The sequence below is a fragment of the Fusarium poae genome, chromosome 3, assembly GCF_019609905.1.
Source record: "Fusarium poae strain DAOMC 252244 chromosome 3, whole genome shotgun sequence".
Lineage (NCBI taxonomy): Eukaryota > Fungi > Ascomycota > Sordariomycetes > Hypocreales > Nectriaceae > Fusarium > Fusarium poae.
Window position 1 is genome coordinate 1 of NC_058401.1, and position 1101017 is coordinate 1101017.

Sequence of the window (1101017 nt, forward strand, 5' to 3'; positions counted from 1 at the left end):
AGAGATCACCGTATCGGTCCATCACAGCCTAAGCTTATAAATGGAAGAGCCAGCTGATGACCCTCAGGGAATAAAGCCATCAGGAGATTATCAATTCTCACAATGAGAGACATTCATTGCATGTGGCCATTGTCTTAGGTATGAAGGATGAACCAGCCTCACCGGAAGCGGCTATATTTTCAACCCTTGCAGATAACAATTGAGTCGTAGAGAAAAGTGGGCTCTTTGCAATTCAGATAACAGTCGATATGTGATCACCGAATCTACTTATGTTTACACCAAAAATACACTAAAATCAAAGTATCCCTCAGTAATTTACCAACCAACTTTTACTTCTCAGCAACCCCTACCTGAGGTACGAGGGTTAGGGGGAGTGAATGAACCTTAGTAAGGTTTAGGATTCAAGTTTTGTTGAATGTTGGAGGGTTCGCCCTCAACAATATGATTAAAGTTTAAAGTCCTAGGAGGAGCCAGTCGAGTATATAAGATCTCAATAGTCCTTCGATTGTGAAAGCATAAAGCAATACACACATACACCTTCATATCTGACAGCTTTCTTTGTTGTCGGGAAGCCCTTCGTTATCTGTACTAGAACCGAATACCACTCGATCACACAGGAGATCAGGCTTTCGTCATGTCTCAGTCTGAAGATATTCTGAATCAAGACATCTGGAATAGCCGGAACGACATCGTGCCGCCTGCCTCTAACCATGATATCGCCATACACTACAAAGGGCACAGTCAATTTGTGTCCAAAGTGGTATGCCAACCACACGTATTGGGAGAGATCCAAAAGCTGACGTTCAAGGCCTGTCACAAGATGATATCATGAACCTGACCCCGAAATATTGGGATTTCCATTTCGATTGTGAGTTCGATCACTTTTCGTAAACGTTTGTATAGTTGCTAAAACTGGCAACGAAGTGATTGCTGCTCGCGATATGACTGCGTACATCATCGCGATGATACACATCAATCTTTGCATCGGAACGTTATGCTCGTTCATTCCACATCGCCCCGATCTACAGCCCCTATTGGACAGACTCTTGAGATTTGAGGTCTGTGGGGGGTTTATGCTAACTGAGGTCGCCCATGGCCTGGATGCTCGGAACCTTGAAACAACAGCAACACTACTTCCAGATGGCTCGTACGATCTGCATACTCCCATGCCGGGGCTGCAAAGGCAATGCCCCCAAATACGCCTGCGAGATGCCCCGTGTGGCTGTAGTATTTGCTCGCCTTATGGTAGATGAGGAGGACCGCGGTGTGAAGCCATTTCTAGTGTTGTTGAGCGACGCAATGGGTATGCGACCTGGCGTCACATCCCTTATGCTTCCTACAAGGCCGGGCACAAAGCCATTGGATCATTCTTTGACCTCTTTCAATCACGTTTCCCTACCTTCGACCGCACTGCTCGGCTCTAGCTCTAAGCCAGAGAATGGCCGCATCGAGTTCCTGCGTCATATCCGGCGCGTGCCTGTGGGAACAGTGTCCTTTTCTATTCTGGGTATCTCGGCTATCAAAGTCGGGACACGCATCGCAGCTGTCTACAGCGAGAGGAGGACTATAGCATCGGTCGACGGCGGTAAGGCGGAAACGGATCATGGACTTCAGCACTCAGCAAGTTCCAATTGTTGAGGGATGGGTGCATGAAAAAGTCTTGAATGCGTTCGCTCGCTGGACTATAGACATGTGCCCAGATCTGACTGACCCTACACAGCATGCACTGGCTACCATTTTCAAGGCGACGGTGGTCAAGGCCTCTCAAGTCTTAAGGCCACTCGCCGAGAGGTGTGGATGGCAAGGCTTCTTTGCGTTCAACCAGATAAGCGAGCTGGACCTTACATTCCAAGGGAACACCGTCTCCGAAGGCGATACGTTGGTTCTATGCATCCGTACGTTCATTCGCATCTTAACATTGTTGATCAATTTGAAACTCTATAATGTGATAACTAACAGCTTGCTATGTAGGCTTCATGCCAGAAGTATTGGCGGGGAGTTTGGTCCTTCCACAGGCAATGAATAGATCATCTCGCTTAGCACAACGCGAAGAAGATCTAATTAGAGACATGAAATCGCGACTTGAAAGAGTCGGAGGCTACGACAATCATCGCGGTCCTGCCTTCGATCGCTACATTCTGCCTCGGTGCAGATTACTAGCAGAGGCCATTGGGAATCGTATGGCTTACGAGGCGGCTGAGAAGTCGGGCATCTCTTCGGGGTGCTCACGCTGTATGAGAGGATCTGTCTGTGTGAAGACTTAGATCCCCTACCCGCACTTGAGCCCTTGGTCCAGGCACGGGCGCCATCTCGGTCTTGCAGCTCATATAGCGCTGTCCTCGCCCAGATCAGATCAGAGTCTGTTACTCCATCTGAGGTAGACGATTACATAACAGCCCCTATCACCTCCGATAAGTCTTGGGAATCATTCATGAAGGGTCTTCAGATGCTTAAGAGCCCGCTAGACGTGCTGACCTCTCTTTCGAAACTATAGACAACTCCCGGTATATATCGGTATATATATATATATAAGCAGTCCCATCCGGGTCATCGTCAGGATGAAATTGGCTATGCAGACAGGCAGGCAGCACAGAAGCAGATCAAGGACAAAGAAATGCAGCAAAATTATAAATAAGATCAGATTTTAATACACTCTTCTATCAACATCTAATCAGGTAGTTAACTACTAGATTCCCAATAGTATAGCAATTTTAAGCTTAAGGAAAACATAGGAAATCAATACAAAGAAGGCAAGAGCAAGATTCAGGTCCAGTATAAGCGGCGGTCAATAGGCGGACGGGTACCCGTCCTTCTAAAATTGGACGGGTCCCGTCCCAATTGCCATATCTGGTATAGCTCACTCCGCTATCGGTCTCTTTCGCGCCGTTTCGAATGTCGCGTTTTATTGCACTCGTTGCTAATCGTGTCGAGACTATGGGCTTACGACGACTGCTTGGCTATGACCATCAACCAATCTCAAAGTCCAACACCGTTTCCTGACGATTGTCTCCCTCCCGAAGGCGAGTATGAGTCACGGGAGGCGTTATTCGAGGCAATTAACGCCTGGGCGGCGACCAGGGGCTACGCGTTCATAACTGGAAGGTCAACTAAGGAGAAAACCGGCAGGAGGACAATCACGTACATGTGTGATCGTCGCCGTAACCATCCGATCGTTTCGAGAGAACGTCAACGCAAGACAACAACTCGAATAACAGGCTGCGAGTTCTCTATACTGGCGAAAGAGAATAAAGATAGAAGTACCTGGACTCTGCGGCACCGTTCTGACAGCCGATTCTCACTACATAACCATGAACCAAGCCAAGATACCACTGCCCACCCAGTACTTCGAACAATGTCCAAGGAGCACCTGTCTCAACTGACTGGCCTTGCCAACGCTGGGATAGCCCCTAAAGAAATTAGAACGTACATGCGGCAGAACACCGACACGATAGCAACACAACATGACATCTACAATCGTATTGCAGATGCTAGACGAGAAGTGTGCCAAGGACAAAGCAGCATTAACGCACTTGCTGATCAGCTGTTTAGAGAAGGATTTTGGAGTCAATTTCAAACCGGTCCAGACGGTCGAGTCAAAGCTGTTCTATTTGCGCATCCCGAGTCAGTGGCATACCTACAGGCATATCCGGATGTCTTAATCTTAGACTGTACATATAAAACCAACAAATACGGCATGCCACTTTTGGACTTGATCGGTGTCGACTCTTGTCAACGTTCGTTCTGTGTCGCGTTCGCTTTCCTGAGTGGGGAATTTTTGGGCGTTAGATCGATTCCGATCGTTGTGCGAAAACCAGGGATTAGGCATCCCTCAGTCATCTTGACTGATCGCTGCCTAGCATGTATGAATGCTGTCGATACTTGCTTCCCATCGCCAAGGCCGCTGCTATGTCTCTGGCATGCTAACCAGAGACCCAAACAACTCAACCAACTCAACGGACGACCTATATTGAGTGAATTGGCTTAGTAATCGCCGACCTCTCGTTGAGTTGATTGACGTTGAGTTAGTGTGAGAGCGATCATGTGACTTTCATACTTTATGAATATTCTCACTTTATGAATATTGTGCAAATAGCTTAAGTCAGAGTTCTCATTAGGAATCTCTTTCTCTCCTCGTAAACAGTCATTTTACCCAAGTCGCACTCGACCTCGTTCGTGCTCTTGTCCCGTCCCAGTTGGCCTAATTGACGAGATATTCGCAACATGCCCCACCAACTATTCCCACCCTTTCTCCTCTTCTGCCAGCTCTCTCGCTCGGCCGAGAAATGACGCCATTGACTCTCTTGCGCCCGCCTCGCTTCTGGCGCTGCTCTCGACCTTGATTTGCGTGGAACGAACAGAGGATCCAGGTCGTCGATTATCTTGGCTTGTATCCACGAACGCAGCACTAGACACATCCCGATTATGTCGACTTCAAGGCGGCTGCGGGGAGTCACCAATCGACCTGCGGCAGAAAAGAGCCTCTCGCACTCGGCTGACATCGGCTGGATCGTGAGGAAATCAAGAGCCATTCGAGAGAGGCGGGGATATTGAACTCGGTCATCCTGCCAATATGCGATGGGGTCCCGAATATCGGTGTCTGTTGGCAGTGTTGCGAATAATATGGCAGTAAAGTAGTATATTGCAATACATACCATATAATATGCCTTTTCTGGTATTGTGATAATATGATATGAAGTCTACGATATTGTGACAATATAATATGAGGATGTCCATATTGGCAATATATTATCTATATTGGGCTGTTAATTCTTGGGTGAATTAGCCCCGTGAAAGCTGCAGAACTCGGCCTTACCCTATATAAGAAGCAGGGATAGCTGGCATTTTATTGGCCATCGTTCACTTCCACGCACTTCTTTGTTGACAATTAGACCTAACACACGATCACGCATGAAAGAAACGCGTGAGGGAGTGCAGACCATGTTGGGTTGGGCCATCTTCGCCTCTGCTCCCCTCATTTCTTTTTTTTCAAAATCACTCGTCGAACTCAACTTTACAAATCTAACTGCCATGCCTCAACAACGCCTCTCTTTTGCGCAATGGTCACAACGAAGAGGGTCGTCAATTTCTGGCGACCTTCTGGAGTTTTCCAGCCAGCAATCGGATGATCTGGACGTAAGCCAAAAGTCCAAGTGCCTGTCATCTCAACCTCGCACCGTCTCCACAACCTCCTCTACCAAGCCCAGAACATCATGGGTCTTCTCTCATATGCCAGACGAGGAGGTAGAGACGAGATACTAAATCAGAGGACCGGAAAGGAAGAGTGGCGCTGTAAACATTGCGACAAAACCTATGCCTCTTCAGGGGTACTGCAGCTCCTGCAAAACATCTCATGGACCCTCCTCCTGACGGTCACGGCCTGCCAAAGGAGCCCCGAACAGCGAAAGTTACAACTATACGAACTATTATCGAACAAGCTCGTGTTGCGGCAGAAGAAAATCCCCGAAAACGCCGTCGACTCAACGATCAATCCGGAGACTCGATCGAACCTGACCAGCTCGAGGCATTATACGTGAGGTTTATCACGGCCTGCTCTCTCCCATTTCGGCTCGTGGAATGCCCAGAGTTCCGAGCACTCTTGGCCTACATCAATAACGATATCGAGACTTGGCTTCCGGATACGCATGATACCGTCAAGACATGGATTATGCGCCAATATGGATGCCAGAAAGAGAGGGTCAAGCAGCGCATACAGCCGGCAAAGTCAAGAATTCACATCAGCTGCGACCTTTGGACTTCTCCCAATTCTTTGGCCATTTTAGGCGTAGTCGCACTATGTGACGGAAGACGGTCAGCTGGAACACCATGTTTTGGCGTTGAAAGACATCGACAGTGAGCACGACGGTTCTCATCTCGCTGTGGCCGTTTTGAAGGTGGTTGACGAATGGGGCTTTGCTTCCAAGCTTGGATATTTCGTGATGGACAACGCTGGCAATAACGACACCATGATGAGATCCCTTTCGCTTGGTCAGTACAACTCACTATTTCTCCTGACTGGCGGCCCTAACATCCCACAGGCCTCCTACGCCGATATGATATCCAATACGATCCCAAAGTGCACCGACTCCGCTGCCAAGGCCATATCATCAACCTCGCCGCCAAAGCCTTCCTCTTCGTCACCGATAATGAGAAGCTCGAACTCGACGATCCTGGTGTGCATAATGTGACACTAAAACATATTGAAGCGTGGCGGAAAAGGGGCCTCTTGGCAAGATTCACAACTTCGTCGTTTTCATCCAACGAAGTGTCCAGCGCAGCCAAAAGTTTCTTACTATTAGCCATAACCGTAAGCTCGCACGGGACAACGACACAAGATGGAGTTCGTGGTATAACATGCTGCGAGTGGCCCTGAACCTCAGAGATGCGATTGACGGCGGCTATTTCAACAAATGGATGGAATTAGATTGCGCTGAGACGAGCTCTCTTCAGAGGACTGGATCATCTTGGAGAAAATCAAGTCTTTCTTAGAGAAGCTGAAGATGACGACCAAGGCTCTCGAGTCATCGTTTGCAACACTCGATAACGTCCTCTTGGCTATGGATTTCGTTTTGGCACAATTCGAAGCAGGGAAGGAGGCATATATTGACGATCCGATAATGGCGCCCATGTATAACTCTGGCTGGGCCAAGTTGGACAAGTACTACCGGCTCACTGATGAATCGCCTGCCCACGTTGCCGCTATCGTGCTCCACCCTTCGCATAAATGGCACTACATACAGGAGAACTGGAAAAAGTGGGTTGAGTCGTCAAAGAAGTTGATGGAGACGCTGTGGAATGACTATAAACCCGTGGAATCACCTCTTCCTCTCTGCGAGGTCCCATCGACGACCACGAACGAGTTCTTGAACTGGAGGAACAAGCACCTGCAGCCGTCGCTCGTCACGGATGAATATGAACGATATTGCAACTCTGAACGGGTTTACGGGTTCACAAGCGCCCTTGCATGGTGGCTAGAGGAGACACAGCAGAAAAACTACCCAAACTTGAGTAAAATGGCGGTGGACATACTGTCAATTCCCAATGTCTGCGGAGCCGGGCGGCTCTTCTCCGGGGCCAAGATAACCATTACAGATCGTCGAAATCGGCTTGGTAGTGATGTAGTTGAAGCTCTGGAGTGCCTGAAGTCATGGTTTGGGATACGAGAGCTTCAAGGTGATGTACTTTAGCTGCCGCAGTAGAATAACCCAGATCACGTGCAATATATGGGATGTATTGTCATACTGGCAATATATTGGGTTCGGCAATACAATACAATACCTATAGGCCAATGTCATATGGCCTAATACAATATGCACCACTTGGCAATACAATAATATTGCGAGGCTTCCATATTGCCAATATACGTATTGTTTATATTATTCGCAACACTGTCTCCAGACTTGTTATTTTTAGACAAGATGCGACTTTACTCCCAACCCTAGGGTCCTGGTCAGTTTATCGGCAGGGTTGGGCAGAGTGGGGTCTGTACGTTCATTCATTCGATATTCTATTGGTTGGATGGGTCGACCGTTCAGTTAAACGCAATACCATTGGTCTTTGGTATCAGCCACTCAAAATGTAGGACAGACGTACTGACAAAGGATAACACGATTTAGTTATTATAATATCTAGCTAATGCGAGGTACCATGGCTTTATTGGGCTAAATAGAGTAATGTTTATTGGGCCTTTATTTATACTGATATTATATGGTCGCTACCTGTAAAATATGCTGACACCCTCACCAGCGGTGGGGAGGGTGTAATACAGTCCGAAGGATGTATCTCTATGCGTGACATTTTTTCGAACTCTCTGTGTACTATAGCGACGTCATCAAGAAAAACAGGTTGGAATAGTGGCCGGTCAAGTTGCTGTTGCTTGCGCCGGTCCTGGTCCCGACTTTCATCAAAACACCTGCTAATCTGTTAGGACTTATAGAGCCTCAAGCGTGAATAACATTATAGAACTATACTTGCCATCAGGTAGCTTCTCATAGTGGAGAGATGCCCGTTCAAATGGGGCATCGATCATTAACCCGTCTAACATCTTGACCCTGGAGACTGCAACATAGCTGAGCCCTGTCTGGAAGTCCCGTTCAGACAGATCCGTCACCATCTTGTCCACTGTGATGCTCTGTGACTTATGAACCGTAATGGCATATGATACCATAAGGGGAACTGCTTTCGTGTACACGCGGATGTCCCCAGAAAGAAGTCTCGCTTTACTGGGAGTATGGGTACTACCTCGCGCCCGTCGTCTGTGGTTAAATATGACGGCCCGGCATACTTATCCATCACCATCATGATGGCACATGGCGGGTCACGATGTGCATCAGCACCAGAGGCCCAACCGATGTCATATACTGTTCCTCGGGCGCCATTGACTAGGCCTGCTGGTTGCCAGATATTCTGGGTTAGCATGAGACGAGCACCAATACATACCGGAAACTGGCCAGCCAGGTTACCAGCTTGTTCCGATGTTGCCTTGTCAGCACCATTACCAATGTTCTTCGCCATGGCTTTGATTGCTGGGTGCTTCAAGCGGATGAGGTGCTCGTAGTTGTACTCGTCAACACGAGCCTTCTTACTATAGATACGAAGAGCAGCGTCAAACGTATCTACCTCGCGCTGGCTTAGCTTGACCCGCACACGCTGGCTCAGGAGTTTCCATGATTCGATGGATAACTTGAGACCACGTACCTCTGAAAGCGCGAGACGAAAGCCGGCCTGGTCATCGCCCTGCTGCCGCTGGACCTTCTTCAAGAAGACGGTGTGGTTGAATGCCCTATATGCTGTCTGGCCAGAGACCTCATGCAGATCCTTGAGTGGCCCATCAAAGTAGAGAGGCTTGTTCGCAACCGGCGGGAGCTGGAAGAAGTCACCAACGAGGATGATGCTCATGCCGCCAAAGAATTCGGTTGCTCTGCCAGGAAAGACTTGGCGAAGGCGTTTGTCGATCCACGAAAGCTGACGCAGACCCAGCATGCTTTTCTCATCAATCACAAGATACCTGACGTCGCGTAGCTTATTCTGGACAGCATTAGCATCTGCCGGGGATAGCCCTGTAAAAGCCCTATCCACGGGTAGCCGGAGGAGAGAGTGTAATGTTGTCCCCATGATCTGGTTGCTTGCAACTCCGGTGGGTGCAACTCTCCAGATTGGATTGGGCCGCTTACCTGCAAGCCTCTGAAGATGCGAAGACAGGACTTTGATCATGTAGGACTTGCCTGTCCCACCACCACCGTCAACATGGAGTAGAATCTGCTCCTCACTGCCGCTTTGGAAGTGCCCAATAAAGGTATCGTATACTACACGCTGCTCCGGGTTGAGCGTATCACGGACGTCTAAAGGCAGGTCTTCAACATCCATATAGAGACAATGCTGCTCAATGAAGTGGCGCCAATAATCGCCTTGAACGATTCCTGGGTCAGCGTAGCGGCCGACATGGGGCGCCCAGTCGTATTGGATATCAATATCCGTCGACCCAGAAGATCTATTGCCTCTTGGCTTGGTGGGCAGTCGGGAAGCTGGCGGGCAAGTTCAAGCCAGTCCTCCTCTAGAAGTTCAGGCTCGTGAAATTCTTCCTCGAACTCGTCCGGATCTGGTCGACGTTCTTCAGCGTCAGGTGTGCCATAATAGTCATCAGGGTGCTGGTGCTTCGCATAACAGACTTCAGCGGCAGACGCATACGAGTCATACTTAATGCCGTCGATCTTGCGTAGTTCGCTGGGATCGCGATGTGAATGAGCCAGCATTAGCTTCACACGACAAAAATCATCGTATTGGTGATGTCGGGGATTGAACTTGTACCGCGGGAAGTAGTAGGTATAGCACGCGAGGCTTGGCTTGACGACTCCAGCGTGTCCACTTTCTCCCATCCCTCTTGCTTGTATTCCAGTTGGCTAGAAAGTCGAAATAAGTGAGTTCTTCATGAAGGCGAAGGCGAGAAAGATACTTCTCATATATTCCAACGACCTCACCGTCGTTATGGTCACCTTGGAGGCGAAGCGACCGTCCCTGTTGCTCGTAGGGACGGCAATCGACGGCTCTTATAACACGGGTACCCTCCTGCAGCTCGCAGTTGAGCAAGATATGGCAGATCTCCTGTCCCGAAAAGTCTCTCTCACCAAGCAACTTGTTCATCAGACGCGAGGCAAAAGATAGAAGTGGATTCTGGTGGGAGACATAGGGCAAGATTTGCCGCCCCAGGCCGGCATAACTGTCAGTCCGCTTCTCCATCTTACTGCAATACTTGGCTGCATAATTAATCACAGCTTGGAGGCTGGTACAGGGGAGATATCAATGTTGGCTAACCAGCCAAGACTCAGGCACCGGTTATAGTGGTTCATAAGGCTGTCATTCCTGGCCGCCTCGAAGGAGAAGTAGGATTGTCCTTGTCGTCGAACAACCTCAGCCGTATCTCTTGTGTCTCGCGGGAAGAAGAAGCGGCAAGAAATCTCTTCTGAACCCTTCTTCTTTCGTAGGCAGTATGCCTCACTGCAATGGTGGCGTTGGCAGCGGTTCAGAACCTGTGAGAGCCATTGAAACGTCAGGGGATGCTGTAAGGGATTTACAGCCAACGGGTTACCTTCTCCCTGCTGTAGCACTCGAGCTGGCTCAGGATTGAAAGCTGTGACGTGGAATCTCCAGATACGGGCGAACTCCTTACGTGCATCCTCGTTTTCCAGGTCGACACCGGGCGCACCGTCCATCCAGAATAGGCCATGGCAGTGGCTACTCCCACGACCCTGCCATTCGTACCTGTTCCAATAATCAGTGACGTTGAATTTCTGCTTGAGAACGATATCTCTGAATAAGCCAAACCGCCTGTAGAAGTGCCAGGCTGCAATATGTGGGTTGTCCCTGAGAAGTTTGCTAGACATGCCCATTCGCTGTTGCTCGGGCAGCTCCTGCCAGTCTTGAAACTGGGGCAAATGTTGATATAGGCTTCTCCAGTGTAGGTCTGCTGGACTGAATGTAATAAAAGCACCAGGACAGTCGAGGTTGTAGGCGTAAGACTCAAGTTCTCGACGCTTTCGGTACCAATAGGGGCGTGTCCCGCGAAGTTGTGCTGCCTGGCGGTTGATGGAATTGAGCAACTGCTGAGCTTCTGCAGATTCGGGGTTCTGGAAAGCTTCGAGTAGATCATCTCGCGTTGTTAGGCCCTGCCTTTGTTGGTATTGCTTGACGAAATAGCTGCTTTTCGCCCGTGCCTGTGCTCGCATCAGCGTGTTGAAAACCACAAACCGGAAAGTGGGATGACGGGCAAATCTGCCATCGTGCCATCGAAGGGCATGCTGTATGTAGTCCGCATACTTGATAGGCCGTAACCTTGGCTCAACGAAATCGGCTTGACCGCGAGGAAATAGTGTTGGAAAGGCTAGGGACAGGAGTGCCTGTGACTGGTTGAACTCATTGATCGGCGTCCTCTGAATGTCTGGCATATCAAGCTGACGTTGTTGCGTCGGTGGCCGTACAGGAAGCGGCTCATCGCGCTCTTCGCCGAGAACGTGCAAATGTAATGTTTCCATCTCTGTGGAGGAAGCTGGAATATCGTATGGGATCTGCAGCCGACACACGGAACACGGATTGCAAGGCAGCACTATGCCGTACATATCGGATTCCCGGGTAAGCTGCAGCCGGAGATGATTGTGACGTTCAAGGAGATCAGCAAGCTGTGGCATCAGTTCTTAGAGAGTGCAGAAGAAGGAAAGGGGAAGAAGGCACCGAAACGCAAGCAGGGCAGTCAGAGTCAGAAGACTGATAGCAAGCAGCAGCAGCAGCAGCAGCAGCAGCAATCAACTAACAGTCTGGCCCAAATGACTATAAGGAGCAGCAAGCGAAGCAAGAAGACTACTCAAGAGCAAGAGGAGGCACTGGCTCAGAAGAGGAAGATAAGTGAGAAGAAAAAGAAGAAACTAGAGGACGAGATGACGGATGGGCTGCGAAAGCTACTTGGACCGAAGGCGACTTGGCGATCCGATAAGCAAGCCGAGAGCATGCGATCGATCATGGCACTCAAAGCAGATCAGACGGCAATCAGTGTACTACCGACAGGGGCCGGCAAGAGCATACTATTCATGCTGCCGGCCGTAATGGAGAATACAGGGACAAGCATTGTGGTCGTGCCGTTTGTTGCACTAATGGACGACTTGGTTACAAGAGCAACAGATATGGGGGTGGACTGCATCCGATACAGATCATCGATGAGTTCGGGACGAGAGGGCATGCCGAGGGCAGCACGGTTAATCGTCGTCAGCGCCGATGTTGTGTCAAGTGCCGAGTTTTGCGGGTACGTTGATGGGCTGTCATGCACAGGGCTGCTGCAGCGGATATTCGTAGACGAATGTCACACTGTGATCATGGATATCGGCTACCGTGCTAAGCTTGGCGAGCTCGTAGGGTTACGCCGGTTTGGCTGCCCATTGGTGCTGCTCACAGCAACGCTGCCCGTTGTGCTAGAGGACTGGTTCCGCGGCGAGATGCTGGCAAAGTCGGCAATCATAGTGCGGGATCGGACGGTCAAGCTGAACTGCCGGTACGAGGTTCAGCAGGTCGAGCCCGGGCGTGGAGCTGTTGAGAATCGCACGGTTGAGGTGATCGAGCAGCTGGATCAAGAGATGACGGGCTGTCAGAAGGGGGTCATATACTGCCGATCGAAGAGTCAATGCGAGGCGATCGCTGACGAGATCGGGTGCGGGTTTCATCACAGCGGCATAAGCGAACAGGACCGTCACGAGGCGCGGACGACATGGGCAGAGGGCCGTAACGCAAGCCGATGGATCGCTGCAACAACCGGGTTAGGGACAGGCATCGACATCGAGGGGATCGTGGCCGTGGTTCACATGGAGAAGCCGTACGGGCTCGTCGACTTTGTGCAGCAGATTGGCCGAGGAGGGCGTCGGGCAGGCGAGGTGGTGCGGTCCGTCATTATACACGATGGACGGCCGCAACGAGAGGATCAGCATCGGAGCTTTGTGGATGATGTCAATCAAGCACAGATGGAGGCATTCGTGTTGACGCCGGGATGTCGAAGGGCCGTGATATCGGCGTTTATGGACGGGGCAGCCGGCGAAACGTGTGAGGATGTAGATGGGGCTACGCTTTGTGATCGGTGTGAGCTGCTTCGACGGGATGATGACAGTAGTAAGGGTGCAGGTAGGGCCGAGGAGGAGGTGATTGAAGGGGAAAGTGATGGAGAGAGTGAGGAAGAGAGTGAGGGAGGCAGTGAGGGGGAGTATAAATGGAGAAGAGAGTAAAGAAGAGAGTGAAGGAGAGAGCGACAAGATAAGGAAGGGTGGGAGGATTTGGAAGGCATTCAGTAAGGAAGAGGGTACACGGGTTAGAACGCTTTTCCGATGGTTAGATGATGTCGCAGAGGAGTGTCCGGTGTGTCACGTCCGACGTCATCAGAAGGGACTGGAGCTAGGGAGGTCCCAGATGAGCCGCGGCATAAGAAGGCCGGGCAGTGGTGTGAGACGGTGTCAGAGGAAGGGTACGATACGGCACGCAGGGCAAGCAGGTTCAAAGAGCTATCATGCTGCTTTATATGCAAGCTGCCACTAGACTGGTGTGAGGAAACGCGGGAATGAAGAGGGCAAGTGTGCGTATAAGGATAAGCTACTGCCGGTGGTGTTGATGGGCTTGAGGAGCTGGCGAGTCAGAAACATAGTTAAGGCTGAGTTTGGGGTTGATATGGAGGATAAGAAGGGATTTTATTGCTGGCTAGGGGTAGAAAGGCGGTTTCACGGGATGAAGGGGACAAATGCACATGCATTATGGGAAGCTATTATTTGGGAGACATATAAGGATTGGGTTTAGGGTAGGGTTTAATATAAATCAGGTTAGGGTTAAAAGGGTTACTATCCCAGCTGCATGGCGGATACAGCTCTGAATCAATGGCTTTCCCATATTAAAAAAAGACGCTAATGAAATGACGACCTGAATCCATTGCACCCCAACGGATTCAGGTCACCCATAAGTTTTATCAGTAAAATGCATTTCAAGTAGATGCATCGATTTATTACTTTGAGGGAAGCTTATATATGGCTTGCCAGCCTTCGAAAATCATTTTTGCGGCATTGCGACTGGTTTGAAGTTTGAGTCAATTGATCAATTGAAGTTAACAGACCGGGATCCAGCAGGCCACATTAGTCATCAGACACAGCCAAGGTTCAGCAGTAGCCATTAGTCATCCATGAGGTCAAGGCAAGGGTAAAGAGGCAGACAACAATTAAGGTTTTGTATCATAGCAACAGCAGAGGTAAGTTTAACAGGGGTCCAAGGAGGATAAGTAAATAGTTAGAAAAACAACCAGCCATCCATATCAGATAAAACCAAAGACATCCAGCCACAATGTTACCATTTATTAAATTAACCGAGTACCCATTTGTGATTTGTACAGTATGCCGTTATGCATATGTCACCAAGGAGGTTGAATCGCATTTAAAGAAGCACCATAAGAGCATCAAAGCAGCAGTCAGAAGAGAGATTACCCAGCAAGTCAGGGATTTGCCCGGCATGATTGATGACAGAAGAGGGTTGTTAACGTGGCCAACGCCACCGCCGACGACCGACCCGATCCCATATATCCACCCGCCGGTCCCCGATAACTTAGGTTGTGGCGAGGAAGGGTGTTGGACCGTGGTTGACACCCCGCGAGGCATGCAGGAGCATTACCGTAAGGAACACGGTTGGAGTAACCCGCGCGGGAGAGGCGGAAGTCAGCAAACGCGGAGGATACAGGCCCAGCTGGTCCCATGGCGCACCGGCGTCCAAAGCCAGCGGTTTTTCAGCAACGGGCCGGCCAGTAGTTGGTTCGAGGTCGGGTTTGGGGCGCCGGCCACCCAGACGGCCGATGAGGCCGCCATGATGGAGCGGGCGGTGCGTGCCATGGAGCAGAAGCAAGAGCAGTTCGAGCGAGAGGATAGAGAGTGCATCAAAGCCGCCGACGCAAAGACAGATGCGAACGCGTGGTTAGAGCGTGTAGGATGGGCCGACCATTTGCAGGGTTTAGATCCGGAAGCCATGAGACAGTTGACAGACCCGGTCGGCGAAGAAGAGCATGTTTTACAGTTGATCCAGGACAGTATCATGCGGGTCATGTTGCAGGCACGGATTACAGCCACGCCCAGCACGGTCGGCAGCCAGGCATTATTCGAAGTACAACGGAAGGAGGTAGACAAGAAGCCGCGGCGGCCATTCGACAACCGAGTCGAAGAAGACACGTGGGCACGGTACACAGCAGTTTGGGTCAAGTTGATATGTTATGTATACCGTGCCGAGACCATGGAGGACAACGAGAGGCCCGGGTTCCGATTAACGAAACGACAGGGGGATACGATGGACGAGTTGACGGAGTTAATAGAGGAGTATGTTGAAGACCCCGAAGCCAATCCATTAGATGAGGAGCGCGTGGACGAGTTGACGCTGCAGGTCGTTATGGCATTGTTGGATCACAGGTTAACGGCAGGTGAATACCGCAGTGGTATTATCAGTGGGTTGGCCGTGCTGGGCATCCGCAAAGACGGTGGATGGATGGATGTGATGGATTACACGCCCATGTATTCAGCCGTGATCAAAGTAGCGCGGGCCATGGTCGTGTATCAGTCGTATCGGGAGAGGAAGGAAGAGGTGGCCCGATTACAGCAGGAGAAGGGTTTAGGTGAGGAAGAGGCCGAGGAGGAGGCGACCAGCATGTTCCGGATCGTGCGTGAGAAGGTGCAGAGGTTCATGACGGTGACATCGAAGGAGACATACGCCGAGCCGACGCCGATGGATTGGATATACGAGGCACGCACGTACGGCATGTATATTCGGTTCAACACGCCAGCAGGCGGAACCGTGGATTGGGATGGCGACCATATCACGTATAGAAAGACACGGTTCCGGATGGCCGCGTTGACCGAGATGTTGCATGCATTGACGAGGGAGGCGAGGGAGCATTTAGCGACGTTGACGATGGTGGAAGACGTGGACCAGTTACCGCGAATCCCGTGGAAGGAGGTGGAGGACGATCACAGTGAGGACCGGATGGGGTATTCATTTTGACCGATGAACGGAACCGCGAGTGGGTAAAGAGAGGTAAGAATTGGGTGATGAACCAGATCACCGATACACAACCGGACGGGCAGGGCCAGGCACGACGCAAGGTGTGGATCGACAACGGCAGAAGGGACGGAAAGCCATTCCAGGCCCGGGCGGTACAGTCATATGGCCAGACATTCAACGGGTTCATGGAACGAATGTTCATGTTGATGTACATGATGAGCCAGCCAGCACGGATACCCGAGATGTCGGGCATCCGGCACCAGAACACCATGAATGGAGGGGTCAGGAACATATTGGCGCACAACGGCATGATGTGCGTGGTCACGTTATATCACAAGGGATTCCGGTTGACGGGTCAGGCCAAGGTGATTCACCGGTATTTACCGCATGCCGTGGGAGAGTTATTGGTGTGGTATTTATGGTTGGTTTTGCCATTTTGGCAGCAGGTTCAGGGTATCGTCAAAGATGCCGGTATCCGCAGCCCGTTCATGTGGCCGGATGAAGTGGTACGCAAGGCAGAAGGCAGTATCGTAGAGGAGAGGGAGGCAAGACGAGCGGCATTGGAGAGGCACAGTCAGAATGGCGGCGGCATGCATGAAGAAGACGATGATAACAGCGGAGGTAGTACAGAGAACCCGCATGACCCCGATAACCCCGCGAACGCCGATGATATTGGGTTCCAGAGCTGGGTGCAGGAGCGGAAGTGGACATCAGACCGGGTCCGTCGAATCATCCAACGGCACAGCAGGCGATTATTAGGCGTGACGTTAGGTATCAGTTCATGGAGGCAGATTGCGATCGCCATAGCCCGTCGGTATTTGAACGGTGCATTTAAAGAGTCGACATTGGATGGGGAGGATGAAGATGACGATTTGGATGACAACCCGGTGGATTTGCAAGCCGGGCACGCAACGCACGTGGCGGGCATGGTATACGCACGCGAGTTGCAGCAGGGATTGTTCAGCACGGCATCGATGCGGGACAAGTTCCGAGCCGTCAGCAGGCAGTGGCACCGTTTGTTCGAGTTCCAGGACAGCGAGGAGAGTGGGGCGTCGGCCGCAACCCGGCGAAAACGAGCCCCGTATGACACGGAGCGTGAGTATAATCGGATGCAGCGGTTCAGACGATTGCAGCAGGTCGATATTGCCGGTCAGTTACGGCAGATGATGGGGCCGTCGGCGGCGTTCCGTGGTCAGCAGGAGACGGTGATCCGGGCGATCATACGGGGCGAGAGTCCGATTATCCAGATCGCAGGCACAGGTGAGGGCAAGAGTATGTCGTTTTTATTACCAGCATATTGTGCCAACGACAACGGCGGGACGACAATCGTGATCGTGCCGTTGATTTCATTACGGGATGATTTACACGGTCGTTGTGATAAGAGCAAAATCGGGACATATAGTTGGAAGAGCCGCGAGGGACACCAGATTGCCCCAATTATATTCGTGACGCCCGAGTCAGCGGTGACGAAGGAGTTTGGCGATTTCGTAAACTCCGATTACAAGCACGGTGTGCATTAGACCGAGTTGTAGTGGATGAGTGCCACACGAGTTGTAGTGGATGAGTGCCACACAATGTTGGACAGCACCGCCCGATTTCGACCGCAGATGATGGAGTTGGGTCAGGTTTTGAACGAATGGGGTGTGCAAAAGGTTTTAACGGCCACATTACCGCCCGGCGAGGTAGAGAGGTTTTGCGAGGTCGTCAAGTTGCCGGCAAGCCGTGTGAAGATATTCCGATCGCCAACATCGCGGCCGAATATTCGGTATAGGGTAGTCGAAGCGCAGGCGACACCGCCACAGCCGAAACGACGTCAACAGCAGGGGAGGGGGTATAAAAATCAGGAAGTCGGGCCGGAAGAGGATGCAGAAGACAGGCAGGTTGTCAAGACGGTACGAGATTGGTTATATCAACACAGTAACGGCCGAGTTATCGTATATGCAAGCGCGATCGAACGGGTTGAGCGGTTGGGGAAAGGTTGGAGTGCGATGTATATCATTCAAAAGTAGATACAGCAGTCGGTAAGGAGCAACGATTACGAATGTGGATCGAAGGTGGGCATTTAATTGTGGCGACAAATGCGTTGGGGTTAGGCATAGACGTGCCAGACGTTCGGTTGGTCATACACGCCGGCATGCCGAGTCGATTACGGGATTACGTGCAAGAGAGCGGACGGGCGGGAAGAGACGGTGAGCCGAGTGAAGCAATTGTCGTGGTATGCCGGCCAAAGGGAAGAGAACGAGAGGATAAGGCCGACAAAAGAAGGTCGAGCGAGCACGGGCGACGATAAGCAGCAGTTGGCCGCCGAAAGAGGCGGCGGTAGAGAGGCTTATCAGCGGAAAGTGGTGTCGCCGTGTGGTATTGGATCAGATGATGGATGGTCGATTGGATCGCGCGGGTTGCGACGACAAGGTGGAAGAGATATGCGATATATGCCGGCGACAGAGAGATCAGTTGATGTTTGAAGCGGATATATCGTGGGTTGAGAACGAGGACACAGGTAGTGGGAAAGGCATGGAAATGGCAGATCAATATGGAGGACAGGTAACAGAAGGAGAGATCCAGGCACGATTTGAGCAGGCCGGGCGGAGCATACGATACGAGCAATTCAAGGCGAGGCAAGACGAGATACGCATCCATCAGGAGGTGGAGACATTCGAGCAAGAGTTGGGACATATGGTCGGCCGGTGCATAGGTTGTTTCATGGCAACAGGCGTTATAGAGGAAGATCAATTACACAGGAGAGATGAGTGCCCGTTATGGGACAAGAGATGGTGGGATGACATGGCGCGAGCGGAAGAGAAGTGGCAGAAAAGCATGTTTACAAAGGGGTCATGGCGGATCATTCCGGTTGTTTTGGTGTGGCATGCCGCAAGCGATTTGCACACATTGGGAGCCGTTGGACAACGATCAAGGAAGATTCAAGTTAAAGAAGGATGGGGTATGTCAATATGCAGGCGTATTGGTATGTGTATGGGCAGCCGTCGGTCGGATGCATCCCGACATAGCAGATGCAGTGGTCGGGGAGTTAGATGCAGCACGAGATTATGAGTGGCAAGAGTCAGAGGATAAGGTAGTATATGAGAAGGGATTAATGAAATGGTTAGGGGAGAAAGTTCAATGGGGCATTTAGAGACAAATAGGTTATGTCAGGGATTTCATAGAATTATACAGGCAGTGCAGAAAAAAGCAAATAGGAATAGAGTATAGGGAAAGAAAGGGAGATTAGATTAGGATTACATAATATACAGCATGTTATTTACATAGTTTGGGAAGTTGGTTATGTAAGGAGGACAAGCAGGAGGGAGGATACAGGCAAGCGGGTTATATTAAGTAGTGATGAGGATAAAGGAGAGATAGGCAGGGAGAATAGTTAGGGGTAAATGTTTAGAGGGGTGATGGTTAGGGGAGGGATGTATGTGATGGTCAGGGGAGGGATATATGTAATGGTTAGGGGAGGGATGTATGTGATGGTCAGGGGAGGGATATATGTAATGGTTAGGGGAGGGATGTATGTGATGGTCAGGGGAGGGATGAGTTTCAAAAGTCAGCATGAGATAGCATGCGTTTTTTTTGGGTTTAGGGCCGAAGACCGCGTAGAGCGCAGTGGCGGGATGGGATTGAAGCGAGGTCAGATAGAGTTTGAAATAGAGCGAGAAGAGATACGGAGGCGGCGGTTCGAGCGATTGCATAGGGCCGATATGAGAGGGCAGTTAAAGCAGATGATGGGCGAGTCAGCCGAGTTTCGAGGGTTGCAGGAGGCCGTAATCCGAACCGTGGTGCGCGGGGATGGGCCGATTGTGCAGATAACGCCGACCGGAGGTGGCAAGAGTTTGACATTCATGTTGCCGGCGTTTTGCACGCCGGACGGCATGACAATTGTGGTGACGCCGTTAGTGGCATTAGAGAACGACATGGAGGAGCGGTGCAGAAAGATGGGGATTGACGGATATGTGTGGAAGAGCCGGGGAGTGCAACGGGGTGCATCATTGGTGTTCGTGACGCCGGAATCGGCCGTGACGAAAGGGTTCCGATCATTCGTGGAGAGAATGCATGGGCAGGAAAAGTTAGACCGGGTCATGGTGGATGAGTGTCACACGGCATTGGAGTGGACGAAAACATTCCGGCCGCGGATTGGGCAGTTGGGGTCAGCATTACAGGAGTTCGGGTTACAGGTCATTTGTTTAACGGCGACATTGAAGAGGACAGAAGAGCGGTTGTTATATGCACAGTTAGGGTTTGAAGCCGAACGCGTGCGTTTATTCCGAGAACGAACGACACGGCGGAATATTGAGTACCGGGTGGAGATCATTGAGGATAGGGAGGGGAAGGAGTAGGCCGCCGCAGTGGTGGTCAGCGATCGGCGCAGGAAGGGGCAAGACGATGGAAGCAGAATGGATCAGCAGCAAAGAACAACAAAGGTGAAGAGGAGGATGAGGTTATAGAGCGTGTTTGTGAAGTTGTAAAGACGTGGACAGAAGTAAATCACAATGAGGGAAAAGTGGTTATATATGGAGGCACAATCGAGAGGGTGAAGAAGATCGCAGCATCATTAGATTGTGTTGGGTATTGGAACAAGGCGGGAAGTGCGGAGGATAAAGCAAGATGGATGGAGGAGTGGAGAACAAGTGTTGGGGAAAGTCCGGTTGGATCGTCGCGACAAACGCATTGGGATTAGGGGTTGATGTGCCGGACGTCAGGTTAGTAGTTCATGCGGGAATGCCGCGCAGATTACGAGATTTTGTCCAGGAAAGCGGTCGAGGGGGCGGGATGGAAAGAGGAGCGAGTCCGTTGTCGTAGTGCAGAGTTCATGGATGAAAGAACAGCAGGAGATTTGGACAAAGAGGAGAGAGGAGAGAGATCGAGGCGGGGACAATGGTGTCAGTGAGGAGGGTGCGGTCAGCAAGCAGGCGTATGAGTGGGAGGAAGACGTTGTGGAGTTTGTAGAAGGCAAGGAGTGCCGGCGTGAGGTTTTAGACCGCGAGATGGATGGGTTTATGGGACGGGTAGGGTGTGAAGTAGGTGAAGAAGAGCGTTGCGATGTGTGTAGGGAGCGTGCATTGCGGATGGAAGCACAAGTATCAAGGAGAGGTACATCATGGGTCAGCATACAGAGTGAAGAGGAAGAGGAGTTGGCGAGGCAGCAGCAGCAGTTGAGGCAGATTATGAGAGGAGCAAAAGGTCAATTCAGTGGGCAGAGATGGAGCAGGTAGCACGGGTAATGAAGGAAGCAGAGGACGCGGCAGATTTCGAGGCGGAGTTAGACGATTGGAGCGGGCGTTGCATTGTATGCAAAGTGGGAGGGAGCGAGGACGAGGTTTAGCATGCATTAGATGCATGTCCGATGAAAGGGTCGGAAGCATGGGAATTATTTGTGGAAGGTGTTGAGGAAGTTGAAAAGCAGATGTTTAAAGGGAAAAGGTTTGAGGATTTTTCAGGTTGTTTTGGTTGTGGTTTGCCGCAGAGGATATGTCGGGTATGGGAGGTAGCAGATGATGATGGACGACGGTTTAAGAAGATATATGGGAGAGAATGTCAGTATATAGGGTTATTGGTTCGGATAGTTATGTCGGGTTGAGGATTCAAATGGGTGAGGAGTGGGCGGATGAGATATTAGGCATGATGAAAGCGGACGGGGTTGATATTGGTGATGGGTTCACGACGGATAGTATATATAAGTGGTTAGGGGTTTGGTTGAGTGGGGAGGGATGCAGACGAATCGGATGTGTCGGGTTGTATATATGTTAAGTTGTAAGAGAAGAAGTTAATACAAGTATAGAGTATTTAATATATAAGAATAAGTAGACAAGACAATTAGAGGGGTAACAGAAGTAGAAGAATAGTAAGTAATAAAGGAGAAATAATATAAAATATATATAAAGTAAAGGAAAAATAATATATAAGAGTAAAGAGTAGTAAAACAGTGGGGATGTAGGGTAGTGAAAAGAGGTTAAAATAAAGAGTGGGGTACAAGGTATTAAAATAATTATAGAGTAAAGAGTAGAGATATAGGGTAGGCAGGTGAACCCGTGTTTTAGCTCCCGGCAGGGGTGCGGTAGCACGAACGCGGAGCTAACGTCAAATTGCAGCGGTGTTGCCCCGCTACATGGCTTCTTTACATACAAAATCGGCGCCCCACATTTGAAGGCCGGGGGGCAACATGATTGGGTTCCCAGCAGTTAAAATCGAGGAGGGTAGTGCCAGTAGATAGATATCGCCATTCATAGGAGTTTGCAAGTTCGTTTTTTCAATTTGAAGAAGAATTGCAGGAATGTAGTCGATTATAAGTTTTGCAGTTATTTGTTCGATGTAGTTGATCATCGCAATATAATTGGTCAGAATATGTGGCCCGTGCGGCGATATACATTCAGAAGATCCAAGATGGCCCCATTGCCAGTCAACAAAAGCAGGATTATATGCAGATTTAATCAGTCAGGGTTAAGTATGAATTTGGTACGTCAAGTTAGGGTTAAAGTCAGTTCAATACGATAACAGCATATTGATCCGGCCATATTTACATTTACAATCCAGCCCGATTTATATAGTGTTATCAAGAGTAAGATAGTGGCAAGCCCATATTTAAAATATAAGTAATAGATTAGCCACAAGATATAGCATATAGAAGAGAATAGGCATTGTACCCATCCGTTCAATGTAAAGTGAAAGGTAATAAAGAAAGAAGTAGGGCCAAGAGGGAGACCGTATTTGACATCCAGCGATATAGACATAAAGGACAGATGCAGAGAGAGGTAAAGAGATACAGCATTATGGCCATAGGTGGCAGCCATAATAGCAGTAACAGCAGGCATGCCATAGATAAGGGTCAGCAGAGTACAGTTTACGACAGAAAAGTAAAGTACCCAATGTGAAGTGTAGAGGATAGACAATGGGTTTAGTTGTTTATTGTCAAGTAGAGAGATGGAAAAGGAGAAGATAAGAAGAAGGAAAAGAAGAAAGATTTCAAGTTTAAATAGATAAAGATATTACAGTAAACGATATTCGACCAAAAGATATTTGACCAAAGGATGTTCAAGCAAAGGATATTGCACCAAAAGATGTTGAACCAAAAGATATATGAGAGAAGAATACAGTAAGCCGGATGATCGTATATAACAATTAAGGTTTGCAACCGTAGCAACCACAAAAGCAATTTGTCAACAAGATACATACAGCATCAATAACAGGATATCAATCCAGCCAAATTTACACCCAGATAAAATACCGTGCGATTCATATCCGGTTATTCAGCATACATTTATAACCGTCATGGAGCCGTTTATTTATTTGCCCGAATACCCGTTTGCATTTTGTACACAATGCCGCATTGGGTTTGTGGCCAGCGAGATTGTACATCATATAAAAGTTAAGCACAGCACAAAGACCCGACAGGAAACGAAGCGCATTGCGCAAAAGGTGGCAGCCATTCCAGGTATAGCCAAGAATCAGGACGATTTGAAGAATTGGATATTGCCGCCGCCAACCATCCAGATCAACCCGTACATCCAAGCCCCACGAGACGATGGATTAGGATGCAGCCATTGCCAATACGTAGTACGGGATAAACAGCAGATGCAGAAGCATGGCCGGACCGAGCACGGTTGGGTCAGCCGTCGCAAGAGAGGCGGACAGCAGCAAGCCGTGCCCGACGAACAAGATGCAATGTTGGCCGTGCCGTGGAGAGACCACGTACAATGCCAGCAGGTATGCAATTGGGGGCACGGCAAGCGTTGGTTTGAGGTTGGCCGCAACGATGAAAGAGCGACACAGGAGGAGGCCACCGACGGTGAGGGTGATGCCGATCACGAGGCCAACGTCGCGTTTTTCAACATGGTCCAGGAGGAAGGCAGGAAGGCGTTTGAGGATGAAGCCAGCGGCCGTCGCGTCCAGGATATAGACGACAAGAATGAGGCCCATCAGTGGTTGGGTCGATGCGGTTGGCCCCGCCATTTGGAGGGTATCCGCATCGACCGGTTGAGGACATTGTTGGAGCCGATCAGCGATGACGAGCCGGTGTTGCAGAGGATGTGGGAAGTGTTGGAAAGCGTCATGGATGCCGCGTATCAGGCGACGGCCCGCCAGTGTTACCCAGGCACGGCCGAGTTGTTTGAGATTGCACGTAAAGAAGCGCATATGACGACGACAAAGCCGTTCCAGGGATTGATGGAACCCGATGCATGGGTGCGATACAAGTCATGGTGGAAGCAGTTGTTGTGCATTTGGAAGCGATACGACGAATGGGATGCAGAAGATGGTTACGACAATGAGAGATTCAGTAACGGCGGAAGCAGCAGCAGCAGCAGCGACAGCGACAGCGATACCGATACCGACAGTAACAGCAATAGGTCCGCGTATGATGATGATGCGGTCAGCCGCCGTTATGGCCCATCTTCTCGACCCACGTCCGCCGTATAAGATGACAATACAGCAAGAAGAGTTGTGGAAAGCATTCGACAACGGCATCAGGCAGGTCGTCACGGGAGCCGACAGGGCAGGTCGGTACACAGCCGATCGTTTGCAGCGGAGTTGCTTGGACGCCATGGTGCAGTTTTTCGACCATCCATTGAAGAGCGGCAACCATTACGAGAGCATCGTCATCAGCGCGTTGGCCGTTATGGGGTTAGACGAGGGCGGCGGATGGAAGCCCGTGGAGAATTACACGTCAATTTATCCAGCCGTCATCAAAGTGGCGAGGTATTTAGTGTTGTACCAGTCCATGTTGGAGCGTCAAGCACAGATTGACCAGTTGGCCCAATACGCAACCATCCGTCAGGCCGAGGAGGAGGCCGAGGGATTATTCAGGATCGTGCGACGCAAGGTGCGGCGGTTCATGATCCGCATCCCCGAGGAGAGGATATCGAGCCGTCGCCGATGAATTGGATCATCAACACGCGAACATACGGCATGCACATTCGGTATTCGATGCCCGGTTCCGAGATGATCGAGTGGCATGGCGATCCGATTTCATGCAACAGGGTCAAGATCAAGATGAGCGAGATATCCGACATGTTGCATGCATTCATCGGGGATGCACGGCAGACGTTAGTGCAATTGGCAACCGGCGGCGCCATTAGGAAAAGGGAGGTGAAGGGGAGAGAAGAGGAGGAATGACGGCAGCAACAGGAACGATCATGAGGATGAGGATGACAATGACAGCGCCAATAACAATGACAGCAGCAACAACAACAGCAATAACGGTAACAGCAGCGATAATACAATATGGCCACCGCCGCAGAACATATTGCCCGCCATTCCGTGGTCCAGGATCGAGGATAGGCATGGCGAAAGCGCGTTGGAGCATTCATTTTACAGGATGAAGCCAACCAGAGTTGGGTCATCAAGGGCGACAGGTGGGTGCAAAAGCAAGTTGCAGCAAGCAAGGCCAAGATGGAGGCATGGATCGCCAAGCCGCACAATGAGGCGTGCCCGTACCGAGAAGAGGCAATCCGACGGTACAGCCGTTTGATAGAGGAATTCAGGTCACAGTTGTTCGTCGCGATGCACATGTTGGGAGGCCAGCCGGCACGGTCCACCGAGATTTTGGGGATACGGATGTGGAACACGATGAACGGCGGAGTGCGCAACATATTCATCCACGACGGCATGGTTTGTTTCGTCACGATGTACCACAAGGGATTCCGGCAGTCAGGCAAGGTCAAGGTCATCCACCGGTATTTGCCACGCGAGGTAGGTGAGTTGTTGGTGTGGTACATGTGGATCGTTTTGCCGTTTTGGCACACAGTCCAGGTTGGCATGAAGCAGCAGCAGGAGAAGAGGCGCCGGAGTGCATTTTTATGGGCCGACGAGATTGTCAGCAAGGAGGGAGGGAAGGAGATGGATGGCGAAGGAAAAGGAGGAAGAGGGGAAGAGGGGAAGAGGGGAAGAGGAGGAGGAGGAGGAGGAGGAGGAGAAAAAGCATGCAAGAGGGAAGATAGAAAAGGAAAAGCAGTAGGCCAGGAGAGTTTGGGGTTGTTAGAGGAGAGGGAAGAAGAGGCCGTATTCATGCAGTGGTTCCGCGAGGCCAAATGGGGAACGACCGGGCAAGAAGGGCAATGCAACGATACAGCAACATGTTTTCCGGTAAACAGATCAACATCAGCATGTGGAGGCATATGGCCATCGCCATCAGCAACCGGTATTTAAACAAGGCGTTCGGCGAGATCGACGCAGGCGGCGGTGGCGATGACGACGATGACGGTGGTGAGGATAGTTTGGTGGACAGCATCCACGATTTGCAGGCCGGGCACGGTTCACACATAGCCGGGTTGATATACGCCCGGTTGTTCGGGCAGGGAGATTTAAGCACGATGAACAGGCGGGACGGGTTCCGCAAGGTAAGCATGCAGTGGCATCGGTTTTCGGGTTTGGGGCCGAGGACCGTGTAGAGCAGTTGGGCACGAAGCGTCCCCGTTACCCGTTCGACGAAGAGCGGGAGATGACGAGGCGCAACAGGTTCGGCCGGTTGCACAGAGTGGACATGCAAGGGCAGTTGAAGCAGATGATGGGGGCGACGGCAGCGTTCAGGGGCAGCAGGAATCGGTCATCCGGGCCGTGGCGCGAGGCGAGTGGCCCATCGTGCAGATCGCACCGACGGGTGGCGGCAAGAGTTTGACGTTCATGTTGCCAGCATATTGCACACCGGATGGGGTGACGGTAGTGGTGACGCCGTTGGTAGCGTTGCAGGACGACATGGCGGTGCGTTGTTCCAAGTTGGGGATCGAGGCATACGTATGGAGAAGTCGAGGGGTGATACAGAGAGCGGCATCGTTGGTGTTTGTGACGCCCGAGTCAGCCGTCAGCAAGGGATTCAGAACGTTTGTCGAGCGGATGCACGGGCAGCAAAGGTTGGACCGGGTCGTGGTGGATGAGTGCCACACGGTTTTGCAGTGCAGCAAGGGGTTCCGACCGATGATGATGCGGATAGGGGAGACATTGCAGGATTTCGGCGTACCCGTGATTTGTTTGACGGCAACGTTGAAGCCGAAGGACGAGATGGCGTTGTTCAGGGTTATGCGGTTCGTGCCGGAGAGGGTAAGGATGTTTCGCGAAGCGACAGGGCGGAAGAATATCGCGTACAGGGTAGAGGTGATTGACGACACGAGAGAGGACATAGCAGCATACCGATCCGGCCGGATTCAAAGGAGGCAGGCGAATTCAGGCCGGAAGAGGATCAGGGCGAATTTAGATGGTGTTATCAAGAGGAGCAGGGCGAATTCAAATGGTATTGTTATGATCAGCAGAGAGAGCGAGGCAGAGTTTAGTGTTCAAGAGACAGAACAGGAACAGGAACAGGAGGAGGAGAGCGAGGAAGATGATCAGGTGATGATTGAACGGATATGCAAGTTGGTGAAAGAATGGACGGCAGAGCATACCGAGGGCAAGGTGATCGTATACGGGGGGACAATCAAGCGAGTGCAGATGATTGCAGACGCATTAGGATGTGTAGGGTATTGGCGAGGGGCGGGGACGCAGCCGAGAAGGCAAGGCGGGTGGCAGAGTGGATGAGTAGCCGGGGAGGCGAAAGCGGATGGATGGCAGCGACAAACGCATTAGGGTTGGGGTCGACGACCCGAACGTGCGGTTGGTGGTGCATGCAGGGATGCCGCGGCAGATGGTTGATTTTGTGCAAGAGAGCGGACGAGGGGGCCGGGATGGGCAGAAGAGCGAGTCGGTGGTTTGCATCAGGCAGTCGTGGTTGGAACAACAGAGGGAGAAGAGGGACAAGCAAGAGGGTTACGGGTGGCAGCAGCGGCAGGAGTGGGATTGGGATAAGGATGTGATTGAGTTTGTAGACGGGAACCGATGTCGACGAGAAGTGTTGGATCGAGAGATGGACGGCAATATCGACCGGTTCGGATGCGAAGAGGATGAGGAGATGTGCGATGTGTGTTGGGAACAGCAGCGAGCAAGAGATGTAGACGATGCAGGGGTTGAATTGCGGTTTGCAGCAGAAGAGAGGGCAGACGATATGGTAGAGCAGGAAGAGGAAGGAGGAGGAGGAGGAGGAGGAGAGAGAGAGAAGAAGGAGGAGGAGGAGGGAGAGAAGAAGAAGAAGGAGGAGGACAAGAAGAAGAAGAGCAGGATTATCAGCGCAGTCGTCAGTTCATACGGCAGGCAGAGACAGAAAGGAAAGTGCAGGTGATGGAAGAGGCCCGAGAGGTGGCCGAGTTGGAGGATATATTGGCAGAGTGGGCAGGGCATTGCGCCGCATGCAAGGTGTTGGGAGTAGAGGAGGACGAGCACGAGATGGAGGCATGCCCGTATCGAGAGGAGGAGGTGTGGAGGAAGATAGAGCAAGGCGCAAGGCAAGTGGAGGAAGAGATGATGGGAAAGAAGCGGTTTGCGGCGTTTTCGGCATGTTTCGGTTGCGGGATACCGCAGGCGTTTTGTGACAGATGGGTGGCAGCAAGCGACGACGGGCGATTATTCCGCCGAGCAGAAGGGAGAGCGTGTCAGTACGGTGGAGGATTGATTTTTAGGATCATGGTAGGGCAGAGTGCACGGGAGGAGGCATGGTGGAGGAGGGAGATTACGACGATGATGGGGATATAGAGGAGGGAACAGAGTGGGATTATATCATGTACGGCAGGTTGTTTGCATGGTTAGGGGAGTTGGTCGAGTGGGGAGGACAAGCAGGAGGAGGGATAGAGGCGAGTCGGTTGTGTCAAGCGGTTACAAGGATAGAGAAGAGGTGGGCGGCGAGGATGAGATTATAGCGGTAGGATGAGTATTTGTAAAGATGAGTGTCATGGTTAGGGGAGGGATGAGTGTCATGGTTAGGGGAGGGATGTGTTTCATGGTTAGGGAGGGATGTGTATCATGGTTAGGGGAGGGATGTGTATCATGGTTAGGGGAGGGATGTGTATCAGGGTTAGGGGGAAAGATATACATAAGGGTTAAAGAGAAGGTAAGCAGTTTATATTTATTAGTAATAGTAGTATTTATATATAGGAAATAAATAGGTTATGTATTTAAGATTTTATATATATAATAATAAAGATGAAATAATTATAGTTAAATATAAATATAAAAGGATTTAAAAGGATAAATAAAGCAGGATTTATATAAGATTATAAATAAATATAATTATATAGTTATTAAAAAGGAAAAAAGGTATATTATAGTATATTTCCATACAGTTATAAAGATATAAAAAGGATATAAATAAAAATAAAAGATATTAAAGTAGTAATAAAGTATTATAATTGTTAAAAGATATTAAAGTAGTAATAAAGTATTGTAATTGTTAAAAAGATAGAAATAATATAAAAGGTAAGAAGAGAAGAAAAGAAAAGAAAAAGAGAAAATAGAGAGGAGGCAGTATAAAAGCCGCAAAAGAAGTTATTTTAAAATATATAGTATGTCACGGGCTGAGTCCGGCGGTACGGGTGGACAGGGAACGCTTCGGGCGTAATAGGTTCTATTGCTACGGATAGGCACTGCAGGCAGGTCAGGCTCTATTAACAAGACGTAGCTCAAGGAGCTACGTTCAGGATCTGACTGGCGGTCTAACTAAGGTTACGGCGATAACGCTATCGCCACGTGATCTGATCCACTTGTGGCTCTAGGGTAGGTTGGTCTGACTTCGAGCTGTGACACTTTAAGTATAATAAGTTCTATTACTATAAATAGGCATTATAGGTAAATTAGGCTTTATTAATAAAATATAGCTTAAGGAGCTATATTTAAGATTTAATTAGTAATTTAATTAAGATTATAATAATAATAACGTACATGATAAGCGGGTGCAACAGACAAGCGAGTGCAACAAAAATCCCGCAATTTACATCTTCTCAACTTAATCAATTAATTTTCAACCACCAAATATGCCAGACCCAAATATTGAGGCTAGGATTCTTCTTGCACTTCGTGCCCTTCAAAATGACCCAAAATTAAGTCTCCGACGCGCCGCAGGCATCTACCAGGTCCGTTATTGGACTTTATATCGCCGACAGAAGGGTATCCTTTCTACGCGTGATTCTATCCCAAAATCACGCAAACTATCTGATCTAGAAGAACAGATCATAGTTCAGTTCATTCTCGATCTGGATTCGCGAGGGTTTCCCCGCGACTGCGTTGTGTTGAGGAGATGGCTAACCGATTGCTCGCCGACCGCGAGACGCCGCCTGTCGGCAAGCGCTGGGCCTCTAACTTCGTCAAGCGACACAAAGACCTCAAGACGCATTTCCCCGTAAATATGACTACCAGAGAGCCAAATGTGAAGATCCGACCATTATTCGCAACTGGTTTAGGCTCGTAGCAAATGTAATTGCGAAGTATGGCATCCGACCTGATGAAATCTACAACTTTGACGAGACTGGCTTTATGATGGGCGTTATTGCGAGCGGAATGGTCGTCACAGGTGCTGAAAGGCGTGGAAGACCAAAATCAGTGCAGCCTGGAAACCGGGAATGGATTACAGTCATTCAGGCGATCAATGCCGAGGGCCAAGCGATCCCGCCGTTCATCATAGGTGCGGGCCAATATCACCTCGCCCACTGGTACCGAGAAAGCAACCTCCCGGGCGATTGGGCTATTGCGACGAGTCCTAATGGCTGGACAGATAACGAGATAGTCCTCGAGTGGCTAAAGCACTTCGACCGGTGTACTACCAAGCAATCAAAGAATCGCTATCGTCTCCTGATCCTCGACGGACACCAAAGTCACCACTCGGTCGACTTTGAGAGATATTGCAAGGCAAATAAAATCATCACGCTTTGTATACCGCCTCATTCGTCTCATCTGCTGCAGCCTCTTGATGTCGGGTGCTTTGGCCTGCTTAAGAAGGCTTACGGGCGAGAAATCGAGCATTTGATCAGATGCTCCGTAACCCACATTTCCAAAACCGAGTTCTTGCCGGCTTTTTACACCGCCTACCAGGCCACAATGACAGAGAAAAATATTAAAGCAGCCTTTAGAGGAGCCGGACTTGCTCCTCTCGACCCAGAAAGTGTAATCTCGAAGCTCGATGTGCAGCTGCGGACTCCAACGCCTGTGGAGGAGGTAGTTAGCCCCTCGACCCCTTGGGTCTCAAAGACCCCAAAGACTATCCTTGAAGCCGACTCTCAGCTTGAATATCTTGAAAAGAGAATCAAAAGGCATAAAAGTAGCTCTCCAGAGTCAATTCTAGAAGCATTGAGGTCTTCTTCCAAGGGAACAAAGATAGTTATGCATAAGGTTGCCTTATTAGAGGCCAGGGTCCAAGATCTTGAACAGGCAAATAAGATACTAAGCCGGCGGCGGAGGGCAAAAAGAACCCGGCTACAGAAAGGAGGGGTGATGACAGTAGAGGAAGGAAGGCAAGTAATTGATCAAACGGATGTTGATGCGCAGGCGGTGGCTGGACCATCGAGAAGTGGTGGTCAAGGAGGGCCTCCGCGAATGAAGGAAAGGCGCTGTGGAGCGTGCGGCAAGACAGGACATAATGCAAGGACCTGTCAGATACTTGTCGCTATGTCTATGGAAGAATATAGCGATTAATTTTACTTAATTAATAGTCTGTTGTGTTTTTATTGCTATTTCTATCTGAGATGTTGTGATGTTGTGTTGCACTCGCTTGTCTGTTGCACCCGCTTATCATGTACGTTACCCCTATACTAGCTCGACAGCGACATGAAGTCGTCCGGACTGTCACCCTGCTTCGAATCAAGATTTTGAGGTGGAGGTATGGTCAAAGATCCTTCTAAATCCTCAGCTAATTGTTCAACAGTAGGAATCGTTGCTGTCCTCGAGCAGTGTTCAAGAGCCAATGCAAGTCTCATGTAGCAACAAGGGTCATGCATCAAAACATCCTGCCAACTAGTGATTCTCACATTCTCTGGTAAATATCGAGTGATGAGTTGGAAATTCGTGCTGATAAACTGTATAGTTCCGCCGAAATGGTCCAGGCCGTTGTAGCGAGCTTGGTATTCTTTCACAGCTCTAGTGAGTATGCAGAGACGATGGTATTGATCCGTCAACTCGACTTCGGGACAGGATCGACGGGTGATTTTCAAGTCTAGTACTTGCATCAAATACGGCAGTGCTGCAAATGCAGCGCTGATTGAGTCAGCGAAGCGTTATCCATCGTTTTAGCAAAAGTTACTCACATGCCAATGTAGAGGTAAGGCACAAGACCCAGCTGCATAAACTCGATGATGCAATTCGAGATGTCTAGAATGGCACTCTGAATTCCGTGGGCTGCTCCAGACAGATCCGAATAAGCAGACAAGGTCTCATCTCCAGTAGCTGAAATAGTAGCTGAAATACTTATACGTAAAAGGAGTTCCTGATGGCCAGCGCACAGCCTTGCAGCACTTCGGGCTAGATATTAGTCACTCGAAGAACATGAAAGTAGCGTAAGTGAAACGATTATACCTGTAGCTTATCCTTATCACCCTCGTGAATGCCGCCAGTGGCGGGTGCTGGAAGCTCGTGAGAGTATTTTGGCTATCATCTAATCCTGGAATATCGAGCATAGCTACGTCATGCCACTGTTTGAGTGAATTACCACTCTCTTCGAGTATCACCATAGCCTCTTTGAGTTGTTGTAGCGGCTTGGTCTTAAGCTGTTGGGGACACGATTCCAGTAGGAGAATATCCGTCGCAACCATGCAAAGCTTGAGTGCATGCATAAGGCGAACCGTAAAATGTTGTTTAATTTCCGTCATTTGTGCTTTCGACCAAGGCACATCGTCCTCGAACCAAGTATGACTCGGTAACGGGTACTGTTTGGGTATTAGAAGATCCCGCCTCTGTCCTAGAGCTATTATTCTATCAAGGAGAATGCAGCACCACCATAGTCTGATCAGGGTGATCGAGTCTGCCTTACGAGACGCAATAGTGGAAACTAACGGAGAACAACATATTGTTTCCACATTCGCTTGCTGGGCATGTCGAATTGCAGTCCTGAGCCAGATCGTGTTGGATCTTATACTAGGGCTGTCGATTTTGGCGACTTTAATTCTGGGCGAATATGTTTGGAAAGAAAGAAGAAGAGCACTCTGCCCCAGTATTACCGGTGAGGATTCTGATCCAATATCGAATAATATCTATTAAGGATTCGAAACCATTAGCTGTCCGTGCTTGTGGTTGCAGAAAGAGAAGAGTGGAGGAAGAATTTCACCTTGGCTTTCTTGTAAAATCCAGTTCGTGCATTCCGCACGTTGCCATAGCCTAGAGATGCAGCAGAGGCCGGGGAAAGGAACTGATGTAAGAAAAGAAATGTCAGATGTCAAGGCATTGCAGTCAGCCAAGCGAAAGATGCATACTTACACCACTGGAAGCAAAGAGAGCGCACCATAAGAGTAGAAGTGGAGTTTGGCTCTTACAGACGCCCCTTCTTGCCTGGGTTGAAAATAGCTACACCAGAACGACTGATCATCAAGAATAGGGAGCAGGGGATGGACATAGAATAGGTAACGCCTGATGAGTTCATCTAGCAGGAGTTTACTTGGGAGATGAAAGCAGCGCTGCGTTTGCAGATAATGCAAGTCCTCCGACGAAAGAGTTTCCATATTTCCGAGTTTAATAAACCCATATTCGCGAAAGTCTTGATAGCACATATGTGATTCTGTAATAGGTCTTGGTATTTCGGTATCTTTGGTCATAGACTCGCGAGAGGCGCTATGAATGTTACTGTAGATGTATGCTATTGGTGAATGAGCTTCAAACCACATGAAACTGGGAGCTTGTAATACACACTATTGGATGAATCCATGTTTATGCCTTCAAAACTTCCAGAGTCCGGTGTTGTATTGGGATTGTTCGGCTGTTGTTGAGCTGTCTCGAGTGGCTGCGTGGCTTCAACCGCAGCGTATGTTCCTTGGTTGTCTTCAAGAGGCAGAACCGTTCTGTCTAGACAGGGAATTTGGCTACAGATTCTGAAATTAGAACTGAAATATATAAGGAACATTGAGAGCACTTACCGTCTTGACTTCCGTTCAGCAACAAGGCATTCTTTCCCATCCAAGCAACAGTTGGTACATGGAACTCCACGATGCGATGCATCACATCTTACTTTCCTTGTCCTACACGGCAGACACGCTCTTGTTGAGCGTGTTGTAACTGGTTGGTACTGAATGCTTTCTGTCATTTTCTGTGTTGGTTGGTTGGTTGGTTGTATTCCTACTCGGTTTTAGCCGCTTTTAACAGCAGCCATGCCCGGCTAGTGGGGTTTGGCCGACAGCCGAGACGCGCCCCGAATATTCATCCGTGCCGCCCCACTTCGCCAAACATCAAACGATACAACCGTGTTGTACGTACGTGTACTGCGTACGTACGGCACGACCCACAATGTTCCCAACGAGGTCATTTGTGGGCCATATCTTACAAGTACGGAGCTGTACAAAATCTCTGCCATTCTCTCCTCAATGAGGGTAGCGTCAAAAGATGCCGCCTATTAAAGCTGACGCGGCCTTCGTTTAGCGACAGTTTATCGACCTTGGCCGGTCTAACTGCAAGAAAAGCAAGCGATACAGGTGCCGTCACTGCCAGAAGGAGTTTGCAGCGACCTCTGTTGGGAGGCCGAAAGAGCACCTCGCTACGTGTGACAAATGGCAAGCTAAGCAGCGACAAGAGCGTCAAGCTCGAGATAACGCCAGCTATCTTCCCTCATATTCTGAAGCTGTACAAGAGAAAATAACGGAGGTCGGAGTTCAGCATATCTCTCAGGACCAGAGTGGCGCATCAATCACTATCAATCACTATGAAGGGGATAATGAAATGAAATGGCTGCTGATTAAGCAGGACCACAATGATAATGATCATTGAAGGGCAAGGAATGAAATGATAGTGATTGAAATGATTCAATGAACGAAACATCCCGGCCATACCTAGTGAGCGCGATTAAGTCTAGGCTCATTCTTCTGCCACCACATCCTTGAGCAATCCGTCATAATCGTCCAGCAAACCCGCCTTTAACCAGGACCTCACGGTTTGCGTTACGGCAACTGTTTCCGCCTGCAGCCGGCAGCGTTTGGCCGACACCATGTTCCCACAGGAAGAGAATACCCTCTCGCACTCCGCCGCCATTAGAGGCACAGAGAGGATGTCTATAGCCATCCGTGTAAGACGTGGGTATTCAAACCTCTTGTTAAACCAATATAAAAATGGGCCAGAGTCTTTCTCAACAGGACCGGTGAGCTGTAGCCACCGGTCGAGCTCGTCACCCTCATTTCCCTCCAACCGCGCCGTGGTCGTTGACTTGAAACTGTCCAGGTACGAAGAGAACGAATCTTCTACTTCCTTGGCCCTCTTGATTGGACGTAGCTGGTCATAGTTGCCTCGTTCAAATTGGACCGGCAATTGCTTGTACTCCTGCCAGAGGCCGTCAATGAGTTGCTGAGCTTTTCCGATCCAACCCGGCCTCTCTCGATAAGCCCTATGAAGGAAGTCCCACCGAATCGCCGGGTGGAGGACAGTTGCGGCATAGTAATTCATATGTCAACTCAATCAATCAATCACCCCAATCAAATCAATCAAATCGTCAAATTCTTCCTTTCAATCAAATCAAATCACACATTTCTAAAGTTGAAATAATTGACATATTACATATGTATCATGTGATCGTCTAATCTCGAGGAAAATCCACATCTTCTCGAGCCACTACCCTATACTAGATAGTTGCAGATAGGAGTCTACTCTCAAATAGCGGGGTGATTAGCGGCAAAGCTAAGTGTCTGCTATCGTGATCTAACGCATGACCCCAGCGCGCGTATGCAATGTGGAACGCGTTTTCCAACCATGTCGCGCCATCAAAATAATCCCTTCTACACGTGGTTGTCGAACTCGCCACTCTCCCCGTCGCCAGCTGGCTTTCCGCCAACAAGATTGACACCTTGTCCTACACCTCCTTCTTCCGTCTTCTCACGATTGTCTCAGCCTAAAACGGTCGCCAAGCAGTTGGAAGAAGCAGCCGTTGGAGCTTTACCTCCCAACCCGACCATTGAGAATCTGCCCAGGATTACCTGGAAGAACCGTCGCTTCGTCCAGGAGGATTTGTTAGCTCGAAAAGGTGCAAAGGGCAGGAAGAGCTGGATTAGGTCGCACGGGACCTTCCTAAGGAATGGAATATCTGTTGGAGCATTTTGAGGACTGGAAGGTCTTCTATAGTGAGGTTACGGAGGAGACGACGGGAGAAACTCAAGTGGATGCTGCGGAGCGGATTGTAACGGCGTCAGCAAATTTCCGAGAGTCCAACGGTCGGCCAAGCCGCGTTCGCCGTCTCCCTGCCCGCTTTGAGGAGGATGAGGTTTACGCGCTACCATAGCGGAGTCAACCTCCGAGATTCGTAGAATCTGCCTTACCGTCGCATTCTCGGGCTGATTATTCTACGGCGGAGAAGCGATCAGCGTCCGAAACGTCGCAAAGAGCACATTACCAGCGGACCATCGAGCCTACATTCGGGCATCAATCAACAACGGGTGGAAGAAGCTGAATGAGTATTATGACAAGCTCGGAGAATCTCCCTTGTTTGCGGCAGCAATCATTCTTCACCCGAGGTTCGGGATCAGCTGGTTAGAGGCGACTTGGGTGTCTGAGAAGCAACTCGCTTGGGTTCGTGATGCCAAGGCTGGAATCAAGGATTACTTCACCCGTTGGTACGACGCGAACCAGGGACTGTGCGAGGAAACAACGAAGTACGACGCAGCGCCAAGGACGATGGGTCAAGAGGATGATCAGTACACTCAGTGGATTAATAGCAAGACAAAGAAAGCGTTTGCGACGGGTGGCAGTGTCGGCGAGCTCGAAAGGTACCTCCGTCTCGAGCCACAGGATACGCAGGATGCTATCCAATGGTGGAGAGACCACAGGGCTTCGTTTCCTTCACTGAGCAGCTTTGCCCTGGATGTCTTTGCTATTCCAGCGATGGCGAGCGATTGTGAGAGACAATTCAGCCTAGCGAAGCTGACGTTGACTTCTCAGAGGCTCTCGATGGGCGCAGATACATTGGAACATGTTCAATGCCTCAAGAACTGGGTCAGGCAGGGCGGAGTAAGGTTAGGTAGTTGGGTGGGTAGCTGAGTGTTGGTGTACACGAGGGACTTCGGGTAGGGGTCTCCACTCACGGAATTGAAAAGGGTATCAATCAAATCAAACAAATCAACTTTGAGCTCGAGGGCTGTCAATCAAATCAACTTTGGCCCCGAAGTTGATTTGATTGACATATGATGAGCGCTGGGATATCTACAATCGTATTACAGATGCTAGACGAGAAGTGTGTCAAGGACAAAGCAGCATTAACGCACTTGCTGATCAGCTGTTTAGAGAAGGATTTTGGAGTCAGTTCCAAACCGGTCCAGACGGTCGAGTCAAAGCTGTTCTATTTGCCGGTCTGAGCAGCCGGTTTGAACAGCTGGAAGACTTTCCTTCCAGTTTGACCAAATGTATCACCTTTGGTCTGTTGGATGTGACAAACTACAAATACACTTCATGCCAGCACCAATCTCTCTACCCGAAAATCTCTTAATTAAATCTTAAAGAAAACTCTCCAGTTGTCGCATACCATGCAGCAACGTACTGCTTATTAGCATCTATGGCTTCTCAGGCTTCTGAGATATCAGCCTCAGGGACTAACAACGCTTCTATAGGCTCGTTTGCATCGAAACTTTCATGGAATTTCAATGCCTTTTCTACATAGATTATCCCGAAGAAACATCTCCAAGCTGAGCTTGGCCCGAAGCGCAGAAAGACCAAGGGACACCGTGCTTACGTTTGTCTTCACTGTCAGAATCCTCCATGGTCAAATCGAGTGCCTGGCAACGCTATACACCATGCAGAAACGGCTCACCGAGCCCTTATAAGAGCAAGCGAGGCTGCTAATGATACTCCTAGTACATTTGCCTCGGGTGTTTTGTCTGGCGCTATCGATTCGTATATCGTCTCTCGTCCTTCGCAGGCTGCTCTCCGCAACTGTTTTAATAAGCAAGCCTATATTGAGGCAGTTGTGGGGCTTCTAGCGAGGCGCAGGCTGCCCTTTTCGGCAGTTGAGCACTCCGAACTGCGAGATCTGGCTCTGGCATGTAATCCAGCCATCGGGGACCTTCTCATCAACGATCGAAAGCAGGCTATGGGCTATATCAACTCGAACTACTCGTTATACAGCTCACAACTTGCCGAGAGGATTCAAACACAGTCGAAGATACACATATCTTCTGATCTCTGGACATCGCCACATCGCCATGGCGTACTCGCTGTATGCGTTCAGTGGGTCGATGAGGACTTCAAGCTTCAGAAAGCATTACTAGGACTGCCAGAGTGCAAATACGGCCATTCTGGTGCTACGCAGGCTGAGTTGGTTGCCGGTACGCTACGGAAGTTCAACATTACTGCTCAAAGCCTCGGCTACTATATAGGCGATAATGCTGCATCAAACGAAACCTGTTTAGAGGAGCTATCAAAGATTTTGGAGGCGGAATCAGGTGTAAGTTACTCTTAGCCGCTAATAGAGCTGTAGCCTATACTGAGTTATAGTATAGGCTGAGTACCCTCACAAACGCCGCAGAATCCGCTGCATCGGCCATATTATCAATCTCGCCTTACAAGCATTCCTTCTCGCTCGCTCAAAAGAGGCTCTTAGAGCGGCTCTAGAAGCTACTGCCGATGAGCCCGGTTCAACTATGCTTGAGGAGTTCTCGCAGCAATTACATGAGCTGGATCCGGCGGAGATTGTGGCACATTCGGACACCACGACGCATCAAGAACAACGGCAGGAGGAGCGGCAGGAGCAGCCCACGAGAAAACTTACACACGCGAGAGGCAAGCGAGCCACAACTACGCATCAGCAAGCCAGCAACGTCGATGAGCGCTTCGCTGGCTGGCAAGGCATTCCAGCGCTAGCAAAGCTTCATGCTCTTGCAGTCTATATACGGAGCTCGGCTCTACACAACGATCAGTGGTACGATGCTGTAGGTAAGCAACTAGGCATCGATAATATCACGAGGTGGTCCTCATGGCATAGAGTGATCACTGTTGCGTTAAAGAAGAAGCCACAGATCATCCAGTTTACCGCTGAACATGATAATGATCTCGAAGGCAATACTCTTAGCAGTAGGGATTGGGAAATGCTAGAAAGAACGCTAGAGTTCCTTCAACCTTTCTATGAGGCCACGTTGGAAGCTGAAGGCGCTATGGCATCAATCTCACAGTCACTTGAGCTGCTGGACCTTCTCCTAGGACACTGCGAAAAGTGGAAGGTATATGGCTAAGTTTTACATCTTCCTGCTCTATCTATAGCGTATACGGCATGCTAATCAGCTAACTAGGCCCACTACTCGCAGCCGAGCAATCGCGATGATCGTATAATTCACTCTATCAATATGTGCTGGTTCATACTCGATAAGTATTACACTATGACCGAGGATGTCCCCGTATATGCCGCGGCCCTCCTTCTCGATCCTTCTAAACGCAAGAGCTATATTGAAGAATGTTGGCCCGAGGAATGCCACGAGTGCGCGTTTGCCGCCGCCCGTTGTCTCTGGAAAGAAGAATACAATCACGATGTCGAGATACATCTCTCAGAGCAGTCTTTGGCTGTGCCTGCATTATTAAAGCGAAAGAAGGATACGATGCTCTCAAAGATGCGCTTAGAGGTGCGAAATAAGACGATGGCGAGAGCACGGGGCAAGGATGATTTCGATAGCTTTATCTCAGAGGCTCCTATCGCACTTGCAGAGGATACTACGCCCCTTCAATGGTGGTGTAGTGAGGACGTTCGTACAGCGTATCCACGGCTTAGCCGCATGGCTATCGATATCTTGTCTGTACCAGCAGAATCAGCAGAGCCAGAGCGGACCTTTTCAGGGGCTAGGCGCACAGCTAGGTGGGATAGGTTACGATTGTTGATTGAGAACATTGAGAAGATTGAGTGTATCGGCAACTGGCTGCGAGAGGGACATATTAGACCGTCAGCTGAGGGTGGGATAGGCCTCCCGTGTGATCCAGAGGCTATAGAGGGTGATATCTAATAGCGAACAGGCCAAACGGGAGCGTTTGAGAAGTTTTCGGGCTATATAACTACACCAATAGATTCCTCTCACTTCACTGCAGTAATTAGCTTGGCATCACGTGAACCCTTATATGAATATGCATGAATATGTTATATGAATATGTGTTTTGGTAGATAAGTTGAATATAATATGAATATAAGAAAATCGGTGTGAATATTCATATAGCCATGTATGGTGTTATAGGTACCCTACAATCCTACCAACATAAACCTAGTACGGACTAGTTTATCCCTTGGGAAACCCAACCGTCACAGAGGATCGTTATGAGACTATTGCTCTTGCTGGGGGTGCGATGATGGTGGACGGTAGTGTTCGGCCGTGGAAAGCAAATGTTGTGGCTGCGATACGAAAGGTTTCTGAGGCTGTGCGATGCGATGCTGAACGGGTTGGTGGTTCTGAACCATGGCTAGCTGAGCTTCCGCTGTTAGGTATGCTGGCTTTGTAGTCGGTTGGTGAGTATAGAAGCCATCCTGGACCATGGGGCTCGGAACTGAAGTAGCAGAGAAGGTGCTATGACTGCTCTGGATCCACGTTGGAATTCCTGAGGCGGAATAAAGCATCTCCATAGTAGGTTGTTCCACTTGTTGTGATAAGTGGTAGTGAGCACGCAAGGAGCTTGTTATTGTAGCAGCGCCAGGGTTCTCTTGCTCGGTTACATAGTATGCCTGGCGCCATATGGCGGCGGCTCGATGAACAATTTTATCGTGAGCCTGTTGACCGGGCACTGTATGTCCGTGATACTCGTAAGGGACAGTGGTGGGAATTCCATGTCTGTGAGCATAATGGGGTGGCGTATGATGACCATGAACCGGAGACTCGAAGTCGGCGTATGAGGATGCATGAGGGAGCGAGCTGTTGTGGACTAATTGGCCCATGGAAACCACGTCGTGAGGCGACGAGGTCATGGAGGAGTGCTGGGGAGTTGAGGGGACTTGGCCATGGTGGCTTTTCTGCAAAAGCTGAGTTCCACGTTAGCAAGTGGTTCATTTAATGGAACCGACACAACCCACCTTTTGGGGCAACCATCGTGGGCACATTTGTATGGACGCTTGCCAGCGTGTATACGTCGGTGCCGTGCAAGACTCGAAGACTGCGTTAGTTAGTTAGTTAGTTTCTTACCAGTCACTCGACGAATTGCACTTACATCAGAGAACCGTTTGTCACAATCAATGTGTTGACATGAATGGGGTTTCTCCCTGTATGTGTCCGAATGTGAACAGTCAGCGCGCTTCGCTGAATGAACCTCTTCCCGCATCCAGGAATAGAGCAAGCGTAAGGCCGTTCATTAGTATGTGTGCGATAATGTCTTTGCAAGTCAGATTTTCGATTAAAACTCTGTCAGAGGTCAGCAAGAAAGGTCGGCACGCGGACCCTTGAGCAACAAACCTTTGTGCACGACTGCCAGTCACACTGGAAAGGACGGGTAGTGGGTTCGTTCACGACCAATTCCGTGAGTGCCATGATTATTCTTGCCAAATATTAGTGTTCCTTTGAGGCGTGCGTGCAAAACAGTGCAAAGTGCGAGTAGTATGTAGAAATTAGGCAAATCGCTGTCAAGCTACAGCATAATTCTTTTCAGACATTCGCTTATTGACCGTTGCAGGGCTCAAGATTAGTTAGACGTTAAAGGCACCAGGTTTAGAAAGAATAAATAAAAATCATGAGATTGATGCAATGACAAGTAGTGAACTTTGGGTAAGGAAATGTTGAAGATTAATCGAGACAAAAGACAAGTAGTAGCAGTGTTCATTACGCCCGGGAGAACGGATCTCAGAGGGCCTGTGTCTATGCTAAACTGTTTACACTTCCCCGCTATGCATCCTGGCCACCCAACAGAGCCCCACTCTCAATGAATAAGATTAGCGATCTACAGAACACATGGCAGCAAGGCCTCAGCAGCGAGGGGCAGCCCGAGGTTAAGACGACTGCGGAATCGAACCGGCTTGGCAAAGTGGTAATTGAGCTAGACATACTTAGATGGTTCATGCAGAGTCATATAACGTATATGATAAGCGAGTGAGCCACTATTGTTAGATTTTACCAACTAGGGTCGTGTATCCACTTTACGCGCGCCACCCCTTTTCGCGCACCAACCGAGATAACTTCAAAGTAATGTAACTATTTGATAAGCGAGTGTCGCGTAAATCCCTCACCTTGCATCATCACTATCAGATGAACTACTTTTCAACCCAAAAACATGCCAGAGGCTAATCAAGAGGGTAAAATCCTTCTTGCGCTTCAGGCCCTTCAAAATGACCCAAAACTAAGTGCCCAACGCGCTGCAAAGATATATGAAGTCAATCCCCGTACATTACAACGGCGCCGACGTGGCATTCGATCACGACGCGATATTATACCAAATTCGCGGAAGCTGTCTGATTTAGAAGAGGTCTTGAGTCGATAAGTGTCAGATATTCAGGTGAATTATTGTTGTTGCTGCTGCTACTTGAGGTGTAAAGCAAGCTCTATATGTCTTTTCTGTGCTATGTGGAATCAACTAGAAGCTGCTTGCTAAGCCTGTGGCAATAGGTGGCAACTGTCATCTTTGATGACAATAGCCTTTTCAAGCTACTTCCATGAGCTTCCTTTTGACACTATTCAACAATACGTATTATTGAAGAAATGGCCAATCGACTCCTTACTGATCACGATGCATCACCAGTCAGTGATCGGAATCAGGGATGGACATCTTACGAACGGGAATCGAATCGATAGATTCATTCGATGCCAAGTCTTACGAATATCGAATCGAATTTCTTGGCGTTCGATTCGATGCGAATCGAATGTGGTGTTTCTCATTCGACATACGAATCGAACACGGCACATTTTATTCGCTATCGAATCGAACGGGCCCAAGCGTTCGATCGAAAATCGATCGATTCGGTCGAACGAGTGACGCGGCTCGTTTTAGCGTCACTTCTTGAACCCGTCAACCGGCCCCTGGCGGTACCTGACGCGACCGAGCGTGATTTGTCGTCTTGAAGGCCCAGGGTCCGTGTAGGTGCTAAGATGTGTTAGTGTATACCGGTACATCTAAACCCCCGAGATTTACAGGTCAGAATAGGTATCGTGCAACTGCAGTAATCATGCTTGGCCGCAACCCACAAACGACTACTTTCTAAAATATCAAAAGTAATTTATTGAATGGGACCATTTCCCAATTTCCACGAGGACTATGTCAAGCGTGGGCGAGGTTGAAAAGCGAATCCTCGTGGCCATGAAATGCTGTTTAGGGGTTACTTGACTTGCGTAGCTGTGGAAGAATACGTGAGTACCCTGGTATCTTTCTAGCACATTGGTATAGGGTAGGCCCGTCTTGCAATTACTCCCCATGAACATCCATCTAAACACATGCTGGTTTTCTGTAGATTGGAAGTAATGCAAACAAAAACTGCTCCATTTAGACATCTCCCTCAAGAGCTTTCTATCGGCGTCAGTGTTCTCACGCTCAGAAGACCATTTCGACCTTGAAGTCTCACATGTCTGTTGCATCTTCAACCTGTATTGGTCGACTAACTGTCCAGACCCAACATAGTTATTCCCCGCTTTGGTCACAGGAACTTGCGGCCAAACCCAGCCAGCCCCTAGGTGGATGTACTAGCGACTTCATAATCCTCCCGCAGCTGCGACCACTTACAGCATTAAAACTACGCCCTCACCGCTACACCTCACGTGGCAACACGACGAGCTCCGGCCAGCTCAAACGAGCTCAAGAGCCCATTCAGAGGCGACGCCAGGATGGAACGAGACGGGCCAGCGCGGAAGGAAAGTTCCAGTTGTGTGCCTCGGTGGTCTGTGCACGACGACATGAGCCAATAGGGGCACTTTGAAACCAGATGACCAGGGACCATACCAGACTGAACTTGAGTGACAAGACCTTCGATTTCATTGGTTGCTAGCGCAGGTGTATATAGCACCTGGAGAACCGTCGAGCACCAGTGATTGAGCCAAGAGGCGTCTTCGCGTGGGTAGTCGGACATGGTGCGCGAGGTCATTATTCTCATTGCTGGCGGATGCCCCCTTTCATTCGTACAAGACTTAGCCAATGTAACGGAGATGGCGACCTGGGATTTTTTTTTCGTTTTCGCGTCGACAACGCGCGTACATACGCGTTATGCTGGCCTCACTGAGTTTTGCTGTCATGGAAGCGGTATAAATAAGTTGGGCACCGGCGAAGCCTCGATGACTCCAACCCTCCTCTACAAGCTGGCTCGATTCGCGCGACCGACCTAACGTCACGATGCCCGAACCATTCTCTTCAAGCCGTCCCCCATCGATTGGGTCAGGCGCAATGGAGTGCGTCGAGTACTCGTCTTCGCCGCCTGTGTCTTCTCCAGGAATCTCGTTACCAGCGACACCATCACTCCGTTCTCGCGGAACGGCTGCCGACTTTATTCAGGTTGATTGGACACTTTGGGGCCGCCAAGAGTGGGCCAAATGGCCCGGATTCGAGCGCTATACTGGCGGTCAGGACACGAGGGCGTGGTGGCAGCAATATGGGTATCGTGTTGAGGACCATTCCACCTCGCGGCAGGGCAATAAGCTCAAGTGGATCTGTGCCGACTGCTTCGCATGCTCGAATCCGAGTATAGGGGTGCCGTTGGGCCGGTAACCGAAGTATTGCGCAGCGCTCGATCCCAGATGCATTTCTCCTTCGACGGTTGGACATCCAAGTCGTACACTTCGTTTCTTGGGATCAACGCTCAATTCATTGATAACCACTTTGTCCAACACCGAATCCTCCTTGGCCTTCGACCTCTCTCGGGCAGACACAATGGTGCTTCACTTGCTGATGAGGTCGCTGATACGCTCGCATTCTGGCAAATCAACGACCCGGACAAGATTGGCTACTTCACGCTGGACAATGCTGCCAACAATGACACCTGCATGGACAGTCTTGCCTTTGAACACGGCTTCTCACCTGAAGAGCGACGGATTCGCTGCGCTGCGCATATCTTCAACCTCTGCGTGCGGGCAATGCTATACGGTTCGAAGCGGGAGAACTTCGCGGCAATCATCGCTGCGGATGGTGACGATCAAGATGACGATGAGGAGCTTGTTGATCAAGCTATCGACGAGGCCCTGGATGTAGAGATGGAAGACGGCACGGACGAAGACTTTGAAGCGAACACTGCCGTTGGTATCCCAGAAGAGGACCTCCTATCATCCCACCCAGCTCCGGAGGAGATCAATGGAGCCACTTTCAGGGAGTACAGCCAGAACGGCGCCCCAGGAATGCTTCACAACACCGGGATTCAGCTGCGAGCGAGTCAACAGCTGTACGAGCAGTTTCTTCAGTCTCAACGCAAGGAATCTGGCCATGAATCAACACTACACTGGGTCTTCAACAATGCCACCAGATGGAACTCGGACATGCGGATGATGGAGAGGGCACTTCGTCTCCGCTCGGCTCTCAATACCTTCTTCAATGACGTTCAGAACCGTTGGGAAACTGAGGGCCTTGGTGACAAACCGAAACCGGCAGTTCTGCAATACCGCTTAAGCGCGTACGACCGGAAGGTTATCGAGGTACTTGTCAAGCTTCTGAAGCCTTTTGAAATCGCCACCAAGCAACTTCAGGGCGACGGTATTCCCGGCGCGAGGTTGACGTGTGGTAGTTTCGATGAATACTTCCCTGTCTTCGAGATCCTACTTGACCACCTCGAAGGTGCTATCGAAGGTACAATCTTTGAAGAAGTTGAGGATCCAGTGAGCAAGGAGAAGAAGGACGTCGAAGTCTCCATCTACGACGGGCTCGATAGCAGAACCCGTAGATTGCTCAAGGTCTTTATCAAGCTCGGATGGAAGAAGCTGCACAAGTATTATAACCGTCTGACTAGCGCTGCTTATGTCGGCGCTGTTGTCTTCAACCCGGCGAAGAAGTGGCGCCTTCTCGATCAACTGTGGTCTCGAGTGCCTTTTCGTAAGGCTAAGAGTTGGCGATTAGAGTACGAAGCCAAGCTCAGAGAGATCTGGGAGAGTTACAGGGAACGCGATGTTGACTGCGAAGTCTTCGCTACGTCTGACGAGGCCTCAATGGATTACATTGAGCGGAGACTTGCTAGGAGTGTAGCTGGGCCGCCATGCGCCCAGGGTTCGTCCTTGGCAGCGTCCAGTGGCCGCAAGAGCACCCGGAAGACGAAACACACGACAGCGGGAGCGACTGCCGATGACGAATATGCTCGGTACTGTGCTGAGGATGTTGTCAACAGTCACCACTACAGGAGTAGACCGATTGACTGGTGGAAAATCAACAGGAATCGGTACCCGCGGCTGTCTCTGATGGCGATTGATATGCTCACCATCCCATCGTCGTCTGCGGAGAGCGAGAGGACGTTTAGCAGTGCAGGGCGTATGACGGCACCATTGAGAAGCCGGCTGAGGAGGGAGATAGTAGCGATGGCTCAGTGCATTCGATCGTGGAGTAAAGCTGGAATCTACACGCCTTCACTGCCGCTGGTTAGCCTCAGTGATGATCAATGGGTTGACGCACTTGCGTCGCTGAAGGGACGAGTGACATTTAATCTGCCTATTACCTGTCTTGCACAATTGAAAATGTTCTGCGACGCCTCATCTACAGCTGTGATGTTCTCTAAAACCCCTCTGCATCTCTTACCCTTCGTAAGATGTCCCTGCCTGCTTCTATAGGCTTACAGTTCACAAGACATTTTAGGAGTGAGAACAAACACAAGGAATGTTCAACAACTCGCGCATACAAAGAGGTTTTCTCGGTCACGTTAGGGTCTCAAGCAATGACTCTAACACGATCCGAAACCCAAAATACTTTGAACACGCTGCAAAAGTCCACGATCCACACACCCCGGAAAGCTACACTGCGGACAGCTTGGAAGAGCAGCTAGCGGATGCTCAAACATAGGTTTGGCTTTAACAGCTACCCTGGAGACTAGGTGTATCAGACCCAAGTCTTTCACGCATTGAGCCTGCGGACTTCAGTTGACGGGGCTTTAGTATGCTTTGATTAATCAGGTGACACAGAGCTGATGGCGAACAATTCTCTAGGTAATAGCGAACCATCGCCCCTTGTCGAAGTTCCTTCCATACCCCGATCATAGGCAACGGCAATGGTTGGTATTGGCCCCAAAACCTGTCACGTTCGCATGGAGGACAGCATACAGTCCCGGTCGAATTTAGAGGCTGCTTGCCTAATTCAACAAAGTCAAGATAAACTTTGGCGCACGGGCTTACGACGTTGCACGGAGCGCTGCAAGAACCATGATAGCTGATCCTATCTCTTTGTAATGCCTGTCAAGATCGCATACTGTCATCAACACTGGCCAATTATGGCTCCCAAGTGGTAGAAATCATCTGATTACTTGCGGACGCATCCAGAACAAGCCTTTCAAAAGAAAGGCCAGATCGGAGCGCAAGATCTGGCTCTTCGTGACGTCAATATGGATAATCAGCCGACAACGAAAGTCAACATCTCGCTTTGACTGAGGTCTATTCTGGACGTGGAGATTACGGCAAGTACTTGGACATATTCCCGGCATTTCCGGTCATACACACTGTAAAAGCCACAATAGCCACTAACTAGTATGGTTCGTGTGCGAAGGCTTATCTGACCTTTATTGGATTAGGCAAGCGGCGTCTAATATCAACCAGGACTGTAACCTACCGTTCGAACGGAGATACTAATCGTATGGTAATAACGAGAATCACTGGTAGAGTGCTTATGGCCCCCTTGTTGAAGTATAAGCCTCAACAGTCTTCTGGGGTTAACCCCTTTTGTTTTATCACCCCTATCCTGCGCGTAATCAGCATTGTATCTCCGAGCGACCAACAGAGTCTCTTTTTGTGTGCGAAAGAATTGGCGGAAAGTGGTGTTAGACTCTTTTGCGCGAACAGCGTAGACACGCAGCCGATAATTCCGAGACCGCGACCCGACTAGAAAAAACTGCTGGTTGAACGTGGTCCGTTGATCAGGACGTGGCAACGGTCATGGACTCCACCATCATCATTGAGTCTAATCTGGGTGCGAACGTTCGAAGACGTCCACCTGTGCAAACTATGCGGCACCTTTGCCATCGAGCTCTGGGACCCCACAAGACATTCTATTGGATGCATCCCCACCAGATAGTGCGAGTCCAGCGTCAGTAACTTATTGCTGTAGCTCTATTGAGAGTGCTCGAAAATGAACTAAACGTGGCGCAAGCCCAGTGCACTGCCGACGCTGGTATGATCCTGCTCTTTGTGCTTACTAACAGCATGCAGAAGCGAGCAGTTGTAAGTCCATTATAATACGGGTCTTCGAAGGCTGGACGCCGAAATATCCAGATTCTGTTGTGACTAATACGTGGCAGGGTTGAGTGCCTATGACATGCACCACGCTTAGTCCGTTTTGGTGCACTTCCATCAAAACTACGATAATAAACTGCTGACGCTGAAACCGCACCCCACTGTACATTTATTGTCAAGACTCCCCGGACAACTTGTTTGCCACGTTACCATGCTGTGCTCCTTTCCCAACATGTCCTCCGCTTCTCGACATGGGATAAACCTCGTGGCCTACATTATTGTTTCCTGGATTGCAGTTGTCTACGCTATTCTACCGACTCCGGGAGCTTCTGTGTTCATTACTCCACATGCAGCGTATTCTAGCTCGGTAGGAGTCCTAGGCTGCAAGGTTGATACGAATCGGATCGCTTATTGGCCCCTTGCCGTTGGAAGAATGTCAACACCTACTCCATGAGGGGAAGTTGCCTCTGTCAGCGGCTAACAGTATGAATTACGTCGCTCTATGTGCTAGTCAGTCTTCGAGTTGGGTCGCAAACAACTATCAATTGTATAACATAAACGATCCCCTGTGCAAGTTTGGGGTAGATGAGAGATGCGACCTCGACCTAGCTACAAGTAATCAGCCAAGCTGTCCCAGTGTCTTAGGTAATCCTCCCCCAATGCAGTCTAGAGTCAAGAATGTCGCGTACGGCACTGGTCAACTCGTCCCTGTATAGGTCGTCTGCGATCATATGGGATGCTTTGGCCTGTCGATTGTAGTCGGTCGTCTTATACTTTCTCGCAATGTTCCATAGCCATCTCTAAGACGGAGGGGTCAGATGGCGGCGTTTATGACAATACTAAAACAAATACATATCTGGGTATTAGAGAAAGGGTTAAGGTGCAGTAACAAATATGGGGTTTGGCCAATTAAAGCGCGTAAAAAGTCATGCCCGGATAGAGTCATGCCCGGGTAGTAAAAGTGTCATGCCCGTATATCAATTGCCTTATTATATACGTTGAGAAAATCGCACAATCGGAACAACACCGTATAAATCGCAAATCATCACTCTAATGGCAGAGCTCAGACCACTGGTATAATATCTAGTCTATCCATACGACGCTGACATGGTAATGCTTCTAGGCTCCTAGAAGCAGTGGCTCGTTGCGACCTCCCTTCGCCTCATCTGTTCCACATTGCATGCGATCCTAACCGGCCAGCCGATAAAACACAGTTTGCGCTACGTAGTGTTGGCTCTGGGTTGAGTATTTGTCTGAAATAGCTGGTGGAGGCTGACGAAGGCGTTTCCAAAGGGAATTCAAAGTTTCCATGACCACGATTTCTGTGTTTGTTCCTATCGACACAGTTCCGAAAAGAATACTTTTGGCAAGCATGCAGCATGATGTAGCAATAACAGAAGGCTTGATCCCGGCAAACTCTGGATGATAAAGCGAGATCTCCGACAGGTATGCTGCCATACTAGCTAGCTCGCCGCCCCTAGGTTCTCCTACGAGCAAAAAGTCCAGGTAATGGTCCGTTGTCGGGTGGCCCATCACCCAGTCTAGAGTGTACAAGATTGAGACTTCCATTTGCGCTATCATATGTTCATCAAAGATGTCGTGACACAGCTTCCTTATATCACGAACCGACAGAGGTATGAGATTTCTACCTCGGTCAGTCTTATCACCATATTTGGAGGCAACAAAGAGTGCGACACTCCCAAGCAACCAGTAGTGTTCTTCAAAGACCTGCTTCCTTGAGCAGTATCGGTCAATGAGATTGATAGATAAAAATAGCACGTGCGAGGGAAGACGAAAGTGCTGATGTGATCGGGTGACAAAGTCGATGAGATTTGACCGTAGGTCCCACGTGATTTGTTCTTGCTTTTCGATCATGAGAATGCTTGGCAAAGTCACATCCTGCTCAATGTCAATTATAGGGAAATCATGATTGGTTCTCTTTGCAGATCCCTACCTCCATATAAGCAAGATGGTCTATGATGTCTTCCAAGTAGTCGTCTTCCTCCCACAACGTATCGATAAACCCAGATGCCCGCGTTTGATTCTGATCCATGGCAGGAGAATCAGGGTTGATCCAATGTCACGACTTTTTTTGAAACTGGTTATAAATTCGTCTGCTGCTTAGCCGGTTGTCGTTGGTCTTATACATCGCCTCTTCTCGCCTTTTTTTCTTTTGATTAAAAATTCCTTCTCCTTTTACCGCCGTACAGCGATGTGAATCAATCGTGACCTATAAACCCTTTTTTCTCTTCTTGGTTTTTGAAGAGACTAAAATGGCTGCCATAGCCGAACTTACCTTTCCCGGCTGTACGTAGCACCGTCTATATTGGTCAAAGTTAAAATAGGATTTCAAGTTTCAGAGAGTAGTCCCCGCCCTTGGCTCAGAACCATCCAACGTTTCCTACAATGCAACGGTGGCGCGTTCTGGATGTTGCGTTATGGTGTCCCCTCTACCATTCTCAAGTAACGAAATCGCCGCTGTTATTAGTAAAACTGACATCAGAGCTAGCCGGTGACCACCTGCGGAACTGTATAGGGTAAAAGAGATTCACAGTACCCAGCACAAATGATTTATCGAATAGTTAGTTATAGGTTAGCGTATAGGATAAGCGAACGCGAGAGACAAGTGAACAAAACAACACCCCACTTTTCATCTCAGAGGCAGGTTTTTTCTTTTTTTTTTGAAGTCTTATAAGAATTTCATAGAGCTATATTATCGGATCAGATGATATCTGGAACTTTGATGAGACTGGCTTTATAATGGGCGTCATTATGGCCGGAATGGTTGTCACAGGTTCAGAAAGGCAAGGAAGGCCAAAATCAGTGCAGCCTGGAAATCGTGAATGGATTACTGTAGTTAGGCACTTTCTATATAACCTCCCACCATTACAGCTACGTCCAGCAAAACCACAAACATTAAAGCCCACCTTTGCCGTTAGAGGAGGCTTATAGACGGAAGAGGTTGCAGGCTCAAAGAGAAAATGATCGCCGGGGCCGGATGGCTCCGAGCCACCACCACCCGCGCCATCTCGCACTGGTCGACCAGATCGGTCCATCCGCACCGCTCTAGTTCCCACAGTTCTGGCTTTGGGTAAAAGACCTTCATGATTCTTGAATAGAAGAACAACAATTAACAACTGAATTCTTACACACAAGTGCACCCAGCATTGACTGCGCATCATAACAACAGCCAATCCTGGGAGACGGCTGACGTGAAGTTGCTCCCAGAGCCCGAGGACGACTTCCAGGACTGCATTTTTGTACATGCAGGCACGGACGCAGAGACAGAGTCTGTTTATTAACGTTGAAATGTAAATAAGTTGGCTTTCAAAATATATAATACTATCATATTGAAGTAGCAAGGCTGGGAGTTTTGGCGAATAAACGAACATAGAGCCGTTACACGGGGGTATGGACCTCTTGTATCCGCACAGGCAATTCTGTTGTGATCGGTACCTCATCCCCGACGAATACCAATACACACCAGACCATGTGTGCGTATAGGTATATGTATGGGTAGTGGCCAGGGGTACGCGACAATTAAGAATAGAAGAGTAGGTTAGGGGTGAGGGTCTCAGGCGTTGCGAGACCGTCGTCAAATTGCTGTGAAAACACTTGAAGTATTTTTTTGGCCTTCCAACTCAGGGATTGTAGAGGCTGGGCAAGGTACTCGTCGCAGTATGCTCTCTTCTCGTGGCAAGAATCGGCTCTCAGGTGCCCTATATGGCCTTCCGTTGGTGATTGGAATGAAGCGAAACCATTCGCTCAGCGGCGAGTCTGCCAGTCCGGTCTCACCCCCATCTGGCACAGTGAGGATCTTCAGCGTTTGGCCCTCGGGAATTCCCTGCGTTATCAATGTAAAGACCGTGGGGGATATATCAAGCAGCTCTTTTCTCCAGGCTTTGGTGCCGTAATGATAGTGGATCAATTCCATGATCTCATCAAGCTCCCCCTGTCCAATCTCCTTCAAGCTTTAGAAGATGTAGTCAGTATTGGCATATTGTATAATTCCGACTCGTAACTTACTCGTCCAGCTCAATGAAGAGACCTGGAACTACCATCGCACCCCAACCGAATTCCGCAATCAGTTTCAGGAAAAATTGGCCCAAACCAATCGACGCAGGTAGCTTTTCTCTCAAGAATTCCACTTCCTCGACTGAATAATCGTCAAACGGCGTTGAAAGAAAGCCTTCCTGTATTATCTCATCGATGACTGTGTCAGATTGAAGACAGTCGTAGTCGTCGGTGTGTTTGGCGTCCGCGCCTTTCAATTCTCGCTGGTATTTTTCATAAGCACCGTTTAGCTTCTCGTTGTATTCCATGGCTAGCATGACCCCATCAACCCGATGTTCGAAAGCGGCCAAACGCAACTGGTGTTCTGCTTGCGTAATTGCGTTCTTCGACTCGACTAAGCGACTATAGCACTGCGGGAGAGACGACGTCGACAGATGAGCACTATCTATTTCTGCATCCTCGCCTACTGAGTCATCGTACGAAATCGAGATTGTTTTGAAGGCTTGACAAGCACTAGGCCACGGATTGGCTTCTATTCTTTCTTCCAACCCTAGAAATGTTGGCAAATCTAGCGCTTGCGACTCAGTCATCGTTGTTGTCGGACTGGACGGGAAGAAGAAATGAGGTACTTGGCGTCAAATGGTGGTGGGGGAGTTTTCTGGCAGGTAGTGTATGTAATAAAACTGTAGTAGCCGCGATCTAAGACATGAAGGTTAGTTAAAGAAGGGAACTGACGCAGGCATGGTGCACACTCATATAATAAGGAAACATTGATGACGTCATCCGCCAGTTGAAATTTGAATGAGAATAAGAAAGATCACTTACGATAGGTGAAAGAGTCGACAAAATTTAGAATGCTCCGATATCGATTCCGGCATGTTATGTGGGCCGTTAAAGGCTCTTACTTGGAGTGTAAGACAAGGACGGGCAGTACAAAACTTTAGATTGGACTCCAGTATTGATGGGATGTCGGTTTTGGGACTTAGGTACGTAGTCCTACAGTCCGAAATCAGTTGTTTGTTGTTCAATTGATTTGTCTTGCCCCGTTTTACATGGGGTAGATTTGAATTTCTGATTGGTGCTTAGTTATACGTTCAGGCAAGGTAGCACTTTATGGCAGTGCATCAAGTTCTGGCTCTGGTTTATCAACGCCTGTCATGACAAACATGACATCCAACTAAATTAATACAGGGTGGTGCGGGTCCAGCGTCAGTAGTTTCTAGTTTTAATGGAAGTACCCCAAAACGGACTAAGCGTGGCGCATGCCATGTACACAGCCAGAGTCGAAATCGACCCCGCCAGGTATCAGACATAACAGAGTCCAGTTATTTCGGCGTCCGGGCTTCAAAGATCCGTAGTATAATCGACTTACAACTACTCCCTTTTCATAAGAGCCAGCTCGAACTATCCGCATCATTTCTTCCGGTCATGCATGGAGTTCAAATTCACTTGGGATCACTGATACCCATCTAAATGCTGTTAGTGAGTACGAAGGGCAGGGATCATCCCATCGTCGGCAGTACGCGGGGCATGCGCCACGTTTAGTCCATTTTGGGGCACTCTCAATAAAACTACAATAACAAGTTACTGACGCTGAACTCGCACCACTCTGTACTACACTCCTGATGCTAGGGCTTGGTTAGCATAACAAGAACGTTTTAAAACTTGAACAACCTGACATTAGCAATCACTCAGCCGAGACTTATTTTGGCCAAGGCCTCGCTGCGTTCACGTATTTTAAATGTCATTCGGACAAAAGGATAGAAAAGGCATTTAGACGCTCAATTCGAAAGTTACGAGAATATCAACATTCTGACGACAAACATGCTATGTAGCGAGCGAATCTTGAAGATTAACGTCCTGTTTGGGGTTTTCTGGTCTATACTGGGATTGATCGTACAACCATAATCGTACGTGTCTATTTTGAATAAATGTTTGGTAATTGAAACCTTTGTCTACATCGCAGTCTCTTTGTTCTCGGGTGTGACATGGATATCTTCATGCGTTGGCTGTCTCCATTCCCAAAGTTCGCAGCAGTTACGTGCAGCTTCTAGAATTTCCGAACAAGAAAAGAAGAAAAGAAGAAGAAGAAGAAGAAGAAGAAGAAAAAAACAGATCTTCGGTAGGTCAGCTACGAGGAGGCGCGGGGTAGCTGATCTGACATGATTTCCTTATTACCGTCGGAGCTTATTTGCATGATCACCGAGTTATGCTCTCTCGGTGCCCAGGCCTCACTAGCCCGGTCGTGTCGCGTGCTCTACAACATTTGCAAACCCATACTTTACAGAAACGACGTGATCAACCACAGATCCTCGTCCGTCTTTTACTCTATCGTCTACTGCCGAGACCGGCGCGATGCGCTGAGGATCCTTGAGGCGGCGAAGGAGGGTGGAGCTGCCTTTACAAAATGTCAAGATGCTCAAAAATGGCATCCACTATCCTTTCACCGCATCGACGCAACTCTCTATTCGCCACTTCATCTAGCAGCACGGAGAGGGCTGGACGATATTGTCGCCTATCTTATCAACCATGGTCTTGATATCGACGACAAAGAGGGTATAGACCTCTCCAGGAGAACACCGCTTATGGAAGCCATCCTCAATCACCAGGAACTGACAGCCGTGCTCATAGTCCGGCGAGGTGCTTCGAGAGGCTTGCGTCCTCCCGACTTGGAAGCATTCCAAGCCGCTATACGAGAAGGCATGACATACCTGTTAAGAGTCATGGTGGAGCGGAATGCATTAGATGTCAATTCTGAAATTGGATACGGATGTACTCCACTGGCGTTAGCTGTCTGTCACAGGAAAGGGCCGGTGATGACAGCTTTACTGGAACTTGGCGCCCATGCACTACCTGCGATGCGGAGGTTTTGCAGTGACAACGCCTTCCTTTCTATCCTCTGGATGCTGGACTCAGCCTCATCGCATTTGTTGAAATCATTAGAGCTCGGCGGGATGCTGGAGCTTGCATTTTCGATTGCCACGGAGCGGGTGTCTTCAGTACAGACTAGCCGGCAAGTCGTTGCGCTGGAGCGACTTCTGAAATTGCTTTACCGAGATGGACAAATGAATGGCAATACCGTATCACTCCCTGCCAGGAATTTTAGCGATTTCCTAGACGCTCTCCTTCAGATGGTGTTGTCAATCGATTACACAGATACACGCCTCGCCGGCCTGTTCCACAGCTGGGGTGCGACGATCCAGACAGGAGTATATCTTCGCTTAAACAAGGTCCTACGTTCTTCAGTCTTCGAGGAGAACATCCGGCTTTGCCTCCGTCGCCATCCTGGACTGCTGCACTGTTTCGACTTTGTACACAGTCATTCTTTGCACTGCCCAGCCTTGGCAGGACGCTGGGCAGTAAGGTACTTTCTTGATCACGTCCCTGGCTATATGCTATGGCTGATTCAGGAATTGAAACAACAAGGCTTTCCTTTGGATAGGCATGGCGTGGAGCAGCTGGACCTTTCCAAGTTCAAAGAAGACGGAAGCATACCAGGATAGAAGAACTAAGCCTGTATTTGGCCATTGAGCTTGAGGTCTTTCCAGTGGTTCCTACAATGTTCCCTGTGGCGTACTAAATAGGTCAAGCTCGATCATCATGTCATAAGAACAGCAGTCAAGGTACAGAATCCTGCTTTCTGTTAGAGGACCTTGCAATATGTGTAGGTTAGGATCTCCATGGGATTTGTAAGGATGGCATGCTGAATTAAACCGATTACAGTTTAACGTGGTAAAACCTCATGATGGACGAGGAGTGCGCCCGCAGTTTCACTCTATCTTCCTTGACAGCTACCTATCTTGTCCTCTAACTACACTTAAATATGCATAAGTCAATACGAATGATACCCGATGCAGTAGTGGCCCCTTGTGTCAATTGTAAACCAGATGATCGACCAGAACTGAGCGTTTCGTAAAGGAAGAAGCCATCTTATTTCAATTAATTCGCGGTTTTGTTGTTCGAAAATGATCATGCTTCTTTTCATGACGTTTTCCGATGCAAATAATATTGGACTGACGATGAAATGACAAAAGAACCCTAGTTGACCTCATCCTCAGAGTCCGTCTGGTAAATTCCGCTTTCATGCACAACATGCTCGATGGTAGGTGTGCAAGGAATAACTTGTGAAGACAAGTGAGGTGATCCATCCGTCTTTGGACGTCTCCTCCTCCTCTTTTGATAGCCAATGACAGTCTCCTCGTGTGCAAGCACGGCCGATTACGATTGCTTTGAAAATATTTGTACTTCTCGCAAAGTCGGACCCGTCGGTTGAGCTTGCGGTTGTCGTCCTTTAGCTTTGTGACTTCCATCTTCAATTCCGAGTATAATCTTAAGAGTGTATCAAGCTGCCGGGACTGGCAAGAGTCTTGAGTGACTCCATGGGTTTGGAATGAGAATCGCTATTGATAAGCATTATCAATACATTGAGGAGGAGCGCTGGAGCTCGCCGCTGCACTTCTCAAATCGATATTGGACGACGGATCCCTTTGGCATGGGCATGGAGGTTCCATGTCCGGAGTGAATGGAAGGCTGGAGGACTGCGGGTAACTCATCATGGCACGAGTCGTTCGAATGTCTGGTGGCGCAAGCTTAAATGACGAAAAGAATAGTTGTAGAAGGTCTGCGAAAGACTGTATTATCAATATATGGAAAGCGGTTTCTGATTTTAATCAAGGTCGACCCTCCGCTCCCTTTTACATACCGCGGCCAAACCTCCGTTGTATCATTACACTCACCCCTCACGGGAGCTATTGATATTGTCAAGATTGCTTGTGCATAATGCTACATTAGTAACTAGGGCTTGAGCCAGCTTACAGTTTCCATTACATTACCCCTTGGTACATACTATGTGCTAATGGTGGTTGATATACCCACTAGTCAGGCTGAGCGCAGCCACTTGAATCACGTTGTTACCGCCTGAAACAATTCCTACCTACCTAAATAAGCCTATCCCTACCCTCTCCATTATCCTCGTCATATCGCTCTGGGTCGATCAGAAAATTCCATTTATACGGTCCGTTACAGTCACAGTCAGGCCTTTGCGACATGGCTTTCTTTCTCCAAGATTGGCCATGTTCCATCATCGGAGCGGCCCGGCTAGTTCGCGAAGCTTGGACCATGGCATGTAGCAATGCCATCGTAGATATATCGGCAATGTCTATGCTGTCGGGAACGAGATTAGAAGGAAAATTAAAGATTAACAGAATTCTTCGTCACATCAACATTACATACTGAGATGGTGGATGAGCCGATGTGAGCCGTCCAGGAAGCATGGTCACACCAAGGTTGTGGTAGAAGTTATAAAGCTAAAGTGCACGAGCACAGCCCGACTACCACCAGTGAATTTATGCAGGACAATGGAGAGGGACATTAGACAGAATGATCCATAAAGCCCGTTTTGGGAGGCATCTGTCTCGTAACGCGTGCCGCATACATCTTCGTCTGTTACCTCAAGAGATCGTACCTGAACACATCTTGTTGCGGAGTGGATAGCTTTCATAGTTGTAGGGTATGCGAGGGTAGACAGCCCAGTCTCTAATCCATGCTTACATACCTTGCCTACTTTTTCGTCCTCGTCTCCCCAAGCCCATGCTCATGCTGTTCCTTGCCTTGCATCGTCCAAATTGTGACCCGTTTCCTGAAGCCCATAACTGTCAGACCCTGCCTGTATTCGGTCCATTGATGCACATTGGTGTATTCATGTTGTGTTTTGTCCAAATCCTGTCCCCTTGAAGGTACTGCCATTCCGGTGCGTAATCTTGAAATATCCCCTGTTTTCATGCGACACCCCAGCACCTGTCCAATTATAACAGGCTACATACTGTGCCACTCTACCCCTACCGGCCAAGATAAGCCGCCGAGCGTAATGAATCGTGTTATGCTGAACTACCTTCACCACAAAAATAGCGGGCTAATCATTGCGCCGCAAAGCTGCCAAGAGTCGAGAAGCGGAATCTTGGCTGGCGAAGTATACCGGTATGCCACCAGCGACCGCTGACAGGCCTAGCATAGAACCAGCGACAGCCTCGGTAGCTCTTCGCCAAGGCCATTCTTAGTTCGGCAGCTGGGCCGCTTGGTTTTGCTTGTTGACACAGATTCTGGCTGCCATAATACCCCTGTGCTGGTGCGCGTGCTGTCATTCCGGGTAACTTGCCTAGCTTCAGTCTAGCTTGGACGATCTACATGGTCTGGCGCCAGTTCTTCAGCGCCTCGCTTCGTTCGACCTCGGTCACTGGGGGTCACACGCATGCAATTCATCCAAGTGAAACACATCATGGATCCATGAAAGCATGAAAGTGGATAGACAAACCAGAAAGCACAGACGCAGAGATGAAGAGCATCAAAAAAGTTGCTCAATCTGCGAAGGACAACATCCGCCTCCGCCGTGTCTATTTTCTGCTTCTTTGATCAGTGAGAGCTTAAAAAATAAAATAAAAATAACGTACATGATAAGCGGGTGCAACAGACAAGCGAGTGCAACACAACATCACAACATCTCAGATAGAAATAGCAATAAAAACACAACAGACTATTAATTAAGTAAAATTAATCGCTATATTCTTCCATAGACATAGCGACAAGTATCTGACAGGTCCTTGCATTATGTCCTGTCTTGCCGCACGCTCCACAGCGCCTTTCCTTCATTCGCGGAGGCCCTCCTTGACCACCACTTCTCGATGGTCCAGCCACCGCCTGCGCATCAACATCCGTTTGATCAATTACTTGCCTTCCTTCCTCTACTGTCATCACCCCTCCTTTCTGTAGCCGGGTTCTTTTTGCCCTCCGCCGCCGGCTTAGTATCTTATTTGCCTGTTCAAGATCTTGGACCCTGGCCTCTAATAAGGCAACCTTATGCATAACTATCTTTGTTCCCTTGGAAGAAGACCTCAATGCTTCTAGAATTGACTCTGGAGAGCTACTTTTATGCCTTTTGATTCTCTTTTCAAGATATTCAAGCTGAGAGTCGGCTTCAAGGATAGTCTTTGGGGTCTTTGAGACCCAAGGGGTCGAGGGGCTAACTACCTCCTCCACAGGCGTTGGAGTCCGCAGCTGCACATCGAGCTTCGAGATTACACTTTCTGGGTCGAGAGGAGCAAGTCCGGCTCCTCTAAAGGCTGCTTTAATATTTTTCTCTGTCATTGTGGCCTGGTAGGCGGTGTAAAAAGCCGGCAAGAACTCGGTTTTGGAAATGTGGGTTACGGAGCATCTGATCAAATGCTCGATTTCTCGCCCGTAAGCCTTCTTAAGCAGGCCAAAGCACCCGACATCAAGAGGCTGCAGCAGATGAGACGAATGAGGCGGTATACAAAGCGTGATGATTTTATTTGCCTTGCAATATCTCTCAAAGTCGACCGAGTGGTGACTTTGGTGTCCGTCGAGGATCAGGGAGACGATAGCGATTCTTTGATTGCTTGGTAGTACACCGGTCGAAGTGCTTTAGCCACTCGAGGACTATCTCGTTATCTGTCCAGCCATTAGGACTCGTCGCAATAGCCCAATCGCCCGGGAGGTTGCTTTCTCGGTACCAGTGGGCGAGGTGATATTGGCCCGCACCTATGATGAACGGCGGGATCGCTTGGCCCTCGGCATTGATCGCCTGAATGACTGTAATCCATTCCCGGTTTCCAGGCTGCACTGATTTTGGTCTTCCACGCCTTTCAGCACCTGTGACGACCATTCCGCTCGCAATAACGCCCATCATAAAGCCAGTCTCGTCAAAGTTGTAGATTTCATCAGGTCGGATGCCATACTTCGCAATTACATTTGCTACGAGCCTAAACCAGTTGCGAATAATGGTCGGATCTTCACATTTGGCTCTCTGGTAGTCATATTTACGGGGGAAATGCGTCTTGAGGTCTTTGTGTCGCTTGACGAAGTTAGAGGCCCAGCGCTTGCCGACAGGCGGCGTCTCGCGGTCGGCGAGCAATCGGTTAGCCATCTCCTCAACACAACGCAGTCGCGGGGGAAACCCTCGCGAATCCAGATCGAGAATGAACTGAACTATGATCTGTTCTTCTAGATCAGATAGTTTGCGTGATTTTGGGATAGAATCACGCGTAGAAAGGATACCCTTCTGTCGGCGATATAAAGTCCAATAACGGACCTGGTAGATGCCTGCGGCGCGTCGGAGACTTAATTTTGGGTCATTTTGAAGGGCACGAAGTGCAAGAAGAATCCTAGCCTCAATATTTGGGTCTGGCATATTTGGTGGTTGAAAATTAATTGATTAAGTTGAGAAGATGTAAATTGCGGGATTTTTTGTTGCACTCGCTTGTCTGTTGCACCCGCTTATCATGTACGTTAATATTAATAATAATAAAAATAGGGACTCTATATATAACTTAACCCTAGAATCTATTCTTATATTTAAGATTATTTAGTATAAAAAAGGATACTTTTACTTTTTCTAGGATTATAATAAATAGGATATAATAATTACTAGTGGGGTTTTAATTTATAATATATATAATAAGGTATAAGGGTTTTTTAATAGGTTAAAATAGAATATTAGCTCCCTATTAAGCCTATTGTATTAATAAAGATAAGAAAGGGAAAAGATTCTATTAAAAGGAAATATAAATAATAGTTAATACTAGTTAGCTAATAAAAGAATACAGATAATACTCTAGTAATATCTTTTAAACTTTCTATTAGTTTATAAAGAAACAAGATGCTCTAGAATAATAAACTTTAATCTAAATAAAACTTAATATAGATATCCCTCGAAGTCTAATGCGAAATCGATAGATACAGCTTCGTTATGAAAAATAGGGCTCTTAGAGCAACCTTAATCTTACACAAATATAAAAGCACTGTTAGACAGACCTGCTATACAACCCACTTATCCTTCCTTTAACACAAAGACAAGACCACTTTTAGACCCCTAATTTAAACAAAACAATAATAACTAACTTCATACTGAGAAGGTAACTTGACTCTTAGGTTATATGGCAAATTCTCGGAAGGTCAAACTGCTGTTAAAGTAACACTATATCCGACTGTCTATTTGTTGTACCTCTCGACAAAGCTCGACCAAATAGTGATACATCTCCTTCCTTGCTTCCATATCCTGCTGTCTCAAGTATCTTGCGTTTTCTGCCTTCGTTATGCCCCTGCTCCCCCTTGATCTAATTCGCCTTGACATTGGAAATGCATGCCTAATAGCGGAGAGGCGAACTTTCTCAAGTTCCACATCCTTATATTTCCTTTGACTAACCAGGAGGTGCAGTCTTTCCTTCGACAAAGTTGAGGCCCACACTATGGACTCAGTGCCCCCGCGTTGCAGAAGTTCTATGGCTTCATCAAGAAGCCGAATGCTGTAATCCGGTCTCCAACGTTTGTAAAGTTTCAAGGCTAGCAGCTTGGTTGCATAGACCAAGACGTCGACTGCTAGGGTATCTTTCAATCCTCCGAGAACCTGCAATTTCTCCACAGCTTTTTCTCTCAAGTATATCGCAAAATCTTCCAGTCGACTTAAGTCTTCTTCTTTGGGCGGCATGGCAAAGTACTTGCTGAAGTTTTTGAATTGGTGGCTGGACTCCAAAGACAGCATTTCTATCAGTCCTGACGCATGGCAAAGCGTGTGTGGTGTGTCGAGATCGGGGTTGCTCTTTATGTAAGTATTGATGTATGTTATAACATCATCTTCGTTCTCGAATTTGAACTCAACTGTCTGTCCGCAGACTCTGCTATAGTGAGACCACATCTTGACCACCATCGTGTGACTGGGTCCTAATGTATTCTCAAAAACCTTGATGGACATGCGGTACGCGAGTTTCAGAGCTGATTTAAATCTGTGAGGTGAAATCCGCAAGATGACGAGGAGAGAAGATATAACTTGACGTGCAGGATCCCCTTCGCGGAAATTGGTTTGCATTTGTTGATCCAGCCGGTAAAGGAAACTCGGAGCGAGTGGGTGAATCGAAATGGGGTGTTGTGAGTCGGGTATAGTATAGCGAGGTAAAGGCAGCCGTGTCTTAGTGAGGTTGAGGCATATCCTCCATATGTAAGCAAGTTGAACTACAAAGTATTCGGGGCTCAATGTCTCCTTCAAGCCCTCTGTCCGCTGGAGAAGAAGTTCAATAGATCCCCTGCCATGTGATTGAACACCAGACCCCGACATATCCGCAATGGCTGTACATAGGGACTCGAGTGATTGCCATTCATATGATAAGGATAATCCGATGGGCGAAGCAAAGAAAGAGAAGTTGTCTAAGGTCCATTTACAAGAAGTAGACCCGAAAGAACCTTTGATTATAGTATCTGTGGCAACTTTGATTCTCCATAGTTGTCTCTCTTCTTCGGTAGACCACCTAAACTCGGGAGGGCTAGGCTGACAACATATTACAATTAGAAATGGCTCCTGAACCAGGCGTTTCGGTAGCGCTTGTGCTGCTCTCCTTCGGTCATTTCCAGGAATGTCGTTTAATAAGTTGTTCTTATTGAATCCCCACTTTTGGAATATTCCTCGATACTGTTTCTTCCTTTCGATTGTTACTTGTGCGACCTTTTGAATGAAAGGGTTGCAATAAGTCATTAACTTACGATGCGTCAAAGTTATGTATAGCAGCCATACCCTCCATGAGTGTTTCAAGGTTCTGCTTCTCGGTCATGTATACGCGCTGTATCGTGTCCTCGTGCACTTTCCATACCGATTCTGGAATTCGTGGACTTTGTTGATGTCGTTCCATTGTGGCATTGATGATGAAGAAGAAAGATGGTTAGAAATTTTGCGCGGCAGACGTCAGCGAGAGCCTGATGATTCCTGGCGAGCCCTATATAACTAGACCAATCAGCATGTATCGGCATAATTATCAGTCCGCGTGAAAGAGTGGTTACACAGTCTTTATGTAGTTGTAGATTGAAACGACGATGATTGGGTTGATGCTAAATGCCCTTTTCTTACTGACGAATCAGAGGATTCTACCGTTTGAGTACGTTCCTATGTGAGTATTAGAAGCTTTGTGTTTGTAGAATATAAATTATCTTGTGATTTAATTATAATTATTCATTTCACTTTGTCTCTTTTTAATCACATTTTTAACTGACATTTTTCTATTCCTGACATTTCATCATGTCTACTGGTCAACAGTCTCGACTTATGGTATGCTTTTATTACCCCATCTTTAAATCCTCTACTAATGTTAGAGTTAGAAAATGGCTATGTCTGCCTTGTCCGCAGCCATCTTCGTACTTGCTATCCTCGCATTCTTGGTCGTTGACGTCTATCACCGTACTCGTCGAGCTTGTTCCGCTGTTGGCGACGAAATGACCTTCAGAAATTACATTGTTCAACTTGTTACACGTCGTCAGCCCTATCAAGACATGTCTACCGGTGGCCGAGCCAGGCAAGACTACTACTACACATGGCAGATTCCGCGAATGATCCGCGTTCATATGGAAGACGCTACAATGGTTGCCATTTACATCCTAGCTTTCTTGGCCGTTTGCGTCTTCTTTGGTATCTGGCTCGTCCAGTACTGGACTGTCAGATGGTTCTTAGGCTGATGTATATGGAAGAAGCAGTCACCTGATGTGAAGGTATTTGCACTCAGAATTTAGATTAACAACGTCGAGATAACTTGAATTATGCAAGGAACGGAATACTTACAGTTAAAATGACAGATTTGGATGGAGTCTACTACTTGGTCAAATTCTTGAATATACTCTCTATATACCTTTATAGGAATATCATCGTTGGATCGTTGGCTACGCAAGACATACTAGTTGAGATTAAAGGAAACCCGACTCGAAGGCATAACTCGGCTTTGATAGTATTTAGGATAAATTGAATAGCTATTCTTCTCACATGTTTTCTACTCATGAAATCTTCTTGGTCATTCTACAAAAGTTCTGGACTTTCTTCAGAATTCTACAATCTGTGAAAGATAAAAATTTGATCAGAAGTTTTCCGTGAATGAACACCAAGCTTGATGAATAACTATCCGAAATACAATTATTGAGTCCAGACTTCGCGGTACGTATGGCCCGTGAGTACCCTGTGGCGGTCAGTTCAGTAGCGCGCCATTAGTGGAAATTCCCCTCCATTACCCTTTCATGATTGGCCAAGAAGATGTTCTAGATGCTGAGGACCCTGAAGCGAATTCAATAAACCCAATTATTACATCAATAGTGTCGAAACTGTCAGCTCATCCATCAATCACGATGTCCAGGGGAGACTCCAGCTAAATGCTATTAAATAACTTCTTTCGCGATCCCAAATCTGATGTTGGCATTTTCCATCGTCTCTCTAACGGAATAAAGATCTGTAAAGATGAAGTTCTTTAGTACACTCACCTTGGGCATGATTGTCGTAGCTGTCGACGCAGCTTACCCGAACCCGGGTAATAGTCCTCCAGATGCTTGTTATACTGGTATGTTTCCCATGGTCGAACTGATCTCATATACTGACAAACTCTCCCTTGGTAGCTATTGCGAAGCCCAACATCAAACAGCGAACCATTGACTGCAAGTCATTTCTGCTTACGACAGTGACTCCCAAGAAGTCGTAAGATCGCTAAGCCCAAATTTGTTACTGCAAACACTGATGACATGCGTAAAGTACCATTTACAAAACGTCGACAATTACCAGAAAGACTCCGACCGTTACCAAGTCAATCACGGTTACGAGCACCTCGCCCGCCACCGCCACCAGTGTCAACTCTGTCATACAGACCGTGACGGATAACATCGTCGTCACGCGAACTGTGGAGCAAACCAAGACCGTGACAGAGCAGACCACGACGACGATCACAACTGAGGCCGCTGATCCTGCCCCGACCATCAAGCGCAAACGCTCGGTACCTCGCATCCCTGAATACCTTGACAACCTATGCACCAACTCTGCTCAATACTCGTCAGCTTGCTCACGTATTGGTGTCACTGCCAAGACGGTTACCGCGCCTCGCGTTACCATCGTATCCAATATCGTTCGCGTCAAGATCCCACGCGCCACCACCGTTCGCACAACGGTTAACACCGCCTGGGTCACCCAGACAGTAAAGACCACAACTGTCTACAAGACCTACAGTACTGAAGAAGTCACCAAGACGCTCGATTTCATCATCGACGAGGTTACTGTTGCTACAAAGACTGTCACAGAGACCACTACAAAGACCGAAACAGCCTCGCCACTGGAGACAGTAAAATTAGTTGCCGTTGGTAGCACAGATCCTGCCCTAGCAGGCGGATTAGGCCTATCATCCTTGGAGTCCAACCAAGGCAGCAGTACTAGCTTTTACATGAAGTTCACCTCCGATGCGGCCTCTCAGATTTATACCATACATAAAGTAACTGGCGAAGTCAAAGCGCTCAATGGGCCAGGCAGCGCTGTCGGCCTGGCTGCTTCGTTTACTTACTTTCCCGGAAGTGGTAACCCCTATGGTGCTGTGATGATACAAGGTAGAGGTGCCCCAGCCTTAATATGCAAGGTCCTCCAAGGGGAAGGATATCGATATCTCCAATGCAACTTCGATACCAACCATTTTGCCCAGTTTTGGACATGCAAACAGCGCTTGGTAATGGTGTATCCAGGTAACAGTTATTCAAGATGCTACATGGATGGCCAGGGTTACACAGGGTATCAAATTTCTTATATTCAAGTGGTTTCTGTATAGGGTATTGAATAATAGATTCGTTTGTGGTAACTCCTACTTCATCAAAATGCATCCTTACTACATGACGCAAGAAGCATAGTACGCTGATATTTGCAGAATGACAATTTGGCAATTTTGCCCAGTGTTTTATTAGCTCGTTGCTGATCATATCCTTCCGAATCATCGCCACAGTTGTCAGCCCACCGGTAAATGACTCTTAGGCCGGGAATAATGAGGCTCAGCCACATCCTTCGCTCCACATTCCATGACTACCCAGCTACCCTACTTAATGCTGATCACGCCCATCTCTTGCTTACAGTCTCGCCAACACCGACCCTGTTCAATCACGGAAAATGCCAAAGAACAGGCCATCGCAACAAAAAACGAAACAAGGCAAAATACGCAGCGTTGGCTCAATCGCGGAGAGAAATGGAATTGCAAAAGCACGAGTCTGCTAAAGCAGTAGCAGACAATGACGAACTCGATTTTGGAGCCAAGATTGATCATTTGGCCAAGATTAGAGGATGGTTCTCTGGCAGCACGGCGATCCTTGACAAATACCTAAATGGAACGCTGGATATTGCAGAGACAGTAGACATCATCGCGAGACCAATAGATGAAGCCTACTCGACTGCTGATTTCGGTCGACAATATTTCGAGCAGGAGGCATGCGCTCGGACACAACGAGGTTTTCACAGTCCCGAGAAAGCGCTTGAACTTTGGGGACCTGAAGAGGATTACACAGAACCTCAAGAAGACTTTGACCCAGAAAAATCAACAGAAGCCCAGTTGTGGCAACTATGGTTTTCGATCCTTCATGCATCGAAACGGATTCCCTTTTCTGATGAAGCGCAACAGATGAAACTGGTTCATCTGGTCAAAGCCTTCAAAGCGCGTCCCAATCCACCACCTCCTGAACCAATGACAATTCCGCTGAAAAGAAGTTGGATCTGGGAGTCTGATAAATTGTGGACTGATTTATTAGTTCTGGGTATCTCAGTGTCAGAGACTTTCAACGATGTTTGTGGTTGTGGAGCTGGTTGGTTGTGGCCAGAACAACGAGCATGCGAAAACCTTTTCGCTCTCCTGGCTCGACTCACATCCAATGGAATCGATCTCTCCAGAATTGGAGTCTCGTGTGTCGCTGCTCTGGAGCAAACTCCCTCTCCTGGTTACAGGCCATTCCCCGCGCCGCCTATCAGTGAGGTGCTGAGTTACGACGTGACTTGTGCGGCTCTTTGGACTATCGTCGCCGGCAAAGAAGTTTTTGGGGGATATCCAGACACCCGTGACGAGAGGGACATACAAGTAGTGGACAGAATTATCACCTTGAGGGATAATGATTTGCCTTGGAATAGGTCTTTGAAGAAATACAAGGGTCGAGCGCGTTGGGAAACTGCACGGAAGGAATTTGCCCGACGAAGATTTGAAGATGAATCAAGGAACGAGGATTTATCAGTTGAAGCTCGTGAGTTGGCCGCCAAAGCTGCGCAGTCTATGGTGCCATTGATTTGGCTACATGGGGAGAAGGCTGAGCAATAGAAAACACTGATTGATGAGAGGAGTTTCGCCCATACTCAACACACTAGTCAGATTCCATTGAATGCTAGATGACATCGAGAAATTTCCGAAAGATGTTGTAACCTCAACGTAATTCCTATCATATCTCGTTTTGTCTTATCGCTATGACTTGGAAAAAGCAAAGATGACCGCAAGTGGCTTGCGTATCAAGGCCCAGTCTGACAGTGTTTGATACACCGACATATCAATTGGCTTATGATATGAGGCCCTCTGCGCTTTGACTCTGCACATATCGTCATATTTGCTGACGATGGGAATGCAACATGCCTATCTGCAGTCTTCCCAGGCGGCTGAAGATACCATTCCCAACGAGGTGATATTGTCTCAAATTCGTGTCCTGTAGCACGGACACCCCGAAGCCGATGGAGACCAAGTCGAATATACTTGTCTTACCATCCTTGCACAATTCAAGCTGTAACGGCAAATTGTTTCTCTTCCCATTAGATTGAAGACGGGATCTGCAAGGGTGTACCCGCAAATAGCCACTACTTGCATAATTCAGCCCGGCCAAGACCAATTCAGCTCGTCCCATCCCTGGTATCGCCATGACGGCATTCCTAAAATGGGAAAGAGTAACTGCAGGGCGCAATAGTCTCGAGATAGTCTCAGTCGTGACGTCGCATCGATAAGAAATTAGAAAGTGGGATTTGGGACGGTAAGTATATATGAAAAGACTCATCTTCGTTTTCATCTTGAAATTCATTAATCCCTCATCAATTTATTTTACAATGGTTTACCAAGCTCTCACACGGCACCCCAATGGCAAACGCCTCCTCGCTCTCGATGGAGGTGGTGTTCGAGGAATAATGGGTCTCGTAATCCTCAAAGAGCTCATGAGCCGTGTCCAAGAACGGAAACGTCTGGCCGAGATTCCTCGCCCAGCCGATTACTTCGAACTTGCTGGCGGCACAAGCACTGGTGGTATCATGGGTATCATGCTATTTCGACTACGCATGACCGTGGATGATACTATCAAAGAGTATGACAGAATTGCCAAGACCATCTTCAGCCCCAAGTTCTGGGGTAGGGATGTTAGCTGGATACCTGGTTCGAGGATCTTCAACAACAGCAAAGCCTTGGTTCAGGACAGTCGCTTTGATGCCGCGTCTATGAGCAAAGCTATCGATGAGGTCGTCGAGAAGTATGGTCTAGATGAGAACGACAAGAAGCTCAAAGGAAATGCGCCTCTTCAGCATGACGGAGGTGCACGAATGTGAGTACTGACTTGACTAGAAATTGCTCTATGGATATTTCTGACATGAATAGGTTCTGCTGCACCACTGCTCAAAACAGAGCCGAGTCCATGTTGATGCGATCTTATAAAGATAGCACAATCTATACCAAATCCAAAGCCAACAACGCTCTTCTCAAACACGGTAACAAGCTCACCATCAGCATCGCTGCTCGTGCTACATCTGCCGCACCTACCTTTTTCCCCGAAGTCAAGTTTCCTGAGGACAACCCTGACCTTGTATTCTGGGATGGCGGTCTCCTGAACAACAACCCCATCGACCAACTATGGTACAGCCGCTTCGAGCTCGTGGAACCTTCAGAACCAGCACCTCCGATCTCATGTGTTATCAGTCTGGGCACAGGCTATGTAAGTCCAGGCAAGGCCAAGCCATCATGGATCAAGGTTGTTGGCGTCGCATCAAAGGTGATGGACTTTGCGACAAACACCAACGCCAAGGGCAAAGACTTTTCGAGACATATGAAGCATTTGAATGCGAGGGAGGAACATAAGGATACAAAGTATATCCGTTTCAACCCGTACTTGAAGGAAGAAATTGGTTTGGATGACTACACAAGGATGGAGGAGCTAAAGGAGCTTGCAAGGAGTACAATGGCTAATGAGAGTGAGATGAACCAGTACTGGATTAACCAGGCCGTCGATGCGATCTGCGATACGAAGTAGCGACAGTATTTAATATATAGTACATTTGAATTGCTAATAGATGGACTTTGCTTGAAACGTTGTCAATAATTACGCTTGTGATTATTAGTTCAGTTGCGTGTAGTCTGTATTGTGTTGATTTTTAATGTATACTTCGGGACTTACGCCTCAAAAAGCACCAAATAATAATAGCGTGTAGTCTGTCAAGCTGCTACTGATTGTCTTGAACAGGTTGTGAATGCGAAGCCCAAAACAATGAAACATGATTGCATAGAGTTGGTAACATGATGTGGAGTCTTGACAGGGTATCCGAATACCGTATCGATTTTGACTATCATCGAGTTGGTCAGGGAGTAAGTTATGACGTATATCTCAAAATCCCCCTGGTGGGCTGATCTTGACCTGGGTTCAGTTTACAATTTCTCAAAACAGCCATTTTAGTTCAACAGGAGGACATATCAGGAAAAATTACAACATAAAAACGTGAAACTCAGTCCTCATATCATCGTCAATAGCTTGATACAGAACCTCCCCTGTCTGCTACTTAAGCCAATTAAAGCAGGTAAGATACTGATTCTGGCGTAAGTCAATTGCCAGGTTCTAATCCTGTCGGCTGCGGAGGATGATCTTCCGTCTTCTGGATTTATCCGTAAATGAAATGACTATTCCCAGACTGCGGGGTAATATATCTATAACCTAGGCCTACTCGAAATGAAACAAAAATAATATTACAGTACCACTTTATTTATCCGTATGTAACGTTATGGACTGTCGGTCAATAAAAACTTATACTTGGAACAATTGATCAAACTATCAGTTAGAATGGAAGCGGGGTCTTTGCGGACATGCTTCCTCCGGATCTCGCGGTATTTAATTTCGGTACTTGAAACTCGCCTCACTTGAAGCCATAGTCAAAGCAGCCATGGAGTATAAAGCTGAGATCGCACACGCTCCAAGAAGAGATTGACAAGCACCGACTTCACTTCCAAACAAACAGAAGCAAAAACAGGGTATTCGTCATGCTTGACTTTCTCTCCCCACGCAAGCTGTTGACTCAGCTCGTCCTGGGTGCTGGCCTGGTTGCGGCTCAGCTCCAGACTATCAACAACTTTGGACCAACCTATGACACCCGTCTGACCATGCAAGCCTATATCCCGAGCAACCTCCCTGCCAACCCAGCAATTGTTGTCGCCGTACGTAGCAACAATATTGTAAGGGTGCTATAACGTTCGAGCTAACAAGAAATTCAGTTGCACCCTTGTGGTGGAAATGGACAGGGCTATTTCCAGCAGACTAACAGATACAGAACTCTTGCCGACCAGCGCGGAGTTATCCTCATCTACCCTTCTTCGCCCAAGGACTCTAACTGTTGGGATGTCGCCAGCACCAAGACCCTCAAGCATGATGGTCAGGGTGACAGCCAGGTCCTCGTCAGCATGGTTGACTATGTCATCAACACGTACAAGGCCGACCGCAACAGAGTTTTTGTCACTGGTTCCAGCTCCGGATGCATGATGACCAATGTGCTCATCGCAACATACCCCGACCGTTTCGCTGCTGCCACGTGCTACTCGGGTGTTGCCGCCGGATGCATGGCCGGATCTCCAGGATCCAGCCCCATCAGCTCAGACCGTAAATGCTCTGACGGAAAGATTGTCAAGTCAGGACAGGAGTGGGCCAACCAGGTCAAGGCTATGTACCCTGGCTACAGCGGCTCTTATCCTCGCTTCAAGACTTGGCACGGTACCGCCGACTTCTTAGTCACCATTCAGAACCTCCAGGAACAGATCAAGGAGTGGTCCACTCTTAATGGCGTTTCTCTTACCAGCAGCCAGCAAAACACTCCCCAACCTAACTACACCACCATGATCTACGGCGATGGAACGAAGTTTGTTGCTGTGTCTGCTGCTGGAGTTGGACATACCGTGCCTGTTCAACCCGACGATGACTTTAAGTGGTTCCGTCTTATCTAAGATTAGCCGCATATGAGCAAAAACGGAGAGTTTTAGGAGATATTAGTTGGAGAGTCATGAGGAATGATGAAACGAGAATGATACTGGAGACGCAAAGCATGGTTTTAGTGTATATTTACCAACCTACATAACCTAACTTCAATTCTAGCATTGGACTGCCTACAAACTAAACTCCAGAATCATCTTGAAAGAGTTCTGCGTTCCAAAGATTACTCTTATTTCCAAACCAATCATTCCACCTCTCGCAAACTCTCTCCACTTCCTTCATCCTATCATTATTCATCATCCACTTGAGCCTTTCCTGCTGTTCAAGAATCTGAATGGCCAGACCACTTGATGCATGCCATGCGATGTGACAATGGAACAACCACGATCCAGGGTTATCAGCCTTGAACGCGACAACAAGATAGCCTCCTGCTGGGATGAGTGCTACATCACGTCGCGGCGGATTGTCCCACTTGAGTTTAACATTTCCTGTGTCGAGGTCTGAAAAGTTGGTTCCTTGTGCAAGTAGTGCAAAGTCATGGCCGTGGAGATGAAGCTGGCATATGGTCAACAGCAGTTCTCAAATCATCTTGGGTTGACTTACTGGATGAGCCACAGGTGCAAATACCCTGTCAGGTCTGTTGACAAGCGGGGCTGGGGGTGCAGTGATGGCAATGTAGATCCATTCATCCTTCTTGGAATCTGGAACAACAAGATCAACAGCATAGTTGGGATCCCATGTATCATTGTTGAGATTGAGAATAGTCGGGTTGGAAAAGTTAAGCCACAATGGGTTCTCTCCAAACGCCCACCACTGAAAAGCATTGCCCTGTTCTGGTCTGTCTTTGTATGTCTTGAGACCTATGTCAAAATGACCTTTCTTATCTATTTCATGTTAGACGCGCTACTATGTCCAGTAATCAAATTTACTCACTGTCTAGCTCAACGGGTGTAACATTCCAGGGCAAGATCGGCTGAAGCATGGTATAATTCTCGTCACGACATGCTGTGCTGTAAGCTGGGCGGAATGTCGTAGGTACCAAGGTACTGGAGGCGTTGTACCGAAGTATACCTTGTCGCTCATCAGGCTCATTACCAGGCTCGAAACCCTTGCATCTATCCGCGCCTACTGTACGGATCCAATAATTTCCATCAGGTGATGCAGGAAGGATAGTAGTGTTGGTGGGTGTAGCATTAAGAACAATGTGGTAACGTTGGCCTGATGGTCAGACTCATGACTTTTTATCAGGTTCGGGTCACTTACCAATTCCGATGACGATGTGGTCTACTTCATATGGGTGGATGGGGACAAAGTCTGTCGACATGACGGTGAAGTTGTGGTTGTCAATGCTAAAGATCCAAGTTGTGTCTACAGAGGTGTTGATAACGCGAAGAATGTACTTCTTGTCCTAGGACTTGTCAGCCTTCTTCTTGGGATACGTCTTGTAGTCGCACCTTCTCGACAGTCATATTGAATCGCTCACGTGGGAAGCTACCTGCAAAATTGCCTGCGACAACATTAGTCTCGACAACATGGGATATCAGCAAGTTATACATACCGACGCCATTGATAAGTACACCGTTCATCAAAGGTCTAGTCGGGCTATTCGGCACAAGTTCTCTCTGCCAACTTTGGAATGCACTTCTATGACTCCAATCCGTGATGAGAATTGGGTCTCTACCCTCGTCCCACGGTGCACTCGAAGGTCCATAGATGGTAATCGGGCCAGCCAATCCATCAGCGTACTGGAGCGAATAGTGGCTATGATACCACGATGTTCCATACTGCACCGCGCGGAAGGTATATGTGAAGCTATCACCAGGAGCGATAGGACATTGAGTGACACCATTTACGCCATCCATCTCGAAGGACTCGAGTTGACGAAGACCATGCCAGTGGATGGTCGTGCCATTGTATTCGAGGTTGTTATGAACTGTTACCTTTATGATATCGCCCCAGCATGCTTGAATCCAAGGACCAGGGTATTGGTTGTTGAAGACTTTGCCGTATGGATTATTGACGCCATCACCATTGATGTCTTGGTTTGTTACGTTGAGAGTGTACTGGAATGGTTAGCTTACTATAGATGACAGCGAACAGGCAGAATACATACCTCCCTGACGATACCCTCGGGCCAGAAGTTCTCATAATCAGTATTTATATCGAATACCTGATCAAATGGGCCTTTAAGCCAACAAGATCGATCATCTGCTGTCGTACATTTCTCCCAGCCTCTAAGCTCAGGGTACTTGCACTCAAATTCGACACCATCCCTTTCGGGACCATTGGGAGCGGGAAAGCGGGGGTAAGGATGTTTTCCGACGGGAGAATCGTGAGTGAAGGTCAACACGTCTTGGTGAGGACCTTGATCTGGGAGACTAGGAGAGTGAAATACGGCGACAAAGGAGAATACAAACGCCTTGCAGGCGTCGGTAATCCACATGGTTGTGATTTGAAGAGACCAATGTTTGTCAAGAAATATCGAGTTAAAGATGAGACTTGGATTGAATCAGTAGCAGGAAAAGACTACTGTTTAAGAAGGAGAGCGCAAGACTAGATCAATGGGCAAGGACGGGGCCTGATTTCTTTTTCACTCCATGCCGTTCATATTTCCTCTGTTCTCATTCTACGTAAGCTACACATCTGACACGCCACAGTCAGACGTTGTGTAACATCTTATACGATCAGTCAAATCACAGTTTCCATTAAAATGTGATGTTGAACGGTCGGAATTTCAACCCACTAGGTTGACCTAGAATCAGCCTTACAAGGTCCACGAGCTGCATGCAGATAACATCTAGCGTATAGGAACTCATAGTCTCGGTGCCGGGCTTACGCCACACATTCGTAGTTCCGAGCTGACATTCCTCGGCTCAAGGTGTCGGGTCAGCGCGTGAAGAATACAGTCATATGCGGTAGTCGTTGTCCGTGATGACGATGGTTGAAAAGTCCTAAAGTTCAGGGCTTGCATTTGAACCGTGCCGCGCCGCGCCGCTGCAGGATTTAAGGCTGACGTTTGCATTCTTGACATTTCTGTGTCAGCCATGAATCAGCCCCTGGACCATAAGCAGCCAATCAGTAGTAACACCGAAGCCGTCTCATCATGGGTGATGTGAGAGACGAATGGGGAAACAAGAATCATAATACGCATAGTAGGTAACGATGGTGATATGGTTCCGCTACTTCACTAAAGTAATAGGTATTCCGTAGACTTTATATAATTGACATTAAGATTGCGGCTGGTCTGTAAGATTATCTCAACGTTGTACAGCATTCAATGTTTTGAGCCACTGGGCTCCAGAGAAAAACACGCAAAGATAACACCTGATGATGTTGCAGTAGAAATGGATCTATTAACAACGCTATTAATATTGCGTACGGCTTGCTATACATACCCCTCCAATTATTCGATATAAAATACCTCGTCCAAATAAAATTATATACTTGGACATGACACCCTCGTGATTCGACTATTCTAATAAGCTAAGAGAACATTTAGTTTCTGCCAGACAACAAGAACGAGAAATTCACGATGTCGGAAAGGTCGCATTTTGACAAAGAATTCGAACGCAGCCTTAGGGCCAGCATCTCACGGTATAGCGAGGAGCGCTCACAGGTATACTGCAATCGCATGCATCCCCGGAGCGGACCAGAGTCTGTCGGTCCGCATATTGACTACAGGGGAATGATGTCTTATCCTCGGTTGTGCGGCGTGATGACTGACGGTGAGATTGCCCATACGATGAGTACAGACCGATTGTGGCTGTCGAAACCTCGTGGCTGTCGATTACGCATCAGTGTGATGGAACAAAAGGCTGAGGATGAAGATGACGGTATTGATGTTGATGAGGAGGATGAAAATAAACCGACATGGAAAGATCGGACAATTGAGGACAAAAACGAAACTAGAGCGGACTTGACCTCGGTGGACCCATGCATTTGTCTGGATGACAACGGCGTTGGAGTCGCTTTTCTGCTTGGCTTGGGGCTTCTTATCAAGACCTATCCTGGCGGCCGTGTAATGCAAGCCGTATTGGAGGAGAACGCGGTGAGGACTCGTGTGCAGGTACCACCAACATGGGATCAAAGCAGCTTTATCACGCTCGCCAAAGTGTTCAGTCTACTTGCTCTAGCACTGGAGCGCATAGAGTTCCTCGGTGTCCATCAAGACATGGAAAAGCCACTCGAAGAAGCGAGGTCGAAGATTCAAGATGAGCTCTTGGTGAGTATTGCAGCCAGGACAAATGACGCCGACCTCGGGGTTGCGGCACCGGTGCTGCCGTTTCTGCCTCTTGATGGGCTGTGTGGACCTAGTCAGCGCCTTACTTTGGAGCATTTCCAACAGATAGTCTCCAGAATAGTGCCATATTACGCCGTGGCGCCAAGAGACAAGTTCCATCGAGCTTCATGCGGATGCCTATTCCCTGGTGGACTGGCTGAGATAGGCAAGACATTGGTGGTTCCAGAGACGAAGATCATTCCTCGGCGATTCTACGACGCCCACCGGAACAAGGAATCGCATCTTAAGGACAGGATTGTTACTATTCCTGAGGATACACCTGTGGATAACTACGTCGCGCTTTCGTACCCTTGGAACTCATACGACTCTGAAGACCTGGAAAGGATAATCGCGACAGTCGACAGGGTGCTCAAGCACCGGTACTATTGGGTTGACCGATGGTGTATAGATCAAGAGAGCTATGAAGACAAAGAAAGAGAGGTTCCAAAGATGAAGGATTACTACTCCAATGCCGAGTGCACATTGATCCTCCCTGGAGTGGAATTTCCTGCCGAACTTGCTCAATTGAAGACCGATGGCATCAAGGTCCAATTGTTCAAACCCGAGTTGGCTCAGCAAGTCAAGAACATCTGGAGGGACTGCCAGTGGACCCGACGTTGCTGGACATTACAGGAGGCTTATATGAGTAAACAATGCATCTTCTGGACAGGACATGAAGAAGCTCCTCTTATTCATTGCACTCAGCTCATTGGCATACTACACAGTTCTCGGTTTGACAATCACTACATAAATGCCCTTCCCTACTTACCGGTCGATATTGGTCAATTTGGCGAAACAACGTTGGTCGGTAGGTCATTGGCAATCGCCGAGTCAACTGCAGAGTCCATCTACCAGAGATCCATCGTCAGATGCGCCGGTCATGGAACCGTCCTCGATGCGAACGCCTACATGCGCCCACTGGCAGTCCTTGTTGACAAGATTCGCGGTCGGGAAGCTACTCTGGAACTAGATGAGTACTACAGTCTCTTCTCCATGGCATCAGACAAGCTTCCCGCTGTCGATTACAAAATCAACACCTTCCAACTTCTAGAAAGGATGATCAGCACCGGCGCCATGGGTGCCAATATCCTCCTGACCAACATTGGAAACAACTCCGATGATACAGGAACTTGGGTACCTCGCAGGTGCATGCAGCGGGATTATTCAATGATGGGAATGGAGGTCAACGCGCTACAGCCGACGATAGCGGATGGTGCAATGATAGTCAACGCATATTCGCTCACAATGATAACCGCGAGTGAAAACGGCGACGGTTTCGTTGCGGGCACTCAGATGTCTATGATGTATTTCCAACACTTTCCGGAAACAGAATATTCCAAGGAATCGACAATGGAAGTGATTATATCTGGCATGATTAGTCGCAAGTTGAAGAAAGCCAGCAGCTATCTTTTACTCGAACCGCCTGGCTGGGGAAACTCTAAATACACGAGTGGGTTATTGCTCTTGGCGACTGAGGAACAGCAGCAAGGGGATCATTGTGTAGTAGACGCCACGATTCTGGATAACATGACAACGGATAGATATTTAGTAAACGGGCATATGTACAAAGGCAAATGTTTTCGCCTTTTTTAGTCTATAAATAGTTTAACTGTAACTTATTGTTAGGGTTGAACACTATACTCTTGTTTGTTGGTCAGTGCTCAGTATCATTTCTCTGGGGTATATCAAAAAGGACATATCATTACACGGGGAAGATAATAGTCGCAGGTAATGCAGTGGGTACCCTGCGATTGATGATCTTAAGTACTGACTGTTATTGAGCCACAAGCCGTTGATGCGTAAGTCGAGCCGGTATGTGGGAACAAGGTTGTACTTATGTAATACCTCCTGTTGCATCTTTTGTTTTCCCAAGAACAAGCTAATTCGTTGTGATTAATAACGAGTTTCAATTTGATACAATTTAATGGGAATATACTAGCTTTTGTTATAATTTGCATCTATTGTCAAGACAAACAGTCAGTCACTTGTTCATTGATAAATAAGTATCATCTCTAGGGTATGTTACGAGGCCCACTATCCTCACAGCCAAGCCAATTCATCTCTACCTAGTTAATTTTCTTATCCTTATCCTTATCGATAGTATATTATCGTTGATTGACCAATCTTTTGTCGACAAAAGACGGCTTCTCCCATATCCGGACACACCATCGTCTCAACCTCCACATATTATGCTTATTTCCTCCTCAACGATGTAACGCAATCTCATACTTTAGATCTTGGCATGTTTCCATCTGCAACGCCAACTGAAACAAGTTCATCCCTCTTTACTATTTTTCGTCCACCATAATAATGCCTTTTACCATTCGGACTTTTTTTCTTTCTTTCTTTCGTTTCCCTTTTCATCCCCAACTCAATCTTTTGCTATCGCCCTGGTGGTGTGACTTTGTTTCTTTGTGTGTTATCTTCTCTTCTTATCGCCCTGGCGGCTATTCACGTTTAAAACATATACCTTTTTGTTTTGTTTTGTCCTTTTTATGATCCGATTGATCTACAATTAATAATATGTCGCGCGCTTCTTGTCCCGTTTCTGGCTCCATTGGGGCTTCATGTCCTGCGTCTAGATCGTCGCGAGCAGGCAGTCGCAGTCAATCTCGCAGTCAAAGCATAAGTCAAAGACGAGGATGTGCCTTTTCAGGCGCGAGCCAACCTGGAGATATCCATGCTGCCTTTGACGTATGTCTCCACCCTCCTCTCCAACTGTTAATCACTACTAACTCATTAATAAGATTCCTCGAGGAGTCGACGCAGATGACTGGCTTCGAACGAGGTACCTTCCACCAACCTTCCCATTAATCTTCAACGACTAACACAGTTCAGAGAGCGAAAGTCCATCAACGAACTCCTCTACAAATCCTTCCCATCCCGCGAAACCCTCGACGGCGCAAAGACCCAACCTGAACTCGACGCCCTCAACGCAAGCGATCACTCCATTCTAGCCACAGCCCTTGGTGCACCTGGTCGTCAAGTCCTTCGTCGTGCCGAAGAGATTGGACCTCTAACAGGCTGGCGCGACGGCTACCTGAGTGTTGAACATGGCTTTTGCCCACCCGATTACGAAGAACCCATCGCTGCTCTCGCTAGATCTCCCGGTCGCATCTGGTCTGATCTCTGTGAGCGTATGCCAGGATGCTGTGCAAGAGGTCGTGTCAGAGAAGCCGTCGCGAAGTTACCTCTTGTCGAAGGTACAGAAGACAACATTCCCGACCAGGCGCTATGGGGAGCCGTTGTTGCGCTTGGCATGCTGTGCTCTATCTACCGTTTTGAGGATAAGCATGATGGCACGGATGGTGTCGCTATGACTTCAGGTACCTCGACAAGACCTACCTGCGAGATGGGCGACGAGTTGTGCCAGGAACTCGAAGGTATCCCAATGTGCATTGCACTGCCTTACTTCCAGATCTCACGACGCATGGGACGTTCCTTGCCCCATCTATCATTCCCCGATCAAGCTTCCTACAACCTCAAGATCCGCGACACGAAATCGACATACCCATACCTCGCACGCTTTGACAATACGGATCTTCGATGGCCTATGTTCGGTGAACGAGCCGAAGTTGCCTTTCTCAAAGGTTGCGCCGATACATCTGGTGAGTCCCATGGCCCTCTTTCAATGCTCTCGCAGCTAATCATCAATTGTAGCTTCATTCCAGCACGGTCCCGATGCCATCGCTGCTTGTCAAGAGCACGTAATGACTGGCAACATTGAGGGTCTCTTGCACGAGATGATCCGTCTCAAGGAGATCCTCGAACGAATGCCCAATGCTTTCCACAGCATCTCACCGAACCCCAACGCTGGCGACAACTATGTTTCTGCCGATAAGTGGGTTCGCTGGGGTTTGTTCTCTGCGCCTCTATCGAAGCGTTGTCCTGCTGCTTCAGGTTTGCAGTTCCCACCATATCTCATGATGGATGCGTTCCTTGGACGAAAGACGTGAGTACTCTTCCCTTCTCAATCGTCTCATGTACTAATGAATGATAGACACTCCTCTTTCCTTGGTGCGGAAGCCCTCCACCTCCGCGCTTGGCTCCCATCTAACCATCGTGCCTTCATCGCCGCGATTCAGTACCACTACTCCATCCCTCAATTCGTCCAACAATCCAACGACCCACGTCTCAAAGGTGTCCTAGAAGGCATCGTCGAAGCCTACACCGGCGAACGCGGCTTCATGGGCGTACACAGGTACAAGGTCTTTGGTATTCTCGAGGTTGCTGCAAAGACAGGCCGTACCGCTACCAACGGCCTTTCTGGAGCTGCAGACGCGACTAGACCATGGGAAGAGACCCACCGACAATTCTCTGATGCCATGAAGGAACGGTTGGAGCCTTTCCGAGGCAAGCTTGACTTTGAGCCGCATTCTATGAGGGGCACTTTTGAGGAGTGTAGGTACATGGGTAAAGTGGCTGGCGTGAGCTCAATTGACAAGGATACCAAGAGGGGAACTGCCATGGTCACCATCGACATTCGAGACACAGGTATCACCTTTTCTCCCGGTGATAGAATGGCTGTCATGCCGCTTAATTCCTGGGAGGAAGTTGCAAAGATGGTCGCCGCTTTGGGTCTCGATCATCACCTTCGAGCCGATGTTTACACCACAGGGACATGGTCTCGTTTCGCCCAGCATCTTTCCTCCATCACCCACACTCCCAATCGTCTCAACGTTCTTGACATCCTCCGCCGAGGCCACCTTGCACCCATCACCAAGGATCTCGCCGTCAAGGTCCACGAACTCCTTCATGCTTCCTCAAGCACAGTCTTGCAAGTCCTAGCTACAGACGAGTGGCCTGTTCGTGGCTCTCTGGGTGATCTCCTGCAGAGAGCAGTCACCGACACGCCCAGTCACATATGGGACAAGGCATTTAGCCTCGACGATTTGGACTGGCTTACTGACCTTGTGGCTCTTGAGGTCCCCAGAACCTACTCCATCTCGAGCTACAGCAACGACCTTCTACCGAGCACGGTTGACCTCACAATCTCTCGCTCTGAGTACGATCTTTGCTCAATGTTTGATCAAGGCGAGAGTGTTGTCCGAGCTGGTGTGTCGAGTGGCTTTTTCAATCCCAACCCCTCAGCCGGTGTTGACAGCGCGATTCTCTCCGATGATGTGCTTATCGGCGTCTCGCGACCTGTGTCATTCCAGCTTCCCATCGACGACATGGCCCCTTGCGCATATTTCGCAGGCGGTAGTGGAATCGCCCCCTTCCGCAGTTTCTGGCAGCATCGCCTTGCGACATCTGGTCTTTCTGGCGGTCGTAACCTCCTATATCTCGGAGTTCAATCCCGCGACAAGTTCTCCTATGAATCGGAACTGCGCAAGCTCGTCAACATTGGGTTCATGGAAGTCCACCTTGCTCTTTCTCGAGACCCGAATGGATTGGTGTATGACGATGTCCTACGCGATCTGGTGGAGAAGGAGATTCCCCCTCGATACATCGACACCTTGATCATTGAACAGGGAAGTACAGTTTGTGACATGGTCATGTCGAAGAAGCAAGGTGGTTTGGGTGGATACATGTATGTCTGTGGATCCGTCTCTGTGTTTGACTCTGTCATGAGCGGCATTCGCAAGGCCATTTACACATATCGCACTGCGACTATGGAGACGGTGGACAAGATCATCAACAAGGCTTTTGCCGAGAGACGATTTATGCTGGACGTGTTCATGTCTCCACGAGCAATTCCCGTCAACCTCCCCACCATTTCACAATCCAGTCTGGCGTTACACACTGGCCACCGGAACGGAGGACGAATGTGGATTGCTGTACACGGAAGCGTGTACGACGTGACAGACTTTTGTCCGATGCATCCCGGTGGTACACTCATCATCAAGTCCAACGCTGGAGTGGACTGTACCAAGTCCTTTGACAATTTGGCCCACACCAACAACCCCGAGGTGTCCAGTCTTTTGACCCGTTATTTCATCGGCCACTTGTCACCCAAGCCCGATTATCGCGACAAGGATGTTTCGAAGTTGCATGATCTCTGGTCAGCGTATCTACGGACTACTGTTGAGACCCTTGTTGCACATCAATTCGAGATGAACGATATCATGGGTGACACTCTTGATGCACCTTCAAAGGATGATCCCAATGGTATCACCAACATCTGGCAGCGCGAGGACCTTCCCAACATCATCGCCATCCGAACCTTTTACGGCTACCAGAGCCGTCTCTTGCAGGGTGGATTCGCTGCATTGTTTGGGCCCAAGCTGGAGGAGCTCGTCCTGCGACTCTCGTTTGTCTTTGCAAGCGCTGGTGGACCTGGTGCTGCTTACAAACTTCCCGACATCCTGGGAGTCATTGCTCGTGCAAAGACAAGCCCCGATGCAGCACTCATCACCAAGGAGATTAGCGCCCTTGGCGACTTTATCTGTGATCCCACATCTCAACTCCGCTTCCAAGAGCGTGGCGTGTTTAGTTACACAGCTAAATGCGTTCAGCTCGACATTGAACTGTTGGAAGATTTGCGACAAGAAGCTTGCAATGGTATGGATGCTTTTGACAACGTCGCGTCCATGCTTGATCATTCCGATCCCGATGCGACACCTTTGGCTGCGCTGTCTACATTCTTGCTCCGAACTCTCGAGAAGATGGCTCATCGATTGGCCATGTTCTATGCTCAACTTGCACGTCTTTCGGTGTACCAGCCCGAGCTTGAACACAACCCTGCACGCACACGATGGGCATTTGTCAGAAAATGCATTCGCGACGGAACTTTCTTCGTGTTGACAAGGGAAGTCAGCAGTGAGACTATGCTGGAACAGAGCGACTTTTACACTGCGTCTCAAAAGACGAATTTTGACGAGGTGGTGACACAGATCAGCCATCGTATCAGTATGATGGGCGAAGAAGAACCACCGGAACCTGAACCAACCAGTGTCAACGCGGTGCATCAAGAGCGCGGTAACAATTTGAGCAACACGACGACAGTGGATTCAGCAGCAGAAAGACTTAACGTCGGTGCAGTTTCGAGCATGTCTTCATTCATCCAGAATAACAAGACTGCAATTCGCCGGCTGAGTAGTATGCCCACCACGTACATGGCCAGCCCATACCAGTTACAGAACCTCCAAACAGCTCTTTCATCGGATCCCAACCAAATGCTCAGCGCGCGAATGATGATGATGACAGGCTACGCATCTACGCCAAGTGTATCATCACGCACTTCTTCACCATCGTCACGCCGAACATCTGTAAGTATCGGAGCATCAAGCGCTACGAGTTCAATGCCTTATTCATCAGGAGGAGAATCACTCTTGAAGATGGAAGGAATGAATAGGCGATCTCGTGGACAGAGTGTTGCATCTTCGGCAAGACAGAGTATGAGTTTGGCATCATCTGTGGCGGAGAGGAGGAGTTTGAGTGTTTCGAGTTTGCGCATGTCGAGGAATATGAGTATGAATGGGATCGGGGGCGTCAATGCTTCGAGGGGAAGAAGTGAAGAGGCAGGACAAGGTCAGAGCCATATGAGGGAGGTATCTGCTAGTAAGCTTCTGGCACTAAAGTTGGGGGCTTTGGCGGATCAGAGGAGAAACTTTTACTAAATGGAGTTGTGTAATAGTAGGATTGATATAAAGTAGCAATCAGTTTTGTGATGGCAAGATAATTCGTGTTGAAAGAATGAGTAGCTTTGCATTTGTTTGAGATGTGGTGTTGAACAGAACGGACATACTTACAGGTAGGTGGTTGTGTAAAAACAGGTACTGAATTAGTGGTTAATACCTACAAATATTCTTGATAGTGACCTATCTAGTAAATAGACTAACAGCACTAATACTTTGGTGGGCTGCCTGACTCTGGTTGTTCTCTAATGCTTCTACTGTAGATATTCCAAGTCATACAATTTGTCATTTAAACCGCTGTGTAGCCCAAGCTCATGCACCAGATTGATTTGCAGTCAACACGTTACGCGACAAGTCCAGATCTCCGTACCCCAAACGGCATGCTCTAGTTAAGTACCCATCTGTAGTAACCTAACTACTGGCTACAGGGCGATCTAGATGTGGATGCACTACAAACCTTTCTGCAGAAGACTATTGACTTCCCGTGCGCACGGTGTCTCTCGTATCAGTTGTACAACGCAAGCTTACATCACCTGATAGCAATTGTGACCAATTGAGCTACTACTGCAGTCATCTCGGTAGATCAATTATCGTGATCTGCAAAAGAGGCCAGCTGAAAAGATGCATGTCTCATTCCATAGGTCATCGTGTACGTCGGCGCTTATCGGGGGCTGAGGTTAGCTCGCCTATCCCTTCAATACATTTACGGAGATACATTCCAGCAATTGATACATTTTCTTCCTCTCTTTCAAATAACATATCCCATAAAATTAATCTAAGGATAGTAATCGTTCACTTTTCTTCTTTTCTAACCATACACAGATTGGCATCATGAGGGTCCCAGCACAGCTGACCACAGGTCACAGACCCATGGGCAAATTCTCTCCTTCGCAGCGACCAAAAATCCAACAATGGCTAGCTACCAAACTCAATGAATCGAACCAGAGAAATGATCTAACTCTTGATCCAAGTCTCGTGGCATTTCAACAGCTCGTCAATAGCAATCCATCCTGGAAAACCTTGTCCAACGAAATGTTTACCCAGTCATCAAAGCACTACGATCCAACAGGTGTACCAGCCATTCAAAGCTTTGATGAATTTCTCAAGGTTGTCAATATCTTTATCAAATCATCGCCACCATTCTATATCAAAGAAACACCCGAAACAGCTATGGAAATGATTGGGCTTCCTATTAATACTGTTCTGGATTGGCCCATGGGTACCATGGCTGGTTACGACTTTTGGCTCATACCCGCCATTAATACCTCTTTCAAGGATGTACTCAATACTTGGGGCTCCTTTTTAAACTCGCCTGCGTCAAAAGCTAGCTTGGGGCATTGGCTATCCCAGGAATCACTGGTTATGATTGAAGATGCTGCGAATTGCGGCAAGAAGGGTCCAGCATTTCATGACATCTTTGTCTGCGATGCGACCGCGCCCTACTTTGGTTATGCCAGTTGGGATCACTTCTTCACAAGGAAGTTCCGCAATGGTATCCGTCCCGTCGAATGTCCCGACAACTCCATTATATTGAATTTTATTATATTAAAAGCTATAGCGTTAATTATAAGCTTTTTCCTTTTTTCTTTAGAACTTTCTTTAGTTTTTTAATTTTATAGGATTCTTAATATAATAAATTCTAATTTAATAAACTTTTTATAGAATAATATTACCTTTATTAAATACTTTATAAATTATTAATAATTTATTTTCCTTATTAAAGATTATTCTAAAGATTAAAAAATAACTTTATTTAAAGTATTTTATTTCTTAATATATTAATATTATTTTTCTTTTAAATATTATAAAAGGCCTTTAAAGCTTTTTTCTTTTTATATAGTAAAAATTTAAACTTTAATTTATTAATTTAATAATTAATTAACTAGCTAAAAATAATAAAAATAATAATTTAATTATTAATTATATTAATAATATTTTAATTTTAAGTATTAATAAAAGTATTATATTAAAGATAAATATAATTATTAAATAACTTTATTAAATATTTTTTTTTAAAAATAAAATTAATTATAAAAGCTAAGCTTTTATAGATAATTCTTTAGTTTAATATATAATTAAAGTTAATAAAGACTTTAAAATTTATTATTTTATATAATAGTTTTATTAATATTAATATTAATATTAATATTAATAAGGAAATATTTAATAATTAACCTTTAAAAAGAATAAAAGCTTTTATAATAATTATTATAATTTTAACTTTATAAATTATAATATATACCTTTAGATAGGACTTTTATTAATATCTAGGTTTAAAAATAGTATTTCTTATTATATTAATTTTTAATATATACTTTAGGATTTATGCCTTAAAAAGCACTAAATAATAGTCCTAACAACTCCCCTCCAACATTGAACTGTCCCGACCCGACACTGGTCATCGTCAATGCCTGCGAATCAGCTCCATTCAAGTTAGCTGGGAACGTCCAACTACACGACACATTCTGGCTCAAATCCCAACCGTACTCTCTGGACAGAATGATGAACAACAACCCAATGGCAACTCGATTCGTCGGTGGCACAGTCTACCAGGCATTCCTAAGCTCAAAGAGCTACCACCGCTGGCACGCGCCCGTCGGTGGCAGTGTTATTGGAATTGAAAAGGTTCCAGGTACATACTTTAGCGAGAATTTCTTCGAGGGGCTAGCCGGAGCTGGAGACTGGAGACTTGCAGACCCTGCTGCGCCTAACAACTCACAGCCTTATCTCAGCGCCGTAGCCACGCGCGCTATAATCTGGATCGAGGCGAAGAACCCGACTATAGGCCTAATGGCTGTTGTATTCATTGGCATGGCTGAAGTTTCAGGTTGCGAGTTTACGGTCTCGGTGGGTGACACCATAACAAAAGGACAGGATATTGGTATGTTTCATTTTGGGGGAAGCACTCATTGCTTGGTATTCCGGAAAGGAGTCAAGCTTGACTTTTGCAATGCGCCACCATGGAATATGGCTACAGAGTATAACAACCGTGTTAAAAGTGCTCTAGCTATAGCTAGCACATGCGAGTAATCTCCAGTTCTCAACGTTAATGGTACTGTCCTCAATCGACATAAAACCTCAGCACAAACTTAGAAATCACAGGATATAGTTATTTAGACCAGTCATTCGTGTGCTATGTCATGATGATAATGAATATGGGCAGGGAATGTTGAAACGAGATTACTTTGCAACAACTATCTTGATACAGGTCTACCTAATGTACATGAGTTCGTCTTCAAGTGGGAAGACATCAGTTTCTTTGAGAAGATAACTCTTGATCTCGTCCTGCGGCCATTTAAAGTCCAAAGTACCAGTACCTATAAAGTTGGACCCTTTGGGGAACGTCATGGTCACGCTTTCCAGGCTCTCAAAACCACGTATAGTCCTCAATGCATCATGAACGCTACCTTGCAAAAACCAAGGACATGGTAACTTGAAGTCACGAACGGTTGAACGATGCTTATTGACCACGTCTCTCAACTCATCGATGTTCATGGGCTGATATTGTAACCATAGTGTTTCCAGCCGTGGCCAGGACTTATCCAGAGGCAGAATCTCACTCAAAGACACAGTTGGCATTGCGCGGTTAGGATATTCCACAAAGTAGATATCCAGAAACTCGAGCTCCGGCGCGCTAAAAAATGGCTTTGTGATAGAGCAAAGTGCCATCATTTCATGTCGAGGATTCTCGTGAAGGTCATGAGGACGAGAGAAAAAGTCGAAACGGAACGTCAAGCCTGAAGCTCGGGAAACCAACCGCTTCATGTTTTCCTGCTGTGCCGACGACATTGTCAACAGTCGCATGTCGGGTGGTGGCTTAAGCGAGATCCTGATGTGCTTTGGCCTGACTCCTTGATTGCCAAGCTGAGAGCATAATTCCCCCAGCATCTCTAAAGGGGGAATTGTCGAAATGCCGTGGTAGTGTGTACCATTTGTTTTGAAAGAGCCGCACCAACCAGACGGGCGTATTGCGCTGTCAAAATGTTGTAATATATTTCGATCATACCCAGTGTCGGCGAAATCCTCTACCGTCAGGTGAAGGGCTCCGAGCTTGGTCAGTTTTGTTTCTCTTATAATCATCTTTTGCCCATGAACGTCGTCCATATTCAGTGACTTAAGATCTGGGAGAGAAGACACAGCATGTACTAGGCGATCGATATGTGCATTGTCCTTTCGCAGGCTCTCTTGGTCATCGAATCTGGCCTTGTAAATGTCGTATGTCTTGAGGAACAATCTTTGGATTGGTGTCGGAGGGGTTGTGAGGTCTTCTCCTCCAATTAATTGCTGGACGTCAGAGCTTCTGCCCCAAGCAATCTGTCCTAACCATCGAAACAACTCGCGTGAAATGCCGTAACGTCTCTTGTACGAACTTCCTCGTTCCATAGTTTCCCAGTGTCGTAAAAGCCTCGCATTGGCTTCTTCCATGTAACGCTGTTTGTCGTTGGCCAATTCGGCCTCGTAGAATGATAACAATATGTGGACTTTCTGAACGCCTTTACTGAATATGGGATGTGCGCAGATGGACTCGAAGCGTGCAAAGGACTCTGAGCTGAGACGGACTGAGACCTCGGTGATTAGAAACTTCGAGGCGGCATCTCTGAAACGTTGTGATACTAAGCGGCTTTGCGCAATTGACTCTTGTCCATTCTTAGAATCATCGCGGACAAAGGAGCAGATCTTGGTCAACAATTCGATAGGAATAGTGTTGATGTTTGTGGTTGATGACATGATTGAGGGTGTTTCAATATGGAGGAAGATAAAAGATAGCAAGACGTCAAGAATGAATTAGTCTTTTGAAATCATGGCCACTCTATATCAAGTGTCTACCTGTAAGCTGTAGCCTTGATACTGTGGATGAACCACGTCACAGCATCGCAGTAGGATCAAGACGCGTGGGAACATCATCCAATAAGACAACTTGACCCCGCTTCGCATCGAGATATGTGTTACGATTTGGGGCTGTGCAGAGCATTCTGAGTGGCTGTGAATATTGACTCACTTCACCGAGAATCAGGATGTGGCTGTGAAAGATGTAATGATGGATCTGCAGGGATGGGATAGGCTGGTTGAATAAGCACAGTCAACTGTTCGACTTCTATAGATGTACCTACCCTAGATACATAAATATACTATACACAAGACTCCAAGGTCGTTTTATAATGATATCTTATGCTCTGAGTGCATACACTACGCTTCAAAAATTATATATCTTCTCCTGTATTTCCCATCTCTCAAGCAATCTCTACATCTATCAATTAAGCGATATCCATAAAAACATTATCAATATTAGCATGGTGTTATGAGATTCTCCTTGCAACTCTACAAGCATTCAATGTAATCGCAATGTCCTTCCCAGCGACCTGTCCTTCCCCTTCAGGCTTTTCTCTTGTGTGTACCTTGGCATAAAACTCAGTGTAAAGAGCCTCCTCGTGATCAAAGTCATTCAGATGAACAATAAACTTGACTTCCAAATGACTCTGGCAATTCCCACATTTCTCAACATTCCATCGACTGAGAATTGGTTTGGTCTCGAGAAGACGGTCTGGCATGCCCTCCCCAGTCTTGGCCCAGACGGACACGACGAAAGAACCAGAGATCTTGGCGCGATTGATCCCGCTGATCTTTAACTTTGGTGCATCTACAAATCTTTGGGTCGAGCCCACGAGATTTATGTGAGGCGCTCCCGGATCTGCATAGGTATACTCTAGTTTCGAAATATTTATCACATCCTGGGAGTGTTAGCTGTGGTTCGTACATAGCTTTCGTGCACATACATTTGAAGTCATATCTCGCTCCTGTCCAGTAGTTTGATCCTTTATCTTGAACGGAGCAAGCGGATAGTCCATAGTGAAATTCGCAATTGCCTTGCCGCGTTTTATAAGTTGAGTCCCGGGATAACCCTTCATTATGTCGAGAGTTTCTGTCTTATTGTGCCGTCTTTGCCACTTCCAGAATATGTAATCAATGAAACAATGATGAAAGAAAAAGAGAGGGTCAAAAGCCGCCGTATCATTCTCTCCCATGTCCCCGTTCGCAAAAGCATAAACGTTGTGGTTCTTGTCGCCAGGAACATCAAATCCCCCGACAGCAAGGTGAACAGCGTTATGTGGCTGCTCGATAGGAATGACAGGAGCAACTGTTGGTTTTCCCCTGTTCTCCTCGTTGTATCTGTCAGCCGACGTTGCATTCGAAAATACTGTGTAATTGGGTGCTTCGAGACAATTGACGTAATTGTCCTTTTCACCAGCTGAAATCCATTTCTCGTTATGGGTCTGGAATTTTTGTTCATGTAACCATCGAATAACATTCTGATTGAGAATATTTGTCACCTCGTCCGGCGTCTTTCCTTCCAAGGCAGTGTTGTGAATTTTGGTCCTGTCCGCAAATTTGTCACTGACCAAACCGGAGTATGGGTACCGGACTGTCTGATATCCTTCCGGCTTGGTGTCTTTGCTAGTCTTCTTGTCGTCTATATCCACGATGGCTTTCTGGAGTTTGTACGAGCAGAGAGGGTTTGGAATTGATGATCCGTCTTGAAATGTGTACTCTCTGTCGGTAAACAAACGAGGAATGCCCTCTTCTTTCGTCTGATTAGAAGCCTCGTCCCAGTATGGAAGAGCCAGGTTTTTACAGCCAGGTGCAGTTCGTAAAGATTCTTCTAGTCGAAGGAGATAGGCACGATGCCAGGTTGGGAAGAGGACGACACCGTGATAACAATATTGAGGCTCAGGTAAGCCATGGTATCCGGCAATAGTGAAATACGAATTCTCGTCATCTGGTGGTAGTTCCATGATATGTTTGAAGGCACGGATAACAGTGTCGCGCTCTTCGTCAGAGAGCTTGCGAACATCTTTGCGCACTTTGGAGTCAGTCATGGCTGATTACAGCAATATGGTGTGAAGAACAATGGGGAGTATTAATCACTAATGAGGTTTATAGGAAGACCGGCAAAAGATATGATATGAAGATGATGTCAATACAGGACGTGGCAATGACGGAAAGATGCCGTTGGGTGAGCTGAAAAGTCTAAACTCAATTGCGACTATCATTCCAGGTTTCTGTCATGGGCTAACGGATCGGCGGTGAGAATTTAGATAACTAATGCAGCGCTTTGAACTTTGCTGATGTAGATCAACAGACCGTAAACCTAAAGCATGTGCGATGTCTCAGAATAGAGGATACTCAGCTGGCTTAGTTGGTCTCTCCCGGCCAGCCAACGAGTAGGTGTCTTAGACAGCTCGACAAATACGGTTGCGGGTAACCAAGCACAAATACACTACTTGTCATTGGCCATTTGACTTTTCAATCGTCAATTGATAACCGGATTTCACACAAAGAAACTGATTGGATTAGTATTACTGTTTTATCAATTGATAAGGGAGTCTGAACTTAATGAGGAAATGTCCAACGCGCATTCGCCAAATCCCGACATATGAGACATCTCAACTTTTGATTCGAGTGTCTCTACTTCCTCTTTTCACAATTCGGCCTGTTTACAAGTGGGATTGGCAGTTCGGTGAGAGATGGGAAAAAGACTCGGATATCTAGTTTCTAATCTATCTATGGCAATAGCATGTATAGTCTGAGTGTTTTCTCATCGCTCCCGCATGAATAATCTTGTGAGTCACCCCATCCCGCTCTTCATCATGAACATACCCTTGTAGGTCAAGAACAATTTCCCAGTACCTTCTCGCCTTGGCCGTCCCGTGTTGGAGGGCCATAACGTACATAGTAGGCGCTATCTTTAGAGCCAGTGTCTCGATCTCACTGGTTCGATCGATCCATACCTCATCCAATTTCCTATCTGTAACGACTTCCAGGCTGTGGCCTGCCCAATTGCCCCTCCATATTGGCCAAACGTAGTCGGTTCCTGGTCTGTGGTTGAAAACGTTGATCATTGCATACATCATGTCATCTATATTGCTGCCCACATATCGTTCAAGCTCTTTCCATGACCACGGAACTGCTTTATCATCGCCTTTCCAGGTGATCAACCAGATTAGGAGCATGTCTAGCGTGAGCCAACTGTTCCCGACATGAGAGACTGTCTCTTCGCCTTCATCTGTGACAACTTTCTCCATTCGGATGTACTCGTTGTTAGTGACGTTGCGTAGCAGCCACTGGCTTCCCTCTTGAATTGTCATTGTGGGAAGACAAGATCTCATACTCTCGTGAAGGTGGCCCGGGATATCAGCCGTCGCAATCACGTTATCGAAAGACTTGATGTAGTCGCACGGGAATGGAGCTTGATGGGATCGTAGTATGAAGTTGTCAAATAAGATTGTAGCTTGAGTGACTTGACGTGTTTCAGGTTCGGAAACCTCCTCCTCTTGCTGCTCTTCCTCCTCCGTTTCTTCCGGCCTTGCATTTGGGTACATATCGTAGCCATATGGAGGGAGGGTTTTGAGCCATGAGCTTGCATGCATGATTGGAGTTCGAGCAAATGAATATGTGTTCGTCCATATCAGGTCTCTATTTTGTGCCCACTTGATAAAAGTGCCCCAGAGATATCTTGAGCATAAACCCAAAGCGACGGTGTCATCAGGCTGTGAGCATTCAAAGATGTATCCTAGCATCTCAAACGGAAGTCCTTCTAGTCGACCTTGAGGCTGTGAGCTTCCTGGTGGAACTGGAACTGGGACTGATGACGGATTCATATTGATTCCCTCCAGTGGCTTGTGAAATAGCCTAAAGGCATCAAAGCTTCGATACTCCATACAGAAGATGGCTGGGCTCATACGGGAAGAATGAACCCGAGAATGAGTTTTAGACGAGCCGTCTAACTTTTGTAGGGGAACAAGGCAATAAAGTTCTGCCTCAAGGTGTCGTGGTGTGCATTCAGACGTCTGCGGGTATAGGGTCCCGATGCTCTGTCTGTGTGCCATGTTGGAAAGTAAGATGTTTGATAAACTGGGAATGGAAGAGCTGATGGTCAAAGAATACAGGACGATGGACAAAGATATGAGATGATGTTATGTCTAGAAAGAGGCGGGGAAGCTGTGCTTACGCGTTGTTTTGTTGGTTTTATATAACCAACATGCAGCATGCATGACACGTGATTGTATGATTTGTCCATACATATCTTGTCCAGTTGCATAAAGCGAGTTATGAGAATGCAATATTCATTATAGATTTCGTGGGAAACACAGTCCAGTTATTATCCCATTGTAGAACAAGAAACCAAGCCCGTTAGAAAGTAACCTTTAATCACCTGTCAGTTAAAGTAAGTGCCCACACTAGACTCGTGAACGAAATGAACCCTTGCTGGGTTTAATCCGGAAATCGATAGCGCAGTTCCAGGTGTTCTAGCGCGGCGCGATGGTCAATAGTCTTCCAATAGTGCGCTGACAAGTTCTTGGCATTGCCCATTTCCAGCTGAAAATTAGGGGTTGATGAAGATTTCATATTTGGGTTGAGAGCGCAATGTTATTTTTTTTTTCAGTTTCGTTTCCTTCACATTCCTTTTTGTTTTTGGTTACCAGACCTACCTCAGTCACTCATTAAGATGGTTCAACTCAATATCATCGCAGGCTCTCTCGGCCTTTTCGTTCTTGGAGTTGGCGCTGGACCATGCCGTCCCACTGATACGACTACCACCACACTCGCTATAACCGAGACAGCCACTGCCACAACCGATTTGATCACCACGACCGCAACCGAAACAACTGCCTCCGTCACAACAACCAGTGCTGCTACGGAAGGAGAACCAGCTTGCAGTATCGAGAGCCCACAATATGGCGGCGGTGGTGGTGAATACGAGGTTTACTGCGACAGCTTTGCCGGCGGTACTACACCAATTGGGAGCTTCTACTTTTCCGATTCCCTCTCCCAATGCCTGGATCGATGCGACGAGACGCCTAGTTGTGTGGGTGTCAATTACATCACTACCCGTGTACCTTATTATTGTACTATCTGGTCTTCCGCTGGGACATTTGGTCAACAGAAGGGTGTCATTTTGGCGAAGCGTGTTACAACGCGACCGGAACCTGCTATTACTGCGCCATAATGAGGAGGGAGGATCAGGTGATTTGTCCTGCAGCTTATCGCGGTTGTAGTCTAGATCGGTCCGGGAGAACCATGTCATCCGGACCTGGCCTATGTAAAGAAATACCTCACTTACCCTGTATTGTTATATCTATTGAGATACAGCGCACGCATGTAATCCAGATTAATTATATAAATTGAGTCTTTGAATTCGGACCTGCTTAAACTTGATGTTGCATATTACCCAGATAGAAACCCATTGACTTTATTCAAAGCATCTCTGAGATAGAACGGCACTCATCAATTATAGACATATTTGGCACTTTTGTAGCTTCGTTGTCCATTTTGTATTTCATTTTCCCAAAATCTGCTGTATATGTAATCAGGGTTGTAGGTAAATAGATGATCAAAATACAAGTTGGTTCATTTGAACTGACTATTGTGGATAGACATATGATCTTGCTTTTTATCTGTGTGTATTAAACCTGAAAATGCTCCATCATCTCATCAAGAGGCCATCCCTCGCCTGTGCTTCCTTTGACACTCTATGTGCTGGTTTGCTTCTCTGTCACCTCCAAAGTGTCCTGCTTCTTCTCATCTTCAACAACTTCTACAGGCTCCTCCGTGTTATCACCCATTCCATCCCCGTGTTTCTTCATTGTCTTTCTGTCGACCTGTGAAATGTCAGTAAGTGATATCTTGAAGGGTGGTAAATGAGAACTTACATAAACAACGAGCCACATGTAGCAAAACATGACACCGCAACCGCCGAGAAGAGCAATAGAACCCTTCTTCCAGTATGGTGCATCAGCAGCACTGTAGAAGATAATACCCCAGAAAGTCCACATGGACATGGAACCAATATTCATGCAGTAAAGCGTAATACTTCGCAGAGCATCATCACCAGTTCGCTGCAAGATAATGTTCGCCCAACCAAAAATGAGCGGGTTCACCATGTAAGCAGAGCCAGCAAGGTAGAATGCAAACATTGTTGCGCCCATAGACAGGTTCTTGACGAGAAGCATGGATCCCACAACGATCTGAAGGATAACACAGGCGATGGCCATTGGTGCTCGCTGTCCGGTAGCATCCATGTACCATGCGGCAACCATGTTTGCCAAGATGCCGACTGCTTGGACACCGAGAGGATAAGTGTTGATTTGAACTTGGGAGAACTTGTCATTGTAGTACTTCAGCCAGAGGAGGAAGCTGTTTTGGAAAGGGAACCCTTCGGTACTGGCGCAGACGGGAGACCAGAAAAAGAGAATCCAGCTAGTGCCTGAATTAGTGCTATCCAACAAGCGACAACGAAGTCAAAGTAACTCACAACATGGGTGTCAGGAAGACTCTCTTGAGGAGGGACATGGGCATGATGTTGTGGCCTCCCTCGGCGATTTTAGGAACTCTTGAAAGTGCAAGCTTTCGTTCCGTCTCGGACAGATAGCTAGCTTGAGTATTTTCAGGCGTGTCAGGGAAATAAAGGAAGCCAAAGACGGCAATGGGAAGAGTAATGATGCCATCTGAGAATGTTAGCCAAAGCCTCTGGGATCCATCGCATTTCTACTTACCGATGATGAAAACCCACTGCCAACCTTGTAGTCCAGCCATTCCCCTCATACCCTTGTGAATAGCCGTCATCATCACACCAGCAAACATGGTACCAATCTGTCCAGACACGCCAAACAGGGCAGTTCGCTTCTGGATTTCTTCAGGCTTGTACCACGCTCCGATGATGTACATGGCACCAGAGTATGTGCTGGCTTCAGCGAGACCAAGGAAGAATCGGATGACGCATAGTTGGGTGACATTGGTGACAGCAGCACTCAGCATCTGTTTTACATGAGCTTAATGTATCATAATGTGATGTGAAGCAGATCAACTTACAGTCATGGCGGCCCAGAAAACAACCATCGAAGGTAGCCAGATACGAGGCTTGACTCTTTGGATGATGATACCGTTAGGGAGTTGACCGATGGCCATTCTGGGAGAGGTTAGAGTCAATCTGATGATTGCGGGGTCAACCATACCCAGCAGTAGTCACAGAAAGAACATTGTTGTAGTCATGGCCACTCATGTTGAGCGACTCACGAAGACCAGCAACCTGTCCTGTTAGTCAGAAGACGACTATGAGCTTCATGAGGACATACATAGGCATTTGCAAAGGCAGAACGGTCTGTATGGCTGGTTAGTCGAGAAGGCTTAAGCTGCGAGTTAAGAGTGACATACCGAGGAAGTTGAAGAAGTAACTGAAACAGCAGTAGGTCTACAAAATATGTCAGTACACGAATGAACAAGTTTCGTCAAGGTCACGGACAAGAATGAAGAAATCTACAACACAAGGTCAGCGACGTCAATCAGCAAAGTTGTCACATATCTGCGCACCTAATTTCCTGACAAGCTTCCTCTCCTCCTTTGATGTGGCCTCACCACCGAGGAAGAACTCTGCATCAGTTAGTCTGTGTCTTGCCTATTGTTCAAGCTTCTACTTACGACGCGCGCTGGCAGCGAATCCAACTTTTGCACCCATCTTGAATGTCGCGATTACACGTGTGAATGCAAGCAAGAGTTTGATCTGGAGTTATCAATCAGGAAATGCCAAGTTTATCAATCATCTCCCATTCCAGATAAGATTATCAGATCCAGGGAAAAGGTTTTCCGCCCTAGCTTGATATAGCCTAGCATCCTGTAAAGACTGCCGAGACTAAATTTGGGGGCAGAACGGCGTAGTACTTCCTGATGCAGTATAGCAGTGGACCCTTTCACTGGCACAAACTCTACTTTAAGTCAAGACCGTAAAGCGTTGCAGCCGAGTGGGATTTAAGTTACGGATTAAGATTTGCTATGCCGTAAGAGTGTGGATGGATCGGCCGACTTGAGGACTCTATTGGGACGCGATGGAGTAATGGAATGGGTCCGTGAGGGGGTGTTCCAGGCGCTCGGTTCCAAGCGATGGGACTTTTCGGTTAGAAAGTAGCATTGTTTCTCGTGAGGGATTAAATTACAAGGAGTTTTTGACGAGGATGGAAGTCATCCCGACTATTGGACAGGGAGCATGATGTTGTACAGGATTATCAGATGGAGCTATGGATGGGATAGCCGAGTCAGGAGGCTACAAAAGATAATCAGGCCAAGACGTAAGATTCCGAGAGTAGAAATTGACCTACTGATTTCGTCGCTTTGACTCCCAACAGTCAATTCCTCGGATAACACCAGGCCCGGATCAGATAAAACATCCAACCGAGATTGGGCATTGCCGAGTCTGGATTTCTTGGCTTGGACTGCATATTAGATTCTGTCTCACGGAGATAACACGGAGTCTCAATCATGTAATGTGCAACAGATACTGGAAATGTTATTCAAAAAGTCCAGATGCCTTCTTAAAATCCTCTAGCCAAGCTATATTATCAGCTGGTGTTTGGTTCCATACATCATGACTATCATGGATCTGTTAGCGAAAATACTCCAGTAAAAACTGATGCTCACATACCTGTCATACTCAATCCATCGCGCTTGGTATTGCAATTCTTCATCTGTTGGAACGTGGCTTGTTGGGTTCAAGGGTGATATCGTACGAGCGACGTATCGGGTAAGATCTCGCGTGAGGCCCCTGTACAAGTTTCCGTCGTTCAGTGAGAACACCTTTTGATTGGAAGGGACTGGACTCGATCCGCATGCGGCGTAACCGAGGGTATTGATTCCCGCCTCTTCGGATAGAACTTGCTGCAAAATATCCAGATCTGGTAGGGTGCTGGACTCCAACAGAGTTTCTCCATGTTCAGCTCCTCCACTATCCAGTTGGGACCTAGTTTCACTCTCAAGAATGGGTAACCCTGTGCGTAACCTAAATGGCACTAGCCACTGAGTCGAACCATTGATCAAAGCGATAAGAAGATTCGTAAACATAGGTGAGGCATGACTCATATGACCAACAATCGAGCATGCCTCCTTCTGCAACTCATGATTCCCAATCTCAAGATTTAATAGCTTCAACATGTCAACGTACTGTCTCAGTGAACTCTCGAGGTTACAATCCTCGAAAATGTCTTTTTTGCTGTGTATTCTCAACTCGGTAAACCTCGATCTCGCCGCGCTTTTCATGGGCGTCATACGAGCTTTGGCAGTAATGTGCTCTGTACTCATTATCAGGTCGCGTAGCCAGGAGGACGCTACTTGCGGGGCTAAATGGGAGGAAATCTCGGCACCAAAGATGACTGAACATGCTTCAACATGAAGGATCTCATCACTTGGTATGGTATGATTTGCGTCGACGTAGTTTGAGTAGAAGTAATCAAGTTCTAGCTGAAGAAGTTCAAAGGCACTGGTTGAGCTATATGGTGCGCCTTGCGATGTTGTAAAAGGTAAAGGGGAATTTCGTTCATAGTCAATAAGGTCTGTGATAGAGTTAGCAATATGTATGTGCCTCAAGAACGCGCAGCACATACACGGAGGCATAGAATTCTCAACCATGTCAAGCGTCAGACCATCGAACCCCCAATTGCCCTTCCAATCAGCCATCGTCATGCCGTCTTTAAAATGCTCAGCCAAATGGTTGGCCCTCTCAGACCAAGTCGTCATGTTAGCATCGCAGAAGCCACATCGTGAAATGATATCTTCGAGCTTAAATCTCCAATCTTCCATCGGCCATTTTCTGAATTCTAATCCATGTACGAGTCGAAGATGCTGTATCAGATGGTCTTTTCTGTAGAATGTTCGTTCACTTCTTTCCCTCCTATAGCAGAGATCATGATTATGCGTCTCGAAATGAGCAACGTCCGGGTTCAAAGCGCCACAGTAGACGCACATTGCTTCAGACGAATCGTTGAGACATGTAGGACCAGTAGGTGTGCATTCCCATTGTTCAAGTGAGAGGTGCTGTGTTTTCTCGTGGCGTGTCCAGGTGTGTTTGAGTTTAAATGACTCGGTGCAGAATGTGCACTGATAACGATGAACGGCTTGATTTAGCTGCCCGGTACCATATCCTCTGCCACGTGGCCGAGCCCGTCTTCGTTTTTTGTTGGCCTTTCGAAGTGACTCCAGAGACCTATCGGATCCATGTGTGCGAGCAGAGGCGTGTGAGCTACGACTCGAGTCAGATGTTTCAGCGCTCGTAGCCCAGCTTCCAGTTACAGATGACGCATTCCTGTGCTGTATATAGATGTCTTCTGTTGGAAATCGCGAGACACTAGAAACAGCCCTCGCAATAGCATCCATACCCGAAGGTTCATCCTCTGGCGGAGAGTTTCTCCAACGTTCAAAAGGACTTTGCTGAAAGGCTGGCGTTGGCGGTCTTTGGAGGGGAATATCTCTCGGAATCGCTTCCGATGACCCAGAACTGTAATCTGTTGTGTCTGGTCGTTCAAACTTTTTTCTCCGACGGGCGTTGGCAAACCAGTTCAGGACTTGCTGTTTGCTCAAACCTGTTTGCCTGATGATAGATTCGACTTCTGCGATAGTGGGATAGGGATGATGTGTATGATTTGAGAGCCATTTGTTGAGGACGCGGACGGATGCTAACGAGAGACGTTTGCCTGGTCTTTGAGGAACGGGCGTAGCGGTCTTCTGGTCGGTGAGAACACCATTGAAATGCTCAGAAGCTTGATTCGGGTTACTGGCATGATTCTGACCGACTCCATCCAGAGTTTGGGCTGCGTTTAGTTGTTGAGGATCGATGGTGTCATTGTCTGGATTCCACAAGTCTGATATGTCATCTTCCTCTGCGTCTCCGGGCTGACAGAAGAAATTTTCCACGTTGGTGTATTCTTCCAGTGACATTTTGCGTTCAAGGCTTTCACAAAACTTGTTCTTGCTTGGAATGTTATGATGAAGTGAGATTGACATAAAGAATTGACGGTTCACTCTATCGACCCACCTTTTGCTTGTCATCTTCAACCCTTCACAAAGACACATGACCAATGATATCTCGACTTTGTAGACGCACCAAGCTTCATCAGGACTAGTTGACCGGACATGTCTAAATAAATTCGGTCACTATTTTTGTCTGTCAGCGGACTAATATCTATCTAGACTAGAGTAGTCTCTAATGTGACGAATTGAATCAATGCAATGACTCTCATGGTCCGGAAGCGAAGATGCCGACTACCATTGCTATAGATCCTGTAAGAAAAGTAACACGGAAGTATTCCATATCGGTTAAACGACCGGAGAAAATTCCTAGAAAGAAGTAAAGGAATATTTGTGTTGAACCAATCTATGAGACGGTCGATGCGGCCTCGTCAAATTCTTGGACAAAGTGACTTTGTAGTGCACCGAAAGAGTTTAGGAAGCCGGACGTGTTCATCACGCCAAACTGTGCATACAGAACAACTTAACAATTAGACACTGTTTCATAAGGTAGCGAATCGAATGTACTTACTGAGTATACTCGTCTGCCAACTTGTGACTTGTTCCACCTTGGACGCCTATTCATCCGTCCCACATGTAATTGGAACATTGACTTGGGCATGACTTTTGTTGCTGTGGTCGTCCGATCGAGGCATGTTGATTACTTTCAATACAAAATAGAACCTTCTCTGAAACTGTTTAGTAAGGAATATGAATGGGATGTTTCTTTTCTGTAATCTGAGGTAGAATTTAAAGGATTTTGTACTGATCATGGTGGGTCTTGTCAACCACAGGGTGCAACCAACACCTTGTCCATTACAGCTCGTCACAGTTCACAAGGTAGAATTACTCGATATCAGATAAAGCTGGCTTACAGGGCTTACGTCAGTACTCTAACCTTTCATAAATTGATTGATATGGGTCTTCCTCGAAGTTTAATATGAACTCGATAGATGCAGCCTCGTCACGAAAAGTAGGGCTCTTAGAGCAACCTTGATCTCACACAAATACAAAAGCACTGCTATGTAGCCCAGTTATCCTTGCCCAGTTATCCTTCCTTTAACACAAAGACACCAAACACAAAAAGACCAAGCATAACCTTTCATTAATAGTAAAATTGAAACACTAGTCCTCAATGTTCATGGTAGTTCTCTTCCATGGGACAATAGTCCGCCAGGCAGTGAGGGGTACTCATTTTAGTGAATGATACAGGGGCTTGATGCGATGTGTAGTGAGTTTTCAGTGAAAGAGTTCCATTAGACGTCTATAATATGAGGATTACCACTACTTCAATGCAACGCAATGCAACGCTATGCAACGCTATGCAACGCTGATCATACGATATTCCAGCATATACAGCATCATCACGCTCTTTCATTTCTGACTTTTAGGATTTCTTCATTTCCTCATAGTCTCCTTTTCTTCTGGGTATAGATTCGCAAAAAAAAAAAGAAAGAAAACCCTCCAAACTCCCGCTAGACAACAATCAGTTCAAAATTCGTCGCCCATATCTCAACATCCACATAATCAAGGTTCACCTCGGCGAACAGATCTTTCAGATGCGTGGCAAGAAGTTGAAGTTGAGCTTCCGTCCACCTAGCAAGTGCAGTGGATTGTGAAACAAGTACCATCAGCTTGACATTTGTTTTGTTTTCTTTGTTCTCTTCGTTCTCTCTCTTCTCTTCGTTCTCTCCGCTCTTTTCCTTCTTGATCCCGCACATCTCGATGGATACATGGGGTATGTTTCGGAAGAGATTGTAAACCTTGTCTCGTATGCCTGTGTTGTCTTCCAATTCATTGAAAGGGTAACGGCCCACGGCTACGAGGTCGCTGAGGTTGCCGTTCCAAGGCTTGGAGTTGAGGTTTGATCGGGCAAGCAGCTTTGCGTGGACTGTTGCCATTTCCTCTGTGCTGTTTGCCGGTTTGATCTTCTTTGAAGGGTGGGTGATGTAGTACTTCCAGATAGGGTTGTTTGAGCAGGGAGTTTCTCTGGTCTTCCCGGTTGTTTTTTCGATGTTACTTCCATCTGGAGAAACATCCATGCTCTCATCGTCTGGTGACGTTGAAGTGCTTGGGATCGGACAGGATACGCTTCTAGAATTTTCCTCGTTAGCTGTGCAATGTGTAGTTGGTGTTACTAACTCATTGGCCTTGGGCTTCCTGTCATCAGGAACAATGATTTGTTTGACAGTTTCCGGATTTTCTTTTGCGCAGTGTGGGGGATTGCGCCGTCGATGTTTAGAGATTGACCGTATTGGCAAAGAATACTTACATTGGGAAATGTTCTTGTTGACACCACTTGACCCGGGGCTAGGCTTGATTCGCTCAAGCTTGCTCAGAGCCTCCCTGATTTTGTCCACCTTGAGTTCCGTTCTCTCCAGAGTTTGATAGGCTAGTCTGGACACTTTCCACGGATCAGACGAAGGAGACATCGAACCAGCGGATTGGGGAGACTGCATAACAGTGTCATTCGTGAGTCCCGTTTCTCCAGTGTCGCCGTAGGCCTGATACCCAGAAGTACAATTGTTGTGCTCTGGTATAATTGGAACTTCGTTGAACCCATTTGCAGCGATAGGAGCCCATTGAAAATCCTGCTGCATGTAATCTTTCCAGGCAGGGTGTCGCATCTCATAGTACAGAGACTGATTATAATGCTGCATGTATGTGTTATACAGAGCCTGGCGATATTGCACTAGGTGTTCGGGGGTAAACCAAGTTGGGGGAATGGTGTTGTCAAAAAGAGAGATGTTCAAGGATGGTTGATAACATCCATTAGAGAGGGGTTGGGGGATAGCTGTCCTCATTTGATCAGCAAATCCAGGGGCAGTAGCAGACATCTGTACCCCCGTCCGATCTGTCATTGCATCGTTGGGACCCGAGCCTGCCCAATTTGCAGGATTATTCATCGGGTCCCCAGAAGATTGATCATCCTCTGAAGATGGATCATCCTGTGAAGATGGATCATCCTGTGAAGATGAAGGCGGATCTTGCCGGTGCTGACCAGTGTTTGCAATACTGGTTCGCCGAGGTGGAAGTTTTTCTGAGGGCATTCCGAGCGAAAGACTTTGGTGTTTTGGATCCCAAAAGGCTTCCTGGAAGAGGAGCTGGTCCTGTTCCTGAGAGTTGTTCATGGTATTTGGCAAAGACAGTTTGAAGATGTGGGCAAAGGGGTTTATCTTGGATGGTGAAAATAAAAGAGGAAGAGAGTAATGAAGAAAGGGGTTGAATGCTTCCTTTTTTATAGTTGACGCAGCCATGGAGGTGCTGGCTCCAAAAAAAAATTAAAGTTTGGTGTTGTTTCCACTATAAAACCATAAGCTATGGGATTAAGGACACTGCCTAGTGATAACAAACTCAAGCATGAGCAAAACATCACAAGATTCCAGTCATGATGGGTCGCATTGGCGGCCATAGAACCTCTATGAAGAATGTAAGGAAACGAAAGAAAAACGTCAACAGATGTAGTCTACGTACATACGCTGAATTGTTGTGGCTAGAATCGATGTTAGAAACGAGGACAAGGGCGCAAAGCTAGGTAAATCAACCGAGGTCTGGGTTTTCGTTGGTCAAATATTCCGTATGCCGTGTTGGTGGAAGAAGAAGGGCGATTTTCTGGCCAAGTAATTTACTTCACCGTGGGTTGGTTAACCGCATATGTAAGCCTCATAATGGAGACGGGGAAAAACTGTAGTCATATAACAAGCTTCAGAAAAAAAGGCAGCAAACACGGGAGACGAAAGATTGATAAAAATTGACCAATCAAATATCACACACTACCATTGTTTCCCCCATAATAACCCTTATCGTTGAACTCTATAGCTGAAGCTTAAGAATACGGAGCCTGGAAAGAAATCTTGGTTATCACAAAGTTTAATATTGGCCTTCTTTTCTTCTACGTGAGTCGTTTGTCATATAATTTATAGCGCACAATACATCTCGTTAGAAAGTATGACGGGTCGGCCCAGTGATATATGGTTGTTATGCTCAAAGTCTACTGTCTTGGAATATGTCATTTACCATGAAAAATAACACAAAGTTGCAGAAACTCATCAAAGTAAACAAACAAACGAAACTTTATTCTTATACAAGAAAAAGACACATCCCTCGGCATACCATTTTTTCTTCCTTTAGCATCACCAAAGCACGGTTCAATACATCACATGTTCAAACTTATTGCATTTTCCGGAGAGATATAAATTAATATGATACGTGTCCAAATCCAAGCCGAAGTTTCCTGCAAGTCTAATCATGCCAACGCAATTCCAGTCAAATCTCCCAACTCCGCAAACAAGACAGTTTTTGTCTTCGTCTTCAGATCGACCGCGTAAACACCGCCCGACAAATCCGTTACATATACTGTCGAAGCCTTCTTATCCAATGCGAGTCCGATCGTCTCATGCAATCTCCTGGCTAGAATCTCCCGATCGGAAGCATCAGCCTTGGGAGTTCCACCGACAAAGGCGCGATTGAGGGAGTTGCCCTTGGGCGGGTCTCCACGGTCCGTCCAGTATAATGTTTGGGTGTCCTCGTCGATCTCGAGGTCGATGGGTTCGGGGAGGTTGATGAATACAACTTGGACTTCTGATGGGTTGTCGATCTTGGCGCGGAAGATGCGACCTTGACTACCCTTGGGGTTCCCCTTTTGGGACCAGTAAAAGTATCCGTTTGTCTCGTCGACGGTAATACCTACACACCATCGAGACATATCCTTCTGGTCTTCTGCTGTTGAACCAGTGGAAACAAGAACCTCAATATCAGATCCATCAAGGTTACAGCGCATGACCTTCATGCCTTCTCTATCGCACCAATAAAGTTTTCTACTCTTGGTCGCGATAGTCAGCTGCTTTGGGGTATGGACTCCAATGGTATCTGACGCGACGATGGTTGTTCTCTCGGAGCCGTCTAGTCGCGAACGTTCAATAGAGCCATCATTGGACTTGAAGGTAGGACCCATGTTTGTCCAATACATCCAGCCGTTGTTATGGTCGATAGCGATACCATCGGGCATCGTAGAGATGTTGTCGAATATTGTGCAAAGGTCTGAGCCATCTGTGTTGCATGACAGAATGCGACCTTTGTTGGGATTGGGGAAGTTGATGAGGTCTGTATCAAGAATGTATAAACGGGGGAGACTAAGAGAGCCCATGATGATAGATGTGATGTTATTGACGATATAAACGTGGCGTAAAATTGATAAGATATGGGAGAATGAGAAGTGGTGTTACCGATTAAGAACGTAGTGTAGTTATTGCGGTGGTTGACTGACAGGAGGATGATGTATTTACAGCATTCCCAATTTAAGCGAAGCCCCTGTATTTAGTATGACCCAACATGGCAAAATTCTAGAATATTTCATTATATCGGAGAACAAGTGGATTAGCACTAAAGCCGTCCTTCGCGTGAACTTCGTGCTCCGAACGATCCGAGATTTTTCTAATGCCGGAGCTACCGTAAGATTTGGACTCGGAAAATGTGGAGACTGCGGTATCCATTCCGGCTTCAGTGCGGAAAGTGACGCAATGATATGGGAACTAAAACTCTGATCGAGGTACAGGGTAAGTTTGAAGAGAGGCCGAATGGCTGATATTATCCCTCGGTGGCATTGGAGAACGAGTAGGAGTTGGGGGAACTGTAGAACGACCCATCAGATCGAACTATAGCATTTGAAAGTGAAGTCATGGAAGACAAGACATGTCTCGTGTCAAACATTGATAGGCATTCACCTGATGACTCAAAATCTAATATCACTGCCGTGATAGTTTCGTGCAAAGCATGTAACGATTCCACCATCCAGCTTTGTCACAACTGATAAGCTTCAAAGAATGAGCCTTTGGGGCTTTGTGTATCACAATCACATGGTAATATCACAAGACAAAGAGATGACCAGGACAAGCTCAAGATTCATTAAATTATGTGATAATTCGCAAAATGTATCTAATTATGTCGCCCCCAACCAAAAGTCTTACAATCATGAGCTGTCCTCTTTGACACCTTGAGCATACCCATCCCAATCTTTCCTAACATTCAACAATCTAACAAGCTCCTCATCCCTTTGCTTCACCAAATCCCCATACCCCCTTTCGTCAATGGCCCTTCTCGTACCATCAATCCACTTGCCCTTTAACATCTCATCAACGATCGGATTCTCGGGCGCGTACCACGTCTGAAGCGGCCCCAGCAAGTGATCCGCAAAATGCTCAATTCCACCCTCTCCACCTCCAAGATGGAATAGAGTGCTGGGTCCCATGACACCCCATCGTAGACCGGGCCCGTACGATACAGCGTCGTCAATGTCTTGAACATCGCAGACGTCTTGTTGTAGGATATGGAACACTTCGCGCATGACGGCTGCTTGTATACGATTGGCGACGTGACCGGGAACTTCCTTCTTCAAATGAATAGGTTGTTTACCCATGTCCTCGTAGAACTTCATCGTGCGTTGGATGATTACGGGTGATGTTTGTATACCGCCGACGACTTCAACGAGAGGGATGAGATGAGGTGGATTGAACGGGTGTCCAACAACACATCTTTGCGGCACCGCAGCAGCAGTCATACCCTCTTGAATAGAAGAGCAAGTCAAACCACTAGAACTAGTCGCGATGATAACTTCACTTCCAAGCATCTCTCCCATGTCTTGGAAAAGCTTGCGCTTAAATTCAATACGTTCAGGACCATTCTCCTGGACGAAATCGGCGTTTTGTAACGCTTCGCTCATGGTGGTTGTGAAGACGACATCTTCAGGTTTGGCCTTGTTGTTCTTGACCAAGCCAATGGATGAGAGCACGGGAAGAGCGTCGCGGATAAAGTTGCGGAGATATGTCTCTGAGGCAGGGTTGATGTCAAAGGCTTGTACTTTGAGGCCTTGGGCGAGGAATAGGGCTGACCATGAAGCGCCAATTGCGCCACAGCCGATGATGGCGACTGTATTGATTGACATTGTGTAGATAAGATGGATTAAATGATGTGATGAGCAAGACTTGACAATAACAGACTTGATCCAGATGTAATGATATTTATCTAATCTTCAGACATGGCAACAAAAATCCATTATCTCTTTCTATCTAACCCTATTAATTCCGTAAACATTCACCATCGCGCTTTCGGCATTGAGTCTCTTTAGCTTGGTTCATGCGCCGGTACTTCCAACGCCATGACATCGAAAGTATCGGCTCAGAAGCCGAAAAGTCTAAACCAAGTTTTTTTTCCCACGTTGGAAAAAGGCGTTGATCAATTACGTTTTTCGTTTACCGCCCTTTCATTCATCCTTTTCTAGAAAAATTCTAAAAGATTGGGGGTCTCTCCACTCTGACGTTGAAGATCTGATGGAATTGTTTCCGCGTTTTGAGCCTCATGTTGCATGCATTGAGAAGCCGCGTGTAATTATCTCCACATGTACCGTTTGAATGTCCACATTGGATCCGCTCGCGCTCGCGTTTTGAGATTACCGACTTGCTTGTTTTTTCGGATTGATCCGTTGAAGATGATGCAGATGCCGATGAGATTGAGAAGTTGTGGATAGAATTTTCAAGGCGATACATTGATAGTTTTAAGTTGCGTAAAGACACTCCATCTATCAGAGTCTGTAGTATCAACATATAATACATTCTAATACCCCTTTCGTCTCAACTTATTGTATCAACACATTCTCTTCCTTCTCCATCAATACCTCATCCCTTTTCCTCCATATCTACATCATGTCTCAGGACTCAAGAATTCCCGATATCTACGGTCCAGGTACCCACACCGACCGCACCTTCAACCCCGTCCCAGAAGACACAGAACGTATCTTCCGCCTCATCGCCTCTCAAACTCCCGGCTTTACCCAAGATGAACAAATCCTTTCAAAGGTCAAGTTCGAGGGCGAGTCATTCCCTGTGATTCCCGGCCCCATCAAGGCCGTCTCTGTCGCTGCCTCTCTACACGCCATGGCTGGTGTTTTGGCCGATGAGATCCTAACCATCCGCGGTGCCGAAGACAGGCAGCGACAAATTACCGTCAATACAACACAAGCTGGCCTTTGGTTCGGCAACATCGCTACTGCTTACGTCGACAAGAAAGACGCCCTCTCACTAGCCAAGTCTGGAGAGCTCAAGAAGCTTTTGCCAAACTGGGAGCAAGGCTGGGTTGACACGCCGCTCAAGTACCGCACTACAGGTCTCTATCCTACTTCTGATCCTGAAGTGTGGTACTCACTTCACGGCTCGATGAAGGCTGAGCCCGTCCTCAAGTCGATCGGCGTTGACCCTTCTGAGCCCATCTCGTCCAACGAGGAGGCAGCTGCTCACATCGCCAAGTTCACAAGCAAGCTTTCCCCAGAGAAGCTTGAGCTTACCAACCTTCTCAATGGCAACTGCGGTAGTATCTGCTTCACTCCCAAGCAATGGAACGAGAGTGAGATGGGCAAGTCACTTGCTGCGCACCCTCTCATCAACGTGAAGCAACAGCACCAAGCTATCCCTACACCCCCCGTCGCCTTCCCTCCTCTTGACCCATCCGACCAACGTCCTCTTGCTGGAGTCAAGGTCGTCGAGATGACCCGAGTCATCGCCGGTCCTCAAATCGGTGCCATTCTATCTTCCTTTGGCGCTGACGTTATTCGCGTCAACCCACCTCATCTTCCCGATATCAATATTATGCAACTCACCCTCAACGCCGGCAAGCGTACCGTCGCCATTGATCTGCGCAAGCCCGAGGAAGCAGCTCTCATCAAGTCCCTCATTGCCGAGGCAGATGTCTTCATCCAGGGCTTCCGTATGAACAAGATGCCCAAGTACGGTCTTGGTTTGAATGATATTCTCAAGATGGCTGGTGAGCGTGGTCGTGGTATCGTGCATGTTTCGGAGAACTGCTACGGTCCTGATGGATACTACGCTGAGCGACCCGGTTGGCAACAGATTGCTGACGCAGCTGCTGGTTCGGCCTATGTCACTGGCAAGTCCCTCAAGCTGCCTAACAATGAAGTTGTCCTACCTTCTTTGCCTGTCAGTGACATGACCACCGGTGCTCTTGGCGCCGTCGGTACTCTTCTTGCCCTTCGCGACCGTGCCACCAAGGGTGGAAGCTATGCTGTCCATGCCTCCCTGGTTGCCGTCAACAGTTACGCTCTCCGCCCTGACGTTGGCCTGTACTCTCCCGAGACCGTCGCTGAGTGCGCCGAGCGCTTCCAATGGGCCGAGATGCGTGGTTCACACCACGTCCTGGATCTCTTGCTGACTGTCTGGGACGGCTGGAAGCGAGTCTTGGGAAGCACTCTTGCGGAGGATAGTGGGTTTTACCAGAGCTTTGAGAACAGCGCTTTCGATGGCAAGAAGCTTAGCATTCTTAAGCCTGTTGTGAGATTGAGCGATGAGAAGAGCACACCTCAGTGGAAGACTCCCAGTGTGCCTTATGCATATGAAAAGGCAGAGGGTATCAAGTTTCTATAGATAGACATCCAGCATATAGACCAGCGATTGAGATTTACTCCTAGACATAGATTCAATTAATTCATTCGATTTGATGATGAGAATTTTCGTTGCAGTGATTGTGGCGAGTTACGGTGTCGATGATACAACAAATCCAACTCTAACTGTACCCAAAATTAGTTTGTAATGACGTGCCTGAGATTGGTAAGATGCGCTAAAATTTAGTGCTTCTTCCACTAAAATTGTGTGCGGCAACAGATGTAGCTTCTGCGCTAAGTGTTAAGTTATGAGGCGTGGTCCATTTCTTTACTTGTCTTCATCAGGTGGTTCATGCAACATCCGTTTAGCGATAAGCTGCTATGAGTCACTGCCGGTTTCACTGATTATTATCCTACACAATGCGACTGAGTCGATAAAACTACAATATGCAACCTTCAGTACTCTGTGATGGCCGTTACAACACGACCGACAACTACTAGGTCGCATTTTTAGATCTCTACAGCTACCTAGAACCTTCACCTGTCAATTATTTAGAGTCGAGCGAAATGGAGGAGACCAATAACGCTACAACGGAAACATCAAGACTGACAAGAGTTGCTTACATCCGCACCATCCTAGACAAAAAGACTACCGAAGAACTTACCGAAAATGACAGGTTCAATCTAAACTCATGGCTCTGTACGTGGGTTGGGCAAAACGTCCCTTGGGATCCATGGGGTAGTGGCCGCAAAAACCGTACAAAACCTCCACCAGACCTTCTTCATCGCTACATTCTCGGATACTCTACCGGTGCAGATTCTTATATCCTGGATTGGCTTCTTAGAAATTCTGAACCAAAGTACGCCAGGTTGTCTCGGTCTGACTTTACGGTCTATCTTTCTGCTACTCAGATGAATGACCCAAACAACAAAGACCTTCTCCAACGATTTGCATCAACGAATGTGACAATCAAGAAAATCACAAATCCATCGGAGTAGTACCCATCAGATGATATATGCGACTCGGCCATGCTCGCGGAAAGTGATTATATCATAGACCAAACTCTCCAATCCGGTCCCAACAGCTGGTTATCAACAGACGCTCTCTACCGCGACTCCCTCCGCCACGGCCATCCCCAACGCTACAAAACAGAAGAACATAGTAACTTCTACTACCAAAACAGACTAAGGAACAAAATGGGTCACACACTGACATCGTGTCAATACCCGCATGGCAAATCTGTGCAATGGAAGCAGTACCATGAAAAACAATGGAGGGACTATGAGTGCCCGTCTTGTGGCCAGCGCTGCAAGAGGAGTAAAGGTTGTAAGAATACAGGTGAAGATTGGGCTTCTGATAGGAATAAGCGCAAGGATGCTTGGATGGATGGGTTGGATTTATCGGCGGCTAGACCACCTGGTTTTGAGAAGTACTGGATGAGATTGAGTGTGAATGATGTGGTTTATTACTGTGGTGATAGTTTCAGGAAATGGAATTGGAGATCTGTTGATACTTTCTCAGGGGAATGGAAACGAGATTGATTCCCAATGGTTGTATTTATGGTTTCAAAAATAAGAGTCTGCTTTTTTCATTTACATATTTTACTATATCTACCAACAGAGTGGGCTAACACGATTTCTACTTAAATCTCGTGCTGTCCACAACCCAAATGTCGAAGACCCATAGCCTCAAGCTCATCGATCATACCCAGGTCAGGTCCAACGCTGCGCTGTTGGAGGTTCTGGAGAGTGGCGTCGGTGATTTTGGTCTTGGGGATCAATTTGGTGCCTCGTTCGTCGAGTGTAGCAAGGATGTGTGCAGCAGCCTAATGATTGTTAGCGATTCGCCCGACAGATCTTTAAGCGTATGACTTACCTTGGCGTTGACGGTGAGAGTCTTGGAGTCGGGATTGTCAATGGTATCGCAGGCTTGATGGTAGCAAGGATCTTGCGCAACAGCAGTACCCTATTCGTCATGTCAGTAACAAGCCATCAGACCACTATGTCAGCTTACAGTATGTAAGAACCCAAAAGGCTTGTTCAAATTCTGCCAGAAAGAAGCATAGTCACTTCCGTTGGTGAGCACCGCAGGAGTAACTTCAATACCCTTGCTTGTGAAGTAATCAACAAAGATCTTCTCCGTCACTTCGGATCCCTTGGGAGCCTTGGATCCGTGAGAGCTACCGTCGGTATCAGCGACACCGAAGAAACCCTTGGCGACCATGTCGAAGTTGAGATAGACGAGAAGATCGTTGACGTCCTTGGTGGCCAGGTTGGATGTGTAGAACTTGCTTCCCAGAAGGCCGTTCTCCTCGGCTCCCCACCAGGCGAAACGGATCTTGTTCTTGGTCTTGTACTTGGAAAGAGCGAGGAAGAGCTCAAGGATCAGAGAAGAACCGGAACCTGGGAATGTTAGCTTGAATGAGTATATACGAGAAGGGTCGACGTACCGTCATCGTTAATACCAGGGCCAGCTTGAACACTGTCAAGATGAGCACCCAGCTGTTAGATGGTTAGTTACATGTACTTTCGGCTGGGAGAAGTAGACAAACCATGATAACGTTGCGGGGATCGCCACCAGTAGTCTCAGCAATGACATTCTGTGTGATCCTCTCCTCGATAGTCTGCGACTGCTGGAAGTACGCCTCAACCTTTTCACCAGCCTCAATTCTCTCCTTCAGCTTCAAACCATCAGCAAGGTTGATGAAACCCGCGGGAACGTGCTTCTCGGGGTTTGGCGCACTGAGTGAACCAGCAGTGACATTAGTCGACAAGTCATGGTAAATGATGACCGCAGAAGCACCCGCTGCAGCAGCAGGGATGACTCTTCCGGCAAGAGTTCCACCAGTAGGACATCTAAATCGCTGCACCAAGACAATCTTGCCCTTGACGTCAAGGTTATCGTATGAAGAAGCGTCGCAGCCAGCAGCGCCTTCCGGGCCTAGCGCAATCTCTGCGGTGATTCCCTCTTCGGAAGTAGAAGGGGAGTAGGTCAGGCCATAAACGTAGATGGACTTGTCGTCGACTTTGAGGTCAATTGAGTCGACGTAGGCAAAGAGTGCGGGGAAGTTCTGTTTCCAGACCTTGGCATTCTTGACCTTGGAGGCGCGCTTGTAGATGTAATCGACCGAGGCATCATAACCTGCAAGTCCAAAAGCTCGGTTACCACCGTTGGCGAATGCGATGTCGTTTAGAGCTTCGAGATTGGATATGAGACTATTGATTGTGAGCTTTGGTGGGAAAGATGAGCAGTGACATGGTGAACTTACTTCTTAGTCTTGATGTCGGCTTGGAACTTCTTGGAGTCGAGCTTCTTACCCTTGGCCAGAGCATGACCAGGAGCCAGCGACAGCAAAGTCGCGAGGGTAGTGCTAAACTTCATTTTGAGGAATTGCCCTTGAATTGACGTGAAGGAGTGGATAACCGATCATTTTCTGGATGGGAGGTATTGTCTCAATTTATACTGAAATGCAGATCGGATAACGTGACGACATGATTTACAATCGCCATTAGTTTCTGTGCCCAGAAGACACAAGGCCCGGGTATAGTTTCTGTTAGGGAAGGTCGATTCATGCCAAGAAGTGGGCGTGGTGATCGATATGTAGGTACTTTTTTTAAGTTGGGGCTGGGCATGGGTCTTATCGCAGGCGGTGACGATGGTCAGTAGGGGAGTTATTGTTTGAACTCACTGTCCATTGTCGGCCTTGACAACCTGATTCGATATACTTGGTCTTGTCTCAATTGAGGCGAGCAAACAACGATGCCTTTATTGAACCTACAGTCATACTTGAGATTGAGTAGAAAGAAAAACATTTACCGACGAGTTGGACCAACCTCCGATTGAGGTTGCATCGTCAGTGGGTCCTTCTGATAATTGGAGAAAACCCCGCAAAGATTGAGTCTGCCGAGACGATAAACAGATAATGGCGAATTGTTTTTGGCGTTGAGCCAATCTGGCAGGTCCAAAACCCTACAAGGATCAAGAACCATACGAATAAGCTTAACAATCAAAAGTTCTTTGAAAGCACTAGACTGATATAGGAATGAGACAAAAAGAAGGAAAAGCGTATCAAGTTTATGCAAGTGGAGAATTGAAACTGGCGATATGAGGTTAAGCTACTGTGTGTAGCGAATAGCGCGCTATCTTTTAGTGCAGCAGCATATAATTTAATAAGAATTATTTGCTTATATATTATCTAGATTAATAGTTATGTCTACTTGAGTAAAGAATATAGTTAAAGGTATATTGAGTATACATAGCAAAAGCATAGTGCAGTGGAGTGATAAAAGAAAGGACGCTCACCGTATCGTGTGTATGCTCTATCATCTCATGATGAGCGATAAGATGGGTCATCTATTTACAGGCCTGATGATTTACGAAGGCCTTGATGCTTGGGGAGTCCAAAACTCGGATGGAAATCCATGTACTTCCTCTGAAATTATTAATCTTTGCAAAGAGCTGGTTTTTATTGATAACAACAATTAAGCTATTCTCCCACAATCTGCGCTGCCTATAGGAAGCCTTTGTACCCCATGCGGACCTAGTTACTATAGACCCCAGGTAAGATCTCCGATGGAGTGGATGATTAGATTGGGAGGTGGGCAGACATCACTATCATGAAGGGATAGGTAGAGAGGTTGCAGTTCTGGAATTTGAATCTAAATTATTACAACACGCTATGTAACCATCAAAACACCAAATATACAAATCCACCTGCTTATCCCAAACCTCACACGCACAGACAGTTAAAAATACAGAAAAGGCATTCCGTTCATCTCTTTCGCATAGCCACCCAGCTGACCAGTCTAATTGAACCGCTTGACTCTGTCAACTATTGCTGGTAGTCGTCTTGTGTATGCTCGCCTTCACCCTCATGTCTGGAAGGTCATATGTTAGCACCTCGTCAATGTAAAAACGGACTTTACGGACCGTCTAAAATGTCTTTCTAATAAATCCCTTCTATGAAAGCGCCTTTCGCAAATTTGACATTGGTATTGTGGCTCTTGGTGGGAAGATTGATGCCGTCTGTTATTTGTTAGTACTTCGATTCGTTGTCGCATGTGCATGTGTATGGAGGCAAAATACCTAAGATGTTCGGCTCTAGTGTATACCTGGTAAACTTAGTACTGGCTTGATTTCATTGACCGCGATTCTTACCTTTTGACATTCTGAACAGACGTGAACGGGTTTTCCCTTTTTTGCTTTGGACACCTTTCCATTCGGCGTTAATTGAGGGTCACTGTAGTCGCTCATTTTGGAAGAAATAAAAAACGTCACAACAGATAACAAAAGTAAAAAAGCAAAACGCCAGCGGAATGAGACCTTTTTCAACACACAGAAACAAATGATCATTCATTCCATATTTAAACAAATAAATCCTCCGACTCCTATGTCATTTCGCTTCGTAATTCCTCTTGAGTTAAGCCACGCGCTTATGATGAAAGGAGGCTTTGATCTGGGCATGACGAATCCATCGGGTGGTCCTGTCGATCAAAAATAGAATCTCCAATCGCCAATCATAGCCAACTAGAATAAACAAAAAAGCGGGCGTATTGCGTTCCGGGGTACGAAATCCTCAGCCCCGGAACAGGAATGATGATAGCGCGTAGGGATTATTGGTGGGGGGCTTTGCTTAGCTGACAAGATGGATGGCTTGTTGACTCAACTCAGCTTTGGCTAGATTGGGCGAGTGACAGTGAGAAGTAGTCAGACCGCGGAGGTCGGACATTTCCATGGCCGATATGTTAATGCTGGAAGTGGAAATTTGGTCGATGACTAGAGTAAGACAGACAGCAGAGGCTGACAAGTCATCGCTGCATTTATAATGAACTGGGCATGGGCAATAGTATATCGTGAATCACTTCTTTTCATCAGCTGAGTGGTTATACCATGTTGGTATGTGATTTCCTTGAGTCTAACTTGACAATGTATTGACAACTGTTGGTCCTTCCCATGCCTTGGTGATCACGGCCATGACAAGGATCATATTGAAACCAATACTGCCTAACCACAGTTTTCTGAACTAGATGGATGATGACTGTGTACCTATCGCGTCATTTTACTTGCTGTTCCCTTTCCAGCAACATGATGCCCTCCAGCGACGATCTTCCACAACAACAACAACCAGCGTAATTGGTTTAGTGGTAAAATTCTCCGTTGCCAGTCACGTGCACTTCCTTCCTCGATCGACATCGATATAACCTATTTTTAACCAATAATCTCTTTACGCCAATAGGGTTCCTTCGGAACCCCATTTGGCGTAAAGAGCCCTGGGTTCGATTCCCAGATTACGCAAAATCTCGAAAGCTGCGCTTCGAATATCTTTTTGCATGTTGGGATGTTTTCTGAGGCTATTCGGACTTGGGGGTGGTGAGAGGTGCAATGTGGCGGCAAGTTGGAGCCAAATACTAGTGCCATACGAAATGGGAAGGTAGTTATGGATTTGAACATATCTACTACTAATCCCAAATGAACCCAGTAATCAAGACGCACACTTGTGTAGTGGTCGTGGGACGAAGTACGTGGTGTCAATGGTTCGGTATGAGAGGCAGATGAATCCAAATCGGAGGCGGCTGATCGTGTGTAGTCGATGTAGCATGAGGGAAAACAGCACTGAAGCAAGTAAAACATTCTAGGTAGGAATTGGGATGAAGACTAAAAATCGAACAAGTCATTATATATAGCTGTTCAGGCACGAACAAGTACTAAAGTGTTTAACAACAAAAAGGATAGGCCAAATTAACATGAACAAGAGCAAAGTCAAAGTCCCAGCTCCTTCTTTATAGCAGGCAGAATAACATTATCATTCCAGTTCCAGATCAATCCGCTGCTATGACCAGTAAATGCAGCACCGGTCCAATAAGTGTTGCGAGGTCCTTCAAGCTTCAGAAGCTCCTCAAAGCCTAAGAGCAGGGTCAATGAAAGCTCAATTACACACACGCTCCTCAAAGAAGCCATCACCAATCTCCTTGGAAGAAACATGGAGTTCGAAAGGTGCATGATTGACGAGGACAGGAAATGTGACCTTCTTCGCTGCACCAGCTGGGACAGCACCTACACGAGCAAGATTCGTGAGTTCCCTTCGAATGACAGCCTTGGCATCAGCGAGACTGTAGTCGGCATTGTCAAAGGCTACACCGAGAAGGAATTGCTCTGAAAAGCCGGGAGGGATGTTGTAGCCGTTGCTTCCAGGGATGACAGGTGTATGGGCCGGTGTGAAAGCGCCGACGTTTTGAAGGTTGACATCGACACCGGCGATGTTGGCGACACCTGCGACATAGCCATAGGCAGAGAACTTCGAGAATATGTTCCTTTCGTGTGGGGCAAGATCAAATGAACCGACGTTCTTCAGAGTCTGGGGAATGGCAACAAGAAGCTTGCGTGCCTTGAAGGTAACGTACTTCCCATGTTGTTTAATGGTAACAACAACACCATGTTTGCTCCTCTTGACACTCTTGACATCCGAGTCAAGGTAAATCTCATCAGTGAGCTCAAGGGCCGCAGCATCATAGATAGTTCGAGCATTGCCAGTTTTTGGGACAATAAATCCTTTGGTGACACTCTGCAACAAGCCAGGTCCAAACTTCTTGATCCCGTAGAGAGCAGGAATGGTGGTGATGTTTCCAGGGTACCAGCCAAACTGAGAGATGAGAGAGAGGAGATCAGTGAAGTTGTTTTGTTTAGCAAACTGTGAGAAAGGCTGAAGAAGCTCCTTGGGCACAGGGTTGGGAACAAAAGTATAACCTTGGTCGATCCAAGGATACTTTGTCAAGACGTTTTGGCTGTAGGATTGTATCGCAGAAGCTATAGCCTTTGCTTTGGCATCGGCGGTAGCCTTATCTGGAGGGGGAATGGGGATGCCGAGAGAAAAGTCATATTGTTTGGTCTCTTTGTCAGAGACGAGAGGACTTCTGACGATAGTCTCAACGCCAAGGCGGTCGAAATACTTTTGGACAGTCTTGCTGTTCTCAAATATGACAACACCAACGTTGGCCGCCGCCTTTGTCTTGGGGTTGATGTATGTCTCAGCATGACCTCCGATCTTGTCCTGTTTCTCAATCACAGCAACCTTTGCTCCAGCATCCTTGAGGTTGATGGCTGCATGGATACCAGATGCACCGCCGCCAATGATTGCAACATCCACGTCGATGATATTGACTGGGGACGTATAGGCCGCCGCTGCGGAGGTTGTTGATAGGCAAGATGCCAGGATGAGGGCAGAACTGAAGAGTCTCATTGCGAGAAGGAGAAGAGGAAGAAGAATGAATGACTGACTATGGGACAAGGTAGCAATGGCAGAAAGTCTGATTTATATGAACCACACTGGAACAAAATAATCCAAGACGTAGATCATTGTGCTATGACAATGTGACATCTCACATACGCCAAACCACCAGCGAACAGTTTTTCTTCTTTTGGTCCCGTAATGGTCACCCCTGTCTGCCAAGTGTGGACAAAGCATTCAGCTATTGAATATTTTCCTTGATCGAGTTAGTTTCGGGCCTCATTCTTGACAGATCAACAACAAGGCGAGATCAGCCCGTTTTCACATTGTTTTTCTCATTGTTCGTATGACGTGGAATTGACATTACAGTTCTCAACTGACCATGGTCGGTTGAGCTACATCCTCCGTGGAGACACGGAATCAGTTATCTTGTGACTTGAGGAGAGATGTGGAATCCACTAACTGTATCTGATCAATTGGATTGGATCTAGGGGGCTCGCGTCCTTCATCTAAACAGGAATTTAATCAACGCTACGCAGGGCCATGTCTACGAAAAGCAAAAAAAAGACAAAAAAAGACATTTTGCCTGCCCGATAAAGTCATTCATGATCGATGAACCTTGCATAATGAGATTTTCTGAGACAACTGTTTTTATTTTCGTCATTGGCGTGACCTGGCGTTTGGCAGCGATGAACCGTATTGTCGGGCTCAACCTTGAGATGGATCTACACTTTCGATGTAACGTTTTCGTTGGCAGAGCAGTTAAATAGAAAAAGAATACTGACATGATAGAACGGCGACGGGTGAAGTCGCGGCATTTTTGACCCGAGAAAAGCAAAATGTATCACGATAAATAAGGCGCGCGTGATGACATGTCCTTTTCCTTATCTGAAGGTTTTTTTGTGCGAGCTTGCGAAAGCCATGTTCCAAAAGGACAGATTACTTGATTGTTCTAAGAGGTAGACAGACTGGCAACAAGACATATAGTGCATCACCCTGTATACCTTTCCGCTATCATGATATACGAATTGAGGTCACAAGCCTCTTCAGTTCAACAGATTCTTCGCTCTCAATTGCCTGATCTCAACGCAGCTAATGATTGTCACCACTCAGCCATCGGGCTCGCCACATGACATGTAGGCGCTGAGAGGCGTTGAACATCCGTTGTTATTTAAGAATTCTTTTATTTATTTTCGGGGACAATGAGCTGTCAAGACTCGGTTGTCACACCTGGCAAGAGTAGATTTCCAATTGACAAATGGGTTGGACAAGCATATCTATACCAACCCAATGACCTGGCCCAAACTCTATAAATACAGCTTCGCAGTCTGCTCGCTTATTAAGATCGGGGTGTTTCAGGACATTTATAGTGGAAGGACTTTTATTTTCCGGCAGTAATTAAAAAAGAACAATTAAAATGTCATCTGACGTGTCGACGTTCCCGCAAAGCAACCCACCTACACCAGAAATCTCATACGAACTACCAATCCAACAAATCACAACGAGAAACAAGTTCTCGCTGGTGGGACGAGTTGATCCTACGAGGTGGCGCATGTAACTCAGCCCCAATCGCCCGAGGCTTTCTCGGTTAGACCGGCCAGTTAGTTAATCGGGGAATTGCACGGGGTGTCAGTACCCGCATATCCGGATATGCATATAAAATATGTGACTTTTGCATATCTAGATATATATATAATAATATAACCTTCTATAAAGCTATATATATATCCTCTCTTTAATTTAATTATTTTACTTTATTTAAAGCTATTTAAAGCTTCTTTATTATATATAGTAATTTAATATTATAATTTATTATTTATAGATAAATTATAGCTTAGTTATTTATTAATTTAATTATATTTATAGTATTATAATTTTATTCTTTAAATTATAATATTATTAAATATATCTTTTTATATTAATATATAATTAAATTATAATATAGCTTTATATATATATATTTTAATTTATAAAGCTATTAAATTATTTTAATTTAATATTAATTTACTATAAAAAATAGTTTTTAATAATATTTAATAATAATAACTTAAATAATAAGCTTAACTTTAATATCTTTAAAGATAATATTATTACTTTAAATAGTTAAATTCTTTTTAATTTTAATAATTAATTTATACTTTAGCCTTTTATAGTTAATAGCCTCTATATATAACTCTTCTAGTTTTACTATATTCTTATATAACTTAATAGATCTCTTAATAGTCTTAGTATTAAGATTAAGAAAGTAACTATTATTAATAAGTCTTAGTTTAAGGATAGTAACTAGTATTATATTATATAAAACTTATAAAAGTAGTTAGTAAAGTACTGTAAGGGATTAAGATTAACTGACTTTTATCTTAGTAAGATAATTAGTAATAACTGCAGATATCTTAGATAATATTATAGATTTACTAGTTAATTAAGGTTAAAAGAGGAAGAAGTTATTACTATTTATATAGTTTAATAGAAGCTTTTTTTATTAATTATAGCTAATATTATAGAGTTTAAGTAGTTACCCTATTAATTATATTTATATTAAAAACCTTATCTTAAGAGAAACTATATATAATTCTTTAATTTATATAAATAGATAAAGTATTATAAATAACCTTTAATAAAACTAAAAAGGGTAAAAGTAATCTTATAATTATATACTAAAAAAATAAATAATTAATAATAATATTTTTAATCTTTTTATAAAAAAAGTAATTTATTTTTTTCCTTTAGCCTTTAAAGCTCTTATATATAAGTAAAAGAATAGATTAATTATACTATTTACTTTTAATTTCTTTAGCCCTTAAGATTAAATAAATTAATATTATTTTAATTACTTTTAATAATTAAGCTTACTTTTAATTATTTAAATTTAATTTATTAATATTATATATTACTATTTAAATAATTAATTAATAATATAAACTATTATACTATATAGATATTAAATTTAAAGTATTTAATATATTAAGTAGCTTAATAATATTATAAATTAATATTAAGCTTAACTTATTCTAAATATTATATCTTTCTTTATTATATAAAGCCTTATAAGGTATAATATAATATATTAAGTAGGTAAAATATTAATTCTTAAGTTAATTTAGCTTATATTAGCTATAAGAATAATAATATATACTTTAGTAATTTAAATAATATAAATAAATAATATATATATTAACTAAGTATTTCCTTAAGGGTAAATTAATTAAGTATAGTAAGGAATATAATAAATTAAAGTATTTATTATAATTATTTTAATATTATTATACTTTATTAATATCTTAATAAGTATATAAAATCTATAGCCTTATATAGCCTTATAAATATATTTATATAAATTAAATTTAATTAATAATTACTATTTTTAAAAATAGCTATAAAGTATAAAAAAATATTAAATAATATTATATTAATATAATTAATATATTATTTAATTGCCTTTTTTTTTCTCTATTTAATAATATATAAATAATTATTATATAATAGCTAGAAAAAAACTAATAGTAGAGTATTTAAAGTAATATAACCTTTTATAAAGTAATTTTATTTTAACTATAAGGATTTATTTATTTATTTGTTTTTTTTACTATATAATTATAAGATTACTTTTGCCCTTTTTAGTTTTATATAAGGATTTATAATTATAATATTATATAGAAAAGATATATATTAATATATTAAATAATAAGTAAATTAATTAAATTAATTAATATAATTAATTAATAATCTATATACTTATTAATTTACCTTTTTAAGCTAATTTTAAATATATATACTAATTAACTCCTTAATTAAAAGACTTCCTTTTAAGTATAGGCAATTTAACCTTTATATACTAGCTATTTTATAATTAAATTCTTTTCTTTATTTATTTTTAATATTATATTAAAAAGGCCTTCTTATTAATTACTATATAAAGGATTATATTTCTTTAAAAGCTACTCTTTAAAAGCTTTAGCTTTATTATTAAAGTAATTCTTATTATTAATTTAACTATTTAACTCTTTAATTATTTAATCTTTTAATCTATTTACCTTTAAAGACTATATAAAAGGCCTTATTTATATATTTAATTTATATTATTAATATAGTAATATATTATATTATAGTAAAAGCCTAATTACCTTATAATATTCTTAATTTATAAGTATTAACCTCTTTAATTAAGTATTATATTAAGCCTTTTTATACTATAAATACTTAGTATATACTCTATATAGCTTTTCTTAAAGGTAGTATAAATTAAGTAAATAGCTATATAAAGGGTTATATTTATTTTTTTAATATATAATTATAAGATTACTTTTGCCCTTTTTAGTTTTATTAAAGATTATTTATAATACTTTATCTATTTATATAAATTAAAGAATTATATATAGTTTCTTTTAAAATAAGGTTTTTAATATAAATATAATTAATAAGATAACTATTTAAACTTTATAATATTAGTAATAAATAAAAAAAGCTTTTATTAAACTATATAAATAATAATAACTTCTTTCTCTTTTAACCTTATATAATTAGTAAGTTTATTACTTATTTAAAATATCTATAGTTATTATTAAGATAAATTAAATTAATTAATCTTAATCCCTTATAATACCTTATTAATTACTTTTATAGGTTTTATATAATATAATACTAGCTATTATCTTTAAACTAAGACTTATTAATTATAATTACTTTTTTAATCTTAATATTAAAACTATTAAAATATTTATTAAGTCTTATAAAAATATAATAATACTAGAAAAATTATATATAAAAGCTATTAACCTTTATATAATTAAGAAAATAAATAGCCTTATTAAGGTTAAATTAATAGCCTTTAACTATAATATTATAACTAATAGGTCCTTATGCATACAGAATAAGCACCCCACTTTTCGCTCTAATTATTAACTACCTACCCTATAGAAGTTAAATATACACTATTTAACTTATATATTATTAAGTACATACTATTTAGCTTATATATTATTAAACTAACCTTATTTAATTTATATACCTCTAAGTATATATATATTCTCTTAGCACTAGATAGAACTTAGCTTACTAGCTATTAATAAAACTTCTTTACCTAAATATACCTTACCTATACTATTTATTATTAAGAGATATAACACTTTACTACTACTTAATAATAATACCTTATACATCTACTAATATAAACCTAGTATAGACTAGTTTATCCCTTAGGAATTATAACTATTATATATTAATAGCTCTTATTTAGACTATACTGCATTAATACTAAGCAATAATATACTATCAAGATATCTAGTAACAATACTAATAACGCTCTAGCTCCCCCTTACATAGGACTACCCCTAAGCACTGCCAAAATAATAGCTAAACTTCAGCTACTCTAGAACACTGTACACACCCTGTAGGCATAGGTCACTAAACTATCTACAGTAGTACCCCTAGTTAACCCTATAGATAACCAGCAGGACCTTAGAGAAGTTATTAAGCCAACTCCCCTGGAGCTATTTAAGGGAAAGGCAGTAAACATTATACCATTCCTAATACAAATAAAAGGATACTTCTGCCTATTCCTACATAAACTAGATACAGTAGCCAAGAAGATACTATATACTGCACTACTAATCCAGGGAAACGCTAAAGACTAGTTTAAACCTATCTAGAAAGATTACCTTAAGAATAAATACAATCAGCAGGACCAGGAAATACAGAATATCTTCACAGACTAGCTTAATTTTAAGGCACTCCTTAAGGACAACTTTAGAGTCATTAATAAAGAACAACAAGCTGCCGCTAAAATCCTAGCCCTTAAATAACACAGCTTATATACAGCTCACTTAGCCAAGTTTCAATAGCTTATAGCCAAAACAGAATAAGACAATAAAATACTTATAGAAATATACTACTATAGCCTTAAAGAAGAAGTCAAAGATAAACTATATAAAGCCAATAAACCTAATAACCTTATAAAGTATATCACTATAGCCATTAAAATTAACAAACAACAATATAAATGCAGAAAGGAGAAATCCAGTGCCAGCAGGAAAGGGAGTAATTATAACCTATACTACCCTAATCAGCATAACCGCCGCAATTAAACAACTAGACCCCAAAACAGCAGTAACCAAGGAGGGATACAGTAAAATAATACCTCCTATAGCAGCCACTCTGGCCCAATAACTATTAAAGCTACTTAAGCATATAGGCCACTAACTTACTAGAACTATAGCAAGAAGGGACATAAAGAAACAGATTACTATAACCCTGTAAAAACTAACTAGAAGTACTAACTAATACCTAAAGAAAAGAATATATAAAATACTAACTTACAGGAAAATAAAGCGCAAATAGCAATTCACACTATATAACAAACCAATACCACTATATAAGTAACTCGCAAGAATTGGCAACTAGTGCCTAAGCACCTAACCATAGAACAATAAGGAAGCAGGATTACTATAACCAGAAGAGGCAAGAGCGCCCCTAACACAGGATTAACCAAGCAAGCCCCAGGTAGTAACCTACATAATTAAAAGATAGGCAATATTCCCATCAGGATAACAAGACTGAGATCTAATCTATACTATAAGGACCTTAATTTCATTAGTGTACAATAAGTAACAAAGGAATTTAACAATAAACAAGCTATCGAAGAGTAAAGATAGAATATAAGGAGAGATTTAGACAGAAGAGACACTCTAAACCCCCAGGAACTAAGACTTATTAAGCAAGAAAATGCATAGGATAACTAACTTGCATTATAATATTAAGAAGAACTAAGCCAAGAATACCAATGCCTATATAACAAACAATATCTAGATAAAAAATGCAACTTACATTACCCTGGCTAATAAGGAAAAGATAATAGCCTGCTATACTAGTAGAGCTATAGCATAGCAATAAGAGCAGAAGGGTTATAATAATACCCTTAAGAGCTCTATAAATAACTAAGAATAGTCAATAGACCTGCCTAGAACTGAAAGTATAAATCAGGGGAATATAGCTAACCGCTCTTATAGATAGTAGAGCTAATATTAATACAATTAACTCTTGCATAATTAATCGCTTAAAGCTACTATAGAAAGACAAGACCTATCCTTACCTAATAAGGAACTTAGAAAGTTAACTATTTAACTATAAAGGAGGACTTATTACTTACAAGATTAATTACCTTAAAATATTTATTAGAACTTAAAGATAAAATATTAACCTTAACATTATCCCTACACTAGGATATAACCTAATACTAAGATACCCATAGCTATAACACTATAACCCCTATATTAACTAGAGGACTGGCTAGATTAGCAGTTATGCTAACCCCTTTAACAATAAGGCTACAGATTCAGAAATAGATAATAAATTAAGATCTTAAACTTTAACCAATACCTACGGCAAAGAATAGCATAAACAGAGAATTTACCTACCTCTAAACAGAGTACAATATAAGTAAGCACAAGGCAGGGCAAGATAAGTCAGAAAGACCCTTATATTATTTAAGAATCAATTAAGAACACTAAATAAATAGCTAGAATAATAGCCAGAAATAATAGATAGGCTTAAGAATGTACCAGAGGAGTACTGCATCTATAATAGGCTATTTAAAGAGGAGCTTAATATGAAGGTACTGCAGTATTTACGCTAAAACCACGAGATCTGCCTTACATCAGATGAACTACCCTTCCAGAAGATTTATAACCTTAATAAGATAGAACTTACTACTCTTAAGGAATACCTAGAAAAAGAATTACAAAAGAGTAATATACAAGAATCCTCATCTACTGCAGGATTTCCTATTATATTTATACCTAAGAAAAATAGAAAACTATAACTTATTATAGATTACAGAAGGTTAAATGCTCTTACTATCAAGGACTAAATACTACTTCTGCTTATTATAGAACTTAAAGACTGCCTACAAAGAAAACAAGTTTTTACTACCCTTAACCTTAAAGGAGCTTATAACCTAATCTGCATTAAGGAAGGCAATAAATAGAAGACTGCCTTTAGAACAAAATTCAGATTATTCAAATACCTAGTTATACCTTTTAAACTTACTAATACTCTAGTAATATTCTAAAGGATAATTAATAATATTCTATAACAATATCTTAATATCTTTATAGTATACTACCTAGATAATATCTTAATCTTCTTAGATAATAATAAAGAATATAAGGAATATATCCATAAGGTCCTTAAAGCACTCTAAGATACCAATCTTCTAGTAGAACTAGAGAAAAGCTACTTCTATATTATAGAAGTTAACTTTCTTAGATATACTATCTTACCAGGAGAAATCCAAATAAACTAAAAGAAGATTACAGCAGTATAAGATTAGCCAATATTAATAATAGTTAAGGAAGTATAAAGCTTCTTAGGATTTACTAATTACTATTAACGCTTTATTAGAGACTTTAGTAAGATTATAAACCTACTTATAGAATTCATAAAGAAAAACTACAAGTTTATTTAGATTAAAGATGCGCAAAATATATTCAAGAGATTATACAACGCTATCCTTAAAGAACTAGTTTTAATTATATTTAACCCTACAAAGGAGATTAAGTTAAAAATAGACTTATTAGACTTTACCTTAGGAGGATAGATTAGTTAACAAGATAACAACAGAAAGCTATATCTAATAGCCTTTTACTTTCACAAATTACATAGAGCTGAACTTAATTACCCTATCTATGATAAAGAATTCCTAGCCATTATTAATTATTTTAAGGAATTTTAACACTACCTTATAAAAAGCCTTTACTAGATCAAGGTCTATACTGACCATCAGAACATTTCGCACTTCACTACCACTCAAGAGCTAAACCAATAACAACTTTATTACACAGAGTATCTATACAAGTTTAATTTCACAATTATCTATCGCAAGGGATTAGACAATAGATATACAGACGCTATTAGCAGAAGACCAGATTATAACACTGGCATTACAAAAGCCAAAGAATAAGTCCTTAAGCTCAATAGAAAGGGAAAATACTAGTTTACCTAACTGGCATAAATAATCGCATAAATAATACAAGGAACCCTAGATCCAGGAGATTATAAGGACTAAGAACAATAAAAATAGACAGTATAGGAAATATATAAATATCCCCTATATAGACATCAGGGTATCATAAAGACCCTTAAGCGATTACAGAGCTATTACAATTAGCCTAATATAAGGAGACTAGTTAAAACTATCATTAAATAATACGACATTTATATAAGGACTAAATTATAAAGGCATAAGCCTTATAGAATACTATAAGTATTCCTAGTTACTTAAAGACCTTAGGATTTAATTATAATAGACTTTATTACTAAGTTACCTTTATTAAAAGAACCCTTAATTGGCATCTTTTATAATAGTATTATGGTTATTATAGATTATTTTATAAAATTTTCTTATTATCTACTATATAGAGAAGCAATAGACGCAGAAGAGCTTACATATGTCTTCTATAGGCATATTATCAGTATATATAGCCTACCATAAGAGATCCTATTCAACAGAGGACTAATATTTACTGCTAAGTTTTAGCAAGCACTTATATCCTATCTAGGACTTAACTACTAACTTACTACGGCATTCTGACCATAAGTGGATAGACAGACTGAACAAATGAATCAAGTTTTAGAACAGTATCTACAATACTATATTAACTATGAATAAAATGATTAGGTTAAAAAGCTACCAGTTATATAACTAGCTTATAATATTACCTATAATAAAAGCATGAGATTAACACTAGCTTACGCTAACTTTGGATTTATACTTAATAGTTATTACGCTGCCTATAAAACCCTGATAATCAACCCTGCCATATAAATTAAGGCAGAAGATATAAAGAATCTATATAAAGAAATAAAGAAAGAACTAGAATTTATTAGAAAACAGATAATAAAATACTATAACATAAAAAGGATTAAGAGATTAACCTTTAAGGAGAAAGAGATGGTCTACTTATTAACAAAAAACATTATAATAAAATGGCTGATACACAAGCTTAACTTCAAGTTTATCAGACCTTACAAAATCCTACGAAAAATCTCAGAAAATAACTACAAACTGAACCTACCACCGAAGATCAGGATCTATCTAATCTTTCATATTTCCTTACTTGAATCAGCCGCTGATACAATTTAAGTCAAGATCGGCAACAAACCAGAAGAAATCAATAGACTGGAAACCTATGAAGCTAAAGCAATCAGAGATATATAGAAAATCGACAGAAAAACAATATATTTAGTAAAATAGAAAAACTACCTAGAAAATAAAAACATATAGGAATTACTAAAATACCTAATTAATACTTAATGACTCCTGAAGAACTTCTACTAGCCCTAAGGAAAAAAAAATCAAGAATAGAACTCCAGTTAATAATATTATTACCCTTAAGCAACTAAATATTATTTAAAGCAGAAGACTTAGCTGCCTAATAATCAGAGGATTCCTGCGCCTCTAAGGCCTCCAATTCATCCAAATCCTTACATCCCTAACGCACTATCTCGGCAGCTTTCTCACGCAAATGTTTTTCCTAATAATATAACCTCTAGAGACAAGCTAAAGCATCCTAAAGATCTACCTCTACCTACTCCTTTTACTTATTAATACAATCCTTTTCACGAGATACTTATATAACTGCAAATTAGCAATATAATTATATATTTATTTAAAAACCCATAAGATTGAGACAATATATCGCCGAAGTTACAGTTAAAGTACTTTTTAAATACATAGAAATCGCAGCATTGCTTTCCCTTAGAAATAACGCAATAAGGACGCTCTATATAAAAACACACTGAATAACAGGGTATCTTAAAACCGAATTTATAAATTAAATTAGAAATATCTTTATAGCATTCAGCAGCTACCTTAGGACAATTAGTACGCTTAGAAATATAGCTTAATATAATAAGTAATAAGGAAAAATAATTATAAGAAGAAGTTTGGAGCTAATATAAGGCTTAGCGCTCGGTCACTTTACAGGCCTTAAGGGCAAGACCTTAAAAGAGGGAGAGATCATATTACAACCAATAGGTCCTTATGCATACAGAATAAGCACCCTACTTTTCGCTCTAATTATTAACTACCTACCCTATAGAAGTTAAATACATACTATTTAACTTATATATTATTAAGTATATACTATTCGGCTTACATATTATCAAACTGACCTTATTTAATTTATATACCTCTAAGTATATATATATTCTCTTAGCACTAAATAGAACTTAGCTTATTAGCTATTAATAAAACTTCTTTACCTAAATATACCTTACTTATACTATTTATTATTAAGAGATATAATACTTTACTACTGCTTAGTAATAATGCCTTATGCATCTGCTAATATAAACCTAGTATAGACTAGTTTATCCCTTAGGAATCACAACTATTATATATAAGCTTTATTTTTTATATATAAAGAGTTAAAAACTAGAAATAATATTAAAGAGTCTATATAAGCTTAAGAAAAAGCTTATTAAAAGGCTAACTATAGGTTTATTATATATATAAAAAGAATTCTTAAATAAAATTAATATATATAATAATAAGTATTTATATATTAATTAGTTTAAATAATTAAAAAGGCAGGTAATAGTTATAATTAAGGCCTTTAAGTTATAGCTAGTAATAAGCAGTAAGCAGGGTTAATAATAATTAAATAGGTAATAAAAAAGTTAAGTTTATAAAGTTAAAATTAATATTAATAAAGCCTAAAGCTAAAGGCTATTTTAATATAAATTATCTAGTTATATAACCTTTTAACTCTTGATGCATGAAGGCATCGTCATATCAATTGACCGGGTAATTCAGTTGCCCGATCCGTAGTTTACCCGGATTAGCCGGATGAGTCAGCGAGATCTGTGCCCTTACGGCACAGATTCTGACTTAGCCAAATACGAATCATGCACCTTACGATAACTCACCCTGACCCTAGGCGTGATCTGTTATCAAATGGTAGCAGCTACACGTTTATCACGATCCCTATCTTCAATTTACTGCAGGCTATCAAGCCTATATCAATCTTCATTCTATCTGATTTCCAATCAGTGAAAAAACCATACAAAGACCTCCGGAAACACTCATAAAGAGCCCAAGCTGAAGTATCTTGGTGGTCCTCTATTCCATCAAGATATCACCCTTCATCAATCGATCATATCAATCTTCAATCGATTCTATCGTAATCCGCAGGATTACATCCCCTATCAACGCCACATAACGCACGCCAAGGCCCGAAATAGCCTTTCTTTCATCTTCGCCTAACCTTATTACCTCCTTGCCCCTGTTCACGATCAATTACGCGCCCACAAGAAAAAATAAGAAAACACGATAAGTGGGGATCGAACCCTAACTCTCAGCCAATCAGCCCTCTTGGAAGCGTCGCCGACCCACCAGCGCGCTCCAGTAGCCCGAGAGCTAACACAACCCTGCAACACATCGTGTCTTCAATCACACATCTACATCACCCCCACAACACCTTCCAATTCACTTCTGAACATTTCCTCAACGTCAACCCAAAACCCTTCCGACCATACACCCAAAAAAGAGGGTTTTCAGGCTAATTAGCCCCCCAGGTCCTCCTGAGGTATCAGCACGCCTGGGGAAGGATAATTCCTTACGAATAGCCAGGTCTTACGAGTGATTCTCAGAAGGGGTACCCTGGCGGAGCGCTGAAAGGTTAGGAGTGTGCAAGGAGTGTGAGAGAGTGATAAGTGTGAAATTCTGTGGCAGATCAGTCATAAGTCTTTAACATTATATTGCAATCAGGGGGAGCTTGAAGGATTTGTCAACATCACCGTTTTTTCCGAAACCGATTGACGGGTTGAACCGTCAGACATAGCCCGTTCTCCCGAAGAGAACACCCCTTGCCAGGTAGAGTGCAGTGTTCACGGCGGGACGATTCCTCATTGCAACGACAGACAGGTGACGCCCATCACCGTTAGACCATTACAACACAAAGAAGCTGCATCTGCTGTTTGGCGACAATTGATTCCTTCTTACCCCTTATATACCTTCCCGCCTAACCGGTCAACAATATGGCCAAAGAACCGGGAGAGCCCGATTCGGGTGACGAAGGCAGCGATCACGTCACTGAGCAACCTGCCCGCAGCAGCACCGCACGTCGCGATAGCTTCTATCTTCCTGATAATGAGATTGCTCGCGACATCGAATTGCTGAGAAAGCATGACAAGGTGGTTAGATGGGGAATCCGCTTCCTCCGATTGATTGAAGAATATGGTACCCCTGCTGTACTAGACACCGTAACTATCTGGGATCTGGATGTCATGACACAGATCCGCAGTTTCACAGCATCACTGGTGGATGCTGATCCCCTTGCTCGTGAATTACTGGACAATCCCCGTGCTAAGGTGTCTCATCTATCCTCAATGGAATGGTGGAGAACATCGATCAACAGACAACTTTCGTTCAAACCTATTAATGAGTTCAGTGCTAAACCGCTGAGTACCATCCGCCGACCCAAGACTGGCGAAGTCCCTCAGCCTCCCATCTCTGACGATGAAGGTTCAGATCATGAGAGCGACGAACGTCGTCGACGTGAGGAAGAAAAGGAAGAGGCTGAACGCCGTCGCCGTGAATCCACTGGAGTTACCAACACTTCGCGTACTACCGACTCTGACCCGGCCAAGAAGATCAAGAAGGAATCTCTCGGAGTCTTCCACCCAGGCCATCCTGATGATGTAGATAACCGTGGATTGGTGACTACCAGCACAGGCAAGATCATTTACACTGACGTTCATACGTTCTGTGAGCATGTGCAGCTCTTCAAGCGATACGGCAATTATGTGCTTACTGACCATTACCTCGGGATGCTCGCGGGGAATGCCAGCGCATGGCTCATGGCGGAACTTGACCATACAGCCCGTCACCAAGTGCTGAACGCATCAATTACTGAATTCTGCCAAATCCTGACCAAACGATTTAAACGCACGGAAGCTGAACTGGTCAAGGAACTTCATCAAGCTCGCTATACACCGCGGCAAGTCGAGAACGGCGTCACCCTAGCCCAATGGGCCCAGCGAAAAGCCGGTATTGCGAAGCAACTCGGTCAGAAAGAGACATCTATTGTCCATACCCTGTTCAACCTTATTGACCCAGAAATCTCGCGCTTCCTTAGTCACCCAGATGATGATACTAAGCTGACAGACTTTATCAAGCAGTGCGAGGATCGCCGTGCCGCCATCCGCAACGTGGTGAAGCGTAGCTCGGGGAGTAACTCATCCAATGGCCGTAACCGCCAGGACTATGCTCCCTCTTCCTACGATAGCCGCCCCCGAGACGACCGGCCCCGCGATAACCGCTCCTCCCGAGGGTATCGAAGCTACGACGGTGGTCGTTCTTCAAACTCTCGCGGCAACCGAAACGATCGATACCGTGGTGACAACCGCGATGAATACAAGGCCCAAGACAAGGACCGTCGACAGTCATCGTCCCGTGATGATGACCGCCAGCCTCGTCCTCCTAGAGAAGGCGACTATATCCGTCGAGAACAACAGGAGAAGAAGGTTCACTTCGAAAAGAAATACCAAGCCATTGAGACTCCTCAACCTGAACCGGATGACCGCGGTCATGATGAGCAAGGCTTATGGGAGCAGGATTGTCCAGACCCTGAAGATGACGGCTACGAATCTGACCGTTATTCTACGTACTCATACGGTTCACAAGACGCTTACCTCGTGGTACTTGGCGACACTACGCCCAATGGATCGCGACAGGAGACGTCAACCACCAAACCATGCTACAGGTGCAGCAAGTGTAAGCGCAGCTTTCCCAGCCGCGCCCTGTTGCGTGAGCACGGAAACCTCGACACATGTATCAAGCCTCAACAACTCAAGGAGGAAGAACAGATTCTAGCCAAACCAAAGCGCTGTCAGGCTTGCTTCAGGGACTTCCCCTCAAGAAACAAGCTGCATAAGCACCTTCGCCAGGGATGCGAAGCTGGGGCTGAACCGTTGAATGGATACGAAGCCGTCACGTCGTCGCTATTCAAGCCCGTTCCGCGGACTATTGATGGAAGCTATACACATCTTAGATTCCCCGCCAAGGCAGACCGAAATGGCCCGACGGTCTCTGTCTGCGCTGACACAGGATGTGGTAAACCAGTGGTCAGCCGCCGCTGGTTGGAAACACTCAAGCACTCAATTGAGACTAAGCCACCGGTCTACATCCGAGGCGTGAACGATGTTATCGGAAAACCTCACACTGAATGGGCAACCTTCTCTTTCTTCGTGGACGGCACTCGTAAAGACGGTTCTGAAGCTGGAACCGCAGAATTCTCTTGCGGCGCCTGGGTACAGGACGGGTTGCCTCCTTCAGGCCCTGCAGCACTGTTGGGCAACGCCTGGATGGTCCCGTACGACATCAACGTTCTCAATACAGAAGGTCGCCTTGAGTGCAAATCGCTTACCGACTTCTATATTCCTTTTGATGTGTTTCAAGTCAAGCGAAAGGTTTCCCGCCGAGTTATAGCCGCACGACCGATGACTGTCCCTGCCGGTGAAACACGACTTATTCCGGCCGCTTGGAAGGAGTTACCTAAAGACCGAAGCTTTGCCTTCTTTGGAACTACCACTGGAACTGTCGGCGGATTGATCGACAGGAAATCTACACCTGGTGTCGTGTTCGTTAACGATACATCATCAGATGTACAAATCCAACGCAAGCAGAAGCTCGGCAATATCGAAGAATGCGACGACCAGGAAGTCTACTTCTCAACTACATGGAAATCCGCCCTGGGAGCAGTCGCCTTGAGTTCGTTTATCGGTGTGGCAAACGCTGCCGAGGAACCGGCACCTACCCCCAGCGTTGAGAGCGACCAACAGCCCAAGGGCGCGTTGCAAGCACTGTCATCCTCCTTTGAACTGACCCCTGATGTCGCTGCTGTGGCTTCTGGAGAAGTTGACGTGAAATCAACCGCTCCACCTGTGACCATGATGCCTCCAGTATCGTCCTTGGGAGAGGCCATTTTGGCAGATATCGCCGACGCTACGAAGGATTGGAAGCAGAGAAAGAGACAGGTGGTCTCAAACATGGAATGTTTTCTGGCGGCCGAATCGGAAATGGCGACCCCAACACCGCCAGATGTCGATAGCGCTGTCGACGACACTGCAGATATTCCATCTCCAGTACCATACCAAACTCAGGTTCAACGACAACCTAATCTCTCTGAGGTCACTCTGGAGAACGGCATGCATATCTATGCTGATGATCAGGCATTTTCGGGATCCGTCACCTCTCTGGTAGACCGCTATGCCTCCGTTTGGATTGACACCGGTCTGATCAAAGTAGACAAAGATGAAGAGATGACTGTCCCTCTCATTGAGAATTGGTATGAACACAAGGTGTCTCAACGACCATATGCGTGCGGATTGAAGGACCAACGCTTCATCGACGAAGTCTTCGATAACCTTCACCGACAAGGAAGAATGGAGTGGGTTAAACAACCTACGCCCTTCTCAGCACCTGTCTTCGTCGTCTGGCGAACAGTGGATGGTAAACCCAAGGGGCGTGTTGTGGTTGATCTGCGTGCCTTGAACAAGGTCACTATGCCCGATTGCTACCCACTTCCTCGCCAAGAAGACATCATCGGTTCTCTGCGAGGGGCTACCCACATCTCCGCTGTCGACGCCTCAGCCTTCTTCCACCAATTCGGAGTTACTCTAGAGCATAGAGATCGTTTCACGATCACTAGCCATCGCGGTTTAGAACGTTCAACAGTTGCGCCAATGGGATTCCGCAACTCGCCAGCCTACGCTCAGAGATACATGGATCGTCTCCTACGCCCCTTTCGTCACTTCTGTCGAGCCTTTATTGACGATGTGATTATCTTCTCGCGGTCCGCAGAAGAACATCTTCGACACTTGGAAACTATCTTGAAAACCTTTACAGCAAAGAACATCTCGATTAACCCCAAGAAAAGCTGGATCGGCTACCCAAGTGCACAAGTCCTTGGCTTTCGAGTCGACTCTCTCGGCCTTTCGACTACAGCAGAACGAGTCGCGTCCTTCGCCAAACTTGACTTCCCTTACCAATTGTCAGCTCTGGAGCAGTATATTGGCGCCACAGGCTATATACGTCACCTAATACCCTACTATGCCCAGCTTATCGAGCCATTGCAACGCCGAAAAGTTGCTCTGCTTGCAGCCGGAAGACAGAAGGGTAAAGTCGTTGACGGTAACCCCAGTCGGCGCAAGGCATTCACTAAGGCCACTCACTACGAACCAACGGAAAAGGAGAGACTGTCGTTCCAATCGGTACAAGCCGAGATTTCTTCCGGTAAAGGCCTGTGTCACCTTGATCCCAAAAAGCGACTGTTTCTACAGCTGGATGGAAGCCTCCAAAGAGGTTTCGGAGCCGTGTTGTTCCATGTCAAAGACGGATATATTTGGAAAGAGGGAACACTGATCCCACCGAATGTGGTCTTACCTATCTGCTTTATCAGCAAGACGCTTACTGGCGCAGAATCAAGATACGGCCCAACGGAGCTTGAGGTTGCAGCACTGGTGTGGGCTGTGAAGAGGTTGAAGGCACACATTGGTTCATCAGAAGGTTCTCTCACAGTGTTCACAGATCACTCAGCGACAAAGCCCATTGTGGAACGTACATCTCTGGAGACGTCTAGCACTGACCGGGCCAACCGAAAGCTCGTTAATGCGTCTATCTACTTATCGGAGTTCAACTTACGAGTGTTCCACATTCCTGGAATCAAGAACTTTATCCCAGATGCCCTGAGCAGGCTCAGTGCACCAGAAATCGACTTGAATGCCGTCAGACATAGACCTGACTATACTGCGCTAGATGATGTGCTTGTCTCGATTGAAACAATGATATCTGATGAAACAAAAGCGCGATTTCAGAAGGGATACTTGGAGGATACCAAGTACAAGCCTGTTATCCAAATGCTCCTCAACAATACGCCTGATGATCCCGAAATCACAGTTGAACGACTGAACGGCGAGGACGCCGTTGAAGCTTCGAAGCGCGGCGTACCGTTCGCATTACGACAAGGCCTGTTATACCACGAAGCTACAGATGGATACGTGAGACTGTGCATCCCTAAAGCCATGACAGATGATGTATTGAAAATGGCTCACGACGATCGCCATCACTATGGCGTTGACCGCATGACAAGGGAACTGTAAAATCTGGCTATACCAAATCTCACATACCTTATCAAGAAGCATATCCATGGATGCAAGGCCTGTTGCCTGGGGCAGACTAACCGGCAACAGCGCATTGGGAACTACCTTCCTATCCGCCCACCAGTATTACCTATGCAAACGATCACCATCGACTTCATCACAGACATGCCTCCTGTGGAGAGCAGAGGAACCCCATGGGCGCTTGAAGGGTTCGATACCTTTGATCAGTTGCTTACAGTATCCTGCCCTGCCAGTAAGCGTACGCTTCTTATCCCAGGGTATGCAACATACTCAGCCGCCAACTGGGCCACGGTGCTGGCACGACAACTCCTACTCGCCGACTGGGGAATGCCGCGCGTTATCATCTCAGATCGCGATCGGAAGTTTACCTCTCCCTTTTGGAGGCAGCTGTGGGCTGAGTTTGGCACTCGCCTCGCCATGACTACGGCGTATCACCCGCAGGCCGACGGCTTATCGGAACGCAAGAATCAGACTGTTGAAATCGCTATCCGCTTCTACTATATCGAGCATCCACATGCAAACTGGACTCATCTGCTCCCAAGCCTTCAATGGTCATTGAACGGAGCGCTGAACGCGGGAACGAAGATGTCGGCGCATGAGTATATCTACGGATTCAGACCCCAGAGCGCCTTAGATGCCATTACGCCAATGGAAGTCACGCCCGACCTCCCGTTCCTGCGGGAAGCAATGCGAAGAGAAGCACAGCTGGCGATGGATTTCGCGGCTATGCGAGGCAAACGAGCGTACGACAAGAACCACAAGCCGATCATCCTGAAGGCAGGTGACCGCGTCTACCTACGTCTTCACGATGGCTACCATTTGCCAGGAAAACCATCCAGAAAGTGGTCACAACAACGAAGCGGTCCCTATGAGATCATCCGAATGGTTGGGGACCTTGCTTGTGAGCTCAAATTACCCCAGAACATGAAGATACACCCAGTCATCTCGGTTCAACAGCTTACCCCGGCGCACGCCGATGACTTTGAGGAGGACGAGCCGGGACCTATCGAAGGAGGCTCGGATGACGAAGATGGGTACGTCGTCGACCACATCGTCAAACGTGAGGTCCGCCGACTTGGGAGAAAGGCTACGCCAACTGAAGGCTTCTGGGTACGATGGAAAGGCTGGGGAGCTCAACATGACCAGTGGGTGAAGACCGCTGATATAGCGGAAAATCTCATTGAGGACTTTCGCAAGGAACACCCGGAGCAATTCGAGGAACCGACTGTTCGCCGGAATGCAAGACGAAAGGTGTCGAAGGGGTAGACACTTATTGGACGCAAGGTGGACAGGAAATGTACGAATTGCATGGATGAGGGTATCTATTCTACTGAGGTCAGTAGAAGCCTCCTTTTGAGGCCGGCATCTGATGCATGAAGGCATCGTCATATCAATTGACCGGGTAATTCAGTTGCCCGATCCGTAGTTTACCCGGATTAGCCGGATGAGTCAGCGAGATCTGTGCCCTTACGGCACAGATTCTGACTTAGCCAAATACGAATCATGCACCTTACGATAACTCACCCTGACCCTAGGCGTGATCTGTTATCAGATTCTTTTTAAAGCCTAGCTTATAAAAGGCTAAAATAGTATATTTAATATATTAAATATATATATATATATTATAGCCTTAAGGAAATAATTAATAGAAATAATAATATTAATATAAATAAAATATTTATTTATTAATATAATATTTAAAAGATTAATTATATTTACTTAGTATAGTTAATAAAGGTTTAAGAGGACTTAAATAAAATTAATTTCTTCTTTATAATTAATAAATCTAAAGGTAATATAAAAAGTATTCTTAAGGCTATTAATCTTAATAATATTAAAAAGAAGTATTTTATATTTATTAATCTTATATATATAATTAAGAATTATAATCTATAAATATAATTTAATATATTAAATTAACTTTAAATATAAAAATAATATAAATCTTATTTATTAATCTTTATTAATATTAACTTAATATTAAAAATCCTTATTAATTAAGTAATTTATTAAGGCTTTAATATAGTCTTAACCTTTAAATAAGTTTTATTTAACCTTATAAATATAATTATAAATATTTTAATTAAAAGGCTTAACTTTAATTTTCTTTATATTCTATTTAAAATAATTATAAACTATATATAATATATAGCTAGCTTTTATAAGCTTTATAACTTTTTCTTAATACTTTTTTATAAGTTAATAATATATTAAATAAATAAGGCTTTTCTTATTATTTATAAAATAGTTATATTTATTATACTTAAGGTCTTATTAATAAGATAATTCTTATTAATTTTTATTTTTCTTTTTCTTTATAAATATAAAGAATTTATATTTAATTTAATATATTATAATCTTTTTTTTCTTTTTATTATTAAGGATAATTTTATTTATTTTATAATCTTAATTATAATTAAAAAAGACCTTTATCTTATTACTTAAGGTTTTAAAAAACCTCTTTATTAAGAAAATATAGCTTCTTTTTAATACTTATTTATTAATAGCTTTAATTAATTTATTTTAATTATTATATATACCCTTAACGTACATGATAAGCGGGTGCAACAGACAAGCGAGTGCAACACAACATCACAACATCTCAGATAGAAATAGCAATAAAAACACAACAGACTATTAATTAAGTAAAATTAATCGCTATATTCTTCCATAGACATAGCGACAAGTATCTGACAGGTCCTTGCATTATGTCCTGTCTTGCCGCACGCTCCACAGCGCCTTTCCTTCATTCGCGGAGGCCCTCCTTGACCACCACTTCTCGATGGTCCAGCCACCGCCTGCGCATCAACATCCGTTTGATCAATTACTTGCCTTCCTTCCTCTACTGTCATCACCCCTCCTTTCTGTAGCCGGGTTCTTTTTGCCCTCCGCCGCCGGCTTAGTATCTTATTTGCCTGTTCAAGATCTTGGACCCTGGCCTCTAATAAGGCAACCTTATGCATAACTATCTTTGTTCCCTTGGAAGAAGACCTCAATGCTTCTAGAATTGACTCTGGAGAGCTACTTTTATGCCTTTTGATTCTCTTTTCAAGATATTCAAGCTGAGAGTCGGCTTCAAGGATAGTCTTTGGGGTCTTTGAGACCCAAGGGGTCGAGGGGCTAACTACCTCCTCCACAGGCGTTGGAGTCCGCAGCTGCACATCGAGCTTCGAGATTACACTTTCTGGGTCGAGAGGAGCAAGTCCGGCTCCTCTAAAGGCTGCTTTAATATTTTTCTCTGTCATTGTGGCCTGGTAGGCGGTGTAAAAAGCCGGCAAGAACTCGGTTTTGGAAATGTGGGTTACGGAGCATCTGATCAAATGCTCGATTTCTCGCCCGTAAGCCTTCTTAAGCAGGCCAAAGCACCCGACATCAAGAGGCTGCAGCAGATGAGACGAATGAGGCGGTATACAAAGCGTGATGATTTTATTTGCCTTGCAATATCTCTCAAAGTCGACCGAGTGGTGACTTTGGTGTCCGTCGAGGATCAGGAGACGATAGCGATTCTTTGATTGCTTGGTAGTACACCGGTCGAAGTGCTTTAGCCACTCGAGGCCTATCTCGTTATCTGTCCAGCCATTAGGACTCGTCGCAATAGCCCAATCGCCCGGGAGGTTGCTTTCTCGGTACCAGTGGGCGAGGTGATATTGGCCCGCACCTATGATGAACGGCGGGATCGCTTGGCCCTCGGCATTGATCGCCTGAATGACTGTAATCCATTCCCGGTTTCCAGGCTGCACTGATTTTGGTCTTCCACGCCTTTCAGCACCTGTGACGACCATTCCGCTCGCAATAACGCCCATCATAAAGCCAGTCTCGTCAAAGTTGTAGATTTCATCAGGTCGGATGCCATACTTCGCAATTACATTTGCTACGAGCCTAAACCAGTTGCGAATAATGGTCGGATCTTCACATTTAGCTCTCTGGTAGTCATATTTACGGGGGAAATGCGTCTTGAGGTCTTTGTGTCGCTTGACGAAGTTAGAGGCCCAGCGCTTGCCGACAGGCGGCGTCTCGCGGTCGGCGAGCAATCGGTTAGCCATCTCCTCAACACAACGCAGTCGCGGGGGAAACCCTCGCGAATCCAGATCGAGAATGAACTGAACTATGATCTGTTCTTCTAGATCAGATAGTTTGCGTGATTTTGGGATAGAATCACGCGTAGAAAGGATACCCTTCTGTCGGCGATATAAAGTCCAATAACGGACCTGGTAGACGCCTGCGGCGCGTCGGAGACTTAATTTTGGGTCATTTTGAAGGGCACGAAGTGCAAGAAGAATCCTAGCCTCAATATTTGGGTCTGGCATATTTGGTGGTTGAAAATTAATTGATTAAGTTGAGAAGATGTAAATTGCGGGATTTTTTGTTGCACTCGCTTGTCTGTTGCACCCGCTTATCATGTACGTTATTATTATTATAATCTTAATTAAATTACTAATTAAATCTTAAATATAGCTCCTTAAGCTATATTTTATTAATAAAGCCTAATTTACCTATAATGCCTATTTATAGTAATAGAACTTATTATACTTAAAGTGTCACAGCTCGAAGTCAGACCAACCTACCCTAGAGCCACAAGTGGATCAGATCACGTGGCGATAGCGTTATCGCCGTAACCTTAGTTAGACCGCCAGTCAGATCCTGAACGTAGCTCCTTGAGCTACGTCTTGTTAATAGAGCCTGACCTGCCTGCAGTGCCTATCCGTAGCAATAGAACCTATTACGCCCGAAGCGTTCCCTGTCCACCCGTACCGCCGGACTCAGCCCGTGACATAAAGTATTCTTTATTTATTTATATTATTAGACTTAGCTTATAATACTATATAGCTTTTAACTATTAAATATTAAATATAATATCTATTTATTTATTTTTACTTTTTTTATTAAATAGTATTAAATTATTTTATAATTATACTCTAGAATATTTAAATAATTAATTTAAATACTTTTAAAATATTTATATTTATATTAAGAATACTTAAAACTATATATTCTAACTAAAGAATAAAACCTATAATATAAAGAATAAATATTAAAGACTTAAATAATCTTTATAATAAATTATTATTAAGTATAATTTTACTTAAATCTAGCTTAAGTATATTAAATAATAATATAAAAAGGCCTTAAAAAAGAAAAATAATAATATCTTTAAGGCCTACTTTATTAAATATTATACTTTTAATACTATTTAATTTATTATATTTACTATCTATAAACCCCTTAAGACTAGTACTTTTATTAAGCTTTATATAGTAATTTCTATAAAAATAACTTTTTTATTTTCTTTTTAATTTATTAAATTAATTAGTTTTATTAAATAATTATTTAATTTTAATAAATTTAAAAATAAATAAAGTAATTTATACTATTTTATCTTTTAAATATACTTAAAATTAAAAGCTAATTATAATTAATTCTTAATATACTTTACTTAAATATTCTATATAATTAGCTATCTTAAGGGATATACTTATATATAAATTCTACTATATATTAAAGCTAGTAAATATTAACTCTTTAACTACTAGGATATTATTAATTTACTAAAATATACTTTTAAAGACTTAAATTAAATTAATAATATTTATATTAAATTATTTTACTTTTACTAGACTTATAAGGATTTTAATACTTTCTTTATTAAGTTTTAATACTTTATATTAAAAGGAAAAATATTAAAAAAGGCCTTTTTTACCTTATTAAAATAAGCTATCTCTTAAGAATTATATAGAATACTTATATATAACCTATTGCCTAGCTATAAATATTATAACTTAATTACCTTTTTATAAGAATTAAAAAACTAATAATATTACTTTATAGTAAAGCTATAGTCTATATTATAAAAAATAAATATATTACTAAAGAAATATCTTTAGATACTTTAAAAAAAGTCTTTATTACCTTATAGAAAAAAAAGCTCCTTTAAAAATTATTAATTAGCTAAAGAATCTATAAATCTTAATAATTAATACTATTATAATTACTTTAATTAATAATAGGAAAATAATTAGTATTTTTATTATAATTTAACTAATTATTATCTTTATAATTATCTTAAACTTAATATATATTTAATTAAGCTTTATTAAGCTATTTTTATTTATAGCCTTAATTATACTAGCTAGCCTTTATCTTTATATTTATTTATATTTAATTATATTAATTCCTATTAATTTAAATATTCTTAAAGATATTAAGAAAATAAAGTAAGTCTATCTTAAGTTAATACTAAGCTTTTTTCCTTATATTTACTATATTAAAGATTAAACTATTTACTGCCTCTATTTATAGAATCTTAATTAAAAATAAAAATAATTAATATTTAAATCTAATAATATTACTTATTAGCCTTAATATAGCTAAAAAAGAATTAATTCTATTTTATATTATAATTAATAGTAAAATAAAAAAAAAAGGTTTATTAATAAGAGCTAGGCTAAGTCTTAGAATTTAAAGTTTAAACCCTTAAAGAGAATCTTTAAAATTAAAATATTTAATAAATAATCTATTAAAAGTAAAAACATTACTTACTATATTTATATTAAACTTTATATTACTAATTATAAGTAAAAAAATATAATCTTTTATATAATCTAGTTAATTAGCTATTTTATTATCTTAAGAATATTTTAATTAAAATAATATAATTTATAAATAGGCTTTATAGCCTATATATTTATATTTAATAGCCTATATTATTAGAAATTCTATAATACCTTAATTAAGCTTATAAGGATTAAGGCTTTATAGATTATCTTAAAGAAGTTTATATATTAAATAAAAAAGAATATTTTATTAGCCTTAAAGAAAAAAGATATTCTCTTAATTTCTCTATAAACTGCCTAAATATATAGCTAGAAAGACTATTATTATCTTTTTATTATTACCTTAAAGTAATTAGACTATTTACTTAAGCTTAAGCTAGAGGTATTTATATTATTAGAAAAACTTTAAGAGTTCTAGGATATTTTCTTACTTAAGGAAATAAAGAAGCTATTACTATATTAATCTAGAGACTATTATATTAAGCTAACCTTAAAAAGAAAATTACTATTTAAACTCTTATATAAAATATCTTAAAATAAATTAATAGCCTTATAAAAGTAATTAAATAAGAATCTATATAAAGGATTTATTTACTTAAGCTTATTACCTATAGCCTTTTTAATATTATTTATTAAGAAACTTAATAATAATTTATATTTCTATATAGACTATTAAGCCTTAAATAATATTATAATTAAAGACTATTACTTACTTCCCTTAATTAAAGAATCTTTAAATAATCTATTTAATATAAAATACTTTTTTTATATTAATATTATATTAGCCTTTAATAATCTATATATTAAGGAAGGCTAGGAATATTTAATAGTATTTTATATTTAATTTAAATTATATAAATTATTAATTATACTCTTTAGCTTAATAAAAGCCTTTATAACCTTTTAATAATATATTAATAATATACTAAAGGAATATCTAAATATATTCTATACTATATATTTAAATAATATTTTAATTTATAATTAAATTTAAGAAGAATATATTAAGTAATTAAAAATAATACTTAAAAAACTAAAAGCTATTAAGTTATTTATAAATCTAGCTAAATATAAATTTATAGTTATAAAAACTAAGTTCTTAGGCTTTATTATAAGATAAGATAGTATTTAAATAGATTTTATAAAAATTAAAATTATTAAGAATTAATAAATTTTAATCTATTTAATAGATATATAAGCTTTTATAAGATTTATAAACTTCTATAAGAGGTTTATTTATAATTTCTTTAAGTTTATAGCTCTATTAAATTACTTAATAAAGAAAGATATACTATTTATTTAAGATAAAATCTATAAAAAGGCTTTTTAAGACTTAAAGAGAGCCTTTATATTAGTATTAATTTTATACCTTTTTAATTAAATAAAAGATATAATCCTAGAGATAAATATCTCTAATTATATATTTACTAATATATTATTATAATATAATAATAATAAAAAGCTATATTTAATAGCCTTTTTTTCTAAGAAATATATATTTATAGAATATAATTATAAGATTTATAATAAAGAATTTATAGCTATTATTTATTACTTTAAAGAATAAAGATTTAAATTAAAGAAAGTATTTTTATTAATAAAAGTAATTATAAATTATAAAAACTTAAAATACTTTATAATAATAAAGTTATTTAATTAATAATAAGCCTATTAATTTAAATTCTTATTTTAATTTAATTTTTAGATTATATATTAACCTAGGAAATAAAGAATTAAACTTAATACCTTAATTAAAAAATTAAAAAATCTCCTTAAAGAGAGAAATAAGTATTTAATATATTAAAGCTAAATAATACTAAAGAAAAAGAATTAATAATTTCTATTATTATAAGTCTAAAGAGCCTATATCTATTATTTACTATAATAAAATTAATCTATATTAATACCTAAGGAATTATTATTCTTAATAAAGCTATTAAAAGAAATTAATTACTTATTAAATAAAAAATATTAAACTAATAAAGACTTATAATTAATACTATAAGCCTTTAAGACTAATATATTATAATACTTAAAGATTATACTTATAGAGTATAAAATTATCTAGGAATAATTATTATACTAAGATTATATTTATATCTTAAGCTATAATACTTTTAAGATTATTTTATTAAAAGCTTATTATAAATACCTTATAGTAATATACCTAGGTTATATTTATATTTATAATTTACTTTCTTAAGATTACTATTAGCCTAGAATATTAACTTATATTAAATAATAAGTTAAGAATTACTATATATATTAAAAAGTTAATTTAGCTTAAAAAGTAAAATAAAGTATATTAAAACCCTTATTTATCTTTAAATAAGCCTAATAATATATATTAATAGATTTTATTATATATTTATTACTTAATAAAAGAAATAATATTATCTTAATTATAACTAGCTTATTATTTAATTAAAATAAAATATATTATTATATATAAAAAAACCTATAATATTAAAAATATAATTTATTATTACTTAAAGAAAGTATAAAAGCTATATAGGCTTCTATAGATTATAGTATTAAACTAAAGACTTTAATTTATAATAGAGTTTTAATAAAAGCTTATTAAATAATTATTAATTAACTTATTACTATTTACTACTTATTACCTTAAGATTAATAAATAGATTAAATACTTAAATACTATATTAAAATAATATCTATAAGCCTATATATTATATTTATAGAATAATTAGAATTAATAGCTCTTTTTAATTAAATTTATAGTAAATTCTTTAAAATTTAAAACTATTAATATATCTTTATTCTTTATAAATTATAGATTTTATTTATAAATAGGCTTTAAATCTATAATTATAATTAAAAAAATCTTAGCTATTAAAAATATAAAATAGTTTATAAAGATAATAAATAATATCTTAAAATACTTAAGATTAAAAAGTATTACTATATAAGCCTATTATAAAGCCTAAGTAAATTAATATAAATAATCTATTTAATAATATTAAATAAGGGATTTAATATAGTTAAATATTAAGAATATTAAGACCCTTAGGCTATAAAAAAAACTAAATTAAAAAAATATTAGCTTATTAAAGATTAATAAGATTATCTCTTTATATACCTATTAACTAGAATTACTTATTAATATAAAGATATACTTTATATTTTATATAAGCTTACTAAAGCTAGTTATTATTAATTTACTATTTAATTAAAATATAAACCTATTATTATTAATAAAAGCTAAAAAAGTAAAAAAGTAAAAAGTTAAAAATATTATAAATTCTTAATAGAATAAATAAGGCTAAAGAAATTACCTTAGGCTAAAATATACTATAAAATAGGCTAAATATATAGATTTAATAAAAATCCTTATTGCCTATATAGAGAATTCTATAGAAATTATAATAAATTTCTATAAAAAATACCTTAATAAGCTTAAATTATAATAGTCTATCTTAATAAAGCTTAATATTAAAAAGAAAGATATTATTATAACTTAAAGTTAAATTAATTTACTTTAAAGCTATAAGTAAATTAGATTATATAGTAATAGTATTATTATTATAACCTTAATTAGATTACTAATTAAATCTTAAATATAGCTTCTTAAGCTATATCTTATTAATAAAGCTTAATCTACCTATAGTACCTATTTATAGTAATAAAACCTATTATACCTAAAGTATTCCCTATTTACTTATATTATTAAACTTAGCCTATAATAAGGCTAGCTTAATAGTTTTAAATTTAAAATTAGTATTATTATTATAATAAATATTAATTTCTTTTAATAAGTAATAATAATATATATAATTTAATTAAATAATTAAAAAGTATATATATTATATTTATAATATAATTAATATTATAAATTAAAAAAAAAGATTATAATTAATTAATTATTTTTAATAAATTAATAATTATAAAAAAAAAAAAATTATTATATATATAGCTTAAAAGCTTTTTTTATATAATTTTTATTATAGTTAGAGTTTAATTATTATTTTAATAATTATATATATTCTTAATAAAAAAGTAAATTATTAAGAGAATCTTAATTTAATATATTAAGTTTTTAATTTATATAGATATTCTATTAAAAATTAGAGTTATTAAGAGGCTTAAACTAGTATTTACTAGTAAAGTATAGAAAATCAAATGTCTGCCCTTGGCTTCCACTATCCGTATGTTTCCAGACGACTAGGCTTCTTCGTGATGGCCAAGATGGTGTCTTGAATGGACATTCTTGACTCATGGCCTCAGCTGCCCTTCGATGTAGGTCGTTGTACAGCCATAACTGGCCGCGATATCGTTTTGCTCCAGCGTGTTGTACATGAATGGCATCACGTAATTGGCCGCGTGAGCACTTCATAGGTACGTTCTTTCATCCGCAGTCATTCGACTGAGTTGTTTGTTCACTTCATTCAATCATCACTATCAAAACTCAATACAGATTTCATACTGGCTTCCAAAACTTCGTCCCGATCCACGATAGAACCGATGCGATTCCGCCTTCGTCGCTTCGCAGCCACCAACGATAATATATTGAGAGTATCCATTGTCCTCCCAACACTGGATCCGGAGGGTAGACCCTTCACACAAATGTGTTTCTTCTCATAACAGTTGTAGTAAATCCAGTATTGGCCTGCTTCTAAAGGGTCGCATTTTGCAAACGACCTTTGGAACTGACTTAACAACCTGTCCATAGAATTCAAATTATTGACACTTACACCAAGGAGGACAACTTTTTCATAGCCGCCCATTCTATGATATCCATTATTTGATATGTAGTCCTTGCCTCTATGAAAGTGAAGATCTCATGCCGCTCTCCTTCACCTTTCCATAAAACTTCATCTCTTCTGCAATAGCACGCTCTCCCATGGGGTTGATCTTGGGGTACAGAGCCATCAGGTCTACCTCTGCGACATGGACTTTGGGCTCTTCCTTGGTTCCAATCATCATGATTTCCATGATGTTCCCATTTCCGTACTCAGCCTCTTGAAGTACCTTCATGGATAAGTTGGCAACATCCTCAGCGCTCAACGCAAGGTCATCTGCCTTGAGTCTGTCACGACAGTACTCGGGTTCAAAGATAGGTGTCTTTAAGATCGGTAAGCATATGGAAAACGCAACAGAGTGGGAAACTTACAAATACAGCTCCAGGGCAGATGGCAGAATTGCGGATTCCAAGGGCCATCTTCAATCCACCCAGCGACTTGACCATACTTACTAATGCGGCCTTGCTTGCAAAATACAAGGGCGTCTGCATAGAGTGTACGTAACCACCCATGCTGGCAACGAATAACAAGTTACCCTGAATATCGTTTTGTTTCCAGTAGTCAATAGCAATTTGAGCTAATCTGATTGGAGCGACAGTGTTGATGGAGAAGATCTTGTATTGGCCAATCTTGGCATCCTCGGGGTCCTCAGCCAGGGGCGAGATACCTGGTGGGTTCCAAAACGAGAGTCCCGGTGCCTCGTAAACTCCAGCGCAATTAACCAGTATATCGATTCGACCGAACTTCTCAAGAGTAGCCTTCCATAAGGCTGAGATTTGGGTCCAGTCGGAGACGTCGGTTTGGTGGAAGAAGACGGAGCCTTTGCCGTCGGAGGATTCGGAGAATTCGTCGACGGTAGTTTGGGCTTCGGGGCGAAGCTTGAGGTCAGCAATGGCGACGGAACATCCTGCGTTGAGAAGCAGGCGAACAAGAGCGTGGCCGATACCTATGCTGATCAGTATATTGTGGCTACTCAGGTCAAGATGAACTGACCGGAACCACCACCGGTCACAATCGCAAAACGATCCTTGACTGAATAAGACATTTTGGAGGGAAATGATCAGATAGTGGGGACAATCACACAAGAGGAAACAAGAAAAGGAGACATCAGTAAAAAGTAGCCTGGCCTTGTACCTTCAGGTATTTATCTACATAGCCTGGTCTGTCAGCTGAATAAAAGCGGTCAGTGCTTGTAGAGAATCACCAACGTCCCCCACCGCATCCTTGGATTAAAGTTTAGTCCTTGTCAAATATGCGGTCGCTTGTGACGAGAAAACGGGTTGACAGGTGGTAAAACTGGGTCTGTCAAGGGTCTTCCCAGATAATCCTTGTGCTGTGCCGCGGGAGACAACTGTCATACGATGAAAGGAGATTGAGGAATCCGTCGGGTTTGTTCATGACCCCGTTGAGATAAGGAAATGCTGGGCCGCCACTAGGCTCTGCGTAGTAGATTTATGTCAGGTAAATAAGTGTGCCTGTGATGGATGGGCTTCTTTTTTGGAGCGGGAGCGACATGATGCTCGGTATTATATCGTGGGTTGCTGCAAGGGCAGGGAAGGGTTTACCAGCGGGGTTCATAAGACCACCTGGCCCAAAGAACAGTGATCACATCACCCAGGAACAACTCTATAACCGAATGCTACTGTCTAACAGGTACCTACAGTACCCATTTGTAGGCCCGCTACTACTTTAGAGTACTAACAGGCGGAAGCCACGGATAAGGCCAAGTCAGTCATGTCGGCTGGGACAAAGCAACCCACAGGGGTTTGTTTTACTGTCGATAGGCTCGAATCCGAGTGGTCAAAGGGATGCATCTTGGTTCAAGACACCCCGCAACCGAAATCAACAGAGTTACAGTACATACTTGACTCTCCTATCACCTGGAAGCGACTCAGACTGTACCAGGGTCTTGGATTGATCCTTCTCAAGAAGGCGAACTGTACTCGCACGCATTAAACAAACACACGCCTCAAATGATTTCTCTCTTTCTAGAATTTTCGGTTTTGTTCGTATTGTCAGCCTTTATCTTCCATGGCTACCGACAGCTGGGAGCCCGTCAAGCCTGAGGGCCTGGCGCTGTCACTGTATGTCACGACTGTTGTTCTTTCGGTACTATGCACCATCGTCGTCGTGTTGAGGACGTACATTCGAACACGGAATGACTGCATCGGCCTCGATGATTATGTCATGTGCGCCGGTTGGGTGAGCAAGCTATATCTCCCAAGAGACGAAGAGATATCAGCACTAACTTGGTCATAGGCGGCATATATTGCTCACAACATTATCGTCAGTATTGGATGCCATACGGGCATCGGTACAGTCCAAAATACGCTCAATACGCTTCAGATACAAGAAGCGAACAAGGTCCGTTACCGAATCAGGGCAACCACACATTGTAAATAACTGACTGTCACAGTATGTAGTTATTTGGCAGATGCTCTATGCATGTACACTAGCGTTGGTCAAGTCGAGTATCTGTATAACTGTCATTCGAATCGCAAACGAAACGAAGTACATCCGCATACTACAAGGCCTTATTGTTATGTCTGTCGCTTTGAGCGGATTCGGTATTATCTTCCTCTTAGTTCAATGCCGGCCGTTTGAAGCACATTGGATTCCGTCCAGGGGAAAATGTTTCAGCAAAGTCATTCCTACTGTTTTGACCTACGCTGCATCGGTGTCCAACGTCATCACTGATTTCGCTGTTGCTGTTATTCCGATATGTCTTGTGCGAAAGCTACAGATGCGACGCAAGTTGAAGCTTTATGCTCAATTAATTATGGCTCTGGGCATGTTGTAAGTGACTGTCATTCCCGTCCTTCTCCAAGCGTTGCTAACAGCAGTGCAGGGCATCGATTGCCAGTATAGTTCGCATTCCGTACTCGAATGCTTATATGAAACCCGAAAACTTTGTCCGTATGTTATTGTCGCTTTTAACAGTTGAAAGATAATAGCTGATCACAGTCCTGTAGATTCGGTGGGCAACATCATTCTCTGGACAGTCATCGAGTGCGGAGTTGGCGTTTTCGCGGGTTCCCTCCCATCACTTAGAGCATTCTTCAAAAGCCTCGTCAAGGACAGGAGTACCGATGACCGAAGCGCATCTCATAACACGACCGACCTTGTAACTATCGGCCGCATCAGGGGCAGGCCAAGCAGAACAACAACAGAAATAGAGCTAGGAACACAACGACCCGGAAGCAACGATTCCGATTATGGTGTTCAACACGATGATGACAGCCAACGCCGAATTATTGTTAAAGTTACAAAGTCGTTCCGGGTTGAGGAGCGCCAAAGTGATGAAGAACAATTATGTGAGGGTAGAATGGGGAAAAGGTAAAATAGACTAGCTTGTAATTATTTAGAAAACATTCAATAGAACTTGCAATCAGAGCAAGAATCATTATCAGGATAAATATTTGAGTTCTACCGTTGATGGAACTATCTTATTCCTTCGCTTTCTTCCCTGTAAAGTCATAGTCTACCCACATCCCAAGCATTGACCGAACACGCTCATACAGTTCATAACGACTCTCCACCGCCTGTGAATCCAGCTCAGTATAGTCCTGCAAACTTTCCGATGCCTTTGCAGATTTGAGAATTGACTTCGCGGCAGCTACATTCTGTTCCAAGTCGGACAAAGTGCTGATTCCCGTTATCGTAGACACCTCAAACGAAGGAGTACAATTCTGCTTGGCCTTGATAATAGCATACTGCATCGCGAGGAACGAGAGTGTCTCCCCCTTTCCATGCTCATCTACCCACTGCGCTGCTTCAGCCGCAGCAGCTCTCAAGCCTTGAGGCGCAGGGTGCCAGTCACCAGTCAAGCCCACGGGAATTCCACCAGTCCTGAGTAGCCCGACTGCCAATGGGCTTGAGCAAAAGACTGAAGTTACACCAGCGTCGCGGAACCTGTCGAAACCTCGGGTTTCTGTTTGTGTGTTTTGAAGAGTAAGCTGAGCCCAGGTCTGGATAACATCCACAGGTCGCCCGTAGCGCTGCTGTGCAAGCATAGCCACTTCTGCTAGGATATCGATGTCGTAGCCCGAAATTCCGACGCGCAAAACGATACCTGCGCGCTGAAACTCGAAGAGAACACCAACAGCCGTCACTGCCTCGTCTCTAGAGACATATTCGACATCGTGACAAAACACAACATCCAGATACGAAGACTGGAAGCGGTCCATCGATCGCGCCACGGATTGACGGATCCAGTCTGGTGAGTAGTTGAACTCATTTTCCATGATGCGGCCAACTTTGGTCATGAGTTCATAGTCGCTTCGCTGGAACTTGGAAGTGATGCGTGGATTAGACAGTGCCGCTCCCATGAGCTGCTCCGAGGGCTCGTAGTATGGAGAAGTGTCTATGGTGCGCACGCCAAGTTCGAAAGCGCGTAGAAGGATGTCTACGATTAGGAGGGACTCGGGGTTTGGGTTGAGTTGGTAACTGAACCCTGCACCGCCCATTACTAGCGGGGATGATCGAGTGGACGACATGGTTCTATCCTGACTTAGGTGCCAACCGAGATATTTGAGATTGCGGAGAAAAACTGAAATCGAAATGTGTTCTTAATTGACCGTGGCTGAACTTGTGCTCTCTGTCAGTGTGGAAAGAGGAACAAAATTGAGAGAAAGACTTTGTAAGTAATCTCAATAAAGCCTCAGATTCAAGCCTAAGATGGACTGTACCCACAGGGTTGGAAATCTGGGGTATTCGGATAAAGGTTTTTGCTTCATATCGGCGCTTGTGCTTGATTAGTCGATACCGAGAATGTAGTTACTTTTTTGCCGTCTTAATTCCGACTCCCTTGACCAGAATTTAGGATTCTTCTACAGTCGCCACTCGGGAACTATATTCAACCAGAGCTATCTGGATAATAGCTTGCTGACCATCAATATCAGTTAATCATGATATAGATAAATAACAGTATCATTAGACGCTTATAAACATGCCATTCACTGAAGATAGGACTAATCGCATGCTTTGAAACGGCTAATATTATGGAAAGAATTTAATTTGCTAGTCTAAGATTACTGTTGTATTCTCAAGTGATTGAGTTTCGTGCTGCTCACGGTCGTCGGCTTGGATTCCAAGGAAGGTCAGGATTTGCAGGTACAACAAAGCTTCCCATATCAGTCAGTCTCGGTCCATTTCACATTCGTTTATACAATATGCACATACCTGTTCTGCCTATTTGCTAGGCCCTCATACATAAGATACCACGCTGTGAATGAAACCAACAAGCCGGTGACACCACCGCACTTGAGGAGCACATCATTGGGCGCGCCCGACTCTTCAGTGCAGAGATTAGCTAGGCAGAGTAACAGCCAGGTGCAGTTGACAAGGAGGCAAAGTGTCAGAGAAAAGACATTCGATTTCATGGAGCACAAGGTTATGGCCACCGAAAAGATGAAGAATCCCTACGAAATGTGAGTCGTGGGTGAAATTAGGAGTAACTTGTAGTTGACATACCATAAGAAATAGTCCGTTGGCGTGGTTGTAGTCACCATCGCTAGGATAAGCATCCCTGACGTGGAAACTGGGAATGAGGCTGATGGCGTACGAGATCCAGAAACAGCCGTACGAACAGGCAATGGTTGCACTGACTGTGTTTCCATTCGCGATATCCCTAAAATATCATGAGATTCCATACCTCAGCATCCTGCGTTAAGCGAATGGTAACTCACCACATGCCAGAGAGTAGTTGAGCAAGGCCTCCATAAACCAGAGCCGGTCCAATGACAATGTTGGGAATTGTGACACCACGAACATTGAGATTGACCAAGGCTGTTAAAAATGTCGCAAAGGCAAATCCAGACAGGCCAAGAGGACCAGCATCTCCAAACTTCTGACGAAACTGCATCTCAGCTTGCCTGGCTGCATCTTGTTTAGTCGTGGCTGAATAGCAATGGGCTTTTGTCTCTGAACAATCCTCTTGCCCAGTCCAGAGTGTTGCCTCTTTATCCCTACCATCCTGGTCTTGCTGAGCTCGTTCTGGCGACATTTTCTATCGATTCTTCTCCAACAATAAAACAATAATTCCCCGATGTCACAAAAAAAAGAAGAGTCTAATATTACGTGAAGAGAAAATGATTAGAGTAGAAAGAAAGGGGACTTCCAAGAAGCTTGTTTCTCTTTTTAGTGGATTCAGTGGATCTTCAACGTAAAAAAAATTCACACCCTAGTCTTCGGACTCTAGGCCCATAGTAGACAAAGGCCGATGCTCGTAAGTCTTCCCAATCAGCTCACTATTTGTGTTTCTGGACTTAATCGGATTGCCGAGTATATCGCCATCGCCAAGGGCATACCTATATACAAAAGCCTACACATAGAAATGAACCTTTCGTAACCAAATGTAACCTTTTCAGTACGTAATAAGACAATAGTAATGTAGTGTGCATGATTGGCGTTGACAAGAAGCAAAGTCCGACAAGTGAAACAGGAATCGGTTTAATCGGTTTTCTAGCTCGGTCACTACAGGTGAGAACCACTCTGTCCCTAGGTTGAGCAGTTTAATTATTCCCCAGATTGAGCTTCCAACTACAGGTTAGTTGTCCATTCGTATTCGATAGCTTATTCAAAGGAGCTAACTAGTTGGGGAAGGAAAGGCACAGTACGTTTAGTTATGCAGTTAACTGGAGTAAGGCCAGATCTACAGGCCGCTAAATTACAAAAGCAATGGTGGGCGTTTATGTACTAGTGATTTGATAAGTTTATCCTCAAAGTATGATGAACTAACTATGCTTGGTGAAGAGAAGGAGAGAGTATAGGCATGCATAAGGTATGGTGCAGTTGCAATATTGACTACAGCTTAAACGGGTGCTTCATCTAGACTGTATTGCAAAAGCAGTCGAGCTCATACCACTTCCATGGCGTGTCTAGTATACCAGTGGCCCCAGTTGAGCCTGCATACAATTCACAAGATACATTCTCCTCGACGGTGAAAGACAGGCAGTTGGGATTTCCCGCGCACGATTTGTAACAATCGAGTCTGGTACCAGCCGCAGCTTTTCCCAAATACAGAAAGTCGTCACTTGGCACCATAGGAATTCCCTTGGTGCCACAAACGGCATATCCAGGTGCGGGATTCTTAAGATTGTTGACACAACCCTGGACTGGTGCGGCAGTTGTTGTGGAAGCCTCGAACGTGGTAGTCGAAACCACATCAGAAGTTGTAGTGGTTGTGATAGTCTGTATCTGACTGTCGGTGATAATGGACATCTCGCTGCTGGTGCCAACGGCTACAGCGGTGTCGGTGGTAGCAATCGACTCTGCTTGAGATGTCTCGATAGTGAATGAAACAGAAAAGGTGGTGCTAAAAGACTTGGTTACATCGACCGTCTCAGTGGTTGTCGTAGCGGTGGTGGTTGGAGCTATAACTTCTGAGCTTGCCGAGGGACGACATGGTCCTGCATGGGCGAAGGAGAACAGGGTGGAAGTTAAGACAAACGAACGGCCAAGATGACGAGCCATTTCCGAAGTAAATTTTTTAACGTAAAGGATGAACAAAGTGTGCAGTCAGAAATATAAACTTAAGGGGAAGCAATGCTATTTATCTTCCACTTACTACCTAAAATTAAACACAGGTAGGCCTGACTTCTGGTCCTGTAGTTGGTCGTTTGCTCAGCTTTTTCTTCACAACTATTGATCACTAGTTTACCAGGTAAGGTCTAGGCATTGTTTTCAGCGCTGTTGGTAGAATTGTTGGTGGAAAACATAAGCAATTGATATGGGTATCCCTCGAAGTCTAATGCGAAATCGATAGATGCAGCTTCGTCACGAAAAATAGGGCTCTTAGAGCAACCTTAATCTCACACAAATACAAAAGCACTGTGAGACCTGCTATGCAACCCACTTATCCTTCCTTTAACACAAAGACCCGAAACACTTTTGGACCCCTTGAACTTGAACACAAAAGACCAAGCATCCATGTCAGTCAATTTGCCCAGACCAAAAAACCACCCGCTGAACACAAGAGCGTACAGGGGTCCTGTCACCCACGCTATAAGCACGGATCTGCCTTCCCAAACAGCACTATCTATACAGCTATTAATACAGCTAAAAATAAAGACAAGACCAGTATCTACACAGAAGCAAAAGCTATAGTAGATACTGACAAGTCTAGTACTGCCAGGCTAGTCAAGGCGGCCCTCTTTGGCTGCCGCCTAACTAGGCTAGTTAGGCAAGCTGAAAATGCTGAAGGGCCTAAAAAAGCTAAGGAAAACAGGAAATTGATCAGTTGGCTAGAGGGCGAAGAAAAGGCTCTCAAAACCCTCGAAAACGCCCTCTGCAAAGGCAGCAACCTTCTGTTGGATGAAGAGAAGGAATTGGTGGAAAACATAAGCAATAGTCTTGACGCCAGCACTGGTGAAGTGGGCCATTTGGCAAGGATAATCAGGGGCAGGCCAGCATCAACTAACTACGATAAGCATAAATTCGAGCAAAAAACGAGTAGTCTCAAATACCTGTCAATATTGAATGTGCTTGAAGATGAGAGCCAAAGCAAGATTATATCCTTGCTGCAGTTGCCTCCAGTTTAGTTGTTGGCCAGATAAACCAACCAACCAAGGAGTCCAACTCCCATGCCCATATTCTCAATTGCCTTTGTTCTTATACTCTGATCCCCGACAGCAATCACGACAACGGCGTCGCCAAGTTTGAAGAAGCTCAAAATAGCCAGCAACGTCAACACGGCCGTTAAATTGTCGACGTAGTGATGGGCGACGATGAAGACACCAACGGAGATATCTCTAACTCCAAGCATGTAGATGGATGCGAAACTGGTCATGTCTTTGGAGGACCTCATGTCTTTGATGCCTCGAAGACTGAATTGCCCTTCTGGATCAAGCAGAGCGACAACGCCTTGGAATGTTAAGATAAGGCCGAGGCTATAGATGCAAATGTCGACGGCGTAACCCATTTTTTCGATAATATTTATCTGGTTGGAAATGGTAGTGGTGTGTTTTGAGCAGATACTATATATCAGGAATTAAGTATGTGATAATGGAAGGATGAAGACATGCTAATCAGAGAAGAGATGGGATAATGGATGTATTTAGAGACTGATCTGATGCAACCCGGTATTTTCATGTCTGTGCAATTAGGATCTAGTACCTGTATATCTGGATATGCATATAAAATATATAACTTTTATATATCTAGATATATATATAGGCTATATTAGCTAATTTTACTTTTATATATACCCTTTTCCTTTAATATATACTTAATCTATTAAATTAAATATATTATTATTATTAATTTTACTTAATTTATTATTATTTTAATAGTAATAGCTTTAATTAATTTTAATTTTAACGTTACTATTACTATATAATCTAATCTACTTATAGCTCTAGGGTAAGTTAGTTTAACTTTAAGCTATAATAAGCCTTTATATCTTTATTAAGAGATTCTTTATTAAAAAAAAAGGCTTTTTTTATAGGCTAGGATTTTAATATATATAATTATAAAAATACTATTAAGCTAATTACTTTTAATTATTAAATTTTTTTATTTTTATTAAGAAAAAAAGAATTTAATAAAAAAAAAAATTAAAAAAGGTTATTTTTATAAAAAGCTAAAGGCCTTAATAAAGCTATATAAAAAGCTAAAATTAAATAAAAAAACTAAAAGTTAAAAAAGAAAATTTCTTTATAATTATAAATATAAAATATATTTAATAATAGCTAATTTACTTAATAAAGTAAATTATTTATATTATTAATATTTTTAATTAAAAGATTAAAGTTATTAATATAAGACTATAAAAGTACTATATATAGAGATAACTAGAGAATAAAGGTTCTATTAAGGTAATTTATAATATTAAATTAAAGTAGGGCTAAATCCAGAGGCTGAATTTATACAATTGATCTAGATTATATGCAGACCCGTCATCTCAATATCCTAAAGGGCAGATATACTGAAATACCTTGAGCAGGCTCTCGGAATCTGGTAAAGAATACAGATAACTTCAATCTCGATCTTCCTTGCCTCTCTTGTATTCGAACCACGAAGTATTCCCTCGAGTCATCGCGCTCTATTACTCTATAGATTTGCACTGTTACAAATAAGCACAACTGAACACCACTTCGTACCTGACACAGTCGGGCGTATGGTATTGCTATTGATACTACATAATGGAGGGACTATCTCTTAAAGCAAGTATTCTAACTCTCCTGCTCAATCTTTTGAAGAGTTTTGTTCCTACCAAACTAGACAATGTGACATGAACAAACCAATCTGGGTCAATGGACCGGGTTCACATGATGTCCAAAAATAAGTAGATGCACTACAACTCGTCCCTTAACTCATCCTCCAACCGATCCTCTTTGCCAGCATTAGCTGAAGCACCTAGCGGCTCTCCATAAGCGTCTTTCGGATTATCCCCAACACAATGATGGCACCAGAAAAGATTCTTCGGGTCGTGCGCCTTCTTCACAGCCAGCAACTGCCCATACGTCTTCTCGCCCCAGTACCTTGCTGTCCAGTTATGCATTACATACGAGCTCTCGGAGAAATAGCTGTTTGGACCAAGCTTATATATCGTGTCATCAGCCTGCTGCGTTGTCAAGGTACGTGCGTTCCACAGCATAAGCGCTGAGCGGAAGCCCGCGGAGATGGCTGTGTCTTTGGGCTGCACGCTGCCAAGATTGCCAGTCATTGATGTGTAGAGATAGTGGAAACCGCAACGGTAGCCCGCTGGATCTGGTGATGTTCGGTCAGGAGTTTTCAGTGTCTTTACGCAGATGTCCAGCACATCCATCATGGTCGAGGCGAACTTTGTCTCCATCATCTGTCGTGAAACAAGGACTGAGTTCTGAGACCCAGTGGCTGCATCGGAGGGCGGACTTGACGCTGGCAGAGGGTTCGTAGCGTTGAGTGAAAACTTGTTGGCTGGCATGGAGAGAAGGTACTTGTAAGCCGACTCATAGTTGTCCTCCTGGGCGGTGTCGTTCTTCAGGACGTCTTTGAGACCATCGCGGAAAAGCTCGTAGTCCTTTTCTGTCTGACCACCAGTATAGAAATACTCGAAGTTGAAGGACCAAGTGACTTTGCAGAGGTCGCCATTCTTGTAGTTGTCGGTGTTGATGAAGAAGGCAGGCTGCGTACTGACCTTGTGGTTAAGCCGTAGCTGCCATGCAGCAAAGCGACCCCACATGTCGCGTAACCACTCGTAGCCGAAGTCCTGCTGACCCGGGCAGAAATTACCCTTCTGGGAGATGAACACACGGCTGAGACCGCCATCGGGTACCTTGTGAGCCCGAAGTGTCATGGAGAGGATAATGCCCCAGACTCCACCTCCTCCACCGCGCATGGCCCAGAAGAGCTGGGGATTTTGGTGTCGACTGGCAATCTTCTTATGAACGACAGGATTGTCGTAGGCGTCGCGACCGACCTGGAGAACTTCAACCTCCAACACGTTGTCAACGCCGAGACCCATAGACGGCGCAAAGGGTCCATGACCACCACCGAGATGGAAACCAACCATGCCAACGGTGGAGCACCAGCCCGATGCGACAACGCGATCATACTTGGAAGAGAACTCGTGCATCTCAGCAAAGATGGAACCGGCGCCAAAGCGGAATGCGCCAGCAGGGGCGATAGTAGGATCCTGGTCCCAGGTAGGCATAAAGACCTTGTCCTTGAGCAAGATAGTACGGATGAGTATGCCTCCGGTCGGGCATGAGTTGCGGCTATTGTACTCGTGGCCAGTTCCAGCAGTGGCGATGCACAGACGGTGCTGGGCAGCAAATGTCAGGGCAGCAGCGATATGGCGCTCGTTGAGCGGAAAGACAACAATGAAAGGGTTCCAATTGCGGTACTCGTTCTGATGAAGTGCTGCCTTGCACATGTCCGATGCATCGTTCCAGGCAGTAATGTCTCCAGATGCACTGAAGCAAGGGCGCTGCATGTCGTTGATGTTCTCGTAGTAGTATAGTGCCTTTAGTCCCCCGATACCTAGACCATAAAATGACTGGTTCTTGACAGAGCCCATTGGTACTGGGGCTGGTTGCGGTTGTGGGTAGTTGCTCCATTCAAGTCCAAGCCGTGGTACAGTAGGGTCCAGAGCCTGCTCCAGTTCGAGGATGGCTGTCGTAGTCGGCCAGCAGCTAGAGTCTTCAGGCGTGCACCAGTTATGACCATCTTTGGCTGGGAGCGAGTACATGGCACCAGAAGTATCAACTTGAGAAGACTCGGCCGGGTCACAAGACTCAGCACCGCACATGTTGTTGTCAGAGCTGCATGAATAGCGACAGGAAGCGCTGCACGGGTTGCATCGACCCATGGCCCATTTTGTGTGCTGCGTGCTCTCCTTGTCTTCTACCAGCTGGTCCAGTGATCCACAATCCAGTGTTGCGTAGGAGTATATAGGCTGGTACTGAAACCTGAAGCGACAGTTGGTAATGCTACCACTGGCATCAGCGAGGAGCACCCGGCTGGGATCCTCCTGAAAGTGCGAGACGGAGTAACGCTCAACACCACGGCTAGGGTAATTCGGCCACTCCATTGATGCCTGGCCGTCGGCAGTAAAGTTCCATCGTGCCAGACCCTTTTCATAGTTGCTCGACACCTGGAGCGAGCGCCATGAACCTAGCAGCTTGGGTGGTGATCCAGCAATACCTGGAGTGGAGTGACTGGTATAACGGGTCTTGAGGTCGGGCTCAGCCTTGGTCTTGGACTTGGATGACTTGCTGTCGTCTGAGGCATCTGGAGAAAACGAACAACCTGCAGCTGAAGCCTTGCAGCGGAACATGAGAAAGTTGCCACATCCAGGCGTATCCATAGCAGTGAAGAAGCTTCCTGGCGCTGGAGCCCCAGTGTGGTTGCATGCTAGAAAGGCAGCTTCAAGCCCGCCAATGTCCGGAAGCCGCTGCACCAGACACTCTTCCAGGTGTGCATTACTGCTGCCACATCGCAGGACCAGTTCCCCAGGCCCACGTCGCTCATACTTGCACGTCTGGGGGTATGGACTGTCTGTAGTAACAGTCATTGTGTTGTTAGTGAAGGTCTGGGCAAACTCGAACTTGCCGGAACCCAGCTGCTCGGCTCCGAATGAGCGCCAGGTGCCCTTCCAGGATGAGATGTTGTCGCTGTTCACAAGACCGGGCACAGCAAATCCCAGCACCTTGAAGCTCGCGTCTTCGTCACTGCTGTCACTATCACTCTCCATAGGTGGTGCATTGCGGGGATCTAGCTCGATAGTGCTTTCGAGTTGTGCTGGAGGACATCTGTCCCAGTCCTTACCACATGAAAAGCACGAATCAATACAGTCGCCCGACATGCGAGGAACGCTCGCCACATCTGTCCCTTTCCAGTCTACTGTTGCCAGGTATGCACACTGCACACAGCGGGTCGTGATAGTCGGCTCCATATCTGCCATTGGTTTCGGCGCCTTGAGCTGCTCTTGCAAGGCTGGGTTTGCGTTGAACTCATTAGCCAGCACAAACACGGTGCGGAAGTAAGCCTCTTGTGGCAGCCTGAACGCTTCACCATCAGCACCCGGTATCACGGCACAGGTGCCATGCTTCATCCATTCAGACAGGATAAAGCATTGCATGGTGTTCTTAAACTGTGGATTTGTCGGCCAAAAGTACTTCAATAAGTCATCAAAGGTTTTGAGGATTGCCTCATCGAACTCCTCGCCGTTGAGACACCCGTAAGGCTGATTCTTGGCGCCCTTGCCGGCTGCTGAGCTAGGCCACAAACCGTGCAGCGTAGCATTAGCGGCACCTTTACTGAATGTGTTGGCCTGTAATGACAGCGTGTAGGCATCGACGGGCAGCAGTCCAGAGGGGTAGTCCGATGTGGTACACAATGGAAAGGCTGGCGGTTTTTGCATCGTCCCGCCGTCCTTGTCGGGTTGAGTGCAGCCAAACTTCCACTTGAGGTTGCATGATGCGGATTGGAAGTTGAGTTCATTGATTCTTCGCAGTAGAATTGGGTTGGAGGAGCAGGCGTCTGACTTGCCAGAGCATGATGCACTCACTAGGCAGACCAGCGCCAGCACCAGCAAAAGGTGGAAATGCCAAGTCATGTTTGCTTGGCAGGATCGCCAGTGTGTAGTAAGTCTTCAAAATAATTATGATGAGATCTTTGTTATTTTTGGGTGGTGTTTGTTATGGGAGGAGATCAACGACGGGGAGATCGAGTTCATATATATTCCATTCCGTTTGCATCCAACATACTTACTCAATGTCTTGACCAATAACACCCTCTAACCGCTGGGCTACGGATTGGACTTTCAAGCGTCTCTAGAGATTCTCCCTACATGTGCGATATGCTAAGCAATAGTTGGTCAACGGTCGAAGCTATCTCAAAACTTGAGTGAGCTGGAACTCAGTGGCTTGCTGAGCTGGGGACAGGTATGTCAGCTCGCCACAGACAATGTTACCGTCTGACTGACAATAGTATGTACCGCTAGAGAAATTCTCCAATCAGAGTATGCTCCAAAGGGGTTAATGCAAAATCTTCAACTGAGACAATCTTTCAATCAACCCACTTTGGCTGACATTACACCTACTCTGGCCATGTTTCAACCAGAGGCTGAGAGGCAAGGTTCTGGGCCCTCGCCATCCGTTCCTAGTCCAGTGCGGCTGAGAACGTTAGGTTCCTTAGATGAGGCATGGCATGCCGAACATGCGAGATTGCGGGGTATTCTCCAACCATCAACTCAGCCAGAACCTTTGTCAACCATTCAGTTTACAGCAATTGGTTTCTCATGGCTTTCTTCTGATGTTTGAGTTCAGTAGGCAAGCCCCCAATTAACCGTAAAGCATGGAGATTCCAGTACCCTCCAAGTTGATCAGTAAATTGAAGGCAAAGGTTGAACTGTGCATTATTGTCCCAATGTGCATCTAAACTAGAGAACAGCTCCACAAGTGTTACCATTTATTCGGCGCTATCAGTGCAGACCTCTCTTCTCGATTTCTTGCAGCCTATAGGACAAAGCTTGGTATCTTGTATAAAACGTTTTTGGTCAATCTTTCTGTCTAGCGCTTCAGCTCGCGGTCGACATCTGAACTAAACCGACACTAACATGATCAGCTGATGAGACATCTTGGAAGAGGATTTCTGGCAACTAAAACAGACTTCCGTGCTATCAGGGGAGGAGATTGAAGTGTTGAAGATGGAGGAGCGAGAACAGACGACGGGGTTTCCTGTGAGTTTTTTCAACAAATCTCTCCGATAATGAGATTTAGACTGGACTTTGGGATTTGTGTGGGGGAATATCGTCCTGATATCGCGTTTAACTAAGACCACATCTCAGTCATTCGTTCAAGATCTTCTACTTGTATCTCGCTATTTATGTCTCCATTATCATTGATGTCCTAGTTAGTCAATTACTACGTTGATTCAATTTTCTCGTTCTCGTTTTCGTAAGATAAAATCGTTTGGGTGAGGCATCATTAAAATCCCAATTTACCCTACAGTTCAGTAGAATTGATATGGGTATCCCTCGAAGTCTAATGTGATGTCGGAAGAACAGTTCAATAGAATAATTAGAGGTTTGCCTTGATACAATGGCAAGTTACGAGGCCACGTATTTATCGCTACCATATATCTACGACTTCATAATGGGGGCTATTAAAATTTTATCTATATGTCGAGAGAACTGTCTTACTTATAATCCGCTGTAGCAAAACGCAGACCTTGATCAATTTTTGGGATGTCTTTTATAACTCCAAACCGCGTGTTACCTTTTCTAATTTCTGAATCAAGGAAATTCGTCACACAAGAGATGATAATTCCTATCATTTGTTAGTAGGCTTCAAGCACGATGCGTCGACGACAAACCTGTAGCCTTCCCAGGTTCTCACTCCCATAGCCATCATCATCATCAGGCGAGAGTAACAATCCTGCCAGATGCTTCTTTGATTCTTGCATTTCAATCACACGCTACCACATTGTGAGAAACATCTTTCAAATGAATGTATATACTTACATGCTCAAACGAGTTGCGCATAAAGAAGCGCACAGTAGTGACCTCTTGCGTCTGTCCGATACGATGAATACGCGCGAGGGCTTGCTCTTCGATAGTTGGATTCCTAGCTTGTTAGCAAGTGTCTTGTATTTTTTCCATCGAAGTTGAACCTACCAGTGAGGCTCCATGAGATAGGCTCTAGTAGCTTCTGTCAAAGTGAGGCTGGAAAACATCAGTGGCTTTGATCTCTGATACAACACTAAGATGATCGAAAAGTACCTACCCAGCCGCACCGCAGGATAACGTCAAGAGCATAACACGAATAGATGGGTCATTTCTGAATTTGCCCACCACATTCTGTCGGCTCTTTTGTGGCACTTTGCCATCGAACCGGACACTTGAGATAGAGGACTGTGCTAGGCCGGCTTCGATGATGTCAAGTGTTAATCTCCAGGTTGAGAAAACAACACTAATGGGGTGTTAGCAACTATCCTTGAATACAATTTGAGTAACATTTACCATTTTGTATGTGACGGCAAGTTTCTGATGTCTGTAATTAGAGCTTTTACTTTAGATGGTAGGCTAACGTTCGTCTGTGTCTGCATATCAAGCAAACCCATTTCGAGAGATTCGCCGCTCATCGAGATTCGGGCCATGGCACAACGAGGATTGTGGCCGCATTCGACATTGTTCCTAGACCTCTGTGCGCAATCAGCGCAGACGTAGGTGAGGCAACTGAAGAACAAAGGCGTTTGGGACGCCGTGGCTCTATCTTCTGACATGGTCTCAGTAATGTCCAATGCTGATGAACACAGTAGACAAATGATGGGGACCATCTCTCGCTCCATATTGAAAGCATCTTGGGCGGATCTCGTCCACTCGTCGGCTTCTTGAATGTTCCGTATGACCTTGTCATGTCTCGTGTGGTAGTGCAGCCCTATGTTACAGACGAGCCGTAGCGACTCGATTCGCTGTAGGACATGGACATAACCGACTGGTTTGAGGGAATCTGGATCCTTGATTTTCGCTTCGTCTATGCTGACAAGAGTATCTTCTCTCAAATTATCATACAAAGCTTGTTCTTCCGGGCTGAAGTCAACAGGGCATTGCAGATCTTCCCTAGGCGGAAGACTGATGGTTCCCTTATCTCGCCGGAGTATCAGACACTTCGAGAGACGTTTCAGTCTTTTGATGGCCTCCTGATATTCGCCATTCTTCCACAGACGAGAGATATCAGCATCAAAGCATTTTCGATCTGTATAGGGATGGACTCTGATAAATTTGAACAAACTGGCGAGGTCACCAAGGCGATTCTGGATAGGAGTGCCGGTGACGGCCCATCGAGACCTCGAATCCAACGCACAGATGGCCTGAGACATTCGCGAGTTGCCGTTTCGGATAATATGTGCTGTAGTTGTCAGTCCGAGCAGACATTGATGTTGGTTATAGTGAACTTGCCTTCATCAAGAATAATCCTTTTCCAGCGAACCGAGAATAAGACAGAGTTTATCCCATTCGATGAGCTCCAATCAGCTGAAATGGTGTGGTATGTCGTCAAAACGATGTGATTCGCCTGAAGGTGGTGGAGAGATACTTGTCGGCCCTTTCGATGATATCGGTAGTAGGTCAAGCCGTCTTGAACGACGTGCCTAGCATGATGTTAGTCTCGTACATCGACATGTAGTATCAACACGTACTCAGAAAGCTGTTCCTCCCAGGTCCCTATCACTAGAAAGGCTTAGCTTATTTTGATCAGATTCATACGGCAATGTGAACTCACGAGAAGGTGGCACAACGATTAAAGTAGTCGGGATCGCTGCATGAAACTCTTCGCCATTACCGATATCGATGTCATCGTTGTCCAAGTCTGTTGCCACCAATGATATCATAGTTAAAGTCTTTCCAAGTCCCATAGGGTCTGCAACAATGCCCCCATAACACTGGGGAGGCTCTTCAAACTGAGGAACATCTGAGACACGGTTCAAGAAACTGAAAGATGAGTTAGCTAATGCATTGTGCGGCTAGATGACTTGGACTTACTATGTTCCTTGTTCCGTATGCTTCATCTCCCAAATATCTGGATCGTGATCAGAGAACGCCCATCCCTGCTCGCGCCGCAGCATGAACGTCAGAGCTTGCTTCTGATGCCTTATCTGTCTTCAGCTTTATGGAAAAATATGAGACTAGATAAGGCTCCTTACCTTTTGAGTTCTTGCTTAATGACCGAGGGCTGGGGAGCTTCCTCAAGGTTCTCATGGCTACAAAGTTCGTCCAGTAGGTCAGATTGGTTAGCAGTGGATACCAGCTCTAGAGAACTTGAGCTCTGAGAAATAAAGTCAGACAGGAGGGAGCAAGTGGAAATGTCGTCTGTTGAGAGTCGGTGGGGGTTACAGTATCTGACTTCGCGATGGCATTCTCGAGGATCTTGCAAGTACACCTGATAGTGCTCAAACCAGGCTCCCAACTCTTCAAAGATACTCAGAGGGCCGTAAACCGAGATTTCCAAACTGCATGGTATTGTTGAGGGACCATGTGGTGATTTCATCGCGTCCGCAGATTGAAAACCACCAATGATGCACGAGACGTGGAGTTCGAGACACGTCTCGTCGAGGAGATCCTGTATCATCTGACTATACTCCGGCGGTATCTGTCCAGAGACGTCGGATCGGTCTTTGCTAGAAAAACGAGTCGAACCTTCTAGTTCGACAGGGAACGATGCCAGTAGGCTGTGAGCTGTCTCTCTTTGATCACATTTGGCAACGATAGACGGGATCTATGGAGTCAATACTTTTTTGGTGAACCTCAGAAACTATTACTCACCATTCCAAAGCAAACAATCTCACCAACCCCTTCATTCTGATCTGGCACTGCCGAGGAAGATTCAACGCAGATTGCTGTGTTCTGGGATAAATCACTGTGATACGGAAGAGGTTGTGATGATGGATAATCCGCGATTAGTTGTGGCCATTGTTGGAAACCAGCAATAGGCTGGTTTATTGGAGTACCATAGAGAGGATACTGCTGATATGATGGTTCGAACATTGGCAAATGTGTTTGTATTGGCACATACGTTTGCAGTGGTAAATGGGAATTAAGAGGAACGTTCGAGAACGAAGGCCATTGAATGTTGATACCATTTTGATAGGGAAAGCTCGGTTCGGTTCCAATAGTATTTTGTTGGTTATAGCTGCCCATGTGGTAGTCAATCACGTTATCGACTGGCGTGGCATTTGTTGGGTACTGGTTCCATACAGTCTGTACATTACCATATAAGGTCCAGTTCAAATGTTGTTGAGTTGTCGCTGCCGGTAGGCTTTGGAGTTGGAAATCAGACTGGCTATACGTCGTCGGATGTTGAGGATCATATGTCTGGACTTGCTCTTCGCCTTGCTCTAACCTTCGTCGCTTAGGCGCTCGGCTCATAATTGGATCCAAGACCATTGCTTGGCAAGAAGGTTAAACCAATAAATAAATAAAGAATTTGCTTCTTTGTCAAAAGTCCATGAAAGCAACCCTTCCAAACCAATGGGGTTCGTTAGGCTGTATGTGCAGTTGATGCTATGTGAGCATATCAAAATCGATACATTAATATATTGAAAGGGGTTAGATGTTGTAGCCTCTGCAAGGAAAGAAAAACATTTTCAGACTCGGCCGACTGAAAGATACGGCCTCACCGCCAGAAACAAGGCTCTCAGGTTCGCCATCTGCCTTGCGCATAGCCCCGTTGTTTGCAATGTTATGGCGCTTACGTGATGAATTGATTGGTGTAGATGCTGCCACATGCACAACAGCCTCATTTTTGCAAATGCAATCACAAACTTGGTGGTGGCAGTGTTGTTGGTCGGTAGCCTGCATATTTACGGACGAGGCTCTCTTGCTTCTACATAAAGTGAGCAATCAATCTGACCACATCTTGCCTGACTATCCAATATTTTATCATCAACAGGAACTGTCGAGATGCCGCTTAAACAAAGCGTATCAGCTCTTGCCAAGAGCACAATAAAGATTGCCTACGATGAACTCGATCGCACGATTAATCCGGAAGACAAGCAAACATTTTCGAATACGGCGTTGCATGATGTCCGCGAAGCCGCACTCAGGATCGAGAACCAGCTCGCTGCGAGGCAGTCTCTCAGAAACATGCGCCGCCTCATGCCATTGTTCCGAGGCCTCGAACACTATTCCAAAGTGGTGGACGTTCTATGTAACGGCACCCCATACTTACCATGGATTTGGGCACCAATCACGCTCATTTTGCGAATATCATCAGAGTATGTCGAAGCCTTTGAACAAATCATCAAAGGATATGCTAGTATTGCCGAATCATTAAAAAGGTTTGAGATTCTCAGCAATGCACTCATCAATGAACCGGGCTTCCAGCAGACAGTGGCAGTATTCTATGCAGATATTCTGAAATTTCACAAATACGCGTACAAATTTGTTCGTCGAAGTGGTATGTTGTCTCTATACCATTTCTGTAGTATCCTGACCAATGCCATGTAGGTTGGAAACTGATATTTTCGGCCTCTTGGGGACGTTTCGAAAGGAAGTTCGGAAACATTCTCGAGGATCTAAAGCAACACGGTACCCTCATTGATCTTGAGGCCAACGCTCACAATATATCACAAGCAAAGAAAATGCGAGACGACATCCGTAAATGGAGAGAGGAGAGTGAAAATAGACTTCGACAGGAGGATAATGAGCAATGTGCAAGGCAGTACGGGTCCATCGTGTCTTGGCTCACAGTTAACGATGTCGATCAGCTGGCTATCGTTGATTCAATAACATCGGAAGTTGAGAAGTACCAAGGAACATGCGGGTGGTTACTCAAGAACAAAAGTATCAGATCCTGGGCTGATGCGAAGCCAAACACACCAGCCCTGTGGCTGAAGGGAGCAGCCGGGACTGGAAAAAGCGTCATGTGTACCCAGCTTATCAACTTCTTGAAAGAGACTAGGTTTGTGATCTGTCATTTCTGCACATACCTTTACGCAGCCTCGACAATGTATGAACAGATACTGAAGTCGTTGCTGGTACAAATCCTTCGGAGGGATGCAGATCTGGCAGCCCATGTTTACAAGACATGTGTCATGGAAAGAAAGTCACCGACGACTCCAGTTCTTGAGAACATGCTCCAAGAGCTTTTCGCAAGCATGTCAAGTGAGCCCAGTAAGGCTGAGTATGTGTGGGTCATCATCGATGGACTGGACGAATGCGATTCCGATAAACAGCAGCGTTTAGTGCGGCTGATAAACAGGCTTACTTCTAAGCCTGTGGTGGCTGGAAGCACCGGCTGCAAGGTCTTGATTTCCAGCCGTGCACCTTCGGCTCCGTTAGAGAGACTCATGAGAAAGCAGGTTATATCATTGAATGAGGAAAAGTCTGTGCTAAATGAGGCAGTTTGTCAATATGTTGGTCAGAGACTCACGCTCATGGACACAAAGCTTCGCCAACTCAACGTACAACGTGCTGAGGTGGCAGAAATCCAGGATATGATCGTGACAAAGTCCGATGGTCAGTAAAACTTGATTCCCATGATCTTGTGTGAACATCAGCTTACCCTTGGAAGGAATGTTTCTTTACGCTCGACTTGTCATGGATTATCTCTCAAGCAACCTCTTCTTTGGTCGCCATGAGCTCAAGGAATCGGTAAACCAGTTACCAAGGAAACTGAGTGATTTGTACGAGGAATAGCGATACCCACTTGGAGACGCATTTACTGACACTATTCGTAGCTACCAGAGAATCTTGAGCCAAATATTGGCCCCGCTAGACCATCGCTCGGAGGACCGAATAAGATGCGTACTCGGGTGGATTGCATTTGCCAAGAGACCTCTACGCAAAGCTGAACTGATGTCTGCCATCACTTTCAGTTCTGGTGATCACGAGATCTCCGATTTGGTACCTGAGTACATAATAGATATAGTTGGTACACTTATCGAAGAGAGGAGGGATTCAACACTGTCTTTCATTCATAATTCTGTGAAAGAGTAAGTAGACATCAACTTGGAGGTAGAGATCGTATTGACTAGCAGCAGATTTCTTCAAACCTCCTCACAACCAATCTTCCTTAGAGAGCGACAGTCCCTTCAAGAACACGCAGTAGCTACTGTAGCTTGCCTTATCTCGGGGCTGAAATTCTTTGACGATGCATACCCAGCACATGATAGGGTTCTCAGGGTAGCTAAAGGGTTGCATGGATTCCACGTTTATGCCACTGAGTTCTGGACCGAGTATGTGTTATCGTGTCTTGGTTCAAACTACGCAACTACAGCGGACTCCTCAAACCTTTTGATTAGTCTTGCTTGTGAACTAGCGGACAAATTGGAACATGAGGATAGGACAAAAAGGACAGACGTGTCAATAATGAACCCACTGGATACGCGGTTGAAGTGTCTACACCAGTGCCGGGTGTTACAGAAACATGTAGACCAATGCTTGAGATCAAGGTCTCTGGAGACACTTGAATCTAGAATTTTGGCAGGCTACGGTGAGAAACCTGCGGATATCTATTGAAATTTTTACTAACTCTGCGATAAGACGATGATAAGGAACACGATGATTCGACGACTCGGCTTGTCTGTAATAAGATCGGGGCTTTATTGGCGTCATACCAAAACCTTGTCAAGTTCTTACTTGGACAAACCTATTACCCCGACCTATCTCCAGTCGAATTGGAGTCATTCAAAGCCAATTTTGCTGCTGCTGCTTTCACTTGCCAATTGAGATCATGCTCGTATGCGACTATTGGCTTCTATATAGAAGAGCGTCTCAAGGAGCATGAACTTGAGCACACTCGAAGGTTCCAATGCACGGTTCCTGGATGCCAATATCCCCCATGCTTGTCGAAGTCAGGTCTCGAAAGCCATATGAAGAGAAACCACAATCCAGCTGTTTCTTCCAAACCGGCACTAAGGCACATGCTTGCCTCGAAGCAGGGTCGTTTCAATGGTCCCGAAACTCCACATCGTGAGTCTTCTGTCAATCGACAGCGAGTACAGGAGACTCGATCTAGTGAAGATAAAGACGTGGCCATGGTAGATTTGGAAGACGCGCCTCCATCAATTCTCAGAGAGTTCGGCCCTGCTCCTCCCTATGTGAAGACATGGGGGACGCTCAAGACGTGGCTTCGCCAACATCCCCACCCACAGGTTCGCAAGGGGTTGGAACCGTTACAAGCCATGCAGTATCAATTCATAGCTGCGCGAAAACCCGGGTTTATGTCACAAGAGCAGCTACAAATAGACCAGAAAGAGCAGCAACAGTTGTCAACTCCACAGAATCAACAACTTCCGCGATTACAACAACATGACCACGACGATTCCAAACCCGATAGGCAAGCGGCATTGCGGCGACCAGTGTCCCCCACGACTGTGCCTGCCGTAGGAGAGGGTGGTGATATAGGCAAATCACCTTACGTCGGAATGCCTGAGGATTTCATGGCTTATCTATTCAATGACCCAAAGTCCACGACTCCTGTTATAAGTCCTAATAATAATTTATTGAATGTAGAGGACATTATAAGTATAATCAGGTGATTATATATATCGTCTTCTGCTGGTAATAGTCTATTAATTTAAGTTTTTAATATACTTATTTTATATATTAATATAATATATTAATATAATATATATAGGGTTAATTGCCTTAACTATCAATAGAGTAAGTTAGTAACAATCTATAGCTTAAATTTTAATTCTTTTATTAAGTAATTTTTAAGGTATAAGTCCTAAAGTATATATATAAAATTAATTTATAAAAAAATATAGTTTTTAAACCTAGATATTAATATAAATTTAATTTAAAAGTATATATTATAATTTATAAAGTTAAAATTATAATAATTATTATAAAAGCTTTTATTCTTTTTAAAAATTAATTATTAAATATTTCTTTATTAATATTAATATTAATATTAATAAAATTATTATATAAAATAATAAACTTTAAAGTTTTTATTAACTTTAACTATATATTAAATTAAGGAATTATTTATAAAAGCTTAGCTTTTATAATTAATTTTATTTTTAAAAAAATATTTAATAAAATTATTTAATAATTTTATTTATTTTTAATATAATACTTTTATTAATATTTAAAATTAAAATATTATTAATATAAATAATAATTAGATTATTATTTTTATTATTTTTAATTATAATACTTTTAATTATATAATTAATTATTAAATTAATAAATTAAAATTTAAATTTTTATTATATAAAGAGAAAAAAGCCTTAAAAGCCTTTTATAATATTTAAAAGAAATATATTATTAATATATTAAAAAGTAAAATATTTTAAATAAAATTACTTTTTAATCTTTAAAATAATTTTTAATAAAAAAAATAAATTATTAATAATTTATAGAATATTTAATAAAAATAATATTATTTTATAAAAAGTTTATTAAATTAAGATTTATTATATTAAGAATTCTATAAAATTAAAAGATTAAAAAAGGTTTTAAAGAAAAAGAGAAAAAGCTTATAATTAATACTATAGCTTTTAATATAATAAAATTTAATATAATAGCAGATTTTAATTCAGTGGATTAAATATAAACAACTTAATAAGCAGAAGTGACAAAAACCGATTCATGAAATATTGCGACATACTCTGATGCAACCGAAAGAGTGCAATTAATTAAGGTCCAGAAGGCAACAGATATAAGCAAGGATGGTCCTAGTTGAGGCAAGTGATACACTATCACTGGTTATGATATACTCAGTAAAGCCCCCAGTTTCTGCTAGGCAATGATTTCTATATATCATTTAATGTAACAGTAAACCTCAGCCCATTGGGCGTTGCAGGATATTTAGGTAGTTAAGGTAATAAGACGAGTATAATAAATAAAAAGCCTTTGCCAAGTTAGACCTTGCATGATTGATGTAGCACTTAAAGTGGGATGCAACGCTTGTTGTTTCTTGCGCATCCCTTGATACAGCGTTTAGAAACGTTTTGTTGTAACACAGTGATGAGTTATGATGTCCATAATATAATAATCTTCGTATTTCTCTGGTTTAAAGAACTATAGCACTCGTCACAAATTGATGGCAGAGCCAGAACCGTGTTTAAGGAGAAGAAACCGCTATTGTCATATGGCTTGACCGCAACTATATAGTTTTAATTCAGCCGTTTCTTTATTACATACGACCATACCTACTAGAAAATACGGGATCCCGTCCGCTCTCCCATAGTCAAGCTAGTAAGGGGCGGATTAGTAGTTGGGTCGGTGACGACCAGCGAATCCCCGCTGTTGTATGTATTTTGCCTTTTTGTTTTTGCCCTGGGCTCCATGATAAGCCGATTCCAAGTCAAAATACGCCAAAAGCCAACTACCGCAGAAGCCAAAAGCAAGTATCAGAAAAATATTACAACTAATCTTTTGCTTGATTGTAAGATCTAGCATGTCTGCGGAGAAGAAGTAAAGTGGATTATTTTAATGGGAGGGTGATCTTGGAGCCGATTGAGCCTTTGTTTAGAATACTCCTGTTATCATCGGACAATCATTTATCGATAAGACTTGTGGCTGAAACCATCTGATCGGGGGACAAATATCCAGAGCCAGCCGAGCGGGAAAGGCGTCCTTGTCCACAAAAATGAATCGCCAGGGAGGAGATCGGGACACACGACCGACTCAACGGATGAGATGGCTTGCATCAATTTACAAATAGAAACGATAGTTCTGATTAAAGTCGTATACTCTCGAATCATTGGCACATATTGCGTCTAGTGACGAACTGATCAACCCATCTGATGTTAGTCTTGGGAATGAATGAAATTTCATTAACTAAAAAAGCCGTTGGGCTGTGGACTTGTTGACTGAGAAAGGTCTAAATCGACTAAAAGCCAATAGTCGCAGATGCTAGGGCTGATTCGTGATGCCTTATACCAGATGCAGTCCATGCAATTTCGTGGGGCCAGCCTAACGAAAGGGGTAAAAAAAGAAAGCATTCAGTGTTAGAGTGTTAGTCTACAATGTTTTAACAATTGAATCCCTCTTTTTATCTGACATCTTGCATTTCACTTCATTTGTACCTTGTCAATTACCATCACAATGAGAACAGCACTGGTTTCTTCCCTGCTCTTTGCAGTGGTATCCGCAGGTATACGAGTGACCATTGATACAGCGACTGCGGATGCGACAAGCCAAGCTACTTGCACCCCTGTACGCCACTCCACCACAAAACGTGTTTCATGCGCTGATGATCTCTACCAGGACGCATGTAATCGAGCGGTCGGAAAACTGTCGAGCTGCAAACACAAGCGAATGCAGGCGGAGCACGAAAGCGACTGTTCTTCATTTTTGCAATACACTCTGGTTCCTGCTCTGACAACTGTAACCGAAACATATGGAGAACAATCTACTCTTACCCTGGTGGAGACCGAGACTTTGGGTCCTCAGACGGATGAAGCAACAGCGACACAGCCAGATGCGTTGTACGTTGGATGATGGAAAGTGTATGAAACAAAACTGATGTTTCGCAGTTCTTATACCATTCGTACACTCGAGCCTGAGACCATTACAGTCTCCATCACCCCTTCGGTCAAAACAATTACTGTCACTGTAGTAAGTACCGAATGCCATTCCACAGAACTAGATCGCTCCAGTGGTAACACCATCTCCAGACCCCAGATCCAGAGCAACAAACAAAGTTCAATGTAAGTATTTCTTGACCTCAAACTTGTCAAGGGACGACAACTGACATAAATCCAGACGAAAACTGTTGTCGAGACCGACCGTAGCACGTACGTGTTCCAAGATAGTGGTAAATGACCATCACTAACTCCTCTCTAGTACCACCGAAACTACTTATTATAGCAACCTCGCAAGACGTGACATCGCTGCTGAAACTGGTTCCATCATCAAGCCGACCGATATCCCATCTTACGCGAGCGCATGCGCGGATCCCGATCAATACAGCAGTGCTTGCGCTTGCCTGGGTGTTGAAGTGACTACCATCGAAGCTACAAGATCTCCCGAGATCGTAACTGTTGGTCCCAGACCAGCAACAGAGGTTCTCGTCGTGACTGCTACCAGGCCCGCTGTCACTGTCACCACGACACTCCCTGCCAAGACACATACACTCACAGTCACTCTCTACTTGCCTGATGTCACCGAGTCGACAACCCTCGAGGCTAGTACGGCCTCGGTGTCTACCACTGCCGATCCAGACACCGTCACCATCACCCAGGAGGCCACCCACGTTGACCGCACCAGCTTGCTTGCAACCGAGACCCGCTCCGTCGGTCCAGTCTGCTCTACTTACGCGGCAACAAATACATGCAAATGCAAATTTGAGATCATTTGTGAGCAAGAGATCAACCTCGATGCCAACACGTTCTTCCGCATGATAGATTTCAACACTTTTGTGGGCAGCTTTGAAGAGTGCATGAGTCGTTGCGACTCCAACCCCAACTGTCAGTTTGGCGATTTTGCTTCTCTTCCCAATGGTGGACTTTGCTCGAGTTATTCTGGAAACCCAGCATCATCGGGCCGACAAGGCAGAAGTGGCGCCAAGTATTTCGAGAAGGATGGGAACGTCGAGTGTTCTGGCTGCTCTTCATAGTATGGATCAGAAGAAGATGAAGATGGATGGTAGAGAGTGGGTCGTCGCGCTCAGTGGAAGATTTAATTATGTCTTGTAGAAAAATATTTGTGTAATGTGGCGGTAGATATTAATCTCAAGGGCACAGTCAGCTGTCCAATCTTTTTCTCTCTACGCGGTGATCTGCAAGACGTTCTTGTTTCCTAGGTTACAGGCATACAGAAGTTTTCTCCTTTAAGGTTCTCTCCTAGATTTGGTTGCTGTCTGCAGAAAAGCATGATTTCCACACGTGACCATTAACCACGGTACCCAATGACTCATCTCCAGTTAACACACGACGAGGGTTTCCTGCGTAGAGCAACCCAGGAAAAGCTTTCTACACATTCGGTACTTCTATAACAAGGTTTCCATCCCCCCGCCAAAAAGGGCTGACCATATTGAGCAATCGTAAAATCTTGAGGCGATCCTTGCGTAGGTCAAATAATGTAATATATGGTTTATAAAGAAGTAGTATTAAGCCGAGATCCGGTAGATGTTGTCAAAGAAAAAAGGAAGAGCGATATGAGCGAGGGGAAGGTAAAGATGAGGTCAGCTTCTTTCCGTTTCAAGATATCCCGTAGACAAGGTCTTTCCCAAGCCTGTCCAATCATGCAGTGTGAAGTGTGAAGTTGTCATCAACTTGCTTCAGACGTGCATCAAGTTGAGCTTTGCAATTAGCCAAAAGAGCCGGATGTGTCAAAGATCAGAAGTTATTCACTCTGAAGGATCATGTCTAACACTAATGCAGTAAGTAAAATGATCCTCGTTATCCTTTCACGTAGTTCTTTAATGAAAAGCTTAGGGTTAATGTCCTGGTCCAGGGATAAGTCAAAATGTACAGTTTATCAAAAAAAGTTAAAGTTAATCATTGACCTTGTGTTGTGATTGGAAAATCGACTTACATGACATTTGAACTTTAATTTAGATTTAAAGAAGTTCAAAAACAAGTGAGATTCAGTTCAGAGACCCAGAGAAGGAATATAAAATGCATGAATCTCTCTCTTGCAATACTACACAACCCAACAAATCCTCCAACACTTCTTCCAACATATTCTCTTCTTCTATCTTTCACAGCCGTCCAACTCTCAAAACAGACGTAAGCAACTTACACCAAGACACAACATTCCCTTTTGTGATAGTCGAGCTAACTCCGAGACCCAGGTCATGAACGGAAGCCATGTGAACCCAAACTCCGTGAACGGAAACCATTCCTTGCCCATCATCGTCATCAATAGGCACCCAGACGCTGGGACCTTCGCCGTGGTCAGCCAACTTGTTCGTCAACTGACACCCTGGGATGTGAAGCGTCTCCCAGGACTCGGCTCTCGTGCCGAAGACGAATTCTTCCTCGCGCGGTCCCCAGACACATTCAACACTTGTTATGTGTTTGAAGACTGCATTATCGATAACATGGAAGGGCTGGTCATCATGGAGATGTACATTGAGATGGCAAAGAAACGGCGATGCCCTCTCATTGTCATCAACCTCGTCTGCCTCCCACGGCCAAAACCCGGACAAAACGTCCCGCCCCTAATGTGGAAAAACCGTAACGGTCTGTTCTGGACAGATTTGAACCTCTCGGCAAGGAGTCTCAACGCGACAGCGGAGTTAATCGCCGGTCACACGAGGATCGAATGCAATGATCGTTGGTATTGCAGTTGAGATAGCCAGATACACGCTCTGGCGAAATGGGGTAGACGCAGGGACTGATATACTGTTGCTGTCACATACACATTTTGAAAGGCATATATCATTATCACAAATGATATCATATGAACAAACGTTCTCACATAGATATGGTCAAATAAGACTAGAACACGACATATCTATCAATACAATTCAAATTGCTTTCGATTCCATCTTTGTGTCTAATAAAATGAAAATAAAAGCAGTGGATAAATAACTTGACAATGCGATACTGTAAGACAGCGTGTTTAATTTGTTGAATTGATGTGGGTGTTCCTCGAAGTTTAATATACTCTCGATAGATGCAGCCTCATAGGGCTCTTAGAGTGACCTTAAGGTTTCGGTTACTCTGTGTGAGAAATAATCAAGTAATCGCATTTAATTTGTTGAGTAGAGATGAACTGGAAGTTTAAATTTTTGCGAAAATAATAAAATGCAAAAAATCAGCTCCCCGAAACCTGGATCGAACAAGTGACCTTTCGATGACATATAACAATTACAGTCGAACGCTCTTCCAGCTGAGCTATTCGGGGAGATCTCCGAATCGGAGGAATAGCTATTGATGTTTCGAGAGTCCCGTATCACTACCTATATTTGTTACTGTCCGTATTACAGGATGCCAGATTGCACAACCCCTATTCCCACTGTATTTGTATCTCACTTTAATTCACTAATTGGAACCAACCTCAGAATATTGTTCAGTTCTCAAACGGTAGATATTCCTGATCTGTGATTCCCAGGTCTCATTCGTGTAACACTCGTGGCCATGGTCATGGACATCCTCCCCGCCAGTTTGCATCCGAGTGCGCGTTTCTCGTTCCTCGCATACACGAATCCAACCCGCAGCAAGGGCGTTGACATTTATCACTGACTACCTAGACTAGACCGGGAATCCCGATAAGACAAGTCAGAATTCTCCGGACCAGGAACGCAAAGCTCCCCATTCGCCAGAATCACCAACGGAATGACACCTTGTCGTGTTCAAGAATGGATGTCTGAGCAAAGGTTAATCTCGTACGCCTGATTACCGCTGTCAGATCGGGTCTTTCCAATTCCTCTAGCCTTATTGAGCAAAATCCGATGCCTTGAAACGGCGTCTGGGATCCACTACGCGACCGAGTTTTGAGGAACGAAGTTAAACGAGGTTGAACGAGGTTGAACGAGACTGTCAACGGCAGGGGATATATTAGCGTGGCTTAGCATCAGAGTGCTTGGCCCGTGTATACGCCAATTATCAACAGTTTGCTAATGAAGGTCAAACTTCTTATTTCTAATTTTAGGGATCTTCAAGATGGAAAACTTATAAAGACAACCCAGACTCTCGACGATTATATTCGGGCTATTGAACAACGAAACCTTCTTTTCCTATCGCTTTTTACAACATCAGTCTCTCGAGTTTCTGTTTCACGCATCAGCTCATCAAAATTGGATTTTCCTACATTCCTTAACACTGTGTTTATTTTCTCCTTCTGACTTCTCAATCAACACCACCAACAATGGACATGTACCAACGCGATGCAACGGCTGATGCCGGAGACGCGGGTGGCTTCAAGCTGTATCACTACGACCCTTCAATGGCTGGCGGCGTCATCTTTACTCTCCTTTTCATCGGCACCACAATCTTTCACACCTGGCAACTTTACCGCGGACGGTCCTGGTTTACGATACCTTTAGCGATTGGTGGTTTACGTACGAATCTCACGACATAATTGACTTGAATAACATGCTGATCTGTTGTATAGTTGAGGTTATTGGATACGCTGCTCGATGCAAATCTGCCAACGAAACCCCGAATTGGGAATTGGGCCCTTACATTATCCAAAGTATCTTTCTACTCGTCGCTCCTGCACTTTTCGCCGCTACTATCTACATGGAGCTTGGTAGAATTGTCGAGATGATTGATGGAGAAGGGCGAGTGATGATCAGCAAGAAATGGATGACCAAGATCTTTGTGACTGGAGACATGCTTTCGTTTTTTCTGCAGGGTGGAGGTTTGTCAACGCCGATTCGTACCTTCAGATTTTCATGCTAATATCTCCACAGGTGGCGGCTATCAATCTTCTGGTACACTCGAGGCTTTGGACGCTGGCGCTAAGATCATCATCGCCGGTTTATTCGTCCAACTGATCTTCTTCGGAGTCTTCATCATCATCGCCATCTCATTCCATCGAGCTATACTCCAGAATCCGACAGGTCGATCAACCACCGGAATTCCCTGGAAGAAGCACATGATGGTTCTTTACATTTGCAGTTTCCTTATCATGGTGCGATCTCTTTTCAGGGCGATTGAGTATTTACAGGGCAACAGTGGTTTCTTGCTCCAGCACGAGATTTATCTCTACATCTTTGACGCGCTGTTGATGTTCCTTGTCATGGTAATCTTCAACTGGTTCCACCCTTCTGAGATAACTGCTATTTTGGACGAGAGGAGTGCTGGTAAAGGGTATAGCATGGGAGCATTTACCTCGTGCGCTTAACGACGATATTGTCTTTTAGGGTGTTGGTCAAGATGTTTATTGTAGTTATAGATATAATTAGTTTAGAGTTTCCTATGTTTAAGATGTTGCACCGACAACTTGGAGTGGCCAGGCTATCCATTCTCTCCAATATGAACCCAGTAGATCTGTTACTACATCCACTATATCTTGGCCCCATCCTTCCAGAAACCAAGTATCGTTTGTAAACCGATGCAGGAGTGCTCCGTAAAACGCATACAATATCAAAGCTGGTGGTTGTCGCTGTTGCAACAGAGTGAAATACGCCTCGGGGGCAAATGGCACAAGTAAAAATACACCTTGCCATGATCTGTTAAAGATAGATTCGCCTGGCGATTCACTTTCCATTGACGAGAATTGTTCCATGAACATATGACACCGTCTGAGAACTTGTAATGTATCCTCGTAGGTCTGAGCATCAGGACTGCTCTTCCATACTTCTCTTGTACGACAGAAATGCTGATCATCAGGGTGCGAATGCTGGTCAAGGTTCAACTCTTCAAAGTTTCCAATCGTCAATAGATCTTTCAGAGGACCTTCTCTCAGCGCAAAGTAGCATGGACTTAGCATAGTCTGAGCACCACGGAGCATCGGAACCCAGCTCAAGCCCAGTATACGATCTTTGCGGCTTATATGTTCTGAATCATCCCAAAGGTCTTGACCCAAGCGACCATGGATACCGAATACATAGAGAACGTTGAGTGACGACCAAGCAAATAATGCATCAGAGACTTCTTCTGGGGGTAGCTTCAACGTTTCGTTGAAACCCTGCAGACTTTGGTTGTGATAACGAGAAGCTTCACCTACATATCTCAATCTCTCGTCTGGTTGGAGGTATGCGAGGTGGAGGGCAGAAAGACCGAGTAGAAGACGCATCACGAACGGATGCTTAAAGGCGATTTGTGGAAATGTGTGTTGAAACGTAAGCGACAAGGCTGAGTTCTTGTATATGTCGTGGCAGGTGGAAATGGTCCAATGGTGAAGAAGTGCCATGTCTCTGATCCCAAATTCGGTAGATGCGTCACCGGGTGGCTGCTCTCTAAGGATGGAAGCAAGACCGGGAAGTGGGGAGACATGTCGAGGCTGAGGCGAGGGTCTGTAGCTTAGATGCGAAGCTGGTGAATGTGAAGGCCGGTCTGTAGAAAGGGATACTGCTTGGAGAAATGGGTATTCGCATTCAGCCCCACGTCGCTGACAAGCACGACATTTAGGCTTCTCTTCGGTACACTAAACGAATCAGCATCAACTGTATTGCTTATAGGTAATTTTGTACTCACCTTGACACGACGCCTCCTGCAATCAGTACACCCTGTTTTCACCTTTTTGTGGCCACGACGCAATTTGGTAGTCCCCTTCCTCGAGGCTGATGCGTCATTGTCTTCGTCGCTCATGACAAGGGTGAGACTAGTGAATGAATAGTCATAAACGAGAGATGGTATGGGAAAAAAGAAAAATCACGGGTATGGGAGCGAGATGGTAGGTTTTGATGGTTGGGGAAATTGAAGGGGACGATACGAAGTCAAACGAGGTCTGAGCGAAGGGGGTCGGACGTGGCTGGCAGTTTGATAGGCCAGTTCAGGAAGACGGTTCATCAAGGTCCACCAGTTGCCAATCTTTAACCAACAAGGGCTAGACTAGCTGTTACGGAGATGCCGCTTGTTTCTTTTCCAATGCGGAGGTTTCCGAGACAGTAGGAACGATTGGTCAGGTTGAATCTGATTGACAATTTTATTAAGGCTTGGGAACTTGAAGAGATTGACATGGATTCTATTGAAGACGCAAGATAGTCTATCGGACTGAGTAACAAAGAAAATAATCATGATGAACAAGAACGGGAACTCATAGAATGGATTCAGATCAGACAATTCTCCCCGGATATCAAGTTCCCCCACATCTGCTAATCTATTTCCGTCGCTGACGGTCGTCGCTGAGTTCAAAAGTCTCATAGGCCGACAATTCCACGTTCTCGGCATCCGATGTCTTGATATTCATCTGCAAAGACTCGACATACCAGACCACAAGAATAGCCATGACAAGAGCCATCAGAATAGCATCAAACACGTACAAGTAGACCTCATGTGAAATGAGATATCCCTTGTTACCCTGTAGATATTCCACCACTCGAAAAATACTTCGGACGAGGATAAGGAAACTCGATACGTAAAGAACGTACAAGTATCGCCTCCACGGCACGACACCTCGCAAAGATTCGGGGGTAGGACACTTGGTCAATCGCCAGTGGAAAAGGAACGACGTGACAACGAAGAAGCCAAAGACGACAATCTGGACGAATAGACCAGCAATAATAATCTTTTCGCCCAACTCATAGAGCTCCAATGTACCAGCAGATTGAATGCCTCCACCACCAGCTTGTAGACCAAACGCGATGACATCGCCCGTCACAAAAATGCGTGTAACCCATTGCACGGGTATAAGCGATAAGTGAGACCCGCCAATGGTTCGTATCAATCGGCCGAGGATCATGTAAATCGATGCGGCGAAGAGGGCAGGGGCGACGAGGATAAGAATGGCTTGTACAACGAAGCCGCCGATGGATTCTTTATCGAAGTGACTCCATATTCTACCAGCGTAACCTATCGTTTCGACTTGAGATATTCTATTAGCTTATGCTGGTTAATGTGATGTGTAACTAGTCGGTATCTTACAGAGGCCACCGATTGTAAAAGCCGTAAAGTAGTAAGCCCGTACACGGAATAATCTCCATGCGTGAGCTGCTGTGAGAATGGCGAAAATAACAACACTAACGACTGCGGCTGGGAGTGATGGGCCGTAGCGGTAGAGCTTGAAGTCAAACGCATCGGCGTCGTAAGAAGGGTCGGCCATGATTAAAATGATAAAACACGCTTAACAATGACTGCTGGTATGGAAGTAAATGATAGACAAGTGATGAGATAGTAGGAGACATTGTAATACTTTATAAAAGCCGGCGACATTCGCACTTGCCAAGTAGTCCATGCCGCTTTTGCATTTCCTTAGTGGAACTCGTCGTTTTGTTGTGGCTTAGCGACTCAAGCGAACGAGGTTGAGCGAGGTTCGTATACGAAGTCTGAACGAGGTCCGAGCCTTGACCCCCACCCCTCGGCCGAATCTCATTCTGGACTAGGATCGTTCAATGGGAATTCGTATTAACATCAGATCTGCTTTCTTTCTAATTATTTTTGACAGCAGGATAAGAAGGGTAACAAAATATGTCAAATCCAGTCTACCAAAACAAACCATCATCCAAGCTAATCGGTCCCGGTTTAGGTACAATTGGACAAAGCACCACGATCCCATTCTCTGCATCTTCTTGACCAGGAATCGGCGCATCGAGATCCAGATCAGCCATTAACATCCCAGCCTATCGGTCATCAATTAGTTATGGCTTAATTGGGGCATAATTCTTGACAAACCTTTCCAACCGTGCCCTGATCTACAGTACAAGCTCTCATGTTGTGCGCAAGCCGAACAGCAAGTGAAGCCGCAAACATGTTGGTTTTGCCAACCTCGGTCATGACACTCATGAGCGCCGTGAAGTTATCTTCGCTCTGGCGATTTCCCGTTGTCGTAAAGTTCGTTAGGAAGAAGGAAGCGGCGACGAAAGTTGCGAATGACACTAGAGGATTCCGGAACCTGATGCTCAGATCCGCGACCAGCGCGACAGTCATCATAATTTGAAGCGCAGACTCCATCACACGGGAATTGATATGTGGTAAAAGAGACATATCCATCTGTGAACGAGTCGTCACTGCACGATGGATACAAATCATCGCTGTGTGTAACTGCAGGTTGATAAGAACAGCCGCGGGATTATCCATGTTCTCAGGACATCGTAGTTCCGGAGGTAGAGTTGCGAAAGCGTTAGTCACCGCTTCGTCTAGTTTCTGAAGTTGGGTCCAGTCATTGTTGTCTTCGTCCTCCTCACTTGCCCGCGAAAAGTTGAAGCATTCGTTGAATAAGTGAACTGCGACCACTCTGCATGCACTGGTGGAAAGCTCAAACATGCCTTGACCAAGAGCTTGCTTAAGAGTTATGGTAGGTACTGGAGTACTGGATAAGAAAGCATCTAGTGATGTTGGTAACCGTGTTTGTATCTGGTCGAGATTAGTTGAGATATCAATCAAGAGTCGGAGAGACACACGCTTCGCCAGTCCATCATGGTGGGCCAACCACCAGTACTACTCGTGATACGGTCAGTTGTAAAGACAACCCAGAATGTTTTTCTCCGTTCTTCCTCTTCGGTAAAGTCCGACGCGGGAGGTAAGGTCAGACCAGCGGTATTCTTACCGTCTAGACGGTGTAGGCCGAGTATATGCGCCAATCGAATAGCCCTGGCGGTACTCATTGATGCTCTTGAGAACCATAGATGCTGTGCTTCAAAATGACCAATGAGAACCCAAGCTTGACAGTGGGCTAGAGAAACCTGCTCACTATCACTCTGTTCAAACATCAGCGTTTCACACTTTGACCTGGCTTCAGTGGGTGGAAGGATACCTTCATCTCGTCTGCTTGGATGTACTGTCGTGATCGTACATAAAAGGCCTCGGCCATGTGTCCGTATGTCTGCGATGCACTTGCCCCAGCGGCCAAGATTGCATATTGTAGACACATTGGTGGCTGCATATGTGTCGGTCTGTACAGAGAAGCGGTATATCTCTCACCATGAATCATGAATGAGTCGGACTGGAGTTTGGTAAAGTAAATAGTTGTTCTGTTGATCTATGTTAGAGTTATATATCTCGATGTCTCATTTGAGTTCACACTCACAACTCATCAACAATATGAGGAGGCGGTAACCTCTCAGATCGACCCGTGTCAATGAGTTCCGTGCTGAAGGGTTGAAACTCGGGTGGACTATTCTGTGATTCAAGTCTGGCCTCCAAATCCCCTACACTAGTCAATATTCTGACTGTATATTAGTTGGTAAGTGTTACTTGCGTATGCGGCTTTGCATGTCTCGTAATCGTGGTCTCATGGCTGGATTAATCACTGGCTTTTTTCGCGCAGACGGATAATCGCATTTCTCATTCGTCTTGGCGCAGCGACCACACACGGGAATCGCTTTGTCGCATTTTAATTTTCGGAACCTGCATAGTTGACATGAAAAGGGTGAAAGTGCGCCCAAGTCCGATTCAGAACCTGAGGGCGCTTGAGGTGATTGTGATGAGCGGGAATCTCGGGACATGGTGCTTGGTGAGACAAGTCCGAGACGAGGTTGATAATAGCGTGGACTTTGACGGCAACTGCAAAGAACCAGGTCTTAATCCATATGAGAGTTGATGGATTTAGATAAGTCACAGAGATGGGCAATGTGAGGAGGAACTCAAGAGAGAATATTGTCCTGTTAAAGATTGCTCATGTTTGCGGGGCTGTCAGCATACTTTCCTATTCTGGCTTACTTCGAAGGATTTCTTATGTACATATCATGGACTTCCTACAGATAACAATAAACCATGACCTGTTAATAACGTTGGCAAGTCTCCAACGTTGAGAGATAGTGGCATTCCTAATCTTTTTGTTTATTAGTTTCCAGTTGGTCATACATGCCAAGTACGAGCATTTCCTGCCACTGATGGTCATGCAAGGCAGCCTTGGATGATTCACCAATGAGATATCGTAACATAACATCGAGTGGATCTCTCGGGGCACGATTCATCCGTGTCAGTTCTTGTCCATATACGGTCAAGCGTGCACAAGCACTGCATAACGCTATAATCCCATAATAAGCAATTATGCAAGATAAAAATATGTGTTTATTATTACCGTGAGAATGTCTAAAATTTCCGTAGCATGTAAGAAGAGCATAGTAGAATATTGATAGGATTGTCTCAGAATGCTGATATCAGATTATGATGAATAGATATGTCTGTTATTGTAGTCTCAATGATTAGTTTCCGAAGGAGTTAGGTTACTACAGTGGCCATTCTACTACACAACGCTCAACTTCAAAGCCTCACACTCATTGAGACGGTGAAAAAATAATGAAACTAGCATTGTTTAAAGGTTTACATATGCACATTCATCTAGAAAGTCCAATGATATGATTGCCATGAGATTGCCTGATGGTTTATAGAAGACAAGATCTAGCATACAGGGTAGGCTCACTCGTACTGGGCTATGTGAAGTTCAAAATTGGTTGAGTCGGCAAATGTTTATTTATATACTACCAATTTATCTACCATCCAATAATCTCATAATCTCCCCAAATCTTTCTTTCAATTCAAATCTTATCTAACCTCTTAGATAGCCTGGAGACCAGCAACAACACCAGCCCAAGTCTCGCGAACAGTAGGCTGAATCTGGCTAGCGGGCAAGCTGAAGCCGTAGCTACCCTTGTCTCGGAGCTCAATGGTGTAAGAGTACTTGGCCTTGGCCTTACCCTGGACGTAGTCGATGCTGTCACCAGTGGTGGCATACAGAGCACGGCAAGAGTTACCAGCAGTGTAAGAAAGACCGGACTGGCCACGGATACCGCTGTTGATGCGGGCGGCAACGGATGAGAGTTGAGTCTCTTCAGGAGCAACGACGCTGCAATCGTAGCCGTAGGCTATTGAAATGTTAGTTGAGATGCGAGAACATATATTGAAATGAACTTACGCCAGAGGATGTACTGTCCGTAGGAGTGAAAGTCAACGTAGAAAGAGATACCACGGCCAGCAGCCAAAGAGTCGATCTGGCCAACGATAGCCTTGTTCTCAGGGGCGTCACCAGCAGCACGGCCCTTGAAGGTCTCGTCACAAGGGTTGGTAGAGGCACCACCAGTCAACTCCCACTTGAAAGGCCAGTTGCGGTTGACATCACGGCCAACACAGGTGCTTCCAGAGACAGTCTGTCGGTTCTTGCGCCAGAGACGGTTGGTGGTCTGGGTGTAGACGAAGCCTATAATCGCGAGTCAGTACAACTGCAATGCACTTGGCTTCATGAAAAGCTTACCATCAGGGTTGACAACGGGGGTGATGTAAAAGTCGTACTTGTCGACGAGAGCCTTGACAGCAGAGTCGGTGCTGTACTTGGTCAACAGCTGGTAGGCCATGTACTCGGCAGTCTGAAACAAACAATGTCAGCCATGCAGCATCAACAAAAACAATTCTATCCTACCATGGTGGCGATCCACTCGCGAGCGTGGACAGTGCCGTGGAAGACGACGGCAGGCTTGGAACCCTTGCCTCCACTTCCCCAGATGTGGATACCAGTCAGAGCCCGACCCTGGAAAGAGTTTCCAAGGGTGAAAACCTCAGAGCGACTGGGGTAAGAGGTCTGCAGGTCGGTGAGGAACTGAAGATGATCAGCGTAGGGGTGGTAGGCGGTGAACCACGACTCGCTGGGAACTGCATACAGTAAGCATTATTCCTGTCGCAATAATGGGGCAACATACCAGCATAGACAGTAGAAGTCTCCTCCTCGGCAAGGACAGCACCAACATCCTCGACCAAAACAGTCGTGTCAGAGGCAAGCTTGGTGACCTTGTCAACGTTCTCGGGAGCAACGACAATGTCGAGCTCCTCACCAGCACCAGGGTTCAAGATGGTGGCAGCGAGCTTGTTGATGGCCGCAGCATCAGCGCCCTTGGGAAGGGTGACACGAAGACTCTTGAAGCCATTGTAGTCAACCTTTTTGGAGCTAGGAACAGCCGTGGCCAAAGCTAGAGGGAGGAGAGCGAGAAGAAAAGACCGCATCTTGGTAATTTTCGTTCTCGAGAGTCAACAGCGCACAAGAGATGGGGTAAAGATTGAATGAGGTGCGGGGTTGAGGAGAGTCTTGGACAAGTGGCTGGTGGCTTTGACTTTATAGTCAATTAATCGTTGCAATTGACTATAACCTATATGACGATCGTCGAGACTATCGTGATCATCAGACCTTCTGATAACGCTATCGAACTTCTGTCAATGATGCCATCTTGGCCAGGCGCGGACCTTGTCTCCAAAAAGGTAGGTAATTAAGGTGCTACAACATCAAGCACGGAAGCTCCCATATCTCCGCAAAGTACCTTTCCCAAACGGGAAGCTGAAAAAGCCCCTGGCCAAGGTTGCATTATCAGCCATGATCTTCTTAGCTTGGGGGTCGGCAGAGCAAAGGTTCCTCTTTAAGCGCCGACGTGTAACGAATCATGTTGAAGAACTGCACGGCTGTTGACTCCGCGAAAGGAAAGTGTCCTCGGCAATGGTATATGCTTAATAGGTTAGTTTATATGTGAGACGATGATCAATTGAGACAACACGTCCGATGGACAACGCACTTCGGTTATCGGGTTCCTGATTCGCGGCATATTATGTACCTTTTTGTTGCTGTTTTGTTGGAGTCAATGCGGATGGAGACGAGATGAGAAGGAGGATATCCGATAAGCTGAGTTACTGCTTTAATTGCGTCATTCATTAGGCATCCAAGTAGAAATAGTGGTTCTTTTGTTTAGTTGAAAAGTTTGTAACTGCCGCTCTTGAACATTCTTGGCATCTTTGATGTTCTGATCTGTTGATAACGCGTTCGAGACTCAGTCGCGACATGTACCCCACCATACGCGTTGTGTTTCTAGAACAATTCGACCTACATTCGCTATGTCCGCACACACGATAGTCTTGGCATCGAAATGAATTGTTCATCATTAACAAGACAATTGATCAACGCGGGATGATCAACACCATATTGAGTAATAATCATATTAATGTAATTGTCATCGCTAGTCTACAGATATGTCTAATCAATATGCAATGCCCGCAAAGAAATGACTTTTAGTCCAGGGTTATTGAAAGAACCCTGTGACTGGTTGATCCCGGTGGAAATTAAAGTATGAGTGGAATGTGGAAAAAGGCTACACAGCTGTCTTCTCAGACAATTGGCCAGTAGGTTCCTCAATCGACAAACGACCAGACCAGACATCAATGTCTTTAGCCCGGGCAAACTTGGTACCATAGACGAGCTTCCAGCCAATGATGGGGATAATAAAGATGGGAATACCGATATAAGACGCGATAAAGTCGGCAGTGTTCCAGTTACCCTTGAGGAATACAGGGAAACCGCAGAGAAGAGTGATGATGACCGAACCGATACCACCGAACCAAGCAGTATAAGGCTGGAAAGGTGCCTTCCAGGGTAGAGTATCACGGCTGATACCTTGGACCTTGAGAGCGCGGTGGAATCGCAGGTAGGCGAAGCAAAGAGTAGCCCATGCGATGAGACCTGCTACTGTGCTGAGGTTGAGAAGCCAATCGAAAGCCTGAGCAGCACCACCGGAACCGAGACCTGGAAATTATTAGTTTATAATTATAAAATTGTTTTGTGTTGTGAGAAACTTACTGAGATAGGCCAGAGGGCCAAATAGCCACGAAGTAATGACGGCGACGTAAGGAACGCCCTTCTTGGTTGTGCGACCAAAGAACTGAGGAAGTTGTCGATCTGTAGTCATGGCGAGGATCATGCGAGATCCAACCCAGCAGTAAGAGTTACCAGCAGACCAAGCGGAAATCAGGATACAAGCGTTGATAATCGAGGGCAGAACCTTGATGCCAGCAGCTTGGATAGCAATGACCCAAGGTGAACTCTTGGCGTTGCCAGAACCAGACACAAGACCCTCATTTCTGGGATCGACAATGAGACCAATCAAGAAAGCTCCCAGGATATAAAAGAAACCAATGCGGTAGGTGACACGGTTGGCGGCCTTGGGGATTTCTCGGTGAGGGTTGATAGCCTCTGCAGCAGTGATGACAACGGTCTCGACACCGATGAAAGAGAAGGAAGCGTTGACGAAAGCAGAGAGGAAACCGAGGAAGTGTCCAGATGAACCAGTGATACCGTTGTAGTCAACCCAAGCACCAGGGTCGTTCCAGTATCGGAAGCCAATAGCGTCACCCTTGGGACCCCCACCGGCAGTGATGACAATGGCGACAACGACAAGACCACAGAAGCAGAGAACCTTGATAGCACCAGTGACGACTTCAGCCTCACCGAAGAATCTGACGTCCATCAGGTTGATCCAGAGGATGAGAACAAGACTGACGGTGATGACAACTGCTGGAGTGATGTCTGTCCAGTAACTGACCAAAACTGCGGATGCCGAACATTCTGCTGCGATGGAGATGGTGTAGCAGTAGCCGTATGAGATTGCAAGGGAGAAACCGACTGAAGGATCGATAAAGCGAGTTGCCCAGTGAGGAAATGAACCAGCGGTAGGTAACTAGCAAAGTCAGTATTTTTCATGCCATCAATTATCGTTAAACATACCAATGTTGCAAGCTCAGAAATACTTTGCATAACAGACCATAGTACAGCACCGACAACTAAATAAGCCAATAGCAAACCAGCAGGTCCAGAGGTAGCATAAGCTGAACCAGCACCGATGAAAAGTCCTGTTCCAATACCACCACAAAGACCAATCCAAGTGATGTGATATCCCTTCAATCGTCTTTGCGTAGGTCCCTCACCACCATTGCTGAGAACAGGCTTCTCATCATCACTCTCATGAGTATGTCCATACGACGCGTCCACAGGGGGAGCAGTCTCAATAGCGTCGTCGTGAGGATAATCAGGCGCCATGATTACCAATAATAAAAAAGAATAATTCTAACGTAATTGTGACGAGAAAACGAGACCCGCCAAGAGAAAATAAACCGTTGCTTTTTATATAAAGAAAAAGAAAGACTCTTACAAGTTCATTGCGGCTCTCTCTGTGTGTCTCTGTCTCTCCCTCCCGATTGCGCAATTCGAAGTTTTCACAGCTAGCGCGCGGTGTCCCCTAGAACTAAGTGGTAATGGGGAAGATTATGGGTCTGATCAGGGGCGAGATGCGGGACTTTGGTAGAATCTGGTTTGGTGCGATAAAATCTACATATCCACATATCGGCTCTAGCCTCTTGACTATTGCTCGGTGGAGGCGATGGCGAATGAATAGATTAATTTTGCGATATTTTATGGTTTAAAAGGAATGCTTTACGAGGTATGGTTTCCGGTGTCGTATGATCTAGATTAGCCCTCGGTAGCAGATTTTTCATGAGTGATTTTGTTAGCAAACTTGCTGATATGACGAGCTAATAAGTACCTCCAACATGTGGATAGATTCATAGAGCCAAAATCAAGAGGTATCCGCTGTCAAAACCTGGAGGTGGCCTTTGACAGCTGCACTTGGACCAATTTGATGGGGTCAAAACCCACATGGTTTGGACCTACCTAACCAGTGAGTGCACTGTTCCATCCAGTTCCCGTCCATTAACCTATCTACTAACTTAGTCAGTGTAACCCAAGATGTGTTGTAGGGCTGAAGGAGATGTACGGTATCTGATACAACCTCACATTCGTAGCTATCGACGTTATCACTATTCTCAATCTGGTTCCATACTCAAGCTACGACCAACCCACACGGCTAATACTATCTAGTCATAGAAATCACTCCCAGAACAACTCCAGTCAGACATATTCCCACAATCTTGAGCGTCAGTATCAATAGCATTCGTCCAAAGGCGAAGAAGGTTTCCTATCCCCCCATGCTCCATCGTTTCCTTGTCCGGCATCCAGCAATCGGACAGCTTAAGCAAGTTGTTCATCTCTTGATAAGTATCTGCCATTGTTGGTCTTTTGTGTATTGGGGGCGGTGGAGGACGGTAGGCATAACCTCCCCCAGGTGGACCAACCGGCATTGGTGGAGGATAGGGGTAGCAGGGCTGTGGAAATGGCGGTGTCTGCAACCTTAGAACCATACCAGGACGACGGATAGATTCCCATGTTTCGGGAGTGACAGTCACGTTATCATCCGTCAAGATTGTGTAACCGCCGTTGGCGATTCCTGGAGGGTTAACTACAGCGTAGCGACTGAGCGTTGGGATCAAATCTCTTATCATCTGTTGTGCAAGACAAGCGTTAAATAAGAGTCAAATAGAGGAATATCTCAACATACCTTGACCGTCTCGCAACTAGTGTAAGGAACCGTCCATTTCTCCTTGTTTAAGCCAATAATGTAAATAGGTGCATATGGTGCACCGAGCGAGAGGAAAAGCGTGATTGACACCTCGGAAGTGTAGCAAACCCTACTATTGATTCCAGCTGAGGAATCTATTTTTCTAGCCGACATGGCGACGAGAGTCATATCCCGAGATTTCTCCCGTTTTGCAGTGGAAATTGCCTCGTCAACGCCCTGACGAAGTACGTGGTCAAGTGAGGCGTATTGTTCCATCAGACTAGGACGGCTTTTCCAGAAATGCTTGGTTGTCAGTTTCCGCAATGCCGGTCTTATTTCCCCTTCCTCTAGGGGCAGCTTAGCGACGTGTTTGTCGCCGTTCTTGATGTTGAGCGTATATGCTTCGATGTCTTCATACTTCCATTCATCTTGAGAATTGCGAGAGAACAAACGCTGACACCAGTTTTGAGACGGGGTGTCCGCAGAAAAAGTGGTATCTGAACGTATCGAGGAGACATCCTCTTTCTCTTGGACAGATGTTTTGACAATAACAGGAGACAAGTTATTGGTTTCGGGCTTGACTTCTTTCTCGGTAATTTCACTCTTGTCCCTATCCAGAGTATTAGTATAACGGTGTGGTTTAACGAATGGGAGTGGCTTAACTTACATCACAGCGTTGACCTGTACAGGTGAGGGTGCGATAGTGACAGAACTAGAACCCATTGTCAGATACCAATACCATGCGTCTCTGGTAGAAGACTTTACCTTGAGTCTGTAACCACAGTTTTGTTCTCCCCCAACGAGACAATGGGTGGTTCGTAATTCTTTGTCCAGCGTTCCCGCTCCTCACTGCATTCTTTGTGGTTTGCAATGCGTCGTTTAGCAATGTTCTCAGCAGGAAGTCGCAGCGATCGTTCATTCTCCCAATCGCCCGGAGAACGTGCTGAAGTACTGAAAGCTCTGGTTAGCGTGCTACACCAAGTGCACATGGCAAGGGCATACAAACCGCATTTGGAACTGGGCAATACGGCCAAGAAGGAAGCGTAGCATAAGCTCGAACTTGGCTTGTCTTAACTCCTGTTCACAGATCCTGAGACGAGGCCGTAGCCATTCCCAGACTCTGTAATTTGAATATGTCTTAGCCGCCAAAGAGGAAAGAAGAATTTCGAATTGTTCTTGTTTCATACTGCCAATGGTCTTGTCTTCCTCGTTGTGCTTTTCTCTGTGGACGAGTATGACCAAAGTTCCTTCGTATAGAACCCTGCACGTGGCGGCTAGGCCGTTGATGTCGTTGATGCAAACCTCGGTGAAAACATCAGGTGCTTCTTGGGACAGTTTATGCACTTTTAGAAGTGTAGCTGATGTTGAATTGATAAGGGAAACAAGATTGGGAATGTTGTTTGATCGAGCCTCGCGACATGTCTCACCGTGCAGGTCAAGAGCGCTGGATAGCTTAGCACCCATTTGGGCAATGCCCAGGATGTTCGGGTCCTCCATTGCAACGAAAGTTATGATATGGGGCAAGGAAAGGATGAAGAAGAAAGGGTTTGGAATTGGGCGCCTGGTCTCTCTTTATGCTGACAGTCCCCTCTTCGTTCTGCTGTGAAATCTGCCTCGCGCGGTCTCACCAGGACCCCTCCATGACTGCAGGTTAGAAAACCAGCCAGTCACAATGTTGAGCCCGAGTTGCTGCCTAGTCTGTCTTGCAAAGAGTAACGTAACAGCATATTTTGCATAAGCCACAGATCCGCGATTGGTGTAGCCATTGGGGACATCCCTCTACCAATTACAACTTTGCACTTAGGACATATATCAACCATCGACTGCAGAATCATATCCTCCGGCTTGTTGAGAAACGAATCAACAAATGAATTGTTCCATTTAATATTGGCCTTGTCATTGAAATTGTCACTGACTTAAATTCCAAACAAAAATATCCATTCTATTCATATTGACCTATATACTGCTCGGGAAAGTACTGCCCTTTACGGATGACTTTCGCGCTACAAAGGGTTCCCGCTCATTGATCAAATCACAGGAATGAGCTTGTGATACTCAGGATTGGAGATGATATGGCTGTTGTCTGCAGACTTTGACATATATATGTAGATCAAGGTAGCGCGGTAAATAAGAAGATTGTCGAGATAATGCTGGACTTGCTCGGCTGGATATTTGAAGCCATCTCCGTCTTTCTCCCAAAGCTTCGTAACGTGCTCCATGTATTCTAGGAATCTGAAAGGTATCTCGTAACGAGCCGGGTCCGAAGATCTATTAATCTTTTTGCAAGTGTCGGTAAAATAATCATCTACTGATGGCGATCCAGGTTGTCGATTACTTTCGTATTCTTGCAGCTTCTGGACCTGAAGGGAAACGAGATCTGTGATAGCCCTCAAGGAATTGGGTATGATTTCACCCTGGTCATTAATTGTCTCGTCGAGGTTTTGGCGTTCTTGTCGCGTGATATCGCACTCGATTGGCCACCTTTGCATTCGCTGTTTTCCTTGGTACATTTCCTTATAAACTAGGGTGGTGAAGGCGATGGCCATAATGCGATAGACCATTAAATATTCGAGCTTATTCTCTTTAATCCATGAATCAATCTCCCATAATTCTTTCTGTACCTCTCTTGTCATAAACAGTGTGCTACTGTTGAGATCGTTCTGTGTTCCACGGACTTCATGGGGCCTTCCAAGACTAGTCGTGTACGCGCATGAATATTTCCAAAGGTCTTCGTTGACTTGGAAAACCGGAAGACTCTGGCTTTCTTCACCTGACGTTGTGTTCTTCGCTGGTATGCCTTCACCAACTATGGCGTCGCGCCCCATGGATTCATCCGCAGTAGTACAATAGCGACTGAGAATTACCATGAAGATAAACTTGTCACCCATGTTGAGCAGCGTCTTCGGGAAGAGATTGATTATTGTCCGTGGTGCAGCAGCTGCAAGTATCGATATATCTCCATCGCCAAAAAGCAAAACATCAGGTACCCCATAATCGTGACCGGAAGGACTTTTAGCTCGGCACCATTCTGACAACAGTGGTCGATCGTTATCGAACAGCAGCACTCTTTGCCTACCTGTGGTAGGATTTCGGATAAATTTCGATAACACACAATCGCATTTTGATATATATATCTTTTCGATTAAATCTCGATAGTATTTTTTATGTTTCTCAGGGGAATATGATAATATGTCCGAGCTGGCCGCAAATAGTTGATCGGCTGAATGGAGAGGCCGAACACTGAATAAAAAGCCGCGACTGTACGCTAATTTGAAGAATAGCCTCTCTGCGGGTGGGCGACTGTATTGCATTTGACTGAACGGGAGTATTTCGTTATTATACGGAATAGCTTGATCGATTGCAGCATACACGCCCAGAAGAGGATGACTTCGGAAATTGATATCCATAAATTCGCCACGCATAGAAGGATAGTTAGCGGTACCCGTGCCGATCGAGTTAAATTGTATTTTGCCAGAAGCTATTGATGCAATGCTTATCAAATCAGCGACAGTGGCATATGCAGGAGCAGCTGCCAAGTCGGACGGCAAGTAATCTGTTCCTTGTGGACTTGTTGCCCATAACTCTGGATGATGTAGTCCAGTATGAGCCAAGAGACGAAGCCATGTTGCAGGGAAATAATCAGTCGGTTTTTTTATAATGTGTTTGAGTTTTGGAAAGAGTCGGCCCCGTTCCCATCGCCAATAATCACTTCCTTCCCATTCTAAGAGATAGGATTCATTATTTATTCGTATTTTGATTTTGAACATCAGATCTTCGATTCTGATGATAGGAGTGTAGGCGATTGATCGATAACGCAGCTCTGACTAGTCAAACTTGCGATTCGAGAGTCTAGCCTAGGTGCCAATAGCGTATTTGCTATATTTATGTCTACCAGGGCCGGCTGCCAAGAAGCCCTGAATAATGGCAAAGAAAGCGAAAGCAGCTGCGATGATACCGATGATAAGAGTGACTAAAAAACTAGCAGGATCCCAGTTGAAATCGCTGCTATCCTCTTTTAACTGCTCGAGTATACTGGCAGTGACACGTAAAAGGCACTCGGTAGCGTTGAGGCCGTTGCAGTTTAGGTCATCCATGTCGGTGAACTGAAGATGGATCGTTGCAGATAAATCGACATCCAGTGGGCAATAAATATATTGGCTTTTGTCAAGGAATGTTGCGCTTGGGGCGAAGTTAGTAAAAGTAGCGGTGCGGGTAGCGCTCGTATCTCCATTGCGCGAGTGAGATGTGAGGCTGAAGACAAGGGAACTTGTAGATCAGGTGGATATAGCTCGCCCGGGCTGTGACCCCGGCCCTGACCCGGGCGGTGCTCCATTTAGCGGGTTAATTATGGGTCAGATTTTAGTTAACCTAGGCTATGGTTTTTATAGCTTACCTAGGCTATGCTCTACTTTTAATATATAATGCATTTTAAATATATTAAAATACCTTTTTAAATTAAATATTTTTATTTTATTTTATTTATTTTATTTATTTATTTATTTATTTATTTATTTATTTATTTATTTATTTATTTATTTATTTATTTATTTATTTATTTATTTATTTATTTATTTATTTATTTATTTATTTATTTATTTATTTATTTATTTATTTATTTATTTATTTATTTATTTATTTATTTATTTATTTATTTATTTATTTATTTATTTATTTATTTATTTATTTATTTATTTATTTATTTATTTATTTATTTATTTATTTATTTATTTATTTATTTATTTATTTATTTATTTATTTATTTATTTATTTATTTATTTATTTATTTATTTATTTATTTATTTATTTATTTATTTATTTATTTATTTATTTATTTATAATATAAGCTTTTATTTTATTTTTTTAAATTTTATATTAAACTCTTTTATATATATATAAATTTCTTTATTATAACTTTAACCTTAATAAAGTTCTTTTAATTAAGCCTTTATAATTAAACTTATAAGAAAGCTATTACTATTAAAAATATTAAAATATTATAATTATTATAATAAAAAGCTTTATTTTTATTAATTATATTAAATAGTATAATTTATTAAAGAATATAGTCTCTTTAAAGTTACTTTTAAAATTATAATTTATTTTTTTATAATCTTTTAAGCTTTTACTTAGGCCTTTTAATTTTCTTAAGGTTTTTAATAAAGGTTAATCTATTTATATAGATTAATTTATTAATAATTCTTTATATTTAAAGTTCTCTTAAGACTAAGTTTCTTAATTAAAATATAACTTATATAGTATAATATAAACTATAACTTATAAAAGAAACTTTAATTAATTATTAAAGATATTAAGATAAAAATTAATTAATTCTAGCCTCTTATTATAAATAGCTAATTATTTTTATAAGTTTTATATAATATAATATTAAGTATTAAGATTAATAAGAATAGCTATTTAAATAAGATATATTTTAATACTATTAAAGAAGCTATTAAGTATTATAAGAATATAAAGTAATTATATATAAAAGCTATTAACCTTTATATAATAAAGAAGAAAGATAATTTTATAAAGGTTAAGTTAATAGCCTTTATTTATAAATTAAATATTATAATTATATTTAATAAAAAGAAGAAAATAAAATTAAAGTAATTATAAAGACTTAAAGAGAAGCTTATAAGAAGGTTAAAGGCTAAGCTATTTAAAGTATAGAATATATTCCTAGAGGTATTTAATATATTAATTATATATAATAACTAGTTTAATTAGTTAAAAAAGTATATAATAATAATAATTAAAGCCTTAAAGGTATAATATACTAGTTATAGCTTAAGACTATAAGTATATAAAAATAAGGGGTTAAACTTAGAAAAAGTTAAATAATAAAGCTTAAAGCTAAAAGCTTAATATAAATAATCTAGTTAATTAACCTTTAAATTTTACTCTTATCTTTATAAGAGATTTATAATATTATTAACTAGGGGTTTTAAATTATAATAATACTTATTAAATAAGTTTTCTTTCTTTATAACTCTATATATATTATATATAGAGATTTAAAAAATTAAAAAAAAATATAAAAATCTATAGTTAAATATTATTTATATTATTTTATCTTTTACTTTAATTAATTAATTTTAATTTATTAAAATATACTTTAATAAAGTTATTAAACTATATAGCTTATTAAGAGTTAAATTAATTAGCTTAATTTAAAGCTTTAAGAATTAAATAGTAACTTTAACTTTATTAATTTAAGTAATTATATAATATAATAATATAATATAATAATATTTTAATTATAATTAAATTAACTTAATATATTATATATTAAAAGTAAAATATTTTATTTAATTATTTAATTATTTTTTATTATAATTATTATATTAAATAAAAATAAAAAAAATTATATTATTTTAAATTCTTTTTATATATTTATTTTAATATTAAGTTTTTATTAAATCTTATTAAATTATATAGCCTTATAGCTTTATTACTCTTTTTATTTTTTTTTTATTATTTTTATATTAAGTTTATTAAGAAAGTTATTTCTCTTTTAAATTATATTAACTTTTAAAGACTAATATAATAATTATATAATTATATAATATATTATATAAATTATATTTTATATAAATTATATTTTATATAAATTATATTTTATAATTTAAAAATAATTATTATATTTTTAAGCTTTATATATATAAATAATAATTATAAATTATCTTATTTAATATATAAAAAATAATAATATTTAAATAATATATATATATATATATATATATAATTTAAAAAAGGTATTTTAATATATTTTAAATATATTATATATTAAAAGTAAAGTATAGCCTAAGTAAACCTCTTATAATTAATTATAGCTCTTTAAGCTATAGCCTAGGTTAATTAAAATCTAACCTACAATTAACCTACTAAATAGAGCACTGCCCAGGTGAAGTCCGGGGTAACTGCCCAGGCGAGCTACATCCACGTAGATCAGGCTGTGACGCGTTACTGCCTAACAGCGGGGAACAGCGGGGAACAGCGGGAATGAAGTGAGACGCTCTTTCATTGGATAGAGTATTTCAGCTCTCATGCTTATCTTCGTTCTTTTTATGCCAACATACAGTCAGACGAATAATCTCGTTTTGCAATTTGCTGCACGCGAGGCACTGTGGGAATCGCGAAGCCCTCAGAGTATCAGAAAAATTGGCCGCTGTGAGCCTCAGAGACGAAATTAGTGGACCACTTTATGCTCTTTAGACTATAGCTCTTAGACTATTTATTTTATAAACTAAGACTTAGGAGGTCATTTTTCTGCTACCCACTGGAGGGCTTGGACAGGCCAATTTTTCTGATACTCTGAGGAGAGCACAGATCTCGCTGACTTATCCGGCCAATCCGGGTAAACTACGGATCGGGCAGACGATTTACCTGGTCAATTGACGATGCCTTTATGCATCAGGACGTTATACAGATTGGGAGGTTTCCTTTTTCGCTAGCCAATGAACCTAAAAGGCGCCGCACTTTAGGATTTTACACAATGAATGTCACAATTTTAAAGGTGAATGTAAAGGATATCGGTAAGGGAACACAATATTAGGATGATAAACATCATAATATACATAAACACTGTTCTGCAAGAACAATGTCATGGTCTTATATTTGTACAAGAAATTTAACAATGAAACTAATCTTGCTATATTATAGACATGCCAGCTGGAATGTCTAGACTAGTGGCTAGCAGAGACAATAACCCCCCAAGTCTTAGGTTATAAAAATAAATAGTCTAAGAGCTATGGTCTAAGGGCCCTAAAGTGGCCTACTAATTTCGTCTCTTATGCTTTTAGTAACTAGATAAATTTTTTACTACCCTGAGGAATAGCTTGCTATAACCCTGCTCTGATAATAATTACGCAGGAAAGAGTATAAGGGAGGCCCCTAAGGCTAAGAAGGAAAAAAAATCAGGAATAAATTATTATTATTACCACTAGTACCTTCTAATTAACTATATTATTAGGACTTCTCTGTGATCTAATAGCAACTGTATTACTCCTTCTAATAGTAGCACTTTAGGCCCTTGATAAAAATATAATCCTGCACTAAGCAGTATCCCTGGCGAGTGTTCTATGTAATCATATGTGAGGTCTGTAACACTCTTCATTGATTGTAATATAGCAAGGTGTCCCAGAGAACAAAGCCCATACCATACTAAAACAGTGGAACAACATCAACAAAACGCGTAACAACAAACTGCCGGGAAGACTATAAAATAGTCCCATTCTACTTCTTGTATTTCTTCTTCTTTTCTATCCAACAATCTTCTCACTGACTTCCTCCAGCTTTACCAAGGTAAACTTATTATCATCACTCTCAACACTATTTCAATCTTCGCAAAGCCGTAAGAAAAACACCAAACAAACCACCAACAAACCATCAGCAAGACATCAAAATGTCTTCCAACAAGGACCAGATCACTCATCTCGGCTCTGAGCTAGAGAATCTGCACATCCCAAAGCAGACTGAGGAGCATCACAACAACAACCGAACTGCAGACGCTATCAGCATCCCCGATCCATCGGGTTCGTCTGGTTCGTATGCTATGACCAACCTTCCCCAGATCTTCATCACAGGCACTGACACCATGTCCCAGACGGAAGCTACTTCCGGCGCCGGTTCCCACCCAGCATCTCATGCTGCGGGTGGTCGACCTATCGCCACCGGTCGCCTAACTCCCATCTCACCTGTGAAAAACGTCAACCCGCACCCTTACCTGTCCATCTCGACAGCTCTTCTCCAGCACGCCATCATGGAATATCTCAAGCCGGACAGCTGTTACGAACGCTCCGTCCTACGTCGCCAGTCGGTTTACCACCATTGGCGTTGGGTCCCGTATGTGCCTACAGGTGCGTCAATTATGCTTGGTGATGTTGAACTCGTCAGCATCAGGGATGATGTGATTCGATCCAAGATCGATCGCCAGGAGAGAGTCTTTGAGCAGCAAGACAATGTTGGCGAATTCTCTCGTATCGGAGAGCACATTGACCTAGATCTCACCGTGCCTGAATATGCTGGATGGAGAGTCCTTGTTTGGCGTTTCATTGGGCTTAATGGCAATCGAAGTGAATGGATGGATCGCCAGGGACGTGTCGTTGCTAACCCGAGGGCCCAACACCGTCAGCCAGTGACCGAAACCAAGTACTAAATGTTCTTGGGTGAGGAGAGACTTTGTCTCTCAATGGGGGTGTGCATCCGATGAGTGCTGGAACACGCAATCGGCTTTTCTTTGTAGTTTGGGTAGGGACATGGCATAGATTGTGGCAGTGGCCCATGTTCCCGGATGGGACGGCGTTTATTGTAGTTTAACCCTAGATTGACAATCAAATTCCTTGAAAAAATAACAGTGCCTTCATAAGTTTCCGTGACTCAAAACCTCTATGTTATTAACAAAGTCATAGGTAATAGTTACTTTCCATTATCTTGAGTCTGCCATTTCGTTAGTCATTTATCCAAGCATTCAGCGATCAGCGCATCGTGTTTGCGGGGTAACGCGGGGATGTTCAAGGGTTCAAAAGTCCACCAGTAGAACACAAGAACAGAGTGTAACATCGTGTTCAGCAGATCGTTGTTCATTAGAACAAGCACTATATCCTCCCCGCACACATTGTCAGTAGTTTTGCCTTTATTCCGGACCGATGCGGGCCGTGAACAATTGATATGGACATCAAGTTGACGATCCCGGTTAATAAGTAAAGGCTATGTAACGTCACCGAATTTGTTCACTTGGCAGTCCGGAGTGGAGATGCGCACGAATCCTGCTCTATGGATCATCATCAGGAACTACCGTTGAACGGTACCGTAGTATTGAGTGTCGAGTCATGATATGATTATGCATGGTGACCGAGGCAAATATCCTCCAAGCAGTGACTTCTTCTGTGGTCGTCATAGGGTAATATTCATGAGAGTACTTTAAATACGCGGTGACCTTTGAACTTGTGATGGATATGTTGTGTTGGTCTTCTCTTAGAGACTGGTGTGCTTTAATCTGACATTCTAAACTAAATCGGACGACATCATTATCGCTTGAACAGTATCAATGATTGCACTACCTCCAAAGGTCGCCCTTGTGGCTCTCGCCTGCGCCTTATTCCCTGCGAGTACAACCGCCCAGGGTCCATACGAAGCAACATGGGAATCAACAGACAAACACAACGCTGCCCCGGAATGGTACCGCGATGCCAAGTTCGGAGTTTACTGGCACTGGGGCGCTTTTACAACCGCTCAATACGCCAGCGAGTGGTATCCGCGCAACATGTACGAGCCCGACTCCGACCAGAAAAAGCATCACACAGAAACATACGGACCACCAGAGGAGTGGGGCTACGAGAACTTCATCAAGGGTGCAAAGGACAAGAAGGGTAACTTTGTCCAGTTCAAACCTGTCCTCAAGTCCGAAAGAGGTGAATTTGATCCAGAAGCTATCATCAAGATAGTTAAAGCTTCTGGAGCTCGGTTCGCTGGACCTGTGGCTGAACATCATGATGGTTTCTCCATGTGGGATAGCAAGGTCAATGAGTGGAACCCAGTCAACTATGGTCCCAAGATAGACTTGGTTAAGCTCTGGGCAGATCTCGTGCGGGAGAATGATATGAAACTTGTTGTTGCGATGCATCAGGCGTACAATTACAATGGTTTCTTCCAATGGGCACCTAAGACAAATGACACGAGCCTACAGAAACTACTTGGCCAATTGCCTCGCGATGAGTCGGATCAGCTCTGGTTCGACAAGCACCGAGAGATGCTTGATCACGTTCAACCCGACATCATCTGGAACGATTTCTCACTCAACAGTCCTGGAGAATGTGGAAGCTTTGAGGGTCCTTGTGCAGTAGATGAGCAGAAGCGTCTAGAGTTTCTTGCCTACTACTTCAACAGAGGTGAGGAGTGGGGAAAAGAAGTTGTCACCACTTACAAACACCACGACCATGGCTTCCGAAACACATCAGCCGTTGATGACTGGGAACGTGGTGGACCATCCAATCTTGTTCGACCTTACTGGCAGACCGACGATGCCATCAGTGCATCCAGTTGGAGTTACACCGTCGGCATCAAGTACTACAGCTCCAAAGCCATGGTACACTCTTTGCTTGACCGTGTCAGCAAGAATGGAAACATGCTGCTCAATATTTCGCCCATGGCTTCTGGCGTGTTGCCTGAGGAGCAGATCAAGGTTTTGAACGATATTGGTGACTTTCTAGGTCGTTATGGCGAGGCTGTGTATGACACTAGGGCGTGGGATATCTATGGCGAGGGACCGAATCAAGTCGAGGGTGGATCTTTTACTGCGCCACTTCAAGGGAACAGCAGTGATGTTCGGTTCACGCGCAACAAAGAAGATGATGTTCTCTACGTCACTGTTCTCGGTTGGCCTGAGGATAACCTCGTATCGGTCAAGAACCTTGGATCCAACGCTCTGGTCGATCTCAAGTCTTTGAAGTCTGTCCAGCTACTCGGCGACAAGGCTGGCGATTACATCAAGGTTTCTGAATGGGAACAGTCCAAGGATGCTTTGGATATCACTCTTCCTTCTCAACCCGCTGAATCTCTTGCCTACGTTCTCAAGCTCACCTTTGATGGGGGTATTCCTGTCCCTCAGCCTGAGCGCGGTGCAGCTGTTTTCTCCAATGCGGATGCCACTGGAAAGGGTGTCTCACTTGAATTGGGTACATTTGACTCTGTGTTTTTGACTGAAGCTGGACTCAAGCCTGAGGATATCGGCTTTATCCGAGTGTCGAATGGCACACAGGTCACTCTTTTTACTGGACTCAGGTTCACGGGGGAGAGCAAGGAACTCAGCGCTGGTGAGCACCAGGTTGATGGCGGTTCTGTAGGCTCTATCGCGATCTCAAAGATTTAAGGTCCACATGCATCCAATTGATCATGATGACTTGGATTACACGAGCGACGAAGAATTTAGCATTCTTTAATTGATAAATTACTTACTATCTTATTCTTATTCTTTATTCCTAGCCCTGTCGCGGTGTTTTACGCTTCATGTTCTTAACAGTTGACTTATCCACCTTTGAAACTTTTTTCTTCAAAACTAAGTAATATTCCTGTCGTTGTCCTTCAATCAAGCAAAAAGAACATCTTTGACTACGACAGCAAAAATACCAATCGACGCAGGCCTGATTCGAACAGACGCCTCCGAAGAGAATAGATTTCTAGTCTATCGCGTTAGACCACTCCGCCACTGCGCCTTAGCTGATTGGATGAAAGATGATGCCCAAATGTGGAATCAAGATACCGATTGCGTCTTTGTCTCCTTCTTCTCGTGTGTCTTGTTGTGGGCAGAAGAACACTCGATATATTAACGCTTTCATGTTCTTGATTCTGCCGTGACTTTGCTCTTAGCACTTTCTTCTCGTACAAATAATAACGCGAGAAAACTGTTCTAAACTTTCTACTAGACCAAGATGTAGCGAGTCATAGTAAAATCGAAGCAAAAAAGTCAATGCCGAGGTTATGGAGATTTAAATTATTATACTGGACTATCAATTACGTAGTCACTTAATCTGATCAATAAAATGGATTATCCTAAATTCATTCTATCTTCTACAAACTTAATGTCAACATACCCTGTATCGGATTCTCGGAAGATGTCAATCCGGCCAATACCCCGATTGACACCTTAGTCTTACCAAAACTTACAGAGCCAATACAACAACCTTGTAATCATGTAAAATCTGGGTCTTCTCGAAACCATAAAGTCTAGACGTGATTTAGAAGGTGAATGTGATAATATACATGCCCTTGCATATAGCAAAGCACATCCCAACGTCGTATTTCCCCACAAGCGAAAGATTGACTGCTCGGGCTGTGACAACTCTACAAAGTTTTCAATCAGGCTATTCGTTATATAAAGCAGTTGGTATATCCATAATTCCTTTTCACTCGTTACAAACCGATCCCTGTACCACTAATCACGATGCGACTCTTTAGCATTATACTTTCTTTCACGAGCCTAATGGCGACCACTACTGCTTTAGCGCTCAAGTCCACCAAACACTGGACCATCGGTACAGACATTCAGGGTTCAGAGCGACTCAACGGAGTAAGCTACCAAGAAGACGCTCTTATCACATACGGCGACTATCAATATGTGACATTCTACGAGACTGCTCCCGCAGGTTACCTCAACCATTTCGTCCGCCTCGGTCGAAGAAAGATCTCACCTAGTGTTGCGGATTGGGAGTATCTTACACTTGATGATTACACTCAAAAGACGATGGATGGACACAACATGATATCCATGGGTATTTCTGGTGATGGAAAGATTCATCTTAGTTTTGATCACCATGTGAGTTGCACGAATGAGCAACGAAGTCAAGCTGATCTGTGAAGGATGTTCCTATCAATTACCGAGTCTCAAAAACAGGTATCGCTAAAGATGTCCCCTCGAAATGGTCGTCAGAGCTGTTTGGACCTGTTGTCCACGCGCTGGATGGATCGACAGGACCTTATTCGCCTTTGACTTATCCTCGTTTCGAACCACTTCCTAATGGTGATATGCTTCTTGAGTTTCGCATTGGACAGTGAGTTCAATATGACTCTCTTGGAGACTTTTTTACTTATGGATAACATTAGATCTGGATCTGGTGACAGCTACATTCATCGTTACAGCTCCTCCACGGGTAAATGGCAAGCTCAAGGGATGTACATCCAGGGCGACGACAACAACGCATACATTAACGGTCTTGACTATCTTGACGGAAAGCTTTATACATCTTGGACTGTGCGAGAAACACCAAATGCTGACACCAATCATGGCGTCTATTTTGCGTATTCCAATGACGATGGCAAGACATGGTTCAACACTAACGGCACCAAGCTTACAATGCCTATCTCAACTTCTGATGCGAGCACTCTGATTTGGGACATACCACAGAACAGCCGCATGGTCAACCAAGAGGGTCAACTTGTCGATACCAAAGGACGTTTTCACATTCTCATGAGGGATTTACTGTCTGGCAAGCATCTTTACCAGCATTATTTGCGAGACACGGACGGTAAGTACCACCAGGTCGTCATGAACACAAACTGACAGTTTTAGGAAAATGGACAAAAAACGCGATCAATCCGACTGGTCTAAATGGCCCAGACCTGTATGATCCAAGAGGCAAATTCGCTGGAGACGCATCAGGTGAGTACCTGTTCGGACTTCTTCCGGATCCTGTGAAGCAATTCACAGGAATCTACGTGGCAACGGCTTCCAAGGGCTTCAAGGACTGGACATCTCTGGCTGAGATTCCGAATACATCTACTGAGCCTCTGTTTGATAAGACTCGGCTGCATGACTTTGGTGTTTTGAGTGTGTTTGTGAGACAGGCCGGTGGATTTCCGGATAGGAAGCTGCAGGTTTGGGATTTTGAGTTGGATCTATAGATTGAACTTGTTGAACTACCATAACTAAGCTTCATTTGCGTCTAATGCGTGTTTAAAAGTCTAGATAGTAAGATATTACATGTTGGTCGTGATTGAACCACGTCGGGTACCTCGGGTGCCTGCCTGGTCAGATATTTACCCCGCCCTGACTCTGATACAGTCAGACTTTGTTGACCCATCAACACTATCTTGACATCAGCACATACTTTGCATCGAATTTATTACTGCAGCAATTTCAATTATGGATAAAATCGTTCAGAAAGCAATTCAATATACCATAGAGATGAGGAAACCAGCTTCTTCACTCTCATGGAAAGCCGATCAGATATGGCAGCAGCCCTTCTATAGCTGGTCTGACAAAGACAACGAATGGCAGCCTCTCCAATCCACCCAGCCGTCATCAGGGACTCCAAAATTGAAGAAGATAGCGGTATACAGCTGGAACATAGATTTCATGCTCCCACATGCTGAGTCTCGAATGAATGCTGCTCTGAAGCACTTGGAAGAGCTCAGTCGGCAGCATCGATTGGATGAGGATACAGCCGTTATTGCCAATCTACAAGAATGTGTACCATCCGATTTGGACACTATCGGCGAGAAAGAATGGATTCGGGAAGGTTTCTATCGAACAGATATTGACACGTCAGCTTGGGCTTCTGGAGCTTACGGCACGACCACGTTGATCGACCGACGATTCGACATATCATCTTGTTTTCGAGTACACTATTCGGCTACCAAGATGGAACGAGATGCGCTATTTGTTGATGTCTCACTGCCTTCGGATATCAGGAAGTTCAGGTTCTGCAATACGCATCTTGAGTCTCTCGCTCTTGAACCACCTTTGCGCCCAGCGCAAATGCGCCTCATCGCTTCACATATGCACGCCGACAATATTACCGACGCGGTCGTCACAGGAGACTTTAACGCCATACAACCCTTTGACCTAACCCTCCATTCGGATAATAACCTCAAAGACGCATATTTAGAGCTTGGCGGTGAAGAGGGTGACGGACGAGGTGATGATACTGGGGGATATACATGGGGTCAACAGGCTTTACCCGAGTTGAGAAAATTGTATGGCTGTTCGCGCATGGACAAGGTATTTTTCCGTGGCGATGGCCTCAAGCTTTCGCAGTTTGAGAGATTTGGGAATGACGTTGAGCCTGATGACGAGGATGAGGACGCGAGACAGGAAATTCTTTCGATTGGGTTTGAACGGCCGTGGATCACTGATCATCTTGGCGTTAAAGCGTTGTTCGAAGTTAGTGTTTGAACATGATTCGTTGTTCAATTATGGGGTTAGGAAACTATCGATACACAGATAATGTTTGAACAGGGTTACATGGTCGATTTATTGCTACCCCAATCATCTATCGAGTCTTCATTAAGGTGAACTTTGAGTTTAGAGACTATGATAAACCCTTGAGTAATTGCGGATTGTGATGATGGTCTTCTCCCTAGGTACCCTAGATGAGGGTTAACCATTTGTAAAGACCGTTCATTTCGACAATGTTCTGGCACTACCGCCTCACTTTTATCTGGAATGAAACAGTGCTTAAGAACATATTATTATTCAGGAACAAAGAGTGGAGGCAGGCAACCCACGTGGCTTCCGTGTTCGATGATACAAAAGGTACTGAACAAGGCTAACCGGAGGTTGCGACGAACCCTGCCTTGGGAGAAAATAAAACAAGGGACATTTGGATGTCAGATGTCCGAATATTCGTTTCCCCTACCCCTGTAAAGAAAGCGAGCCAACTGGGAATAAGCCAACCGAAGGAATCGTCAGCGCTAGTTTAGAGCGCTTTCGACAACCAGCCACTCACAGCAGCCATTGAACGAGTTTGTGTTGGAGTTCTCGGACCCAAGGGTCCAAGTTGTCGTATCTTCGAATCATCTTGGAGACTAAACGAGTTGATGATAAAATAGGCTTTCGCAATTGGGTAACTTGCGTATCAGGACAACGCTACCTTTTTAGTAAGTGTTTACCAGCCGATCTGGTACGGATATATAAAGTCAAGCCAATGTCACCATCCATTGCCATCTCTGCATCATCCCTTTTCAAGCGGGGAACTCTCAATTGCGATTCCAAGATGATACAAGCAGCAACGGATTTCCTGTCGCGTCCAGCGATTGCCGGCCCGCTCATCGTCTTCCTCGCATACACAATTTACCAACTCTTTCTCAAACCATCAAATCTTCCAGATCTACCCATCATCGGTGCCCGTAAAGGCGATTGGTTCCCACTATTCCAAGCCCGAATCCGAAACTCTCTTGACGTCAAAGCTGTTCTCAACTCATCATACGCGCAATACAAGAACCAAGCGACAATTCTCCCACTTCTTGACGGTGGAAATGTCATCTTTTTACCACGATCAGATACGAAATTTGCAAGCGAGCAACCCACCGATGAGCTCAGTATGCACAAGTCTGTCGAACATGATTTGCAGACCGACTGGACCACCATGGATCCATCATTGACCCACGACCCTATCCATCTGGACCTAGTGCTTACCAGACTTACCAAAGAGGTTGGCAATCTCATTCCTCATCTAGCCGACGAGTTGGAGCATGTTGTCGGTAAGCACTGGGGTACCAGTTCAGATTGGACTGAGATTTGTATTTTCGAAAAGACGCAGCAGATCACCAGTGCCATGTCAAACCGTGCATTTGTCGGATTTCCTCTCTGTCGAAACGAAGAGATGCTCGATATGGGTATCGCTTTTGCTCAAGATATTCCGATATCGTCCATGCTTCTCAAGCCCTTTCCCAACTTTCTCAAACCACTTGTCGCTCCGATCATAGCACTGCCGAACAGAATCCACAACAAGAAGTTCGAACGTATCCTCAAACCGGAAATTCAAGCACGTCTTGCAGAGTATGATGCGCAGGCAACAGAATCTGAGAAGCCTCCCAAGTCTAACCGGAACGACTATCTACAGTGGCTAATCGAACAAGCCAAGGACATTGGCAATCCTAAGAACTGGAAGGTTAGCGCGTTATCAGAACGTGTCCTTTTGCTAAACTTCGCATCCATTCATACAACCACCTTTTCTGTTACCCACGCTCTCCTCGACATCGCCGCATCACCCCCAGAGCTGATCACCGAATTGCGAGATGAGATCAGGAGCGTACTTCGACAACACGATGGACAATGGAACAAACGTGCCGTCGCACAGCTGGAAAAGCTTGATTCCGCAATTCGTGAAAGCCAACGCAAGAACTCCATCGTCTCAGTCGCCGTCTCCCGTACCGTCGTAGCAGAAAAGGGTGTAACCTTTCCATCAGGTACACACGTCGCCAAGGGCCACAGGATAGCTGTTCCAGGGTACTCAGTTCTTCAAGACTCCGAGATCTATCCCGAGCCGAAAACGTTCAAGCCATTGCGCTTTTATGACGCACGAAAGGATGAGAAGGATGGATATGTGAAGAGTGCGCGCAATGCATTACCGACAACCTCGAAGGACTTTCTGGCATGGGGTTTAGGTCGAAACGCATGTCCTGGTAGGTTCTTTGCGTCAAATGAGATCAAGATGATGCTGGCATATATGTTGTTGAATTACGATATTGAGCATTTGGAGAAGAGGCCACGCAACACTTGGATTGTTCAGAACCGGATCCCTCCTATGAAAGCTACGTTGAAGATAAGGAGGGTTTCCGATCCATAGATAGCTAGTCGAGATTACGTATCGCATAATATACTGAGTGTTGAAGGATTCTCTTGGCAAGACCACCGTGAAATTTGTATTGAGGTACCAAGCGAATCTTTAACGATATAATGTCTTACAAGGGTGACACCTCAATCCTTCGTTTCAGCGGAAAAATTGAACGAATACGAGAACGAGTACTTTTTCGTCTCATAGAATGTGTACTCTGCACCTGAAATCGTGAAGTTTGCTCGACCAGGGTCAAATTCACGGTCGCATCTCCTCCTCCTATTCATATACACCTTTGATCATATATAAAATATCCTTTCTGCCCCCTACTTGTGAAACTCGATAAGATACTACAAAATGACTGAAGAACCTCGATACCACTGGACGCAGTCCAATTCGGGCTTCTGGCACCGAGATATCGACGAGTGTGAGCAATTCTATCAGCTTTACGCCAACGAAGAACACGGCTGTTATCCTGTCACGGCATGCGCTTTGTTCCAAGTCAAAGATGAGAGCGTGAATCTGGATTTCAATGTTCAAAGTGCTTTGCAAAATGCCTGGACACTTTTGCGGCATAAACATCCGACTTTGGGGTCTCGAATCGAACGAAGCGATCAGCCTGATACATGGAAACGTGTATACCGACCTTTGGACTCTGATGAAGATGTCAAGTCTTGGCTGGAGTCGACCTTTAAAATCATCACGACTAATGGGACTGCTCTTTCATGGTTCAACAATGATGCACCCTCTTTCCACATGCCAACGGTCTACATCGTCAAGTCTGAACTGGACGCACAACAGGCAGTATTCCTCCGATGTCCTCACGACATCACTGATGGAGTTGGTATCCTTCACCTGCTAAATCAGCTCTTTTTACACGCCTCTTCATTCTATGGACAGGCCAGCGAGTTCAGATACCCACTACCTGACATTGATCTCGGCACGCGACTCTCTCCATGCTTAAGAGTCGCTGCTTCCATCCCCAACGCATTGTCCGAGGCTCAAATGCAGCGTTTCCACGACATTCAAAACACTAATGGCAACATTTATAATCACACACGCTGGTTGAATCTGCCACCAACCGCTTCCAACGATAGTGCACCGATAATGAAACGTATAGCTGTTTCAGTCTCTCGATCCTTGTCAGACCAGGTCTTGGTTGGTTGCAAGAGCATCGCTCCAGGAGTCAGCTTGACACATGCCTTTACTGCTGCTTTAACCATGACCCTTCGAGATCTTCAGCCTCGACAAGATCAGGCTTACACTGCTCGCTACGTCGGTAGATCCATGATCAATATCCGCCCTTACTGCCGTGAGCCTTTTGACAGTCCGGACCATGCCGCAGCTGCATACCACGCTGTATCAGCACAAGCTGTTGGTATTGATGTAAAGATACCAGGCGTAGCTGATGATGGGACCAAAGTTGATACCTTACCGGAGCTAGCCATCAATGTACACGGCTTCTACCAACAGATCAAATCAGATCCATCACAAAGCACATACGAGCAAGCTCTGTTTGCCCCTCAGGTCTTCCAGACTCTCTTTCCACCACCTGGTGTAGACCCATGGGCCTTTCAAGAGTCACCTTTTTGTCCCGTTTCTCTATCCTCCATCGGCAACTTGGGCAACATAGTCGGTAGTTCTAATGGTGTTTTTGAACTTTCCAAGGTTTGGGCTGCCAGTCAACCTATTAACGCTGGAGAGGTAGTGTTTCTCGGTTCATGGGATGGCCAAATTGAGCTTTCCAGTGTTTTCAATACCCAGTACCATAAACAGGAATACATGGAAAGATTCATTACGAATATTTTCACTCATGTTTTGGAAGGGCTCGGTATTGATGCGGACGATCGTGCAATTGCGGTGGTGGAATAGAAATCAGGGGTTATATGTATCTGCCGATGGCTGTTCTCCACCTCAGATAGGTTTATGTATTCTTAGATATAAATTCTATACTTATTTAATTTTTATAATAGCTTAAGCTTTTATCTTCTCAGTTTCTTTAAGGTTATTAATAAAGGTTAATCTATTTAAATAGATTAAATTTTTAATAAAGTATTAAGTTAAGGTTTCTCTTAAGACTCTAGGTTTTCTAATATAGGTATAATTTATATAGTATAAACTCTATAATATTAGCTATAACTTATAAAAGAAGCTTCTATTAAGCTATATAGACAGCAGTAACTTCTTCCTCTTATAACCTTGATTAACCACTCGTCTAAGACAATTGTTACCCGATCAATCCACAACGCACACAAATTCTATACACTATAATATTTTCCCAACACATTGTTTAGCCTCAAAGATCACTCTTCCCCAGTCGCAAACTCCCCATTCTTAATCTTCTCACTCAATGCCTTATTAGAAGTAAAGTAAGTCGTAAAGTCCTGACGCTTCTCCAATAGCAAATCCAAAACCATGCGCCCAAAGACAATCTCACCAGGAGGATTGAGGTGTGTCCTATCACCCGGCCCCCAGTTGTAATAGTCAGAATTCTGTGCCCCAATAGCGTTGACATAATCCGTGCTTGCTTTGTTTAGTTCCAGATACTCTGCACCGACATCTCTAGCAGCGGCGATTGTTTCAGCAGCCCAGTCTTTGAGATTCTCGACAACTTGTCCGCCTGAGAATGTGCGTCGTGTCAATGATGTGATAAAGATCTAGTTTAACCTTAGTTCGTTTTGATTTTCGATGTCTGAAAGGGTCAACTTACTGGTGTACCTCCAGCTCTCTTAATATCATTGCCAATGCTGACCAAATTAGAATGGAACTGGTCCAACTGCATCACCTTTTGGTCGTTGTGGCCAAACTGAATCGTGACAACAGGCTCGAAATCACCCTTGGCAGAGTTGATGTCTCGAATGAGTGTATCCCAGCGGCCGCTGGACTTCCAGGATACCGTTGTAGAGCCACTAACACCTCTGTTGTCTCCTTGAGCAGGGGCCTTGAGGTATGAGAGCAGTCCATCACCCCAGCCTCCATTGACAGCGACCGTTGAATCTCCAATCAGGAAAAATCGGGGGGGCTTAGCAGCCTTTGATACCGGGTTTGAGTGGGCGAGGCCACAGGATAAGGCAAGAACAATGGTAGAAAGAAGTTTCATGTTGGCAGAGTTATATGTGGCTTTGATCTGGTAGCGGGCTGGGACGCGATGGAGAATCTGTCCAAGAACAAGGCCGGTATTGTGGCTATTGCCATGATTTAAATATGCACGACTTTATATGCGCAACAATCACAGGTAAACAACAAGTGTGGACGAATTTAGAAAGTCGGAACTTTGAAAATCTCGAAGTGATGCAAGATCATCGTTGCGGGGTTGTTGGATATGAACCGGGGTGGTCTCGGGTCAATGATACCGCGAAGCCATCATTACCTGCATTCGAGGTGAGGATCTCTGAGCTATTACTATTCTTCAACCACGGTTGGCTACAAGATATTGAGCTTACCAAATATGCACCAACAAGGTTTGTCGACGTCTTTACTCTCAATATTTGCATATCTCGGGTAAGTAATAAAACACAACCATGTCTCTATCAAAGAAAGCTGATAGCTTTCCTCGACAATGAGAAGGCTTACTTTGCCTGAAATGTCCGAATCAGATATAGAATCCAGTTAAACTCGACCATTCGCTTTTGTTCCCAATATCTTGATTTTGAGTTAAATGTTGTACTTGTGTTGAAGCTAACCAACCCTGAAACTTCCCTTTTTTGTTGGGTGATTTTCGAGGCGTAAGTCCCGAAGTATACCTGAAACTTCCCTCTGTAAGCGAACCTATATATAACCAACGGACGATCTAGATACGAGAAACTCTATGAACCATGGAGATATTAGGAATCTTTGGCCAGTCTGTTTGCTACTTTGTGGAACAAGATAATGAATGTGGTGACAAAGAGACCTGGAGAAGCTAGGAGTCCTGGAGACGATATGATGGCGAAATTTGGCATGACTCGATAAACTGTCTCGAATGATTAGGAATTATGGTCAGATACAGATCCCAAGTTGACTCCACATTAATCATTGGGTAGAATCATTCTGACAATGGAAAGAGAGGGTAACCCGTATCTGCCTACTTAGGCAAGTGTTTATAGCACTCATTTAGAATTCTCGGCTGGATCCATAATATATACCTTTAGACTGGACCTTTATCAGCATCTAGGTTCAAAAACTGTGTTTTTTTATGAGTTGATTTTAAATGTATACTTCGGGACTTACGCCTTGAAAATCACCAAATAATACTCGGCTGGATCAATCCTTCGTCTCTAAAGGCACTTTTGCGATAGATTGAAATGCATACTATAACTCCTGTGCTGCAAACGAATGTTACCGTAACTAAGCTACATGAGCAATAATCTATATCTAGACTATGGACATGTTGCCGTTATCCGTGCGTCTAGATAAGATAAGCGTGGCCCTATGCGCAATGAGTTAGATCCGTTTATTGGGAGACCGTTGAACCTAGCTAGTGTTTATTGAAGATATAGGCCTTCCTCGACTGGGTATGGAGACTTCGCATGGGTCGGTACTTCGGCACGACAATCTACGAAATAGAATGGCAGAATTGGAAACTATCGAGACCTTTTGTTCTTTGATGCAAGACGAAATGAGACTCAATGACAGAAATTCCAATATTAGCTTCGTGATGCTGGGACTACCACTCCACAGTATTGTTTTCCGTACAACGTGAAAAGAAGTATAAAGAGCTTCAATTCGTCGTTCAAGAACATCTCTTTCTCACACTCATCACTTCACCCTTTGGAATCATACAAGACTCAAATCTCCTACACCTCAACACTTATTCGCCATGAAGACCACAAACATCGTCCTCGGTCTGCAGTCAGCTGTCGTTTGCGCAGCATTCACTCTGCCAGACAACTTGCCCAACGGCGTATACCATGCGCATGTGGACGCTCAAGGTCTTGAAGTGACGGACGGAGTCACTGTTGATTACAACACCACAGTAACTCCCCAGAAAACGACAAGACAGCTCAAGTCTCGTCAAACCAAAGACGAGGGTGGATGGGACCGAGACCAACCAGAGATGTGGTGTGGATGTGGGTATGTACAAACGTGACATTTTCTCAGCGCTAGGCACATTACTTACCCGTCATACAGTCTTTCTATGAACCATGGAAACTGCGATACTGCTGTTGATATGCTCAAGGCACAGTTTTCTAACTCCGATGGCGGCGTTGGTGAGGTCACTCAAGCCTGGTATTCTATTTGGGGTGATGTGGTAAGTTATTGACAATACCTATCTCAGAATCAACTCTTCTCATGTTGTATTTTGCTAACTACGCATACCTGGGTAGGTTGCGTTCTGCTGCGCATATGGTACATTCCCAGTATTCGCCTCCAGTTATGCTGATTATCTCGCGCGTCTCACCGAACAGTGTGGCTGGTATGTGCCGGGAACGTTTTCTCCATCTACCATTGGTCTGTCGTCTGTTGAGTGCGGGTACATGAATTATTCTCCTGGCCTTGCGTTCTGTGATACTGCTGAGAATGGTCGTCATATGGGTGAGAAGTCACATTGCTGAGCCATAGAGTACATATAAAGTCTTGAAATAGCCATTGGTAACCCTCCATACAATGCCACAGCTGGAAATTTGGTTACAGTAGATAGATCTTCATTACAGCCTATAACAGTACACAATCAACTCGGCAGTGTTTGTCTTACTCGCAGCCATATCTAAAAAAGGCTTTGACACAGCTCACGATGGGATGTCTGTCTTTCTGTGAGACCATCAGTAAATGGGTCGATACTATACGTAACGATTAAAGCCATGTACATCGATCTCAAAAAGGTCTTTTTCTGTACATAAAAGGGGTGTCTTAATGCAGTCCACAGATTACAACGTCTAATATGATTAGGTAACATCGTGTCAATAGCCGAAGCCTTATAGTTTCTCCAGATCCAAATTCCCACGATGATGTGGCATGCCTCGTTTCAGCCAGCTATAATAATACCTGGTAGCTTTGAGTGTTATCAGTGGAGAGATCTAACAAACTGCATGTTCATCAGTGTCACCTTGCTTGGCCTTGATCTTGCACAAAAGAACTCTATCATTACTCCAAACACATTACCAGGTTAAGCTCAAGGGTATCACCTTTTTTGGGATATTGAACTGTCTTTATCAGCGGCATAAAAGATCAAATTCTTATCAGTCAGATTGACGATTTCCTGAAGAGAGTGAGCAAGGACACACAGAACTTGTTCCCTCAGCTCGACAAGACGGACAGTTGTTGCCTCATTTATCACGTGTATGGCGAGTACGGCGTGATAAGTCCGTTGGAGAGACATGTTGCAGCCAATCCCCATGAGATTGCAGTTTTGGGCGACGTTGTCGCTCCTACGCAGGACATGGCATACAACATTGCCAACAATGCACGAGCCTCTATCCTTCATTTCTCCTATCTTGGTCAGATAGCCTCGACCGGCGGCTTTGCCAATCCACTACCCCCTCATAAATAGGAAACTCGTGCGGTCTTCAAGTTCATTCTCTACCACGTCGTCGACCTGGAATCTGGGGAGCCTGGATCTCTTTTCCGCGTCATATTGAGGGATGTCACCTCGGACGGTAGCTCAACACTGGCCGTAACTTTGTCTGCAGAGTCTTTGGAAACTTTGGAATGCTAAACTCGCTGTTATTGGTAGATCTGTATTCTATCCGTCGTGTTGAACAGTGACTCATATCTACAGAAGAGAAGAAGGAGGTTCCTTTTAGAAGGGCCAGAATGGACGAACTAACTCATATCTTCAGATATATTAATTCTGTCCCATTCAAGATGACGTTTGACATCATGTTTGACAGTGAAGGTGTTTACAGGAGAGTCAGAGATGCCAATATCCTTATTGACGACACAGTGAAGTTATTGTATCGTGTCCAGGATGACGAGATCTTGACCAAGATGTTCTTTAAGCCTGCTCTTGAATGGAAATTCAAAGTCAAAATACCATGGGCACAGGGTGATGTTGGTGAGAGAGACACTCTAGAAACATAGCAGCATGCTCTCTTGTTTGTCATCGAGGTTTCCGTAACGAGCAATACCAATGATGATACTGCCAAGCGTCTGCAAGGTCATGCTGTCCACGTGAAAGGTGTCAACGGGTCTGATAAGAGAAATAGCATCAACGATGTTAACGATATCACGAACATTCCTCAACCGAGCTTTTTGAACGGGACCACCATCACTGGTGTTGATAGCAACTCGTTTCTTTCTCCCGACATCGTGAACGACAACTGAGGAGACCTCTCACTCCCTCCCGCTGCCCTCAAGTCTCTGCATCTCCCCAGTGATGACAAAAAGCCAGCACTTCCTTCTCCCTACAAGATCGGATCCTTGACGCAAAGCACCGTCACTCTGTACGGGTTTTGGGCAGCTTTGATCCAAGCCAAGTGCAATAACGGTCCTATACCCAAGGTGACTATGCCTCAAAAGCACCCTGTAAGCGAGTTCAAGTCAGAGCGGCTCCACGTTTCTTGGTGGCAAGCCTGCACCGACTGCTTGGGGTCCTATCGATGTCTTGCATGAGACCTCGGATGGATTTGTCCTTATTCATGACTCATTCCCTAACCACGGGTATGGAGCGTTGGAGTTATTGGGTTTGTGAATGACGGCTAGCCGTAATGATGTTACCAAGAAGACACAGGACTGGGCCAGTATCGATCTGGAGTTTAGTGACTTGGAAGGTCGCTTAGGAATTTACGCTTTGCGTTCTTGTCGTCAGTGTGACAGGCTACCCCAATCCAAGGTGATTGATGACTTCCCGATCATGTCGAACAGAATCGCATCGGTGTCGACGGGATTGACTCCTCGCCTGCTACTCGGTAACGACAAGTGGCTATTGTCGAGATGAGTCCAGTAATTGTCGGCCATTTATCTAGTAAGACTCTTGCTGCTCATGGCGCCGATGTCATTTGGATTATAAGTCCGAGACTCCCTGATCTACCCACCATGGACTGTTACTTTGGTAGAGGCAAGCGCACTGTCCATATCGACGTCAACAAACATTGCCGATGACCGACAACGATTGAGGGAACGACAGAAACATGAGTACAAAGGTCATTTGATGTCTCTACAGCCATTCAGCGCAGACAAGTAAGGTAGAAAAGTAGCGAATGGTCGTGGTGTGGAAGGCTGTCAACAGGATGTAGCCGATCGCACCAACGCAGTAGAAGATAAAGACAAAGGGACCTGGTTGGCCAACCTTGTCGTACAGCATACTCATGCTCACACAGACAACAAATGCAGCGATGTAAGGGCAACTAGGGAGGCCCTGGGCGTTGACCGAGGTGTATCCGATATCTTTTAGAATTGTAGGAAGTTAGGCGGGGAGACAGCCGAATGCAGTATTGAGGCAAAGCATGATGTAAGCTTGCATGTAGTTCTAGTCGTCGTAGAAGGCAGCGAAAACCTGGCTAGACTTCAACTTCTTCTCAATGTCCTTTCCTCGGCGTTTGATGGTTCGCTAGGTAATGATTTTGTTCTGTCGTTCGGTAGGGACGCTAGGAGGCAGAAGAGGGCGAGAAGGCGAGGAACAGAGTCAGCATACCCTCTGTAAGACAATATTGGTAGCCGTGACTGCATGAAAGCGCGTCTTTGGATTGAAGTACCAATAACGAACAGAATCTGCCAATTGCGGATTTTCATCTTCCCCTGAACGATACCGTACGGTAGAGCTAAAGCAAAACAGTTGGCGACAGACGAGAAAGAGATGAATAAGCCATAGCGTAGTCCTATCTCTTGTCAGTAGTAGAAGAAGATCAAGTAGAGCGTAACAGCTGGGACAAAGCCAGTCTCAAAAGCACGGATAAGAAGGCGATAAGCCATGATTCTAGCAAACTTTGTTGTTGCGGTTTGCAGAATGCTGGCAACACCCCAATCAAAGGCCATGCAGTAGGTCCAAAGCTATTACAATCGGCATCAGTCTTCGATTACGCATGGTATGGGAGGTAGGAATTGTCGGTAAAGGCATGAATCTCCAGACTAGAAGGAGCTGGTCAAAGGTGTAAGTAGTTTGTTCAATGTGGCACTGTTGAAGGATAGTTGGAACTTATCCAATGGAAAGAGATGTATGTGATGTAGTACGCGATCACAATCCTAGAGTAATCGTTGGATGTGATACTCTACTCCTTGCCCAAACCAGCGGTGTATACATTTCCAATATCACCACGGTCGACGTAAGATACCAGATCAAGAGACCTGATCCTCTTGTCAAGTATCAATACGTCCATTTGCCATTGAAATAGTAGAGGTAACTCAAACAATGAAACAACAATCAAGCTTTCCGAGCGGAGAGCCAAACGCTCCTCATCGGGTGTCCAACAGCTTTGAACATCGTTTGATCCCACTGTCTTCTCATCTTCTGCAAGATCCATTGCCTCGAGATGCTGAGGCTCATCAGGCGACTTGACAGAAGGGACTTCTCCGTGAGCCATGGCGTACCAAAAAAAATAAGTGTTGTTGGGCAGATGACTTGCTGGAGTCTGTCCTTGACAGATGAGGATCGGACTGAATACCCAAGTTGAAACATCCTTCAAGTGAAAGATCTCACAGAGATGCGGTACCTCAGAAAACTGGGGTAAGTTCTGGCATAAAGGCGACATTGCACAGTTGACAAATTCCATTATGGAGAATTTTGCGCTCGTGGCTTGACTTAGTCATGCAACTTGGGGTAGTGGCCGAGTATTTGTCAAACTCGTCCGGCATGAAACCGACAGTCCGAAAAGGGGGTCTTGGAATTTCCACAAGATGCCGCATCCTCGCGTACATTCCGTTGGGACAAGTATGTTATGATGGACATATTCTGGGTGACCCGTGTGGAACAACACTACGGTCATTGAGAAAACAATGAGTGGACGACCTGCATTCAACTAATTGACTCTACGGAGTGGTGAACCGAAGTACGCGGCTTAGGGGGAAGTGCGGTCGTCATGTGATGTCGAAGCGTTGTTGGAGATAATGCAGTAATATTGGGATAACCAGTTTGCTGCTGTAGCAAGTGACAATGTTGATTACGAAGCTTGGCCTAGCAAGCGACCAGCTGCTTTCTCTCTTCATGAGGTTTTCTTCAGTTGTTGAGGTATGTCTATCGGCGAGAGCTTTGATCTCGATACTTTGGTCAACAAGTGTCGAGACGTAGGATGCTGGTCTTACTTCATGACAAGTATTCCCCTCGAGGTTTAGCGAGTCCGTTAACGCCGTGATAATCTTGTAGCAAAAGGCCACCTAAGACCAGAGTCAATGAAAGGTCACTTTACTACTAGTAGCAAAAGGCCTAAATATCTTCCAAACATGGTATGTGGAACAGAAGATGATGTAGACTTGATTGGATGCTGTTGGATGCTTTTAGACTGATAACGTCCTGCAGACAATACTAGTCGTACTGTAAACTTGGTGAAGATTCCGCTGTACAATAACCCAGACTTGGACATGCTAGCATACGGAAACATAAGGTACTGTGGTCTAGTTGGTTATGACATCTCGTTAACACCGAGAAGGTCCCCGGTTCGAGCCCGGGCAGAACCTCATTTTTTGCATCCTGCGATACTTATATATGACTTTTAACCAGAGGGCTCCTAGTGTACATAGTTGTCCTATATACACTTGAATCCGATCCTCAAGTCAACTATTACACTAGCCATTAGACCTGGACAATGTCGGCTTAGCGAGTTATCCCAAATACCTCACAAGTCCCTATAGTCCATATAATTCTAGCAAGAGTGGAATAAACAGGAACAGCACAGGTTGCGAGTTGATAATCATGATGACTGTGAAGATAAGCGTTATTCTCGATATTAGTTTCCCTGTCCTTAGAACATTGTCCGTACTGATGCAATAAGTAACTTTCATCGGAGTTCTATGTACTCCGGGTTAGTTTGGCCCGCTTTGTACTCCTCACTAAGTTTCTTGACGATCTCTATAGCATAATGCACGAGTAGAAACTCGCTGGAACAAAAGGGAAACAAGCCGCCAAATCCGGGTTTTGACAGACTTTCTTAAAAAATAAAAATTTGGCATCGTTGTTTATGTCGCCTTCTTTCTTCACACGTATACGTCGATTGTATACTGAGAAAACACATATATGCAGCCGTAGGTTAATCTGGAACGCCTAGATAATAGACATCTACAGCCTTAACCTATACCCAGGGTTAATGAAGCCAGCGTCAGGGTCTTGGTGGACCGGCTAATGAATCACGTGATCGCGTGATCAAACGTACCTTTTGGGAGTGTTACTATTAGTTGATTCAGAAGTGTCAAAGTCAACAGAAAACTAACTTTATATCATCCGCTAATACGAAATAATTTAGTCTGGCTGCCAAGGACATAAATCGGAAAGTTTGAGCTTATTACCTCGCTTCTTCATGGACCTTGATTTTCGATTTCCTGATAGGATAGGAGATAGCAGGTGCCGGTAGCACTCAAAGAGGAGTCTTCCACCTATCGTTGCCAAGGCAACGCGACCTGACGATCACATATTGACTTTATATTAACACGATTATCCATCGACGTGAACGAGGGGGAATACAATCACCAGTCTTGGCTTATCTATAAGTGTGTTTATGAATAATTTCTTGGAGGAATGTCGCATGTATATATCTCTAGAACTTATAGGATTATTCAGCCAAGTTCCCAATATCAGCAAGTTACCTCGTTATTATTTCTTATCCACGCTGCCGTTACCAGCATCTTTTACTATCACTAGACGTGACTTATATGAGCTGGCGAGACATTGCACTACGTCCCGAAAAGCGAGATGTTATGAGTAGTATAATTTCGGGAGAAAAAACTGCAAGGTCACAAGAGCATGCTTTTAAACAACATCTCAACAAGACTCTATCTACTTTCCAAACCACAAGGCAGATTGAACTGTGGATTTGTAGGTACAAAACGGAGAATGTCGTCGGCGATATAGATAGACATAGAACCCCATCACTGCGCGAGATGTTGTCACTACGAGTACCATCACTTAGAATGTGATTCTACCGAAAGAACGAAGTTGCTGAAACATGCATCATCCGCCACTGCGCTCTGGAAAGTCACTTCACTTGGACTAGCAGTCGAAATCGTGTAACACAATGTCCAAGGCAAAAGATCAGATAAAGCAAAGTTAGAGATGAGATATTCTGCCTTACGCAGCGTGCTAAGCAGGTTAACTTCTAACACCGACAAGTCCAGCAAATGACGCAGGGAAGCTTCAAAGACGTCTCTATCAAGATATTAGGAAAGTTGTAAACGACCATGGTAACTCTCACAAGGTTAAAGTGCAGTTGATGCTCTATGCGGAAGAGTCATCCTTGGGGAATCAACCAAAAGGTCCTGTCAAGACAGCCGTGGGATACAAGGATGTGGTGAACCTACCCCAGTACCTATTGTGGACCGCCCTCAAAGGCGGTTCATTGCTTCCGCCCTCAAAGGCGGTTCGTTTCTTCCGCCCAGAAAGGGGCAATCTTCCGACCGCCAACATCGGCGATTGTTTTAAGACAGCCATAAACCGCCATTCACGGCGGTCAATCTGAACCGCCCAAGGACGCCGAAAGAGACGGTCGGTTTTGACCGCCCGCCCACGAAGGCGGATTGTTTCAGACCGACCGCCTGGACCGCTCAAGATCACTCGCCTTCTGAGGCATTCTAACCTAGACCGCCCATGTTGACCGATGAGAGACAGTGGACTGGAACTGTCTAGAAAGGCAGTTGCTATAAACCGCCTGCTCAGGCGGCTGACTTTGACCGCCGATACAGGCGCAAATACACGACCTCCAAAGACCGCCCGAGCAGGCGGTAAATCTCGACTGCCCATACCCGCCGGAAGTGATGGTTACTTTAGATTGTTTGTGTAGGCGGTCATTTTTGACCGCCCACGACCGCCGAACAAGACAATAACTTCAGACCGCCCATGGCCGCCGATAAGGAGCAGTGGGCAGAAACCGCCCAGGGAGGCGGATACTCCAAACCGCCAGAAAGGCGCAACCTCACGACCGCCCGCCTCGGCGGTCATATTAAACCGCCCATGGCCGCCGAAATATACAGTAACTTCGGACCGCCTAAGACAGAATCCTTCAAATCGACCGCCAGCCTTTTGCGGCAGTCGGTTTCAACCGCCCACAGCTGCCAACCAAGACAGTGGCTCTAGACCGCCCGAGCAGGCTGTAGATTTCAACCGCCGACAGAGGCGCACCATCTGGACTGTTTGAGACCGTCCGCCTTCTAAGGCGGTTCAACCTAGAATGGCCATCATGACCCATGACGGGTGGTGGACTGAACCGTCTAGACAGGCGGTTCATTCTGACCGCCGATACAGGCGTAATCGTAGGACCGCCGAGGACCGCCCGCCTACGATGGCGGTTGTCGTTGGATTGTCCGACTACTGAGGCGGTTCAAGTCGGACCGCCCCCGGAGGCGGAAAATCCCAACCGCCTCTCTTGGCGGAATTTTGTTTTCACGACCTGAATGACCGACCGCCCGAGCAGGCGGTTTGCCTCGACTACTGTAAACAGCGCAGCGTTCCATTGTCAAAAAGTGATCACGCTAAAGCAAGCTGCAGATAATATAGACAACTGGAAAGACAGTGCTATATTGCTTTCTATTTCCATCAATCGAGGGTTTTGAGTAAACACCAGTAGTTGTTGTGTATCTTTCCAGGTGGTAACTACTCATGTACGACGTGCCACATATCACGACTGATATGTTATGGAAGTTAACATAGAGGCGGCGAAGGTCATGAAAGATAACGCTCCTACGTGCAGGCGTGCCCCGTGAATGACAAGTTTGGCGTAGTGCTTTTAACGTACTGGTAGGACTTTTCAGATGTCAATTTGGAGATTCATGATACATATGGAGAGCTTTCCGTCTTAAGTACACCCTAATAGGCAAACTGGAACAATAAATGGGAAGCGAGCATGTGTAGCCCAAGCTATCTGACTAGGCACCATTGTTTCCACCTTCCAACAGCGCCAATTTAACAAATGTCGTCTAGTTCTTCTTGTCAAGTGATATGAATAGGAAGACGCTTCCTTGCTTAGAACCGGTGGCGGTCCTCTTAGATTTTGAAACGGAGTGGTGGATGGCATATCGTTAACTTTGATGCTGACAGCGAGATTCTCATTTACGGTGATAATCACAATCTCGGGTAGTGGGAGTGGTGACAGGGAATTATGACGGAGTCCCTCGACGGCAATTTACTTTACTGGGAATATTTGAATCATGTTTGGAGTGATTGCTGTTGCTTAAACCAAGATACAGGTTTCACTTGTTGGGCTCACTTTGTCCCCCAGTATGTGGCTTGACAATTACAATCAGTCAACATGTTGATAATATATTCGACAACCACGGAGATTAACCCCAGCGGTTGTATGGATATGTTATGTTTTGGGAGCGTGATGGCCTCACAAGTCCGTTCTTGCGCTACCGCCCTGATCGGCACGATACGTTCGTACAAAACCACATTCGTTCTTGACCTGAAGAGGGGAATTAGTACGACCTTGTGAGTCCCTTGTACCTCGAGAGGTTCACGATGACTTCTGTCAGCTTGACCTTCGTACCTTTTCTACGCTAGCTTGCGGAGGTCCCTTTCTGGGTCGTGTGCCCGTCTATAAGACAAAGATACTTATATCCTCAGACAAAAACGTACTTAAATGACGGGGCATTCGTCCTCATCAGAAGAGAGGCTATACGTCCGGCAATAACGAAAGAACGGTCACGTGACTAGCTGTGACCGACCTTGTTTCGCCCCACAAAACGGATGTGATTTTGTACGGAGGTATCGTGCCGATCAGGGCGTACCGGGTAAGTGTAATCGCTTGTTGGAAACACCAGTGAAAATGCAAACAGATCGTCCAAACACAGAACAAATAATGAGACAAACTGAAAATTCGTAAAACAGGCAGGGTATAATGAATTAGAGGAAATGTGATATAAATTTCCTTTTGCAAATCTCTGCGAAGGAATGACTCCATGATGTTAGGTGCATAACATATGTCCTTTAGCCACAGTCATTTCCACGATGGAAATTCAGATCCTCGAACCTTACAGCATCACTGGCACTATTCACGAGTATAGCTAATTGAAGGCTGGGCAAACAGCCCTGATTCGAATGCCAAGTTCTTTGTATTTGTTTTCCGAATAAAGACCTTTGCTAAGCAGGTAAATGACGGTCACTTGTTGTTAGAAACACATATGTACATCTGCGATAGACGGTCACAATCTGAGGAAAAGCCAAGGCATCTGTCTTTTAAACATCGGGTACCATTGCAGACGCCCCGTTTGGTTTCGTCGTGGGTCTGTAAATCCGTGAAGGCTGGTTACATCAAGTCATTGCCGCGGACCAACATAATTAATTGTTCCTGTCAGCAAGTGCAGTGCCATGCATGATTGGTGAGGCTCATGGTCACATGTGGGGCTGCTTGGCTGAACGAAACCGTTCACCACTACCACTTCAAATAGAAGAATTCAAGGTTCATTAAATCCTCATTGATATGCTCTATCAATAGGAAAATAACTGCTGATAAAGGTTTCCAAGGAGGCATACACTACCTAGTGGGCGGCAGAGAGGTCGGCCTCCCGACTCTGAGGGTGTAAAAATAAATTGTCACATACCTATCGTGTAAAGGCATAAACCTACCTACTAATTTCGTCTCCTATGCTTCCCGCGGCTACCAAGGCAACCAACTTCAGTCCAGCTTAGGAGCTCGAGGCCCACCAGCCTTTCTCGTCGATTTTGAGCCCATTACGGTTCACTTTGTTCCATCTTTCTTCTTATATCACATCATCATTCATAAGTCGGAAATCTACAGCAACAACTTCACTCCAACGAGTCACCAATATGCCCGCTGAAGCAATGACTAACCTTCGGGATATACCCGGCAAAGGTAAGGGGTTGATTGCTACTAGGAAAATCCCCAGGGGCACTCGAATACTCTCTGAAGAGTCCGTCATTACGGTCCCCGAAGGCTGTACCGACAGCAGATCCATGCGAGCATCCATACGCCGGCAGGTTGACAAACTCAATCCAGACCAGCTCCAGGCTTTCCTAGACATGGGCAATAACTATCCCGACGCCTCTCAACACTATGGAATAGTTCGAACAAACGCTCTTCCTATGGATGACGAAAGTGGAATCTTCCTCGTTGCATGCCGTATCAACCACGCCTGCGACAACAACGCTCAAAGGATTTGGAATGAGTCCATCAAAATACATACAGTCCATGTCTTGCGCGACATTGACGAGGGCGAAGAGATCACCATCTCGTACCTTCAAGATGTCTTGAACAATCGACGAACACGACAAAAGGCACTTCGAGAGAAGTTCAATTTCGATTGTACTTGCCATCTTTGCTCCCTCCCGTTCAAGCTGAGCGTCGAAAGCGACAGACGTATTGATGAGATCTTGAAACTGGAGAATCGTGTGGCTCAAAACGGTATCAATGGGATCATGCGGGACCCAGAGCGGATGCTTCGATACGTGGAACGACAGGTTGAACTGTACAGCGAACATGATACCAACGATGTTGGCTTACCGAGAGCTTTCTTTGATGCCGCTCAGATTACTGCCGCCCACGGGGACCTGGCCAGATCTTATATCTTAACTGAGCGGGCCGCAGCCGGATGGCGTCTCATCCTAGGCCAAGACGATCATCAATTCCTGAAAGCCCAACGACTTGCCATGGACCCTTCACGTCATGCTACATTTGGAAACTCGACACGGTGGAAGACTGACTTCGACTTGGACAAGGTTCCCTGGGAACTAGGCCCAGCTGACTTTGAAGACTGGCTGTGGAAGAGTGCGAAGAAAAGTTCGTCCGACGGTGTTGGAGTCTTCCGCAACCAGTCTACATTTCCCAGTTTCCTTGGACTGCCTTCCGAGTTCGAGATAGAACACTACTTCTTCGAAGTCACCGATGTCGAAAATAGCGCCCACTACCAGCCACGACGACACTGGTGCTTTTTGGCAGAAATTGTCCCGTCTATGCAGTCTGTGCCTTGCTATATGAAGGTCAAGGATGCCTCCGGCATGATAATTCCATTCAACTTCATCGGGGAGGCCTGCGGTCGCAAGATTGCACAGTCATCCCTTTGCGTAGGGTACACTGTTGCCGTGCTCTATGCAGAACAACATGCAGTTGGCCTTCCGGAATCAGGAATCAATCTTAAAGATCCCCAACATTTCAGGGTACGTCCACTTCTCGACTTGAGCCAACAATTTTTATCATTAACTTATGCTGCTACTCAGGTATTCCCGCTGTCGATGAAAAACCTTCTTTCCCTCAGCGACAGAGTCTTTGAATTCTCAGCCGAGACCAACGGAATGAAGACTTGTCACGGGTGCGGTAAACAGGCCACATCTATGATCAGGTGTGCCAACTGTTTATTCTTCTGGTACTGCAGCGGGGTAAGTCATTTCTCATCGACGCCGCGAAGCTACTATGATGCTAACCACGCTACCCACAGGCCTGCCAAAGATTTGGATGGACTGAAAAGGATCACAAGACAGAATGCAAGCTACTCAACGATGGTGATTTGAAGGGACTCTTGATGCTCAACGAAAGCACTTTTCAAGGCCCTGTGAAATTTCCTTTGGCCTCCTGGGCTTAGATTTTGTGTACAGAAGGGAAAGGTGGACAATTTCACGGTTCACGGATCGTGGTTCTACTTATTTACTGTTCCATCTGTATGTGTGTCTGGATGTCAAGAGAATTCAGATTAACGTTGGAACCACTCTTCTTTGTGCTTTGACAGATAGAGAAAACCCAATCTTTTTAGGTTTAACTATTTACTTTACAGAGTCTTTTTCAGCAATTGTGAGAGAAACGTTCAGCGACGAAGGTTTTAGTCTGAATGCTTTGTTTTGGTTTAAAACACTGAGTGTAATGAGAAGGTTTGGGTAACAGTGGGGAACATAAAATGGTATATTATCCTTGCCAAATAACGTCGAAAAACTGGACTGTGTCCTTAATGTGAATGCAGCAACAAGTCATTCCATTTCAGTGCCGTGGAACCACCTACACAAAGGCAAGTCTCCCGCGTTGCCAGGCTTTAGGCAACAGAGAAACAAACAAAGCGACTAATCACAAGACCCCACAACGATTCTCTGCATAATATTGTGGATCCATTTCTGTGAAGCAAAGACGGCTTGCAGTGGCACGGAGTGACAACAGAAGCATCTCTTCTTTTCACACCTCGGAGGCCCACCACCACGTATCACCATGCTCCCGTGGATGACTTCGACTTTTCAACAAGTGAAACAACTCCAGACTTTCTTTCCTTCATGGTCTCCTGTCGCCAAACACAAAGTCGCAACCATGTCGGAAGACGAGCCTGCCCTCCTCGAGGCCTTGTTTCATCACCTGGTACTCCCACCAAAACTACCGCGTCGTTTTGACGGAGACAACACCGCCCTGAAGAGAAGCTTTGGGAGGCGGCTGCTTCAGGCCTTGGACGCCTTCCGGGATGTTGGTGATCCGAACATTTGGCACACCCTTGAGGCATCGCTGCAGGCCACACAACACTTGCATGACGGCCCTCTCACTCAATGTGACATCTTGAGTGCACTGACGAGCGTACAGCGCTCTCACGGTGATGTTTGGCTTGGTATTCATGTTGAGGCACAAAATGCTGGTTTGATCTTTCACGCAGACGACGGGTATGAAAGCGAATGTCTCTTCCACTCAATCGTTGTTCATGACTGACTTCTTGTACAGAGGCGATCACGTGATCATCGAAGAATTCCAGGCGGCAGCACCGGTCGCAGATGTTCTCAAGACAGAAAGTGCACTCACTTGGGACTTCCCTAGTAGAGCCATCGCCATCCCGCTTACCGACCTCAACAATGAATCTTTCCTCGAAAATTTGACGCGATTCCTCCAAGAAGCCAATTCGACCTCTTTTGACAAATTTTCGGCGACCGCCAGCAAGGGCGGAAAATCAGTGGTCGAGGTTCGCGATTGCGCTAGCTCCGCCCTGATCGGCGGAATCCTCATGTCGCTCTTGGAAGCAATCGGAACCGCTGTGCATCCACCACAACTACGCAAGCGAATTCGAGACGATGTCGTGCTGGACAAAACCGAAAAGCCTTGGAGACGCTCTCCATACTGGCTTATCTTGCGGGTTACCCTCGGGCGGTTACTTTCCGCCCTCACAGGCGGAACTCATCCATCAATGGGCCGCGTCTATTACAAGTTCATAATTTGCGCGGTACTGGCAAATCTTCTCAAAGAGTGTGCTGAGAACATCGAGCCAGAAATGGCGGTCATGCTCAAGGCCAAATTATCGCGTCGCCTTGCCAAGCTCGAGTCTCAGAGGAATTCTGCCTCTGGGCCTCTCCGAGAGACATACGACGATTTCTTCACTCACAGCAATGCCCATTTCCACACCATATTGACCAACGCCAACGCTCAAATCACTCGCTCATGGGAACAGTACAAACGTACTATCGTCCGTCACGTTCCTGTTCTTCCGCGTCGTGCTTCCGAAAGCGATCTTGTATTGGGTTTACCCAACAGCCGCGAGGTCTTTCAACAACTCTTGTCACGGGAAACTGATTCTGCAAGGCGACAGTTGTCTGTGAACCTTCAAATACTCAACGAAGGGACGGTATTCCAGGTTAATGAGCTCGCCGGCAAGTACAGTGCACTGGTCGAACTCGAGGATAGGATGACTGCTAGTCTCACCTTCCAATTCACTTCTGAACAAACATGTGAGAAATTCGCTCTCGACATTGAGTCCTTCATGTCGCAAGTGGGAGGGGCCTATACAAACAGCCCGTTGCTCATGAGTCGTTACCTGCTCCTGCTCTTTGAAATGTGGACTCGCATGGACAAAGAAGCGATCATAGTATGTCCGCTACTGAAGGAGTACCATCCAATTTTCGTTCCTAGTTCGTTGGATGTGCTCTGCTTACAGACCAGGGAAGAGTTTGCGCGTCTCAGAGCGGTCCAGGAGTACCTTGCTTATCGCATCTCCGCGCTCAAATCACATCACCTAACGATCTTCGACAATCCTCGAAAACGTGACTCGTTCGCTAACAAATTCGTTTACAATACTACGAAGGGAAATGAATTTGTAACTCTGGGTGAGACCATTGATGTACAGTCGCAGGAGTTAAAGTCCAACAAGCAATCTGAACTTGCGACATTGACAGAAACTTACAACAATCTTACTCAGTCTTTGCAGGGTATGAAATGTACTTGTACCCCACCTCCCAACAAAAACCAACCAAAGAAGCGCTGTAAAAGGTGCCAGATGTCTCGGCAGCGAAAGAAACTAAAGATAAATGCCCACGAAGATCTACTCCCCCCCGACACCAAGGCTGAAAAAGCTCACAGAGCCACAATCCTTTTCCAATTACGCATGCCACGCTATCTTTCTGCCTACCGCAAAGCCGTCTGGAAGTTACATTTGCTGGGCACCAAAGAATCGCTTCCCAGTCTAGGTGATCACAAGTTGCTATTCGACGACCTGAGTAGTCTTCGTAAGTTCGCCACAGGTCAAAGCAATATAACTCTAGCATCTCGCAAAAAGTCCTTTGGTCAGACTCACTACGGAAAAATGAAACTGCCAAAGACTGTTTCGCAAGTTATCTTTCCATTTGGGGCCGAATTTGCTTGCTACGATAGTTCATCAGGTATTTGGGCTGATCAACTTCCCCGAATTCCTTGGTTCGAGCATCTCATGGGCTCCTGGATTCCCAGCGGAATTCCAGACCCATACGCGTCGGGCAAGAACTTTTCAGAAGATGATCCATACCGCCCCTCCTCCTACGATATCGTGGCGAATGATTTTAGCTGTCCCCCGGAGCTATCGGTACACGAGTATTCTGCCATTCAACGAGTGGTATCTGCAAGAGGTAGACGTTGGCTAATCCTTCTCGTTGAGCTAGGCACAACCAATTTTAACTTCAGCAGCGAACCTACCATGAAGCTGCTCAACCATCTTGCAGTACAGGCTGGCCCAGCAATTCGAGAAAATGGCGTCTTGCGCGAGGCACATAGTCTGTTCGATGATCGAGCCTTCTGTGCAACGCTGTGTGAACTACTACGAGGGCGACTGGACTCCATCAAATCAAGCTGGCGGGAGGTACATTATATGAATGTTCTTGTGACATTCAGTGTGCAGCTCTATCATCTTTGTCCTGACGAGTTCCGACATGACGCTGAAACTCTACTTGTTACCATCCGATCGATTACCGGTGGATGGATTTCACAACTGCGAAACGAAGTCCGAACTGCTTCAGAGGGTGAGGCTGCGAGCAGGGCTGCAACATTTGCCTTTTGGGCCGCCTTACTGACTCGTCGGACGTTTTGGGCCTATAAAGTCCGCTTACACAAACGCAACGATGATGACGACGCTCGCTGCTTCTTCAGAGCTTCCATCGCTCTCCAGGAGAACTTACTGACTGATGTTGATCGACTGGATCCGACACTCCGGGATTTACTTATCGAGGATCTAACCAAATCGAATACCATGCGAGGCCAGATCGAAGAGTGGTTCAAAAGAAGTTACAAATTGTTGGAAGCTTCCATAAATGAGACATGGACAAATTCAGGAGCGAGTAGTGTGAGATCATACTCCAAGTGGAAAAGCCTCACTGGCATCCAATATGGGTGGGTAAAATCGCGGGTGGCGGGAACAGAATGGACATCGTCTCAGGTTGTTCATTACCACTTGCTACAAGGACACCTCACCGTTGACGGAAAGCCATTGGGGAGACTACCTCTGCAGATGACACAGGATCCGGCCGTTCAGGAACTCTTCGGAACACAACATCTCCTCACTCGTCCCTCAGGACTTCTCGAATATCAACTTGTCAATGACATCATGGGACACCAAGTACATCTCGGCTTCAAAGATGGTAGGTTCGTGATTCAAGCACTCTATCGGAACTCCTTACTTGAGTACGTCCCTCGGGCCATTTTCAAGGGCAACAATGGATGTGATTTACCAACGGATCTCGTCGATAATTGCGTACATTGGTTGAATCTGGGTACCGGGCAACTTGAGATGCGTCGGAAACCATGGATTTGGAAACCGAAACCATCGAACTGGATCTTGGATACCCAAAATCGCGTCGCTGTCCGACGAGGTACCAAGCTCGTTGAGCCAAGGTCACACCTGGGTCAGCAAATCACAAGCATATTCCAACATTTCGAAGATCCAGACAAACTGACAATATATCAACCACATGGACGAGGATCATTGTCTATCGAGATGAAGCGACTTGAGATTCGGTTTTCGGTCAATCACAAAGGACTGCTACAATGTCCACAACTCACAGCTGAGGTGGACCCCGATCAGGATGCCGGCACCCTTTACGGGCTTTCAAGTCAGATAATTTTGCGGAATGTCGTCAATAAAGAAAGGAGAACAGTTCTTGTTCCGATTGGCGAGATTTACTGGCAGCGCCGGGGAGTCCACGTGGATGTCAGGATCAGTAATGAGGGCATGTATGCCAGCTTTTCGATCGACAAAGTTCTAGGCCGTCTCGACTGCCCCCCGGAGCCGCTTCTGCTCTACCTGAGAGCTTCAATCCATGCCCTGACATCGTTCCCTCTTCCCGACCCCCTCACGCTTCGAACCGGGACTGAAGAAGCCCGACACTCTCTTTTGGCAGCGCGTAGCCAACCTTGGAGCCCACTGAGTGACTTTCCCAAACGTATACTCTCTGTGATCAAGTCTCTCTCCCCCCGGCGATCATATTATCCCCCAGGTATAAACCTTTATCAGAAGGTAAAGTGGGACAGCAACCTGACGATGTGCATCCAGCATGAGGAATTTCCTTCTCTTGTCAACTCTATTCTCCTACAATCACAACATCTCGAGAGCGTGAGCGGAAACAGCAGGACGGAGGATATTTCATCACAGCAGGCGTCCCCGGGAGTACTTTGTCGTCGTGGACGAATCCGCAGGCAACTCTATGAACGAATCTCTTTTCCATCCGACGTCGATTCTCTCACAAGCTCCTCGAAAGACTTTCCTTACAATCCCAACCAGGATACAAAGGCGAAGGAGGAGGATCGTGTGTATCAGACAATCTGTGCTCTGAGAGCCAATTCGAATGCTATACCTAAACTGGGCCCCTTGACAACATTTGTACAGGAAATGAACAATATTGGGGGCTTCGAAGACACATTCACTGTCACTGATGTCGACCTTCTTCTTGGTGATGCTGTTCTCTACCTATTAGGGTCTCTGCTACAATTTAGCCACAAAGATGGTCATTCAAAACCTTATGACGCTCACTTCCTGCTTGCTCTGTTGGCTTTCAACACAAACATTGATCTCGATGTCATCCAATGGCTGGTGACTATTCACAAGACTACTGAGCTCAGACAAATCGAAACGCCTGGGCAAACTTATTTCACTGGCTTTCGCCTCTTTGAGGAACCATCTATGGGCAACATTGAGGACCTCATCGGGACAAACCAACCATCTTATACCGAATACTGCATAGTTGAAAAGGATGGTGTGCGTAAAAGGACCAAATTGGATCGTGCTGAGTATGAAAAGAAGCAGATGGCCGAAATCACTAGCCTCGCATACCGGGTCATGGATGCTTGGCCTCGTCATTCTTACACACTCTCTAAGCTTAAGGATTTGATCATCCAATCCAACTATCAATACATCGACTCCATCAACTCTTGGGAGAGTTTGAAGCCCGAACTTGAGAGACTATCTCACAATCTAGAGCTTTCAACGTACCTCGAACGGCTTGAGGACACAGCATCGCGACTCTATCAGCAGCAATCCATCGAACAGAAGGCTTTGGCGAAGGATTTGTGGCTCTTGAAACCGAATCCTTTGCCGCTTTCACCATTGGTCAAGTCTCATTCGCTATACAGAGTACCAAGTCTAGGAGAAGACTTTATGAAGCTTCAGTATCAATCGAGCCATGTGTTCAGGGCCTCCTACATGATCGAAACAAAATCCGATGACGTTACTGGTCAACATCGAGCCGATCAAGGCGGACCTGCCTCCACGACATTGCCAATTTTACGTGACAGTCTGTCAGTCCTCGGTCAGATCGTCAAGAGGTTCACTGAGTCATCAGAGACAAGTTTAAGAAAACAATACAGTAAGGACCTCCAGACATCGCTCACGGCCCTGATCGAAGACCACATCGAATCCATCAACAAGCCCAAACAGATCACCCGTGATGTGGATGTCGAAAGAGACATTGTTCTAGCTTGCGAAGAATTGAGCCAGTGGGACTACCATCTTCGGGTCTCGCTTTCGAAAGAGTTTACAGGTTCTACGTGGTTGAAAGAAGGAGGGCTTTGGCCCTGTATGTCTCCCGTCGCAATGTTGGAGCAGTTGCGAAATACCAAGGGTAGCAATCTTAGTCCTGCAATGAAGGCAGAATTGGTATGCTATGGAGTTCTCATCACGAAGCTACAGCGATGCCTTCGCGTCCGTGATGCCACCCTTTGCAAAGATGGCAGGCGTCTACGAGAGAATGAAGAACTGCAGGCGCACTCGAACTGGAGCCCCTATGAACATCCGGAATGGCTTCTTTTGGAGATTGACAATAACCTGCTCATTCGTCCATCCCAGATTGACGTTGCTAGAGCTATCATTACCCCATCTTCTGCTTCAAACTCCGTGCTTCAGATGAATATGGGACAAGGCAAGTTTTTGATCTTTTCCATTCTTTCAATCAACGTCATTTTACTAACCAACACCTCGTACAGGCAAAACGTCGTGTATCATCCCGATGGCCATTGCCACACTCGCCGACCGTACGAACCTATGCCGACTAGTCGTTCCCCGAGCCCTTCTCTTGCAAACCGCGCAGGTAGTCCAAAGTAGAATTGGTGGATTACTCGGTCGCGTTGTTCGCCATGTTCCCTTCTCCCGACGATCGCCCATGGACCAAGAAAGCGTGAACCTCTACAAGATGATCCACCAAGATATCCGGGACACGTGCGGTGTCATGCTCTGTCTTCCGGAGCACATCATGTCATTCAAGCTCAGTGGGCTCCAGCAATTGGTTGACGGTGAACTGAAGAGAGCCAAGAGGATGACGGACATTCAACAATGGTTGGAGGCAAACAGTCGTGACATTCTCGACGAATCCGACTTTACACTCTCGACGAAGACACAACTGATATACCCCAGCGGTGTACCTATGGCGGTTGACGGTCATTCTCAACGCTGGCTTGTCGTCGAAGGGCTCCTATCTCTTGTTGAAGGACACATTCCGTACCTGCAGTCAAAGTACGGCGATGGCATTGACATCACGCGACGTCATCAAGGCTATCCGATCTTGCACATTCTACGTCCAGAAGTTGAGTTCACCCTTGGTCTTCTTCTCATAGAGGATGTATCCAAGGGCCGTCTTCCGCAGTTGCAGTTGAAGAACGCGGCCGATTTCAAAGCTCAACAATACATAAAATCGATTGTGATGGGATTGACTGATCTGTCGATGTGTCAACGAGCTACGGAGTTTTTGACTGATGAAGTCTTCGGCATGAAGACCCTTTACCTTCTTAAAGGTCTCATTTCGGAAGGTCTACTATTGACCTGTTTGAAAAAGCGATGGAACGTCCAGTATGGTCTACACCCTCAACGCGCTCCAATAGCGGTTCCTTTCGAAGCCAAGGGTGTACCCTCATTGACGGCAGAGTACGGCCACCCGGACACGACTCTGATATTGACCTGTCTGGCGTTTTATCAGACTGGTCTTACTCAGCCCCAAGTCGTTCAGTGCTTGGAGCATGTCATACGCTCCAATGACCCCACAATGCAGTATGAGCGACTGGTTCATGGGTGCAAGTTACCAGCCCACCTGGAGTGCTGGAACTTTCTCACACTGGATGACGAAGCACAAATGGAGGATCTTTGGAAGCATGTGAGGTTCGACACTAGCATTATCAACTACTTCCTGAACAACTTCTCTTTTCCAGCGCATGCAAAGCAATTTGGAGTGAAGTTGCAAGCTTCGGGTTGGGACATCCCACTACTTTCGAAGGACAAAGGCCTATCAAACAACCTGACAACAGGCTTCAGCGGAACCAACGACAACAAGAGACTACTTCCTCAGACAATCAAACAAGATGACTTACCTAGTCTGTTACAGACGAATGCAGAAGTCCTCAGTTACTTACTCGAACCACGGAACCAGCGATGCTATCAAGCCATGGACATGAATGGACGACACCTCACTGAAAAGGGACTCTTGGAGCTTCTCAGTCGTGAGAACATACGCATCCTTATTGACGCAGGAGCTTTCATTTTAGAAATGGAAAACAAAGATCTTGCTACTGCCTGGCTCGACGTCTTTCCTGACGCCCAAGGGGCTGTCTACTTTGGCAGCGATAGCAGAGTCATGGTCCACTCCCGATTCCAGAAGCAGCCTGTACCTCTCCTTGCGAGCTCATTCGCGGACAACCTCAAAGATTGTGTTGTGTACATTGATGAGGCGCACACCCGTGGCACGGATTTGAAGTTGCCCGATGATGCCAAAGGAGCCGTCACACTTGGCCTTGGCCAGACAAAGGACCAGACAGTCCAAGGTAAGTAACAGATTTGGCCATAGCCATACTTGAATACTAATAAATGTAGCCGCCATGCGACTTAGACAACTTGGATCGACGCAATCAGTTGCCTTCATCGCGCCCCCAGAGGTCTTTCGAAGTATCCTCGACTTGCGACCGAACGACGAAAAGAATCTCACCCCGGCGACCTCTTCCGACGTGGTATACTGGTTACTCGAGCAAAGCTGCAAAGCGAACGAGAGGATGATGTCCCTCCATACAGCCCAGGGTTTCGACTTTTGCCAGCGCACAAATGCATTGTGGAAGTATCGGAACTTTTCCAACGACCCAGCAGCAAGACAACACCTTTTAGGTGACATACAGCAGCGTGAGGACCAAACTCTCGAACAGCTGTATGGCCCCAGAGACGTCATTCCTACCACGGAAGTCATGGAAAACCTCGACTACAAGTGTTTGAAGGACTTGGCTACCCGTTTGTGTGAACAAAGGCTGGACCTTTCGGGAGACTATTCATCAGCATTCGAGGAACTGGAGTTGGAGCGAGAGGTTGAGTTCGAGTTCGAACAGCTTCGTGAGAAACAGAAGCCTGTCAAGTATAACTCCGATTCTTTCCCTGGTCTTGACCCATCCCTTACCGATTTTGTCACCACCGGATACGCAAGAGGACGCTTCGTCCAAGCTTTTGAATTCCTGAGTGGCACCAAGATAGGACGCAAGTTTGCGCTGAGAAAGACGTCGTCCGAACTGTTTGTTTCAAAGCAGTTCACCAGGAGCATCGCAAATAAAGGCTATGATATAGCCGTTGAAGTCATGGTAATCCTCCCCCCCTCTGTTATCCGTAACAATGGAACCGATCACTAATTTGTACCAGCGACCAGTTGAATGGATCCTCTGGAGTCCCAAAACCGAGACAGCTGTCATTATCATCCCAGAAGAAGCCGAGCTGCTTCTCACGATCCTACGCGACTTGCCCAACCCTTCTGCATTACTGTTGACCTACGCTGCGCCCGTCACAAAGACAATGTGGCGATTCAACACGCTGGACTTTTTTATAATTCCCACACAAGAGAAAACACCAGTGTTTCCTCCATGGCTCGCAATTGAGATCGGCGTCCTGGCCGGGCGATTATATTTCAGCTACAGCGAGTACCCGCATCTCATTTCATGGTTAGGCCTCAGCCAATCAGACTTGCCAGGATCCATTCCAGACACATTCTCACTAGAGACGCGTCGCGTCGAGCGAGGTCTTTTCGTCGACCAACCTTTGAAGTTTCTCTTGGAGTGGCTTACGTATCGACGTCAGACACAGGATATCATGCACACACCGATGGGCTTTTTGTGTCAACGGAAAAAGCTCGAGCCTGGACATCCCTTCTTCGCCGCTGCTACAGCAACGCAAGAGAAACGCGAAAAGCGACCCGATATCGAAGGACGCGTGGTGGAGGACTTGGAAGCAGGGGTTAGCGATGATGACAGTGACTGGGAAGAGGGTGACGAATTGATGATCCCTGATGAAGATCAAATGGAGGATGGATTGGACACTGATATGTGAGTAGAGAACTGATGGAATAGCCATTGGAAGTTCTTCACTAAGGTTACGGTTATTGCTCTATGGTTGTGTATCAACCTCACTTGGCTGAAGGCGAAACGAATAATTGAACAACGTGTTTTTGTACTTTGACCCTTGAAATGTCGCGAGGCTTTATCTGTACCAGAATATTTTCTTGCGTACCAGTGGAACGAATTGTGGAACAGTATGTGATTTCCACCAGCGACGCTTTAGAAACAATGAATTGCTGCCTATGGTTAGAATTAGGAGACGCTCCTGATTATCTTTTTATTGCTGTTGTCTTGAGAGGATTGTCAATGCGTCCCATTGTTCTTGAGAATTGTGGCGCGGAGATTCATGATACAGGTGCATTGGTGTCTTGACAGTCATACTATCAACAGTCGCTTTCTCGTTTTATGTGTCATCAATTGATATGTGGTTTTCATATCCTGTCGTTTTTAAGGTGCGAATTAGAATATACCATATATAAACTGTCTATATCTCTTCATATCTTGTCGATGATGAATGCGAACATTTGGATCTCAACGCGTAAATGTAAAGTGGTTACCCTGGATGGTGCTCTCATAGCACCGTCTGTATAAGAAGCTATTGTGTGTACGAAATCATCTAGCATCACGTGCTATTGAATCGACTGGTCTGGTGGTCTAGTGGTATGATTCTCGCTTAGGGAAAACCCTATAGCATTGCTTGCGAGAGGTCCCGGGTTCAATCCCCGGCCAGACCCTTCCTTTTGCTTTTGTGAACATCTTTTTGGCCGCCACCACCACCACCACGCTTACTTACATGGTGTGACATCCATCATGGGGCATTTTTTTATTGAAAAGAACAATTGGAGTGTTACGTTGAAAAGGTCATTCTAGTTACTACATAATGGATTAAATCAGGCTCTTGAACCCGTTTTGTTGGTTCTTCCAATACTTGTTGATGCCTCCATTCTGACCAGTGTATGGATCAGCAGCAGCATTCTGAACACGCCACACAGCCTCAAAATCATCTGCACTATCACCTCCCTCATCCCATGTCCAAGAGAACCCTTTCGGATACGCCCCCATCATACAGAATCCTTCTATCGGTACCTCTGCTACAGTAATTCTCGCATTGTCACTCGCAATCGCGCGAGCATCTCCAGTTAAACAACCAAAAGACGCTTCAGTAGCATTCGGGTCATATGACTTGTGCGAAACACCTGCGGGGATAACGAAAAGATCTCCAACCTCGACTTCAACTTCAAGACCACCGTCTTCGTAGGCGGTGCCGTAGGTGTGTTCCTCCCAGTTGTCACTTAGGTCTGCGACACCCCACCTGATGCGACCAGGACCAGAGACAACGACCATCATTTCGTGGGTCTGAGAGTGATAATGGGCGCGTTGGTGCTGACCATATCTAACGACCCATTGCACGTCCCAGTTGTTTGCTTTGAAGGTGTCAAAGGCCGCAGTGCGGTCGACTTTGCCATCTTTGACAAAGGCGTTCTTGTAGAGGAGTAGTGGCTTCGGGGAGTTGGGAACCAATTTTGTTGGCTTGATAGTATAGAGTATGGGTTCTGGTAATGTTGACATCTTGAATGAAAGAATAATGACACAGAATGATATGTCTCGAAAGAATTGACAGATAACAAGTTCGGATTGAATGAGTTCCAATTGATATAATTGTCGTCACAATATCTTGAGTTGGACCCTTTATCTCAATGTTTTATAGATGGTCCGACAAACAGGCAGAGTTGTCGTCTGTGCCATTGTTACCAAACTTGCCCATCCCAATGATAACGAGGGAGCTACGGTTAGTGATGCCGATGAATTGCGGGACCAGGCCAATAAACCAGCATCGGGAACAACAACCGTTAGCGAACGGTAGCATTAGCCGCGATTGTCAATTGAGTTCCAAACTAAAATGCAACTACAAACGCGGGGTATAGAATGTGAAGTCGATGTGTATCTTTAGGCGTGATATCAATGTGGAGAGAACGTCGGTCCGGAATGTACTCAATGATAAAGACTTACTCGCGTGATAACATGTACCCAATTAGGAAGAGAAAGTGTTGGGCGTGCAGTAGTACTATCAGATAACTCGGGCATCTATATAACCGTTTCCCGTATTTCGTGTTGCAAAGTTCATTCACTACGCACCAGTATCACATTGTATCGAACTCAGACAGACTCTGTTCTTTTTCACGATGCCTCACTCTGGTGGCATGGCCATTGGCAACATGCCAAACTTTCTCTCAAATAATATTACCACTACCACTTCATCTTACACTTCCAAAGTCCTAACCGTCAGTACCACCGAGATACCTTTACCGGCGGAGACCATACCACAAGACAAGACCAAGCCATCACCGTCGCAACGATGTATGGACCAAGCAAGGCCTCTCAAGGTAATCTACATCGGCGCTGGCATCTCTGGCATCTGTGGTGCTGTCGAGTTCCGTAAGCAAGTGCCGGATGTAGATCTGGTCATCTACGAGAAAAACCCTGACCTTGGCGGGACGTGGTTTGAGAATAGGTAAGTTGTTCAAAAAATACTTTGCGAAAAATGCTGACACGATGTGACTTATTAAGATATCCAGGCTGCGCATGTGGTGAGTCACTATCCCAATCCTCAACACCTCCTTCGCTAACACAAATGCAGACGTTCCAGCACACGCTTACCAGTTGACCTACGAATCCTCACCACGATGGAGTTCCTTTTTCGCATCGGCGCCCGAGATCCTTCAGTATTGGAAGGATGTTGCCAGTAAATACGACGTCAAGAAGCACATGCGCTTTCAACAGAAGTGCATTGGTGCACGATGGAGTGAAACGACCAACAAGTGGTATGTGCAGCTCAAGAACCTGGCCACGGGTGAAGAATATCAGGACTCTGCCGACGTTCTAGTTACGGGTGAAGGTGTCCTCAATGAGTGGAAGTGGCCTGATATCAGTGGTATTGAGTCCTTCAAAGGCCATCTTCTGCATAGTGCCAACTGGGATCCTCAAGTTGACTTGAAGGTGAGTAATGTTTGTCGTTCAGAGTGTTTCCACTAACCCGACGAATAGGACAAGTCTGTCGCCGTCATTGGGTCCGGTAGCAGCGGTCTTCAGATTGTACCTGCGATATTACCTGATGTCAAGCACATGGACCACTACGTCCGAGGCCGCTCATGGATCGTTGGACTATTTGGTGATCCGGATACACGACAGAGAATCCAACAAGCAGGCGGCAACTTCAACTACACCGCCGACGAGATGAAGAAGTGGGAGACCGACCGCGAAGCATACCTGGAATACAGACGATCCATCGAGTACAACATCAACAAGAACTTCGGTGTTCTCTTCCGTGGATCCAAGGAACAGACCAACCTTCGCCAACTGGCCCAAGACTCGATGATGCAGAGACTGAAGGGCAAGCCGGAAATCTACGATCATTTGTTGCCCGAGTTTTCACCTTATTGTAAGCGTATGTCGCCTGGACCAGGATACTTGGAGGCCTTGGCGTCTCCCAAGGTCAACACCATCACCTGTGGTATCTCCAAGATCGATGAGACTGGTGTTTTCACTACAGATGGAGAGCACCATCCTGTTGATGCTATCATTTGCGCGACAGGATTCCAGACTTCTCCGGCGAACAGAAGTTTCCCCATTTACGGTGTCGACGGCGTGAATCTACGAGAACGCTTCCAAAAGCGCCCGGAAACCTACCTGAGTGTCTGCACGGATGGATTCCCCAATTTCTTCCAGTCCATGGGTCCCAACTCGATGCCCGGAGCTGGCAGTCTTCTCCTCGTCATCGAGAAGACAAACCTCTACATCGGCAAGATCCTTGCACGAATGGCCTACGACAACATCGCTCGCATCGAACCCAAGCGCAACATGGTCCAAGCATTTACCAACTACTGCGATGAATTCTTTAAACAGACCGTGTTTGCGGAGGAGTGTAATTCTTGGTACAAGACGTACGAGCAGGGCGCGTCTCGTGAGGAGCAGAAGAGGGGTCGCATAACAGCTTTGTGGCCTGGAAGTAGTTTGCACTGCGTTCGCACAATGAGCAATCCACGCTGGGAGGATTTCGAGTACAAATACTGCGATGATGATGAGTTTGGTTGGTTTGGGAATGGGTGGACTTTGGCGGAGAAGTACGTGACGGAGGACGTGGAGTCGTTGACTTGGTATCTCAATGACACCAAAATTATGGACAAGATTGAGAAAGAGGACAGTTGAATGTAGCAGATAGTGTGTAACAAAAATAATTTGACGTCTTGTGCCACTTCAAGTTGAAGACGTGGTATTCTATGAACAAATCTGATGATGCGACAATGTGTAGTCAATTCTTACAACGGCTCGCTGTCGCATTGAATGAAATCGGGTAACGCACCAAAGGATTGTGTGATAAACTGGGGAATCGTATTCGGTGAATCCTGGCAAGCGGTATCTCGGAGTCTCCGAAATACCGCACTTCGCCAAGAAGAGACGGGTTCCGCGGAGTGCGAGGAGTGCGCGTCGGAAACCCCTGCCAATGCCCCTTCAAGTCATCATTATCTGGTTGAACATGACAGTCCGAGTACAGACATTGATGAGCTGAAAGATTATCACTAGCTTCTACATAGTTGTCTATCTGATCATGAATGTGGACAACATGGACAGCGACGGAGAGGAGAACAGCATCTCCTCAACGCGACGGATCCCGGAGCAAAAGCTGTCCGTAAGCAATATCATTCCCGTCATATTCCCGGATAGTATAGCGACGCTGCAAAGACCAACTAATAACTCGTGACCAGTGTGACCAATGCAGACAGCGCAAGGTTAGCTATGGTGGGACATCCTAGGGAAGTACGTATTGACCTAATTTAGATCAAATGCGATCGAGAAGATCCCTGTGGTCCATGTCAAAGGAAGCAAATCCATTGTTCATACCCAATTGGCTTCAAGACAAGAGCAAAGCGACATCGTGCTCTAGTGTCTGACGGCTAGTAAGTTGAAAGCATCATGAAATACTGAATTGCTAATCCGGACTCTAGTGAAGCCAAGTTGAACGACATCTCCCAAAAGCTGGATCAAATCAGCCTCGCTGTCAACAACATCACCTCTCCTCCCCATCTTCACGGAGGTTCATCAGCCGTCCATACCACCTTGGCTTCTCATGTAACACCTCAATCGTACACAAACTCTCCATCAGAACCACTAAGAAGCAACGATGATACTTCTTCGGAATTGGAGGACGATGTCACGCTCACTACCCAGGCGACATTCGCCACCAATTTCCTACAGGAAGTAGTCGATAGCAACAAAGGACCGGGTCAAGTGCATGAACTAGAGAAGAACTTGGATGAGTTACGAAAGATCTTGAGCAAAGGAAATGTCGGTAATGCAGATCCTCAACTTGTCAATACCCAGCAAACTCTTTATCCTGCGGGACAAGGAGGTTATCAACTTCCCCCCATTCATTTGGCGATGATGGCTTTACAGAAGCTAAGAGGTGAGCCACCATTAAAGTGGTACGACGATATACTGAAACAGATCGCAGAGTCCCCTAGACTGAGATGTTTTTGGTGTCTCGAATTTGAGAGCATTGGGCAGTTTGTAGAGTACTTCATGACAGTCTACTTTGGCAAGCCAACACTCGCCGACCTCATCATCACCCACGCAGGTCTACAACGTCTTCTACTGGAATGTGACAAGATCGAACAAGACCCAGTTCTAAAGAACGAGTTCAAGACACAAGGACTTCTCTGTCGACAGAACTTGGAAACGATGCTGGCTGGTCTCCCGTTCAATCTACCATGCACAGCCGATTACGTCCTGGCTCTGTATATGGCGGTAAGCCAAGCCTTGTAAGCCTCTTCGTTAAGAGCGGTTGCTAATGCCTTTTCAGGCGACATATTATCTCGACAGATGCCGCATATCATTATCATGGAACTGCCTTGCAGCCTCAGCCCAAATGTGTCAAAGACTTGGCCTCATTCGTGAAACTCTCTCAAAGCCGGAAACTCGAGAAGAGAAGCAGCGCAGAGGTAAAATAGTCTGCTGGATCCACATGCTGGACAAGATGCTTTCCATGCGCCTCAGCAGACCTTCTCTTATACGCGTCGGTGAAATCACATTGAACTTTGAAGCATTAGAAGCTACTGGAAACGACGATCTACCACCGATACTGTCCAAGTGGACGAACTTTTGTGATCTCCAAGCAAGAGTCTACGATGATTTGTACAGCCCTATGGCTTTGATGCAGCCGGATGATGAGAGAGAGTCTCGATCAAGAAATCTTGCAGCGGACTTGAAGAGACTCTATCATGGTGGAAATGCAGCAGAGGTATGTAAATGTGATGCAGAATGATGATCAAAGACTGACACGTCCAGGACCGGTTCATCGAGACTTCTCGAATGAGTGTTGGGGAGACACTGACTGAGCTCTTCCAACGAGCTGACAAGATCGCATATCTTTCAATGGTCTGCCTCATTTACCGAGCCATCAAACCCAAGCCCACGACCCCTTCCGCCTTCTGTGACGAGTGTCTAGAGGTAGCGAAGGAAGCCCTTGACGAGCACAGGATATGCTTGTCTATTCTAAGGGATGCCGATTCCGGCATGCTTGAGCATTACGTGCACTGGTAAACAATACAAACGTGTAAACGAGTGAGTTTAGACTGACAGAAACATAGGGCATTCATCGCTGTACCTCTCATACCATTTATGGTACTTTTCTGCCGGGCTATCGAGACGTGTGACCCAGCACATCTAGAGAATCTCGCAGCTGTAGTTGAGACAGCACACATCACCACCGACCTTCCCGACGCTTACAGAAAGCAACTTCGCTTATTCAAGCTTATGCACGATGTAGCCTGCAAGTACGTTGGCTCCAGGGCAAGCAACGCATCTGTCCATGCATCAGGTAGAATACCCGACACGCCTTTCGAGATGCTTTTCGTTGAGGCAGGTGTTCCTCTACCGGGGCACATGAACATGATCACAGGTATGCAGGGTTTTAACGATGGGGCACAGCATGGTGTTGGTGTAGGCTTTGGGAACAATGCAATGGGCCAGGATGGAAATGTGGCAGAGTATGGGGAATTTACGCATAGTATGGAGCTGGGGAATTGGTTTGAGCAGAACCAGGAGATCTTTATGATGCTGGATAGCAATATGGAGCCGAGCTTGTAGTGTGAATTGAGAAACTTGTATCAAGTTTTTGCTACCAGTATCATGTCGTAAAGATGCTCAGTATAGTAAACGAACAAAAATATATAACATCAAACTTAAGCTACCCACTGCCGCGTTACTGGCAAAATACCAATGGATCATGTATTTTGTTAGATAAAAGATGGAGTGACTTGTCAACTAATCCATGAGCCTTTGTCCAGTAATTCGAAGTACAACTAGACAGATACTTGGGAGATGAGTTTGTGTCTTCTAACGAATCATGATGTATATGTCTATGTCTAAAACAGAATAAATGGCAAAATAAAGATAAGATAAAAAGAAAATGTACGACTAGCCTAACATGATATCCCATCCCGTCCGTCTATGAGAAACCACCATTTACGCCGTCTTGCTCTTGCTCTTCTTGGGAACCCGAACCAACAAATAAATAGCAACAGCAGCAGCACAATTAAACAAAACATAAGCCCAAAGCAATCCAAAGTCTCGCCAGCGGTTATCAAAATTGATGTTGATCATCTTGAGGAAAGAATTCGTGTTGGCCATAGGACAGTAGTGACACTCAGTAGTGCTGCTTCCACTTTCACCTTCAAGATACCCACCATGCTCAGAAATGTAAGCCGAGAGAAAATCGCTACAATTCGATCCGTTCGTGGGCTTAAAGTCCAGAATCTCATTCGCAGCACAAGTTACTGGTGCGTTCGCGAGAGTTGTACCGAGGAATCCTTCAACTACATAGGTGAAGGGGTTCACTCGGTACATGAAGATCCAGAAACGAGAGAGGACGTCCGGTCCAGCGAGGACACCACAAAAGGCGAACATCATGATGAAGAGCAGGTTCAGAATACCAGCTGCGGTGTCGGAATCGGGAAGACCGGCGATGATCATGTGCGTGAATGTCGAAGCGAGGAGGAAGAACATCAAGACGTGGAGGAAAATGGTGATGCCACGTGAATCAACCTGGTTCGTCCACTCGGCGTTGCGGTAGAGGCCGATGGGATAGTACCAGACGATGAAGGAGAAGATGCCGATGAACTTGGGAAGTGTCAGTACAGAGTTGTCGTAGTGTCAAAGAAGAAGAACTTACCGAGTTCCAAGCAAGCTCAACAGTGATGTTGGCAAACATGAAGGACTGCCATGAGTACGTCTTTGAAGGACGCTCACGAGCTTCGAACAATGTCCTCTGCTCCACAAAGACTGGCATCATCTGCTCAGCAACCTGAGAGAAGATGGTCAAGAACAAAAAGACACCAAACATCTGGTTCTGGAGTCCACGGATCGTGTTGCTGCTGTCCATGACAGAGAGCCCGATGAAAAGAGCCTGGAAGAAATGTTAGTAAGAGTTGAAACATGCATCGTCAAGGCAATGACTTACAGCACCGACAGACAGAAGAACCTTGGAGTACATGTACTGAGGGTTTCTCCAGTACCCTTGGAAAAGCCGCTTCGTCACTTCCCACAATTGGGTCGGGTATGAAGACGCAAACTCCTTGTACTCAGAAGCATCACCAGACGAAGCTTGTACTTGACTCGACAAACTCTCAGACTTGAGAGATTGGAGCTCCCTCTGCACAGACTGATACTCGGGCGACCCCCTCCAAATAGCAGGCCAATCAATGTCGCTGTGTGCACCTGGAGCAGCTCCAATGACGTGAAGCATGTGTTCGGCAGGGTTAGCCTTGGGAGGTAAAGCCGGTCCTCCGTTGCGAGTGAAGTAGTCCATCAAGACCTGTGAATTCTGTCCAACCTCGCCGAAATACACAGTCTTGCCTCCCTTGGCAAGCAAAAGAAGCCTATCGAACCGTTGAAAGAGCATAGCTGAGGGTTGGTGGATGGTACACAAGATAGCCTGGCCACTCTTGGTCAATGTCTCCATCAGATCGCAGATGGACCACGAAGTCTGGCTATCGAGTCCAGAGGTAGGTTCGTCAAGAAACAGAAGAAGTTGTGGTCGGGCGACAAGTTCCACTCCGATGGTGAGTCTCTTACGTTGTTCAACGTTGAGTCCTTCACCAGGAACACCAATGATAGCATCGGCATAAGCATCCATTCCCAGTAACGAAATGACAGTCTCAACGTAGTCGATACGTTCCTGCTTGCTGTACTTGGCAGGTTGTCGAAGAATGGCACTGAATCGTAGAGCTTCTCGTACCGTTGCGCTGGCCTGGTGCAAATCCTGTTGTGTGACGTATCCGGTCTTCCTCTGAAAGGAAGAATCGCGCTGATGGCCGTTGACGAGCATTTCACCTGAAACGACGCCCATCGTGACACGACTAGCAAGAACATCGAGGAGTGTGGTTTTGCCGGCACCTGATACACCCTAGAAACCAGTCAGAAACTTCAATGTAAAAGATGCGAACCAGGAAACTTACCATGAGAGCTGTCAATGTACCCGGTTTGACCCAACCATCAACGTGATCCAAAATCCTGCGATCTTCACCCTTGATCTTGATATCGTAGCAGACATCATTCCAATGAAAGACAGATGTTTGTCTCTCAACCTCGACCTTCTCGCTCGAGTTCCCAGGAGCCTCTTGTTTGCCGACAGGCAGACTGGAACCCGACTCTTCATCGCTGACACGCTTGCCAGAGACCTTGTGCATTGACTCACGGAGAAAGACCAAGACTTCACCCTTGGAGCGCTCGGAAGCCACGTACTCGGTTGTCACAAGGTGAAGAGCCATGTAGAAAAGTGCCCACACGATGAGAATACCCAGGTTCCTCCATCGGTGGCTGTCGACGAATCCGAACGAAGTGCGAAGGTAATCTTCACCTCTGACGAAGGACTGTCCAGGTACAGAACCAGCAATGTTGCAAACACGTTCACCAGAGTTCAAATTCTCATAACCAGCTCCACTGGGAACAAAGCTGGAACAAGAATACTCCTGGCCATGGAACTCGATCAAGAACACACTCTCGAGACCGTAAAACACGGGGTTGATCCATCTGATCCAGGCAAGCCAGTCATGCATGTAGTCCGATGGGATGGCGTACCCAGAGTACAAGACGAGACCTAGCAGAATGATGCACGCCGGCGCCAATGCTTGAGAGATGGACTTGGTCGCAGAGCCAATGAAGCGAAACATCATTGACATGCACATCGTGAGTGCGAACGAGAAGAGCAAAAACGAAAAGTAGGGACCAGGTTCGCGACGCAGATTACACATAAAGTATAATGTAGTGTTCATCAGAATCGCATTGGTGACCTTATAAGGAAGATCGGTTACCATGGCTGCCAGCGACTCAGCACTGGGGTGATAGAAAGCATAACGGGACTGTTTCTCCACAACCTTCCTCTTCTCGTATAGAGTCATGATCTCGAGAACACTACTAAAAGCGTTCATGAGCACGATGAAAAAGAGGAGGGTTGTGCGACGGAAGAAACTGGTGGTATTGTGCGGTAGGTTGTAGAAGATGCTGGACACGATCAAGGCCTGGAAGACGTTGGTGACGAGCATGGTGAGGGTGATGCTTGGGTCACCGACAAGCATCTTGACGCTCCTCCAGAGATTGATGGTGTACTGTTGCCAGAAGGAGAGGTTGAAAGGCGACTTCTCTCTCTGGACACGAGCTTGGTCGAGTCGTCGTGATTGGGAGAATCGTTGGAGATCGGGTCCGTCAAATGGGTGTTGTTCCATGTAGTAGTCAATCTCATCAAGAAGTCTAGATCGAGCTTGACTGTTCTGCCATGCGAGAGCAAACTCATCAGAAGTACGAGGAGGATTGGCTCCAGGACGAACGATTCTCTCGACGGGATTGGTCATTGATGTCAAAAAGTCGGCTGTGGTCTGCTGCTCTGGACATACAAAGCCCAAGTCCTCGAAGTAGGCTTGTGCATCGCCTGTTCTTCCGAAGAAGATCTGACGACCCTCGTACAAGACAACGACCTTGTCGAAGAGATCATAAGCGCTTTGTGGCGCTTGGTAGATAGCGACGCAGGACGAAATACCGAGAACATCAGCCTGTGTGCGGAGGACACGACAGAACTCGACGGCATTGGCGCTATCAAGACCTCGTGTACTGTTGTCCCAGCACTGCAAAGGTGAGTAACCAAGAGCTGCCTCTGCGATGGTGACTCTCTTGCGTTCACCACCACTGACACCGCGCACAAAGTCATTGCCTACCCTTGTATTCTTGGTATGTGATATACCAAACATGGCCATGATGACATCGCGCAAATGCTCGGCATACTCTCGTGCAGTGACACCATGGGGAAGCTTGTCCTTTGGCGGACAACGACAACGAGCAGCGAAGTAAAGTGTGTCGCCAACGGTCAAATGGGGGAAGTGGTGATCGACTTCAGCAGTGTAGATGGCTTCACCTCGGTAAGCCTTCTTCATCTGCTCCGGTCGAATACCTTGGTAGTTGAGAACTGTATCATCGCCAAGGTGGAAACCGTGTGTTTCGCCCGAAATACTGCGAAGAAGGGTAGAGCATCCAGAGCCAGGAGGACCCAGGACACAAAGCATCTCACCCGCTTCAACAAGACCATCGAGGTTTCGAAGGATGTCGACGCGCTGACCCTTGTACCCACCAATGTTTCTCACAAGACTGGTGGCGTTGAGAAAGATGTTGACCAGAGTATTTTGGAAGTCGGTCGCTTGGCCAAAGCCGAATGCATCGAGGTTTTTGAAGGCGATGCCCGCTGTTCGAGGAGTGTTTCCGTCTGCGGCAGCGGTGCGCGTCTTGAGGTATGCTTTGGCCCATTTCTTGGGATTGAAATGAGGGCTTTCGGGATCGAGGGAGGTGTTTTCGCCGAGAGGAAATAAAGGACCATGGCCAGATGTCGTGGATTGGCTGGTGATTCTTCGAGCTAATTGGTGGATATCGGCATCGTAGTCGTGGTCTGAGGTGTTGTCGGTGTTTTGCGTGTCTTGAAGTGTAGTTGAGGAACTAGAAGGGTTGTGTTCCTTGTGTTGTGCCATGATGAATTTGCGTGTACTCTCAATCGTGATGCTCCAACGAATGTTGAATCGATTGTGTTAGAGTCTTATATGTTTCAAGGTAAGCGATGAATGAGAAATGATGAAGATATGCATTAATCAGATGTTTAACCAACAGTCTTTCACAAGATGACAGTTATTTAATAGGTGAATAAGATAAAGAGCTACGTAGGTCCCGGATCCCGCGTCTTCCAATTGCCGATAGTGACATTTACCAAGACAAGTGTGTCCCACTCTCTGAAAGGCTACGGCATCGGGGGACCGAGAAAGTGGATCACTACGGGTGTACGGACTGTCCGCATCCCGGACTGATGAACGTCTTTAACGTGCCTGGGCTAAAGCACATCTTGGCGCAGTCATACGGTGCCCACGGGCACCGAGATGATGGGGGCAGGGATCATTCGAAGTGTGGCGTTGGGGGGTGAGGCGCAGTTTTTCCGTTCAGGGATGAGGCTCAGTAGTGATTGAGTATGTGATAGGTAAAGCATGCGTATATATTAAGAGAGGGCTAAGCCAGGCCCCAAGTAGACCATATAAAGGTAGCCCTGAGTAGGCCAGGTGCCTGAGGCACCGCCAACATTGAGTTCATTTACTACGAGAGTGATTGGAGATCGCGTGCACAGAGAACAGTAGGAGAAATTACCGAAAGTAGATAGGCCTACTGCTGGCTTTGAAGGAGTCTCATGCTTGATCCTGCCACCTAACCTATACTAGGTGATTACCAAGCTGGGGACTCCACCGTGATTGAGGCAAGAATTAATCCGTTAATATCCCACGACGTGGTCGGTCACTGGTCAGAGATGGGAGTCAGTCTCCAAATTGGATGGACGCATCCACATGTAACTGATACCAGGGATCTGGTACTACACTCGTCTATTTACTCGTCTATTGAGCAGATATACTGGCAAGTACAAGGTTGAGTGACGATTCTGCCCTTTATTACTATGGCAACCCTTAGTGTAAGAGCATGTCGCTAGCCCAAGATCAGTACTTATGACAGACCATAATTATTATTCTTTTTCTCAGAAACACCACTCCAGATTCTCAGTGATATGATGAAGCTGTCATCTCTTTTCCGCCATTTATCTAACTGCACTGTAGCATCGTTGCTATCTAAGCTTGCTATTTGTGTTATGGTGTTGTGTTTTTGAAGTATTCATTTGACCTGCCAGTAATACGTGATATGGAATGAGCAAAGCGTCCGTGCCTTTGTTTTCAGCAAATGCAGTACTTCAATTGGCTGGAACACATGTTCTTCATGCCAGGACGGCTCGAAGTTCCACCTTTAATTTAATCATCCCTTAAAACCGAATGCCCCTGTTATCCTCGCTTTCTCTTTTTGGAATAACAAGTTTTGACAACATTCTGTTGTATGACGGCTTGTCCCAATCACACAAACCTTCTACAGATTTCCAACATTTTTATTCGTTATAAAGGAACACCTAGACTGCACATACATCAGTCGTTCTCCTCTCCGCCAACCTAGCACGAATGCTCATCAACCTACAACGACGCATCTTTCATTCTATTCGGCACTAGAACAAGACTGTGTGTGGTGTTTTAGCATAACAGGCCGGCCGAGAACTCGATATCATGACGTACTGCAAATCGTCTCACATGATGGTCGACGGCACCCGTGTGGCTAGGTCAAGAATATTCGAGATCGTCGACCAGGAAGAAGACGCTTTAATAGCAGACATGGATAATCTTGATGCCTTGCGACGATACATAGCGGCCTCTACGATACTCAATCTAGCACAAAACACACTTATCAAGTTGTGTGGACATGATCCCTCGTGGGTGCACCTCAGTGTAAACCACCTTTCTGACAAAGACTCCACACGCTTGGAGCTTGAGAGTGACACGGGAGGTCAAGAACCTCAACTTGAACCTTCGCAAGGCCGAATAATACGTCTGCCAGTCGACATCCTTTGGCTAATTCTCGGCTTTGTCAATCAGTCTCCTACTACTTTAAAACGGAAGACATTGCTTTCCCTCTCGTCTTCGTCCAAGCAGCTCAAGGCTTTAGCTGACTCGTTCATCTATTCGCATCCTAGCATCACATGTGTGAGTACACAGTGGCTGTTCCTGTTGAGTTTAAGACTCAGGCCGTCTCTTGGGAACCACGTCAAATGTCTCACGCTTTTTTGCGATCAGGACGAACTCAGCCTCAATTTGATGCTATTGACGGAAATCGCATCTTGCTGTCGCAACCTCAAGGATTTACGCATTCACGACCGCTGTATGGAGTTTTGTCTGGTGTGTATCGAGTATCCGCCAGAAGGTCGTGTGACCTCAACGGACTGGCATCTCATCTACATGGGATCCTTGTTTGCCAGGTGCCCACAGATTGAAAACTTCCGTTACAAGACGGGAAGGGACTTTCGTTATGAGGATACGTATCATTATACTGTTGACATAGTCGAAGACATTCCTGAGATCCCTTTCGCCCATTGTCACTTCGCAGAGGGTTTTCAAATTGCAGGATCCAATTTGAAACGCTTGGATATTGACGAGGATAGCACTTGGCTCGTCAATGCCTTGTTACCTCATCTCTCGTCTAATCTGACAGCTTTGGCAATCGAACGTAACAATGCAGTCTACGGCGACCATCCACTTTCTACACTGTCCATTCAGTGCCCTCATCTACAGGAACTTGTTTTGGGTTACTCTTTCAGCGATCCAATCGATGTAAGCGATTTCGTGCAAGCATGCACAAACTGGCGCTCGACACTCCACACGTTGAAGGTTAAAGACTTCGGGTCACCTGGCTGGCTACCTCAGATCATGCCGCTCATGACTGCCTTGAGGACGTTGAGCTGCGGCTCCCATTTTCCCTGCCTGGGAGAAGTCTTCACTAGTTTTGACATAGCATCTATCGCTGAGAGCAAAGCACCGCTTGAGCTGATAATTCTGAAAAACATTGGATTGCCGATTGATGCCATAGCAAGTCAAGAGATAGATGATGCGTTAGTGGACATGATCGTGGCTCACTCGTCCCGTTTAAAAATACTCTCCCTGACAGGACTCAAGTTTGGACAATCTCTACTCACAGCCTGCAAAAAAGCGAAACATCTAAGATATCTCTATTTCGAGCATGGCCACACAAGGTCTCTAACTGAGGTTGACGATCTCTTGGTTACATGCCCAAAATTGGATTTCATCGCGTTATGCCTATCAAGTCACGGTCAGAAGGAGGAAGTGTGGAGAAGACGAAGAGAAAGAAGTAGGTGGTCGACTACAGGACAATGTCTTCTCAATTCCGCAACCCACGGATTGCACGACAATGGGAGTCTTATAGATTAGTACACCAAGAAGTGGTTCATATGAAGATTGCTTCCACTGGATGCCATGGTGCTTGGGGACCGGATATTCTATATAGTATGACGCGACCAATACAGCATTCGCATGGCTAGGGACTGTAGTGTGGTTCAAGGATATGAAAGTGTGTGGTTGCAATGTTCAAAGACGAGGCGAAACAAATGGACAAACTCTCAACTCGATAGTTATGGAATTTATTTTATTTTGTAGTATGGGAATAAACTCAATAATAATGTTTCAGGTCGACCGCGTTGTGATCAGGAATGATTGACTGCGGGGGACATGTCCGACAACCCCAGTGAATCAACTGGCCAGCGATATATATGTCACTTAATGGGAAAGCCTCGCAATGTGACCTGCCGGGGTATATAATGTGATATGTTAGGTAAATACGGAGTCATCAATGGGGGATCGTGGGTTTTTCGAGCGGATGTTGAAGTGCCGGAAACACTCCGCTATTTGAGTGACTCAAGTGGAGCAACGTCAATGGCAAAATCCCACTATAATATGGTTCCGCGACTAAGCGAACAGTTTTCAATGGCCGGAATATAACAAAACAATTACCCGCTTGGACGTCGCGAATGGCAGAGTTTTTAAAGGGGATAATGTATCATGCATGACATGAGCCGTTGCCTCAATTTGAGAACTCACGACACTTTCAACCAGTGACAACCAACAATGGATCAAACCGCGCAACCAACAACTCAGAATCGAAATGATCTCGGAAACACACCTTCGAAATGGAAGAAGGGCGAGCACGAGGACGATTCGAGCCATGATGCCGTCTTCGGAGAAATTTCCAGCGAGGGCCCCGACTACCGAAGTGTGAGTACAAATCCCCCAATCATCGTCGAGGTGGACGGACTAACACTTTATTGAGGTCGGGTTGGTCGGTACTGCTGGTTTGATGATGAAGACACAAATTGGCCTCGGTGTCTTATCAATCCCAGCAACGTTTGACGCTCTAGGTTTGATACCGGGTGTCCTTTGTCTTGTCGCTATCGGCCTCATCACCACCTGGTCCGACTGTGTCATTGGAGTCTTCAAACTCCGTCATAGGCATGTTTATGCCATTGACGATGCAGGTGCCATGATGTTTGGTCGGGCTGGAGGAGAGTTCTTTGGGTTCATCATGTGGTTGAGTAAGTTCCCACGTCTCTATCCAGACAAGTGCTAACCATTTTAGACTGGGTCTTTGTTTCTGGTGCTGGTATGCTGAGTTTGTCCATCGCTCTCAATGCAGTTTCCTCACATGGAGCATGCACTGCAGTCTTCATTGGTATTGCAGCCATATTGGGGTTTGGACTATCCAGTATCAGAACGTTGGGCAAGATGAGCTGGCTGGCATGGGTTGGAGTCATCAGCATTGTGATCGCGGGTAAGTTTACAACTTCCTTTCCTTTTGATCAACACTTGACTGATAACCTCAGTCCTCATGGTGACTATTGCCACGGGAGTACAGGACAGACCCGACGCGGCCCCCCAGGACGATACATGGGTTTCCGACTATCAACTCTTCAAGACGCCAACCTTTGTGCAAGCTGTATCAGCAATCTGCGCATACGTTTCGGCTTATGGTGGTACCCCGGGTTTCTTTGCCATTGTGGCTGAGATGCGGAGACCGGAGCAGTACAATAAAGCTGTTGCCATCTGCCAGTCTATCGTCACAGCTCTGTACGTCACGGTTGGGATAGTCATGTACTACTTCTGTGGCTCTTATGTGTCGTCCCCAGCTCTTGGATCAGCTGGCGTGGTGATCAAGAAGGCAAGCTATGGCGTCGCCATCCCTGGATTAATCGTTAGCATCACTCTGGTGTCACATGTAAGCAGTATACTTCACACCTACCATTTTCTCAGGCTGATATGATGTAGTTACCTGCCAAGTATATGCTTGTGCGTTTCCTACGGAACACCAAGCATCTCACTTCAAACTCGGCAATACATTGGGCAACTTGGTTGGGCTGCACATTCTGTGTGACAATCATTGCCTACATCATCGCAAGCGCGATTCCCATCTTCTACGCCCTTGTCTCCCTGATCGGAGCTCTTCTAGGTAGTCTCCTGTCGTTTCATGCTATGGGGTTCATGTGGTTCTACGACAATTGGGAAAACCGCAGCTTGTCTCCCAAGTGGGTGTTGGCTTGTGGTTGGAGTGTTTTTGTAATTGCTGCTGGCACAGTATTGATGGTTGCTGGAACCTATGGATCAATTTTGGATATCATCCAGGCTTACAAGGCGACTGGAGGCGCAGGAGCATGGTCGTGTTTTGACAACTCCAACTCAACATAGATGAAGGCAATAAAGTCGCCGCCGAGATTACTTGCAATTTAATTATTTACTGCATTATACAATCCTGTCCTCTACCTGCAGATAGCCCATTTACTTAACACTATCACCTCATCCTGGCATCGCCGCTGACTGGTCTCTTCGCTCAATTGATCCATAAGTAAAGCTCATACCTGACAGCCCGATCACGGCCGCTATCAGGGTCTGTCCGTTTCGGATCAGATCAGATTAGATTAGATCGATGGAATGCCCTGTTTTGTTCTGCCTCTCACCGCGCTGACTGCTTGAGTGACTGCCCTAGATAATCTTACTGACGTACGCAGTGGATCCAGCGGTGCCGTATTACCGTGAGCTGAACCTCTTTTGGTCCGACAATCGCTTTATAATTGGATCCTGTTGGCTAGAGATCCCACTCTCGATTGCCGATCCTCCCGAGTTGAATGCAATGGACCCATTAATGATCGGACCTACGAACAGATATGATCTTATCTGATGCGTTTTTTTACGATGTTACCCACCGACGTCGGAAATGTATTGAGCTTTATGAATGCTTGCGGTCCGTTTTTAACGAATCCTGTTCTGTCCTTCTGTTCTTGGCTTTTTCAAAATTGTAACCTTTGTCTGTGTACTTTTCCCTTTTAACATTCTTGTATCTTTCACAATGGGCGTTTGGAATAGGTTGCGGCCCCGTGTTGACTCTGGAGACAGTTCAGATGTCGATGCTACTGAGCTGAGAACTACCACTGACAATGGAAAGAATGGGCCATCACCAGAAGATGGCGTCAGTCCTATTGCTGGGGACACCCTACCAGCAGACGATGTCACTGAAGGTGTTAGGAACATGGAAGCTATCACACTCGTATGGACCAAGAAGTCTCTCGTTACGCTCTTCATCTGCATCTGGTTCGTTTATCTTCTCAACGCATTTCAGAGCTCAACTGTTGGTAGCTTGGTACCCTACGTGACCAGTTCATGGGGCGCTCATTCTCTTCTCAACGTCATTGATGTGGTTGCGAGCTCAATGACTGCTGCTGTGTTTATCCCTCTAGCGAAGCTTCTTGATCTCTGGGGTCGCGCCGAAGGGTATCTTCTCATGGTGGCGTTTGCTGAGTTGGGTCTCATATTGATGGCTACGAGTACAAACCTGTCTATTTACTGTGCTGCCAATGTAAGTAATATCATCCATGTAATCCCAAAAGCCGCAGGTACTGACGAGCCGAGTAGGTCTTCTACCAGGTCGGTTTCACAGGCCTCATCTACAGCATCGATGTCGTGACCGCCGACGCAACCAATCTCAAGAATCGAGCTCTAGCCTACGCATTCACATCCTCTCCATACATGATCTCTGCATTCGCTGGATCTTACGCTTCCCAGGAAATGCTTGTCGATATTGGCTGGCCCTGGGGTTTCGGTACCTTCGCCTTCCTGACACCAGTCATTTGTGCACCTTTGTACATTCTTCTCAAAGTCAACTTGCACAAGGCCAAGAAGAACATTCTACCTAAGAAGGCCAGCGGTAGGACGTTGAAAGAGAGTGTATGGCACTATCTACTCGAATTTGACAGTGAGTACATCATGCCTCGGTATACTCGCTCTTTTCGCTAACATCACAATCTCTAGTTCTCGGCGTTTTCCTCTTCGCGACCGGCTTGATCATATTCCTCCTCCCATTCAACATCGCCGCGACAGCCCCCAACGGTTGGGCAACGGGTTACATCATCGCTATGATCGTCGTCGGTTTCGTCCTCCTTATCGGTTTCGCCGTCAACGAAGTGTACATCGCGCCTGTTCCTTTCCTCAAGTTCCACTTCCTTGCCGACAGAACACTAGTGGGTGCGTGTTTACTAGATCTGACATATCAGATTTCGTATTATTGCTGGAACAACTACTTCACATCTTTCCTTCAAGTCGTCAACTATCTTTCAGTATCTGAAGCTGGTTATGTCAACAACACCTTCAACGTGGTATCTGGCTTCCTCTTGTTCCTTGTGGGATGGGGTATCAGGAAGACTGGCTACTTCAAGTGGCTTCTTTGGATCGGCGTACCACTTTACATCTTTGCTCAGGGACTGATGATATACTTCCGTAGTCCAACGGGGTACGTCGGGTATCTCGTCATGACACAGATCTTCATCTCGGTCGGGGGCAGTGTCTTCACCATCTGTATGCAACTCGCAGTGTTGGCAGCAGTTGACCACCAGCATGTTGCCGCAGCCTTGGCCATGTTGAACGTGACTGGTACAGCAGGCGGAAGTATTGGTTACACTATTTCTGGCGCCATTTGGACAAATACGTTTGAGAAGGCGTTGCGAAGATATCTACCGTCCAATGCACTAAATAACCTTGAAGCCATCTATGGCGATCTTGATACCCAGTTGAGTTATGCAAAGGGAACTCCCGAGCGTATCGGCATTCAGAAAGCGTACGGGTATGCCCAAACCAGAATGTTGGCTGCTGGAACGGCGATTATGGCTTTATCGTTTATTTGGGTGGCACTGATTCGGAACTTGAAGGTGTCAGAAATGAAGCAGACAAAAGGAAACGTGTTCTAAAGGGCCGATTGGGGAAACAGGAGCTGCCTATTATTTATGCATGTCTTGATCATCAATGACTGTTTCTGAAATCATTATGTATATGCGTCTGCCCAAGCTAGTGAGGAGCAGAAACGATGCCTGGACTGTTAGACATGAATAGTCCAGTTAATACTGAGAAATAGTCAAATATAATACGAACTATCTTGTTTCTTGTTAGAAGATGATAAGAAAACCCAATGTTCTACTTGTTTTGGAACGGAGTCAAAAGAATATTATATGACTATTATTTGAAGATGTCCGAGGCGTAAGTCCCGAAGTATACATATAAAAATTGACTCAATAATAAATACAGTTTTTGAACCTGTCACTTGACATTGGGTTCATATAGGTCGTGTATTTGCGCGGATGATGTTGGTTACCTCTGCGTTGGCATAAATTCATTTGCATGTGACATTCCTCACCAGCGCCTGGTGGGACGGCATTTATCACCTCTATCAATTGTGGTAGAACTTGTAATTCATGGAAACTATGGTTTGCCTGCTCGTATAGCTGTAGAAGTTCCGTAGAAACAACTGATATCACATAACACTTGTACTGAACTGATTATTACATCTTTCCTGACATCTTTGCTATGATCTGGAAACCTGACCCTTTTTTGACAATTGTAACATGAGCCGTTGACTTGTTGTGTGCCTTGTTAGTGTTGATAACATTTTCCCCGCATCGTTTCTATCATCCGTCACTGGCAAGTGTTAGCGATTGGACAAAGACAGAATGTTACCCGTGGATTCGACCTAACGGAGACCCCACTCATAGAGTGGGCGGCAAAATTCTGGGACAAGGGCAAAATTCTGGGACAGCCAAATAGGTGTAAATAGGTGCAAAAGATTGGTATTTTCATTCAGTCTTCGTCACTTTTGGTCCGAATTAAATAGAGATTGCTAAAATGATAGTATTGGATTGATTTAAAGCTATATCCAAGAGCATTTTATTATGCGATGTATATTTCTCGCTGTGTTGCGGCCGAAAGTTGATGTGATTACTGAGGAACCGTCAGACTTGCTTCCTTCGGCATAAGGTCTTGTGACTTACCTGCCCGGCCTCCCTCCCAACAGGGAAAGTGCCGACGATATAATTTACTGTGTATTTCGCGGGCGAAGCGTATCCATGATTCTGTGATATGTGGAGGAGAAATTCCTTTCAAATTCAACAGGCGGAGGAGGGAGAGGAGGAAGGTTGGGCTCTTCTTGCGTAAGATCAACTACCTCGATGACTTCCTCATTGAAATCGGAGTCATCTGATTCTCCTGTGACGAGGTTTTCAAGTAACCCATCTTCTTGTGTGTTGCTGAGTTTAAATTCAACTCCATCGCTCGAAGGAAGTGCAGGCATATCTTGCAACGGGCTGCGATAAACACCAGCAGCTGTTGCACCACGAAGGCGCTCGTAGAAACGCTGCTGAGCAGAGGAACCGCTCGTATCATAGTAAAATCCGTTCCCAGGCGTTGCAGGCGAAGCTTCTCGTGATGCCGGAGCAATAGTAATAACATCATCCTGTATATCCTTGTTCTTCCACTCCTTCCACCGCTTGAAGCTAATATGAATCGGCTTCCCGTTGTTATTGATATCGTATTTGTGTTGCTTCTTCCACTCGATTTTCAGGCGATCATCCTCTTCTTTCTGCAGTTGCCTCCAAGTGCGATGTTGCCGGCGAAGCTCTTCTGCTTGCTCTTTTGCGTTGTAGTGGCAACTTGCTCTTCTATCTGCTGCACCGTTGTGCTGTTCACGTAGAGGCCGGTGGGATGAACTCTTCTTCTACGCATCTTTCGACTATTTGCAGCGGAAATGCGGTCAAGGCGGTTCTTGATATGACTTTCGGCAAAGGAATTTAGTACTATTGCTTCGTTGAGAACGTCGTCAATAGTGCTGTATGCCTCGCGAGTAGGCGAGCTGAATCGTTCACGATAGTTGTGCCTGATGTGACGAGAAATCTCCCGAGCATCTCGGAATCGTGATTCTTGGGGAAGTAGGGATTGGATTGCAGGGGAGGCTTGAGAGAGGATAGACTTCTGCTTTTCCTTTAGCTTTTGTATGACTTCTGTGCCGTCAGGGAGGAAATATTCCACTTCTCTCAAACCCGTTAATGATATTGTGCTTTGTGAAGCTTTCATCGATGATCTTCTGCAAGCGAGCAACAAGATCCGAGCGCTTGAAGTTCAGAAATCCCTCGCGGATGTGCTTGCGAAGTGCCTTCTGATGTGCAAGCTTGAGAAGCTGAAAGACTCCTACATCAAGCGGCTGTGTGAGATGCGTTGAGTGAGGCGGAAGCACGAAGATCTCGATATCAAAGCGCAGGCAATATTTCATAAATTCCAAGGAAGTCTTGCCTGTAAAGCCATCGATAACAAGAAGTCGCCAAATCTTTTCCTTCTCAGGCCGCTCAAAGTAAGGCCTTTCCCAAATGAAATCAGGATTATCGATATCTCTCATAAACTCATCACAGCCGTACCAATCAGTAAAGTTTATACCAAGAGCTCTTGCCTTTGCTGTTGCTGAGAAGGAATGCAGGTTGAAATGACGAATCCAATCCATTGAGATTTCTGCATTAGAAAAGCCGGTCTCAGAGCGTGCAAAGCGAATATTCTTATCCAAATCATTAACATCCCACCCTTCTGTTGGCCACGATTTGAAGATCATAAACGGAGGGATAGTATCTATTAAGTACTATTAGAATAAACTACAGAATCAAGAGAATACTCACATCCTTCAGCATTTACAGCCCCGATCATCGTAGCCGACTCGCGGTTCGAAAAAGCAACAATCTCGTGTTTTGTGTTGCGTTTTTTCCTCACGATGACCACCTCAAGCCGCTCACGCACAACGCCTATTCGTATGCCGCATTCATCGGCGTTCAGGATCTGAGATGGCCCGATATCTCTTCTCTGCACAACATCAGCAAGGTTAGTATAGAAATCCTCAACCTCCTGAACTTCGCGTGCTTCGAATTCTGCTCTCTCACGATCAAATGCCCGTACTAACTTCTTCTTCTGTAGCTGCGGATTATCCTCAAGAAAGCGTTTATACCATCCTTCTCCAACTGGGTGCAATGGAGGAGTTCGTGATGCCCTCAACTCGTTTGCGGCTGCTTCAATAACTGACTGATTTGCAGGAAATCCACATCTCTCGAGCCACATAACGTATGCAACGACCGCGCGCTCCTCACTTTCATCGAGATTCCTTGGCCTTCCAACGCTTGTATCACTAAAAGCCGGCTTTCCAGCGAGCTTCAGCGATCGAAGATGCCTCCCTACAGCGCTCTTGGAGGTGTGATGCTTGACGGCGGCATCCCTTATAGTGATAGGCTTTCTTCCGTTACGCTTGGGGCGGTTTTGTGATACAAGGACCTCCCGGGCGGCTCGTACAGCATCGTTGACGCGATACGGATACGGCATTTTATCGGCTAGATCAAAAAGGCAGCTTCATAAATGAGAGTCGACTGAATTATACGTATGTGTGTATTGGAATTCATTGGATTTGGCGGGTGATTCTAATGAAGTTCCGACAGGGCGGGGTATCCGGCTGTCCCAGAATTTTGCCCTTGTCCCAGAATTTTGCCGCCCACTCTATGAGTGGGGTCTCCGTTAGGTCGAATCCACGGGTAGTCCAATATTGTGATGATAAGCCACCGTCGTAATAGGAAAGTCATATCTGGTGGAGCCTAGAGATTTACCGATACGCTCGGGTGCATATGCCGTGTTCACAGGCTAACAGGAAGTCCAACCGATTGGCAGACAACATGTTGGCTGGGACTGAACACATTCAATCAGCAACAGACTTGAATTCCAAAATTGAATAAATCAATAAACATCAATATATATATAGTGATTTCATCGCTAAGCGTCTTCTCGTAGACAAAGTCATCAAGTCTCCTAAATTTTACATCTTACCACCTCTTTTGCAACCACTATCATGGGCTCTCTGCCAAAGACAGCCAAGGAATTTGACGTCCTCATTATGGGCGCTGGCCTTTCTGGTCTATGCACTCTGTACCACCTTCGAAAACGCTTCCCCGATTGGCGTATCAATATCCTCGATGCTGCCCCCGATGTGGGTGGTACGTGGTACTGGAACTCGTATCCAGGCTGTCGTTTCGATTCTGAATCGCTTTCTTACTGCTTTTCTTTCGACAAAGAGCTTCTCGATGAGTGGCACTGGAAAGAGGCATTTTCTCCTCAACCAGAGACACACAGGTATATCAAGTACTTTGCCGGGAAACACAACCTTTATAAGGACATCAAACTCAACACCATAGTCACCAAAGCTACATGGCATGAGTCAGAACACACTTGGACTTTTATCGACGAGGCTGGTTACGAATACGTTTCAACCTTTTTCGTCAGTGGTATGGGCTTCTTGTCTGCGCCGACTCTGCCTGCGATTGAGGGTATTGAAGACTTCAAGGGCAGACTGTTCCACACTTCTCGTTGGCCTAGGGATCTCGATATCGATCGCAATTTCGCTGGCAAGAAGGTCGGCGTTATTGGTACAGGCGCAACCGGTATCCAGATCATCACCTCTCTGTCAAAGGACCCCAGCATTGATTCAATTAATGTATTTCAACGCACAGCCAATTGGTCCGCGCCACTACGCAACTCCGAGATCACTCTAGAAGACATGGAAGAGCACAAGAAGAACTTTGACAACATCTTCAAAACCTGTTCTGAAAGCTCTTCTGGCTTTATGCACAAGGGTGATCCTCGCAAGTCACTTGAAGTTACGGAGGAAGAACGAGTGGCTTTGTGGGAGAAGCTTTATAGTGAACCTGGATTTGGTAAGTGGTTGAGCGTCTTTTCGGATACATACACCGATCGCTACGCAAACAGCCTGTATTCCAACTTCATGGCCGACAAGATCCGACAGCGCGTGAACGATCCCGCTGTTGCAGAGAGTTTGATTCCAAAGAGCCATGGCTTTGGAACTCGACGAGTACCTCTTGAGAGTGGTTACTTTGAGGCGTACAACAAGTCCAACGTTCATCTCGTAGACTTACACAAAACACCGATCGAGCGCGTCACCGCATCTGGGATTCTGACGTCTGATGGGAAGGAACACAAGATCGATATCCTGATCTGTGCCACAGGCTTCAATGCAATCACCGGTGCTTTCAGTGCTATCGAGTGGCATGGGAAGAACGAACGTACACTTATCGCAACTAGCGATAGTCCCAACGCCGACAAAGCGATTTGGCTTGATCACCGTCCTCGGACGTTCCTTGGACTCACGGTACCTTCCATGCCAAACATGTTCATGGTTCTCGGCCCTCATCAACCTTTTGGGAACGCTACTCGAAACATTGAGTATGCCGTCCAAGCCATCTCGGACTTACTGCAATATTGCAAAGATCATGGATACACTTCTGTTGAACCCACAGAGAAGTCTGTTGAGGAGTGGACTGAACATGTGGTCAAGTGCAGTGAGAGCCAAACCCTGATGAATGAGATAGATAGTTGGATGACGGGTGTCAATAAGAATGTCAAAGGGAAGATTGTCAGAAGTGTGGCGCGTTATAGTGGTAACATCACCGAGTATCGTCGACGATGTGAGGAAGTGAAGAAGATGGGCTACAAAGAACTTGTGTTTTCTTAGATTGTATCTAAATATCAGCGATAATGGTCGAATTATGTTGCCTTCAGATAATTGATTAATTATGTGGCTCGTTCCTGTTACACTTGTACGATGTCGCCTACATGTTTCGTTCCACAACCTACACAACACAGATTTGACGACGGAATGAGGCGCTTCTGTATGACTAGGATTGAGTATTAACATCAATACTCAGAGTGCAAACAGTGAACCGTTTGTGGTAATATCTCTCCAGGATCAACGCTCAACGGCAGTCATACCCTATCCACCGCTGCAGCTTGCCGATAAACAGCGAGCTATCGGGCCTCAATCCACAACAGACCCCGTCGTTGTGTGACACGTTGCTGTGTGGCCAACTTCACAATCGCTGTGCAACCCCCGCATTTCAAATCAGGAAAGTCATATCTGGTGGCTGATCTTGGTGGGGTAATGTGACGATACTGATACGACTTTGACAAAATGGGCAAGCTTCGCCAGACTAGTCTCGGATATCGGTCTTCCAATTTTGAGACATTTGAGATGGCAGTGAATGATATGCCCATGCTGCTGTCAATCGATATAAGACCATGATTGTGACCGAGAATACACTAAACCCATCATTATTTGCACCCACCATCTATTTGCAAGACACATATCATATTCTCCTACTACCAAGATGGACGTCCCAGGCTTTGCTTTAATCACAGGAGGTGCCTCCGGCATCGGCCGTGCATGTGCCAGAGCATTCGCCAGGGATGGCTCTGCTGGCATCGCACTCATAGATCTCAATCTTGAGGCCCTACAAGCCGTCAAGTCCGAAATTGAACAAGAGAAGCTATCACTAAAAAGTGATTTCCGAATCGAGCTCTACGCTGCAGATGTCACAGACGAAAACCGAATCAATGAAATCGTCGACGATATGGTGCAGAAATTTGGTCGTATAGACTATGTTGTCAATGCAGCTGGCATCGCTATCAAGCACCAAGGCGGGGCAGCATTTGCTCAAACAGCTGACTGGAGCCGCGTTCTCAACGTCAACCTCAACGGGACCTTTTTTGTTCTCAGAGCTGCAGCGAAAGTCATGCTCAAGCAAGATCCGATCAAGTCATCGATTAACGGAAGGGATCTCCAACGTGGCTCCATCATCAACTTTTCTTCCATCCAGGGTGTTGTTGGAATTCCGTTGTCTACCTCATACACTGCAGCAAAGCACGCCATCATCGGCCTAACACGTTCTGCATCGGAGGATTACGCAAAGGAGGGACTACGCATCAACGCAATTTGTCCCGGTTATACGGAAACGCCAATGACAACGAAGAATCCCGACGTACTCAAAGCGATGCAGGAGAGGATATCTACAGCGGTCCCTATGCACAGAATGGGACAGCCTGAGGAGATTGCAGATGGTGTTTTGTATTTGGCTGGGGGAAGAAGTTCGTTTGTAACTGGATCAGCTTTGGCTGTTGATGGAGGGTATACTCAAAGGTGACGGGACAGGATACACGATGGGTCTGTTACTACAATCTATTAATAATATCTTGAAATCAACAAGTCAATGACACGAAAAGAATATTATGCAATGAGAATTTGAGGGAACAACAGTATTGTCGTTATTTTGGTGTAGATCTCTGGACATGAAAGAAAATTGAATCTCACAAAATACAATTAGTCAGCGGGTTTAGCTCAGTTGGGAGAGCGTCAGACTGAAGTCAAACTTCAATCCTCACCAGGTGGTATCTGAAGGTCGTGTGTTCGATCCACACAAACCGCAGTCAATTTCTTTTTGCTAGTTGCAGTTTCGATCCCTGTCAATAACTTGGGGCTGTGTATCCGTACCATGCAGCATGTGAGCGAGCCCCTGTGCTTACGGTAAACAGGGGCTCAGTCAAGTCAGCCTTGTTCTAATAATTTCTTCAAAACTGGGATCCAATTGCTTCAGCCTCTTTTTTTCTGTTACATTCGTGCTTGAAAGTTTCCTCGCCATGTCGTCTTCAATAGATGCAAAATTGACAACAGTCCCCGACAATCATGAAGCTTACAAGAAAATCTACACAGAGCTCGATAGCCAAAGTCATGAGATACGGTTGCTTAATTTAAACCCTGCCACTGAAGAAAATGACCGGATTTGTTGCACTCTCTCCCATGCCGAGTTGAAGCCCTCCAATGGCTCAGCGCCTCCCGTCTACGAAGCTCTATCCTACGTCTGGGGTAAACCCAACTTTTTGGAATTGATTCTTCTCGACGATCACGAATTCTTCATCACACCAAGCCTGAAATATGCACTCTCCAGTCTGAGATCCAAGACCCACGCCCGCGTCCTGTGGGTAGATGCTATCTGCATCAACCAGTCGGACATCCAAGAACGCAATCAGCAAGTCGCCTTGATGCGCGATATCTACTCAAAATGTCAAAGAGACATAGCTTGGTTAGATCCAGTTGTTGGTGTAGCTGTTGAGTCGGATGACATCTACAAGGATCCCAGACTTCCTAAAATGGAAGAGAGTATCAAGAAAGGAATGGAATTGATGCATACAATCATAGAAAAGAACCACAATACTCTTGGGCAACTGCTCGACAACTACAACGACGACGAGTACGTCATTGGTTATGATGAGGAGATGTGTCTCCGTGCTCTGTTCGATCTGCCTTTTCTGTGGAAGCGGCTTTGGATTATGCAAGAACTTTCTTTAGCCCCCAACTTGGTCCTGATGTGCAAAGGTGCTGAACTTGGCTGGGACTCACTATCGGCTCTTCTGAAGGATGAGCCATATTTTGATGCCTTTCACGTGTGGGATTCCCACGCCATCAACTTGCCTGACTGGAGCGACATGTTTGTCAGGATCAAACTCATTGAGGATCAACGTCAGCTTTTCACGAAGACCGGTCAAATGAATTCTAAATTGATGGATGTTCTCGCCAGATTTCGTGAGATGGAATCATCTGATCCCAGAGACAGAATCTATAGTCTTCTTGGCTTGGCGACTGACAATCATGGCATCCACGCTGACTACACCAAAACGATACAAGAGGTATATCAGAGAACCACAATCTCTTTGATCAATGTCTCCGGGAATCTGGACATGTTGTGCCAAAACCCATACGAGACCACTGGTAGACACAAAGCACTTCAACAAGTAGAAAATGCCACTCCTTCTTGGGTTGCCGATTTTAGCTCCAGCCATAGAGATTGCGCAGGATTAATATTTGCTCAGCGTGAGATCTTCAATGCTGGAGTTAAGAACTGTGAAACGCCTTGTCAGTTTCTTGGGCCGGAAAAACATATCTTGATCGTGCGAGGTATCATTCTGGGTACTATTGCGCCAATCCTCGAGGACGGAGGGCAAAACTTCAGTGCCCGCGATATCTTCAAAAAATATTTCAGCGAAGAAGCCATTCTCGACGCCAAAAGTCACATGTACGCCCCGATATTTGGTGGAAAGACCTTGTCAAGCGGCGAGGCATGTGTACGCGCGTTCTGGCGAACGTTGGCAAAGGATTGTACGGAACCACCGAGAATGAGACGTCTACGAAGAAATGAGATAGTGTTTCTGGATGAAAGCAACAGGGAATCATTATTAGACGACGAGGCAATCAACGTCAGAACGGTTTGGCTCGACCACGATCCGCACAAGTCTCGATCTATCTTTTACCGATACATGCGTAAGATGTTGAATCACACAGGAATAAAAAGCAACTTTGCGACCTTGCCAGTGGGCAATCCATATGGCCATTACGCGACGAAAGATCATATGTTTGCGATGACGGAGAATGGATTATATGTCCTGGCCAGACCACTATTATTATTTGGTGCTTTTTAAGGTATAAATCCTAAAGTATATATTAAAAATTAATATAATAAGAAATACTATTTTTAAACCTAAATATTAATAAAAATTCTATCTAAAGGTATATATTATAACTTATAAAGTTAAAATTATAATAATTACTATAAAAGCTCTTATTCTTTTTAAAGATTAATTATTAAATATTTCCTTATTAATATTAATATTAATATTAATAAAATTACTATATAAAATAATAAACTTTAAAATCCTTATTAATTTTAATTATATATTAAACTAAAGAATTATTTATAAAAGCTTAATTTTTATAATTAATTTTATTTCTAAAGAAAAATATTTAATAAAGTTATTTAATAATTATATTTACTTTTAATATAATATTTCTATTAATATTTAAAGTTAAAATATTATTAATATAATTAATAATTAGATTATTACCTTTATTATTTTTAGCTATAATACTTTTAATTATATAATTAATTATTAAGTTAATAAATTAAAATTTAGATTTTTATTATATAAAGAGAAAAAGGCCTTAAAAGCTTTTTATAATATTTAAGAAAAGAATAATATTAATATATTAAGAGGTAAAATACCTTAAATAAAATTACTTCTTAATCTTTAAAATAATCTTTAATAAAGAAAATAAATTACTAATAATTTATAGGGTATTTAATAAAGGTAATATTATTAAAAAGTTTATTAAATTAGAATTTATTAACGTACATGATAAGCGGGTGCAACAGACAAGCGAGTGCAACAAAAAATCCCGTAATTTACATCTTCTCAACTTAATCAATTAATTTTCAACCACCAAATATGCCAGACCCAAATATTGAGGCTAGGATTCTTCTTGCACTTCGTGCCCTTCAAAATGACCCAAAATTAAGTCTCCGACGCGCCGCAGGCATCTACCAGGTCCGTTATTGGACTTTATATCGCCGACAGAAGGGTATCCTTTCTACGCGTGATTCTATCCCAAAATCACGCAAACTATCTGATCTAGAAGAACAGATCATAGTTCAGTTCATTCTCGATCTGGATTCGCGAGGGTTTCCCCCGCGACTGCGTTGTGTTGAGGAGATGGCTAACCGATTGCTCGCCGACCGCGAGACGCCGCCTGTCGGCAAGCGCTGGGCCTCTAACTTCGTCAAGCGACACAAAGACCTCAAGACGCATTTCCCCCGTAAATATGACTACCAGAGAGCCAAATGTGAAGATCCGACCATTATTCGCAACTGGTTTAGGCTCGTAGCAAATGTAATTGCGAAGTATGGCATCCGACCTGATGAAATCTACAACTTTGACGAGACTGGCTTTATGATGGGCGTTATTGCGAGCGGAATGGTCGTCACAGGTGCTGAAAGGCGTGGAAGACCAAAATCAGTGCAGCCTGGAAACCGGGAATGGATTACAGTCATTCAGGCGATCAATGCCGAGGGCCAAGCGATCCCGCCGTTCATCATAGGTGCGGGCCAATATCACCTCGCCCACTGGTACCGAGAAAGCAACCTCCCGGGCGATTGGGCTATTGCGACGAGTCCTAATGGCTGGACAGATAACGAGATAGTCCTCGAGTGGCTAAAGCACTTCGACCGGTGTACTACCAAGCAATCAAAGAATCGCTATCGTCTCCTGATCCTCGACGGACACCAAAGTCACCACTCGGTCGACTTTGAGAGATATTGCAAGGCAAATAAAATCATCACGCTTTGTATACCGCCTCATTCGTCTCATCTGCTGCAGCCTCTTGATGTCGGGTGCTTTGGCCTGCTTAAGAAGGCTTACGGGCGAGAAATCGAGCATTTGATCAGATGCTCCGTAACCCACATTTCCAAAACCGAGTTCTTGCCGGCTTTTTACACCGCCTACCAGGCCACAATGACAGAGAAAAATATTAAAGCAGCCTTTAGAGGAGCCGGACTTGCTCCTCTCGACCCAGAAAGTGTAATCTCGAAGCTCGATGTGCAGCTGCGGACTCCAACGCCTGTGGAGGAGGTAGTTAGCCCCTCGACCCCTTGGGTCTCAAAGACCCCAAAGACTATCCTTGAAGCCGACTCTCAGCTTGAATATCTTGAAAAGAGAATCAAAAGGCATAAAAGTAGCTCTCCAGAGTCAATTCTAGAAGCATTGAGGTCTTCTTCCAAGGGAACAAAGATAGTTATGCATAAGGTTGCCTTATTAGAGGCCAGGGTCCAAGATCTTGAACAGGCAAATAAGATACTAAGCCGGCGGCGGAGGGCAAAAAGAACCCGGCTACAGAAAGGAGGGGTGATGACAGTAGAGGAAGGAAGGCAAGTAATTGATCAAACGGATGTTGATGCGCAGGCGGTGGCTGGACCATCGAGAAGTGGTGGTCAAGGAGGGCCTCCGCGAATGAAGGAAAGGCGCTGTGGAGCGTGCGGCAAGACAGGACATAATGCAAGGACCTGTCAGATACTTGTCGCTATGTCTATGGAAGAATATAGCGATTAATTTTACTTAATTAATAGTCTGTTGTGTTTTTATTGCTATTTCTATCTGAGATGTTGTGATGTTGTGTTGCACTCGCTTGTCTGTTGCACCCGCTTATCATGTACGTTATATTAAGAATTCTATAAAGTTAAAGAAGGAAGGTTCTAGGGAGGAAAGGAAAAAGCTTATAATTAACGCTGTAGCTTTTAACACGATACTGGCCAGACCACATGTTCTAGGGGGAGATGTCGTTGCTGTTCTAGATGGTGGAAAGGTACCAATGATCTTAAGGAAGGTTGAACAAGTTTCTGATGGAGAGAGTGGTGGGGATGCGTACAGAGTTGTTTGTCCAGCGTATGTACATGGATTCATGGATGGGGAGGCAGAAATCGGTGTGACTAATGGTTGGTTGAAGAAGCAAGACATCTTTTTAGTTTGACGAATTACTACAAATTTATTTCTTTGGTCGTGCCTTGGCTTGTTTACTATTAATAATGAAACCACGTACGTGTATTTTTTTTTTTTTGATATATAAACCACTCATGTTTGTCTGTCATTTGACTCATTTTCCCTTTCGCGACAAAACATTTGTACTCCTGAGGCTGCGTATAAGACTTTGTAAACATGATGTGATGTAATGATCTTCATACTCTAACTAAGAGTGTTCAATTGACCTGGAAATGTATACATATGTTTTCCTCATCTGCCAACGCTGGCAACCGTATCAAAACTCCAATCACTTTAGTGACACTAATTGTTCAGATCCCATCTAATCTATAACATTAACACACATCCATGTACCAAGTCCCCAAGAAAGGCGTCTTGCCCTCAATATATCTTGAAGGACATGCCATACCCGGTTCAGCTGGACAGTCACAGGGCCAGTCCATATACCTGACTCCCCAACGACACACATCAACTCCGTTGCAGAATCATATCAGCGGTAGCTCACTACAAAATAACAAAGCACACTTTTTACAACCGGTACGAATGTAGACCCGACCATGCCACCGACGGTCCAGCTACATACAACCCCAAGATCTCCAAGGAACCATATTTATCCTCAAATGCAGAGGGGATGCCAATGGGCGCTTGCTATCTTCCGAAGGGCAGACTAGTCTCCCGACACGATACAAAAGCTTTCAAGATCGTCATCGAAACTCCTGGGAACGTCCAGTATCTACAGATGGTTCATGACAGTGATGACGACTACGGCCGGACCTTTGATTTCAACCTTCACAGCACCGGACAGCCCGTTCCCATGGCGTGGAAGAAAGACAACAATGTTGATGTAGAGTAAATGCACGCTTCAAGTCTCAGTAATAGCAACTTCAAGATCCAGGACCCCAACAGACAGCTGATGGCTATTTTTACGACCTATACTTTGAGTTTGCGGCTGAGTACTGTTGGTGCCCTACAGATCAATATGGACCTGGGTCCCGTGTTTGAGAATGCTGTCATCGTGAGTTTGCTTTCGATATATGAGTATTAGAAGAGGGAGGAGTATGAAAGCTCGAGTACCAATCTCAATGCTGCTGCTGCTGCTGCTGTCAGCAGTTGTTAAGAGCCGTTCATCCAGGTGTATAATTGTGGTTCATATTATGTTTTTTATCATTAAACTTCTGTTATTTATTGGCTAGTCTCTTCTATAATTTGCAGTCAATCTCTCGCTTCATTTCAATGGCGCAATTGGAAACACGTTTTAGATAGAACATCCGTAGATATGAACAGTATATGTAGTAAAGAAATGTCAATAGTTCCTTCGATCAAATTTAGATCGAATACGTGAGGAATCGCTTCAGCTCTGGCGTCCAGTCTCGAACAGGGTCATTCTGCGCTAAGCCAATTCCATGGGGCCCGTCAGGAAGGACCACCACCTGAGCCAATCTACCGTGTTTTGCCATAGCCTCTGCATAAAGATACGTATTTTGCACTGGTACAAGATCGTCGTTGGAAGTGTGGAAAAGGAAAGTCGGGGGTGTCTTATCGGAAACCCTCTTGTGCACTGAAAGTTCGTCAATTTGCTGTTTGGTGGGGTTGTTTCCAAGAAGGTTGTATCGTGAGTTCTCGTGGGTGTAGTCATCCTCAAGAGTAATAACGGGATATCCTAGAATTCCAAAGTCGAGATTGGTCTGAGGATTGGTAAGTGTTGTTCCTGCAAGATGACCGCCAGCGGAAAAGCCCCAGATGCCAAGCTTCTTTAGATTAGGGGCTTCTTGTCGAATAAGGTCCAATGCACCGAGTGCTTCGTCCATGGGCTTAGGGAATAGTGGTGGTGTCATGTTCAACGCTGTCGTGTATTCAAGAACCCAAGCGTCGATGCCAAGAGTGTTGAGGTATCGAGCAGGGTCTTGTCCTTCGTGGCCTGAAGCCAACATACTGTATCCACCTCCAGGACATACTAGAACACCGACACCGGTTGAGTTGGCAGCCAGGAAGGCAGTGAGTCGCGAGGGGTCGAGTCTGTGGGTGTTAGGATACTGAAGTGTTGGCCATAAACTATGAGTCCACTACTCACTTCATTTTGACGTTTTCAAAAGGCTAACTGATGATATCGATGCAACACAGCTACATCAAGTACGGGGTAAAAGGTGATATATATACACTTTCCAAATTAGCCGGCTTCCTAGGTTCCATCGCCACAATCCCAACTACCGCGGATGAATTCATCTGTGGGGAGCCGAGAATTACTTTTCACCCCGCATAATGCTACATTGAGGGCATTTACCCGGTCAAATTCAGTGATCCCGGCTGTCTATCATCCGAGGAGCTTGCAGAAGTTGCTGTTCCTGGCATTAATGCCGAGATCATATCATGCAGGCTGTAAGGGATGCGGAAAAGTCCACCAATAATCATGTTCCCGACTAATTAGTGAGTGAATTACTTCAAGTCCAAATAATGCAAGGTATACAATGATGGATCATGAAACGTAATTGTGGATTATTGTGACCATCAAGAACAACTTGGAGATTTCATCCTAATTCCAACTAGAGATATCCGAACGAAGCCAATATTACCAGTCACATCTAGTTGAACAGCTTTCGAGCATTGTCGGCTCGAACAGCATTCGCCTTGACAGGATCATTAAACACATTGTCCACCTCCTGATCGAAAGCAGCAGCATACTTAGCAGCCGTATCCATAGGCGTGAAAACAGTATCCGATCCCCAAACAATCCTAGTGTAGTCAACCCATCGTAGCAGGGAAGGAATAGCAAAGTTGACAGGCCAAGGTCCAGCAAGATCAAAGAAGAAGTTTGTGGAAAGAGTTTCCTTCATCGACTCCTCAGTAAGGTTCAAGCCAGGGTAGAGAGCGCTGTAGGTAATGATTCGGTCCAGGGTAGGGATGAGACCACCGCCAGCGTGCGACATTATCCATTTGAGATTGGGGAACTTGGTTGGCATGCTGGTGTAGAACAAGTCGGCAAATGTTCGTGCGGTTTCAAAAGGGAAGTCAAGAGTAGGTGCGGCGAATTGTCGAACAGCCAAGGGTCGGTTAAGAGCCTGCCATTGCTGTTGGGAAATAGTAGGTGCGTCCTTGTCAATGTCGAATCGCATGCCGTTGAACTGGGTGCAAGGAGTTGTGGGATGCTCGAAGATGGTGACGTTGAGCTCGTTCAGAGCCTCGTAGATGGGCTCTAGATCACGGTCACCAAGGTATAGGCCGTAGTAGTTAGACATCATTACAACACCATCAGGTTTGGGGTCAAGCTCGCCGAAGGAGTATTGAATCTCCTTCAGCGATGCCTGAATATCGGGCAAAGGGAGAGAAGCGAAGAAGCCAAACTCCTTGGGATACTTGGCTTTGACCTCAGAGCCATACTTGTTGACCTTACGCGCCAAGCTAATAGCCTGTTGAGTAGCAGTCTTTGAAGGAACATTGAGGTAGACTCCAGGGCTGGAAATTGACAAAATTGATCTCTCAATGTTGTTTTCCTTCATAAACTCCAGATGAGACTTGGCATCCCAGCTCTACGTGTGGAAGTCAGTATTGACACAATTGTAATTGAGGTAGGTTCACTAACGGGAATACCAGGCATTCCGTCGGGACCAGGTACATGGCCAGCTTCCTTCAAAGCATCGGCGTAGAAATCAGGCACAAAGTGAGCATGAACGTCAACCTTGGCCGACTTTGCTGGTGGCGGTGTGCTTTTGCAAGCAGCCACAGTTAAAGAGAGACTAAAAATGGCAAGAAACTTCATGATGTAACGAGCGTATTGTAATAAATGTGATGTAAAAGATGGAGAAAAGCCGTGAAGGGAGAAAGTATTTTGGCGATGTTGTGAGGGTTATTGAACTGTATTTATGTGAACGCTCAGCAGAATGAATCCTTTGAGAGTGCATTTGATGAGAGGGAGTAATCAAATCCTTCACGGCACCAACGGCCAAGCTTGGGGACGTTGATCGGCCAGTGTCTGCCTCGCATTGGCTTGTTGATTGCCTTACAGGTACAAGTAAGCGCTAATGTTGTGTCGATGCAACTGTGGCAGAGCAAACTGCCGGGGCGACACCTTGACACGACAGAAGCTTGGGCCTGTATTTTCTTATCTTGGCGCTTTTATCTTATCTAAACGACGTGATTTATGGGGTTGCAAGGAATTGATAGACACTTCGACCGCGTTGTCGGTAGATACCTTGGGAGAATCTTGTGGAGTTGACGTCTGATGTTGGCTTCAAAGGTTCTTCAGTAAAGTATTCAGATAGCAGGTGTACATCTCAACGAGCTTCTCCGTCGGTGATGGTGAAGACAGGTTAAGATTCACGCAACTGGTTCAATAGCTTATGTTGTCTCACCATTAATAGTAACCGCATTGCAACATCGAATTGTGCGTATAATACATATACAGAATAACCAGTGCCTGAATTGAACATCACTCGCTCGAACTTGGTTCACCTGTGCCGACAGATCGTGTCCAGTGCACTCAGTGTTACTGTGGCGGTGTCTCGCCAAGTGTAGAGAACCAACGAAGTCATATTAGCGGAGCGGGACATTGGAATGCGTTACTATGTAGGAACAAAGGCCAAGATAGGGCTGCACACAAAAGCTGGGCGCAACCCAAAAGAACCCGAAAGAGTTCGGGCTGTTTTGAACCCTTGCTTCTATTGACACCTGTCGCGACCAGGATTGCGGCCGACATGCTACCTCTCAATTTCATAAAAGATGATCCTCCTCGTTTTTTTATTGCCCACGACTAACCTGAATTGTTCCCAACCCTTGTCGCAGGGCGAATTTGCTCCATCTCTAACCAAAGGAAGCCTAGTCGTGTTGTGAGCCGTGGCTGATCACTTCCAAATCAAGACATGATCAGAGACACTGGTTAATTCCCTTGCATAAAAAAGCATATCTTGACCATACAAAATTTGGTTCATCCGCCATCTCAGCAGCTGATGAGAAAATACATGGTCAGACGCTGTCAAAATGTGCATATGTCTGAGATACTGAAGGGAGAGAAACAAGAGAACAAGTTACAGGCAGGCAAATATGTAGATAAATTAAAGACCTGGATGACCTGACCTGTCGCTTGATCTGATTTTTATTCACGATGCTGAAGAAATGTTAACTGACCATGTATGTTACCGACATTTTCGTACCAGAAGAGTGTCATACTCTAGTGATACTTGGGTTCCTCTTCACTTGTCTCGCCTCTATTTTCGTGATCTTGAGATTCATCACGCGGGTTTGTTTAGTCAGGAATGTTGGTGCTGATGATGGGTTTGTTATTCTTGCAAATGTGAGTCACTGCAAATCATCCCAACATGCTCTTTTCGCTAACCAACACCCACAGCTCGGTACTATGGGCTTCTTGATTGCTGTCATGCAACGTAAGTATGGAAACGATATTCTACAATTTACCTACTCACAAATTGGCATCCAGAAATTCGTTTCGGTCTCGGATTACCACCCAACTCGAAGTTACTCTCACCAATCATCCAAGCTACGACTGCAAGTGTGATATCATATACAATCTGCCACCTTGCCATCAAACTTTCCATCGCTTTCCAATGCTTTCGTATCTTTATCACGCCGAAGGCCCGATGCCTCTTTATTGGCCTCATTGTGTACTTTGCAATATATGGGACTCTTTGTCTCATGTTGACCGTCTTCACCTGCTACCCTGTGGCCAAATACTGGGATGAATCGATACCAGGAAAATGTCTCGATAATAGAGCTTTGCGGTACGCATTTGCTGGAATCAACATCGTCAACGACCTCGCGATTCTGGTGGCTCCCATGCCATTTCTTCGGAACTTACACATCGCAAGAAGGATCAAGCTAATTTTGATGGGTGTTTTCGCAGCTGGAGCAGTGTGAGTTTTCTGTCATGAAGTTACGCGCTGAAATACTGATAAGAGATAGTGCTTGCATTATTGCCATAATTAGACTTCACTCCCTCTGGTCTTACAGTTCAGTCTCTATATCTCAGCGGCCAGGTCAGTTTTGCGCGACTCGCGAGTTATCCACGCTAACATCCGCAAAGCCAAAGGTGTCGACATCGCTATGTGGTCTGGCCTCGAATGTAACATTGCAATCATGTGTGCTTGTGTACCGTCTCTCAAGCCTTTATTCTCGAGAACTTTCCCAAATTTTCCATTATCACTACCATCTTCAAAGTCACAGTCTGCGGGCAGTCCACATTCTCCAGGCAGTTTACACATTTACGACAACGCTCCAAAGCCACAGCCTTCCCCTCAAGGCACAGACTTGGAGATTACTGTCCAACAATCCTTCGAGATAAGAACCACTATAGCTGCTGACGATAGTACAAGCGAGAAAAACTTAGTTACAGTGAATATAGCACAGTATTATATGAAAAGGTTGTTATATCGTGCTCTAGGTTAGAGAATGGCAAATCGGTGCTATAGGTAAAGTATTAGTATTATATTAAACTTTATTATATTAAAAGCTATAATATTAATTATAAGCTTTTTTTTTTTTTCTTTAGAATTTTCTTTTTTTAATTTTATAAGATTTTTAATATAATAAATTTTAATTTAATAAACTTTTTATAAAATAATATTATTTTTATTAAATATTTTATAAATTATTAATAATTTATTTTTTTTATTAAAAATTATTTTAAAAATTAAAAAATAATTTTATTTAAAATATTTTATTTTTTAATATATTAATATTATTATTATACTTTATTTTATAAAAAGCTTTAAAAGCTTTTTTTTTTTATATAATAAAGATTTAAATTTTAATTTATTAATTAAATAATTAAAAATATTATAATTAAAAATAATAAAAATAATAATTTAATTATTATTTATATTAATAATATTTTAATTTTAAATATTAATAAGAAAATTATTTTAAAAATAATAAAAAACTTTAAATTTTTTTAATTAATTTTTTTTTAAAATAAAATTAATTATAAAAATTAAATTTTTATAAATAATTTTTTAATTTAATATATAATTAAAATAAATAAAGATTTTAAAGTTTATTATTTTATATAATAATTATATAATTATATAGTTTTATTAATATTAATATTAATATTAATAAAGAAATATTTAATAATTAATTTTTTAAAAAAATAAAAACTTTTATAATAATTATTATAATTTTAATTTTATAAATTATAATATATATTTTTAAATTAAATCTATATTAATATTTAAATTTAAAAATTATATTTTTTTATAAATTAATTTTATATATATACTTTAAGATTTATACCTTAAAAATTACCTAATAAAAAGTAAAGTATTAAAAAGTTTTATAATCAGGAGACTTTAGATATATTGCAGCTGAAATAATTATAATTCTTTTGAGTTCAGGTATTGCTTTATAGAACCTCCTAGTACAAACTCTCGCATGCCGTGGTTATGGTGACATGTGGGTAACAAGCTTTATGTTGCCTTGTCGTGGGAAACTCAACGTTTCAATATCCACTGAGTAAAAAGATCCTGTTCATTGGTCGAGGCAGACTATCTTGAGTTAGGTTCAAGAATGTGAGTTTTCTCGTTATAGACTTTCGACATGAAATCATCTAGGCTTCACATATCACGCGGTTGACTTGCTATAAAGTGTGTCTTTTCTCTCTAGGTCTACTCACTTTTTATTTCTTTCCATGTCACACTTCTTCTGCCTACACCAACTGTGAAGCAACACAATACTCTCCCATTTACGATAAATCAGCACAAAAGACATCGTGATGGTTCGAATACCCATCCCTGGTAAGATAGCCTTTACAGCTCTTAGAGAACCCATATATAGGTGTCAAATTAACGTTGAATCCTCGCTAGGAAATTGCAATCTCTCTGCACAAGACGAATTAGATCCAACGGCCGCTCACCACTCTATACAAATCCAACTGACACCAGAGACATCTACATGCTCTTTCGAAGTTGAGCTACCACCAGGAGTCTCCAGCTTGACTATTCATGTCGAACGGCCACTAGCTCGACCTATCAATAGTAGCCCGGCCCCTGAAAGTGCGTCTATTCAAAAGGCCAAAAGGGTGTCTATTACTAAGGGTCAAAAGGCGTCTGTTGTACAGGCTCAAGCAGCCAGTACAAGTAAGCCATCTTTTACAGACTCTGAAAACATCAAGTGGCTGCGTGACCCAGAATCTCCACCAGAGACCTGCAAGTCACCCATTCCAGTCGGACCGTCAACATCTTTACAAGAATACAATGAGCATATTGGCCAAGAACCTGTTACTATGGATGAAGGAGCTACAGGTACCCAGGAACTCGAAGCAGATATTGATGCATATTTTTGCAGGCCTGTTATCGATGATGAGTCACCACGAAAGATCTTGGACTTGCCTATCCGAGTCAGACTGCCACCACCTCGATCTGTCGAAGACGGTTTGGTCTCCCAAGCGATGGCTGGACTTCAGACCCCCTCCCGCCCGGTCTCGTTTCCCGGAATTAACTCTAGCCAGCCGCATAGCGAGACACCTGAACCGGCTTCTCCAAGTGACTCACCTGACTCCTACTCATCAATTGACACGTGTGAGTCCACCTCATCAAGCGACTCCTATCACTCAAGCGAGGAATCAGAGAACGAAAATGACAGCAGCAACCTGTCTAGCGAGGATCCAGGCGCAAGTTCCTCAGTCAACGTCGAGCCTCAAGAGGCGTCGGTTTATTTGGACGCCCGACTAGCCGATTTGAACGCTGAAGTTGCCAGGTACAAGATGGCGCCTAAGTGTGTGGACACAGAGAAGCATCTTCTACGTGAGAGCGAAATGCTATTTGAAGACATTTGTGATACCTGGCTGAGATTAAAAAGGTCTCGCGACTCAAACTAGTCTTCTTCAATTGACGTCTTCATGAGTTAGAAGTCACAAGCGTCGAATAAGTCGACGCTAATAAGAGAGTAGTATGTCTTTTTGGTCGCATGTACCCTCTTGTTGCATTCCATCAAGTCTCCCACTCTACTAGATAGCAGCTGGGTTATGTGGATGGTTGTCCAATGACCAGGAGTCAACCACTTGCTGCAGATACGGAAATGATTGAAACAGTTTGCAGTATTAAAAAGGCCAGTCAAACTTCTGGTTATTCACGGGCTACAATTCTAGTCGAGTTCAGCATTCAAATTTCCTTGCCTCGAAGCTTCAGGTGCGCCAAACTTGAGGTTTATATTGCCTGAACTCTTTTGTATTTACTTTTACGCTCTTAGACTTGTCAGATTAGTACTACGTCTTAGAAATAGAAATTGATAGCTTCAACATGGCGGAGAGCTATGATACGTATCGTCGGGCTGGTTCCGGTGACTGAATGTCGAGTCGGAGGTTTTCCGTCAGTTGTCGGGGAGTTTCCTCACGTCTCAAACACCCCGCAATAGTCCAGTCGGAACGATGCCCTAGAAAGATGGCTGTCAATAGTATTAATGATCAGGAAAAGAACTCAAAACAACTTTTCCATTATTTTGCACATATCTCACGCTCAACGAAAACATTAAGCATGGCCTCCCAATCACACCCTGACTTTGACGAACTTCCCCTGGACAAGAAGGGCCCCCGAGGCAATGCATGGGGCCGTTGGGGTCCTGATGACCAACTTGGAACTTTGAACCATTTAAATGACCAAGTCGTAAGTCAGGCGGCGAGAGAAAATATCAAGATAGGCTCGAGATTGTCCTTGAAGTAAGCAGGTCCATGAGTTGGTTCTATGACAAAGGCTGACAAAGGTAGCTGGTCAATGACTGGAGCGTCGAATCCAAAGTTTGCTCGCAAAAACCTCCAACTGAATCTGATTAACAAGGCGCCATTGAAGCACGCACATGATGATGAGGTGAGCTGTTCGCCGAATATGGTAGTCTGTAGCTGACGTTTGATGTTAGTGGAGTTTCAACTCGCAATGTAGCTCTCAATGGGATGGCTTCAGACACTATGCTTATCAGAATGAAGCAGTAAGTTCTCAGTGATCACCGTAGTCTCAAGTGTCTAATAAGGTCACTAGCTATACTACATGGGTAGAACAGCAGGAGAATTCGCCGCCTCAGATCATCCAAACAGCATTCACCGTACGTATAATCTCACGTCATGAAGAAGACTCACGCTCATGTGTTTGCAGATGTTTCAGCCAAGGGAATAGCTGGACGCGCTGTATTTATTGACTGGTACTCCTGGGCTCTCGAGCAAGGGTACCAAATCGATGCCATGTCATTCTACGAGATCCCCTTTGAACAGATCATCGACACCCTCAAGTATCAAAACATGAGTCTCGACTCATTGCGAGCAGGTGACATTCTAGTCATACGCTTTGGATATCTGGCTCAGTACGGAAGCATGGACGATGCCAAGCGTGAGTATCTCAACGAGCTGTACAAAACGAAAAAGCCCGACAACATTGGTCTGAAGCCATCTAAAGAACTTCTCAAGTTTCTCTGGAACACCAAGATCGCTGCCATATGTGGTGATGCACGGTCCCTGGAGGTTTGGCCATGCAAAGACCTTGAATGGCATATGCATGAGTGGCTTCTGGCGGGTTGGGGTATGCCAATTGGTGAGCTCTTTTACCTTGAGGAGCTTTCAAAGAAGTGCAAAGAGCTGGGCAGGTATACATTCTTTCTTTCAAGTTCACCTATGAACGTAAGTGCTCTCCAATGAGTATCGTGGATATCGCTGACTGTGTTTAGGTGCCGGGAGCGGTTGCAAGCCCACCAAACGCCCTTGCTTTCTTTTGAGTTGGTATAGTATCTCCTGGGACAATGGTAGATAGAACACATCAATAGTAGCAACTACTTGAACAACCTATCACTGGTGTAAGCAAGATTTCAAGGGACTCGTACGTGACTGTTAGCCACGAAGAAAGGTCGGAAGGCGCCAGGAAGGGAGAAGAAGACGATAACTGGCTGTATATATATTGAGAATCCATTGTAATCATGTCCTCAAGATGGAGATTCAACTCTCACATCTTCTTAAACCAACTCGTGTTGTGAGGTGGTTGGTATTCTCTTATCTTGTTTATTTCGACCACTTAAGGGATTGCCTTCCAGCTTCATCAAGGTTATCAGCAACGGATAATATTCTCATATGGTATAGCAAGGCAGAACAACACGATGGTTTGTTCAACAGTGGAACATCTCTGTATCACATCTTTATTAACCCTCTAGTATACATGATGACAGATCAGGCAGCCATGACGCTTACTGCTATGGCACTGAACCTCTCCCTCACATCCAAACTACCTGAAATCTTACAGAGTATACTTGTACAGCGGGCTTCGCTCTCCCATAGCATCCAACTCTTCTTGTGAGTATTTCTGGCGGATCTCTACCTCAGAGAGACGAGCTCGGGCTTTGTTGGATCTCCAGAGAAGGAACTCCATAAGCAAAGCACAGGAAGCCCCTAGGCAGATGATGGCAAGAGCAGTACCGTAACCGGTAGGGTATTGGGGACCTTCGCTGTCAAGGAAGATGTTGGTGCCAATAATGCCTAAACATTGATCAGATGCGGTTTATATGGGAGATAAGGGGACACTTACTGCCAAGGTTTCCGGCTGCCAATAGCCAAGCAAGGCCGATGGATCGTTTCCAAGATGGAGCAAGATTGTTACCTGTCCAAGCGCTGATACCAGGAAGAAGTGGGTAGATGCCGACTTGAGCGAGAATAACACCGATGTACATGGCAGGGACATTGTTACCGACGTCCTTGGAAAAGTTGAACAGAACTGCCATGGCAATGAGTAACACTGTCATGGGTCCGACAATGAATGGCATTCGCCAGGCAAGTCGATCTGAGAACTTTCCGGTCAACCATGCGGCAATTCCACCACAGACGTATGGAGGCATGGTCAAAAGCTGAGCATTGGCAGTGGAGAAGCCGAGCTGCTTGATGATCTGGGGCATGGTGAATTTGAAGGCGGCGTTGGGAACAGAGTTGGCCCACGCTAGGATGATACCCATCATGACCTTCCAGTCTGTCATGGTCTGAAACAGAAGCTTCCACGAAAGCTTGTCGCCTTCCTCAGTGTTGGCCCGAACACCGGAAAGCCGGAGACGTAAGTCAACGTAGCGCTTCTCGTCGTCGGAAAGCCATTTTGCTCTCTCTGGAGTGTCGATGATGAGCAGGGGCATCACCAGACCAGCGGTCACTGTGACGGCTCCTTCGATGAGGAAAATCCATCGCCATCCAGCGATACCTCTTGCTCCATCGAGGCGAGCAATGCCGAATGCGAGAAGACCACTTAGCGCACCGGAAAAGGCGGAAGCCGTATAGAAAATGGCGAGTCGCTGCTGGAGCTCGTGTCTAGGGTCTAATAAGGATCCAACATCAGTTCAACTCATTGGATGACCTCAAAGATAGCTTGACTTACACCAACTGGATACGATAAAGACTGCGCCGGGAAAGAAACCAGCCTATTCCGGTGTCAGCTGAGTACATCAGGGATGTGAAGTGTACAAACCTCGAATACTCCGAGAACGACCCGACAAGCCACGAGACCATGGAAATTCTTGACGACGCCCATACAGGTCATGACAATTCCCCAACTGAGCACAAGGAATGACAACCAGATGCTGGCACGAACCTTCTTCAGAATGATGTTGGAAGGAACCTCTGCACCCGGTCAGTACAAGCCAAGAAGAACAATCAGTACCAGCACCTACCGAAGATGATGTACGGAACAAAGAAGATGGTACTAGCAATATTGTACTGGTTGCCAACGAGACCCAAATCCTTGTCCATTCCCTCAATTTTGGCGTTTCCGATGTTTCCTCGATCGATATGGGCTAGCAAATACAGAACAGCCATGATAGGGAGGAGTCTATAATCGATCTGTAACCGTTAGCGATAGCAAAAACCTTTAGAGAATATGGACTCGCACCTTTCTCACGACCTTCTTGCCTGCCTTGCCCTCATAGCCTCGCATAAAGTCGGCATCTTCAGGCAACAAGCCTTGATAGGCATCGGGAGCATGCTCGACAAATTTGTCGTCGACCTTGATAGGCTCGAGGCCTTTGCTGTTGTTCTGCTCCATCACTTTACGAAGGACGACAAGATAAGATGTCTTGGCTTGGCTTGTTTGTTTCCAAGTTGGAAGGAATATATAGATCAGAATAGCAAATACATGCCACCGCCTTCCAATGATCGGATTAACTCCAACGAACTAACCACTTCCCCAGCTTGTCCCCATGGGGTCCCCGCGCCTCTTTTTCCCAGCTAAGGAGGATCCTTACATGCTACAAGGTGAAAAAAGGATCCAAGTTTAGGATAAACAGCGTCGGGACGGGTCGATTGTCGCAGAACAAGACTAAACTTGGTCCTTTCGGCATATCTACTCGACTTTCTGACTCGTGGGAACTCCATCGAGTCATTGGTCCGCTATACGACATGGTCCTAGATGCGTCGGACTTTTTCCGTCATTGACGAAGTACTTTTGCAGGTACCATGCACAATGCTCGGTCTTAGATAATATGGTGCCGAACAACCAGACTTGATGCGTACAGTGCATCACAATTAGGTTCTTCGTGTCATAATCCTTTCGCTGGAGATTCTCCTAGACCGGATGACGGCACGAGCTCACTTTCATTTCAAGTTAGGGGCTTGACTGTGGATCGCAAGTTGACAAAATATTACTCGCACATGTATTATGGGAGACGTCCGATACAGAGGTTGGTGGGGTTGACCATTATCTTGTGATGTCCGGGTTGACAAGGCTGTTTCGCGTATCGGCATCGAAGAGGCTGAGGAATCAACATGAACTACGCTACTTAATTAAAGCGATGCAATAGTTGTGAATTGAATTGGAGACAACTCATGCGTATTCCTATGTGGCAGTGCGCTGGATAAAACGTGGAAAATTAGAACCCATCGCGAGACGACACTTGCGACCGTGTCGGCAAGGCCAGAAAGCCCAATTAATAGCCCGGCGATGGTCGCATGAACCAGAAAATGGGATAGTACTGGACGTGGAGTGGTACAGGAGAGGTGAGTAACCCAGAATCAACAGGGCATATTGGAGCGAATAATGGAGAAAACGAACCTCAACGCGTTGCAGTAAGATAGACAATAAAGTTGAACGTGAAAAAATACCCTAGTGACACTATCCTCGTTGGGATAAATGTCCGAGAGCAGTGGGAAGCGTTGCTGAGATGGTGGCCGTGATTGCAGGCCTTGGATGGGGAGATCGTGTTCAATGGGTTGTCGGGGACAATTATTGGCCATTGAGCGGGCAGTCATGCAGTCCATGTCCGCTAGAAGTACAGAAGAGACCATGGGGTGGAAACCCCGAACATCACTAGAATCGCTGATCACGATAGTCCACAACGAGAAAGCTGGACAATCCCGTCTGTACGACTCCAGGGTACAAACGGTATGAAGTCATGTCTACAAAGACCGTGAACAATTTTCGCCATTCACAACCAATGCGACAAGCATCAATCAGACTCGCTATGGAGCATCTATGGAGCGTCTACGCGTGGGACGGTGCGTTCTCGTCGGCTTTGCTGCCTGTAGGATGATATTTGGGAGAAAAACATGGGAACTTGAAACAGATGCATATTGACATTAATACAATTATATTTATCGTCGCTTGCAGATCAAAAACAAGTAAGGGTATGTGTGTATGTATATAGAAGAGATCCGATCGCAGGGCACGAACAGATCACTAACGTGACAAAATTTACCATACCGGTGCACTGCGCTATCGAGGATGGCGGGTAGAGGGACTCGACGCAGCCGTTCATGGTAGGCATGGATGGATTGTCGACAGCTTTCGCAGGTGTCGCAGGTGTCATGTCTCTTACGAGAGGAGACACGATGAAGGATCATCCGTCCCGAGGAAGGCAGGACGTGGGGGATCATTTCGATGTGCGATGGGCAACAATCGAATGGTCAAAGGTGATTGATGGCGCCAGCCTTGGTCGCAGAGCAAAAGTCTCCGCGTAACTAGACGTCAAGCTCACAAGGCCTTTGCAGGGTAACGCAAAGGGGGAGCGACAACGACCGGTAGGCTGAGGTAACGCTAGGCTGTAATGTCGGATACATGTACAGCTACGGGCGACGGCGTTGAGAGGGCATGGCGTGCCAGCATCGAGTCTTGGTATAGCGACCATGCAATCGGAGGATGGAAGCTAGCCCAAGAGGAACTCGCCCATGATACTGTCTAGGCTACGAAAAGCCCCTCGACAATTCGCACCACGGCTGCCCGGACTGCGTGGCAGATGGGCTACCGCGATGAATGTTCAGGTTTGATGAGTCTCCACGATGATGCTCAGCCCGTGAGACGCGTGATAATATCATCGTACACATCGCTGCGGACCTTATCAAGAAAGTCACGAGCCACGCCGTTCTCATCACGATGCTCCTGGATCGAATCAACCTTGGCATCGAGATCCTCAAGGTCATCACGTAACTCGACAAGCCTTGTATCGTATCCTTCCAACGTGTCTGTATTGTGCTTGTCTTGACCTTGAAGGTGCTCTACATCCTGTTTCAAGTCATCCAGGTTTTGATGAAACGTGGCGACTTGCTGACGGATTTGTTCGAGCGCTTCTCGCAGGGATGTATTCTCTTGCTTCAGATCTGACAGCTCATGCTGTACCGTTCGGTCGCGTTCGTCTCGTGCTTTGAGCTCGGCCCAAATCTCGGAAATCGCGTCGCTGCCTTTGCCTTGGCTTTCGCTATCGACTCGGCGACGTTTCTTCTCATTGATGGGGGGAGGCGGCGGCGGCGACTCGGTCTCGTGATAAGATGGGGGCGCGTCTTGGGTTTGCGTGATGTCGGCAAGGTCAACGAGCTTGGCTCCAGTACCGTGGTACATGCTCGCTAGATCATTTCGGAAGGGTGTCAAGCCACCTTGTTTCACGGCGTCGTGGATGAATTGGAGTTGTTCATTCGATAGCTTCTTGTCGTCTATATACACTATGAAAGCTTTTGCAGCGGAAAGTGTACGGATAGCATCGACGACTTTGCCTGACTGCGCTCGCGCTGGCGCCAGTGGTTCTTTCGCTGGGACAGGGACGAAGACCTGCAAAGGCTTCTTCATTCGAAACGCAAGGCGATTGATCCCGCTATTGAACTTTTCTTTCACCTCGTCTGGTGGTGTTGTGGCAGGTGCAAGCTCGAACGATGCAATGAACGAAGGATGAATGGACATTGTGATAGACGTGATGCCTTCCACACCCTTCAAATTGACGGGGATACGCAGTTCGAACAGGGCGCTGCCGAGTTCGTTCAAACGAGTCTTGAGTGTGATGTCGTCAATCTTGGGATCTGGCTTGGCCAGATAATGTGTCGCGCCGTCGCTGTCGCATTCCCACTCGAGGACGATGGGTACGGTTTCGTCAATTGGACATGGCGTAGTTGAAGCGGACATTCTGGTGGGAGTCGGAAAAACTGCGCTAGACTTGAGGGGATACAGGAATAAATAGCCTCAGTGTAGGATCTAAATAACATAACCTGGCCTAATGCTTTCGTCTCTCAGGCCTCGACCGGCCAGCGTTTGTGATGCCTCGAGACTGTAATATATCATCAGTAACAACTACCAAGATACGCACCTGCAGACCTCAACAGAACACGGACAAAGAGACCCAGACTCGTCGACAGGCAACCTGCTAATCCTCAGCACGCTGCAAGATCAAGCAAGTCCCTTCTGCAGAACCCGGTCCTTCCAACAAAAAGGCAAGGCCTCGTTTGAAGGGTAGGAGTTGGCAATTATAACGCCCACAGCGACGAGTATCCGGATATTTGAACGCGTACGTGAAGGGGCTGTATCGTTCGAGTATTGGCGATGGAGTCAACACGGCACGGCACGGATGAAGAGCACCAGGTTCGCTGACAGGCAATCTAGTAGTCTCCAGCACGCTGCAAGACTAGTTCGATGGTTTCCAGCACGCTGCGAAACCAAAGAGATCCCTTCTACAAGCCCCGAATGTTCCAACGAAGGGGTAGGCGGCGCGCGCACGCTCGTTCGATGGGTACAGATCGGAATTTTAATCGGTTGTAGCGCGAGTCGGCCGGTGTCTTCTTCCGCGCACTTGAACCAGAAGAAATGACCTATTTGCTCTCCAGAACTCTGCGAGGGCAATCAGGTCGCTTCTCGTGATGTGGCGCCGTGTCGGTGATTGAATGAGGGTGATGATGATGAATGCAAGGCTGGGGAAGAGAATGAGCGTGAAGACACGATATGTGGGTCTTGGTCACGTGACACTAGTTCATCAATCGACCGAGAACAATGTAGTGTCACACGACAAACAGAATAAAAGAATGAATTGAACAAGATTAGATGGTGGAATTAATTATGGCAATAGAGATCTTGGGAGAATAATATTTGTAAAGTGACCTCAAGTTGTGAGAAGGAAGGGTCACGGGGAGGAAACAGACAAGACTAAATTAGTAAGTCACATTGCGCCTGTCACATCAGTGTGCCTTGAGCAATTTATTTCTGTACCCAAATATTGGGGCCAAGCTCCCAGTATTGACGGAATGAAGCAACCAAGACACCTCTCGAATATAACCACCATTGTCTCCGTTGCGACCTATCTAGCTACGCGATGGAACAGTGGATGGCTTATCCAAATCTGCATAACCTTACATCCGGCGTTGCTTCCAGTAACATTGAATAATGATTTTCAAGGAGGAAGATTCGTGGAGGGATTCTTAGGCCTACATGGAGCTGGACACTATAGTGTCGGTGGCGATAACTCTGATCTCTACTCTTCGCCTAACGATCCTAACTTTTTCCTTCATCGCTTATGGTGGATCGCATCTACTGGATTTGGCAAACTCTTCACCCTAAGCAGGCCAACGATATCGCAGGCACTCTAACAGTGTCTAGCAACCCTCCGAGTAGAAACGCTCTTAAGACTGGGAGCCAACGCTCGCTATATTACCATTGGTGACGCACTTAACACACCTGGCGGCTCGCCTCTCTGCTATATTTATTTGTAGTACAAGACAGACAATGGTTAGCTAGTTTCAGTTTCTAAATAACAACCTCGATTTTCTGGCTCTCTTACTCGAGATGATTCGTCATTGTAAAGTCATGTTCACTAGGTACGTTTTACAATACCAGCTAGAGCGCCATTCAGACTCATGTGAACGTTTATAAGCAACTACTACGTAATAACGATTTGCCAGAATCCAGTACATATTGCGGTCTCTTCCACTACTATGTGTCCATTGACTACATGTTCATTCGAATCTTTCCTCGCTGGGAATGTTAACAGACCAATCCCGGGTGATGATTAAACTGCCATCTGTTCCTAGCTGCTTCAGAAGGTCAATATATCCATCATTCTCATGATACTCAAGCGAACCGACCCGCGATAGTGAAATGGCTTCGTTGCGATGAATTTGACAAAGAGTCAGTCGCCAGTCTGAGGCATCCCCTCTCATTTTACAACGACCACAGCCCAAATTCGAAAAGAATGTACCTAGGTTGGGACCTGAGAAGGGCTTTCCCAACTTTGGGTGTACCTTTATTAGAGCCTCTACCAATTTCCATTTTTTAGACTTGAATGCCTGTTCAAAGCTAAGACAGAAACTTTCATTGGGGAACCGCACGAGGCGCTTTGCCGACTGCAAGTAGAACTTGACCACGTCGTCAGCTGCAGGCACGTTAATTCTTGATTCTATGGTATCTCTTAACATCTGCTCCGAGATGTCAAAGATGGAAGCGTTGTATGTGATTCGATCAGATTCGGAAAGAGTTAGATTCTGGACAATTGTAGACAAGTGCTGTCTCATCGCTTGGTTTGAGGTTTGGTACGCCCACCGCAGTCCGCTTGTGAGCAAACCTCGCAGCTCATCAAGGCCAAACCCTATTTCTTGCGCATGTGCTATGACATTCTTACGGCCAAGTATGTCAAGAAGTGGCTGTGGCTCGCGAGGACGATAAGTGGGCAAGATGGACTCTATACTCTCCACTTGGCAATCGAGTATACTCTTTCCACTGACAGTTCTGGCCCTCAGCAGATCGAGCTCTGTCAAATCGAATTCTTGACTGAGCAGCTCTAGCCCTTTCTTGGTAAGCTCACCCCTATAAACCCCGACGAATATCTGGAGCAGAGGCCAGGAGCTCCTCCTGTATCCATCAACAAGAACCACATGGAGATCGGCATAGACACCTCTCTCCTTGAGGCCTTTCGAGCAACCGCAAGACGTCTGAGAATATCTATGAAGAGCTGGCCAGACCTGAATGCCATCGCGTATGTATTTCTCTATACATACCATAACAGGATAATGAGGTTGATGTCGTAGGACCTCCGTAATGCAGTTTCTAGGACATTCAAAATGCCCTTCGTTCAGAAAGAATGAAACCCATTTTCCACCGAGCCGGATATACGACTCGTCTTGTCCAATACTTGCAGTAATTGCGACAGCTTGACACAGCAAATCATGGTTTCCAATGCTATTGCAGGACAGCAGTAATTTGACTTTTCCATATGTGTCTTTGTGCACGACAAGATCCGACAAAAACTCAAACGGCTACACTTCCGGTCACGGTGCAAAACCTTCAGGTCACGGTGTAGGCCTGACCGATAAGGCCAATAAGAGCTGATAAGCCGGATAAGGTTAGACTATGCCTATTTCAGCTAGATCTCTCTTTTTTCCTTAGAATTTAATTATCTCTTTACCTTTCAATAGAGGCTAGATATATATATATAAATAATTTCTTTTTTTCCTTCTCTTTACTTTTCTTTTTCTCTTTTTTAAGATATCTTTTTTCTTTATCTATTATATACATTTTTCTAATTTTTTAGACTGAAAAATAAACTTACTAGGATTTAAAGAGACTAAAAAGAAAAAGTAATATAATTGGCTATCTACTGCCCCACACTGTGACATAAAGGTTCTACACCGTGACCGGAAGTGTAGCCAACTCAAACAGTCCCCGTCGCTCTTCTGCGTTGCACTCATCGATGCCGTCCAGGACTATGAACCACTTTTCAACAATTCCCATAGAACGACGGTATAGGTTTTTCAGTGATTCGCGGGAGTAGCATTGGTCTCTAGCCAGCTCTAAATCGCTATATATATTCTCTCTTTCAATGAGTTTGGATAAGGAGGGGCGCGAGACTAATTGAGAGACTAGTGACCGGAGGATAGTATCACAGTCGAGACTCGCAGAGTCATCAAAGCGGGAGAAGAAGAAAGAGACGACTTCGGATTCACTTTGACTGTCATTAATGAATTCGATGATGCGGGATCTGAACAATTAGTACTACTAGTCAAAGGTCGAAGCCTCTTGAGTGATGTCAAATGCCCGACAGAACTTACGATAAGATTGTTTTCCCGGATCCAACTAAATACCATGTCATTCACATTTCTTCTTGGGAAGTTCAAAACAATTGACTCACTCTTGCCTGTGACATGCAAAACGGGTGCCTCTTTTAGAGCATACCAGTCTTTAAATTCCTGTGTCTCAAATATCCAAAACGCGGTCTGTAGATGGCGTTTGTTCCGAGTACTATTCAAATTTGTGATGTTTCGATTGTAATTACTCAATTCTTCAAGAGCTTGATGTTGCTTTTGTCCTGTATCATAACATTAGCCAGCAAGATTCAGGTGCACAGTGGTCTGAACAGGCATTATGACATACCAGTGGAGGCTTTTCTGAAGTCTTTCCTGACTTTGCTCAACTGGTTCCAATTCTGTGACAAGCTTGAAACTACTAGACTTCGATTTTCAGACGCCTCTTCTCGTTCCTTGTTTTGCATCTCCTGCTCATGACGGTCGGTCTTGGCTTTCACAAGTTCTATGTCGCGCTGGACATCTTCTGCCTTCACCTTGACGGTATCGATGTACGGTCGCATCTCTGACTGGAACGAGCTTGTGAAAGCTTTAGCAATTTGAGTCATTGCTATAGAGATGTTAGATCGGCCTCAAACTGCCAAAACACTCCAAGGTCATAAGTACTTAATCGATGTGCCAAGGCAACAATTTTCTCACAACACGTGATAATAGCAGTATTGAATCCACAAATCGAGTCTCGTAATTCCGTAGAGTTTTGGTACAACATTTGATATTCAGAGAATCTGGCATAGAGACTACTGAATCCATGTAGAAGCTCCACGAAGGATTCAAAGTATGAGATGAAATTACTAAGTATCTAGACAACAAATCATTAACATCGTATCCGATGGATTAGATAGCGGATTAGTTACCAGAAAGGTCAATTTGACAGACCCCCATATCAAGGCCGCCAGCTCTGGGTTTGAAGACACGAAAGCATCTATAGCTGGAAAGAATTGCTGAATTGTTTGGAGAAACGACGACAGCCTTGTCGCAACGCTCTTACCTCTCCGCGTTGGATCAGAGCGGTCAAGCTCAGCTGTGAATATGATGACGGCCTGAATATCGTGCGTGGTTGTTTTCAGTCTCTGCAGCCTGATTCTCTCATTGTCTTGTAGGTGGGCCTGGAACCGGGCAACTGCAGTTTCAAGTTCTACCACAGCGTCTGTTCTAGGCCTTCCAGTAACTCTATTGAGAATGGATTGCGAAACAAGGGATTGAGATTGTTCCATGGCTAATCGAAGCCATTAGAAAATTACGTGTATGGCTGACAAGGCTGAGCGATTGTTGCTAGGATTATAAATTGCAGTTTGAAATCAACCAACAACAATTGCTATGAGACCCGCCATCGTACCGGCACGTGACCTTGAAGAAATGGTTGCTGAAGCTCAAAGAAAGCGACCAGCTTCAATAGCTTGTGTATATGCACAGTTGAGCTGTCGAATCATTCTGTTATAGTTTATTCTGAAACTGTACATTTGTCTATATAGCATATCATAACAGTGATCCTAGCACATACGACCAAAGGTAGTGGAAAATACGGGATCCCGTCCGCTCTCCCATAGTCAAGCCACTAACCGGCGGATTAGTAGTTGGGTCGGTGACGACCAGCGAATCCCCGCTGTTGTATGTATCCTTTTGGTATTTACTTGATTTTTTTGGCTGTTTATCAGTACCTCCATCGTATCTATGATCCTATGGGAACTGAATAACCAGCTTTCCAGATGTCTGCAAACGTCAGTAATTCCAATCATAAAGCAACAGGAGAAGATACATACCTTGGAGAATCTCTCTGCTAGATCTTCTATATCATCGAAGCTGACTGTCTGAACGATAGGCTTAACAACACCTCTTTGCACAAACTCCAGAGCCTCGAGAGTTTCAGTCCTGGTCCCCACCAATGTTCCGATAAGCTTGATTCCTCGATCTATGAGAGTCAACGGATGTAGGCTTATTGCTTGATCGGGGGGCGGTATTCCCACACAAACGAGAGTACCAAAGACAGCAACAAGATCAAGAGCGTTTTGATATGCTTTGCCTGATCCAGCTGTAACAATGACCGCTTTCGCCCCAGCATCGTAGGGGGTCAGCTTCTTCAACCTTTCTGGTGTATCGGGACTTGAGCCATCAAAATAAGCGTCGGCGCCCATCCTCATACAGAATTCTTCCGCAGGGCCAACATCGACTGCTGCCACTCGGTATCCCATAGCCTTGGCATACTGTATTCCAAGACCACCTACTCCGCCACCTGCTCCCATAATGGCCACCCATTCTCCCGGTGTAGCCTCGCAAGCCTTCAAAGCCTTGTACGCAGTGACGCCCCCGCATAGTATAGGCGCTACAAGCTCATCGGGTATATTGGTGTCATCCGGGAGATTCAAGACGTATCGACTAGGAACAAGACAGTGCTCAGCAAATGTGCCATCCCATTTCCTTCCTGAGTTTTGCTGTTCTAAACAACGAACTTCGCCGCCGGGTTGGCGACAGCAGGAACATTGTCCACAGACGTCTCGTACCCAAGCAATGCCGACACGGTCACCCACTTTGACAGTGGATGGATCTACACCAGAGCCGATTTGTACGACACTACCTACTCCTTCGTGGCCGAGGATGTCACGACACGAACCTAGGTAGCCACCCGCAAGAGCCATGTCGGTGCCGCAAACGCCAGTAGCTGAGAGTTTAACGAGAATTTCCCATGGTTGTGGTTTGGGGATCGGGGTATCTTGAATGTCGAATTTGAAACTTGTGTCGGAGCGCTGTTGCAGGGTGTCAGTCCTCGATACTAACAAAAGTGGGGAGTAAGTCTTACAGTCACAACGGCAGCTCGGTGATGGCCCTCCATAGTTCTTGATCTAAATTTTGGGATTATGTGAAAGTTGACAATAGAAGAAGTCAAGGCAGAGGATACCGATCCAATATCATCATTATTCGATATATCGGGCAGGCCATCGACTTAAAATACCATTCAACCCCTGTCGTCTCTGAATTACCGGGCCTTGGGAGAGGAATGCCGAGGAATCAGAATTCTGCGGGGTTAGAGGCCCTTTGCCTACCAAGATGACCAGAATGCCGAGAGTCTGCGGGGTCAAACCAGTCTAATCGTATCGATGATTCTGGCATCATCATTAGTTGTTCTCCCGATCCATCGCTGCAATCTAGAGGTCCTGACTGGTGTTCTACATGCAACGAGACAGCTTTCTCCCAGGCTAGAGCGCGTCCATATGTTCAATTAAAAAGCTGCACAGACAGCAAGCGGGTTTAGCTCAGTTGGGAGAGCGTCAGACTGAAGCCAAACTTCAATCATCATTCATTGATATCTGAAGGTCGTGTGTTCGATCCACACAAACCGCAAGTCTTTTTTTTAGCATCTGGGCTTATTGCCAGTGGGGACACCAAGGGGTCAGGACTCTATTTTTAGTGTTCATAGCCGGGGAGGATTCTTCAGGAGATTACCCTACACAAGAGTATAGATTGATGTAGAAAAACGGTTTTCAGTATTCTAACATCAATTAGGAAAAACACAGTGTAGTAAATAAAAGCTTGCTACTGATTCTTGCTGTTCAGTTAGTTCCTGTCTTAGTTATAATGACTGTTTTTATCTTTCTTTAAAAGATGTAGTAAACTCAAACTTAATTGCCCATAGTAATAGTCTGGTTTTTATGCAGTGATTAGTCCAAAGTGGCCTAACACTTTCGGATACTCCGTTTTAGTGAAACAAAAATAAGGCCGCTGTCTGTACATTTCTCTTCAAGCGTTAAACTGTCAACATCCTATCTCTATGTCTGCTTCTCGTGTATCTTAATTGATCTGATAAGCCGAAAGGATACGCGTTTAATGGTACCTCGGTGATGACATTCAAGACATGACATCATGCTCTTTACCCTGTCTAGCTTGGAATTATTCGCGTCACGCTCACGTCTCTCACTCTGACCACTTTCCAATGTCTGTCAATTAGTCTCTGTTGGTACTACGCGTCCTCAAAAGACACTTGTGACTTTCTCTGTCATTGACAGTGAAGTCACAGTGACCAACACGTAACTCAGATACCTGCATCGAGCGCATTGACATCGTCTCAACTCAGGGCTGAAAGTCATGGCATGGCGGTCTGCCACTATGACGCAGCTTGCTGAGCTATCTGAGACCTGTGGCTAGGTGGTCGGGAAATTGTTGGTTGAAGCTGAGACATACAGCCTTACAAAGGTGATGAGCGACGCTCTGTGGACGTTTGGTCCCAGCTATGTCTCGCTGCCCCTCATTTCCACAATAGATCTGCTTCAGCTGCTTACTTGCCGATGATCTAACTACAATCATAAGAAATGGATGTTTCCAGCAAATATTCCGTCGATAACAGATCGCTGTTTGTCCAATGGCTGATCAAATCTTGAATCACTTCTGCACCAAGACTTGAGAGGGGTTTTCTTGTCCAACCATTCTGGAACGAGGTGCTGGTGTATCGTCCACGTCGCCGAGACAGTAACATTCATATTGGATATGAATATGGCGGTCAATTGTCCTCCACCAACCATTGGGCAATGGTTCCTGAATCAGAGTAATAACAATCATTGCCGTGCCTGGAGAACCCCGATAATTGAAGGCTATGATGCACAACGCCAGACTCGGCAATTGGATCCTCCCGCAGTGGGGCCGTTGATCGTCTCTGGTAGACCAACAAGGTCGCGACTTGTCATTGCACGTCCTATGCCGTGTCTCAGCGTTTCTGTGCGAGTAACCAAAGATGAGATGAATGACTCCGTTGGAATGCCGTTGCGTAAGACAGAAGAGGGGCTGTGATGTAGGTCAAAGCGGACAACATGATGTACAACAATTACTGGTTAAAGTCAGCATCTTCTTCAATGGGCCAAGTCACCTGTGTTCAAGTATAAAAGACTCGTAAATCTCTCTCACAAATCTCAACTCAATCCTCATCTTACAACTTACCTTCTACAATACAATCATAAAAAACTTTACTTCCACACATTCAAAATGGGCAGACTTAACAACGGCGACTGGCTCCTCATCGGCAACAGCATCTGGAGCGATGACGGCGAGACAGAGTTCCGCATGCAAGAAGACGGCAAGGTCGCCGTCTACCATGGCGACCACTGCGCCTGGCAGAACACCCCCGAGCAGAACTGGAAGGTTCACGGCATCAAGATGCAAGAAGATGGCAACCTAGTCATCTAGTAAGTCATACAACAGATATTCTGCCACAAGATAATGTCTAACAAATCTACAGCGACAACTCCGGTACTGGACATGCCACCTGGCACACAGACACTGCTGCCGGCAAGGGCAACGAGTCCACAACTCTTGTGGTGCAGGATGATGGAAATGTTGTGTTGTACAACGAGGGTGGCGATCCTATCTGGCACACTGCCAGCAACAAGTAGAATTATCATCATGGAGATGATGAGGGTTCTGTAAAGCTTCCAAGTATGGTATAGCTACAGAAGACACGAATAAAAATAAATAAAATTCCTATATACTGATAGCACTGCGACTCGGAACCGCGGGTGACACACGGCAGTTGATCTGATCTTTTGAACTCGTATGATGCGTCTATGTTACCGCGAGAGGATTGGCGTAGACAATCAGGAATATCGGTGGTTCCCGTCGTAGGGCAAAGTGTACATGTAATTGCAGAACGGATCACTGTTTGCAGTCGCTCAGCAGCAAGTTAAAAGTGCTGAGTGTTACAGGGAATGAAAATATGATTTTACGGTTATGCTTCCAGCTAGATATACTTGACTAGGTACTTACAACAACTTATGTTTGAAAACGACTCTGGAAACGGTGCGGCCTGGTATGACATATAACAAGTGAGTAATTCGTGCTAGACAGAAGCAATAGTATTGGGCAGAAACAGTCCATGGGTGTTGAGGAGAAGCTATTGCTGCTGAGGAGAAGCAGTTAGTGCTGGGCAAAAGTAGGGGACCAGTGAGCACCAACGATCGATATTATTACAGAATCGGAGCCTAAACCTTATTCCAAGGCAAGATGGCCGAGCGGTCTAAGGCGCTGTGTTCAGGTTCGATTCGAACTAGTAACGATTCGCAGTCTCGAAAGGGGCCTGGGTTCGAATCCCAGTCTTGTCAGATTTCTTTTTGCATCGCTTAGCGCTATTCTATTGACTCATGTAATGATCTTTTGGAAGGATAATGTTGCCTACATGTAAATAGTCATGCTGCGACTGTGAGTACGGCGAATAGATAACAACTTCAAGTAGATGCTCGTCTTCAATGCAAGTATAACAGCTGACGACATCCGGGAAGTGTAAGAAAAACACCAACTGTTGAACAGACTGAGTTCAAAGAGATTTAGCCGCAAAATAAACAGTTGGTGGCTTTTAAACGTCTGTAATGTTGCCTGCATATTCGCTAACGCCGGACCCGAATGCGAAGACTACCTCAGTAGAGTCAGCCACTTTTAAAAATAGGAACACCAGTCACCCACAAGAACTGCATCGTGCCGATAAACCGTAACAAACACCAGAGACAAAAAAAAAAAAAAAAGCCACGTAACGTGGTGATGAAGCCCGGAATACGGCATCGTGGAGTGGAACCCTCAGGTACAGGCGTCAGTGGATCTGTCAATTGCTTCGCCTCTTTCAAAGGATCTCGTCAAATTTCCCCAGACTGTTCCAGACTTTAGACCCCTATCGTTTACGGTTGAGCCACTGACGTACAAGCACCAAATGGGAATTGGGCGGGTTGATCTACGGTGCGCCCAATCCCGGAGAGTTCCATTCGGGAAGACACTCGCACTAATACTCGGCTGTTTGCCATTTAACCGAGAATTATCTGACCTGTTCGTATTCTGATATTGGAATGAACCAAAAGAATTGTAACATTGAACATCTTTGTAGTTTGTAATTGTGATTTTATGCTGTACGTTACGTAGCATACTGCCAAATAGAGCCATGCATCATAACCCTAGGCTTCATTCTCCTTGTAAATATGGATACATAACCTTCCTCTTCCATCTTTGGAGTTTCTGTCATTTATCAGCTTCACTCTCTTTTACATTTCTCCTTTGTATCTGTATCATCATTCATTGCTGCCATCATGACCAGAGTAGACCACCATCCCCATCCCAAGATTCAAACCTTGGAGAACAACCCCATCTCCCCTCTTCTTCCTCACGGCTCTCTCATCCTCGCTTGCAGCATCATATGTGTAGCCCTTATCGCCAATTGTCTCGAAAGATGGATTCTGCCACGTATATACAAGAGAATCTACCCAGCCCTCGAATTCCACGGCGACGAGAGACGGCGCCGCTCATTCGCTTATTTCCACGTCGGCGCATTTGTACTCATCTCCCTCTTAATATCTACCGGATATCCTATGATGGACTTTCTGGTTGGCAACGCCGTTCTCACTGAGCCTTTGGTGAAAGGTGGTAAGATCACGGTTGGTGATCACCTGCTGGTCGCGACGCAAGTTTACTGCGCGTATTATCTCTTTGAGATGTGCTTTCGTACCAAGTTTGCGAGCTATATCAGCATTGCGCATCATACTGGGCTACTCGTTATTTCGCAGATGGCGTTGAGCCTTTTTGCGAATACAAAAAAGAATCACGAAGCGACACTAGAGTTTTATATGTGTATGGTCTGGGGTACGTACACTTGTCCAGCTCTTCTCTCTTAAATGGCATGTTACTAACATATGCTATGATAGGTACTTTCGACGTGGTGGTAGAGATACCCATCTTCATATCCATGATCCTTTGGCGCATAAAGCGGGACAATCCTACCTTCTTGTCCCGTATGGCATTTGGATGCTGCATTTGGGCGGTCGTGGCGGCCTTTACAGAGACCATTGTCACGATATATCTCCTTCACAACTCTTGGACGCAGTGGGGTATTGCATGGAAGATCATCACACCAGTTGTGTTCTCGCTTTGGATCACCACGCAATTATACGGCTCGACGCGACTTTACTCCATGGGTCGCGCGGAATATCGTAAAATTAAGGGCAAGTCGGAGAGTCAGGAGAATCTGCCAGTTTAAGATAGAGACCAGTCGTTGTGATTGGTCAAGCGTTTTATGCTCATAGAGGTTTTGTTCATTTTCTAGAGTAGATAATGTGAGGCTCCCAAGAGCTAATTCTTCAGTTAACTGCCATTGTTACCATGCATCTGAAACTGTTTTAATTCTGCTTCTTTCCAGATACACTGTCGACAAAATGTGACTGAGTTTGGCGTCAGTTCAAATGTCAGTACTGAAGCCATGGCTGTGAGATCTAAGAGTTCGAAAAGTGAGGGAAACACGTGTTCATAAGTACCTCTTGAGACTACGAACTCAACTCAGATAATGATTAGCTCAATAGCACCTTTATCACAAAGCTTTCGCCCAGTAACTGGAGGAGTCTCTCTCCTTAACCCCTCCTTCCACGGCTTGACACTCTCGGTCAACCCGATCCTAGTCAAGTGGTATCTCTCATCCAGAGTGCAGATCAGACAGGCCCCGGGATATGGCTCTTCACCTTCGGTTCGAATCTCTGAGAGCATCACCACCTTGACATCAATGCCGTCCCGTACTGGATCATGGGTAGCTTGACTCTCATCCAACCATACAAGATCAGATGTCTCTCCTCCCTCAAGCATGAGGAACGCACACCTCTCCTTCGGAGGATCAACGCTGTATCCGGCGTCGTATCCTGTTTGGTGGTAGTTGCTAAAGTCGTGACCGCAGTTTGGGAAGACTGTTCCACGTGCGAACTTTGCTTTAATCTGGATGTAGGCATTGGTACACCGTCCAAAGAATGTCATATCTGGGGCTGAAGCCTGCCATGCCACGGGCTCAGCTACAATCTCCTCATCGTACATACCAACAAGGCTGTAACCTCCAAAGTCAACGAATGAATCCTGACTAGCCCAAGACCACGAAGGCGCACGATACTTAGCAGCCTTCTGTCCAGGACCGCCTCGCTTCCAACACAAACTTTTGATCAGCTCATCATCGTCATCTCCCCAGTGACCAACCATGTAGCCCATCGATTCGATGTTGTCAAGAGCCCTGGCAACGCCGCCGATAGCGACGAGTTTGTCCTCGCCGTACGTCAAAGAGCGATGTGAGTAGTCTCCTCCTACTACATGAACATACCAGTACTGAAGCAATTTCTTCAACTGTTTTTTCTTCTGCTCAGCATCCTTTGCAGACTTCACACGGTGCGCTATCTTCGGAATGGTCAAGCTGCGACCCATCCAGAGGAGCTTATCCTCACTTTCTTGGATCCCATGATAACACTCCCAGTAAAGTTGATCAGATGCAAAATGGATGATGCGTGGTGAGAGAATGCGCTCTTGCATGGTCCAGCCTCTGTCTCGCAGTGAGCAGTGACTGAGAAGATCGCCCATATCTCGTAGGTTGGTGATTGATTCATCGACTCTTGTCTTTTGGTTGGGAAATAGGTAGACTGTGCTGTCTTCACCGGTGGAAAGCTTGTTGCAGATTCTAATAGAGTCTTCAATGTTGAATATGGATGTCGACGTGCTGTTGTGTAGTCCAGCTTTGGCATCTGAACTGGAATCCGCGGCAATAGTGACGATGGCGTTTTGGTAGATGGTGGCCATCTTGACAGCTTCTCTAGCCCAATCATCCTTATCATCTTGGACGATACAGAGGCTGTCAATCCAGATCCATTTGAAACCAAGATGGTGAGTGAGCTTGACCGAATCCGATAACGTTCTTGGAAGCTCAACAATAGAGAAGCTTGATTTGCGTGACTCCAAGTTCCTTGTTGTTGTTTGCCAAACTGCTTCCAGTCCACCCCATCTGTAACTCAATGCAACGTAGGGCATGCACTTGCTTGTATCGTCGATTAATCTGAGACTGATGGTTGATCCCGTATCATTAATTTCAAGTAACCTGGCTGCGCGTTCTTCGTTGGTGACATTTATATCTTGTGGCTTAATCTTTTGCCGATAGAGAGTATGGATGTCTTTGCACAGTTGGAGCCGTTGATGTTCAAGTGTCTGATCAGACTTTGCTTGGCGCAGTAGACCGTCGAATTCGCAAACAACATCATTTGCATCTGCAAGAACTTGTCCAAGATCTTGGTCGGCAACATGTGAAATGTCTTCAAAACAATCTTTGCTAAGCAAGCATTCCTTCAACCACTTCAGTGCTTGGATGGCAGACTCCGAACTTGAAGTGTTCTCTGGCAGCAGTCGTACAGTTCTTGCGCCCAATCTTATAGCGGGATCCCCATCCAATGTTCTCATTAAAAGCCAAGGAAACTCTTCGCCTCTACTCGGGATTTGAGAGCCGACTTGCGAGATAACTATGGTCAAACCACGTTTGTTGTGGACATGACGCCAATAGAAGACGCGAGCCTGCATACCAGTAAGGTATACGATGTTGTTTTCAGAAATATTCAATCTTCTGTTGCCCGTTAAGATCCGAATGATGGCATGATTGCATAGTCGGCAACTAGCTGAAGACTCATGGAGTATGGCAAGATTGCTGTGTAAGGCGAAACCGTGTTCAGAAACGAGCTTCTCGATACTGAGCTGGGTACAGACTTTACAAAGGTGCGAGCTCATGGCAGGAAATTGAGTGATGCTCAGTTGAGAAATGGTTAAGAGATACAATCATCAGAGGACTTTATACAGTTATTGATCTTTTGAGTCTGGAAAGTGACGGTGATGATGTATTGTAAGCAGATGCCTAGGACGTAAAAAGCATCCTGTAGTCATAGAATATGGCGCAGTTGTGTAACTTTTAGTAAGCTACGGTAAAAACGCTGGCGCCATTTTAGTGTCGCCGATCGTGGCAGTGAGTGCTAGGATAGCGATGGCTCAATAGCCTGGAAGTTACAATAGGTTAGTCACTGGTAAAACTCAATTTATGCAGTGAAATTTAGAGTTGAATAATACAATCTTTCGTCAATGTGTACCAAGAATGTATAAAAAATATCGCCCAATCTACAAATTGTTCGCTGTCTCTATTGGTGGAGGTGGTCCACAGGTCTAATACAAGAAAAGCCTTGATATACTAAATCACTAGCCAGGACGAATAACAGGAAGCCTGACAAATCCCGCACTTTCATATTATAAAGGTCGTAAGACACTACTTACCTGAGATAGGATCACACTAAAGTCATAGGCGAATGTGAGACATGTCCTGATAGACCGAGCGAGAACCAGGTCCAGCCAGCCACTTTAACAACAGCCATCCGCAGGGCAAGCATGAGCTGGAATTGAGACTCTCCCTTGCGACTAAGCTTTTGGTTTGCCGACCAGCGCTCAACTTAGCTTCACCCTTCTTGCCAACTTGAACTTCATTGTGAAAGTTCATTATGTCGAATCCCAAAAGAACGTGCTTGATATACCGGCAGGCCGAATTGTAAATTCTTGATCAAAAGACACAGTAACATTGTTTGCGTGCCAAAGAATCAGTGATGAAAATCATAAAAAACCGTTGGTGGCTTGATCCTATCCCTGGCTTTGATATGTTGGTGGCTTCGGTGTATGTTGAAGCATGCATGCCTTAATCGATCCGCCCCTGGCAACAGTGGGAAATTCTGGTCCAAGTTATACGACTTAATTTCCCAAGACCTACAGAGCGATCCTCCCTTGCTTGACGTTACAGTAGATAAATCGTTGAGGTCTCCCCATTCATCTCATCTCCTCAGTAGTTGCAAAAGTTTCTACCACAGCCATGATGTGGCAGCTCCTTCTCGCCTTCGGTGGCACGGCCTCCGCCTTGGAACCCATTGGAGAACCTGAATTAATCGATGGAGTATGGTGTTACACATATCTCTCATCCTATCTTGTCGCCGTTGGAGCAGAAACTGCTGAAGCAGCCATTCCCACAGCACCAGCTTTGCCGTCAACTCAACGTGGGATACTCCCTACGTATTTCACGAATCGATCAACTTCTGTGTTTCCATCAACATTTCAGGGCATCGCTGAGCCATCGTCGGCGTTGCAATCAACCATCGAAGTCATTACTGAATCGTCTGAGGTTATCGAAGAATCTACCCGTACATTCGATCTATCGTTCTCGTCTGCTCTTCCTCTTTCGACAGACGAGGAAGAGCTACGAACAACATCAACAAAGTCAGATATCACTACACAAACCTCGGCCGAAGTCTCTGCAACTAGCTCCGAAGCAGTATCTGGACAGAACGTTATCTTTCTCATATCTCCTAGTGTCAGCAATAAAAGGCGAGGCCTTGAAAAGATAGCCAAAGGGGGCTTTGTCGGTAACGGAAATACCTCAAACGTCAGAATTTGCACAAATGCCGCTACCTTCACACTGGCTGGAGGACAGCTGTTGGATTCTGGAAAACCTGTCTACTACAATGGAGAGCCGTTCAAAGAATTGACAGGACGGGGAGATACACCAGACGGAGCTGTCACTAGGGACTTCGCGAGTGTAGCTGGGGAGCTTAAATTTACTAACACAGACTTGCCTGATGGTGAGGCTGACTTCTGCCAGGATCCCGACAGTGGCCAAGTCTTCATGACATTTGGGCCGCGTCCGTCAGACTGTGTCCCCGTTACACTACGCGTCTATCAAGATACGTCACACCTCCATACTAAGAATCGGGACTAACTCTATGTAGTGGAGCAATGTCAAGACAGACGCATCATTGGACTTGACGTGTCAAGCTCTGCTAGTATCGACTCGACCCAACTGTCATCAATCTCCGAGTCGGCAACTACCGTGATTCTGTCTTCAGACGTTTCAGTCGCGTCTTCGATAGATGTCGGAGGTCCTTCCACTTCCACTGCGCTCTCTTCATCCACAGCTTCGCCCTCTACAACTGTAAAAACAACACGATTATTCGACAATGTCGTTTCTACAGCCACTTTGGACTCATCATCAGAGTCTTCTTTTTCTTTTTCTACTTCTTCTTCCCTTTCTTTTCCTTTTATAGTATCTACAAAACCTATCAAGTTATCCCTTTCTAGCATTTCACCTAGTAAGATTTCTATAAATATTAAGACTATTAGCTCCTTTTATTAAGTAATTTTTAAAGTATAAATCCTAAAGTATATATATAAAATTAATTTATAAAAAAATATAATTTTTAAATTTAAATATTAATATAAATTTTATTTAAAAATATATATTATAATTTATAAAATTAAAATTATAATAATTATTATAAAAATTTTTATTATTTTTAAAAATTATTTATTAAATATTTTTTTATTAATATTAATAAAATTATTATATAAAATAATAAATTTTAAAATCTTTATTAATTTTAATTACCCGTGGATTCGACCTAACGGAGACCCCACTCATAGAGTGGGCGGCAAAATTCTGGGACAAGGGCAAAATTCTGGGACAAGGGCAAAATTCTGGGACAGCCGGATACCCCGCCCTGTCGGAACTTCATTAGAATCACCCGCCAAATCCAATGAATTCCAATACACACATACGTATAATTCAGTCGACTCTCATTTATGAAGCTGCCTTTTTGATCTAGCCGATAAAATGCCGTATCCGTATCGCGTCAACGATGCTGTACGAGCCGCCCGGGAGGTCCTTGTATCACAAAACCGCCCCAAGCGTAACGGAAGAAAGCCTATCACTATAAGGGATGCCGCCGTCAAGCATCACACCTCCAAGAGCGCTGTAGGGAGGCATCTTCGATCGCTGAAGCTCGCTGGAAAGCCGGCTTTTAGTGATACAAGCGTTGGAAGGCCAAGGAATCTCGATGAAAGTGAGGAGCGCGCGGTCGTTGCATACGTTATGTGGCTCGAGAGATGTGGATTTCCTGCAAATCAGTCAGTTATTGAAGCAGCCGCAAACGAGTTGAGGGCATCACGAACTCCTCCATTGCACCCAGTTGGAGAAGGATGGTATAAACGCTTTCTTGAGGATAATCCGCAGCTACAGAAGAAGAAGTTAGTACGGGCATTTGATCGTGAGAGAGCAGAATTCGAAGCACGCGAAGTTCAGGAGGTTGAGGATTTCTATACTAACCTTGCTGATGTTGTGCAGAGAAGAGATATCGGGCCATCTCAGATCCTGAACGCCGATGAATGCGGCATACGAATAGGCGTTGTGCGTGAGCGGCTTGAGGTGGTCATCGTGAGGAAAAAACGCAACACAAAACACGAGATTGTTGCTTTTTCGAACCGCGAGTCGGCTACGATGATCGGGGCTGTAAATGCTGAAGGATGTGAGTATTCTCTTGATTCTGTAGTTTATTCTAATAGTACTTAATAGATACTATCCCTCCGTTTATGATCTTCAAATCGTGGCCAACAGAAGGGTGGGATGTTAATGATTTGGATAAGAATATTCGCTTTGCACGCTCTGAGACCGGCTTTTCTAATGCAGAAATCTCAATGGATTGGATTCGTCATTTCAACCTGCATTCCTTCTCAGCAACAGCAAAGGCAAGAGCTCTTGGTATAAACTTTACTGATTGGTACGGCTGTGATGAGTTTATGAGAGATATCGATAATCCTGATTTCATTTGGGAAAGGCCTTACTTTGAGCGGCCTGAGAAGGAAAAGATTTGGCGACTTCTTGTTATCGATGGCTTTACAGGCAAGACTTCCTTGGAATTTATGAAATATTGCCTGCGCTTTGATATCGAGATCTTCGTGCTTCCGCCTCACTCAACGCATCTCACACAGCCGCTTGATGTAGGAGTCTTTCAGCTTCTCAAGCTTGCACATCAGAAGGCACTTCGCAAGCACATCCGCGAGGGATTTCTGAACTTCAAGCGCTCGGATCTTGTTGCTCGCTTGCAGAAGATCATCGATGAAAGCTTCACAAAGCACAATATCATTAACGGGTTTGAGAGAAGTGGAATATTTCCTCCTGACGGCACAGAAGTCATACAAAAGCTAAAGGAAAAGCAGAAGTCTATCCTCTCTCAAGCCTCCCCTGCAATCCAATCCCTACTTCCCCAAGAATCACGATTCCGAGATGCTCGGGAGATTTCTCGTCACATCAGGCACAACTATCGTGAACGATTCAGCTCGCCTACTCGCGAGGCATACAGCACTATTGACGACGTTCTCAACGAAGCAATAGTACTAAATTCCTTTGCCGAAAGTCATATCAAGAACCGCCTTGACCGCATTTCCGCTGCAAATAGTCGAAAGATGCGTAGAAGAAGAGTTCATCCCACCGGCCTCTACGTGAACAGCACAACGGTGCAGCAGATAGAAGAGCAAGTTGCCACTACAACGCAAAAAGAGCAAGCAGAAGAGCTTCGCCGGCAACATCGCACTTGGAGGCAACTGCAGAAAGAAGAGGATGATCGCCTGAAAATCGAGTGGAAGAAGCAACACAAATACGATATCAATAACAACGGGAAGCCGATTCATATTAGCTTCAAGCGGTGGAAGGAGTGGAAGAACAAGGATATACAGGATGATGTTATTACTATTGCTCCGGCATCACGAGAAGCTTCGCCTGCAACGCCTGGGAACGGATTTTACTATGATACGAGCGGTTCCTCTGCTCAGCAGCGTTTCTACGAGCGCCTTCGTGGTGCAACAGCTGCTGGTGTTTATCGCAGCCCGTTGCAAGATATGCCTGCACTTCCTTCGAGCGATGGAGTTGAATTTAAACTCAGCAACACACAAGAAGATGGGTTACTTGAAAACCTCGTCACAGGAGAATCAGATGACTCCGATTTCAATGAGGAAGTCATCGAGGTAGTTGATCTTACGCAAGAAGAGCCCAACCTTCCTCCTCTCCCTCCTCCGCCTGTTGAATTTGAAAGGAATTTCTCCTCCACATATCACAGAATCATGGATACGCTTCGCCCGCGAAATACACAGTAAATTATATCGTCGGCACTTTCCCTGTTGGGAGGGAGGCCGGGCAGGTAAGTCACAAGACCTTATGCCGAAGGAAGCAAGTCTGACGGTTCCTCAGTAATCACATCAACTTTCGGCCGCAACACAGCGAGAAATATACATCGCATAATAAAATGCTCTTGGATATAGCTTTAAATCAATCCAATACTATCATTTTAGCAATCTCTATTTAATTCGGACCAAAAGTGACGAAGACTGAATGAAAATACCAATCTTTTGCACCTATTTACACCTATTTGGCTGTCCCAGAATTTTGCCCTTGTCCCAGAATTTTGCCGCCCACTCTATGAGTGGGGTCTCCGTTAGGTCGAATCCACGGGTATATATTAAATTAAAAAATTATTTATAAAAATTTAATTTTTATAATTAATTTTATTTTTAAAAAAAAAAATTAATTAAAAAAATTTAAAGTTTTTTATTATTTTTAAAATAATTTTTTTATTAATATTTAAAATTAAAATATTATTAATATAAATAATAATTAAATTATTATTTTTATTATTTTTAATTATAATATTTTTAATTATATAATTAATTATTAAATTAATAAATTAAAATTTAAATTTTTATTATATAAAAAAAAAAAAGTCTTTAAAGCTTTTTATAAAATAAAATATAATAATAATATTAATATATTAAAAAATAAAATATTTTAAATAAAATTATTTTTTAATTTTTAAAATAATTTTTAATAAAAAAAATAAATTATTAATAATTTATAAAGTATTTAATAAAAATAATATTATTAAAAAGTTTATTAAATTAAAATTTATTATATTAAAAATCTTATAAAATTAAAAAATTAAAAAAAAATTTTAAAACAAAAAGCTTATAATTAATATTATAGCTTTTAATATAATAAAATTCAATATAATAAGACCATTAGCTCTATATCCTCTGTCGAATCATTAAACCTAGACATATTATCTTCCACATATCTTTCATCTGCGTCTGCAACAGACATTACATCAACTGAGCCCTTGTCCACAGAGGTGTCCACAGAGGTTTCAACAGTAGACATGTCGACTACAGAAGCATCCACGGAACCTACTGAACCCTTTCCGTCCGAGTCAACGACTACTTTAGCTGAAACCACCACTACAGAGACCGAAACCACCACAGTTAAGCCCACCACTACCACTGCTGACATGACAACTACAACTGGCTGTGACAGCGTTACCCCCCTGACAACAGTAGTTTTGGCTAGCCCGACGCCTGTCTTTGATGACGACCTTGACCATGATAACGACTATGTTAAGGTCACTCTGCCTTGGGCTCCGAATCGATCAAGCGGCACCAGTATCATTGTCAGTGTAAACGGTGTTCTGTCGATTCCCAGTGAGAATGGTGGCCCCGGAGCTGCTGTAAACGAACCACTCAAGTCTTCCATTCTGCCACCCTGGTCTTTCTTACCATACTGGGACGACTTCTATCTTGATCGAGCCAAAGGTCATACCGTTGTCTACGAAGTGTTTCAAGGCTTATATGGTCGCCAGGTCAATTTTGAGTGGGTTGTAGGAAAACAAAACGAAGGTGGTATCTTTCATTTTGAAGCTACCTTGTATGAGGATTACCCTAACGACATGGCATTCCAATACTACAAGATGCCTGACTCTGGTGGGAGTGCAACAGTCGGCTGGCAAAAACCGATAAACTCTGGATCTTTTGTTCAATACTGTTTCAATGAGGCCGGTAAAGTGCCAGATGGATTCAAGATCAATTTTGTCACAACTGACCGACAAGCTTACCCAAGCAGTTTTGACAACACTGAGTGTGGGAAGGGCGCCGATCGAGCATAAATGACTATTTTATTGTTACGTGTCTCAGAGATATCATGATAGGATAATATTCGAAGATTCATATAGTTATTGAGCTTGAACCTTTTCGTAGCTGCGTATAGAACGCTAGTAGAGCACCCTTACAGTACTATCGGGACGAAGCATGACGAAGAACATAATATATCGTACTGGAACGTCTCTGTTGGGGGATCCAAAGCCAAATCAAGTTCCCAAATCGCAAAGTGAGAAGAATCAACATGCCCACTTTCTGAGCCGACTGCCATGTACCGCCCATTGGGCGAGAAGGAAAAGGCTACAAGTTGCTAGGGAGAAGGGCTGTCCCACTCTGGTGATGTTGGGCTGTAAGAAGGTGAATCTAAAATCCCGTGAATATCCGATGATCGATCACATATTTTTACAATCCAAAAACCGACCCCCTGTCGTTTTTCCAAGTGAAATGGGGGCCTTGGATAGCTGTCTCTATACGGAATCTGTGTCGTATGGAGATTGTCTTCCAGGTCGTCCCAAACTTGATTAAAAGGTTGCGATGCAAAACCATTCAAGCTAGAGCTTGTAATTCTCCCGTAGAAATCTTCCGGAAATCCGAAGATACACTCGTCAAGTGGTTTATATCGCACTTTGGCAAAGTTTCGTAGCATCTGGAGTAGAGACTCATATACTGGACTGAGAGAAGAGTCGTACCATACCTCTAATTTCTCGAAGGAAATGTAAAGATTCCGGAGTGATGGGAATCGTGTGGGTGAAAAAGTATCTAGAACAAGACTGATATCACCCAAGTCCAACGAGTCCGGCAGGGGTGGTAGGGAGTCATCAGATAGGAAATCGGCATCGGTTTCAAACTTGCTAGGCGGTTCTGGCATCATGGGCCATCTGACTTCGATAGAAGTCATAGAAGCAAGTCTTTGAGGAAGGAGAAGTTGCGGTATGTGGGCTATCATGGCCTTGCCAGACATGACGATGGAATTAGTTGAATACAAAACGTCAATTCCTTCAGCATAACTATCCAAATCAGTCATAGAACACCTGAAAGCGGTTGTTTCATACTCACTTTTGACGACAGGAGAGAAGCCATCCAATAACGCCCACCTTCTGTCGCACTGAATCGTAAGACTTGCAATTGTCAGTCCAAGGGCCGAGATCTTCTGCTTTATCGGCATGAGGAGCTAGGATCTGAACTGGTAACATTGGTCTACTACAAACACAGCTAAACCACTTCCATTCATCGATTGTCTTTGTACTCTCAGAGCCACGATAATAACAGTGTCGATAGGCTAGGCTCATGTGTAGACGTCGGTCTCCAAACGCCAAACGCAGAATATCCCGCCGAATATTAGGAGGAACTTTGAACCATGGCGATAATTGATACAGTGCTGGAAGCTTTACCGGCCCTTGGGCTCCATCGACTGGCTCATTGTCGCAAAATCCAAATGGCGTAAGAGATCTTGGTCGTGGGTCGGGAAGGAATGGCATTTCTTGAACATGGTCTCTCCAAATTTGTATGGAACCGTCTGGGGGGGTTGATGATGGTGACCCTGGTGCACATGCTAGGCTGAGACTATTGGCTCTGCTACAAGTTGTAAATCTCTCTTCATCCTCCAACGGTGGGTCTGGTATATGTGTTCCCGGGCCGGCGGTTGAAGTTGATTCCATGTTGTTATTTGCCGAGATACATGAAGGTGGTAGAAGAGAAGTTATTATGAGTAAATAATTCAGCGTCATGTTTAATGGACCGTGCCATGTTTCAAACCCATCACGTGATAACTAGTCATCTATTTGTAACATGTAAACTTTAACTCAATAAACAACAATGCCAGGTATCTCTATATATACCAATTGAGTGAGTTCTATTCTGCGTCAATGACATTCTATATTGCCCCATGTTTAATCCGATGTCGGGTCCTCGTATCACAACTCCTCTTGGTTACTCAATTGCCGGAGCAACATTCCGGTAGCAATGATCGACAGTATTAGTTAGTGCGCTAGAATAGTATTTCCAGCATGTCTCAGCTCTACCAGTTAACTAGTGGTTATCCACTACAGCGGGGGGGACGAAAAGACCGGGATCGCTTTAGTTGCAGATCATGGATTTGTGATGCAACGATTCCGATGTATTTCCCCGCCGACGCCTACTTAAAGACCCAACCCCTCCACATATCCGATTCGCATCATGTTCGATATTTTGCCGAGGTAAACCTTCCTGATACTCAGACTTTCAACCATGAATCCTCGCAGGTCCAGTACAGCTAGTCTAAAGGACGATGAAGAGGGAAGAAATGGAGAAGAGTGTCCTGCCATTGTACCGGCAGACATAGATCACCGGATCAGACGCAAAGTTTGTCATTCCTTCGGTCCGAGGCGCTGTGTACTGATAGTTATTCTAGCTCGACCGTCGGGTTTTGCCCATAGTCTGCTGTCTATATGTCTTGTCTTATCTCGACCGTGGTAACATTGGCAATGCAAAGACTGCTGGTGCTCAGGATTCTCTTGGTCTCAGCTCATCACAATGGGCTTGGGTTTTGAACTCCTTCTACATCGCGTATATTCTGTTTGAATGGACGACCATGTTTTGGAAGATCTTTCCCGCCCATATTTACGTATCATGTCTCTGTATTTGGTAAGTCTTGTGTTTGTCTCGAATTCTCTAGCTCACGCGTCCTAGCTGGGGAACGGCTGCTATGTGTTCAGGCGCAGCGCATAACATGGCTGAATTAGTCGTTACACGCGTCTTTCTAGGTGTATTTGAGGCCACGTTTGGCGCTGGAGCTCCGTACTTCTTGTCCTGCATCTACAAACGTAGCGAGCTAGGACTCCGAATGTCTATCCTCTTGGGCATGTCGCCATTGGCAAACACATTCGCTTCAAGTTTGGCATATGGTATAACTCATATCACTGGGTCTTTGGAGGCCTGGCGATGGTTGTTTATTATAGGTAATTCTTTCCCTTATTTATCTCGTTGCCAACAGTGCTGACTCTTTTTGTAGAGGGTGCGCCGACAATACTTTTTGCCCCAGTGGTCTACTTTTTTCTCATCGACTCGCCATCGACTGCCAAGTTCTTCAATGAAGACGAAAGAAAACTCGCCGTCCAACGTTTACAACTCCAAGACAATACTTCCAAGGAAGCTGTCAGCTGGAAGCAGATCATGGCAGGAATGGTGGACTACAAGAATTACATCCACGCCATTATGCATTTCTGTTGCAACTTCTCATTTGCCGCTTTATCCAATTTCCTGCCCACGATTGTGAACCACATGGGCTACGATTCGGTCACTGCGCAAGGCCTCACCGCTCCAGCCTACTTCGCCGCGTTTCTTTGTTGTATCGGAGCTGCTTTCTTCTCGGACAAGTACGGATGTCGTGGGTATATCGTAGCATCCTTTGCTGCTATGGGAACTGTTGGCTATGGTATTCTTGCTGGCGTCCAGGACATGGACAAGACCGGCCCCAGATACGCCGGTGTTTGGCTTGCGGCTTGTGGAATCTTTCCTGCTCTCGCCATGAACATCACTTGGCTTTTGAACAATCAGGGCGGAGACTCAAAAAAAGGAGCCGGTCTTGCCATTTCACTCACTATAGGGCAATGTTCATCTCTTATTAGTAGCACTGTGTTCCCGAAAGAAGACGCGTAAGCTTGTCCATATTCTGTTCGTTTTGCCATTCCAACTAACATCTCCCAGGCCTTTCTTTACTACAGGTTGCGCAATAGGTTGTGGTATGAGTGGGCTTGTAGTTGTCTTGGCTCTATTTATGCATTTTGCATTGAGTAGGGAGAACAGGCGCAGGGATAGTCTGTACGGGCCAGTGGATGCTAACGCGGAGATTGATGTCTCTGAGCAGGGCGACAAAAATCAGAAGTTCCGATACATGACTTAGATTCTCTGAAAACTAGTTCAAAAGTCGCCGGGTTTGGCGTGAAACCTAATTGCCATCAAACATCTGTTTTCTCGCTCTTTTCATTCTCACCAATATGTCTACTATCAAGAGATATCTTATGTACTTCCATTCTTGTGACGTGCGGAGATAAGATTTGCGATTCGTTGGTAAGTCCGTAGGGACAGCCAATGGCGACGTTCCACATTCCCCGTGAGATCTCACGTTGCATGGAGTGGCGTCTCTCCAACCGTTGTTAATAGCAAAGTCCGAGATCGTGGAGACGAAGATGTGCTGTCCCATTGGATAGCAATACGCGAAAGACAAATATAAGTCACGGAGGATTCCTTGGCCTCTGACGACCCCCAAGCTCACATACTCTCGCCCGCACTTTGTCATATCAACTATTATTATGTCAAACTTGAGCCAACTCAACGCACAGCAGGTCAGAGACTTTGTCACTACCAAGCACGATAAACCATATCCAGCAATAGACCCCCTGCAATCGCCTTTGCCTAATGATTACGTCGTCTGTATCATCGGAGCCGGAGGTGCTGCTGGTGCGGCATTATGCAGGTCATTCGCAAAAGCCGGAGCGTCTGGCATTATCCTAGCGGCGCGAACACAAGCGACCCTGGGAAAAACCGCCGAAGAAGTCACTACTATCAACAGCTCGACAAAGGTTACCTCAGTCATATGCGATATCAGTTTAGAGGCCGACGTGGTCAAGATAGCCAACGCCGTTAAAGAACAATTTAACGGCAAGCTTGACGCAGTCATCGTCAATTGTGGATTTTCCGGCCCATTGTCCAAAGCTACAGTCATTGAGGAAGATGTTGGCGATGTTCAAAAAGCCTTTGCGGTTCACTGCACAGGTACTTGGCTTGCCGCCCACCACTTACTCCCCTTTCTACTCGAAAGCAAAGGTAGTTTCATTGTGATTAGTTCCATTTCCGCTCAAGGACTTAATGGCTTTGGGACAACGTCTCATTACTGCGCAAGCAAACTGGCACAGGCTCGCATTGTCGAAATCATCCATGCCCAGTACGCCGATAAAGGACTCTTCGTCGCTAGTGTACATCCAGGTGGAATGAAGAGTGAATTTTCAATTGCCGCATCCAAGGACATTCAACACTGTGAGTATCAGCTACTTGTCATTGAGTATGTAGCTAATCTGGGACAGTGTTGAACGATAGCCCAGATCTGGTGGGCTCTTTTTGCGTGTGGTTGCTAAATGAAGAAGGACTGGAGAAGCGTAAAGAGGCCTTAAATGGGAGATGGTTATCTTGTAAATGGGATGTTGGCGAGCTGGAAGACAAGTACAATGCTATTCAAGAGCGCGATTTGCTTAGGTTCAGGATGGCTGTTGAATAGGGATACTTGGAACATGGTGACGCGAACAGTCTGATTTCAACTCCTACTGTTCTTATTGATCCAGCCTGTACAAAGGGAACTGTTGTTCTTTCATGCGCCTACCATCAGTAGAGTAGCTTGACTTGCAGGAGCAAAAAAAGGTACACCAAAGCTCTTAGGATACAGACAGTAGATGAACTGATAACGCATAGTAAATAATACAAGCAATCAAGACATTGTCCAAATTAGTAAATCCCATTTTCGATGCCCTGTAGAAGCCTTTCTCCATAATACCAATCCTGTCTATCCATCAAAAAGTATCGAGCAGCAGAAGTCTCCTCTCCTTTACATCCATCTTGGACAAAGTCTCAATCTCTGCTTTCTTGAGTGCAATAAACCACTCAACATACTCCCGACCCAAAACATGGATGGCCCACTCCATGTCATTTTCAAGCTCTTTCAATGCTTCTTCTAACGAACCTGGTAGCGGTTTTGTCAATCCCATCTTTTGTCTCTCCTCTTCTGAGTAGAACAGGGTGAACTCTGTGTTGTTGTCAGTAAGACTTCCACAATATTGTTACAGAACGTACTAGTAGCTCCCTCAATATTCAAAGGCTTCGGGTCGAGAAGGGCGCCAATTATGCCAGATACCATGGCGTATGAGTTTGAAGTTGCATCATTGACCCTGACTTCCCAGTGATTCTTGGTAACTCTTCTGACTGGCATGTCACGGTTGTTGTCGCCCCAACCGATCAGACCTCCAGTGCACATCTTGCCAATGCCAACCCGCTCATAAGAGTCGATTTGTGCCAGTCCAATCGCCGTAAGGGCATGAATGTGGCTTAACAACCTGGCCATGGCTGTGTCAGGATTCCAAGTTTTGTCCTTGCTCGAGGGAGTTGCAGAAATATGGATGTGCTGCTTACTCTTCTGGCCTGTCTCTCCAGCATAAGGCGTTGGGTAGAATGTGGCTACCAGGTTGGATTTATATGCAATATTCTTTTATTAGGTAATTTTTAAGGTATAAATCTTAAAGTATATATTTAAAATTAATTTATAAAAAGATATAGTTTTTAAATTTAAATATTAATATAGATTTTATTTAAAAGTATATAACTATTATAATTTATAAAATTAAAATTATAATAATTATTATAAAAATTTTTATTTTTTTTAAAAATTAATTATTAAATATTTTTTTATTAATATTAATATTAATAAAACTATATAATTATATAATTACTATATAAAATAATAAACTTTAAAGTTTTTATTAATTTTAATTATATATTAAATTAAAAAATTATTTATAAATATTTAATTTTTATAATTAATTTTATTTTAAAAAAAAGAAATTAATTAATATTATAGGCTAAGTCTAGTAATATAGGTAGATAGGGAATACTTTAAGTATAATAGGTTTTATTACTATAGATAGGCACTATAGGTAGGTTAAGCTCTATTAATAAGATATAGCTTAAGGAGCTATATTTAAGATCTAATTAATAATCTAATTAAGGTTATAATAATAATACTATTACTATATAATCTAATTTACTTATAGCTCTAGGGTAAGTTAATTTAATTTTAAGTTATAATAGTATTTCCCTCTTTAGTATTAAGCTTTATTAAAATAGGCTACTATAGTTTAGGCTTATTAAAGTATTTCTTATAGAAGTTTACTATAATCTCTATAGAATTCTTTATATAAATAGTAAGGACTTCTATTAAGTCTATATATCTAGCCTATTTTATAGTATACTTTAATTTAAAGTAGCCTCTTTAGCCTTATTTATCTTATTAAGAATCTATAATATCTTTAACTTTTTACTTTTTTACTTTTTTAGCTTTTATTAATAATAATAAGTCTATATTCTAATTAGGCAGTAGATTAATAGTAATTAGCTTTAATAGGCTTATATAAAATATAAGGTATATCTTTATACTAGTAAGCAGTTCTAGTTAATAGGTATATAGAGAGATAACTTTATTAATCTTTAATAGGTTAATATTTTTCTAGTCTAGTTTCTTTTATAGCCTAAAGGTCTTAATATTCTTAGTATCTAGCTATATTAAGTCTTTTACTTAGTATTATTAGGCAGGTTATTTATATTAGTTTACTTAGGCTTTATAATAAGCTTATATAGTAATACTTTTTAATCTTAAGTATTTTAAGATATTATTTATTATTTTTATAAATTATTCTATATTTCTAATAACTAGGGTTTCTTTAACTATAATTATAGGTTTAAAGCCTATTTATAGATAAAATCTATAGTTTATAAAGAATAAAGATATACTAGTAATTTTAGATTTTAAGGAATTTACTATAAACTTAGCTAGGGAGAGCTATTAGTTCTAGTTATTCTATAGGTATAATATATAGGCTTATAAGTATTATTTTAATATAATATTTAGATATTTAGTCTATTTATTAGTCTTAAAGTAATAAGTAGTAAATAGTAATAAGCTAATTAATAGTTATTTAATAAGCTTTTATTAAAACTTTACTATAAACTAAAGTCCTTAGTTTAATACTATAGTCTATAGGAGCCTATATAGCTTTTATACTTCCTTTAAGTAATAATAGGCTATATCTTTAGTATTATAAGTTCTTTTATATATAATAATATATCTTATTTTAATTAAGTAATAGGCTATAATTAAAATAATATTATTTTTTTTATTAGGCAGTAAATATATAATAAAATCTATTAATATATATTACTAGGCTTATTTAAAGATAGGTAAGGGTTTTAATATATTTTACTTTATTTCTTAGGCTAGGTTAACTCTTTAATATATATAGCAGTTCTTAATTTATTATTTAATATAGGCTAATATTCTAGGCTAATAGTAATCTCAAGAAAGTAGATTATAAATATAGATATAACTTAAGTATTTTACTATAGGGTATTTATAGTAAGCTTTTAGTAAAATAGTCTTAAGGGTATTATAACTTAAGATATAAATATAGTCTTAATATAATAATTATTCTTAGATAATTTTATACTTTATAAGTATAATCTTTAAGTATTATAGTATATTAATCCTAAAGGCTTATAGTATTAATTATAGATCTTTATTAGTTTAGTATTTTTTATTTAGTAAATAATTAATCTCTTTTAGTAACTCTATTAAAAGTAATAGCTCCTTAAGTATTAATATAGATTAGTTTTATTATAGTAAGTAGTAAATATAGGCTCTTTAGATTTATAGTAATAAAAGTTATTAATTCTCTTTTTTTAATATTATTTAGCTTTAATATACTAAATACTTATTTCCCTCTTTAGGGAGGTCTTTTAACCTCCTAATTAAAGTATTAAGTTTAATTCTCTATTTCCTAGGTTAATATATAATCTAGAAATTAAATTAAAATAAGAATTTAAATTAATAAGCTTATTATTAATTAAGTAACTTTATTATTATAAAGTACTTTAAGTTCTTATAATTTATAATTACTTTTATTAATAAGGGTATCTTTTTTAGTTTAAGTTTTTATTCTTTAAAATAGTAAATAATAGCTATAAATTCCTTATTATAGATCTTATAGTTATATTCTATAGATATATATTTCTTAGAGAAGAAGGCTATTAAGTATAGCCTTTTATTATTATTATATTATAATAGTATATTAGTAAATATATAATTAGAGGTATTTATCTCTAGGATTATATCTTTTATTTAATTAAAAAGGCATAAGATTAATACTAATATAAAGGCTTTCTTTAAGTCTTAAAAAGCCTTTTTATAGGTTTTATCCTAGATAAATAGTATATCTTTTTTTATTAAATAGTTTAATAAGGCTATAAGCTTAAAGAAGTTATAAATAAACTTTTTATAAAAGTTTATAAATTCTATAAAAGCTTATATATCTATTAAGTAGGTTAAGGTTTATTAATTCTTAATAGTTTTAATCTTTATAGAATCTATTTAAATATTATCTTATTTTATAATAAGGCCTAAGAACTTAGTTTTTATAATTATAAATTTATATTTAATTAGGTTTATAAATAACTTAATAGCTTTTAATTTTTTAAGTATTATTTTTAATTACTTAATATATTCTTCTTAAGTCTAACTATAGATTAAAATATTATTTAAGTATATAGTATAGAATATATCTAGGTATTCCTTTAGTATATTATTAATATATTATTAAAAGGTTATAAAGGCTTTTATTAGGCTAAAGGGTATAATTAGTAACTTATATAATTTAAATTAAGTATAGAATACTATTAAGTATTCTTAGCTTTCTTTAATATATAGATTATTAAAGGTTAATATAATATTAATATAGGAGAAGTATTTTATATTAAATAGGTTATTTAGGGATTCTTTAATTAAGAGAAGTAAATAGTAGTCTTTAACTATAATATTATTTAAGGCTTAGTAGTTTATATAGAAATATAGATTATTATTAAGTTTCTTAATAAATAATACTAAGGAGACTATAGGTAATAAGCTTAAGTAAATAAATCCTTTATATAGATTCTTATCTAGCTATTCTTATAAGGCTATTAGTTTATTTTAAGATATTCTATATAAAGGTTTAAATAGTAGTTTTCCTCTTAAGGTTAATTTAATATAGTAGTCTTTAAATTAATATAGTAATAGCTTTTTTACCTCTTTAGGTAAGAAAATATCTTAAAACTCTTAAAGTTCTTTTAATAATATAAATATCTCTAGCTTAAGCTTAAGTAAGTAATTTAATTACTTTAAGGTAATAGTAAAAAGGTAATAATAGTCTTTTTGGCTATATATTTAGGCAATTTATAGGGAAATTAGGAAAATATTCTTTTTCTCTAAGGCTAATAAGATATTCCTTTTTATTTAATATATAAACTTCTTTAAGATAGTCTATAAAGCCTTAATCCTTATAGGCTTAATTAAAGTATTATAGAATTTCTAGTAATATAGGCTATTAAATATAAATATATAGGCTATAAAGCTTATCTATAGATTATATTATTTTAATTAAAGTATTCTTAAGATAATAAGGTAATTAGCTAGCTAGGTTATATAGAAGATTATACTTTTTTACTTATAATTAATAATATAAAGTCTAGTATAAATATAGTAAGTAATCTTTTTACTCTTAGTAAATTACTTATTAAATACTTTAATCTTAAAGGTTCTCTTTAAAGGTTTAAACTTTAAGTTCTAGGATTTAGCCTAGCTTTTATTAATAAACCTTTTTCTTTTTACTTTACTATTAATTATAATATAAAATAGAATTAATTCTTTTTTAGCTATATTAAGGCTAATAGATAGTATTATTAAGTTTAAATATTAATTATTTTTATTCTTAATTAGGATTCTATAAATAAAGGTAATAAATAGTTTAATCTTTAGTATAATAAGTATAAAGAGAGGAATTTAATATTAACTTAAAATAGGCTTACTCTATTTTCCTAGTATCCTTAAGAATATCTAGATTAATAAGAATTAATATAGCTAAATATAGATAAGTATAGAGATAAGGGCTAGCTAGTGTAATTAAGGCTATAAGTAAAAGTAACTTAATAAAGCCTAGTTAAATATATATTAAGTTTAAGATAATTATAGAGATAGTAATTAATTAAATTATAATAAAAGTATTAATTATTTTCTTATTATTAGTTAAGGCAGTTATAATAGTACTAATTACTAAGGTCTATAGGTTTTTTAGCTAATTAGTAGTTTTTAAAGGGGCTTTTCCCTTTATAAGGTAATAAGGACTTCTTTTAAAGTATTTAAGAATATTCTTTTAATAATATATTTATTTTTTATAATATAGGCTATAGCTTTACTATAAAGTAATATTATTAATTTTTTAATTCTTATAAGAAAATAGCTAGATTATAATATTTATAGCTAGGCAATAGGTTATATATAAGTATTCTATATAGTTCTTAGGAAATAGTTTATTTTAATAGGGTAAGGAAGGCCTTTTTTAATATTTTTCCTTTTAGTATAAAGTATTAAAACTTAGTAAAAAAGGTATTAAAATCCTTATAAGTCTAGTAAAAGTAAAATAATTTAGTATAAGTATTATTAATTTAATTTAGGTCTTTAAAAGTATATTCTAGTAAATTAATAATATCTTAGTAGTTAAGGAATTAGTATTTATTAGCTTTAATATATAGTAAGACTTATATATAAGTATATCCCTTAAGATAGCTAATTATATAGGATATTTAAGTAAAATATATTAGGAATTAATTATAATTAATTTTTAGTTTTAAGTATATCTAGGAAATAAAATAATATAAATTACTCTATTTATCTTTAAACTTATTAGAGTTAGGTAATTATTTAATAAGACTAATTAATTTAATAAATTAAGAAGAAAGTAAAAAAGTTATTTTTATAGAAGTTACTATATAAAGCTTAATAAAAGCGCTAATCTTAAGGGGTTTATAGATAGTAAGTATAATAAGTTAAGTAATATTAAGAGTATAATATTTAGTAAAGTAGGCCTTAAAGATATTATTATTTTTCCTCTTTAGGGCTTTTTTATATTATTACTTAATATACTTAAGCTAGGCTTAAATAAAGTTATACTTAATAGTAATTTATTATAGAGATTATTTAAGTTTTTAATATTTATCTTTTATATTCTAGGTCTTATTCTCTAGCTAGGATATATAGTTTTAAGTATTCTTAATATAGGTATAAATATTCTAGAAGTATTTAAATTAATTATCTAGGTATTCTAAAGTATAATTATAAAATAACTTAATATTATTTAATAAAAAGGGTAAAAGTAAGTAAGTAAATATTATATTTAATATTTAATAGTTAAGAGCTATATAGTATTATAAGCTAAGTTTAATAATATAGATAAATAGGGAATACTTTAAGTATAATAGGTTTTATTACTATAGATAGATACTATAGGCAGGTTAAGCTTTATTAATAAGATATAGCTTAAAAAGCTATATTTAAGATTTAACTAGCAGTTTAACTAAGGTTATAGTAATAATACTATTACTATATAATTTAATTTACTTATAGCTCTAGGGTAGGTTAGTTTAACTTTAAGCTATAATAATTAAAAAAGTTTAAGGCTTTTAATAATTTTTTAAATAATCTTTTTTTTAATATTTAAAGTTAATATATTATTAATATAAATAATAATTAAATTATTATTTTTATTTTTTTTAATTATAAGGTTTTTAATTATATAATTAATTATTAAATTAATAAATTAAAATTTAAATTTTTATTATATAAAAAAAAAAGCTTTAAAAGCTTTTTATAAAATAAAATATAATAATAATATTAATATATTAAAAAGTAAAATACTTTAAATAAAATTACTTTTTAATCTTTAAAATAATTTTTAAAATAATTTTTAATAAAAAGAATAAATTATTAATAATTTATAAAGTATTTAATACAAATAGTATTATTAAAAAGTTTATTAAATTAGAATTTATTATATTAAGAATCTTATAAAGTTAAAAAACTAAAGAAAATTCTAAAAAAGAAAAAAAAAAGCTTATAATTAATACTATAGTTTTTAATATAATAAAATTTAATACAATAGGCGCAATATTCTTAATAACCTCCAGAGTATAAATATAAGCATCAATAGCCTCAACAGGAGGTAGTAGCGAGAGTGCGATTTCATAGGCCGATGTTCCATATTCTTTTATAGCCTGCTCGACCTCGATTCCAGCCTCATCCAAGACTGCGATAATGTCGGTGAGTAACGACCATACCTTGGATCGAAGTATCTTTGATGAATGTGCAACGCCTATGCTCCCTTTCTCTGCAGGATCCAGTGTTTCCGGGGCAAGAAGGCAAAACTCCAACTCCATACCGACCAAAAAGTCCAATCCACGATCCGCCTTTGTCTTTTCAACCAGAGTCCTCAGAATGTGTCTCGCATCAGTATTCTGAAACTCAACGTGACCGAAACAGACAGCAGCATGATATCCACGGGCGGTATGGCTTGCACGTTTCAGTGATGATACATCAGGCCAGATCTTGCCAGAGTCTACGAAGAACGGCATGAGTTTGGGAATGAATTCTGCAGTCGTAGTGACACATGTGTCGAGAGGTGCACAGTTGAGATATCCATTGGATTCGATAATCTTCTTGAATGTTGAGGCGGGGACTAGTCTTGTTCTCAAAACGCCGCAGATGTCGACCCATTGCAAAATGATAATTTTGACTAAGTGGTTTCTAGCCCAGAAATCATTTTGGTTCTTCGAAGTGGTACTAGAACCACTGCGTCTGGAAAGCATTTTGGTGGTGAAGAACAGAGAGTGATAAGAAAATTGAAATGCTTAGGATGGGGCCTTGGGGCTATGCTGACTTTTATGCGCCCGGCGAAAGGCACATTATATGTCCAGGAAATCCTTCCAGTGGCGATTGTCGACCAAAGCAGGTCTGCGCATAGAGGATTGGATCTCATCATCAAGCATGTCAGTCAAAGTAAGCGCTAAGATTATGTAGTCAGACTGGGAGGAATCACGATAGGAGGATAAGGATTTGGGGTCAGATTTAGAGTCCGAAATAAGGTAACTAGCCGAATATCTAGTGGAAGACTATATTAAAAAGGCAGGTGTTTTAAACTCAGTGATTCGCCGCCATTGATCGACAAGTGAGCAAACTGCATAATATAATCACAACGTCGCAGTCAACGCCTGCTTCATGCAGACCTATTTTGAAGATACATCGATCCTGGACAAGCTACAAAACTACTAGAGTCTTTTCCATATATTTTTCCTTGATGCCTGAGAAGATTACACAATTTGGAAATGTCTTTGCGCTCAACCCGCTCATGTTGACCGCTGGGATGGGATAAACCAACAGAAAAACATCAATAATCACATTATTAGAGTCTAAAGATATATCTTATTATTCACAGCAAATTCCTTAGGTGAGATTATTGATTCAATGTTTTAATATACGACATTGGCCTGAGAAGATTGACAGGTAAATTTTTAATGCAACAAAGCTATATGTGTGTTGACGAACAAAGAGCTGAATGGGATATGAAATGTGCCCACAAAAGTCAGTGCTGACATGTTGAACATCACATTTGGTTCAAGTGAACAGTAGGAAGACAAAGACATCAGGTTGAGATCAAAACCAATCGTATTGTTAGACTTTCACATGTTCTAGTACTTTATAAAAACCTTCCAAACTGCTCACAATTTTTGAGAAGAACCATCACACTCATCAGCAGTCTTACATCCAATCTAACATTTCAGCAACATCTTTCAGTAACATCTCTGAAAACACCGTCAAACCGTCAGAAACCGTCAAGATGTATCCCATCTCTACTTCCTCTTCTCCCGCCTCTTCGGCACCTGCCTCTCCCACAGAGGACAAGCAGGGTTACTTCCCTTCCACTAACTTTGTCAACCCCAGCATTCGTATTCATGAATGCGGCAAGTATGGTACTTGCAACTGCGCTGGCTGCACTGGATGCAATGGTGATGTTTACTGCATTACCAGCCAGCAGTGCTACAAGTGCTACTGCGAGTGTAAAGTCTAAATGATGGCTAAACACTGGACAGTAATTCTGTCTTCGGCCCGGGCAGACCTTGATTCAGTATTGATCTAGGACAGAGTTTTCCCATTCGCTGGTCCTGTGGGGCTTTCTGTTGCCTGAACCTGAAGGGGCTGTTTCCTGTATTTCTTTTCTTGTCTTCTTTTTAGTAGTTGTCTTACTGGGGAGTGTTGTCCTGGAACTTCCGAGGTGGCTAGTTGCGAAAAAGAATATATTCAATCTCTCTTTTATTTATCCATAGCATTATGACCAGTGAATTATTGTATATTGAGCGTCTAAGAAGCAGCCTTAGACTCTTCAATCGTGCCTATATCAAGGTTGTACTGAGTCTAACTGCCGACAGATCACTCCATAGAAAGTTTCTATACCTATAAGGCCTTCCACTTACGTATTCTACGGGACCCACTTAAGATCCGATCCCGTTAATATTGTGCATTACTGCACCGGATACTGTAATTTCCCACTAAGCGGGAAGTGATACCATCTGGTTTACGACGTAGGGCCCAAGCTATGCATTTTGAAACCCGGAAATACGTTCCGTGCATGACAGTTTATGCATCTGCTCTATCTTTTCGTTGCAACACTCGTGGTACGCGCAACAACAACCTTCGGGACGGACACTTGTGCCAACCCGGATGGTTGGTAAAGGGAGTGGATACTTACTTGAAACCCCGTGGACTGTCCGAGGGAGCATTAAGCTTATCTTGACTGACGTTGATACGGTTGACTATATAAGAATAATGACTTGCTGAACAGATCTAATCAATCATTAAGTCTGTAGATCAAAGTTTCCCCTTGAGTCTTCACTTTCTTGAAAGCTATCACAAACCAATCTTTGCTACTTCTTTTCTACATCTCTCAACCAATTCCCGTCTACATAACACAATGGCCACCAATATCCAGAAGTACGCCGAGGAGCGAAACAAACGTCTTCGGCCAGAGGGCACGGCTCAGTACATCAATCTCGCCGACTCTGAGCTCCGAAAGCTTGTTGCTGATCCTTGGGTGGACTACGAGGCCCTCGCTCGCCAAGACCAACCACTTCAAGATGGCGGAAGCACGAAGTTTCTGGTTGTCGGTGCTGGAATCAACGGCATCACATATGCTGCTCGACTTATTGAAGCTGGCTTTAGTCCCCAGGACATTGTACTTGTCGACACTGCCGGCGGGTACGGGGGTACCTGGTACTGGAACCGTTACCCAGGCCTTATGTGTGATGTTGAAGGCTATTGCTACCTACCGCTACTGGAGGAGACTGGCTATGTCCCAAAGCACAAGTACTCCTTTGGGGCTGAGATCAGGGGACAGCTAGAGCGTATTGCCACTCATTACGGATTCCGGGCTATGTTCTCAACCAAAGTGGACAGTCATGTCTGGGATGAGACCAAGGGCCGTTGGATCTTGGAGATGACGCAATCTTTTGGCAATGTCCAACCTCCGAAGCAGGTTACGGTAGAAACTCAGTTCCTTCTCCTTTGTGGCGGCGTTCTTGCCATCCCCAAAGCCCCAGCTCTTCCAGGATTTGCCGAATTCGGTGCTCGAAATGAGGTTTTTCACACCTCTCGATGGAACTACGACATTACCGGTGGTAGCCAGGATCGGCCTGACATGGTTAACCTGAAAGACAAGCGCGTGGCTATCATTGGAACTGGAGCCACATCAGTCCAGGCCGTACCCCATCTCGCAAAGTGGGCAAAGCACCTCTACGTCGTCCAAAGGACTCCATCATACTGCGGGGAGCGAGGTCAGAAGGAAACGACGTCTGAGGCTTGGGCTGAGGTTACGGCCTCTGGTCCAGGATGGCAGCATCGTCGTATGACGAACTTGAACAGCTTTTTAAGCGCAGATCCTGAGCCTGTAGACCTCGTCAACGACGGCTGGTCCAAAAACCAAGCTAGAGCCGGCCTAATTGGTAGCTCCTCACGACTGTGGGAACAAGCCGCGACGGGAGATCACATTGATGTGCTCCGTAGGATGGATGAACCCATCGCTGAAGAGCTTCGGGCCCGTGTCGACAGCGAGGTCCAGGACCCAGACACGGCTGAGAAGCTGAAGCCATGGTATCATGGGTGGTGCAAACGACCAACCTTTAACGACGATTATCTCGCCACCTTCAATCGCGACAACGTGACTCTTGTGGACACGAACGGCAAGGGAATTGATCGCTACACAGAACGCGGCATCGTCGTGGGTGGCCGTGAGCTGGAAGTTGACGTCCTCGTGCTTGCTACTGGCTTCACTCTTGCAAGCCAGTTGCTTCCTGAGGACAATATCAAAGCCAGTATAATCGGTTGTGACGGACGTCACCTGAAAGACAAATGGAACTCGCCCGAACTTGCGACTCTCTTTGGTGTGGCTACCAATGGTTTTCCTAACCTCTTCAGCCGCTTCGGCCCGGGTGGACCAGCCTCGTATAATATGACATCTGGTTACGACATTACTGGACGATTCATTGCACACATCATTGCCCATGCGACAAAAGAATCCAATCAACCCCAACGTCTGGTAATTGAGGCCTGTAGGAAAGGTGAGGAGAAATGGGCGGCTGAAGTGGTCAAGCGTGCAGCGTGGTTTTCGGCCTTTTCCATCTGCACGCCGTCATACTTCAACTCCGAGGGCGAAAAGGCTCCAACAACAACTGAGGAGGCTTATCAGTGGGCTTTGAATGCTGGTTGGGGATCAGGGATTAATGACTATCAACGTATTATCGACGAGTATGCCCAGAGAACTAGTGATCAGCTTGAAGGTTTTATCATCAGGGAGGTCTGAGCTTTATGGAGAGTGAAGAGTGAGAGAAATGTGTTGGGGTATCGGCGACAATGATATAAAGTTGAAAGCAGAGTTGAGATGTTGGCTAGTAAGAGAATAGGTGCACAAAATATAGAAAATATAATTATCATGGTGAGCTTTTGCCTAATTAATTATTCGTCTTTTTATCTTGTGTATACTTTTTATTCTTGATCCAGCCTTTACTTTTCTGTAGGGTATCTCAATTGCTAGATAGTGCTGAGACAACAAGGATCATTAGCGAACTATGCTTCAGCGATTGCCATGTCAATTAAGAAAGAGGCAGAGTCGCGACAAAAGCGTGGCTGTCCATTGTCCACCTTGATCATTTAATTAAACTAAATGCTTTGCTGACTGACTATAGAGGCGGTGAAGGAAGAATCTCTCCTTTTGATGGCCCATTTATTGTGGCTGGGTTGTGCTGCTCCGCCATGCTTAGCTTACAAGGCCAAGGGCTGAACAAGGATGAAACCTGACCCAGTTGCCGTGAGAATAATGCAAGAAAGAGATATACTAACGCTCGCTACTCGGTAGAGTATGCAAGTAGCCATACTGCCAATTCGTCTCGTTTGATGTCGCTGTCATCTAAAATGTAATTTTGCCAAGTGAACAGTTAATCTGTCGCGACATGCTCCAACAGTTTGATCCAAGTGCTGGCAGTCAGCTAATTTTACACGCTCCACTATAAGATAGTGGACTCACTGGGCTTACTGTCCACCAGGTGGTAAAAGCTTCGGAGAAAATATGGGATTACTGGGGTTTGTCTGACAGGATGATGTTCAGAAGGATTCAATGAGGCTATGAGACGAGACGATATTTTAAGAAATAAACTAGGCGGTAGAGGATTCTCCGTCATTGATATGAAGTGTTTTTCTTCGCTGATTGAGGAAAAAAAAAATAGAGTTGTTTCTCTCGTCTTCCTAGATCACCAAAAACTATTTTGCCATACCAAATTTGAGATACACTATCAATATGACTTCACGTCACCCCGATCTAGCTCAATACCCCACTGGCTTCACAATTCTCCGCATCTTCCAAGCTGTTCTTAGTATCATCACCATCGTGGTGACATCCTTCACAATAAACGCCGTGGTCCTACCAGCGAATTGTTTATTAATAGTTGCTGTACGTTTCTCTCATCTACAAGCTATTGGAAATTTACTAATCATCCGACAGAGTTCCGCAACACTTCTCATCTCATTATGGGGAGCTTTTGCCCACCTGTCATTTAGTCGCCTTTTCAGCTTCCGAGCAGCTTTTGCACTCGATGGAGCCCTTACTATTCTCTGGGGTGTCTCAATTGCTGTTTTGGGCGCTCAGACAGCTATCATTTGGATCCATGGGTCCGATTACTGTGAGACAAACAAGTGTCCTGGTAACCTGATGGTTGTGAGTCGCTTCTATGCATATGTCTTTGCCATATGTTTTGCCCTTGCTGCCATTGGTTTGTAAGTTGAGATATCGCTTAGGTATGGACGGAAGCTAACTTGTTCAGAATATTTTCATGCGCGACTATTATCTTTCATGGAGTGGTCAGCTGTCGCCAACATAAATACAATCAGATTGGTACGAATAAGGAAGCCGAGCCAATTGATGTTGGTCCAAAGCATCCTCAAGATTCGACTGCTTATCAGGGAGCGGCGGGATACTCGTCATTGCCATAGATTAGTAGCGCCTGATATAGTTCTACGTTGAATTGATACCCAAGTTACATGTCATGATGGTTGACTTTTTCTCATTCTGCCACTGCGCGTTTGCACCTTCAGATATAGCCAACATTATCGAACGACTTATCTACGGAAGGATCCGACAAAGATGGTGATCAGCATAAGAAGTATCCCATTATCCCGGTGGGTAATCACTTGAGCCTCAAGATACTGTAATTGCGTCCTGTTCTATCGGAGTATCCAACAGAGTTGGTCAATCCCCGGGTCGGCGATGTCCCATTTTTGTCGGCGACTTGAACGCGGGCGTTAAACATCCCCGATTGTGATCGACATATCTAAAGTCTAGTTAATTCCCGTTCAGCGTTGACTTCGGCCACTAGAAATTTGAATTACACTCTGAGGATTTGATATATTCTTGATACGCTCGTGAAAATATGTCGATCACTACCACTGTCAGAAGAGTACTTCCCTCTTGTAATAACAACTTGGGAAGATCTATCACAAGCTCTTTTACTTCAAAAGCAACACGAAGCCAGAAACCATTCACTTCTACAAAATCGTCATTGCATGCAATGTCATCCAGAATAACACTATCAAGGACGATAAAGTCCATCCATCTTGCGCTATCGAAAAACTACTCTACACAAAGCAGGACCACAACTCGCGCCTACTTCGCAACGCACAAAAGAGTTGTGTCTGAACCAACAATTCATCCACTCTTCGAGACCACCACCAACACATGGCAATACATCGTCGCTGACCCCATCACCAAACATGCAGTCATTATCGACCCTGTCCTTGACTACGACCCCGTCAAGATAGCAGTATCGACAAGCTCAGATAATGCGATCATCAAGATTGTGAAAGACGAGGGCTATCAGGTTGACATTATCCTTGAGACTCATGCCCATGCGGATCATCTTACCGCAGCATCATATGTCCAGTCAGTCTTGTCCAAGAGTCAGAGTATCAAACCAGCTATTAGTATTGGGAGTCGTATCAAGCAAGTACAGAAATTGTTTGGTGACAAATACGGTGTCCCAAGCAAGGAATATGATACTGTCTTTGATAAGCTCTGGGAGGATAACGAAGAGTTTGCCATAGGAACTCTGACTGCACGAGCTGTTCACTTACCTGGACACACGCCTGATCACATGGGTTATCAAATTGGCAGTGAGTCTTTCCCCATTGACTTCACATCCATGTTATTGACCATCATTTAGACAACGTTTTTGTCGGCGATTCAATCTTCAATGTCGACGTAGGCTCTGCTCGCGCTGACTTTCCCGGTGGAAGTGCCAAAGACATCTTCAAATCAGGCCGCAAATTGCTCTCCCTTCCCGAAGACACCAAGATTTGGGTAGGCCACGACTATCCACCGGAAGGCCGAGATGCCCTACCCTTCGCTGCTGTTGGAGAGCACAAGAAGAACAATAAGCATCTCAAAGATGGAACACAAGAGGATGAATTTGTTGAGATGAGAAGGAAACGCGATGCGACGTTGGCGGCACCGAGACTGATTCATCCTTCGTTGCAGGTTAATATCAGGGGTGGACAGTTGCCTGCTCCGAGTACTTCGGGATCGCGCATGTTCCATCTTCCCTTGGCCACCCCGACGTGGTAGTTGGTGATTTTTGTGATTAGATTATTTTCTTGAGCGGTACGTAACTAGCTAGTCGTTCATTTGACGCTCTCTATTTGTCATATTCGTCTTTTATTAGTCCTAGTTTATTTATTTTTATGATCTCTTAAGCTTTTGCATAGGCCTTCTTAATTTCCTTAAGGTTTTTAATAAAGGTTAATCTATCTATACAGACTAACTTATTAATAATTCTTTATATTTAAGGTTCCCTCAAGACTGGGTTTCCTAACCAAGGCATAACTCATAGTTACGGCATAATATAGGTTATAAAGAAAGCTTCGGTCGCGCTGAACAGACAGCAGCAACTTCTTCCTCTAGTGTGTGAAGTGACCTTTTCATTGACCCTGGTCTTAGGTGTTCTAGCTAGTGACTAACTAGCTACCGAGGTCTTCCTCTAGTCCTAGTTTAACTCTCAGCCTTTTTAGTATCAGTGCTTGATAGACATGACACAAAGGCGCAGACTTCATACATTAGTACATGTAACTCAACGGGGTATTTTAATGATAACGTCGTTTACCTTGGTGAGCGTTGTACTGTCAATCGGTGATATAGTCTCGTAGAGGTCTAGCACACCAAGTTTTATTCCCAGAAAGGTTATTCACATTCTTAGATAGAAGTTTCGAATGGTATAAGTCTATCTCCCTTCTTTATCACGGAAAATATTTAAATTGTCTATGCATCAACACAAAAGATCTATCATGGGAGAAAAACTCTGAATAGCACACCGGCGCCAAACATGGATGCGATGGTAATAAACGAACTCACTCCCATAGTCGCCATGCCGCTGATTCCATGACCACTTGTGCATCCACCAGCAATACGCGCACCAAATGTCAAAAGAACTCCTCCAATGATTAGACCCGGCAAAGATTGCTCCGGGCTGCTAACCATTGCCTCCCGAATAGCAGGGACTTGAGCAATGGTTAACCAAGACCCCGCCACAACTCCACCGGCGAATAAAATATTCTCGGGGATTGACTCGATCGTCTTTCCACCAACAAGATCCCAAAACATATTTCCAAACTCTCCGTAGGCCCCGCTTACACCAACTGGCTTGTTGGTAAAAATGACAGAAAATAGCTGTCCAACGCCGATGAGAAGACCGCCGACAATCGGATGCAACATTGTCTCACTACGCGGCGCTGCAGCCAATATTGTCGCCAGGATACCAAGCATGGTTATCTCGTACGCGACAAGAACTTTGTTCGCCGACCATCCGGTAATAAACATGACATTGTTATTCTCGGCGCGGCTCGTCGGTGGCTGTGGCTTGGACACCAACGGCCTGATCTTCACCCAAGCGATCCCTGCAAGGAGAGAAGTGCAGGCGAGCAGCCGGCTGTGTCCGATACCAACTGTGGCTTGGACGAGGACAGTTCCAGGACATGCACCGGTTAAGCTTATCCCCAGACCGAGTATAGCTCCGCCGATGATGTTACCGTCATAGGACCCGAGCCAACCATGATTGGATGGTAGTTTGGTAGGTATTTTGTTTGCGGAGGATTTGTTGTTGTTGTTGTTGTTGTAGGTTGCAAAGACGACAGCACTCGTGGCGGATGCGGTGAGAAATGTGGCGAGCATGTGGAAGTCGGAGAGGCTGAACTGATCCCTGATGACTTGTGGGTTTGCGACGCCCGAGAGGGTGAGACCAGTGCCGAATACAGCCCCTGTCAATAAATTTGTTGTCATGATTATTTGCTGATGTGTCTGTGTGTCTGTCTCTAGAACTTCATCTCAATGAACAGAAGTAAAGACCAAATGTTTTTAAGACATATTAGACTATGAACCTCTAGTCAATTATTAATCAATCAGTTTTTCGCTGTCTAGATTTAATTCTGATTCCCGCTTCTTCTTAAGGCCCATGTGGAACCGAAACTTAAATCAGTCAATTATTTAGTCCCCGACACCGACACATTTAGAGCCTGCACCATCAAGTAAGTATCCGATATCCAAAGTCTCCCGGATTAAGTGGAGAAGACCCCGGCTCGGTAGTCGGACTTTAAGTTAATGGGTTGTTTATCAGTTAGTCTTTTGAGTTTCTGTCGTAAGATTAATAGGATAGGGCATTAGAACTGTTATGTCTGCCTTAGCATGATACCGGTGGACATATCCAATCGTCAATTCCACATTGAGTTCTGGGAAATATGAACAGCATGTCGAGTCAGCTGTTAACATGTTATTTGAGATGACACGTGTGTCGAACAGGCCACTTACCCCAGACCTCTACCAGCACTGGCCATTGTATCTGGCCAAAGGCTTACAGTATGATAGATACTAATATCTAACCCTTGCTCGTTGAATGTTCTAAATATATTATCACTTCACATTTCCCCTTGAGGATGGAAAGGCGCTGTTGTACTAAAACTCCCAGAGCTTTCATTCCATTTCAAGACTACTGCCAGGGATTAACTGTGATTTTGTATTCGACAATATTGCTCAACGGTATGATCTTTAGTAAGGGCAACATCTTTGTGGTGCGATTTGATAATTCCCGTAGCTGTTTCTCAACGTTTAAACACCAAGTTTCTTATTTTCGTGAATGTCATAGCCTCTATGGCTACCTACGAGCATATTAGAACCTGACTACAGTGAGAATTTTTAATCCCCTCCTTGAGGGTACAGGGGTGACAACTGGCCCAGCTCCTTGTCAAAGCGTTGGCCTTGGTGGTGCCATGATCTGCCGCTAAACGCCTCTTTCAAGATTAGTTTACGTATCCCCGTACAGTTCCCAGTGGACTTCAAATCTCCAATAGGATACTTTACAGCATGATCGGCAAGACTCTCAACTGCCGTCTGACGTGAGATGGAGCAGATAATAATTACATCTAGACTACGTGGTCCCTATACTAGAAAGGAATTTATTGTGTTAAATCCTACAGGGCCACGATGTTCTCTCTGAGTACTTTTTTAGGGATTTGTTCTTGAGTGACGAGATAAATGTACGGAGAGGGAGATATACATTTTAAGACCTTAGACGTGGTTAGTATACAGGCCTGAACAGATCAGCACTTGAGATGAGCCAATGAGAGGGGGACTCACACCGCAATTGCGTCTGACCACGTAGTTGAACACCAGTCTTTGTGCTTTCTTTCAGGAAGTGAATCCTGATGCCCCCAAGGAAGGAATATCGTGTAAGCGCTAAAGTTTCGAGTAACATGCATGAGTGGAGTTGTTAATGCGCCCTGCTGGGCTGAATAGGAAGCAGGAAGGCTAAGCTTTCGGACTTTTGTGTTTGTGCGTTGTCGGATCCGAAAGAACCTATCACATCTGCAGTTAGGCAGGCAAGGAAGCCGCACAGCCGCAGGGCTACATTGCTTATGCATATAAGTATTGACGATCTTCAAACACGGCACGAGATAATTGGACATAGTAGTGGGAAAGGAGCACGGTATACAACTAGCCAGCGAATACCTTTCAGTGGCAAATGCATCCCGTGTTACCTTTATGATATACTGCTACAGACAGCAACTTACCAATGCACGATATGCCAGGTTCTTTTACTCTGGCAGACCTAGATATATCTATGGTTGTCATTGCAGGGAGAGGCGGGATTCCGAATAATTACTATAACATCAGTTAAGGGATAGTTCAACTATGGCTTAGATTTCACAAATACTCACAAAGTCACTGATTGTGTTTTCCCCTCTCTTATAAGACATCCGGATCCGTCGGCCATCCTACGTGATGTATCAACGAGAGGGTACATAGAAACGAGAACCAATTACAGTAACGTCCGACTGTCCCGGGGCACGTCCCTTGTCTAGTTTATTGGAGCGACGATCCGAAAGGATTCCAATGCATGAGGCAACGTGTATTGCGGCGAGGTCAACTCGAAATAGTCACCGTCACAGGAGTCCTACTAAGGGATAAAAGTATCCGTGAACAAGGTTTGTTGTTCACTGGGTTTTTATAAGAACCCGGAACATTGCAGTCAACTTGACAACATCATCACTCACAATCACATTCGAACCTTTTCCAAAGTTTTACCTGATAATAATCAACCACTATGAAGGCCACTCTCCTTGTCTCTCTTCTTCTCTCCCTTGGAGTCTCAGCTACTCCAGCAGTTGACACTACCACCATCGAAGACGGTGGCTACACCTATACTGGTATCGACAAGGTATGCAAATCTCAGAATTCACATTTCTCTCTTCCCGTCACTCCTCATTACTGCATTTCGATGTCACCTCTCGAGTCATGAAGCTGATATCAACATGCTTAGCCTCTCCTTGCTCTCCGTGGTCTGGAAGCCCGTTGCGACTGCTTCCCATGTTACTCTCCTCATGCAGACTGTGATCCAGGAAAGTGCCAGTGTGCAGGAGATTATGGCTGCTGGTCCTGTGGCGGTGGGCGTATGCAATGCCAGCCTGGACCTGGCTCTGGACAGTGTTGGACCTAAGCGGCTTCGGCCTTTGTTCATGTCGTCAGGTGTAGTGGATCGGAATCCCACGTGCTCATTCGGTATTTTGACGGAGATATGAGACCGGCGGAAATGTTGTACCAAAGGCAATGGCGTACGTATTCTGGATCAAGGGCAAAAGACCCGCACTGCAGAGTCAAATTGAATTATGCCATTAACAATATTGCCCAAGATTCCACATGGATCGAAGTGAACTCTGCGAGACAACCTCTCAACATGAGAATGGATAGAAAAAAATACCTCAAATAGTTTAAATATCATGGAATTGCCAAAATTCCGATTTGGAAAAGATAAGCTACATATCAAAAGCCAGACCTGTAACGGTTTCTTCAAGTACGAACATTTATATTTCTAATAATATAGCATAGGAAGCCACTACCTATCGGTTTATCAAGGTATAACTAGTAGTCCTCCTCAGAATCGTCGCTGATGTTGTCATCCTCGCTACTGCAATCCTCATCGTCTGGCACTTCGAGGTCTTCATCATCAGATTCGTCATACCGAGCTGACAGCATCATCTTGCCCCCCTCCTCCTCTATCTTGTCATTCGCCTCACTGGACAGAAACTGTTCGATATTCCCACTCTCCCAACGATCTCGGAGTTCATCCTCCCCCACGTCCTCATCTGTCCAAGCGTTATTGCGATTATCCTCCCTCGCTAGCTCCCTGTACACCTTGTCGAAACTGACGTTCTTGCATGACTAGTTTCCGATGTTAGTTCAATCGCTTGGTAGACACAAAAAGCCATAGGGTTCCTCATCAGTCGTAACTCACATTCTTCAAGTCCTCTACTATTCCCTCAATAACATCCCCCACCCTTTGTTCATAATCGTCTTGCGTGATTTTCCCCGCCTTCATCTTTTTCTTCAACACGCGATCTGTTTTAACCGCCGTGTACATGCTCTGTAAGAAGGAGCGATACTTCAGATGCAGGTCTTGGATATACTTGACGCTGAAACGACGGGTGCAGAGGTCTCTGATGGCACTGATATCATCCATTAGCATCTTGATGACGAAGCCATCTGTTATCCGCGAATTGACTTACCTTTGAAGTTGCTGAAAGTGGAACGCGACATGGGGGAGTGGGTGTTCGATCCTGACAGTCGGATATACCGGTTCAATCAGTCTTGGAATAAGGAGATGGACGATGATGATGATGAGTGGCGTTAGCTTGATCCAATCGATGAGCAGTCAACCTGTTTGGGAGATGACAAGTCGAAGCCGTTTCTCTGCAATTTTTATATCTGGCCAGATTATGATTGGTACGGTGATAGACCGCAGGATTACTATGAGGGATGTACATTTAGAATTATTTAGATAGATTGCACGTGTAATTTGACGCTGGGAAACTTAGCTCTTGCCACGAGAATCCACTTTCTTTGACTTGTTGATAACCCCTTCTTCGCTGTGGTAGTCACAATGTTTGGGTCCTCCCGCCTGGTCTTCTCAACATCGTCTAGCCCACATGTCTTGGGAATCGACACCATCGGGAATCTGGCTACCGAACTTAACAACAGCATTCTTCCTATTTCTATTGCCAGTCAGGTAGTTATTGTGGTTCGAGTGGGTTGAGAGACTAGTCATTCGGCTGTGGAGTTTGGTATACTTGCAAAACTTCATATCCTCATCTCAACCAATAGGACTACTATCAGGAGCATGCAGAGAGATGGCATTGTCGCCCCTACACGCCTCTAATCGCAATAAGCTGTCTGAAATACTTGATACATTGAGGGCAGCGTCGCATTGTAATGATAATGCAACAATGCCTCGAGCTTCTTCTAGTATGCTAAAATTGTCATTCGTGACGCGGTGGTCATACTGTGCCTTGGTATAAGGTTCTAGAGGTCCAGGATGACTAGACTAGGTACGTACTTCGTGTGCCAAAGGATCCGTAATCACGTGCCATTCCGTCAACCTTCTATGAAACCAGACCATCGGTGAGTTGAAGTCTAATTTCCAATGTTTTAGAGGCTTGCGTGATTTACTCAAATTGATCATCCACGATTCTACGGCGATCCTATTTATTATTTACCGTCGTTGAACAAAATGGTATCTTGGCCACATCTCGGCGGTCTTGCCTTCGCCCTCTCTCATCTTGTAGATTCAGCATTAGGCGATGAACACAAGTCCAACTACACGGCGCCCTGGGAAACTCTTCCTCCAACTCCACAATTGCCAGAACCAAACTTCAATGGGACTGTTCCCATCAACGGTATTGACCTTTGGTACGCGACATTCGGCGCTTCACTTGAATGTAGTAAACTTAAAGGCCTCTTCCCTGTGGTTTTTCTTCATGGTGGTTATGCCAACAGCGATTACTACGCCCATCAGATCCGACATCTGCGAGACGGTCCGTACACATTGATCGCAATAGACTCTCGCAGCCAAGGCCGATCTGGAGATGATCCTAGCAAGCCATTGGCTTATGATCAAATGACTGAGGATGTGGTCGCCCTGATGGATCATCTGGAAATTGAAAGGTTCTCGACAGTTGGATGGTCTGATGGAGGCATCATTTCGTTCGACCTTGCGATGAACTTTACATCCCGTGTTGATCGCATTTTCTCCTTTGGTGGATCATATAGTCCCACAAACATCAACGCTACAATCGGGGACAGTCCAGTATTCAGTGAATACTTGGAGCGGGTTGCGGTCGAGTATAAGCACAACACACCTTCGAATACCCCATTTGAGCAGGCATCGAAGAAATTAGACGAGATGTGGGCAACCCAACCAGTATGGGATGCCCAGTCGTTTGCGAAAATCCCATCGCGATACGATGTCGATGAAGCTCCCATTATCTGGATCGTTGATGGTGATTCTGAAGAAGCTGTGACTCGTGATACACCTGGAACACTACGCAGCTGGGTGAGTTTTCAGTTGCTGATCGACTTGTCTCTTGATGTCAATTGCTAACAAACGCCTTTAGATTTGGGGCTCTGACCTTGTTATCCTGCCAGGGGTCAGCCATTTTGCGTAAGTGTAGTGACGCTTACTTTAACTTCTATCTAGTTTGCTGACAACCGTCGAGTTTTCTACAGGACCCTGGTACTTTCAACGCTATGCTGGACCGATTCTTAAGCCTTCCTAAGACGAGCAGTCGCCAGTTAGATCTGTGAAAAAGATTCATAATCCTCAACATGTTTCTTTTCGTTTCTTTTCATTTACATTATCCGACTGTTAATTTGAGTCTAAACTTTCTCGTTTCTTCAATGGTAACAATCAGGTCACTATTATATCCATGTAGATTAAACACGAAACAAATTATTAGAACTAGATGCTCTATCGTACTTCGCTTAAGGTCCCAAATTTCCATCCATATCGTCCTTTGTTCATCAAATATTAACGCCTATACATGGTAATGCATTGCGGGGTAACTCGATTCCGGGGTTTGATCGGCTTCCATCAAGTCCCCGATATCCACAATCCCCGGACATAAAGTGGAGAAAACCCCCGGCTCGGTAGTCGGCGTCTAAATTAATCAGGCATTTTAATCAGTTTCCGTGTCGGTCTGTGAATGAGAACGGCACTCGCTTTTACGCGCGTACTCCAATGCCGCCCTCACCGCTTCGCCAAGATCCGCATTGAACAATGGCCTGTCAAGCGCAAAAACTGGGAAAAGTCGCTTCTCGCCACTGAGGTCATTGTGTCGCGTGCCAATCGTATTCTCATCATCTGTGCTTGTTCTTCTTCTGTAGTCGCCCTCTGTTGCTTCACCAAACGAAGTAGGAACAGATGTCCAACTTCCAAATGAGTAGCCATCTTCTGTAGTATTCTGACCGAAACCGACAGCTGCTAGAGCTCTCCGCGCCCAGCGATTGTGTAAACCGCCAAAGTGCCATTGTATTGTTGATGGACTCGCCCATCGATCAAGTGCATTTCGGACATCTACCAAGCCTTGTACGCTGGTGATGTCAATGTTGTTGATTGTTGAACAGTCTATGACGATGGCTCGTAACACTGGTAGGTCGCTGTCCTGCTTGCACAACCCTGATGTGTCGCACCAAAGAGCCTCACCCTTTTCTTCCTTTTGGTCCTCTGTTGGTCGTCTCGTATGTGTGTAGACGTAGTCCGTCAAGTTCTTGAGATGTTGCGCATGGTTGAGATAGTTCAGGCCTTCGGGGAAATGATAAATCAGAACACCTCCATGCGGGCTCTCCACCAGAATATTTCGATTCGAAGCATCATTTCGGCCCATGCTGAGATAAATATCGCGAGTGGCTAACTTTCCAACGTTGTCCGGGTTTTCAGATGTCTCAACAGCCTGCTCGACTTCCACCTTGCCCAGGAACTCGCCTCTTGTCCGCGCAATACGAATAAGTAAGAGGAGAAACGATAGACCTGTGGTGGTGTAAATAGCTGGCTCAAGGCCAGTAAAAACAGCCATGATAACGCCAACAACCCATATCAAGCACTCAAACGGCGACAAACGCCAGTACTTGCGAACTGTAGAGGGCGATGCGATGAGGTTGAAAACAGCATGAATGATCAATCCAGCCAAAGCAGCTCTGGGAATAAAGTAAAAGACCCCAGTCAGAGCATAGAGTGCCAAGAGTAACATGAAAGCGCTGAAGAGGCCGGCCAGTGGGGTCCTAACACCCGCCTTGGAAAGGACGGCTGATGCACCGAAAGAACCAGTGCATGAGTAGCCCCCCAGAAACGGCCCGAGGATGTTGGCTGTGCCTTGGGCCATGATCTCTTGTGATGGAACAACATCGTATCCGAGTTTTTTACCAAAGCTTTTGGCAATGGCGATGTGCTCGACGATGAGGATAACCAAGATGATGGGACTTTGAGGCAAGATCGCACCAATAAGGTCTGTCTTGAGGGCTGGCGGCCCGGCGTGGATGAAACCTGAGTTTGTTAGCAGGCGATGATACTGACAGGATGGAAATTTAACGTACCTTGGTTGATATGGCCTACAATTCTAAATTTGCTCTCCTCCTCGGACAAGTTACGATTGACTAGGTAGCTCACCAAAGTGTAGAGCAACATGGCAAAAGTCAGGCGCAAAGATGACAAGATAGACCAGAGCTTCTTTCGTGCAGGTTGACGGGCCTCCAATTTTGTAAAAACGTACTTTGCCAACTCCAACAAGACCAAACAAGTGATACCAATAGCAGCATCAAGCTGTGTATCGGGAAGTCTGCGCATGGTTGAGATGAGTACTTTGTACGGGTCGTCTCGTGTGTTGATTCCAGGGATACCCAGGAGTACTGGTAGTTGGGTGCACATGATGATAATGCTGGCGGCCGTGATGAAAGCTGAAACGGGGATGTAAGGAATGACTTCGACTAGCCATCCCAGACGGAGAAGACCTAATGCGAATAGGATGATTCCAGTCACGAATGATAACGTTTTGGCAATCTCGACGCTTGTATATGTATCGGGTCGTGCTTCGTGGACATGGGTAATGATTTCACCGACGAGTAGTGAGCCGATGGCTGTTGTCTAAGAAAAGTCAAGTCAGCCAAAGCCTTGAGGAAAGACTGTGGTCTACTCACACCAATGACAATATCTTTCGAAGTACCGAAAAGCCAATATGTCGCTGCACCAGCAAAAGAAGTATACAGTCCAAAGTCTGGTGGTAGTGTAGCTAAAAGTGCATACGCCATGGCTTGAGGAATAACTACCAGTCCAACAGTAAGACCAGCGATGCTATCACCCACAAGCCATCGCCAATTATACCTAGGTAACCATCCAAAGCATGGAAACAAAGATTTTAGATATCGTAATGAGTCGTCGGCAGTGGGAATACATTGTTTGAGCTCCTCGGCAACTGTAGGCTCAGCTTCAAAGAACGGGTCATCTGTCGTTTGTTTCATCTCGAATACATGAAGAAGATAAAGATTATGGGGAAATAAAGAGAAGAAAGGGTTTATTTTGTGGATCGACAAGCGAGAGTTATACGAAAATCTTTAAGCTTAATAAGGGGGTGAGGTCCCGACAGCCGGGCCGGCTGGACCCACGGAGCGGACGGGATGCTCGGCGGGTCGCGACAAGTCGCCGATCTAGTTGGAGAACCCGGACACGGCATAAGTGGCACCGATAACCTCGACCGGTCAAGAAAAAAAGCGGACATCATCGAGATTGAAGCCAGTTTGTTGCTGATGTTGGTCGATTGGTTGATGGCACAGATTCTGGTCACCGACTTTGTTTTCGGGCGTCGGGAGGAAAAGCGCACAGACATGATGCCAGGTTTGTTTGTTCTAGAATTGAGATCGACTTCGTTTGTCAATGAGAAATGTTGGGTTTCAGTAGGTGAGTCATGAAGCTGGTTTAGTAGCCAGTCGAGCCATTATCGGCTCTACTTGTCTTGCTATAGGGCAGAGTTTGGACTTAATTACTAATGGGGTTACCGACAAGACTTTGCAGGAGGTCCCGTATCATCACTCAAGTAATAAGCCACTTATGCAATGAATTTTTTTGGTGTGGTTGAGGTGAAGAAGTATTCAATGTAGTGCGTGGCATGCCTCGTCGTCAATCGATTCATTTACCCTGTGCTACTGGTGGTTGTTTGTATATTCTTAGCCTCTTATACAAGTGAGCAAGGGAATAACCTTTAACATAATAAATCACAAGATGGGCACAATAAGATGACTGAACAGAATATTATTTTTTAATTTATCCTAAATAAAAACATGCAGACGAGAAACCTCATCGCATCGACAAAAGGATGGCTGGCTGGTACAGTATAGAAAAACAAAGAAAAAACAAAGAAAAAACAAAGAAAAAACAAAGAAAAAACAAAGAAAAAACAACAATTCCACAGATTAGGAATCAAGAATAGGACCATACGCCGGAATACCTCGACTCTCAAGCCCATAAACCACCTTTGCTGTAACAGATCTGTTGGAAATAATACAAACACACTCAGCGCCACTCTCCTTGTAAGCCTGATACGCCAACTTCACCATATCCGGTCTACCCTTCGCGTCGGTATCCCAGATAGTAGCATCAGGATCACAAGCCAGAATTGTGTCGAGAATACCTTGACCGTATGTTGAGAGAGGGTTCTTGGTTGACCAGACTACCTTGCATGGAACGCGTCGCTCCATGATCACTGGTAAACAAGGTCCGATACCAGAACCAGTGGCCACGAGAACAACCTTCTTGAAGAGAGGTGCGATGGCGAGAACTCCAGAGGCCGGCGTTCCTCGTGTCCAGATAGATGTCGGAGGGTTCTCGATAATGCGCTTTGTCCAGTCTCCGGCCTTGGAGACAACAATGGAGAAACCCTTACCACTGGGTTCGGGAATGGCTGCAAAGGCATGCCACTCAACCAGAGGCCGATCAGTGATCCGAACACCGCGAGATGAACAAGGTGGAGGTGTGTCAAAGTCAAAGTGAAGACGAACAGCATGCTTTGACAAAGGCTCCGGAACAACCTTGACACGTCGAAGTCTAGTCCAGGGAAGGGCGATGCAGAATGTGATGAGCGAAAGCAGCCAAATCGTTGGGCTCTGAGCCAAAGCTGGGCCCAACGGTCCCGTCGCAGAAGCTGCTGTGGACACAAAAACGTGCGCCCACACAAGAGCAACAGAAGTCCACCCAACAAACCGATGCGTCCACTCAAATTGATCGTGCATCTTCATACGAATAGAAGGCCAAGCCATAGCGAGGATGAAGCAAAGAAACCCTAGAATGACATACGTCAGAGCGAGAACGACTGACTTGATCTGAGCCGGGTGCTTCTCAGACAAAAAGTCGCGAGTGACCGAAATAGTGTACATGAACCACCATGCTGTAGCCGAGACAGCGCAGCCGGAGTGGACACCACCGTTGTGATACACGCGAGCGAAATGGCGACGGATGGACAGCGGGAATGAGGTCGGGACGCGGGAACAGGTGAAGAAGATGGCGTTGACGACGTACTCTTGTCGGACGAGGACTGCGGCAAGGAGATTCGAGGCAACAGCTGTGGCCACGTGTGTGGGCTTGGGGTAGTAATCGTTATCGCGGCTGTTGACAAGTAGAATGATGAGAATTGTCAGGTTGGTGATGAAGATGAAGCCAAAGAGCTTGCGGTATGCTGAAAAGGCAGTGTGTCGTAGCCATCTCCATCCGTGAACACCATTCTTCTCAGGAAGAGGGAACTCTTCCTCGTTGTACTCGTCCACCAGAGGCTTGTCGTCCTTTTCGAGATCTCTCATGATGCTATTGTCTATACCAACGATAGTCCTATCGCTTGAACTCGTCATCGACATCAAACGCTCTTGAGAAGGCCACAAGGTCTGGGGTCTGGGCTTATCCTCCACGGTCAGACCCAAAGAGTCAATCAGTGCGCCCTCGGTGGCAATCTTCATCAAAGCGCGCTTGTCGACCTTTCCATTCGGTGTGAGTTCGAGAACGGGAAGATGTTTCCAGATTGATGGGACGGCGTAGAAAGGCTGGGACTTGCCGACGGCAGTCTTCAGCTGGCCTTCGTCGATTGGGGTTTCGGAAGAGTAGAATCCCCAAAGTGCGTTTTCGATCTTGAGAGCGCAGCCTTTGATGACACCGGGGGTTGTTTCGATGGATCGGGAAACACCGTCGAGTTCGACTCGGAAACCCTGGATCTTGACCTGGTCGTCTTTGCGTCCGAGGGGTAGAAGGCTGCCGTCTTCAAGCCACTGAGCGAGATCGCCAGTGTTGAACATCATGGTTCTGTGAGTAATGTTAGTCAAGATATCGCAAAGTCAAGTGTTTATCCCACTTACCCGTCGTTGGTAAACTTGTCCAACTTGTATCGCGTAGCTGTCAGTTCGGGAAGATTGATGTAACCCGCCGAAACACCAGGACCTCCTGCCCACATGACACCAGGCTGACCGACGGGAACAGGATCTTCATTGTCATCCAAGATGTAAACGTTGGTGTTGGGATTGGGCTTTCCAATTGACAGTGGAATACCAGGTCGATGAAGATGACATGTGTTGAGCATGCTAATCTCTGTAGGTCCGCAAACGTTCCAGAAATTAATGTGAGGAGCCCACTTCTCGGCGAGAGCCAAAGGACAAGGCTCGCCACCGACAGCGATGGTGTCGACGTTGGGGAAGTCTTCAACGTTGGGCATGTACTTGAGGACGACGGAGGGTGTAGCGATGATGGTGTCGCAGCGTTGAAGACATTCTGTCCAGGGTTGGAGACCACTGCCTCGAATGTGGAGTGTACCGCCGTTCATCATGGTACCTAGAATCTCCCATGCGCCTGTTCTCGTCAATTAGCCATGATAACGTGTCTAGAGAGATAAACTTACACATGTCAAAGGCAACGTTGAGCTGCTGTGCCACATTCCTTCCAGGACGAATGCCCAGCTTGGAAGGCTCTGCCAATAGTGTGTTGGTGACGCCTCTATGTCGGACGTCCACACCCTTGGGTCGGCCAGTAGTGCCAGATGTGTAGATGACATATGCGCCGTCGTCAGTGTTAACGTCGACCATGGGATTTGATGGGTTTCCCATATTCCAGAGGGGTGAAGTGGCATCAAGGTCAACCACATTGACCATGTTCCGTCTATCATCTGGAACACTTCGAACGACCTTTTCGAAGAACTTGGGAAGACAGAGGACAACTGGGGCGTCAGAGTCGGCAATGTCGAAACCCAGAGTGTCATCAGTGACAATACCGCCATCCAATGGCACGTATTGTCCACCAGCTTTGAGAACAGCCATGATGAACACAACCATCTCGATACATCGCGAGTAGACCAACACCACACGATCACCGATCCTCAATCCGTATGTGGAGATGAGCTCGTTGGCGAGCATATTAGCTCGTCGGTCGAGTTCGGCATATGTGATTGTGGTTCCATCGTAGTGCCGGACCGCTATAAGGTCAGGATGCGCCTGCGCAACCGCCTCGAACGCGTGGTGTGCGACATCGTACGGGATGGGACACTCGACGCCCTTGCTGAACTTGTTGAACAATACTCTATCCGCCAGGGAGAGGTTCTCGAGAGAGCTAAAAGAGAAAGAAGACATGGTGAATGGGGGTCGGGATAATAGGAAGAATCACAAGATCGACAGGCACATCACACCACACACACCACATAGAAACGTCTTTGCACATTTGGGAAGAAGCACTTAAGTAATAAACCCCAGACACGGCTCCAGATGGTGCCCCATGCCAGGGAAACGAGATGCATTGTCCGAACTGGAAAAATTACCGCTGGTCGCCCCCCCTTCCGATGCACTGTTTCGGAACCATTGTGTTGAACTTTATCGTGTTAAAAGCTACGGCATTAATTATAAGCTTTTTCCCTTCCTCCCTAGAACCTTCCTCCTTTAACTTTATAGAATTCTTAATATAATAAATTCTAATTTAATAAACTTTTTAATAATATTACTTTCGCTAAATACCTTATAAATTATTAATAACTTATTCTTTTTATTAAAAATTATTTTAAAGATTATTCTAAAGATTAAAAAGTAACTCTATTTAAAGTATTTTACTTTTTAATATATTAATATTATTATTATACTTTATTCTATAAAAGGCCTTTAAGGCCTTTTTCTCTTTATATAGTAAAAATTTAAACTTTAATTTATTAGCTTAATAATTAATTATATAGCTAAAGGCCTTATAATTAAAAAAAATAAAGATAATAATCTAATTATTATTTATATTAATAATATATTAACCTTAAGTATTAAAAAGAAAGTTATTTAAAAGGTTATTAAAGGCCTTAGACTTTTTTAATTAATTTCTTTTTTTTAAAGTAAAATTAATTATAAAGGCTAAGCTTTTATAAATAATTCTTTAGTTTAATATATAGCTAGGGTTAATAAAGACTTTAAAGTCTATTATTTTATATAATAATTATATAATTATATAATTTTATTAATATTAATATTAATATTAATAAAGAAATATTTAATAATTATTAATCTTTAAAAGGAATAAAAGCTTTTATAGTAATTATTATAATTTTAACTTTATAAGTTATAATATATACCTTTAGACTAGACCTATATTAATATCTAGGTTTAAAAACTATATTTTTTTATAAGTTAATTTTATATATATACTTTAGGACTTATACCTTGAAAATTACCTAATAAAAGACTATTTCAGAATAAGAATCTTCTTATCGTATTCTGTTGTTTCGTCGCTTGGGTGAAGTGGACTGGTATCCCTGGTGGCGATTCGTAAATCAACTGCCCTGCGCCACAGACCTTGAGTTTAACTCATCGTATTATCCTTTTTTTTTTTTTTACCTAGTGGGTATTTCAGAACAAGGTTGCATTAGTTAGATCTTTTGGAACGAGATGCATAGACCTCCGTGGTCTTGTTATGCCGCAAGAGGAAAATGCAGCCGCCCCGACTCAGCTGCGACTTGGAAGGGTCAGGGCTTTGAAGCTGTTCGTATCTTATCCTGACTCCCATGTAATTTTTTTGCATCCAAGGAATTGTCCAATCAGAATTACCGGAGGGCTAGATTGTATGTCGTCCCAAAACGATACGGAGTGACGCAAGTTCCACTGCTGTCAGTGGAATAAAGAAGAAAAAGAAACGATTCAGCTTACCGTTCGGGGCGGAGACATAGACTAATACACACACCCACCTTTTCAAAAAGCAGGGGGTCCCTGAAACGGATGCATTGCCATGTTTACCGGGTTCAATAGCTACATACAACGGCTGTCAGTTTTGAAATGACGAGCTGCCGTTTACTGATATGAGTCAGGAAATGGTAATCAACTTGGTCTTCACCAAAACGGCAAACAAAACCGTTGACAGCGACAGGGATGGACGGGTTCGCCTACCTCAAATGCCGAAACGACCGTTCCGGAACCTGTGACAAGGTTCTCTCTCTCCACTTGGTTGAAACTTGAGAGTTTTCCTTTTTATGCGGATTATTGTAGCATGGCGCGCTTCACTGTGATAAAGTTGAACATAAACTTGATGTCTTGTCGCAGAAGCAAGGCAGTTTTGCATCATCATCTTATTTTCTTTTTTTTTCTCCCCTACCCTACTATTGTATCATTACGGTATCACAATGGACAACCTTACAGACCTCAAGCTCTCTGTCGTTGAAGAGACTGGCGTTGCTACCATCCAGTTCAACAGACCTGCAAAGCGCAATGCTTTCGCGCAAAAGACAATTGATGAGATAGTAGCCACTTTAGCCTACCTTGACTCAGTGGAGACTGTCCGCGCTGTTGTTCTGACTGGTGGACCAGAGGGACATTTCTGCGGTAGGTTCCTGAAGATCAGTCAGTACCTGTTCCACCACTAACAACAATAGCTGGAATGGATCTCAATGAGCTTGTTGAGCTTTCAACCTCTAAAGCTCATCAGATCGCTTTTCTCAAGGATCTGACAGATGCGCTTGACCGATTCACTAAACCCATCATCGCTGCCGTTGTAGGCTATGCGGTTCGTGCATTCTCATCTCGCCGGCTTTTGTCGATGCTAACCAGATACGTATAGCTTGGCGGTGGATTCGAGATTTCTCTTGCAGTAGGTCCTCACGGAGATTCCCAATATGTGAACCTGTTAAGCTTATTTTACCGTTCGTTCTACAGTGCGACATCATCTACGCCGCCGAAGATGCCATGTTTGGTCTTCCCGAAGTCAAGATTGGAACGATCCCTGGAGCTGGGGGTACACAGCGTCTGGCACGTGCCCTGGGCAAGCACAAGGTTAGTTTATACATACACCGTCAGGTCGTCACATTGCATAAACTTTACAAGACAAATTCACATGTGATCATGATAACTTACTTTCTCTTCTAGGCAATGGAATTCGTATTGACCGGTGAACCTGCCAGCGGCGCAGAATTCGAACGTCTTGGAGTCGTTACCAAGGTTTTCCCCAAGGCGGATGTCTTGCCTGCCGCGATGGCTCTAGCCGAAAAGATTGCAAAGCTTTCGGGACCAGTTATTAAAACGGCTAAACAAGCCGTGTTGACAGGTATGTTCCATGTCTTATGTTGCTGATCCACTGTCACTTAGTTACCTAGTACGTACATACGGTAATACTAACTTGTTGTTTAGTGGAAAATAGTACACTGAGTGCTGGCATGACCCATGAAAAGGCCCTGTACTACTCGACTTTCGGCCTAAATGACTTTCAAGAGGGAATCCAGTCTTTCCTTCAAAAGAGGGCGCCAACATTCAAGCATTCTTAAATTAATCTCCATACTTTTCCGTAACTGTATTGATGGAAAAAGGAACAATACATATATTTACCATGATGAATTAATTTTAAAGTTTTGTCAAATCTCGGTCATGAATTCTCCACGGTCTTTCTACACGTTTATAAGACCGAGTCGTCTATTATTATCCCGTCAATTTCCTTAGTGTAGACTATTTATTGTCTACCGATTGAGTTTTTCCCAGATTGAGTTTTCACTACAAGATTTTCCCTTTTCGCCGGCGCCGTGATCGACGATGGAAAGACTCATCCTGGTCAATCAACCGAAACTTTAATAACGTAGGTCGTTCAAATCTGGTTTTTTTGTCTTGGAACAAAAACAAAACTAAACTTGCATCTTGGCATTTTCATCCCCCTTTACACTGTAACCCTCCCTATTTCAGGGGTCCCCTTGTTCGGTTGACACTGCAATGCGACTGTAGCCTGTGGGGGTCTCCTGCAATAACACGGGCACGCACCAAAAGCATTGCGCGGCATACTCCGTTTCTTGTGAGTGGTTGAATTGGAGGTAGCAGCCTTACAAGGGGGGGGGAAATGGTTAATTTATCCACTCAACTCAAACATTAAACTCGGCCGAATGTCACCAGGAGAAGAAGCAATTCGCAAGACGGTACCTATTACTATGTATGTATGTACTGCAGTTGGTAACCGAGGTCCAAGCTTGACTTTGTTGTGGTCGTGCTTTAGGTTGCAGTTCGCGTATCAAGAATTTCTGAAACAGTTTGACAGTTTGATCTGGCGGAAGCGAACGCACGATGATTTATCAGTAATAATCATGTCGCTGTTATCCACACGTCATCTCCGTCGGCATTTGACAGCGGACAACAGAACCTGCCTCTTCCAGAAGCCGGATCAGGTTCCGTTTTGGATCCTTGTCCAGCACAACATCAATTCATGCAGTCAATCACCCGAGCGGGATGGTGGGATGATGAGTAACTCAAGATGCAGCAACATGCATACAGTATCATATGAATCAACATGTGATATTTGTTTCGAGACCATTCTGATCAATGTAGTATCATGACCATGGATGGCCTAAAGTCGAGGTGTATTGGTAGCTCATTAAGTGGGTGGGATGATTGAAGCTGTCTTACCCTGCAGCGCATCATCGCCACCAAAGTGGGATACCGATCGTATTCTCCAAAGCTTCACAGATACTTTATTTTATCTACCTTCTGTTTCCGACGCGAAATCCGATATCCCAAAAGACCTTTCAGATCAAGCTATACTCAAATCAATGTGTATACTTCTTTTCTTTGCGCAGAAATGCTAGATCCCGTATTTGTGGCTTATAAACAAACTTTCATTTACAAAAGGTCCCTGCAGATAAGGTTTTCCAATGAAGCAGAACAAAAACAAATACCGTGGAGACGACACCATGTTTGACATTTTGATATGTAGTATTGAGATACGGATAATCTTTATTTAATGAGTTTACACGTAGAGTTCAGGCAAGGCTGTGTCCGCAGGCCTGCGTTGGGGTATGTGGAGTGGAATATGAACCATGGACTTGGGAATAGGCATGACAAGAGATCAACATGTTCAAATTATTCCAACATGATGACTTGGTTCGCCTAGTCGGCAAACCTAAAGTACGAACGTCTCATGTGACGGGCACAGCCTTTGAATGTCATGTGAGGAAGACTGCGACCAAATTGTAGACTCCACCAAGGCTGTCACTGAGCTGTGGCTCAATGGTACTGTAAGGCCTTAACATATCCTCGAAAGGGAAAGGTGACGCAATAGTCATTTCGGACTCAACGGGATGAGAGAGCCACGATGCTTCGTATGTGGCCAAGTCAGCCGATGCGTATCGTGTCTTTAAAATGATTAGAGAGTCTAGTGATGTCTACGACTTCCTTATTTCGTTTCCCAGACAATGATGGATTTGCGCAAACATTGCCGTGGCTTGAATGCAGTAAGATGAACAAATATCAAGAGCTTAGTAGGAGAGTTCAAAGTCGTGGAGTGGGACATCTGACTGACAAAGTGGGTAAAGCACCGATCATAACATTCACCTTGCAAGCATTAGTTACTGCTGCAATGGGACTTGTATTGCAATTCACCATATGAATCTATTTAAAAGTGTAAAAAAATAAACAGGCTACCGATGACAGCATGAAGGGGATTTTGCCGCCCAAAAAGAGAAGCCAAATGCTATGGAAGAAAGGAAGAAAAAACGACAGATAATGGAACCATAACATGATCATAAAGTCGTCAAGCTACGAAGAAGTTTCTGCGGAATAACCATAATCTAGCGTCATGATTATTAAGCATACACCGCCATGCCAGTCCAAGAGGCACGGTTACCCAAACCCTTCAAGTCAACAACTTGAGGACCGTAAGAAGGATTCTCGAGGTTAAAGATAGCGACAACTGGAGCACCCTGAAGTACGTACAACTTTGACCCAGAAACAATACCGTCAAAGTTCCCCATACCCTGCTCATACCCAGGGAGAGTGCGGCTAATAGCCTTGGTCTCTGTGTTGACCGCGTCAATATCAGCGACAGCCGCATCGAGAAGATAGACGGATCCGGTCTCAGGAGATCTGGCAGTCCAGCAAGTAGCCTTTTGCGTCGTGATGTTGAGAATACTTTGAGTGTTGACTCTCAAGTTCTTAGAGATGGACACAATTGCAGCACCGTAAGCAGGCGTGGAGACGACGGCGGAGTTGTCGGTGGAAAATGACATGCCGAAAGGTATGGGAAGATTCTCGGGCCGAGAGATGACAGCCGTCTCGCTCACGATGCCCTTTTCGACTTTGTAGGCGTAGATGTAACCGTTCTGCATGCCATCGCCCTTGATAACGACGAAAAGGGCCGTCTCGGAAGGGTTGAAGAGGATGTTCGAGACAGTGTTGGGAGGTCCCATGATAGGGTTTGTCTGATTCAGAACCGGGAGGGACCTAAGGCCGCCAACTGGCTTGATACCATTGCTGCCAGAAACACTGAAGCATTGGACACCGGGCTTAGTTCCAGTATTGGCTACACACGCAATTCTGTGTTTGCGAGAGTAAGCTACAGTGTTGGGAGTAGTGCCGACAGTGTCCACAGGCTCTCTGATAAGCTTAAGATGAGCTGGATCATGCTTGGGGATGTGGAAAGCAGCCATAGTGTTGGACCCCGCGTTGACGGTGAACAAAAGGTTCCCATCTACAACGATAGAACCTTGGGTGAATAAAGGGTCTGGTGAGGAATATTAGTATAGTTGTGGAAGTGTTCCTTTTGCAACACTTACCAGCTGTGACGGAGCCGTTGACGTTGTTGCCGATCATGCCATTGCCACCAGTGGAAGTCCTCAAGGGCTCGCTCAAAGTACCATCTCTTTTCATTCCGAAAGAGACTACATAGGCACCATTGGGGTCACTGTCGAGAAAGTACAACGCTCTATTATAGTGTTCGAGCTTGGGGAAAGCCTGAGTCCACGAGGCTGCGAGAAGGAGGAGAGAAATGCTCTTCATGATGTGATAACGAAAGTAAGTGTTGTTGAGATTGGAAGACAGATTGTATGGTGAGTTGGTTGAAGGTGAAGTTGAAGTGTCTGCGATGTAATGGGCGACGATACTCTTTTTAAATGTGTTTCTTCAAGGTTCGGCAAAGCTGTAATCATGTCCATATCCAGCCTCATTCAATCTAAAGCAGTGCCGAAATGCCTAGCTCATCTAAACCTCTGGGCATTTAACCAATTCAGCTCCATAGAGCGCTGAAGTTTTAGATTGCTGCATGCCGTCTGGTCCGCACTTGAGAAGCAATTCCGTCATGTTTGGCTTAGAAATGATATCTAGCTGAGCACCTTTCCGATTTAGGAATATTGTCGATTATTCAACTGTGAAACATAGACGTCAAAGCTCCACAGAAACAAAGCTGAGCCACGTAGCTGGTACTAGACGTAAGCTGACTGCGGATATAAATGGCGGGAGATGGAGCTAAGCAGAGGTCAGAGTGAGATTTATTCGCACTTGTCTGTATTAGGAAGTTTTGATTAGAAGTTGTCTTATTCGGTCATCAGCTTTGAGACTTCTCAATTCTGTACACATGGACCAATTTGGAGCTGTCATACACGATAAGATTTATTAACCATCATTTTAATTATCTGCAAGATCCAACTCTTAAAGACCTGACAATTGATGGAAATTCGCCCACTGGAGCAACATGCGTCCGTTTGCTTTGAGACCAATATCAGTCCACCACCTGACTGGGTATGTAGACGTGTCCTATAACAAAACATTTATACGAAACTGTTCAAACAGAATAGGTCTCTCCAGTGAAAATGTATTATCTTCGACTGTAGCTCAGTAGCTCAGCTAAAACGCGATATGAGGAAATGGAACCCTGTCTAACCTCATCTGTCAGCCAAGGTGCAGGGGTTGGAGGAGCTCCCAATCACGTGTCATCCTGTAATCCAGCTTGACTGAACAAATAGATCACCTCTTCTTTGCTCCAATAAATCCAAGGCTCGTGAAATCCTCTTTAGTATGCCATGTTTTGGGGACATAGCTGCCAACAACACCATCACAAATCTCAAGTGCGGGGTCCATTAATGACGCTAAACGTTGGTGATTTAGACCAATTACGTGCGTCCACTGTCAGATTTCGCTTCTCTCTATTAACCCACACGTAAGGCTGAGTCGTATCTCAGCGTGGCTCTTTCGATCGTCCTCTCTATGTACCCCGTTACTACCCCCACTGGCGCCAAGGAATTGAAGTCCAATCTGGTATCTTCCATCTCGAAAGCCTCGATACATATCAGCAATGCGTCTCATCGATGTCGAAACTCTAGAGTTGGAATCCTTCGTTGGGGATCTAGGTCGAGAAGTGCCAGCATACGCCATCCTCTCACATGTCTGGACAAACGAGGAAGTCTCCTACCAACAAATGACTGGGTCACTTTCTCTTTCAGAAGACTCCAAAGGATACAGAAAGATCGTCGAGTTCTGTGCAAAAGCCAGGAATGAGGGATTTGAGTACGCTTGGGTGGACACTTGCTGCATAGACAAGACATCAAGCGCGGAATTATCCGAGGCTATTAACTCCATGTTTCTATGGTATCGAAAGTCAGATGCATGCTATGTATATCTTCAAGATGTGCCGAGCACGGAAAATCCTGTGTCTCAGGGATCTGCATTTCGCCAGAGTCGCTGGTTCACGCGTGGGTGGACACTGCAAGAGTTACTAGCGCCACATGAAGTAATATTCCTGGCCAACGACTGGCGAGAGATCGGTACAAAAGCCACTCTCAGTGCGACAATTTCGGAGATAACAAAGATTGACATCAAAACTCTGGTTGGACACACGTGGAACCATGTCAGCATTGCCATGATCATGTCATGGGCTTCGGTGCGGCAGACTACGAGACTGGAAGATCAATCATATTCTCTCCTCGGTCTCTTCGACGTCAACATGCCTCTCATATACGGAGAAGGTCAGAAAGCGTTTTATAGACTTCAAGTCGAGATAATGAAGCTCTCGAATGACGATTCACTATTCGCATGGTCTACGGAGCCACTGCAAGATAAAGGCTACTCCACCAGGGAGGGAATTTCTGCAAGGGGTTTCCAGTTCCTAGGTCTTTTAGCACCATCAGTCTCTTGCTTCAGAGACTCTTACGACATTGTGACGCCAAAGGACTACCCTGAAAGCCATTCGCCTTATGATATGGCAAAGCAAAATGTCAGTTTATCAGCTGTGTTGGTCAAACTATGTCCATTACCAATCGACCCCAAGAACCTCAGCTGCGGAATAGACGACGTCGATGTAGTCGGTACAGTCCGATTCTCAAAGAACGTTCACCCAGTGAAAGCTGTTGACCACAGCCTTGTCATCACGCCAGCTAGACAAAACTCCAAGGGGATGAAAGCAATGTGTCTGCTCGCCATACTACGATGCAGTAATAAAGATGGATATATCGCGATACCTATCAAGAAACTGGCTTCTGGTAGTTATCAAAGAGTGGAAAACGGGTATCGATGTCGTTGGTTCAGAGTACGTTTGATGCCGCTGCGTTTATGTCTTACGGAAGAACATGAGAGACAGCATCACGAATCGGCATACAGATTGAGGCAGTTCGACTCTGAGAACAGAGAGAGAGGGCCTCCGGCAGATCCACCGGAAACGATACTTATTAAAGCATATGTTCCATTGGAAACATCATTCGGGGCTTCGAAATCCATGGCAAAGGCTGAAGGTCTCAACTCAACATTCAGATTTAGGTCACTACCTATAGAACACGCCAATTATGTTCTCAGCAGTGACTATCCGGTTGACAAAATACTTCCCTTATCTGACCCCAGAGCTCATGCTACTGTTATCAAGAGCTTCAATAGCATCATCGACGTCGCTCCGACAACGTTCATCCTCTACCGAGATATTGAGCTGAAAGCGAAACTGCCGCCATTCGTCATCTGCGTCAAATCTCGTAGAGACAAGATGCAGGGTTCTGATAGCATATTAGGGTGTCTGGTGGGAACTCAAGTGGATAGCTGGATCAGAACACCCGAAACCCTTGATGCGGATTTCATCGAAGTCGACATCAAGCGATCATGCACAAGAATACTTCTTGCAGGTGACTTGTACCTAATCTTTCGAGCCCGGCAGAGCATTGATCAAAGCTCAATACGTTACCTAAATGTTAGCATAGAAAGAGAGCTGGCGTGGGACACGGAATCAGAAAATGACCTGTCCAACATAAATGGCGGTCTATCATCAGACCTGGAAGAGTCCATATCGCGGCGCTTCACTGACATCTCTATATAATTGAAGCAAGAATTTTTGAACAGCTGCATCTACTTTCTGCATTATAGTTACCTACCTAGTTACTATATGTACAAACAAACTATGAAACATACTCCAGCCCTGTAGTGATATCACCCCATTTCGCACCAGCCATGTCCGAAAAGTAATTTGACTTGGGACTCCACAACCCCGTACCACCCTTGGGAAACACCGACCCAGCATTCTTCAGATATGTTGAGGATAAGCTCATCATTGGCTTCACAGGCATGCCCTCTGAAGATGTCAGACGTGGAATGACAGCAACTGCCTTCTTCTCTTCCATCTTTCGCAGGATACGCACACATAGTCGAGCGCTGACATCGGCACCCAGAGTCCATGATGCGTTCTCATATCCCGTCATGAAAAGCAAGTTGGGGACATCCTCAAGCATGGCAGCCTTCCAGGCGAACTTGTCGGCGACGTTGAACTCACTGCCATCCATACTGAACCTGATACCACCTCCAAAGCGCACCTTGAGACCTGTCGCCGTGACGATCAAATCAGGATGCAACGTCTCTCCCGATTCAAGCTCGATGGTCTTCTCCGTGACAGTCTTGATCTTGTCGGTCACAACATCTGCCTTTCCAGAACGAATAGCAGCAAAGAAATCGCCGTTCAAGCATGCACAAAAGCGCTGCTCCCATGGGTTATAGCGGGGTTTGAAGTGAGGATCCCACTTGACGTTGGGAGGTAGTTGTTTGATGGTGACGTGCTTGATGATCTTCTTGGCTAGTCCAGGGCAGGACTTGCACATAACCGTGGTGAGATAGCTCCTCACTAGCCATAGAAGACGATTGATGAAGAGGGCGATGCTGGCGGGGAGAATGGTGAAGAGAAGGCGCGTGAAGAAGCTACTTGAGGGGAGAGGAAAGATGTAACTGGGGCTCCGTTGAAGCATGGTGACTCGTTTGACCTTGTCTGCCACAGACGGAACGATGGTGACGGCCGTAGCGCCGCTTCCGATGACTACAACGTCTTTGTTGGTGTAGTCGTAGTCTTCAGGCCAGAACTGGGGATGAATAACTTTGCCTTGAAATCTCTCGATTCCAGGAATGACGGTCTGCAAAGGTGTCTGGTAGTCGTAGTACCCAGTTCCAAGAAGCAAGAATTTGGCTTGGAACGTGGTGGGCTTCTCATCGCCGTTGCTGAATACCTCCAAGTTCCATCTCTTGTCCTTGGTAGACCAGTTGGCTTGTTTGACAGAATGCTTGTAACAGATGTGATGGTCGATACCGGCCGAGCGAGCTGATTCGATCATGTAATCTTTGATCTCTTCTCCGGGGGCCAAAGACTCATTACGTGTCCAAGGACTCCAGGGAAAGCCAAAGGTGAAAATGTCGGAGTCTGATCGGATACCAGGGTACTTGAATAGATCCCAAGTGCCACCAATGGAATCTCTACCTTCAAGTATGGCGTAGGTGAGATTCGAAGGGCCTTCTGTTTGTAGGCGGTATGCTGCGTTGATGCCAGATATTCCAGCACCGATGATGATAACATCAAAGAACTTTGTGTCGTTGGTGTGTTGCTCCATTGTGATAGATGCTTCTTCAACTTGTATCGAGCTTGATGATCTCAAAGTCTGTTCTGCAACGCGGCTACACAGTTATAAACGAACCTGGATGAATCCAGCTATCCAATAAATTTTAATGGCCTTATCGAAACCTCGGCATCTAACCCACCAGCCCTCGAATGGATAGCTAGGTTGAAGCTTAGCTTCTGCACTACCGAGACGGACTCGGGACCCGCGCAACGATCTTCATCGCTTGTTCTGAACCCTAGAAAATGACGTTGTCGTCTACGAGTGAACACGGGCCTGACGGGTTCCGCGGGCACGGAAACGTAGATCGCAAGCTAGACTATATGTAGACGACATGAGCTTTTAAGAGTTGATAATGCGGGGCAACTAACTACAACCCTCGTGTCGATCCGAGTATCATTTCCAAGACAGACAAGATGGATTTGTTTGCGAGTCTAGCAGGGGTAACTGTTTGTTTCAAGCGGCTAGTGTGTCACTGACTGACTCAATGTGGGTGCATCAGGTATAATTATCACGCGACTACGTTGTCAAAGCTGTATAGCTGAATTTGTTTATGGCCGGGTATTCTACATGGCCTCATAACATTGTGTTCAAAAAGCATGTGAAATTGGTACATTGCGTAGTTTCGTCCATCTTTGTTGAGGACGAAAGATTGTTCCCACTGTCGATCTCCTCAAGTCTTTGTTCAAGCATCAGACCTCCCTCGGGGCGTAGATCTGCAGCTTCAACCCCGCACTCGCATTCAAGAATCTTCTAGCATTCTCAGCTGCCTTCTTTGCCTCGGCACCGAACCCCATTGTGTTTCCCAACAGTAGAATGTCATGAGGACACTCTTCAGACACGTCCAAGTGGATATGCCAACCATGCTTCTCGTAGCGTTGGCAGAAGTTCTTGATATCATCGCATAGAACTTCGCCTCCTCCTGCGTTGACGTATACCGGTAGGGACTCTTCGAGGCTGAACGGGTTACGTAGTGGTGAAAGGTATGGGCCTGCGGGGTCGATTGCTCCACAACCTGAGATGGTAGCTGCACCCCAGCGCGCAAAGTACATGTTTAGATAGTCTGTCTTGTAGTTGGGTGACTGTTTGACGTCCTGCTCTAAAGCACCTGCAATGTCTACCCAAGGTGACCAAAGAGCCATGGCTCTGGGGAATGGAACGTCGTCGACTTTTCCGTATTCGTGGATGTATCGTACCAAAGCAAGTGCCAGGTTGGCTCCAGCTGAATCCCCTGACAAAACAATTTGACTTGCAGGAATGCCCTTGTTCTTGATCAGATCTAGATAAGCAGTGAGGGCATCCTGAAGAGGCGCAGGAAAGTGACCGTTGTTGCTACTCGAGAGACGGTACTGTGGTGTGCAGACATGAGTACAGCCCATGTATTTCACAAGAGTTTTTGCGAGGAACCCAGTATCTTCATCACGACCATTCCCAATAACATAACCTCCACCATGGAAGTGCAACGCCACGACCATATTAGAATTGACAAGTCCCGCTGGTGGTGGTCGTGCTGGCGTCCAAGTCATTCCAAGCTGTGCGGGTCGCACAATATAATCTGAAAGAATTCCTCTGTAGAGCTTGGGCGATCGTGGAGAGACTACTTCGAATCTGTTCTTCTCCCGTTTAGGATCAAGTTTCAATCGGTCTCCGTACTTGGTGAGCGACCAGTAGAGAAGTACGAGACGAATAAGGCGTACGCGGACGGCTTGATTGAGGGACCATTTTCGTGAGGGTCGAAGATATGGAATGAGGCAGAGGGTAATGTCGAAAAGGAAATGTGAGAGTAACCATGGCGTTATCAGGACCACATAGATGTAATCGAAAAACAATTTGGCTGAGTTGATGAGCGACATCTTCCTAGATCTCAGTGTTTCTTGACGGTAACCGTATGTCTTGGTCCGGCGATGTCATGAAGAAGAGAGAGGATGGGCGCGAGCTTGTGGAAAACAGCGAGGGTAGGCAGGCCTTTATGTACTCTAATAGTGCTGATCATCAATTAGACTTCACATTTACTGCAAGACATGCATTGAACACTGATGAAATTGCCGAGGCTATCGATTTCGTAACTCATGATGCTTTATTCATACCCAATAGTTTCTCCACCAAGTTCCTTCTCCAGGCAATCACACTACAAGCTACATACATATACTGTTAAGCTGTCTTTCCAATCATATCCCGGAGTATCTCTTGCATCCAAGTAGGCCATCCTCTAATTCCTGAGATCCCAGAAGCAGACTTTGGAATAATCAGTTGACCGCCACGCTTACGCTTGATCTGCGCGACAACTTCATTGGCGATATCATCAGGAGTCAAAAACTTGACTCCTCCACGCTGCAGTTTATCCAGAAACCCTTCAACAAGAGGTGTTCTGACAAAGTTGGGATGAACAACAGTTGTCAAAACATTGGGAGCCTTGTAAAAATGCTTGAGCTCACTTGCAAGCGACTCATGGAAAGATAAGGCGCCAGCTTTGGTCGCTGAGTAATCGGCGCCTGTGGGTAAAGCAACGAAAGACGCGATACTCGCGACTGTGATGATGTGGCCCTTGTCAAGCTGAATCATACGAGGGAGGAATTGTTGAGTTGTGTACCACAAAGACATGAGATTGACGCCCATGATCTTGCGAAGAAATGATTCCGACATGTTGAGAATTGGCATGGGAGATGTAATGCCGGCATTGTTGATGAGAATAGTTGGATGTCCAAGCTCACGTCGCACGGCATCAGACGCTTCCGCGACAGATTCCACAGTGGTAATATCGCAGCGATAAAAGTGAACGCGTGAATCAGCCTGCAATTCCTTGGGCAGATCCTGGACGTCAAAGACAGCGACTCGTATTCCCAACCCCGACAGTTTGTGTACCATGCTCAAGCCAATACCGCTGGAACCGCCAGTTACAACAGCGATTTCATTTGTCCAGGACCAATTCGAGGCGGGTCTGATACGCCAGGAATTGTGAGCCATCACATTGAGAACCTTGTTGATGGTACGTAGAATACTCAGACTAGTCCAGATGAGGAGAACCTTGTTGACAGTTGTGAGGTTTAGGGTAGTTGAGATTTCGGGTGGGAGTCGAGCGGCGATGGAAGATAGTGCATTGTTGGCGACATCTGGTGCGTAGATTGATGTGAGAAGTAATGGACATGATAATAATGGCGAGAGGACAAAGTCATTCAGAGTCTGAATGTAGCCCAAGACGGGACTGTAGAGAATAGACGACATGGTGAAGAAATTGGGACAAGTATCAAATGTGATTGTATGGGTCCAGTGTTATCACCGTAGCATTGTTGATTGAATGACAACCTTGACCTGACTGACGGGGCAGCGGCATCTTTATAAAGTCCTTTAATTGATACATTATATCTCGATACTTTGTCCTTGGAATGTTGCATGTTCATCCCATCAAGACGATCATCTTGTTGAAGCCGAGGTTCATTCAACGTGCCAACAGGAACAAAACTCTTGTATCGCAAGCTTGTCCGGAACAAGCCATGGTGCAGATCTTGTCCATCACCCGGCAGTTGAGGCACCGTCTGGACTCTTTGAGGCCCTGCCAGACCCAGACCCACGCTACCAAACCAACCCTGTTCTCCAACATCCATGCCCTGTCACCTCATTCGGAGCTAGTAAAGGCATCATGGTTGCTGTCCGTGCCAAACTAACTGGCACTGTCCGCCCTGCTTTTCCGCAGTGGATCACGCAGAATAGCACTGAGGCTCCTCTTCCCCATCTTACTCTAGACTTATCTCAAACCACTCAACTTCGACCAGTCTGAAGGATTGTTTCCACAATATCGTGCTTTAGTCAAGATGGTTTTCCCAGGACGATTCAGCTCAGGTTGTTTGCGGTGTCGGCAGCGCAAAGTCAAGGTACGTAACTGATAACAACATGTCTCAAATAGATGTGTATTGATTGATTGTATCTAATAACTGATGAATGATAGTGCGATGAGGGGAAACCCACGTGTCGACGATGCTACAACTATGGCAAACCTTGCCTTGGATACACCGACGAGTTTCAATTCCGACATTCTGGTCAGAAGCAAAAGTCACCCAATACCACAACCAATGCAGTCCCTCCAAAAACAACAAATACAATACCCGTTGTCACACCGAGTCCGCGGGCGCCCGAGAAACCGAAGGACAAAGCGCTCGCAAAGCCGACCAAACGGATCCCCGAACCTTTAGCCCGCCGAAGGTCTCAAGGCATCATCCGACAACCTGTCCAGTCCTACGATGACATGTCGTTATGTTACTTCGTGCGTCGCTTTGTTTCGCCTGACGAAGGCGACGGATTCCCTGGTCACTTTAGCTTTCTTCCGAGTTTCTTCAATCATCACCATGATGGCGGTTTAGTCGAGACAGCTACGCTCAGTGTAGCTCAATTGGCTGCGTTCAATCATTTGGGTAACGAGGAACTTCGGACGCGGTCATTAAGAAACTATGGGCGGGTCATCAAGGGACTACAACAGAGTATACAATCTGATACCCAGGCGCTTGACGATAGTGTCATTGCCACAATCTTGCTGCTCTGCACGTACAAGGTAACTGTCCCATCCAGACATACCATGTTGGCAATTCTGACTTGAGTAGGACTTTAGTGGTGAAGGACTGGGTGATCCGAATGAACATGCATCGGGACTGTTCTACTTGCTGGAGAAACGAGGACCAAGTCAAATCGGTACGAGGCGGGGAGCAGAGCTATTCCTACTTGCTCTATTGCGACTCGTAAGTTACCGAAACTGCAGACATGAATCTGTATTAACAAAGTCGCACAGCAAATTTACTCCTTCCTTCACGGCGACGATACCTATACCGACCCTGGAGCTATCGCCACCGTGATAGGTATCTTTGATCCTCTTCTCCGCGCTCTAGCAATGATGTCCAGGACATTATCCCTCCGTCATCGTCTATTCCAATTTATACAGACCGAGATATTCCAAGGCGGTAGTCCTTCCGCTTCCTCCGAAGACAGTAAAAGCGCCGAGGAAGAGAGGCTCCTGCTACAAGAATGCTTCGACATGCTAGATGTCTTCCACGCATGGGACTGCGAGGCCGCAACGTACTGGCAAAACACCTTCGAGGGTCGCGGTGTTCCCACCATGCTTGGAGAAATGGGCATTGGTAAGACGCACTACGACGCCGAGACAGCATGTATCATGATTCTCGTCCGCTCAGCACGTCTCATTTTACTACAAAGCATGCTGCTCTACCAGACAACACTCCAGACGACCGAAGACGAACCGGAGGATGAGTATAGTAGCTACCAGGCCATGTGGGCACAATGCGTTCCCGTCCTAGAGGGTGATGTGCGTAAATGTGTCGACGACATGCTCGCCAGCGTGCCTTATGCACTGGGTGATATTGACTCCAACGGTATGCCGTCAAGTATGATGTACGATGGGGCGGCTGCTATTATGATAGTGCACTCCATTAGGCTTGTCACACATTGCGTTTACACTACACCTGCACAGGCAGAGAGGGCAGCTATCATATTGACACGTTTGAACTCTGCGATTGGTATTAGGTCTGCTGTTGGATGGTTGGGGGCTGACGCTGGTGAGGTAGACGCTATGGGTAACCTTTGGGCAGCTTCCCCGAGGTTATTGGAGTCTAGGTTGATGGATGGTAGACTTGACAATCATGGAGCTTCTCCGGATCCTTCTTTGCTTTCTTCTTGATGCGGGCGTCATGTATTTTTAGTACAATTATCTAGTTTAATACTCAGTAGCCTTCCTTTCCAAGTACCTGTTCACTCCCTCACTTCTGCTTTCGTGATGTAGGCAAAGCCTTGTTGATCACGATATCGTCCCTTTCCCACAGGAACATCAGTGCTGGGAAGATTGGTCCTCCTACCAGTGCCAACAAGATCGCCCTGATACTTGTTACCATCACATTCGGGGCCCTCTGTGCGACCGAGAGCTGGTAGCCAGACCAAATTATCATGGAAAGGCAGGTGCAATAAACATCCCATCGCAAGAACGAAACTACAATCTCTCTGGACTGTAAAGCTGAAACGGGAGACTCCAACAGAGCCAATGTTGGTGGATTTGTGATTGACGTGAGAGCAAGTATGTGGTGTCCGGATACAGGCTGAACTTGGCCCATCCAGGATGCAAATATGGTTCCCATCACGAAGATGTGAACACTCATAGTCAGACCCGTAATGAACATGTACGCGCGGTTAAAGGCATTTCTGCACAGCCTCAAGTCAACATTCGCTTTATTCGAGGAAGTACTTCCTCGGAAGCCGCTGAAAAGACGTGAGACATGCTGAAGCGCAGACTGGTACAACGGAAAAGGTTGCCAGAGCGCGACAGCAATGAACTTTGCCTCCCGAGAAATGTCAAAGACTAGTGGCAGACAAAGACCAATACTCGGCACAATGTATGATATAACAGTCGCAGCGGGGAGGAAGCTGAGATCGATGGGGTCGGCGAGGAGGTTTGCTTGTTGTGGAATCGAAGGCGAGAGTAGGAGTTGGACGGTAAGGTAAATCGGTGCGATGATGGTGATGGTGACAGCTTGAAACACTATCCCAAATGTTCCGGTCCTAGAACCAAAGTCAGCACTGTCAAAAATCTCGAGAGTAGTGAGTCTGCCACTTACCAGCCTAGAATTGTTCCTTTGTTTCCAAATCTCAATCCCTCGAGGGCGATGATATACCAAGCACCACCAAACTGAGCAGCCAAGTATACAAAAGCGAGCAAGGCCTCAAGATCCATTCCTCTGACATGGGGATTCTTCCTCAAACCTTGAGAGAAGAACTCGAGCAGTAGATTCACTGCTCCATCGACACTCTCGAAGCCTGTGATGGGCCTTGACACTGAATCCGTCATGTCGAGGATGCACTTCTCTGCACCAGTATTACAAACACGTAAAGCATCAAAGAAGCCATGTGAATGTGACGTGAACATACTAGCATATCCTCCGAGGAGCGCACAGCCGAGGATAAGACTGACAATGACGACCGGAGCCATCGTGATCAAAGTTTGATGATGGTTGCAGATCGAGGTTGTCGAGTCAAGGCAGCAAGTCAACAGACGAGCGTTCCCAACATCCCCGTGACCTTATAAAATCTGCACATTATTCCAAGCTGACGTTTCTTCTACGCGGTGAGAAGAGAAGCTGCGCACTTTGCAGCTGTTAGTCGTTCGAATGATTTACCAAGCCCGTCTATTTTCGGATTAGATTGCGAAAAAAAAAAAAAAAAAAAAAGAGAAAAGGTCCATTATCACAAGCCAAAGATTCTTTCGCAAGCAATATCAGGATCAAATATTATAGAAGAAAACACATGTGAAGATGCAAAAGAAATGTTGAGGAAAGAAAATCATCACGAAAGAGTTTAACCTGCGAGCTGACGAACAAAGAACCGCGTAAACTCACTAGACTAAACCCTTCGTTTTCGCATCAATATCAGCTCGCATACTAAGCCCGATTAGGTTCCCCTTGCGACGCCGCAAAGCGTTAAGATGATGCCGATCTCATGAGGTGCTTACTGCTCTTAGTCTAGCTGAGCGGTAATGGGGAAAAACTGGCGATGGCTTCACACCCACTACTACCCTGCGTGTGCAGCAGTACCGAGTTTGAGATCCAGCTGTAGGATGACGCTGGAAGCGGGACATGTAGTTATCACATGATATAATTGCGGCCCAACTCATGGGTTCATTTCAATCAACCGAATGTGCATGGACCAGCCTCATCTTTAAACAGATCAAGATTATATCTAGATTATTGGATATATGGATACTTGAACTGCTATGGTGATTCCGAAAAAAGCAACAGACACAAACTTTACCCTCTGCCAGGTACATCGTCGACATGGCCGTACTATCCAAGCTTTTGGGCTTTCCGAGTCTCACCCTCGCCGCCTGCATCGAGGGTTTCTTTGCCATTAAATTGTTTCCTAATTACTACGGCAGTCAGAGTCACCTGGCGCATGTTGCCACAATACTGCTTATCAACTATGCATTTGGTGTGATTTTTTGGGTAGTCTTGTACCCACGCCTGTTCAGCCCACTTCGACGTATCCCAGGACCAAAGGTAAGGTTATCAGTCTAGAGACTGGTGGATTCGAAATACTGACTCATTGACTCGATAGGCCTACTTGAGTGCCGCTCACCATTCTCTAGTCGTCAAGGGAAGACCATCTGGCGACCTGTTCCTCGATCTAGCAAAGGAATATCCCCGACAAGACATCATCATGCTTAATTCCTTTCGCGATCAACTATGCATCATGAATCCTCAGCTTCTAGCAGACCTTCTGGTTCACAACTGCTACGACTTTGCCAAACCGAAACGAATCAGCGGTTTCCTGCGTCATGTTCTAGGAGATGGTCTCATCATAGTCGAAGGTGAACAGCACAAATTTCTACGAAAGAACTCGACACCAGCGTTTCACTTTCGTCATATCAAGGAGCTCTACCCTATGATGTGGAATAAGAGTGAGACACTTACAAAAGCCATCGCTCAGGATATCACAGCATCTAGATCATCGGTTGTGGAGCTCACAGGTTGGGCAAGCAAGGTCACTCTGGATATCATCGGTATTGCTGGTCTCGGTCGCAAATTCGATGCAGTCGAGAAGAAGGTTGATCCACTGGCCGATATCTACGAACAGCTTCTCGAACCAGACAGGGAGAAGCTCGTCTTTGCCATGTTGTCTCTGGCCTTGGGATTGCCAATCATTCGCCTTATCCCGTGGAAGATGAACGACCTATTCAACTACTTGACTGGATCCTTGAATCAGCTCTGCTACCCGATGATCAAGGAGAAGAAGGCTGCGATTATGGAGAAAGGAGATGACCATTTTGACGTCTTGTCGCTTTTGATCAAGTCAAACAACTTCTCGGATGAGGCGTTGAAGGATCAGCTACTGACCTTCCTGGCAGCTGGGTAAGTTTGAACATGTTACTTGATCGCATGCACATCTAACAGTTTGCAGACACGAGACTACTGCATCAGCACTTACCTGGGCTTGCTACCTACTTACCAAGTACCCCGACATCCAGAAGAAACTCAGAGACGAGATCAGAGATGCGTTACCCGCCGATGTCGACAGCAACACACCAGACCTCGCCAGCATTCTCGAACAACTCCCCTACCTCAACGGCGTCATGCACGAGACTCTACGTCTGTACCCAACAGTTCCTCTAACCATGCGTTCCGCTCTCCGCGACACACGTATCGGTGACCAATTCATCCCCCAAGGCACCGATATCATTGTATCAATCTGGTACATCAACCGCTCCCCAGAAATCTGGGGTCCCGACGCAGCAGAGTTCCGACCCGAGCGATGGATGACAGAGGATGGAAAACCCAACCAGAATGGAGGAGCAAGCAGCAATTACAACTTCCTTACCTTTCTGCACGGCCCACGAAGCTGTATCGGCCAGGGCTTTGCAAAGGCTGAGATGCGATGTTTGTTGGCGAATATGGTCAAGTCATTTGAGTGGACTCTATCAATGGATGATAAGCTTGTTCTGCCGAGGGGTGTTATTACTATCAAGCCGGAGAATGGCATGTATCTTAACATGAAGGCTATTTGAGATGATGTTATGACAAGAAAGAAAGCTGCAATTGTATTTGGTAAATAGTTAGCGAGTCCATTGTTATGAAATTTCTTTTTGCTTGTTGCCTCTCACATTGATCAGATGAGATACTCATTAAGATACTGGGAATGTTACCTTCCGCTTTTACCCTTTCGTCTCTCCGAAATGAGGCTTCGAGAGAAATGCCAAGAGATGTTTGTCAGTGTCTAATTGGTCAAAGTGATGCGCTCCAATGGAGAATTGATACAACACAACATGACTCAGCGAGAAAGCCGTTTCTTTCATCAAGATGGCGAATTCTTTTGTCCGCCAGCCACGACTACACCGGAAGTCATAATTACCAGCAATCAGAGTTTTTTAGTTGCCATCTTTGTCGTCTTGTGTCTGTTGATGCTGAACTATCTACCAATGGGATAAATAGAGCCACAGGAGGCAAATGTCAGATGAGCCATACCCCAATTGTTTTACCCCGGACCTGCATGGATCTACGGATGGACCGAGGCAAAATGGGCTTGGCCTACATCGGCCGAATCCTTTTCTTTTCTCAAAAGGGTTATCATCAAGAACAGGCATGAGGTAGTTAGTATCTAACAATCAGACGCTCCGCGGTAGTTGCTTAGCTGCATTCCACATTGGTAGTCCTCACTGATGGCTTGTGCAAACTCTGTCAGGGTCTGGATAATTCTATCCTTCTTCGCATCAGACCATGAACAATGTCATCTGTCCCTGGGTAGCATCCGGCTAAGATCTTGCGATCAGCCTGTTATAGACTGGGTTGTAATATTGAACATTTAGTGTAGCTAAACGTATTTGTCTGTCGCCACCGTGAAAGAGATGAAGCTCCATGAACTCATTCGTGGCCCAAATGGGTCTCGATCAATTAAGGTTGTGAAGGTTAGTAAGATCAATTAATATCCGGGGTAAAGACCATACATATTAGCACGCCAATCGGTTAAAGGCAATCCCTGTATCATCATCAAGGCTGTACCAAAATCATCAGCTTGTTTGTCTAGCCTGCTAACAATTACACAAAACCGCAATATCGGAACTCATTATCTTCTCAATCAGCTCGAATACTCTTATTAACCGCTGCATGAGCCGATTAGAGACCCATATTTGCGGGGAGCAATTGAGATTCGGATGTTACTTGCTCTTTGAGGTTGCAGCGTGCATCTTGGCGATGCTCCGACATTTCCTCAATGGGCGTTGCTCGGAACTTGGTACTCCGCACATGAGGCTTTCCAACTGCGTTGCTAAACAAATTTACCGGGAAAACGCGACGTGGGCACGGGTAAAACACTTGCCGTTATCGACTGGGGTCTTTCAATATAGTCGGGCTTCGAGGCGATCATGAAAGGCGATGCTACTTCACTATATAAGACTTCAATAACCGCTTCAGTGTTGTATGTTGGATCAGCATCTTTTGCCATAGAATCACCACAGACAGTCAACATGCACTTCCTAGGACTCATTGTTGCTTTCGCCCCTGCGGCTCTTGCCCAGTCTGCTATCTGGGGACAGTGTAAGTACATGACCAAGATGACATATGGGACAGTCACTAATAGATCTCTTAGGTGGTGGTCAGGGCTGGCAGGGCGCCACTACTTGTCAATCTGGCTTGAAGTGTGAGAAGATTAACGACTACTACTTCCAGTGTATTCCTGGAAGTGACAACGGTGGTGGCACTACCCCAGAGCCTACGAACCCTACGAACCCCAACCCTGGCAGTGGCGATGCTACTGGTCTTGACGCCAAGATCAGGGCCAAGGGCAAGGTTTACTTCGGTTCTGAGATTGACCACTACCATCTCAACAACAACCCTCTCATCAACATCGTCAAGAAGGACTTTGGTCAGGTGACTAATGAGAACAGTATGAAGTGGGATGCCATCGAGCGTAAGTATTCGCTTTTCAACCGACTCAACATAGTTGGCTAACCTTCTCCAAGCTTCTCGTGGTCAGTTCACTTTCAGCAACGCTGACAAGGTTGTCGACTTTGCCCAGACCAACGGCAAGAAGATCCGTGGCCACACTCTCTTGTGGCACTCTCAACTCCCTCAGTGGGTCAAGAACATTCGTGACCGCTCAACCATGACCTCCGTCATCGAGAACCACGTCAAGACCATGGTCACCCGCTACAAGGGCAAGATCCTCCACTGGGACGTTGTCAACGAGATCTTTGCCGAGGACGGCAACATGCGAAACAGCGAGTTCTACCAGGTTCTCGGTGAGGACTTTGTCGGTATTGCTTTCCGCGCTGCCCGCGCCGCCGACCCTGCTGCCAAGCTCTACATCAACGACTACAACCTTGATATCGCCAACTACGCCAAGGTCACCCGCGGAATGGTTGACCACGTCAACAAGTGGGTGTCTCAGGGTATTCCCATTGATGGCATCGGTTCCCAGGCTCATCTTGCCGCCCCTGGTGGCTGGAACCCTGCTTCGGGTTTCCCTGCTGCCCTCAAGGTCCTCGCTGGCGCCAATGTCAAGGAGGTTGCCATCACTGAGCTTGACATTGAGGGTGCTTCTGCGAACGACTACGTGACTGTCGTCAACTCTTGCCTCACAACTCCCAAGTGTGTCGGTATCACAGTCTGGGGTGTTTCTGACAAGGACTCGTGGAGACCAGGATCTAACCCTCTTCTCTTCGACGGCAACTACCAGCCCAAGGCTGCTTACAATGCTGTAAGCAATGCCCTCAACTAAGAGGTTTGATGTGCTGTGGTGGTGGTACAAGGTTGAATTGAGTGATATTGCATGAGTATCATGAGTTGATCAGGTTTGGGGACAAGCTTGGGTGCCGGGGCTGAGGCCAACGGTCCGAGCCAATGTATATATTTTCTTCACACATGAACATATCGAATGAGAGAACTTAACATCGAACAATGCTCGCCTAATTAAATCTAATCTGAAACTATGATGCATGAAACTGAACACTCAACTCGGGGGACAAAGGACACACGTTTCATAGTACAAACCCATGATCGTGACTTGGTTAGAATAAAACTAACTGAACAACAACATCGCAAGACACATTATCGAATTAACGACAATAGAAGTAACTACTGTTCATGACACTAAATAATATCAACGGATACAAAACAATCAAAATGTTTATTATTTCGCGTTGTATTATATTAACTCAAGGCTGTTGAGCACGAATGTGTGACACAGCAAGCACTTCTAGGGTAGTTGCACGGCTATTGACCGGCTATAAAATCTTGGGACAAAAGAATTACACACAGTTCAAACTACTTTGCATGTTATTTGCGTGTACTATTTTAATGGTACGTTCGGTCTTTGCTTCTAATCTTACGTTCGTAATAGCTAGTTGGTCTGCATGTCAACAAGATGCTTGGAGACATATTTACGTGCCGCGATGGTATTTTGGTCGTCAGAGTCATTTCTTGCAGGCCATCCTATCTGGTCTGTCACTGAATCACAATGCATGTCACAACTAGTAGGATGTCATGCAAATAATCACTCAACACCAAGTCTTCTAGCTTCCCTTGCCTCGCAAGGTCAACCCCAACTTTTCCCGTCATTCCTGTTTTTTTTATACATCTCGGCTTCTAAACCCCACAATCGGTAGATCGTACATGTGATACAACTAACTGACTAACCTCTAGACTATTGTCAAAGTGCGGGGTGCATTAGCCTCCGAGTGTATGGCTTGCGAGCATTGCATTTCTCAAGCCCAAGGATGGTACTGGTACTGACTGGGATCATCATCACACAGTGTTTCTTGTTCTAGTGCGCTTTGGCCCTGTTTCCTAATTCAGGACCACTTTCCGACCTAACGAGACGACGTCGACCAAAAAGATCGCCATCGGTAGTTGTGGCATCTAGACGAAACAGAAACATCTGTGTGCTCGGACTTGGTAGTGAATATCATCGAATCGTGGTTGAGACTACTCGTTGGAGCACAAATAATTGCATGTTTTCCATCACCAACAACCTCAACAGGGGCGTTTGTCATATCATCGTTTTGAACAAGCCTTTTTTGTCTTCACAACAGTCCGTTTTCATCAGTTAGCAATCGTTCTCACAATGTCTTCATCCCCAGAGCCAGGCACACGCGGTAACCTCACCGCTGAGCAGAACCGCAGTCTGCAAGAAGCATGGGTTCACCTGCTTCGTCTTTGCGGAACTCAGACCCTTTCTACAGATACGTCTGACAAGACAGGCGAGTTCCTTCAGCATTTGAACAACAAGTCTCCGGAAAACTTTAGTCGGAGTTTATGGGAATCCTTTCTTGCGGATCATCCTGACACCACTATGCTCCGATTCCTTCGCGCAAGAGACTTTGATGTTGTAAAAGCCGTTGACATGTTTGTCTCTTCCATCAACTGGCGCGAAGAGCGACAGATCCAAAAAAACATCATTGGAGGAGGCGAAGCGGTTGGCTTAAAGACCTCGCTTACACCTGATGAAGAAGCTTTCATGGCACAATACCGCTCTGGGAAAAGCTATGTCAGAGGAACAGACAAAGACGACCACCCGGTTTATGTCATCCGGGTTCGACTCCATGATCCTCATAAGCAGACAGCTGAAGCTATGGAGACATATGTGTTGCACAATATCGAGACGCTCAGAATGATGGCTCGAGAACCTAACGATAAGGTCTGCCTCATCTTTGACTTGTCCGGTTTTGGGCTTCGTAACATGGATTTCCACGTTGTCAAGTTTCTTATCGAGGTCCTTGAGACAAGATATCCAGAGACTCTGGGAGTCGTACTGGTTCACAACGCGCCATTTGTATTCTGGGGTACGTAATATTTTCCAATTCTACCTACAAAACTCTATTCTGACATATTCACAGGCGTCTGGACCGTCATCAAACACTGGTTAGACCCAGTAGTTGCTTCCAAGGTCCATTTCACAAGCGGAGCCAAAGGACTTCTCAAGTTCATCCCAAAGAGTAACTTGCAGAAGTCCTACGGCGGTGAAGATCCTTGGGAATACAAATATGTCAACCCTGTTCCCAGCGAGAATGAGAGGATGCAGTCGGAGGAGAAGAAGACCAAGATACAGATGGAGCGACAGGAGTTGATTGATCAATTCACGCGATTGACTACAGAATGGATCAGTGGTAAAGAAGAGACAAGCGCGAAACGGGACGAGTTGGCTCAATTGCTTCAGCTTAATTACTGGAAGTTAGATCCATATGTTAGATCTAGCACTTATTACCATCGCGTGGGAGCAGTTAACAGGACGGGAGGAGTCGATTTCAAGGCTGCGCGTTAATTAGTTTGTAACGGTCACAAGCTCAATTCATTATCGAGATAACTGTGTTTTACAGATAGTTTAGTTCAATCAGAGTTTCTCTCGTCAAAAAAAAAAGCCTGAGCAAAGCCGTTGTCAACAAACTCAATGCCTTACCCTGTAAACTTTCCCACTGTCGGCCCGTCAAACGTTCCATCGCGCATTGACGACAAGTGGCGCATATTACAGTGTCATCCTCGCCATTTCGACCATAGAAACAAACAAAAACTCCCTTGTACAGCGCAGGTCAGGCGCGGTTCATACCGACTTGGCATGGGCACCTGGTTGTGATTGCAACCTCTTTAGGTGCCCAAAGCGCAATAGTTTGCGAGATGCAGGGGTGGTTTCGGTGTCTCCCTGACAAAAAAGGGAAACGATCATCTCGACGGATCCATAGTCCAATTTCCCTGTCTGGGGTTCAAGAAACTAACGACGACGCTAAGGTATCCATACTGTAGAAGACCACATAATAATTACATCCATCTCCAAAAGCAAATGCATCTGTGATGAGTGGCTTAGATAAAACGAGCCTGCGTTACATCCTTGGCAAACAGTCTCCTTGCGCTACTTTGATCAAGAGACGCCTAAACCCCAAATCCTTTTGCTTCGTTTGCAACTGAGGGTATCGCAACAAGATGAGGTTCTCCAAACTATTCCTCACGACTCTTGCGTCGTTAAGTCTTGCTGCTCCCGAAGCTGCGCCGAAAACTGTCTCTTCACCTGAATTATCAGGAGAATTGGTGCAGCTTTTGGAGAAGCACAATCTCGCTCTTGTTCCTCGTTCTGAACTCACGGATGCTCTCAAGGAGCTGAACACTCTGCTCAAGAGCAACGCGTTTCCTCGCGCGCCTGTTCTTATCAGACGGCAGAACAGCACTGCTGACTCTGGGTCAAAGTCCGGTTCTGGCTCCAACTCCGATTCAGACGATGATGACTCTGATGATGGAGGGTCTAGAATCGCGGCTATTCCTGGGCTAGACGGTCTTGGAGACCTAGGATCTGGTCTCAAAGGACTTACAGATGCACTGGGCGATGTCAAGGATCTCTTCAAAGCTCTGGGTGACCTGCTGTCGCCCGAGTTCCTCCAAGCCGTCCATGATGCCATGGTCTATCTGGCGGCAACTCTCAAGCCCCCAGTACCAAACCAGGTCAGAAATCTTCTTGCCAAGGCAGGACCACTTCTGGATCTGGTCGGCGAACTCAACCTCAAAGACCTCGTCGATGAGATCAAGGGTGTCGACATTGCTGGTATCGTTTCCAAGGTTCTCAAGCTTCTCACCGATGATAACCTCAAGAACATCAACGGTCTTCTTACCAACGGCGCCACCCTTTTGACTCCTGAATTCGTCAAACAGACAAAAGGACTCATTGGAGACGTTTCACCTCTTCTCGATGAGATTTCTCCGTTGCTCAAGAAACTCACAGATCTCGACATTGAAGGCATCATCCAAGCTTTGGACCCTCTTCTCAAGAAAGAGGCTATCCAGGGTGTTGTCTCTCTTGTCAAGAATGCCAGCAATCTTTTGACAGCCAAGACAGTCGATGAGATCCAGGATCTTCTTGGTGAAGTAAGCCCCATCATCAAGGACATCGCACCACTACTGGAACAGCTCACGAAGCTCAACCTAGAAGAAGTCCTCAAAGCGCTGCAGCCACTTCTCAAGGAAGATTCTATCAAGGGTATCTTGAGTCTGCTCAAGAACGCCGAGAGCCTCTTGACGCCCAAGTTTGTGGATCAGACTCAGGACCTCATTGGAGCTGCATCGCCTTTGATCGATAAACTGAATGATGTTGATCTCAAGGGCGTACTTGATGCGCTTAGCCCCATCTTGAAGAAAGAGGCTATCCAAGGGCTTGTCGGGTTGCTCAACAATGCCGAAGACTTGTTGACGAAGGACACGGTGAAGAGTATCAAGACACTCCTCACTGAAGCTTCTCCACTGATTGAGAAACTGTCGGACGTCGACCTCAAGGGTGTGTTGGACGCTTTGAGCCCAATTTTGAAGAAGGAGGCAATCCAAGGTCTTGTTGGACTTTTGAACAACGCCGAGGATTTGTTGTCCAAGGAGACCGTCAAGAGTATCAAGACTCTTTTGTCGCAAGCGTCGCCACTTATTGACAAGCTATCGGATCTCGACTTGAAGGGCATTCTAGATGCTTTGAGTCCTATCCTGAAAAAGGATGCGATCCAAGGTTTAGTCGGTTTACTCAACAATGCCGAAGACCTTCTCTCCAAGGAAACCGTCAAGAACATCAAATCCCTTCTTTCAAGCGCTGGTCCTCTCATCACTAGCCTTGGAAAGGTGGATCTTGCTGGTGTTCTTGATTCGCTTGCACCTCTCTTGACCAAGGATTCTATGAAGGGTATCATTGGTCTTTTGGGTAATGCTGAGGATCTCTTGACGAAGGACTTTGTTTCAGACACCAAGAAGCTCATCTCCAACGCTAGTCCACTACTCACTAGCTTAGGCAAGCTTGATCTCAAGAGTCTGATTGATGCGATTGCACCACTCCTTACCAAGGACTCGGTCAAGGGAATTATTAGTCTTCTTGGCAATGCCGAGAATTTACTCACCAAGGATTTCGTGTCCCAGACCAAGTCTTTGATCTCGAAGGCTTCACCTCTGCTTGACAGCCTTGACGATGCAGACTTGAAGGGCTTGCTTGACCAGGTTGGACCTCTTCTCAAGGAAGTCAGCAAGCTCAAGCTAGAGGACATTCTAAGCGCAGTGCGACCTTTGTTGACAAAGAACTCCATCAACGGCATCATTGGTCTTTTGAACAACGCCGAGAACCTCCTGACAAAGGACTTTGTTTCGCAGACAAAGCTTTTGATCTCCAAGGCTGCTCCTCTACTGAACAGCTTGGACAAGGCTGATCTCGCGGGCTTGCTCGACCAAGTCGGTCCTCTGCTGAAACAGGTCGGCAAGTTGAAGCTGGATGAGGTTCTGAGTGCTGTACAGCCTTTACTGACTAAGGATTCTATCAAGGGCATTGTCGGACTGCTGGACAATGCCGAGGATCTTCTTACCAAGGACTTTGTCTCACAAACAAAGGGCCTCATCTCCAAGGCTGCACCGCTCCTTACAAGTCTTTCTAAATTGAACTTGGAGGATCTGCTTGACCAGGTTGGTCCGCTCTTGAAGATGCTTGGTAAGCTTGATCTTGAAGGTTTACTGAGTGCTGTGGCACCGCTACTCACGAAGGATTCTGTCAAGGGTATCGTGGGATTGCTTGACAATGCTGAGGGTTTGTTAACGAAGAAATTCGTCAATGAGACTCAGACACTCATCACTGGCGCTGTACCCTTGATATCTTCATTGAGCGAAGTTGATCTTCCTGATCTTATTAATCAAGTGTCACCTTTGCTGAAGGAGATCGGGAAGATTAATCTTGCCAAGCTTGTTAAGCAACTGGCACCACTGCTGGACGAGATCAGTGACTTGGACATCAAGGGCTTGTTTGACGCCATTTCACCTTTACTCTCACCAAAGGGTATCAAGGGCGTCATGGAGCTTCTCGGTAATGCTGAGGATCTCCTCACGCCCAAGTTTGTCAATCAGACACAAACACTTATTGGTGACGCAGTACCATTAGTCTCAGCTCTTGGTGAAATTGATCTCAAGAAGCTCATCAAGCAACTTCAACCTCTACTTGAAGCACTTGGCGAGATTGACTTGGGCGATCTGATCAAGAAGGTGAAACCTCTTCTGAATGCACTTATGAAGATTGATCTCGTTAAGCTGGTCAACAAGATCATGCCATTGCTGGATACCCTTGATGATATTGATCTTGCGGGATTAATCGATGCACTTAAACCTCTATTGATGCCCAAGTCAGTCAAGGGAATTGTCGGGTTGGTCGATAATGCAGGAGATCTCCTTAGCGAGAAATTCGTCAACCAGACACACACACTCATCTCAGGCGCTGTGCCGCTTATTGAAGTGTTGAACAAGGTCGATCTGGAGAGTTTGTTCGAGATTATTGAGCCAATTCTGGAAGAGCTAGATGGTCTTGATTTGTCTGGTCTTGTAGACGCTGTGAAGCCTTTGCTTAATGCGTTGAAGAAGATTGATATCAAGGGTATCATGGACCAGATCACGCCGTTCCTTACACCAAAGACAGTCAAGGGATTATTGTCACTGGTAGGAAACGCGGAGAGTTTATTGAGCAAGGCTTTTGTGAGTCAAGTATCTGAACTCATTGGAGATGCGACACCGGTAAGTGATTGTGTTTTGTTTAATTAATTGTCACAATTGGCTAACTTCTATTCTAGCTCGTTGCGACTGTTGCGGACTTGGTGCATGCTATTTTGAAGGAACTCATGGGTCGGACGTAATGCGGGATGAATCAATTGATGACTTGGATGTAATGTCGATTTAATTTTGTATATTTAATGATTTAGACAATTGAAGTGAAGGATACCCTACAATGTCTGTTTGTTTGACCATTGCTAAAGACGTACTGTTCGTTCTACGTGGTGTTGTTGAACCTCGCGTGAATGCCAGTATGGAGATTGTACCAAATTACAGGGCAATTAGGTGGTACTCTCTGTAATCCCTTAACGTTAGTCGTTATCTTTTGACCTTGCAGAGGGAACATGGTCCAGACCTTTGCTTGCTTTTGCGACAAGTTAGCGGGTAATTACAGGCCCTGTTCCGCTAAACCTTGGCTACTACCGAGTCATGTCCACACAGTGCAACCGTTATCTTTGACGGGCAGTAGAGCTAGTCAGTCTGATCACCGACGTCACTTTAATTTATTTGTGACTTTTAACGACATCGCAAACTAAGCTCTTTGAGTTCACACCATCAGTCAATTCATCTCTGCATGCACTTTAAACCAAGTTTTACCAAAACAGAAACTGAAGGGGGGAAAGTGTGGTCAACTGATCATGTGTTGCGTTCCTTCAATTCCGCTCATCATTTATCAGATTCCGCTAGGTAGGTAATGATCAGCGCTCTCGTATTGACTCCTAGCGCCTTGACCCCGCTGAAGATCAGAATTTGGCTGCCATCCCGAGCTGGGGTAAGCCCTGTTTGAAAATCGCTAGTGCAATGACCCTTGTATAGCATTTTCAGGCTCCTTGGTCTGTGCCGTTGAACCAATTTAGTTGGCCAAGACGCTGCCTCTCGCTTCTACTGTGTTTCTCTGAGGCTGTTCGTGATAGTTTCATGCTGTCGCTGAGAACCCGTTGACTTCACGATGTCTTCACCACAAGATACCATGGCGGGTGCAGCGCCCGAAACAAGGGACAAGACAAATCCTCCAGACGCGACACCTCAAGATGCGCAGAGTGACAATGCTCCCTCTGAAGATCAAATCCGCGACGAAAAGGCTGCTGCAGGACCGACAAAGTGGCAGAAGGTAAAGACTCACCTCATCAAGTTCAAATGGTGGTATTTTCTCGGTATCGTCATCCTCCTCGCCATTTTACTTCCACTGCTGTAAGTCAATCACTTCCACTCAAATCCCCCATGTCTGACTCGGAACAGATTCACCGTCATCGTTCCTGCAATCGTCCAAAACATCCTCAATGGCCAAAAGCTACCCATCAATGGCGGCGCTTTGCAAGTCATCTCCCCAGATCAAGTCAACATGAGTATCATCACAACACTAGACACACCATTAGCCGCCACCCTGAAGCCTGTGGATCTGTACCTTTACAACAAAGAGGTACATCCGATGGCCTCGTTTCTCACGCTCAAGCTTCCAAACCTTCATCTCAATCACAACACCGATGTCACTGTTGTGAACCAGACAATGAATGTCACAGACCAGAAGGAACTTTTGTCATGGTTCGACGAATTCTTCGACAAGCCCAAGGTCGAGCTCTCGCTGGAGGGTAAGCCTGAGATTCACCTCGGCGCCTTGAAGTACCATCGAAGCTTGAAAAAAACAATTGAGGTTCCTTCTCTGACATACCTCGATGGATTCGCCCTCAATGATCTAGACTTCGATCTGCAGTCCAACCGAACATCCAAGTACAACATGAAGGGCCATCTCAACATTCCCAACTCTGGTGTTCTCCGTCTTGGGCTCGGAAATCTGACCTTTAACGTCCTGATGGGCGAGACAAGAGTCGGTCTGATCAACATCTATGATCTCCAACTCTGGCCCGGTAACAACACCGTTCCATTCGAAGGCGACTTCTTCTTCGATGAGCTGGTACCCAATCTTTCCGAAATCCTTGATAGTCAAAAGGTCGCGCTGAGCAAAGGCTACCTGGAGTTCTTCGCAACCGGAAACACCACCATGGCGAATGGCGAACACATCCCGTACATCCAGGGAGTCTTGAACAAGAAACACATCAGGTTCACTTTCCCCGTGATCACGTTGCTTGGAGATGTCCTTGGTGGCTTGATGGATGCCGACCAAGGATCACTGCTGAATATTTTCGGCGGTGCTGTTGGGAACACGACCTTGCTTGAGCATGTTTTGGGTCATTGGGATGGGAACGGCGGTGGGGGGACAGCTGATAAGGTGGCTCGAGGGTTGTTCGGGAGAGGCAATGGTGGAAAGTCGAAGTCATGGATGTGGAGCTTGATGAAGTTGGGTCTAACGAGAAAGGGTCTATGAAATAGTTAGCAATGATCTCTGATGTTTAATGCAATGAATTTGTTCTTCGGGTTTCAAGTCCATGCATTCGGTTTCGGGTCAACAGCCTTTTTCGTGGGAATTGATCTATTCGTCTATCGTGACATGTCCAACGTCAAGCCCCGGCTGTTCACCAAGTGGCTTCAGGGTAATGATCGTATTAGAAGGACTCGTGCCATATTCCTTTGCGCTTTCAGTCCTCTTTGTCCCCTACCCCTGTCGGCTCATGATACCAGCATATCCTTTGTCGTCTGAAGTGTGGGGTAACCTCAAGCCCCTCGATATCGATCGCTCGCTCTTCGTGCTTGTTCGGGTTATGATGAAAATGATTACCACTCATCGAACCTGCAAAAAACGTTAGCCTCGCTATTTCCCTTGAATGAATTCCACGCTGACCAATTCTCAACATCCCCCTTGAAACTCAAGGGATGAATCTTCAAAAACGCCTCGACCTCTTCAGGAGTCGTCATGACAGTGTCGCTGGAAGGATCTGCAGCAAGATTAGTAGATGATGAATCAATGAGTTGATCGGTACTTGCCAAGATTGTCGATGTCGATGATGGGTTTGTGCTTCTTTGGCTTTTCCTCGGGCAGTTCGCCGGACTTGATCTTTGCGAGCCGCGACTCGGCATCGATGATGAAATCTTTCACAGCCTTGTCCGTGATGCCACGGAGTCTGTTCTTGGGAGGTTTGGAGCTCGCGGTTGACTCGTTGTCCGCCTTGGCGAAGAACCTGATTCTGCAAGCCCAGCATGGCCAACGGTAAAGCTCACTGTCGAGGAGCTTTGCAGGAGTGTCGGGCACCTTGAGGGGGTCGGGAATCTCGTCTTCCTTGGTGATCTTGGCCTTGGTGTCGGAGGCGGGCTTGTCGTGCTTCACGGGCGCAGGTGGTTGAGGGCTGTGAGTAGAAACAATCGTCAGTATGTTTCCGAGGTGCGATGAAGCTGGCCACGATAACGTACCAGAGGCTGCCCAGCTCTCTCATGAGAGGAAGGTCAATCCAAGCGTCTTTGTGGCCAGACATTACGTGAGTTCGCAGCGGGGTTCGAAGTATTGAGTGTTTTTGAAAGGTTGAGGTTGTAGAGAGTAAATCCCGTGAAGAAAAATTGTTTTGGGTGGTGGTTAGGTAGTCGGGCCAGCAGCCAAAAACCTGCCTACCAGCTGGCGAGCACTGGCAGTCACTGCTCGCCAGCCGGCGCGTAGAATATTCTACAAACGCGTCTCGCAGCAAACAAACAGGTATTTCTGTTATTTTTCATTTTCCTCCGACTGCTTCTTGTTCTTGTCTTGTTCAACCTCAACAACATTCATTTCTTGGAGGACATCCCAGCCAACACTTACTTCATCTTGTTATCCTTGTACATCCTTTCAACAAGAACAGCATCTTCTACCACCGAATCCTTATCCCCACGAAAAGTATTCAACATGAACGTTGAGCGCTTCCGAGGCAAGCAACCCGACCGACCTTCTCTCTCAGCCTGCTGACGATATCTCTAGCCAACTACACGGCCACTACCCCTGATCGTATGAAAGCACTCTCTCGTGCGGTTCTTTGCTGACCCTTTCGCAGCCGCTTACCTGCCCGCCAAAATATTCAACCATCGTTGTGTACCGGCCGACTATACAGTCCGGCTCGTTGTGGAGATGGGCAACGGACACCGCATCATCCTTCCAGAGCGTGAGGTGCAAGCCGTGTACCCTCACTTCGTGTACGGGTACTGGAAGTCGTTTTCAGGCGGTCGTTGCGCCAAGACAGGATTCGACATGTTTCACCCATTCTTCATCCACGGCCATCGCATGAGTCGCGCCGGCCGTGTCGAGTACGAAGTCCAATGGGTTGGTTACGACGAACTCGACACTACCTGGGAGAAAGCTCGAGATCTGGCTATGTGGTCTTCGGACCTCAAAGATGAATACGACAGCGCCAATCAGCTGCAGTGATATTGTTGGAAGAAACTTGGTGTGTGATTGCTATTGATATTGGAGATGTAGGAAGAATGGGGGACAAGTTCGAGGATAGTTGTGAACGAAGGAATGTATTGGGTTCAGTCCGTGGCCATTTCGGGAATCGCGGCAAATGAATGAGTACCTAGCTATCATATTGTAGCTCTGAGTACAGATAACCAATCTCCAGACACCCGACACTTGCAATCATCCCATATTTAGAACAAGACATGATCGTTGTGCTGAAAGTTCCGGCGGCCTCGTTCCCTGTGAACAACACTGATATACCAAAGTTCCATCAAGAATAACCTTGAATGTTCTTCTATTATTTGGTGCTTTTTAAGGTATAAATCCTAAAGTATATATTAAAAATTAATATAATAAGAAATACTATTTTTAAACCTAAATACTAATAAAGGTCCTATCTAAAGGTATATATTATAACTTATAAAATTAGAATTATAATAATTACTATAAAAGCTCTTATTCTTTCTAAAGGTTAATTATTAAATATTTCCTTATTAATATTAATATTAATATTAATAAAACTACTATATAAAATAATAAACTTTAAAGTCCTTATTAACCCTAGCTATATACTAGATTAAAGAATTATTTATAAGAGCTTAGCCTTTATAATTAACTTTACTTCTAAGGAAAAATATTTAATAAAATTATTTAATAGCTATATTTACCTTTAATATAATACTTCTATTAATACCTAAGGTTAAGATATTATTAATATAACTAATAATTAGATTATTACCCTTATTATTCTTAACTATAATACCTTTAACTATATAATTAATTATTAAGCTAATAAACTAAAGTTTAGATTCTTACTATATAAAGAGAAAAAGGCCTTAGAGGCCTTTTATAATATCTAAGAAAAGGATAGTATTAATATATTAAGAGGTAAAATACCCTAGATAAAGTTACTTCTTAATCTTTAGAATAATCTTTAATAAGGAAAATAAATTATTAATAATTTATAGGGTATTTAGCGAAGGTAGTATTATTCTATAAAAAGTTTATTAAATTAGAATTTATTATATTAAGAATTCTATAAAGTTAAAGGAGGAAGGTTCTAGGGAGGAAGGTTCTAGGGAGGAAGGGAAAAAGCTTATAATTAATGCCGTAGCTTTTAACACGATATTGAATGTTCTTCTGAGTGGGAAAGGTGAGAACAAGAACACTAGCCGTTCTATTTTCTCCGTCCAGACTAGTGCTCCAAGCCACCCCGAGACATACGGACGCTTGACCAGAAAGACTCTTTAGATGGTCAGCTATCGGCATCTCTCATCCGTCAACTGTCAGCCACTAGAATATTCTCGACAAATATTTTCACGAAATTGGGGCTAATACGAGAGTTAATATGATGTGTTGTGTCTAGAACGGCTGGGGTCAATTGATCTCCTCGACAATGGACAACTGCCGCACCGCGCTGGACTCCGTGGTGGATATGAGTACACATCGTTGGATTCAATTGACAATACCTACTTCTTGACGTTAAAAACCAAGTTTGCAACACCACTGCAACGTTGCAGGATCATCGTGGCGACCGGTTAAACGACGACGACAACGCTCAGCCCCAACGAGCGCGCCACAGCATGCACCAACCTACCACCAAGATCAGCAATTACAGACGCCTAGATCGAGAGTCAATTACATGCTAATGAGTATTCTCTTTGTCTAACTGGCTGTAATCGTGACGTGTACTTGGTAATGTGGCGCTGGCGCGTACGGATCTTCGGCTTCCTCTAGCGCAATACCAGCAGGTTTATTGTTAGCTACACTTCATCGATGCTCTCGTTATTACGGTCGGACAATTCCGATGTCAGAACCTTACCCATCATAGAAAGTCCAGCGGTAATAGGTATAAACAAGCACGTCTGCTGCTCCAATTCACCATCCATCTTCTTCCACCACGTCTCGCTACCAACCTTTCTTTCCACAGTCCGAAACTCAATACCTTACTCTCGCTCGAATCCAATACACATCGAACCGATAGCTACTCTCGTTACCATGAAGTTCTCCACCTACGCTCTCCTCGCCTTCGCCATCTCTGCCCAAGTCAGTACTGCAGGAACGTCATCGACATTGACAGATCACTGACATGCTATCCCACAGGCGCAACGAAGCGAGCTCTCCTCCATCAGAGACGAAGTATCCTCCGCCGTCGGTGAAGCCTCAAGCGCCGTCGACAGCGCCCGTGGCTCCGTCACATCCGCCATTGAGAGCAAAACCAAAGAAGCTGCTTCAGCCGCGTCCAGCATCACCAGCAACATCGACAACATCAAGTCCAGCTTGTCAACAGCAAGGGGGGCGGCTTCAACTTCTCTCCGTTCAGCTCTAGAGTCAGCTAGTACTGCTCTTGAGAGTGCCAAGGCTAGTGCGACTGAAACGAGCACGTCCAAGGGTGCTGGTTCAATGCCCACTGCTGCTATCGCTATGGGAGCCATGATGGGTGGAGCTGCTATTTTTGTTCATATGTAATATTGTTCGCTATTGAGTTGTAGGCGTACAGGTAGAAGTAATACGAGATTCGTAATATGTCGCGTGTCCAGTTCTTCAATTGCTTGTGATGGAGATGACAGCACGTAGAAGACAAAGACAAGCTGAATTGATAGCATGTGAATCATCTCAAAATGCCTTGCTTGCTGTGCAGTAGCGTCTCGTCCCCATGGGGTCCCCAAACTCATGTCTTGCAGCAGGAATACCAGAGTACAGACTGCCCAATCCGGTTCTGGTGAGCTAATGCACACTACCGTAGAGTTCAGCTTGGCGAAAAAGCTTGACAAACGCCATCTTTAGTGTGGTAATGAAGCATTGGGGGTCAAGCTTTGGTGGAGACAGCTTTTAGATGCGCACACGACCTACCAGCCAGTATTTCTAAACAGAACCATTATCCCCTTCATGTGTTATAATTATTGCACAAATAAGCACATACGACCATACCTATCAGAGAACTCGGGATCCCGTCCGCTCTCCCATAGATAAGCTGGTAAGGGGCGGATTAGTAGTTGGGTCGGTGATGACCAGCGAATCCCCGCTGTTGTATGTTTTTTGCCTTTCTTTATAACTCTTCCTACCCTTTTTTTCTTTTTGGACACAATGGTTGTCCTTCGAAAGGCGGTACTGTCATTGCCAGTGTTAAATGTATCGACGTCTGGCCGGTAGCGATGTCTTGGGGACTTGAGTCAACAGCTAGTGACAACCTCGAAAGCGTGTGGTTAGGACAATCGTGGTGGCGCATCAGTTCAATTATGCTTGAATCAGACAACCATCGTTGGATGATTTTAGGATCTTTGCTTCTATTGAGTAATGTTTCTGAAACAGAGCGGCTTACTGACAGTGACTTTGGCAATCGTCCGTTCTCCAGCGTCTTTTGTATGTTACTCAAGACACGGGATGGAAAAGTATACATCATTCCACTCAACAACAACGCCAGGGTCTTGGATCCCTATACCGCCGAAAGCTGTATCAATGTGAATCATGCATGTAGACAGAATCCTGTAATTACGTAACTTGAACACCGTCAAGATTCGACTACCGTCTAGATGCCCTCTATTGCCTAACTGACCACTATCTACCATGCTGCCACTAGGTGAATCAATTACAATACTATATCTCATGGCCATTTACTATCCGATCATAGGATCGTCAGCTATTGGCTGTTGATTGAGATGTCGTACATGACCACATCTAGAGAGGATTACAACTCCCATCAGCTCAATACATGTGTTTATTCATGGACGAGAGGTATACTACGAATCACTCACTGAGAGTCAATTTTTATGTATATAAACCATGAGACAAGCCTCTGTTTCGTGAGTATATTCCACAATACAACATCGCCTTTAACCACCTAAACTCTATCACTCAACTTCAAATTACAATACCAAAACTCAATCTTGAACATCTCCACAGACTTCACCATGTCTCCAACAACCAAGAACAACGCTGTATCCGAGGTCACTAAGACACCCGTTGATCAACTGTCTCAAGGAACCAGATGCACCAAGTGTGCGGAGGAAGGGGTGGAAACTTGGGTCATACCTGGCAAGCAATGCGAAAGATGCAAAGCGCCTTCTTGTTAGTTATCTAGCAATTTCCGGTGTACGTTAACGTCTTTGAACGACATGGCAAGTCACTAATCTCTGGACTTAGACTTTTACAGTTGCCATTGTTCTTGGGTTAACTTACGAGATAGAAAAATGCGTTGAACAATGGGACGTAGACCACCATGGGTAGTTACTATTATTTGGTGCTTTTTGAGGCATAAATCCTAAAGTATATATTAAAAATTAATATAATAAGAAATACTGTTTTTAAACCTAGATACTAATAAAGGTCCTATCTAAAGATATATATTATAACTTATAAAGTTAGAATTATAATAATTACTATAAAAGCTCTTATTCCTTTTAAAGGTTAATTATTAAATATTTCCTTATTAATATTAATATTAATATTAATAAAACTACTATATAAGATAATAGACTTTAGAGTCCTTATTAACCCTAGTTATATATTAAACTAAAGAACTATCTATAAGAGCTTAGCCCTTATAATTAACTTTACTTCTAAGGAAAAATATCTAATAAAGTTATTTAATAGCTATATTTACCTTTAATATAATATTTCTATTAATACCTAGAGTTAAGATATTACTAATATAATTAATAACTAGATTATTACCTTTATTATTCTTAGCTATAATACCTTTAACTATATAATTAACTATTAAGCTAATAAACTAAAGTTTAAATCCTTACTATATAGGGAAAAGAAGGCCCTAGAGGCCCTTTATAATATCTAAGAGAAGGATAATATTAATATATTAAGAGGTAAGGTACCTTAGATAAAGTTACTTCTTAATCTTTAGAATAATCTTTAATAAGGAAAATAAGTTATTAATAACTTATAGGGCATTTAGTAAAGGTAGCATTATTCTATAAAAAGTTTATTAAATTAGAATTTATTATATTAAGAATTCTATAAAGTTAAAGGAAGAAGGTTCTAGGGAGGAAGGGAAAAAGCTTATAATTAACGCCGTAGCTTTTAACACGATAATAGGTAGTTACTCATATCATTATTAGACTAGAAAAATAAAATTCTAGAATATTGCAACTTGTTGATTAATTCTTTACGCGACATTGATCTCGATAAGTATCCAAGTCAACAATAGACCAGACCCAGTGGATTTTGCCTTGGTCAAACCAATACATGACATGTTCATGAAACTTGACGCCTTGTCCGTTGGGTTCAGCGTCGGCCCAAGTTTTGATGGGGACACCTGTGAACTCTAGCCTAGCCGCGACTCGACCGGAGTCTTTGTCGACTAAGAGATCCTGTATGTCAAAGTACAAGCCCCGAATGGCTTCCTGACTTTGTTGGATAAGGGAAATGTACTCCACAATGGTCTTCTCGTGAGTATTGTGCGTCACCAACGGCTTACAAAACTCTCTAAAAGTGGCTTCCATTGTCTTTTCGTTGATGCTTCCAATGTATTGGCGATAAGTTGAATCAAGGTCAAGAGTCGTGGGGTTCGGATTGTCCAAAAGATGTGTCGGTGTGTCCGTCGCTGAAGGTTCTCTAGCGCGTCGAGAATCATTGTCTTGTAATGATTTGATGGTTAAGAGCCGACCATCGACAAACCATGCTAATATAATCTCTTGATACTGGAAGGCCTCACCCGACGATGTGGACTGGGTCTTGATAACTCTGGCAGCAATTGCTTGCGCGTTGATGTCTACAACAGAACTGTCGAGCTTGGAATAGCTATTGTTATTCTCGACATCGGAGCGTAGATGGGCGATAAATGTCTCTCGTTGAAGCGAGTCATCGTTGACTGCCACGGTTGGCTGAACCAAAGATTTGAGCTTATCCCATTGTCCCTCGGACGGGACAGTAATAATTACTTCCAAAGAGGCAATGATTTGAGATCGTGATAGTGAATGACTCATCATGAGATTGTATCTTAAAGTATGTCAGGTAATTTGCGACAGGAATGGATATCCGTGAGGACCTGGCAGAGTACTCTGTAGACAAGGTATTATATAGAATTGCCGGCAATTTGACAATGACGCCCTTGACAAATCCTTTGGATTAGTAATGCGATATTTGGATGCGGTTTGGTCGACAATCTTGTTCTCCGCACGCCAAGAACATGACATCTAAGATAAGATTTGATCTCATCGCAGGCACTGGCATGAAGTTAAGGTCAGCCTCGAGGTATAAGAAAAGTTGGTCGCTGAAGGGATAAAGTGGCCAATTTGCATTGCATGTTTCGTCAACACATTCCTGTGTTCTTTCCTGAAATAGGTCCTTTGATGAGGTAGCTGTTATAACAAAGGAGAACAATTGTTCTTTCCCTATATTCGTTGTTAATAACCTAACCGCCCGTGTCTTACAGCCTAAGAGTAAACCACCAAAGAAGTATGGTCCTGTTAGCATAAAATTGTCTACTAATTTAATTCGTTCTGTTAGTAGGCAACATCTACCCGTGCAATTACGTCACAACTGCTCCCGACTTCAAACCTCCCTTCTACTTGAGTTTTTCCACCCACTCTCCATCCTTGCATCTCTCACTCTCTTCTCTCAACATCTCTTATCTTTCCATCGTTCACTACCATCGTCTATCAATATCACTTTCCCATCCATCCATTACAAGACCGCTATAAAGCCAATCATGGATTCCATATCCTCTTCCGCGTCCATCTTTGACAGGCTGTGTCCTATCCAGCAAGAAGCCGCCAGAACAACCAAGACCCAAACCGGGAAGTATCCCTAGGAACTGGTACCCGGACCCAAGGTGGAACTGTGGTGGAACGGCGACACTCTGATGAGGTTTGCAAGATTGATCCGCGGGTACAAAGACAGTGACATTGATCTTGATGCGCTCGTTTCAAACTTCAGTGCTCAGATGACTGTACAAGCCAGCAGCTGGGATGCATTGCTGTCCAGGCCCGACATGGCCGAGATCGCTGCCGTATAGAACTCTTCGCACCTCGGACCCCGTTTGAAGCCAGTGACTCGGACTCGTTCTTCCAAATCGCCACCGACATCGCCCGCCTGGACCGCGAAGCACCTCGAAACCGTCAAAGATGCAATTCGACCCCGCGAGAAAATACTCAGCAGTATAAAGTTCAACGCCAGCATGATATTCGGGAAGCTTCAAGCGAAATTGCACCGCGAGATGCGTGTCCTGGTGCTTATAAATAAGAGCTTTAACACTGCTATATAAATTTACCTTTTTATTAGGTAATTTTTAAGGTATAAGTCCTAAAGTATATATATAAAATTAATTTATAAAAAAATATAATTTTTAAATTTAAATATTAATATAAATTTAATTTAAAAATATATATTATAATTTATAAAATTAAAATTATAATAATTAACTATTATAAAAGCTTTTTTTTATTTTAAAAATTAATTATTAAATATTTTTTTATTAATATTAATATTAATATTAATAAAATTATTATATAAAATAATAAATTTTAAAGTCTTTATTAATTTTAATTATATATTAAATTAAAAAATTATTTATAAAAATTTAATTTTTATAATTAATTTTATTTTTAAAAAAAAATATTTAATAAAATTATTTAATAATTTTATTTATTTTTAATATAATATTTTTATTAATATTTAAAATTAAAATATTATTAATATAAATAATAATTAAATTATTATTTTTATTATTTTTAATTATAATATTTTTAATTATATAATTAATTATTAAATTAATAAATTAAAGTTTAAATCTTTATTATATAAAGAGAAAAAAGCCTTAAAGGCCTTTTATAAAACCTAAGAGAAGTATAACTTTAATATATTAAGAGGTAAGGTGCCCTAGATAAAGTCACTTCTTGATCTTTAGAATGATCTTTGATAAGGAGAATGAGTTACCGATGACTTACGGGGACACAAATTTACCTGTCCCGATATGATCAGGCAGATACAGCAAAGGACGACCTCGCTCACATCCGACATTTGATCAAAACCAGTTACGAGGCCAAGTTCTCCGATCAAGAACTGGGCATTCCACATGATATTATTGACGATCAACTTAAACTACTCAACGGCCTGTCAAGGGTCATTCAAGACGCTGACGAACCTGTTGTCGAGTCCTGCAACAAGAAGGAAGAGGAGGAGAGCAAGATGGGAAAAATAATCAATCGAATGAATACGATTGCGAATGGGATCAAGTGGTCACAGGAGATGATGTCTAACGTCGAAGCAGAGCTGGTCGATATTTCTCTCTTGGTCGATTTCGCCAGGATTGGGGGGCGAGGTGTGAAGGCATTGGAAAACAAACATCCAGGCCTCCTCAAGGACTTGAGGGACATGGCAAGAGAGCTTGAGAACCATTCGTTCCCATCGCAACCAGCGGGACCAGCTAGTATGGGAAAGGGGACATGAATGAATATTAGCTTGGCCTATGAGGTGTTCTTTATCTGTGGTGGTCGGGGCTACAGAATTGTGTCAATTCAAGCGGCAACGGCAGCGGAAATCATGTTATGTTATCGATCGACAAGAATACTCTGACTTGGTATTTTATCGTCAGGAAGCTTGGAAGGAAGATGGTCTTTGTTTTATAGTGCTTTAGCAGCGATATTGAAGGCGTTTTGAGGGAAACATGGAAAATGAAATTCGTTCTCACAAGTCCACTCAATCTTTTGACTTCATTACATCGTCATACTAGCTGCGCAGTAATTTGTTTTGGTAGGCTATGTTGTGATTTCACTTACTCTGCAGTGATTTCTCAATTGAGCCTCAAAAATGCAAAAAGAAACTAAAACGTATGGGCAGGGATTCGATGGTCGTCGCCAACCCAAGTATTATGCCGCTGGTTAGTGGCTTGACTACAGGAGAGCCGGCGCGGGGATTCAGTCAGAAATAAAGATATCCGGTGATTTGCCGCAAACCCCGTCCTCACTACGACCCATCCTAGCAAGTGACAGAAACGAGGTCTTAGCAGTCAATATAAATGATGTAAGAATACCGTCCTAAGTGGCGAAAGCTTACCTGCTAATTTTGTCTCTAATGCTTCTGACGAAGAAAGTTTCTAGTACCCACTGACCAACTGGATCTAAGCCACCCTGAGCCTTGCAAGTCTGATAAACAGGATATAGGTAACAGTCAGAAAATATAGAACTATTTTCTCACACCATTTCATTATCACCCAAGCCCTCCAAACTGTCCCTGTACATTGTACAGGTTCTTGTTATTTGGCATTATTTCATTAATATAATGAACAAGCATTTCTAAGCAGAGCGTTTTGGCGTTACTGCCCTGACTACTGTTCGCGCACTATTGTATCATATCTACAGTTGAGCTGACATCGCCTTCGGAATTGTCAGCAAGTCGTCTTTTATCTTTCATAAACGACGTGTTGTGTTAGAGTTTCATTCGGTAACTATGGAATCTTTCGGAGAATGGCTTGGGCTCTTTGCCCATCGTCTTTACCGAAGCATCTGGATGTTTTGGTACGCTTATAAATTACTCACGTCTGTTTTTATATACGTTTATGTCCTGGAATCATTCCTTTTTGAATCACGATTACCATTGTCACTCACAGAATCTTTACTGCTTTTCGGATCCGAAGTAAACCGGGAGGAGAGGTCATGGTACCTTTTCCACATCGCTATTCAAGCTGCTCAGATCACTGTCGTGTATCTAATGTGGCGAGTTTTTAAGCGGAAGGAATCAAACTTTCCTGACAAGCACCATACAGCTTTCATTGAACTCATCGACGGACTGCCCTCGTTTGGCTTGTTACATGGAATGAGGTTTTTATGTTCACTGGGCCTCCGCGCTACTGGACGAGACATCAACGAACGCAAACAGTCCTCGGTTTCTCTTTCCAACACAGTGGTCCTGGCCATTTCCAGCGCAGTCATATGTTTAGGGGTCTTGATCTACGAGCTAAGAGCCCGATCACTACGTCTCTTGATGTTTCTGCTCCCGTTGCTTTACGTCGATGCCTATGGATCTGCTTTATCACAGTACTTGGCTAGTCAAGGCTTGAGTTGTGCCCCAGATCTACTTGCAAATTATGAGCAAAAGCCTATACTGGCTGTTGTTTCTGCACTTCTCAAGTTTGGCATGTTGTTTGGTGTCTCGTTTCTGGCATACTTCTTTGTGCGTGTCGCGTTTTTCCTCACTCCATTCTGCAGCGCTGCCTTGCTGTTCTACTTTTTACTCCATCGCCATGACCCAAATTATGTAGCTGAACCACTTCCTCGAACGCCGTTTGACCCAGCGAACCGATTTTGTCAAGTTTGTCGTACTACGATACTAGCCAAGCTTAGACAAGATTCCGGGCGTGTCGACGACGCTCCACCATCAGGACATCACTATACCATGAGTTCATTGAGGAAATCTGCTTTACAAGGCTGTCGCATTTGCGTCACCATCTGGGATCGTCTCACAGAGGAAGTCTCCAGTGTCAACAGATACATGCCTTCTGTTTACTTTACGACTTATGAATTCTCATGCAGAGCCATTGATATCCACGTCCAATGGCATTTCTACCTATGCGCATTCATAATCGAACGGGTCAGCAGTAAAGCTGTACGAATAGCCAACCAACGATGTCCCCCGAAATCAATCGGTTTTGAATTTTGCTCACTTCCAGACAATGACCTCGAGCATCACACTGGATCAGAGCAAAGTTTGGATCAGGCTAAGAAATGGTATTCCAACTGCGTACGGGATCATTCTGATTGTGACACCAGCATTGGTGTCAACAAATTTCAACCATCGCGGCTATTATATCTTGGACAACCCAAAGACATTAGCATCCATATCAAGGGCGAGTACCCCCGTGATTTGACTTATATGACATTAAGTCACTGTTGGGGCAGTTCGCACTTTATCAAGTTGCAAAGCGATAACCTTGATGAATTTCGTCGAACAATTTCCTGGGAATCCCTTCCCCAAACGTTCAAAGACGCTGTCCGCGTTGCACGGCATCTCGGTTCCCAATATCTATGGATCGACAGCCTCTGCATAATGCAGGATTCGTTAAATGACTGGAATCACGAAGCAAAAGAAATGGGCGAGGTTTATCGAAATTCAATGTGCAACATTGCTGCTTCAAGTGCATCCGACAGCAGCCAAGGTTGTCTTTACCCACGCAATCCACGAATCTTGCAGCCCGAACCTCTTGGCGATTATGGAGACGAGTTGAAGGACTTTTACCTTTTCAATAGATCCTTTCCACAGAAGCCCTTTCCTTTATATACTCGAGCATGGGTTCTTCAAGAAGCTCTGCTTGCGCCGAGGACTCTTGATTGTGGGAAAAGTCAGCTATACTGGAGGTGCGACGCTACCAAGGCATCAGAAGAGTGTCCGGGAGGATATCCGATTAGCAAGGGTGTGTACCTCAGCCACCCAGCGCATTCATCAAGCTGCCCTGATGAAAGCCTAAGAGCCATGGTGGCAGAGACAAATCGTGGGAAGGAGGATGAAATCAGATATCCCGAAGAACCACGCCCTTGTGGTCTTGTCAAGTCTCTGACTCTGACAGACGAGGCACTTCAAACCGCAGTGAAACATTGGAGTAATATCGTTGAAGCCTACAGCAACATGTCTCTGACATTTGAGACTGACATGCCTATTGCTATTCATGGTGCTATTGAAGCTTTTCGGCCGTTTCTTGGTCAATGCTATGCTGGTATGTGGGAATATACCTTGCCTGCTCATCTTGTTTGGGTGCCCAAGTGGCCAGTCTTGGTAACTACGGTTCTCCACTGCAAGAGACCACTCGTCAAAAGAGCTCCGAGCTGGTCATGGATGTCGTTGGTAGGCAAGATTGATTATAAACAGACGTGGTAAGCAATATCCCAGATATTGTCATATAGAGATATCTCTTGACAGCATAGCCTGCTATGCTTAGATCATTTGTATCCAATGGCATTTACAACGTGTGCCTGAGAAATAAATGCTAATATCATCCCAAAGCTGGCTTCACCCTGATTATTCCTTACTCTCACACGTTATCCAAGTCACCGTCATCTCTCCAGCTGAGATCCGTCTTCATCTCCACGCACCGATATTCAAGGCCATATACGTCGGTGATGCTAGAAGCACCATTAAACGAGCCCTGCGGGCATGTTTTATATCACGTGCAAAGAGACAAAGCGTTGTGGTTGTCAACAAGCATATGGATGTCAAGTGGGAAATCATGGGCTATTATACCGAAGACGACGACGACGAAGAGAAGTCGACACTTCGTGCCTGCTTCGACGTTCAGGAAGAGGAGGATGCTGCTCGAGATATCTACCTTGTAGCAATTACTGAAAAGAGTGGGACTGAAGGTCTGGTTTTAGCAAAGGATGATAACGGCTTTTACTCGCGTCTTGGATCTTTCTATGCTGCGGGGTCTGTCAGAAAGCTATTTCAAGATAAGGAAAGGACTGAAGTTATCTTGATATGAGGGAAGAGGGGTTTTAGAGTCCAGTCACACTAACGTTATTAGCAGCTTCAGATTTTAATCCAAGCAAGAGATTGACAGTAACGTGCTCATCAACAGTAGATGGCTGAATACATGTTTAAACGTTCAAAGTCGCTAACATCGCCCTGCGTTACCAAAGGAATCATGGCTTAAGTTCTGGTGTAGAATATGTTCCAATTATTGGAAGAATAAATGACTTCCTTATTGTCCCTGCAGTAATGCATTCCAGAACAAGCCATAAAGACACCGAGACCAGGAAAAGTGCTTGGGCACTTTTAGTACTAACCGTTGTGGAAAGAGCGGTTTATTGAATTCTGAAAGTGACAGAGACACAAATGTCTTAAACTCGACGACGAGATTGGCTTTCGCCACAAAACTGGGAGAAACCTAGACCAAAACCCTTACTCTTTTTGGGATTGTCTCATTGCTTTATAAACTACTCAAGCATTCGCCATGTCTGTTATTGCTATACGAAAGACATGGTCACCGCAGGAAACGAGCTTTGAGCAGGAATGTAATTATGCAAGGTGCAGCAACGGCAATGTTATCATTATAACTAAAGACTTTGTGGACTTTTGCAATTGGGATATAAACCACCATTACGACTACTTTTTGTTCATCATCAACGCCTTCGTCTTCACATTCTTTATTTACAGTAACTCATTCACCCGTCACTCTTTTATCATGCGTTTATCTTCAGGCATTCTCTTGGCTTGCGCCTCAAGTACATTTGGCCAATTCACGAGGTTCTCAAATACTAGTACCTCTGTTGTTGGGACCTCGACCTCTCCCATAGGACAGACTTCGTCTACCGAAGCGACCACCACTAGTCAGGAGACAACAACTTCTTCTTCCGCCCCGGACTCGATTGAGCTCGATCTTCGTTCCGCCATCCTCGGTCAGGGTGCTTCCTTCTACCCACCTCCCGATGGCAGTCAGATGTAAGGATGGTTGAACAATGTCAAAATAAAGAACACCTCTATTAACATGTTATGACTACAGCCTCATGCATCCCGTCGTATCTGACCAAGCTCTTAACCGTCGTGCCCCCCCATTTGTTCCTCCCCCTAGCCCTTATTCCTATTCCAACATCTCAATAGCTGCAATTGTCAAGGCTGCGGGCATGCCTAGCGTGCTTCTCCTTAAATTCAATGTGACAATGACCTGCAACGACTGCGCAAGAAAGATCAAGCGGGAAACGCGCAGCCCTTGCGTTTTTGAAGTCCTCGTCGGCGGCGAGGTTATCGCTGCTGAGCCGATTGTGTCATCACAAGACGGTCTTTTAATAACGACCAACCCTTATGATAGTACGGAGCCATTCAATTTGGAAATCCGACAGACTTGTAATGGTGAGATTATTGATGCACTGGTTAATGGTGTAACTCTCAAAGCAGGTTCTGGTGCAACTTCTAAGCCTATCCCTTCAATCATCATCGGGCCTGAAACTGGCTCTGCTACAGAAACCAACAGCCAAGGTGCTACTACAAGGAGTGACGCTGATACCGTCATTCCTACCGTGACTGATAGTGCTGAGTTCACCACAAACTCTCAAGGCCAGACTGTCTTCCCTACTGGTACTGACAGTGAGGGAGCTACCACCAACTCCGAGGGGGAGACTGTTTTCCCCACGGGCACCCAAACGGACGACTCAACAAACAGCGCCGGCGTCACTACCAATCCTCAAGGCGAAACCATCATCCCTACCGGCACCCAGAGCGATGACTTCACCAACAGTGCTGGTTTCACTACCAACTCTGAAGGCGAGACTGTCTCCCCCACTGGAACTGCTACTGACACTTCCCTACCTCCTTCTTTCACTTCTCCCACAGGCTTTCCAAGCGACATTGGTACTTTTACTCTCTTTGGATGTGTTGGCTCTACTGCTGGTTTCCCTACCTTTGAGCTCGCGGACTCAAACGCATCCATGGACCTCAATGCCTGTGCCGCTCTCTGCAACAGACGTGCTTACTTTGGTGTCTATGATATGTAAGTCTAGTAGTACTTATTCTTCGAGGCATCGTTGCTAACATGTTTAGATCTTGCTACTGTGGTGATCAGATTGATCCTGATGATACCAGCCAGGTCAGTCTTGACCAGTGCGGTATCGAGTGTCCTGGAGACGATAGTCAGTTTTGCGGTGGTGAATCTCGCAGCGACAAGCTTCGCGCCCGACAGAACATCTCTAACAGACGACTTCTCACTGTCTATATCGCTGCCGAGGCTGGTGGTACTGTTACTGACTCTGTTACCCAAACCGTAACTGACCGGGAGACTGTCATTACGACATTCACCACCACCGTCACGGGCGCTACAGCCATAACCACCCAAGCTGTCACAACTACCCTGGTATGCCTTGCTGGCAAATGCTACTCTACCAGCTCTAGCGATGCTACTGTCTACGTCTTTGTTGAGATCAACGGCAGTGAGTGCGATGGCCAATGGGTATACATCTCTGAGCCCTGTGCTTGCGCTGGTGGCCAAAGATATGTTCCCCAGTTTTGCACAGGAGGTAGCTGCTCCAGCCTCAAGGTTCACAAGGCTGAAGAGTGTCATGATTGGTATAACTACAAGTCTTTCTTCGTGGCTTCGGATTGCGCGACTTGCGCCGAAGGCAAGTCTGTTTACTTGCCTTGGGAGAACTCTTGGGGTACACCTGATAACTGCAATGGTGATGTTCCTATTTGCAACGGATACGACTGTCCCAGCAAACCCAATGGTGGTGGATCTCGCAATGGTGGCTACCCTGGTCATAAGGGGAACTCGAATACCCCTCACGAAGGATTGAAAGGAGGTGCCAATGGATATTCTCACATAGTTTCCAACGGAGGTTCCAGCGACGGTTCGCAAGGTGGCTCAAACGGTGATTCCAGCTCGGGCTATCACGGAACTCCCAACGGAGGCTCTGATAACGGCTCTAACTCTGGCTCTAACGGCAGTCCCAGCGGTAGTTCCAATTCTGGCTCTCAAGGCTCTCACGATTCCAACGGTGGTTCCAAGGGTTCTGAGGCTGGAGGTCAGCCTAGCAATGTCCCTGTCGTTGTCAGCGGTGCAAGTAGGCAGACCACCAGTGCGTTTGGTCTCTTTGCTATTCTTGCAGCCTTTCTCTAAAGTTTAGCCTTTCGTCTTTAAATTCTTAATAATCTATTCATATATTTCTGCTTCCAATCAAATATGGAGCAATGAACAACTGTTTGTTTGATATCTGACACATCTAACTTCTTATGAATGAAAAACACAATCTTAGTTCGTGTTAAATCCCATGTCTATCGTCTAATACGAAATTGAAACTGAATGATACCCTTCCAAGGAGACAAATGTCCTCTTTCTATCCTTTCAGCCCCTTCAATCATGGATCTTCTGGCACTCGATCTTGACCCTTTCCGCACTCAGTGTTGTCAAAAGTAAGATTTATGACGGTATTGACCTGGTTAGTTACCATAATAATAGATGCCCCATCTATGAGAATGTTTGCCTCGTTATATGAAGCCTGAGCATACCTCCCTGTCAGCAGGTTCTGGAAGCCGGCTGTTGCGCTTGATCCTTGCTCCGGCGTCGTATAATATTGGAATCTGAGCGAAAATGGTTCATCCCTTACAAAGTTGGCCTCGAAGTGATATATGCCAGGGCTGTCGACCTTGCCCAGGATGAACTCGATAACAAGTTCCTCACCAAAAATGCCCTCGAAGATTTCGTATACAATTGTATGTCCTTTGCTTCGGTCAAGGTACAGATCGTCCCAGTATGGTAGGAATGCTCGATTGACCTGGGTGTCCGTTGGAAGCTCAACATTCTCGTTATTACTATCTCCTGCATCGACAGTTATTACGCCATTCGTACTGATGTATAATGTATTTTCTCCAGTGCCTATAATACCCTGCTGACCTTATTAAAGCGCGATAGAGCTAATATTATTCTCTATTATTTAGTAATTTTTAAGGTATAAATCTTAAAGTATATATTTAAAATTAATTTATAAAAAAATATAATTTTTAAATTTAAATATTAATAAAGATTTAATTTAAAAATATATATTATAATTTATAAAATTAAAATTATAATAATTATTATAAAAGCTTTTATTATTTTTTTTAAAAATTAATTATTAAATATTTTTTTATTAATATTAATAAAAATATTATATAAAATAATAAATTTTAAAGTCTTTATTAATTTTAATTATATATTAAATTAAAAATTATTTATAAAAAATTAATTTTTATAATTAATTTTATTTTTATAAAAAAAATTAATTAAAATTATTTAATATTTTTTTTATTTTAAAAATAATTTTTTATTAATATTTAAAATTAAAATATTATAAATATAAATAATAATTAAATTATTATTTTTATTATTTTTAATTTTAATATTTTTAATTATATAATTAATTATTAAATTAATAAATTAAAATTTAAATCTTTATTATATAAAAAAAAAAGCTTTTAAAGTTTTATAAAGTAAAATATAATAATAATATTAATATATTAAAAAATAAAATATTTTAAATAAAATTATTTTTTAATTTTTAAAATAATTTTTAATAAAAAAAATAAATTATTAATAATTTATAAAATATATAATAAAAATAATATTATTAAAAAATTTATTAAATTAAAATTTATTATATTAAAAAATTTATTAAATTAAAATTTATTATATTAAAAATTTTATAAAATTAAAAAAAAAATATTTTTTTTAAAAAAAAAAAGCTTATAATTAATACTATAGCTTTTAATATAATAAAATTTAATATAATAGTAATATTATCCTTATAGTTAATGTTATTATTAAAAATAGGAGTCGGGTTAGCTAATGCCACTGTCGTCAGTAGATTTACACTATTGCACAAGGTGATCGACGTAACTGACAAAAGAGAGGTTTCCACTGTTGGAGGGGATGAGGACAAAGAAGAGATTGGGGAGTCTGAAGTCGCCGTTGTAACTATGCCTGTTGTTGATTGACCGGGACTTTGTGTAGGCTCCGATGACTGCGTTGTCTCGATCGTCCCGGGGGATGCGTCGCTAGAGTGTGACACCTGAGTAGATGCAGTTACGACGCCAATAATTGTCGAAGATGAGCCGAAACGAGATGTTACTGTCGGGAACGCAGTGCTTGTGGGCTTGGCAATCGTAGAAGATTGGTTCGGTTCGGTCGGAGTGGCATCATCAAGTCCGATGATCTGGCCATTCTGGCATTGTTCGACTGTAAAAGTTAGCACTGGACCTTTCTGGTGTTTGAGTCTGACTTACTTGGATAGACACGTATCGAGACTGGATCACATCCTGGCGGGCTTGATCCAAAAGTGATGTACACCTGACCGCTATCATCCCGGCAGAAGCCTGCGCCATTACCAGGTAACGAACTGCTGGAAAATGTGAGCAATCCATTCACAGTCGTGAATTCCCTGGTAATGGCGCCGTCGGGTGGTGGCCCTTGCCCACCGAACTGCTCATAGGGCTCGCCAGCATAATAAACAGGGTCTCCGTTGTCTAAGAGCTGTCCGTCTGCGAGGCTAAAGACAGCGGCGTTGGTACAAATCTCAACAGCGTCATTTCCACCAATGAATCGTCCCGGTGCTCTCTTGATGAAGCGCCGACTTTCATCGGTTGTAGGCGCGACAAAGAAGATAACATCTTGACCAGAGATGACTCCAGAGGTAGTGGCTGGAGATCCAATCGATGTCGCTGGGTCGGGCAGTAAAAGGCTACCGGACTCTGATGTCGGAACGGCAAAGTCCGACGATGTGAGCAGATTGACTGAAGTAGGCTCTTGGACTATATCAGAGGAATCGGGCTCGGATGGAAACGTGAATGGAGGCAAGGAAGTAGAATGATTGGTAAAGTACGGAGGCAAGATTCCTCGTGATGTTGGGAGGACTGCTGTTGGTAACACTCTCCCGGTGGTCGCGGCGTCGGCTGGAACCAGGTATGTTGAAAGGTACGTATAACAGATAACTCCGCCATCCAAATCGGATTCTCCAATGAGTTCGAGACCGGTGACACTTTGAAGAGTGCGACCGAGGGCGAGAAAGGGTTGCCACTTCATGTTAACACTTGGACCTCGGCATCTGGTAGGAAAGTAAATGCGGCGGTATAGATGGTTTTTATCAAACGTCAAGGGAGGTCTTTGATTCACCTGAATTTCTGGTGAATGACTCTACTGTTGACAAGAATAATGGAGGCGTGCGCCAACTCACGGACTTTGAGCCACCAACAGAATTAATGCAGCAATAAGTCTATGCCACCAACAGTTTACATACACACTCAATGACACCTTTTCTAATTCTGGTCGTAATGTCTCAATTTGTTCTGTCCCAGATCCATCCAGAATCTGGTCCAGCTGGCCACTTCAGCCTTGATCTGCAGGGCAGAGGTCAGGTTGGAACGTGGACTATCCCTTGCGTTAATAACCTGGACTTCCCTGTCAGTGGTTGGTAACTCTACTGCCGACTTTAGGTAATTGGCCCCCTCTCTTTGACAGAATAAAGGCAATGGATGAGACCCCGTATCCTCACTACCCTTGGCTGTGTACGAGAAATGCTCTTCTGTTTGCTTGTTTCGAAGTTCGTTGAGTTGTCGGTAATCATCAATACACATGTCACATCACAAGCACAATACATCTCGGAACATAAATAATGCTTCAGTATCGTGCACATGATAGTATTCACAACCTTGACATTCACAAGTCAGACCATCGCCCAGCCACTCGCCCTGTCAAGCTTCAGATCACAACGCACTATCCTTTCGAATCTGCAGCTCCTCCGACTCATCATGTCTTGTTAGCCCGGAGCACGAGCTCCTTATAGGCCCTAAGGCAGGCATCCAACTATTTTTCAGTTGTGCTAACCATTTCTTTGTACTCGATCCTCTTAGCCATCAAGTCCTTGAGACGTCCTAAAGCAGCCGCTCTATCGCTCTGTCGTCCTGTCACCTGATGATAAAGCAGTGTTCGGAACAGATACTTTCGTTGCAATTCTTAAGCATTTTCTAAAGCCTCTCGCGATCATTTTCGAGTTGGGCGTCGAGTGCGTCATTCATGTCAAAGGAGTTCTGTTGGTGGGACACCCTTTCGTGATTCGACGCGTCCCGACGCGTGCCTCGCTCTGAGCGAGTTGCCAACACCAAGAGCTCTTAAATGCATTTCTGCAACTGATCTACGACGCGTTTATTCTTAACAGGCGATCAATTGATTCCATTGCCAGAGCAGTGTTTCCGTATGCGTGTGAGATGGTCTCTGGATAGATGTGGCGTTCAGTAAACAATGCAATACCAAGACTATGATTGTTCAGCCACCACGAGATGCCAAGCTTCTTGGATGACGTTACATCCGCGTTCTACATAGGGATCACTAAAAGGGCTGTCTCACGACGTTGATTGGACAGAGGTCGATGTGGAGGTTGATCTACGGAGTAGAACAGACACATAACCTATACCTGACATGTTTAAATTCTTCCTGCCCTCAGTTCATCGTCATGCATTCAATTATTGGATATCGAGATCAAATTCTAATCACCTTAAGAAAGACAAATTCATTTAATGGAATTACTGGATAACATTGGATTCTTATTGAATAACGAGGGAGGCTTCGTTATCTCATCACCATGAAGTTTAGCTCTATGATGACCAATTCGACCATTACATGTCAAACTCCAGCACAATTTTTCGTAAAATAGCCATGAGTGTTATTTTTAGAGTTAATTACAACTATTCAAGATGAAGCAAGAGAAAAGAGAAACTGTTTAAAATCTGTGCGGCCTAAACGAAACGATCATATCCGACAACAACCTCATTTCAAATAACCCTGCGAATGCTCCGTATATCATCATCTGTTAAGCAATACAAGTTTCTCAATGACACCCCAACTCCTGAGTTTAATTCAATCGAACCACGGTATCATGGGCAAGAATAACTCAAGAGATGGAAAAAAACCGAGTCAAACAATTATCACCGTCTGCTATTTCCTTGGCTGTAAGAATCGCGTTTGAGTCAAGGTCAGAGACGCGTTTCATAGGACCTCCAAATAATAAACTAGTGGGTCTTGACACCCATGTCAAATTGGCGTGGTGCTGAACAGAAACGCGTGGGTTTCATCCCAGCATAACCTGACAGAATATGATAGCAGTCACGACACTTTAGCAATTCTGTTCACTGTCAACCCTAGATCTGACAGGGCTGTTCGGATCAAGATGCTTCCTGTTTCCAGATGGTACATTGTAACATTGACCGGAATCTGAAGACATCATTTTATGGGTAACCCCTGGTAACATCTTGAAGAAGTCGAATATAAAGACAATTGAATTCCCTTCAACTACCACTCTCTTCATCCAACCATCAGCATCATCATCGAATCTTTCCTATCTCCTTGATTCCTTCTCTTCTTTTGCTCTGCGAGCTTGTTTTTACAACCTTCTTTATTTCATTTAATTACTCTCATTAAAGACTGCCGGCCAGTCCAACTCAGACCTACCTAGTCTTTTTTCCTCAAAACATAACAACCACTCATTCGCAAAGATGAAGTTCTCCGCTGCTTGTCTCGCCCTTTCCGTCGGTGTTGCTACCGCTTCACCTGTCTTCCGCATGCCCAGCTTCGCCAAGCATGCCACCCGCAGCAAGACCATTCGCAAGCGTCAGGTTCCTCAGGAGCACTCCCACGACTTTGTCCTCACCATCACCAAGGAGTTTCTCGATCTTGATAACCCCAAGGAGATTGCCGATCCTGTCTTTGGTCTTCTGGGTGATGCTGCCGCCGAGGAGGGTGCTGGTCAAGTCACAAACTTGGCTTGTCTGAAGCAGGAGACAGCTGATCAGGCTTTCACCAACGCCAAGGCTCTTGGTGACCTTCGTGGTATGGCTGCTTCGCTACTCTTCCAGGCTATTGAGCGCAACACCGCCGGTGTTGGTATCGCCAGTGCTCTTTGCACAGATGCTGCTGTCAACCCTGAGATTGCGGCTCTTACTCAACATCAGGATGCTGCTGGTGAGGGTGCTGAGGCTGTTAACAAGGCCGTCACCCTTGAGCTGGCCAGACAGTTGGCTGCTATCGGTGCTGACCCCAACCTGGCTCTTCTCAGTGGCACTTTTGCCCCTGGAGATGTAAGTACAACCTATCTCACAGTCTAATGCCTGTCACTCACATTTTCTACAGCTCAACGATGCTACTGGTGCTGGAAACTCCTGCGATACCGAGGAGCCTGATCTTGGATGTATCTTCTCTGAAGGTCTCCTTGTTCTTGATGCTTCCGAGGATGAGATTTCCTCCGCTGTCGCCGACGTAGCCCAGACTTTCACTGGCACCGGTGGTATCTTTGCCACTGAGCTGGTTGATCTGGCTTCTTTCTCTGTTGCTGCCAACACCGAGGTTGCTGATCTCGCCACCATTGTCGGCGGCGCTGCAGCGACTGATGCTGCCGCCACTGATGATGCTGCTACTGCTACCGAGGATGCTGCCGCCACTGCCACTGACGATGCTGCTACCGAGACCGCTGCTGCTGATGATACCGCTGCTGCCACCGAGACTGCTGCTACCGAGACTGCGACCGCTACTGGCGGTGCTGGAAAGGGATGCCGTGTCAAGCCAACCGACACTGCTGCAGGCGCCACCAAGACTGCCGGTACAACCATCACCACTGCCATCAGACCCGGTGCTACTGATGCTGGCCGTGGTCGTGGCGGTAACCGTGACGACGATCGTGACGACGACCGTGATGATGATCGCGATGATGACAGCGATGACGAGGGTGATGATGATGACCGACGGGGCCGTGGTGGTAACAACCGCGCAGACCGTGCTCAAGAGGGTGCTCGTGCCAGACTTGGTGACGGTATCAGCCTCCCTCTTCTTCAGGATATCTAGATAGACAGACTAGCTGTTTAATCCATCTTCTTTTGTGTTTTTAATTGGTTTTGAAGATCATCAGTTTCAATTATCTCTAGTGTAATGTTGTAAACCCCAAACTCCATATCATGCTGTTTGTAGTTGGTGTATTCTGGTTGCGCAACCGTCTTAGATTGGTGAAGATCCGGCTGCTCTTACACCCTGCGTATCAGTTCTGTCTCATGCCTTGATCAAGTGGCCCCTTTGCTGCAGTAGTTCATCATCTCAGATTACTTGGATGGTCAGGCCAATGGAATTGTGGGATACATCACCGTGTGACAGCCCCCAAGCTCTAATGAACCGGACTTGACCTCTGAGTCCTACATCCACGGACGAAAAGGCCTCCTGTATTCTCCCCAGTTCGTCATCACACCATACTCAGCCTCGTCCCATGCACGCATTTGATTTAAGGTGTGGACTAAATCTGACATCCACTCAGCATCAGTCCGTTCCTGCTTACCCGTCGGCAGCTAATTGAAGTCCCAGATAGTATGACTTCTCACATGTCTGACCTCAGCGACGATTCTTGTGACCAAGCCAAGACAATACGTATCACGTCACTCACTCTTTCGAGCCAAATACTCGAGCTGATTGAGGACAGAGAGGTAATGAACTGAGCTGAATAGTAGAGTAAAGAATCAAGGTATAATATCACCAACCATTGTGTTGAATTTTATCATATTAAAAGCTATAGTATTAATTATAAGCTTTTTCCTTTCTTCCCTAGAATCTTCTTTAGTTTTTTAACTTTATAAGATTCTTAATATAATAAATTTTAATTTAATAAACTTTTTAATAATATTATTTTTATTAAATATTTTATAAATTATTAATAATTTATTTTCTTTAACTATTAAAAATTATTTTAAAAATTAAAAAATAATTTTATTTAAAATATTTTACTTTTTAATATATTAATAATATATTTCTTTTAAATATTATAAAAAGCTTTTAAAGCTTTTTTTTTTTTATATAATAAAGATTTAAATTTTAATTTATTAATTTAATAATTAATTATATAATTAAAAGTATTATAATTAAAAATAATAAAAATAATAATTTAATTATTATTTATATTAATAATATTTTAATTTTAAATATTAATAAAAATATTATATTAAAAGTAAATAAAGCTATTAAATAATTTTATTAAATTTTTTTTTAAAAAATAAAATTAATTATAAAAATTAAATTTTTATAAATAATTCTTTAATTTAATATATAATTAAAATTAATAAAGACTTTAAAGTTTATTATTTTATATAATAATTTTATTAATATTAATATTAATATTAATAAAAAAATAATTAATAATTAATTTTTAAAAAAAATAAAAGTTTTTATAATAATTATTATAATTTTAATTTTATAAATTATAATATATACTTTTAAATTAAATCTATATTAATATTTAAGTTTAAAAACTATATTTTTTTATAAATTAATTTTATATATATACTTTAGGACTTATACCTTAAAAATCACTTAATAAAAAAGATATTACTAGAGCAGAAAACATAAAAGGCCCAATGCAGCCATTAAGTACCTTTATTTAAAAATCTCTCTCATCACTCCATTGGCATATTACTTTACTCAGTCTCTACCAACATGGCTAGCAGTCCAAAGACCAGCTTCATGCGCGCTGTTCAGTGGGAGGGTGAACTTCGCCATATGTCTGTCAACATCATCCCAAGACCTAAGCTTGTCGATCCAGAAGATGCAGTGGTGTGTCACAGACCAAGACCGGACCTGCCTACCCTAGAGCTACAAGTGGGTTAGATCACGTGGCGATACGTTATCGCTGAGACTTTAGTTCACCGACTAGATAGATCCTGAACGTAGCTCCTCGAGCTACGTCTTGTCAATAGTCTGATCCGCCTGCAGTGCCTATCCGTAGCAATAGATCCCGTTCCGCCTGAAGCGTTCCCCGTTCACCTGTATTCCCGAGACCAGCCCGTGACACTACGTAGCTCCTACCGTTTGGACGCCGAACGCAATGACCGCTAGACCGCTTCCTCCGTTCCTGCCAGATGGCGCAGACTCCTTCCGAGCCCACGCCCCCGAGCATCTCGACGACTGGTTCGAGTACTTCAAAAGTGTCTACACCTACGCCGAGGAAGCCCAGAACCGTATCTCTCACCTCGAGGACCAGCTCCAAGCCGACCAAGAGAAAATCCAGGATCGAGAGCATACCCTCCAGCGGATCGCTAAAGAGCGCGACGCTGTACAAATCCAACTCGAATATGTTGAGCAACAGACCAAGAGAACCTTGAAAGAGAAAGATGACGCCCTCTTTGAAGCCCGCCTGGCCGAACGGCGTGCCCTCGACGCCGCCCGCCCTACCGTACCTATGCCCCGCGAGACCCCCGAGACTAGCATACCAGCTGAGCTTCTTACAGCGGCTCCTGTGGGAACGACTTCTCCGCCTCCTTCCCGATCTGCCGAATCAGCCAGTCTTACCGAACGACTACCCGACCCTGACAAGTTTGAAGGTGACCGAACCGACTTGCGCCGTTTCGTCTCCCAGATACACTCCAAACTAAAAGCCAACTATGACCGATTCCCGACACGCCTTGCCCGAATGTCTTATGTAACTGGCCGACTCAAGGGACGAGCTTATGCTCAGGTTTTACCGCATATTAAAGCCGGGGAATGTCAACTCCCTGACTACCAGGATATTATCAACTTACTAGAACGCGCCTTTGGAGACCCGAACCGTATTAATAATGCCCGTGCCGAACTGTTCCGCCTCCGTCAAGCCCACAAAGATTTCAGTACCTTCTTCGCCGAATTCCAACGCCTTGCACTAGAGGGAGAAATGTCGGAAGAAGCCCTCCCCACCCTACTAGAGCAAGCCGTCTCCCGAGAACTACGCGGGATGTTAGTACATAACCCACCGCCTAGTTATAAATACCACGATCTAGCCGCCTTTTTACAAGACCTAGAAAACCGACGACGCCGTTTTGCAACCGAACTACAGCCAGCCCCCCGGAGGACTAATGCTCCTCCGAAGGAGTACCCCCTGACGCCCAGGAAGAAGTCCCTGTCGCCCCGAAGGGGAAGAAGCCCCCCTGAGAACCGCCAACCAGCCGAAGACCCCATGGACATAAGCAACCAACGCCGTTATAACCGCCCTAACCAGCGACGAGAGAACAACCAGTGTTTCCGTTGTGGCTCAGCCAACCACTACCTCCGCGACTGCCCCGAACCCGACACACGCCCAACCAGGTTCCGCCAGGCCACCTTCGCTTATAGCCCCAACCGCACCAGCCAGCCCCTGTCTCCGCATTCGCCCACATCCAGCCGCGCCAGTTCCCGCCGATCTAGACACTCCCGAGGACGCCAGGAAAACGGGGTAAGCCTGTCCTAAGTCGGCGCCAGGCTTCCACCTCCGCACCTACTGTACTGAAGATCAAACTATCCGCCGCCTCCGTTCATGGAATCCCGATTGAGAACGAGAACAACCAACGTTCGAACCTGATGATACTGCCTGCCAGTCTTAATGTGGCTGGAAGAGAACCAATTCCGTCCTACGCTATGACCGATAGCGGAGCGGAAGGAAAAGGGTTTATCGACGAGAGCTGGGCTAAGTCCCAGAACCTGAAGTTTAGACCCCTGAAGAGAACCTTCGAGATTGAAGTGTTCGACGGGCGACCTGCCGAGAGCGGGAAGGTCGCCTACTACGTCCGCGCCGGACTCCGCATTGCCGATCACGAGCAGAAGAGCATGATCTTCTACGTGACCCAGTTAGCCAGCTACCCTATTGTTCTGGGAATGCCTTGGCTGAAGCAACACGACCCGCAGGTGAGCTTCGCGGCCCACACGTTCACATTTAACAGCCCGTACTGCCAGAAATTCTGCAACACTCCAACCAAGCCTACAAGGATTAAGGCTTTACAGACCGTCCCGAAGAAGTTTATACGCCAGATGAAAGGAAGTATCCCACCAGCCTTAGAGGGAAAGGATATCCTTCCGGTTTCCCTGCGAACCGCCCAAATATACAGCCAGAAGGACCGTTACCGCCTCTTTACCGTCACCCTAAAGCAACTGGACTACCTGCTTAAGCCTAAGCCAGAGGCATTCGTGCTGCCAGAAGAACTTCGAGAGTTCCAAGACGTGTTCTCGCCTAAGGAGGCAGAGAAGTTACCACCGCATCGATCTGGTGACCACCACATCGAGCTAACCCCAGGAGGAAAACTGCCGTTTGGACCCTTATATGGAATGTCCCGGAACGAACTGACAGCCCTACGAGAGTGGCTAGACGAGAATCTGCGTAAGGGATTCATCCGCCCGAGCTCATCGCCTGTAGCCTCCCCGGTACTATTCGTTAAGAAACCCGGCGGTGGTCTACGCTTCTGCGTAGACTACCGAGCCCTGAACAACATTACGGTTAAGGACCGTTACCCGCTGCCCCTGATCAAAGAATCCCTGAATAACCTGTCTGGTATGAAATACTTCTCCCGTATTGACATCGTGTCGGCCTTCAATAATCTGCGCATCAAGGAAGGTCAGGAGTATCTGACAGCATTCCGCACCCGATTCGGACTGTATGAGTCACTGGTTATGCCCTTCGGCCTAACAGGAGCCCCCGGGACCTTCCAGCGGTACATTAATAACGCGCTGAGGGAATACCTGGATATATTCTGCACTGCGTACCTGGACGATATCCTGATCTACAGCCGGACCCGAGAAGAGCACGTCGAGCAATTAAAGATGGTGCTTGAGAAACTGAGAGCTGCAGGGTTATTTGCAAACCCAGCCAAATGCGAATTCATGGTTAAGGAAACCAAGTTCCTAGGCCTTATCGTGGGACGAGACGGCATCCGAATGGACCCTGCAAAGATCGAAACTGTTAAGAACTGGCAAACCCCGACCTGCCTGACCGATGTACAAGCTTTCACAGGATTTGCGAACTTCTACAGGAGGTTCATCCGTGACTTCTCTAAGCTTACAGCCCCATTGAACCACCTGACAAAGAAAGATGTACCGTTCGTCTGGGACAAAACCTGCGAAAAGGCTTTCCGAGACTTGAAGGGAGCCTTCACATCAGCACCAATTTTACGCCCCTTCGACTGGACAAAGGACGTAATCCTGGAGACAGATGCCTCTGACTATGTATCCGCCGGCGTACTGTCGCAATACGACGATAACGGAAGGCTACACCCGGTAGCCTTCTTCTCCAAGAAGCATACATCTACTGAATGTAACTACGAGATCTACGATAAGGAACTCATGGCTATTATTCGCTGCTTCGAGGAATGGAGACCCGAACTGGAGGGGGCACCCTCACCGATAAAAGTGATCACGGATCACAAGAACCTGGAGTACTTCACAACGACGAAGTTACTCAACCGACGACAAGCCCGCTGGTCTGAGTTCCTGTCCCGATTTAATTTCCAGATCACGTATCGACCTGGGAAACAGGGAGTTAAACCCGATGCCCTGACCAGGAGGTCAGAAGATCTCCCTAAAGAGGGGGATGAGCGCTTAGCGCACCAGAGACAGGTAGTGCTGAAGAAAGAGAATTGGCAACTTCCGCCGCTACGAGTCCGGAGAGCCCGCATCCGCCACCCACTACAACGGAACCAACCCGCACTAACGCCCGAGGAACCATCGCTCTCAATAGAGCTACCAGAAGAGATCGACCGCCTGCTGGACGAAGGATACCAGACCGATGAAGATCTGCAGTCGATACTGCAAGCCCTGAGGACCGATGCACCGCGACACCCGAAGATCACGCTTGCAGAGTGCAAGATCGTCCAGGAACGACTGTTGTACCGAGACCGCATCTACATCCCGAGCCACGACCCTCTCAAGACTGCCCTGCTGAAAGCCTGCCACGAACACCCTATAGCAGGACACCCAGGCCGTGCCCGCACTTACGACCTGCTCTCCCGAGATTACTACTGGTCCGGAATGCTGGCTTATATCGAACAATGGGTTAAGAACTGCCATACGTGTCGAAGAGCCAACCCAGCCCGAGAAGCGAAGCAAGGTGTACTGAAACCCTTGCCTATCCCTGAACGAGCCTGGCAGCATGTGTCGATGGACTTTATCACACACCTGCCGCCCAGTGAAGGAAACGACGCCATCCTGATTATAGCCTGCCGCCTGACCAAGATGAGACATATTATCGCATGCAAAGGAACCTGCGATGCCGAAGACGCAGCCCATTACTACCTGAAGGAAGTGTGGAAGCTACATGGGCTTCCACAGACTATAGTATCAGACCGAGGACCCCAGTTCGTAGCAGAGTTCTGGCAGAAGCTCACCAAGCAACTGTCGATCAGCTCGCTACTATCCACCGCTTACCACCCTGAGACCGACGGACAGACTGAACGCCTGAATGCTGTGTTGGAACAGTATCTGCGAGCCTACGTATCATACCTACAGGACGACTGGAACCGATGGCTCCCCCTGGCTGAGTTCGCAGCGAACTCCCTGAAATCCGAAACCACCGGCGTATCTCCGTTCTTTGCAAACTATGGGTTCCACCCGCGAATGGGCTTTGAGCCTACGATTACAGTCAGAGGAACCCCGGCCACTAGAGACGCAGAACAGTTTGCAAAGACGATGAATGACATCCTGGAGCACCTAAGATCAGAAAGCATTGCCGCACAAGCCCGTTACGAAGCCCAAGCGAATCGACACAGACGACCTGCCCGACGATACCAAGTAGGAGACTCGGTATGGCTAGACGCCCGGAACATTAAGACCCTTAGGCCACAGAAGAAACTGGACTGGAAGAACATCGGCCCGTTGAAGATCAGCAAGGTCATCTCCCCGTACGCCTATCGACTGGAACTGCCCGCCAGCATGAAGATACGCCCCGTATTTCACACGAGCCTGCTAAAGCCAGCTGCCACCAACCCGCTGCCCGGTCAGAACGTAGACCCGCCACCGCCGGTAGAAGCCGAAGGAGTAGAAGAGTGGGAGGTTGAAGACATTGTGGACTCCCGATGGGACAGACGAGGCCGAGGAGGCCCCCCCAGGCTGAAGTATACCGTGAAATGGGCTGGATATGCCGACCCAACAGAAGTCCCCGCTGCTTACGTGGAGAACGCTGCGGAGATCGTGGCGAACTTCCACAGGAGATACCCTGACAAGCCCGGACCACAGTAACCCATCTCGGCAGAGCTCGATGCTAGAGAGGGGGGTACTGTCACAGACCAAGACCGGACCTGCCTACCCTAGAGCTACAAGTGGGTTAGATCACGTGGCGATACGTTATCGCTGAGACTTTAGTTCACCGACTAGATAGATCCTGAACGTAGCTCCTCGAGCTACGTCTTGTCAATAGTCTGATCCGCCTGCAGTGCCTATCCGTAGCAATAGATCCCGTTCCGCCTGAAGCGTTCCCCGTTCACCTGTATTCCCGAGACCAGCCCGTGACATGGTGTGCATAACCACCTCTGCCATCTGCGGTTCAGATCTTCACATCTACCATGGTGTTTTCGGCACAGATGAGAAGTTCGGGGTTGGTCACGAAGGAGTGGGCATTGTTGAAGAAGTTGGTCCTGCTGTTGACTTTCTCAAGCCTGGAGATCGCGTGCTTATCGCGGTATTTTCTGAAGACGGGAATCTACTCCCCAAGGCGGCACTGGTTCCAACTGATCTTGACCTTATTGGAGTTGGGTTCGGTACCTCATTCAATAGCGAGGGTAGCCTTCAAGGTAAAGTAGTCTTTTCTTGAGCGATGGACTGTAGCGATTAACACGAGTTCACAGCTGAATATGTCAGAATACCTTGGGCAGACTCATCGCTTGCGAAGATCCCACATGGTCTTGATGACAAGGAATGGCTTCCACTGACCGACATCTTCCCAACAGGATGGACCGCTCTCACTCGTTCTGGCTTCCAGCCTGGAGACACAGTGGCCGTCTTTGGTGCCGGAGGTGTTGGCCTCATGTGTGCCTACAGCGCCATCATCCGTGGAGCATCCCTTGTCTATGTAATTGACCACGTTCCTGCTCGTTTGGCACTGGCAGCATCAATCGGAGCTCAACCTATCAACTTTACTCGTGGAGGGAAAGCTTCTGATCAGATCCTCGCGCTTCGTCCAGCAGGTGTCAACCGCGCTATCGACTGCGTAGGCCAATTCTGTCTCAATGAGAACCTCAAACCGCAACCCGACTTTATCCTTCGAGAGGCTGTCAAGATAGCCACGAACGGAGGCGGTCTTGGTATTGCTGGTTTGTACCAAGCTGGCGGTCCCGAAGGATACAAGTCTGAGATCAATTTTGCGATACCTGAACTTTGGATCAAAAGCTTGCAGGTTGGCAGTGGGTTAGTCGACATCAAGGGAAATATTCGTGGTCTGGTTGATTTGGTCAAGAACGGAAGAGCGAGGCCTGGGTTTGTCTTTTCCAACGAGTACAGTCTTGAAGATGCACCCTTGGCCTACCGTCGATTCGAGCAGCATCAGGAGACAAAGGTCATGTTGAGGGGCGTTCGCAAGCAGGAAAATGATCAGTCATTGGACATACAGGATGATACAAATGGTGTCACCGACGTTAATGAGGCTTGATCAAGACTACGGAGTGATATGTTGGAGTTTAAGTAGTTTATGTTGATGCAGAACACATATCTTGGCGTCTTAGAACGTGATGACATTCTGACTCAGTATTTGCGGGTCAATGTGACCATGTCAGGTGAAGGGCGTGCAATCAACCTTGTGTAGGATTCTTGTTTATATGACTCAATAGTCCTTCGATATTGATAGGTAGTGAAACAATACATGGGAAAAACAAATATGGCATCCTCACCACTAGTCCGAGAGGCATCTTCATCAGGTATATTCATCGTCATTGTATTGCATCTCGGTTACTCATCTTCATTAGATGTTCCTCAAATCCTAAGCTTTATTCGTGACGGCGGAGAAGAGCAATCTCCCGGGGCCCACGTCGCTGCTACAGAGGAAACGCTGTCAAAGACGCTATTCCTTTCAGACGTATCAGACAACAAGCCTCGTTTGGGCAGACCACTTCTCATCTTCTCGCCTGATGGGAAACCGGCGGGACTTTTAATCTACTTCTTCAACTATACAACATGGGGGGCTGCACCTGGGGTTTGTATGGAGGAACTTTATGTCGTTCCCGAGTATAGACGACATGGCTATGCCCGATTGCTGGTTCAGGCTCTAGCCAGAGTGGCCAAAGAAGCTGGCTGTGTCAAGATGGAGTGGCTTTGTCTTGCGGATAATACAAAGGCTTTGAAGTTTTATGAGAAGTTGGGAGCTGTGCGGAAGCATGATTGGACTGTGCTCAAGGTTGATCAGGATGGTATTGATCAATTGATGCGGGATGATTGAGAGTGCCTGTAAGGTAATTCGGCCGGCGTTTAGTAACTTTCACACAGTAATAAAGAATTCCTTCTGCCGTGGCAGTGCTAGCATCCTATTGCCAGCTTAGCACTACTGCAGTTACGCGCTTGAGTAAACCAGGGATAAATCGACTATATATATCAATTTTACAGCATCAATCAGTACATACGACCATACCTACCAGAAAATACGGGATCCCGTCCGCTCTCCCATAGTCAAGCTGGTAAGGGGCGGATTAGTAGTTGGGTCGGTGACGACCAGCGAATCCCCGCTGTTGTATGTAAATTCTTTTTTTCGCGTTTTTCAGTGGGCATTGTCTAACTCAAATCCAGCACTGTCGTAGCAATTGGCCACTGTTGCTGGTATAATTACAGGCGATGGGGCTTTAATTTTAGAACGCTACCTGTCAGACTGGATCACTTGGACGCAGTGCTTACTTTTACTCAGTGAATCCGTGGAATTTATAGATGAGTGTCTGGAAGGTTCGGTGAGTACATGAACACCGCGACAGAACAACTTTCTTGTAATCTCGTCGATTGCATTTGAATGTTACCTCCATTTCCCTTCTGCGTTGCCTGGCAGCGGGAAGCCGAACGCCCTGACAATTGACACGTTTAAAGTCAGCTGTGCTACCTTTATGAAGTACGACTGCAGCCATGCCCGCGTCGCGCGAGGTTACCAATCACCCTTTCAGCATGGCTGTCGCACAAATTCGGAAACATGTTTATCATAAACAAGCTTTTTAGCGTCATTATCTTCCTGTCTAGTTATCCAATGAACAAGTGGGCGATTGAGAAATGAAGCAGGGATGAAAAGACAACATACATCACCATTTTTGACTAATAATACCACCGATCAAATTACTGTCCAATATTCACCGCATTTGTGTGAGGCATTTATTCCATTCGACGTGGCCATCAAAGCGCGAAATTTGAACATGCGAGGATGCTGTTCCAGACCTGATCTTCTGTCCTTTTGTAGCGCACTGATTGTAGCGACCAAGTATCGTCGCCAGCTTACGACTAAGCTTAGGAACTGTGGTGGTACCATCAGGCACTAGACACAGGGTCTTTTGTGCGGAGATCCCTGTCGATCATCACATCCGACATCATAGCTTTGTTGGTCTTTAGATGTCCATGTGAGACAGTATTCCGCATTTCTAGCGGCCTCTTGTTTCGCTACTTGTTTACCGCCAGTTCCTGACGTAAAGGGACTGACTGCGATGAAGGAATAAAGTTACCGTGTTTGTTGGTCTTGCGTCACCATGTGCTGCACCACATCCCGTGCCATACACAAAAATACAGGCGCAGCATTGTCCGTTGTGTATGGCTGTACAACATGCATTTTCACCCGTAAATTGAATGAACATAAAATACACCAGAAATGAAATCAGCATTAATCGAACTCCTCGCCGATGCAGAACCTAACACCGATTTACCCATAGGAAGCAGACTATCGCAGCTCATAATCTTATCGTCAAGTAGAAGTCTTGTCTAAACGCTCCCAACAAATACTGGCGATGGTTTCTTCACCGACGAGGCCGCAAGGTTGACACGACTTCAAACATGTCAGTCTCAGCTGCGTTATAGTGGGCAATAAACTCACCATAAAGGACAAGTACGAGATCGATCCGTCAACCACTGATCTATGCACTGAGGATGATAGAGGTGCCCACAAGGCAGCATCCTGAGTTTCACGCCTTCGACAAAGTCCTCGGTGCATATCGAGCACGCCGGCGATATGCACTCATCCGGCCGTGTCCGCGAGTCACCACTTCTGGGTGGTTCGCGACATATGTTCTGGATTGTAAAGTACTTGCGTAGAGGTAAAAGTTGAGCTCCATGTTTTCGAGGTTTCGTCTCTGTGAAGCGATCCGATGACGGTAAGAATATCCGCGCTGGTGGGGATATCTGCTGGGAATGTAGTCTAGAATTAAATCTGACGATGGGTATGCTTTCCACAATATCTTTTCCCAGGCCTGAATTGACGCGATATCTTGGAAGCTGTGCTTCTATCGATCGCCGGATCGCGTGTCCTCGGACGTTTCTGTGGACAATGCATATAGCGGCGACGATAACAATAATGACGACACAAAGAATGGCTGCCCATACCGTCGTTTTCTGAGCGTCATTTTTCGCATTTTGACTTGTGTCTGAGTCTGTCGATTGTGCCATGGAAAATATGATAGTAGAGAACGGAAATGTCAAGATGGTAGATGCTTGGGTTAGTGGGATGACAAGTCGTAATGGCAACCCTTTCCTTCGCTTGAGACGGAAACAAGACGCCGCCCTTACGTTTCTGGCATGGTCTCTTGTCTGTTTTTAGAATTGCTGCTAATTCGCGCTCATGGTATGTATTGTTCCAAAAGGTCTAGAAGCACATGCTTACTTTGATCAGCTCAATTTCGTCATAGATTGATCGTCATGGGTTAAGTCGGTTAGATTTATAAATGTTACGTACAGTAAAAAACAATTGGCTTAAAGGTCGAGCACATGCTAATGATGGCTGATCATGTCCTGAACGAATGCCAATTCTAGCAGGGGTTTTACTGTGATCCGACTCGCTAGGATGCGGTCTATGTTTCAACAACCACATATAGCGACACTGGTGCCATAGCAGTCTCGGAAACACAAACATAAATTAGAGCATGTCAAAGGGTCAAAGGAGGCGATCGTACTATTTGGGCCAATCATTCGATTCTCTTTCTGTCCTATCCCCGGTGTGCAGTAAAACAAGTGGTACCAATATCACAAAACTCCAAACAGAATGCATAAACCCCCATCCCAGCTGTTCCAGTTGCGACACGAGAGAAAGCTTCCAGTCAACCCAGCCCCGCCATTCTTCCAAAGACAAAAAACAAATGAGGGTTCGTTCGATCGTCCGCGCTTTCGTAGTCTGTAGTCGATGTTCAGGCGTCAAGGTTCAGGAACAGAAGGATTCGCAGCAAGCAATACAACAGCCGGCGCAGCAGCAGCCATCGCAGCAGGTAATACAACACATGTTGTAGCAGTGGGCGCAGCAGCTCTCATCACAACAAAGGTCGTTCCAGCAGCCCGTACAGCACTCAGCACAAGATGAAATGCGTTTGGAAAAGAATTTGGAAAAGAATTTGGATATCGGCGAGAACCAAGAGTTCGGTGACTGGCGTATTCGTTGGTCATCTAAACAAGGACTTGTGAGATAATGAACTGCTTTGGAAAAGGGCCTAGGACGTCAAGAGTCTTACCTTTATGCGGTTTCCTTCCTGCCTTTAGAGATGTTAGTATATTGGACATGAATGCAGATTGCAGAACCAAAGTCTTCCCCCGATCCGCAACAATACAATTGTTGTTCGAAGCCATGTTACTTACGTTGTTTGACGGCCCTGTAGATAGCGAATGCAAAGAGCATGAGTCCGATGGAGATTCCAACGGCAGCGTACACCCAGTTTTGGCTATTTCTGGCATTTGGGATGGCGGTGATGTCTCTAGGCATTGTGGGTGCTCGTGATGATGGTGGTAAGAAGCTTGATTGGTACTTAAAGATGCAGAGAGGGATTGTTCCAGAATTGGTGCCATGATCCTTTTATACATTAATTTTGGAAAAGCCTAAACAGTAGTAGTCTCTACCAGACTTTGAGGTGGAGAGGAGAGTTAAGATAAGCTTTGTTCAATCTTGAGGATGTTCCTGGTAGTTAGGTATTTCACATAAGCAAGCCATGATTCGCGTTTCGTCTATATGCTCTTCGCCACTATAATAGAACTTTCTCGTGCTGATGTTGATCCAAATGACTGCAATGCCTCGAGATATAACCCTTGTTGGAAAGTTTCTTCCACCCAACAACCCAAGAGTAACTCAAAATTAGGAACCCTACTTGCATTATCCTTCGTGATTGCTTCTTTTGTTACTTATCACATGCAGGAACCTACTTCTGGGATCAAACCAATGAGTCGTTGTTTTGAAACTTATGCTTTCTGAAAAATCTGAAAACTGGACACTGGTGAACTTTAAGAGCTCAAGTGAAAAGCAAAGTCGCAAACAAAACCGGAAGGCGTGCAACGCTGACTGGAGCTGGCAACATGCTGACCGCTAACCTGGCAGGAGGCCAATCCAGGTATAGAGGCTAGACTAGGCTGGAAGATGTGCAAGCTTCGCGTAAATTAACACTCAAGTAAAAGGTGGCCTACTGGAGCTATTTACTTTCCTGAGGAGAGACGCCATCTGTAGAAACCTCCAATGTAATGTGGGAACTGTAAATTCAGATATATTCTTCAGCCCTAGTTGGTCTTGTAGGGCGGAGTTCCTGTGGAGGGCAAAGGGCCGAAACTCTATCTTGACATCTTAAATCTTACATAAAGACTTCAAAGGAAAGGGCGGAGTAACTCTAATAAGCGTTTGACCAAGTGACCACAAAGTGATCCTATGACATGCTGCCATTTTTGAAAACATGGAAAGACAAAGAAGATCGAAGACATCGGTTATCAGACTTCGAGATGAGTTCGGCCCACCTATGGTAGATGAACTGAATGAAGACCACGTGAATTATGTTATTACCGATACCGAACATTTACAAAACTACACACCTTGCTATAAATCTTTACTACTATCTCCACTCATCATCAAGAGTACTACTACTTCCACACTTGCTACCCGTAATAGCCTGATTGTTGGGATCGCTTAACCACGTAACCTCGCCACTGCTGGTCTTTTTGATATACTTGTACTCAAAGCTTGTATCAGAAGGAATATTAACCTTGACACTCCACACTCCCTCGGAACCCGATGGCGTAAGCGCAATGCCGTCCTCAGGCGACCAGTTGGAAAGTTCAGTCACTGAGCCAACCACATAAACCTTTTGGTCTGATGACACTTGTACATTCTTGACGCTGAAGGTGATGGTCGTGTCACATGCTGGGGCTGCTTGGCATACCGTGGGAACCTTGTTGGCACCGCTTTCGCCCCATGGGGGAGAAACGATACCGTCGCGACGTTCAGTTGCGGCGACAAATGCGGCGTAGGACCAGGTGAGGTGGACAGCGGACTTGGGAGTTCCAGTCGACTTGTCAAATTGCTCAGCTAGTGAGCCATCCTTGGGAGTGTAGGTCTGTACGACAGCGACAAAACCGTCGGCGTAAGCTTTGACTGCCTTTATGATCTCCTTGTATGTCTTGCTTTTCTTGGAATAAGTGCCCTTCGAGATTTTGGGAACAATATCCTTGAAGAAAGACAACGATACATCATCAACAGTGACAGCGCCAAGCTTGTCCCACTGGTAAACCGCGGCGTAGAGTTGCTCCGCAGCAGCGAGTGTGGCCAGGTACCAAGGGTTACCATCATAGTACACGTCCTCCCTATATCGACCAACAGCAGCGGCCTTGCCTTGGCCTCTGTTTTTGTTGACACCATAGATGGATCTGAAAGAATCAACGACTGCTTTGTGGTTCGCAAGAGCTCTGGATGAGCAAGGCTGAAAAGTCGAGTCGGTGCACTTGGAGTCGGGATCAAAGGTGTGGATCGACGAGAGAATGGAGTTGACATCGAGACCTTTGCGACCATCCTTGACATTAATGTTGGAGTCGATGTAGCTGCCAGTCCAGAAACTCTGAAGGAAGCACAAAACTCGAGGAGCGTTGGTGATACAGTCAGGACAAGACTTGCCGAGTTTCTTAGCCAGGGCTGCACCTTCAACAAGAGCACGATGCGAAGCCGAAAGTGTAAAGAAAGAAGACCCATTGACTTCCTCCCAGAGGTCGTAGCCAGTACGGTTCCAGAACTTGGTGGTATACGCAAGATCCTTCTCAATGACTGGCCAGACCTTGTTCGTAGCTTTGGCTCGTTCGCCGTGGGAAATGAGCCACTCTGCATACAGCGTCAAGGCGGTAGCACGAAGGGGAGGGCCGTCACGCTGGGGTCGACCCCAAGATCCAGTGAAAGCAGTGAGATTCACATGGAACTTTGGCTCGCCGAGACCACCTGACTCTGGACTGCCAGATGGGTTTGTGGTTCCTTGTAGTTTAGCTTGCGCGGAGACATATTCATCTATCTTGCGCTGAAGAGACTTATCACCGTGCATAAATCTCTCAACGAGGACTTTGTATGTCAAGGCCGAATCACGAGTCCAAGTGTACCAATCTGAAAACATTGTTAGCATGTTGACCAGGACCAGGTAGGATGTCGGCTTACAGTCTGGGTCTTCTTTCGATGGACTTGCCACAACAGCACCAGGCGCTGCACCCTGTGCCCTTCTCCCATCAGCGCCGATATTGGCAAGGACACCCTTGATAGAAACATCAGCTTGTTTATCAATGAAGCGCTCCAGTGAATTGTCTTTGCTTGGTGATGCAACGGCTTGGCCTTGCCACAGGGCACTGGCTGCCAGGCCATAAAGGACTTGGATAAGCATGTTGGTGATGGAAGTGATATTGATCTGTGATGAGCGATATGGCTGGTCAATCACCAAGGCGAATACTTACTGGCTATATATCAAGACTCGGTCAACAATGACGACTTTACAAAAACAGGAGTTTCCGCTCTCATTGGCGCTATTGTATAAATTACGCCGAGAGCAGGCGCTCGTGTCTAACCAATAGAGTCATCAACCCCAGACGAGGAATTTATCCTCCTCCTCTTTTCTGGGGTAAGTTCCCCAATCCCCCGCATACTTGGCACTCTCCCGGGTTTAGTCTGGTCGATCGCATCGGTCCTTCTTGTGCAGTCTATCTATTGAAGTTTCGGCTGCGGCGTGATGGACGTTTTTCGGGCCTTTTGGACGTTAGTTGGTCGTTGTTTCTTGACGAGATGCCTTTTTGTGAATAGTTGGGTCTGTTTTTGGGTTGGTGGATGATCTGACTATGAGCATCACATGGTGATTTTGAATGCCGCGGTACGAGAGTGTGTCAGTCTAGCCAGATGGGGAGAACACTACAGATCATTATTTCAGTAGGCTGATCAACCTGATCAATATCAACACGATGACAACATCAATATAATGTCGATCAGTGGGTGCTGCCAGACCGTTACACTTGCTGATGATTATCCAGTGCCATCACAAATAGATCGGGTTATCAGACGAACATGGAACGTTTCTGTTGATTGGGGGAGAACTCGTGTCTGTATCAAATACTTAGGTACATGATCTTAGCATCCACCTTGAGCTGCAATAACGTCGCCAAGCCGTCTTGTGCTCACATTACCGTATAAGAGACTGGTGGAAGATTGAGACTTTGTGTATAGTTCGAAATGAGTGAGCAACTCTTAATAATCACAGATTACATAAGGCGTGGTGGCGGAGTGGTCTAACGCGATAGACTAGAAATCTATTCTCTTCGGAGGCGTCTGTTCGAATCAGGCCCACGTCGTAAATTCTCTTTTTTTTGTCCTCATCATAGAAAACATGCTTTCTCCTTTTTACTAGAAAGTTCACATAAAGGAGGCTCATGTAGTTGGGAGGGAGCGTTGTAGAAATATCACGTATCAAGAAACAAGTGTCTAATCTCACGCTTTAACACAAATATAAGCATTTGAGCACTCGGTGTAAAGATTGATAAAAACACACTAGAAATACATTCCAATTCCGATTAAAACAATACAAAACCAGTTCGCCGACCCAAGAAACCAATCCACGTTTGCACGTTCCTTTCTACCATGATGATGGTCAATGTTCCTGTCTTCCAACCTAACCAATCCAACCAAATACACCAATAAAAACAATTCATATGAAAGTCGCAAATTTAAGGAAGTCTCATCATTCGAGTCTTCTTAACCTGAGGACCTTCATCGCCCAGATACCTGAATGTATACAGGCTACGACTGTTAGTAAAATGTAAACCAAACGTGGCTGTGTAATACATACCTCCAATGGAGATTTCCAAGAGCAATGTTTCTGCATCCGTTGACAAATTTGATCACGTCTCGATCAACACCCTCTCCCCAAAATGGCAGGTTTGCCATAGCAGTGTGCCATCGTCTGTAGCAATCGTACAGCATTTCACCGATCTCGTCGGCGGCTTCCTGGTCCGTCATACCCTGGTCTCTGAGGATAAACATGATGTTGCTGTCCTCGCCTTGAATAAGGTCTTTACGGTAGGAGCACAAGTCGTTTTGCCTGCCGGAATGTTAGCAAAAGCGTAAACAAGACGATATCGTGGAATATGGCTTACAGAGTAACCAAATCGCATGTGATTCGTGAGATGGCTTCAAGAGATGCATGGTCCATGACGTCTTGCGGCAAGTCAATTCCTTCGGCGAACCTGTAGTTACTGAGTCAGTTGACATGTCCTCGTAATTAATTGTGAAACATTCTCGGGTTGCATCCAATAAGCACAAGTCGCAGCAGTCAAGCAAACTACCGATAAGACCACAAAAATGTGTCAACCATTCTTACCCCTGGCATTACCGGACTAGCTTACCCGATGCAGAATGTTTCTAGACGTTTGCAGCCTCGAAGAATCCGTGAAGAAAATCACGATAGCAAAGAAAGGAGGAAATGAACTTACTCCATAAGTCCGATGCAGGGGTACGCACCGACGCATCCGGCTCTCATATCCATGTATTCCTCGACGCTCAGTCTCGACGCTTTGTTTTGAACGCCAACTTGCTGTAGGACACCGATACAGTACATTGTAAGATGCTTCTTCCATCGGTACTGTAGGGCGGGACTCGCTCGCTGTCTGAAACGGTTCCAGCATGATTGCAGGGTATGGCGCAGGGGGTTCTGATCTGGCGATACAACGGGGTGGATGTTGTCAAGTGTAGCGAGAGTGTAAATCACTTCTTCGGCTGCTTTGATGGGATTGTTGGCGAAGGACCCTTCGTCGAAAGCTGTTGGTTGTTGCTCTGTTAGCGGATGTTCTGTCACCACTTTTTATGCATGCATGCATGCATGGGCGGCGCGGCCCGATGGTGGCTTTAATAAGTTCCCCGAGTTTATGAGGGGGCGTGTTTTGTTGGTTCACAACTTGTTTGTCTGTCAAAAACTTACGGTCATCGAATGCGAAAACCCATCCATTCCAATCATTCATAAGCTTGAGCGTTTCCAGATCGGCGTTAGGGGCGCAGATGGCGCTCATGTAAGCGATATCGAGTCGGCTCCAGATGCTAGCTGTCTTGTCGTTCATTCGTAGCGCACTGTACGACATTCTGTCAGCTATCATTTCGTACCAATGCACGGTTATCTTACTCCTTCAGCCAAGCATCGGACAAAGCTTTTGATGTTTGGTACATGGGGTTGATGTCCGGTTCGACAGCCATGACGGATGAAAACAGAGCTTCGGGCAACCTGATCCATCGGCCATCGGCCTGATCAGCAATATCAACGTGGTCTGAGCAGATGCTGGCTGGACTGATGGGGCCGCCAGCGCAACTAGGCGGCGGTGTGATGATTGAGGGGACCATGGTGATGTCGTCAAGTTGTGGAGTGTGTTGGCTCGTAAACAAAGAAGATTGTTGTTGATCAAGAGAGTTGCACTGATTGATGATGAGAATGAGTAAGAACTTCACGAGGGAATATGACAAGCTTATAGGATTTTGAGAATCGGAGAGAGCGACTTACGGATACCATTGCCACGGTACTGGAACGACTAGGTTTGTCTTCAGCAAGGGGGATTTTCACGTTCGTGAGGCTATTTAGTCCTCTTTGCTTTTTTGCACGTCCGCTCGCAAGCCGGATGAGCGGTGATAATAACGAACACAAGACCAGACTTCTTGACCCATCGCTCGGTTGACAAGGACGTGTTCGCTTCGAGGGTTGAGACAAATGACGTCCGAGGGCGGATATAGAGGAGAGAACTAAACTAGGCTGAGTGACTGGAAACCCAATAATTCATGTTGGAGATAACGTAAACTGGGACATGATCGTGGAGTTGGTATAGTGATAGGATGATGGACTCCTATCACAATCACAACTCGGTGTGAATATTTGTTAAATGCAGCATATTTCACTCATGTTGGATCACAGACGCCATCCCGTAGTATTGCACCATCTCGTGGCCTCAGAGATGGCCTCCCGCACGACGGCCCGAGAATCAAAGGGTATTGGGCACACAGGCATGGTGAGGTTGAGTGACGAGAGAGTGTCGCCCACGACAAGCTAATTGGTTGACTTTGGATGGGCCAGCCCCGTTGGGGTCAGCGAGGTACATAGTCAGTGTCCTCCTAGTAACAAGACTAGGTATCATGATTAGTTTAGTACTGCCTAGTTAGTCTATGTAGTTATCCCAGGGGAAGGCTAGAATTCCATGAGCTCCATCAGTCTAGTTTAGTCGAGGCGATTCATTCCACGAAACCTTTTTCCTCCCATCAGAAACCCACAAACGGGTGTGAGAAAGAAAAGAAACGAGCCTAATTTAGCTCTCTTTTCGCTTTTTATTTTTTTTTCGGGTACCAAAACCTGATCCATGTAACATGTAACTAACCCATGCCCATGCGGGCTGTAAACAACGTTCGCTTCCAGTCTTGCAAAAGACTGGGGACTCAACCCATTCTAGCTCCACGCTACCCAAGAACAAAGTGGAGGAACTTGACAGGGAACAGGGGCCAATATGGAGAGAAAGAAGAAAAGAAGGTCAGGGAAAAAAACAGAGAAATGCCAGCAAAAAGGGTGATTTCACCTAGTTTCAATAAATGTACCACTACTGCTGCAATTCCCCTTGAGTCTTGGTGCACTTTTCTCTTTTCCCGCACTGACAAAGTATCTATTATTACCACTACCGAGAGACAAGAAGAAAACTCTACGTACACGAACCGAAAAGCTACAAACGACTAGTAAATACGAGGCGAGACGAGGCGAGACAGAATCGGGCTTGTTCTCGATCCCCCCCCCCGATAAGACATAGACGACTACGAATAAGCAAAAGCAAATATGGCAACGGACAACAGCAATCGGCCGAGAATACAATATTCCAAGCTAAATTCGTCGCGTGACGAAGTGCGCTTCTTGGAAATTGAGCCAGCGAATAGCATCAACGAACCGATCGTCTGTCGCCTTGTCACACTGCCTCTTAGCCGCGATGTCGAATTCATCGCCATATCGTCACTATTAGGCGACCCCACAGACCAAGAGAGGATCAACCTCAATCGCGTGGCGATCCCCGTACCGGTCAACATCTCCCTCGCCCTCAAGCACGTACGCGCCGTCTTTTACCCTGCAGTCAACAAGTCGAGCCAAGAGAACCTGGGCAAAGACAGGGAGAGGCGATCGCCGTCGTGGTTGAGGAGTCTGCTCAGACATTTCGGAGGGAGGGAAGCCCTAGATCGACCGAAATTGAGGGTCTGGATTGACTGCCTTTGCGTCAACTCTATGGATTCGAGGGAGAATGCAAAGAGCAGAGTCATCATGTACCACGTGTACCAGCGAGCACAGATGGTGGTTGGATGGCTTGGCCTGAAGATCCCCCAGACAGACGAGGGCGTGCAGCTGATCCAGGCCTTTGACAACGCCATGCCCGCGACGTGGCAAGAGCCTGGTGATAAAGAACTCCACCCAGAGAATTACTCACCTCAACATGAGTGGGCGATCCCCATTATCGATCTCTTTGATCCTCAAGCAGCAGGTGGTCTTGGATGTGCAGACTTTCTGGGCCGCGACTTTTTCCAACGTCGCTGGATCCTGGAAGAGATGGCCATGGCGCGCGTACCAACATTCCTGATTGGTGATGCCATCGTCTCGTGGAACCAATTACTACGCATGAACCTCGCCATGGAGGAGTTTAAAGATTTCCCATCCAATGTCTGTCCAGCGTCTACAAGGGCGGTAGTTCACGAATTCCCACTGGGTACAATCCATGCGCTACTGGATGAGTTTGAGAAGAGGAAGCATATGGCCAAGATGGAGTCATTGAACAGTAACTCGGTGACAGGGAGTGTCACGAGTGCGGATTCAACGAATTACCAGGATTCCAATCCTAAGTGATGATCGATGACGACAAAAAAAGAGAGAGAGAGAAAAAAAGAAAAGAAAACGAAAATTTTTACCAGAGGGATGGGACGAGGTTATGTTTTACTTTAACGTTGTTCTTTGTTTTATCGACATGTCTTGGGTGCCTGGGCTCAGCTAGGTGTTTGTTGCCTCTTTTCTCATTGAAGAATACCAATACCCAATATTTAGTTTTTTTATGTACAGCAATTTAACATTAGTCTCCCGTTAAAGGAAGATCATTCATACATGATGCATACATACAATAATATCGGTCAGTCTGTGCGCTGCATTGTAGATCATCGGCACAAACTCGTGTTCACCCATGTTTTTGTTCTCGGTAGACGACTCTCCAAGTATGTATGTACCGTATCGCCTCACGTGTGTGTGCGTGTCTGTGTGCGTTCATTCTGGACTCAACGCTCGGTGAGCCCGAGCGTATGGTTCTGTCGTCTGAAACCAACAAGTCCCGAACGTGCGGTATGGCGATCTTCATCAATCGATCAATAATGACGAGTAAGCCTATAGTTACCTTATCAGCGGTAATATGTACTGTAACGGCACTACTCTGTACCCATTCCCCCCCCCATGGATGGATGAAGCTTGGCTGGGTTGCTTCTAGAAGGCCTCGTTAAATTTCCAAGCCTCAACTTAACGCCAGGATTGTAACGGGCGCTAGAGCATTCGAGGCTAACCCTTCCGACAAACTACCTTGTACCTGGCAGGTTATACGGTTCAGACGGCATGTCAGCGTTGTATTCTTTTCTCTCTCTCCACAATCACTCTTTGTGCGACGATAAACCAATGTTAATAGGAGTCAATCTGCTGACATCCAAGGATCAGGGCGGGAGTGAAATGTGCTTACCGTTGTTCTTCTACCATTCCACTGGGTTTAACTATTGTTGCTTTTTTGACACCGTCGAAAACGAACCAACACCAGTCCCCACAGCTCGGCTCCAGTACAAAGGAGGCGAGAACAAGAGATGGCAATGTGGGGATTGTGAAACAAGGTCACCGTCTAATCAAACTGTGTTATGACACGTCGCTCAAAGGGGCAACCCGCGGGTTACTCTACTCAACACAAACAGACAAAGCAGGGGGTTCAATGCTGAGGCCTCAGTTTACTTTAGCGCGCGCCATGGCGTTGGTTGAGGCTTGAGAGCGCTAATTGACTCATAACAAGAGGCAACAACTGCTCCTCACTATCAGTTCAAACGACAATAAACGCTGTACAGAGTATCGCTGGGCCGTAACTAACGGAGCCAATACTCCTAAGTCTATCCCACCCTGACCGAGTACCAATACCACCGTAGCATCACTAGCAAATGTCATGATATGCCTGCACTTTAACACGAGACCCTAGAATTGAATGGCGGTGGAGGGACACCAGGCAATCTCTGGTAACCTATTCGTTGATGAGGTCTGATCACGGGATGTAATAAAAAAGCAGTGTGACGTATTGATCTCGTCAAGTCACATCGCTTCGGCATTTGCAAAGGAATTGCTTTTCCTGTTTACTTGATACACATCACTTCGGGTGATGAGAGCTGCACTCGGTGGCTTGTCTCCGGTCTCAGGTCAACTCGTTTGGATGCGATATCGGCCGGTAATGGTATCCGACAGGATGGAAAGGATACCGAGTTCCGGACGTAATGTGAGCGATCAGGTGTGAGTCTGTGAGATCTATATTTCCGACGCAGAAAAAGCAATACGAATTCCTCAGCTCTGCTGACATGTCATAAATTCCCAGTTCTCAATTTCCACCGTTTCTTAGCCTCCAACTCTGGATCCATTATTTCAGTCAAGGCTGCATCATAGACAGGTAATGTGACAATAATTCTAGGCTGTAGTTGTCTCTTGTACGTACTCGCGACCAGAAGTCATATGTTCGTGATAATCTTGCAGTAGTCCCTGGAATACATGCAGGGTAGGAGTAAGAGACATCTTGTCGCACTGAAAACGGGACAACAAGAATCGGCTACTAAAATAAACCGGTGGCTTTTGAGGGAATTGGATGAAGTAATGTTTTAGTTGACGCGTGGACAATAGTTATTCAGGTTGGATGATGAGTCCAACCCTGTTTACTTGCTGCCTGAAAGATTTTGGGCAGCCGAGAGATCAGCCCATTGCATTTCCTCTTCTGCTGAATACGTTGCATGTAACAAAGAATGCGGAGAGAAGGACTCCCTTGACTCTTGTATTTCATGTTTACCCTTTAGTCTTGAAGTTCTCTGTCCAAAGCCAGTGCTGTGGGGCTGATGAGTTGGATATCGTAACAGTTATGTTAGACAAACAATCAGATTTCAATCTCCATTTCGGACTGCAAGATCCTACTGGCTTCAATTTTCAAGTGCCACCTTGACCACATGGTTGAAACCAGCTATGTAATACGGAGATGCTGCTTGAGCCAAGAAAGGTCGTTTCGGTGGTAGCCGCGATAAGTACAGAGGTTTCTGAAGCTGAACTTGAGATAGTTCCAGTCAAGGTTCCGAGAGTGGTAAGACTCGAGTTTGTGGCGGCATCATCCGAAAGACTATTGTAGAGCTCCCAGCCCAGCCCTAGTAACGGCATAAAACACAGAAAGAACAAAGAACGAACACAAAGTCGAGATGAACACCAATGAGGCGGGCAGATACGGCAATGATCCACAATTGACAAGATAAAACTAAACAACAATTTCCCCAAAGCATGGCCTAGACGATGTAGCTAACAAAGAAAGTCGAGAGCAGACGTCTATTTTCACTTCTCTCAAAGATCTTGTTTGACAGGCCGATGTGCCGCAGAATTTGTAAAGAACATGAACTGACTCTAACAGGACTTGCACTAGTGTGTATGTGTGCGCGATGAGAGTGGCGAGATATAGAGCCAACTTGGTGGAAGAGCCAGAATTATCTGGCAATAAAAGCAGCCTACTTAGTAGGAGAAACTCTTCTTGCCTTTGCTGATTATTTCCGCCACGACTGAGAAGATGGCTCGCGATAGTCTAGGCACGAAAAATAAGTACTGCTTTGGCGTTTAGACTGGACAGGAGATAATGTGGTGAAGTTATGCAGTGATAAGAGTAACTGTAATTCATGAATCACGTGAGTTTGAAGTTATGTAAAGAATTTAATGATCACGTACTTCGTTGGCTACCCCAAGACTTTACTGCGAGACTTTGTGGGATAGCTGGTGACAAAGCGTGCTTCTCAGGTGTAAGTGTTGCTGTTGAATGATCTCCCCATCACGTTGAGACATGGACAAATACGTGATTGGAAAGATTAATGAATGATAGGTATTGGATGCAACTGTCCTTTCAACGCTCAGCCTGAATCTCCAGCACTATTCCTGTGCAACGCTCCGAGACAACTTGTGATTCATTCACTTCTAGGATGGAGCAGACACGTAAAGTCCAGAGGTCTATAAAGCATAGTCTTATCCACCTGCTTCTGCGACAACAACCTAAAACAGCACCTCGCCAGATCTACCACCTGTGACAAAATCTAGAGCCCGCATACCCAAGCTACTACATTACTAACATCATCCACAATGGCCGAACACAACAGCCACACTCAGGACCCCGTCCAATCCGTTGAGTCTAGCACCGACTCTGCAGCTGATACAACAGATGATTCTCAGGCTGAGTCACCAACTCTAGGCTGGGCAAACGCACCCCCTTCACATCAAGTCGTTCATGGAGTTCCCATCCTCGGTGAAGCACATGCGCCTCCTCCAGGTCAATCTGCCAACGTACCTGCCAACCTGTCTCACAACCAGTCCACAGTCGAACTACATAACTTCCCATGCTCATCTCTTATTTTTAACAAGCCTACAACCCATCAGCAATACAGGATACTTAGTCGCACTACTGACATCAAGAAAGAAAGGCTGGAGAGGGAACTCTTTGAAGTCATGCGAGTATTGAGGTCTTTTAGTGTTTCCGAGGAGGAATTTCAAGCTGCACTTGCAGAGTATTCAGCTATCAAGCATGAGATTTTGAAGCTGGATCTCGAATATGCATGCGTTAGGCGTGCTTGGATGTTCGTTCTAGAGGAGCGGGAACGACTCGTGCGACTTGGAGAGGGCCCTGAGTAAGGGTAACAGTCATACCTGGCCGCCATCATCTCTGGATAATCTAGCACTTACAAGAGATATTCAATTTGATGAACTAAACCGCCAAGAAAATAAATATTTTCTACAGTTGTCTAATCATGTGTACCATTGTATGCTCATCATCCATGTGATATTGTTTGTAAACTTCCAAGCCAAGGCCTGAAAATGTATGGATTACCCATTCACACGTTCGGGGAATAGATTTGACGGTGTCGTGTAACATTTCACTACAGAAAGTGTGTTCATTACTAAGGGTGACTTGGTTACGGCAGGTTTTCTGTTTGTGTTGACAGGTCACTGAATAATATGCAATGTTACAAACCTCTTGACACGAGTTGCTGTCCCACAGAGATATCCTCCGGAACTGATCACAACTGCTCGTAGTTGAGACCCATACAAGGCAAACACTAGGCTGGTGCTGCTAATCAATGCATCTGAACATCGTGATTGGATCCACAAAGCAGATAATGAGCTGCATAATATGTTACATTACGCTAACAACAGTTCTCACTGAAGAATTATGGCTATTGAATCACATTCAATCCTGTCACAAGAGAATTCATGTTAACAGTGGTACATTTAAAGTGCAACAGTAAAAAAAAGGTATAAAATGGCACCCCTCACCCCGCAATCCTCAACTTCTGCACAAACAACTAGAAAACAACACCATCAACAACTGCAAACCAAGATAACATAAAGCTTCTTACCTTCGCTACGAAAACAAGCTTCTCGATAGACTTACATATTACTATACTCAACTTAACAATGCCCCGTTCTCGTCGTTCTCGTCATTCTCGTCGCCCAAGTTGGCCATTGCGTTCGGCCCCTTCAGGTCTATCAGGAACCACCGCAGTATCTGATGGATCAAGATCTGGACCAAGCTCTGGGCCATCTACTGCATTCTCCCGTATCTCCCCCAGCAGGATCATCCATGACGGTCCTCCTCGAAGTCGATCTCCTAGCTCCGGGCCATCTACTGCATTCTCCTGTATCTCTTCCAGCCAGACCATCGACGATAGCCCCCCTCCATCTTACCGAAGTCCCAGCTCTTCTGCCTCTCCCAGCACGGCCATAGGCGGTGGTCCGGCTGCACCTTCGGTCACAGGCGGATCGCGAGTCATCAGACATATGTCCGACCAAGATCGCCCTTTCAGGAGGTTACCCGGTGAGCGTCGAAATGGAACGTCGCGCCGCTCAAGGAACCAACCTGCCGTCCCCAGCGGCCGAGCCCCCTCTCACAGAGCATTCAGACCAGCTACTGTTGCACCGTCTGTGTACATAGGACAGGGAGGACGTAATCCTGCGACTACCGTGGCACCCAGGGATTCTGCTTCCCAAGTCCCTACGCGTATCGAGATTCGTTACGAGCCGAGGAACAGACGAGTACGTATAGAACATGGGCGCCATGAGTCCCCAAGTGTCGTTCAAGTCAGTCTTGAGGGTCACGAGTATGACCCGCTCACATTCCCGCGGGTTACAGATCGAGGCGACGCTCAAAGGATACTGACACAGTTCGATGAGCGATTCAACAGCTTCTACGATGAAATGAACCACGCGAGATATGTTGTCCTACATGCTGGGGGTTCGGAGTTTCCTAGAGCACTCGCCGAGGACATGGCTGCAAAGCATTACCGCGTCTTGCGAGCTCAGCTGGAAAGAGACTTTTTTTATATTTATCACCAGTCTCTACTTCCTGCATCGCAGAGTTCCCCAGAGCAATCGTCGGGGGCATGGTAGAAAAGTATCACCGCTTCTTACGAGCTCAGCTGGAAAGAGACTTTTTTTATATTTATCACCAGTCTCTACTTCCTGCATCGCAGAGTTCCCCAGAGCAATCGTCGGGGGCATGGTAGAAAAGTATCACCGCTTCTTACGAGCTCAGCTTGATCGAGATTGTTTTTATATTTACCATCTGCCTTCAACTCCTGCCGAGGAGAACCAACAGTACTGGGATAGGTATGCGCATCTCCAGCAATAGAAACCAGGATTGATTACATGGGGTAAATAGATATTATGAACCGGTAGTAGATTATATCATTTATTTATTACGTTACCTGTTCATTTATGCGTATACTATATGTGATGAAATGCTTATATTTTAAGGAATGCATATAGTAAAAATAGATTGGGTTCTCTTTGTAGACAACGGCAAACGAATTGATGCCAAGGTTCAGTCATCATGACCAGCGTACTGCAGCATTGTAGTTACAGAACGTAGATTGCGTGTGTGCCGGGGACTGAATTTATAAGTACCCATTTCGAAGCAGATTCCACTTGCTCGACAAGGATCAAACACAAGATCAGCCCACAAGAAGCTCTCTTCCCGGTATATCCGAATTTAGTCCCCTGTCAAGAATTTTGACAGATGGCCAATCCGAGGTTGCATTTGTTGGCGCGTGCCACGTCTACTTATGCATGTTGGTTGTATGTCAACAGGCGAGAAGAGAGAAGAGGAAACAATGTAGCTCACATCATACGTGCGGCATTTAAACGAACAATGCAAAGAGAACATTTCCGCGTAGTTTTCTCAACACCAATTGTTCCAATCACCAAACGCGACGAAAATGACGACTATCAATGCGGATGTCCACATCGAGGCCGACGATAATGTAAGACTTTGTCATATTTTTATGCGGATATTGCTGATATTATTGGTAGCAATTGGGGGCCGAACCAGCCGTCGTTGAAGTAAGAAACACTCGCCACCAAAGACACGCTGTTAATGATTGTACAGGACAACAGTTCTTCCACTGATAGTCTGAGAGATTCCATTTTTGACTTTCGACGTGAGAATGGAAGAACCTATCATAAATACAAAGAAGGAAGTATGTTGAAGCATGTTCCATTCAGCATCAAACGGTTTGGAATACTAACAGTATTGTGGAATATAATTTGCCCAACGATTCTGAGGAACTTCAGCGCTTGGGTAAGCAAGATATTTGTTGTAGACTTGTATCCGGAACTAATGTCTATAGACCTTCAACACAACTTGATGCTTCTGACACTCGACAACAAGCTTGGTCTGAGTCCACCATGCCATCCTGACTCGAAGGTCAAACGGGTGCTTGATGTTGGAACGGGCACAGGCATTTGGGCTACCGATTTTGGCGATGAGCATCCAAATGCCAAGGCAAGACAAGACAAGAGCATTTCGCTGAGTGAAAGAATAACTGCTGATGACTACAGGTTCTTGGCGTTGACTTGTCGCCTGTTCAGCCCAGCTTGTGTGTTTCACCGGAGATATCACTGTCTGAAGCTAACAGTTTATAGTGTGCCTGCAAACGTTCAATTCGAGCTTGATGACATTGATGAAGAGTGGGCCTACAGTGAGCCGTTCGACTTTATCCACAGCAGATTTATGAATTTTAGTGTTCAAAACTGGAAATCCTACCTCACCAAGATCTACGAGTAAGCTTATCTACCCTGCTCGAAAGCGTTATGCTGATAGATCTAGAAACCTCACTCCGGGAGGCTACGTCGAGCTTCAAGACGTAGACGTTATAATGGGTAGCGATGACGGAACACTCAGACCAGATTCGATAATGTACAAATGGTGTCTTCTCCTCGACGAAGCCGCCGGAAAGTTCAACCGTTCATTCGAAAGAACGACTAACTTTAAGAACCTTCTGCAAGAAGTTGGTTTTATTGATGTAGTAGAGACACGCTATAAGTGGCCTACCAATGGCTGGCCCAGGGACAAGAAGTACAAGGAACTTGGGCAGTGGAACAACGCCAATGCGAGTTCTGCACTGGAAGCGTTGACCATGGCGCCTTTTACCAGGGGTCTTGGGTGGACTCGCGAGGAGGTGGAATCGTTCTTGGTTGCTTTGAGGAGCGATTGGAATGATCCCAAGATTCATGCTTATTGGCCGATGTGAGTGGTTTGAAAGATTAGATGGGTTATTACTAATGATTTATAGTTGTGTTACTTATGCAAAGAAGCCCGAGGCCTGATATTGCGATGATGAACCTGGACTGGATAAAGAATAGGTGGTGGCTTTAGTTTGGAGTGTTGTGGAATCTTGTTAACCTGGATGAACTACAAAATGGTCTTGGCGATAAACGATAAAATGAATTAGCTTCTAGACAAAAGAACAACTCTCAATATGAAAGTCTCAATTGTCTTGTACAAGTTGAGGGTCATCGGGTTGCTGATTCTTGAAAAAACTATTCTGCAGCATCCTTACGAATATATTACACTAGAGGCGGCCAAAAGCTTATCCAATCACCAAGACAACGTGGCCGAGTGGTTAAGGCGATGCCCTGCTATCTCTTACGAGACATCATAGGCATTGTGTTCGCACGCGTAGGTTCGAATCCTGCCGTTGTCGATTGCTTTTTAGTTTTTACCTTTGCAATCATTGCGTCGATCCATTTATTTTTTTTGCCTCAAGGACAATCATGATGCGAAATCTGTTATCTGGACTTGTCCCATGCTCATTTCGATTGATGTTGATTTTGCCTGTTCTTCAAAGTACCAGTGTACCAATTACGTGTCCTGTGAGGCGATAAACTGTACGTGAGATTGAACACTCTAGAGGCTTCCATGCCCGGGGAGATTAAACCCGGGCGTTTGCGATTGAGTTTTAGAGAAGGTTGTCGCTTAGGGAACTAAAGTCAATTGAGATATTGATTGGCGAATTGGTCAATGTCAATTGACCGAGGGGACAAAAAGGTAATAATGCAACAAAAAAGTAAGACCTGCGTATCGCAGGTGGCTGGATCTCTCCCGCCGGGAATTGAACCCGGGTCTCAAGCGTGACAAGCTTGCATACTGACCACTATACTACGGAAGATGAACAGTCTGAAGACTGTTGTAGCTGGGGGGGTTGTGATTGGACAACCAGAAACAAACTCTATAGGGGTATGTTGTGGTTAGATATTAGAAAAATCGACGAATAATTATTTATTTTTCTTACTCTACGCCAAAGCCCGAGACTTCTCAAAGCTGTCTTGTAAAATTAAAACTGAAGGATATATACAGATCAAGAACCCAATATATCAAACCTAACTTTTTCTCAATAACTAACTTTCCCAACAAGACTGTAAATCGACGAATAATGAATAAAAGTCAATTCAATCAATAGAACCTGACAAGTAGAGTCGATAATCCGGTGTCAACAAATTGAAAAGGCAGGATTAACATGTCCAATCAACATCAGGTAGTTTCTGGTACTTGGGAGAGTAATTGCGTCGTGGCAAGTAAAAGATAACCCACGATAAGGTAAAATCACCCTAGGTATAATCTCTGTACATCTCATAAAGTTCCACATTCCACTTGAAGAGTTCCCCAAAGCCACCAGAGTGACGTGGTTATGCCACATTTGTAGGTACAAGCCCAGGTAGTAGACTCAACAAAGCATCAACCCTTCGCTTGAACACGTAGCACTCAACAACCCGATACTCTTGGTCGAGCACGAAATATAGTTTTGACGTGTTTAAAAGAGTCCATATCCACCCCTGATCTGTCGTCTTTTTTCTCTTCCTTTTCCTTCTGCAAGCAATCATTCATCATCACGATTGATGATTGATTGCACCTTCATCCTCACACGACGGTTATCAACTGAGGTTCCCAATCTCTCACCATCACCTTCTCTTCATCTTGATCCATTCCGACATCAGCTCCAAGTCAACGAGATGGCTCCTTTCTACGACTGTCCGCGTGTCAACGCAACGATACCGCCCCTGAGCACAACAAACGTTGTCTCCTCCCTCATCAAGAGACATCTCAAAGAGCCCAAACAATTCCCATCAATGTGGGATCCGGCTTATAAGACCAAGACCGCCAGCAAGAAATGGTCAGTCCAAACCTGGCTTAAAGTGATTGGCGGTGTTATTCTGGCTATCGCCCTTTTGTCGTTATTTATCAGCATGGCTGGCATCCCCGGCCGTCGCTTCACGGACACGTTTAACCCGCCAACGGTATACATAACCCCCTATACCGAATGTTCCCAAGACTAACTTAAGTAACAGCCGCCGCCGCCTCCTTCGCCTCCGCCAGAGCCTGAATACGTGATGTATCATAGTCCTGGTTTAAGGCTAGGTAATCAGGATTTGAGATGTCAGTCGTACAATTGCAGGCGCAAGCACATAGTAAGGTGTAAGGACGGAACTGTCTATACAACACCCGCCAGACCAATCAAGATTCAGCAAAAGTGCTGTGCTAATTGCAAGGAACTGTGCTGTAAAAATTGCACACAAAATGCTAAGTGGGTTGCATAGCAGTGCTTTTGTATTTGTGTGAGATTAAGGTTGCTCCAAGAGCCCTATTTTTCATGACGAAGCTGCATCTATCGATTTCGCATTAGACTTCGAGGGATACCCATATCAAGTATGCAATTAGCACAGCTCCAGGAAAAATAGAAGAGCACTTCTGTGTATGTCTTGATTTCATACGCAGGTATCGTTTGACATTTTAAATAACTTCAACGGCACAGTCAACGAAGTTAGTTGAAAGAAGAGACAATTGAAATCAATTTTTCTTTTATCTTGACAACTTTGCGTGACGGTTCACATCCTTGTAAAGCAGGTATCGGAACTTTCCAGGTCCACCAGCATAGCAAGCCTGTGGACAAAACGCACGTAGCCACATGAAATCTCCTGCTTCTACCTCTACCCAATCCTGGTTAAGACGGTAGACTGCTTTTCCCTCGAGGACGTAAAGACCGTGCTCCATAACGTGTGTCTCTGCAAAAGGAATAATACCGCCAGGTTGAAAGGTGACGATATTGACGTGCATGTCATGTCGCACGTCGGTAGGATCGACGAATCGGGTAGTAGCCCAAGCACCGTTTGTATCGGGCATTTCCCTTGGTGCAATGTCCTTCTCATTGGCGAAAAAGGCCTCTGGGGCGTCTAGGCCTGGTACGTACTCGTACGCCTTGCGGACCCAGTGGAAGCGGGCTGCTTCGCTTGAGTTGTTGCGGAGCGTCCAACCAGACTTTGGTGGGAGGAAGGCATAGCCACCAGCTCCAAGAGTGTGTGCTTCACCGGCTAGAGTAACAGTAATTTCGCCCTCGACGACGAACAAGACGCCTTCAGCAGTGTCATCCATCTCAGCGCGATCACTTCCACCCCCAGGCGAAACCTCCATTATGTATTGAGAAAAGGTTTCGGCAAAGCCTGATAGAGGACGAGCGATAACCCATAGTCGCGTCTGCTCCCAGAATGGCAAAAAGCTGGTAACAATGTCGCTGAAGCAACCCTTGGGAATGACGGCGTATGATTCGGTAAACATTGCTCTGTCGGTGAGGAGTTGTGTTTGGGGTGGTAGACCACCTTTGGGGGCGTAATAAGCGCCCATTTTTTGATCGTTGCTCATGATGGATATTATAAAGTGAGTCTTGAAGTCACGATACAACAAAAATTGTCTGAGATGGATGTTCATAAGTAGTCATTCAAAAACCCCGCATCAACTCTCCGAAACGGAGACACATTCGGATCACTTGTCCGAGATGGAGGGTTCGTTTCAATCAAGCCAATCAGTCTCGGTGTGTTTCTCTATCTCCAGGTCTGATGGAGACTCGCTTTAGTCTGTATCAAGTTAGCTCCGGACCCAGCCGCCTTTCTTCAGTGACGGCGGAATCCGATGTCGTATCGGCTTCATTGACCGTTGTAAGAGGTTGTTTCATGTCATTGACTGTTTGGAATTAGTAACTGATCGAATCATATAGTGATAAAAGACGGGGATTATTGTTTAGATATGCATCGTTAGCTGTAATTGGTCCACGAAGTCAACCCGGCGCAGTTGGCAAAATGGAATGGATAGAGACACATCCGATCACAGCACGACGCGAGTCTGTCTGCGTGTCTCACTCGAATCTTACCTATAGTCTCTATATCACACTAGAGAGCGTCGCACTCGTAATGCGAAGGTCTATAGTTCCATCCTGTGTCCAGGCGATAACGCTTCTACTTTTTTTAATGCAGTAGAAACAGGAAAAGAAAGAACCGTGTCACCGGCGAACCGACCCAGAAACATATCCAAAATGACACAGTATTAATTATCTCCGAAAGGTAGTAGTACTTGACTTATAATTTATATATGCCATATGATCACCGAGGAACCCCGTCATTGAAAGCCGTCGACTCCGTCAGCTCTGAAGCTTGGCTCCGGACGTTCCAAAGACCTTACCCATCCCCCTTCGCCGTCAAACAAATCAATCTGAAACCTCCATTTTCTCATCGCCGATTCCAATGACTCCTTGCTCTTTCTGATTTGAGTCTCATCCAGCACAAAGTCATCGAGCTTCTTCTCAATCATGGGTTGCTGGACATCGATTTCTCGGAGAACAGTTTGAGCTTGTGAGAGTTCTTCTTCGTATGACTGTTGCTTCATCTCGCGCTCTGCCAATTGCCTCCTCCGTTTCTCGAGATATACCCGAGTTGTCTCGTCTCCTACGGATTCAGGCTCCAGGACCTCGATGATCATATAGGCCTTGGTGATGTGTTTATTATTATCCTGCATGGATTGCTGGATCTCTTGCATTTTCTTTGTTGTGTCTTCCTTATTGGATTTGTTGTTGAACGTGATCTGGTGCAACGCACGGATTTCATTCTGAAGGTTTTCGAGTTTGGTGTTGATATCTGTAATATGAGGCTCCACCCAGGATCGCCATTCTCTCAGTTCTCTCTTGAAAGATTCTCCATCGGGCTTAGACATGTTAACAAAATTCAGTGACAAGGTACTTGGGTTCTTACTAATGTGGCATCGAAATCGATTGGTTCATTCGGTGACGTAAACGGCTGTCTGGGATCGTCTGATCGTTGTCTCTTAGAAGGACGATTCTCAACAGTCCCTTGCGAGCTCGTTTGTGCCGGCACAGCGATTGAGGGTTGTGACACATGGGTATGGGCCGGTCGTGATGAAGGTTCCTCGTTAACCCAGGCGTGTGGTCTGGTTGAGAAGAACGGGTTCGGCCTTGGTATTGCTGGTTGCAAATGCGGGTTGGGTTCCATGAGGACGCTATTGGTGGGCGTCGCCCGTGTTGATGTCATAGCACCAAGGCCAGAATTGTTGGTGGGAGTGGTCTGAGACGAAGATGCCTCTGCAGGAGCAGTGATGGTGTCATGAACTGCCCGCAAAGGGGATGAAGTCGCTGGTTGTTGTGGAGTACTGGAGGCGACTGGCCTGTCAGATTCCAGAGGTCGCTTGCGCGAGACATCGCGGTTAACCAAGGCGCTTAAAGGGAGGGCGTGAGCATGACGTGTAGGTGGCACCATGCGATGTATAAAGCGTTCGGTAGCTGAGGTTGAGCTGAAGCTTGCTGGACCGACGTTCGATTGAGCATCTGGTCCCGTAGGGGTTGAGGCATTGAATGTCCTTGCATCTTGAGAAATGCTTGGGGGTGCCGTCTCATGGGTATTTGTAGAAGTGTTTCTGTGACTGCCAAATGGCCTTGAGCCGGAGCTTGCTGAGCCGACGTTGGGTTGGGGAACTGGTCTAGTAGGAGTTGAAACACCGTAAGTGCCTGAATCCCTGGAGACGCTTGGGGGTGCCGTTTCATGGACATGTGTAGAAGTGTTTCTACGACTACCAGATGGCCCATCAGGATGGCTATGAAGAGCAGTTGGCGGAGGAGAATCATCTTCAACTTTTATGACTTGTTGAGATCTGGTGGCTGCGGCAGAACGTGACTCGATGAGTCTCATTAGTGACGGAGGACCATTTGACGAAGGACCCGGCGTGGTCGGTGTTCTGCTAGGTGTAGGAATAGGATTGATGGAGGCTTGAATATCTGACCCAGGGGTCGATGGCCCATGCTGAGTTTCAGTGTTTGACGCCTGAGTGTCAGTATTTGGCGGCTGTCTGACTTCAGTTCTGTCCGATGTGGTTTGCTGGCGTGTCTCTGTTCGGACATGAGGCTCGGGTTCTACCCGTCTGTTGGGTGAACGATTTGCTCGCCTGCTGGGTGTGGCAGGTGCAGGCGCGGCAAGCGGCGTGCCCCGAGTAGAATCATCTGGTCTCTCAACTGGGGTTGAGGGATTGGGTTGAGTCCCATCACCTCTGAGTGCGACGTGAGGTTGTGATGAAGAACCCCTGCGTGAGACACTGCTAGCCATGGTTCGTCTTCGAAGGCTCTCTCGAAAGTGTGTATTCGTAGCATCACTGGCTCGGAATCGATCTGAGGGTGATTGGACTCTGTTAGTGGATGGTGTGGTCCCAAGTTGAGCAAGAGGTTGGGAAGCGGGAGTGTGATGTTCGCCCATTCTGGTAGATGATGGCTCTGAAGGGGCCGATCTGGCGACAGGGTGGGTGTTTTGTCTGACAGGCGTAGTGGCATGAGAATGATTTTGGTGAGTTGATGCCTGGTTGTCTTCGTTGGTAGATTGTTCCTCGTGTTCAGTTTCCCCAATGTGAAATTCATTTTCGAAGTCGCTGAGATTATCACCGAGATCTTCACTGTCGAATGGAGTTTCTGCGATGACGACCGCGTCTTCCGATCCTGATTTGATCACAAGGGAGTCGTCTCCGTAGTCATAATCTTCACCAGCGGAATTTCGAGACCTCCGTCGGTAATGTGATACATCGACGCCCTCTTTCCGTAGCGATTCCCGAATCGTGGCGATATCCTGTCGATTCACGTACTTGGCCCCGTCATAAGGATGTCCTCTGGCGAGGTCCTTCAATCTCTGTATCACGTCTTCGAGTTGAACTTGTGGCGACTTGACGGTGAGACGAACAAGCGTAGCGAACTCGTCGGACAATCTCTCGACCCAAATGGCAGGCTCGAATCTTCCCAGAAGTTCATGAGGCCACTTACCACAATAATAGTGAACGCGCTGAGCTGCACTGGAGGCGCGTGGCCCTGGGTATTTCTCCGGGTCGGCGGCGGGTCCTTCCTCCATCTTTGTATGAGACTGAATAAAAACTATTGGTAGACCTGTATGGAGTGGCGTAGATTCTGACCGAGATAGAATGAGATGGGATGAGTGACGACGATGATGAGACGAGGGCAAGGGATGAGGGTGAAACGCCAATCATTCCGTCACGTGTCATAGCGCGTTGCGGGCACGTGTCTGTCACGTGAACAAGCATCAGTGCTCAACACAAACGATGAAACTCGTGTCTTGGAGTGCGACTGGAGTAATGACATGACTCCAGTATGCTCCGATTCATACATTCCCTGGACTGAACTGATTTGTAGGTTCGATCTCTGTTTTCCTCAGTTGTCGCCTGTAATCTGGCATTCTCGTCCTGGAATAACAGTACGAGAGATAACAATTCGAGCCACGCCCGGTTAGCTCAATCGGTAGAGCGTGAGACTCTTACGAGTACGCGATCTCAAGGTTGCGGGTTCGACCCCCGCATCGGGCTGTTCCTATAAAAACGATTGCAAACAAGCGAGGCATCTCTTTTTGCCGGTCATGATTCTTCTCCTTTTTTTCTGTGCAGCGCAGCGGGACTTGATGCTACCAGCTGAGGACGACGACCTGTAATTGTTTGCTACCGTATGAAAACAGGCTGTTATTCTATAGATCTTTGAGGCATGACACAATAGTCTATAAATTCAGACAGCCGTGATCAAGTCTTTTCGGCTCTCCGTATCATAGAATAATGTGGAATTCCCAAAATCAAGATAGTCCGAATCTCTTCAAAGCCTGCAGCGACATACAATGGCCGTCCAGCTTCAGTGGCGACAAGGTAGCAATCCTTCCCTTCCTTAGACGCACGTTCAAGTCCCCAATTTAATAACATCTTTCCTATTCCCCTTCTCTGATTACCCGGACCAACTCCGATATAGTCAAGATCTAGAAACGTCAGTATTTGTTACGCAAATAGGGAAGGAGAGTACAAACGCCAGACACCAGCAATTCCTTTCTCGCCAAAGGTATCTACAGCATCCTGATTCACATTCTTTTTCATCTCTTCGTAAGCTACCTTGTCGAGTGCTGTACACTCTATCGGCTTGCTAGGACTAGAATCATTTCCCTCAGCCGATGGTGCATCCCAAAGCGCAAAGCCGACGATGCGATCTTCTGGATTCCCATCATTGTCGATTGCTACAATAACATGAGATTCTGATGATACAAGACTAGTAGCTTTTCGTGCTAAGCGCCAGTCGTAGGCTGCTTCGCCGTCGGGTATGTTGTTCGGCTGTAGATGGCGAGGAAATAAGCGACGGGAGAGAGCATCTGTTTCGGGGTGAAATGCAGATGTCGCGATTCGAGCAATGGCCGGCAAATCGGCCTCGGAGGCTTCAGTTAGATAGATAGACATGTCCAGGACGTGATATTGACAGAATAATAGTATATGGCTGTTCAGAAAGTCATCAAGACTAAGCGTCGATATAGCTATAGCTGCTACAATGGTCGCGGGGTCACCCACTAAAGCCGCAGCGGCTTGCTTCGGATCATGACGGGACGAAGACAAAGCAACAAGCGTCCAGTTCACATCGACAAAACGACTTCAAATTTACACTATCAATTAAATGCAATCACTTAAATAGCTCATCATTGAGCCGTTGATTTCTGGATGCATCGTTGAAGAGAAAAGGTCGGTCACGTGTTGTGTTGAGAAAATCCATCGTCTAACTCCAAAGAGCGGGGAAAATCTGAATCAACTTGATATCACACGTTGGCAATGAAACAATCTCTCCTCAATTTTGACCATCGAGGCGACGCACTCCTCACTTTACGCAGACCAAATTCTCAAAGAATACCGTGGTCAAAAAATAAAAAATCTTCAAAAATCGCGACAACCCACAAAAATGAAAACTCTGCCGGGTCTGGACAGAACCTGCGGTCAATACAGCCTTGCAAAGATGACGGTGAACCGAATGAGATACAATTCAGAGTGTCTACGAGAAACTTGTGTCTCGTATCTTCAGTATTCAGAGCCATGATTGAAGGGCAATACAAAGAATCACAACCAAACTCACAAGGCCTTTTGGAACTCAGCGCATCAGAATGGAACGTTGAAGCCTTTGTTATCCTGTTGAACATCATGCATGGTCACCATCGTCAAGTAACAAAGACTCCAGGTCTAGAGCTTATAGCTCATATTGGAATTCTTGTTGATTATTACGATTGTCTTGAGGTGGTTGAGATCTTTTATGAACGATGGACTCAATGGCATCTCGACTTGAACAAGCACAATTATCCTGAACTCAGTTTGGCCCTTCCGACTATCGCATCACAGAACTTTGGACCAGATGAGACTGTCCTGCTATTTACTGCACTTGTTTTCAAGAACCATGTCCAAGCCAGAGGACTTTTTGGGCTGGCCATTTTCAACACGGAGGGCCCACTCGAGACGGACCTGGCGATTCCGAACCGAGTTCTTGGTATGTCTCCTCACTGATACTGCTAAAGTGAAAGTTTATAATAACGAGATGCAGAACTGATTGAACAAGAACGAGAGAGACTTGTCGAAGAACTCCTTGAAGTACTATTCGACTTGCAAGACTGTCTGATGGCTAGAGATCTCTGTTGCACACTAGAATGCGCCTGCAGACTTCTCGGATATCTCACAAGACAAATGAGAAGTCATGGTCTGCCATTGACAAAACCAGAAAGGCCATTCTTGGGCTACAGCGCAAAACGCGTACACCAAATGCTTCGAAATCTCAAAGCACCCCATTGGTGTACTGACCATAACGATGAGCCATGTACTCTTGAGGTAGTGTTGCAAGATTTCTATGTACCATGGGAACCGAGCATCTTTGAAAGAGACCTCTGTGAGTTGATGTAGCGTAAAGAAAATAGATAATTGATCGAAACAAAAAGGATGCCTGCTGTTTTGGCAAAAGGAAGGGTCTGGCCGGGGATTGAACCCGGGACCTCTCGCAAGCTGAGCTATAGGGTTTTCCCTAAGCGAGAATCATACCACTAGACCACCAGACCGTGGAAGCGAATCGGAATTCGCTTGTGGAGTTGTTGGTTGGCGTTCGCTGTTAGCGTCTATGTCGATGGAGACATGAACAAATGACATCTACCCGTGGATTCGACCTAACGGAGACCCCACTCATAGAGTGGGCGGCAAAATTCTGGGACAAGGGCAAAATTCTGGGACAAGGGCAAAATTCTGGGACAGCCAAATAGGTGTAAATAGGTGCAAAAGATTGGTATTTTCATTCAGTCTTCGTCACTTTTGGTCCGAATTAAATAGAGATTGCTAAAATGATAGTATTGGATTGATTTAAAGCTATATCCAAGAGCATTTTATTATGCGATGTATATTTCTCGCTGTGTTGCGGCCGAAAGTTGATGTGATTACTGAGGAACCGTCAGACTTGCTTCCTTCGGCATAAGGTCTTGTGACTTACCTGCCCGGCCTCCCTCCCAACAGGGAAAGTGCCGACGATATAATTTACTGTGTATTTCGCGGGCGAAGCGTATCCATGATTCTGTGATATGTGGAGGAGAAATTCCTTTCAAATTCAACAGGCGGAGGAGGGAGAGGAGGAAGGTTGGGCTCTTCTTGCGTAAGATCAACTACCTCGATGACTTCCTCATTGAAATCGGAGTCATCTGATTCTCCTGTGACGAGGTTTTCAAGTAACCCATCTTCTTGTGTGTTGCTGAGTTTAAATTCAACTCCATCGCTCGAAGGAAGTGCAGGCATATCTTGCAACGGGCTGCGATAAACACCAGCAGCTGTTGCACCACGAAGGCGCTCGTAGAAACGCTGCTGAGCAGAGGAACCGCTCGTATCATAGTAAAATCCGTTCCCAGGCGTTGCAGGCGAAGCTTCTCGTGATGCCGGAGCAATAGTAATAACATCATCCTGTATATCCTTGTTCTTCCACTCCTTCCACCGCTTGAAGCTAATATGAATCGGCTTCCCGTTGTTATTGATATCGTATTTGTGTTGCTTCTTCCACTCGATTTTCAGGCGATCATCCTCTTCTTTCTGCAGTTGCCTCCAAGTGCGATGTTGCCGGCGAAGCTCTTCTGCTTGCTCTTTTTGCGTTGTAGTGGCAACTTGCTCTTCTATCTGCTGCACCGTTGTGCTGTTCACGTAGAGGCCGGTGGGATGAACTCTTCTTCTACGCATCTTTCGACTATTTGCAGCGGAAATGCGGTCAAGGCGGTTCTTGATATGACTTTCGGCAAAGGAATTTAGTACTATTGCTTCGTTGAGAACGTCGTCAATAGTGCTGTATGCCTCGCGAGTAGGCGAGCTGAATCGTTCACGATAGTTGTGCCTGATGTGACGAGAAATCTCCCGAGCATCTCGGAATCGTGATTCTTGGGGAAGTAGGGATTGGATTGCAGGGGAGGCTTGAGAGAGGATAGACTTCTGCTTTTCCTTTAGCTTTTGTATGACTTCTGTGCCGTCAGGAGGAAATATTCCACTTCTCTCAAACCCGTTAATGATATTGTGCTTTGTGAAGCTTTCATCGATGATCTTCTGCAAGCGAGCAACAAGATCCGAGCGCTTGAAGTTCAGAAATCCCTCGCGGATGTGCTTGCGAAGTGCCTTCTGATGTGCAAGCTTGAGAAGCTGAAAGACTCCTACATCAAGCGGCTGTGTGAGATGCGTTGAGTGAGGCGGAAGCACGAAGATCTCGATATCAAAGCGCAGGCAATATTTCATAAATTCCAAGGAAGTCTTGCCTGTAAAGCCATCGATAACAAGAAGTCGCCAAATCTTTTCCTTCTCAGGCCGCTCAAAGTAAGGCCTTTCCCAAATGAAATCAGGATTATCGATATCTCTCATAAACTCATCACAGCCGTACCAATCAGTAAAGTTTATACCAAGAGCTCTTGCCTTTGCTGTTGCTGAGAAGGAATGCAGGTTGAAATGACGAATCCAATCCATTGAGATTTCTGCATTAGAAAAGCCGGTCTCAGAGCGTGCAAAGCGAATATTCTTATCCAAATCATTAACATCCCACCCTTCTGTTGGCCACGATTTGAAGATCATAAACGGAGGGATAGTATCTATTAAGTACTATTAGAATAAACTACAGAATCAAGAGAATACTCACATCCTTCAGCATTTACAGCCCCGATCATCGTAGCCGACTCGCGGTTCGAAAAAGCAACAATCTCGTGTTTTGTGTTGCGTTTTTTCCTCACGATGACCACCTCAAGCCGCTCACGCACAACGCCTATTCGTATGCCGCATTCATCGGCGTTCAGGATCTGAGATGGCCCGATATCTCTTCTCTGCACAACATCAGCAAGGTTAGTATAGAAATCCTCAACCTCCTGAACTTCGCGTGCTTCGAATTCTGCTCTCTCACGATCAAATGCCCGTACTAACTTCTTCTTCTGTAGCTGCGGATTATCCTCAAGAAAGCGTTTATACCATCCTTCTCCAACTGGGTGCAATGGAGGAGTTCGTGATGCCCTCAACTCGTTTGCGGCTGCTTCAATAACTGACTGATTTGCAGGAAATCCACATCTCTCGAGCCACATAACGTATGCAACGACCGCGCGCTCCTCACTTTCATCGAGATTCCTTGGCCTTCCAACGCTTGTATCACTAAAAGCCGGCTTTCCAGCGAGCTTCAGCGATCGAAGATGCCTCCCTACAGCGCTCTTGGAGGTGTGATGCTTGACGGCGGCATCCCTTATAGTGATAGGCTTTCTTCCGTTACGCTTGGGGCGGTTTTGTGATACAAGGACCTCCCGGGCGGCTCGTACAGCATCGTTGACGCGATACGGATACGGCATTTTATCGGCTAGATCAAAAAGGCAGCTTCATAAATGAGAGTCGACTGAATTATACGTATGTGTGTATTGGAATTCATTGGATTTGGCGGGTGATTCTAATGAAGTTCCGACAGGGCGGGGTATCCGGCTGTCCCAGAATTTTGCCCTTGTCCCAGAATTTTGCCGCCCACTCTATGAGTGGGGTCTCCGTTAGGTCGAATCCACGGGTAATAACATCAGTCCGGGACTATCATGTCAAAAAACACAATTGGGAAATATCAAGGAAAGGATTTAAGGTGGTTCGATTCATTAATTAGATACCAATATGAAACTACTGGTTACTTCACTTCAGTGGCCGAGTGCACAGCCCATTTCTCTCAAGAGGACGAGCGTAAAGAACAAATGAGATATTACTATCCTAACTATCTATTAAGCAATCTTTGTTGCACTAAAATCGCTGTGCCCCATCATCAACTCCGTAAATACAAATTAACATGCTTAGTATTATAGTCCATACCATTCTCAACATGTCTTCCCACTTAAGGGCTACCACCGGATGGCTCATCAGATGAGCTGGACGAACCAGAGCCAGATCCAGCAGGTTCGTCAGAGGAGCCAGATGATCCAGAGGAAGATCCAGATCCAGAGGGTTCATCAGAGGAGCCAGATGAAGAACCTGAACCAGACGAAGAACCAGATCCAGATGGTTCATCAGAGGAGCCGGATGAACTAGAGCCGGAACCGGAACCAGATGGTTCGTCAGATGAGCCTGATGAACCAGATGAGCCATCAGAGTTGGCCGTAGTCGTGGGCTCAGAAGCAGCAGTAGCAGTAGTAGGCTCCTCAACAGGGTCAGCCGCCTTGGCAGTAGTAGTAGGCTCGCTAGCGGGCTCCTCAGCGGCGGGTGTGGTAGACTCAGACGAAGGTTCTTCAGCAGTGGGCTCCTCAGCAGCTGAAGTAGTAGGCTTCACCATTGTCACCAGAGTGGTGGGGGTAGGAGTGGACTCCTCAACAGCAGAAGCAGAGGTAGGGTCGCTGGCAGGTTCCTCATCAGCCTTGGAAGTGGTAGTTCCGCTGGCGGGCTCCACAACTGTGGCACTGGTCTCCTCAGCGGGATCAACCGCCTTGGTGGGCTCACTGACAGGCTCATCTGCTGTGGTAGAGGTTTCCGTGTCAGAAGGAGCAGTAGACTCCTCATCGGCAGGCTTGGTGGGCTCAGATGTAGGCTCCCCAGCAGTGGGCTCCTCAACAGGATCAGCAGCCTTAGCAGTGGTAGTAGGCTCAGTGGCGGGCTCTTCAGCAACAGCGGTGGTCTCAGTGGAAGGATCAGCTGCAGCCTTGGTGGTGGTATCATCAGCAGGCTCAGAGGCCTTGGTGGTGGTAGGCTCAGTGGCAGGCTCGTCGTCTGTGACAGTGGGCTCTGGGTCAGAGGCAACAGTGGTATCCTGGACAGGCTCCTCTGCCGCCTTGGTAGTGGTGGATTCCCCGCTAGCGGCATCTGAAGTAGGAGTAGACTCATCCGAAGCTACCTTGGTGTTGGGCTCCTCAAAGACCTCAGTTGCAGTGGTCTCGCCAGTAGGCTTGTCAGAAACCGTCTCCTCAGGCTCAACTGCCTTGGTAGTAGACTCCTCATCAGATGGAGAGGTGGCAGTGGTATCAGTAGCAGGCTCCTCTTGGGTGCCAGTAGGCTCAGTGATGGGCTCATCTGCTGTGGTAGAGGTCTCCTTGTCAGAAGGAGCAGTAGGCTCTTCGTCAACAGCAGTAGTGTCCTTGGCAGGCTCCTCAGCAACCTTGGTCGAGGTAGATTCCTCACCAGCGGCGTCTGAAGTGACAGTGGGGTCGCTGGCAGGCTTCTCGGAGACAGTCTCCTCAGAATCAGGTGCCTTGGTGGTGGTGGTCTCATCATCGTCAGCAGGAGTGGTGGGATCGCTAGGCTCCTCATCAGTGCCAGTGGGCTCCTCTCCGTCATCAGATGCAATGGAAGTAGGATCAACCTCAGCTGAAGAGACCTTGGTGGGTTCCTCGTCGACAACAGACTTGGAAGTGTTGGTCTCCTCATCATCAGAAGCGTCAGATGTGGGAGTAGACTCATCCGAGGCAACCTTGGTGTTTGGCTCCTCAAACACCTCAGTAGCAGTAGTCTCACCAGTAGGCTTGTCGGAAGTGGTGTCTTCATCATCCTTGGGAGGTGTTGTGGGCTCATCAACTGGCTTGACTGAAGTTGATTCGTCCTCATCAACCTTGGTAGCGGAAGCAGAACCCTCAGACGCAGGAGCGTCAGTCTTCTCGTCGGTGGGCTTGGAAGTGGGAGTGGACTCCTCGTCATCATCACTCGTGGGGTTGGTAGTAGGCTCTGAGGCTGGCGTGGCAGAAGTGGTGATGTCTTCATCATCGGCCTTGACAGAAGTGGTCTTGTCATCGTCGACCTTGGAAGGGACAGTAGGCTCGTCAACTGGCTTGACCGAAGATGACTCGTCATCGGCGCCTTGGGAAGGGATAGAGGGCACATCATCGTCATCATCATCGCCACTGGGGTTTGTAGTGGGCTCTGAGGCAGGCTGTGCAGAAGTAGTGACATCCTCGTCAACGACTTTGGCAGAAGTAGTCTTCTCATCATCAGCCTTGACAGAAGTGGTGGTCTTGCCATCATCATCACCCTTGGGGTTCGTGGTGGGCTCTACAGCAGGCTTGGCAGAAGTGGTGGTCTTCTCATCATCAACCTTGAGGGAAGTGGAGGAACCCCCAGTCTTGGTTGAAGTAGCCAAGGTTGTGCTGGATGAGGTGGTAGTAGTTGATGTAGACTTGGAAGTAGTAGTGGATGAGGTTGTGCTGGCCTTGGAGGAGGTGCTTGTCGTGGATGTGGTAGAGGTAGTAGGTGCCTTTGCCGTGGTGGAAGGAGAGGTGGTAGTAGGCTTAGTGGTAGTGATGATGGTGGTTGTAGGCTTGGTAGTTGTGGTACTGGTGGTAGTTCCCTTGCTAGGGGAAGCAGGGACGGCTGTAGTCGTGACCGCCTTGGCAGTAGAGGTGGTAGAGGTAGTCTTGACAGTAGAAGTAGACTTGGTAGTGGTGGTAGTGCCGGGCTTAGCAGGGGAAATGGGGATGTTTGAGGTTGTTGACTTTCCGGTAGAGGTAGACTTTCCAGTAGAGGTAGACTTTCCAGTGGAAGTAGCCTTGCCGGTTGACGTAGTCTTGCCTGTAGAGGTAGACTTTCCTGTAGAGGTAGACTTTCCAGTAGAGGTAGACTTTCCAGTAGAGGTAGACTTTCCAGTGGAAGTAGACTTTCCAGTGGAAGTAGTCTTGCCGGTAGCAGGCTTGCTAGTGCTGGTGGGCTTGGAAGTGGTTGTGGGCTTGTTGGTAGCAGGCTTGGCTGTAGACGTAGCCTGCTTGGTGGTAGAGGTAGTCTTACCAGCCGCTGCCTTGGTGGTGGAAGCAGCTTTCTTGGTAGTTGAGGCAGCCTTTGCTGTTGTCTTGGCAGCAGCCGGCTTCTGGACAGCAGTAGTTGTCTTGGCCTTCCTCTTGAGGAAACGTCTCAGTGTGTCAGCATATGAAGCTCCATCAGCTTCACAGCCTTCGCCGCCAAAGACCTTGCAGCCAAGTCCATCAGAGCTTCCTGCAGGCAACGCGGCTGCGTTGACAGAGGCGATGGACATGCCAAGAACGACCGTCTTGATGAAATGCATCTTGAAAGAGGAGGGAGGAGAGATGAACTACTGTGAATGGAGTAGTAGTAGGAGAGTGTGATGGTTGAGAGTGAGTGGTTTGATTCATTCTGAGGTCCGATTCATCTTTACTTATACACTAAACAACTTCACAGTTCGCCGACTGTTTCTCATAATCAGTTTCCGTTTTCGAAGTTTCATCGGTCGAGATTCTGTTGAGAAAGTCAATGTTGTAGTCTCGTCGAGTCTAGCTTTCCTGGATAACTGGTCTAGAGGCGACCACGCTGCGACCGAACTTAGTTTCTCGCTTGCTGCAACGAGACTTCCACGTTTTGGACATGCAGGCATTGATCGTCAGGGTCTAGGTTCTGCAACCTGGTACTAGCATCTCACGGAAAGGGCTAGGTTCTAGCTTTGTGAGACAGGAAGAGAATAGTTTATGCTACACTCTGGTCCACACGTGAAGTCATAGGTTATCATATCACCTCGTTCTCACTGTTACATAGAAGACATTCATGGCTGTCCAAGATCTCCACATGTCCCAGCAGTTCCTTTCTCGCTGCTGTCAAGATGTACTCTGTATCCTTGAGTGAATACAGACTACCAAATGATGCCATCTACATACAACGCCATCCCATTTAGACTTTGAGGGGCGGGCTTACCCGCTGCCATGGTCGGGAGTAGCGTGTGTGCTAGGAATTTTTACATTCCTTGACGCCGTCTCCGGACAATCACTTCTACTCTCAGCCGTAACCTAAGCCCATCTTGGGTCAAAACCACGCGAGAATACTTGGCTTGGCAACCGGCTTCTCGGCTGGCAGGTTCTCATCCCGTATGTTTAGCGCCTCACTCCACTGACGCCATCACAATCTAGATGACTTAGTGTAAGACATAATGATATCTGGCCATGATTCAATCCTTTCAGAGGTTAGTTTTTACAGCTGTAAACGATTTAAGAATTGTCAAAGCTGTTACTAGACATAGCTTGCTTACCAGCATGATAATCTTCCCGTAGAGACTGGAGCCTGGACCATGGTCATAGCTCTATTAGCTGACAGCTCGCGATAGTGAACCGTTTTCAGTTGAGCGAGCTCATTGTAACTTTTCGGTCCCGAGCTGTGTTCACGATATCAGAGTTTTCCGCTTGAGTCTCGATTTTGAAGGATCCAGTATCATGTATGCATTTGGAGAACAGATGTCAGCGGTGGGTCTGTTATGTCAGATGTATCGTGTCAGATCAATTTCATTTGCGAAGGGTTCTTTACACCGTTACCCAGCCTTTGAGTGCCTTGGCAATCTCCCATCATCCTGCGTAGATCATCTCTCTCACTGATTGCCATGTGTCCATCAATTCTTAAACATAAGGCGTGCTGAGTTGAGTATTGGCCGATTAGATCTGGGATCCTCTTTTCTTCATTACTCGCTGATCAGAGAGGTGAAACTCAATTCATTGTATTTATCTTCTTTGGGCCTAGAAGCTATAGAAAGTTCCACTTTGCGGCTCTGTGCCCGGATTCTGTATGGTTGTGTCAGAACATTCCGTCTCGTGTGGGGAGATGAAGAAAGTTTATGCCTGTCTTGTCGACGCCAATATGCCGGTGAGCCCAGTTTGCCGGTTCTTACATTCCAGTCTCGGCCAAGCTTGTTGTTTACCTATTCGGGAATATATTCACAATCATGCAAATTCGAAATAATCTATGAATTTGTGTTGTGTTATTATTATTGTTAGAATATGGCATGTCTATTGCTGCCTGTTAACATATACTATAAAGTTGGAAAAATTACATCAGATTCATCATGATTTGATTCAGGACAATGAGATGCTCCCTTCGCTGGCTCCTTGAATATGCTTGACAAATGTGTATCGTCTAGGGTAGCAGACAACAGCCATTATCCCCCTTATCGATAAGAAAGTTAGTCACTTGTCGATAACAAGCCCAATCGATTGAGGTTGAATTGTCTCATTCATTATATGGAAATTCACGCGATGCATTTTTCCTAATTCTGGATCAATTTCTCCATGTAGACATATTATTTTCCGTTATCTGACTAAGAATCAATCCACGATATGACATGATGAGATAGTGGCTAGTAGGTAGTAGAAAAGATTACTTTCCAGGTCTTAGGTTACGAAAATAAGCAGTCTAAGAGCCGTAGCCCAAAGAGCATAAAGTGACCAACGAATTTCGTCACGTATGTTTCCAGCAGCCAATTTGAGAGGAATGGTCAAGGGAAATTACTGCCACTCTACACCGCCCTTGCTACTCCTCTTTTTTTGTTTCCCATCTCTCACGATATGACCTTAATCTTATCGCAATGCCAGTTATCAGACGAATACCTGATAACAAGAGGAGGTCGCGCACAGGTTGTATACCATGTCGACGTCGTCGCAGAAAGTGTCGGTAACTTTTCTATACCTCGGCGTGTCTTGTCCCATCTAACATTGATCAAAGGCGATGAACAAAGGCCCCAGTGCGGGAGCTGTCAGGGTAGGAATGTGACCTGCGAGTTCAAAGAGTGGACCTTTGTTCCAGGGGTGCGATCGTCACTACGCAGAGATGACTGTGCTCGAGACGATACCCGAGGGGATACCCCCGAAGAGTCTGACTCTCTGCTGGTGAGTTATCACTGACTAGTAGTCGCGTCGCCTGAGCTAACACTGTCTGCAAAGCCCATACAGGATTCCTTCGTATCGTTCATAGACGACAGCCCCTCGACCCTCGACCCAGTCCTTGCGAGCCCTTTGTCTAGTACCGTTAGAAGCGATCGGATCGACTCTGCAGAAAATACCACTACCAATACCTCCCAACCAACCGTCACAACATCAACACATCATCACCCGAACAATGAAGGGAATCAGATTCCCACACCCGCCCGATGGAACGAAACGGTCCTGTCGGAGCAAAACTCCTCCGAACGACAAACGGCTATGCTCCGTTTCCGATACCAGATAGCACCCTGGCTTGATTCAAATGCCCCGAGATCCTCGTTCGGCCCCAAGATCATGACCCTGGCGGCTGAAAAGTCCGTCATTATGGATGTCATCGTGTGGGTTGCGATGCGGCGAAGCAGAGCATCAACCGCTCCAGAAGGGGACTTCCATCTCGTCCAACATCTTCAGCATCGGCTATCCCTAGAAAGTGCCTTTACGGCCGACGTGGGGAGATCTTTGCTGGCATTGGGCAATTTCTTCTACACGTCCCCATCTGAATGGGCGAATCTGCATCCAGATCGCTCATTCGGAGAAGATCGATATCAGTTCTTTGAGAACCAAGAAGAACCTCTCAAGACTCTGGATCGGTTCCACTTCAAAGCTGGTAAGTCCTAACCCACGTGCGATGTGTAATGCAAGCTAATAGGATGTTTGTTTATAGAACTGGCTGCTTCTATCGTAGCGTCGAGATCGCCCTCGTCTCGGCCTTCGGTATCTCTCATGGACGAGACTTTACTGAGCCCCAACATGTCTCCATGCGCGATCTACGATACATGCTTGGCGCATCTGACATCATGCTGTCAACTAATACACAACAAGGTCATTCCGCTCCTCAATGGTCTCACTACCGTACAATCCCCAACACAAGAGCCCAGCTCTCTGGTATGGGCGACATGGTCGGGTCTATGGGCAAGGTGTGTACAATGGTTTCGAGATCGTCCACCAGACATGGTCCCTCTACTGGAAAGCTCCGAGGTAGATGCACACACAACAATCACCAACTCCCCATTCACAGCCGATGTGTACTCCAGTGCCATCGCAGTACAAGCCAACCTCACAATACATTATTCCTCACTACTTCTACTCTCCTACAAACCCCGTCTGGTCAAGCTCTCTCCAGCACCGCATCGTCTTACGTCCAAGAGCTGGCACGCCCAGAAGCTTGCCAAATTGGCTTTGTGGAACAACTTTCCTGATCAATGGGATCCTGTTGTGGTGGCGACCGTCGTTCGGATTGCGAGAGACATGACGTATCCTTCTCAGCAGGAAGCTCTACTATCTTGCTTCCAACGCATTGGCGATGCGACTAAAATCCCGCTCCAACGGGAGATTGCGGATCTGCAGCAGTTCTGGTCCTCTTCGCGGCATTCCAACGCCCCTACCAACCTCCATTCCTGACACTAGTCATTCAGTTGCTGGAATGAGTCACTTCGGTAATTTTGAAACATCGTTAGGCTTCTATTTTGATATAATTCTCGACATGGTATGCGGGTCTGTTTGCCATCTTCCCCTGCTTTGATCCCCTTCGCTGGTTTCAATTGCAACTATACTATCGCAACCTGAGATGCCACTCTTGAATCGATCAAGTTCAATCTCGATGTGATGCTCAATATGGTATGCCAGTCTGTTTGTCCAGCTTGCTCTACTCCAATCCCTCTTGCTGACATCAATCTCAACTACACTAACGTAATGTCTGTACACAGAGCATACAAACATGTATGTATTGAAGTAGATACTAGCTGCTAAATCACTCCAACTCGTCTTTCCATGGAATGGATACTTGTGCTCCTCGTCTCGCGACCGTATGTGATGAAGCTCGAATTCCTGAATGAACTGCCTTTTCAATGTCCAACTTTTCACCTCGTTGACCTGCGAGTGCCACTTGTACTGCGTATGAACCAATGAAAGTATCACCGGCTGCAGTCGTGTCGACAACCTTGACTTTCTGCGCAGGAATGAGACCCTTGGCGCCGGTATCGTTGGCAAAGTAGGCACCCTTTCCACCAAGCGTGATGACAACGTTTTGAACACCTTTGGCAAGGAAGTCAGATGCAGCTTGTTCAACCACAGAAATGTCTTCAAACTCTGATTCATCCTTTTCTGACAATAGAGCTGCTTCGGTCTCGTTCAAGATGAGATGTGCTAGCCCTTGGTAAATCTCTGCGGGAAGAGTCTGAGCTGGTGCAGGGTTGAGAAGTACCGGTGTTCCCATTGCCTTTGCCGTTTGAAAAGCCTGAATAACAGTCTCAAGTGGAATTTCCAGCTGCATGATGAGTAGTGCAGGCGCTGGCCCAGGTATTTGTTGGAATTGGCTTGGTTGGAGAGAATTGTTGGCTCCTGGAGACAAGATAATGCGGTTCTGACCCGTTGGCTCATCAACGATAATCATTGCAATACCACTTTGCGAACCAGCGCCGCCATCTTGATTCACAATGATTGAACCAGTTCCCACGTCGTATGATTTGAGACTGTCCAGGAGAATCGTGCCGTATGTGTCTGCCCCAACGGCACCAATCATGACAACGTCGACACTCGAATCCTTGAAATCAGAAGTTCGAGAAAGTTTTGCACAAGCAACAGCTTGATTTGCGCCCTTTCCACCTGGGAAGACATTGAATTGGCTGGAAGTTATTGTCTCTCCGGGCAATGGGTGGTGGGGAACGTATGAGACGAGATCGATGTTGAGAGATCCCAGGACGCTGATGACAGGCTTTGACGATGGCATTATGGATGGCTATGAGTATGAGGTAAAGGTGTACTGGATACTTAGTCTTTGTGTAGCATGTGAAGAGTATATAAAGTCGGCAATGTCCTACAAGTTGTTGCATGTACTCCACCACGGTTCTGGTCACGCTAACCTTGAAGGTGTGTCTTAGGCGACGGCGGCTACGACGTGGAGAGCACCTTGTCTGTCAAGGCATCTGTCCCCAGATCACATTACAGGTTGGTACCAATTAAATTATGGGTCAGCATGTATTAGTTATTACTTCGACTACTCTATAAAGTCTTTAGAATCGCTCCCGCATCATACCCCCATTCAGCCTCAAGATCCGTCAACCTCCAAAGTGCACCCCAACCAGTTGTACGATCAATCGATTTAAGAAGCCTCGCTATCTGCTTTCTCTCATTGACATGCGAAAACAGTTTCCCAGCAATGTAAAGTGGCTGTATTGAATTGACAAGACTGCCGGGGTGAAGATTCGCACATGAGATACCACAGACTTGACGTGCATGCCACAGAGCCAGGCACTGATAATCAAGTTCATGTCCCAGATTCCGCATTTCAAGCATCAGGATACACGCAGTGTGATATATCTGGTTGCTGGAAATAGCAGCCCAGTGTGGGAAAAGCATAGCTGGGAAGATCTGTTTGTCTCCTGCTTCAACCATGCTTATCGGCTTCATCGTTGTAGGACGCTGATCAAGCCAGAACTGCAACTCGTTCCAAAGCTGCTGCCATTGTTCTGAGAACGGTCTGTCATCTTGAACGTCTGCACGTCCGAGTTCTAGACTTTGCGTCCTTCGAAATCGTAGATCGCAGACCTTTGTACATAGGTATATAGCCCAGTTGGCTTGCATGTCGGGCGACTCGCGGCTTCTCTCGTGAAACATGTCCCGCACATATCTTTCAATCTGCTCAGAAGAGACCAACGATTCGGGCGCAGGAGGTGCCCATTTTGAGAGAGGAAGAACCGTAGTCTCCGTCCCGTCAGAGATTATGGCACCGCATAATTCCATTCTTGCGTAGCAATAGAAGACTGCCTGTGGTAAACCGCCAGAGAAGCCATCGACTCCAAAGAACTCAAACAGTGAAGCACATCCTTCCACATGACGCTTCCAGTTCTTAGAACCTCCCGACATCAACTCAAAGACAGCTAGAATACAAGCTGTCACCAACATATTTGGATCTTTGGCTTGTAGTCCGGGACTGAGTAACCTGATACTCTCCTGGTACAACTCAAGACTATCGCAACCACCTTCTTGCGTAAGACCCCTCCTTTCCATCTGTCTTGACGAAAACGCAAGCATTGCATATAAAAGCGCCGGCGATTTCTGCGCCATGAGCGGTACATGGATCTGAAAGTGTTTATCCTCATCGAATTTATCCAGGTAGGGTGCACACTCGGTGACCCAATTTTGAAGATAGCATATTAACCTATCATGAGGAATATTGACAGTGACGTTGGAAAAGTCGAGTGTCTGCGGTGACTGTGTAGGTGTCGCTTCTGCCTCTGGGGTACATGGTGCGCTTGGTGATAGCGCAGACAAGCCCGCAAACAGAACAGACCTAAGTTCTTCCTGTAGCTCTATGAAGCGTGGGTCAAGGGAAAAGTCCTCCGGGGGGAAGAATGCCATAGTGAGCCGATGTCGATCGGACAGAAGTGGAGATGGTAGCGTCGCAGTTGAACATCAAGGACGACAAGATGATGGTAAACAATGCAGTTACATCCCAAAGAGGAACTGTAGCCTCTCTGATTCCTCCCGTTGCAATGGAATCAAACAGAGCATGCAAATTTGCAGCGTCCGGTGATCCCCGGATGACCCCATCCAAAGTGCCAGTAAACTGGGGAACTAGACTAGACTACACCAACCAAGGGGAATCATCTGGGGAACACGCTAGACTGAATTCGAGGGATTTAGGCGACCAGACTCTCTGGCCCATGACTCGCTCGGCCAAGTAACAAACGGAGAAAAAGTCAGTACAGTACAGGCGACCATAGGGCTTACTGTTCTAAAAGTTAAAACGTAGTAGGTTAACCTTCCCTGTAGGGTTTTATTAAATGCATTTTTTTTCTTTTTAATTTATAAAAGGTTAATTATTATAATAATATAAGTAATTTATATTAGTTTATAAAGCTCTTAAGGTTATATATTAATATATTAATTATATTTATATATTATAGCTTTAGCTTTATTTTTTACCTTTAAAATTAATATACTTTATAAAATAAGAATTCCTTACTTTTTACTATATTTATATATTTATAATAGCCTTAAATAACTTAATATCTATATATTTAAAATTATATAGCTTAAATCTTTTATTTAATATTATTTTTATTCTTTTATAGTTATATTTATTTATTAATTTTTATATTAAAGTTATAAATTTAATATAAATCTCTTTTACTTTATATAAACTTATTCTTTATCCTTTTTATACTTTAAATAGATCTTATTTAGCCTTTATTATTTTTATATAATTATAAGCTTTCTTTTTATATTTTTTTTTCTTTTCTATATACTTATTTTATATATTAATTAATTATATAAAGCTAATACTTTTTTAATAATATTAATACTTTTTATAAATTAATTTTATCTTTATAAGTATATATATAACCTTATTAGCCCTTTATAGCTTTAAGAAAGTTAAGATATACTATAAAGAAGGCCTTTATTATAATAAAGGCTCTTATTATAAAGGAAATTACTATTATAAAGATAATTATTATATAGAAAAAGTAATAAGAATATATTATTATAAAAAAGGCCTAAAAGTAAGAATTAGCTATATTCTTTACTAAAGATAAAGCTATTAAAGATAAAGCTAAAAATAAAGCTAAAGAGTAAAAAGATAAGCCTTAAGGCCTTAAAAAAGAGGGTTTTAATAATATTATAATTATTTTTTTTATTAATATACTTAATAAAAATAAAGCAATAGAATATAAAGCTATTAAAAAGGCCTTATAACTTTTTATTATTATTAAACTATAATATATTAATTATATATTATTTTATATTAACTTAAAAAAGCTAGATTTAATTAAAAATACCTTTAATCTAATTATAGCTTATATTAAATATATTAATATTTATAATAAAGATTTAGCCTATAAGGCTATAAAGGAGGCCTTAAAGATAAATATAAATAAGTACTTTTTTTATCTTTTTAAGGAAATATTTAAAGTTATTATCTCTTTTTTTAACTTTAAAATTAATAAATAGCCTACTTTATATTTAAATATTACTATTTAAGCTATATACTATACTTTAATAAATTATTACTATAAAAGTCTTAAGGCTATTAAAATAAATAAAGAATTAATAAATTACTATTCTTTATATATAATACTATATTAATCCCTATAGTTTTTATTAAAGCCTATTAAGCTTTATATTAATTAGTTTAAGTAAGATACTTAAGACTTATATATAATAAAATTCTTTTAATAGAATTTTAATATTATACTTTATTATTTTTATAAAGCTTTTCTTTTTAATTTAAAGCCTTATAAAAAGTATACTATTAATAATAAGATAATTATAAACTGCTATATATATCTAAATAAGCTATAAAGATATATTAATTATAATTAGAATTATTTAGGCCTATTATATTTTTATATTAACTATATATATTATCTACTATTTACTATAGCTTTATATTAATTTTTCTATAGTATTTATACTTAAGAAAAGTAAATATAAGTATAACTTTAACTTTAATAATAAATTTACTATTTTAATCTCTTTAAATAATAATAATTCTATTAAGGTAATTACTATAAAGCTAATTAATATCCTTAATTACTTTATATACTTTATAATTATTTACTTTTTTAAAAAGGCTATTAATAAATTAAAAAAAGATATTAAGAGCTTTAAAGGAAAAAAAAGTAAAAAGTAAAGTTAAATATAAAAGAATTACTATATATAGTTTACTTTAAAATAGCTTAATTTTTAACTTTTTTAAAGATATAATTTAATAATTAATAATAGATCTATATACTCTTAGTATATAATAGTATTTATAGTAATAAATAAGGCTTTATAGTATATTATATATAGCCTAAGGGAAAAATTAAATTTAATTTATTTTACTTTTAAAAAATTAAAAATATAATTAATAAATATATAAAGTTATTTAATCTTTAAATATTAAAATAACTTAAAAAGACTATATAGATTAAAAAATTTTCTTTTTTATAATATATATCTCTATAAAACCTTTTTACCTTTTTTTATACTTTATAATAAGTAAAATTAATTACCTTTTTAAAGACTTAACTCTATTTTAAAATTAAATTAAATAGTAAAAAAATATTAATTAAATAACTATAAATAAGCTTATAGTATATATTTCTATAGAGTTTTATATCTTTATATTTTATATAATATTATATTAATATATTAAAACTTAATAATTTAAAGATTTTACTTTAATTATTAATTAAGTATATATAAATAATATAAAAGCTCTATATAATTATATATAAAAGCTTTACTTTAATAATATTCTTAAAGATAAGAATATACTATAATAACTATAGAAAGAAGGCTTTATAGTTATATTTATAGGCCTATAATAAATATAATAAGACCTTAATATATTATAATATTAAACTAAAGAATAAAAAGAAATATAATTAGTAAAATTATATTAAATATTTATAGATAATATCCTATTAAATATTAAACTATAATCTTTTAATTATAATTATCTTTATATTTATATTTATTAATAAGGTATATCTTTTAATAGAAATAATATATATAATACTTTTTAAAGCTTTATATTTATAAATATCTTTAAATAATAAAGTATAATATAATATTACTAAACTAGATAAATAGTGCCTAGGCCTAATTATATATAGTTAATTAATACTTATAATAAGTTAAAAGCTTAAAGTATTAAAGTATATACTTTAATTAATACTTATTTATATAGTATTATATAGCTTTATATTAATATATTAGCTAATATATCTTATAGTATATTTAAGTAATATTTTAATACCCTTAAAACTTAAGGTAAAATACTTTATTTAATTAAATTAAATTATAATAATAAAACCCTCTTTATAGCTAGTATATATTATTACCTTTTATAATTATATAATACTATATAAAGTAATATAGAATTAATTTAATTTTAAGATTATTAGATATATAGTAAAAGTATATATAATAAGAAAATTAAAAGCTAATAATATTATTTAAATAAGAATAAAGTAAAATATTAGTATATATATATTTATATATTAATTTATATTAATATATTAACTTTATATAAGAATATTTTAATAATATTATTACTTAAAATAACTTTTTAATAGATTTTATTTTAAATTAAATTATTATTCTTTATCTCTATATATTATTAATATATATAGAGCTTTTTAAGTTTATACTTCTTTAAAATATATATATTATTTATAAATAGCTTAATAGGCTATATATTATTCCTAGTTAGCCTTAAGTATTATATAATTAGCTTAAAACTTAAAGAATAAAGAATTATACTTTTTTAATATTATTTTATTAATTATAGCTACTTAAAGAGCTTTTTAATAATAATCTAATTAATATTTATATATATTTACTTAAAGATATAACGTGCTTGATAAGCGAGTGAGTCAGATAAGCGAGTGGGTCAAAAATCTTAACCCTCTTTATTATCTAGATGATAAAATTGCTTCAATTCATTCAATTGACTATAACTACTCACTATACTCATCTCCAGAGGCCTGAATATCCTCTTGACATGTTCTTGCGTTATGCCCGGTCTTGCCGCATACACCACAACGCCGAACACCCGGTCCAACCGACCTTCCTCGACCACCACTTCTTGATGATTCTGCCACTACCTGCGTATTCACATCTATCTGATCAATTGATTGTAATGCTTCCTGTACAGTCATCGCTCCTCCTTTCTGTAGTCTTGTTCTTTTTGCCCTCCGGCGCCGGCTTAGTATTGCATTTGCCTCTTCAAGATTTCGGACCTGATCTCTTAATAGGACAACCTCATGCATAACTGCCAATGTTGCTTTTGTATTTGACTTAATAGCCTCAATTATTGACTCTGGGGAACTGCTCTTATGCATAATAACTCGTCTGGTAAGGTATTCAGATTGAGATTGAGCCTCTGTTGCTGTCTTTGGGGTCTTTGAAACCCATGGACTTGGTGGTTGACTTGCCTCCCCAGGAGGCGTTGGAGTCCGTAACTGTATATCAAGCTTCGAGACGACGGTTTCTGGGTCAAGAGGATAAATTCCAGCTCCCCTAAAAGCCCCCTGGATATTGCTCTCTGTAAAGGTAGCTTGAAAAGCGGCATAAAAGGCTGGGAAGAACTCGGTCTTAGAAATGTGGGTTATAGAGCATCTGATCAGATGCTCTATTTCTCGACCATAAGCATTCTTCAGTACTGAAAAACACCCGACATCGAGAGGCTGGAGTAGGTGGGATGCATGAGGAGGCATACAAAGTGTAATGATCTTGTGATCCTGACAGTATCTCTCAAAGTCGACAGAGTGGTGACTTTCATGACCATCGAGGATCAAGAGACGATAGAGACTAACTGATCGCTTCGCTGTTGATCGATCAAAGTGTTTTAGCCACTCAAGACCCAGCTCGTTATTTGTCCATCCATTTTGGCTTGTTGCAATAACCCAATCGCCGGGGAGGTTGCTTTCTCGATACCAGTTTGCAAGATGATACTGGCCTGAACCAATGATAAACGGCGGGATCGATTGACCTTCGGCATTTATCGCTGGAATTGCAGTAATCCATTCACGGTTTCCTGGCTGCACTGATTTTGGCCTTCCTTGCCTTTCTGAGCCTGTGACTACCATCCCGGACTGTATAAGGCCCATCATAAAGCCGGTCTCATCAAAGTTCCAGGTATCACCTGGTTGGATACTGTATTTAGCGATTGTGTTCTGTACAAGCCGAAACCAGCCACGAATAATAGTCGGATCTTCGCATTTAGCTCTCTGATAGTCATATCTCCGAAAGATACGCGTCTTTAGCTCTGGTTGTCGCTTTATAAAGTTATGAGCCCAGCGCTTGCCGACAGGTGATGCATCGCGGTCTGCAAGTAGAGAATTGGCCATTTCTTCCACAAAACGGATTCGCGAGGGAAACCCTCGCGAATCTAGGTCAAGAATAAACTGAACTATAGTCTGTTCTTCCAGATCAGATAGTCGCCGCGAGTTTGGGCCGGAATCACGTCGTGATTGAATGCCATTTTGGCGGCGGCGTAAGGTCTCAAATGGAACCTTATATATACCTGAGGCGCGTCGGAGACTAAGATTTTGGTCATTTTGAAGGGCCTGAAGGGCAAGAAGAATTCTAGCTTCATTTGAAGACTGTGACATAGTTGCTGGTTAAGAAGTATCTGATCAGATTGAAATGTTGTAAGGTGAGGGATTTTTGACCCACTCGCTTGTCTGACTCACTCGCTTATCAAGCACGTTAATTATAATTTATAATTAACTTCTTAAGGGATAAATCTTTCCTTATAATAACCTTAAGACCTTAAAGCTCTCTATATACTTATTCCTATAGGCTTATTTAAAAGACTATATACTTAGTAATTAATAATTAGCTATTAGGCTTTTTTTAGTATTTATAGAAAGAATTAATTATATATAGAATTATTTAGCTATATATAATATTAATATTATATTACTTAATTAAAAGATAAATAATAATTTTAATAATAAGATCTAGGGTTTATAATTAACCTTATATAGTATAAAAAAAGGTATTTTATATATATATTATAACTTATTTAAATCTCTATAGTAGCTTTATACTTTACTTTAAGTAAGTTTTAGCCTTAATAATATCCTCTTTTACTTTTTCCTTTATAACTTTTTTCTCTTTAAATACCTTTATAATTTCTTTTTTATTCTCTTCTATATTATTTAAAAATACCTTATATATAATTAAAATAATACTTTCTTAATTATTTTTACTTTTTCTATTTTATAATAAATACCCTTTAGCCTTTTTAATATTAATATCTTTATATTTAATTTCCTTTTTAATATTATTCTTTTTCTTAATAAGTAATATAGTTTCTTTTTTTATTTTTTTCTTTTATTTTAGAGATTATAAAGTATTACTTTTTATTTTAATTAATCTCTTTATAGATTAAATAATATTATTTTCTTTAAAATTAGCCTATTTTTAAAAATAAAAGAATATAAAATTAATAAGAGTTTTTATTCTTAAAGGAATTATAATACTAACTTCTTTAAAGAGGTTTTATAGTTATATTATCTTATAGATAGTATTATTAAACTCTTAAGGCTTATATAAATTTATTATAATTTAAATAGAGATAATAAATTACTATTTAATAAGAAAAAGCTTATTTATAAAATTTAATATAATAAATATAACTATATTATTATATAATAAATATATAATACTTAATATAATCTTTATTTTACTCTTAAAGGAATAAAATATAATACTTAAGCTAGGCTTATTATATCTTAATAATAAAATACCTTTAATAATCTCCTTTTTATACTTTATTATAATATAGAACCTAGTATATAATATAATTATAATTAGGCTATTATAGGCTATTAATATAATACTTTATTATTAACTTTTAATAATAATATTATAAGTATTAATATATATAATAATAGCTATTTAAGTTTATATAGTTAATATAATTATTATATTACCTTATATAATAAGAAATAAGGTTATTTTAAGGCTTTATTTAATAAAATTAATAACCTTAAAAATAGTAAATTATTAACTATAAAATAAATAAAAATTAGCCTTTATAAGATTATTAAGCTTTATATAAATATTATTATAGTATTTACTATTTTTATAGTAAAATTTAATCTATTTTATAAAATAATTAATAGTAATTAATATAATTAATAAAAAAAAAGTATAATATTATATTATATAATGCCTTATAATATTATATAAGGTATTTAAATATATATTAAATCTATAGAATTAAGCCTTAAGTTTAATAATTATAATATATTAATAATTCTTAATAAGATATATAATTTTATTAACTAAATATATATAATATTTACTAGATATATATTTAAGCTTATAATACTATATTAGGGTAAGTATAGTAAGAAAAATGCCTTATATTTGACTTTTGGAATAGTGAGCCCTATGGTTGCCCGTAGTACAGTTTAGTTTGAAGCAAGCAACGTTGCCCCAGAAAGTCCAGTTTAATCAGCACTTTAATCGTCTACCCCGCATTGAAGTAGGTATCATTGCATTGAGGAGAACATCATGTGGCAACTCAAAGGATTGTCTTGATGTCACAACAATTCGAACGGATTTTCTCAACGGCAATTGACACTATTCGAGTGCGCACACGAACTGAACATTTAACTATCCTTTTTAAACGAAAAATACACAGCGCCTGTATTCGATAGGAATTATAACCAAGGTAACACGGTTGACTCCCATTATCCGACCAGTAATATTGCATGTTGTATCTATTGACCATCTTGACGGGCATATCTTATGATTTTTCGGAGAAAACATGTTTGTGTGGCGTTAGTTTCTACCATGAATTAAGCCATCTATTGGGCAGAAAATAATCACACATTTGCCCATTTCTCATCGATAATCAAGTCTGTACTGGATCCATGCATAGTAAAATGTAAAAACACATCGCGTTACTTGTCACTAGCAGAGCATATAAATTGCGGGTATAATCGACATTCATCTTTATAACATTATTCGTTCACTAAACTATGGTATCACATCCCCCTCCAAAATATCTCACAACATCCATTACAATTCCTCAACGTGCTTCTCGCCCTGCTTCTCCATAGAAGCCTTTCGGTCAGAAGCAGATCCGAAAAGTCCAACCTCTGCTTGGGCCTCACGAAGAAGCTCAGCATCCTGCTCTCCAGCTCGGCTCTTGAAGACACGGTCCATCTCCTCAAGGGATGCGTTCTTGGTCTCGGGAAGGAAGAACCATACCCAAAGGATATCGGCAAACAGGAAAACAGCGAAGAAGATGTAGGTTCCCCACTCCCAGGCCTCAAGCATGGGAGGAACGAAGAAGGCGATGGCAAAGTTGTTGAGCCAGTTGCTGGAAGCACCGATGGAAGCACCCTTGGCACGGATGGAGAGGGGGAAGATCTCGGAGATTAGAGTCCAAGAAACAGGACCCCATGTAGCACCGAAACCAGCGATGTAAACCCAGATGAGAGCTAAAGACATGTTAGTCGAGGCTCATGTAGATATTGAGAGATATTACTGACCAACTGCAGTCCAACCGGCTGCGACGTGAGAGGGCCAGTCGTGACGGAACTTGGCAACGATGATACCGACAGTAATCATACTGGCACCCATGACAATGGAACCAACTTGAAGCATAGGCTTGCGACCAACGCGATCGATGATCAACTGGGAAACAAAGTGTTAGCTTGGGATTTCAAACGAATTCGTTGTTGGGGAACCTACCATAGCAGGAATAGTGCTGATGAGGAAAACGACACCAGTGACACCAGTAGCGAGAAGAGCAATGGTTCCGCCAGTGAGACCCAGACTGATAAAAACGTTGGAGGCGTAGTAAATGATGGCATCAATACCAGACCACTGCTGGAAAAACATGATGAGCCAAGCAGTGCAAACTCGCTTAAAGTTGTCCATGGATCGGAAGCAAGTGACGTATTGAGCAATCTCCTGGTGGAAACGGCTCTTGCCCTTCTCAGCGAGGTGAGGGAAATCTCTGGCGAAAACCTTTTGCTCGAAAACAGCCTCGGCCTTGATCTCGAGGTACTCAACCTGAACCTGGTCAGAGTCGATGGGAAGCTTCCTCATCCATGCGAGAGTAGACTTGGCCTCCTCATCTCTGCCAACCTTGACGAGCCAACGGGGAGAAAAGGGCATGAACCAGATACCAACGGCGAGGATAGCAGCGGGAATACCCTGGATGATGGAAGGAAGTCGCCAAGCAAGATCGGATTGTCCATCGCCGGTTCCACCAATGTAGTTACATCCGTAACCAACCCAGAAAGAAAGCATGATGCCGAGAATGGTGGCGAGCTGGTAGAAAGAGACGAGAAGACCTCGCATATGGGGAGCAGAGAGTTCGGCGTTGTAAAGAGGGCCAACACCGCTGAAGAGACCGACACCGATACCAGTGAGGAAACGGCCGGCGTAGAGAAGAGAAGGGTTTCCGGCTGTGGCGCCGACGTAGAGGTAACTGCCGAGAACGACCCAGCAGCAGGCGATGAACATGGTGTACTTTCGTGAGATGATCTCGCTGAGGACACCAGCTGATAGAGATCCGAGGATACCTCCTAATTGGAGGATAGATGTGAGCCATCCAGTCGCTGAAGATGATTCGACAACTGAAGGGAAGTTTTGGGTGAATCTGGTCATGACGAGAGACTGTCCCAGAACACCCTGTTGGTAACCATATTCGAAACCTCCCAAACTGGCAAAAAAAGGCAATAAAGATGACCTTTGGGTTCTCACGGATAGACTGCCAGATGGTCTTTTTGGGAGTAGACTCCATGGTGTAAGGCTCGTCCGAGTTTGACATGGTAGAAAGAGACTTGGGAGAAAGATGTCGAGTTGTGGAGAGCAATGTTGAAATCTGGGGTATGGAGCAGTCGAGTCCTTTTTAAATAAACAATTTCTCTCTCTTTTTTTTTTTTCACCAACCAACTACTTACTACTCTACCCCCATTGCCCCATGCATGGATCCGAACTTGTTTATTTTCTGGGGATCCTGACGAACGGTACAAGGTAGAGAAGCGTAGGCTATGACCCCTTGTTTGGGCTTAGTGCTGTGCGAGTGTCTGACCACCCCCCCCTAATGTACCCGATTAGCCGCTGTAGAGCTTTTAGAGCCTCACTAGAGATATTTTAATGACGAGTACTAAGTGAATTGCAATTGATGGTGGTATTCTTTCTGAAGTCTTGTGCCATTGAACTCAATTATGTTCATCCTTAGAATAGGTATGCGGTTGCAGTAATTGTACACATCTAGACATATACACAGCATTGCTCAAGACAACAGAAATAACATGTCCTTGTAATAATATATTATGTCACAAATTACTCCAAAAACACGAGATGGCTTCAATTGCATGACTTTTGTCGTCCTCTTTTTTTTCTTGGTCAAGTGGACGCCGTTAGTCAGTGTTTTACCCAAAAGGAGGGTTCTTTGGCGACGGTCGACCAGGTTAGCCCTGAACTAAGCGCGTCTCAAAGGTTTGAACCTGGGGCCCCGCGTGAAAGAAAAAAGAAAGAAAAAACTCTGGTTGTCGTGTGTCCCCAATTCCAGTGGATCACGAAAATAAAGAACCCGACAATTCAGCGTTGGATGCGGGAGGGGGTCCTTGCTCAAAGCCTGGAACGCGAATGATGAATGGTTTGAGCCTCATGGCGGTCGAGGCTTTCTTCAGTTGTGACTTTGTACGTGTAGACAGACAAGTTTTGTTCGATTGGGCTAACAACCAGGGATGTAAAACTTGAGAGGGATTGGCATTACGTCTGTATTTTCGGCGAGGTTCATGAATTAAAGCAATTGAGTTCAACATTACGTTACGGATACAACTGTTTATTCACGTATGGACCATGGAGATACGGCACGAGCACTCTTTGTACAAGGGATTGATGCCCGGGCATTGTGTCATTTTATTAATTGGGCATTACATATCCAGGGTAGCTGTGATAGTCTACGACCTTACCTTCAAGTACGCGCCTAATAAATTGTTCTCCCTTGTACATGATCTCGTTGTCGCCTTCGTTCGGCTAGAGTTGGGATCGTAGTCAATCCAGAACAGACGTAGACCTAGACGCGTCGAGTTCGGAATGCGACCGGTGGAGCTCCATAGAGATACCCTGGGACAAACTGATGACCTGGAGAGCCTCGCGACAACGCCACCAGCACCTCAATTGATGAACAAGTTATAGAGTAGCTTGCGATTCTTGCGCGTCCGAGTGTCCAAGCTGTGTTGCGCAACTACGAACGGTACATTTGTATCGAAATCGAGGTCGGTGTCGCGTCGAGGATGATTGGAATGGGTCGCGTTGGAGGCATCAAGGGAGGGTGGTCGAAAAACTGCGTTGGGTTATTGTAGAAGGCGAAGCAGTCGTCACTGTCCCTCAATTGAGTTGAGCAGATGCGACCCGTCTTGACAGCTATCAATAGAGAATTGCCTCGAGATTGCATTATTCGACACGATTCTGGGCAAGGATTCTCGACGGAAATTCCACGAGCCGAAACCGCAGCCACGCTGTCCGCCACAGTTGGCCAGCGCCACTCAATGTCTGAACAAAAGAGCAACAGTATTACTCGGTATTGCTTTGTGTGTCGGAACGAATCACAACCTTGAGGCGGCAAATGGGTTACTTTTCTATTGACATACCTTAGTACCTAGGTAGGTAGTTTATTGTTTCCACAGAGACTAATTCGACCAAGAACAACATGGGAAGATCCCTCGTACAGCAACAATATGCAAGTCATTGTCTAGAAGGAACATCTGCAATACAGTAACTGCAACATGCAACATGCAACAATGAAAACATCCATCATATATATTTCATCTGACTCAAGATGCTTTCAGGAGATCTCTGTTGGTGGCTCCCTTGATCAAGACAAGTCGCATGTCAACGTCCAGGGCGATCCCATACCCGCTTTGCGGATAACGCTCTATTTCCCCAGACTCTTTCCCCAGAATCCCAACCTTATCTCTCGGTCTGATCCTACCCATTGATTAGCCATACACAGCCTAGACTCTCGATATGTCTCCCTTGTTACCCATATAGTCCAGCAAACCCCGTACCCGACAATATACTAACCCGTCATCCGACACACTATCTACCCCCTCAATCTTGGCATCGTGGGCAGCATTATGATTCGACGCAGCTGTCACATAAACTTAATAATAAAGAATATTAAATAAAGACCCCTGCCGTTTAAATTTCTTGTTGCATTCTTCTCCTGAGTAAAGGTGTAGTCTCGGGATATCCATCATGCAACTCAAAGGTTCCGATAACGAAAAAGAGATTGGCCAAGATGGAAAGGACTTTGCCGACGAGGTACAAGTCGAGTATGCGGTCGCGCATGATGCAGCTGCTCGGGGACATCTAGCCACTGATGAGTGAGTTCCATCTCAACGTTCCCACGACATCTAATGAACTTGCTATAGGCATGGAAACCCAATCGCCAGCTTCGATGCATCAGCCGAGAAGAAGCTACGTCGCAAGATCGATTGGCACATCATGCCGACAGTCACCATCCTGTACCTCATGTGCTTCGTCGATAGAGCCAATATTGGCAATGCGCGACTAGCTGGCCTTGAAGCCGACCTTGGCCTTGCCGGCTACGACTACAACCTGTTACTAACAGTCTTTTACATTGCAAGTATACCTGGGAACCCATCCACTCTAGATCCATAATTCACTAACATGTCTCTTCACAAAAGTCTTATATCGTCTTTGAACTTCCTGCAAACATGGCATGCAAGTGGGTTGGACCCGGCTGGTTCATCCCAGCTACCTCGGTATGCTTTGGTCTTGCGTCACTAGGCACAGCCTTTGTCAACACCATGGGTGAAGCATGCGCTGTCCGATTCATACTTGGCATCTTTGAAGCTGGCATGTTGCCTGGTATTGCATACTATTTATCCCGATGGTACCGCCGCAGTGAACTCGCTTTTAGACTCGCCATCTATGTCGCCATGGGTTCCTTTGGAGGAGCTTTCGGTGGCTTGTTGGCTTCTGGAATCCTCAAGCTCGATCATTTTGGTTCTCTGACAAGATGGCGAATGATCTTTGCTATCGAAGGAATCGGCACGATCGGATTGGCACTTGTCGGATTCATCACCATGACTGATCGTCCCAGCACCGCTCGGTGGCTTAATCAAGAAGAGAAAGACTTGGCTATTGCACGCATCAAGTCTGAGCGTGTGGGTGTCACAGAGGTTCTTGAGAAGTTCTCATGGAAGCTGGCTCGCCGAGGTATCTGCTCACCGGTCACGTTGGGAACTTCGACTATTTTCTTGTTCACAAACATTACAGTGCAGGGTCTTGCTTTCTTTGCACCCACCATTGTGAGGACTATTTACCCTGAGGCATCTGTTGTCCAACAGCAACTACGGACGGTTCCCCCTTATATCGTTGGCACTTTCTGTACCCTTGGTCTCAGCTTCCTGTCGACCATTCTCGATCGTCGCAATATCTTCATCAATGTCTCTCAACTTCCAGTTATAGCAGGTTACATCATGTTCCTCAGCAGCACAGATCGTAAGTACTGCCCAAAGACCATAACAAAAGGTAATACTAACGGACGACAGCATACGTACGCTACGCCGGGACATTCCTGATATGCGCAGGCACATTTGCGAACGGTGCTCTCTCCAATGCTCAAGTGTCAGCCAACTTGGTAACTGACACTGCCCGTGCTTCCGGCATTGGCTTGAACGTCATGTTTGGTAATGTGGGAGGATTAATCTCCACATGGTGCTTCCTACCTTTCGACGAACCCAACTATCCGATCGGAAATGGCCTCAATCTTGCAGCGTGTTCGTCCATCTTTATCCTTACTATTGTTTTACATGTGTACATGACATGGAACAACAACAGGAGATCAATGATTGATGTCAGTCAGGCGTTGGCTGGAAGAAGTGTCGAGGAGATTCGTGATTTAGATTGGAAGCATCCTGGTTTCATGTGGAGGCAGTAGCTTCCTGAAATAATACTTATAGCCCTGCTGGACTTTTATTGAAGAACAATCATTTATTCGTATCTCATGCTTGCTATTGTCGTCTGAGAAGCCGACAACTGCTGCATGTCATTCATATCAATATATGTGAAGAGTGTTTATTTCTATTGAGGTTTCGACTTTTTGATGACGTATCCGTAGTAATCAAATGTTCCACCGTCTCCTAAAACCTCCATCTCCATATCCCAAATGTTATCCGGGTTCAGGAGTAATTTCATAAAGTGTGGCTGCCGAAATGTGATGTAAAGAAATACCCCGTCATTTTTCATCGCACGGTGGACCTTGGAGGAAAAAGATTAGATTTCATGTCAACCACGTATCTGATATTGCCATACTTACTTCTTTGAGGTATCTGCTTGTGTTTTCTTTCACCTCATCGGGTGGACTCCAAGGACTGCCATAAATCATAGCATCCAAAGTTCCCTTGTCAAACGCAACGTCAATAGAGCCGGTGTCAACTGTCGGCATGTCGCGAACATCGACTCTCTGCCACTCAATTCCAGCAATATCTTTGTGTCTGTCGGTCATCATGTCCACCACCACAGGGGAAAAGTCGACGCAAAGCTGGTTTTGGTAGCCGCGTCCAGCGAGTTCAGCAGGGACGACCTGGAGGAATGGTTAGCGTGAGACGGAGAAATAGTACTTGGAGAAGCTCGTGGACTCTACTTACACTGTCTCCAGAGCCTAGATGAAGAATTTTCGGGTTGTCCTGGGCTGTGCGACCTGGTTGCTCGAGAAGATTCTTTCCTAGAAATGGCAAAAGATGCTCAAATGAACGAAACCACTCGTGCGTGGGGTCATCGCCGTTGGAAGTGACATAGCGGCTATCCCAATACTCAGAATTACTGAGTTGTTGATCCTCTTCAATCGTCATGTTGGCGCTACGGCTGGGAGGTAGTTTGTGAGCGGTATAAAAATTTGAGACCGACGAGAATCAAAAAGCTCATTCGTCACGTGATTGGAGAGACCAAGATCTGGTTGTGAGCATGGAGTTGCTATTTGATAAATGGTAAATATAGATACGATGGATGGTTTTCAAGTTGAATCCGCCGCATCATCAAAAAGGTTTGTGTCGTTAAAAAGTACATTCTTTTATTGTCTCGGTAAAAATTAAGTTATAGGTAAATAGGTATAGTATAGCATGTCCAAGTAATTAAGCAAGGTCCGATCCCCTTGTCTGTGTAACAGTCTTCTTCACCAAAACATTCCAGCCCTTCTCTGGTCTTGGCTGGCCATTCTTGTCTGCACCAGCAATGTCCGAGTGACTGCTGCTCCAATCATTGCGAAGTTCCTTGACAGAGTCAGTCTCGACAGATCTGCTGGTTCGCTTCGAGCTTTCGCCGCCCTTGATGTCGTCGCCATGGTCAATGATGGTAGTGACACCGATACGCTTTCCAGCATTATCGTGGAGGTCGAACCCTTCCTCGCCGCCTTCGACACCATGACTGCGGAGGTAACCACCGCCGGAGGGGTGGTTGCTGCCGGTTCTTTGCCAGGGCCTGGCAGAGTTTCCACCGCCTTCGGCAGAAGATCCTTGGCCAAGGAAGTTTCGGAGCAGGGGTCTGAGGGTAGCGAATGCTGCGGCAGTAATACCGAGACCAGTTTCGACAGTGGACCAGATGGCGACATCTGATGTGGAGTAAAGGAAGTCGTCGATATCGGTCAAAGAGTAAAGGTAAGGGAATCGGATGATGGTTGCACTAGAAGCACTGTATCACATTGTTAGTGATCAATCCAATAAATGGATATCATCAGATGGTTTGACTTACATGGCACCAGCTGCCAAGATACCGATAACAGAGATCTTGGTTCTCTTGCTCATCTGCAACTTCCAGACAAGGAACATGGGGAGAATACTGTATGTCCAGTCGGAGGCACAACTGATAGCAGAGTAGCCATAGAAGGCGTTGGCAACGACAGTGGCGTCGAGACAGCTTCCATTGGGAGGGTTGGAGGAATATCGTTGCCAGAAGAGAGATGTAGGTCGGCACTGGAGGACGAAAAGCAAGAAGAAGAACAAGCTGTAAAGCTCAGTGATACCGGTTGCGACATAGATGATCATTCTGTGTGTTCGGGTGACACAGATTCGGAGCAGGAAAATGGCGATACTGGCTTTGACGGCCATGTTGGCCAGGACGTATGTCGGTTCGCATGTCCACCACATCTAAGCAGAGATTTGTTAGATAAATACACCACGTAGTACCTGCATCAAAGCGACGTACCTGCATAGCCTTGACGAGATCATGTTCATCGGTGATATCCCTGAAGTGACGTCCAGTTCCGTAACGTGTTCCAGTGAGTTCGTAAGAGCAGAAAACGATAAACATAAACTTTGAATCTGTTAATAATGATCCACCACTGATTGATGCATAAAGCATACCTGGGCGATGACGGCAAACCAATCATCCAGCGCAAAAGCCTTGATGACAAAGGCACGACAATAAACACGTAGACAAGTCGCTATTGAGGAAAGAATGACAAAAGTGTATCCAACCGCAGCAATCTGCGTCGCCCGACTCTCGATCGCCATTTTTGCTTGCTGAAGAATGTGGATTGGATGACTGAACCAGGAATTCGGGACTGAACAGACAGGGTACGACACGAGTGGACATTCCATTTTCCTAAGCGACCGAGAGAAGCTATATATGAAAAGCATGAAAGTGGCTCTCCTTTCGCCACCCCCAAAAGCGGACCCCGTCCAGTATCCAGACGTGGATAGCCTCATGTTTGGTCTTGTGGAGAAGGGTCGGGCAAGGAGAGAGAGAAACGGGGAACAATTGACTATCAGCGGAGTCAAGTCTAGACCTGATGTGGCTGCAAATCATCTTTGGCGAGATTCCTCCTGAATAGAAGGCTGACAAGGATATACATAAAAGTGCCTGCCTGACTTGTTCTACGTGCATCGAGTCAGCTGCCTTGAGTCAATCCAGTATTTCAGCCAACCAATTCTGAGGAACACCGCCTTGACTCGATGCTATTCCAACACTATGGGACACTAGCCCGAGCGCGACTGGCGAGAAAGATCTTGGTTCATGGGTTTGGTTCATGGGTCTAACGCTAGCTTAGAAGCTTTGTGTTTCGTGTGTCAAATATGGTTAAAGCCATTCGGGAAAGTCGGACCAAGTTGCCTCAGATTAACCACATCAAGAAAAGCGCATGGCGAATTGGCCGGTCAGGCAAATGTCGTGGAAAATTCTTTTCACTCTAGTCAAAGTAGCCAAGCTGTCAGCCGTAATCACCACGTGCACTACAACGGGAAGGATTTCTGTCAGAGAAGGGATGAATGTCATTTAGAAGGGGGGAGGACGAAGCCATTGTTTTATCACTTTGTTAGTTTGTCTATCTACCAACCTGTTGCTTGCTAATTTGGTGCGTATATCCGGAGTCGGACAGTTTATCTAATATTTCCTCGGGGCACTTGTAGTGCTAGTTAGACGCTACTGTCCCCTTTTCAATGGAAAACCCTGACAGTCCCTACCTACCTACCTACTACTACGCATCGTGATCGTAATGATGAAGTCATCACGTGATCATATACCAAAACTTGACTTCAGCGTGAACTAGCATTCTTGACTGGGGGAGGTCTAGATGCCGGATGTCGCATTTTTTTTTTACAAGCCACAACGAGTCGTTACCTTTTTCAGTGGTAATGACTCGAGATGCTTTGCCTATGTCCGATTTCGCCTTTATTATTTCCTTTTTCTCAATAGTTTGTTCAAGTAGATTTATGTCTCGGTCCAATACGTCACGCGATTCTGTCTCATTTAATTGCTTTTTCTATCATTGTTTGAGCAACCAGACTCTATTGTTTAATGAAGATGTGGATACGACAGCTTGAAGAGTCTATCTCAGCCCAAAAGATGGGGATGGATGTGCTTGCTGTTGAAAAAAGGGTCCATGAACAAACAAAGGGTTCAACAAGTTGGATCCATTCAACAAGAACTTCACAATAAGCATAAGCTCAAAGATACACCGACTAACGTTTAACCAACCCCAGATCGTTGATCCAAAACGACCGAGCAGCACATAACGACATTCCAATCGAGGCATTCGCGGTTATGCCCGGAAAGAAGTCTCCAGAACATGTTAATTAGTTCGGGCTGAAGAATGTGACTGGTCACATTTGAATGATTCAGGTCTCGCTTGCATTATGCGACGAAAATCACACCTTTCTACATCGAGTTTAACATGACAGAAACCCTTGTGGGTAAAGCCCCGTAGCTGAAAATTGATCTGCAATAGCACAGACTCACAGAAAACTGCGAATGGATCTGTCCAGCCCCTGGAAACTCATTCAACTCCCAAATCTGATGCACGTACGTCGATCAGTGGAGGAATTCATGATCTCGTAAGGCTCAGTCATTGACCATGGTCAATTTTCCAGTTTTATCCTTGGCCGATCTAGTCTTTCTTCGACCTTATCGCCTGGTTTATCCCGGACCTAGTGTCTATCATCATTACACTTTAACAGATCTAGTCAAGATCAACAGGAATACCGTCTTCCGGTGCTAGGATGACACTGATCTGTGATGATCAACTGTATCATTATCTCGATAGCAAGAGAGATTGTCTTTGTGGGTAACGGCGATCAGTTCTGGTATCCGCATTTGAGGCGTTGTGTCGTAATGATAACGTTTTCTTTTATCTCATCAATGTCTCCAGACTTTAAAGTTCGAAATACTGACAATCAAACGGTACTCGTTGAATTAATCAACCAGGAAGCGGTTCCTTCAACACGTTTAATTGTTCTAGCTGCCGTACACTAACATTAATAAGGCAACCAATGCGGGCTCTATTGCCGGCCGGCTTTCTATCAGTTGCACAGACAGGATACAATCTCAAAGTGTGGAATAAATTGTTTTAGTGCAGAATGGATAATTTGAAGAGGCCATATGACAACGATAGCGGCGTACTAGAATACTTGGCATGGGTAAACGCGGCGACAATGGCAATAGAGATATCATTACGGTCATGTATATCCGGTATCGCCATGTGACGATCACTGAATGTGCTAGCGCTTTAACCATAGAGAACTCTGAGGACAAATGGGAACAAAGCCACAGGGTAAGTTCGGTTCTTTCTACATTTCTCATTTGCTTCCCACCTATTGAGATGCTGGAATAGCGACTGGGAAGATGTCAATAATTCTCACTCACTCGTCATAGCACACTGCAAACACAATTCCATAAGCCGAATTAAGACAAAATTAGAACGGCCCAGTCTCCTTGACAATCCACAACAATCTCCGATTTGGTGTTTAAATAGTTCAGGTTTCGTTAGACTGCCACAACTTCACTAAGTTCTTGGAGCATGAAGTCAATGAACCAAATGGTTGGTGATAACATCTTTAGCCCAAGATAGTAGCTTTTACCATATAGCCGACTGGTCAACAAAGTCACACATCTCATACACAGATCGAGTAACACCCAAATAGGGCAACTGGAACTTGTGATTCGGATTCGGAAAAGGATGATCTGAAACAGAAGGTTGTGTTGACCAGATAGGGGTCTCCACGACCTTCTGGAAACGCCACGGGCCGTGATCCCAAATTCTCATCAAGAAATCTCAAATATCCAATCAGAGGACATAATTTTGGATGATGCTATCACTGTTTTGAGAGGTGTGGCCGAAGCGGTGCGATTGAGTTCAGCACTAACGCTTCTTCTAGACCGATCTAGGCATGTTGTTCATGTGGGCGATTTTCAATGACGCGAGATTCGCGACTAAGTGTATCTAGTTCGGCTACGTCTTCCTCCTGGAGGCTAGGGTGGAACTGTAGACTGCTGGGAAGAATTGACACGGCGGATGCCGACAAAGACTCTCAAAGGGGCCTAATAGAGGATCACAAGAACTTCCAGAACACAGTATATTCAACACGTCACTCTGTGAAGCAACATGGAATCTTTGGCCATAATGTTGTCTTCCTTGAACTTGCAACAGTAACCTCATATCCAGGTGTGCCGATGTTTGTAAGTAACAACTTGCACAAAGACTATTAGTCTGCACACTTGAGCACCCTTTTATGGATCAATAACCAGCAGGATTTTCACTTTTTCAGAGCGGAATAGAAAGTTTGTACCAGTGGTTAGATGAGACCTTGACCACTTCAACTTTGGGTAAATACACAGGTCACTATGGGCCCATTGCGATTCAGGTGCATTTTGGAGAAAAGTATATAAGCAGAAAAGTTATTGATGAATTACAAACGTATATTTTGTCAACTGGACCTTCAGGGTCGAGGCCAAAATACAAAGACTCGTGTGTTAGAACGGGTCTTGTCTGCGTAACCTCGATGTCCATCCTGAAAGATCCTTCTTACTGAGGCCGAAGGTAACACAACAGCTTATTAGTACACCTCTATCTTCTTGCCGCACAGGCTCTCGCAAGAGACTTCAATCTTGGGGGCCTTGCAATCCTGTCCTAAAGCAGTGACAGACTTGATTCTGAGCTCAAAGTCACCTTGCTGTGTGGTCTCGAAGCTATATACTATTAACATCTGATCGTACCGGTTTAACTGTCTTACTCACCTGCGAATCATGATACTGGCGCCGAGGATATTGTGTAGGTCAAGAGGCTTGGCATCCTTCTGAACCGTTCCTCGAACGGTAGGGACAAGATCCTTGAAGTAGATGACAACCTGGTGAAGTTCAATCTCTCCTTTGATGATCTTGGTAGCAGGAAGCTGGAAATCATAAGCCCAGTTAACTGAAGGCTGATCCTTGCCACCCTTGGTCTCGACGTCAGAGTCCCTGATGTTGATAGTGTAGATCTTGCCATCAGAGTAGGGGATTTCAACAAGAAGGCGATCGTAGGGGGAGAGATCAGTGGGTGGCAGACCGTCAACGGTACGCTGCGAGGCAAAGCCAGAGCCACCAAGAGTCTCATGGTCCAAGTGTCCGTAGAACTTGGCGATGGGGTGAGAGAAGGGGTTCTCGTGAGTCTTGGGCTCTAGGACATCAAAGTACGACTGGCTGATACCACCGCGGACGGTATCATCCGAGGCAGTCCATATGTGCTTGTCCCATGGGCTGAAAAGAGCCAGGGCAGTGACGACGACTTGGGGGATATACATCTTGGACTGGAAAAGAGAGAGTAACGAATGTGAAGAGTTTGGACCGGTTATTGACTGCTAGAGGAGAGAATAACATCTTCTTATGTATTTGAGTAACCTTTGCCAAGTTCAGCCTTGTAATCTCCGTCATAAGACATGAGCCCAAATCAATCACACATCAGCTCACTGCATTAGTCTGTTTTGACCACTCGTATTTCCACCGTCTCAGAAAATAACCATAAACTCTATTCAGAGAGATCAACGTTACTAATATTGTGTCACTAGCCCTAATGAACCGAAAAGATTGTTCGATGCCAATTTCCAGGGTCATTTTAATCTCCGCAATGTGAGACCTAGAATGAGTGTTGTTCGGAGACAGGCCAATTACTGACCACGGTAGTAATAACTGTGAGGTTGGAGTGCCAAAGATTGGCTTGGCAAGGGCTAAAATATTCTGTGCTGGAATGTGTCGGAATGGAGGTTGGAGTCTGGACGGAAGGTAAGCTTAAAAGCTAATTCCCCAGCCATTTGTCCATGTCTTAGATTTCATCCCTCGTAATCGATTGAGTATGAAACTAATAATGTCTAAGATGACCTTGTTGGGAATGGTACGCATACTGGGATATCCACATCACGAAACTTTGCCATTTGGAGAGCATGGGATTGTCCATCAAGGTTCGATCCCTCAAAGCCTCCCCGACCACCGACTAACGGTCTGTACAATCATGCAGATTCACAGGTTGGCGATGTTGTAATTGGTTGTCTCACCCAAAATGATACTGTCGAATGGTAGGTACATACCCTAGCCCCGACTTGACTTGCTAGTACCCAGCTGAACCGTATCCCTTGCCATGCAGGCCGTACAAAGCCTGAAAACAGGGTCTAGCCTGTCCATCCCTGATGAACCGTAATCTTGAACAATCATTGGCAGTTTTTAGAGTCCAACATGACTAAGAGAAAAGTCATTGAAGGCCAGAATTATTTGAATATTTCCCTTTTCCTGTGAAGGAAACATCGCATGTCCAGCAAAACTACATCTCGATCTACTGATGGGTAACACTCTGTTCAGTCAAGGTTGACTGTTACCGTGGTTAAGAGATTCACTTTGATTTTTCTCATTCCGTTCAAATGATCGACCAACGCTCATATCCTCAGCCGTGCGCCACTGTAAGACGGTGTCAGATGGGGAAGCCATATTCTCAGTCATCCTGGAATATCAAGCATGGAGTGACAAAAGGCCATGATCTCTCGCCAGGCGCAATAATGAGAACAAAGGATGCGTGAGTCTTCTCAGAAGGCTCAACTAACAGATCTCAAAGTCGCCGTTGAAGAATTTGAAAAAAGGATAGCTGTCAGAGATTGTTTATAAAGCTCTCAATGGGATTGATTTCCTGAAACTTGTTATTGTCGGGTGAAACATTAACGCTAGACACTTGCTGACCAGTATAGACAAGATCAAAATCAGCGGCAAAACGTAGCAAATGGTCTAAGAGAAAGATAAATGACGCTGTAGAAGTATTGCGTGCTATGAAAACCTGCTAGTCTACTCTTCAATCTCGGTCAAGTCGACCACAGGGTTACCTCTCAAGTGTTGACGGTTTGTTCAAGTGAGTACTTTCATCACTGCCTCCATTTACCTACCGTTAGTGTCGTGGGTATTCAGAAGATTAAGACGCTGCTACTTCATATCGATCGGGCGCCTGTGTCTTCTTTGCAGGTTTCAAGTTTCTGATTATATAAGAATGTCTCAGTGTTGGTCTGGCGATTCGCACAAGCTTTACAACTGGAGATCAGGAGCAAGGATTCATCTACGCCCTACAGGGCTGACACGCTGTGAAATGACCGGATAAATACCCGATTTTCTTACGACTTCTCTGACCCTCGTATCAGACGATGGAAAGCTGAAGTGGCCAGCGGAGCAGTTCCCAATCAGCGATGGGTTACATTGAAAGACGAGTCTAGACCACGGATCGAACTGAAAGATATGACCAGATTCAGCGATAGAGTCTCTAAAATGCCTTGGCGTAATCCGCTACGGTTGCAAGTGCCAGGGTGGGAGTTTGGAACAACCAATTAGTCTGACATTGTCATCTATAGAGACAAGGATGATGGAGTATTTGCAAAGCTGAGTAGCAATAATGATAGGCAGCAAGGTTCAGCAAAAATATCAATAGCAGCTGAATCGCATTTCCTCTGTCGGTGTCGATTTTCCCCCGCACTCTAGTCATCATGACAACCACCAAACGTTTGCTCTTCTTCACAAACAGTGATTATAGCCAAGCCAACGTTGTTCTTGCGACAGCACATTCAATCGGCCTTGCCAATCCAGATATCAAAATACATATCGCCTTATTCTAGGAATTAGAGGCAGGTGCCGGCGATGCTTCTACATTCATGCAAGCGTCAGCATCTAAGCAGAAACTACCAACCCTAAAAGCCTTCATCTTCCATAAAATTAAGGGGATCAGTTAAGGACTAGCTACAAAGCGCCCAGGGACGTCAATCTTCGATACGCTGGAATTAACCCCAGGATTTATTAACTTGGCTAAAGGTGTAGCTACGTTACCTACTGTTATAGTTCCTTGGACTCCGGAGGAGTATATGAAGATCTATTGGAATATACAAAGGATCTACGATAAAGTTAATCCAGATTTGACCATCATTAAGCCTCTGTATACACATAGTTTAACATTCTGTAATTATCGAGGTGTAAAGTAGATGGTCCTTTCTCCAAATACGATCAAAGAGTTTACAGTTCCTCTTCAACCGAAGCTAGCTACGTTATAGAAATACCCAATGTAAGTTGTGAATCTAGAAAATTAATGATCCCAAACTCATTGTCTAGGGCTTGCTCAGCACTACCGTATCCTATACCTTGGAGTCTCATCCCAGCAAATATCGCTTTTAGCTTGGTAGCTGGCTATACACTACTCACAAACACACGCTTGAAGCTTACAACCGAAATCCTACACCAAAAGGTGAATCAGTCTATTCAGCTTATGACCATGATGGAACTCGGCGTCCTGAAACCGGCACCGGCAACTCTACCCATTCTTGTCGCCAACAGTCCCGACATTGAATACCCATTCGCTGTGATACCTCCACAACTCACATCGTGCGGCCCCATCGTACGCGCAGCACTACACATAGGAGAGGTTGACCCAAATTTAGCCGCGTGGCTTAATCGAGGACTAACTATCTATATCAATCTAGGCACACATCACAAGTCAAGTCCTGATGAAGCATATAAGATAGCAAAGGCGTTAAAGAAGGTCTTTAAGAATAATAATATATAGGAGGTAAAAGAGAGACTACTTTAAATTCTATAGAAATTAAAAAGAATTATTTTTATTTTGTATTTAATAATTTTTAAAATATAAATTTTAAAGTATATATTTAAAATTAATTTATAAAAAAATATAATTTTTAAATTTAAATATTAATATAAATTTTATTTAAAAATATATATTATAATTTATAAAATTAAAATTATAATAATTATTATAAAAATTTTTATTTTTTTTAAAAATTAATTATTAAATATTTTTTTATTAATATTAATATTAATATTAATAAAATTATATAATTATATAATTATATAATTATTATATAAAATAATAAATTTTAAAATTTTTATTAATTTTAATTATTTATTTATTTATTTTTTTAATATATAATTATAAGATTATTTTTACCTTTTTTAATTTTATTAAAAATTATTTATAATACTTTATCTATCTATATAAATTAAAGAATTATATATAGTTTCTCTTAAAATAAAGTTTTTAATATAAATATAATTAATAAAGTAATTATTTAAACTCTATAATATTAATAATAAATAAAAAAAGCTTCTATTAAACTATATAAATAATAATAATTTCTTTCTTTTTTAATCTTAATTAATTATTTAAAATATCTATAGAATTAATTAATTTTAATCCTTTATAATACCTTATTAACTACTTTTATAAGTCTTATATAATATAATACTAACTATTATCTTTAAACTAAGACTTATTAATAATAATTACTTTTTTAATCTTAATATTAAGACTATTAAGAAATCTATTAAATCCTATAAAAATATAGTAATATTAAAAGAGTTATATATAAAGGCTATTAACCTTTATATAATTAAGAAAATAAATAGCTTTATTAAAGTTAAACTAATAGCCTTTAATTATAAGCTCTATCTTTTATATATAAAGAGTTAAAAATTAAAAATAATATTAAAAAGTCTATATAGGCTTAAGAAAAAGCTTATTAAAAGGCTAATTATAAATTTATTATATATATAAGAAGAATTTCTAGATAAAATTAATATATATAATAGTAAGTATTTATATATTAATTAGTTTAAATAATTAAAAAGGTAAGTAATAGTTATAATTAAGGCCTTTAAGTTATAAAGGTAATAAGTAGAGTTAATAGTAATTAGATAAGTAATAAAAAAGTTAAGTTTATAAAATTAAAGTTAATATTAATAAAGCTTAAAACTAAAAGCTTAATATAAATTATCTAGCTATATAACCTTTTAACTTTACTTTATAAAATTCTATTAATATATTATTAATTAGTTTATTAATTAAGTTAATTATTTATTAAATTAAAAAATTATTTATAAAAATTTAATTTTTATAATTAATTTTATTTTTATAAAAAAAATTAATTAAAATTATTTAATATTTTTTTTTATTTTAAAAATAATTTTTTTAATAATATTTAAAATTAAAATATTATTAATATAAATAATAATTAAATTATTATTTTTATTATTTTTAATTATAATATTTTTAATTATATAATTAATTATTAAATTAATAAATTTAAATTTAAATTTTTATTATATAAAAAAACTTTTTTTTAAAAATTTTTTATAATATTTAAAAAAATATATTATTAATATATTAAAAATAAAATATTTTAAATAAAATTATTTTTTAATTTTTAAAATAATTTTTAATAAAAGAAATTATTAATAATTTATAAAATATTTAATAAAAATAATATTATTTTATAAAAATTTATTAAATTAAAATTTATTATATTAAAAATCTTATAAAATTAAAAATTAAAAAACTTTTAAAAAAAAAAAGATTTATAATAAATATTATAATTTTTAATATAATAAAATTTAATATAATAAAAAAGAATTATAAATAAAAAAAATATTTTATAATATAATTTATATTTATTATATTAAATTTTATTATATTAAAAGCTATAATATTAATTATAAGCTTTTTTCTTTTTCTTTTAAAATTTTCTTTTTTAATTTTATAGAATTCTTAATATAATAAATTCTAATTTAATAAACTTTTTAATAATATTACTTTTATTAAATACCTTATAAGTTATTAATAATTTATTTTCCTTATTAAAGATTATTTTAAAGATTAAAAAGTAACTTTATTTAAAGTATTTTACCTTTTAATATATTAAAATTATATTTCTTTTAAATTTTATAAAAAGCCTTTAAAGCCTTTTTTTTTTTATATAATAAAAATTTATATTTTAATTTATTAACTTAATAATTAATTATATAATTAAAATTATTATAATTAAAAATAATAAAAATAATAATTTAATTATTATTTATATTAATAATATTTTAACTCTAGGTATTAATAAGAGTATTATATTAAAAATAAATAAAACTATTAAATAACTTTATTAAATATTTTTCTTTAAAAATAAAATTAATTATAAAGACTAAGTTCTTATAAATAATTCCTTAGTTTAATATATAGCTAGGGTTAATAAAGACTTTAAAGTTTATTATTTTATATAGTAATTTTATTAATATTAATATTAATAAAAATATATTTAATAATTAATCTTTAAAAAGAATAAAAGCTTTTATAGTAATTATTATAATTTTAACTTTATAAATTATAATATATACCTTTAGATTAAACTTATATTAATATTTAAGTTTAAAAATTATATTTTTTTATAAATTAATTTTAAATATATACTTTAAGACTTATACTTTAAAAATTACTTAATAAAAAATATAATTTATATATTAATAAATAAATTTAAATAATTAATATATTATAAATATATATTAAATAAAATAAAGTATATATTATAAATTAATTTATTATTAAATTAAAGTTTATAATTAAATTATAAAGTATTATATACTTTATAAATTATAGTAAAATAAATTCCTTCTATAAAGGTTTATAATACTTATTAAATTGAAATTTCAGATCTATCTACTTATAAGTTTTACAGTGCTAGTATCCTACAGGTTCTATTACCCACTTAGACAGATTGCTATAACTTTGCTAACTGGGTTGAACTTCTTGGCATTGGCCATTGAGGGAACAAGAGAGCCAAGCCGCGATGGGAGGAAGGTGAACTATATAACGCTGTTATAGACACGATTTTCGGGACGGAATCAGTCCAGATACAAAAGACGGCTAGGGAAGTTGCTGTACGTCATCCAGAGTGGGAAGGTCGACAAAAGGCAGCCAAAGAGATACTCAACTACTTGACATGCGCGGACTAGGATTTCTGGGAGAGCCGACGGCAGTGGTCATGGAGGTGAGATAGCTTGAAGCAAGGATTCACGTATTAATACCAGTTATGTATTCTTTCAAGGTTCAGCATTCCTTACTAGAAGCGACTTCAAAGTTCACGCAACCACTCGAAGATAAGAACCAAGATATAAGTTTTCGCACTGTAACCGTGTAGGTCATACTGTGCACTCTGGAGAGCAATAATAATAATAATGATACCTTCACTCTTGGCCATGCTGGCAAAGGTACTGATGACTTCTTCATCGGGTATCGCCGCAACAGTTATTCGCCCATCTTTATGCAACATTGCCATCTCAGGTCCAACTCTAGGATATACCAACCCAGAAGCCGCCGATGGGACCGAAGCAGGAAGTCCCTCTTCTTTCTGTATAACAAGAGTCCTTGCATCATGTAAAGTTCCGGGCTTGCTATAGAGTGACGTAGCAGCATGATCGCCCAGGCTATCAGATCCACGGAGCGTTTCGACTACGTGCAACTTGACGTCCTTGTCTTCGATGAAAGCCGAGTACATAACTACCCATTACATTAGATTCTAGATAAAATTGACAATGGAGTTGCAGAAATAATCCTCATTCTGCAGATACATAACATGTCCCGAATCGGGCACAGTAACAACCTTGACATTCTCCTCCATACCCTTTTCCTTCGCAACGTTGCTAACAATCTCAGTCATCATGTCAACAAACGGATTAATCCTCACATCGTTCTCTCCCTTGACAAGCATAATCTTCATATCATTCTCCATCAAGTCAGGAACCATGGGTCGCATATCAAAGTCGTCGTTCTTCTGTAGCGTCATCATTGCTCGCCATGCGTCCATACTCAATGGAGAACTGGCAAGCTTAAGCCTCTCATCCTGTTCCGGGTTTGCATCAAGCCATTCTTTACTCGCCCAACCGTAGTGCATGCGTCGGATGGCATTAGTTGTAGATCCATCTTTCTCAACATCATTACGCATTTTGTCAATTTGCTCCAGTGACATAATCCCAAGTGCACTAAGAGACGCAGGTGGACAACCGCAGTATACCAAGTTCTGGATGAGCCCTGGGTGCCGACGCGCCATGTAGACCCCACTGGCTGCGCCGAGTGATAAGCCGATCCAGGCATGGATGGAATCGATTCTCATAACGCGCAGTAATTCGTCAATACCATCGATCATCTCGTCAAAGCTCACATTGTTGACGTCTTCCAGTGCACTACTGCGTCCATGGCCTGGATGATCATAGCTTAGAACACTGAAACCCGAAGCGGCGAGTCGTTCCGCAATGGGTTCGGAAAGCGAGATGTCTGTGCCAAAACTGTTTGATAGGATGATCCATGGGTCATTTGGTGATTTCTCGTGCACTGAGTGGGTTATTTTACAACCCGACGGTAGTGTTGCGCATTGGATAGACGCCGGGAGAGAAGCCATCAGGGTGGAGGTAATGAGATAGTAACAGTAAGTCGTAATATGAGAGGGAAGGATGTGCACTTGAGGTTTATATTCAACGGATCAAGAGTTGTTTTATATTCCTCTCTGAGAACCATCTCTGCTTTCATTGTCGAGGGTGTATCAGATCATGAGTGGTCAAGATCGGAAATCTCCGCTTACTTCTTCTTGACACGTCACAGGGATTGCATACCCTGCTACTCATGCTTACTTGTAGTCTCATTCCGATACCAGATAGGTCGGCTTATTTGTAGCTTAATGTGCATGATCTGGACATCGAATCATCGTAAGGAGCTAGCAACCAACAGCCAATATGACGTGAGCTCACCAGCAGTGGTACTGGGAAGTATCCGAGAATCTATCCGGAATTTTAGGGTCATTAGTACCACACATCATCACGGCAGGTCAAATTTACAAAAGAAAAGACAATTTATGTTTTAGTGCGTGGCTATAGAACTAAATAGAACTTAAATTGCAGTCAAGCACCCACGAAGATGATCCTCAACCAATCCTGCACGAGACAAAGGCGCCAGCATTCCAACATACCCATCAGGTCTGACAACAGCAATGACTCCATCATCCTTGGACACCCCAAGCGTCTCATACGCATCCTCCTTTCTAGCCAATCCGTACACTCGCATCTCAGCAAGCTTCTTGACTCCTGCAGGGATATCGGTCCACTCGAAGCGTGTGGTCAATGGGTGAATGACAACAAGGTTGATGGTTCCTTGAGGGAACTTGCTGATGATTTCGACCGATGATTGTAAAGCCAATTGCGATGCACCGGATTTATCGAGTAAGTCTTTGCTAGCAAAGACAAGTAGATAGTAGCGACCAGTGGGTGGCATTTCTGTAGTCATGTTAGCCTATACACGACCTCCATTTTCATGTACACATACCGTCTTGCAGATGTCTATGTGTTGCGTCTGCATAACGCTTCACCTCGACATCGAGAAGTCGTCGACCCGGAGTCAAGGCACCAGATAGAGGGTCTCCTCGGAACAAACCGTTCTGTGACTCTTCATCCAGAGTCTGAACAAGTCTTCCGGGCTTGTATTGAAGTCCACAGCCACTCGTAAATCCGCTGCCTTCGCTAAATACGCGAAGGAACTCTTCATGGGTCAACCCAGATGTCTCGGCATCTGCTGAACCAATGCGACCGGAGAACATGTGCGAGAATTTTGTGTCAAACTCGATGAGCTGTCGAGCTACATCCATACGTTCTGGTGAAAATGTTTCGAGTATAGGATCTGCTGAGCCTGGTGGGCATGCAGGGGTAAGTCCATGGAGGCTGTGGACGAGCTTCCAAGCTAGGTTGAATGAATCCATCATCGACACATTCATCCCTTGACCGGCCTTGGGACTATGTGTGTGGCAGGCTTTGAAACATTAGCATATAGTCGATATATACATGATTCGATATCACTCACCATCTCCAACGATAAATACTCTTTCAAGACCATCAAAGGTCTTGTCCGAGAAATTAGGTGCCATGCGTTGCCCGATTTGGTACGCAGCCCACCAATCGGGTTCTGTCCCCTCCTTGATCTTGATCTCATAAGGAGCAAAGACAGCTCTCGCTTGCTCAAAGATGTAATCAAGAGTAACAGCACCTCGCCTCTTCTTATCAGCAGACTTCTTGTCCATACCTGCATCCTGAGTCGTTTCCACTTCACCAGGTACTTGAACGTATAACCGAGTAAGATATTCGCCTGTCGCGATCTGTTCTCGCGGGATGATCATGACGGAGCCTGCATCTGAGTGAACAGCAGAGCGATTACGAATGTCGGGAAAGTTTGTGTCGGCGACGAAATCGCACACACCCCAGATGTGATCAGTCGTTTCGCCTTCGAGTTCGAGACCCATGCATTTGCGCACTTTTGAACGTGCGCCGTCTGCACCGATCAGGTACTTTGTTCGAACAGTTTTGTGTTGTGTTGATCCATCGGGTAGGTCATGCTCGTACTTGACCACGATAGGGAACTCGGCATTGGTCTCGTCGACTGTGTACTCCGAAAACCGGTGTGACCTCCTTATCGTTTCGTTGCCTGAATAAAGACGAAGATTTTCTTCTAGAATCCGTTCAATCCGACCTTGGTGGATTGTGACCTCGAATGGAAAGCGAGCTGGGACGTTGACATCTGGTGTGAAGCTTGTTCTCTCGATACCTTTACCGCTGCTCGCAGGATTCCAGAAAGCGACTTCTTCCATGTGACATCCCTCACCAATAAGTTCACTAGCTATTCCCAAACTTTGAAAGACCTCAAGGGTTCGTGGTTGCAGTCCATCTGCTTGGCCCGCCTTTAATGTGCCAGGCTTTGCGTCCAAGCACAGAAGTGAAGAATCCCCAAGGCCATACCTTGCTAAAAGTAGAGTAAGAAAGAGCCCACTCGGCCCAGCCTATACAGTCAGTAAGTTATAAGACAGATCTTTGCGCTCAAGGTGTACTCACGCCTATGACAACAACTTCACGCTGTTCGTCGACGGTATTCGTACAATCTGGCTTTTCAGAAAGTCGAGGTAGTGGAAGAGCGCGTGATGGCAAGATCCTAAGATCTCTCGCCGAGCTGGAAGTTTCTTGGAATACAGGCATGATGTGAATGAGAATCTAGATGATGTTGCAATGAATCGTCGGCATCTTGCAGAATTTAACTACTACGTTTTGGGTCTTGCCAGTAGAAGTGGAGCTGGCGGTTTGACAAAACGCTGACCAAAACTTACAAAACCAACGAGACCCATTTCAGACGCTATTTCCGAATCGCCGATCTTTTGCTGGTTCGGCAATTGAGGACTGCCGAAATTTGTATACATAGTTACCCGTGGATTCGACCTAACGGAGACCCCACTCATAGAGTGGGCGGCAAAATTCTGGGACAAGGGCAAAATTCTGGGACAGCCGGATACCCCGCCCTGTCGGAACTTCATTAGAATCACCCGCCAAATCCAATGAATTCCAATACACACATACGTATAATTCAGTCGACTCTCATTTATGAAGCTGCCTTTTTGATCTAGCCGATAAAATGCCGTATCCGTATCGCGTCAACGATGCTGTACGAGCCGCCCGGGAGGTCCTTGTATCACAAAACCGCCCCAAGCGTAACGGAAGAAAGCCTATCACTATAAGGGATGCCGCCGTCAAGCATCACACCTCCAAGAGCGCTGTAGGGAGGCATCTTCGATCGCTGAAGCTCGCTGGAAAGCCGGCTTTTAGTGATACAAGCGTTGGAAGGCCAAGGAATCTCGATGAAAGTGAGGAGCGCGCGGTCGTTGCATACGTTATGTGGCTCGAGAGATGTGGATTTCCTGCAAATCAGTCAGTTATTGAAGCAGCCGCAAACGAGTTGAGGGCATCACGAACTCCTCCATTGCACCCAGTTGGAGAAGGATGGTATAAACGCTTTCTTGAGGATAATCCGCAGCTACAGAAGAAGAAGTTAGTACGGGCATTTGATCGTGAGAGAGCAGAATTCGAAGCACGCGAAGTTCAGGAGGTTGAGGATTTCTATACTAACCTTGCTGATGTTGTGCAGAGAAGAGATATCGGGCCATCTCAGATCCTGAACGCCGATGAATGCGGCATACGAATAGGCGTTGTGCGTGAGCGGCTTGAGGTGGTCATCGTGAGGAAAAAACGCAACACAAAACACGAGATTGTTGCTTTTTCGAACCGCGAGTCGGCTACGATGATCGGGGCTGTAAATGCTGAAGGATGTGAGTATTCTCTTGATTCTGTAGTTTATTCTAATAGTACTTAATAGATACTATCCCTCCGTTTATGATCTTCAAATCGTGGCCAACAGAAGGGTGGGATGTTAATGATTTGGATAAGAATATTCGCTTTGCACGCTCTGAGACCGGCTTTTCTAATGCAGAAATCTCAATGGATTGGATTCGTCATTTCAACCTGCATTCCTTCTCAGCAACAGCAAAGGCAAGAGCTCTTGGTATAAACTTTACTGATTGGTACGGCTGTGATGAGTTTATGAGAGATATCGATAATCCTGATTTCATTTGGGAAAGGCCTTACTTTGAGCGGCCTGAGAAGGAAAAGATTTGGCGACTTCTTGTTATCGATGGCTTTACAGGCAAGACTTCCTTGGAATTTATGAAATATTGCCTGCGCTTTGATATCGAGATCTTCGTGCTTCCGCCTCACTCAACGCATCTCACACAGCCGCTTGATGTAGGAGTCTTTCAGCTTCTCAAGCTTGCACATCAGAAGGCACTTCGCAAGCACATCCGCGAGGGATTTCTGAACTTCAAGCGCTCGGATCTTGTTGCTCGCTTGCAGAAGATCATCGATGAAAGCTTCACAAAGCACAATATCATTAACGGGTTTGAGAGAAGTGGAATATTTCCTCCTGACGGCACAGAAGTCATACAAAAGCTAAAGGAAAAGCAGAAGTCTATCCTCTCTCAAGCCTCCCCTGCAATCCAATCCCTACTTCCCCAAGAATCACGATTCCGAGATGCTCGGGAGATTTCTCGTCACATCAGGCACAACTATCGTGAACGATTCAGCTCGCCTACTCGCGAGGCATACAGCACTATTGACGACGTTCTCAACGAAGCAATAGTACTAAATTCCTTTGCCGAAAGTCATATCAAGAACCGCCTTGACCGCATTTCCGCTGCAAATAGTCGAAAGATGCGTAGAAGAAGAGTTCATCCCACCGGCCTCTACGTGAACAGCACAACGGTGCAGCAGATAGAAGAGCAAGTTGCCACTACAACGCAAAAAGAGCAAGCAGAAGAGCTTCGCCGGCAACATCGCACTTGGAGGCAACTGCAGAAAGAAGAGGATGATCGCCTGAAAATCGAGTGGAAGAAGCAACACAAATACGATATCAATAACAACGGGAAGCCGATTCATATTAGCTTCAAGCGGTGGAAGGAGTGGAAGAACAAGGATATACAGGATGATGTTATTACTATTGCTCCGGCATCACGAGAAGCTTCGCCTGCAACGCCTGGGAACGGATTTTACTATGATACGAGCGGTTCCTCTGCTCAGCAGCGTTTCTACGAGCGCCTTCGTGGTGCAACAGCTGCTGGTGTTTATCGCAGCCCGTTGCAAGATATGCCTGCACTTCCTTCGAGCGATGGAGTTGAATTTAAACTCAGCAACACACAAGAAGATGGGTTACTTGAAAACCTCGTCACAGGAGAATCAGATGACTCCGATTTCAATGAGGAAGTCATCGAGGTAGTTGATCTTACGCAAGAAGAGCCCAACCTTCCTCCTCTCCCTCCTCCGCCTGTTGAATTTGAAAGGAATTTCTCCTCCACATATCACAGAATCATGGATACGCTTCGCCCGCGAAATACACAGTAAATTATATCGTCGGCACTTTCCCTGTTGGGAGGGAGGCCGGGCAGGTAAGTCACAAGACCTTATGCCGAAGGAAGCAAGTCTGACGGTTCCTCAGTAATCACATCAACTTTCGGCCGCAACACAGCGAGAAATATACATCGCATAATAAAATGCTCTTGGATATAGCTTTAAATCAATCCAATACTATCATTTTAGCAATCTCTATTTAATTCGGACCAAAAGTGACGAAGACTGAATGAAAATACCAATCTTTTGCACCTATTTACACCTATTTGGCTGTCCCAGAATTTTGCCCTTGTCCCAGAATTTTGCCGCCCACTCTATGAGTGGGGTCTCCGTTAGGTCGAATCCACGGGTACGTGCGGGGTAGCATTTTCTTGGTGAACTGATCTGATCCATTCTGGAAACAAGGTCTGTTGTAGGTACGATGGTTGCTCACGATGGTTACGCGTGTTTCTTGCAGCAGCACCATGACAAGGAGCGATTGAATGACAACCCACTCATTCATCTCACGTCTGACGGGACATCATTATTCGTCGCGGAATCTTAATTGGTTCCGATAATTCCGTATACCTGGTTTTACTGGGTTGGGTAGTGGACATGACAGAACACAAGTTCAGTCACTCGATTCGGGAGACAATCAACATTCATTGCTACAATTTTGATACATCCGAGGCCATCTAGTCTACATCCGGCACTGGCAGATCATCAATGAACTTGAAGTTGCGGCCCAATCCAGCCATTGCTTCCTCAGCCTTCTTCCTTCGAAGCTTAGCAGCAGCCGTATCCGTAACCAAGACAAAGTCATAAGTCATCAAAGCAGAACCTACTTTTACGTCATATTTCTTTGCCATCTCTTCATCTGTAACTCGTTGAATGGGGACAATGAGAGAATCCTTGACGCCAAAGACTGCGTCGGTAGACTCGTAAGGGTCATCCTTGAGGTAAAGTGCACTGCAGATACATATGAGCTATCATCCCCAAGTCGTCGTGGACGATGTTCTTACGTGATTAAAGGATCATATCCGTCTTTCTTGAACATGAAATGCATATGGCTTGGTCGGTAGGGGTGACGTCCCAACACTTTAAGCAACTTTCCGACCGGTCCATCGTGCGGGATAGGATACGGTACAGGAACGATGGCCTTGAACCAAAAGTTGCCCTCGCTGTCGCTCTTCAGTACAGCTCGGCCATCAGGGCCATTCCTGTCTGCGTGCTGCACATCGTAGAAGCCTTTGGAGTCGGTCTCCCACACGTCGATGCTAGCCCCATCAATTGGTGCCCCGTTAATGTCCTTCAAAGTACACAAAACAAGAAGGGGTTCTCCATCCGGGTCATGAGAAATAAGACTACCCTCTCCGACATGTTCGGCCTCGTGAGTGTGGAAAGGCCCCAAGACAGTGCCTTCAGTGCTGCCTTCGGGCTTTGGGTGGTCGATGGAGTCGACTAAAAGAGAAAGGCCCAGAATGTCGGACAACAAGATGAATTCCTGTCAAGGTCAATTTCAATACTCGCTAATGGCATACCGACACGTACCTGTCTAACATCTGATGAGATTTGACCGACTTGTGTCAAGAACTGAATGGCCGTCATCCACTCATCTGTAGTAAGTCTTGTTTCCCTCGCCAAATCATGGAGATGATTAACAACTCGCTCCAGTATATACTTTAATCGCAGGCTGCTGCACTGTGAATTGATGGCATGAACATTCTCGGTGATGTTGTCGATCGTGAGATCTTTCAAGCTGACAGGAGCTGCCATGATAGGAAGATAGCGCAGTTTGAATTGACTTCAATTGGTTCCCCGCGATTTTATTTAAATAATAACCCCGCGTTCGGAAGAGGTTGTATGGGGAAGATGTTGTAATGTGAGGCCGGATATAGAGAGTGCTTCATCGGTTTTGGGGTGTTCTTCATCCGAGCCGGGTTACGTCAGGAACCGAGAAGAGTGAATAAGCAGCTTCTAAGCGATAATGACTCGTCAAGAGCCACTGAAGCGGGGGTGGTCCCGCGTAACGAGACACCGCCAGATAAATCGTCAAGGTGAACCGCATAGCCGCAGTAACAACAACACGACACAGGGTGGACGTGCTTGAATAATCATTTCTAAGCCTGCGTGCCTCGGTATATACAATCCCGTGTAATGTGGTGTTATGACGTTGATGACCTTGCATCGATGTTCACTGTCTAGGGTAACCAGGGTATCGAATTCACCTTGTTACGATAACATTGAGGAAACACCAATTAAGATGTCTGTAAATCGACCGGATCTAATTTCGCTTTTACTTGCCATATCCATTATTCTGCATCGCCCCACAAAGAACTTTACGCTGGTGATAGTTCTATTCTTGTTGTACGTCTGAACGTGCCGTGACGAAAAGACGTGATATCATTTATGAGAAGCAGCTATCTGACGTTGAGCATGATGCAGTTTGGCTTCAATCTCAGATTCAAAGGACAATCGGTCTGAGTGTGTACTGCTCTATTTGAAACCTCCTATTTACATAGCACGACAAAGATTTTTGAGTAGCAGATTGAGTAAAACATGGCAGTGGAACGACAGGTCGCGTTCATGAGAACTTTTTCCAGCGTGTCATTTCATTAGTCATCAATTGACGAGGTCGTGTGGCCCAATGGCAAGGCGTCTGACTACGAATCAGAAGATTCTGGGTTCGATCCCCAGCATGATCATTTCTTTTTGCCAAATCTGAGATTTATGAATCGAGTTGCAAAGACCCCAGTTCCTTGTTGCCTTGATAGGTATATGTCATATGTCTTTAGTATCTGGCCTATGGGCTGGCCCTCGATGATATCATGCTCTCTTCCCTACACTCACATTAGCCATGGGTTGTGTAAACGAGAAGAGCTAGTATCTAATGCATAATTCTGTCAGCGTCTCATTGAACCTGCATTATAGATTATAGTTGCATAAATGCGAACCTTATCTTATCACGCACTTCAGCCAACCAACATAGCAGTTCAATACATCGCATCAAACAATCCGTGCCAGCGTCTGTTTGCCAGATATCACTTCTATCCCCAGACATCCCACTTCCTACCCTTAATATATACCTCCCTCATTAATGCTCGACAAAGCTTAGGCTAAATTGAGTCGGAAAAGCTGGGGTCGGAAAAGATCAGCGCGGAAAACGCATAATTTAGTGAAATAGAGTGTTTCATGTTAGAAAACGTTAATCCGAATAGGAAGACGGGACGTAGGTTACCGATCTCCCCAGATGATTGGAGGATATGCATATTTTTACCTTTCCGAAGACTAGGATATTATATATTTAATCCTTGACATCGGTCAAGAGCAATTCACTTAAGTAGCGGTCGGATAACTCCCAATCGATTGATATTCTCTTCTTTTCTTCCATTATTCTTGCGCCAGTGAAACAGTTGTTACAATGCATACCAAGACATTGGGAGTAGTTCTCGGCTCTGCCGCGTTGGCCAACGCCGTCAACCTTTTCGTCGCGGATTATGGTGGTAACCTCAGCACGCTGAAACTAACCGAAACACAAAACGGACACGATCTTGCTGTTTCTTCGGCATCACGCGGTTGCCAGCCTAGTCCATCTTGGTTGACACTGGATAAGAAGAACAATGTTCTTTACTGCTATGAGCGTGGTGGTCAGAATCCTACTGGTTCACTTAACTCATTCACCATTGGAAACAATGGTGCTTTGACAACTGTCTCAAGGGTCAAGGCACCCCGGGAGGGAGTGGCTGGCGAGATCATCACCGGTACCAATGGAAAGCGCGGATACTTTGGTGCATCTTAGTAAGTAGCATCGGAATTGTCAGTGCATAAAGTACTCACAAGTGGTAGCATTCCAGGCGTTGCGTCAGTTTTTGCCCTTGGTGAGCAGGGCGCTATCTCAGGAACCGAGCCACTTCAACAAGTTTCTTCGACTATCGAAAAGATAGGCCCAATCCCATCCCGACAAGAGGCAGCCCATCTTCACCACGTCATCATTGACCCTACTGGAAAGTATGTCATCACGCCTGATCTTGGTGGCGATGTTTGTCGCGTTTGGTCCTTCGACAAGGACAAGCTTGCTCCCATTGCTGAAGTAGGCTCTCTCAAAGCCCCCGCTGGATCTGGACCTCGCCATGGGTTCTTCAAGGTCACCAAGGCCGGTGAAACATTCTTCATCTTCAACGGTGAACTTGACCAAAAGGTCTACTCTTACCGAGTCAAGTACACCCGTACAGGCCTTTCTTTCACAAAGGTCTTTGAGATCACATCGCTCAATGCCGCCTTCCCTCCTAACACGGCTCCCATCAGCGAGATTGCTATGAGTGTGAGTCATGTCCAGAACCAAAACATAACTACATACTGACTGTAATAGCCCGATGAACGATTTGTGGTAGTGTCGAACCGTGAAAAGTCCTTTGCCACTTCCATCGAAGCGCGCTCTGGTCCTTCAGACACCCTCACCACATTCTTGATCAAGGATAACGGTACTCTTGAGCCAGTGCAGGCAGCTCCATCTGGAGGTTGGCTCCCACGCCAATTCTCCTTCAACAAAGCTGGTGACAAGATTGCTGTCGGTCATCAAGTCAACCAGACTGTTGTCATTTGGAAGCGTGATGTTCAGACAGGCAAGATTGTCACTGAGCAGGAAGGCGGAAAGTTGGCACAGATCAAGCTCACGGGTGATGTCGTTGCTACAGTTTGGGATGAGTGAGGTCTTTGTTGATAAGTCAATAACTTGTTTTTAGAATTGAGACTGCTTAAGTGTTCTACTATATTCCACTGCTTTCAAATGCCAAGTTCCTCGAATGACAAAACCTTATAATTCTATCTTCACTGCTGTTCCTGCGCTAACGATATCTCCATTTGTTTCTTCTCTCAAATACTGCCTGAAACAGGGCATTCAGAGCCCGAATGTCCGCTACTTCAGCAGGATCGCTATCGATCCATTCATCGTCCGTACCAACATACCTCATTCCGAATCCTTCCCCGGATTCGAACTTATGAAATGGCCAGTGATTCTGCTCAATAAAAGGCGTATATCCGTTTTGCACATCGGTTAATGTCTCGTCTAAGGTAGTGGCTGCGTCGTCTCCCTGGCCATATACCTCCGGGTATGTGTCCCAAGCGATACTCAACTCGATGAGATGTGGCAGGCGATCACGAATGTTATTGAATATTGTTTCCCATCTTAAATCAAAGGTAAAAAAGTCTGATCTGGCATATTGATGGCCAACGAACCATGGTCGACCATCAAATCTCTCCCAGTCTTGCGTGTCGACGCTCCATCTGTGTATCGTATTTGGCAGAAAGTGGAAATGAGTGACAATTGTGCAGAAGTATAATTGAAGACGTGTCAATGTCGTTTGGTTAAGGATCCAGTCGAATTGATCATAGTGACCGATGTTGAAGGATTCCAGCTTCAGTGTTTTCAGTTTCGGAAACACAAGACTCTTGCCTCTAAACCCGGATTTAAATAGACCCCAATCCCAAGCAGACGTCAGAGTGAGCTCCACCAGTTGATCCATGACAGGAACCAATATTGTATGTTCAAGAATCGGTTCAAAATTGATCTTGTTCATACGAACAAAATCGCCGGGGCTACTGATGTCGTTTTGTAGCATTTCAATATGCAAGCGCTCGACGCCCTTGAAAAGGCCCCTAATGAGCGTCTCGGGCAGACGGTGATCCCGAAAGTTGGTCAGTTTAATCTCCCGAATAGGTGATAATATATCAGGGGCCTAAACTGCTACTATTAGAAGAAGTAATATAGTCACTATTAGATCGCAGAGAAGTCTTAATAATATAGTTAATTAGAAGGTATTAATAATAATAATACTCGTTGGCTAGCCGGGAGGGGGTGCCAACTAAGCAAGCTTAGTTGGCCACAAAAGTATGAGACAAGGCGAAAAGTGTGAGACAACCCCGCACAGGCTGCTGTCGCAAAATCATGACTTTTGCCCGCCAAAACCAATGATTTCTAGGACATCAATCAGTAAAAAAGTCATATATCACGTCCATCAAAATTATGCCCTCACAATCAAATCTGAGAGCTGCTCAGGCCGTTGTTCTTTCACGCCAGCGACTTCGCCGCGGTCTCAATCGTGATGCTGCCGGCCGCCGAAAGAAGCCACTGACTCTTCGTGCTGCTGAAGCTCGATATGCCGGCTCTGCTCGTGCATCTATCGGCCGCATCGTCAAGAGACTTGAGGCTGCGAATACCGTAGATTATGAGGATGTTGTCGATCCTAAGATGGGGCGCCCGCGGCAACTCACGGATGAGGAAGAAGAAGCTATCGTGTGTTATATCATCTGGATGGAAAAGTCAGGCCTGCCTGCCTCCAAGTGGGAAATAGAAGATGCAGCACTTACTCTGCGGCGCCGCCGTGATCCTGATGCGAGACCTGTGAGCAAGATGTGGTACTCTCGCTTCCGCGATGATCATCCTGAGCTTGCGAAATCGATATTGAAGTCGAGAGAAGCTTCGCGTGCCGAATATGAGGAAGGCGGCGTTGATGATACGAAGGAGTGGTTCCAACGCCTCAGCGATGTGATGACGAAGTACAATATCGGTGCATCAGAGACCTGGAATGCAGATGAAGCAGGAGTTAGAGTCGGAATGCTACGAGATAAGATGGAATGCCTCGTTGTACGCACCAAGAAGAAGTCAGCAACAGAGGTATTTTCTCCGCAAGATCGCGAGACTTGCACAGTCATCGGCTCAGGCAACGCAGCCGGCGCAACAACGCCCCCCTGGCTGATCTTCAAGTCGTTGCCAACGCTTGAGTGGGCGTTCATTGAAGGCGATCCTGATATGCGCTTCGCTCAGTCAGACTCGGCATTCTCAAGTGCGGCGATAACGCTCGAGTGGGCGAAGCACTTCAACCGATGCTCGTGGGAGAAATCTGCTACTGTACAGAAACGTCAGCTTGATTTTGAAGAGTGGTTTGGGTGTAATGAGCACCTTCAGGATACAAATAACCGCTTGGTTACTCACGATATGCCTCCCGCGGCGAGGCGTTGCGGAAGGGAAATCTTACCTTTGGCCGGCGTGCCTTTGCAGGAGCTTTTCAGGTATGTGCCTTCTTAATCAGCCTTCACCGAAAAAGGCCCCTTTTCTCACCAAAATCAGGAGATCTTTAATGAAGGCTTCACTGCCGCTCACATCATCTCGGGCTTCCAAAAAACGGGCATCTACCCTCCCACAGACCGACCTGCCATAGAATATCTTCTCAGGAAGCAGCTCAAGAAGAAGAAGACCTTCACGCCTGCTCATTTCTCACTTCTTCCCTCAGATATGCGATTTCACGCCGCTTCCAGCACCGCCGAGACCATCGGCGAGCGATATCACGATATCCTCAGTTCTCCTACGCTCGCAGGGCTCCGGCACATTCGCAACATCGTTCATGAAGCTGTGGTGCTTGAGGATGTTATCAAAAGTACGTGGATGATCGAAGAACTCGCATCGAAAAGCGGTATCACGAGAGAAAGCGAGGCCGCCGCGCAAAGACTGTCTCTGACCTTATTCCTACAGTATCGCTGCAAGATCTGCGAGATCAACAAGAGGAGGCTATCGCCGACGATAAGAAGAAGCAACATAAGCAGGGTATACGATTCACACGATCTGTCATCATCAAGGAGATGAACCGCCTCAAGGATGAGTGGCGAGAGAATAAAGAAGTTATCGTCAACGGCATACCAAAGAGGCTGCAGTTCAAGCAGTGGTTGGAGCACACAGGGAAGCAATATGACTATTTATCTATGGATACACAGCGTTCACAAATGACTCAAGCACTGAAAGAAGAGACTGACGGCTATATGATAGATACACAACTCCCTGATGATGTGCGTGAAGCTATCCGCAAGGCACAGTATGCCGCGAAGCCCCTCAGCGCCGTTGATCTCACCGGCCTCCCTCACAGTGATGATACGGTCACTTTCAACCTCACACAAGCACACGAGCACGAGGAAATGGATGAAGAAGACGAGATTCTTCCTGTAATTGAAGTCGCCGGCGGCAGCGAAGTCGAGATGCCCTCATCGCCGCCCTGTGCACCTGACTCTGAGTCATCACTACCTACACTTCCCTCAACTCCTTGTCCCTATCAACACCACACGCAGCTTCATGAGTCACTTCGTGATATCATCAGGGGAATAAGAACGGCACAAGAAGATAGCCTTATTGGCTAAGAAAACAGATATACGGCACATTTTGGCAGGGAAGCTGTTTCCCTTGCCAGAGCATCACCAGAGCCGTCGCAGTCATTTCTCCCACTCTGAAATAGCCAATAAATCAATAGAAGCTTCAAACTACGCCTTTTCATCAGTTTGAGCCTATTTTGACAAGATTTGAGTGTCATTTGATTGAAAAAAATGGTATTTTGGTGCAAATCACGCCAAGTGGGCATCTTCCGGGATGTCTCACACTTTTCGCCTTGTCTCATACTTTTGTGGCCAACTAAGCTTGCTTAGTTGGCACCCCCTCCCGGCTAGCCAACGAGTAAATGAATTTTGTGGAAATATGATTGGTCTGAACGGCTGTACGTATCGCTTTGACTGCTTATCGACCTGCCTTATCGACAACTTCCCATTGGCTCTTCGATTTTGAACGTCTTGGTTCAAAAAGACTTCAATCGTGTCACTCTCACAAATATCCCAGTGATCATACCCATGGAGCCAATTATGGAACAGACAAAATGCTTGTATCGCATGAAGACTACAGCTAATGGACATGGTCTGTTTGCTACTAGGCTGATAAAAGCTGGCACGCGCATCATTCACGAGAAAGCCCTCTTGACAATCTCGCAAGCTGAAGCAAAAGTCAACAATGAATACAGATGTGTCATCGATCAAGCATCACGATTGAGTGCAGACCAAAGAAACAGGCTCATGACTTTATATCATAACCCCAAGAAACTTGCAGAGTTTTCTTTTCTGAAAGGTCAGCTATGTCCCGGAACCAACATTGACTGCAGTCTGATTCTGGCAAGGTTTTACACCAACGCTGCGAGTATAACTGCAGGGGGGGTAGATTGTGGCCTCTTCGCGGAATTCTGCCGTATGAATCACTCGTGCACACCAAATATATGCTGGGTCTATGACGAGCCGTCGGCCATGATGGAAGTCTACGCTGTGAGAGACATTGGCAAAGATGAGGAGATCTACAACTCATACATTGAAGTCGTTTGTTCCCATCAAGTGAGAATGAAGGAACTATCCAACTGGGGATTTCAATGCAGCTGTCCCGCATGCGAGGGTCCTGATGCACCACAGCACGACGAGCGAAGACGAAGGATAGCTCAAAATAGAGGTATTTTGGAGTTTTACAAGGATATCAGGGACGATGGACAAAGGCCCAGATTTGCTGAGATCCCAAAGTCAGACTTGGAGGCGTTAAAGCTCTGTCAAGAAAATGTGACATTACTCCAGGAAGAAGGGCTTGTGGAGCAACTGGGCGTTTCATATGGCTGGTGTGCGAAGTTTGCAAAGGGAGCAGGACTGGATGAGCTCGCGGAGGACTACGAGGAAATGGAATTCGAAATACTGGTGATAACCACTGGGGAGTACGTAGAGTAGGCCATAATAATAATTAGAAAAGAAGAAGAAGTACACAGAAAATCGTATGTGACCATTTGACAACGAGACCCTGAAACAGTTTACCGTCTTCCCGATCAACTAAACAATACTCATCGGTATTGCTGGGCGTAACCTTGTTGGAGACAAACATTGAGTTCAAAAGAATTGCAGCCGTGCCACCTCCGGTACAGGACAGAGAGATGGTGAAAGGGACCATCCTTGAAGACCGTTTCAACGGCCTTGATCCATGGTATACTGGATTCGCTGAATACAATCACCCTCCGTATAGACTATCTGAAGCCCAGCATTTACAATAACTCTGCAAGATCCCGTACCGGGAGTACGTATCACACGGTGATATAATTGTACATATAATCTGTCAATAGATCAAGCCCAGTGAGATCTTAGTTGATAAAAGAAGAGACATTGGCTTGCTTCCGCGGCTTAACTATCTTCCCCAACACGGTGAGCGTAACACCGCCGTTTAGACACACAGCACAAATGTTATGTAACTCAGCTGATAGCAACACGGGACACTAAGACAGTAAAAATAATGTTGATGTTATTCGCTCCTGTTACTATCTAGATTTTAATCCTCTTCCTTATTCAACTGACCTGCCAAGATCTCGTTATTTAACAAAAGTCCTTGTCTCACAGATCCTGAATTCCGGTTTTTGTTTTATTAACCCTGCAAATAGCCAGTCAAAATAATATCTTCCAAAAATACTATTGTTTGGAAATTTCCGAGGCGTAAGTCCCGAAGTATACATAACTTCCAAAAATACGATACCGGGTTTGAACTCTGTGTTCAACGAGAATATGACCATTGAAATATTCACTGATGGCTATGTCTATAACCATTTTGCGTTCAATTATCGGCAAAGGTTCTCGAGACGTATCACCCTCATGTGTTAATTCGGTGCCGCTACACTCGAATTCCGTCAATACAGGTCGGTATTGTCATCGTCGCTTCCGCTTTCCCTTCAGCTCTTTCTATCAGCTCGCAAGTTTATTGTGTCGTTCCATCCTAGATAATGCATAAATGTTCGGATCATGGAGAGTTCATGTTGATCGAGGAATAGGTAATTCTGTGAGATACATTGGCAGGTAACAGGAAGAGCTCTACTGATAGTCCATATTGAATGATGGTTCTTCTGTGTCAATTTCTCTAGTCATTTCTCCTCAATTCACTCTTTCCTTTAATTTCCATCACTTCTCCAATCATTTTATTTATATTCTGATCGAACTCTCTCCTCCAACATAGGGAAGGCTATGATATGCAGCAGGCTGCTTCTGGTTTTGCCGGTTACGCCATTGTCATTGCCACTGATCCATGGACCGCAACCACTTTCGCCATGAACGATCACCCCGCTAGCCCAGGGCTAAGTAATTCTCACCAATTTAGGAAAGTTTCTCCAAGAGTCGCCGACATCCGAAAGGCGGGGGCATCCGTGTTGAGTTAGTCTACAATTCTTATCTTTGCTCACTGTTACCACTCATCATTGCCCAGACATTAAGAGATAATCTGTTTCTGTACAAAGCAAGTATCGCTAGGGCGAGAATTTTGCCAGTCATGTCTTTCCCACAGAGGAAAGAAGACGTACGTACCAATCGGCACCCAAGCCGACGTAGCCGCTCATTCGGCGGTTGCGTCACCGTATGTTCATCCCACGACTTACCCTAGAATCTTCATCTGATCATTCACAGTGCCGTGGTCGACGTGTCAAGTGTGATGAAGGTCGTCCTGGATGTTCAATGTGCGATATCGCTGGTGTTGAATGTGGCGGTTATAACAAAGACATTTTCTTCGACTGTGATGACCCATCAGCTACAACTACAAAATTCCGAAGGCCGTTACTTACGTATCATGAAAGAAAGCGCATGAGCGAGCAGATGACCCAGGACGTTCCTCCCAGATTGGCAAGTTGGCATCTCTCCAAAATTGATGACGAATGTGAGACATCGTCGTCGAATATAAACATATCGAGAGGTCCGTTTGGAGCATTTAGGGCCACTAGCGAGTTGACAAAAGGCCTTGCTTCTGTCCCCGGAGTGGCTCAAGAGGACCTTGTGAACTGTCCAAATATCCATATCCCAGACAATCAGGACGATATTGCTGTCACTGATCTCGACTTTGACATCGAGCTCATTTCCCCATCCGTGGATATCACAACGATGAGCGCTGAACAAGTCACTCGACAGCCCCAAGACTGGTCAAACGATTTTAACATTATTCCTTTGACCAACTGGCTAAATCCTGGAAACATCGAGATACCAGACTGGTGGGACTCCATGGATATTGGACTAATGCTACCTTGGGCTGATGGCCCTGTAATTGCCCCAAAACCTCCATTGCCCATTCCAATATCCTCCATCATCCAGGTACGGGCTCCAACATCACCTCTGGTCAATCTATCGCCGAGTCCAGGTCCATTGGCTAAGGGTGACGTCCCCAGAGACGCTGTATTGTTGATCAAGCATTATTCCACTACCGTCCTCAGAGGTCTGACACCATATCGTCACAGCAAGACCCCATGGCACATCCTCTTTCTCCCGCACGTGAAAAACTGTTTGGCAGCTTTAACTTTGGGTGATGAGATGGACCACGCAAGTCTATGTGCATTTTACGGAACACTATCTATCAGCGCCTTCAGCCTTGGTGGGATATACAACTCCACAAAATGGTTGGATCAGGGCAAGACATACTATCAACAAGCCTACTACCATATACGGGTGATGCTCAAGACAGCATATGATCTACCTAAGAAGGCCAAGTATAAGTCTATACTCATGGCACTCTTGACAATGGTGCAGATATCGGTACTTTCTGGGAACAAAGACGAAGCAGAGTATTACTTCTTGGAGACTGAAAAGTTTATTCGTCTAAGAGGTCTCAATCGTCGCAAGTCTCGCAAGGTTCGATTGTTGCATCATTGCTATGTGTTTGAGAGATTATCTCATGAGAGCAGCTTTACCGATAGCAGACTCAACTTGGACCATCGGAATCGGGTACGTGAAGCGATTGAAGCAAGTGATGCTAGGGTGTACAGCCTGGACAATCTATCATTCCGCCTTACCAGTTGGAGAGACCTGGATCAGGAGATGCTCAAGATGAAAGGGCAGGAGGAAGGTGAAAATGACTTGCATCTTCAACATCCCGGTGTTTGGTCCGCTACACTTTATCCAGAGATATTTGGCGTACCGGAATTGCATCTGTTTATGCTGTCCCTGGTCATACGTCTTGCTAGGGAGAAAGACGAGAGCCATGTGGAGGCTGTGTCTTTGAAAGAATTTATGGCTCGTGCAAAGGCTGTTGAACGATGGATCAAGCAGCTCAACGTCCTTCGTCAATCAATATGGACAGCCGAAACACCAGTAGACCCAGACCAACAGCAATCCGTCGATCTTCTCAACAGTCTAGCCGATACAATGCAACATGCCTTGTCTGTCTATTTTTACCGCAAGATCTACGACTTGGATCCCGGTATGCTTCAAAAACATGTCCTCAGTGTTCGTGATCGTCTACTAGAGTTTGATGGTTCTGATGGAATGGGTTATGGATCTTTGAGGTTGGTATGGCCTGCGTTTATAGCAGCTTGTGAAACGGATGATTGTAGTGTTCGGGAATCGTTTACTAGATGGTTCGAACGTTCTACCAAGAAGAGTGGACTGAGGATATTTACTGAGACAATGGAACGTATCGAGAAGGTGTGGAATGGGAGGGACAATGCAAACACCAGAGTTTTAGTATAGTCAGAAAGTCCTCGATTATCTTTCTGGCATAATCTAATTATGTCAATCTACCAATGACATGAAGTCATTCCTTTGGGGGATTGTTGTAACGCAAATGGAAACTGATATCTTGAGCTTACTCTCTACATGTGACCAGCTAACCAACCACCATTCAAGGATGCGGGGAACATCGGATCATCATTACTTAAGAAGTAGACTCTGAGATATAAGAGTATCTTCTGAAGGCAAGGCTGTGCGTCACCCATTTCATATCCATGGTTTCGACTGATTGATCTGATCACTGTGACTGGCGCCGCATAAGGAATAGGTCTAGCCACCGCCCAGCCTCTTGCATCAAGAAGGGCCGACAATCTCTCTCGCGGATAACACCGAAGACGCCCTCAAATCGGCCCTGAATTCACTATCCGGTAAAGACCGTACTTATCAAGCAATTGATGTCAGCAAAAGTGTATCAGTAAACGCATGGATCCAAAAGATCATCGAAACGTTTGGCAAGCTCGATGGTGCTGTCCACATGGCTGGTATCATCGCCGAGCCGACACGTTTGAAGCTCCAGGCCATGTTGCGTACTGTGGCAGTAAAAACGCCGTGCTTGGTCTCTCCCAAGGACAGCTGCCAAACAAAATGAAAATATTCGAGTGAACTGTGCCTCGCTAGGTAAGTTAGCGATTCTGGTGGCTATTCTGATGCCTTGAAAAGCTGGCCTGACAATGCTAGGCTCTGTAAGCACCGCTATGAACCAACACGATGATATTGAGCATGTAAAGCGCAGTCTTGTAAACATTGTGCAAAACGAAGGGTAAAGCTAATTGAAGTAGCTCGCGTCATGACTTTTCTCCTCAGTGATGAAGCATCTTTTGTGGCAGGTGCTGTCTACAACGTTGAGTAGTTCGGTATGTCGATGGGTATCACGATTTATATAAGTCTATATTAATCTATTCGCATTTCTTAAACAAACTGAAACAAAACGAGCGCCGTCACAGAAACCGCCCAATACAAACACCCCGTCCTCAAAGTCGCAGCAAATGACTTTTCCACAACTTGGGTATCACCCTCCAACCTTTCCTTCAGTTTCTTCCTATCAACATCTTGCACGCTCACATTATCCTCTATCGCCAAAACAGCAGCTGTCCCCGCACTTTGCCCCAAGATCATATAAACTGGCTCCATCCGAATCGCTGACAGGGCGATGTGTGTAGCGCTGACTGTCACAGGGTTAAGGAAATTGCTAGCGTCTTGCTTTCTCGGGATAATTGAGCCGTATGGCATGCTAAAAGGTCCGGGATTCGGAACATGTACAAGTCCTTCGTCGTAAATTCGATCCCCAACTACAACACGTTCGACTTGGTGTACATCGAGAGTGTAGTAGCCCACTGCTACGATGGTATCGTTGTACTCTTTGGGGTTCTGAATGTCGTGCTGGGTCATCGTGTAAGCGCCGTTCATGCGTCGAACCTCGCGGATGTAAATCTCATATGGCCAGTTGTCATTTCCCGTCCACTCGTCCTTGGCATAGCCCCAGAAGCTAACTTCGGTGCGAATGTGCTCTGGTACATCTTTGTGATTTGCTAAAGTCCAAAGTAGTCCTTGTGCCCAGACTTTATGTCGATGTGCCGTCTCTTGTCGGTCTTTGTAAGAGTACTCGGCGTAATTCGACGTTTCGTTGTAACTTCCACCGATGAGATCGGTACTGACAAGACCTGCGGCGTTGGTATCGGTCTTGAGGTTTGGCATGAGCTGGGTGGTGAAGAAAGGACCTTCATGACCTGCTTTGATATAACGAAACAAGATCTCGTAGTGTGACTCGTTGTACCCTTTGGGCTTGAAGAATTCTTTTTTGTTGTCCTCCTTTTTAGTCAAGGAAAGTCGATAATTGAAAGCTTGAAGGCGATGGTCCTTTTTACCACGCGATCTTTGGGCAGCGACCTCGGTAATAACTCTTCCAACACCCGGAATGAATCCACTGTCGGGGTCCTTTTCGTCGTTGTACGGATCGATCGTCGTCAAAAGATTGGGAGCATTCATTTGGATACCGGCAGCAGATTCGTGAAATTCCTCCTCATCTTCTCGTCCTACTCGGTTTGAGATTCCCGCCGTCTCCATCAAGTCACCTTCGTATCCTGCATCGATAAACATCTTGCCTGAGAAAGTTGACCCAGACTCCGTTTTGAAAGACTTTATGTTTGTTCCGTCGATGTCGACGCCGCCTTGTGAACGAATGAGAGATTCATTTCGAAAGACAGGAATTTTTTCGTCTTTTATCCATTGCTCCAAGATCTTCTCTGCCACATGCGGCTCAAATGTCCACTGAACCTTGTCGCCGATAGCTGGACCCGGTTGCGCTCGAATGCGTTTATCGATATAATTATCTCTTGTTTCATATTTCCAAGCATCGTCGTTATCGTAGTACTCGTAGACTTTTTCGTAGAATTCCCTTGCTATACCGCCAATTGTGCTGCCATCTTTTGAGTCAGTCCACCCCAGACCAGAAGTTGTCAAACCACCGAGTCTTTCTCCTCGAAATATTATAGCTGCTGTTTTGTTCATTCGAACTGTTTGAATGGCTGCTGCCACGGCGGCAACTGTGTTGCCATAAATCACGACATCAGATTCGTGCTCGATGGCGAGAGATAAGACAGCTGTGGTGTATAACAGAAGCATGCATTGCAGAAACATAAATAACGACGCCATTGAGAACTAATTGAACTGATGCTCGCAACTCTGAAAAATAAAGAGTGAAAATAGCGCAAAAGGGAGTGAGTGTGAGTGAATGTGAGAATTCGAAACATTGATGTGATAGCAGCGGAGTTGACGAGACTAATTAAACTCTGATTATTCGAGTCTAGACCGATACTAACGATAATGCGTGTGGGTCATTTGGTGCCGGTGATTCCTTGGTTAGGCTGGCTTGCGCCTCAATAATCACCAATCTACGAGTGCCAACTAACCACAATGTCCAATTGATTGGTTCTAGAATCTCACACCGATTGCCAAGGTGACCTGTGCATGTATTGTAATTTCCAGCGATAGATTTGGTATCTACCGAGACTTTGTCTTCCTAGACTAGGTACGAAAACACAATGGACCAGATAATACCTTGTCAGGGACCACTTTAAGTTTAATGACGATGACGTTTCATAAACTCTCATTCAGGAAACATGAAAAAGGAAAAAATACGCTATGGGGAATCTCTTATCAGACGTTCACTGCTTGCGTGGCGATAAGTAAGCATCGTGTCACGTCTTGGCATTATACTACTCTGAGGAACTCATAACACCCCCAAAAGAGCCTATCTTTCTCAGCCTCAGAGATCTCAGGGCAACTGAATAACAAAAACGCCTTCAGCTTAAATAACGCATGCTTATCACCATATTCTGTTCCTGCAATGTCTTTGTTCACCCATGTCATTGTAAATCCACCAGCAAAGTCAATCAGCCAAGTATCATTATTCGGATCGATGCCACAAGCCCAACGCTGTGCAAGCCATCAATTGTCTCTATGATTTGTCGTAGCCATTTTCGACGTACGTGTCTGGGAATAGACGACATCCGACTCGAAGCTTCTTCCAAAGAGTTTCCGTATTGGCTTGGAGGAATCCATGACCGTACAAAACCAAGGATAGCTCCAGTGGTAGGATGGGTGACGTACCCTTTCAGCAACGGGATGCGAAGCGGGACTTCAAGATTCGCATTTGCTACCTCAATCTTTTGAAGCGCTATGAGTTCTGGCGCAAGGTAATCGAACTCCAGTCCATCAGTAAAAGCTTTACAAAGCATGGTTTCAGATCCTATTTGGACTTGTTGAGCTCTGCCTTCTCTGCATTTGTGCACAAAAGTGATGTCCTTTGTTGAGTATCTCGGCAATTGAGGGTCAGGCTCAAAGTCTGTTTTGAAATTGGGATCAGGCCCGCCGTCGTTGCGTGGCCAGGCTGCTTGTGCCGATGTGATGGGGATCATAAACGCGGTATCATGGATTGTCTCGAGACGAAAGTCAAACGTCTCTGGGAATAATTTATGATGCAGATCTGTCGGGTATTCATAGTGTTGTTTGAGTGGCGGAGCGATTTGCGAGAATGGGACGCGGCCAATGTCCATTACCATCTCGGCGGCCTTGTCAACCGACCTTTCGTAAAGTTGGAGATCTTCAATATCATCAAAGTCCAGGTACGGGTCCCATGCGGCAGTGATAAGTTCAATCATCCGTTCCTCGACACTCTTGCGCTCCTCATCATCGGTGCCGTCATCCAGGTCTGCGAATATCGAGACTGCAATTCTCTTGCCATTGAGGTAGAAAATGAATTGGGCCTTCTCACAGACCTGTATAATATCCAATCGCTCAACGACAAATTCGGTGAAAAATAGATGATCGTCCATGATGTTTGACTCTACATGAGTAACAGAAGTGCTGGATAGATGTTTTGGGTCAATGCAATTGAGGTCCGGATTTGAGTATACACATCAAGGGAGACTCTAGGAGAGTAAGAGAGTGTTAAATTGTATAATCTGTATTAATTAAAGATCTAAGTTAAAGGACTATAGACTAGAGAAGTATATATAGATAATATAATTATATAATCATACCTATAATATCCCTTACGTTTAACAGAGAGATTATGATTTAAAGTCTCAGACCGAAAACAGATTAGCATAACTAAGACAGCATTTCCCAATTGCTAACCCAGATGTCAAATGCCTAACTAATCGACTATCAGATTAAAATTCCAAAAGGAAAAGTCTTCAATATTATTTTGCAAGTAATGAAAGCTGTGGACATAAATGCCAGTTTTGTGCTACCGTGAACCATTATTGTGCGAAACTTGCGAAGTGACCTTGATTCCGTCAGGAAGACAGCATTATGATACATACATGTGTATACACCTCCAAAGACGTTCAGTAGGCGATGCCTTTTTAGTAATGCCAGTTGTCAAAAGTCTATCTATAATTAATACAGAACGGAAAACTAGACTCTCCGAATCAACACTTGTCGATATCCTTCCTATATGATACACAAGGAGTTCAACTTCATGACAAGTCGGTCTTCAGGGTAGGTCCCATTCATTTCCTACTCAGGTTAGATTGAAGTGTGCAGAATTGAGAATTGCAAAGTCGACCAACTTCCATTGTTCTACTGATACTTACAGCTTAATGTATTACCTCAATAGCATTCATGATTGATACATGTCTACTATGTATTCTGAATATCTTTTCTATTTCTGTGAATATCAAGTGTTGTAAGCTAGATTTAATCTCGTGAAAAACCAGCGCTAAGCCATTTTCTTCATTTGGCATTTCTGACACGAAACACTCGCGTCTATAGCGCGTCCAAGTTCCAGATATTCACAATATTGCGAGGAAAATTCCTCAATATTGAGATGACATGAGATTCATTTATCATGCCGCGAGCAATTTATCTTACGACAAGTCTATACAGCATTGTCGCTGTACAAGTACTCTTTAGTATCAACAAACTCATCCTCAGCATCACTCGACTCCCCACCACTCTCCTCATCAATCCTATGTTGATCCGCATCCACAGCCCGCAGCAAGTCGTAGAAAGTATATCTCAACTCATCCGTGATGTCACTTCGTTCATGAAACAACCAATGCGGCGTCCATCCCGCAGCCTCCTTAGCAGCAGGATCAAGTCCAGGAAATCTAAACTCCATCAACGTCCGAAAAGTCTGTAAATCACCCACAGTAGCAGCAGTGTGAAGAACGTGTCCGCAAGCATCTTCGGACAAATAGTCGGCTCCCAGCTCAAGAAGAACTCGGAGCGTATCATGAGCGTTGGACATGACTGCGCATCGAAGGATACTTGTACCAAAGATGTCGTGCACGTAGAGGTTGGCGCCAAGTCTGTGTAGCGTTTGGAGCGCGGCAACTGCGTTTTGTTTTGCCGCGCTCATTATTGGAGTGAAGCCATCACGCATCCGAGCCTCGATATTCGCACCCGCAGCAACAAGCATCTCAATCGCTGCGGCATGATTATTATTTGCAGCTGCAATCAGAGGAGTCGCGCCGAAGCTGTTGGCTACTTCAACGTCTGCACCTGCTTTGAGCAGCAGTTCAGTAATCGCTAAGCGTTTTTGAACATCAGGCCAAGCTGCCATTGCCATGCCGAGTGCTGTCACGCCGCCTGATTCTCGAGACACATTATCGGTGGTGGCACCGGCGTCGAGTAGAGCTTTAACGGTGGCAACGTCTTTTCGACGAACAGCATATATCAAGGGCGTGTATCCGAAATAGTCTGGCTCGTTGACTTGAGCTAGGAGGTCTGGGCTTCCACTAGCCAAGACAGATGCCATGTCAATAGGACACTGTCCGATGACAATCCTGTGAATAAAGGTCAAGTCAAAATCATCATAGCAGCTCGACACGTTAAAGAGCAACTCGGTAGACAAAGGCAGTTCCGCTGTGAATTGGTAAATGGCAAGTCGATGACGAGCAGACATGCCAGCGTCGTCCGTTTGATCAAGGTCAGCACCGGCTTGGACGAGCATCTTTATCATCTCGATGATAAGATTCCAAGGGACAAGCGCATGCATCGCAAACAGCAGTGGTGACTGATCACCCTGTTCCCACACATCCAGCACCGCAGCTCTATTGGTACGGAGAATACGTTGAATATTGACAAGATGTCCTTGCCCGATCTGACAGAACAAGTCTGTTTCGTTCAACTTGATAATAATGCGACGACGCGGCGTCAGAGCCAAGGATAGATGGTTTCGTGCTGATGACTCAAACACCATGTGGAGAGCGTAGTTGAGAAACCAGAGTGGGAAACCGTACTTGACAACAAGACGTACAGCGCGTCCACGAGCGCATCTTTTGTGATTACATTTTGAGGCCGAGGTTGGGTTGCTTGTGTAGCCAATGAATAGTGTACCTGTGACAGCTTGAAGAGCTTTGGGAATCAAGTTCCAAGAGCGGTGGGTACGAGGTACTGCATGGCATTTGCAGAGACATTCGTTTGAACAAGTCGACTGTTGAAGGCCAATGGTAAACGACAGTATCGAGTTCATGAGACTGGGTGTGTTCTGTATGGGGGTGTCCAATTGGTCTGGGGACATCCTCATAGGAAGGGTTGGCCCGTTGGGCTCTGCATTTTGATGGTTGATAAGTTGGTATTGAGGTGGCATATCGGATGCCGAAGCTTGCAATATTTGAAGTGCTGTTGCAATAGCTGCTTTGTTCATGTCTGTGGCTTTGTCAAGTTCAACGATATGAGACCCGAGTCTTTGCGTAGCAGCATTCTGACTATGTTGCAAAAGTTGGACATCCCGTAGCACACACTCCATACGAGTAGAAGCTGACCTGTATTAATATTAGCGGTTGAACATATCGTGTCAGATTGTATGACCTACTCGCTATACGCAACCTGTAGTTGCATTATCTGCGCCCTCGTAACCTTCAAATCACTCTGAAGTTTCGAGGCCTGAGACTCTTGCAAGAGCCACTTGACTCTTCTTGTAGTAGGCGTCTCATCGGCAAGTTTCTGCGTAAATAATTCTAAAGCTTCTAACGTCGTCTTCGCTTTCCTCAACTGAACTTTCAACTTGTCAAGCACAGCAATACTACTCGGCGTATCTAACGCAGCCGCTTCGGAAGCTTTCAGACTGTCTTCAACAAGAGTCAACACCAACTTGATATCTTCAGTTTCATTGGCCAAAGCGTGGATCAGATCGGGCGCGTTTCTGAGTTGTGATTGAAGTTTATGAAGCGCTTTCGATGATTCGATGCCGAGTTCAAGAAGACCAGGTATAGAGGCTACTAAGCCAACAATTTCGGCCATTGTGCCAAGAGTTGGATGGAGATGATAAGTTGATGAGACATAATGTCAAACCCCTTAACATTGCTATTCTGTCACCCTGATTCAAGGCCCGATTCTAGCGTCTTTTGGTGAGCTGTCAGATATGGATCTCTACTTTAAATCTGCCTTGTTGATTTAGTGAGCTTCAGTGGGAATTTGTACCTAAATTCTCAAATTAGCCCCATCGGGAATATTTACTACGCATTTAAGCCAATTGTGACGATTAAAATCCTGCGCTTTTTGTAAGGCTGAACGATGGAGTAATTCCATCGGCGATGATGGAAGTTCCAAACGGATTCAAATTTTTGCGAGTTGACGATAAGATAACATATTCCGTTCAGAAATGGACCCTTTTACTGTTGTGCCTTAATATGGAGAATTTCGTTTTTGGCTTAGTGCTTCGCTACAACTATTGTCGATGCACACCATGTCGGTCTAGAGTATGTAGCATTTCGGCTTATGCAGAGGAAAGGTACTATTACTTCATATTCTGCAAAGTATGGTCTGTAATTACTGTGACTAGTCTTTTGGAAAGAGGTTGGTGGGAATAGCTCATCCACATATTTTGCCCTCCCATTGGAGCGCTTTTCACAACCGGGGATATCGGAGCCGACAGAGTCAAAATCGCTGATCATTAACAATTCGAGCATTCCCCCGCAGAATCCCTGCTCCAACTGCTTTATTCCTTGTTCTACCCCAGATTCTCAAGACCGAGTTTATTCGTGAAACCACGACTCACAACTCACCTCGGCTACGGCACCGACCGATGAATGTTGGATCTGCTGTTTATTAACTGTTTACAGCTAATGCTAATTCTTCCAAAAGCTTGGCTTACATACGACTATATAATGCTGAGTGTAACCTCAAACTTGGACTTCCGATCTTTGTTCCCAATTGTTTGGTCACGCAACAGCCCATCATGTCGGAAAAGAAACAAGATGGTGATCTCGACTACGAGAAGACTGATGTCCTTCATGACGATATGCCGGTTGAGTTGGCACCTGCGATAATTGCAAACGAAATCGCCCATGAAGTTGAGAACCACAAGTTTTCGCCATGGACAAAGTCTATGTTTCATCTCTACGCTGTTCTTTTCGTTGCCTACTGCTGTGGCTGCCTCAACGGATACGATGGTATGTTATCGCTCGAAGATAGAACTTCAACATGGCTAACTGTTATAAAAGGTAGTTTGATGGGTGGTCTCAATGGTATGACGTCTTATCAGCGCACCTTCAACATGTAAGCAGCTTAAACCATTGCAAGATCATTACGCTGACTTGTGCAGGAAATCCTCTGGTTCAGACACCGGTATTGTGTTCATGATCTACAATGTCGGCAGTGTTGCCGCGGCGCCTACTGTCCCATTCACTACCGATCTTATTGGCCGTCGAGCTGGCATGTTCACTGGCGCTGTTATCATCATTATCGGTACTTGTATCCAGTAAGTTATCAATACTGTCCACATATTTACCTGCTAATTCTGTGACCAGGGCAACGGCAAAGTCAATGGCTCAGTTCATGGGTGGTCGCTTCATGCTTGGATTTGGTGTTTCTTACTGCTGTATCGCTGCCCCGACTTATGTCAGCGAGCTTGCTCATCCCAAGGTAAAACATACCATCAATTGTTACACATCAGATGCTAACAACATTGCAGTGGAGAGGCACACTCACAGGCTTTTACAACTGCATGTGGCCTGTTGGAGCAATCATCGCCGGCTGGGTAGTTTACGGTAGCGCAGACATCGAAGGCGATGACGGCTGGAGAGTTCCCGTTTGGATTCAACTCGTGACGTCTGGAATTGTTGCCATCTGCGTTTTCTTCCTCCCCGAATCAGTATGTCACTATCTATATCCATGTTTGCAGGCCGTGCACTGACTTTCGTTTAGCCCCGATGGCTAATCGCCAACGACAAGCATGAAGAAGCCGCTGCTATCCTTGCCAAGTTCCACGGTGAGGGTTCCGTTGATCACCCAATCGTTCAACTTCAGATGAAGGAGATGATGGCCCAAATCTCTGTTGAAGCATCAGACAAGCGATGGTGGGATTACCGTGAGCTTTGGGGCTCACACAACGACCGTCGACGACTTATCTGCGTTGTTGGAATGGCCATTATGGGTCAAGCATCTGGCAACTCACTTTCAAGTTACTACCTGGTCACCATGATGAACACTGCTGGAATCACAGACGAAAAGAAGGTCCTTGCTCTCAATGCTACCAACAGTGTTCTAGGTCTGATCGGCTCTCTTATCGGTGCCCGCCTAACAGACAAGGCCGGCCGTCGACCTCTTCTTCTCTACAGCATTGTTACATGTTCAGCCATTTTCGCAGTCATTACCGGAACTTCCAAAATGGCCGTCGACGACAAATCGAACACTAACGCCGCCAACACCACTATTGCCTTTGTTTTCCTTTTCGGTGTTGTGTTTTCACTCGGATGGACTGCTCAGCAAAGCATGTACATTGCCGAGACTCTGCGAACCTCTACCCGGGCCAAAGGAACAGCTCTTGGAAATTTTGCGTCCAGCTGTATTTCTCTTGTGCTGGCTTACTCTTCTGGACCTGCGTTTGAGAAGATTGGCTACTACTTCTACCTTGTCTTTGTGTTTTGGGATCTGTTAGAGGCGGTCTTTATCTTTTTCTTTTTCCCTGAGACCAAAGATCGAACACTGGAGGAACTCAACGAGGTTTTTGATGCTCCTAACCCTGTTACGAAGTCTCTGGAGCCCAGAAGTGAGGAGACTGTTCGTGCTACGATGGGTCATGCTGGAGAGAAGGTTGTCGATGTATAGATGTACGGAATTAGTGGACGTGTTTATATGTCTCGGCTGTACAGAGATCTGTTAATCGACAGTGAATCACTAAGTGTCAAGTTTCTGCGTGTCAATAGTCACAGGTATATCAGAATATTGTTGGCGCATCACAGTATTTTGTAATATGTAATAGCACCGCCGTCACTGACTGAATATCTTCCAGGGTATAGCGAGAGACACGAGCCCATGGAACGTCCATTCCATTGTTGAGAAAGTAACACGCAATCAGTGACTGTTCATTTCTAGTACTCAAGCCACAGTACCCCCCCTCGTCAACATGATGGCTTCCCTTTTTTTCGTCCCTTCGATTTCACGGAAGAAGAGGTGGTCTCCGTTGCCAAATTTCTTCCCTTTGAAGACGAGAAGGTTTCTCCCGTTGTTGCTTCTGCCTCTGGCCCGACAGACACTTCATGCCGTGGCTATCAGAACTATACACTCTGTTCTTCCTTGCGCAGCGCCTCATGCCCTGCTCCAAGATCGACCAGTTGACATCGCAAACCAAGCCCCGTTGCTGAAGCGGGGCAAACATGAATCTCACGATTTTATCTGAGTCACTGACCTGATGTTACTGTTGAAAAATACGTAGTTACTTACTCGCAATTCTGCCTTTGCAGCACTGTCCATGTGTGTGTAAGAAAGGTTGTCCACTGAGCAGAAGAGACGAAATTAATAGGTCATTTTATGTTACTTAGACCAGACCTCTTGGGCAATTTATTTTTGTCCTCTAATGTTTAGGAGCTAAAGTTTCTGGTATCTAGAATCGGTCCATTCAGTAACTGATAATAACCAGAACGACGCCGAGATAGTTGATAGGGCCTTGAAATTCGGTGCTTTATGACCGACAGCAGACCGAAAGATGGTACGAGTAGAGACCTGTTTCTATAACGTTAAATGTCAAGGTTATTTTCGCCAAGCTCGTAACATCTGTCGGAAACTACTGTATGTAGTATCCTTATTTCCCTGCGTCTTCGCAAGAATAACTCATTCGCGGTGTCCCTCGCTGACGGCCAACATGCCATCGACGGCAGTATAAAGCTCTAGATAAAGTAGGATTAGTAAATAAGTCTTGGCTCTCAGTCTCAGAAGGGCACTGCTGCTTCCCACATGGCTTATACATCAGAGGTTAAAATACAGTTAAAGACTTCATGGCGACCCAAATATTCCGTACCAGTATCGGATTCACTCCCAAGACAGGGTTCAGTACCGGCTCCGACATCCCCGATGATTTCACTTTGGTTCCCCAGAGACTCAACATCCCTGTCCTGTTTAGTCTGCACGTACGACGTCGATGATCCGACCCCGCTTCTTGGCCATACGATCATGTGGCATACTCATAAGAGGAAGGTTCATGTGAAGGAAGCCAAGGTGATAAAATTGGTGCGCATGTACAGACGCTAGAACTGGGCAAGCTGCAATGTCGATCACAGAAACATCTCATCCGACCATACACCTATACTCGCTGTACTACAGTGGAATACGAGGAACTTTATAGTTGAATCAATTGACTATGAGGGTAGCATGGGTTATTTGCCGTTTACATGACATATACTTGCATCCGAACATACCCAATTGAGAACATGCCCCGAACATATAGGTATATAAGGTTGCTCGGTAGTCTAGGAATACAATTTGTTCTTGGCCAACCTGGTTGCTGTTTGACAAAAAGAGTACGGGGACACAAACCATCATGTATCACTATCTCTGGACCCTCGTTTCTGTGCTTGCAGCCAGTACTGTTCAAGCTTCTGTCGACATCGTCTCTGGTGCCACATGGACTGCAGTAAGAACCTTTCCATCTTGTACATTTGGCTGAGAGCTGACCTGATAAGACCAACACTGGCGACCATGTCCAAGCACATGGTCATGGCTTAATGTAAGTACGACACTTCGAACTCCAAGCATTGGCACTTACCCAAAGCAGCGAAGTTGATGGTACCTATTACATGATCGGCGAAGACAAAACCCACGGCACTTATTTCCAGAACGTCAACTGCTACTCGTCCACTGATCTCGTCGAATGGACATACCGCGGTGCGCTTCTGTCCCGCACCACTGAGGCTGGTGATCTCGGACCCAACCGCATCGTCGAAAGACCCAAGGTCATTTACAACGATGATACGGGAAAGTACGTTTTGTATCTGCACATCGACAGCTCTGACTACAAAGACGCTCGAGTGGGTGTAGCTACAGGTGACAGTGTTTGTGGAAAGTATACCTATCATCGCAGCTTCCGACCCCTTGGTAAGCAGAGTCGTGATATGGGTTTGTTCAAGGATGATGATGGAACTGCCTATCTTATGACTGAGGATGTAAGTGCTCTGTGCCAACTATAGAATACGGGCTAACAACGCTCAGCGCGAGTTTGGAACAAGAATTATGGCCTTGTCGGATGACTATCTCAACGTTACCGAAATCACATATGAATGGAAATACTTTGCTGAGTCACCTGCTATGTTGAAGCAGAATGGTTATTACTTTATCTTTGGGTCTCATCTGACTGGATGGAATGCAAACGACAACGTATGACACCCACCGAAAACTGCTTGCAGGCGATGCTAACATATGAATAGGTTTACAGCTATTCCAAGTCTCTTTCTGGTCCATGGTCAGAGTGGACCGAGTTCGCACCCATTGGATCAAAGACCTTCCAAAGCCAAGTCAGCTACATTCAACCACTCGGTGACGGCAACGCTATCTACATCGGTGACCGCTGGGTTTCCACCAATCTCGCCGCTAGCACTTATGTCTGGCTACCCCTCAAAGTCGATGGAACCAAGGTCACACTCGACTGGTACGACTCATGGGCACCGGATGTCTCAAAGGGCACCTGGTCTGAAACAAAAACGACCAAACTCGAAGGCGAAGACGCTGAGATGGGCAATGAGGCGAGAGTCATCTCATGCAACGAGTGTAGCGGAGACAAGGCTGTTGGATACATCGGTGGTGACAAGAAGGGTACTCTCACATTCAAGAACATCAAGAGCTCGGGTGGTCTGAGCACCATCAACATCAAATACCGAAATGGTGACACCGGCTCTCGTTACGCAACGGTTTCTGTCAATGGAGAGTCACAGAAGCTCGCTTTCCTATCGACGAGACATCTCTCTGAGACTGGTCTGAGCCGCGGATTCTTTGATCTTGAAGATGGAGATAACACGATTGTCATCTCCAACGATGATGGTTGGGGTCCTGATGTTGATGCTTTACTACCACCATCACAATAGCTCCAGTGCTTTGCTAGGCATCTCTCTGTTTATAGGTAGTAAGTAGTCTGAAGAATAGTGTTCGAGTTGGTGTAGAAAAAGATAAAAATAAAGTTGATGTTGTCCGAATGCAAGTCAGAATCAAAAGGTGAGATCAGAATCAAAAGGTGAGAGGGCTCAACCGGGGATTGAACCCGGGACCTCCTGCATGAATGATGACTCATCCCAAAGCAGGAATCATACCGCTAGACCATTGAGCCAGTTATAAGTATATTAATGTTTAGTTGTGTTATCGTAAGATTTGAAGACTTGGTTGTGATACAGATCGTTTTGGCAGTTTAACGAGAGTTTCCCCCCAATTTTGACTTTTGCTTAGTAATTCCCGTGCCAATGACCTCATTTTGATAGGCTGTTGCCTTGGGAAGCATTAAGCTAACTAAAAGTTGAATGAGTGCCAGTGTCGGAAGATTCAACCTGTCATTCACCAAGTTCAACAACACTTTAACTTTTACAGAAATAATAGTCAAGTCGCTCAGCTTGATTGATACTCATGTTGCTTGGAACTATGCTCTTTCTTCCGTAGATTGTCTGTGATGTTATTCCAGGTTTGCTTGTAGATTGGGTCACAGACTACCCTGCAACTCAGGTCACCAACAATTAATCCAGGGATTACAGCACAATCACATGTCGGACGCAGGATACGAGAACGATTGGGCCAACGGAAACAAAAGTCGCGAAATTATCAGTTCAGCTTATGCGGCTTAGAACAGAATATTGGGTTGTTGACCTTTGCACTCCGTGGCCAGCGTTTCTGCTACGTCGGCGCCAACACATTGTAGTGTGGCAGACATTTATTCAAGGAGAGACACGTAGCTCTTCCAAAGTCTCGTAGTAAGATCTAGTCCTGTTATCTCTGCTCTCAACACACATCCCGTGTGAAACGTGTCTTGGTGGAGCACACACACAGCGTCACATGGAAATGCCTCATTATCGGTGTCTGACAACTCAGACAAGGTGACTGACCACTAACCCAATTCTATGACGTCTTTCGCGTAAAGAGACCCAATATGCAGGTCATTTCAACCAGATAAAAAAAAAACTCTTTCTGGAGCCGTGACTCAACTTGTAGGCGGTGAGATGGAGGGCATGACCACGACTCACTAGGCCCACTCACTTGATGCTAGTATTCCCCCACAAAAAGTAGAATAAAAACCACAGTTGCCATGATAATATTGATTTTTTTCATTTTCTGTTCTCTATCAGATTCTGCTCACAGTCATTCAAGTTGTTTGTAGTAACTGTTCCGTGGATGAGATGAGAGATCTTCATCACAGATCGAATTATGCCTTTATCACTTCCTCCATCACTCCCTCGCCGGTCTAAGACGAAGCTACTCATGCGAAACTCATGAGTGAAGCCGCCAACATGTTTTGTATCATTCCAGATATACAGGTTTCTGCCTTCCATAGGCCGTGGTGATGGCTATGTTGTCTCAGGATACGTGCCGGTCACATTCAAATGTCCTTCATTTACTGCGTCGTGTCTTGCGCGCTTACAATAGATAAATGCGGAGTCCCTTGGATAATTCGACCCTGATGTACCTTCCCACCATCGCCGCGTCTATTCCCGGAACTCGAGGATCTTCCATTTATATAGCCGTGCCATGCTACCGGAGACTTTCGCCAATCTCAACACCATTCGGAATTTTTATATAAATAGTGACACCTTTAGACTCAACCCCGCATGATATCCCTTTTCGATCGTGGATCCAGTTTCGGCCAGTCATCACCTCGCCTTTCCTCCGTGGCTGATATGTGATAGAACCACTATTGTGCATGATACCACATTCGGAGACTGCCACAGGATTCGGCTTCTTTACTAGGCACCAAGACAAACGAAGCCAATATCTCACGATTTCACCTTTCCACGTTGAAAACGGCGCACCAATGGACCCCCTTTGGATGCCTTTCTGACGACGACGACCCGGACCATTCCCTTTGAGATCTGGCGAGGCTCTATCATGGTCGCTCCAGTAGTTTTTTTTTGATGAGAAAATATGGCCATGACGATTGGAGACAGCGCCAACTACATGTACTAGTAAGATTCATGCACCACTTAACGGTTATCGGGATCTGACATGGACATTTCACAGACGGCAGCTCGGCTCGACGACATGTATCTTCCATTGTGACGACCGAAATTACATTTGGACTGATCGACGACTGACACTGGCGGTGACTCCCGACGACTAAACTCGACGAATGTACCCGACGACTGAGATCGACGAATGCGACCGATGACCGAGACCGACGAGTGACGATGACGGATGATGGACCAACGAATATGGGCGACACGAGGATGAACGACTTCGGAACCGAACAGTTGATGGTTTGGATCGGTACAGGAGAGACAATGGTCGTAAGAGATGGAACACTGGATGTGAACTTGAAGGGATGGGAATGGGACAACGTTTCGAACACTTGACGACATCGACGACTTACCCGATTCTGCGTACCGATTCCGACGACTTGCCGATCAGACACCACATTACCATCAAAGTCACCTGAGGCAGACTATCACGCATCGACCCGACGACAGTTACCTGGACCATGGACGAGTTGGGGTATGGATATTTGGGGATGAGAAGGAGCGTGCATGGGGCTGACAGGGGCTTGGATCAAGAGGCGGATTCGGAGGCACATGGTGAGGCACACTGAAAATTTAATAAAGAGGGTGATTTCTTTGCATTATCTTACATAACTATTGACTGTGATGCTCATGAATTCTGTAGCTGTGGCAATCCACGCAGAATCTCCCATTCCCTTTCCGTCATTCCCAAGTTGATCAAATCATGCCATCCACGGTTCTGCCAGATCTGTTGCCTTCTTATTCCCTCATGTACAAACCCCATACTCTCGTAAAGATGAACAGCCCGTGGGTTATACGAAGCAGTTGAGATTCCGATTGTGTGCAGACCGGCATGTCGAAAACCCCAGTCTAGTATCCAGTTGATGGCCTCCCTTCCATAACCTTGGCCCTGGTGCTCCTTCAGAAGAGTGATGCCGATTTCGGCATTGCGATGATGGACAACGGTGGGAGAAATGCCGCCCCAGCCAATGCACATGACACCAATAATAGTAAGTGTTTCCGAGTTTTCATCGCGTAGACAGATGGCGACGCCTAGGAGGGAGTCGCAGACAGATTCAAGGTACGAGTCGCATTCTTTTTGGCCCTTGGGTTGAAGTATCGTGGGCGCAGTGAGAGCCTGAATAACAGGGTCTTTCAAGATCTCCAAGGCTACCTTTTGGAGATTTGCATCGTTTTTGTCAGCTTTTATGTACTCTAGTCGCTCAGACCGATAGGCGTTGACGATCTCGCCTGTTGTGTAATCCATGGTGCTTGAGTATTTGAGTTGGAGTAGTGGTTGATAGCGTCGAAGATTGAGTTAGTTCCTATTGTGAGGCAGACTCAAAACTTTATACCTTTCGGATACAGAAACTAAAATGTTGAAGTGTGAAATGAAAGTTGCTGATATATTTGACGCTATACTCAAATCGGTTACCGGGTGAGTCAGACCGCATGCTATACGAGTTGCTTTGTTTGGTAGTCGTCTTGGTAGTTCAAACTAACAGAATTGAAGAATTGAGTGGCATTAGATTTGGTGTACGTACTACTACAATCAGAATTCCTATCCGGTGATTGCTCCCATCAATACTAGACCCTCCCGAAAATGCCTTCCGTTGTTCTCGCCTTGGCACAAACCGCAAGACACCCGCCAAATAAACACATCGAAGCACTAAATACAGATACCTCAAGAAAACCTCCATATCGATCGATAAGAGCACCATTGACAGGCGGTCCGATCAAAGCGGCAAGAGAGCTAACTGCCAGACCCATTCCCATATACGTACCATTATCCCGAGGGTCCTTCACCACAAGGGTAAAGGCTGCAGAGACACCGGAAATGATTGTACCTGAAGTAAAGCCAAAGACAGCCGCATACACGATCATTGATGCAGTACTCTTTGCCTCATTCATACAGAAAATGACGATGCCGGTTGAAAGTCCACCAAGGGAATATACGTTCAACCGACCATACTTATCTGCGAGGATTCCAGGTATAATACGTCCAAAAGTTGACGCAGCGTTCGTGATGGCAAGGAAGTAAGACGCCAATGTCGGATTAATACCTCGTGAAACAGCGTATGTAGGAATAAAGAACAATGGCGCAAACATGCCAATAAACAGAAAGAAAAGGGATGAAATCACCAGCACATACAGCGGGTTTTTGAAAGCAGCTGGAAGGAAAAACGACGTCTTTCGACTCGGCAATCGAGACCTGACAGTGATACAAGAAAATGACATGAGAGGTATCATGACAAACCCCATAATTCGGATTGACCAACCAAAACCAAGTGAAGAGTCATTCAGCATCTTGGACAGGGCAATTGGAAAGACAACTCCGCCAATGGAAGAGCCCGAGACTGCTATTCCAAATGCCGCTGCTCGTTTCTTGTCAAAGTACTGAGAGACAGCTGCAAAGGCTGGGATCTGGAGAAATGCCATGGCACTACCCATCAAGACGCCTTGGGCAAGCATAAAGTGCCAGTACTCTGTGCATAAACTTGTCATCATTATTGCAAAGACGTATGTAACTGCAGCTGGCCTGATCACCTAAGAACAAGTCAGCGAACAGCAATATTTTGTTAGCTTCTGGAAGAACCTACCCAAGCTCCGTAGCGATCAAACAATGGCCCACTCAATGCTCCAGCAGAAAACTGGATAAATGTCGAGACAGATCCGATCCATGCAACTGCATCTGCTGAGTGACCTCGAAGCTGATGCGTCATGTAGTATTCTTGAAGGACGCCGAATGAATTGGCGAAGCCGAGACACGAGAAGAAGATACAGGCCGCACCTGCAGCGACGAGCCAGGCTTGTAGGCCACCATCAGGCGCAATAGTTGACGTCAGATCAGCTTCTACTTCTGTTCTCGAATGATTCTCCTTGGTTGGAAAAGAGTCATCTTGAAATTTGAAGCTGTCCGGTTTACACAAGTCTTTTGATAACATTGTGGAGGATTGGAAGTAAACTGGACGAGTGAGGGAAGTCGGGAAATGGACATAAAATTATTAGATGGTAAGGATTGAGATATATGGATGGACCTTTTATTGCCTTGAGAATCTGATGGTATCAATCGGTAGACCCGTATGACTTTATAAGGCGAGAATAGACTCATTTATCTAAGTCATTGATACCGTGACAGACTCGGAATATTGAACTGACCAATCAAAATGCGACGGTATCGGCTTCGAGTCGGGGTTAAGAGTCGGACTCGGTGTACGGAGAACCATTTCAACTAGAAACGCAGATTTCACTTTGGTCAACCTCCGAATTTCCCGCTCTCTTGGCTTCTCTTTACATATCAACAACATTTACCATGGAGCCAATTCGTCGTCGACGAAGACCAGCAGTGTATGTGATATCCATTGCAAGAAATTTAAAACTGAATCAACTTACTCATATAGTGCATGCACATTATGTCGCAAACGCAAGATGCGCTGTAATCGCGGGTCTCCGTGCAGTAATTGTATCCGCTCACGACGAGGCGAATGCGTTTATGAGAATCTACATCCGGCACCTCCTCAACCAGTTCAAAGCGACAGAAGAGAGTTGGCGCCTCGCAACCACGACGATTTCCAAGACGCATCGTTACCAACACCAGACGATCAATCCGTAATTTTCCCAACCTTTTCTCCAACGGCATCAACAACACCACACTCCGATCTTCCGGAACTGGAAGCGCTAAAGAAAAAAGTAAAGGTACTTGAAGACCAGCTATCAAAATCTGCTACAGTGCCTTGCCGTCCGCAAGCCTCAACGCCTAATTTTGAGACGACATCAACGCAATTGGGCGGAACCTTTCATCTTCACTCGCAAGATCAACCTGGAGGACTTCATGCGATACCTCGTGCTATTTCTCACAAGACAAGACTTTTTGGACAAAGTCATTTCGTGACTGGATTACCTCTGGTGAGTTCCATCCAACTGCTATTAGTCGCAGAACCAACTAGTATAGCTTCGAGATATTCTGGAAATAATCGACAAAGGTACAAACGAGGCCTCGGATCTCATCAAGGAGTATCAGAGGTGTAAATCTTTAGGTAAACGCATTAAAAAGCTACGCACTCCCGAATGGCCGACATTACTTACCACGCATCTCGTTTCTCGAATTATTTCAGACAGCCTTGTTGAGTGTTATCTCGGCACGATGGAGAAGCTTCATCGTATCTTGCACATCCCGACATTCCGAAAGAACTACGAGGCTATTTGGGTTTCTGAAAACGAACCAGATCGGGATTTTCTCGTTCAATTGAGGCTGGTTCACGCTTTGGGTGCGACGACGTACGATGAAAACTTTTCTCTTCGGTCATCGGCTATTCAGTGGATATATGAAGCGCAGACATGGATCTCCGAGCCAGAATTCAAGTCCAGGCTTGGAATCGAGTTTCTCCAGACGAACATTCTACTGCTTCTCGCTCGAGAAATTGCATCTGTTGGTGGCGAAACACTTTGGATAGCATGTGGTTCACTCCTCAGAACAGCCATGTCGATGGGTCTACACCGTGATCCAAAACACTTGCCCCAGACTCCGACATTCGCTTGTGAGATGAGAAGAAGAATTTGGAACACCATCCTGGAGTTATGCCTACAATCGAGTATGACTTCTGGAGGACCACCCATGATTTCAGCAAAGGATTTTGACACTGAACCTCCCGGAAACTTCGATGACGAGCAAATTATGGTTGAGAATCCCACATCAAGATCTGACAATGTCTTTACACAGACGTCTACCGCGAGAGCAATGCGAAAGACGTATCCTTCTCGTCTCAAGGTTGCCAAGCTGCTCAACGATCTCCGACAGGGTGACTCGTACCAGGAAACGTTACGTCTGGACGCCGAGCTCAAGGCGTCTTACAAAGAGGCAATCCACAATCTGCAAAGCTCCAAGAAGAAGGAGTTCTCGCCAACCCAGTTTGAGCTATCCGCGATGGAGTTTATCATGCGTCGCTTTCTGGGCGCTCTGCACTTTCCGTTCTTTGGGTTGTCTCTAACAGAGCCGAGCTACGCTTTCTCAAGAAAGATGGCTGTTGAGACCGCTTTTAGGGCATGGTCAATCGCACGTGGTGCCGTGAACAATAACACTGAATTCGCGCGGTTCGTCGTGTGCAGCTCTGGCTTTTTCCGGACCTCAACGTGGTTAGCCAGTATAATCCTCCTACTCGATCTAAGAAATCAGGTACAAGAAGAAGACACATTCTCATCGACGCCAATCCAGCGCGATGTATTCAACATGATGCAGGACGCCAGGCCATGGACATTACAGTGCATCCAGGCGGGTGAGACGAACATCAAGGGTCACTTGATAGCCTCGTTAGTATTGGAGCAGATCAAGGCTACTATGAATCGTGCGTCAAAAGAGGAACTGGCTCAGAATATGATACGGGCGGGGGAGGAGGTAGCAAGGGAGGCTTTGAGTGTGTTTGAGACGTTTATCGCGCAGTTGGAGCCAGATGGTGGTGAGCTAAAGTCACTGAATGACCCGGCAATCGACTTTGGAGAGGATTGGACCTTGATGGTGAGTAATTCTTCTTGCGTCTAAAGTCATGTTGCTGACAATCTTTAGCTTACTGATGGGTTTCTTAATGGTGGAGCGGCTGATCCTATGACATGGATATTCTAGACTATGAAGATATAGACGAATTCGTTGTGAATGACAAAGGTGAGAGCATACAATGCATGGAAGTCAAGAGGACGAAAGCCAGACGATCGGGGGTGAGCGCATGACTTCTGCATGAGCTTTATTGTGATATTTTGCAGTTACAGAGTGAGGGACGAAGACATTTATAACTTTCAATAGCGTACAATCACGTAGATACACAAGATGGTATATCAGAAAAGATCGGTATCTCATTGCACAAAACAGACAATGATAAAAAATGCCTATCAACCCCGCGTCGCTTGATTTGAGATGGTGCAGCTTATACTGCACCCATTATTGGCCAAGCTGCGTTCAGTCGGCTGGGGAACGCTGCATAGCCGCATTGCGGCTGATGTCAGATAAACTCGGCAGCCTGAATATGATTTAATTGTCTCACCCCTCTTGTCCTCAATGATTGCACGTTGATCTCGCAATAACCTTCTGAGTGGGAACTAAGACGCAAGTTTCGCATCAAAACATCCATCGTCTACCGCTGTCGTCACGTCCTTTTTTCGCAACAAATTTCATCGCTTTGATAATTTACCATGCGTCTGATTAATGTGGAAACGGTACAGATGCGGCAGTTCTCTGGGACTCGCATTCCTCCATACGCAATTCTCTCCCATAGATGGGGCGATGATAAAGAAGAGGTATCATTCTCCGACATGAAAAAGGGTTCATCAAAAAAGGTGGGAATGGCAAAGGTGCGGGGGTGCTGTAAGCAAGCCAAGAAAGATGGGATCAAATACATCTGGATCGACTCCTGTTGCATCAACAAGGACAGCTCAAAGGAGCTCGACGAAGCCATCAACTCCATGTTCCAGTGGTACCAGAAAGCCAAATTCTGTTATACCTATATGAGCGACGTACCCAAAGACGACAAGTTTCGGGAGCCGGGATCCAAGTTTTACTCAAGTTCCTGGTTTCAGAGAGGCTGGACATTGCAGGAACTACTAGCTCCTGCTGAATTGCGATTCTATGATCAGGAATGGAATCTACTCGACACCAAAGCCGAACTTGTGACTGAAATCGAAAATATCACAAAAATTCCTAAAGTGTTTTTACTTGGCTGGGACTTCCGCCGCGCAAGCGTGGCACAGCGAATGTCGTGGGCAGCGAAACGGGAAACAAAAAGAGAAGAAGACATGGCCTACTGTCTTTTAGGGATATTCAACATCTCAATGCCGATGATCTATGGCGAAGGTCGAAAGGCTTTTGAGCGTCTGCAACTGAAGATAATAGAGCAAACCAGCGATGACTCTATTCTTGCTTGGGGAATTTGTGAGAACAACGTTGATGGACGATCCACCAAAGTGACCAAGCCAATCTCGGCTGGGGTATTTGCTTCCTCCCCTAAAGATTTCTCCGATTGTGGACGTATAGTTCCGCATGACCAGAACTCAAACCCCAGCAGTATCTTTACAGTATCTGGTGGCTATGTTCACACCTCCCTGACACTACATTACAACAAAAACAAGACTCTCTACGCTGGACTTAACTGCCGCTTCCAAGACGATGACCTTGAAAACGTCATTGCCATACCTTTGTACACCTCGTCTTCCATGAATGGATACATCAGACCACAAAAGCTAGGACCGGTAGTAGTCGAAAAGCCACCAGTTGGGCATCCACGCGAGCGCTTCCAAATTAGAGTTGATCGACAAATAAGTCCAGTCCAAGCAAGAGGGACAGCAGGTGTCTGGCTACATGTCATGGGTTATAAGAAGCTCGGACTCAAGCTGGCAGAAACTTATCCGCCGCTTGAGTGGGACAATAGTCGGGCTTTGCTCGACAATAACGACGATAGCAAAACTCGTGTCGAAACCCAACTTGTTCGTTTCACGTCTGATGCTGCGAAAAGCCATGATGTGATAGTAGTCATTGAACGAAACCCTTCCAAGTGTCCATCGACGATGCGAAGCTTTATAATACAGGCGCTCCGAGACCTGGAGCTGGCGGATATCGAAAAGAGCCTACCGTTCATGAATCCGAAGAGTCGTGAGGCGAACAAAGCTGATAATGGAGTGATTGAGGTCACAGTTGCTCAGACTCAGGAAACTGTTCCAGATGGGATACTTTGTTTCGTCAGCCTGGACCGCACTGATGAGGTTCCGACTGTTACTAGAAAACACCCAGCAATATTGACAGCAAAGCTGAAATGCGATTTTATGGATTCGCTGAAGAAGGAGCACCTTGCAAGGTCAGCGGAACATCCAGCTATCAAGAGTCTGGCCACACTGAGGGATCGTCGGGATTCTCTTGAAAATAAGATGATCGAGATAGAACAAGAAGAGTGGAAGTTGGCTGAAAGAAAGAGATTGGTACAAACAGAAATCAAAAGCCTCACGGATCAAATTGTTGCCGAGGAGGCCAAGACACAGGGGCGTCTGAAAAACTATGAAAAGCACAAAAGCAAAAGGCTGCAGATCCAGAGCATACTGGACGGTAAAACTGGTTACTCGCCCGGTCTATCCAAACCACGATTCTTATCAACTAAAGGAGAAGTCGCGGCGGGTCCAGGAAACTGGTTTGAGAAGATGATCGAGAGGCAGTTGAAAAGAGTTCCAGAAAAGTCATATTCGTGGCCTGTCGAAATTGGTCAAGACACGAAAGACTTGTCGCCTCTTCTATGGGCTGTCACGAACACGAAAACGGAGATTGTAGAACTACTCGTTGAAAAGGGATCAGACACTGAGGTCAAATACGAACACGGTACCACGGTACTTTCGGCAGCTGCTTTCCATGGCAAGAAGCGCATAGTCGAGATCCTTCTCAGACATGGTGCCAAACTGGAAGCCAGAAACGAAAACAATCTTACGCCACTGATTTATGCATCTTACGGCGGACGTCAAGAAGTAGTGACGCTCCTTCTGGACAAGGGAGCCAAGATCGATTCGCGAACGGCTTCAAAGAGCACGGCTCTAGGTTTAGCTGCGTCAGAGGGACATGACAATGTGGTAAGCTTGCTTCTGGATAGAGGCGCCAACGTCGAATCAAAGGACGATGATGGTAATACCGCGCTTGCAAAAGCAGCTTCTCGAGGGCATGCAAAGACGGCGGAGATATTGATCAAGAAAGGAGCAAAGATTGGAACGCGAAACTTGAAGCAACAAACGCCATTGGCCATAGCTACAAAAAATGGGCATAAGGTTGTTGCAAGAATGTTGGTTAATGCAGGTGCTAAAGGCTAATCCAAGTAGAGAACTTATACACTCGCTTGTGAAGTTGTGATAGAGGTGTTCTGCAGGGGGGAATGGAAGAGTAGTGAGGGTTTTGACAAACTGAATGGGGAAAACGTACGGTCAAAAGGGGTTTAGCATTTCAACTACACATCTTATTTATCTTTGGCCCATCTTTGACTTGTCCCTGAGCTGGATGAATAATAAAAATGTTAGAATAGACAAAAAATACCAAAAGAAAAACCTGCTTGAACAGGTGGCTGGAACTCTCCCGCCGGGAATTGAACCCGGGTCTCAAGCGTGACAAGCTTGCATACTGACCACTATACTACGGAAGATGATGGTTGTGTTCAACCATTGTAGCGGAGTTCGATGTGAATCAACCAGTAATTAGTATCTATATACCGTAATATCCATGACACACCACTATTGTGAGTGCCACAGCAACTATCAGCATATTGATTTCTTCTATAGTTGCAAAGATTCGAGTGCCGACCATGACTTCATTCACTCTTCCCTTTTTTCCGTTGTCAAGGTGCTTAGCACTGGAGGAGAGATGACGCTATTTTCTCAACCAATAATCCATATTTATTCGCGTTTTCTAGGCCACATTCTAATTTTATCGATATATGTTGTTACACGGCGTCAGAGCTGAAAGTTATCACGAAGTTTTATTGGACTCAGTTTGCCACTGATATTTTAAAAATTGCGCTTTGTCCTTTTTCTAACTTGTCGAGCGGCTGAATTTACAAAAAAGCAAAGGGGAACTTGGCTTAAAAACCAGGCTGAGGAAATTGAGGGAACATGATACTACAATTTGTGTCTCGACTATCTAGGTCAAACTCTGGCAACATTTATTACTACAAACTTCATTGTCTATTCCTAAATAACTCAGAGAATAAGTATATCTAAGTTATTAGCATTATTCAAGCAAGGTCACAATCTCCAATTTACAACGTCAGCATTCAGCAGGCTTACTATATGAACACACCATGGATTGTGACTCTCACAGATTATCGGTACTTGTCGCAATGGAAGAGGTCGAATTCGACGCTGACATCGCTGGGATAGGAGTTAGTCAGTCATTATTTATATGAGATTTGATACTGATACTTTTTAGGTCTTAATAGCTTTCGTTGCAACATCTCTAGCCGTAATCATTGTACTGGTCTTTGCCTTTTCTACTCTTTCAGTACCCTTACGACTTCTCAATACAGGGGATATCGTCATGGCTGCTCGTATGAGGCGTCTGTACCGTCGACTACGATCATGGTTACCGAAACTCAAGCGTGCCAAGGAAGAGGATAACAGGAACGAGCGAGTGGCTGCCTACAAAGCCTTTCTGCTCTCAACAAGTGATCAACTTCTCGTTTCACAGGTCGCTATTCTGATCGCTGCATTCATCATATATTCCGAAATCACAATTTACTCCGTTAACATTGTTGTGGCACTAGGATGTTTGGCATCTACTGTCCACCTTGGCTGTTTTCCATTCTACCTGGACCGTCTGGAAGACCACAGTGCCGCAAAGTTTTTCAGAGTACTTGCAATGATTGCAGGATCCGGTATGCTCATATTTATGCTTATTGTACAGTTATCGTACAGTTGGGATATGGAAACGCATGTCTACTTTACTTGCGCCATGCAGGACTTTGACATAGACGGGAATACCTTTGCCAATCGCTTCATCGACCTATTTGTTCCTCTTACTGTCCTCTATGGCACATACGAGATTGTTAAGCTTCTATATACACAGCAACCGCGAGATATTGAGTCAACCAACAGGCACACTGAGGCCCAAAAAGGCATATCACCACCACCGAGAATCAATCATGTAGCTCATATCATGACTGGCATTTTCATTGAGATGCACCCAATATGTCGGATTCCAGAACGATTGCAGCGGTGCATAGACACAAATTCGACAGATCAACTCAGCACAATCGAGAAAGAAGCTTTATACATATACATTAGATTACAGCGCAACTCGACGGACAACTCCGAAAATATCTATCGCCAACTGCAACTGGAACTCTTGGATCAAAATCCCAAGACGCCAACGCTCAGGGATATATGGCAAAGGGTTGATGAAAACCAGCGGAACACACTTGTAAACAACTGGCTTCAAATGAAAGCTCTGGCTCTGCTCTCACCTGAAACCGGAATCCAACCCCATCTAAAGCTTCGCAGTGTACTAGCCGCCGAGCGATGGGCATTTCACCAGTGTCGTGGCTCCTTCGTATGGAGAATCTTCTGGCTTTGGTCTGGTAATGTCTATGGAACTGCGACCATCTTCGCCTCTCGTGTTACCAGAATAGGTATGTCTGGTAGTCCAGACCACTGGGGTTTCGGCCAAGTTGTTCCACTAGCCCTTCTGGCCTTGCCTTTATTTGCTGCGATGGAAAGCCGCGCAGGTAGGTTCTCTGATGCGAATACAGCACACATTTTTTACTAATGCTGTTAAAGACTATAAGAGACAAGTCAAATCCAGAACGGGACATAGCAAAGACTTCACGGCTTTGAATTTGGTAGCTGTCTCCTCAAGACACCAACAACGTTCAGAAGACGCGGCATCGTCAAACGATTTTGAAGCCATTTCCTTTATCAGACTAAAGCTCCAACTAAAGGCCCAAATTTTAGGACATCCAGATATTTACAATTGGGTAAGAGGAGTCTCACTTAATGAGACATCGAGTTTACAGAAGAGTGCCGGCTTTCATGCAGCAGTCATGTTTACTATTACGACGCTCATTGGATTCTTCACGGCTTTGGGTCCATATACTATGAACATAGTCATGATTGTGCTGTTGGCAAGCCTGACACTCCGAAGAGTTACTGACCTGATCTTCATGGCCAAAGTTACCAAATCCATGCCTGAAATCCTTTACAGATTGGGTAGTGATAATTTGAACGAGCCGTCGCAGGTCGGAGATCAAGCTTCGCGTATGGTAATGGCTCAAGGAGCTGTTGAAACCAATCAAGACGTACAGGAAGAGTATATAGATTGATAGATCAGGTTGACGTTATGTAGCTTGCGCCTTAAGTGATTATTTCTTTTGTGTTACAGCAGAAAATTGTCCAGATGACAGTTGATACAGAAGATTGCTGGGCCACGAAGGTGGACTAATGGTTGGAGATTATGTATCAGTAGTTGACTCTGGTCATAATAAAGCAGTGTTCTCAATCAGCACCACGTTGGAGTTTCCGGTAGTTCTTTAAACTATAAAAGAAAGCTACAACAAAGCCAGACAGCAAGTTTAATAACTGATAGGTTTAGATAATGTCGCTAGTTATTGCAAACAATCTACATCTGAACATCTGAAAATTCTAGCTAGCACTATTAGAGATAAATTTGCAATATAAAGTAAAATATTTTAAATTAGCATTATAGATTAATTAGGTAATAATTATCTTAGATAAGTAGTTAATTAAGGTTATAAGAGGAAGAAGTTATTACTATCTATATAGCTTAATAGAAGCTTTCTTTATAAGTTATTAATATTATAAAGTTTATATTATATAAATTATATTTATATTAAAGAACTTAAAGTCTTAAAAAAAACCTTAATTTAATATTTTATTAAAAATTTAATCTATTTAAATAGCTTAATTTTTATTAATAACCTTAAAGAAACTAAGAAAATAAAAGCTTAAGCTATTTTAAAAAAAAAATTAAAGTAAAATATTATTATAATAAAAGTATCCTCTATTTATTTTACGATCTCTTAAACATTCGCTCAGGCCTTCTCATTTCCTTCTTGGTTTTTAATAAATGTTAACCTGTCGGCCCAGACCATATTACGCTATAACAGCTTCAGGAGAATCGCATGGCTTCTTGATAGAATCGGGATCATTTGCGACTTCCCCCTAGTCTACAATGATAGGCTGACAGATGAAACAAGAGTCCCGACAGTTCAAGTACTGTTCAAAGTGCAACAGAATAGGCTGATAGTATTTGTGTCATAGATAGAACGAGTGAATGAGTAGTAGAGATAAAGAGGGACTAGAAACGAATGGAATAAAAAGAAAATCCTTAATTCCTGTGACCTCCTGCCGAAGTAATAGAGTAAGCATTTTCCAACAGCCTATCGATCCTCCTAGAAATGAACATTCGTTGGTTCCGTACTCGGGGGTCTCGGGGTCGAGGTACATCAAGTGGTACTCCAGGCGACTCCTAACTTTACAGCACCCAGGTTAGAACCGGATCATTTGAACTGTTGAAGCAGAATTTGAACATACCTGTTTAATAGAGTTTGATACCTCGAGCAGTCTTGACAGGCGAATGGCCATCGATGTTGTAGCACACCTTGGAATGGAAGTAATCTCCATCATAAGAGTAGGTGTCGTATATGAACGAGTTTTGGTTGCAACTGGATTCAGCATAGAATGCAATTCTCTGTCCGTTTTTCTTGCCGAATCCATTCTCCCTGTAAGACTGGAAGGGTTTCATTCCAGCACTGCAGGCTTGACCACCATCGACTGTGACAGCGACTTCTCCGCCTGTGCAGTCACGACCACTGTAGGTCTTGACCCCAACTGCAAGGCTGCCTTGGGTGAAGACTGTGGCGGCAATAACGATGAACTGAGAAAAATGCATTTTTAAAGATTTGACCGTAGTAAGAATGTTGTTCTTGATATAAGTCTGAGAGTCTGGTTTAGATGATGCTAAAAACTGTTTATCTTGAGTGAGTAATAGTTAAAATCCAGGTATAGACGTTGATTTATATATCTTTAGTTATTGCACCAGATCTATACATTTCTAGGTATTGGGTCATTGTCGTATACAGTTTGCAGATCATATGCAGTCTTCGTAGCGTATTCGAGCGTATTCAACGCTTGGACCGCGCGTATCCGACTTACAGGGGAGTAATCCTACAATTTCGATGATCTGCAACTCATCAAAAAACTGCATCAATTTTGTCTATCCTTGTTTCGATGTGGATGGAGATTGATGGTCTTTCGATGGTTTACACCATATCCTGACGAGATGGATCCTAAGTTGACCTGCGTAAGGCCCAATGGGCTTTATTAACGACCGGCAGGGAATAATTCAGGCCTAAATTTATTCTTATGCAGTAGAGAGATCAACTTTTATAGCTCAGGCTACTTCCATCGGAGCGTCGTCGATGTCTAGCGTGGGACTATCATCCTCCCACATAACGTCAATGCCGTGTTCGGTGGAGACTAGAGAATAATGATCAATGGGTCACAGATCTATCAGCACTGGAACCTAGTAACTATGAGTTGAGGGTACACACGTCACCATGAGCCCTGGCTATATTGTCCAGTGCAGATACGACAAATATGGCCTTGGCCAGCGACACAACAACTTTGCTAGTCATGAAGCCTGTAGTGCAATGTGCGAGGCCAATCAGCGTGACGTCTGTTTCTACAACGCGGCCATCAAGTTGTGTATTGTCGGAGACCCTTATGGCAAGGAAGGCAAAAGCCCAAGTGCCACGTAAATAAATTATCAGGGTTCAGGAGGAGGAAGATCCCTTTGTGGACGAAGAGGACCTTTTCGCGCAAACATGTGAAGAAGAGAGGGATGGCCTCGAAACTCAAACCAACGATCTAAGGGAGAACTTGGACAGATGTCATGCCGACCTTGAAGCGGCATCAAACAGCGGAGATTCAACAGTCACTCCTCCTCTCAGCCCGCCCACTTGTGGAGTGGTCAACTGGAGTGTTGGCTACTGCGATGCGAAGCACGGCATAAACATCGAAAACTGCAGGAAAACGTGTGCCGCCGACAGCAGATGTGTCTCGTACAGCGCCAACGAGGAAACCACTGGTGCTATCAACTGCCACCTTTACGACAAGGAGACTGCCGACATCCCTGACAAGACACACACAAACTTTGTCCGGTATTATATGCGTTGCCGTTGAGAATGATCCGTTAACGTAACATTTCCATTCACAACATGTTGAAGAAAGGTAATAGTGACCGGCCACGGTGGTACGGGTTTCCCATAAGAATCAGTGCAACAGCTTGGCAATGCAACTTTCCACTATCAATGAATGACTCCTCAAGCACAACTAGCATGTTCATGTTGTAACTCCACTCCACCAATGTAACAAAGAAGAGAAGATTAGAATTGAGCATCGGTGGTCCAATGGCACCACTTGTCTAGGATGTCTTGTCCAGTAGCTCCCTCAACCTTCATACCGTTGGAGTTTACAATAACATTCCAAGCCATAAAGTAAACTTACCGTAGTCATCTCAGACGACAGGCGTCCATAGCTAATATTCATGCGCTGTAGGTACATAGTAGGTAGTCTAACCCAATCTATATCCGAGCATCCGAAAGCTCTAGTACTGTTGAAGACAAATTTGCGAAGCAAAGTGACCCACTGTTATACTTCAAGTGCTCTCCACAACTTCAAAATCCTCCCCTAGACCTAGACTAAGGAGAGCCGAACAGAGGGCCAATTTTAGTTCTAGAATTGCCCGAACTCCGGGTCCAAGGGTTTGGGATTGCGGAACAATTCTGGAATGAACCATGACCCCGATAGTGGATTCAACATGAAACAATACACCAGGTCCAATGCCAACGCATGAGAATCTAGCCATGGTTTTTTTGCTGAGTGGGACGCAGAGTATCATACTGTAAAGAGGCAAAATGAGGGTAACAACTTACAGGGCCCCCTCTATGGAGGATGTTACGAAAAGGAAGTGACGTTTCCGAATGGAATATTATATCGTAAAGCACTTGCGCATTTCTTTTTACTTTACTTTTTTTGCCTTTTCGGTGTGCTTGAGATTGTTGCGATACTGTATCGACCATGAGTACCTCCGCATTCGTTGGCTCGCCGCCTGCAACTGAGGATGATCTTCACATTGTGAAAGGCGTACTGCGCATGTATGGCCTGGAAAATTTCAATGCGAGTTTAGGTCTCACGTTCTCTATCCAAAAGCCTGAGAATCCACCTGTCGAAACCAAGGTCCCAGAGATTCTTGCGGGAATGGTCATTGTTATCGTGGCCATTGTTGTACCGACAGTAGCGAGGATCCTCATTCGATCAAGAGGAGCAAGAACACAATTTGGAGCCGATGACTGGGCTATCATTTGCGCTGCGGTGAGTTCGAGTATATAACATCACAAACGGTACCGCTAATGGGTGGTAGTCTTTGGCAGTCGTCTACCCGATTCTCTGTATAGTAATGCTCTTCCAGACGGGTGCTGGTCGACATACTTACGAAAGCACCTACGAAGAGTACAACCTTTACATGTACTACTTGACAGTGTGCAAGATCATATTCTATATTGCTGTTGGTCTCATCAAGGTATCCATCACTTTGTTTGTCCGCCGCCTTGCCGACAGAGCCTCGAGAAAATGGAAGTTGTTTGCAGACATGTTCTTGGGAACAGTCATCATTTACCTTCTACTCGCCATTTTCTGTAAGTCACTCATCCCCATAGATCGTACATAGGTTGACTCATCCATTGAAGGGACCGTTTTTGCATGTAGACCCCTCGGGACCATGTGGGACAAACGCTATGCTGGGTCTCTCCAAGAAGCGCCATTATGTGTGGACAGCATGTTCCAGAACAGGTTTTTGAGTAGCATGCACGTTGCACAGGTAAAATATCATATGTCGATCCGTGAGATGATCTGGCACTAACACCAACTTCAGAGCATAGTTCTTTTACTCGCACCAATCATCATGCTATGGTATGTCAAGATCAACACTGGCAAGAAAGCACGTCTCTTCTTTATCTGGCTCGTGGGCGGTACGACAGTCCTGGGTGGTCTACTCCAGCAGACAATGATTACCATCACCAACGACTCCTGCTGGCAATACACATCCGCGATGCGCTGGACGGTCATGGATTTGACTTTTGGCACTCTGGCTGCCTCTTTACCGGTGCTGGACGCGGCTATAATGGGTACATGGACCTCCATCAAGACCAAGATCGGCACGTCTCGGTCGCACTCACGATCTCGAACACAGGGATGGACGGATTTAGAAAACGATACAAGGAATACCACGACAGTCAGGACTATGCGACGGGACTCGGTCACGGACTCGGAGTCAATGGAGAATATGAGAGGTCAGGACAAGGGTATGGAAATGGGAATCCTCCGTACGGATGAAGTGGAACTAACGTACGATGAGGAGACTGCATCGAAAATTTCTCATACAAGGTAGCGGAGTTAGCCACGTCCATCGGGTAGATGAGTCTCTCTTTTGTAAGTCATAGAAGGGGTTTTTACCATCCCCAAATACATCAACTCAGCAATAAACAAGCACATATAAACACCCGTTATTTTCTTGAATAAGCACATCATCAAAAGTTCACACTTTTAGTCAATAATTCACGGATCATCCTATTACAGCAGTCTTGTATGTAATTATATCAGGGATACGGATCTCAATGTGGTCCGAGTTTGCCCACCTCACTCCACTCAAAATCTACACAGATCCATCTCTCGTTTGAGATCCAATCACGCAAGGTTCAATTTCTCGGACTCGTCTCGTACCATGCAAATAAGGCAGAAGCCCTACAGACCGAGATATCAGTAATTCCTCCAATTGATGAGATCCATTCTTGTCTTGTAACTGTGCACGGAGCCACCATCCGACGGCCAACGGCTTCCGGAGATTTGTTAGAGCTTTAGCTAGCGAGTATTAGTTCATGCGAAAATTCAATCTACGCGATACGATGAGATCTCTCATCAATATTCCCAAATCAAACCTTTTTTTCAACAGACAGATGCAACTAGTGATGACAGAAGTTGCTCACATAAAGCACAGACGTTCGTATTCCACTTCCTTGTTGTTTTTCTCTTTGAACTTTGATGTCTCCGACTATCAGCCAAGCCTCCCCTTTCTAGGATTCTAAACTTCTCCACGGTAAATTCGGGACGGGCCTCCACTGCCAATATACAACCACGGAGATGAAGCCTTCCTGGGGAAATACCCTGGCTATTGGTATAAACTCATTATCCCCGTAGAGTTTTCTTGATTTCGCCTTGAGGTGTACTAGATTTCTCACATCTATTAGTTTCAAGTCCTTCGTTTAGACCAATTCAAGTCCAGCCTTTTACGTTGGCAGCCACTCTTTTCGCAAAATTGTATAAATTGGAATCTGTTCTAATTGTTCACCATGGTTCGCTTTCTAGCCGGCTTGACGGCCTTTCTTGGTTCCACAGGCTCGCCTGCACCCGATACCTCGGACTGTACAGGTACCAATGCCATTAGCATGAAGTGTGCCTCTGCTGAGGTCCCTTACAAGCGTGATTTCTTCTACGTTGGTGGTCACTCTGTCAAGGCCGCTTCTGGCAACATCACAGTCGATCAGATTTATGTGGAGAAACTCACACCAGCCGTGAGAATCACTCAGAAGAATCCTCTTGTTTTTTTCCACGGCGGTGGTCTTTCGGGAAGCACGTGGCTCAACACACCTGATGGACGTGAGGGTTGGGCCAGCTATTTCGTCAAGAAAGGCTATGTTGTTTATTTGGTTGATAACAACTCTATCGGTCGCAGTTCCGAGAATGATATTGCCGGTTACCCCATGTCCTCCGGCTCAGCTTCTGAGACTGTTATGAAGTTCTTCACATCACCTGAAAACTACGAGACTTATCCTCAGGCTAAGCTCCACACACAGTGGCCCGGTACTGGAGCTGATGGCGATCCCGTTTATGATCAGTTCAAGAAGTCTCTGATCCCTCTCACGACCAACTTTGTCGGCCAGGAGAATGCTCTCCGCGCTGCTGGCTGTGAGATGCTTTCTCTACTGGGCGAAAAGGCCTATCTTATCTCTCATTCGCTGGGGAGCAGAAACCCTCTCCTTCTTTCTAACGATTGCCCTGAGTACATCGCTGGTAGCATCAACCTTGAAACAGCCACTTCGCCTTTCTGGTCTTACGCAGAAGGCCTAGGCGGTTTTGCTGCGTCGCCATGGGGTTTGACCAATACACCAGTCACTTACGACCCTCCTGTGAAGGACCCATCTGGTAAGTCTGCTCACCACGTATTACGATTTAGTCTAACAACAAGTCTACAGAATTAAAGCATGAGTCAGTTGGAAATGAAACATTGGCTCATCGTAATTGCTACCTCCAAGTTGAGCCTGCGCGCAAGCTTCCTCAGATTAACAAGGTCCCCTACCTTCTTCTTACCGGCGAGGCTTCTATCCATATCACATATGACCACTGCGCTGTCGACTTTCTCAAGCAAGCTGGCGGCAAACCTGAGTGGATTAAACTGTCGGAATTCGGTATCAAGGGCAATGGCCACTTTTTGCATGTTGAGAAGAACAACCTCCAAATTGCTGGTCTTGTCGATGCTTGGATTCGGGGTCAACTGGTCAAATCTAAATTTGGCAAATGAGGTTAGATAAATGAGTAATTAGAATAGTGGGCATCTCGATCCAATACTATGGAACGTTTATTTGTGGTGTGAAGTGTTCGGACGTATATGTCGTGCAACATGTTCACTTTTTCATTGCAAATTTAATCCCCTCCGAGGGTTGTCTAGATGCCGAATGATTTAATGTGTTGCTTGTTGAGTTAGGATATAAGACTAGCCACTGTAGTTTGTAATCGTTAAGCAAATTTGCATGTTAATAGGGTATTTTCTTTTTTTCTTTTTTTCTTTTTTTCTTTTTTTCTTTTTTTCTTTTTTTCTTTTTTTCCTTTCTATTCTCTTTCCAGACTAAAGAATTTTAATAACACATAGGTAAGATAAAATGGATCAACTGTCATTTCCCCTGTAGTAGCTTATCTAGATCGAATGGCAAGGAAGCCAATAGGCACTAACTTTAAAATAAGAGACCTGAGGTCAAGAGAAAAGCTAATTCTGGCTGTCCCAAGACATCGTCGACACAAAGAAAAATTATAATGAAGTTGATTCGGCTATTAGGTTGATATTGAATATAGACAAAAAGAGAACTCTTTGATGAGACTGGGACTCGAACCCAGGAGGATTGCTCCACCAGGAAATTGGTGTTAAGGTTAACCTTAACCTGGCGCCATAACCAACTCGGCCATCTCACCCAAGCTAGTATTATTGAGGGCTAAGTCCAAGTTGTGTCGTTATTATGGGCTGGCTCAAGCCTTGTCGAATCAAGATGGCAAAAGAAATAAACAAACTGCAGGATTGGGATTGAAAATCACTTGTTTGTTTCCCCATTTCATCAGCCAAGAGGTTAGTGCAGCCATAAGGCATAGTTAGTGCTGATTGTTGGTTGCACAAACATCCTTTGTCTTTCCAACCCCTCATTTCTCCTTTTGAAAACTGAAAAAGCAATGAGAGAATAAGACTTTGGGTATTTAGAAGCAGCCCCAACCACATCTTCTTTTCTATTTTCTTCCACTACTTTATTAACACCATCCATCTCAATACTTTTACTGTATTGATAAACACTTTCACCGCCGATGCCAAATCATGCTGCCAACACATGAAACAATCGCCAATATCAATAGACTGTCCGGCGAAATCCTTGACTTGATAATCGTCTCACTTTCGGATGTCCAAGGGATTGGCGATCTCTGTACGGCACGCCTCGTCTGTCGTAGCTGGAACCAACACGCTGCAAGACATCTATTCCGTACAATTACACTGTACCAAACAGAAAAGCCGGTCAGCGATGACTTTCAGACATGGCACAGCCTGATGGGTTTGGAGGCTGTTAAAAATTATACCCAGCGCGTCATCATCCAAACCTGCCCAGACGACATACACGACGAGCCCCTCAAATGGCACTCGCGGGAGGGGGAATGGCAATGGCCTGGATTTACGTCTGCTATTGACAGGATCATTGAGCTTGATCAATTGCAGGCAATCGAAGTACACTTTTGTGAATGGTGTAATGTCTTGGATATGTGGAATGACGAAACACTCATCCAAGAAGGAGTTATATATACTCGCGAGTGGTCATTACGTGCTGTCTATAAGGCAATCAAGCAGAGACAAGAGCGACGACTACAAGATAGGATAGCTGCATTATATAATATTCTATTAGGTAAAATCCTAAAATAGGGTACCTTTTAAGTTTAATAGTTTACTATAATCTTATTTTAATAATAATTATAAAGAAAAAAGTATAAAAAAGGCCTTTAAAATTAAAAAAAAAAAAAAAAAAAAAAAAAAAAAAAAATATTATTATTATTATTAATATTTTTTAATTAATTATATTATTAAGACTTCTTTATAATTTAATAATAATTATATTATTTTTTTTAATAATAATAATTTAAGCTTTTAATATATTTATTCTTTTTTTTTTATAAATAAAATAAAAAAACTAATATAATATTTAAAATATTTTAAAGATCTTTAAAATAAAAATATATTTTTATTTTAAATAATAATAATATTTTATAAACTTAGTTTTTACTTTTTATAGTTAAAATAATTAAGATTTTTATAATAATTATAATTTTTATAATTAATAAAATATATTTAATTATTAATTAAATCTTTAAAGAGAAATTAAATATATATATTAAAAAGGTAATTAAATTAATATAAATTTATTAAAAAAAATAATAATTAAAAAACTATAAAAAAGAAAAAAATATTAATATTAAACCTTTAATATAATATATTAATAATTTTAATATAATTATTTATAAAAAGGGCTAGTCTTTAAAAAGACTTTATATTAAATTAAAATTTAATATAAAGATTTCTTAATTTATATAAAATAAAGAAAACTATTAAAACTTAAGCTAGTTTATTTAAACCTTTAAAAGTATATTTAAAATAAGGCTTAATAATTACTTTATTAAAAAGATTAAAATTATCTATATAATAAGTTACTTTTTTAAGAGTTTATAAAAATATTTTTAAAGCTTTATTAAGACCTTATATATAAATATTATTAACTTTTTAACTTAAATAAACTTTAAAGTATAATATAATAATTAAATTTTAAATACTTAAATTTAATTTCTTTAAATAACTTAAGAGCTTAATTAATATATAATATATAAAAATTAATTATTCTTAATATTTAAATATTATTATAAGAAGATTAAAAATAAAATATTATTTAAGCCTCTTATTAAGCTATAAATTATATAATTTATAAATAAATTAACTTTTTTCTTAAAGAATTAAATAGCTATTTATAGGCTTCTTATAATTTAAAAAAAATTTAATTCTTTATATTATACTCTTTAAGGAAATTATAAAATAAGAATTTAATCTTATTAATTAAGCTTTAAAAAGCCTATTATTATTTATATTATTATTAAAATATCTTTAAAACCTTATATTAAACTATTTATAAATAATACCTTAAAGACTTAAAATTTAAATTATATTAAGTATTATTTATACTATTAATTTAAATATTATACCTTAATATATTTAAATAAAAGGATTATTATTACCTTAAATTTAATTTAATTTCCCTTTATAGCTATTAATATAAATATTATTAAGGTAATTAAGAGGCTTTAACCTTAGAAATAAAAGTCTTATAAGGCCTTAAATATAAATTAATATTTTATTTTAAAGACTTTAATTTACCTAAGGTTTAAATAAAAGTCTTTATTTACTCTTTTTAATATAAAGGCCTTTTAAAGCTTCTTTAATCCTTATAATTTACTTATAATAAATTAAATATAAATTAAGCCTCTTAATTATTAATTTTAAAGTATTAATAAAACTTAAATTTAATATATAAGTATTATTTTATAATTAGTTAATATATATAATAATATTAATAAGGTAAAAATATTTTAAGTTTATTTTTATTTTATTAATATTAAGTAAGATAATATAATATTAAGACTTCTATAGATTTAAAATTATAACCCCTAAGTATTAAAATAAATTACTTTAATTTAAGTATATAGTATTATTAAAGATAATATTAAATTTAATATAATTATAAAGAAAATAAAAAAACTTATAAAAAATAGCTTAATATAATTTATTACTTATATTATCTTAATTAATTTAATACTTTAATTAAAAAAAATATAACTTAAGGCTATAATTTTATAAGGTATTATTAATAAGTTTAAAAGAGATAAATATAAATAAATTTATTTTAATTATTAAGATTTCTTTACCCTTAAGAATATAAAAATATTACCCTTTTTAATAAGAAAAATATATACTATTAACCTAGAAAAAGAGTAAACCTTTTCTTAAGGCCTTATTTATATACTCTTTAAGAAAAAGCTAGAAATTTTCTATAATTATATTTAAAAAGCCTTAAATTAAAAATAAATTAAAAGATCTTTAAGCCCTATAAAGACTTTAGTACTCTTTATACTTAAAAAAGGTATTAAAAAGCTTTACTTTTATATTAATTATAAAGGCTTAAATAAAATAATAAAGAAAAATAAAATATTTTTACTATTAATTATAAAAAGCCTTAAATACCTAGGAAAAGTAAAGATTTTTATTAAATTTAATTTAAAAGATATATATTATTAACTATATATTTATAAAGGTAATAAGTAAAAAATAGCTTTTTATTATAAATATAATTACTTTAAATATTAAATTATACTATTTAGCTTAATTAATACCCTTATAATTTTCTAAGAGTATATTAATAATATACTTAAGGATATACTTAATATCTATTATATAATATATTTAAATAATATCTTAATATATAATAATAAAATTAATAAGTACTATTAATAAGTTTATTTTTATTAAGTGATTTTTAAGGTATAAGTCCTAAAGTATATATATAAAATTAACTTATAAAAAAATATAGTTTTTAAACCTAGATATTAATATAAGTCTAGTCTAAAGGTATATATTATAATTTATAAAGTTAGAATTATAATAATTACTATAAAAGCTTTTATTCTTTTTAAAGGTTAATTATTAAATATTTCTTTATTAATATTAATATTAATATTAATAAAATTATTATATAAAATAATAGACTTTAGAGTCTTTATTAACCTTATCTATATACTAGACTAAAGAACTATTTATAAAAGCTTAGCCTTTATAATTAATTTTACTTCTAAGGAAAGATATCTAATAAAGTTATTTAATAGCTTTATTTACCTTTAATATAATATTCCTATTAATACCTAAGATTAAAATATTATTAATATAAATAATAACTAGATTATTACCTTTATTATTCTTAGCTATAATACCTTTAATTATATAATTAACTATTAAGCTAATAAACTAAAGTTTAAATCTTTATTATATAAAGAGAAAAAGGCCCTAAAGGCCCTTTATAATATTTAAAAGAAGTATATTATTAATATATTAAGAGGTAAAATACTTTAAATAAAGTTACTTTTTAATCTTTAAAATAATCTTTAATAAAGAAAATAAGTTATTAATAACTTATAGAGTATTTAATAAAAATAGTATTATTAAAAAGTTTATTAAATTAGAATTTATTATATTAAGAATCTTATAAAATTAAAAGACTAAAGAAGGTTCTAAGGAAGAAGGGAAAAAGCTTATAATTAATACTATAGCTTTTAATATAATAATTAGTAAGTTTATAAAGTAATTAAAAAGTTAAAAGCTATAGGCCTTTATATTAATTTAAATAAGTATTTTTTTAATATATAAAAAGTTAAATATTTTAGCTTTATAATTACTTAATAAGGTATTAAGATAAATCTATTTAAAGTTAAAATAGTAATAAAATAGCTAGAACTTTATAATATATATAATATATAATTATTTTTAAGATTTATAAATTTCTATAGAAGATTTATTAAAAACTATAATAAATTTATTACTCTTTTAATAGATTATATAAAAAGAAATATAATAAGCTTTATATTATTAAATTATAATACCTTTAATATATTCTTAATACTTAAGGTAGCTTTTTATAACTTTTTTATATTTTAGTATTTTAATCTTAAATACTCTTTATAAATTAAACTTAATACTTTAGCCTATATATTAAGTATAGTTTTTTTATAATTAAAACTAAGTTATTAATACCCTATAGTATATTATTTAAGAAAGCTCTTAAGGATTAAATAATATTATAATACTTTAAATATTAAGTTAATAGCTATTATAAAAGCTTTTTAAAAGTAAAAGTAATTTTTAATTTATAATTAATTTATTATTAAAGTTTTAATAGATTACCTTAATTATAATTACCTTATTATAAAATTAAAGCTATAATTATAATAATTATAAGAGATTAATAAATTATTATTATATAATTTTATTATTAATTATTAATTAAATAAATTAAACCTTATTAATAGCTTATTTAAGAGATTAAATTATAAAGAGAGGAATAAAGCTTAAGAAAAAGCTAATTTAATAATTACTTAATTTCTTAATAAGTTTATAAAGAAAGATTCTTAAGGTTATAGTAAATTAATAAATATTAAAGCTAAACTATAAAAAGGCCTAAATAAGACTTATCTTAAGACTATAATATATAAAGAAGCTTTATTATTATAATAGCTTATAATATTCTTATAGAAATAAAGGTCTTATATACTATAGAGACTAAATATAATAAAAAAAGTAAAAAAAAAAGCTATTAAAAAAGGCTTTAAAAAAGGCCTAAAAAAGGAATTTAAAAACTTAAAAGAAATTTAAAAGATTATTACCTTTAAATAAAATAGTAATAAGGTTATTATAAAAACCCTAGAAATTATAAAAAAAGTTATTATTATATTAAAAGTAAATTTTTATACCTTTAAGAATAAAAAAGGAAATCTTTTTATTATTTTATAATAACTTTATAATAAACTATTAAGGAATTATAAAGACTTATAAAAAGATTTAAAGTTATTATTATTAGTTAAGCTTAAAATAAGATATTAAATAATATATTTAAAATTATTACTTATATTAAGTCTTAAAACCCTAGCTATATAAACTCTATAAAGAACTTAAAATATTATTATAATTAAATTACCCTTAAGAAAAACTATTTATAAACTTTATTATAAACTTACTCTTTATAAAAAGATTAAACAATAAAGCTTATAATAATATCTTAATTATTATAAATTAATTTATAAAATATACCCTTTATATATTAACTTTAAAATAATTTATAAGTAATAATCTTATAAACCTTTTTCTATAATATATTTTTATAGATTATAGTTTACTAAAGGGTATTATTACTAATTAAGGATTACTATTTATAAATAGATTTTAAAGAACTTTTTATTATTTTATTATAATTAAAAGGCAATTTAATATTATATTTTACCTTTAAACTAATAATTAAATAAAAAGGCTAAATTAAACTTTAAAATAATATCTCTATATTTTTTATAATAATTAATAAACTAATTAGGCTATTTTATTCCTTATTACTTAATATACTTATAATACTAGCTATTATATTACTATTAAAGTAATACTTATAGAGTTATTATAAGGATTTTTCCCTAGAAAATTAGAAAATTAAAAGGCTTAATAAAAAAAAGTAAATATTAAAGTATTTTACTAAGGAAAAGAAATATAATAATAATATATTTAAATATAATAATTACTTTATAATACTTAAAATATTTATTTTAAATACTATAATTAAAGAAGAATTCTTTATAAATTTAAAGAAAAAGATATAATTCTATTATTAATAAAAAATCTAAAAATAAAAAGACTTAATAAAAAGCTTATAAAAAAGTAAATAAAATCTTATTAAATTTTAAAAAAGATAAATAGAGAAAACCTAGCCTATAAACTATAGCTTTTAAAGGGGTCTTTAATATATAATATATTTTATATTAGCTTATTAAAACTATAAAGAGGTAATAAAGTATTAATAAATTTATAAATAAAATGCCCTTTTAAAGAAAATCTTATCTATAAAATAAAAAGAATTATTTCTTATAAAGGCTTAATATATAAAAGATAATATTTAATTAAATAAAAAGGCTATAAAAAGTTTAAAAACTCTTAAATACCTTAATATAACTTTAAAAGTAATATTCTTATATAAGCTTATAAAAATAATTTATAAAGAAAAAAGATAATAATAAAATAGTATTAATTTAATTTAAATTTTATTTAAAAAAAGTAAAAGTCTTAATTAACTAATTAAAAAAAGCTAATAAAAACTTATTAAGTCTATAATTTTAAAATATATAGCCCTTAAGTTAATACTAAGTATATAGTAATATTATTAACTACTAGCTACTTATTAACTTTATTCTTATTATCTTTTTCTTTATTAAAAAAACTACCTTTATTTTAATAAGCTTTTTATAATATAGTCTTTAAACTAATATAAGATAATTTAAGAATATTAATTTCTTTATTCTTAATAGAAATAGGCTATTACTTTTTATTTATATTAAATCTACTAGAAATTTACTTTAAAAGATTAAATTAAGTAATATAGTTTAATAAATTATTAATATTTACTAAAATTAATAAAATATAAATTAAAATAAAAGTAAAATACTTAATTTATTTAATATAAAAATACTTTAAGGTTATAGCTATAGTAATACTAATTAAAGTTAAAGTAATAATAGTAATAATAGCCTTATATATAGAAATAGCTTTTTTAGCCTTTTTATATAAAATCTTAATATTTTAAGAAAAATAAAAAAAAATTAAAAAAAAAATAATAATAAGTTTATAATAAAGTATTTATATTATTAATATTATAATTATTAATAAATATATTTTCTTTAAGTTTCTTTTTAATATAATTAATAAAAAAAGTAAAAAGTTTTAATATTTTATAAAAACCTTACTATAAGTTAGCTATAACTTTATAATAAAAATTTTAAATTTCCTATTTAAATATAAAGCTTACTTAAAACTTAATAGTATTTATACTTATTAAAATTAATTAAAATAAAAATTAGAAAATATTTTAAATAATTTATTGTCACAGCTCGAAGTCAGACCAACCTACCCTAGAGCCACAAGTGGATCAGATCACGTGGCGATAGCGTTATCGCCGTAACCTTAGTTAGACCGCCAGTCAGATCCTGAACGTAGCTCCTTGAGCTACGTCTTGTTAATAGAGCCTGACCTGCCTGCAGTGCCTATCCGTAGCAATAGAACCTATTACGCCCGAAGCGTTCCCTGTCCACCCGTACCGCCGGACTCAGCCCGTGACACTACGTAGCTCCTAACCGTTGGACACCGAACGCGATGTCTGCCCGCCCGCTCCCGCCCTTCCTGCCGGACAGCGTCGAGTCATTCCGTGACCATGCCCCGGAACACCTAGACGATTGGTTCGAATACTTCCGGAACGTTTATACCTACGCCGAGAACGCCCAGAACCGTATATCCCAGCTGGAGAATGAGACCCAGAACATGAAGGATAAACATCAAGGACTCGAACAATCCCTGCAACAAATCACCACTGAGCGTAACTTTGCCCGAGCCCAGCTCGAGTACACTGAGCAACAACACGAGAAGGCCCTAAAGAGGAAGGACGACGACATCTTCGAGGCCCGCCTCGCCGAACGTCGCGCCCTCGATGCCACCCGACCTACCGTACCTACTATCCGTGAACCCCCCGAGACTAGCGCTCCCGCTGAGCTTCGTGTAGCGACTCCTATGGGAACGACTCCTCCGCCTTCTTCCCGATCTACCGAATCAACCAGTCTTACCGAACGATTACCCGACCCTGACAAGTTTGAGGGCGAACGGAGCGACCTACGCCGTTTCGTCTCCCAGATACACTCAAAACTAAAAGCTAACCACGACCGATTCCCGACACGCCTCGCCCGAATGTCCTATGTAACTGGCCGTCTTAAGGGACGCGCCTATGCACAAGTCCTACCGCACATTAAAGCTGGTGAATGCCAACTCCCCGACTACCAGGATATTATCGATCTACTAGAACGCGCTTTTGGAGACCCGAACCGGATCAATAATGCCCGCGCCGAATTATTCCGCCTTCGCCAGACTCACAAGGATTTCAGCACCTTCTTCGCCGAGTTCCAACGCCTCGCGCTGGAAGGAGAAATGTCAGAAGAGGCCCTCCCTACCCTGTTGGAACAAGCTGTCTCCCGAGAACTACGCGGAATGCTTATACACAACCCACCGCCTAGCTATAAATATCACGACCTAGCCACCTTCCTACAAGAATTGGAAAACCGACGACGCCGCTTCGCAGCGGAGCCACAGCCTGCGTCACGAAAGACGAATATGCCGCTGAAGGAGTACCCCCAGACACTCCGAAAGAAGTCCCCATCGCCTCGTAGAGGGAGAAGCCCCCGAAAACCGCCAACCAGCCGGAGAACCTATGGACCTCAGCAATCAGCGCCGCTATAACCGCCCTAACCAACGACGGGAGAACAACCAGTGCTTCCGTTGCGGTTCAGCCAACCACTACCTCCGCGACTGTCCCGAACCTGACACACGTCCAACCAGGCTCCGTCAAGCCACCTTCGCTTATAGCCCCAACCGCACCAGCCAGCCCCCGTCTCCACACTCGCCTACATCCAGCCGCGCCAGTTCCCGCCGATCTAGACACTCCCGAGGACGCCAGGAAAACGGGGTGAGCCTGTCTTAAGTCGGCGCCAGGCTCCCCTCCCCGCACCTACTGTACCGAAGATTAAACTGTCCGCCGCCTCCGTTCATGGAATCCCGATTGAGAACGAGAACAACCAACGTTCGAACCTGATGATACTGCCTGCCAGCCTCAATGTGGCCGGAAGAGAACCAATTCCGTCTTACGCTATGACCGATAGCGGAGCGGAAGGAAAAGGGTTTATCGACGAGAGCTGGGCTAAGTCCCAGAACCTGAAGTTTAGACCCCTGAAGAGAACCTTCGAGATTGAAGTGTTCGACGGGCGACCTGCCGAGAGCGGGAAGGTCGCCTACTACGTCCGCGCCGGACTCCGCATTGCCGATCACGAGCAGAAGAGCATGATCTTCTACGTGACCCAGCTAGCCAGCTACCCTATTGTCCTGGGAATGCCTTGGCTAAAGCAACACGACCCGCAGGTGGGCTTCGCGGCCCACACGTTCACATTTAACAGCCCGTACTGCCAGAAATTCTGCAACACCCCAACCAAGCCTACAAGGATTAAGGCTTTACAGACCGTCCCGAAGAAGTTCATGCGCCAGATGAAAGGGAGTATCCCACCAGCCTTGGAGGGAAAGGATATCCTCCCGGTTTCCCTGCGAACCGCCCGAATATACAGCCAGAAGGACCGTTACCGCCTCTTCACCGTCACCCTGAAGCAACTGGACTACCTGCTTAAGCCTGAGCCAGAGGCATTCGTGCTGCCGGAAGAACTTCGAGAGTTCCAGGACGTTTTCTCGCCTAAGGAGGCAGAGAAGCTACCACCGCACCGATCTGGAGACCACCACATCGAGCTAACCCCAGGAGGAAAACTGCCGTTTGGACCCTTGTATGGAATGTCCCGGAACGAACTGACAGCCCTACGAGAGTGGCTAGACGAGAATCTGCGTAAAGGATTCATCCGCCCAAGCTCGTCGCCTGTAGCCTCCCCGGTACTATTCGTCAAGAAACCCGGCGGTGGTCTACGCTTCTGCGTGGACTACCGAGCCCTGAATAATATTACGGTTAAGGACCGCTACCCGCTCCCCCCTGATCAAAGAATCCCTGAATAACCTGTCTGGTATGAAATACTTCTCCCGTATTGACATCGTATCGGCCTTCAATAATCTGCGTATCAAGGAAGGCCAGGAGTACCTGACAGCATTCCGCACCCGATTCGGATTATATGAGTCACTGGTTATGCCCTTCGGCCTAACAGGAGCCCCCGCGACCTTCCAGCGGTACATTAATGATGCGCTGAGGGAATACCTGGATATATTCTGCACTGCGTACCTGGACGATAGCCTGATCTATAGCCGGACCCGAGAAGAACATGTCGAGCAATTAAAGATGGTGCTTGAAAAACTGAGAGCTGCCGGGTTATTCGCAAACCCAGCCAAATGCGAATTCATGGTTACGGAAACCAAGTTCCTAGGCCTTATCGTGGGACGAGACGGCATCCGAATGGACCCTGCAAAGATCGAAACTGTTAAGAACTGGCAAACCCCGACCTGCCTGACAGATGTACAAGCTTTCACAGGATTTGCGAACTTCTACAGGAGGTTCATCCGTGACTTCTCTAAGCTTACAGCCCCGTTGAACCACCTGACAAAGAAAGACGTACCGTTCGTCTGGGACGAAACCTGCGAAAAGGCTTTCCGAGACTTGAAGGGAGCCTTCACATCAGCACCGATCTTACGCCCCTTCGATTGGACGAAGGACGTAATCCTGGAGACAGACGCCTCTGACTATGTATCCGCCGGTGTGCTGTCGCAATACGACGATGACGGAAGGCTGCACCCGGTAGCCTTCTTCTCCAAGAAGCATACGTCCACGGAATGCAACTACGAGATCTACGATAAGGAACTCATGGCCATTATTCGCTGCTTCGAAGAATGGAGACCCGAACTGGAGGGGCACCCTCACCGATAAAAGTGATCACGGATCACAAGAACCTGGAGTACTTTACGACGACGAAGTTACTTAACCGACGACAAGCCCGCTGGTCTGAGTTCCTGTCCCGATTTAATTTCCAGATCACATATCGACCTGGGAAACAGGGAGTTAAACCCGATGCCCTGACCAGGAGGTCAGAAGACCTCCCTAAAGAGGGGGGATGAGCGCTTAGCGCACCAAAGCCAGGTGGTACTAAAGAAAGAGAACTGGCAACTTCCGCCGCTACGAGTCCAGAGAGCCCGCATCCGCCACCCACTACAACAGAACCAACCCGCACCAACACCCGAGGAGCCGTCACTCTCAATAGAGCTACCAGAAGAGATCGACCGCTTGCTGAACGAAGGATACCAGACCGATGAAGACCTGCAGTCGATACTACAAGCCCTCAGGACCGACGCACCGCGACACCCGAAGATTACGCTTGCAGAGTGCAAGATCGTCCAGGAACGACTGTTGTACCGGGACCGCATCTATATCCCGAGCCACGACGCCCTCAAGACCGCCCTGCTGAAAGCCTGCCACGAACACCCTATAGCAGGACACCCAGGTCGTGCCCGCACTTATGACCTGCTTTCCCGGGATTACTACTGGCCCGGAATGTTGGCCTACATCGAACAATGGGTTAAGAACTGCCATACGTGTCGAAGAGCCAACCCAGCCCGAGAAGCGAAGCAAGGTGTGCTGAAACCCTTGCCTATCCCCGAACGAGCCTGGCAACATGTGTCAATGGATTTTATCACACATCTGCCGCCCAGCGAAGGAAATGACGCCATCCTGATTATAGCCTGCCGCCTGACCAAGATGAGACATATCATCGCATGCAAAGGAACCTGCGATGCCGAAGACGCAGCCCATTACTACCTGAAGGAAGTGTGGAAGCTACATGGGCTCCCACAGACTATAGTATCGGACCGGGGACCCCAGTTCGTAGCGGAGTTCTGGCAGAAGCTCACCAAACAACTGTCGATCAGCTCGCTACTATCCACCGCTTACCACCCTGAGACCGACGGACAGACTGAACGCCTGAACGCTGTGTTGGAACAGTACCTGCGAGCCTACGTGTCATACCTACAGGACGACTGGAACCGATGGCTCCCCCTGGCCGAGTTCGCAGCGAACTCCCTGAAATCCGAAACCACCGGCGTATCTCCGTTCTTTGCAAACTATGGATTCCACCCGCGAATGGGCTTTGAACCCACGATTACAGTCAGAGGAACCCCAGCCACTAGAGACGCAGAACAGTTCGCAAAGACGATGAACGACATCCTAGAGCACCTGAGATCAGAAAGCATTGCCGCACAAGCCCGTTACGAAGCCCAAGCGAACCGACACAGACGACCTGCCCGACGATACCAAGTAGGGGGACTCCAGTGTGGCTAGACGCCAGGAATATCAAGACCCTTAGGCCACAGAAGAAACTAGACTGGAAGAACATCGGCCCGTTAAAGATCGGCAAGGTCATCTCCCCGTACGCCTATCGACTGGAACTGCCCGCCAGCATGAAGATACACCCCGTGTTTCACACGAGCCTGCTAAAGCCAGCTGCCACCAATCCGCTGCCCGGTCAGAACGTAGACCCGCCACCGCCAGTAGAAGCCGAAGGAGTGGAAGAGTGGGAGGTTGAAGACATTGTGGATTCCCGATGGGACAGACGAGGCCGAGGAGGCCGCCCCAGGCTGAAGTATACTGTGAAATGGGCCGGATATGCAGACCCAACAGAAGTCCCTGCTGCCTACGTGGAGAATTCTGCAGAGATCGTGGCGAACTTCCACAGGAGATACCCTGACAAGCCCGGACCACAGTAGCCCGTCTCGGCAGAGCTCGATGCTAAAGAGGGGGGCACTGTCACAGCTCGAAGTCAGACCAACCTACCCTAGAGCCACAAGTGGATCAGATCACGTGGCGATAGCGTTATCGCCGTAACCTTAGTTAGACCGCCAGTCAGATCCTGAACGTAGCTCCTTGAGCTACGTCTTGTTAATAGAGCCTGACCTGCCTGCAGTGCCTATCCGTAGCAATAGAACCTATTACGCCCGAAGCGTTCCCTGTCCACCCGTACCGCCGGACTCAGCCCGTGACATTTATAATAAAATTATTTACTCTTTATAAAAAGAATATATTTAATTAAATAAGAAAAATTAAGTTTAACCTTTTTAAAGAATAAATATTTATTAAAATCTTAACCTATAGTATACTTTAAGTAATATATATATATATAAATATAAAAAAGCCTATATAAATTAATAATAAATAAAATAAAGAAATTTTAAAAATTAAAGAAAAATAATTAAAAAGAAAAAAATATTTATATTATAAAATAATATAAAAGTAAAATAAAAATAAATTAAATTAAGAAAAAAATATATACTATTAATAAATTAATAGGGATATAATAAAGAAATTATAATTAAATATAAATATAAAAAAGTAATTATAAAGGTATATATAGTTAAATAAATAAAGATTAAAAAAAATAAAAAAATAAAATAAAATAAATAAAATATAATTATTTATTTTTAATTAAATAATTTATATTTTTATAAATTATATTAATTTTTTTATTTAAAAAGCCTTTTTTATATTAAAAAAGAAATTATTATAAAATATATATAAAGAAATTAATAGCCTTAGCTAAGCTATAAGTAAATTATAGTAAATTAATAGCTATAAAACTTAGCTTTATAAAAAGAAATAATTTATAATATTTTATTAAATAAAATCTTAAAGTAAAATACTTTTTAAATTTAATAATTTATTATAATTTTATTTTAATAATAATTATAAAGGAAAAAGTATAAAAAAAGCTTTTAAAGTTAAAAAGAAAAAAAAAATTAAAAATAAATTATTACTCGTTGGCTAGCCGGGAGGGGGTGCCAACTAAGCAAGCTTAGTTGGCCACAAAAGTATGAGACAAGGCGAAAAGTGTGAGACATCCCGGAAGATGCCCACTTGGCGTGATTTGCACCAAAATACCATTTTTTTTCAATCAAATGACACTCAAATCTTGTCAAAATAGGCTCAAACTGATGAAAAGGCGTAGTTTGAAGCTTCTATTGATTTATTGGCTATTTCAGAGTGGGAGAAATGACTGCGACGGCTCTGGTGATGCTCTGGCAAGGGAAACAGCTTCCCTGCCAAAATGTGCCGTATATCTGTTTTCTTAGCCAATAAGGCTATCTTCTTGTGCCGTTCTTATTCCCCTGATGATATCACGAAGTGACTCATGAAGCTGCGTGTGGTGTTGATAGGGACAAGGAGTTGAGGGAAGTGTAGGTAGTGATGACTCAGAGTCAGGTGCACAGGGCGGCGATGAGGGCATCTCGACTTCGCTGCCGCCGGCGACTTCAATTACAGGAAGAATCTCGTCTTCTTCATCCATTTCCTCGTGCTCGTGTGCTTGTGTGAGGTTGAAAGTGACCGTATCATCACTGTGAGGGAGGCCGGTGAGATCAACGGCGCTGAGGGGCTTCGCGGCATACTGTGCCTTGCGGATAGCTTCACGCACATCATCAGGGAGTTGTGTATCTATCATATAGCCGTCAGTCTCTTCTTTCAGTGCTTGAGTCATTTGTGAACGCTGTGTATCCATAGATAAATAGTCATATTGCTTCCCTGTGTGCTCCAACCACTGCTTGAACTGCAGCCTCTTTGGTATGCCGTTGACGATAACTTCTTTATTCTCTCGCCACTCATCCTTGAGGCGGTTCATCTCCTTGATGATGACAGATCGTGTGAATCGTATACCCTGCTTATGTTGCTTCTTCTTATCGTCGGCGATAGCCTCCTCTTGTTGATCTCGCAGATCTTGCAGCGATACTGTAGGAATAAGGTCAGAGACAGTCTTTGCGCGGCGGCCTCGCTTTCTCTCGTGATACCGCTTTTCGATGCGAGTTCTTCGATCATCCACGTACTTTTGATAACATCCTCAAGCACCACAGCTTCATGAACGATGTTGCGAATGTGCCGGAGCCCTGCGAGCGTAGGAGAACTGAGGATATCGTGATATCGCTCGCCGATGGTCTCGGCGGTGCTGGAAGCGGCGTGAAATCGCATATCTGAGGGAAGAAGTGAGAAATGAGCAGGCGTGAAGGTCTTCTTCTTCTTGAGCTGCTTCCTGAGAAGATATTCTATGGCAGGTCGGTCTGTGGGAGGGTAGATGCCCGTTTTTGGAAGCCCGAGATGATGTGAGCGGCAGTGAAGCCTTCATTAAAGATCTCCTGATTTTGGTGAGAAAAGGGGCCTTTTTCGGTGAAGGCTGATTAAGAAGGCACATACCTGAAAAGCTCCTGCAAAGGCACGCCGGCCAAAGGTAAGATTTCCCTTCCGCAACGCCTCACGAAGCTTCTTCTGATGCGCTTCCTTCAGAAATTGAAATACGCCTACATCCATTGGCTGGAGTATATGCGTTGAATGAGGCGGAAGAAATGCTACGAGAATATTGAACTTTATCATATATTCTCGTAATTCGAATGAGCCGTGGCCTGTGAAGCCGTCGATAACGAGCAGCCGCCATACAGCCTCATCATCAGGCCTCGCCGCGGGAGGCATATCGTGAGTAACCAAGCGGTTATTTGTATCCTGAAGGTGCTCATTACACCCAAACCACTCTTCAAAAATCAAGCTGACGTTTCTGTACAGTAGCAGATTTCTCCCACGAGCATCGGTTGAAGTGCTTCGCCCACTCGAGCGTTATCGCCGCACTTGAGAATGCCGAGTCTGACTGAGCGAAGCGCATATCAGGATCGCCTTCAATGAACGCCCACTCAAGCGTTGGCAACGACTTGAAGATCAGCCAGGGGGCGTTGTTGCGCCGGCTGCGTTGCCTGAGCCGATGACTGTGCAAGTCTCGCGATCTTGCGGAGAAAATACCTCTGTTGCTGACTTCTTCTTGGTGCGTACAACGAGGCATTCCATCTTATCTCGTAGCATTCCGACTCTAACTCCTGCTTCATCTGCATTCCAGGTCTCTGATGCACCGATATTGTACTTCGTCATCACATCGCTGAGGCGTTGGAACCACTCCTTCGTATCATCAACGCCGCCTTCCTCATATTCGGCACGCGAAGCTTCTCTCGACTTCAATATCGATTTCGCAAGCTCAGGATGATCATCGCGGAAGCGAGAGTACCACATCTTGCTCACAGGTCTCGCATCAGGATCACGGCGGCGCCGCAGAGTAAGTGCTGCATCTTCTATTTCCCACTTGGAGGCAGGCAGGCCTGACTTTTCCATCCAGATGATATAACACACGATAGCTTCTTCTTCCTCATCCGTGAGTTGCCGCGGGCGCCCCATCTTAGGATCGACAACATCCTCATAATCTACGGTATTCGCAGCCTCAAGTCTCTTGACGATGCGGCCGATAGATGCACGAGCAGAGCCGGCATATCGAGCTTCAGCAGCACGAAGAGTCAGTGGCTTCTTTCGGCGGCCGGCAGCATCACGATTGAGACCGCGGCGAAGTCGCTGGCGTGAAAGAACAACGGCCTGAGCAGCTCTCAGATTTGATTGTGAGGGCATAATTTTGATGGACGTGATATATGACTTTTTTACTGATTGATGTCCTAGAAATCATTGGTTTTGGCGGGCAAAAGTCATGATTTTGCGACAGCAGCCTGTGCGGGGTTGTCTCACACTTTTCGCCTTGTCTCATACTTTTGTGGCCAACTAAGCTTGCTTAGTTGGCACCCCCTCCCGGCTAGCCAACGAGTAAGATTTGTGCTTACTATAACCAACAACCCCGTCTTTTTGTGACGTCTCCAAACTTCCCACCTCCACCAACACTCGACATCACCTTCCTTCATTCGTTCCAACACCATGGTGGATGAGCTCAGCCTTCTCGGCCTTCCTGGCGAGGTACGAGCCAAGATCTACCATTACTATTTCCAAGTTGATGGTGGTTATGCCTACGATGCCGAATGCGACAAACTCCAAACCGTTGACAACCGACCGATCGAGCTCTCCCTTCTCTACACATGTCGCACCATTGCGCGCGAAGCCAGACATCTTCCCTTCTCGCTTAACGCCATCGAATTCAGGACTCTTTACCGACCCGAATTAAACAATCTGGCGGGATGCTTCAACCTTGTCGCTACCACCTACCAAACTCTAGAATCTGAATTGGTACTGCTTCTAGCAAGTGCAGGTGCATTGACTCCAGAGATGCGGGATCAGCTCGCCATGCAATTCCCAGACTTCGGTTCCCAACTTGCTCGTTCCCTCCCAATCTACGAGCACAAACACGAGTACTACACGCAGAATCCGACGTATTACGGGGACAGGATACGAGATCGATACACCTCGCGCTTACCAGACCCTGACCCAAGTGTCAGTTCTCTCCAACAACTGAGGTCTACACTATGCCACCAAACACAAGATGCTCTTGCCGAGAGTGCCAGCGTTCTGTACCTATCGTCCGGGTTTTATCGCGGCTTTTCCAGGATAAAACGCCCTTATTCTGGTGACTATCCTTCTTGGTCTCATAGCTTCTGGAAGGCCGAAAAGACCTTGTCATCCGCTTTGCAGCTTTTAGCCACGCAAAAGCCCGCCGACTTCGAACGCCAAATTGGCAAAAACTTCCCACAGTGGGATGGGAGCTATCGACCGGACGAATTTCTCAACCTGCGGTTTGATCACTGGGCAATCCCTTCACCATCCAAAGTTAAACACGCAATGGATCTTTTGGCTATTGGAGATGTCTGGCACTTGCCCGGAATGTGGTATGACGCAAGGAGCTGCTGTGCCGGTGACGATCGTTATGAAATGTGTCCCATTATACAGCCCCATCCTCACCACCCGGTGGCCTCTGGTGTTCAGTGCCGGGAGAAGATCCGATTCTCAGCCGTCGCTAATGCAATCCGTTTTCTAGAGACCCGTCTCTCATCTGAGCAACGGCGTGATATCAGGAGTCTCGTTCTTATCGAGGACTTTCCATCGGTCAATTCGCCGTCCGCTCATGCTCAGGGATTGGCTACATTTTACCGAGAGAATCCTCACTTACGAGTCGAACGCCGCGTCGACCTTATGGGCTGTATGTTCCCCGCCGTCGCATCTCCTACCTACGTCGCAAACTACCTCCGAAATCCGGATACCTACCCTGGTGGTTCAGAGACGTATGACCGGGGTATAAGATCTAGGATTACCCAATGGCTACTGGATGCACTCGCCGTGACAGACGTTGGCATTCCCGCTGAGGCTTTCACATTGGTTCTGCAGGCAGGCTGTTACAAAGACCTCTTCACAGATTTGTTCCAGCAACACATTCACAACGAGATTGCTTGGCATCGAGCTTTTAAAGCGCTGCACCCGCACATCAATATTGATGGCCCAGTGAACTGGAGATACTTGATCATACAGGATGTCCTCATGGACACGCAAGAGGCTAGTGCCCTTGAGACCCTGGCAAACGGAACCTCGCCCATCCTACGTAGCGATTTCAACAGCGGCGTTGCACATGAAATTGATACTATAATCAACGACACAAGCCATTTTGAACCGCATGAATGGATACATGCATGGAATTCTGCCAAAGGGAACCTCGAACAAGCGATACATCGAGTCGACTACAACACCAGGCTGTCAGACAATTTCGAGATCCGGATAACCTGAACGAGGACGGGAGGGACACTATGCCTGGGACCCTAGATGCAAATTTGGTCCGTCCCATCGTGCGCACGATACCGCAAGATGGCACCGAATGCGTGGCCCTGAATGGGCTAGGCTAGTTCCCAAATTGTCTAATTTTAGAGCTGCTGTCGCTCAACCTGCTGCTGTCGCTCAACCTGCTATTGACACTCAACCTGCCGCTGTCGCTCAACCTGCTATTGACACTCAACCTGCCGCTGTCGCTCAACCTACCGCTGTCACTCAACCTGCCGCTGTCGCTCAACCTGCTATTGACACTCAACCTACCGCTGTCGCTCAACCTGCTATTGACACTCAACCTACCGCTGTCGCTCAACCTGCCGCTGTCGCTCAACCTGCTATTGACGCTCAATCTGCTATGGACACTCAACCAACTCCTACCGCGGGGACATTATCGCAAGAACCCGTGAAAATAACCCGGGGCCGCCGAAGGAAAATCCTTTCTGACGCAGAGAAAAAAGCCATCGAAGAGAAAGAAGCCAAAGCCATCGAAAAGAAAGAAGCCAAAGCTAAAGCGAAAGAAGTCGAAGCTAAAGCGAAAGAAGCTAAAGCTAAAGCTAAAGCGAAAGAAGCTAAAGCTAAAGCGAAAGAAGCCAAAGCTGAAGCAAAAGAAGCCGAAACTGAAGCGAAGAAAAGAGAACAAGAAAGAAGTTCAGCCGTCCTGGCGAATTATGTCGTTGTACGTCCCAAGGAATCTACCAACACTGCCACCACTGCCACCACTACCACCACTGCCACTGCCAACACTGCCACTGCCACCACTGCCACCACTGCCACTACCGGTTCTATTGCTGCCAACACTGCCAACATTGCCACACATGTTCCTCTCATCGGTAATCGTACCACCAACCCTGGGCAACGAGCACCAAGTTCATCGAGTCGTGCTGTATCGTCTGACATCCGTACTGATGAGCAGCGAAGTCGGCTCAGACGTCGTGTCAATGATGATGACGCTAGTCGCGATGATGATGGTACCGGTCCCAATGAGACGCAACGATACGAATTACGCAACACTCCTCGACATGGTCAATAAGGACTGATTGATTGCGTTGATCGACCTTGCAAAGTTCTGCTCTGGCTTCCCCTTTTTGGTTTATCTCTATACACATCATAGTCTTCCCATGACAGGAAGACTATATCTTACTGTTGTACCTTTGTTCAATTTCTCAGCTTGCGGCTTCTTTCGCTACAGGCTACCCATTTCTATATCTACCTCTACAGTTGAAACTACTCGTTGAGACTCTGCTTATCATAGGGCATATTATTCACATTCGCTTGGATGGTCGTCACATGATATATTCGTGCGATGTTTACTAATCCTTGGAGGAAGGTAAGGTGTCTCTTCAATTTATCTGGTGGATATCGAATTGCTAATGAGTTAAAAGCCCTCGATTGAGCCCGAAACTTCCCACCAAACTCAGAATAAGTACAACTCAGTTCTTCCTTTCTGTTTTGCTGATCCATTCTGACTGTAGCAGCCACACGAAAAACTGACATTCCAAAATTCCGACAATTCCAACTAACCCCATGTATGCCCCCTCGCTTTACGCTGTCACTCTTCCGTCGCTAACTCATTGATAGCATCTCGGCCGCCGTAACCAGATGGATAGCCGATCAGTACTGGCAACTTTCCTTTTCTGTCATGGTTTCTTTGCTAACAACTTTAGTTCATCACGGACCACCAAATAGTCTGAACATCTTTACGGTGTAAACGATCATCTCTAGGTCCATGATCCAGAGCGCATGACTGTAAGTAACTCGTCTTCTACCGTTCTTTTTTTCTCATTCGACTTTCAATCCTGACTCATTGTAGACCCGACCGCATCGCCTCCAGAAACGCCCCCTCCTGTGTCGACGGTTTGATCCCTTGATCTAGCTTCTGATACAGGGCGTCAAGTCGCTCTTCTTCCTGCAGGACCCAGTTGATATGGTCCAATTCGACAAGGTGTAGAAGGACCAAGACCCGGCAACCAAATTGAGCCAGCGGTAAGCCATGGCTCTTTACATCTGCCAATCTTTTACTAACTTGTCCTTACTATAGCGATGTTGAGCTTGTCGCTGCGTATACCACTAACTTTAGCATTTTCAAGCTCCTTCCAGTTAGAGATCAATCGGCATAGATCTTCAGCTCGTTCTTCGTTGCCGGCCAGTGCGATAGTCAATTTTTCCTTGTTGTCGTACCAGTTGCTGTTTCTGTAGGCCAGGGCCCCGGGGCTATTGTCCGTAGGGTCGAAGCCCGCCCGGTAGGGTATGTGTGACCCTTGGAATTACCCAATTTGACGATCAAATTTCACTGACCACATTTTCAGACATGTTTACGCGGACTATTAATGATTAGCTACTGTCACACAGTTAGTATTCTGTCTGTATGGGCTTCTGGCCTGGGTTAACATTGTCCAATAGAGCGGTCGATTGGAATAACTCGCGTGTTGTGTTGGCTTTGAACGTTGGCGTTGATGAGTAAGTCAGCCGTTCGTGTATATTGTTACTGTTTTACTAACTTACAAAGCTTCCTTGTTTTTGTTGTTGTGTTGTGAGAGAGGGAGAATTTTTTGCCATCTGTTCAGGTCAGCAACCACTTTCTTACAAATTAATTCTGGCTAACACTGTTTGTAATAGAGCTTATATTCTTACATAAGGTTTGGACTTATGTTGAGCCCTGTGGCGTTACTGCTCTTACTACTGTTGACACTGTTGCATTATCGTTGAATTTCCGAGCTTGCGGCTTCATTTGCTGCAAGTTACACATTTTGATACCCTTTACTTGACAAAGTAAATAACCCCCACGTTGCATTACTGTTGCACTAAATATACTATTACCGTTGACATTTGCCTTCCCAGTGATGTATGTGTGGAGTCATTTGTTTGATGTGATATTTGTACATACTTATGCTGTGAGTCATGTTCTCACAAATCACAATCTGTTTCATGACCAGATCTCATCCGCTATCTCTTCGAAAAGGCTCGCTGCCCAAATTGTATCATAGTCAAAGAAGGGCCGTGAACTTGTACACCTTTCTTCTGTTCGAGCGACCTGGTATTGTGGTGTTCCGTCAACACTTGTGTCTATCCCAGAAGTGGTTGCCTTTTCACCAAGTTCCATCACTCTTGGGGAGCCAGTGACACCTTCCGACGCCCTTCTCTTGCGTGACCGGTGTAGTGTGATAGCAGAAAGGCTGTTGATTGGACTAACTGCTGAGAACTTGACCGCCGAGTCCCGATGAAGCCAAGAAGGAATATCGGTAGAGCTGGGTGGCCTCCCAGTAATGAGAGCATAATCGAGCGACAGACGAAGCTTCATGTAGTTGCGCGTGACAAACAAGTCATCCCAGTATGCTGTAAGACCCTTTGGTGTGATTGACTCTTCCGTCGTGGGTCTTGATTGGCTTTCGGACTTGGTCGATCTTGGGCGAAGTGGTAATTGAATGGGCGTTGACTGAACAATTTGCGTAATCATCCGACTAATATCCACAGCGCCTTCAAAACGCTGACTGCACAAGTGCATGGCCTGAGCGTGATATTTCGATAACAGTTCTTCGTGATCTGTTCCGCGGTCTCGCGGGGACAATATCTCATCGAGAGAGCTTAGCATGAGAGGGAAAGCGATGTACGCGATTCTGCGACCATGGTTAGTGGCGTTTGAACGAGGAGTGTCCTCTACTCACGCTGAGATTGGTAGATGCTGGGTAAGTCCTTCTTGTACAATGAATCTCACCAATTTTGTAGTCTCTGTTGTCGCGCTATTGATGCTCTTGCCGATACCTCTCAGCACAGAGTCGTCGAGAATTGATACGCCTTTCTGTCTCTGTTCAATCATCATGGCCTCGTGATTCCCCAAGGCTATCTGAGCAGCACTGGATACAAGTCAGCATGCCATATAAAGTCTTGTTTGGAGAGCTCACTGGGCATATATGTATATCACACTAGAGATCAATGTTGTGGAGCGATGAACATCTGGCCTACTAAGAAATGGCTTCACAGTCTGCTCTGCCTCATTTCTCCAGTTGTCCAGGTCCATCTGAGCTGTCCGTACCCTCGTTAAAGTCCTGTCGAAGTTATCCAGAGAGTATGTCAAGTCGAAAGCGTTGGGGCCATAACAGATAGACAATATCTCTGTCAAGATGATGGCCAGACGACATTGAAACGTGAGTATGTCTGCTAGATACTTCTTAGTACCACGATCATAAACCGAAGAGCAATTCAACTCGTCGACTAGATCATGTGCAGTGACAGGCTCAATGTTGACATTGAAACTGGAAGACGTTATCTGAAGTGGTTTGCGTAATCCTAGGGTGACTACTCTGTCTCTCCAGAACAACGACCACCAGAGCATCTTTCTCTTTTTCTTATGGTCAGTGCTGGCACCTGGAGCCTGGAAATTGTGCGCTTGGGCGACTATCGCGTTCTGTATGCCGATTGCGAGCCATGTACTTCCTGCATGTGGCTCAACGGATGAGAATTGAAAGGTGAGAAGGAGAGCTGCCTGGGCTTTGGTGAAGGCGTCTGTTTCCACTCCAAGGTCAAAAAGTAACTTCAATAGCACATGGTCAATTGACGTTTAAAAGATTCGGTGATGCACGTACCTTTGCCCGACGATAGAAGATGCTCCTCGCGGCCTTGACGTTTGTGTACCCCGCATTCTTGAGTACAGCTGAAGAGACAAACTGTGCTATATGTCAGCTACCTTGAAGCCAAGTTGTTTCATTTATCTGGCTCCCTTACTGAAGATGCCGAAAATAGCATGGCTTGGAAAACAAGCAGTGGCATCGTTTTCTTTGTCGCGCCAGCAGTATCTCGGTCGAGATACATATCCCAAAAGTCTTTTTCATTGATGAGAGGATAGTACGGATGCAGGTATAGAAAATATTGGTAGATGAATTCTTCTTGAACGTTTCGCGATGGAAGGTGGAAGCATCGGCTGTGTCTCAAAAAGTCGACATCTTCTTCTGGAAGACGTTGGACGTCTTTGAGTGTCAAGAATGACTGTGTTGAGTAGACGACTTCGAATTGGGTGTATGGAGCTGATGGTCTGTCCATGTTGAGCTGGGATAATGTGTCTCTTGCTTGATTTGGTATGACTTGCAGTATGTAGTTAATGTGATGTGTGTTTGATACAAAGTGATCTGAACAACACAATCTCTTGGCCAAGGACAGACGGATACCATGGTCAGGTGAGCCGTCCCCGCATTTCCATTGCCGAGATCCAGTCGAGAATCAGCCTCAATGCCGACTAGTGGTAGTGTAAAGAACACATGAGTCATGGAGGTAATTGCCAAAAACGGAAGAAAATTGCAGATTGTTATTAAGACACTCTCGAACGCGGCCAAAATAGCAATTAGGTTATGCTCCATTAATCTCAATGCATTCAAAAAGTAATTGCCTCTGTTATTGAAGTTATCCAGGACCATTATTCTCATTTTTGGCATCATTAAGCGCAAGTTCAGGGTAGCGTCACATCAACATGTCCCAAAGAGGTTAATCGGCCCCGTAGAATGCCCAGGTGTAGTACCAACGCCGCATGAGGAAGTTGGCCTTGAAAGTTCGCCAGACAAACGGAAGTTGACTACTGTAAAATAATCACTGCTCCGGATACTGAGAGTCTTTGGATCAGCTTTAGTAAGTTTCTCGCGCAGACATATCACGGCCTTGATATAAGACTTCCTTTCCTTCTGGACAGAGCCTTCCTTAAATTATATCAGCTCAGCCACATCAATAAATGCAATACTGCTGGGAGTATGCTTACCAATCGCGGTAAACAGCAGAGTTGGCCATTGTGCATTCCTTAGCGGTCGATCGTTCAATGAACTCAGTAAAGGTATTTTCAAGAGCACTTGTTACCTGTCTGTTCAAATCTGGCTTAAGATCACTTGTAGATGGTTCAATTGGTGCAGCAGCAACCAGCGACGAAGCGCCAAGAACGACGGCAAGTACCTTGAGAGGGATGTATATATCTGCAAGTTAATCGGAACAGAGACCAGTCTTGATAGTATCCAATGATGGAAGATTGAGTTCAAATCAGAGAAGAACAAATTAAGTAGCAGATATTTGACAAATATGATCTGCAAGAGCCCTACAGTCCCTGCGATGCCAAGTCGGAGTGTTTCCTGTAAAGAGAATAGCGTGGAAATGTGTCGATCCTTGGCGGATTTCGGTCCATTTCTTACGTGGTGCGGGCCGGCATTACGATAACCAGAGCTGTGCCCCTGTTTGACCATGAGGCACAGCTTTAGGCAAATATTCAGTGTCTTTTGATGTACGATACCCAAAGCCATGGGTTGGTAACAGAGAGTTTTGAGTCAGGACGATTTCACTCCGTCTGAGCTAAGATTAAGTTTCATGCAGTCAGCTTACGAAATGGTTGTTCTCTAACTCTATCTTGATCTGTGATGTAACCCAATCAATAGACCCTACCCACGGGGATAACCAATACCAAGTGCGGTATCAAGTGCAGAATGTGGTCAGACACTGAGCGAACACTAATTGAATCACAAAGTCCATATTCGACGACTGACAAAACGGAATTTCCGAGTCTGAAGGTTACCCAATGGAGTGATGCGGTGTTGTAGATCGACCGTAAAGCGGAATTATCGAAATACCATGAGACAAAATGCGGGAAGTAGTTTCACCAATCGGTTTAATAGGGTATCTTGTTATGGGACCAAAGAATAGCCCGTGTTCTTGAATGGCTGTGTTCGAAGAGAAGAACACTAGAAGCTCTCCAGATAGGCAGAACTAATCGCACTACTCTTTCAACCTCAGGGTGACATAAGCCATGAAGCCTTCGAAGAGTCTCATTCACAATCGCTGCATTGCCAACTTGAGAAGGGAAGAATAATGTGATGAAGCATGTCACGATCCACTGAGAAGGTAGAGACCTAGACAATGTTAGGTTCAAGTACTGACCTTAACTCTTGTAAAAATACAACCTTCAACTGCCTGGACAACAACCAGCCAGAAGATGAATAAACTGAACCCTTCCGCTTGGATTATCGACACCACATGTGCAAACCATCATCTTTGAGTGCCTTAATATTAGATCGTAGGCTCTATAAAATCACAAATAAGTCAACTTCTCTTTTCATGAGTTAACGACTTTAGATTACTATATAGTTAGACGTTGCAAATATCAGCAACGATAAGTGATCAAAGTCCCATAATGAGAGTTTGAAAGCGTGATTCAATTATACTTCTCGGACACTACAAATTGTTTACATCTTTAAAAACCTAGGGTGCGACTCTGACATGAGGACATGGTAACTAGAGAATTCTGACTCAAAGTATAAGCTCGAAGGTTATTGTGATAAACTGTAATAGAACATTTTATTGTATTCCCGTGAATAAATCACCTAGCCAGGTTATTATACAATGAATCTTAAACTGCTTTGTAAATTTACTTGTAAAATGTCTTATTTTTTAGAGTTTCCCATAACCTATATAAATCTTTAGGATTTCCACTTTCTCTACATTCTTAGCATCCCTCCATATCATTCCATCAACCTCCAAGCAATACATCTACCACAAGACACTTCACCACGGTTACCTCACAAATAATCCCCAGAGCAATGAAGCCTGTCAAACGATCCGACTTGGAGGGCTTGGCTGACGCACGGTCGATGCTCATCCTTGACATAACCTCATGGGGTCTCAGCTTTATCTACGAAACGATCAGCCACAATCCAAGCCATATCACCTCCAAGACAGGCAATAAGACCTTTCCTACCGAGATCTGGCTTGAGATCATTTCATATGCCAAAGCCGAGAGGCATGATCATGCTTACAAAGCAGTCTACCCCGTCGAGATCCAGTCTATCCAAATGGATCGCGGCCAAACGGAACCTGCTTTGGTCTGTAAAGGCCTAGAGGAGTGGAGACTTTGCAAGATGTTCCGAGGTGAGGATTGCATCGAAGCATATGAGAAATACATCAACAAACCTTCGCGTGTAATCACAGAGTATGAAGCGGACAAGGAAATGTTTACGAAAAAACGTCATTTCCTAGCATCGACAGTTGCTATGGAACCTGTGTATTCAATTCATCTGTCACACGTGGGGAGAGATATCGACTTCCTTTTCTGCGATGTCAATCTTTTAGACATGATGTCTAGGCTTGAAGATGAAAGTTGTTCTTTTTGCAGGGGCTAATGGGTGGGGGGGAGATCCAGACTTTGTGACCGCTTAAAGTCGAACGACTTTGAAGAACTCTTGTCTTTCTGCAGTGAGCTATAGGAGTCAACACGGTCTTTTTTGTTTCGCTTGATTAGACTATGTAACCAAAGGCATTGCCATGAGATGTCCCCATGGTAAAGAATGGCTACTTGGCAAGGAATATTACGCATTTTTAGGTTCAGAGAGGTCGGCTACAAAGAAAAATATGTCTAGGGCATGGAGCTATCGTTGTCAATACTTAAGCATATCTCGAGGTATAGAAAACGGGTTATATGTAGCTGAATTATAACAAATTGATTCGAGTTAAAAATCTATGATCCCCCAATTGTATATCCTCTTACTTCTTGGCTATGCGCAATTTCTTGACATGATATCCCACTGCTTGCCATGACAGAGAGCTTGTTCCAGCTAACACACTGTGTGCTATCCTCACACTTTGTCCTGTAAGTTTCAGAGAGTGCTGCACTACTTAGTTGTTATTTGAAGGCCTCGAAATGTGAATATTACCATCATGTAATAGATACCACAATTTTCAGATACAAAACAAGATTGGTCACGATTGTATAATTCGTCAACATGTCTTCAAAATATGCATCACGCCACGCCATAGTCTATGGTGCATTAGAACACTTGTAACTCTTATCATCCCAGTCTTTAGACGTCACTGGTGGATATAGTTAAGTAGGGTCATTCGTAGGAACCTGGGCCCAAATGTTATTATCGATAACCTGCAGGCCGCTTCTATCTTAGTAGGCATCTGAAAATTAATTCTGCCTACCCGCGGGAAGAAATATAGTGTCAGTCAGTAGTGGTAGAGCGGATTCAAGCGGCCATATATCAAGCTAGTTCTCTACTAGCCTCGTATTTGTAACTCATTTATAGGCCTGGAGTTATCGGAGTTAGGTGTTAAGCTTATTAAATCCTACCTTAGGCCCCATTAGAGATAGGACTGGTAGACGATGCAGCGACAGAAGCCCTATTCGAATCAACAACATAACCAATCAACTTATATGTCATGATGTTTAAACTTGTTTGAGAGTAAAGTTTAATTTACAGAGCTGACAAATTGTAGATGGTGTCTCGGATTCATTTTCGTATTTATGGACTACCCAGTTCAGTGTATTAAGAGGAATTAGTTCTATTCATTCCTTCAGTCATCAAAGTATCGACACTCTACCTTGAGACCTCCATCTCTTACCTGTTTCAACAGAGTTATACCTGAATATTTATCTTACACACAATCGTCCTCTGACACTCCATACTCAACATGTCTCCCCTCATCGCAGACAAGCCCCTTCTCGGCCCCCTCCTCGGCCTCAACACCTGGACCTTTGCCATAGAAGCACTACTATACATCCGCAGAACCCCAGCACTTTCCAAGTACAACGTCAGCTTCGACCCAGCTATTGTTAAAAAGGAAAAGGCCGAAAAGCTGCCTGCTTATGTACAGTGGCCAGCCGACAACTTTAACAACTTGCTTGAGCAACCTACCCAGTTTTACGCAGTGTTACTCGGCTTGACTTTCTTGGGCGTCAAGGACAAGATCACTGTGCATATGGCATGGGGTTACGTTGGTCTGAGATTCATCCACAGCATGATTCATGTCACTACCAACAACGTGCTCTTGCGCTTCCCAGCTTTTGCCGCCAGCTCAGTTGTCCTTTTGGGATTGACAGCTAAGGCGGCTTGGGAGCTTCTCTTGTGATCTTATTATTGGGGAACTATGTTGAACTAGTGGTCATGTCTTGAGGCATTGGGAGAATGCTGCGATGACTAGATGCACATGTTGGGGCGGTTGTTAGGGTTAAGAAAGCTGAAAGTAGTTGTCAACAGATGAATATCGACGAACCTTAACCTCCATACGGTACGTATCAGTCCGATATTGGTGTAAACAAACCCTCAGCTCTGTTCGACATTATAAGATTGAATCTTACGGACTCATACATAACAAATGATGTGCCTCATGCCTCAGCTTCCTTTGCAAATTTAATATCTTTTCCGCGATGACGTTTCCCTCACTTGCCTTCTATTCCAACCTGTCAACTTTTGGCTGTCTTTAACGTGCTCTTAGGATACTGCCTCTGTAAGAAGCTCTACCATGGCTTGACGTGTACTCGGGAAGTCGTCGATCAATGATGAATTGACTGCTATCTTGATAGCCGTATTTCCTCTCACATCTTTAGAAAGTGGATCAGCACCATGGTCAAGTATAGCCTTGGCCATACTTATGCTACCGTGGGCAGCTGCGAAATGTAGCGGAGTGTAACCAAACCGCACTGTCGCTCCGGAGATATCAGGGTCCCGGATACTGGCGTGAACATCGTGACCCCAGTAATAATACTTAGGTTCTATATTACCCAGTTCATTCCAAAAGATAAATGTTGCTCGTGCGTGTATATCAACACCACGATTGATCATTTCATCCACGAACTGGGCAAGTTTGGTATTTTCTTTCTTTCTGCCAGCAAAGAGGGAAAGGCAGTGCAGTGGCGTCCATCCCTCAGCTGTAACAGCACAAGGGTCAGCGCCATGAAAGAGAAGTATCTTTGCTATTTTCAAAGCTTCGGATATTGACTTTGCGAATCCATTTAACTGCGAGCCCCGACTCGCTGGAGTCAAGGCGCAATGCAGGGGTGTCCATCCATTTGTGTTGATGCAATTGACATCAAGCCCTTGACTGAGAAGAAACTCCACAATATCACACTTGGCCCCTGCAGCTGCATAATGCAGTAACGTTTCGTCATAGTTATTTTTGGATCTCAAAGCTTCACTTCTCTGCTCTGTTGGAAGAGAGGATAAGTATAAGTGCAGCGTGTTGAGGTTGGAGCCAAATGCGGCGGCATGAAGGGGACTAGCTCCAGATTCATTGTCCCTGCACAAAACGGAGGGATATTGACCAAGGAGTATACGGATAGCTGTCTCATTTAAACGCACCACCGGTCCGCTTTGGTGTAATGCGGCTGGTGAACCAAGGAAGTGCAATGCCGTCTTCCCTCTGTGGTCAGTACCGTTTGGGTTGGCTCCCTTGTCGAGCAACACTTTCAAAGCTCCTACCAGATTGATATGTCGAGCGGCAGTAATGATAGGCGGCTGTACATTAATAGTGACATTTGGGTTAGCTCCAACATCGACCAAGTGCGCTATCAAAAGTTGTTGCTGTACATAATCATCACCACTATACTCGAGTTTGAAGTCGTCTCCGAATAAAGTCCTGAAGTTCACTGCACAATGCAGCGTCCTGTCTAAAACATCTTGGGAAAATGACAGTTCGGAAGTAAGGACTTCAGCAGAATATGCCTTCCAGCTCCGTGCTGCCCAAAATAATGCTTCGTTCTTGGCTTCTGTTGTCCATTCCTTCCATGCCAATAAAGCACGTAGGATAGTGACTTGACCAGTAATTGAGGCTTGAAAAAGGCAAGAGTTAACGACTATATTTCTTGCTTCTGTTCGTGAATGGAGGTGCTGCCATAATCGCCAAAGCAGACGTTGATTGCCCACACGTGCAGCCAGTGCTAGTGGTGATAAGCGATGCTCGTGTGCCGATGAATCACCAGCGACGTCGACACCAGCTTGCAGTAGCAGATTCACAGAGTCAATGTTGTCTAGATATACCGCCACATGCAGCGGAGTCCCCCAACAGCCATCACCTGCGGACAATAAATACGAAACCTCGGGGGAACTAAGCACTTCTTGCAAGGTCGATAGGTCATTTTTGCAGATTGAGGCGTGCAGAGGGTAGTCAGATTCTGCCTTTCTGAACGTATCCTTGATGCGACCAGCAATCGACTTGCGTCGTAGCATTATTTGTCTCTTGCGAAGTTACGGTAAACCCGGGAATCAAGAAGTGAAGGTTTGTTGGTTGTGTATGTGGGAAAAGTGCGCAGTCTCGGCTGACTCCACCTCGGCTCAGTTTGCAAAGCATAGTTTTACTTACTAACCCGGCAGCCCATAAATTTGCTTGAAGCTAGCCAGGATATTATCTTGGCACGCCTGAGTGGATAGGATATAAAAGCTTTGCCAGTATAACAAAGAAAGACATAACATCATGAATCATACTAATAAGTATCTCTATCAATGTATTGAGCGTAGAGCCTGTCAGGTGACATGGTAAAATGTCCAGTGTGAATACAAAAGGTTATGGCAACCAGCCTTTGGTGCTTGCATATATGTTGAACGAAGATTTGTGTAATGCGATTCATTTCATGGCCATGTAACAAGAAAAATTCAAAATCTCATAAAAACAGAAGAGATGCCTATACGGAAGCAGACGCCGGAGGGGATGTTGTCAAGCCGGTGAAGTTGCGAGTGTTCTACGGATCGTGAGAATTGCAATCCCACTAAAGAGTACTGGAGTGATCGGGATCTGTCTTATTGTGTGACAACGCACTCGATAGCATCGCATGATCATGATATCTGTCAAAGGCTTCCACCATTGGTACCCGTAGGTTACGCAGTTATCTTGTGGCTGATAACACTAAGTGCTGTTCACGCTAATGATATACATCTTGATTATCCATTGGCCCAGATTGATCTTCACCTATCTCTGTTCGACGTCATAGGCTTAAATCTCACGGACTTATATAGAACCGAGATTATGCATGTCTCACTTTCGTCTGAATAAAACTTGATATCCTTCCGGTTCATTTCCCCTCACTTCATTCCTCATCATCAATCTTTCCATTCTATATATACGCTTAAAGTACAATCATGGCGGTTTCTGTCGAAATAAGCGACGCAGTGTTCTGCCAAGAACACATTGCAGAAGTTGTCAGTATACTTTCTCTGTCCTCAACAAAACCGTTTTACTGAATAGACAAATAGTGCGAAGAGTGCGACGCAGACTTTCGCGAGGAAAATGATGCATTCTATGGGGTTTGTCCGATGATTACTCATTACTCAATGAGCAACACGACTGATGAAAGTAATTCCCCAGTTTGACCCGATAGATCGCGATGCCCTTCCATCTCCATCAGCTTCCGCGAATGATGACGGCGTCTATTTATGCGATACACACAAGAACAGCAGTGAGTTGTACAGATTCTATCATGATAAAACAGCATCTAAACTTTAATTAATAGTCTGTAATCAGTGCTTCAGTTGGAAAAAGCAGCTCGTGAGACTTCATAAAGAAGCAAAGAAGCGTGGATCTTAGACTAGCGTCTAGAAGTATATCACACCTTGACACGGAATGCCAGAGAGGGCAATGTGTACATCGACAAGAATCAATCACAAGATCTTTCAATCAAGATATCTCATAACACTTTTAACGGAATGTTGGTAGTAAGATAGCATGTTCAATTATACACAGGCCTTGTGGACCAGCCATCAAATACATGTCCCGAAATCTCTACATGTATATTCCTACCTAGACGCTCATCCTCACGATCATAGGATGCTCTGACGTCATGTAGAAACAGTCGTCACGAGCGACCGCTCATTGCTGAACGATTGGTACTAGTTCTGTCAAGTATCGTCTTATACCAACGATGATCTGCAAATAGACTCTTCATCTCTGACCCTTGCGCATATGCCGCAGCCGTCTTCCCATTAGCACACTTTGCCTTTGGATTCGCCCCATTCTCTAGCAAAAGCTTCACCAGTTGAACATTGCCACTCAACGCCGCAAAGGCCATTTCTGTTTTACCAGAAGTGTTCAATCTGTCCGCATTCGCTCCATGTCTCATCAAAAGAACTACCATATCATGATCACCATTCCTGCACGCCAGATGTAGCGGTGTATTCCATTTAGCATCACGTTCGTCCGGGTCGGCGCCGTTTTCGAGCAATATCTTTGCGATGGAGATATTTTTAGGAATACTCTGGTTTGCAACGGCTAAGCATAGCAATGGTTCACTTTTGGCCCCAACAAGAGCTTGCCGATGAAGGAGCAGCTCTACTAATTCAATATCACCAGCTGATATGGCGTGCCAAAGAACACTAGGCCTGTTGTCGCTGCCTCCGACATTACCAGAGACTCGACCTTTTTCAAGAAGTAGTTTTGCACAAGCTCGATGTCCGTGGTGTACTGCATACCACAAGGCTGTCAGTCCGTTAGAGTCTCGTGTGTCGGGGTGAATTCGGGCGCTAGACAGAATAGATCTGACAACACGTTCTTGACCGGCCTCAGCTGCATGTGAAAGCGCCGTTCGACCATCCTTGTCGACTAATAAGCTGGATATATCTCTTCTGTTCATCAATTGGCTGACCAGATCCTCATGCCCACTTCGAGCAGCGATGCATACAGCTGAACTGATCTCATCACTTGTGACTGTCGACAACGCGCCGATGTTATTGGCCAATATGAACCAAACCGTTCCCGTGTATCCTCCCAACGCCGCGTCCGATAATGAATAACGTGGTTTGAGATCATGGTCTACGGGTGTATCGTATCTTCCTTCGTTTTCTTGATATCTTTTGGATTTCCGGGCTGTTGCTGGTGTCTGTAGCCTGATGTACAAAGACCTTGCAGGATATCGTGTAAGACTGAAAGTATTCAAATCGATCCACTGAAAGTCGCTGCTCATGCATCGATCAAAATGCTCCATTGTCAGATACGTGTCCCGCAAATGGACTGCAATCAGTTTGTCCCTCTTTCCAATCGCTGTACAGCAGAGAACACAAAGACCACGTCCCGATGTATCCTGAGGTATAAACGGAGCCTCCGTCTGGACACCTTTGTTTGTTATGGTGAAAGGACTGTTATAGGGTACAAATGGGTTCCATGGTATGATGTCGCCTGAGCTTTTGAACGCAGCAGGCGTCGGGGCAAGTAAGCCACCTCGAGCACCAGGGAACCTCCAAGCGAATAGACTGTGATCATCAGATACTCGCATTATTTCTTCTTGGAGTCTATAAAACGCCTTGTCGCCCTCACCATAAAGAAGAGGCATCTTCTTTGCGTGTCGTTACCCTATCAGCTGCCCAGGACATTCTTTGTGCGATGCTTGTGGTCTCTAAATCGTCGCTATCAGAAAGAATGTATTGTGGGATACTCGTTCTTTCTGACAAGATGCGAACGAGGGATGTCTTTGTACCCAATTCCTGCCAGTGCTGATCAAAGAAGATAATCTCGTGAGGCGCAATAAGCTCTTGAAGGGTCCATCCTCTGGTAAACCACCTGCTGTCAGGTATTCGGGAAGTGGTCGAAACATCTGCGAGATATACGTAACAAACGTTGGCCTCCTGGTAGTATCGATACATGGAATTGATGGCCTCCGAGAGCTCTGCGCTACTTGCTTTATCGATACAACAGGTGTCATCCCATATGTAATCGAAACCATTTTGCTCAGCTACACGGCAGCAATTCCGCAGTTTATTGTAGCCTTTTTTCGCTTTCGCACTTTCGAGTCCGATATCCTGAAATAGAACCTCTTCTTGGTCCCAAGTGTGAGAAAGGATTGCGTAGTCTGGTACATCATCGTCGGTGAAAAACTGGAGCTCAATGCTCTTCGTGTTGATCAGACGCATGGCTGAGGTCTCGCTTAAAAGATAGTTGACGCATGTTAAAATCTATGAAGGTAGGAATGTTGTCAACTCCGATACTGCTTACGTGAGCATTTACCCCACTCTACAGTAGTATTGGCCGGGGTCAAGCACTGATAATAATTGACTCGTAGATAAAATCGATCAAAGAACAGCGTATATTATATAAGAATGTTACCATCGAGTTATCTGTAGTCCGTTACAAGATACGTCTAAGACTCCTTTCTGACGTTAGCACTGAACCATTTTCACTCTCAATAATGTAAAGCGTCTTCATGTTCCCTCCACCCCAAGTCAAATTTGTCTTTCCAAAATTAAATGCCTTCGTCGAGACAGCCACCCGGGGTATCCCATTCTCGCAAAACACAAACACAATACCAATTGTATAGAGCTTCGTATCTCAGCTTCTGGTATCTCAAGTCAGAGTTATCCCTACGCATTGCGGCCTCTGCCGTCATGTACTTTTGAGAATCAGGAGTGGTTTAGGTGATTCTCATTCAGATCCGGCAGTTGATTTTCACTCATATGAGATCCGATCATAGTACAGCGAAAAATAATTTATCTCTAATTGATACAAGTTGTAAAATCGCCAAGCTGAAACAAGTGCGGCGAAATATACTGCGAAAACAACACTGATATATATGAATTAAAACCCCAGGCTACCTCTACCGTTTTATTCATCCCCGGTGGCGGACTTTCATTTTAGTCTCCGAAAGTCCGCATGTGTCAGAAAACTCCGACAGTCGAGTGAGTATATTAACTCTCAACCAGGCATTAAACTATATGAATATGCTGTTTCTTTCTCTACTCACCCACAAACAATCAAGTCCCTTTATCGTCTTCCAGAAGCTGCAATATTTCAAATTCCCTGGACAACTGCTCAACATTTAAGAATGCCCTTCATTCAACCTCCTGTCCAACCCTTGCCGCCCGACCTAGATGTTTCGGGCTTGTCAATCATCGTCACTGGAGCTAGCTCGGGTTTGGGGCTTGAATTCAGTCGTCAATACCTCATTAGAGGCGCCTCTACACTCATTCTTGCTGTCAGAGACATCGCCAAAGGCGAACAGACGAAATTGCTTCTAAAGAGCGACCCGCAGGTTCTCAACTCAAACAGACAAGCCGACATTCGGGTGATGCTGTTTGATGCAGCATCATATAGAAGCATCAAGAGCTTCTTGGACACGGCGAATCATGAACTAAAACAACTCCATATCTTGATGCTCAACGCGGGTGACAATGGTTTCAATTACGCGCAAACCATCGATGGTCATGAACGCACGATCCAAGTTAACCATCTCGCGAACGCAGCATTAATCTTTGGCTTTCTTCCTCTGCTAGAACAAACAACGAAGCAATCGGGGAAACAGACCCGGATCTCAGTCACAGGAAGTCGCATGTCCATTGCTACCCCCCTTTGCAAAGATCCTGCACAAGGAACGGCACAAAATGTGTTGCAGTACCTTGACGATCGAAGACATTTCCAAGGGCTCACGCGCTACGGGGACTCGCAACTGTTAATTCTACTTTTCATCCACCGACTAGGAAAGCTCTATGATTCAGATACAGTCATCATTAATAACTTCTGTCCCGGCATGGTCAATACATCCATGACCAAGAGTCTTCCTTGGTACATTCGTGCCCCAGCAGCTACAATGAGGAACCTCAGAGGAGTAAGGAAAGTAGAGCAAGGTGGGTGGATTGGTCTGAACGCCGCTGTAGTGGCCGGCCCTGAGTCTCATGGTCAGTTGATCAGTGACACTCAACTCGAACAGTAAGTGTGATCACCACTTCTATCCACACACGGTCCTCTACTAATATATCGATAGCGTCGACTCCTTTTACAACTCTGAAGTTATTCACGCATTGGAGGAAAAGATATGGAGTGAGACAGTAAACGATGTTGCAAAAGTGGTAGATGCACCAGTGTGGGTAAAAACAAATTAGAGGTAAAGATTTCATAGGCATAAAAGATTAACTATCGCCCCGTAGCACCTACGTTGACTAGGGCAGTGAGGTGATCAATATCACGCCGCCATTCCTTCAACAGCGATTTTCCCGTCACCAGGGTGGACTAGATCTGAAATACATTGTCTTGAGGCGTGGTACTATTCTACTTCCAATTTTAGCGGTAAGTAATACCTCAGATATTGCATCACAAGGACGCACTGACACGCTAGAACCACGAGATAAGTTCTCGAGCTGAGTTCTCACTTTCAGGATAGAGGATGCAAAGCAGATCAAAAAGGTTGAACAAAACAGTGTCGCCAACCTCGATACCTGGTATTCAGTCATAGATGATACAGAAGGTGAGTATCGAAATGAGTGACGGGCATCACACGAATGCTGAAATGTAGACAAGAACTCCGAGATTGCTCCCAAGGAAATAGACTTCACGCGAAAAATGACTGGATGAGATAGATGCCCGCCATGAAAATATGCTTTGCGCTAAGTTATCTATGTCTCAACTGACTCGATTTCCAATCAGCTAGCCTGAGGTACAGTTAAAGATTATTGTTATTAGCTGCTCTTGGGCTCTCTCCGTCCAAGTAGTTAGTTTCCTCAACTGCAGCAATTCTTATGTTTGTTATTTAAGAGGAGCTCGCTGGTTCCAGCAAGAAAATACCCGTGTCAATCTACCAGCCTGATATACTTAAACCGAATGGTTATAGGATATATGTTTTTCCTGATAGATGTTCTTTTGATAGCTGGCATTGTGTCGTACGAGACCTGCGAAAGTGGTTAGCCATGTCTAGCAAGAGACCGGGGTTAACTGACTTTGTTCGAGGCTGCAAAAGGAAGAAGTTTCTGTTGTAAGATCCTGCCTTGTCCTTAGGCTCTCTGAGACTTAACAATAGCAAAGACTTGTCGAACTCTTTTCGTTCCAAGTATTTCAACCTTGAGAGAGGGCTCAAAACTGGCAAGACGGATCTTCGTGATACGGGAACCTAGACCTTCTAAGAGATCCATTGTGTAATACCTTTTGAACAAGTCAGCTTAACACACTTCTTGAGCGTATCGCGGCGTTTCAAGTCCTGAGATGAAAACTTGATATATTCCTACATTCCACGGAATTTATTGTCAACATGTGCGAACCTTGGTACTCCCAATTTTAGAAGTCGTCTCCGCGTCCTTACAAAGAACACTCAACATTGGAGGCCTTGTCTGTAGGGCCATCATGACATGTCATTTTTCGAAAGAATTAACTACGACAAAGCCCATTGAGGGGCATAAGACATTCAACCACTTCTATGTTCTCTTGGATATCATTGTCAGTAGCTAACAAAGCATTAAATAGTACCATGAAAAAGGAAAAGAAGTAATAGTCTAAGCCTCAAAGTAACTATCGCAGCATTTCTTTGTAATATGCTGTTTCAGACAAGAAATGAGAAGACAATGGCAAGGCATCCATCCATCCATCGTACTTGAAAAGTATAAGATGACTCTTCATTCCGCCAATTCTTATTCTATTCCTTATCAATATACACTCCATCGACTGCAAGAACCGTCATCAACCAAGACACTGCTGCACTCTCACAATCAAACATCCTCACCACACACACGAAGGATAGGAGTTACTTCTACATCTACCGTCAAAATGACACAACTACCACTCAAAGACGCCGTGGTCGACTATTGCGGAGACATGGCCGCAGACCAGGGGCAGCCCGATCAACGCATTGTCAACCTCATCCGCAAGGGTATTAGAAAGGTATGCAAAAGGCACAAGATTCGCGGCAAGAACGCCAGGATGAAGAAGCTAATGAAAGCGGCGATGAGATGGTGATCCGCATGACACAGGAGAGGGGATATAGGTGTCAACATGCGAGAGGAAAGACGTTGAGAGATAGGTAGAAGGGAATTAGATATAAAACCCAGTACCTTCGTTGAAACTACTAATACTTGCAATCACAAGAGATTACAGCGATTATATAATATAGTAAAAGGTTAGGTATATAATTAAGTTTAATTATCTATAATATTAATAAAATTAGCTTTTATTTTAGCTTTTTAACTTTATATTAAACTCTTAACTATATATATAAATTTCTTTATCTATAGACTTTAATTTAAATAGAGTTTCTTATAATTTAAACTATTATAGCTAGAATATATTAAAAAGCTATTATTTAGAATATTTATATTTATTTTTAATAATTTAAATAAGAATTTTTAATTTTATAAATTATAATATATATTAATTTATTATATTTTAAAAAATAATTTATTTTTTTATAAGGCTAATTTTACTCTTAATATAATAATATATTATATTAAATTATTATATTTCTTATTAAATTTACTATAGATTTTCTTAAAAAATAAAAAGGCTAAAGAATTATAAAATTTTATAATTAAATATAATTAATATTATATTATCTTTAATTAATAATAATTATTTTATAAAGATATATTTTAGCTTTTTTATTATAAAAGTATATAGACCTTAAAATTAAATTAAAATTATATATAAGGCTTTAATAATCTAGCTATAAATATATTAAAAATACTATATATATTACTTAGCTATTAAGCTATTATCTTTTAATTAGATTATAAAGTAATATATAATTAATATTATAATTATAATTTAAATTAGCTTAATATATTATATATTAAAATAAGATAATTTATATCTTTTTTCTTAATAATCTTATTAAATAAAGAAAAAGAAAGTAACGTACATGATAAGCGGGTGCAACAGACAAGCGAGTGCAACAAAAAATCCCGCAATTTACATCTTCTCAACTTAATCAATTAATTTTCAACCACCAAATATGCCAGACCCAAATATTGAGGCTAGGATTCTTCTTGCACTTCGTGCCCTTCAAAATGACCCAAAATTAAGTCTCCGACGCGCCGCAGGCATCTACCAGGTCCGTTATTGGACTTTATATCGCCGACAGAAGGGTATCCTTTCTACGCGTGATTCTATCCCAAAATCACGCAAACTATCTGATCTAGAAGAACAGATCATAGTTCAGTTCATTCTCGATCTGGATTCGCGAGGGTTTCCCCCGCGACTGCGTTGTGTTGAGGAGATGGCTAACCGATTGCTCGCCGACCGCGAGACGCCGCCTGTCGGCAAGCGCTGGGCCTCTAACTTCGTCAAGCGACACAAAGACCTCAAGACGCATTTCCCCCGTAAATATGACTACCAGAGAGCCAAATGTGAAGATCCGACCATTATTCGCAACTGGTTTAGGCTCGTAGCAAATGTAATTGCGAAGTATGGCATCCGACCTGATGAAATCTACAACTTTGACGAGACTGGCTTTATGATGGGCGTTATTGCGAGCGGAATGGTCGTCACAGGTGCTGAAAGGCGTGGAAGACCAAAATCAGTGCAGCCTGGAAACCGGGAATGGATTACAGTCATTCAGGCGATCAATGCCGAGGGCCAAGCGATCCCGCCGTTCATCATAGGTGCGGGCCAATATCACCTCGCCCACTGGTACCGAGAAAGCAACCTCCCGGGCGATTGGGCTATTGCGACGAGTCCTAATGGCTGGACAGATAACGAGATAGTCCTCGAGTGGCTAAAGCACTTCGACCGGTGTACTACCAAGCAATCAAAGAATCGCTATCGTCTCCTGATCCTCGACGGACACCAAAGTCACCACTCGGTCGACTTTGAGAGATATTGCAAGGCAAATAAAATCATCACGCTTTGTATACCGCCTCATTCGTCTCATCTGCTGCAGCCTCTTGATGTCGGGTGCTTTGGCCTGCTTAAGAAGGCTTACGGGCGAGAAATCGAGCATTTGATCAGATGCTCCGTAACCCACATTTCCAAAACCGAGTTCTTGCCGGCTTTTTACACCGCCTACCAGGCCACAATGACAGAGAAAAATATTAAAGCAGCCTTTAGAGGAGCCGGACTTGCTCCTCTCGACCCAGAAAGTGTAATCTCGAAGCTCGATGTGCAGCTGCGGACTCCAACGCCTGTGGAGGAGGTAGTTAGCCCCTCGACCCCTTGGGTCTCAAAGACCCCAAAGACTATCCTTGAAGCCGACTCTCAGCTTGAATATCTTGAAAAGAGAATCAAAAGGCATAAAAGTAGCTCTCCAGAGTCAATTCTAGAAGCATTGAGGTCTTCTTCCAAGGGAACAAAGATAGTTATGCATAAGGTTGCCTTATTAGAGGCCAGGGTCCAAGATCTTGAACAGGCAAATAAGATACTAAGCCGGCGGCGGAGGGCAAAAAGAACCCGGCTACAGAAAGGAGGGGTGATGACAGTAGAGGAAGGAAGGCAAGTAATTGATCAAACGGATGTTGATGCGCAGGCGGTGGCTGGACCATCGAGAAGTGGTGGTCAAGGAGGGCCTCCGCGAATGAAGGAAAGGCGCTGTGGAGCGTGCGGCAAGACAGGACATAATGCAAGGACCTGTCAGATACTTGTCGCTATGTCTATGGAAGAATATAGCGATTAATTTTACTTAATTAATAGTCTGTTGTGTTTTTATTGCTATTTCTATCTGAGATGTTGTGATGTTGTGTTGCACTCGCTTGTCTGTTGCACCCGCTTATCATGTACGTTATATAATATTATTATAATTTTAATAAAGCTTTTATTCTTTAATATAGAGTTAATTTTATTAAACTTTATTAAAAAGTATAGCCTTATAGCCTTATAATATTATTTTATTATTAAAGTTTACTATTCTTAAGTATCTTATTTCTTTATAAAATAATTAAAATCTCAGTCACGCATAATAAAACCCAGTAAATATTATCATTTCTTGGATCTGTTTTTCCAAATGGCCATATATCGCAGTGTTTTCTAGCTATGGAAGGCATTATCAAGGATCGTTACTAACAAAGTGTGGAAGTAATATACCTAAGATTCTTTGCCTGGATACAAGAGATGTGGCAACACTTATCTATGATCGTGTTAAGGTCTGCAAGTATGGCATAGAGTTGCCTCAGGACCATTCTACAAGCCAAAGTCCAAGTCCGAGTGCGTTAAAGACCGACGCTAAGCATTTTCTCAGATTGAAACGGAATGATACGACGAGTGAACTGGAACCTCGTCGTTACTACGGATTAAAACATCAACGACTCATTTATTAATCTAATACTATCTACTTGATCCACACTAAATCAGATCCCAATCCTCTGTTCAATCGTAAAACCACCACCACTTCGGCTTCTCCTTCGGCTGTTTGCTTGGCCTGGTCCGTCTGGGAAAGCGAGGTCGCTCAAGATCGTCGGCCTCCACTCTATTGTAGGAAGCCTCCCATTCGTCCACCATAGCTGTCAACTCCCACTCTGCAAGTCGATCCCAAGACTTAATCACTCGCTTTGTATTCCAAATCCACCTCGTCGAGCCAGGTGACAGAACGTCATCTACCACCACACCTCCTCCAGCCTCGACAGTGTCCCATGTCTTCTTCTCAGCTTCAATAACATCATTGAGGTGTTCAAGCTTTTTAATGGCCTGAGTTACCAAAAGCCTATTCGGTTGTATCCACGGGATGAGTCGTGTCACCGTGAAATTTATCGAGTCGAGCATGTCGAGCATCGAGGTATCTTTGGCTAGGAAGGGGTACCACCAATGGTCATGATGCGGTGATGGTAGCTCCCATTCCTGCCTTACTTGTAGTAACGCCGCCCCCGCAGTATCCAACCAGGAATACCGTTCATCAAGCTTCTTTAGATTTTCAAGTGCCTCCAGGTTCATGTCCCTCACCTTTTTCCAGAGCAACGCACAATGGTTTATTTTTTGCTGTATCGTAGGGCTTGTTTCGAAGAAGTGCACGAACCACAGCACCCATTCGCCTTGCAGCAACCTGTATCCAAACTTTTCAGGATGGTCGTCGAGGTCCTCTGGGGCTGCTTTCTTGGCGTCTTTGAAGAATTCAAGTACGCTGGGGTCTGGACCTGGCACTTGGCTGGTTTTCCAGAGATATAGGCCCATGTATACTCTGTTTATCTCTAGATAAAGCATACCATCGAGATAGGCAACGCTAGCTTGACCATTATGTTCAAACGGGAGCGGGATTTGTATCAGGAGAGGTAGAAAGGCGTCTGTCCACTCGCGGTAGATGTACGAGATAGGCTTTGCAAGCGGTATAGACAAGGGGGTTATTTCTAACGATTCCGTAACCCAAGCTGGATGGCTTGGGATGTTGTCCACAACATATCGCAAAAGGAAACCAAAAAGGAGGGGCAAGAGGATAATGGCAATTGTCTTCAGGACAATGGACCACCTTGTCCTAAGCCGAGGTTGTACCATCTCACAGTGAGGCTGTTGTGTCTCATGATGCGCCAACGACGCGCTCCACAGATCTACAATATCATAGTTGACATTGAGTATCTCAACCCCGTCATGCGTGTTGCCGTCCGAAGACGTTTTCGGATTATGGAGATGTATTGTTGATGTCGTGCCCTGTATGGCCCAGTCTGGATGGATGCATATCCTCAGGGTGTGTATTTCTCCCGTCTCACCTATAATGAGAGGAAGATTCATACGGTAGGATAGCGCGGGCTCTTGTGCAGGGCTGGCAAGACCATCGATATCAATACTCGGTGAGCTATAGCTTCTTTCTGGGCAGGCTAGGGTCGATTTGCGCGTCGACGATGAAGTGATACTGGTGTACGCGGGCGCTGAGTTAGGGACGGGAGGTAGTGCGGGACTCTCTGGACTAGGCGACAGGGCTGTTCGCCGCCATGGTCGTCTTGTCGTCATTTTTACTTGTTCCAGTTGGCGTCTGAATGGAGAGGGAATGAAAACTTGGATGATGAAGAGAAAGAGAAAGAGAAGAACAAGAGAAGAGATGAGGGGGGTGATAAAAGTGGCACTATTGAGAACAAAGAAACCAATGTTGTGAGTATTAGATACCTCATAACTCACAATGACTAGGTGTACTGCTGGGTATACAGTACTTGCACCAAAACGACTACACGCAAAAACATCATCTCACGGCCCCAGCATCCTTCTCTTTTATGTCTTTCTTTTGCTTCCAACTCCTGTCGCAGCATCCTTTCCTGTGCAACTGATTCTGTATTTTCTCAACTTATCACTGCATTTCGACGATGGCTGTATATATATTTTCTCTGAGAACGGATGGCACTCAGGTGTCTCACCAATGAGGAGCTACCCAACCCGCCAAGGGAAACCAGAAAAAACGATCTGCACCGTCATTGGTACCGGAAAGCGGCAAACACAACGACGCGGTGCTAGCCTGCAAACAACCGTTGTTTCCGAGGCAATATGTTGGCTTCGACCTTGGTGGTCCTGGTTGTGGGCTATGAGCTGGCTCAGCCATATTGAATAGCAGATCCCGGCGCGGTCGGAGGCTATGAGGGGGGTCTCACGGCGAGTGAGAGGGGAAATAATTCCTATTTGTCGTTGGTATCCGGTGACGAGGACGTTGTTGCGTTTTGTGGAAGCAAACGCGCGGTCATGTGACCAACGCGCAATTATTCACCACCTTTATTAGGAACAGCGGCTCAGTGAATTCTCCATTCCGGGCGATGGCTGCTATGATTTTTTAACAAGTTGAAATAATTCAGAGTCTCGCTGGCACGCCTTGAGGTCTATGCACTCCTACAATCGCTCACATTTCTCTTATAACAGATACGGTGGTCCTTGATGAGTTGACGAATACGTCCCAGATAAATACTTGAATATCTACGGCCGCCGTCGTAGGCTGGCAAAGTTTTCATAAGCAGGGGTTCCTGGCTAAACCGCTATTGAAGCTGGCGTCACTTGTTTCTCTATTCATTTCTTTAACTTGAACAATTAACCTAAGGGGGGAGTCCAGAGACTAAACTAGCATTCAACTGGTCTATAAATTATTTCCTGATCAAAATGATAGGATATAAAAGATAATACTACATTTGGGCTTATTTGCTGACCTAAACTTAGTTTTATGTCTCATCTTGTCCAGTTAATTATTAGACATTGATAAAAATATATCATTCTACACTGTAACCTCCAGGGTAATAAGACAATTCTAGGTACTTAAATTAAAAATACTTCTCCAAATTATTATATTAGTAGTTGTACGAATCAAGTCTGCACTTATAGAATGAGGTTGTTGTCTTAATGAGTACTAATAAAATCGCGGTTGTATTGAAACCACTGTAGGGTATGTATACAGTTGAGCCTTCGTGGAGACGATTGGTGGAGCAGGGTTTAGCAATACTCGGTAAGAAACACAGCGATACAAGTCGCTAAGATGCTAGAAATGGTCAAGCTCATGGTAGAAAGTTGAATAGGTAGTCTCGAGTCGACTAACCAGGTTATATTGACCCGTTAAACCCGAGGCGTCATGTAGAAAGTACACACTACCTCTTTGACCATTCATATCTAGCCAGCCACCAAGTACCTGATACTCTCTACTCATTTTCTTTGTTCCCCCAAACCACCATAACCCTTTGACAATTTTACTTCAACCCGTTATCTTTTACTCCTTCATCATCACAACCATCTATCCATTCTTCCACTAACTCATTACTGCTGATTCTACAATGCCTGAACCCTCTTTTTGGGATCTCTTTTCCGCACGTGGGCCGTCCGGCCCTCTGGTTCTACGACGTTCCAGTCCATACAATCATTTTCATGTCTTTCGTATTCTCCGCCTCATCTTCTGGACCTGGTTCACCATCCTCAACCTCTTCTTTTTTGGGGAGGTGTTTGGCATCAGATACGTGTTGTACAAGTCTCTCATCATTGAACGTCAATCAAGGATTCTCTCTTCGACATTATCTCCAGATGTTATTCCCATGTCAACACAAATCCTGCACGATCACGCCACATGGCGCGAAACTCTTGTGCCTATCCTCACCACCGTTTACAAAATTAGGCCGGAAACGCTGCTCCCAGTTCTCGATGAACAACTAGGCGAAATCAGAAGAGGTCTCGGAGAGTGGGACGGAGGGAGTCTCCCAGGGTATGAGTCAAAGCTGCGCGAGGATATGGTGGAAATACTCAGCAGCGTTCCTCGGTCCAAGACGTGGAAAGATTTGTCAAGCGAAGCAGCTGTGCTTTTGGCTGGCGGATCACCTCGCTACTACGCTTGGCGGATACGCCATGACAGTACGCCAAATGACAAAGTCAAGAGTCTTTATGTGTACTGGGCCGAGACAAAGCAAAAAAACTTTGCCGTACTTGAACATCTCGAGACGTTGGACGCTGGTTTCCGACGTTTGCAAGACCTTGAGAAGATTCTGATGCGGGCGCGTGAAGCGTTGCTCGCACAAAAAGGAAAAATCAAGAGGAAAAGAGGTTTAACAGTTAAATCGGACCCCAAGTTTTTAGATGCAGTCAATTTTACACTGGAACAAATCACACCCCAGACAACCGCCCTGGGGCATGCTATCTCACGGGCTGTCACCACGTTTCACACACTCCACGCGAACATCTCCCGACAGGAGAGTCTATGGGCGCAGCACACAAACGGAATATGGGGAGTTATTGAGGCTGATGTGCCGGATGTTTTGGAATCTCAGGCTGACCAAGGAGAAGCGGCTTGGCGTTCAATTAGGGATGAGCCGGATGAAGCATGGGTTCGGAAAAACGAAGAGAGGCTCGCGGGTGTGGAGATGGGTTACTTGAGAGCGTGATAGTTACAAAGTGTTCAAGTTGCATGACTTTTGAATTTTGAATTTTGATAGTTGATTGAATTATGAATTATTATAAATTGGCCAATTCGATTATCTAGGAAGCTGGTGACGCTGTTACCTTGACATGAATAATAAAGTCTCTAAAATAATGTGTGGTTAATATCTTGATATATCAGTGCTTCTTTCGTATCCGTTTCTTGCCTCTTATATCGTTGGATGAGCCGCACCAAGATCACATGCGCAAAAATATATAGATGAGGCCCGTTATGGTAGTGCCGAGTTGTGTGGATTAACTGTAAATACGATATACATTCATCATTCATAACTTAGGGTCGCACATATGAGCATTTGCTGCCAACAGTAATCTCATCACTATTTCTCGTTACTCTGACCAAACACAAGACCGACCCATTCAAAATGCTTCCTAGAGAAGTTTAAGAGTAGAAATTGCCAATTTCATGTCTTGGTTACACCTGCCTGTCATCACTACTATTTCATGTAAACACAAATTCATGTACCCTTTTTCTCCACTGCTCATCCCATTCCGCCCAGGCGTAGAAGTGGTGAAACATCTCCTTCGTTTGCGACCGGATCAAGCGATCTTCATTCTGTAATAAACTGACTTGGTCGAGTGGATGCTTCATCTGTTTAATAGTCTTGGTGCCGCTGTCAAACCGAACCCATGAGACCGGGTTCGAGAGCTCATGGATGAGGGCTTGCATATTGTCTAACTCCCCACATGCATCACGAATATCGAAGATTACCTCCATGATCAGCCTGATTTGCTCAGAAAGTACGCCTAGCACTACGTCTGGCAGCATCTGCGCGGCAGTCCTGTTCTCTGGTGAAGTGGTAGGCATATGGGGCATGATCGTTTGAAGCCATCCGTCCTCTTCAGCCTCGTAGACGCCAGCTTGTTTTGAGAGTGCCACCATTTGCTTTTTGTTGGGTGATTTTCGAGGCGTAAGTCCCGAAGTATACATTTGAAATCAACTCATAAAAAGACACAGTTTTGTGCCACCATTTGCATCGCAGCCACATATAAGCCCACCACGCTTCTCGCAACCATAAACACTTCGGGCTCGATAGAAGGATAGGGAGGTCCAAGTTTCGCCGGGGTACGTCTGGCGGTGCGTTCAAAGTGTTGTTGCAAATCGAAGGTATTTTCCGTCCACAAGGCATAACAGGCTGGGTAAATAAAGTCATCATCTGACAATCGAGAGCATTTTGAGAGAAAGGCGCAGGACCCGCCCATCCAGCGATCGGCTTTGAAGCGCTTCGAATAAAACTGGAGAACCCATTCCGCCATCGGTGTAAGTTTTGCTGGTAGTCGATGGGAGTAATGACTCGGGGTTATATTAACACGATGGAAGAATGGGTCATTCTGTTCGACGGTAATGCTCTCCAATGTCTGTTCAAGACTGGAGAGAGCGTCAAGTGTGCCGCCGCACCAGAAAGTCTGATATACCCTCCACCACGGTAAATCGGAGTCAAGATCCATGGTGAGCCAATCCCTAGGTAGCCAAGCGATATATCCCCAAGCCTTTTGAGCGGCCTCAGCATGTACGTCGACAAGTCGTTCCGCATCAAGGACCTTCTCATACGACACAAGATTCATGCGTGGTATGTCAGATCTCTGCGTTGCGTCTTTGATGTCAGATGCGGTAGAGTGGCTGAGCCTGCGGACTAGCTCAACTACACCGAGACGAGTAGTTCCAAAAGGGGAATCGAGAGTGTTCAAGCCGGCAGGTAGAGAAGAAGTTTTGTCAGCGACTAAAGTGAGTCTAGGGAGGATATTATGGACACGGCGAGAGAAGTTGATGGCCATTGCATCAAGTTGGATTACTTCGATGACAGGCGGCGTAGAATGTTGACCGAACAAGATGAGTCGTGCCATTAGCGCTAACATCAAACCAAGGATGACGTGGGATAAATAAAAGTTCCTGGCCCAGCGATGACCTGCAGTTTCTGAGAGATTGACTTTGGACAGTCCGATTATCTCGCTGTCAGATGCCATGTTTGGTGTCGAATTGCTGGTCACTGTTGTAGCGCTGGATCCACCGAGGGGATGTCCATCGTCACTGTCACTATCGGTCTCTTCTCCATGATCATGATGGTCACCGGAGTCGTGACCGAAGTCTCGCAGTCTTTCACTTCGTCTGGGACTCATTTCGGATAATCACAGATGGTAAAGATGATGAAAGAGAAGGGTTTCCAAGTGCGAAAGAAAAACATGAAAGAAAAACATGATTTCTTTGTTTGTTTGCGCGTTGAAAAAGACTAGTTCTTATTGGTTGGGGTGTTTGGTTGTTGGTAGTGCAGACCAGATGGACGTGCTTTATCCGAATACGAAGCAGCCAAGTAGTGTCAGCCCTCGTATCAAAGGATTGTGCAAATGGGGGTTCCTTCTTGACCCGAGGATTCTTGATGACCAAATACAATGCTCAGGGATGTCAAGACAAGATTCAACTTTTTACCGGAATATAGTGGATGACCGCGTATAAACCTTGTCAGTTTTGTACCAATCGTCTTATACGCATTTACTCCCTCTCAGCCGATGTGGTAATAGGTACTCCACCGGAGCAACCAGTGAACTTTGAATCAAAGGCGAGAGTCATGTCATCAACGTACGTACGTATACAACGATTATCGCTTGGAGCACAAGCAGGGAGATGATGCGGGTGTTGCAGGTCCTCAGATACAGATGATATCCGAGGTCAAAGAGCGCAAACAAGACATTTTCGCGTCAAACCAGCGAGACTAAATCGGTTCATGAATTCGATAACAGTGAGGGCATGCCTTAACTCTAGTTCATGCCAGAGCTGAAGTCGCGCGGCAAACAGCCAGTGAGGGTTTCGCAGTCTTGCTCACGCTGCAGGTAATGGAGAGCTGCAGATATGACAGTCCGCGATTGTCAATGATCCAGAGAGAGTGAGGCGTAGACGGAAAAGAGTGGAAGACACAAGATCGTTGAGACGGGAGGAAAGAAGCACTAAAAGACTATCAGATAGTTAAGATGAGATCTATAAAGTATTGTTTATAAAGTATGTATTGCATGATCTCGAGATGTGTAACCAGTGAAGCCCAAGATAATAAAGACTAATAACTAGATAGCATTCTGCGACAAAAGACTTGACTCCCGAAAATACTTGACCACTGCATGATTCGAAGGCTAAAATCCCTTACGATTCAATTTCGCGATCAAAACCTCGTTCCGATCACGATATTGCATTGTTCCGTCCTGGAAGGACTGCAACAGTCCTTCAAGCTTATGCTGAACGGGATCTAACGATTCCAATGACGACGGCTTCCATAGCAGACGAACAGCAAAGAGTAGCATGCCACCGAGTCCTCCAATTTTAAAGGCAGAGGATGACACCTCGTGTGGGACAGCAAAGGCAAGGATGGAGCACGCCACCGTCCTAGTAATGGAGTTAGCTAAGTGCAATACAAAGATCAGAGTGCCCTCACCATGCGATCAGGGCGGCTGGAGAGTTGGTTCTCTTTTCAGACTTTTCCTGCTCTTTGATCTTGTCAAGGTTCTCGATCAGATTCTTCAGATCCTCGACCGCGGTGTCTTGTGCAATCTTCAAGCGCCACATATTCCTCCTCGCTTCCAAGCCATCACGGGTAGAAAGCTCTGGGAGGAGGTTAACAAGAGTTCGGGCTACAGGCATCATGATTTCACGTACCTTGGCACATGCCATTCTCGTTGAGCTCAGTAATGGAGGTCGGAAGCCGTTCCAGATAATTAAAATACTTATTCATTTGATAGTTTGCGGATCGCCTGTCGGCCTCAAACAGCACGTAGACACTGTACGTGGCCCGGTACGCAGAGAGTTCATTCCAGAATGCCACACCAGAGCTACCTCTGGCTTGGACAGTTTGGTGTGAGCTGACAAGGGCGGTACTGTCGCCTACTGCATGATTATCGCAATCCATTGTGCTTTTCTGTTGTTGATGGTTACGGAGGGAGATGATGTTGTAAGGAGCTTAATTCCCTTGTGAGAGCGGCTGAGTTGGATTTATTAAAGGCCTGCGACAAACAAAGAAATGTTTTTTGTGCCTGAGGCCCCGTTGCGTCAGCCTTGATTTGGCATGTGCCCTGATTAGTTGCTTGGCTATGCCGCCTTTCTTTGTTGGCAACAAAGACGACAAAGATTGCGCCCAGCTCATGTCTCAAAGTGCAGGCTGTGGTTACACAGAATGATACATGTCTCCCTCAATAGGTTCGCTTACAGATAGGTACATGGGACAGCAGTCAGCATGTTTACAGTGGACCACCAAAAAGGGGGTCCTTGACAATCTCAGTCGCCGCTACGCCTTGTCTCTTTGCCGCGACGTCTCATAGAGTCTGGTTAAGTCAAAGTTTATAAACCTCACGTTCTGGCCATCCATAGGAATCTAAAGCTCTGCAAGTTCCCCCTGAACTCCTGAGCCCAACTTATTAGGTTCGCAATCTGCTTATCATTGTCTTGTTTTATCCGAATACTCTGCAAGACTCGCTTCTCAGAAAATCTTTCACCAGCCCAACTTTCTGGTCTGTTCCTTGGCTTTCGCCTGATAATCGACTATGGAAGCCAAGACCTCTATGGATCTTGAGCACCAGGACTTCCCAGTCACCGCCCGTCTGCAAGTTTGGCACTACAGTGAGCGCGGACGATGCCCCCAGTTCAACCGCGAACTTGCCCGTCTGTTCTCCCCCCAGGCTCTTGGGGGCTTGAATTCCTGGATGGCTCGTCCAGCTAAAGTGGTGGAACCAGCTGGCATCTCAATTCGAGACCACTACGTCCCTGTAGAGGTAAGTCTGTCTATCGCCCTTCCGTATCTACTCCCTGTGCGATGCTGATGTAGAAGGTCGATTTTGTACACCGCATCGCTACATACAACCGCCCTATAGGGAACCCCGAATCTGGAGTTCGTGATATCTTCAAGAAGTTTGCTCCACCGATCGTATACGACTACTTCATCTCCATTATACAAAGTCCCCCTCATGCGATGTGTATCCATGCACTAGCTAACGGCGAAGCGATCGCTGATAAGCATATCAAGATGAAGTATACACACGCCTTTTTCTTCGTTCCACTGGAGCTTCGGCTGAAGCGCTTCATCAAGCCTTCAGTGATATACCAGGAGGATGTGATCAGGAACATGTGAGGATGAATTGTATACTGTTTGAACAAGTTGATAACGTGGAACAGATTGCACGCAGGGGTTAACTCTCTCCCTGTGCTAGGAGCCTTGATCCTGGCTTACATGGCGTATCAGGGAGGGCGGATCCCAAAGGGAAGTGACCTCCTCACTAACTCCAAGACCATTTTGAATGGGCTTTCTTCTCAACTACCCTGGTTGAAATCTATTCTCGACAGTGTAGGTGGCTCAACCATATGCAGAACGACAGTATTAACATTTATGAAAAGCTTGGGCCTGCTGATGAGGAAGGCTCACTCGGTACCCAGGAGCTCGGAAAGACTCATATTGGCAGTGAATCGCTCGCTCTCCTCGATGATGCATCAGCCTCGTCCAACAGACTTCGCAACCTCACCAACGGTTTTCAAACTAGACTCGGAAGATCACCACACAGCCAAGGTAGGTCCTTGAGCTTTGCTCCCTTACATCCATAGCTAACGTGCCTCATTAGGCCTTACTAATCAGGGTATCCTCGAAGCGATGGGAGACCTGCGGGAAGCTAGATTGCATTTCTCTGACTACCAAAATGCCATGGTTAACCTCAACGGGGGAGAAATCGCCAAGTGGTTCCAGAAGGCTGACGGCCACCAAAAGGCTGCAATCGAAGCAGGGCTCAATACGATCGGATTCGCGGCACTTGCTTCCTTCAACCTGTTCCACAAACCATTCGCTAGCTTTCTCGCTACTGTGGTAACTGAACTCCCTTCGCTAAGCGGTATACCTCCAAATGATGTTGCTCCAACAGTCGGACTTGTAGGTGCTGTTGCTTCTGCACATGCTACCTATGGTCAGTACACGGAGATGAACAAGTCGCTCGCCATCCTTAACGACGTGCAAAATGCGGCTAATGATGGAAAAGCTGCTTTCAACGAATTCTTCAAGGAACTCCTTCAGACTCAAGCTGCCCTGGCCTTGGATTACATGGAGAAGGCGATGCGGTTACCTATGGAATGCATGGGATACCATGAGCTGAATCAGGCCTTCAAGATGTTAGGGGCCGATTTGAAGTTTCTGGGTACCGACGAATACCGTGACACCATTGTGCAAGAAAGGATTGAGGATCTTTTGAAGGCAGGTAAGCTTCTGCACGATGCTTACCAGGCGACTATGGATGCTATGAATGTGGTTGCAGATACTGTAGGAGTTGCAGAAGAGTACAGAGAGTAGGGATCAGGTCAAGATACAGGTAATAGATAGGAGTTAGTCTTTTATCCCCATTGGGCGAAGGTTTAGAATTAAGTTTGTATTTAGTAACTAGCGGCGTACCTCTAATGTGTTATTGAAACTGGATTAACATTCTACTGCTTTAGCTATCTCTGTGAGAATATCTAACTCCGTGTAGGGTTATCTTTGCAGGACTACAATAAGCGAGGGAGCTATTGGCCTGAATAATGGGCCACTAATGCACCTTCAGCTTACCTGCATGAAGTTGAGCGGGGTAGCAATTAGGTAGTGTGGCTTCTGCAAATTGTTTCTGAACTCTTGAACCGAAGCCATATCTACCCGTTTTATATCATGTCTGACCCGGAGTAAATCGCAGTCGAACAAGCCATCCTGGGCAGTATTCAGGATGGCCACGTCGAAATGCCAAATCAGATGTTCAAAGTCGCTCATCGTCACTTCATTCGATACAGAAGACTTCAAGAGATGCCCGATCTCGACAAAGCGATCAGCATGGCTACCGAAGCTGTCAAAATAACACCAAAAGATCGCCCAAATCAAACGGCGCGACTAATCAATCTTTCTGTCTACTGGCATGAGGATTTCCCGGCGAGCGATTCGACAAATGTTCAAGGTCTTAGGAATTCTATCCAAACTTCAAGGGACGCCATTGCTGCTCTTCCTCATACTTACCAACATCGAGGGACCCTTCTCGACCAAATTTCAACAAAGCTGGGGCAGCTATTCATGCAGACAAGAGAGGTCAGCGTGATCGAAGAGAACATAAAGAACCAGCGCGAGGCCATAAATGTGACACCAGTCAATCATCCCAAGCACCTCCTCTTTCTTGCAAACTTGGCCGGTCCCATTACTGCCCGATATCAGGCCCTTGGAAAAAGAGAAGATCTTGACGATGCTATCGACATCTGCTGGCAGGACGTGGCACAGACGGATAACAGCTCCCCCTATGCTCTCGGACGACTGTGCAATCTTTCCATCACCCTGAGTGACAGATGAAATGACACCAGTAGAGCACAACAGGAAGGACCATGATTTTCAGGGTCCTGGGAGTTCCATCTCCGTACTTTGCCACTCTCAACATGCGCTGGCAGCGCCTCACCTGAACTCATCATTCACAGGAATCTCGCAGTCCTTGAGGATTCGTTTATGGGTGAGAGGTCCACGAGCGGCTGGGACTTTTCGCTCTGAATAGGAGACGACAGGCCGCATCAAGCTCGGGTCGTCGCACAGACACAAAAAGTCCGAAGGCTTAGCGTCTGAATCCGGCATTCATAGGGCCAGCCCCTGTTATTTTTGAAAACATCTCCACTGTATCTTACAGACAACACTAGGGCTGACAAGGCCGTACCTTTGTTTGGGGGCCTTGGTAGATCTCATTCTCCACGGAAGGTCGAGCTTTGGACAATATCCACGGTTCGATGCTCCGTACCTAGAGCAGTAGTTAGAGTTTCCACCAATCGTCTTCTCGGTGAATGATGATTTGTCTGGATAATCTCCCGAGGACTATCCCTGCGGGCAAAGACCGTCCCGAGAATTGAAAGCCACTGCGACCAACTGGTTTGACCTCGAAACTAAACATGGCAGGAGAGGTGTTTACGATCTACAGTAATCCCAGTCTAGTCGACCAACTGTAAGAACGGTTTATCGGATATAAGGTTCATCTGCATCTACACGGCTTCGCATACCTGGCAATGAGGATTATCTATTTACGTCAAATAAAGCACGTAATAGTAGACAATTCCAGCATTGATAATGGCGTATCATGATTACCATCGGGCAGCTGCCCTGTCATGTTTACATTGGGAAACTAACTCTTTCTTTATTCTATTGAATCTAGCTTATCATACTTCCGCTTCTCCCCTCGGTTTATAACCGCAGCTTGGGCTTCGACAGCAGAACAGTGCTGATAGCCCATTAACTGCATAATGATCCGTTTAGGGAAGCTTGCGTATGGTTTAAATGGAACTTGGATATGCTGGATCGTCGGCCACACAACGCTCTCCATTTCAAGTGTCGGCTGGTTAAGTGCCTCGAGGAGTTCGTAGGGTATGTCGGCTTGGAAAATGTGTGCAATTGTTGTGTCGGACCTGCGGGTCACAAGCAACCGCGCCTCGGAAACGTTAGTGGAATGGGCGAAAGAGGGAAAAAGGAGATGTACTCACATTAAAGGTCTTCGGATGTGGCGTTTGGGGCCTGCTCCATTGAAATTGGGCCAAAGACAATAAAACACATACAAAGTACGGATCCTCAGCCCACAGCGAGGGGGTAACATTATGCAATCTGCTTTTATTAGGTGATTTTTAAGGTATAAGTCCTAAAGTATATATATAAAATTAACTTATAAAAAAATATAGTTTTTAAACTTAAATATTAATATAAATCTAGTTTAAAAGTATATATTATAACTTATAAAATTAAAATTATAATAATTACTATAAAAATTTTTATTCTTTTTAAAAATTAATTATTAAATATTTTTTTATTAATATTAATATTAATAAAATTATATAATTATATAATTATTATATAAAATAATAAACTTTAAAGTTTTTATTAATTTTAATTATTTATTAAATTAAAAAATTATTTATAAAAGTTTAATTTTTATAATTAATTTTACTTTTAAAGAAAGAAATTAATTAAAGAAATTTAATACCTTTTATAATCTTTTTTATTTTTTATAATCTTTTAAGCTTTTATTTAAGCTTTTTTAATTTTTTTAAGGTTTTTAATAAAAATCAATTTATTTATATAAATTAACTTATTAATAATTCTTTATATTTAAAGTTCTTTTAAGACTAGGTTTTTTAATTAAAATATAACTTATATAATATAATATAAGCTATAATTTATAAAGAAAGCTTTAATTATATTAAATAAATAGTAATAACTTTTTCTTTTTATAACTTTAATTAATAACTTATTAAAGATATTTACTAAGATAAAAGTTAATTAATTCTAGCCCTTTATTATAAATAGTTAATTACTTTTATAAGTCTTATATAATATAATATTAGCTAATATTAAGATTAATAAGAATAGCTATTTAAATAAAATATATTTTAATACTATTAAGGAAACTATTAAATATTATAAAAATATAAAGTAATTATATATAAAAGCTATTAACCTTTATATAATAAAGAAAAGAAATAATTTTATAAAGATTAAATTAATAGCTTTTATTTATAAACTAAATATTATAATTATATTTAATAAAAAAAAGAAAATAAAATTAAAATAATTATAAAAACTTAAAAAGAAGCTTATAAGAAAGTTAAAAGCTAAGCTATTTAAAGTATAGAATATATTCTTAGAGATACTTAATATATTAATTATATATAATAATTAGTTTAATTAATTAGAAAAGTATATAATAATAGTAATTAAAGCCTTAAAGGTATAACTATTAGAAAAAGTTAAATAATAAAGCTTAAAGCTAAAGGCTTAATATAAATAATTTAATTAATTAATCTTTAAATTCTATTCTTATTATAAGAGATTTATAATATTATTAACTAGGGATTTATAATCTTTAATATATTACTTCTATTAATACCTAGGGTTAAGATATTATTAATATATATAATTATTAAATTATTATCTTTATCTTTTAATTTTTAAAATAATCTTTAAAATAATCTTTAATAAAAAGAATAAATTATTAATAATTTATAAGGTATTTAATAAAAGTAATATTATTTTATAAAAAGTTTATTAAATTAGAATTTATTATATTAAGAATTCTATAAAGTTAAAAAAAGAAAGTTCTAGGGAAAAAAGGAAAAAGCTTATAATTAACGCTATAGCTTTTAACACAATAAAATTCAACACAATAGTTACGCAATCTGCGTTAATAAATTCTCGATACGGGACAATTACCGCGACGGACCGGATGCAATCTTGGCGTCAGCGCTCGTTGCCGCTCCCGGGTAACATAGTTGTAGTGGTAATAACCAACAATCGGCGGCTGTTGAACAGTGGTTGTGCGCGCCTGGAAGATATCGCAGTCTGGAAAATGAACGGCGCGCCCGGCGAAGATGAAAGGAGGCAGGCCATCTACTTTCTCCAAAGGGCTATCTTTATGATGCAGTAAGTGACCAACACATATTGACTTGTAAATCGGCATGGGGACTTTTGCTAGGCCGCGGGAATACAGTGTGAGGTGCTTGTCGGCGTCGATCGAGGGTGATGGAGAGGGAGGTAGAATGGAGTCAAGGTGCTGGAAATGACAGTTTAGGAGTTGCAGATGCTGTGACGTCCAGAATAGAGGATGTGCGGCAAACCGTGGATTTTCGATGCTCAGTCTGTGCAGGGACTTTGGTGTTGGTTGTTGCATCATGGTTGGTGCATCTCATGCGATGGATTTGTAGGTCAAGATGTGACGCGTCGCGTTGAAGTGCAAAGAAAGGGGATGGAGCCACTTATTTCCGATATGCTCAGCGAGCCAATAACGTTAGTTTTGATTTGTGCGACCAAATGACTTTTATACACAATTCAATTCGAGGTTAAATACCAGACCATGTTAAAGATATTGTAGGTAAAGCACTTAGAGGCACGACTGTGGAGGATATAGGGTCCAAGTAATATTACTAATTGCACCTAGTCTCAGATAATATATACTGGAATTCGACTTGCATAAGCATCACTCTTGCTAATGTGCAAATCCATCTTATGGAAATCATGCAGTTGTAACCAACACAGCATACGAAACACAAGCGTGCACCAGACTTCGTTGATTTCGTTCGGCTCATGCCTGTGGATATGCTTGAAGTTGACATCGCGTGTGTCTGAAGCGGCCGAGTCTTTTCTGGCTCTCGCATACTTGCCAAGAAGGCTGTGTTGGTTCACAATCTGGACAACAGTACCCCGTATACGAGAAAAGTACATTTGTATCAGTAGGCTTTCCCTTTCATCCGCTGACGCCGAGTCAATGTCATGGATGGTGATAGGTACATCGCCCAATGCCTCTTCGGTCGTCTCATTGTTGACTTTATCGTTAGACTCAGTCTTCTCGTGCAGGATGCTCATGACCTCTTGGATATGAACACGCACGACCTTTTTGACCATTGACAAACTTGGTTTGCTCATATTTCCAAAGTACTCGTCGCACAACTCGATCCCGCTGCGAAGATGGTTGAGGCCGTTGACCAATGTGGCTCCGTTGGTGTCTTCGCCAAATACATCTAGTGTTGATCCCTCGCTCCGCACCAGTGGGAACTTCTTGTCTTTTTCTGCCCATTCAAGTATTCTCTTTACTTGTTCGCTGCCAGTCAGAGACTGTTCTCGTAGAAGCCGCAATGAAGTGATGTATTCCGCCAGTAGCGTTGGTAGAGAGAAGGTACTAGGGTCCCAGAAGAAGACTGTCGGGTTTGGAAGCATACGAAATACAGTATCCTTCACGTGTAACATTTCCCCAACCATGCCGAGGATTTCAAATGGAACTATCTGGTCAGCATCCAGTCGTCTACTTCATTCGATCTCAAACAACTTACCGGCGAAGAGGTGGCTGTGACGAGCCTGATCCGTGTTTTTGCGGAAGTAGTTGACCGTATTAATATCACAACCAAATACCACCAATGTCTTTGCTATCTCAGCAAGACTTCCCAATTGGAGACTTTCGGCGCCTTTAGCCTCGTCTGCGTATACCTTGCGCTCTTGGTAGAATATCGTCGGCGCCATACCGAAACACAGCTGCTTGACGTTGTAGCTGGGTACAATGCGGTTTTTCTCAAACCAAGTCGGGCCTTGCTTTTGAAAATTGAAGCATATACCAAGGCCATCTGTGTACGAGCCGTAGAGTACAAAGCCGTTCCCCTGGGCACGGTACTGGTCATTGTTCAAGTCAAACTGCCTCCAATGGATACCTAACATGGCAGCAATCTCGACAATGTGAGATATTGTGGTGGTGGCATAAGGTTTTGCAAAGTCTTTGGGCATGCTGTCCCACGTACGTCTCTTTCTTTGCATACAGACGAGCAGGGAGTGGTGAGCATCAGGACTCTCTGGGGGTACTGGGCTATCAAGTGGCGGGCGAGGACCAGTTGCCTTGCGCCATTCTCCTGATTTCTTGCCCTGCCATTCGCGAGATTCCTTTTCCATCCGAACAATGGCCATGAGAAGAGCGCACCAAGTAGCTTTCTCATTGTCAGCCGTATGCACAACTTGCTGTGTGCTCTTTTTATAATTGTCATCATATTCCTTGACAGTATCGGTGTATTTGAAGTTGGCGTTACTACCATCCAACCTAATTATTTTTCTGTTTTCATCCTTGGCCAGAGCATCATCGCCCAGAGGGCCTCTGGTATTGCTCGGTTTCGCGACAAAGATGACAGGAGTCTCAAATTGTACCTCGAAGCGAAATTCAGTCCAGACCATTTGACGACGAGCAAATTGAGACCATTTCCCTATGACGGCCTCGCTGCAAGATGTGAAGCCGGTAGCGGTCGCAAGATATTGCTGGAGAGCCTGGAGGATGGCTATGACGAAGGCTAAGACAGAGATGACGAGTGCAACAACCGCGACAATTAATTCAGTATTGTCATCGTTGCCTTGCCCGCTTGAGCTCGGGTCTGGCACAGCTGTAGAGGACATGATGGTCTAGTTCGAGTTTGAGGACGCAGTTGGGAACGCGTGAGTATCAACGATGTCAAATATTTGAGACGGCGAGGCGCCTCTGGGTTCAAAGACCGAGTGCACACGGCGATGGCTGGAATGAGGCTGGCTGAAATTTGCTGAGATGATCTGACTTGCTAGTCGGTCTGACCCCTTTGACGTTGCAGGACTGACCCTCTACGCACGGAGCTTCCCGCTGGCGCTTAATGTCAGCATGAGCCAGTCTATCCAATGGCGTTTGTATATTTGGCACTGAAGATGCGACACTTTGTTCTAGTGTGGGTATTGTGCAGGGGTCAAGGTGGAGTTTGATCAAGCTATAACCAAAGAAAATCATGAATATTAACGATAATCCTTGAGTACATACAGAGTAGGTCTGGTGTGACTGAGTGTTGACCTATCCTTGTCCAATAGTCTACCCAATACCCCAATTTCTCCACTCCCTCACCTGTCTCCTGCCAACGCTACATTCTGTGAGCTTCTAGCGCCAGTGATGGCCTCAAAATACTTGGACCCCATATCCTCCACAGTCGTCCCTCCAATTGCTTTACCCACAATATGTCCGACGAGTTCAGCGTGTGTCACAACCCCCAGTCGAATTGCATCGTGCATCAAGTCAAACAAATCGTGTTGAGAAACTCCACGAAGGATGCGCTCTGTGGCCGCATGAGCAATGACGCCTCAAGACTGACTATACGTAAACTTACTTTTCATAGCAAAATCTCTACCCTTTCGGATTTTAATGTCATACTTTTTCAGTTCTGTCTTGTTATACCGCGTCTTGACCCCGATTTCGTGCCCGAGGCTGGTTATGGTGTAGTCGAGACCCCCTCTGATGTTCTGGAAATTGAAGTATCGTTCAGGAATTGATTCTGGCAACGAGTTTGGAGTAAGTACATATCAAGAGTTTTGAGCTTCAGTTATCCTTACCTCGGCCTTTTTCCTTTGCGGCGATTATCGCATCTTCGTTGATGACCTCAAGACCTAACTCTACCGCATTAACCTGGGCTTGCTGTAGGATTTCGCGGATAGCGCCATCATCCTCTAACTGTTGTGAGCTTTATGTGACCGTAGAGCGTTGGCATCTCACTGTATATTACGATGCCCTTCTCAAAGCGAGATTCACCCGAGTAACAAATGAGAAAAAATACATCAACGAAACCTATAAGCCGAATCTTGCCGTCCCAGCGTGAGCCATCCACAAGTATGTCCCATGGGTGAATATCGCTGATAGCAAATGAGTTTATGTAAGTAAAGACAAGAGGTCTGACATACTAGTCACATTCGAGAGTTTTGAGCTTGACTGATCTGTCAAATGTTTCAAGAACACGGTGGTAGGATGCCATGGTCAGGATGATTGTCCATGGAAGAGTTAGATGTGATCGAGCATTCAAGTATTTGAGCGTGCAATATAAGTTGTTACGACAAATGTGCGATAATAACCGCTTCAGTATCCATCTCGTGTAGACATGAACAGTCGCTCTCAGACCTCTTTGTTGGCTGAACAGCCGTGAAGCTCCATAAGCAGATGTAACCCTAGATCCAATCAAGCCCGTCTTGGGCGGGGACGAGGTTGCTCAGCTCATGCAGTCTTCACTACTGACCTCAATCAGCACTTTTCATTGGTCTTTGCATGAACACTTGATATTCAGCTGCGCCAGGTGTGTAGATCATTTCTTGTGATGGCCGACAACACATTTTTGCAGAGTGGATGAGACATGCATATCAGCAATATATTGATTACGATGTGTATGTACTGTGCGAGAACATCAGTGGGAAGGAACGAAACGAATCAAGACCGTGGACTATCAGCTGTAAATCCCTCAGTAAGAAGCGTCACTCATTTGCAACAGGCTATAACAGCACCAATAACAGGCCAGTAGTCCTTCCCCACTGCTAATATCTGTTAGAAAAGGCTGTTCTCTGAGTCTGAGTGTCTGAGATGAAGATTTCAATGTTATCACACAAGTCACACACCACAGAGAAAAGCTTGAATCGACCTACCGACAATGGACAATATCACCGAGAAGATAGCGAGGGTCACTGACCTGAGCACATACACTGACATCACACCGGAATATCTCAAGAAGGTGTTTGATGACATCGGCGGCAGCCCTGAGAAACTCCGCACCATCTTGAATTTGTGGTTCACCCCTGGCTTCAAGCCAAGCTTCATCGAACCACAGACCGATGCTTTCAGTGGGCTTCATGACATTGGCTTCATCGGTTCACCAGACGTGGACCAAACACCGCGACCGCTACGTTTGATAGACCTGGAAACCGGAAACATTGTCGATGTGTGGAATACTAGCCCTTTGGACGCTTATTGCATGTTGTCGCACCGATGGAAAGGCGACGAGATCACCTTGGCTCACATCAAACGAGCAAGAATGATGCACCTTGAGCGCACAAAAAACGGATCTCGCGATATTCCAGACAGTGACATCAGCATTGTCCTCGAACAATGCAAGCTTGATGTTCTGGAACAAGAAAACATAATCTTGTCTCTACTTGGCGACCGTTCAGAAGGCAAGACTGTCGGTGACTTACTAGCTATGAGCATTAATGCTGGAGGTGCCGCGAAAGAGCTCAATGACGCAAGGAAGGACCGAGACCGAAAGAAGTCGAACGTCGAGCGATCTAGAATGGAAAAGAACATGTTTGATCATCTCGCCGAGCGTATACAACAGAACATCGGCGGCAATAAGACAGCCGTCGCTGATCCGAGCCTTGCCGCAATCTCTGATGAAGCGGAAAGCGAGATTGCTGATTCTGGTGTTCCTGCGTCTTCGGTTGTCGATGAAGCGGAAGAAGAGTACGCAAAGGCCCAGCAAGCCTTCGAAGAAAAATGGGAGAGAAACAACAAGGCAAACGATGAAGCCATGTTCTTGCGCGACAATCGTCCACTTAGTGATTCTCTTAACGAGCTGGTACGCCTCCTCCAGCGTTGGAAATCAGCCATGAAACTGGATAGCTCGATGAAAGAGGCTCGTGAGATCTTCAGGACAAAGCTATACCCTAAGCGAGGGGCCTCCTACATCTGGTCTGATACCTGTTGTATTGACAAGCTGAATTACGGAGAACTGTCCCAATCACTCTCGCTCATGGGAGATTGGTACGCCAATGCTGAGTTCTGCCTCGTGCATCTTGATACAGACTTACGAGTTGAGGATGCGATTCGAAACTGGAACCTTTTCAAAGGGGAAATGGGTGAAGTGGACAAGGCGGGCAAGTCTCAGCAAGCTATTGCCAGCTTCAGCGCTATTGGAGTTGATGGACTTGAGTGGGCGACCCGGGCATGGACACTCCAAGAGCTGGTCATGAGTAAGATGGCCTTCTTCACCAATGCTGAGGGAAAGTTATTGAGTCGACCAGTGGAAAGTCTCGGATACGTCTATCCACTAATCCCTTTCATCGACATCTATATCGCTGGCAGCATAGCGGACATGTTCTCTAAGGACGTGACAAAAGAGACCACAACAAACACATTAAGGGCCATCGTGGATTCTGAGGCTCTCGAGTCACTCCTGGACAAGAATGATGTTGTGGTTGATAAAGATAGTGAAGATGAGAGTGCTTCAGAGAGAGTCAAGGACGGTTTGCGTCTTATATCCATTCTCCATGCTCTGGGCTTCGTATTTCCCACGGAGATGACAACTGAGACAGCTATACCTGAGATGACTCGTTCTGTGTATCTCTCAGCCTGGAATCTTGTCAAGGGTGGGCACGACGGGTCGAATGCTCGTGGGAGAGATGTTTTGCGCGAGTTGAAGAGCCAGATCACCTTCGAGCTTCAAACAGGAAACGTGACAGATGAGGATGAGGTGAAAGACAAGGCTAAGAACGAGGACAAGGCTGAGGCCGAAGCGCAATACGTCATCAATTTTCTGTTGTTTTCTCTTGTTGAGGCAACAAAGGGTCTAGTTGTCTCAGACCGGAACCTGATTGCAGAGTTCGGACGAGTGCATCAACTGGAGTCCTGGAAGCAAGGAATCACTCGCACCGGATTCTCGGCTCAGCAAGTTCTGCAGCTTTCTTGCCAACGGGAAGCCACCGTACCCGTTGATCACGTTTATTCTCTCATGGGAATTCTTGGTGTGCGTTTTCAGTCGTTCCACGCTGAGGGCTATGCCAAAGCCTTATCACGACTTCTAGATGAGGTCGTCATCAACCATAACGATGTCTCCGTCTTTAACTGGTCGGGAGTGGGTATGGGAAGTCCCGTTCGGGGTCGTTCCATGTACCCTGCTTTCCACGAGGCATATGTGAATGAGAAAGACCACGGTCGACGATACAACATGATGATCTCGACAGATGTGCAGAGGAAGCGCAAAGAGGTAATGCTGGCCTACAATGGTGTCATTACTTTGCTTCGAGACACTATCGATTGCATCAAATCCAAGGGCCGCGAAGGTCTTCCGTTGGAATGGGTGCAGCAGATATGCGCATTCCTTCGAGAGTCGAGTTTTGAAGTCCTTCGTCCGGAATTAGACAGCATTTCCAAGATTATTCGGTATATCCAGTTGTGCGGTTCCAGATCCTCTCCAACACAGACAGCACCCGAAACGAAAAAGTCCTTGGAGGGTAGCCCTTCATCGGGTCCTGGTGAAAATGTTGGATTTGGGCGGAGCTTTAGCAAGTCATCACTACCTACAATGAAGCTTCAGCCTAACCTCAAAACCCCAAAACTTCCCAGCTTTGGCTTTAGTGGGATCAGCAAACCGTCCTTTTCGAGACATCATTCGGAACCGGTAGAGAGTGACTCTAGTCCAGTGTTGGTCTCACAAGATCCGAAAAAGCTTGCAACACCTCAAGTACCTGAATGGCTGTCGCTGGATGATCAAGTGAAGACATACTTGGGAAGCTTGTCGTCTCCTGGTGCAGGTGGCAAAGCACAATGCGAATTGCCCATCAAAATCCAACAGCTTGATCCCAAGACATCTGAGCCACAGGCTGCAACGAAAAGTCAGGATTCAAGAACAGGCGACCTTGATGGTACCGAGGATCTGACATGTCCCAATCCTATTATCATTAATAGTTCTGGAATTGAAGGTATCTTTGACATACAACGCATCGTTGTTACTATGATCGACAGGGAGAAGCTCTCTAGACAGGTGGCACGAGCAACTAGCCCGAAACAAAAAATCTCAGGATGGTGCATCATTAGCACAGGCTTTGCCAGCGTGGTTGTCAACTTTGCCTGCGACCAACACCTTCTCAAGAAACAGCTCGATATCGAACAAGCAGTTCAAGACATGGTCATCAAAGAAGACCGAGCTAGCAAACTCCATGGCAACCTTGAGATCAAAGGATCTGCAAAGCCGAAAGAGCAGGATAGTTCTTCGTCTAAAGTTGATCGACCTAGCGACACTTCAAATGAGACCGACAAGAACAATGCCACCAGTTGGAAGCCTACAGAGGAGGAGAAAACCATCGTACGTATCCTAGATTTCATCCAGGAGCCCCAACTTCATCTTGTTGCCGGTGAATGGGTTCTGGCTCGTTTCTCTGGGGCGCGAGGAGCAAAGTGGTTTTTGTGCTACCTCGAGCTCGGCTCCACTCATTCCTTCTATGGTCATCGCATCGCAGCGAGCGATATTGATTTCGACAACTCGGCGATTGAGCCCGGGCTCATGAATGCCTGGAAAACCTACATGAATCGAAAAAAGAGAAAGATGTGCAATGTCTTGAACAAGTACATCAGCAGTTCAGCCAGTGCGACCAAAGGTCAAGAAAGACTAAATAAGAGTTCAAAGATTGCGAATGAGAACTATGCAAGGCTTTGGGATGCAGGGAATCAAGGTCTTGACAGGGTGATGAGTATGGGATCTTCCACATCGACCTCCTTGCCAACGCAGCCATTTGACGAGGGAGGCAATAAGAATACCAAGATCGAGGAGGATGCGGACTCGGAAGACGATGAAGTTCCTGGAGCGGGGCTTTTTGAGGATTTAATCGATCAGGGTAAAGAAGCAGCAACTGCTTTGGGCGAGTACACTGTTCTCGCTGTATATGAGAGGATATGTGAGATGCAGGCTAAACATCTGGACAAGCACCTGTCAACGTCGGTGTTGAAGAGGACACCCAAGAGTCTTCAGACTGCGGTTGAGAGTGTAGATGAGAACAAGGGTTTCCTACCAGCTATGTATCACTCTTCCAGACGGGTGCATATGTTTTGAGGGGGTAATGATTTTGACGGGAAGGGTATCACGCTCATCGTTACGGGACCATACCGTGCACCACTCGTACATGTCCTTCAACGTAGTTAGTTCTTCATTCATTCATTCGGGCATATATCACAATCTCAATTTATCAACCGTCGTTTGAAATTAACATGTGTCTAGTATTCTAATCTCAATTTGATTGCATGACTTGACCTTGTCCATTAGATCAATCATTTTGTAATAACAAATGCCTTTTATCGCCATCTAAGAACGACTCATTCGCTGTTTACACTAATTCTAGTTACATATAGCACTCTTTAATTCTCTTTTGATGTGGCTAGAAATTCGTTGCAAAATCTATCATGCACTACCAACACCGTGATTGTCCTCTTTGTCCTTTATATGCGAATTCTCCTGCTCCAGAGCCTCATCGTTATCTGCCGCGAACTTGCTTCGATGCCTCAACCTTTCTCCGTATCCTAGGAAGAGAAATGGTGTAAAAGCAAACAGACTCGCGATTGCCGCCAAGATGCTAGTTGCTACATTACTACCCAGACCAGTATACATCTGATGTGTAAAGAGTGGAAAGACTGCAGCGGCCAGGGTACGTGTGGTACTTATGGCACTAACAGCGCTGGCAGCATACTTGCCATAACTGTCAGTGGCGTATCCGAAAAGCACGTAACTAAAATCATTCGCACTGAAGCCAATCATCACCAGACCAATCATGCTTACAGGCCAGGGAACATTGGTTACACGTGGTGGAATGGTCCAGGCGAAGAGCCATAGAGCAATGGCAAGAGCAGGAGCCGAGATGGCAAAAGATGTGATTTTGGTCTCGGGTAGGATGCGTCGCTGTGTTTTGCGGTATTTCCTATAAAGATAGGCATCGTAGAAACGCGGCACAATGTTGAGTATCTCCCCGATCGCAATGGCAATGAATGCCAGGCTGGAGTTGTCCTCCGAAAAGTTAAAAGGCGACGCCGTGTATACAATCGTCAGTGATTCCGTCAAACCGTATATTAATCCGAATGCTATCGCACATAGGATGGCACAGAATAGCACCAAAGGGTCCGTGACAAGGAACTTCAAGGGTCGAAAGAGAGTGTTTTGTACAAACGAGGACACGGTGAGTTTTTCTCCCTCGGCATGATCAGGCTGCAAATCTTCTATGCCAGTCTCTTCGCGTATCTTTTCAACAATTTTGTCCAGTAGTTGGTCTGCGTTTGACTCTTTCGTGAAGATGCATGCAATGGCGGTAGCACCCATAACGATCGTGGAGACATAGTACACCCAACGCCTAGTTTCTCATCAGTCTAGAAAGTGTCTTACTTGCTTCACAACTTACCATCCTATGCTCGATGTAATGTATGTTGAGTAAATGGGCCCAAGTGCTAGACCCAGCATTCCAAGAAGGGTGTATATGTATACGACCCAGATCCTATGTTCCGCATTGTACATGTCATCGAAGTTGCCAAACGCAACAGTCGCAGGAATAGCGGCAGCCACGCCTTGAAAGAATCGACCAAAATATACAGCAATGATTGACGGTACTGCAGCCACAATTGCCGAGGAAATGCAGAAGAGGGTTGCTGCAAGGATATATATGGTTCGTCTGCCGAAGACTTCTGAGATTGGTGAGCAGAATATACCAGCAATAGTTTGGCCCAGCAAATATCTGTTTCAGGGTCAGTGTAAGACTTGACGTCACGATATATCTCGAGGCTTACATGGATACAAAAGCAAAATATGCCAATGTTCTGCTTATACCATATTCCTCTCGTGCTGAGGTCGCGGTAGCCGTCTGTAACGCCGTTAGCAGGTGATCAACTGCATCTGCACCTAGACTGACCCCAGAGGAGCTGATCGCCGTCATGTACATCTCCAGCCAGCATATGAGAGCGGCAGTGTATGTCTTGGTTGCAGAATTCCAATTCCGAGGGTGTTTTTCCGCATCTTCATCCCAACAAATACGATTGTCGCTGTCGATATGAACTCCTTTCCCTTTCACAGCCTTTTCAAGTGGACCACTAGTTGCCATTGTTGTTTTATCTCTTTAACCTTTTTTTATAGAGATTTTGGCACGAGTGGGTAAGTAGGGAGGGAAAGAGGTTTGTCAAGTGCCAAGTGCGATCCAAACCTGGTAACGAGAAGAATATGTGTAAACAGTTTCCGTCGCTGTAACAGATACAAGTCACAAAGCTCTGTGCATTATTGTCGAAGAGTATTGAAGAAACTAAAGTCCAAGGGACAGCCTAGGTAGTAGGCAGGCAAATCATAGCCGTAGCCCCGGCGCATCGATCCGACGGGTCATCGCGATCACGGCTAAAGCGCCAAAAGTGAAACCAGATTAGTGATCATCGACTCTGGCTCTTCATAGCCGTCCCTCCATTCCTATGCCCAATCAAAACACTAAAGGATGACGTTGAAGACTTTCCTGGTTGGAAGAAAACAGACTACGCATCGACCTAATCTCACTTACGAAGGGGCGGGAGTGAAGCCGTAACGATCTAAGAGAGATTACCCTTGAGTTAAATTTCCAAAATCGCTATTTAGTATCCAAAATCGCTACTTGATCAGATCAGTGAGGCGACATCACCTATGTCATCAGCACTATGTCTTCGTTCCGAGATTAACGACATGCATAGATTTGAACTCTCAATGAGTAATTACTGTTGGCTAGTGGGAGAGAATGTGCATAAGTCCCGAGCTAGATTTCTCCATTTCTATTTTAAACTATCTTGTATTGAATCGGTTTGAAGCTTCCTCCATTGGATTTGCCAGCTGAACAGGCAGTGATTGCGACAACAAGGTCCATCTCGGCGACAAAGTCGATGTGATCACCAGGCTTACTGATCGGTGGCTCCACTGTGAATTTGCCTGTCTTGCCGTCAACAGGCACATTCATGAAGCAATTAAAGGCGCAAGGGATGCGGTCCGGTGCGACGTCGTATCTCCCTAGTGCCAAAGAAAGGTTGCCGAAACATCCGTGGTGCGGCTCCTCGTGTCCATATATGATTCGAAAGGTATCTTTGGAACACGGGGTAAGCAGAAAGTCGTGTCGTCCGCAAGTGTCGTTGACGATTTTTAGCATGACATTGCTGCGGTTTGAGTAGAGTGGGTGGCCAGTTGTCAGATATATGGTGTCTGCGTAGTCAAAGGTGCGTCCATTCGAGATAACTTCGTCAGTGTCCTCGCGATTGAACGCCACGAGGTCAGAGACTTGGCCGCCCTTTGGATCAATGACTAACAAATGTTGGCCTTTGTTGAGGAGGAATGAAGTGCCTGTGCGTGGCGCAAGTTCGATCGTCCCATCAGTTAGATGTCTAGTGTCCTCCATTGTAGTCGATAAATAAGGCAAGCTACTCCAAGTTCAATGTTAAAGATTGAATCGCGTATTCAAATACCAAAGGTGTTCCAGATGCAGAAGGTATTCTGGTTATACTACGTTTAGTAGCAATAGTGTTTGGATCAATGTTAATCAGAAATGACAACATCATTCAATGTGAATGGATGATGCGAGGATGCAGGGTCATGACCTCATCCACATTTCCCCAGCTTTTTCTTGGAGCCCCGCATTCCAGATGCCATCTGACATACACTAGGATCGAGACTCGCGTGTTGAAAGATCGATTTGTCGCGGGAAGACTAGTGTATCCAACCGCATGAATGATCCAAGGGAAAGAAGCCGGTGTGACTGTGCATTAGGAACTTCCAATAAAGTAGTTTATCGGAGCATAAGTCCCGATAGGTATGTGTGCAGCATCGCACACCGCATGCATCGTTTGGTTTTGGACTGGATCATGAGCAAGACAATGACAGAAAAGTGACATGATGATGTAAGAAACGCTATGTCACGGCTCTTTGTTCCATGTGTGATTTCTTGGCCAACCAATGTATCCAGGGCCTATCAACTTGGCCACTCAATATCAATGACACGTTCGGTTTATCCTCCGGCTTGTAGATCGATCCTTCAATAGACGTTTTTATATTGCTAATATTATGACACCTAGTATAAGTTGAAAGAACGCTACCTTGAAGCTACCCGGCTTGTTCTGGTTTTCGATATTCAAACATAATTGATCTTCTAGCATCATGCAGCTCGCAATCAATGCCGTCCTTTTCGTTGTCGCATTCCTAATATTATCTCATTTAATACAATTTCAAAGGACTATCGACCAGCTCATAAAGAAATTGAGATTCGCAACAAAAGATCTCAAGCTTAGAAAAACATTCCCTTCAAGACGGGACGCGGGTGTCTTCACCTCGGAACTGTTTTCAAATTCACACATAGAGCTATTGACGAGGTTTGTTTCTATCATAGTCGATTTTCATTGCGAAGCTGACATGTTATCAGAGATAACGTCGAAGGACGATTCGACAACAATTCTTGGCAAGGACTTGCGTATCATGATTTCAAAAGCACGATATTAGCCAAGGGGAATCGCGCCAAAACATTTCCATGCGTATATGCAACAATGGGCTATCGATCAGGCGATCACCGTTTTGTGTTTCTCGAGTCAGATAATCCGTCCGAGCCACGTAATGTACGCAAGGTAGCGCTAGCTCTCGCCGAGTACCTACGCATCTCAACGTCCTTGGGTCCAAACACTTCCCTTGTTATCATCGGGGCACCCTCCGAGAAGGAACGTACAGTCGAAGAGCATAATCGAACTTTTTGGGACATGCTTCGAGGCCTTCGTATTTGCGATCCGAAAGCTTGGCCATGCGACATTCCACAAGACACGGAGGATGCGAAATGGACATTCTGTTTCAGTGGAGAGCCAGTGTTCCCCGTCATGTTGACACCGGCCCACCAAGAACGTTGGAGCAGGCATATGAGTGTGCCACTAATTGCTATACAACCGAAATGGGTCCTGGACAAACTCCTTCAAACTCCCGAGAAACGAAAATCAGCACAAACCAAAGTTCGAAGCCTGTTGCAGAAGTACGATACGATAGGAATTAGTCCAGACTTGACCGACTATGGTGCGGCTGGTACAAGCGAGATTCGTCAGTTATGTCTACAGGATAAAAATGAGTCTGTTCAATGTCCATACCGCAATTTTGACAGCTAAATACCGTGGCTACGGTGGCCCTCCTATACCGTTGTAGAATATCGATGCAGGGTAACTTTACGTGGTATAGACCTCTTTGATATCTAACTGCCTAATAGTCTTGAATGGCCTATGAGGCATTTAGAGATTTAATGCTCAGTTATAATAAAATATTTTCTTTTTATTACCTTTTGATGTCACTTGGGAATTTTCCTGTAATTAATTATTTCTTAGCAGTTCTGCAATCCACTATGACCCACGAAATTTGAAGCGCAGCCCCTCTATTGTCGAATCAAAGGTACTTGGTACCTAGCATGACGAAAAAGTCAATATTTAGCATTACCTGCTATCGACCCGGTTCTTCAAGGCCAGGACTTGAGCAAATTGTTCTTGATCATGACTTGCAAAGTTTGATGAGGAAAGCTCAATTGCTTGCCTTTTTGGTGTTGTTGTCTTTGAAAGCTTTTATGCACAGCAAGTTCGGGTTCAGAAAAACTGCCAAGATAAACATTGAAGAGCCGGGAAATTGAAAGGGTGGATGCCAATGCTTAGCGGTCAGATAGTTCGATTTGCATCGGCAGTATGTTTATGCTAAATAAACAATGGAGAGAAGCTTGATATGGCTGATGATCTGTGCTCCCGTTAAAGTGAAAAATAGCAATGTTTCATCCCCGCGTAGCGTTAAGCTATAAATAACAATTTGCAGTCAGTTGATACTGCACAGACCGATAAATTAATAAAAACAAAGCAAATCAATTTACATTCACCTTTTATACGCAATACTAAGAAGTCCCTGCATAATTTTAAAGAGTCTTAAAATTGCATTCCGAGCAAAAAAAACTCATCTTATAGTACAGCGCACTAAGTGTGATAATACATTATTGCATGAATGAAACCTGTAATCAGTGAAACATCCTTTATGCGCATAACATCGATGGTGCGTTTTAGCGTCATTATCAAATTGAAAGGCTACTTATTATCTCTAGCCTAGAAAATGCAACTGAAGAGCGAGTTAATGGTTATTATGAAAGGGCCGCAAACCCAGTTTTATATCCCCAGTTAAACCTTTCATCCACCGTCGCCTCACTTTCTCTTCAACAACTTATTCATTTCTGTACACGACGCTCATTCAAACAGTTCATTCCACATTCATTTCAATGTTTTCAATGACCAACAACTCCAAGTCTCAAAAGGCAGAAGAATTGCCTGAAGATGATGCAGTGTCATCATCATCAACAACTCCCAAGGCTCGTCCAACCTCATCTGGTACCATGCTGGATTTGGCGACGACTCGAAAGGCGGCTTCACAGCAATATGCGCAAGCTGCAAAGGCCGAAAAAGCATATCGCATCAAGAAAAAGGCGACTCTGGCTCGAGCAAACTACAACGAGACCAAAGAACATTTCCGCGAAGCCTTTTCTCACTTCAAACTTGCTTTCAAGGGACTCTTTTCGGTCATTGCAAACTTTACCTACTTGATCAGCGAGAAACGTCAGATGAGGAAACAAGCAGCAGAGAAGAAGGCACGCGAAAGGAACCTAGAGCGAAGGAAGAAGCTTGAGGAGCAGTTGGCAAAGGCGGCAGAGGCGGAAGCGGGTGAAAGCAACGAGGGGAATAAAGACAAGGATGATGACGAGTAAGAGTCATGTTGTATGAGAGCTGGGGGGCCAATTCGACGTTCACTTTCCTTTGTATTAGTTTATATCTCTGTGATTTCCTTAATTTAGTTTTTAATACCTTTTGAAAAACCTCGTCTGATACATGACTACTCTTCCCCATGCCCCTTCGGTACAAAAAAGGTGTTGCGCGAAATGTCTATGGTCAATTGCTAGTCTTGACATTGGAACTAATCAATTCAACGCTACATACTCTCCGAGAACTTTTAATGTTTGGCGTATGATAATACCTCATCACACAACTTTTACTAATTCCTGCTTTTGGTTATGTTGTATTGTGATATCTGTGGTGGCATATTTACTCATGGCCATAGAGCTTCCTTGACCCAATCAGACTTGGCCGCATCCCAAGAATAATTTAGACGTTGGTGCAGGCGATCACTAGAAGCTTGCCAGAACTCTACCGTATCGGGCGAGACTGCATATACTACCCACCCTTCCGAACTCAATTCTCCTCCTTTGCTTTCATGTCTGCGCAAACCGTCTCTCAAACTCTCGTCCATTTCTTGGGGATTGCGCATTGGTTGACTTTGCTTTGAGACAATAGCAGTCATCTTGGCCAAAGTAGATCGAGCAGCGAAATCGGCATCGCATTCGCTTCTGGGTAAAGATACAGCTCGTCCACGCAAACGAATTTGACGGCCTATTTTTGACCAGTAGAAAGTGAGTGCGACATTGTTGTTGGCCGAGATCTGTCGACCCTTGGGGCTATCTGCCTTGATTGCAAAGTGCCAACCACGATCATCAACATTTTTAAGGATAAGCACGCGACCATCAGGTCGACCATCCTCATCAGTTGTTGAGAGCGTGACGGCATGCGGCTCCGAAACTCCGTACTCAATGGCTTCGTCCAACCATGCTTCAAATGCCTGTTGCGGTGTGTCAGGGAAGGAGTCAAAATTTGGTTTGGGATGTGACGATCCCTCCAACACTTTGAGAGCCCGCAGTTTGGATTGCAGTGTGTGAGATGCCATTGTCCCTGTGTCGGATAGAGTAGTTAAGTCACGTGACAATTTTTATATGTATACTTCGGGACTTAGGCCTCGGAAATCTCCAAATAATTAAGTCACGTGGAAGCATAGAGAGCTGGAAATACGTCGAGTAGCTGTTCTTTGATGGAGGAAAATATGTAGTTCTTATACCCGGTGACCCATGGCTAGATCGGGTTATACTGCGAATGAGTAATCAGAGGGGTCCGATATCGGGTGCTACTATCTTGATTTCAATTATTCCCGCAGCGAATCAACGACTGAGGGTCGATATCATATGACAGTCTTCTCAAAATTGAAATTCCATGTCGTCTTCTTGTTCCCTTGAGCATCCGAAGAACCTTTGATACCCACGTGCTGCAAGAGACTCGGTACGATGGCATACTTCTTCAAGGCTTGGTCATCGGCGAACTTCTCGATAAGAGAATCACCTGCAATTTGGCTCGGTGCTCCATGTAGTGCCTTTTCCAAATCAAGGAGATGATGCTTTGGTATCACAAGACCTTGTGCACAACAGCCATAGTTGGACATTTCCCGGATACCATCTTTGTATGGATCGACAGTTAATCTACCAGCCAGGAAGTAGAGTGTCGTAAAAGAGATTACCCAGACGGTCAGGTGTAGTACATCATGACTATGAGCCATGAAATAGGAGATATTACACCTTCGACGCACGTCCACTGCAACAACAACAACAATGTATAGGCAGAGTACTGTGACGTAGAAACATAACGAGCGGGCAAGGTATTTAGGCCATTCTTCTGAGTTCCAGCCGAGGTATGTTTCTGAGTAGAAGAGCCGGAGATAAAGCCACTTTCCCGTTGTACCTATCCGTTCAAGGTATGTCAAGCCGTCTAGTAGCCGACTGGCCCAGTGACGAGCAGCGATGACATCGTCTTCCATAAGGGCGAAGTACCCTGCTCCTGATGTACGACAATCTTCCATCAGGGTCGCGTAATCACGGTGTACTCGGTCGTTTCTCGATAGCGTCTCACCATTGTTCGGCTTGATCGGTTGTACGTAGTGATATGCATCAGGCACTACCGGAGAAGAAGCATTGCCATACAAGAGAATCTCATCAGCTAGTTGATGAAGCCACCTTTGACCAAATGCTGGATGACTTGACGGGTCATCGTCAGCTAGCAAGACGACAATGCGAAGGGCATTTCTTTCCCTAGTGTCTAGGCCCTCCGTCAGGGACGCTAGAGTTCTCGGCAGGAAATGATGTTTCCCTCGCTTGACACTGGGAATTCCAACACATATTCTCTTGTCTTGAGCTCGTGTGCCAACATCATTGTTTATCTTATAATCGATTGGAGCGTGGTCGATGATATGGAGGAGATGGTCGGCTTCCTTTGCTCTTAGGTCCGTGTAACGAGTTTGGTAAGCTTTTTGGGAATTGTAGAAAAAGGAGGATGGATCGTAGTAGGTATAAAGTCTACAAAGCTGGAACAGAGATAACCAAATGGTAGCCAAAATGGCGTACACAGTAAGGACTCGGGTGCGTCCCAGAAGCATGATTGGCAACACTGTATCCTCTCAATATCCAGCATAGTTTTTCTCTACGGTGTTATGGCCATCTAGTCTTATACCTGGGTATACAAAGAGTACTTGGATGCGGGAATTTGGCTGGTCATGGGTTGATCACTCGATGTATCTAGCGTCGGCCGCCGCGTGGGTTCTGACTGAACGAGATCAACAGCTCGGGGACCATTTTGAGGCTTGGCAGGCTGACGAATCTCTACAAATACGAGTATTCTGAGCTCGTTACCGCCATTCTCCGATCAATGGCTCTATTGCGCTCAAGCTACAATCGTCACGCTTCGTCAACTGTCGAGGTTCGTGTAGTATGGAGCCTTGATGCTAAAGGACACTATGTGTATACTTTGACCTTGATAAGAATACCTATGTCTATGATACCAATTCTCAAAGCATTGAGACTAGGCGAAATTTTCAAGAATAATAATGTATTACTTTTTCATATTTAACCTTCCTCATGCAATGGTTCTGGGGGGAATGACTTGCATCCTGTGACCGAACCAGGATATAGAAGCATAAACCCCTTTTAGCAGCACTGTGCAGCGACTAGAAATTTCTAATCAGTATTCTCACTTTCCAGGTGTTTGAATGAATATGGGGAAACAGTTACGTACTGAGAATCATGAATTTAGAAAGAATACCATTGTCACGCTTGTCTGGGCCAATCTCATGGTGGATACGGCAATCCGTGGTTTACTGCAATTCTTGGAAGGATGAGGCTGTGAAGCTACAAATTCAGTCTATTGTTGTCTACCCTGCTAGTCTAGTTATGATATCACTTGTTTCCAGGTTATTGCGCCTTATAAGGCTATCATAGTATAGTACTTATAGTATTAAGAGAATAAGTATAATATTTAGAGTACACCAGCCTTGTTACACAACTATATTTAAACCCAGATTCGTATTCCTTGTTTTTAAAAATCCAATTAGCATTAGATGTCAGGTGCCACAAAGATGAAAATAGTACCACGTTTCCGTAGGTCATGTACTAAAAGCTTTCTGCTCATATACTCCCCAATCCAGCTCTCTGATCATAAAATAACTGCATTGATAATTTTCAAACAGTTGGCGAGTCAGTCGACTTGTCATCATACCCATGGCTGAATGTAATGGCTGGAACCTCTCTCAGTGCATCGCTGCATGGCTAATGGAACAACCCTGTTGATATGAATTGGGACAGAAATGGATTTGCTATCCGTACTTTGCAAGGTTATACGAATGAACAGACTGTCGATCGCGTGGCTATGCTGGGATTTGCTCGTTCGATTGGTGCAAGAAGCGGCCGACTCGGTTAAGACGGCTCAGCCTTTCAGATAAAAGCAAAGGTAAATTTAACTCGGAACATGTAGGAAGAGAAGAGCAAGACAAACAGGGCTGTATAGAGTAACATCGTCTTGATTTTGTCTTGACAAGATACTAAGCCACGAACTGCCGATTGCCATCTTCGAACTGCACATCAGTTAATCACTTGCCTCTCAATTCGCCTACTTAACAATCATTTTTAACAGCCGCACTTCTCCAAGCCACGTATCTATTCGATATCCAACACCCAAAGGACCGTTATATTAAGTCATGTCTTTAGTTTTGTGCAATAAGGGTGGATCTTCGGTTTAACTATTACCATGTGTTAACCACTACTCGTTGGCTAGCCGGGAGGGGGTGCCAACTAAGCAAGCTTAGTTGGCCACAAAAGTATGAGACAAGGCGAAAAGTGTGAGACATCCCGGAAGATGCCCACTTGGCGTGATTTGCACCAAAATACCATTTTTTTCAATCAAATGACACTCAAATCTTGTCAAAATAGGCTCAAACTGATGAAAAGGCGTAGTTTGAAGCTTCTATTGATTTATTGGCTATTTCAGAGTGGGAGAAATGACTGCGACGGCTCTGGTGATGCTCTGGCAAGGGAAACAGCTTCCCTGCCAAAATGTGCCGTATATCTGTTTTCTTAGCCAATAAGGCTATCTTCTTGTGCCGTTCTTATTCCCCTGATGATATCACGAAGTGACTCATGAAGCTGCGTGTGGTGTTGATAGGGACAAGGAGTTGAGGGAAGTGTAGGTAGTGATGACTCAGAGTCAGGTGCACAGGGCGGCGATGAGGGCATCTCGACTTCGCTGCCGCCGGCGACTTCAATTACAGGAAGAATCTCGTCTTCTTCATCCATTTCCTCGTGCTCGTGTGCTTGTGTGAGGTTGAAAGTGACCGTATCATCACTGTGAGGGAGGCCGGTGAGATCAACGGCGCTGAGGGGCTTCGCGGCATACTGTGCCTTGCGGATAGCTTCACGCACATCATCAGGGAGTTGTGTATCTATCATATAGCCGTCAGTCTCTTCTTTCAGTGCTTGAGTCATTTGTGAACGCTGTGTATCCATAGATAAATAGTCATATTGCTTCCCTGTGTGCTCCAACCACTGCTTGAACTGCAGCCTCTTTGGTATGCCGTTGACGATAACTTCTTTATTCTCTCGCCACTCATCCTTGAGGCGGTTCATCTCCTTGATGATGACAGATCGTGTGAATCGTATACCCTGCTTATGTTGCTTCTTCTTATCGTCGGCGATAGCCTCCTCTTGTTGATCTCGCAGATCTTGCAGCGATACTGTAGGAATAAGGTCAGAGACGGTCTTTGCGCGGCGGCCTCGCTTTCTCTCGTGATACCGCTTTTCGATGCGAGTTCTTCGATCATCCACGTACTTTTTGATAACATCCTCAAGCACCACAGCTTCATGAACGATGTTGCGAATGTGCCGGAGCCCTGCGAGCGTAGGAGAACTGAGGATATCGTGATATCGCTCGCCGATGGTCTCGGCGGTGCTGGAAGCGGCGTGAAATCGCATATCTGAGGGAAGAAGTGAGAAATGAGCAGGCGTGAAGGTCTTCTTCTTCTTGAGCTGCTTCCTGAGAAGATGTTCTATGGCAGGTCGGTCTGTGGGAGGGTAGATGCCCGTTTTTGGAAGCCCGAGATGATGTGAGCGGCAGTGAGGCCTTCATTAAAGATCTCCTGATTTTGGTGAGAAAAGGGGCCTTTTTCGGTGAAGGCTGATTAAGAAGGCACATACCTGAAAAGCTCCTGCAAAGGCACGCCGGCCAAAGGTAAGATTTCCCTTCCGCAACGCCTCACGAAGCTTCTTCTGATGCGCTTCCTTCAGAGAATTGAAATACGCCTACATCCATCGGCTGGAGTATATGCGTTGAATGAGGCGGAAGAAATGCTACGAGAATATTGAACTTTATCATATATTCTCGTAATTCGAATGAGCCGTGGCCTGTGAAGCCGTCGATAACGAGCAGCCGCCATACAGCCTCATCATCAGGCCTCGCCGCGGGAGGCATATCGTGAGTAACCAAGCGGTTATTTGTATCCTGAAGGTGCTCATTACACCCAAACCACTCTTCAAAATCAAGCTGACGTTGCTGTACAGTAGCAGATTTCTCCCACGAGCATCGGTTGAAGTGCTTCGCCCACTCGAGCGTTATCGCCGCACTTGAGAATGCCGAGTCTGACTGAGCGAAGCGCATATCAGGATCACCTTCAATGAACGCCCACTCAAGCGTTGGCAACGACTTGAAGATCAGCCAGGGGGCGTTGTTGCGCCGGCTGCGTTGCCTGAGCCGATGACTGTGCAAGTCTCGCGATCTTGCGGAGAAAATACCTCTGTTGCTGACTTCTTCTTGGTGCGTACAACGAGGCATTCCATCTTATCTCGTAGCATTCCGACTCTAACTCCTGCTTCATCTGCATTCCAGGTCTCTGATGCACCGATATTGTACTTCGTCATCACATCGCTGAGGCGTTGGAACCACTCCTTCGTATCATCAACGCCGCCTTCCTCATATTCGGCACGCGAAGCTTCTCTCGACTTCAATACCGATTTCGCAAGCTCAGGATGATCATCGCGGAAGCGAGAGTACCACATCTTGCTCACAGGTCTCGCATCAGGATCACGGCGGCGCCGCAGAGTAAGTGCTGCATCTTCTATTTCCCACTTGGAGGCAGGCAGGCCTGACTTTCCATCCAGATGATATAACACACGATAGCTTCTTCTTCCTCATCCGTGAGTTGCCGCGGGCGCCCCATCTTAGGATCGACAACATCCTCATAATCTACGGTATTCGCAGCCTCAATTCTCTTGACGATGCAGCCGATAGATGCACGAGCAGAGCCGGCATATCGAGCTTCAGCAGCACGAAGAGTCAGTGGCTTCTTTGGGCGGCCGGCAGCATCACGATTGAGACCGCGGCGAAGTCGCTGGCGTGAAAGAACAACGGCCTGAGCAGCTCTCAGATTTGATTGTGAGGGCATAATTTTGATGGACGTGATATATGACTTTTTTACTGATTGATGTCCTAGAAATCATTGGTTTTGGCGGGCAAAAGTCATGATTTTGCGACAGCAGCCTGTGCGGGGTTGTCTCACACTTTTCGCCTTGTCTCATACTTTTGTGGCCAACTAAGCTTGCTTAGTTGGCACCCCCTCCCGGCTAGCCAACGAGTACTTTTAAACTTCTTATCGATAACCCCGCATAATATTTCACCTCAATCAATCGCGTCTATCTTCCAACGACAACAACATCATGTCTAATGCCTAGACAACCCCCTACATGCACTTCTACGGATGAAACTTTGATCTCGTAGTGATATCAAAAGCGTCTCACTTTGCTGGGTTATACTAAGACCCCGACAATAGATTTCTGACATTTCGCGACCTTGTGAACAAGGTGCATTTATGTTTTGCTAAGTCTTTAACTTTTTATTAGCTACAAAGGATATAGACTTATTTACTACACAAAAGATTATCAATGTATTATGTTCCCTGTTATTACTATAGAAATTAACTTTTTAACTTTGTAATTCTTTTAATTCTTTAGCATTATATATAGTATAATTACCTAAAATTTTAAAAAAATACTAAGTTCTTTTAGACAAGAGACAGCCAGTTATTAAACTGTCCCTATACATGGCCTGGTCTGAACATGACAAGGTTCTCTGCGTGGACGTCCAAGATGACACCGAGTCCACAGCAGAAAAAGCAACTTTCCAAATCCTGCCAGTATTTTCCACCGCAATGATGAACAGAAAAGATCCAAAGGATGAGATCAGCTTTGCATAAGTAGACAAAGACCCAACACTGCGCGAGATACTATACGCTGGGTCCCATGACGGGTATAATACGGGAATATGCCTAAATCTCGCGACGCGTGACGCGTACGTGGAAATTTTCAATGATCCAAACACCCTAGATGACAATGTAAGTTTCCACTCCACTGCTAAAGTAAAGGTACTTACAGCGTTGAAGATATCAAGAGGCTTCTCAGGGTTGACGATGCTAAAGTTGAACCGTCGTAACAGCTATTACTCATGTTAGTCTGAGCATAACTCATTACTCAGTAGTACAAACTTACTTCAACAAATATTTTATTCAACTCCATGATTGCAACAGGCTTGCCCAGACATTGCCACTTTCCACTTGAGAAAACAAGTCCAACATTCTCAATCATTGCCTCTAATTGTTCGGCGTTGGCATTTAGCCATCGCTCTGGTCGGAAGACGCTTGCATCCGGACCGAAAACCTTTTTGGAATGGTAGACTCCAAAGGGAGATATTCCGATCTGAGTACCTCCGGGAATGAACATGCCGTTGATAGTGTCACCTTCTTCCGGGACCGCCTTGTAGAGCTGTCCTGCTGCAGGGACCTTGATTCTGAGTCCTTCTTGGATGGTGGCTTGAAGAAAAGGCAAGTTGCGAGCTTCCGCATCAGTGATAGGTGCTGAAATTGTTCCAGCCCGGGCAGCATCATCGATCTCCTGTTGCAGTCGTCTGTACGCGTCTGGATTAGTCAAAAGGCATACCATTATCATGCGAATGGTAGTGGAAGTTGTTTCACTTCCAGCAACGACATTCAGTAGTGATTCTCGAGACGTCTGTTCCTGGCTGAGTCCGTTCTTGATAAAGGACCCCAGCATGTCAGCATGCGGAGCCGCGCCTGGTGCAAACCGTTCTGCAACCTTCTTATTGGCAACACTACATAAAGTCAGTCTTGTCTAATAGTTCTCGAGAAACCTCATACCCGATAAAGGCACCAAACCCAACCTTGTCAGTATCCTTTGGCACAAGACCACTGAACAAACGAGAGTGAAGCAGTGATATCATCCATGGTAGATTCGCCATGGTAACGGTGAACGGAAAGTAAGCCCTTGTAATTTTGAGAAAGTCAAACACGTCTTCGTCCTTTGTCAAATATCCAAAAGGTTGTCCAAAGGCCAGATCGCTGATGACGTCGAGAGTGAAAAATTGGGCTTTCTGAGCAAAGTCCACCGGACGGTATACATCTTCCGTGGACAAGTACTTTGTTTCGAGAAGCGTAATAAAACTGGCGATCACCGAGTCGACAGAGCGTTCCAGGGAAGGGTTTTCTTTTCCGGAGTACTGAAGGCAAGGTTCAGTTCATTAGTGCACCTCCGAGATTGCAAAGAAAGGGACGTACACCAGCTGCCATTTTGTTACGCAGCTTCCTGTGAGCTTCTTCATCTCGCATCGAAAACAGGTTGTCTTTACCTGGCTCAAAGCGCATAGACTCAAACCCTGAAGATGTCAGTATGTTGCCTAGACACTATTCATAATGCCTTTATATACATGGTGATCTCGTATAAGATGAACGACCGGAGTGGATTCTTCTGAGGAGCTTGGCGTCGTCTGTTGCCAACTCATTGGGCCCAATGCGAACTAGGGATCCTACATCAAGTGACTTAGTAACTATGTCGAAATGAAATGACAGGGCGATATCATCCATACCGTGCTTTTCAACAGCAGCTTGTATCTCCATAGGCAGTTGTGCCCTCATCGATCCTCTCAGTAACCATAGTCTCGAGAAACTTGCCAAAAACGGCCCTGGTATATGAGATAATCGATGCCACGCTCTGAGTGAGTCCACGACGAAGATGACAAAAAGACTGATAAATGCAATACCAATGGTGGCCTTGGGCTCATCAGTGATAAGTTGGACGATATCACGCACCAGCCCTGCCGAGCTATCACTTTCTTTGCTCATCTTGCCTATATCATAAGCTCAAAAATGATGTTTGAAAAAGACGAGTTCGTTCTTTTAGAGAAATGACAAGTCTCTTATTTGTGTATGTAGTAGTCTCCCATATTGGTAATACCTCCGACTGTAAGCGCTCAACAGAGAGAAAGTGGAGACGAAAGAGGGTTGATCTGCAGATGTGCGGTGCAGCATTTCCATCAGAATTGTTACAATTGGTTGCATATATGCAGTGTCCGAGCGTGCAAGGCCACGTCAAAGTCCCTCAGCATGGTAATAGTCCACAACAGGAAACGAAGGTCCGTGCCCCAAGAGTAAACTATAACGAATTCAGCTTGATGGAATCTTTATTATATCTCTTCATACCATATAGGTTATCCTTCATAACTCTAACAATCGTTTGACAGTACAAGTGTGGGATATTGAACTCAACCCGTAGGCCTCGATCAGCTTTGGGGGTATCGAAAAAGAGTTCCGCTAATAAATAAAGTGAAAACATAGATCATAGCATCCTCCAGGGTACAACGTGGCATGTCTCACACAGACATTCTATACTAGTCGTGTTGGATTTGGTAAATGCCGGCCGGCTCTTGTGATCCACAACGCAGTACAGCTTAGGGAACAAATTTCAAACATCAAATCAAACCCTTCCATAGCTCTTTTTCACAAACAGTTGGATCCACTTGTTCTCCGGTGCTTGTTCGTAGCTCTGTGATAGTATAATGATTTACGTCACCCGGCTATGATACTCTCTTGTTATTTGGTTGTCTCCATTTAGTTGCCTATCTTTTGAATGGTAGATGGACAAAGTTGATTGCACCTTTACCTGGAGCCCTGTCTATGGCCATTGCCGTCGTGAAATTCGTCGAAATCTAACACGACTAGACTTTGCGCCGCCAGGGGTACTCTCTACTCAGCATAACAGTCGCTGATTACCGAGAACTTTCTAAGAAGTCCTTTATCCAGAAAAAACAACGAGAGCTCACATCTAAGGATAGAGATGGAGTCTCCACGAAATGGGCCTGGTATCAATCGTCCAAAGGAATCTTTTTTTTTTTTTTTTTTTGTGTAAAGTGACCTTTCATTGACCCTGGTCTTAGGTGTCCAAAGGAATCATCGTGTAGCACTTTAAAAGGCATGCGCATGCAACCAATTAATGGCTAAGTTCTTTGTGGTCCAATACAATTTATATCTACGTTTCCAATAATGCTGCAAGATACCAAGACAGGTAGTCCTCGCATTACCAAAACCCAAAGATAGACTTGAGATCATTTGATGCACGTGTATTCTTTTGTATCAGCTCTCCCTTCTTTCCATCACCCGTCACCAATGCGACAATGCACCGAGACAGCCCTCTGAGTACCGGCAGCGATTACATTCCCTCTGCCAGGCCTTATATCCAGTAGTCACACAGCGATTCATATCGTGGTTTTAACGATTCCTCCGCAGAAGCTAGGTACGCGATACTCTGCAACGTATCCGGATGATGATCTCCAAGTACTTGTCGACGCAGCTCTAGGGTGGTTTGATGCAGCAAGAAAGCTTCCTTGTATCGGCACTGGGAGTGATATACTGTCGCGAGGGATGCCATTGTCCACAATGTATGCGGATGCTTCTCCCCGAGCATATGTTTCTGAATTTGCAACGCTCTATCGTTTAGCTTCTCGGCCTCGTCGTATCGGCATTGTACATTGTATGTTGTCGCGAGGGATGACATGAGCCATACTGTATCAGGATGCTCCTCCCCGCATACTTCTTGTTGGATTGCCAGTGCTTTGCTTTTAAGTTTCTCGGCCTCATCATATCGACATTGATGATGGTATGTTGTTGCGAGGGATGCCATGGTCTTGGTCGTTCTTTCATCCCTTTCTCCAAACCTATCTTTTTGTAGTCCTAGTACACCTTGATAGATTACTTCAGCCTCGTCATATTGACGCTGCCGAAAGCATGCCGTCGCAAGGGATGCCATGCTCCTGATTGTATCTGGATGTCTGTCCCCAAGGACCTGCCGTCGAAGTTTCAATACTTCATCCTTTAACCTCTTTTCTTCCCCATATCGCCCCAGGTGGTGGTAAGTTGCTGCAAGATCGGCTATACTCTGAATCGTATCGGGATGATTTTCGCCATGAACCTCTTTCCGGAGTTCCAACACACGAGTATCTATAGGCTCTTTCTCTTTCCAACGCCCCCGGTTGCGCAGGAAAATTCATACTTTGGCCAGTAGATTTCCTGTCTCGATCCTCATCTTACCGATCTCTGCCCATTCACTCACTTGAATGGCATGTGTAAGGTACTGTTCACACATTGCCCAGGAAGATGGTTGTGATACTGGGAAAAGATCATCGACCACCTGTAGCGCTCTACCACAATAATATACCTCATCATCGTTGACTTCGCTCTCTTCCTCGGACGCTTTGCTGTTGATAGTCACTGCAGGTTGCCTCATGCATAGCGTATATCGTATTGCCTCCTGCACTAGCTTGTGCATCTCGTACCTCCGGTCACCATCTTCTGCCCTTCGAAGGCGCAGAAAAGAAAACTCTTTTAGCCGCGTGATAGCTTCTAAGACCTCAAGCTCTAAGACGTCTCCATTCGTATCTCTAGAGTCCATACCAGAAGCATCATTGACAAGACGACGAGCTACTGTTTCTGACAGCAGCTTTTGCGGTATATTCTGATGATCTACATACGCAATTATATGTAGCATCTGGTATGACATCTCGCTTTCAGTTCGAACTCTTTGTATGGAGATATTCCATGTTTCAAGCACGCTATTTGGCACCTCAGGCCGTCGATATCGGTCTTTATCGGTTTTCTTAAGTATCTCCCATCGAGTCTGTCCTTGTCTAAGAAGATGTAGGTATTGCTGGCCGGTAATTGATGTTCGCTGCATATAGGCGCCGGCTTGCGATATCGCGAGGGGTAGATATTGCAACTCTTCCAGAAGACTAAACACTCCTTCCTCCTCTTGGGTCAATATGTCTCCTCTGGTCTTTGTAAGCAGCATCGTTGCTTCGTCTATAGCCATCGACTGCACCTCGATACCTTGACATGATTCGACAATCGTAGTACCGATGTGCGCATCTCGGCTCGTCCAGAGCACAGTCCCCTGCGATGCTCGAGGAACATAGCTAAAGAGGGCCTCGTGGATCGCTTTTCCATCTTTGTCTGCTTGTTGGCCAACCCCAAATAACCTCAGGTCATCAGCATTATCAAGGATGAGAACCCATTTCGGTCGTCTTTCAATCTCGCTACGCACTACATCAAGCAGAACCGTTCCTTCCAGTCTGTCATCAACCCCAAGCTTCTTGCCAATCGTTTTATAATCGGCGAGAAAAGTTGCTTCGCTCTCGGCATGGACCCAGAATATGCAACATTCTGCGTCCTTGTCGCCGCGTTGATAGGCGTAGTCTAGAGCAATTTGAGTTTTACTTTGTTTATTATTAGCCCTTCGTAGTAACGTTTGATAACAAAGTAAAGGTATGCACTTACCCTGATCCTCCTAGACCCCAGAGTGCTGCCCAGTGCCCGGAAGTCGGCGGCAAAAGCTTAGCTACCTTGTTGATAACTTCGGGCCGATGGACGAAATGCTCGTTGCGGGGATAAGGGATAACGCGAACTACTCCATCACGAGCCAGCAAGTGGGGTGGCGTGCCATAATAGATATTCCCTTGAATATTCCCCTGGTGAATGATGGTATGGTCACGGAACTGGCTGTGACTGACCTCGCGCTGGTCCTGTAACTTGTTTACTGGCATCTTTAGTTTGAGTTAGATAGATATTTGTTTTTTATGATCTCTTAAGCTTTAGATATAGATATAGCGGTAAGAGGGAATGCTGACATGACTAGATGTTATTTTCCAGGTGATGTTATTGATGCCTCATCATTAAGGCTGTTGCTATATCTACACGCAAGGGGTTGAAAAAAGACGTCGGTCAGCGTTAAACCCATTTGGTCGAATTGTGGTTAGTGTGGGTGTGTCTCGAAGTCTGATAGCTTTGATTGACGCAGCCTCGTCACTTTTGTCTTTTGTTTACAGTATTTTACACATTAGTTTGTCCCTGTAAATACTTCCTTGGATGGAATAAATCAGACCCATTAGAACACGCACTGAATCCTGCTTAATTGTGGATCATCTAACGGTCTTCATCCTTGTTTCTACCGGCATAACAAGGATTTGTTTGCTGTTGTAATTAGCGTCTCCGCCACGTTTGTCAATATGAAACGATTAGCGTGAACTTTGGGGCGGAAGCCGGCACGTAGAATTCCATGATTGGATCTGAAAGGAAGGTCAATTCGGTTATCGTGGAGGAGATTACGGTTACAAGGTACTGGAAACACGCGGCCATGGAAGCCGAAAGTCTGGAACATACCACATAGAACTTCCATATGATGACAGGTGGGGGTTGGTTGTAGCTTGTGGCATGCCTTGGAGATGACAGGACCACAGAATGATCTGAAACGAGATTACTTGGCATTATATAAGGACGACTTCTCTTCATCAGAGAGCTCATCACAATTCGCATCACATTCTCTTACTTGTCACTTCAACCTATTTTTCACTTTTTCCATCATTTCAGAATGTTCGCGAGCTACCTTGTCACCCTCTTGTCCGTCGCCTCGACGGTTGCCAACGCCGCGGCCGTAACGCCAGTCTTCACTGGCCTCGGAACCCGTTACGGCGATGCCGACGGCTGCACTGAGGAAGATTGCTGGCAGGGCGGTGCTTGCAGTTTCGTTGGATACGACTTGCCACCTGGTATCGACGGAAGCACTTGTGTCTCTGACGAGATTTGGAACAAGGGTGCCAACTGTGGTGGTTGCATCGAGGTTACGTACAAGAGCAAGACTCTCAAGATTATGGTAAGTTGTAGGAAATCATGAAATCACAAAGAACCACAGCTAATGCATGATTTTCAGGTCACCAATAGAACTGGAGGCGACAAGAACCATCTTGACATGACCCCCGCAACATGGAACAAGCTTACCAACAACATGAAGGGAGGCGGCGTTGACGGCATCAAGTGGAAGTGGATCGAGTGCCCTCTCCGCTCCGCTCCTCTCCAAGTCCACATGCACGGTGGCGCCTCCAAGTACTGGTTCGCCGCTACAATCGAGAACATGACCCACCGTGTCAAGGCTGTCCATGTCAGTACCGACAGTGGAAAGACCTGGAAGGCGTGCTATCTCAAGAACCCCAACATGTGGATGCTTGACGGTACTCTGCCTAGTGATTCTGCTTGGGTCCGCGTTACCAGTGTGAACAACAAGCAGGTTGTTGTCAAGAACGTCGCACTCAAGAGTGGTCAAGTCACCAAGGGTACTGCTAACTTTTAAGCTGAAGTTCTATGAGACACGGGAGCTGCTATAGGTTGGATGGACATTGAGTCACACATTCTTGTATATAAATTTGATACCTTGTGCTATACTGGCATTGGAACAAGGTATATTAGTCTATAACTGTCGTCGCAACGCCAAAAGCTAGATGCAGGGCGCAGGACATAATAAACACAATGCGACGAAGCACCAAGTACTGTGTCAGTTAAAATGAGATGCATGTAGCATATTCATCCAAGCCTAGTTGCCTATCATGCCCTCCTTCCCACATAAGTCAATGCACGTATGATGTTGAGTAAACACGAAACAAAACGGAATCAGTAATTCGACGATGCACACGTGTTGTCATTACTGCCACTCCTCCTACCAACTAGGTCGCTCACCTCAACTCTTCAAAGCATGACCATCTACTTCTGGCTTTCTAGTCTTTCGATTGTAGTTGCATGAGGGCCCTTCTCCTCCATGAGCATTCCTCTGTCCTTCATATCTGCACGGGCCACCTCTCCAACATCCACAGCATCATCGCCATCAAAGTACTGTGCAATTTCTTCCATGGGCGTATAGCGAGTTTCGATAAGGAAGAAGTAAATGATGTATACTTCGAATCCAAGGAACACGCAATAGACGCAGTAGTACTTCCAGCCCATGGCGTCAAGGGCGATACCGTTGATATACTGGTTGAAGAACAACGCGGCGGTAACACAGAAGTTAAGCCAAGTGAAGCCCTTTGCGCGAAGGCCGTATGGCAGGATTTCGGTGGTGTAATTGGCCATGAGACCAGACCTTTACCATGTTAGTATAAATATGTTGTCGTGGCCGATGGAGATACTTACTTCACATCGTAGAACAAACCGTAGATGAAGGTCAGAGCAACGAAAGCATATCCCAGAGCCTTGTTGGGGTCGATCTCATATCGAGCAGAAACGATGGTCCAGAAATTGAAGATAACACAAGTACCAATGGTCGAGGTCAGGTAAATAGGACGACGACCAAAGTAATCAATGAAGAAGGCAAAGGTGGTGTTGATTATAAGGCCCTGAGTCTTCATTCCGGCGTTGATGCCAAGCTGAGTCTCAGCCTTGGTGATACCCACAGCATCCATGATACCCTTGAGGTAGTAGGAGATTAGACCGTTGCCACTCCATTGACTGAAGAATCCAAGAGCAGTAATGAGACCAATTCTCTTGCGGTTCCCCTTGGTCTTCAGAAAATCGGCCCATCCAGTCTGTCCAATCTCCTTGTCGAGAGCAATGGCAGCCTTGATCTCACTAAACTCCAGTTGAACAAACTCGTCATCCACATCATCCTCAGCATGGTAGTGCGTAAGGACTCGAAGGGCCTCATCATGGCGATCTTTGCTGAGTAACCAACGCGGACTCTCAGGCATCCAGAAGATTCCAACAAGAATGACGACACTGCAAATCGACTGGAGAAGGCTGGGTAATCTCCAAGACCAATCGCTCTTGATCTGGAGAGTACCATAGGTGACCCAACTGGAAATGAAAGCACCAGAATGGTACGAAGCACCACTGAGTGTAACAAGGACAGCACGGTCTTGGGGATGCGCAATTTCCGCGATAAGAAGAGGAGCTGAGCCAAGTACGATACAATCGCCAAATCCGAGCAGAAGGCGGGCGGCGACGAACATGCCAAAGTTACGAGCACCGGACTGCAAGCCAACGGCAAGAAGCATGATGAGGCAGCCGATAATGACACCCATCTTTCGACCGAGGCGATCGATCATATAGGGAACACAGAAAAGACCGATGAGGGAACCAAGACTCATGGAAGCGTTGAATAGACCAAGTACGGAACCACGAGGGTGGTTGAAGTAGTCCTGCCAGTACGACAGAGTCTGAAGACCGTTCATCATAGACCCTAAAGTAATTAGAGAAAGTCACAAAGCGAGAAACTGCAGCACGTACCATCAAATCCATTGGCTGTATTGGTGAGAATCAAAATGACAATATAAAAATAAAGAGTCCGCATGTTACGTCTCTTCCACCATTTGAGGCGCTGAAATTCCTTTCCTGCGAAGAAGAAGTGGCCTTTCGTAGGCTTGGCTGGGATGACCTTTTGGGTCCGCTTGGGAGGGCGAAGAAGACCCATGTTGAGTGGCAGGGTTTCAAAAAAGATGAAGAATAATTATTAAAGAGGAGTCAACAAGATTGATACACCAGGGTCTTGGGAGCTGATGGGATGTCAACATAGAGATTTGGGAGGTGTAGATCCTTTTTATATTACTGAGCCGAGTCATATTGCAATATCACAGTTTCTTTCATTTAGCCTACCTTGTCGTGTCACACTAGCAAACATGCCTACCATGCATATTCGAACCGCGTCAAACATATGACAGAAAAGCATTCCGACAGATTCACTCAAAATTCGTTACAGAATCGGTTCAGTAATCTGTCAATCTCATTGCCGAGGTGCACTACCAGCCGTCCCAAACGCCCGTTTCCCCGCAAGACTTGCTTTAACCGAACTACGATGTGCGAAAACCCTCCCCATGGGGTTTGTCGTCTGGCCAATAACAGAGTCTGGAGTTTCCGGTTAATATGGGGATTGTCAAATTAAGCTCAACGACCAACATCCCGGATAATGAGAGACGTTTTCGTGTCGTTAGTAGTTCTTGTGGTGGATGAATGGCTAGGGTTAGGGGGGGAACTTGGCTCAATCAACGGCTAAATTACTAGCCTGGAAGCATGATCCCGAGAACCAACAGCTCGGTAAATCAGTCATGTAGCTCCTGACATTGATTGTCACGGCAGATCCGTTGCTTGGCATGTCACCTTAGGCAAAAGAGACAGAGCTTGATTCCATTGTGTTGAATTTTATCGTATTAAAAGCTATAGTATTAATTATAAGCTTTTTCCTTTCCTCTTTAGAACCTTCTTTAGTCTTTTAACTTTATAGGATTCTTAATATAATAAATTCTAATTTAATAAACTTTTTAATAATATTACCTTTATTAAATACCCTATAAATTATTAATAACTTATTTTCCTTATTAAAGATTATTCTAAAGATTAAAAAGTAACTTTATTTAAGGTATTTTACTTCTTAATATATTAATATTATCTTTTTCTTAAATATTATAAAAGGCTTTTAAAGCTTTTTTCTTTTTATATAATAAAAATTTAAACTTTAATTTATTAACTTAATAATTAATTATATAATTAAAAGTATTATAGCTAAAAATAATAAAAATAATAATCTAATTATTAATTATATTAATAATATTTTAATTTTAAATATTAATAAAAATATTATATTAAAAGTAAATATAGCTATTAAATAACTTTATTAAATATCTTTCTTTAAAAATAAAGTTAATTATAAAGATTAAGCTTTTATAAATAGTTCTTTAGTTTAATATATAGCTAAAGTTAATAAAGACTTTAAAGTTTATTATTTTATATAATAGTTTTATTAATATTAATATTAATATTAATAAAGAAATATTTAATAATTAACCTTTAGAAAGAATAAAAGCTTTTATAGTAATTATTATAATTTTAACTTTATAAATTATAATATATACCTTTAAATAGGACCTTTATTAGTATTTAAATTTAAAAATAGTATTTCTTATTATATTAATTTTTAATATATACTTTAGGATTTATACCTTAAAAAGCACTAAATAATAATAGAGCTTAATTCATTAGAGGACCGAAGATTTACGAAAAAGAAATAAATTGTCGGAATGGTTCCGTTCAATAGACAAACTCATTCCATCAGGCCATGTGTCTTGAGCTAGGTAACTAACATCTTGGCACTATTTATCCATCTATTCCACACTAAAATCGGTTAATTCCACGTTCCCTCCCTCGCCCAGAGCAAACACGCCGATCACGGGGCCTACAAAATCGGGGCCAGTCATATCGATCAAATCCAATGTCGCAACAGAGTGCCAATCTCCGCCGTCGGGCGCATAAGACAAGCGATATTCGTTCTCTGTGTACTCGATACGGAAGCGCAGACTCTCTATATCTTGACCGACAGAGTGGGTGGAAGTCTTTTTGATCTGCTTGGCGTTGTTGATAGCCTCGTATTTTATCGCCTTGTCTGAAGGGGAATAAAAGATTCGGACGTAGCGGTGTTCATCCTTATATGATGCAATTCCTGCTTTGATCGCACTCGACGGATCGATTTTCAACGTAGCCACGCTTTGGCCTTGGAGCACTCTTTGGCGTTTACCTACAAAGGTAGGTGACTGGTGAGTATGAGAGAGGTCAATGTCAGAAGCAGTCAGACTAATGCTGGACCCGCTAATATTGTAGTTGTTCAAATGCGCGTCTCGGATATAGAGGTAATCGACACCTTCTACAGCCGTGAGAGCCTGGGTTGCATCAGCCTTATCAAGCCTTGAAGTATCAACCTGTGCTTGAACCGAGTCAAGGCGAAGCCAGTCATCATCAGTCCACTTTGCAGTGGTAAGATGAGACTCTCGACCCATATTGTATCGTCCTTCCTTATCCCGACGAACACCGAGACAAACCCCCCACCACTGGCCATTCTCATCCTCAAAGACATCGCAATGTCCCGTATGGCGGATGTACATGTCGCTGCTAGCGGGAACCAAAATTGGGTTGTTAGGGCACGGTTCATAAGGTCCCCAGACGTGGCGAGATCTGGCCATGGTGATCATGTGGTCTTCGTGTGTTCCGCCTTCAGAAATCATCAAACAGTACCATCCGTTGCGCTTGTAGATGTGCGGTCCTTCGGGGTATACGCCACCAGTTCCTTCCCATAGGATCTTCTCCTCTGAGACCGCACGCCCTGTTTCGAGATCGACTTCGACTTGGGCGATCTTGGTCATTGGGCCTGGAGATTTAGATCCCTGGATATAGGTTTTTCCATCATCATCGAAGAGAATGCTAGGATCAATGCCGTCAAATTCGAATCTGACGAGATCACTCCATTGGCCCGACCAGATGTCCTTGGTTGACGAAATGAAATTTTCCAAAACATCTGCTTCTCCGAGGGTTCGCACGACGTTTGTACAAACGACGTAAAAGGTGCCATCACGATATCGAATCGTTGGTGCAAAGAGTCCGCCAGTCGCGAGCATTACCTCACCAATGCCAGGGAGGGGATTCACTTCCGTGGGCGACTTGGCTAAACTGATTTGTCCTGGTCTCGAAATGACATTTCCTGTACTTTGTCAATGTCCCTATCTGTGGTTACTTTTATTGATGTCGTACCGATTTGCTTCCACGACAAGAGATTCTTAGAAGCGTATACCGGAATTCCAGGAAACATATGAAATGTGGAATTCACGAGAAAATACCACTCGTCAACCTTGACGATGGAAGGGTCAGGCGAAAAGCCAGGAATAATGGGGTTGGATGGCGACATTATTGGTGCTTAGTCGCTACAGTTTGAGTTGTGTTGTGCTTTGACTCTTTTACGAAAATCTTCCGATGACAATTCAAGTTAAAGTGATAAGATGAATTTGGCTGATACTTAAAGCGTTGGAGGTTTGGTCTTGTATTGATCATTATCATTGTACAATGAATAAATTTGGAGGCTTGCATTTAGCCATCCAATCGCTGCTCTTAGAACACTTTATCCGCTAGGTTAAATGGACGTGAGGGGAAATTGGACAAGTGTTTATGATAATCTTGATAATGGAATGATCTGGTCTTGATCACACCAGAAAAATGATGCTAATGCCTCTTTTAACTAGGAAGATTAAATACAGGGCCTCTCTATACAACTTCATGGATAGGTTAAATCTGAACTATGGCATATATCCCTCTCAAACCGTGCTTTCTGATAATGTTGATCTGATGTACCAAACAGTCGCGCCATAATAAAGCGGAGACAAAAATACTTCTAATTTCTTCAGCCATGTACCTTGGAAGGCTGATCAATACTTCTGTCAACCGTTAGGCCAGTACTAGTCTTTCACTGACGCAATGTCAGTAGTATGTTAGTAACTATTTGCCAATCCTTACAAATAATGACTAAGAACACTGAAAAAAAGAGTGCAGCTGTGCAACTATTACTCAGTCAAGATTTCACATTCTACATTTCTATCAATGAGGACCTCTGTGTGTTTTGGTACAACTAATTATATTGACATCTTGTAGGGTAGCAGACTGGCCAGCATTCCACACTTGTAGCTCAGTCAAGTCATTAAACTCTCGTATCTTGACCAACCACAAGCTGTATGTATGTGACATACACTAAATTGCACGCGAAGCCTCTACCCAAGCCTCGATCCCCACCCAATAGATCTACTCGTTGGCTAGCCGGGAGGGGGTGCCAACTAAGCAAGCTTAGTTGGCCACAAAAGTATGAGACAAGGCGAAAAGTGTGAGACATCCCGGAAGATGCCCACTTGGCGTGATTTGCACCAAAATACCATTTTTTTCAATCAAATGACACTCAAATCTTGTCAAAATAGGCTCAAACTGATGAAAAGGCGTAGTTTGAAGCTTCTATTGATTTATTGGCTATTTCAGAGTGGGAGAAATGACTGCGACGGCTCTGGTGATGCTCTGGCAAGGGAAACAGCTTCCCTGCCAAAATGTGCCGTATATCTGTTTTCTTAGCCAATAAGGCTATCTTCTTGTGCCGTTCTTATTCCCCTGATGATATCACGAAGTGACTCATGAAGCTGCGTGTGGTGTTGATAGGGACAAGGAGTTGAGGGAAGTGTAGGTAGTGATGACTCAGAGTCAGGTGCACAGGGCGGCGATGAGGGCATCTCGACTTCGCTGCCGCCGGCGACTTCAATTACAGGAAGAATCTCGTCTTCTTCATCCATTTCCTCGTGCTCGTGTGCTTGTGTGAGGTTGAAAGTGACCGTATCATCACTGTGAGGGAGGCCGGTGAGATCAACGGCGCTGAGGGGCTTCGCGGCATACTGTGCCTTGCGGATAGCTTCACGCACATCATCAGGGAGTTGTGTATCTATCATATAGCCGTCAGTCTCTTCTTTCAGTGCTTGAGTCATTTGTGAACGCTGTGTATCCATAGATAAATAGTCATATTGCTTCCCTGTGTGCTCCAACCACTGCTTGAACTGCAGCCTCTTTGGTATGCCGTTGACGATAACTTCTTTATTCTCTCGCCACTCATCCTTGAGGCGGTTCATCTCCTTGATGATGACAGATCGTGTGAATCGTATACCCTGCTTATGTTGCTTCTTCTTATCGTCGGCGATAGCCTCCTCTTGTTGATCTCGCAGATCTTGCAGCGATACTGTAGGAATAAGGTCAGAGACGGTCTTTGCGCGGCGGCCTCGCTTTCTCTCGTGATACCGCTTTTCGATGCGAGTTCTTCGATCATCCACGTACTTTTGATAACATCCTCAAGCACCACAGCTTCATGAACGATGTTGCGAATGTGCCGGAGCCCTGCGAGCGTAGGAGAACTGAGGATATCGTGATATCGCTCGCCGATGGTCTCGGCGGTGCTGGAAGCGGCGTGAAATCGCATATCTGAGGGAAGAAGTGAGAAATGAGCAGGCGTGAAGGTCTTCTTCTTCTTGAGCTGCTTCCTGAGAAGATATTCTATGGCAGGTCGGTCTGTGGGAGGGTAGATGCCCGTTTTTGGAAGCCCGAGATGATGTGAGCGGCAGTGAAGCCTTCATTAAAGATCTCCTGATTTTGGTGAGAAAAGGGGCCTTTTTCGGTGAAGGCTGATTAAGAAGGCACATACCTGAAAAGCTCCTGCAAAGGCACGCCGGCCAAAGGTAAGATTTCCCTTCCGCAACGCCTCACGAAGCTTCTTCTGATGCGCTTCCTTCAGAGAATTGAAATACGCCTACATCCATTGGCTGGAGTATATGCGTTGAATGAGGCGGAAGAAATGCTACGAGAATATTGAACTTTATCATATATTCTCGTAATTCGAATGAGCCGTGGCCTGTGAAGCCGTCGATAACGAGCAGCCGCCATACAGCCTCATCATCAGGCCTCGCCGCGGGAGGCATATCGTGAGTAACCAAGCGGTTATTTGTATCCTGAAGGTGCTCATTACACCCAAACCACTCTTCAAAAATCAAGCTGACGTTTCTGTACAGTAGCAGATTTCTCCCACGAGCATCGGTTGAAGTGCTTCGCCCACTCGAGCGTTATCGCCGCACTTGAGAATGCCGAGTCTGACTGAGCGAAGCGCATATCAGGATCGCCTTCAATGAACGCCCACTCAAGCGTTGGCAACGACTTGAAGATCAGCCAGGGGGCGTTGTTGCGCCGGCTGCGTTGCCTGAGCCGATGACTGTGCAAGTCTCGCGATCTTGCGGAGAAAATACCTCTGTTGCTGACTTCTTCTTGGTGCGTACAACGAGGCATTCCATCTTATCTCGTAGCATTCCGACTCTAACTCCTGCTTCATCTGCATTCCAGGTCTCTGATGCACCGATATTGTACTTCGTCATCACATCGCTGAGGCGTTGGAACCACTCCTTCGTATCATCAACGCCGCCTTCCTCATATTCGGCACGCGAAGCTTCTCTCGACTTCAATATCGATTTCGCAAGCTCAGGATGATCATCGCGGAAGCGAGAGTACCACATCTTGCTCACAGGTCTCGCATCAGGATCACGGCGGCGCCGCAGAGTAAGTGCTGCATCTTCTATTTCCCACTTGGAGGCAGGCAGGCCTGACTTTTCCATCCAGATGATATAACACACGATAGCTTCTTCTTCCTCATCCGTGAGTTGCCGCGGGCGCCCCATCTTAGGATCGACAACATCCTCATAATCTACGGTATTCGCAGCCTCAAGTCTCTTGACGATGCGGCCGATAGATGCACGAGCAGAGCCGGCATATCGAGCTTCAGCAGCACGAAGAGTCAGTGGCTTCTTTCGGCGGCCGGCAGCATCACGATTGAGACCGCGGCGAAGTCGCTGGCGTGAAAGAACAACGGCCTGAGCAGCTCTCAGATTTGATTGTGAGGGCATAATTTTGATGGACGTGATATATGACTTTTTTACTGATTGATGTCCTAGAAATCATTGGTTTTGGCGGGCAAAAGTCATGATTTTGCGACAGCAGCCTGTGCGGGGTTGTCTCACACTTTTCGCCTTGTCTCATACTTTTGTGGCCAACTAAGCTTGCTTAGTTGGCACCCCCTCCCGGCTAGCCAACGAGTAATACAGATTATTCGTGAAACAAAGGGCCACATTGGAAAATTGCAACCAGTCGGTATAAACACGACCCCGCCTCATTGTTCTTGGACGAATCTTAGTCGGAGCTTAACATCTGGTTCCAGTTTTTGATTGTAGAAGAAAGGTAGCTCCAAGAGCCCTATCTGTCGTGACGAGGCTAGTTATCAGACTTTGAGAAATACCCGCATCAATGATTACACAAGACCAACTACGTCATGAAGAGATTAATCTCGTTGTTTCAATCCTTCAAACTAGATTGGTGATGATAAACGCATCGAATGGTACTTCATTTCAATGCTGACAGCCGTGGATCGTTAGCTACTACCTATTAAGCTTTGGTACTTGGAATCTGCCTTGCACTTGATGGCCCCCAGCGCTTGCATTGTAATAAGTCCTGCTTTGCTTTTATTCCTTCCCTCAAGTTACACTAAAATCCTTCTCACGTTTCAACTAAAAACGCTCTATTAGCCCTGACGTAGCATTGATCGCCCACACACCTCATTCTAATTGGTCAGAGTCTAGATCTATTGTGGCGCAGATGAAATCCTTCGATCCAGAATTGAAGCTTATCTAAATTAAGCTACTGTACGCAATTCATCTCATTGGTCTTTTTTTCGTCCCGATGCGCCTTGGGGGCCAATCTAAGCATGTTGCTACAGCAGGCTGAAGTTACGCATGAAATGGGTCGTGCAGAGTTGGAAATCCTGAGGTTGTTTCTGGAACACTCATTGGCCTGTTGAAGAATCCTACTCGTGTAGTGCATCCTTTTGTATTCCTTCTCATCGTGGCGTTGATTACTGGCTGCTTGAGGCTATGGAAAGATGTAACCAGACACAGACACGTTGATAATAAACCTCCCCGAGAGATATTTAAGAGGCTTCGATATCCATCGACAAACTCTTTTTCATCTTCTCAACAACAGTTTCCTCTCCAAACTCCAACTCTTACTCAACAAACTCTATTCTCCAATACCCAACTTCCCCTCTTCTACACACAATTGCGTCTTGGACCCTTTCAAACATGCACGCCATCACTCTTGCAACTGTCCTCGCCGGCGCCCTCAGCGTCGAAGCGTCCCCCCTTCAACATGCCAAGCGTGTCCTCATGGGTCGTCTCGATGATGGCGCCCACGAGATCGAGCACAAGTTCCAGCCCATGACCGACTTTGACACGGATGGCTGTTACTATACTTCAGCTATCGACAAAGACGGCAACACCAACCGTGGTTTGAGCCAGAAGGATGTATACTTCAAGGGACTTGCTGCTGACTGCCGCGACCCTAACCGACTGGAAAACAACAACGTTTACAGCCGACGCCGTTGCAACAATGGCTGGTGTGCTATCATGTACGAGTACTACTTTGAGAAGGACCAAATTGTGTAAGTATCCCTCTTATATACTCTCAATTTGCCGGAAACTAACATAGTTATCAGTTGGGGCACGATCGGAGGTGGTATCGGCAATGGACATACCCACGACTGGGAGAACATCGTCGTCTTCGTTCAAGGCGAGGATGTCAAGCGCGTCGCTCCTTCATGCCACGGCGACTATGAGCACGCCACCAACGAGCCTCGTCTCGATGGTCAGCGCGCCAAGGTTGTCTACCACAAGGATAGTGGCGAGACTCACTGCTGGCGAATGGCCAACGAGGCCGATGATCAGGTCGAGAACTACACTGGTCAGTGGTTTATCGGTAACTTGGTTGGCTGGGATAACTGGCCAGTTGTCAACGGTCGATCTCTCCGGGACTACCTCTATGACGCCTGGAACGGTGGTGTTGGACCCAAGTTCTGGGACACCGATAACAAGTTTACTGATAACTTGAGGAAGGCTGCTGGTGATGGTGTTCCTGGATTCGACCCTGCTGTTGATGAGTAGACCACTGTGTTTACTGGCAAGAGAAAATGTGTAGTTATACTTGTTGTACGTTCTGGCAACGATCTTTCTGTTTCTAGTTATCACGTTAGAGTTGCGATTCATTTTTATTTTTATTACTATCTTTGTTTTTCCATCTCATACTAGCCCAAGTGAACGGGACAAGGCTATGACTGTTCAGGCCTGTGATATCAGTACTGAAACCATTGAGGGGTGAGACATAAAATCGTTTTATAGCCTGAATCAGTTTATTACAATGTGCAATGGCAAGCAATACTGAAAGTCGACATGGCCAAATTAAATTGAAAGATTTTAATCTTGCTCTGTGGTTCTGTCCAAGATATAAATTGACCATTTGACTCAAATAAAAAGTAAAGGATCCTTCTTGGGAGTGTGAACTAAAGTCCACTCCGATTCATTGTACTCCAAACCCCGTCCTGCTTCATGCTTTTTGTCTTTACCCGGTACTGGATACTTCCTGACATGCTCTATAGCCCAAATGAGATCTTTTCCCAAGACTGGTGGTATCCTGCCATCACCGTGAAGTGTCCCCAAGCCTGCAATCTGGAAGAACCCATCTAACCATCTAAACGTCTCGCCATTGTCCCATTCAATCTCATGGAACTTGCGACCTTCTTGTATACAGCGACTCTCTCTATCACGTTCCCACTTCTCCTGTTCCTCTCTAGGAGGTAGAGGTATTGCGTTCCTGCCTGAGAACAGTCGTGCAATTGCTATGGCTTGGTATTCGAAGCTCCTGAAAGTAAGGACTCGTGGCATACCGACAACTGCCAAGTTGGGTATATCTTGGAAGAAGGTGTGCCAGTAGGTGTTGACAAGTTTTTTTTTCCTGTAGTCATATAAAGGGCGACCGTTTGTTTCAACATTCCAGAAAGGATAGGAAGGAAGATAGCCGGTACAATAAAGGACGTGGTCAACGTCAGTGAGCTCGCTGTCATCTTCGAATACAATTGTTCCATCCAGACGATACTCTTTAATAACTTTCTTCCATTCCACCCCTGCCGGTGGTTCGTCACCATCCAGTCTTCCACGCGATCGCCGTGATTGATACAGTGGAAGTTGGACAGCTTGCAGGAGATCGACAGCGATATCGTGACCCGAAGCCGAGTTTCCGATGACAAGCACCTTTTTGCCGGTGTATAGCCAGGGCGAGCGATAAAATTTCGAGTGTATCACTCTGCCCGGGAACTTTTCCACATATGCTTCCAAGCCTTGAACTTGGGGAACCTTAAGTAGTCAGTCTTTTGGTCATCATCACCATGTTCGATAATATGTGCTTACCCAAGGGACGGCATAATGCCCGTTTGCGAGAACAACGGCGTCAAAGTCCTCCTGCCACCATATATCCAGTCGTCGCAATGGGTCATACTTGCGCAGTGTCAGTCTCCATGAATGCAAACCATCCCTGGAGGTCGAAGGTAGCTGCGATATATCTTCCACTGTGGTGTTGAGAGACAGATATCCATCGGTCTTATGGACTGAGAAGTAGGACTCTATGTACTGACGAGGTACATAGTGTGGGACGAATGGCCCATACGAGAAGGGTATGTCAGAAAACGACATGGCAATTTGAGGAACATTTGTACTATTCTTAGTAAGTTGTCTGGGCTTTCAAGTTTTAGTAATGTCTTACGTTAGATTCTGATAGATTGGTGTGTGTGCATATCGCTCCTGCTGACTCGGGGCGGCTGTAGTAGGTAAGTTTTCTGGGATTGCGAGTGGTTTATCGATCTCTGTCGGTAGAGCTCCAGGCTGAGTGGTTGCGATACTTGGATCTGCATCATAAATCCTTCTACCTATTAGATTGCGCTGTTGGATACTGAACGGCACGTACGAACCAAGTGCCACCGGGTGTTTCCCTTCGCTCAAAGACGCGAATCCTATCAAAGTAGTTTTCGGCCTTGAGAGCAGCTGCTGTAATAGCGCCTACGAAACACACTTTGTCAACATCTGTATGTCATATGATGAGGTACAGATAATCAACTACTTACCAGCAGCTCCAGCCCCAACGATGGCAACGGATTTGATTTCGGACTTTCTCATTATGATTGGATGTCTGGGAACGTCTTTCTTTCCAATGATTTTGACTTCAGAGGATGTATATAATATCAAGATGACATTCGTTGGAAATCACAAATACAAATGCCTCACCTTATCACGCCATAGATTTGGATTATTAACCATACCTGTTCGTCATATGCGACGTTTATGTCACCATCATCAATCACGTGCAGCATCAGTGAAACAGATGAGTACCCAATAATAGGCAACTGAATGTTGTCAGACTATACTGCGGATTCAATTCTTCCAGGTGATATAAAAAACTAATTCGCTATCCTGGTTGTTCACCTCATAATTCATTATTTCTAAACAGACCCAAAGACATTTATAAGCATCTCAGTGGCTTAAGAAATTTCTATGCAGTGATTTCATGGTTTATCTTTTGGAAATAGCTTATCACTGTCGTGATGTGCGAACTTGATTGCCTCATGATTGATCTCCACCGCCTCAGCGCCTGTGACTGGTTCCCATTCCCCTACGAGGCCACTCCTCTCACACCAATATGGCCTTGTTCCTACATGCTGCACCAAAAGGTGGTATCATTATCGGCGACACTCCATTGTCTCAAAATCTCACGGCGTGCTCTATGGTCATGGTGAACGTGTGGGTTGCGATATTCCAATGTGATCTAGGGTTGCTGTTCTCAACGCATATCATCCTCACAAGATTTTCCATCCAATCAACACCATATCATTAATTACAATGGTTAATCCAAACGATTAATCTATCCTATATTTAATTACGGATGCACAGGTAACTATCACCAAGTATGAAAGAACATGCAGTTAAGGATAGGATCCTTGGCCCAAGAGTGAATATGTTACAGCTAGCTAAACTATAATAATAAATACAATGTAAAAGTAAAAGGCTTTCTTATCATGCATATCGAGATTGACGTGTTATCCGAGAAGCCAGTGATTGAGACTGTCAAAACAGCACGTCCTGCGTGAAACTTGCCAGTCTATCATGCCTGGCCTGGAATCAATTGCGTGAGTCTGGCTCCCAAGTTTCTACTAGGTTGTGTGCTTAGACGCGAGCAGAAACGTCACGAGCGTGGCGGCGGACATAAGGGGTAGAGTTGCAGCCGGAGTCGTTGTTGTTCTGGGGAGGCTGCTGGTTCTGGTTCTGGCTCTGGCCCTGCTCCTGTGACTCAGCAGCGGGAGCAGAAGACGAAGCACCACCCTCAACAACCTTTTCGACGTCACCAGAGGCACCATCAGCAGTACCACGGATGGTACCACCGGGAATGACATCAGGACCGGGGATAACGTCGTAAGCAGTGGAAGAGCCCCATAGGGAGAAGTTGACGGCAGGGTCGTCCTGCTTGTAAACGCCAGGAATCTTGACAGAGGTACCAGGGATGCTGGAGGCGCTGTTGCCAGAGACCTCAACCTGGGCACAGGCGTAGTAGAACTCAGCCTCACCACCGTGGGCACCGTGGAGGGCAATGTGCTCACCGCGAACAAGGTACTGTCCGTCGGGGAGAGTAGAAGGAATCTTGAAGTGAACAGAGTCCTCATCCCAAGAGCACCAAGAGGGACCACGGAGCTCCTCAGGGCTACCAGCCTTGCAGACAAGGGCCTGGTGAATCTTGTACCAGTCGAGGTCTGAGGGGTCGGCGGTGGCAGCGTTGTCGACCTTGGCAGCGTAGACCTGGATGGGACCAGGATGCTGCATACCGGTACCGCCAAAAGCCTGCTTGAGACCAATCTCGTCACCAGCCTTGACCTTGAAGACGTCGGCCGAGGCGGTGCTTCCCTTGTTGCAGGTGAAGTCCTTATCGTTGGGGGAGATGGAGCCGTCGGGAATACCCTTGAACTTGGTGGGCATGTAACCGTTCTGGTGCTTTCGGATGTACTGGTTGTCGGTTCCCTCCTGCTGGCTGCTGACGGTGAGCTTGTCGAAGGTGTAGTGGGCGCTGACGGCGGAAGCCAGGCCGAGAATAGCGGAAACATAGCTGGTGGTCTTCATATTGATCGGGTTTGGAGTGAAAGAAGAGAGTGGTAGTTGATCGCAAGCGATGTAAAATAACGATAGTGAGTTGATAAGAAAGAATGAAGTGAGACTAGCTCTTTGAAACGAATGAAATGGGCTGATGGATGAATGGATGATTAGAAACTCTTTGAGCGAGACCTCGAAAGATATTTATACAGAAACCATTTCTTATCGATCGATCCGACTCAAGAATGTCCGTCCGGTATTCTAACATCTTGTCTTGTCTTGTCATGTCTCAAGTTCCCTCCTACGATCCTACCATGACGGTACTAGGCGAGCCTTCAGCCTTTCCGGACATGTTACTTTCAGCAACCGAGAAAGGTTGCTATTGGTTCGTTTCTCTACGCTTACCCATTTTTGGTTCCGTTTCAAAACCTTTGAATATATTCCAGACGTTTAGTTTCTCTTGGCAGTTCAAATCCCTGCTGACCCTGGTTTCAGAGCGTTTCAACAACAGCCGTTTTTTCGAGGCCGGCCAATGAAATGCTTAGATTACGCTCAGTTCAACGGAAAATTTGGAAATATTTTACCGGTCCCAGCGCTTGTTATCTATCATTTTTGCTACTACACTCAGACTACTTACGGTGAGAGTGGCGGGTGTTTATTGCCACAAACAGACCATATTCATTTAGTTACAATGAAAGAGGCATATTATAACTCATTAGTTACTGTTGGCGGTAGAATTATGGATGGTGTACTTATCGGCTTCAAGTAATTGTCAGATGAGGCTCAGTAACTATTAATCGATGGAAGCAGTTTCTAGGCCTTGACTATCCTTGTCACTATCAATCAGCAGAACTCTGTTAAGGGGTGTAAGCGACCAGTGGAGCATAACGGTATTACTAGGTATGCCATAGGTGGAACATGTCTATCTTGGTCGAGTGTTAGTATTTGGTAAGAGGCAGGTATACTAGTCAACTAGCCATTGTCTAATATTGAGATCCCTAGATATACTAAGCAATGTGGGCCATTAAGTGGGAAGAAGATCTCAAAGTCCAAGACTGATTCAATTCCAGCTGATACTTAATTCTCTATTATATGTCCTAGTCATTCTGAAAGGGAAATAAACTAGAGAGATAGGTCGAGCCATCTTATTGTCAATAGAGATAAACACCAATTGAACATCCAACATCCACTGTTCAACAACCAACATTCACCATCCAATTCTAGCTCCAGTGTTGTACCTAATCCGATCCAATAGTGGGACTTTCCAACATGAACAAAGCTCGGTCCTTCTGCGCCGCCTTTCTCTGCTATCAGTTGTCGTCCGTCTTGGCAGGAGCAGCAGGCTCTGACGCAGTCGCCAATTCTGCATCAGGTACAGGAACCTCGCGCCAGTTACATCCAACTTCCTTCCAAGTCGACCTGAAGCAATCCCAGCCTCCACTACAACTGATCTTCTCGTCTGTGTCCATTCTAAGGCATCGCTTGTTGGATTGGTGACTGAACTTGAAGTGTGCTCGCTTGTTGGGCCAGTCCATGCAGAACTCGGTCATGCCTGGGACACCGGTGCCTCGACAACCTGCGCTGGCGTCGACTGAATAAGAAGCAAAGTCGGTAAAGAAGGTACCCTCTTTACTGTCACATCCGCCAAACAAGCAGTTCGTGCGGACTTCGAGGCGATCGGCTACCACGGAAGTGGCCATGGCGAGAAGAATTGAAGTGATATCGAAACGCATGTTGAAGATTTTTGGGAGCTTCTAAGTAAAACTTGTAGACTGAAAAGGTAGAGACTCAAAGCCCTTTGATAAAAGTTGAGGAGCTGTTGACTGGAGGCGAGAGAAGCAGTTTCTGATGTCCTGCTGAGACAGGTTTGAGAGTAGATGAACCTGCTTTTATATATCAAAGACATAGTCTGTCTTTTTCTTCCAACTTCTCCGATAGGCAAACGGTTCATTGTAGATACGAGCGGCGTAGTAGTGCACAGGTTCCACAGGCTCGCCTCGACTGAGTTCTTGCATATGGTATCACCTAGCTATACGATGTATATCGAATGACTTATTTGACATACATCGTATTGAAGCTTATAGTATTGGAAAAAAGGCCTCGAACGACTGAAAAAAAAACATATACTTTAGCCTGTTTTGAATATGCAAAGACATAACCTACCTATTATAGAATAGCCGTTTTCCCTACTCTGGTAGTAACCTGCCTAATCTAGAGATTCTGACAGTACACAGGGTTCAATAAATAACTCTAAATAAGAAGGTTATCTTCGTTTTACGTTTAGATAGCGTTTAGATAATAGATCCTATGTTATATACACTCAAAGCCCGTCCATTCCATATGAAGCAGTCTGTAAAGACTCTAGTGTAGTTATGCAGTAGAACACTTCGACCACATAGTAAAGTGGATTCCAGTTTAGCAGGAATTGAAACCGCTCAATCTTCTTGAGAATACAGAAATATTACCTTGGGGTAGTGGGCAGCTGATGGTTTTTTCTTTGGGCCTTTCCTATGATTATGTGGCTAATGATGAAATGATGAAATGAGAATCTCAAGAATTCTAATCTGATATCGAAGGAGAAGCAGTTATATTCAGAGACCTTTGCAGCCTTCTTCATTTCAAGACAAAGATCAGAAGGACCCTCTACAGATTATAGTATTTACCCGCCGCTATTGTCGGCAGATGATTTCACGAGCCTTGAACTCTTTTATCTGAGGTAGAAAGCGGTTAACTAGATAGCTGTGTTTGTTCAACCAAGCAGCCTTGCACGTGACAGAGAGCTCCACTACTATGTTTCCGCACTTGCTAGCGGGTGCTCTTATTGTCTTTTTCTTTTCCCTCGTTACTCAGTCTTTCCCCGTTGCTCAGTAAACATTATTTGAACGGCCTTCATCTTTTATCTACCGCCATGTCTATGCTAATCACTTTATCACTCTTGGCTAACATTTCTCAACCTACTCTCCGTATAATAGTGAACGGATAAAGACTCCCCACTCTGACGATCTCCCCGAACCCTGCATAGATGCACTCATGGCAATGGTGACGGGTGCCTAGTCCGACAGCTTAACACTTCACCACCGCCGATCAGGTTGCTGCCGATAGATAAATAAGCCTGTAGACCAAGTTACCAACCTTCTCCAGCTAGCGACACAGTTAATTTGAACAATAATTGCTCCAGCATGGATTTCATTAATTGGGCATCGGGTGAGTACTCAGCCTAAGTATATCTCTGTAGTTAGACTAACTTAGTTCTAACGTCTATTGTAATTCTCAGATTAATATGTTGTACTAACTGGCGTATACTGCAAGACAAACGAAAACATCATTGTTTACCCTCAAAAACTAAAACCATTGAATACTGATTGAGGAAGTTTCCTAGCTTATTATTGAGCCATCAGGCTAGCTAAAAGAGGTTACAGCTTGAAGATGCTAAGAAATCCGAAATGTGAGAGATTAAGTTTGGAATTGAACTAACTGAAATTCAGCTAGCCAAGTGCTCTGTCAAACTCCAACGTTGAGGCTGAGCAATTGAATGTTGTAGTTGATACCGATTCTGCCCGGGTCTCTGCTAATTCTATTATATTTCTAGTAACATGACGTAATGGCAGACATACATCAACTTCGAGTACAGCCGTCCGGTGAGAGGTTTGCGAAATGGGGCGACTCCGATTTCAGGCTGGCTCATTTATACATGACAACTAAAGACGGCAAACATGGTGTTTGTGGCGTACTAAAAAATGTCCTGCATGTGGAAAATCTTCAGTGATATTGATTTAGCACGACTTCTTTCTACCGTAGATTGTTTATACCTAGAACCAGCTCTTCATTTTGTAAATGCCTGTCGCTTAATAGTAATGTAATTGGAAGTAAAAGATAAGTCGTATGTCTGTAGGGTAAGAGCAGAGGTTCGAAGCGCATCTAGAAGCGTAACTTGGTGCAACTTTTAGCAACACTACTAGAGCCACTAGTCTCCTCCTTTAGCTCGGAATGTAACGCATGCACGGATACTAACATCTTTCGTTGACCTGAATCCGTTGACAGCTCCCTCCTCTCAGCACGGCCTTTTCAAGGCGACTGTCGACAAAGATAAGAGTCGATAAACAAAAGTCCACGACTTCAACGGCCATAGACGCTGTTCCTCATGCCGTGATTATCTCCGTGCACAGTTACAAACAAAGCCTCACATATCCGGATCCCATGATTTTCCTGATGCTACATCAATCTCACATTTATGATTTACCTGGGCTTGAGGTCATTATTGTGGGTGCATCCGACATTGTTATTGGCGGAAGAATATTCCACCAAAATGAGTTCTCACTTGGGGAAAAATCTAGAACATCTTCCCCTCTTGAGTCAACATGAAACAGAAGAGTCTCCACGTGGTCCGAACCAGTAGTTGGATCGTGTTCCTAACTGAGACTGCCCTTTATCAACCGAAATGAGCCAGTGCACCCCCTTAAACTAAACTAAACTAAGTTCAGAACTCCCGAGACGAATGGGTCGAGTGAACAAGGGGACGTATTCAGACATTGGTAGATTGCTGTTCTTTCCCCTCGCCAGTTTGCCAAGTAAACAAAAATGCCGAGAGTCGTCTCACCCTCATCTCATCATTTCCCATCGTCACGATGCATTCATCTATCACCCATTTAGCCTGATAAATCATCCGACGCGTTAACTTTACCCAAGGCGTGTGAGTGAATCCACTGCTTCAATGCACCCCAGATAATAAACCCAGTGATACCAAAAGTTCCCAGTTAAATCTGGAGATGAGCAGGTAAATTAGCCAGTCAAGCTGGAAAGCCAGAATCGCCCCGACTTTTTACTACCCCTGGAAAAGTTCGGGTAACGGCATAGGCCAGCACAGCGACAATCTCCTCGAAACACTCGGAAGCCGTCTCCGTTTAACTGAGAAGGGAAAAGTTGTTTGTATCATGGAAAAATTCCACCCCGCGCATAGACTTGCTTTTTTCGGGCCTTGTTTAGAGGCAAATGGCTCGACCATCGATGGACAACGATCGAGCCATCCACTACCACAATCTGACATATTTAACATTCTGCTTTCCCGCCCTCTTGGCACTTGGCATTCCTCACTCACTATCACATACAACCAAAACACCTCTTCATTCATTCCTATTGCAGGTCAATTGATCACCATCATTCTTTTCCATTCAAACAAACAACAACAGCCATCATCATGAAGTTCTCTGCCCTCCTCTTTACCGCCTCGCTGGTCGCGGCCATGCCTGCTTCCGTCGAGCCTCGCCAGGCCCAGGACAGCATCAACAAGCTGATCAAGAACAAGGGCAAGACCTACTACGGAACCATCACCGACCCCAACCTTCTCCAGAGCCAGCAGAACAACGCCATCATCAAGGCCGACTTTGGTCAAGTCACCCCCGAGAACTCGATGAAGTGGGATGCCACCGAGCCTCAGCAGGGCAAGTTCAACTTTGGCGGTGCTGACCAGGTCGTCAACTTTGCCGCCCAGAACGGCCTCAAGGTTCGAGGTCACGCTCTTGTCTGGCACTCTCAGCTTCCTCAGTGGGTCCACAACATCAAGGACAAGAACCAGATGAAGAGCGTCATTGAGAACCACATCAAGAACGTTGCTGGTCACTTCAAGGGCAAGATCTACGCCTGGGTATGTAATACTCTTTTTATAATAATTCCATTCGAATACGTACTAACTGCAACAGGACGTTCTCAACGAGATCTTCGACTGGGATGGTTCTCTCCGCAAGGACTCCCCCTTCACTCAGGTTCTGGGTGAGGAGTTCGTCGGCATTGCCTTCCGTGCTGCCCGCGCTGCCGACCCTAACGCCAAGCTGTACATCAACGACTACAGCATCGACGACCCCAACGCTGCCAAGCTCAAGGCTGGCATGGTTGCCAATGTCAAGAAGTGGATCGCCCAGGGCATCCCCATTGACGGTATTGGTTCTCAGACCCATCTCGACCCCGGTGCCGCCAACGGTGTCCAGGCTGCCCTCCAGCAGATGGCTTCCACTGGTGTCAAGGAGGTTGCCATCACTGAGCTCGACATCCGCTCAGCTCCCGCTGCTGACTACGCCACCGTTACCAAGGCTTGTCTCAATGTTCCCAAGTGTGTCGGCATAACTGTCTGGGGTGTCTCTGACAAGGACTCTTGGCGCAAGGAGAAGGACGGTCTCCTCTTCAACGCTCAGTACCAGCCCAAGGCTGCCTACACTGCTGTTGTCAACGCTCTCCGTTAAATGCAGATTTGCATAAAGGGAGAATTCTCTTTTAAGATCTCATCACAGGTCTCGAGGTTGATGGAAGCACAGGAGGCTTCGTAGCCAGAGTTTTGGCTTCACTGCACATATCTTATCTTGTTACATATTTGATTTGGTTTTTGTATAAATATAGAGATGGTAGCTGTCTGGTACATGGTTATTTGTTAGTATAGCTGGATCAACGGTCAAATACATATTTACCATCCCCTGATTTCTTCAAAATTATGTGAATATTGTCTTGACTTGGCCTCACCTCACTGGTTTGCTAGGAACATCCGTTAGATACAAACCCCCCAGCCTTGGATTGTGCTAGTAATCTTAGAGACTGCAAACCTCACATGACTGTATAATATAGATAATCTGTATCTGTCTTGTCACTATGCCATGGGATTGTATGGAGAGAAACGATTGCCAATGGCCGTATAGTCGGCCCCTGGATAATGTTCCTTGGCTGTCTGGCTTGGCTGACACCAAACTCTCCAGATATGGACCGTTACAGTCACTAGATCCAATACACCAATGGTGTTTACTGATGCGTGTTTATTTCACCTTCCAAGACAGCCCTAGCTCCATGCGCATCCAATATTTAAGCTTGATTTAAGGTAATGGATTAGGTTTTACCCCGCCTGCCAAGTACCTCTTGGCAGCCCAAATTTGATTAAATGGCCAATTAACTCTATTCTAGCATCGCAGCCCTCCACTCCAAATCTCTGTTGGGGAAGCAATTGCAACAAAGATAGATCTGGACTGGCTAAACTGTGCTACAGAGTGCCCACCCTACCAACCACATGATATGCAATGGAACGCAGGCCTTGCGGCACCCAGATCTGAGTCCCTGAGGTGGCAGAAAATGCATAAAAGGAGGAAGAAAGTCATCATTAGATGCACTGTCCACACACGTAACACCACCGAGACAAAATCATGAGTTTCAGGCACTCGATGGACAGAAAAGACAAGGAACATGGCCCGCCCGTGCCGTTTGACGAGGTCGAAGAAACCCTCAAGACAGCCCCCCAGGCCCGCGACTATTCTGGTGCCCATGAGAAGACGGACCCAAGAGAGATTGCGCTCGTCAAAAAGTTAGACTGGTGGATCATGCCTATCCTATGGCTGATGTACTGGCTAAATTATTTGGTAAGCACACTTTCTAACCGCCATAACCATCAACGATCTGACATGATAAGGATCGCAACGCTATCGCCCTGGCACGTCTCAACAGCATCGAAAAAGACCTCAAGCTCACAGGCACACAATACCAAACCTGTGTATCTATCCTGTTCGCTGGCTATGTCATCGTCGGTATTCCAGCCAACATGGTTGTTACGCGCATTCGGCCGAGTATCTGGATGGCATCGTGCATGACTATCTGGGCCATCATCAGCGGCCTCACAGCACTCAGCCGCAACTACACAGGCTTACTACTTACGAGATTCTTTCTTGGAATTTCAGAGGCGCCTTATTACCCAGGTGCATTGTATATCCTTGCGCGATTTTACACCCGAAAGGAACTCGCGACGCGTATTTCAATTCTTTACACGGGGAATATTCTCGCCACCGCGTTTGCTGGGTTGATCGCATTGGGTATCTTTGAGATGGACGGAATGGTATATTATTCTAATCCAACCCGATGTATAACTATTAATCTTTCCAGGCGAATCTTGCTGGATGGCAATGGCTTTTCATTATTCAAGGCGCAGTGACCCTCCTCGTTGCCATAGCGGGTTTTTTCGTCTTGCCTGACGAGCCACTCACCACTCACTGGCTCACGCCAGAAGAACAAAAGCTGGCCCACGAACGTACGCAGCGCGATACTGTAGGGAACTCGGGCGAGTCTACCAGCTGGACAGGTATTATCTCTGCTGCCAAAGATCCCAAAGTGTGGTTGTTTGTGGTGATGCAACATTGTCATCTCGGAGCGAACGGTTTTAAAAACTTCTTCCCAACAGCTGTTAAGACGCTTGGGTTCAACCAGACTATCACACTTGTTTTGACATGCCCACCATATCTGATTGCTGGCGCAGTTTCGATTGCTTGGTCCTGGTCATCGGGAAGATTCAACGAAAGGACATGGTGAGTTGCTTCTTAGATTCATTAATGAGTGGCGCTGACATCTCAGGCACATCACCATTGCAAAAGCTGTTGCAGTATTCGGCTTTGTTCTTGGATGTGCTACCCTTAACACGGGTGCTCGTTATTGTAAGTATCTTCCTCGTATTCTCGACTTATGGCTGATGAGTTTGCCAGTTGCCATGTGTGTCTTTTCCATCGGTACCTACGCAGTTAACAGTATCATCCTTGGCTGGGTATCAGCGACCTGCTCTCAGACGAGGGAAAAGAAGGCATGTTCGCTCGCTATCGTCAACTGCATTGCGGTAGCTTCTTTCATCTGGACACCCTACATGTGGCCTTCCTCCGACGAGCCTCGGTACACTATGGCCATGTCTTCCAGTGCGGCATTGAGTGTAGCGACGGCCATTGGAGCTTGGGGCATGAGATTCTGGCTGATAAGTGACAACAAAAAGATCCGGCAGTCCGAGAACGAGACTACTCTGTACTACGCTTACTAGGGTCAACGAACTTTGGGATAACAAGCTCAACTCAGTGTCTAATGGGAAATTACTGCAAAAAAGGCACTCAATACATCTCTATGCGGAGGAGCGAAGATCGTAACAGAACAGTCGGTATCGAGTAGACATTGGATATATTCATATCGTCACAAGTCCCCAATAATGCCACTGTGAATTGGGCCATCAAAATAGAGACTCGACCATTATTGTGAAGCATTTCATGTTTGCTACTACCACATAACGCATGCTAGACTAATCTTTACGTCCATACTCCAACTCAGCGGCTTCACCCTTCACCTCAGCCTTCTCGTCTCTCGCCATGATGGCTTCATTGTCAGGTGCAAGCTTATTTCCATGACGTCCAATCTTATACCAAGGTAGTGAGAACAACTCATCAGTGCTCTCGAGCGATCGACCGGCCAATTCAGGAACAAATGCCCAAACCCAGATAAGGCCAAGGAAACAAACAGCGGCGCAGAAGTAGAAGAATCCAGCACTTGTCATGGCAAGTAGCATAAGCGGAACAGCCTTTGTGTTACCGTACTGGTTGGCAAAGTGCAAGCACATCGTCATAGAGCTTCCTAAAGCTCGGAGACGGAGAGGCCAGACTTCGGCGTTGACAAGGTATTGGAACGAGTTCCAACCCATTGTCCAGCCTACGCCAGAGAGATAGAGCATCACAACAGCACCCACACCAGCGTGCTTCTGAGATGGTGTCAAGGTTCCGTTCTCAAGAGCTTCGGTGCCGACAATGCTCAAGAAGATGGCGATATAAAGAATAGAAACCAACTGAAGACTGATTCCACCGTAAAGGGAACGTCGTCGTCCGATAAAGTCGACCAAGAAGAAAGCGCAGAGGTAAGCGGAACTGAGCTTGACCACGCCAAGGATGCAGGTGGCGAAGAGTTTCTCAGATTGACCAGACTTTCCGAGCACACCAAAGAACTCGACCGCATAAATAGTGATGGCCGAAGCGCCAGACCACTGACCAAGGAGTTGAGCCATGAAACCCAGCATAAGACGATATCGGTTAGCAGGGATAGTGAACAGCTCCCGTAGCTTGCCCCATTTTGACACTCCAAGGAAAGCTTCTTGCTCTCGTTCTAGTTGTTCTTGGATACCGTACAGCTCTGCTTGGACAAATGGATGTGTCTCGGGGAGCTGTCTGAGCTTACAGAGAGCTTTGGTGCTCTCTTCGTTACGTCCCTTCATGGTGAGCCAACGTGGGGTCTCGGGGACCGTGAACGATAGGATGAGAAGCAAGCTGTACATAGGTTATTAGACCATGGTCCCTGGGAATATGCTAGACAAACTTACCTCGCAAACCCAATGTGGCACATCTGGGGGTCCACCCATTGCCATCGCGATGTGTTGGGAAGATTGATAGAAGCTCCCCAATTGCTGAAATACGCAATCATAACACCGAGATAGACTGAACCAGCAAATATGTTGGTAAGCATACCACGAATAGCTCGTGGAGCTGTCTCGGCAAGGTATGTTGGGCCAACAACAACAGTCATACCGATACCTAGTCCAGCAATGAACCGTCCAGCCAGAATCTGACCAACACTTCCATGACTTGTCACAACGATAATAAAACCGACTAGCCACAGCACACAAAGGACCTGGAGCGATCGTACACGGCCGATCTTGTCGCAAATGAAGAACGCCAACAGTGATCCGGCGATGGACCCAATTTGGACCATGCTGGTAATGTTGGACTCCACTTGAGCTTGATGATGTTCAGAACCAGCATCGAGATCAAACTCTTCTTTGAAGCTTTTGAGATTCACCATGCCACCGACAAGACCTTCGTCCAGTCCACGACTAGCGCCAAGAATACCTGAGAAAAATCAGTACTGGGGCTCATGGGGAAGACAAGTGACCAAGCAGATAAATAACTTACCAAAGACAAAGGTGCTCCAGTACAGACGCCAGTTGAGCACCTCGCTAGGTGTTTCGGCCATTGCGGCCGGGTTACCAAGTCTGAACTTCATGTTGGCTGTCGTTATATTGGAGGAGACTAGAACAGAACAGAAACCCAAGACTCTGCAATGATATAGTCTGGTTCATTTCTGCGAAAAAGAGACTGGGCCAAACTGTTTATAACTCCAAATCTCGGCCAACTCCATCTGTAGAGGATGGATAGCGCGCGGGGATAAACGGAGAACCCCCACGAGAAGATGAATCGTCTTGCAAGTGATTGGGCGACCCCGCAGCCTCTAGTCACTATGAACGGCTATTTTGTGCCGATAGTGGATAATTCTTTCTCCAACGGCCCTTCTCAATGCGGGGACCGGGACCAGGGACCGGGGGACGGTGGAATTCCCCGCATCTTCTGTCTTTATTTTCCTGCAATCATATCGTCAACCACTGGTCAAGACACATTCCCAAGTGTTCTTACTATCTCCAAAGAACAGCATATCATCTCTTGAGTCTTGCGGCACGCATAGTCCCAGATCCCCATCTCATTCTGATTCCAAGAGCCACGGCCAATCCTAGAGAGAAACAGAGTATGGATTAGACTCCCGGACAAACCCTAGTCTTCTCACAGAACTTTTGTCAGCAGTGACAATCATCACGGATAACCGGCACATTTGAAGGGACATAGCGTGTACCCCATCTTCCAGGCAACCCCCAATCTCTGTTGATCAATACTACTTTGGGTGGTCATCTTAACACAAGTCAGGGTTAGCTCCGGGAACCGCGAGTCAAGTTGCGCGATAGTTGAGAGTCTCCCCCGTAAACTTACGTTCTGAGAGTTTCTTAGTTTGTTGGGGAAATAACGTTATTTTTTTAATTTACGATGCCCATGTTCGTATTTCGCGCGCTACAATCAAGGAAACTTCAAACAACACAGCATCCCGAGCAGGGTAATACTGCATACACTGACTTGTCCAACAGCAATGGTCTAGTCTACGACTGTTGCGGCATTTCCTTGACATGACAGAGCAAACTTATCGCCTGGAATGGAAGATACCGTGCAACGCACACCTTTCTGTTTGCCCTGACTCCACGTTACATTACTCCATTGTGGTACCCATAAGCTTTGACGCAGTTTTCAGGTGAATTATGGTTAACCTTTATGCATCCTACAGTGTTGCAATAGCGTGGAACAGGCCACCATTGCTAGTTTTGGGCCATTCTCTTAGTGATCTAGCTTTGATCTACGACCAAGTAGCCAGACAGCCGAATTTAATCCACGGCACTGCCCCAGCTGAGGGTTTCTTCCTGAGCAGTGACGGCTAACACATGTTTCGTAATTTGGACTTTGTTAAATGGAAGAAAATACTGGTGTAGGAAAGAAATGATCCGTTTTTCGAGGGAAAGTATATGTATGTTAAATGTGCGTCCCTTGCGGCGAATACACGCTGAGAAAGGAGGGCTGACTTTTCGAGAGCAACTAGCCATAATAAACCAATCATTACTATTAATCCAGTAGTGTTGAGATTACACAAGTTAAAGCCAAAGGGATTAAAAAGGGAGGCATACCAATCACGATAACTTCCCTGTAGCTCTGCTCAAGAAACGTACTGCTTCTAGACTCTATAGGTAGATAGTTAGACCAGGGGAGTATATCTGAGACTCAATCCAATTATATGTAGCAGTTTAGAGTTAATCTTTTCATTATAGCTTGATAATAACTATATTTACAGTTAAGGTAAGTCACAATACAAAAGCCTATGTACTTAATCTTTCACTCTGTAGTTAGTCGTTCTGGGCCAGTTGTTTCCCATGACACATTCATCCATAAACACTATACCTTATTATTAAAGGAAAAGCCATATTAGTAACATTTCGATCTTGTTACTACTTTGGGGCTTCTATTTCTGTCATTATATCTTCCTACAATCTTCTGGTCTCCTCTCGGCATTTTACAATACTGAACTTGAGCGATATACCTTCTTCAACCGTATGTAGTCATGAGGAACTATGCATATGGAAGTATGTGCAGTTTCCGAGAGACAGATCTCCGTCGCCCAAGACACCACTAGCTTGCCTCAATCCCACCATCAGCAAGTAATACGGCGTGTAGTTAACTGTGTTAAAGCGCTAACATTATCGCCAACAAAGAGATACACTATACCCTGGCTAACGCATGGAGAATCGATTACCTCCAGCGACTTGACAATTTCGCGAATTTTTCCTCGTGGTATCCTTCAGTTACCTTCGTTCCGATGTAACTCGTGCCAGTATGAGATAAACTACTATGTCTCTTTCACATTGCTAGAATGCAGATAGTCAATAGTGGATACAGCAACTGATAGCTGATAGAATAATAACGAGATAAGATTAGATAAGATTAGATAGGTTATCGTCGGATAACCTACCATAAAAATAGAATTCCTGTCCAACTAAACCCTCTTGTGCAATTACATACATAACAACACAATCTCCCGTTATTGAACGACTTAGCTATTTAAATAATTTGCATAAGTGAGAAATCCTATGTTACCTACTATCTCTTCAATCGCAATAAGAGTGTAATGTATATGTTGCAAAAGTAATTATATCTGGGAGTTTTGGACTTGGTGAATGACCCTGTATCGTATGACGCGATGAGGGCACGGCTAGAAATCGTTGATCAGGCAGATCGTCAAGACATGATGGCGCAGAAGTAAAGTATCCGTAGCGGCGATTGCAATTCTTTCTGTGATGCAAAATGGATCAAGTGAGACACTGTCGCAAGATATGACACGTTATTCGCGCTCGTCACAATTTAATCAAATTTCCGAAACCCGTCAAGCGAACCCTAACTCCTGAGAGGCCCTGACTGTGGACTCGAGACTAAGCCAGTCTAGGCTAATGAAGCCGCCAACTGTCGATCAACTGGGGAACTAGTCCAAGTTGCTACACAAAGACACCATTTCTTTTCTAGCGTCGTGGAAAAGCTTTGAGAGTTTTATATACTTTAAGAGGCTCCAATCATGGGTTTTGATAAAGTTCCTCAAGTTAAAACACTCATAACCAAGATTCCAGCGGCATGAACTGAGGAGAAAGCCACAAAATGGGGCAGGGAATAGTTAACTATACGTAGCCAGCTCTTACCGACTTGTCCGGCTAGCCTTGCTCGCTAAGACTTTAGCCCTGATCTAACGGACCGCAAGGGTTCAATTAATTTGGAATCACAGGTTTACCGTAAGCTAACAACTGCGGCGGTACAATAACTCCGTTGCTCAACGCTAACAGGCGGGGGATAATATGTAGTGGCCCCCTATTCCACTTCTCGCGAAGATGAGACATCGATTGAGTTGAATGCAACGTCGTCACCGACTGTACGGTTCGCTTTTCTTGGCTTATAGCCCCCCCCGAAAATACTACTTTATGAGTCTTTGGGACCTCTCTGTTATCAAACATGAATGACCTACCCACTGCCATCCCAAGGGGATCATGGATTCTCGTTACAGGAGCCAACTGCTACACAGGCAGCCATGTGGTTATTGAGCTCCTGAACCGGGGGTTCAATGTGCGCGGCACCGTCAGAGACCTCGAATACAGCAAGTGGCTTCTTGAGCACCCTTCAGTAAAGCCATTTACCGACCAAGACAAGGTGGAATTGGTTCTTGCCGACACATCAAAACCAGGAGATTTCGACGAGGCAGTCAAGGGAGTCTCAGCTGTAGTTCATCTCGGAAACATCGGAGAGCACACACCAGATCCCAATGTGGCCTTCTCATCAGCAATCGAGGCTGCTTTGACCGTCTGTCGATCTGCTGCCAAGGAACCCACCATCAAGAGATTTGTTCTCGCGTCAGGGTTTTGGTCAGCGGTATGGCCAAGACCAGGGGATTCGTCGACAATCAGCCAGGATACCTGGAACGAGGATTTAGTCAAGATGGCCAAGTTGCCTCCACCATACGAATTAACTCGCATGCTTGTAACCTATCTTGCTGCCAGGGTCGACGCAGAAAAAGCGGTTTGGAAATTCGTTCAAGACGAGAAACTCCCTTGGGTAGTCAACTCTGTCAGCCCTTGTTGGATGCTGGGCGACCCGTTGCATGCGAGACATTATGTACCGATGCCGACTCAGCTGCTACAGCAGCTATATCTCGGCAAGATAGACGCACTCAAGGATAACACGACAGGTAAGCTGATATGAAACCAACATCAGATAACGAGAAGCTGAATATATAGTCTACTACACACACGTGTCAGATGTGGCCGTCATCTACGTTGCTGCTGTTATCGACCCTGAAGTGAAGGGCACTCGCATCCAAGCCCTCGCAAAATCCTTCAACTGGAACACTGCGCTAGCAGTTATGCGCGCAGCGTACCCCAAAGAAGACTTTGAGGAAGATTTTATCCCTGGAGATCCTACCCTGTCATACAAGATCGAGAACGACATCGCGCCAGGGCTGCTTCAAAAATGGGCTGGGAGAGAATGGATCAGTCTTGAAAAGGGCATTACGGAAACGATTGACTTTTCCCGAAAGATTGGTAATTTGGACTAGTCTTTGGAACTCAAAAGGTAGTGCTACGAAGAAAGCTATGACCTAACGTACATGATAAGCGGGTGCAACAGACAAGCGAGTGCAACAAAAAATCCCGCAATTTACATCTTCTCAACTTAATCAATTAATTTTCAACCACCAAATATGCCAGACCCAAATATTGAGGCTAGGATTCTTCTTGCACTTCGTGCCCTTCAAAATGACCCAAAATTAAGTCTCCGACGCGCCGCAGGCATCTACCAGGTCCGTTATTGGACTTTATATCGCCGACAGAAGGGTATCCTTTCTACGCGTGATTCTATCCCAAAATCACGCAAACTATCTGATCTAGAAGAACAGATCATAGTTCAGTTCATTCTCGATCTGGATTCGCGAGGGTTTCCCCCGCGACTGCGTTGTGTTGAGGAGATGGCTAACCGATTGCTCGCCGACCGCGAGACGCCGCCTGTCGGCAAGCGCTGGGCCTCTAACTTCGTCAAGCGACACAAAGACCTCAAGACGCATTTCCCCCGTAAATATGACTACCAGAGAGCCAAATGTGAAGATCCGACCATTATTCGCAACTGGTTTAGGCTCATAGCAAATGTAATTGCGAAGTATGGCATCCGACCTGATGAAATCTACAACTTTGACGAGACTGGCTTTATGATGGGCGTTATTGCGAGCGGAATGGTCGTCACAGGTGCTGAAAGGCGTGGAAGACCAAAATCAGTGCAGCCTGGAAACCGGGAATGGATTACAGTCATTCAGGCGATCAATGCCGAGGGCCAAGCGATCCCGCCGTTCATCATAGGTGCGGGCCAATATCACCTCGCCCACTGGTACCGAGAAAGCAACCTCCCGGGCGATTGGGCTATTGCGACGAGTCCTAATGGCTGGACAGATAACGAGATAGGCCTCGAGTGGCTAAAGCACTTCGACCGGTGTACTACCAAGCAATCAAAGAATCGCTATCGTCTCCTGATCCTCGACGGACACCAAAGTCACCACTCGGTCGACTTTGAGAGATATTGCAAGGCAAATAAAATCATCACGCTTTGTATACCGCCTCATTCGTCTCATCTGCTGCAGCCTCTTGATGTCGGGTGCTTTGGCCTGCTTAAGAAGGCTTACGGGCGAGAAATCGAGCATTTGATCAGATGCTCCGTAACCCACATTTCCAAAACCGAGTTCTTGCCGGCTTTTTACACCGCCTACCAGGCCACAATGACAGAGAAAAATATTAAAGCAGCCTTTAGAGGAGCCGGACTTGCTCCTCTCGACCCAGAAAAGTGTAATCTCGAAGCTCGATGTGCAGCTGCGGACTCCAACGCCTGTGGAGGAGGTAGTTAGCCCCTCGACCCCTTGGGTCTCAAAGACCCCAAAGACTATCCTTGAAGCCGACTCTCAGCTTGAATATCTTGAAAAGAGAATCAAAAGGCATAAAAGTAGCTCTCCAGAGTCAATTCTAGAAGCATTGAGGTCTTCTTCCAAGGGAACAAAGATAGTTATGCATAAGGTTGCCTTATTAGAGGCCAGGGTCCAAGATCTTGAACAGGCAAATAAGATACTAAGCCGGCGGCGGAGGGCAAAAAGAACCCGGCTACAGAAAGGAGGGGTGATGACAGTAGAGGAAGGAAGGCAAGTAATTGATCAAACGGATGTTGATGCGCAGGCGGTGGCTGGACCATCGAGAAGTGGTGGTCAAGGAGGGCCTCCGCGAATGAAGGAAAGGCGCTGTGGAGCGTGCGGCAAGACAGGACATAATGCAAGGACCTGTCAGATACTTGTCGCTATGTCTATGGAAGAATATAGCGATTAATTTTACTTAATTAATAGTCTGTTGTGTTTTTATTGCTATTTCTATCTGAGATGTTGTGATGTTGTGTTGCACTCGCTTGTCTGTTGCACCCGCTTATCATGTACGTTACTTTATTTTATAAAAAGCCTTTAAGGCTTTTTTTTTTTTATATAATAAAAATTTAAACTTTAATTTATTAATTTAATAATTAATTATATAGCTAAAGGCCTTATAATTAAGAAAAATAAAAATAATAATTTAATTATTATTTATATTAATAATATATTAATTTTAAATATTAAGAAAAAGATTATTTAAAAGATTATTAAAAGCTTTAAACTTTTTTAATTAATTTCTTTTTTTTAAAATAAAATTAATTATAAAAATTAAGCTTTTATAAATAATTTTTTAATTTAATATATAATTAGAATTAATAAAAACTTTAAAATTTATTATTTTATATAATAATTATATAATTATATAATTTTATTAATATTAATATTAATAAGAAAATATTTAATAATTAATTTTTAAAAAGAATAAAAGTTTTTATAGTAATTATTATAATTTTAATTTTATAAATTATAATATATATTTTTAAATAGAATTTATATTAATATCTAGATTTAAAAACTATATCTTTTTATAAGTTAATTTTAAATATATACTTTAGGACTTATACCTTAAAAATCACTTAATAAAAGAATACTATAAGCATAATAACTTGAAGAATGAGACCTGCCATGGCGACATCGACTCCGACCTGGCTAGCTCCTGACAAAGACGCAGACAAGCCTCCACCAGTGCCTTGTAAGATGAGAGAGACGATGTCCATAGGTACAAATACCCAAGCAAAGTATTTAGTAGGAAAGCGAGCAAGACTTGGACCGTAGTGTTCGATGCTAGTACAAGGTTAGAAGCTGACGAGTGTCCGGATCAGATGCAACTTACCTTTGGCCAAGAGTAACGTAGATTGCAGCACAGTAAAAGACAGGTGCTTGTGTTATGGCAACTGTGACAAGTTAGCAATCTTTTTGGATAGCTTGCTACGGTAAAGACTGACTGATTTGGGTAATGAAAGCGCCAAAGCTCCATGGGTTCACCCACAAGAGAATACGCGCCATATAGCCTACTACCTCATGTGTGCAGCTCAAGATCATGCACCACATAAACCAAGGTGTTTTCCATCGAAGACCAAGATATGCATGCACAAAAGTGGCGATTGTAAAAAGGCTCGCAAAGGATATATTGGCTGCGAGGGAAGGTCAGTAGCCATATACGCTCATCTCCACTGGACAAAGCTAAATGACTGGGTTAGCTATTATTATTATTTAGTGCTTTTTAAGGTATAAATCCTAAAGTATATATTAAAAATTAATATAATAAGAAATACTATTTTTAAACTTAGATATTAATAAAGGTCTTATTTAAAAATATATATTATAACTTATAAAGTTAAAATTATAATAATTATTATAAAAGCTTTTATTCTTTTTAAAGATTAATTATTAAATATTTTTTTATTAATATTAATATTAATATTAATAAAATTATTATATAAAATAATAAACTTTAAAGTCTTTATTAACTTTAGCTATATATTAAATTAAAGAATTATTTATAAAAGCTTAATTTTTATAATTAATTTTATTTTTAAAGAAAAATATTTAATAAAATTATTTAATAGTTATATTTACTTTTAATATAATATTTTTATTAATATTTAAAATTAAAATATTATTAATATAATTAATAATTAAATTATTATTTTTATTATTTTTAATTATAATACTTTTAATTATATAATTAATTATTAAGCTAATAAATTAAAATTTAAATCTTTATTATATAAAACAATTTTTTTTTTAAAGGCTTTTTATAATATTTAAAAAAAAAAAAATATTAATATATTAAAAAGTAAAATACTTTAAATAAAATTATTTTTTAATCTTTAGAATAATCTTTAATAAGAAAAATAAATTATTAATAATTTATAAAGTATTTAATAAAGATAATATTATTAAAAAGTTTATTAAATTAGAATTTATTATATTAAGAATTCTATAAAGTTAAAAAACTAAAGAAAGTTCTAAAGAAAAAAGAAAAAAGCTTATAATTAATACTATAGCTTTTAATATAATAAAATTTAATACAATAGACTGGGTTAGCAATTTTCTGATAAACAGGGTATAGCTCAAGCCCTAGTGCTATCCTGCACGTTTCATGGATGAGGCCAACATACTTCCAAAGTACAATTGGCCTTTGGCCCAAACATGATGAAATTTCTAGTATCATTCATGTTATAGAAATTTGTTCAAGACGTCAAAGCAGTTGATTGGTGTTGTGGAAAACGAAGGAATTGTGATGGAAAGCTCGATGCAAGAAAAGTCTGTGAGGTTGATTTGTCTTTTATAGCACGCGTTGATCTACACAACACTGCCTCTTTCGCATTCGCATGCAATATCCAACAACACGTTGATGCGATTTACCGTTTGTTCGTTACGCGCTAATAACACAAAGGATCATTTTGTGTCAGCAGTAGTGAAACAAAGACACTCTAAGGAGCCGATCCTTTGAGACCTGTCACTCACTTCTTGTACAAGGCAGATGTATCCCAACGCATTATTGGCTATAGTAACTATGAATTAGTGCAAACATGGCTGAGTGATGGACAAGGGACTGTCAAGTTCCAGCATCAAGGATAGATCGACAGTCATGTAGACCTTGCGAGGATCAGCAAAGCTATACCTGTGTTTATGCAGAAAGATTGAAATGAGCCAAGTAGATTATCAAGGATTCGTGGGGCTGGGTAGGTACAGGTTAGCTTTGCGAGTTGACCAATCCCCATGAACTTTGTTCCATCCTGGAAACGAGAAGCTAAACAAATACCGGTGGGCAGAAGAAGTACCTGGCCTCAGGCTATTAGAAATATTAACTTCTAGAAGCATCAGAGACGACATGAATAGGTCATTTTATGCGTCATAGACTACGATGAGTAGACAACTCATTTTGTGTAGCTCAAGACTTAAGAATTTCTTGCTGTGTGGTTTATGTCGAGCAGAACCAACTTATTTGTGAAGGATGGGACTCTATAGGATTCTGATGGCCCTTGTGAAAAGAGCCAGGCCTATAGACTGGTAGGATCTACTAAACCCATGAATACTGAGCTAACGATAAATCCACGTAGATCAGATCTCTGGCCAATTGGAACCCAATGACACCGAAGGAACCCAGCAAGGTTAATGCATCAACCTAGACCCTGGTCGCTGGGTATTCTAACTATCTTTAGTTAGCCATGCGGTGCAGCCAATCAGCAAAACTAATGGCAACTTAGAGGATTCCAGCCGAAGGTTGAATGATAAGCTTAATTTAGTCTATGCGTGTGGGGATTCAAGTTTTCTTTGAGTTGGCCTCACTGACATTGCCAGTCTTGTTTTATCGGAATTTGTTTTCCTTGCAAGAACTCAATTGCCCACTGTTGCTGGTAGGTAACGTTAGATCTTGGATTGTCATCCTTTACGAGACCAAATTATTTTATTCAGTCAAATCTCTAATTTGGGTGCCATTCTCCGAGTAAAAAAGTGTCTTCATTCGAGAAGGCAAACTCATTCATATCCTTTTCCAACAAATCAGCCATGGACAGGGCTACTTGCAAACCCATCTGTCTGCCTATTTGACGGATTATCCCAGCCACCCATAGTCTTTGGTCTGTAGAAGATGTCCTCTGAATAGCTGCAAAGAACATGGGCCAGAGGAGTAGAAAACCTCCAGGTGCGGGTTTATTCTGCGCATGCATGGCTTGTCGGTAGTGGGTGGCCATATCATCATGATCCAGGTGTCCTAAATGATATGTAGCGCTGTAGCAAATCCCATCTGCCATGCTCCGCAGTATTTTAAAAGAGGTTGATAAAGATTCCTTCTGTTCCTCGCTACCATGCTTGAGTGTGGCTATGATGATGGACTCGTGGATGAGTAGTCGCGCGTTGCGATAAGAGTTCCATATGCAAGCAATCCAGGGATCATTGTAGATGTCATACTGGAGATCATATCTACTCGAAGGGACTCCATTTGGTCCCATATATCGATAAGATTTGTACTCCCATATAGGTGGCAAGTCCTCTGACCATTGTTCCATCATTCTATCCAACGGCAGGAGACGTTTGGAGATGACCTCAGGGTCAGTGATACCCTGATATTTGAGTTCTGCTCGAGCACTAGCCAGAGATTCGTTAATCTGCGAGAGTTTGTTGATAGGAATGAAGGCTTCTGCTTGGTAAGGTTCAGCCCACCGTGACCACTTTGATATTTCAAAGGGAAAAGGTTCTTGAAGTTGGTGGCATGTGGTGATCTAGCAGGATATAAGTATGTGTATACTTGATCAGAGACGTCCATATCAACGTACCATGTTTCGTCGCATCTGCATGAATAACTTTACACCAGCGGCCGTTCGAAACTGTTCTGGGCCACGCATCTCAATGCATTTAGCCGCCGCGATAATATGTTGGCTAAATGCCTCCATTGAGTTTGTGTCTGGAAATGCAATTGTCTAGACTAGCATTCTTAGTGTCTGCTAACAGTTTTCAATCAGGGTAAGAAGTGGTCTACCTCAAATGTTCCCATTAATAGGACTGCTGCGAGTGTCTGATCTGAAACTCTTGAAACCGGATCTTGAAGAGCGTGTTGCATCTGGACAATGGCAATCTGGTAAAGTCTAAATGACTCAGAGCGCCACTCTACGACATTGCCGGCGTTGGAAAGTGCCGCATATCCAGACGCTGCTACGATTGTACTCAGTAGCCCAAATGGAGACTCCTCGTTTTGGATCAGTATTGGGAGGTATTCATGATTATCTCTGAGAGAAAACGATTTGTTCTCGGTCGAGATGTCAAAAACGTACTGCCGCACAAAGAAAGTCGTGGCCCTATCTCTTTCTGGATAAGACAGAGGTCGCTTCCATGTCTCAGGTTCCCTGGAACTTGTACCCTTCGGTGTCGCAGCAGTAAAGTCATTACTTCCAGCATTTCTTCTTGCTATATCTGCGGTGGTTTGATGGCGGAAACAAGCCCCAGGATTGGATGGGCCTGGACAAGTCCATCCTGCAGTCTTGCATTGCGTGCATGTTGGTGTCAACAGATCGCACTGGGAAGTAGTGAGTCTGACTGTTATCACTCATCGACACGATCAAACTTACTTTAATTTTTCTCTTTTTACATACCGCGCAGCCACGACTTGGCTGTCCTGTATTAACCATATCTGTTAACTAGTAACATGTGTAAGGTAAAGTTGGTTTCTAAACTGGTTCTAAAATGCAACCTTCAGAATGACAGCATTGACGGGCCATTGTTATTCCGTTCCACGCCATTGACTTCTTTCTACAATGACAACAGCACAATATCAAAACATTTCCAGCAATAGTTGTCTCTTGTCAGGGTAAAGAATGAGCGAGGTAAGTCAATAGTGGGAAGGATTCTAATAAATCATCCTTATAGTAGTTAAGGGTAAATCAGCTTCAACGCTAGACTTGCGTACATTGGCGTGATGTTGGAGAATAACACTATTGTTAGGGCATAATTCAACGACTTCATGCGGTATCTGTCAACGTGTATCAGGTGATATGATGTACTAAGTAAGGAGTTGTATTTAGAAGCATGAAATAATATGTACAGTTATCCCAGAATGAACCTAGGTAGGCACGTTTACATGAATAACAAGTTCACGTGCTTAGTTACATCGTCCGAATCCGCGCTGACTAGAAATTGGATCAGTATGAGTGCTTAATGGCAACAATCAATGAGAAGACTTACCATCCAGATCCGCAATGGGATGTAGTGCCGCACCAGCCTTGAGCACTACAGCATTGGCCATTGAAAGGACCACCGGCACACGTGAGACCAGCCTTGCTACCACAAGAGCCATCTGTAGTTGGAATGTCCTTGGTCAGACAGCCACTGGAGGCGCCCTTCTGGCAGCCCTGTCCGCAGTGCGATCCAGTGCTTCCACAGTATCCATTGGAAGAACAGCAGTTTCCAAGACCAGAGCCAGCACAGGTTCTACCATTCCTGGAACCACACTCCGAGTCGGCAGAGATACCGGGGCAGAGACCATAGGCAAGCTGACATCCGGTACGACAAAAGTCATCTCCCTTTCCACAATATCCATGCTGAGAACAGCAGTCGCCATACACGCTACCCTTGCATGTCTTTCCGTTCTTACCACAGCTTCCGTCGGTAGAGATGTTGTCAGTACCAGCTTTGCAAGTACCGAATGCGGTTTGGCAACCTGCTTCACAATGGTTGGTCTTACCACAGTAGCCTTGAGCAGAGCAGCAATCACCGTAAGTGCTTCCCTTGCAAGTCTGGCCATTCTTACCACAGAAGCCATCGGTGGAAATGTTACTTGCTTCAGCATTGCAAGTACCAAACTTGGACTGGCATCCAGCATCGCAGTGAGAAGTCTTGCCGCACCAATCACCGATGGAACAGCAGTCACCGAATGTACTGCCCTTGCAAGTCTTGCCATTGAAGCCTCCACAACGACCATCGGTAGAGATCTTGCTGGAGTCAGCGTTGCAGGTGCCGAACTGAGACTGACAGCCAGCTTCGCAGTGGTCCGTCTTACCGCAGTAGCCCTGAGCAGAACAGCAGTCTCCATAAGTGCTTCCCTTGCAGGTTTTACCATTCTTTCCACAAAAGCCATCGGTAGAAATGTTGGTCTCAGCGTCACAATCTCCGAACTTGGACTGGCAACCAGCAGTGCAGAAACCATCACCCTTGCCACAATAGCCATCAGCAGAACAACAGTCTCCCCACGAACTACCCTTGCAGATCTTGCCATTCTTTCCACAAAAGCCGTCGGTTGAGACATTTTCAGCATTGGTCAGAGTACACTTTCCAAAGCCGTTCTGGCAACCAGCACCGCAGAAGTCTTCCTTGTCACCACACCATCCAGTGCTAGAGCAGCAATCGCCGAAGCCAGACCCAGGGCAGATCTTGCCGTTTGCACCGCACTGGCCGTTGGCAGTGATGTTTGAAGGAGGACCACAGGTACCAAAGCCAGTGAGGCAGTCATTACCGCAGTGGGCGGTAGAGTTGCCACACCAGCCTTGCAGAGAGCAGCAATCTCCAAAGGCACTTCCACCACAGATAAACTTGTTGGTACCACCACAAGAACCGTCTGGAGATACGCTTCCAGGTCCTGGAGGCTTTTCAGGAGCGGGAGCAGCAGCATTGCAGTTTCCAGCAATAGATTGGCTAGTAGACAGTGAATATCAAGTCACATGGTAGCATAGTAGAGAGAGGTACAACTTACCATCCTTCGCCACAGAACTTGCTAGATCGACCGCATTGGCCATCTTTAGAGCAGCAAGCACCCCAGGTAGGGCTGCAGACGAAGCCAGTGTTTCCTCCACAAGTTCCATCCGGAGTGACTTCTCCCGTCTGCCATGGTGACAAAGTGACAGTTGGAGACTGGGCTGCTGCAAGGGCGGGAAAAAGCCAGAAAAGTCCAGAGGCCTTCATGGTGAAAGAATGATGATGAGAAGCCAACAGGATTCTCAGTAGAGGGGATTCCAATCTACTAAATTAAATTACACTATACGATATCTTATATCTTATTTTTGTCTCACTATGTATAACTATTATTTACCTTTATGCATCAAGATTATAGTAGCTTACCCGCAGTAACTAGTTTGCTAGTCTAGAACTAGAAGACGTTTTCTGCCATCCTTGTTCATTGAATTTTTTGTTCGGCATGTCGGCTTATGCTCTAATAGGACAGGTTCGAAAACTAGTCCACGCATAATCCCTGTCTCTCGGAGATATCTCCACTGGCGTAGTATTAGGGGCTGTGCGATCGGACTGTGCGAACAAGCCGAGTTGATGACCGCCTGAGCTTAACACCAATAATTGAATTCGGCGAAATACACCCTGTCTAGAAGGTCACTCTATCCTTCGAGACTTAGCCCCCGATCATGGGCTCATGTTGCAGTAATATGTGGATGAGCGTTTTAACGCAGGAATATCGGCAATATCGGGGTGTCCTCGCTTGAAGAACTCAATCTAGACTAGAACGACAGGCATTCAGATCCCATCGGTTCTTTCCAGGCACCGCCCGAGGTCCAGACCCGTCTTACTACTCAACAATTCGTCGATATAGGACTAAAGTGGGTTATGGTTGGATTTAAGATTAACTCGTATCCAACCTTTTTACTCTCGGTGGCGGTATAGTAGCTATGGGAATTGAAATTCTCTATTATCAAGGCTGAGTTTTCTCCAGCCTTACCGTTTTGAAATGCGTTCTCCGAAGAAGGATTCAGTACTGCAACGTAGCATGTTAGCGAGTCGGTGATTTATGTAAAAATAATTTACAAGGATAGTAAGATCATAGGACGAACTGGTTTCTACTTTGATGGATTTTCATCAAGTCTGTATATAGATACTCATGTCTAGTTTCTCTCTGATATTATCAGAATCTACGGCAAGTACGGTTCGCTTTTATTATCAGTGACTATGGTGTCACGACTCGCTAGTATCGCCTTTTGGGCGGTTGCTCTTTGTTTCTTATGCTTTGCAACATTGACTAACGCCGACAGCACCTTTCAACCTCGTGGCAGTCGTGCTCACATCCACCGTCGAGCCAATGTCATCAGTAAGATATTCTTCCCCAGCTCAACTTCAGGTCTCGCAAGACCACTATTCTAACACAATCCATAGCCAAGGCACCTTCTTGGACCAAGAAGATTACCCAGAGTCCGGGTCACCAGAACCCTGCCAAGGCTCCGCCGAACCCCACTGAAGATCTTGAGCTCTCTAGTGACTCTGCTGTCAGCCTTGACCAGTACTACAAGGATGCTGCTAATGCTACTGAATCTTCTGCTGGAGTCACTCCTAACAAGTCTGGTCTCTCACGCCGTTCTCTTGAGAAGCGCGGTGACGGTCCCCTCTACTGCAAGGACAGAGCTTGTCCTGACGACAGGTAAGTTAACACTCTATTGATCTGTGATGCTATAGCTAACTGTCGATAGCTGCTGTGGTCCGAAGGGAATTTGTGGTTATGGACCTGACTACTGTGGTGACGGATGCACATCTAACTGTGATGCCAAGGCCATGTGTGGAGAGTATAGTGAAGAGGGTGAGATGCCTTGTGGCATGAACCTCTGCTGTTCTGCCACTGGTTGGTGCGGTGTAAGTTTTCCCGTTAATGCATCCATTCTTGACAGCTACCTAACTTGATGTCTTAGACTACCGAAGTGTTTTGTGACAACGCTGATCCCCTACACAAGACGTTGCCATGCCAAGCTGGTTACGGAGGCTGCAACATTGTGTCATCTCCTTCATGCGCAAAGGGAGGTGGTAGCACAAACGGACGAACAATCGGATACTATCAATCTTGGAACGTTCGTGCTCGTAAATGCGACACCAAGACCCCCAAGCAGCTCAACACCAAAGGCTATACTCATCTTTTTTACTCTTTTGCCTTTATCGATCCTGCTTCGTTCAAGGTCACCCCGGCCCACGATGACGATATTGACCAAATGCGTGAGTTTACCGACCTCTCCAAGGACGGCAAGCTGCAAACTTGGATCGCCATCGGTGGCTTTGACATGAGTAACGAGGAAGCTCCTACTCACACCACTTGGAGTGACATGGTCTCTACCAAGGCCAACCGAGCTGCTTTCATCGAGTCTGTTCGCTCTTATATGGATGAGTATGGCTTCCAGGGTGTTGATCTTGATTGGGAGTATCCTGGTGAGCCTAAGCGTGGTGGTCGAAAGCTTGCTGATACGCGCAATTTCTCTATGCTCCTCAAGGAAATGCGAGCTGCTTACGGTAGTAAGTACGGCATCAGCTTGACTTTGGCTCCTGACTACTGGTACCTTCGTTGGTTTGACGCAAAGGCTATGGAGCCTTATGTGGATTTCTTTGGATTCATGGCCTACGGTAAGTTTCACTCATATTTTGTCTTTGTTGTATGCTGACTTACGCAACAGATCTACACGGCTACTGGGATGAGGATGTCAAGACTCTCGGCAAGATCATCCGTGGTCAAGCCGACATTCGTGAGATTGGCAACAATACTATCCCTCTCTGGTTCGGCGGTCTGGACCCCAAGAAGATCAACTTTGGTCTTGCTTTGTATGGACGTGGTTACACTGTTGCAGACAAGAGCTGCAATGATCTCGGATGCTCATTTGCCGGCCCTAGTAAGAAAGGAGAGTGCACTGACTCGGACGGCGTCATGTCACTCGGTGAGATCAAGAGACTGATCAAGGAGGGCACTGTTGAATCTGTTTATAACAAGGAGACGATGATGAAGCAGATTACCTGGGACGATCAGTGGATTGGATACGATGGTATGTTTCCCGGTCAATTTGTCCTCTTGTTACACAACTAACTTCTCTCAGATGAGGAAACCTTTGCTGATAAAAAGGCTTGGGCTGATGGTTACTGCTTCGGAGGTACTATGGTATGGAGCATTGATTTCCAAGAGTAGGCCATGCCCATCTCGATGATCTATTTCCCATAGCTGACACAATCACAGATCCGAAGGCGACAAAGGCAACGACTTCCCCATCAAGAACCCTGGCAGTGGCAACACCGGAGGTCCCAACAAAGGCGTTGACAACGGTAAAAACAAGGCTGATGGTAGCCATAAGGATACCCCCTTCACGGGATTCATCGGTTGCACAGTTGTTCAAAAGGCGCAAATCGCCCAGAGCTGGTGGGACGTTGTCGAATTCGTCAAACTGGCTGCCGCTACTGACTTTAACAAAAACCCGGGCACTCTGGAAGATCGGGTTTTTGGCTCTGATGTGAACACGAGAGAGGGTGCTGCCGACTTTATCCACAGTGAGTTACCTCGTTCCCATCATGTCCTCCACCATCGGCTAACTTTTGCTATTAGTGATCTACGCGAATATCCTGAAGCTTTACACCGACAAGGTCTACGGGAAGATCCACATGAGCTGTATAGACGTGGAACAGACACACAGGAAACAGCAAACCTCGTGTGCCAGTGAGGTCCGCAAAGGTGGAGTTGGTGGATACGCCTTCTCATACAGTCAGAAGATCGAAGACCAATACATCGTCATGTGCTATCCATTCTACCAGCCAGGCCAGCCACTGCTTAAAGACTTGCTTGTGGAGCTGCGAGGCCACAAGTCGTATCAAAAGGACCCGCATCAGATGAATGGCAAAACTAGAATGCTGCTCCATGAGATCACGCATCTGGCTGCTTTTTCTGAGACGGACAAGAGTAAGAGACTCTGATTATTATCCCCTACTGTCAAGCATTTTACTGACCCAAGAACAGTTGTTGTGAAGGACCAAATCCTACGTCCCGAAGCCAACGACCCCGAAAGTGTGTACGGACCGACGTTGGTTCAGAGAATGGGGATGCATAGATTGGCGTCTGTGCGAGCTCGTACACAATTGAATGGTATGTGAAGTTCTAGCCTTTAAAAATATTAATACTGACATTTGCTCTGCAGCGGACTCCTACGCGATGTACGCTGGATGGAAGTACTTCGAGGCTCTGTTCGGAACACCTGATGCTGTCGTGGTACCCAGAGATGAAGACGACGGCGTATCTGATACACTCGTCTGCTCTCCAACCGACACTAATGGCCCAGTCCTGAGCCGAGACAATGTCAAATCCGATATTGACAAGTGGTGTGACTCTTTGGACCAAGGAACAATCAGTCAAGATGATACTCGGGACGAGTATGTCAAGCATTTCGGTAGTCCTGGAAATAAACAAACCGAGCTTGTCTACAGTGCCAACTGGGTTAAGAATGTCAAAGGCGATGGGTGCCCTGATAGAACCAGAGGCACAGAACCGAAGCACTGTAAAAAGGCAATGTACGAGGTGCTGGATTCTTGTGGTAGGAAAGATGGGATGGATGGCGGGTCATCAAGATATGGTGGAAGTGAGCAAGGAGATGAACAGTGTGTGATTTGGCAGATTGAGATCATTGATCTTTGAGTCTAGAATAGGAAGAGTATTTGGACAAAAGGCTTGTAAAAGATTATCAGAATTAAGGGAAGAATAGACCAACGTAGTGATACGTAAATACATCTTCTATCGTCGAAATGACCATAATAGCCACACCTATACACTCAAGGCAATAAACATCCCCAAAGCCAATGTCCCAAGAGCCTTGATACCCAATGGACGAACTATTACTGAAGCCGCACTAGCTTCTCTTGCTGAGTGTATCCACGTTCCCGTCAAGTTCGCACCAGTCTCCCTAAGCCGGTCAAAAAAGTAAAAGCCGAACTTATCAGACCCCGAGGCTTCATAATCATCCATAAAGGCATCTGGCAGTTCGCACCAGAGATAGCATTCGGCGTAGAGGTTGACAGGGTTGGGAGAGCAAATCTCAGACATAGCCCCGTATGAGTCGTTGGTCATGGGGATCCAAGCTGTTGGTACATCATCCGGAAGAAATGGTGGTCGATCGATTGTGCTGGCTGTATCGCATTTTCTGGTTGAAATGTCGGTGAGGTCGAGAAGTGAGCTATTTGTCGAGGACATGATCAAGAGTTTGGGTGTTTTGACGATAAATGCGTTTGATGTTTAGTGAAGTTTATGTAAGCAATAATAGTTTAGCTGTCTGGTAATATAGATTGGGAATATAGAGTGATATACTGAAACCCAGATACTGATCGAGTTGATAAAGATCTGGTTAGTGGGACTTAAATAACCTTATTCTCTACTTAAATTCTATAGAGCGGCGGTACATATAACCCAAATGGGAAGAGGCCGAATGACATCACTTGATAGGCGTAAAACAAGGCTTTAGCTCTTGGCGGCAGCTTCGCCTCTCTAAGATCTACATTGAACACCAATGATAAACCTAATAACTCAAGAGTAGCTGAAAACATCCTTGTGAGGAGGGAACAAGGCTGAAAATGACCCACGTTGAAATGAATGAAGTCTAAGGGTATCATGAAGATTAACCGCTAGATAAGAGAGGAAATTAGGAAGTCACTTTAAACTGTATAGGCTATAGTTCTTGGACTGTTTATTTTTATACCATAAGACTTGAGAGCCTATTTTTACTGCCTATTAGATAAGCCAAGAACGAAAACTAACAATCCTTATCCCAAGCAACCTATAAACAACCCATTATTTCACAGCCCTGCCCTTGCGTATTCCTTCTCCGATGTCTAAGGCAATATTGCATTTCAAATAGCTAGACCTAATTCATTTGATTATTCTTACTATCCTTAATATGCCCTGCTTACTATCTTTAACTTTTATTAAGTGATTTTTAAGGTATAAGTCTTAAAGTATATATATAAAATTAATTTATAAAAAAATATAGTTTTTAAACTTAAATATTAATATAGATTTAATTTAAAAATATATATTATAATTTATAAAATTAAAATTATAATAATTATTATAAAAACTTTTATTCTTTTTAAAAGTTAATTATTAAATATTTTTTTATTAATATTAATATTAATAAAACTATATAATTATATAATTATTATATAAAATAATAAACTTTAAAGTCTTTATTAATTTTAATTATATATTAAATTAAAAAACTATTTATAAAAGCTTAATTTTTATAATTAATTTTATTTTTAAAAAAAAATATTTAATAAAATTATTTAATAATTATAATTACTTTTAATATAATATTTTTATTAATATTTAAAATTAAAATATTATTAATATAATTAATAATTAAATTATTATTTTTATTATTTTTAATTATAATACTTTTAATTATATAATTAATTATTAAATTAATAAATTAAAATTTAAATCTTTACTATATAAAAAAAAAAAACTTTAAAGGCTTTTTATAAAATAAAATATAATAATAATATTAATATATTAAGAAATAAAATATTTTAAATAAAATTACTTTTTAATCTTTAAAATAATTTTTAATAAAAAAAATAAATTATTAATAATTTATAAAGTATTTAATAAAAATAATAATATTAAAAAGTTTATTAAATTAGAATTTATTATATTAAAAATCCTATAAAGTTAAAAGAGGAAAGTTCTAGTAAGAAAGGGAAAAAGCTTATAATTAATGCCGTAGCTTTTAACACGATATTGCTATCTTTAAAATTTTGCTCATCGGACATCTAACTGGTGGTATTGAGGTTTTCCTCTACCTCTTCAGTCTGCTGAGATGTATAACAAGTACAACGGCTGCTGTGAGATATCCAGGCGCTCGCTTCGTGGTTTAGAGACACCATATTTGCGCGAGCCCCGAAGCCAGTCCATTTGGGATACCTTGTCATAGAAACCCATTTCGAGCTGGGTCCGACAATGGGTCCATACCTCCAACCAAAGTCCACAGCCTGACGCCTTTCGAATGTGTACATGGGCTCAGACCCAAACATTCTCTCTACGGTGGTATCACCGGCTGTCGAGGCCACAGGGTCTGGCTGCGGACCAAACGCAGTGTCTTCACGTTGCTCTAAGAACATTATGAACTCCACAGCCACTTCAAGTTTTGTTCTAACGCCGTGCATTCCATTGATAAAAACTCTCTCAACTTTATCGTCAATCGAGTCAAAGGAAATGGGGCCGCTTAGACCATCGTTTTCGCCAGTGAGAAGTACCAATACCGTCATGGTGGAAACTGTGCAAATAGAGCTGCAGATATAATAGCTTTCAGCGGGTATAACAACGATAAGGGCCTTGAATAAGGAACGTATGGTGTAAAACTGTTTCGGGGGGAGATTGAGTAGTCGCGAGTGTATAGCTGAGCGCATGGTCATAGCTACGTCAACAGCGGTGGCTTCGTCGCTTGACTCGGGCTGGTCCTCAACGTCAATGACCTTTGCAATGAATTGCCCTCGTTCAATGTCTGTGCGATAGGGTCGAAACCATTTCTTGTATAGATAGTTGTGAAGAGTAACCGTAAGTAGCCAATAGAGTCCCCGTTTCTGCTTGTCGCCTCTAAGCATATAGATCGGCACAGTCTTGTTAAAGAAATCGAGAGCCTGTTTCCCGTCCAGGCGCGGTATGCCAGCCATACGTAGTGATGTTCTGCCCCAGTAGTGATACAAACTCGTCCTGTGGTCTGATTCGAGCATTCCTCGAAGATGATGTAGAATCCCGTGAGCTTCGAGCTGTAGCCCCCCATCTTTGTACAGGAGATTGTGATCTTGGGCATACGGAGGAACCCAAATTAACGGGTCTCCATACCATGACGAGATTGTGGGCGGACAATGTTTTTGACGTCTTCGTGGCATGTTGGTGTCGCGTGTATGTGAGCGTTTGGTGGTGTTGTGTTGAGGAGATTTGTGTATGAAGCGGAAGGGACCGCCATTTCGTACAAACAATAGATGACGTGTAAATTCAAGTGGCTCGGCGTGATTGAAATTTCAAAGTTTCTTGACAATATGAGTCACTGTAGCCCTTATCATATTTATTGACTCTGACGAGGTTTAACCTTATTAGTTTCATCATACAAATACTATCGTCTCTTTTTCTTGGCTCAAGAACTACGTTCCCACATCGCTTTGCACAGCCACTTGAGTCCAAAGATATTTGTATCATTCGCTGGCCAGTTTGAACGTTACTTAGAATATAGCTGGATGTATGTCCTCTTTGTGGTACAAAAGACTAAAATAATGGTAAGATAATGCCGGGAATGTTTTGTATCTATTTGTCATTGCAATTATATTCTGATAGATCACTTATGGAAATATTATTAGTCTGACTTCCCGCTATTCAACGGGCTAGACAGATCTGGGCTGAATGTCTCGATGATTTTTAGTTAAATTCATTCGAACCTGATTCTTCAGAGATTGTCAAGACCAATGTCGACGATGCATAAATATTCAAGACCATTTAGGGTAAGAAGACGATATCTGTAACGGTACACTCTCTGGGTTCTAAAAATGGGGTGCGGTGGTCGAAATTAAGTGATCAGTGTATCACATCTAAATGGGGATTGGCTAACATTTATTTCTGTCAGCCTTTCTGATACATACTAGACTAATGTGCCAAGGTTTTGCATACGATGTAATTTTATTAAGATGGGTCCTGCACCAATAGAATATAAGCAGGACCTGCAGATCAGGTATGAACTTAATAAGGAAGCTCGTATTGAGCTTGGTCTCATGATTTCAATAGCGTCGTATTGGGGCAGAGAATTGTCTATATATCAAGTATGTTTCCTTGCACGAGATTCACTCCTCGTCACATTGCATAGTTATCTTCAACTATCCATAATGACTGGTTTCACTCTCCGCACTGCTCTTGTGGCAGCCGTCACTTTTGGCTCAGCTTCAGCCGCGACCAAGACGCCTGCTGGGGTCATCGCTATCCCACTAACTCGAGATGAAGGCTTGACCGCATATTTTGCCAAGCTACAGGTTGGCACGCCACTACAGACACAGTATCTCAAGATCGACACGGGCAGTCCACGATATTCTTTTTTGGACCCTCGCAATAAGGTTTGCCAAAGAGATGGAGATCCATGCCGCGAGTATGGCACTTTCAACAATGAAACGTCTTCGTATGTTATTCTAGAAGCATCGGCTTTCAGTTCTAGCCGCTAACAAATTTCGCAGCACATCCCAATACAAGGGTCCATATTTCGCAGACGCTTTGGGCTATGTCGGCCGTGGTGATTATTTGAGCGACACTGTTGTTTTTGGTGGTGTTTCAACCAAGAACATGTACTTTGGCTACACATCCGACTACAGCTTTCCAGACAAACTTATTGGTGACGTTTATACAATTCTCGGTAAGACCCTCCGACAAGAAAAATACCTCACATAGAAGCTGATGGAAAAACAGGCTTGTCGTTGGAATGTGGGAATGACTTTGCTGGTCCTGAATGCACCTGGAGATCATCCTCATACGCACTACCTGAGCTCAAGAACGCCTCTACAATTGACTACATGGCTTCCAGCATCTATCTTGGGCCGGATGACAAGGAGGCTGCCAGCGCCTTGATGCTCCTTGGTGGAGCTTACGACAAAGCGAAGATTGATGGCGATCTCATCACGGTGCCCATGGTTAACCCATTCGATATCCAGCTCACTAGCGGTCAAACCAACTCGGTCAACGTTACTTCTGTCGAGGTGTTTCTCAGCAACGACAATAATCGAACAACAGAGACGTATGGCGAAAAGGGAGTCGGCGTTCCTGTTCTGATGGACACGGGTGTTGCAGGCTGGTACCTCACCGACAAGACCATGGTTCCTCTTTACCGCGCTTTCGGTATCACCGAGGAGCCTCCTTTTGGTCAGAGATATTTTACCGTTGACTGCAAGTATGCTGACCCTGAGCGATCTGATGGTTATGTCTCTGTCGAGTTTGGCGATCATGGAAAGATTGAGGTCCCCTTCCATGGCTTGGTATCAAAGTTTCCAGACAATACCTGTGGAGTCTTTGCTTCTTCTCGTGGCAACACTGTAGCCATCTTTGGCGACCCTTTCTTGCGTAACGTGTATAGCATTTTTGATCAGGAGAACTTATCTCTCTCAATGGGACATGTGAAGCACACGGATGAGGAGGATATTGTTGCTTTGCCTCAAGGAGGCTTCAAGCCAACCTAGTGGGTAGTCGAAAAAATGACCTCCCAAGTCTTAGGTTATAAAACTAAATAGTCTAAGAGCTATTATCTAAGGAGCATAAAGTAGCTCACTAATTTCATCTCTTATGCTCCCAGAGGCTAATGGTTCCAATACCCTGAGGCCAACTTACCCTTAATCACATAAAGTCCCCAGATGGATATATAGAACGTTATTCGTAGATACGATGGACTTCTTGAATCACACTTGGATCCTCGTTTAATACACCTTCTCTGGTCACACATCATAACCCTTCCTGATTCAAGTCAACGACTGTTTATGTCTTGAGCGGCGCGCCGCAATCTCTGTTCTATTTTAGGCTCTCCGTTCTGTCACAGCCAGCTAAAGCAATTCCTTGCGGCGAATGAACACAAGATGTCTAGGGATCTACGAAACGTGACACGTGCGATGCATCTTTAGCAACTATTCAGTCATGCTCGCTATGATCTAAGAATCATAAAGTCTAAACTAAAGATCCTCTAAATTATAAAATTTCCCCTAAATAACACTGTTGGATCTATCCGTCTTTCATCATCCAAAATTACAATAACTGACTCAATCTGAAACTCCAACACAACTCCTTCATCTATCTAACTAATCACCCTTGTTCGGGTCAATCTTGGCCGTAATACAATTATTCTCAACCCATCCACCCTGCTTATTCCCCTTGGCTGAGCAATCACAAGAATCGATAGGGACCTTCATGTACCTCATACACTCATCAAAGTCGGCCTTCCACAAGCATCCCTCCTTAACCTCAAACAGGACTTTGTAATGGTAACCTCGACCGCCTCCTCCAGGTAACAGCTTTTCCTCGAGCTTATCGTTGGACCAGTAGTACCCGTTATCCTTGTTCTTGGAGACCACCTTGTTACAGAAAGACTCGGCATTCACAGTGATGGAGTCGTGGCTGACTTTCGGCCCTTCGTCGTAGCAGTGCTTGATGTTCTGAGACGGGTCAGGAGACTCCATGGTTGGTGTGGGTGTGGGTGTCGTGCTGGTCGTTTCGGTGTTGACCCATGACGCACATTGCGAGTTGGCGACGCAGGCACCACCGTGATTGCCAGTACCCAAGTTACACTGAGTATAAGTGGTTGTTGAGGCGCAAGAGCTGCCATCAGGTGTCGAAATTGATAGCGGTGGGGCGTTGGTGAGAGTAGGAAAGTCCGTCAGTTGAACAGAATCTTCAGTAGTAGAAGTGATCATCTCATCCGTTGAAGAAGTTTCCTCCGTGAAAGAGGTTGACTCTTCGGAAGAAGACTCCTCAGAGCTGGTCTTGGTAGAAGTAGCAAAGGTAGTAGACTCTTCAGATGTGGTAGTATCCGATGGAATAGGACGATCGCATGAAAGCCCAGAGTCCTCGCCATCTCGCTTCTTTATCCACGTCCAAACCCAGGCTGGTTCTGGAATGGCCCATAGACGGGTAGGATCATCCAAGCTGGCGAGCTTCAGGTTCCATTCAGCAATCTTGCTTTTCCAGTCGGCAGCATTGTTGACCCGAACGTTAACAGCTGCCACCAAGTCCATCTTCAACTTGTCGATGACCTTTGTCTTGGCACCATCGACCTCGTTGTTGATAGACCAGGGATCCTGCCCGTTGAATCTGGTCTGCATAAAGGTCTTATACTTGTCAGCAAAAGACCAAAGGCCATTCTTCACCGCAGGGTCGTTCATGCAGCCCTTGGCCTCGTTATCCATATCCGTACTACGAGCCCATATTAGTAGCTGTTATATCTAAAAGTGACCATAAACTTACAATCTAGCATAGATTCGCTGGTTCTGTCTTATAATGGAGTCAATCGCTTCAGGTGCGCTAAACATCTCGACACCTATCGCCATCTTCTCAAGCAATGCGAACTTTCCTTTGATGCGTCTTTCTGCGTCTTTCTTGGATGTTGAAGCTGTAACGTCATTTCGGGCGTCAGACCATTCGTCACCTTTCTTCTTGACGTCGCCTGTATCGGCAACGAATGCCTATGGAACAATGATTGTGAGAACATGTGCGACCAATAATTTGTGAGTTATCGTACCTTTGCAATTCCGTTGGTCCAGTGATTCATACCGATGAAATCCTCCAAGTAATGTGCGTCCTTGATTGTAAGTTTACCCTTGCGAACGGTAAGGGTTCCAGATGGGTAAGTGTCATAGACCTTCTGAAGGAGTCTCTTCTTGCTATTCTTCGTAGCGCCACCATAACTCTCCATATCTTGGCAGTTGATCTTATGGCGAGGGCCGCCAGTAGACATGCCCTTGACAGGGGGGCCATTCGGATCGATGATCTCGTTAAAAAAGTCCAACAGCATACTCTTCTCGTAAACATGGTCGAGTGATGCTACACCATGTCCTGTGGGATCTGTCCTATCCTTGATGAAAGTAGCGGCATCCAGGTTACCCCTCAGAATTGGCACACACTGACTGCCCTGTGTCGTGAGCCACCATCTCTTGATATCATTTAGTGGAGAATTTTGGGAGATGATGGTCGCATCCTTGTACAGGACAGTCTCTCCGCCGGGGTACGCCGGGAACGCAGGACTAAAGGCAAAAGCGGCGCACCCTCCCACGGACCGTATGTCTCGCCCTGCTCGTTTCTCAAGATAATTGTCACGTCGATCCAGGGAGTTTGAACCGGTATCTTCGAGGTCATCGTTGCTGCATATCACACAAGAGCTGTCTCCCGAAGGACCACATGCAGCGGCGGATGAGGTGGTAGTTGTCCCAGTGACGCTGCATCCAGTATGCGTAGCGGTGCAGGTTGTTGAGCATTCAGGTGTGATCGAGGCCCCAGCAGGACCTGTATATGTGGTGCAGGCCACAAAGCAGTCTGTCACGGTAGCCTTATCAGTGCATGTGGTGGAAGAAGGTTCGTTATCCTCTTCATCATCGCCATCATCATCATTGCTGTTACTCTCAGACGTAGTGGGAGGAGTGGAACAACCTGGGGGAATGCAGGGGAACGTGAACTTGGGGAGGCCTGGGAGCTTGAACCAAGTGTCAGGCGTCTTAGGAAAATTCCAAAGGACGATGCCGGAGCCCGATCCGCCACACTTCTTGCAGCCAACTAGAACTGGAATAATAGTTGGCTCAGAAGAGTCGCCTGATGTGGTTGTGATCCAAGTGTTGGATGTCCACTCAGGATGACCGCTGACAGTTGACGAAGAGAATCCCTCGGGAGCATCTGTAACTGTCGGGAATGGTGCGTCTCCGGCGGTAGTTGTTGTGACTGGCGCTGGGTTCAACGTTTTGGATGAGCTGTTCCCGTTGAGAGCGGTTGTCGAAGGATTGTCATTTTCCCCATCGGTTGTCGCAGCAGCATCAGTTGTAGTAACACCGATGGCGGTAGAGGGTACCTCACTGTCTGATGATGAGACTTCAAAAGTTGTGGTGTCAGAGTTATCACTAGCGGGCTGGGTGGCAACATCCGTCTCGTCAGGTTGGTCACCTTCTGTGGTAGTAGCCTTAACTGCAGAGGTTTTATCAGATCCCAATTCAGTGGTCTCATTGGAACCATTATCCTGGGTCTCCTCTGTGGTGGTTGGAGTCTGCTCCGCAGGGTCAACTGTTGTCTCAGGGCCAGTCATAGCACTTGTAGATACGTCATTTGCCTCAGTTGGGACTCCAGTATCAGTAGGCCTTGGCAAATCCTCAGTCACAGACCCAGTGGTCTTTTCATTGACATTGGTGTTGCCCGGAGTAATCTCGGAAGATTGTTCTGGTGCTATGCCTGTTGTCGCAACGATATTCTGTGAAGTATTGCCAGCACCTGATGTTGAGGTCTCAGTGTCGGTGCCAGAGGGAGAGATAGTCTCATCAGGTGCTCCTGATAATCCAGTCTCGGTGAAATCGGGGTTCCGTGTGGTAGCTGGCACATCGGCTGTACCATCTGTTGCGTCTCCAGTAGCATCAGGTTGTCCGCCGGTGATACCAGCAGAGCCAGTAACATGACTGGAGGCGTCATCAGTTGGGGCAGTTGCAGGGGCTCCCTCTGTAGGAACAACCCCATTGACAGAGGTTTCAGTATTGGCTCCAGGGCTAGCTGTCTCAACTGAATCATGGGTAACAGTCTCAGTGGCAGCAACACCATCAGCTAAGCTAGATGCATTTGACGAAGCCGCCACAGTGTTATCAACATCACCGGAAGGCTGGTCGATAGCATCTGTTTCAGTTCCAGTCGCTGATAGTTTGGTTGAATCATCACCCGACTGACCAGGAATGTTGTCGGTTTCGGTAGCACCAACACTATCCGTCAAGCCAGAACGATTTGAAGATAGTTCAGTGTTGGTTGCATCTTCAGATGGCTGGCCAGCGATATCAGTAGCTGTATTGGTTACTGGTAGTGTCGTGGAAAAATCACCAGCAACGTTTGTAGTCTCACTACCAGTAACATCATCACCAGGCTGACCCGGCTGACTAGGACGGTTTGTAGGAACGGCGGTTGTACCGCTGCCGCCAGTAAGCTCAGGGACATTAGGTGTCCAAGTTTCAGACACGAAAGGGATTTCGGAATCCTGGCTGGCCTCTGAAATGTCCCCATCTGCAACTGTGGTTTCTAATGGTGAGGCGGAACCGAAGGTTGCAGAGCCCTGAGGTAGCTCGACAGTGTGACCTTCTGATCCCCCTGCGAAGGTCTCAGTGGAGCGTATGGGCACTGAGATGGTCTCATCACCATCAGAACCACTTGCAATATGAGTCTCCACTGTGGTATCCTGGGCCGACGTTGTAGGGACGAAATATGTTGAGGGGGCTGTGGGTACATCATAATCTTTGTGGGTGACGTCTCTCGCTGGTTTGCAGGGACTGGCTAAAGCACCTGCGCTCCAAAGAGCCAAGAGTAAAGACTTTTTCATAGCTTGAAGTAAAAGATAGAAAAGAATTGGAAGAATAGGATGTTGGCTAGAGCAGATTGTCCACTGAATGGGAAGTGTTCTTGTTCTATCGAAGAAACAAGCGATGAATGGGAATATAAGGCGGGATAAGAATGATGATATATCTATGTTAAAGCCTATACCAGGGCTCATGGTCGATTGACACAGAAGATTGTTAGGACTTGGCACTTCTGGAAACGCCGACAACGCTGGATGGGTCTTGGGACGCCTCGTTAGCGTTTAGCCGTATCCTAGACCATGAACGACATGGTCATACTTTGCAGAAGACCGTAGTAAGGTCCGCTCACAAGAGGTTGCGGATCCGAAGAAAAATTCTACCTGGTCAATGGTTCGGTCATGCATTGCTACAGCCATTGTGAAACAGAGTGTAAGGATCCTGTGCAATGGCAAGCCATGTCAATAAACGGTCCAGATAGTGTTGGCTCGTTCAAGAATTGAAGAAAGGCAATTACCATGCGAGAAAGAAAGGGAAATTGTCCCACAACGTATCGTTTCGAATCAAGGATCTGCCGTGGGAGAAGAAATTGCAGTGGAAATATGTAGAACCAACACAATGGAAGTCAGTTGGTTGTACTACCACATCACCACGCTATCATTAGACTAGACTAGGATTGCGTCTACACGCTAACGACTGAATACTACGCCAGGATGTAACCTGCACTAAAGAATGTAGACTACGGATACCCTACTAAGCTCCTTGCCTAGCCCTGTATGTAGATCAATAGACTGTTTCATCTCATAAAGATCTACAGGGTCTTTTCTCCACTCTCACATCTCTTTCTATTCATAACCTTCTTTGTTTCAAACGGGCACACGGTAGACTAGTTACTGGACAGATGCCCTGTGCTTGCACCGGAGCTACGCCGCTCGCAGAGTTTTTTTAGCCCGACATTTCCTTTGTTCAATCATCCTTGATTCTTCACCCCCTCAACTGCGCCCCTCATTTTCAACATCTCGTAATTATCCTTTTTCATCTCCAACTCGTCTCAAGACTAATTATTTCGATCAGAAGCCATGGCAAATCCCGAATTTATTTATTGCACTATCTGCGGCATGACCTTACTTGATGATGCCTGTGTCGTCTATTCTGGTCCTCACTGGCCCGGTGCCGATTTTCATTCTAAGAAAGTCTCGGACCAAGAACTTACTCGCTACGAGGCCATGGCCGAAAGCCAATACGGCAAAGCAATACTTTCTACTGGCCATGTGACCTATCCTCCAGAGGCATATGACGAACTCAGGCGGAGTGAAGATCTTCCAGACGGTGTCGCTCCAGCAAAGATGTATATTGCTATTCATCCAGCTTGTGAAGACGTGGCCAAACGAGCCATCAAGACTTTATCCACTGCCAAGATCCGCTCTATTGGTGATCTTTGGTTGGCTTTGGAACGTCGTTGTGCCGGTTATCTCAACTGGGCCTGGCAACAGGAAGCCATGGGACGTGATATCAGATTTATTCCCTTCATTCCCTATAATGCGATTGATGAGCCTGGCCTTCATGGTTATTATGCCCCCCTTTATTGCCTTATACACACTGGCGATGAATGGGAAGGATGGGTAAGTAGACTGTCCTGCGCCAAACTTGAAAGACATGGACTAATGAAGACATGGTAGTGGGATGAGAACCCTGTCGACATTCCCAACTTGACCACAGAATTGATGTCAAACCTCGAGAGACTTGAACATAACCCGACCCCAAAGCTTAAAGAACTCTTGGAACTTTCTCCAAACGAGATCGAGAACCACATACACAGCTTTGTGCAGGACGGAGAATTCTCGCTTGATTGCAACTATCTCATGCCTCAGTCCATGTGGGCCCAAGTATTTTTCCGTATTCCCTTCCTCTGGGATCTTGACATCGATACTGTATATCGAAAGACCGGGTCGAGCAAGGATGATCTGGAGAGTTGGAATTGGGAGAAGCTCACGAGGCAGGTTATGAGCCGCGTCGAGGTATCGCATGACGTTAGGCCCTGGGTTGATGATGAGGAGGCATGGGATTATTCGGATGTTGGGTTAAATGTTCCTGGCGGTTTTACCAATCGCCGGAGAATTTGGCAAATTCTGGAAGAACTGCATCCAGATGTGGCGCTTTGGAGGCACAAGGATTGTGAGTGGTAGCCTGTCGAGAGATGTATTTGATGGCATAACGCACGATCCCATAGTATTCAGCGACCCTGCTGAAGAAAATGATTGTCTTTCCTTGGCTACCGGATATTGATGTTCTGTGACACTGTCCTTTGTGAGCACATATACACCCAGTTTTCTACCAGATGCCGCATCTTTAAAAGGTCGACAATGTCAAACAAGTAGTTAAACAGGATTTGACTATACAAAAATCTCCAATATCATAGCCATGCCACACACATAGTCTGATGTGTGAGTATAGCTGTCATCGAGAAAATCATGTGTTATCACAAAAAATAAAAATGGAAATATAAACAAACTCCAATTTACTATCTAACCATTCAAACCACGATGAAGGACCAACCCCAACTACATCAAGCTTAATAACAAAGTCCTTCGTAGCAGTTCAAAGTGCAGTCATCCCTTGTAACAATTAGCAGCGCATTTAAGAACCATTACACAGTACAAACTTACTCTGTGTCACCGCAAACCCAGGTGTTCTTGTTACAGCATTGGTTATCAGTGCCCACGCATGTCGCATTGTTATGGTTAGGACCGCATCGACCATTATAAGCCCGAAGTGGCTCAGGGACTACAGCAAAGTCAGCATAAACGTAACAGAACTAGTCAAAAATAAACTCACATCCGTCCACGCAGTATCGTATATTGGGTAGAATATTTTTGCAGTCACCGTTGAGTCTGGGGTTCAAGTCGTAAAACTTGTCAATCGTGATGTCCCATTTCCTAGCCATGGTGGCACATGTGTTGACATCGGCCTTGGGTCCTGCTACCTGGCTCATACGACAATTGATGTCGCCTACCCTCAAGGCAGAACTGAGCTTCCAGGTTGAAGGTTGACATTCGTCTTTTGAGACGGCCGGGCTGACTAGGGATAGGCCTAGGAGAGAAAGATGAACAAGCCATGAGGGACCCATTTTGAAAGTAGAAAGCAGAAAAACACAGTTGAAAGTTGACAGGATAAATGCTGAGATGAGATTCTCTGAGTCTGAGAAATGTGGCAACATATATCAGGCTGCACACACTCTACTACGCCAACATGCTATTAAACAAGACCCGCTCTGTAGATCATGAAACAAACTCTTTTCCATTTTTACGGCTCCGTGCTGTAAGCCCCGTTTTGGAAGAATTGTGGCTTGTCGGTGATGTCCGCGGCAACTGCGATGTTTCAGTCAAAATGCTCATGTCGGGAGGATCCCTACCGCTGAAGAATAGCGGCCGTTAGTTTGCGCCTGTTGGTTGATGTCCTTTGTGAGTCAGTTGTCTGGTGTAGATTGTGGATTCGTTTCTAGTGGAACTAGCTGGGATCATGCTTAGCTGACAGACAAGGGACTTTCAGCCTTGTGCGCACAGAAGGTACCCACAACTTGGTCCAGAGTGGCAGCCTAGAATACACACTGACGACGCTAAAACCCCTCATTGTGGAGGAACCCTGAGACTGAACGTTACATGAATTTGTCTCCTACAACTTCATTAAACACAACCCTACAACACATCATGAGCTTCAGTCCCCGAAGCCCAAGTGCAGAAGACCAACAGAAGCAAGATGATGCTGCCTGGGAAGAGCGCATACAGCAGCTTGTCGAACTTCCCAACCCAAGACCACGAGCTTTAACGCCTGATGATACGTGTTCCGACGCCCCAGTAGCACGTTTTCAGGAGTCTTGCCAATGGTTTAAAATACCACCAAACATACGCAGGGACATCCTCCGATTGGCGTTTGGAGATGTGCGTCTCCATCTTCAATTAATCCACGGCTACCAAGAAGATACTTTTGCTGAAGATCCTGATCATCCTCGACAAGGGTGGCGATGGACGAGCTCAAGGTGTCATCGGCTCTCTTCGGATGATATTGCGCAAGGGCATGCCATGACCAACGGTGGTCTTCCCGGGCCGTGGGCCGATGATTGTCGTTTGAAAGGTGCGCCTATCGGTATAATGGGATGGATTTTATCATGTCGTCAAAAGTGAGTCTGACCCTCACCCGAGTTCTTCCGATTATATTGACATTAACAAACTCCCAGCTACTCCGAGACAATCGATATACTCTACTCAACAAACACGTTGATCTTGAATGGACAAGCAATGATGATTCATCTCCATCAATTGATCCCATCGCAAAGGCTTGATACTGTGACATCTCTTGAAGTCAGATGGTATTTCAAAACACGCTTCACCTCGTGGGACGACACAATCGACAGGCTGGACGAAGATTACTTGGAAACTGTCTTTAGTCAGCTATCCCCACCGTACTTCCCAGCATTGCGCAACCTGTACATCACTCTCGAAGATTCTTCACAGGCTCGTCTCTCTTGGAATGCGCAAAGCGATTACCGAAGCATTATTTACGAACACTTGGACAATTTCTCAAAGCGAATGAGTAACTTAAAACAGCTTTCTTGCGCATTACCGTCCTTCTTCTTGGATTATCATTACCGTAGCGCAACAGAAGAAATTCGGGAAGGAATCGCTATACATCATGAGTCATACAGGCAGTTCTGGCGTGGTGATGATGGTAAACTGGCTGCTGTTCGGTTACCATATGTTGATAGCTATCCAGACCCGCCACATCATTTAGTCGTGGACGATACGAAGCGTCATGGCTATTGGATACTTGAGATACCTGATGATTATTGAGATAGTTAAACAACGAGGGAGTGTTTCGATAGACATAGGCGAAAGCATTTTGTATTACTTTCGAAATTTGACGCGGGTCCACAGAGTTGCAAAATCTTGTTACGGTCACTGTCAAAACTAATGTTGTTGCGTGTTATTGTTGTTAGAGCAAAGTTGGATTAAGTTGTCAGTAGAAAGAGCGAGATAAGTAGGTAGCAGGAACATTGGTCTCCAACTTCTTAGGGTAACAAGTAATTTAGGCAAGAATCATATCCTTAAAAGCATAAGTTTTACCTTCCCATTCCGTCTCTTATGCTTCCAGCAGCCAACTTTTCCATTACTATGAGGGCAGGTAGGTCAACACTCCTATCTCCCGCCAATTAAAACATGAATACCTCACAGCTTGGTCTCTTCGTGCTCCAATCCCGCATCCTTCGCCTTCTTATCTGCCAGCTCACACAAAAACTTAAACTCATCACCACTGACTTGACTCACACTGAGCCTCGACTGCTTCATCAACTGCATCGTCTCCAACGGACCACCAGCCTTTCCCAGCTCTTTCAACTCCTTGAGACCAATCTGCACAGCGAACTTCTTGCGGAACTCGACATGCACCAAGTCCCAGATGGGTTTCTCCTTGGTCGATTTGGGATCGTAGTATGGAGCGCTTGGCTTGCGAGCAGATCCTGGAGAGAAATGTTAGGGGGGACTACGAGAGAAGTGCGGTGATGGATACGTACGATCTTCGGAGAATTCCTTGACGATTTCCATGATACCGACTATACCGGGTTCCTTGCAGTTGCTGGCGTAAAAGAAGGCGAGGTCGCCCGCATTCATTTTCCTCATATTATTTCGCGCTACCGAATGTCAGTATGCTTCTTTTTGTCATTCAATTCAGTGACTGTACCAGCATATGCTCGAATTCCTACAGTAATGTCAGTACTTGTCTTCTCAACATCAGAAAGGGAATCTCACCATCCCATCCTTCAGGTTCTGTCTTTGTCCGCAAATCATCAATCGAAAACTTGACATCGACACCGTTCTCAATACGTGTCTCAGGCTCGGCTTTCATGAGCCAGTACCACTGTCCATCATGTCTAGGCGCATCGGGATTTGTCGTGGGGATGGAGTCAATATCTGGATCTTCGGATGTAGCGCGTGAACGAGATTGGTTAGATTCTTGTTTCTTGGCGGGTTTCTTTGTCTTTATGGCTTCTGCATCCGGTTTTTGTTGCTTTGGCTCATCTTGCTGTTTCTTTGCTGATTTCTTTGTTGGAGCTGCCTTTGTCGCTGGAGCCGCTTCAGGTTGTGATTGACTTTTTGATGCTGCTTGTCGCGAAGATCTTCGCTTTGGCGCAGCTTCTTCAATAGCCTCGGGGGCGCTTCTTTTTCGGGGCGGCATGATGTGATAGGATATTCTGTGTTGCGATGGGAAATGTGTTTGATGTTTTTGTCAGAGGTTCGATACGCGACGCGTCGGAGTTGAGGCTTGACTGATGCACCGCCACATTTTTGGTTACGCCACAGTCGGGAGGTGATAACTCGGCTGTAGGGTAAAATCATGATCAGAACTTGGTTTACCTTTGACACGCTTTATGCATCACAGTTCGCTGATGAGAAGAAGCCGAATTGTATGTTCCATTCATTTCTTTTCTTTTGGCTTTTTTGTGCGTTTAGACTGGAGTGATATGCTCATCTTTCTCCCTTTCGTATAATCTCAATGAATGTCATAGTTGCAAACGAGAATCATTAGTCACGACTAGCAAGTTTTCCGCTGACCACAAATTATCAAGCTGTAAATTACTGGCATTCTCATGCCTAAGTACTGTCTCTTCTGATATAATATCCCAAAATGCACAATGATGTCTCAAACCGCTACTCCATACCCATTATTGTGTCCGTTCAAAATGCCGTCCACCATAATGCATCATTCTTGACCCACTCGTCCGTTTTATTCCTTTGCTCTTTCATTTCGTTTAATGTTTCCACAGCCCGATTGTGCTGAGCTTTTGCAGTGGTGTATTGTTGTCTAAGGACAAGATATGTGAGGCCATAGGCAGCTGTGTAATTTGTTAGTACTAGACTTGAAGAGGAATGGATGGCGGAGAACAAAACATACCTGCTGCTGTTGTGACGAGCGCTGCAGTGGGTAATGAGCGGGCCAGTCTCGCTGTGAATCTGGGAGCTGGGGGTTGGTGGAAGTCAAAGCGGGGAAGAGCTGATCCGAATGAATTTGTTGTCATTGTGAAGATGTTTGTAAAACAATTGTAGTTTGGTTGGTTTGTATGATTGAATGGTGTCTGATATGGATATTGAAGTAATCGAGGCTGTTTGTATTTATATTCATCTCTGGTCGGGTCCTCCCGATAGTTCATCACATCATGTTGTTCACAAGACGTTTTTAGTGGGTCAACTCAAACGGTAACTCTGCTGAACCTTTTGTCATGTGGCGTGATTCAACTGCTGACAATCCCCAGCTCCTTAACAGTGTAAGAGGTACGTACCCCAGCCACTTGAACCAAATGTTTAACCAATACCACCATTCCGAAGTATACCACAAGGTCCATAACTAAAAATACCCTTCATTGGAAACCGAAGTTGTCTCCGTCCAATAACCATGTCGTTTTAGGATAAACAGTTGACGTAACAGGAAATGCCGGCTTTGACTAGTTGACATCTCCTAGGTAGTTCAGGGCTTGACAGAATAACTGACCATAATACTCTTTCTACGAGCGTAAGGATGATCAGTTATTTGTGTCAACTCTCAGCGTGCTGTTGAAAAAGCACCAACTAGTAAACAGCCCACAGGACTAAGCTCACTATCGAATACATATGATTAAAAACGGTTATCTAAAAGGTCGAGATCTATTTAGATGTCACCGGAAACAGGATAGTAATTTTCCTGTCGCATTTAATAAATTCTCGGACCTTGTGTAATGTGGTGTGATTTAACTGCTGACGATCCCCCGCCAAGAACTAAGCCTCGCTCGACAAGTGCCGACACCATGCGGCCATAACATGGTCTGACCTTTTGACATTACCGTCATTTATTTAAAGTTGGCACTATACTTGCAGATCTTGAAACAATTAGCGACAGTAGCATGTGGTATGGCCCGAGCCGCAGTTAATTAATTGCGCGCCGTCTGAGTCTTAGCACAGAGCAATGACCAGCTTTAATGTGAAACTCGATCCCTGTCTTGAAATTCATACACCCTGAGAAAGTAACTAACTGACTAGTCTAGCCCTCGAAATTCTACTCCATATGGCGAGCTAGCCAATCTACAAACACCTCCGGATTCTCTTGGAAATAGGTATACCCCTTCATCCGCACCGTCCCATCCACCCAATGCAACTTCTTATCCTCCACAGTGAGAGAATCATACATAGTCTGTACATCACTCTCCTTCGTCAAGATGTCCTCGCGCACTGAATAAATAAACGTCGGGACACGAACATTCTTCATGACTGGGATAGGCGACAATTCATCAACTGTGAAGCTTGTCTCCATCTTGATCATGTCGTTAACGTCTTCAAACCGATCGTCGTGCCCAAACATGGCAAGAGCCTTCTCGACAAATGGTCGGTACGAGAGAGGCTCAGGAACAAGAAGACAGCGTACATCCTTGAAAACTTCTGGTCGACGGTCCATGGCAAAAAATGTAGCGATACCTCCCAAACAACGACTGAATAGCCCGATGGTCATGTTCTTGGTGTCGTCTCGACTGCGAACATAGTTCAACGACCCAACCACATCTCTTGATTCAAAACGACCAGTGCCAGTGATGCCACCATTCGCTTGTCCACTATTTCCAGAGTTTCGCATATCGTACGTAAGAACATTATACCCAGCATCATGCAGGATCTTGAGGTCAGGAATAAAGTTGAGCTCAAAATCATTTCCCGTGGCGGAACCACCGAGAAATGCCTTCCATGGCTCGAGATGAGCGGGGTAGCCTGATCGAGTGCAGCGGAGGGGATGATTGGCAATGATCAACTTGTTGGAGCCTGGCTTGGGGATATACCATGCTTCAAGAGGTGTGCCGTCTTCAGAAGGAAAGAATACATCTTCATATTCAAGACCTGCTTCACTTGGACGGTGAAGGAGAGGAGTGGGGATTTGATTGCGTAGGGGAGCGACAAGACTTTTGAGGAACCCTTGTGTTTCTTCGGGAGTCATGGTGAATTCTCTTGTGCTTTTGTGTGGTATTGATAGTTTCGCAGTCTATCGATGAGGTGCTGTTGAGAATGATTGAAATGATGAGCTTGGATTGAAAGTTTTGAAGTCAATATTGAGTAGTCTTTATATACTTGGCGTTTAGACATCAAGACAAAGCAGAAACCCAAAACGGTAAACAATCTCGCTATATCATTTTGTCCCGAGAGTAAGCTGACATGCATGTGGAAGGATCTGTAACAGACAGTCCTGAAGTTTTGGCGCCTGAAGTAATTGGTCAGTGTGCCGCTTGAGCTTGACCAATTCGCTGCTCTCGACCCAGGTGAGATAGCTGCAGAAGCCATGGATCCTTTGCTGACACTGAACTTCCCCATTAGGAAAACAATCAAGAAAAAGGACTTAGGGGTATTGAACCCCCGCGTTCCCGTTGTTATGGTACAGATCATGGTTTTACTGTTAGGGCCAAATTCTAATTGGGTATGTCGCTTTTGGGGGCCGTAGCCTGCAGAAGCCGATGCATTTCTAAAGGCTCGGGGTTTGGCAGATTTTCCGACAGGTTAGTCTCTAATTTAATGAATTTTGAATGACTAATGAATCAATGGCTACGTCAAAGTAGACTGAAACTATACAGTAAGCAGTGTTAAAAATACTTGAGGAGCTCGTTCAAGGTTATAGCCCATGCTGTAATTTCAATTCCCGATAAAGATTATCTGATTCCATGCATCAGTCTACTGGTATCGAAGCAAAGACAATATTCCTTGATTAGTGATTTCTTATAGGTCGTACTATGCTAAAGGAGAAAGGTCTTATCATTATTGCTACTGTAGATCAAATCTTTTCATTGCCCATTGCCGCTCTAGATAGTCGATACGAAATCAGTCTTAAGAACCAGACCCACCTTCCACCCTGACCTAGGCTGTCTTCCGAGTTGATGGCCGACTTGGAAGATAGGACAACCAATAAGCCTTGAGCAATAAAAAGGAAGATTCGCTCCTGAACAAGGACCATGACCCGATCACCATCAGATCTTGAGGAATTTCTTGGCTGGCCAAAAAATGTCAGTAAACATCCAAGTTGGACGAAATGATTCGACCTACCAATCGGGCGACCGGATTTGTCGTAAACTGTGGTAAACCAACCCCGACGTCCATGTTCATGGGACTCAATGCCGCCTATTCTCTCAGACGTGCTAAACCACCCCCGACGCTCATTTGACTCAGTCTTTGCCTGTCAGGAATTTTAGAAGATGACACCAGTGGAGTATTGCCGACAAGTACTGACCTGTTGAACAGGAAGGGTGGATCCCAAGGCAACAAGGGACAGGATAGTTAAAGACAGCTTCATGGTGTATAAGAAAGATGTTAATGATAAACTTGTAAGATAGCGATTGTCGAACATACATCATGAGAGGTATTGTTGCCTTTTTATAATTATCATTCGCATTTGTATATCAGCTAATTTGCAATAGACCATACTGTTTGTTGAAGGGCAATCTATGTGGCTTGGCTGAAATGTCTTAGCGATATCAGACCAGGCCAGTCTCGACCACCTTCAGCTAACGTGCGCGAAGCCACGAAGTAGTCGGTGTAAGGATGATTGGATAGAATGGATCCAGTATACTGTAAATATTTCCCTACATAGAGCATATCTCGAAGCTATAGATTAGACTGGTCTAAATAACTCGACTACCTGCCTATACTATCTACCAATGAAGGCACATATGTCTTGTAAATATGAGACAAGATTGATTTGTCCGTTTTTATATTCGGTGTAACTAAAAACCTGGAATCTGAGGCCCGTGCCAGCATTTGAATTGATTGGCTCACATTATGTTGATTTGATCATGGCGCTTTCACAGCCGGCTGAAGTTGGTCTCTTCAGAGACGTGCCACCGGGGCATTGCGCTCTTACCGTTCCTGTATATAGGTTTAAGAATGATTCACGTGCACTAGTGGTAAACTATTGACGAACTATCTATACTAATGATAGCATGTGGTCCCTGCATTCAGCTGTCACTGCCAGAACTAGACGGTTTGATTGTTATAAATCTCGTGTCTGTTAGACACTATATCACATTTCATGCCGAATATTGGCTGAACTGGATATTCTATGGCGAAGTGCAACGGAGATTGGTTTGTCTTCCCCGTAGATCATCTAGAACCTCAACTCAACTGATAAATAGTTCATGGCGAATCATTTTTATAACCTCTAAGAGTTGAGACATTGCAATGATAAGTCAGGTTTAGAGTGGGTATATTCAGAAGTCATCGATAACTATTGTACATATCTATAAGAGTGGCATAAAAAAAGAAGTCTAAGTGGTGAATGAAGAGAAATTCAGATGAAGAGTGACTGTTGTCCACGGGGCATCAGATCTGGGAGAAAAAAGAAGACAAAGAAAAAATACAAGTCTATGGAGATAGTCGACGTGGCTAGACTTAGTTGGTGTAATGAGCAACGTATCCAACTTCCATCATGCTTCCATAGCCATCGCAAGTGTTTCCATTGGGATATCCGGGCTACATAACCGGTTAGTTCATGTCTAAATATTCGAACGACTTGTTGACTTACCCAGGTACCACCGACAGCAACGTTGAGGATGAAATACAAGGGGCTATGGCATAGAGAGTTCCAGACATTCTGGTCGTTGATTCTGGCACCGGTGATCTGGTGGAACTGCTGACCATCCAAAAACCATGTAATGGTCTCGTCGCGCCAGTTGCTCTTGGCCCGATTGAACTCGACTCTCCAGGTATGCCAGTCCTGATTCGGGATACCAACAGTGTTGCCGATACCGGTGCCTTCGTTGCAGATACCACCGGGATAGACATGGCAGTGAACTGTTCCGTGACCGATGAGTTGGCCATTGACTGTCTCCATCGCGTCGATCTCACCACAAGAAGGCCAGCTACCACCGTTGCGGAGGATATTACCAAGCATCCAGAAGGCGGGCCAGATACCTTGCTTGTTGTTGGTAGAGCAGGTACCGAATCGAATATTGGCTTCGGTCCGGGTGATTTTGCCCGCCTGGGGTGTGAAGACATACTTGCTCTCAATACGGCCAGAAGTCCAGCCGTTTTGGACAGAAGCATCGCGCCAGGGCACAAGCTGGAGAGTTTCACCGCCGCTTCGTTGTACGTTGCGAGTTGAAGAAGTATAGACCTCCAGTTCGGCATTAACGTTGAGGTATCCGGTTATGATATTCCATCTGCTTGTGTCGGGGAGAGTGCCGCCTGAGCCTGCAAAGGTGTCCTGCCAGACTTTAGTGAAGCCACCATAGTTGGGGGCATCCCAGGCGACAGAGCCTAGCGAAAAAAGAGAGAAAAGAAGGTAGGAAGGCTTGAACAACATCTTGACTTTAGTTGTAGTGATTGGTAGACTGTGTAAATGAGATGATAGTGGGCTTCAATTAATTTGACGTCTTCTTAGCTTTCATTTATATATAAAAAATAGCGTAGCATCCTATTCGGTATTATCCTGGATATAGTCCGTGTCTTATGGTCTTGTTAGCATGGATTATCGATAGCATGCGGCAATCTACCGGGCAATAAACAGAAATTTCCATCACCCGAACCATGCCATCAGTATGGGAATAAAGACCACGAGTTGATATGTGAGTTCATGGTCTAGTAGTTATGTTTGAACGACAATTCCCGTGCCCAAAGTCGTCTCCCATGGACTCTTTATGTGTCCAGATATGATCAAAATAGTAGTCACAATTCACTACTCAGTGACCTATTGATCGAAAATACAGCATTGCCCTGACCAAGTTGCGTGACATATCGTAGCGTTACATTGGAGGATGGCATGTCGCAGTGCAGAAAAAATGCTTTCTTTTTCAGGATTCGTCCGAAATTATTTAATGCGACAATCAGGAACTCATCTAAAAACCAGCGAACCGAATTCCAACCTTATCTAGCATGAAGCCTGTGGCAAATCATCCTACAATTTAACACCCTTGAGATGATCCCCTTAAAAGGAAGCTAATTTGTGATAGCCGTTGAAGAGACCCAGATCAAATGTAACCTTCCATTCTGGAAGTCATATGGCCGCTTGATGTTCCGGATCGAGGGTTTTAGTGGGTATAGACAATCCAATCATGTCGTCGAAGGGATTAAAAAGTGACATGTTGTTCATGGGTTTGACTTGGTTTGACTTGAGCGATGGATTGATGGATTTATCTACCATGTTCGAATCCATACCAACCAAGTTCTGCCCGAGGTTAATCCAGAGAAATCAGACTTAGTCACAGCGATTCTGCAAAAAAAACGCCAAAAAACATACAACAGCGGGGATTCGCTGGTCGTCACCGACCCAACTACTAATCCGCCCCTTACCAGCTTATCTATGGGAGAGCGGACGGGATCCCGAGTTTTCTGATAGGTATGGTCGTATGTGTTTGAAGAAGCTGTAAGTTGAGCCTAAATCCTGGGTCATGTTACAGAGGAGATGGTTTGCTGGGATGATCACATGAGCGCAGATCTAAAGGGAGAAAAATGAGAATAATGCCCACGTGAAGATTGTGACTCCATAATAGCTCAAACAAATGTTGATTGATACTTTACGATATCCTATGTCCAAAATATTGATAGACATGATTGAAAGTATGACAGAGAGTTGAACCTTTATGGTATGTGTAGCAAATACAAGGAGATCAAGAAGCGAAACTCCGCCATTGGTCTAGATAAGTCTTGCCACGTGCTAGATTCATCATTTCCAACCACCTGAGCGATAACCCAAAACGTGAAGGAGAACGTTCCCATTAGTCCAGTGAAATGAAGAGAATCGAGGAAACCACGACAGGAAATAGGCAGTGGCCGAGTTTGGTTTTGGCCACAGTCGGTGGATGGCTGGTCGGTTCAATATTTGGCGGCTTCTCCGATGAGTAGACGGGTGGGAATCCGAAGCTTGATCAATCACAGTGCCGCATTTTCTGAAACCTTCACAAGCTGGGGACCATGGCCGTCAATATCAGCAGTGTCAAGCATCGTTTCAACAGCCTTGGGCTTCCCGGGGCAATTGTGAACGCCACCGGCAGTGGTGTTCATCCACCCGTTGCAGACAGGGCAGCGATTAGCCATGATAAGTTTGTTGATAAGGACAAGACTTGAAGGTGGAGAGAAGTAATAGTAGTGGGAAGAATTGTTAAGTTGAATATGAGAATACCTCTGAACTATAGGAAAGCGATGCCTTCTATATTCTACACTGGCTTCTGTTGCCATTACCCTCACTATAAAGTAGTATATGGATACTACCGACACGAGCGGGGTAGTAAATTGAAGCAGTAGAAGCAGCTGAAAATGAGACATGTTATATCACCATGTGGTGGAAAGGTGGCGGTTTATCATTAATTCACTTTCAGCTTAGCAATTTCATCTATACCACTTATACATACTTCTCTGGTATTAATCATCATGCTTCACACCATCAAAATGAGCGGGGTAATGAAAAGAACCAGTAAGATGCAACTCGAATTACAATTCTGAAGCAACATATTATATCACGGGGTACGAAAGAGTAGCGGTGTATTGTTGATCTGCTCTTAGGTTAACAATCATTGGGTTTTAAGACCTGTAGAAAAACGCCGGAAAAACTTTCACGCCACAGCACCTACATGGAATGATCACATGATTGTAGCATGTAACATTGTCTTGGTGAAGTTCTGCTTGGCTGTCATTCCAAGAGGGTGATGTCTTGTAGGCAGGCGGTCAATAGCGGCAGATGTTTGGAGCTACTTGAGCTTTATGCCTTGCCATCCCGTCTGCATCCGTTCTCTCCAAACCTGCATCATCCGTTATAAGCCATTCAAGATGAACCCGTACGAAGCTGACCCTGCAAAAATTCCTCAAGATGACCGATACGCCGATGTTCCCTTCTATGGTCGGTACTTGCCTACACCAGATGACTTTCAACCTGACCTAAAGCATGCCAACTCGGCCTCGGAAGATTCTATAAAGTACTGGGCATCGGTTCTTCAACTCTGCAATACTTCGAATAGGATGTATGAAGGTCTAGAGGGGGCCAGGGACGTATTCGCTCTTGGTGCCGTCATTGTCAAATCAAGCCATCTCCACGCCGAGCTCCAGGGCAGACGCGCAACCCGAGATTTCTCATATGCAGATGCAAACGAAATCAAGGCAACTGCTCTGGCAAAGACAGTATTGAAAGATATAAAAGTACCTACTATCTACTTTGCAGATAAGATTGATGGCAGAGATGTCTTGGTACAGGAGAGGATTGCTGGTGTGGGACTCAATATCGCATGGCAATACATTTCTGCGGAACAAAAGCAAGACTTCAAAGACCAAGCACGCGACGTCTTGCGAAGCATGGGTAACGCATTACCTCCTACTCCAAGCACGACCCGATCATACATTGTCGAGGATTTAGATCCGAAAACACACCGAGGCATCCAGGAGCTTGAATACAACCTGATCTTCTCTGAAGATAACAGTGATCCAGATCATTCATTTATGCACAACGACTTTACTACATCAAACTGTATTGTCAATGATGACAAGATTGTCGGGCTTGTTGACTGGGAAATGGCAGGGTTCTTTGGATGGAAGACAGCTGGCCATGTACATGTCCATATTCGAAGCCCTCGACGGGATAACTTTGCAGCGCTGGATTTACCCGAGGATGTTCTCAACGACATCCTCTTCTGGAATGATTTGTACGAAGTTTGACTCTATTCGCTATAGCTCGTATGTTAGCCGGAGAGCGAAGGCATAGATATCTGGGACTTTTCGTAGTGCCACCGTTATGGATAAACCAGTGCATCTAAGTTTATTTAGGCAGATACCGAAGGCCATAATACTTACATGTTCTATGCAGTAGATATCGGCATGAGATAGCTATTTATCGAGTATATCTATCACAAGGGCTCAATTTCGCAGCACTGCCAGCATCTTTGGGGATAACCCCAGCGGCAACCGCAGACTGGTAACACCATCGCCAGTCTTGCTTACCCAGTTTACCGTCACACTTCCAAGACCAAAAGAACCATCCATCACCCTTCTCAAAAGACTCTGCCTGTGCAGCCCAATACGCTTTGTACCATGTTTCTTGCCCATCAACCTTGAATTCATCGGTATTCTTCAAAGTACTGTTGACCGACAGAGACCATTCACCAACAAAGACATGTCTTCCCATGTCGTCATTGCAGGCAGTTTGTATGTAGGCTTTTTTGTTACCTGCAATTCTATTGTCGAAGCTCAGGTATCTGTGTGCATCGAAGAATATGTGTTCGTCATCTGGGAGATAGGTTCTTGGGTCTCCTGATCCCCAAGACTTGCCCTGTGAGACGTCGGAGTAAGCTACCATGCTTCCAGCATTACTTCGATACAGAGAAAAGACTTACCATGAATTGAATGTGTAAACGGTCAGAGCTAGCAACCTTAAGGTAGCCCTCCATAGCTGTGATGCGCTTGTATGCGTTGGGATAGTAGTTCTTGATCATATCTGCTGCCTCGTCCTTCCACTTTGGTACATGCACAGGCTCGTTCAAAACCTCTAGCATTCCAACAGTGGTGTAGTTGCCATTAGTGTGGATGCGCTTCGTCATCCACTCGAGGAAACGGTAAGCACGCTCGTAGTTCTCCGGAGTATAGAACCCAGGATCTGGCACGGACTTGAGAATTATCAGTATGCAATACTTGACGAGACTGGATAGGAGCCACACACATGACCTGTAAACTGCTCGTTAGGGGAACTGATTCCGGGCCCAGAATGAAGACCGATAAGTACGTAGATCCCGTACTTTTTGCACAAACCTACGATCCGGTCAAGATGCCAGATACCACCACGAGGCCAGTATTCGCCATCTTGGATAATGTCTTCGTACATCCAGTATCCTACAGGAATTCGAACGGCATTGAGACCAAGACTGGCAATCTCCTTTATATCAGCCTCGGTGATCCAGGTCTCCCAGTGCTTTTTAAAGGCAGCGTTGGCTTTGGCTTGGCCGATACCCTCGACGCATGCCCATTCGTCGTTGTAAGCACTACAGCCCATGCTTTTCCATGACTCTTCAGCCATCCATCGTTCAATGATGAACTGCGAGCCAAGATTGACGCCACGAATCTTTGTATTGTCGGGTAGCCATCGCTCGGTGAGCCTTTCTCCGTTGGCCTTTGCGGCCGCTAATCGTCGTCAGTATGTTACTTGGTGAGAGAGATATTCAAGTACCTACCCCTGGACTTTGGTGTCCAGGCACTTGCTGCGCCAAGAAAAAGATGTAGAACAGAGTTGAAAAGCATCGTTAGGATGATGATGGCGTCTTGTTGGATCGCCGAATGCCTCTGTATAACTCAAGCGCTTCGAAAACTGAGGCCGGTAAACGCTGAATCGTTCGGCTGTGGTTACTTATAGTTAGCAACACGGACACGTTTGTATTATATAGACTTAGGAATGCAGTATTTTGTGCACGGAATCTTCCGCAAATCAATTCCGCGATGCCGATCAATCTCGTTGAGAATTCCTGTATTCTTCTGCAATCAGGCAAGACCCCAGACCCTTTTTGCTAGTCACGCTACGGGGTAGCAGAAACGTTGGCCTCCTGGGTCTCAGGATACAAAAATAAATAACCTAAGAGATCTGGTCTAAATATCATAAGCTGACCTACTAATTTCGTCCCTTATGCCTCTAGCGGCCAATCCTTCTGATACCCTGAGGACTCCACGTCATGAAACAAAAGATCCTCATCCTGGCATTGATTCAGTACCACCCTGTACCCACCATGATCTCTCTTAGCAATACCGTTGGTTGATCCCGGCTAGGATTACAAGTGCGGCTGAACAATGTTGTTCGATCCGACTCCACTTGTAAACCTGTTTATTTATTTCGAGCTCGAATGATCCGATAACGACATGCACCGAAGTGGGCGATGAAACCGTATCGAAATCTCTCATAAGACTGAGGGAGATATTTCTTTCTCAGACCATAAACTAGAGTAGAAGTCATCGTGTCTATTTATCCCTGTTGACAAGCTCATGCGCAGCCCGAATCGCAAACATGTGCTCTTAAATTGAACAAGACAGACTTATAGAACACCAGCACAGTGATGGTGTGATTCACCACGTCCGCCCATTCAACCGCGGCTATTTAGAGATTTTTCATGTACATCAAGGCAAGAAGGGAAACAGTACCAGTCGGAACAGTACTACTGAGACCGCGACTTTACTGCTTGTTTCACCACAAGATGATATTTGCAAAGTGGTATTATTCTTTATTTGACAATTTTGTACCGACGCTAAGATTCAAGTCCCTTCCTATATCATTTCTATATCAACCGGAACCTCTGCACCGGTACGCCTCTCCTCTTCAATTCTGGCTCTGACAGTCGCGGATCGTAAATAAGGTCTTTCTCCGTAGGGTTTGTCAGTGACCCCCGGTGTACCCATATCTGACCCTCCTCTCCATCGTTCCCCACTGGGAACCTCGTCCTGGTATAACCTTTAGGTAACCGGACGCCATCTAGACGAGGATCTGACAGACGTACACGCCGCCCCTCTTTCCAAAAGACGATTGCTTGTATAGTGATACACCAGAGCCGTTTCCAGCCATCGAAGTTATCGCCAAGCAAGGCCTGACCGTGAGACATGGCTGGATGGTAGCATGGTCCAATCACTTTGTAATATCCCTTTCTCCGTTGACGTCGAAGAACTAAGTTACATTGTAACCCCAAAAGAGTCACGATTATATCGCCAGGTCGGCTCTCTGTTGGGACACGAGCGAATGTCCCATTGCGGGTTCGAGTACAAGCTCGAAGCTTCATGATGTCGACCAGTAGATTTACGAAACCCTGTTGGACCTCATTATGGGTTATAAACTGTCGGATGAAGTTTCGTCCGCTTTCCAATGATATCAATGCACCTTCTGGACGAGATTTGGTGAAGGCTATGTCGTGATCCCAGAGTAACCCAAACTTGAGCATGTTGATTAGCTCATTGAGGCATTCGTCATCGTTGTAAAAGTCTTCATTTCCCGTAAGACATTGTAGGAATTGAATAAGCAAGAGCATATACTCTTCCTCGGGCTGATCGAAACGTTTGTAGGGGAGAACAATTGGGGTGCTGCATATCTCATCACAAGACACTCCCGCCACCTCCAAAACACCAGACTTGACGAGAACAGCAGAAGCAGCTGACTTTCCACTGGCGCTACTGGTAAGACTCAGCGTGTGCAACTGCTTTCCAAGGTCTGCTGTCCAGGTTGGTTTTGTATCCGAATTGCACAACTCCAGGAACTGCAGAGTCCCATTGCGGTTTATATGAGAAACACAAGCTGAAGCCAATATCTGCTTGGCAGACTTCCTGTAGTCCACTCGAATCGATTGAGCAACGTCCGTTCTCAAGAACCCCCGGATTGCATATAACCTGTCTCGAATATCTGTGCATTCGTAGCGGTTGGTCAAATGGAGAAAACCAACCCACTCATGACTATCACCCATACCAAACATATTACCAGCCATAAACTTGGCCGTGAATACCTGAACGTTCTTTACGCAGGCGGGCGAAACGTTGTCAACTTGCAAGGACATGAACATGACAGAATTCTTGTACATATTCCATAGCATTTCCTCACCGCCAAACCTCACAATTGACGTTTCTTGGTTGGCGAATGCTATTTCTTGAAATGTCCAAAGCCTTCGGTGCCAATCTATGTCTAATAGCTGCTCATACGCAAGCAATTGATCATGAGTGGTTGGAATAGGCCCTGTTCTGTTCACGCCAAGAACTTGACCTATTCTGTGCCAGTCGCGTGTTATATCGATTGTTTGCGGTACTTGGTTTGCTAGCCCACGTAGAGCCTCCATGATTGTACGACTCCAGGACGTTTCAGGACCCAGCCAGATAACAACTCTCTTGGCCCACCGATACACATCTCCCATTCGTTGAACCTGGGAAGATCGTTCGGCAAGATTTCTCTGGTTGATGCAGATTGAATCGCACCAGAGAATGCGACTCCGATCATGGTATCGCAGAGACTTTAAAGCGGAGGCGAGATTTGGTCCGATCTCAAGACACTGTGACTTTGTGGGAGTTTTTGAATGCGCCCCGTGTGAGTGGTGCTCGGCGGCAAGGCTGATAGTCTGGGGATGAGACTGGTCGCCCCAGCAGTAGGACAAAGCCTCATAATCTGGTATCTTGCGATTTCCGGGGGCCAATTCTCTCTGTAAAATGGTGCCTGCGAGGGGGTCTTCGGGTAAGCCAGGCTGTAGTTCCAAGAGTCGTATCTCGAGAGTAAGTAATCGAGAATATTTGAAGCGAGACTTTTTAGACCTGTAGGAATTACTCCAAAAAGGAAGAATAGATTGAAAAAGACTGGCAGAAGTCATTCTCGTCAAACAATGAGTGGTTGTTGCGAAGGAAGAGAGTGTTTATTCCCGTGCAATAAAGGGGATGGAAAGGTCAGACTTGATTATTGCTTTGAGGAAATAAGCGCTCATATTACGAGGACAAAGCGCCAAGTTCCAACTTGACCAATCAACAAGGAACCCCTTGAGGCCCGATCCGCTGCGGCTGAGACATTGAAAAATAATTATTCCGAAGGAAGCATCTCACGTAAGACGGAAACATTGAGTAGGAGTGCTGGCATTAATCTGTCTCAACTTCTATAGCCAGGCACGAGAATACCTTTCCATTAATGACAGACCTAACAGAAAACAACCTTTTACCAGGGTCATGGACGCCTTTGGTAGCGTTGGCACAGCGACATCGCTCCTAGTACAAGCATTTCACCTCTTCCGACACGTGTCGTCAGCGCGTAGTTTTTCAGATAGCGCAGGGACACTTGCTGCACTGATCGCCATTGAATACTTCCGCTTTGAAACATGGCTTCAGCAGAGCGGCTTACTGATCACCGATCCGGTTACAGGGGAGTTTATTGTTAGCGAAAGCGAGCTTCGCCGGGCCATTCTCCTTGCTTCGGATGCACGATCACTGACGATGGACTATGGCCGTGTTGAGCGACATGTCTTGTTGGTTATTAGCCAAGCACACCTATGCCTGTTGATGCTACAGGAACTTCGTAAAAAGTACGCCCTTCACAATGACATCAGCCAGGCTATTATCACTGGAACCCCAAACTCTGCTGCAATCCAACCAAGTCATGAGATACCTACTGCAACACCGCTATTCCAGAATAATCAAGTATTTGAAGGTATAAAAAGAAACACGAAACTTCACCGGCATCGCGAAAAAACCATCAGCTTCTTCCGCAAGGTAAACTTTACCTGGTCGTTCAAAGACTTGAGAGTCTTGTTGCAGCTGGATACGACGTATTCAAGGCTACTCTTTCAGGTGAAACAGCGCTACACAGAGCAGCTCAGTTCAATCTTGATGATACTGTCACTTGGTTGTTGGAGAAAGGAAGTAATGTATCTGCAAAAGACGCGCACTTTAACACCCCACTTCATATTGCCGCTTCCTTCAACGCGGTCTTGGTGATTGAGACGTTACTCTCCCACGGCGCACAGCTGAACGCTGTGACTGTCGATGGTCAGACGTCTCTGCATTGCGCAAGCCAAGCAGGCGCAAACGATTCCGTTATCGCCCTACTCGACGCCGGCGCAGATCCTAACAAGACGGACGGTCGTGGTCACACACCGCTGGCAACGGCTATATACTGGGGCAAATGCAAACCAAGCACCATCAATGTACTCCTTGAACGTACAGAGGTAGACTGGAATGCTCCACGAGCAAGCCACCTAGTCTTCATCGCCGCACTGGCTATCAAATCTCCAAGCCGTGCTTCGGTGCTTGAAAGTGTCATTCAGTCTCTACGCTCAAAAGTAGGACAAAATAAAACGACTCGTATCATCAAACGATTGATGCCAGAGATGGTACCCGAGATAGTTGTTAGCGCAGACGACTCAGATCGGGGATCTCCAGCTGATGTGATTCCACCATTACTTGACTTTCTACCCGAAAACAAGAAAACACGCCATCTCCTTCTCTTCCATATGCTTCTTGTTATCATCAAACATGGCGGAGATGATGATGGAAATCTCACTCGCCGTCTTCTCCTACTGGACGATAGTAATGTTTCTCAGGAGATACCGAGGGACTGGGGTTTTCAGGGCCTATGCTGTCGTTATGGCAGACTGAAGCAGCTCCGTGTGTTCTTGGGACGTGGATTGAACCCATGGGGTAGGTCTATGGTTGACGGAGTTATGTGTACTACAGAGGATATTGTCAAACAGTTTTCGCCCGATATGTTGGGGTCATTCCAACGTATTACTGATGGCGCTGATATGCTGAGGAGTGTGTGCATCAAGGATCCATCAATACTTCCAATGCTCGGAAGGATGTATCCCCCTTTAGGAATTGAGTAATAGTAAGGCATGATTCGTCAAGCGACTGTTGAGCTGGCCCGCCTTATACCTTCCCGAGCGGTAGAAGTATCTCCATCATATACGGAGCCATTGATCAATGTGTTCTATCTACATAGTAGGTTGAAATACGACAGGGGATTGGCCAAAAGACATTCATTAGCATTTTTGACCATGGTGACTTGGATTGTATCGGGGAGGATTTCGGGTTCGGAGGCAATCAGACAAACCTCCCCTCGGTCGAGGACTATCTCTTGGGATCGTTCTGGCCTGGTATCACAGGATTTGGGGTCGGTGATGATGATAGTTGAGTAAAATGTGTCCAAGAAGATAAAAGAGTTGTGATTATCTCAACCCTGGCCAAGGAGACTAATGGAAGCCAGGTCAACGCCAATGCCGGGTAATTCTTAAGCTTATTCGTATAGGAAGAAATAAAAAACTACTTTGAATGAAGTGTCCACTAACAGTTCTCCTCACCGTCATGGTGAACTACAAATCAGTGGGGTTCAGCCTTGACATCATCATGTCCAGTGTTAGAGCCATGATACACCATAATGACGCTTAGATAATAGTCTATGATATCATAATCATTCATCATCATATCTACAGGAATTAATATTTATACTACTTGCACCTCTAAATTTATATTACTACATCCTATCAAATTACTGATCATATAAGAACATTATTATTAAATCGTATTTCCATCATGTCATTCCGTCGGGTTACCACCAGCCACAGCCTTTTGGCCCTGCGCCAAGTCATCGCGCGAAACACGATCAAGTCCCAAACCCCTCAGATTTTACAAAGAAGCACATTTGCGACACAAGGCTACGGGGACAATGAGGGAGACCCAGTGAACTCCAAGGACGCCCCTAATTCGCAAGCGACACATGACGCGGAGCACCCAGGCCCAACACCCCCGGCCGGCAAAGCAAAGAACAACGAGACGAGCAGTAAAAGTCCAGAGGATGCAAGTGCTCAATCGGGCGGATCAAGATCAAAGGAAGCTGTTGAGAAGGGAAAGAGTCCTACCGCTGGGCATATTGGGGGCAAGGAGTAGTTTGCTAGCTCATATCTAGTGAACATTTGGAAAGTCAATATCATTACGATTACGGTGTCTATCACAGAGATTCTTTTTGAATATATTGCCAGATACAACCACAACATGCTGGACTTTCAGACATTAGCTCAAACGGTCAATGCCTAGGTTGTTAAGTTGCACTGCTTTTATTGTGAATTCCCAACTCCCTGTCACACCCCCCCGTTGAGTTTTTTCTTAGGCTGATTCATCGTTTTCATTATCAGTCCTAAACTAAAAACACCTAAACAAATTACCAAAACGCCCTATAATCCCAAACTCCTTTCCACCCAACTACCCAAGAGCATCGTTCTCGATCTGCCTTGTGACATAGCCTAACCTGAACTTGCTAAGACAATTGAAACTCTAGTCTCAAATGGTCAATAAAGTGACGGATCTCTTCCAGCTTTCCACCTCTCGCCAGCTGCTCAACCTGATAATCCCGCACCTTCTTCCACGAAGACAAAGCCCCATCCTCGTCAGGCACCACATCAAGCTCGTCCTTGAGCCACTTGAGGTGTACAAAAAACAAATGGAGCATGTCGGCATCCAAATTTACAAACTGTTGGTACGTCAATCCCCCTAGCACAGCTTCGTGAGACTCTAGCCACTCGGGAGGATCATTCTCCAGTGTCTTTGCGATGATATCGATGACATGGTCTGCCAAGTTGGTAACAGCAGGGTCTATGATCCAGTCGAAACAAGGATCGGTGTTGACTTCTTTGAGAAAGTAACTCAGCGAGACGAGACAGTCTTGCAAATCGCAGAATTCTTTGTGGATGCGGCTAATGATCGATTTGATAGGTATACGAGGGATTGGCCTCGGTTTTGAGTAGTCAATTACGGTAGGCTGAAAGGCCAAATGTGCCTCCGTAAATGTGTCAAATTCCCTATCATTTATTAACAAACATCCACCAAACAGAATCAGGAAAGGACTTACTGTCGTAGGATGGGCAAAACCTCATCAAAGGAATTACTGAGTCTTCCCAAGCCTTCTCCACAACGTGCAAGTCCCGAATTGACATCCAGAGGTATGTCCGAAGCCGTCCCGAGAACATGATTCTTATACCTGGCAGTTTCTAACTGCTGTGTTGTTGTAAAGAGTTGATCTCGAAGCTGATAAATCCACTCCAAGACATCGGGCCTCACAGGAATGTCGGCAACAGATCCATTAGATCCTTGGGCCGCCCAGTGTGTTCTATACACTTTGAGCATATGCTTAAGCTCTTTTGTCTGTATCAATAGGCGGCCGCATGTTTGATGGATCATACTCATTGTGGAGATTCGATTGCCGCCGATGCTATAGGCGAGATTTGCGACATTGGCAAGGGTGGTCATTGTATTGCTACAAGCCTGAAGGTGTACATCTGGGTTGTCATGGTGAATATTTCTGCCGCGTTTACCTTGGTCGCGGCCAGTATCCATTTCTGAAACTTCATCATGGCACCCGAGGTCTTTTTGTTCTTGAACTGATGGTGGCAGTACCCATTTCTGGCCATTCCAGCTCATTGGCAAGTCTCCAGGTTGCCTGGATATCGTCCTTAGTGTAATGAGATCGTCGGGTACCACTACGTCCTTGTTCTGGGGGGGTTGGGAGGAGCGAGATTCGCTAGGTGCAACGCCTTGCGGTGCATCATTTGTCGCGCCAGTAGTTGTCGGGGTCAGTTGTGTGTTGACAGCCTTGTCGTCTTTCGGTCGTAGCGCTAGCGGCATGTAGTACTTTGCATACCTCGGGTCAGCTGGTGACACGATTGCAGGGTTGTATTCCTCAAGCGGGGCTGGTGATGCCGTCCTGGATGATCCATCTGAGGACATGACAGAGCCGACATTGTCGAGCTCTTCCCAGTCCTCACTGAACGAATCACGTCGCTCGCTTGTCATTTTGGACGATTTTTGTGATGGACGGTTAGTGGAATTTGATGAAGAAAGGATGAAAGGTGGGAAGAAATTCAGGCAGACACTGATTTTGGTATGATATGCAGTTAATTTATAGTTATTCGTGTGACTGCGTTAGGTCAGCAGCAGCCTTGTCTTATTTGTCAGTTTGTCAAGCATTTTACGATCACGCTTCATTTATTATTTACCCTACATTGTGTCCCTTGCCCTAAAGAACTCTACTTGGGATTAACTTTGGCTGGCCAGTTGTTGAATGGTTGGTCTATCAATAAGAGTTCTCTCCTCAAACTCTCCATTGCCATGCCAGCGATAGAATAATGTCAACAAATCGACATGTGACGATTATAAAATTCAGTAATATTAACTTTATAAATTTTATGCAACCTAAAATATCTTCACTTAATGTTCCACCGTCCAGACATAATCCATCATAAGTATGATGCAGCAGCCAACATGTCAGACAACTTAAAAGTGGCGAGCGTGACGACGCGCCTTCTTGGCGCCACAACCAGCAGGCTTAGTAGCAACGGAGGAAGCCTGGGCGGTAGGGGTAGCTATCGAAGTGACCAAGCTGGTAGGGGCTACGGGTGTAGGCGCAGGAGTGGAAGTGGGCAGGGTGTTGTTGGATGGGACACTAGGAATGATGGGCTTTGTTGAGCCGGAGCTGTACATCGCGGGTCCAGGAATCTCGTACTTGGTGGCACCCTTGTAAGGGTCAAAGAGAATACCAGGCTCAGAATTGGTGTAGAGTTCAGTTGTCAAAGTACCCTCTGGGCTGTCGGTACCATTACCAGTGATGTCAATGTTGAAGCACTGAGGGTAGTTCTGAGCTCCGTTCTTGGATCCAGCGCCATGAAGAGCGATGATCTCGTGGCGGAAGACGTAGCTTCCAGCGGCCAGGGTCTCAGGGACAGTAGTAGTCCAGGTGTTGTTGTTCTTGATGAGATCCGCAGCAGCCCAAGTTCCATCAAGACCAGCAGCATCAATCTTGACCCACTTCAAAGTAGCAGGGTCAGCCTCGGTGCACTTTCCAGCACACTTGGCAACATATGTGAGGACAGGACCGATGTGCGATTCGGGCCAGGCAGACCACTGGAACTAGACGGAACCGCCGGCTTTGACGGACACAGAGCTGTGGCCGGGAGTAGCCTTGATGTGGCAGGCAATGTCCGAGGTACCGAAATCAGCAGGGGTAACGAAGCCGTTGTCGAGGTTTTCGGCGGACCAAGCAGCGATGTTGGGAATTTCCTGGCCGTTTTGGGCGGCGTAGTACGAGTCGATACTGTAACCCGGTTGGTAGACACCGTCGACCTTGATGCCGGTGACAGTGCCGTGGGCGAGGACGGCGGAGGCGAAAGCACTCGCAACGGTTGCGACGGTCTTGAAAGACATGATGTTGTTGGTTTAGAAGTGAGTGTGTAGTGAAGATAGTAAAAATTGAATGTGATAGACCAGCTTCACACAGTAAAGAATGAATAAAAGGAGTAAAGAATGAAAAGAGTGAATGCACTTAGAACAAGAGACCAAAGCTGAAGAAACAATGATTTGACGTTTACATCTTCATGTTTATATATCTATCCGGAGATGGAACATTTTAGATAAGCTCGCCGATTCATGGTTCAACAATGGCATTGTTTGATGTAGTTCATCTCAACACCAGTGGTGGAAAAGTGTCACGTCTCAGTTTCGTGGAGACGCTTGTAGTGTCACCGTGATACTAAACAAGGGACCCCTAGTAGTACCAACCGCGCGGTTGTCGTCAAAGCTCGATGACGGGACGGAAGAAGCGGGGCGTTTGTTACAGAATCAGTTCGGATGAAAGATCGTCTTTGCCGACGATTTATATGCAGTAGATCCTCGTATAGACATCGTATCGACAGCTGGATACGCGTAAAGGCATCTAGGCTTGCAAGGTTGTTCGAGCATCCCACCGGAGATTATCGGCAGCCTCGTGGGATATGTTTCAAATAAAGACATAAACATATTACAGGATTGATTGATAACCGAGGTATGGCTAACTGTCGATTTCAATCTCCTTATGCTATCGGATCATAACTCTAAGTAGGCATGTCGATATTACGACCGCTTTCATCTTGAATGGATTCTGTTACAAGAATAACAGGCGACTTTGTAAAGGAACTATGTGAATAGCTGTGATTACAATGATAGAATATTAGATCGCCTTCTTTTCATAAGAGAATTGGAAAGCTTTAATGCCAATATACATACGAAAAAAAAGAGTCCTAGTACCACATAGCTAAATGAAAATTGCTGTTACTGAAGACGTTACCAAGACATGGGATTGCACGCTAAACGGACGGAAATAAATCGGCATTATTCCTTGCGGGTCAACGTGAAGCGAGCGAATCCACTCCTTGAGCTTGATCAGGGAGTCATAATATATACCTTTAGACAGGACCTATATCAGCATCTAGGTTCAAAAACTGTGTTTTTTTATGAGTTGATTTCAAATGTATACTTCGGGACTTACGCCTCGAAAATCACCCAACAAAAGAGCTTGATCAGGAATTTGAACGCTATAAACTAATAAGGCTAGATTGTACGGGTTGTCGCTGTGATCGTCGAGACCCACACGAGTATTTCTCCGGACTGAAGAAATGTGACAGCAAGAAGAATGCAGCTTGATCCTATCCCCCAGAGTCAGGGCATTTGTCATTCTAATATAAAAAGATTATTAATCATGACGATGGAGACATATTGGTACTGAGACCTGTTTTGTTATAGAGTGGACTACTTTTCTTTTACATGTCTTCGCTCTTATAATAATCTCTTTTCATACTAACATCAGTCTCGTATTGGCAATTTTTATAGCCACAACTTCGTGAAACATACATTTTATCACATGTGGGAGGTTTATTACTAAAACATCAATCTGGAGAAAATTATATTTAGAATAGAAGCTAGAGATCTAGTGAGAGATCTTCTAAAGAAAAGATCTAATCGTCTTGAAATGCAAACTACCCTTGAGTAATGTAAAGCGAGATTGAGCTGTGGGGTTGAGATAAGATAAGATATAACACGATAAGAAACATAAGCGCAAACCAGGTAGCTTTGAGACTGGGTAGAATGTCAGGTTAAACATGGGTAACTATCTATCCTGTAGTTTTAAGAATAAAGTTTCTATCTTGGAGGGAAAGGAACTGAAAACCTCTGATACTTGTCTATAGTATTTATTTTAATCTTACTGAAGGTCCTTTACAGTATAGGTACCTGTAGTTTCCCTTGTATTTAGATTACTTTTAACTAGGTATATAGTATCTCGCTAGAGGTAATATACAGATAAACAACTACTCATTCAGATTCTACTTCTCGCAGGGCATTTTTGTCGAGCCCTGTGGCATTACTGCCTTTATCATTGTTGGCATTATTATACTACCTGTTGAATTAACGTACATGATAAGCGGGTGCAACAGACAAGCGAGTGCAACACAACATCACAACATCTCAGATAGAAATAGCAATAAAAACACAACAGACTATTAATTAAGTAAAATTAATCGCTATATTCTTCCATAGACATAGCGACAAGTATCTGACAGGTCCTTGCATTATGTCCTGTCTTGCCGCACGCTCCACAGCGCCTTTCCTTCATTCGCGGAGGCCCTCCTTGACCACCACTTCTCGATGGTCCAGCCACCGCCTGCGCATCAACATCCGTTTGATCAATTACTTGCCTTCCTTCCTCTACTGTCATCACCCCTCCTTTCTGTAGCCGGGTTCTTTTTGCCCTCCGCCGCCGGCTTAGTATCTTATTTGCCTGTTCAAGATCTTGGACCCTGGCCTCTAATAAGGCAACCTTATGCATAACTATCTTTGTTCCCTTGGAAGAAGACCTCAATGCTTCTAGAATTGACTCTGGAGAGCTACTTTTATGCCTTTTGATTCTCTTTTCAAGATATTCAAGCTGAGAGTCGGCTTCAAGGATAGTCTTTGGGGTCTTTGAGACCCAAGGGGTCGAGGGGCTAACTACCTCCTCCACAGGCGTTGGAGTCCGCAGCTGCACATCGAGCTTCGAGATTACACTTTCTGGGTCGAGAGGAGCAAGTCCGGCTCCTCTAAAGGCTGCTTTAATATTTTTCTCTGTCATTGTGGCCTGGTAGGCGGTGTAAAAAGCCGGCAAGAACTCGGTTTTGGAAATGTGGGTTACGGAGCATCTGATCAAATGCTCGATTTCTCGCCCGTAAGCCTTCTTAAGCAGGCCAAAGCACCCGACATCAAGAGGCTGCAGCAGATGAGACGAATGAGGCGGTATACAAAGCGTGATGATTTTATTTGCCTTGCAATATCTCTCAAAGTCGACCGAGTGGTGACTTTGGTGTCCGTCGAGGATCAGGAGACGATAGCGATTCTTTGATTGCTTGGTAGTACACCGGTCGAAGTGCTTTAGCCACTCGAGGACTATCTCGTTATCTGTCCAGCCATTAGGACTCGTCGCAATAGCCCAATCGCCCGGGAGGTTGCTTTCTCGGTACCAGTGGGCGAGGTGATATTGGCCCGCACCTATGATGAACGGCGGGATCGCTTGGCCCTCGGCATTGATCGCCTGAATGACTGTAATCCATTCCCGGTTTCCAGGCTGCACTGATTTTGGTCTTCCACGCCTTTCAGCACCTGTGACGACCATTCCGCTCGCAATAACGCCCATCATAAAGCCAGTCTCGTCAAAGTTGTAGATTTCATCAGGTCGGATGCCATACTTCGCAATTACATTTGCTACGAGCCTAAACCAGTTGCGAATAATGGTCGGATCTTCACATTTGGCTCTCTGGTAGTCATATTTACGGGGGAAATGCGTCTTGAGGTCTTTGTGTCGCTTGACGAAGTTAGAGGCCCAGCGCTTGCCGACAGGCGGCGTCTCGCGGTCGGCGAGCAATCGGTTAGCCATCTCCTCAACACAACGCAGTCGCGGGGGAAACCCTCGCGAATCCAGATCGAGAATGAACTGAACTATGATCTGTTCTTCTAGATCAGATAGTTTGCGTGATTTTGGGATAGAATCACGCGTAGAAAGGATACCCTTCTGTCGGCGATATAAAGTCCAATAACGGACCTGGTAGATGCCTGCGGCGCGTCGGAGACTTAATTTTGGGTCATTTTGAAGGGCACGAAGTGCAAGAAGAATCCTAGCCTCAATATTTGGGTCTGGCATATTTGGTGGTTGAAAATTAATTGATTAAGTTGAGAAGATGTAAATTGCGGGATTTTTTGTTGCACTCGCTTGTCTGTTGCACCCGCTTATCATGTACGTTACTCAGCTTGCAGCTTCTTTTGCAACAAGCTACCTACCCCTCATTCCTACACGAATAATTATTCTTCTGATCAATTTATGCAGTATAGTAAATTCATTAGGTATGTAAAAAAAAAACAATGAAGTATCTACCTAATTCGACAGAGACGCAAAAGATGAGGTTCTGCCCGGGCTCGAACCGGGGACCTTCTCGGTGTTAACGAGATGTCATAACCAACTAGACCACAGTACCTGAAACTGTTTCGTTGTTGCAAGGTTTGCTGAAAACAGCGTCTATACAGCGAGTTTGTTATATCGCACAGCGTAGACTAATATTCTTCCCTGTTATCCATCTACGTAGAAGTTTCATCTTTTATCAAGATATAAACTCTTTCTTTATATACAGCTGAATATTTATGATTACACGACTCTATCCAATGGGTTGTGATAAGAATGTAAGCGTTAGTAATCCAAATGGCTATTCCTATTGTGAAGTATTCTTCAACTCTATTGTAACCTTGCGGTAGTTTGAGCAAGTTACTACTTTGGGCCACCAATCTCTATGTTCTATACAATTACCAGTCATGCCAGTCCACTCCACCTCAGTCTCTCCGTCCTAAACCACAGAGAATATACTCTGTGCACGCCTGATCCTGATCCTTATTCTCCATCATCTCAACTGCATCTTCGGCTCTGCTGTCCCACCTGTCAAGTGGCATTCTTTGCGGCGGCAGTATGTGGCACAGTTTATCCGCCTGGCTCGTGATCCTTGTGACCCGAGCTGCAGCGAGTGGCATCGAAGGCTACGGACTCTCCTCATACGACCCCCTCTGTGCCGAAACATGTCTTCGTTCTCTATCATCTCTTTCATTGTCTTGCAGTGAACACGCCGATGGTCATGGACACATGATGATGGCCATGGTTACCACGCCAGCCTGTCGCGCCAATAACACAGCCTTCCTCACGTCAACGGCATGGTGTCTTTGCGTAAAATGCGCCGATCAGCACGTCTCCAAGCTGGAGGCTTACTGGGAAGGATGGGTTACGGGTAGTAAGGTTGTCACTCCAAAATGGACTTACTCAGAGGCTCTTGCTGAGGTGGATCCTCGACCACCAAGCTATCAAATCGCAGATACCGACATGTCGCTCAACAAGACCTCTGTCGTTAACCCAAATACGTACCTAAAGCAATGGAACGTATTGGGCCATGTTAAGCGTGAGATAACTCTCGAATCTACCTATGGGTAAGTGCGCCCATGATACAACACCCGAAGTTCGCGATATGATCAATAGCTAATGTCACTCTCAACATGAAGAATTGTCCTCATAGCTGTTGCAGTTGGCATTCCAGTTTTGATGTCCTGGCTGAGATATATACCCTTTATGTCGGCCCTCTACGATCGTCTCAAACCATACGTCCTGTATCCAAGCATGATCGGTACCTATTCTGTTCGTCCGATGCCATTTCAAATCGGAAATGCCCCAACTATGGGCCAAGGGCTTTACATTGCCATGTTCATCATACTCAATGTGGTTTTGACTGCCGTCGGCTATCGTACTGCTCAACCGAATGCCTGGTTTACAAGCTCTTGGCAGGAGCTCATTGCCTACCTTTTGTATCGAACAGGAGCTTTCGCCTTTACACTTCTCCCTGTTCTGCTTGTATTTTCATCGAGGAATAATCTGCTTCTATGGGTGACAAATTGGTCGCACCCCACGTACTTGTTGCTGCATCGCTGGGTGGGTCGACTGTTCACTCTCTATGCTGTGCTGCACTCTATCTTTGGCCTTCTGGCCTATAGACATTACGAGAAGACGGTATGGTGGGCATGGGGTGCCGCGGCCACTGTGTTCAGCGTCGTGCTCAGCGTTAGTAGTGGGTTTTATGTTCGAAGGAAAAATTACGAAGTCTTTCTGCTGGTACATATCATCTTGAGCGTCATTATTATTGTTGGCTGCTGGTACCATTTGGTCTTGTGGTATGAGTCGATGGGTATGCATATTCCAGATTACACATCCGGCTACGAGGTCTGGCTCTACATTGCTTTTGCTGTCTGGGCGTTCGATCGAATCATCCGACTGGGTCGCCTGCTGAGCGCAGGAGTCAAGAGATCAAAGGTGACAGATCTTGGCAACAATTATGTCCGTATCGATATTGGGGAAACTCGCTGGACCGATGAGCCAGGAAAGCATTTATATGCATACTTCCCTACCCTTAGCTTCTATCCACCGTGGGAAAACCACCCTTTTTCTATCATACCCACAGGACTCTTGCAGAATCGCGAACCATCGCTAGCAGGTTCGCAATTACATGGCACCGCTGACGGAAAGGATCTTGAGAGTACCACGCTGAATGCCGTTCGACAAGTGTCAGCAAGCTCTGATGAGAAGCGCAACTGTGGGGGTGTAACTCTGTTTGTCAAGAAGGCAAAGGGCATCACAAAATATCTCCAGTCCTCCGATAAGCTGTTAACCCTCGTTGAAGGTCCCTACGGTAACAACAATAGGGACCAAATATTGCGCTGCGATCGTGTACTTCTTATTGGTGGAGGAATTGGCATTACCAGTCTTATCCCTTGGATTATTGGTCACTGGAATGTGAAGCTTGTCTGGAGCGTCAAGAATTCCGCTCAATGTCTGGTCGACGAGCTTGAGCCATGTATCAGCACACTGGATCAGTCTCAGAGGGAGATCCGTGTCGGTAGCCGACTTGACATCTCTGTACTTATTGACGAAGAGGTGGCCATGGGTTGGAAAAGGATCGGTGTAGTCGTGTCTGGACCGGGGTCACTGTGTGATGATGTCAGATCAAAGGTGGTAGCAGCGGGAAAGGCTAGCCAGACTGTATTTGAGCTTGAGGTAGATGCTTATTCTTGGTGAGGTATAACATTAATAATTGCCTTGGAAGGGTGACTGTAGGGATGGTATTATATTAGGACCACGTTTTTACTAAGAGAGATAATACGAAGTAACAGTCACTGATTGGTCATCTAAAGATACTTGAGTGGAGGCGAAGGTCTGGCAATCTATTGACTTGAACGATTTCTTCCCGTAGCAGCTGATAGTCAGGACGAACAATCACCATGCCCCAAGGTTCATCCGCTGACCGTATGCTTGACCCCAAGTAAACAAACCCCGATTCTTTCCTTCTCGAGCTAAACATGTTTGGTGCCTAACCAAGTCTCCCCTTTCTGTATCCAATGCGGGCCAGATATCATGAGCCAGTCAGCATGAAATGCTAATTGACTGCATCCGATCCAAAGTCGTGATCAGAAAGTTTAACAGACAAACTTCAAAGACTCCCAACCACTGGCAATATCAAAACAATCATGGAGATTGTTCTTTCGCACAGAAGTACCCTGGCAGTTCTGCTTCTTGAATTTAATCACTAAAAGAGAAATAGACAGTCAGCAGTGACATCAATACGTCAAAACGGGAGGAAGATAAAACTTACTGTAGCAGCCTGACTTCTTTTCCTGCATGCTGACAGCAACATCTTTCTTGTCAAGACTCTTGATACAGTGTCCACGGTTGTACCACTTGTTGGATCGGGAAGTCTTGCAACTGGTACTATCCCAAAACTTGACTCGGATGTCGCTGGCCCGGGACTGAAGGTGTGACTCCAGTCCAGGGACTTCGACTTCAATGGGGCTTCCTAGGGCTGGAGCGGCTAGGAGGGTGAAAGCTGTGAGAGCTGCATTGGTGAAGGTGGTGAAGAGCATGTTGAAGATGTTGGGTGTTGGTATGATGTAGAGTAGATGATTGACGAAGTAGTTGAAGGTGGATGAAGACAAAGACACAGCAAGACAGAGGAGATAAACGAGCTACTTATACTTGAATGAATTCATGTTCTGACAGTATCTACGTCACCTGAAGGCTCTACCTTCTTGACCTGGATTATCTTACACTCTGTGCCGCTTGATGCCGAGACTTCAATATGGGGCGATCCTCAATGGCCCGCAAAAGCCAACAGCTCCATAGGCTAGGAATCTTCCAGCAAATATTACAGATAGTATTGGCTTCTCAGCCTTGACAATGAATTGCCCGAGTTGTACAAATGAAGAACTAATGTATAGTATCAAAGCGTATCTTTACTTATTAGGAAATGGCCGGGATAGGGATCATCTTTTCAACCCTTGTATATGTAGTGTCGTTGTCAAAGAGACAAGGGTAATTATACCAGGGTTTGAGAGAAGCATTGTAATACGATAATTTACGATGTACGAATATAACTCCGAGCGCCGTATCTTACCTAAAGGAGATTTTCGATGAGCTGCATTGCTGATCATCCAACTATGAACTAACTGTAAAGTCTAGACTTCCTTGGCAGTTTCCACTTTGGCCCACTAATCACTCAGCAGCAGCCCGAAGTGGTAGTCTTGCTTACCTGTCTGAGATATTAATAAAGCCTATGTAGTGTTCAAGGATAACTTGGGTTAAATCGCTCACGAGAATGTGGTTTCGAGGCGTAGGAGGTTAACTCACATCGCTTATGCTTAGATAAATTACGGCTATATCTATGCTTGAGGTACATGCGTATCCCTGGCGAGGACTTACTTTAGAATAAAAGCATAGTGGGAGGAGGAAAAATAGGATTGTCGACAGCGAACTGGTAATCTCAGTAGACGGATGAACATGTTCGGTGTAAAGTAAGCTATATCTAGGCTAACTGGAATATAATACTACACTCGAAGACCTTTTTCAGCAACTGATCCTATGTCAGCATTCCTGGAGTGATCCCGGATCTTGCATAATGCTTTGGCTTAACCATTCCTCATTAGGCCATATTTACGAGATTCAACAGAAAACCCTTGAAATTATAGTATTCAACATGGCTTGAAATGTTTAAAACGTAGTATCGATCGCAGCAAGCGCTGGATAAATGTAACAAATACAGTATTGTAAGCACAACGCGCAACTGATATCGATTCATAATCTTGCAAGTAGCTTCATCAATACAAACATCAGCAGAAGTACCTCACAAGCTTCTTTTCTTATATAAGCACCTTCTGTGCCACTAATACCAGCTTTTTCGCTTCAATCTCGTCCCCCGACAATCATAAGGTATAGGCTCCCAGTTGTAGAGTTGACATTTGTAGGGGATCCCAAATACAAGACGTCAATTCCGTCACTCCTCATCAATGCTTGTAGACGTTGCACTTTCTTACCAATCACAGGCTCAAGAGCTGTATTGGTCCAACCAGCGCCCTCAACATTCTCCAGAACGTATGCACTGGCTGAGGAGCGACAGTAGTAGATACGCACACTCGTTCCATCATGCGTGATTCCAACTGTAGCACTTGTCTCAGTATCCTGATAGAGTATCTCTCGCTTCCAAGGATCCTGCGTTCCATATGTACCAATGGCACGACGAACTTGCCAGGGACCTGTGTTGGATGTCTTGAAGCGATATGCATGTTGTATATGAAGAGATCCATCCTTCTCGTATAGGGCCATCTTCGCACTTTGGAAGGCAGGGCCTGGTGAAGCATTGATATCGCCACTGTACGTCTCGCCCGACGTCAAAGGCTGATAAACAACATTAGCGCTATTCTGTGTGATGGGAACCGAAAGCGTGGCTCCTGAAGCTGATGTGAAGGTGTTTGTCGATGGGTTGTATCGTGCGTAGCTTCCTTGATGACGTACAGCAGATGCAGGATACTTGCTCCATTCCCACTGAAGATGAACGTCACCATCTGACGAGAAAGCGATATCGTCTGGGTATACTGAGTATCCTTTGTTGTATGCCCATATAGCAACACAAGACCATGATCCAGCGTTGGTCGAGTACTTGTAAAAGTAACCCCCTTTTGCGTTATTGTCGTTGGGTGCTTGTCCACGAATGATCAACCATAGATTACCATCGGCGTCACGTTTAACGACAGGATATGTGAACTTGGTCGTTTGATCTGGCATTTCGGAGTTAGCATCGACCAAAGTACTGCTATATGGTGTGTCGGATCGGAAGTACTGCCACGGTTCATTGTGCATGCTGGTAAAGACATGGACATAACCATTGCCGTCTACACTGATACTTGGAGTGTTGTTTCCAAGATCATCCGCGAAAACAGCACATTCACCTGCTGATGTCTTGACACAGTCTCGAGAGATGGTGCCATCGGAAATGGAGCGACGCGCTACCATCACGTTGTTGTTGGCTGTGCTTCCACCGGGAGGGTTTCGTAAGTAGACCAGCCAGTCGTAGCCGCCATATTCGTCCAAGGGATTCCACCACGCTGCTTGACTGTTGGCATCTACAGCAGTTGATATGGTGATGAGACTGCCGGGGGTAACGGTGGCATGTACTGTCGAAAGTGCAGCAAGATAGATGATGGACTTGAGATTTCCCATGTTGATATATTAGATGAAGTATTGCAGAATCATCTACAATAAAGGATTTCTATGGGTTCTTATGGAAAACTCTTTTTCCTTTGCTACGGAGGGTTTGTCTTATTGTTTGATGGTGTCTGTGTTCGGGATTAATTCCGTTCTGAGGTTCCCCAGTTTCCCCGCGTTTGCGCTCGTCTTCCTAGACTGGGGTTTAAGCTATGGTCTGAGGATGTTCCATGAAGGAACCGCCGACCGAGATCGAGTTAACCAAGATAAGCCAGGATGTGTAACTTGTGCAGGGGTTGAGAGCTAAGGATGTGTTTTCAATTAGTTCAAAAATGACTGTCGGAAGGGCCGCAGTCTGAAGTCGACATCGGGGGTTCCGTCTTCTACCAGCTCATATGGCCGACATAATTGGATATCTGCATCGCGATCGATATTGTCATGCCCATTCCCTGGAGTGGTATAAATCCGGAATTGACAAAGTCGATTTAGCTATTGCGCAGCATAATAACTCTGCATATAATCGCTCCCCTCGGTACTGTCATCTCCAATTTGAGGCAACTGACTAAGATCCCCTTGGAAGTTCAAGATACTATTGTTGAGGGCTTCATCAGGCCTGATGGTTGTGTTAAAGGTTGTCAAGGTAGTATTTTCCAGCCCCAGCATCGGAGCGGAAAAGTACGACCAGAGATTGAGCTCATCGTTGCGTGTCGTGATATCAGACAAATCGACCATCGGCCACAGCGTTCCTTGTGCCTCCAAGTATGAAGCATTGCTGACATGTTGTGATTCAAGTTGTGTCTCTTGTTGCAAGTGAGTGTCGGAGTTAGTCCAGCTCCATCCTCCTGGTATGTCTTGCGTATTGGTCCCATCTTGACTTCGAGGTTCGTGGTATCTGTCGTCACCGAGGGACCGTGACATACCTCTAACAGACATTGTGTTCAAAGATGGTAAACTTGAGTTCTGGGTGGCTCCAGTCTGACTTTGGTCTTGCTTCGACAAATTTCGGAGTCTCTGTATGATCGAGCGCCTTTGACTCCGTCGTGTTTCTCTCATGATATGCGATTGCCGTGGTTGAGGAGCATCTTCTGCATGTCTTGAGAGATCCTTCTCCACAAGATCAACGGTAGCATCAGCTAGTTTTGAGAGTACTTCCCGAGCCCGACCAATCCTTTCCCAACGAGCTCCAAGTCTTTCCAATATCAGTTTCCACTGGAACAGGCTACTCTTGAGAGAAACCCAATCCTCTTTCGCCTTTTCCCTCGCTTCATTATTCTTCCATATAATGAGGATCATGGTGACTCCGCTCATGAACTGGAAATGGAGGTCGATCCAGGTAAAGTCGGCGAGACCCTCATTGATACGAAGAAATGACAGTTGTATGAGCTCTTTTGCGGCCATGTAACAAGATAGAGTCTCAGAGGGACTAAGGCTTGGTCGTAACATAGATGGTCGGTATAGGATAAGCAAAGTTGTTCTATGCCAGTAGTTCCACCAATTGGCGTCATAACCACATGGGTCTGCAAGAGTTTGGGCCGGCCTATGCCACTGTTCTAGACGTTGCGCCATTTCGTTCGTCCATTGAGACAGCCCAGACCCTGAATCTTCTGTGCGGTGGCTATGTGCGACGCCTCGGGTATTATGAAGTCTTTGAACGATTTCACTTTGTAGTTGTTGTAGCTCGAGCCAATGCAATGTCTGTTGCCGAGTTGCAGGCGTAAGCGAACAACCAGGCAAGTTAATATCCTCTGACAGATTGTCAAAGGTAAACGGACGATTCAGTAGGATATTGAAAGTTCTGTCAAGACTATATGCAATCCAAAAGAGTCTTCGCTTGATATCTGATTCTTCTTGTTTGGATGTCTCGGTGGCGTCTGCTGAAAAGGACATGGCGATTGTCCTTTCCGAATGATATCCTAGGTCAATGCACATCCTCATACAGAGACCTGATATATACCAGATAGGCGCAGGAGCTGAGTCTACTATCGACAGTAACAAGAGTAACAGTAGACATTGGAGAGATTGCACGTTTTTCGTCTGCATGATATAGCTCACATCCGCCATGGCATTCGCAGTAAGGTCTTTCGACAATGCCTCGCTTTCTTCGTGGTCGCCTGCCATGGACGTGAGAGGGATCGCAAGTACCATGTTAATCATGAACCGGTCCCGTAAATCAGCGGGTGACAAGTCACAATCATCGTTTCCACCGTCATGGTTATCGTAGAATTGTGCCAGTGTATCTTCGAATCGTTCCTGGGTGAGAATCGGATATTGAACTTGGTAACAATTAAAGAAAGTGTCTTTGAGGTTGTTGGCCAACTCTCGTGGGGGTAATCCAGCTCTTGGATCATGTTTCTGTTGCACTCGAGGCGTGTGTCTCACTTCTGTAGTGTCTGATGGTGTTTCCAGATTCGAGTAATCCTGTTGAGCGCACTCGAGGGCTGATCGAACCAAATGGATTCCTAAATTCTGTCAGGATTAGCTTCGAATATGGGACAGGTTACGGTACCACTTGAAGATGCAACAAATGTAGAGTTCCCCTCATCAGTCCCGGTGAAATTCTGTGACGCTTCACCGCAGGATTGTATATTCGAAGTGGTTGGCGATGTATCGGTCGTTGTACTATCAACATGATGGATCTGCGCCTCCAAGTCCATGAGCTCTCTCTCGAGTTCATGGATGAAGCTTCTTGGGTGGACCTTTCCTGAACGCCCATCTGTATACTCGCAGATGGATCCCGAGCTTTGACACGGTTGGCATGCTGGAATGTCTACCCCAAGTTAGTCACGGATGATACCAAAGGGTGAAGCCTGATGGCGTACTCGTATCGCATCGTGCTTTTCGCTTTCTACAACGATTACAAGCATTGATTGTCTGTCAAGAATGTTATAATCAGATGCGCGGCTCAAGGAAAAGGATCTTGAGGCGTACAAAGCATTGCATGTCGATGTTTAGATAAAGTGCTGAACTAAGGGTAGTGATAGCATGTTGGACTTGAATTGTTTTTTCGTAGGAGATGAAGTTTCGTAGATAAAATTCATTTAGTATTATTGAACGTCAGCGAACTGATTCGTAAATGCTGTGATGTTTGTTTTCGGATTATTGGCAGGTCGATCAGCCCCAGAAGTGCGGAGACATGTCGTATGGAACTTATTCCGCGTTGCCGCTTAGGCCAGTTGAGGTATAGCCCCATAAGACGGCATGTCGATCGCTACCTAGATGGACTTGGCCATTTGTTGATCCAGAATGGTTTCCTTTGTTGGCTTAGTGTACTGAAAACGAGCCACAGGGTAAGAGAAGACATTTTGCATAACTTGATATCTGGTAGATTAATCGTTATGACTGAGGAGAATGGAGATAACAATATGGAAATATTTAGTTGCATCAAATCTGTATCCGGTCAATAGACGATTTAGGGTCATTGCGAGTGATACAACTGTGGAGGTGATGAATAAGAGTAGTGTCTGAATTCAATGCCAGGAATAAGGCGCTGCACTACCTGAAAACCCTGTCCACTTTCTGTTCTCAATATGTACAAGATAGACACACCCAATACTGAGAAGAATGCCACATTACCTAAATCTAGTGCCACTCAAACATCCTTAACACGCGCCTCGACATGTTCCTCTTCCGCACCAAGCATCTGTTTAGGTGTAGCGACTTCCTGTGAGTGGACATTAAGCGTGCCAAAATGTGAATCAAGCTCTTCCAAAGTCTTGTTCTTGGTCTCAGGGTAGCAAGAATAAACAAGAATCGCAGAAAACACGTTGAAAGACATGAAGATGAAATAAACACGCGGACCGATGCGAGAGACAGCAACAGGCCAAACTTGACCCACAATGATGGAGCCGAGAGATGCACCAGAGGATGAAATACCGAGACCTTTGGAACGACAATTTGCTGGGAAGATCTCAGATGCGTAGATCCAGGCGCATGGCCCGAAACCCATGCTGTCTATTGGAAATATCATCAGTATATGTTGGTCAATGCCGGATCGAATCAAGGACTTACATCCAACTGTGAAGAAGAAAATAAAAAAGATGTTTACGTAGTTGGCGTGTGAGTTTGTCTGGCCGGGATATGCAAGTTGCAAAGCGCCGTTGATCTGTCATGTTAGTCATGAATCTTCCTGATGGAAAACTACAACGTACCATCAGACAAAAAGCCATGATTATGGCACCCACACCGAGCGAGTGCCTTCGACCAAGTTTATCAATAAAGAACATAGCAGCAACAGTACAGCCAACTTGGACAGTTCCGTCAATACCAGAGGCAAGAAGACTCAGCTCTTCAGAGGTACCAGCAGCGATGAAGTTTGTTGGGAGGTAATATCTGATACCAGCAGCACCACTCATTTGTTGAAGAAACGCGAGTGACCATGCACGCCAGAGTCGTGACCACAATGGCTTCTGCTGGATGAAGACTCGAGCAGACGTGATGGAGTTTTCTTGATGCCAGAGAATGTTGGCGCGTATCTCATCAAGTTCTGGACGGACTTGGTCTTCGGAGAGGCCGCGTAACTTGGAAAGGGATCGGCTTGCGGCTTCAATCTGATCTGACTCGACAAGCCATCGAGGACTAACAAAGATTAATATGAGCTTTCATGATGAAAAGCAATTGTGAGGGCTGGGCACATACCTCTCGGGGATCAAAGGAACACCAATCAAGAATAGAAGCGCGGGGACGAATTGCATGGCATTGGATAGACGCCACTCCAAATCAATACCATTACCAGTTTTCCAGAACGAGTATCCATAGCCAACCCAAAACGCGATCGATATACTAGTACAATTAGAATCTCACGATAATGTCTTGCGAGGATTCAATATTGACTTACCCCGACACAATACCAACCTGGTTCGCAGCAACGTAGAGTCCTCGGTTCTTGGCAGGCGAAATCTCACTCAGGTAGAGTGGTACAGATGTAGATACCACGCCTGTACCAAGACCTGCAACGATTCTTCCAACTACCATCATAGCAAGGTGAACTGAACCGGTTTGGATAGCAGCGCCTACACAAAGCAGACATACGCCTCCAAACCCTGCCCAGCGTCGACCATAGCGATTGTTCAAGGGACCTGCAAAGAACGCAAAGCCAACGAATTGGCCTGCGTAGAATATGGAGGTAATGAGGCCCTTGTCGCTGGAGGATGGATTATCGAGGGCTTTGTTGAAGCCGGGAGATACATAGATGGTGCTCAAGATGCCGATATCATATCTAGTACTTTGTCAGTGATCTAGTTCAGAGTGTATTGATAAGACTTACCCCCAAAAGATTGACCCCATCGAGATGACAGTGATGCTGAAGAACAGCCATGCGCTCATCTTGGGCTGTGCTGTACCCACAACTGTCGACATTTTCTGAAATGATCTGTCAGAATAATTGGATATTCGTGTTTGAAGATGATGCCCTCAAAAAATCCGGGGAAGTTATCATTTTTAACCTTATCAACACGGTTGTGATCCGATCTGGGGAAGCGCGGAGATGGTGGTTTAGTGGAGAGACTAGGTTGATGGAAAGATTCCGCTATGTGGGTATTCAATAACTTGAAAGAGGGGATAGACGGAACCTCCGCCACCCATTTTGATCCTTCGCGGCGGTTCCGTCTCGCGCGGCTGAAGGGAGAAATGATTTGGGTAGTGATGACTCGACATGTTGAGCATGGAGGACATGTTGTGAACGTGACCTATCCATGACTTGACTATTTGAGGCTTGATCCCAAATGTCTTGCAGTAGTCAGTAAATTGAATCATCGCATAGTTCGTTCTCACTGAAATGACTTTTGATAGCGTCAAATCCGATACCAACGGTGCCCATTCAGCGCCTGATGTACTGACGCTTGTTTCTTCCACCCGTCTAACGCCAAATCTCAGCGTTCATATCTTCACTGTCCAAGCCAATCATGACTTCAATCAGAGCTTCCGTCCTGGTCAACACTTGACCATTCAATTACCCCCAGATCTTGATCCCGTGTCTGGACCTCAAAATCTATCAGAAGAGGATAGACGTCTTTCCCTCACTCCGTACCATGTTGGATATGCAGATAATGGAGTGATTGAGACCATCTCGTTTATGGCTAGAAATGGGCGTGTCACGGGTCTGCTGGGACTACCACGTCCACACTCTCCATTGGTTGCAACAATTGTTCAAGCTGCGGGTGGATTCCCACGAGCCATCCTTGACAGGTCCGATAGACTGGTCTGTATTGCTGGAGGAACTGGCATCGCCCCGTTTATTGCTATGGCGATGGCAAGGAACCAGAGTAGCAACCCCGAGGGCGGAGAGAGGAAGCCAGTTCTGATGTGTAGCATTCGCGGCAATGACTTTGGCGCCATCGAATATTTGTTGACCCATCAACTGCTTCACCCAAAAGATTGGAGTATGTTGCGAATCTTTATAACAAACGGGGAAGAAGAAGATGGCTTGAATGATGGTAAACCGTCTCAATGGTGGCACCAACGACTGAAGAGACTCTCGTCAAACGTATGTGGTGATAGTGGATTTTGTCTTCGGAGAATGGAGCTACGAGATCTTGAACCTGTTATCGACAGCACGAATGACCCCGTATTATTCTGCGGAAGCAAACAACTGGAATGGCAAGTAAAGATGTGGTTTCTTGGGACACGAGATGTTCACTGTACAGATAGATAGTCTTGAGTATATAAATCTCGAACAAAATGATATGAATCTATTCGTATACGCGTACTTCAAATATACCACCAAAAACATTTGCACCCCCATTCAACTCCAGGATCTCTACTCCAAGATCTGTCAATTTCGTGGTCGAGTAAAGGACCACCTCACGTCGCGATAGGTGGTTACCATCCTCGATGTAAAGTTCTCGTTCGCCTTGAGAAAGGTCTAGTAGACGCCATTTCTTAACACAAAATGGGATAGTTCTCTCTGGATGGCCTCTCAAAACGGACTCGAGAGCGTGATCATAGTCTGTATCGAAGCATACGACTACTCTGCTCACTTCAACCGGACTAGACCAACTGACTTTGAGAAGCTTTCTGCCAGACGCATCAGAACCGGGGACCCAACAGTTGGTTCTCTTGGTGGGACGGGAAACGCCGTTGCGGATGTTCTCTACACTCCATGCCTTGAGGGGTGGATCCAGGGTCAATGCAAGGTTATGACCCATTGGTCTCCTAACAGGTGTCCATCTCTCGAATTCATCAACGCCAACATCACTAGGTGGACTTTGTGTGCACTCGTGTTCAACTGCCATGAGAGCTGAAACGCGGGTCTTGGTTGTGCAGAGTGCGACAGCCTCATTCTGCATAAAAGCAAGGAAGACATATTGTGTCTGAGGATTCTCAATCTCAAAATTCATGACAAGATCATTTGCACCCGGTTCAAGCAAGAATTTCGTCTCTGCCAAGATGACCTCGGGTGTATAATTGTAAGGCTTCTCAGAACCTCGAAGCTGGACGACTAGCTCAGTGGCTTCAACCGATATGGCAGTGATGGAGAACTTGGGTACAGGTCCCTGCGACATGGGAAGCATTTGTGCAAGGCTTCTCACCAAGACTTTGGGTGGCCCATCTGCTGGGAGTTGCGAGAGTTCAAAGGTTGACGAGCTGTCGATCTTTGAAGCTAAATGGACAAGATCTTTTGCGTCTTCAAGCTTGTACCCTGGAATAAACTGTCCAAATCTCATGAGCTCAAGTTGGAAATTCTTCATTTCAGCTTTTTGGAGCAGCTGCATAGGATCGATCGCTTTCTTCTTGCATAACGATGCTGCAATGCCCAAAGCGTTGGCGTTGGCTCCGCATGTAGCCATGACTCGTGTGGATGCGAAAGCAACATGGGATGCTGAGATGATGCGGCCTCCGTACATGAGATTCGGTATCTCGGAGCAGACCATGCAAGAAAATGGGATCTGATAGACACCTATATATACGTTAGTTCTATGCAGCCTCGGGCGTGAAAAGAACTCACCTTTGGAGTGCCACTGTGTACAGCCATCGACCTCGGAAAAGACACCGTCCGCAGGGTGTAAGTCAAGTGACCAACCACCAAAAGAAACAGCATCAGAATGGTATCTCTGCTCCACGATATCCTGCTGTATCATCATCTTGGGTCCCACTGAATATGTTAGCTTTGGACGAGTTGAACTAGGAGTGAATGCTGACCAAATCTTCTACTTTCTCTCTTCCCCGGGATCGTGCCAACCCATTCAAGCGTCAGATTCTCCGCCTCGGGGAATCGGCCAGAGTTTTTAAAGTAGTCCCAGACGCCATAAACAACCTTCCATAACTCCCACTTGATCTCCTCAGTATCATGAATAGTATCAAGTCTTCCACCATACTCGATCCACCAGAGATTGCAGCCCATTTCCTTGGTGCTGAAGCTTTTGAACCGTGGGATTTCTGCCTCGACATCTTTGAGAGCGTAAGACGGAGCTACGAACTTGACGGGTTTCCCGACATCCTTGGTGTAAAAGTAGATGGAGTGACCCAAGAGGTGACCATACTCTGAAGAAGGTGCAAATAGCTCTCCAAACTCGTCACGTTTCTCGGCGCCAATCCTGAACGGAGCTCCAGCTAGGAAAGAGAGTGTACCATCGCCTGTGCAGTCGATGAACTGCTCAGCTCGAATATTGAACTTGAGCGATGATTGAGAATTAAACGCGCTGACAGAGCTGATCCGTTGGCCGTCTTTTTCACAGCCAACCAATGCAGTGTTCAAGAATAACTGAATATTGGTTTCAAGCCGCACCTTTTCCAAAAGAATTGTGTCGAGAATCAGAGGATTCCCTTCAGGGTTCCGATACAAATTATCCAAGAGTATTTCATCAACAAGACCGCCTTCTCTAGCATAGCGATTATTGTTGAACATGTGTGACGTAGCTCCGAGAATCCACAACCGAACTTCGCTGGATGCGTTGCCTCCTAGAACAGGACGATCTTGGATGAGAATGACTTTGACATTGTGCCTTGCTGCAGCGATTGCAGCAATGGTACCAGCGAAGCCGCCACCGCAAACGCAAAGATCTGCATCCAAGTTGCGGACTTGGAAGTCACGAATTGAAGTTGCTGGTTCGCGGCGAAGAACCGGGTCGTGGGATACTCTTGCAGGGGCCATGGTGTAAAGAAGAAGTATAGGTTAAGTCAAAGATAAGAGAAACACGAAAGGAAACTTAGGATACTGTTTTCAATGCTATAACTTTCTAAAGGACCTCGATATTTTAAATCTAGCAGTCATCCATTGAAATCATTCAATCACATGATATATTTCATGAATAACCAGTGCTTTATTCTTTCATTTTGCAGACACGGAACCGCCGTTGTATTTTCAGCAAGTATTGATCACCCTTGCTCTCTAAGGAGGACTCGGTGCTGATTGCCCCGAATCCTGGACAAACTAACTTCATCGGTACCAATGATTTCTTGTTCTGGACATAGAACGACCCATAAATCATCGCGGAATGTAAACCGTCGGCGGTTCCGTCAATCCTTGCGTTTCCCCGCAGCGTAACGACACACTGCTATGGCGCTTGTTCTCAAGCAACTGAAGCTGTTGTGGGTATTTTCGACACCACAGACTTTAACATGTCATGGAAATGGCGCAGCCTGGACATGATGATGCACGAGGCCCTTTGAGAAATGTATCGTTGAGAGTATCGCAAGTATTGTCGGCATGCAGCTTCTGCAAAAGCCGAAAGACCAAGGTTGGTTCACAGAATCAGTCTATCTGCATTGTCCACATGCTGAAACATTGATAGTGTGATGGTGCTACTCCAGCTTGCGGCCGTTGTGTCAGATCTGGCCGTCAAGAGAGTTGCTCTCTTCAGAATGATACATCTAGTCGTGCAAGGGATTATCATACATTCCTCCTGCAAAAGATCGCCGATGCTAAGGAGCGACTTGCTGAAGCAGAGTCGAGACAAGATGTCCTCCATTCTCCTGAATCACATGTTCAACTGCCAAGACATCAACAGCCTGCGGAAGCACAGCAAAGCTCAATGATTGACTCGTTGGTCAATGATATAGAAGCTCTTCCGATTATAACATGCTCGTATGCATCGACTCCAAGAGGCACAACACTATCAACTCTTGTCTTGGCTACTGCAAGCACGAATCAGACCATCCATGAGACCCAGCAAAATGACATGACGCCTTGTCTACCTAAAGAATCGACAGCTTTAAGCCTCGCGAAACATTATTTTGACAACGTATACCCGCGTCTTCCCTTCTTCTCCATCCAAGGGTTTTGGGTTCAATTTCAGCATGTCTTCTCTGGCGCATCAGCTTCTGTACAGGACGGGGATAGTCATCGTCCGCCGAACCCAATCACCATACTGTCCCCCAGTGTAGAAGACTTCGATCGGTCGTCCATCAGCCACGGCTATAGCTACTTCACAGTCTTGTTAGTATTGGCAATATCAGCTTCCAGTCTATCGCGAAGTGCAGATAGTGTCATATCAGCACAGGCAGAAAGACTTTTCCGAAATGCATTGGCTTTCCGAGAATCTGCCATCGTACCAAGCAACATTATTGGAGTTCAGTCAATTTTATTCCTGATACAATTTGCGACTTTGAATCCCTCACTGCTCGATGCATGGTATCTGATCGGGGTTGGCATGCGCATGTGCGTAGACCTTGGGCTACATCAAGATCCCCAACCTCCAGAGTCCATCGAAGTCAGCTTGTTGGAAACACGACGTCGGCTTTGGTGGAGTGTCTATGCATTTGACCGGTCAATGAGTCTAGGATGTGGGCGTCCCACAGAGATATCTGACTCTGCCATCAATGTGTCTCTTCCAACGTTCAGAATCGAGATCCCAGCTACGCCTGTTGAGATTCATGGGTACTTGCAGCGATATCGTGCCCTACAACTTCAGTCTGAGATCTACAATCGCCTCAATGATACTAAAGGCGTGGATACGCATATCGCACGAGAGAGATTCATGGAGCTCTCACGTAAGTTAACGGAGTGGAAAGAAGCAAGCTCCCAGCTACCAACAAGAACTCTTCTTGAGAGTGAATGGCTGATGGGCCGCATGCTTCTTTTGAGGCCATGCAGGTTACTACCTGAACGGACAATGAACGAGTTGAACGAGCTATGGCATTCTGCTATCGGTTTCATCGGCCTTTATCGACGCTTGGCGGAAACAAATTCCATCTTTTACGTTCAAGTCGCTTGTGAAAAGGTTTATTGGACAGGTCTTATGGCGCTGTATAGTTTCTGGAATTTTCGTGCACAGTCTGATGGGAGCCGTGATAACTTGTGGGCACTAAACATCTGGGTCATGGTAAGAGATACCATGTTTATCCTTGGGAGTCTGAGTGAGCGATGGGACCAGGGACGACTACTCTGCTCAAGTTTTGATTCCCTGACGACAAATATTCTGGAGATTGTGGGGACGAATCAAGATGTTAATGTAACGGCTGAGGTACCTACATTACTGCGCAGTTTGGACCAGTACACAAGTCTTACTACGATCTGGGCTTCAGGTTCGCGGGATGAAAGTCCAACTAGAGGCACGAGCCAGGAAACTAACACACTGCGAAAGTTGATAGTTGAAATGATATAGAAATATGGGGTATTTTCTTGATGACAGCTTATATTCAGATTGATCGGTCCAGTCTATATGTTGTTTTTTAAACTGGTCACAAACTCACATGCCTAGCGTAGCTAGTCAACACTACACCATTTCCTGGCTAGAAGGGAACAAGCATAGCAAACTATCAAGATTTCTAGGCTCATGCGAAATAATGTCAAGATATACAGGTGGTATTTAAGTTGCCTTGATCTCTGCACCTCGTCTTTGGGATATGCAGTGATTCTCTTAAGAACTGATACGTATTAGTGTCTCCAATCAGCCAGCCATTACCTATCATGTGGCTTATCGAGATGCACTAATGCCAATACAAGTGAGACATTGAGACATGGGCTCAGGTCTAGATCGGTCCAGAATCCCGTGGGCAACCCAGTGCTTGACCTTTAAATCTAGCACTTAGTCTAATGAATGTCTATATAAATCTCACTGGATTTCCATAATGTTCATTCTCCGCTTTCTTTTCACGTTTTAACTCTAAAATAAAAATTTACATCTCTAAACGGAATTTGTTTTTGTCTCCTGAGCCGTAAACTTTCCCAAATTCATCATCATCATGGTCGTTGAGAAAGGAAACAAGATTTTCATTCCTGTAGACCAGCTTACCGCTACTGAGGTCGAGGTTGAGTGGGCCAAATATTCTTCCCGCCGTTCTGAACACTACTACGCTGTTTTATTTTTCAACATAGATCAGAGTTAGTATAGCGTCAGTGCGACATTAGTGATCTTTACTGACATCAATAATCCAGGTAACGAGGAGAGCGTCATTTTCATTCAGAAAAGCTATCTCGATACTCTGAAAAGCAAGCAACTCCCTGGAGATGACTTGACCTTACTTGTTGATGATTCTTTCCAATATGGTCAGAACAATGAGAAGACTAAGCGTTGGTTGGTATTCCACAACAAGAGAAACGAAGCACTCGAGGTCAGGAAACATAGGTTTGGGTATTTTGCGCTATAGTATCGCTAATCTATTACAGTGGCGTTTCGTTGCAGCACTCGCGTCCAAGTTGGGTCAGGAGAGTTCCAAGTTTGCAAATGGTTTCTTTCCTACTGGTGACGCATATATGCTGAGTTCACTATTTCGCCATTTCCTCCGCAATTTCTAAACTTCGGCATCGTTAAGGAGACTGGCTAGAATAAAATGTTGGTGTTGGATTGGGGGTGAAATTGAGAGGTTGGAAAATTTGACGATCAATGGCTTGTTACCAGTCGATTTCCCTTTAAATCAATTTCGATCGGAACAGCATACATTCCCTCGTGTAAATTAGGATGAAGCCCTATATCGGACACATGGTATCAGCAGAGAACCTATTTCATGTCTGACTGACAACTCTAAATACATAGCCCTCGCTTGCTGGGTGGTAGCCTGCAGACATGACAGCCAGTGTAGGTCAGACAAGTAGTATGGAAAAAGCAGCCTGGATGACTGCACCCGCGCCGACGCTGAATAATATTCAGATCTTGTCTCTTTGAGATCTGGGGCTCTTCTTCAACCTCTGCATCATTCTTCACCAACTCTTGCACCAAGTCGTCAATCTGTTTTGTCATTCCATCATCTGTTGCAACAACAATCTTTCCATCCACTTCAATAACATTACCACCGTATTTTGGTTCAAGTGCTGTATCCTGATATTTTGCCGCCATTTCATGTAGCTGATCCCAATCTGTGACCCATACAGCATCATCGGGGATCTCGACTGTGTAATCACAGGTCACAAATCTCCCAGTGACCATAATCGCGATAATGGTAGATACTGTTAGGCTAATTAGACCATCATGAGTAATCCACTTTGGCGAAGAGGTGTGACTGTACTAGTTCTCATATTGATAGAAGTTGAGAAAAAGGCTTGGTGGTTGCAGTTTTCGATGTGTTCGCATGATGGAAAACGCCCTTTCCTTTTGCAGCATTTATACCTCAAACTTCAATGTGTCACATGCTAGAGAATGCGTGAATAACATTGCTGTTGGTTGACAATTTCCAGAGTTGCACAGAACCAGCACGACCAAACTTACCATAATGAGAGATTTTATTACCTGCAATCATGCCACAAAAATACCTTGTGATGTTTGAGACAACCAAAAGTCTGTTGATTAATCCAGCAGTTACGTAAATGTCATTCAAAAGAGTCGAAACCAACAAATAACTCATTACTCTTTTTTCGAAGGATGGTGTCAAAGATGTAACAATTTATGTTGTTGTATACAAAGCAACCAAAGGTTCCATTGCGCTCGGCTCTGGCCAGTCAGTCTAATCATGTCATCTTCATCACAACATGTCATGATCAGTTCCTAACCTCATCCACTTGATTCGTATTCTAGCGGCACGGACTAAACATCTCTTGGAACTTGTGCAATGACTCGTGTAATGCAAATGACGTATAATCTATCATGTTATCGAACCGAAAGTTCTCGTTGAGTCACACAACTGTTTGAACTAACTCGCCAGAGGTGCAGATTTTGACCAGGAACTGTCACATGTTATTCACGTGCTGACACACCTGACACGTAACGTATTTAAGATCAGCCCACTCACAGAGGAAGCTTCAGTACTGGTCTTCATTTTCCAACTTTTCATAAACAGTCAATCTCAACAGCAAACACTTCCTGAATCATGTGTCAATCAGTCTCAAAGCACGAACAACCTGAGAACCCTGAGGAAGCTCACCACGGGATTGCATACAAAGATCTCTCGCCGGAACAACAAGAAATGAGCGATATTCTACACAAAACGGAGAGCTTTAATCTGGACCTGTTAGGCATTGCGGACCTTGGCCGAGATGGAGTTTTCCGCTTTCTCGATGCTGATCGCAATATCCACTATGCGATTGCGTTGAGACCAGCATTGATAAAGGCTCTATTGGACCGTTTGCCTTATGATGAAGAGGAAGAAAAGTTCTGGCGGGGAGTTGATGGAACAAAAGTTCCAAAAGAACAGTGGTATAATCCACCCCCCCGGGATCCTCCCCCCACCATTGTCTGAGGAGCATCGCAAGGAGGGACGAGAGATCAATGAAAAGCTGAAAGTTGGATTGGAGGATATTCGCGAAGAGTCAAAGAATTACAAGGAACGGCTTGTCTTTATAGAGTCAGATCACAAGCTTGAATAGACATAACTAAGCTGCTTGAAACATAACAGACGAAATCATTAGGCTAGTTTATGTTAATTAGGCTATGGCTCTTAGATTATTTATTTTTATCATAAGACTTTAGGAGCTAAAACAAAAGGGAAGGGTATCTATCTATCATGCATCGTCCTAAACGCTATCCAGAAATTCAGTTATCCATGCTCGAAACTCCGTATCAGCCCACTTTCCAATTATTCTCAGCGCGGCCATAAGTTGATACATGCCAATGATACTGGCAGTGTCCCCAATGCAAACAGCCTGGTCAACCATTAAAACCTTGTCATTCTCGTCAATGGCGATCATAACCTGCCAAACATGCCCATACACCCGCACAAGCGGGATTGGTAGAGCTTCTTTTGCAGAACCCGCGGCTCGTAACCGTTGGAACCATGAAGCAGCCCATATCCCGAGTTGTACTTGACTTCTACTCCCGCTCCCACTCGTTGTTTTGGTCCCGATGAACAGTGGCACAGGCCGGTTTGCGAGTGCATGATACGTCGTCTGGTTGATGGTTGCGTGGTGTTGTGTACGGAGAAAATGATCGATTTTCGTCTGCAATTCTGCGTCGGGGATTAGAACCAGCGCGAAATCAACCATTTTATGCGCCGAAGTTGACGATGACTCTGTCCATCCACTTGAATCATTGCTGCTTAATAAGCTCGATGACGAAGCTGAGGAGCTCGCGATGTTATTTGATCGCGGGAGAAAGTCTTCGACGATCTGCGCGTTGGTAACAGTCTCTGGGCGTAGAAAAGGGAATTGTGAAAAGGCGAGCTTGAGAAGGGGATAGTGGACTTGGGCGTTCCAAGCCGATTCGCCTTTGCATAACTGACTTGCTTCGACTGCCTCCTCGAGGATATCGAGTATTGTATGGTGTTCGTTTTGTATCCGTTGATGGTCAGATGATGTTTCATCCTCTTGTCTCCTCCACATGTGAGGCGGGATGATAAGATTATCCATCTCGTCCTGCGTCATGATGCGTTTGAGATTAAGCGGTAGAAACTCCGAAGTTGTGGCATAGAGCTCTCTATACAACCCTCGTATACATATCGGAATTGGCGAAAGTCCCAGCGTCGGAACAACATGTATAGGTGGATCAAGCGTAAGCAAGCTAGCTGTCGTATTATGCTTCTTGCTTGGGGATTGACGTCTTTTCTTGGTGGTTGGGGAGCTATCGGGGTGTCTGAATGGCTCTATAAGTGATGTCGTTCGCGTAGATTGACCATCCAATCGTGCTCGAGGAGTAGTATCGAGATCGACGGGAACAGTGAGTGGGCGTTCGGAAGGGCTCGACATTGGACTAGAATAGACTATTTCGTCGTTATCGTCGCGTTTGCGTTTGCGATTGGCGTCAATGAATTGAGCTACCTCATCGATCCAGGCTTTGATCACGAAGCTTTGCATGTTTATTATTTGAATTGCATGATAATTGCGAGGATGAGTTGATGGATGATGTTGATTGAAGGAGATATGTTAGTAGAGGTTGCGGGGCAACTGTGGAATCAATGGTTGGTTATCACGCTTCACGGATATTTCCTTTCCCCGAATTTCTCCATATATTTATCACAGTCTTTAGGGTAGGGAAATAAATAGTCTGAGAAACATAGCCTAATTAACATAAACTGGCCCTCATAATTTCATCCCTTATGCTTCAAGTGGCTGGTTTTCCTTATGTTGATTCTCTAAAACGAGGTAATTTAATCGCGGGGGAGAACATGCGTGAATTAGATAAACACAAGCGATGTGATTTAGTACAAGACAATAATTAATCAATGGATGTGTTCTAACAATAAGTGAGACGAAGCGAAAACAGTCGTATCCTTGCCCAGCTATAGTATTTCGACATCTAGCAAGCCATGTCCTAGATGGAGATGTAGCTACAAAGTAGAAAAGCTTAGAAAGTGTGAAGGTAGTCACCGATGAAGTTGTTGCCAAGCTTCGAGACTTGATCAGCAATTTCCCCAGCGCCAAAGCTCTTGGCGAGGTTCTTCGCTGTCTCAGTCAGCCTACCCTGAATAGTGACAATCATGAAGCGGTGCTGTCCATGTCAGTAATTGATGATAAGAGGAAGTGGTGGTAAACATACCTGGTAGGGCTTGTTGTCTTTATCATGAAGGGCGACCCAGCGACCTTCTCCAGTCTTGTTCTTCTGACCATACTGGAAACGATCATTGATTTCGACGACCCAGTTGTCTAATTCGAATGTCAGCACAGATCATAAAAGAGACCACTGGTCACTTACTACCCTCCTGTCGTGCACCAGGAAGTCTTCCAATGAACTCATTGCTGTTGGAGTCCTTGTAGAAGCGATCCTGAATGTACATCAAAACATCCACGCCGCCCTTGGACTGATTGCGGGCGTTGACGAGATAGTAGCGGGCAGTGCGAGTGCGGAAGGACTGGGACCACTGGATTTCCATGGCATTCTGCTCCGCCTCTGGTGTGTAGGCAGGAACAGAGATGACATCACCTTTGGTGGGGATAGACATTGTAGAGTTAGATAAAGGTTGTGAATGTGGGAAATGTTTAGAAGAAGGCTTGAGAATGAAGATGTTGTGATAGTGCTGATGGGAGAGATGTGGGAGGTCTCGAGGTATAAATGGTTGAAGCGACAGAGTTTAAAGTCCAATGCCCATCTTGGCGGTTCTGTATGAAGTCCAGAGAGAGGCATGATAGAATCTGGTCAATTGTTGACATGAACACAGCTGAATAGAGGCTGATGACCCGACATGTCTCACTATGTCCACTAGTTCGGGGACTACTATTCAATAGTGTTCTTACTACTAAAATCTTGCAGATTGGGGTAGGAATCTGTGTCAAGGCTGTCCCGTCTTGGAAGTTCCAAACTTCAACATGCAGTAAAAATGGCAATATTCTGCCACAACTGGTGCAATCATCATTTACATACCTATTCCGAGACATTCTATATCCTTTTGGCAAATCTGGGCTGGCTGAGAAGCACAGCTCGCCACGCAGAACTGTGGCGTTGACGAACTCATGGCCCAGACCCCTGCATGTCTCGGCCCGCCCCAACGGCGTCGGCCACAGCGTCTAGCCTACGAATCGATCGTCTGGGCTGAGCAATGTTCTCCAATATATGCAATAAAACCATTTATCGCACATGCACACCCCTGATTATTGTGGCTGGCTGTTGTTTTAGAAGATCGTCTGGATGTGATGGGCCTTTTACGCTGACCAGAAACCGTTAATGTACCATGTCACACAACTTGAGTGAGAGTGGCAATCTCTTCTAAGTATGGCGTGAGTTCGGAATGAAGGGCGGCATGCTATACAGTGTTGAGATACACTGCAATACCTGATTTGCTGCAATAAATAACATCAGACTGTGTTAGTATTTCCGACATTATGTTTTTATACCTGCATCGATAGCTCTATTGTATGACGTGCGTTGGATTTGCATGATATTACCTGGTGCGTCACAATATAGAAAGGAATCAAGCTGTCCCTATTAGTTATATGGGGAGACATTCATGCCACAAGGCTCGAAGAAGCAATGTTAATGTCATCAAGGAATACAACAGCTGACATACGAGTAATAATGTCTCACCACCAACGTGAGTAGTAGACACATGGGTGGAAGTGCAATGGGTAGTTATTGGACGACATACGAAAGAAATGTAGTCTTACCCTTTTGGTGACTTCAGCTTGCTTTGAAATAAGGGTAGCGTGATTTGAACATCAGAAAGACCGGTTAGAATCTTCAGCATTCAAAGTTAGAGTCAGCTCTAGGCATTCAAGTCGGGTGCCCATGTTCTCGGTGTTTTCCTAGCTTCGGAGCTCAATGTTACACAACCACATACCAGCCTCACAATATGTGATAGAGGCTGCATGTAATTTCATCAGAAGGTTGAAAGTGTTGCCACAAAGTTCAAAGTAGAATAGTATACCACACAAAGGTATTTTCCATTTCCCATTGCGGGTAGCATATTGGAACTCGGCGCTGCTGAACAAGGGAGACCTCGGAGGAGAATACTGAAAAGGAAAAGACGTCTGAGAAAAGGAGGCATCAGGAACTGAGGGCGCGAAGGTTTCGTAATGTGGCGAATTGATCTCTCCAGCGTCGCATTACAGACCTTGAGAGATGAAGATGTTGTTTCTTTGAAAGGAAGAAGCAGATATAAGATCGCTTCTTTCTGCCTTCAAACTATCCAGCACCACTCATCCTCATTCACAAACTTCAATTATCAAATACTTACTTCAAACGTGCTTGCAACTATGTGCTCAATCTTGAGGGCCACCAACCGTCCTGCTGCATGGACTCTGGATCAACCAGACTCTTCCACACAGACCGACGAGACTGTCAACTCATGCGAGGTTCAGTCTTCCAAGATTAACTTCTCCGAATTTTCTTCCACTGGCTTTCAGAAAGTCTCTGAAAGTGTCACCGATAACTTCGGAATCGCCCTTTCTGGTGCCAACGTCTCACCTGACGCGGATGTAGCCCAATGTGAGTACATCAATTAATATCACTCCAGTACCCATTTACTAAACTCATCCACGAAGCCATCGTCAAGATTGAGGCGCGCTTTGAGAATAATGTGACAGGTGTTTCCGTCCGAAAGGTCAGCACCGGACTCATTGTTAGTCCTGATCTTGTTGTCACTGGAAGCGAGGCTGTTTTTGACGCCGAGTACCACCTTGGTGCTGCTAAGCAGGTCACTTGTTACCTGGGTCGTGGACGTGGGGCTTCTGACACCCAGACGCGATACGGCCAGCGAGTTGTCTTTTCTGCCGATTGGGCTGAGGATTCTGGTAGACGCTCTCGGGACATTGCTTTTATCCAACTCACTCAAACTTCTTCTGTTACTACTGAGGAAGCTCCAGTTCAGGGTTAGTTGAGATGTGCTGAATGAATTTGGAAGATAACTGACATGTGACTATAGAACAACCTGTCCCGGTCCCCGCTTCGGAAGACTATGTCAGCGACGAGACCCAAGTCCCCGAACCCACTGCTCAGCCTGAGCCGGAACAAAGCGTTGAACAAGTCGAGACTCCAGCTCCTGTCTGCGTAGAGCCTGCAGTACCAGAGCCCGAATTCGACTTCCCTGCTCCTGCTGTCGAACCTACCCCCGAGCCCGTTCCCGAGAATGAATACGTCAAAGTCTCTGTTGAAGAAGATATCGATCCTTTTTTCGAGACTATCAAGACCATCTCACAGATCGACACCAAGACTCTCAACATCGAATCTTCACTCATTGACGACGTCGGTCAATTTGTCAGTGTCGCCGCTGGAGCTCTAGTCCTCCACGTCACTGGAGCAGAGGCTATCTTGAGCGGCAAGTCCACCAAGATCCCTGGTGTTGCTGAGCGTGCGCTTCTTGCCGAAGCTTCTCTCCAGGCTGTTCTCGCCATTGAGCAATCTGATGAGCTTGACGAGATTGTGGCAACTATGAAACAGAACTGGAATGCCAACGCCCCAGAAGTCGATCAGCTTTCTGTTCTTCTCGCGCCTTATCTGTCTGAAGCTGCTCGATGCATTCTTGAGTACTACCGGGAAGACGACATCGCCCAGCAAAACACAGCTACGCCTAACAAGCGTCGCAACCTTGGTATCCGACAGTTCTCATTTGATGAGAACACCAAGGCCTTTGTCAAGGGAATCTTTGGACCTACCCTTGTTCTACCTGGTCGTCAGGGTGTATTCTCCTCCCTTGGTCCTGTTCTGCGAAGCGCCATCTCTGCTGTTGCACAGATTGTATCCGAGGCTGGAAAGGCTGCCGTGTCTGAGATTACACCCAAGCTTCTTGGAAAGTACACTGGACCTACCCCATCACCTGGTGATGTCGAAGCCACTCGTGTCCTCGTCCAGCGTGCCATCATGGCAGATGTCGCCTACCAGGCCCTTTCAACCCTTCCTCAACAGAAACTCCAGGCTTTGAAGATCATCCCTCTTGACGATGAAATTCCCCAGTGCGATGTCATCTTTGACTACATCAAGTTTGTCATTCAAAAGATTGCTCCTCCTTGTCTTCATGATGCCAAGCAAGCTATTCACAAGTTCATGCCTCTTCTTCAAGGTCCTTCTACCAAGACTGCTCAGCCAGCTGTGACTGTTCCCGCCAAGGCTGGAAGCAGCAAGCTTGCTCTTCGCGATTTCCTCAGCAACAAGAAGGGTTCTGTCAAGACTATCTAAACAGCCGATTTCGAGAAGGATCAAGTTTTTATGCTTCGATGAATGTTGACGATGGAGTGATGGAATGTCAAAGGGAAGAAAACCCAACGTAAAAATTACCACATGCTTGAGAATTGGAGATGCGCATCAGGGGAAGGATAGGAAGAAGCAACTAGTTCGGCTTACAACGGTCCCGGCCGCATCCGGGAATTTCCCTTTGTCTTTTTGCTTTTTATCTCAATTTTATAGTCTTGTAGCTACAGTTTACCTCTAATTTATTTGAATTATGCTGTCTTATGCATACAATTATACATTTGTGATGATTGCCTTAAAAACACTGACACCTGTTATTTCATGGTTCCGTATTCGTACTCTTCCTTACAGATTAATGTTGCGACACTTCAAATCACATCAAGATATTTCATTCCCAATTACCATAGTAGACACCCAGCTTCCCCGTTTTGATAAATATTCATATTTCTCTAAAGTAAGTCTCTGTGTAAAGAGCCTTGTATCGTTGAGCATCGCCGATGTTTTGATGATCAGTACTCCGTACCCACAACTCGTCATCATTTACGAGGGTGTTGAGATGACAGGGGATACATGCTGCCGGATGTCTCAAGTGTTCCGATTGGTCTAAAAGATCAGCGTTAGAGCGGACTATCATTCTGCCGTCCGCTTTTTTGTGTATTGTCGTTTTTTCGTAGAATGACTGACAGCAAAGTAACCTTTTCTATGTAGTGTGACTCTTTCATGTCAGCGAATAGCCCATGCCACCTACCAGATCCTCAAGATATTCAACTTCTCGGCAAAAGGCTTGTCAGGCCTGTTCGTCCGCCAAGGCAAAATGTGATCGAAGACCAGCAACGTGCGGGCGATGTGCACTTCGTGGCTTGGCGTGTGACTACCCGGTAGTAGAATCTACCAGAGATGGTAACGATACAAGCTATGATGAAACTCAAATGGATTACACCATCTCAACGCCTGATATAACTGTCGATACTATTCAGGATTCCATTCCAAGAGAACAGACGCCGAGATCAACTGTTCCGTCTCTGGAAAGTATAGCAGGGAGTACTCGCATCAGTTTATTATCAACCACTGTACAAACGCCACCACCGAGTAGCATCAGACCAAATAATGACGGAAAAGAGGCAGAACTCCTAGACTTTTCGAATCTCGCGCTCATATGTCCAATCAACAGCGACGACATCAAAAACCGCTGGCTGAACTCGTATGTGCCCTTGCCTGGCCAGACCGTCAAGGAGTACTCCCCCAGCATAATGAATTTCGTCTACCGCATCCTGAAATCATACGCATCCATGATGGTTCGAGGTCGCGGAATACCTCCTTTTATACACTCGTCTCAAATCACCACAGAGTTGATCACCCCACCGCTTTCGACATGTCTGAGTCTAGTCCGGATATGCGAAAAGTCTCTTCCAGGGAGTGAAGAAGTGGCTGTTGATGTCATACAACGGGAGATGAATAAGCTTTACGACAGGCACGCAACATACGATGACATCAGTCTACTTGCGGCTTTCCAAGCACATCTGATTTACTCAATGGTATTGTTCTTCTATCTTACCCCAGGAGGTCCGAAACCCTTTCTGCGACAAGCCGTCATAAATCTACAAGAGATTGCCTGTGTCTGTTCACGTCGAGGACTGATGTGTCTTTCAGAGCAACAAGGGATTCGGCCAAAGTGGGAAGACTGGATTGTAGCAGAATCAAAACGACGGACGCTATTCACAATGTACTTTTTCGACAATGTGCTCTCCGCTCAGGATAGCTTTTCCATATATCTGGGGAGTGAGCTAAAAGGTTTACCGGCACCGTCAAGCAAGTCGTTGTGGCAGTCTAGTGTCCGGCATCAGTGGGAAAAGACCTACAATATTCACCTGACAGATTGGGCTGATAATCTTTTTCGAATCGATGAACTATGGCCTGTACCGGATGACCTCGATGAGGACGGAGTGATTGAAAAGCGTAAGAGAGTTGACAGATGGTTGGAAGGAGTGGATGAATATGGATCAATGATTTATGCAGTGACGAGCTGCACTCACGGGGAATAAGATTGGAAGCATGTGTAGTTTATGCACTCTAAGATATAGTGGAGAATGCACTATTATCATTGGTACTCTTTGACATAAATCAACTATTCTAGTGCGTCAAATCTTATGTAGATAAGAGCATTCCTATGAGGCCTCGAATTCCTGATTGAGCAAGAGAGAGATAGTGAACTGTGTGTGGCTGTATGAAGAGTAGGATTGTATATAAACCTTCCAGTTAACTAATCTGGGCCGTTAGCACCAGCACCATGTCTAAAATCTTGAAAAAAACAATACCTGTCCACATTCTAGTGCATATATAACTTTCAGTTCGAATCTGAAACTGTGACGTTTGATATTTAATGAGGTCTTTCTGATGCAGCAGGACAATGTCATTCTCTCTCTACTCTTCGTGGTTGTGCCACTTTACCTTCCACCCCGAAACTTCTGACACTTCTGTCACCGTCTTGCACAAATCCATAACCAATCCTAGCCTCTCCATTCATAATTGATTCATGGAGTTCCGTTGCCCTCGAAGCTGCGATGATGGATGAAGGTTTCATATCAAGCATTCTGCCTTCTTCTCGATAGGCATGTATCCCCAGTAAAACCGCTGCTATAGCCAGCGCGATACTTGCAGCGTATACCGCTAGGAGCTGAACAGCATTGTATTTAAACACATTGACATGTTGTTGTTTTTGGCATGGATAATTTGTTGAAGATCCACCTTTCCCCGGACCCGAAGGTTTACCGTTGGAAGCCCATGACACAACATGGAAGGACGGATCTGCCAATAACGAAATAATCATGTTCTCGTACATTTGTATGATAGCTTCGCCCAGGTTCTTTACTGGAAGATAATTCAGTCGACTGATCAACGGAGTCAAAAGTAGATTTGACTTGACATCAAAGAGTGGCATCTTTGTTGTCCCATTAAAGGTGTGTCGAAGAGCGTAACCGAGTGAATGATAGGCCGCGGTGAGACGATATTCACCAAGATCAGAAGGGTAGACATAGTTTTGCTCCGGAATCGCTCTGGTTCGATCGGTAAGGTTACCGTCCGTGTCCATCTCTGACGTGAGGGTAGTGTTGAGTACCTTTCTCAGATACTCGCGATGAAGAACCTTGTGCGACTGAACTCCGCTCACAATATCAAACCGAATGGTATAGTTGACCTCATAATGTTCGCAGCCGATGATAACTGGCGTGTAAGCGTCGTCCCATCCTTTATCACCTCTATTCGATGGCTGTGGTTTCGAGTAATCTTCGACAGTACAATAGCCGATCCACATGATAGGCTCTGCTCTGAACGCGCCCAGGTTCTTTGGGTATGGGGGAGGTTGCATCGGGATACCTAGTTTACTAGAATTCATCTGCGGGTTCCCGTACTCGCCCAAGTCGTTCAATGCATAATATAAAGTATCACCTACTGGTGCTAGGACGCTCGTATTGAAAGGTGCTTTTGACTGTCCAAGATTTCTTACTTTAGAGTCTATTCCGGACGCAAGTTGTTCGCATTTGTAGCCTGGGGCGACAAAATCGATGACATAGGAGCAGTTCCAACTGTTGGAACATACTTCATCCGTTGCTCCTTTCCGGACAATAGGTTCGTTCGATAAAGCAACCCTGGACGCGAGCATGTCTTGCCATTGCCGAGATGGGGCATGCCAGTAGTCAAACTCATTGGGATTAGTCGAATTGATCAAGTTCGCTGGAGTAGTCGAGTTCCATTGCGACACCGAGATAAGATGATGATCATCGATTATAACGGGGTCGCGCCAATAAGTCGACTTTTCATTTGCAAAGTTCAAAGTCCGGATATTCGGACACGTTCCATTCTCTACCCTTGATCCGACCACAACAGATAAAGTTTCAGACGTCAAGACAACCACTAGCGGAGTTATCCAGCAGTAGATGGCGATAAGAGTGCCTATCTTGGCTTTCTTGATGGACGACCAGGTCAACAATGAGAAAATATCGGTATTGGCAGTGAAGATAGAATCCACGGTATGGAGACGAGCCATTTTGTGACGAATAACTAGCCAGGCTCTTTGTTGGAAGGCTATGGCAGCTGCTGTACCAAGACTAGCCTTGGCGCAAAATGCGAGGATTGTGCCGTATCGAAGCATGAGGGATTGTTCTGTGGCTGTCTTCCCATCAAGATTTAGGTAGAAGAGGTGGTGTCCAACAGCAAAGGCAGTGCCTAGTAGTAGTAAAAGGCACATATTCCATGGTTTTGATCTGTACACTTCCCAATGCTGAAACATATTCTGGACAAAGCCATGGCGTTGCGACGCGTCTTTCTGAGTTTCTGAGTTTGGGATTGCAGAATCGCTTTGTGGTTCACTAGATGGCAATAGTGTACCGTCACCCAAGGGCATGGTTGCCTTTTCGTTTTTTCGTGACGAATCTCCGTTGGGGACTGATTGTTGGAGGTTTTGGTATTCCATTTTGTATTGGTAGAGTGAAAGTCCAAACACAATACAGCAAACGTAATTAGATGAGGGGCTGTCATCTTTATTAAATTGGTTTCTGATCCTAGTCTATGTTCATCCATCTTGGCGTCTCACTGCATATTCTTCTGCTGCTACGCCAAGCATCTAAAGGATTAAATTCTTGGAACTCGCGTCTAAGCGTGCAGCTGTGCGTCCAGGATTATGACGTAGGACATAAACATGTATATCTAATCATTTTGCAAAACTTCCCCGCGCGGAGAAGTCGGCTAATGTTATGCATAAATTGACATATTAATTTTTAGGTAGTAAGTATTTATAAGCACTACCAATGGCAATATAAAATACCTCTCATTACTACTCGTATAACAGGAGTGACTAATATTCCTTCTTAACTAAATGTTAAACCTGGTCCTCATTCCCTAGCGTCTTGGACAAAAGATCTTTTGCTGCGGTGGGATCCCAGTCAACCAAGACACGCTCTTTTACCTCGTCCATCTTTCTTTGAACAAATACTTCCATTTTTTGTCTCCCCTCTTCACCCAAGAACTGAACCCTTGTTTTCCAATACAAATCCTCGTGCTCGACTACTTCCCGAGGACCAAAGAATCTTTCGTCCAAGAACTTCCAATAGATGGCATCAAAGGCCCAACTCTTCCTCGCAGCGTAATTGAGCCAGAACCTACCACTCTTCCAGCTCTCACGCATGTAAGAGGATAATTTGATTGGTGGCGGATCAGTCGCAGCGCTTTCAGCCTCTTCCATTGCGAGCAGCCAGGTCTTAAGCCGCTGGTCGTAAACATTTGCCCAGTCATCGATTCCTTTGGACCACATCTCAGGTGCCTCTAACAGTAACCACCACGGAGGATCTAGACTGAATTGTGTGGGTGCAGCATATGTGAACTCCCAATCAATGGCTGCGACAATCTCGTGTTCTTGATTCAGAAGAAGATTTACGGGTCTGAAATCATCACACCAAAGTCGAAAGTCATCACAGCTGTCAGGTGTGGGACACTCAAGCCCGGAATTCCAGGCCTGGGCCGACCAGAAATCATCGACGAATCCGAACGTGGACAGGCGGCCTTGTTCTGCGAGGATATGAAATAACATGCGGGCTACATATTTATTTCGGCAGTCGTCCTCTGAGCGGATGAGATCGTTATGCTGAAAAAGTAATTGTGCCATGTGCATCTCTGCCAAGGCGATATACCAATCGTGGTCATTTTCATAGGTCTGGTTCTTTTCTGGTAACACCGCCTTTGGGATATTCGCAAGTTGAATCATGTTATTCATGTTCTGGGTAATAGGTCGTCCGGCCACTGAATAGCGACCCTTTTCAACCTCAGTCAACGACCCGATTCGAGGGAAGGTGGGTTTGTAAAGCTCCAAAACAATGACAGCAATCCGCTGATATAGCTTCCTCAGCGTGGTCTCTTCAATTTCTGGGTTCAGTACCGGGGTTTCCTCTGGGTCTTGATTGGGGATCGCGAGAGCATCTGACATGTCCCGAACGCTTTGTATGTGTTGTAGGACTAAGGCAGGTCCAACATCTGATGAAGAAGTATGGTAAAAGAGGGTTGGAACCGGGATAGTGGTATATTGGGCAAGGCACGACATAGCTGCGGCCTCATAGAGGGTCTTCTCTTTTGGGAACTGGACGAGATTGGGGCAAGGCAGTCGAACAATTACATCTGAGGAATCTTGTACAAACTTGATTCGATAGAGAGCATTAAACCCGCCGAAAAATATTGGTGACACAAGTGATGCTGATGTCTTCCCGAGAGCCACCTCGGCTAGAGCCTCGACCTGGCGGCAGGTAGATTTGAGACGGAGCTGTTTCTGTGATTGATCCCAAGCTTTGTCGTTCTTATCCCACGCGACATTGTCGTAATTTTCTCGGGTCTTCGTCATTTTGATTATTACAACGAAGTTGCCGTCTTTTTAGGTATAGAAAGAAGTCGGTATGGTAAGCTAGATAGCATATAGTTTCGCAGAACAGTTAGTGGTGGGGGTCACGGAGGTCCTTGAGAATATTCTGCCTGAGGCAGAATTTACGAGGATCCTGGTTAGTACCCAATGGCTGGCTGTTGGCTGTTGGTTGTTGGGTGTTGGTTGTCACCTACATGAGTGGATAGACAATCCTCAATTCTGGTTGATTCCTGTGGTAATCAGGTCGTTAGTTTTGCTTGATTGCTATCGATCGTTGCTCGATTTAGAAATCCCAAGGTATCATGTGATATACGATAAACGTTAGCTATGGTTGTTCCTTTAACCAACAGTGCTAATGTTGTCAGGTTGCTTTCACATGAACGGCCAACCAAAGACACAGAAAGCCATATTTATCTTTTCTCGAGACTTTAGTACTCTGGCAGAATCGAAATCACTATGAATTATTTATTCTCAGTGTTACCTACTAGTAATCAGTTTCTGTTATAACAGAGTCCCACTCCTGCATTACGTCCAAGATATCCCTAGCTTTAGCCCCAATCTCTTCTACTGCATCTTTCCCAACAGGTAGACGAAACGGGACATGTTTTCCCTGCGCAAAACCCTCTTCTCTGACCAAGTCAAGCACGACCTTGACGAACGTTTCCGGGTTTCCAGGTTGTGTCAGATCTCCGCTATGAAGGTGGCCATGATGAGTCTTGGAAGCTGATTCATAATCGGGAATCTGACTCTGCTTTGGCTGAAGATGGCCTGTTGACAGAAGCTGGGTTCGAAAGCGTCCAGGTTCCATCAACAGAGTGCGAAGACCGAGAGACTTGGTTTCGTTGTGCAAACTTTCAACAACACCTGATTTTATGTTAAAATACGGAAAGGTAGTCACAGGTTGAAGTAGTTGGAAAGCTGACCTTCAAGAGCAAACTTTGATCCCGCATAAGCTCCAGTGAACTGGTGTCCGACCCAACCAGACAGAGAACTAATAAATACCATGGTTCCTGATTTCCTGGCTCTCATATGCGGAAGCACGGCACGCGTAACCTTGATTGGTCCAAAGACGTTGGTTTCAAAGGAGGAAACAAAATCCTCATAACTAGACCTGTTAACGAGTTCGAGAATACTATTAGCTAGTGAGAGCAATACCTGAGATCCTCCCAAGACCCAGCAGCTACAAAGCCAGCATTGTTAACCAATACATCTATACGGCCATAGATAGAAATGGCTTTGGCGATGGTTTGATCAATGCTGGCTTGTGTATCCGTGACATCCAGCTCAAGGACAGCGGCTCCTTGACTCGCAAGTGGCTCAATCCTTGTACTGTTTCGGGCAGTTGCGATGATCTTGTCGCCTCGGGATAAGATTTGATGGACAATCTCGGACCCGAAACCGGAGGAGCAGCCGGTGACAAGCCAAACGAGCTCAGGCATGTTGATCGAAAGGACAGATAGTAAATGATGAAGTATAAGAGGTTACTGATGCAAGAAATAACTGTGAGATGTTTTGATGAGAGAACGAAATAAATCTAGACGGGAGATGATGCGTTTTTTTATAATAACTCAGAATCTTTTGGGGCCCAATTTATTATGATAATTTAACATATTTTTGGGACTTCGGACAGAGAGTGGCACATTCCATGTGAGCGGGAATGTCAGCGTTGGAGCGGGCAGAGCGGAGGTGGGGTTTGAGTTTGTCGTAGACCTCAGGGTAAGCAAAGCGGACAGAGCGGGAATGCGACGTCGTTATGTACAGATAAAAACACACGAGCAACCTATCAAGACTTTCTTCGACCCCATTATCCTTGCAATGATATATCAATTTCAACGCCCGTTTCGCTCCAAGTATGACAGATATTTATCTGCACAAGATTCATTAGCGCTGTCAACTTCCAACATAACAAGGAGAGGTGAGTCAAGCCTACCGCAAACAGTCCACTCGGACTTAAGCACTGTAAATGCTTGCGTAATGGCTTCCAAACCAGTCATCATCTCCACATCATTGTTCTCCTTGATGAACCACGCGCACTCTGTCGCTGCATGATATAGGCAGCCAGCCAAGATAGGCGAATGTGTCGGTCTTTTTGTTTGTTCTTGACTCGCCGACACTATTTGCCTCGACATGTTTGGTATTGTCTTGGATACAATATCTTGGATACTAGCCAAAGATATTTGTTGCATTTCAACCTCAGCAGCCAGTCTCTCCCCTGATGTGCGAAAGATGGGCTCGTGACACGCATATTCATTGTATAGCAGAAGTCGAGCTAAGCTGCACAGCGACAACGCAGCATGCAAGCTCCCGTGTGCCATCGCCATATCACAGTCATTTCCCACGATGCCCTGATCTAAGGCCTCTAGTACTATGTGTAGCTGCAAAGCCTCAGCAGTGAGTTCGACTGGGTCATTGTCTTTCTTTCTTGCTCGTATGTTATCAAGAACTTTGCCAAATATATGGACCGCTTGGCATACTCTAGCAAACTGTCCCACGGACGAGGGAGAATGGAAGTTCCGCGTAAATAGTGCTTCGTTGAAACCTATTCGTCCATTTTTCCAATCATCGTCGTTGCAGGGAAGAAGATCATTGGTGTTTGGTTCTGGAGCAGCCATAAGAAGTTGCGGGGAACCTGCAACAATAACCCTAATACGTATCAATGATAAAGCTCTCATGATATAAAGATCTGTACATACCTATCAAGCATCAGAATTGCCCACCAAGTTCGTCTCTCCTCTTCGCATAATGTCCATGTTTCCGGTTCCACGAACAGCTTTTTAGCATCTCTTTGGCTGCGTAATCCAACCAAGGTAGATAGTCGAACAGCTTGTCCTATTGTCGAATAAGCAGCAGGATAGATGCCATGGCCAAGCTCATACAAGGCTAATAGGGCGAGAGTCTGTATCAGACGAATATTGATAGTTCCATCGCTTTCAGCAATGAAGCTGCCCTGCTTTGCTTTCAAATATGAACTGTTGTTTTGTGGCAATAAGACATGCTCATCAGGGTCATCACTCTGAGTAATGAGAGCCTCGAGAGCCAAGAACACCAGAACATCAACGGCGCCTCGACTTGAATCTCTCAGAGTTTTCGCAGTTTGCCTAAGTAGTTTGATACTGAGCATGGGAAGCCACTGGTGAATAGTATCCTCGTAGCGGTCTATTAAAGAGTCGAATGTATCATTATTGGCAAAGCGTAGTTGCTGGCCGATGAAAAACGAACTACTATTGCTTGTCAATGTGTCCCTAGATATTGGCTGGAATAACTCGGGTTCTAAGAAGTATGAGCATGGAAAGTTGACCGTTCGGTGCATGTCTAGTTCTGCTGCCGGAGTTGTGTGACCTTGGCTTGTCAGGCCATTGCTAGGTGATCTTGGGTTTGGGTTGACATTCTCAGTTCTATAGCTACATGTTTTACCCAGCCGAGTACACTACACAGAGACATAAGATTTATATGCCCAAGCGGACAAAAGTGATGACTTACCAGACGACATGATGGGGTATCTCTTGAGCATTTACGCTTAAGACGTCTATCAGCCAGTTAGTTATAGCGAAGGAGAAGACTGGGTAGCTGAGGTGGCATCTGGTAAAGACATACCTACATGCCTCGCACGATGTAAAAGCATTGGCTGGCGGCATATTCGGTACCTGACTAAATGGACATAATGGTAGAAATTATGTCAGGGTAAAATTTGTTGATAGTGAATGTAAGCGCGGTGCGGGGTTTATCAAGAAGTGTCTAGCTATAATTGGGCAAGTTGGATGATACGGAGAGGCATAAAGATGACAAATGCAGCCGTGTAAATGACTATGTGCAGAAGTGCAGCCAGGATGTATGAAATGTGATTGTATTCAAGTCCAAGACAGGACAAGAGCCTTGCTACCGTTGACCAAAGCGCTGTCTCCATTGACTAAAGCGGTGCCTCCATTCTGTTCAGACCTAGTTAAAAATGATCTCATGGCACTCTCAAGACCTGCAACTTTTGCCTGCTCGGTAAGATCCAGGACTCTTCTCCGGAAATAGTCACAGTCGCGTCCAGATTCCATATCCTCATCTCTGAAATTGAGCTCGTGCAACGAGCCACCAGGCTTCTCCTCCACTGCAGCGCAGAATCGATACGTGGGTCGCGACCCGAAGTCCAGGCAGTGTCGTAACTCAAATAGGAGAAGTTCATTTTTCGGTGTCATTACCTTTCCTTTGGCGCCGAATATAGCCATCTACGGTCAATTAAAAACAGTGTTTGAATGTGACTGAAAGGAGGGGCGCGTACCTCGTCATCAGTAGTTGCTTCGATCAATCCACGAGAATCCCATATGAACTGGCACTGATCCCAGGCGACCTTGTTTGAGTTTAGCCCCAAAATGAAAGAGAGTGCAGCGTCAATAGCGTCAACAGATGAAACGCTGCGACGAAGAGCCATAGTGAGACTTTGAGTTCGGTTTGGTCAAGGGGTAATGTAAGCAGGCAAAGAGAAGAAGTGTAGTGAGAAGAGAAGAAGTGAAAAACAACATGTTTTAGCAGTCAGCTCATCGGAAGCCCTCATCTCGCCGAAGTGGGAGTGTGACTAGTGTTGGGTTGTCAGAATAGGTGAATCGCTGAAGCAGGCGCGGGTTCTAGAATAGGCCCCGCCTTTATGCATATGATCGCCAAGACCCTGTCTCCGCTAGTGCACATTTGATTTGGGGAAGGTGCAGGGGATTATTATTCAGACAACAAAGGACTGACATCAAAACTCAGAGCCCCCCAGACATTTGCTACCTACATCCTCCACTTCTCCCTCTTTCTTCCTACCGTCAACATTCGAGTCTCGATACACCCAGCACCAGGTATTACATCATGTCGCCAGACCAAGAAACACTAGCCGAGTTCCTCAAGGCGCACCCGTCAACCAAGTTCATCCGCCTCCAATGGATCGACCTTTCAGGCGTCCTGCGCGCTCGCTTCCTCCCCGTCGATCGATGCCTCCGAATCGCTAGCGGCCAAGAAAACGTCTGCCTCGCTCAGAACAGCATGATTATACCCATTTCCACTGCCCCACGATCCTTCTCTCTGAGCGACTACCATGAAACCTGGTGCCTGCGCCCGGACTGGCAATCGCTATGTCTCTGCGGTTTCAACCGTGGCCACGCCACTGTCATGAGCTTCATGGACCAGAAGGATGCTGCATCACGCTTCGACAAGTGTCCGCGCACCCTGCTCATCCAGACTCTCACCCGTCTTGAGAAAGAGTGGGGTGCAAAGGCGCTTGCAGGATTCGAGATCGAGTTTGTGATTCTGGATGAACAAGACAACATCATCAAGCCGCTGGATCGACTGAACGGCTACTCGAGACCTGCTGGCTTACGCGGCGACACTTTGAACCTGGTTGAAGAAGTCGTCGATGCCCTCCAACAGTCTTCCATCGCTATCTACCACTTCCATGCCGAAGCCTGGGATCAGCTAGAGATTGCCCTTGCACCCCAGACTTTGCTGCAAGCTATCGACTCTCTCATCGTGGCTCAAGAGACCATTCGCACCATATGCATTCGCCGGAACCTCAAGGCAACCATGACTCCAAAGCCAACGCTGGCTGGACCTTTGAGCGGCCTGCATATGCATCTCTCTCTCGACAATCTCCAAGGCGGATCTGCCGACTGCTTCATTGCTGGCATTCTCAGTCACATGGGCTCCCTCTGTGCCCTTGGAATGGCCAACTACGACGGTTATGTCCGCTCTGTCGACGATGCTTGTGGGGCATGGGTCGGTTTCGGTACTGATAACCGTGACCTCCCGGTGCGAAAGATCAGCGACTGGCATTGGGAATTTCGCATGATGGATGCTACATCGAACCCCTACTTATTCGCCGCGGGCGTTCTCCTTGCAGGTCTGGATGGCCTTGAGAAGACAACGGAATTGGTCTGGAAGGATTGTAAGTTCTTCCCTCAAATGATGGACGAGAGGAAGCGGAACGAACACGGCCTCAACACCCGTATGCCGTCCACTCTCAATGAAGCCTTGGACCATTTGAAGCAAGATGAAGTTTTGAAGATGGACGTGGGCGAGGAGTTGATGAAATGGTACATGTCGGTCAAAGACAAGGAGGTGGAGGTGTTTGGGAAGATGAACGACGAGCAGAGACGAATTCGCTTCTTGGAATACTTCTGAGGCTGCACTTCTACTTGTCGCGAATAGCTTACACAGAGACACTCCAATAGACTCCCAACAGATTAGAACACAGGGATGCTACTTCGAGTCCTTGCCCCAATAAACCCATACGTGCACTCGGGAGAGTTTGCCACTTGAAACCAGCAGTAAAAATGTGTTAGAGTGCCAGAACGTTTTCGAGAGACATAACACAGGATACCCAAAGATTGACATTGCGCTCCAGTGACCTACTGAGCGACACTGCAGAAGCGCTCCACTGTTAGGAGAAGCTTTCAGGGCTGCATGATAATTTTGCTGGATAAGAATGTAGTTCGAGGACAATAATAACAATAGCTAGGGGGTCCATAATGGCTTGATTGCTCGAATGTACGGAAGGCCACAGGGAGCAGTGTCCCAAAAGTGCAGATATGATATTTTTTTAATATAATAATCCCTTCTATATAGACCTATTAGAAAGATATTTTTTATAATTATTAAATAAGATAAAGTTTATTAATATAAGTAAATTATATATCTATATAATTATATTATTAATTTTATAATAATTTTTTTTCTTTTTTTTTTTTCTCTATATAATATATAATAAGGTAAGAATATCTTTCCTTTAAACTTTAATAATACCTTTAATATACCCTTTTATAACTTAATATTATAATATTTAATTTTATATTATTTTAAGCTTTAATTTATATTATTTTTTACTCTATTTATACTATTTATAATTAAAAAAAGCTACTTTTTAAATTAAATTTTAAAAATTAATATATATAAAATAAGTATACTATATAAAGTACTTAAATTATATTAAATTTATAAATCTACTCTTTTATATTACTTATTATAATAGCCCTTTAAAATATTATTAAATTAGTATAAAGTAATAAAGCTACTTATAGAAAGGTAAAAAAGGTATTATAATCTTATATAAATATACTTATTTTTAAAACTAAAGAAACTATACTTAATAATATAGCTAAGTTTTCTATATTTATTAATTCTATTAAATTAAATAAAAAAACTCTTTTATATAAGAAACTGCCTCTTTATATACTTATAAATAAGAATAAAGATAATAATAAAAGTAAAATTAATAATAATAATAATATTATAATTATATATATAATTAATTTAAAAGAATTTAGTCTTTAGGCTATATAGCTTCTTTTAGAAAAGCTTTTTAATATTATAATTTTTAAAATTAACTTTTATACTTTTATATAGCCTTAAGAAGCTAAAAAGTTTACTATTTAGGCTTTTTTATATACTTTATAAAGTTACTCTATTAAAGGTTTTAAAGTAGTTAAAAAAAATTAAATAAATACTATATTAATATAATATATTTATATACTTATATATATAAAAACCTTAACTTTTTATATTATATATTAAGAAGTTAAAAAAAAAAGTAAAATTAAGTATATTTTTAATTTTATTAATATATAGAATTATAATATTATACTTTACTATCTCTTTAATAAGGAAATAATAAATAATAATAATAACCTTAAAGTATATAAAAAGTATTTAAAGGGTAATAAAGTATTAATTAGCTATATTATTAGAAATAGTATTTCTTTTTATATTAATTATAATTAAAATTACTTTAATATTACTTACTCTTTTATAAATATATATAAAGCTATATATTTTTCTATTTAATTATATTAACTTTTTCTTAAACTCTTTTTATAAGTATAAATATATTAAAAGTAATAATAAAGATAATAATAATAATAGCTTAAATATCTTAGAGAGTATTAATTATAAGACTTACCTTAAGATTATTATTATTTTCTATAAAGTTATTAATAAGAAAAAAAAGAAATATATTTAAATATATATAATATATTAATTTATAATAAAGTCTTTTATTATATACCTTTAACTTAAAAGTCTAAAGGCTATTTTTAATAATTTATAAGGGAATAATTAATTTATTAATAATAAGAACTATAGTTATAAATATATAGGGATATAAAGCCTTATTATATAAATATATAAAGTAATATAATACCTTTAAGTTATTTAATAAAATTCTTTATTTTATTATATATTTATAGTAAATATACTATATATATAAAATTACTTTAATATAGAAATTAAAATTAAAGTAAAAGTATTATATATATAATTTAAAAATTAAAGTAAAAATACTATATATATAATTATATAATTCCCCTTTAAACTAAGGTAATTATATATATAGTATTTTTACTTTAATTTTTATAATTAAATCTCTTAAAACCTTTTATATTTTTCCTTTATTCTTTTTTTTTTTCTAATTATAATTTTAAAAGATTATTTTTATATATTATATCTTTTAATTACCCTATAATTAATCTTAAACTATTTTATATTTAAATTAAATAGTAAAAATATACTAATTAATTAATAATAAGGTAAATTCTAGAGTCTTTTATAAATTAATTTAATATTAAAGTAGGCTATTTAATATTAAAGTAGGCTATTTAATATTATATTAGTTTATATAATAATAAGCTTTAGACTTTTCCCTAGGTAATTAATAGGTTAAAAATATAAAAGATTTAAAGTAATTATATTAATAAATTATAGAATTATTTTATAATTAGATCCTTAATAACTATTATATATTTCTATAACTATAAATAGAAGGCTTTATTATTATAAAGACTAGCCTTAAGTATATTTAATAAGATTTAAGGCTTTAAAGGTATTAAATACTAGAAATATTTTCTATAATAAAGACTAAATTATATAATTTCTTTAAAAATAAAAATAAATTATATATAAAGCTTTAAACTTTTAGTTACATATATTTCTATATTTATATATATTAATACTAATTTATCTTAAGCTATAAAGCCTTCTATAAATATTATTAAGAATTTATACTTATAAATATATCTAATTAATAGTATATAATAAAGTATTATTAAATTAAGTAAATATTAACTAGGCTTAACTTTATTTAATCTTTTAATATATATAATAAGTTAAAAGCTTAAGGTATTAAGATTTATATTATAATTAATATTTATTTATAGTATATTATATAGTTTTATTATAATATATTAGTAAATATATTATAAAGTATTATAAAGTAGTATCTTTATACCTTTTAATAATAAGAGACTATATTATATTTTATTTAGTTTAATTATAATAATAAGACTCTTTTAATAGCTAGTATATATTATTACCTTTTATAAGTATAAATATATAAATAGAATAATATAATATTAAATTAAATATAATTTAATAATATTTAAATCTATAGTAAAAATATATATAATAAGAAGATTAAAAGCTAGTAGCTTTAATTAAGTAAAAAAAAGGCTAAGTTTTAATATATATATATATTTACTTATTATTTAATATTATAATTAATAATCTATAGGAATACTTTAATATTATTACTATTAAAGGCTAGTTTTTATATAAATATCTATTAGACTATATTACTATATTATATTTATATATATTAATTATATAAGAAAAGCTTATTAAGTTTATATATATATAGAATATATACTATATATATAAATAAGCTAATAGACCTTATATAAACTTAAAGTAACTTTAAAATTTTTACTTTTAATTAAAAATAAAAGACTTTAAAAGTTATATAGAAGCTATTCTAATAGATTAACTATAGACCCTTTTAAATATTTTTAAAAGTAATTCTATTAATTTAAATATATATTTACTTAAAAATATAATTATAATTTATAATACTATCCTTAAAGGTTAAGATAATTTTCTAATTAATAGCCTTATATAACTAAAGTATTTAATATATCTATTTTTATAGGCTTAATTAGAAATATATATTACTCTAAAGAAAAAGCCTTTTATTAAGCTTTTAAATATCTCTATAAGTAATATAAATTATATATAAGATTATTTAATAATAACGTGCTTGATAAGCGAGTGAGTCAGATAAGCGAGTGGGTCAAAAATCTTAACCCTCTTTATTATCTAGATGATAAAATTGCTTCAATTCATTCAATTGACTATAACTACTCACTATACTCATCTCCAGAGGCCTGAATATCCTCTTGACATGTTCTTGCGTTATGCCCGGTCTTGCCGCATACACCACAACGCCGAACACCCGGTCCAACCGACCTTCCTCGACCACCACTTCTTGATGATTCTGCCACTACCTGCGTATTCACATCTATCTGATCAATTGATTGTAATGCTTCCTGTACAGTCATCGCTCCTCCTTTCTGTAGTCTTGTTCTTTTTGCCCTCCGGCGCCGGCTTAGTATTGCATTTGCCTCTTCAAGATTTCGGACCTGATCTCTTAATAGGACAACCTCATGCATAACTGCCAATGTTGCTTTTGTATTTGACTTAATAGCCTCAATTATTGACTCTGGGGAACTGCTCTTATGCATAATAACTCGTCTGGTAAGGTATTCAGATTGAGATTGAGCCTCTGTTGCTGTCTTTGGGGTCTTTGAAACCCATGGACTTGGTGGTTGACTTGCCTCCCCAGGAGGCGTTGGAGTCCGTAACTGTATATCAAGCTTCGAGACGACGGTTTCTGGGTCAAGAGGATAAATTCCAGCTCCCCTAAAAGCCCCCTGGATATTGCTCTCTGTAAAGGTAGCTTGAAAAGCGGCATAAAAGGCTGGGAAGAACTCGGTCTTAGAATGTGGGTTATAGAGCATCTGATCAGATGCTCTATTTCTCGACCATAAGCATTCTTCAGTACTGAAAAACACCCGACATCGAGAGGCTGGAGTAGGTGGGATGCATGAGGAGGCATACAAAGTGTAATGATCTTGTGATCCTGACAGTATCTCTCAAAGTCGACAGAGTGGTGACTTTCATGACCATCGAGGATCAAGAGACGATAGAGACTAACTGATCGCTTCGCTGTTGATCGATCAAAGTGTTTTAGCCACTCAAGACCCAGCTCGTTATTTGTCCATCCATTTTGGCTTGTTGCAATAACCCAATCGCCGGGGAGGTTGCTTTCTCGATACCAGTTTGCAAGATGATACTGGCCTGAACCAATGATAAACGGCGGGATCGATTGACCTTCGGCATTTATCGCTGGAATTGCAGTAATCCATTCACGGTTTCCTGGCTGCACTGATTTTGGCCTTCCTTGCCTTTCTGAGCCTGTGACTACCATCCCGGACTGTATAAGGCCCATCATAAAGCCGGTCTCATCAAAGTTCCAGGTATCACCTGGTTGGATACTGTATTTAGCGATTGTGTTCTGTACAAGCCGAAACCAGCCACGAATAATAGTCGGATCTTCGCATTTAGCTCTCTGATAGTCATATCTCCGAAAGATACGCGTCTTTAGCTCTGGTTGTCGCTTTATAAAGTTATGAGCCCAGCGCTTGCCGACAGGTGATGCATCGCGGTCTGCAAGTAGAGAATTGGCCATTTCTTCCACAAAACGGATTCGCGAGGGAAACCCTCGCGAATCTAGGTCAAGAATAAACTGAACTATAGTCTGTTCTTCCAGATCAGATAGTCGCCGCGAGTTTGGGCCGGAATCACGTCGTGATTGAATGCCATTTTGGCGGCGGCGTAAGGTCTCAAATGGAACCTTATATATACCTGAGGCGCGTCGGAGACTAAGATTTTGGTCATTTTGAAGGGCCTGAAGGGCAAGAAGAATTCTAGCTTCATTTGAAGACTGTGACATAGTTGCTGGTTAAGAAGTATCTGATCAGATTGAAATGTTGTAAGGTGAGGGATTTTTGACCCACTCGCTTGTCTGACTCACTCGCTTATCAAGCACGTTATATAATATTAATATTAATATATTTAAAAGTATTTTATTAGAAAATATAGAGGAATTTAATTATTAATTCTAATATATTTAATAATAATTAAAGTAATTTAAAGTAATTTAAAGTAATTATAAAACTATTTAACTATTATAAAGATTCTTTCTTTACTTTATTTATATAAAAAGCACTTTCTATTTAATCCTTTTTTTCTTAATTAGCTAATTCTCTTTAATTAGCTATTTATTTAGCCTTTCTTCTTTAATTAGCTATTTATTTAACCTTTCTTTTTTAATTAATTACTTAATTATAATAATATCTTCTTAATAGATTATTAATATTACTAAAGTATTATTTTTATTATTATTATTTTCCTAAGTAAATAATATAGTATTAATAATATTATTATTTTTTATTTTAATTTTCTTTTTAATATTATATTCTCTTTTAATAGAAAATATAGATTTATTTTTAATTTTAAAAGCTATTTTATATTTACTTAGAGTATAAAGCTTTAAATTAATAATAAGCTTTATTTACCTTTTTATATATTTATATATAGGCTTAATTAAATTAATTAAGAAGTTTAATATAAATAATATATTAAAATTAAAGAATATAAAGCTAATAGGATTATTAGGCTTTTTAAGAATTATAATATTTACTACTTTAAAAAATAAACTTAATAATACTGCTTTATATATATTATTATTAAACTTAAATAGGCTAATTATAAGCTTTAAATTAGAAAATAATAATATAACTTTTTAATCTATTAAAAGAAACTCTTTTTTATAGATTTCTATAATAAATTTAATTATTACCTTATATAATAGAAATATAAAAGTTAATATAGCCTTAAATTTAACTATATATCTTATAATATAATAAGCCTTTTTTATATAAATTAAGATTTTATATAATTTATTTATTACTTTTAGATATTTATTATAAATTTAAAATATAGTAATAAAATTAATTATAATTAAAGTTATATAGCTAGTTATTATAATACTTTATTATTAACTTTTAATAGTAATAGCTTAAGCTTATATATAGCTAATAAGTATTAGTCTTATTTTAATTAAAAGAATTATTATTATATTATCTTATACTTATATATTTAAAGTTATAAATAATAAATTAAATATTAAATTAATTATAAAAAAAAAAAAAAAAAGAGCTATTAATAATATAATAAATAAAAATTAGCTAATAAGTATTATAATTAAATATCTATATAATAATTACTATCTTTTAAATAAAAGGCTATTATTAAAAAGAAGGATTAATATAATTTAATATATTATAAGAGTAAAATAATATTATATAAGGCTATATAGATTTATATAAGCTTATATTATTACTAAAGGCTTATAATTTAATTATAAACTTTAGTAAAGAAATATATTTTAATATAATACTATTTATTTATATTACTATATAGATAAGTAACTAATAATATATTAGTATTAATAGAGTAAGAAAAAATATTATATCTGCACTTTTAGGATACTGCCCCCTGTGGCCTTCTGTAGAATGTTTAGTGGGTCTATTATCAGCCTCCATAACACAAACGACATATGTAACTTCAAAATCACTATTCACACCCCCACCACGAACAAAGAAAAAAGAGGGGAAGTCATTGTGTCTAGCATTTGGAACGCTGTCACCAGTATCACATGTGTTTTAGTATGTCATTTGTGTACCCAGATGCGTCCCCGTCTTCTCAATTGTACCCTCTATTATACTATCTAGTATTCTAGTCCTGCTGCCTTTGCAAGTGCTCTACAGCTAGTGAGAAATCCCCAGCTTCTCACGCAATTAAACTCATACGTTGCTTTTGCGTATGGCAAGCTATCTGTACCACAGCCGTCTTTCAACATGATGGTGTCGTAGCCTTGAGCATGGGCATCTTGTAGAGTAGATCCAACACACTGATCGGTGTTAATACCAGAAAACAAGAGCGTACGGATTCCTTCCTTCTTCAGATACTCTCCCAGGGCGGACTTTTCGTTCCATAGGCCAGAGTTGCGGTTCTTGTGGATCCAAACATCTGGGCGAACTGCATTCTTGCCCTCTTCGTAGGCGTCAGCTAAGGGACCGTGAAGAGCAGCATTCCAAGTTCCCCTCATCATCACCTGACCACCGTTGACACGAGTGCCATCCTCCAGTACAATTTCCCCAAGCTCTGCGCCCGGTAGTCGGCTCAGATTCGGTCTCTCGCCAAACTTGATAAAGTTGTCAGGGTTATTGGGATCACCCAGTCGATCGCTTAGGCCATAATCAACTTTTGATGTGTTGGCTTCGAAAGCAAAGGCGCGCACCTCGGCTGGAGGAATGTTGTCTAGATCGTCCTGAGTGAGACCCCAGTTGAGCCAGATTATCTGTAGGCCGAGTTTGCGCGCAGCTGGAATGGCGTATTGAAGGATCGCATCTTGAGCTTCATACATAGGAGGCGCGGATGGTGGATTGAGCGCTTTGTTCAACCCGATGTTTTGCATGTCGATAATGACCAACGCAGTCTTGGTAGAATCAATCTTGACATTGACGAGTTCGCAGTTGAGGAGGATGCTGTTCGTGGGGGGATTCAGGTTTGGATTATCCGAATGCGTAAGATCCCAGCTATCGGGGGACCAAATCCAAGTATTTCCTTTTGCTCCAACGAGGACCTTCTGGGGAGAGGGGTTCTTTAAACCGTCTTCGTCTGAATCTTTTTTTAATGGTGTAGCCATCTTCAAGACTAGAAAAGGGCAGATCTAAGGAAGAAGAAGAAGAAGAAGTAAGCTAGGATAGTGAGGGGAGGGGGAACGAGTAAACAAAGAGAAAAGAACAAGTAAAAGTACCTATTGTGGCTTACTAATCTCTTTAATATATACTGACTAATTTAATTACAATTTGAAAATAAAACCTTTTATTATTTATATAATTATTTATTGCTAAGAAATATTAAAAGTATTTTAAAAAACAGTTTATACATAGTATTACTAGAAACCTTATAAAAGATAACTATAATAGTTTAAAGAATAAATAGCATAATAAACTAGCCTTTAAAAGAACTTAAAATAGATGCCTTTCCTGCTTAATCTTTATCCCAGTATAATCAATTTGCTTCCATCTTGTTAGCCCAATAGTACCAGCCACCCTACAAAGACACATAAAATGACAAAGATTCGAAGACAACTCCCGTCATTGTTACCCTCATCGTGAGCGCACTGATCAACTGGAAACCGAGTTCGTTCTGTCATAAGATGAGTCGATCTCGCCAGCCTAGCTTGTCGGACTTGATGTGCACGAACTGAATAATTTTGAATCCATGCAGCATTTTTCGCTACAGAAGTAGCGGGATCAGTCCAATATGGAGTTGAAGTATGTGGTCGGTAAGCGTCTGGCGGAGTTTGTGCAAATGTCTCATAAGACTCCGAAATGGGAGGGTCATACATCCCGGTAGAAGTCGTTCCATATACAGGATGTTGATAGTAGTTTGGCAAAGGATAGCTGGAGGTGGGAACAGGAACTTGGCCATAGACCGGCTGGGATGTCTGCTCCAATATGCCATGTCCGCTGAGCGTAACTCCCAGTTCGCCAACATTGCGCTTCCACAGCTCTGCGGTGAGTATTTGGTAGGACGCCTTTTCCAAGTGAAGATCACTGTCTCTCCAACATGGACGAAGAACTGTAAAGGGGATTTCGTAAAGTTCTTTGAAGTTAATGTAGGACTGCTTTTTCATGACCTTCCCGTGAGCGACGATGAGGACGCTGCTGGTATCTGGATGGCTGGCTGGGAGTATTGGGAGGTAGGAACGACGGCGGATGGGATCCCTATAGCGATTTTGAATTGGTGTGCTGTCAAAGCTCGTCAACTAGCAGTCGTTATCAGCATACTACACACCAGAGCCAGATTCAGCATAATGAGTTGGTGAACTCACGATAAATACTGCTACTTTGCCCTTATAAACTTGTTGCGAGAGAATAATAACGGGATGGTTGAAAATACCGCTTCCTGTAGGTAGGGATGTTGTGTAGCTCGGGTCAATCTCTGATAATTTGGGCAACATCATGATGCGGCCCTCTAGTGTTGGACATGATGGGGTCTGGTAATTGTAAGACATGGCGAAGGGTTAAGCTTCATATAGAGATGTAGGAGCAATATTGATCTGATTGTGTGATATGATAGCGTCAACAGAATATCCTAAAGTCTGTCAAAAGAAGGAAGAAACATTCCCACGGCAGAATAGCCAGTTGGTAACAAAAGTGGCGGAAAAGAAGAATAGTGCCAGTGACAATGAATAATGCAGTCCAGTGCGGATGGTCAGGATAAGAAGATAATCGCTGGCGTGGCATCACGACGCGCAGCCAGGCCAGGTGACTGGCCTAGCTCTTGCCAAGGATGGTGAGTGGAGAAATGGACAAGAATAGGTCGAATATGCAGGACTTTCGAGTCGTGTGTATAGTTGATTGGCATACTTGGCCGACTGTTGGTCCAACAGAAAGGATAAAATGACATGATCAGTACACATGAGAACTCATCGCCCTCTTGAAAATCTTATTATGTCTCTATAGAGCTAGGTATTATTACTGCCCTTTCCAATATATGTATGATGACAATATTGATACTTGTACTCTCTTAATATCGAGCCTTGTTGACAGGTTGCGACAGTTGGTAAAGATCTAGAAACCTACTACGTTGCAGGGATTATAGTGTAGGTAGGCCTCCCACATTAATGTGACATTGGACAGGCTCGCCAATGCGGCCGTGGGATGTAATCACCAACAACTTTAACAATTACCCCGCGATGACAATTTTGATTGGTGATATTGTCATTTCGCGGCTTGATCTGCAGCGGTTGAGTCGTCATCTCTTTCTGAGGCCATGAGGTTTGCTATGCGAGTGGTTTGAACCGAAGTGTTGGTCGATATAGTCACAACTTCGGACTGTCATCAGACTGCTCATCAAAACCTCGAGAACCTCGAATTTACTCACCACTTCTAACATACCAGAACCTCACTATGAGCTAAGCTAGTATAATAAACGGCTCATACCAGCCAGCTGCGTGGGAATTACTAACTTTGCCAATTAAACTGTTGGCTAGCTGGGAGGGGAAAGCAACAAAGCTTGTATCCAACATTACCCCACGTATGGTACCCCGGTTAGCGCCTGTTGTCGATCCGACAGATCCCCGAAACTACGCCCACACGATGGAGGGTTAGGATCGCCCATTACAAAAGGTTACTTTTTGCAACTACGATGTTATAGCAAAGATCGAGTAGTCGCCAATGACATCAGGTTATTCCCTCTCACAAGGCGATAGTTCCTCACCCGGGGATCATGTGACGCCACGACTGCGCCTCAGTTGCTAAGATGCAGTCGTCGAAAGATAAGATAATATGCGTCAAGAAGATACCCTGCAGGGAAAGAGGTTGCTTTTAATTGGTTAACGAAGGATTGGACAAGAAGGGAATGGAGACAACTGTTGAACATCGAGTCTAACCTGAATATTTATCCCTTTTGTTTCTAGTCTATTATATATACATTGTGTCTTCCCATCCCATTATACACTGGCCCCTATCTGTCACCCTCATATTAAATCCTCTTCGGTGTGTGCAAATATCAAGTCTTTGACTGCTATGTCCGAATCCGTGGATGAATAGTCCTCGCGGCATTAAGTCTCATTTCAAGCTCCCTCCCATCCAACACTGTCTCCCCTCTGTGTTCAGTGCCCTGTTGGAAATGCTCCCGCAGCTTAGCACGAGTATCGTACTGTTTGTTCTTGCATGTATCACATCGATACGTTACATCCACTGCAAACCGTTCCCATTGCTCCATCGCAGCACGTCGGCGTCTGATATCCACTGCTCTTTGGGCAATCATGTTAATATCGTCAGCCACCGACTCCTCATTGAGATAGTCTTCGGTTTGCTTCTGTATAAACCTTAGGGTATCTTCTCCTGTGTCACAGGGTCGCCAGTCGTCAAGAGGTATGGTATGGAGTTTTCCTTTGACGTTGAGTCTGTATCGATGCATTCGATGGTGAGGATGGTGAGTGAGCTCAATGGCCTCACATTCTGAATTCCAACCGTTCGTCCCATTGTCTCCCTCACAGTCCACCATCCATTTCTTCCAGTGCTCCAGGATTTCGGAATATTTCTTTAGGAACTGCTTGTGTCGACTATCATCTGTTGTTGCCGTTGCTTCCTCTGATTCTCCGTTTGGTCCGGGATCTGTAACCTTCAAACCCGTTCCGATACTGACGAACAAGGCTGGAACTCCGTTATGAAGTCTGCGAACCTCTCGAAGAACGGTCAATGAAGGGTTGTTTGCTACCATACCTCCGTCTAGAAACTTCAATCTTCCAATCTTGATTGACTCAAAGTATACTGGTGCTGCAGTCGTAGCGCGGGCCACCACCCAGATTGCTGTTGTGTGAGCAGGCCCTGTATTAGGTGGGGTCCAGGACTTGGAGTTCGTTGACGTGGAACTCAAGTGATGGTCGTAACTCCTCCACACGAACTGCTTATTAACACCAGTGTCTTTATTAATAAGCCAAGAAATAGCGATACTAATTATGTATGCTGTCATGTCAGCATTGTAAAGGTGAGGAAATGTGGGTGTTGGATATTCTCACGTCCGGGTTCGATCTTCCCTGTATTTCAGTGGTTCGGTATCTGCATTTTGGGGAAGGCGGACTGCTGTATCACCTGGCACGCCGTCATGCTGTCGCTTCAAGGCTTTGTGGATAGCATCTTGAAATGCGGCGCGGGTCTTCCGACAAGAATACTTTGCTCGCGGCCACCAGAGAATTGAACGCTCGTGAAACCGCCTCGGTTTTCCGAACACGGCGTTACCGAATGCCTTGTATGTATCCAAAGCTTCATCGACAGATAAACGTAGTCTTCCCAGCATTATGCTACTCAGTCTAGTTCCTGTTAGTTGGAATCGTACAAATAGTGCAAGGAGATGACGTACCCGCCAGTTGAAGTTCCTGCGATATAGTCAAAATAGTGACATGGAAGATAATCATCAACACTTTCTGAATCTTGGTTCGCTTCGGCGGAACTGTTACTGCTCGGTCCCATCCAGGAGTAATATCTACTACTGAGAGCCGGGTCTGGGGGTTGACGTTTCAATGTGCGTATCGTAGTCATAATATGCTTGAGTACCAGAAGACTTGCGTAGCCACGGATGCCACCTCCATCTATAATATTATAGTCAGGTATAGTCTCGCTTGTCTTAGATAGGTTATTACCGAAAGTCAAGACTGTCTTTTGAGCCCAAGGGCCTTCTTCGTCACAGATATGCTCAGGTCCTCGAACAGGAATTGATGTGTCAATATCAACACTGCTAGAACCACTGACCTGCTGTTCTAAGGTCGGAGGAGTATCGGAATTTGGAGTGGTCATCTTCTAGTGATACGCAACACAAATGATAATTGTTAAACAAGAATGGTCTATAGAGACTTGTGTTTCTAAACTGCAATGTCACGTATCGAGGGCAGGTAGCTATGCGAGTTTTATGCCTCGTCAGACAAGGCTCTGCGAATGCATCAGAACCGGGCGCTTGAGTAGGCGATGCATCCCACAGCAGCAACCACTTGGCCTGTACAACGGTGATATGACAGCCACGGCTTCCACATCCAATATGATCATATTCGTGCAGGCTGGCAACCTGTAAAGCAGCGATGCCAGGGACTAAGTTATGGGTTCCTATCCTTTGTCATTTGTAGCAGGGTCACCGAACTCGAAGTATTAAGGATATTGTATCCAACACAGCAAAATCTAACTTTGTTAAAGGAGAGCAAAATTTCGTTATCGAACCACTATAGAATATACAGATGCTCTTGGTACATTTCTCGGATAATTTAACCGCCAAGATGTTTTTCTTGCTGTTATGCGCGCAGTCAATACTCGGCTCAAAATATTGGCTGTTGTGCAACCACACCTCGCCCAATGAGTACCGTACAGTCTCGCTGGAGTTTTATGATCTGACTTTCACTTTCCTTTGTAAAATCTAATTGGACTTGCGAACAACATTACTCTACCCAAACATAAAGCCTTTCGGCTTGTGTCACTGGAGTTGTGAGGATCATCACTCGTAAATGTATGTCACGGCTGGGTGGTTCTCATGGGTTAACGGGTTATAACCTCTTAGTCTTCCATTATGCATGTCACTTCTAAAATGGAATATTGCGGCTGACCATGGCTGCATGGCTCTCACCTGCTGACATGCATCGCAACAAGTGAACCACTATCTTGATGATCAACACCTTCTATTTGCGGATTGTCCGACTCCCCGGGCGATGATTAAATAACAAAAAATAACCAGAACCATGTAGTGTGGCGCACCCTACTTGTCCCAAGAGAGGGCGTAAGAAAACAATATTGCATAAGGACACCTGCGCTCCATAATAATTCCACCAATCGACCGGTCCAAACTACCTGTTATCATGCATTCATTACGTAGAGCTGAGGTTCATTACCCAGCAGTCTATGTAGGTTGTACCGAACTCCCATCCTCCAAAGATTAACCTCCGCGATGAACTCTCCCTTTCCTTCGGGCGCTCCCTTTCCTTCGAGCTCTCCCTTCGCTTCGTTCGGTCGTTTGATGTAAATAGCGACATTGCTCTTCAATCGGGGAACATCAACTGGGATACAATCTTTGCCTGTTCCTTTTATTGAGTATGTCATCTGAGAGATCTAATGTGGCAAGATTCATACCTTCAATATCGCATTTGTCAAATGGCAGGACCTGATCTGATTTCATGTCCAGGACAGCGACTGGGTTACCGTGAAACCCCATACTAGCAACTCTTGGATGAAGTGAAGAAATAGGTCTTGAGATGCTGGATCGAGTAGATGTGGCACGTTTCGTTTTTTCTGTTTTGTGAAGCTTGAAAGAATACGAGTATAATCTAGCGGTGAGTGTTTTCTTGAGCCTTCTTTTATGAGCTCTATGAAAAGCGGGGGATGCTCTATAGAAATAGCAGTGTCCATGATGCGGTTTTCCATTCATCCAAGACAGTGGCGTTGCCTAGTTACAGTACTTAGCCGTAAATGTATTTCACAAGACGTCTGACGACCCTTTCAAGAGGCCACTACTTGGTTGGTTGCATTGGCAACAAACACTTGTAACGCCTGACTGTTGCAGGTTAATCACACTTGCGAGTCAGAAACCGTGGGGCCAACGCGTGATCCAATTAGGCATTCTCTGTGTAACCACATGCTTCTGTCCCGTCCGCTAGAGATTGGGATATTGGGAAACTCCGCCCTGCTACATGTCATCAAGCCGGTGTCGGAAGCCGTGGCCTAAGCTGCACCAACCCTCTTGTCCCCTGTGGCTAAATTACTCGTAATGGCGATTACTTGGCGTGCGTTGATTGCCATACAATATTCGAGGCATTGGTTGAGGCCCTTTCACTGATGACATGTGCGACTGTGACAGCGCCACGAGTCATCAACATACGAATACTGCATGTTCTATATGTAATAAACGACATTAATCAATGCTGTCATCTTTTCGGCGGAATGATTTGATATTCTGACCTTCAATATTTGCGCCACTTTATTACCTTGACGTTCAATTTCCATAACGTCCATGGCCTCAAATGATGCATACTCACACCGCCGCCCAAACATAGACCTCAGGCCGGCTTAAGCGCTTAAAACTCAACAGTTACGAGTACAACGGGCAGAAGTTTCGATCTAGTCTCTTATTTGCTGCCACTTTGCCTGGAGACTGACCATTTTAGACCTTGATTGATTCAACGAAATCCCCAAACAACGGAGACGAAGTTCGAGTATAGGGTATTTAGGATGAACATCCATGTGTTTCGAGGTTTATTTCTAAATTTATTCTTAATTTGAAGATCAGTACAGGTGTTCAATGGGATTTTAGCCATCTTCTACTCTCATTTGTTCCTCATATTGTTTCCATTGACTAAGAAAGACTCTTCGGTACTCTGTAACGATGAGTGTTTTTCTCTTCTGCCCCAAACCATTGTGGGGAATTTGAGATATTAGATCTTATCACCATCACCGACACAACTAAACTGTTCTAGGAAATGATCCCCTAGCTAGTGCTTATACATATGCCCCTTAACTGTAACTAAGCGGTGCGAGTCTAAGCTGTCAAACTTTGAGGAAAACCCCATCAATCAATTGATTAGTTTCTTCTTATGAAACTACTGATAAGCTGGGCAAATTGACTGACAAGTGGATACTTCGTCTTTTGTATATCTTTGTGTTAAAGGAAGGATAAGTAGGTTATATAGCAGTGCTTTTGTTTTTGTGTGAGATTAAGGTTGCTCTAAGAGCCCTGTTTTTCGTGACAAAGCTGCATCTATCGATATCACATTAAACTTCGAGGAATACCCATTGATATCAATTTTACGAAACTACTTCCAATCCTTATCGTGATAATTACCAGCTGCTCAATTGATAAGCTTCTGCAACTGATAAATTCGACTTCCATCTCGTTAGACCTCCTCTATCACTCCTGAACCATACTCTGTGATTTATTATATCAGAGACGAACCAGAAAAATGCAGAGTCAACCCTAAGGTCCGCAGTGAAAGCGAGCTCTTGAAGCAAGCGACTTGTGTCACTCCTGGGATTGAAGTGTCGTCTCCTATCGGTCGACCCACAACCTCGAGAGGATTTCAATGTTTGTCTCACTTGTATTGACTACGGTGTCTAATGAGAAAGTGGAGAGACGTGTCCCAGAGTACCTACAGATCCTCAACCGTCCGACTTTAAGTCGCCCACTTGTATACGCCGTATTTAGTTTCCCGTTCCTATCCGAAAACGACCTCCAAGTACGATGGACAAATGGAATACCTCTCGAGAACGAGGTATCATACATGCTCTTGGTGGCGCTATGTGCTGTTAGTGCCCAAAGTTCAACCCTCAAAGTTGTTTCCAATAGATGATCCCAACGCGCACGACAGTGATACGTACTTCACTGAAGCTGTGTCTCATGTATCGACACGCGTTAGTATTAAGCAACGTCGCTCAATATAGAGTAAAATTATTTAATAGTACTACTAGCTATAATAAGTAAGTTATAAAATCAGTATCAGTTCTTGAACTTACCCTAGATACCCTGCAAAGTGGCTTTCATAATACGGGGGGATAACCTCTAAAAAATAACTACAGTACTATGTTCAATTAACAATGAGGGGTACGGTTTCCTGAATTTATCTTGTGGCTTTTTGCAGAAACCTGATGTAGCAAGAAATGACCAGCAAATGAACCACCCGAATGGTCCCTTACGATTAACAGCGAAGTTCTCCACTAAGCTTGCTAAGTCCTCCTCTTGTTGCCTTCGGCTTTGCAAAAGCCGGTTAGTTTGAGGCTGATAGTGGATCATAACCGGGCTTCGGCCTCGGCCCGGACCTCCGAGCACGCCTTACAGGGTACGACGGCGAGAGAATCCACTTTACGCTTGAACAAAAAGAGTTTATTTGCTACAGCTTAATGCTAGCACTAGTAAACTTATCCGCACTGTAAAGTATGCATTTTTAACACTGTAATAGGCTCCTCCTGCTTCTACTTAAATTTGTGGCAGCCGGGATTGATGTGGGTGTTCCTCGAAGTTTAATATGATCTCGATAGATGCAGCCTCGTCACGAAAACTAGGGCTCTTAGAGTAACCTTATTCTCACACAAGTACAAAAGCAATACCTTCTATGCAACCCACTTATCCTTCCTTTAACACAAAGACACTAAACAAAAGACCAAGTGGCAGCCGGAATACATTACCCTCAACTTTCCATGCACACCGCCACCCATCATCATGGCCGTAACCAACGACCAAGATTCTGTTTTCCAGAGACTTCCCAATGAACTGACCAACATCATCTTTAACCTTCTCCCAAATCGCGACATTAAGAACCTCCGTTTAACATGTCACTGTCTCAATCAACGCGCGCCCTTGCGGTTCAATCGCGTCTTTGTTTCTGCAAATCCGCTTAATATCGAAGTCTTCCTTGCAATCGCACACCACGACACCTTCAGACATCAGGTCAAGGAACTCATCTGGGATGACGCTACTTTTCAATCTTTGCAAACTAGTACGGATGATTACGATGACGACTTTGGCTCTGAAGAAGAGGGGTCCGGCGATCACGATTATCAAGGCGATTCATGGTTTTCACGACGCTGCAGGCAAGCAATAGGAGACCATATGTCGCGACTGGATATAATCTATGGCAACGAGCAGCGAAGATCACTCTTGCCATCACGCGAATCACTTTCGTACTATGAGCGGCTTTTCGAAGAGCAGGCTCCTGTTCTGGAATCCCGAGCTGATGAGGAAGCCGTTAGATACGTTTTACAGAAATCACGTTTCCCAAATCTCATGAAAGTCACTGTTACTCCCGCAGCACATGGCTTTCTCTTCTCCCCGCTATATGAGACTCCAATGATCCGCGCGTTTCCACCTGGCTTTGTATATCCAATTCCCCGGGGCTGGACATACGCTATTGATATCTATTCACCAGGGGATGCCGAGCCTTGGGATCATGAAGAGGAAAAGAAAAAATGGCGAGGGGTTCAGATTATGTCACGGCTACTTGCAGACCAGGATATCCCTTGCAGTCTCCCAGAGCTGTCGTTTGACAATCACCAGCTTCCCACTGGCATCAACCATTACGTCTTTGACCAACCGAATGACGAGTATGATAACCTTTGTCGGATATTGGAACGGCCGGGGTTCAAACGAATTACCTTGTCGGTGCTTATGGGATGGCTATCAGACCAAGATGCCCAAGACTGGGACTTTTTGAAGAAAGGAAGAATCCGAAATGCTCTGGCCAAGGCTTCTGACCTTGAAGAAATAACCTTCCAGACTGACTATCCACTCGAGGAACATTGCTGGGAAAGTCCAGCAGTGGATACTGTATCGCTCTTCGATATATTCCCCATCGACCAGTGGTCTACTGGGGGTCTTAAACACTTTGGACTTTCTGGGATGCAGGTGACCCAAGAAGAACTATTATCTGTCATTGAGAAGCTGTCGCCAACCCTTCAATCTATCGAATTAAGCTTTCTCTCCTTTATTGAAGGAACGGGAAATCATGCTGGGATCCTCGCTGATATTCGCGATAAGCTGGAATGGAGACATCGCCCCGTCAATCAAAGGATTAGATTGCGCATGCTCGTCAGGATCAACCAAGAAATTGGTCGTTACACATGTTTGGATAAGGAAATCAATGACTATCTTTATGGCGATGGCCCCCCACCGTTTGGCGTTGACGCAAGCGGAGGATCATGGGCTATGATTCTACCAGGGGCTGGCATGGAATACGATGAGTTCGATACAGACTACGTCAAACCATGTAAAAGATTGCGAGATATACCGAGAGATGTAGAAGAAGTATCTGGTTAACTAGATCAATAAATGCCCGGGTTTTTACTAGGCCCTTACTTCATTTCATAGTGCAAGTTTCAACTATTGATCTCTATGTGATCCCACCAATATGATGCCACGGAACGTGGCCTAAGAAGTAATCTCAAGAGGAGCTGACACAAACATAGGTTCCAACCTCCAGGGCCGAACAATCTGTCTTAACAGCGGGGTTCCACTTGTAAAATGTACTGAGCGTTATCTTGCTAACATTGGCAATGTCGTAGCAAGTATCTCCCCTCTCGACCTTGTGGAATTTAGTATTATCAGCATCTAGGTTCAAAAACTTTGTTTATTATTGAGTTGATTTTTAATGTATACTTCGGGACTTACGCCTCGGACATCTTCAAATTATAGAAAGGTGCGGTGGCAATCGAGGGATCGGCATGTTCGTTGATGGGAATGCCAAAGGCGCCAGAAGGATTGCTGACGCAGATCGAGGTGCCTATGAGCGACTTCATCTTGCTTTATCGTGTTAGTCCACATTGTAGTAAGAATACAAGAGAACGTCGGGCTTACGAGCAAATGGAAGGGATATCGCGGTTCCACGATACGATCTGTGCATATGTCGACTTGTTCTTTTTGCTGACCTTGAGACAGGTGTCGCCATCTTGAATTGTGTACTGTTTACACTTGGACAGATCTGCAGATCTTTCTGACGGAGGACCGGCCTTTACAGCCTGTGTTCCGCTGGCGAGAATCGCGAGAAAGGAAAGAAATAACATATTGCCAAAGAGAGATTAACCAGAAGATATGGATCCCACAAGTACGGTATGAATCACTATCAATAGGGAGTTGGATGATATATACCAGAGGACGTGGGGCAGTTGGGGTTTATTTTATTAGAATTGCGCGAAGTGAGTAGTAATCTTACAGACCTGTTGTAAAATTCTGCCCTTGCTAGTCAGTATCGCGGTCAGCAAGATTGTGAATCAAAACAATGTCTGTGCCCAGGGAGCGAGTTAGACAAAGGTGAGGCGAACATGCGAAACGTAGATAGTTAGCCCACCACATTACTAGTGCTACTGTGAGGGTTCATAATATTCGAGCAAGCGGATTGGCTGCGAAACATGCTGTTGGTTGTTGGATGTTGGTTGTGTTGAAGAATTTAGGACCGATTAGTCACATCGAGACACAGTGTTTAGCACTAACTGCTCTCAGATCAACGCATGCTTCCATCGAAACATGCAGGGTCAAGAGGGTCCTATGAATTGGCAATCCTCGCATCAAGGTTAAACCGCAAGAAAGAGAATGAACGTGCTTCCTCATATTTATGTTGTTCATGAAGTAAACCTTTTAGGTCTTTGCGTTGCATAAATAATATGACCCGGTCAAATACCAAGCCATGAGCGTTGACCAACAGTGGCAGATTGTGAAGGAGATAGGTAAAAATATTCACAAACCAGCGAGAATCCAAAGACAAGCTACTGGGCATTACTGCTTTAACCTATTGACGATACATATAAGCTTGCACACCCTAGTCCTTCATCACAGCCTCCCATATCCCCTTCACATAATCATCGTCAGTAAAGTCGCAAGGCCATACAACTCTCAGCAACGCCGCCTGTACATCCTCCCACGTCTTCAAACCCAGAACCCGACTCTGCTCCCGTGCAAATTCTTCAAAATATGGTTTAATTCCAGGGTCTTGTGCAAGGTCACCATGCCTCTCGTGTACCTGCAGACTTATCACCGCAACAAATGACTCCCAGAAGAGTAGATCTGCTAGGTGTGATGCATCTGGCTTTTGTAGTGCGTACCCGAGATGGCGCTGTAATATCCTCATGGTGTGGAGATAATTCTCTCTTGTAAATGGTTGCCAGAGTACGACTACCTGCTCCAGATACAGCTCTATTGCGATTACTAATCCAACCCACGAAGTCTTTTGCTCATTCTTGTCATCGGCATTAGCCTGACGCTTGTGACCTTCAGACACAGCGCTTTTATGGGCTTGGATAAGGCCGTCGTACAGCATAGCCGCCGCCTCTGATTGCCAGAACTCACGCTGTATTTGGCGAGTACTTCTGGGTGATGATTTAGAATGCCCGTCGTAGAAGTTGCGCGTGAGGATTCGAAGCCCTTTCATGACACGGACGACTGAAACATCTTGAAAGATATCTCCGCTGTAGTTGAGGGTAACGGGGAACTCGCGAATAGCGTTAAGTGTTACGATATGAAAGTAATGACCCCTATCGTCTGTGATATGCCAGCTGCTCATGCGGGGAGTGCTGTTCGTTGATACTGAACTGGTGGTGGTCTCGGTGAGGCCGGCAGGTCGTCGGATAAATTCAAGAGCGGTTGTTGTACCATGCATAAAGGTAGAAGTTCTGGTATTGTTAAATGGATGTCATGGGCAAAAGGAGCCGGTAATAGCGCATACATTAGAAAATATCGGTCTGATAGTTCTTGGTCTAGAATCGTGGCCCCAGTGGTCAAATGCTTTTCTCTGTGGCGTGAAAGAGCGTATATGGCGTTTAAATGCTTCTCGGCCATTTGGTGATCACCACGACAAACCTGCAACGCCTTAGTATCACTCCTGTTACTATAAACGTTATCTGAATACCTCTGTGTATGCTAACAATGCCATCTGCTTCGTAATCGGTGCACAGAGTGTAAAGTCTCCTTTCGCAAACCATTCTTTTACTAGGCGCACCGTCTCAAGTGTGTGGAAGTAAAAGGCTTGCTCAAACTTTCGAATATTCCCGTAATTAAATCCGAAATGGGTGGCTGCAATTAAAACTGCACTTCGAAGTGCATCGGGGTCCGATATGATGTGCGCCATACTGGTTGATGTCAGCTTCTTCTGGAGAAACCCGAGCTAGACGAACAAACCGTCTTTTATGGTAGTCTGAAGGTGACACGCCGGCGCTTCCTTCTGGTTGATAGACTGACAACAACACGTCAAGATTGAGATGTTAGTCTAGGATAAAGTGCCTCACAATAATGAAAGAGTTCGTGGGATTTCAGCGGCATGTTGATGGCCAAACAGTCCAGGTTCTTTTTAGAACCAGATAGGATAAGTTGATGAGTTAAACGTTGTGTATTGGGCACTTCGGGTTGCCGAGAAGAAATCGAAGCGTCCCATGGTATAGGTGCCCACGGCTGAGCAGTTCCGGCTCTCTCCAGCGCTCTTCTTTCTCTCAAAGGAATCTTCGCAGGTGGATATTCACAAACCTTGTTCGCCCTAGTACAGTTTTGACTGCCGACGTAGTCAGCATTCGAACAAATAATACATTATCAGCTCACCATGTGGGACGATATTCGTCGCATTTTACTCGTCGAGCTCTACACTCAGCGCAGCCTGTGCGACTCCGTGTATGGATACGCCGTTGTCGGACATTTACAGGCTTGTTGTCATTCGATGTCATGCTTCCCCAATGGCGGTCTCAGTATTGGGCGGTATTATTTTGCAAGGACAAGAAAATTGACTGCGAGGCTTTTCTAACAGTAAGCACTAACCAGGAATGGATGGAAAATGAGGTCCCAGACTGCATGTTAGAAAAGTACTTGTCAGATTTATGCCAAGAGGTTACAATCGAGTCAGTCTGGCGGGAAAGTATCTCGTCTAATTTGCCAAATGGGGTCTGAGAAGTATTGCACTATTGTTACGGGATATGCATCCAAAACACGTGACCTTTGCATACCCGGATAAGAGTGCAAGGTTGGAGAACTGTAAGCCAATAATACCCACCTACGAGTTGAGAATACCCAGCTGAAAGACAAGGTTGCGTGGTTGCAGAAGACGCGTGTTATGGGTTGGAGGGGTCACCATAAGCCAATGGGGATGATGCAGAAGAGGCTTCGATGATAGAAATACGAGATGATATTGACTCCTTGGATGGGTGAGTGACTTGTCTCGAGACTGGGAGAGATGAAGAGTTCAGTGGGTAAATAAAGGAACAGATTTTTGATGAGTTAGCAATACGTCTTCTGGTTGGATGGATAATTAAATTATATTACGTATATTCATGAGAATCTGCCATGCGTCGCAAGAACAAACAGCCCTCCTTTCCACGCATAGTAACGCTATCGTATGAGAAAGGTAATCAATTCTATAAAAACATTTGGCAGCAACAGCGACCTGTATATGTCTCTCTAGACACTAGCTAAAAGCTCTTCGTCTATCTCCTCATCATCACGAGAATACCAATCTGGGGAAGGCCCTAAACCCTCCTTACCGTGAAACCAGAGCCCTTCCCCAAATCTAGCCTCACATTCAATCCCCTTTCTCTCAAGAAACCTCATGAAGCGACCTCCGGGGACATCTCCGATTGGTTCACCGCGCGTCTTTGATCCAACAATAATTCCCCTCAGGTAAAATCGCTTCAAAGCAGGGGATTGTCTCTCTGTCATAACCCTTTTCAGCATGTTCGTCAACAGTTCGCTGCCCAAACCGTCTTGGTCTTTTCGGAAGAAATAATCTGCCTCACCGCAGGCTCCGTCACCATGTTCCATCCCAATTCGTTGCTCTACTACCAGTGTTTCGAGCGTTGCACATGATGCTTGAAGAATCTTCTCCCAATCCCTATGGGCAGCTACCTCTGCAGTGGTTGACCAGAAATAGCTAACCATTCTCTGAGAAAGATTACTTTGTGATGGTTGACAAAGATGCAAGTGTCGTAGTCGCGGGAGCTTCAGTGACATCCAATCTTCGGGACAAGGCAGAAAATTAGACAAAGGCCGGGGGATAGCAGCCCATCCGCTGAGTCTCCCATACTCAGGGTATTCCGGTGGAGTAAATATGTCTTCAGGGAACCGAGGGAAATCGTCCTCGATTGTTTCCTCTGTTGTTATTCCTGTGTCAAGTAATGCAAGCTCCAGCCGCTCAACGCTCGCGCAAGAGGACAAAATCCACGCTACAATATGTCGTGGTATCTCGCCATCTAGCCTGACGTAATGCAGCTTTGTAAGTAAAGTAGCCGGTATATCGAAGGGTCTATGCCCTCCTCGGTATCGATCCCATGGGTCGCCATATAGTTCCAGACTCGTGATGTTGATAAAATATGGGAGGAATTGCCAACAATTCATGTCCAGACTGAGAGCTGTGCAGATAGATTCAACTCGCGCACAAAGCTGTTTTAAGCGGTCGACATTCTCATGTAGCAAATCTTGTAACATGTTGAAGAAACCCTCCGCTTTGCACGCTCCTGAGTATTCGGAGTCGGGTTCTCCACAGTAGAATCGTTGTACTGCAGGTGTTTTGGGTGAGGGATGCCTGGAGTCTGATAATAGGTGAAAGCTCTGGTGGTGAAACTCGATGTTGGTCCATAGAAGTGGCTCCGTCAGCCTATTGAGTCGTTTAGAGGTTCGGGATAGTTGGGCAAGTTCATGCGCTGAGGCATTGTTGATAATAATGCTGACTATCTCATCAGGAAAAAGGTCCATGGTGGAAAATGCGACGTAGGTTAGGGATTGATGATAGCGGGAAGTTTTAGAGGGGAGCGTACTCTACCTTGTTAAATAGATGATTAATTAAGTTGACTGTTGGTTCAGCAAGTCAAAGCTCCGGCGGTGAATGAGTCAGGCCGGACGCTATTATGCAGAATTAATTAACTTAAGGAGCTGAAACCCGTAAACAAGACTGAAATTAAGGAACCAACTAATTTTATACCATCTGTCTATGTAGATGCTGAAGAAATGAAGGGTGTTAAGATTGACAACGGGGAGTGGGAGGTCAAGTTGAAGTTAGTTAAAATCATAAGGAATAGGATAGTAACACAACTCAGTTTAAACTTTAAAATAAAGACAAGCCAATCACATTAGAAAAACTTCGGTACTGTGGTCTAGTTGGTTATGACATCTCGTTAACACCGAGAAGGTCCCCGGTTCGAGCCCGGGCAGAACCTCACTTTTTGCGCTACAGTCTGGATATTCATAACAATAACAAATGTAGAAGTCTGTGTTACAGCATGAGCATGAGTGAACTGGCCAATAGGTCGGGTTCGTAGAATAGCTTTTTGTATCAAGACACTATACATTCTCCCAATTTTATAGCTTGATTAAAGTATTGCCTTCTAGTAACTCTTTTTCAAAGATGTGATTGCCGCTTGGTTATATACAAATGATTTGGTTTGTAAACCAGATGATCAACCTCAGCGGTGTTAAGACAGCTTGGATCCGAGTCCTGCATCAGATCCTTGATGCCACATAGACGCATAGTGGTCTCTATCTCGTCTCGCAAGACTGTTTAGTATTCCGGTCAGTACCATCAAGACATGTGCGGGTGGAAGATGACCACTTACTATTGACAGCGTGCTCTACGCCTGGTTGCCCATAATTGACAGCATACATAAAAGGTCTGCCAAGTCCAACCGCAGAGGCGCCCAGACAAATAGCCTTGACAATGTCTGACCCTCTACGGAAACCGCCATCCACAAGAATCTCCAAATTTCCAAAGACCTCTGGGCAATGAACATGGAGTTCTAGTAGGGTAATTATCGCGGGTAGCGCATTATCGGCAGCTCGGCCGCCGTGGTTACTTAATATGATTCCCTGGCACCCATACTGCACGGCCAACTTTGCATCTTCCCAGCGCTGGATGCCCTTGACAACGATGGGTAGGTTCGTGATACTTCGGATCCAGCCGATATCGTCCCAATTCAATGAGGGGTCGATGAAAGCGCCTGTTTGCCGAGCAAGTCCCGCACCTTTGGCGTCTGATGTATTCGCACTCGATTTGACACGCTCATCAGCCTCGCGCTTGGAAACGACTGGTAAATCTGCGGTGACGAATATAGCCTTGACTTTGCCCGTAGCAATGCCTAGGTGGAGCACACGCTCTGTTTCCGCGCGGGCCTTGTTGACGTAGACCTGGAAGAAGGCATGCTCCGTGGTGGCGTTGAGGATCTCTTGATGTGGATACGATGCAGGAGTCGCAATGCATTGGATGATTCCACTTCTAGACGCGGCTCTTGCCAACGCGAGTTCACCATCAGGGCCAGCTGTGCGTACCGCTCCGGTGGGCGCAATGAAAATAGGCAGATCTAAATGGCAGCCAAACAGAGTTGTCTTGGTGTTGACGTGTTGGACGTTACGCATAACGGCTGGACGGAGCCATATCTTTTTAAGTATGGCAAGGTTGGCATCGCGTGTAATGTTGTCATTAGATCCGCTGCTAATATAGGCCCACGATTTTTCTGACAGTGTTTGACTAGCTACACGTTCAAAGTCGTGGAGGTTGATGATATCGCTCAATTCTGGCTTAGCAGAAGAAACTGTGTGATATCGCGAGTTAGAAATTATCTCATATTGGGGGTCGGCAGCTGATTGATTGACGCTAGAAGGTCTGGGTTTTGTTAGATGGTAGACTGACTTTTATGATCCTCCTTATCTCTAAGGGTACTAGGTCTGGATACTGAATTTGACATGGCTGGAATGGATTGCTCGGTAGAAAATAGTGGTCACGGGGAGGACATAAGAGGAGATTGTAGAAAAGTGATATGGTCGGGACAAGAGGAGTACTCGGCATGTTTAAACGATAGTGGTTTAAATGCTTGAAACGCAAGGGGGGGGGGACAAGCGATGTGATGGAGCATATCCGTAGTCTTGGAAGACAAAACGCGGGGTTGTATGGAGGCAATAGGGTAGTTCATCCTTCGTTTCTTCTGCCTCTATTGGTTCCTCGGATAATAACCGAAAATTGCGGATAGTATCCGACTAGATCGGCTAAGACTGGCTGGAGCTGTTCCGTGAAAAAAGAACAGAAGTTGATCCGGCAAGTGGAGAGGTAGCAGTGTTGTGTAATCTACAAAACCAGGTTATATGTTAACTATTAACAGGCTTATCAAGTGTTGTCGAAAGTGTGTAATTCTGAGTCTCGAACTGTTTACCTTTATCGGCTATAACGCCGAGTCGCCGCTAATTATTGTCTGTCAGCCAATCATGTCCTGGAATCTAATGTGTCTAATGATACTTCTATAAAATCGAACCTCATCTTCACGCTTGCATCTTGTGTCTAGTATTATTAGTGCCTATTCTTTATCAAATACACTAACTGTATATATGTGAGGTTACTTCCCTTTGGGCATTATGATGCGCTTATTACAGCTCCAGTCACAATTTTCCAAACTTTCTTTGATGCCCCTGAAGCTGAACAGTTGCCTCGTATCGATTTCCTTATGTAGGACAGTGGAGTTCAGCGCGTGTTGTTTCAAAGTTTCCGAGCCAGCATAATCCTTGTTGTAACCAATTAAATCAGTCCCTTCAAGACATTTGAACCGAGACCTCTGGACAGACCGCCAAATGCGGCTGGAATGCAGATTTCAATATCCACTGCAGAGCCTTGGCGATCCTTCAGTTGGGGGCCATTCATGCACTAGACTAAACATTACTCAACTTCAAAAGACAGGCTCGAATAAACAGCCTATTCTATACTAGCTTCCTGTGTTTGTATTTTGCTTTTCAGCCTCAGGAACATTTGCTTGGGGGACGTACCAATGAGGCGAGTTGAATAATAGTGTATGGAGGCATGTTTCCACTTGAATCACTACTCAAGTACAATGTTTGTTTGTGATACATTAGCGCAGCAATATTAGTTGCCACTGCATATCACATGTGGAACAATAAAAAACATGAGGCTAGTCGGCTACACAAGAGACCTACTTCCCTGAGCTATAAGTAGCTGACTGATTCTGCTTGTCTCCAGTCTACTCAATTTCAATATCGTCCCTCTTTACCTAGGACAGTCCGTGCAACAACTCCCTGTTCAACACCTTCATCATGCTTTTCAACACCTTTACTACGTCTGCTATCGCAGCCTTTGCTCTTTTGGCAGCTCCAGTTGTCAGCAGTCCCATCGATACCATCCCAGAGGGCCTCGAATCCCACCTCCAGAGCCGAGCCAACGACGTGACGGTCAAATTCTGGACCACCACAACATGCCATACTTCAAGATCCAGAAAGGGTTTCAACAGCGGGCATTGTATCAATGCTCTAGCTGGTAAAGACCATGCCGTTAGCATGCAAGAACGAAAGAGCACAAAGTGTCATAGTAAGTCGCAGCGGCCTCCTTCAGACTCGAAAGTTCTGAGCTCGTACTTACTGTTGTTTTCTTTATTAGTGATTCGATATCGGGAGAAGAACTGCCAAGGCTACTCAGAGAAAGGCCTTAATCTCCATGACTGCTTCAACATTGGAGACGAGTGGGAGTCTCTCAGGTTCAAGTGCTAAGCTTACCAACCCGGATTCTGTTTATTTCTATGTCGTACTCGGTTGTACATTGAGTGTCAGATTATGCTCGGATACACAATAGATGTTCGAATGAAATGATATTTCTATGATTTGTTTAAACTGATCGACTTTTCACTGCTTCCTACCTTGTGATACGGCTATTAACATTAGCGCGTTATCTCACGAGATCTAATGCAATTCCTTCTTTACCCAAAAACAAAAAGATACGTCTTCAGTTTAGGGATAGTTAAGTCCAGAACTCAGTAGCCTCGTATCAACAACAATCTATATAGATCAACCTTCTATCTGTAACTGTCAATGTCCTGCCCATCACCGCCAATACATTTTTCCATGTCTCCACCACTATTACCCTCGTAACCTACACTGTTTGATCTTTCCTTAGCCAGCTTTGCTTACTGCAGGCATTTGACGCACCCACATCGCAGGTTCAGCGGTGGCTACATCAGCAAGCCATCTGGCCAAGATACTTCTGTTGATTCCTGAAGTGTAGCCAAGAGTCGCAACAGGTCCTGCAAACGCCTTGCCTTTTTCACGGTCGGTCAACCACGCAGACTTGTCGCTGGTGCCACCCAGCCAGCCAAGCCGAAAAACAGTCCAGTCGATGGATGTATCATTTAGCTTCTCGAAATACTCTTGAATAGCCAGGATGTTGTGGTATGCAGAGTTCGCCATAACCTTGATAAGTGTACCCATGAGACCACGGGTGATAGAGGTTTGATCGTCGGGTTGATAGATGGCTGTCGTGCCAAGGGCCAGAATTCGAGAAACTTGGTGTTCTTTCATCAGTGACACGATAAGGCGGTAATAGTCCGCAAATTCAGAGTCCGAAAGCGGTTTGGCACTACTGGGTCCGAGGAGTGAGATGATAACCCGTGACTTGGAGATGGCTCTAGATATGGCGTCTCGTTGGGTCATATCGCCTTTAACAACCTTTCACCGCTGATAAGCAATTGGTACAAGATCAGGTATTTGCTGGGTGTCTTACTTCAAGGAGAGGATCATCGAAGATGTTCTCGGGAATTTTCGAAGGTGTTCGACAATAAGCCAGGACTGGAAGTTTACGATGAAGTAATTCTCGTAGAAGGACAATGCCTGCAGGCCCAGTGGCGCCGAAAACGAGGATCTTGTCACCAGCCATTTTGTGATTGTTGCTGATTTACTTTCAATTGATGAAGTTCTAGATTTGATATCCTGACAATGTATGAGAAGGTTGGCATATTAATATTTATTGAAACGAAGCACTCAGTCTCAGTACTTATACGGCTGAATACAGATCGTGAGCCATCCCTTGCAGTGTTCAGAGGTTGATTATTCACAAGGCTGCTTCTTTGTCATCATGACAAAGATCGCATTACCAAATGTTTGTAATGTATCTGGTTCATTTCCGCAAAACCTTAATGTGTTTTAGCGTCACTGCGGACTTGCGGACTTGGGAGAAGCAAGCTGTATATGCAACTCAAAGAAACCTAACGTCTTCGATTGGTTAAAGATATACATTATTCTTGCGTTCAGTCGCTTTTTGGTTAGCTAACGCTGCGTTATGTGCTGCCGGTATTGAAATCTGCCGAGATTCCTTATCCGTATATGGAGAGATTATATCACGGCATGTTTACGCAAGTACATGATCTCATTGTAAACTACAGGAAACGTGAACTGTCTTGTTCTAAAACATTATCTCTTGATTGAATCAGACTCGCCGTGGTAGTTTCGAATGAGTCTCTTAGTCATAGAGATTGCCAGTTGTCTGAAGTGAAGGCTGTCTGCCAAGCATACCTTTAGCCAGAGGAGGCCTCACAGAATCATAGGTCTCGAATATGCAAAGAACTCAGTCTACAGGTTCATCGACAGTTAGTATTAGACGCTCAGACCTCTTGCAATATGTGGGTTTGCGACTGAATGCCCAGTAATATATAAACACATGTTGATGCCTAATACACAAAGTCCACATTTTACCGATAACAATAGTTACCGATGTCGTCTTTTAAAGATCAGAAATTTCCTTCACTCTTTTTCATCCATCCTTCTTAGCAAATACATTAACCAGGCCTTGGTTATACGGAACCTACAAGAGCGAATTACGCAAGTACTAGAACAATTCTTACCTCCCATTTCAAACATGTCTGTGGACGCAAAACAATGCAACATTTGTGGCGCTCACACTATCACCAATGACCGACCTTGGATTTCCTATTACGGTCTGGAAAGTAGGGACCTCAAAGGAGATTTCAGGCCCGTCCTACAACAGTCTGCCGAATCGGGATGCAGAGTTTGTTTAAGCTTTTGGCAGGCCATCTTCAAATACTATGGTGAACGTTTGACTCCCTACACAGCTGTGGACATAATGTCCTGTGGTGAACAAGTTACTGTGAGCCTCGACGTGACAGCCAAACCTGATCTCGTTTCCACCATTAATACTTCCACAAAAGGGTGCTCAACCACAATGCAAGCTATACAGTTGAAATCAAGAGGCTCGGAATTTTGGGAACTTGTTGTTTCTACAAAAAGAGGACCATCCACCATTCAAGATGTTACAGATCACCACTTGACCGAAGGCAAGGATAAAACGACGCCTGTACGCTCATCCTCTTGTGGTCAAGACGATTGCAAGTTTTGTCCACGCCAGTGCCGTCAACACCCGAGTGGTAACACCGGAAGCCCGCAGGCTATAGAGACTATCCGTTCCTGGCTATCCGACTGTATCGAAAACCACCCAAACTGTGGAGGAGATCAGAAGCCCTTGCTTCCACAGAGGATCTTGGAGATTCTAGACCACGCCACCGCTGAATGTCGGCTACTCGTTACAAATGAAGGTCAAATGGACAGATATGCATGTTTAAGCCACCGGTGGTGCATTGACACTGAAAGGGTTTCACTGAAGCAACAAGATTTAGAGGCGTTCCAAGAAAGAATTCCACAGGAACGTCTTTATCCATTGTTGAGAGACGCGATAATTGCGGCAGGAAAGCTTGGGTTGAAATATATATGGATTGATTGCATGGTGAGTTAAAAACAACATTGCGTTACAAATATGTACTAATTACTGTTTAGTAAGTCAAAGCTGCAACTTGGATCTATAACCCTGACTGTCGGCAAAGGCTGACCTACAACTAGGTGTATTGTCCAAGACGACCCAGAAGATTGGAATCGTGAAGCGGTGAAAATGGCATCAATTTACGAAAATGCGCATATTACTCTTGCTGGGGAGCCTTCCAAAGATGGCCAAGGCCTGTTCCATGGATGTAGTGACTATACATCTTTGGAGATCGCCGGTCTCCATACGAGTGCCGATGCACCTATAGTAGAGATGCGGCGCCTGGTCAATAGTCGGTCTGATTGCTCTTTCTTATCCCGCGGATGGGTATTTCAGGAAAGCCAGCTGTCCAAACGCTTTGTTACCTTTGCTCCTAACGAGCTCGTATGGGATTGCTTTTCTGAAAGTCGATGCGAATGCCGTGGCGTATATGAGGACCGGGAACGTGTAAAGTTTCTTCCTCCACTAGGAAATAATTATGAATGGGGTGACCAACTTTTACCGTGGTGCGGAAAGGATGGAATCGTCGAACAATTCACTCGAAAGGAACTGACAAAGGTGGAGGATCGACTTCCTGCGCTGGCTGGGCTGGCAAGCCGCTACCGGTATCACAACGGCAATTTGAAATATGTTGCCGGTCTTTGGCTGGAGACTCTAGAACGCGGAGATATATTCTGGACGGCGTCGTGTGATGAGCCTGCTCCAAGACCAGAACACCTGTTTGCACCTACATGGTCATGGGCTTCTATCGCCACTCCAGTTCAGTTTAGATATGCGACAGGGTATCCAGAATTGCATATTTGGCTCACCGGATGGGAGATAAGATCAGTCAAAGGAGGAAATGAGTATGGTCGACTTGAGAAAGCCCATCTACGGGTAGGGGGCATCGGGATTAGCGGAAAACTGGTCGCATACAAGAAGCATCGCACAATGTTCTCGAATTCCGTGGGCGTCGTTCAGTTCGACGGCATCAAAGAAACAATCCCATTTGCCGCTGACTACGACCTATGTGCAGCGTCGAGATACCAGGTCTCTATTCCTTCCCAAGTTTTGTTTCTATTCGGATATTATACGGAAACGCGGTTTGTGGCCGGGCCTCATCGGTTTCCGTTTTACCCGGGAGGTATGGTTCTACGATGTATTGATGCAGAGGAAGGCTACTATGAAAAGATTGGAATTTTCGATGCATATACATTGTCATCTATCGAGGACAGGAGTGTTCAAGCGAAAGTTGGGGTGAATTACATCAGATGTTTTTTAAAGGCAGGCCACCGACAAAATATCATTATAGTCTGAAGCAGTAGTCATATATATCGTTGTTCTTGTCGTTCTCTTGTTCTATTTATTTATTAGTTCTGTAATGAAATCAAGAAAGAAAATTCATAGTATTTCATAGCAGCACCGTCACCTAAAGCAATTAATATCAACACCACCTTGGAACTCCACACTAGCCCACAAATCTAATTTGAATTGTCTCACCAATGGGGTCTAAACGAGGTTCGGTTTTTTTCGAATTAGTCAATTCATACGAACCAGTCTAGTGCAAAGCTGAATTCGCCACACCTTGCCATAACTCGACAAGATTCTTGGCGGTTGTATCACTACTCGTAAGCAGAGTTTGCAGTGGATGTGGATCGATCACTGAGATATCAAGTGGTTCTGCAAGAACGACGAATCACTCTTTGCTTGGAAAATGCCTCCTGAAGACCAAGATCCACTCTCGAGATTATACCAGACAACACGGTAGACCTCGATTCAGATGATTGGGGTCTTCTACCGCCTTCGCCTAGGTGGTAAAAATACTGTGGAAAGATGACGACACAACACAAGAAGACCCTGATGAGATAACGGATAGGATTTACAAAAACGCCAAAGGGTATGAGTGGGCTAATTAGCAAGCGCAGTCATTTTACAACGCAATCCTGAATGGGTTCGGCATCGTGGCAGCAATCCCCAGATTTGGCTAGCTATAGGAAAACGGATGACACTCAAACATACACTCAATTGCTGGGAGCCAGATGAGGGCGGTGAGACTGCATTTGCGGCCCAGTAGGAGGGATCCCCCAATGTGGATAAGGACTGCTGGCCATAGCTATGATTTGATTAGAAACGCACTAGCAACTGGTTATTCGGAAGTTGGAACAGCTTGGCAACCTCAGGTATACTAAGCAAATACGGATTCTCGGCTTTTAGTAATGTCTTGGTCTCGACTAACAAGAAAGACAATAGGAAATGAGAATTCAACGTTTGGCAACTTGGTGTTTCCTATTGGCCGAATAAGATCTATCGAGACAAAAAGCGTCATTCTACATCTGCCCTACGGAGATTTATCCTTAAGCAGGAAGTCTTGAGAGGTAGGATTGGAGAATCTAGCTCTACTAGCCGAAGGATTCCTAGACTTGGATCATAAAGGTAATTATATTGTCCGGAGGATTCTGGACTAATAGGAATCAGGCAGGTTTTTGAATTCTGACCTATGTAAAGCAAGCTCGCTTAATTTACAATGGATATTTAGAATTAGTTGTTATGGGTAAAATCCACAAATTCGACGGCACAGCGAGGACTTCATCCGGACCAGGTTACTATAAGTGGGGGCCAAGATTCTCTCATGAGGACTACACAAGGTAAATGGATATTGTGAGAGTCTAGAGGAAATCTATAAATGAGAAGACATTTTCTAGTGAAATATTGTTTTTATCATCCAGACTTCAACACAGTTTCTTCTCTCTACCAAGCACTCAAAATGCATTTCTCAACAGTCACCGCCGTTGTTCTTGGCGCTTTGTGTACTGGCACTCAGGCGTGGCAAAGTAAGACTCCCTGATGAGGGAACAAGTTTGAAACAAACTAACAATCTGGAAGTTACCGCTTACAACAATGTCAACAACTGCAAGGCCAACCGCGACTCTAGCTACCAGGTCATCTCTGGAGCTAACAACAACGACGGCTGTATGACATTTGGTCAGGGCATGGGTGGCGTCAACTGCCGTCAGTACTACAACGGCGGTAGCAGCAATGGAGCTTGTACGGGTACTCCGAATGTCCGTTCTCTCCTCCAGGAGGCTGGAAGATGTGTTGTCTACGACCAGGCCAACTGCAAGGGTAGATACCAAGACAGCGGTAATCTCAGCGGCAGGTCATGCGCCTCTCTTGAGCGGTACAACTGGGGTCCCATCCGCTCCTTTTGGTGCACCGGTTGTAAGTCCCCTTTACATTATACTGCAAGATCTATGCTGACAGACGTTACCAGAAACTGGGATTTGACCCAGATGATATAAGAGAGATGTGTGGGGGTCAAATGAGAATATCATCAATAGGTTTCGATAGAAATATCACAGCATAAGTTACTTTAGCAGGCCAGTCCATTAACATGGAGAACCATTGGTAAATAGATCCATTTATCTCTCATTACCTGCATACTGCTTCGTTCCCCTGACGTCCGTCGTGTACTTCCACGTCTCATCAAGCAATAGCTTGGCTTAATCATTCTCTCCAATCTTTTCCTTAACGAGAGACATTGAAAACAATGGTCGGGCCTTCTCTCTTGTTACCATAAAAGACTGTTTAAAGATATTGATGGCATGTTCCAAAGTCTCAGCAGCTCCTTCAAAGTCACCATTCTAATTAAGAAGTACACCAATCTTATGCAGCGAGTTAGCTGTGACAAACTGCTCACCACAGACCTGCTGTATTAACAGCGATCTTGTATATAGTGGCGACTAGCAATGAGAATCGTAGAATACAATTGACCATGAGTGAGTCGACCTAAAACACTGTGTTAGTATCAATCAGCAAAGACTCTTGGGACTGTCTTGGATAAAAGGACTCACTGTTTTGTCTGGTCATTTATGATATGCAACAACGATAGTGAACCACGACTTGTGCGATGCTATCCGAACGCCTAAACCGTAAAGATCGGCGACGCCTGCAGGTTCTATTGTTTATTGTTTGGTGATTTCCGAGGCATAAGTGCCTGCAGGTTCGCACTCTGGTTGCATGACAGTATCGGTTGAATCATTTCATGACGAAGTACAGGTGCAATCTAACAACAAGACATTTTATTTGGGCACGAGTATAAATACCTATTCTTTCTCTATGGAAGCCCGTCTTTACATTTCATCATATTGAACAGAGAGGTCAGTGAGGCGACCACCAAAGAGTCGGAAGCCAATGAAACTTATGTTTGAAATGACGCCGAGATGAGACATTCAACGCGGTATTCCTGTCATGGCTTCAACAGTAGCCCTATGCGTAAATCGAGCTGGTCCTGTACTTGGATTGATTGGACAAAGTCTCACATTTCAACCACCGGGAGGTCTCAAAATTAAATGTCTCAATTAGAAGGACATACTTATAGTAGTGCCAACTGTGCCACCCAATATCTGCAGGATGGCTGCACTCTGTATCTTTCAGCGAGATCCCTCCTCGAGGGAAAATAAGGCGGGTGATTCAAGCTCGACGTCGTACTTCCATCGCAAACCATCAGGCGGATTTCCTTCCCCGCACTCAAATTTAATCAGGTCAGACAACCATGGACGCGTTTGGAAACATCCTTGCTTCGCTGTCTCGTCATCTGAGACGTTCCAGACGAACGAGTTGTGGTGGTAGTGTCTTAGCTTATACGACTCATCCTCCATACCCTGTAACGTCATCCGCAGATGACCTTCATCGTCAATGCAGACGTCGATGCGAAAGTTATGGAGCTGGTTCCAATATCTACCTGTATAGACTTTGAGTTCTAGTGGCTTGGTGTCTTTCTCTCGCCCTTTCTCTAGCTCATCATTGATTCTCTCCGCCAACTCTGTCCCTGTCCTGGCGGCATTGGTGGCCAATTCCTTGAAATCGATGTTTTTGCGTCCAGGTCCTGAGGGTTGGTAGATCATCATCTAAGGAATCCAGTCGCAAGCATAGCGAAGTCTAGTTGAGTTTTGCAACGTGATCATGGCTGTCTTCGTCTCAGGTAGAAGGTAGACACGTGAAGTGAATCCTTGTATGCTACCCCCATGGTAGATTATGAGACGGTTCGGGCCTCTTTCACCAATTTGAGGCACGGCAGGAAGCAGATATTTATTGTAATTGAATGCTCCAAGAACAACGGGTAGCTCTGCTAAGCCCCAGCCCAAGGCATAGGACTGTTCACGGAGACACACAATGGTCGACTGGCTGTGAGGACAAAGTATATGCTTTATCTGCTTGAAAGGAGGTCCTGAATTCGAAGTTATTTTATTGGCAAACTGATCGTTAGCAGCGTCCACGAAGCTGCTATAGAACTCGACGAGGTCGTTTGTGCAGCTTCGGACAGATCCTACGACTGCCATGAGAGTTTTCTCTGAGATAGTTGGAATTGGCATCTCGAACGGGGAGCCATCTTGAAGTGGGAAATAGGCCTTGGCTTCATTTTCGTTGTTTGAAAGGTCATAAGCGGATGTGCGCGTCATTCCCAATGTATCGAGACTTTCTCCTTGAAACACGCTGCTAACATCTTTCCTTGAGTTTCTCGATCGCTCTACCAACCACGTTATGTCCGAAGTTACTGTCAAGACAATCGTTTCTGAAGTCACGGACAAGAGGTTGAGAAGTCCAAGTCTGGATTACTGTCGACTTGTCAAGAAGAATGTTTCCCGCGCGCTGCAACCACAAACCATCACCTCTGGCGACCCTTGTGCGGTGTCACAAAGGGTCGACAATGGTAATCTGAGAGCCGTGACCATTGAAAGCGTCTTCTAGCTCCGGGAGAATAGAGGCTACGCGAGTAGACTACTGAAATTCTTTCTGCTCAAAGATTATCCCTGTCGTAGCAGCTGTCATAGCCTTGGTTAAGGGGCAAACAAAATAAGCTGTAGATCCATCTGGAGTCTTCTCAGTCTTCATGTCGCGAGTGCCAAAATGTTTCGCGTAGACTTCTTTCCCATTGTTGATGACGGACAGTGATAACACAGGAGCCCCACCGACCTAGCAGATACTGTAGGAATAAGACTCCAGATCTGCAAGTATTCATGCTGTGGCAGTTCATTCTCGGTGTTTACGGTGACAGGGAACATCTTGAGGTGAGATAATGATGAGTGAATGAATTGTTTAAAGATCTAAGTTGAAGGACTGTTGCAGACAGAAGAAGAAATCCACATCTATGTGTGTGATGTTATCACGTGATCGTATCCATGATATCCTCCACGTTCAACAAAACAGTTGTATATGACGACGAAGGTAGTTTGTTAGAATTGCAGGTGTACATCTCATCGAGAGGAGTAACAATATTAGATCTGATGACATTAAACATGTATTAATTGGAAAACACATGATATTTCTCACCTCTTTGGAAGATTTCGCATTAGACTTCGAGGGATACCCATATCAATTTCTTTGGAACCGGAGCTGCGTTTTGTCTTCCATCATGTGGCGTGCCTATACCATGACAGGATAACTTAGGCAACTCAGAGCCTTTCAGAAGGTTTTCAAAAAACGCCACAACGGGCTCGACGATTCATAAAGTCAACGTTTTGCTGGAGTTGGAATGCTGACTGGGCGCTAGGCTCTTTTAGCTGGAAGTTGCTTGAGATCATCGCGGTTACGGCACTCAAGGTTTGACTAGCGTTCGAAAATCAGACTGAGAAACATTTGGAGCTTAGAGATTAGAAACGTCTCCCATAGAAAGGAGTCGAGGAGACGACTACCGAATAACAATATTTATGCCAAGTCAGCCATCAGTCACCTTGCAGTACCGAGACACCATTTTCCGGCAAATGAATCGACCTCGTCATGTCAGACCAGTGGGGGGCTCATTTATTCCGTGCGTTCTGACGGATTACTTTACCGGGACTTCCCTTTGCCACATTCTGGCGACTAAACGCTTTTGATCAGTAGCTTGACGATGTGGCTTGGTCCGTCCCTACACGATTCAGCTTAGACTGGATCTACCGATGGGACTACTTTCTAGCTTACGATGAAACGTTTAGCGTAATTTAAGAGACTTTATTAGCTGTACAAGAGACTGAAAAGGGGGCGCTACCTATTTGGATTACAGTGTGTGATCACTACAGCTGACTGTGAGCGATAGTTGACAGTACTGAAAAATGAAGAGGCTGGGGATATATGCGATTGTGTCTACTATTTTAGCCTTGTGATGTTGGAATTAAGAGAGTTTAAGAAAAGATATAAGCTAAACGGATATGAATATGCCCACAAGATGACATATGACTGATCACTTTTGTTCAATCAATCTCGATTTTCTCCGTAAAGATCCAGATCCCCGTAGTCCGATCTCCGGAAGTACATGACTCGTCAATAACTTACGGGGCTAGAATCCGATTTCCTTCGGCCGTGCAAAATGCCAGCAACACAGTTTAGTCCAAGATTGATAGCAGGGGTGATTTTACGCAATTTGTATCAAGCTGTTTCATGCCGTAACGTAATTGACACAAGACTTGAAAGATCTCAAACACGTGGACTGACTGTACACCAACTAACTTGTATTCGAAGGTGCAGAAAAGAAGTGATGTCAAGGTGGACGGGATCTCCATGTGGCTGGTTTTTTAAACTCCTCCTAGGGTATCACGCGTGGCAACTGCAAACCATGCTGTGCATCACTTCAGTTTGATTGGATAAGTATTTGTTAGCCTCAAGCCTACCTACTCGAGGATTAGTACCCGGACTACCGAGGATGTTCTAATCTCGCCATCAAGACGGCATCTGTTTAGCAAACCACTATGGAACAGGCTTGCGTTAGTGCATCCTCCAGAAGAAAAAAAAGAGTCTGGGGGAGTTTCGCGCGGCATAAAGGATGACCATCTCCCTGGTGTTTGGAAGGAAGAGAATTTCCGCTATCCACATATTGTCTTTCTTTTGTCTTACTTTGCGAAAAATAAAACATGCCTGTTTCCGAAGACAGGCCGTCATTCCTTATCGAGGCTTGGACCCTCTATGGTATTGGCACTTCTATCATCTTTGCCCGGTTTGCAGTACGCTTCAAGACTGTCGGGATTCGTGGACTGCAGGGCGATGACCTGTTTTCCATCCTAGTCCTACTGTTCTATACAGTGGATGCATTTACAGTGCATTTAATTTGTATGTGTGTCAACTCCTTCCATGGTAACACTTGCTGACACTTTTTAGATTACCTAGGCACGAACATCGAAGGCGGAGTCGCAGCACAGTCACACAGTATGTCCGATCGATCACAATAACGATAACACAAGCGGGAACTAATGGCTGTTCAGCATTGACCGACGATGAACTCGACCAGTACATCAGAGGATCCAAACTACAACTCGCAGCCTGGTATGCTTACACGGCACTCATTTGGTCTCTCAAGGGCACTATGCTGTGCTTCTTTTCTCGTATGACGATTGGTACATGGCACAATGTGTTCGTCAAGACAGTCTCTATCATTTCCGTTATTTCATATACCGCTGTCTTTCTTACAGTATGTACTATGGCCACATGGCAATAGCCTTTACTGACGGATCTTAGATTACCTTTGGATGCTTTCCTTATCAACATAACTGGCAGTAAGTTCCATGTCTGTGCCATAATTATTGGTAGTTTCTAACATATTATAGGGTTCTGCCAGCTCCTGGGTGTATGGCACATCAACTCCTATACTTGGAAGGAAACTGACAAATACTCTAGCGCAATGTACCTTGAAGATGCAGAACTTCTTGGTAACAACTGTATTGAACGTCTTGTAAGTCACTGCCGCAATAACTACTGTTTCAAGCTCTAACCTCTGTAGGACTGACGGTCTCATTCTCTGCATTCCCTTGCCTCTTCTCTGGAAGCTTCAGGTCCCCTTCCGCAAGTGAGTGTAATAATTGAACTCCTTTTAAAGTCTAGATATGCTAACGTAATGGAGGAAAATCGTTGTTGGACTTCTCCTCTCTTCGGGCGCTTTCGTCATCGCAGCAGCCATTACTCGTGTCGTCCTCACCCTTTCCGCCAATCCTTCTGCACTCACGATCAACTCATGGGGTGTACGAGAGACCATCGTCGGAATTCTCACAGTCAACATTCCCATCCTACGACCCTTGTTCTCGAAAGCGTTTTGGACGGGACAGTCCATCACCAACGTCAATTCTTCATACCAAACAACAAGCCGAACAAGGGGCACGCGTGGCGGCCACGGAACGACGGACTTGGGCCCTTACGAACTTACTCCGAGCATTAATGAGGGGGCCAAGCCAAGCGACAGAGGAAGCCAGGATTCCATTATACCGAAGACTATCAAGCTGGCTGATATCGTTGTTTCCAAGTCGTATAATGTGTCACACGACAACGGTGTTGATAATGGATCGTGGTATGGTGATCAGAACGGGGCATCCAAGGCCTCTGTACACGCCGAATCACATGTTTAAGGGCATTTTCTTCTGTATCTGGCAGGGGTAGAATTGTTTACAACGTCGGTTGGTTAAAATAGATAAGACGGTACTTTCATTTTAATAGAATATTCGCAAAGCTCGCGAAGATAGATTTGTAATAATTAACCTAACCAAATCAATTTTGCCTTCATAATGTATATACCCTGTTATTGTTTAAGAGATAATTACCAATGGAACACTGCCAGTAACAGATTGAGTGGCGATTTGTGATTCTACGACCTCTGAAATGTGGTATTGATGTTGGATGCTTGTCGCTCCCACTTAAACTTGTCAAAGGTCCCCAAATCTGAGATTAAGTTAAGATTGTCTAGTCTAGGATTGATCAGAGATCAGAATACGCGACGACGATCCATTCAACGAAGTAACAATATATTTGAGGAGGACCAGGGCGCCTCTTTCTCTGGGTATCTAGGTTATTTGGGAGATATATGACTGCAAAGCACGGATAGTTCCTGTGATGTTAACTGCGGTGTAGGGTTGCTGAAGAAGAAGAGGCCATTGTGTTAAATTTTATTGTATTAAAAGCTATAGCGTTAATTATAAGCTTTTTTTTTTCTTCTTTAGAACTTTTTTTAATTTTTTAATTTTATAGGATTCTTAATATAATAAATTCTAATTTAATAAACTTTTTATAAAATAATATTATCTTTATTAAATACTTTATAAATTATTAATAATTTTTTTTTTTTTATTAAAGATTATTTTAAAAATTAAAAAGTAATTTTATTTAAAGTATTTTACTTTTTAATATATTAATATTATTATTATATTTTATTTTATAAAAAGCTTTAAAGACTTTTTTTCTTTTTATATAATAAAAATTTAAATTTTAATTTATTAATTTAATAATTAATTATATAATTAAAAATATTATAATTAAAAATAATAAAAATAATAATTTAATTATTATTTATATTAATAATCTTAGTTTTTTTAAACTTTATATTAAACTCTTTTATATATATATAAATTTCTTTATTATAATTTTAATTTTAATAGAGTTTTTTAATTAAGCCTTTATAGTTAAATTTATAAGAAAGCTATTACTATTAAATATATTAAAATATTATAATTATTATAATAAAAAGCTTTATTTCTATTAATTATATTAAATAATATAATTTATTAAAAAATATAATCTCTTTAGAATTACTTTTTAAATTATAATAATACTTATTAAATAAGTTTTTTCTTTTATAACTCTATATATATTATATATAAAGATCTAAAGAGATAAAAAGAAATATAAAAGTCTATAGCTAAATATTATTAATATTACTTTATTTTTTACTTTAATTAATTAATTCTAGTTTATTAAAATATACTTTAATAAAATTATTAAACTATATAGCTTATTAAGGGTTAATTAATTAACTTAATTTAAGGCCTTAAGAATTAAATAGTAATTTTAACCTTATTAATTTAAGTAATTATATAATATAATAATATAATATAATAATATTTTAATTATAATTAAGTTAGCTTAATATATTATATATTAAAAGTAAAATATCTTATTTAATTACTTAATTATTTTTTATTATAATTATTATATTAAATAAAAATAAAGAAAAATAATTATATTATTTTAAATTCTTTTTATATATTTATTTTAATATTAAGTTTTTATTAAATCTTATTAAATTATATAGCCTTATAGCCTTATTACCCTTTTTATTATTTCTCTTTATTATTTTTATATTAAGTTTATTAAGAAAGTTATTTCTCTCTTAAGTTATATTAACTTTTAAAAACTAGCTTAATAGCTATATAATTATTTATATTAATAATATTTTAATTTTAAATATTAATAAAAAAGTTAACGTACATGATAAGCGGGTGCAACAGACAAGCGAGTGCAACACAACATCACAACATCTCAGATAGAAATAGCAATAAAAACACAACAGACTATTAATTAAGTAAAATTAATCGCTATATTCTTCCATAGACATAGCGACAAGTATCTGACAGGTCCTTGCATTATGTCCTGTCTTGCCGCACGCTCCACAGCGCCTTTCCTTCATTCGCGGAGGCCCTCCTTGACCACCACTTCTCGATGGTCCAGCCACCGCCTGCGCATCAACATCCGTTTGATCAATTACTTGCCTTCCTTCCTCTACTGTCATCACCCCTCCTTTCTGTAGCCGGGTTCTTTTTGCCCTCCGCCGCCGGCTTAGTATCTTATTTGCCTGTTCAAGATCTTGGACCCTGGCCTCTAATAAGGCAACCTTATGCATAACTATCTTTGTTCCCTTGGAAGAAGACCTCAATGCTTCTAGAATTGACTCTGGAGAGCTACTTTTATGCCTTTTGATTCTCTTTTCAAGATATTCAAGCTGAGAGTCGGCTTCAAGGATAGTCTTTGGGGTCTTTGAGACCCAAGGGGTCGAGGGGCTAACTACCTCCTCCACAGGCGTTGGAGTCCGCAGCTGCACATCGAGCTTCGAGATTACACTTTCTGGGTCGAGAGGAGCAAGTCCGGCTCCTCTAAAGGCTGCTTTAATATTTTTCTCTGTCATTGTGGCCTGGTAGGCGGTGTAAAAAGCCGGCAAGAACTCGGTTTTGGAAATGTGGGTTACGGAGCATCTGATCAAATGCTCGATTTCTCGCCCGTAAGCCTTCTTAAGCAGGCCAAAGCACCCGACATCAAGAGGCTGCAGCAGATGAGACGAATGAGGCGGTATACAAAGCGTGATGATTTTATTTGCCTTGCAATATCTCTCAAAGTCGACCGAGTGGTGACTTTGGTGTCCGTCGAGGATCAGGAGACGATAGCGATTCTTTGATTGCTTGGTAGTACACCGGTCGAAGTGCTTTAGCCACTCGAGGACTATCTCGTTATCTGTCCAGCCATTAGGACTCGTCGCAATAGCCCAATCGCCCGGGAGGTTGCTTTCTCGGTACCAGTGGGCGAGGTGATATTGGCCCGCACCTATGATGAACGGCGGGATCGCTTGGCCCTCGGCATTGATCGCCTGAATGACTGTAATCCATTCCCGGTTTCCAGGCTGCACTGATTTTGGTCTTCCACGCCTTTCAGCACCTGTGACGACCATTCCGCTCGCAATAACGCCCATCATAAAGCCAGTCTCGTCAAAGTTGTAGATTTCATCAGGTCGGATGCCATACTTCGCAATTACATTTGCTACGAGCCTAAACCAGTTGCGAATAATGGTCGGATCTTCACATTTGGCTCTCTGGTAGTCATATTTACGGGGGAAATACGTCTTGAGGTCTTTGTGTCGCTTGACGAAGTTAGAGGCCCAGCGCTTGCCGACAGGCGGCGTCTCGCGGTCGGCGAGCAATCGGTTAGCCATCTCCTCAACACAACGCAGTCGCGGGGGAAACCCTCGCGAATCCAGATCGAGAATGAACTGAACTATGATCTGTTCTTCTAGATCAGATAGTTTGCGTGATTTTGGGATAGAATCACGCGTAGAAAGGATACCCTTCTGTCGGCGATATAAAGTCCAATAACGGACCTGGTAGATGCCTGCGGCGCGTCGGAGACTTAATTTTGGGTCATTTTGAAGGGCACGAAGTGCAAGAAGAATCCTAGCCTCAATATTTGGGTCTGGCATATTTGGTGGTTGAAAATTAATTGATTAAGTTGAGAAGATGTAAATTGCGGGATTTTTTGTTGCACTCGCTTGTCTGTTGCACCCGCTTATCATGTACGTTATTTTAAAGATAATAAAAAGCTTTAAACTTGTCACAGCTCGAAGTCAGACCAACCTACCCTAGAGCCACAAGTGGATCAGATCACGTGGCGATAGCGTTATCGCCGTAACCTTAGTTAGACCGCCAGTCAGATCCTGAACGTAGCTCCTTGAGCTACGTCTTGTTAATAGAGCCTGACCTGCCTGCAGTGCCTATCCGTAGCAATAGAACCTATTCCGCCTAAAGCGTTCCCTGTCTACCTATACCACCGGACTCAGCCCGTGACACTACGTAGCTCCTATCATTGGACACCGAACGCGATGTCTGCCCGCCCGCTCCCGCCCTTCCTGCCGGACAGCGTTGAGTCATTCCGCGACCATGCCCCGGAACACCTAGACGACTGGTTCGAGTACTTCCGGAACGTTTATACCTACGCCGAGAGCGCCCAGAACCGCATATCTCAGCTAGAGAATGAGGCCCAGAACACGAAGGATAAACACCAAGGACTCGAGCAATCCATGCAACAAATCACCGCTGAACGTAACTTCGCTCGAGCCCAGCTCGAGTACACCGAACAACAACATGAGAAGGCCCTGAAGAGGAAGGATGATGACATCTTTGAGGCCCGCCTCGCTGAACGCCGCGCCCTCGACGCCACCCGACCTACTGTACCTACTGTCCATAAACCCCTTGAGACTAGCGCCCCCGCTGAGCTTCGTATAGCGACTCCTGTGGGAACGACTCCTCCGCCTTCTTCCCGATCTGCCGAATCAACCGGTCTTACCGAACGATTACCCGACCCTGACAAGTTTGAAGGCGACCGGACCGACCTGCGCCGCTTCGTCTCCCAGATACACTCGAAACTAAAAGCTAATCACGATCGATTCCCGACACGCCTTGCCCGAATGTCCTATGTAACTGGCCGTCTTAAGGGACGCGCCTATGCCCAAGTCTTACCGCATATTAAAGCCGGAGAATGCCAACTCCCTGATTACCAGGATATTATTAATCTACTGGAACGCGCTTTTGGAGACCCGAACCGCATTAATAATGCCCGCGCCGAACTGTTCCGCCTCCGCCAGACTCACAAGGATTTTAGCACCTTCTTCGCCGAGTTCCAACGCCTTGCACTGGAAGGAGAAATGTCAGAAGAGGCCCTGCCTACCCTGTTAGAGCAAGCCGTTTCCCGAGAGCTACGCGGAATGCTGGTACACAACCCACCGTCTAGTTACCAATATCACGACCTGGCCGCCTTCCTACAAGAATTGGAAAACCGACGGCGCCGCTTTGCGGCTGACCTACAGCCCGCGCCACGAAAGACGAATATGCCTCTGAAGGAACACCCCCTGACGCCCAGGAAGAAATCCCCGTCGCCCCGAAGGGGAAGAAGCCCTGAGAACCGCCAACCAGCCGAAGACCCCATGGACCTCAGCAATCAGCGCCGCTATAACCGCCCTAACCAACGACGGGAGAACAACCAGTGCTTCCGTTGCGGTTCAGCCAACCACTACCTCCGCGACTGCCCTGAACCTGACACACGCCCAACCAGGTTCCGTCAAGCCGCCTTTGCTTATAGCCCCAACCGCACCAGCCAGCCCCCGTCTCCACACTCGCCTACATCCAGCCGCGCCAGTTCCCGCCGATCTAGACACTCCCGAGGACGCCAGGAAAACGGGGTGAGCCTGTCTTAAGTCGGCGCCAGGCTCCCCTCCCCGCACCTACTGTACCGAAGATTAAACTGTCCGCCGCCTCCGTTCATGGAATCCCGATTGAGAACGAGAACAACCAACGTTCGAACCTGATGATACTGCCTGCCAGCCTCAATGTGGCCGGAAGAGAACCAATTCCGTCTTACGCTATGACCGATAGCGGAGCGGAAGGAAAAGGGTTTATCGACGAGAGCTGGGCTAAGTCCCAGAACCTGAAGTTTAGACCCCTGAAGAGAACCTTCGAGATTGAAGTGTTCGACGGGCGACCTGCCGAGAGCGGGAAGGTCGCCTACTACGTCCGCGCCGGACTCCGCATTGCCGATCACGAGCAGAAGAGCATGATCTTCTACGTGACCCAGCTAGCCAGCTACCCTATTGTCCTGGGAATGCCTTGGCTAAAGCAACACGACCCGCAGGTGGGCTTCGCGGCCCACACGTTCACATTTAACAGCCCGTACTGCCAGAAATTCTGCAACACCCCAACCAAGCCTACAAGGATTAAGGCTTTACAGACCGTCCCGAAGAAGTTCATGCGCCAGATGAAAGGGAGTATCCCACCAGCCTTGGAGGGAAAGGATATCCTCCCGGTTTCCCTGCGAACCGCCCGAATATACAGCCAGAAGGACCGTTACCGCCTCTTCACCGTCACCCTGAAGCAACTGGACTACCTGCTTAAGCCTGAGCCAGAGGCATTCGTGCTGCCGGAAGAACTTCGAGAGTTCCAAGACGTTTTCTCGCCTAAGGAGGCAGAGAAGCTACCACCGCACCGATCTGGAGACCACCACATCGAGCTAACCCCAGGAGGAAAACTGCCGTTTGGACCCTTATATGGAATGTCCCGGAACGAACTGACAGCCCTACGAGAGTGGCTGGACGAGAATCTGCGTAAGGGATTTATCCGCCCGAGCTCATCGCCTGTAGCCTCCCCGGTACTATTCGTCAAGAAACCCGGCGGTGGCCTACGTTTCTGCGTAGACTACCGAGCCCTGAACAACATTACAGTTAAAGACCGCTACCCGCTGCCCCTGATCAAAGAATCCCTGAATAACCTGTCTGGTATGAAATACTTCTCCCGTATCGACATCGTGTCGGCCTTCAATAATCTGCGCATCAAGGAAGGCCAGGAGTACCTAACAGCATTCCGCACCCGATTCGGATTATATGAGTCACTGGTTATGCCCTTCGGCCTAACAGGAGCCCCCGCGACCTTCCAGCGGTACATTAATGACGCGCTGAGGGAATACCTGGATATATTCTGCACTGCCTACCTGGACGATATCCTGATCTATAGCCGGACCCGAGAAGAGCACGTCGAGCAATTAAAGATGGTGCTTGAAAAACTAAGAGCTGCCGGGTTATTCGCAAACCCAGCCAAATGCGAATTCATGGTTACGGAAACCAAGTTCCTAGGCCTTATCGTGGGACGAGACGGCATCCGAATGGACCCTGCAAAGATCGAAACTGTTAAGAACTGGCAAACCCCGACCTGCCTGACCGATGTACAAGCTTTCACAGGATTTGCGAACTTCTACAGGAGGTTCATCCGTGACTTCTCTAAGCTTACAGCCCCGTTGAACCACCTGACAAAGAAAGACGTACCGTTCGTCTGGGACGAAACCTGCGAAAAGGCTTTCCGAGACTTGAAGGGAGCCTTCACATCAGCACCGATCTTACGCCCCTTCGATTGGACGAAGGACGTAATCCTGGAGACAGACGCCTCTGACTATGTATCCGCCGGTGTGCTGTCGCAATACGACGATGACGGAAGGCTGCACCCGGTAGCCTTCTTCTCCAAGAAGCATACGTCCACGGAATGCAACTACGAGATCTACGATAAGGAACTCATGGCCATTATTCGCTGCTTCGAAGAATGGAGACCCGAACTGGAGGGGGCACCCTCACCGATAAAAGTGATCACGGATCACAAGAACCTGGAGTACTTTACGACGACGAAGTTACTTAACCGACGACAAGCCCGCTGGTCTGAGTTCCTGTCCCGATTTAATTTCCAGATCACATATCGACCTGGGAAACAGGGAGTTAAACCCGATGCCCTGACCAGGAGGTCAGAAGACCTCCCTAAAGAGGGGGATGAGCGCTTAGCGCACCAAAGCCAGGTGGTACTAAAGAAAGAGAACTGGCAACTTCCGCCGCTACAAGTCCAGAGAGCCCGCATCCGCCACCCACTACAACAGAACCAACCCGCACCAACACCCGAGGAGCCGTCACTCTCAATAGAGCTACCAGAAGAGATCGACCGCTTGCTGAACGAAGGATACCAGACCGATGAAGACCTGCAGTCGATACTACAAGCCCTCAGGACCGACGCACCGCGACACCCGAAGATTACGCTTGCAGAGTGCAAGATCGTCCAGGAACGACTGTTGTACCGGGACCGCATCTATATCCCGAGCCACGACGCCCTCAAGACCGCCCTGCTGAAAGCCTGCCACGAACACCCTATAGCAGGACACCCAGGTCGTGCCCGCACTTATGACCTGCTTTCCCGGGATTACTACTGGCCCGGAATGTTGGCCTACATCGAACAATGGGTTAAGAACTGCCATACGTGTCGAAGAGCCAACCCAGCCCGAGAAGCGAAGCAAGGTGTGCTGAAACCCTTGCCTATCCCCGAACGAGCCTGGCAACATGTGTCAATGGATTTTATCACACATCTGCCGCCCAGCGAAGGAAATGACGCCATCCTGATTATAGCCTGCCGCCTGACCAAGATGAGACATATCATCGCATGCAAAGGAACCTGCGATGCCGAAGACGCAGCCCATTACTACCTGAAGGAAGTGTGGAAGCTACATGGGCTCCCACAGACTATAGTATCGGACCGGGGACCCCAGTTCGTAGCGGAGTTCTGGCAGAAGCTCACCAAACAACTGTCGATCAGCTCGCTACTATCCACCGCTTACCACCCTGAGACCGACGGACAGACTGAACGCCTGAACGCTGTGTTGGAACAGTACCTGCGAGCCTACGTGTCATACCTACAGGACGACTGGAACCGATGGCTCCCCCTGGCCGAGTTCGCAGCGAACTCCCTGAAATCCGAAACCACCGGCGTATCTCCGTTCTTTGCAAACTATGGATTCCACCCGCGAATGGGCTTTGAACCCACGATTACAGTCAGAGGAACCCCAGCCACTAGAGACGCAGAACAGTTCGCAAAGACGATGAACGACATCCTAGAGCACCTGAGATCAGAAAGCATTGCCGCACAAGCCCGTTACGAAGCCCAAGCGAACCGACACAGACGACCTGCCCGACGATACCAAGTAGGGGGACTCCAGTGTGGCTAGACGCCAGGAATATCAAGACCCTTAGGCCACAGAAGAAACTAGACTGGAAGAACATCGGCCCGTTAAAGATCGGCAAGGTCATCTCCCCGTACGCCTATCGACTGGAACTGCCCGCCAGCATGAAGATACACCCCGTGTTTCACACGAGCCTGCTAAAGCCAGCTGCCACCAATCCGCTGCCCGGTCAGAACGTAGACCCGCCACCGCCAGTAGAAGCCGAAGGAGTGGAAGAGTGGGAGGTTGAAGACATTGTGGATTCCCGATGGGACAGACGAGGCCGAGGAGGCCGCCCCAGGCTGAAGTATACTGTGAAATGGGCCGGATATGCAGACCCAACAGAAGTCCCTGCTGCCTACGTGGAGAATTCTGCAGAGATCGTGGCGAACTTCCACAGGAGATACCCTGACAAGCCCGGACCACAGTAGCCCGTCTCGGCAGAGCTCGATGCTAAAGAGGGGGGCACTGTCACAGCTCGAAGTCAGACCAACCTACCCTAGAGCCACAAGTGGATCAGATCACGTGGCGATAGCGTTATCGCCGTAACCTTAGTTAGACCGCCAGTCAGATCCTGAACGTAGCTCCTTGAGCTACGTCTTGTTAATAGAGCCTGACCTGCCTGCAGTGCCTATCCGTAGCAATAGAACCTATTCCGCCTAAAGCGTTCCCTGTCTACCTATACCACCGGACTCAGCCCGTGACAAAACTTTTTTAATTAATTTTTTTTTTAAAAATAAAATTAATTATAAAAATTAAACTTTTATAAATAGTTTTTTAATTTAATATATAATTAAAATAAATAAAGACTTTAAAATTTATTATTTTATATAGTAATTATATAATTATATAATTTTATTAATATTAATATTAATAAAAAAATATTTAATAATTAATTTTTAAAAAAAATAAAAGCTTTTATAATAATTATTATAATTTTAATTTTATAAATTATAATATATATCTTTAAATAAGACTTATATTAATATTTAAATTTAAAAACTATATTTTTTTATAAATTAATTTTAAATATATACTTTAAGACTTATACTTTAAAAAGCACTTAATAAAAAGAAGAAGAAGAGGACTTATAAGAGAGGCTAGTAGATCTATTTATATATAATTAGCCTGGGTCTAGAACAGGACTAAGTAATTAGATCCCTTATTATTATTAGAAAGTTTAATAAATATTCTTACCACTTAACGCGACACGGTACTTCAAAGATTAATCACGTGGTGAAACCTGAGGTGGTCCGGACCACTCATTCGGATGAACGTTTACCAAGGCAAGCAAAGCTGCTTTGACACATTATATAATCTACATTTCACAATCAAATCACGAATCTTCACAGAGACATTTAAATTGACGAAGGTAGAATTGTTATTCTCTATCAAGCTTTTACGGACGTTTTCCCAAATGCCACTTAGGCAATCTTACAGGAACCAAACCAATAACTCCAAACTCCAAAAGAAAATACAAGAACAAAACAAATTTCCCGTCCTAGCCTTGAGTGACTCCTTGAGTACCTTCTGAAGTATTATGGTTGAGAGATGCATAAGCTTCTCGTCTTGAAGCTGGCATTGTGCAGGGAAGACTAGGCATCAAGATGATGCGAAAGTCTTTCACCATTGCACTTGACAAGCTGGATGTTGTATTCCACTAGACATTTTAGTCATTGAATATCAACAGTTAGTTTCGTAGATGACATACTGTTTGTCTACCATTCGCCTCGAGCTCGAGCCTTGTTGAGCTCTCGCTGGATAGCGGCGGCCTTGTCTCGCTCCATCTGGGCAGTAGGTCGGTGACCCCAGCTGTGAGCAGGGGGGCGGTATGATTCGGCGACCTTCTTGAGGCGTTCGCGATCGGCCTCGTGCTTGGGCACCTTCTTAGGCTTTTGTTCAGAACCTCCACAGCACATGTTGATGGTGTTGGGGTGGTAGTGGTTTGAGGTGGGTGGTGGTGTGAAGTGTTTGTCTCGGTTGGAGATTTGTGGAAGTGAAGTTGAGATTCAAGGATGAGTCTGTGTGATGAAGAGAAGAAGAAGAAATTTGGGAATGATGGGAGATTGCCATCTTTTTATACAGATTCCGAGGTTGAGTTTTGGGATACGTACAGATTGCAGTCTTCCATTGAGTTTTTGTTGGATTGATGCTTGGTAGGCAACACAAGGAGTCTTCGAGGTCTATCTTTCTGTAAGTTATAATTTGCTTCCATAAATTGACATAGGGCTGGAAATAATGCAGTAAGGTTCAAAGTTAGTCAGTAGAGTTTGCACGCCATTAACATGGAAAACGAGAACATTACCAGCATCCATACTAATGTTACGAAAGATGCAAGCATCGGGGACTCTGTATTCTCTTGGGCAGTATTATATCCATGACTTTGTTATCACGACTGAACAATACTTCCTCTTCTTGACCCCCCAAGGTGCATATAAGCAAGGTGTATCTGGATTGCTGGACTCTAACACTAGATGGCATTCCTATTACATTCAATTTAGCGACAGTAACATATGTATATCCTCTCTTTTTCATAGACTCTATTGCCGTTAGAGTTTTGCGATGCATGCTTGCCACACGGGGGAAACGAATGAAACATGGCAGAACACCTTTCGCTGCAACTTTCAGCGATAATAATCCAAAAGTTAGAGTATCGAAAATGTATTTATTACACTCTCCGTCGCCTCTTGAGTCATCCCGGGTTTGTCGTGAAGTTTAAATTGAAGAATCTATTCAGATCGAAAACCTAATATGTCAAACCTGAGTTTTTCTTATAACTAACTTTCCTAACACAATGACTGTCAAGCAATGACTAAACTCTATAGCGAGAGGATAATCAACGAAACTTTGCCGAGCTGCATCTTCTCTTGATGGTAATTATAAATAATATAAATGGACGCAAACTTATATGCATTAATATAGTAAATTATGAATAGGGAAGGGATTTTTGTGACTATGGAAACTCGAGTACGTATCATCTGGATGTGTTGTGCGGCGGCAGCGTCGGACTCATGAAGTTTATATCGCGTTGACTGTGTCCCTCTACTCATATTCCAGGCACCAAATGTATGGGGCGGATCTTTATGCCTGATTTGGGGCTGCAAGGTCGACCCTGATCACGCTCTCGTTCTTCGCCTTAGGCCACTCCGGACACTGGGTAAGAGTGAAAATGAAGACCGTCCTATATCGAGGGCGCTCATGTTCTCCTTGATCTTCTAAATCTCATCTACTGAGCCTGTGGTCTCGGCTAGCAACTGTTGCTGCAACTGAATTATTGTTGGTTATTACCATTCAATATGACATTGTCCAGATGTTCAGTTACCTTCTCCTCGTCCACCATGCAAATTTTAGGCTTATACGTATTAATGGCATCAATCTATCATCAGTAATTTGGGACCGCTTGAGGTGGATCTTGTCCCGTACAATCTGGTCCTCGTTGTAGTATTTCATGTTTTCGGCGGTCAGCTGGTCATTCGGCGACGATTTGTCAAAGCAACAGTCTTCAAGCATAGGCATCACATCTTCAATGTATTAATGGAAAATACTATCTACAACACGACCCGTGTCGTCCCTTACTTGACGAGTACGGAGTTAAGCTTCTGTGGGTACTTCGAAGTGGGCCTATTGCTTTCAGCCCTATGCTTACCGGAGAAAAATGGTAATAGCCACACTATTGCTAAGATTCATTTCTGATTGTAGATTGCAGAGCATGTGGGCTTCTACGACGGCATATTCGAGTGATCGAGATCTTGAGTAGTATTTCTGCACGCCTTGACCCAGGACTGGCCAGCCATGTCTCACATTACGTGGCCAAATTGGAAGGGTTTTTTGAATATATAAGGGGACAACGGAAGACTCGGCAACACAGTAGTATATCTTAGTCGTAGTACAGAGTAGGCTTGCAGCTAAAATATTTTGTTTCAAGTCGCTTAACTAAACACGCCATCTTGATCCCGTCAAGTTGACTTTTTTACTTGAGGGTAACATAAAGTCGTGATAGTGGGGACAACGCAAAGTCGCGTCCGATCTAGTGGAACTTTAAATGTAAATCTATTCTGAGTTGGGAAACATTTTCGTAGGCGAGTCGGACGGGACGGCTCGTGCATGGTCTTCAGCCAGCCAAGAGGCTCTAGAATAAGCAATTATCTATCTGCATTCGTACACCGGTAGTTGAGCCAAGATGTTTGCGATAGGCATCTATCTTGGCTGTCTCCGTATTATAAGTACTGGAAATGTCCCAGCAAAGACATCATTCTCCAGTCTACCTTATCTTATACTCATACTTCAGTTTGGGATAAATCTTTTCAAGATGACGCTTCTTCGTCTCGTTACAGTGGCACTAGTAGCCCTTACCAACATCGCTAACTCATTTCCTACCGGTTCAACTAAGCGCCAAGACAATAACTTGCCCTTCCCACTGTCTCACTTTACCAACACAGTGGCATCCGTACAAAACACCTACTGCGGAGGAAATGCGAATACGCCTGGTGTCAAGTTTGGTGATCAGACTTTACTGCATGCCCTTGGCAACGGCGATACCGTGCAACGCACCAACATTTATCATTCCGAGAGCTTGGGAATAATAGTCGCCGTCGAAGGAACGAATTTGTCAAGTCTTGTTTCTATCTCTCAAGACATTTAGGCTCTTCCGGTAATTCCGGACCCGAGACTAGGTCTACCAATCGGGTCCTTGGTCTTTACAGGCTGGCAAACCGCCTGGTTCAACGGCTGGGTTGCTGTAAGAAATGCACTAGCTGAGACTATCAAGGAATTTCCCAACGACCAAATCATCGTGACGGGACATAGTCAGGGAGCTGCCATTTCACTTCTCACTGCGTTGTCGATCCAGAAAGAGTTTGGTAATACTACAACTATCCGGGAAATTATCGCTTATGGTGTCCCGCGTGTCGGAAACAAAAAGTTCGCCAACGCATTCGATGCGATATTTCCTGGAAAGTACACAGGTGTTGTCAATGGCGAAGACTGGGTTCCTTCTTTCCCATCACAGCCTATCTATCAGCACCCATCCGGAATGGTTTGGATCAACCCTGCCAACACAACATCTTGGAAGTACTACGAGGGCCAAGAGAACCCCAACGGTCCTCGTTCAAGAGTAGGAAAGATCTTTTACCCCAATACTCTGCAGTTCTACTGGGGTGATCATCAGGGAATCTACATGCACAGCTCTATGGGTACGACTCTTGGACCGTGTCCAGCTCAGGTTGGAGGTTTCTAAGAGGCTTTGTTTATTTCTAGCACGCCGCGAGCAAGCTTGGCAGATAAGTGTTTCCACGGAACTGCAATACCGTACCAAGTCGACTGTATTGACGGTGAGCTTCGGGATTATTGCCTTGCAGAATCATTAAACTTGTATATTATCATTGTTGATAGTAAAATATTTAATTCCCCTGTTATGATGACAAAGCAGTTTTTCCAACATTCTTGTTCGGGCTTCTCACCGCGGCTTCCCTCAAATGCGGGGGTTTTATATGATGATAACACCAACTACCAACCTCGATAACTTCAAGTTAAACCTCAACTTCAAAATGTCTACCAAACCCTCATTCGACTCTCTGCCTCTCCGCAAAGACGGTCCTCCCGGCAATGCGTGGGGTCTTTTCGGAGAAAATGACCAATGCGGCATGCTGAACCTCTTGACTCCGGATGTAGTGGCAAAAGCGGCTTTCGAAATCCGCGACGGCGTCCGAGTCTCTACAGACTGGCCTCTGAATCGAATGTCACGGCCTTGCTTTGGTCGTGCACCTTTTAAGCATGAGATTACTACCAAAACTCCTCGTGCAGTGAATGATGATACTCTGACGTTTAATACGCAGAGTAGTTCGCAGTGGGATGGATTCCGACATTATGCGTACCAGAAAGAGAAACTTTGGTTCAATGGGAAGAACCTTGATGAGTTATTATCATCGGATGTCAACGGTATTCAAGGTAAGTTTTTCGTTCCTGAGATAAGTCAAGAGCTGATTGTGTAGCTTGGGTCGAGCGTGGTGGTATTGTTGGACGTGGAGTCCTGCTTGACTATGCGTCTTGGGCAGATAAGAACAACGTCGCCTTGACTCCCTTTGAAACAAAGTCAATTACAATCACGACCCTCAAAGAAGTTGCTGAAAGTCAGGGCACAGCTATCCAACAGGGTGATATTCTCTTCATTCGGACAGGATGGGTCAGAGCCTACGACATACTCTCTGACCAAGAGTGTAAGACTTTGGCAGACTACAAGGCCCCGCCCGCTCATGGCATTGAATCCTCAGAAGAAACCCTTCGATGGCTCTGGGATCAAGGTTTTGCTGCGATTGCTGGTGATCAGCCTAGTATGGAAGCGTGGCCTTGTCAGAATACTGATTTCTTCCTGCATGAATGGCTTCTAGCGGGTTGGGGAATGCCGATTGGAGAGTTACTCGTTGGCTAGCCGGGAGGGGGTGCCAACTAAGCAAGCTTAGTTGGCCACAAAAGTATGAGACAAGGCGAAAAGTGTGAGACAACCCCGCACAGGCTGCTGTCGCAAAATCATGACTTTTGCCCGCCAAAACCAATGATTTCTAGGACATCAATCAGTAAAAAAGTCATATATCACGTCCATCAAAATTATGCCCTCACAATCAAATCTGAGAGCTGCTCAGGCCGTTGTTCTTTCACGCCAGCGACTTCGCCGCGGTCTCAATCGTGATGCTGCCGGCCGCCGAAAGAAGCCACTGACTCTTCGTGCTGCTGAAGCTCGATATGCCGGCTCTGCTCGTGCATCTATCGGCCGCATCGTCAAGAGACTTGAGGCTGCGAATACCGTAGATTATGAGGATGTTGTCGATCCTAAGATGGGGCGCCCGCGGCAACTCACGGATGAGGAAGAAGAAGCTATCGTGTGTTATATCATCTGGATGGAAAAGTCAGGCCTGCCTGCCTCCAAGTGGGAAATAGAAGATGCAGCACTTACTCTGCGGCGCCGCCGTGATCCTGATGCGAGACCTGTGAGCAAGATGTGGTACTCTCGCTTCCGCGATGATCATCCTGAGCTTGCGAAATCGATATTGAAGTCGAGAGAAGCTTCGCGTGCCGAATATGAGGAAGGCGGCGTTGATGATACGAAGGAGTGGTTCCAACGCCTCAGCGATGTGATGACGAAGTACAATATCGGTGCATCAGAGACCTGGAATGCAGATGAAGCAGGAGTTAGAGTCGGAATGCTACGAGATAAGATGGAATGCCTCGTTGTACGCACCAAGAAGAAGTCAGCAACAGAGGTATTTTCTCCGCAAGATCGCGAGACTTGCACAGTCATCGGCTCAGGCAACGCAGCCGGCGCAACAACGCCCCCCTGGCTGATCTTCAAGTCGTTGCCAACGCTTGAGTGGGCGTTCATTGAAGGCGATCCTGATATGCGCTTCGCTCAGTCAGACTCGGCATTCTCAAGTGCGGCGATAACGCTCGAGTGGGCGAAGCACTTCAACCGATGCTCGTGGGAGAAATCTGCTACTGTACAGAAACGTCAGCTTGATTTTGAAGAGTGGTTTGGGTGTAATGAGCACCTTCAGGATACAAATAACCGCTTGGTTACTCACGATATGCCTCCCGCGGCGAGGCCTGATGATGAGGCTGTATGGCGGCTGCTCGTTATCGACGGCTTCACAGGCCACGGCTCATTCGAATTACGAGAATATATGATAAAGTTCAATATTCTCGTAGCATTTCTTCCGCCTCATTCAACGCATATACTCCAGCCAATGGATGTAGGCGTATTTCAATTTCTGAAGGAAGCGCATCAGAAGAAGCTTCGTGAGGCGTTGCGGAAGGGAAATCTTACCTTTGGCCGGCGTGCCTTTGCAGGAGCTTTTCAGGTATGTGCCTTCTTAATCAGCCTTCACCGAAAAAGGCCCCTTTTCTCACCAAAATCAGGAGATCTTTAATGAAGGCTTCACTGCCGCTCACATCATCTCGGGCTTCCAAAAACGGGCATCTACCCTCCCACAGACCGACCTGCCATAGAATATCTTCTCAGGAAGCAGCTCAAGAAGAAGAAGACCTTCACGCCTGCTCATTTCTCACTTCTTCCCTCAGATATGCGATTTCACGCCGCTTCCAGCACCGCCGAGACCATCGGCGAGCGATATCACGATATCCTCAGTTCTCCTACGCTCGCAGGGCTCCGGCACATTCGCAACATCGTTCATGAAGCTGTGGTGCTTGAGGATGTTATCAAAAGTACGTGGATGATCGAAGAACTCGCATCGAAAAGCGGTATCACGAGAGAAAGCGAGGCCGCCGCGCAAAGACTGTCTCTGACCTTATTCCTACAGTATCGCTGCAAGATCTGCGAGATCAACAAGAGGAGGCTATCGCCGACGATAAGAAGAAGCAACATAAGCAGGGTATACGATTCACACGATCTGTCATCATCAAGGAGATGAACCGCCTCAAGGATGAGTGGCGAGAGAATAAAGAAGTTATCGTCAACGGCATACCAAAGAGGCTGCAGTTCAAGCAGTGGTTGGAGCACACAGGGAAGCAATATGACTATTTATCTATGGATACACAGCGTTCACAAATGACTCAAGCACTGAAAGAAGAGACTGACGGCTATATGATAGATACACAACTCCCTGATGATGTGCGTGAAGCTATCCGCAAGGCACAGTATGCCGCGAAGCCCCTCAGCGCCGTTGATCTCACCGGCCTCCCCTCACAGTGATGATACGGTCACTTTCAACCTCACACAAGCACACGAGCACGAGGAAATGGATGAAGAAGACGAGATTCTTCCTGTAATTGAAGTCGCCGGCGGCAGCGAAGTCGAGATGCCCTCATCGCCGCCCTGTGCACCTGACTCTGAGTCATCACTACCTACACTTCCCTCAACTCCTTGTCCCTATCAACACCACACGCAGCTTCATGAGTCACTTCGTGATATCATCAGGGGAATAAGAACGGCACAAGAAGATAGCCTTATTGGCTAAGAAAACAGATATACGGCACATTTTGGCAGGGAAGCTGTTTCCCTTGCCAGAGCATCACCAGAGCCGTCGCAGTCATTTCTCCCACTCTGAAATAGCCAATAAATCAATAGAAGCTTCAAACTACGCCTTTTCATCAGTTTGAGCCTATTTTGACAAGATTTGAGTGTCATTTGATTGAAAAAAATGGTATTTTGGTGCAAATCACGCCAAGTGGGCATCTTCCGGGATGTCTCACACTTTTCGCCTTGTCTCATACTTTTGTGGCCAACTAAGCTTGCTTAGTTGGCACCCCCTCCCGGCTAGCCAACGAGTATGTCTTGTTTAGTCCCTTCTCTCTGGATCCTGGAAGCTAATCATAGACGGCATAGGGGTTATCTAATTCACCGCCCTTTGAAGCTCTCTCATACGAATGGAAAGGAAAAGAAGGGACAATACCTATTCGTTGTGACGGTGAGCGTATTCGAGTTACTCCGAATTGTCACGCAGCACTGGAGGTCCTTCGGTCCGAAAGCAAAACAAGGACTCTTTGGGTCGACGCTATATGTATCAATCAGCAGGATATTTCAGAGCGCGGTATCCAAGTCTCTATGATGGCCGACATCTACTCAGTAGCTACATCAGTTTTGATGTGGATTGGAGAAGAGAGAGATGACTCAGACTTGGCTTTTGAATCAATCCCAACTCTTTCTCGCGCTATAGAAGAGGCGCAAACGTCAGAAACGTTCTCAGCTATACCATTCGACAAAGCCAACAAGGACCTACTTCTCCGCATACTGGAATTGAAAGATCCCAACGTAATTCAGAGATCACAGAAAGCATGGGCAAAGTTGCATGGGAGATGTTACTTCAAGCGAGCCTGGATCTTCCAGGAGGTTATCCTAGCAGGGTCACGAGGCACAGTCATATGTGGGACACAACAATGTTCCTGGGATGCATTCCAAGCTGCCTTTCAAGTTTATGATGCTACATTAAAGATCAATCGTCTTCCTCCGCTAAAAACCATCATACTCAACGACTTTGTTTTTCGCTTTACAGGATCTCTGGTACTTAACATAGCGCTGCGTACAATGTCAGCTTTTGAAGCAGGAGACCCTCGCGATAAGGTATTCGCAGCTTTGGGACTTGGTTTTATGAACAGGGAAGAAATCCAAGGTTGTGAACATGTCCAGCTTCCGAGAGCAGAACGTGTCGAAATTCCAAGAGCAGACTACACCAAGTCGGTTGAACAAGTCTTCATCAACGCGAACCGGTACATAATTTACGAGTTTGGCGACAAAGATCTATGGCGCAATCTCGATCCGTTTAATCAAACTGTCGCAGCTGAAGGTACCAGAAGCCTTCCTTCTTGGGCATTTGACTTCAGTAAACCCGCAAGAACCCACGACGCGGCATTCAACACGGAGAAACCAGAGTACGGTGCTATGTTACACGGGAGTCCAACGACGACACAAACATCACTCCATATAAACGGATAGATCGTCAACAAAGTCAACTGCAAAGTTCCTATCGCAAAGGATAAGAGCACTACGGATATAGTGAAGATAGTCGTTCGGCACATGGCGGGTTCGGGGCGTGGGGTGTATGACCCAAGCCCAAGTATTGGAAAACACAGTATACAATCTGGCTATGATGAAGAACACAGGAACAGCCATTCGAGAACGAACTTGTCAGCTATCCTAGCCACCCTTCTGTTTCGACGAGACCGTCTAATAGATGGGGACATCGATTATGCAGCATATGTGGTATGGCAGCTCATGGCGGACAACGAGACATCAGAAATCTTCAAAGCCCCGCCAGATTATCTTCAACTTGAAATTGCAGCCTGTGCAGAAACATCGAAGGAACTGGCAGACTTTGACCTCCGCATTTGCAAGAACATGGAGAGCCGACACAACTACCGATGGGATTTTATTTACACCGAGAAAGGATACTTTGGCCTTGCGCCACATCGCGAAGGAGGTGGTGACTTGGTGGTGACAGTTATAGGAGGCTGTCCGGACCTTGTTCTACTGAGAAGAATGTCAAGCGGGGGTGATACGTGGTACGAGTATGTGAGCAAGGTATATCTGTATGACTGGACAAGGGACAAGATCGAAACAGTGGAGGACCTTGGCGATGATGTGCAGGAAGTTCGTTTCGAAATTCGTTAGTGCCGTTATTATAGTACTTCGTATGGGATTTGTATTTGGTTTCAAGCATTGGAAATTGGGATATCTTCACTATAAGTCTACTCCATTTGACAGTATCGTTTGAGATATACAGCATAAAGTATCGAGCCTGCACGATTATAGGTACGTTCAACAACCACCACGATATAACACTGAACTTAGACAGTGGATTAAAAGATCGCGACGCCATTTGGTGGACTGGCCACGCCTCCCGGTACCTTCAGGAATTACACGTTAAGCTTAGCAAAGAAGATGGAGGTCATAGAGACTTACTTTGAGTGGCATACTCGAGAAGAAGAAAGACCACCTCTTTCTCTTCTCACATTCTTCCTTCAAAGACTCTAAATCAAATACTCGTTGGCTAGCCGGGAGGGGGTGCCAACTAAGCAAGCTTAGTTGGCCACAAAAGTATGAGACAAGGCGAAAAGTGTGAGACATCCCGGAAGATGCCCACTTGGCGTGATTTGCACCAAAATACCATTTTTTTTCAATCAAATGACACTCAAATCTTGTCAAAATAGGCTCAAACTGATGAAAAGGCGTAGTTTGAAGCTTCTATTGATTTATTGGCTATTTCAGAGTGGGAGAAATGACTGCGACGGCTCTGGTGATGCTCTGGCAAGGGAAACAGCTTCCCTGCCAAAATGTGCCGTATATCTGTTTTCTTAGCCAATAAGGCTATCTTCTTGTGCCGTTCTTATTCCCCTGATGATATCACGAAGTGACTCATGAAGCTGCGTGTGGTGTTGATAGGGACAAGGAGTTGAGGGAAGTGTAGGTAGTGATGACTCAGAGTCAGGTGCACAGGGCGGCGATGAGGGCATCTCGACTTCGCTGCCGCCGGCGACTTCAATTACAGGAAGAATCTCGTCTTCTTCATCCATTTCCTCGTGCTCGTGTGCTTGTGTGAGGTTGAAAGTGACCGTATCATCACTGTGAGGGAGGCCGGTGAGATCAACGGCGCTGAGGGGCTTCGCGGCATACTGTGCCTTGCGGATAGCTTCACGCACATCATCAGGGAGTTGTGTATCTATCATATAGCCGTCAGTCTCTTCTTTCAGTGCTTGAGTCATTTGTGAACGCTGTGTATCCATAGATAAATAGTCATATTGCTTCCCTGTGTGCTCCAACCACTGCTTGAACTGCAGCCTCTTTGGTATGCCGTTGACGATAACTTCTTTATTCTCTCGCCACTCATCCTTGAGGCGGTTCATCTCCTTGATGATGACAGATCGTGTGAATCGTATACCCTGCTTATGTTGCTTTCTTCTTATCGTCGGCGATAGCCTCCTCTTGTTGATCTCGCAGATCTTGCAGCGATACTGTAGGAATAAGGTCAGAGACAGTCTTTGCGCGGCGGCCTCGCTTTCTCTCGTGATACCGCTTTTCGATGCGAGTTCTTCGATCATCCACGTACTTTTTGATAACATCCTCAAGCACCACAGCTTCATGAACGATGTTGCGAATGTGCCGGAGCCCTGCGAGCGTAGGAGAACTGAGGATATCGTGATATCGCTCGCCGATGGTCTCGGCGGTGCTGGAAGCGGCGTGAAATCGCATATCTGAGGGAAGAAGTGAGAAATGAGCAGGCGTGAAGGTCTTCTTCTTCTTGAGCTGCTTCCTGAGAAGATATTCTATGGCAGGTCGGTCTGTGGGAGGGTAGATGCCCGTTTTTGGAAGCCCGAGATGATGTGAGCGGCAGTGAAGCCTTCATTAAAGATCTCCTGATTTTGGTGAGAAAAGGGCCTTTTTCGGTGAAGGCTGATTAAGAAGGCACATACCTGAAAAGCTCCTGCAAAGGCACGCCGGCCAAAGGTAAGATTTCCCTTCCGCAACGCCTCACGAAGCTTCTTCTGATGCGCTTCCTTCAGAATTGAAATACGCCTACATCCATTGGCTGGAGTATATGCGTTGAATGAGGCGGAAGAAATGCTACGAGAATATTGAACTTTATCATATATTCTCGTAATTCGAATGAGCCGTGGCCTGTGAAGCCGTCGATAACGAGCAGCCGCCATACAGCCTCATCATCAGGCCTCGCCGCGGGAGGCATATCGTGAGTAACCAAGCGGTTATTTGTATCCTGAAGGTGCTCATTACACCCAAACCACTCTTCAAAATCAAGCTGACGTTTCTGTACAGTAGCAGATTTCTCCCACGAGCATCGGTTGAAGTGCTTCGCCCACTCGAGCGTTATCGCCGCACTTGAGAATGCCGAGTCTGACTGAGCGAAGCGCATATCAGGATCGCCTTCAATGAACGCCCACTCAAGCGTTGGCAACGACTTGAAGATCAGCCAGGGGGCGTTGTTGCGCCGGCTGCGTTGCCTGAGCCGATGACTGTGCAAGTCTCGCGATCTTGCGGAGAAAATACCTCTGTTGCTGACTTCTTCTTGGTGCGTACAACGAGGCATTCCATCTTATCTCGTAGCATTCCGACTCTAACTCCTGCTTCATCTGCATTCCAGGTCTCTGATGCACCGATATTGTACTTCGTCATCACATCGCTGAGGCGTTGGAACCACTCCTTCGTATCATCAACGCCGCCTTCCTCATATTCGGCACGCGAAGCTTCTCTCGACTTCAATATCGATTTCGCAAGCTCAGGATGATCATCGCGGAAGCGAGAGTACCACATCTTGCTCACAGGTCTCGCATCAGGATCACGGCGGCGCCGCAGAGTAAGTGCTGCATCTTCTATTTCCCACTTGGAGGCAGGCAGGCCTGACTTTTCCATCCAGATGATATAACACACGATAGCTTCTTCTTCCTCATCCGTGAGTTGCCGCGGGCGCCCCATCTTAGGATCGACAACATCCTCATAATCTACGGTATTCGCAGCCTCAAGTCTCTTGACGATGCGGCCGATAGATGCACGAGCAGAGCCGGCATATCGAGCTTCAGCAGCACGAAGAGTCAGTGGCTTCTTTCGGCGGCCGGCAGCATCACGATTGAGACCGCGGCGAAGTCGCTGGCGTGAAAGAACAACGGCCTGAGCAGCTCTCAGATTTGATTGTGAGGGCATAATTTTGATGGACGTGATATATGACTTTTTTACTGATTGATGTCCTAGAAATCATTGGTTTTGGCGGGCAAAAGTCATGATTTTGCGACAGCAGCCTGTGCGGGGTTGTCTCACACTTTTCGCCTTGTCTCATACTTTTGTGGCCAACTAAGCTTGCTTAGTTGGCACCCCCTCCCGGCTAGCCAACGAGTACTACGTGAGTTAGTGAAAAGCAAAGGATAGATCCTCTTTGCCCTGGTTGAAGCTCTAGTAACCTAATAAATCCTTTGTTAAGTGGACGATACTTGAAGGTTGTCTTGGGATCTTTTCGCTGTTCCTCTGCTTTTTTGACGTACTGGCCATCACGGCGTAATGCCTGAGCCTGGAGCAAAAGTTTGACGGTAGATTGTTGGCCATTTTCCTTAGCATATGACAACGCTGTGCGACCCGTGTCGTCTTTTCCATCCAGATCGGCACCCATATCAATAAGAGACTGAAGTACCATATTCTTGCCTGACTGAGCTGCGACAATCAGAGGGGTCCGGTCAGTTTCCTCTAGGTGGTCGATGTCTGCACCATACTTGGCCAACAGTTCTACCATTGCTGCTTCTCCTGCGTCGATAGCTTCGAGCATCGGGGAGCATTTAGAATTTGGTACAAAATCGCATCCAGCTCCGTTCTTCAGAAGAGTCTCGACGGCACTCCAACTGCCTTGGCTCACAGCATAAAGCAAAGGGGTGAGCCCTTCTTGGTCAACCGTCCTGACTTTTGCGCCCTTGGCAACAAGAATTTCAATAATGGGTGCAAGTCCTGATAGGGCTGCGACTGCTAATGGGCTGACTGAAATGCCATCTATCTCGGCGCCTCGATCCAAAAGAAGTTCCACGGCATCTGCATGTCCTCTCTCAATCGCGCAACTAAGTGGCGTCATGTTCACCCAACCTTGGTGCTCAATATTGGCATGATGCTTGCAAAGCAGATCGATTATGGCTTTGTTGCCGTTGGACGCGGCAATGCATAGAGCTGTTTCTCCGTGTTGGTTAACCATGTCAACCTCAGCACCGGCTTCGAGCAATGCTTGTACCGCGCCATGTTCGTTTTTTCGAGCGGCATGTATCAGTGGCACTGCCTCTCTGTTTGGTCCATTGACATTCGCTCCGGCTTCAATTAATCGGAGCATCTCTGGAACACGACCATTTCGGGCCGCCGACATGAGCTGGTCACCGTAAACTGGGTCACCGCATTCATCTTCCTGACTGGTCTCGGGTATAGCACCCTCTTCGATGAGATATTTCCTGATTCCATGTCAGCCATTTCTGATAGGAGAAGACTGTCGTGAGCTGAGTTTTCAATAGCGAGGTAGTTCCCCTACATCAAAGATTTTACTTACACTATCGAGGTATGGTCATTGCTGGCCGCGTGGTCCAAAGCTGTGTGGCCATTTTTGTCCTCGAGGTTGACATCAGCTCCTAGCTTAACTAGAAGATGCACAGCTATAATCTTCCCATACGCGCTTGCGAGTGAGAGAGGCGTCATCCAATTATCATCACAAATATCAACCTCGATGTTCCTATCAGCTAATAATTGGATGATCTCATAGTGTCCTCTCCTTGCGGCGTAGTGGATGGGAGTACCCCCACTATAACAGCGACACTTTGTATCAGCTCCAAGATCACAAAGCAACTTGGCTACTTCAAATCTCCCAGATTGTGCTGCAAGATGGAGAGGTGTAAATCCGTTCACGTTTCTGCCCTCTAGGTCGGCATTTGCATCCTTGAGAATAGAGATTATCTCGCAGGACCCAGCGTCAGTGGCGACATGTAGAGGGGCGTTTTGGTATTGACCTTTCCCGAGGTTAATGTTGACTCCATCTTCAACAATGGCCTGAACCAGTTCGATTTTTTCCATCTTTATTGCCCAAGCTAAAGCTTCATCTTTGTCCACGAAGTCTCCGTCAGCGCCGTATCCTTCCTGACGCAAAGATTGGCCCAAGGCTGAACGAACGGGAAGGTCTGGGCATACAAGCCTCTGAATAGAGGGTTCATGCTGAGGCTCCATCGCGATAATGCTGTGTTCCTTGTCCCTGTTTAGACTATGATGCCAAGAAAATAATAATGAGATTCATCAAAGTCAAGGCTTTGATGCAAACCAACTTTTTTAATGACAGGGGAAGTGAAGATTGTATTTTCTTGTCTTTTTGTAAGGCCCAGCCTGAGCCTTACGTATTCAGCAGTCGTTGATACCCAATTCCGCATTTTCCGCGATGTCTTCCCGCCGGATCTTTGAGGCCAGCCACCTTGGCGCATGTTGACACCAACGGGGCAGCCAATCAATTCTGTCAAGTGTATGCCCAGTGGATAGACATTTGAAAAGGCCTGGTCGGTATTGTGGCCACTACTGAGATGTTGAAAACGATTGAGGACAGCGTTCAGACTCCCAGTATAATCGAGTAGAATGAATGTCAAATGCACAGTCTTCTTTATAGATAACAGTGAGTGATCACCAATTGCAAGTATCGGGAGAATGTCATCACCATGGTTAACCGACCTTGGTCTATTCACAAGTCAGTCTAGATCACTTCTGAATGAAGCGATATTATGCAAAACAACCACCTTCGTCTACAGGCAATGAAGCCGGTTCATAGACCTGTCAGCCTGTAGCCTGGATCTATCTAAGAAAAGCCGCAGAGTCTAGATCTTGGGGTTACTTATTTCAGCTCTCAGCCGCACCACGCTCTGCCAGATGATTGGGTTCAGTAGGTGTAAGCACGGAGCAACTCTTGTTCAGCTTCTGCAATACTAGCAGTGCAAAACCTACTAACATCAAATTCGGCATGGGTCATCTTTATGCTATCACGTCTTGGCGGTGAGAACAGTCCATGGGTAAAAGTCTTTTACGATGTGTATATAAATTGATAGAGTCCCGGTTCGAGCTATAAACCTCTTGTCTAGTTGCAGAACTCTCCTAGATAACACCACTGTCATTTCATCACAGATCTGTCAACCAACATGAAACCTACTGCCATTCTGTCCCTGGGAGCTCTCCTTCTCAGCGTGTCCTCTCCCGTCGAGGCATCGCAGTGCAAGGTACCTCCATGCGGCCGATTCGAGAACAACACTCCCTGGACAGCCAAATGGGCAGATCTAGGAATGAAAGAACACCTCTGCCAACTCAAGACTGTCGCCAAGCCTGTCAAATGCCATCAATACAGCCTGGGGGCCAACTCCTCTCGCGGGGGCTACTTTCACAAACCTCGCACCGATGTTGACGCTTTCTGCTTCGCTGATCGAACATACTATGTCAAGTTTGGGCCAAGGGGCAGCGAGCAGGCTATCAAGAAGGGTGTGTGGATCAAGATCAACTCAGCGCAAACTGCAAAGTGTGTTGCGAAGAAAGGAGTTCCGCATTGTACGGTAAACTGATTCACGGCGAGAGTGTAATCGAACAGGGTAGAGAACAGAGCGACAAAAGGAAATATAAATAAAGAGGTAATCTTCTATATCAATACCACTCGCTTCGTAAACTTCTTTGGTTCCTGATATGTGTTTGGACGTTCTGACCTTGTTGGAAGATCTGATCCTATCCAGGCGAACCCAACGCGTTCCCACTCCTCTCCACGCTTGGACAAAACCAGGCCTTCGTATTCGTATGAAAGATTATCTCCATACAACAACAATACCACCAATTCCTCGTACCCTTCGTCTTTCAAGGGTCTTCCGGTATAACGAAATGTATAGCCACCAAATATTGGGTTCTCTTCTTTAATTATCGCACAATCTTTATCATCTAGGGGCTCTTCTGTTGATATAGTAATAAGCGGCGCTTCAACGTGAAGCGCATAGCTAACACGCTCTCCATGGCACGTTGAGCCATGGCCAGTTGGGAATGGATCAGGAAAAACATGACGAATCATGGAATGCTGATTGTTTAATGGAGCCAATCCGTAATAGACCAATCCAGAGACGGACATCCAGGACCAAGTAGGAAACTTGTTATCCTTTTTCAATCCGGCAGTTGATTTCCAAAGTAGGCCTTGCATCAAGTAAGACCTGAAAACCCCATAAAAGTATTGGTCTTGGAACTTTTGGGATAGTATGCTTGCTATACCCCAAATGGCAGGTAAACAGTCATCAGGGTATGTCAATTCCATCTCTGAGTATTGCTGAACCAGTCTGAACCAGCCTATGCCCAAAGCATCGCATTCGCTGCCAGTTAGAATATGCTTCCACCCTGATGCCTTGGTATTGTGTAAAGTCTCTATAAGAGGTCGCCTGCTTCGACATTCCCTGAAAACACCGGCCCATGTCCAATGAAGCACTCGGTAGGATAGAATTCTTTCCTGCAGGCACCAGCCGCGCTTTATGAGTGAGTTTCTAATAAGATTCCTCGAATGTGCGAATAGAAAGTCATGGTCATCTCCGTCCAACACAGGCCTGAAGATAGCCCATAGATAATCTTCCCTGTGTGCATCGGTAAATGGTATAACAACCGGTCGAATTGTATATCGTCCCAAAGGTCTCGGTCTCAAGAATGCTTGTTCACAATTAGTTGCACAGGAAGCAGCGATGCAACATAGAGCACCCGAGTAGTAATCTGCCATCTTCCCCGCTTCAGTTTCCCAATCCCCGCGATCATTTAGACCTTCTGGCTGAATAATACAAATTGCGTCAACCCAGAGGTATCTTACCCCCATAAGCCTAGTAACTGTGATGGCATCTTGGATAGTCATGGGCAGGGTGCTTGTAGTGATACCCCGTAGGCGAGATGACAGGTTGCTCGATGTTGTTCTTGCTTTGCTGTTGCTTGTTCCCTTTCCCCAGCAGTAACTCAATGCAAGGTAGCTAAAGTCTGTAGCCTTTGTATCATCATCGACTGGTTGGACTAACTTCACCGTCTGGGATTTATCCAATCCGACGTCAATGAGTCTTTTCGGTACCTCGACAATATTCCCAGCTGTTTGGCATTCTTCATGATCGGACTGGCAACTCTTGATCCATGGCCAGATATCTGTTTGGATAAGATCCTTTAATCCGATATTGTCGGGCCCCGGCATGATATCTATGGTGCCAGTTTAAATTAGCATTTCATTCCATAGATACTCTTGGATATTGGGTGATGCACCTTTAATTCTTACTAGATCTGTAAGGCTATCGGATTCTTCAGTTGACGCCGATGACAAACGGGCAAATAAAATGCCCACGGTACTCTGAGGAACACTACTACCTGCTATCTGTACTTCCAAAGTGTAAGTATAATTATGATAGCGGAGTCTCCAACTGGTGAACACCACGTCTGGAAACGGTTCGCCACTTTCAAGCGCCGCAATAACGTGTTGCCATATTGTTTGGCATAGTAGGCAACCTGTATCTGCTGAAGTTTGAAGTGAAATGAGTGTTTTGTAATGTTCGACCTTCTCGTCACTGGCTTTCAGATTTTTCTCAAGTGTACTAGATACTCCTTGGCATTTGTCACAAAGCGATAAATCACCTGAGACATGCCTGATGTTTTCAAACAGTCCGTGCAGACTTGTATCTTCGCTGGGTGTCATTTCGATGTATTGTGATAATTCGTTGATGGACAGGACCTTCCGGTAATTTCAACCAGACTTTAACAGGAATATTTCAAGTTGTGGTTGATCTTGTTTAGTAGTGATGATGTTGGGCACTCAAAGTTACTTTGGGCTGCAATGCTAACACCACACCATCTCTGTGGAACATGCACCTTACGTGGCGGAATAAGAACCTGATGACTTTACTTCTTGGCAAGGCAATACGTCCAATTATGTTCAGATTCCTCGCCAATATTTTATAAACTAGTTAGCAAAAGACAAGGAAGAAATAAAACAAGATACATCCATCTACAGCCAAATCAAAACATAATTAACAATGTCATGATTCGTACCTAGGCGTGCAAAATGCGCAATTGGGTAGTAACTGTCAGATATCTTTAGCTATACAATACATCTTTCTTTAAAGATCACTGCAAAGACAAGGTCACAGGCCGGAGCTGACTTTGAGTTGTATATATTATTCTAAGAAATTATTTATCTGGAAGGGTAATAATGTGTGCAGGTAATAGGTGCATAGTGACTATGCAACGTATATATATATAAATCTCCAATCCGTCATATACTCATTGCTCCTTCGTGAGCATTTGAAATGAAATTAAAAATAAAATGGTTGTTTGTTTACAGGAAGAAAGCGACGATACCAGCAGCGAAGAGAGCAGCCTGGATGCTACCACCGACACGTCCAGCAGAGTTAACAACCTCGGCGGGCTCGGTAGGAGTGGAAACAGGAGGAACTGGGTAAGTCTCAGCAGGCTTGCTGGGAGAAGGAGGAACAACAGGAGCGCTCTCGACGGGCTTGCTAGGAGCGGGAGGAGCAGGAGGCTGAGCAACGGGCTGAGTCTCCTTGGGAGGCTGGGGCTGCTCAGGCTTCTCAGGCTGTTCGGGCTGAGGAGGAACGGGGTAGGTAGGATGAGTCTCGGCAGGAGGCTGAGGAACGGGCTTGGTCTCCTTGGGAGGTTGGGGCTGCTCGGGCTGAGGAGGCTGCTCAGGGTGCTCGGGCTTGGGAGGCTGAGGCTGTTCGGGGTGCTCAGGCTCGACAGGCTTGCTGGGAACAGGAACGGGGACGGGGTATGTCTCCTTGGGAGGCTGAGGCTTGGGAGGATTGTAGGTACCGTTGCCAGGGTGGGGAGGCTGCACAACAGGGTGAGTCTCCTTGGGGGGCTGGACAACGGGGTAGGTCTCCTTGGGAGGGTTGGGGACTACATGAGTCTCAGTCACGGGGCAAATTGTGGTACCGACGACGACAGTCTCAGTGGTGGTGTGAGGCTTCTCAGGGCAGTCGACAACATCAGGAGGGCACTTGGTAACAGTGGTGATCTTGGTGGTGTAGATAGTTGAGGTAGTGAGGTGAGTAGTGGTCTGGTGCTCAACGGGAGGAGTGTAGACAGACTTGCTGGGCTTGGGAACATCAGTGTAGATGGGCATGGTCTCGACGTCGGTGGGGTGCTCCTCGGTGACGGGGCAGACAGTGGTGCCGATAATGACAGTCTCGGTGGTGACATGAGGCTTCTCGGGACAGTCAGTAACCTCGGGAGGACACTTGGTAACGGTGTAGCAAGTGGTGGTGTAGATGGTTGAGGTGGTCATCTCAGTGGTACCGGGGTAGCCAGGCTTAGTGTACGAAGGCTTGGTGTAGATTGGCTTGGTGTATGAAGGCTTCGTGTAAGTGGGCTTGGTGTACGAAGGCTTGGTGTGAGAAGGAGGAGGGTAAGGAGCCTCGTGACCGCCGGTGGTGGTCTCCTCAGGGGGAGCGTATTCGCTGGTGGTTTCCTCGGGAGGAGGGTAAGCCTTGGTAGACTCCTCGGGAGGAGTATAGACGCTGGTAGTCTCTCCGGGAGGAGGGTAGACGTCAGTGGTCTCCCCAGGGGGAGGGTACACATCCGTAGTCTCTCCAGGAGGAGGATAGGCCTTGGTAGTAGACTCTACAGGAGGGACATAGTCGCTGGTTGTCTCCTCAGGAGGAGTGTAGACACTGGTGGTCTCTCCGGGAGGAGGGTACTCTCCAGTGGGCTTGGTGTGCTCAGGAGGAGGGTACTCTCCAGTGGGCTTGGTGTGCTCAGGAGGAGGGTACTCTCCAGTGGGCTTGGTGTGCTCAGGAGGAGGGTAGGCATCAGTGGTCTCTCCAGGAGGAGGATAAGCCTTGGTTGACTCCTCGGGGGGAGTGTAAACATCGGTTGTCTCTTCAGGAGGAGGGTACTCGCCAGTAGGCTCAGTGTGCTCAGGAGGAGGGTAAACACCAGTGGGCTTAGTCTCTTGAGGAGGAGGAACCTCCTTGGTAGGTCCGGGAGGAGGATAGACGACAGTAGGCTTGGTCTCTTGGGGAGGAGGAACCTCCTTGGTGGGTCCAGGAGGAGGATACTCGTTACCAGGAGGAGGGTAAACGCCAGTAGGCTTGGTTTCCTGAGGAGGAACCTCTTTGGTAGGTCCGGGAGGTGGGTACTCGTTGCCGGGAGGAGGATACACATTGTCGGGAGGAGTATACTCGTTGCTGGGAGGAGTGTAGTTGTTGTCGGGCACTGAAGGGACGGGCTCCTCCTGTCCAGGAACGGGGTAGTGCTTCTTCTCGACGGCAGCAGCGTTGGCGACGGCGACGGCCGCGCTAAAGATGACAAGTCCACGCATATTGAATTAGATAGATCGAGTTTAACGAGTGCTTATAAACGAGTGAAGCTGTTTGTGTTAAACGAAAGTTGGGTGAGGAGGAGGGGGAGAGAGAGATCGGAAACAGAGATCGTTGGGGAAGTCTTCTTTATACATGTGCAGGTCCTTTACCCCCCCAGGCTGTACCAAGAGATCTTATCATCTCCTTATTCGTATGTCGGCCCAACTCCGCTCAAGTCCGGATGGTAAATACGGGCTTTCTCCATAGGTATCCTGGCAACGTGATGTCATGCTGGTTGGGGCTTCTCAGCATGGATGAAGTGAAAGAGGTTGGCTGTTGGCTTGATGCAGTCAGGGTGGAGACAGAAGCTTCAACCAGACGACAGCACAGGGCGATAGGGGTTCCATAATAACCATGTTGAGAATCACGATGTTGCAACATAACATTTCGGATGTGACGGGATCCCTGGTATCTGTGCATCGTGTTCGTCTAATAACACGGTTAATTTAGCTTGACAATGTTTGACGAACGGTTCAAACGGTGGACTCGTGAGTGGACATGATTGGTCAATGCATCGTAAAACGGCTTCTTTTTTAGGATAGACTTAATTAAAACGCCACTACCCAGTTGCAACCTCTCAGATTCCAGGAACCGTACCGTACTAATTATTACTGACCACAAGTCACCCGCGGGGTAGTCTTCTTGGTAGCATCAACCCCCTGCCTTAGGCTGTTATCCTAGTGCAATATGATCTGACACCAACAGTTGATGGAAGGGGGGGGAGGAACTTTTTGCGATCTGCAGATACAACTAAAAAGCCCCTGTACAAACAGAGCAGTTATTGTGACTACAGCAGCTCGCACATTGGACCGTATTTTCTTTCCATGATTCGATTCGTGGGGCTCTGTTCTTTGACAAGGATAATGCTAACAAATCATCTGTTGACCTCGTATGAATTGGTGGTCCTTGGCCTGCCACTTGGCTACATACACGAGAAAACTTCCCTGCAACAGAACTTGTTGATTACATACTTTGTCGCTCCACTTTATCACCAAAATCTCGCGTGCAGACCGTCTAGCAAGTTTCTCCTCATCTGTTCTTGAAAGCGACTTGGCAGTGGAGAATCGGAACCAGGTACCGTGATTGAGTGAAAAGAAAAGTGTGTGAGTATGGGAAGAAGTAAAGGCGATGGATGACCTTTTGACGTGTTGCAGTTTCTTCAGTCAAGTCGTAATGGACCCCGGTCCTGTTGGTGATCAGGATAATACGTGATGATGTTACTTCCGATATGTCATCCTTGCTTCGAATCAGCCCGCTAAACAACCGCTATACGACGCTGACTCAACAGAGATGTTTACAACGTGATGGTATAATGCTCAAAAAAATCGCACGGTATATCGGCATCTCACAGTGGATTTGTGTTAAATTTAATTCTGCATTTAAAGTTGATGTTGAAAAAATCAATCAAGGCAGAAAGCTTCAGCCTTTGTTCCTGCATGGGTCTCCATGTCTTGGCTGCTTACTCGTTTTGCACGTAGTAGAGGTTGTTCATTTCAGTTGATTAGGTGGCGTCTACGATCATCTTTGTCGCAGAATAAACATAATCGTTCCGTCATTTTCTTGTGATAATTGAGAAATACCCCATTAGGTTATGGGTATGTAAATTAGACTAGAAGTAACCATTCTGTATTCAACATTTTGACATGTGTTCGATCAAGATGATTTGAACGAAAAGCTTCAGGGTAGCATGTCCATAGTAAGCATCGCACCATGCTTAACAAATACGAGTCAACCATTAATTAATGCCTGCCACGGCCGGCCTCTGTTGCCGAAGCCGAGCTTTAAAGGCTTGGCCCCATGCTACAGTGGAGGCATCACATAATCACCACATCATGACGGAAATCGATCATAAAACCAAGGATAAATTATGGATCTACCTACCGTCTAGTACTGTAGGAAAACGGCTGTCGTTGGGTGATTGAGATTCTTTGACATTCGTAAACATCAAGCCAAGATGACCGTTCTTTCGGTGGTAGAGTTGAGGCTTTTTTCTTCATGTCATTGACGTCAAGTTACAGTAGTCCTGCAGCCAACATGAGTCGATGGAATACGAACTCTTGAGTTTAACTCTGAGCTTAGAGTCAACACCGTTGTCATCAATCCAACCGTTCCAAGATTTAGCTCATACTACCGTATAGCTAGCAGTTGGCACATTAACCCGTCATCTGTCACGTTGGGTGGCTTTTGCGCCCCAAGTAAGGCTGTCTAGCTGTCAAAACCCAAGCTCGAGCCGCTGTGAGGCACTCGTTAGTAGCGCAAGCTATTTATATCAGAATTAAACCAGGCGAAATCGAACCCAAAGCCAAAGACCCGGGAATGGTTGTATTAGATCGTATTTCCATCACTTTCTAATTCCCTATAATAGCGGGCATGTATTTTCCGAAAGAGTCTCGTGCGCTGTCAGTGTCAATGTTACGTTTCCTCTCTGCCAAGGGCTAATCTGCAGTCCCCTGTCTTTACTTGCCACCACTACAGACTCTTTACAGAAGTTCCCACACCCCTCAAAAATCTTACATCAAGACCACTGGGAACCTTTTTAACTATTCCCCTTTTCTTTTTCTTCTGGATGGGAAAGAGAACGGCGATCGACAGGGGGTTGGGTTTCATGTGTGGCTCTAGGCTCGGAGATCCGCGAATAACGGAAAAGAGACTAGTCCTCGTATTTTTTCATCTGAACTAGATCGTATTTAGGTTAATGCGGAATATGATGAACCGAGGCTCAATATGTCAAGTCAACTCGGCCCAGTTGTGTGGGTTTACGTACATCATTTTGAGTAACTGAGACTCATTCATTATGGCTTTTGAATGAGATTGTGATGAGCAAAGTCATCTTCCAATGAGTGGGTTTTATTAATCTTACTGTTGGAGATATAAAATATGAAATTTTCGCATTACTATAAGCGAATGAATAGATACTATTATTTATTTACCTGTACTTGCATTATCACGGTCAAGTTTATGCTGCATTCTCGCCGAGTTTCTATTCCTATGGCAATAACTCTTCTTATATATACACTCATGGATTAAAGCGCACATGATTTTGAATCTTGGCAGGAGATGATTGACGTCTTATTCATTAACGATGTTTTCACACTGAGTAAATCATGCATCATATCATAAACTGATCTTATTTTCCAAAGAAAAAGGATAATTGCATGGACATTACAAACCGGGTTTTCATCTGGGCCAAAAAAAAAAAAAAAAACAGTACACAATCTCAGGATTAGAAGTAAGGCTGGCCTTTACCTCGGAGATAAAGAATCCTATGCAATCTTCTAGGAACCTATCAAGAGTGATCTTTGCTGAGATGATTGCCTGTCACATCATCAAATTTTCAAGTGATTTATTTTGTTCATATTAATTGCTTTCACTCCAATCTTCAGTTATAAAAACACTAGTCAATGTAACTGCTCGCCATCCTGTATTGCCGAGAATTATTCCAGTCAAGTGACTCCCCCAGAAACGCCATTGCACATGTCTGCAACAAGTATAGTTTCTTGCCGCCGACTATCTTATTGATATTTAAGATCTATATCTCTTGATGCGAAAAAGTACATGTGTTCAGTTCAACCTTCTAACATTTTCCATTTCGAAGAACCATTCATTCGCCATTTCAAAGTCATGACTGCATCAAAACAAGTCCAAATACCATGTCTTCACAGGGGATCACACCCCAATGATGGAGAAATTGCCGGGCCTTTTTAAAACCATTATAGCCAACAAAGTATCCCGTGACTCGCTCGCATGAAATTCAGGGTAAAACTGAAGCATACCTAACTACAGAGTACCCCGCGTGACTAGGTAGTTCCAGATCAAACTGCCACAAGCCACGTATATCTTCAACGGCCGCTATGAAACGGGAATAGTTTACCTTTTTTCTGACTTTTCAACATTTATAATCGTACGATCTAAGGATGACAGTTGTTACCGCATGACACTGTCAAGGTAAGAAATTCCGAAGTGAGGAATTATTCCGACAACAAGGCACACATATTTCAAGTACTACGAGACGCCACTTCCAAGCTCTGCATGATCAAGACGCTCTTCATAATTAACTTTACTTGGCAATCTAGTTCTTCGGATTCATCATTGGCTGTAGTCACTTGTCCACTCGGTAGTTGCCGCGGGATGTGTGTAACCGGAATCATTTACTGTGATTATGAATGCGGGAACCAATTAATCTCAAATGCGTGCCGTCCACGTGGTGAACCAAGCCACCATTCAAGACTCTTCAAACACTCAACATGTCATGCCCATTCCATACAAGTCAATCTAGATTCTCATGTAGCTTCATAAAAGACTGTTCCGCCACCAGAGTGTTACCACCAACGTGGAACTTTCTGAACATCGCTTAGATAAAGGACATTGATTAGTTCTAGGTGTCAAGCTTATCTTTATACGCTTGGTCGATGATTATACGCCACATAGTTCGACTTCATGCCTGTACTAGTAGGCTACAAGACGTGCGTTTTTACACGAGGAACTCTATGATACGGTCCTTCGCTTATGGCCAAGTTCTTAACCATATTTGGATTCCAGAGTATATTAGATAACAACATATACATTGATTTGACATTTGGACGTATGCGAAGTGTCATGCTTACTCTACTTTCGCATGATATCTTCCATCCTTTCACCGCCATGATATCAGTACATCAAGCAATACCAAGCTAGTCACAGTCTTGTTCCAAAATCCACAGGGTACCGACCTTCGGAGCGGCCGCTTCAACGGTGTCGAGGCTCGATAAAGTGCCGATCATTATGACTTTATCCAGATCGACCTCATCTAGTCCCATGGGAAAAAAAACAACACAAGCTCGAAAAGTTTCACCATGTAAGCATACCAAACAAACCAGTTCAACAAAAACAGGGCTGAGGTTTGAACACCCCTGTTGCGGATTGAGGCTGAACTATGGTTATAACAGTCCGGAAACATGTAGGTCTGTTCATCGCTAGTCAAGGGGGCTAGACAGAGTTGCCTGCACTAGCTGCGACACCTTCATTCCAACAAAGATCTTCAAGCGAGACGTACCACCAATGGCAATGCTTGAACAGCTGTTGATCATCTGTTTGTAATCTTCAATCACCGTGGCGTACCATGGCGCCGGGTGCGCCAAGTATGATGGTCGGACGGGAGTCTAGTCTAGTTGAATGCGGTCAAAGCTGTAGCTACTTGGTGCAGAGTCGTATCACATCCATGCGATGATTTATATCTATTATATATATAGCCTCACATATAGAATCAAACCACTCTCGACAAAAGCAAATACTATACACATCATTAACGTGCATGTTGAACTTCCGTTCCTCCATAGATTTAAATCCTCCCATGTCTTGGATTAATCTCGCGTCGCTCCCCTGTCGCGGTGTGGCGTCCAGGAATGTAGTTTCATTCCACCTAAGCCCACCAACCGAGCATGTTCAGCTGGGAGAGCATCATAGGGCGGCCGAACAACTTGACGCTATCTCTCTTTTCGGAATACAAGTGCTTGGGATGTATAGCCGAGTCGCTTTGTGATGAATCAAGATGTGTGTGTGATGAACTCAGAGTCCGTGTATATGCAGCCACTACCGAAGTCAGCACCAACATGTCTCAGTTTTCCCACGCATCATAGCGCTTCTAATAAAGATACCATTCCACCCTGACCCCTCCCCGCTCCTCCATTCCCTTTCTAGTTTTTTTTCTCTTGTTGCTTGTGTTTTCTCTCTCTCTGTCCTCCATTCATTCTTCCATGTTAATGGAAAGTACATTCTTTTCGCCATGGGGCTGTTGAAGCGTCTCGTCTTTCTGGCAGCGCTGTTATCACGCAATGGTGTCGCCGCGCAGAGCTTTGCTTCTGTGCTTACGGAAGCACCCCAATGTGCTGTCAGTTGAATCGAAACCGAAACGAAAAGGATAAAAAAAGCGCTGACGGGATAACTATATAACAGGCCGATTGCTTAATTACGCTATTTAGTCAGGAACCGTTTGCGGGAAAAGATCAAAGCGCCATTTGTCATGACCAACAATTCGCCGATGCCATTGGAAATTGTCTTACGGCGAAATGTGAGGTACGACAGACATTGGGTACGATATAAACAACGCGCGACGGAAGCAAGACGGTAGAAAAGCGAGTGCTGATGTTTTGTTTGGGTGCAGATTTTATTAAGCTGTCATCAGCCGTATGCGGAATTAAACCGACCAACAATGTCCTCCTGTATCGAACGACGACCCTCACAATGTCCGGTTTGGCCTTGCTATTCTTCGCCTTGCGAATAATAGCCACAATCAAGTTACGTCTTGGATGGGCTTTGGATGATGCGATGGCGATTGCTTCGGTTGTACGTCAACATTATACCAGAATTGATGAAGACGATACTGATGTTCAGTAGGTCCTTCTGATACCACTTGTCATCATATTGCAATTCTGTAAGTCTTGTCCGGCGGATTTGACAAGTGGTTATAGGTGACTAACTCGATCTGTTCAACAGTGATGGAAAACGGTCTCGGTGTTGACTTATGGTATCTCACAGATCACCAGATCACTGAAGGGTTTAGAGTAAATACATTCTTGTCTCTTGTGTACGTACAGGTAACTAATACTAACATTGTTGTCTAGCTCTTCTTCTTCCTCGAACTCCTCTACCTGAGCGCACGCGTCCTCGTCAAGTCCACGATATTATGCTTCTTTCTACGTATTTTCAGCAATACCAAATTCCGTCTCGTGGTCAAGATTACAATAGTGTTCAACGTTCTTATCGGTCTCGCATTCTTCATCCTCGCCTTCTTCCAAACAACACCACTGAGCTTCTTCTGGGTCGGATGGCAAACCAAGGAAGCAGATAGAGTCATGGTGGGAATTATACGGCTGACGCTACCACACGCGGCACTTGTTCTTTTGTTGGATATCTGGGTGCTCATATTACCGCTCAGCCAGCTTTGGGAGTTGGGACTGAAACTGAGAAAGAAGATTGGTGTCATGGCCATGTTCAGTTTCGGTATCTTGTGAGTTGAACAGACTCTGTTCTTTGGTCATGTCATGTACTGATTGATGATGTTACAGCCTTACAATCGTTGCTGTGATTCGAGTACACGAATTAGTGCTCTTTGCCAGATCACAAGACTTGACAGTCATCAATGCACAAAAGGCCATGATATGGTCCTGCATTGAGATATGTGTGGGTATCATGGTATCATGCATGCCTCATATCCGCAATTTAGTACGACACACCAAATTACGCATACGCAAAAAGATAGGGACGGAAAAGGGAGTTGCCAACCAAGGAATATTTATTGAGCGATCACTTGCGCAGATATCAGTGGCTGGTTCGACATCAGAACCAGCGTTGTTTGACGCGGGAGGGTTATTGAAGGACACTTCTGCGACGAGAACAATGACAACCACCACTACTACTACTACTACTACTACTACTACTACTACGACGACGATAGGTGTTGGCAAGGAGAGTCTAAATGGAAGATCGAGCAATTATGCAAGCGATGCAGATACACAAGTTTAAATAACAAAACATAATAAAGCAATTTACTACATAATTTACATGAGATGCGTTGATGTTGATCTGATCACTGTCAAATGAATCGACGATCGACCACTCTAGACTCACAGCATTAGCTCGGTAAATTTCTAGCTCCATCTGATCAATATCCACTAAATTCACCAAGAGTTTAGGAGCTGAAGCTACTGCAAGCACGCGCCAGGAACAGGTTCCACAGTGGATAATTAGTGGCAGTGGCAGTGACAGCGACAGCGACAAGTGATGGATGAGATCATGTAATTGTCATTACTATATTATTTATTTAATTTTTGGTATCATCAAGGTCATTAAAAGATCTCGACATTTATCGGCAGGTGTAGCCACCGTCAATGACAAGATCGCTACCAGTAGTGTAAGTGCTGGCATCAGACAAAAAGTAGACGTAAGCAGCCTTGAGCTCCTTGGCGTCACCGTTTCGGCCCATGGGGATCATGCTCCTCCAGAGCTCCTGGGTCTCGGTGTCGATAAAGTCGGACAGGCCAGTGTCGATGTATCCAGGCGAAATAGAGTTGACACGGGCAAAGTCGCGCCACTCGTTGGCAAGAGAGCGTGCCATGTGGATGCAGCCCGCCTTGGCCACGTTGTAAGAGGTCTGCTCTTGAGGGTAGTTGGCGATGTGGCCAGACATGGAAGAGGTGATGACGAATGAGCCGTGGCCCTGCTTTCGGAAGAGAGCGCCGACGGCCTTGGCGCAGTAGGCGGTACCGTTGAGGTCGATCTGGATAACGTGGTCCCAGTCGGCAGCGGAGCCGTCAATGACACCAGCGTTGGCGGTAGCACCGGCGCTGAAGAATGTTAGTACTTAACAACCTCAATTGAGGGATATGAGATGAGAGAAAAAAACTGACTTGGCGACGAAACCGTCAATCTTGCCAAAGTCCTTGACAACCTCGCCAACAAATCGCTCAACATCATCGTAGTCGGCAGCGTTGAGCTTGTAGGCCTTGGCCTTGACACCGTACTCCTTGATGAGCTCCTCGACGTTCTTGTCGGCACCCTCCTTGCGGGAAGCGTAGGTGATGGCGACGTCGGCACCCATCTCAGCAGCACCACGGGCAGCCTCGATACCCATGCCTCGGGGGCCGGAAGCGCCGGTGACGACGACAACCTTGCCCTTGAGGCTAAGGAGGTCGAGAATGTGGTTGGCCTTGGGGATTTGCTGAACCATTTTTGCGGTAGTGGTGTATTGAGATAGATGTAAAAAGAAGAATAATGGATGGATGTGTGATATAAAGAGTCAAGAGAAAGAGAAAAACGTAGGAGGAGGGATGCTAGACTATTTGTACAAATTGAGGGCGTTGGTCCATGTCCATGTCATGGCGTGAGTTGTTATCTGCGACTACAAACGTAAAAGCAGCATCCGCGTCGCATGGATGCATCCCAAGCTGTGGTGGGTGGGATGGATGGGTCCAGTGATGTCATGGAAGAAACAGCTCAAGACAGTAGAAAGAGAGACATCGGCGATTAAAACAGTAAAAGATCCATAATAATTGATGGGGAATTGATGTTAATGTCTGTTTCCCGTGCTACAATATGCTTACTCGAACATTCCAAGGATGAGAGAGAGAAAAAGAAAGAAAAATGCCCCTCCATTGTATGACGAGAGACGCGTCGAGGGGTAATTTGTTGTGTTGTGTTGGGTTTTACTACATACATATCAGGTCTGGTGGGACGAATGAGGCCATGTCTACAAGATCCAACGCTTTTTTTCTGTCTGTTCCTTTTGAGTACTCTTCATCAATTGGCTGTTGATCTAATATACTTTCTTAATGGTGAGACGCGTGCATACAAAAAACACATGTACTGTATGTACCAAGCATGGCGGGGTAATTGACTGACCATGGGTATTGCTTCACTTCTTCTCGTGTCGATGGGATCGAGTCTGAGGGCAGATACTTTTGGAGTTTTATTTACTTTGATGGACCATTTCATCATTGATCCATAATAGAGTACCCAATTACTTTGGACAAGATGGAACTTTACATGTACAATAACAACAACTGACTCTTGTAACAAAATACCACCGAGACGCGGCCCCGTGGGTGGATAACCTTGAGCGTCATTCTCCCGTCCCTCTTCCTTGCTTAGACTTGGCTTTAAACCCCGCAGAACGGCCGTGGCTTTGACCGCTCTGTTTTTGGTTTAGTGTTTTTTTTTTGTTTCTTCGTTGCATTAGGTCCGAAGTCAACTAACGAAGCCTTGGACGCGTTGACTTGGGCTTCAGGCGCATCAGTCGATAATTAACTGGTTGGTGTTGTTGCAGAAGCTGGCAGGTGGGTCGCAAAAAAATAGGGAATATGATACTGCAATTTGTATGTGTTGGAGTCAGATTACAGTGTACTGAGATTCCCGGTTTTTTTGCAACCCACCTGGCTGGTTAGTGGGGGGAGGGGGAGGGGAGGGGGGCTGGTCAATCCCGGTCCGACAGAGCTACCCTGGACATGACAAGACAAGACAAATGATGAGTTAATACATCACCAATGCTTACTGACTCTTGGTATAAATGAGTAATAATGGTTATCATATGTTGAGTAATTAAAAGTCATTAATTTTGTGTAGTTTGTAATGCTTCATCATACAATTTGATGACCAGATGTGACCAAGACAATTGTTTATCGAAAGAGGGGTATCACAACGGTCAGTGTCTCACAAGCCACATGTTGAGATGCATCAGACATTGAGTACATAACATTGCTTATTCATTAAATTGAACCCTGATTCATCTATCGCCGCTTTAACTAAATAAGGTATCGGAAATCCCGCTTCATCCTCAAAGCCTCATCAGGGCTATCCATGACCTCAACCGCAGCAGTATGCGCAGCCACATCCTGTCTCGTCTCCCAAGCAGTCGCCTCTCCCCTCTCAAGCTTCTTGTTGAGGTCGATCAGCACCAGTCTAAAGATGTAACATCCCAACACCGTCACACCAAACATGGACAGCACAATGCCGTAACTCTTTCGGTACCCGTTCTCCTTGAGATCCCACACGTATGAACCAGCCACGTTACCCAATTGACTGAACGCGTTGATCATGGCAATCGCGACAGCGCGCTTGGCGGGTGGTCGGGGGAATGAAGACGAGATCCACGAGTAAAAGACGATGAAGCCGGCGTAGGATGATGCTTGGAGGAAGAGGGCGAGGTAACGCGCTGCGACGGCTTCGGTGGCCATGCTGATGATGAAACCAATTGTTCCGACACCAATTGGGCCGACAATATGCCAGAACTAATTAATCAATTGTTAGTAAAATGCCCTCAATTGACGCGACATAGTTAAAATAGTTGGAACTAACCTTTTCGGCTGTCTTGTCAGAGTGCCAAGCGTTGATGACCGAGACAATACAAGAAAAGACCCATGGAGGCGCGCTCATCAAAAGAGTGGGAACGTAACCGAATCCAAGCGTCTGGGTCAAACTGGGCTGTTTAAATCTGTCAGCAACGACGCGCATTTGATCCGGAAACGGAATTGACTTACGAAAAAGGCATTGAACGAAAGTCCAACAACATATGCAGTAAAGGTAAGCATCATGATGTAAATCTTGACATCCTTCACAGCAAGCTTGAGACCGTAAAAGGCGCTCTCCTCACGAGAATCCTCATCCGCCTCACCAACATCTTCCACCATGCGCAATTGTGCAACCTGTCTCTCCTCCTCGGTGAAACCACGTGAGTTGTGAGGCAAGTCGGGGAGAATAAAGGCAGCAGACACGGCGACACCCATGGTGATGGCGCCCTCGATCCAGAACAGCCATCGCCATGCAGCGTGGCCCAGCACACCCTGCATATTGGACAAAACCCCCGCGCCGACGAGGGCGGAGAAGGCGTTGGAGATGAGGTTACCACAGAAGAGAATGGCATTGCGCTTGGTGAGTTCGCTTCGGGTGTACCATTTGGACAGAATGAGCAGCGCACCAGGTAGGAAAGCGGCTTCAACGAAACCGAGAAAGAATCGAATGCAGACCATTCCGGCAAAGTTGTGCACGCTACCGCTGAGTGTAGAAATAAGACCCCAGAGCAACATGGCGGCAGAAATGTACAGCGAAGGACGCTGGATGCGGTTGATGAACATGTTGGAGGGGACCTGCATGAGGATGTACCCGACGTACAGAATACTCAAGCAGGTTGCGTATTGGTTGTAGCTCAGGTTGAGGTCCTCCTGGAGACCCTTGAGACGGGCGGCGGCCATGTTATTGCGATCGAGGTAGTTCATGATGTAGATGAGGACGAAGAGGGCGCAACGGGTATCGAGCTTGCGCTTCATTCGCTTTTCGACGGCGGCGCGATGCTGAGGGTCCATTGCGAGGGCTTGGGCTGTCGCGCCGCGGGATTGCGACTCGACGCTTGTTTTGGCCGTGGCCATGTGGTCGTCTGGCTTCTGGTCTGCCATGATGTGTGTGTGCTGAGGATAGAGACACAGCAAGATGGAGGATGGGATTAATCAAGTTGTTGTTATTGGGGACATTGTCACATTTATATGAAGAAAACCTGCATTGTCATGTTACATCATGGGTGTGTCGCTCTGTTTTGTCGTAGCGTAACACGGAGAAAAAAGACGGCAAAGCAAAAGCAAAAGAAAAGACAAAAAACATGGGGGACGAGAACTGGGGAAGGGGGTTTATCCGCTGTGCTTAACCAGAATGGGTCAAGTTGATCCCCCGGTTTCCCCCCCAGAGTTGGTTGACTGTCACCCTCTGGAAGAAAGATGCAGAATTAAGAGTGTCACACTTTGGAGAGGTGACCAATTAGTTGTGTTTTGTGGAGGTGGTGGACTGTAGATCTTGTCCTTGTAGAGATGAGATGAGATGGTCTGCATTTGGCAATTCTCTCGGATTCAGCGACAGACAAAACATGCAGTTCACCGTTGACTAAATAAACATTCTAGACTATTCATCGCCGGTAGATAAATAAGAACCATCGTTTTATAATAACCCGTTCAATGCCGACATAAACATCTTCTCCTCATTAACTAACCTCCAAGTTTTACAACGTTGGAGAGAAATGCGGAGTCTCCGCAAAAAAATAATAAAAAAAGTGAGGGGAATCTGCCCATTCTAACCCTTGCAGTGACAAAAAAGGGCCGAATACAAAACGGAGTTACTAGTTTTAGTCAGCACAACGAGTCTTTTCTTCCCCAGCAGTTGTTGTCAATGCTCAAAAAAAACCCAGGCAGCAGAATTAGTTAAAATTTGGTTGCCCGTCTTTTTCTCAATGCCCGTGGGGAAATATTGAGAAAACAGTGGAGATTAAGTTGGGGAAGAAAAGAATTGGAGACTAAGAGGTTCACTGGGGGAGATTTTGGGTTTAGCCATGGATGTGAATAGTGGAGGAGGTTAGCTAATGGGGAGGGTGAGTGTCGACCGGACATCGGGAATTGTCGGTCAATAAACAAGTTCAGTGCTGGAGTGGAGTGGATTGTTATGGGTAAGAATAAATCCAGTGCCGTGGAATTGGTAACGAGGCATTGGATGGACAAGTTTATTTACTGTTGATATTTGAGGAGGTTCAAAAGTTGACATGTTGAAGTTGGTGGTTGTTGGAGATGGTTCGCCAAGATAATAACAAGGAGAAACATGGCCCACATCTAGTAAGAGACAACTATCTCGAGACGTTACTATTCATCCTCAACCATATAATGTTCAACTCGTAAATTATTTTTACAATCATCAATGAGGCATAAGCACTCAAAAAACAGTCGCTAATATCCAAATCTAAACCTCTATCTAAATCACAATCACCTCTCCAACCGTCCAGCCTCACTCGTCTCATCCCTAGACTGTTTCAAAAACGGCACAAGCGTCGTTCCCCCAGTCCCCGTCAACTCCTCCTCTCTACCCTTCTTCAACGACGAACTCGCCAAATTCTGTGGCCCCTTTATCACATTTCCCTGTCTTGACGGCAAGATTATGTACCGCGTGACAATCTGGATATGCTTGTTCCTAAACACCGTCAACGCGTCTGTTGCAGCGCTGAAAGTCTTTTGTAGGCGCTCCTGTTCAACGGTATGTGGTGTTTGAAGTGCGAGTTCGCGAATACTGCCCATTCGGGCAATATGTGTCAGGAAACGACGGTGTGGTCCCGGCATGTAATCTTTGACGATGTCGTGGTAACTTTTCTCTCCCTTGACTTCGGTGTTGTTTCCGCTTGTAATGTGTTCTACTCCCAACACGATATCGAAGAATTGGATAAGAGAGCTTTGTCCGTTGCTTCCACCTCGCAAATGGCGCCATTCACCTTTTCCGTTACCCTCATCGTAGAAAACGCCGTTGGGAAGACCGGCAGCTTCCATGTTTTTACTACCCGCCAAAAAGGGACGGATCTTGTAGTAAAATGTCATGGGATCGCACTTTTCATACATTCTTTCTAACAAAGCACCTACACCGTCGATGCATGTTTTTAAGTCTTCGAGGGCTGAGATGATGGTGTTGTAGTCTCGTGTCTTGACGGCTTCGAGAGCTTCCATCATGCGAGGAATTATCTTTCCGGCGCGTGCCTCCATGGCGACGCTGATGAGGAGAAACCATGATTCTGACTCTGTGCCGGTAAAAGTGTGAAGAGTAGAGAGGTCGTCGAGGTTGGAAAAGTCTGGGCCTGCGCAGGAAAAGTTCCAGAGGTTGGCTGCGGCATAGGACAGAACGGGAGGGAGTTCGAGATGTTTTGACACGGCGAGGAAGGGGACAGTAATCTGAGGAGGCAGTATCTATCAGAATATCAGTACATGTTGCACTACAATAGTAGACTTAGATGTACTCACCTCGGCTGGCTTCTCGCCGCCCCAGACATAAGCATGCGTCAAAAAGGCAAGAACACTGTATGCCCTCCTCCACTCAGGCTCAGACTTTAGTCTATCAGTCCTTAACAGAGGCATGGTATCAACAGCCCGTCTGATATCATTGTACTTGATCAATGCAGAGACATGTTGGATAACCAACTCCCAAGGCTGGTAGTATGCATCGGGGAATTGTTTTAGAGGGCTGTGCTCAGGGAGGAAGGCGTTGCTTGTCACGGCAAACTGCTTTAGCTCGGCCGTGAGCTTGATACGGGGCAATTGGTGTGTAACGGCGTGTGGCGACATTGTGTAGATCAAACAAGTAATAGTAAAACAATGACGGTTGGCTAGCTCACTCAATGGATTAGGCTTGTAGATGAAAGAAATGACATTTTCTAGAAAAAGACCAGATTAAAATAACAATTCCCCTAAAACCGCCAAGATGATTCCCTTCCAAGTTTTTTCCCTTCCATCCGTCTTCCGTGCATTCCAATACTCCGAGTATCCTCAACCTAACCTCCGAATTATCATGATCCGGATGATGAGATTTGTGTTACCTCCCGTGTGTATCTTCCGCATCCGATGACAGGCATGTGACCAATCGCTATACGTCACCATGTCAAAAATGGATAATGACGTCCACTTATATCCGGATCTCGGCGAACGGAACTTCGGATCTAGCTTAACAAATTCCGCACTTCCGCTACCAAGCATTCCACGCCCTGCTATCGCCGGGACTGGCCGAGAGAGAGAGTGAGGGGTGAAGAGTCAAGCATAAAGTGATTTCGTGATCCCGCAATCCCATTATACGACTTTTCTTACACACCAAAGCCATCTTCCGTCTAAAATACACAGTCAGCATTTTTTTTTTATACACACAATGGAGCTGTCATCTTTTGTCGAGCGTCTACGAAGCGGCGCACCGCCCAAGTTTTCTAGTGATGCTAACTCGCTCGAGTTTGCGCGCAATTTGGATTCGCAGGATAAGTTGAGTCATCTCAGAGATGAGTTTGTGATTCCTACGAAAAAGTCTTTGAGGAAGAAGGCTCTCGATGGATCAATTCGTAAGTCAATTGTCTTTTTCAGGGTTGAACTAGACTAATTAGTGTGAAGCAAATGGTGTTGCGCAGAATGGTAGCGTCATCAATGGAAACGGTACAAATGGCCATGATGATGGTGATCAACAATGCATTTACTTTGTCGGCAATTCTCTCGGTGCTCAACCAAAAGCTGTAAGGGAACATCTCAATGCACAGCTCGAGACATGGGCTTCTATCGGTGTAAATGGACATTTCAGTGCGATGGGTAACTCACCACTTCCCGCATGGCAAGATCTTGCTGAGGACTGCGCCATCCGATCCGCTGACATTGTCGGCGCTTCTCCTCATGAGATTGTCATCATGAACACACTCACAGTCAACCTTCATCTCCTCATGGCCAGCTTCTACAATCCCAATGAGAAGCGCCACAAGGTCATCCTCGAATGGAAGCCTTTTCCTAGCGATCACTACGCCATTGAGAGTCAAGTAGTCTGGCACGGTCTTGACCCCGAGAAGAGCATGGTCAAGATTGAGCCTAACGAGGACCACATCATCACTACTGACCTCATTCTTTCCACCATTGACCAGCATGCCGACGACACAGCTCTTCTACTTCTCCCTGGTATCCAGTACTACTCCGGCCAACTCTTCGACATTCCCCGCATCACAGCTTACGCGCAAGCAAAGGGAATTGTAGTAGGCTGGGATCTTGCACACGCAGCTGGAAATGTTGAGCTCAAGCTTCATGACTGGAACGTTGACTTTGCATGCTGGTGCACGTACAAGTACATCAACGCCGGTCCCGGTTCCATCGCCGGTGCTTATGTTCACGAGCGTCATGGAAAGGTAGAGATGAACTCTGAGACAGGCAAGGCTAGCTACAGACCGCGTCTTATGGGTTGGTACGGAGGTGACAAGAGCGTGCGGTTCAACATGGACAACAACTTTATTCCCACCGCTGGTGCAGGAGGATACCAGCTATCCAACCCCTCCGCCATCGACCTAGCCAGTCTATCTGGTGCACTGAGCGTGTTTAACAAGACAACTATGCACGACCTCCGTTCAAAAGCTTTGGTTCTTACAGCATACGCCGAATATCTCCTGGACCAAATTCTTGCAGAGTCCAATGACTCTGAACTATTCCGCATCATCACCCCAAGAGATCCTCTTCAGCGCGGAACACAATTGAGCGTGTTGCTGAAGGATGGTTTGCTGGATAATGTGAGTGCGGCGTTGGAGGAGAATGCTGTGATTTGTGATAAGAGGAAGCCTGGTGTTATCCGAGTTGCGCCTGTGCCGCTGTACACGAGGTTTGAGGATGTTTGGAGGTTTATGCAGATTTTGAGAGGGGCTTTGAAGAATTAGAATAAAATGGACTAGAATATGATACACTAAGCGTCAATTAATTCTATCTTTTGAGTATTAATGCTTGTCTAGTCTAGAATTTGTTTTTGTATGTTGTTCGTGGGAACGCTGGAAATTATAAGAGCACACCATCTATCTAATTTTGAATTTGTACAGATACTTCGTTATGAAACAAAAGTAGCCGCGTGGTTTTCGGCTATGAGCCAAATGATCTATCATTTTTCTTTTACCTTTGCTTGCCGCATCTTGTTGTCATGTGCTTACTGTCGGCTAGATATGGCCCTTCGGTATCTGCAGACACGAGGCACGAGCAACACCGTCGGATACGATATCAAGAACATATCCGCAGCCCATCTCCGAACTTCCGCTTCCATCAGTGCCGGTTGATTACATCGTACACCCTCAAAGGCAGGTTTCTGCTTTACAAGTGATGCGTCAGATCAATTCCCCCACCCCCATCCAAAAGCGTAAACAGGTTCAATGCCGAACCCGTATCAGCTTCATTCCCCATTGTCCAATAGTTCGGATCAGGAGTTTGTATCATGGACTCGCTGAGTCCTAGGAATGCCGAATCCAAGTCTCCAAAAAGAGGTGACGCTACATTCTGTAGCCCATTGTGTTGTAGAAAGGATCTATCTAAAGATTCTCTTCCTCTGTTGGCCACAGGACTGAGTCCGGGCTGGCTTGTCTCTCTGCGGAACGTCGATGGCGAGTCTGTTGTATCAGAGGGTATTAGACCGAACAATTGACTTGAGTTTTCTGTGCGTCGTTGACGTTCAGCAAGTTCGCGCTTTTCAAGATGTTCGAGGGATGTTGCGAGAAGAGATTGGGCGATAAGGGAGTATTGACCTGCGTGAGTGTCGTGATTGGAGCAGTGGTCAAGAGCGTGGATTGCCATTCGAGTGTATTTCTCGAGGACTCTACCAAAACCTCCAAGGAGACCAATTCCTAAGACGAGAGAGCTGGCGAATAACCATGACCTGTAGACAGTTAGAGGAAATAGAGCATTAGAGACATGAATACTTACACTAGGATAGGAACATGTCCAACGAGAACACCCCTCTGGATCAGGTCAAGTATAGGATCAACCATCAAACTTGCTGCATCAATGCACGCATCAGCGAGCTTCGACTTGCCAGATGTCAAAGCAGATCGTCCATTAGAAGCCATTGAACCATCGGACAACCGTCTGCAGAGCTCATACATGAGAAATGGACGGGATACTAGCATGACGGCGTAGTAATACGTAGCCAAGATCTGACACGCTCCACTTGCTTGAGCTCTGTCTTGAATATCCGGATTGGCAACGATATCTTTGAGTTGCTTCAACCAGCGCGAAGACCAATCTCGTAATTGAAGTGATATTCCTTCTGTGAGTTGCAGTGAAATCTTTCGTCGTGAGTAAATCTCTGTAACAACACCTTCTAGAACCAAGAATATTTGTACTGAAGCGTTGAGTAAATCAAGTGATTCATCGAGATTCTCATCTTGACTTTGATAAGGTACTGTGCAGTCCACATCCGACGTCGCAGGCGGTCTTCCCATAGATGAACTAAGAAATAGATCAACGACACGTAAACTCTTCCACAGACGATCCCTTTGTCTGTGAATATCTGGCCCAAAACGCGCATTAACTTCTGTCCTGTGGATACCGATGGAATAAGCCGCACGGACAGCTGTGCCGAAGAATAAAAATGCGCCGTTGATCTGACATGAGCAGAGCATGTATAGCGTGATAAGAGTAAACATCTGAACCGTTGTAACACTCAGATTACCCGTGAGGTTGGAATACGCTTTTTCGCGGGCGAACTCAAAATACTCTTGCGCGCGTTCCTCGTTATCAATCTTTGTTCCGATGGCCAATACTAGCAAATTGACTATGGTAGTGGCATCATCCGGTTTTTGACCCATGTTCGCCCAGAAGATGAGATCATCTTGCAATCGACGATGGTCAAATAAATCCACAAGTCCAGTCGAAATTGCTAGGTAATTTGATACAGCATGGGGAATGTCGTCGGGATTAACGCTTGGAATGCGGTTATCGCCTGGTGTTCGACGCGATTGATGCGCAGTGGCATTTTCAAGGACGGAGTAACGACTTGACTGCGGCGCAAAAGCATTCTGTCCAACTCTGGTAGTGACGAGTTGACGCACAGATTGAAAGAAGCTCAATGGCGCACAATCACCCACAAAGATCAATTTCCCCTGCGCATCGCATACCAGCCTCGCTTCTCTTGGAACTTCGGTTTCTTCCTCTGCATCAATTGCTTGATTCTGGGTTGTTTCATTGTTGACAGGTGTAGTAGTAGCAGGACTATTCCTCCCTGTAGAAAGTCGGCCTGTAGAAAGAGCCCTATCAAGTTCCGAAGCGGGTGGTGATCTCAGTGAAGACACTGATCCTTGAGGATTAGCTCTTCGTCTTCGGATTTGAGGTGAGTAATGGCAGTCGTGAGGTTTTTGACGACGAGCGCAGTAGCTGCAAGGTAATTTCCCGTCGCATTTTACTTTGCGAGATTTGCAGCCATCGCAGGCGTTGGCGATGCGGCTGCGGATATAACGTTCTGTTGGTTCCTGCATTTATTTGGTGGTGATGGATTGGAGGGAAGGGGGATTGTGTTGCTACGGAAGCACGGACAACGGAAAGGAGCGGATGTTCGGCTGAGAAATTGTTAGTGCAATTCTTCGGCCCGCAAAAGATTCCGAAGCTTGGCTATAAGATGGAATCTGAATTGTAAGCTGATATTGTGGGAGATTATGAGATTTATTCTTTTAATCCTGAGAAACTGATTTCTGATGGTTCAATTGTCATCTAATAACTTGACCACTGATTATATGCACAGTGGGCGGATGTGCATTTCGGATATGCAGATTAGCGGCTAAGTTCACTACCAAACCATCAATATCAGCCTCAACATCGCACAAGACATCCAGGAATTAGATAATTTGCAGAATAAATTAGGCTCGGAATATCGTCCAAGTAATCAAGGAAAAAAATATTACCAAATCAGGACAGTTCCTGTTCCGATCAAGGTTAGATGTTCAAGTAGGAATAGGGTATGCGAGGATAAAAAATCACAACGTATTATAAAAATGGAGCTGCTCTAGCTAGGAACATGTGATGTGATGTTAGTAGATAAACCGAAACCTTTCATTCCTTGCACATCACCGAACTTCATATTTAATTACTAAAAACTCATATCCAGCGTTTAGCTAGGAAAATGGCCTCTGCTTCCGACAACGAACTCATCACCCCAGCCTCGAATGGGGACCTGAGCCAGTTGGAGACTATCCTTTCAAAATATAAAGAGTCCCCACCAGATGAGACCGTGCAAGAGCTTCTCGCAACAGCCGCAAAAGAATCCCACCCCGACGTCGTCAATTTTCTTTTGACCAAGTACGCTTCAGTTCCTCTAAACGAGGCAATCGTCAGAAGTGCAGTCAACTCAGGTTCAATTCCGATTATGGAAGCTCTACTGGCGCGAGACCCTTCGGCAATCAACATGCCGTTCGACCATTATGGTTCGCCCCTCATCGTGGCCTGCATGAGAAAGAAAAATATAGACTATCTTCAATTTCTTCTTAAAGCCGGGGCTGACCCCAATCAAGACCCGGATGCAGCAGCCTTCCCTCTGGCCATAGTCGCTGCACTTTACAAGGACCCTGCCGTGATTGACATGCTGCTGCACCATGACGCTAAGCTCGAGCGGTCAGGCGCTTTGGGAGCTTCTGCTCGACTGGGAAATGAAGTTATGATGGCTCGTTTGCTTGAACGCGGGGCAAGGCCCGAAACAGATGCTGTCCGTCCGTCTGAGCGTGGATCGCCTCTTCATACGGCTGTTGAGGCTGGACATGTCGGCGTTACCAAGATGCTTCTACAGCATGGCGCTGATCCTAAAGCTTTAGATGGAAATGGTATGATTGCTGTTGAAGTCGCTAAGAAGATGCAAGAGAAAGGCAAAGACATGTCACAGATATTGGAGTTGCTTGAGTAGTATCTTAAATTGATACTGTGGACAAAGTAGTGGCAAATATCACAACCATCCTATGCATTTTTGGAATAGATGAGTGCGCCTTCAACTGGGCTTCGCGACCCTTTGAGAAGGAATTCGGTAATGACTGAGAGTTCGGCAGTAAAAATAGATAGGTCGCACGCATATAATAAGGTTATTATATTAGCTAAGTTATTATAGCTAATTATAATACAGAAGGCACTATAGTAAAGGCTACTAATATAATAATTAAGATAAGTAAGGCTAACCTTTATAATATATTACCTTAATCTCTTAATAGTATTACTTATAATATAAATTAAATTATATTAATTCCTTATATAATAATTAAACTTTATTCTCTTTTATAAATATAATAATATATTCTTTAATTAATTATTTTATAATAATATATTTTTATATTTTAAAGGCTATTTAGCTTAATAATCTTTTTTTTTTATTATTTCTTTATAAAATTCTTATTTTTAAATATTTAATTATATAATTTTATTCTTATTATAATAAATATACTTTTTTATTTCTTAGAAAATTATAAAGGCTTTATTTTTATTTATATAATTATTATAGATTTAAATAAATTAACTTTATTTATATATTTATTCTTAATTATTTAATTTCTTTAGAATAATCTTAAAATAAATCTTTTAATATTTATTTATTATTAATATTTTCTTTATATTATATTAAATATTTAAGTAAAAATAAATATAATCTATTTAAATATAAAATATATAACGTACATGATAAGCGGGTGCAACAGACAAGCGAGTGCAACACAACATCACAACATCTCAGATAGAAATAGCAATAAAAACACAACAGACTATTAATTAAGTAAAATTAATCGCTATATTCTTCCATAGACATAGCGACAAGTATCTGACAGGTCCTTGCATTATGTCCTGTCTTGCCGCACGCTCCACAGCGCCTTTCCTTCATTCGCGGAGGCCCTCCTTGACCACCACTTCTCGATGGTCCAGCCACCGCCTGCGCATCAACATCCGTTTGATCAATTACTTGCCTTCCTTCCTCTACTGTCATCACCCCTCCTTTCTGTAGCCGGGTTCTTTTTGCCCTCCGCCGCCGGCTTAGTATCTTATTTGCCTGTTCAAGATCTTGGACCCTGGCCTCTAATAAGGCAACCTTATGCATAACTATCTTTGTTCCCTTGGAAGAAGACCTCAATGCTTCTAGAATTGACTCTGGAGAGCTACTTTTATGCCTTTTGATTCTCTTTTCAAGATATTCAAGCTGAGAGTCGGCTTCAAGGATAGTCTTTGGGGTCTTTGAGACCCAAGGGGTCGAGGGGCTAACTACCTCCTCCACAGGCGTTGGAGTCCGCAGCTGCACATCGAGCTTCGAGATTACACTTTCTGGGTCGAGAGGAGCAAGTCCGGCTCCTCTAAAGGCTGCTTTAATATTTTTCTCTGTCATTGTGGCCTGGTAGGCGGTGTAAAAAGCCGGCAAGAACTCGGTTTTGGAAATGTGGGTTACGGAGCATCTGATCAAATGCTCGATTTCTCGCCCGTAAGCCTTCTTAAGCAGGCCAAAGCACCCGACATCAAGAGGCTGCAGCAGATGAGACGAATGAGGCGGTATACAAAGCGTGATGATTTTATTTGCCTTGCAATATCTCTCAAAGTCGACCGAGTGGTGACTTTGGTGTCCGTCGAGGATCAGGAGACGATAGCGATTCTTTGATTGCTTGGTAGTACACCGGTCGAAGTGCTTTAGCCACTCGAGGCCTATCTCGTTATCTGTCCAGCCATTAGGACTCGTCGCAATAGCCCAATCGCCCGGGAGGTTGCTTTCTCGGTACCAGTGGGCGAGGTGATATTGGCCCGCACCTATGATGAACGGCGGGATCGCTTGGCCCTCGGCATTGATCGCCTGAATGACTGTAATCCATTCCCGGTTTCCAGGCTGCACTGATTTTGGTCTTCCACGCCTTTCAGCACCTGTGACGACCATTCCGCTCGCAATAACGCCCATCATAAAGCCAGTCTCGTCAAAGTTGTAGATTTCATCAGGTCGGATGCCATACTTCGCAATTACATTTGCTATGAGCCTAAACCAGTTGCGAATAATGGTCGGATCTTCACATTTGGCTCTCTGGTAGTCATATTTACGGGGGAAATGCGTCTTGAGGTCTTTGTGTCGCTTGACGAAGTTAGAGGCCCAGCGCTTGCCGACAGGCGGCGTCTCGCGGTCGGCGAGCAATCGGTTAGCCATCTCCTCAACACAACGCAGTCGCGGGGGAAACCCTCGCGAATCCAGATCGAGAATGAACTGAACTATGATCTGTTCTTCTAGATCAGATAGTTTGCGTGATTTTGGGATAGAATCACGCGTAGAAAGGATACCCTTCTGTCGGCGATATAAAGTCCAATAACGGACCTGGTAGATGCCTGCGGCGCGTCGGAGACTTAATTTTGGGTCATTTTGAAGGGCACGAAGTGCAAGAAGAATCCTAGCCTCAATATTTGGGTCTGGCATATTTGGTGGTTGAAAATTAATTGATTAAGTTGAGAAGATGTAAATTGCGGGATTTTTTGTTGCACTCGCTTGTCTGTTGCACCCGCTTATCATGTACGTTATACTTTAGGACTTATACCTTAAAAATCACCATATAAAAGGCAATCAGAAGCCAGTAAGCTGGTATCAGGTAACCTATCCTGGAACATAAAGCGAGAATATTATGGCTGACCTTCTACTGCAGGGAAAGGTTATAGCGAAAAAAATAGGAGCCTTCACATATATTGAATGCTCTGCTAAAACACGCGAGGGGGTAAGAGAGGTCTTTCAGATAGCTGCCAAAAAGAGACCTAATGGCCTCAGAAGCATGTTTAAAGGGTGGTATTTAAAGTAGTAGATGGTTACGAAATATCATCGGGTGTTACTGCATCGTACGTAGAGTGTGACGTACCAGATTCGAGATACGGAAGTATTAGGCCAGGCGAAGCACACACCGCCTCTCAGCGGAAATGAGGCCCTCTTTATTGTAAATAGACATGCTGCCAAATTATCCTTTAACCTAAATTTATCCTTATGTTTTCCGGATCACCTTTCTCCCAAGCTTCCACCAACACGCGTCCGCAGCCAGCCCTATATGCCACATCATTATCGCCGCGTTGAACCCAGAGAACATTATAGAATTGGTACTCTTCAGCATCCGCATACTCCGGCAGCTCCAGAATCTCCTCATGATCCCCTATGGCGATGACCTTATAGTTATGGCCATCTTCCCGGGATATCTTATCTTCAATGCCTACCCATCGCCCAGCGCGATCATATACAGCGTGGAAGCGCCTTGGATTCGAGTACCTACTCCTTCGTAGAACCTTTTCCTCGTAGCAGCTCCGTAAACATCTACCCTTTGCACTTCCTTTCGAGATTGCAATAAGCTCAATAGGCTCTCCTGGTTTACACGTCGCATCCCCTGTGATACGAATTATGCCTGAAAATCTCCCTGCTGTATCGCGAACAACAACCACCTTGGACAGGCTAGTTAGAGGGTTATGAACCAGCACCGGGTTCGCGAACGCCCAGTAGAATCCAGTTTTTCTCATAGTGGACGCGTATTCTAACCCCAACGTCGCCGCAGGAAGGAAGAACGCGCGAGCTACGGTAGCTGAAATGTGATTTGATATGGATAATGTACCGTTTGCGGATTCGTCTGATGAGACCATATGATCCCAAGTGACGATGTTTTGCAGTTTCCACGAGCTCTCAGCACTTGTTTTATCGTGGCCCTCATGAGCAGTGTTCAGAGCTGATCGAAAACTGTCAGGGTCAATAAAGCATTGCCATCCACACCAGGCCCAGGACGGCAGCGTGGGCCTTCGAGTTGCGAGGTCGCTTGGCCTGTGGCCGCCGCTTTCTGGGCACCATGCAAAACGATAGGTCCCTTTCAATGGTTGCCAGAGCAGTGCGTGGTCCATATAAAGCCGAGGTAACCCGAATAAGAAGCCTTGTGGGAATGCAGGAGCCAGATAGTTCAAGACTCCCAAGATTGCAGAGAGACCGTCTTCTGCATGTGATAACTCTCGTCCGTTATAAGGACAAACCAGGTCAGCATAGATACTGAAGTCGGGCCAGGTTGGTACAGAGAGCTGCCTCATAGGAGCTACATCCGACAAAGTCCATGATGAAAGTTTGTCATCCTGTTGTGGTCGAAGTTGACTTGAATCCCAGACTGCGCACTCGCACTGCCAGAATATCCCCGAGCCCAGAAAGAAGACGACCCGCTTGCTGAGTATGTGCTCTTGGTATGTCCAAGCTCTTTGTGCCCACTTAGACCGACACAGTGTCTCGTAGTAAGACTGGATACGATCTGCTCTGGCGGCCTTGGCTAGTTTGGTTAGATCTTTCAAATCTGACTCCGAGCAGCGAATAGACGTTAAATGCCTTATTTCTGGGCTGTGAATAGTCGCATTAGGGGTAGAGAACATCCCATACTCGGCTGCAGCAACAATCGTCATACATGCGCCAGAATAAATGCGATCCATTGATGAAAACTCCGTTGCTTTATCTGGATTGTCTTGAACAATGCAGAGTCTATCCACCCATAGGTACCTTTTCCCAATAGCGCTCGTTAACTCTATAGCGTCCAGTATAACTTTGGGTAGTTTCGATTTATACTGCTCCAGAGCGTCGACGGCCGTTAATATGTCGATGTTGTTGCTGAATAGCTGTAACTCGGAGTCCTTTCCGATCAGGCTCGTCTTGTTTTGCCAAGTATAGCTAAGGGCCAGATAGTCGCTTGAAGCATTCCCTCGCACTATACAGCGATCCCTGACATCAATGAGCCAAGACGTTTTCGGCTCTATGTCAGATGACAAAGATGATCTATCGCAGACATCACTATGATGACGATCGCAGTTTGACAGCCAATCTTTAATTGATTGAACGACGGATGGGTTGTCATTAGGTGCAGGAAGGGTAAAATATGTAGGAGGCGGGGGCGGAGGCGGAAGATCCGTGTCGATGTCGCCTCCTCCTCCGCCTTGAACTATTGTTGGTCTCGGAATCATGATATGAACACGGTAGATCAGACAAGATTTAGATGTGAATACAACGAGAGAGGACAGTTAGTAGTTTGGAGGATGGCATATATGTGAAACAAAGACAGATGCCTATCCGTTGGGCATTAAGGCACCAAGAAATGCACCCACAGGCAAGACTCAGCTTGATGGACAATAGACTTGGCAAAAGTGTAGATCGACTTTAGCGACTACGGCAATTACTACGGAGAATGTATGATCTCCACCTTTATGCGCTAGGTGCTCAGCTGATAGCCCTAGTACATGGTCTGTCTTGTTTGGATAGGTGAACTATGTAAGCAATAACCCTGTCATGCAAGCTATTAGCCAATGGTGTACTGACAACTTTCATTCACGGAACTCGAGGACATCACATCATACAGCCAACACAGCGAGTGTAGTGAACAGTTGCAAAGATGGCAGAATATGGGGAAAACTCTACAGCTGTTTTCCATTTATCAATTTACCCGTTACTAACTTCATCCCGATTCATATTAGCTGGCCAATCTGACTAAAGTCCACATGCGCTTGCATTTTAGTACTGAGTTCAATTATATAAGATGAAGTAATTAGGTATATGTATTTGGATTCAATAGTAGCTTAATATGTACACTGAATGAGATATGTTCCATCATCCCTCTTGTCAACAGCTCTCAGTATCTCAAATCTCTTGACCAAACGGTGGGTACGCAGGTGCCGTGACTCCATCACAGGAATATCGTACAACATACAGACTAGAATCAACATCATCACCAACAAGGACCTGTCCATTAGGATCCGTGACCTTGAACGTGAAACCACCGCCATATTGGGCTTGCCCATACACAAATCGAATCGGGATGTATGTACTGGCTGGCAGATTAACTTGGAAAGAAGCACTACCAGCAATGTGGTCAGGCTGGTTGTAAAGAGCCTTGGCGTCAGCATTGCCCGATGTCCATCCAGCATATGCCTTTGCACCAAGCCAGAGATACACGGCGTCGTTGGCATACGGGATGTCAAACTTGTAAGTACCGGCCTCGCAGGTATAGAGGTAACCATGGTGGTTCAGAGCAAAGTAGTTCAAGGGGACGTCGCTTCTTGAACCGTAGATGGGCCCTGAAACGCCATTCTGACTTTCGTATAGTCCACCGATCCTACGGCTGGTGCCGTCCAAAAGAAGGGATTCTTGCTTGAAGGACTCGGGAACAAAGTTGGAATACGTGGTATCGGTGTTCTGGGCAGGGTTGCTATAGTAGCCCCAGTCAAAGCCTAGATTGTTGCAAGGGACTGGAGTAGGGCATTGAGGCGGGCTCGTTGTGGTTGTAGACGGCTCAGCAGTCGTAGTGCTAGCATCCAAGGTGATGGTTGTGCCCGCAGACGTGGTTTCGGCAATCGCAGTGGTTGTGGTTAACTCAGCAGTAGCATCGACGGTGGTCTCCGAGCTCACATCCGTAGTAGAGGGAATGTGGGATTCGGCTGTGGTATCGGATGCCGTGATAGTAGTAGTCAAATCGATGAAAGTGGACTCCTCTGTTGTTGCAGATGTAACCTGAGTGGCCTGTGAAGTCACAGGCTTACAAGGACCAGCAAGAACGCCAGAACCAGTAAGAGAAACAAGCACGGCAATGACAGCGTTGGACTTCATTTTGAAGTTGAAGAGGTGAGAACCAGGTAACGAGCAACTGGAAACGTTTAAATAATGACAATAAGTGGGTGAGACAGAAATTCCAGCTACGCGGGAACAACGTTGGATAAATAGTCGTTCTATTGACGTTGTTTTTTTGTTCTAGCTTGGTGATATCCTTGATCCAGTCTGTGCGTTAATTTCTTTTGACTACTGCGATTGGTGAGCCCCTATCCATAAATCGATAGTCTCGAAGCTAGTGTCTTGACAACAAAGCAGTTACCCTAAAACCAGGTGCGGCTGAGATGACAAGCGCCAGTTAACTCTTTTTCTACCCTTTCACTAATTGTGCAAAATAAGTAAGTTGCAGAAAGTCGAGACACACGTACTAAATTAGTATATCGCATTTGAAATTAATTCAATGATAATAACTTTAACTTGTACAGATGGTCGAGTTGTCTAGAATCTGATAATTCAGTATGATTCTACAGCGGATGCAGAAACATCATATTTCGGATTTTAGAATTACCTCAAAAAGAAATAAATACAAAAAATGAACATTCTCGTCAGCATAACTTGGATACATTACATTGGACGACTGTTGCTTATGTGTCCATAACTGGTCCAAGACATGCAGACATGGCAGTGTTGAACCATTTTCAATGTGAATAATCCTGGTAAGTTCTGCCACAAATGTCCGCTTTTGGCTGACATGAGTCAAATATCTCACCTGGTTTTGCTTTCTACTTGACATTCAAGTCTATATTTACGAAATGACTTCACATTGGTGCGATTCCTTTTACTTTGAGTTGGTTGGTACTGATTGCTGGCCTCAACGTCTCGAAGAAAGACAAAGATCATCATTTCAGCTCAGCAAATTCAACGAACAAGCTGTTGGGTGCAAGTTTTGCTCAAAACTGGCGGACTTGATTGCTTACCGGCTACAATGTAACTCGGCCTTTACGAATGGAGATGACGCTACTACTCACAAAGTTCCCATCGTTCCGGAGGATGCGAACTTGTACATCTCTCACGAAGTGAAGGAAGTGCGTAATTGGTCTTTTGGTTTTGAGGGCGTCACGTCAAGGAAGATTGTGGTTATTGGCGTAGCTATCGGAACAAAGCACATGGAGATTATTCTTCAAAGATCCGGTACTGGAGGTCGTGTCCCTGTTGAATTCTCATCTGATGGTTTGGGCAGTGATGGTGTCACGTTTCAACCTCCCGGAACCTGGCGGGTTGATCCACCCGGACTGGAGTACCAATGGCAGGATTTTCCAGGCAAAGATATAGCAAAGTTGGAACCGACGTTTGGAAGGCCAAGGCCACTTCTGGTTGACTTTTCCATGATTAGGGAATGGATACGAACATGCGACCAACAGCACCCTATTTGTCAGCACGATGGAGTTCTAGTTGACATCCCACAGTTTCGCTTGATCGACGTTGAGAGGATGTGCATTGTACAAGTTGACGTTTCCAAAAGACCCCCTTTTGCAACTCTCAGTTATGTATGGGGCAATAAACCATTCCTACGACTCGTCAAGGCAAACATCAAGGACCTACAACTCCCGGGAAATCTTGAAAAGCTGACATTACCGTCTACCATAATAGACGCGATGGCCATCTGTGCCAAGTTGCAGATAGGACATATATGGATTGATAGTCTTTGTATAATCCAGGATGACGAGTCAGATATGATTCAAGTCATTGATAAAATGGATACAATCTATCGTGAGAGCATCCTGACCATCGTGGCTGCGTCTGGCATAGATGCCCACAGTGGTATTCCTGGCATTCGAACTGGAACCAGATCTCTTGAGCAACATCCTCTGGAAATACGAGGAGTGGGGTTGATTGATTCAGTCGACACTGGCCAATTTCGTTTCCAGGGACCATTCCAAGAACCACTCTGGATATCAAATACCCCATGGGCTCAACGAGCTTGGACCTTTCAAGAAGCTCTCGTTTCTCGAAGGTCACTCTTCTTCACCGCAGAACAGGTCTATTGGAGTTGTAGGGAAGGATTATTGAGCGAAGATACCACAGAGCATTTTCGCAATAACGAGTCTCCTTATGTGCCTAAAAAACGATTAGACTCCAACTTCGATCCTCAATCATATCTAAAGCTTGCTACTACCTTTTCAACCCGCCGACTAACATATGAGGCCGACATTGGTCGTGCCTTTCTCGGAGCTCAAAAGCATCTCGATAGGAAATGGGGTGGACACAAATTCTCATGGGGTCTACCCCACGGCTCTTTTGGGTCTTTTCTAATGTGGGAGCGTCCAGCACAAGAAGATCGGCGAATTCGTATAGGTACACATCCCATCAGACAACGGGATGGAAGTATAGTCCAAGTACCTTTCCCCAGTTGGTCGTGGATGGGATGGACCGATGGTGGGAAGCTTGTCAGCTTCTATGGAGATGAACCAAAGCCTCACAGCCCGACATTCTATGTTTTTGACTCAGCAGCCGAGCTAATGGAAGTCTGTGACGAGTTCACGTTGCCGTCTCCATTACGGGACCTCCTGGTGGGTGACTCAAATGTGCCGACTGAGGTAACAGAAGCACAACTCCCTCAAGAGCTTCACTTGACACCCTCAATAAGACACAGTGCTTTGATCTTTTACACAGAGGTTGCAACAGTCAAGTACAATCCGTCACTAGCATTCAAAGCAGACTCCGTGCTTGATATTCCAAGCGATCTCAAGATGAGAAGTTTCGAGTATCCATTCTCAATACAGATTGGAAATACCTATCACCGAATTGTGGAGCAAGATCAAGACGACGAGTCAAAGGATCTGGAGGAAATAGATCTCGTAGCTGTATTTAGTGGCCAGATGACGAAGCCAAGAAAATTCAGAGGACAGTATCGATTGCATTGTTGGCCGGTACTGAAGAGAGATGGGGTGCGGATACGGGCATCTTGTGCGAGTACAATAATTTTTCTGACCTTGTGGAAACAACTGCCAAGGCGAAGATGGGAATTAGTTACTATGTTATAGTGTGACTACGACGTCGAAAGTTTCAACTCAATTGCACCAAGGAATAATATCAAGCTACGTAATTCCCATTTTGAAACACGTTCCATTTTAAAGCTCTTTTCTTCTCAAGGGAGTGGTTTTGAACCTAATACTGTACCGGTGTTTCTGATTCATTAATTGTACTCTAATGATGTTTCAGACCTCCATTGGTACCCCAGAGGACTTCGAAGTTTATGACAGGTTTTAGCTTGGCAACATTCCTCATAGACTCGACAGCCCTTGTGGCGCACAACCTGTTATCAGCATCAACCCAATGAACATCAAGACATTTCCTGAAACTCATTGCTTGGAATTCAGATTTTACTGCGTTGACGCATAGTAATCTCGCGTCTTGATACTAATAGAGTACCTACTTACCTTACTTGGAGATTTTCTTCATCTTCCATCAATATCTCTATAATAGTTTTCGCAATAATGATTTTCAGGCATATTCCCATTATCTGCTTTGCAGGTCTAGTATTTTCCCGCAGTCTCAAAATCCGCCACAAAGATGTTACATGCCACAGTCGAGTCGATGCTCAGAAAGATGCACACGCTGCAGGGTGTCACAATGTTAGCTCCTATCTGATCAGTGGCACATTATGTAAACCCAATGGCTGCGGTTGCGAATGGGGATGTATAAAGAGCGATGGGCACTTTGACGAATGGATCCCATACAAGTGTCCCAATGGATTTGGGGTAAGTTGTTAATTCAAATCTGGTTTCTTCACCTTCCTAATATGGCATATATGTAGAGCGATGTGTGTTCCGGAGAATAGTTCTTTGTTCGAACGATGGAAGAAGAATCGCAGGAGTTGATCTGAACCTATGTGGCCTACCAAATCGTGGAAAACGGCGGACTGGTGGTGTCGAAGAAAATTGCTGGCAGGATCACTTTCGCCCAGCGATATGGTAAACATTCCCTTTTCCGGAAAGCTGAATCGACCCGTTTAACAAGCATCTATTCAGGAATGCTGGACCATCTTATGAATGGCGACTTGAAGTAGTTCCTACCCTTTTTGGCTATACGACCTACAGAAAATTTGGCTATTCTTGAGGGACGAAATGTTTCTATTGCTAGGAGCCTAACTTCATTGCGTGATCCAAAGGTGTACGTTACTATCTGCCTAATTTCATATACATATACACGTTGATATTACCCATAATGATGATAGGCAATTATATAAGCTGAGAAATAGTAACTATTATTAGTGTACACTAATACATATACAATATTATAATACTTTGCAATTTACAATCCTCTGTTTTAATATATTGTAAAATAATACACTCTTCTTATTTACCTAAATACAAGTATCATCAGTTGAGAAATAATCATTAGTGAGTATTTAAACTGATAAGCTTATTTTATACTATATCCCGTTAGCTCAGCGAGAACATCATCACAGATACCCCACCAATCACAATGATCCTACAACCTTTTAATTGATAGGTAAACGAATAGTCTCTTGCCGATCAGGTCGATTTAACTATTTGCAGACTAAAGCTGTGATGATTAATGTGGTTCTTGACGCGATCTTTGTTCTCCGTGGTCTTTAAGCAATAGTCCCTCTGTTACCCCCTGTCAAAATGCAACCTTCCTTTCTGGGGTGCATCGGGCATGGACCATTTAGGAAGCTGTGCCAAGTCCCATCTCAGATACTTACTAGTTTTACCATAGTAACACTATCGCGCAATCCGTACCCTCATTGAGTCAGTTTGCCAAGAAGACGGAACGGCACTTGGACGCCGATCAGTAGAGTCGAAAGATGACTATAAATCATAGCCAAGAGCCCTCGATCTACCTTCTTGGCATCCATCTCATCACCACTTCTCTAATTACCTCTCTTTGCCAAAGATGGCTAGCCTTGTTCGTCTCGCTCTTTACTTGGGAGCTCTCTTGCCCGCTGCTCTTGCTGCTCCTACAGCTCCAAGCAAAGGTTCAGACGAGATCCCTGGTAAATACATTGTTACCCTTAAGTCCTCCACTTCTGCTGCCAAGGTTGAATCCCATATTCAATGGGTTGGTGATGTTCATCGCCGCAGCCTTTCAAAGCGCGAAACTGCTGGTATTGAACACAAGTTCAACATCAAGAACTGGAACGCCTATGCAGGACAGTTCGATGAGGACACTATCAAGGAAATTGAGGCTAGCCCTGAGGTAAACTCCATTGATCAAATCTAAAGACTTCTACTAATGCGAAATAAGGTCGCCTTCGTTGAGCCTGACAAGATTGTCAAACTTAGTTACGAGCAGCCCAGCGAGCTTTCTGATAGGGCCCTGACTACCCAATCAGGAGCTCCCTGGGGTCTTGGAACTATTTCCCACCGCACCTCTGGCTCTACTAGCTACGTCTATGATACCTCTGCTGGCGAGGGCTCTTATGCCTACGTCGTTGACAGCGGTGTTCTGATCTCTCACTCCCAGTTTGGCGGTCGAGCTGTTGCAGGATACAGCATCTTCTCTGGAGCCAACACTGATACCCTCGGACACGGTACTCATGTTGCTGGTACTATCGCTGGCTCCACCTATGGTGTTGCCAAGAAGGTCAGTCCACGAGGCTATATAATGAGGGGACTGTGCTAAACTCTATAGGCAAACATTGTTTCCGTCAAGGTTTTCCAGGGAGCAGAGGGAACCGACTCTGGTGTTCTCGCTGGTTTCAACTGGGCTGTTAATGATATTACCTCCAAGGGCCGCGCTGGCAAGGCCGTTATTAACCTTTCTCTTGGTATGTTACATCTTTTCATGCGATGAGAATATTCTGCTAACAGGTAGTTTAGGCGGTGATGCTTCTCAGGCTTGGGTCTCTGCTATCGACGCTGCATACAACTCTGGTGTCCTGTCTGTTGTTGCTGCCGGTAACGGTGATGACAACGGAAACCCTCTGCCCGTGTCTAGTCAGTCCCCTGCCAACGCAGCCAACGCCATCACTGTTGCTGCCATCACCTCTGCCTGGAAACCCACTTCCTTCACCAACTACGGTATGACGATTCCCTCACCTTCTGAACTCTGCGAGTGCATATCTAACTGTCAAAAGGCGCTGGTGTCGATATCTTTGCTCCTGGTCAAGGCGTTCTGTCTGCATGGATTGGGTCCAACAGCGCCACTAACTCTATCAGTGGAACTTCGATGGCTTGTCCTCATGTTGCTGGTCTTGCCCTTTACCTCAAGGTCCTCGAGGGTCTTACTACTCCCGCTTCCGTGACAAGCCGTATCAAGGCTCTTGGAACTTCTGGAAAGATTACTGGCACCCTCTCTGGCAGCCCTAACCTGATTGCCTACAATGGAAACGGCGCCTAAGTATGAGAGGATACACCAGGGTGATACCGTTTTGGCTAGACTTTAATATTGGGCATTATACTATTATAGTAATTTGTCATATATAGTCCAGGCAAATCTATATTTAGGAAATTGTTTTTTGATTGTGATATCAGTAATGTTGCTATTAGATTGACATGTGATGTAAATGTTAGGAGAGTCGAAGATGAAAATATTGAACAAGCAGTTTAGTCCATATGAACAGTGAAGCACAACGGAGCCGACGCGATAATTCTTGTAGGCGCAGTCTGACTGATGGGAATGAATCCTTGTCACATGATCTCATCACTCAGTGCATTACCGGCGTCGGATAGTTTGCCAAGGCGGTTATTGCGGTTCAGGTCGTAGGTACATGGATCTGAAAAATTAACCAACACTTCAGGCCCACGTCTCATTTAGGCAGCATAGCCGTTAACAGTTAGCCTGAAATTTAGAAATGAACACTAGAGTCTAAGTGCTAAATATTGTCGCTCTTGACCGCTCTACAAGCAGATAAAATCAATCATGACTCAATCTCATTCTTTTTAAATCACAATTCCGTTTATACATTGGTACATATATCTCCAAGATTAAATCTTTCATTTTCTCATCTCATTCAACAATCTCCATTACAATGGTTCGAACAAAGACAAGAGCCAGGTCACCCCTACCAGGAGCCACCAGTGTCCATCGCGATGGAGGCAAAATCATACACCATAACCGCATATTCAATGATCACACTGGCAAACCAGCTTTGATGTCATGGAAAAACAGTCCATCCCGTGGCATGCTGCCCCCTCTCGCTTCCTGGGTATACTATATGGTCCATCCAGATGTGTCACACGATTTTGAAGGCGAAAACTTTGCCAGTGGATTAACTTCTCCATCGAGTTGGGGTGGTCGAGGCGGTATCTGTCGCCATGAGTTTTTCTTCCTGCCTGGTGCTACAGCTGAAGAATGCCATGCGCACTATCTTGGTGAGATAAAAGCTCGAGGTACCATTTGGCGTCAGATCCGCAAGGTCAACAAAGCTTTAGAGCTCAAGAACCAGGGGGTCGTCATTCAAAAGGAAGAGAAGCCGTGGTGGAATAATGACTCTGATGATGAAGACGAAGACAGCGAATGCCAGGTGAATGCATTCGTAGGACAAAAAGAGTACGACTGGGTCCATGATCCGTCATTCGATGAGGAATATGCAGACTGTCAACTTCCTGGATTAGTATGGCCCATGAATGATCGAGCGGTCCAAGACATAGACTACCGCGGATGGTTCTTTATATATCATGATGAAGATACCGATGGCATACGTGGGAAAGAAGGGAGCACTGTTTCTCTCGTCCGGTTTGACCCAATCCCTTATGAATGGGATGAGGAGAACGATGGAGTCAGGACGTGGGATCCGATGGACCATCCTATCTGGTCCGTACCTATCCCAGTCGTGAATGAGAGTAACAATGAATATACCGTAGGCATGTGGCAAGATGCTAGGAAGGAATCAAGTTGGGAGGCAAAGGCTAATGAAGCCACTTCTGATGCTTGGGACATGGGCTGGGAGACTTGGTGATATTATCACAATGGGTGACCCTCTTTAAGTATTTTCTTACGTAGTATTGACATAGTGTATGAAGTTAACATCTAAAACTACAATGTCTCTGCTTTCCCATCTTCAAGACGACGGTGAAATAAGTAGCCGCGAAACTTGAAATAAGAATATCTGTCTGTTTAAGGTACATAATTGTAATAACGCTAATAAACTTGATAACTTCCTATACCAGCCAGGCTCCTTCCAGTAAACAATTAAAATAGCCTTGCAGGATTCTACGCTTTACTTTTCCAGATCATAGAGCAGGGGTCGGGCCGCTTCCATCAATTGTTTATGTATAACCAGCCACTATCACATTCAATAGTGAGCGGGGAAACAGATACCAATTTGGGGAATGCTCAGCCTGATAACTATTGAACCATAAATAACCACTCATACACCAGTATTTTCAGCCTCCAAACGGGCTAGAACGCCGGTTTCCTTCCGCAGTCCAGCGCTATTAGACCCTTGGCCGCATTCGGTCGTTCCAGCTTACCACTAGTTATTGACTGCATGGAGCTGAACTGTTTTTGGCGCTCTTGGGTGCAGCTGTGCTTCTGAACTGAGACATATGAAGATACAATACAACCCCTGTTTAAATGTGAACACAGTACCTAGCACGGGATATGTATTTTCTTAACAATTATCCTAAGTCTGATTGGCTTTAATTGATATAGATAGACAAATGAAAGGCAAATAGCCTCCCTTCTTGATTGGCCTATCAGCACCCTTTATGTCAAGGAGTTACATTTAAACAGGGTATGTATTGTAACTGTAGTTCTAATTTGCTATCTGTCATGTTTCCTACATATATCACAAATCAATGGTTTCACTTTCATAATTCTAGAACAAAATGGGCTGGCTGAACATACGCTCTTACCGAACTCCACTTGCTGTCTATTACCCTCCTTGAACTAACATAAAAGAATCTGAGATCTCACGAATTGTCACAAAACATCACCATTCTACACCACTTCCTTTGCTTCCACATTTGATAAACCCAAATCTATTGTCATGGCAGACAACAGCGGAACATACGGCATCAAGGGCCTTCCGAGACCTAGAGACGCCGTCACTCGTCATCCCGAGGGTGGCATTCCTTATGTTGAGAACTTGCCAGTTCGTTATGAAATCTCAGTCCTGGCCAGTTCCACAGACCCCTTGCTTCGAAAGCAATGGACCCTTTTGGTTCTCGCTCTTGAAAGGTTTAAGCTTAAGCCTGTGAATGAAAAGCTCTCCTACTTTCAAGTTGCGGGTATTGTAAGTCTTGTCGCGAGTATAGAATTGATGTATGCTTACAATATTACAGCATGGGTATCCAGAAGGCGCTTGGGATAATGCTCCAGCACCGAGAAAAGATCCCAAGAATCCCAAGAAAGGAGATCAACCTTATGGTGGTTATTGTAACCATAACGGTCTGAACTTTCCTACTTGGCATCGCCCATATATGGCACTATTTGAGGTATGTGTCCAGGAAAAACTGCTCTATGCCTGGTGACTGACGTTGGCAGCAATGTATCTGGGACAATATGAACGACATCATCAACCACTGGATCAAGGAACACAAACTCGACCAGGACGAGGAAGAACTTGCGCAATGGAACGTAGCCAAAGACACCTGGCGCATGCCCTACTGGGACTGGGCTAGACAGCAGAGCTACAACGAGGACTTTGCCTATCCTCAAGTTCTTGTCCAAGGTCCAGTTCGCATCTTCCCACCTGAGTCCATCAAGAAGTTTTATCCTCCTAGTGGACTCTACGCTAATCCATTCTGGAGCTTTGAGAATCCTGAAAAGGATGACGATGGAAACCCTCGTGCATTCGGTGACATGCCCAAGGGTAAGAGGGACTACAACATTGAAGACGACCCTGTCAAGCACGACCCAGCCCCTCCACGGGATAAAGAGGATGTCGCATGGATGCCTGTAAGTCTGCAATCCATCATGCTATCAGTCTTTTATATACTAACTCACTTTCAGTGGAGTGAAGCAACAGGAACCAGCAGATACGGAATCTTTGTCAACAAGGGCGCAAAGAAGTTCATCGGCCTCGAAGGTGTCAACAATGCCTGGGTTGCCAACAACCACCTCTCCAACATGACATGGTACCCCATCACAGACAGGCAAAAGGCACAAGCGAAGAAGAGCAAAGACTTTTATCTCAAATGGAACCCTGGAACTCTGGCTGACTCTGTGAACCGCATGTTCTCACCCAAGTACAACAGCACTTGGGGACAATTCGCCTCGACTAAATGGACCTACGAGGGTTACGGCAATTCTATGAATGGCTTCTTGTCTCTCGAGTATATCCACAACAATGTTCATGTAGGTATACTCTTCACCATTTACCACATTTACATCACTAATTTCTACAGAACATTGTCGGCGGCTCTGACTTTGCCACTGGTGTTGGGCATATGAGCGATGTGCCCGTTGCTGCATTTGATCCAATCTTTTGGCTACATCACACGTAAGTTATGTCTCCATCGCCAACAAACATCTTTAACATTGGTCGCAGTCAAATAGATCGCCTGCTGTCTATCTGGCAGTGTCTCTACCCCAAACTATGGTGGGATCAAAAGGAACCAACCCGACCGGGCGAAGAGAACGTTCCCGATGATACAGAGGATGATCTTCTATACCCATTCCACGACAAGGACAACGGCGACCCAGTCAACGACGTTTGGACAGCAAGGAAGTGTCGTGATTGGACCGTTTTCAACTACCAGTACGATGATCTCATGGACTTGTCTCAAAAGGCCCTTGATGCAAAGGGAAACCTCGATGAACCCAAGTTCCAAAAGCTTCTTCAGGCGTATATCCACAAGACATATCCCAGCACCGAACATCTGCTTCGCGACATCAAGGATAATCGGCATGTCCACATTCCCGCGGGACTGACCCCCGATATTCCCGACATTGATGAGAATTCCTGGAAGGACTACATCATCAACGTGAAATATGATCGTTACGCTTTGGGTGGGCAGTCTTACACTATCAAGTTCTATCTCGGTGGTCCAACTGATGAGGATGTGACTCACTTTGAGCCGCAGAACTTTGTCGGAAGTGTCTATACCTTTGGCGGTGGTTCTCGCAAGACTCGGGACTCTTGTGCCAACTGCAAGACCCAAGCTGACGCTGGCGTTTTTTCGTGCGCCCAAGTTCCTCTGACGATTCAACTCCTCCATCACACCATTGATTGTGTGAGAGATCATCCAATCACGAAATTTGATGACGTCGAGAAGTATCTCGAGCTCCATCTACGCTGGAAGTTCTTCGGCTTCGGTGGATTTGAAGTTGATGAGGAGGAACTTGATCCTTTCCACAAGACCCAGGTTACCGTGTTGCGCGGAGTAGGGCAGCCTCATCGTGTTCTAGCACCTACCCAGGTCAAAGCTACCGAGTTGGAGACATTCAGTGTTGCAGCTGCTGACATTTCAGTATCTGAGTCATCTAATATGTCTACTAATGGAACTAATGGCTCAACCGGAGGAATTCCAGTCGCTCTTCCGCCAGTTTACAGTGCTCAGCCGTATGAAGCTTTACCGGCGATTACTAATAACAAGCACTTTGGCTTGCAGCATGATGGGACTTACGGGATCGCTCGTTAATGACACGGTTTTCAGGTTCACAATATTACCATTCAAATAGCTAGTTCTATCCACATTAAATCAATTATTTATTAATAAAGCAAATCGTTTTCATGTCTTATACGATCCCGATGGCTTAAATGACTGTAATTAACAAATGCGCCGCGACGCCTGCTGTTCAAATTAACCGATCAATCTTGACACAGCATGTTTAATATATCGTCAACATCCAATACATCCGCCCATTGATCCAGATCTTGATCTAAGAACATATTCGAGCTCACAGTTATGTCAGGAAGAGATTTCTCACTTCTACGTATTGACTCACATATTGTTTCGTAGATCTGACCTACAACCCTCTTACTACAACGCGCCGTCAAGGACCAGTCTCGCATGCTTTCAAACAACCCGAGCACCATTTCGATCTGACTCTTCCAGTCAGAAATTGAAGAATTTTGAGGCTGCCAGACCATACTCAGCAGTGGAATCATGACTGCCTGGTAAAGATGCCATACAGCATTCCAGCCCGACATTTGATCGTTCTTCCAGCTTTGAGCTATATCCTCGACAGCTATCTTGGAAAGTTGCTGGCACTTTTCTATGGCATCTTGGTCGATTGATTGAGAGTATATGCCAGGTTTTGACGCAGCGTCTAGTAGTGCTGGTCTACATAAAAGCATACGCAAGTTCCAGTATTGCCATCTCATGGTACATCGACCCAGATGGACCAACTCATCGGATTCCTGATCGTCACTAAGAATCGACGGAAGACTATCGTACCAGTTGACCAACATATTATCGAAACGATCACGGTCAGCAGGTTTGAGAAAAGGAGTGACAGTGAGCATATCCTGAATCTCAGTCGCGATCCTGCAAAAGCGAATATTCTCGGCCAGAAGCATTATTTCCATGTCGTGTTCTGAGTCCACTTCTCCATGCGTGTTGGTACTGAGTTTTGGTGGTTGGATATCAATCGAAGGACAAAAGCGGCCAAAAGAAGGTCTACCCAAGGTCGTAGAAGCTGACGTATCAAGACAAACTAGGCACCACCAGATACGTCGTCTCAATTCCACTACTTGAAGCTGAGCATCTTCTTTGTCTTGATCTGACGGCTCGCGATGGAAGCCAAGAGCGCTCGCCATACGAAATGCTGCACCGAGGATAGCATTACCTCTGTTAGGCCGGTTGATGTAATGAAAATAGTGACCTCCGAGGATAGCAAGTGCTTGTAGCGTTTCAATGTGACTGCTTCCAAAGGCACTGAGATCTAGATATCGCATGGCACTGGTGTAGTATTTGTAGTGGTCCCGGTCGCTGGATTTGCTAGCTGCAATGCTGCCCATAGCTAGCACCATGTTCAGCAGTGCAAGCCAGGGCGAGTCATGCCGTTGACCCTTTAAATAGGTTGTCCGGAAGGATGTTTCATCAAGTAATGGAGTCATTATGTGTATCCTTTTAAAGTATACATCGACGAGTGCCTGACCCTTTCTACTCCACTTGACACAAGGGTTCTCAGTCAGAGATTGAGTTACCTGACTGTACTGAACCCCATTATCGCCTACTGGAGGACATTCATTATAGGTCTCCTGCCGAGATGCGAGTGAGGCACGCAGCTGAGGTCGCATCTGGAGGATAGCTCTAAGGGCAGCCCTGATGGATGAGATACCGAGGTAAGAAGCTTGGCGGTCTAACGGAAGGGACAAGGCGTTGACATCATCAGCCTCGGCGGGTAGTGGATCACGTTCGCGTCGATCTTCATCCCACTGCGAGTCTTGGGTAATTGAGCCGTTGGGTGTGTTATGGGAGCGAGAAGTCAAAGCCGTGCCATTTGGACTGGGTCCAGAGTTCAAGACAAGCTCACGAAGTTCCTGGTCCGATAGTGAGACAAGATCTGATATATCTCGGTTAGGAAATAGGCGACCTAAAATGGAGTCGCGTTCCTCGATACTTTTGGATAAGTCCTCAACTGTTCTATTCATCATATTAGAGTCTCATTAACTTTATGTGAGGAAAATACTTACTGTTTTGAAAGTACGGGACGTCGGATGGGTTTGACATAGACGCAAGTCCCACGTGATCCACGATATTCACACCTGTTGCAAGGTTGTCGGCCATCGCAGCGTATCTTTCGACGTTTACAATCCTCGCATGCACGGAGACTTCTTTTCTCATTCGAGGTGCGTGAGATACGCTCTTCGGCAGTGCCTTGGACTTGGGGGACAGAAGAATCAGTCAGTGGGCGGGGGATCCAAGGTTGCGTGACTTACAGGTATAAAACATGACGGATGCGTTGCGGAGTTGCTCTTGTCTAGATTCATAAACTTAGAGAGATACAGAATGGGCGTTCAAAGTTATTGTATCATAAGTAATGACCGTGCTGTGTCACTTAGACGCAAAGAGATTCCCCGGATTAGAGAGAAAAGCTTCTTCCTGTCTCCGCATTGACTGAGTGTGGGGAAATGGCACTAGCCCCAGCAGGAACGGCTCGGAACCATCCGTGATCTAATGAGGACTAGCGGTGTTGATCTATCCTCGGTAATAATGCGATCTACAACATGGATCTTTAAATATGATCAAAAGCTACCCTACAACGGGCAGAATATAACACAGCGACACCTCCGACTGGGTAACTCAATAAAGTTATATAACTTCAATGATAATGGAAGTGATAGTAGTGAGATAGAGAAGATAGATAGAGAGATATTTTCATTACAATAAACGTAGTCGACATTACGGGAGTTAGTGAGGTTTCGAAGCTTACCTTTTCATTTTGACAGAGTGGTTGGAGTAGTGATGACAATTTTATTCGTAGACCCAGGAACCTTGAATGTAGTAGATTAAGAGACCTTATGATAGACAAGTAAAAAATAGTAGGCAAAGGTGATATATTCTCAGTAATCTTTATTTGATCAGACAGATGTTGTGCAACCTCATCTGATGAAACTCATGTTATAATTCGTGAGGATGGCCGAGGGTGGTGAGGAGAAAGTAATCCGGAGCTAGGCCCAAGACAGCCACGGGTAGTCATTTCCCGTCGGCGATCTCTGAGCCAGGGTCCTCAGTTCCCGAGCCAGAAACGGAATAGTACATGCTACGGGCCGAGACTATTTAGTGATAGCGTATTATTTGGTGTTAGTACTATAAGCCACCGAATAATGAAATCTTAGAAAATATCTTAACGGTCAACTGGGTACAGACGCCCAATTGAATTTGAGTCTCTGAGAACCTCAAATTGACATATTGTACATCTTCAAAACCCCATCGACTATGCCTGTAACCGCCCAGCGAGCCCCTCTAGACAAGGGATGGTCTTTCAAAAAGACGACAGACGACCAAGACTCGTGGAAACCTGTGGCTCGAGTGCCCACTGTCGCTCATCTGGACTTGCTGGATAATGGATTGTATGTTCCAGATACCTCATGATTCAATTTGTACTGATTGTTTGATGCGGTAGAATTTCTGACCCGTTCCTCGACATGAACGAACTCGATGCCGAATGGGTCGGAGAAACAGCATGGACGTACCGCACAGTTTTTGACTCTCCGTTAATCGAAGGTGCTGCCGTGTACTTGATCTTCGAAGGCCTCGACACTTTCGCTCAAGTCTTGCTCAACGATTCCGTTATTCTTGAGAGCGATAACATGTTTCTAAGCCATCGCGTCAACATCACAGAACATCTTCAAAGCAAGAAACCCAACACGCTTACCATCAACTTCGACAGTGCGCTTTTGAAAGGACGAGAACTTCAAACGCAGTATCCTGGCCATAGGTGGGAACTGTTCAATGGGGAGGCTTCTCGTCTTGCTGTGAGAAAAGCGCAATACCACTGGGTGAGATCATAAAATTTAATGAACGACGTTTGTTGCTGACCAAACACAGGGATGGGACTGGGGTCCATTTCTCATGACTGCTGGCCCTTGGAGACCTGTTCGTCTTGAAGTGTTCTCTGCTTGCATCAATGACATGCTCATCAAGTACGACGTTTCTCAAGATCTCAAGACCATCCAGGGCACAATAGAGCTCGAGATAGAAGGGCCATTTGACAAGGCCGATATATGTATCTCATGGAAGAGAAGCCCCGTCTTTACTACGTCAGTGGACAGGTCTTCTGAAAGCCGTCTCGTGATTCCTTTCCATATTGGTATGTACCTCCAAACACGTGATGAATTTTGATAGTATTGACAATCACGGTAGATGATACCAAGCTTTGGTACCCTGCCGGGTATGGCCCTCAATCACTTTACAATGTGACTGCCACAATCGCTCTAGACGGTCATGAACTTGACAAGAGAAACAAAGACACTGGTTTCCGTCAAAGTGAACTTATCCAACAAGAAGATTCGCATGGTAAATCATTCTATTTTCGGGTCAACAATATCGACATCTTCTGCGGTGGCTCTTGTTGGATTCCAGCTGATAGCTTTCTGCCCCGAATCACGCCAGCCAAGTACCGAGATTGGCTTGAACTCATGGTAGAAGGAAATCAGATAATGACAAGGTAAGATATCACTGATGCCATATCCGTTTAACATCACTTATACAATATTGTTTAGAGTCTGGGGCGGCGGCATCTACGAAGAGGAGGCTTTTTATGATTGCTGCGATGAGTTAGGCATTCTAGTCTGGCAGGACTTCATGTTTGCCTGTGGAAACTATCCCGTGGGACCATCTCTCATCGATTCTGTCCGTCAAGAAGCAATCCAGAACGTTCAGCGCCTACATCATCACCCGTCCATAATCATCTATGCAGGAAATAACGAGGATTATCAGGTTCAGGAGTCTTGCGGCCTTGACTATAACCCGGAAGATGTTGATCCCGATTCTTGGCTTAAATCTAATTTCCCTGCCAGGTATTATTACGAATACCTCTTACCCGAGGTGGTGAAGAACATATCTCCTTCAACAATATACTGGCCTGGGTCTCCATTCTCTAACGGTAAAAGCTCCGCGGACAAGACTATTGGTGACATGCATCAATGGAATGGTACGTAACAAATTAATGTTGCGAATTTTGCTGATCGCTGATATTTTATAGTTTGGCATGGGACACAAGAGAAATACCAAGTCTTTGATACCTTGGGAGGAAGATTCAACAGTGAATTCGGCATGGAGGCTTTCCCTGCTTTATCAACTATAAAGCATTTCATAACGACCGAGTCTGAACGATATCCACAGTCACAGACCATGGATTTTCACAACAAGGCTGATGACCACGAGCGACGCATTGCAATTTATGTCGTAGAAAACTTCCGCCCCCTCCCAGATCTAGAGGTATGCAAGAACCCCAACAAGACTGAAACTAACTCACTAATATTCCATTAGTCTCATCTGTATCTTACCCAGCTTTGTCAAAGCGAGGCCATGACTTTTGCTTATCGCAGTTGGCGTCGCCAATGGGGCGATGATCGTCGCTGCGGAGGTGTTCTCGTGTGGCAAATGAACGACTGCTGGCCCACCATCTCCTGGTCCATTGTCGATTACTTCCTCCTCAAGAAACCAGCATACTACGCGATACGTCGAGCTTTAAAACCCATTGCTGCTGGAGTTCAGAGACAGCATCATGATTGGAGCGTTGTCCATGCTAAACCAGCGAAAATATCCTCATTCAGTGCTTGGGTCACAAGTAGCGAGCAAGAAGCAGTTGAAGTCACTGTGGAAATTCGTTTTGTTTCTATCACAACGGGTGAGGATATCAGGGACAAGGTTGTCAAGAACATCACCTTGGTTCCTAATGGTACTACCGATGTTTTGGAAGGGCAGATTGATAACACCAAAGATGAGCCTCATGTTATATCGGCGAGGGTTTCGAAGAATGGTCATTGTGTTTCTCAGGATGTCGATTGGCCACAGCCTCTCAAGTATCTTGATTTCTCCGACAGAGGTGTCAAGGTTGAGAGAGTGACTGATGGATATATGGTCTCGGTTGACAGACCTACTAAAGGGTTGGTTTTTGAAGAGGTGACAGGCATCGCCTTAGAGGATAATTGCATAGATGTTATCCCGGGTGAGGCCGTCAGCATCAAGGCAAGAGGAAATGAGCAACTGCAAACAGGTCCAAAGTTTAGGTACCTTGGGATGTAGCCGGGATCTCTCAGTTACGAATTTAGGAAATGATCAATTCGAGGTTTATAAATGCAGAGTATTTCTTTACATTCTTTCAACATTTATAGTGCTAAATTGATTGATTGCACTAATAGGACTAAAACTATACTATCTTTGCGGTTGAATCTGGCATCCAACGTATAATAATCTCTATCTGGTTATTATTGGCAAATTTTGTAGGATATGATATTTCGCTGTAGCAAGTTCATAATAGTACTTTTATAATACAACTACTCATAACATTCCCCGCCCTAGCGCAATCCATTTCATACCATGTCTCTGTCACTTTCCTTAGTCTGGGTACCTGAAGGAGATAATCTTCTTCCGCCCTCACGTCGCCAATTGAACAGAACATGAGGTTTGGTCCTGATAGACTCTCTAAGCTTTTCTTCACTGCACTCCATCCAGGTCTGGCCAACATCAGAACTGAGAGGGTGTAACGGCGTTCCTCCAAGCAGGAATTGGTCAGCCGCGCGTCGATCAAACGAGGCAGTGATGTCAAGATCGTTTGCAATTTGCTCGCAGAAAACGTCAAGCGGTAGATCATTAGCATCATGACCAAACGGGTTTTCAATCTCTTGGCCGATGAACAATAAGCCGAAGATGATATAGGCCGCCGTGATAGTAGCAGGGATAGCAATCCATCCAAGTGGACCAGTCAGCTGGAATGGCAATAGCATGACATACACAAAGGTGATCTGACTGATGGCGATGGTGTATGCGACAGGTAAAGGCGTGTTTAGGACACGATCGCAGCCGACAGCGACGTCATTGAGCGTGGTGAGATGGTTGTAAGCGATGGTCTGGTGAATAGAAACTGGCAATTGCTTGTTGGCGATTATCGAGTCCAGGGCTATCGCTAGGTGGTTCAAGATCTCAAGAGGAAGGTTTCCTTGATGTTCTTCAGCTCTCTTGAGATGCTTCCGAGGATCACTTTGAGCGAAGGAGAGACCGAGATAATGGCCGGCAAACTTGCCAAACGTCGTGGCCCGCTTCGTCGGCGCGGTTGTCCGTCCAGTAAAGGTAGACAGGTGCGCAATATATGGCTGCATGTCTGGTTGACTAGCACAGTGTTCGAAACGAAGGGTATGTTTAAGGGCAACGGCATAGCCAGCGATAAGTTTCAATGCCCCAAGCTTCTTAACCAGAATCTCACGGGGGTCTTGGTTACCAGCACCACTGTCATCGGCATGAATCCAGATAATCCGGCCAAGTGTCTGAGACGCAGTGGCCAACGTTCCCCAGTACCGGCGGCCCTCACCGTAGCGTTCATAGGCAGTAGATGACCGGAAAGAAAGGCTCAGACCAACTACAAAACCAAGAATGGTAAGAAGAACAGAGTTGACACTCAAGTCATGGACCTTTTTGGAGATGACGGTGATAGCGGTTGCCCAACAGGCAACGAGTAAGAGTGGCAGGATCAGTGACGGCATGATGGAGCCGTGGAGCTGAAGGACAAGGGGCCACTTGGAGTGTCGTTGAAGATCACGAGGGCCACTGAAGTAGTTGAGATCATCTCCTCCATTGTCGGTTATTGGGTGGGTGGCATTGACAGAGGGAGAAAGGGGGGAAGTGTGGTGTTTTGGATCTGGTTTTCGCTCTCTGACTTGAGACATGGTATGAGGCTGGGAGTGCGACTCGCAGTCACCAGCGCCGGACATTATGATAACAAATTCTTAAATGGTCTTTAAGAAAACAGTTGACCACGGTTTTGAATATAGATATAGAGTGAGGAGTAACAATGGACTCACTACCAGGGGCAGTAAAGCCAGGTTATATACCCAGGGGTTACAACGCCACCTCTTAGAATGGTTAACAAAGTTCCTCAAGGGATTCCAACATTTGGTGACAATCACCGGGCTCTCATTATCGCGGGGGGCTAGTGTTCAGACTATTGAGACATGAAATAAGTTAACTCAGGGTGTGACTGACCCCCCCTAGTGATGGTCAGCCCTGGTCTTTAGATCGTATGATTGGTCAAATTTCAGCCTACCCTATACCAGTTACATAATCAAGAGACCGGGACTGACGGTCACTAGGGGGGGTCAGTCACCCCCTAAGTTAACTTAAGCTTAGAGATAAGCATTTGCCAAGATGGGCTAGGCCGAAGCTTGATTAAATGAGGGAGACCCTGAGGAGAAGTGGAGACGCTTAACAAGTCAGATGCCTGAGCAACGCAAGGGATTTACAGTGAGTTCCGTGACTTTTTTCCCCTCTATTATAGAGACATTTTTATCTGATAGTTGGAATGATTATTCCACTACCGATTTACCTAGCATTTCCATTGAATCAAACCATCTGATTGAGTTAAGATACATGTAACCCTGACGCTTCACCGCAGGCTGGAACCGGTAGTTACATTTTAACGCCCCTTGTAGCACGGTCCAGCCTTCAGGGGGAATTAGTGTAATGAAGGGAACATCATACACTCAAGATTTAATTGGCCAGGATTGTCTAGTATGGAATTAGCCTGGGAACCATCAAAGCTGAAATGTTTGCGAGTCCACCCTCGGGCCACTCATATCTGCCTATGTGAGACTGGCCATGGCGCAGTCGCGTGACGCTTGGCAGGGTACTGTATTTATTGCATTGTACAGCCCACCATGCATGTCAGCTTGTCACTGGTTTCTGCATGCTCGTTTCAAGATAAACATTTTTATTTCCTCAAGGTCTGTCAATAGTAATGGTTACCTCGCATTAAGAATAATAAACATGTCACAATGATGTTTCTGTTCACTTTGTATTGTCGGTGGCTTGCGTATATCTAGAATGTGCAGCTGGATTTTAAACGCTAAATTGAATCCCAGCATATTCGGTGCTAAGATGTTTCTAAACTGCGCCATCATTTCTCAAAGAATGAACACAGCCCCCCACTAGACGAATCTGGATAGAATGGCATTTCAATTCGTATGACTTTGCCCTTGCAAAAGCAATAGAACATGCCTCTTTCTTGGAAAGTTGACCTATATACCTTTCCGGAATGTTAGGCAGTGATGCATATATCAACTCATCCATAACACCTAGCTTAAGATGTATTTGAGTTATGAGGGCAAGTACAGCAAGCCTATAATTTTGGACGAATATGGTGTTCAGAGCACTAGCTTGAATCGCACGGCTGTGCGTCAGGAGTGACAAGAAACTATTCTGAGCGGCTATATTACTTACGACAACATTTGGCAATGCGCGCCTAATCTTCCCAGTGGTGCGATTCCATATGATGGTCATGCAATCTTCCATGGCTCGGAGGAGTATGTTGTTGACAATGGAAGGCTACTAGTGCAGAGGCTGTCCGATCTACTGGCCGTCAGATGACCCATCTTACGTCGTTTTAAGTGGTGTTGCCGGAAAGGCTTGACCTCCTTTGTTCCATTGTTGCCCTAATTCATTCAGGGTACCTGTCAGTCGACGGCGAGTGCTAAGTGTGAGTTCTCCTCATAGTAGCCACTTGAGGCGTAGACAAATTTCAGAATATTTTATAAAGTGTTATCTGGCGCAAATGATCAGAACCGAATTAATATACAAGTCGCTGCCACGAGATGCCTCAAAGTGCCAATCTTTTGGGTCATATCGGTGTCAGTGAGAGAATCACACCAATGCAAATACGCATCATAACTGTCATCGTGGTCTCCTGTCATTGGATCGACAATGCCGCTGACAGCATTGCATCTAGGATGCATAGTGATATAAGCCTAACAAGCCTGTTCCATCCCACACAAAACGGTGAAGTTGGCGCTTAGCACTGGGGCTGTGTTCAGAAGTGGTATAGTTATTGGGATTTTAGTCAATAAGTAAATCTGCCTTACCGATGCCGTTTATAAACCCTCTAGGTCAGGAAATTCAAAATGATCAACGTTCATCTTCAATTTACTTCAAAAAGATGAAGAAATGTTCATTTGCTGAATCTACATAATTATCAAACAATCACTCGACACAATGGAAGGTCTTGCTGCTCTCTCAGTGGCAGGGGCAGTCATCCAATTTATCGACTTTGGCAGCAAGTTACTGTCCAACTCTCGCCAGCTTTACCGATCTGCCGACGGTGTGACCACTGAGACATTAGTTATGAAGCTTGTAACTACTGACCTCAGTACACTCCTCCAAGGATTGAGGCGAAAGCTTCCCCAAAACAGACCAATGACCAAGGAGGAAAACACTTCCGAGGATGACGTTGCAATTGACGACCTGTGTAAACGATGTGTCGAGGTTGCCGAAGAATTGCTCCTACGAGTGAACAAGCTCAAGCTTCAACGCCGAGACGAAAAGTCCAGCGGAGGCCTGAAAAATGGCGTCAAAGACCCTAAACCGCTGGAGCAACAAGGAAAGTCTATGGAGAATTCATCAAAGGCGGCACTGAAGCAGCAATGGAGTGGATTGATGAGAGCAGCGGATGCTGGTTTTGAGGGCTCTTTCAAGAAGTGGGACAGCTTTAGAAAAGCATTGGAGGCTTCCTGGAGTAAAAGCGAAATTGAAGCTCTGGCCTCCACGATTCGAGAAATCCGAGGCGAAATTGAATTTCGAATTCTTGTTAAATTGCGGTAAGTTTTCTGTATCCTCCATGTCACCGAATTAAACAACAGGTGCTGAAGAAGCATAGTACTACTCTCACGGCCGTTGTCCTCCAGCAATCACAGTTCTCCCATCAGTTGACGCAATCAACGCGAACGCTCTTGGACAACTTTACCAATACCCGTGATAAGCTGGCCCATGAACTTAAATTGCAATCTGAAAGACTCATCGAGATGCAAAACCTGGGAAAACTGAAGACGCCTCAGGATATAGAAGAGTACCTCATTGGCAAAGAAAAGGCCGCAGGGACGCTGGAGACTCCTGCTGGTATACAGCAAGTCGATCAAGAATCATTCAAACCTTCAACCCGGGATAAACAAGTGGAAGAGCAGCTTCGTTTGCTTATCGTTGAGAATGGAATCCTCGCGAGCTTATCATTCTCGACGTTAATGGAAAGGAAGGAAAGCCTAGAATCGCCTTACCACGACACGTTCGAATGGATATTCGAGGATCCGGAAACCACGGGGAGACCATGGAGCAGTTACATTTCCTGGTTAAAGGAGGGTAATGGAATCTACTGGATCAATGGCAAAGCCGGGTCCGGCAAGTCGACTTTGATGAGTTACATCTACGACAACCCAAAGACAACGGCATTTTTGAACGAATGGGCAGGATCAATGCCATCCGAGATTTATGCCTTTTTCTTCTGGAACAGTGGGGATGAAGACCAGAAGTCTCAGCGTGGTTTACTGAGAACCTTACTCTTCCAGATCCTACAGCGACACCGAGATTTGATCGCACATGTCATGCCAGAGGCATGGGCCAGTTGGTCCAGTCGAGCCACTGCGATTGTCTCAAGCAATATGCCTCCAGATTCTCCAATGCTTCCACCTGTGCCGCAGCAGTGGACCATGGCCCAGTTGAAGCGCGTATTTCGGATGACACTTCAGCTACTCCAAGGCAAAGCCAAGTTGTGCCTGTTCATCGATGGCCTGGATGAATACAACGGGGACTACCTTGATCTTTTGGAGCTCTTTCAAGAGTACGCACAACGTCCTGATATCAAATTCTGTCTCTCTAGTAGACCTCTATTGGCTTTCGAAAACGAAATGATGGGGTTCCCGAGTTTGAGACTACAAGATCTAACAAGCGGAGACATTAGTCACTATGTCAAGGATAGGCTATATCGGCACAAGTACATGATACAGCTATCGAAACAAAAGTCTAGTGATGTCACCGATCTTGTTGACGAAATAGTCGCAAAGGCCAGTGGCGTTTTCCTTTGGGTGAAGCTCGTCGTCAAGTCCTTGATACGCGGGTTATCAGACTATAACCGCATCTCTGATCTCCAGAGGAGAGTCAAGCATCTGCCAGGGGACTTGGAAGCTCTGTATACGCACATGCTCATCACAACTGACCCGTTCTATCATGAGCAAGCTTCGCAAATCTTTCAAATCGTGAGGGCGGCTCAGCGCCGCTCTACCAACAGATTGACGCTGTTGAACTTGTCATGGGCAGACGACGAGGACGAAAACTTTGCAGAGAATGCCCAGATAAAACCCCTCTCTGACGAAGAAGTCATAGAGAGATGTCGAATGATGGATGCACGACTGAAGAGTGTTTGCGCTGGTCTTCTCGAATCTCTCGATAACACGTTTGCGGATATCGCTCCAGATGCAAAAGTGGTATATCTGCACCGGACTGTTGCTGATTGGCTCGAACAACCCGCTGTTTGGAACCAGATAGTATCACGTACGGCTGGAAGTGCTTTTAGTCCCAACCTATCCATGCTACGATCGTCTCTGATGCAGGTAAAAACCGCAAAGGTATCACCAAGATTTCCACTAGAAGAAGCCATCGTCAAAAGTGCACTACAATTTGCCAGAGACGCAGAAGCCGATCTCAACACAGGATTTCCCAAAATCCTGGACCAGCTCGATTTCGCCATGACGTGTCAGCAGCGAATTGGAAAGAGATTCTGTCATCAGGAATTGAGAAGGGTTAACTCGAACGTTTCTAATGAATCGAGCTCTAGTGAGAACGACGAAGACAACGGCAACATACCTGTGCAAGGGACGCCCGATGCAGGGTTAATCGGTGAAAAAAGCAATTTCTACAAGCTCGCAAAGGAATTTGGTCTTGATCACTATGTGTCGATGAAATATGATGCCGGAGTCATTGTCGACCAAAACGTGAACCAACATCTACTGCTCCATGCAGTCACTCACACATCCTGGCCGGATCTCGAAGCAATCAAGGGTATACTGAGCAATGGGGTAGATTCAAACTTTTCATTTGAAGGGCCCAGCCCATGGGAGCAGGTACTTTTGCGTGCAACGAAGCATTTCGCAGAATCATGCAGTTATCCGCTAAACGCCACTCATTCACGCGGCATCTACCAGGATGCTGAATGGCGGTCAAAGGCCAAACATTGGGTTGAAGTGATCAAAGTTTTCGTTGATCATGGTGCAAGCCCAACAATGATGACTCGGAGGTCTGAGACAATCGACGGACATCCGAGATTGTCGCTAATGATTGTCTTGAGCCAGTTCTTCCCGGAGTGCCTTCATGATGAGGAAAATGAGATACGCATGATGATAGAGGGGACGAGAACGTCTGTTTCAACCGACACATACACTAAAGATCAATCTGCCACAGAGTATCTTGAGAATGCTCAACAGTTTCTGGTTTCACAGAATGCAGGAATGACAAAGCAGGCCAGACCATGTGAGGCTTCAAGACCTACAAAGTATATCAGTACATCGGTCTTTACTTGGTTAGCGTCTTGGGTTTTGAAAGGAGGTTGATATGTTATAATTTACTGTGGATTGAGGGGCAAAAAATATCTAGGCATGCTTGCTGTTAGTATAGCTAGCTTATTACGTATAAGATGTGGTTCAAATTATTTCAAGTCTCGGTTATAGGAATAATTATCGCAACTGTTATTATTCTTCTTTACATCCCTTTTATTAGGTAATTTTTAAGGTATAAGTCCTAAAGTATATATATAAAATTAACTTATAAAAAAATATAGTTTTTAAACCTAAATATTAATATAAATTTAATCTAAAGGTATATATTATAATTTATAAAATTAAAATTATAATAATTATTATAAAAGCTTTTATTTTTTTTAAAGATTAATTATTAAATATTTTTTTATTAATATTAATATTAATATTAATAAAATTATTATATAAAATAATAAACTTTAAAGTCTTTATTAATTTTAATTATAACGTACATGATAAGCGGGTGCAACAGACAAGCGAGTGCAACAAAAAATCCCGCAATTTACATCTTCTCAACTTAATCAATTAATTTTCAACCACCAAATATGTCAGACCCAAAATATTGAGGCTAGGATTCTTCTTGCACTTCGTGCCCTTCAAAATGACCCAAAATTAAGTCTCCGACGCGCCGCAGGCATCTATCGGGTCCGTTATTGGACTTTATATCGCCGACAGAAGGGTATCCTTTCTGCGCGTGATTCTATCCCAAAATCACGCAAACTATCTGATCTAGAAGAACAGATCATAGTTCAGTTCATTCTCGATCTGGATTCGCGAGGGTTTCCCCCGGGACTGCGTTATGTTGAGGAGATGGCTAACCGATTGCTCGCCGACCGCGAGACGCCGCCTGTCGGCAAGCGCTGGGCCTCTAACTTCGTCAAGCGACACAAAGAACTCAAGACGCATTTTCCCCGTAAATATGACTACCAGAGAGCCAAATGTGAAGATCCGACCATTATTCGCAACTGGTTTAGGCTCGTAGCAAATGTAATTGCGAAGTATGGCATCCGACCTGATGAAATCTACAACTTTGACGAGACTGGCTTTATGATGGGCGTTATTGCGAGCGGAATGGTCGTCACAGGTGCTGAAAGGCGTGGAAGACCAAAATCAGTGCAGCCTGGAAACCGGGAATGGATTACAGTCATTCAGGCGATCAATGCCGAGGGCCAAGCGATCCCGCCGTTCATCATAGGTGCGGGCCAATATCACCTCGCCCACTGGTACCGAGAAAGCAACCTCCCGGGCGATTGGGCTATTGCGACGAGTCCTAATGGCTGGACAGATAACGAGATAGGCCTCGAGTGGCTAAAGCACTTCGACCGGTGTACTACCAAGCAATCAAAGAATCGCTATCGTCTCCTGATCCTTGACGGACACCAAAGTCACCACTCGGTCGACTTTGAGAGATATTGCAAGGCAAATAAAATCATCACGCTTTGTATACCGCCTCATTCGCCTCATCTGCTGCAGCCTCTTGATGTCGGGTGCTTTGGCCTGCTTAAGAAGGCTTACGGGCGAGAAATCGAGCATTTGATCAGATGCTCTGTAACCCACATTTCCAAAACCGAGTTCTTGCCGGCTTTTTACACCGCCTACCAGGCCACAATGACAGAGAAAAATATTAAAGCAGCCTTTAGAGGAGCCGGACTTGCTCCTCTCGACCCAGAAAGTGTAATCTCGAAGCTCGATGTGCAGCTGCGGACTCCAACGCCTGTGGAGGAGGTAGTTAGCCCCTCGACCCCTTGGGTCTCAAAGACCCCAAAGACTATCCTTGAAGCCGACTCTCAGCTTGAATATCTTGAAAGGAGAATCAAAAGGCATAAAAGTAGCTCTCCAGAGTCGATTCTAGAAGCATTGAGGTCTTCCAAGGGAACAAAGATAGTTATGCATAAGGTTGCCTTATTAGAGGCCAGGGTCCAAGATTTTGAACAGGCAAATAAGATACTAAGCCGGCGGCGGAGGGCAAAAAGAACCCGGCTACAGAAAGGAGGGGTGATGACAGTAGAGGAAGGAAGACAAGTAATTGATCAAACGGATGTTGATGCGCAGGCGGTGGCTGGACCATCGAGAAGTGGTGGTCAAGGAGGGCCTACGCGAATGAAGGAAAGGCGCTGTGGAGCGTGCGGCAAGACAGGACATAATGCAAGGACCTGTCAGATAGTTGTCGCTATGTCTATGGAACAATATAGCGATTAATTTTACTTAATTAATAGTCTGTTGTGTTTTTATCGCTATTTCTATCTGAGATGTTGGGATGTTGTGTTGCACTCGCTTGTCTGTTGCACCCGCTTATCATGTACGTTATATTAAATTAAAAAATTATTTATAAAAGCTTAGTTTTTATAATTAATTTTATTTTTAAAGAAAAATATTTAATAAAATTATTTAATAATTTTATTTATTTTTAATATAATATTCTTATTAATACTTAAAATTAAAATATTATTAATATAAATAATAATTAAATTATTATTTTTATTATTTTTAATTATAATATTTTTAATTATATAATTAATTATTAAATTAATAAATTAAAATTTAAATTTTTATTATATAAAAAAAAAAAGCTTTAAAGGCTTTTTATAATATTTAAAAAAAGTATATTATTAATATATTAAAAAGTAAAATATTTTAAATAAAATTATTTTTTTATTTTTAAAATAATTTTTAATAAAAAAAATAAATTATTAATAATTTATAAAGTATTTAATAAAAAAATATTATTTTATAAAAAGTTTATTAAATTAGAATTTATTATATTAAGAATTCTATAAAGTTAAAAAAAGAAAATTCTAAAGAAGAAAAGAAAAAGCTTATAATTAATACTATAGCTTTTAATATAATAAAATTCAACATAATATTCTTCGCATCCCATTTCCATTGTCTTCATGTCTAATAAGCTAACGATAATAATACATGCGTTACACTCTTATGATCTATCAACCGAATACTAGACATCGGACCTCGATGCTGAAACGCCCCTCTGAACCTTCCCTTGTGCATGGGTCTCTGAATGCAGAATGCGTAGTCTTACATGCAACAGAAGCCCCGGGCTTCAATGACTCGCTATCGAAACACTTCAGCAATATCCGCTCCTTGTCTGTCATGCCACTGAGATAATACCAAGCCTGACTGGAGTTATGCTTTATAAGACCAACTTCTCTGATCAACTCTCCATCCTCAAAGCGATGTTCTATAGGCACCAAATCTTTGTCATCAAATGCCGACGCTGATGCAAATGCCAGAGGAAATGACTCAAGTGGTCTTTTGTTCAATGGTCGCCATACATTGATAATACGGTAGCGGCCTCGCAAGAGACGTTCAGCCTCTTCAGGAAAGTAGGTCTGAATGCGTCGAACAACATTACTGGCTATGTGATCGACGTGGACTCTTGTCAGAGGACCATGTTGCGCTCCCTTTGCCTCGAGGCGTACAGTATGATCGTAAGGGAAGATTCGGATGTCGCCTTGCACTATATCCGAGAGCCAATTGACAATCTCAGGATAGTATAGTGTTTTGATAGATTGGTCGTTCATGAAGTCTATTTTAGAAGACGGCGGCGGTGCATTTGTAATGATTTGAAAGGCGTGGATGTCTAGGGTGAACTCTTCCTCGCATTCGCGGATATCACGTATAGTAACATCCACGACATGGTCAGAAAAGTTAAACTTTGGCTTTTGGCCTTTCTCTCTACTGAAAGTGAAATATGGGTCAGATCCATCAACTGGAGGTCGATAGAAACTTAATGCGGCCGTAACATCCCCGTGTGGTACTTCAGTAGCACCTGACATTCTCTCAATAGGCAAAATATGAATTGTTGATGACTTGGCTGAAAGGTCAATGTTTGAGATAAGATATTTGCAAGAGATTAATTATGGAATTGATGTCGGTGACGGAAAGAGGTGATGGGTTGTAAACCAGTGAAGCCAGGAACTGTCACATGCCCTTGAATGTCGGACAGACGCAGCGGAAAGGGGTAACAAGACAGCTTGCGAAAGCCTCCTCACTGGCTAGATGTATTGCATGACTTTATGTCTCACTATCAAAGTCTCTGTATCTAAGACCCCGGTAGTATATCGACATATGAGGCCAAATCAAGCAGTTGCCAAAAGGGACATGGTGCCGAGCTAAGCTTGTGGAGACGTCTCGGAGGAATTTTAGAGGTATAATACGGGAACCAATGCACACTTATGTGGCGTTAAGAGTGCCGGTTTGGATATAAGGTAAATACCATGAAAGAAATACCCTGTGATACAAGCAAACTCACAACTTAAGACATGGGTCCAATTGTCTCAAAACTACTGTGAGGATGTCAAACCACTTCACCGCTCATTCGCAGCAGCGAGGCTGTAAGTACATAATCGAGAGCTGAGACACACAGAAGAGCTAGAATCCCTGTTTCAAGCACAGATATCTTGAGATTAGAATGATGATAGTACGTATACACTATTTCCAAAGGGTTCCATTGCAATACTTGATTCAAAAACTAATGTACTTTGTAAGACACTCGGTCTAACAAGAATCTAGACCAGACCCAAGGTGGAGAGGTACAAGCACAAAATGAGCTATCACTTAGCTACTGGCATCTCACACTCAATAAGGTATTCATCCGGCAGATCAAGATTCCAAATCTTAATGATCTTGAGACCTGCCTTGCCCTCCAGCAATCCACGCCAGTCAGCCTCACTTCGCTCCTGAGCACAGAACATGGTCATCATCATAATGTCTCGCGCCGTCGTTTCCCAGGAAGCATTAGTGGTAGGAATGATCTGTTCGTGGATCAGAATCTTGCTGTATCCGGGTTTCATAGCGCTGATGATATGAGCGAGGATTTCCTGGCATACATCGTCAGGCCAATCGTGAAGGATGGAGTGCATGTAGTAAGCGCGGGATCCTAAAACTGTCTCAGTGTCTGCAAGAATTGGAAAATACGTAACAGGGATAACTACCTTCAATAGGTTGCTTGGTGAAAAAGTTGTGTTCCATGGTGAGAAACGGAGGGTGCGTTTTGTTGACTTCAGAAATAACACCAGGAAGATCTTGCAAGATTAATTGTCCAGGTATGTTTGGGTAGTGAAGATGCAGATCCCTAAGGTCTCGTCCAAGACATCCACCGATATCTACCCAAAATGGAGCTGTAGGAGTTTTTTCTGCACCGTCAATGAGTTGCTGCTCAATAGGGTATCGGCCTGTGGACATCCAAGGAGATGGATGATATCCAGTCATGTGGTCATTGAAATGTGCTCCGTAGCCTTGAGATTGGGCCCAAGAGAACATATCGTGGTCAGTATTGTACGCATACATCAAGGCCGTGTCTTTGGCATCGATTGGGTTCTGCCATCCGCGTTTACGGGAGTACTCATGGAACTTGAGGGAAGCAGCTCCAGTAGTACAGGTCCTATGGAAAGAATGAGTATGAATAACGAAGAAAAAACAGGAGAAACAAATTGACATACAATCCGATAAGTCCGTTTCCCATCATGGGGATACTAAGAGACATGGAAAAGAGAGTGGGCTGGTACTCGTCAGGCCCAGTCTCGATAATGTGACCCATGGCAGCAAGGTGGCGCATTATGCGACCTGATGACAACGTGTCAGTTACGTACATTAGGAAGTTAAGGGATAATATTACCGAGGAGTACAGTATCGACTCCAATCTGAGTCGCCAACTCATCTACCCTTTGTGGTACGTTTCCATTTTTCGTCATGGCCTCCCACAATCCTGTATCAACACCAAAGGCAAGGCAGCCTATGGAACTTGTCTTAACCCAAATTAGTGACCAAGTAAAAAGGTTACGATGCAGATCCTGTGACGTACCATTGTCCAGCAGTGCCTCATAACTGTCTCTCGTGGTGTTTCAATCGCTGATGTAAGTGCCCGCAGTTTGATCAGGAGTTCATGGCGAACATCCATATTCCCCGTCATGAGGGTATCAGAAGCCGATACGACCTCATCGAGAAGATGGGACACAGCTTCAAGATTGCAGGGTTTTTCAACATCGATGGTTGGGCTCCCATCAGATGTGGTATTCGAAAGGCCTGAAGTCCCCATTTTCTGTGACTGTAGATTCAAGCTAGGGGGTTGAATGGAAAGGGACAATAACTAGTGATCTGCTGATCTCGATGTTGTATTGACTGACAGAAGGCTTTTTGGGAAGTTGTATTTCTTCGAGTCATGGTTATTTATACTGATGAGGCACTAAACTAACAATTCAAGGGGTCAGATTTCATAGTTCCATCAAAGCGGACTATGGCTTGGACTTGCGTTTGTTAGTGAAGAACAGAAAATACATGCTATAGCTTTCACCGCTAGAATACGAGGTTGGCTCTATTTCAGTTGACATTGGAATTCACGCCCAAGGGTGTTTCTAGCCATCAGAAACAGCAGACATGCTTCATATTTCATAAAGAAACCTATGTCAAGATTAATCTTTATACCCAAATCCTTAGCGATAGCGTCCTTCCCATCAACCATGACCACTCCCAAGCCATTGTCCATTGCCATCGTCGGCGGTGGTATCAGTGGTCTTTGCCTTGCCATCGGCCTTCTCAACCATTCGCACATCAAGGTTACTATCTTTGAATCTTCCCTTGCCTTCAGTGAGATAGGCGCCGGTCTTGCCCTCGGACCCAACGCACAAAGGGCCTTGGCTTTCCTATCGCCCGCTGCCGAACGGGCCTTTACAGACTATGCAACAGGCAACTCATCTCCCGAATTCAACAAGACCTGGTTCAACTTTGTGCATCAGGCTCGAGGTCAACAAGAAATTGTAACACTCGGATCTATCGAGAACCAGACCGGTCAACAGACTGTGCATCGAGCGAAATTCTTAGATGCACTGGTAAGACTTGTCCCTCAAGATATTGTGCAGTTTGGTAAGCGACTTGTACGAGTATCTGAACAAGGTGAACAAACTGTTCTCCGTTTCGCAGATGGAACGTCGGCCAAATCCGACTGCGTCATTGGTGCGGATGGTGTTCATAGTAACATACGCAAGCACTTGCTAGGAACTGGTATGCCAGGAGCTACTTCGGTGTATTCTGGGATTGTGGCCTATCGAGGATTGATTCCCATGGAAGATGCCATAAATATATTGCATAAATACGCCCTCGATGCGTACTTATGGTGTAACAACAAAGGCATGGTCATGAGCTACCCCATTGACTCTGGTCAAGTCCTCAATGTTGTTGCCGCTCATTACAAAACGTCATGGGACGGGGATACATATGTAGTGGACACAAAGCCAGCGCAGTTGATGAAAGAATTTGAATCTTTTGGAGAAATGCCACAAAGCATAATTAAAGTAGGTCATCACCGTCTTCACACAACTTCACTCTAGTTTACTGACACACAATCAGCTTCTTGATGCCCCAAAAGCATGGGCTCTTTTAGATCATCTTCCCGCCCCAAAGTTCTACTCCAAAAACGTTGCAGTAGTGGGCGATGCTGCTCACGCTACAACACCATTCCAAGGAGCCGGCGCCGGACAAGCAATTGAAGATGCACTAGTCTTGTCGCAATTATTGGGAAAGGTTCAATGTACCGATGGGGTTGAGTCAGCTCTTGCTGCTTACGATACTATCAGAAGACCCCGGACTGAGAAGATTGTGCGAACAAGCCGTGAGGCAATGAAGCTATATACAGTCATCGACAATACGGATGATTGGAAGCGGGCATGGGAAGGTAGGATGAATTGGATTTGGGACATAGATCTAGCGTCTCATGTCGCCGATGCTTTGAGAGTATTTGAGCAGAGACATTCAGATAGCTGCTCAACCTGTGTGGTAGATGGCCCTACGAGACCAAACTGTACTTAGACTCCTGAGGGTCGGTGGTCCAGCGGTTAGTGGTCACCGGGCTTAGCCAACGGCTTATCCTCTGAGCCAAAGGTAATAGATTCAAATCCTGCGACTCCTAAATTTACTAGCTATTAAAGGAAAAAAAGAGGCTCTTAATTAGTTTAATCAGCTAGGCTAGTCTAACCCAATTAGGTATGCCTATAGAGATAATCCTAAGGAAGGTTTTTAAGGGGCTAATTATATATCTCACTGTATTAAGGAAGGTTTTAATTCGCTAGGACGATTTTCTCTACCTAAAATAGCCCTAGATTTCCCCTACCTCAGTAGCTAGCTTGCCCACTAGCTAGAACACCTAAGAGCAGGGTCAATAAAAGCTCAATTACACACGTACTTAGACTCCCTACCAAGATGTAGGAAAACAGGGCTTACTCGTTGATAGTACTTTCTATCATGATCTGCATCTGTCTTTGATACTGAACAAGTTTATTACTACGGCATTCCATTGAGTATTTCCGGAACATGCAGCGGGTTTCGAAGCACTAGGAGATTGACAAATGGAATGCAAGAATATGGAAACGTTTTCTTTGCCATAAATAAAAGATTCTTTGGCTAGAAAGACGGTGAACATAGTGCTCAACTACCGTCCCTTGCTCAAATACGTCATAGGTCCTGTTTAAGACCTTCTTAATATCCGTAGATAAAGATACTACGAATGCCGCCCGGCACTGTCCGGCACGTCACGGCAGGCCATCTTAGACACTTTCCTCTAGGTCAAAGCGTAGAAAAAGCAATCCGGTGACTTCCTAGCAAGACTTGTTTTTGCAGCGAAGAAAAGTGAGAGTGGCTTTAATTCCGTGTCTCGGTAGGTCTAAGACTTGTCTCAGAATTAGCGTCGTATCTCGTTAGACCGTCGGCTCGTCGTCCTGCTCCGCGGCCTGCTACAATTACAACTCCTCATACCAGGAATTGACCCCAGATGTACCCAGCTGCGATAATGTAATGGGTAAAGATCAACTCAAATATGACCGTGTTAATAGACTCAGTTGATAACAGGCATGGAATCATGAATGATAGATCCAAAACAGCTGTAGTGAAAATCCTATAAGTTCATATCTAAGCCGTTTGAACTCACCTTATCTGACCCAAACACTTTGTATGCCAGCGTGAACGAACAATATCCAAACCTCTCGAAAGCCGAACCCTGAATCAAATCATGGGCTCCTTACCATCTCCTACCTGGAAACAACTCGATATCGCCATAATAGGCGGCGGAATCGGTGGTATGTCATCAGCTATTGCTCTCCGTCGAGCAGGCCACAAGGTGACAATCTACGAACGAGCAGATTTCGCTGGGGAAGCTGGAGCTTCCATCTCTTGTGCAGCCAATGGTACGCGCTGGCTAAACGAGTGGAAAGTCAACTTGACCAAAGGCGATGGGGTCATCTTGCAAAGACTCATCAGTCGAGATTGGACGACTGGTAAGGTATTAAGTTTATACGAGCTAGATGATTACCAAGAACGGTGGGGTCATGTGTACTACATGTTTCAGAGGCAATGTATGCACGATATGTTGAAGGAGGCTGCTCTGGGGGATGGCGAAGGGCTTCCTGCCAAGCTCTGTGTAAATCACAAGGTACGCTACCATCGACCAGCCGATGTCTTGGAAAAGTAACTAACACAAGACTCTACCGTCATCAGTGTAGACACATCCATACCGATACAGGACTTGTGGAATTTGAGAGCGGTAAGACAGCAAAACACGACCTTGTAATTGGCGCAGATGGCGTAGGTTCCACTGTTCGTGGTATCCTTGGTATCTGGCCAGACAGGCGACCTGCCAAATCCAGTTGCTTACACGCCAACGTTCGTACCGAAGACGCCGTAGCAGCTGGCCTTGTGGACCTCTCCAAAGACCAAGCGTTGCAGTTCTGGGGAGGTCAGGGAGAGATCTGGGACAAGATTGTCCTGTCTCCATGTCGTGGTGGCAAGCTCTTGTCCTACTATTGTTTCTTTCCGCGGGAAAAGGGTGATTATGTGAATCAAACTTGGGGAGAGGAAGAAAAGCCCGTGGACGAGTTACTCGCCCCATTTCCCACCCTGGACCCACAGGTTCGAGGCCATTTGGCTTTAGGCAAGGATATTCACCCATGGAGACTATGGGTACAGTAAGTTTAGCAGAACTGACGTCGATACCACATCTCACACTCTCTCTAGTGAACCTTATCCATACATTGCAAAAGATGCAGTCTGCTTGGTAGGCGATGCAGCTCACCCGGTAAGCAAAACCTTTGAGTCAAGGCGTGACAGTAAAAGAACAGACTAACTCTCGCAGATGATGCCGCACCAAAGTCAGGCTGCCTGTATGGCGATAGAAGATGCAGCTGCTCTAGGGATTCTCTTTAGCGAGGAATATTTCACCGGAAGTGTTTCCGAGACACTTTGTTTATATCAAGCAGTCCGTCTGCAAAGAGTAACAAAGGTTCAAGCAGCGGCCCAGAGAGCGTCAGAGAACATCAATGAACGAATCGGTGAGTTACAAACACAGAAGCGTATGGATCCGATTCACTAAATCTTTGACGAGGATTCTCCAGCAATGTTGATAATCCGGTCTACAAGGTAAAGAGCGAACAGGACAAGTTGACTATCGAAGAGATGAACGGGTAAGTCCAACTCTCTATGCAGATACATTGTCTGATTTGTAGCAGTTACGATATGCATATGCATATCTTGGAACTAATTTGCAAGAAGATGGGACAGCATTTTGCGCATAAGTATATCCGAGGCCTGCCGATTGGATTGAAACTGTCAAATGGGTTCGTTGTTGGTAGTGAAGATTGGTCCCATGATTAGTGTCATTATTCCCACTTATATCTTGTAGTTCAGGTGAAGAAAAGAATACTACGAATGGGTACTTTTCGCATATTTGTTTAGCAATTTGACATGCTCCTAGCATTCTCTGGGATCACTAGCATGTGTTATGCTAAACCAGATTCCTTAATGCCAAGTAATGGAAGGCCAACAAAAGATGAGCGGAGCAAAGGATATGCTTACAGACCTTTTGAACTGTAGAGAGTTTAGCCACTTTGGGTAGCTACCATGCCCGTGAGCACCATTTCAGGGGAATGACTCTATCAAACGCCCACGAACAATGTACAATATAACCCCTGTATTGTTATTGCTGCAATACCTTAAAGGGAGTATACAGCGTCTTAACAGTTGTCAATAAACTAATCTAGCTATAGCTCTGAGATCAATTGTAAGACATATTATTGATCTACGAAAAGGAGGCAAATAATATAGCTTCTTGATTAGCCTGTAAGACCCCTGTCAAGTCATTAGGTGATAAACATTCAGTTCTTAACCTACCTAGCAACAAGACGGAAGTGAGACATGGTCATTTCCGCCACCAGTGAATACGAAGACGAGAGAACCTTAAGCGGAAGAGGGACATGTACTAGCAACTAATGCAAGACTGACATAGCAGCTGAAACTAGTAACTATAGTTGAGCGGTGAGTCGGTATCTCCTAACACCGCTAAGCATGCATGCTTCCGCATCTTTTGGTTATGCCACGTATAACAAAGATAGCACTATGATATGTACGATTGCAGTTCTGTTTCATCGTGGTATGGATCTGCGTCTAGTAGTATCAATTTGTGTTATTGTGGCACATACGTGATCGGGTACACGCGTAAATATGACTCCAACGCATCATACATGTTAGCCAGCTCAAAGGTCTGGTGGAATGGCTGATGGATATGTATTACGTTGCAAACTAACCACAGATAACAACAAAGGAACTCACATTTGTAATCAGCACTCAATAAGCACTGAGAAACATTCATACTCAGTCTCGCAATTATCCTACTTTCACTACACTATCATCTGATCCATTCCTTTATTATTGAGAAACGTTAGAATACGTTACAGAATGCTAGGTACTACACAGGCAATGTTTGTACTTGCACTCCTGATCGGCTCTGCATTTGTCTATCACATATTTCACGAATACCGGCGACTCCGTCATATCCCCGGCCCAACTGTGGCCAGATTCACCGATCTCCATCGCTTCATCCTCGTCAAACTAGGATATGTCCACCTTCATCAAACCAGGTCTCATGAGACGTATGGTCCTGTTGTGCGCTGCGGTCCAAACATGGTTTCCGTCTGCGACCCAGCAGCCATCCAGACGGTTTTCAACATGAGGGCCGGATTCAACAAGGTATGCCCTTCCAGAAACTAACTGTGATCATTGAAAGAGCAACGTCTGACCGGAAAAGAGCAAAATGTATCGTGCGTTCAGACCCTGGACTCCTAACGGCCTGCTCCTTTCAGTCTTCACCGCGGACAACGACTCTGCCAACAGAAATATGAAACAACACATTGCACTTTACTTCTCTCTATCATACACTGTCTCATCTTTTGAGCAAAGAATCGACAATGCAATTCTTATGTTCTTGGACCAATTCGATCGTCAGTTCGTAACTACCGGATCGAGCTGCGACCTGACAAGATGGTTCAAGTTCTTCTCTTACGATGCAATGGGTCTCATGACGTTCTCCAGACCTTATGGATATATTGAGAAGGGGGGTGATTCAACTGCTATTATTGATGACGTTAAGAACTCTATGCTTACCATCGGACCTGTAAGTCAGATTAATCAGGCATTGATTGTCCTCAAAAATGCTAAATATCGTTAGATGACACAGATGCCATGGTTAGACTGGCTGCTGCATAAGAATTGGGTGACTAATCTTGTCAAGCCCGAACCAGTTTCTTACCTGTTGAAGTTCGTCCTCGAACGCATTTCAGAACGTCAAAATGTTTTCGAAAAGTCCTCCAGGACAACAACCACAGGCCCTGACACTGATAGTGATTTCTTGGACTATTTCCTACAAGCCCAGGAGAAAAAGTCAAACGAGGTCCCGCCTCAATTTCTGTCGACTTGGACGTTGGCTAATATTCTAGGGGGGTCTGATTCAACGGCTTCTATGCTTCGTTCGGTGGTTTGTTATCTGGTCGAACACCCCAAGGCACTTGAACGAGTACGTGACGAACTACGTGCGACACAAGAAACCACTGGACTTACCTTCCCTATCCCTAAATGGAGTGAACTCCAGAATTTTCCGTTCCTTGATGTTTGCATCACCGAGTCACTCAGGCTTGATCCTCCTTTCGCTACAGCGTTGGAGCGAATAGTACCTGCAGGCGGAATAACAGTTTGTGGCCAATTCCTCCCGGAGGGCACAATAGTTGGCATGAATCCTTATACCACTAATCGGTATCCGCCAGCTTGGGGCGAAGATTCAGCAGAGTGGCGCCCCGAGCGTTGGCTAGAAGGTGATTCGACACAGCTCAGAAAACTAGAGGCCAATCTGTTGAGTGTGAGTTGATTGAGACTATTCCTTATCCTTTGCTTATAACTGACTGATCTTAGTTCGGGGCTGGGACACGAACTTGTCTGGGGCAGAATGTTGCCATGTTCGAGATTAAGAAGCTTGTTGTATCTCTCTTTATGAATTACGATGTAAGTTTGACCTATAAACGTTTGACATGGGCTTATTTGTACAGATCAATTTAAATGAACCCCGGGGGCGAACAAATCGGTATTCGTGGGTTATTATGCCCGAGAGCGTCCAAGCCTCTGTTCATCGGTATAATTGGGCATCTTAATTATATGATTTATACCATTACCGGCTTAACCTAGGTAATCGACGTTGTGTTTTTCAACATTTCACACAACGCTGGGATGTTGGCCTGGCAGTATAAATGTCCTCACGAGAAGCGATCGGTGGAGTAATTCCCGTCTGAGATAAGAAACAAATAAATCTAAAGCTTACCCTGCACCACTCTCCACTGGATTTCTGCTCATTCCCATAGTTGATTCGTTAAGCAATTGACAAGTAAAATTGCATTTAATTACTCGATAGAAAGGATTCGATGAATTGCAAAAATACTTGTCTAAAGCCGTTCAGTCCTAGTTGATACAGTTGGCCCCGTGTACAAATACTCTGACATAGACTCAGAGAACAATCCATCAAGCCGACGTCCCAACTATGTATACTAAGCACGTGCCTGAGCCCTACCAAAGGCAGTTGAGAGGCAGACCTTCAATCCTCCAGGGGTCTTGTGATTGAAAAAGTCATGATAGGCCTGCGAGACGTTTTCCAAATCATCTATGAAGTATGATAAGTTAGACATTGAACATACAATGGACGGCAACTGGATAACTATAACTGTACCTTCATGCGTAAACATGAACGAGGGGTCGTATTTGCCTTCAATAACCAAGTCCAAAAGGAGTGGGAAATACTAAAAGATAACAATCAGTATTGAAGATCTGGAGTCAGGCGGGGGAGTTTACCTTTTCAGCATAGAGCTGACCCCCACGTAAAGTGATAGCCTTTTCCATCAACATTCCAATTGGAAAGTTGTTGGTCGTGTAGAAAAAGTCACCGATTAACGCAACATTTCCACCCTTGCGAGTTGCCTTGATGACAGCACTGACGGTATCCGAGCTGTCTCCCTCAACACCCATCGCTCTCATAGCAGCATGAGTGGCTGAGTTGGTGCTCCTAAAGCCACTGGCTTCGATACCACGATCCAGACCATGGGGTTCGAGAGACAAGATGTAACTCGCAGGATCAGGATGATGCTTGACATTGATGGGAATCATACCAAAAGACTTTGCAATATCAAGGCGATGCGCATCTTTGTCGACGGCATAGACCTTGCTGGCTCCACGGAGCTTGGCTAGACGTTGGATAGATAGGCCGACTGCGCCACATCCCCAGACCCCGACGACATCGCCTTTGCCTACCTCGGCCAACTCGTTGCCATGCCAGGCAGTAGGAGTCACGTCAGCAAGACCAACCAGCTTCTTGGCATCTATGTCCTTGGGAGCCTTGACGCAGGTAAGATCCGCATTGGGAACACGGCAATATTCAGCCTGGTCACCAGGATAACCTCCAGTGATCAAAGAATATCCGAAAATGCCAGACAAGCGATGACCGTACATCTGCTCCAACTCTTCAGAAGGGTTGGTCTTGTCACAGAGTGAAAATTCCTTCCGCTTGCAGTAGAAGCATTCTCCGCACGCAATGACTGGAAGGATGATAACTCGGTCTCCTGGACTTAGATTCTTTACCTGTGGCCCAACGTCTTCAACGATGCCGATAGCCTCGTGGCCCATGATCAATCCCTTTTCCATGACCTTGTTCAGATCACCATTGTACATATGCAGATCCGAACCGCAGATGGTGCAGTGAGTGATGTGCACAATTGCATCGCCGGGCGCAGTGATGACAGGCTTCGGGACTTCACCCAGCTCGATGGACTTTGTACCCGTCCAAAGAGCGGCCTTCATCCTTTCAGTAGGATGCTCCTTGTAGGCGGTCGTGTATACTGGCCTTGTGGTATGCATTAGATGACTAACAATATCTAGTAAGAAACAGCAGTTGACTTACTTGGAAACTTCTGCCATGGCTAAGTCTTGATTTGATTTCGTTGGTGAGTATTGTTGCGAATTTGATTCTATGTTGAATGTGCGTGATATTGTTGGCTTTGAGGTTGATTCAATGGACGCCAGAGGGTTTTATGGTGCACTTCTATCACAGTCTGATGGATACTTGTATTCATTCTGAAATCAATTGATTGTCATTCATGCACATCATGAAAGTCTTATGATGCTACACAGCTTCTTTCATAACTACATCATCCTCATATAATAAATGCACTCCGTCCGTAAACTTCGCGTCTGGAAAGCGTAAGCGAAGGTAGAGTTTGGATATCATTTAGATGTCATGTGAATGTCACATCAGATCTGCTATCCGCTGATATAAAGTTTATTTTCGGCGGACGTTAGTGTAAGACTGACTTAGCGTACATCGCTTAGATCCAGGCTGACTGGGATGTGACGTTTGAGACTAACTACTAATTGAACGTCTTCAGCTGTGAACACAACTCAAGTATGATGGAAAGGCTTTATCACACGGTAATCATGTTTGCATTATAGCTGCCCATGTCTAGATGCAGTGATGACATGGTAGATCATTTTATCTTGACATTGTAGTGTGAGGCTAAGAGGTCGATTGTCAGAGCCCCGCTTTACTATTTTATTGCGATACCCTATATTCGTACGATGAGAGACACGATGAGATCTGAACCTGCTTTCTGAAACCGGGAACTGTAAAGCTTGAAACGGTGCACAAAGTTGCAAGCAAGTTTAAAAAAGACCCAAGAGTCTGTGGCGAATTTATATAAGGTGGCCATCCAGCTTTGTTTTCCGTAACGCGAGTTTCACATTTATCAGGACGGTCTTAATCTTTTGACTGATGTGTAACAGGGATCCGGTAGAGCATGCGGAGCGTAGGAGAATCATGTGTCAACTGTTTAGTCGAAGCAAGATGCCTAGGCTGGAGAAACTAATCTATCACCATGTTGATAGGTTTGTCCACAAGATTCGATATAGCGATTCAGTGGTGGATTTAGGGGTGGCATCACGAGCTCTCGAAGCAAACATCATGTGTAGGAAACGTTTGTCTTATTTCACCTCGGTTATCGCTAGTCTCCAACATAGTTGACTTCTCTTTTGGTACATCTATCAACGCTATTGACTCTTGGGCTGGTGGGAAACAGCTCGCTATGGTTAAGAAGAACGACGAAAAGGCTAAATGGATGTCTGTTGTGAGTCTTTCCCAAAAAATAACATCTCCAACAGATGCTGATATTCTCCATTTTGGCAAAGCTCACTGGATTCCCATTCTTATGTGAACTATGGGAAAACATCGAGCAGGGCCTCTATAACTTGACAGGTTTCAGAACTCAATACTCTCAAGGCCTCATCGATTTTCAAAAGTAGTTCTATAGCTCAGTTTCTGGCATCAGTCAGAACTAATCGGATTGCTGCATCTAGTGGGCTCGGAGTTCATGGAAAGCCGCTCTCTCTACTGGTCTTCAATCCGACAAGCCCAGCATCACCTCTCCGAATCTCATACGAACGTTGTGCAATGCTGGCTTGCCCGCCGAAACCGCTTTTATCCTAGGCAGGTGAGAACCTTGGTCCTGGGACGGATACCACTTCCGCAACACATATTATATGGGCTCTGGCACATAACCCCACTTATCAAGAGACTCTATATCAAGATCTAGCCAGTGTCTCATTTGCAACGGACATGACTACCCTGGAGAATGTTCCTCGACTGCAGGCATTTGTCAAAGAGGGCATTCGGTGGGCCGGTGCTGCAGCAGCAATGCTTCCTAGGATTGTGCCGCCCGGAGGAATTGAGCTACATGGTACATTTATCCCAGAAGGGGTGAGTATTCCTGATTTCTAGCGAAATATAAGTACAATGTACTAACCAAATCGTAATAGATAGTGCTTACATCTTCACCTATCTGGTATCTACACGACACGAAGGCATATCCGAGTCCTAGGTTTTTCGATCCATATAGATGGTTGTCTCGAGACGGAAAGTCTTTGACTCAAGACAGCCTTCGTGATCGCTTCTACATACCATTTTCGCGAGGTGAAAATATCTGTTTAGGAGCCCAGTAAGTCGAACTACAAAACTCTTTTGTTGTGGTATTGACGAAATTCAGTTTCTCGCACCTGGAACTATATGTCTCTCTATCTCAATTTGTGCACAACTTTCGTTTTGAGCTACGAAACCTGTCGCAACCTATTGTCGACAACGAGAGCTGGAACTTGGTTCCTCTACCTGAACGTAAAGAATGGGTTGCAGCAGTATTAGTAGAAAGTCTTCAAGTTGTTGTACTATTGTGTTGATTTTTAATGTATACTTCGGGACTTACGCCTCGAAAATCACCAAACAATAGTTGTTGTACATGAAAGATCTTAGCATAAATATTGATAAATTGTCAAGTTGATGAATAAATTCCCACTATGCCAGTTGGTATCATTGCAAGATCCTTTCTGTGACGCATCTATGAATTATATATACAGATAATGTCCTTGATATCATGTTAGGCGTTTTTTTAATAGTATTTTAGCAATCATTTGTTTATCCAAGAATTATACTTGAGGCCTCTACATCCCGATTAGCTTCCAACCAACTGCTCAGGGCCTCACCACATGCCCGTCTATACCACACATTCCCTTTTTGTTCCACCCACAGCACAAAATAGCAGTCGCGAGCGTCCACGCCGGGAATTCTTGTCAATCCTGATATCAGTTAGTTATCATCAACAGATATATGGAGAATTGGATATACAAACCTGTTTCTTCTCCCTTTACTATATCATTGCCCAGCCACGTAGACCATCCCTTGGCAAACGCTACCAATTTTATGATCTTGGGTCTCATACTTGTGTCAAGGAACTCCTCTTTATCTCTGGATTTATGTAGCGTAAGAGACAGGATTAGGTTTCCGTCGCTGTCTTGTATCCCAATACGCCGGACATAGTCGACATGTTCAACAACTACCGTGCCTGGCGTCAACATCAAACGCGCCAGATGTGTCTCACAGGTCAAGTATTGGGTTTGATCGCTCAGAGACGGAGTATCTGGCCAGTTTAACACTGGGACAGCGTATTTGAATTTCTTTTGTTGGTTTAGTCGGTGGGAGAACAATTCGGCTGGCTCTCTGCCCAAGGGGTTAAAATCATGAGGGAAGCTTTGCCGCTTATACTGTTCCGGAGTCCATCCTGACGGCAGCATACCATTCGGTGAGGCCTCTTGATTGTTGGACCTGTATTGATGCCATTGAGATCTGATTTTTCTCCGATTCTTTGAGTCGGGAGAAGCTAATGTATACCATTCCACGACAGGTTCTTCAAATCCTACCTTTTGTTCATGGTAATGCCAAGGTTCAATAAGCTGAAACTCAGCGTCATAGGGAAAGTTGACGCTTCCATACCAGCCCAGCCAAGACCAGCTTGGAAGACCATCCTCGAGCACCTTTGTTGTATCTGACCCCTCCCTCCTCTCAACATTGTTGTAAAGGGTCGACCAAGCTAAACCAATCTCGAAGAAAAACTCTGATAGGCCGTATAGAAGACCACCAGGGTGAACTCTGTGAAGCATTGCCTGAATACCTGCAAATGCTCGTGGTGCGTCTTCCTGCATAGTAAGAGACTTTGTATTGAACACTGGGACTAGAGGCATGAAATCCCATATACTGGGAGATGGATCCAATGCCGATTCTCTAGAGCGCAGATTGAGAGCCCAGCGACTGTCAGCCTCTGCGTTGATCTTTGACGTTTCCCTCCATCGAGCGCACTGGCATTGCCAAATAAGAGGGCCATGATTAAATACCAGTCGACGACGGGAGAAGAGCCATTCTTGAAAGGTCCATCCTCGTTGGTGGTATGAATACTTGGTTCCTGCTGTTGGATCTTGCGTAACGGCATGATCGACCTCGATCAATTTCTCACCATCTGCAAGATCATATATATACAGCTCAAGATCCCGAGCTGGCGATATCCCTTTGAGGCCTCGGAGCCCGAACTCGGCGCCACAGCCAGTTGATGCCATGATGCAGAAAACCGAACTTGCATATATAAGCTGCATCTGATTCAAATTGAGACTCAGACTTGCAGGGTCGTCCTGGATGATGCATAGTGCGTCAACCCAGAGATACCGCTCACCGAGTTCCCGAACAAGATCGATCGTGTTCCTTATAGTCTCCGGAAGCTGTGCCGCGAACTGTGGCGACTTGAGCGAATCTGGCTGCTGTAGGTCCTGGAGAGTAGATTTTGTGTTTTTGAGATTTTTGCCAAGACCCCAGGTGTATGACAGAGCAACATAGCTTTCTCCACCACCGGGAGGAGCTACCACACAGTTTTGGACTACGTCAATGAGCCATTCCGGCTTTGCAGGCTCAACTCCGCTTAACCAAGATGGTTCGTGACATTGACGTCCATGTTGCTGATGGCAAGTCGACATCCACCCACGTACAACGTTGAGATCAATCCATTTTCGATCAGGTAATATAGCTTGGCCAGGATGATCCGGTAGATCGTCTCTAAACACTAGGTCGGAAGAAGTCATCGAGACATTGTCAAAGATGATTTGATCATCAGGAGTTAAATGTGCTAATCCCAAATGAATGCCTGTCTTTCTAATATCCTTTTTAATCGCCAACAGAGCATCTGGGAAACCTGCAATGTGTTCATCAAAAGTGGCAGCACGCTGTAGTGACTCCGCATGAGGACAGGCGCTATTCAAGACGGTTGACACTTGACCGAGGATCTCGTCGTCGTACTCTTCGAACCCCGCCGAGCAGATGTCGATGATGATTTCACAAATATCGCAAGACATTATCGGATAGACATGTAGGAGCGTTCTTTCAAGAAAGCGGAAATTTGTCTACAAAGACGACCGAGGACACGTAAGATATGGAGAGTGACTGTCAGCTTGTTTTATCAACTAAGCGGACTTGCATGTAACCGGAGAATCGGCTAATCATTATGCCGCATTTGACATGACAACGTGAAGGTCAATGCGGACAGGTTTTTGTCGGATTACAGAACTACGTACACATAAAAAGAAAGAGAAAATAAATGTCAATACATATCAGTATTTCTACATTACGTAGTAAGTAATTTTCTTGAGATAGTGCAAGTTCAAGAGCAGAGTGGTAGAAGTTTAGTGTCTAATCACGTGATACCCTTGTTCCTTCTTCTGGTCTTCCTTCTTCTGGTCTTCCAACTTTCTGCTACCATCATCCAACTTCCATCATCATCATCATAATCAACAGCCCTTGATGACCCGCTGATACTTATCACCGACATCATACAACGCATTCATATTCGACTGTTCCGTGAGCCAGATCACCCGGTGAATTCTGCCGCGTTCACAGCAATCCAACCAACCTTCCAGCACGAGTTGAAGGCTCGGTCTTGACATTAATTCGACCCGTGTCATCAGTAATTGCTACTCTCAACACTCTTATCCAGCCTCAAACAATACACTACCTTTTGAGACAATGCCTCGGTCAGCACGATTCGTCCCCAACGACGAGAAAGAGATCGAAGCACAGCACCACAACTTCCTGAGCGTGATGCGTATCTTCAACGACAGTGGTCCATTGGCTGGCCGCACTTTGCCAAAATGGTACTTGGAGCATACGACTTTCACTCACGTTCGCCACAAGAAGAGATATCCTCACCCGATTAAAGTTACAAACCAGTTGACCTCTCAAAGACAGATGGGCATCTTAATAAACATGTCTTGGCCCGCTTCGTGTAGGAGTTGGAACTGCATGGCTCAATATCTTGGTTTCACTAATTTCCAAGATACTGCTGCATACATCGATATTGTTGGTAAGCAATACACTACGTGACTTCTTATTGATCTTGTGCTGACCCTTTAACAAGTGCCAGATCTCGTCCATGAATATGCCCTTTTCATCGATGCGCCTGAGGATTGCCGCGATATCCTGGAGGGCAACCATCCCTTCTCACTGGCTTAGAAGACCAACCTTGATGCTGTAGGGGCTGAATGGGAGTTCCAGAACTTCGTCTAGGAGTACGACTTTTACAGATACCGATGTCCCGACAGCTTACACATCGGGTTTGAGCAACCAGAGCCAGTTTATGTACTCAATGCATACTACTCAAACAAGGAGGTTCGTGATATTACCGATAAAGTTGTCAAGCTTTGTCCTCGGCCAACCTTCCTACCTATCCGGTATCTCCATTTTTCAGGCGGCGATTCTCCGATGTTGCAGCCCGAGGTATTTGTTCTTTTCGCAGCCGCCCAGATCCTGCTATTTGCTCCTCAGAATTGGGAATCAGATCGTGACTACACGCGCGACACAGCTCAGTACCTCCACCGATTTCCGACTCCTGAATTCATCGGAGGCGGCACAGACAAAACGGTTAGTGGCCTGTACTCGATGGAGGATCTTCTCCGTGCCATCTTGATGTTCTATTCCCTGATCAAGCGTCGAACTTATTTTGTTCCTTGGCTTGGCACGCCACCTTCCGACTCGAATTTTGCCTTCGTAGGATACTATGATCCCAACGCTGAAGCCGGTCCGCCTGTTGTGGAAACACGGTCTGAAAGCATTGACAGCCAAGTCAACAACAATGGGGATGGCAACGCACTGGACACCGGTATTGCAGTTTCTGCTGAGCCCAATTTTGACAATAGCACTATAAGTTCTAGTGACGAAGCAAGCATTGACAGCCAAGTCAACAACAATTGGGATGGCGACGCACTGAACACCGGTATTGCAGTTTCTGCTGAGCCCAATTTTGACGATGGCACCATAGGTTCTAGTGACGAAGCAAGCATTGACAGCCAAGTCAACAACGACGAAGCAAGCATTCAAACGGGCAATATCTCTTCTGGTACAGAAGAAAGCGTACCAAACATCACTTCTTCCCCTACTCGGGCGCTCCAGAATCCTCTCGAACAATTTCACGACCAAGACGACGGGAAGCGTCCGGCCTCCGAATCTGATGGAGATGAGGCAAAGAGGCACAAGACAAGCGCTGCTGAAGACAAGTCTTGGCCCGAGTCTTGGGCCGAGTTTTTGGACGAGTCTTCGGACATGTCTTGGAACGATTCTTGGGACGGGTGGTTTGATTAGATTGGAATTGCGATGATGGGACATTTCCACCGTCGGAGGGCCAGCGAGCGGATGGCTTGTGTACTGTGGAGGTTGGTGTTTAATGGTGGTAGTAACCTCTTAGACAGTAGTCAGCGTAGACAACATGCGATAGCTGAAATAGCGTTGGTGAGCATTGCGACTATAACAAAACACTGTATCAAAAACAAGATATTGATCTGCTACAACTGAAAGACTTCTTGTGAATTTTCAGGGGTGGTGGCTTACCAGGGGATGTTGTCCCGTCTGTTTAGTGCGCTCTTTATCGAATCATGTCCACTAGAGTCACCGACACGACCACGGCCCCCACATCCATCGAAAGTACTGCTACGACCGAAGCCACAACAACCACCACCGCTGTTACGGGGGTTAGCCCCACCTACCTTAGTTATTATATTAGTGGCCTTTACTATAGCGCCTTCTGTGCTATAGTTAGCTATAATAACTTAGCTAATATAATAACCTTATTATATATATATAACCTATTTATTTTTATAGTAATAAGACTAAGACTACTTTAAATACCTTTTAAGATTAAACTTTTAGATTTATTTTATATATTAAAATATATATTAAACTCTTTTCTTTTAAAAACTTTAATACTATAAAGCTATATTAAATAATATATTATTAGAAAAATATATTATAATAAGATTTTAAAACTTTAACTTTAATATAATATATATAATTTATAAATAATAAAGATATAAAAATCTTTTTTTATAATTTATTAAGGTAATATATAAAAAAAATATATTATATTATAATATAAATTCCCTAGAGTATTATAAAGCTTATAAATAATAAGAAATTATATATATATAAAATTTAAACTTTAAATATAAATATAATATATAAATATTATAATATTATATTAATATAAAATTAAAACTTAAAGAAATAAAGAAAATAATTTAAAGAATTAAATAAAGTAAATTTTACTTTAAATTAAATATATACTATTAATTAAATACTATATTATATAAAATAAATTAATAAAATTAAAAATAAAATTAAATATATTATATTAAGTATTTTAATATTATTTAATATAATTAAGATATTAAATACTAAGTATATTAAAAATCCTAGAATAAAGAAATAATACTTAAATATAGATTTTTAAAACCTTTTAATATAGCTAGAAACTTTAAAAGACTTTTAAATATTAAACTAATAAATTAAATTAATTACTTTAAGAATTAAAAAATTAAGTAAATACTTAAAGTTAAAATATTAATTTTACTTTTAATATTATTAAAATAAAGTAAAATATATATACTTAAATTATAATTTTAATACTTAGGTAATTTTAAAATTTTAAAATTAGATTTTAAAATTTTAAAAAATTATAAGTAAAATTACTAAGTAATAATTAAATTAAAAAATTAAAACTTATAAATAGCCTTAAATTTAAATTATAAAAATAAGGTATTTATTAAGTTAATAATAAAATTAGCCTAGGTATTAAAGCTAGATATAGCTAGATAATAAGATAATAAATTAAATATATATAAACTTAAATATTAAATTTTAAAATTCTAAAATCTTAAAGTATAAATTATAAATTACTATTAAAACCTTAAAATTTTAATAATAAATACTAGCTTTAAAATATACTTAAAACTATTTTTAAAAATTAATACTTTAAAAAAATTAAATTTTATATCTATATAAGAAATAAGTATTAAAAACTTTAATTTTATTTACTATAGAACTTTATTAATTTATATTATAATATTATTTAAATATAATCTTAATAAAGATATTACTTTTTAAATTTAAAAGGTCTTTTTATTAAAAAAGTATAAAAATAAAAATTCTTATTATAAAGTTTACTTTAATATTATAATAATAATATTAAACTATAGAGACTTTAATATAAAAAAGAAAATATAAAAAATAGAATTTTATTACTTAAAGTTTATATCTAAAGAATATATTACTATAGTTATTATCTTTTAATAGAATAATAAGGGAAATTATACTTTAATAAAAATAAGATTAAAATAAATATTAATCTTACTTAATAAACTTAGTTTTTTTCTTATTTTATATTATACTTAAGAATTTAATATTAATACTTTATATTATTATTTTTATTCTTTTTTATTTATAATTATTAAAAAATATTTAAAAAGAGTCTATAGATTAATCTTTATATATAGAAATTAACTTTATATTTTTATTTATTTAACTATATATATTTTAAAATCCCTTATTAACTTTCCTTAATTTATTACTTTAAGATTACTTAGCCTTAAGATTTTATTATTTAAATTATTACTATTTATTAATTAAACTCTAGTTTTATTTAACCTTAAACCTTAATAATTCTTTAATATTCTATTATTATTACTATTTAGCCTAGTATTTATTATTAAATATTCTTTAAGTAGAAATCTTTTTTAATTTAATTTTAATTTAAATACTTTAAATATTAAAGTTAATATAAATATTAATAAAAATAATCTTATTTTCTTAAGAAAGCCTAATAATTATAAATTAAATATATATATTAGTTTTATTAAAAGGTAAATTAAATATAATAATCTTAATTTAAAGAGAGATAATAATCTAGAAAGTATTAAATTAAAAGATAAATTTTAAAAGGCTACTTTTTAATAAGGTCTTATAAGGCTAATACTCTATTAATTTAAGAAAAAAAGGCTAATATATAAAACCTATATAGAGTTTAAACTTTTATTTAAAGAATAATATAAGAATCTTATAAAATACTATAATAATTCTCTAATTATAAAGGCTTATTAATTAAAATATAAAATAAATAAAACTCTCTAGGATTTTCTTTAAAGAGTATAAAGTTTATACTATTATATTCTAGTAATTTATTATTTAATAGTCTTTATTAATACTATACTTTAAATAATAAATAAGTATAAAGATATATACCTTTAAGAATAAATTTAAGATTATTTATATACTATAAACTAATAAATTAATAGCTTTATTATTAAGAAGCTTACCTTTAATAAACTTTATTATTTAATTTAAAGTTATTAAAGTAATATTAATAATAAATTAAAACTACTAAATATTAAAAAGCTTTTATTTACTATATAAAGTATAGAATTTATTTAATATAATAAAATAGAGAATCTTTTTACTTAATTTATTAAGGTTTAATTAAAGCTTATTAAGAATTTAATTAAAAAAAACTTATTTAATAAGAAAATAAGTAATATTTACTAGCTATAAAATCCCCTTTAAAATAACTTAAACTTATAAATAAATAATAATAACTTTTAAGTTTATAATAAAATATATTAAGGTAATATAAATAGCCTTAGTAATTCTAGTAATAAGTATTATTAATAATATTTTAATTATATAAAATAAGGATATAAGAGTTTAAGCTATTTAATACCTTAAAATATAAAATATTAAACTTATAACTTTAATTTTTTCTATAATAATTAAATATAAATAATAATAAACTAAGTATAAATACTTTATATAAAGCTTATTATTACTATTAAGTCTATCTTAAGCTTTAAAATATTAAAATCCTTAATAGGTTTTATATTAATATTAATAATTTAATATAATTATAAAGTTTTATAAGTAATATAGTAAAAAAAGTAAACTTTAATAAGACCTTTTTAATAAAATATTAATTATATTAAACCTTAGTATTTTAAAAAGAAGCTTTTTAAACTTTAGTATTTTAAGAATAATAGCTTATAATTTAAGTATTCTCTTATTAAGCTATAGTATTCTTTAAAAGCTAAAGTAGTAATATACTTAATATCTTAATCTTAAGTATAAAACCCTCTTAATATAAGAATTAAAAAAAATATATATAATAATAAAACAAAGGTTATAAATAATAAAAAGCTTATAACTTTAATAGAAACTATTATTAATTACTTAGAATAGATTTAATATTCTTTATCTTAGAATAAATTTTAACTTATTTTTAGTTTTTATATAATTAAACTAAGAGACTATATTAAAATACTTATAATAAATAATAATAAAATAGATATTAATCTACCTAAGGAAATTTTAAAAGTAGAGTTTATTAGACTTTAAAATAAACTAAAGCTATATATTAAAAAATATATAATAAAGAATTAATAGAATAAGTCTAATAAAATAGATTTAAATATTATTAAAAAGCTATACTATTTTTTTAATAAAATCTAAGTAATTAAATAGTATAAAATTCTAAACTTTAAGATTAATTATTATCTTAAGGATATATTAATTATTATAAGTATATTAAAATTACTCTAGATTATATTATCTATTTAATAATAGCTATTATAATTTATATAATATTATTAAAAGCTAAAAGGTATATAATATAATAAGAAATTAATAAATATTCTAATACTATTTAAATAGATTTTAAAAATAGAGATAAATAAAGATTTAAAAGAACTCTTAATATCTATAGAAATACCTATTTATAACTTAATATAAAATATAGATTTAAGATATTTAACTATTTACTTAAATAGTAAATTACCTAAGGAAATAGTAATTACTACCTTAAGTTATATTATTAAATACCTAAGAAGTTATTAAATTAATATAATCTTATTAAATAGCAGATTAAAAGTAAACTTAATTAATAGCTATTTCCTTAAGGATAATAAAATATAATTACTTAATCTATTAAAAAAAGAATTAATTTATTTAGTAAATAATAAGGTTATTTATATTATATAGTTTATTATTCTAGAGCTATAAATAGGAAATATTCTAATAGTAATTATAGTTTACCTTATTAATAAAAATAGTAATTAGAATTTACTTATTAGTTATCCCTAGCTATATTATATTTAAGTAGTTAAATACTATATTAATAAGAAACTTATTATAAAAAGAATTAATAATAAATATTCTATATTAAATATTATATCTTATTTATATTAATATTAACTAATATAAAGAATTAAGACTAGCTATTTAATATATTAATAAGATTAATTAAAAAAGCTAGAAAAAAAGAATATTATCTATATTAAGAATAATAAATAGATTTTATATAAAGTTAAAAGTATTCTTATTAAACTTTATAGTATAATCTAAAGAACTTAAGAGTAAAATAATAATTAAAGAAATTAAATATTACTATTAATAACTTTAAGTTAATAGAATAATAAACTAAAGACTAAAATAATAAGAACCCTATTATTACTATAAAAATAAAAAACTAAGATAATAAATTATATAATATTAAAATAATAAATAATTATTATTATATATTAAACCTTTAATATAACTATTTTATAAAGATTTCTTATAATTACTAAGATTATATTTCTAGAATAAAGCTAAATATATTAAAGATTAGTATTAAAAGGTTACTTTACTTTTAAATATATATAAAGAATAAACTATCTTTCTATAATATTACTATTAATAAGTATATATAATATAAAGGCATTATATTTATTAGTCTTACTTATCCTTTTTCTAATTATTATTTAATATTATTCTCTTTTTTATAGCTATTTTCTTAATATATAAAAGCCTTTATACTAATTAAAAAGGAAATAGCTAAGATTTTACCTTTTATATATAATATAAACTTATCTCTTTTACCTTAATAACTAGAATTTAAAACTTATTATATATATTATTAAATATAATATATAAGATTTATAAATAAAGAATTTACTTTTATAATAAACTAAGAATCTTTATAAGAGAAAATTAAAAATCTAAACTTTATATTTATATAATAGATAGTATAAAAACCTAGGGCATTAAAAATTAAAATCTTAATATTAAAATTAAAATCTTTATCTCCTTAATATAAATAGAATATAACTTCTTTACTTTAAACCTAGATATTATAGTAAAAAATAATAAAATAATAATATAAAATAAAATACTATTAAATAAGCTATTCTAAGATTATAATAATATAATTTAAATAATTTATAATATTAAATACTAAAGTAACTAGCTAGATATTAATAAATTTAAAAACCTTAAAGTAAGCTAAAATATTAAATATTAAACTAGAATAAAGGGTATTATTATTAGTATAAATAATTAAATAAGAGATATAAAATTTTACTTTTATACTAAAGGCTATAGAAATAGGAAATAAATACTAGATATTTATAATTAAGAATAACGTGCTTGATAAGCGAGTGAGTCAGACAAGCGAGTGGGTCAAAAATCCCTCACCTTACAACATTTCAATCTGATCAGATACTTCTTAACCAGCAACTATGTCACAGTCTTCAAATGAAGCTAGAATTCTTCTTGCCCTTCAGGCCCTTCAAAATGACCAAAATCTTAGTCTCCGACGCGCCTCAGGTATATATAAGGTTCCATTTGAGACCTTACGCCGCCGCCAAAATGGCATTCAATCACGACGTGATTCCGGCCCAAACTCGCGGCGACTATCTGATCTGGAAGAACAGACTATAGTTCAGTTTATTCTTGACCTAGATTCGCGAGGGTTTCCCTCGCGAATCCGTTTTGTGGAAGAAATGGCCAATTCTCTACTTGCAGACCGCGATGCATCACCTGTCGGCAAGCGCTGGGCTCATAACTTTATAAAGCGACAACCAGAGCTAAAGACGCGTATCTTTCGGAGATATGACTATCAGAGAGCTAAATGCGAAGATCCGACTATTATTCGTGGCTGGTTTCGGCTTGTACAGAACACAATCGCTAAATACAGTATCCAACCAGGTGATACCTGGAACTTTGATGAGACCGGCTTTATGATGGGCCTTATACAGTCCGGGATGGTAGTCACAGGCTCAGAAAGGCAAGGAAGGCCAAAATCAGTGCAGCCAGGAAACCGTGAATGGATTACTGCAATTCCAGCGATAAATGCCGAAGGTCAATCGATCCCGCCGTTTATCATTGGTTCAGGCCAGTATCATCTTGCAAACTGGTATCGAGAAAGCAACCTCCCCGGCGATTGGGTTATTGCAACAAGCCAAAATGGATGGACAAATAACGAGCTGGGTCTTGAGTGGCTAAAACACTTTGATCGATCAACAGCGAAGCGATCAGTTAGTCTCTATCGTCTCTTGATCCTCGATGGTCATGAAAGTCACCACTCTGTCGACTTTGAGAGATACTGTCAGGATCACAAGATCATTACACTTTGTATGCCTCCTCATGCATCCCACCTACTCCAGCCTCTCGATGTCGGGTGTTTTTCAGTACTGAAGAATGCTTATGGTCGAGAAATAGAGCATCTGATCAGATGCTCTATAACCCACATTTCTAAGACCGAGTTCTTCCCAGCCTTTTATGCCGCTTTTCAAGCTACCTTTACAGAGAGCAATATCCAGGGGGCTTTTAGGGGAGCTGGAATTTATCCTCTTGACCCAGAAACCGTCGTCTCGAAGCTTGATATACAGTTACGGACTCCAACGCCTCCTGGGGAGGCAAGTCAACCACCAAGTCCATGGGTTTCAAAGACCCCAAAGACAGCAACAGAGGCTCAATCTCAATCTGAATACCTTACCAGACGAGTTATTATGCATAAGAGCAGTTCCCCAGAGTCAATAATTGAGGCTATTAAGTCAAATACAAAAGCAACATTGGCAGTTATGCATGAGGTTGTCCTATTAAGAGATCAGGTCCGAAATCTTGAAGAGGCAAATGCAATACTAAGCCGGCGCCGGAGGGCAAAAAGAACAAGACTACAGAAAGGAGGAGCGATGACTGTACAGGAAGCATTACAATCAATTGATCAGATAGATGTGAATACGCAGGTAGTGGCAGAATCATCAAGAAGTGGTGGTCGAGGAAGGTCGGTTGGACCGGGTGTTCGGCGTTGTGGTGTATGCGGCAAGACCGGGCATAACGCAAGAACATGTCAAGAGGATATTCAGGCCTCTGGAGATGAGTATAGTGAGTAGTTATAGTCAATTGAATGAATTGAAGCAATTTTATCATCTAGATAATAAAGAGGGTTAAGATTTTTGACCCACTCGCTTATCTGACTCACTCGCTTATCAAGCACGTTAATCTAGATATTATAAAAATTTAAACTATTAAAAAAATAAATTAAATACTAAATTTAAAAATCTAGTTTATTAATATAGAAAATTTAATATACCTATAGATATAATAGACTAATAGCTTAATAATAACCTTAATAGTAACTAGATAGACTTAAATAGTTAATATTAAATCTAGGGTTAATTTCTTAAGTTACTTTAATACCTATAATATTAATATAATTAAATAAATAAAGAAAATTAAAAAATTAAAACTTAAATTACTATATAGTAATTTAAACTTTAATATAGTAAATTATAGAAATTACTAGAAACCTATAGTATAGGATATATTAATAATATATATACTTAGCTTTAAATAAGCTAAATCTAGGTATTTAATATAGTAAAATATAGATATCTTATAGATAGAATAGGATATTAATAAATAAGACTTTAAAATTTTAAAAATTTTAATCTTAAAATCCTTAAGGTTAAGTAAAATAATATAACTTTAATACTAAGATATATAAGAAATAACCTTATCTCTATTTTATATAAAGAATTTAAAAATTAAAGCTAACTCTTTATTTTTTTAAATTTTAAAGTAATTCTATTAGCTTTTTAATTTACTTTATAAAACTATAATTTCCTAGTTTACTATTAATAAGATTAAGTTAAGGAATATAATTAAGATATTAGCTTAAAAGTTTAAAGTTATATAATTATATTATATATATAAAGATTATTTTATCTTAAGTATTAAGGAATTTAAATAAATTAATCTTATAAAGTATTATATTCTACTTAAGAGTAATATAATACTATAATTAATTTTAAATAAAAGATATAGCTAATATAATATTAAAGCTATATAAGAATTCTTACCCCTTATAGAAAAATATAGTTTAATTATATATAGTAATAAACTTTAAATAATACTTATAACTTAGGTTCTTAAGCCTAAGGAATTAAAACTAAAATAATTAATATAATTATATATAGTATATAACTATAGGATAATTAATAAGAATATAATTAAATTAGTATACTTATACTATAATATAGAAACTAACCTAGACTCTATTTATTATAGAAGATTAAAAGTTTTTTTTTAAATAGATATATTATAGGGATTTTAAGGAATTCTTATTATTAAACTAAATAAAATTAAAATAGGATTTAAAACTTTAAATAGTCTTTACTATTATAATAATATACTAATAGGGCTTATTAGCTTACTTAATACCTATATATACTTTAAAGACCTTATATTTAGCTATTTTAACTTTAAAGATAGTATTAAACTTTAGTTTATACTAGGATATCTTAAAGAATTTATAATTATATTTTTTATTTATATTAATAACTATAATATAGTATTAAAAATATTTAATTAATATTCTAAATTTCTATAGAAATTCTATTTTTGAAGAATTATATAGGTATTAATTAACTTAACTAGGAGGAAAATAGTATTATTTAAGTTATAAGTTAAAACTCTTAGATTTTTAATTAATATAAATAGAATTTACTTTTTATTAAAATACTAAGAGAAATTTAAATAGCTATAGAAATATTTTAAAGAGAATTTACTTTATATTTAGAATAATATATAATAATTTCTATATTTTATATTATTTATATAAAAGTTTATCTCTAAGAAAGTTAATCTTATTTATACTATTAAGGCAATATTCTTTAAATAGATTATTAAGAAAACTAAGATAAATAAGATATTAGTATTAATAATAGATATTTTATAAAATATATTAATATAGATCTTTAAAGTATAGATAATACTTAAGAAGATTTATAATAATATCTAGAAGAATATTACCTTAAGAGCTAATTTATTAAAATAATTTTACTTAGCTATTAATACCTTTAAAATAAGTATAAAAGCTATACTTTTTTAATTTAATAAGATATTATTAAGTAAAAAGATTATCTTTATAAACTATAAATATATAAGGGTTATTATATAAATAAGTAATAAGCTAAATAATATTAAATAAAGATATATAATACTTAAGAAAGAAATACTTATAGTAATTAAAGTATTAAAGGAAATTAAATAAATAATCTTATACTTAATATACTTTATAAAGGTTTATATTAATTATAAAGGAATTATAGACTTTATAATAAACCTAGGTTATTTATATAGTAAAGTTAATTAATAGATTAAAATTCTAAGAGAATTTAATATTAAGTTTATTTATTACTTTTATAAAGATAAATTACTATATCTAGTAAATAGAATATTATACTTATTAAAAGAATTATAAGATAATACTAGATTAATAAAATTAAAGCTAGGTATTAAAAGAGTTTTTAATAAAATATTACTTATAAAGATTTTAATATATACTATAGAATTTATTATAAATATAATTCTATTAAAAAGGAAATTATTAAGAAAATTATTATTTACTTTATTTTACTTATCTATAAACTATTAAAAAATAAATCTTAATATATAGAGATTATTTTTATATTACTTAGTAATATAAGTATAATAAAAAAGAATTAATAAAAGCTAATAAAGTAATATATCTTATAATATAGAATTATTAATTAGATTCTATATTATATAGAAAATAATAAATTATTAATAATATATATAATAGAAAGTAAGGTATTACTTATTTTATAGTAAGTATATAATATATATAAATACTTTATAGTAAGTATAATAATTAAGAAATTAAGAAGAAAATATTAATAACCTTTAAGATTAAATAATACTAAGAATTATTATTATTTATATATAATATACTAATAGATAATACTTTAAATCCCTTAAATATAACCTAAGAATATTTTATACTTTATACTATAGGAATTTATTAAAATAGATTACTTTAGGCTTATTAATTTACCTTTAGTAAATAGATATAAATATATCTTACTAATTATAGATTATATAATAAAATTTATTAATAAAGTATATTACTATTCTATAAATAGAATAAAAGTTTTAAATACTTAGGAATTAAATTAAAGTATAATATTTAAATAGCCCTAGGTAATTTACTATAATAATAATAATTACTTCTTTAATATAGTATTTTAAGCTATTATAATAAAGTATAAAATATAATTTAAGTTTAATTTAGTATTATACCTATAGAATATAGGCTTATTAAAATAAAATATATATTTAATAAAAAATTAATTATAAAAATAAATAATAAAATAAAAAAGCTTTTTATTAAATTAATAGTATTAAGTATTAATATTTATTTTAATAAACTTTAATTATTAATATATTAAGAATTTAAAAATATTACTAGCTATAATAATATTTAGCTTTAAATCTTTTTTATAATATCTAGGTATTTTAAATACTTTATTAAGTAATAACTATTTAAAGAATATAAATTTAACTTTAAGAGAATTTAATTTAGCTTTTATTAATATAAAAGAAAAGCTAAAAATAAAAATTTAAAATTAATAAAGTTTATAAATAAATATTAAATTATTATTATTATTATAATAATTAAAAATAAGTATAATAATATAAGAATATTTTAATAAACTAGGAAAATTATATATTAAATTTTTGTCACAGCTCGAAGTCAGACCAACCTACCCTAGAGCCACAAGTGGATCAGATCACGTGGCGATAGCGTTATCGCCGTAACCTTAGTTAGACCGCCAGTCAGATCCTGAACGTAGCTCCTTGAGCTACGTCTTGTTAATAGAGCCTGACCTGCCTGCAGTGCCTATCCGTAGCAATAGAACCTATTACGCCCGAAGCGTTCCCTGTCCACCCGTACCGCCGGACTCAGCCCGTGACACTACGTAGCTCCTACCGTTTGGACGCCGAACGCAATGACCGCTAGACCGCTTCCTCCGTTCCTGCCAGATGGCGCAGACTCCTTCCGAGCCCACGCCCCCGAGCATCTCGACGACTGGTTCGAGTACTTCAAAAGTGTCTACACCTACGCCGAGGAAGCCCAGAACCGTATCTCTCACCTCGAGGACCAGCTCCAAGCCGACCAAGAGAAAATCCAGGATCGAGAGCATACCCTCCAGCGGATCGCTAAAGAGCGCGACGCTGTACAAATCCAACTCGAATATGTTGAGCAACAGACCAAGAGAACCTTGAAAGAGAAAGATGACGCCCTCTTTGAAGCCCGCCTGGCCGAACGGCGTGCCCTCGACGCCACCCGACCTACCGTACCTACTATCCGTGAACCCCCGAGACTAGCGCTCCCGCTGAGCTTCGTGTAGCGACTCCTATGGGAACGACTCCTCCGCCTTCTTCCCGATCTACCGAATCAACCAGTCTTACCGAACGATTACCCGACCCTGACAAGTTTGAGGGCGAACGGAGCGACCTACGCCGTTTCGTCTCCCAGATACACTCAAAACTAAAAGCTAACCACGACCGATTCCCGACACGCCTCGCCCGAATGTCCTATGTAACTGGCCGTCTTAAGGGACGCGCCTATGCACAAGTCCTACCGCACATTAAAGCTGGTGAATGCCAACTCCCCGACTACCAGGATATTATCGATCTACTAGAACGCGCTTTTGGAGACCCGAACCGGATCAATAATGCCCGCGCCGAATTATTCCGCCTTCGCCAGACTCACAAGGATTTCAGCACCTTCTTCGCCGAGTTCCAACGCCTCGCGCTGGAAGGAGAAATGTCAGAAGAGGCCCTCCCTACCCTGTTGGAACAAGCTGTCTCCCGAGAACTACGCGGAATGCTTATACACAACCCACCGCCTAGCTATAAATATCACGACCTAGCCACCTTCCTACAAGAATTGGAAAACCGACGACGCCGCTTCGCAGCGGAGCCACAGCCTGCGTCACGAAAGACGAATATGCCGCTGAAGGAGTACCCCCAGACACTCCGAAAGAAGTCCCCATCGCCTCGTAGAGGGAGAAGCCCCCCCGAAAACCGCCAACCAGCCGGAGAACCTATGGACCTCAGCAATCAGCGCCGCTATAACCGCCCTAACCAACGACGGGAGAACAACCAGTGCTTCCGTTGCGGTTCAGCCAACCACTACCTCCGCGACTGTCCCGAACCTGACACACGTCCAACCAGGCTCCGTCAAGCCACCTTCGCTTATAGCCCCAACCGCACCAGCCAGCCCCCGTCTCCACACTCGCCTACATCCAGCCGCGCCAGTTCCCGCCGATCTAGACACTCCCGAGGACGCCAGGAAAACGGGGTGAGCCTGTCTTAAGTCGGCGCCAGGCTCCCCTCCCCGCACCTACTGTACCGAAGATTAAACTGTCCGCCGCCTCCGTTCATGGAATCCCGATTGAGAACGAGAACAACCAACGTTCGAACCTGATGATACTGCCTGCCAGCCTCAATGTGGCCGGAAGAGAACCAATTCCGTCTTACGCTATGACCGATAGCGGAGCGGAAGGAAAAGGGTTTATCGACGAGAGCTGGGCTAAGTCCCAGAACCTGAAGTTTAGACCCCTGAAGAGAACCTTCGAGATTGAAGTGTTCGACGGGCGACCTGCCGAGAGCGGGAAGGTCGCCTACTACGTCCGCGCCGGACTCCGCATTGCCGATCACGAGCAGAAGAGCATGATCTTCTACGTGACCCAGCTAGCCAGCTACCCTATTGTCCTGGGAATGCCTTGGCTAAAGCAACACGACCCGCAGGTGGGCTTCGCGGCCCACACGTTCACATTTAACAGCCCGTACTGCCAGAAATTCTGCAACACCCCAACCAAGCCTACAAGGATTAAGGCTTTACAGACCGTCCCGAAGAAGTTCATGCGCCAGATGAAAGGGAGTATCCCACCAGCCTTGGAGGGAAAGGATATCCTCCCGGTTTCCCTGCGAACCGCCCGAATATACAGCCAGAAGGACCGTTACCGCCTCTTCACCGTCACCCTGAAGCAACTGGACTACCTGCTTAAGCCTGAGCCAGAGGCATTCGTGCTGCCGGAAGAACTTCGAGAGTTCCAGGACGTTTTCTCGCCTAAGGAGGCAGAGAAGCTACCACCGCACCGATCTGGAGACCACCACATCGAGCTAACCCCAGGAGGAAAACTGCCGTTTGGACCCTTGTATGGAATGTCCCGGAACGAACTGACAGCCCTACGAGAGTGGCTAGACGAGAATCTGCGTAAAGGATTCATCCGCCCAAGCTCGTCGCCTGTAGCCTCCCCGGTACTATTCGTCAAGAAACCCGGCGGTGGTCTACGCTTCTGCGTGGACTACCGAGCCCTGAATAATATTACGGTTAAGGACCGCTACCCGCTCCCCCCTGATCAAAGAATCCCTGAATAACCTGTCTGGTATGAAATACTTCTCCCGTATTGACATCGTATCGGCCTTCAATAATCTGCGTATCAAGGAAGGCCAGGAGTACCTGACAGCATTCCGCACCCGATTCGGATTATATGAGTCACTGGTTATGCCCTTCGGCCTAACAGGAGCCCCCGCGACCTTCCAGCGGTACATTAATGATGCGCTGAGGGAATACCTGGATATATTCTGCACTGCGTACCTGGACGATATCCTGATCTATAGCCGGACCCGAGAAGAACATGTCGAGCAATTAAAGATGGTGCTTGAAAAACTGAGAGCTGCCGGGTTATTCGCAAACCCAGCCAAATGCGAATTCATGGTTACGGAAACCAAGTTCCTAGGCCTTATCGTGGGACGAGACGGCATCCGAATGGACCCTGCAAAGATCGAAACTGTTAAGAACTGGCAAACCCCGACCTGCCTGACAGATGTACAAGCTTTCACAGGATTTGCGAACTTCTACAGGAGGTTCATCCGTGACTTCTCTAAGCTTACAGCCCCGTTGAACCACCTGACAAAGAAAGACGTACCGTTCGTCTGGGACGAAACCTGCGAAAAGGCTTTCCGAGACTTGAAGGGAGCCTTCACATCAGCACCGATCTTACGCCCCTTCGATTGGACGAAGGACGTAATCCTGGAGACAGACGCCTCTGACTATGTATCCGCCGGTGTGCTGTCGCAATACGACGATGACGGAAGGCTGCACCCGGTAGCCTTCTTCTCCAAGAAGCATACGTCCACGGAATGCAACTACGAGATCTACGATAAGGAACTCATGGCCATTATTCGCTGCTTCGAAGAATGGAGACCCGAACTGGAGGGGGCACCCTCACCGATAAAAGTGATCACGGATCACAAGAACCTGGAGTACTTTACGACGACGAAGTTACTTAACCGACGACAAGCCCGCTGGTCTGAGTTCCTGTCCCGATTTAATTTCCAGATCACATATCGACCTGGGAAACAGGGAGTTAAACCCGATGCCCTGACCAGGAGGTCAGAAGACCTCCCTAAAGAGGGGGATGAGCGCTTAGCGCACCAAAGCCAGGTGGTCCTAAAGAAAGAGAACTGGCAACTTCCGCCGCTACGAGTCCAGAGAGCCCGCATCCGCCACCCACTACAACAGAACCAACCCGCACCAACACCCGAGGAGCCGTCACTCTCAATAGAGCTACCAGAAGAGATCGACCGCTTGCTGAACGAAGGATACCAGACCGATGAAGACCTGCAGTCGATACTACAAGCCCTCAGGACCGACGCACCGCGACACCCGAAGATTACGCTTGCAGAGTGCAAGATCGTCCAGGAACGACTGTTGTACCGGGACCGCATCTATATCCCGAGCCACGACGCCCTCAAGACCGCCCTGCTGAAAGCCTGCCACGAACACCCTATAGCAGGACACCCAGGTCGTGCCCGCACTTATGACCTGCTTTCCCGGGATTACTACTGGCCCGGAATGTTGGCCTACATCGAACAATGGGTTAAGAACTGCCATACGTGTCGAAGAGCCAACCCAGCCCGAGAAGCGAAGCAAGGTGTGCTGAAACCCTTGCCTATCCCCGAACGAGCCTGGCAACATGTGTCAATGGATTTTATCACACATCTGCCGCCCAGCGAAGGAAATGACGCCATCCTGATTATAGCCTGCCGCCTGACCAAGATGAGACATATCATCGCATGCAAAGGAACCTGCGATGCCGAAGACGCAGCCCATTACTACCTGAAGGAAGTGTGGAAGCTACATGGGCTCCCACAGACTATAGTATCGGACCGGGGACCCCAGTTCGTAGCGGAGTTCTGGCAGAAGCTCACCAAACAACTGTCGATCAGCTCGCTACTATCCACCGCTTACCACCCTGAGACCGACGGACAGACTGAACGCCTGAACGCTGTGTTGGAACAGTACCTGCGAGCCTACGTGTCATACCTACAGGACGACTGGAACCGATGGCTCCCCCTGGCCGAGTTCGCAGCGAACTCCCTGAAATCCGAAACCACCGGCGTATCTCCGTTCTTTGCAAACTATGGATTCCACCCGCGAATGGGCTTTGAACCCACGATTACAGTCAGAGGAACCCCAGCCACTAGAGACGCAGAACAGTTCGCAAAGACGATGAACGACATCCTAGAGCACCTGAGATCAGAAAGCATTGCCGCACAAGCCCGTTACGAAGCCCAAGCGAACCGACACAGACGACCTGCCCGACGATACCAAGTAGGGGGACTCCAGTGTGGCTAGACGCCAGGAATATCAAGACCCTTAGGCCACAGAAGAAACTAGACTGGAAGAACATCGGCCCGTTGAAGATCGGCAAGGTCATCTCCCCGTACGCCTATCGACTGGAACTGCCCGCCAGCATGAAGATACACCCCGTGTTTCACACGAGCCTGCTAAAGCCAGCTGCCACCAATCCGCTGCCCGGTCAGAACGTAGACCCGCCACCGCCAGTAGAAGCCGAAGGAGTGGAAGAGTGGGAGGTTGAAGACATTGTGGATTCCCGATGGGACAGACGAGGCCGAGGAGGCCGCCCCAGGCTGAAGTATACTGTGAAATGGGCCGGATATGCAGACCCAACAGAAGTCCCTGCTGCTTACGTGGAGAATGCTGCAGAGATCGTGGCGAACTTCCACAGGAGATACCCTGACAAGCCCGGACCACAGTAGCCCGTCTCGGCAGAGCTCGATGCTAAAGAGGGGGGCACTGTCACAGCTCGAAGTCAGACCAACCTACCCTAGAGCCACAAGTGGATCAGATCACGTGGCGATAGCGTTATCGCCGTAACCTTAGTTAGACCGCCAGTCAGATCCTGAACGTAGCTCCTTGAGCTACGTCTTGTTAATAGAGCCTGACCTGCCTGCAGTGCCTATCCGTAGCAATAGAACCTATTACGCCCGAAGCGTTCCCTGTCCACCCGTACCGCCGGACTCAGCCCGTGACAATTTTATAAAATATAAAAAAACCTTTTTATAATTATTTAATAAAACTTAAATATTACCTATATAATAAAGAATTTAATTAGTCTATTTAAAATATATAAGATTTATATTAATAATCTTAAATTAACGTACATGATAAGCGGGTGCAACAGACAAGCGAGTGCAACAAAAAATCCCGCAATTTACATCTTCTCAACTTAATCAATTAATTTTCAACCACCAAATATGCCAGACCCAAATATTGAGGCTAGGATTCTTCTTGCACTTCGTGCCCTTCAAAATGACCCAAAATTAAGTCTCCGACGCGCCGCAGGCATCTACCAGGTCCGTTATTGGACTTTATATCGCCGACAGAAGGGTATCCTTTCTACGCGTGATTCTATCCCAAAATCACGCAAACTATCTGATCTAGAAGAACAGATCATAGTTCAGTTCATTCTCGATCTGGATTCGCGAGGGTTTCCCCCGCGACTGCGTTGTGTTGAGGAGATGGCTAACCGATTGCTCGCCGACCGCGAGACGCCGCCTGTCGGCAAGCGCTGGGCCTCTAACTTCGTCAAGCGACACAAAGACCTCAAGACGCATTTCCCCCGTAAATATGACTACCAGAGAGCCAAATGTGAAGATCCGACCATTATTCGCAACTGGTTTAGGCTCATAGCAAATGTAATTGCGAAGTATGGCATCCGACCTGATGAAATCTACAACTTTGACGAGACTGGCTTTATGATGGGCGTTATTGCGAGCGGAATGGTCGTCACAGGTGCTGAAAGGCGTGGAAGACCAAAATCAGTGCAGCCTGGAAACCGGGAATGGATTACAGTCATTCAGGCGATCAATGCCGAGGGCCAAGCGATCCCGCCGTTCATCATAGGTGCGGGCCAATATCACCTCGCCCACTGGTACCGAGAAAGCAACCTCCCGGGCGATTGGGCTATTGCGACGAGTCCTAATGGCTGGACAGATAACGAGATAGGCCTCGAGTGGCTAAAGCACTTCGACCGGTGTACTACCAAGCAATCAAAGAATCGCTATCGTCTCCTGATCCTCGACGGACACCAAAGTCACCACTCGGTCGACTTTGAGAGATATTGCAAGGCAAATAAAATCATCACGCTTTGTATACCGCCTCATTCGTCTCATCTGCTGCAGCCTCTTGATGTCGGGTGCTTTGGCCTGCTTAAGAAGGCTTACGGGCGAGAAATCGAGCATTTGATCAGATGCTCCGTAACCCACATTTCCAAAACCGAGTTCTTGCCGGCTTTTTACACCGCCTACCAGGCCACAATGACAGAGAAAAATATTAAAGCAGCCTTTAGAGGAGCCGGACTTGCTCCTCTCGACCCAGAAAGTGTAATCTCGAAGCTCGATGTGCAGCTGCGGACTCCAACGCCTGTGGAGGAGGTAGTTAGCCCCTCGACCCCTTGGGTCTCAAAGACCCCAAAGACTATCCTTGAAGCCGACTCTCAGCTTGAATATCTTGAAAAGAGAATCAAAAGGCATAAAAGTAGCTCTCCAGAGTCAATTCTAGAAGCATTGAGGTCTTCTTCCAAGGGAACAAAGATAGTTATGCATAAGGTTGCCTTATTAGAGGCCAGGGTCCAAGATCTTGAACAGGCAAATAAGATACTAAGCCGGCGGCGGAGGGCAAAAAGAACCCGGCTACAGAAAGGAGGGGTGATGACAGTAGAGGAAGGAAGGCAAGTAATTGATCAAACGGATGTTGATGCGCAGGCGGTGGCTGGACCATCGAGAAGTGGTGGTCAAGGAGGGCCTCCGCGAATGAAGGAAAGGCGCTGTGGAGCGTGCGGCAAGACAGGACATAATGCAAGGACCTGTCAGATACTTGTCGCTATGTCTATGGAAGAATATAGCGATTAATTTTACTTAATTAATAGTCTGTTGTGTTTTTATTGCTATTTCTATCTGAGATGTTGTGATGTTGTGTTGCACTCGCTTGTCTGTTGCACCCGCTTATCATGTACGTTATATATAAAATTAATTTATAAAAAAATATAGTTTTTAAACCTAGATATTAAGATAGATTTAATCTAAAGGTATATATTATAATTTATAAAGTTAAAATTATAATAATTATTATAAAAGCTTTTATTCTTTTTAAAGATTAATTATTAAATAATTCTTTATTAATATTAATATTAATATTAATAAAATTATATAATTATTATATAAAATAATAAATTTTAAAGTCTTTATTAATTTTAATTATTTATTAAATTAAAAAATTATTTATAAAAGCTTAATTTTTATAATTAATTTTATTTTTATAAAAAAAAATTAATTAAAATTATTTAATATTTTTTTTTATTTTAAAAATAATCTTTTTATTAATACTTAAAATTAAAATATTATAAATATAAATAATAATTAAATTATTATTTTTATTATTTTTAATTATAATATTTTTAATTATATAATTAATTATTAAATTAATAAATTAAAATTTAAATTTTTATTATATAAAAAAAAAAAAACTTTAAAGGCTTTTTATAATATTTAAAAAAAATATATTATTAATATATTAAAAAGTAAAATATTTTAAATAAAATTACTTTTTAATTTTTAAAATAATTTTTAATAAAAAAAATAAATTATTAATAATTTATAAAATATTTAATAAAAATAATATTATTTTATAAAAAGTTTATTAAATTAAAATTTATTATATTAAAAATCCTATAAAATTAAAAGAAGGAGATTCTAGGGAAAAAAGGAAAAAGCTTATAATTAATATTATAGCTTTTAATACGATAAAATTCAACATAATGGGCTTCTGATTGCTCTTCTTGAGTTCCTGAATAGTTTCTGAGTCATCACGAAGGTCCTTCTTGAGACCGACAAGTATATACGGCGCATCAGATGCAAAACGCGAAACCTCAGAAATCCACTACCTGTTTGTAAGCGGCTTACTTCAGGTGTCAGTTCAGCACAGCTTACTTTTTCTTTCACGTTTGCGAGTGAATCGGGGGAGTCAATTGCGAAGCAGATCAAGGCCACATCTGCATCCGCGTACGAGAGTGGTCTCAGGCTATCGTAATCTTCCACGCCTGCAGTGTCACAAAGTTCAAGATCAATGCCATCTATATGGGCAGAATATTGTTCATAGACTGTGGGGACCTCGACCTAAGATCTTGAGACGAGTTTTTTCCAGGGCCATAACACAACTTACACAATAGAATGAATCGTTATAAAGACGGCTATTGAAATAGTTGAGACTTAGTGTAATGTCCAAAGGCAATAATATTGATCCAAGCTCTCATATAATACTTACTGACAAAGAGCCGTCTTCCCACACGCAGCGTCTCCAACGAGTACGATATTCTTCCTCATCTTGCATAAGAGAACGTTAGATATCATTGTCGTAGAAACGATGGTCGTTGCAATCGATTCTCACCTGAGACGTATTCTGGGATTTATCATCGGTACTGGCATCCCCAACGGGCTGTAAACACGTATTTTCACTCTCGCCGTGGACGCGAGTATTTGGCTGAGAGGCAACCTGGGAGCTGGCATCGGTACTTTTCTCGAGATGAATGCCTGGATTCGAAGATTCATCCCGTGGGCCTGACCGACTCGAGGAGCGAGAAAGTGTATGGGCACTGCTGACCGTCTCCCACTCAACATCGTTACAAACTGTCTCAGCATATGAAGTGAGATCGTCAAGATATTGCTGGAGAATATAGTTTTGTCCGATGATTGCCGCCGGAAACTCATCGCCAGCAACAATAGCTCGCAGTCTAGTTAACTCGTGCATTATTTGGGGAATCTGACTGGTATCTTGTTTTATGTCGTGGACGTCGGTTCTGATGGCTGTGGTATCGCCTTTAATTGCCTTGGATAAAGAAATAGACACCAACTCCAAGGCCAAGTTCAAGGACCCACGATGTGCTTCAAGCGACATGCGGAGCCCGACAACTTCATTCTTGCCAAATGCAACCCACTTTAGGACCCCAGCTTTGCCAGAGTGTTTATCAAGAACATCGTTAATCTTGGAGACAACAGCGGAGCAATTATCGATGATGGATAGAATTTGCCCCTGAAGAGACTCTGGTAAGATGTGGTCATCACTCACAGCTGTATCATCTCTAAGTAACTCTAGAAGGAGTTGCAGCTGGGATAACTCGCCGTTGATAGATGTGAGGTCAGATCGGGCCTCACGGCACTCGCGCGTAAAGTTGGTAACGGCAAGCGTCGTCTTTGCAACGGTACCTATGAGCCCTATACAGGCCGTTGTAATTGATAGTGGATCCATTCGTCCTGTTACACTAATGATACACAAGAGGTTACTGTCAGCTCTGGAAGGATGCGATGTGCTGGTTCATGTGAGGAGATTCGGCGCTAAGCGCATTTAGTCACTCTAATATCCGATGATAAGCCAGGTGGGGACCTAGCTAGTCCAAAAGAGGACGTCGGGCATTTAGATACATCGGTTAGATCTACAGATCGGCTTCACTGAAGCTTTTGTTTTGCTTTTATCAGGGATATTTAGTAAAATTTAACATTAAGATATATACATTCCGCGAAACCTCATGTTCTTTATCTTCAGTAGAGATCAGTTCCTCATTACCACTGCTTCTTTAATATACAATCCATCAACTGCAACTTTGACCAGAAACTTTGCAACACTAGCAGGAGTAACACTATCCTTCATTGTCATCCCCACACCTGAACTTCCAAGCGTCTCAATTTCCAGCGTGCTATTACTGTCATGATCTAGTCTGACAGGTCTGACCAAAGTCCATTCCATTTTTGTTGATCGAATTTCTTGATCCAGCAGATTGTGATCCTCCAGCGCGTATTTGATATTCGTCAACCCCATAAAGGCGCGGCTAATCAATGGTAGATTTTTCCATGTATCCCCAACGCCAGCCGTCGACATGACGATAATTCGGTGGATACCAGCTTCTTCCAGAACTTCATACGCATTGGCGCACGAATCTGCTAGGAAACGAGGAGGACCGACTTGGGCTGCAAAGGGACTATCCGATTTACGGACTGTGTTGAGGGTGAAAATTGCTGCCGAAGGGAGAACACCAGGTATAACTTGAATGGCCTTGCGTATGTCGTCTTTGGACAGTGGAGAGCCAGTGACGAAAGTGATGCCAGGTTGGAGAGCGAGGCTAGCTGAGTTTCGGACTAGCGCTGTTGCAGTGTGGTTCTGAGCAAGGAGTTCGGATACAACAAGCTTGCCAGTGCGACCTGTTGCGCCTAGGAGGAGGAAATGCATGACGGCAGATTTTATGAAATGATAATACTTAGGTGTAGTGTTATAGTAATTTCAAAAAATCGGGATGAGAGATGTAATTCTTTGAGATGAAAAAACGGTAGATAAATGACTTCTTTATATATTTCTTGCTCTTTGCGTTGACTCGAGTTCAGAGACAAGGCTAGTTAGTATATTATTGGCCCGTTCGGTCAACTTGCCATTCTCAAGGAGAGCCACAATTTGTGTGTGGATCGCGGCATTGCTGAAATCCTTGTCATTAGTTAGACATAGACTCAAATGCTGATTGGTGTGTTCGGTCAATTTACCCTCGCTTTAAGATACAAGCGGCGCCGGTCTACACACAAAACACGGCATTAACAAGAGTCTGATTATAAATGTTTCATTATTATGGGATTCTGACAAGAATATGACTCATTGGAACTAATATCAATTTATAGCTCGCATTACCTAGCTGCCCAGGACCTAGAGGCTGACTATCTGCAAGTTACCTTCACGCTTCAGACTATTGCCTGAGTCCACCTTCTATTCCTTGACGCATATCATAATCCTTCAGCCGTTCATTAATCTCATCGGTCAAAGCCTGAATCCTCTCATTCTCCGCCTTTAGTCTTCCGTCAGTGTCTGACACATAATCTAGCGTTCCTAGGAGCACGACTCTGATAACCATAGAAAGCAATCTCAAGAAACAGTTATGAATAGTCGCAGGTTCTCCAGGTTCCTGAGTAGCTTCAAAGTCCCACAGCCACGAGTCCAATAAGTCAAGAAGCCTACTTTTCTCGCTGAGCAACTCCGTAGCTCTTGGCTGTGATCCAATGAGAGAAATGTGACCCAGAAAGTCGATAACCAAATCTGCGATTCCTCTGATCCCAGGCCGCATGTTTGGGGCAATCTTGCGATCAGTGGAAACGTCAGCTGGTGGCGTCAACATGTTGGCGATATCCACAGCCGGCTGTTCTGTAAATTTGCATGGCGCGGCAAAGAACTTGATGATGAAGATGTCTATCGATGGTAGATCTTTATGGTTTGCGGCCCGCAGCACATTTCCATCTGATAGATATGGCCTCGCGCGATATTCTCGCATAATGTTCAATCCTCGGATAATGTGAACACCCATGGCAGAGAAATTACCTCTGACTTGTTCGACGCTGATCAGGACTTGACAACATAATAGTGCAGACTTGAGGGTCTCTGGGTTTGGTGTTGACAAGTTCAAAGCTAGGCCTGTCAAAGCTTTGCTATACTGCTGAAGACCATAATTATAGCTAAGTTTCTGTTGCTCTGGTGAAGTTGGGCCATCTGCCATTGGCTCAAGATCATTACGAAGAGCTTGAAGAGACAGTAGAGCATGTTGAATTGAAGCATCATTCATGCTTTGTTGAAGTACCTCCTCAGCTTCTTGATTGCAATTGATGTCAACGCCAAATATAGTCTTGGTTGAGAGGTAGCGATTGAGTGTGGTAGGATCTAGAGAAGAATCGCCTTTAGACTTTACTGATGGACTCTTCACGTCTGATACACGACTGTTGCTACTGTTGGATGGACTTGAAAAGGGTCTGAAGACAGATTCATAGCCGTCACAAGTACGACCTGTCTTGACGCATTTCTGACAATACGGTTTAGCTTCATCGCATTTGATCTTTCGAATGCTAATCAAGTTAGTATAAAAGACTTTCGGACTTTTGGACTACCCAAGACCTTGCCAACTCACCGGCACGTTGCGCATCCCGTCTTGACTTTCCTGCCACCAGCGTCGTTTCTCTTGTTTAACTTGGCTTTCTTCATGATTGAAAAGATAGATGTAAGAAAGATGAGCGAACAGACGAATGAGAAGTTAGACTTTGGGTTATCCACAAAAGGATTCACGGCGCTATTTTAGTGCTGACTCGTGGATCCTGGATTCAAAGAGACACTAACTCGATGCGGTTGAAAGAGCGAACAAGCCAATTATTACTTGTGGTCCGTGAGTTACCCTTGAGATGGATTCACGATGATGGAGAATATTATGTTTTGTATTTCAAATAAATCATTAGAAATCCCGAGTAAATTGAACTAAATAGATAAGTAAGCGACAGACCCGAAATACCCCTTGTTAGCTTTGACTATAATGTTTCTCTATAAAGCATTGTCAATTGCTCTCTGTTCATTGCTTTCATCATCCTCGTTTCCCATGTATCATCTCAAATCATCTACAAGACTATTCAACACCTCCAGAATGGCTGCTTTTACACTCTACGGCGCTCGTGGCTCGACAAATACTGATAGAGTCCGCCTGACACTTGCCGAAGGTGGCTTTAAAGATTACGAATTTGTCCTCCTTGACCTCGCAAAAGGACAACAAAAGGTCAGTCAGTAGCTTGTGATTCAACACAGTCTTAAGATGTCTTTATCGTTTTCATGTCTAACATGACTCCGTCTAGTCACCTGATCATTTTAAGCGTCACCCATGGGGAAAAGTCCCAGCAATTGAATTCTCCAATGGCTTCACCCTCTACGAAAGCCGCGCGATATGCAAATACTTGTCAAAGAAATACAACTTCCCTCTCCTCCCTTCAAAGTCCGATATTGAAGGCACAGCACTCTTTGAACAAGCCCAATCAGTAGAGATGCAATACTTTGCGGAGCCTGCAGGTCGCATTGCTTTTGAAAGATTTGCCAAGAAGTTTATCGGTCTACCTCCGAACGAACAAGTTGTTACGGATGCTCTGAAGGCTGTCGAAGCATTTTTTAATGTGGCAGAGAAGCTTCTATCGAATAGAGACTATATGGTCGGGGATAAGTTTACGCTAGTGGATATTTACTACGTGCCTTTGGTTCAGAGACTGTTTGTATGTGGGTTTGGCAATGTTATCGCCGACAGACCAGCCGTGTGTGCTTGGTGGCAGCGGATTAGTACACGACCTGCGGTCCAGGGGACTATGGGAATTTGAAGAGAAGTAGCCTGGTAGGGGGGATTGATAACATAGGAACTCTGTGTATATAGATAAGTGATTGCGAACAAACACTATTCGCCTTGACATCAAATAAAACTCTGAACCATTTGATTGCGAGATGATTACACCGCTTGATGAGTTCTGATTATTATGACTTGCCATTTACGACTGATAACTTTCAGACCCTGTCGCCAAGGTTGCCAAGGCCTGGCTCGAAAATTGGTTCATGCAATATCACGAGATGTCACTTGATAACCACGGCAAATCACCAAAAATCATTGTGCTTATCCGATACTGAACAATGTGTATTTTTGAATCATCAGAAAAGAAACTGGTAGGTTATGTTACACAAACATGGTGGGATCTCGACTATCTTATTCTTGCACAGTCATCCGATCCTGATGCGAAGATAGCTTTGTTTATTTATCGCAAGTCGCTAAAATGAGTCCGAGTTCCGAATCCAGGGTAAAGTGAATGCATGATAAAAGGTCAGATGGGACCCTGTAAATCAAGTCGACACTTAAGCGCACCTATCTCCATCGAATACCATTCTCAGTCACAAATCACCTGCCCGATCTAGTAGTCGGAGCATCGGAGTGTAATCAAGCATAAAGACAAGCTTCAACCACTAACCCACATTTGTTTCCACCAATTGTTGATTCTAACTGACACACTCAGTAGCAGATGTTACATACAACCGACATATTACTGGAGGGATTTCTCATATCGGTTACCATCTGAATCGCAGACCCAGATATGCGCCACTCGTTCATTAGCGATTGGAGAGTATAGCCTTGGCGGAACAGGGATCTACTTCTAAACACTATGCCAAGCCTCGTAGAAGCTATCGAAGGGTGGTTGATGAAGATCATAAAAGGCCGTATTATTTCCTGTAAAAATCCACTTTAAAGTTTCACACTCACTTCAGATCTCGAATTGTTCGTCTCAATCTTCATCATGCACTTCTCCACTATCGCCACTATCCTCGCTGCCGTGCCCTCGACACTCGCCTGTCTGGGTTACAGCGGTGGCCTCCCCAAACACACTGGTACCAAGACCCTCAGTGCTCCTCAGTACATCGGCAAAGGTAAAACCTTTGATGCTGGCTGGGTAAAGTATGACCGTGGTGTGAAATGTACCGGCCAGTCTGAAGGCGGTAAGTATCCCCTTTATGAATATGTCTCGTCTAGTACATACTGATATTATGTCCAGGTGAGAAGGACACCGTTTTCGTTCTCGAAGATGGTGCCAAGCTACGCAACGTCATCATTGGTGCAAACCAGAAAGAAGGCGTGTACTGCAAGGGTTCATGCACTCTTGAATTCGTCTGGTTCGAGGATGTCTGTGAGGATGCCATCTCCATCAAGGGTAGCGGCACTGCCAACATCATCGGCGGTGGTGCGTACAAGGCGGCAGACAAGATCATTCAGCACAACGGATGTGGCCACGTCAACATCATCAACTTCTACGCCAATAACTACGGCAAGGTATACCGGTCTTGCGGTAACTGCAGTGGCAACTGCCGACGCTCCGTGCACATGGAGGGAACGACTGCCGTCAATGGTGGTGAACTTATGGGTATCAACCTCAACTACGGTGACAAGGTATGTACATTTGCGATGACGCGAGATGTGAAGAGTATAGCTAACAGCCCATAGGCTACTTACTCCAACAACTGCTTTCCCAAGGTTCAATGCCAGGGCTACAACGGCTGCGACAAGAAGAACGGTGCTTGCGAGCCCAAGAAGGTTGGAACTTGTTAAATTTTGATCCCCCGCAGTAGTACAATTGAGTAGAGGGCTTCACAGCTATGGTCAAACCCTAAAGTGTGAAGCGGTGTGTGGAGACATGTTCAATGTATATATGTTTAGTACGAGGATGTGCAGCAGCAATCATCTATCGTCGTGAGCTATAGCACATAACCTTTTCTATCGGACAATAAGATGTCCTCGTGCAAATATGGTACAGGGTTAGTTCGTAATGTCTTGGGTAAGTTTGAATTACGAATTCTATCTGCCACTAGGCAATACTCGGTGCTCTAGATGACCCTTGTCGATGACTGCTATCTACGTGAATTTGACTGTCCACCATGATATGTTTTGCACTCGAGTCATCATCGTGAAGCCTATCCCAATCCCCCCTCACGGACACCGTCGTCCGTGTATGGCCATTTGGTCCAAGTGAGTTCATTGGTATCGGGTCATTATATCCCAACCTCTGTTAAAGCTTAGTATCATTCTTCGGAGTTATTGATCGGAGAACATACTGGTCTGGGTGATCCTTTGGATCGATTCATCGATTTAACTAGACAGCCACCAAAGACCTTGAGCGCCGGTAATGAGCAGGCAATGATTGCGAGACTAGATTCCAGGATCGACCATAGAAGGAGTCGTCCTTGGGAAACTAAACAAACAAATTAGCAACGGTCTTCCTAGAGGTCGTGTATAGCTTGCCCATGTGGTCGTTGGGGTACTTTCGTATATCGATGTACTGGTACGAGATGATGCGCATAAGAGCAGCAATACTAGCCAATACACCAAGACCGAGAATTCCGACGACTGCAATTTTACTCCGTCTCGTCATCTGCAGCGAATAGACAATAAAGAAAGGCGTCGTTGCACAAGCCCAGTCGCTAGCCACCTGCGCAGATGTACCAACATAACTCAGATTCAAGAAGCCATCCGAAGACTTGCATTCACCTGCGCCGGGATTCCAGTACCCTTGGAAAGGAACGCAGTTGACAAAGAACCATACCACACAGATAAAAGCAGTGACAGCCATGATACACATGATCGCGTACATGATGTATTTATACCGTCTCTCAACACAAATATATAGGATCGTAACAGCAATAGCGAATTTCGTTATCGTTGAGGACGCGTAGTAAATGAGTTCGAACAGGATCAAGTATTCCATTCCCCGAACAGTGATGTAGTTGCGCATTTCGAATTTGTCAAGGTACTCGTCTGTTGCGCCGACACCATAGTGGACGGACAAAGCTCCGAGTATTGCTGCTGGAATGTATGGAAGCTATGAATGACTGTTATCAGCTTTATTCCGGCCGGTGCTATAGAGCAGGGGGGTAGTAAGTGAAGGGGGGAAACTTACAAATCCAAACACTGCCAAATAATCATTCAGTCGCCATTTAACATCGTTCTGGATCTTGAACATCCTAATGTAGACTCTGAGTGCGACCACGACGGTGCAAATGACAGCAAAAATATAAATCAAAACCTCGCATATTGCACCCAAGCCAGAAGGTGGGATAGAATTTTGGGCGTAGGCGATGTCAGCGATTTCTTCGCCCGTGAGGCCTTCCAAAGATTTCACCATTTTGAGAAATAAAAAGGGTTCCGCATGATATTCTCTGGTCTACAGGACTGTGCAGACTAACTATATGGTTTAAGTTTGTCGAAAGGGGTGGATCGGCAAGATGCCTGGGATAATGGAAGGGTTTATGATGTGTAGGGTGACACTCGGACTGGAGAGGTAAACGAATATTCGTATATTGCCAGGGGACAGCGATATAGGTGTCGAAATCAGTCACGATATGAGCACGTTAGAAACTTGGCTGGTACCAACATACTAGACTCACCAGCGGCAAAGGTCCAAAGTAATCATCAAGTCACTGATTCAACCATAAAACTGTGTACCATGTTAGCCCCTGACTCGTGTTGGTTGGACGTGGGTAGCGTGGGGGTATAATACCCTGTTCCCCGGAAGCAAACAACCAACAGCCAACAGTCAACAAGGCCAACCAACAACATTATTGTGTTCTCTCTCTGTTATCTCTTAAAAGATACTCTGTAAAACTCAGGTCGATACAACCTTGGCAGGGGTACACCACGGAAGTTCGGGACCATTAAAATCATATCAGTTAGAGTTACAACGCCCCATCCAAGCGGGTCATTTCCGAATTTTGGTCCCAAGACCATTTCCATCCTTTATACCTCAACTTCCACCCTTGATTCAAAAACCATTTTTCCCAGTCTCAATTTTGGATAATGTCTTTCTTTAGCAGCCCTGCCGTCCCTGCTCGCATAGAATCTGACCAGGTCATCCCCTTACACGTCTGGGATGAGAGTCCTTTGTATCGAAGAATTGCACTGTACAATCTTAAAGTTTTCGATGATGTCCTTGACCCCGAAAAGCTGCGTCGGAGTCTTGAGACGTTAGTTTCACAAAAGACGTGGCGGAAATTAGGAGGACGGTTGAGGAAAAAGGTAAAGATTGTGTGATACCAACAGTAATTACCAATTGCTGACATGGTATCAGGACGATGGTTATCTTGAGTACCACATTCCAGCGCGGTTCACCAAGGAACGCCCTGCCATCGGGTACACCCACGCCAACCTCACCGAAATCGCCAAACACGACCATCCAATTGCCTCAAGACTGCCAAGACCATCAACTCGCCCGGCAATTGTCGGCGATCCGGAAGAAACAGTAGAACTCGCCTGTGGCCCGGGATGTCCCACCTCCATCGACGATTACCTCTACACAGACCAACCAATCCTCGGTCTTCATATTGTCTCTTTCAAAGACGCAACACTGGTCACATTGCACTGGCTTCACATTGCATGCGATGCTCTTGGAATGAAGGGGCTTATCGAAGGATGGGTTAACGCGATGAAAGGCTTAGAAATACCCGAACAACAAGGTTTTGACTATGATCCTCTGGCAGAATTCGGCAAACATCCTAAAGAAGTTCATAGACTTGCGGATCAACGTATGACAACTACCTCGATGCTTACATACGCGGCGTGGAACGGGTACAGCCTCGCATTTGCAAAGAAGGAGACACGCATGGTCTGTATACCAGGCTGGTTCCTCAAGAAGCTACGTGCTACTGCACTCGAAGAACTTGTCGCTGCTGGGGTCAAGAATCCTTTCGTTACGGAGAACGACGTCCTCGTTGCTTGGTGGTCACGAATTGCAATCTCTCATCTTCCTTCTAATTCCGATAGGCCTGTGACGATCCAAGTGGGGATGTCGCTTCGAAAGACACTTGAAAATGATCTTCTTCTACCGGACAAGCCGTTTGTTTCCAACTGCTTCGGCTTTACAAACTTGTTACTTTCAGCGAAAGAGCTAAAGCAACAGCCAGTTGGAGAAACGGCACTTCAAATGCGCACTGCGGTGAACGAACAAAGAACAAGAGAGCAAGTGGAAGCGTACCAAGCTATGGTTCGGGACTCAGTAGCACCGTTACCTATATTCTTCGGAAATGGAAACACGTATCAAATATCGTACTCGAATTGGACCAAAGCTGGTTTATTTTCGGCCGACTTCTCAGCGGCCTGTGTAAAGTCTCGAGATACGCCATTGTATCCTTCATACATCGGGCATTGTCAAGTTCCTTTCAAATTTCCTGAGGGATTCATCATTATTGGGAAGGATATGAGCGAGAATACATGGCTTTGCGCGTATCGGGTTGCGGGATTGTGGGAAAAGGTTGAAAACGAGTTGGAGAAATTATAGAATGCCGCAATCGACATTCTTAGCTTATAACTGCAAAGGATTTTAGAAATAAAATAGAAAAGATGAAAAGATATAGATACTTTACGTATATAAAAGTATTTAGTATATATACTTAAAGCGCGGCGGCTACCTGTGAATGTTTGTTGAGATATTTATTGCTTGCTGAATCTCAGCCCGAGCGATTGCATGACCAGAAAACTCTAACTACGCGTCAGAAACGACAGATGGGTTTAGCGTGCTACAGGGGGTAGACGATGACTGGAGCCCACATATACAAACTATGGAGAGTCACACTTCATGCATTCAATCTATTGCATTTTCTCACGATGGATGTTTACTAGCTTCAGCATCTGGGGATGATACGATCAAGATCTGGGATGTGTCAACTGGCACATGTTTACAAACACTCCTGGGGAGCAATAGTTGGATCGTGGAAGTAGCGTTCTCCACAACGAGTTACCAACTAGCATCATCTGATGACAGGATCAACATTTGGGATGTAAACGATGGTGTTTTAGTGCGGACACTTGCCGGCCATGACGGTCCTGTCAGCCACTTAGTTTATGGCATAAACGATAGCTTCCTTGCTTCAGGGCCATGGGATGGCACCATCAAGTTGTTCGATGCACTTAGTGGAGTGTGCATACGGACAATAGTCATCGGTCGCAAATCTGCGGGCTTTTCAATTGCTTTCACGCATAACGACCAGATCTTATCATGCCGAATTCGCAATTTCCTGCTCATATGGGATCTGAAGGTTCAGAATGACCCTTACCGAATTCAATTGCGAGACCTCTTCAGCGGGGATCTTGTCTCATCACAGACGAACGAGCTGTTTCTTATCCAAGATGACCAGATTGAAATCTGGGACCCAGCCACGAAAGTGCGTGTCCGGACAATTAAATACCCCCTGTCTGATTCATTATCTCATGGCTCTCATGAATACTCAATTATACTCTCCAAGCACGGAACGCTGCTTGGAGTGACTGGATCCTACTGGTTCAAAGTCTTTAATCATTCAACACTATCGTGGGGGAAAGAAATCAGAAAACAGCGACAAGACATTTCAGTCTCCCCAACAAATGATATTCTGGCACTAGCATCTGGTCCAACAGTCAAACTGTGGGATTTATCAGTACTACCTCATTGGGAACATTTGTCCGAAGAAGCCAATTACCTGTTAGGATTCTCCAACAATGGCTCATCAATTGTCACGAGGTCGATAACAGGCAATAAGCCACGCATCTCGCGATCTTGTACTGGTAGCCCTATTTTTATGTCCACAGTGGACGAAAAAGATCCGATCTTGTCACCGGATAGTCAAGTACTGTTAATGAGAAGCGATGGCATTAATATCCATGTCAAACATATGTCTCAGGAGTCTGCATACGAGGATATTGGCATGATTTCACTTCCTGATCATTCCTATAGATCACTGGCAGTTTCTCATGACAACCGTTGGCTTGCAGTTTCATTTCGAAACGGATCTGTAAACATCTGGGGCGTGGCGGCCAAACAGTTCAGCTCTCCTATTGCGACAATAACGATGAACGCAGAGCATGCGGATGCAATAGAAACTGCAGACGACGGTACGGAAGAATACGAAGATCTCGCGGTTTCTTTCTCCCACGACAGTCTAAGCCTCGCAGTGTACAATGGGAAACATATAAAGTTGTATGAGAGTAACACATGGCGATGCAAGTCGACAATTTACACTTATGAAGGAAACAACGTCTCTCCTCATAACGTTGTATTTTCTTATGATGACAGGTTTCTCGCAATTAACCCGTATGACTTCATTACTCGCGAGACTAAACTAAGTTTCTGGAATTTAGAAACGATGGTCTGCGTTAGATTAAAAGTCCCAGGCAAAAGATTTTCGATTTTGGGTCTCGACACAACAGCTGTTTGGCGATTAGAGACCTGTTCGTGTACCTATGAAATCATCGACCGAGCTATCCACCCAGTCCGACCAAAGTATGAGGTATCTGAAGACCTGCAATGGTTATGTCAAGGCCCTGAACGTTTGTTATGGCTCCCACCGGAGTTTCGGCCGGGGTCTCAACATAATGCAAAAATCAAGTTCTGCAAGAGTTGCTCAAAGTTTAAAGTTGCGATTGTGACTTCAGCTCATCGCATAGTTATTCTTACACTCCCTTAGTAAACAACAGAGGACGATGGTTTAATCAAAATACACAATATACTGCCTTTTTGTCCTTACTTCCTTGTTTAATTGTCCCTTATACTTTCTACCTAAGTGACAATGGCGTCCTCCCCGGAATATATTATGATCATATAAACTCCGGCTATTCGAAAACAGCGTATCTCAACTGTGGTGATTTCGTTCATCTCAACTTCGGACACATTCCCATAACCCCCCCTCGACAGGCTTCCTAGGGCAACCCAGGACAATCAATAGTATCAGTGCTGTGGGAATTCAGCGAGCTGTAATCCTTGAATCTTCTCCTCTACTGCAAGTACCAGAGGATCGATAAAGTCCTTTAGACGACAGTCGTGTCGAGTTATCTTCTGGGGTGCATTCATATCCTGGCTTGTAGTAGCAGCACCACTTCCAGACGCAGTAGTCTTACCACCGCTATCACCAAACAGACCACCAGATGACGGGGTAGGAACAGATTTTTGAGGCGCAGTACCGGAACCGAATAGTCCACCAGAGGTCGCAGTTTTAGTATTGGCTTGAGGCACAGCGGGAGTATCGAACAAACCACCAGAAGCTGCCGCAGGACTAGTGGTAAAAAGGCCACCAGGAGCCGTATTTGCGGCCGGAGCACTCTGGAGGACCGAAGAATTGCCGAATAATCCTCCAGAAGTTGACCTGGGAACAGGATTGTTTTGAGCATGGAATTGATTGGAGCTCGGTCCAAAAAGGGTCGGTTTGAGTAGGGGTACGGGTGTGGCAGATGGCTTTTCTTTCATATGCCACGAACCCGAATGCTTTTCATTAGGACCATCATTGGCAGGGCTGAAGTACCTTGGGGACTGTGCATAGCGCAGAGATTCGATGACCCAGGTCAGGGTCAAGGAAGAAAATGGTGGCTCGGGCGGTGGGTACAGCTTGGACGCTTTCATTGTTTGTAGCAGAGATCCCAAAAACATAGCTCTGCATCCGTCGCTACAGCCCAGTCGTCCCTCGAGGAGATCATCCTGGAGCTTGTCGAGTTTCTGTATTAGTTCTTGCAGGATGCTTACTCTGCTTTCCTCGATACGTCCTGCTTTTGTAAGCCCAAGCTGTGAAATGACTGACACGGGCAGACTTACTGATGATATCTAGACGAATTGGGAGATCAAAAGATGGTACAGTATCGCTGCTGTGTTGAATAGCAAGCTTGGTGCTGCTATAAAAGAGCTTGGTGTCCTCTAGAACAGACGAGACGAGGATGAGTTGGGCTAGCGTCTTATCCATAGTCTTTGGGAGTGTGTAAAACATGCCAAAGGGCATGAGCCACCTGTGGCCGAAGATCAAGATAGCATCGCTGCACTCTAGATCATCAACAATAGAAGCAACCTCGGCCAAGAGATCGAGATCAAGTGTTTGAGGAACGGTTCGTGATTTTCCATGGATGACGTTCAAGACAATCGCGAAAGCCTCGGGGTCGAAAGCAGTGCCCAAGTTCCAATGATAAAGTCCATCTTCCAGTTTGGAGGACTCTCTGAACTTGCTTGAGAATACCCTCGCAGCACGGCGCGATGCGAAAGTCAGATGTTTTTTGGAGCAGAGAAAGTGTTGCTCAGTCTTGACGACGACTGTTTCTGGGTAATCTGGCAAGGCAGGAAGATTATGGTTGAAAGCAAGGATAAGCAGAGTGTCACCCTCAGGGTCAATGTCGACGAGCATGGCTTCAGGGTCAATGTCGACGCACATGGTTGAATCCAGTGGCATACTTGCTGGGCCGATCAAATTAATTGTGAAAGAGTTAGGTCCACCATTGTTTGGGAAGACTCAAGCTTCCTTTATAACCGACATCATAGAGTTCAAGACTTATGAGTCACGCCTTGGTTATAGTCTTGAGAGAACCTTAGATGTAAAGATTTATTAATAAGTTAATCTGCGTAAATAGATTAACCTTTATTAAAAACCTCGAGGAAATTAAGAAGGCCTGAGCAAAAACTTAAGAGATCATAGAAAACAAATATCGCATACTCTATTCTCGTTATCTAATCAGGCTAGAACGGGTGGGCGCCCAGGATAGGTATGTACGGCTCTACAGCGCGTAGTAATTGGTTATAGTAGTTGATTTATATTTAATTAATAAAGCACAGTATATTGATACAGTAGAATTAAATATACAATACAGAGTCTTGGGGCACATGAGTGCGCGGCCTTGCTCAATATGCTGGCTTCAGATGAAGTTTGCCCTTGCAAATACATGACTGGTTAGGCTCATTCTACCCTGATGCAACCGCCGTTGAGGCAAAAGCAGAGGTTCAACAAACCATCAAAGCACAACTCGGCGTCGCTGAGACAATCGTCACTTGTACTACAAGCAACAATCTCATTCCCGGCGGCTGCGGTAGTGGTGGTGCTTGCGGCCTCGGTAGTGGTAGATGCACTGATGATAACCGGGCTAGTGCAAACGGCGTCGATGCAAAGGCAGATGTTTGACCCATCGGAGACACATGATCTGGGGTAGGCAAAACAGTCGACATCTATCTGACAAGAAAGGTCCTCAGGCCCGGCAGCGGCGGTGGTGGTGCTTGCAGCCTCGGTAGTGGTAGATTCCTCAATGACGGCCGTGGTAGTGGTGGGTTCTTCAATGATGACGATGGTGGTTGTGCCAGTCTCTATGCTGCTCTCGATAACCGTAAATGAAATCTCGGTGGTGCTATCAATGGCAGTTGCAGTAGAAGTGACTTCGGTGGTGGTGTCCAGTGAAGTGGTTGTTGGGCGGCAAGGGCCTGCATTCGCAGCAGCAGCAAAGAGTGCAAACGCACGAATAACGTTGAAAGACAGCATAGTGAGAGACTGGTATAAACGAGTGACAGTCAAGATGATGAAAATAGTGAATGGAAGAGAAGATCAAAAGACAACAAAAATAAGATGGGACATTGGGTTATTTACACTACGATTGAGAAACTATTTCCCCTGATTATTTTCTTATTTTCAACCTAATCAATAGTTTAAAGAACTAGTGGTAACTATTGACTTAGCTTTCTCTGCTTGAACTGGCGTTTGACGGGGTTGTTCAGCCATAACAGGGGCTAAGACGTTTAGCTGTAAGTCCAGGAAATTACGGCAAAAACAAAAGCAAGAAAGGATGTGAAACTTCAATATCGGGAATCGAACTCAAGGCCTTGCGATACTGATCTCCGACGCGGTAATCAGCAGAATGGTCAGACGTCATCAGCTGAGGACAAGCTCAGAATCGGCGTCGACGTCGAGTACGATAATTGAGTCTAGATAAATAGATCTCTATTAACTACTCAATCTTATCGCCTGAGCTATAAAGTCACAAACGAAATGATCATCAAGTGACTGATAGGTAGATATAACAATTACTTGTACTATTAGAAATTCAACAATAGGGTAGGTGTCTGTTGAGGTTGGAATCAAACATTGGCGCCAGATGATCAAGGAAATAACCAGTCAAGATCCGGGAAACGTATATCTCATAGAGGGGGAATATAATTATAACGATTATCGCAGGCTCTGAGGGCCCTTGTGTTGGGAAAATGCGGTATCGTTATATTGGGTAGTCCATTGGGTCGATGTTGATCACTGGTTCTTCACAGGAGGTATCTACGCTTGGGGTTTGGGAGGGTCGGGCTCTGGTGTCTTGGGCTTGGGAGGGTCGGGAATAGAACTATGGTCATCAAATATACCACCAGGTTGGTTAGGGCTGATATAAGTGGAAACGCTTTGCGTGCCCAACTATCAACAAGTATGTAAGCAACTAAACGTATACTGTAATACCAGAACAGAAAACAGACCCCAGTTTGCCGATCGACTAAGCATCGGTCATCGGGATAAAGGTTGCCGAAGCGCACCTCGCCACCACTCGATGCAGAGCTCGAGTCAGTCGAAGTCGTGACATCAATAGTATCAAGAAGATCAAGGGCATCAAAAACGTCACCCACAAGCATAAGCAGGTTGCCTGCACCGCCAGTGGCTACGGCAGTAACCGCGTGACGAGTGAGCGATCGGCCAACAAAACCGAAGAATGCATCCAGATCTTCGCCCACGTTGACGATATTGGATATAGATACAGCCCTGATGATTGAAAAATGGTGTCAAAATGGTGTCAAAATGGTAGGCCAGCGTAAGTTGAGGTCCAGAAGGATAGAATGTAAGGGATATAGTTTGGTAGGTTTCACGCCTCTTATATCAGACTTTCCTCTCCTGGCGACCCCACGTTTCGTCGAGTGGAAATTAACGAGTTGCTCTGACATTTGAACTTTTTCAGCCCTACTTCCGTCCACTTGCGGACTATTCCAGCCCCTCCTCCGTTTACTTGCGGGCTTCTGTAGCACTACTTCCGCTGACCTTCGGATTGAGATGTCAGAACTCTAATCTAATTCAACAGCCTTAGCCTTCGAGACCCCCTCAGCACGAAACTCCTCAAGGCAGCACACGGGATCTTCCTGGCGTTAATGATATTCCGCCCGAGAGTGGTAAGATGTATAATTATTCATTAGTCTCTTCTGGCCCGGGGGATCACAGCGGATATACGCGGTCGGTAATTTCTGGTTGTCGCCGGTATTTATGGCTAATCTTTGGGCAGTTCCCGTGCTACTTACTCTTGACATTGATGTAGATGTTCCTCGAAGTATAATAATCGATAGGTGCAGCCTCACCACGAAAGATAGGGCTGTTAAAGCAATTTTATTCTTATATAAATATAAAAGTACTGTGAGACCTGTTATGTAAACTACTGATCCTTCCCTTAACACAAAGACATAAAACACAAAATACCAAGCATCCATGTCAGTCAATTTGCCCATCACTCACTCTTGACATAACAGTTACTTGTACTATCAGAAATTGGAAAGTAGGGTAGGTGTCTGAAGAATTGCCTCCGATGATCACACTGTATGGGGCAGCACGGATTATGTAAACAATCCAAACGCGTCGCGCTTCGTGGTGACACAAATACCCCACCATACACCCGGCGGCCATTTTCGTTACGCTTGATCGTCTTGAAAGAACCACAGAATTGTGTTCCTTCTCTTGACCCACAACCATGGAGTCTCAATCACATGGTCGCAGTCTCTCAGGGCTCGCGTGCGACTTGGAGCTCAATCTTGGTAGAATGATCAAGGATGTTATCCCAGCAAAGCCATCAACACTTCGACAAGAACATCCGTTAGCACCTCTAGGTTTGCTTGATACTATGCCTGTAGAGTTGCTCTCACTTGTTCTCAACTACCTCGACTTTCAATCACTTTCCCGCTTGTCGCGCGTCAGCTTCAGAGGCAAAATAGTCGTGGAAAGTCTCTTGTCTTATAAACAAGTGATGCAGCATGCACCAAAGGTTCTGACGGCATTAACCAAGACCAATCTCATCAGCCTTTATTCCGCGTCGCTTGTTCTTCAAACGCTACGGACATCTCGTTGCGTTTCTTGCTTCGACTTTGGTGCTTTCCTTTACCTGCCCACGTGCGAAAGAGTGTGCCTCGAATGCCTCTACCAGAACCGTGGACTGTGGATGATAACGATAGCGACTGCTAAAAAGTGTTTCGGCTTGTCTCAACGCCAAATCCAGACGATTCCGATTATGCGCAATATACCTGGAACGTACTCGGTTAGAACCCTAGAGAAGACGCACCGCAGAGTCAATCAGCTTGTTAGCGTGAGGCATGCTAAGCAGTTGGGCCTTGACGTGCATGGGTCGCTGGAAACGTTGGCACAGTTCATGCCCAGCATTGCAGGCAGAAATGGGCGCTCGAAATTCTACGACTTCAAACGGTATCACGAAGCCCCCCTAGAGCCTCCAGGTTGCGACATGTCAAAACTACCAGGGAAGGCCAACGTTGGAAACGATCCATTCGCCGGCGTGGCAAGCCTCCGCGCGCCGTACATAACATCCTCCGGTGCAGACTGGGGACATCTTTGCCAGGGATGTCAAGTCACATACAGGCATTTCAAACATGGGTCTCTACCTTCAGCTGTCCTTTCTCGAATATGTCCTCCTGATGTAAACCCGGACCGTCCACTATTCGCATCAACGACTAGATTGTACTCTTATGATGGGTTACTGGATCACGTCGAAACCTGCTACGGAATACAACAAATGTCTAGACAAAGATCAAATTAAGGTAGCTCCGACGATTAATACATGAAAGTAACTGGTGCGCCCCTTCCCGATTCAGCTATCAATTCAGATTTGAGTTCCTTAGTCTCGCCCATCGCTTTCTTCTCGTCATATACCTCAGCATGCTCCAAGTCAATCAATATTGCATTACCAGTAGATTGTTCTATTATGAAATTGTGGCGATTGATGTCCCCATGGATAAAACCAATGTCATGTAGCTTGTGCAGAGCCGCTTCGCATTTTGAAAGATCAGCCGGTGTGGCATGTTCACCTTTAATTTTCTCCAAGAGGAGCCCGACGTTTCTACCGCCTTCAAAGAGATGTCCAAGCACTCTAGGTGTTATTGGAGCCTCGTCGAGGTTTTGCAAACTGGCCAATGCTTCATATATCCTTGTCTCGTGCTCAACTTGTGGGATGAGCCACTCCAGAACTGCAACTTTGGAGATTGCAGTTTTCCCTTCAAACTCTACCTCTCGAATGCGCTTCTTGTGATACGCGATGATTTTTAACGAAAGTATATCGATATGACGTGGATGCCAGGTTGACTCTATCTGAGCAAGTGGCTTGAAAGAAATGATGAAATTTACGCGGCCGTCTGCGCCGCGGAACAGCCGCATGGTTGTCCAGTCTGCATCCGGGAACGGCGGAAGCTGAGGTACGAGAAGGTAGGGCCGACACAGAGTTAATTCGTCGAAGATGCATTCGGGATTCTCATGACCGGGTATCGTGAGATAGTGTACTCTCTTGCCAGCCCGAATGCGATATAGTCCCTCATCATCACTGATCTGTTGACTCAGAACTTCAATCTCTGACTTGGGTATGATGCTGGGCTTTCTGGGCGTGACACTGGCCATGCTGCAGATAATATGCTCGAATCTCTGGCTGTTTCGCGTTTTCGGGCTTGATTGAGCGAAAAGAAAACCATGGGGAAAAAGTTAAAAAAGAATCTCTAAATTCCTTTTAGGCTACCTTTGATTGAAACAGAAAGACGACAATGTTTGGATCTTTCGCACGTAGGTACGTCATGTTTACCGTTTGGTGGAACGGAAGGTCCACTTCGCCTGCTTAATCGACCATTTTAACCGCCGAGAAGGCCAATCGGGCATGACTCTCAGCCAAGAAGGTGGCGGAGTGGAAACTTAGTTTTGAACAAGGTTCCTGTATATCATTCTTGACTGGCCTACTCGTACCTTTTCATTTGACGCGCGCTTACACGTTTCATAACTTAAGCAACCATTTTTACATAAACGACCCAATGATCGTTACAACTGACACGCCCTTGCCGGGGGGCTGTGTCGGGCTTGCAGCTCGGCATGCATCATGACTATTCCGAGCACTTATAAAATGACACAGTCGGCAGGAAAATGATTATTACATCTGGAAGGTTTCCAAGCTACACAACGACGGAGTCTGCAACACACGGCTTGCAGCCATCTCTAGTACTTTCAAGCAATCCGACGACTTGACTTTGAACTCTCTCTGTACTGTATCAGACTCTGTAAGCAAAGTTACCATCTGTTTTAAATTACCCTAAGGATCAGTCTCGTGAACTAACATCTAGTCATCATACAGATCAAGCGAAAGGCCTGGCATAAAAACTATCATGTGCGACCAGATATACGACGTTTACAGATGCGGTTGCACTACCAAGGGCGAGTTTCAACAATGCAATGATAAATACAATGCACAGTCCAACCTGCAATGCGATAGGCCGGAGCGTGTCAATAGAGAGTCTAGAAACTACTGCGCTAAACATCTGGTGAAAGAAAGCAAGGCGAAAGATGAATTTAGAGGACGAGTGCCACGTCAAACTTAGATATTAAGTTAGTATAGTTTTACTCTAGGTTTCAGGAGTAAATTGACTATTTTTTCTATATTTTAAGTAAAAAGGGGATTTAAACCACTGAGCTGCAGAGAATTTCTCTTGAAGAATTCATGACCAGGTGAGTCGCGAGGGAGAGAGGGCGGGGCCTCGAGAACGGATGACGGTTGCCAGCAAATGCGGCACCGTGATTGGGTGAGCTTACAGTCACGTATGTGGCTGCTTGGTTGACCAAAACCGCTCACCGCACCCGCTTTAGATAGAAGAATCAAGGCTCGTTAAATCCCCTTTGGTATGCTCTATTTACGAGGAAATAGCTGCTGACAACAACGGTCGCCCGTTGATTGCTGACAAGGCAAGCCTGAGCGTCTCGCCAAAACAATAATTCGCTCCGACGCAAGCCAAACCTTAACAATCAACAACATTCATGGGTGTAATCCAACATGTCGCGACCAGATCATCTATGAATCACGATATTGGGTAGCAGAAAAAATAACGTCCTAAAAGTCTTCGCTTACAAAAATAAATAGTCCAAGAGCTATAGTCTAAGGAGCATAAAATATCCTACTACCTTCATCTCTTATACTTCTAGCGGCCAATTTTTCTCAAACCCTGAGGCCACGACGATATCGACATTAACATCAACATCAACCATGGCCATACTCAGTACTACTCCGCCCGCAACATAAAAACGAACTGACACCGACATCGTCGATGGCGAAGATGGCGACGATAGCGACCACCGACTCCCCGACCCTCTTCAGAGACAGAAAGTTTTGTCTGAGACGCGAGACGTCCTGGAATTTGCACACTTCACTCTCGACCAAGAACAGTATCCTTGTTTGCCCACCCTTTCCTTGCATGCCTGCAGACACACCCCTATTTTGTAAAGAATTTTGTGATATCAGACAGATGCTTGTCGCCCTATGGGGAAGGTAAGTAGCAGTACATTCATCATGACCGAAGTGCTTGCTCAAATCTCAATACCCATCCATTATCAAGGTCTGGTCGTGTACTACAATTCGCAATTATTATCACTTCCATTCTCTCCCCGGCTGACTTGGCTGAAGGCGCCTATAAGTTAATCCGCGCCCAACTAGTCCGTTCCAACAGGCGCCTGTGCAATGGTTACATCACCCGGGGTTTCACCGCACCTTTATCAACCACCACCGTCATCATCAAACCCCCAATAATGCTGAAGATAACCTCGCTCAAGACCTATTTCGATGAGATAGAGGAGACCAACGGCGATGATGAATATAGGGCCTGGCTAAGTCGTGTCTTTGATGCCAAAGTTATACTAGCAAAATTTGTTGCTGCCCGCCGGGGGGGCGGCGAGGCCACAGAATACGTCGGTTTCCTTAAGGGTTCCTTCAACTTCAGCTTCCGCTATAGGTTCAGTGATGGCGGACCGGATGCTATTATCCGATTTCCAAAGCCAGGACACACTGCTACGGCCCTCATGGATGAGAAGGTCGCGAATGAGGCCCAAGTCATGAACTATCTCAGCCAAAATACCACGATCCCTCTCCCTCGTATCCTCAGCTGGGGGCTCACTGCCGAGAGTCCGCAACAGTTGGGTCCTTTCATTATTATGGATTACATCGAGGGGACACTCCTATCGAATGTCCTAAAACAATCGACGAAAAGCGACGACGAGCTACCACTCCCTGAAAATAGCCCGTCTAGCTCCGATAGTTGCTGTAATCATCTGGACTCTGTCACCTGGACCGCTGGGGGGCAACGAATTTACTCCATACCACACAAGTCTGGCCCCTGCCCTGCTATGCATGCGTGTGCACATTCGAGTTCTTATTTGCAGTAGTATTAGCGAAGATGCCTCTCGGCAGGCTGTAAGCCTGAGGTACAACTATGTAGGCATGATAAAACCTATACCTTTTGTGTTATTGGTAACTACGTAACCAAAAACGTTGGGGTGGCGTGAGGATACCAGAGCAGAATAGCAATCGAAAATGGATAAGCCTAGGCTCCAGTGTTGCATTATCTGTGTCCCCCCGCACGATAGAGCAAGAGCTGGCCTATTAAGCAGACCCAGTGGACCGCGCCGTGCTATCCAACCAACAGGGCCTCGTATCATCACGACAAAATCAAGGCAAGCCGCCAAAGATGGTGTCCTGTTATGCGTGTGTAATTGAGCTTTCATTGACCCTGCTCTTAGGTGTTCTAGCTGTCCTGTTATGCAATACATCGATGGTCAAGGCGCCCTCTTTCAGTTTGGTCGCTTTGTTAGTCGCTAATATCCGCCTTGGATGTAGATACATGACCACTTGTGGCTTCTTGCATCTCGGGTGATTGCCTGAGTTTTCTGTCTCGCCAGGTTGATTGCCTGTCCAGCAATTTTTAGACCTACCTCGCCAGCATCTTGATTAGTTTCACATATAAGTAGCCCACTCCTATACACAAATAGATTCCATATCGCTTATCCTCGTAAGCTCAGCATTATTAAACTTACCAAGCCTTCGACAAAGAATAAGGTACCAGAGCTATTAGCATATATATCGAAATTATTAACGCATTACTTATTATCAAAGCAGCCTGATATTATCCGCCATGTGCAAACTGCTTATTACGACGACCAGGTACTCAGGGTGTCCACCTTCGTGCAATAAGGATGAGGAAGACATCGTCACTACGGGCTGCAGCCATTTCGCCGCCACAGGTCAACAGTGCGCAAATCCAACCAAAGAATACTTGGGCACCTCGAAAAGTAGGACACAGTGTCCTATGCATAGGGATGAGGGATACGGAGACACGAACAATCGATGAAGTCTACTGTTGGATAGTTGCCATGACCTAAGAATAGAGGTGGCGGCTTGATGGGGGGGTGACAGCAGGTGCAGATAGATAGGTGTCGAAAGAAGACCAACGTCGTCTATTATTTGATGGCAAATGCAATAACACACATGCAACCCTAGACGCGGGTCTACTCTCTGGCGCGAACTAAAGCTTGTACAACGTGCTCTCCAGTAGTAAATTGCCCACTCCAGCAATCTTGAATAACGGCACCACAGCCCAGGTGATCAGACGTAGGAAAGTCAAGGTTGTCGAAACGGCGCTTTACCTCATCCTCATCAAACTTGCTGTAGGGCTCCTCGCCACACATTATAAAGTATAACACGGAACCAAGACTGAAAACATCGTCAGCTTGAGTGGGAGCATATTCTCGACCCCATGCACGTGATTGGTATCTTGGTCCTGGGGCACCAGTCGAGGCTGGGTGTCCCGGAAACGAGCTTCCAGCAAAGTCGCAGATTCGAAGGTTCATTTTTTCATCCAGGAGGAAGTTTCGAGGCGTGACGTCCTGGTGAATTACACCAATATTATGGAGACTAGCCAGTGCTTGAGCTGCCTGTAACGCCCATTTTTGACGAGTGTCGACGTCAGTATCGCAATTTGTCTTGAAAAAAGTCTCTAGGTCTCCGTTAACGTGATCCTCGAGAACTATTGTCTTGCAATTGCTATCCCAGTCAATCAACTTGGGAATAAACTGGCATGGGCCAATAAAACAATACACGCTATATTCGTGCTCCATGTTCTGTCGAGCTTTCCGTTCTCCCACAGTATCGTAAGGGTTCGGGAGCGGGGTCTTGGCGATGTGGCCAGAGGGCAATCGCTCTACCAGCGCTGTTGCACCACGGCGAACATATTCCCCCTTTCTGATGTAGTATACATGTCCGTCGGGAACCAGATCAGGGATTCTAAAGGTCGACTCTGGCCAGTTTGGGTGAAGCTTCCGTTCCCATTCACCAGGGACAGGCACATATCTAATTCGTAACGGGGATCGTGGAGGATCTTGATCAGGAGCAGAATGGGGTATAATCTTGTCATGTCCCTGAGACGGTGACGGTGATTGCAAGGCATTAATCTATGATATGCAAGTTTTTGGGTTAGTACTCAAAGTTCACTCCACTTCGCGCGACGTTGGATGCTAACCTCAGGATAATATTGCTGCTTGGCATCGTTATGAAGGTGCGTGCCATCATGATTGAGTAGGCGCGTGATGAATGACCAAGTGCCAGCTGTCCAGGGCACAAGTAAGGCAAGGAAGGGCCGAAAGGCGCGGTGAACGACAATTAAAAAGCCCCACATATTTGAAATGTCCAGAATCTGGCGGAGTCAGGGTATTTTGTTGAACCTAGAGAGGATTCATCGCAGATTTCTCTACAGGTCACTGCATCGTCAGGTCGCTTAATCGAGACTGGACGCGAGTTCTTGCGATCTCAGATTGCGGTTAATCCCCAGTGACGGACCAGTAATCCACTGCCGGAAACTCTTTATTCCTCATCTTTTAGTCATCAGATGCTGGTAACCAACCAAAATTCACTATCCGTTGGCTCATGTCGCGAGGCGGGGAAGCTACCTAACTTAGTACAGTACAAGGTACTAATGCAAGCTTTAGTACTAAGTTAGGCCCAAAGTGTAAGACAACCGAATGGTCCTGTTTTTGGTCTGTGATTTGAGTCAGTACCAAGGTCTACATATCTGACTGTCAGACGTTTCCGTATCCAACCGTGATGCCCAAGAAAGCGTCGGGACCTTGACAATAACAAGCGCCCCAACAGTCAAAACGTCCGTCACAGAAACCAGCACCAAGTTCGCTACCACCACTACTACCAACTCCATCATCCAAACTGTCATTAATAATGCGACTGTAACTCAAGTCAATAATAGTATAAAGATTATTAATTTCTAGATACATCTACTAATACTAATCTTGACCATTGCTACCACAAGCATCTCCCTAGCTTTCTTTCTCAGCCAGTATTGATACCACAAGCTGAGTATATTGCATCGCAGCGAATTCGTTGTAGAATCATGTCTTATTTCCTGCTTGAGCCACAGCTGCTTGATATTACCTCATTACATCTTTTTTGGCAGAAAGGCACCGCGTGTCACCTCGTTGTACTGCAATATTGTATCTAGACTAGCCCACTGCGATAAAAATAACTTCCAACGCGCTTACATGGTTAAGCAGAAGCACCCTTGCCGCTCTCCCTTTGCCATCATTTGCTTGGCCTTAATTGTCCGCTCCATCATAATCCATAATAAGATGGGAAGGACTCCTCCCGGTGTTGGTGCAATTGCTAGATCGCTTCTGTCAAAAAGAGAGTGGCTTAAATCGCCAATGACGCCTTTTTCTGTAACGTAGAAGCCAAGATCAACCAAGACACTGACTTCAGGCTTGACCATGGATGTTTTGATGAAACCGGGTCCGCGATGAAGTTCTGAGATGATCATAGAAGCGCGTGGCGCATTGATGTCCTCGTCAAGAGCTTCATGTTTGTCGTTACTAGCATCAGAAGATGGATCAAAGTCTTGAGACCAGCTCACAAAAGGGAATTGACGCTTCATCTGCTTGATGAACCCTTTCGTAATGATGTTCCCGGAACCGACGATCCGAATTCTGGCCTGCTGTGCCGACTGTAGCAGTCCGTACTTTGCCAACAAACGGACCAAGGCGTCCGCAGCAATGTTATCAGGCCTTCCTTGAGTGTACTCCTCAATATTCTTGACAGGGTTGATAGATGCCATGACTTCTTGTTCATTTAGCTGGGGAGGCAGCGGGCGCTGTATAAGGATGCCGTGGATTCGAGTGTTCTTGTTCAGCTTCTCGACTTGGCTTTTGACTTGTTTCGTAGACGCGTCGACGGGCATTTCGTATACCCAATAGCTGACGCCAGCCTAATCCGCAATGGGTTAACGCAGTTCCTTGCAGGGATAAGGAAACTGTCAACTTACACGTGCAGCAATGTGAGCCTTGATCTTGACATAGTCAACGGCGTCAGCACCTGTGTTGAAGAACACAACAGCCATGACTGGCTTGATGCCGTCCTTCTCAGCTTGTTGGTGACACCAGCGGTCAATGTCATGTACGACTAGGTCCCCTGTGAGAAGACGGGCGGATACATCCTGGAGTGTCCAGGGGAGCGATAGAAGCTCAATAGCATCCATGCTCGCGCTTTATCTATTTTTCTGGAATAGATAGTGGATGAGTCGTAGTTTGTTATGGGCTGTCGACTGCCGGGAGCTGTGTGAAGGGATAACGTGTAGTACAAGAATGCGGGGGCCTTGCACGTGCCATAAACATTCAGAGGCCAATAACAATAAGGACGTGGTCTCCGAGTTAACCAGTTGCTTTTTTTATCAGTCAGCTTGTCTTAGGCGGAACCAGCTAATAGCGTTGTTGCTCTAGTTGGGACCACAGAGTGGGGAGCTGAAAACCTAGCAGTAGCGTGCTCTGTGGTCCCGCAAGATTAGACCCTTGAAGCTAGGATCGACAGATCGCCACGTAGACGATAATTAACAACTGACCAACGATTTAACAACATGTAGCCTCATAGCCTCATTCTTGTTCTCGCAGCACGCACGGACGCTTTTTGACATTGTATCTACTAATTTTCCGACAGTTACTCCGTCTATGTTAGATTTCTAATTCTTTCCTTTTTACATTATACTGATGATGATACTTATACAACCAATCATTCCACACTCAAACTCCTCTCATATAATCTTACATTACGCTTCCTTGTTCTTCTATATAGGGTGTTTGTTTTTTATGATCAGTCTCGAGAAGCATTTACAATGGACTTGAACAACATCTACCAGCGATTTTCAGGTAGTCGCCTCCGCAAGCGGTGTTTTGGCAGCAATAACCTCTGCAAGCGATGTTCCAGGATCAATCTCGACAAACTGGCATGTTTCTACGGGGAACCTAGAGAAAAAACCATCTGCAAGATCGACGAGACTACAGATGACTCTTGGATATCCCCATTTTGTCCTCTGTGCCAGCTATTCGAATCCATCGCAGATCCTCTTAGTTCAAGTCCAAAAGAGCTGAATAATGAGCGCAGTATCATCCTTCGCAATCCGAAATTCATTGGTAACATAACTGGAAACACGGGAAGCCAGGCTTCACTTCTTGCTCTCAAGAGAATGCAAAGGGTTAACGGGTACTCCACTTACTACCCTGTCACCGACCAAAGCCTTTCTGTACAATCTGGTCCAACCTGGCCCATCAAGATCCTGAATCCTCAGATGATTGACTTTGACACCATTCGGGGGTGGCTGTCATGCTGCCTAAGTAATCACGAGCAGCCATGCAGTCTTACAAGTTACCCCAAAGTTGATGGCTTACGGTTGATTGATGTTCGAACTGGGAAGTTAGAGCCTGCACAAAGTTCAACTCGCTACGTCGCCCTTAGCTACGTATGGGGAAAGCCAAAGAAGGATGTAGGACCTTCTCCTCCCCCTTCAAAATGCGAGACCAAGGCATCACAGGAGGACTCAAATGTTCTCCCACATGACATTCCCGAAACTGTCGAGGATGCCATGATAGTTACGGCGGCACTGGGCTTTCGGTTTCTTTGGGTCGACCGGTACTGTGTTCCACAGGCCGAGATTAATGCTGAGGACAGACATTGCCAGATAAAGCAAATGGACAAGATATACAGTGGTGCTGATCTTACAATCATCGCGGCTGCAGGAGAAGGGCCTCAATATGGATTACCAGGAGTGAAGAAAACGCCAAGGAAACGCCAAAGACATGGTTGCTTTGGCAAACACACACTAGTATCAACGATGACATCGCCTGGATTACTGATACAGGGCACGTCGTGGTACAGTCGTGCGTGGACTTACCAAGAAGCGATATTCTCTCGCAGACGGTTATTGTTCACCGACGAACAGGTATTCTTTGAGTGCCAGAAGATGAGTTGTCGCGAGACAGTCGATTATATGTGGCCTTTGAATGAATACGCCATTTTTCAAGAAGCATATATAACCGCAATCCAAGGAGGGATAGATCCGGTACTGAACCACATAATAAAATACACTAGACGGCAGCTTACTTACGATTCCGATGCTTTAAACGCAATTCTAGGCGTATTGCGGCTTTATTCAGCCATGAAAAACCCCGTGTTTCATTTTTGGGGCGTGCCAATGTCACCACGATATTTTCATGGTCAGAATGATCCATCAGGTGGATCATATTGTGCCCTGCAAATCACCTTTCTTAGATCTCTTTGTTGGATACCGATAGGAACAGGACATCGGCGGTCGGGTTTTCCAACTTGGTCATGGGCAGGTTGGTCTTGTACCGTGCGGTACAACTTCAGGATATCAGCTCAGGAGCGAGTTCCTGTTACGGTTTCAATTGGCCATACAGATGGAAGTTTCAAGATCCTTGAAGATACGTTCCATCAGAGCATTAAACCCAACACGCTACAGGATCTTTCAAAGACCTTACGACTCAGAGCCAAGGCTATCATTTTGAGGACAAAGATATTGTGCGCCAAATCTTCCGACTATGGAAAGCAGATGAGGGAACTAGTGCTATTTGCCTGGCCTTTGCATCAAGACGAAACATATGGGGATGTGCAGTATATGATCCCTGTCCAGCTCATCTTGCCCTTGGACGCGCGATCAGTAGCGTTGTGGACTAAACAGCCTCCCCAGCTGCACGGCGTCTTTATGGAGCGTGATGAAGATGAAACAGTACCAGACCGCCTATTTGTTCTCATTTTTGCAGAAGTTGAGGGAAGCAAGTTTGAAAGAGTAGGACACTTGGAACTTGAGAAAGGTTTCGGTATTAGTGCAGATATAAGGGGACCCAGGTCAGTGTCAACAGGTCGACGCCACAAGCTTGGTACTGAGGACTGTGTCTTGAGGCGTAAAAAATGGGAGACCGAGAGCGAGATACGTGAAATCGATATTATTTAGATAGAACTAACAGTATGGAGTATTCTATATGCTACCATGACTTCCAGCCCAGTTTCTCAGCATTCTCAGTGGCATTATCAGCCTCCGTTACCCAACGTGCAGCAAACATGTCCTCCATCCAGCCAATCAGCCCTCCGCCGAGCCCGCCTTTTTCTCCCCTGGCTTCTGTCCGTCTCAAGTAGAAGGGATGTTCCATCGGGTTAAATCTGCCCATTTCGTCCGGATGCTGAGGAACAGGATCGAACTGGACAATGTACATCTCACGTGTTCGACCCTCGGGTCCGCTGGAATCGAGATTTGCATCAGCATACATGAAGAAGAAGTTGCGGTATAGAAAGTCATGATCCTCTTCCTCTAAAAGTAAGCCGGGAAGTCGGTCATTCCCAGTAGCATCTTCATTAGGAGATGAGTCTTGAATTTCCTGTTGTCCCTTGAGTTCCATGGCTCTTTTGACCTTTGCGATCTGATCCCATATGGTGCCTCGGGAATTTACTTCGGCGACATAGTGCGCATGACACTCCTCTACCGTGGCGCCAGGAAGGAAGAAGAACTCGTAACGAAATTTGCCACCTCCCACACCGTGGCATTGATCATCCTCGAGTTTGGTGTAAAATGCATGGCCGTCAAAGTCAGATGGATCGAGTGGATGGACCATGTAGAACACCCAGCAAGGAAGAGGAGGCAAGCCAAGATTGGGGCGTGTGCTCTCCCATGACATAACGGCTTGTTTGCCAGTGTGATCAGTGAACTTGCGATTGCAGGGTCTAATTTCGAGTGCAGGTCCCAAGTTGAACTGAGGTACACCGTTGGGGTATCTTTCCTCTAGCGTTCGGGGGCGCGTCTTTGTTCGGACCACAGTTGCTTTAGTAGAAGTGAAGAAGGAAATGGAAGTATATGTATGAGGGAAGTTCATTTCGGGTTCAGAGCTAGTCGTTAACTGCATTCCTCTAGGGTAATCAGACGCGGTTGCGGTTTATCTTATCTTATCTACTCGTTGGCTAGCCGGAAGGGGGTGCCAACTAAGCAAGCTTAGTTGGCCACAAAAGTATGAGACAAGGCGAAAAGTGTGAGACAACCCCGCACAGGCTGCTGTCGCAAAATCATGACTTTTGCCCGCCAAAACCAATGATTTCTAGGACATCAATCAGTAAAAAAGTCATATATCACGTCCATCAAAATTATGCCCTCACAATCAAATCTGAGAGCTGCTCAGGCCGTTGTTCTTTCACGCCAGCGACTTCGCCGCGGTCTCAATCGTGATGCTGCCGGCCGCCGAAAGAAGCCACTGACTCTTCGTGCTGCTGAAGCTCGATATGCCGGCTCTGCTCGTGCATCTATCGGCCGCATCGTCAAGAGACTTGAGGCTGCGAATACCGTAGATTATGAGGATGTTGTCGATCCTAAGATGGGGCGCCCGCGGCAACTCACGGATGAGGAAGAAGAAGCTATCGTGTGTTATATCATCTGGATGGAAAAGTCAGGCCTGCCTGCCTCCAAGTGGGAAATAGAAGATGCAGCACTTACTCTGCGGCGCCGCCGTGATCCTGATGCGAGACCTGTGAGCAAGATGTGGTACTCTCGCTTCCGCGATGATCATCCTGAGCTTGCGAAATCGATATTGAAGTCGAGAGAAGCTTCGCGTGCCGAATATGAGGAAGGCGGCGTTGATGATACGAAGGAGTGGTTCCAACGCCTCAGCGATGTGATGACGAAGTACAATATCGGTGCATCAGAGACCTGGAATGCAGATGAAGCAGGAGTTAGAGTCGGAATGCTACGAGATAAGATGGAATGCCTCGTTGTACGCACCAAGAAGAAGTCAGCAACAGAGGTATTTTCTCCGCAAGATCGCGAGACTTGCACAGTCATCGGCTCAGGCAACGCAGCCGGCGCAACAACGCCCCCTGGCTGATCTTCAAGTCGTTGCCAACGCTTGAGTGGGCGTTCATTGAAGGCGATCCTGATATGCGCTTCGCTCAGTCAGACTCGGCATTCTCAAGTGCGGCGATAACGCTCGAGTGGGCGAAGCACTTCAACCGATGCTCGTGGGAGAAATCTGCTACTGTACAGAAACGTCAGCTTGATTTTGAAGAGTGGTTTGGGTGTAATGAGCACCTTCAGGATACAAATAACCGCTTGGTTACTCACGATATGCCTCCCGCGGCGAGGCCTGATGATGAGGCTGTATGGCGGCTGCTCGTTATCGACGGCTTCACAGGCCACGGCTCATTCGAATTACGAGAATATATGATAAAGTTCAATATTCTCGTAGCATTTCTTCCGCCTCATTCAACGCATATACTCCAGCCAATGGATGTAGGCGTATTTCAATTTCTGAAGGAAGCGCATCAGAAGAAGCTTCGTGAGGCGTTGCGGAAGGGAAATCTTACCTTTGGCCGGCGTGCCTTTGCAGGAGCTTTTCAGGTATGTGCCTTCTTAATCAGCCTTCACCGAAAAAGGCCCCTTTTCTCACCAAAATCAGGAGATCTTTAATGAAGGCTTCACTGCCGCTCACATCATCTCGGGCTTCCAAAAACGGGCATCTACCCTCCCACAGACCGACCTGCCATAGAATATCTTCTCAGGAAGCAGCTCAAGAAGAAGAAGACCTTCACGCCTGCTCATTTCTCACTTCTTCCCTCAGATATGCGATTTCACGCCGCTTCCAGCACCGCCGAGACCATCGGCGAGCGATATCACGATATCCTCAGTTCTCCTACGCTCGCAGGGCTCCGGCACATTCGCAACATCGTTCATGAAGCTGTGGTGCTTGAGGATGTTATCAAAAGTACGTGGATGATCGAAGAACTCGCATCGAAAAGCGGTATCACGAGAGAAAGCGAGGCCGCCGCGCAAAGACTGTCTCTGACCTTATTCCTACAGTATCGCTGCAAGATCTGCGAGATCAACAAGAGGAGGCTATCGCCGACGATAAGAAGAAGCAACATAAGCAGGGTATACGATTCACACGATCTGTCATCATCAAGGAGATGAACCGCCTCAAGGATGAGTGGCGAGAGAATAAAGAAGTTATCGTCAACGGCATACCAAAGAGGCTGCAGTTCAAGCAGTGGTTGGAGCACACAGGGAAGCAATATGACTATTTATCTATGGATACACAGCGTTCACAAATGACTCAAGCACTGAAAGAAGAGACTGACGGCTATATGATAGATACACAACTCCCTGATGATGTGCGTGAAGCTATCCGCAAGGCACAGTATGCCGCGAAGCCCCTCAGCGCCGTTGATCTCACCGGCCTCCCTCACAGTGATGATACGGTCACTTTCAACCTCACACAAGCACACGAGCACGAGGAAATGGATGAAGAAGACGAGATTCTTCCTGTAATTGAAGTCGCCGGCGGCAGCGAAGTCGAGATGCCCTCATCGCCGCCCTGTGCACCTGACTCTGAGTCATCACTACCTACACTTCCCTCAACTCCTTGTCCCTATCAACACCACACGCAGCTTCATGAGTCACTTCGTGATATCATCAGGGGAATAAGAACGGCACAAGAAGATAGCCTTATTGGCTAAGAAAACAGATATACGGCACATTTTGGCAGGGAAGCTGTTTCCCTTGCCAGAGCATCACCAGAGCCGTCGCAGTCATTTCTCCCACTCTGAAATAGCCAATAAATCAATAGAAGCTTCAAACTACGCCTTTTCATCAGTTTGAGCCTATTTTGACAAGATTTGAGTGTCATTTGATTGAAAAAAATGGTATTTTGGTGCAAATCACGCCAAGTGGGCATCTTCCGGGATGTCTCACACTTTTCGCCTTGTCTCATACTTTTGTGGCCAACTAAGCTTGCTTAGTTGGCACCCCCTCCCGGCTAGCCAACGAGTACTATCTAATCAACGGAGCTATCTTTGGCGTTACAGTAGTCCTGCAGGCCGGGACAAACACGGCACGGCACGCATAGCATAGCCTGGTAACATCTGCAGTTCCAAGAAGGGTCGGGTTGGCCCATATATTTGAAGTCCAAGCTGTAGGATGAATGAGAAACAAATAATATTAGGACAAAGAAAGCAAATGGAGATTTATCATGCGATTCCTCTATTTTCTAAACTTTGCTGCTTCTATCCGTTGATCGAATTCTTTAAAGAGATTCAAAAATCTTTGTAACCACATTGTTATCAGCATCCTCCGGTAACAGCTGCTTGTGCACCTTAAAGTCCGTGAATCGTGTAAACAAAGTAGCCATCAAGGGCGCGATTTGTTCACAAACTCGAGACATGGCACTTTCTCCCGATTCCTTAATTTCCCCTGACTCTTCGCTCTCCCCTCGTTCGTCAACCCCTATCAGAACAATTCTGACTTTGGTACTAGGATCCAAAGATCGTAGGATGTCCATAGTCGAGTACAACTCCGGGTCATCATCCGTAGAAATAGCGATGGTGATGTGTCGAATTGATGACCTGACCAGGCCCCCCAACTCATACTTCTGATATCTCCCATTCCAAAACGCATCGAGAGCTTTCAGAGTAACTAAGAATCGGTTTTCTTTGTAAAACAACTCTCGGGCCTCAGTCAGCATTCCTGCATTGGCGTTTTCGCTGCCCACAGCTTGCTCATCCATCAACAGAAAACCAGGCGAAGGCTTTGGAGTCAACCTGTAGCCGTCTCCTCTTTTCCCTATTTCAATTGGAACGTCCACAACCAAGTGTCGTCTCAGAAACTCTTTTCGATTATCTGGCTGAGTTAAATCCTCGTCACCGAAAATGAGGCTAGCCCTGAACGTGTTCGTTTTTGTTTCTGCTTCCTCCACCACTCCCATGAACTCTTCTGTGGGTGTTTCCACTTCAGGTTTCTCCAGAGTTAAAGCGTGGAACGTATCAGGAACTTGACTTTTATAAAAACTTGGGGACTTGAACCACCAGAATTCTGCAAATGTCGCACGACCTAGATGGTCGCTGTTCTCGCGAGCATCGCCTCCTGTAATGTGCGACTCGGCTTCTTGCTGAGACTTGTTCAAAGCAAGACGTAGACAGTCGAGAGTTGAACCAGCGTACCAGTAGCACATAGTCGTGTATAAGTCATATTTGGGATTGCGGGAGCTCAGTGTCTGTAAAACAAAGGCAAGGAACAGAAGGTTAAAGTACTGGCCGCTAACATCCGAAGTAGAGTGGCTGTCGAAAATCGTTAATTTAAAGACACAATATCGCGTACAGTAGGATGATGCTCTAACCTGAGCTCAACAGCGTTCTCGCTCAACAGTTGTTCATCAGCCTCGATTGGATTGTAGAAAACAGCCTTATCCAAAGCTGGAGGTTTAAGGCCTAGTGGTATCAATACACTTCTCTTGTCCGTCGCCGCATCTCCAGCTGTACGTTCAAAGACGATGCTAAGATCTAGAGGCGGAGTTTGATTGTTGGGAAAATCAAGACGAATGTCGACGCGAGCAGTTTCGTGGCTCGGCATGACAGTTTGCTTGTAGTGACGAAGTGCTGTGATTTTGATTCGATCAGTAGATGACAACAATGTAGCAGGAGTGTATGCTGCATCGTGCTCCTTGATCTTCTGATATAGCGGTATCAAGAATCTGTCGCGAACCCATACCCGGGCTGTGTCATTGGTATTTCTCAGCCAACTTGGCCATTCATTGTTTAAAACAGCCATTGCTAATTGGTCTGTGGGAAGTGGAAGTAAAGAAATTGACTTAGTGATGATGTTCAGTTTGATTGTGGACTCAAAGGCACGAGTTATGGTAAGGAAACAAGCAGTAATATATCAATGATTGTGAGATTTGGCTTCTTATGCGCTGATAATGATTCAAATTTTCCACCACTTACAATTGTACAAGACAGTGGAAACATAATGCCCTCTTGCTGCCCAGAACCAGCCCAATACTGCTAAACTAACTACACCTTTGATGGATCAATGTTTACGTGTCAGGCATAAAAACAACTGGCGGGAATGGAGCCTTTATGGGCCAGCGGGTCGTGACGAACACGGCACGGCACGAAGCGCCCAACCTTTAGCCCTAAAGCTGACAAGAGTGTCGTGCAGGGTTGCTATTCGTTTTGTTTCAGATTTGTCTCCGTCCCTGTGCGTTTCAGCCTGCGATTCGCCTCTGATCGTTGCCGTTTGCAGAAAAGGCCAAGCCGGCGGTCACGAGAAAGGGCGAGTGTGGATCCATTTGACTCTAAGGACGCGGGTCCCTTTAGGTGCGCTGTGCTAAAAAATTAACGCCGCTGTGCTTTATACCTAATTCGTCGGCGCTTTACCTAATCGGGTCAGTGCGCTATATATCTATATTGGCTACACTTCCGGTCACAGTATAAAACCTTTAGGTTATAGTATAGAGGCTATTTTATATTACTGCTTACTATAACTAGCTAGCTTTATTTATATATAAATATAAGGCTATTATTAATTTATAAAATTATCTTTATAGAGATTATTCTATTAAAGAAAGTTATTATTATAGAAAAAGTTATTATTATAAAAAAAGTTATTATTATATAAGTAAAAGATATAATATTATAGCTATATAAGATTTATAATTTATTCTTAAGGCTATAATTTATTTTTATTTTAATTTATATTCTTTTTATTTTAATATTATTATTTAAGTTATTATTAAATTTATAAAAATTATATAAATAATAAATAATTTCTTTTATTAGTTTTAAAGATTACTATATTAAGTAATAAAAACTACCTTAATATAATATATTTAATTAAATATTTTCTTAAGCTAGAATATTATAATTATAAAAGTAAATAATATTAATTATTATATTTATTATAAAAAAGAATTTAAGTTATTTTAACTTTTTAAATAGCTATATATTTAACTATTAAAGTAAATATTATTAAAAAAAAGCTATATAGGCTTTTTAAATTACTATTAAAAATTATAATAGGGTTTAAACCTATAACCTTTAAAGGGTTCTTAGCTATATATTAAGACTTACTTTAAGGAGATTTATTTAAAAATCTTATAGTCCTTTAAAGAAAGAGATAAGCTTTAGTTTTATATTAATATAAATTCTATCTTTAAGAATTTACTTAATTACCTTTAAGTCTTATTATAATTTTAAAGCTTTTCTTAAGTAATTACCTAGATTAAAAATAGCTTAAATTTATAATTAATTTATTTATAAGAACCCTTTAAATAACTCTATTATCTAAGAAATTATATTTAAAAACCTATATAATAAACTTAATCTTATATATAAAAATATACTTTATTTAATTAAAATTAACTTATTAGCCTTTAGCTCCTTAATAAAAGAATAAAATAATATACTTTTAATAATTTAAGCTATATAGCTATAAGTAATTTAGTTAAAAAAACTTATAGTATTATAAAAAAAAGAATAAAAACTCTTTATATTAATTAAAGAAAAAAAACTTTATAAAAAGGCCTTAAGATCTTATTAAGACTTTAAGGTTTTTATTTTTAATAATAAAAAGGAAATTTATATTTAAAATATTATTTAATTAATTTTTTTTATTACTTTTTAGAAAAAAGATATATAATTAAATAATCTAGCTTAAGCCTTTATAAATATAAAGAAATATTATTAAAAGGATTATAAGAAGATCTTTATTACCCTAGATAATATAAATATAAAAGAAAAAATAAAATAAAATTAATACCTTAATAAACTCTTTAAGAGCCTCTATAAAAATACTAAAGAAAATTAAAAAGCTTTTAAAAAATAATTACTCTTTTTAATTAAAGACTTTATTAATTATAAATTCTTATTAATAAAATAATTAAAATATATAAAATAATAAAAAAATTAATTCTTTTAAAACTTTTATTAATATTTAAACTTTATTAAGAAGAATTTCTTATAGCCTCTTAAAAGGTAATAAGTATTATTATTCTATATTAAATTACTTTTATCTTTTTAAGAGTATATTTCTTTATATTTCCTTAAGATTTTAAATACTTATAAAATAGTAATTATATTAGCTATATACTTTTAAAACTTTATAAAAAGTAAAAATAAAAAATAATTAAAAAAATTAATATTTAATTAGCTTAATAAAAGCTAAAAAAGATATTAAAATTAAAGTAATTAAGAATCTTATTAATTATAAAATAACTCTAAGAATTATATTTAAAGCCCTTAAGTACTTAAATTAATAAGATATTAATACTCTATAAGATAAAAGAATTTTATTAATTTAAAGATAAAAAAGTAATTTACTTATTATAATTATAATAATAAGAAATATTTTATTTCTTAATACCTTAAGAAAAATAACTATTTTATTTAAAACTATTAAAAAAAAGGAAAATAGTTAATAAAATAACTTATTTACTAATTATACTTTTAAAACTTTAAATTAAAAAAGCCTTTATTACTTTATATTTAATTTATAATTAAAAGATTTTTAATATAAAGATAATTTTAAATTTAAGTATAAAGGCTAATTTAATTAATAAATAATTTATTATTTTATAAAGGCTTAAATTTATTAAGGTTAATAAGCCTTCTTTTTATACTATTAGTAATATATTACTATAAGTAAAATATACCTAGCTTATATTAATTATATTAAAGGACTATAATAAGAAGGTTAAAAGGATTATCTATATATATATTAAGGTTAAAAAGGACTTAAATTTTACTAAAGAATCTTTCTTATTAAAAAAGAGTATTTTAAAGGATCTTAATATTATTATAAATTATTCTCTAAGTAAATAGTAATTTAAATATAAATAGTAAAAAATAAAGATCTTTAAGTTATAATAATTTAAATAAAAATATTAAAATAAAGTAAAAGTCTTTATTATTATTAATATTAAAGAAGTAATAGTTATTTTTTATAATAAGGAAAATAAGCCTTAAGTTAGCCTTAAAGTATTAAAAGAGCTTTAAGACTTTATTAATATCTTTTTATTAAAAAAGGTAATTATAATATTAAATTATAAACTTACTAATTATAATATTAAATTTATTTTAAGAAAATTACCTTTATATAGATCTATTTACTTATTATCTTAAGTAAAATTAAGTAAATTATATTAATACTTTAATAATAATCTAGCTATAAGATATATTTATCTTTTATAAAGCCTTATTACGGCTTTAATTCTATTTATATTTAAAAAAAATAATACTTTATATTTTTATATAGACTATAAGAGGCTTAATAAAGTATTAATAAAGAATTAATATCCTTTATCCTTAGTAATAAAGATCCTTAATAAGATCTAAAGAGTAAAATACTTTTTTAAAATTAATATTAAAAATATTTACTATAAAATTAAAATTATAAAAAGAAATAAGTAGAAAATAGTATTTTATACTTATTATAGCTATTTTAAGTATATAGTTATACTATTTAAGCTAATTAATACTCTAGCTATATTTTAATACTATATATATTAAGCCTTCTTAAGCTTAATTAATATTATCTATATTATATATTTAAATAATATACTTATCTTTTTAAAGACTTAAAAAGAATATATTAAGTATATTTAATTTATATTTAAAAAAATAAGAAAAGTAAAGCTTTATATTAAACCTAGTAAATATAGTTTTTATTAATTTAAAGTAAAATACTTAGGATTTATACTATTTATTAAGAGTATTTTAATAAATCCTTTATAAGTAAAGACTATTTATAATTAAAAAGAATTAAAGACTTTTTATAAAATATAAATATTCTTAAGATTTTATAATTTCTATTAATATTTTATTTATAAATATTTAAATATTATTAGTCTCTTTATAGCCTTAATAAAAAGGAATAAAAATAATAAAAAACTAAGAAATATAACTCTTAATAAAAAGGAAAAAAAAGTATTTTAATCCTTAGTTAATATATTTTAAAAAGCCTTTTTATTATATTACTTTAACCTTAAGAAGAAAATCTATATAAAAATAAATATTTTAAATTTTATAATAATTAAGATCTTATTTTAATTTAATAAAGATAGTAATTAATATTTTATTATATTTTAATTATATAAATTTAAGGCTATAGAATTTAATTATAATACCTTAGACTATAAGCTATTTATTATTATAAAATCTTTTAAATATTAATAATATTACCTTAAAAAGGCCTTATATTAAATAAAGGTCTTAAGTAATTATTATAATTTATAAAAGTTTATAAAGAACTTATAGCTAAATAAGAAATAAGCTAGATAGTATTTATACTTTATTTTATATAACTTTATTATTAAATATTATATAGGAAAAATAAACCTTATTAATAGACTTTTAAGAAAGCTTAAATATAAAGAAGAATAACCCTAGAATTAAGAATTAATCTTTATACTATAAATTAAAATAATAAAGATTTAAATAATTATTTAATCTAAGAGTTAATAATAAGAAATACTTATAAATCTATTAATACTTAAAAAGATATTAATTTCTTTAAAAAAGAATATAAAAAAGCTATTAAACCTAGAATATTAAAATAAATAGATTAAAGCTATTATACTTTAAATACTTATATTTAATAGTTAATTACTTTTTATTAATAAATCTATTTATTAATTAATAATATTAAAGTCTTTATTAAATATTATTATCTCTTTATAGAAAATAAATTAAGAGACTTATAAATATAAAATTATTATATTATAGAAAAATTACCTTTAAAAACTAATTAAATAAATAGTAAGTATAAATAGACTTTTAAAGTATAAAAATTAAATATTTATACTTATGAATATAGCTTTATATAATAAGCTTTTAGCTATTTATTATAATAACCCTTTAATAGATTACTTTAAGGTAAATTAAACCCTTTATTTACTATAATAAAAGCTATATTAAGTAAATATAAAGAAAAATATCTATAAATATATTAAAATATATAAAGTATATTAAAAAGTAATTATCCCTAGATATAAGCCTTATAGCTATTTTAAATTACTTTTAATATTTTCTTAACCTATATTATAATTATTAATAGACTTTATTACTAGATTATCTCTTATTATATATAAAGATAAATATATTAATATTATCTTTATAATTATAAATTAATTCTTAAAATACTATTTTTTCTTTTTTATATTATTAAAGATTAATACCTTAATATTAATAACTCTATTTTATAAGGAAATTAAGCTATACTATAGCCTGCTAAATAGTATTATCTTTAATTAAGAAGCTATATTTATAAATACCTTTTAATTAAACTTTTATTATAAATTATATATATTATAGAGACTATTAATAGTATTTTATCTTTAAATTAATAAGTAAATAAAATATATAAATTAAATATTTAAATACTATTTTTAATATTTTATAGTTAAAGATTAAATAAATTAAATAGCCTTATTATATATAGTTAAGTTTATTTATAATAATATAAAGAATATTATAATAAGAATATCTTTATTCTTTATACTTTTTAAATATAATATTAACTTTTATATTTATTAAAAAGACTTAATTATAAAAAGAAAATATTAAAGGTAAACTTTAAATTAAATAAGCTTTAAAATCTATAGAAAAAATAAAAATCTAATAATAAAATATTACTAAAGCTTAAAATAAATATTATAATAGAAAATATATAAAGATATTATTTAAAAAAAGATAATTAATTAAGCTATTTATTAAGAATATTAAGTTTAAAAAAAAGAAAAAAAAGCTAATACTTTATTTTATTAAACTATTTTAAATCCTTAAGAAAATAAGAAAATAAATATATTAATTTATATTATTTAAAAAGTATAATAAGATCTATAATATATTCTATATTAGCCTCTTTAAACCTTAGTAAAAATAAGTTAAAAATAAGAAAGATATATTTTTAATATTAAACTTAAAGAAAATAAAAATAAATAAGAAATTAAGAATATATTTATATAAAAGAAAATTAAAAAGATTATTTACTTTTTAATTAAATAGAAAGATTAACTATATAAATATAATTAATAAGTAAATAAAAATAATATAATATATACTTTAAAGATTATTAAGAGCTTTTAGAAATATTATAAAAAAAGGTAAAATAAAATAAATATAAACTTTAAAAAAGGGTAAAAAGTTATTTATAAATAACTTTATAACTTAAATAAAGTATATTAAAAAATACCTTAAAAGTAAATAGTATTAATATTAAAATATAAAAAAAGCTTAAAAAGTTAAAAATATAAAATAAAAACTATTAAATTAAATTTAATTATTAAAAATAATAGCTTAAGTAATCCCTTAAATACTATAAAAAGTATTAAGAATTTAAATAAGAATTTCCTCTAGGGTTTAAATAACTTAATTATTATTATTAATTTAAATATCCTTATTTAAAGTAATAGCTAAACTATTTAAATAGCCTTTAAAGGCTATTAGCTAAATAAAGTATATAAAGTTAAATAATTTTAAATAAGAAAAGTTATATTAGTTTTAAATAGTAGTTTTATATTATAGTAAATTATTAGTAAAATAGACTTAAAGATCTCTAAAGAAAATATATTTATAAGGTTAATAAAGTAAAGTTTATTTTAAATAGTAAAAAGTTAATAATAGCTTAAAATATATATATAATAATTAGTATAATTAATATATTTATTATAAATAGAATTTAATTAATATTCCTAAGTATAAATAAAGAAATAAATATTAAAGGCTTTTTAAAGATTTAAAGTAATTTTTATTAATTTTTAGTAAATATTAATAAAGAGTAAATATTAAATTAAATTAAAATCTAAGTTTATATTATTTATTATAATATAGAAATAATAAATATATTTATTTAAAAAAAGAAAATTAATAGTATTTTTAATTAAAAAGAGTATATATTATTTTTATTAAATTAGTCTTTAAGTTATATAAGAAACTATATTAAGTTACTTATAGTTTATATATATATTCTTTATTAATATAGTAATTATAATATAAAAATATAAAGAAAAAGAATTTATATAGAAATAAGAAGACTTTAATAGGTTTTTAATTATAAAGTTTCTTTATAGCTTTAATTAAAGTATTTTTTATAAAATAAAAATAATATATATAAAAAGTATTATTTAAAATAAGAATAATAATATATTAAAATTATATATTAATAATATACTTATAAGTAATAGTATTCTTTTTATATTATAAGGGTATTATAAGAGTATTAAAGGAATATATAAAGGAAAATAAGAAATATTTAAAAGAGATTAATAAGCTATTATAAGTATAAAAAAAAGGCTAAAGAGTTAAATATAATAAGAAAATAAAAAAGCCTAGAAAAAGAGGCCTTTTAAGGGAAATTTACTATAATTAAGAAAAATATATACTTTTATTTATTTACTTCTATAGGATTTTATTATAGCTAAGCTTAATATTAAATTAAAAAAGTATACTTAATAGCTAGTTAATATTATTAATTAATTAATAAAATAATTTAAATATTTCTTTTAATTATTAAGGTTATTAATTATAAAGGGGGGTATAATTATAATAGGATTTAAACTTATAACCTTTAAAGGATTCTTAGCTATATATTAAGATTTACTTTAAGGGGATTTATTTAAAAATCTTATAATCCTTTAAAGAAAAGGATAAGCTTTAATTTTATATTAATATAAGTCTTACCTTTAAGAATCTACCTAGCTACCTTTAAGTCTTATTATAAAAATAACCTAACGTGCTTGATAAGCGAGTGAGTCAGACAAGCGAGTGGGTCAAAAATCCCTCACCTTACAACATTTCAATCTGATCAGATACTTCTTAACCAGCAACTATGTCACAGTCTTCAAATGAAGCTAGAATTCTTCTTGCCCTTCAGGCCCTTCAAAATGACCAAAATCTTAGTCTCCGACGCGCCTCAGGTATATATAAGGTTCCATTTGAGACCTTACGCCGCCGCCAAAATGGCATTCAATCACGACGTGATTCCGGCCCAAACTCGCGGCGACTATCTGATCTGGAAGAACAGACTATAGTTCAGTTTATTCTTGACCTAGATTCGCGAGGGTTTCCCTCGCGAATCCGTTTTGTGGAAGAAATGGCCAATTCTCTACTTGCAGACCGCGATGCATCACCTGTCGGCAAGCGCTGGGCTCATAACTTTATAAAGCGACAACCAGAGCTAAAGACGCGTATCTTTCGGAGATATGACTATCAGAGAGCTAAATGCGAAGATCCGACTATTATTCGTGGCTGGTTTCGGCTTGTACAGAACACAATCGCTAAATACAGTATCCAACCAGGTGATACCTGGAACTTTGATGAGACCGGCTTTATGATGGGCCTTATACAGTCCGGGATGGTAGTCACAGGCTCAGAAAGGCAAGGAAGGCCAAAATCAGTGCAGCCAGGAAACCGTGAATGGATTACTGCAATTCCAGCGATAAATGCCGAAGGTCAATCGATCCCGCCGTTTATCATTGGTTCAGGCCAGTATCATCTTGCAAACTGGTATCGAGAAAGCAACCTCCCCGGCGATTGGGTTATTGCAACAAGCCAAAATGGATGGACAAATAACGAGCTGGGTCTTGAGTGGCTAAAACACTTTGATCGATCAACAGCGAAGCGATCAGTTAGTCTCTATCGTCTCTTGATCCTCGATGGTCATGAAAGTCACCACTCTGTCGACTTTGAGAGATACTGTCAGGATCACAAGATCATTACACTTTGTATGCCTCCTCATGCATCCCACCTACTCCAGCCTCTCGATGTCGGGTGTTTTTCAGTACTGAAGAATGCTTATGGTCGAGAAATAGAGCATCTGATCAGATGCTCTATAACCCACATTTCTAAGACCGAGTTCTTCCCAGCCTTTTATGCCGCTTTTCAAGCTACCTTTACAGAGAGCAATATCCAGGGGGCTTTTAGGGGAGCTGGAATTTATCCTCTTGACCCAGAAACCGTCGTCTCGAAGCTTGATATACAGTTACGGACTCCAACGCCTCCTGGGGAGGCAAGTCAACCACCAAGTCCATGGGTTTCAAAGACCCCAAAGACAGCAACAGAGGCTCAATCTCAATCTGAATACCTTACCAGACGAGTTATTATGCATAAGAGCAGTTCCCCAGAGTCAATAATTGAGGCTATTAAGTCAAATACAAAAGCAACATTGGCAGTTATGCATGAGGTTGTCCTATTAAGAGATCAGGTCCGAAATCTTGAAGAGGCAAATGCAATACTAAGCCGGCGCCGGAGGGCAAAAAGAACAAGACTACAGAAAGGAGGAGCGATGACTGTACAGGAAGCATTACAATCAATTGATCAGATAGATGTGAATACGCAGGTAGTGGCAGAATCATCAAGAAGTGGTGGTCGAGGAAGGTCGGTTGGACCGGGTGTTCGGCGTTGTGGTGTATGCGGCAAGACCGGGCATAACGCAAGAACATGTCAAGAGGATATTCAGGCCTCTGGAGATGAGTATAGTGAGTAGTTATAGTCAATTGAATGAATTGAAGCAATTTTATCATCTAGATAATAAAGAGGGTTAAGATTTTTGACCCACTCGCTTATCTGACTCACTCGCTTATCAAGCACGTTATTATAAATATAATTTTATAGATTTATAAAGTAATTTATAAGAAGAAAAAGTAAAATAATTATAATTATAATAGTATTATATAAATCTATATACTTATTAAGCTTAGTATTTACAGTTAAAACTACTTATTAAGACTCTGCTTATTATAGGGTATATTATTTATATTCGCTTGGATAGTTATTATATAATATATTTATATAATATTTATTAATCCTTAGAGAAAGCTCTTAATTAAGCCTAAAATTTCCTATTAAACTTAAAATAATTATATAAAAAATTAATATTCTAAAATTCTAATAATTCTAATTAACTCTATTATTTTAATTACTATAACTAGATAGATAGCTAATTATTTATTATAGACTACTAAATAGTCTAAATATTTTTATAGTATAAATAATTATCTCTAGGTTTATAATCTAGAGTATATAACTACTTAACTATATTACCTCTAGAAATACCCCTTTTTATATTAATAGTTTAATCTTTTAATCTAGCTTTTAATATAGAGCATTAAGTTACTTTTCTTTCTATAGAACCTAGTTAATATAGTCTAATTTAATAAAGTATAGAAAGACTAAGACCTAGTAATTAAATTAAATTAATATAATATTAAGCTTATTACTATATATATTATTAACTTTAATATTTTTAAGCTCTTTTTAATTAAAGATTAATTAATATAGATCTTTAGTTTATTCTTTATTACTAATTAATATAATAATTAATTTTTCCTTATTATTATATTAATTACTATTTCTATAGGCTAGGGCCTTAAGGCTATTATCTATAGGGTTAAAGCCTGCTTAATAAGATATATTTATATAAACTATTAATAATTAGCTATTATTATATAAGTAGTTAATTAAAATAACTTATATATTATATTAGCTTTAAATATTAATATTAATAACTTTCTTATTTTTATTATTATATTATAAGAGAGAGAGAATTTTTTACTATCTATTTAAAGCTTATATTCTTATATAAGGTTTAGACTTATATTAAGCTCTATAGTATTACTACTCTTATTACTATTAATACTATTATATTATTATTAAATTTCTAAGCTTATAGCTTTATTTACTATAAGTTATATATTTTAATTAAGCTTAGTATTATATTTATTAAACTTTAAAGTATTTAAGAAGATTTATATATAAAGAAATTAATATTATTAATAATTAATAAAGTATATATATATATACTAAGCTAATAAGAAAATATTTATTAAAAATCTTCTTATTTCTTTTTATACTTTTTAATAGTCTTTAAAAAGAATATACTTTTTTAAATAATAATAAAATCTTTTTAATCTTATTTATTACTTATAATTTCCTATTTATTACTTAATTTACTATTTATTTAATTAATAATAAATTAATACTTTTATAAACCCTTTTAATACTTTTATATTATAGTTAATATATTCTTATTAATATACTAATAATATAATTAAAGCTATATATTAAGAAAGAATTCCTTATAAGTATTATATAATATATAATTATAATTTATAATAATCCCCTATTAAAAATATTATTTAAATTACTATAGTTATATTATATTTAAGTTAATAGAAAGAAAGTAAATTATATAACTTTATTAATTTAACTATAGTATAAGCTTTTACTTAGTTTTTTTAAACTTTATATTAAACTCTTTTATATAACGTACATGATAAGCGGGTGCAACAGACAAGCGAGTGCAACACAACATCACAACATCTCAGATAGAAATAGCAATAAAAACACAACAGACTATTAATTAAGTAAAATTAATCGCTATATTCTTCCATAGACATAGCGACAAGTATCTGACAGGTCCTTGCATTATGTCCTGTCTTGCCGCACGCTCCACAGCGCCTTTCCTTCATTCGCGGAGGCCCTCCTTGACCACCACTTCTCGATGGTCCAGCCACCGCCTGCGCATCAACATCCGTTTGATCAATTACTTGCCTTCCTTCCTCTACTGTCATCACCCCTCCTTTCTGTAGCCGGGTTCTTTTTGCCCTCCGCCGCCGGCTTAGTATCTTATTTGCCTGTTCAAGATCTTGGACCCTGGCCTCTAATAAGGCAACCTTATGCATAACTATCTTTGTTCCCTTGGAAGAAGACCTCAATGCTTCTAGAATTGACTCTGGAGAGCTACTTTTATGCCTTTTGATTCTCTTTTCAAGATATTCAAGCTGAGAGTCGGCTTCAAGGATAGTCTTTGGGGTCTTTGAGACCCAAGGGGTCGAGGGGCTAACTACCTCCTCCACAGGCGTTGGAGTCCGCAGCTGCACATCGAGCTTCGAGATTACACTTTCTGGGTCGAGAGGAGCAAGTCCGGCTCCTCTAAAGGCTGCTTTAATATTTTTCTCTGTCATTGTGGCCTGGTAGGCGGTGTAAAAAGCCGGCAAGAACTCGGTTTTGGAAATGTGGGTTACGGAGCATCTGATCAAATGCTCGATTTCTCGCCCGTAAGCCTTCTTAAGCAGGCCAAAGCACCCGACATCAAGAGGCTGCAGCAGATGAGACGAATGAGGCGGTATACAAAGCGTGATGATTTTATTTGCCTTGCAATATCTCTCAAAGTCGACCGAGTGGTGACTTTGGTGTCCGTCGAGGATCAGGAGACGATAGCGATTCTTTGATTGCTTGGTAGTACACCGGTCGAAGTGCTTTAGCCACTCGAGGACTATCTCGTTATCTGTCCAGCCATTAGGACTCGTCGCAATAGCCCAATCGCCCGGGAGGTTGCTTTCTCGGTACCAGTGGGCGAGGTGATATTGGCCCGCACCTATGATGAACGGCGGGATCGCTTGGCCCTCGGCATTGATCGCCTGAATGACTGTAATCCATTCCCGGTTTCCAGGCTGCACTGATTTTGGTCTTCCACGCCTTTCAGCACCTGTGACGACCATTCCGCTCGCAATAACGCCCATCATAAAGCCAGTCTCGTCAAAGTTGTAGATTTCATCAGGTCGGATGCCATACTTCGCAATTACATTTGCTACGAGCCTAAACCAGTTGCGAATAATGGTCGGATCTTCACATTTGGCTCTCTGGTAGTCATATTTACGGGGGAAATACGTCTTGAGGTCTTTGTGTCGCTTGACGAAGTTAGAGGCCCAGCGCTTGCCGACAGGCGGCGTCTCGCGGTCGGCGAGCAATCGGTTAGCCATCTCCTCAACACAACGCAGTCGCGGGGGAAACCCTCGCGAATCCAGATCGAGAATGAACTGAACTATGATCTGTTCTTCTAGATCAGATAGTTTGCGTGATTTTGGGATAGAATCACGCGTAGAAAGGATACCCTTCTGTCGGCGATATAAAGTCCAATAACGGACCTGGTAGATGCCTGCGGCGCGTCGGAGACTTAATTTTGGGTCATTTTGAAGGGCACGAAGTGCAAGAAGAATCCTAGCCTCAATATTTGGGTCTGGCATATTTGGTGGTTGAAAATTAATTGATTAAGTTGAGAAGATGTAAATTGCGGGATTTTTTGTTGCACTCGCTTGTCTGTTGCACCCGCTTATCATGTACGTTATATATAAATTTCTTTATTATATAGACTTTAATCTTAATAAAGTTTCTCTATAGATTAAGCCTTTATAGTTAGACTTATAAGAAAGCTATTACTATTAAGTATATTAAAATATTATAATTATTATAATAAGAAGCCTTATCTCTATTAATTATATTAAATAGTATAATTTATTAAGGAATATAGTCTCTTTAGAGTTACCTTTTAAATTATAATAATACTTATTAAGTAGGTTTTCCTCCTTTATAACCCTATATATATTATATATAGAGATCTAAAGAGATAAAAGGAAATATAGAAATCTATAGTTAAATATTATTAATATTACTTTATTTTTTACCTTAATTAGCTAGTTCTAGTTTATTAAGATATACTCTAGTGAAATTACTAAATTATATAGCTTATTAAGGGTTAATTAATTAGCTTAACTTAAGGCCTTAAGGATTAAATAGTAATTTTAACTTTATTAATTTAAGTAATTATATAATATAATAGTATAATATAATAATATTTTAATTATAATTAAGTTAGCTTAATATATTATATATTAAAGGTAAGATATCTTACTTAATTACTTAGTTATCTTTTATTATAATTATTATATTAAATAAAAGTAAAGAAAAATAATTATATTATTTTAAATTCTTTTTATATATTTATTTTAATATTAAGTTTTTATTAAATCTTATTAAATTATATAGCCTTATAGCCTTATTGCCTTTTTTATTATTTCTTTTTATTATTCTTATATTAGGTTTATTAGGAAAGTTATTTCTCTCTTAAGTTATATTGACTTTTAAAGACTAGCTTAATAGCTATATAATTATAATTTATAATAATAATATATAGAAAAAGAAAATTAATAAGAAAAGAATCTTTTTATATTATCTCTATAAACTTATTAATAAGAAACTATAGAAATTAATAGAAAAATTTAATATCTTTATTATATATAAAAGTAAATATAAGTAGAAAAATAATATTAAAAAAAGTAATACTATTAACTTAAATTAGCTTTATATTAAACTAATTAATATTATATATTATATTTATTATTATAATATAAACAAACTATAATTAAAAGTAAAGCTTATAATTTATAAGCCTAGTAAAATATTAAAATTATTTTTAACTATTTACTTTAAAGTAATATAATATTTAATTCTTCTTTATAATTATAATATTAGCTTATATTATTAATAATCCTTTTATTTATATTTTCTATTTATTTCTTTATATATTTTAAATATTACTTTTAATTAAAAAGATATCTAGAGTATTCTTAATAAATACTTAGAAAGTAAATTATACTATATTATTTATATTAATTATCTTAAAGATAATATAATCTCTTATAGCTTTATTAAAATTACTAATACTTGCAATTATAAGAGATTATAGTAATTATATAATATAGTAAAAAGTTAAATATATAATTAAGTTTAATTATTTATAATATTAATAAAGTTTTTATTTTAGCTTTTTAATTTTATATTAAACTCTTAACTATATATATAAATTTCTTTATCTATAGATTTTAATTTAAATAGAGTTTTTTATTACTTAGAATATTTATACTTATTTTTAATAATTTAAATAAGAATCTTTAATTTTATAAACTATAATATATATTAACTTATTATATTTTAAAAAGTAATTTACTTTTCTATAAGGCTAGTCTTACTTTTAATATAATAATATATTATATTAAATTACTATATTTCTTATTAAATCTACTATAAGTCTTCTTAAGAGATAAAGAGGCCAGGGAATTATAGAATTTTATAGTTAAATATAGCTAATATTATATTATCTTTAATTAATAATAATTATCCTATAGAGATATATTTTAATCTCTTTATTATAAGGGTATATAGACCTTAGAATTAAATTAAAGTTATATATAAGGCTTTAATAATCTAGCTATAAATATACTAAAAATACTATATATATTACCTAGCTATTAAGCTATTATCTTTTAGCTAGATTATAAGGTAATATATAATTAATATTATAATTATAATTTAAGTTAACTTAGTATATTATATATTAAGGTAAAATAATTTATATCTTTTTTCTTAGTAATTTTATTAAGTAAAAAGGAAAAAAATATATAATATTATTATAATTTTAATAAAGCTTTTATTCTTTAATATAAAATTAACTTTATTAAATTTTATTAAAAAGTATAGCCTTATAGCCTTATAATATTATTTTATTATTAAAGTTTATTATTCTTAAGTATCTTATTTCTTTATAAAATAATTAAAATCTTAGTTATATATAATAATCTCTTATAGAATTACTAATAGTATAATACTTAAGAAATATTAATAGATTATCTTAAGAATAGCTTTTATATAGTGATTTTTAAAGTATAAGTCTTAAAGTATATATATAAAATTAATTTATAAAAAAATATAGTTTTTAAACCTAGATATTAATATAAGTCTAGTTTAAAGGTATATATTATAACTTATAAAGTTAGAATTATAATAATTACTATAAAAGCTCTTATTCTTTTTAAAGATTAATTATTAAATATTTCCTTATTAATATTAATATTAATATTAATAAAACTATATAATTATTATATAAGATAATAGACTTTAGAGTCCTTATTAATTCTAGCTATTTATTAAATTAAAGAACTATTTATAAAAGCTTAGCCTTTATAATTAATTTTATTTCTATAGAAAGAAATTAATTAAAATTATTTAATACCTTTTTTTACTTTAAAGATAACCTTTCTATTAATACCTAAGGTTAAGATATTATAAGTATAAATAATAATTGAATTATTATTTTTATTATTTTTAATTATAATACCTTTAACTATATAATTAACTATTAAATTAATAAATTAAAATTTAAATCTTTACTATATAAAGAGAAAAAAGCCTTAAAGGCCCTTTATAATATTTAAGAGAAGTATATTATTAATATATTAAGAGGTAAAGTACTTTAAATAAAGTTACTTTTTAATCTTTAGAATAATCTTTAATAAGGAAAATAAGTTATTAATAACTTATAAGGTATTTAATAAAGGTAGTATTATTAAAAAGTTTATTAAATTAGAATTTATTATATTAAGAATTCTATAAAGTTAAAAAACTAGGGGAAGTTCTAAGGAAAAAAGGAAAAAGCTTATAATTAATACTATAGCTTTTAATATAATAAAATTCAATATAATACTTAAGAATAGCTATATTCTTTATATAATACTTTAATAGATTATAAACTATTAAGAAATATATAAGAAATAATATTAATTTAAAATAAGTAATTTACTTTTTATAATATAGTCTTTTAAAAGCTAATACTATATTAATATAGTTTACTTTAATATATATAAGTAAAATTATATTATATTAAAAGACTATTTATAATATTAGTAAATTAAATCTATATTATATAATATTTATAATTCTTTATATAATATTATATATAATTAATTATAATATTTTTACTTTCTTAAGGCTTTAATAAGAGTAAAAAAGTATTAAATTATAAATTATAATTATAAAAATTAAAGTTTATATTAAAATGCCTATAAATAATAAACTAAGTATTCTAGTTTTATTTAAAATAGCTTTATTAATACTTTCTTTATTAGAAGATATTATAATAACTTTATAATAATTAATATTATTTTTTTTTTATTATTTTTAATATAATTAAAAAGTATTATATTTATATTTTATTTTATATATTTTAATTAGCTAGTAAGCTCTATAGATATTTATATATTTTAATTAATTAAAAGGCTTTAATTATACTATTATATAGATTAATTAATTAATTAATTAAATATTTAAATTATAAGCTATAATAGTTTTAATCTATATATTATATATCTTATCCTTTATTAAAACTACTAATACTTATAATTACAAGAGATTATAATAATTATATAATATAGTAAGAAGTTAAATATATAATTAAGTTTAATTATTTATAATATTAATAAAATTAACTTTTACTTTAGCTTTTTAACTTTATATTAAACTCTTAACTATATATATAAATTTCTTTATCTATAGACTTTAACTTAAATAAAGTTTCTTATAATTTAAGCTATTATAATTAAAATATATTAAAAAGCTATTACTTAAAATACTTATATTTATTTTTAATAGTTTAAATAAGAATCTTTAATTTTATAAATTATAATATATATTAACTTATTATATTTTAAAAAGTAATTTACCTTTTTATAAGGCTAGTTTTACTTTTAATATATTAATATATTATATTAAGTTATTATATTTTCTATTAAATCTACTATAAGTCCCCTTAAGGAATAAAGAGGCTAGAGAATTATAGACTTTTATAGTTAAATATAGCTAATATTATATTATCTTTAATTAATAATAATTATTCTATAGAGATATATTTTAGCCTCTTTATTATAAGGGTATATAGACTTTAGAATTAAATTAAGGTTATATATAGGGCTTTAATAATCTAGCTATAAGTATATTAAAAATACTATATATATTATCTAGTTATTAAGCTATTATCTTTTAGCTAAATTATAAGGTAATATATAATTAATATTATAATTATAATTTAAGTTAACTTAATATATTATATATTAAAATAGAATAATTTATATTTTATTTTTAATAATTTTATTAAATAAGGAAAAAGAAAGTATATAATATTATTATAATTTTAATAGAGCTTTTATTTTTTAATATAGAGTTAATTTTATTAAATCTTATTAAAAAGTATAGCCTTATAGCCTTATAATATTATTTTATTATTAAAGTTTATTATTCTTAAGTATTTTATTTCTTTATAAAATAATTAAAATCTTAGTTATATATAATTATATACCTTATTAATAAATATCTTTTTAATAAATAAAGAAATAATAATACTAAAGTATTATAATATAATAGTTTATTAATATAGCTAGTTTTATTATAATATTAGCTTTATTTATTATATTAAGCTAATTATTTTATTTTTATAATAAAAAAAGTATAAATCTATTTAAGAAAGCTTTATAAATTATAATATTAAATTCTTATTATAAAGTAATTATAATTTAATTATATAGTATTAAAAAGATAAATATTAAACTTTTATTAATTATTTTAATTTTTATTAAATTTAATAAAAAAACTATCTTTTAATTTAATATAATTTAAATAAATTATAATTAATTTAATATATTAAAGTAAATATATTATTATAAGGCTATTATAAAAATTATATAGCTTTCTTATATAAAGGGAATTTAATTATATTTAATAATAGCTAGAAAAATACTAGCTAAATATAAAGATTATATTTAAATTTACTTTTTATAGGTTTTTTATATTTTAATTAATTATAAATATTATTTCTACTATTTTAACTAAAGAGGCTAGTGCCTTTTAAATTAAATTTAACTTATACCTATACTATAACTTAAAGGTTCTATATTATAACTAGAAGTATAACTATTTATATTTAAGGTACTTTTTATAATAAGCAATTTATATATTAAAATAAGTAGCTTTTATCTTTAGATGGGAATTGATAGGGACGCATGATACTTTTACTACGGACGCATGACCTTACGGACGCATGACTTTTTAAGCACTTTAATTGGCCGAGCCCCGTATTTGTTAGTACACCTTAACCCTTCCTCTTTAATCAGTTGTTCCTCCTATAAACACTTATACATCAGCCAATCAGGACAATTCTGATGTTGTCATCAACACTGCAGATCATCACCTTTGTAACCTAACCTCCTAATGAAGTTGACGCTGCATCATCATCAGATATCAATGCTTTAGCATCACAATGGTCTCTACGCGCCGCCAATCGTACAACTCCGAGTCTGAGTCGTTCAACACGGCAGAGCCGCCTCGAAAACGCGCTCGACTTAGCAGCCAACGCGTCCAGCTAAGCCGACAGCATAACTTTCGCCCGCCTCTTTTAACGAATCCACCGCCGCCCTATCAGCGTTATCCTGCCTCTCGAAATAACCGATGGACCTCTCCTACTAGCAGTGCACCTAGTGTTAGCGATTCTTATGGGTTTGGGGATACCGACGCTCTGGATAATATCTTTGCTGCAGTCCCTGATCGATTCTCAACCATACCATCGCCTCGTCGTTCCGGACCCGAGTCATCATTCGAGCTCCAATATAACCATGCAATAACCCTCCGCAATGACTTTCCTCGTGGAACAGATCGACGAAATATTTGTCAAGTACCTATTCCTGGACCAGAAACCGATCCCTTCCAAGGCTCTCCTCGTAGCTCGTTGGAAGTAACGCGGGTACCTATGGTACCTGAGGTAGAATTCCAGCGTGCCTTAGGGCTAGTCCGAGATATTATTGGTAATGAGCGACGAATAACAAGGCAATGCCTTAAGTTCTTCGATACTGTACGCAGCTGGCGGGAAAGATGGGGCTATTCTCCTTTAAATACTGATGAATACGGCTCGCCTCCGGCATACTCTCCTCGCGAAAGTCAGCACTCTTCAGTTCCTGTTCCCTCTTCACCTAATCTAATCGAAAGCTCCCCTTCGCAGCAATCCGAGTCCCCGCCTCCAGACGAAATACCGAATCCTCCAATCCCAGGTAACCCAGCCCCTACAGAGAACGCCCTTTATAAGAACATTCAACTCTTTGCAAAAGAGCATGGCTTTGGTATAGCAAAGTATAATAAGTACTCTTATAAGGGACGGCTGATACGGTATTCTATTCGATGTGATCGATACGGGGATCCTCAACCAAGTAGAGGCTCTGGTCTTCGTCAGAGGAAGTCACGAAAGTGTGGGTGTAAGTGGCTAGTTATTGCAGAGGCTCTTGAGGAGGGTAAATGGTTTCTCCGTCAACATCAGGATACAGAACATCACACCCATAATCATCCTCCAAGTGAGATATCATCGGCTCATCCATCTCATCGCCGCCTTACTTCCCCAGTTAAGGCAACTATCGAATCCACTAGCCGCCGAGTTGGCATTCGAGCGCGGGATATACGGGCTATCGTGGAAGAACAACATCCCGAGTCAATATTTACACAACGGGATATCTATAATGCTCGGGCTTTAGTGAGCCGAGAGAAGCTTGCAGGCTATTCACCTACTGCTGCCTTGCTTAAGCTTTTTGATGAGCAAAGAGTTCCTTATGTTGTGAAGTGGGCACCAGACGAGCCTGGCCGTCTTCTAGGCCTTGTCTGGACATTCCCCTATTGTATCCGGATGTGGAAGCGGTTCCCAGAGGTAATCAGCCTCGATAACACATATAATACCAACCGATTCAAGCTCCCACTCTTCCAAGTAACCGGGCAGACCTGTCTTGGCACAGTATTTAATGCTGCCTTTGGTCTTATTGATAATGAACGACGAGAGGGATTCCAGTTTCTTGCGGAAAGCGTTTCCACTCTTCTATCAGAGCACTCAATACGACAACCAGCTATCATTATCACGGACTTTGATGACTCAATGAAGGCTGCCTTAGACGACCAGTTTCCTGGGGTCCAGCAGCAGCTCTGCATTCATCATGTCAACTCCAACGTTCTTCTTCGGTCAAAGCAGAAGTGGGTTAAGAACCCAGAGAATAGCAGTAGCCCGGATATTAGTGAGGTAGATGAACCTACCGAACCCCAAGCTACTCTAACTCTGCATGACCGCGCACTTGTCTCAGCTGAATCCTCCTCTGAGGTTCCTCATACCTATCAGGGGGTCCTCCAGATGTGGAAGCAGGTTCTCTTTGCAGAGACCGAAGAAGTACATAAGAAAGCATGGATTGCTCTCTGTAAGGAGTTTGATAATCAACGCCCTATTCTGCGGTATCTTTTAACACCTACATGCCAGTCCGTGCTCAATGGGCCCGTTGCTTTATTCGTAAATACCCAAACTACGGCATCCGTGTGACCTCAGGTACAGAGGCAAGCAATAACAACATCAAGAGCTACCTATTGAATGGGATGAGCCATCTTTACAAGTTGGTAGAAGCAATGCAGGACATGCTACATGATCAAGAGCGTGACTTTAAAGATGCTTGCGGGAACGACGAGGTTCTTCGAGATCGTGAGTTCCTTGGGTCAAGCTCTGACTACTTGGGCGAGCTCCGGTCCCTTGCATCATCAAAGTGTCTGAAGCTTATCAAGAGCCAATACCGACAGGCACGTAAGGCACTGCCTACTGGAAAGAATCCTAATCCTAGGCCCCTTGACCCATGTACAGATGAGTGCTCTGTCTCAACCGAACTCGGTATACCATGCTATCATACAATTCACTCACGTGTATGCTCTACGAAAGCTTTCACAAAGTGGGATATTCACCCTCGCTGGCGACTTCGTGAAACATCCTCTCGAGATCCATATCGAAAGATCCTTGACCCAAAGATTGCTACATCTCTTAGAGGGCGGCCAAAGAATACAAAGCAAGGAGTGCCAGCAGACCTTATACCTTCTACAATATCTCAAGAAAGCAGTCGGGCCTTAGCATCTCAGCCGCAAGCATCTCAGTCCCAAGCATCTCAGTCCCAAGCGCCTGGGTCCCAAAAGAGAAAGCGTGGCCGCCCACCCGGAAGCCGGAATAAGTCAACCCTAGAAAGGGAGAATAAGAGCCAAGAAACTATCGCTACTCAAGGGACCACAATGGGTGAAACTATTTACGTTGGGGCTGGGAATACTACAGGCGTTCGCGCAAGTGGACAGAGAATTCAGGCAAGTGTGCGAAGAACGAGAAGTCAGTGGGAGTTATTATAGGTAGATAAATATAACCTATATTAGAATTAAATTCGTAATCCCTCTGATATATCTTTTGTGTAAGACCAGACCTAGTAATAACCTCTTTTCTACAGTGGTAGTAGGATTGTTAGGTGGGATTGTTCCTTGCAGGGATTACAGAAGTACTAGTGGGGTAATATTTCTTTAACCAATTAAATTACTTAAAAAGTCATGCGTCCGTAAGGTCATGCGTCCGTAGTAAAAGTATCATGCGTCCCTATCAATTCCCCTTTAGATATATAAAGTTAAAAGTAGCTAGCTACTTTAAAGATATTAGCCCTTTTTCAGAAGACTTATTATTATATTTACTTTTCCTAAGAGATACTGCTATAGTAGAAATATAAAGGAATATATTTTATAGCCTTTAAAAAATAAATAAAACTAATACTTAAAAATCTATTAAAAATTTATATAGCTTTATTATATAGTATTATATTATATAGAATTTTAAAATATTTTTTTAAAGTTATATTAAAAAGATAATAATATAATAAATATACCTTCTTATATACTATAGCTAGTTAGCTATCTAGCACAGCGGCGTTAATATTCTAGTACAGCGCACCTAAAGGGACCCAAGGACGCTGGCCGACATCAGCCACTTATGCACATGGTGAGATATACTCTCACGAGATCGCTTGAGGAAAAGTCAGGGTTGACTGTTGTAATCGAGATTTTAGTTCTCAGCAAGAGTACTTGATCAAGATAGGAACATAATTTGAAATTGTTCAACCCAGGAAGTACCTGATTTGAAAGCCAGAGTGTGCAAATTCATCAATTACAATAATTTCCTCTTGTCAATTGATTGGGGAAAAAGGCTAATTGTTGGCAATCCAAGGTCTGTGTTGGACGAGGCTTATACTGAGACATCTTGACATGAGACTATTATGCTGATGAGTACCTAGAACCACACCTAATCTGAATCTCAATAGATGTGGCCATCTCTCGATTAGCGATTGGTCTACCACACACCGCCAGATTACTCTTTCCTGATCTGGATCTTGCTGCATTGTATATCGATGTCGTTATGTGAGTCCTGGTGGTGGGGTTGTATCGGTTCATTCCGTTGCCGACATTGTTCTCTCTTGTCTCCTGGGTTGACACTAAGACATATGCTTAAAGGTAAGACACGCATCTCATGGAGCTAGGATATTTTGAATCAAGATGTAAGCTGTACTGAGAGGCATAATACCATGAGATATGGCCCTTAGGTACCTGCTGTGAAACCCATTAACGTTAATAAAAGTCAATCAAGTAGACTGAGCATTCCTGCTTAGTTTTATAAACGGGCTAATTGCACTCCTAGAGTATTACTGTTGAGTCTATGGTTGGAAAAGCTAGTCTTCAGAGAATCTTAGATTTGAATATTTGTTGATAAATGATCTGCGAGGACAGATTAACTTCTGTTTCAGACCCAGAGGAAATTGATAAAGACTGTGGAAAAGAGTCAGAGATCGCAAAAAACAAGACAAGTCTATATTTTGTTAAGCCGCCACAAATAAGCCAGTCATCGGCAATGTCATAGCGTAGTAATGCAAGGTTGGTCACAAGTAGCTTAACGACGTTACACACAGTCTTGGACATCACAAACATCCCGTGTCTCGGAGACATGATGGTCTCATACTGAGAGGCTATCATTCAATTGGTACAGATACATCTGACACAACATAATCCATTATGTCATTTCATGCATGTATGTTTATGAGGAATCGGAACTAGAGGGAGTAAGTTAACATGTCTTACAATGAGGAGGTGGCAGGTCAATGCATGCAAGAATTTATTTATTTCGGTGGCGATCGACTTACATTGAACTCGTCAGTTGTTGAGGAATTGAGTTGCACAGGTCCAGAAATGTACGGCAGTTCTAGGTGCTATCCATGAAGTATGAATAGTTATGCTAGTAGTCACCGTTTCTATAGTCGTGACAGAGTCCCAATATGTATGGTTCACTACCTCTTAGTGGGTGCGTGGAAAGTAGGTATGACAGGATTGCCAAACACAAATTACAATACATAACACATGTAAACAAAACCCTCTTTCAGATGGCGACAGTCTCGACAGAGTTGTTGCATCTTTCTTGACTGCATATAGACCGGAACCGGTGAGGAAGTGCATTGCAGGGTGGCGTTTTCATGCGATGGAATCAAGGAATATTGACAAGTTTTGTATTTCAGTTTGTCTGGAACATACATATGCAATACTCTCAAGAAGGCTAATTGTATCTACGAGATTCCATACGTGTCTCAAGATGTGCTTCAGCCGTAACTGACAGAGGATCAGTTGAAATACATTTCAAGAGGAGATTATTCGAACAACAAAAATCATAAATAGGCTGCCTATCTCCCACAGATTCCATTCTTGTCTTCACATCAATCTTCAACTTACATATCTCATTACAAACTGTTCATCCACAAACACCTCCATCATGAGCGACAGTGACAAGGAACAAATCGACCGCCCTGAGCCCCTCCTCGAGGAAGGCAAGTTCGATAGCGAAATCACCGGCAACACCGCTTACGTAGGTATAATCTTTGATCCTTTGTCTCATGAGCCCTCCTTTGCTAACAACTATTGCAGATACGCTGGGACGTCAAGGGTGGCCGAGACCGTGACCACTACCCTAGCTTTGACACCTGGGAACCTTTGGAGGGCACTCCGTAAGTTTACCCTGATACAAATATTCATACAAATAACTGACGTTAGATCTAGTAACATTCAGGGTTTCACCTGTCGCAGTGCTGTTGACCTCTGGATCTACATTGGAGAGTAAGTCATATCATGCCAAATTCACCTGGAGGTTGATGCTAACTAAATACAGTGAAAGTGAAAAGTTCTCCGGACCGACTGAAGGCAAAAAGAAGATCGACGCTCGACGTACCTCAAAGTACAAGATTGTGCGACGTTGATCTGATTTGCCATGCCATGTCCGGTCATTCAACATGTCTGGATAACAATTGAGATGCGTCATTTCGACGACGCAAGGATGCAGGATACACTGTTAAGTGATGATAGGAGATGAATTACTTATAGTCACTCATTGTTCTCAAATAAAACAACCGTGGCCACGGATCATAAACCCACTGATCAACGTTGTATCGACCGTCTTGTTGAATTTGCTGAGGCCAATGACATGGCAGTCAAGGGTCATGGACTTCTCTCTCCATGCTGCAACCCGGATTATGTCCTCAACATAATCGACCCCAATGCCCTCTGCGCTGAGATCACCGAGCACTTTGAGGCTGTTATGCATCGTTACAAGGGCAAGATGGATCGATGGGATGTTGTTTCCGAGGCCCTCAAGACAAACGGTAGTGGTTTAGCTCCAAACCACTTTTTTGATATCCTCGGCCCTGAATGGCTCGAGGAGGCCTTTCGTATTGCCCGAGCAACTGATCCAGACGCCAAGCTCTTTCTCAATGAGAATCTTGTTGAAGTAATGCCGAAAAAACACCAAGAACTCTACGATATGGTCGCCAAGCTTGTTTCCAAAGGCATCCCTATTGATGGAGTTGCCCTTCAGACGCATGTAACTCTAGAGCCCTTGGTACCTGGTGTCATTCGTGATATGGTCAATTCTTACAAAGCTCTTGGTCTTGAGGTTTCTATTGCCGAGTTGGATGTCCATACGTACAACGCGACTCAACAAGCCGACATCTATGGTAACGTTATCAAGGAAGCTCTCGACGCAGGTATAAATGATATCAGTTTCTGGGGCTTTACCGATAAGCACTCGTATACGTGGCTTCCAGGCTCGAAGCCATTAATGTTCAACGAAACTTATCAGCCCAAGGGTGCCTTCTTCTCGACCCACGATGCTCTCGCCAACTTTGTTGAGTAGGACTTACCTCGAATTAGCAGATGAATGTCCTGGTGCTATTGAATCTTTTATAAGTGCTATTATCTTTATTAATTATAAAGGAAGAGATATAAAGGAGGCCTCTATAGCTAAGAAGGAAAAGAGATTAGGAATAAATTATTTACTACTAGCACCTTTTCGTTAACTATATTATTAGGACTTCTCTGCAATCAATAGCAACTAGATCACTCTTTCTAATAGTAGCATTTTAGACCTCTAATAAAATGATAGCTAGTGTAAGCAAAGAAAAAGACAAATATTAAAATATAATTATTAGGGTTATACTGTTATACATGTTATTTGAAGTTGTCATTGACAGGAATACCATCGTGATAACTATCATTATAGGATCGTGCTTGAATAAGAAGAAATAGAGTATTTATTCGGATTTGTAATATTAAAAGTCATCAGACGTCAATCATAGTTTCCACAGCATCTTCCCAATGTTCACTTTGAGTGTCCTCCTCTGTCGATAAACAGTGACCCAACATCTCATAGAAATTCTGTTGTGAACCGGGTTCCTTATTTTCACGAGCGTTTATAATATCTATCGCGGTTCGTCCTTCCTCGTCAATCTCGCCGACAACTATTTTGGAAGCTACTGGTACACATAATGCCATTGTGTCAGCATCCGCAAACTCGGCGATAACGTGAAGTAATGTCTGCCCCTTTGGAAGAGGTATATGGATTTCAAACCCTTTTCTAATAAATAGATCAATGAACTCATGCTTGTTCTCTTTGATACTACACAGCAGTGGATCTACCGCAGGTGCATTTGGGCAACGGATTTGTGCCCCGTTGGCCAAGAGGCGGACAGCAGCGTCAAAGTTGTCGGATAGTATAGTGAACCCAAGCGGTGTTCTACCGTCTTTGTCAGGGAAGTCCTTATCCATTCCGGCATCGAGTAAATGCTCGACGCCATCTCCTGGTGACCAGATGGCGGCATAGTGTAACGCGGTATGATGGTAACCCGTACGATAGGTTACACTCGACCCAGCCTCCAGGAGCAGCTTGACGCAGGTCGGGTTACCAGACCTTGCGGCGAAGATGAGTGGATCTTTTTGACAATAGCTGGGAATGGATGGGTCTGCTCCGCAAGACAAGAGCAGTCTGAGATCCTCAATTGAACCAAGCTCGGCTGCCAAGCACAAGGCCGTTTGGCCCAGAGAGTCACGGGCGTTGATCATTTCAATAGAATTCATCTCCAGCTCCTCCGAAATGTTTCTACTTTCAAGTTTGAGAACCGTCTTGTGTAGCTTAGTAAAGTTCCTGGCCTCGATATCTTTGGTATGATCGAATAGTTCTCGAAATGCCTTCTCGTCTGCTTGAGATAGCCTTCCAGACAAGATCTTGCTCCAAGCCTTGTCCGAGGGGCATGCACCCCAGATCTTGCTCCTTATCAGAGGGTCGGCGCCAGCTTGTAGCAAAAACCGGATTGTTTCAATCTTTCTGTACGATATTGCAAACTTCCCAACATTAGTAACTTGTTTCCGTTCGGGCAGTATTATCTTACGTCTAGAGCTGTAACTCCTGATGAACAGTGAACGTCATTAGGAGAAGCACCACCACTGCTGAACAACTGTTTAAGTCGCTCAATGTTGCCAATTTTGGAAAAGTAGAATACATCAGAGTCTTTTGCAACGAGTTGATGAACAACCACTGTCATAGACGGATCCGCCGCTGGCTTCAATAAGAGAACCGCAGAGATTAACTTTGCCACGAACCAACGTGGGAACGTGTAAGTAACCTGAATCAGACTCGAACAACGTTCTTTGCATCGAGGAACGTTACATGGCTGACGAATGCTTGGTCTGCCGGTATAACCAACAAACAAGCCACCAATTATGGAGTCAAGAAGCATAGGTGATCTGAAGAGCTTCGTTCGATGGCAAGAACAGGCACACCCGACCTGGCAGTTACCTGATATGTTCCGAGTCGCATTGATGGAAATTGCACTGACTACGGAATTGTCGCAGGCGGATAATAAGAGGTCAGTACTCCGGGAACGGTCTATCTGGACTTTGCATTTCTCGTCATTTACACAGGTTAGTGGAGTTGATTCCGAAATTCGAGTTTTGCTGAAGTCCAGTTGTTTCAGAAATTCCTCCACCGTTTTCAATCGGTTAGATATCGTCAATAATTCATCCGAGTGTGTGGTGAGGTCCAGGTGCAATGTTTGTCGTTTTGTTGCAAGCTGGCTAACAACGGCGTGTATGCCTTGAATATCAAGTTGTACGCTCGAGAATGAGACGCTACATTCATCTTAGTTGTGCCAAGATTACCATTTGGGAATTTTCCTTACACTGATGATGCCGAAATGAACGTGACTAGTTGCATTCGTATGTCTTGCAACGCAGTACGAAACCCATTAATTTTACGAGTAACAGCGAGACTCCGTAGAGTTCTTTTCTGTCGGATGTGTCTCCATTTGTCGACGCTTTCCTTGATCTCTAACAACTTGGTAGTAATTGATTGTGCGATGTGGTCCAGGCTAATTGTCTTGTTCAAGGGGCTCTGGGTATAGGCTGAAGACAAAAGGACTTGTTCCAGTACGACTATGAGATCAGTAACCTCATTTGAGAGAGCGCAAAGCTCCAGTGGTGCTCCGTAGAGCTGCACTAGGAATCTCAGCGCAGAATGAGTAGCAGTCGCAAGGGTCAAGGAAGACGCTATTATTGACAATGGGTCCATTTCGAATAAAAAGATGGGTTAATTGTACCCGATAGTCAGTACAGTGGGGAATGGAATCAATGAGGAAAAGCGCCCTTTCTTCCGTATTATAGTTATTTCCATGGCTCTGTAATTTAATGGCCTCATAATACTGTGACTGTTCAAAGCTGAAACCAGCCTGTAGTAGTTACACTGCCTGAAAAGATGGCTTTATTCATTGGTTGTTGACGACTTGGTCAGACTCACGTCGTCCATGGTCTGCAGTGGCTGGCTCAGGCGGGTGACAGTTTATGGCGAAGGGACTTCTTGTCAGGGTGGTGTGGTGGCCAACAGCTACCCTCCTTGAAACGAGGCCCCTGAGTGGCGAGTTTTGGCCTTTGTACAAGCCGGTCTACAGGAGCGGCTAAAGAACAGATGTTGCACTTGACCTCCATGCAGGTGATTTCATTAATACTATCGCATATTGAGGACAAATCAACACAAATGGTCTACTATACGTCATATCTCCAATGAATAACTGGTATACGTCAAGATTATCCGTCAACGTATTCATATACGGAATGATCTTCATAACTTTGGAATTCAGATTTAAACGCACAACAACAGGAGACTCTCGCCATGTCTATCGAGTCACGTAGCTAAATATCCAGGCCAAATAAACCGAAACGCACATTCCATGATACAATCATTGATTCTTAATACAAACATCTACAAGAACAACTATAAGTTTGAACAACCGAGTTACAGTCCCTAGCGTGGGACTTTTGACTGTGGCTTCCTTTACCATCTTTCATCTCTTATGTTGTAATGGTAAACTAAACCCCCGCCATCATCAAAGGGCCCTCCATGCATCGCCGTCGTCCCAGATTGGGAAAACGGGCTCCAGGCGTTCTGGCATCTGATCCGGCCAATTCTTCCGAATCACATCCATCAGTCCATTTTGAAATATCGCATACGCCGGTCCGCCAAGATGAATTCCTACTCAAGTCAGTATCTGTGTATCCTAAGATACTCGGAACCTACCATCAATGATTAACTTCCTGAAATCGGGGTTTTCTGGCTCACTAGCCGATCCTGGGATAGGGCTTCCTGGTTTCCAGCCGACGGCGGAACTTAGATCTTGAAACAGGTCAAGATACGGAACACTATGGTTTCTAGAAAGCTCTCGAATCGCTTCCGCATAGGTGCTGGTATGATCATTCGTCCACATCATATCCTCAAAGTCGATTTCTTTGACCCTAGCAGCCATGAGTCTTTCCTCTACTGGTGGTGGAGTGACTAGAATGATTCGAGAGCAGTGATTCTTGACGTAATTGATGATGTTGGCCATGTTGTCTTTGTATCGATCGAGGGGAACATGAGGGTTGGGACCGTTCTTGCGTATTCCATAACCTGCGTCGTTGGCCCCGAACAAAATGACCTATCTTGGTTATTCATGTCTGTTTCAGAGTTATTCTTTGCTTACCATGATTTTCACCTGGATAAATGAAGCACGGTCGGGAAGTATATGTGGGAGTACTTTTAGTGCTTGAGATGAGTTGTAGCCACTGCAACTGATCAATATCTGCAAGTTCTGTTGCCCTGAAAGAAGTATTCCTCACCTGAAGCCGCGATTGATGATATCCCGTCGACCTAGATATTCTTGTTGCTTGTTAACAATCCCCATTGCCCGGATCCACGTTGTGTGGGGGATCAAGGTCATACCGTTCTGCAGCCAAGAAGTCATCGGTATCTTGTCGCCATCCGCGATCGACTTTTCTATGATGGAATCGCCAAAAAGAATAATCTGGTCATAGTTGAATTTCTAGATTGTCCGAGTTAGTTTCGTTATATGCGTTTGACGAGAACAAAATACATGATAGTATTGAAGCGAATCTCGTTGCATTGTGCATTCCACGGTTGACCATTGGACAATTAGACACCAAATCCAAAGAATTGCTCCTTGTAGAAAAAGCATTCTGGCGTTCGGTACCGTACGAGAATGAGAACTGAACTGATAAATAGAGTGCTACACAAGCGACATGGCTGAGTAGCTGATGTCTGGAGAAGATTTTCAAATAAATCAGGAACAAAGAGCCTCTGATTCCACCTTTACCAATCTCAAGTGGGGTACAGACTTGAGAGTAAGACACCCCGCTTTCGTTCCCAGTTGGGGCGGTATCACGGTACATAGATATGCCAGGGTGCTCAATCACTGAACATCCATCCCTTGCATGGCTGCTATAAAGAAAAAGGCATTATCGGCCTTAAATAGCACGTACATTCGCTAGATACACAAGTGGAGATAAATCCCACAACAAAGCCAATATCGCTGTAGAAAATAATGAAAATCAACTCATCGTTGGAGTTAAAGATTTGTTTGTCGTTGCTTCACAGGTCAGCTTGGTTATTTGCCCATGAACTGATTTCTAGATTTGAGTTGTCACTTTGGACCATTTCATCCGTGTATGTAAGCCGTGTGACGACCTCTTACGAGCGCGTCTCCCTCTGCCCGGTCTGTATGATAGATACTGGGCTGCAGCCAGCCTATTACCAGGTTGTGCATCTGCAGCTTGAGTGCATAAGTGACAACCACAACGATTACCCCGCTTCTGATATTCACTGCACTTTATTCCTGATACCCATACTTGATCCTGACAGCCTTACTACTTTTCACTATATGCAGTGTCCTCAAAGGCTCATCTAAGGCGAAACAACAAAAGGGCTTCCACGAGACATCAACCCAAGTATAAGGCAGTCTTTTAGTCAGTGCAAATCGTATCATACGGCGCTGAAAAGTGATGGCACACCATGACGGTTTAGGCTTGCTGCAGGCTCCAAGATGTCATTCCAAATCACAAATGTGCCTCAAAGCCGCATGTCTTGTTACACAGCATATTCCATTCCGCCACCCATTGTACCACAGGCTCCTTGCGATACATCCGCGAGGCCTCTCTCACATCACTTTACAGCCGCACCGTCATTCACATCTACCTAGGACCTTCAGAACTGACATTTTGTCAATACTTGCACCCCTCTCTACCGTCGAATCGGAACAGCAGGTCCTCAGGATAGAGCAGAGCATTCGCTACTGTGCCATGACTAAAGATTAGAAAAGGGCAGATTATTTCAAAACATCAATCACAGTTGTCATTAAAATTACAGTCTAAGAATTGAATCCGATCTCCTACTACAGCTGTCGGAGCACCATTATCACTGTTTCATTTGTCAACAATCTATCCAACACTTTTTGACATCATGACAGACGTCAGTAGAGTATTTATTCAGTTGAACGAGGGATCGAAGGATGGGGGTGAGCTTGTCTCAGTAACTGGGAACTTTCACATCGACAAAGCCGTGATTCGAGGTAATATAATTCTAATACAATTATACTATTCGAGAACTAAGAAAATCACTTATAATCAATAGCCTTACCTTCTGGTGTCACACCTCTATCCACAGAGGATTATGGGTCCAGCGCATGGACTTTCACGGGCAAGATAAACGCAAAGGAAGATGGGTCAGATACCATTTTCTTCCTCAAAGTTAGTATAATATATCAGTCTTTTTCATTGTCCGTATTTGACGACATAGACGGCCATCGGCGAAGAGGGCTCTGTGATGCTTCGAGGCGAATTCGAATCGTCCAAGATCATACATGCCATCACACCTCACCTCATCCCAGAGCCTATAGCCTTCGGACAGTATGAACAAGCAACCACTGCCACCTTTTTCTTCCTCTCCGAGTTTGTCGTCATGGAAACAAACTCTGCGCCCGATTCAGATCAACTAGGACAAAAGCTCGCTGAGCTTCACAGAGAAAGTCAAACGCCCACTGGAAAGTTTGGGTTCCATGTCCAAACTTGCGATGGACGAATGCCGCACACTGTAGATTGGCAGGATGACTGGCCCACATTCTTCAGTCAGCTTCTAAGGGGAATCTGCAAGATTGATACTGAAGTGAACGGGCATTGGGCAGAGTTTGAGCGTGCCACTGATCAAATCATCACAAAGGTGGTTCCCCGGTTGCTTGGTGGCTTGACAAGCAACGGTAAACCGATCCAGCCATGTATTGTTCATGGGGACCTCTGGGAGCCTAATATTGGAAAACGAAAAGACACTGGTGAACTCATTCTCTTTGATGCTAGTTCATATTGGGGACACAACGAGATGGATCTAGGTTTGTGGAGAGCAGACTTCTGTCAACATCTACGACCCAATCTAGAAAAGTACGTGGATAGCTACATGCGTCACTTTCCCGCGGCCAATCCAGTGGAGGAGTTCTACGATAGAAACAGACTTTATAGTCTGAAAGCAACCATCAACTATTCAGCTGGACATCCTGGCTGTGTTACCCGGCATTCGTAAGTTTCTGTCACTCTATTCTATCAACACTGTAACATTCTAACTATCACTACAGAGCATATAACAACATGTGCTATCTTTGTGAGAAATATGCACCGATTGAGGGTATTGACAAGTACGATCCAGCGATGGATCCTGTTATTACTGGGGTCGGCTTACGACCTGACTTTGAGAAAAACGATTGAATATGGAATGACAGTGTATTGTTCCTATCCAGTCGGAATATTCGAATGCAATCTTAAGGATTAACTATTGCACAAGGTACACAGGTTACTATAGACAATATAGAGGGTTAAGTTACTAAATTAAATCAAGATCTAACCAGGGGTAGCAGTTGAAAGATATTAGTGCCTCGACGCCACGGCTAAAATGTTGGGTTTTAGAGTGCACTATACACAATAGTTTGGTGGCTCCAATTGTAGAGCGGACTCTGAACTGGATTTTCTAAACGGGTTCAATGGTAAAAGGGCACTATAAGTCGCGTTGGTCAGAGGGCTAAAATGCAGTTCACTCGTAAGTCTTAGTCCTAGTTGCAATAAGTCTGAAATGTTAGTATATGCGAAAAAGCAAAGTTGACAAAGGAAAACAATATTGGTGAGTATTGAGACCCATGGAGAAGTTGTTGTATATACAAAAGACATGACAATTATCTTGGACGGTTTTTGAACTCGTGCCAAAACAAATACATAGTGAGTTGTTCCTAGACTAGTAGACGTTGCTGACAGGAGTCTTGATGAGCGACTTCAAGCTAGTTCTTCCATTCATCTCCTCGTTGATGGCCTGAACAAAAGCCTTGGCAATGAGGTCGGCAGCCTCGGGGCTAGTGTGAGTGTGGTCCTTGGGGTACAGTGAGTTGACCTTTTGATTTCCAAGCTTCTGGTACATCTTTGTAACAGCAGCAAAGTGGTCAACCCAAGTGACGCTGGAGCTAGCCAGGGCTCTGTGCGCAGTAGGCACATAGCCGACGAAGCGAGGAGCACCAGGCTCAAATTTGCCAGTCTCCCACTGGTTGTTGGGAGTCTGTGTGCTGAGAACGACTTGAGCGCCCTTTGCAACGAGGGCCTTGGCAGCTTGAGAGATGTAAAAGACAAAGGTGTAAACCTTTTCGCCTGTCTTGTCAGAGATGCAGACTTCTGTGCCTGCACCTGGACAGTCAGAGCGCAAGTTGTCGTTTTTGTTGGGTGAACCGCCGTCGTTGTGACCGAACTCGATGACGACTACATCGCCTGGCTTGACGAGGTTGATGATTTCCTGGAAGCGACCCTCGTTGGTGTATGAACGAGCAGATCGACCACCGATGGCCTTGTTGACGGCGTTGACCTTGAGGTATCTGCCAATGTAGTTACCCCAGCCATCAGTAACACCGTCGTTGGCGCCACTTCTAGCCATGGTGGAGTCACCTAAAACAGTTAGTATATAGAACAATGGAGTGGATGAGGTGAGACATACCAGCAAAGTAGACTGTTTGACCAGCCACAGCCTGGAATGCTCCAGCAGCAAGAGCTGCGAAAGAAACAGAGAACTTCATGATGACTAGTTGCTCTTACAGAAGATAACACAAGAACTTGGCGGTCTGGGAGGTGTGCCCAGTCTATATCTACTACATTCGCATATCATCAGAACCCTGAATTTCAACATTCATTTTCTCGAAACAGGAATACCCCGATGTATCCTCCGAGGATACCGGTTTGAGTCTCGTCCCGGCCTGTGCGCACCCTGTAAACAGGGGTATGTAACATTTCCACCAGTGAGGGAACGAGTCGTCTAAAGCTACAGGGTTGAGCCCGGCACTTTCGGTGCTGGGGTCTTGGAGACAACCGATTGATGGAATTGTCAAGTTGTATGCAGATGCCACGAGGCGGCCCTATGATGAGAATATGCTTAATATTTTAGGGTTCCAGTACAAGAGCCAAGAGGTAACGTTGAACTTTGGAAGGTCTTCATTTGTCAAAGTCCGGGGAAGAGGTTGGTTACGCTCGGTGAGAGATGCACCGAACGCGGGGAAACGGTTTATCTTTTCCCGATTTGACTGTTTTTGACTGACTGAGATGATGATTGTGGTCGAAATTGGATATCTCGGCCGAGAAATAACACCTTTTTGAATTGTGAATCCTAAGTTATGTGATCATGTAAATTAGTAAAGATCATAGGACCTTCTATATTCTAAAACCAGGTTTGAAGATTAAACTGCAGTTAAATACTTGGTACCTCTTTTCTCAGTAGTATTTTCCAAGTTTTTTCAAAGATGACAGTCATATTGCCATGTCAACTTCAATATTAGGTAATAGGTAAATTAAAATGAATACTGATTGCATTTACCATTTGATTATTTCAATACATAGTCATGTTAAACCAACTACTATTGTAAACGATACAACGTATTTACAAGAACGCCTGCTCGAAGAAACAGGATCTACAGGGTAGGGCACACAAAGGCAAAACATCGAAACACGTGATTGGCATTGTCCTGCAGCAACGATCATAGTTTGATCTTTAATTCTAACCTTTTATCTAGCCCAGATAAAAGCCACATAGAGCACCACCGTTACTGCAACTGCCGACAGATGATATCCTCGATTGAAAAGTTGGACAACAAAGGAACCAATCAATCCTCAAGCATGACAGAGTCCCAAAAACGCCATCTATTCCTTCGCCCTTCAACCAATTACAACATGGGCATGACGAGGCCCCTGTCAGTCCGAATCGAAACTTTTCCTTGCCTGTGTTTATGAAAAATGCTATCAAGTCTCTGAGACTATGCTAATCTCTGGGGATTCTTCATTTTATCATTCAAGAGTGTAGTAACATGTCTTTTGACCAGGAGTCTTTTCATTCCAACTCAAATGACTCCAACACAAACCTTTCTTGACATCAATTCCTGGCGTTGCCCTAATGCAAGTTCTTACTATCTTTTCAAACCAAGCCTCTAGATAATCTGTTTCAAGCCAATGGTCTCTTCTTCACAGCCAAGCTAATGCTTACATTGTCTCAGGGCTGAAGTTTCCACTTGTACTAGCTCCATTCACTACCCTTACATAAATAACTCCTTACAGTTTGTGAGCAATATGTGTCTCTTTTACAACACCATCAGAAACCGCACCTTACTACGTACCATTCCCATATCCTTCCAACTCCAACGACGATTGATCTCTCAAACAATGTATAGTCTGGGTAAGATGAATGGACATGGAGATCTGAATAATTCCCATGCTGCCAGAACAACGGTCGAATTCGCCGTGGATCCATCGCTTAGAAGCAAGTCCCTCGCCATTGGGCGCGATCAAGATGACGCCAGAGTTCGCCAACAATATCGTCCTTTTCTTTTTGATAAAGATATGGCTGCTGATGACTGGGTGGCTGAATTGGAACTGAGTACGGCAATCAAGATGGTGCAGTCGGAGATTTTGGATAAGAAACTTGATCGTCTCCGAATTCTTGTTCTTTACGGTAGTCTCAGAAGTCGGTGAGTACCAAGGCCAGGATATGCCTGCCCCGAACCGTCTTGGTCATCATACTAATTTACATATTCTAGGTCATACTCACGCCTTCTAGCCCTCGAAGCCTCACGTATCCTATTTCGTCTCGGCTGCGATGTGCGAGTATACGATCCAACTGGTCTACCTCAAAAAGACGACATTCAACATGACCACCCCAAGGTCCAAGAACTGCGAGAATTGAGTAAATGGAGCGATGGCCACGTATGGATTAGTCCAGAGCAACACGGCAACTTGGTAGGACATCTCACACCAAGACACGAGTACAGACAGGGCTAACAACACTTAAAGACTGGCATTTTCAAGCAACAGATCGATTGGATTCCTCTATCAACAGGTTCAGTGCGTCCTACACAAGGAAGAACTCTAGCCGTGGCCCAAGTCAGTGGTGGATCCCAGTCTTTCAACTCGGTAAACTCGCTACGTATCCTTGGTCGTTGGATGCGCATGTTTGCCATTCCTAACCAGAGTTCGGTACCGATGGCGTACACCCAGTTCACGCCAGAGGAGGAGAGGAGTCGTATGATGCCTAGTTCGAACCGTGATCGCCTCGTTGATTGTATGGAGGAGCTCGTCAAGTACACTATTGTTATGAGGCCTCATTTCGATCTCTTTGGCGATCGTTTTAGTGAGCGTGAGGAGAAAAGGGTGAAAGAGATGAAAAGAGAGGAGGGAAACTAGACTTGACGGCATAGAAAAATGATCATATAAAGATATTGACTAGAGGTAAAAGGTTAAAATGTTTTTCACACGAGTAAGTTCTATTTACAATGGCATTGGATCGTATTAAACTATATTGTTGAAGTGTGCTACTTTAACCCTAGCCTCTTTCTTTACTTGACTCCTTTCTTCAAAAAGTACTCAGCAAGAGTTGCGATATGTCGTAGCTTCTCATATTCAGCACCACTCCTTTTCAGATTCGTAGCAACTGCATCAAACGTGTTCCAAACCTCAATGTACTTGTGGTTTGTGTTTTGGTTAACCCCAATACTGTGAAATGCATCTTCCATTCGGGCGCGTTCTCGGATCTTGGTTATATCATCTTCAACAATCGGACTGTACCCAAACGCGACAATAGTCTGTTGACCCTGCTTTGCCAATTCTCGGTTGTATATCACACTCAACCTCACACACTCAATGACAAGCGCTGCTAGACCTGTCGCAAGAGCGTTGGCGACAGAGCTACCTGTGTGAGGTTCGAATTTCTGTGCTGAGCTATCATCCTCTCTGCTGCTGATGACAACTTCGTGCCCGGGAAAGATGAAATCCACCGCATGAGGATCACCAACTGTGTCGAGCATAGTTCCAGTGGACTTTGCACCACCAATTCGAAAGCACTGACGGTTGCTCTGATGTGGGTAGTTGATGTCGGCTAACTGTCCTTGGTCACTAGTCGAACAGAACATGAGAATGCCGTGATTATCAACAGCGTTTTGTACCGCGGCATTGAATCGGTTTCTCAATTCTCCCTCTGGAGGTTTGATAGTCCATGACATGCAAATAATCTGCGATCCTCTCTCCGCAGCATAGTTGATGGCCTGGAAGTTATTAGAACCGATGATGAACCAAAAGAAGATGGGATAAATGGTACCTTGATTGCACTCTCTGGCTTGATTTGAAGTTTCTTGGAGTTTGCCGCCGAGACTGTCTGCAATTTGATGACATGAAAGCGCTTGGACAAACCTTGTGTATGAATTTCGCCATTAATGTCCCATGGCCGGAGGATGAGCTCCAATATGGCGGGACGCGATTGTTGGAGCTCCCGCCTTCAGAATCAAAGCTCTTGCCAAATATTCTCCGATCTTTGATGTCGTTGAGATCGGGGTGAGTAATATCGACACCATCGTCGATAAGAGCAACCTCCACGGGCGAGGGAGACACGCCTGTGGCCTCCCTGAGAGCTTTTATCTGTCTAAAGCATTGTGAAAAGTTTTGCATGCATTCAATCCATCTATGTGGATCAACTGGGCGCTCCTGGTGCTGAGATTTTGCCTCTGTTGTCCGGACATGCGCCAACGGCCGGCCACCACCTGATTTAGGTCGGATTACACGAGGCCGAGGGATGCCATCTGGCCAAAACTTATTCAAGCGCTCTTCAAAGGCTTGGAGGTTTTTAAAAGTTCGTTCAGGCGACTCAATTCCCTAAAGCAAGACGTTTTAGTGGTGATATGAACTAAACATGCTGTTACACACATACCTGTTTCTGAATTAGATGGATCACCTCTAGTGAAGGTAGAGAGGGAAGAGCATCTTGCTCTGACCACGCTCGAAGGGTGTTATTGCTTCCGCTCCATTGCAGGTAAACCTCGCGTAGATTGGCTCCAATCTCACGAAGCGTGACTGAATCAAGATCCAATCGTTTCCAGTCGAGCACTTCTACTTTCTGTCTACTCATTAGCCGGCCCCTTGAAGAATTCGATATCAAAAACCTACAAAGTACTTCAAACAACGTTCTATGGCTTCGTCACGATGTGAAGGCGGTTCCATGTCTTCAACAAAAACCTGCATTCTTTATTAGTCAGAGCACCAAGAATCATCTGGTGTGTCATACCTTGACGATCTTAGTAACAGATTTATTTCGAAGCCAATCAAAAAAGAAGATCATATCCTGAATGAGTTAGATATACTCCTAGAAGTAAAAGAGAATCGCATCGGTACCTCTCTTCCACTATATCTCACGTCTGATTGATCCCTATCGTCCTTGGTGGAAATCTGTGGAAACGCGACATACTGAAGTGCCGTGTCGAATCGTAAATGATCGAAGTGCTTTTTGAATTCATCTTGACTAAGGGCCTTGGGGGGCCCAAAGTCGAACCAGAATTCTCTAACTATGATGACGATTAGTTGAAATGTGTCTTATGACAACGCATTGTGCTAAGCTTTCTGAACACCCGGTCTTGAAAAGCTTGGATGGATAAGAAGATGAATGCATTACCACCTACCTGGCTCATCGTATAACTGTAAGTTCTCGGCTGCCTTCGCTGGGCTCTGCCTGCGCAACGTTTCAAGCTTAAGCAGGTTACTGATCATCTTTGCAGTCTCTGCAGTTTCTCTTGCCTTCTGTACAGACTTGCTAACCGTGTCGGGCTGAGTCCCAGTATGGGTACGGCGGATCGGGTTCAAGATTGGTGTACGAACAGGAGTGGTCGCTCCCTGCGGAGTTTGGGATATTGAGCCTCTTCGCTTCGAGTTTGCATCGCCCATATCCCTCGGTGGCGGAGGCCCCATGCTCGTCTTCGAAGTGCCAGACTTTTCCTCTTTTGTTAATACTCTCCTGGAGTCCTTCTTTGGATCGGATTTCTTTTCATCCCTAGTATCTGCCTTTTTTGAAGCTCCATTTCTAGCCTCTTGGATACTCATGTTTTCAGTAACTCTCTGTTGACTCTCTGCCATCTTTTTCTCTGTTTTTTTCCGAGTATAGTGGTGATATTGGTAGGCTGACAAGTTTTGGCTTGGATTTCTTGGGTCTTGTATTGTCATGTCCAATACACTGGGATGCGAGCGCAGTAGTTGTTCGACAATCTGCACCTGGCTAGTACAACATTGATCGTACTCAACTGCCATATGCAGAGGTGTACGACCTTGTTTATCTCTGACGGAAAACATTTCCTTTGGTACAAATGTGCAAAGGTTACTGAAGAACTCAAGTCTCTTTTGTCCATTGTCAAAAGTACAACTTGTAGCAGCATGAAGGCACGTAGTCTCGCTATCTCGACTGCAGTCTTTGAGTAAAAAAGTCTGGAACTTCTCGCGTGTTTTTGGCGGAATTGTTTTGCACATAGAATGGACAAACATTTCGTTCCCCCGTGAAAACGCGGCAGTTAAAGGAGTCCGCTTGTCGTTGTCCAAAGACCCCACGAGGCTGGACAAACGGGAAATGGCTCCAACCATGAGCCATTGGAGGATAATACTTGGGCGTTGCTGCACATCGTTCTTGTAGTTGTAGTAGGCCAAATGGTGCAGAAAGTTTCGGCCGTCTTGTGTATTCTTCTTCCACTCGTGTTTCTTCTTATTGATAAAATCCAGTTTCTCCTCCTTTTTTTCATCGTCGGTCAAGTTTGACTTTCGTTGCTGGATAGTCAATTGGCGTGCATCCTCCATATCTCGGTCGAACACTGCCTTGATAGGATCCTCATCCAAATCAGGCTCTGAATCAATTTCGAAATCTCCATCGTCTATGTTGATGTCGTTGTCATTATCCTCCTCGCCGTGCGCTTGTGGTACCGTTTTCAAGTCAGAGTTATATGAATCCATACTGATTGTTGGTGAGCTTTGATGGAGAGTCAAACGTACTACAGCTGTGGAGTTGTGGAAAGGACTTCCCTGTCAGACATAATTCGTAGGTAATTTGAGGACAGTGTGACTTTCTTCCGTAAGGCTCGGCTACAGATATCCATATCAAGTGCAGAACAAGGGACCCATGTAATAAGAGTTTCCAGCCGTACCCACACAACGTTCGACTATTGGCTCTGTAACCGCCTTGAACCACCTTGTATTATGAGATGGTGGCGATCGTCAGGGATTAATCTCACCATGTCTCGGCTATATAGAGATGTATCCTCCAGGTCCAATATACTGATAAGGAGCGGGGTAATCGGTGACAAGTGTACGTGACTGGCTTGAAAGGCATCTGATATTATATATAGACGTTGATTTAACATATTGAATGTGCTACTAAAAGCATCAACTATTACTACATTGTCAGTCAAAGTCTCAGTGTCAACATTTGCCAACTATACATGCCCAATGGCCGAATCTCCGAACCAAGATAATGATGATCAACCTCTCTTAAACTTGGAGGTACCGTTAGAAGATTTGGTAATCGGCGAAGACGAGACTTTTCACACCGAAAATGCTTCGTCTCATGATTGGGAGCGCCGCAATGTGACGGAACGAACTGATGGTAAAATCCATACACGCGTTGAGTTACTTTCAGTCAGCCACGGAACCTACAGTGAGGACGAAGGGAAAGCGACACTTTTAGTTTTCCGCTTCCGTTTCGACCCCCAGAAGAGCTCTCGACGAGTTCTAAGAGCTACGGTTCAAATCGAGTTTTTGGGTAAGAGTGGCGAGGCGCCTGTAGTCGAAGCCATCGCCCCCGAAGAACGGTGGACAGTGGTACCGACCACTGACTCTGAATCAACAACACGCGGGGGGCAGCTAAACTTGGGTCTTCAGGGTGTACCCCTTGTGTCTGCTGGGGGAACTGCAAGCTTGGAGAAAACAATAAGCAGGGATGTCAGCGACGCGACAACTATAACAGGCAGTATCAATCTCGGTACAGGCAAGAATTCGGGCGATTCGACGGTAGCATTTTGGAACTTTCAGGAGAATTCGCGCCGCAGATCGGGTGTTCCAGATTCGGTAACGACTGCGATCCGTCGTGTCCGGTCAGATGATGAGCCTTTTAATGCTGTCGTGACGTTGGAGGCTGAAGTCGACTGGGTGACTGGATTGGAGAACAAGTTTACAAAGATACCCTTGGACGATCCTATCCTATTCAATCCCAAGGCAACAGGAGAAAAGGCGAAAATTGGAAGGTCACACGGAGTGGAAAACTTGGCCAGCATCTCATTGTACGACTTATGCAAGGTGAGATTTGCTGTGGAGGCTCCGTTTACCGTCAAATGATATTCTAGAGAGGTTAGACAGTCACTCAGCAGGGGTTACAATAGCGAATCAGAGAGGAAGTAGGCCCCTCACAGAGATACAGTCCTCGGGGACTCACATGAATTTGAGACTTGAATTAGTGGTCGGTATTATTTAGTGTCTATATCTACGAACATGCGGAGTGGATGGATGACCATATTTTAATTACTCTGTTGTAAAAGCATCTCTAAAATAGAGGGAAATAATCACCCCTGCAGATCAAGGTTCCGTGTACCTGTAAGATACAATAGCGCTTACATCACCTGCAGCTTACCTGTCCGTGACCCGGCAGCCTAGTCTTTGGTGTCACCCTGACTCAGACGCCTTCCCCACCTGTGATAAGACTCTGACAGAAGACAGTGAATTTCTGACAGGTCCAGAGAGGCTGGTGCGCAAGTTCGTGGTCTCCCTCTACTCTACCTCCAACTTCTGAGCATGTCCAGCTAATTCGAAGACATCCTTTTGATCATGTCTGAGGAAGCATTTATAGAGGATGAAAGTACCGCATTTCATACCAATGCGATGATAGACGACCCAAAAACTGAAGACGGCCCAACGGGTGAGCCTGAAAGCCGAGGAACGTCCCCCGCCAGAGAGGCCGACGTGATTGAAGAATTGAAATGGAGGACTAATGATGATGACGATTATGATTCTATTCGATCACCACACTATATATATGAGTGAGTGATTAGAAATCTTGTTAAGATTCCGCTGTCACTAACCGTTTTCCAGTGCTGTTGTTATTCATGGCATCAGCAGCCAGAGTTCGAAGAGATGTGACCTCGACACTATTACACCATTCATACGAGATACCCTCAAGGGTGTGACAGAAGAACAAGGTCGGATAATAACATGGAGTTATTATACAAATGTTGAAGCGGGAAGATACTACACGCCAGACGGCGTTTACAAAGAAGCCGAAGACATGCTGGATTATTTGTGCGACCTTCGGACATCCGAGATTAAGGTTGGAAACTCTGCGTTCGACTACCCGACGAGTCTACTGACTTGTTTTGCAGAAGATGAGGCGTCCGATATATTTCTTTTCTCATGACATTGGCGGGACAATAGTCAAAGCGGTAAGTTATGTTGAGATCTTTTGTCATCGCATGTTTAGGCATACTTCGGGACTTACGCCTCGAAAATCACCCAACAAAAAAGCATGTTTAGGCAAGTTGTTGATAGTAGATCCAGGCGTTGTCACTGGCTTCCAAACATGGGACTCAGTATTCCGAAATCTTCGAATGTACCCGTGCTATGGTAAGGTTTGCAAATCCCTTGGATCGTTTAGAGTGTTGCTAATGATGTTAGTACTTCTTCGGCTATCCACACAGATGTCCCGATCCAGGAAAACTAGAAGACGCTATATTGCGACTAATGGCTGAAGAAGGTCCCCGATGGCCCGGCGGCATGTTGAATTACGCGAGGAGCCTGAAAGACACTGTCCTTGAAGTCAATGACAGTTTCCTGCAGACCCAGATACTTACACAGGCCAATTTCATCAACGTGGTTTCTACACACCAGGATCCAGTACAACAGGTTCGTGCAGCGAGAGCGTCTAGAACAGATAAAATTATACGATATACTAACTGTTTTGACAAAGATCTTTCCACTTTCCATGTCAACTATGGCTACTCCGTTCGAGAGAGTCGTAAAGATGGAAAGCCCTCATAGTGACTTGATCCTTGCTGGGTCAGATGGATCGCATCCCGTTAATGACATTGCAGATTCAGATTGGCTAAGTAAGTCAGCCACTATATGTACTCGCGGTGTAACTGACGATAGCTTCAGCTGGGGGTCTTACCGACGAACAGCATATCGCCTTTCGCAAACTCGTCAACCAAGCCTCACCAGTATTCCCATATCGAAAAATAGACACGAGTTGGCAACATCCAGATCTGTTGGAATTACCAAAATTGAACAAAAACTACATCATACATATGCGGTGTTCTCACGGAGCAGATGAATTGTCTGAAAATGCGAGCTTTTTCCTGGACAATCACAGAAAGGGCATATTCCAACCGTTGCTGTTCATGAAATTTGACGCACATGATGTGCGATTCAATAATTGCGAGGCAATGCTGCGGAGCTTTCTCGCTCGTTTTACATCCAACAGACTACAGAGTGGAGATTTCGTGGCAAGAACTTCACGAAGTATTACCGACATTAAATTTCGGAATGTTGTTGATCTGTTCAACAGGTGGGAGGTTATCCTAAATAATAGCGACAGTGAGTCGGAATGAAGCAGTTATCCCCCAGAGAACTGACGTGTCCATAGGCTTCGGAGACGGTATCCATGTCCTTGGTTGCTTTGATAATAGTGATGACTCTGCAATTTGGTTTCTTTCCCAACTTCGAAAGCTTTTCCTTAGAAGCGAAGTCGGTCTGAAGATGTTGATCATCACTACCAAAGGAAGCCCGGGCGACAGTCATATCACATCTACCTTGTCTGAATTTCCTACGGAAAACGTCAAGAGCATCGAATATATACCCGCGGATCCTCCTCCTTTCCCAGTTAACGTGAAGACATCAAAGTTTATGCAGCGATACTCAAGTTTTGTTGGGATCGACCAGCGTAGTCAACTCCGCACTATGCTCAGCCCATATGAAAATGATCATCAACTCTGTGAATTGGTCCTACAATGGTTATCATCTGACAAAGAGCTGATTAAGCGCATCCCTACACTTTCTGAGAAGCCTCTGACTGCAGCAATGCTTTTTGCTGAAATTCTTGACAGTATATCAGTGTCAGAAAGAGCATGGGCCAAGATAGTCATCTCGTGGCTTCTAGAAAGTTACAGACCTCTCCGAAGCGAGGAGCTTTTGCGTGTTTCTGATCTTGCATGGACTAGAACACATGGAAACAACTTCACGCCACCTGGTTTACATGATATACAAAAACACCTCCGTGGAATACTTACCATTGAAAATGGAGAAGTCCACTTCCGGCATTCGGATATGCGTTATTGGCTTGGAAGCCAACCGACGGCTTTTAATGAGAAGATGTGGTACTATACAACAGAACTTGGACGTCACAACACTATCCTGCACACATGCATTAACCACCTAAACGACATGACTAGAAACACCAAAGGCTGGGTTCACTCGCTTCCATATGCTATCGAGTTCTGGTCCAAACATTCAGAGTCAGCTGATGCTTCAGAAGACTTGATGTTGAGCCTGTTTGAGAACGAGCCCGTATTCCAGAGGTGGGCCAACGCCCTTGTCGAAATCCCCAACAGACGACTCAATCCACTTCCGGAACATATCAATCCTCTTTACATAGCCTCACATCTCGGCCTAACAACTGTTGTCAAGAAACATTTGGAGGGTCATTCTTATGAAGCAACGCTACTCAACCAGGCTCTGATCGAGGCTTGTAGAGTAGGTCACGCGTCTCTAATTCGACTTTTTCTGGATTCAAAGCTATTTGATCTAAGCCTTTCCAACTATGTCATACATGAAGCTGCAAAAGCGGTCAGTGGTGTGGGTAATGGAAATGACGAGGCGCTAAGAGAACTAATCAATTCCCTGCCGATGCCCCTTGATTCTCATAATGGGCAAATGAGTCGAACAGGCCGACGAGATGATGATTTCGAGGCTAAAGGAAATCAGCCAACAGACAACTCCATGGACAGTTCGCCCCTTGAACTGCAAGAGGCTCGAGACGAGACCCAAGATGATGGATATGAATCCGATCCACTTGAATGGCTGACGATGCCAATGTACCGAGCCGCCGGGTCAGGCATGGAGGATGTTGTGGTCAAGCTGCTACAGCTCGGATTAAAACCAAACCCCTCGAAACCAATTACTCCACATGATATGAGCTACCTTCACAGCGCCGTAGGCGACTCACGTTACGGTTGTACAAAGTTGCTTATCGATGCCGGTGCAAGCCTAACATATAAAAATGACAGCGGAAAATCAGTTTTCGAACACGCTATTGCATGGTCCTCTGGGGAGGTCATACAACTCTTGCTTGAAAGTGGCGCTAGAGTCGACGAGATACAAACTTGTGGTGATATGCCCTTGGGCAGTGCCATGTTTCTAGGCTCTTTCGAGGCTACCAAAGTCATTCTCTCCTATCGAGACTATCACGAATACTTTGTCCATGATCCAGACAAACACCCCGTCAACTCGGCTGTTGAAAATGGAAATCAGAGATGCCTAGAGCTTGTACTTGATCAAGGATTCAGTCCTAACAATGTCACTTCGAGTGGTGAAACAGCGCTAAGAACGGCGGTAGAGAAGGGGAGGTTTGACCTTTGCGAGCTGCTGCTACAGCATGGTGCCGACCCAGATCTGACCCCCGAAGGAGCGCGGACACCTCTAATCTCAGCAATATTCGAGGGAGACCTTGGTATGGTTAAACTGCTAGTCGAACACAAGGCTGCTATCGACAAGCGTGAGCTGCCCCCGGATGCCGGATGGTCACGCACACCGAGTTTGTTCTTACCAAGTTGAAACAGGCGATCACATACTAACAACGTATAGTGCACATAGCTGTTGACTGGAAGAAACCCACAATTGTTGAGTATCTTCTTCAACAGGGAGCAGACCCTAATGCCCAAGACTCAGATGGCGTGCCTGTCATCATGGCTGCGGCTGACAGTGGTGACGCAGACGTAGTCCAATGGCTTCTGGATAAGGGTTCTGTCACAAATGTGACCGCTTACAGCGATGAAAGGACAGCATTACAAGAAGCCGTTCCACACCCTGAAGTGGTCCGCGTTCTCCTCCAGCATGGCGCCGACATCACAACATCTAATTCGGAGTCACGAACACCCCTGGACTTTGCCATTTCTTCCAACTATCTGGAAAGTGTTCAAATCATACTTGAAAAGTGCAGAGACGTGCTTGACCTGGATTCAGAAACCACCCATCAAGAGTTATGTCTAGCTGTCGTCAATGGATTTACTGATGTTGTTGGGGCTTTACTTGAAGCCGGTGCCGACGTCAACACTGTTAACGAGGATGGCGAGTCACTTCTGATTCTTGCTGTTAAGCATAATGCAGAAAGTGACATGGTCTGCAAGATCCTGGAGTACAACCCCAACGTGGCGATCAGAGACAACAAACAGAATACAGCACTTCACCAGATTAAAGAATTCACAGTTCTAGAGACTGTGAGACGTATTGTTAATTCTGGTGCAAAGCTAGATGTTGTCAACGACTCCGAAGAGACACCGCTGGTGCTTGCCATTAGAGCTCAGCTCGATGATGTCTTCTCTTATATGCTCAGAAAGCAGCCGACTCTCGTCCATCGAGGCCCGGCATCATCAAACACGATACTGACGCCGTTGCATGAGGCGTGCATAAAGGGTTCACTGTTTATGGTTCAATCACTGATCAACTACAAAGTGGAAGTCAACTCATGTTGTGAATGGCTCTACGGAACTCCACTAGTCGCGGCGACGCTCAGATGGTCAACTGCCTCACATACTGGTCTAGCGAGTGATGTAGTCGCTCTTCTTCTTACGAATGGCGCCGACCCAGGAATTCCGAGCGGTATATTCCGATATCCACTCATCTCTGCATGTCTGGGATGTCCTACAGACGTAATTCAACTACTTCTGAACTCAAATGCGTCCCCTACAGACCATGACTCTCTGGATCGCAAACCAGTCCATCTGGCTTGTTATAACTCCTTGGATGTCCTCAACGCATTGGACTTGCCCGACTCTGAATTTTCAACTCGAGATATAGTTGGCAGAGTACCTCTGCACTATGCTGTCATGAGTGGAGATATTGGACTGGTACAGGTAGTGCTTGAGCGCTCTGAGCGAGCAGGCGTTGATATAAACACCCGCGACAACGACGGATGGACGCCACTCTTGTGGGCTGTACGAGCTTCTCGTATTTGGTATCGACATGAGAATGAGCGTATCTCGATTATTGATGTAGTGTCGTTTCTTTTGGAGAACGGCGCTGACCCTGATATCAGAGGGAAAGGAGTCAACCAAGACTGGACGGTTAAAGAAGCGGCATATTATTACCATGCTGATAGGTGAGTAATATTTTATCTACTGTAGACATGTGGGCTAATTATACTTTCTTTACTAGTGTTATATCAGCGGTTTGTAACATGTCAGAGGGCGACACTGGCTCCAAGAAAAGGGGTAACGAACTCACTTCCGCGAAATATTGTGACTGCTGTTTGCTTGACATCTACGGGATTCATTACCAATGCTCTCTATGCCATGACTACCATTTGTGTCACAAATGTCACATGTCTGCTCTCAAGGTACATCCTGCTCATTCATCATTCACTGAGTTGGGCAGTGATTTTATCGAACATGATGAGCGGGAGGAAGAAAATGTCAGTGTGATTGATATTGGAGATGGCGACGGAGAAGGCGATGGTGATATAACGTTGGACCTTGACGCAGAGACTCCATTCGATGATTTTGGTGACGATGACTCGAATGTAGAGGATCTGCTTGATGGGCATTTTGTAAAATAGTTACATGTGCGATTCGATCTTGTACTAAACCCCGTCAGATTCTCCCCATGTGTCTCGGCTGCGAACTTGACTAGTGATGACAATATTTCTGAGTCTTGGAAGACAAACGAGAGGTTACAAATTGTGTAATGTCGTTGTACCATAAATATCTCTCGCAAGAAATCGTTCTTGGGTAAGTTCATTACATCATGTTCACAGAGGCTTGACAGCATACACCTGGAACGAACCTGTTCATATTTGATCAATCCAAATGTCCAAATAGCGATGCGGATGTACTTACCCGCCCACTCATTCAAGTCAGTGATCCCCAAACGATCACCCAGAATATCCTCACTATTGCCAAAGTCTGTCGCTGGTTTCTGAGGGCCGCATGCAGATGAACCAACTCTACAAGATGATTCTGCCTCTTCATTCCCACAGCAAGAACTCTCATTATCGTGATCAGTGAAATAGACATTGAGATCACTTTTAGTATCGACGATAAGAACATCTGTCAATTTTTAGCTCAACTCAAAAATTTCTTCTGCAGTTTAGCTCACCTTCAAATCCCGCGTTCTTCAGAAAGACTTCATAGTCACCAACAGGACTAGCACCAGAGATACATCCGACGTACAGAGCAATATTGTTTCTGATCTCGTTGGTAAACTCTTTCCGGGCGAGTATATCGCTGACAGCAAGACGTCCCCCTGGCTTGAGAAGTCTGAACATCTCGTCGAACACCAGCTGTTTCTCTGAAGCGGGAACGAGATTGACGACGCAGTTACTGATGATGCAATCGGCTGTAGTATCGGCCAGTGGTACAGATGTGATGGTTCCTTGGACAAACTCGACGTTTGAGATGTTCATGGTTGCTTTGTTGACATTTGCCTTGTCTATCATGTTCTTACAAATTTGGTTAGATTTACTCATGACTGGGATGGTTTATGACAGTGGAGCTTACCTTGTTCATGTCCACGCCGATTGCTTTTCCCTTTAGACCGACCTTTTTAGCAGCTGCGAGAACGTCGAATCCAGCGCCGGAACCAAGATCTATCACAGTTTCTCCCTTATGAACAAGTCAGTCTAGGGTCGGGCAAAAGGTATGTTGTAACCTACTTCTCTCAACTTCGCCAGGGCAGTGGGATTACCACAGCTCAAGCCAAGATTTGCACCCTCCGGAATCCCTGCGAGTTCTTCTTCCGTATAACCAAACGCTTTTGCAACAGTTTGCTCATATTTACCAGTGGTGCTCTTGGTAACTGAACCATAGCGCCTGTGAACTTGTTCGTAGATTTCTTTTGAGTCCATGTTGTTGACTTGAGGTACGTAGTAGTTGCAGCTGTTTCTCTGTAGAGAGTGTTTCCGTGCCTATTTTATAGACGAGAATCCTTTGGGATAATGGAGAAATAACGATATGTCACCGTTCGAAAACAACAGTTACTAACATACCAATCAAGTTCGCTCGTCTAATATCATGATGGTGCACATCACGACACTACAAATAAGGGCGTCCAATCACATATCAGTTGATTACTAAGGTCACCGATCGATATAGGCCACCACTACCTGCACAGCTAGCTGTGCGAATAGCCTATGTGACTTTTATATACCTAGCTATATATATAAGGATATATATCACTTTCTTGCTTATTTATATACCTTCTTTCTTTAATATATACCTAATTTATCTAATTAAATATATTTATATTATCTATTTAATTTAATCTATTAATTTTTTAATAATAATAGCTTTAATTAACTTATTTTTTATTATATTTAATCTTTTTTATCTTATTAATATTAATATTATTAATATAGACTTTTAAAACTTTAATAATTTCCTTAATAATATTCTTTTACTTAAAAGTATTTATATCTCTTATATAGACCTTTTTAAGGCTATTAATATATAGGTATTTAAGAGAGATTATACTTTTATAATAAAGATATTTACTAAGACTATAAGTAAAAAATAAAAGGTTATTTATATTTATAATTAAAATATTAAAAGATATTAATTTATTTTTAATTTAAAAAGGAAATAAAAAATAATAATATATTATAATAAGTATATATTCTTTATTTTTATAAAAAAAAGCTTTAATAGGTCTTAATAAGTATTAACTTATTAATTTAATATTAAATTTATAATATATAATTATTTTAAGAGTATTAAAAGAAATTTAATTTATTTAATTTATTATTAATTTAATAATAAAGATAAAAATATAATTTAAAAGCTTATTAAAGTAAATTATAGCCTTTACTAAGTTTATAATTATCTTAAATAGAATTCCTTAAAAGATTATATTAAAGCTCTTAATAAGAATATTTAAAACTTTATTATTATAATAAAATAAGCTCTTCTTAATAATTAAGATTATATTAAAGCTTTTCTTAATTATCTATTTAAGGAAAGTTTTTAATATTAGCTTAAAATTAATAATAATTAATAAGTTAAATTTATATTATTTATATATCTTAATTTAATTTAATATTTAAAGTTATATCTATAAATAATTATTCTTAATTATATATATAAGACTAATAAGTATAATATATCTCTTTTAAATATTATTAATATTAATAGTATTAAGAAGACTTTTTATATAGGCTTTACTTTCCTTAATTATAAAGAAAAGAATAACTTTATTTAAGTCTTTAATTATCTTTAAAAGCTATATAATATAAATAGAATTAAGGTTCTTAATATTATATTTATAAATTAATACTTTATTTATATTAATATAATTACTTTAATTAATTACTTCCCTAAGATTATTATATATTTATATAGTTAATATATTATAAATATTATATTAAGCTTTTATAAGCTAGGCTTTAAGGAGTATTTTAATAATAGTTAAAAGGTAATATATTAAGATAATTTCTTTTCCTTTTAATAAGAAGTAATATATATATTAATAAGGGAAATCTATTATAAGTAATTAAAAAAGCTTCTTAATTAATATATTAAATTAAACCTTAAAGAAATTAACTATTTACTTTAAGTATAGCTTAATCTATATAAATATATATTTATTAAGGCCTTTATTAATAGTATTATATATTTTAAGAATTATATTATTTCTTAAATTAAAAGTATTTATATATTAATTAAATTATATTATAACTATTTAAGGTAAATTAATTTATTTAAAGCCTTTAATATTATTAAGCTTATTATTATAAATTAGCTTATTAGCCTTTAAGGTATTTAAGCTAAGGAAGTATTTTTAATATTAAGTTAAATATCTTTTAAAAAGTATTTATATAGTTAAATTATTAACTAGGTTTTATATAAGGCTTTTAAGGAAATTAATAAATAATAAAAAAAAGTATTAAAAGACCTTTCCCTTTATATTAAGTTATTTTCTTAATCTTTTAAGTTACTATATATATATACTTTAATATTATTAATCCTAGCTAAAAAGCCTTTAATATTTTTATATTTTAATTAATATTAATATCTATAGTAATAAAATAACCTTTTTATAATTATTAAGCTATTTAAAGTATATAATTATTATATTACTTTAATTAAATTATTAATATTAAGTATATAATATAAGCTTTTTTCTTTTAAGATTATTAAGTAATTATTATTATAATTAAAAATAAAGGTATTAATTTATTTTACCTATAAGTAAAAAGATTATATAAAGGTATTATAAAAGTATATAAAATATTATAATTACTTTAAATAAAATAATAAATTACTTTATATAAGTAAATTTATATTAAAGGAAATATTTTTTCTTTTATTTATACTTATTATAATATAAAAGCCTTTATTATACTCCTTTTTACTACTAAAGTCAGATTTATATAATATATAGACTAAAATATATAATATATATACAAAGTATATATAGTATAAAAATACCTAGTATAAGTCTTAATTATAAGGGGTATAATTAATAGATATAGTATAACTACTATAAAGTATATAGTCTTTTATTAAAGTATATTAAATATAATTATAATTAATATAAAGATTAAGGCTAAATAAAGCTATATATAAAAGTAGTTTCTTTAAAGAAGCTAAAAGATTAAATTATAAAGAAAATAAATAGCTAAATTAATTATAATTAAGCTTATAATAAAGCTACTAAAGCTAATAAAGAGTAACTTCTTATAAAAGAGAGTCCTTTATATACTATATAGTAAAGTAATATCCTTTTTATATTTTAAAGGCTAATAAAATTAAGTAATATAATCCTAGAGTAATTTAAATATATTAACTAGATTACCTCTCTTAAGGAAGTATTTTTATAGTTTAATAATTAATTACTATATATATTTAAAATAAGCTTTTAAAGGTAAATTAATAACTATATATATTATTATTTAATTAAGTTAATTAAAAGAATTAAATTACTTTTTATATATAGTATTTATATATTACTTTTCTTTATAATATTATAGTTATAAATTCTTATATTTAAAATAAGTTTACTTTATAAAAGGTTATATAATTATAAATACTTTTCTAATACTTTTTTTATAATAATTATATAAATATAATTTATATATTATTAAATAGAGAAAAAAAAGTAAAATTAAATAATATATTAATTTAATTAATATAATAATATTTAATATTTTTTTTTCTACTTTATAGTATTTTTTAAAAATAATAATTATTTATTATATTTAACTTATATAAATATCTTGCCGATGCTAACCTATGTGAATAGCTGCAGATGTCTTGGATGAACTTGCTAGTCGATTGAAGTTGAAAGAGGAAGAAGTTGCTGCTGTCTGTATAGTTCAATAGAAGCTTCTTTTATCAATTACCGACATTATAGAGTTCAGGTAGTTGCCCTTATTTATATTAGAAACCTTATCTTAAGAGAAACTATATATAATCCTTTAATCTGCATAGATAGATAAAGTATTATAAATAACCTTTAATAAAACTAAAAAGAGCAAAAGTAATCTTATAATTATATACTAAAAAAATAAATAAATAAATAAATATCTTTATAAGGCTATATAAGGCTATAGAGTTTATATACTTATTAAGATATTAATAAAATATAATAATATTAAAATAATTATAATAAATACTTTAATTTATTATATTCTTTATTATACTTAATTAATTTACTTTTAAGGAAATACTTAATTAATATATATACTATTTATTTATACTATTTAAATTATTAAAGTATATATTATTATTCTTATAGCTAGTATAAGCTAAGTTAACTTAAGAATAAGTATTTTACTTATTTAATATACTATATTATACCTTATAAGGCTTTATATAGTAAAAAAAGGTATAATATTTAAAACTAATTAAGCTTAATATTAATTTATAATATTATTAAGTTATTTAATATATTAAGTGCCTTAAACTTCATATTTATATAGTATAATAATTTATATTATTAACTAATTACTTAAATAGTAATATATAATATTAATAGATTAAATTTAAATAATTAAAAGTAAATTTAATTATTAAAGGTAATTAAAATAATATTAATATATTTAATTTTAAAGGCTAAAGAAGTTAAAAGTAAATAATATAATTAATCTATTCTCTTGCCTATATATAAAAGCCTTAAAAGCTAAAGGAAAAAAGTAAATTATTTTTTTTATAAAAAGATTAAATATATTATTATTAACTATAAAAAATTAAAGTATAAATTAATTATTAAAATTAAAAAGAATTTAACTATTTAAAATAATAATATTATTTTTAAAGATATTAAAACTAGGCTTATTATTTAAATTATTATTATTAAATATTATTAAAAATTATTTTTTATAGTAAATTAATATTAAATTAAAATAGTTTAATAGCCTTATAAATTAAAATATATATATATAAAGCTATATTATAATTTAATTATATATTAATATAGAAAGATATATTTAATAGTATTATAACTTAAAGAATAAAATTATAATATTATAAATATAATTAAATTAATAAGTAATTAAGCTATAATTTATCTATAGATAATAAACTATAATATTAAGCTATTATATATATTAATAAAGCTTTAAATAGCTTTAAATAAGGTAAAATAATTAAATTAAGAAGAGGATATATATATAACCTTAAAAGGTAATTATATCCTTATATATATAGCTAGGTATGTAAAAGTTACGTAGGCTATTTGCATAGCTAGCTATGCGGGTAGTTGAAGCCGATCGATATGTCACCGTTTTAATACCCAATCCCCCATCTTCACCAACACAACCGATGACATATCGAGTCACAACACTGCATCATGACACCCAAGTCCAAGAGAGTAACTGCTGAGCATACGAGAGATAGGGTCCGGGATAACCAACGTCGTCATCGTGCTCGGAGAAAAGACTACATCGCCACACTGGAGGAAAAGCTTTCTGATGCAGAAAAGACCATCTCAACTTTGAGAGGTCAGGTTGCCGACCTCGAAGAGGCGATAAAAAGGGATAATGATGGACGAATATCGACGCTGCCCAGAGTGGAACCCGAAGATGTGGACATTCAGGAAGAGTCATTCGTTATCGATACAGACGATCTAATAATCCCAATAACCGGTTTCGTTACAGAAAGCCCTGGGGAAATAAACGATCCAAGTTACAATGACTTATCCGGATTGAACATTGAGTCTACGGACTTGACACTTCCAATCCTTCAACCCGCCATGTTTCCTCCACCATCTCAGACAGGACATTCCCCCGCATATCAGAGCTATCAAAACAACAACGATTTGCAACAAAACCAGTTAATAAATACGACCAACACATGTTGCTCGCCTCCAATCCCACCAATCGGGACAGAACTGAGCGCAGAGCTAACAAGACTCTGCTGCGAAGCCTACATTCTCATCGCCCAGTCAAATACCACTTTACTCAACGAGAACAATGTGGTAGACCAAAACCCATTCCCAGAACCACGGCTGCTTTCTTGTCATTTCAAAATGAGTTGCTGTCTGGTGAAAGCTGAGGTTTCGGGACCCCAAGTGTGGACGTCAATCTCATATGTCCAGTGCAATTCCTAAACGACTACAGGATTTACCATTATCCAAGGTGTCTGAATACCAAACTACCCTTTGGGTCTGTTTATGACTGGAAATGCTTCCAAGACACAGGAGGTGTCTCGTGACAATGAGGCCGTAACGTTGTTGAGAAAGTTGCTCACTAATGATCAGATATTTACTACTGGAAAATTTGCTATCAATTAGAAAATGTCTAGCTTAAAATGCTGATTGCGCTTGCTTATCCCAGTACGGCCTCATCAGTTATTAAATTAAGATCTGCAAGAAGTAAGCAAGTAATCACTTGCACAGCATGTTGGATTGTAGTTATATACCTAGATATTGGTTGGATATCGGCAAGACTGATATGTTTCGCTGATGACGTTGCAATAAAGTTGGGATCGCTATACGACGGGGGTTCGGGGGGCAGGGGCATAAGACTTGATTCTGAATCGCTAGGATGTGGAGGACTGTCAACTATAGTAACTTGTTGCTGTGGTAAAGAAGGTCCTGTCACTGATGTATGTATGTTAGACATTATTGGAGACAGATAAGGAAAGTAAACATACTTGGTTTCACTCCCAACAAACTGCTCAGAAGGTTGACGTTGCCGATATCGACTCGCCTTTTCTGGACCAGATTGGTACCGGCTTCTATCGCCTTATGCTGCACATGTGACTGTATATGAAGGGCAATAAGGCGCAGAAATTGGATCTCAGTCAATACTGATTGGTGATGACCGTTGACGACTGGGACCTGGCTATTGAATTTTTCTGCGTCGAACAGAACCCACAATCCACGACGATAGAAAGGTAATTTTCCCTTGTGCGCCTCCGGTCGACACTTTTCAACAATCCTTCCCACTTCAAGGAGTCCATTGTATGCATCTTCGATGATAGCGTTGACATGGATTAGTTCGATTGGCTTCTGTTCCAATATGTCCAGATGTTCTTCTCGCAAGCTGATCTTTTATTAGGTGATTTTTAAGGTATAAGTCCTAAAGTATATATATAAAATTAATTTATAAAAAATATAGTTTTTAAATTTAAATATTAATATAGATTTTATTTAAAAGTATATATTATAATTTATAAAATTAAAATTATAATAATTATTATAAAAGCTTTTATTTTTTAAAAAAATTAATTATTAAATACTTTTTTATTAATATTAATAAAATTATTATATAAAATAATAAACTTTAAAGTCTTTATTAATTTTAATTATATATTAAATTAAAAAATTATTTATAAAAGTTTAATTTTTATAATTAATTTTATTTTTAAAAAAAAAAATTAATTAAAAAAATTTAAAGCTATTATAGGCTAAGTCTAGTAGTACAGGTGGACAGGGAATGCTTTAGGCGTAATAGGTTCTATTGCTATAGATAGGCACTATAGATAGGTTAGGCTCTATTAATAAGATATAGCTTAAGGAGCTATATTTAGGATCTAACTGGTAATCTAACTAAGGTTATAGTAATAATACTATTGCTATATAATTTAATCTACTTATAGCTCTAGGGTAGATTAGTTTAACTTTAAGCTATAATAGTGCCCCTCTTTTTAGTATTAAGCTTTACTAAGATAGGCTACTATAGTCTAGGCTTATTAAGGTATTTCCTATAGAAATTTGCTATAATCTCTATAGTATTCTTTATATAAGCAGTAGGGACTTCTATTAGGTCTATATATCTAGCCTATTTTATAGTATACTTTAGCCTAAGGTAGCCTCCTTAGCCTTATCTATCCTATTAGGAATTTATAATATCTTTAACTTTCTATTTTTTTACTCTTTTAGCTTCTATTAGTAATAGTAGGTCTATATTCTAACTAGGCAGTAGATTAATAGTAGTTAGCTTTAGTAGGCTTATATAAAATATAGGGTATATCTTTATACTGGTAGGCAATTTTAGTTAATAGGTATATAGGGAGATAATCTTATTAATCTTTAATAGGCTAATATTCTTCTAGTCTAATTTCTTCTATAGCCTAAGGGTCTTAATATTCCTAGTATCTAGCCATATTAAGTCCTTTACTTAATATTATTAAGCAGGTTATCTATATTAGTTTGCTTAGGCTTTATAATAGGCTTATATAGTAATACTTTCTGATCTTAGGTACTCTAGGATATTATTTATTATCTTTATAAATTATTCTATATCTCTAGTAGCTAGGGTTCTTCTGACTATAATTATAGATTTAAAGCCTATTTATAGATAGAATCTATAGTTTATAAAGAATAGAAATATATTAATAATTTTAGATTTTAGGGAGTTTACTGTAAACTTAGCTAAGGGAAGCTATTAATTCTAGTTATCTTATAGATATAATATATAGGCTTATAGATACTATTTTAATATAGTATTTAGGTATTTAGTCTATCTATTAATCTTAAGGTAATAAGCAGTAAATAGTAGTAAGCTAATTAATAGTTATTTAATAAGCTTTTACTAAAACTCTACTATAAACTAGGGTCCTTAGTCTAATACTATAGTCTATAGGAGCCTATATAGCTTCTATACTTCCTTTAGGTAGTAATAAGCTATATCTTTAGTATTATAGGTTCCTTTATATATAATAATATATCTTATCTTAGTTAGGCAGTAGGCTATAATCAGGATAGTATTATTTCCTTTACTAAGCAGTAAATATATAATAAAATCTATTAATATATATTATTAAGCTTATTTAGAGATAAGTAAGAGTTTTAGTATATTTTACTTTACTTCTTAGGCTAGGTTAGCTCTTTAATATATATAGCAGTTCTTAATCTATTATTTAATATAGATTAATATTCTAGGCTAGTAGTAATCCTAGGAAAGTAGATTATAAGTATAGGCATAACCTAGGTATTTTGCTATAGGGTATTTATAGTAGGCTTTTAATAGGGCAGTCTTAAGGGTATTATAGCTTAGAATATAAATATAGTCCTAGTATAATAGTTATTCCTAAATAATCTTATACTCTATAAGTATAATCTTTAGGTATTATAGTATATTAGTCCTAAGGGCTTATAATATTAACTATAGGTCTTTATTAATCTAATATCCTTTATTTAGTAAGCAGTTAATCTCTTCTAGTAGCTCTATTAAGAGTAATAGCTCCTTAGGTATTAATATAGGTTAGTTCTATTATAGTAAGTAGTAAATATAGGCTTTTTAGACTTATAGTAATAGAAATTACTAATTCTCTTTCTTTAATACTACCTGGCTTTAGTGTATTAAGTGCTTATTCCTTTCTTTAAGGAGGTCTTTTAACCTCCTAGTTAGGGTATTAGGTTTAACTCCCTATTTCCTAGGTTAATATATAATTTAGAAATTAAATTAAGATAGGAACTTAGACCAGTAGGCTTATTATTAATTAAGTAACTTTATTATTATAAAGTACTCTAGGTTTTTATAATCTATAATTACTTTTATTAGTAAAAGTGCCTTTTTTAGTTTAGGTTTTTATTCTTTAAAATAGTAAATAATAGCTATAAGTTCCTTATTATAGATCTTATAGTTATATTCTATAGATATATACTTCTTAGAGAAGAAGGCTACTAGGTATAGCCTTCTATTATTATTATATTATAATAATATACTGGTAAATATATAGTTAAAGGTATCTATCTCTAGGATTATATCCTTTATCTAATTAAAAGGGTATAAGATTAATGCTAATATAAAGGCTCTCTTTAAATCTTAGAAAGCCTTTTTATAGGTTTTATCCTAGATAAATAGTATATCTTTCTTTATTAGGTAATTCAATAAGGCTATAAGCTTAAAGAAGTTATAAATAAACCTCCTATAGAAGTTTATAAATCCTATAAAAGCTTATATATCTATTAGGTAGGTTAAGGTTTACTAGTTCTTAATAGTTTTAATCTTTATAGAGTCTATTTAGATACTATCTTATCCTATAATAAGGCCTAGGAACTTGGTTTCTATAACTATAAATTTGTATTTAGCTAGGTTTATAAATAACCTAGCAGCTCTTAGTTTTTTAAGCACTATCTTTAATTACTTAATATATTCTTCTTAGGTCTAGCTATAAATTAGGATATTATTTAGGTATATAGTATAGAATATATCTAGGTATTCCCTTAGTATATTATTAATATATTGCTAGAAAGTTATAGAGGCTCCTATTAAGCTAAAGGGTATAACTAGTAACTTATATAATCTAAATTGGATATAGAATGCTATTAGGTACTTCTGGCTTTCTTTAATATGCAGATTATTAAAGGCTAATATAATATTAATATAAGAAAAGTATTTTATATTAAATAGGTTATTTAGGGATTCTTTAATTAAGGGGAGTAAGTAGTAGTCCTTAATTATAATATTATTTAAGGCTTAATAATCTATATAGAAGTATAGACTATCGCTGGGTTTCTTAATAAATAGTACTAGGGAGGCTATAGGCAATAAGCTTAAGTAGATAAATCCTTTATATAGATTCTTATCTAGCTACTCTTATAAGGCTATTAGTTTATTCTAGGATATTCTATATAAGGGTCTAAATAGCAGTTTTCTTCTTAGGGTTAACTTAATATAGTAGTCTCTAGATTAATATAGTAATAACTTCTCTACCTCCTTAAGTAAGAAAATATCCTAGAACTCTTAAAGTTCTTTTAGCAGTATAAATACCTCTGGCTTAGGCTTAAGTAGGTAGTCTAATTACTTTAAGGTAATAGTAAAGAGGCAGTAATAGTCTTTCTAGCTATATATTTAGGCAGTTTATAGAGAAACTAGGAAGATATTCTTTCTCTCTAAGGCTAGTAGGATATTCCTTTTTATCTAGTGTATAAACTTCTTTAAGATAGTCTATAAAGCCTTAATCCTTATAAGCTTAATTAGGGTATTATAGAATTTCTGGTAATATAGGCTATTAAATATAAATATATAGGCTATAAAGCCCATCTATAGGTTATATTGCTTTAGCTACGGTATTCCTAGGATAATAAGGTAGCTGGCTAGCTAGGTTATATAAAAGATTATACTCTTTTACTTATAATTAGTAATATAGAGTTTAGTGCAGATATAGTAAGTAACCTTCTTACTCTTAATAAGTTACTTATTAAATACTTTAATCTTAAAGGTTCTCTTTAGGGGTTTAAACTTTAGGTTCTAGGACTTAGCCTAGCTCTTATTAATAAACCCTTTTCTTTTTACTTTACTATTAGTTATAGTATAAAATAGAATTAGTTCTTTTCTAGCTATATTAAGGCTAATAGGCAGTATTATTAGGTTTAAATATTAGTTATTCTTATTCTTAATTAGAATTTTATAAATAGAGGTAATAGATAGTTTAATTTTTAGTATAGTAAGTATAAAGAAGGGAGCTTAGTGCTAACTTAAGATAGGCTTACCCTATTTTCCTAGTGTCCTTAGGAGTATTTAAATTAGTAGGAACTAGTGTAGCTAGATATAGGCAAGTATAAAGATAGGGGCTAGCTAATATAGTTAGGGCTATAAGTAAAGGTAGCTTAATAAAGCCTAATTAGATATATATTAGGTTTAAGATAGTTATAGAGGTAGTAGTTAGTTAAACTGTAATAGAAGCACTAGTTATTCTTTTATTATTAATTAGGGTAATTATAGTGGCACTAATTGCTAAGGTCTATAGGTTCTCTGGCTAGTTAGTAGTTTTTAGGGAGGCTTTTTTCTCTATAAGGCAATAAAGACTTTTTTTAGAGTATCTAGGGATACTCCTTTAGCAGTATATTTATCTTTCATAATATAGGCTATAGCTCTACTGTAAAGTGGTATTATTAGTTTTCTAATTCTTATAGAAAAGTAATTAGGTTATAATATTTATAGCTAGGCAGTAGGTTATATATAAGTATTCTATATAATTCTTAGGAAATAGCTTATTGTAATAGGGTAAGAAAGGCCTCTTTTGATATTTCTCCTTTTAGTATAAGGCATTAGAACTTGGTAAAGAAAATGCTAAAATCTTTATAAGTCTAGTGAAGGCAGAATAATTTAGTGTAGATATTATTGATCTAGTTTAGGTCTTTAAAAGCGTATTTTAGTAAATTAATAATATCTTAATAGTTAAAGAGTTAGTATTTACTAGCTTTAATATACAGTAAGACTTATATATAGGTATATCCCTTAAGATAGCTAGTTATATAGGATATTTAGGTAAGGTATATTAGGAATTAGTTATAATTAGCTTTTAGTTTTAAGTATATCTAGGAAATAAAATAGTATAGGTTATTTTATTTACCTTTAAACTTATTAAGGTTAAGTAATTATTTAGTAAGATTAATTAATTTAGTAAATTAGGAAAAAGGTAGAAAAGTTATTTCTATAGGAGTTACTATATAAAGCTCAGTAGGAGCACTAGTCTTAGGGGGTTTATAGATAGTAGATATAGTAAGTTAGGTAGTATTAAGGGCGTAATATTTAGTAAGGCAGGCCTTAAAGATATTATTATTTTTCCTTTTTAAGGCCTTTTTATATTATTACTTAATATACTTAAGCTAGGCTTAAGTAAAATTATACTTAATAGTGATTTATTATAGAGATTATTTAAGTCCTTAATATTTATCCTTTATATTCTAGGTCTTATTCTCTAGCTAGGATATATAGTTCTAGGCATTCTCAGTATAAGTATAAATATTCTAGAAATATTTAAATTAATTATTTAGGTATTCTAGGGTATAGTTATAAAATAACTTAATACTATTTAATAAAAAGGGTAAAAGTAGGTAGGCAGATATTATATTTAGTATCTAATAATTAGGAGCTATATAATATTATAGGCTAAGTCTAGTAATATAGGTAGACAGAGAATGCTTTAGGTATAATAGGTTCTATTACTATAGATAGGCACTGTAGGCAGGTTAGGCTCTATTAATAAGATATAGCTTAAGAAGCTATATTTAGGATTTAATTAGCAGTCTAACTAAGGTTATAGCGATAATGCTATTGCCACATAATTTAATCCACTTGTAGCTCTAGGGTAGGTTGGTCTGACTTTAAGCTATAATAAAAGCTTTTTATTATTTTTAAAATAATTTTTTTATTAATATTTAAAATTAAAATATTATTAATATAAATAATAATTAAATTATTATTTTTATTATTTTTAATTATAATACTTTTAATTATATAATTAATTATTAAATTAATAAATTAAAATTTAAATTTTTATTATATAAAAAAAAAAAGCTTTTAAAGCTTTTTATAAAATAAAATATAATAATAATATTAATATATTAAAAAGTAAAATATTTTAAATAAAATTATTTTTTAATTTTTAAAATAATTTTTAATAAAAAAAATAAATTATTAATAATTTATAAAATATTTAATAAAAATAATATTATTAAAAGGGAATTAATAGGGATGCATGATACTTTTACTACAGACGTATGACCTTATAGACGTATGACTTTTTAAGTAATTTAATTAATTAAAGAAATATTACCTTACTAGTACTTCTATAATCCCTATAAAGAATAATCCTACCTAATAATCCTACTATTACTATAGAAAAGAGGTTATTACTAGGTCTAGTCTTATATAAAAGATATATTAGAAGGATTATAAATTTAATTTTAATATAGGTTATATTTATCTACCTATAATAACTCCTACTGACTTCTTATTCTTTATATACTTACTTAAATTCTCTATCTATTTATATAAATGCCTATAGTATTCCTAGCCTTAATGTAAATAGTTTTACCTATTATAGTCCCTTAAGTAATAATAATTTCTTAGCTCTTATTTTCCCTTTCTAGGGTTAACTTATTCCAGCTTTCAGGTAGATAGCTATGCTTTCTTTTTTAAGACCTAGGCACTTAAGACTAAGATATTTATAGCTAAGATACTAAGGCCTAACTGCTTTCTTAAGATATTATAGAAAGTATAAGGTTTACTAGTATTCCTTACTTTATATTCTTTGGCTACTCTTTAAGAGATATAATAATCTTTAGGTTAAAGATCTTTTAATATAGATCTTAAGAGGATATTTTATAAAGTTACTAGTAAGAGTAAATATCCTACTTTATAAAAGCTTTTATAGAGTATATATATAAGTAAATTATATAATAGTATAGTATACTAAGTTTAGTTAAGATAGAGCACTTATCTATATATAGGTTAAGGGGCTTAGGATTAAGATTCTTTTTAGTAGGTAATACCTTACATACCTATTAGTATTAGCTCTTAATAAGCTTTAGATACTTTAATAATATAAAGGACTAAAGCTTACCTAAGTAGTTAAAGCTTAACCCAAGGAACTTACAATCTTAAAGAACCTTATTATTCCTATAAGTATCTTTAAAGTTATGCTTTTAATTATATAGTATATTTTGCATTACTTCTATTAATTTATAAAAATAGCTTATCCTATTTAATAGGTAGCTCTTAATATTATTATTACTTATCTCTATACTTAAGGTTATATAGATACTATAGTTTAGGTATTTATAAATAAAGCAATAGGCCCATTAAGTATAGACTAGTATATAGGTATTAAAAAGATACTGTAGAATAGGGCATTAATTATTAAACTCCTTATAGAGAGTAATCTATACTTTCTTATATACTTCTTTAGTCTCTGTAAAAAGAATCTACTTCTATATCTAGAGAACCCCCTAATAAGTATAAAGAACCTCAGAGGAAAATTCAGCTAAGATAAGTATATAGTTATGTAGAATTAGAGTAGCTTAGGGTTCAGTAGGTTTATTTACCTTACTAATATCTAGGCTATTACTATTCTCTAGGTTCTTAATCTACTTTTACTTTAATTAAAGAAGAATATTAAAGTTAATATAATAAATATAAAGCTATTGCTAGACCTTAGGAAACTAATTATCTAAGGTAGCCTTTATTAAGTTATTAAAGTCTATAATAATAATAGCTAGTTATTATATTAAGTGCTTTAATAGAAAAGTAAAAATGCTTTTTATAAGAAACTAGAATCCTTTTTATTATTTATTATTAATAAGACTAAAGGCAATATTAAATATTATACTAAGATAGGTTTACCTAGTTACTTAGAAAAATAAGAGCTTAAATTAGTTAATATTATATATATTATTAAGGCTAATTACCTCTAAGAACTGCTTCTATATCTAAATATAATAAAGGAATATCTAGATAAGGCCTAGAAGATAGCTAGGCTTATTTAATGCCTACTTTATAATATAAGGAACTTTTTACTTATTAAAAAGCTTAAGTAAGGCAGTAATAAGTAAATAGCCTATAAGCTTCTCTTAGCTTACTAAAGCTTAAGCATTATAAATATCTTATTATATAAATATTAACTTAGGATATTATTCTTTTATAATAGCCTATATATCCCACGCTTAAATACCAACTCAGCGGCTAGTAAATTTAATAGTTACCTTAACTAAGGAAGTAAGGCAGTAATAAGATAAATAAGCTAATAATATCTCACTTAAAGGATAATTATAAGTATAATATTCTATATCCTAATATTAATAAAGAAACTATTTACCTTCCTTAAAAGCCTCTATAATAACTAGCCACTTATACCTACACTTTTATAACTTCCTTTAATAAAGACTAAAGCCTTTACTTAGTTAAAGATCCTTATATTAATTATATTGAATAAAATACTATATTAGCTATTCCTTATAAGAGTATTTATTATACTTTATTATACTAAAGCTATACTCTTTTATAAAGAGTTAAATATTCTTATAAAAGGCATTCTCTATAGGGGCTAGGTTACCTAGGATTAGAGGATTTAATATTTTATCTAGAGGCAGGGACTTAGATTACTATAAAAGGGAGCTTTTAATTAAATTAAGTAAAAAGGGAATAAGAACTAAAGAGTGTTAACTTTTATAAAGAAAGTATACTAAAAGTGAGCTATATTTATTAGTATTTAAAGGAAAATAGCCCTATCTTTCCTACTAGCTATATACAGTATTAAAGAACTTAAGGTATTGCCTTATTATTTATTGCTTATTATTAATAATATCTTAGACTAGCCCTAAAGCATGCTAGAATTCTACCTTAGGTATTATAAATACCTATATTACTTTTAATAAGCTATAAAAAAAGCCTTAAAAAGGATTAATTTCTAGTCTAGAAATAGATACTTAATAAATATTTTATTAATTTATTCTATAAGGAAAGTTATTATAGAAGGTTATTATATAGTTATATTAAAGCTTAAATAATAACTTAGGTCTAGAATAATAAGGCAATAGTATAATTAAGAATTAATTAAGGACTGCAGTAAAGATATTATCTAGAGTATTAATATCCCTAAATCTATAAAAATTATTAATACTAAGTGCATTGCTAATAAAAGAGGTCTATTAGTTATTTCAAGAGGCAGGATAATACTAATAGGGCAGCAATAGATTTATTAAAAAAGGTAAGTAAAAGTTATATTATCAGTTTAGCTAGATATATTAGCTATTAAGTTAAGTACGTTTTTAAGGCAGCTTTGCTATATTAAATAACTTAGACTTAGAGTTATATAATTAGCAGTGTATAAAGACCATTATAATACTAAAGTATTAATATCTAATAATAATATAGTATTAACTTTATTAGGAGGTTAGGTTATAAAGGTAATAGATAATCTATAGTATTAATAATAATATTAGAATTATCCTAATTAGCTAATATATAAGTATTTATAGGAGGAATAACTAATTAAAGAGGAAGGGTTAAGGTATATTAATAAATATAGGGCTTAGTTAATTAAAGTGCTTAAAAAGTCATGCGTCTATAAGGTTATACATCTATAGTAAAAGTATTATACATCCCTATTAATTCCCTATTAAAAAGTTTATTAAATTAGAATTTATTATATTAAAAATCTTATAAAATTAAAAAAAAAAAAAGTTCTAATAAAAAAAAGAAAAAGCTTATAATTAATACTATAGCTTTTAATATAATAAAATTTAACATAATGGTCGCAAGCTGATCAGGTGTTGTAGATCACGATCACAGGTGCGGACCAGCTCTAGGCTTCAGCGAACTTGGTCGCTAGCTTGATTACATTCGATTAGGAGAGTTATGACATGATATGTGATATTGCTAAGAGATCCAGCAGGGCCCATGAACTCGGCCATTTTGGATAAGTTGTATTCGTCTGCAGCAAGAGAAAGTGGGCATGAAAGACGACGACAAGTGGTCATGAAAGATTATCACGTCAGAGAGAGATAGGAGCCAACGTTTATTGCCAGAAGTTTAGAGTATGCCTCACGCTAGTAAGTCTAAAGTTTAAAGTGCAAAGGTATTGGCCATGCTTAGTCCCGTTTCCGTCATGACGCGGAGAGCATGTGTCTGTTTTTAAAGTTGACAATATACCCCACAATTGCATGTAAGGCTGAAAACGCCAACGCCACCCAGCATTGAATGTATCAACTATACAACATGGCTTAAATAACATCTGGGCTCTCGGCGTTAAGTCTCGTGCGAAGCTAGACACTAACTACCAATTATCTTGACACTCTGGACTTCTGATAGTACAGATCATTATGCATATGCCATCATTGCTAATTAATTGGATATACGATTATCTGCGGGTGTTGCGTGGTATAAAGTGACTCGTATGATAAACAACTGAATTATACACGTATCAAATTTACGATCAAAAATAAACTACCAATCGAAAACACTGAATAAATTCTCAAGACATCAGACGAGGCTCTACAACCCGCTGCGGAGAAGTCAGACGGTGCCCATCCATGTCATTCAGCTTCTCCATACCGACGCACAAGACAGGGCGTCGTCGCGCTGATTCATCCCTATATATAAATCTCCAATCGCTAGTGTGAGAAAATAAAACGTAGCCTAGTTTAGCAGTCTCAATGATCATCAAACGGAGATGGTCACTCTGCTGATGTCGACTTTCATCATCAGGCGCCACAAAAATGTGAAGGGCTGAGTCCAAGGCTTTCGCGAGAACCTCCACCTGATCACGGATATCAGTTTCAGAGACCTCGAGAGGTGTTCTTTCCTGAGGCGCAGGGTGCAGAAATAGCGCCGAGAGTGTGCGCCATCGGGTCCAGGCAAACGCCATGACTGGAAGGCTGTATTAGTGGCTTGATTCGGAAAGTTTATTATTGGATACGTACCGTCAAAGTTGTCTTGATTCTTTTCAATTGGGTGAATCGATTTCGCGAAAGCAACGGGTGACTTTGGAAGTAATGTCTGGGGCCCTGGATTGTTCCAGTCGATGGCGCTGAAGAGGACCTGGGAAAGGACATGTCTAAGAGCTCCACAGCGAGTGTCGGTCTGGATGCACCAGCCAGCCACCGTTTCAACGGGAATTCCTGAACGCTTTCCCTTGTATCCAATATCAGTCAGTGTGTGAGCCAGGGCCGTTAACTCGACGTCAACTGGCTCAAAATGATAAACCGTCTCGACGTGTTGCCTGATGATGTCTTCGAGGCGTCTCAAATCTGAAAGTATGTCTCGGTCGGGCGTAGGCTGCAGTATGATGTTTTCGAGTTTCATGGGGCTTCCAGAAGTACCGAGGGAAACTGTATTCGCTTCTCTTGTGTGGTACACCAACCTGCCCCGGTCTTCGCTCCGTCGTCTTCGCCTGGCATATCTCTGGCGATCCGTGAATCGGAAGACCAGCCAAACGACAAAAGCCCCAATAATGAGGCCAGCAAAGAAGCAGCCGATGGCTACTCCAGCAACTTCTCCGTCGCTGAGTCCTTGGTTGTTTGTTTTTGAAGCATCCCTGCTCGTAGGGGCTGCGGAATTGGCTGTTGATGACGTGGAAGACATCTTGTATTTAGATTTCCACGGATTGGTGAATGCGATATATCGGGGGAAGTCAGCTTTGACCCAGGCTGGTAAGAATATGGAAAGAATGAATTTTTGATGTTGCGAGATCTCTATTCTTGTGAGGAGCAGTGTTGGTTTAAATCTGTGTACATGTATTCGGAATGGCTGTGTTCGAGTACATCAGCCCATTACAGTTATCACAAGGCATGGTAAGTCGTCTCAAAAGGAATGACAACTCCGTCTAGACTGGGCTGTGGCAGATTAACTATCGTTGGAAAAACTATAATTTTCAACGTGGCTTATAGCTTGCATTAACTCTATGCCACCGACGATCAATTGGGGGAGACATTACAGCTGATATAGCCTCTCCAGAATTAGGTTCGTGTTCCCTCCGTTCATCAACGCCAATGACATTGTAAATCGTATTTACTCTCCCCAGTTTGTCGTTCTGTTCCAGGCTGTCCACAACTGTTTCAAATGTCACACAACTGACCTACCTGCCCAGCATGGTCGAGAAACCCGATGTTACAGTAGCCATTGATCTTGGCACCACCTTCACAGGTAACATAATTCAATATAGTTGTATCTTGACACTGTTAACGGCTTCATAGGTGTTGCGTTTTTGTTCTCAAATGGGACGATGCACATTTTCAACAACTGGCCTGGAAACAATAATACTGGCGAAACAAAGGTTCCCAGCCGTCTTGTCTATAACCATGACAACACAGTGTCTTCATGGGGTTTCTATTCATCTGTGTACGATGACCCTCTACCGTTTGATAAAAAGGAGCATCGTCTCTTCAAGATGTTCCTTGACAAAGAGACATGTGAGGAGACGAGGAGAGTAGGCCTGAGCACGATTGCTACTACGGCAGAGGCGTCGATGTGTGTTACGGACTTCCTTCAGCAGATATATCGACACATCAAAACAACATACGAGGAGATGACAGGTGCAAACTGGACCACCTCGTCCGTCACTTTTCTCTTCAGTGTACCTACCACTTGGAGAGGATTGGATGTAAGTAACACGTTCAAGGCTGCTATTAAAGCCGCGGGCTTTGGCACTGAAGGGCCCCGTCACTCGGCGCAAATTGATCTCACTGAAGCAGAAGCCGCTGCTGTTGATACCCTCAAGAGTGGTGTAGTCAACTTTAGTGCTGGGGACATCTTCCTCACTATAGATGCTGGTGGTGGCACAACAGACGTTTCCTTGGTACAGGTCACCAGTGTCGACAACGGAAGGCCTCAGATGTCGCAGATTGCTGAAGTAAGCGGGATCGGAATTGGCTCAACTCTCATAGACTCTGCTTTCGGTGACCTTGTCCAGGAGCGTTTGGTTAAAAGCCCTGATGTGCCATTCAGTATTACTAACGGCCTATCTGAGAACATGATGAAGAGTGAACGATTCAAAGCTGTCAAGCACCTTTTTGGTGACCCTGCAGCCATCGCCAAGTCTCACAGGATTGCCATGCCGGGTGTCTCAAATGACTTCAGACATGTTCAGCTCCGTGCTGAGGGAGGATGCATGATATTTGATAAGTAGGTAAGCACAAGAACAATAATCTCCGCATAGCTGACATTTATGCAGTCACGATATACAAAGGCTTTTTGATCCTCACGTGGAGAGAATTGTCGCCAAGGTCCGCGAGCAGTTGGACTGGATGGTGCAGAACAATCGCAGTGAGCAAGTGGTATGACTTTGACCCAAATCCCTCTTTTCTCGCACTGACCTTTTTTATAGATGTACATGGTTTTATCCGGGGGATTGGGCAGTTCCAAATATGTCCAACGGCGGCTCAGGGATCATTTCATCCAATTCACACATCCCAACGCTCGCAATGTCAGAATCATTGTCAGCAAAAACCCACAGACAACTGTCGTAAGGGGTCTGCTTGAAGACCAGAAACAAAAATTGGAAACAGGGAACAAGCCAGTCCTCGCCACGTACGTGGCTAGGATGAGTTATGGTATTGTGACACGAGAGCTTTACAACCCTGCACGACACATCGGCGAACGGTTGGAGTCGGATGAGTTTGACTTAACTCAACGATGGGCTGCTGATCAAATAGAGTGGTTCATTCGCAAGGTACGTTGAAAGAGTTAGGTTGATGCTTTAACTGACTCATTTACAAGGGGGATAACATTGACGCATCGGTGCCAATAATGAAACCGTTTCATAAACGGTTAAGTCCTGGAATTACAACTGCGTCCGTAACCATCCAGGTTGTTTCCTCACGAAATGAGTCGAATGTTCTCCCACAAAGTCTACTCAAGGGTAAGTTATATCAACATCGGCCACAAATGAATACTGTCATTGACTGTAACTTATAGCTGGAGTAAAAAGACTCTGTCAAGTCGAGTGTACACTCACTGCTCTCACGCCAAATGAACTTGTTATGGTCCAGAAGCGCGGTTGGTGTTGTTTCAGCAGGGGCTATAAATATTACAAATGTGTTTTTCATGTTCATCTTATCGTGGCCCCAGCTGACTTACGGTTTGAGCTGTGGTTCAACGGTAATAAGTATTCTCGGGATCATGATCCTATCCAAGTTGAATGGAATTAGATTATTCAGTTTAGATATTTAGCTTAAATGCGTGAATTATATTTACAGTCAGTTAATGGAACATATCCCTCTTATACAGGGTACGATATAACTTGAACCTCATCTAAATGTGATTCACTTGAGAAATCCAGCATTATGATCAAGCTAAACCCGTCTGAGCCATGGATCTGGGAAACAGCGCGATGGCTTAACTTGGATAAACATATTTAAAAGATTAAATAGTCTCTTGCGCTAGACTTCTAGGTTTTGATGGATCTATCGTGGACAGGGGTTAACGACTAGTCTCAAGCTGAAGTCAGGGGTCAACTTTCTCTTGTTGGTAATCACTTCAAAAAGAAAAAAGAAGAAAAGAAAAGAATTCGTTACCACGAATGTGCAATTGCTGACTCTCGGCACTTTCGGCTACTATGGTAATTGAGCAATATTTGCATTGAGCTGATCCATGTGATGTGATGCGGTGACAAGAAAGCTGAGGGTGGTCTAACCACTTTGGCTTCAGGCGCCAAAAGGTACGAGACACCATCGTGACATCAAGTCAATAGTTCCAATATAGCGTCAGAATAAAGGCCTCGACCACTTACTTGGGAAATTTCTCTGTCGGTTAGGGGTCCAACGCATCCTCATAAACAGCCGATACGTCGCTCCCCAGTTCCCACGTTTTTCGTTTTTCTTGTCACATCGTTCAACGCCTGTATCGGCCACTACATTCGTTATGCGTTCTGCCTTTGCTTTAACGGCCCTGGCCATCCTGGGAAACTTTGATGTTACCCTCGCCGGCCCATGCAAGCCTCATGTTACCTCTGCGACAGCAACAACGGTTGCCCCAACCACTTCAGAAACAAAGGGACCACTCGTTGTCAAGAACGTCATTGGTAACGGAAACTTTGCCGTCAGAGATCCTACCAACCCGAGCAACATCCCAAGCTACACCGTCGAAGGCGATTGCCAGATCGTTGAGAACAAGGGCTACACCGGTGACGGGAGCAAAGAAAAGGGCTGTGTTGAGATGCAAGCATCCAACCAACCTCCCTTACGCAAACGAGCCATTGGCAACATCGTTAGCCTGTCGCAGCAACTTGACTCTCTTGATACCAAGAAGAAGTACACTATTCGTTTCTTCTATGCTGTGATCACAGCTAGCAGCGTAAACGTCTGCACGCTTAGCGCTTCTATCGCTGGCCATGTATTCTATACGTCGACGATTCTCAGTATTGGGGTTGCTAAGGACTGGAACACTGTTCTTGAACAGACCGACGTTCCCAACACCGAGGGTGCTTTTGCGATTGCTGTCAATTGTCCTATTGGTGGAATTGCAGCTATCTACGTTGACTCCATCTTTATGTCTAACCAGGTCACTCCTGAGACGATCGATGATGTCGCAATTGACTTTGGCGATGAAGGTAGTGTTGCTACTACAAGTGCTTCACTGATTGTATCCACCGCATCAGAGGGATCAAGTAGTAGCGCGAATACCGATGGACCATCAACAGAGACCAAGCCCTTAACTGAATCTCATGTTTTCACCTCGGATATTGAGCAGCCAACAACTGGCTCATCTACAGGCTCCGACGTCAACACTTTCAGTCCATCAACTGAGTCTGAGGCTGCAACAGACAGCTCTGCAGAGACCCAGACTGAGGGACACTCAGCTGGCGTATCGACTGCCTCTGAGCCTGCCACTCAAGGTCCATCAACGGCCTATGAGCCTACTACCCAAAAGCCATCGACTGCCTCTGGCCCTGCTACACAAGACGCGTCAACCGAGTCAGAGAGCCATGTTCCCACACTTACTTTGAACCCCACAAGTGCTCTACACCCTACAACCGCAAGCTACCTCTCCACTGCCAGTTCTTTACCAACTGGTTCACGCGTCTGCCCCGTCGGAGCTCCACCTCCTGGCTACTGCACACCCGTCAAGCCAGAAGTTACACAATTAGTCTCCCTGCCCGGTATCCGACAAGAGTCAGAGAACGACCGTCCCACCGCCCCTCGAGCCTGTTGGGCGTTTGGAGATGTAAAGTCGGGTACATGGGGTCGCACAACGGATAGCGTTCCTCGACAAAACTCTATAGAAGACTGTGCCCTCCTATGCAAACAAGAAGGTTCTGCTTGCAAGGCCTTTGCGTGGGATGAAAGTCGGGAGGGTAGTTCCTGTCGGTTTACTTCCGATACACTTGGTGTGGTTGGCATCGATCTTAATAAGCCGTACTCTCTGATGTGGAATGATTTCGATTGCTTCGAGTGTGAGGATTGCGATATCAAGAACCCAGCGGATGTTGAGACAACTTCCGTTGCGCCATCAACCTCCTCTCTTCCGGACATCACTACCTCTGCTGCTCCCTCTGCCACAACCGCCTGTCCCCACTGTCACCTCAAGAGCTCTCCATCTTCGGACCTTGTCTGCGAGAAGATTGGTAACCTTGGCAATGTTGATCTCGAGCCTTATGCCAACAATGAATTCGACAAGGACACCATGCAGACAACTTCAGAGCAGTGTGCTACTATCTGTTTCATTCTCAAGGATTGTGCGGCCTCGGCATATGACTATGCGCGAAGGAGATGTATCTTCACCAACACTGCTATCTCAAGCAGCGAGTTTCAGGAGGCTCAAGATCAGGACGCTTCTGCTTACATCCTCCCTTGGAGTTCCGAGGGATGTTGGTCATGCTCCAATGACTGTTCAGTCCAGGATGAGACTACCAGCCAAGCTCCTAGCACTGCGAAACAAACTGTCGAACAAACTACGATGACTCCAACTCGAACTGAACCTCTTACAACTTTCATCTCGTCCTACGCACCAACGACCACGTATTCATCCATGCCTGAATGCACCCTCGCCCTATCTGATGGATGTCAATTCGATCAAAACTACGAATTCTCTCAGTGCAACAAAGTCGGCAACATGAGGAAAACCTTTACACTCAAGGACGGTGAATATGCCTGGCAGCTTCTCAACATCAACACCTATCAGAACTGTGTAGCATTGTGCAATCAGATGCCCGGCCGCTGCAAGTCTTCCTCGTGGGATCAAAACCAACAACAATGTGTCTTTTCCACGGAATCAGTCTTTAGCTCCTCATTCACTCCCGGTGATAATGATGATAATTCTCAAACCTGGAGTGATCAGACTTGCTTCCGATGTTTCTGCCACGAATACGAACGTGATGACTATTCCGCGTCACTACGAACTTCACTGCCCACCGCGACTTGCGCTCCTAGCATTACAAGCGAGGATGCCGTTTGTCAGCGCAGGCAGGTTGATGACGGTAATGTGGTCTGTCAGCATACGGGTTACTTCCCTTGGGGTTGGGACGATGCGCCTTCCAAGTTTCCCCACCAAGATTCTGAGGAGCGATGTGCGGCTCTTTGTAACTCGAACCCTGATTGTATGTCGTCGGGTTGGTCTGAAGAGTATGGGAAATGTGCTTTGGCGGGTTTCCAGCTCAGGGGTATCCAGTGGCAGCAGTTTGGTTCGACAATGTTGAGTTGGAGTGATAAGGGCTGTTGGGATTGTTCTGACTGTATCAAGAGTCAGAAATGGCGTAATTATAATTAGAGAGTTGTAGTGAAGGACCTCGCGGGTAGGTGAAGTTGGCATTGTTTTAACTCACTAGTCAATAAGTTTTGTTCACAAACCTGATTCTACTCGAATAACATGTATCTTTGCAGAATATATGTTACCTAACAGTATTCAAAAGCAGAACAAACTATGCATTTTATACTAGCGAGATATAACTACCCCAAGTCTCAATCAATCTTTCAGATACTCGTTTCTAATACTGTCTATCCATTCTTTTACCGTCATTTCCGCGCCAAAGTTGTCATCATACCGAGCGAACAAGACTTGACTATCACCTTCGATAGGTTCAACGCTTCTTGGTACCCTTACAGTCTTTGCTCGTTGTCCTACATAGGTGCTCCAGCCTAGTCGAGGTGTAAGTAGCCACTTGTGTCCTCCGTTGCACACCGTGATAACATTAGAATCGGAGTCGCGAAGGCGACCGAAACAGTCTTGACAAAAGTCGCGTTGCCAACAGTAAAGGCAATGATAAAAGTGCTCATCAAAGCCCAACTGTTTCTTGCATTCTTTGCCATCGTCGGTGCGGCCATCGCAGGACCAAGTATTGGGCACGCCAAGATCTTTGACATCTATTTGATCCAGGCGGTATTTAATCAACTCAGAAGCGACGAATTTTGCGACTTCGACATCGCTTGGATCTTCCTTGTTGTCAGAGGCCTTCGGAGCTTCCGTGGTGTTTTTAATGTAAAGCTCAATGAACCGCTTAGCCACATATATCCGTAGATTTTGTTCTGCGGCATTAGGCACAGTCATCCTCATGACACTTATTATATTTTTGGTCACACGCTTGTACGATTCCAATGCCCGCTCTTTGCTTATTCCCTTTGGTACATCGATGTCTTTATCCTTCAAACGCAAAGCACATTCGACCACGTCCGGTTGCCCCATCAGAGAAAGGGCGATGGCCGCATTATTCAGGTCCTGGCATGCTCCAGTAGCCTTGTGGATTCTAGAGAGACCGATGAAATCGTTTTCGGGAATGTCGTCTGAGAGAATCGAAATGGCTTTTGTCAACCTCGATTTCAATAGTTTTTTAGCATCCTTTTTTCTCTCACGAATGGTGTGAATTGCAACCAGCCACCCGACAATCTCATCATTGTCGTACACGTCGTCAGATTTCCTGTCGTCCGGTTTCAACTTTTCGAGTTGTCGAATGTAATCCGGTTTGTCATTGCTGAGTAGAAGCTGGAAGTAATGGCGTGCCAATGCTGTTGATGCGTTGGATCGGACAAGTATAGCGTTGTCACTGCGAACGTTTTCCAGTTCTTTGCGGCTGCATGTCCAAAGAGTGGTAGTTTCAAAGACAGACTCCGGGCCATTTGACAGTTGCTTGTACATATGCGCTGCAACACCTGCATAGTAAAGCAATATGCCATCCGCTCCCACTTCACTTCGGCCGTTCGCCAATCCGGAAGTATTAATTGCGCCAGTGTTCAGTGTTCCGAATCCATGTGAGCCACGTATCATAATGGTCACTATTTTCTTCAGTAAATCGTCATCGTTGTTGAGAATAGAGAATAGCATGTGGAAAAGGTCGTTGTGATCTGGATCCTGGGTCATCAGTTGTAGAACACCATCCATCTCCCCTTGATGAACGTCCCCAGAAAGCCTGTCACGAAGCCAATTCCTCGTTTCTTCGGCACAAAGAGTGTTGAGGTTGATCTTGAGGCAGCCTAACAATCCTTCCATGACTTGCTTGGTATCCCCCTTGTTGCATGCTGATGTGTAGTATTCTTTGGCGCTTTCCATTTCCTCGGTCTCGTATGCATAGTGACCGAGAAGTAAGTTGAGCTGCGCGATATCACCTGAGCTTGGCTCGGGCTGCGCGCCTGATTTCTCTGCCTCGCGCAGAGCCATCTCGACTTCATCAATGGCTTTTTTCACCTGACCTTGTCTGTGGTGGATGACGCCAGTATCTCGATAACACAGCCAGCTTGGATTCGCCTGGCGTATAGCACACTGATAGATCGACAGAGATGTCTCCAGATCACCATCATCATCCATTGATGCGGTTTTGGCGAGGCGCTCATACCAAAGTGAATCGGGGCATTCTGCTGGCATGCCGAGAGCCCTCCAACACCATTCGCTCACTCGAAACCATTCGTTACTAAACGCAGCGTCAATTTCATCCTCCCCGAACCATTCTGTTTCTGTATCCTGATTATCCCCCAGGTTAGTGACAGTTCTAACAAGGGAGGGGAATGACTTACTGCGTCCATCAGTTCCTCAATCCAACGGTACGCCATTGATACCTCCCATGTCCTGTTCCTTACGAACTCTGTGACTATCCAAGTGGTGAACCCTTTAAGATAACCTTGCGTCAGACTGGGTGCGGAAAGGACATTCTTGAGCCAGTCTTTGTCTCGTCTTCTCACAGTTGGGTCCATCAACCATTCTTGCATGGATTTCATCTCAGGAACCACCCAATATGCCTGTTCAAAAGTCGCTTTGTGCTGTTGGAACACTGAATCATTTGTGAACAAATCATACAGTTTTTCTCCAATCTTACGCTGTTGTTGAGCGAGCAGAACTCCCCGAACACTTTCGTTTTCAAGCTCTCGTAACCGATCAAGGTGGTACGGTAACCATGCGACAAGATAGCTGTTGTTTGTCTGATGCTCAACTACCCGCTTGCTTTCTAAAACCTTGAAAGTCTGGTTAACAATGTTGAGGTGCGCCTCGAACGCGTCAACAGCAATTCGACCTTGTCTTTGGTTATTGTTCCTCGAGTCAAATGTGAAGTTTGGTTGCATTGCCATCTGAGTGAGATTCCAAAAGTATTCGGCAGCCCGCTGACGGTCAACATGGTTTAGTGTAAGAGTCATGCTGATTGTTGAAGGGGCATCATCGGGCGAGCTTTTACCGTTCGACGCCTTCTCTGCTTCCTCAGCGAGGTAATCCCGGAATCCCTCCTCAACTGTCACTATATCAGATTCGATCTTCAAGACAGATGAGTACTTGTGTCTGATCATGGTATCAAGACCTTCAACCGACACTACGTCCTCTAAGTGAAGTGACTTGGAGATTGTCAGCCCAAGTTCTATCGGATATACGGTGTCTAGAGATATAATACATACCATAACGGCTTCGAGTTGTTTCAAGCTTGGAGCGAATCTCCTGAATATGACGTGTTTGAGGAGTTCATTTAGCTGGTCAATCTCTTTGGCTGTCAATGTCCTTTCTAAAGACTCAATAACTGCTTCATAAACTCTTGTTGGTCCGTTCAACAGTTCAATGAGACTGTCGAAGGAGGCGTAAGAGTTGACCGCCTCTGTTATACGAGTGAGCCATAGCTGAAGTTCAGCATAGTTTCCATAGACCTTGGAAGGCAGTGTATCCAATATGAGCATCATTGCATCACCTTGCTTCTGGTCATTTCTGTAGTTCAGCAATACTTTCCTCAGTTCAAGCTCTTTCTTGATGATAGGTTGCATGTCTTCCTGGCTGTCAACCCCCATTCGAATCTTCAATGCCTTCTCAAATATTCCTTTGCCACTGAACTGTTCTGTCTTACCACTCAACAGAATGCGTAAATTTCTTGTCGATGTTTTCCCCGAGTCGACCTTTTGAACAAATCCAATAAGCGCATTGAATTCAGCGTCGGGGAGGTTTTCAAGACCATCAAAAACAAGATAATAGGTAGCGTTTGATCCTGACGCTCCAATACCGAAACTTGCCCAGAGGTTACACAGCTCCTCTTCTGAGGACCCCATATTCTGACGAAATGCAACACTTTCGTTATCACAGGCTTTTTCTAAAAAGCTCCGCACTGTTGCGTCGACGCGAGCAATCTGGAAGGCCATATATCTGAAGGCCCATGAAATCGTGTCCTTATTCGTATCACTGTCACTTTCCTTCTTGACAGCAACAGTAGCGGGGAAGAAGTAGTGCGCAACGTAAACCCGATCTTTATCACCCTTTCCTTCCAGATTTCGTGTGATCTGGGCACATGTACATGTTTTGCCGGTTGACTGAGCACCCAAGACAAGAAGAGCGTGCGGCATACTTCTCCTCATCACCGCATCATCCTTTCCAATCCAAATGCGATAGTCTTCGTGTTTCCAAATCCATTGACCAGTGTTTTTGAAACATTTATCCGAGATGTTCTTACGGGTCTGAGTAGATGTAGTGTCAATGTTGACTGTTGGCGGTACATCAAGATACTCGCCAATTTTGCGTAGGATCTTCGGTCGGTGTTGCTCGACATATGTAGCCTTGGCCATATCCTTGGTTTGTCCAGCATCCTCTTTCACTTTTTCCAAATTAACAAACATCACCGTTGTTTGCTTTTGGTTCTTGTTCTGCATAGCCAGTCTGAATTCGACAAGTTGCTGTTGTAGCTCGTTGTCGACACCCAAGGAGCGATTAAAAGCTTTCAGAGCAGCTTCTGCTCGGCCACCTTGCTTGTGTTTTACAACCACAGCGCAGAGCTTCACCAAACACCTAAGCACTTCGTGTATCTCCCTCAATAGCGGCGTGTGATTAACCTTGCGGTAGAGATCAAACTCTGAAAGAGCAGTCGAAACCTCTCGGAAGACTTTGTCCACTGCTTCAGCATAATCGTGATTTTGCTGTGGAATGTTTAGAACAAGGCCCAGTGCTTTGCTTGTGACTTCGATCGCCGGGGAGAAGGGCGTCTATATCAATATGTTAGCGCTGCGGACTTTTCTTCACTCATCAACTGATTATAACTTGCCAATGATCCGGCAATTGAGGCGGCCGGGAGAATGGCCCCCAAGTACTTGAGAGTCTCAAGTCCCATGCCTTTCGCCTTTTCCCACTTGGTTTTTGAATCGGCGTCGGCTTCGGTAAAAGATAGATTTTGTTGCTCAATCTGTTTTTTGACATCGTCAAAGTTTTTTATATCACCGTTACTCAGTGAATCTCCGCAAATGCGTTCGAATTCTTTGGCGGCCTCGGCCCACATACAATCCAATGGCATTTCATTTTGGCTCGATTCTTTGCCTAGATCAGGGACCTGACTTGGTTCTTTGTCTGGATCAGGAGCCTGACTTGGTTCTTTGGCCGGGGCAAGAGGCACTGTGGCAATAGTTACCTGGCTCTCGGCAGGAGCTGTTGATGGTGATGTCAAAGGAGGCGGGTTGGGATTCACTGGTAACCCCGAGCGCTTTCTAAGCTTAGTGTCCTTCTTTACAAACCAAGAAAATCTGATGCGGTTCTTCATGATTTGTGCTATCACTGGGTGCGTAGAAAATAAAAGACTAATTAGTGACGGGTAGCAGTGAAAAATGAAAGAAGTTGTGTCGGATAAGAGAATAGACGAAAAACCAACTAACGCCATTCGTAGGCCCAAGCTAGAATATCACCCCCATAAGTATCTACAAAATCATTCAAATGACTCGTTATCGTGCATATACTGAAGATGGCAACACCTAATAGGTGGGACGTCGTGCCATGGGGATCAAATCAAGGAAGTATCTGCACGCTTTGACATTTCGGTGAGGCTGAGGTGGACATGTTATTATTTACCCAATAGTTGGGCTTCATTTCTCCCCAATTTTCCTGACAGCTGCCTACAGTATGGTGGCCTCAGTGTAATCTATGGCTTTTGTACTCTTGAGGTGATGAAAGAAGGGCACTTCCATTGTGCAAGGTTGATAATACGGGTAGACTAACCTTACATTAACCAAGGCATATAGGTTAAAAACGAAGAAGAGGACAACAGGAATGTGCATTCAAAACTATCTAATCATCCCATACCCAAGATCAGCAGTCAGTTCGAATGGCTGGCTAGAACACGGGCCGGTCCGTCCATGTCATCTGAATAATAATTGAAGGATGCGTGACAACAACAAAGTACCTATGTACCTCGGTAGTTCGTTTACAGGGCCTTTTCACACCCACTTGAGATCTGCACCTTGGCATGCAGATCTAGACCAAAAGAGGCTCATTGTGCGATGTCTGTTTTTCAGCTTCCCACCGTTCCTTTTTAGCCGGTTCTGCCGGTCTTTTACCGGGTGTAGGGCGACAGCTGTCACAGCTACCCTGGAAACCAATTTATCGCGTTCACAATGTGCTAGATAGCCTATCAACAATTCATTACGCATCAGTCTCAGTCCAACCTGGGGACGGTCCACCTGATTCTTTCTTTCCTAAAACATCTAATTACAGGATTTAGTTCATACACAAAGTGTACAGCGAGATCATTCATTACTGCATTTGAACTTGCAGCCCGTATGCTGAGATGTTGATGATGAGGGATATCACGTAGATATCCACGTGATTGCTACATTTGTTTCCAGTCCCTTGATTTTATTCACCATAGACAATTCTTTCATCACCTGACGGATCGCTACCAAGTCGCTGTAGATGTAGTACCTAACGAGTATTTATTGACGGTTGGACGAACAGTTTATTTGGTAACTGGGGATTTGATTAGATCATCTGCCCGAAAGCGGCAGCATCAAAAGCCTGGAAAAGACGATGGTTCCTGGATAACAGATAGACGACATCAGAGATAGCACACTGTGTAGTGCGGCGTTTAATTGATCTCCGGATCAGAGCCCTTCAGGAAGCCCAAATAATGAGCCAAATTTCTATATTCTGTGATTATTGTTTATTAAGTCAACCTTATTTACCCTGGAGGTGAGGAATTACTGTGAAAGTTCAACAGCCGAATCAGTGCTAGCAGGAACTAAATGGATAACAATCTGCCAGACAATAGACCATGCCTTTAGGGTGTTAGCTTGATCTAGACCCTTTTCTTCCCATGCTACTAACATGATTGGTTGCTATCCCTGTTGACTAGCATCGTGGTGCCTGAACTAGACTTGTAGCTGAACCTTGACTTTACTTTTTCTTGTTAGCCCACTGAACTATTGACAATAGCCTGCTGCAAAGACCACTTCTAGCGCCATGAATGAACAAGGAGACAGCTGAATGAAAAGGAGGGCATGTGCTGCATGTCTTTCATTTCAATTTCCTCTTACAATATCTCCATATTAACATTCCTTTAATCGCACTGCGCTATTTGCAGTTCTGTCCACTCGTTTAAATATTTGTTTTCTGTTCCGCCATAATGGTTCGTCTCTCCGTACTTCCAGCTGCGGCTGTAACTCTGTTCCTTTTCGGAGTCAAGGCTAGCCCCTGCAAGCCTGCGACCACGGGAGTCACAAGCATTGCCGAGAGCTCAACTGTTGTACCCGATTCGACCGCTACGTCCTTCGACTCCACAGCAGTTACTACTGTCATCGAGGCTACCTCCACCGTCCAGGAAGAACCGACAGCGGATACGACCGAGACAAGCGTTGTTGAGAGCGTATCGACCATTGCTTCTGATACGACCACTGCTTCAGCGGTTGTCACTACTACTGCGCTTGACCCTACCACTGCGGCCCAGGAAGAGCCTGCGACTACCAGTGGAGCCCCGGATTGTGTTGAAACCCAGTTGTTTATCAACTCTGGCTTCGACGACAGCGACTCTGATATCACACCCTGGACAAGCAACGGCGAAATAACCCGAATTGGACCTCAGAGTGGTGGAAATGCTGTGTATGTTACTTGCCCATCCTTTATTCTCACCTTTTATGTGCTAATTCATTGATCATAGGGCTTATGCGTTTGCGACCAACGGCAATGACCAAGCTGGAACTGTCTCGCAAACTTTGAGCAATCTTTACGGCACCTACGAGTTTTCCTACTACTACCGTGTTATCCATGTCAGTCAACATGCTGACTACACTTGTAATACGGAACTCAAGGTGGGAGATACTTCCAGGGATGGAACGTTCTATGATACCGTTGGTGATTGGAGGGTTGACCGCCTCATCTTCTCTGATATCAATGTCGCCCAGGCAGATGTAAAGCTCATCGTGACCTGTTATGGAGAGTATCAGTCAATCCAAGTCAATGTCGACACTCTTGGATTCAAGCGTATTTGCAGCTTGTAGGGCTTTATGCAGATTAATGGGGATTTATTATGTGATGTATGGCCCTGACATTGGTCAATATTACTTAGTTCGAATTCATGATTCAGACAATTGTTAATTGATGTGTGATCTTGGTGGGTGTCAGTGGAGAATAATACACTCGTAGGATTTCAATTGGTATACAGATGCAGTTTTATGCAAGCATACCCAAAGTGATGAATTGAGGCCCTACACTCCACTCTCTACAGCCCGATATTGAGAGTGACTATTTCAACAACAACACCTCGCGATGGACATCGTGTTTACAAAGGCAATTGACGATACCTGTTCCTATCTTCCTCATTCTTCAACCATTAAACAAAATGTCACGTTGGCATCACCCCTCCTGTGATACCCCATTGGTATTTGTGCAAGGCGGCCTACCGTACTGTAGATCATGTGGCGAGAACCCAGACATCGACGAGCTCATCGTAGAACAAGCCAATGCCACCACTCCCTGGACGATACCCCCGGATGAGAAACCTGGGGAATTACATCTGCGTTGGCCCGCGTCTGTTATCAGTGACCCCCCAACTGAAGATATCTCTGAAACTTTAGCCGCCGCCACGAATGAACAACTTGAGATCTTGAGCTCTATCGACGCATCTAATGCAGTGGCACAGCCTATCTACAAAAGAAGGCTCACTGATGCCGAGTTTCGGATATTGAGCATTTCTCCAGCCGTTGACGAGAGTTACCCACTTCATGCTGTCCTTAAAGACTATCAAATCGATAACTGTCCCGAATACGAGACTGTTTCCTACTGTTGGGGCGGGGAAGACGGAGACACAAGACGACGTCAACCAGTCTATATTGGCGACTACTGGGATGTTCTTCTTCAAACTAAGAATTGTTGGTCGATGCTTCAGCATGTCCGCTATGAATCAAATACCCGACTTATCTGGGTTGACGCGATTTGCATCAACCAAGAAGATCACCTCGAAAAGGACGTCCAGGTGCCTCTGATGGGTCAGATTTACTGGAAATGCTTGAGGACTATCATATACTTGGGTGAAGACGTTGCAAAGCCCAAAGGCCTTTCTCTCACCAAGGGGAAGTCGTACCCTAAGAGACACGATTTCAGAGAATTTGAAGATTTGATTCCAAATTCGCTCATGACCCGAGAACAGCTTTTCGAACTCAGATACTTTCAGCGGGTCTGGGTGATCCAAGAAATCATACTGTCCCCCTTGGCTGTGATTCCGGTTCATGGATATGAATTCAGAGTCAGGCCCGGAGCAAGCCTACCCCCCTGGACTACACAATCAGATGATCTCGATCCATGGATGGATTATGCCTGCACAGGGTCTCTTTCCAATAACTTGTTGTCCTTGATACAACACACACGGTCTTCCCTAGCGACAGACTGTCGTGATAAAATCTATGGCATATTGGGTCTAGGACATCAAGTTCCTGCGCTCAGACCTGATTATTCGATATCGAAACTTCACACATACATCGGAACCATTCTTCATCTTTTCGTTGTTGAGCAATGTGTCAAAATTCTTACTGCAGCCGGCGGTCACAGATCGGACTCGAAGTTACCATCGTGGCTCCCAGATTGGAGTTTAGAGGACATGGGAGAACGACTCTTATCAGTTACTCAAGCCACTCGGGATATCTGCTATTATACGACGTCTCAGACAGACGCAAGGAGTTTTGGCAAACAAATTGCCTGCCTCGACAATGACTTCTTTACGCTCTTCAATTCCATCGATGACACAATGCCGCCGGAAACGGGTTTCACAACGTCAGAGCTATGGGCTATCAAAAAGCCGTCTATTGATCCGGCAACTCTAAAGTTAACTTTGCCACTGATACATGTTTGCAAGTTTTCATCGGCGCTGGTAGAAGTTGGTTGGATCAAAGACCCTACTGATCTTAATGAGCCTTGTCATGTCTATTCAATTGAGGTAGCTGGCTACACGCTATATGTGTGCGTTCCAGACAATGAAATTTCTGTGGAGGCTGGAGATAACGAGCTATTTCTACTCCAGAAGGGACAAGAATTTACTTTGGTTCTCTTCATGAGGCGCCTATCAACAACTGGAGAGTATCGCTTACTGCGTTGCACTGTTTGCTACGACTTGTTTCTTTCGAGCAATCCGTCTTCCAGACCTCCTTTAGAGAAGATTGACGCAAATTTTGATTCGCGAGATTTTGGCCACAAATACGGATCTTCGATTCTTGGCGGGACAGTGACGGAAGCCTGCCATGTGGTTGCCCCAACGCTCGAAATGAAGTGTCAGGACTCACTTGACGAGAAGGATGCAGATCGCTGTATTTTGGACATGCTTGAGCAGATGCGTGGCGAATCCGAAACATCATTTGTGGACACTTATATCGCTTTTCTCGAGTCACTTTATCCCCAGTGTCCGGTATGGAATGAGGACGATATGACTCACATGATACTCAGTCCAGCTCAATTGATAGAAAGCTGCAAAGAGTTATGTCTCATTTCAAATGAACTCGAAATCGAAATCCATCCGTATTCTGAAACCGAACCCGAGGGTTTCAAGGAGTGGAAAGCGGCCAAACTTGCGAGGCCTGAGATACAAAAGGCAACTGGATTTGAGGATGATTGTATGGAATGTGATATGGAAATTAGAGTTACGGAAGAGAGCTTACGTGGGTGTTTCACACGAAGTCATGGCCGTGAAGCTGCTTTCGTGGAATGGAACTGCAAGATGATATTCCAAAATGCAGAGTCAAAGTTGAGTTCCGATGAGCCTTGGAACACATCGCACGCTTTTTGCTATTATCCATGGCCTGGATCCTTTTATGAAGAAGGTCAAATCCCAGGTAGGGTTTGTCAGGTAACTATTGTCTAGTGAATAGGAATTTTGAGATTAGTGGTGGCTGCTGTAGGTGAGAAATTCACTTTACCAGTGCATAGTGTAACGCCATTCTCATGTGTATTGAATCATTCCCTAGGGTATCAAAAAATTGGCCGCTGGAAGCATAAGAGAAAGGTTATCTGTTAGTGAACGTACATTTCAGAATTCTCGTCAAATAGATGAAGTCCCTCTACTAGGCGGTAAAGCCTAAGCCAGCCGAATCTCAATGTTAATCATATAAGACGTCGGAGCTTGAGAACAGTGACTACTAAAGTCAAATCCAGGCTGAACTAGTACCAATCGTGAATCACATGTCCAGAAATCTGCAATCTGCTCCAATCCCCAAAAACATTGAAGTCCTAGAGAATATGAAGTAGCCGGGACAATCTTGCACACCAGAGGTCTTGCACCATCTCCCGATGCACTGGACAAGACGCGCACATTACCATACTGGTTTGAACTAGAGTAGCTGTAGTAGGCTGTCTCTCCCGCAGAACGTCCAGGACCGTTGTCAGCAATGAGCTCCCCTGTATGCGGATTCAGGGTAAAGCGTTGGTCAGAGCCAACACTGTGGTGGCAAGCAGGACCAGAAACCGAAACTCAACTTTCGTAAACACAGGAAGCATATCTTGACTGCATTCGACTGGCAAAACCACAAGGTTCTTAATCCAGAGGAACCAATTCTTCATGGCAGCAATGACAAATTCAAGGAGGCGATCAAAGCGATCAAGGACCATAACCTGATGCGGACTACATCTCAGCTGGAGCGGGAGAGGAAGAAGGACGCCAAGGAGAATCCAGTCATTGTAGGTATTAAGCAGGTCTACCACCTAGTCTACCACGATTCCCATGGTGGACCTAGCTTTTCTCACGGGCAGGTCAACGATAAGCGCTGCAGGTGGCATGGAAATATGTCAGAGACCAGAACCAACGAGTTCTCGTCTTTGTGGATACACCTTGAACCCAGTGGTACGTTGTTATTCTCCTATCAATACTTTTTTGCAGACCAATGGGTAGCAGAAAAAATGGCGTCCTAAGTGCAAGCATAAATAACCTAAGAGTGTGGTCTAAGTTGCATAAGTTGACCCACTACTTTCGTCCCAGCTTTTCTGATACCCCGAGACCCAGCCCACTACTATTACATCAGTACTGACTTGTTATAGAATCACTGTCGGTTTGTTCAGGATGGCCGGTTTTAAGACCGTCATCGGGAGCCTCGTACGAATCAATCAGCAGTCTCCAGTCACTTTCCACATCATCAAGGTGAAGATCTCCTACTACGACAACGTGGAACGAATCTGCTGTACCATTTGGGCTACTCAACTGTCTGCTGGGGTCATGTTGCCATGGACGGCCAGCTTCGTGAGATCTGTATCTTTGAGCTGATCAAAATGTCGTGGCACCAGCCTTTCAACCACTATGCTTGGGTGGTTGAGCGGGATGTGCAAGGCAACGACATGGCTTATCATTCAAATGATACAGTACGCCTTGGCCATATGTTCTCGTTGGTCGCCAAGCTTCTTCTCAGCGGAGAAGATGATAAGGATTTCTGGATTGGGAATATTGGCTTTGTTGTTGAAGCATATCGACAGATGATGGAAAAGTAGGAGACTCCAGAACAGATCGAGCAGCTGCTCACACAGTCTCCTAGGCAGTTATGGCTTTCGTGCTTTGCCATATTTGAGGTGTCCATGGTGCACGTCAAGGAAGGCATCAAGACCGGCACAAATATGCAGGCACGCTTTGAGGTTACAAATCGCAAAGCCAAGCGTCGCTCGGATGCAAAAAATGCTCAGTGACGAGTATATCTTTGACAGTGATGCCGAGGACGAGGACGAAGTGGAGGCGTACAATATCGACGATATCGCTCAAGAGGAAGAACGTGTGGAAGATACTCGTATGGAACTGCAACAGGAGTTTAAATGATGACAGTGAGACGGATGATGGACAGGGGTCGCGCCTCAAGCGCAAGGCGAAGGATGATGGACGAGTTGGCAAGGCCAAGAAGACAGCTACTATCACTCATTAACTGGTTGGATGGGATAATCGGGACAAGACGAGGTCATGGGAACTTTGGGAGGGGTCATCGTTTAGTTTTGGTCGATGTGTGATTATAGTTGAACTGGGAATCTTTCTCGATTTGACGTTATGGCCGCCGAATTCTTTGAAGCATACTGGATCTCAAATTTCCTCAATGAATGTAGCATGGCGCCCGCCACATTCGTAATAACGGCAGCGGTAATCATCGCCCGAGTCTTGGAGTTGGGTGCCTTGTAGCTGGGTAGCTATAGCACGGAATCGGAGGTATTGAAGATGGATGGTGTAATTCTTCGGCTCGAGGCCTAGAATGATTGAACAAGTCAGAGGAGTGTAGCTACAACGTGTGATGTGTGTGTACCTATCGAGGAAGCTAGCAGTTAGATTAGAGGGTCGCCATAAAACCAACAGATCTGATCCGTTCCGTCGACTTCCAAGAAAATATCTTGAGTTCTATGTGAGATGTACGCGTTCGCAATCGCTGCAGGATTGATCGCTGGAGAAGGTGACATTCACATAAACATTATGGGTATATGCAGTTATCAGATTATTGATCTATTGGGTATATATGACGATGCTAGATCTGAGATGCAGAACTAAATCATGGATGGTATTGCTAACGCTATCTTTCTCAACCACCGCCTTCAAAACGCTCATAACACATTAACTAAGTAGTTATCTATCGTATCTACCAATCAGAACCGGGCAGGGCAATCTCAGTTCCTTTGAAAGAACCGGAAACCTTTCCAAGTTCTAGAGCAGCGTTGATGACACCGCCGAAACCTTCTCCGGCGATCAATCCTGCAGCGATTGCGAACGCGTACATCTCAAAATGGTTGTTGAAGTACTTGCGCCACCACCATGCAGTAATAGAGCCGAAGAGAATGGCGTTGGCGTAGCCAGAGTCAGGACCGAGAACCCAGGCAACACCGACGGACATCCAGTTGGGGAGCCACTCACGGTACTTCTCACGAGAGCCGACGAGCCAGAAGTGCTTGACGATAGCCTGGACAGCGCAGAGGATACCCATGGCAATAGAGAAGTAGGCGGAAGACTTGGGGATGGGGATGCTGGGCATGGTGACAGCGGTGGCAACAGCTTGCCAAGCGGCGACTGAGGGAGCAGCGAAAGGGCAGATGTCAGCGGGATCGTCGCTGGGCTTGTAGACACAAGGGTAGGCAGACATGAAGAGGACAAAGACACCGGGAGCCAGGAAAACGGAGACAAGAGTTCCCATGGCCTGAGCGTAGAACTGCAGCTTGGGGGGGGTCTTGAGGAGGAAACCAACTCGGAAGTCGCTGACAAGAGAGTTGGCAACGTCTGCAGTACCAGAGGCAATATTACCGGCGATCAGGTTGATTCGCTGAGCATCCTTGATGGCAAAGTTGCCCTTGGTGATACCACCGTAGACAAGCTGAGAAGCCTTGGCGGAAGCAGTAAGAGGAGCACAATCAGTGACGGCACCTCCGTAGATGGACATGAAAGCAAAGACAACACCGAGGATACAGGCGAGGAGAGCGAGACCAGCATTCATGTGGAATTGAACCTCGCTGACAATCATGGCGAGGACGAGAGCTGCGAGAGTTCCAGAAACCCAGACCCATGTAGGGACCTGCTCCTGGGCAGAAGCAAAGTCCTCAACACCACCGTCAGCATCGGCCTTGGCGGCCTGCTTAGCGAACCAGGAGCTGTGAGTGCCACGGGCGACCAGGCGGTTGTTGATGGAGCGGCAAGACTCGTGCACGGCAAACTTGAAACCATCGATGACAACCTTTCCGTGGAGGAAGAACTCGATGAGAGAGTAGACCATGAGGACCATGACACCGGGCCAGAGCATCCAGTATCGGGGAGAGGGAACGTAGTCAGGGTCGTCGACACCGGTCATGACGCTGAATCGGGTGAGACCTTCCCACTTGCCCTCACCAACCTCGATACCGATACACTCGCCGTAGTGGACCAGGAGAGGACCGATGAGACCCCAGGCGACGACGGTACCACCCCACCAAGAGATGGCAGCGTTGAGACCGACGAGGATACCGGAACCGAAAAAGGCGGGAGTAAGCTGAATGTACCAACCCCAGTTCTCAGGCTCGAGGAGACCAGTAGCCTTGAATCCAGACCAGGCGTAGAACCAGGTAAAGATGTGCCAGTTGTGGAGGATACCGTCGGCGTACTGGCCAACACAGATGATGAGCAGGGCAATGATGAAAGCAATACCAAGAGACTTGATCTTGCGGATAGCATCGTTGGCACCAGATCCCACAGCGTGCATGGATCGAATAGTCATGGCGGTGGCGGTAGGAGTAGGGAAGACGAGGTTCAGCTCACGAGCGACATTGATGATGAAGAATCGTCGGAGAGGAACAGCAGCGAAGAGACCAAAGAAGGCGCAAACAAGTGTAATTGTGAGAATGCGACCGAAATCCTTCTTGGGGTCGTCGGAGAGGAGGTCGAGACGGTACATGGCGGGGAGACCAGCGACGAAAACACCAGACATACCACCGGCACCGGTAGCAGCGGCCTGGACGATGGAGTTCTCCTGGGGACCAAACTTGCCTCCGAGGAGGGGAACGTTGGGGAGAGACTTTGTGAGCATGAGGATGAAACCGTAACCGAAGATGGCGCCGAACATGGTAGCAGGGAAAGTGAAACCAGTCTTGAGACCTGCGAGGCGTTAGTGAGTGGAATCGTAGATAGAAAAGTGAGGTTGCATACCAAGGTAAACGTTGGAAGCGTTGACGAGAGAACCGAGAACGATACCGACAATGACGGCACGAGCAGTCAATGGGTTGGGCTCGTGCTCAACACCCTTTGCGGGAGGGAAGCTGGAGAACAAATCCGTGATTCGGTCATCCTCGCTATCAGCCTCGGACTTGAGGTCCATGTCGATATTGTGAGGCTCCTTCTCATTATAGCCAGGCTGAAAAGATTCAGCTGGCTGACGCTCAGGAACGACAGTTTCGGCGACCATTTTGGCGGTTGATGGATTCAGTTCAATACTTGAATCTTTGAGGTCACCGGTTTTGGCTGGCTGGTAGAGAAAAAAAAGGAGTGGGCAGGATGGGGGATATTTATCTATTGCACCTGCCGTGGCGAGCTGAAGTTGTGCTGTGGCACTTTTGAGAATGCATCCCGATTTAGTAGTTAATGTGACAAGGTTCCTTTGCAACCATGCGACACTGCTGCACACTTGAACTGATGATCATTGTCCCCTCCCCCCTTGTCGACTTTCGGTATGTTTCCCAGAAAAGAAAGAGATACAAACGATCCTCTAAAAGTAAACCGACACTGACCAACGTTCTAGACACTAGATTGGCGACCTTATCTGTGGGTGTTGAACCAATTAGAGTAGCCAAACAAATTGGAGCTGCCCGAATGGGGAGTGAACTTTTGTTAGGATGAGCAGGGATTATCTTGTATTGATTGGGAGGGATAAATCAAGAGTGTGAGCGTGGCTCCACCCCCAGATAGAGACAGACCAACAGTCACAGATAGAGAGAGAGGGAGAGGCAACGGGTGGCACCGAGGAAACGGGTAGAGATAATTACGCCACTGATTTAATTGTATGGTTCAACAGGGCATGGTTTATGGTTATCTTGATGGTTACTTTGATGCACATTAATTGTGTTACATTCCTTACCGTACATGATCAAGTACCTTCACTTCACTATGTATCCTAGTAACCATCCGCCAAGATGGAATATTTCCCTCATCAACATCTGATACTCATCTCAAGTCCATAATTATTTAGCCTCAAGTCCGATAACGCAATCTTGGGTTTTCGGAGTATCATATCAATCCCCCATAACTAATGACTACTACAGATACCAACAATTGCAACAGGGCATCAAAGTACCATGGCCCCTATCATTTTATCGGAACTAAACCCAAAACAGTGTCCTTGTCCGCTATCGTCTCGGGGAACCTTTGTTACGCTTGGCATCCATTCTGCGGGGACCTTTGTTTTAGTGGTTAGACAAAGACTGTTGGAGAAAGAATTAAAGGGCCTTTTTTTTTCTTAGTTGCCCGCTCTCTATCCAATTGAGAAACTCTGTGGGGCTTTTTTGTTGGTTCCGACAGCGGAAAAGAGTCAGAGTTGAAGGATTTCGGTTAGATAAGATGAGGATATCACCATCATTACTGGGATAAATCTATATAAACCAAGCATCTCATATAAATACACAAATCACAGTATCATTTATTACTCTTGATTTATTATTAACTATAAATATATATTAATTAATATTTATATTCTATTCTTTTTTTTATTAGGTAATTTTTAAGGTATAAGTCTTAAAGTATATATATAAAATTAACTTATAAAAAAATATAGTTTTTAAATTTAAATATTAATATAAGTTTAATCTAAAGATATATATTATAACTTATAAAGTTAAAATTATAATAATTATTATAAAAGTTTTTATTATTTTTAAAAATTAATTATTAAATACTTTTTTATTAATATTAATATTAATATTAATAAAACTATATAATTATATAATTATATAATTATTATATAAAATAATAAACTTTAAAGTCTTTATTAATCTTAATTATATATTAAATTAAAAAATTATTTATAAAAGCTTAGCTTTTATAATTAATTTTACTTTTAAATGAAAATATTAATTAAAAAGATTTAATACTTTTTATTATTTTTAATATATTATTTTTATTAATATTTAAAATTAAAATATTATTAATATAAATAATTATTAAATTATTATTTTTATTTTTTTTAATTATAAGGCTTTTAATTATATAATTAATTATTAAGCTAATAAATTAAACTTTAAATCTTTATTATATAAAAAGAAAAAAGCTTTAAAGGCTTTTTATAAAATAAAATATAATAATAATATTAATATATTAAAAAATAAAATACTTTAAATAAAATTATTTTTTAATCTTTAGAATAATCTTTAATAAAGAAAATAAGTTATTAATAATTTATAAAGTATTTAATAAAAATAATATTATTCTATAAAAAGTTTATTAAATTAGAATTTATTATATTAAGAATCTTATAAAGTTAAAAGAAGAAAGTTCTAGTAAAAAAGGGAAAAAGCTTATAATTAACGCCGTAGCTTTTAACACGATAAAATTCAACACAATGGCTGTATCCTATTCAATGCATTGACAAATCATCTCGCCTCCCCCGCAATCTGTCAACATCCCCTTGGCAGGGCTCACATTCCGCTATGGAGTATCCGTACCGAGGTCAAGACTGCCAAGGCATGAATCCATGCTCGTCCGCTCCCTAATTCCTAGCTCAGGTACTTTATGTAGGAATCAAAACGGCCACAAGACGGACTTTTGTCAACCGCTATACCTATTTTCGCGGAACTTTATAACGCCTTTTCCATAACAACGAGCCATTTTAAGAATAAGTTTATTTTTTTGACATTTATCGGTCTGTCATGATTATGTTGATAACATCTTTCAGCTGGGAGGCGAAAAGGTGATCCATTTTCCTACCCTATTGTCACATTCTGCATGCATAGATAAATTCTGCATTTCATTGTAGATCATCTTTATCAAAATTCTGGAATCTCGCCTTGACCCGAAAATTGTCTATTTCTAGAACAGATCAGCGGTTTTATCTACCACGACCTTGGATATCTCGGCGATGGAGCCAAGCAAAACCAAGAGATGCGATTTTACAGTGTTGCCAAAAGGGTGTGGCTAGTTTGCCACGCGAAAAATACACCTGTTCTGTAAAGAAAAGCCGCCAAGGATGGACATCCCTGTTGTCTGATAAATGGTACGTAGATCATCTCGAGATTAGAATACGGATGCGTAAAGGTTTACTAAGCTTATGTGATTGGTCTTGACATCGTGTGTTGTGGTGAGATCGTGAGATTTATAGATATGCCCTTTTACGGTTGATGAGAGAGATTTGAATCGAAGTGAGGGTGCGAGGATGTGTGTTTGTAATTTAATAAAATTGAACTGGGTTTCACGTCTTTACGTATTGTAGTAAAGTGACATTCTCAACATTGACTCTTGGTATTGGGACCAACTGGTCGACGGCGACATCCCAATATTGCCACTACATCACCTCCAACTGATTAACCCTGTCGACCATATCAAACCAAGCAACATCAATATGCCATTGTATAACCACAACTTCCCCTTCTTGCACCATCCCATTTCACGTGCCAATGCAACCCTGCTAACTAAACAGACGAGAACCCAAATCCGCCCACTCCCAACTCTCGCCCCTATCAAACCCAAAGCTTCAGCTTTCATCCAAAAAGCTTCCCCATGTGGTATGGCTGATGCAAAGTGGATACTGCATGCTGTATGATCCTAGTTTACCCCAGCCTGTCAAAGGTTCCTAGGGTGGGCTAGGGAGCTTCCATTTTGGGGCAACACACTGCTTTCGGCGACCTCGCCTTTTGGTTGTTTGCCCCTCCATGATTGATATGCAGAAACGTTGCTGATGATCACTGTTTGCTGGGTGAAGGGGCGGGTTGTGGCGGTTTGTCACCTTTTGAGGGCCTTGATAAACCGATCGATTCTCTAACTGATTCTGGAATGAGACTGTCATCTTGTGATAAAGGTGACTTGTTGTTGCCACAGAAGTTCCCGGTGTGTTGGTTCAGGAACTTATTTGTTGCTCTGCGGCACAGCAAGTGAGCCTTGTTCACCTTCCCCATATTGTTACTTGTCAGCTTCACATTAACTTGTCTGAGTGATCGTTACTAACACCATCATCGGTAGGATTTACATAATGAGAGGGCTTCTAATCTAAACGCCAGATATCTGAGGATGACGGCCTATCTGACTTGAACCTTATCTTTCACGAGCCGTCTATATCTATAGTAGGATATAACTAACAAATTAATAAATGGATTTATTATTTATCTCTTTTTTCTATGAAAATGGAGACATAAAATTTACTATATAATAGTTAATATACAAGGCTTCAATTCAGTAGAGTTCCAGAGATAGGTGGTAAACAAGTTAACCTTTAGGCTTTAGACTATAAAAATAAATAGCCTAAAAAGTATAGTCTAAGTAGCATAAACTGGACTACTAATTTTGTCTCTTATGCTTCTGGCGGCCAGCTTTTCTTGGACTGGGACGTTCCTTTGGACAGTAGGGTATTTATAATAACAGTTCAAAATACATTAACTCCTCTTTACGCCATCCAGTCGCAACTCATGACTGCGCCAATGCCCTTGTAAGAACTTGGGTGATCCAAGCCTTGAACGGTCCCTCCATCCAGTCGGTAATTGCCTTGAATGCAGCTTGAAGCTGGTACATGCCCGTCAACGTACCGCTATTGCCAATGGTAGAATGCCCGGCATAAAGAATCTGCTAACAAAGGTTAGTTTCACTGACCAGAAGGATGGAAAGACGAGGAAGACAACTCACGACTTCATTCCCACCATCCACTGCAAACATAACGGTCCAGGAACCTCCCGAAATCTGAATGAGAGGAACTGTAATGATCCGCTCAACCATCCCACCGCGCCTCATGATGCTGCGCAGGCTCTCGTGCCATGCTGCGACCCAGACCCCAAGCTGAACATCCGAGGTCTCCAGATTGTCAGCCCATGTGTTGATCTTAATGAATACCGGCGCGGGACGATTTTTGAGTGGGCCGTATGCTGTCTGGTTGACTGTTCCGTCAGCCAAAAGGTTCGTGTACTTTTTAACAATAGCAGCGAGTTGTTTATCCGGTTCGAGAGCGAGTGCAAAGTCAACCATCTTTTGCACCGACGTATTAGTTGTGGCACTGGTATTATGACTGCTCATCGATAATGCACTCTCCACGTCATCATTATCAATAGTAATAGAATATATATAAAATCTTAGGATAATATAGGCTAATATTATATCCTTAGGTATAATAGATTAGGTTTTAATAAGTATATAAAAGATTAAATAGTAAATATAAGAATTCTAAGTAGCCGCAGAATAACCTTAATTACTTAACTACTTTATTTATATAACTATATCCTTAAAGCAGAAGTAATTCTTAATAAGGGATTTAATTATATCCTCTCCCAGGGTTTTATCCATAGACTGCCATATATCACACTAGTATTATAACTGCTTATTAATAATGCACTCTCTATATTATTATTATTAATAGTAATAGAATATATATAAAATCTTAAGATAATATAGGCTAATATTATATCCTTAGGTATAATAAATTAGGTCTTAATAAGTATATAAAGGATTAAATAGTAAATATAAGAATTCTAAGCAGCTATAAAATAACCCTAATTATTTAACTACTTTATTTATATAATTATATCCTTAAAGCAAGAGTAATTCTTAATAAGGGATTTAATTATATCCTCTCCTAGGGTTTTATCTGCAGACTGCCACATATCACAATAAGTATTAGGAATTTCCACATTTGGGAGGTCCTTCAGGGCGTGTGGGAGAATGTCGATTCCCCAACGCACGTCCATCAATGAATCGTAGAGATCATGAGCATCAGAGGGAAGTGCTTTTCTTAAATCGAGCTCCATTCTGAACCTTATTGGGTGGTCAAGCCGATGCAGATCACTTCGATTGCTGCATTGTTTGAATGCCGATGGATCAAGATTATTGATCCACGCAGGGATAGCATCGTTGTGCATTCTGGATAGACAAGGGATGCGGTGATGTTGTATTACCTATGATGTTGACCCACTAAGAGTTCAGACTTAAGGCTGTCGACACCCGGATCTGCAGATACGGCCTCTGATTGGTCAGGCTTTCAGAGTGCCTGAGGAGATATCATGTGATGTATCACATGATCTTTCGAGTCGTGGCCAAGTGTGGCAGAAAAAATGACCTGCTAAGTCTTAGGTTACAAAAATAAATAGTCTAAGAGCTATAGCCTAAAGGGCATAATGTGGCCCACTAATTTCGTCTCTTTGGCTTATAGCGGCCAATGTTTCTGATACCGATTTACAGAGTACCTACGCCTCTATCCCTCCTAGCCCGAGGAAAACCACCTCTTTACAACGCTCCATATACGCCCTCACATCCCCCTCCGTATGCCACGCATCATTATACGCAGCACTCAAACACAACTCTCCTCGAAACGTACCCAAAAACAGCCCCAATCCATTCCCAAGTTCTTCTCCAGTTACCCACGGATCTCGAGCACTAAAAGCTTCAGTCTCGGGTGCTACGATACTCTCGACACGTCCCATGCTCGAAATGGATACTGATGGATGAGCTTTGGGAGGTGGAATGGGGAGTGGACGGGGAGACGAAGGGAGTTCGGGGGTAGCTTGGGAGAACATTGTTGGTGCAAGGATATGAAAGTCCTTGTCTTGTTTAACGGCGAGATAAAAATCTTTGATAGTCTGCAAAACTGACTCCAACTCTTTTTGACGAACGACCGCGTCAGGCTGGTAGGTTGATGGGTGAAGATCCATGTCTACCACAAGACTCTGACCAGAGACAGAATGGTAAACAGCAGCTGGATGTTTCATAGAATTATATGGCTCGAAGCAATTAGGTCGCTCGTTTCGTAAGATGTAGTTGATGTACCGCACCTTCTTCGTCTTGACGGGTTTATCTTGGACATCGCGTACGACAATGGCTGCAGCTGCATGGAAAGCGTGTGTTGGAGTAGCTTTGACGTTCTTGCAAGCAGCTAAGAGCTGTTTAGTCTCTTTTTCGGTGAAAGAAAGTGCCACGCGTTGGTGATGACCAGGCACAACCTGTCCTTTTCGGAATGGAAGAGCAAGAACTTCAATGCTGGGATCAGAAGCTACTGAGGCTTTTTGAACGGCCATTGCATCCAGTCTAATCATTTGAGATTCTGGGAGGGTGTCTGGAATATTGGCGGCGATGCGATAGGAGGGACTTAGGCTTGAAGCTTCACTTCCGTCCAGGACTGGAGGATTGTAGACATCGCCTTTTTTGTATGCTTCTGCTGCGAGAGCGATGAAGTTGTTGAGGAGTATGAGAGTTCCAATACCGTCGAGGATGTCATGCGGAGAACGTAAGATAAGATCTCGACGGATGATTCCGGAGCCATCTTTTTCTTCGCTGGGGAGATGAAGGACAAACATTGTAGGGACCTTGGGGGCTGGAGGATCCGAGTTTGCCCACTCATTTCCAGTCTGGCCATTAGAGATGTGAACAAGAGTCTTTTCAACCCAATCATTCTTATCTTCTTCTCCATCGAGAAGCTTGTAAGTTTTGACCCATTCTCCTGATTCAAGGTCCTGGGTTACTTGAGATGCAAGTGTAGGGTGATCGTATCTCAGCGCGAGCCAGGCTTTCCGTAAAGCTTCATCAACATGGCGTTCAGCGTCTTTTGAGGGTATGCCTTTGGGACTTTGGATTGACAGTGAGATGTGCCCAGTGATTCCAAAGAACATGCGACCACTTGCTTCGTAGAGAACAACTAGTGATAAATAAAATTGTTCAATCTCGTCGATGGGACGTTGCCATACTCCAGGCTTTACCTGCTGCCAGTTATAATCTTTAGACTGAGTCATTTTTGTAGATATTTAGTTGTCCAAATAGGTATTGTCAGAGTTAGAATTAGTATGAGATTAGAAAGTTAAGTTGGATAGAAATTGCAATCTTAGTAATTGGGATCATAATATAGTTTATCCTTGGTTGACTTGATGATGGCTGTGCTCCGCTCCCGGAGATTCGGGCCGTATCCCGAATGCTCATCATCACCATCATCCAATCTGGTTCTTTAAAATGCTAAACCAAGGCAAAACTCTGGATAATACGCAAATTTCTGCCGAAGAATGATCAAGAAGCTATGGATAAGATATCCTTTAATTTGCCAATCAGCTGTAGCATTACGACTCGATCTTGACCTGGAGGCTTAATAGCGACCAACAGATTGTCCAGACTGGGAGATTTAACCAGCACGCGTTTCCTAAAAGAGTGATCGAGCCAGCAGACATGTTGTGATGTTGGATAACATCCTGATGGCCGATTTCTAGATTAACTGAACCAGTCATTATAAACTTTACACACACTTTAAACAATGTTCGATGCCTTGTTAAACGTATTACCGCTGACGGTTCACAGTAGACAATAAACGTTTTGGGACAAATTCAATTATAATAGCTTCTAAAGAGACCTAAGCCTATTAATCCAATATTTTGGCACTTGATTGAACCTGAATTTTCTCGTCACCCTTGGTCCGCCATCTCACCCGACAGAGACTAGTACTCCTCGATCTGGTCAGTGATGTAGTTGACATCTCCCCAGTGAGGAGGGTCCTCGGCATTCTCATCATGGACAAACTTGAAGACGCCAATCTGGGGAAGCCTCTTGCCGTTGATTTGATCTTTCTCAGCAGCAAAGACCCTCAAGTTGTATCCCTTGCTGCCATAGTCGTGAACAGAAGCAGAGATGGAGGTGTTTTCGCGGACAAAAATCTTACGCGAAGAACCTTGACCCAGAGCTCCAATGTACCATTCACCATCACCAGTCTTGCAAACCTCTCGAAGATTCTCAGTTCCCCTGGCGACGTAGTATACACGGATCTTTGCCAAGGATATCAGTATTGAACTCAGCAGTCCTTCATGGAGTAACTTACCTGAACTCCTCCACCATCAATCCAAGTTACAGCAGCAACCTGCTTGTTTTTCTCAGAGACAAGGATGTTCTCATACTTCTTGGTTCCGGGGATAGAAGCTCTGTCGATCTTTTCGACCGTGTAGTTGCCGGTACCCTTGGCATTGGGCGACTCGAGGTAGCTCAGGCGGTTGTCATTGTTTTGATCGGGGGCGACATAAAACAAGACACTCTTCTTGGTAGTGTCGATGGCGACAACGTCAGAGGGAAGAGTCTGCAAATGTGTCAGAGGTCTTTTGGACCATAATCTGTGTCAATATACCACTTACAACAGACATGTTGCTTGGGTGTTTGTCCTTAGTCGGTGGAAAGCTTGCGTGAAAAGTCTTTGAAGGCTTGGCCGAAGACAGGCTTGCAGAAGACGATGAGTGTTGAGAAGCGGGCTTGACTTGAAATGTTTGGGAGGCTTTGTCCAAAGATGCAGTGTTTGTGGGAAGTGAAGTGTTGATCTCGAACGAGCAGGAAGTAGTAGTAAGAGTTGTCGATGCCGTGAGTGCTGAAGAAGCTGCTGAGGCGGGGGAAAAGGTCACATTTATACTTGTCCCATCGCTCAATGTAGCTTGTAGGGTCAGCGAAGGTGCTACGCGTGCCTCCATAGTGGAGCTTGGATGTTGGTCAGGCATGATGCAGAGTTCGGAAGAGGTGTTGCAAAGAGGAATCGACTTTGAAATTTGCGCAGTGGAACATGTTGATGAGCGTGATGGACTTGACAATTGCGGCATTGAGCGGTGTATGGTCGAGAATGTGATAGATTAGGTGGCGATGGGTCTTCAGCTGCGAACTGGCCGTGGTGGCTTCAAACATTACTCTTTTGAACATTGGCTGCAGAAGCTTTACAGGGGCTGTATTCAGAATCAGTACATATCGAAAAACATGTGTGAAACAATAACATTTCAGCGATGTGTATAACAGAGAGGTACATATTAACCGGATATCGAGAAAGTTTGTGATCTACCCTGAGAGAAGCATGATAGTTGAGCACCGCGGATATTCACCAAGGCTGCTGGACTTAAACTGTCCATAGAATCAAAGTTATTGCAAGAGTAGAAAGAATGTTAGCCCATTAGCAAATCCGAGAGAATTCGTTCACGACCCCACTCGGGACTTGAAAAAATATACGTGACGTTGAAGTGGCAATGACCTAGGAAGATCACAACTGGCAAAAGCGGAACCCTCAATAGAGATAGATAATAGGCCAGGATAGATCTCACCCTGATAGAGATGTATACGCAGGACGATGTAGGTATTCTACCTATCATGGTACTGGAACTTGGATCTAGGCCAAGAAAGCTCTTACGCCTTCTATTCATTAGTTATGGTCTGTGTGTTATTTTGAGCCGGGTGGTTGAGATTCCATAACCTCATCTGCGTCATAAGCCAAGTTGTTGTCTTGCCTGTTTTTGTTCCTCGATTGACAGCGTTCGGCTGCATCGCTCAAGATCGCAGAAAATGTATTTGTTGCCAACTATGCAGGTAAGACGACAAGTTAATCAGGGCTACGACGCAGTGTCGATGATAGCCAATCGGATCGTCCAGGTAATTCAAGATATTTCCACATTCCCATTCCAATCGGTTGTGCGCCATATCATCACCAGATTCTGTCACATATGTACTTCATGAACAAGTTGAAAAACACACTTTCCTCCTGCAATGGATAGACTAGATAGTGTCTAAGCAAGGTAAAGTCAAGTAAACCCTGGACAGCACAACGGCGACATATGATACCTATGCAATATCACATCCCACTCCACCTGTGACAAGATACTGAACGTCTGCAGTATGCCCCTGACCTGAGAAGCCCTGAAAGAAGCCATTGGAAAGCCAACATGCGGTCTCGACCAGGAAGAGCATATCGATATGATAAAACGTGGAGAGCTGAGGAAAGATAGGCGTTGCAGTTCAGATCACTTTTCAAAATATCCCTTCTGTTTTGGTATCTAGCTTCAGTAGGAAGACGGCTGATATGAGACATGGCTACTCAATATATTATCTCGGCTACTCTAGATTGAAGAAGACTTTATGGCGTGACGGCGTGAGAAATGCGCGTCTACTGATAACGGGCGGCAATATATGTGAATTTCCCCACATACAGCCAGCCACAATATTGACGCTTTTCCTTCCCAAGAATTGGTCTAGGAAGCAAAATGCGCAAATGGTTTTAAAGAATACCCGTAATCGAGCTAATAGCAATCACACATCACAGCTTTGCAACGACCTTGCATATGAAACCAATAAAAAAACGTACGATTTGAAAAACCTTGCTATTCCTGCCGTGTCAAGCCCATGCCTTGTCTTACAAGTGAAGCATGCGTCAAGGAAGAGAAAACTTCAGGACATTGAGAAAAGTTCCATCGCTCAGCGCCTAGACTAGAAGCATAATTCATTCTAACAGAGTAATAGGCAATCACCTTCTTGATCTGTTGTCATGGTATTGTCCCTTCTACACTTGATGATGTTCGCAAAGCTATCTGAAGTCAAGTGCAAAACCACTTTACAGGATTCATACTAGATGCATTCCAATTTTGGGCATTGTATGTAATGATCGTTAATGTTGGCCATACTGTTACATCAGATCAATTCATGCCTTTTACCATTGGTCACGGATCCTTGCGTTCGGTGAAGAGAGGCTGGCTGTAAGTCTCCCTGTAGGGAGTGACCATACCTTAGCTTTCCTCAAAGGGAAAAGACATCAAAACCTCAGCTCGTCCTCCATATCGTGGCTTGGACAAGTCTCCCCTGCGGATTGCTGTGATAGTCGCCACTTTGTACCGTGTCTCTCCGCTTTGCGTTACCTTGCTAGATGTGACTAGCATCTGTTCCAACAACGGCCTTGGCACTGGAGACAAGCAACCGGTCAATAGAGCCATATAGCATTTCCCCGACACTTGTGAAGTCGAGTGGCTGTTGGAAATAAGGGGTACGATTTGCTCCGCTTCAGCCAATTCAAAAGAGAACGTTCTTGCACATGCAACTAGTTCTTCAGCAAGCCTCGATCGTTGCACCCTTTGTCGGCTATTTCTGCTTTCCGTATAACCCTATTTCGTTTGATTTTGAACAACTTGACCTAGGATCATTTCTGCACTTTGACTGCGCATGATGATATCACACACGCTCCTTCACTTGCTTCTGCTCCCCATAGCTGGGCTACCGAGACTTGCCGCTGCTGGCGCTGGTTCGTTCCCATCTCACATCACCATGGCCTGGCACTTCTAGCAATGTCCATTGTTACTGACCATACTTGTCTGACCAGATCCCTCTGCTTACCCTGGCGATGCAGGACAGCAGCTACCAAATCTAGCGATTGTGCTTATGAATGGAAGCTCCTCAACCGAGGAAGGGGAACAGCTGATGGAGGAATGTGACGCCTCAATCACGGCGTGCGCAACGACAGCCGATGTCAAAATCATACGCACGCATGCATCCACCAAATATGTGACGAATCTTCACGTCTTCGAAAGTGTTTCTGTACGTAACCTTCATTATGCTAGAAGCTCGCACTGACCAGACATAGACTGTTTCTACATCTACCCGCACCTTTACTCAAGTTAAGGTATCAACAAAGACAACAAGTGTCGAAGGTAAGTTTGTCTTCAAGGATAACTACCACGGCTATACTAAGAACCCAACAAGGTCAATGTCGCGACACAACTATCTACGAAGAGCCCACACCACTTACCGTGACAGTAGATGTCAATACCACCACTGTCAAAGAATTTGTACATATCGTTCCCACAACCATCACGACCGTATCAATCGTCGAACATAAGCAGACCGCACAATGTATTATCAAGAGAACGAGCATGGGCTTGGTGTCCTCTGCTCTTCCTGGCTCTCCCTCAGACCGGGCTGGAAACGCCTCTGGCTCTGTTCAACCCGCACCAGGAATTTCATCTTCCCCAGGAAATGTACCTTCTGTGGAACCTTCCGTAGATGATTTCAACTCTGCTCAAGCGGAGACGGGCGACTCACCCTCAATCACAGATGTGGAAGACGGGGAGGATGAAGATACAAGGTAAGTTTGTGTTGAAAGAAACTCAAATCTAGACAAACTACAAGTCTTCAAACTAGATATTGATAACCTGTTGCAGCACTTCAACTGTTGAATTCGGTAGCGCTTCGGCGTATTTTTGAGGTGGCTGCATTAAATACAATTGACAACTGAGACTAACTTTGACGGTGCATTGGGAGTAAAAGAAGAGCCGGTTGAGAAGGGCATTTGGGATATTTTAATCTACCTATTGGGAATTACAATTGATGGTTTCAAAATTTAGTTGGACTGAAGTATATTAAGTATGTACGTAATCTAAAGCACTACTCACCTATAACTCCTCAAAACTTCTTCTGAAAACAAGGAAAGAAAAAGTTCCTCGCAGCTCTACCCATCATCTTCCTAGTCAACTTCTTACCCCTAGCCTTGTACGCCGCCGAATCATTAGCATGAGGAAACGGCACATCAGGAATCGGCTTTCCCAAAAACCGACACAAAGGCTCCCAACCCTGCGAAAGCTGAAAATCCAAAAGTTGATCTGCGGGTACATTTTCTCGAATGTACCTGTTGTGTCCGATATATGCTTCCTTTAGATGCTCAACCGTGGTCTCTGGAGTAGGCGCCTTTGTCCAACCCTGATGCATCTTGAAACTAGCTTTCGCATTGTCATAACCAGCCCATTTCCCAACTGTTTCTCCAAGATTTCGATAGAATGCACTTTGAGCTGGTTCGAAAATCATGAGAACGCTCTTGTACCATTTCTCAATGTCGCGTTCGACGAGAATGACTTTTGCATCGGGATATGCTGGGATTAAAGATTCTGCAAAGAAAGAAGCTACATCTGATACAGCTTCGTAGCTTCCAAAAACTTCATCCCATTCTGCGCGTGAGAATCCTTTGCCGTTGTATGTGGGAATGTTGGGGAACGTGGCGTCGGCTGCACGGTCGAAAATGCGCCATTGCCATTGCTGATCTTCGCGCTCTGAGACTTCCCAGCCGTGGTGAACGTTTTCAAGGCCTAGGATTCGAAGGGCTTCCATGAGAGATGCTGTGCCTGTGCGAGCAGCACCGAGACATAGGAGGGGGGGAGGGCGAGGAGCCGAGTTCTCTTTTTCAGTCATTGTTGACGACATTTTGAGGGGCAATGAACAAAGTTGAACGGATAGAAAGAATACGTGCTACAAGAGGTAAAGAGACTCTAAATAAATACTTTTTTCAGGGTCTTGAATCCTTGTGTACAGTCAGCCGATCTTCATTTCCCGCGAGTCCGAGGATAAGTAATTGATTCTCATTTCCCCGATGTTCCGTGGCGTCTGATCTAGGCTGGGCGTAAGCAGACACTGTTTTTTAACCAGTAAGACTGAGACAAAGATACGCATAAATACGCGGATCGGACCGGCCTCATCTTTGTGTACCGGCTCAATGTAACTGTAACCTCACAATCTCAGCTTTGTCCTGTCCGAATAAGTAGTCCGAACACGAATGATGACATTCAGCGCGACAGGTACCGCTTACTGGTAACGACAGGTCTGATGACATGTCTCGGAAGCCGTCAGATTAAATGTTACACTCGTCTCACGTTAATTCCCGATTGCTCCCGGACTAAAAAATAAGCATGAGAAAAAGAATAAGAGATAATTTAACAATCAAGCCTAAATAACACTAATAATCCTGGCGAAGATCATGTTCTTTATCGAATGGAGTCGGCGGGGTCGGAAATGCTGATGCTGACCGAGACGACAGCATCAAAGTTTGCAATTGTAGTGGAGTCTATTTTCTGTTCGCAATTTATCATGTTCTATGAATTCATGATTACTTCAATAGGCCAATTCAACAAATCCTCCCACGACGATCCCTTAACTTTGTCCATGATAGCAGTAAGAAGAATCTCGGCCCAATTCTCAAAGAACCAATACTGCGACTCACCCCAATACAACAAAATGTCATAATACGCCAGTATCACAAGAGCCATCGGATGTCCAGACACTGCTAGGTCCAGGAAATCTCTCGACACAGTCATGGGCCACCAAAAGATTATCCTCAACTCTGGAGGCGACGCTTTGTTTAGTTCTCCAAGTGAATCGTTCACGCAAGTCGTGATGGACTGCACGGCTGAGATCAACGCAGGACGGCAATGATCTTCCATAAGGTCGATTGCTATCCTGTTCGCAAGCTCGGGTAGTCTTTTTGAGAGACCGCTAAGAAGAGGGCTTATCGTATGGATTGTTGTGGTTTCGCAGAAAAGTTCTTTCAAAGGACCCCTGATAAGATCCGCAGCGCCTGGCGTTTTCAACACGGCTTCCATACCGTTGACAAGAGAAAAAATCTCCATAAGACTTTGTACCGGTAATAAACATTCGTGGCTGCGAAAGTCATCGCAGTTGGGGAATGCAGCAAATTTGTTGACCACGACGAATGTGGTGCTACCATATAAAGCGTGGCAGTTTTTGGACGTTACTTCCTCCGAAAGTGCTTCTCTGATACCACGAATTGAGGAGTTGATGTGTTTTGATGCTTGTAGCAAATAAAATTGTCGTTTATCAGGGTGAAGATGGGCGAGGTGATAACCGGAAAATGCCAGTATTTGACGGAGGAAGAATGGATACGCGAGAGCTTCTCGCGGCATGGTTTCTTGGAATGTGGTGACGGTACTTTCGGTAAAGACCATGGTCTTGTATGTGACGGTGGTGTAGTGGAGCATCAGCTCAGCTGTTGATACCCAGCAGTCGGGTTCCTCAAGAGGATTGGAGAATAAAGAGCCCGACATTAGAGACGCAGGACTGGAGCGAGGGGGCGCAAGACTCTGTTGTTCTTCCTGTGATAATTCGAGACTGCAGCGGACTTTGTGTCTGATACAAGCTGAACATGGGACTTCTTCATCGCACTATAGAATAGTTAGTCGGGTGTGTGTTACATTGTTTGTTGACATGCCTTGACTCGCCGCTGTTTACACCTGATGCATCCATTTCGGGACTTTTTGTACCCCACGCGAGTGAGCCTCTTATGTTCCGTCTCGTCCATTGTGAGGTATCAGTGGATTGTGGCAGTTCGCACTCGTTCCGAAGATGTTGATGATTGAAAACAAAGTGCAGTGAGATACTGAAAGTCGATGCTGACGGAGAGTTAAATCCGCCCGATCCCGAGCAATGACGAACACGAAACCGAGGTAAATTGACCAATTAGAATGAAGAATTGGGTGCAATAATGGGGTATCTTGATGCTGATAGAGTCTCAGTAAGATGTAAGAAAAGCGTTAATTTTCTCCAGGACTCGCTACGGAAGTTATTATTATAGGGCCCTTATAGGAGGAAGGACCCACTCCCCCGTTCCTACCTCAACGGCTCACTGAAACGTCATGATTTACGTGACAAAGAAGGACTCATTGATTGGACAATTGCTATTTTATTTACAGCTACCAAAGATTCTTATCTGGCTACAATTTACAGAAGAAATGTGTATCTCAGTGAAGAGATTTAAACTCAGTAAACTGATCGTCGTCGAAAGTCAATAGACCGACGAGCAGCACGACGCATAGCTCGCTTGCACTTGGTACCCTTTGAAGGGGTAGGAACAGGCGTAGGAGCAGAAGAAATAGGCGCGGGAATGGTAGAGTTGCTACCTCCACCAAAAACCTTGAGAGCAGCAATCTTTTCAGCAGCGTGCTCAGCAGCAATCATGATGATGGACTGAGTGTTTCCAGTTGGGAGATCGGGGTGCAGACTTGCGTCAACAACAAAGAGGTTGTCGGTACCATAAACCTTGGTGTTGAGGTCCACGACGCTGCTTCCGTTGGCCTTGCGACCGTCGTCAACACCCATCTTTGCGCTGCCCATCCAGTGATCACCGCTAATCATCTTGGTTGCGAGGATATCATCAACAGTGGCACCGGGGGTGATGTATGACAGAGTAGAGTTGCTGCTGCTGACGAGGTCCAGCCAGTATTGGACAAAATCACCCATGGCCTTGCGATCCTCTTGGTCAATCAACCAGGGCTTTGTCTTGAGGAGAGTGTTTCCACCAGCAGCGATACCGAGTTCTCCGACGGTGGAAGTACCGTGAGTCAAGAATGTGCGGACAGTGATGATACCATCAGCCATGGCACTAGCTGTACCTTGGAGGTAACGAACGCGACCGTCAGCGCCCTCGGCAGAAGTCCACAGGTGCATGCGCTGAGCAGCCTGGGTGATGGGACCGGAACCTTGCATGTAAAGGTCCAAATCAGAGGGGACGGGCTTGGTCGCGATATCGTTGAATTTGTACGCGGTAAAGTTGCTCTTGGCCTTGAACTGGAGCATGACCTGTGCGTGGTCCTGGAGGTGGTGGCCGACGGGAAGATCGATAAAGTCAGAAGCGGGAGGAAGAGTGACACCAGTTCGAGAAGCACCCTCCTTGACAATGGCAAGAGCATCAGACTTGCCGATACCGGCGTTCCAGAGAAGACGAGGAGTGGACATGGCACCGGCGGCGAGAACAACCTTTCCACCAGCCTTGACCTTGATGATCTGCTTGCTACCGTCGGCGGCTTGGGTCAGAACACCAGTAATCATGCTACCGGATCGAATGGGCTGGATAACCTTGGTCTCAAGCTTGAGAGTAAAGTTTGGAAGGGCCTTGGCGAAAGGCATGTAAGTACGGGCAGGACCAGCGCGCATGTTATCCTTGATAGACCAAGAGCAGCGAGAGTAAACCTGGTGCTTCTCGTTGGGCTGCTCAATAGAGTCAACCTCCTTCCAGCCCTTGGCACTCAGATAACCCTCGAGAACACGGAATGTCATGTCATCGTAGTACTTTCCATCATCAGAAGGAAGAGTTGTTCCAGGGTTGCGCTCGTACAGACGCTCAGCAGCAGCCGACATGTCAGCCCAGCTCCAGCCTGCAGGCCAGCGCTGGAAGTCGCGCTCAGGAGGGTGGATGAAGTTGAGGCCGTTGATAGAGCTGGAACCACCGAGGAGACATCCAGCAGTAGAAGCAGTATCACTGCAGAACTTGGTGCCAGACATGCTTCCCAAACTGCTACCGAGAGCGGGGACATCATAGGGAGTGAGGCTGTTGTTCCAAGGAAGGGCTTGCTGGGTGTTTCCGAGGGCGACAGTGTTGGCGGGGCCGCGCTCGATGAGAAGAACACTGACTCCCGTCTCGGCAAGACGTTCAGCTGCGATGATACCGGCTGGACCACCACCGACGACAATTACATCGTAGGTGACGTTGGAAGTGGTAGGAGGGGCATCGGGGACAGGGATGGTACCGTTGCCTCCACCACCACCAACAGGAGGAGCAGGAGTAGTCTCCTTGGCCATCTTAGCCCACTCAGCAAACTTGGCAGATGCAGCAGCCTTGATATCAAGACCACCCTGACCGAATCCAGCACCGTGGTATGAAAGGGCGCTCTCGGGCTCAGCAGGGGCGTCGACAGCGATGGTAGAGTAAGCGTAGCCAATAACAGGCGACTGTCCAGTGAGACTGGTAACTTTTTCTTCAACACATCCCTCACAGAGGAAAGTGTACGAGAAGTGAGTACTGTTGACAAAAGTACCCTCAGGGATAGGCGTCGCCTTGACAGTGGTGTTGGTGTACGTATCAGGGTTGGCATATGAGCTAGCCAAACGGAAGCTGGTAACGATATCCTCGCCGTTGGGCCAAGCGACGAAGAGAAGACCGCCAACCATACCGCCTCGGAACGAAATACCTCCCCAACCATCTTTCGCAACGGGGACAACCAGTTGGGCGATCAAGTCCTTGCCCAGTGTCTCGGGGACAGCGATACCGACGCTAAAGTCATCGTCGACAAGGCGCTGAAAGTCGATGCCAGTCTTGGGATCGGTGTATGCAGTAGTTCGCTGGGCAGTGGATGAAGCCACAAGACCCAAAAGGGCTGCAGCAGAAGAAAGAGTGAAACGCATTTTGATCGGTCAATGAATGTGTCGTTAGAGAATGTGAAGACCACCGGGGTCGTTTAATGAATGGAATATACCGCGAACGGTAGGAAAAGAAAAATACACCGTACTTGCGGTGGAGGAAGACAATCAAACGTAGCGATGACTTGAAGAGGCTCAACATGATGGGTGTGGTACATAATATATATTTTCTACTATCCTGGTCTATGAGGTGATGAACAAGTACCGAATTGGAGGCTCATATGCAGGAGACCTTTAATATCCCGGTGTGTTAACCGCATCTGGGAGTGATACGTATACCTTCCGGGAGAATTACCGACAAGGTATAACATGCCAGGGTTGAATGTCTTGGTATTTTTTCCGTTTCTTGATTCGGAGGTTGAAAGAAGAAACTCTCATTGCTGGTGGAGAAGGACAAGGTCTGGGCCTGTTTGAGATGATCCCTGTAAAATACAAGCGCGCCAACGGCACGACGGCCCATGGGGTTGAGGGTTTCAAATTGGGAGCGTCTGATTGGCGGATCTTTAGAGGTTGAATTGTTCCTAAAGGTTAAAGTTGATGGTAATGAGAGCTCGTTTCGTTTCATGTGGAAGGATTTTATTAAGGGGTGGGAGGAGGCTCTTTGGCATGAATGTGAGGAGATAACGACTGTGTGGCGGTCTTGGAAGTGATTGAAGGTTACCAGTAATAGTGCAACAGTTGGCAGATAGCAATCGTCAAGGTCTGTAGGACCACAGTGAAGAACGTGGGTATTTACATGATAGGGATTGTTACCTGAACAAATTATAGATCATTTTATATTTGCAGTCGTCCACCTATACATTGTCGCTACACTCACGACCTTAGACTTCAGGGTTGGTCAATGTCAAAAAGCAATGGCTCAATATATCACACGATTAAACTTATCTCACAAAGACAAGGCTATTAAATGTATTCAACTGCGAGTCTACAACTTATGTAATAAAAGACACTTGGTATTTTCGTAAGAATAGTAGTTAGATCCAAAGTGATACGACAGAAGTGCAGAAGTGATTAAAATTCCATATCAACGTCGTCGAAATCAAGAATAGCAGAAAAAGGAGGCGATAAGTGTTTCCTTGCTGCTTCCTGATTTACCGTTGGCATGATCCAACCTGTTGGACGATGCTTCTTCCAACCAGGAGACTGATCGTCGATATGACCTTCATATATAACGACATCGACGTATCGATTATACTCTTTCAGATAGAACCCGGAGTGCGCGGCGTGGAGATTTAATTTCCGGGGTTGTTTGAAAGCGCTGATGTCAATATCAAACTGCTCTGACAGCAACCGCTTAAGATTTTCCTCGTCAGGAACGCTTTTATCCGTGAGCAAGTATGGAAGCCTCCAACATGAATACGCGATTGCGTTGCTACTAGCGTAATATTCCGGGTAATCATTCCCAGGTATCCCATAATGTGTGCATGTAGATGGACCGATAGAGGGCGGTGGTAAAATCGCCAAGAACCGATGCTCCTTTTTCACTACCTTAACGGCGAATAGCACCATACCGCTCTCAGTTTCGAGTCTCGGAGAAAAACACGACAAATCTTTTGCTTATGTGTTAATCATATGAATATCTCCTGAGGTATGCAAATCGACACAAACTTACCCGACATCTCTGTCTCTCGTAAACTTATTTCAATACCTTTCCTTTGGATGCCATCCAGGACCAAAAGACCGTGTCGCAATCTTTTGAGAACCCCCGTAGCAGTAAGCCTATCCCATGGAGGCGGGCTAGGTGTGAACATGTGCACTTCGTCTGGGTAGTCACCGTTCTTGGGGTCCCAGTAGCGGTATTGATTTAACCACCCTCCCGGAAATTTATGTCGACAAGCATGGCCATACCATGGAAAGAAGCTCCTATGTTTGCCATGTCGCATCTTGACTGATCGATTGTCCCAAGGGGATGGAAGTCCAGAATAGTTCGCAGATGTTTTATGGTTCATCAAAATGGCCTCTCTTTCTATTGCCATGCTGTGCAAAGGATTGGTGGCGTTCGGGATATTGGTGTCATAGCGCGAATATTCGCTGAGGCCCAACATCAAACATCGCCGTAGACTTAGCAACATGACGAATTCCAAATTTTCTAGATCAGGCACAAACTTCTCGTTCATGAAGTTGTAGCATCGTAAAGGAGGCTGCTGAATTGCGGTTTTGAGCTCGTCCTCAAATCTACCATACCTGAGTCTTGGGTCGTCCTCAAATATATCATACCCGAGTCTTGGGTGGCGACTAAATCTCTCAAACTCCATGTCTGGTGCATCAGGAGTCACGTCTTGATATTGTCTGACTGATGTAGCAAACGACCATTGCGAGTTTTCTGCTCTCAGACTATATGAAAATGGCGATATATCTGTGAAAGCATCAGCCTTTTCAATCCACTTCTCTATGCGGCTGCCAAAATCCGCTGGCATTTCCGGCGAGTCGGACAACTCGAAAATCTTCACTATAGATCCGAATTCCTTGATGAGCGAATGTAGGTCCATCTGATTGGTTCTTGGGAGGGAATGGCAATTGGGAAGATGAACAGGCAGATCTGGGTTGTGTGTATAATGTCGCTCAATATCGTCGAAGATTTTGTGAGCGGGAATGATGTATGCTTCTTGCAATTCAGGGCAACCTGCCACCAACACTCCTAGAAGTATACCGTTTGTAGCATCCAGAACCCAAGACCCACTATCCCCAGGCTGTATTAGCCATGGAAGTTCCATTCTACAGATCCATGTAGCATATGGATATGGTGATTCTGGGATGTTAACAATGGAAGCCGAGCCAATAAAGACGCCTCTGAGACAACGTGTCGTCCCGGGAGTGGCTATCACCACGTGAGTGTAGGGAGATGGTTCCTCAAAAGCAATGAGAACGGGACGAAATTCACCGCTCACCGTCCGGACCAAGTTAACATCCATCCAAGACTCGACATCTTGTTTCTGGAGGCCTGGTATCTTCACTAACGCCCAGTCAAATTCCATGCCACAAGCTTCACTTTCTTGCCATGTGATCATAGTTGCAACCGTATCAGTTGGTGTACTCTGCTGCTCTTCTTCGTGCGTAGCCAATGGCGAGAAGAGATGACCGACTGTCAAACCATATACTTCATCACCAACTATGATGAGGCCACCAATGGTTGCTCTTGAAATCACTTCTGATTCTTTGACGATCTCGACTTGAATGCCACATCGATGACGTTGCAGCGCCCAGGAAGAGAGATCTCCGTTTGTCATGGTTGGCATAGACTGATTGTCTTGGGATCTGGTATCAACCTGTATCGTGTTCTCCGTTTCACTACCGGCAGTGGCACCTTGGGGTTTGTCACCGTCATCCACCTTGTCCGAATCATCATCGCTTCCAGCATTAGACCCGAATTTTAATACCTTGACTCCAGGTAGCCTGGTCGCGCCCCAACCTTTGTGAAGATGTAGTTTGGAGTGGATACGGTCAACCAAGAACCGCGCCACGTCTTCATTGGCACACAAGACCGTGATACATGGCGGGGCATTGTTGTTGTCGGGCCCGATGAAATATCCTCGTATAGCCCATAAGCGATTGATTCCGTAGAGGTGGCCTTCATTCTTCCTTATCCAATCGAACTTCTTTTTTTTATCCAGCTCACTTTGAGCCTCTTCTTCCATCCCTGGTTTCAGATCCCTCCAGAGAAAATCAGCAAGGCCTTGCTCATCAAAATACCAGCCAATCATTTTGTCAATTGTCGATACTTGAGGCAGAGTACCTGTATTGGAAAATTCTACCGCTATGCCATCTCGAAACCCCTGATCGTGTTGCAAACTTGTCGACTTTGAATGTCGATCGTAGTCAAGCTCGAAAGCTTGGACTTTTTGTTGGCCGGCAAAGTTTTCGGGGGTTGGGCACTCTTTGTATCTATAGAGGGAGTAAGGAGACGTATATTTTGCTAAGCATCCTTTCCACTTGACAGCGTCGAAGATCGAAGTCATGGTAGCATCTGATGGCATGAGACTGATGGTATTCAAGTCGTCGAGATACTAGCAAGGTTGTAGAATTTCCAAATGTTTCAAGGAGAATTGTCTGACTTCTTATCCGCGATCTTTCATCCTGCCAAGATGATCTGATCCCTTGTATTTATTTACCCCTCCCTTCATGCCAGTTTCTATCCAACCACAACGCTGCTTACGTTGAAAACGAGGCTGGCGGTTTCAGCCCCCAAATGTTGAGCCATTGACATCATCTATAAAACAGAGACTGACTGCACGAGACACTCTCAATAGAACACACATCTTCTAGGATTCCCAGAGAATTATATCGTCGCAGTCATTCGCAATGTCTAGCACTTTTGACGTTGGTGTATTCCTTGATGACCCATCCAAAAATCATGATGAGAAGAAGATTTTTGTTGAGAAGCTGTGGCTCCGCCCACTTGATGAACATATCGAAGCGTTTTCTGCTTATTTTGAGCTGCTGAGGGACGAGGTCAAAGCGCTGTTGAATACTAAACGCACCGGTCTGTCCGATCTGGAATTCAACCATGTCCTGACCATCCGAGACGCTATCTTACAGAACTACTCTGGTAGTCAGGCTGAGCTGCGTCAAATAGTGGCAGACCAACTCCAAGGAACAGGCATACCAGACGAAGCCATCCCTCATACGATAATGTTTGTTATCAGAGTGTTGCTCATGATCAAAGTCAAACAATCTACTGGGTCTATCAATGGTCAGTCGTATATACTGCACATATCTGACAATGAGAGTCTGAAGTCGGTTGTTGATACGATACAAACGGCACCATCTTTGGGTTACTGGAACCCGATAGATGGATTTCCACCGTGGTTCAACGCCATCGATTTAGAGAGAAAGGCAGGGTTGAGGATTGATTGGACCCATTATATTACGGACCATCTCACAGTCCGAGATAACACGCTGTACCTCTTCAGCAATATCGGAGCTCTTAAACATGTCAAGGGTGCGCAAGAATTGTAAGTTCATCTATGAATTTCGACATTACTGTATTGGAAGTGCTGACAATTTGCAGGACTTCTAGATTTTATACAGAGGATTTTATAGACGAAACACTAGCAACATCACACTTGTTCTTCCCTAAACCTCATCCTGGTTATAGGTACTCTGACTATATTACATGGTTCAAGAACAAACAGGGAAAGATCGAAACCTGGCAAAGGTCCTTACCCAGCCCAAATAACCCAGCAGTGTCGCGCCTCTATACGGCATATCCAGTATGGAACCAGCGACTGGCATGGGTGCTTGAAGCCTCGAAGAACCAGCCCAACATGGGTTTGCGACGAATCTGGTATGATGATCGCGATCTGAGTCTGTGGTGGACAAGGTGGGCATTGATTACTGCTGTATTTTTAACTATTTTGTTCGGATTGATACAGTCGATCACAGGTATCATCCAGGTTGTCTATGCCGCTAACCCTTAGTATTGTATTTAATGCACTTCAGTAGTATCGTTCAATGAGTTGTCACAGTTTATGATACATTGATATGACGATGAAAGACACGTAGTCGGCGTCAAGATTCCCTGGGAGAGCACCAAGACACTGCGGACTTTCACATGATGTAAATCCGTCTTGCCAAGCTTTATAAGAGATGAGAAAACAAGCTTTTGTCCCGAACGGGAACGGCCTTTTTCGTTCCGCAAACGAAAGCTCGTGCCAATTTCGTGGCATTGCGGGTTTTGCTCCATGACCTGAAACTATTTGCTGATCATTATCTCCACATTATGAGACGGATTGCTGGATGAACCATTTACGATGCTGTTTTCTGTATTACTATTGGGCAATAATGTTACGCAATTAAAATCTACGTATTTATCTCAATACTCCCAGTTATGCAATACATTAAAAAATGTCATTTACTTAGCATAGGACGTTGCCTCCTAAAAATGATCTTATTCTCTGCTTAACTTTCTGTCACAAGACCATTCTCCGTTTAAAGGCGGAGGACTGATCTACAACATAGGCTATCGATTCTTTCCAGACTGGCACTAATGCAAAACCTCATGATGGAGTGGCTTATAGCTGAAAGCTGAAAACACAAATCGATCAGTAGCATATCCCTTACATTTACTGGCTGAACGGACAATTCCGTTGTTTTGAACTTTTGCTGAGTGTAGCTGGACGCAAGCTTAAGACCTGCATGGGTCGCCATTACGATATGTCTTATAAATGTCTCTGGAAGTGTGTTGTTGACCTTGTCAAATATCTATTGTGGCTGACTGAACCCTCACCGGTTACGCCACCCTGAGCCGGGGGTTGCTAAAATAGTCAAGATCAGGCTGGCTGAGCTGCACGCAAGTACATCTGTTGTATCGCGATTGGCAGGACAGAGGCAATTTCTGCAAGGACAGCTGGAATTTGCGCCTTGGACATGTTCAACGTAATTTGAGATGACTGTGAGAAAAGTTATCGACCATGAAATGTGTGATGAGTTATCTTTCCGCAGGTCAAAGTCAGTCACACTAAGACCTACGTTCTCGAAAAAGTGATAAAAGCTCCAAAGCCAGACGTATTTATGTCAAAACCAACTTTCTGGTAATTGTGATACACCTTCTATCTTTATCAACGAGCCACCTTTAGTAAATCTTTTCATTTTAAAGTGCTACTATCAGCCATGAAGTCTGAAAGAAAAACCCAGCAAGAGCCTGAGGCTACCCTGTTTGAACGCTGTATGGCACAAGTGGGCTACTTCAAAGGCAGAAAGATCCCCGTATACACCGCTGGAGAACTAGAGTACGAAAAGTCTGTGGCAAATTCGAATCTACTCTATCGCTTTGACAGGCCCGCTTGCGTTGTCCAACCCGAGCATGAATATCACGTTCGCGTCGTCGTTGAACGAGCCAAGAAAAATAAATTGACTATGCGAGTCAAGAATGGCGGCCACTCATACGCTGGATTCTCTTCCATTCAGGATGGTATCTCTATTGACTTGGTCAACATGAAACGAGTGGACCTTGACATGGACAACATGACTATCACCATGGATGCAGGAGCCCTGTGGGCTCATGCTTACCACGAACTGATCAACGAACACCACAATGGTTATGTGATCAACGGCGGACGTTGCCCTAGCGTTGGAGTTAGCGGTTTCACTTTGGGCGGAGGCCTAGGACCGTTCACGCGAAGCTTCGGTTTAGGAAGCGACACGCTCATGGAAGCTCGCATCGTCACTCCAGATCGCGTGATCCATGTATCCCGTGACGAGAAGGACATCGAGAAGAAAAAGCTCTTCTGGGCCCTTTGCGGCGCTGGAGGAAACAACTATGGAGTCGTTACCCAGCTTAAGATGGAAGTCCAGAAGTTGAAGCAAGATGTTGTAGTTGCTGGGGTTTATACGTGGTCACCATTCGATGACCTGGAGTCCCAGTCACACTTTACCATAACCATGGCAGAGTTCTATCTTGCTGATTGGTCAAATGAGATGACCATCGACAGCAGCTGGTTAATGGACCTGAAGGACAGTCGAGAGGTTCCGGCAGTTCGATTTCTAGCTTACTACAACGGGCTAGAGACAGATTTTGACAAGGAAGTAGATGGACGCCTCAAAGCCTGTACCAAAGGCCCGAAAGAATGCAAGTCGCTACAGCAGCATCTCAAAGATCGAACTCTACAAGAGCCCTCTACCCGATTTCTTCACGAGACTCTTGTTGCTCAATGGTCGGAAGAAACACAGAGGTCCTTGCCTTCAAATGCTGCTTTCAAGGTCTGCACGTCATTTTCCTTCACCAAATTTACCAATGACACCAAGGACAAACTCTTGAAGATCATAGATATTCTCCAGGAGAGACTTGTGGCTTTCAAGAAGCAGTTCAAGGGTGAAGAGGGATCCATTCGAGTTTCTTGGATCCATTCTGGGGGCGTGTCACGCGAGAAGAATCCCGCCTATTCCGCTTACCCGTGGCGTCAATGTTCGTATCACACTTACGTTATGATTGAGTGGAAGGATAAGTGGCTGGAGAAAGATATGCGAGAGTTTCTTGGGACTTTCAATGCGAAGCTGAGAGAGTATTCCATGAGCAAACTGGGCGTGTACATCAACTTTCCTGACGAAACCTTGGACGGCAACACTTATGAGAGAGCATACTATGGTGAGAATGTCGGCGAGTTGCAAAGGATCAAGGCGGTTTGGGACAAAGATAACATTTTTGGATGGTCGCATGGGGTAAGGCCCGGACCCCATGTTGAAGATGATAGTCTGTTGGCAGATACATCCTCACCCCCACCTCCTAGCAATTCTGCAATTTGCGAGGGGTTTGCAAACCCGAAGGAGATGTTGGATAAGTTTGCGAGCGAGTCTTGGGCCAAGCACACGCCTGCCCTTGAAAGCTCTCTAGTTGGACCAGATATTCTATGAGATCATTGGAATTTCTTGATATTATTATGTACAGGATAATTCTCTCTGCTAGCAGCATAGTATATGACTTATCTACGAACTTTCAATCTGAGGATATCCAGAGCTTATTAGCCTTTCTAGAATTTATAATTATGCTCGGTTGGCGAGGCTAATGACCCTTTCTCCGCACCGATCGATGGTCGCCGTCCATATAAGTATCTTGATAGTTTTAAATATCATCTCATAAGACTTGAAAATGGATAGGATACTGATGGGCATCTCTCGTAATTCTTCTACTAATTGGTATCGAGGCGTCATGAAATTATATTCCAACTTGTAGAAAACTATATTGTCGAATTTCAACTAATTCCCCACCATTAACCACCAAACCCACCAAAACCAAACCATCCACCATTATTATTCTGGTTTGTGTTTTGATTCCCGTATCCTTGCTGTACATTATACGTCATTTGATTTGCTGCAGGCTGGTTCTCCTCCTGATATGCCTGCTCCATGGTGTTTTGGTACCCAGGATTTCCTTGAATTTGACCACTAAACCCTTGTTGATTGTATGTCTGTCCCGTGGGGTATTGGCAGCCAGGATTCCCTTGACTTTGACCATTCAAGCCCTCCTGGAATCCGTTGAGAAAACTCTGCGTCGCTACCAGGGGAAACTGCAAGAGTGAGGCTCCAGTGTCAAACAATGGTTGGATCAAGGGCTGAGGGGTCGCCTCTCTCTGATATACCATTTGAGGTACAGGAGTTTGTGGTGCGTATGACTGTTGGGTAAAGGGCTGAGGGGACATCTGTCTCTGATCTACCATTTGAGGTACAGAGGTCTCTGATCCGTATGATGGTTGCGGATTAAACGTGGGTGCTTGGTAAGGTCTAGCCTGCTGTACTCCACCCACAACACCCGTCAAAGATGCATTGACAAATCCTTGCACAACATCAAATGGCAGCGTAACTCCGGCATGCACTATACCGCCCAGCTGCTCACCTATCTGCAAGCCCAGCGACTGTTGTGGTTGATTCTGTATAGCGTAGTCATTCTGCATTGTCCTATGATCCCAAACAGGCAAATCATCGTCTTCGACCGATTCTTCGTCATCGTGAAAGACATGGTCTTCATAATGATGTTCTGGAGCAATGGTTTCCAAAGAAAAGAGGTTTTCGCGCTTGAGATCAGTCATCTTCATGATTGCCACTGCAGTGTCTTGCCCATATCCTGTTCGAAGATCTTCCAGTTTCCATCTCCTGACTGTGTCGATTTTGTCTTGGGAGCACTTATTGTCGACCCAATAGTTGATCAAGCGATCCATGATCCTAATCGTCATTGGTGTGCCGTGCGGCAAGACTCGCCTGCAGCTCTCTAGAGACTCGTAAAGATAGCGGTCTCTCTCAGGATCCTCCTCATCATCATGATCAAGGCACAGTTCTCCTCGGAGAACCGATACTTCTATAGTGAGTAGATCTTCATCGCCAAGAATTCGCTTCAGGCCCTCATGGGCTTCAACAATCAAGTCTTCGGGATCCTTCTTGTCGTCTTCGAAGCCTTTGCGAGGTATATCCAGACGTTGCATGTCCAAAATCAACTCTCCAAGCCTAAAGTAACCTTCATACTTCAAAGCCTCTATCTCCTGACTGTAGGTAGATCCAGGCTGTGAGTGCTTCTCGAAGAAGCCAATTGCCAGCCTGATCTTATACTCTGTGGCATCAAACTCCCTCAGCTGTTTGAGCAAGTTTCCTTGCTGGAGAAGCACAGCACAGTAGTCCTTGGTTTCTGTCTGGCAGCGATCTTCAAGATACTTCAATATCATGTTGTTGTACTGGATTGCTGTTCTCTCGTTACCCGGTCCGCCAAGTGCAGCGAAGCATTCCGCAAGCTCTCTAGTCGCTACGATATACTTTTTGTGGACATTGTTCGGTGAGTTCATTGCCTCCTTATTGTAAGCGGTATGCGCCTTCAGCAACACCTCAGTTGCCTTGGTGTACTTGAAGTTTCGCGACAAGATCTTTCCAAGAACAAGAGCTGCGTTCAAAGTGTATTTGGATGTGGCCCCGCGCGCCTTTTCAAAACCTTCAAAAGCCCTGGTGCAGTACTTCTCGGCTTGGTGAGTATGGTTGTGGTCCAAGTAAAACTGTCCCAGCTGCTGACACGTCTGTAGAGTCTTGGTAGAATATTCTCCCAAATCCTTCTCAAGCCCTTCGATGGCCTTTTTGAGTAAAATCTCCGATTCTTCGTAGAGCACGTTGAGTTTATCATAAATGCGAGCCAAAGATATCGCGCCCTTCAGCCATGAGAGGCTGTGCTCCCCTTCAACGGTCTCGAGAATCTTGAGGGAGCTTTGTCGATATTTTAGAGCTTCGACATTGCTTCCGAAATCCTCATGTATCTTGGAAAGAAAAGATAGGCATCTCTCCTCTTCCAAGTCACTTTCAGGCTTGTACTTTGGCAGCTTTCGCGTACCCGCCAAGGCGTCCATGGAGATCTTCAGAGCTAGGTCAAAATTGTTCTGGTTGAAATTCCCGGGGCCTGCCGAGTAGTAGACAGCCTTGGCTTGGATGAAACGTGCCTCAATCTCCAGCCGTGCATATAGCTCATTGTTCGATGCTAAGACTTGTGTATGTTCTCCGCCAGGCGCTTGCGACTGTACCATTGATTGAAACTCATCGAAAATGGGGTTCAGTGTATTCAGTGCCATCATTGGATTAAGGCCTTCGCCTTTGAGGTAGTAATTCGCGAGATCAATCCTGATGACGCTGCGAAGTACCATGGAGTCATGTCCTTTGCTGGGTAAAATGCCCAAAGCCTGAGTAAGTTCATTCAGGGCCTTAGGAAGCCTCTCTTGTTCAAGATAAGCGTGACCGAGATAATACCTCGCCAGGGCAATCAAGGGATGATCCGGTCTAACGGTGAACTGGATGTTGGAGCTTCCGCGTTCCTGAGTGTCCTTATTAGAATGGCAAGTAAGGTCGCGGATTGCATCCGATAGATGGGTGACGGCATCTCGAAGCTCGGAACGAAAGATACAGTTGACACCCAGGTGTAACTTTGTGATAACAATAAGCAAGTGATGCTTCTTGAACAGTGTGCTCAGCCTCTTTAGGACGCGATGGTAGATTGATGCAGCTTCCTTATCGCGACTTTCCTTGGCCGTTGCTTCCTTTGTGTTGCGTTCAATCCAGCGTGGTTTGAATCCCTCACAGAGCTCTATGTTGGCAATGTTGCCAAAGTGTCGAACTGACTCGGTGCAGATTTCCGAAGCGTCATCGAAACGGAATTCCCCTACCGCCAAACGTATCAGCTCAGCTACTGCATCGAGCTCGAGGCGAAGGAACTTGATCCCCCTACGCTCATCTCGACGAGTCTCCTCCTTGCCATCGTTGGCCTTGGACTTGACTGTGTTCGCACCGCCACCTTCATCTCCTGGCTTTTGTATATCAACTGTTCGAAAGTTGCCCCTCTTCTTTCCTTGATCGACAATGGATTGAAACAGTTCTTTGGCCCGATTGACGGTGCCTAGTTTAAACCGAGATTTCGTACCATCATCGAGCTGGAACTCGGACTCCGAATCATCCTCTGACCCTTCCTCATCCTCTGACCCGTCATCATCCTCTGATCCTTCATCATTGGTGGACTCCATATTCGCTTCATCGCTTGCATCCCCGACGAGTTGTCGAAGAACCAACCAGGCTCGTCCCAGTGAAAGGTTCACTTTCACAAGTGTTGTGCTTTTGTCATATTCTCCTGACATGCGTTCTCGCTGTTGCAATGCAGTCTCGTACGCATCTATAGCGTTGCCAATTTGGCCATGCTCCATATACACGTCGCCAAGGAGACCAAGGGAGCGGGCGATGTTCATGGGAGGATCATCGTCGGTAGAATTCATCCAACTGACGAAATCCTCAAGATCAACAGTGACATCGCGATTGACAAGAAACCGTGTGGCACTCCTGTTCTTGCATTTCAAAGCGATACGGAGACTTTCTGGAGTCATATCCGCAGGGTCGTCCATCATTCCAAGGTCTAGATGTTCCAGTTCGTCCGCAAGTTCTGTGACTTGCTGTTCTGTCCAACTGTCGTTCTGCATAGGAGTTTCTGACGCAAGAGGATTTTGTTCCAAGCCGTGGTCTTCTTCTTCGTCTTCTTCCTCTTGAATACATCTTAACTCCATTTCACCGTTTCGGTCAAAGGTGATTGCATCATCCCACAGCCATTCATTCAAAACCTTATCAGCATCAAGTGGTTGTGTCTTCTCCGACTCGTGGCCTCCTATCAGGATATTCGTCTTCGGGCCATAGCCCACGATCTCGTCTTCCAGGACAGTACCAATGTAGCGACACTTGATAGTTGGTCCATCCTGAAGAATACCGATCGGTACGACGAGAATACACCTGGGGTCCTTGTTGTTGGCTGAGGGTCGGACTAGGAGGCAGCTGCTCGGATCTGCCAAAGCCAGGTTCACCTTGATGGTCGCTGCAAGGCTGTCTCCGTATGGCTTGATTTTACCATCGATGACCTCTTGTTCATCAATTACGCGACATGCGCAGATACCCCAGAGTGATCCATTGTCGTCGATCTCAAGCATTGTATCCGCCATGTCATCATCAACCTTTTGCGTCCCTCCGACAACTTCGATGGGCATGTCATCAAGTGTCGCTGGACTCCATGAGTAGCCCTCCTTGTCGTACATTGTAGGTTTTCCATGAAGTAGACAAAAGTAGGGTATCTTGCCAAGATACTCCAGAGTTGATCTGGTAATGACGCTCTCACCTATTGTAAGGTCAACGTCAGGGACACCAGCGAGAAGACTAGCGATGATAGTTCTATCGCGGGCCCACGACGTGCAACGAGGGCCAAGAATTGCAACCAGATCGCCAATATGTTCTACTGGTTTTCTGATCCTCTGAACAAGACACGTAGCAAGCCAATGCGCCCTGGTAGATGATTGTGGGCTCTTCGCCAGGACGTCATCGTCAAGATCCTTGATGATGGGCTCTGTCTTTGTGGGGTCCGGATCTTTGAACAAGACCTTGACCTTCTGCGCCATGGCTAACTCTAGAGCTGTCCAGCCGCGAGTGAACCATGTCGAGAGCACGAGAGCGAGACAGGGGCTGCCGTCATCACTCCAAGGGAAGTTCAGAAGATAGCTGTCGTGCACAACGGTATACTTGGCATTGGTATAGTTGCTGTGCATGTCTTTCATTGCTTTCATGCGCGCTTTCAATTCCTGGGGGATTGAGATAGCATCCCACCAAAGCGCTCCGCAGTCCAACCGGATAGCAGTCTGTTCAAAAAAGTCATAAAGACACTTGTTGACCGTTCCAGCATTCTTAACACCAACACCTGTGCCGTCGGACCAGACATGAGAGATGGCAATGTAGTCTTTGTTATTGAAATTGAGCTGGGGCGATGCTTTCGACGTGTTGCAAACCCAAGCGGTGCTTTTGCCGACTTCAATGTTGGTGGCAAGTAACTCGACAGGGAAAGTCTTTTGTTCGCAGTCCTTTCCCTCGCATTTATGGAGTTGTTCGACCTTGGTGCTGTCCATCTGCGCATCTTGACACTTGCTTGGTGTACAAATATCGTGTTTCTGATGGGCGAGTGGCTCACCACAGTCGGAGAGAGACATGACAATATCTGGAAGATCGCCATGCTTGCGGTCACTGACATTGACAAGGTTCCACAGACGGTTTTTGCAGATACGCAGATTGTCAACCTCTCGAGCTGCCCTCTGTACAGACTTGATGGTGTACTTGAAGGGTACAAAATGATGGTCCCAGTCAGAAATCTTTGCGGGTGGGGTTCCCAGATCAGCCTGGATTCGCGTCATCCAGTACATGAGATTCACAACCTCGGCCAAGTCTACTTTTTCAAAGTCGTCAGATTCATACAGAGAGTTCTTCTTGAGATGAAATTTGATGACCTTGAAGCAGCCAGAGACAGCACGGGCGATATGTGTATGGGCTCTGGTAAGCTTTCTCTCATCGTCCATTGAAGTTTGACAAGACATAGCAGTGAGTGCCCATCGACGAAAGGGTTCCCAGCTGCAAGACGGGGCGAGCTGGTCCATTGACGTTTTGACATCAATACACCGCTCATGCGCGCATTCCCGAAGGTTTGCCTGGAAGCAGACGTTGGCCAAATGGCGAAGGAACCCTCCAGGGTAATTTTTCATGTCAAGATTAGGATCAACCACCCATAGCCCAGGGCGGAGGACACTGTTGAGGCAAACACCGTCTGGCTGTCTTCTCAGCTGTCTGGTCAGTTGACTATTGGCACTGAGTTCCTCAAACGCCAAAGGTGGGTTCTCTTGATCTTGCTCCTTGTTGTCTTGAGCTTGATCTTGATTTTGTTCATCTTCAATGTCATCTTGACTCGAATCAGCCTGGCTGTCACCTTGATCCGAACTGTCTTCATCGACGTCACTGGAGTCATCTTCGCTGTCAGTGTCGTCCCAGGACTCGATTTCATCGTCACTGTCGGTGGCATAATTGGTATCGTTGGCCAAGATGCCGTGCAGCCGAAAGGCCTGCGGAATACTGTCTTTCAGCTGTTTTTTCGCGAAGGATTCCATGGTTTGCGAAATATTGAGGAAATGTTGAATAAGATCACCGTACTCTATCGTGAGCTATGACTATTGGGCGTTTTGGCTACCAAGACGATATAAGGCTCTGTAACTCATCTGGACTCTATTGGCCCTGTTTGTTTTTACCTAACCGCTTTGCTGCGCCACATAATTGCTTTTCAGCTTCATATGTCACGACTCACTAGGCAGCTTCACTTATCGCCTCCACATTGCTCGAGTCATGGCGCACCCCAAAGACGGGAAGCCTTGCGGGCCGTACGGAAGGCTATAGGGAGCAGTGTCCTAAAAGTGCAGATATAATATTTTTTCTTACTTTATTAATACTAATATATTATTAATTACTTATTTATATAGTAATATAAATAGATAGTATTATATTAAAATATATTTCTTTACTAAAGTTTATAATTAGATTATAAGCCTTTAATAATAATATAAGCTTATATAAGTCTATATAGCTCTATATAATATTATTTTATTTTTATAATATATTAAATTATATTAATCTTTTTTTTTAATAATAGCCTTTTACTTAGAAAATAATAATTACTATATAAATATTTAATTATAATACTTATTAATTAATTTTTATTTATTATATTATTAATAACTTTTTTTATTATTTACTTTTTCTTTTATAATTAATTTAATATTTAATTTATTATTTATAATTTTAAATATATAAATATAAAGTAATATAATAATAATTCTTTTAATTAAAATAAAATTAATATTTATTAATTATATATAAGCTTAAGCTATTATTATTAAGAGTTAATAATAAAGTATTATAATAACTAGCTATATAACTTTAATTATAATTAATTTTATTATTATATTTTAAATTTATAATAAATATTTAAAAGTAATAAATAAATTATATAAAATCCTAATTTATATAAAAAAAGTTTATTATATTATAAGATATATAGTTAAATTTAAAGCTATATTAATTTTTATATTTCTATTATATAAAATAATAATTAAATTTATTATAAAGACTTATAAAAAGGAGCTTTTTTTAATAAATTAAAAAGTTATATTATTATTTTTTAATTTAAGGCTTATAATTAGCCTATTTAAGTTTAATAATAATATATATAAAGTAATATTATTAAGCTTATTCTTTAAAGTAATAAATATTATAATTCTTAAAAGGCTTAATAGTCTTATTAATTTTATATTCTTTAACTTTAATATATTATTTATATTAAACTTTCTAATTAATTTAATTAAGCCTATATATAAATATATAAAAAGGTAAATAAAGCTTATTATTAACTTAAAGCCTTATACTTTAAGTAAATATAAAGTAGCTTTTAAAATTAAAAATAAATCTATATTTTTTATTAAAAGAGAATATAATATTAAAAAGGAAATTAAAATAAAAAATAATAATACTATTAATATTATATTATTTACTTAAGAAAATAATAATAATAAAAATAATATTTTAATAATATTAATAACTTATTAAGAAGATATTATTATAATTAAATAGTTAATTAAAAGGAAAAGGCTAAATAAATAGTTAATTAAAAAAGAAAGGCTAAATAAATAGTTAATTAAAGAGAATTAGCTAATTAAGAAAAAAGAGATTAAATAGAAAATACTCTCTATATAAGTAAAATAAAGAAAAAATCCTTATAATAATTAAATAGTTTTATAATTATTTTAAATTACTTTAAATTACTTTAATTATTATTAAATATATTAGAATTAATAATTAAATTCCTTTATATTTTCTAATAAAATACTTTTAAATATATTAATATTAATATTATATATTATTAAATAATTTTATATATAATTTATATTACTTATAAAGATATTTAAAAGCTTAATAAAAGGCTTTTTCTTTAAGGTAATATATATTTTTAATTAAGCCTATAAAAATAAATATATTAAATACTTTAATTATATAAGGCTATTAATTAAGAAGTTATTTTAATCTTTAAAAATAATATTATAAATTATAATTATATTCTTAAGTAAATATATATTTAAATTAATAGAATTACTTTTAATAATATTTAAAAAAGTCTATAGTTAATTTATTAAAATAGCTTTTATATAGCTTTTAAAGTCTTTTACTTTTAGCTAGAAATAAAAATTCTAAAGTTACTTTAAGTTTATATAAAGTCTATTAGCTTATTTATATATATAATATATATTTTATATATATATAAACTTAATAAGCTTTTCTTATATAATTAGTATATATAAATATAATATAGTAATATAGTTTAATAGATAATTATATAAAAACTAGCCTTTAATAATAATAATATTAAAGTATTTCTATAAATTATTAATTATAATATTAAATAATAAGTAAATATATATATATATTAAAACTTAGCTTTTTTTTATTTAATTAAAGCTATTAGCTTTTAATCTTTTTATTATATATACTTTTACTATAGATTTAAATATTATTAAATTATACTTAATTTAATATTATATTATTCTATTTATATATTTATACTTATAAAAGGTAATAATATATACTAGCTATTAAAAGAGTCTTATTATTATAATTAAATTAAATAAAATATAGTATAGTTTTTTATTATTAAAGGGTATAAAGATATTACTTTATAATACTTTATAATATATTTATTAATATATTATAATAGAATTATATAATATATTATAAATAAGTATTAATTATAATATAAATCTTAATACTTTAAGCCTTTAATTTATTATATATATTAAGGGATTAAATAAAGTTAAGCCTAGTTAATATTTACTTAGTTTAATAATACTTTATTATATACTATTAATTAAATATATTTATAAGTATAAATTCTTAATAATATTTATAGAGAGCTTTATAGCTTAAGATAAATTAATATTAATATATATAAATATAGAGGTATATATAATTAAAGGTTTAAAGCTTTATATATAATTTATTTTTATTTTTAAAGAAATTATATAATTTAATCTTTATTATAGAAAATATTTCTAGTATTTAATATCTCTAAAGCCTTAAATTTTATTAAATATACTTAAGGCTAGTCTTTATAATAATAAAGCCTTTTATTTATAATTATAAAAATATATAATAGTTATTAAAGACTTAATTATAAAATAATTTTATAATTTATTAATATAATTACTTTAAATCTTTTATATTTTTAACTTATTAATTACTTAAAGAAAAGTCTAAAGCCTATTATTATATAGATTAATATAATATTAAATAGCTTACTTTAATATTAAACTAATTTATAAAGGACTTTAAAATTTACCTTATTATTAATTAATTAATATATTTTTATTATTTAATTTAAATATAAAATAGTTTAAGATTAACTATAAAGTAATTAAAAAATATAATATATAAAGATAATCTTTTAAAATTATAATTAGAAAAGAAAGAAAAATAAAAGAAAAATATAAAAAGTTTTAAGGGATTTAATTATAAAAATTAAAGTAAAAATACTATATATATAATTACTTTAATTTAAAGAGGAATTATATAATTATATATATAGTATTTTTACTTTAATTTTTAGATTATATATATAGTATTTTTACTTTAATTTTAATTTCTATACTAAGGTAATTTTATATATATAGTATATTTACTATAAATATATAATAAAATAAAGAATTTTATTAAATAACCTAAAGGTATTATATTATTTTATATATTTATATAATAAGGCTTTATATCCCTATATATTTATAACTATAGTCCTTATTATTAATAAATTAATTATTTCCTTATAAATTATTAAAAATAGCCTTTAGACTTTTAAATTAAAGGTATATAATAAAAAACTTTATTATAAATTAATATATAATAATATATAAATATATATATTATATATATTTAAATATATTTCTTTTTTTTCTTATTAATAGCTTTATAGAAAATAATAATAATCTTAAAATAAATCTTATAGTTAATATTCTTTAAGATATTTAAGCTATTATTATTATTATTCTTATTATTATTTTTAATATATTTATACTTATAAAAAGAGTTTAAAAAAAAGTTAATATAATTAAATAGAAAAATATATAGCTTTATATATATTTATAAAAAAGTAAGTAATATTAAAGTAATTTTAATTATAATTAATATAAAAAAAAATACTATTTTTAATAATATAGCTAATTAATACTCTATTACCCTTTAAATACTTCTTATATACCTTAAGGTTACTATTATTATTTATTATTTCCTTATTAAAGAGATAGTAAAGTATAATATTATAATTTTATATACTAGTAAAATTAAAAATATATTTAATTTTACTTTTTTCTTTTAATTTCTTAATATATAATATAAAAAGTTAAGATTTCTATATATATAAATATATAAATATATTATATTAATATAATATTTATTTAATCTTTTTTAATTACCTTAAGATCTTTAATAAAATAACTTTATAAAGTATATAAAAAAGCTTAAATAGTAAACTTCTTAACTTCTTAAGGCTATATAGAAATATAAAAATTAATTTTAAAAATTATAATACTAAAGAGCTTTTCTAGAAAAAACTATATAATTTAAAGATTAAATTCTTTTAAATTAATTATATATATAATTATAATATTATTATTATTATTAATTTTACTTTTATTATTATTTTTATTCTTATTTATAAGTATATAAAGAGATAATTTTTTATATAGAAAAGTCTTTTTATTTAATTTAATAGAATTAATAAGTATAAAAGACTTAACTATATTATTAAATATAATTTCCTTAGTTTTAAAAATAAGTATATTTATATAAGATTATAATACTTTTTTTACTTTTCTATAAATAGCCTTATTACTCTATATTAACTTAATAATACTTTAAAAGATTATTATAATAAGTAGTATAAAAAAGTAGATTTATAAATTTAATATAATTTAAATACTTTATATAATATATTTATTTTATATATATTAATTTTTAAAATTTAATTTAAAAAGTAGCTTTTTTTAATTATAAATAATATAAATAAAATAAAAAATAATATAAATTAAAGCTTAAAATAATATAAAATTAAATATTATAATATTAAATTATAAAAAAGTATATTAAAAGTATTATTAAGGTTTAAAGAAAAAGTATTTTTATTTTATTATATATTATATAAAGAAAAAAAAAAAAAGAAAAAAAGCTATTATAAAATTAATAGTATAATTATATAAGTATATAATCTACTTATATTAATAAACCTTATCTTATTTAATAATTATAAAAAATATCTCTCTAATAGGTTTATACAGAAGGGGTTATTATATTAAAAAAATGTCATATCTGCACTTTTGGGACACTGCTCCCTGTGGCCTTCCGTAGGCCGTCGCTTAGGCTACTCCACAGGCTGCATGGGTTACAACACGGTACAGTCGAGAATGAGTTATGCCTCAGTGACAAGTATACTGTAGGGCTGGGTTATTGGTCTTGAGGTTGTACAGCAAAGCACGATATCTCATCGACAACACCACTTCTTTACATCTGTAGTGCCTGGACCTTTAGTTTCCCCTTCAATTCGTAACTTTACAACTTTCCTTGCATATTCATCATTCTGGCCCAAACTACCTCACATTCGCTTGGGTATCTTTGCAGTTCAAAGTGCAGCTCGCAACACATTTTGCGCTTTGACCCTGCAGATCCACAAGCGACTCCATCTTCCATCAACCAATATTCTTTCGTAACAAGCTTTATAATGTTATGCAGCCCCACGACAACAAATAAACACAAGCATTCTTATTACGAGAATTCCTTTGCAGGACCCCTCACGAATTTTGGCTTGGCGCCTATAACAGCAAACAACCCAACAAACCTGGAGGGGAGTAGATCAAATTTCAGGGTCTAGGGAACCCCCCGTACATCGAAGGACGAGTCGTTACTCTGGAACTCGTCGTTTCCAAGAAACCAATCTGAATTATAATGCTATACTATAGACAAAAAAGAGGACATCCCTAAAATCCAATAAATTTCTCTGTATCCAGAGGTTTAACTACAATTCTTTCCACCTGTTCAACATGCTTCCCTGGGGGTATGTTGGATTCGTTCTTGATCTTGTTGGCCAAATAGATTCCCTCGGGAATGAACCTTCTCCAATAATACTTTTCAACTTGCTCTCCAGTTGGCTTTCTCATGAAAACCCTCCACTTGTCGTTCCAGACTTGTGACGGGAAATTACTGTCATGATCCCACTGGTTACCAACATCAGATTTCCTAACAGAATCTGCTTGAAGTCCTGCAAAAGCCTCAGCTGCTTCTCGTGTAGCAGTCTCCCAAGTACTGCGGTTCTCGCATTCGGCCAAAATCGGGTTGATCCATTTCATACTACTACCCGCGAATTGCGCGTAGTCGGTCTCGCCATCTTTCACCCCAAAGGTATCTGGGTTGAGTGCAACAATGAGATTGAGTAATGACCTTCGGCTACTGACTTGCGTGGTGTATCGCTCCACGTGGACTCCTGCCTGTTGTTCTAACCAGGCTTTGGCACAGAAGCTTGGTGATATCAAGTATGCCTGGCAGAAAATAGGAAAGGCGATCCAAAAACAAATCAGATACGCATCCCAGTATTTCATTGCTGATGCACCCAAGGCTATTGCCCACTGGCCGACAATGCAGATTCGTAAGAGGTTACGAAGGATAAGGGTGCGAGTGTTGGGTGGATGACGCCCACTTCGTTCCAAAGGCCGGTTGACTAGGGAGTTGACAATTGTGCTTTCTCCCATGATGATCTTCCAGTTGCTTGTGTTCATATGCTCGGTAACAACCACAAGGCGAACGTATTCGCTCTTCTTATCAACAAGCAGCTTTCTAGGCTGATATCCAAAGAGGAGACAAACGATAGTTCCAGTGATGGGTAGAAGGACGATGAACGAAAAGGATATCCAGAGCCCGCAGAAAACGCTTGCCGTCGCTGTGAAAACCCACAACACCCATCCAACGATAGAAGTAACCTTATAAAGAGAGGGTGTTTTGCGAAGGGGTTTATTGAACGTTCGAATACGTGAGAGTAACGGTCGGAATGGTGGAACTTGTAGTGGCTCTTTCGACGATGGTTCTGCCAGGCTTTCCGACAATGGGTTTTGCTTATGTCGGACGAAATGAATGATTTCGACATTTTGAATTCTGGGGGTCAAATGCCTATCATGCATGTTCGTATGATCATTCTGTATATGAGTGATCTTGGCCCCAGCGAGTAAAAGTCGTAGTGTCTCGGGATTATTGACAAAATATCTGTCACCATATAATCCATCGAGAGCTTCGAATGCAGGCGAGTTGCCGTACCGATCCAAGTAGCAGTCTTGGGTCAGGGGCTGCCCACACATCGTCTTTGGCTTTGAAAGTAGCAGTCTACTTCCAGACGGCGTAATGGCCCAGCCCCATAATGGAACGTAACCGGTCAGTTCTAAAACATGGAGCTTGGTCGGGATCTCAATAAAGTCGATTAGAGCTGAAAGTGGAAGGATACCCGATAGCTCCGATACCCAAGGGTAAACTTCAAAGGCTGAACTGAGACGTTTAACTGCTTCTTGGAACATGTTGATATGCTGATGTTTGTCTCTGGAAAGTTACCAGCTTTGACAGACGGATGGGGCTGGGCATTATAACACTTGGGTCTTCGCTTGTATGCAGTGGACTAATCCGTATGAAATAGAACTGGGCAACAAATGTACCCATACCGCTCCAACAAGGGCCAGGTTGGGATGTCCCGTGTCATAGTGGGTTCATCTTGACTACCCTGTCAATATCTGTGCGTTTCCCACTTGGTACAAAGAAGACTTGCTTTGTTGGATGATCTGACGATTCTGCAGGCAAAGTAGCAAATGTTACTGTCTATTATCTCAGCAGGGGGATAACAAAAAAACAGTAACACCAAAACTCCCTCGTAGCTTGTAGTCAGCCGGTTTCATAACTCTTAATTATTCCAGTATAAGCCCATGTACTGCCGGGTATCTTCGCTCTTAGAATTGGAGCATAAGGTTCAATTGGTCAGCCATGCGCCAGTACAAACCCTGCTAGCGCTACCAGGTACGTTAAACAGCGACACCACCAAAACAAACCACAAACTCTGCCGTTCGCGACTTCACGATAACTTCAATTTTCTGAATTGGTAAATCCAACATTTACAAAGTCTTGAACTGAGCTGTGATTCAGAGACTCCAAGGCCTCAATCACGTGGAAGCGCACGGTCCACTTCCGCTGGGTATAAATTCCTCGCTTTCCTCAACAACTCTTCCCTCTCTTCCTCATCACACTCAGACCCTCCATCGCAGCTGATTCTGGCTTCTTTCAGCCGCACGAAGGTTCTGCTACAATTTTGCCACGATTTATCAAGCGGTACCGTTCGAAATCCGCCTATCAGTGCGCAAAAGTCTTTCATCATGGCACCTAAACGACCACCAGACCCCAACGAACTGGTAGGGCTTCGCGGCTTAGATTCTGTGGAATTCAACACGATTCTGTTAGAATTAGTACAGCCATCAAAGCTCCCAGACAATCATGACTATTCACGCGATATGAGACCGCTTGCGGTTTGCAACTTCCAGGCCGAAATGAAGGTTTTGAAAACGCTTCATTGGCAGCCTGACTTTGATGCCATCCTGGAGCGCACACGGAAAACTGTCACCAATATCGAACTCTTCTTTCCAGACAGTGACATCAACGACTTTATTAATCGACAAAGTGAAGCCGAACATGTTACCGAATTTAGTCGCGAGCACCCAGACCAACTCAAAGAGTTGTTCAAGCTTAGCCGCCAGCAGTACACTTTAGAGCATATGCTCACTTCAATTCAGCCAGTGCAGAACCGCGATCTCACTGAACTTTGCAAAGAGCAAGGTATTACATCTTGGCCAGACCTGAAGCTCTACACTGGAATTTTAGCACCTTTTGTACAGGGGTTAAAGCCGCATCAAGTTAATGGTAAGTTATTATAATATGTCCCCTTTGGAACGGTATTGTTGCAAAGCCCCCTGAAAAGTTAATTAACCAATATTAGATGCTACTGCGATTGTTGCTCAGGGATTCACTGATTACAGGCATACAATTTTGGCCAGTGACAGCGGCACCGGAAAGACCAAGACATACTTCGCTGCCATAGAACTGACGTACCGAAGAAAATTGAAACAGTATCTACGCGACAGAGAAGAGTATGGCAAATCAGATGTTAAATTCTATCCTACTCTAGTCTTGACACCCTCCGATTCGATCTTTGAGACTTGGAAGGAGGGAAGGGACCATTTTCCCAACCTGCGTCTGCAGGCCTACTATGGGACATCGGCATCTGAGTTTCCAGATACGCACGCCAGAGTCATCCAGACGACAGAACTACAAGACCAACTATGTTCATGGGCTGCAGCAGACTCTGATCCAGAGGTAAGTTCACGCGGCCGTTCGGAGGCTCCCGATCTAATATTATGGCAGACTGGCTTGATCGTGATTATCTCGACATACCCAACATGGTCCGTTCGCAACATCATTAAACTCGAACGCTACGAGAACCAGCAAGCTGAGGGGGCAAACGGCTGCTTTAAAGGATATGCCAACAAGTATAAGGCTCTCGACGAGATTATATTCGAACACGTTATCGCTGATGAGGCCCAGAATGCTATGGACGCCAGTAGCATTTACAACATCATGCTGGGACTCTTGTCATGGAAGAAGCTACTCTGGGTCACCAGAACTCTAGTCTTGAGTTCCTTCAAGGATTTGATTTCGCTATTATCACTGATGTGGAAAGCCTACGGCATCACGGTCAATTTTGATACGCCCTTCCTCGGCTAGTTACCAGGGCTGTATGATAAGACTTACGATCCCTATAAAGAGGAAAACGTTTTCCAGAAGGGCGTAACACTGGGTATCTTTCACCAAGACGTCATGGCTGAATATCCGGACTGGAAGCCACTCAAGGACATTTACGAAGCCTCTAATGGCAAATGCAGACTGTGGATCATTAATCCAGTTATCTTCAAGGACGCTGGACTGCAACTCGACTGGGGCACCGATGTTGGGCGTTTCGTTGTGCGACAGATCTACCAGGAGATATGTATTCACCGGACAATGAGTACACGACAGGAACTTCCTGATGGCAGTACCCACTATCCTGGAATCGACATGGCACCAATCACAATCGTGGTTGAAGAAACCCATCATGATGATCTAGGACTCGATGATGTCAATATCAGAGTTGAATCAGCCGGGCGAGCCCATGTCCGTAACCTCTTCAGCAGCCAGGTCGAGTCTAACCTATCAGAAAATGAGGGCTATGAGCAGACACCGGGTTTCAACTTTGATGAGCACGTGAAAGGCGTCCTCACTGCCTTCGATTGGCATAACGAGAGGATTCTCAACCGAGACACACCATATATTTATGCCACTGTTGAGGAGCTGAAGTTGGTGATGAAAGCGTCCGAGGACCCGGATTTAGCGGAGACGACCTCTCATCTGGTTGGAGCGAAACGGCTTCATGATATGATCTACAGAGATCCCCATGGCGGAATGGACTTTGTCTTCAACCAAGTCAACGAGGATCTATCTAATCGCGCGCCTAATGATAGGCCAGCTTACATGTGGTGGCTATGCTTCAGGAGCCCAATCATGACCCGAGCCCTTGAGCTGGCATGGAAGTACGCCAAGGAGGAGAAACAACAAGTGTTGGTCTATGTCGATAATCCATGGATTCAGTAGTAAGTTAATCAATCGACTAAATTTAGCGCGCTATCGTTTGGAATAATAGTGGCTGACTTGTTTATAGCATGACGGTTGGCCTGTTCAGAATCACTGGATTCAAGACTATCACCGTGCGACCCGATGACAAACCTAAGGAAAAGGCAAAGATTATTTCTGGGTGGAATGCCCCAGACTCTCCAGACGAAATCTTTGTGGTCAATGTCAACACCATGGGAGCTGAAGTAAATGTGCACCGGCGCTGCTGCAAGGCGATATTCCTCAACTGGATGTTCAGCATCAAAACCATGCTTCAAGTGGTCGGCCGCTTTTCACGCGTCGACCAGACACAGGAAGTCATGGTTCACCTGATCAAGCTGAAGAACTCATACTACGACAATATTGAGCGAATCTCTTGTACAGAGTGGGCAGCCCAGTTATCGGCCGAAATTAAGCTACCGGGGTGGATGACGGACCACCTTCGTGAGATCTGCATTTTCGAACTCATCAAGACGACATTACATCAGCCTTTCAATCGGTACGCTTGGGTAGTCAACCTGGATACACAAGGGATTGAGATGGAGTACCATTCCAATGACACGGTCCGCCTTGGCCACATGATCTCTGCACTTGCGAAATTCCTTCTCGACGGAGAACAGGATAAGGACTTCTGGGTCAAAAACGCCGACATCTTGATCGAAGCTTGCCGCTACAAGATGGAGTCCTGGGAAACTCCCGAGCAGGTTGAGGAGTTCTTGATGCAATCTCCAGAAAATTGGAAAGGGGCATTCTTTAAGTACTTTGAGACAGCAGTGCAGGTTGTGCGACAGAGTATGAAGACAGATCGGATGATGAAGGCGCGTATCGAGGCAGTGAAGAGAGGTGTGGAAAGACGAGCTGGCGGTCAGCCGTTGAGTGAAGAGTTTGTTTTTGCCAGCGATGCAAATGATGGCAGTGCTGGTGGTGCTGGGTCTTCTAAGCGCAAGGCCAGTGGAAACGGACAGGCTAACTGGGCCAAGAAACAGGCTACTTAGATCGGATGGATGTTGCAGACTGAGGCAGAATGAGCATATAGTTTTTGGTAGGCATAAGAAGCGTGGTGAGGAAATAGACAACTTGTTTCATGCGATTCTAGAGTAGAGCCTATACCTTCAATTTATGACATTTAATCAGGGTTTTTAAACATAAGACGCATGGAACGGTAACTAAAAATAAAGTCGTGAGTCAATTGGAAACGAGTTTGGCTGCATGGGTATATATAAAAGTTCTAAATGGATAGAACAAGTATTCTATCCCGAGAATTAGTTTTATCTAAATAATCATTCAAGAATCAGCCTAGCTGGCAGCCAGAGATGCAGGTCCAGTTTGGGAGTATCGTTCGCCTAATGCCCGCTTAGACGAGTAGATCTTCTTGAAAGTCTTGGAAGCAATCACCCGACAGACTTTTTCGCCATTGGATTCCTAGTCTTGTGGCGAGTGGGGTAGGTGAGAGTACATATCTAGGAACGACTTCTGGCGAGCTCTGATCCCCTAGTATTCCAGCTCCATGTCGGCTTGTTGTTCATAGTCTTTCGCCGTAGCCTTCTCCAGTCCTGCCTGGACAAGGATGAGGATCGGAGGGGGGGACGGTGGTGGCGGCGGTGGCATGCAAGTTGGTCATTCGATATCATCAAGAGAATTTTCACCAGGGATATACTAATGGTCCATAAACGCTATCCGTCCAAGACACCCGTTCCATATTATCTGAACAGGCTTGAACTGACCTCAGATAACCGTAACTCCGGGGTATCTTCCTTGTGTAGCTACAAGCTTCCCCGCCTATCGCATTGTTCCAGGGTCCAGAAGCCATCATCGTCGATCGGCGGTGCTGAGGGTCCGATAATGGTTGGTATAAGGACCATCGTATAGATCCCTCATCTTGGCACAATTGTCTAGCCAGAGTGCTAGAGCCAGAGCAGGCTGGGATCTTCGTGGCTATTCGACCCAACGACAAGTCTGCTTCCGGTGGACGAATTCAAGCTGAATCACCCGTTTCGCAATCATGTAAGGAGACTTCTCAAATCCGTTCGGGTCGCCCGTAAAAGTGACTCCTTGAAGTACCTGGAAAAGCACCATCTACTTTTTGTATTGGCCAAGGAGGTCCTGTGTGTCGTCGGCCACCATTGACTTACTACAGTTGTCAGTGCAAAGGCGCACTGCAGTGGAATCGAGAACCACCATTCCTGAAGCGAATCCCAGTACTCGACACGAACACCCAGGGAGGGCAGTAGCTCAAAATTATTGTATGGCCCAACTGTTGGGCACGGAACATAAGGGATGTCGTGAGATTTCTCATCGTGCATGATTCCAAACACAAGAAAAGCTTCCATTGTCTTAGGAAGTCTAGTGGGCAGCAGAAAAAAGGGCATCCTAACTTTAGGGTCAAAAATAATTAGTCTAAGAACCATAGTCTAAGAAACATAAAGTGACCCACCAATTTCGTCTCTTATGGTCCCCGCGGTCGATTATTTTGATACCCTGAGGGCAGTCTCAGATCCTCTCGCGTTTCTTTCCCAATAGAGAATGTGGAAACAGGTCGAGTCCCGTGTGTTCTGCGGATCTGTAAGGTCGTCGTAAAGTCGCTGCGTCCGCCGTTCTCGTTAAAGTGTACCAGCAGTTTATAGATCACGCGCGCCTGGCAGATGTGAGTTCAAGTGGAAGGCTTTTATGTCGGTATTGTGAAGCTGGAATAAGTGGCTGACTCTATTGCATCCAACAGGCGAGAATAGCGGCTAGCTAGACTCCAGTTGTGCTTCGCTAGAAAGTCGCGGGAGCATTACTGCCCGAATTATCAGCACGGTATGCATCCCAAACTCTCCCTCGATGTCCTGGTCAACAGATATCATATCGCTCGAATAGGAGTTGAGAAGCAGAATAATTGTCTGTTCTGCAAGGTAGAAAAGATCAGCCATTTAATCAAGATTCTGGCTGCCATCAAATGAAATGATCTGTATACTGTGGCGGCAGCTTTCGGGGGTGTGCCGAGCAATGTTGTAGTGTGGACTCTTGTTTCGCAAGTTGTCAGTATTAGAATTATGGTCACTTTGCCGCCCCCAAAGTGAGGTTTGAGTTTGATCGGCGCATACGCCCTTGACATCTGGATCGAGGCCTTTGATGTCTGTATAGACAGACACGAGCATAAAGTCTTTGAAGATTGCTGGCCTGATAGGGGGCTGCGATAGGGGGCTGACTAAGTGGATCGTGCAGAGTGAACTTGCCATCTGAAATCAGCTGTTGGGCTGGCAAACCACTAATGATAGTCTCGCCTTTTCTGTGAAAGCTGGGGTGGTTGAAAATGGTATCGACAAGTCTCTTCGGGAGCCCACGGATCGAAATGGCTTCAATTTCTTCTGATTGTTCCTTCACAGGTACCGGAAGTACGTATCCATGCGAGATCCGGGTGGAACGGGGGCTGTTTGGTCAACAGTCGGGTGCTGGTCGAGGTTATCACGTGATACTAAATCACGTGTCTCCTATCAAACATTCCGCCTTCTCCTCAATTCTTTCCTCATCTAACCTGACTCGACCCTGCGACTCCCACGATGCCGCCGAAACGTCAACCTGAAGCCAAAGCTAAGGACAAGCAACGCGCTATGGTTACTGGAGTATCTGATGAAGGCGCTGCAGAATAGGCAGACAGGGCCGAGGAACTTGCCAAATGCACCACAGTTTTATCAGTGTTAAACGAATTTTCAACAACAATAATCAGCATCCTGATTTATCATGGCCAGTGTGGTTTGATACCAGCAACTATTACTCCTTTACTACACATGAAAAACCCTTTTGCTTCAGATTCAGAGGCAGGCAAGTTAGCGAGGAATCATCAGAAGTTTGGCTATCCTAATGGTATCCTCATCAACTCTCTTTTCAAATCGACCATGGGAGCCAACGCCGAATTGGCTCCTTATCTGGCCTTCAAAGGAGTCCCCGAATTGAACTCGTACACAGATATCATTGGTAAGTTGATACATCTAACGGTACCGTTGTAACCCGCGCTGATTGTTGTTTCTAGTCGCCGACATTGTCCATCATTCAGCGCTGGTTACTTACAGAGGCTTTCACCTGAGTGACGACACCGCCAACACCACAGTTGCTTCTCAGGTCTAGCAAACCAATGAGCAAGCTGTAGGAGAGGAACTGGCATTCCAGGATTTTATTCAGCCATTGAACGAAGATCTGAACGATTTACTTGAGCAGTATGAGCATGGAAATCGCCCTGGCAAGGCTATCAATAAACAGGCGCCAATCGACTGTCTAAAGGAATATGCGACAGACACCAGAGTGCAGGACTTCATCAACAATGTGGCCAAGTTATGCACCAAGCCTACCCTGATTCCAGTGCTAAACAAGCATATTACACCTGAATCATCTTTTGTTTGGTGCTTTTCGAGGCGTAAGTCCCGAATTATACATTTAAAATTAACTCATAAAAAAAACACAGTTTTTTAACCTAGATGCTAATACACCTGAATCATCTGATGACCGAGACTCATGGAGAGTTGCACCAAAGTCATTTGTACTTGCCCATGCAGTTCAGCTCTTGTTATTTGCTCCTATGACCTGGGACTCTACTCGGGAGTATTCCAGAGACATAACAGCATACCCTCATCGCTTTCCAACGCCTCCTACCATCGGCGGTGGCACCGACAAGTCTGTCGCCAACTTGTTTTCTATGGAAGATCTCCACAGAGCCATCTGTATGTTCTACCAGTTGATCAGCCGGCAACTTGGGCGTACAGCATGGATTGGACGCACTCCCGGTACTAATAAGGCCACCACTTTAAGATTTCCTGGGTATGTTAACTATGATCTTATGCACTTGGCCGACGTTCCGGAAAAGGATGATAATCCTCTGTCGGTCGCCAGATTTAGCCAGTGTGGCGAGATAGGCGGTTCGATATGTTCAACTCGAGCGGGGAGAGCCCGGAGGCGTGACTATGTTCGACACCTTTTGTTTGGTGATTTTCGAGGCGTAAGTCCCGAAGTATACATTTAAAATTAACTCATAAAAAAAATGTTCGACAGCAACAGGAGGAGGATAAGCATCGTGATGGTCTCCAGCGTCATGAGGTGCCTCCTGACCCTACTGAGCCACAACCTCTCCAAGGCTTGGATTGTGTAGAGCTACATACAGCTCTCTTAGAGTCGGCACAGCCATTACGCGTCCAGACCTGTCAACAAAGCGAGCAAATCAGTTTGCAAGACATTGAGCCTATCTCAGTTGCGAACTTTCTTGGCGAGATCAAAGCTCTTAAGCAGCTTCACAACCAACCCGACTTTAATTCTATTCTGGAGCGCACTCGGCAAACTATCACTAACGTGGAGCACTTTATCCCCGAAGGTGATATCAACGATTTCATCAATGGACAAAGCGAATCCGATCTGGTCAGGGAATTTGGTCAGGAACGAGACAGTCGTTTACGCAGTACATCCCAGTCTGAATACGCCGAAGAGACCTACCTTCCAGGGAACCCTTTGGATGACGAGTGTGATGCTTCATCTTGTGTCATGGACTTTTAGTTTTTCGTTGCCCTCAATACACAAACCGAATCGCCTATGGACCTCGACTTTTTTTGACGCACGCAGTGTTCAGATCGATTCGCTTTCAGGTGCCGGGTGTAACGGTGAATGGAGACTGGGATCAAACTTGGAGTTGTTTCTATTTGGGATGGAAACTGGGACGATGATGGGGATACAATGGAACGCATGTCATTTGCTTTTGGTATGCTTCTCCAGGCCGCTTGATCTTCTGATTCTCCGGGCATAACCTGGTTATTCACAATTGGGATGAAAGATGGTTTCGTGCAGAGGTTTGCAACTTAATCGACAAATCGTTGCACATGGCTCTCCTGTGACACTTGGTTCATAATGATTTCCTAATCGGCGACGGCTCAGCTCAAGACCAATCGACACACCACTACCAATTGAATCTACAGAAGTACCAAAGGCCGCCCGCCATAAGACACCAGTCCTATCTCCGGCCTCTCGCAACAGTCCTGTCGCTCAACCTAACAAGGTAGATATTTGTCGTGGAGATTGGGTCCATCTGCCTGGGTTACAGCGGGGTTTTAGGGCGGATAGTGGATCTTACTTGCTCAGCTGTCGCGAGAATCGTCTACCCCTAGGCACAAAGGTACAGGTATTCAAGGCCACATAACTGCCAGGGGATGAATTTGACAACAATCTGGATTGGGCCTGCTCTTGGGACTAGCCTTTACTTTTGTTGTATTTGTGTAGTGTTTGATCTGTGAATTTTACAAAGCTGAGACCCTGCAATGTGTTTCCCCATGTCGTGCTTGGAGGTTTTCAGTGAATTTGACATGAATGACGCCATGACTTCGGATTATCCAACATCAATCACAAAACACTGGCGGATACAAGGCCATAGACTTAAGATTGCGGCCGGGGACTTGCAATTGTTACAGCACACGTGAGTGACCGTTTGTCGAGTGCCTTGACTTTCAGGCCCCGCTTTCTTGACGCAAGCTGCTAACCTTCCTCACATATCACATCTTGAAGCCACACCCTCCGCGACAAACAGCACAAGCATGTCTCTGATTCTCCCAAATGGACACCAACAAGACAACAAATTGTTTCATTGCATTCCATTTCACACATCGGACGAAGGTGAAGCAGAACAAGCACGGATGAAAGAATCGCCGCTAACAGGTATAAACTTCCGTCCCTCCTCACTCATCCCAACTCTCAATTTCCATCTTCCATCTTCATCATGGACTCCGATCCTGGAGAGGCGATTTCAACACCTTTTTCACTGTTCCATCATTTATCATATATCAACGAGACTCCCACACTCCATGCCACGGTGATCGAGTTCTCTCGTACATCCGGTGGCCAAGCTGCATCAACACATCACTAGCACCACATTCCATGAAGACTATCTTGGTCCTCTTTGAAGATGCCAGTTGACAACGGGGTTGAGAATGGCCAACCAGCTCATACGCCCAACCAACAACACTGCAGCCGAGGAGATCCTTTTGGCAACATTGAGCAGCAGTTTCTAAGCAGCTGAAACAACCTCTGTTACCCTTTTCCAAGAGCAGAAGTTGAAACACTTCAATACCACGGCTGTTGATGTCCATGGTAAGCTTGTGGACACACCCAGAGAGATAGCATCTAACAAATATACGAGAATCTCATGAACAGTTGCCCACCTTCAGCCCCATCCTTCAGTTCATACTCTTGCCTTTAAAGAGTACCTGCCAATACCTTCGCGCTCGATAAGGGTAACCCCGTTACAGTCTGGATTGCCACAGCCATATACCGTGGTTTATTATGTTCCTCAGCTGAGAGGTTGGAAGTCGAAGCCAGTACAAGGTGCTCGACCTAAAGGCAAACTCGCACACCACTATTCGTATATTTATATCTAACATGGTGGTAGACTGGCATGGTTGCGGGAACCATTCGCCTGCGAATCTATACTTTACATCAGTACTTTGGGATCGACGCCACACCTATATCTATCAGTCCCGTCACCAATCTACGGCTCCATGGCCAGAACGAATACCCAACACTTGAGACGAATACCATACAGAGCATACCTTTATACCCCGAACAAGCTTTTATTGCCAGAAGATGGTCCCTTTCTTCCCTTTTGACGCAGGGGCGGCCGATACCATCAAACGCAAGCCTCAAAACGTCATTTTCCCCATTATCAGGGAGGTGAACGTCACAATCCAGAGTGACCCTCGCCCACTGGGTTCAACGCATGCTGGGGTTGCGAGCAGGACAGAAGGAGTCTTCCACTGTCCATACCTTGTTGTATAGGTCGTCGGCGACGTCGGGTATCTTCACCATTTGATCATATCGAGGACCCCGCCCTTCCATCAGATGAAGAATCCTTCAGCAGCGTAGCGTTTTTACGGTAGCGTCGCAATATCCGCTCTTGGGTAGACGCCAACAGGACGTTGTTTCGACTCGTGCCTGGAATCGCCACAATTGCAAAGGACTTCCCTGGTCTTTACCATCTATATATTCATCGATCCTATCACGAGGCGATATGAATTGAGAGAACCTCTCGAGCCTGAGTGTCAGTTTGTCGTCTAGGGGACAAAGTACCGGCCTCCGTACAAACAACGCGGAAGAGCCAGGCGGCTGCCCTTCGAGCTCATCGTTAAGATCAGCTCTTGGCAACAAGACAACTCCACGACTGGTGGCCGAGGGCTTTCTTCGACCTCAAGTATCCGCGTACCTATCTGAACCCGGATCCCAACCATTCCAACGAAGAATACAGCTTTGTGATTCAATTCAACTACCTCGAGCACAATTAGGGAAAGCCCACCGACCCGAAGGAGATTGATGGTAGCGCTGAAGACTCCATGGAGCAGTTTGCACCAAGGCAGCAAAACCACGAGAGGCAACAGAGCCCTGCCCCAAACACGTACAGGCGGCCTTGTTGCGGCTGTGCATGCTGACGGCCATGCACCGATTATATCTGGCCAGATCTTCTGATTCTACATGCCAGCAAATGATGCCCTTAACTGCCAGTCTATGCTACATCTCCAGTAGAGCCTCACTTCCATTACAGCTATGAGTTACTTTCGGCCCAGCTACTCATCACCACATGTCACGCCGAAAGTGCCGAGTTCAAGGCCATGACCAAGGAGACCTACTGGCCCGTTCTCAAGTCATCACTATTGAACGGTGGCATCTCATTCGAAGACCTGGATCTTGACTGCCCTATTTGCTATGACAATATCGGCGTCCACCCGAATAACTACGGCCCCAAAGACGAATACGGTCATAACCATTGAGCCATCATCCTTGCTTGTGGCCACACGGTAGGTGAGTGTTGGCCCTGTGGGTGCTTGAACCCTCAGGCACCTACTTAGCCTTGTCAGACCTTCCCCACCGTTACCCTAGCTAGCTTCTACATAATCACAACACACTTCTCAACAGTGAGGCTCACAACGACAAGGACCCAAGCGACAACCTCATGTTGCGACTGACGAAATGGAAGAACCTGCTCTCGGTTACTGGAACGCCTACCTTGAACTTCTTACAGGGTTCGGTTCACCATTGTCGTTGACGCGGATTGATGTTGAGTCAGCTGGTCGCGCACATACAGGCAGAATCAATAGGAACCCAGTCAAGTCGAAGCTTCCTTCTTGGCCTCGGGGGCCTCCTTTATTCTCAAGTTTTCTCGTTCAAGACATTTTTGGCCCTTAAAGTCTGTGTTGAGATGGCAGAGTCCCTGGGCCTTGCCTATCAAAAGACAAAGGGGGCAATCCCTCCTGATGGTAACCATGGCACGAGAGGTAAGTTTTACTTTTGAACAGTCGTTATCAACGACACTAACTCTTTAGTGCCTTTCCTTCATGATCGTCATCGAAGCGGGGTGATTGCAGTTGGTCAACAACAACTTGCCACTGATATCTGGTCACAATCCGTCTCGAAATTTCAACCCATCAACGATCCAAACTCGATGTGAACGACTTTTCAGCTGAAAAAGGGGATGTCTCATTATTCCACGACGAGAGAAACCACCGGTATTGAAAACCTTCGAAGCCGCATTCACACCGCCGGGGTTTAGTCGTGGTGGGCTTCGCACACAGCAATCCTCGTGTTTGGCCGACAGGCAGATCAGAGATGATTCGTCAACACGCACGACCAACAAGCCTACCTACTTCTAGTGGCCGTATTATAAGATTCCAGTCATGAACCGAGGCTCTTGACTTGGTTTGGAAGTCAAAGAGCTGGTCTGTGTCGAGATACACCCTGGATCCATTGGTAAGTCACTTTCTTGTCCATCAATAACTTGGAGAAAGCCCGCTTGCGTAATTGAGGCACTGACCTCTTATAGTGTCGTCGTCTGCCTGTCAAAAATGGCCGATTTCGATGCCTTTATCATCCGACAACCTGACCTCGGCGTACGAGATCTTTGCTACGCCTGAGCTGGAGCCATCATTCACTCATGTCACTCCGGTCACAGACCACGACAATGTGGAAATCTGTCGCACCAAGTTGACAGCAAACGACACAGTTTTCCAAATGCATGTCCTGTTGGCCCCTGGTTGCCATTTACGTGGACAGGCGCCATCTAGACCAGGAAAGCAAACTTCAAGATCTGAATCTAGTACCAAGGATCAGGCTATTCGTCCAGAAGGAAAGGGCCAGAGAAGAATACCAACAAGAATGATGTTCCTCAGGTTCCATATACGAAATCAAAATCGAACCAAACACGAGCCAGCCTCCCAGTACACACCAAAACACAGAGAAAACACAGGACTATTATCACCCAACTGCAGGCTGAGGTCATACTGCCCGAATGGACAGCCGGCCAGCTGCGCGAGATTATGGCGACCTTGTTGTGGCTGTACATGCTGGCACCCATGCGCCAATTATATCCGGCCAGAGCTCCTCATTTTGACTGCCTGTGACCTCTAATCTCGTTCTTGCTTCCGGGACTTTATATAGTATGGATACTGTTCTTTGGATCTAGCGCCTGAAAGACAAGGGGCTGCTGTGGCCAGACGGCCGAGCGGGTTCGTCAGATCGGCAACAACGCAGCGACGACACTGTTCAGCCAGCCAAACCAGGCCGGCGTACCTACTGCGACTCGGGTCAGTGTGGGCGAAGGCATCGTTACCGCTGGGGTGGACAGGGTCACGCACGTACGACGTCGCGGACGCATACGTCGAGGTGCGCAACCAAAACTGCGCATGCTACCCAGAATCAGCGGGGTTTTCCACCTTCACCAGGCGCAAGCCAAAACCGCCAAGTTGCGTAAGATGATAGTTCCTAGGGATGCAAGATAGGTTGAGCTCCTCACGGTAGTGCAGTGGTATCTATTGAAAGCACAAGGGACGAGTCAGTGGGTTAGTTTGTGCTACTTGATTCATGCTTCTTGGGCTGTCAGGCTGTTTGTTTTTTATATAAGGTTGCTCTATGAGCCCTGTCTTTCGTGACGAGGCTGCATCCTTCAATCATTAAATTCGAGGAACACCTACATCAGTTTGTGTTTTATACCCTCGAGCTAAGGAGGACCCACAATATGACACATCCTCCGTCTCGTCTAACTGTATAATAATTGGTTATCAATTGCAATTTATATCAGTGATGGTCCTTGTCTAGATCACCGAGGGACTGTTGTGTGTGTCGAGTAACGCTGTGATGGGAAGTTGTGCCGAAAGTTAAATGTGCTGCGGTTTCATCCGTCATGATACTACTTCACCTTCCAATACGTGTGTTCAATTGCTCCATCAAAGGTTGTCTTTTCAGTACCCATTTTAATTGAAACAGAAAAGCAACTGCCGAAAGACTAGTAGGGAGCAAAATTGGGTCACATAATAAATGGAGAGCTGAAGATGTCAAGGTCGATGGTCTGATACACGTTCCACGTAAATCTAGAGTCACGTGTATTATAACATCCCAACATAACATGGCTACCTAGGCAGGCATCTTTAGGTACGACGAATCTAGCATTCATGCAGTTGAGCAATCCTAAACGATAATGATAATTATAGGCAGGTAGTATTCGTTTTCACTTGGCGATCCTGCAAGGAAATGCCGTGTTATGCAACGGAGAATTGAGACGTTGTTACGGACCTCGTACGAAAATACATTAGCCGAACCAACAAGACTTGTCAGTCCACTAATCACCCTTGTACAAGTATTGAACTTACCATACAAAGCTAGCAACTCGTCTTACCCCCCCTGTCGGTTGGATCTTGGAATAGGGAACGGATCATTTTCCTAAATTCGACTCGTAGGTCACTATGGAGAGTTTGACATGCGAAAAACATAGGCAAAGAGTATCAAGACTGCACTACCGATGTATTTGCTTACGTTGCGAGGTTGTTGGTAAACTATTTTCGCATCCCAAACAACGGCGTGCATTTCGTGGAGATTGAACGGCGATAGCGTGTTTTTATAAAGAGTGATGCATAAGTGTTTTACAACGTTTGAACAAGTCAGCAAGAGCCTATCTTGTATCCGTCATCAAGTCTGGACGATCGACAGAACCAATCACTACGGCAAGGCTGTTAGCCTGCCTTAGCCTTGATTCCTCGCGCCGTTCAATTTCCTGGAGATACGGCATGTCTCCCCGTACGGGGCTTGGGCGTTACGAGAACTTAGCCTATTTTAGCGGGAGTAACAATTTGATGTGGAGCTTGAAGATTTGCTGTCCTCCTTAGTGTCGCGTGCTCTCAAACAGTAGTATCACAAGGTAACATATCTTGCGGCTGATGATGTTTCTGACGCTTAGACGACTCCATGGTAGTTTTCCTATCTTCTTGTAGTCTGTTCTACATGATATATAGAAGTGATTTACACATTCAATTTAGTGGCTTGATAATATATGAGCCAATTGGTCAGAGGATTGCAAGCTTGGATGAGAACAAGTCTTGGTCATCTCTTACCGTCAAGTCAACCCGGTGCGACGTTAACCCCTGGGTAATCACCAATTCACAGCTAGTTCAGGCCATGATGTGATCATGACTTGCTCATCGTCAAGTAGGTCAAGATTATAATTCCGCACAAGGCTGGATCTGACTAGGTACTCTTAAATAACACGCTAACCGTCAAGTTAGCAAATCCAAGTCAATCTGGATAGTTGGGTATTATAACTTCAGGTACTAGTTGATACGCTTTGACAGTTGAAATCTTTTATTATCGCCGTCTCGAATGATTTTGACATATGTGACTGCCTGTCACATGCACTCTGTCCAATGGTTGAAAGGTGTTTGATTCATGGCTGAAAGTTGGGTGTTGCGATGCGCTTTGATGCTGTTGAGCCTGGGGCTGAACAGATCTCAACTCTCTTGGTCTAACTAAGCCTTGTAGACCAACAACGGTATCTCGCTTGATACGGGTATTTTACTGGATGCAGAAGTGTCCTGCGAAAGGGAAAAAGGGGACGTGAAATTGCAACTAAAATTTAGAGTTTACTTGTTTTAACAGTCACTAGGTCCGGAGTTTGACCCCATGTTCCGCGATGCTATTGTCTCAAGTTTAGTCACAGATCTACATACTTACGCATAAAGAAGATGGGGCTGTCTTTTTACAGGTCGTAGGGGTATCGAACGTATACACTGTTCCGCGATTAGATGCGTCTTTTCGTCATTGCGGAATTAATACCGATTAACAAGACTTTGTGATATTTGGATACAGATTGTGATGATACCCGAGTAGCCTTGACGACTATTTAGAAATGATTCTCTCAACTATCTAGAATAACATTTAATTCCCCCAGGGTTGTACCACTAACGGCATGACTCGCACTATGGCATCAAGGTTTACCGAATTCAAGGGTCCATGTTGACCTACAAACGCCAAAACTCCATCCGGGTATTTGATAACCGGAAGCCATTAGATAATCGTGGAGGCATTTGGCTGAACACAAACACAAGCAGAGCCTCAAAAAAGATGTTCTCCTTAAGAAAGATGCCCTAGCATCTCAAAAAGACTTGAAGAGTATTTAGACTTGGCTCCATGCTTTTACAAACTCAATGCCATAACCGAGTTCTTTTTAATCAACACTATTTCTTTACTAAACATTCCTCAGTATCGAACCTCGAATACAATCACAACCGAACCGATACGAGCTCTCGAAGAGCATACCGACATCATGGAGGAGATAAATCTCAGGCCTGCCATTATTGAGATGTGGGTTGAGTATTCAATCGGCATGCTCATCTTATGTGTCCGACTCTTTGCTCGACTTCAACGGATCAAGTTTACAAAGTTTCATACTTGGGCTGTGGATGATTGGCTTACAATTCCTTGTGGTGTTCTATTTACTGTATGATTCAACCTTTGCAGGTCATGCGAGAAACGTGGGACTGACTTACGCTCTTCTAGATGGAAGTTTCCATGTGCCAGATCATAACGTCAAAAGGCAGCATCACCGGCCTGACCAACGAAATCGCCTCGAAATTTACACCTAAAGAATACCAAAGTCACGAGAGCGGAGCTAGATGGTTGTTTGCGGCGTGGTATATCTACGTCAGCCTGATCTGGTGTCTCAAGGCCATGATGCTTTCGCTTCTATTCAGAGTCACGTAGGTCTTTACAGTATCTTGGCATATCTCCCCAGCTAACCGCATTCCTGCTTCAGCAAGTCCCTCCCTGAGGAACGCCTCGTCAAGCAAGCCTCGATCTTTACTTTCATTTGTTATCTGATCACACTCGGTGTTGTTTCTGGTCATTGTTGGCCTGTCCACAAACTATGGCAGGTTTATCCTGTTCCATCAGGTATGCGATTGTTTCTACAAGGATGATCACTTCTAATTAGGTTGATACAGCTGATTGCTCTCAAAACCGAGCCAAATACTACGCTCTTGTCACGACCAACGTTGCGACCGATATCATCATCATGGCTCTGCCTATTCCGTTACTATGGAAGCTACAAGTCAACCTGAGGAAAAAGCTTGTTTTCGGCTTGGTATTCTGCGGCGGTATCTTTATTATTATCTGCACGCTTCTTCGCTGCATTATCTGCCTCAACGCGCCGGAAAGACTCGATCTTGGTATTAGCTGGTCGATCCGTGAGACAGTATGTAGAGACTCGGTACAGTTCGCATTAAGCAACGATTCACTAACCAGTCAACAGGTTGTCGGAATCATCGTTACAAACGCTTCATCGATCAAACCCCTCTTTACCGGCCGCAACTACAGCTCCAACGACAGCTCCAACCCGACATCTGGCCACCTAGCTTTCTCGCAACACGGTACTTCACACAAGATGTCTCGAATGGAAAGACTAGCGGACGAGAGCAACAGTGGTAGTCAAGAGTGTATAGTTGGTGGGAGCGGCAAGAACCAGACCACGGTTGTCGCAGATGACAACAGTTCAGATCACAAGTCTGATCACAAGTACAGCGGACGGATTCATGTTACGACAGATTTTCACGTTTCATAGATGACCGAGTTTTTCTGGTTTTGCTATGCAGTATATAGACGATACCTTGAGCAGCCTTATGAGTCGGGTACACCTTTACTATACGGGGTGGCTTTATCTATTATCCGACAACTAATTATAGTATAGAAAAATTTTCTTATGTTTGCTCGTAACCTTTTGTTCAAGCCCTTTATATTTTATTAGCATGGAACATTTGTCTTCTTATAACAGGTACTATCTTTATATTATGCATAACTGAGATTTTAATTATTTTATAAAGAAATAAGATACTTAAGAATAATAAACTTTAGTAATAAAATAATATTATAAGGCTATAAGGCTATACTTTTTAATAAGGTTTAATAAAGTTAATTTTATATTAAAAAATAAAAGCTTTATTAAAATTATAATAATATTATATATATTTTTTTTTTATTTAATAAAATTATTAAAAAAAATATATAAATTATTTTATTTTAATTATCTATATAATATATTAAATTAATTTAAATTATAATTATAATATTAATTATATATTATTTTATAATTTAATTAAAAAATAATAGCTTAATAGCTAAATAATATATATAGTATTTTTAATATATTTATAGTTAAATTATTAAAGCCTTATATATAATCTTAATTTAATTCTAAGGTCTATATACCTTTATAATAAAAAGGCTAAAATATATCTTTATAAAATAATTACTATTAATTAAAAATAATATAATATTAATTATATTTAATTATAAAATTTTTATTATAGCTTAAAGTTAAACTAACTTACCCTAGAGCTATAAGTAGATTAAATTATATAGTAATAATATTATTACTATAACCTTAATTAAATTACTAATTAGATCTTAAATATAACTCCTTAAGCTATATTTTATTAATAGAGCCTAACCTGCTTATAGTGCCTATCTATAATAATAAAACCTATTATACTTAAAGTATTCCTTATTTACTTATATTACTAGACTTAGCTTATAATACTATATAGCTCTTAATTATTAAATACTAAATATAATATTTACTTATTTATTTTTACTTTTTTTATTAAATAGTATTAAATTATTTTATAATTATACCTTAGAATATTTAAATAATTAATTTAAATATTTTTAGAATATTTATATTTATATTAAAAATACTTAAAATTATATATTCTAGCTAAAGAATAAGACTTAGAATATAAAAAATAAATATTAAAGACTTAAATAATCCTTATAATAAATTACTATTAAATATAATTTTACTTAAGTTTAGCTTAAGTATATTAAGTAATAATATAAGAAAGCCTTAAAAAGAAAAAATAATAATATCTTTAAGGCCTATTTTATTAAATATTATATCTTTAATATTATTTAATCTATTATATTTATTATCTATAAACCCTTTAAAATTAATACTTTTACTAAGCTTTATATAGTAATTTTTATAAAAATAACTTCTTTACTTTCTTTTTAATTTATTAAATTAATTAGTTTTATTAAATAATTACTTAATTTTAATAAATTTAAAAGTAAATAAAGTAATTTATATTATTTTATTTCCTAGATATACTTAAAACTAAAAGCTAATTATAATTAATTCTTAATATATCTTAATTAAATATCCTATATAACTAGCTATCTTAAGGGATATACTTATATATAAGTCTTATTATATATTAAAGCTAATAAATACTAACTCCTTAACTATTAAAATATTATTAATTTATTAAAATATACTTTTAAAGACTTAAACTAGATTAATAATACTTATATTAAATTATTCTATTTTTACTAGATTTATAAAGATTTTAATACTTTTTTTATTAAATTTTAATACCTTATATTAAAAAGAAAAATATTAAAAAAAGCCTTTTTTACCTTATTAAAATAAACTATCTCTTAAGAACTATATAGAATACTTATATATAATTTATTATTTAGCTATAAATATTATAATTTAGCTATTTTCCTATAAAAATTAAAAAACTAATAATATTACTTTATAGTAAAACTATAGCCTATATTATAAAAAATAAATATATTATTAAAAGAATACCTTTAAATACTTTAAAAGAAATCTTTATTACTTTATAAAAAGAAAAGCCCCCTTAAAAACTATTAACTAGCTAGAGAATTTATAGACCTTAGTAATTAATATTATTATAATTACTTTAATTAATAATAAGAAAATAATTAATACTTTTATTATAATTTAATTAACTATTATTTTTATAATTATTTTAAACTTAATATATATTTAATTAGGCTTTATTAAATTACTTTTACTTATAGCCTTAATTATATTAACTAGCCTTTATCTTTATATTTACTTATATTTAATTATATTAATTCTTATTAATTTAAATATTTTTAAAAATATTAAGAAAATAAAGTAAGCCTATCTTAAGTTAATATTAAGCTTTTTTCCTTATATTTACTATACTAAAGATTAAACTATTTACTATCTCTATTTATAAAATCTTAATTAAAAATAAAAATAATTAATATTTAAACTTAATAATATTACCTATTAGCCTTAATATAGCTAAAAGAGAATTAATTCTATTTTATATTATAATTAATAGTAAAATAAAAAGAAAAAGATTTATTAATAAAAGCTAGGCTAAGTCCTAGAATTTAAAGTTTAAACCTTTAAAGAGAACCTTTAAAATTAAAGTATTTAATAAGTAATTTATTAAAAGTAAGAAGGTTATTTATTATATTTATATTAAACTTTATATTATTAATTATAAATAGAAAAGTATAATTTTCTATATAATCTAGTTAGCTAGCTATTTTATTATTTTAAGAATACTTTAATTAAAGTAATATAATTTATAAATAGGCTTTATAGCCTATATATTTATATTTAATAGTTTATATTACTAAAAATTCTATAATACCTTAATTAAGCCTATAAGAATTAAGGCTTTATAGACTATTTTAAAGAAGTTTATATATTAAATAAAAAGGAATATCTTATTAGCCTTAAAAGGAAAAAATATTTTCTTAGTTTCTTTATAAATTGCCTAAATATATAATAAAAGGACTATTATTGCCTCTTTATTATTACCTTAAAGTAATTAAATTATTTATTTAAGCTTAAACTAAAGGTATTTATATTATTAGAAAAACTTTAAGAGTTTTAAGATATTTTTTTACTTAAAGAAGTAAAGAAACTATTATTATATTAATCTAAAGACTACTATATTAAATTAACCTTAGAAAGAAAATTACTATTTAAACCTTTATATAAAATATCTTAAAATAAATTAATAGTTCTATAAAAATAACTAGATAAGAATCTATATAAAAGATTTATTTATTTAAGCTTATTACCTATAGCCTCCTTAATACTATTTATTAAGAAACTTAATAATAGTTTATACTTTTATATAAACTATTAAGCCTTAAATAATATTATTATTAAAGACTACTATTTATTCTTTTTAATTAAAAAATCCTTAAATAACCTATTTAATATAAAATATTTCTCTTATATTAATATTATATTAGCCTTTAATAATCTATAT

At 43.5% G+C, this 1101017-nt stretch overlaps 377 protein-coding genes and 18 non-coding genes across 395 annotated transcripts; 195 read left to right on the plus strand and 200 right to left on the minus strand.

The window, feature by feature from the left end:
* Positions 1-1209: 1209 nt before the first annotated feature.
* On the plus strand, positions 1210-2494 carry FPOAC1_007357 (uncharacterized protein; the record flags this gene model as incomplete). The annotated part of the gene is made up of 4 exons (XM_044851825.1): positions 1210-1585; positions 1689-1895; positions 1972-2232; positions 2265-2494. The coding sequence occupies 4 exons, from the start codon at positions 1210-1212 to the stop codon at positions 2492-2494; spliced, it is 1074 nt and encodes a 357-aa protein (XP_044704495.1).
* Positions 2495-11639: 9145 nt separating this feature from the next.
* FPOAC1_007358 (uncharacterized protein) lies at positions 11640-13253 on the plus strand (the record flags this gene model as incomplete). Its single annotated transcript, XM_044851826.1, has 1 exon — positions 11640-13253. The coding sequence occupies one exon, from the start codon at positions 11640-11642 to the stop codon at positions 13251-13253; it is 1614 nt and encodes a 537-aa protein (XP_044704496.1).
* Positions 13254-14349: 1096 nt separating this feature from the next.
* FPOAC1_007359 (uncharacterized protein) lies at positions 14350-16044 on the plus strand (the record flags this gene model as incomplete). The annotated part of the gene is made up of 1 exon (XM_044851827.1): positions 14350-16044. The coding sequence occupies one exon, from the start codon at positions 14350-14352 to the stop codon at positions 16042-16044; it is 1695 nt and encodes a 564-aa protein (XP_044704497.1).
* Positions 16045-16091: 47 nt separating this feature from the next.
* Positions 16092-17564, plus strand: FPOAC1_007360 (uncharacterized protein; the record flags this gene model as incomplete). The annotated part of the gene is made up of 1 exon (XM_044851828.1): positions 16092-17564. One exon carries the CDS (start codon positions 16092-16094, stop codon positions 17562-17564), a length of 1473 nt encoding a protein of 490 aa, XP_044704498.1.
* A 54-nt stretch (positions 17565-17618) lies between these two features.
* On the plus strand, positions 17619-18053 carry FPOAC1_007361 (uncharacterized protein; the record flags this gene model as incomplete). The annotated part of the gene is made up of 1 exon (XM_044851829.1): positions 17619-18053. The coding sequence occupies one exon, from the start codon at positions 17619-17621 to the stop codon at positions 18051-18053; it is 435 nt and encodes a 144-aa protein (XP_044704499.1).
* A 125-nt stretch (positions 18054-18178) lies between these two features.
* FPOAC1_007362 (uncharacterized protein) lies at positions 18179-19177 on the plus strand (the record flags this gene model as incomplete). Its single annotated transcript, XM_044851830.1, has 3 exons — positions 18179-18259; positions 18310-19009; positions 19056-19177. The coding sequence occupies 3 exons, from the start codon at positions 18179-18181 to the stop codon at positions 19175-19177; spliced, it is 903 nt and encodes a 300-aa protein (XP_044704500.1).
* Positions 19178-19745: 568 nt separating this feature from the next.
* FPOAC1_007363 (uncharacterized protein) lies at positions 19746-20381 on the plus strand (the record flags this gene model as incomplete). The annotated part of the gene is made up of 1 exon (XM_044851831.1): positions 19746-20381. One exon carries the CDS (start codon positions 19746-19748, stop codon positions 20379-20381), a length of 636 nt encoding a protein of 211 aa, XP_044704501.1.
* Positions 20382-20858: 477 nt separating this feature from the next.
* On the plus strand, positions 20859-21257 carry FPOAC1_007364 (uncharacterized protein; the record flags this gene model as incomplete). The annotated part of the gene is made up of 1 exon (XM_044851832.1): positions 20859-21257. One exon carries the CDS (start codon positions 20859-20861, stop codon positions 21255-21257), a length of 399 nt encoding a protein of 132 aa, XP_044704502.1.
* A 2053-nt stretch (positions 21258-23310) lies between these two features.
* FPOAC1_007365 (uncharacterized protein) lies at positions 23311-24456 on the plus strand (the record flags this gene model as incomplete). The annotated part of the gene is made up of 1 exon (XM_044851833.1): positions 23311-24456. One exon carries the CDS (start codon positions 23311-23313, stop codon positions 24454-24456), a length of 1146 nt encoding a protein of 381 aa, XP_044704503.1.
* Positions 24457-24580: 124 nt separating this feature from the next.
* On the plus strand, positions 24581-24916 carry FPOAC1_007366 (uncharacterized protein; the record flags this gene model as incomplete). The annotated part of the gene is made up of 1 exon (XM_044851834.1): positions 24581-24916. One exon carries the CDS (start codon positions 24581-24583, stop codon positions 24914-24916), a length of 336 nt encoding a protein of 111 aa, XP_044704504.1.
* A 1645-nt stretch (positions 24917-26561) lies between these two features.
* Positions 26562-27152, minus strand: FPOAC1_007367 (uncharacterized protein; the record flags this gene model as incomplete). Its single annotated transcript, XM_044851835.1, has 1 exon — positions 26562-27152. The coding sequence occupies one exon, from the start codon at positions 27150-27152 to the stop codon at positions 26562-26564; it is 591 nt and encodes a 196-aa protein (XP_044704505.1).
* Positions 27153-27640: 488 nt separating this feature from the next.
* On the plus strand, positions 27641-28593 carry FPOAC1_007368 (uncharacterized protein; the record flags this gene model as incomplete). Its single annotated transcript, XM_044851836.1, has 2 exons — positions 27641-28138; positions 28180-28593. The coding sequence occupies 2 exons, from the start codon at positions 27641-27643 to the stop codon at positions 28591-28593; spliced, it is 912 nt and encodes a 303-aa protein (XP_044704506.1).
* Positions 28594-31637: 3044 nt separating this feature from the next.
* On the minus strand, positions 31638-34029 carry FPOAC1_007369 (uncharacterized protein; the record flags this gene model as incomplete). The annotated part of the gene is made up of 6 exons (XM_044851837.1): positions 31638-32079; positions 32130-32336; positions 32398-32747; positions 33351-33670; positions 33724-33876; positions 33948-34029. 6 exons carry the CDS (start codon positions 34027-34029, stop codon positions 31638-31640), a joined length of 1554 nt encoding a protein of 517 aa, XP_044704507.1.
* A 6268-nt stretch (positions 34030-40297) lies between these two features.
* Positions 40298-41489, minus strand: FPOAC1_007370 (uncharacterized protein; the record flags this gene model as incomplete). Its single annotated transcript, XM_044851838.1, has 4 exons — positions 40298-40987; positions 41052-41118; positions 41173-41363; positions 41415-41489. The coding sequence occupies 4 exons, from the start codon at positions 41487-41489 to the stop codon at positions 40298-40300; spliced, it is 1023 nt and encodes a 340-aa protein (XP_044704508.1).
* A 2207-nt stretch (positions 41490-43696) lies between these two features.
* On the minus strand, positions 43697-44008 carry FPOAC1_007371 (uncharacterized protein; the record flags this gene model as incomplete). Its single annotated transcript, XM_044851839.1, has 1 exon — positions 43697-44008. The coding sequence occupies one exon, from the start codon at positions 44006-44008 to the stop codon at positions 43697-43699; it is 312 nt and encodes a 103-aa protein (XP_044704509.1).
* Positions 44009-49472: 5464 nt separating this feature from the next.
* FPOAC1_007372 (uncharacterized protein) lies at positions 49473-50337 on the minus strand (the record flags this gene model as incomplete). The annotated part of the gene is made up of 2 exons (XM_044851840.1): positions 49473-50183; positions 50239-50337. 2 exons carry the CDS (start codon positions 50335-50337, stop codon positions 49473-49475), a joined length of 810 nt encoding a protein of 269 aa, XP_044704510.1.
* A 1542-nt stretch (positions 50338-51879) lies between these two features.
* On the minus strand, positions 51880-52888 carry FPOAC1_007373 (uncharacterized protein; the record flags this gene model as incomplete). Its single annotated transcript, XM_044851841.1, has 2 exons — positions 51880-52255; positions 52311-52888. The coding sequence occupies 2 exons, from the start codon at positions 52886-52888 to the stop codon at positions 51880-51882; spliced, it is 954 nt and encodes a 317-aa protein (XP_044704511.1).
* Positions 52889-54493: 1605 nt separating this feature from the next.
* Positions 54494-55801, plus strand: FPOAC1_007374 (uncharacterized protein; the record flags this gene model as incomplete). The annotated part of the gene is made up of 1 exon (XM_044851842.1): positions 54494-55801. The coding sequence occupies one exon, from the start codon at positions 54494-54496 to the stop codon at positions 55799-55801; it is 1308 nt and encodes a 435-aa protein (XP_044704512.1).
* A 5625-nt stretch (positions 55802-61426) lies between these two features.
* Positions 61427-62989, minus strand: FPOAC1_007375 (uncharacterized protein; the record flags this gene model as incomplete). Its single annotated transcript, XM_044851843.1, has 3 exons — positions 61427-61456; positions 61516-62782; positions 62844-62989. The coding sequence occupies 3 exons, from the start codon at positions 62987-62989 to the stop codon at positions 61427-61429; spliced, it is 1443 nt and encodes a 480-aa protein (XP_044704513.1).
* A 383-nt stretch (positions 62990-63372) lies between these two features.
* On the plus strand, positions 63373-63806 carry FPOAC1_007376 (uncharacterized protein; the record flags this gene model as incomplete). The annotated part of the gene is made up of 2 exons (XM_044851844.1): positions 63373-63402; positions 63453-63806. 2 exons carry the CDS (start codon positions 63373-63375, stop codon positions 63804-63806), a joined length of 384 nt encoding a protein of 127 aa, XP_044704514.1.
* Positions 63807-64572: 766 nt separating this feature from the next.
* FPOAC1_007377 (uncharacterized protein) lies at positions 64573-67435 on the plus strand (the record flags this gene model as incomplete). The annotated part of the gene is made up of 4 exons (XM_044851845.1): positions 64573-64672; positions 64728-64806; positions 64861-65699; positions 66213-67435. The coding sequence occupies 4 exons, from the start codon at positions 64573-64575 to the stop codon at positions 67433-67435; spliced, it is 2241 nt and encodes a 746-aa protein (XP_044704515.1).
* Positions 67436-68202: 767 nt separating this feature from the next.
* Positions 68203-69389, plus strand: FPOAC1_007378 (uncharacterized protein; the record flags this gene model as incomplete). The annotated part of the gene is made up of 2 exons (XM_044851846.1): positions 68203-68687; positions 68741-69389. 2 exons carry the CDS (start codon positions 68203-68205, stop codon positions 69387-69389), a joined length of 1134 nt encoding a protein of 377 aa, XP_044704516.1.
* Positions 69390-70387: 998 nt separating this feature from the next.
* Positions 70388-71341, plus strand: FPOAC1_007379 (uncharacterized protein; the record flags this gene model as incomplete). Its single annotated transcript, XM_044851847.1, has 2 exons — positions 70388-70561; positions 70619-71341. 2 exons carry the CDS (start codon positions 70388-70390, stop codon positions 71339-71341), a joined length of 897 nt encoding a protein of 298 aa, XP_044704517.1.
* Positions 71342-71507: 166 nt separating this feature from the next.
* FPOAC1_007380 (uncharacterized protein) lies at positions 71508-73770 on the minus strand (the record flags this gene model as incomplete). The annotated part of the gene is made up of 7 exons (XM_044851848.1): positions 71508-71882; positions 71931-72211; positions 72261-72545; positions 72591-72735; positions 72782-72834; positions 72886-73390; positions 73441-73770. 7 exons carry the CDS (start codon positions 73768-73770, stop codon positions 71508-71510), a joined length of 1974 nt encoding a protein of 657 aa, XP_044704518.1.
* Positions 73771-74958: 1188 nt separating this feature from the next.
* FPOAC1_007381 (uncharacterized protein) lies at positions 74959-77199 on the plus strand (the record flags this gene model as incomplete). The annotated part of the gene is made up of 1 exon (XM_044851849.1): positions 74959-77199. One exon carries the CDS (start codon positions 74959-74961, stop codon positions 77197-77199), a length of 2241 nt encoding a protein of 746 aa, XP_044704519.1.
* Positions 77200-78129: 930 nt separating this feature from the next.
* FPOAC1_007382 (uncharacterized protein) lies at positions 78130-86216 on the plus strand (the record flags this gene model as incomplete). The annotated part of the gene is made up of 8 exons (XM_044851850.1): positions 78130-78300; positions 78354-78394; positions 78445-79214; positions 79267-79558; positions 79607-82817; positions 84009-84745; positions 85538-86067; positions 86116-86216. 8 exons carry the CDS (start codon positions 78130-78132, stop codon positions 86214-86216), a joined length of 5853 nt encoding a protein of 1950 aa, XP_044704520.1.
* Positions 86217-86396: 180 nt separating this feature from the next.
* Positions 86397-87914, minus strand: FPOAC1_007383 (uncharacterized protein; the record flags this gene model as incomplete). Its single annotated transcript, XM_044851851.1, has 1 exon — positions 86397-87914. One exon carries the CDS (start codon positions 87912-87914, stop codon positions 86397-86399), a length of 1518 nt encoding a protein of 505 aa, XP_044704521.1.
* Positions 87915-88417: 503 nt separating this feature from the next.
* FPOAC1_007384 (uncharacterized protein) lies at positions 88418-90061 on the minus strand (the record flags this gene model as incomplete). Its single annotated transcript, XM_044851852.1, has 3 exons — positions 88418-88434; positions 88510-88915; positions 88961-90061. The coding sequence occupies 3 exons, from the start codon at positions 90059-90061 to the stop codon at positions 88418-88420; spliced, it is 1524 nt and encodes a 507-aa protein (XP_044704522.1).
* Positions 90062-90742: 681 nt separating this feature from the next.
* Positions 90743-91843, minus strand: FPOAC1_007385 (uncharacterized protein; the record flags this gene model as incomplete). The annotated part of the gene is made up of 1 exon (XM_044851853.1): positions 90743-91843. One exon carries the CDS (start codon positions 91841-91843, stop codon positions 90743-90745), a length of 1101 nt encoding a protein of 366 aa, XP_044704523.1.
* Positions 91844-92691: 848 nt separating this feature from the next.
* FPOAC1_007386 (uncharacterized protein) lies at positions 92692-93192 on the plus strand (the record flags this gene model as incomplete). The annotated part of the gene is made up of 1 exon (XM_044851854.1): positions 92692-93192. One exon carries the CDS (start codon positions 92692-92694, stop codon positions 93190-93192), a length of 501 nt encoding a protein of 166 aa, XP_044704524.1.
* Positions 93193-93715: 523 nt separating this feature from the next.
* On the minus strand, positions 93716-95697 carry FPOAC1_007387 (uncharacterized protein; the record flags this gene model as incomplete). The annotated part of the gene is made up of 11 exons (XM_044851855.1): positions 93716-93844; positions 93896-94442; positions 94498-94690; positions 94739-95000; positions 95055-95151; positions 95198-95271; positions 95318-95343; positions 95397-95433; positions 95485-95498; positions 95553-95612; positions 95661-95697. The coding sequence occupies 11 exons, from the start codon at positions 95695-95697 to the stop codon at positions 93716-93718; spliced, it is 1476 nt and encodes a 491-aa protein (XP_044704525.1).
* Positions 95698-96522: 825 nt separating this feature from the next.
* Positions 96523-98942, minus strand: FPOAC1_007388 (uncharacterized protein; the record flags this gene model as incomplete). The annotated part of the gene is made up of 3 exons (XM_044851856.1): positions 96523-96604; positions 96658-97561; positions 97613-98942. 3 exons carry the CDS (start codon positions 98940-98942, stop codon positions 96523-96525), a joined length of 2316 nt encoding a protein of 771 aa, XP_044704526.1.
* A 1544-nt stretch (positions 98943-100486) lies between these two features.
* Positions 100487-104157, minus strand: FPOAC1_007389 (uncharacterized protein; the record flags this gene model as incomplete). The annotated part of the gene is made up of 4 exons (XM_044851857.1): positions 100487-101124; positions 101284-102187; positions 102490-102504; positions 103333-104157. The coding sequence occupies 4 exons, from the start codon at positions 104155-104157 to the stop codon at positions 100487-100489; spliced, it is 2382 nt and encodes a 793-aa protein (XP_044704527.1).
* Positions 104158-104979: 822 nt separating this feature from the next.
* FPOAC1_007390 (uncharacterized protein) lies at positions 104980-105951 on the minus strand (the record flags this gene model as incomplete). The annotated part of the gene is made up of 1 exon (XM_044851858.1): positions 104980-105951. The coding sequence occupies one exon, from the start codon at positions 105949-105951 to the stop codon at positions 104980-104982; it is 972 nt and encodes a 323-aa protein (XP_044704528.1).
* Positions 105952-106708: 757 nt separating this feature from the next.
* On the plus strand, positions 106709-108439 carry FPOAC1_007391 (uncharacterized protein; the record flags this gene model as incomplete). The annotated part of the gene is made up of 1 exon (XM_044851859.1): positions 106709-108439. The coding sequence occupies one exon, from the start codon at positions 106709-106711 to the stop codon at positions 108437-108439; it is 1731 nt and encodes a 576-aa protein (XP_044704529.1).
* Positions 108440-108963: 524 nt separating this feature from the next.
* On the plus strand, positions 108964-109395 carry FPOAC1_007392 (uncharacterized protein; the record flags this gene model as incomplete). The annotated part of the gene is made up of 1 exon (XM_044851860.1): positions 108964-109395. One exon carries the CDS (start codon positions 108964-108966, stop codon positions 109393-109395), a length of 432 nt encoding a protein of 143 aa, XP_044704530.1.
* A 644-nt stretch (positions 109396-110039) lies between these two features.
* On the minus strand, positions 110040-111778 carry FPOAC1_007393 (uncharacterized protein; the record flags this gene model as incomplete). The annotated part of the gene is made up of 6 exons (XM_044851861.1): positions 110040-110222; positions 110273-110362; positions 110411-110799; positions 110847-110898; positions 110949-111612; positions 111666-111778. The coding sequence occupies 6 exons, from the start codon at positions 111776-111778 to the stop codon at positions 110040-110042; spliced, it is 1491 nt and encodes a 496-aa protein (XP_044704531.1).
* Positions 111779-113228: 1450 nt separating this feature from the next.
* FPOAC1_007394 (uncharacterized protein) lies at positions 113229-113650 on the minus strand (the record flags this gene model as incomplete). Its single annotated transcript, XM_044851862.1, has 4 exons — positions 113229-113274; positions 113327-113422; positions 113483-113508; positions 113555-113650. The coding sequence occupies 4 exons, from the start codon at positions 113648-113650 to the stop codon at positions 113229-113231; spliced, it is 264 nt and encodes an 87-aa protein (XP_044704532.1).
* Positions 113651-115322: 1672 nt separating this feature from the next.
* FPOAC1_007395 (uncharacterized protein) lies at positions 115323-116633 on the minus strand (the record flags this gene model as incomplete). The annotated part of the gene is made up of 1 exon (XM_044851863.1): positions 115323-116633. One exon carries the CDS (start codon positions 116631-116633, stop codon positions 115323-115325), a length of 1311 nt encoding a protein of 436 aa, XP_044704533.1.
* Positions 116634-146134: 29501 nt separating this feature from the next.
* FPOAC1_007396 (uncharacterized protein) lies at positions 146135-147157 on the minus strand (the record flags this gene model as incomplete). Its single annotated transcript, XM_044851864.1, has 3 exons — positions 146135-146434; positions 146484-147058; positions 147106-147157. 3 exons carry the CDS (start codon positions 147155-147157, stop codon positions 146135-146137), a joined length of 927 nt encoding a protein of 308 aa, XP_044704534.1.
* Positions 147158-148143: 986 nt separating this feature from the next.
* FPOAC1_007397 (uncharacterized protein) lies at positions 148144-149452 on the plus strand (the record flags this gene model as incomplete). The annotated part of the gene is made up of 5 exons (XM_044851865.1): positions 148144-148314; positions 148372-148476; positions 148529-148908; positions 148961-149028; positions 149085-149452. The coding sequence occupies 5 exons, from the start codon at positions 148144-148146 to the stop codon at positions 149450-149452; spliced, it is 1092 nt and encodes a 363-aa protein (XP_044704535.1).
* Positions 149453-149558: 106 nt separating this feature from the next.
* On the minus strand, positions 149559-150578 carry FPOAC1_007398 (uncharacterized protein; the record flags this gene model as incomplete). The annotated part of the gene is made up of 1 exon (XM_044851866.1): positions 149559-150578. The coding sequence occupies one exon, from the start codon at positions 150576-150578 to the stop codon at positions 149559-149561; it is 1020 nt and encodes a 339-aa protein (XP_044704536.1).
* Positions 150579-151180: 602 nt separating this feature from the next.
* On the minus strand, positions 151181-152116 carry FPOAC1_007399 (uncharacterized protein; the record flags this gene model as incomplete). Its single annotated transcript, XM_044851867.1, has 4 exons — positions 151181-151235; positions 151294-151532; positions 151585-151741; positions 151800-152116. The coding sequence occupies 4 exons, from the start codon at positions 152114-152116 to the stop codon at positions 151181-151183; spliced, it is 768 nt and encodes a 255-aa protein (XP_044704537.1).
* An 824-nt stretch (positions 152117-152940) lies between these two features.
* FPOAC1_007400 (uncharacterized protein) lies at positions 152941-153585 on the minus strand (the record flags this gene model as incomplete). Its single annotated transcript, XM_044851868.1, has 1 exon — positions 152941-153585. The coding sequence occupies one exon, from the start codon at positions 153583-153585 to the stop codon at positions 152941-152943; it is 645 nt and encodes a 214-aa protein (XP_044704538.1).
* Positions 153586-154648: 1063 nt separating this feature from the next.
* FPOAC1_007401 (uncharacterized protein) lies at positions 154649-155032 on the minus strand (the record flags this gene model as incomplete). Its single annotated transcript, XM_044851869.1, has 1 exon — positions 154649-155032. One exon carries the CDS (start codon positions 155030-155032, stop codon positions 154649-154651), a length of 384 nt encoding a protein of 127 aa, XP_044704539.1.
* Positions 155033-156406: 1374 nt separating this feature from the next.
* Positions 156407-160153, minus strand: FPOAC1_007402 (uncharacterized protein; the record flags this gene model as incomplete). Its single annotated transcript, XM_044851870.1, has 1 exon — positions 156407-160153. The coding sequence occupies one exon, from the start codon at positions 160151-160153 to the stop codon at positions 156407-156409; it is 3747 nt and encodes a 1248-aa protein (XP_044704540.1).
* Positions 160154-161846: 1693 nt separating this feature from the next.
* Positions 161847-165463, minus strand: FPOAC1_007403 (uncharacterized protein; the record flags this gene model as incomplete). Its single annotated transcript, XM_044851871.1, has 12 exons — positions 161847-161867; positions 161914-162015; positions 162062-162164; positions 162215-162262; positions 162324-162509; positions 162560-163410; positions 163473-163689; positions 163738-163768; positions 163821-164029; positions 164081-164188; positions 164242-164813; positions 164861-165463. 12 exons carry the CDS (start codon positions 165461-165463, stop codon positions 161847-161849), a joined length of 3051 nt encoding a protein of 1016 aa, XP_044704541.1.
* Positions 165464-165997: 534 nt separating this feature from the next.
* FPOAC1_007404 (uncharacterized protein) lies at positions 165998-169578 on the plus strand (the record flags this gene model as incomplete). The annotated part of the gene is made up of 6 exons (XM_044851872.1): positions 165998-166493; positions 166544-167554; positions 167610-167721; positions 167776-168030; positions 168490-168530; positions 168581-169578. 6 exons carry the CDS (start codon positions 165998-166000, stop codon positions 169576-169578), a joined length of 2913 nt encoding a protein of 970 aa, XP_044704542.1.
* A 2734-nt stretch (positions 169579-172312) lies between these two features.
* On the plus strand, positions 172313-173612 carry FPOAC1_007405 (uncharacterized protein; the record flags this gene model as incomplete). The annotated part of the gene is made up of 5 exons (XM_044851873.1): positions 172313-172482; positions 172531-172612; positions 172672-172704; positions 172760-172791; positions 172841-173612. 5 exons carry the CDS (start codon positions 172313-172315, stop codon positions 173610-173612), a joined length of 1089 nt encoding a protein of 362 aa, XP_044704543.1.
* Positions 173613-174615: 1003 nt separating this feature from the next.
* On the plus strand, positions 174616-175292 carry FPOAC1_007406 (uncharacterized protein; the record flags this gene model as incomplete). Its single annotated transcript, XM_044851874.1, has 2 exons — positions 174616-174726; positions 174792-175292. The coding sequence occupies 2 exons, from the start codon at positions 174616-174618 to the stop codon at positions 175290-175292; spliced, it is 612 nt and encodes a 203-aa protein (XP_044704544.1).
* Positions 175293-175764: 472 nt separating this feature from the next.
* Positions 175765-175849, minus strand: FPOAC1_007407. Its single transcript has one exon. It is a non-coding gene; the product is annotated as a tRNA-Tyr (tRNA).
* A 963-nt stretch (positions 175850-176812) lies between these two features.
* On the plus strand, positions 176813-177793 carry FPOAC1_007408 (uncharacterized protein; the record flags this gene model as incomplete). Its single annotated transcript, XM_044851875.1, has 3 exons — positions 176813-177005; positions 177059-177307; positions 177360-177793. The coding sequence occupies 3 exons, from the start codon at positions 176813-176815 to the stop codon at positions 177791-177793; spliced, it is 876 nt and encodes a 291-aa protein (XP_044704545.1).
* A 78-nt stretch (positions 177794-177871) lies between these two features.
* FPOAC1_007409 (uncharacterized protein) lies at positions 177872-179202 on the minus strand (the record flags this gene model as incomplete). Its single annotated transcript, XM_044851876.1, has 2 exons — positions 177872-179038; positions 179089-179202. The coding sequence occupies 2 exons, from the start codon at positions 179200-179202 to the stop codon at positions 177872-177874; spliced, it is 1281 nt and encodes a 426-aa protein (XP_044704546.1).
* A 511-nt stretch (positions 179203-179713) lies between these two features.
* On the minus strand, positions 179714-180655 carry FPOAC1_007410 (uncharacterized protein; the record flags this gene model as incomplete). Its single annotated transcript, XM_044851877.1, has 2 exons — positions 179714-180417; positions 180478-180655. 2 exons carry the CDS (start codon positions 180653-180655, stop codon positions 179714-179716), a joined length of 882 nt encoding a protein of 293 aa, XP_044704547.1.
* Positions 180656-181034: 379 nt separating this feature from the next.
* Positions 181035-183233, minus strand: FPOAC1_007411 (uncharacterized protein; the record flags this gene model as incomplete). Its single annotated transcript, XM_044851878.1, has 8 exons — positions 181035-181172; positions 181225-181905; positions 181953-182249; positions 182306-182522; positions 182579-182699; positions 182746-182757; positions 182995-183152; positions 183211-183233. The coding sequence occupies 8 exons, from the start codon at positions 183231-183233 to the stop codon at positions 181035-181037; spliced, it is 1647 nt and encodes a 548-aa protein (XP_044704548.1).
* An 817-nt stretch (positions 183234-184050) lies between these two features.
* On the minus strand, positions 184051-185487 carry FPOAC1_007412 (uncharacterized protein; the record flags this gene model as incomplete). Its single annotated transcript, XM_044851879.1, has 5 exons — positions 184051-184358; positions 184409-184690; positions 184745-184856; positions 184910-185139; positions 185187-185487. 5 exons carry the CDS (start codon positions 185485-185487, stop codon positions 184051-184053), a joined length of 1233 nt encoding a protein of 410 aa, XP_044704549.1.
* Positions 185488-186617: 1130 nt separating this feature from the next.
* On the minus strand, positions 186618-188338 carry FPOAC1_007413 (uncharacterized protein; the record flags this gene model as incomplete). Its single annotated transcript, XM_044851880.1, has 3 exons — positions 186618-187048; positions 187103-187979; positions 188027-188338. The coding sequence occupies 3 exons, from the start codon at positions 188336-188338 to the stop codon at positions 186618-186620; spliced, it is 1620 nt and encodes a 539-aa protein (XP_044704550.1).
* Positions 188339-189171: 833 nt separating this feature from the next.
* FPOAC1_007414 (uncharacterized protein) lies at positions 189172-191189 on the minus strand (the record flags this gene model as incomplete). Its single annotated transcript, XM_044851881.1, has 5 exons — positions 189172-189636; positions 189693-190302; positions 190360-190404; positions 190458-190643; positions 190699-191189. 5 exons carry the CDS (start codon positions 191187-191189, stop codon positions 189172-189174), a joined length of 1797 nt encoding a protein of 598 aa, XP_044704551.1.
* A 530-nt stretch (positions 191190-191719) lies between these two features.
* On the minus strand, positions 191720-192580 carry FPOAC1_007415 (uncharacterized protein; the record flags this gene model as incomplete). Its single annotated transcript, XM_044851882.1, has 1 exon — positions 191720-192580. One exon carries the CDS (start codon positions 192578-192580, stop codon positions 191720-191722), a length of 861 nt encoding a protein of 286 aa, XP_044704552.1.
* A 5519-nt stretch (positions 192581-198099) lies between these two features.
* On the plus strand, positions 198100-198852 carry FPOAC1_007416 (uncharacterized protein; the record flags this gene model as incomplete). Its single annotated transcript, XM_044851883.1, has 1 exon — positions 198100-198852. One exon carries the CDS (start codon positions 198100-198102, stop codon positions 198850-198852), a length of 753 nt encoding a protein of 250 aa, XP_044704553.1.
* Positions 198853-199743: 891 nt separating this feature from the next.
* FPOAC1_007417 (uncharacterized protein) lies at positions 199744-201564 on the plus strand (the record flags this gene model as incomplete). The annotated part of the gene is made up of 1 exon (XM_044851884.1): positions 199744-201564. One exon carries the CDS (start codon positions 199744-199746, stop codon positions 201562-201564), a length of 1821 nt encoding a protein of 606 aa, XP_044704554.1.
* Positions 201565-201825: 261 nt separating this feature from the next.
* Positions 201826-201907, minus strand: FPOAC1_007418. Its single transcript has one exon. It is a non-coding gene; the product is annotated as a tRNA-Ser (tRNA).
* A 767-nt stretch (positions 201908-202674) lies between these two features.
* FPOAC1_007419 (uncharacterized protein) lies at positions 202675-204092 on the plus strand (the record flags this gene model as incomplete). Its single annotated transcript, XM_044851885.1, has 4 exons — positions 202675-203007; positions 203052-203242; positions 203295-203716; positions 203761-204092. 4 exons carry the CDS (start codon positions 202675-202677, stop codon positions 204090-204092), a joined length of 1278 nt encoding a protein of 425 aa, XP_044704555.1.
* A 283-nt stretch (positions 204093-204375) lies between these two features.
* FPOAC1_007420 (uncharacterized protein) lies at positions 204376-205365 on the plus strand (the record flags this gene model as incomplete). The annotated part of the gene is made up of 1 exon (XM_044851886.1): positions 204376-205365. One exon carries the CDS (start codon positions 204376-204378, stop codon positions 205363-205365), a length of 990 nt encoding a protein of 329 aa, XP_044704556.1.
* A 751-nt stretch (positions 205366-206116) lies between these two features.
* On the plus strand, positions 206117-207760 carry FPOAC1_007421 (uncharacterized protein; the record flags this gene model as incomplete). Its single annotated transcript, XM_044851887.1, has 1 exon — positions 206117-207760. One exon carries the CDS (start codon positions 206117-206119, stop codon positions 207758-207760), a length of 1644 nt encoding a protein of 547 aa, XP_044704557.1.
* A 345-nt stretch (positions 207761-208105) lies between these two features.
* Positions 208106-209620, plus strand: FPOAC1_007422 (uncharacterized protein; the record flags this gene model as incomplete). Its single annotated transcript, XM_044851888.1, has 1 exon — positions 208106-209620. One exon carries the CDS (start codon positions 208106-208108, stop codon positions 209618-209620), a length of 1515 nt encoding a protein of 504 aa, XP_044704558.1.
* Positions 209621-210051: 431 nt separating this feature from the next.
* On the minus strand, positions 210052-210848 carry FPOAC1_007423 (uncharacterized protein; the record flags this gene model as incomplete). Its single annotated transcript, XM_044851889.1, has 2 exons — positions 210052-210405; positions 210459-210848. The coding sequence occupies 2 exons, from the start codon at positions 210846-210848 to the stop codon at positions 210052-210054; spliced, it is 744 nt and encodes a 247-aa protein (XP_044704559.1).
* Positions 210849-212546: 1698 nt separating this feature from the next.
* On the plus strand, positions 212547-214217 carry FPOAC1_007424 (uncharacterized protein; the record flags this gene model as incomplete). The annotated part of the gene is made up of 4 exons (XM_044851890.1): positions 212547-212800; positions 212858-212978; positions 213136-213143; positions 213884-214217. The coding sequence occupies 4 exons, from the start codon at positions 212547-212549 to the stop codon at positions 214215-214217; spliced, it is 717 nt and encodes a 238-aa protein (XP_044704560.1).
* A 314-nt stretch (positions 214218-214531) lies between these two features.
* FPOAC1_007425 (uncharacterized protein) lies at positions 214532-214990 on the plus strand (the record flags this gene model as incomplete). The annotated part of the gene is made up of 2 exons (XM_044851891.1): positions 214532-214717; positions 214748-214990. 2 exons carry the CDS (start codon positions 214532-214534, stop codon positions 214988-214990), a joined length of 429 nt encoding a protein of 142 aa, XP_044704561.1.
* Positions 214991-216873: 1883 nt separating this feature from the next.
* FPOAC1_007426 (uncharacterized protein) lies at positions 216874-217185 on the minus strand (the record flags this gene model as incomplete). Its single annotated transcript, XM_044851892.1, has 1 exon — positions 216874-217185. One exon carries the CDS (start codon positions 217183-217185, stop codon positions 216874-216876), a length of 312 nt encoding a protein of 103 aa, XP_044704562.1.
* A 1016-nt stretch (positions 217186-218201) lies between these two features.
* Positions 218202-218275, plus strand: FPOAC1_007427. Its single transcript has one exon. It is a non-coding gene; the product is annotated as a tRNA-Val (tRNA).
* Positions 218276-220643: 2368 nt separating this feature from the next.
* Positions 220644-221118, plus strand: FPOAC1_007428 (uncharacterized protein; the record flags this gene model as incomplete). The annotated part of the gene is made up of 2 exons (XM_044851893.1): positions 220644-220834; positions 221049-221118. The coding sequence occupies 2 exons, from the start codon at positions 220644-220646 to the stop codon at positions 221116-221118; spliced, it is 261 nt and encodes an 86-aa protein (XP_044704563.1).
* Positions 221119-223568: 2450 nt separating this feature from the next.
* Positions 223569-225337, plus strand: FPOAC1_007429 (uncharacterized protein; the record flags this gene model as incomplete). Its single annotated transcript, XM_044851894.1, has 3 exons — positions 223569-224915; positions 224976-225134; positions 225194-225337. 3 exons carry the CDS (start codon positions 223569-223571, stop codon positions 225335-225337), a joined length of 1650 nt encoding a protein of 549 aa, XP_044704564.1.
* Positions 225338-226044: 707 nt separating this feature from the next.
* Positions 226045-235786, plus strand: FPOAC1_007430 (uncharacterized protein; the record flags this gene model as incomplete). Its single annotated transcript, XM_044851895.1, has 5 exons — positions 226045-226385; positions 226444-232280; positions 232429-234252; positions 234302-235047; positions 235106-235786. The coding sequence occupies 5 exons, from the start codon at positions 226045-226047 to the stop codon at positions 235784-235786; spliced, it is 9429 nt and encodes a 3142-aa protein (XP_044704565.1).
* A 651-nt stretch (positions 235787-236437) lies between these two features.
* Positions 236438-236528, plus strand: FPOAC1_007431. Its single transcript has one exon. It is a non-coding gene; the product is annotated as a tRNA-Pro (tRNA).
* Positions 236529-236679: 151 nt separating this feature from the next.
* Positions 236680-237363, minus strand: FPOAC1_007432 (uncharacterized protein; the record flags this gene model as incomplete). The annotated part of the gene is made up of 1 exon (XM_044851896.1): positions 236680-237363. One exon carries the CDS (start codon positions 237361-237363, stop codon positions 236680-236682), a length of 684 nt encoding a protein of 227 aa, XP_044704566.1.
* Positions 237364-237977: 614 nt separating this feature from the next.
* On the plus strand, positions 237978-240000 carry FPOAC1_007433 (uncharacterized protein; the record flags this gene model as incomplete). The annotated part of the gene is made up of 4 exons (XM_044851897.1): positions 237978-238306; positions 238363-238382; positions 238433-238791; positions 238840-240000. 4 exons carry the CDS (start codon positions 237978-237980, stop codon positions 239998-240000), a joined length of 1869 nt encoding a protein of 622 aa, XP_044704567.1.
* A 400-nt stretch (positions 240001-240400) lies between these two features.
* FPOAC1_007434 (uncharacterized protein) lies at positions 240401-242937 on the plus strand (the record flags this gene model as incomplete). Its single annotated transcript, XM_044851898.1, has 8 exons — positions 240401-240481; positions 240558-240581; positions 240631-240749; positions 240798-241255; positions 241304-241596; positions 241652-242089; positions 242137-242387; positions 242439-242937. 8 exons carry the CDS (start codon positions 240401-240403, stop codon positions 242935-242937), a joined length of 2163 nt encoding a protein of 720 aa, XP_044704568.1.
* Positions 242938-243315: 378 nt separating this feature from the next.
* On the minus strand, positions 243316-247859 carry FPOAC1_007435 (uncharacterized protein; the record flags this gene model as incomplete). The annotated part of the gene is made up of 4 exons (XM_044851899.1): positions 243316-243969; positions 244022-244255; positions 244310-245254; positions 245307-247859. 4 exons carry the CDS (start codon positions 247857-247859, stop codon positions 243316-243318), a joined length of 4386 nt encoding a protein of 1461 aa, XP_044704569.1.
* Positions 247860-249470: 1611 nt separating this feature from the next.
* Positions 249471-251183, plus strand: FPOAC1_007436 (uncharacterized protein; the record flags this gene model as incomplete). The annotated part of the gene is made up of 1 exon (XM_044851900.1): positions 249471-251183. The coding sequence occupies one exon, from the start codon at positions 249471-249473 to the stop codon at positions 251181-251183; it is 1713 nt and encodes a 570-aa protein (XP_044704570.1).
* A 693-nt stretch (positions 251184-251876) lies between these two features.
* On the plus strand, positions 251877-253487 carry FPOAC1_007437 (uncharacterized protein; the record flags this gene model as incomplete). Its single annotated transcript, XM_044851901.1, has 5 exons — positions 251877-252023; positions 252079-252340; positions 252385-252576; positions 252629-253020; positions 253071-253487. The coding sequence occupies 5 exons, from the start codon at positions 251877-251879 to the stop codon at positions 253485-253487; spliced, it is 1410 nt and encodes a 469-aa protein (XP_044704571.1).
* A 658-nt stretch (positions 253488-254145) lies between these two features.
* Positions 254146-256036, plus strand: FPOAC1_007438 (uncharacterized protein; the record flags this gene model as incomplete). Its single annotated transcript, XM_044851902.1, has 3 exons — positions 254146-254652; positions 254709-255048; positions 255105-256036. 3 exons carry the CDS (start codon positions 254146-254148, stop codon positions 256034-256036), a joined length of 1779 nt encoding a protein of 592 aa, XP_044704572.1.
* Positions 256037-259986: 3950 nt separating this feature from the next.
* Positions 259987-261663, plus strand: FPOAC1_007439 (uncharacterized protein; the record flags this gene model as incomplete). The annotated part of the gene is made up of 1 exon (XM_044851903.1): positions 259987-261663. The coding sequence occupies one exon, from the start codon at positions 259987-259989 to the stop codon at positions 261661-261663; it is 1677 nt and encodes a 558-aa protein (XP_044704573.1).
* A 652-nt stretch (positions 261664-262315) lies between these two features.
* Positions 262316-263128, plus strand: FPOAC1_007440 (uncharacterized protein; the record flags this gene model as incomplete). Its single annotated transcript, XM_044851904.1, has 1 exon — positions 262316-263128. The coding sequence occupies one exon, from the start codon at positions 262316-262318 to the stop codon at positions 263126-263128; it is 813 nt and encodes a 270-aa protein (XP_044704574.1).
* A 183-nt stretch (positions 263129-263311) lies between these two features.
* Positions 263312-263410, plus strand: FPOAC1_007441. The gene has a single exon. It is a non-coding gene; the product is annotated as a tRNA-Phe (tRNA).
* Positions 263411-263621: 211 nt separating this feature from the next.
* FPOAC1_007442 (uncharacterized protein) lies at positions 263622-265457 on the plus strand (the record flags this gene model as incomplete). The annotated part of the gene is made up of 1 exon (XM_044851905.1): positions 263622-265457. The coding sequence occupies one exon, from the start codon at positions 263622-263624 to the stop codon at positions 265455-265457; it is 1836 nt and encodes a 611-aa protein (XP_044704575.1).
* A 3523-nt stretch (positions 265458-268980) lies between these two features.
* On the plus strand, positions 268981-269460 carry FPOAC1_007443 (uncharacterized protein; the record flags this gene model as incomplete). Its single annotated transcript, XM_044851906.1, has 3 exons — positions 268981-269187; positions 269239-269358; positions 269389-269460. The coding sequence occupies 3 exons, from the start codon at positions 268981-268983 to the stop codon at positions 269458-269460; spliced, it is 399 nt and encodes a 132-aa protein (XP_044704576.1).
* A 208-nt stretch (positions 269461-269668) lies between these two features.
* On the minus strand, positions 269669-270419 carry FPOAC1_007444 (uncharacterized protein; the record flags this gene model as incomplete). The annotated part of the gene is made up of 2 exons (XM_044851907.1): positions 269669-270359; positions 270415-270419. 2 exons carry the CDS (start codon positions 270417-270419, stop codon positions 269669-269671), a joined length of 696 nt encoding a protein of 231 aa, XP_044704577.1.
* A 503-nt stretch (positions 270420-270922) lies between these two features.
* FPOAC1_007445 (uncharacterized protein) lies at positions 270923-272097 on the minus strand (the record flags this gene model as incomplete). The annotated part of the gene is made up of 2 exons (XM_044851908.1): positions 270923-271867; positions 271921-272097. The coding sequence occupies 2 exons, from the start codon at positions 272095-272097 to the stop codon at positions 270923-270925; spliced, it is 1122 nt and encodes a 373-aa protein (XP_044704578.1).
* Positions 272098-273462: 1365 nt separating this feature from the next.
* Positions 273463-277164, plus strand: FPOAC1_007446 (uncharacterized protein; the record flags this gene model as incomplete). The annotated part of the gene is made up of 7 exons (XM_044851909.1): positions 273463-273507; positions 273682-273718; positions 273772-274204; positions 274254-274327; positions 274375-274682; positions 274732-274759; positions 276230-277164. The coding sequence occupies 7 exons, from the start codon at positions 273463-273465 to the stop codon at positions 277162-277164; spliced, it is 1860 nt and encodes a 619-aa protein (XP_044704579.1).
* A 655-nt stretch (positions 277165-277819) lies between these two features.
* FPOAC1_007447 (uncharacterized protein) lies at positions 277820-279044 on the plus strand (the record flags this gene model as incomplete). The annotated part of the gene is made up of 6 exons (XM_044851910.1): positions 277820-277948; positions 278120-278149; positions 278199-278267; positions 278318-278381; positions 278432-278949; positions 278997-279044. 6 exons carry the CDS (start codon positions 277820-277822, stop codon positions 279042-279044), a joined length of 858 nt encoding a protein of 285 aa, XP_044704580.1.
* Positions 279045-279556: 512 nt separating this feature from the next.
* Positions 279557-281338, minus strand: FPOAC1_007448 (uncharacterized protein; the record flags this gene model as incomplete). Its single annotated transcript, XM_044851911.1, has 6 exons — positions 279557-279795; positions 279845-280615; positions 280676-280718; positions 280766-280917; positions 280968-281136; positions 281186-281338. 6 exons carry the CDS (start codon positions 281336-281338, stop codon positions 279557-279559), a joined length of 1527 nt encoding a protein of 508 aa, XP_044704581.1.
* A 2235-nt stretch (positions 281339-283573) lies between these two features.
* FPOAC1_007449 (uncharacterized protein) lies at positions 283574-284677 on the minus strand (the record flags this gene model as incomplete). The annotated part of the gene is made up of 1 exon (XM_044851912.1): positions 283574-284677. The coding sequence occupies one exon, from the start codon at positions 284675-284677 to the stop codon at positions 283574-283576; it is 1104 nt and encodes a 367-aa protein (XP_044704582.1).
* A 1817-nt stretch (positions 284678-286494) lies between these two features.
* Positions 286495-287535, minus strand: FPOAC1_007450 (uncharacterized protein; the record flags this gene model as incomplete). The annotated part of the gene is made up of 1 exon (XM_044851913.1): positions 286495-287535. The coding sequence occupies one exon, from the start codon at positions 287533-287535 to the stop codon at positions 286495-286497; it is 1041 nt and encodes a 346-aa protein (XP_044704583.1).
* Positions 287536-288157: 622 nt separating this feature from the next.
* FPOAC1_007451 (uncharacterized protein) lies at positions 288158-289829 on the minus strand (the record flags this gene model as incomplete). The annotated part of the gene is made up of 7 exons (XM_044851914.1): positions 288158-288512; positions 288583-288607; positions 288663-288839; positions 288905-289165; positions 289222-289414; positions 289470-289537; positions 289604-289829. 7 exons carry the CDS (start codon positions 289827-289829, stop codon positions 288158-288160), a joined length of 1305 nt encoding a protein of 434 aa, XP_044704584.1.
* Positions 289830-290292: 463 nt separating this feature from the next.
* On the minus strand, positions 290293-291525 carry FPOAC1_007452 (uncharacterized protein; the record flags this gene model as incomplete). The annotated part of the gene is made up of 4 exons (XM_044851915.1): positions 290293-290325; positions 290376-291356; positions 291410-291452; positions 291509-291525. 4 exons carry the CDS (start codon positions 291523-291525, stop codon positions 290293-290295), a joined length of 1074 nt encoding a protein of 357 aa, XP_044704585.1.
* Positions 291526-291852: 327 nt separating this feature from the next.
* FPOAC1_007453 lies at positions 291853-291951 on the plus strand. Its single transcript has one exon. It is a non-coding gene; the product is annotated as a tRNA-Phe (tRNA).
* A 1632-nt stretch (positions 291952-293583) lies between these two features.
* On the plus strand, positions 293584-293990 carry FPOAC1_007454 (uncharacterized protein; the record flags this gene model as incomplete). The annotated part of the gene is made up of 2 exons (XM_044851916.1): positions 293584-293783; positions 293837-293990. 2 exons carry the CDS (start codon positions 293584-293586, stop codon positions 293988-293990), a joined length of 354 nt encoding a protein of 117 aa, XP_044704586.1.
* A 601-nt stretch (positions 293991-294591) lies between these two features.
* Positions 294592-294695, plus strand: FPOAC1_007455. The gene has a single exon. It is a non-coding gene; the product is annotated as a tRNA-Leu (tRNA).
* Positions 294696-295664: 969 nt separating this feature from the next.
* FPOAC1_007456 (uncharacterized protein) lies at positions 295665-296608 on the plus strand (the record flags this gene model as incomplete). Its single annotated transcript, XM_044851917.1, has 2 exons — positions 295665-296214; positions 296277-296608. 2 exons carry the CDS (start codon positions 295665-295667, stop codon positions 296606-296608), a joined length of 882 nt encoding a protein of 293 aa, XP_044704587.1.
* Positions 296609-296904: 296 nt separating this feature from the next.
* FPOAC1_007457 (uncharacterized protein) lies at positions 296905-298941 on the minus strand (the record flags this gene model as incomplete). Its single annotated transcript, XM_044851918.1, has 1 exon — positions 296905-298941. The coding sequence occupies one exon, from the start codon at positions 298939-298941 to the stop codon at positions 296905-296907; it is 2037 nt and encodes a 678-aa protein (XP_044704588.1).
* Positions 298942-300262: 1321 nt separating this feature from the next.
* Positions 300263-301162, plus strand: FPOAC1_007458 (uncharacterized protein; the record flags this gene model as incomplete). The annotated part of the gene is made up of 1 exon (XM_044851919.1): positions 300263-301162. The coding sequence occupies one exon, from the start codon at positions 300263-300265 to the stop codon at positions 301160-301162; it is 900 nt and encodes a 299-aa protein (XP_044704589.1).
* Positions 301163-305423: 4261 nt separating this feature from the next.
* FPOAC1_007459 (uncharacterized protein) lies at positions 305424-306203 on the plus strand (the record flags this gene model as incomplete). The annotated part of the gene is made up of 1 exon (XM_044851920.1): positions 305424-306203. One exon carries the CDS (start codon positions 305424-305426, stop codon positions 306201-306203), a length of 780 nt encoding a protein of 259 aa, XP_044704590.1.
* Positions 306204-306495: 292 nt separating this feature from the next.
* Positions 306496-307853, minus strand: FPOAC1_007460 (uncharacterized protein; the record flags this gene model as incomplete). The annotated part of the gene is made up of 3 exons (XM_044851921.1): positions 306496-306558; positions 306890-307202; positions 307252-307853. The coding sequence occupies 3 exons, from the start codon at positions 307851-307853 to the stop codon at positions 306496-306498; spliced, it is 978 nt and encodes a 325-aa protein (XP_044704591.1).
* A 568-nt stretch (positions 307854-308421) lies between these two features.
* On the plus strand, positions 308422-310075 carry FPOAC1_007461 (uncharacterized protein; the record flags this gene model as incomplete). The annotated part of the gene is made up of 5 exons (XM_044851922.1): positions 308422-308535; positions 308585-308817; positions 308863-309131; positions 309185-309827; positions 309880-310075. The coding sequence occupies 5 exons, from the start codon at positions 308422-308424 to the stop codon at positions 310073-310075; spliced, it is 1455 nt and encodes a 484-aa protein (XP_044704592.1).
* A 409-nt stretch (positions 310076-310484) lies between these two features.
* Positions 310485-311446, plus strand: FPOAC1_007462 (uncharacterized protein; the record flags this gene model as incomplete). Its single annotated transcript, XM_044851923.1, has 2 exons — positions 310485-311208; positions 311256-311446. The coding sequence occupies 2 exons, from the start codon at positions 310485-310487 to the stop codon at positions 311444-311446; spliced, it is 915 nt and encodes a 304-aa protein (XP_044704593.1).
* A 289-nt stretch (positions 311447-311735) lies between these two features.
* Positions 311736-312283, minus strand: FPOAC1_007463 (uncharacterized protein; the record flags this gene model as incomplete). Its single annotated transcript, XM_044851924.1, has 2 exons — positions 311736-311968; positions 312016-312283. The coding sequence occupies 2 exons, from the start codon at positions 312281-312283 to the stop codon at positions 311736-311738; spliced, it is 501 nt and encodes a 166-aa protein (XP_044704594.1).
* A 6634-nt stretch (positions 312284-318917) lies between these two features.
* Positions 318918-319662, minus strand: FPOAC1_007464 (uncharacterized protein; the record flags this gene model as incomplete). The annotated part of the gene is made up of 2 exons (XM_044851925.1): positions 318918-318923; positions 318979-319662. The coding sequence occupies 2 exons, from the start codon at positions 319660-319662 to the stop codon at positions 318918-318920; spliced, it is 690 nt and encodes a 229-aa protein (XP_044704595.1).
* A 1028-nt stretch (positions 319663-320690) lies between these two features.
* Positions 320691-320921, plus strand: FPOAC1_007465 (uncharacterized protein; the record flags this gene model as incomplete). The annotated part of the gene is made up of 1 exon (XM_044851926.1): positions 320691-320921. The coding sequence occupies one exon, from the start codon at positions 320691-320693 to the stop codon at positions 320919-320921; it is 231 nt and encodes a 76-aa protein (XP_044704596.1).
* Positions 320922-321821: 900 nt separating this feature from the next.
* Positions 321822-323705, plus strand: FPOAC1_007466 (uncharacterized protein; the record flags this gene model as incomplete). Its single annotated transcript, XM_044851927.1, has 1 exon — positions 321822-323705. One exon carries the CDS (start codon positions 321822-321824, stop codon positions 323703-323705), a length of 1884 nt encoding a protein of 627 aa, XP_044704597.1.
* Positions 323706-324695: 990 nt separating this feature from the next.
* Positions 324696-325387, plus strand: FPOAC1_007467 (uncharacterized protein; the record flags this gene model as incomplete). Its single annotated transcript, XM_044851928.1, has 3 exons — positions 324696-324848; positions 324900-325171; positions 325219-325387. 3 exons carry the CDS (start codon positions 324696-324698, stop codon positions 325385-325387), a joined length of 594 nt encoding a protein of 197 aa, XP_044704598.1.
* A 575-nt stretch (positions 325388-325962) lies between these two features.
* Positions 325963-327014, plus strand: FPOAC1_007468 (uncharacterized protein; the record flags this gene model as incomplete). Its single annotated transcript, XM_044851929.1, has 2 exons — positions 325963-326563; positions 326614-327014. The coding sequence occupies 2 exons, from the start codon at positions 325963-325965 to the stop codon at positions 327012-327014; spliced, it is 1002 nt and encodes a 333-aa protein (XP_044704599.1).
* A 714-nt stretch (positions 327015-327728) lies between these two features.
* On the minus strand, positions 327729-328721 carry FPOAC1_007469 (uncharacterized protein; the record flags this gene model as incomplete). Its single annotated transcript, XM_044851930.1, has 1 exon — positions 327729-328721. One exon carries the CDS (start codon positions 328719-328721, stop codon positions 327729-327731), a length of 993 nt encoding a protein of 330 aa, XP_044704600.1.
* A 2317-nt stretch (positions 328722-331038) lies between these two features.
* Positions 331039-331513, plus strand: FPOAC1_007470 (uncharacterized protein; the record flags this gene model as incomplete). Its single annotated transcript, XM_044851931.1, has 2 exons — positions 331039-331152; positions 331334-331513. 2 exons carry the CDS (start codon positions 331039-331041, stop codon positions 331511-331513), a joined length of 294 nt encoding a protein of 97 aa, XP_044704601.1.
* A 340-nt stretch (positions 331514-331853) lies between these two features.
* FPOAC1_007471 (uncharacterized protein) lies at positions 331854-333036 on the minus strand (the record flags this gene model as incomplete). The annotated part of the gene is made up of 4 exons (XM_044851932.1): positions 331854-332153; positions 332227-332437; positions 332498-332548; positions 332918-333036. The coding sequence occupies 4 exons, from the start codon at positions 333034-333036 to the stop codon at positions 331854-331856; spliced, it is 681 nt and encodes a 226-aa protein (XP_044704602.1).
* A 462-nt stretch (positions 333037-333498) lies between these two features.
* Positions 333499-334533, plus strand: FPOAC1_007472 (uncharacterized protein; the record flags this gene model as incomplete). Its single annotated transcript, XM_044851933.1, has 3 exons — positions 333499-334320; positions 334382-334428; positions 334494-334533. The coding sequence occupies 3 exons, from the start codon at positions 333499-333501 to the stop codon at positions 334531-334533; spliced, it is 909 nt and encodes a 302-aa protein (XP_044704603.1).
* Positions 334534-334942: 409 nt separating this feature from the next.
* Positions 334943-337067, minus strand: FPOAC1_007473 (uncharacterized protein; the record flags this gene model as incomplete). The annotated part of the gene is made up of 3 exons (XM_044851934.1): positions 334943-336306; positions 336357-336903; positions 336957-337067. 3 exons carry the CDS (start codon positions 337065-337067, stop codon positions 334943-334945), a joined length of 2022 nt encoding a protein of 673 aa, XP_044704604.1.
* Positions 337068-338225: 1158 nt separating this feature from the next.
* On the minus strand, positions 338226-341411 carry FPOAC1_007474 (uncharacterized protein; the record flags this gene model as incomplete). The annotated part of the gene is made up of 3 exons (XM_044851935.1): positions 338226-340098; positions 340152-340638; positions 340688-341411. The coding sequence occupies 3 exons, from the start codon at positions 341409-341411 to the stop codon at positions 338226-338228; spliced, it is 3084 nt and encodes a 1027-aa protein (XP_044704605.1).
* Positions 341412-343426: 2015 nt separating this feature from the next.
* FPOAC1_007475 (uncharacterized protein) lies at positions 343427-344560 on the plus strand (the record flags this gene model as incomplete). The annotated part of the gene is made up of 6 exons (XM_044851936.1): positions 343427-343625; positions 343676-343806; positions 343861-343890; positions 343956-344072; positions 344166-344343; positions 344427-344560. 6 exons carry the CDS (start codon positions 343427-343429, stop codon positions 344558-344560), a joined length of 789 nt encoding a protein of 262 aa, XP_044704606.1.
* Positions 344561-346855: 2295 nt separating this feature from the next.
* Positions 346856-348047, minus strand: FPOAC1_007476 (uncharacterized protein; the record flags this gene model as incomplete). Its single annotated transcript, XM_044851937.1, has 2 exons — positions 346856-347772; positions 347825-348047. The coding sequence occupies 2 exons, from the start codon at positions 348045-348047 to the stop codon at positions 346856-346858; spliced, it is 1140 nt and encodes a 379-aa protein (XP_044704607.1).
* A 1291-nt stretch (positions 348048-349338) lies between these two features.
* On the plus strand, positions 349339-351339 carry FPOAC1_007477 (uncharacterized protein; the record flags this gene model as incomplete). The annotated part of the gene is made up of 1 exon (XM_044851938.1): positions 349339-351339. The coding sequence occupies one exon, from the start codon at positions 349339-349341 to the stop codon at positions 351337-351339; it is 2001 nt and encodes a 666-aa protein (XP_044704608.1).
* Positions 351340-351418: 79 nt separating this feature from the next.
* Positions 351419-352888, minus strand: FPOAC1_007478 (uncharacterized protein; the record flags this gene model as incomplete). The annotated part of the gene is made up of 1 exon (XM_044851939.1): positions 351419-352888. The coding sequence occupies one exon, from the start codon at positions 352886-352888 to the stop codon at positions 351419-351421; it is 1470 nt and encodes a 489-aa protein (XP_044704609.1).
* Positions 352889-353586: 698 nt separating this feature from the next.
* On the minus strand, positions 353587-354747 carry FPOAC1_007479 (uncharacterized protein; the record flags this gene model as incomplete). The annotated part of the gene is made up of 1 exon (XM_044851940.1): positions 353587-354747. The coding sequence occupies one exon, from the start codon at positions 354745-354747 to the stop codon at positions 353587-353589; it is 1161 nt and encodes a 386-aa protein (XP_044704610.1).
* A 298-nt stretch (positions 354748-355045) lies between these two features.
* On the minus strand, positions 355046-356116 carry FPOAC1_007480 (uncharacterized protein; the record flags this gene model as incomplete). The annotated part of the gene is made up of 1 exon (XM_044851941.1): positions 355046-356116. One exon carries the CDS (start codon positions 356114-356116, stop codon positions 355046-355048), a length of 1071 nt encoding a protein of 356 aa, XP_044704611.1.
* Positions 356117-356703: 587 nt separating this feature from the next.
* Positions 356704-358420, plus strand: FPOAC1_007481 (uncharacterized protein; the record flags this gene model as incomplete). Its single annotated transcript, XM_044851942.1, has 5 exons — positions 356704-356763; positions 356838-357437; positions 357487-357621; positions 357672-358269; positions 358368-358420. 5 exons carry the CDS (start codon positions 356704-356706, stop codon positions 358418-358420), a joined length of 1446 nt encoding a protein of 481 aa, XP_044704612.1.
* A 225-nt stretch (positions 358421-358645) lies between these two features.
* On the minus strand, positions 358646-359873 carry FPOAC1_007482 (uncharacterized protein; the record flags this gene model as incomplete). The annotated part of the gene is made up of 4 exons (XM_044851943.1): positions 358646-358815; positions 359133-359446; positions 359503-359749; positions 359813-359873. 4 exons carry the CDS (start codon positions 359871-359873, stop codon positions 358646-358648), a joined length of 792 nt encoding a protein of 263 aa, XP_044704613.1.
* Positions 359874-360714: 841 nt separating this feature from the next.
* FPOAC1_007483 (uncharacterized protein) lies at positions 360715-362441 on the plus strand (the record flags this gene model as incomplete). Its single annotated transcript, XM_044851944.1, has 3 exons — positions 360715-360936; positions 360995-361788; positions 361838-362441. 3 exons carry the CDS (start codon positions 360715-360717, stop codon positions 362439-362441), a joined length of 1620 nt encoding a protein of 539 aa, XP_044704614.1.
* A 1455-nt stretch (positions 362442-363896) lies between these two features.
* On the plus strand, positions 363897-365149 carry FPOAC1_007484 (uncharacterized protein; the record flags this gene model as incomplete). Its single annotated transcript, XM_044851945.1, has 3 exons — positions 363897-363966; positions 364019-364339; positions 364392-365149. 3 exons carry the CDS (start codon positions 363897-363899, stop codon positions 365147-365149), a joined length of 1149 nt encoding a protein of 382 aa, XP_044704615.1.
* Positions 365150-366493: 1344 nt separating this feature from the next.
* FPOAC1_007485 (uncharacterized protein) lies at positions 366494-367690 on the plus strand (the record flags this gene model as incomplete). The annotated part of the gene is made up of 2 exons (XM_044851946.1): positions 366494-367211; positions 367266-367690. 2 exons carry the CDS (start codon positions 366494-366496, stop codon positions 367688-367690), a joined length of 1143 nt encoding a protein of 380 aa, XP_044704616.1.
* Positions 367691-368343: 653 nt separating this feature from the next.
* Positions 368344-372047, plus strand: FPOAC1_007486 (uncharacterized protein; the record flags this gene model as incomplete). The annotated part of the gene is made up of 2 exons (XM_044851947.1): positions 368344-371928; positions 371985-372047. 2 exons carry the CDS (start codon positions 368344-368346, stop codon positions 372045-372047), a joined length of 3648 nt encoding a protein of 1215 aa, XP_044704617.1.
* Positions 372048-372913: 866 nt separating this feature from the next.
* FPOAC1_007487 (uncharacterized protein) lies at positions 372914-374287 on the plus strand (the record flags this gene model as incomplete). Its single annotated transcript, XM_044851948.1, has 2 exons — positions 372914-373155; positions 373204-374287. 2 exons carry the CDS (start codon positions 372914-372916, stop codon positions 374285-374287), a joined length of 1326 nt encoding a protein of 441 aa, XP_044704618.1.
* A 347-nt stretch (positions 374288-374634) lies between these two features.
* On the minus strand, positions 374635-375329 carry FPOAC1_007488 (uncharacterized protein; the record flags this gene model as incomplete). The annotated part of the gene is made up of 4 exons (XM_044851949.1): positions 374635-374650; positions 374702-374785; positions 374841-375203; positions 375268-375329. 4 exons carry the CDS (start codon positions 375327-375329, stop codon positions 374635-374637), a joined length of 525 nt encoding a protein of 174 aa, XP_044704619.1.
* A 620-nt stretch (positions 375330-375949) lies between these two features.
* FPOAC1_007489 (uncharacterized protein) lies at positions 375950-376246 on the plus strand (the record flags this gene model as incomplete). Its single annotated transcript, XM_044851950.1, has 1 exon — positions 375950-376246. The coding sequence occupies one exon, from the start codon at positions 375950-375952 to the stop codon at positions 376244-376246; it is 297 nt and encodes a 98-aa protein (XP_044704620.1).
* A 2028-nt stretch (positions 376247-378274) lies between these two features.
* On the plus strand, positions 378275-378745 carry FPOAC1_007490 (uncharacterized protein; the record flags this gene model as incomplete). Its single annotated transcript, XM_044851951.1, has 2 exons — positions 378275-378322; positions 378380-378745. The coding sequence occupies 2 exons, from the start codon at positions 378275-378277 to the stop codon at positions 378743-378745; spliced, it is 414 nt and encodes a 137-aa protein (XP_044704621.1).
* A 2645-nt stretch (positions 378746-381390) lies between these two features.
* Positions 381391-382221, minus strand: FPOAC1_007491 (uncharacterized protein; the record flags this gene model as incomplete). Its single annotated transcript, XM_044851952.1, has 1 exon — positions 381391-382221. One exon carries the CDS (start codon positions 382219-382221, stop codon positions 381391-381393), a length of 831 nt encoding a protein of 276 aa, XP_044704622.1.
* Positions 382222-382421: 200 nt separating this feature from the next.
* FPOAC1_007492 (uncharacterized protein) lies at positions 382422-384682 on the plus strand (the record flags this gene model as incomplete). The annotated part of the gene is made up of 3 exons (XM_044851953.1): positions 382422-382474; positions 383191-383462; positions 384219-384682. The coding sequence occupies 3 exons, from the start codon at positions 382422-382424 to the stop codon at positions 384680-384682; spliced, it is 789 nt and encodes a 262-aa protein (XP_044704623.1).
* Positions 384683-387343: 2661 nt separating this feature from the next.
* On the plus strand, positions 387344-388703 carry FPOAC1_007493 (uncharacterized protein; the record flags this gene model as incomplete). Its single annotated transcript, XM_044851954.1, has 3 exons — positions 387344-387941; positions 387989-388069; positions 388273-388703. The coding sequence occupies 3 exons, from the start codon at positions 387344-387346 to the stop codon at positions 388701-388703; spliced, it is 1110 nt and encodes a 369-aa protein (XP_044704624.1).
* Positions 388704-389405: 702 nt separating this feature from the next.
* On the plus strand, positions 389406-391829 carry FPOAC1_007494 (uncharacterized protein; the record flags this gene model as incomplete). Its single annotated transcript, XM_044851955.1, has 3 exons — positions 389406-389662; positions 389724-390707; positions 390758-391829. 3 exons carry the CDS (start codon positions 389406-389408, stop codon positions 391827-391829), a joined length of 2313 nt encoding a protein of 770 aa, XP_044704625.1.
* A 238-nt stretch (positions 391830-392067) lies between these two features.
* Positions 392068-394766, minus strand: FPOAC1_007495 (uncharacterized protein; the record flags this gene model as incomplete). The annotated part of the gene is made up of 3 exons (XM_044851956.1): positions 392068-392528; positions 393684-393923; positions 393971-394766. 3 exons carry the CDS (start codon positions 394764-394766, stop codon positions 392068-392070), a joined length of 1497 nt encoding a protein of 498 aa, XP_044704626.1.
* Positions 394767-397231: 2465 nt separating this feature from the next.
* FPOAC1_007496 (uncharacterized protein) lies at positions 397232-398573 on the plus strand (the record flags this gene model as incomplete). The annotated part of the gene is made up of 2 exons (XM_044851957.1): positions 397232-397813; positions 397866-398573. 2 exons carry the CDS (start codon positions 397232-397234, stop codon positions 398571-398573), a joined length of 1290 nt encoding a protein of 429 aa, XP_044704627.1.
* Positions 398574-405987: 7414 nt separating this feature from the next.
* Positions 405988-407121, plus strand: FPOAC1_007497 (uncharacterized protein; the record flags this gene model as incomplete). The annotated part of the gene is made up of 2 exons (XM_044851958.1): positions 405988-406267; positions 406322-407121. The coding sequence occupies 2 exons, from the start codon at positions 405988-405990 to the stop codon at positions 407119-407121; spliced, it is 1080 nt and encodes a 359-aa protein (XP_044704628.1).
* Positions 407122-407346: 225 nt separating this feature from the next.
* FPOAC1_007498 (uncharacterized protein) lies at positions 407347-407904 on the plus strand (the record flags this gene model as incomplete). The annotated part of the gene is made up of 2 exons (XM_044851959.1): positions 407347-407386; positions 407435-407904. The coding sequence occupies 2 exons, from the start codon at positions 407347-407349 to the stop codon at positions 407902-407904; spliced, it is 510 nt and encodes a 169-aa protein (XP_044704629.1).
* Positions 407905-409409: 1505 nt separating this feature from the next.
* Positions 409410-410090, minus strand: FPOAC1_007499 (uncharacterized protein; the record flags this gene model as incomplete). Its single annotated transcript, XM_044851960.1, has 2 exons — positions 409410-409473; positions 409522-410090. The coding sequence occupies 2 exons, from the start codon at positions 410088-410090 to the stop codon at positions 409410-409412; spliced, it is 633 nt and encodes a 210-aa protein (XP_044704630.1).
* Positions 410091-412498: 2408 nt separating this feature from the next.
* Positions 412499-414298, minus strand: FPOAC1_007500 (uncharacterized protein; the record flags this gene model as incomplete). Its single annotated transcript, XM_044851961.1, has 2 exons — positions 412499-414027; positions 414079-414298. 2 exons carry the CDS (start codon positions 414296-414298, stop codon positions 412499-412501), a joined length of 1749 nt encoding a protein of 582 aa, XP_044704631.1.
* Positions 414299-415171: 873 nt separating this feature from the next.
* Positions 415172-415253, plus strand: FPOAC1_007501. Its single transcript has one exon. It is a non-coding gene; the product is annotated as a tRNA-Ser (tRNA).
* Positions 415254-415625: 372 nt separating this feature from the next.
* Positions 415626-417454, minus strand: FPOAC1_007502 (uncharacterized protein; the record flags this gene model as incomplete). The annotated part of the gene is made up of 7 exons (XM_044851962.1): positions 415626-415698; positions 415748-415999; positions 416055-416144; positions 416391-416715; positions 416876-417021; positions 417074-417360; positions 417446-417454. 7 exons carry the CDS (start codon positions 417452-417454, stop codon positions 415626-415628), a joined length of 1182 nt encoding a protein of 393 aa, XP_044704632.1.
* A 1299-nt stretch (positions 417455-418753) lies between these two features.
* Positions 418754-419803, plus strand: FPOAC1_007503 (uncharacterized protein; the record flags this gene model as incomplete). The annotated part of the gene is made up of 1 exon (XM_044851963.1): positions 418754-419803. The coding sequence occupies one exon, from the start codon at positions 418754-418756 to the stop codon at positions 419801-419803; it is 1050 nt and encodes a 349-aa protein (XP_044704633.1).
* Positions 419804-423334: 3531 nt separating this feature from the next.
* FPOAC1_007504 (uncharacterized protein) lies at positions 423335-423880 on the plus strand (the record flags this gene model as incomplete). The annotated part of the gene is made up of 1 exon (XM_044851964.1): positions 423335-423880. The coding sequence occupies one exon, from the start codon at positions 423335-423337 to the stop codon at positions 423878-423880; it is 546 nt and encodes a 181-aa protein (XP_044704634.1).
* A 783-nt stretch (positions 423881-424663) lies between these two features.
* On the plus strand, positions 424664-425635 carry FPOAC1_007505 (uncharacterized protein; the record flags this gene model as incomplete). Its single annotated transcript, XM_044851965.1, has 1 exon — positions 424664-425635. The coding sequence occupies one exon, from the start codon at positions 424664-424666 to the stop codon at positions 425633-425635; it is 972 nt and encodes a 323-aa protein (XP_044704635.1).
* Positions 425636-426462: 827 nt separating this feature from the next.
* Positions 426463-427852, plus strand: FPOAC1_007506 (uncharacterized protein; the record flags this gene model as incomplete). Its single annotated transcript, XM_044851966.1, has 6 exons — positions 426463-426507; positions 426557-426586; positions 427085-427122; positions 427169-427306; positions 427353-427772; positions 427819-427852. 6 exons carry the CDS (start codon positions 426463-426465, stop codon positions 427850-427852), a joined length of 705 nt encoding a protein of 234 aa, XP_044704636.1.
* A 278-nt stretch (positions 427853-428130) lies between these two features.
* On the plus strand, positions 428131-428229 carry FPOAC1_007507. The gene has a single exon. It is a non-coding gene; the product is annotated as a tRNA-Ser (tRNA).
* Positions 428230-428622: 393 nt separating this feature from the next.
* FPOAC1_007508 lies at positions 428623-428694 on the minus strand. The gene has a single exon. It is a non-coding gene; the product is annotated as a tRNA-Asp (tRNA).
* Positions 428695-429535: 841 nt separating this feature from the next.
* Positions 429536-429992, plus strand: FPOAC1_007509 (uncharacterized protein; the record flags this gene model as incomplete). The annotated part of the gene is made up of 3 exons (XM_044851967.1): positions 429536-429820; positions 429872-429929; positions 429979-429992. 3 exons carry the CDS (start codon positions 429536-429538, stop codon positions 429990-429992), a joined length of 357 nt encoding a protein of 118 aa, XP_044704637.1.
* A 390-nt stretch (positions 429993-430382) lies between these two features.
* FPOAC1_007510 (uncharacterized protein) lies at positions 430383-431201 on the minus strand (the record flags this gene model as incomplete). Its single annotated transcript, XM_044851968.1, has 1 exon — positions 430383-431201. The coding sequence occupies one exon, from the start codon at positions 431199-431201 to the stop codon at positions 430383-430385; it is 819 nt and encodes a 272-aa protein (XP_044704638.1).
* Positions 431202-431969: 768 nt separating this feature from the next.
* Positions 431970-434746, minus strand: FPOAC1_007511 (uncharacterized protein; the record flags this gene model as incomplete). Its single annotated transcript, XM_044851969.1, has 2 exons — positions 431970-432551; positions 432599-434746. The coding sequence occupies 2 exons, from the start codon at positions 434744-434746 to the stop codon at positions 431970-431972; spliced, it is 2730 nt and encodes a 909-aa protein (XP_044704639.1).
* A 386-nt stretch (positions 434747-435132) lies between these two features.
* On the plus strand, positions 435133-435215 carry FPOAC1_007512. Its single transcript has one exon. It is a non-coding gene; the product is annotated as a tRNA-Lys (tRNA).
* A 207-nt stretch (positions 435216-435422) lies between these two features.
* Positions 435423-436118, minus strand: FPOAC1_007513 (uncharacterized protein; the record flags this gene model as incomplete). The annotated part of the gene is made up of 2 exons (XM_044851970.1): positions 435423-435649; positions 435698-436118. The coding sequence occupies 2 exons, from the start codon at positions 436116-436118 to the stop codon at positions 435423-435425; spliced, it is 648 nt and encodes a 215-aa protein (XP_044704640.1).
* Positions 436119-436739: 621 nt separating this feature from the next.
* FPOAC1_007514 (uncharacterized protein) lies at positions 436740-437591 on the plus strand (the record flags this gene model as incomplete). Its single annotated transcript, XM_044851971.1, has 2 exons — positions 436740-437184; positions 437239-437591. The coding sequence occupies 2 exons, from the start codon at positions 436740-436742 to the stop codon at positions 437589-437591; spliced, it is 798 nt and encodes a 265-aa protein (XP_044704641.1).
* Positions 437592-437652: 61 nt separating this feature from the next.
* On the minus strand, positions 437653-437743 carry FPOAC1_007515. Its single transcript has one exon. It is a non-coding gene; the product is annotated as a tRNA-Pro (tRNA).
* A 3299-nt stretch (positions 437744-441042) lies between these two features.
* Positions 441043-444183, minus strand: FPOAC1_007516 (uncharacterized protein; the record flags this gene model as incomplete). The annotated part of the gene is made up of 1 exon (XM_044851972.1): positions 441043-444183. The coding sequence occupies one exon, from the start codon at positions 444181-444183 to the stop codon at positions 441043-441045; it is 3141 nt and encodes a 1046-aa protein (XP_044704642.1).
* A 2295-nt stretch (positions 444184-446478) lies between these two features.
* Positions 446479-448273, plus strand: FPOAC1_007517 (uncharacterized protein; the record flags this gene model as incomplete). Its single annotated transcript, XM_044851973.1, has 4 exons — positions 446479-446560; positions 446616-446779; positions 446834-447479; positions 447537-448273. The coding sequence occupies 4 exons, from the start codon at positions 446479-446481 to the stop codon at positions 448271-448273; spliced, it is 1629 nt and encodes a 542-aa protein (XP_044704643.1).
* Positions 448274-448622: 349 nt separating this feature from the next.
* Positions 448623-451231, minus strand: FPOAC1_007518 (uncharacterized protein; the record flags this gene model as incomplete). Its single annotated transcript, XM_044851974.1, has 2 exons — positions 448623-449609; positions 450098-451231. The coding sequence occupies 2 exons, from the start codon at positions 451229-451231 to the stop codon at positions 448623-448625; spliced, it is 2121 nt and encodes a 706-aa protein (XP_044704644.1).
* Positions 451232-459403: 8172 nt separating this feature from the next.
* On the minus strand, positions 459404-461168 carry FPOAC1_007519 (uncharacterized protein; the record flags this gene model as incomplete). Its single annotated transcript, XM_044851975.1, has 4 exons — positions 459404-459828; positions 459880-460024; positions 460082-461029; positions 461088-461168. The coding sequence occupies 4 exons, from the start codon at positions 461166-461168 to the stop codon at positions 459404-459406; spliced, it is 1599 nt and encodes a 532-aa protein (XP_044704645.1).
* Positions 461169-463609: 2441 nt separating this feature from the next.
* Positions 463610-465320, plus strand: FPOAC1_007520 (uncharacterized protein; the record flags this gene model as incomplete). The annotated part of the gene is made up of 4 exons (XM_044851976.1): positions 463610-463737; positions 463786-464000; positions 464165-464881; positions 464932-465320. 4 exons carry the CDS (start codon positions 463610-463612, stop codon positions 465318-465320), a joined length of 1449 nt encoding a protein of 482 aa, XP_044704646.1.
* Positions 465321-465463: 143 nt separating this feature from the next.
* Positions 465464-466233, minus strand: FPOAC1_007521 (uncharacterized protein; the record flags this gene model as incomplete). The annotated part of the gene is made up of 3 exons (XM_044851977.1): positions 465464-465640; positions 465699-465965; positions 466030-466233. 3 exons carry the CDS (start codon positions 466231-466233, stop codon positions 465464-465466), a joined length of 648 nt encoding a protein of 215 aa, XP_044704647.1.
* Positions 466234-466512: 279 nt separating this feature from the next.
* Positions 466513-467889, minus strand: FPOAC1_007522 (uncharacterized protein; the record flags this gene model as incomplete). The annotated part of the gene is made up of 4 exons (XM_044851978.1): positions 466513-467068; positions 467129-467523; positions 467582-467689; positions 467740-467889. The coding sequence occupies 4 exons, from the start codon at positions 467887-467889 to the stop codon at positions 466513-466515; spliced, it is 1209 nt and encodes a 402-aa protein (XP_044704648.1).
* A 3816-nt stretch (positions 467890-471705) lies between these two features.
* On the minus strand, positions 471706-472431 carry FPOAC1_007523 (uncharacterized protein; the record flags this gene model as incomplete). Its single annotated transcript, XM_044851979.1, has 2 exons — positions 471706-471838; positions 471887-472431. 2 exons carry the CDS (start codon positions 472429-472431, stop codon positions 471706-471708), a joined length of 678 nt encoding a protein of 225 aa, XP_044704649.1.
* A 6621-nt stretch (positions 472432-479052) lies between these two features.
* On the minus strand, positions 479053-479475 carry FPOAC1_007524 (uncharacterized protein; the record flags this gene model as incomplete). Its single annotated transcript, XM_044851980.1, has 1 exon — positions 479053-479475. The coding sequence occupies one exon, from the start codon at positions 479473-479475 to the stop codon at positions 479053-479055; it is 423 nt and encodes a 140-aa protein (XP_044704650.1).
* Positions 479476-479496: 21 nt separating this feature from the next.
* On the minus strand, positions 479497-482986 carry FPOAC1_007525 (uncharacterized protein; the record flags this gene model as incomplete). The annotated part of the gene is made up of 6 exons (XM_044851981.1): positions 479497-480262; positions 480722-480751; positions 480940-481243; positions 481293-481772; positions 481824-482793; positions 482846-482986. The coding sequence occupies 6 exons, from the start codon at positions 482984-482986 to the stop codon at positions 479497-479499; spliced, it is 2691 nt and encodes an 896-aa protein (XP_044704651.1).
* Positions 482987-486411: 3425 nt separating this feature from the next.
* Positions 486412-487492, minus strand: FPOAC1_007526 (uncharacterized protein; the record flags this gene model as incomplete). The annotated part of the gene is made up of 3 exons (XM_044851982.1): positions 486412-486685; positions 486739-487220; positions 487268-487492. 3 exons carry the CDS (start codon positions 487490-487492, stop codon positions 486412-486414), a joined length of 981 nt encoding a protein of 326 aa, XP_044704652.1.
* Positions 487493-488349: 857 nt separating this feature from the next.
* Positions 488350-488421, plus strand: FPOAC1_007527. Its single transcript has one exon. It is a non-coding gene; the product is annotated as a tRNA-Arg (tRNA).
* A 716-nt stretch (positions 488422-489137) lies between these two features.
* FPOAC1_007528 (uncharacterized protein) lies at positions 489138-490424 on the plus strand (the record flags this gene model as incomplete). Its single annotated transcript, XM_044851983.1, has 3 exons — positions 489138-489514; positions 489563-490037; positions 490086-490424. The coding sequence occupies 3 exons, from the start codon at positions 489138-489140 to the stop codon at positions 490422-490424; spliced, it is 1191 nt and encodes a 396-aa protein (XP_044704653.1).
* A 136-nt stretch (positions 490425-490560) lies between these two features.
* Positions 490561-491334, minus strand: FPOAC1_007529 (uncharacterized protein; the record flags this gene model as incomplete). The annotated part of the gene is made up of 1 exon (XM_044851984.1): positions 490561-491334. The coding sequence occupies one exon, from the start codon at positions 491332-491334 to the stop codon at positions 490561-490563; it is 774 nt and encodes a 257-aa protein (XP_044704654.1).
* A 404-nt stretch (positions 491335-491738) lies between these two features.
* Positions 491739-493900, plus strand: FPOAC1_007530 (uncharacterized protein; the record flags this gene model as incomplete). The annotated part of the gene is made up of 3 exons (XM_044851985.1): positions 491739-492784; positions 492947-493149; positions 493245-493900. 3 exons carry the CDS (start codon positions 491739-491741, stop codon positions 493898-493900), a joined length of 1905 nt encoding a protein of 634 aa, XP_044704655.1.
* A 492-nt stretch (positions 493901-494392) lies between these two features.
* FPOAC1_007531 (uncharacterized protein) lies at positions 494393-495286 on the plus strand (the record flags this gene model as incomplete). The annotated part of the gene is made up of 1 exon (XM_044851986.1): positions 494393-495286. One exon carries the CDS (start codon positions 494393-494395, stop codon positions 495284-495286), a length of 894 nt encoding a protein of 297 aa, XP_044704656.1.
* Positions 495287-496945: 1659 nt separating this feature from the next.
* FPOAC1_007532 (uncharacterized protein) lies at positions 496946-499039 on the plus strand (the record flags this gene model as incomplete). The annotated part of the gene is made up of 1 exon (XM_044851987.1): positions 496946-499039. The coding sequence occupies one exon, from the start codon at positions 496946-496948 to the stop codon at positions 499037-499039; it is 2094 nt and encodes a 697-aa protein (XP_044704657.1).
* A 713-nt stretch (positions 499040-499752) lies between these two features.
* Positions 499753-503412, minus strand: FPOAC1_007533 (uncharacterized protein; the record flags this gene model as incomplete). Its single annotated transcript, XM_044851988.1, has 4 exons — positions 499753-499771; positions 500100-501678; positions 502567-502598; positions 502688-503412. The coding sequence occupies 4 exons, from the start codon at positions 503410-503412 to the stop codon at positions 499753-499755; spliced, it is 2355 nt and encodes a 784-aa protein (XP_044704658.1).
* A 1049-nt stretch (positions 503413-504461) lies between these two features.
* FPOAC1_007534 (uncharacterized protein) lies at positions 504462-506830 on the minus strand (the record flags this gene model as incomplete). The annotated part of the gene is made up of 2 exons (XM_044851989.1): positions 504462-506352; positions 506403-506830. 2 exons carry the CDS (start codon positions 506828-506830, stop codon positions 504462-504464), a joined length of 2319 nt encoding a protein of 772 aa, XP_044704659.1.
* Positions 506831-507767: 937 nt separating this feature from the next.
* On the plus strand, positions 507768-509638 carry FPOAC1_007535 (uncharacterized protein; the record flags this gene model as incomplete). The annotated part of the gene is made up of 6 exons (XM_044851990.1): positions 507768-507981; positions 508033-508087; positions 508134-508289; positions 508339-508453; positions 508503-508682; positions 508736-509638. The coding sequence occupies 6 exons, from the start codon at positions 507768-507770 to the stop codon at positions 509636-509638; spliced, it is 1623 nt and encodes a 540-aa protein (XP_044704660.1).
* A 1708-nt stretch (positions 509639-511346) lies between these two features.
* Positions 511347-512883, plus strand: FPOAC1_007536 (uncharacterized protein; the record flags this gene model as incomplete). The annotated part of the gene is made up of 5 exons (XM_044851991.1): positions 511347-511439; positions 511489-511532; positions 511581-511968; positions 512015-512179; positions 512230-512883. The coding sequence occupies 5 exons, from the start codon at positions 511347-511349 to the stop codon at positions 512881-512883; spliced, it is 1344 nt and encodes a 447-aa protein (XP_044704661.1).
* Positions 512884-513035: 152 nt separating this feature from the next.
* On the minus strand, positions 513036-513122 carry FPOAC1_007537. The gene has a single exon. It is a non-coding gene; the product is annotated as a tRNA-Pro (tRNA).
* A 1855-nt stretch (positions 513123-514977) lies between these two features.
* FPOAC1_007538 (uncharacterized protein) lies at positions 514978-515352 on the minus strand (the record flags this gene model as incomplete). The annotated part of the gene is made up of 1 exon (XM_044851992.1): positions 514978-515352. The coding sequence occupies one exon, from the start codon at positions 515350-515352 to the stop codon at positions 514978-514980; it is 375 nt and encodes a 124-aa protein (XP_044704662.1).
* Positions 515353-515638: 286 nt separating this feature from the next.
* Positions 515639-517934, minus strand: FPOAC1_007539 (uncharacterized protein; the record flags this gene model as incomplete). Its single annotated transcript, XM_044851993.1, has 4 exons — positions 515639-516240; positions 516684-516836; positions 517269-517536; positions 517590-517934. 4 exons carry the CDS (start codon positions 517932-517934, stop codon positions 515639-515641), a joined length of 1368 nt encoding a protein of 455 aa, XP_044704663.1.
* Positions 517935-518302: 368 nt separating this feature from the next.
* Positions 518303-520606, plus strand: FPOAC1_007540 (uncharacterized protein; the record flags this gene model as incomplete). The annotated part of the gene is made up of 4 exons (XM_044851994.1): positions 518303-518337; positions 518448-518895; positions 518942-520501; positions 520550-520606. The coding sequence occupies 4 exons, from the start codon at positions 518303-518305 to the stop codon at positions 520604-520606; spliced, it is 2100 nt and encodes a 699-aa protein (XP_044704664.1).
* Positions 520607-521169: 563 nt separating this feature from the next.
* On the plus strand, positions 521170-523815 carry FPOAC1_007541 (uncharacterized protein; the record flags this gene model as incomplete). The annotated part of the gene is made up of 1 exon (XM_044851995.1): positions 521170-523815. The coding sequence occupies one exon, from the start codon at positions 521170-521172 to the stop codon at positions 523813-523815; it is 2646 nt and encodes an 881-aa protein (XP_044704665.1).
* A 254-nt stretch (positions 523816-524069) lies between these two features.
* FPOAC1_007542 lies at positions 524070-524141 on the minus strand. The gene has a single exon. It is a non-coding gene; the product is annotated as a tRNA-Asp (tRNA).
* Positions 524142-524834: 693 nt separating this feature from the next.
* FPOAC1_007543 (uncharacterized protein) lies at positions 524835-526811 on the plus strand (the record flags this gene model as incomplete). Its single annotated transcript, XM_044851996.1, has 3 exons — positions 524835-524876; positions 524924-526121; positions 526597-526811. The coding sequence occupies 3 exons, from the start codon at positions 524835-524837 to the stop codon at positions 526809-526811; spliced, it is 1455 nt and encodes a 484-aa protein (XP_044704666.1).
* A 1235-nt stretch (positions 526812-528046) lies between these two features.
* Positions 528047-528400, minus strand: FPOAC1_007544 (uncharacterized protein; the record flags this gene model as incomplete). Its single annotated transcript, XM_044851997.1, has 1 exon — positions 528047-528400. One exon carries the CDS (start codon positions 528398-528400, stop codon positions 528047-528049), a length of 354 nt encoding a protein of 117 aa, XP_044704667.1.
* A 667-nt stretch (positions 528401-529067) lies between these two features.
* On the plus strand, positions 529068-529692 carry FPOAC1_007545 (uncharacterized protein; the record flags this gene model as incomplete). Its single annotated transcript, XM_044851998.1, has 2 exons — positions 529068-529210; positions 529281-529692. The coding sequence occupies 2 exons, from the start codon at positions 529068-529070 to the stop codon at positions 529690-529692; spliced, it is 555 nt and encodes a 184-aa protein (XP_044704668.1).
* An 897-nt stretch (positions 529693-530589) lies between these two features.
* On the plus strand, positions 530590-531958 carry FPOAC1_007546 (uncharacterized protein; the record flags this gene model as incomplete). The annotated part of the gene is made up of 3 exons (XM_044851999.1): positions 530590-530883; positions 530933-531206; positions 531450-531958. The coding sequence occupies 3 exons, from the start codon at positions 530590-530592 to the stop codon at positions 531956-531958; spliced, it is 1077 nt and encodes a 358-aa protein (XP_044704669.1).
* A 958-nt stretch (positions 531959-532916) lies between these two features.
* Positions 532917-534145, plus strand: FPOAC1_007547 (uncharacterized protein; the record flags this gene model as incomplete). The annotated part of the gene is made up of 2 exons (XM_044852000.1): positions 532917-533769; positions 533820-534145. 2 exons carry the CDS (start codon positions 532917-532919, stop codon positions 534143-534145), a joined length of 1179 nt encoding a protein of 392 aa, XP_044704670.1.
* A 565-nt stretch (positions 534146-534710) lies between these two features.
* Positions 534711-534810, minus strand: FPOAC1_007548. The gene has a single exon. It is a non-coding gene; the product is annotated as a tRNA-Leu (tRNA).
* A 14538-nt stretch (positions 534811-549348) lies between these two features.
* On the minus strand, positions 549349-550241 carry FPOAC1_007549 (uncharacterized protein; the record flags this gene model as incomplete). Its single annotated transcript, XM_044852001.1, has 2 exons — positions 549349-550004; positions 550100-550241. The coding sequence occupies 2 exons, from the start codon at positions 550239-550241 to the stop codon at positions 549349-549351; spliced, it is 798 nt and encodes a 265-aa protein (XP_044704671.1).
* Positions 550242-550976: 735 nt separating this feature from the next.
* Positions 550977-551708, minus strand: FPOAC1_007550 (uncharacterized protein; the record flags this gene model as incomplete). Its single annotated transcript, XM_044852002.1, has 1 exon — positions 550977-551708. One exon carries the CDS (start codon positions 551706-551708, stop codon positions 550977-550979), a length of 732 nt encoding a protein of 243 aa, XP_044704672.1.
* Positions 551709-552005: 297 nt separating this feature from the next.
* Positions 552006-553796, plus strand: FPOAC1_007551 (uncharacterized protein; the record flags this gene model as incomplete). The annotated part of the gene is made up of 1 exon (XM_044852003.1): positions 552006-553796. The coding sequence occupies one exon, from the start codon at positions 552006-552008 to the stop codon at positions 553794-553796; it is 1791 nt and encodes a 596-aa protein (XP_044704673.1).
* Positions 553797-553884: 88 nt separating this feature from the next.
* FPOAC1_007552 (uncharacterized protein) lies at positions 553885-555430 on the plus strand (the record flags this gene model as incomplete). Its single annotated transcript, XM_044852004.1, has 4 exons — positions 553885-554238; positions 554524-554857; positions 555308-555361; positions 555414-555430. The coding sequence occupies 4 exons, from the start codon at positions 553885-553887 to the stop codon at positions 555428-555430; spliced, it is 759 nt and encodes a 252-aa protein (XP_044704674.1).
* Positions 555431-555575: 145 nt separating this feature from the next.
* FPOAC1_007553 (uncharacterized protein) lies at positions 555576-556163 on the plus strand (the record flags this gene model as incomplete). The annotated part of the gene is made up of 5 exons (XM_044852005.1): positions 555576-555581; positions 555646-555689; positions 555874-555931; positions 555983-556080; positions 556142-556163. 5 exons carry the CDS (start codon positions 555576-555578, stop codon positions 556161-556163), a joined length of 228 nt encoding a protein of 75 aa, XP_044704675.1.
* A 595-nt stretch (positions 556164-556758) lies between these two features.
* On the minus strand, positions 556759-558869 carry FPOAC1_007554 (uncharacterized protein; the record flags this gene model as incomplete). Its single annotated transcript, XM_044852006.1, has 5 exons — positions 556759-557449; positions 557498-557686; positions 557735-558363; positions 558416-558496; positions 558555-558869. 5 exons carry the CDS (start codon positions 558867-558869, stop codon positions 556759-556761), a joined length of 1905 nt encoding a protein of 634 aa, XP_044704676.1.
* Positions 558870-561394: 2525 nt separating this feature from the next.
* Positions 561395-562210, plus strand: FPOAC1_007555 (uncharacterized protein; the record flags this gene model as incomplete). The annotated part of the gene is made up of 2 exons (XM_044852007.1): positions 561395-561783; positions 562174-562210. 2 exons carry the CDS (start codon positions 561395-561397, stop codon positions 562208-562210), a joined length of 426 nt encoding a protein of 141 aa, XP_044704677.1.
* A 1054-nt stretch (positions 562211-563264) lies between these two features.
* FPOAC1_007556 (uncharacterized protein) lies at positions 563265-563702 on the plus strand (the record flags this gene model as incomplete). Its single annotated transcript, XM_044852008.1, has 1 exon — positions 563265-563702. One exon carries the CDS (start codon positions 563265-563267, stop codon positions 563700-563702), a length of 438 nt encoding a protein of 145 aa, XP_044704678.1.
* A 362-nt stretch (positions 563703-564064) lies between these two features.
* FPOAC1_007557 (uncharacterized protein) lies at positions 564065-565798 on the minus strand (the record flags this gene model as incomplete). The annotated part of the gene is made up of 1 exon (XM_044852009.1): positions 564065-565798. One exon carries the CDS (start codon positions 565796-565798, stop codon positions 564065-564067), a length of 1734 nt encoding a protein of 577 aa, XP_044704679.1.
* Positions 565799-566704: 906 nt separating this feature from the next.
* Positions 566705-567149, plus strand: FPOAC1_007558 (uncharacterized protein; the record flags this gene model as incomplete). Its single annotated transcript, XM_044852010.1, has 4 exons — positions 566705-566764; positions 566819-566869; positions 566931-567021; positions 567076-567149. 4 exons carry the CDS (start codon positions 566705-566707, stop codon positions 567147-567149), a joined length of 276 nt encoding a protein of 91 aa, XP_044704680.1.
* Positions 567150-568867: 1718 nt separating this feature from the next.
* Positions 568868-569554, minus strand: FPOAC1_007559 (uncharacterized protein; the record flags this gene model as incomplete). The annotated part of the gene is made up of 2 exons (XM_044852011.1): positions 568868-569477; positions 569547-569554. The coding sequence occupies 2 exons, from the start codon at positions 569552-569554 to the stop codon at positions 568868-568870; spliced, it is 618 nt and encodes a 205-aa protein (XP_044704681.1).
* Positions 569555-570372: 818 nt separating this feature from the next.
* Positions 570373-571895, plus strand: FPOAC1_007560 (uncharacterized protein; the record flags this gene model as incomplete). The annotated part of the gene is made up of 6 exons (XM_044852012.1): positions 570373-571253; positions 571309-571411; positions 571488-571610; positions 571660-571672; positions 571705-571788; positions 571837-571895. The coding sequence occupies 6 exons, from the start codon at positions 570373-570375 to the stop codon at positions 571893-571895; spliced, it is 1263 nt and encodes a 420-aa protein (XP_044704682.1).
* A 1023-nt stretch (positions 571896-572918) lies between these two features.
* On the plus strand, positions 572919-573266 carry FPOAC1_007561 (uncharacterized protein; the record flags this gene model as incomplete). Its single annotated transcript, XM_044852013.1, has 1 exon — positions 572919-573266. The coding sequence occupies one exon, from the start codon at positions 572919-572921 to the stop codon at positions 573264-573266; it is 348 nt and encodes a 115-aa protein (XP_044704683.1).
* Positions 573267-576602: 3336 nt separating this feature from the next.
* FPOAC1_007562 (uncharacterized protein) lies at positions 576603-577718 on the minus strand (the record flags this gene model as incomplete). The annotated part of the gene is made up of 1 exon (XM_044852014.1): positions 576603-577718. The coding sequence occupies one exon, from the start codon at positions 577716-577718 to the stop codon at positions 576603-576605; it is 1116 nt and encodes a 371-aa protein (XP_044704684.1).
* A 2240-nt stretch (positions 577719-579958) lies between these two features.
* FPOAC1_007563 (uncharacterized protein) lies at positions 579959-581053 on the plus strand (the record flags this gene model as incomplete). Its single annotated transcript, XM_044852015.1, has 1 exon — positions 579959-581053. One exon carries the CDS (start codon positions 579959-579961, stop codon positions 581051-581053), a length of 1095 nt encoding a protein of 364 aa, XP_044704685.1.
* A 494-nt stretch (positions 581054-581547) lies between these two features.
* On the minus strand, positions 581548-581988 carry FPOAC1_007564 (uncharacterized protein; the record flags this gene model as incomplete). The annotated part of the gene is made up of 1 exon (XM_044852016.1): positions 581548-581988. The coding sequence occupies one exon, from the start codon at positions 581986-581988 to the stop codon at positions 581548-581550; it is 441 nt and encodes a 146-aa protein (XP_044704686.1).
* Positions 581989-582047: 59 nt separating this feature from the next.
* On the minus strand, positions 582048-583223 carry FPOAC1_007565 (uncharacterized protein; the record flags this gene model as incomplete). Its single annotated transcript, XM_044852017.1, has 1 exon — positions 582048-583223. One exon carries the CDS (start codon positions 583221-583223, stop codon positions 582048-582050), a length of 1176 nt encoding a protein of 391 aa, XP_044704687.1.
* A 636-nt stretch (positions 583224-583859) lies between these two features.
* On the minus strand, positions 583860-584995 carry FPOAC1_007566 (uncharacterized protein; the record flags this gene model as incomplete). Its single annotated transcript, XM_044852018.1, has 4 exons — positions 583860-583942; positions 584240-584475; positions 584525-584693; positions 584746-584995. The coding sequence occupies 4 exons, from the start codon at positions 584993-584995 to the stop codon at positions 583860-583862; spliced, it is 738 nt and encodes a 245-aa protein (XP_044704688.1).
* A 631-nt stretch (positions 584996-585626) lies between these two features.
* Positions 585627-587410, plus strand: FPOAC1_007567 (uncharacterized protein; the record flags this gene model as incomplete). The annotated part of the gene is made up of 5 exons (XM_044852019.1): positions 585627-585854; positions 585908-586206; positions 586255-586423; positions 586474-586642; positions 586695-587410. 5 exons carry the CDS (start codon positions 585627-585629, stop codon positions 587408-587410), a joined length of 1581 nt encoding a protein of 526 aa, XP_044704689.1.
* A 417-nt stretch (positions 587411-587827) lies between these two features.
* FPOAC1_007568 (uncharacterized protein) lies at positions 587828-588421 on the plus strand (the record flags this gene model as incomplete). Its single annotated transcript, XM_044852020.1, has 1 exon — positions 587828-588421. The coding sequence occupies one exon, from the start codon at positions 587828-587830 to the stop codon at positions 588419-588421; it is 594 nt and encodes a 197-aa protein (XP_044704690.1).
* A 2857-nt stretch (positions 588422-591278) lies between these two features.
* FPOAC1_007569 (uncharacterized protein) lies at positions 591279-591767 on the minus strand (the record flags this gene model as incomplete). Its single annotated transcript, XM_044852021.1, has 1 exon — positions 591279-591767. One exon carries the CDS (start codon positions 591765-591767, stop codon positions 591279-591281), a length of 489 nt encoding a protein of 162 aa, XP_044704691.1.
* Positions 591768-592033: 266 nt separating this feature from the next.
* Positions 592034-594019, minus strand: FPOAC1_007570 (uncharacterized protein; the record flags this gene model as incomplete). Its single annotated transcript, XM_044852022.1, has 2 exons — positions 592034-592869; positions 592921-594019. 2 exons carry the CDS (start codon positions 594017-594019, stop codon positions 592034-592036), a joined length of 1935 nt encoding a protein of 644 aa, XP_044704692.1.
* Positions 594020-594484: 465 nt separating this feature from the next.
* On the minus strand, positions 594485-595386 carry FPOAC1_007571 (uncharacterized protein; the record flags this gene model as incomplete). The annotated part of the gene is made up of 5 exons (XM_044852023.1): positions 594485-594696; positions 594748-594912; positions 594971-595084; positions 595131-595267; positions 595316-595386. The coding sequence occupies 5 exons, from the start codon at positions 595384-595386 to the stop codon at positions 594485-594487; spliced, it is 699 nt and encodes a 232-aa protein (XP_044704693.1).
* Positions 595387-596049: 663 nt separating this feature from the next.
* FPOAC1_007572 (uncharacterized protein) lies at positions 596050-600219 on the plus strand (the record flags this gene model as incomplete). Its single annotated transcript, XM_044852024.1, has 1 exon — positions 596050-600219. One exon carries the CDS (start codon positions 596050-596052, stop codon positions 600217-600219), a length of 4170 nt encoding a protein of 1389 aa, XP_044704694.1.
* A 345-nt stretch (positions 600220-600564) lies between these two features.
* FPOAC1_007573 (uncharacterized protein) lies at positions 600565-602245 on the minus strand (the record flags this gene model as incomplete). Its single annotated transcript, XM_044852025.1, has 4 exons — positions 600565-601504; positions 601553-601882; positions 601935-602008; positions 602057-602245. 4 exons carry the CDS (start codon positions 602243-602245, stop codon positions 600565-600567), a joined length of 1533 nt encoding a protein of 510 aa, XP_044704695.1.
* Positions 602246-602935: 690 nt separating this feature from the next.
* FPOAC1_007574 (uncharacterized protein) lies at positions 602936-603544 on the minus strand (the record flags this gene model as incomplete). Its single annotated transcript, XM_044852026.1, has 1 exon — positions 602936-603544. The coding sequence occupies one exon, from the start codon at positions 603542-603544 to the stop codon at positions 602936-602938; it is 609 nt and encodes a 202-aa protein (XP_044704696.1).
* Positions 603545-604682: 1138 nt separating this feature from the next.
* On the plus strand, positions 604683-605282 carry FPOAC1_007575 (uncharacterized protein; the record flags this gene model as incomplete). Its single annotated transcript, XM_044852027.1, has 1 exon — positions 604683-605282. The coding sequence occupies one exon, from the start codon at positions 604683-604685 to the stop codon at positions 605280-605282; it is 600 nt and encodes a 199-aa protein (XP_044704697.1).
* Positions 605283-606418: 1136 nt separating this feature from the next.
* FPOAC1_007576 (uncharacterized protein) lies at positions 606419-606901 on the plus strand (the record flags this gene model as incomplete). Its single annotated transcript, XM_044852028.1, has 1 exon — positions 606419-606901. The coding sequence occupies one exon, from the start codon at positions 606419-606421 to the stop codon at positions 606899-606901; it is 483 nt and encodes a 160-aa protein (XP_044704698.1).
* A 338-nt stretch (positions 606902-607239) lies between these two features.
* On the minus strand, positions 607240-607911 carry FPOAC1_007577 (uncharacterized protein; the record flags this gene model as incomplete). The annotated part of the gene is made up of 1 exon (XM_044852029.1): positions 607240-607911. One exon carries the CDS (start codon positions 607909-607911, stop codon positions 607240-607242), a length of 672 nt encoding a protein of 223 aa, XP_044704699.1.
* A 288-nt stretch (positions 607912-608199) lies between these two features.
* Positions 608200-609444, minus strand: FPOAC1_007578 (uncharacterized protein; the record flags this gene model as incomplete). Its single annotated transcript, XM_044852030.1, has 1 exon — positions 608200-609444. One exon carries the CDS (start codon positions 609442-609444, stop codon positions 608200-608202), a length of 1245 nt encoding a protein of 414 aa, XP_044704700.1.
* A 5208-nt stretch (positions 609445-614652) lies between these two features.
* On the minus strand, positions 614653-616518 carry FPOAC1_007579 (uncharacterized protein; the record flags this gene model as incomplete). The annotated part of the gene is made up of 6 exons (XM_044852031.1): positions 614653-614706; positions 614757-614819; positions 614873-615491; positions 615538-615896; positions 615955-616052; positions 616104-616518. 6 exons carry the CDS (start codon positions 616516-616518, stop codon positions 614653-614655), a joined length of 1608 nt encoding a protein of 535 aa, XP_044704701.1.
* A 2197-nt stretch (positions 616519-618715) lies between these two features.
* On the minus strand, positions 618716-620267 carry FPOAC1_007580 (uncharacterized protein; the record flags this gene model as incomplete). The annotated part of the gene is made up of 2 exons (XM_044852032.1): positions 618716-619940; positions 620002-620267. 2 exons carry the CDS (start codon positions 620265-620267, stop codon positions 618716-618718), a joined length of 1491 nt encoding a protein of 496 aa, XP_044704702.1.
* An 824-nt stretch (positions 620268-621091) lies between these two features.
* Positions 621092-621847, plus strand: FPOAC1_007581 (uncharacterized protein; the record flags this gene model as incomplete). The annotated part of the gene is made up of 2 exons (XM_044852033.1): positions 621092-621373; positions 621431-621847. The coding sequence occupies 2 exons, from the start codon at positions 621092-621094 to the stop codon at positions 621845-621847; spliced, it is 699 nt and encodes a 232-aa protein (XP_044704703.1).
* Positions 621848-622254: 407 nt separating this feature from the next.
* On the minus strand, positions 622255-623956 carry FPOAC1_007582 (uncharacterized protein; the record flags this gene model as incomplete). The annotated part of the gene is made up of 3 exons (XM_044852034.1): positions 622255-622630; positions 622681-623725; positions 623773-623956. The coding sequence occupies 3 exons, from the start codon at positions 623954-623956 to the stop codon at positions 622255-622257; spliced, it is 1605 nt and encodes a 534-aa protein (XP_044704704.1).
* Positions 623957-625640: 1684 nt separating this feature from the next.
* On the minus strand, positions 625641-627211 carry FPOAC1_007583 (uncharacterized protein; the record flags this gene model as incomplete). The annotated part of the gene is made up of 2 exons (XM_044852035.1): positions 625641-627007; positions 627058-627211. 2 exons carry the CDS (start codon positions 627209-627211, stop codon positions 625641-625643), a joined length of 1521 nt encoding a protein of 506 aa, XP_044704705.1.
* A 4786-nt stretch (positions 627212-631997) lies between these two features.
* FPOAC1_007584 (uncharacterized protein) lies at positions 631998-632855 on the plus strand (the record flags this gene model as incomplete). The annotated part of the gene is made up of 2 exons (XM_044852036.1): positions 631998-632356; positions 632411-632855. 2 exons carry the CDS (start codon positions 631998-632000, stop codon positions 632853-632855), a joined length of 804 nt encoding a protein of 267 aa, XP_044704706.1.
* A 357-nt stretch (positions 632856-633212) lies between these two features.
* Positions 633213-634916, minus strand: FPOAC1_007585 (uncharacterized protein; the record flags this gene model as incomplete). The annotated part of the gene is made up of 5 exons (XM_044852037.1): positions 633213-634100; positions 634155-634458; positions 634507-634662; positions 634712-634799; positions 634865-634916. 5 exons carry the CDS (start codon positions 634914-634916, stop codon positions 633213-633215), a joined length of 1488 nt encoding a protein of 495 aa, XP_044704707.1.
* A 1044-nt stretch (positions 634917-635960) lies between these two features.
* FPOAC1_007586 (uncharacterized protein) lies at positions 635961-636905 on the minus strand (the record flags this gene model as incomplete). The annotated part of the gene is made up of 1 exon (XM_044852038.1): positions 635961-636905. The coding sequence occupies one exon, from the start codon at positions 636903-636905 to the stop codon at positions 635961-635963; it is 945 nt and encodes a 314-aa protein (XP_044704708.1).
* A 1280-nt stretch (positions 636906-638185) lies between these two features.
* On the minus strand, positions 638186-638608 carry FPOAC1_007587 (uncharacterized protein; the record flags this gene model as incomplete). Its single annotated transcript, XM_044852039.1, has 1 exon — positions 638186-638608. The coding sequence occupies one exon, from the start codon at positions 638606-638608 to the stop codon at positions 638186-638188; it is 423 nt and encodes a 140-aa protein (XP_044704709.1).
* Positions 638609-642069: 3461 nt separating this feature from the next.
* Positions 642070-643108, plus strand: FPOAC1_007588 (uncharacterized protein; the record flags this gene model as incomplete). The annotated part of the gene is made up of 2 exons (XM_044852040.1): positions 642070-642516; positions 642572-643108. The coding sequence occupies 2 exons, from the start codon at positions 642070-642072 to the stop codon at positions 643106-643108; spliced, it is 984 nt and encodes a 327-aa protein (XP_044704710.1).
* A 942-nt stretch (positions 643109-644050) lies between these two features.
* FPOAC1_007589 (uncharacterized protein) lies at positions 644051-645696 on the plus strand (the record flags this gene model as incomplete). The annotated part of the gene is made up of 5 exons (XM_044852041.1): positions 644051-644263; positions 644314-644733; positions 644781-645199; positions 645246-645325; positions 645374-645696. The coding sequence occupies 5 exons, from the start codon at positions 644051-644053 to the stop codon at positions 645694-645696; spliced, it is 1455 nt and encodes a 484-aa protein (XP_044704711.1).
* A 252-nt stretch (positions 645697-645948) lies between these two features.
* Positions 645949-647693, minus strand: FPOAC1_007590 (uncharacterized protein; the record flags this gene model as incomplete). Its single annotated transcript, XM_044852042.1, has 3 exons — positions 645949-646960; positions 647014-647539; positions 647603-647693. 3 exons carry the CDS (start codon positions 647691-647693, stop codon positions 645949-645951), a joined length of 1629 nt encoding a protein of 542 aa, XP_044704712.1.
* A 3359-nt stretch (positions 647694-651052) lies between these two features.
* On the plus strand, positions 651053-652148 carry FPOAC1_007591 (uncharacterized protein; the record flags this gene model as incomplete). Its single annotated transcript, XM_044852043.1, has 2 exons — positions 651053-651782; positions 651832-652148. 2 exons carry the CDS (start codon positions 651053-651055, stop codon positions 652146-652148), a joined length of 1047 nt encoding a protein of 348 aa, XP_044704713.1.
* Positions 652149-654622: 2474 nt separating this feature from the next.
* On the minus strand, positions 654623-655052 carry FPOAC1_007592 (uncharacterized protein; the record flags this gene model as incomplete). The annotated part of the gene is made up of 3 exons (XM_044852044.1): positions 654623-654830; positions 654880-654940; positions 654992-655052. 3 exons carry the CDS (start codon positions 655050-655052, stop codon positions 654623-654625), a joined length of 330 nt encoding a protein of 109 aa, XP_044704714.1.
* Positions 655053-657478: 2426 nt separating this feature from the next.
* Positions 657479-661445, minus strand: FPOAC1_007593 (uncharacterized protein; the record flags this gene model as incomplete). Its single annotated transcript, XM_044852045.1, has 7 exons — positions 657479-658276; positions 658331-658474; positions 658534-659067; positions 659144-659181; positions 659658-659677; positions 659733-661178; positions 661237-661445. 7 exons carry the CDS (start codon positions 661443-661445, stop codon positions 657479-657481), a joined length of 3189 nt encoding a protein of 1062 aa, XP_044704715.1.
* A 990-nt stretch (positions 661446-662435) lies between these two features.
* On the plus strand, positions 662436-665910 carry FPOAC1_007594 (uncharacterized protein; the record flags this gene model as incomplete). Its single annotated transcript, XM_044852046.1, has 10 exons — positions 662436-662574; positions 662640-662901; positions 662951-663110; positions 663167-663866; positions 663917-664279; positions 664331-664415; positions 664468-664775; positions 664831-665181; positions 665239-665364; positions 665417-665910. The coding sequence occupies 10 exons, from the start codon at positions 662436-662438 to the stop codon at positions 665908-665910; spliced, it is 2988 nt and encodes a 995-aa protein (XP_044704716.1).
* A 126-nt stretch (positions 665911-666036) lies between these two features.
* Positions 666037-666462, minus strand: FPOAC1_007595 (uncharacterized protein; the record flags this gene model as incomplete). The annotated part of the gene is made up of 1 exon (XM_044852047.1): positions 666037-666462. One exon carries the CDS (start codon positions 666460-666462, stop codon positions 666037-666039), a length of 426 nt encoding a protein of 141 aa, XP_044704717.1.
* Positions 666463-668039: 1577 nt separating this feature from the next.
* Positions 668040-668999, minus strand: FPOAC1_007596 (uncharacterized protein; the record flags this gene model as incomplete). The annotated part of the gene is made up of 1 exon (XM_044852048.1): positions 668040-668999. The coding sequence occupies one exon, from the start codon at positions 668997-668999 to the stop codon at positions 668040-668042; it is 960 nt and encodes a 319-aa protein (XP_044704718.1).
* Positions 669000-670142: 1143 nt separating this feature from the next.
* FPOAC1_007597 (uncharacterized protein) lies at positions 670143-671477 on the plus strand (the record flags this gene model as incomplete). The annotated part of the gene is made up of 3 exons (XM_044852049.1): positions 670143-670429; positions 670485-670660; positions 670714-671477. 3 exons carry the CDS (start codon positions 670143-670145, stop codon positions 671475-671477), a joined length of 1227 nt encoding a protein of 408 aa, XP_044704719.1.
* A 609-nt stretch (positions 671478-672086) lies between these two features.
* On the minus strand, positions 672087-676336 carry FPOAC1_007598 (uncharacterized protein; the record flags this gene model as incomplete). Its single annotated transcript, XM_044852050.1, has 3 exons — positions 672087-673197; positions 673249-673466; positions 673523-676336. 3 exons carry the CDS (start codon positions 676334-676336, stop codon positions 672087-672089), a joined length of 4143 nt encoding a protein of 1380 aa, XP_044704720.1.
* A 592-nt stretch (positions 676337-676928) lies between these two features.
* Positions 676929-678596, plus strand: FPOAC1_007599 (uncharacterized protein; the record flags this gene model as incomplete). The annotated part of the gene is made up of 5 exons (XM_044852051.1): positions 676929-676934; positions 677196-677331; positions 677385-677932; positions 677990-678485; positions 678541-678596. 5 exons carry the CDS (start codon positions 676929-676931, stop codon positions 678594-678596), a joined length of 1242 nt encoding a protein of 413 aa, XP_044704721.1.
* Positions 678597-678882: 286 nt separating this feature from the next.
* Positions 678883-679437, minus strand: FPOAC1_007600 (uncharacterized protein; the record flags this gene model as incomplete). Its single annotated transcript, XM_044852052.1, has 3 exons — positions 678883-678925; positions 678977-679094; positions 679146-679437. 3 exons carry the CDS (start codon positions 679435-679437, stop codon positions 678883-678885), a joined length of 453 nt encoding a protein of 150 aa, XP_044704722.1.
* Positions 679438-680017: 580 nt separating this feature from the next.
* FPOAC1_007601 (uncharacterized protein) lies at positions 680018-681157 on the plus strand (the record flags this gene model as incomplete). The annotated part of the gene is made up of 2 exons (XM_044852053.1): positions 680018-680487; positions 680545-681157. 2 exons carry the CDS (start codon positions 680018-680020, stop codon positions 681155-681157), a joined length of 1083 nt encoding a protein of 360 aa, XP_044704723.1.
* A 375-nt stretch (positions 681158-681532) lies between these two features.
* Positions 681533-682538, minus strand: FPOAC1_007602 (uncharacterized protein; the record flags this gene model as incomplete). The annotated part of the gene is made up of 4 exons (XM_044852054.1): positions 681533-681822; positions 681877-681993; positions 682044-682061; positions 682112-682538. The coding sequence occupies 4 exons, from the start codon at positions 682536-682538 to the stop codon at positions 681533-681535; spliced, it is 852 nt and encodes a 283-aa protein (XP_044704724.1).
* A 500-nt stretch (positions 682539-683038) lies between these two features.
* Positions 683039-683379, minus strand: FPOAC1_007603 (uncharacterized protein; the record flags this gene model as incomplete). Its single annotated transcript, XM_044852055.1, has 2 exons — positions 683039-683196; positions 683256-683379. The coding sequence occupies 2 exons, from the start codon at positions 683377-683379 to the stop codon at positions 683039-683041; spliced, it is 282 nt and encodes a 93-aa protein (XP_044704725.1).
* Positions 683380-684389: 1010 nt separating this feature from the next.
* On the minus strand, positions 684390-685313 carry FPOAC1_007604 (uncharacterized protein; the record flags this gene model as incomplete). Its single annotated transcript, XM_044852056.1, has 1 exon — positions 684390-685313. The coding sequence occupies one exon, from the start codon at positions 685311-685313 to the stop codon at positions 684390-684392; it is 924 nt and encodes a 307-aa protein (XP_044704726.1).
* Positions 685314-686331: 1018 nt separating this feature from the next.
* FPOAC1_007605 (uncharacterized protein) lies at positions 686332-686654 on the minus strand (the record flags this gene model as incomplete). Its single annotated transcript, XM_044852057.1, has 3 exons — positions 686332-686354; positions 686408-686537; positions 686592-686654. The coding sequence occupies 3 exons, from the start codon at positions 686652-686654 to the stop codon at positions 686332-686334; spliced, it is 216 nt and encodes a 71-aa protein (XP_044704727.1).
* Positions 686655-687748: 1094 nt separating this feature from the next.
* FPOAC1_007606 (uncharacterized protein) lies at positions 687749-688661 on the minus strand (the record flags this gene model as incomplete). Its single annotated transcript, XM_044852058.1, has 2 exons — positions 687749-687829; positions 687882-688661. 2 exons carry the CDS (start codon positions 688659-688661, stop codon positions 687749-687751), a joined length of 861 nt encoding a protein of 286 aa, XP_044704728.1.
* A 2459-nt stretch (positions 688662-691120) lies between these two features.
* Positions 691121-691999, plus strand: FPOAC1_007607 (uncharacterized protein; the record flags this gene model as incomplete). The annotated part of the gene is made up of 1 exon (XM_044852059.1): positions 691121-691999. One exon carries the CDS (start codon positions 691121-691123, stop codon positions 691997-691999), a length of 879 nt encoding a protein of 292 aa, XP_044704729.1.
* A 172-nt stretch (positions 692000-692171) lies between these two features.
* On the minus strand, positions 692172-696651 carry FPOAC1_007608 (uncharacterized protein; the record flags this gene model as incomplete). Its single annotated transcript, XM_044852060.1, has 4 exons — positions 692172-692609; positions 692674-692943; positions 693090-693454; positions 695187-696651. The coding sequence occupies 4 exons, from the start codon at positions 696649-696651 to the stop codon at positions 692172-692174; spliced, it is 2538 nt and encodes an 845-aa protein (XP_044704730.1).
* Positions 696652-696997: 346 nt separating this feature from the next.
* On the plus strand, positions 696998-698649 carry FPOAC1_007609 (uncharacterized protein; the record flags this gene model as incomplete). The annotated part of the gene is made up of 2 exons (XM_044852061.1): positions 696998-697475; positions 697538-698649. The coding sequence occupies 2 exons, from the start codon at positions 696998-697000 to the stop codon at positions 698647-698649; spliced, it is 1590 nt and encodes a 529-aa protein (XP_044704731.1).
* A 706-nt stretch (positions 698650-699355) lies between these two features.
* On the plus strand, positions 699356-699709 carry FPOAC1_007610 (uncharacterized protein; the record flags this gene model as incomplete). The annotated part of the gene is made up of 1 exon (XM_044852062.1): positions 699356-699709. One exon carries the CDS (start codon positions 699356-699358, stop codon positions 699707-699709), a length of 354 nt encoding a protein of 117 aa, XP_044704732.1.
* Positions 699710-700076: 367 nt separating this feature from the next.
* Positions 700077-701608, minus strand: FPOAC1_007611 (uncharacterized protein; the record flags this gene model as incomplete). The annotated part of the gene is made up of 2 exons (XM_044852063.1): positions 700077-700617; positions 700668-701608. The coding sequence occupies 2 exons, from the start codon at positions 701606-701608 to the stop codon at positions 700077-700079; spliced, it is 1482 nt and encodes a 493-aa protein (XP_044704733.1).
* A 480-nt stretch (positions 701609-702088) lies between these two features.
* Positions 702089-703015, minus strand: FPOAC1_007612 (uncharacterized protein; the record flags this gene model as incomplete). The annotated part of the gene is made up of 2 exons (XM_044852064.1): positions 702089-702661; positions 702728-703015. The coding sequence occupies 2 exons, from the start codon at positions 703013-703015 to the stop codon at positions 702089-702091; spliced, it is 861 nt and encodes a 286-aa protein (XP_044704734.1).
* Positions 703016-707050: 4035 nt separating this feature from the next.
* FPOAC1_007613 lies at positions 707051-707124 on the minus strand. Its single transcript has one exon. It is a non-coding gene; the product is annotated as a tRNA-Val (tRNA).
* A 482-nt stretch (positions 707125-707606) lies between these two features.
* On the plus strand, positions 707607-709751 carry FPOAC1_007614 (uncharacterized protein; the record flags this gene model as incomplete). Its single annotated transcript, XM_044852065.1, has 2 exons — positions 707607-708115; positions 708188-709751. 2 exons carry the CDS (start codon positions 707607-707609, stop codon positions 709749-709751), a joined length of 2073 nt encoding a protein of 690 aa, XP_044704735.1.
* Positions 709752-710149: 398 nt separating this feature from the next.
* On the minus strand, positions 710150-710593 carry FPOAC1_007615 (uncharacterized protein; the record flags this gene model as incomplete). The annotated part of the gene is made up of 2 exons (XM_044852066.1): positions 710150-710259; positions 710326-710593. 2 exons carry the CDS (start codon positions 710591-710593, stop codon positions 710150-710152), a joined length of 378 nt encoding a protein of 125 aa, XP_044704736.1.
* A 1315-nt stretch (positions 710594-711908) lies between these two features.
* On the minus strand, positions 711909-713222 carry FPOAC1_007616 (uncharacterized protein; the record flags this gene model as incomplete). The annotated part of the gene is made up of 1 exon (XM_044852067.1): positions 711909-713222. One exon carries the CDS (start codon positions 713220-713222, stop codon positions 711909-711911), a length of 1314 nt encoding a protein of 437 aa, XP_044704737.1.
* Positions 713223-713696: 474 nt separating this feature from the next.
* Positions 713697-716147, minus strand: FPOAC1_007617 (uncharacterized protein; the record flags this gene model as incomplete). The annotated part of the gene is made up of 4 exons (XM_044852068.1): positions 713697-715666; positions 715714-715974; positions 716027-716078; positions 716136-716147. 4 exons carry the CDS (start codon positions 716145-716147, stop codon positions 713697-713699), a joined length of 2295 nt encoding a protein of 764 aa, XP_044704738.1.
* A 649-nt stretch (positions 716148-716796) lies between these two features.
* On the minus strand, positions 716797-718562 carry FPOAC1_007618 (uncharacterized protein; the record flags this gene model as incomplete). The annotated part of the gene is made up of 6 exons (XM_044852069.1): positions 716797-717158; positions 717216-717309; positions 717356-717782; positions 717843-717986; positions 718042-718422; positions 718471-718562. 6 exons carry the CDS (start codon positions 718560-718562, stop codon positions 716797-716799), a joined length of 1500 nt encoding a protein of 499 aa, XP_044704739.1.
* Positions 718563-718980: 418 nt separating this feature from the next.
* FPOAC1_007619 (uncharacterized protein) lies at positions 718981-719809 on the plus strand (the record flags this gene model as incomplete). The annotated part of the gene is made up of 2 exons (XM_044852070.1): positions 718981-719584; positions 719703-719809. 2 exons carry the CDS (start codon positions 718981-718983, stop codon positions 719807-719809), a joined length of 711 nt encoding a protein of 236 aa, XP_044704740.1.
* Positions 719810-719893: 84 nt separating this feature from the next.
* On the minus strand, positions 719894-722295 carry FPOAC1_007620 (uncharacterized protein; the record flags this gene model as incomplete). The annotated part of the gene is made up of 3 exons (XM_044852071.1): positions 719894-721101; positions 721150-721296; positions 721344-722295. The coding sequence occupies 3 exons, from the start codon at positions 722293-722295 to the stop codon at positions 719894-719896; spliced, it is 2307 nt and encodes a 768-aa protein (XP_044704741.1).
* Positions 722296-722773: 478 nt separating this feature from the next.
* On the plus strand, positions 722774-724747 carry FPOAC1_007621 (uncharacterized protein; the record flags this gene model as incomplete). The annotated part of the gene is made up of 2 exons (XM_044852072.1): positions 722774-722881; positions 722936-724747. 2 exons carry the CDS (start codon positions 722774-722776, stop codon positions 724745-724747), a joined length of 1920 nt encoding a protein of 639 aa, XP_044704742.1.
* A 580-nt stretch (positions 724748-725327) lies between these two features.
* Positions 725328-725732, plus strand: FPOAC1_007622 (uncharacterized protein; the record flags this gene model as incomplete). Its single annotated transcript, XM_044852073.1, has 2 exons — positions 725328-725466; positions 725521-725732. 2 exons carry the CDS (start codon positions 725328-725330, stop codon positions 725730-725732), a joined length of 351 nt encoding a protein of 116 aa, XP_044704743.1.
* A 374-nt stretch (positions 725733-726106) lies between these two features.
* Positions 726107-726508, minus strand: FPOAC1_007623 (uncharacterized protein; the record flags this gene model as incomplete). Its single annotated transcript, XM_044852074.1, has 1 exon — positions 726107-726508. The coding sequence occupies one exon, from the start codon at positions 726506-726508 to the stop codon at positions 726107-726109; it is 402 nt and encodes a 133-aa protein (XP_044704744.1).
* Positions 726509-727385: 877 nt separating this feature from the next.
* Positions 727386-727754, plus strand: FPOAC1_007624 (uncharacterized protein; the record flags this gene model as incomplete). Its single annotated transcript, XM_044852075.1, has 1 exon — positions 727386-727754. One exon carries the CDS (start codon positions 727386-727388, stop codon positions 727752-727754), a length of 369 nt encoding a protein of 122 aa, XP_044704745.1.
* Positions 727755-728028: 274 nt separating this feature from the next.
* FPOAC1_007625 (uncharacterized protein) lies at positions 728029-729303 on the minus strand (the record flags this gene model as incomplete). The annotated part of the gene is made up of 1 exon (XM_044852076.1): positions 728029-729303. The coding sequence occupies one exon, from the start codon at positions 729301-729303 to the stop codon at positions 728029-728031; it is 1275 nt and encodes a 424-aa protein (XP_044704746.1).
* Positions 729304-729793: 490 nt separating this feature from the next.
* Positions 729794-730388, minus strand: FPOAC1_007626 (uncharacterized protein; the record flags this gene model as incomplete). Its single annotated transcript, XM_044852077.1, has 3 exons — positions 729794-729937; positions 729986-730092; positions 730142-730388. The coding sequence occupies 3 exons, from the start codon at positions 730386-730388 to the stop codon at positions 729794-729796; spliced, it is 498 nt and encodes a 165-aa protein (XP_044704747.1).
* A 1747-nt stretch (positions 730389-732135) lies between these two features.
* FPOAC1_007627 (uncharacterized protein) lies at positions 732136-734053 on the plus strand (the record flags this gene model as incomplete). The annotated part of the gene is made up of 3 exons (XM_044852078.1): positions 732136-732367; positions 732424-732750; positions 732804-734053. The coding sequence occupies 3 exons, from the start codon at positions 732136-732138 to the stop codon at positions 734051-734053; spliced, it is 1809 nt and encodes a 602-aa protein (XP_044704748.1).
* Positions 734054-734994: 941 nt separating this feature from the next.
* Positions 734995-736107, plus strand: FPOAC1_007628 (uncharacterized protein; the record flags this gene model as incomplete). Its single annotated transcript, XM_044852079.1, has 1 exon — positions 734995-736107. The coding sequence occupies one exon, from the start codon at positions 734995-734997 to the stop codon at positions 736105-736107; it is 1113 nt and encodes a 370-aa protein (XP_044704749.1).
* Positions 736108-736475: 368 nt separating this feature from the next.
* FPOAC1_007629 (uncharacterized protein) lies at positions 736476-738533 on the minus strand (the record flags this gene model as incomplete). The annotated part of the gene is made up of 1 exon (XM_044852080.1): positions 736476-738533. The coding sequence occupies one exon, from the start codon at positions 738531-738533 to the stop codon at positions 736476-736478; it is 2058 nt and encodes a 685-aa protein (XP_044704750.1).
* A 405-nt stretch (positions 738534-738938) lies between these two features.
* FPOAC1_007630 (uncharacterized protein) lies at positions 738939-740447 on the minus strand (the record flags this gene model as incomplete). Its single annotated transcript, XM_044852081.1, has 1 exon — positions 738939-740447. The coding sequence occupies one exon, from the start codon at positions 740445-740447 to the stop codon at positions 738939-738941; it is 1509 nt and encodes a 502-aa protein (XP_044704751.1).
* A 502-nt stretch (positions 740448-740949) lies between these two features.
* On the minus strand, positions 740950-741904 carry FPOAC1_007631 (uncharacterized protein; the record flags this gene model as incomplete). The annotated part of the gene is made up of 3 exons (XM_044852082.1): positions 740950-741329; positions 741389-741570; positions 741621-741904. 3 exons carry the CDS (start codon positions 741902-741904, stop codon positions 740950-740952), a joined length of 846 nt encoding a protein of 281 aa, XP_044704752.1.
* Positions 741905-742294: 390 nt separating this feature from the next.
* FPOAC1_007632 (uncharacterized protein) lies at positions 742295-743976 on the minus strand (the record flags this gene model as incomplete). The annotated part of the gene is made up of 3 exons (XM_044852083.1): positions 742295-743108; positions 743159-743735; positions 743946-743976. The coding sequence occupies 3 exons, from the start codon at positions 743974-743976 to the stop codon at positions 742295-742297; spliced, it is 1422 nt and encodes a 473-aa protein (XP_044704753.1).
* A 337-nt stretch (positions 743977-744313) lies between these two features.
* On the minus strand, positions 744314-744882 carry FPOAC1_007633 (uncharacterized protein; the record flags this gene model as incomplete). The annotated part of the gene is made up of 2 exons (XM_044852084.1): positions 744314-744679; positions 744733-744882. The coding sequence occupies 2 exons, from the start codon at positions 744880-744882 to the stop codon at positions 744314-744316; spliced, it is 516 nt and encodes a 171-aa protein (XP_044704754.1).
* A 416-nt stretch (positions 744883-745298) lies between these two features.
* FPOAC1_007634 (uncharacterized protein) lies at positions 745299-746606 on the plus strand (the record flags this gene model as incomplete). The annotated part of the gene is made up of 1 exon (XM_044852085.1): positions 745299-746606. The coding sequence occupies one exon, from the start codon at positions 745299-745301 to the stop codon at positions 746604-746606; it is 1308 nt and encodes a 435-aa protein (XP_044704755.1).
* A 7495-nt stretch (positions 746607-754101) lies between these two features.
* Positions 754102-755082, minus strand: FPOAC1_007635 (uncharacterized protein; the record flags this gene model as incomplete). Its single annotated transcript, XM_044852086.1, has 1 exon — positions 754102-755082. One exon carries the CDS (start codon positions 755080-755082, stop codon positions 754102-754104), a length of 981 nt encoding a protein of 326 aa, XP_044704756.1.
* A 387-nt stretch (positions 755083-755469) lies between these two features.
* On the minus strand, positions 755470-756459 carry FPOAC1_007636 (uncharacterized protein; the record flags this gene model as incomplete). The annotated part of the gene is made up of 2 exons (XM_044852087.1): positions 755470-756210; positions 756277-756459. 2 exons carry the CDS (start codon positions 756457-756459, stop codon positions 755470-755472), a joined length of 924 nt encoding a protein of 307 aa, XP_044704757.1.
* A 709-nt stretch (positions 756460-757168) lies between these two features.
* Positions 757169-759748, minus strand: FPOAC1_007637 (uncharacterized protein; the record flags this gene model as incomplete). Its single annotated transcript, XM_044852088.1, has 5 exons — positions 757169-757275; positions 757332-757355; positions 758132-758907; positions 758974-759264; positions 759315-759748. The coding sequence occupies 5 exons, from the start codon at positions 759746-759748 to the stop codon at positions 757169-757171; spliced, it is 1632 nt and encodes a 543-aa protein (XP_044704758.1).
* Positions 759749-760789: 1041 nt separating this feature from the next.
* On the minus strand, positions 760790-761144 carry FPOAC1_007638 (uncharacterized protein; the record flags this gene model as incomplete). Its single annotated transcript, XM_044852089.1, has 2 exons — positions 760790-761007; positions 761063-761144. 2 exons carry the CDS (start codon positions 761142-761144, stop codon positions 760790-760792), a joined length of 300 nt encoding a protein of 99 aa, XP_044704759.1.
* A 2994-nt stretch (positions 761145-764138) lies between these two features.
* Positions 764139-765731, plus strand: FPOAC1_007639 (uncharacterized protein; the record flags this gene model as incomplete). The annotated part of the gene is made up of 1 exon (XM_044852090.1): positions 764139-765731. One exon carries the CDS (start codon positions 764139-764141, stop codon positions 765729-765731), a length of 1593 nt encoding a protein of 530 aa, XP_044704760.1.
* Positions 765732-766078: 347 nt separating this feature from the next.
* Positions 766079-766474, minus strand: FPOAC1_007640 (uncharacterized protein; the record flags this gene model as incomplete). The annotated part of the gene is made up of 2 exons (XM_044852091.1): positions 766079-766214; positions 766269-766474. The coding sequence occupies 2 exons, from the start codon at positions 766472-766474 to the stop codon at positions 766079-766081; spliced, it is 342 nt and encodes a 113-aa protein (XP_044704761.1).
* Positions 766475-767226: 752 nt separating this feature from the next.
* On the minus strand, positions 767227-769117 carry FPOAC1_007641 (uncharacterized protein; the record flags this gene model as incomplete). The annotated part of the gene is made up of 6 exons (XM_044852092.1): positions 767227-768076; positions 768130-768263; positions 768313-768532; positions 768582-768636; positions 768689-768948; positions 768996-769117. The coding sequence occupies 6 exons, from the start codon at positions 769115-769117 to the stop codon at positions 767227-767229; spliced, it is 1641 nt and encodes a 546-aa protein (XP_044704762.1).
* Positions 769118-769844: 727 nt separating this feature from the next.
* FPOAC1_007642 (uncharacterized protein) lies at positions 769845-771134 on the minus strand (the record flags this gene model as incomplete). Its single annotated transcript, XM_044852093.1, has 1 exon — positions 769845-771134. The coding sequence occupies one exon, from the start codon at positions 771132-771134 to the stop codon at positions 769845-769847; it is 1290 nt and encodes a 429-aa protein (XP_044704763.1).
* A 387-nt stretch (positions 771135-771521) lies between these two features.
* Positions 771522-771595, plus strand: FPOAC1_007643. The gene has a single exon. It is a non-coding gene; the product is annotated as a tRNA-Val (tRNA).
* A 182-nt stretch (positions 771596-771777) lies between these two features.
* Positions 771778-773116, minus strand: FPOAC1_007644 (uncharacterized protein; the record flags this gene model as incomplete). Its single annotated transcript, XM_044852094.1, has 3 exons — positions 771778-771932; positions 771992-772963; positions 773062-773116. 3 exons carry the CDS (start codon positions 773114-773116, stop codon positions 771778-771780), a joined length of 1182 nt encoding a protein of 393 aa, XP_044704764.1.
* A 1351-nt stretch (positions 773117-774467) lies between these two features.
* Positions 774468-774917, plus strand: FPOAC1_007645 (uncharacterized protein; the record flags this gene model as incomplete). The annotated part of the gene is made up of 2 exons (XM_044852095.1): positions 774468-774738; positions 774808-774917. 2 exons carry the CDS (start codon positions 774468-774470, stop codon positions 774915-774917), a joined length of 381 nt encoding a protein of 126 aa, XP_044704765.1.
* A 399-nt stretch (positions 774918-775316) lies between these two features.
* On the minus strand, positions 775317-776076 carry FPOAC1_007646 (uncharacterized protein; the record flags this gene model as incomplete). Its single annotated transcript, XM_044852096.1, has 2 exons — positions 775317-775868; positions 775924-776076. 2 exons carry the CDS (start codon positions 776074-776076, stop codon positions 775317-775319), a joined length of 705 nt encoding a protein of 234 aa, XP_044704766.1.
* Positions 776077-777054: 978 nt separating this feature from the next.
* Positions 777055-779265, plus strand: FPOAC1_007647 (uncharacterized protein; the record flags this gene model as incomplete). Its single annotated transcript, XM_044852097.1, has 2 exons — positions 777055-777908; positions 778050-779265. The coding sequence occupies 2 exons, from the start codon at positions 777055-777057 to the stop codon at positions 779263-779265; spliced, it is 2070 nt and encodes a 689-aa protein (XP_044704767.1).
* Positions 779266-780712: 1447 nt separating this feature from the next.
* Positions 780713-781247, plus strand: FPOAC1_007648 (uncharacterized protein; the record flags this gene model as incomplete). The annotated part of the gene is made up of 3 exons (XM_044852098.1): positions 780713-780779; positions 780832-781167; positions 781210-781247. 3 exons carry the CDS (start codon positions 780713-780715, stop codon positions 781245-781247), a joined length of 441 nt encoding a protein of 146 aa, XP_044704768.1.
* Positions 781248-782378: 1131 nt separating this feature from the next.
* Positions 782379-783407, minus strand: FPOAC1_007649 (uncharacterized protein; the record flags this gene model as incomplete). Its single annotated transcript, XM_044852099.1, has 2 exons — positions 782379-782833; positions 783008-783407. 2 exons carry the CDS (start codon positions 783405-783407, stop codon positions 782379-782381), a joined length of 855 nt encoding a protein of 284 aa, XP_044704769.1.
* A 2427-nt stretch (positions 783408-785834) lies between these two features.
* Positions 785835-787316, plus strand: FPOAC1_007650 (uncharacterized protein; the record flags this gene model as incomplete). Its single annotated transcript, XM_044852100.1, has 8 exons — positions 785835-786030; positions 786079-786126; positions 786183-786388; positions 786436-786473; positions 786525-786544; positions 786595-786649; positions 786698-786763; positions 786818-787316. 8 exons carry the CDS (start codon positions 785835-785837, stop codon positions 787314-787316), a joined length of 1128 nt encoding a protein of 375 aa, XP_044704770.1.
* Positions 787317-791323: 4007 nt separating this feature from the next.
* Positions 791324-792399, plus strand: FPOAC1_007651 (uncharacterized protein; the record flags this gene model as incomplete). Its single annotated transcript, XM_044852101.1, has 2 exons — positions 791324-792230; positions 792308-792399. The coding sequence occupies 2 exons, from the start codon at positions 791324-791326 to the stop codon at positions 792397-792399; spliced, it is 999 nt and encodes a 332-aa protein (XP_044704771.1).
* Positions 792400-797735: 5336 nt separating this feature from the next.
* On the minus strand, positions 797736-797936 carry FPOAC1_007652 (uncharacterized protein; the record flags this gene model as incomplete). Its single annotated transcript, XM_044852102.1, has 1 exon — positions 797736-797936. The coding sequence occupies one exon, from the start codon at positions 797934-797936 to the stop codon at positions 797736-797738; it is 201 nt and encodes a 66-aa protein (XP_044704772.1).
* Positions 797937-799232: 1296 nt separating this feature from the next.
* FPOAC1_007653 (uncharacterized protein) lies at positions 799233-799533 on the minus strand (the record flags this gene model as incomplete). Its single annotated transcript, XM_044852103.1, has 3 exons — positions 799233-799283; positions 799340-799393; positions 799441-799533. 3 exons carry the CDS (start codon positions 799531-799533, stop codon positions 799233-799235), a joined length of 198 nt encoding a protein of 65 aa, XP_044704773.1.
* Positions 799534-800326: 793 nt separating this feature from the next.
* On the plus strand, positions 800327-801253 carry FPOAC1_007654 (uncharacterized protein; the record flags this gene model as incomplete). Its single annotated transcript, XM_044852104.1, has 2 exons — positions 800327-800602; positions 800660-801253. 2 exons carry the CDS (start codon positions 800327-800329, stop codon positions 801251-801253), a joined length of 870 nt encoding a protein of 289 aa, XP_044704774.1.
* A 310-nt stretch (positions 801254-801563) lies between these two features.
* On the plus strand, positions 801564-802444 carry FPOAC1_007655 (uncharacterized protein; the record flags this gene model as incomplete). The annotated part of the gene is made up of 2 exons (XM_044852105.1): positions 801564-801963; positions 802008-802444. The coding sequence occupies 2 exons, from the start codon at positions 801564-801566 to the stop codon at positions 802442-802444; spliced, it is 837 nt and encodes a 278-aa protein (XP_044704775.1).
* A 1645-nt stretch (positions 802445-804089) lies between these two features.
* FPOAC1_007656 (uncharacterized protein) lies at positions 804090-807133 on the plus strand (the record flags this gene model as incomplete). Its single annotated transcript, XM_044852106.1, has 5 exons — positions 804090-804267; positions 804327-804663; positions 804716-804818; positions 805538-806394; positions 806632-807133. The coding sequence occupies 5 exons, from the start codon at positions 804090-804092 to the stop codon at positions 807131-807133; spliced, it is 1977 nt and encodes a 658-aa protein (XP_044704776.1).
* Positions 807134-807321: 188 nt separating this feature from the next.
* On the minus strand, positions 807322-808365 carry FPOAC1_007657 (uncharacterized protein; the record flags this gene model as incomplete). The annotated part of the gene is made up of 3 exons (XM_044852107.1): positions 807322-807369; positions 807425-807533; positions 807878-808365. 3 exons carry the CDS (start codon positions 808363-808365, stop codon positions 807322-807324), a joined length of 645 nt encoding a protein of 214 aa, XP_044704777.1.
* Positions 808366-808405: 40 nt separating this feature from the next.
* Positions 808406-808711, minus strand: FPOAC1_007658 (uncharacterized protein; the record flags this gene model as incomplete). The annotated part of the gene is made up of 1 exon (XM_044852108.1): positions 808406-808711. One exon carries the CDS (start codon positions 808709-808711, stop codon positions 808406-808408), a length of 306 nt encoding a protein of 101 aa, XP_044704778.1.
* A 74-nt stretch (positions 808712-808785) lies between these two features.
* Positions 808786-810175, minus strand: FPOAC1_007659 (uncharacterized protein; the record flags this gene model as incomplete). Its single annotated transcript, XM_044852109.1, has 4 exons — positions 808786-808875; positions 808933-809004; positions 809040-809435; positions 809525-810175. 4 exons carry the CDS (start codon positions 810173-810175, stop codon positions 808786-808788), a joined length of 1209 nt encoding a protein of 402 aa, XP_044704779.1.
* A 178-nt stretch (positions 810176-810353) lies between these two features.
* Positions 810354-812212, minus strand: FPOAC1_007660 (uncharacterized protein; the record flags this gene model as incomplete). Its single annotated transcript, XM_044852110.1, has 2 exons — positions 810354-811449; positions 811545-812212. 2 exons carry the CDS (start codon positions 812210-812212, stop codon positions 810354-810356), a joined length of 1764 nt encoding a protein of 587 aa, XP_044704780.1.
* Positions 812213-813162: 950 nt separating this feature from the next.
* Positions 813163-813576, plus strand: FPOAC1_007661 (uncharacterized protein; the record flags this gene model as incomplete). The annotated part of the gene is made up of 1 exon (XM_044852111.1): positions 813163-813576. The coding sequence occupies one exon, from the start codon at positions 813163-813165 to the stop codon at positions 813574-813576; it is 414 nt and encodes a 137-aa protein (XP_044704781.1).
* A 74-nt stretch (positions 813577-813650) lies between these two features.
* On the minus strand, positions 813651-815207 carry FPOAC1_007662 (uncharacterized protein; the record flags this gene model as incomplete). The annotated part of the gene is made up of 1 exon (XM_044852112.1): positions 813651-815207. One exon carries the CDS (start codon positions 815205-815207, stop codon positions 813651-813653), a length of 1557 nt encoding a protein of 518 aa, XP_044704782.1.
* Positions 815208-816341: 1134 nt separating this feature from the next.
* On the minus strand, positions 816342-818345 carry FPOAC1_007663 (uncharacterized protein; the record flags this gene model as incomplete). Its single annotated transcript, XM_044852113.1, has 1 exon — positions 816342-818345. The coding sequence occupies one exon, from the start codon at positions 818343-818345 to the stop codon at positions 816342-816344; it is 2004 nt and encodes a 667-aa protein (XP_044704783.1).
* Positions 818346-824146: 5801 nt separating this feature from the next.
* Positions 824147-825885, plus strand: FPOAC1_007664 (uncharacterized protein; the record flags this gene model as incomplete). The annotated part of the gene is made up of 7 exons (XM_044852114.1): positions 824147-824251; positions 824317-824452; positions 824525-824706; positions 824758-824794; positions 824857-824924; positions 824985-825370; positions 825429-825885. 7 exons carry the CDS (start codon positions 824147-824149, stop codon positions 825883-825885), a joined length of 1371 nt encoding a protein of 456 aa, XP_044704784.1.
* A 340-nt stretch (positions 825886-826225) lies between these two features.
* LXR1 (L-xylulose reductase) lies at positions 826226-827089 on the minus strand (the record flags this gene model as incomplete). Its single annotated transcript, XM_044852115.1, has 2 exons — positions 826226-826706; positions 826770-827089. The coding sequence occupies 2 exons, from the start codon at positions 827087-827089 to the stop codon at positions 826226-826228; spliced, it is 801 nt and encodes a 266-aa protein (XP_044704785.1).
* Positions 827090-828659: 1570 nt separating this feature from the next.
* Positions 828660-830306, minus strand: FPOAC1_007666 (uncharacterized protein; the record flags this gene model as incomplete). The annotated part of the gene is made up of 3 exons (XM_044852116.1): positions 828660-829145; positions 829213-829338; positions 829395-830306. 3 exons carry the CDS (start codon positions 830304-830306, stop codon positions 828660-828662), a joined length of 1524 nt encoding a protein of 507 aa, XP_044704786.1.
* A 1344-nt stretch (positions 830307-831650) lies between these two features.
* Positions 831651-832991, minus strand: FPOAC1_007667 (uncharacterized protein; the record flags this gene model as incomplete). The annotated part of the gene is made up of 2 exons (XM_044852117.1): positions 831651-832616; positions 832671-832991. 2 exons carry the CDS (start codon positions 832989-832991, stop codon positions 831651-831653), a joined length of 1287 nt encoding a protein of 428 aa, XP_044704787.1.
* A 574-nt stretch (positions 832992-833565) lies between these two features.
* On the plus strand, positions 833566-835090 carry KYN1 (Kynureninase 1; the record flags this gene model as incomplete). The annotated part of the gene is made up of 2 exons (XM_044852118.1): positions 833566-833749; positions 833799-835090. 2 exons carry the CDS (start codon positions 833566-833568, stop codon positions 835088-835090), a joined length of 1476 nt encoding a protein of 491 aa, XP_044704788.1.
* A 636-nt stretch (positions 835091-835726) lies between these two features.
* On the minus strand, positions 835727-837667 carry FPOAC1_007669 (uncharacterized protein; the record flags this gene model as incomplete). Its single annotated transcript, XM_044852119.1, has 3 exons — positions 835727-835782; positions 835841-836070; positions 836118-837667. The coding sequence occupies 3 exons, from the start codon at positions 837665-837667 to the stop codon at positions 835727-835729; spliced, it is 1836 nt and encodes a 611-aa protein (XP_044704789.1).
* Positions 837668-838308: 641 nt separating this feature from the next.
* On the plus strand, positions 838309-839082 carry FPOAC1_007670 (uncharacterized protein; the record flags this gene model as incomplete). Its single annotated transcript, XM_044852120.1, has 1 exon — positions 838309-839082. The coding sequence occupies one exon, from the start codon at positions 838309-838311 to the stop codon at positions 839080-839082; it is 774 nt and encodes a 257-aa protein (XP_044704790.1).
* A 3047-nt stretch (positions 839083-842129) lies between these two features.
* On the minus strand, positions 842130-844133 carry FPOAC1_007671 (uncharacterized protein; the record flags this gene model as incomplete). The annotated part of the gene is made up of 1 exon (XM_044852121.1): positions 842130-844133. One exon carries the CDS (start codon positions 844131-844133, stop codon positions 842130-842132), a length of 2004 nt encoding a protein of 667 aa, XP_044704791.1.
* Positions 844134-844803: 670 nt separating this feature from the next.
* On the minus strand, positions 844804-845769 carry FPOAC1_007672 (uncharacterized protein; the record flags this gene model as incomplete). Its single annotated transcript, XM_044852122.1, has 1 exon — positions 844804-845769. One exon carries the CDS (start codon positions 845767-845769, stop codon positions 844804-844806), a length of 966 nt encoding a protein of 321 aa, XP_044704792.1.
* Positions 845770-846521: 752 nt separating this feature from the next.
* Positions 846522-848979, plus strand: FPOAC1_007673 (uncharacterized protein; the record flags this gene model as incomplete). Its single annotated transcript, XM_044852123.1, has 2 exons — positions 846522-848573; positions 848932-848979. 2 exons carry the CDS (start codon positions 846522-846524, stop codon positions 848977-848979), a joined length of 2100 nt encoding a protein of 699 aa, XP_044704793.1.
* Positions 848980-850629: 1650 nt separating this feature from the next.
* On the plus strand, positions 850630-852075 carry PRB1_2 (proteinase B; the record flags this gene model as incomplete). The annotated part of the gene is made up of 5 exons (XM_044852124.1): positions 850630-850932; positions 850981-851319; positions 851368-851503; positions 851556-851756; positions 851813-852075. 5 exons carry the CDS (start codon positions 850630-850632, stop codon positions 852073-852075), a joined length of 1242 nt encoding a protein of 413 aa, XP_044704794.1.
* Positions 852076-852706: 631 nt separating this feature from the next.
* Positions 852707-853636, plus strand: FPOAC1_007675 (uncharacterized protein; the record flags this gene model as incomplete). Its single annotated transcript, XM_044852125.1, has 1 exon — positions 852707-853636. The coding sequence occupies one exon, from the start codon at positions 852707-852709 to the stop codon at positions 853634-853636; it is 930 nt and encodes a 309-aa protein (XP_044704795.1).
* Positions 853637-854668: 1032 nt separating this feature from the next.
* On the plus strand, positions 854669-857264 carry FPOAC1_007676 (uncharacterized protein; the record flags this gene model as incomplete). The annotated part of the gene is made up of 6 exons (XM_044852126.1): positions 854669-854914; positions 854964-855116; positions 855166-855579; positions 855634-855978; positions 856029-856123; positions 856172-857264. 6 exons carry the CDS (start codon positions 854669-854671, stop codon positions 857262-857264), a joined length of 2346 nt encoding a protein of 781 aa, XP_044704796.1.
* A 170-nt stretch (positions 857265-857434) lies between these two features.
* On the minus strand, positions 857435-859358 carry FPOAC1_007677 (uncharacterized protein; the record flags this gene model as incomplete). Its single annotated transcript, XM_044852127.1, has 3 exons — positions 857435-857505; positions 857572-859209; positions 859265-859358. 3 exons carry the CDS (start codon positions 859356-859358, stop codon positions 857435-857437), a joined length of 1803 nt encoding a protein of 600 aa, XP_044704797.1.
* A 1152-nt stretch (positions 859359-860510) lies between these two features.
* FPOAC1_007678 (uncharacterized protein) lies at positions 860511-863324 on the plus strand (the record flags this gene model as incomplete). The annotated part of the gene is made up of 7 exons (XM_044852128.1): positions 860511-860644; positions 860698-861073; positions 861123-861384; positions 861438-861741; positions 861797-862227; positions 862279-862514; positions 862566-863324. The coding sequence occupies 7 exons, from the start codon at positions 860511-860513 to the stop codon at positions 863322-863324; spliced, it is 2502 nt and encodes an 833-aa protein (XP_044704798.1).
* A 287-nt stretch (positions 863325-863611) lies between these two features.
* FPOAC1_007679 (uncharacterized protein) lies at positions 863612-864961 on the minus strand (the record flags this gene model as incomplete). The annotated part of the gene is made up of 1 exon (XM_044852129.1): positions 863612-864961. The coding sequence occupies one exon, from the start codon at positions 864959-864961 to the stop codon at positions 863612-863614; it is 1350 nt and encodes a 449-aa protein (XP_044704799.1).
* Positions 864962-873585: 8624 nt separating this feature from the next.
* On the minus strand, positions 873586-874437 carry FPOAC1_007680 (uncharacterized protein; the record flags this gene model as incomplete). Its single annotated transcript, XM_044852130.1, has 1 exon — positions 873586-874437. The coding sequence occupies one exon, from the start codon at positions 874435-874437 to the stop codon at positions 873586-873588; it is 852 nt and encodes a 283-aa protein (XP_044704800.1).
* A 777-nt stretch (positions 874438-875214) lies between these two features.
* FPOAC1_007681 (uncharacterized protein) lies at positions 875215-876698 on the minus strand (the record flags this gene model as incomplete). Its single annotated transcript, XM_044852131.1, has 5 exons — positions 875215-875540; positions 875596-876044; positions 876103-876226; positions 876279-876408; positions 876465-876698. 5 exons carry the CDS (start codon positions 876696-876698, stop codon positions 875215-875217), a joined length of 1263 nt encoding a protein of 420 aa, XP_044704801.1.
* Positions 876699-877119: 421 nt separating this feature from the next.
* Positions 877120-878510, plus strand: FPOAC1_007682 (uncharacterized protein; the record flags this gene model as incomplete). Its single annotated transcript, XM_044852132.1, has 3 exons — positions 877120-877950; positions 878006-878330; positions 878488-878510. 3 exons carry the CDS (start codon positions 877120-877122, stop codon positions 878508-878510), a joined length of 1179 nt encoding a protein of 392 aa, XP_044704802.1.
* Positions 878511-879659: 1149 nt separating this feature from the next.
* Positions 879660-881296, plus strand: FPOAC1_007683 (uncharacterized protein; the record flags this gene model as incomplete). Its single annotated transcript, XM_044852133.1, has 6 exons — positions 879660-879924; positions 880170-880611; positions 880661-880721; positions 880779-880974; positions 881028-881106; positions 881152-881296. The coding sequence occupies 6 exons, from the start codon at positions 879660-879662 to the stop codon at positions 881294-881296; spliced, it is 1188 nt and encodes a 395-aa protein (XP_044704803.1).
* A 1305-nt stretch (positions 881297-882601) lies between these two features.
* On the plus strand, positions 882602-884426 carry FPOAC1_007684 (uncharacterized protein; the record flags this gene model as incomplete). Its single annotated transcript, XM_044852134.1, has 5 exons — positions 882602-882667; positions 882726-883091; positions 883146-883829; positions 883883-883972; positions 884421-884426. 5 exons carry the CDS (start codon positions 882602-882604, stop codon positions 884424-884426), a joined length of 1212 nt encoding a protein of 403 aa, XP_044704804.1.
* Positions 884427-884508: 82 nt separating this feature from the next.
* Positions 884509-885928, minus strand: FPOAC1_007685 (uncharacterized protein; the record flags this gene model as incomplete). Its single annotated transcript, XM_044852135.1, has 4 exons — positions 884509-884621; positions 884688-884757; positions 884810-885854; positions 885912-885928. The coding sequence occupies 4 exons, from the start codon at positions 885926-885928 to the stop codon at positions 884509-884511; spliced, it is 1245 nt and encodes a 414-aa protein (XP_044704805.1).
* A 922-nt stretch (positions 885929-886850) lies between these two features.
* On the plus strand, positions 886851-887305 carry FPOAC1_007686 (uncharacterized protein; the record flags this gene model as incomplete). Its single annotated transcript, XM_044852136.1, has 3 exons — positions 886851-886971; positions 887024-887130; positions 887192-887305. The coding sequence occupies 3 exons, from the start codon at positions 886851-886853 to the stop codon at positions 887303-887305; spliced, it is 342 nt and encodes a 113-aa protein (XP_044704806.1).
* A 313-nt stretch (positions 887306-887618) lies between these two features.
* Positions 887619-888232, plus strand: FPOAC1_007687 (uncharacterized protein; the record flags this gene model as incomplete). Its single annotated transcript, XM_044852137.1, has 3 exons — positions 887619-887759; positions 887819-887997; positions 888046-888232. 3 exons carry the CDS (start codon positions 887619-887621, stop codon positions 888230-888232), a joined length of 507 nt encoding a protein of 168 aa, XP_044704807.1.
* Positions 888233-888467: 235 nt separating this feature from the next.
* On the minus strand, positions 888468-890725 carry FPOAC1_007688 (uncharacterized protein; the record flags this gene model as incomplete). Its single annotated transcript, XM_044852138.1, has 2 exons — positions 888468-888628; positions 888682-890725. The coding sequence occupies 2 exons, from the start codon at positions 890723-890725 to the stop codon at positions 888468-888470; spliced, it is 2205 nt and encodes a 734-aa protein (XP_044704808.1).
* A 667-nt stretch (positions 890726-891392) lies between these two features.
* Positions 891393-891878, plus strand: FPOAC1_007689 (uncharacterized protein; the record flags this gene model as incomplete). The annotated part of the gene is made up of 2 exons (XM_044852139.1): positions 891393-891729; positions 891790-891878. 2 exons carry the CDS (start codon positions 891393-891395, stop codon positions 891876-891878), a joined length of 426 nt encoding a protein of 141 aa, XP_044704809.1.
* Positions 891879-892127: 249 nt separating this feature from the next.
* On the plus strand, positions 892128-893003 carry FPOAC1_007690 (uncharacterized protein; the record flags this gene model as incomplete). Its single annotated transcript, XM_044852140.1, has 1 exon — positions 892128-893003. One exon carries the CDS (start codon positions 892128-892130, stop codon positions 893001-893003), a length of 876 nt encoding a protein of 291 aa, XP_044704810.1.
* A 19916-nt stretch (positions 893004-912919) lies between these two features.
* FPOAC1_007691 (uncharacterized protein) lies at positions 912920-915462 on the minus strand (the record flags this gene model as incomplete). The annotated part of the gene is made up of 7 exons (XM_044852141.1): positions 912920-912935; positions 912998-913122; positions 913173-913358; positions 913405-913432; positions 913507-913565; positions 913630-914453; positions 914940-915462. The coding sequence occupies 7 exons, from the start codon at positions 915460-915462 to the stop codon at positions 912920-912922; spliced, it is 1761 nt and encodes a 586-aa protein (XP_044704811.1).
* Positions 915463-915964: 502 nt separating this feature from the next.
* FPOAC1_007692 (uncharacterized protein) lies at positions 915965-917244 on the minus strand (the record flags this gene model as incomplete). Its single annotated transcript, XM_044852142.1, has 2 exons — positions 915965-917108; positions 917171-917244. The coding sequence occupies 2 exons, from the start codon at positions 917242-917244 to the stop codon at positions 915965-915967; spliced, it is 1218 nt and encodes a 405-aa protein (XP_044704812.1).
* Positions 917245-917674: 430 nt separating this feature from the next.
* On the plus strand, positions 917675-918690 carry FPOAC1_007693 (uncharacterized protein; the record flags this gene model as incomplete). The annotated part of the gene is made up of 3 exons (XM_044852143.1): positions 917675-917803; positions 917880-918291; positions 918575-918690. The coding sequence occupies 3 exons, from the start codon at positions 917675-917677 to the stop codon at positions 918688-918690; spliced, it is 657 nt and encodes a 218-aa protein (XP_044704813.1).
* A 659-nt stretch (positions 918691-919349) lies between these two features.
* FPOAC1_007694 (uncharacterized protein) lies at positions 919350-920155 on the plus strand (the record flags this gene model as incomplete). Its single annotated transcript, XM_044852144.1, has 3 exons — positions 919350-919548; positions 919605-919996; positions 920051-920155. The coding sequence occupies 3 exons, from the start codon at positions 919350-919352 to the stop codon at positions 920153-920155; spliced, it is 696 nt and encodes a 231-aa protein (XP_044704814.1).
* A 640-nt stretch (positions 920156-920795) lies between these two features.
* On the minus strand, positions 920796-921725 carry FPOAC1_007695 (uncharacterized protein; the record flags this gene model as incomplete). Its single annotated transcript, XM_044852145.1, has 2 exons — positions 920796-921422; positions 921501-921725. The coding sequence occupies 2 exons, from the start codon at positions 921723-921725 to the stop codon at positions 920796-920798; spliced, it is 852 nt and encodes a 283-aa protein (XP_044704815.1).
* Positions 921726-922396: 671 nt separating this feature from the next.
* On the plus strand, positions 922397-923873 carry FPOAC1_007696 (uncharacterized protein; the record flags this gene model as incomplete). Its single annotated transcript, XM_044852146.1, has 2 exons — positions 922397-922615; positions 922668-923873. 2 exons carry the CDS (start codon positions 922397-922399, stop codon positions 923871-923873), a joined length of 1425 nt encoding a protein of 474 aa, XP_044704816.1.
* Positions 923874-924153: 280 nt separating this feature from the next.
* FPOAC1_007697 (uncharacterized protein) lies at positions 924154-926034 on the plus strand (the record flags this gene model as incomplete). The annotated part of the gene is made up of 1 exon (XM_044852147.1): positions 924154-926034. The coding sequence occupies one exon, from the start codon at positions 924154-924156 to the stop codon at positions 926032-926034; it is 1881 nt and encodes a 626-aa protein (XP_044704817.1).
* A 260-nt stretch (positions 926035-926294) lies between these two features.
* On the minus strand, positions 926295-927774 carry FPOAC1_007698 (uncharacterized protein; the record flags this gene model as incomplete). The annotated part of the gene is made up of 2 exons (XM_044852148.1): positions 926295-927103; positions 927153-927774. The coding sequence occupies 2 exons, from the start codon at positions 927772-927774 to the stop codon at positions 926295-926297; spliced, it is 1431 nt and encodes a 476-aa protein (XP_044704818.1).
* A 501-nt stretch (positions 927775-928275) lies between these two features.
* Positions 928276-928848, minus strand: FPOAC1_007699 (uncharacterized protein; the record flags this gene model as incomplete). Its single annotated transcript, XM_044852149.1, has 1 exon — positions 928276-928848. One exon carries the CDS (start codon positions 928846-928848, stop codon positions 928276-928278), a length of 573 nt encoding a protein of 190 aa, XP_044704819.1.
* Positions 928849-929631: 783 nt separating this feature from the next.
* Positions 929632-930638, minus strand: FPOAC1_007700 (uncharacterized protein; the record flags this gene model as incomplete). The annotated part of the gene is made up of 4 exons (XM_044852150.1): positions 929632-929763; positions 929823-930102; positions 930344-930375; positions 930630-930638. The coding sequence occupies 4 exons, from the start codon at positions 930636-930638 to the stop codon at positions 929632-929634; spliced, it is 453 nt and encodes a 150-aa protein (XP_044704820.1).
* Positions 930639-931072: 434 nt separating this feature from the next.
* On the plus strand, positions 931073-932030 carry FPOAC1_007701 (uncharacterized protein; the record flags this gene model as incomplete). The annotated part of the gene is made up of 2 exons (XM_044852151.1): positions 931073-931905; positions 931949-932030. The coding sequence occupies 2 exons, from the start codon at positions 931073-931075 to the stop codon at positions 932028-932030; spliced, it is 915 nt and encodes a 304-aa protein (XP_044704821.1).
* Positions 932031-932160: 130 nt separating this feature from the next.
* On the minus strand, positions 932161-932997 carry FPOAC1_007702 (uncharacterized protein; the record flags this gene model as incomplete). Its single annotated transcript, XM_044852152.1, has 1 exon — positions 932161-932997. One exon carries the CDS (start codon positions 932995-932997, stop codon positions 932161-932163), a length of 837 nt encoding a protein of 278 aa, XP_044704822.1.
* A 140-nt stretch (positions 932998-933137) lies between these two features.
* FPOAC1_007703 (uncharacterized protein) lies at positions 933138-933817 on the plus strand (the record flags this gene model as incomplete). Its single annotated transcript, XM_044852153.1, has 3 exons — positions 933138-933160; positions 933497-933641; positions 933716-933817. 3 exons carry the CDS (start codon positions 933138-933140, stop codon positions 933815-933817), a joined length of 270 nt encoding a protein of 89 aa, XP_044704823.1.
* A 1340-nt stretch (positions 933818-935157) lies between these two features.
* Positions 935158-935790, plus strand: FPOAC1_007704 (uncharacterized protein; the record flags this gene model as incomplete). Its single annotated transcript, XM_044852154.1, has 1 exon — positions 935158-935790. The coding sequence occupies one exon, from the start codon at positions 935158-935160 to the stop codon at positions 935788-935790; it is 633 nt and encodes a 210-aa protein (XP_044704824.1).
* Positions 935791-936909: 1119 nt separating this feature from the next.
* FPOAC1_007705 (uncharacterized protein) lies at positions 936910-938075 on the minus strand (the record flags this gene model as incomplete). The annotated part of the gene is made up of 2 exons (XM_044852155.1): positions 936910-937851; positions 937920-938075. The coding sequence occupies 2 exons, from the start codon at positions 938073-938075 to the stop codon at positions 936910-936912; spliced, it is 1098 nt and encodes a 365-aa protein (XP_044704825.1).
* An 870-nt stretch (positions 938076-938945) lies between these two features.
* On the minus strand, positions 938946-939938 carry FPOAC1_007706 (uncharacterized protein; the record flags this gene model as incomplete). Its single annotated transcript, XM_044852156.1, has 2 exons — positions 938946-939668; positions 939726-939938. 2 exons carry the CDS (start codon positions 939936-939938, stop codon positions 938946-938948), a joined length of 936 nt encoding a protein of 311 aa, XP_044704826.1.
* A 630-nt stretch (positions 939939-940568) lies between these two features.
* FPOAC1_007707 (uncharacterized protein) lies at positions 940569-942704 on the plus strand (the record flags this gene model as incomplete). Its single annotated transcript, XM_044852157.1, has 2 exons — positions 940569-941532; positions 942109-942704. The coding sequence occupies 2 exons, from the start codon at positions 940569-940571 to the stop codon at positions 942702-942704; spliced, it is 1560 nt and encodes a 519-aa protein (XP_044704827.1).
* Positions 942705-942735: 31 nt separating this feature from the next.
* Positions 942736-943617, minus strand: FPOAC1_007708 (uncharacterized protein; the record flags this gene model as incomplete). The annotated part of the gene is made up of 1 exon (XM_044852158.1): positions 942736-943617. The coding sequence occupies one exon, from the start codon at positions 943615-943617 to the stop codon at positions 942736-942738; it is 882 nt and encodes a 293-aa protein (XP_044704828.1).
* Positions 943618-945350: 1733 nt separating this feature from the next.
* On the plus strand, positions 945351-946243 carry FPOAC1_007709 (uncharacterized protein; the record flags this gene model as incomplete). The annotated part of the gene is made up of 2 exons (XM_044852159.1): positions 945351-945528; positions 945588-946243. 2 exons carry the CDS (start codon positions 945351-945353, stop codon positions 946241-946243), a joined length of 834 nt encoding a protein of 277 aa, XP_044704829.1.
* A 566-nt stretch (positions 946244-946809) lies between these two features.
* On the minus strand, positions 946810-948329 carry FPOAC1_007710 (uncharacterized protein; the record flags this gene model as incomplete). Its single annotated transcript, XM_044852160.1, has 2 exons — positions 946810-947839; positions 947899-948329. 2 exons carry the CDS (start codon positions 948327-948329, stop codon positions 946810-946812), a joined length of 1461 nt encoding a protein of 486 aa, XP_044704830.1.
* A 19149-nt stretch (positions 948330-967478) lies between these two features.
* Positions 967479-970399, plus strand: FPOAC1_007711 (uncharacterized protein; the record flags this gene model as incomplete). The annotated part of the gene is made up of 3 exons (XM_044852161.1): positions 967479-968559; positions 969100-969441; positions 969501-970399. 3 exons carry the CDS (start codon positions 967479-967481, stop codon positions 970397-970399), a joined length of 2322 nt encoding a protein of 773 aa, XP_044704831.1.
* A 2446-nt stretch (positions 970400-972845) lies between these two features.
* FPOAC1_007712 (uncharacterized protein) lies at positions 972846-973326 on the plus strand (the record flags this gene model as incomplete). The annotated part of the gene is made up of 4 exons (XM_044852162.1): positions 972846-972938; positions 972998-973077; positions 973130-973186; positions 973239-973326. The coding sequence occupies 4 exons, from the start codon at positions 972846-972848 to the stop codon at positions 973324-973326; spliced, it is 318 nt and encodes a 105-aa protein (XP_044704832.1).
* Positions 973327-973550: 224 nt separating this feature from the next.
* Positions 973551-974258, plus strand: FPOAC1_007713 (uncharacterized protein; the record flags this gene model as incomplete). Its single annotated transcript, XM_044852163.1, has 1 exon — positions 973551-974258. The coding sequence occupies one exon, from the start codon at positions 973551-973553 to the stop codon at positions 974256-974258; it is 708 nt and encodes a 235-aa protein (XP_044704833.1).
* Positions 974259-974683: 425 nt separating this feature from the next.
* FPOAC1_007714 (uncharacterized protein) lies at positions 974684-975942 on the minus strand (the record flags this gene model as incomplete). The annotated part of the gene is made up of 2 exons (XM_044852164.1): positions 974684-975742; positions 975790-975942. 2 exons carry the CDS (start codon positions 975940-975942, stop codon positions 974684-974686), a joined length of 1212 nt encoding a protein of 403 aa, XP_044704834.1.
* A 632-nt stretch (positions 975943-976574) lies between these two features.
* FPOAC1_007715 (uncharacterized protein) lies at positions 976575-976967 on the minus strand (the record flags this gene model as incomplete). The annotated part of the gene is made up of 1 exon (XM_044852165.1): positions 976575-976967. The coding sequence occupies one exon, from the start codon at positions 976965-976967 to the stop codon at positions 976575-976577; it is 393 nt and encodes a 130-aa protein (XP_044704835.1).
* An 811-nt stretch (positions 976968-977778) lies between these two features.
* On the minus strand, positions 977779-978831 carry FPOAC1_007716 (uncharacterized protein; the record flags this gene model as incomplete). The annotated part of the gene is made up of 5 exons (XM_044852166.1): positions 977779-977924; positions 977970-978366; positions 978412-978493; positions 978548-978750; positions 978802-978831. 5 exons carry the CDS (start codon positions 978829-978831, stop codon positions 977779-977781), a joined length of 858 nt encoding a protein of 285 aa, XP_044704836.1.
* Positions 978832-980183: 1352 nt separating this feature from the next.
* FPOAC1_007717 (uncharacterized protein) lies at positions 980184-981475 on the plus strand (the record flags this gene model as incomplete). The annotated part of the gene is made up of 4 exons (XM_044852167.1): positions 980184-980292; positions 980355-980470; positions 980520-981289; positions 981346-981475. 4 exons carry the CDS (start codon positions 980184-980186, stop codon positions 981473-981475), a joined length of 1125 nt encoding a protein of 374 aa, XP_044704837.1.
* A 520-nt stretch (positions 981476-981995) lies between these two features.
* On the minus strand, positions 981996-982818 carry FPOAC1_007718 (uncharacterized protein; the record flags this gene model as incomplete). Its single annotated transcript, XM_044852168.1, has 2 exons — positions 981996-982690; positions 982740-982818. 2 exons carry the CDS (start codon positions 982816-982818, stop codon positions 981996-981998), a joined length of 774 nt encoding a protein of 257 aa, XP_044704838.1.
* A 1630-nt stretch (positions 982819-984448) lies between these two features.
* FPOAC1_007719 (uncharacterized protein) lies at positions 984449-985465 on the plus strand (the record flags this gene model as incomplete). Its single annotated transcript, XM_044852169.1, has 3 exons — positions 984449-984753; positions 984823-985021; positions 985076-985465. The coding sequence occupies 3 exons, from the start codon at positions 984449-984451 to the stop codon at positions 985463-985465; spliced, it is 894 nt and encodes a 297-aa protein (XP_044704839.1).
* A 152-nt stretch (positions 985466-985617) lies between these two features.
* FPOAC1_007720 (uncharacterized protein) lies at positions 985618-989038 on the minus strand (the record flags this gene model as incomplete). Its single annotated transcript, XM_044852170.1, has 8 exons — positions 985618-986322; positions 986376-986408; positions 986468-986926; positions 986982-987167; positions 987218-987286; positions 987336-987392; positions 987443-987612; positions 987727-989038. The coding sequence occupies 8 exons, from the start codon at positions 989036-989038 to the stop codon at positions 985618-985620; spliced, it is 2991 nt and encodes a 996-aa protein (XP_044704840.1).
* Positions 989039-989530: 492 nt separating this feature from the next.
* Positions 989531-990415, plus strand: FPOAC1_007721 (uncharacterized protein; the record flags this gene model as incomplete). Its single annotated transcript, XM_044852171.1, has 1 exon — positions 989531-990415. One exon carries the CDS (start codon positions 989531-989533, stop codon positions 990413-990415), a length of 885 nt encoding a protein of 294 aa, XP_044704841.1.
* A 486-nt stretch (positions 990416-990901) lies between these two features.
* Positions 990902-996970, plus strand: FPOAC1_007722 (uncharacterized protein; the record flags this gene model as incomplete). The annotated part of the gene is made up of 12 exons (XM_044852172.1): positions 990902-991113; positions 991166-991400; positions 991453-991512; positions 991628-991693; positions 991745-991972; positions 992037-992175; positions 992225-992662; positions 992712-993817; positions 993860-994877; positions 994928-996440; positions 996497-996887; positions 996935-996970. 12 exons carry the CDS (start codon positions 990902-990904, stop codon positions 996968-996970), a joined length of 5442 nt encoding a protein of 1813 aa, XP_044704842.1.
* A 118-nt stretch (positions 996971-997088) lies between these two features.
* On the minus strand, positions 997089-998183 carry FPOAC1_007723 (uncharacterized protein; the record flags this gene model as incomplete). The annotated part of the gene is made up of 5 exons (XM_044852173.1): positions 997089-997123; positions 997177-997386; positions 997436-997778; positions 997837-997941; positions 997992-998183. The coding sequence occupies 5 exons, from the start codon at positions 998181-998183 to the stop codon at positions 997089-997091; spliced, it is 885 nt and encodes a 294-aa protein (XP_044704843.1).
* A 4940-nt stretch (positions 998184-1003123) lies between these two features.
* FPOAC1_007724 (uncharacterized protein) lies at positions 1003124-1004536 on the plus strand (the record flags this gene model as incomplete). Its single annotated transcript, XM_044852174.1, has 2 exons — positions 1003124-1003750; positions 1004393-1004536. The coding sequence occupies 2 exons, from the start codon at positions 1003124-1003126 to the stop codon at positions 1004534-1004536; spliced, it is 771 nt and encodes a 256-aa protein (XP_044704844.1).
* Positions 1004537-1015482: 10946 nt separating this feature from the next.
* Positions 1015483-1016591, minus strand: FPOAC1_007725 (uncharacterized protein; the record flags this gene model as incomplete). Its single annotated transcript, XM_044852175.1, has 2 exons — positions 1015483-1015877; positions 1015931-1016591. 2 exons carry the CDS (start codon positions 1016589-1016591, stop codon positions 1015483-1015485), a joined length of 1056 nt encoding a protein of 351 aa, XP_044704845.1.
* Positions 1016592-1017097: 506 nt separating this feature from the next.
* Positions 1017098-1022701, plus strand: FPOAC1_007726 (uncharacterized protein; the record flags this gene model as incomplete). Its single annotated transcript, XM_044852176.1, has 8 exons — positions 1017098-1017152; positions 1017203-1018130; positions 1018180-1018282; positions 1018333-1018677; positions 1018725-1018866; positions 1018923-1019003; positions 1019761-1022625; positions 1022685-1022701. 8 exons carry the CDS (start codon positions 1017098-1017100, stop codon positions 1022699-1022701), a joined length of 4536 nt encoding a protein of 1511 aa, XP_044704846.1.
* Positions 1022702-1022906: 205 nt separating this feature from the next.
* On the minus strand, positions 1022907-1027920 carry FPOAC1_007727 (uncharacterized protein; the record flags this gene model as incomplete). Its single annotated transcript, XM_044852177.1, has 4 exons — positions 1022907-1024892; positions 1024946-1025752; positions 1025813-1027347; positions 1027428-1027920. 4 exons carry the CDS (start codon positions 1027918-1027920, stop codon positions 1022907-1022909), a joined length of 4821 nt encoding a protein of 1606 aa, XP_044704847.1.
* Positions 1027921-1029774: 1854 nt separating this feature from the next.
* FPOAC1_007728 (uncharacterized protein) lies at positions 1029775-1030645 on the plus strand (the record flags this gene model as incomplete). Its single annotated transcript, XM_044852178.1, has 2 exons — positions 1029775-1030247; positions 1030306-1030645. 2 exons carry the CDS (start codon positions 1029775-1029777, stop codon positions 1030643-1030645), a joined length of 813 nt encoding a protein of 270 aa, XP_044704848.1.
* Positions 1030646-1030986: 341 nt separating this feature from the next.
* On the plus strand, positions 1030987-1033494 carry FPOAC1_007729 (uncharacterized protein; the record flags this gene model as incomplete). Its single annotated transcript, XM_044852179.1, has 1 exon — positions 1030987-1033494. The coding sequence occupies one exon, from the start codon at positions 1030987-1030989 to the stop codon at positions 1033492-1033494; it is 2508 nt and encodes an 835-aa protein (XP_044704849.1).
* Positions 1033495-1034243: 749 nt separating this feature from the next.
* FPOAC1_007730 (uncharacterized protein) lies at positions 1034244-1035426 on the plus strand (the record flags this gene model as incomplete). Its single annotated transcript, XM_044852180.1, has 3 exons — positions 1034244-1034469; positions 1034764-1034981; positions 1035265-1035426. 3 exons carry the CDS (start codon positions 1034244-1034246, stop codon positions 1035424-1035426), a joined length of 606 nt encoding a protein of 201 aa, XP_044704850.1.
* Positions 1035427-1036225: 799 nt separating this feature from the next.
* On the minus strand, positions 1036226-1038508 carry FPOAC1_007731 (uncharacterized protein; the record flags this gene model as incomplete). Its single annotated transcript, XM_044852181.1, has 2 exons — positions 1036226-1038201; positions 1038253-1038508. The coding sequence occupies 2 exons, from the start codon at positions 1038506-1038508 to the stop codon at positions 1036226-1036228; spliced, it is 2232 nt and encodes a 743-aa protein (XP_044704851.1).
* Positions 1038509-1042707: 4199 nt separating this feature from the next.
* FPOAC1_007732 (uncharacterized protein) lies at positions 1042708-1043259 on the minus strand (the record flags this gene model as incomplete). The annotated part of the gene is made up of 2 exons (XM_044852182.1): positions 1042708-1042866; positions 1042924-1043259. The coding sequence occupies 2 exons, from the start codon at positions 1043257-1043259 to the stop codon at positions 1042708-1042710; spliced, it is 495 nt and encodes a 164-aa protein (XP_044704852.1).
* A 1211-nt stretch (positions 1043260-1044470) lies between these two features.
* On the minus strand, positions 1044471-1046009 carry FPOAC1_007733 (uncharacterized protein; the record flags this gene model as incomplete). Its single annotated transcript, XM_044852183.1, has 1 exon — positions 1044471-1046009. The coding sequence occupies one exon, from the start codon at positions 1046007-1046009 to the stop codon at positions 1044471-1044473; it is 1539 nt and encodes a 512-aa protein (XP_044704853.1).
* Positions 1046010-1046699: 690 nt separating this feature from the next.
* On the minus strand, positions 1046700-1047836 carry FPOAC1_007734 (uncharacterized protein; the record flags this gene model as incomplete). The annotated part of the gene is made up of 3 exons (XM_044852184.1): positions 1046700-1047023; positions 1047077-1047328; positions 1047384-1047836. 3 exons carry the CDS (start codon positions 1047834-1047836, stop codon positions 1046700-1046702), a joined length of 1029 nt encoding a protein of 342 aa, XP_044704854.1.
* Positions 1047837-1050210: 2374 nt separating this feature from the next.
* On the plus strand, positions 1050211-1051245 carry FPOAC1_007735 (uncharacterized protein; the record flags this gene model as incomplete). The annotated part of the gene is made up of 5 exons (XM_044852185.1): positions 1050211-1050286; positions 1050365-1050579; positions 1050626-1050692; positions 1050745-1051126; positions 1051203-1051245. The coding sequence occupies 5 exons, from the start codon at positions 1050211-1050213 to the stop codon at positions 1051243-1051245; spliced, it is 783 nt and encodes a 260-aa protein (XP_044704855.1).
* A 198-nt stretch (positions 1051246-1051443) lies between these two features.
* Positions 1051444-1052223, minus strand: FPOAC1_007736 (uncharacterized protein; the record flags this gene model as incomplete). Its single annotated transcript, XM_044852186.1, has 1 exon — positions 1051444-1052223. One exon carries the CDS (start codon positions 1052221-1052223, stop codon positions 1051444-1051446), a length of 780 nt encoding a protein of 259 aa, XP_044704856.1.
* A 677-nt stretch (positions 1052224-1052900) lies between these two features.
* FPOAC1_007737 (uncharacterized protein) lies at positions 1052901-1054068 on the minus strand (the record flags this gene model as incomplete). The annotated part of the gene is made up of 2 exons (XM_044852187.1): positions 1052901-1053986; positions 1054054-1054068. The coding sequence occupies 2 exons, from the start codon at positions 1054066-1054068 to the stop codon at positions 1052901-1052903; spliced, it is 1101 nt and encodes a 366-aa protein (XP_044704857.1).
* Positions 1054069-1054581: 513 nt separating this feature from the next.
* FPOAC1_007738 (uncharacterized protein) lies at positions 1054582-1057002 on the minus strand (the record flags this gene model as incomplete). The annotated part of the gene is made up of 1 exon (XM_044852188.1): positions 1054582-1057002. One exon carries the CDS (start codon positions 1057000-1057002, stop codon positions 1054582-1054584), a length of 2421 nt encoding a protein of 806 aa, XP_044704858.1.
* Positions 1057003-1058028: 1026 nt separating this feature from the next.
* Positions 1058029-1060991, minus strand: FPOAC1_007739 (uncharacterized protein; the record flags this gene model as incomplete). The annotated part of the gene is made up of 2 exons (XM_044852189.1): positions 1058029-1058567; positions 1058630-1060991. 2 exons carry the CDS (start codon positions 1060989-1060991, stop codon positions 1058029-1058031), a joined length of 2901 nt encoding a protein of 966 aa, XP_044704859.1.
* Positions 1060992-1061316: 325 nt separating this feature from the next.
* Positions 1061317-1062434, plus strand: FPOAC1_007740 (uncharacterized protein; the record flags this gene model as incomplete). The annotated part of the gene is made up of 3 exons (XM_044852190.1): positions 1061317-1061707; positions 1061900-1061969; positions 1062026-1062434. 3 exons carry the CDS (start codon positions 1061317-1061319, stop codon positions 1062432-1062434), a joined length of 870 nt encoding a protein of 289 aa, XP_044704860.1.
* A 1192-nt stretch (positions 1062435-1063626) lies between these two features.
* FPOAC1_007741 (uncharacterized protein) lies at positions 1063627-1065366 on the plus strand (the record flags this gene model as incomplete). Its single annotated transcript, XM_044852191.1, has 1 exon — positions 1063627-1065366. One exon carries the CDS (start codon positions 1063627-1063629, stop codon positions 1065364-1065366), a length of 1740 nt encoding a protein of 579 aa, XP_044704861.1.
* A 356-nt stretch (positions 1065367-1065722) lies between these two features.
* FPOAC1_007742 (uncharacterized protein) lies at positions 1065723-1071926 on the minus strand (the record flags this gene model as incomplete). Its single annotated transcript, XM_044852192.1, has 1 exon — positions 1065723-1071926. The coding sequence occupies one exon, from the start codon at positions 1071924-1071926 to the stop codon at positions 1065723-1065725; it is 6204 nt and encodes a 2067-aa protein (XP_044704862.1).
* Positions 1071927-1077881: 5955 nt separating this feature from the next.
* FPOAC1_007743 (uncharacterized protein) lies at positions 1077882-1079462 on the minus strand (the record flags this gene model as incomplete). The annotated part of the gene is made up of 1 exon (XM_044852193.1): positions 1077882-1079462. One exon carries the CDS (start codon positions 1079460-1079462, stop codon positions 1077882-1077884), a length of 1581 nt encoding a protein of 526 aa, XP_044704863.1.
* Positions 1079463-1080305: 843 nt separating this feature from the next.
* Positions 1080306-1081707, plus strand: FPOAC1_007744 (uncharacterized protein; the record flags this gene model as incomplete). Its single annotated transcript, XM_044852194.1, has 3 exons — positions 1080306-1080846; positions 1080923-1081299; positions 1081348-1081707. 3 exons carry the CDS (start codon positions 1080306-1080308, stop codon positions 1081705-1081707), a joined length of 1278 nt encoding a protein of 425 aa, XP_044704864.1.
* A 93-nt stretch (positions 1081708-1081800) lies between these two features.
* FPOAC1_007745 (uncharacterized protein) lies at positions 1081801-1083623 on the plus strand (the record flags this gene model as incomplete). The annotated part of the gene is made up of 2 exons (XM_044852195.1): positions 1081801-1082609; positions 1082678-1083623. 2 exons carry the CDS (start codon positions 1081801-1081803, stop codon positions 1083621-1083623), a joined length of 1755 nt encoding a protein of 584 aa, XP_044704865.1.
* Positions 1083624-1084563: 940 nt separating this feature from the next.
* On the minus strand, positions 1084564-1084931 carry FPOAC1_007746 (uncharacterized protein; the record flags this gene model as incomplete). Its single annotated transcript, XM_044852196.1, has 2 exons — positions 1084564-1084704; positions 1084761-1084931. 2 exons carry the CDS (start codon positions 1084929-1084931, stop codon positions 1084564-1084566), a joined length of 312 nt encoding a protein of 103 aa, XP_044704866.1.
* A 609-nt stretch (positions 1084932-1085540) lies between these two features.
* Positions 1085541-1085849, minus strand: FPOAC1_007747 (uncharacterized protein; the record flags this gene model as incomplete). The annotated part of the gene is made up of 1 exon (XM_044852197.1): positions 1085541-1085849. The coding sequence occupies one exon, from the start codon at positions 1085847-1085849 to the stop codon at positions 1085541-1085543; it is 309 nt and encodes a 102-aa protein (XP_044704867.1).
* A 549-nt stretch (positions 1085850-1086398) lies between these two features.
* Positions 1086399-1088148, plus strand: FPOAC1_007748 (uncharacterized protein; the record flags this gene model as incomplete). Its single annotated transcript, XM_044852198.1, has 5 exons — positions 1086399-1086585; positions 1086641-1086729; positions 1086778-1087021; positions 1087083-1087600; positions 1087654-1088148. The coding sequence occupies 5 exons, from the start codon at positions 1086399-1086401 to the stop codon at positions 1088146-1088148; spliced, it is 1533 nt and encodes a 510-aa protein (XP_044704868.1).
* A 2816-nt stretch (positions 1088149-1090964) lies between these two features.
* On the plus strand, positions 1090965-1091399 carry FPOAC1_007749 (uncharacterized protein; the record flags this gene model as incomplete). The annotated part of the gene is made up of 2 exons (XM_044852199.1): positions 1090965-1091026; positions 1091174-1091399. 2 exons carry the CDS (start codon positions 1090965-1090967, stop codon positions 1091397-1091399), a joined length of 288 nt encoding a protein of 95 aa, XP_044704869.1.
* Positions 1091400-1091827: 428 nt separating this feature from the next.
* Positions 1091828-1092076, plus strand: FPOAC1_007750 (uncharacterized protein; the record flags this gene model as incomplete). Its single annotated transcript, XM_044852200.1, has 2 exons — positions 1091828-1091903; positions 1091952-1092076. 2 exons carry the CDS (start codon positions 1091828-1091830, stop codon positions 1092074-1092076), a joined length of 201 nt encoding a protein of 66 aa, XP_044704870.1.
* A 4140-nt stretch (positions 1092077-1096216) lies between these two features.
* On the plus strand, positions 1096217-1097509 carry FPOAC1_007751 (uncharacterized protein; the record flags this gene model as incomplete). The annotated part of the gene is made up of 5 exons (XM_044852201.1): positions 1096217-1096390; positions 1096450-1096649; positions 1096706-1096842; positions 1096893-1097143; positions 1097201-1097509. The coding sequence occupies 5 exons, from the start codon at positions 1096217-1096219 to the stop codon at positions 1097507-1097509; spliced, it is 1071 nt and encodes a 356-aa protein (XP_044704871.1).
* Between the last annotated feature and the right edge of the window lie 3508 nt (positions 1097510-1101017).